This window comes from Pristis pectinata, chromosome 21 (assembly GCF_009764475.1).
Source record: "Pristis pectinata isolate sPriPec2 chromosome 21, sPriPec2.1.pri, whole genome shotgun sequence".
Classification (NCBI taxonomy): domain Eukaryota; kingdom Metazoa; phylum Chordata; class Chondrichthyes; order Rhinopristiformes; family Pristidae; genus Pristis; species Pristis pectinata.
The window spans coordinates 22,616,419-23,682,716 of NC_067425.1; the positions used below are offsets into that span (position 1 = coordinate 22,616,419).

General features: G+C 40.9%; 1 protein-coding gene across 11 annotated transcripts; it reads left to right on the plus strand.

The window, feature by feature from the left end:
• The first annotated feature begins 32,396 nt into the window (after window positions 1–32,396).
• Window positions 32,397–973,084, plus strand: auts2a (activator of transcription and developmental regulator AUTS2 a). 11 transcript variants are annotated; one of them, XM_052035563.1, is made up of 21 exons: window positions 32,397–33,378; window positions 34,010–34,776; window positions 278,904–279,113; window positions 444,379–444,480; window positions 472,087–472,122; window positions 684,250–684,279; window positions 842,293–842,400; window positions 856,839–856,887; window positions 915,961–916,639; window positions 920,367–920,620; window positions 923,756–923,991; window positions 925,660–925,704; window positions 933,409–933,504; window positions 937,164–937,235; window positions 942,387–942,416; window positions 943,300–943,371; window positions 945,146–945,287; window positions 947,557–947,634; window positions 959,044–959,127; window positions 964,478–964,700; window positions 970,690–973,084. In XM_052035563.1, the coding sequence occupies exons 2-21, from the start codon at window positions 34,492–34,494 to the stop codon at window positions 971,918–971,920; spliced, it is 4,062 nt and encodes a 1,353-aa protein (XP_051891523.1). In that variant the 5' UTR covers window positions 32,397–33,378; window positions 34,010–34,491; the 3' UTR covers window positions 971,921–973,084. The 11 variants fall into 11 exon arrangements, with proteins under 11 accessions (XP_051891523.1, XP_051891522.1, XP_051891525.1 ...); XM_052035562.1 differs by lacking the exon at window positions 32,397–33,378 and adding an exon at window positions 33,406–33,635; XM_052035565.1 differs by lacking the exon at window positions 32,397–33,378 and adding an exon at window positions 33,406–33,635 and having other exon boundaries at window positions 923,756–923,970.
• The last annotated feature ends 93,214 nt before the right edge of the window (window positions 973,085–1,066,298 follow it).

The window sequence follows — 1,066,298 nt, forward strand, 5'->3', positions numbered from 1 at the left end:
TGCCTGTTTCAGAACTTCCAGCATTTTCTTACAAAAGAGCTTTGAATAAGTGATGACACAGTTGTGCACAGTTTGAGTTCTGAACAGTGATACTTCCTGGATTGGTAAGATATTTTTTAATTTATAGGATTAGAGACATTGAAATGAAGTTACACTATCTTGATATCAGTTAAGTCCCCTCTCTCCCCTAAGGTTATAAATACTATGTGTTCAAATCTCCCTTCCTCTCATTCACCACAATACAAAGACTGGGGGATGCTGTATTGTTCATGTGCCATTCTTCAAATAAAGCATTGAATAAGGATGAGCATAGTTAAAGACATCATGCCACCATTTGTAGTTCAGCTAGTTTACAAGGCATGAAACATAGAAGAAAGCCATTCAGGACATCATGCCCATGTTCACTCTTTAAAGAGCTACCCAATCAGTGGCACTCATCTGCAACTTTTTCTTTATCAAATATCTATCCAAATCCAGCTTGAAAGCTCATTTAGAATCCGGTCTGACTGCAGTTCTTCTCTGCTTGGCCATTAGGCCCTATTTAACTCATTCAAAAAGGTTATTTAGTTGTTGTTGCTTGTGCATTCTCACTGCATGCTGTATGGCACCTATGCATTCCTATGCAATTAAAGTGATCAGGTTAATGTGCAGCATTGCCAGGATCTGAATTGCAGTGTGATAGAAGCAGACTTAAGGCTGTCAAAAAGGGCAAGTTCTTGAAGGCAAAGAAAATACAGGAGCTTAGAGAGAGAGCTGGGAATCCTGGAGCAGGACTGACTGGAATGTTCTTGCAAAAAGCCAGTTTGGGCAAAGTGGGCTGAATGGCCTCTTTCATTGTTGTAATGATCTTGGAGTGGTTCAGAAATGTTCTGGATGCAAATAGTAGCAGAAGTTTGTAACAAATGGTGATTGCTGCTGGGCCAAATGATGACTTAAAATCTATGATTGACAGATTTTTATGAAGCAAAGATAATATGAAACAAATTTGGATAAATGGAAATAAGTCAAAGATCAATCCAGATCTCAGAAATGGTGGAAAGGGCTCAATGGCATACTCCTTCCTCAATCTGAGTTCCATTGCAACCAAAAGAGACAATTATTTAATAAGGCTGAAAGCAGATGACAAATGAATCAAGTGTTAAGTAACTCCATCTTGAGTGCAATCTTTCCCATACTACTTAATGCAGCCAAGCAACGGGTGGCACAATAATGAATAAAGGACACTAGGAGATAGATGCAGTACCATGAAAACATGGACAGAGATTGCTGTACAAGGTTAATCTGTACCTGTTGATTACATCACAGACAAACTTTGTGCTGTCTTCTCAATTCAATGATTTCAATATCCAACCAATACTAATCACACTACTAATTAAGTTACTCCATTTAAAGGTAAACTGCACTGCCTGCAGTTGACCTGTGTCTCTTAAAGGGGAGGCACATTGTAGCTGATATTGGGTGTAGGTAGCTGTGTAAGAAGTTAATCTGATATGGGAATGGCACAGCATGGGAGAGCAAGATCTCCATGGTTTTTGGATGCCCCTGGCAGAGGAGGAGAAGACCACAGGGGCCAGAAGCCCCATCCTATGCATCCTCAGTAGGCATAGGAGCAAACAGCAATGTTGAATAATGCATGAATCGAGCTCTGGGGATCTGAATATAGTGCTGGAAGAGGTTCAAAGACCTCAGACAAATGGTTAAGGTCAGGGAATGCATCTTCACACACCAGCTGTGTCACTGGACCCAAAAAGTGCTCAGTTCTTTAATTCATCACTGTCCATGTGTGACTCTGGGTCCACAAACACGGTCACAGGAGAACAATTAAATGTGGGCTACATAATGCTGGGAATACTCAGCAGGTCAGGCAGTACTTGTGCAGAGTTAATGTTCCAAGTAAATAATCTTTCATCGGAACTGTGAGATGCAAAACACCAGGGAAGCAAAGCACACGCATACGCATTATTCTCCCCACTCCTCCCCTTCTCATTGACCTAAACAGTACCTCTGTTTCTCTCCCTACAGATACTGCCTGACCCGCTGAGTATTTCCAGCATTTTCTATTTTTATTTCAGATTTCCAATATCTGTGCCCTTTTGCCCTTCACAGTGCACTTTTCTAAACCTAATGAAGGAATCATTGAATGGTGTACCTGTGCCATCTAATCAAGCAATCACTAACTACATTTGCAGATAATGGGGATCAATATTTCATCCATCCAATTAGACACAAAGGCATCAAGAGCATGGGAAGAGAGATATTGAGATTGGGGATACATGTCTGATGTTTAATGGTGGAATAAGCCTGAAGGGCTGAATGGCCTGCCCCTTCTTTCTATTCTTCTATCCACTAGGTTTGCTCATTTCAACCTACACATTCTCATCAGGTGTTGTTCTCCATTTTAATTGGTAACTTCTCCAATCTATTCTCATTTAAAGAGCCGTCAGTGCTTCTTTAAATAGAAAGAGTGACAACTATACAGCAAGAGAACAGTTCATAGAGACAACAGAGAGGTCACTTTGCTACTGTGCCAGAACATATTCATACAGGTTTTGCTGGAGAGGATTAAGTTCCTGGGCATCAACATCTCAGAGGATCAATCTTGGGTCCAACACATTGATGCAATCATGAAGAAGGCAAGCCAGCAGCTCTACTTCATTAGGAGTTGAGGAGATTTGGTATGACACCAAAGACTCTTGTAAGTTTCTACAGATGTGGTGTGGTGGAGAGCATTCTGACTGGTTGTATCACCACCTGGCATGGAAGCTCCAATGTGCAGGATCGAAAGAGGCTGCAAAGGGTTGTAGACTCAGTCAGCTCCATTACAGGCACAACCGTCCCCACCATCGAGGACGTCTTCAAGAGGCGGTGGTGCAAGAAGGCGGCATCCATCATTAAGGACCCTCACCATCCCAGACATGCCATCTTCACGTTACTACCATCGGGGAGGAGGTACAGGAGCCTGAAGACCCACACTCAATGTTTCAGGAACAGCTTCTTCCCCTCCGCCATCAGATTTCTGAACGGTCCATGAACCCAAGAACACTACCTCATTATTCCTCTTTTGCACTATTTGTTTTTGTAACTTACAGTAATTTTTATGTCTTTATGTCTTACACTGTACCACTGCCGCAAAACAACAAATTTCACGACATATGTCAGTGATAATAAACCTGATTCTGATTCTGATTCTTGCTGGTAAATCTGGATAAGACCCACATGCAAGATAAGATGTCCATATTTCATCCAAGTAAAGATGCAGTTCAAGACCAGTGGGAAACCTCAGAGAACTAGAAATGTCTTTTGTACATTTATACAAATTGCTATGTCAAGACTATCCTTGTTTTCAATAGAATACAAATTTGACAGAGTCTGTAAATTTATTTCATGGTATGTTACACTAAAAATTATCGAAAGTAAGGGTGAATTGTCAGGAACAATCAGTTGTTCTACAGCTTAATTTATTTTAACAAGAGCCATCCACCTAGAAATTCTACTGTGTAGTACAAGGTTTCTGTGTGCAACGTGATAGAATTTTATCAAAATCCTGGACATATCTGCATGCTTATTCTACAATATCTGTGTGCATCATTCCTGTTTTGTTATCACCTATGTAAAACTGTGCTGTTCAGAGGAAACTCAAGAATTGCATGGACTTCATGCCTCAAAGCAGACATTAAGCACAAAATTGTGGACTGCTTAGATGTTATTTAAAGGGGGCTGACATTCCCAAGAGTGCTGCCTGAGGGTCTGTGTCGATCATTTACTTCCAGCTATATTGTTCTTTCTCAATGATCCCTTGATCCTTCCTACCTCATGGAGTCATAGAGACATACAACATGGACACAGGCTCTTCAGCTCATCAGGTTTGCACTCACCATCATCAACCACACATTCACAATCATCTTACATCAATCCTATTCTTTTATTCTCCCAAGATCCTCTGTAACTGCCCCTCCCCCAAGATGTCACCTCTCAGCTAGAGATTGGGGGCAACTTATATCAGCTAATTAACCTACCAAAGCATACATCTTTGGGATGTGGGAGGAGACTGGAGTATCCAGAGGAAATGCGTGCAGTCACAGGGAGAACATGCAAACTCCACACGGACAGCACCTGAGATCAGGATTGAACCTAGGTCTCTGGTGCTGGAGGGCAGTGGCTCTACGAACTGCATCACTGTGCTGCACCTAACTCCACTGCCTTAACACCAATGTCCTCAGAATGCATTCCCACACTTCCCAACACCTATCCAAGCTCTCCAAATTCCAACCCTAACTAAATCCATGATGAATCCCTCCCACTAATCCCTAATCGTTCCCTTTCACTATCATGTCTCTCCCCAGCAAACCCTCTCCCCACCAGCAAGCTGACCCTCCCTATCACAATCAGCTGCTCAGCTAACTTCCTCCACCATCTCCGCCCCTCACGGTAGCAGGAACTTCACAGAGGGATGGGTGATGTGCAAGTTTCCTTACATTAGGCCAGCTCCATCCTTGGACACCGCCCTCCAACCCCCCCGCCACCCCTCTGTAAATATCAGTCTGGGGATCTCACACAAAGCTGACTCAGTTTCAAAACAGCAGAGCTTTAATGCATGATACATGTCTGCCTGGAATTTCAAGTGCCCAACACTGTTTTATTCAGCACTGTGCTTAAAAATCAACTTTTTCCACAGAGAAACTCAACAACAACCATTCCTGAGCTGTAGTAAGTCACTCTGCAGATTTGATCATGATGTGAAACACTCTTGCACCTCTGATAAGACTTTAGTATTAGGTCACACGGACACTCCTGTGCAATGTACTTTTAGGAACATTGCAGGGGAACTTGGAAAGATTTGTCCCAGATGTGACCATCATTGGGTCCTTCAGAGACAGCTTTTTGTAAATTTGTTTTCAGGCTCTGGGAATTGCTGGCCAGACCAGCAGTAATGCCCACCTCTACTTGTCCTTGAGAAGCTGTTCACCATGCAGACTTGGAAATAAATCACCGCTGCTTCTAAATCTGAGAATTCCTTATCTAACAGCACTTCGGAATAACTTCACCAGGAAGACTGTAGAAGTTCCAGTAGGTGGCTTGCCACCACCTTCATAAGGGCAATTAGGGATGGGTAATAAATGCTGTATTTGGGAGCAGTGCGCAGATCAGGAAAGTGAATCTAAAAACAATGACCTGCAGTGTGCTTCCATGTCAGCATGGTGTGCAACTTGGAGAGAAGGCTGCTGATGGTAGTGCTCCCTTGCACATACTGCCCTTGTCTTTCTTGGTACTTGAGATTGCAGGCTTGGGAGGTGCTGTCAGAGTAGCCTGGGTGATAACTGCTGTGCATAATGTAGATGGTACACACTGCAGCCAATGTGCATCAGTGCTGGAGGGAATGAACATTTAGGATGGTTGATGAAGTGGCAGTCCAGGAGGCCGCTCTGTTCTGGATGACGTCAGGACAGATCCAGGCAAGTGGAGAGTATTCCATCAGGATCCTGATTTCTACCTTGCAGATGGTGGGGTCAGGCTGTCTTTGTGCCTTGGGATGTCAGGAGGCAAATCACTCACCACAGGATACCCAGGCTCTTGTGTACACTTGTAACCATGGTATATATGTGGCTGTTCTAATGGGCTTCTAGTCCACAGTGACCCCAGTTTATTGATGGTGAAGGATTTGATGTGGTTTTGCCATTGAATGTCAAGAGTAGGTGGTTACACTCTCTTGTTGGAGATGGTTATTGCTTGGGACTTCTGTAGCATGAATGTTATTTGTTATTTATCCGTCACACTGGAGCATTGTCTAGGTCTTGCTGTATGTCTGCATGGGCTGCTTCATTTGCTGAGAAACCTGGTTTTCTCAGACCAGCCCAGACAGTGAAGTCAATACAAACTTTTTTTAATCTTTGGGCCCCTAACACTCCATCAACCCATCCACCACCCTGATTACCATTCCTCCAACTACACTCTGCAGTTCCATGAATCCCAATCCTCCAACCACCTGATCCACCCTAAACCACCAGCCACATCACTGGCCCAATAGGACATATGGTCAATGGCCATTCTGAATGCAACCTCCAAATTAAGTACTGACACCATATTTCCAATGCTGAGAATGTCAAACAACCAGTTATCTGAGCTAGAAGCTGAGGTTTCCATCAGGATGGGGCTCTGGCAGCGATATGCACGCACAGACCAAAATTGTTTCCTTGTTGGTCTGCCCATCTTCTGTACCAGAATTTCCAGGCAGTTATAATTTCTAGGTTACCATGTTAATTCAATTTTGACTATGTTTGCAATGATCAAACATGTCAGAAATAACTATTTTGCCTTGAGTGGCAGCCCCTCCTTCTCAGACAGAAACTGTTGAGTTCGACTTTCATTCAAGATTTCGAAGCACAAATTCTAGCATGACCTTCTGGTGTTGCCCCTTGGATATGATACAGAGATTCTACCTGCCTTTGCTCCGATTATACTATTTGAGTGGAGGGTTTTTCCCAAAGACCTGGATTAAAATCAGTGTTGATTGCTAACAGGTTAATGGTCACGGTCACCTTGCTGTGTCCACATTGGTTCCCATGCTTCTTACACAACAACAGTGAATACACTTTAAAAACACTACATTTCACTAAATCACTGTAGTACGTCTGGTGCGGTGAAACACTAATATATAGTTGCAAGCCTTTTCATACTTGCTGCACATGCTGTGTGTGCATATCTTGAAGAGCTGTGTGTACAATATGGTATGGCTTTGGATGCATTGTTGCACCAACCATTGCTGTTAGTTAGCTATTAATAAAGGATATTTAGTTGGAAACTCAGCCCTATTCACTCGCCTTACTAAACAGCAATACGGAGAAGAACCCTTGAATGACACAGCACTGGTAGCGAAAATGGTATACTCATATACTTCTCATATTTTTTTACATTATAGGAGGAGGCCATTCGGTGCATCAAGTCTATGCAACTCTCAGAACATGCCCATTAGTCCTATTCCCCGACATTTAAAGATTTGGGGCAGTTATCACAAAGGCACGGATATTGAATCAGAACATACTAGAAACTCTTGGGCGGAGCAGACCACCTCTGCAGAGAGATAAAACGGAATTAATGTGTATGGTTGGAAATCTTTCACTGAACATCAGCTCAGACACATGTCTTTAATAGAGGCAGATTGGGAAAGAAATGCTGCCCTCCACCCGGGAATGAATTAAGAAAATGGTGATAAAGCCATCTTAGAAACGAGAAAATAATCAATATTTACTGAAAGCCGACTTTCTTAGTACATCTGTACACTTTACCTTGTATTGCATGCATGAGCAGACAGCTGATGTTACCATAGATTCCCCAGTTACTCTGATGTGATTCATAGGTCAGCAGTACAAAACATCTTGATAAAGTTGCTCAATACAAAAGCACAGGTATGACCTCCCATTTACCACAACCTCCAAAAGGATTGCACCATTATCCTACCAGATATTATTAAACCCTGCGAGACACAGCTGAAATCCTGTAGGATTCTTCTATCTGGCTCAAAGGATCAGATTTTGATTTGATTCAGAAACATTTGAAGAGAATTCTCATTTTAAAAAATAACATTCCTGCAGGTCACATTGCTAAGAAGTTTGCAGGGGCTGATGCTAAATTAAGTGAACAACCCTGGGGCAATTTGAAGCACATTGAAGTTTATTTGCTTTGTTAAAGTGTGCTTTGGATTTCCAGGAATTGTTATGAATTTGATTCATACTACAGATCCAAAGCCAAGGATCTCCTCCTTTTGATATAATTACTTTGAGTTTTACTTCAAGAGTGTATGCACAACTGGTTGTGTGTTTGGCAGCACAAAGGGAAAATAGTGCCCAACACGTAGAAGACAATGTACATGTTTGTGCATAATCAAATATGCTGGAATTTCTCACATAATGAAAGGGGGCCTCTGGTGGGGAGTAGGAAATGGTGTTCTACTTCTTGTTTAAGGCTGGGGAAACATTTATAAATTGAAAATCAAGAAACTGCCTATACTGGAAATCCAAAACCACATTTACAATTTGAAATTTTTGTTTGGACTTTGTGAACTTTTCTAAGAGGGAGATACATCCATTGAACTGGCATTGAGGGCAGAATGTGATGAAATGGCCCATTGTTTGATCTGGGTGACCACATTCACAGGGAGAGGAGAGTTTGATTCATCATTTATGTTATTTCTTTGACAGAAATAAATTAGAACATAAGAACAGTACAGCACAGGAACAGGCCCTTCGGCCCATGATGTTGTGCTGAACTAATTAAGCTTTATTAAGCTAAATTGTTCCCATCGGCAGAGGGATCTAAATCTAAGGGACGTGGAATGAAGGTGATTGACAAAAAAAACAAGGAAAACATTTTCATACAACAAATGGGTAGATTCTGAAATGCACGAACAGGTGTGCAGTTTCAATTGTAACATTCAAAAGAAAGTTGGATAAGTATCTGAGAAAAAAAGAATTTGCAGGTTTACTGCAGAGGGTGGGGGAATGGGACTCTCTGGATTGCTTTTACAAAGAGTTGGTAGGCACATGATGGGCCAAATGGCCTCTTCCCATTCTGTAACAACTCTGAATTCTTATGTATTAAATGGCCACATCACCCACAATCTATTTGGATTTTGTTTGTAACTCCCCATGTTCTTAGAGGCTGCTGAAACCCAGGGAGCCTTGCTGTTGGGTCTTGAATGAGTTCCTTGTCTCAGACAATGTTTTCAGTGCAGGCTTTGTCCATTTGTTGTTGCTGTTGTAGGTGAGGAGAAACGGGACTAGAAAGGGTTCCATGAAAACATGTGGTGAGTTGAGGAGTCAGAGATAGGCCAGTGCAGGTTATTGATGGTTTCGGCAACGTCTTGACGGATATGAAGAGGGGTGATAGTCAACAGCACTGGGATCCATTGGGCTGACTTTATTGTTCTGGAGAGTGCCTGCATAGTCCAGCCTTATAGCAAATGATAGTGGATTGATAGTCACCAAATGTTGGTCCTATGTATAATGGAATCATCTCCAATCCTAGCATATATTAATAGATGGTTCCATGGGAGTTACAGAAGAGATTTACTCAAATAGCTTTAGGGCTAAGGGATCTCAGCTATGGGGTTAGGCTGCAGAAGCTGGAGTTACTTTTGTTGGTGGAGATAAGTTTGAGCAGTGATTTAATAGATGTATTTAATGGAGGTGTAGAAAATCATGATTAGTTTAGATATGGCAAACAGAAAGAGTATGTCCAATGGGCAGATGGTTCAAGAATCTGGGGGCACAAACTCAAATTAAGGAGTGAAAGCAGGACAGGAGGAGAAACCTTTCAACACAGATTGTGTTTATGGTCAGAAACTCACTGCATATGAGGGCGAGTCAATCAGTCAATCAGGGCTTTCGGAAGAAAAATGGCTAAGAGTTTGAGAGGTAATAATTAGCAGGGCTCTGGAAAAAGTGCAATGGGATGTTACTGAATAGATTGTTCCACAAGATGCTGGCATGCATATGATGAGCTGAATGGCCTCCTTTCTGTTGTTACAGTTCTGTGATTCTTGCATTGTATAGTTTAAAGCATTTATTGAATATTTATCAGGCAAGTGAGCTCTCCATTGTATGCTGGGAAATCTGCCTAAAGTCTGTCAAGAGATTCATGTCAATTTGAAGCTCAGAGAAGTCATGCTTATAACATGCTTGTATATTTCTATTGTACAGTCTGACGTGATAAAATGGCTTTGCTCCCTTTACATTCGCTTTAAACAACACAATGCTAATTGCCTTGATAACACAACAGGAGAACCTCAACAGCATTGGTGAAAGAGAGATTTGGTGCCCAGCAGTAGCCTGCACAATTATTCCCCGTCACTCTTCCAACATCAATGCTGGCGTCAGGAAGTCACCACCTCTGGGCAGAAGGGAGTAGGAACATCAGATTGCATCTGTGTTTCAGGGGCCTCTGAGTCCATCTATTGGTCCCTGACCAATTCGAAGGTAAGGCACAAGGTAAAAGCTGCTCTCAATTCCACACAGAAAGGATTTTTTTTTGTTGCCGAAAGTGATGGGAAAATCCATATTACAACAATCATCCTCCTGCCCTGGTCAAGATAATAGTGTGAACAGCTTTCGTTCTGTGGTTTTTCTGCAGTGTCACATGCAATTTTTATGATTGGTGCATTAGTAGCTTTCAAGAAAAAGTCAAATCCACTGTGTTTTTCCTTCCTTTCATTGAAGTGTGTTCAATTTTGCCACAGTATTTACTGATGACTATAAAGGCACACTGGTATTGTCAGTACATATATCGAATAGCTCGTAATTTGGAGAACGAGCTAGTTTAAATGATGAACCCTGAGCTTTGGTTTGTTCAACGTACATCAGATCTGCTATTGGTCTGGAGCATTTCTCTTCATTGGACAAGAGCTATGCAAAATTTTCAGCAGGATGATACATAAGTACGGTCTGCTTCTGGAAATAGATGTTGTTCCAGAATGGAATTGGATTACAACCATTTCTGAGTTAAATCACACCACTCTGGAAATTCAGCTGGGTACTTCCATTTCAATTCATCTTTATGTACAGCTTATGCATCAGTTGTGCATGGGATGACATTGTACACTGTAGAATACTCCTGTTGGAGGATTGCTGAAAAATTAGGCAAAGTTGTCTGAGGAGCAACCATTGAGTGGCAATCCTGGAACAACTGGGACTTCACAATACAATGCTGGATTAGGACTCCGTCAATACAAGTCCCATACTTACTTTAATCCTTCAGTTCTCAAATACTTATGGTACCAACCACTGATCACTCTCCCGAACCCCTAACCTTGATTATGATCACCTCCCCCCGCCCCTTCACTTTTCCAATGTGCAATTGATTGCTTTTCTCCCTGACCTTCATCTTGCCTTCAGCATCCCCTCCCCTCAGTCCTGGCATCAATCTCACCCATGGAAAGTGATGCTTAACCTCTTATGTAGCCACTTACCTGATCATCAACCCAACCCCAGGTCACCACTGGGCCTGTGCTGTCAGCCCTCTCTCCCTCTTGATCTCACAAACCTAAGCTTGGTCCTGAGAGCACATTTTTGACCATAAAAATGTGTAACAGAAGTTTAGATTTGCAAGCCCACAATCCAAAGAGTCATTGGCAGCTGTCACTACAAATATAGAACATAGAAGAGAGACACAAGAGACTGCAGATGCTGTAATCTGGAGAAACAAATGATCTGCTGGAGGAACTCAGCAGGTCATAGAACAAAATATAGAACAGTACAGCACAGGACAGGCCCTTCGGCCCACAATGTTGTGCCAACATAGCTAATCCCTCCTACCTATAGAATGCCATATCCCTCCAACAGAGTCAAACAGCATCTGTGTGAGGAATGAAATTGTTGGTGTTTCGGGTCAAAATCCTGCATCAGGACTGTTTTTTTTCCCTCCCACAGATGCTGCTCGGCCCACTGAATTCCTTCAACAGATTGTTTCTTGCTATAGAACATAGAACATTGTCAAGTATCTATTAAAACCATAAGGATGCTCTAGCACATAGTTTTTCCTTTACTCCATGAATTTTTTTGTCAGTTAAAGCTCTTTTATAGATATATTTGCTTTTCCGTTTTTTATCATTAAAGAGATTTCACCACATATGCCAACTCTGGATAGGAAAACCAATGGGCAAATAGGCACTCAAACTCATTTGGAAAGCTTGTTGGAAACACACTGCAAAATAATGTGGCCAATGTAATGTGCTCTCACCTCACCACCTGCAGGGAACCTGTAGCCCATTGCAGATCACTCTATCACAACAACATATCAGATCCATTATGTTACTCCTATGCTTAAAAGAAGATTATTCTGCACTCAATTACATCATCATACAATTGACCCTTGAAAACTTTTGAACTCTTCTGTGTCTTAACATCTCTGGTATCCTGTGAAAACTTGCAAAAATTCAGAGATAGGTCACCCAGATTAGATGCCCTAGATTAGATGATGTTTTCAATGATGCACATAGAACTGTGAGAAAAATAAACCTTTTGAAAGACGTGTTGAAAGCTGTGCAGGAATCTACGGGATATATGCAATGAAGTCTGAAGGTCATACTGTCCACCACTTGTGGGTGGATGGGTAGTAGATGGCTCAGTGGTGACAGTAACAGTGAAAAGAAGAGACGTGCAATATGAAAGCCAACCATACCCATCTGCCAAGCTCTGAGTCTTGTGCTGACTGTTTATGAAAATCATCTTTCACTACGCCAATATTTAGGATGAGATAAATAGAGATTTATTTTTCTGTTTTGACTCCATATTAATTTGTTCAGTCTGCAAAGAACTATTTCTGTCTTGTTTAGATTATTTTGGTGTTTAAAAGATAACGCTGTCATGTTCTTATTGTACCAGTACCGTAGCGTTACATCTGGCAAAGTGATGATTCAATTGTGTCAGATATTAGTTCTCGCACCAGAATAAATGGTTGAATTTCCTTTAATAAAAAGCACAGATTAACGAGGGGCTATACAGCAGTGCAGACAGAAGCAGTTATTTTCCCAAAATAATATCTTTTTTATTTTGCTGCTCTTCCTCCCTCTCATACACGCTTCCAGAGCCGGGTAGTTAACCCACTGTTAATCCTCTGACTTTGTATCACTTCAGCAGAATGTTCAGTATTGTTTTAAATTACTCACCTTCCCTTCAGGAAATTGGCAGCTGTAACCTGTCATCTGGTAAATGCAAGTGACAGGACTGAATCCAGAAATGGAGCTCCACCCTATAACACATGTTACAAAGCTAGATTTTTGTGCATCTGCATGGCTGTAGAGAGGGCACCATTATTTCAAACAGGAATATACATTTCCCAACGGGAACCTTAGACAATTTCCTTCCATTAATGAGCAGATTTTCAATTTGTAAACCAAAACAATCGCATCTGCAATCTGTAAATGTAGGTTTAAAATGCACCTGAGAACGCTAAACAAGAGCATGCAGACCAATAGTGAGGCAAGAACTATGAGATGGGCTGTTTGATTACACTTTTACAACCTGTTAAGATGGAAATGTGACACACATCTGTAACCAATTAATATACTTTATAAATCAGCATTATTTCTAATATCTCTCAACAATAAATGCTTTATTCAAAATGCATTGATAAACTATAATAGTTATCATTCATGTGACACACATCTGTAACCAATTAATATACTTTATAAATCAGCATTATTTCTAATATCTCTCAACAATAAATGCTTTATTCAAAATGCATTGATAAACTATAATAGTTATCATTCATACAATTAATCTATTTATGGACCAGTAAGTACTTTTGAATTGGGCTGTTACTACAGAGGGGCTGGTCTGCGTAAATCCGGACATACAGTCACCTTAAAAGTACTGGTGCCTAAAGGACAGAATGAAGGAGAAGTGGCTCCACAGATAGGCATACTGCTTCAGAATTTAAATGAAATCGAAGTGGACCTAATGGTAAAATGTCTGAGGATTCTGGCACCAAAACTAGCACCAAATCTATCTCTACTAAAAGGTTATTACAACCCATGTGCAAAGGTGTTTATCATTTTTGTTATGTTCTGTATTTGATAACGTCCAAGTTCAAAAGTGTCACGAATAAAGCCATAAGGAAATTCAGGAGCAAATTCCTTCATGGAAGGGAATATAGAATAATGGGTGAATGGGGAGATTAGCATGGATACATCCAAGAGGAAGCAAGACAAGCATGGGGGATAAAGAAATATGTTGATAGCATTGGGTGAAGAAGGGTTGCCTGATACTTGAGCAAATTGCTTACTTTTACACTGCGAACTTTTAAGTCATAGAATTTTGCTCTGGTGGTTCAGATCTCAGTAGGTGCAGAGCCATTCAGTTAGTGTTGACCTCTGGTGACCCATGGACCAGCTCTCCACAAGATGATCTATCATCAATGCTGCACCTAACCTTCAACAGACTTGCTGCAGGAGTGGAGCTACAACACAGGACAAATTGGAAGCCTTCAACCCATGTCACCTCCACTAGAGAACTAAGGTCACTCCAACCTCAGTCATCCCGTTGCAGAAGGTGTGTTTGGAGGCTGAGCTCCAACTCATTGTCTACTTGTACCCTGAAGCATATGAGTAAAAGGGCCTCACACTTAACAACCACGAAACAAAGGTCTTCTACCCCCTTGTCCCCTCTGTACAACATAGCCCTCTGACAATAAAGGCTGATGACGAGACCTTGGAAAACATGGACTACTTCCCATAACTCAGGAGCTACATCTCAGTCAGGCAGACATCAGCAATGAAATTCACCATTGCCTTCAGTGCACTAGCACAGCCTTTAGCTATCTGAAAAAAAAATGCTTGAAGATCAAGAAATCAAAACTCATGGTCTACAGCAGTGATCCCTGCCCTCCTGCATGAGACCATGGACTACTTACAGTAGGCATTCAGAACCCTGCAGAGGTAACACCAATGCTATCACCACAGTTCTCCACTAGCAGGATAAGCAAACCATCATCAGTGTCTTCCCCATTTCCGCCCACACCGCCCCCCCACACCCCTCAGCCAACATTACCAGCATTAAAGTCATAGAGCTGCACAGCATATAAACAGGCCCTTTGGCCCATCGTGCCTTTGCTGAACATCATGTCTATTTATACTAATGCCACTTGCCTGCACTAATTCTATGTCCCTCTATGCCTTACTCATTCAAGTACCTGTCCACATACTTAAATGTTGTTACTGTTCCTGCCTCCGCCACTTCCTCTGGCAGCTCATTCCAGATACCAACTCTTCTTTGCGTGAAAAACTTAACCCGCAGGTCCCATTTAAACTTTCCCTCTCTCACCCTAACCCAATGCTCTCTAGTTTTATACACCCCTATCATGGGAAACAAACATTAGTTATCTACCCTATCTATGCCTCTCATAATTTTATATACCTCTATCATGTCACCTCTCAGCCTCCTTCACTCCGGGAAAACAGACACAGCCTATCCAATCTCTCCTTATAACTCAAGCCGCTCTGTCCTACAGCACTCCCCAGGACCCTGTCATTCACTGTACAAGTCCTGCCCTGGTTTAATTTCCCAAATGCATCACTTTACACTCTTCTGAGTTAAATTCCGTCTGCCATTCCTTTGTCCACTTTCCGGTTGATCTCTATCCAGTTGTAAACTTAGACAACCTTCTTCACTGTCCACTACACCACCAATGTTGGTGTCATCCGCAAACACGAATCATGCCACATTAATCATGCAACACACAGGCCTCCAATGTGAAAAACAACCCTCCACCACCACCACCCTCTTGCCTCCTACCACCAAGACAATTTTGTATCCAACTGACCAACTCACCTTGGATCCTATGTGTCTTAACCATCTGGACCAGCCTACCATGCAGGACCTTGTCAAAGGCCTTGCTAACATCCAGGTAAACAATGTCCACCACTCTGCCCTCATCAATTCTCTTGGTCACCTCTTTAAAAAAACTCAATCAAATTCGTGAGACATGAATTCCCATGCACAAAGCCATGCTAATTCTTCCTAATCAGTCCTTGCTTTTCCAAATGCAGTTAAATTCTGTCCCTCAGAATCCCTTCAAGTAACTTTCCCACCCTGCCTTATCCCTGCTGCCCTTCTTAAATAAAGGCACAACACTAGCTATCTTCCAGTCTTCCAGTATCTCATCAGCGGCTAACAAAGATTCAAAAATCTTTCCAGAGCCCCAGCAAACTCTTTTCTTGCTTCTCGTAATGTCCTAGGTTACTCCTGGTCAGGCCCTGGGGATGTATCCACTTTCATGCATTTCAAGACCTCCAACACCTCCTCCTTCATAATGTTGCTGTGCTCCAAGGCTCCGCTGAGCCCCTATTTACAGAGTCAGCTCCAATGGGCAAGTCATGTAGTTTGCATGTCTGACGCCAAGTTCCTGAAACTCAAACACTAAACAATTCTACCGAATGTCTTAGATAGAGAAACGCCTCCAGCAGCATTAGAGTCACAATGTTTGTTCCATTAACACTTTTTAGCACTATGCTTCAAACATGTAATTGTATTTTAATTACCTCAATTAGCAGATATGTCAGATTTCCACACTGCATTGAAAGGAGTGCTGACAGACAGGTAGCTACTGATCTAGCCAATGGCAACGTTTCCCCACCCAAACAGTGCGTACCTCTCCCAATAGTGTCACATTTGAGAAGGTATTATAATACATACAAACATTAAAGAAAATAGCTCCTTGAAAAACTTGATCATTGCCCTTTTGGAGCTACTTCTATGCAGCATCTTGGTAATGAAGGTGTGTTAAATTGATCCCACCCCATATCTTGGCCTCTCTTTAACAAAAGCCCTGTCAATAAAAAGGAACACCAAAAATAAAGCACTTCAGTTGGAGTTTAAATATTTATAGGGCAGTGCTAACAAATCACTTCGCACCTGCATTCTGTCATAAATAATATTTTTATTACTGCCAACATTCAACGTGATTGAAACATCTCTTTCCAGTCTGCAGATCACAAGCTGCACATTTAAAAGGAAACCTTTCCTATCCATGGAGTTGAACCTGGTTGGAGATGCGTCTGATTAGAAATTGGACATAGTGAATGGTGCACAGATTAATGGGATAGACAAATCTGACTCGTCAATTCTGATGTTTCTGGATATTGCAAGGGAAAGAGGTGCCTGGAAAATATAATCTGCAAAGGACATTTGGAAATGATGCTGTAATGCTCAGAATACTAATTACAACTCTCTTTTATGGTCTAACTGGTGCAGTGATATGGGGTAGTTCCCATCAACATCTGAATTAAACTTGGTGTGTAATTCGAGATTTGGGATTACCAGATTGGGTCCCAATTTCAGAATGTGCTACCAAACTGTAATTGTTGTGCTGTACAACAATTCTACCATGGCAGTGTATCTGCCTGTTTAAACTACAAAATGCATACTGTATACATGCAAGAGCAAAAAGGCACAAGGTAAGCATAAACAATTGCAGCAACTTTACTGGACGATGTTTCTCATAACTTGCACCTGCACAGCAAAGGCATTCAATGTCATTTTTGATTTCAACATTGGAGATGCAGTGAGAGAGCTCACATTTTTAAAAGACTGGTTCCAGCAATGTAGTTTATCACAGAGAAATCAATTGTGTTGAAGGAACCAACCATATTTTTAACAGCCATTTCTCACAACCAAGAGCATACATATGTTTTTTTTAACTACAGGGTATCCCCTTCCTTTTCCTCAAGATTAGGCAGGGACTACTGTAAATGGCGGTGCTGCCAGCCTGATATATTTAACCATACCCAACCTAAGGTAGTGAGTTGCCATCTGAGGCACAAAGCATGGAAGTCACATCTTTCCATATTGTTGATTGCTTAACAGAACAATTAGCATCTATGAGCTTTGTATCTATGCACAAGAGGGCACTCAAGTCAACCACATTGTTGTGGGCTCAAAGTTACCTGGAGCCATGCTGTATAAGTTGGCAGATTTCCTTTTTATTGATTGACAAGTTTTAGATCAATAATTTGATAGTTTTAGGTCATAATTACTGACACAAGTTACTAATTCCAAATGTATTAAATTACTTTAAAATTCCAGCTGCTGAGGTGGGTTTCAAGTTCATGAATCCAGATGAATAGGTCAGGCCTCTGTTACTTGTCTTGTAGCTTCACCTCTATGCTACCTTTCCCTGTTAGCCAAATGATCACACAGTTTGGAAAAGGATATTTCTGGAAACCAGTAAACATGCAGTAAGTGTAAATAAGTTGCCCAGAGTGCAAGATTGACTGCCTGTCTGTATGCACTGAAACTCACCTGCCAAGAACAAACCAACACTTGAATAACCCACAACTACCACTGTAAGTCTTCATCCCTTCCACTAACTGTCCATCACAGGCTTGTCACTTCCTTCCAACCAGTCCATCTTCATGGTCCTTTGCTTCAGGAAGGCTTGTAGTATCATCAAGGATGCCTGCCGCCCTGACCATTCCCTTTTCTCTCTTCTACCTTCAAGGAGAAGATACAGGAGCCTGAAAGCCTGGACAACTAGACTCAAGAACAGCTTCTTCCCCACTGCCATCAGACTTCTGAACCAATCACCTCTTTCACATCCCCTCCCCGGTGGCGCTGCCATGTTCTCGGACTCTTAGTTCTACCTGTCAGTTATTCTGTTACTGATACTTTAGCATTTCTTTTTGCACTACTTCAGATTGCACTACTATCTTTGCACCATTCTGTTATCTTGCACTTGCCACTGTATTTTTTGCTGTATTTATTATTACCATGTACACTGTTTACACTCTGAACACGTGAGCAGAGAATTTCATTGCACTCTAGTGTATATGACAGTAATCAAATCTAATCTAATCTGTAGCTACAGTGTGTATCATTTTCAAAATTCACTGCAGTTACTCACCTTTGTACTCTAACAATACCTTCCAAGCCTACAACCTCTACCACAAGGAAGACAAGGGCTGCAGTACTTGGGAACATCACTGTCTGCAGTTCCTCTCCAAGTCGCACATTGTCCTGACATGGAAGTACATTGCCACTCCTTTATCTTTGCTGCGTTGAGATCCAGGAACTCCCTACCCAACAACATTATGGAAATGCTTTCTTTAGAAGAACTAGAGTGGTTCAAAAAGATGACTCCAACTATTTTCCCAAGGGCAATAAATGCTGGCCTTACTGTTGATGTCCAGACCCCATAAATGAAGAGGAAACAGATTACCAAGAGCGATAGTCCTATGGAAAATAAGTGTGATTTCAAAAATAAAAATGCTATGCAAGATTGGATGCTGTTGCTAAACCTTTGATTTGCAATCATACCAGAGATATTGGTTATACTGCCATTTGTGTGGATGTAAAAATGCCAGATTAACACAGGCATCAGCTCTCAATTCGACTCCCAAACACACCAAAGCCAAAGAATGCAAGAACCTGCTAAGATGAAGCCATTTCACGCAGATGTGTGGTTAAAACTTTGCTCCAGGTCAAATTGTACAACAAGCCTTCAGACCATTTAAATTAAGTTCAGTAGATCACCAGAAAAGAAAATGGTTTGGACCTGATATGTAGGAACAGTATAGAATAGAACGGAATGGTTTCAGTTTACAATGCAATACAGAATGGCTACTTAGGAAAGAAAGATGGATATTTAATTAACTCCCTTCATTTTGTGAACATATTTTGTAAACTAGTAACTGATTAAATGAGAGTTTTATATAAATATATATATATATATAATATTTATATATATATATATTTATACATATATATATAAAAATGAGAATATATTGAATAAAGGGGGAGTTTTTTTTAATCAGCCCTCCTCTTAATTAAATGTAGCTATATTTTCACAGTCAAATCCAATAAATAACTGGGAGCAACTTAAAGGGAGGGATGGTTTCCTGCATTATTTCTTTGTAAATATGCTCTACTTGAGAAGTTTATTGTGAAGAAATTGACATCCTTGCATCATTGAGCATGCTTGTCTGACTCTTCTACATGTGCTGCTTGCTGGTGAAACTTCTTTCAGAGAATTTGGCAGGAATGTGGAGAGTTCTTGATTAGCAGATATTTTGTGCTTGAGCAATAATCTGATGCCAATATGTCTAAAATTAGCATACCATGCGTTCCCATACTTCACAATCGATTATTTAAAATGTGGGCAGAGTTATCCTGATGAAATGACACAGGTAGACTGGAAAACTAACTGATACTGATGTCATTTGTAATGCAGATTCTTGGAGCCTTTCGCTGAGCATGAAGTACTCTGATGAGATTCAGTGAAATATGTCAATCTGTAATGTATTTTATTAACTCTCTTCACACAACCTTGTTCTCACAATCTTGACTGCCAACACTACAAAGCTTCAAACTGCCAGCCATAGTTGAGCTCTTGGACAAACTACTGAATGTGACAGCAAAGATTCAAAAGTGGGATTGCAAGTTGAAGCATAATTGTCAACCAGGATGAAAAATCTACTGATAGGCAAGCCCCTCGTATCTTTACAAAATCTCTTCCAGCCAAAGATTTGAAAAAAATGAGGCTTTAAAATGTATTTCCCAAACCATTCATTCATTTAATTTTCTGTCTGTTGATATATTATTAAAGATAAAGTTATTTGATGAATTAACATGCTGCAAGGAATTTGCTTGCATAAGCACTTAGGCAGCAGTGGTGATAAATAAATAGATCAATTAATCAAAAATATGAAACTCAAAGAGACAGAGAGCAAAATAGGAAGTGGAGCCATTGTTCATCTGACAAACCTGTGACATATTCCTTGCATTCTATTCAATCCAGGCTTATCTCTCAATCATGTCTTCTCAGAACTAGAATAGCAGGGACACACAGCATGGACACAGGCCCTTCAGCCCACCAAAGTCCATACCAGCCATCAACCACCCATTATCACTAATCCTACATTATTCCTGTTTTTTATGGTTTTTCTTTATTCTCTTAAGACTACTTTCACTCGTTCTGAAACAAGTTATTTAAATCTGTCACCACCACTTCCTGGCAATTGAATACATTTCACTCCATTCCACAACATGCATTAAGGCGTCACGGGTATTACAATTGGTGAGGTACTAGCGCAGGCCCCTTGTGATATGCAGTCTTTTAGCACAGTTCACATTAAGATCATAATATAGGTTGCAATGTTATTTTATTGTGGTGATAATTTTCCCAGAAGGGAGCAGGGGATAAAATAAAATGCCAAGTAACATTCTTGACAATATTTTACTAAATATGTGATGGGCAAGACAGAAAATGCCCCACCTCAGCCAAGTCACCCAGGGCTTGCTGCTGCCTCGTGATTTGTGTACAAAGCTGAACAGGTCTTGGCTGAGAACAAGAGCAGGTTTAACTGGGTTAACTGCAGTGTTAAAATGGGAACCAAAAACCCATTGCTTGGGTTTCAATTAATGAATCTTCACTTGGATGAAATGCCAAGTAATATTATTCCTTTCTGCATGAGTGAGCACTAGAGGAGGATCTAATGGCATTAGACAACTCCACGAGGAAAACGACCAAAGCCGAGCATAATGCCTTTTTAACCCAGCATCCAGACTTAAACATCTTCCAATTACCTTTCTCACCTAGCAATTTGTTATTTTTTTCTTGTAAATGTTCTTCAATTAGTGAGTGCTATGTTCCATTGTAAGGTTGGAGAGTGTAGTTTTAGAATGAACAACCTACTGCATTATGTGTCATGCTGACCTTGGTTTTCCTCAGACTGTTTAACATTTATTTTTATAGCTAGATTACTATGCAGTTAATCAACAGCAAACTACCATGAAGAGAGCCTCCCAAGGAGAATGTTAAGTTCCAATTGGTCTCAGTGAACCAATATTCATCCAGTGATCCCTAATGTTGCTCTATTCAGCATCCTAGAAGATTCCCCACCCATCCTTGCCTCAGTCATTTGAGTGCATAGCTGGTCTCCTGGTTTGTTTGGAATTTAGTCATCTTTGTTTTAGAAAGCTTTATACAACTTTTTATAGTGGTTGACTTCATTGTCCAATTTGTTCACATGACTGGCAAATGCTGGATTATTGTACTTAGCATTTTGCCACAGATGCTCATATTTCGATATTTTGAGAGTTGTTTCCAAGAAAGATTTGTTATCTTTGCCCAAGGATTTAACACTTTATTGGTAAATGGTTTTGAATTGGCATGTTAGCTTTTATAGTGGTTTTGATCTGATTAAGTGGGAGCACTCCTGCCTCTGAGTGTGAGGTTTCTCCCACAGTCATCCCAGAGTTCTTCGTCTCAATTTTGGGTTGACATCCGACTGGATACTTATGTTCAGTGATGTGGGTATCTAATGCATGCAGTACTTTAATGGAATCCTCTTGGTATATCGAAAGCTAAAACAACATCTTCACAGCACATTCAACATTCAAAGACTCTCAAAGTGCTTCACAGGAGCATAAGAAAATTGATGCTGAGGCATCTTGGAAGACATGTGACAAAATGCTTGGCCAAAAAGGAAGGAAAATTTTTAAGGGTGAAAGAGACGCATAGGTGCCAATGGTGGAGAGATTAAACTCCAGAAAGATCAAGTGGAAAGAGTTAGAAGTGTGCAAATATCCCACAAGATTAAGGAAGAGAGGGCATGGTGACTGACGAAGGCCGACTGCACTATTGGTTTGTGTGGTTATAACCACGGAAGGAGCATCCATACTGTGACTTATATGACTGCTAATCGGCTTGCAAAACCTTCCAGTACATCACACTGTTCTCCCACTTTACGTTTGAGATTGGGTGACACTGTTTCTTCGCTCCAAAGTTGGTTTGACCACCTTTGCAAAAGACCCATTTAAAAAATATTCTTTAGTCATGCAAACCAAATACTGAGAGCTACACAAAGATGATGGGCATGTATCTCTCCCCACTGAAATAGTTAGCTAGCTGCTGAGCAAGTTGGTACATTTGTGGAGCAGGGCAGGATGTGTATTTGATCTGGTCATTTAGCTGCTGTTATAATGCAGGCTGCTGACATTGTGTAACAGAACGCTAACCATTAGGGTATATGAATGACATGCCAGGGAATATAATCTGAATAAGACAGGCTTCATCCAAACATGACATCTTTAAACACTGAAATATTTAAATAGGAATGAGTTTGACATTAAGAATTGCTTGAAGAATTTTGTTACTTATAACTGATTCAAAGCTCTTTCTTCAAATTTTTAAGTAGTTAAATAACACTATCCATTGTAGGGCTGAGCCCCGCTAATCAAAGAGGTGAATTGATTGACCGTGGCTGGTAGAGCTGATTTTAGGATTTTAGGATTTAGGTTTTAGGATCCTGGTCCAGAGAGGGAATCGGTAGAGATCCCCTTTCTTACCATGATCTTGTTGTTGTGGAAAGTATGGTTCTATGTGAATATACAGTGAAGACATGGTTGTTCCCTGCCTTTATACCCCACAAGTGAATGGCTAGTCATTATTCAGTGCTTAGATTAATGAATACAAAGTAGCTGGCTGGAAGAGGCACTGGTCAGTGATCAATACACAAAGGACTTCATTGCAACATGAGAGGGCATCTTCACAGAAGCGAGCAGGATATAAAAGACTTACGATAGTTTCTCTGCCCCTCATTAAATTAGTCACATTTCATGGTGGAGACCAATTTGAAAGTGACACAGTGTGCACTTCTCCAGCTCATAAACAGCTCCACTCTGGTCCAGGTTCCAGTTGGTACAAGAAAAAAAGGGAGAAGGCTCAGCATCCTGATGACCTGAGCACTGACCCTGGTGAGGAACTCACGTTAACTGCTAGGGAGGCAATGCAAGGGCATGTCTTTTTATTCCAGATGCAACGCAACATGCTGATCCTTCTGAATCCCCAGGAATCTGTCACATCTTCTATTAGTGTCAGAATTAGGCCAAGGTTAGTCAGCTTCAAACACATAGCTTCTTGTGTAAATTCCACCGAGTTAATAAACGTCATTGCTGAGTGTGTGAATCTGCTGAGTGTGACTGCCATGTTGCATATTCCAGTTTCCTCATAAATCTTTCTTTCTTAAATCTAGCTCTCATGTTTTTGTTTCCCATCATAGGTGCTCTGGCTTCCGATATCCCAAAGGAATTTTACGTTACTTGATATCAAGATTAAAATTTCCGATGTGCCCCAGAAATGAAGAATATCCATGGCAGGTAATTTCAACTATGGTTCTATCTGATGGTTTGGGACCCTCTTTGCTATTGGGAAGATCGAAGAGAACTGAGCTTTAACTGTCAGACAGAATGGTTAAAATGGTAGAAGAATAAATGAAACATTTTTTTAGAGTGCATAAATTGGCTAAGTCTTGGTTCATTCGTGCAGAAGGGAAGAATTTAATTCTTTTAATATTGTGTTTCAAACCATTTCAGGCAGTAAAATGCTTTAAAAATGTTTTTCAGAGGTTTCCTCGTGAAGGTTCCTAATATACTCGCTGATTTGAAAAGGATAGACAGATAAATAAGAGTAAGATCTTGTATTTTTATGATACTTTTTATGACCTCAGGACAAGTTGAAGAGTTGAATAACTGATGAAATACCTGAAGCACCGTTTTGTTGTAATGTAGGAAATCTGGCAGCCAAATTTCAGATACAAGGTGGCATAAATAGCAAGTTGATATATGTTCAGATAGCAGGCCCCATCAAGCAGGAACCAGCTCAAGCTTTGCAGTCTCCACCACCACTCCTCAACCCCACCCCCACCACCCCCCCCCCCCCCCCTTCACCAGCTCAGGAGTTGAAACCATCTTTGGTAGCCATGTGGTTTCCCACCTTCCAAACCACAAACTGCCAGTATCACTGCTGCCCCATCTGATCGGAGTACACTAGATATGCCAGCTATGGCTGGTATAAAACTGAGGGACCATATATACGTAAAGTGTACCCAGACTCTAGTCTCAAGATGTTGGGGAGTGTTCCTGGCCTCAATTGTGAGGTCAGGGTGTACACGAGAGGTCAGTTGTGCTGAAGTCTGGAACACGTTGACATGCTCACTCTCGATACAGGCGATTCTCTGAGGAGGCATCAGGGTCATCCTGCCAACAGAGTGTTTTAAGTGATGGTTTTGAGATAAGTATTGCCCTGGGTACCAAGGAAACTCCATGCCCTTTCTCTGAACGTGGCATCACATTTGTGTAATTGAGAGGATAGAGGGCCTTGCTTTAAAGTCATAACAAAAAAATAAGATTTGCGACTATCCAGTGGTCCTGAGCACTGGACTTGGGTACCTGCCTGGATAAGACGTACAAGACTCTAGCATGAGGTTTGACCCCTTGGACTCAGAAGCAAAAGCGCTGTCACTATGCCACCAATGACACCTACCATACCACTGAAATGATGGCCAGGATCTGAAGGCACTTTGAATTACTGTCTATTCAAAAAGAGCTTCCAGTCAAATATATACATGACAAAGTCACACAAGATATCTGTTTTTGACTGGAGTTGTTTGATCTCTGCCCCAACTACCTGTCATCAGAAAAAAGACATAGATATTACAACAGTGTGTGGAGTTAGATTGTGATATGATTCCTTTTCTTCCTGGCTAATGTTGGCAATTCCAAACAGAGCTCCCAATGTTCAGCTGTTTAAACTGCAGGAAGTCCCAAACCTTCACACATGCTTTACCCTGGGATTCACCTCTTGGATCCTACCCCAGTTTAAACAGTGCAGGGTCCCCGAAACCATTGATTTCAATGGAAATTACAGAACAAAGGATGAGGAGACAAAGAAAAATTCAGGTTACCATGGTTAAAATTATTTCACTGTAATGCTCTTAATTATTTTGGTGTTTTAAAATAATTTTTCATTTACTAAAATTAATAATTTTCCTTGTTGATTATTTATTTCAATTTTATAAGTTTTACATGTCTCTGAATGTCAGAGACATTTAAAAATTATTACAAGTTACCCACAGCTTTACCCACATGCCACTGCATTCTGGTGTGTGGAGCATCAGTGAGATTGGCCTCTGCACTCAGACCAGATTTATGCAGAGGTGCAGGTACTGGGCAGAAAGAATCTGGTCTGTTTGCTGCAGTCTTTGTTCCCTGTAAGTGGCTCTATGTGTCTCGCTGAAAAGTATGTGAAGCTGAACCAAATGCTTCACAATCTCGGTGCAGATTTGCTGCCGAGGTGATCTTGCGACCACCTATCAGTTCCCACCGCCCTGACTTCCATTTACCCTAACCCTGCTTCACCTTATCCATTCCCTTGTCATCTTCAGGTTGCACATTTCAACATTCTCCTGCCCCACTGCACTTTTGTCAGTCTACATAGGCCTGAGCCCATTTAGCACTCAGCTCCACATCTCCAAGCCAGCACCATTTCTCATTCTTTCAGCACCTGTATACTGGATCATGGTTAACTAACACCTCGATAATTCTTAAACTGGTTTTGAAATCCCTCCATGGCCATGTCCATCCCTAACTATGTAACCTTCTCCCAGTCCTTTAACTCTCTAAGGGATTCATGCTTCTGCAATTCTGGCCTCTTGACCAATCCCAAATTCAATTGCTTGACTACTGGCAGCTGTGCCTTCAGCTCTAAGCTCTGGAATGCCTTTCCCCAATGTCTTCCCTTCTCCTTTTCTCTAAAACATTCCTTCATCCATACTTTCTTTGGCCAAGATTTTGGTCATCAGCTTCTTCTGTAGCTTGCTATCATTTTTTTGAAACTAATATCCTGAGTTTTGTTGGCACATTTTGCCACATTATAGGAGCTGTATAAATACATGTGGTAATTTAACCCCTTGGGCAGCATGAAATAACTAATGAAGCCAACAGAAAACTAGATTCTCAATAATAATGAAACATTTGGCACATTTCATTCCATAAGGATTTGCTGTGTATGCTCACTTCCCTATATGGAATAGCAGTGTGTTAGCCTCTCTGTCTGAACATGCCTGGTATAATTTCAACTGTGCATGAACTTGCCAATGTTGATATTTAAAAACACTCTCTTGTGAAAACCTGCTAAAGTGTTGCAGTTGATGGTCCCTATTTGTGACCTTGCTGAGTGTGATTTCCTCAGTGTGTATGTACACTCAGTGTTATTGCTCCTCCCTGTAGATCTCATGAACAGGATTACCTCTATGTGGACTCATTGTGTCAGCGTGAGAACATGCCAATTTTAGTCATTTTTAAAGCACGGTATCTTGTATGAAATCCACTGAGTGGCTGAGTGTGATTGCTTCTGGGTAAGATGTTGCCGTGTGATTGCTTGTGTGTGTGAACTTGATGAGCGCGATTGCTTTTCCGTCTGATATTCCTGAGATTGCCTCTTGGTGACATTACTGAATGCCATTACTCCTCCATGTGAACCTGCTGAGTGTGATTGCCTCTCCATCCAACATTGATGAGTGTGTTTGAGCTTGCTGAGAATGACTGCCTGTGTGTGCGAACTTGCTGGTTATATTTGTGTGTAGTCTTGCAGAGTGTGATTTCCTTTGAGAACGAGCTGAGTTTGATTCCCTCTCCATGTGAACTTGTTTTGCCTGATTGTCTGTCTGGGTGTGAATCCACTGAGTGTAGTTGTGTCTTTTTGCAAAGTTGCTGAGTAACGTTTCCTTTGCTTGTGAACTTGCAGAAATCAAAACTTACAGATGTGTGAAATCTGGATCAAAGACAGAAATAACGAGATCAGGCAACATCCATTGACACAACAGGAAAAATGAGGGGAGTAACTTTGACCTATATTATCCAGTACAAAGTCACTGGGATCTTATCTGCTACCATCTTTTGAACAACAAATCTGATTTCAGTTTCCCGCCCAATATTTATCCCTCAGTCAACAGTTCTGGAGAAATTCAGACCATTTGGTCACCATCTCATTGTTCTTTGTGGGAACTTTGCTATGGGTATATTGGCTGCCTTGCTTCTTATGTTAAAGCAGGAACTAGACTTCAAAAAATGATTAGTTCTAAAACCAGGTCAGAGCCTCCCATAGCAATCAAATGCATTGTGTGAACCTTTCCTTGCTTCTGAGACATGAGAGACTGCAGATGCTGGAATCTGGAGCAAAAAACGAGCTGCTGGAGGAACTTTGTGGGTTGGGCAGCAAAAGACCATAAAATATAGGAGCAGAATTAAGCCATTCGAGCCATTGAGTCTGCTCTGGCACTCAATCATTGACAAACGACGTTTCAGGTTGAGACCCTTCATGTGGACTGTCCATTTCCCTCCACAGATCCTGCTTGACCTGCTGACTTCCTCCAGCAGCTTGTTTTTTTGCTCTTTTCTTACTTCTGTCTCCATTGTAATGTAAAATGCCCAGCTAAAGGGTTTCGACCCAAAACATTGACTGCCCATTTCCCTCATAGATGCTGCCTGACCTGCTGAGTTCCTCCAGCACTTTGCGTGTTGCTCCAGATTCCAGCATCTGCAGTCTCCTGTGTCTTCGATGTAAAACTAGTGTTGTGTCCGCGGAGCGGCTGATCCAATGCTGACGCTTCCTCAGCGGAAATGTGACCTCCAATGTTTTAGATGTGGGCCCTTGATCAGAACACAATTATGATGAAGCCCACACTTGATGGGTTAACCAACATTCTCTCCGCTGTTTACTGTTTAAGGTGTTGAGTGTCTGCAGAGGTCTCTAAGTTTGATTGTGGCTGTATGTGAATTAGCTTGTGCCATAGCCGCTGTTGTTGGATTGCCTTTGTGAATCTGCAGTGTGTTCTACACATAAACTGGCTGAGTAGGATCATCCCTGCTTTGAAATTGCTGACTGTAACTGCCTTTCAATGTCTCTTTGGAAAGTGTGACGCTGTGTTAATTTGCTGACCGTCAGTGCCTTTATTCCTGACCACGGCCTTTCTGCGTAGATGTGCTGAGTGCAATTGGGTCTGTGAGAGTATGACCACATTTGTGTACAAATTTGCTGAGTCATTTGCCTCTATTTGTGAAGCTGTTTCTCATGATTGCAAACTCTGTACATTTTTCTTTTGTTCTATTAGCGTAGGATTGTGTCTCCTAGTGAATATACCGTGCAGTTGTATCTGCTCATGAAATAAATGAATGATGTGCACAAGCTGGGTGACACCCTCATGAGGCAGTCTCCTGTGGTCAATGGTGACTTGCTTTCATTCTGCATCTGTGGCTTCTGAGTTGGCACATGTGCCCGATGTGCAGACTCTGGCAGAAGCAGGGAAGGAGGTGCTCGAAAGGACAGGTGGTTGGGTTTTCTGGGAGGTTTTGCATTCCTTCCACCATTTCCGCTTGGAGCCAATGTGCGCCCATCAAAGAGACTTGACCTACTTAGTGCTTCCCTGGATGCTCTTCCTCCATTTGAATGGCCACAGGTCAGGGTTCTCATAAATCAATGAGGATGTTACGTTTCTTGACGAAGTCTTTGAAAATGTACCTGAAGTGTTTTCTCAGTCTCTCTGGAGTGCACTTCATTGGACAGGGCTCCTCTTGTGATCAACTTGGCAAAAAAGGGTTCTTATTGTCATCTGCATTGGTTGTTGTTTTAAAAATGCAGTGGGTTAGTAAAAAAAATAATTTGTCAAATTTTGGATTTCAATTGTATTTCAGGATTCTGCTGTCAGGAATCAATACACACAGTGGCACAGCAAGTACAGATGCCGCTGCATTGTTCCAGTAACCCAGATCCTGACCTCCAGTGCTGTCTGTCTGGAGCTTGCATGTTCTCCCTGTGACCACATGGCTTTCCTCTGGGTGCTCTGATTACCTCCCACACAGATGTGCAAGTGGAACATTAATTGGCTGCTTTAACTTACCCCTAGTGTGTAGGTGAGTGGTAGAATCTGGGTGAGCTGATGGTACCTGGGGAAAATTAAATGGGATTAATGTGGGATTCTTGTAAAATAGATGCTTGATGGTTGGTCCGGGCTTGGTTGCTGAGCAGCTTTTTTCCATGCTGCGTAACTTCATGACAAAAAAATCTTAAAGAAGTACGGAGATCAGATCCAGTAAAAATATTTGCCAAGATAAGCAACTTGTATTTACTAAGCAATTTGCATTTGCTAAGATTCTTCACGGGAGATTATCAGATAAAATTCAATCCTGGCCATGTATTGGGAAAAGTGACCTAACGCTTGCTCAGAGATTTAAGGGATACCTTAAGGGAGGGAAGGAAAGGAGGCAGATCAGGTTCCAGAGACAGGATCCAAAGCACCTGAATACATAATTCGGAATTGTGGAACCATTAAAATGGGGGTTCACAAAAGGCAGATTTGGAGGAGTACGGAATACATTTTGTGTAATCCCATGTGGATCTCCAAGAGTTTTGGGTTAACAAAGGCTGCAGATATTGGGAAGTATGAGAACAAGGAGGAAGAAGAAATTTAAAATTGCAGTGTTTTCAGACAGGACTCCAATGTAAGTTTGTGAGCACAGGTGTAATGTATGAATGGAACAGGGAGCACATTAATAATATGGTGCAAATAATCATGTCCATGCTTTATTTTTAGCTTCTTTGTTTTTTAAATGAAATTGTCACATGTCTGGGAGCTCCTGAGGTGATTGTACTGAGCACCTGCCACTGTAGTCAATTAGCAGTTCAAGTCATTTTCACATGATTGATTTTTAAGATATTTGGCATGTATCTCTGTAATGTATTTTACTGTACATTTAGTGAAATAAGAAAGGCACTTTCTTTACCTTGCTAATCTATAAATAAAATATTCAAATCTTTGCACAATTCTTTCATTTGTTACCGGGATATTTGCGTGGTCTCATGAAATATATACACCGATTGGAACGGAATGAATTCATTAATGACCTGCCACTGGGGCACTGATTACACCTTTTGTTCCGTATGTATTACTGGACGGAGAGTGCTGGTCTCCAATCTAGCTCAAACTGAAGTTGTCAAAATTCTGTTGGTTAGAATGATACCAAGGGTGATGACATTATGTTACCCCATCCAATTCACTGGTGAAATATGGATGCATAGCACAGAGTTATTCTGACAAAGAATCCCAGACCAGAAATATTAACTGGAGACACAAGAGACTGCAGATGCTGGAATCTTGAGCAAAAAACAATCTGCTGGAGGAACTCAGCAGGTCAAGCAGCCTCTGTTGGGGGGAAAGGAATTGTCAATGTTTCAGGTTGAAACCCTGCATCAGGAACCTTTCCTCCCACAAATGTTGTTTGACCCACTGAGTTCCTCCAGCAGATTATTTGTTCCTACTGAAACATTAACTGTTTCTCTTTCCACACCTGCTGTCCGGTGAGCTGAGAGTTTCCAGCATTTTTTGTTTTTCTTGCCTCATTGATCACAGGTTAACAACTTCTGCTCAGGAGAGGGATATGATGGATTCTGGGGGAAATCAAAACAATATCACTTACTGATGCACTCTGTTAGATTAGGTGAACAGCACTTTTCCTTGCTGGAGCTGACTGGTGCCTTTTCTACATTACAACAGTGACTACACTTCCAAAGTTCTTCAAGGGCTGAAGGTGCAACATAAATGCAAGTTCCTTCTTTTTTCACTTCTGATTTTTTGAGGCTCAGGAGTAAGATGGAGTTTAACCCACCATCCACCCAGAATTACCAATGATAGTTTCACGTTACTACCGTCAGGGAAGAGGTACAGGAGCCTGAAGACCCACACTCAACATTTCAGGAACAGCTTCTTCTCCTCCGCCATCTGATTTCTGAACGGTCCATGAACCCATGAACAATAGCTCGTTATTCCCCTTTTGCACTATTTATCTATTTTTGTAACTTATAGTAATTTTTATGTCTTTGTCTTGCACTGTACTGCTGCCGCAAAACAACAAATTTCACGACATATGTCAATGATAATAAACCTGTTTCTGATTCTGATAGTGGTTGTCCAAAGTGGGGACTGCCAACAGTTAATGAGCTGGGTTTTTTTGCCCTATTTGAGAACAATTTAAAATTGTTATAATTTGGCAGGGATGGAGAGTGAGTAAACTGGCTTCAATGGGGTGACTTTTTGCCGGCATTTGAATGCTTACCAGCGGTTTTGGTAATTTCGAGAGTGGAATCTGTTCAAAAACTCCCATTCTTTTGAAATCATCAATACAAACACAGCAACACATTCTGGAAATCAACCCAAAAGCTCTGACTGCACAGTAGCTTGATAACCATCTGAAAGAGGACATGGGTTAAAGTTTAGGATTCAAATAGAGTCTACCCAAAGATTAATTGATTTGTTACTGGTTTTGGCTAAGCTGACATGCACTTTCTGCAGCTTTCAATTAGCCTCTTACATGCATTTGATCAGTTAGACCAACAGATACTAATATTTAAAAAGGAACTTGAAACAAATTAACTTTGCACATTCTTTAAATTTGCTATTTATTTCTTGTTTACTGAAGCCTTGAACTAAAGGCCAAATTAGCCAGATTTAAATTTAATATTGTTGAATGAAACTGACCCCATAGTGTGATATGATATTATGGCTAATTCTGAGTGTATCAGTTCAATGTACCTGCTAGTTGATTAGGTGGCGGTTTTGCAGTGTCTGGTGACACTTAACCACATGATTGCTGGATTCTTTTAAAACCACTTACATTATCAAATACCGAGATAGTTGGTCTATTTACACCATGAACATTCTTAACTGAAGAATAATGACATTCAGTCGTTTCAAGAGTCGATGGGGAAATAGCAACGTTGTTACTTTTGCCTTGTTTAAATTCGATCAGTGTAAAATGAGGAGTCAATAACCTTGGATAATTGATGTTCTTTATAGCAAACTATCATCATTTTAAAAAAATACCTCCAAGTTAACAATAGAAACTAAAAAAATCAGTAAAGTTGCAAAATCCAAGCACATCTGACATGAATGAGAATAATCTGGCCGCACTTGGTCATAATTTAGTTCTGATAAACTGGTAAAACAACAGGCGAAATAAACATTTATTAATTTCAAATGAAAGAAAATCTAGCTTTACTGCACTCCTACTCTTAAAAAAATTCCATAGCAATTATGCAGATTTTAATGCTTACAATGTTGAGTCATGTCCAGTGCGGATCAAAACATTTATTAATATAAAATGACCTGACTATATCGATTTTCCCTCCCAACCAGTACATCAATCTGCCCTTCATTAGAATCGCCAACAGGTGACTTGGGATTGGTTTGGTTTGACTACAGTGATTCCCTAACATGGGATAATTTTTGTTACCGAACATCGATCAGATCCAAAACTTTTGTCTTGGAGCCGGCCGCGGATGGATGACCGAGACACAGAGCTTCTCCCACACCCACGCCGAGTTCCTCTCACTCCATTGATCAGGCTCCCGCTCAGATGGCACAGGTCCGTTATACCCCGATCCCACCACGTCACTCGGGTACGGTCCACCTTTTGTTACACTCAGCCAAACAAAAGATGACCTTATCTGAATTTTTTAACTTGCAGTAAACTTACAAAGAGAGGGATAAATGTACACCGACACCTCCCAGTCGCCCAAACCGTGCACACTGAACCATCGCTCCAACTTCGACACACTTGCAGTTTCGTCGATCTTTGCAATATTGTTTTAAAATGCAAAGCCTATTAATTAACAATGCACGGTGCGCAGAAATGCGAACCGTTTCACAGCGCTGCTCCAAAGAGAACATGCACGCCGGTGCAATCTTTGTTGTTCCAGACCACAGATGCCAATTTCCCTGATCTTTCGGCGTCTGCTGATTTGTTGTCTCACTTCATCAGAACTTGGAGAAACACGGGCAGAGAAGGGATGCAGAGTGCAACGTAATGAACGATCCGTCATTAAGGACGCCGGGCTGTTTGTAAACACGGGTGTGCACCGGAGCTCGGAGACCGCGCTACCCGACACGGGCTCCACGTTAACCGGTTGCATTGCTGCCAAACCTCCCCCCAAATAATCCCCCGTGCAAAACCGACTGGACTATTTCCTGGTGAGGAAGTACACATGAGCGGAACTGGCGTAAGTTGTTATCCCTGCGCTGGAAGGGCTGTGGATCTGTGTATTACAGACTGGGGAAAGCTCCATTCTTTCTAAAGGATTTTTTCCCCCTTCTCTCTATCCTTATTCACCTCCCTCCTTCCCTCGAGTGGGATTCTTTCACCCCCTTCCTTGCATTTGATCGGAATTTGGAGAAGAATACACACAAAAAAACCCGTCAGCTCCGAAAGTCTTCAGTCTGATGGCTAGAGCTGGAATCTACTGTGGTGGGATGGACGGTGCGTGAATTTTATTCCAGACAAAGAGAAGTCAGAGAGAGAGAGGAGGGAGATAGGGGGGAGAGAGAGGGAGGGAAGGAGAAAGGGAGAAGGGGGCACAGACAGACACAGCCAGATAGAGGGAGAGAGAGGGGAAGAGACAGTGCATGTGTGCGAGAGAGATTGAGGATGAGAGATAGTGAGTGTGGAAAGACAGAAAAGGTGTGGATGAAACAGCGATTTGCTACTAAGCACCTTTTTTTTCGTAACTGGTTAAAATGCAGAAATGATGGGAGGGACATTAAAATCAACCAGGATTTCTAGTTATTTTCCGGTCGCTACAAGTGGAGGAAAAGAGCATTTTGCAAGTGTGTGATTTTATTTTTAATTTTTAGGAAGGACCAAATTGTGGTCGTGGTTATTGTGGATTCCGGGAGATTACTGCTGCTGAAACTATTGGGGGAATTTTTTTAAAAAAACAAGTCGTGTCTCATCTGGGGGAAAAAGTGTTATTATAGAATCAACGTCAGTCTGCACTGTGGAGACCTGGTCAATTTCACTTGAGAATTTGGTCAATTTCACCTGGGGATTTTCTTGTCAATTTTACTTGGAATTTTGTCATTTTCTGTCCGGATGGTCGGCTCGCTTGGAATTATTATGGGAATATTGGAATAATTTCTCCATCCAAGTTATAAACGGATTCTTCTCTTGCGGATTTCTGTCCCGGTGATTTATTAATACACAGGCGACGCGCATCTTTAGTCATCGTCTCCTGCAAAGTGCTTTGGCTGGGCTTTGTGGAATTGCTATTGTTGATTTTATTGAGGGAAAATATATTTTAGCCGTAACCTTTCTGTGGGGAATTCGTGGGTGTGCAATGGATGGCCCGCGGTGCAGTGGGCTTCGCCGGAGTAGGCGATCCAGAGCTCAGAGAAACCGAGACAGGAAGGCAAAGGGAGGAGGAGGTGGCGGTGGTGGAGGCAGTTCGAGGGCCGTCAGCACTCTATCCTCATCGGGGTCTGAGCGAGAGGGCAGCAACAAAAATCCAGCCTCATCGCGACCTAGACCTCCCAGACGACGGAGGAAAGACTCGACTTCAGGAGAAGAAGATCTCATTGATGGGTTTGGAATAGCCAGTTTTGTGACATTGGAAGCTCTGGAGGTAAGAAACGCTTAGATTATGTAAATCATTGCCTCCTTGAGACTGGAGTTTTGGATGTGGTTCAGCTTTAAAAGAAAGCCCATAATGACCCTTCATTATCATGGCAAAATATGTTGTAAATGATTAACACCACTTTAGGTTGTTTGAACTGTTCTCTCAGTTATCATGAAAAGCTTAGAGTTTCTGGTTAGGTTGTTCTCTGGACTGTTTCCTCCTGTCTACACCTAATTCACTTTCCACCCTATCTTCAAAGACTGAAACATTTTAATATATGAAAACAATGTTGATATTTAGTAGTGGGTGTAAAGAGTGCAGCTGGTTAATATTCTTGTTCTTCTTTTAACCTATGTGTCATTGAGCAATAGGCCCTTCCATTGTAATTTGCTAAATTAATAATGTTCGGTCACTTAGCTATAGACTACAGTTGGCAAAAATGAGTAGTGACTGAGAAGGTTGAAAAGCCACCAACTAATGTATTGGCATTGATTTGGAGGTCAACAGAGCTGGAAAATGTGCAAAAAAAAAGATTTAGCTCAGTGAGAGGAGTGGATTATAATACCTTTATTTGATTAATAAAAATTGCAATGAATGGTGATTATGAAATGATATTACTGAACATTGAGAGGGGAAATAGCATCTGGGAGCCAAGCAAGCTCAGGAGAAGTTACATTGAAGATGTGATCAGGTTTTTGCATTCATGAAAAAGCTAGTAGTGTTGCCAGAATCCTCAGTAACGGTTGGCACTCTACAGTAAACTGTGGTTGGGTGCCTCCTGTTTCAGTAGGATCAGCACCATTTACTTAGCATTGGATGGATTCCCCTCCATCAGTACCAACTGAGAAACAAAAGTAAATAGCCTCAGTCCAGAAATGTTTGCTTGCTTAATCCAGAACTAGTGGATGAAATGCCACTTAAATTATTGCTTTACTTAAGTCTCCAAAATTACCAGTATTGATTAGTTTATCCTTTGCATTTCCTGCAGTTCATTCATTTAAATGTGTCTTTATATGCTTTCGGACCAAATTATAGAACTTTTTTTTATTCCTTTTATTACTAAGGAGGAAACGTAATTTTCTTTATTTCACCGTAATGTTAATACAGTTGTGCTGGAGATGGGACATAGCCCCTTGGAGCATTTCCAGAAGTTTTTATTTATAAACTTGTGCATGTGTTTTAACCCTTGTGCACTGTAGTATCACAGACCCTGTGGAGAAATAAGCTGACTTATTGCTTGTGATACTGATGGCTCTCTTATATGTATTGTTTACGTGCTGTCCAAATTGCATGTTTCTTCTCTTCAAAATGAAGCATACTTTTTAAACCATCAGATCTTGTCAGTGACATCTATAGGAAGAAATGGTTATTTGCTCAGAATAACACTTGGCAGAGTTTCATTTTATTTCAAACCTCTTATATGTGATAAAATAAACTGTATTTAGAATATATTTTGAAATCTAAGGTGGAATTTTGGTTGCTATTGTGTCCTTCTTATGAGGTGCAACATGCATTTACTGTGAACTATTTATTTAACAGATGGAAACAGTGAGTTAACATTGCTTTGCAAAATTACATTGTAATGGATTGTTCCAATTATTGTTCTTATTGCTTGTGTTAATTTAGAGTTTCCTTAAGGAGAGAGAAGGGACAGTAAGAAATTATGATCATACTTCATTCATCCTATTGCATAGAAAGTATAGTAATGGAATATGCATATGTTGCTTGCCTTTAGTGTCTTCACTTTCCAAATTCATAGTGAAGTCTTGTGGCCTGTTTATTGTTGATCTGCTTGGATGATGTTCTCAATGTTGGTATTTAAGAAATTTTATTACACTTTTGTCACTGCAAATGTGCTGCAAAAGCTGTGTTCTCTCTCATTTATGGATTTCCTGTTGAAATGTCAGACCTACAGTGAAAAACCTGGCAAACTCTTTAGAGGTTGCATTGATTAATTTGATCAGCATTGGATCCATAGTAAGGAAGATAAATGATGAGAAAATAATTGATTCATTGATATGACGGTGAGGTCTGTTAGTGTCCAAGCCACAGTTTTGTACATGCAACTTGTTTTGCTAATGTAGATCTTACTTTTCCAGGAGGCTGGCTAATATTCACTGCAATTACAGAACCGATTAATGAGTTTCTGTAATGGTGTTATTAGAGTTAATGGACAATGATCCTTTACTAAAATTAGCTGACTTTTTAAATATCTGTTGGGTATTGCTAGATCTTGCCCCTCTGGAATAATAAGTGAATAAAATCTTATTTTATCTTTCTGTTGACTCAGCAGCTTAAATATACTTCAGGCACGTGGAAAAAATTCAAACAGTCTTGCTCTGAGAAATTAGTTTAAAACACAATTCTTAATGAGTCAGTGTTACTTGGTGAATTACTAAGTCTTTTAACAAGTGTTGTACCATAGATATGATTTCATGCACTCTTCCAGGATATTTAATTGTGTTTTATTTAACTAAGTACATAGAAACACTTTTTCTTCACCTAAGTACCTACTTAGTTGGCTCCTTGAGGCTGTAATAAAATGGCACTGTCCTTCCCTGACAATTTTTGTACCGTGTCCATTCTTCTGCGGTGCTCCTAATTATTTAACAAAGTGTAGCTGCAGAGTCTGCAGTTATCCTCATGAGAACGAGTCAACTTTTGGATTAAAATTATTTCAAGCATTCTTCTAAGACCACCATGTTATAGCTAAAGAGTTGCCCGTTGTGGCACTTTTTAAGTTGTTTGCGCTTGTATTATTAATAATGTGTTATTAAGAGTTCTGTAGTGTTGAAGCAGTCAGTCAGTTGCCTAGATGGTTTTGCCTAGGCAGTATCCAGGATTCATTTGCACTTTATAAAATGGGTAGATGGGTGAAGCAGTGAAAATTCGTCGTCTTCTTGCAGATTGTGGATCCAGACCTATAAAGTTGATTTTTTTTTCAGTTGAGCGCTATCTTTTGATTGTAATGGATCAATAGTTATTTTGTAATGACATGGATAACATTTATGCCAGCCAACATGTATAAAAAAAATCTCAGTGAGGATTCGGATTCACTGATATAAAAGGAAGGGTGATTTTATAATGAGCTATTATATTGTTTAATAAGATGTTGTTAACAGAACTGCAATAAACTGCATGGCTATCACAAACCTCCCACAATAAGATCAGAATAACATGAGTACATCATAAGAGGACTTCACTACAGTGAGAAAAAGCAATTTATATTTAAATTTATTTTTTATTTCTAAGTATATCAGAAATTGCTGTTATTTTTGGTGAGAATTGCCTGTTCCCTTTTAGTGTAATTTATTCAGAGTTAATGGGACACAACCTTCCAGTAATCGCACCACGGTGTAGAGATGTTAAATCTTTTCCTTACTTGGGATGTGTTTTTTCCCAGTATGGTGTTTCACTATGATTTTAAAAAAAATCAGCCTCCTTTTACACTTCAGCATTGCATGAAAAATCTAGAATTTACATGCTTGGTTGAAAATGCAACTAAAAATATGAAGGTTGTATTTGAGGCATTGATCAAAAGCAGCCCTGCGGAGAACAGATCCAGTAATTTTGTGTAGCACGTTGTTATGCACAGATTTGCTAGCCAGTCAATAATGTACTGAATGCAGACAAGATGTTGATATAAATTCAATTATTTGAGTTGCACTTTACCCGTCTGTGCAAAACGAGGGAGTTTTTGTCACTCAGCACTGTGACCCGTGCAATGTTTGGAGGACCACATTGTAAATTCTCATTGTTTGCTGTCTGCTGTAATCTGAGTTAAAGTATTGTTAATGCAGCATTGAGAGTGGTTAATGTGGAATGGCGGGAAACACTGACCACCACAGGTAAAATCTGTATTTTAAATTGTTGTGAATTGGGGAAACCCTTCACAGTGCCTCAGTTTAAGATGCAGCATTTTTCTTTTTTCCAGTTTGTTACTCACTATTGTGAATACATCAGTAATCCATAAGAATGTATACTTTGCTATGTTGTGTAAGAATGCATTAATTGATGTTATAGAAACCACTGTCCAGATTAATATCTACAATATTACAGCTTCACTATAGCACTTTGTCGAATCATCTGAAGCCCTTAATGGGTTATTGTGCTACACTCTATTTCCAGTTATATTTATCCTGGCTTGATAGTTTCTTGTGGGTAATAACTTCACTTTCTTTATAATGTTACATTCCTGATCTCACAATCATTTCTTCGTGTTGTGATTAAAAAGAGATTTGCTGTGGCTTTCAATATATTTCATTGCCATAATTTTAAATACATTTTGTTCCCATTTAAATGCCTACATTTTATAGTAAAAGACACAACTGAAGCAGGAAGACATTAAGATGATTTCACTTGCAAGACCTCTTAACTCAAATGATTTAGCACACTTGGGTGATGGGATTTCATTTGGGGAATAAATAGTTCCTCTGGATGCCACATACTGTAAAACAAAACAAAGTTTTATCAACATATTTAAACAAAACTGCTTGACAAGTGAATAGATGCAATGCTATTTCAGTGTTCAACAGGGTAATGTAATCACCTGGAAATTTGGCTCCTTGTTCTTCTGACTTTAAACTCTCTCCACCAAGCAGGGATCTTATTCATTTTCATGGTGTTTCTCAGCAGAGTTCTCCACCTCGAATTGATTTAACAAGATAAAGGGTTAGAAAAATGCTGCTAGTGCTGATTCCATTTTTTTGTGGTGTGTAAGCTAACTGCAGCATGTGAATGTATTTCGATGGGGGACAATGTCAGTTGGCAATGACTTTGTTGATGCAGGCAGAGAAGGTGCCCTTGAGAAGGTGGTTCGAGTCATCTACTTGAACTGCTGCTGTCCTTGTGATGAATGTACTCCCACAGAGCTGTTGGGTCACAGGAATTAAACACAGTAGTGGTGAAGTGACAGATGGGGTGTGATTGGGAGGGGAACCTGTAGGCATTCCAGTGTACTTGTTGCCTTTGCTCTTCTAAGTTGTAGAACTTGTGTGTAAGGGAGCTGCAGTTGAAGAAGCCATGGTGAATTATTGTTTAGTTGATTATTGTTTCACACTTTGAATAGATTAGATTTCTGCAATATTAGTTAATCTCTCTTGAACGGAGGTGTTCCAAAATATCATGCTGTAACAACAAGTACTGTTGTTAACTGGCATTTTAATTATTCTGATTGACATCTAATCTGCAAGAATAACATGCAAACACACCCTGAAATATGAAAAGGTATTCAATAATGGTTATTGTAAATCTTGCTTTACTTGTGTACAGCATTTTGAATTGTATAACATTGGTGAAACAGGGTGAAATTGGCTCATTTTGTAGGACCACACTCTTTTGCTTCATTGATTGTGAGTGTAAATCTCATTCCAGAAGTTGAGCACATGATTCAATCCAGTGTAGTGTTGAATAGTCCATTGGGATTTAAACTGAGTTCTTGCTTATTTCATTGCATTGAAGCTCTTACATAAGTGGAAATTGTCACTGTCAAATAATACTAGATCCTGAAATAATTCACTCAATAAGCATGTTATCAAAAGATTAAAGCAGATTGATTAAACTCTTGCGTTTTGGCTATGGATACATTTTCCTGTAATGCTGGGTTTGAATCCTTATGGTTAATGCTGAGGCCTTCTCCCCATGAAGCACAGTCACAGACATTTTTGTGAATAGCTGAGTATTTTGGATCAGGACAAGTGTCTTTTATCTCTGTCCCATATAAAATTGTAGATAGCTATGTGCTAATTCATGGATATCCCAAAAGTTGCCTTATTATCAACACTTGACAAATTTTATATGGCTATGGGAATGTCCTGCGGATAACATGCATGATTAATCTGTTGATACCAGTACATTGTAGGAAGAACTGGACATATTTGTGATTATTTTCCTTCACTATAGTATATTAATAACCTGCTCTAATATAGTATTAATACATTCCTGTGTGATAGTGAAACACTTTGTGGTGAGGAATTAAAACTATTACAAACATCAGCACTGCATTTGAGTAATCCTTGTGCTATCCACTCTACTGCATAAAGCTGCCTTTAGGATCAAATTTTCATTTTGTTCTACTGAGTATTTCCAATTGCTGCAATGTGTGAATGAGCTTGGTCCCACTGTTAATAAATTCCTTGTGGCACTACTATTTGCTGTGTAAACTATTCTTGCCTGGAGTCTGTAGAATCTAAAGCAACCCTGTAATTGTGTCCAGTATTTATATTTTCTATTCAGATCAATGGGATAATTCGCAGAAATGAGATCGGTTTATCCTGTGCAGCAGGAAGATGGGGCAACTTTAACTGTGATCTCATTGAAAGGATTCCCAGGTTGATTTTGATCAGCCTTTGAACACAACAGTGTTGCACAAAGAAGGATTGCATTGCATCTGACTTAACTTCTTCCAAGCAGAAATCGTGGTCCATCCAGCATAATTGTTGCTATTATTGATATGCACTGCAATGTAGATGGGTCACAAAAAATCCTATTGCAAATAACTTCAGTTTATAGCACAGAAAATTTGAGGTAAGGACAGACTTCCGGCAGGTATTATTTTAATCTGCACAAGGTGATCTTGAATTAGATGCTGAGTGTATATACTTACCTGATGCCTTCCAGTCAAACTGGATTTTTAGAACATCCTTTCAATTTGAGCTTCGCTTTGTTTTTACAAGCTGTGTTGCCTTGAAATATTGTTAATGTTTGAACAGTTTAAAAAAAAATCAATTATGAATATGTCCATTTCACTGCTTGCAACTCAATAGGTGAACAACACAGGCAGATGTGTTGATTAGGGATTAGTTTGTAACCTTTAGTAAAGCCAGATGCCATTCTGTAATACTATAAGAATAAGAAGGCAAAATTTGCTGGATTAACACTGTGTGTCTCCATCAGCATCTGAAGGAAAAGTAAGACTTCATTTTTATTGCCATAAATGTATATCGTGGAAGAATTTAGTTTCCAGCCTGCTGAAAAAATGTATTTCCATGAAAAATATGTGCAAAGTTAGTTTAATAACTCCCATTGTTACAACAGTAACTAAAATCAAAAGTATTGAATTGGCTGTATAACATGCTTTGGGACATCTTGAGTTTGTGAGAGGGACTACATAAATAGAAGTTTGTTCTTTCTATAATGAGCTAATTGATTTGCAAAAGAGTCTGTTGATTCAGTTAATATGGTTTAGTCATTTAAAGAGCAAATTTCACCGATTGGAGGCACTTTCCAAAATAGTGCAATGCCAAAATATTTCTGACTTATGTTTAAGACATGCCTGTGAATTGAATGTTTTTGACGGAACATTGGGCCTTTTGATGTGTCGTTTTCATAAATTTGTACACGGAGGAGGATGCAAAGCCCTGTACGGTATCTACATGAGCACTTGCTGTTTCCAAGAGTTGACTGATCTGATTTATTTTCCTCTTCTTAAAATGATCAACACCAGCTGTAGCCTTTAATCAAAATACAGATCATTGCCCACCTACCTGTGTTGTCCGACAGGGAGGGGGAGTAATTTTATTTTGCGGTTAATGCATAAAAAATATAGGTTTATCACGCTGCCGAGTGAAATCAAATAAAGCTCTGACGATAGTTAATGTGGCGAGCACTGACAACACAAATAACAGGAGGCAATTTGATGCTTGAATCAGCTGTATGCATTTAAACAATATGCCTTGATGATGAATTTCATGCACTATAATGGAAGTGTCAAAGTGGTTTTGTGGTGCCTTCCCATACTGTTGGTCTTGGGCTGTGTTTTCACATTTATGAAAAGTCAACAGTCATTTAATGCCCATGTCTCCAAATAATAAAAGCACTGAATATTTCTTGTTAGAGATGTATTTACTTAAGAGGATTCACTATCTGTATTTAGACATAGACTTATACTATTGGATCAAATGCAACAGCTGACTTGTACACCAGATGCAAGTTTGGGGTCTCTTCACAGTTTATTGTCAGAAAACACAGTGACAAAGCCTGGATAACTTCTGCATGTTATCGTTAGTGTAAAAATGCGTCATATGGCTACTTGTAGATCTTTTGTTTTTAGATGATGTTGTGGTAAGTACCTCTTTTTTTTCATCTGACCCTGGAGACAAGGTGCCTCAGTACAAATCCTTCCATGGTTGCCTCCAATATTTTTCTTAACCAGTTGTGGGAAGTGCCCAACAGGACCAACGTAAGACTGTTCAGTATTCCCTTGCTCAGAGCCACCCCTGCTTTACCACAGTGACCCAATGCTGGACATGGTTTAGAATTGGCACCAGCTGGATTTGGATTTGGATTTGAACCTGAGTCCACGATCAGATCCTTAGCACCAGGCATTAATGCAGTATTATTGCAGTATACAGTGTCCCTCTGTGCACTTTTTTTGAAAAGAAGAATAAATTTAAATCATCTGTTGCATGTCTATTTCTTTGGAGTTTTCCAGTTTAAGTTGTATTATTGAATTGCTTATCTCACTGCCAGCAATCTTTTATCTTAGCTCTGCTAACTGCCAGCATTATGTTCTGCCAAGTGTTTCCACGTGGCTTCACATCACATAACAGAAAGAGATTTCATTTTACACGATTGTGACATTAGACCGAAGCTGGAGTGATTCCAGCAGATAGTGAGAGAGAGGGTATTTCATTTTAGCTGTAAAAATTGTTCCAGAGAGCTCTGTGCTGGTGAGGAGGAAAGGGATTGTTCTCTGTGCTTTAATCATCTCAAAATCTCCTATGTCATTATAAAACACACTGAAACATTGATTGAGACCATTAGTAGATGGATAGTGATTTTATTGCTGAACAGCTGCAGATCAGCTTGTTCTACAAATGGAGCCATTTACCACACGTTAATACATAGTTCTGGCTGGTACAATTGGTGCAATTGTCAAGTTTTAACAATCTATTTACCAGTGATAAGTAGTAAATTGTGACCTGTAATACCACATATATACTGATAGGCATGAAGGAATAATAGTGTGTATGGTGTGTGTATGTATATATGTGTTTATGTATAGTTTAACACTTCATTTTACCCTAGTCCAATATTTTCTTGCATATCATAAATCAGGCAAGTGATTTGTTGTCACAAAACAACCAGGGAGGAACCCCATAATTTTCGCCATACAATTCAACTTTCCTGTCAACTAATCTGCTCACCATTTTAATTTTAATCAGCAGCCTGCTTTAAATTGCCAGTGTTTCGTGCCTCTCTCAGCCCTCTGCCATGTGAAGGAAGTTTCCAGCTGGTTACTGTAACACCTGCTCGCATAATTGGCATGTGCTCCACTCCACTTTCCAGCAATTTAATTCGAGCTCAGATTTTAACCAGAGGTGGTGAGCTGAGCACAGGTAGTTCTTGTGGCAATGGTCTGCCATAACTTGAGTTCACTGTGCCAGGTGCAGTCCAAAACCATTGCTGAAGCACAAAGTAACTAAAACTAAGTCGGGCTCTCCTTCCTAAACAGCACACCAATGACCCCTACTGGAACTGCAAATATGTGCACGCTGAAGGTGCACAGGATTGTGTTTGCCTCTGAACTTCCCCACTATGAAATAAGCTTTGGCTCACACTTGATATGAGAGCACCATTACCTCTTGCAACTGTAAGGCAAGGAGTCCATGCCACCAGCAGAGGAGAAAAATTAGAAGAAGGATAATGTTTCAACTCCAGCTCAATGTGAAACTCCCTTTACACAGTGCCCATGTGGATCATTTGAGGTGCTCGCAAACTTCTTTTAACATCAGCTGAACGGAACTGTCCCAGTGGCTCTCTAATAACTTTTGAAGTGATCCAACTGGGAAGCAGAGTGCACCTCCTCTGTAACCGGGCATTGTACAACCTGCAGCGTTGTGCAGCTGGCTTTATAGTCTGCCAGATGAATATTACATTCTGTACATACCAGAAGGATGTATACATTATTTCCTGTGTAAAAAATATAATATTTTCTGTTACATTGAGATTTGCACATCCACTCTCTCCATGTTACACCAAGACCCTCTCTTCTACACCATCACAATACGTTCAGTTTTATTGGGGTTTACAAATCCACTTTCTGTTCATTTGCATTGTTAACTCTTACTCCAAGAAAAGCTGCAGTAAATGTGGCTGTGTAATCCCCTGAGTTTATACCTATTCATTTTGTGTTGACAAAAAAAAGTACAGTGCAGTTTTTCCCTTTAAAAGTTACAGAATCTAGCTTTTTATTTTTTTAAAAAAAAGGGTCCCAAGGTTCTGTCGGTGAGGCTGACCAGAGTAAACCATGAAGGAACTTGCATGTCATTTTGTAAACAAGTGGGAGGCAAGTGATGGCCAGCAAAGATTGGATCTAGTCATGCCTCCTGTTCTGAATGCCTATTCTCTCTCTCTCTCCCAGTGGCCATGTTAATAAGTTGTACTGAGGCCGGATGTACATCCTGTTCCCATCAAATGAAAATGAGTTTTGCAAATAATTGGCCAGTTGAAGAGAGATTGTTGAATTATGATAGGGGAAAAAGGATTTGATTCACTTCTGTTGCTTTTAAAGAAATGTTATCCTTTATACTATTTCCACTCCATTAATCTCTCCAGGCTTTGGCAACACTTTGGATTAATTTTACGACCATTCATTAAAGTTTAAAAGATGGCTACAGACAATGCAACTTGAATAAAGGAGACACAGTGTCTGGTGAATTCAGCTCAGGAATCGTGGAGTAATATTTCCTTTCCCCTTTCAGTAATGGCTGATGTGAAATGATCTGCCTTCATTGGTGTGGTGTGGCAGGACCAAGACTCACTGGTGAATGAGGCGGGGCATTCATGTTCACAGTACTGGAGTAAACTCACTCACAGTGGAATAAACAAGTGAGGATTCCGTATTATTAGGGTGGGGGGGGGGAAGAAATGTTTTATAGAGCGGTGGAAATGGTTTTTTTTCCTGCTTGAATAATCTGTCAGTGGAAATGATAAATTGAATAGGCACAAACACATTATATGATGGATACATGTCTAGAGCTAGTGATTCACTGAAATATAAACTGTCAAGTGTGGCAGATGAAGAACTCTAGTCTGAATGGTGAATGAGTTATGTAGCAATGATTTGCTGCTGGTTTACTTTTTTTTCAGAAGCCATCAAAGCATGCTCTGGTATTGCGTTCATGCCACGTAATTTTGCAAGCTTTGTGTTTTGTTTCTAAAGGCTGAGATAATATCATGGCCTTAATCTGTGTGGGCTTTCCTTGACAGGAGGTGGTTTGTGTTCTGCATGCCTTGAGTAGTTTTCCCACAAGGCACTCAAAAGGCAATTGGTGAAGTTGCATGAGAGTTTAGCAGATATAGTGCGAGATGAAAGTGATTTCTGTTTTAGTTGTTTGCACTGATTGTGCTAATTGTGTAGAGTACGATTTTTCGTTAAACTCCACTCTTTCTTCAAAACAAAAGTATAGCCTTGAGAAGCTATGTGGGTCCAAACTATCTCTTCAATAGTATGTGGAATTGTCCTTGTTGAGTCCTACTCAGAACTTCTCCCTCCTTCTCTGGTATATTGATGACTGTAGGTACTGCTTCCTGCTCTCTTACAGGACCTTGTGTTTCATCACCTTTTGCTGCCAATTCCACTGGGATTTCACTTTCAAGTGGCCTGTTTGCTTGCTCTCAACTCTCCTATATCTATCTCAGAAGAGGTTAGAGACCAGTATCCACTAAATCCACAGATTCCTGTGGTTTACTTTGACAGCACTCCTCCCATACTGCTTACTTGCAAGGATTTCATGCATTCTCTGTTTCACAGGCTCTGTCATCCCTACACTGATGGACACCTTCTCGGCAGCACTCATATGGGATGTCTTTATTTTTCTTTAACCGTATTTCACCTCCAGCACACTGAGAGGGCTCTCAATACATCTGCTCCATTTCCTGCACTTCTGGTCTGGCCCTCACACCATCCAGTAGAACCCAATCGGGTTCCCCTTGTCCTCGCTTTCCTCCTCACCAGTCTCCACATTCAATAGATCATCCAGTGTAGTTTCTGCTACCCTCAACGTGAGGCCAACACCAGGCACATCATCCCCTTCCCGTTCAGGGAACAACAGGAACTGTACCCTCTATCACTCCCTGGTTCATGCTCCCTTCCCCACCCCATCCTCCTTCTCGTGATACCTTCTCTTGCAACTTCAGGGATTGTAACACCTGTTCTTTTCACCTTTTGATTCTACCATCCAGGGACCCAAACACTGCTGCTGGGTGAAGCATTGTTCACTTGTACTCTTCCAGTATAGTGTACTGCTCAGGATGTGGTCTGCTCTACAATGCAAAGACAGATTGGATGATTGCAGACATTTCCTGTCCGCAAGGAAGCCTGTTGGTGTGTTTGGGTGATAATGTGCGATGCCAGGTCTATTGCTTGCTTTTATTTGTTGTTGCCCAATGTAGGGGATGATGTAGACTTGGGTGGTTGCTTTCCATGTGTGGGAGAGTGATTTTGTGAGCTGATGCCTGTGTTGGGAGTGATTTCATTGGCTGATGCCTGGTATGATTTCTGTGTGTGTGATGCTGGATGAAGGAGTGATGTTGTTTGAAGGTGCAGGTTGCAGCTGAGCATTGGGGTGATTTGTGCATTTGCTGCATTTTGTTGGGTGGACTTTGTGTGTTAATGCTGGGGGAGAGATTATATCAACACAAAATATCAATGTGTGCAAGTAATTTTATGTAGGCTGTAGGAGTGATTTTTGTATACTAGTGCAAGATGTACAACATGGTTGTGTTCTGTATCAGCTTGTGGGTTGGTTGTGTGGTAGTGGATGAAGGAGGTGATTTTTGTGTGTTGTTGCCAGGTACGAGGGTTGATTATCTTTGAGCAGGTGTAGTTCCTGCTATTTTTGTGGTGCTGCCAGTGTTGGGATGATTTAATGAGTTGGTGCTGATCCAGGCTGTGATTGTGTCCGCTGGGGCAGTGTGTAATTACAACTGTGCGTTGGTGTTGTATGTGATATTTGTCTGGGGCTGCATTTAGGGACTGGGTTTTTGTGTGTGATGTTGATTGTAGTATGTTGTTCCTTGTGTGTGGTGCTGAATGTAGGAGGTGATTTGTGTGTTAATGCAAGGTATATGGAATGACTTTATCTGATTAGTGCAAAGGGGTGTGTGTTTGGTGAGGGCTTGATTGTATGTGTCATTGTAGGGTGTAAAAGGTGATAGTGTGTTAATGCTTGGTGTAGATTGGGGTGGTTGGTTTCCATGTGTTGAGTGATTTTTATGAGTTGGTGCTGCGTAGGGAGTGATTCATTTGCTGAGTGCAGGGGATGATTGTGTCCTTATTTTAAATTTTTGAAAAATCTTTTAAGTTTTAAATTTTACTTACAGCATGGTAACAGGTGCTTCCAGCCCAGCGAGTCTGCGCTGCCCATTTTAAACCCATATTAACCTACCTGTACGTCTTTAGAATGTGGGAGGAAACTGGAGCACTCGGAGGAAAGCCATGCAGACACAGGAGAACGTACAAACTCCTTACAGACAGCGGGAATCAAACCCCGATCGCTGGCGCTGTAATAGCGTTACGCTAACAGCTTTGCTACCGTGCATGATTAGGGTGTATGATTTTTGTTAGTGGTTGGGTGTAAGGTTGATTTTGTATACAGGAGCTGTGTATGTGGGTGAACTTTTGTGAGTCCGTATTTAGTGTGTGATTAGTTGTGTTGATGTTGGGTGTAGGGATTGATTTATATTTGTGTGTGATATAGATTTAAGGGCTGATGCTGGTCCTGGAGATAACTCCGTCAGGGTGGTTTTGTGCATTGATGCCAAGCATAGAGGTTGTTTGGATGTGTTAGTAACAGGAGGCAGGACATAATGGGATGTATTGGTGCCATGTGTATTGGGTGCTTTTGTGGTAGTGCCTGGGGTGTGATTGGCTCTATCGGTGCAGTATAGGGGGATGTTGTGTGCTTTAGTGCCAGGAGCACTACCTGATCTTGTGTGCAATGCAGATAAAGGGGTAGGCTTTGTGCTTTGTTTTTGGGGATGAATGTGTGCATTGGTGCCAGATATCTGGATGAATGTGTGTTTTTGTGAAGCCTCTCGGGTTGTTTGTGTTGGTGCAGGTCTATAGGGAGTGATTTTTTTAAATTGTTTCATTCCAATGAGGTTCTCTACAGATTTGGATAGTCAAGGCTTGGAACCCCCGTTCAGGGTGGTGGCTGGTGCTTGGTTGGTTAAACAATGCTTGATTGCAGGGACAGTCAAACTCCTCCAATACAACACTCCTGGTAATTAGTGGGGCCGGACTGGCAGATTTTCCCGATTTGTTGAATATTATTCCTATTAATATCTCAAAGCACTTTTAATTCAGTTTTTTTCATATGTTACGCAGAAGTAGAATAAATTTTCCAGTGATCCTGATTACAGTGGGTGATTTTCTTTGTTGAACCTGGCAATGACATACACAATCACCTCCTTCACCGAGTACCCCACACAACCACCCAACAAGCTGACGCAAAACACAAACATGTCATTTATATCCTGCACCAAAAAATAAAATTGCTCCATACAGCCAACACAAACACACAAAATTATCCATACCCATTGTATCAATACAAAATATCAACCACTATCCACAGCATTAACACACAACATCCCACCCAGCACACTGAAGCAAATGCACAATCACCCCACACTCGGCTCCAACACACTACTACCTGCATCTTCAGACAACATCACTTCCTTCATCCAGCACCCCACACACAGAGATCACACCTGGCATCAACTAATGACATTAGGGTGAACTTGTGCAATGCAGGCATTGGGGTTAATTTTGTGTGTTGATGCTGTGTGCTAGATGTGATTACTGTATCTGTGATGTGGGTGTGCTTTTTATGTTGGTGGCAGGTGTGGGTGATTTTACTTGTTGCTGTGTGTAGGCATGACTTGGTGTTGGTGCTGGGTGTAGGGGAGTGATATTACGTGGTGTAAAGTGTGGGAGGTGATTACATCTACTTGTGCTGGGTTTGAGGGTGTTTGTGAGTTACTGGGTATAAGGTGTGATTTTTGTATGCCATTTGTTGTAGGAGATGATGTTGCATGTGTTCGGAATGTTTGGAAGGAATCAAGGGATACAGGGTTAGTACAGGAAAGTAGCACTGAGGTAAAAGATCAGCCGTGATCCTACTGATGAGCAGAGAAAGTACGAAGGGCTGATTGGCTACATCCTACTTCTTCTGTCTTATATTCTTGGATCGCTGGTGAGCCATTACCAGCACACATTCTGAACTCACCAAGGCCTCGGTTTGCCAAGTTATCTGGAGCGAAGTGGGGTAAAATCACAGCTGTCAGTGAAACATGTCCCATTTAATAAACTGGCTGGCTGTATAATTATTGTCATTGAACTGGAGTGAAGCAGGATTCACTTGGAGGAGGTACTTGGTTTCGGGAGTCTGTGAGGAGGAGTGGACTTACTTCCATCTTTCACTATCCTGATGTGATGGGCTTGTAGGGAATATACTAGAAAAAGTGGTCAAAAATTATGGTTAGAACACCAATCCTTAAATAGAATGTGCAGTCTTGCAGTGTGTCCCAAAGATTAAGTAATTGGAAATGGTACGAGGGAGGGCAATATAAAAGATGGATGTCATTGTGTATGCATGTGAATATGCCATGAAGCATTCTGTCTTTTCTAATGTCAAAAAAAATAGTGCTTTCCAAAATAATCCACCGCAAACCATTTGCTTTCATACCTTGTTTTTAGTTTAAAATGATACAAGTCTTTCGTGCCAGCTTGTTCTCATTGCAACTGAAATTGATTTTGGCTTAAATGCACAAGGTTAATAAATGAAAACCTAAAATTGCAATTTTTTCCTTCTACACGCCAGCAGTTTTCTGAAGGACTGAATTAAATGAGTGCACAGGGCTCTATCCTCCTCTGCCTAATAGTCTGATGGAGTTAGCTGAAATCTGACAGAAAATTAAATAGTTGTGTTTGAGGAATAGCAGAGGTCCAGTGTTACACCAGATGACTCATCTTTCCACATCAGTCCTGCAGTGAACTGGATGAAGGAAAACATATTTAAAGCTTGAAGATGAGCTTCAAAATAAAATCAAAAATCTTATTTTGAAAATAATAAATAACAATTTATTTTAAAGTAAATAATTAAAAAACAAAAATAACATTAAAAATATTATAAATCCATTGAGGATGTGTGTTACTTCAGGTACATTGTTCCAAGGTGAAGAAAGATCAGCTAAGGATTCTAAATAAAGAAATGAAATTCTTGAACATTACCTGCTGCTCTGCTCTATTTTCTATGGATTGATGTGGTTGGGGTGGGGGAGCATACTTGTTATAAGGGACAGCTCATTCCAACTGCCTTTTGGTTATTTATCTTGATGTAACATAGACACCTGCTTCAGTCCCCAACCTTTACTGGGTGCACATACTGTGAGAGAGGAGTGGAGATATAGGGTGGGGTAAATGAGAGGATTGTCTACCTTGTCTGCAGGGGAATCAGATACGATTGCTGCTGCTGTTGATTTTTATCCAGTGGCCATTGTTGGAAATGTATGCGTCAGATGGAACAAGATCAGGTTTGTCAATGATGTCTTTAATGGCTTGCTAACATTTAAATATCTAGATAAGTTCCCAAACTCTTTATTGAGTACCCCTTTCCAGATTTGCAAGCTGCTCATCAGCATATTTTACATGCTAACTTCTTAAGTGCCAATTATTGATGACCTAATTCCTTTGGCCAGAGCATCCTCCCTCCCAATTCTCTCTCCATTTCCACCCTCTGAGCCTCCCCCACCCCATTGCCACTCACATCCTGTCACACAAGTTATTATCCATGCCGGTATAAATTTGCGATTGCACCATTTCTCCAAGATGTCTTGCCTCCCCATGGACATATGAATGATAAGTTGGGATCTTCTAGTCTAATGTATGAGAAATGGGTAGGATGTGCTGGGGGCAGGGAGTGATCAGCTTGAGTCAGTAGCTTCAAGAGAGGATAGGACAATATCTATCGAAATAATATTCCAGCATGAAACCGAGAAACACCTGGTGAATCTCTTCTTTGGCTTTCGGGCATTTGTATCCAGAGCAACCCCCATCATTGTACAGACTGAAAATCCAAGTTCCTGACCTTGAAATCCAGACAAAATTTGTCATCAAAATGATAGGCTTTGTATTTTCTGAGTCTTTGCCCCCCCCCCCCCCCCCCCAGAGATGTTTCCTGAGAGCAAACCTATTGTGCAGCTTAAAGGATTGAGCAGTTTTGGGTGTAGGAGGCTTGGGGAGGTAACTACAATTTGCTGAAATCATGATCTCTTATGTAGCTGTTTCTTGATCCCACAGGCTGAGAGTTTCTGTGTATAAAACTGTACCTGTGCTCTGCCAGCCACCATCCCCAAGCCCCTGCCAAGTTAGAGTTACAGGCACACAGATTTCCTGCAGATGTGCTAGTTCAGACTCATTCACCAAATTACAACCAGATTTGGACTTGGCAGGAAGCAATCATTTCTCTGGTGCACTACTGGAGTTTTCTTTTCTCTTGTCGGGAATCACTGTACTTCAGTCCTCTTTGACTTGTATTTGCACCATTAGTAAAAGGCACTTTAAGCTACTGTAACTTGGTTTATAAATGTGGATGAAAGGTGGTTCAGTGGGTTAAAATTTTATATTCCTTCCTTAATTATGAAAATTACACTGATTCAGTGCTTTCCTCTTGCCTCCATTGTTTGCATTGATTTACGGTCCTTTTTATGGTGTGGTGTATTCTTACACAAAGGTAGGAAAGTCTGGTCTACCTTGAGACTGTGGGAACTGAGCCAATTTCCGTCATGAGCCAACACAGTAAATTCAAAATTGTTTAAGAGTAATTTAAATTGAGGAGAAGCTGTAGCCATTAATGACTGTAGTATCTTCTCAGTATTTGCCAAATGCTTTAGTATAATGTAGAAAAGAGGGTTTCTCAAGCTTTATCTGAACCCACAAATGTTTAGTTTAACTGACTTTGTAGCCGTAAAACAAAATGTAGATTATCCTTTAACTTCTGGTTCATCTCTTCCCCAAGTTCAATATGGGGAATTTAGGCTTCCTCGGCAAAAGCATGAATTTTCTTGTTTCTCCTGTCCTCCATAACCACCCTACCCAAATGTCCTCACCCTTTTCTGCCGGGTTATATACCTCTCCATAGATGTCATGGTCAGTATCAACTATTAAACCAAAATTAATGAAGCACGTTATCTAGCCATTTGTTGTTGTAAGTTATGAGTCTTGCCTGCATGAAAATTGGTGCTGTGTTTTCCTCCTTTACAACTGTAAGTATTTTAGGACATGATTGGGACATCCAGTAGTCATTGAAAGTGGTATTTAAAAGTGTGTTCTTTTAGAAATCAGTTAACACATCTCATTTGGTCATGTGGAGAGCTGGAGAAAAGAGCGATTCTTCTTGGAGAGTGAGAGGTTTTGGGTTGCTGGGAACAAGATGCATTCTTTAATTAGAGAAACCAGGACTAAATTGGTGCCAGACAGGCAGTTTAAGTGAGAGTGGAACTCGTAGTGAAGAAAACTTATTTTTAGTGCACTTCTACAAAGTCAATCTATGGTGTTGCAGGTAGGAAGCGGTAACTACTTAACCAGTTTGCCAAGAATGATTGTGCTTATAAATTGCAGGTAAAATAATGGCATCAAAGTAAGTGCTCAATGTGGGAGGAAAACATTTCCTCTGGGATCCAGGGGAGCATTTCTCTTCCTTGCCCCTCAAGCAGTGCAGAATATGGATCTGAATCTGTGACCTTGCATATGTCTACAATGAAATAGATTTGACCATTTGCTCTTTGTAATTTAATGCAAAGTCTGCACTTCTCAGTGCCGCCTACCTTGACAAATTGGATGTGTGGCTTTCTATCCTATCATCCAAGTCATTTATAAATATGTTGAATAGTTGCAGCTTCAACACGGATCCTTATTGGAACCCATTCGTCACATCTTGCCATTTTAAGTACACCACCATTTTCTTTACTGTCTGTCTCCTGTCACTCAGCCAATTTCTTAGCGAGGCCAGTATAAATGGATACAGCAGTATAATAACAATATGTCCTTGGTTGACTATGCTTTGTTGTATATTGTACTCTGTTTCCACTGAAGTAATTGAATTTCTCACTAGTTTGCAAAGCCCTATGAAAGATTTCTCCATTTATTATTAATTATTCTTGAGAATCTATTGAGATACCTAATCTTCATATTACTGTTTTCCCCATTTAAGTACACAATAAAAAAAGTGCTTTCCATAACTTGAACCTTTATAGTGATATAGATATGGGTTTCAAGAATTCTTAATAAAACTGTTGCAGTGATCACTGTGAAACGCCGGTGACAATGACATTAGGTTTTCATATTCCTAATATTTGTTTGTAAATTTATATCCTCTAAGGACTAGCATTATGTGGATTTTTAAAATAGATTAATTCAAACAATTCTTAAAATACATGTGCAGTGATTTTTTTTCAGTGTGAAGCTGATGTTCAGCTGCTCACAAATTACTTCAGGGAAAAAAAACCCGACAATGCATTTTTTTTGATTACATTAGAACTTTGTAAGAAATTCTAGGCAAGTGTTTTAAACTCTCCAGTACTTTGAAAAGATAAACTAAGACATGGACCAGAATTTTCTGGAATTTTGAATCAAAACATTTGGTATCACTGACGTAAATTTAATGATTAATGTAAAATATTGGGAAAATTTGGACAAAAGTAAATTCACTGAAAAACCAAACACTGGGAAACTGAGTTAAGATGCCTTCAATAATAACGAAGAATCTGCTCGAATCACCTCAGTGTTTTCTTTTACAGCCCGCATACTTCTGAAGCTTTTAATAATTGATGCTTGCTGTTTAAAACTCCTGAATATTTGCACTACACATCCTAAGTGGAATCCCATTTTAAGGAGGGAGACCAGACCTTTCGTATGAGAGGAAGCTTGGCTTCTATGCTGTTGTACCTTTACCAGGTTTGATAGTGTACACATAAACTCTATTTGGTTTTGTCTGGCCAGTGTCTTAGTTAAGGTTAACATCTATTAGCACATTTTCCAATCATTCAGCTGAGTGTTACCAGGCTAATCCTTTAAGCCACCATGTGTACTCAATGGCAGTGTACATTTTATTAGATGTGCCGAAATGCCCATAAATTTATCCTCCGTGTTTATAGAGTGTAAAGACTTGCTGTCTCCACATGTGCTTCGCGTTGTCTCTTTATTTGTGGCAACTATCAACAATGCAATCTCTGTAGCCTTGTCACCTTTCTCTTTAGGGGATTCTGCAGCTTCCTTTTTTTCCTTTTGTGTGCACTGAGTTTCTGAAATAGCTGGCGAGCTGCGAGAAGGGCTGCACTCTCCAAAGGTCATCCAAGGTCATGTTCAGCATCTGGGGTTGACACTGATGAGGCTAGCTGGGGGTGGGGAGGAAACAGCCCGTCTAATCTTTTGTCGTTCCAACATGCTCATTATAATTCCTTACACACACGTTTGCATTTCCTGATGTATAAAATCTATTTATTTTTAAAACAAAGCATGTTTTCTCCTGTGAGGTTATGTGAGAGAATTGCACTGCTGGCAAAATTTATCTCTGCACTTGAAAGCTGAGTGCCAGAGCAGGTCAGACACATGGTTGCTCGGACTGCTATTTGTTGTCAAGGTGGATCCAGGCTGTGGGTGAGGGTGTAGGTTTCTGTAGATTTTTATCTGTAGGGAGGGGCCTTGCAGCTGCTATTTTTCCTTGCAGGGTTGGATTGTTCTGGACCCAGCCTACTTCCTATTCTCACCACCTTTTGGCAATTGGCTGGATTTACCCTCCACACCTGAGTTACGTCCATGCGGCGAGACGGACACTGCACTGAGTGGCAAAAGGACCTCACCTGTCACGTGCTGTGGTCCTGTCCCCTGAACACCCTGATAGTCAGGGACACTTTAAAACAAAACTGTTAAACTAATGTACAAAATTCAAATAGTAAAAGAATATTCAAAAACATTTAAAAGAAAATAATTATTGGTTAATGTTTAAGGTGTTCTTAATTTATAAACATCAAAGCAAAGTAACAATGTAAAATAACTTAAACACTTAACTCTTTACCAGAGAGTCATTGACCCCATTTCAAATGCCTTGGTGTGCTGGCTGTACACTAGCTGGTTATAGAGTCATAGAGAAATACAGCATGGAAACAGGCCCTTCGGCCTGCCGGGGTTGTGCTGACCATCAACCACATATTTACAACAGGCACGATAGTGTAGCGGTTAGCATAACGCTTTACAGCGCCAGTGACCTGGGTTCAATTCCGGCCACTGTCTGTAAGGAGTTAGTATGTTCTCCCCGTGTCTGTGTGGGTTTCCTCCGGGTGCTCCGGTTTCCTCCCACATTTCAAAGACGTACGGGTTAGGAAGTTGTGGGCATGCTATGTTGGCGCCAGGAGTGTAGTGACACTTGCGGGCTGTCCCCAGAACACTCTACAACAAAAGATGCATTTCACTGTGTGTTTTGATGTACATGTGACTAAAAGATATCTCGTCTTACTATTTCTACGTTCATTCCCATTGTCCCAACATTCGATCATCTCTCTCCAGGTTCTATCACTCACCTACACACTAGTCTTGGCATAAAGCTCAGAGTTGGACACCTTGGCCTCAGTACGTTGGTGCTGCGCTTCTATCTGCGATGCTGGGACCAACAGTGAGTGTGGGATCAGAAGCACTGGTGACTGACCACCAGCTCATCCCAGATCCACATGAGCTGCTGGCTATCATTCATCTTGATAATTAAGTGTTTATTTTTCTTCACTTCTTGCAAACTTTATCCAATAGCTCCTTGCTCATCCTTTTATTTTAAAAAGAAGTAATTTTAAAAGCAGAATATCATTGTCAGTGTTACAGCAGAGTATCGATGTATCCAGCCCCACTACAAGACAGTAGCATGTAATTGTAATTAAAGATTAATGCCTAAGGCTGGCTACAACTCATGCTTAAACATTTGACGTGGTTCTTTCCATTAAATGGAATGTACATAGGAGCCAAATGAAAAATGAACCAGTCTCACTGACTGAGCAGAATTTTCTGAAATTTGTCGCTGTTGGTAATTTAATCTGTGAGCTGCGGGCCTTGTAACCATTACACGTTCCCCATTGCAGCCCACGTATTCTCTCAGCTGCCTATTTGCCCTTAATAGATAGGTTTTTGTGTGCTGCAATGTTGCTGTCATTTAAAGCAGTGTTTTCTGGTTCGATTTGTGGTCCCATTAGTTTTGTCTGCTGGTCTTGGACAGTGGCATCCAGTTCGCAATCCTGCCTCAGGAACCCTTAACCTGCCAATATCATTTTGCTCAGTGTACAGTATGTTAACTTATTGGGCTACTCACTGTCCAAAGATCTGTGAAATGTGGCAGCCTGTTGTGTAATACTTTCTCTGGAAACTTGCAGAATTGCACAATTTAAATACCAGAACATGATGTATAGCCCCAAAGGATGTTTTAATTTATAGCCACTTTTCTACTTAGCCTTTTCTCTGATCTCAGGAAAATAAGCTCTTGGCTAGTGCTCCCCTATGTGTATGCTGCCACCTTGCTCTTATAAACCTAACTGGTTCAGGAAGCAGAACTGGGAGTATCTTTTGATTGTTCATTCTGGGCCATTGCTGATGGTCATCACCATTTGATATTAAAACTGACGATTTTGAGACCATTTAAGGAGTGAAATACATTGATGTAAGTCTGGATTTGTACTTAGTCCAGAGTGGGTGGGGGTGAAGACACCAGCTTTCTTTTCACACAGAGAGGAACAGAGAAATGGGCTTTTATGACAAGTGGAGACATCGTCACTTTTACTGACACAGGTGCATTGATTCCAGATTTTATAATTGTGGGGGAATTTGAACTCCCACTCTCTGGGTATGAAGGACAAGTGTATGCATTCAGTAGGCCAAGGAACTTGACGTTCTGCAACACACAGACTGAGTCCATGCATTCTGGTAGAGAGAGAGAAATGTTGAATTTGTTGCCACCTCACAAAACGTGAGAGAGTGGATCTGAGGTATTGCCAGAACAGGGAACTGGGAACCAGGCAGATCCAGACTGAACAGTCAATTCTGGAAACTCATGGTTGTAGCATTGCAACACTTGAACAATAGCCTGAAACAAATGACAAGTCTGTTACAATGCATTACTGAAACATTCAAAGGGTTAAATTTAAATATAATTGAATTGTTGTACTGCAAACATGGAAAAAAGCTGGCGAAAGGAAATGATTATGAGCACAAAGAATTGGTAATGTAATGGTAGCGACTTTGTCAAATCTTCCTGTCTCTAAACCAAGCCAGAGAGCGTTACCTTGACAACCAGGCTCCTTTAAGATTGCAGGGGACTCTTTATTTATAATGAGCACCACAGGTACACTTGAATTCACATCAGTCAGGAAGATTAACATCAGATTACTCCGTGGCAAATCTATGCATGTTTAAGTGAAATGTTTGTATTGTTCTAATGCTTGAGTACTACTGAATCGCATGATCATTGAAGATCCCTTAAGTGCGGTAAATGCACTCTTATTCCCAGTTCATCTGTGCTTGTGTATTGTAAGAAGATGCTGACGTTAACAGATTATAACTACTTGGCTCCACGTTGATGAAACATTTCCTACATTTAGCTCTTTAAGCTCTTGGACACTGCACTGTGCAATAGTTTAATCTGACAGCCTTGCTTTTAAATCGTGATGTTTCTGATCTACCAATTGAACATTTAGTTCTGATTTTATTTTCTTTCACATTTGATTGCCTGAACTCTTCTCACCAGGGTCTGGATCCATGGTAGTGGCATCTTGTTTGTGACCATAATTCTTTGTGAAAATTAACCATTACATAGAATGTAGAGCATAGAAGCAGACCATTTGGCTCAGCTGGTCTTTGCCAGTGTTAATGCCCTACATTAGCCTCCCTCCCCACCATTCTTCACCCCATTCCAATGATGCCTTGTCTGTTCCTTTCTCCTTCATGCTTGTTTCTTCTTAAATGCATCAGTGTTCCTTGTAACAAAGACTTCTTATGTTAGCCAGTTCCACGTTGTAACCTGAGAAGTTTCACCTGTGTTCCCTACTGGTTTTTCTTGTATTTGGTCTCCCCACCTTATGGAAACTATCAGTTTTTGGTAACAGTCTGTACAAAACTCCTGAAGCAATCCTGCCCTCGACAGGCACGTGCTCCATAATGAGCTGAAGAGGGAAACTTCGATGATTTTGCCTTTCTGAAACCAAGGGCTGTTATTGCCAGTTACAGAGGCCCTTTCACAGCTGCAGCTGAACTGATTCACTGGGGGATTAATTTCATTTGTTGTTCAAAGTTCAAAGTTCATTTCATGATGTTATTATTGAGCCTTTGCAGAATTGCAGCAGGTGACTGTATTTTCAGTTGTTTCTGTGTATGTCATAAACATTTTTATCCCTTTCTGGGCTCCGATAGTTTGAAAGATGGAGCAGTATTTACATTATGCCTTCAAGACTAATGGATTAATTTGTGCTGCACTCACTGTCATTGGGGAGAGGAACCTGTTAACCAACTTTTACAAAGCCATACAAGCAGTAAATGGATGGATGAACAGTGAGGTGGAAGAAATGTAGGGCAGGATGTGGGAGATTAAGCTTTGATATAATGCCCCTTCTGAAAATTGGCACTTCCGACAATACAGCACTCGCAATCCTTTGTCTCACAAGGAGTGCTGCCATGTCAACGTAAACTAGTAAGTACAGTTTGAAGAGTTGCCCACCGGCTGCAGTTGCTGTCAATCAGGAAGGGAGTTCCATGAGGCCATGTGAAATATTTTTGCTGCTGGTTTTTAGCTTAGTATTTTCAATAGAGAATCTATAGGGTCAGTGCGCAGTCTTTTTCCCATGGTTGGGGAATTAAGAACTAGAAGGCATAGGTTTAAGGTGAGAGGGGAGAGATTTAACAGGAATCTGGGGGGCAATTTTTTCACCCAGAGGGTGGTCAGTATATGGAATGAGCTGCCAGAGGAAGTGGTTGAGGCAGGTACATTGAACATTTAAAAGGCACTTGGACAGCTACGTGGATAGGAAAGGTGTCGAGGGATATGGGCAAATGGGACTAGCTTAGATGGGAATCTTGGTTGACATGGACTAGTTGGGCTGAAGGACCCTTTCCCCTGCTGTATGACTCCATAAGAAATCCTGACCACTCGACAGTCTAGATAGATATGTAAATTCTGCACATGCACACTTCCCGTATTTTTTTGTTTCTATTGTTAATTATTGCCAGGAACAGTCCAAGTTTTTCATTTCATTGTATTTTTCCATAAGAGGTGACCCCCTTCTGTGTTTTACTGTAGAGTATGTATTCCTATGTGGTTTTTTTTGTTGTTTAAGGAGGCTGGTGTCTGACTCTCTAGTTAAACATCTCTTAGCAACTGACCTGCTGAATGCTTGTTACATTTTATGCTTTGTTTCAGATTTCCAGCATTTGCAGTTTTTGCTTCAGTTAGCCACTAATGTTCATTTTTACACAGGGACTGCTTTAACGATATCTCCATTTCTTGTGGATTTTAGATCCATCACACTTTGAAGATTTAACATGTTTGCTGATCATCAATGATCCATAATGTTGGTGCTTTTGTTGCTTTTTCTAAGTGTGGACAACGGTCTCTGTCTTCAGTTCTTGTAATTCAACCAAACTGATTCTTGCCTGTCTTTCATGTCCGCACTTCTTGTCAGGCCAAAGCCTTGCCATTGTCCACATTCTGCAAGTCAGCAGTGTGACAGAATGCTTTCCACATGCTGGATGAGGGCAGCTCCCATAACTCTGGAGAAACACGAACCAGTCCAGGCAAAGGTGTCCACTAGATTAGCACCTTAACCATCGTGCTAAGCTGTCATACACTATACCACAGCTGCACAGTGGCTACAGTGTGTAGCATCTACAAAATCCATTACTGTCATTTGCCCAGACTATTCCAACAGCATCTCCTGAACCTGTGACCTCTGTTACCAAGAAGGACAAGGGCAGCAGATTGCATGGAATACCACCTACTGTTAGTTCTCCAATTCACATACTGTTCTCACTTGGAAATATATTGAAAGTCCTTCATCGTTGCAGGATCTAAATACTGAACCTCGCTCCCCAACAGGACGGTGGGAATACCTTCAGCAGAAGGACTGCCATAGTTCAAGAAGGTGGTTCACCACCACCTTCTCAAGGGAACTTTGAGATGGACAATTAATGCTGGCCTTGTCAATGACACCCAGATCGCAGAAATAAATAAAATCCTATTTGATGGTTTTCCACACCAGAACAAGGAGTTCCTCCGTGATGCCTGATTGATGATGGACACATGAGGAATATATCGATTGGGTTGGATGAAGAATAATGGGAGGAAGGCTGTGTGGAGCACAAACATCCAGACAGACCTGTTGGGCCAAATGGCTCCTTTGTGTGCTGTAAATACCATGTTGTGTACTGATAGCTGGGAATCTGTACAAGATAGAGGCAGCTTGGGATGGTTGGCTGACAGGGAATGATTGATAAATCGTCCTTTGGCCAGTCAAATAAACTGCCTCAATGAAAGGGAATTCATCAATGCATTGGCAATGATTAATCTGAAATAGAAAAACATTAAAATTAAGCCTGTAACTGAAAAGCCCCATTTCAAATCTTTGGAACTCGGGAGATAGTGTCGGGTTTGGGGTACAATTGTTTCTTGATGGCTGATGTGACCACAGTTATGTCGTGACCCCTGTCAGGCTAGAAATAGTCTAATTAGGCAACCCTGTCTTTCAAGTAGACAGCAAACCTGCAAGAGTATTTCATTCAAGACAGGGGTCACCAAGTAGTGACTTACTGCAGCAAGCTGCTTTTTATGTGTCCTTTTACTGGATAATGCCACACTTCAGTCAGCAAGTAACAAATAATTGTTTGAATATGGAAGGTAAATGACAAAACACGTCAGTCTGAAAGCAATTAACCAACTCTGGTCATTAGGTTATGCTGACCTACAGGCATTGTATTTCAAAAACATCACTTACCAACCCTCCTCAACACACCTGTGCAATTCTGTCTGAACTGAATGAAGATTAAATGTAAATATCTGTTTCATCTGTGCAAGGAACAACCTACTTCTCCAGAGAACACTTTCTGCTTGAGAGCAGGTTTGATCTGTGGGCAAAGCATTTTCCATTTATTAGTATGATTCTGTTAAGCTGAAAGGGCAGCAACCCTGGAGACTCGGCTGAAGAAAGACAAACTAGAAAGCGAACAAGTACCAGTAAATTGGTGAAATATAATAAACTGGAAGGCAGAATATGTGAGGTGAATGTTCAAAAAGGAGTGAAATGACAAAGTGCATTTATATAAACAGGCTTTAACGTGGTAAAGCATCCCAAGCTGGTTTTGAGGAGTACTAACAAACAACATTTGACTTTGAACCAGATAAGGAGATCTTGGGCTGGATCATGCCAGCCCAGTCTCTCTGCCCAGCATCATCCCCATGTTCTGGTCTGTGTCCGCGCACACCTTGTCCTGATGTGGAAGGCCAATCTCACTGGTTCTCTGCACCCTGAAGTTCAGGCAGTTAAAGGGTCTTGGGCAATGCAGTGTAGAGGCCCCATCCCTGAACTTCTGATGGCCTTCAACAGCTGGGACTTTGCTGGGTGTGAAAAGTTGTCTGATTCCAATTGTTTTATGACTTTTAATTGTAACCAATTATAGTTTTATGTATTAAACTATTCATATTAAAGTAAATAAAAAGTTAGAACTATTAATATTAATTATTAAGGTTTTTTCATAGTTTTAAAACAAGGAAAGAAAAAACAAGCACATGAAACACAAAAAATTAAACATTAAACTTAAGCAATTTTCTAATAAATAACTTGCCTACCTTTTGCCTCCTAAATTTTTGCCCTACAATCCTGGTTGAAATTATTGAGGTTTCAGATCGTGGGCCAGGTTTGAGATGACACAGGATCCGAGAGGTGATTTCCCCAGTTTAATGTAGGAGAGTCCAAGCGTTCTGAGCTCTGAATGGGTAGAATCGGCCTTCCAAATCTGTCACTTACTTTCATGGTTCACAGTGCAAGTGTGGAAGCCCAGGACTGACTTCAGTTTCAGTAGCTGACTGCCAGTGTTTCCACTTGGAACTGCTGGCAAAATTTAGCAGGAATCAACTCAGTGAGACTGCAAGATTTAAGGAGTGTTTTCAAGAGCTTAGGACCCAGGAGCTGAAGGCATTGGTGGCAATGAAACACTGAATGTAGAGATGTGTGAGAATTTGATTGTTGAGAGCTGAAGGACATCATAGGACAGGGAGTGGTGTGGATGTGGAGGCTTTTAAAACTGAGAGATCCAACACAGTTAAGGAGTCAGATTTTGTTTATTAATACTCCTGTAAAGCGACTTGGGATATTTTACCACATTAAAAAGTTTTATACAAATGCACATTGTCACTTTGCTCCATTTTGAACATTTGGCTCATATATTTCTCTTTAAATCCACAAAGTACAAATGTTTGTGTTACACGTTCTGTTGCACTTCTACTGGATCAGAGACTTGAGGAGCAAAGTTTGTAAGACGTGCAGAGACGGTTAGGAGAAGCAGAGATCCGCGAGGGTTGGTGGTTGAATGGTGTAATGGATGGAGGAATAGAAGAATTTGTTAGGTGGGAGGTGTGAAGGAGTTGTGGCCTGGAATTCACCACTGAATGGATGGTGAAAACAGAATTAGTTAGTACTTTCAAAAGGAGCTAGGATATACTGTATGGATTGAATAGCCTCCTTCTGTGCACTAACAGTTGTATGATTCCATGAAAGTCGGTATATAGTGCTCGATTTGTGATATTATATCAAGGGTGTTTATTACTGTGTTTTGGAAGCAAAACAGGAGATATTAATTAGAGGGAGGTTCTCTCTGCAACTCAAAATGTTGGGCAAAGCTAATCTTTGGTGGTAAAAGAGCAGCAGAGAATTGTTAATAGCAGATTTGAGGTAGTGTATTTTTCGTGATGAATTTAATATCTATTGATAGCATTTCCATTGTTTCAAATTTATATGTAGGCATAAATGGCTCAGCAAGAAAATAATGTTGCTGCCAAGAAGATTTTGAAGGTATTTTGCAAGATATGCTTGGAGATAATGAACCAAGGGCAGAAATAGATTTTGTTGAGTAGGTAGTTGGCAAAAGAAAGCCATAGCTGTACTGATGTATGGCGTAACACCAGATTGATAAATTCCCTATTGCTCATAGGTTATACAAGCTTTATTAGTGTTTGTTGGCTATTAATGTGGCCTGTTTGTTTAAGTAGGTTGGTTTGACATTAGTAAATAAGTCGTAAATGGCGTGTAATTGTTAGGCATGTGTTCAGGAGATAGGTTAAACATCTTGCTTTCCTTCTCTGTTGATAAGATTGTCTGAATCTGTAACAATGTTTGGATGTGACAGTTGCACACTGAATAGAAAGCTTTTACGGAACTCTGGTGGTGCTCACAGGAGGAGATCTTGTTTACAAAGAAATGACTGTCATTGCTTCAGATAAGTACGGAAATGTGGTTTTGGGGAGGAGCTGTGGATTTATGTAGATTTGGGGTGCTTTGGGAATAGTTAAGTGGGCTGGGCAAAGTGTAGCAGTGAGGTGATTGAGAGAATTGTAATTGAAAAAACAAGTAGCAAGGAAAGTGGCGGGAGATCTTCCAAACAGACTAATTTCTTTAGTGCTTTGGTGAGTACAGGGAAAAACAAACTTTCTCCAGCTTTTAGTCAGAGAGATCCTGGAGTTTGTTGTGAGGCTGTATCATAACTCCATTTTAGGAAGATGAAAAATTAGGCAAGTTTTCCTCTCATGGTTTAGGACACTCTCTCAATCCCTCAGACGGTCAGCATAATGCCTCACAGGTCCAGAGACCTGGGTTCGATCCTGAGCTTGGGTGCTTACTGTGTAGGGTTTACACGTCCTCTCAGTGACTATGTGGATTTCCCCTGGGTGCTCTGGTTATTTCCTGCATGCCAAAGATGTGCGAGTCAGTTGGCTAATTGTCCACTGTAAGTTGTGCCGATGTAGGTAAGTGACAGGAAAGGTTTTGGCAGGGGAGGGAGGTGTTGATGGAGATGCAAGAGGAAGGATGGGGTTAGTGTAGGTGGGCATTTGATGGCTGGTGTGGATGTGGTGGACTGAAGGACCTGTTCTTGTGCTGTTTGAATGTTTGACTGTCACAAAAAGGCAAAATGTTGTCAATGCTGGAAAAATTAAACAAAATAGGAGATTAAATGGATAGGGACATTTAAGAGACTCTTGGATAGACACATGAATGATAGAGAAATGGGAGGCTATGTGGGAGGGAAGGGTTAGATAGGTCTTAGAGCAGGAAAAAATGTCGGCACAACATCTTGGCCTGAAGGGCCTGTACTGTGCTATGAACACTCAGGGAAACTGGGGAGGAAAGGAAGGAACAAAAAGTAAGGTCTTAGGTGAGGAGGAAGAGAGAAGTCTTTGAATGATGCCAGTCCTACATCAATCCCTTTTCTTCTCCTCATATTCTTATCACCTTCCCCCCGGATTCTATACTCAGCACGGCTTTGGGATGTGGGAGGAAACCGGAGCACCTGGAGGAAACGGAGAATGTGCAAACTTCACATAGACCGCACCCAAGGTCAGGATTGAACTCGGTCTCCAGCGCTGTGAGACAGTGGCTGTACCAGCTGCGCCACTGCGCTACTGAATTTATTCAACTCATTTTTAAATACAGAGGGATGTTAAATGCCCAGTCAGAAGATGAGTTGCTGTTCTTCTAGCTTGCATTGAGTTTCTTAGGAAGGAGGTTGAGGACAGAGGTCAGATTAGGAGTGGGATACAGAATTAAAATGACCTGAGGGATTGGTAGTGATGGGGTGTAGGAAGATGTGGGGTGGGAGCAACAATGAGGAGCTGGGGAAGAGATGAGGGTGACGGGAGTGTGGTATGGGAGAGATGGAAGGTTTTGGGTTCAACAAAGCTGGTATTTAATCTGGATCTAGTATCCAGAATGGCCACATTGTGAGCAGTGAAGAACAAATATTAAACTGAAAGAAAGTGTGTAAATTGCTGCTTCACTTTGAAGTGTGTGGTGAATGAGGCAGTGGGAAGGCTGGGCATAAAGTGGTCATCAACTTAAAATGGATAAATGAACATTGGGGGTTCTGATTCAAGTCCAGTGGTCACTGAGCCTCTATGTGCTGCACATTATTGATTTTATGTTGATATTAGCATGGACTCTTGATCATCTTGATATCCAGACATAGGTTGTTTAGTAATTACTGCAGGCATTCCTGTTCAGTTTTTCACATATAGCCTAGTACATGAGGAATGGTCTCTGCTGAGGTTCAAGGTAGCATCTGTAAGTGCTGAAAATGAGGGTTATAGAACATAGAAACAGGCCCTTCAGCCCTTTGTGTCCATGTCGGCCATCAAGTACCCATCTGTTTTAATGCCATTTACCAGCACTTAGTCTGTAGATTTCTCTGCCTTGGTGATTGAAGTGCTTGATTTCACAGGAGAAGTTTTAAAAATATTTTAGTGTCTGTTCAAATTTAATTTTCATTTCAGAAAATTCACGTTTATGAAAATAAATTACTGATATGTGTTTTGATGATGGAAAAAGACATGTAAGGTGTTCCAAGCATCATAGCTATGTCTTTCTGTGCCCAAAGAGATCTTTGTATTATTTATTTTAATTTTTAGCCTGCAATTAATTATTTTTAATACAATCTGAGGGTCATTTTAAGAGCCCGTTGAGTATGAATGACTACATTTTAAGCAATTTGAACTAACAGTGGACATAGCTTATGCACCATAATATATGGATCTTGGAAATGTTTCAAAAACTATTTATAATTTAGGTTGAATGAGTTAATGAGGTGCCTACGGCAAAAAAAACAATTGCTAAGATCAACCTCAGAAGCTTGAAGATTCCAAAGAAGTGTTGTCACTTTAGTATTATCTGTGTAGTTTAACAAGACTCTAAGCACAAAGCAATATCAAGCAGAGGCTTTCTAATTAAAACTGTTTGAAGGAGATAATACCAGTCGGCATTGTGTAATTCTTTCTGTCAGATTACACAAATCTTTCAGAGACAGTGTCTTTTTTTGTACATTAAGTTTGACTGTTGATGTTCTGTGTTGGATGTTTTGCTACCAGAGCCTCCTAGTACTGAATGTGGGGTGAGCACAAAGATAGATGAGCTGCCATTGTGTTTGGGTTTATTTAGATCAGTTCTCAGCTTAACCTTCCCTTTGTGCTTCCTCATTCTTCTCGTCTTACATCTGAAAAATTAGTCCAAGTGCCTATCTGCAATCATATAGCAGCTTGGTGAGAAAGCACCTGAAATATTGTATATCATGTTGGTCTCCTTACCTGAAAAAAAGGATGTCTTTGTTATGGAGGAAGTGCAGAGAAGATTCACTGGGCTGGTTTCAGAGATGGTGGGTTTGCTGAAGGGGTAGAGATTGAGTAGACTGGATCTGTGTTCTCCCGAGTTTAGAAGAATGAGAGGTGATCTCATTGAGAATTGTAAAATTCTTTCAGCTGGATGCAGGGACAATATTTACCCTGGCCGAGTTTAGAACTAGGGTTCAGGCTTGGAGTAAGGGGTAGGTCATTTAGAACTGAGATGAGGAGAAATTTCTTCACACAAGGATGGTGAATCTTTGGAATCCTCCATCCCGGAGGGCTGTGGAGGCTCAGTCACTGAATAAATTCAAAACAGAGATTCAATAGGTTTCTCTGTACCAGTGGAACCTAGGGAAGTTCAAGTTTATCGTGATAGGCATCCATACACAGGGTATTAATGCCATAAAAATTAGCTTTTTGCAGCAGCAACACAGTACATTACAAACATAAGTTAATGTAAACTTTAATGTAAATTATCCATAACTTGTATGACAAAATAAACATGACGACATTAGTGCAAGTTGAGAGAGCGAACAAGAACTGTAGTCTGAGGTAGTGTTGTGGTTTTTCAAGTTGGTCCAAGAACCTGGTAGTAGTGGGGAAGGAAGGGGTTGGTGCAGCCAAGTGGCGCTGCCAGAGAAGATCAGTCATGATCTTGATGGAAGCAAAGCAGGCTGAAAGGGTTGGAGAGCTGACTTCTTATGTTCCTATTTCTTATGTTTTTTTAAATTTCAAAGCCAGCAGTCAAAGCATTATTGTGACTAATATTTGTCAAACTAAAATGTTAACAACAATCAATTTTTATATGTTCTACTTCAAACTTTTCATTTTGAGGCAAACACAATGCCTTCCAAGGTTCCAGATTCAGAAGGTAATTTATACATTAGGTTATGATCTCACTCTTCTGTGCCTTGGGATTATCCTTGGCCAGTCTTGTATCTTCCACTCTCTGAAACTCGATTTCATGCTAACTTCTTGCTCCTTGTAACATAGTCTGACACACGTCAGGTTCAATTTCAGCTATGGCCCTGTGCATGGTGAACTACATTTGTTCCCTGTCTGTCAGCACTTTGACTTCAAAATGATCATTCTTGTTTTCAATTCCATCTCTGGTCTTGCCACACACCATCTCTTCAGCTTCTCCTGATTTGCTCTTTTCTTGGGATCCCTGAATTCCTCCAGTTTACTGTGCATCTCAGAATCCCATTTTCCCATGATGGGTAGCTGTGCCTTCAGGATTCTGGGATCCCAGTCTCTGGAGTTCCTTCTGGAAAAACTTTGCCTATCCACTCCTTTCTCCTCCATTCCTGTTTTTTTTAAACCTACTGTTTTAGCCAATTATGTTGCTTTGTTTTTGCTGCTCACTTAGCCCGGACTTGAGGCCTTGTCTGCTTATGCCAAGTGGAGCACCTCTGAATGTTTTACTGGATTAAACCTAGTCTACAAAAGCACGTTGTCAATTCCTATACCTTTGTGTCTCAGGATCACACTCCCCACTGCGAGATTACTACTCTGTTAATGTTAACATTGCTGAAGTGCAAACAGGCCTGACAAGAAACGAGAGGTGAAAGAGACTGGGGGAAGGAAATTGCAGTGAAGGAGACGGTGCTGAGTTTATTTACACAGCATCAGCTACAGCGGAACTTGTTCTGTCACTGCCTACCTGCATTTGTATTGACTCCAAGGAGTCGTGTCTGCATTCAGTTCATGCAAAGGCATTACCCATTGGGCTCCCAGCGGAAACTTTTTCTACCAAAGCCGATGCTTCACAGTGGCGGACACGGGCAACAAACAATCTGCTGGAGGAACTCAGCGGGTCAAGCAGCATCTGTGGGAGGAAGGGAATTGTCAATGTTTTGGGTTGACACCCTGCATCAAGACAGATGCTCCAGCATCTGCAGTCTCTTGTGTCTCCTCTGCCAGTGTAAAACTGCACGCACTTCCGGCAGTTTCTCACAAGTGATCGGCTGAACATACTACTTAATCTGAGTTCCAGGGTACAACTGTTTACAATGACACAACTATTTTTTTACCACAATGGAGATAATTGGGTAACTCTGGAAACTTTTATTGCCACAAGTAATGGTGGCTGATTATTTTACATTTAATTTGTTCATCATTACCTTCCACTCACTATATTTTAACAGGAAGTATCACATTGCTTTTATTAGTAGACATTGCTGTAGTTTTGATCATTGGTTACATTTGCTGTAGTTTTAAGAAATCCTTCAAATAAACTCTGAGTTGTTTAAAAAGGCTGCTGAGTAAACAGTTTACCTGCTCTAATATGGGCTGGTGTACATCCATTCTGTATCCTCTGGGTTCTCCAGTTTCCTCCCACAACTCCGAGACATGCAGGTTTGCAGGTTAGTTTACCACTGTAAATTACCCCTGGTGTGTAGGTCAGCGGTAGAATCCATGGGGAGTTCAGAGCAATGTGTGGAAGATAAAATGTGGTATTAGTGTAGGGTTAGTGCAAATGGGTGCCTGATGATCAGCATGGCCTTAGTGGGCTGAAGGGCCTGTTTCTATGCTGTTTGATTCTCTGACTCTTTGGTGGGGAGAAAAAGGTACATGCTATTGCTACAGTGGAAGATTATGCCTTATTTTGTGCGAATTCTGCAAGTTGTTTCACTGCCTGGATATTGAAAAGAAATCCCAAAGGAAGATGAAGCAAGAAACTGGAACGTTGTCTCTGCCTGTGACGCAATGTCAAGAATGAGCTTGACGTATTGACAGAGACAACTTCTGAGACCAGAGAAAAGCCATTCGGATAAGCTGTTCCTGATAAATGGCAAGAAATTGTTCCATGGATTGCGCAGTCATACTTGCCAGAGAAAGTTTTCATCACCAGGCCCGCTGAGAGGTGCGGTCTTGCATAGTCTAATTTGTCTGCCAAAATAAGGTATGTTCATCGCTCTAAAGGTGTGGTTCTGATAGGTGTCATAGAACAGCTCTGTAGGTTCTCCCATGCCAAGCACCAGGAGTGAGAAAGCTACTCCAGTAAAATATAATTAAATCTCAGGAGATTCCCAAGTGCCAGCAGGAGAAGTCTATTAACTGACTCATCAGCTCACAGGACAATACCTGATGGGATTGCTAGCAACTCCCATGTCCAGTCAACGAATAAGAAAAATAAGAATCATTGGAAGAATTATTTCTTTGGTTATTTATTTTTCTCCCTAAGATTACAGATATGCATCAAATATCTGGAGACCTTGGTTCACATAAACCTGATGTGTACATGTTGGAGGTTCAGAGTACAGTCAGGAAAAGAAAGCAGAAAATACCATTGTATGGCTCCCACATCTTTTGTGCAGTTTTGTATTATGTTATCTTACAAGGGTGAACAGTGAACATTCATCTCTGCCTTCTCTCCTCCAGTAATGTTATATTACCACCAGGAAGGAACATTTGCTAGATGAGAATTGATTCTGTTGTCTGCCAATGCGACAAAGAGTTTTGTTGCAATCTGTAATGTGTGTTTGTACATTCGGCTAAAAGTTCCAAGAAGTTCCACTGATCTTGGAGAAATGGGTAAATGTTTGCAATAGTGGTGGCAATCATATTCAATATAGTCAATGTACTGTGACTTAAGAGGGGGAAAGACATTGACATTTGAATGCAAGCTCCCAAATGATAAACACTGTGAACCGTGAGTAAATCTTGTTTGCTCTGCCTTTTTTATGAGGGTTGCACAATTTGTTACATAGGTTATAAGCTTTTTCAGCTGTTGTGTAATTCATAGGCTTTAATAATGTATTAGGGATGCTTTAAAACTGGAAAGTGCTTCTGCTTAGCACTTAATGAAAGTTTGCAGCTCTGATGGGAACATGTTGCTCTGCATTTCATTTCAAATTGATTTAACTTCATGCTGAAGTACATAATATTATATGATTGTGGAATGTTCTAACTGGCTGCACAAGTTGTGCCACAAGGCAGTAATTAGCTGGAATAAAATGTGGCAAGTGCAAAATTGCATTGCATGTGCACTTCAGGGAAAATGACGCAAGGAAGGACAGCTTTGTAAAGATGTTACCAGAAGCAGTCGGCGTTGGGCAATCTTGAGCTTGGTGTTTATAAGTTAGTTATATTAAACCATCTTCTTTGAAAAAGCCTTAACCTGAATAAAGTGAACTAGTTGAAGCCAGAACACAAGTTACAGGGATGGACTTAAATAGGGATCCAAAAAGATGCTGCTAATTCAGTCACCATGCCTCTGATTTATAGTTGTCATCACATCAGTGTTAGAATCAAACTTGTAATCGCAGGGATTACTGGTGAATACTTGCGTGTATTTGAATATACAGCATACCTTGACTGCGTTCCCTGACAGGTGAAAATGAACGTGAAGACACTGTCTCACAAGCCATATCTTTTGTCTGTTCTGGAGGACATTTGTTTCAATGGTCAGATTGACAAAATAACACATCTTCCTCAGGAACCACTGAGTGTCTGCATTAAAACCCATGAGGCTCCACGGCTTGGAGTTAACCCTTGGACGGATCAAGGTAGAGGTGGATGGGCTGGATTGCACCCATAACTTGGAAACACTGCCCATGTTCCTCACACCCCCAGACCTACCCGGGATGGGTACAGACCTCATGTGGTACTGAGGCCCCACCCTAGAACCCTTCGATAGGCTTTCGCAGAAGGCAAAGTGGAGGGCAGAGCTTTGTCACCCGTCAAAGCTGTCACTAAATTTGGTTTCTAAAACATCTGACATTCAGAAACATACTTGAAAAATGTTAAAATCAAAGAATATAATTTTTTAAAAATTAAAAATAAAAATAAGTTCATTAAAATCACATAAAACACCCAGGAACAATTTCATGAATCCTGTTAGTTCTGACCTCTAGGACCCAAGAGACTACTTTCTGCAGGGAAATGCCAGGGAATCCCAGCAAGACTGGGTCCTCCTGTTGGACACCACAGGTTGCAGTGCTGGAGTGTGATGACAGAATTGCACCGACCCACACTTGAGCTGTCAGTAAATCCTGGCCTTTCTGCATGTGCATCTAAGTCCAGGGCCTCAGTTTTAATGAGGCACGGTAGTGTAGCAGTTGGCGTAATGCTATTACAGCGCCAGTGACCCAGGTTCAATTCCTGTCGTTGTCTGTAAGGAGTTTGTACGTTCTCCCTGTGTTTGCTTGGGTTTCCTCCGGGTGCTCCTGTTTCCGCCCACATTCCAAAGATGTACAGGTTAGGAAGTTGTGGGCGTGCTATGTTGGTGCTGGAAGCGTGGTGACACTTGTGGGCTGCCCCCAGAACACTATGCAAAAGATGCATTTCACTGTGTGTTTCAATGTACATATGACTGATAAAGATATCTTAGGTCAGACCATTGGCCATGGGCAGCATAAGCAAAGCAGGAAAGGTCACACTGTTTTGCTCAGGGCTTGTTTTTATCTGAAAAAACAACTAGTTTTATTTAAACTGTATTCCAAGAAGCTGTGACTCCCTGCAGTTTTCAAATTGGACTTTGCCCTACTGAAGAGCAGAAATGCTCAGCATTTTTTAAAACTGATCTAAAAGCAAAATACCAGGGGTGCTGGAAATCAGAAACTTGCATTGCTATAAATTTACAGCAAGTGAAGTGAGAGAATCAGGTAATGATAAGGCTGATAACCTTTCAACAGCTGGGATAAGTTAAAGATAAAGCAAGTTTCACGATGTGCATAAATTAGAGGGGCGAGAAGTTCTGTGATTGGTTCAAAGGTAAGGAAATGTAATGATGCAAAAGATAGTGTCAGATGAAAGGAGATGGCAATGGGACAAATAGAAACAAAGTTGGGTCAAGAGAAAGTTTTATAACAGAATGGCAGAATCATTATCTGAAATTATTGCATTGATTGTTGAGTCTAAAGGGTTGTCAGGTACCCAGGGAAAAGAAAAGGTGCTGCTTCTTGAGCATATGTTAAATTTTATCACAACAGTGCAGGAGGTTGACGATGCAGCAGAGGCAGAGAATTAAAGTGATGGATAATCAGGTGCTTGCAAAACAAAGTAGTTTTCCAGTCTGGTTGCTTAAGGTAAGTGGAGTCAAGAAGTTGAGATGGTTAGCTTCTCAATCGCTCCACCAGCCCTCTTTTCCCCCCCCCCCCCCCCCATTTCCCAGCGCACCTTCTCGTACTGCTCAGGAGAGGCAAACTCTGCATTTTGCCTTCTGCTTCCTCACTACCCAGAATCGCCAAACCCCCTTTCCAGGTGAAATAGTGATTTACTTGTTCTTTAAATTCGGTACACAACTTGCTGCTCTTGATGCTACATTCAGGGAGCTAAAGGAAGATTGAGTGACTGCTTTATTGAATACCACCATGCAGACCACTGATGTGACATGTAAGCTTCCAGTCCTTAAATCCTTCACCCCGCTTGTCCTCCTGACTTTTCTGTGCACCCACTGCTACTGTCCCAATGTTTGAGGAGCAGTCCTGTATCTTATGACTGGAGGCGTAACCGGATTCCAGACTCCACACTGGATTTAGCAACTGCGGCTAATGATTCTTCTCTTCCCATTTATACTTCTTAACCCATCTTTTGCCACTTTATGCCCCTTTTTTTTCTTTTGCCTGCATCCCTTTTGTCCTTCCTTCTATTTTCCACATTCTCCTTTCGACAATATTTCATCTTTGTTCTTCCCTCCCCTCCCCCATTCTGATGAAAAGTCACTGACCTAAAAAATAACCCTTTTTTTCTCCATTGATGCTGCCCGACCCTCTAAGTATTTCTAGCTTTCACTGTTTTTTGTTTATGATAAACATTTCTCTGACCATAGGGTGCTCGGGGTGTTCTGAGACTAAGAGATGCTACACATTGAGTTGTTTCCCCTTTTGTTGGCTTGTAGTAGCATACAAGGGTAGCTGGGGGCTTGGAAAGAAAGCAGATAACACCACATCATATTGTTTACTTTTGCACTGATGTTGGTGATCTGAAGTAATTGTATTCCCAGTTGTGGATGTTACCATAACGTCTCTTTATGGGATGTGGGCATTGCTGGTCAGGAGATCATTTAACATCCATTCCCTATTTTCCTCTGAGCTGAGTGGCTGGCTAGAAGGCATTGGGGGGTGAAAAAGAATTAATGTTTCATCATCTCTCGCTTCTCTAATTTACTTAGTTCTTTGTTAATGATGCTTCAGTTTTATGACTGAAATGTCAATATTAATTGATCTTGAGTGGTGAACCTTTCAAAGAACCTTAGTAAAAAAAAATGAGCTGCTTTAAATTTTTCCTAAGTTCTAATTACAAGAGTTAAGAAACCTTTGGAGAAGTATATGGATAGGAAATGTTTAAAAGGACGGGGGCCAAACGCAGGCAAATAGGACCAGCTCAGGTGGGCGTCTTGGCTGGCATGGATGAGTTGGGCCAAAGGGCCTGTTTCTGTGCTATATGACTAAGTTGTGTTTGATTCAGCAATTGAATCAAGACTATAGTTTGCATGACAGCTTTTTCTGATCCTCTGCATTTTTTTTTGGGTCTCCTTCGGCAGATCCTGTTGAACCTTGAACGAGCTGACCTGATCTTGACCTCGGTGCTATTTTCTTGTCTATTCCCATAACCTCTGCACCTCCTAGCAACCAATGATTCAGACTCGATCAACAAACAAACTGATGGAGGAACTCAGCGGGTCGAGCAGCATCCGTGGGGGTGGGGGGGGGGAAGGGGTTGTTGACATTTCGGGTCAAAACCCTGCATTAGGGCTGAGAGTGGTGATGGCCAGTATAAAGAAGGGGGGGGGGGTGGTGATGGCAAGACTGGAGACTGAGGAGGGGTGAAAGGTGATGGGTGGGTTGCACCAGGGAGGGGAGGGGGTTGGAGTTGGCAGATGGTGGCAGGTGGATGATAGGTGAAGCCAGACAAAGAGGGGGAGAAAGAGAGGAGCAGATGGAGCGAGGAGGGGAGGTGAAAGGTTGGAGGGAGATAAGCAGGAACACAGAGGGCTACTTGTGCTGGAATCTGATAAGTAAACGAGATGTAAACAGGAATCATTAGGTGAGAGGTGAATGGCAATGGAGCTGGAACCAGATAGACAAGCGGGTGAGTGGGGGGGGGGGGGGGCGGGGGGGGGTGGAGAGAAGCTTGTGAGTGAACAATGTGTGTAGTGGGGGAGGGGATGAAGATGGGTGATAAGGTGCTGGAGGGGGAAGGGTGTGGGAAAAGGGGACAAAAGTAGGGGGACTGGAGGAGGAAAGTGGGGTGAGGGAATGGGGGGGGGGGGGGGGTGACCAATTGGAGGGATTTAGACTCCACAGCTCTCTTTAGTTTGGAAGTTCCAAGGGTTTGTGACTTTCTGAGTGACGTTCCTGTCTCAAATGAGAGAGCCCTTATTTTGAAACTATGCCCTCTAGTTTCAGATTTTCCCTTGTTGAGTCCCCCCAGGACAGTACAGGCAACCCCTGCATTACAGCCGTTTGGGTAATGGAAATCCACCCTTATGGAATTCACAAATCACGACTGAAGTATCTGAGCTACCGAATAAAAATGTGCTCTTGCGGAATTTGTGTGTCAATTTTTATTTTGCTTTCAACTTGCATTTCCTGACGCGTGCGCAGATGATGTGGCTTCGTGTCACAGAAAATCGCAATACGAGCACCGTTCTGGGAACACAACCCCCCTGTAACACAGGTTGCCTGTTTATGTTCCAATAATGTCATCCCTTAATCTTCCAAAATTCGAAGAGCATTGGCCTGTCCTGGTCAAACACCCCTCGTAAAACAACACCTTCATCCTAGGTGAACCTTCTGTGAACTTTCTTCATTGTGAGTATATTCCTCCCTCAATATAGAGGTGAAATTTATATTCAGTAATCCAGGTGTTTCCAAAACAGTCTCCAGATGTGACCAGAACTGTACACAGCAGGTTATTCAGTTGGGTTTTCCTGCAGCTGAATCAGCTGTATAAAAATAGACTTTGGTGCTTTGTAAGAGACGGAAGTGACTGCATGTCAAAAAAGAGTTTAATCTAACTGTCTCTGCAATACAAAGATACACCTCCTCTCATCATCAGACCCATTAACTAATCATAAACCAGATTGGTAATTATTACTCCAAGGTAAAAGAATCTAAAAATCATTTGTGTGGCAATGACACTTGTATTTGTTACCGAGAGGTTTCACTGCTTAATGAAGAGCAGTAAGGAGAATGTATGTTAAGCTATGTTGACATGTATGGGTTTATATAAAACACCTTTTCATTTGGTTACCAACAACTAATATCCAAATGCATTGTAAGGAGATATGCAACAAAATATTGGTTACATGGCAAATGGAACAAATCTGAATGCCATCATTAGTAAATATATAATTTAAAAGCAGTGGTTTTGATTGATTGTAGGTTCCAGCACTGGTAAGGCAATTCACGTAGTGAAGAATTCCATTTATATAGTACTTAGTCACATCTTAGTAAAATCTCAAAAATTGATTCACGTAGAGTGAATAAATTTGAAGCACATTACAGGTGCAAAAATGGAAGAGTGTAAATCAAATGTTTTGTGGTAATCTAGGCCAAGTCCATTTGAGCTCTTATTGTTGACTGCTATCAATGTCTTACCCCGAGAACATGAGGTTTGTAAGTTGCTAGTTAGTAGATGTATCCTTTTTCTCCAGGCCTTGGTTTCACAGAGCTCATCACTTAACCTCTGGTTGTTGAAGATTCTGTAGTGGAATCCATATCTGTTCCAGATCCAAACCAAATATTCTGCTGTCATTGTATTATGTTGCCACACTATGTCTCCAATTTGCATCTTATCTAGTGCCAAAAATGTTTCCCAATGTTTAAGATGAGTTTTAGCAAGCAAAATTTGACATCAAGCCACCTAAGGAATCATTAGGGTAGAAGAGGTTTTACAGGGCTTCTGGCAAAGGGAATTAAAGGCTTAAAGAGGCAATTCCAAAGCCTAGGGCATTGGAAGGTGAAGACATGGTTGCCCAGGGTGGAAGAGTTAAAGTTAGGAATGAACAAGAGGCCGGTAAAAGAAGAATATAGATTTCTGAGAGGGTTGCAGGACTGAAGAAGATTAGAGTTAGGGAGGGTCTTGTCTAAACAAAATTTAAAATAAGGATGTTGCTTCATTAAGGTTAATTTAATCGAGCATGGGTGATGGGTGAACAGGGTGGTTCAAGGTAGGGCAGAAGAACTTTAAATGATTTAAAGTTCATGCAGGATAGAAAATGGGAGGCTGGTCAGGTGTGCATTGGGACATGTATAAAGGTGAGAGAGCCTTTGAGGGTTTCAGCAGTAGGTGAGCTGAAGTGGGTTTCAGATGGGATGATGCGACAGAGTGGGAATAGGCAGTTAGTTTAAAAGTGAGCCAGACTGTTTGTGACTTGGCAAGGAAGGGAAATGGTTGGCTGTGGAACAGAGTTTGAGGTAGGGACGAAAGGTTGGAGGATCAGCCTTGCCAGTATGTGGAAGGAATTTGTGCTTATTCAGCACTGGGTGCCAGGCAACAGTCCTGACAACTTAGAGTCAATCTCGCATAATAAACATTCTTGCTCAGGAAGATTACAAGAGCAAATACAAGAAATGGAACGGTCACCTTTGTGCTGAGGCAGAGAAGATTCTTTACCCTGATGGAAGTGTAGACGCCCCAACACCACCATGAGCTGCAAAATAAAAACCGGTGATGTCTATTTCATCAAGCCTCCACAGCCGGTTTTAACATTTAATGTCTGATGAGGATGCAGTGCAGTATATTGCCAGCGTGGGCACATTGCTCTGTCTATGACGAATCGACCTGTATTTTACTGCCATTGGTGAACATCTCTCAGTAGGATTTTAGGCACCAAATGTCACCAGGAGCTCGTGTTTTATTTCTGATGATGCAATTAAAAAATGATGTCTATGGGTCATTCTTAACAGAAATAAAACTGAACAATAGTTGTCCTGCTATATACATGTTGGCATCATTTAAAATTCATGCTCTCTTGGCATCTAACCTCGTGTACTGAACTCTAATTGCTCCCTGCCATGAGAAGAAAAAACCTCACTGAGCTGTCTATGTGTGCTATTTGCAGGAGGCCCTTGTCTGGGCGTGTTAGCTGATGTGCACTTTCTCCTTCTTTCTTTCTCCTTTTGTGCTCTCTCTCTTGCTCTCTCTCTCTCTCTCTCTCTCTCTCTCTCTCTCTCTCTCACTCTCTTCCCCTCACCCCCCCCCCCCCCCCCACCTGTTGTGGATAATGGCTGCTGGTGGTGCATTGGGGAACATTAAGTTTTTGCTGTTTGATTTATGGCTTATTGAAGCATTCTGAGAGACTTTTGGTCTGCCCTTGAAACAGGCAAACAATTCACCTGTTGGACCTGTTCTCTCACCCTGTTATAACTGGGCTGAACTACTACTCCACTCCATTCACCTACTCCTTCGTACCTTGTCTGACAAAACTGTCACTCTCAGTTTTGAACTTTGACCTGAGCAGCTTTCTGGGGGAGAGGGATTCCAATTTGAAGTACAATTTGTGCGCAACCCTGCCCTCTGACATCACACTGGAGCAGTGTAGCTGGAATTATAATGGTACTGCTGGACTCCCGTACTGGATGAAACAGTTACTATCTATCCATTGGTCACCTTAAACTACCTCAACACTTCATCTTCTTTATTCTAAACCTGGTCAGTGTAACCTGTTCTTGCACTTTAACTGCTTTAGACCAACAGCATTCTGGTGAATCTGCACCATGTTCCCTCCTTTCTGAAATACTGTGCTGAGAACTTAATGCCGTACTCTTAAGCTGAATCTAACCACTGCTCTGCCCAACTGCAGTGTATCTTCTCCCACGTTGTATTGATGTCCCTTGAGATAAGGTCCAGCACTCCCAATACCTTTCAGGTTTCCTTGTACCTGTATTAAATCCAGTCCCTTTTTTGAGCAAAGCTCCCTAAAGCTGCCTGCTCATCAATAATTTCAATTTCCTACCTGTTCAGCAAACACCCTGATCTGTCTTTCTTGGTTGATCCCATACTTTCCTACATGAAAATCATTGAATTAGAGCACTAGACTCTTAACTTTTCCACAATATGATGTATTATTTGTTAAGTTCAGCTTAATAGGAAGCTATTTAAAATTGTTCAGTTACAGTGGTTAGAAGCAGATTTTGATTATTCTGAAACAATATTCATATCCAACTCAAACTTATTTTCACTGCTATTACTTCATCTCTCTGCTTCTGAGAAGTATAAAGATAGTGTTTAAAAATAATGAAATGGCTTTGTAATCAACCCATCATTACTGATTTGCCGTTTTGGAGTAAGAATAAATAAACATTGTCTGTTAGATTTACGCACGTAAGAGACATTCCAACGAAGTAACTGGGCGTGCTTCTGAACCACAGCCTAGTGCCCCTACTGATACAGGAGGTCGCTGCTGATTGCATTTGTAGAACACCCTAAATCTAGAAAAATGTCCCAAAGTTTATAGTCTTAACCCATTTGATTCCTTTACCTTAACATAGTCAGTGAAGATTATTTGAGCAGAGCTAGGAAGTGCACTCTTCCTATGGCCATTCTTACCAGCTCTGCCTACAGCTGCTTACCTCGTGAATCCTCCTGTGGATCCTCTCACAGATTTGTTTCCAAGGGGAGGACAGATTTGAATATAAGTCAAAAGCAGTAAGAGGTCCAGCAGCATCTACTTGCTGAGTTGTGCATTGCTTGTTTAGAGACAAAGGTTGTGCAGAATGTGAGTTTGCACTAAATGTGCACCACAGAAGCAGGCCATTTGATCTGCCTGGTCTCTGCCAATGTTTATACTCTTCACAAGCCTCCTCCTGCTCTACTTATCACCAACAAGCCTCCTTCCACTCTACTTATCTCCTCACAGCCAGCCCCCATATCATTCTAATCTGGTTCTTCCCCACACATGCTCCAAGCCTCTCCTAATCTTGCGTCAGTACTTTTCTCTTCAACTGCTTCATGTAGCAGTGAGTTCCACATTCTCACTGCTCTGTGCAAAAATCTTTCCCTCTAAATTATTTATTTTATGTGTCAGAGGATATCTTTCATTTTATTCCTCCTTGTTCTGGATGCACTCAAAAGGTGAAAACAGTTTCTCTGCATCCATCCTATCAAATCATTTAATAACTCTAAAGATGTATTATGCCTTTCCAGAGGAAAGGGCCTTGACTTGCTCAATCTTTCCATTTAATGGCATCCTTTCAATTCTGGTTACCTACTTGTAAATCTTATCTGTACTTTTGCCAGTGCATCTGTATTCTTTCCCTTGCAGAGTACTAGCAGGGTGCAGCCTAATCTAAGCTCAGAATAAGTTTAACCTTTCCCCTTCCTGCATTTGTATTCTATTCCTCTGGAACTGAGCAGCAGCACTTTTAATTCTTTGTGGCTGTAGCAACCGCTGTTACCACTTATGCTGATTTTTAGATATCAACATTTCCTGAATCACTTTCATTCTTTCATCTTCTGAGAAGTAGGTAGCACTCTTGTTCTCCTCAGCTTAAAAACAAACAAATCACCTCAGTCTTTACGATATTGACATTTATTTGCCATTTACTTACCTATACCGGGATCTACTTGTATCTTTCTGCCTGGTCTTCGCTGTTAATTTAACTGCCAATTTAGTTCGGTTTACTTCTATTTTATCTCTAATTTCTGAACTCAAGTCCTTTACATGTACAGTAGAGACATCAACAGTGATTCAACCACAGATCTCTGAAGGTCATTAAGTCCCACTTTCCAGCCAGCCTGATTTTAAAACCTTCATCTTCCACATTATTTTGTAGCTATATTCCAATCCGTTCTGATTTATTCAATATTCTCATACCAAGACCTGGTGAGATCATTAAATTTCTTTTGTGTACTGCAGCCATGTTTTGATGATATTTCAATTCCTGAGCGGCACGGTAGTGTAGCGGTTAGTGTAATGCTATTACAGTGCCAGCGACGCGGGTTCAATTCCGCTGCTGTCTGTAAGGAGTTTGTGTGTTTTCCTTGTGTCTGCATGGGTTTTCTCTGGGTGCTCCGGTTTGCTCCCACATTCCAAAGACGTTTTGGTTAGGAGCTGGGGCACACTATGTTGGCGCCAGAAGAGTGGCGACACTTGTGGTCTGCCCCCAGCACATTCTCAGTAACGGAAAGAGATGCATTTAAGATTTCTTTAGTCACATGTACATCGAAATACATACAGTGAAATGCATCTTTACATAGAATGTTCTGGGGGCAGCCTGCAAGTGTCGCCACGTTTCCAGTGCCAACATAGCATGCCCACAACTTCCTAACCCGTACGTCTTTGGAATGTGGGAGGAAGCCGGAGCACCTGGAGGAAACCCACGCAATCACGGGGAGAACATACAAACTCCTTACAGCGGTGGGAATCGAACCCAGGTTGCTGGTGCTGTAACACTGTGTGTTTTGATGTACATGTGACTTATAAATAAATATCTATCATGTGTTACATCAGCTTTTGCTATACTTGTTCACCATATTCCCATGTGAAGGAAAGAGCAGTACTCCTTGACAGATTCACTCAACCATTGCATCGAAAAAGCTAGGAGATATGACTGATGAGATTGCTGTAGTTGGGCACAGGTATGAGCTCAATTGGCCAAATGGCCTCCTTTAATGCTGGAGGGTTTCTGTGATTATAGGAATCTTATCACCACTACCGTTCCCACCCAGCTACAAATCCCAGACACTTTCCTGCAGCCACCCTGGTTTAACTAAACAAAGAACCATTTTCCTTTTAAACTGTCACATTGATAACCCACAACTGTGTCTCCTAATCAGTGAAACAGCCTTTGGAAAGTGCATTTCATGATGGCAGCTCACTTAGTGTGTGTGAATGAAGAGAGATCAGGAAAGGTCTTCCCTTTGGGCAGCCACAATCAATTTCATTCATGGAAATCAACATCAATGTGTGTGCTCTGTGTATAAACTTACTCAGAACACAATATAGAATGAGAATCTTTGGTTCAAACTGGTTGTTGCTTATTTTTTTTGAAGTTTAAGTAATGTTATTTTCATAGTAGTGCTTTAAAAATTGAGAGTTCTAGAACCACAGATCAAAATGCAGCAGGGAGACTGATATCTAGGATGAGGCAATACATTTAGATTGTGACCAATGTTGTACTTTCTACCATTTGCTTCTAACTGGGAAGCTTCTCTGTGAAATGGACTGGAATTTAGATACAGCTGCAGAATTTTCTTCTGCTTGGTGTCAATCTTCTTGAGGGCTGTTGGAGCTGCACTCATCTAGGCTGGTGAGGAGTATTCTGTCACACTATTGACTTGTGCCTTGTAGATGATGGAAGGGTTTTGGGATGTCAGGTGGGGGGGGGGGTCTCTTGCCACAAGATGCCCAGCTTCTGACGTCCTTTTGTAGCTGTGGTATCTGTGTAGCTGGTCTAGTTGAGCTTCTGATCAGTAGTTACCCTCCCAGGTATGTTGATGGTTTGGGACTTGGAGATTATATTACCATTGAACGTGGAAAGGAGGTGGTTGGAGATGGTCACTGCCAGAAATATTCGTAGCACAAATTTTACATACCATTTATCAGCCACGCCCGAATGTTCTTGTCTAGGTCTTGCTGCATTCAGAGCTGTGCTGCTTCATTTACTGAGGAGCTGTGAATGGAATTGAGCATCGTACAATCAGTAGCAAGCATCCCCATTTCTGACCTATGATGAAAAGAAGATCAACTATGAGGTGGCTGAAGATGGTTGGACTGAGGATGCTACCCTGAGGAACTTCTGCAGTGTAATCCTGGGTCTGTTTATAGGCTGTTTTACAGTGATGATTTCCTTTTAGCTTAGATTTTTTTTAGTATTCAGTGACCTAGGATTCTTACTACATCTGCATACCTGAAGAGTTGCATAGCAGCCATCCATTAACCCACTCATTACAACTTAGTTCTTAATTAAATTTCTTAATTAGATTTGGCTGAAAATCACACTGTAAGGCATTGTTTCTGATATTAAGGTCATTCATAACTATGTACCTATTGATTTGGTGTGAGATTGATCAGTTTGGTGCGTGCTTACCTGATTTAATGCAGTTGTCATTAAAGCTTAAGATTTGGTCAATTTAGTGGCAATAATGAGAGAAAAGATTAACATCATGTAAAGTATAGACAAAAGGAGCATGTCAAAGATTTTTTTCTCAGTTTTTTTATTAGCATTGTGACAAGAAGAGTTTCTGCATGAACAGGAAAGGGCTCCTGCTGTATTTATAAATACCTACTGTAGTTGTAAAGAGTTGGAAATATGAATTAAAAGAGAATTTAGATAAATAGCTATGAAAGTGGGTTTCTCTGTCTCACTGTCAATGACACTAATGTTTGAACCTATTTTGATCTGGCCAATAGCTTGGTATGCAACTCATGTTGGAATCCAATGCTCTGGCCAAAGGTGCAAATCAAATTGTATATACTCAAAGCATTCATGGAATTGTGAAATCAGGTTGAAGCTCAGCGCTTGTCAAATGATTTTATGCTGTATGTGTTTTTGAACTTTGAAAGCTTGTTATTCTTTTAGGGCTGGAAGATATGTGAGCAGTTTTGTTTTACACGGCATCTGTATAACAGTTGGTTTAGTTCACTCTGCATTGAGGAACAATGTAAATTATTGGTCTGTGAAAGAAATACACTGTTTTTAGTGAACTACCTTATCTGTTATTGGCAATGCCATGACTTTGATTTTAACATCTCACTTTTGTTCTGAAATTCCTGTGTCTTCACCCCTCCCTCTCTCTGTTACCCCCTATAGCCCTTCAATGTATATGGAATGCTCTAATTCTGGCCACTAGCACTCCCCCCTATTTTAATTGCACTAATCTTGGTGGTTCTGAATCTTGCTGCCTCAGCCATGTGATATTGAGGTCTCTTCCCAAACCTTTACTGTTCTCTCATCTGTCTTGCAATGTCCGTATGAGGCTAGGGAATCAAATCTCATTTGACAATGTTCCCTTGTTAAATGTGTTGTACAAATTTAGCAGGAAATACTTTTAATCCTCCATTGTGTGACTACTTTTAAGTTTTATTTTCACTGGAGTATGTTCAAAATTGAAATAGATTATGGGTTACTGCTCAGAAAAGTAGACTTGATGCCAAAATTCAGACCAGCTATGATTTTATTGAATGGCAGAGCTGGATCAAGAAAATTTGTGGCCAACTCCTTCTCCTATTTCTTATGTTCTTATTGTAAACACTGCATTGTTGTACTTCTGTTTATTTATATTCAAATAAATCTGTTTCATTTTGAATGTAATAGTCCGACAGTGAGGTATTGCCACCTTTTGGAACTGATGGGGAAGAAACATTATACTGTGGCAGATAACAGTGAGGTTCACGTCAAACCACTTGTGACCCTTGTTTGCCAAGTTTTGGTTCGTTGATCTGCTTTTGAAATCTGTCACTTTTGAAAATAGTCACTGCAGTGCATGTAAGTCCAAAGTATTCAAAGAAAGTCTGAAGTAAGAAGTTTGTGCCTTGAAAGGTTCAAAATACACATTCTAAAGCAAGACTGTCATTTATTAAGAGGTGATACTAGCATGATGTGTTTGAATATCATACTGCTGAAAAATATTTGATGACTTTTGGATTGTTCAATGGTGTACTATTCCAGGATTATTCTGCACATTTTAATTAACTGACAATTCAGAAATTTCTTCACTTCCCTCTCCTTATTCTGAATTACAAGCATGTTCTGACTTCTGTTTTATTGAAAGTTAAAATGCAATTTGTATTGTATTTAAAATAAGTCTTCATTTTGGACCAGTTGCAGCATTGAGTGTGACTGCTGTGCATACTGTGTCAATCCTCCTACTCTGGACAAAACAACATTTGTTTTCTTTGAAGATTCACCTTGGATTTAAGGGCTGAGGGGCTCATTATCTCAACACTGTTAAAACTAGCAAATGTAATTATAGCAAAGTCATTGTTTATATCACACACAATACTAAGGAAAGCAATTATATAGAGGTCAGTGTGACAATACAGTCACCAAGCTCAGAAATTTTTCTGGCTGCCAACAGTTTTCATTCATTACAGCTTCAGCTGTAATTTATTATCTTTCAACTGTGACACTTGCAGCTGTGAGTCTGAAGATTGTGGGGTCAATCCCCACTGTCAGATACTTGAGTTCAGATCTCAGTCTGGCGCTGCCAGATGTGATAAACAGGGCTCTGTCTGCCCTGTAATGGGATTACTTGGAAAATGAGCAGCAAGTTCTCCCCAGTGTTATGCACTTGGTGTGAGAGAGATTTTTAACAGAACAGTTGGTTCCACTTTGTGCACCTGGACAGAAGGTTAAACAAAGCACTGCAACAAATACTGTTCCTTAATGATCGGGGTTCGATTCCCGTCGCTGTCTGCAAGGAGTTTGTATGTTCTCCCATGTCTGCGTGGATTTCCTCTGGGTGCTCCGGTTTCCTCCCACATTGCAAAAAGACGTACGGGTAGGTTAATTTGGATGTAAAATGGGTTGCGTGGACTTGTTGGGCCGGAAGGGCCTGTTACCACGCTGTAAATAAAATTTAAAAAAAAAATTTAAGCCTTTAATTAGGTTTCTAAATAAATGAACCAGTAACATAATCACTGCACCATTGTACCCACATATGACTGAGTGACTGATTCAGCCTATGAATAGGCATGTGTGTCAGTGTGAAGCAGTGAGTGTGAGGGTGAGTCAGTGAGTGTGGGTCAATGAGTGGGACTCAGTTGCTTAAAAGTTTTGCTGGATTTAATTACAGCCTTATGCACTTGTCTATTTCACTTCCTTCTATTAACTCCACCAAAGGAAGTTGTCTGGTCATTATCCTATTGCTGGACTATCTTGTCTCCAAATTAGTTGTCTGTTATCTTACATTACAGCTCTGAATGCACTCCAAATGTACTTTATTGGGTGTATGGTGGTTTAGGTTCTAAGGTTGTGGAAAATGCAATGTAAATGTAAGTCTTTCCATTACAAATTGCTTGTAAGCTTAAAAAGCCACCAGACTAAAATACTGCAAATTCAAGAATGTGTATTTGTGGACCAATGAGGTTTATTTGCAGCCACACTGGTTCTTAGAATGGGCTATCACACGATATATTATTCTGAGGAGTGTCTGTTTCCATATATTTCCTCAACAGATCCGGCTATTCCCAATATAAGCAGTATTGCACCATTTGAAAGGAAAGTTCAGTATATCTAAGACACAGACTTCTAGGAACCCAGTGATCTGCATCATCTAAATAGCTCAGCCAAACATACACACATCTTAGAGCAGTGAAGCTTCACAACCATCAATTTTAGGAACAAGTTTGACATCCAGTGTTCCATCTGGAGTATTTTATTTGTGTTGGCCTTCTTCCAGACAGACATTTGAAGTATTTAAATTGAAACTAACCAAAGGCTGCGCTAATTACAGTGGTGAAGAGCTGAAGTTAAATCTCGGTGAATTGTGATGCTTTGGTGGTTTATTTTGAGCTGTGCTGAAATAAACTTTCACATGAATGTCTGACTGTAACAAATAGTGCAGTGAAGGAGAGTGCTCGTGGGTCCCTAAGCAGTCATTTTGATATAAACCTAGTGTAAGTTTTTAACAGAGACATCTCTCCACTTAGTGCAACTGGATGGAAGATTTAAAAAAAAATGCTCTGTGGACAAGTATTGTTTCTCAAACCATAATCTAGGTTTCCAGATCACTGAACCGGTAGCTTAATCACTGCACTATGGCATGCGTATATGACTGAGTGACTGACTATGCGTATGAATGGATGTGACTGTCAGTGTGAAGCAATGAGTGTGAGTGAGAATCAGTGAGCGTATGTCACTGAATGAGACACGGCTACTTAAAAGTTTTATAGCTGTGATTTCAGGCATTTGTACCTTGTGTATTTTGTTCTTGCCTTCCTTGAACCTTCGACCAAAGCAGATAGCTCAACAATAAATTGCATGATTCAGGGTTGCCACGGTCACATTCTGCAGATTTCCAAACACAGCATTTGTGTGTCAAGTGACCACAGCAGCCATGTCCATTTTGAATTGAGTCTGAAATTCGATATATATTTTGAATGGGGTTTTCATTCCCTGCTTTCCTCTAAACTGTTGCACTCTTGCACCTTCCACAAAGGTTTTAGGGTAACCAAACAGTGAGCTGGGAGCTTCTTTAAATCTCCCTTGATAGGGAGGTGTGGGTTGTCATTCATGCTGTAGACCTTTCTGTATCTTTCTCGGTTGCAGCGATAGTCTGGAAGAGCAACATTGGCCCATGCTATTGTATTGCCAGACCTTTCAGGATTCATTGCAGCTTTAACTACAGGGCAGTCTTGCATGATATCTGTGTTTTGCCATAACAGAATTTTGCTACCGCCTTCACGACTATGAGGATGAGTGGGGTTTGGTGAGAAGCAGCTGTTGAGGTTGGAACTTGTGGCATTAAGCCAATGCCTTCTAGTGTAAGTATTGCTCTGTCCATGACTTGCTCAGCCAGTGGAACAACACACTGACATTCATTTGCACTTCTTCTCATTGTTTCCTTGATTCACACTCTGTTACTCTCCTGGGTATTATTATATTTCAGGAACACTAATCTAGAAACATTGATTTAATAATCTGAGTTTGAAGTCACACCTTGGGCAGTTTGGGAATTTGTATGTAGCTCACCATGAGCTGTGCTTATGAGAAGTTACCTGATACTTTTTATTCAATTTAGCATCAGTATTTTGTCATGTTAATGCTCCTATGAGCTATGGTAGGTTATGGATTCTTAATCATAAATCGGTAATCTCTACTGTTCCACACATCCTAGCAACCTGTTTCAAAGCAGCATTGGCAGAAGTTGCCTGTTCGCAGTCTGTCAGGGAATTGTGCTTGGCACTTGTTATGCTTTAGGTTTTCTCCTGATACATTCCACTTGTGCTCAACATAAGAATCAGAAACATGACCATATGTGCTAAGTATCTAGGACGCTGCATGCTCAGCGTGAGCAGTGAAATCTATTGGCTTTGGCATGCACACTTGGAACAGTGGATGTCACCCCCCACCCTCCCCCGCCTCTTTAGCTCACAACCCTCCCAGTCCCCAAACTCTCTGAGCCAGTGCAAAGAACATACTGATGGGCGAGATTAAATCTAGATTGAAGGTTGAGCAATGTTTATCTCTTGTGCTTGAAAGTCAATCAATCCAACTCTGTTAATATGATGTCTCTGTGCTTGTAATCCTTAAAAGAGTCATTCCTGTGAGTTGTAATGTAGTTACTAATGTACACTGAAACAATTTCAGTGTATCTTGGCATAGTCATATAGCTAGTCTAGTACCGCACGTATCTGTATAATATGAGCTATTTTGGACCAAGTGTTTATTACTGTAAGTCACCTATCTGGATGGGACTGTGCATGATGGGTGTTATGAAGAATTATTCCAGTAGTTAGGCATGTTGAGTATAACACTTCACTGTGCGCTTTGTAAATATTTTGACGTAAAATGTGGTTGTTTAAATAGTGTGTTTAAAGGCACAAATTCCAGGGGGGTTTGGATAAGCCTGGTGTTGCGGTTTGTGAAGTCCTTTCAAAGGGTTTGAAGTATCATTCAGACGGCCTGCTTAGTACCGATGTTGTTCTGTCAGATATCTAGCAGCAAGTTAACCTTGATATCTCCTTCCTTCTTGGGACTCCCTGAGAGACCATTTGATGTACTGCATTGTCGAGCTCTTAAGGGGTAGGATCAGTGTTTGCCTCTGTAATTCTGTTGCCATTGAATTTTGAGTGTTAGTCCATTCTTCTTCGCGGTGCTGAGGCTGCTCTATAGTCAGAGCTGTCACTTTCAGATGAGTCACTAAACATTGGAAAATAAATTCATGGACAAGTTAATGTGAACCACTTATGGGGACATCCCACTCTGTGGCATGTTGAAGAATGAGAGATGATAGCTGAGAAGATGAAGGAAACTGGGTGAAGGGAAAAAAAATTAACTAAGAAAACAACTTTATTATTCCTTGATCCTGTATTACGGAATCAAGTTTGTCTGAAAAATGGCATTAAATTTATAATCAGCAGCTCAAAATGAATTTACAGATTTTAATGGACCATTCTATCATTGATTCTGAAAACAATAAATTGCAGCTAAATAAATAGGACAGTAAAAACATCCTCTTAAACCACGCTCTGCAAAAATCCTGCATGCTATTCCCCTCTCACTGGGCAGCAAGGGATCCTGAATAAACATTGCATGATATTCCTTTCAAGTCATTTTCTTTGAATGTGCATATAATTGTTTCATTTTCTAATGTAATGCTGAGTGACACCACATTGTGTAGTATGGGTCTGAAATAATTACTAATAACGTTACAAAAACAGTTTGGGGGGAAAAAAAACTATTTAGTTTTGAAGATGGAATACGTGATTAGGTTTTATTTCGAAGAGCTCTATCATAATGAACAATAAATGGCAAAGACTTTTACAGGTGGGGATAGGAATTTAGCAGGAAGGAGCCCCCAAAATCAGGTTTGAGTTTTGAACTTGGGCTGGGGCTCCAGTGAAATATTGACAGTACTGTGTTGTCAGAGTCGCTGTTTATTAAACTGATGTGTTCAATGCCTGTTCTGGTAGTGCAGTTGGGTTTTGAAGAAACTAAAGGCAATATTGAATATAACTAAAGTTGGGAAAGCTTGCTTGGATAGATGATGATTTGGGTTGTCAGGAGGTTATGGAAAAATGCTCTACAACTGTAATTTACTCTTTTTTTTCTGGCTATTTCTTCATCTTTAAATCTAGCTACCTATCTGTCTCTTTGTTCAATTACCCGTCTCTGTATCTGTGGAGATATCTGTCTCTATAACTTTTTGTTTCTTTTCTTCATTGTGGATTTGGCCTTTTCCTGAGTGCCTGTCTGTAACTGTCTATGTCAAGTATCTGTTTACTAATGTTTTCTTGTACTGTTGCTGCGTTTAAAGTAGATACTTATCTATGTAAATAGTATTTTCAGGCTTAAGTTTTTCACATGAAGGGGAACACTTTATTGTTTCACAAAATTGCAAGGTTAGTGCCACTTGCAAGTTTGCCTTTCATGGACCACTAACACTGCTGTCCATCATTTTCCATTCATCAATACAAGGCATCAATTCAGTATTGTATGTTTGATGAGTTAATGCTTGAGATTGGTAGTTTGTTTAGAATGGAGCCAGTAACAGTCCACACGTGGATATATTTTAAAACGCAATCAGGGAGAGGTTTCGCATCTTTTATCTTTAAATGATTCATTGCACAGCTAACAACTTATGAATCCATGACGCATTAGTGGTATAAATGTTGTAAAATATATTTCATTGTTGCAGATTACTTGTAATAGCTCTGAGAAAGAGGCTGCATGTGATATTTGTGTCCCTGATGTTGAAGTGCTGATAAAACAGTTTCTGTTTGTACTTGCTGTGCTAATGTGCCAGATAACTGGAACTGTAAGGAATTTATTTTTGAATTAATTGTGGTCTGGGACTGTAGATGGCTCAACTTTTAACTGGAATCCTGAGGATACCTATATTGTGGGCAATGGGGAAATGCATCTGGAGCAGAGAGAAGTAGCCAGAAACGGTGGAAAGTCACTAAAGCGCCTATCCTGGTTATAGCTATTCCATTAAAATCACCTTGAGAATAGCTATTAAATTTTATATCACATTTACAGTATTTGCTGAACACTTGCTCTTTATGGTTTTCAATGTTATTTCAACATGGGCACTGGATAAATACTGAAACAGAAATAATTCAAAGATTACACTGAGAAAATGAATTTCTCCTGTTTTGGTGGGTTGAACTGTAATGTTTTAAGCAATGCCAGGGTGGATTACACCCAGAAAGATGCACTAAAACCAAACCTGTGCACTGCAGAGAATCACCACATCTTTGCCAAGCTGTGCGCTGGAATGGTCGTCAGATTCAAAGGGACCATCCCCACAGCATTTATGGACACGCTGTGTAAAAGGTGCCAAAGTCGACAGGGAAAAACATGGAACCCGGAGCTCCCTCCCTAACAGTGGTTCAGGAAGCTTTCTCAAGGGGCGTTGGGGATGGACAGTAAATGCTGGGCTTACCAGGGACACTCACATCGTAATAAAAAGCATAACTAAATAATACACCTTCTCCTGTATTGCTTTCCAGCAACTTGAGTGGAAAGGAGAGTCCGCAGAGGTGTGCAATTGGTGGACAATAAGTTGCCACCCATTTTGCCCCGTCACTGAAATTGAATCAGCCAATTGTTTAACTGCTGGAAGTAGCAGGGTGAAATAATGCTGGCCTTTCAGGTAAGGGACACTAGCAGGATTAAAGTCCTTTTGCACTTACTGTTTGTGACTTCTTCTGAGAATGCACCATGCTCCATTATTTCCAGTGAAATAATGGTAGAGTTAAGCAATGTGACAGTTTAATTTCAATAAAGATATTTCTTACTATCCATTTATTTCTGTCATTATTGTCCATGCATTTTACTTCAGAAAACTGCAATACGAATCTACCATTTAATACAGTAAAACACCTTAGTGCAGAACTGACCATTTGATGATGATGATTTGGTGGTGCAAGGTAAAGCAGTGGAAGAAATAGAGTACTTTAAGTTACTGCAAAGCCCTTTAATTATGCCTGTCCATAATATTGAACATGGCTTAAGCGATAGGTTCCTGATTTCTGAGCAAAATATTTAATTACAATAGGAATGAAGATGTATAATCTGGCTTCAGTTATAAGTGGAAAACATGGCAGATTTTGAACAGATCGAGAGTGGGATTCAGCAAATACAACTTTCTCCTGAATTCATTTCTGCATTTATAAAACGTAAGTTGCTTACAGCACTGGAACAGGCCCTTCGGCCCACAATATCTGCTCCAGATTAAACTAATCCAAATTAAACTAATCCCTTCTGCCCACACAGTGTCCATCTCCCTCTATTGCTTGCACATCCATCTGCCTCGTAAACCCCTCTATTGTATCTGCCTCCACCCCTGGCAGCACATCTAGCAGGTTAAAGAAAATACAGTCTGTTTTCTAAGCTGCCCTGCAGTGCCACAGGACGCAGGTTTTGGCAACAACAGCTCGGCAGAAGTGGGCTCCCCAGAATCCTGGGGACAGACCATATGGAAACACAGAAGAAGAATTGTGAAACATCCTCCCAAAATAAAGACAGTTGGATTATTCTGTAAAAATGTGAAAATGACCTCAGCACACAAGAGAGCCTCGACTGATCATCATACTAAGTGGTGAAGCCAGATTCAAACTTACATCTTTTGCAGCCTAGATTGAAAAGGGCTTATAAAATGGACAGAATATTAAATTAAGTACATTAGATTATTTCTTAAAACAGAAAATATATTTTCATTCTCTTACTCACTACTCCCCCCATTGTAATCTACTTTGACTGCTTATGGCAATTACAAAAGATAGAAGATTGTTGCAAGCTCAGCGATGTCAAAGAAAGTGGAAGCGTGGAGGAGAGTATTCATAATGCTCGATACAAGAGGGTGTGGCTTTAAAGTAATGGATGGGAAGTTCAAGGGAGATATCAGAGGAATGTCTTTTACCCAGAGAGTGGTTGGGGCATGGAATGTGCTGCCTGGGACAGTGGTGGAGGCAGGTACATTGGTCACATTCAAGAGATTGCTAGATAGGCATATGGAGGAATTTAAAATGGAGGGATATGTGGGAGGAAGGGTTTAGATAGTCTTAGATGAGGTTTAAAGGTCGGCACATCATTGTGGGCAGAAGGGCCTGTATTGTGCTGTACTGTTCTATGTATTCCTTCCAATGTGCCAGGAAGCTACAGGAGCCATCACAAGTGATATGTCCATTTCCTCTGTGATGAACAATATATTTTATGTGCTTGTCTTTATTTGTTGAAGGGATCTTTGATCCGAGAGAAGTATGTATCCTGTTCTGTACTTCATACTATGTCGCTTGAGGGAAAAATGGTAGCATCTGCGGTGGGAAATGGACAGTCGATTTTTCGGGTCGAGGCCCTTCAGCTGGTCTTGATCTGAAACGTTGACTGCCATTTCCCTCCATGGATGCTGCCTGACCCGCTGAGTTCCTCCAGCACTTTGTTTGTTGCTCTCGGGGTATTTGATCCCTCGCACGCAAATAACGTGGAAGCAAAACATTCAACACAATGGAAAATTCTCATGGAATTTGATGGGGTGGGTGGGGGGAGGCTGAGAAGGCAGAGCTAAATGTGAGCGAACCATGTGCGGGGCGCAGCGGCAGCAGGAGGATCCAGAGCGGGTCTGGCAAACTGGATGCGGACCCGGCAGGGTGGAGCTCAGGCGGACCTGAAAGGGCGAAGGCAGATTGGAGAACCTGCGGACCTGAAAGGCGCGGTGCAGCTCACGCGGACCTGGAAGGGACCCGGCAGGGTGGAGCTCAGGCGGCCCAGCGGACCGTGTAGGGTGAACCAGGAGCGGCGACGGACAGAGGGGAGGCGGACCGTGTAGGGTGAACCAGGAGCAGGGACGGACAGAGGGGAGGCGGACCGTGTAGGGTGAAGCAGGAGCAGGGACGGACAGAGGGGAGGCGGACCGTGTAGGGTGAACCAGGAGCAGGGACGGACAGAGGGGAGGCGGACCGTGTAGGGTGAACCAGGAGCAGGGACGGACAGAGGGAGGGGGAACTGTGCAACAGTGATCGGCCGCAGGGATTGGAAGTGGACCCGGCAGGGTGGAGCAGAAACGATGCGGATAAGTAGGGTTAGTGCAGATAGTACAAGGGCGGCATGGACATGACTGGCCGAAGGGCCTGTTTTCATGCTGTATGGTCTATGACTGAGGTGTTCAGAGATGGCCAATACCTGGCATCTGAATGGTGAGAAAGTTACCATTGGTCAGGCCGAGAGGGAATGAGCCCAGACCTTGCAGCGAGCGGCAGGGCCTGTTTCATTACCCGAGGATTGTAAATGGTACTGAACCAAAAGGGGAGAAGGGCTGATAGATCAACTTTTAAGATTAATGGAGGATTAGTGTAAATGGGTAGTTAATGGTCAGCGTGGACTCAGTGGGCTGAAGGGCCTGTTCCATGCTGTATGTCTCTATGACTCTATGTAACAAAAATAAACTGGATCTAATTGCTTTCTTAAAACTCCAAAGTACAGTTAAAAACAGAAAATCTGGAAAAACTCAGCAGGTCAGGCTTTATCTATGGAAAGAGGAAAAAGTCAATCTTTCGGACCTGTTCTGATTAAGGGTAGCAGACCTGAAACATTGACTATTTCTCTTTCCACAGTTGCTGCCTGACCTGCTGAGTTTTCCCTGCATGTTCTGTTTTGTTTTGTTTCAGATTTCCACCATCTGCAGTTTTATTTTTGACTTTCACCAAAATATAATTGGTGCTGTCTGACCGAGGAGTTCCTCCAGCATTTTGTTTGTTGTTCCAGATGTCAGCATCTGCAGTCTCTTGGGTCTCCAAATACCCTGAGAGCTTTGATCTACCAGTGCAATAACATCCTGCTGCTCTCCTGTGATATCCTAATCTATAGTAAAGAGAAATGCAGACTGTGTAGAATAATGTGTGGGAAATGAAGAACTCCAGAAATTGTATCTGGTTTATTCAAGGTTCTTTGCACTGCACAAGAAAATACACACAGTGATGTGCACATGATGAAATACGCCATGCAGTGAAATCACACGTACTTACATGTACTACGCTATCTGGTGAGCAGAAATGGAATGCTCAGATTAACAGGTTGGAAGTCATTTGACAAAATAACTGGATTGGGCACCCAACCCACGATGCCTGGAGGCAGAACAATCCTTTGAGTGTTTTCTGAGCCTGTGGTGATTTGGGAGAGCACAAATGTCTCCCTGTTGATTTTCTGCAGATAACGGAAATATTTGGAGACGTGGCATTTTAAACCTCTGATGTGAGTCGCATGTACATTCTGAATATACAAGCAGGATTAATTTTTACATTTCTGCTGTGGTCAGCAACTGCAGTAGTTGGGATGTGCTCTACAAGTCACCATCAAACATTGAATGTATTGGGAAATTGGAATGATTCAGCTCCACTATTAAAGAAATGGCATTGCAGTTTTTTTTCTTGCCTCGCCTTAGCAACTGTGAATGCTATAATCTGTACGTAGGTTCGTAAAAAACCAAATAGTGTTCTTAAAGTGGATACAATAATATAAGTGTACTGCAGTTTTCTGCTTGTGAAAGAAATAGCCATAAAATGTGGCAAACCTTTCTATCTGTATTTGATTTCACTGCAGAGTTCACTTGTGGCTTGTAATTCAAAGATTGTTCTGCCTCTGGACATTGTGGGTCATATGCACAATCCTTTTGTTGTTTTGAATACAGCTGATGTTATTGTTTGTGTGAGGACACCATGGTAAAGAATGGACTATCCAATTTTGTGTTGCGTGGTCACTGACTGGGCCTGCAATGGTTCAGTTAAAGTCTGACCCAAAAACTGTCTTGGGTCTGGGGCTTCCTGAAACAGTATAACCAGCTAATTAGAGTAAAACTTGCACCAAACTTCCTAGTGGTGAATGAATCTAAGAGGGTTTCACTGGAACCCAAAAATCCATGTGAATCCAGGCCTGAGAATACTGGCACACCTGCACCTTATTCTTCCTGCCGTTGCTTATGTGCAAGAAAATTTATGCACACAGTATAACTCATAATAAAATGCAATGTGCGCCTGTCCTAGTTACTGAAGTATTTCATGCAAAATAAGTACTTTAGGTCCATGAGAATTTAAAGAAAAGAGGAATAAAACAGTGATAGAATACCAAGCTGGATCTGGCTGCATCTCATGTAGCCTGTTCAGACCTGGCGTAAGTTCAGAAACTTCAGTTGAACTGCACTTTAGCATTGGGTCAGGTTGTGGGCAGGGATGGTCGGTGTGGTTGGTTGAGTACAGAGGGCGTAGGAAGTTATTTTAATGAGAAGCAGAGGCTTCTAGCAACAGTTGCGTAGGAACAATAGAAATGATAAAGGAAATTCAGACAAAACATAACATGGGCAATCCTGATTTGATCTCCCTGGCAAGGCTGTCAGCAGCTACAGAAGCAAAATTTCGGCAGAGATGACTGTGTATGTATGAGTACGCATGTGTGTATCTCTCTCTCTGTCGTGCTCTCGCTTGCTCCCTCTCTCTCTCTGTAGTCTCCCTGATGTCCTTGTCTGAGTGAAAGTGCCGATTTAATCGGAAGTTACAAGCCAAACCATTCTGTGACAACACCAATGAAGCAAGATTATTGGTGCCAAAACTGATTTGGAAACTTTACGAACCACAGAGGATACAAGATCTGTCAATCTGATCTCCAGTCAAAACTTTCTTCCTGCACTGAAAGGCAATTGGCTGAACATTTGCACTGCTCAATAATAAAGGTCTTTAAAAGCCACTTCTTGCTGTGCTTGTTATCAATAGTCCCTTGCAGGGTGGTTGCATCAAGTTTGTAACTTCTATGTAGAATTTATAAAGAGAAAACTTCTGATCTAGAAGAAATCAACACTTTAACATGGCAGGTTTATGATGTGCTGATTGGCATTAGAACTTTGATTGCAAAAAACAATTGTACTTGGCACTATTATCAACAGTAAACGTGGAATAAACAGTTGGAATGAAGACCCTGTTCAGTTTACTTCATTGCCTTTTAAGAGGCCGCTTCTGATTAACATGTTGGCACTTGCACACGGCCACTTTCTCAGCTGTTTATTTTAAGATGTTGTAGATAATCAGGGAGGAACAACTGCCTCAAATCACAATAGGCCCAGATATCCTTGGAGAAATTCTCTCACACATGTCCAAGTTCAGCTGTTACCATGGAAATCACCATGAATCAAACATTATCACTAAAATCATTTGTTTCAGAGAAAATTTGCCATGGACCATGAGATCTGCTTACAATTGAGCAGAACTTGGAGAGAGACAAGTTTGCCTACGTGCTGGAAAGTCTGCCTCTGACAGGCTGCCAGCCCGGCCAGGAAGGGCACATTGAAAGCAGCAAAGTTAGCCGTATTTTGCTGTCTTCCTGCTGGAATTTTTATAGTTATGGAAATTCGGCAGGGAGAGAAGGGGAATTAGCTGTTCGCTCCATTTAATGATTTGAATGCATTGCTCAGCTCTTTTGTTTTGAAAACTGCATCCAAGGTCAGCGCCATGAAGCTTCGAAGTTGATGCTTAAATTTAGAACATAGAACACTACAGCACAGTACAGGCCCTTTGGCCCACAATGTTGTGCTGACATTTTATCCTGCTGTAAGATCTATCTAACCCTTCCCTCCCACATAGCCCCCTATTTTTCTATCATTCATGTGTCTATCTAAGAGTCTCTTAAATCTCCCTAATGTATCTGCCCCCCACAACATCTGCAGGCAGTGCATTCCACGCACCCACCACTCTCTGTGTAAAACAAAACCTTACCCCTGACATCCCCCTTGTACCTTCCTCCAATCACTTTAAAATTATGTCCCCTCGTGTTAGCCATTGTCGCACTGGGAGAAAGTCTCTGACTGTCCACTCGATCTATGAATAGAAACAATGGTGATTACTAACAAAAAATACTGCACGGGTGAAATTTATCTGTGTGACTGTGCTTGATAAAGGAGAAATAAAAGACTGCAGATGCTAGAATCTAGATGAAAAACACTGTGATGCTGGAGGAACTCAGCAGGTCAGGCAGCGTCCGTGGAGAAAAGCAGGCGGTCAACAAAGGGTCCTGACCTGGAATGTTGACCGCCTGCTTTTCTCCACAGATGCTGCCTGGCCTGCTGAGTTCCTCCAGCACCATTGCGTTTTTCTTCTGATTGTGCTTGATGACTGAGGAGGGAGCAAATGGGGAGTGAATGGGATATTTCTTGATGTATTTCCGTACTCAGTAGTACAATGTGTGGCAGAAGAAAATTGTCCAACTTATACAGGCCGCAAATGTATTCTCTCCCATTAAAGTAGCAAACTTCTTGTCAAATATTCTTCCCTGTACCTATTAAATTGGATAAATATTTTCTCCATGAAGCTAAGATGTAAAGATGGCTCATTAATAAAGCATAACCCTGTGGTTTTCTTTCATGAATAAATGGAACAATAATACGTGACATTGCACAGACTTTGATCCCTTTTGTAATTCTTGAAGCGACTCCCTTGTGTGGGAGGAACTACTTACATTCAAGTGCTCACCTTGTGTATGTTTCACATAGTAGGTTTTGGAATTAACTTGTGCTATTTAACAAAAACGTTGGACTAGTTTGCTTCATCGTAACCCGTGTGAATGGGGGTTGCTGATGAGACACAAAGGGGAAAGGTGAACAGTGATAGATCCTTTTTCTGCTTCGGTAAACTGGAATGGTGTCAAACTCCCAAATGACATGTTCTGCGGTGATTACTCTTTGCCCTCATGCCATCACTGCACTGAAAGTACGAGGTTCAAATATTTAATGTCTGTCTGGGCCTTGTGGGGGAAATATTTATCCAATTTACTTGGTGCAGGGAAGAAGAATTGACACTGAGTTTGCCTCTATAGTTATCACTAACTACAATTTAAAAAAATATTAAAGGTGTTTGAACTGACTTATGGATCTCGAGTGGAGTCTGAGCATCTTGCATGCATCTCCAATGTCATGACCCAAATTCTGCCAGTGAAGAGGCTGCTTGTTGTTTGCATCTTCCTTGATGAAAGTCTTCCTCTTGTTGAAGGGTTCTTGATATTTCTTACTCTGGCTGTTAAGCGAATCTCCCATTCCTTAAATCAATCACTTGCTCTCACGTTATAAATCAAGTTAGAGTTTTTTCTCCTGCACAATCACTTCACTCCTGCAGTGCTGAGCTATGCTGCTGCCATGTTCTGAATTCTTCACTTGATCTTGTATTGCCGGAGGGCAACACCATCATAATGTAACTGAACCTAACAACCGGGCTCCATACGCAAGGGAGGGAAACAGTAGGCTAGTGATTGATTGGATTTGCTTTTATTTTGCTCTTTGATTTTTAGTGTTTGCTCACTATTTCTTTCCTTTCTGTCTTTGACTGGCTTTCCCTCTTCCTATGGATTCAGTGCAGAAAAAGAAGGCAAATATCAAACCACAGTCTTTTGCTGAAGTCTCTGCTCTGTTGGTTACCTGAACCCACACTGGAACAGAGAGTTTATCCTCTCCTTTACCCCAGATCAACAGGAGTGAGGTTGGGAACTGGTCAGAAATGTTTGTGTCACGCAGTAGCATCCTGTGTGAGGTTTACTTAAGCAAAACTTGCTGTTTTGATCTTAATATGGATAGAGAAATTGTATGTGAATTCCATCACCTCAGACAATTTTGTTTTTGCTCCATTACTGATAAAGAAATCATGATATTTATAGTGGATTTCAAAAGTGGACTGTTGAGTTCAGTTTTGTAAACTTTTTCTGGTCAACTAGGTGTTAAGTCTGTTCAAAGCCTCGTAGTAATGCCAGAGTGTGTCCAAGCCAAAATACTGAGACGTTGAGCAGACAGAGGCTCCAATAATGTTCAATGTGGAGTCTCTGCTTGCTCAGTCATGTGTATATTGTAAAGCTCTCCAAATCCCTGCAGTGAGACAGGCTGGGCGTTCATTGACCAGCAGTGTCCTGGAGTACTGTGGATCTGTCTGACTCATGTAACGGGTAATTGAGTCAACCAGGGAGGGCAGATTTCCTTTTGAGCTTCCCTTTAAGACCTCCATCACCGCCCTCACTTCATGTGTGCTGGAGCACTTAGTCTTTGAAGCCGATAGACTTTCAGACAGGCTTTATAGACCACTGGTGCAGAACTACCACACTTTGCTGCGTTTCATTTGCGAAGGTGCTGAGTGGTTGGAGCTGGTTACAGTGCACTGTCGGGGCTGCATTCTGTCAGTCACTCAGAATGAGCAGGATAGGAACCAGTGTGAGATGCTTGGTGTGAAATTTGTACCCTTCACTCACTGTACTCATGGGTTTCTTATCCTGGGACCACTAACGAGATGAGCTGTCTCGGATTTGACAAGGCCCAAGGACTGTGAACGTCAGAAGTGTCACTGGCCCAGACATTACATTGAATAGTGCTGTCGCTTTCAGTGCTCCATTTCCGCGTTGTTTCACATCACTCCTGATACTTGATTGGGTGTGAATCATGCTTGTGTGCCTGGAGATTTCCGTGTCAAATGGGAATCAAATTACTGTGTTCCCCAAGCAGTATTCCTTCTTGAGTGTTGCTCAGGAAGCTATCCGTATTGCACCAGGGACCACCATCATTGGATACTCTTGGAACTCCTGGGTCTGCACAGTGCAGCGTCAGACTGAGGCAAATCGCATACGTACCTCTTCACCTTTGGACCTCACCCTACCGGTGTGTTGATTACCCCTCTCACCAATTTACCCCTGACCACCCCGTACATTTTTGTTTTGCTCCTCATTGGACCCTCTGATCAACCTGGGCCTGATGCTCCCAGTGATTTTTTTTTTTCCTCACTCCCTTCCCACAGTCCCAACCCTTTTGATCCTCCAATCCAGAGATTGTACTCCGTACTCAGCACCCGATGGAAACCCTGGTCTCCACCTCCCTCGCCCATTCAGCAGTCCAACCTGAGCCCTGGTCCTGATCCTGATCACTGACCCACCCAATGTTCCCGACCCCATCTGACTCCACTGGAGACTCTGATCTTTACCTCGAGGCCCTGACCCAGTTCTCGTTGCATCCTCTCCTCGTAGACCCCGGCAGCCTGCGTCCACTGGACCTCTCCAACCTCAGACCTGGACAGCACTTACATAAATGTGCAGTGTTAATGATAGTTGGCCCAGTATTTGCCCCTATTACTGTACACAACAATTCCCAGACAAACATTCATAGCATGGAAATGGCAAAAAAAAATCCTGAGGTGAGCCAGCCCACTTCCTGACGGTGAATAATTCAATAAATTTCAGTGCAGGGTCTGGATTGTTATCTTCTCCTCCTCAAAGTTGGGCCACCTGAGGAAGCTCTCATCCATGCTGAAACCCAATGTTCTTCAGGTGGCCCTCCATGGCTTTGCTTTGTGAGATAATTGTCAATTTTCCACTCAGCTTCCATGTTCTTGGTTGACACGGGTGATTTAAAATGACATATTAAAAAAAATCCTTCATCTTTCTAACTTGCTTTGCCAGCTAAAAAATAGGAGTTGGTTGAGAGAGTATTCCACTGAACAAATTACTATTTTTTTGTGTACCTTTCTTGCTAATTGTGCATCAAATGGATGTGTGCAGTGCCCTTTATCTGGCAGGTGTTGGGACATCATTGTTCCATCCTGATGAAATGTCTGTGTAAAGATCCTTCGCACAATACCAGACTAATCTTGCAAATATTGGAATGGTAACCGTTCTTTGGTACTTTTACTCCATTCCTCTGGGCAAGCCACATCATTTGCATGCCTGACACCAGGCTCCTGAAACACTCACTCTATTCTGCCCAGTCATAGGAAGGGATTATGAGGTTGTTGGAGGAAAAGACTCGGTGAAATCCTCAAGACCTCCTTGATAAAAGTACAGCACCCCGACTGACTCCACCATGGCCACTCAAAGTGGAGAAGGAGCTGAGAATCTCATGTCCCTGCATTGAAAGCAGAGTAAACACCCACCCACCAATCTTATCGAGCACCTTCTGCCCTAACTGAGGTAAGTCTGTGGGCCCCACATTGGCCTCATCAGCCACCTCTGAACCCGCAGAAATCGACTGGAAACAAGTTGTTTTTTGATACCGAGGGACTGCCTAAGAGAAGAATATTCTGGTCATAAAACACTTTTTTGCAATGTAATCCATTAAGACACTGAACAATAATGAATGCCTTGTTTGCAGTTTTGTTTTGGACTTCCATGCTCAGCTTTGAGTGGTTGTTTGCGTAAAGATGATGTCTGAAAGTTTGGCACAGATGCAAACTCCAACCTATTTCCAAATACTTGTTCACAAAGCATGAAGGAGGGACTGAGGAATTTTGAGATTGAGGAATGGGAAAACTACAGAGGAGAAAAAAATTGACAAGTATTAAAGTAAAGGTGGAGGAATTTGTCCAGTAATGAAATGTGGTTCCAAAGATAGAACACCAAATTCAAAGATTTTCCGTGTCATCTGTTGACAATTTCTCATTCCTACAGTAGTCGTGAGGTGAGGAATCTGTGCACTGATGTGGTGACGCAGCTTTTGCAACCTTTACTAGGCAGAGCTAATGCTGATGCCTCACACACAGGCATCAGCTCCTGATGTGTCCTGCAGTTTTGTTTCGGTGTATTGTATTTTCTAAGTTGTACTTCAGGTATACAGGAGAAACAAAGGACTGCAGATGCTGGAATCTACATGAAAAACACGATGATGCTGGAGGAACTCAGCAGGCCAGGCAGTATCCATGGAGAAAAGCAGGCGGTCAACAAAGGGTCCTGACCCGAAACATTGACTGCCTGCTTTTCTTCACGGATGCTGCCTGACCTGCTGAGTTCCTCCAGCATCATCGTGTTTTTCATCTTCAGATATACACACGAATTCTTAGACCACATTATAGTTTCCCACCTCTTGACAACATCATTTGAAGGTGCAGTGTGAACTTCCACACTGCTAACAGCCAGTTATACCTCACTACTATCTTGCTTTATCCCTTTGTTCTCTTAACTCACCTGACATCAGGGACTGGATGAGCAGAAAATTCCTCCAATGTCACCAACTCCATTGCCCAGCCATACACTCCTTTCTTCTTCCTGGCCACCCTCTCTGAATCTGAACCAGTCTGCTGGAAACCATGGTTGTAGCTGAGCTTTGGATCGTCCATCTGCATGGTAACTAAGACCACATTTCCATTTTTGTAACATCTTTCAACTCGGCTACTGCCTAAACATCAGCAGCTGAAACCCTTATCCACACCGTTGTTGCCTACGAGCTTGCCTGTCCCAGTGTGCTTCTCTTCACCCTAGTTTCCAGATCCCTCTCAGGCCTGCCTTACCCTGCCTCTGTAATTCTGTCCTCCAAAATTCTGTTCTTTCGCTCATCCCAGAATTGAACAGAATTAGTATCCATAACTTCAGCAACCAATGCCCTAATCCTCTCCATCTCTCTACCACATTTGAAGATGCTCCTTATGACCAATCTCCAGAGCCAAGCCTTTGGTCACCTGCCCTGATATGTCCTTGCACGTCTAAGTGTCAGTTTATATAAAATAAAGCTCTTGTTAAATGCCATGAAACATATTTACAAATTAAAAGGCTTCTAAAGTTTTAGGTATTTGCAAATTGTGAGTTGGATTGTGCTTAAATGAGTACACTTCTCCTTCCAACTAAAATTTAAAGATAAACATGCATTTTTGCTCAGATGAGATGCAAAGAAGGGTGGTCAGAGAGAACTAGTAGATACAGAGCAGCAGACTGGTGCAGCCAGTGGAGCTGCTGCTTCAGCTTCAGAGACCCAGGTTCAATCCTGACCTAGGGTGTGGAGTTTGCACGTTCTCCCTGTGACTGCGTGCGATTCTTCTAGGAGCTCTGGTTTCTTTCCACATCCCAGGGACATGCGCGTTGGTAGTTAATGGTCACCGTATATTGCCTCTAGTGTGCAGGTGAGTGAGAGAATTGGAGGGAATTGAGGGGAATCTGGGGAGGATAAAATGGGGTTAGTGTAGATGAGTGCTTGAAGGGCCTGTTTCTTTGCTGTATGACTCTGACTAAGAATGGATAAGTGTCCTTCATAATCTTGCTTGGAGCATGTTGATCATAATTTACTTAATACTTCATTTTTACACACATCCAGAATTTATTACATCTGCACCTGATTCAGTGACATTTTTATGACGTAGAAACCAATCGGAATCACCCACACCAGAGAACCTACTGGGGAACAAGTAGTTTCCTACAAGGGAAAGCATGTTACATCTGAGGATGTATGGTTCTAAAGCACATTCTGGGGGGAGCAATTGAGGGAAACTGGCGGTGAGACAGAAAAATGATTTGGGTGCAGGAGCTGGTGATGATGACCTTGCTTGCCATCAGGACAACTGCTCTGCTGACACTCCTGTTGAGCCCTGTGTGTATTCCTCTACTGAATCATGCTGAACCATTCCAATATACAGTCCCTGTATGGGATGTGCCTGATATCTCATCCCACCCTTGCAAGGAAATTGGGCCTTCCCTTGAATGGACGTAGCAGCTTTGATTATAAGTATAACTCGTGTTCTTACAAGCCAGTACATTGGGTGAGAGGAAAATGCTCTTACACGTACTTTTAATTTGTAAATAGTGTGTGATACACTATTTTGGGAATGTTTTGTACACATTTCCTGGTGAAGCCCCACGAACTGGGAAATTGGACTGGATGTTTTCTGGTGTGATTTGCTCTTGCGCTGATGTAATTTTCCTGTCACATTTTACACATGTAATGGCGTCATCAATGTACTTAGTGCATGTTAATTACTGAGGAGAAATTGGATCAAAAGGTCGTGGTTTGCAGCCTGCATTATTAACACACAGTTCATCAAAGAGTACATCAGGCTGAAAGAGGCGACTATTGTGATTTAAAGTATTACCTCGGGATATAATTTTTATATGTTGAAGATCATTCACAGTAATTTTTATTTTGATTAAACCTTGCTGCTGGCAGACCTCAATGCAGACAGGGGCTTCAGTGTACTGAGAGTTGTAGCCCACAGATCCCATCCACGGCCACTGAGGCTACCACGGAGGGATCACTTCAACAGCACCAGCAATGCTGGTGCCAGCCTAGCAAGTGGCTGTGTGTGTGGAATGCACAGGCCAGACATTAACATCTCTTTAAAGCATGTAAACTGTGATAACACTTAAAGCAACAATGTCCCAATTTCACAATTTTCTTGGTGACTTCTAATCTGTGCTAACCTTAGCACATATTAAGCACACTGGAAATGTGTGCAGTGCAATATCAAGGCAATGGTCTAGTTAGTCTTGATGGCCTTTTTCTTTAGCACTCCATTGTGTTCTTGGATCATAATAATGCACTACATGATGCAGTGTTATAAAACAGCATCTGCTTTTGATTTTATTATTTATATAGTTGCTTAAAACATTTAAGTGCTTTTTAAAATAAAGTCATTCAGTTTGTTCAATGGAATATGTTCTGTGTTCAATTTCGTTTATAAAATGGCTTGTGGAAAAGTTGAACTGCAAACCGGTACGTCACTTTTCTGTATATTTGGAATTACCGATTATTTTAAGCAAGAATATTCACATCCAGGCAACAGAATGTGTGCAAAATCTGTGAGGATTGAAGGAAAACATAACATTTTAAAGGAAGCAACCCACAGAAACACTGGAGGAACTCAGCAGATTCTTCCAGTGTTTTGTGTGTTCGGCATTCTCTTGTGGTAATATTTTAAATGAAAATTGGAGCGAATAGCAAAAGAGATAGTTGAGGGAATGGGAAGTTTATGGGAAATACTATTGCAAAGTTCCATCTTCAAAGGTGCCACCCCTGCATTGAAATATTCTCCAAAATTTAAGTGACCGTTGGCTCTCTATTGGTGGCAAATATGTAGTGGTTCTTTTCCTTCAGAAAGCATGATAAGTTCCTCAACTGGTGTCAGCTTTTCTTTTATAGTGTTCATTAATTACCCTGTTGGAGGAGAATCAGCTGTGGAAGAACTTATGATATATGAAAGGAGAGACACAAGAGATTCTGCAGCCGCTGGAATCTGGAGTTACACACACAAAATGCTGGAGGAACTCAGCAGGTCAGGCAGCACCTATGGAGGGAAATACAGTTGACGTTTTGGGTCGAGACCCTTCATCAGGACTGGAAAGGAAGAGGGCAGAAGCCAGAATAAGAAGGACGGGGGAGTGGGAGGAGCACAGGCTGGCAGGTGAGAGGGGGAAGGTGGGTGGGTGGTGGAGGGGGGATGAAAGGGAGTGATGTAAGAAGCTGAGTGGTGATTGATGGAAGAGGCAAATGGCTGAAGGAGGAGGAATCTGGCAGTAGACCATGGAAAAAAGGGAAGGAGGTGGGGAATAGATGGGCAGATCATGAGGGCGGGGAGGGAAAAGAGAATGTTTCTTATGTTTGTGAATGGAATTAAATGTATTTCTCCTAGTTTGGCATCCTACTGGCAAATTAATGCGAGAGACAGATCTGGATATTTTCTGTGTCTCCAAAAAAGACTCTTATCCCTCTGTGATGACCACTCCCCCGATTGCCCACAATGGTTATGTTAATTCAGCATATCTTGACCGATCATGATACGGCATCTGCTTATACCAAGTAAGTGTGAATGGAGAGCTGAGTCAGAGGAAACTTCTCATCCAGGTTGGATGTTAGGCAGACACTCTAACAACTTACAGAGTAAAAATAAATAGCAGGGAGACCAAAGAGGAGTATGATCAATGTACATGTAGAAGCTCACGCAATGCTTCTTAATGCTGGGGAGCTGTGAAACAGTCTCAGTTACTTATACCATGGTCTTTTCAGTAAAGATGTTGGAACCTGAAATGGGAACAGGGGTGTGGAGAGATTTTTTACCAGCTCCATTAGCATGTGTACTTAGCCTGTATTTGGCACAAGGTACATTTTTGTGAAGGGTTTGTGATGCACACTAACGGGTCAATTAGAGGGTTACTATGTGGAAGATTGACCCTTGCCTTTAATAATGAGAGATCAGCACCAATCCTGCATGGGGTTCAGCACCATCTTAAACCTCTGTTTCACAGCGAGTAGCTGACAAGCCATGAACAAGTCATTGCTGAGGATTTCAAGTGCTGGTGAAAGGCAGTTTCACTTTTTTATTTGCTGCTGTAGGTTTGAAATCGATTTCTGAATCAAATCGAGAGATTTTCTGGAACAGTTTGTTAAGGCTTCCGGAACACTCAATCAGAACATTCCTGAAAAGGGCAGGTGCTGTGATACTGTACAAGTCACCAGGATAATGGGAAAGTTTTGCCGGAGACATCTTGATGAGGTCCTCTCAACCTGCAAAAGGAATTGGGGAGAGGACAAGGCCAGGTAGGGAAATATTGGCAGCAGCAGACGAGACGGAGGGTGGATAACAGCCACTGGGACCCCTCCTCTCAACATCCCCCACCACCACTTCAAGTACCATGTGTAAGAACCTGCACGTCCACTCAGTCAGCCCGGAACCAGCCTCTGAATGCCGACCAGCACCCTACACCTTCAGTGGGAGTAAATGCATGGAATGCTTGTGACTTGTACCTCCCTAATTATTTCCAAGCAGAGATGGAGCACAGAGTGGGCAGGGTGTGTTGTATCATCACTTTACAGATGCACACTTATGGTAATCAACAATTCCCAGCAAAATCATACACCAAAGTCAGACCTTCAAACAGGCATGTTGTACAAGCACAACACCTGTTTCAACTCCTTCTCTCAAGTGAATCTGTGGGACTCTTTCAAAGCATGTTTTTTTTTGAATATCAGAGATAAGTTTGCGGTTGTCAGCATTCTGGATTTGCTTCACTGCGGCAGATAACCACCGTGTGTCAGCAGCTGTTTTGAGATGAGCTGGGAGTGAGCTGGCAATACGATCCACGGCTACTAAGTTACTTGCACATGTGAAAGTGTTGCTGACTCACTTGATCTTCAGCAGAGCCGGTGAACTTAATTGGGTGGCGCAAAATCAATTGGAGTGTAACGGAAATGTCAGAAGTTGCACAGTTAGCAAGTGTAAGCCCAGACCTAAACACCAGAGGCGGATATAGGACAAGGAGAAGCACATCACCGGGGTTTCCATATAATTAGTTGCATGAACAGAGTCCAAGCAGACTCTAAACTGAGCAGCATTCAGTAAACTACAGAATATTTTGTATTGGGTAATTATTTGTGTCAGGGATTGCTTCTAAAAACAAGAGAATAATAGGTTGGGTATTAGTGTACCATCAGTATACAAGCCAAAGCTACTGATCCCCATTCTCCCAGCATAAACCAAATCATATTTATCAGAACACACACATTAAAATACTTAGTCATGCGTGAATAAATCATGTGGAACTTGTTGCCTTAAATTTTGCCAGGCTGGTTTTCATCGGTGCTTTTTGAATGATTATTTGATTAATATTGCAGATAGCTTTCATTTTTGTTTTGGTCATGTGATATTATCATATGATTGCCCAACATTATTGTGAGTAATTTTGATTAATACTGGTCAGCGTTATCACAAGACATGGTTAGCCTGCCCACAGATGAATACCTACCCTTGAGTCATTAGGGAAGTCCGCTCCTTCTCCCCTACTGTCTTCCAACTTGGTCCAGCAGAGGTGAAGTGAGAGAGTGATGAAGATTCTTATTGACATTCCCCTGCCATCCTGAGGTATTACTGCCTCGCTCCTTCCTCCACACACACCAACTCTGGCTTTGAAAGTTAATCAACACAAAAAAAAGCACTTGAACCAGAATGACTCAACACCTCCCTCTGTAACTGGATCCTTGACTATCTAACAAACAGACTGCAATCAGTGAGGATAGGCAGCAATACCTCCGGCACGATTATTCTCAACACTGGTGCCCCACAAGGCTGCGTCCTCAGCCCTCTACTCTACTCCCTATACACTCATGACCGTGTGGCCAGATTCTGCTCTAACTCCATCTACAAGTTTGCAGATGATACCACCGTTGTAGGCCATATTTCAAACAGCGATGAGTCGGAGTACAGGAAGGAGATAGAGAGCTTAGTGGAATGGTGTCATGGCAACAACCTTTCCCTCAATGTCAACAAAACAAAAGAGCTGGTCATTGACTTCAGGAAAGGGGGTGGTGTACATGCACCTGTCTACATCAATGGTGCTGAGGTTGAGAGGGTTGAGAGCTTCAAGTTCCTAGGAGTGAACATCACCAACAGCCTGTCCTGGTCAAATCATGTAGATGCCACGGCCAAGAAAGCTCACCAGCGCCTCTACTTCCTCAGGAGGCTAAAGAAATTTGGTTTGTCCCCTTTGACTCTCACCAACTTTTACAGATGCACCATAGAAAGCATCCTATCTGGATGTCTCACGGCTTGGTAGAGCAACTGCTCTGCCCGGGACCGCAAGAAACTGCAGAGAGTTGTGGACAGCCCTGCGCATTATGGACACCAGCCTCCCCTCCTTGGACTCTGTCTTTACCTCTCGCTGTCTTGGTGAAGCAGCCAGCATAATCAAAGACCCCACCCACCTGGGACATTCTCTCTTCTCTCCTCTTCCATTGGGTAGAAGATACAGAAACCTGAAGGCACGTACCACCAGACTTAAGGACAGCTTCTACCCCACTGTGATAAGACTATTGAACAGTTCCCTTATACAAAGAGATGGACTATGACCTCACGATCTACCTTGTTGTGACCTTGCACCTTATTGCACTGCACTTTCTCTGTAGCTGTGACACTTTACTCTGTACTGTTATTGTTTTTACCTGTACTACATCAATGCCCTTCTGCTTGTGAGAGTCACGTGACTGGTCTTGTCAACATGCAATTTATTTCAACCTGTCAGTTGGTCACTACAGTTCCTGAAGATTCAATCTGATTGAACAAAAACACTTCAAAATAATGAAAAGAAAAAGTCTATAAACATGCTGCTCCTTCTATATTAAGGAGAGCAGTGGATCTGAAAAAGCATAGAGGATCAGGATAATCTTTTCCAAATGTGGTCTTATTGAATTTACTCATTCCGTTGTTGACTGGATTTTATAAATTATTTCCGAATTTGGGGATTGAGGAGAGGATTTCAATTTTGTTGAATCATTTTATTGTCATTGCTGCATTTTGCAAGCTATTTATGTCTGTCCCATTCACTCGCAGAGGTAGTTGATGCATGTGTAGCAAGAGAGTGACATTTTGATTTTTTGTATGTCTTTATTTTTGTTGCCCAGTAAGGAATTGAACCCTTGGACATGTCATTGGCCCACTTGTGTTTCAGTTAGTACCATAATTTGCCTGGATTCATTTGTTACTTTGTGTGAGGTGGGCTCTCATAGAAACGCAGAGAAAATTTTCTTTCAACTAAAATGAAATAAAGGTTTTCACCATCTACAAGAACTGATGAAAGGATTTACAATTAACAGCAATTTAAATTCATTGCTTGCTTATTAAACACTTGTACAAAGTAACAGAATTATAATTGCATTGGAGGCAGCTTGGAGAAAGTTCTCCAGGTTGATTTCCTGGGATGTAGATCTTGACTTATAAGGAAAGGTTGAGGGATTGGGTCAACAGTCAATGGAGTTTAGAAGAATGAGAGGTGATCTTATGAGGATATAAGGTCCTTGGCAGGTAAATGCTGAGAGGATGTTTCCCTACATCTAGAATAAATAGATAGGGATCACTGTTTCAGAGTCAGGGGTCATCTGTTCAAGAAGATGAAGAGGAATTTCCTCTCCCAGAGGGTCATGAATCTTTGGAATACTCAGCTACAGAGAGTTGTGGAGGTTGAGTTATTATATTTTTCAAACACTGAAGTTGACAGACTCTTGGACAACAATGGAGTTGTTGGTTATGGGGAACAGACAGGAAAATGGTGTTGCTTTTGTGTGTTTTTTAAAGTGAAATTTTGGCCTCGAATAATGAGGGTTGACAATAGTAGCTATTTAACATTGTGTATTGGGATTTCAAAACAATGTGTTTGCTTTTTATATTGAAACCTTTTACAGCACTTCACTGAAACAATATATTTTGAGTAGGATTATTTGAGCCTGATTGTTACAGCTTGAAATCAAGCTAGTTTCAGTCCAGGGAGAAGATTGCAGCACCTGGTCCACACACTAAGCTTCTACTTTGGGGCATGGGATAGGGTGTACTGATTCATGAAATCATTTTACATTGCGCTGCCCTCTAACTTTGGCCCTTCACTAAATTCCATTTGGATCAGGGATGGATGTCACAAGCACCCATCTGAAACAGAGCTTGAGAAAGGTAGGGTTCTGATTTATCTCCAGCATTTCTTAAGAGGAATTCCCTAGACTAGAAGTTTTGTGTTCCTTCCACCATTGTAACACCCTGCTGGAATTGTCTCAACTCCTTCAATTTAACTTTCTCTCTATTAGTTAGGGATGAGAATAAGCGGGTGCAACGTTACGGTAAGAAGCTGGTCAATGCAATTGGTACAAATGGGTGCAATCAGCACTGCTAGTGATGTCATACCAGCAAAGAATTTGCTACTTTCACCTTGATCATTAGCTTGCATAGACCTTGTGGAATTGGGGTTGAAAAGCAAAAAGAACTTCAGGTGCTGGAAATCTAAAAATTAAAACCGAGAATACTGGAAATACTCGGCAGGTCAGGCGGCATCTATAAAGAGAGAAATGCTGTTAATGTTTCAGGTTAATTACCTCTCATCTGAGCATTTCCAGCATTTTCTCCTTTTACGACCTGAAGTACATCTTGAAATTCTGAATACTTATTCAAAATACAGAGTGACCTAGTACTTAATGCTTCAGGCCGGATAGTCCCTTGAGATCCATTATCTGTATTTAGAGTAGTGTGTGTATATTTAAATGATTGCTCCATAGTACGGTGTGTTATTTCCTGTAGATCATGTGGAATGTCCATCATTTACCTGGTCTTTCCTAAAACCCCACACCAATAGATAAATACCTCTTGCCCAAAAGGACATGGTTGCGTTTATTTATAGATTCACTAATATGCAGAAGCCACATTTATTTCACAGGAGCAGAAAATGTAGTTACAGCAGTATAATCATCCTGTGTTAAACGACAACACCTCTTGTTAAAAATCATACTTATTGGTACATGATAGTGACTAGATTTTTGGATAACGATTCAGGTTATCTCTGGATGAGCCTGTACATAGTCAATGCAAATTTTTATTCAATCCGCAGAGTTTAGATTTAGTGCCAGTAGTGAGAAAATGGGATAATTTGCCACTACTGATTAGTCCAAAGAGCCTCTGAAGTCAGATTGTCATTCATCTGTGATTGAAGACACACTGCATAGAATGCTGATGAGTTGGTGCTGACATGCCATTTGATTTCTGAGGACCTATTAATGCTTTAATCATATACAATTTAATTGGCAACTGGAAAGAAATTCTTCATATCCAGACTAATTTCTCGATCAATCATTCTGGCCTGGCCCCATGGGCAATTCACTCGGAGTGGGTTTTGTATCACAGTAAGGGAGGGGAACTTCCAATTTAATTCTAGCTGTTCCAGGACCACATGTGACGTGATGCAAAAATGTCCCTAGTCTTATTGCTAACGTAACCAACACTCTACGCTTCTGCATATATCAAAGTAGCAGAGTGTGGTGATTTATAAAGCAAATAAGCAATTACAGTTAAGAATGACAAATCAATCAAATTCTTACTTACAGTCACCACAGGGAAAGAGAAGACGAGCAATAGGGAGCTAATTTGAAGCCAAGCGGCAAGTGTACACTTGGCTTTACAGAAACTGCATATATAATTGTTTGAGCAATAAAGACCAATTGCTTCATCAAGTGAAGCATGATGCTCTGATTCCACATGTGTCTTCAGAAGCAGGCTGGCCAAAAGCCGCTGATGCACATGACTGATCTGGCTTGTCGACCTCCCTGACTTGGAACCAGTGCTGTCTGAACTACTGCGTTGGTGTAAGAATATCAGAATCAATTTACGTTTATGCAGAAGACCCTTGACGTTGTTGGTGGGGGGGAGGGGGGTGTTTATTTTACGAGCAGTGCGCAACATACCTCTTCCGACAAAATGTAGCTCTGTTTTATAAGTAGAAAGTAGGGCTTCCTGTTTGGTGCTTTAGGTTCAATGTATTTCCCTGAAATGTTGATGGAGTACAGACATAGCCATGATATAATCAAGCATCCTTAAACTTTTGCATGCATCCAGCTAACCCTCCATCTGAATAAATCTCTGTCCACAAAGCTGGGCTGGCCTTTTAAAGTATGGAGGAGCCCCTGGATAAGCACAAAACCAATATTTTTTTTCCCTGCATTTTCTGCAAGTTTGGAAGGGTAAATTGAAAGGAGCTCTGTGGGAAATTCCAGCCTGAAGTTCGTCCTAAAGTGAGCTAAAAGCCTGATATCTAGTCCACTACCAAGAACACTTACTTCCACATCATGAGTTGCCTGCCTTCATTCTTACTTTGTCATCATCCTTGCTGAAAGCCTTGGACATGTGTGAGTTACGTCTTGGCTTCTCTTCTTGATATTCCAAGATGCACCATCCATAAACTCCAACCTGGCCAAAGCTCTATCATCCACATTCTGTCTTTCACTAAAGGTGGGGAAATCATTATTCTAAGTTCTCAAATGTGTTGTATTCGTTTCCTTAATCTCATTTACACATCTTTTAGTTGCCCTCTACAACCTATTCTAATCTAATGCTTTTGGGTCACTGAATCTGGCTTTCTGGGCATCCTCTCCATCGTGCTCTAGTTGTAGATCTATCGTTATCTTCACCATGCCAAGCCCTACCCAACTCCTTCCTTGGTTGGAACATCTTTCCACACATTTGGATTTTTCTTCAAAGACAATCCCTTGACCTATGCTCCATAATCTACTATTGGTGCTCTGGATCTGGACCCATTGTGTGAATTACATTGCCAGTTTTACTCTGTCACCAGTGTATGTACATAGTTGTTATTGGATTCAGAGGGTTAACCAGTCTAAGTTCTTATCTGACTGCTTGTAGAAAATGAATAATTATGTTTTCAGGTTGTACTGTGTTCATGCGGTAATAATGATGGATTGATTCTGGGTAGTGTTTTCAGTTCAGCTATCATCACAGCCCTGTTATTGTTTGTGTTTTTTCAAGAGTGATTAATTCAAAGAATAATCATTTGTAAATTGTGAGTGCAATAGACATTTGGCTGTGTCTGTGGGGAAATCACTTTCCATGTTTATGTGAAATGTTCTGCTTGTTCTTGAGCTATGCTGTTGAAAGAGGAGCAGATTCTCTCTAATAAAGTGAATAAGGATGTAATCAAAGAAATTTATCTGAAAAACACTGGGCACTTCACTACCATATTCTTCAGTGTTGTAAAGGTTCTGAGAATTTAGGCTTAATGGTTGCATGGCCATGGATTTCATACTGCATTAAGAGTTTTAACTGACCCCATAGAATAAAAGAGAACATGATATGCTAATCCATCAAGTACTGTGATAAGCCTGGGTTAGCTGCAATGATAAAATTGCAAAGAACAAATTCATACTGCAAATCCATCATATTAATATGTTCTGTTACTTAAGAACAAGATATTAAAATAATAAATTTCCAAGACATGTGTAATTCAGTTAGAATAAAGTGTTGAACAAGCAGCCATTCTCGTAGGCTATTACTCTGTAAAATATCTGAAATGCTTTAATTTGGACTGGTGCTCAAGGGATAGTCTTCATTCAGTATTTTTAATTCAAATCATTGCAGGAAGATATGACCATTTTCTTTTCTTCCTCTCCACTGGTTTGGATAATCTTCAATGAATGGGATTTGCAAATTTGAGATCGGTTTTCTTTGGATGAGAGCCTATTGTGCAAAGTACCCATCATTCATTTCAAATTGGCATTAATTTGACCATCTGCTGTAGTGACGTTATTAGGCTAGTTGGTGCAAATTGAGCTCTAATTCTGATCGATTAATGATTCTGTACTGAGGCAGATGTTAAAGACCTTTCATTGTAACGGTATAGGCTCTTTGCTGTGCCAATACTTGCATGGAGTCAGTTTGCTTGCTTTATCATTTTGAGAACACATAAACAAAATTTCACATTTACAAAGTTATAACAGGAATCAGGGTCATGTATCTTCATGCTATGATTTTACCTACAATGTTTAGTACGAATTTCACAAAAACATGTTCCGTTATGAATAAAATTTCCTTTGGAAAAATAGTTCAACTCTAACTAAAAATGTTGCAGATAATATAGAGAAGAGGCTTATAATATTCCCAAAAAAATGTAGTAAGTGGGGAGTTTTTTAAGAATTCAGCAAAGGACCTGGAAATTTACACACAAATGATTGATAAACTGATGAGATATAAAAATGGGCTGTAAAATGCACATGTAGGTAAAAATGAGATCAGCCAATGATTTAGAAATTAGTGAATGGATGTCCCTGAAAAAGACAAAAGAAGTAATAATGAATGAAGATATGGCAGAGATGTTAAATACATTCTTGGCAGTTGTCTAAAATATAGAAAATACAAAAAGACTTGCTAGAAATAGTTGGGAAAAACAGGGATCTGGAGACTGGGAGATTTGACGAGTTCCTTCCATTTTTCTAGTGTGATACAGGAATATGAGTAACTTGTGACTGGTTAGAAAGACAAAATGCTGAAAACTCTCAGCAGGTCAGAGAGCATCTGTGGAAAGAGAAAAAGAGTTAATGTTTCAGGTCAAAGACAGTTCCTCAAAACAGACTGCTCACCTTGTCAGTCACATTCTGTTGATTCATTTTCTTTTGATCCACTGTGGTCTGGCAGAGCTGTATTGTTGTATACCATTTTATTAATATTTTTTATAGACGAGTCAAATTAATTTGTGTAATGTAATCTTGCCCCAGTTATGGGGCAGGCTGGCTTGGTTATTGTTTAGCAGCCACTCTGTTCTGGGTCAGGCAGTGAGATAGAGGACCCCGAGCAAATTTTACAGCTACTCTCCCTCTATTGGTGGGGCAAAAGGTAGAAAAGTTCCTTGTTAATGATTGATAGAAGTTGATGACATTGGGTCAGTTAAATGGATTGCTTCAATCCCTGAATGAATTGCCTCTGTCCTTATGCAGGGTTACAACATGAAATGTCAACCATCCCTCTGCCTCCACAGATGCTGCTTGACCCCTTGAGTTCCTCCAGCAGTTTTTTGCTTCAAACCCCTCTAAGCTTTGCATGTTAACAGCAGGGGTTTGTTCACTAACTGCACCTTGCCAACTTTGGCAAATCTCGAGAGCCCCTTATTTTCAATGAATAGGCACTCCTTCAATGTCCCATACAAATGTAGCTCAGTTAAATGGAAATATATTGCCATTGTTAAATCCTGGAACTCCCTATCTTGTAGGCTAGTGACAGTACTTGCACCAGAAGAGCTGCAGCAGTTCAAGGTGGTAGCTCACCAGCACCTTCTGAAGGGCAGCTCTGGATGGACAAGATGTGCTTGCCTTGCCAGTGACATCCACATCCTATTAGTGAATTAAAATAATATTTACAGTGGAAACCTGTAATCTTGATAGTCACGTTTTTGATGGACTCTGTTCTGCAGACGAGGTTGGCAGTTATCAGCTGTCAGTGTCCAGATGATATTTGGAGCAGGTAACTAAAAGGTTTTCTTGATTTAAAGCTGCCTTGAGTGAGTGATCTCATCAGAAAGCACTGAGTTGGCCATAATCTATTTGTTCTCTCAGATGTACAGCCGAATTGCCTCTCACCATGCAAAGAATGATATTGGATAACAACCACTTATTAAGATATCTTTATTAGTCATATGTACATCGAAACACACAGTGAAATGCACCTTTTGTGTCGAGTGTTTTGAGGGCAGCCTGCAAGTGTTGCCACACTTCCGGTGCCAACATAGCATGCCCACAACTTCCTAACCTGTACATCTTTGGAATGTGGGAGGAAACCTACGCAGACACGGGGAAAAACTGATCTGAAGGGGTGCCATTGGTAACTGCAGGATTAAATTGTTTGCTGTTGCTGCCAGGAGTTACAGGATTACATGCTTTGTAGAATGGAACTGAGGTGGGTTCGAAGGCCAATGGGTAAATGACTCGGTAAAGCTGGAAAATGTTTCCTTGAGTGCAAATATCAGTTTACATTGTTTCCTGGAGGATGAATAGATTGGCAAATAAGGATGTTTTAAAGTGACAAAGAAAAGCTTAGATTTATGTAGCACCTTTCACACCTCTTTCAAGGCTTTGAGGAAAGAATTGCAGATGCGCCCTTCATTTTGGTCTTGTATTCTTCTAAGTAATGAGCTAGATAATGATCTAGTCCTTTAAGTGCAATAAACTGTTATTGGATCATTGCACAGAAGAGAATACTCTGTTCAGGAGAGTAGGATATTTGTATAACATAAATTCTCCAAATTTTAAATTTAAGAGTCAGAGAGGGGCAACAAAGATTTGAATTCAATCTAATTACACTGTCCTGATTTGAATCCATTATTGTGGAGCTAGTTTAAAAGACAAAGGTTAATTTGATTATGCAATAGTATTAAACAGCCTGAAGCTTTTTTTTGTTGGGATCATTTTAATTTGGATTCCACAAGGTTGGTGTCCCCCTGTCAGCTCCTGCAATATACTCAGCTCAATTTAATTTAGTAATCATAGTGCCAGAACTGTGCGTAATATTCCTGGCCATCGTGTCTGCCTCTGAGACGTTGGAGCCAGGTTTAGCAATGAAAAGGCTAGTCTCAGCAGGAACAAACTGTGGGGATGAGTTTCTAGAGTCCATAGTAAAATTGATAAAATGTGTACAGTTGTCTATCTAGTAATTATGTTTGTCTCATGTCATTTGCAGTGATAAATTGAAGTCACCACTACCACTTTTACAACTGAGATGTATTTTGATAATCTCATAGCTGTGATGATGATCAGATTTTAGCTTCTACCAAAGGAACTCTTGGGCCATAGCAAATGAACTGTTTTCTACTGTCACTGGAGATCAAGGCAGGGTAGCAGGAGTGCTTTCACGCAGATGTTATGGTGAACAGTGTTGCCTTTCAACCTTGCTTAGGTGTAGTTCCTGATCGTTTCAGTGCGCCAGACAAGGAGCTTAAACAATTACTAGTCAATCATCCAGTGATCAACCAGTGACTCTGCTCCATTGGTAGGAAGTTGGATAGGCTCATCTTGGAGTTAGAGTGACATGCTTTGGATGGAAGTTTGGAATGTGAGGCACCGGGTGCAAAGTATTCTGGGGCACTCGGGAAGATTGATCTTCAGTCAAACCAGAGAGAGAGAACCGCCACTGTGAAGCTGTGATTCTTTCCACTTGGTTCCAGATAGCAGGCAAGCTAATACGGCTTGGTTTTGAGATGGTTAATTTTAGTGATGGATTCCACATGCATTGACTACCCAGTTGGAAATGAACGTGATAACCATCTTCTAAATCAAAGATGTGATAACAAATTTTGCTGATTAATCCAAAATGGGCAACATTAGATTGCTAAGGGTTCAAAGCTCGATCCCTAACATAATTTATTCAGAGCAGTTTCATTTGAAACTTATCAAGGCACTACACATGGAGCTACGTGTGCACTTCCAATCTTAGAGTGTTGCCGTGAGATGATGTGATTTTGTTTTACCCACATGAAACAGCAAAAGCATACTAACACGCGCAGTGAGCATAAACACCATGGGCACTCCCATAACACACACACACACACACACACACACACACACACACACACACACACACACACACACACACACACACACAGAGTGACATTAAATGTCACAGGCTTTCAAACATACAGAAGCTTTCTGATAATCCCACAAGGTGAATAAAAACAGTGAAGGGTATCTGATTTAGAGTGGCCAAGAAACTCTATCGTGTAGTGCAACGGTTAAGTGTGCTCTGCAATAGAATTTTATTGAAAAATTGATCACTTTGTACTTAATGCATCTTTTGCTTTGGTTGCCAAATTGCTTCCAGGTCCTCCATGCAGATGGTGTGTTGATACAATCCAAGAATTGTTCGCAATTCAGTTCAACTTGAAGTGGAGTGAAGAGGGAAATGACAATGTAGATCTGAAAAATGTTGATATTTTGCATTAATTTCAAGGCTGTAATCTCATTTAGTGTTTGGTTCTATTCTAACACAGCCACATAACTTGATGTATCCATATATCTATTGGTTGATAGTGGAAGCTAGTAGGAAACTAGTGATGTGCCCTTATAATCCTTCTTTGTATACATTGTTCAGAAGAAGAAACTGAGGTGTGTTCTGCAGTTAAAGTATTTCGTGACTTCTTTATTCTTCGAAATTAAGTTGTGAGTAGCTGTTGCTAATTTTGATAACCATAGAAATGGAGAAAGTAAATTGCCATTGACCTAATCCTTTAAGATTGGTTGCCATCAGCAACCGTGACCACGGATTCACAGAGACTGATACAAGTGTTCAGATGCCAATAGTCCCATCGTCATAAATTCCTATTAAAATATTTTTATTTATAACAGTGGGTTTCCTTCAAAAGAAGGTGTTGCCATTATTTTGAAGGCCAGGGGTGAATTGTCTGAACAGGTTGTGCAGTTTGAATAGATTTTATTTAATATAGTAAGTCATTTTAGGACAGAGTGAAACATTCTTATCCTTGCGTACCCTTTCAATTTCTGTGCACATATGTATGCTACTAAAGGAGCCTCACTTTGGCCCTGACTATTATATTAGCATTTATTTTAGAATTAGTTTCGTATAATGGAAGTAGATCCATCATCACCTCTGTACCTGGAAGCATGACCTAGAAGCTTTATTCTGGAGATTAACATTCACCCCACTTCCAGTCTGTTTTACATGAATTACTGAGTATGGCTTCTCTCTACTGCTATTAAACATCAAAAGCGTTGAAGCAGCTCACAACATCCTCACTATCATAATATAATTTACCCATATTTGAAAACTCATTGTTAAGCACATCAGTGTTTGCATGTCCAGTGCCATTTGCCATTTTCTTTGGGAGTTATTTGATCTGAACAGCAACCGCATTTTTGCATGCAATACACCAGGAATGTGATCTCATATCAGTTTCGTTAAGATTCTTGGTTTAATTGTATTTTTTTGATTTGCTTACTTCCACAAATTACTATGTAATGGCATTTTGTCATTTCCATTTGCTCAGTAAAGGTAGGTGATATTTAGAAATATCTAGGCATTGGTAAATGGAATGTGATAAATAACATTTTTGGATTATTAATATAGTTAGGGTTATTTTACTCAGAAGTCAAAAAGCTAGAGGTGAGCCTTTTATACTTGGCAGCTTTCAGTAACTTCCATTTTAATCCTTGGGATAACTCTAATCCTTACATTGTGTTAATGTTATAATCTTCTGCCAGAAATTCTGGAGTTTCTAAAAGAAATATTTATTCTGGAACTCTGAATAAATTGGAAAATTAGTCATAATATGCATGTGGAATTTATGTTAAATTCTGCACTGCATTAATACAGAATTGATCTTCCAGAAGATTTACGAACACTAAGATTGATTTATTTTCATTGCAAAGAAAAAAAATTGAAGGTGAGGTTTTACAATGATTATATTCTTATGCTTTCATTTGAAGTAATCAAAAGCTTTTAAATGGGTGAGATATGCAAAATGAAATGGGTTAATGGGCAGCGTTCTCAGTTTGTTGGAATGGGTTTAAACAGAAACATATTGGGATGAGAGTTTAGTGAGTGTAAGGGATCATTGAGATCCCGTTGGAACTGGATTTAAATCCACTCCTGGACATTGGTCTTCCCCATTGCTGCTGAATTCATGGAGTCCTGAAGTGATACAGTCTGGAAACAGGCCCTTTGGCCCATCAAGGCCATACTGAACATCAACCACTCCTTGTTTTACACCTGTCTCATGCTAATCCATTTCATTCTCCCCACATTCCCATCAGCTTCCCCAAGATTCTATCCCTCACCTACACACTAGGGGCAGTTTGCAGTGGCTAATTAACCTACCATTTCACACATTTTTGGGATGCATTCACAAGGAGAACGTGCAAACTCCACACTGACAGCATCCAAGTTTAGGACTGAACCTGTTTCTCTGGAGCTGTGAGGCAGCAGCTCTATTGGCTATGCTGTTGTGCCACTGTCGGCCTTGTTATTTGTGAGTGGAGGTAAAATGGCATGGCTGTCTCGCCTGTGACACTTCCCACTCATCACCAGTCATACATGGCTCCTGCTCTGTATTCCAACGGCATTATAAATTGCACCTAGGCTGTAACAGGACTCTACCCACTACATTTGGTGTCTGTGTACCTGCAGATACTGGGTGTTCTTCAGTTCCTGCCAGCCAGTGACTTGTACTGGAAAGAGCTCTTACACAACTTAATTGCTAATGAGAAGCTGACTATGGTATAGCCTGTGAATAACCTGCTGATACCTACTGAATGTAATTAGTCGCTACTTAGTGAAGTCTACACGCCATAACACTGTGCCTCAGCACAATACTGTGCCTTTGTTCGAAAAGGAGTTACCAGAAGGTTGAGCCTTCAATTCCCACTCCAAAGACGGGCACAAAGCCACTCTAACTCTACAGTGAGGGAATGGGGAGGGGAGGGGGGTTGTTGGTGAGCTGCACTGTTAGCAGTGCCATCTTTTGGATGCAAAATGAACTAAAACCTCATCTGCAGTCAGCTGAATGTAATTGGTTTATTATTGTCACACGTACCAGGATACAGTGAAAAAATATGTTTTGAAAGCCATCCATGCAAATCATTTTAAAACATAAATACATCGAGGTAGTACAAGGGAAAAGCAATAACAGAATGCAGAATATCATAAAGTGGAATAATCTTGAAGGAGAGCAGACCAGTTACCTCTGTGGCCCTTAATTGACAGTTATAGAGTTATAAAGTTATACAGTACAGAAACACGCCCTTCGTTCCACCATAACAATGCTGATTTTTGCCCATCTACTCTCATCCCAGTCGCCCACATTAGGTCCGTCTCCTTCTATGATTTGCCTATTTAAGTGCTTGTCTTAATAGCTCTTAAGTATAGTGACTCCACCAACTCCTCACCTCCTTTGGCTGCGAGTTCTAGATATCAACCAGTCTTTGTGTTTAAAAATAAACTTTCTCCACACATCCCCTTTTAAAACACCTTCCTCTCACCTTAAACCTCCGCCCTCTTGTTTTTGATACCCCTACCGCTGGGAAAAATTCTAACTATCTTCCCTATCTATGCCTCTTGTATTTAAAAAAATACCTCGATCAGGCCACCCCTCAGTTTATCTAGTCATTGTGATGGAGTAGGTTATGGGAAACTGTTGCATGGCCAATTAGCTGCAGTTTCTTATAATAGGGTCCACAGTTCAAAGGAAACATTTCATTGGCTCTGAAGTGCATTGGGGCTTCCTGAGAGCTTGAAAGTTGCTGTTTGAACGTAATTCTTTTCAGAAGAGGACAAAATAATCGAGCAGAATTTGAACACAAAATTTTGACTGTTGACTTGTTAATTTCACCAGTTATGCTCACGGTAGTGTAGCAGTTAGCGTAATGCTTTACAGCGCCAGCGACCCAGGTTCAATTCCTGCTGCTGTCTGTAAGGAGTTTGTACATTCTCCCCGTGTCTGCGTGGGTTTGCTCCGGGTGCTCCAGTTTCCTCCCACATTGCAAACACATACAGGTTAGGAAGTTGTGGGCATGCTATGTTGGCACCAGAAATGTGGCCACACTTGCGGGCTGCCCCCAGAACACTACGCAAAAGATGCAGTTCACTGTGTGTTTCGATGTACACGTGACTAAAAGATCTTATCTGTTACTTACCCAAGGAAAGTGGATCTTTAAAATGCCACAGTTGATGATTTGTTAACCCAAAGTCAGTTTATTCTCCTATAGACAGGAACTTTCATAACTTCTAAGATTTCCTGGATAGAATAAACTACTTTATCACCTGCGGATTTGACATCAAGCTATTGTGAGCACCATAGAAGACCCGAAGTATAATGTTCCTTTGTTAAAATACATTCATTAAATCAATCTCCCACACTCGTAAAAATTTCTTGCCTACTGGACCTAGGGATTAAGTTTAATGGACTTTTAGGACGTGCAGAAAACTCCTTTTGTCGAAATGTCCTTGAGTCTTTGTGTGTCATGAGTGTTTTATGTCTGTGGCTTTCAAGAGATAGGTGACACCTGGGGTAACTGTCAGACACCTGGCCTATAATTCACCTAGTTGCTGGCATGTGTTTCAGGCAGGTTAGACTGGTTGTCATCTCCAGTTATTTCCTGCTGCCATTAAATAAGGTTTCTTGACAGCACTGTCTGCATGCAGGATTAATCAGACTGTGCTAAATGGGAAACTTCACATCATGTTTGTGTGCAGGATGATAAAATAGAACGAGAAGTATGGGACACAGGTGGACAGTTACATGGAACACAAAGAACTGCAGGAAGGTTCATTAGTTTATTACTTGTAAGAAAAAAGCTGTACTTGGATGTCTCAAAAAGTTTCAAGCCCAATGAATGGTGACAATTGGGAGAAGGTAGAGGGAGGGCATTCATGTTAAGGACTGAACATAAGTTGTGCGATTATAAATGATAGTACATAGAAAAGCAGCAAACAATAGTATTTATGTGGTTAAAATCCTCGGATACATGCAGAAAATGGCCAATCTGTTCAGTGTACAAGAGTTCAGAACACAGAATGGTTTGCCTTTATCTGGATGCAGACAGAAGTAATTGGTAACTCAGCACTGATCTGCCTGACCTCCAGATGTCAAGCGAATGACTGTTAAGTTGTCATCATCGCAAGTAAGTAGAACAGGATGGTTCGTCTCAGATTGTAGTCAAATCACTGTGTTATAAATTCATGTTGGCCAGCTGTGCAGAACAGGAACAGAACCCCATTCTCTTCAAAGACCTGAGCGTGTTGGGCTGATTAAAAGCAGGACTGAGTCCTGTGATTGGCAGGCCACCTAATGTAGTTATGAAATGTGCATCTTTTAATGTCCTTTGTTCTGATGGCTTTTCAAAGGATTTTGAATGGTATGTATGTGAGGCTGCCTTCCTCCCTGACAACTGTCATTCTGGAGCTGTCAGAGATGGGGACAATTTGGATCTCCATGGTAACAAACTGCCACACAAGACTGTCTCTAGGTTTTCGTGGGAGCACAGAAGTGTCTTGTTGTTAGAGGAGTAATGAAGCCTCTAACAACTGCAAGTGTACTGTTTGGATTTAATAACTGTCCATGTAGCTTTTTAATATCTGATCAGGAATTTTCTGACTGTAGTCAGCGGATGTGCGCAAGAGAACGGGTGGGATGAAGCTCCTGTAGGTAAGGAATTGAGGTGTTTGTGATGCATTCCTGGAGCTTTGAGTTGCCCAGAATTCACACTGCAGGTGATGATTGAGTTTGCTGGAGTTTTGGGATTGTTGGTTGAAGTTAAAGTGATAAATATTTAAAGGTAAATGTTATTAAGTTTCAGAATTAATTCCCCATACTGCTCAGCCAGCCTTGACGAGGTGGGGACTAGCTCGGATAGACATCTTGGTCGGCATGGATGAGTTGGGCCGAAGGGCGTGTTTCCGTGCTGTATGACTCTAGTCAAGTCAAGTTTATTTTCATGTGCACAGGTACGGGGCGGCATAGATACAATGAAAAACTTGCTTGCAGCAGCATCACAGGCACGTAGATACAGACAATGTTTAGAATATAAATTGTACACAAATTACACATAAATTATGCAAGACAGTGAAAAGAGATTTAAAAAAGAGACTGGTGCAAAAACAAGATCTTAGTGCAAAAGAAAAGGCACAAGCAGACAAGTCCACGGCGGTGCAAGAGGTGGTCCCTAGTGCTCCATTGCTGAGGTAGGGTTAGGTAAAACTCTATGACTGTATGACAGAGTGGAGTGAGAGAAATGTTGGACATCAGTGGAATGAAGTGAGACCCAACGTGGAGGCTGAAAGCTAGTTCTATAGATTCTGCGTGATGAATGTTTAAAGAACATTGGGGGGGGGGGTTCTCCTTCAGAACACCCACTCTAGAGGAGGTTGGCACGATATATTTCAAAACAAGCAACCAAAAGCTGTGTTTTATTCACTTGTCCTGGAAATAGATGGAAGAGAAGATTGTAAGCCTGAAGGAAACTGACAAATAATGGATCAGACGTATGATTCAAAGATTCCTTCCTGCCAAGTATTGTCTGTACCTCAAGCACTCACTCCTCCCACATGCCTACCTGTCCACTGATTCTTTGCATCTCATGAATTGACTCAAAAGAAAGGAGTATCTTCACAATTCGTAGGCTATGTAACCCCTAGTTATTAACAGATTAACAGTTGTATAACATACAAGCATTAAGTTGGCAAGAATACATGAGGTTGTATAGCTCTTGCAAACTACATATTTACAGGATGTCTCCTGTACAGAAATAAGCAGAACCCAGCTGGAAGGTGTAATTACAAACTAAAGAATGCTTTTGTTAATTCTCTTGTCAGGAGAGGGAATTTTCAAGGTATTTTTTAATTTATTTATTCATTCACAGGATTTGAATATTGCTGGCAATAGCAGCCTTTATAGTCCATCCCTGCCTGATTGTTCCTAACATGAAAAAACAATTCAGAGTTGGTCATATTGGTGGGTGCAGAGTCACATATAAGCCAGACCAAGAAAATGTGGTGGATTCCCTTCCCTGAAAGGACTTGCCCATGAAGCCACCGAACCAACAATAGCTCTGGGGTAATGGCATCAGATGCAGGCAGACATTCCCCTGATGAGTGCTCAGAAATAATTCTTGTCCTTCAGCTCCCTTGGGCTAAGGAGCATCCCAAAGGAGTGTCCATTCTAAGCGGAGACTGCTGGTTAGCTAAGGAAAGCTTCATGGCTGGTTTTAAAAAGAGACAAAGGAGTATGATTCCTGGAATCAATTAAATATGAAGCTGAACAAACGTTTCTGCTGGAGTAAGGGAGGATAAAGAATGTAAAAGGGGCCATAAATCTTGATGAAATATCGTCTACTGTGCCTTTGGTAGCCTTGCACCTGAGGGGGTGGCTTTGGAGTTGAATTGCCTGGTACATGATGATAACATTGTGCCAAAGATGCAATGTGTCAAGAATTATATGTTGACAGCATGGCCTGTATTCTCAAATGGAATTAAAAACACCATTTAAATTCATGCCGTGGAGCATCATAGGGGTTTAGCTTTCTCAGTGCAGGTTCCTAGTGAGAAAGCCCCAGAAATTGCAATAAAATGGAAATTAGGTACAAGTTCCCCCCCTATCCTGGGTATCCCACCACTTCATCAGTATTGCTTCTATGCTGCTGAAGCATGCAGGCATAATTTCAAACAGTGAACCAATATATCATGACAAGACACGGTTGTGGTATTCTGTCAGTAGAGGCCTGGACTAATGATCCACAGACATGAATTCAAATCCCACTGCGGCAGCTTGAGAATTTAAATTTAGTTAAATTAAATAAAGGCAGTATCTGTAGTGGTAACCACAACACTACAATTTTGTCATAAAGGCCCAACTAGCTCATTAATGTCCTTCAGGGAAGGAAATCTGTTGCCCTTACCTAGTCTCACCAACGTGTGGGCTCAGACCCAGAATAATTTGGTTGACTGTTAACTGCCCACTGAAATGGCTGAACAAATCACACAATGGCAATTAGTGCAATAAACATGAGACACTAAATCCCATGAAAGAATATATAAAAGAGGGTCCTTGCTTTAACCTCTGGGCTTTTTGTATTGACTGAGATAATTTGGCAGATAAAGATGCACGTTTATTGAGAGTGCATATTTACTTACAGCAGTAGTCCCTGAAGCTTAATTTGAGAACAGTAGCTTGCATTATATTCAAAGTATAGCACGTGCGTTAAGTAATATTGTACTCTGCGGTGGAATAGCTGCCAGCAGTGATTGCCTAGGGTTACATGTGTCATTTGTCCATTTGTGTAAGATAGTGGAAGTAGACAGTAATCAGTACGGTACATGGAGAGAGAGAAAACTGAGATGGAAGGGGCCTGATGTGACAAATATTCAAACTGATTCAGTGGTTGGTGCTCCACTTAAGTTGAAGGTATAATGTTGGGAGAAAAGTAAAAGAAACTCTGAACGGTAACTGGCAGTGTTGCTCCTAAACAGGGTCTTAAGCTTTATCCTGTACATCAAGAAAATGGTCTTGAGATCTTGCAGCAGCAGAGGGTTTTGTGATGAACGTCTGCAATTGTATCGAACAACACCAGCTTGTATTTATATAACACAATTACTAGAGGAAACTGTCTCAGGACACTAAACAGGAGCATTACCAAAGAAAATTTTCAGTGATCCATATAATGATATCTTAGAATAGATGACCGAAAGTTTGGTCAAAGACGTAGGTTATATGGAGGATCTTCAAAGATAATAGAGACCTGGAGAGTTTAAAGATGGGAATTTTAGCCTTTAGGGCTTTGATATCTGAAGGAAGAGACATATTTGGCTGTCTGTGTAAAATCAGGGCAGCTCATGAGACCAGAATTGGATGAGCACAATTAACTTGGAGGACAAAATTGCAGAGGTGGGTGGGTAAGCATTGGACAGATCTGAAAATGTTGAAGAGAATCGTAAAATCAAGATGTTTCTTAACTGTGTTCCAATGTAAGTCATCAAAGTTGTGGACTTTGCATTTACGGAGGATAGGAGAGTGTTAATGGCCAGCAGTGATATTCCAGTACGCTTGTGAAATGAGCATTACATTTTCAAGTTATTCTTAAGTCTGGCATTGGCTTTTAATGTGCCTGGTAGTGATCTGGTTACCTTTTGATTGATGTTCTATGAATAAAAGAAAGTTGCATCACCGAGTAATTTGATGCAATGTGTGTGCAGTTATTGCACATACGCTTTGGTGGTCTTTGTGCTATAAAGTCTTCTAGAGATGATCATGAGAGAATCCTATCACATCTTGCAAAGCTGTACCTGCCCCATTATTTATGGCCATTCACACTTAGTTTATATGAGTAAAAATTCCTACATTGCAAGCCTGAAATCCCCAGTGACTTTGCACACATAATTTATTACCTTATGAGCTATGCTGCAAGAGAAGTTTGAAGAATTCTAGAGATGACAGAATTTTCTGTCACATCCTTCATACATAAAAGTGGCCCATTATATTGAAATAAGCATCTCCCTTAATGACTATTAGGTCTCCCATGTCCCATAAACTTATCAGAAGCTCATGAAATGTTGCTGATAAGTTTATAGATTTTCCATAAATGTCTCCCATGAGCTACCCAGAGCTGAAGATGAGAAGGAATAGTAGAGAGCACAGAGAGTCACCACGAATGGACACAAAACTTGCTTTTTTTTAAATATAAAAATAGAACTTGCCTGCCAACCTAGGGAACCAGTAACAGTGGTAACCAAGAGTTTTGTAAATGATGGTAGTTCAAAGAGAGTTCACTGGCACACAGGTTATAATTTGTAATGGTACTGCAATTATGAGCCTTTACTGGGTCATCTGATGCAAGATCATTGGATAGGAGTACAGATGTAACCTTATGCAACAAGGAATTTGTTCAATCTGAGGACAGCAACAGAAGCCTCCAAATAAATCACACAACGTAAAAGCGGAAAAATGTTGGATATACTCAACAGGTCAGGTATCATCAGTGAAGGGGATAAAGTAAATTAATGTTTCAGGTCAACAATTGTTCATCAATCTATACTCATTACAAGAGGGGTTGGTAAAGTAGAATATGAGAAGCTGATTTGTCTAGCTGGAGACTTGAAAACTAACAACATACCTTGGATGAGGAGTTAGCTCTTTAAGTCCGACATAACTGTAAGTTTCTTTCTGCAGGTAGTTGTAAATCTTTGGATTTTTTTCCACCTCAGAGGGAATGTGATGCTCACGTTGATTATATTGAAGGCTAAAATCAGATGATTGTACACTAGGGTTCAGGACATATGACACTCAAGCAGGAATGTGGTTGAGCGACAGCATCAGCCATAATCTTACTGAACAGTGGAGCAGGCTTGATGGGTTGATTGGCCTACTGCTCCTTTCTGTTTCTTATGTTCATCTGAGTTTATTATAATACAAATCTTTGCATCTGATGGTTGCGTGCTTGTGCTGAATTTCACAGAGTCCCTACAGCTGATGATAGATCTGACACTTCCAATAGTTTACTATTAGTCTGAAGTCGTACATCAACCAGCTCCATTAAAGCTGCATGTTACACCATTGATCACTTTTGGGAACTAATTTCAAGGTGGTCGAGTAGTCCCTGATGAAATGGTGACTAATAAGGAAGCAATGGCTCCTTCACAGACTGCAACTAGAGCTTTTTATAGGCTGCCTAAGCCTGTTTGGGGAAAAAGGGTGGTATCAAGTTTTGTATAACCTGAAGGTTTACATCAAAACAATAATCTTGCATTGATTATAGCGCTTTTCACATGCCCAAGGGCTTTACTTTTGAAATAGAATTAATACCATAAAGTTCTGCAACCACCTGTAGCCTAGCTAACCCAGGACAGTTGTCCTTAGTAGCCTTCTGTATGAATATATGAGAGAAACCATTCTGTAACATCAAAGGCATTCAGCAGTCAGTAGCTCAAGCTGTAACGAGACCTGGATTCTGACCCAGTTAATACCCAGTCCCATGTTCATTAAGCATCAGTCATGGCTCAAGTAGGTATCACCGTTGTCTCTGAGTCATATGGTCAAGGGTTCAAGTCTAACTCCAGAGAACAAAATAATTAGACTGATACTCCAGCACAGCACTGTGGGAGGGGTTGTCTTTCAGATACAAATCAAGGTCTTCCTGTCTTCTTTGATGAATGCAAAAAAGCCCATGGTACCATATCGAAGAGAAGCAGAGTTGTTTTCCCTAGAGCCCTGGTCAATATTTATTCTTAATTCAACAGCTAGAATAAAATGGTAATCAAGTCTGTTTGTGTGATAATTATGCATGCCATGTGCAAATGAGCTATCGCATTTCTCTGCACTTCAAAACGTATTTGATTGCTGCAAATGTCTTGCAACGTTCCAAGTTTGTGACGGGCTTGTTTTATTAGCGACAGACAATTTCTGAATGCAGCATAGACTTGGCTTATGGCATGAAGAAACTAATCTGAACTAATTTTCATCTGTAAATGTAATGTTGCAGATTAGAAGATTAACACATTAGAAATAGGAGCAGGAATAGGCCATTCGACCCCTTGAGCCCACTCCGCCAATAAGGAGAGAATGACTGACCTACCTCAATGACATTTTCCTGCCCTTGCCCTGTATCCCTTGATTCCTCAAATATCCAAAAGACTGTGGATCTTAGTTTTGAGTGAAACTAGTGACCGAGCCTCCACAACCAGCTTAGGGTACCAATTTCAAAGGTTCATCCCATCCTTTGAGTGAAGAAATTCCTCAGAATTTGAGTCCTAAATGATACACCCATTATTTTGAAATTGTGATCTCCCATTGCCAGACTGCAGAGTGAGGGAAAACATCCTTCCCATATCTACCACGTTTAGCTCTCTGAGAATTTTGTACTCAATCTCTCTGCCTGTGAGAGGTTTGCCATCCCAGGAGCTAGTGTGGTAAAGCTTTACTGCACTCCCACTATGGCATGTTTATCCTTTTTTAGGTAAAGAGACCGAATTGTACACAATACCACACTTGCAGTGCTACCAAGGTCCTACGTAATCATAATAAGACTCTTACACTCAAATCCTCTGGCCTTTGCCTTCCTAACTTTCTGCTCAAGCTGCATGTTATTATTTATTGACATGTTCAAGGCTCACAGGTCCCTTTGAACATAGGCATTTCCCAATCTCACACCATTTATAAAATACACAGCTTTTGCCTTTTTCCACTGAAAGGAATAACATCACATTTTTAATTCAGTGAATTCCTGTAAAGCTGCATAGCTTATTTCAAATGCAGGTAGGGAGAGAGTAAGGGAATCTCTGTTGATATTTTTTATGTTTTCTTATGAGATAGAAGGAGGCCATTTGACCATCATGTCAATGCCAGCTTTCAGAGTGATTCCATCACTCCCATTTCCCTACTTGTTGCCCTGTAATCTATTCTCTCTCACATACTTATCACCCCAACTCCCCACCCCTTCGCCTACCACCCACCTATACCAGGGGTAATTTACAGAAGCCAATTAATCTACCAACCAGCACATTTTTGGGATGTAGGAGGAAACCTGGGAACAGCTTGGGGAGAAAATGCAAACTCCACAAAGGCAGCACCCGAGATCAGGATTGAATCTGGGTCTCTGGAGCTGTGAGGCAATAGCAGTACCTGATGCACCACTGGGACACAATCCGGTTTGAAAAAGAGTTGGAAAGAAAGATGGGTAATTCAAGGAGTAGTAACTGAACAAATCCCAAGATTTGAAAAGTCTATACTGAAGATTGGAGGGGAAGAGGGAGCCTGGGAGGCAAGACGTTCAACCGATTTAAAGAAGTATTATTTGAGTCGGAACAATGAGTGATGATTTTCAAATGCCACCTTTAATGTATCAAAGAATTCCAAGGTATTTTATTGAAGAGAATTCTATTTTAATTCATCCTGACCGGAAACGATCCTTCTGGGACTCCTGATAACTTCAGATTTATCGGATACCTTGGCAGAGAGCTGTGATGGTCATGGAGATATTCTGTGAAGTATTGGGGGTAAGCAGGCACCATTGGGAATGAGAACATTTGAGATCAGGAGCAATCATAATTTCTCTGCGAAGAAGCAAACTTGTGACAAACCACTGTTTCACTTGCAGAAAACCATAAATATGTTGCAGAGGGAAGCTTTTCCCTATGGACTATAGCTGTGGCAGTGAGTAAACTTTTGCCTCCCAGACAGGGTCCCTTTTATGAAAAGAAGGTTGAGGGGTGATCTCAAAGAAATCTTTAAAATGATGAAAAGTTCTTATCGAGAGGATGTAGAGAGTGTGCTTCCACTTGTGGGGAAGAGAACAACAAGATGCAATTGATACAAGATGGTCACCAAGAAATTCAGCAGGGAATCCAGAAAAAGACAGCTATACTAAAGTGTGGTGAGAATGTAGAGCCCACAACTACATGAATAGTAGATGCATTGAAGGGGATGATGTACAAGCAAATGAGGGAGAAGGGAATAGAGAGTGACAGTGACCAATTTAATGGAGGGAAGATAGGAGGAGGCCAGAGGGAAGCATAAAGGCCTGCTTTTTTGGGCTGAATGGCCTGCTGCTGTGCTATCTGCCAAATGTAATTTTTTGGTGAGAAGCCGAACTGTTGCTTGTGAGGGATTGGTTGTACAGCCTGGAATGGCATTGACATTGGAAATGATAACCTGCTCAGAGAGTTAGAAAAGATGTTGGGAAACACGGTGTCTTGGGCAGAATGAGGTTTCCCTGCAGCACAACATTGAAACACCAGACACTGCCAGGAAAAGAAAAGGATATGGGGAAAAAATAAACTGTAATTACGCTCATCTTAGTTTCACAGCTTGCTGCACCAAAAGTACAAGCTTCTACAACTGAAAACAAGAACATAACAAACAAATACAGCTGGGCACATGAACAAATCAATATATATCTGATGGACTTCCAATTACAATAAGGCTCCAGATGGTGTGCTCAATGTGGCTGTGCAGGATATCTGTGGAGCAAGTGATCATGATAAGCTTGGTATACATGTTAAAACCAAACTGGATGTATAAACAAACTGAATTCTGTTATTTATTTTGTTGCCAATGTCTTTGGATTTGACATCAGGCTGGGCTTGTTTGCTGTGGGTGGGAGGGTGAACTACCAGTTCTGAGGGAGCAGAATCCTCACTGAGATATTCCACTGAGGCTGTCTGCCACTTTATTAATGTCCAGCCAGGGCCAGGCCTCTGGAAACCCAGCAGTTGAACAGAGATGTGCGTTGCTGAATAGGACAGGAAAGCCTTTTTTTTTCCCCAGACTGCCTTTGGCCCCAGAGGAACAGGAATGCTTCTTCCTCAGACCCCAAGCTGACCTGTAGATCTGACATTGACCTCCGTCCCTGTGACTCAGTGTCCTTTTGACATCTTCCACAGGCTTCTCTCTCTTCTCCTATCAACCACCTGAGCTCTCTTATTATTCCATCCTTCATCAAGGTTTACACCCATCAGACTTCCTGGTGTGATGGTCAGGTACTTTGCATTTTGGTCTGTTTTACATGCAGCCAAGAAACACATTTTAAAACTAACAAGCAGTTATTGGGGAAAAATACTTTCTCTGCTTTTCCAACCAAGAATCTGCCCTGCCTTCTTCCTCCCCCTTGTGCTTCTCTCCCAGTAAATAAGAGGGCCAATATGTCAGCTTGTCTTGGAGGGTGGTGCTTTAAGTGCTTGGTTATACTTTTGAGAAAACTGAATCTCACTGCATACATGTGGTACTGATGGAATGCACCTTTGTTGGCAGTGACAACAAGTTTGCTACACTTCTGTCCAGCCTGCCTACCCTGGTGGTGTAGTGTGAGGTTTAATGTTCCCATTGCCATGATTAGAAGAACACAATCGACACCCCAAGCTTGAGCAACACCATTGAAAGCAAATTAGTTAATCCATCATACCTGTGTGTGGAATCTTTCTGGTGCTGATTAGTTGATGTCATTGCACTTAAACCCTATCAATATGTGAAGTATTTGAGTTTTTTCCAGATGCATCATCACATAAATGCAACTGTTATTGCATCTTCGTGCCGGCTGTTATTTTAAAGCAATTTGTACAGTTAAGTATATAGTGTGATTTAACATCATACAATATAGCTTGATATCATTTCGCCTGATAGGTTACAATTCAAGCTGAAATATGAATATGGATTTTATTTTTTCTGTCAAGTAGTTACTTTTTGACTGTGAAGTAGATTTGGTTTGTAACCAATGAACAAGCTTCAACTTGCGTTGCTGCTCTTGCAGTTTGACAGAATAAAATTCAGCCACGCTTCTGTTTAACTCCCGTCCACTGCAATGACCTAACACCTCATTGATGCTGAGTAATCGGTGATTAGACTCCTGTATTGAGGATGAAGACCATTCAGTCTCATTTTCCTTTTTCGGTTGATTTGATCATTTTGAATGGACTCAATTTCCCAGCACAAATACTGACAGACACTACAGACGCCTCGACAAAGAAGATAACCATAACTGTCAGTCTGTCTGCCTTCTATAGCTCTCACTGCTCCTCTTAGTGGCTTTTATGAGTCCAAGCTTCACTCTCACTTCTTTGCTCACTGAAATCCTGTTTGCTTTTCTTTAGCTCGGGGGGTTTTCTGATAGGTGCCCAACTGTTGGCTGTCAAATGAAGTTAACTTTGTTGTGGTTTATAGGTTACACTACTTAAGCAGGAATAGGAGCAATTTACTCCCACACACCATGTTCAGAGGAGTTAATAATGGTGGAAAGGTGGTGCTGAAAAGGGCAATTTCTTCACAGACACAATTGTGCATCATGTTTTAAACTATTCCACTGAGCATGAATCAAACTTATAATGTTGTCATCCCTCGCTCCTTCGGTGTTTGCTAAATAATTTAAATTGAAAAATCATATCAGCAAAGCTGCTTGCAGCTTCCCATGCTGTGGAAATAGTTCTAACGATATCGTGGGATACTTTCCACAGCCTGAACTGATGCATGTGTGCAGTTATTTTGATGCCATCAATAATTTTCTGTCGGAAGCTGATTGCTTCCCATCTATTGGACTGAGCTAGCACCAGAAGGAGGCCATTCACTCCCTTGAGCCTGTTCCATCATTTAGTCAGATTGTGAATGATTAGAACCTCTACCTTGCAACTTGTGCGTGAAGACAACAATCAGTTCAGTGCTCGGGATCCTGGTAAGCAGTGAAGAAAGGACGACATCTTTGTGACCTCAGGTGATTCCAGGGTGCTGCATGCTAAAGGTTTACTTTTAAATGCATGGCCACTGTTGTAAGAAATGCAGCACCCAATATATGCAGAGCAAGGTCCCAGAAACCGTAATATGATAAACTGGTTTAAGGATGTCATTTGAGGAAATAGAAACCTGAAATTTCTGATCCAGGGGTGAGAGAGTTGGTCTAACCCGTGATTGACTTCTCTGATGTTGGTTTGTATCTACATTGTTGCTCGAGACAAAGGGCTTGTGAACCAGGAAATGTAAGCTCAAAACTAAGCATGTACAGAAAGCACAATATAAGAAAATGAAATAGGTTTAAGAGGAGAACAAGTTAAAGAGAAATTAAAATTGAATGTTTAAAGGCATATTGGATTATAGATACAGTAAACACCCTACACAACAGAAAAACATGGGTGAAACTTCATCCACAGTCAATGGCATTAAATTCTCCATACAGAAACAACACAACATTGTATTATTCCCCTGGAATCCAATTGGTTGAACTGAGTAGAATGAATTTCTAAGTCAGAGTTCCATGTACATCTCTAAAGTTGTTTGAATTTCCAGAAACAGGCTTGTCCTTTCCAAAGTATGCAATTTTCTCATGGTACTCTTAAGCACTGTCAAACAACCTTTGAAATTCTTTTTTTTAAAACACTATTTTCAGTGGTGAAGAGGGGCGTCATTTCTATTCTGGAAAAGGGGCACTTTAGCCACAAACACTGCACATTTGAAATAAACGTTTTAGAAGGACCCACATAATCTAGGACTTCCCTTCTGTAGTGTCAAAGCTCATTAACTTTAAATTAAAGTTTCCCTGCAAACATGGCATCAATATATTCTTCACAAGCAAGAGTGTGGAAGACAGGAAAGTAGTTTTTTTAAGAGAAAATCCCCGTAATTTCAAGGAATTGCTGGAAATTGACATCAATGATGCATTAAACCTACAACTAATGAAATTGATCTGAAATTGATACATGCTCTATTTGATAATAGATACTGTATTTTTACATTTGCAATGATATTTGTTTATTGCTTTTGCTTCCAATTGAATTTTGATTCACTTGCACAATGAATGAGATGTACAATGTGTGTGTCTATAACTATCGATGAATGTAAAGTAGCATGGAGCTGTTCTAGACTGAAGAACTTGAGATCAGAAGTCATGTTCCCATTTCAGAAGAGCATTAAGGGTCAAATGCAAAGGTGAAATGTTAATGCATTTTCTAGACAGCTTATAAAGCTTGGGTAAAGAGGAAATCTCTGGTCTACATTTAAGCTGCTGTATCCATTTTTAACTCTGCCATGCAATAGCAACGAAGAGCTTATTCAGTGGTGTCATTGAAGGTTAATGGAGAAATGACATAACCTTTGGTTTTCTTTGTGATCATTGCTCTGTGTGCATTTAGTCTCTGAAAGCAGTACTTCTTCCAAACACATTGGGCACACAAGTACAGTCATTGACCCTACAGTGACTACTATCCCTACTTCAGCACCAGAGAGATTTGTTGATTTGAAGTTCTGTGTTAGAAGTTACTTGAGATAAAGCTAATCTTGCTTAGCCATGGTTAGTTTACGATGGGGCATTTTCCAGCCTTGATTCCCCCTGCCCAGTAGCTTGGATGCTGAGACTGTTGCTGTCTAAAAATTGTTTCTGTTCATATTTAAAATACTGTGGATGGTGGAAATCTGAAATAACAACTGAAAACTGCTGGAAAGGCACAAGTGGTACTGCAGCATCTGTGGAAGAATTTCTTCACTCTGTTTCCATCACCACAGATGCTGCCTGACCTGTGATGTATTTTCAGCATTTTCTGTGTTTTAATTCCTTTTAATATTTATTATAGTTTCTGCCCCAATTCTCTGCTTGCATTTTGTCATCTGACTTTGTGGCTTCTGATTAATGCCAGCAAGCTTTCTGCTTTTAGAGCTAGCTATTGCCAGAATTATTTCAGGTGTAATTCTGTAACATTGCACTGAATGTATAACAGAAATGTTCACATGAGCTATGCAACAGAAATTACACTGAATGTATAACAGAAGTGTTTACATGAGCTATGCAATAGTCTGCTCTCAGAAAACTGTTCTGTATGCATCATTTACAAATTGCTTTTGGGGGCTCCGAGCAAATGACGTTCGGGGGCACTCAAGCATACACAGTGGACTCCTAGTCTATGCAATGTGCACTTGGATGATGCTACGGGAGATGCACGCACAGGCTGCAGATGGGTCAGGCCATTCATGCAGGAACAAGCTTGCACAACTACTGTGAGGTCTCCCATGCCCATCTTTAATGAGGGCCTGCAGATAAATGCCCTTCTTAGTCATGGGTGTGGACTCCCACCACTGCGGTCTGGCCTGATCATAAAACCACCTACCTCCACCCGCACCTCACCCCAAATATCAACCCCTACCCGATCACAAACTCAGTCTCAGTGTTTTAACCACTCCCGTTTTACATCTAATCCTTTCCCCACTTCCTCCACACTCACCTTTGACCAGAGGCCTGTGATCTACCTGACTTACTGTACTTACTATACAATAGGGGAAAATGATGTTGGTCTGCTAATCTTTTAATCCACCTTTCACAGTACTGATGAATTTCTGGGCCACAATATTTTACCAAATCTCACGGGAGCAAGATTAAAGTGAGAAGTGACAAAATTGTTTTAAAGAAGATAATGCATTATTTTCAGATATGAATTGAGATGATTTGCAGACTGAAGAATACACCTGGGGAAACTGATTGTCCTCATAAATCAGCCTTGGCCATTAAATGTGCATCTGCTTTTCTGACCTTCTTCAACTTGAGAGGATGTTGGTAATCATGGGTGTGTGACTCCAATGGTGCAACCACCGTGTGCATTGATGATTTTTCTTTATCTCCAGGATGAGTTTTGTATTTAGTGAAATTCACTGACAAATGTGATTGCACTGCTACTTGTTCATAACACAGAGCAATTTAAGAATTCCTGTTTGACCTCAACTCAGCTAAGTATTATGGTCCACCATCAGAAAGAGAGAAAAAGAGGATGTGAGGGCAAGGACATCGGGCTCAATATTTAGTTCAGTTCACAGGGAGGCCCAAGTGTTGCATTGCATTGTTCGATAGCAGGCATACTCCTGAACAATATGACACTTGCATTGCTTATAGGAGTGACAAGGATCATTGAACCGAAGGGATGAACTGGGGATTGGTAGGAAACATCAGAAGTTGATCACTCAGCAGGAAGGGATCAGGGAAAAAAAATGGCAATGGAAGCTCCAACAAGATTGGAAAATGGCATCTGGAATGGAAAAGTCAGAAATCACATGGGCATTAGTTGTGGGTAAACTTCTGGTGCCTGTTGATCCAAAGGTGGGAAGTTAGATGCTAAAGTTTTCAGTGTACCCAGACTGTTCAGTACTACCCATTGCATGTAGCAAGCACAAAACAGTCTCGAAGCTTGGTGTTCTGAGCCCTTAAAGTCTGTTTACATTAGAAAACAACCTCAAAGTGAGTGGGTCACCTGAAATTGGAAAATTCACTGTTCATACTATTGAGTTGGAGGCTACCCAAGCGGAATATATTATTGTAAGATGTAGGTTTATTTCTTGGGGGTTTGAGAAGGGCCTAATGTAGTCAGGTGACATGCTCATCTAACTTGCATCTGACTCCATCTGCCCATCATTCCCTCCCTATCAGGTGTCACCTATTACCTACCACCCTCTGTCCCATTTCCTCCCACCCTGCTATTATTCTGCCCCCCCTCCCCCCCCGTTTGCCTGTATACTGACAGCCTTTCCTCTTCCCTCAGTCCTGATGCAGGGTCTCGACCCAACACGTCAGCTTACACCTTTTGCCTCCACAGATGCTGCTTGACCCATTGAGTTCTTGCAGCATTCATTTTTTTTGACTTTATTTAAAAGTTGTTTATTGAGAAAGAATAAAATTGGAAAGTTACGTTAAAATGAAGCAAATAACATCAATCCAGACACAACATCATCAATTCTGTGCTGTCATTCAGTGGTTATGTAACGTCCAATTCAACCATAATATTAAAGCACTGGTGATTATATAGAATCATAAATTTATAGCACAGGAGACCATTTTGCCCAGCACGATTGTGTGGGTTGCAAAAGAGCTACTGAGACTAATCCCACTTACCAGCTTTCAGTCCTTCTAGATTACATTTGTTAAGTACCCATTCAGGTACTTTTTAAATGCCACAAGGACTTCTCCCTACAACATCCTTTTGGGTCGCATGTTCTAGACCTTGGGCTCCTTCCAAAATTTTTCCTGAACTCACTATTAAATCTTCTACTTATTCCCATAAATACATGCCCTCTGGTTATCAAACTCTCCATTCTGATCAGGCTCCTTTGTAATGTTGTTCACCTCAGTTTAGTCTCCCCTCATTTCCTTCCCTCTGATCTAATCCCACCATTCCTTCCTCCCAACTCCATCCCTGGCAACAACCAAATAAATCTCCCTTGACCCATTTAGTCTATCACAACCTTTTTGCAACGCAGTGACCAGAACTGTGATATCCTGATGTCACCAGCTATGTTAGTGCACTGCACTGCAGCTTTTAACTTCCTTGAAGTAAAGTAGTGGCAGTTTTGTCAGATTTTGCCAAATTAATTAAGGAATAACAGCTTCCAGACCTAACAGTATGTAGGAGTGTTGAAAGTTCTTGTGCTGACACTTGTCACAGCAGAAACTGATTACTGCGTTATTACATTCCATCTGGAAGCTTGAACTAGTCAGCTGGCAGCTGGATCTTTAACCCTAGGTTCTGTTCAAACCCTTGATCAGTGTTTTTACTGGTGGTTGATCATTCTCAGCCAGAAAGGGTTAAATCATTGAGTGCTCCTCAAGTCTCTCAATATGATTGAGATAACCCTCTGCTCAATTGTGCAGGGGGCCACTGTGTTTAGTTGATGGCCCTACCCGTGCTATATTTCTTGGGTTCTGTTACTCTGCCAAGTTAATGAGACTTGATTAATGCAGGCACAGTCTGCAGGTTTTCAAGAGAGCATGTGTGGAGAGGGTTGGTATGCTGCATGCTTGATTGCATGACTTTTTTTCATCAGTGTTAAAGAGCTTCAATGATGGCATTTAGCATTTCATCATTAAGGAATGAGAGGAGGTTGCCAGTCATAAAAGCCTAACATATCAGGTGGAAAAATATTAGCTTTCTTGTCCCAGATCACTCGTAGCCAAAGATACGTTCGTCGAGACGGTCATCTTGGGCACTCAGAGCCAGCGTTTTTGCAGAATATTCAGATACATGGAGCATTAGTAAAATGGTCCAGATCCATTATTGCTCAGGGGCAATTTTAATGTCATGTTGCATGGCGTGACAGCTGCACACTATTATTCCAGCTGCTGTTGGCCAGATTCCGTCACGCCATTGCACTTAGTGCAAACTCCAAAGTACTACAAAATACATCCTGTTCAATGCCAATGTTGCAGCCATTTGTTATTATATAGTAAGGAGGTAACAACTACACAGCACACAACTTTTTTTTGTGAGGAAGTGAGTTTATTTCTTGGAGGGTTGGAGGGAAGCCTTGTGTAGTCAAGTGACATGCTCTTGTAGATTGCACCAATTTAGCTGGGTCTTTGCTCCAAGGCAGGAGTCATTCATTCCCTGATTCCAGAGAGAAATGATGCAAAGTGGTCATTTTGCAATGAACTGGAGGGGAGTACTAAATGTGTAACTTCTCTCTGGGTAGCCAGTATATTAAGTCAACCTTGGGGAAATTTGCCGTGCTATGGGAATTGGTAGAGTGTAGTAGGTTACCAGTACAGCGGTAGTGGCAGCCTTGGCTTTTCAGTGGGTTCATACAGTTGGAAGTTGAGGGAACTGGAGCAGGTTCAGTACTTATTCAGTGATGCCTTTAACCATTGACGTGATGGAGAAGCATATGGAGGTCAGGGCACTTAGGGTGGCAAAGGAATGATATCCAAGTGCAGTGCTGGACAGTGATGTGTGGAAAAGGATCGGATCCAAGCACCCTCATGGTCAAATAACTTGTCAATGCTCACAGTCAAGGCTAATGTATGAATAATGTTGCTGGAGGGTGACTGGGTTACTGTGCATCTTGGATCCAGACTAAATGACAACATTTTGGTGTTCAGTCATGGCACTGTTTGTATTGGTAGTGAAAGGCTTTTCCCGAGGCTTTTTGTTATTCCTGTCTGTGATTATACAGTCAGACAGCACGGAAACAGACCCTTCAGCTCAACTCGTCCATACCGACTGTGTTGCCCATCTGGCTGCGTTTGGCCCATAGCCCTCTAAACCTCTCCTATCCATGGACTTATCCAGATGGCTTTTAAATATTGCCAATGTGGCCACCTCAACCACCATTTCTGGCTGCTCATTCCAAAAATGTACCACCCTTTGCATGAAGAAGCTGCCCCTGATGTGGCTTTTAAGTCTCTTGCTTCTGATCTTAAACCTGTGCCCTCTTGTTTTTAGCGCCCCCTCCCTGGGAAAAAGGCTATGTGCTTATGTTCTGTCTATGCCCCTCATGATCTTGCATACCTCCTATCAGGTCACCCTTCCATCTCCTACGTTCCAGGGAATAAAGTCCTAGTCTACACAACTTCTCCTTGTAACTCAGGCCCCCAAGTTCAGGCAACATCCTGGTAAATCTTTTCCACACTCTTTCTAGTTTAATAACATCTTTCCTATTAACAGGGCAACCAAAACTGTACACAATATTCCAAGTGCAGCCTCACCAACATTCTATATAACAGGAGACAATTATTTAAATAGTTCTGATAACTGGATGTCAGCAGTTTAAGAGTTAATTGAGAAACAGACACTAAATGCATTAGCTCAGATTATCAGAGAGTGGATCATTAGGACTGAACTGCATAGTCAATTACTCACCAGCAACATTCGGTTAGCAGGGAGACTGGGATTAAATGAGTGATATTAATGTATAATTATGGAAATAAATCAAACAATCTGCTAATTCTTATGTTGGAGCTTAGTTTCCTTTTTTTTCTGATCATCTATTTAGTTGGTCTCCGACCTCCTCTCTAGTCTAATCCTTGAAGGCCTTATCGATTCAGTGTTGCGATCATCAGCTTCTCGAATCTCAGTCTAATGTACTAGTTAATTAATAACATTTGAATCATTGCCCAATTACCTTTAATGGTAATATCCAATTTATGAGGGCTTTTGAACTTAATTTTATTCCTGCAATCTGTGGGGAGGCCCCTAGAAACTGCATTGCGTTTGAAGAATCTGATGAGCTATGATCTCAAGCCTTTGCACTATTCTGGGCATTGCCTAACTCATCTGCAAATGGTCTTGAATTTATTCATTATATTTCAACCAAAGCCTTTAATAGCACTCTGTCAATTTGCTTAATAGACCTCTTGTCAGTTTCAAATTGTAGTTGGTATATCAGAGTGCAGGTATTAACAATTTAAATAAAAATATTAAAATGGCAACCTTTGCCACAGAATTTAGAAGAGCACTGTTAACATGAGAAAATGAACTCCCTTCAATTTTAGATGCATCATCAAAACCTCCCAGGTCTGGTTAGATGCAGGAATACGCTTCAACAGAACCTCAAGTAAGCACTTTCCACTCCAACTGTCAGAAGTGTAAAATGGGCACCTTGCTGACATGTGCTGCTGACTTTGGTGGAAACTGCCTCAGAATTAATCCTCAAACTTAAGTGGAATTTACTTGGAAAGAAAAAAAAGATAAATGGCTTGAGGAAACAATTGGGTAGAAGAACTATTGGACAGCATTGTCAAGGAAGACCCATTGACATGATGGGTTAAATGACAACCTTTTCTGTGGGATGATTCCAGGAAGGAATGGAAAGAGTAAATCTGAAACATTGGTGGCTAAATTTAGATTAGGACAGGAGGACATGGATTCAAATTAGAAAAACGTCAGTTTGGGTCTCTAATCTTGTAGATATTTTCTTCCTTTTCCTCTTGACTGACAGCTCTGTTCCTAAGTATGTCACTCTACACAAAAAGATCAGGTAGGTAAGAAGTTATACAACTGCCAATAAAATCAAAGGAAGAGGGATACTGCAACTTTAATCCATAACCTATTGTGACCTTTGCTTAGTATTCACCTGCTGCTTTTTAGACAGTGAGCTAAGAGTGAAGGTGTACCAGTGGTGTTTGAGCTCACAACATACCACTAACAAAGCACACTTCTCTATCTTGAAATAAGCAGCTTAGCATCCTGTGCATTTAGCCAAGAGCCTGACAGGCAGGCTTGTCATGTGCCTCATCCTGTTGAGTTTCTTGATTGGATTTCAGCTGCTTACCCTTGTGTGATTATCTGGACAAACCATGAGAGCAAGTTGAAATGGTTCTTCTGTATGAGGTTAAAAAAAAGCCAAGTAGTGAGATTATACTGCCTCAACAACTAGCTTTTGAAAAGCCTATTTGTTGGACTCTGTGCCCAGCCACGTTCACACTAATTTATTAAGATTTTGGAATACATTTTCATTTTTTCTGAGTTGATGCAGTTTACATTATGTGGCACAGTTGTATAACACTTTCAACAATGAAAGTTTTGAAATGCTTCAAACAATGAATTAGTTGTAAAGTTAAATGACTTTTAATGCGGGGAGACACAGCAGCCTTTCTGTGTAACAGCAGTGAGATGTAAGAACTGATCTTCTGTTTTTAGGTGATGTCCTGAAAGGAATATTTCCTTCAGATCTATTCCCTTTTTATGAAAAGGGCCAAGAGATCTTTAACCTTAACCAGAACAGACAGATTGGTCCTTGCTTTAATACTTGGACAGTGCAGCATTGATCAAACACCATTTGCGTTGCTATTACTTTGAGTTTTGTGAAAGGACTGTAGTTTTTTTCAAGTGGATTAATTGAAATATGAAATGGGAAGTCAAAATGGCATGCTTTTTATAAACTGTTTGTAATTATGCCTTCGGGGTTCAATTTTACAGTACTGTTGCTTGGATTTTCTGAAGCAGCATCAAGAAGATATTACCAGCATTTGTTTTTGTTTAAATGTTACAGCTGCTCTTTGATCTGAATCTAAAGGTGCATTATAACTGGAGCAGGGATCTCTTGGTTAATCTGTTGGTCAATCTCCATTGGCGGCACTGTCAGAAGGAGCCAATGCTTTGTAGTCGCCTGGGGAATTTACTTGCCATGAACATGTCCAAGATACTGCAGCACAAACGTTTCTTGAACTTCTATTCAAACTGGGAAAAAGGTTCTGAGGTTTTTCCAGTTGTAATGAAAGGTCATTGACATGAGAGGTTAACTTTGTAACTGTGCCATAGAGTCGTAGAGCAGGACAGCACAGAAACAGGCCCCACAGCCCACCGAGTCTGCACCGACCATCAACCATCCCTTTACACTAATCCTACATTAGTCCCCAATTATTTTTTCTTCCCACATTCTCATAAACTCTGCCCAGGTTCTAACACTCACCTACACATTTGGGGCAATTTATAGTGGCCAATTAACCTACCAATGCATAGATCTTTCGGATGTGGGAGAAAACCAGAGTATTCGAAGGGAACCCATGCAGTCACAGAGAGAACATGCAAACTCCACACTGTCAGCATCTGAGGTCAGGATTGAACCTGGATCTCTGGCAATGTGAGGCAGCAGCTCTATCAGCTGTGCCACTGTGCTGCCCTGATTTCACAGTAATGTCCTGATTGCTGTTTGACCTGCTTTTGTATTCTCACTTAAGGTTGTGGCCCTTCTGAGGATTATATTTCTCTACAAATATTTCTTTCCTTCCGAACATTATGCAATTTAAAGATATTGACTTGATATAGATTTATTTTCTTTTTAATGCCATTAAATGGCGTTAAGGTGAGTCACAACGCCATTTATGAAAGTCCCACGAAGATTGGATGTTCAGTTTATGTTCACAGAGCAGCATTGTTGGGTTCCATTGATCTGTTACAACTTCCTGCAGCTGCTGGCATTTGGCCTTGTAGCTGCGATCTTGCAGCCAGCTCGTAAAAGGACATACCAGAATAGCACACTTCCAATGATAGAGTGGTGTTACCAGTTAATGAATGGATGACACGGTGATTCGGGGCTGAGTAAGTGGCAGTGGTGAGAGTGTGTTCGAAGAGAGTCTGAGGACCTTGGGGTAACGTACTGACATTAGATACACACAGCAAGCCTTTGATCAACGAGTCTACATGGACTGGCAAGCAGCCATTGATACTGTCCACGTGGTTTGAGCCTTGGTTATTGAACAGAAAGCTAAGGGTGTGTATATACAGATCCTTCTCAGATTGGCAGGCTGTGATGAGTGTAGTAATGCAGGAATTGATGCTTATTCAGGATCTACATCAACAATTTGGCTGCGGTGATGAAATGTCATATTTTCAAGTTTGCTGATACTAAACTAGGTAGGACTGTGGGAGGCTTCAAGCTGAGTGAGTGGGTGAGATGGAATATAATGGGGAAAACGTGAGGTAATTCACTTTGGTGCACATTAACAGAAAGACAGAATGTTTGTTAAATGGTGAGTGAGAGTCTGGCTAGTGTTAAGAGTCCCAGCTGTGTTTGCATGCAAGTCCAACACATAGGTGTAGCAATTGATCAGTAGAGCAAATCGTATATTAGCCTTCGTTAAGAAAGAGTTTGACTCCTGGAATGAGGAAGTCCGACTGCAGTTGTACAGGGCTTTGGTGTGACAGCACATGAAGTGTCGTGCACCATTTTGGGCTCCTTATCGAAGAAAGAATCTATTTCCAACAGAGGGCGTGCAGTGAAGATCTAATGGACTGGTTCCAAGAAACTTAACAAAAAAAAATTACTCAAAGGGCTTGACAGGCAGACACAGGGAGGATGTTTTCCCCAGCTGAGAAATCTAGGGCAAGGGGGCACAGTTTAAGAATAAAGGGTAGGCTGTTTAGGACTGAGATGAGGAGAAATATCTTCACTCAGAAATTGGTGAACGGACTTCTGGCATCCTCTACCCAAAGGAGTGTGGAAAAGGAAGCTCAGTCACTATACTAATTCAGAAGTGAGATCAATTGATCTCTGGGCATTAAGAGAATCAAGGGGTAAGGGGATAGTGTTGGAAAATGACACTGAGTTTAAATCAGCCATGATGTTGATGAATGCAGAGGACGCTCAAAGGCCCTGATGGTCAATCCTGCTCCTATTTCTGATGCTCTTGCATTGGTCAGATTGGTGAAGAACAGTGCCTGCAGGAGCAATGTTGCCTTGTGCGCGGGGGTCAAAGATAGCCTGGCAGGAGACTGTCAGAGAGGTCTCTGCCTCTGCATGGAATAATACCCTAAATGCAAACCTGCAGTGCAGGCAAGTGTCTTTTCCTCTCTCTCTGCTCTGCTGTGGGCTGAAGGTAAAGTCATTGAAGTCTTCTCTTCTTGAGGATGAAGTCTGGGTGACCTCCCAAAAACTGTGAGCTGTGGCAGCGATCAGTAACAGTTGCCCACAGGGATCCTGAGGCTGGAAGGCTGAGGTAATTGTGACCCTGTCTTTCATGGGTCAAGCAGCCCAGGCACATGTGTGAGGTTTTATTTCAAGTTACAGGTCAGTAAGGACAAAACAAGGTGAGTTTTGCCCCTTTAAGTAGCACAGTTTCAGGGAAAACAGGGTTAGTAAAACCTGGCTGTTCCACAAGTGACTAAGAACTATTGCTTTTGAGACTAGCGAGGTTTAAAATCACACTGCAGACAACTTTTCAGAGTTATATGTCAGAAAAAAAAGATGCGAAAGCAAATAAAATCTCACTAAAATGTTCTTAGTTGAATTTACCACCATTGCCCTGAAATTGATTGTAATATTGCATTCTGCACCGCACACACACACGCACGCACGCACAAACATATACACACACACACACTTTTTGCCAGGAAGCGAGCATTTATCAAAAGAGAATAGGAATTAGCATTTAAAGCAGCAGTAGAAGTAATGGCCAATAGAGGCATCAGGTCAAATGTTCTTGGCCATGGATGGGTTGGGTTTGTGACTGACCAAGAGAAGCTGTCAATGTGATCTCCCGCTCAGTAAAGCTGGAGAAAGTCCACAATCAAAGGCAATGCATGCAACTTGTGTTTGCAATTCTTTTAACAGACAGTGGATTATTGCCATTGGTGCACCTTTTACATGCATTTACCTAAGAGAAGAATAAGAAAACATTTAATTTCTAAGTAGTTAGTGATCTGCTTTCCACCTTGTTTGTCATAGATTGAATTTTCTGTTTAGTTGGATTCAGATATGATGGACATGCATTTTCATTGTGTAATTGAGCTGATACTATACTTGTAGCTCTCCTGCTAATATCTACCATCTCCACATATTTACTGTCAAACTGCCAAATGACCCCATGAAAGGTTTTTTATATGTTTGCTGTAACAAGATACAATTGCAAAAAAAAAGCCCTGTGTGCCCTAAACTAAAGGAGGCAGAATTACATGCTGCAAAGCAATCTGTTTCACACAAGTGCAGATGGGACACAGATGATAAATTGTTTTTCTGCAGCATGGAGAATGACATGTTCCTGCAGAGACTAGGCATTCTGATCTTAATGTTCCCAGCTGGGCCCAAGTTCCAGTTTGTCAAGAGCATCAGAATTTCACATCAATTTAAATCAGTTGGAATGTAAGTTCGGTGCTGGTCCCCACAAGAAGAGTTTTAAAACGATGTCATCACAATTTATTTCAGACAGAGTAATAGCAGCCTCGTGTTGTAATTCAAGACTGCAGCACATCATAAACTACAAGTGCAGAGCCTGAGTCATTGATCAAGTCGTCCAAAGTCGAAGATTGCACTTGTGGTTTATAATTCGTAAATTTATATGAAGAATGTTGTGGGCCTTTGAAATGGAGAGAGCTTTAGCTCTGAATGCCTTAAAAATACAGATGTGAGAGAATATTTGTTGAATGTTCTGGAACTTTCAGGTGCATCATCCACCCATAAACCTTCAAGCCCTTCTTTCCCTCCTTTTTTCTCTCTACCCTTCCTTCCTCCCCCCTTGCCTTGCCCAAAAATTTGGACATAAAAATGTACATTACTTAAAATAAACAAGAGCTTAAAAGTGACCATTGGATGGGACCATTGCATGCAATAATCCTAAATTACCAACAGAGAAACAAAGATCCACTTGGACTACACCCCCCCCCCCCCCCCCCCCCCGGCTTTATACCCTCTTTTGATCTTCTAATTTCCAGTTGTTGATGTGGCATTGACCATCTTGACTTCTGCAAGCCCCTCACCCACTCTAACCTCCCCTCCTCCAAATGTCCAGCACCCTACTCACTTCAGACCAATCCCAACCTCGTCATCAAACCTGCAGACAAGGAGGTCAATTGTACTCTGGTGCACGGACCTCTGTCTTTCAGAGGACAGAAGCCAGCTTTGTGATACCTCCCTCTGGACTGTGATCCCACTAACGAGCACCAGGCCACCATCTCCTGGATAGTTGCAGATCTCCTCACGTCAGGAGATCTTCCCTCCACAGCCTCCAATCTCATAGTGCCCCAACCCTGCACATGCCACACTTCTATCATTTATTTAAGATCAATAAACAGGACTGTCCTGGTAGCCCCATTGTTTCTGCCTTCTCTTGCCCCACTGAACTCATTTCTTCATACCTGGGCTTCCCCTGTCCAGTTTTTTCCCACTTAGATCTGGGACAACTCTCATGCCCTCCACCATTTTGATAACTTCCAAGTCCCTATTCCTAGGCAGATCATCGTTACTGGGGATGTCCGGTCCTTATATACCTCCATCCCCCATCTGGAACAACTTGGGCTGTCTGTTTGTTTCTTGAACAAAGATCCAACCACTAACACTCTCTTCCACTTGCAACTTGTCCTTACCCTCAAGAACTTCTCTTTCAATTCTTCCCACTTCCTACATCAGGGTTTAGCCATGGGCCCTGGCTACACCTGTCTTTTAGTCAGCTATGTGGAACAGTCCTTGTTCCAAGCCTATTCCAGCATACTACCCCAACTCTTCCTCTGCTACACCGACAACTGCATCGCTGCAGCTTCCTCCACTTGTCCAGAACTCATCAATTTCATCACTGCCACCACTTCCACCCTCACCTCAGATTCACCTGGACCTTCACTGACCCTTTTCTGGATCTCTCTGTTTCCATCTCAGGAAACAGGCTTGCCATTGAGGCCTTCTATAAACCCACCGACTCCTATAGCCGCCTAGACTGTCCCCGTCTCCTGTAAGGACACCATCCCTTTTTCTCAATTTCTCTGTCTTCACCACACCTGCTGTCAAGCTGAGGCCTTCTACCTGAGAGCTTCTGAAATGTTCTCATAGAAGCGTGGCTTCCCCTCTGTCATAGTTGATGAAGCCCTCACATGTATTTCCTCCATTTCACCACACATCTCTTCTGACCCCCCCCCCCCCAGCAGAACACCAATAAAGTCCCCTTTTGCCTTTTACCCCACCAGCCTCCACATCCAACACATCCTCTGCAATTTCCTCCAGCTCAAATGTGATCCCACCACTAGTCACGTCATTCCACCCCGGCTTTCCCCAGGAACAGCTCTCTTCAGACTCCCCATTTCCCCTTTCCCCTTCCCTGACACTTTTCCCTGCAGTCATTGGAGATGCAACATGTGTCCCTTAACCCGTCCCCTCACCACCATCCAGGGACCCGAACAGCCTTTCCAGGCCAGGCAGAGGTTCACCTGCACCTCCTTTAACCTGGTCTAATGCATTCAGTGCTCACAATATGGTCTACTGTACATTAGTGAGACCAAACGTAAACTAGGCCACCATTTTGTGGAGCATCTGCACTCTGCAATGGCTATCTTGAGCTTCCAGTTGTATCTCATTTTAACTCTCCATCTCCATCCCACTCCCACACCAACCTGTCTGTCCTCTGCCTTCTCCATTGCAAATTAGAAAGACAACATCTCGTACTCTGCTTGGGTAGCTTACAACCCAATGGTATGAATATTGAATTTTTCGATTTCAAGTAACTCACACCTGCAGTGCTCTCCTCCCAAACATTCTCATCTGTCCACCTATTTTCTTCTCCCTTTGTTCATCCCTCCCCTGTTATTCCCCCCACCCCACTTGGTTCCTTGGAATGTGGGAGGAAACCGGAGCACCCGTGTCTGCGTGGGTTTCCTCCGGGTGCTCTGGTTTCCTCCCACATGCCAAAGGTGTATGGGTTAGGAAGTTGTGGGCATGCTATGTTGGCGCAGGAAGCGTGGCGACACTTGCGGGCTGCCCCCAGAGCACTCTATTGCAAAAGATTGGCATTGGTTTATTATTGTCACTTGTACCGAGGTACAGTAAAAAAAAACTTGTCTTGTATACCGACCATACAGGTCAATTCATTACACAGTGCAGTTACATTGAGTTAGTACAGAGTGCATTGAGGTAGTACAGGTAAAAACAATAACAGTACAGAGTAAAGTGTCACAACTACAGAGAAAGTGCGGTGTAATAAGGTGCAAGGTCACAACAAGGTAGGTCGTGAAGTCAGAATCCATCTCATTCTTCAATAGTCTTATCACAGTAGGGTAGAAGCTGTCCTTAAGCCTGGTGGTATGTGCCCTCACTGTGTGTTTTGATGTATGTATGACTAATAAAATTATCTTCTCTTATCCATCTGCCCATTATACCCTCCCCATTGGGATCCCCCATCACCTGTCAGCCTCTGTCTCACACCTTTCATACTGCTATATGTTGGCGGTCACTTGTTCTGTCGGTAGTCATTGACCAAGTTGCCTCTTTGATTGGAGCAAACCCCTAGGGTCATTTGGCAGCAGCTTTTACTGAAATATACAGACTTAATGTGAGCAAATAGGATTAGTGTAGACAGGCAAACATGGTTGGCATGGACATGATGGGCTGAAGGGCCTGTTTCTGTGCTCTCTGACTGTGTAAACTCTGTGACTCCCATCACTTGAAACTGAGGAGGCTGAAGGGGAGACCTGATAGTGAAATACAAAATCATGAAGGTCATAGATAGGGGGGGATGGTAGAAATCCTTGCCCCAAAGCAGAAGGGTCGATAACCAGAGGACATAGATTTATGGTGAGGGCTAGTAGATATGGAGAGAATCTGAGGAGAGGTGTTTTCACCCAGATGGTGGTTGGAATCTGGATCACACTGCCTTGTGAGGTGGTGGAGACAGATGTTCTCTCAACAGTTTAGAAGTGTCTAGATGAGCACTTGAATCACCAAGGCAGAGAAGGCTACAGACTGAATGTTGGTAAGCAGCATTAAATGGATACTTGATGGTCAACATGAATACTGGGCTAGAGGCCCTGTTTCTGTGCTGCCTGACACTGATATAGTCAAATACTTGTATTCAAGAAGTAAATCACCACATAAGTTAGTGCCAATATGATAATGGTCACCTGTCATGACCTACTCTCTGAACCTCCTACTGCTTCAATGGTGAGTCACTGCACATCAGAAACCTAGTTTGCAATTGGAAATGGAGTTCCTGGTGGAAAAATGGGAGCAAGGGATGGTGGTACTCTTTGGTGAGCAGAATGGAGAGGGAGCATGGTGTTCCTGCTTTCTGCTTCACAATAGTTAATCATGTGAAGTGCTTGAAAATGCTTTGACATGATAAGCCATTAGTTAAAAGCATTTTATGTATTATTACTTGTAATGCATAGCTCAACTGTCTTCGGTAGGTAACCTATATTGGAGCTCTGTACAATTAAATGTAACTGCAGATGCCGAATTCTAAAATTATTTCTATCTGCCGGTGCCCGATCTGCATGCATATTGTACTAATTAACCAATTATTTAAAAAGAAGTTAAATAGCTATAAGTCATTTTCACAGACATCTGTGACTTGAAGGAAAAAATATTTCTTAACTAATTAATCTCTGGAGTGATTGCTTACAGCTAATTTAAGGATATGCTATTTGATAAGAGCAGGGTAAGGCTGTGATGCTAATTTGAAACTGTGTGTAATTGGTCAGTCTTTTTAAAGCCAAGGGTTCAATTGTTCTAAATCGTCACATCCTAAGGTCAATCAGCAGGCATTTTCTCCTTATAGTTGGGCATGTGAAGTCCTGTGACAGGCACAAGGTTACAAATCTGAATTTCATTCTTTTCTTTCTAAAAATTGTTTTGCTACAGCACTGAAATGTGTCAGTTTGAATCGGAATGTGTGAATTCTGACATTTGCAGGAACATCTGAAGTGCGAAGGACATATATAAGAAGCAGGACTTTCCTGGATGGACTACAGAGCTCCTGTAAAGGAGATCACGGATAGCCTCGGACTCATTTGTACTAGTTAGCCATCGACCTGACTTGTGACCATTATTCAGCCACTTTCTAATGAGGAACTGGTCTCATTAGGTCCTGAATCAGACACTAATTGCAAGAGATTCTTTCTCCTTTTCCTTGGACAGGCTAGGTGATCCCAAGATCAGAATAAAGTTGCATTTTGGTTCGATGAGATGCAAAGCTGGATAATCAGAGAGAATTAATTGATGTATAGCAGCACACTGGCAGTTAGTAGAGATGCTGTCTCACAACTCCCAGAGACCTGGGTTCAGTTCTGACCTTGGGGGCTGTTGGTGTGGAGTTTAAATGTTCTCCCTGTGACTGGGTGGGATTCCTCTGGGTGCTCTGGTTTCTTCTCACATCCCAGGGATGTGCATGTTGGTAGGTAATTGTCCACTGTAAATTGCCCCTTGTGCGCAGTTGAGTGGTAGAGTCTAGGGGGAATTGAGGGGGAATCTGGAGAAAATAAAATGGGGTTAATGCTGATGAGTGTTTGATGCTCAGTGTGGACTTGGTAGGCTGAAGGACCTGTTTCTGTGCTGCGTGACTTTGACTACTGAGCAGATGAGGGAGTATCCGTGGCGAGAGAAGCAAAGTTAACATTTCAAAGCGATAATCTTTTATCAGAATGGTTCACTTCAAAAAATGAAAGATTATTGCTCTGACATATTAACTGTTTCTCTCTCCACAGATGCTGCCTGACCTGCTTAATGTTGCCAGCATTTTCTATTTTGTTTTAGATTTTAAGCATCTGCAGTATTTTGCTTATCAATCAACATTGCTGCCTAGCTCTCATTCGTTTCATATTGTTTTTAAGGTTATGCAATTGACATTTATCAGTGTAATATTTATTGTACAAAAGTGAGAAATTGTGAGTGTTATACCTTATAAAACCTCAAGTTGCAATGCACTTCCATCCAGTATCCTCACCTGCTCTTACACCACAGTAAGTTCAAGTAATTGTTACAAGCTCACAACTAAATGATGCAAAGATGTAGAAATTCTACAAGGATAATTGTAAGCAAAATGGAAGTTACAAGTGCTGTTGCAAAATAGTAGGTGTGAACTAAATTGGCTGTGGGCTGCCCTGCTGTGGAAGAATATTTAGTGCTGCTTCTCTCTTTGCTCTTTTGCCAGGTCTGATGGGTCAGACATTACAGACCCCATAGGACTTTCCAAAGGGCAAAGATTCTCTCGGTATCCTGGCCATCATTCTTCCCTCAACCACATTGCCAAAAATATATTGACCTGTCATTTAGCTCTTCACTGTTAATGGATCTCTGGCTTATCTGTATATCTGCATAAATTACCCACAGTATTTCAGAGTAGTTCAATGTGCATAGGCATTTTGAAATGTATCCGAAGGTCGTAAGTATATGCTTTATGAAGCAAGTTGTTATTTTGTTTTCAATGTGAGCATTTTACATTTATGTACTAAACCCTGGTAAATTGTTCTTCAGGCTTTAGATGTAGAATTGTGTCCTTTTGTAGCCAGTGGAACAATGTCTTGGCTTTGGAAAAGGTTCAGAGGAGATTTCCTGGAGAAATAGAAGGAATGAGGGTCTTTCGTTATGTGGAGGGAATAACAAGAGCTGACGCTGAGTTTCTTAGAAATGGAGGGTAGGGGCAGATTGTTCAAAATCAAGAGCAGTCTTGATGGAGTATAATTGAAGTGTAGCTTCCACGAACAGAAGGGCCAATAACCAGATTAGACAAATTGGAGGGAATTGGCAAAAAAAAGAGGAAAAGTGAGAATTCTTTTCCTTCAGCAAATTGTGATCACTGCCTGAAAGTGTGGTGAGGTAGATTCAGTGGAAACATTCAAAGTAGCATTGGATATATAGTTGAAAAAGACAAATTTGCAGGGTATTGTGGCAAGGGCAAGGGCAAGGGGTGGGTTGACACTAGAGGTCTCTTTCAAAATAGTTGGCACATGCACAATAAGTGGAACAGCCTCCTTCTGTGCTAAATGATGCCATGACTAACTTGAACCATACTGAACTAATGTATCACGGTTACGCATTATGCATATTTTGATCATTTGGAGTATCAGACTTGGTGCCATTTCTGTGATAGAATAAACTGCAAGAAATACTGATAATACGGTAGTGACAAGTTGATACCTTTCACTATTTAATACCTCGTAGAAACCTTGAGAGGAAAATGTATGCCTTGATTCTGCATGCAATACATATAGAATCAAGCCAAAGTAGAAAAGGAATGATTCACAGAACGATCAGCAGATATGGTCACAACTGGGCCAGTGCAGTTAATTCAAGGGGAGAGAAGGAATTGATTTGCATCAAGTAGGGGATGAAACTGTGTTGTCCTCCCCATCTACGAAAAGCAATATCAGTATTTGTGTGCATTCACCATGGTGATGTGGCCCACTTCCCTCTTACCTGAAGCGCATCATTTTCTTTTTGCAGCTTTCGTGGCATGACAGTAAAAAAAAATTTAAAAATCCCAGTTAATGCAACACAGTTTTCAAGCATGTTTCCAACCACATTGGAATAAATAAAATGAAATGGTAAATCTAAATAATCTTCCAGTCCTCATTGTGAATGGAGTTGACTTAAGAATGTCTTCTTCACAAAGCAGACTGCGCTCTTGTTCCTTATGCTGTAATGGAGAAATTGCAGAGAAGATTTACCAAGAATGTTCCAGGGAATAGGAACTTCAATTACATTGAGAAACCAGGTGTTTTGCCTTTTGAGAAGAGATGGTTGGGGGGGGCGATTTAATGGAGACATTCACAAATTAAAGAGTGGGTTTTGTAGAGTAAATAGGGAGAAACTCTTTCCATTGGTAAAAGGATTGACCACCACTGATCTGGGATAATTGTTTAAAGAAAAGTAGGTTTAGGTGAGTGAGAAAAGTTTTCTGGAATACATGGGCTGAAAAGAGGGTGGAAGAAGATGCACAGATAACTATGGATTGATACTTGAAGACCAAAATATTACAAGCCTATTGGGAAAGAACAGGGAAGAGAAAGGAATTGGATAGTTGGACAAGCATGTGAGCCAAATGTTTTTTTGTTCTTTCTTTTCTGAGTTTCAGACTTGCTAATTGGTCGAATCTGTGAATTTGTAACAAGGAACTGTGATTGGAAAACATGTTTAATGGAGAGGAGGGAAACATCTAAATCTGCTTGGGGAAGATTGATGTAGGTTGTGTGGATATTCTCATGTAGACAGCAGCAGTTCTCACACTTCAGTAAATACAACATGATCTCATGTCAGTGCTCAGCAGGAACTTCTAATAATTACTGAAATACTTCTCTTCAAGTATTGTGCATGTCTAAAAACCTAAGGTTAACATTGGATTATTGTTGTTGACAAATAAAAGTAAATCTTAAATATCATGAGGAATTTTACAAGTAGCCTCCCCCACCACTGCTTAGCGTGCCTGTAGACCTGGTCCTGTATTAACCAGTGTTGGAAGTGAGACAGTCACTGGCTATCAAAGTTTTTTTTTCTCTCATTCTCTCCCACAAATGCTGTTCACCCATGTTCACTTGGAACTTTCCCTCCTTCATCACCAACATAATTGCCATCACGACACATCCATCTCTGCACCCAACGTGAACCTTGTGCAAGTTATCAAATTTTTCAAGCCATGCACCAAATTTGGGAGTGGAAGTTTTTCATACTGGATGACAGTTAATTAGAAATTCTGATCTCTTGGGATGTGCTGTTCTTCTACCTTTCTCTTAGGGTACGTTTATCAGAAGCCTCCTGATCCAGCCATATGTCTGCTCTGTATAAATCTACTGCTAGACCTGCTAAACATAAATGGAACATCAATCTCTTGCTCTTCTGACAGCTGTCCTTTTAGCCTTTTGTCAAAGCTGAGACTCGTAACATCTGTGAATTTTCTGTTCTATTGTTCTGCACACCTTACAGCTCTCCAAAAGAACAGGCTAACATCTTTGCACACGTTTAATTTCAACGTTAAATTCAAACATTTTGGTATTCTACTCAGCACTGACAGACACATTGAACAAAATTGGATTCTGAGCTACTTGCGACAATACTAAAATGGATGACCAAAGGTTTGGTCTAAGAAGTAACGTTTAAGGAGCATCTAATAGGAGAAAAGTGAGTGGAGGATTGTTCCATTTTGAATGCTGTACTTTAAGTTTTCTGGTCTTCTGTATCCTTTCTATATCATCCCCAAAGTCACTGAAACTATATTAGTTCTGTGCCATGTCTGCAGCTTCTTAGCATTTTTTCACCCTCTTGCTCAGGTTACGTGAGTGACATATTATGTACAGTTTTGTCAAAATATTGTTCTTGATGTAAACATTGAGCAAGTTGAATCCTTTACTTTGAGTCTTTCCACAAACTCTTGACCATTGCAAACAGCTCTTAGCCCGTGAAAGGATGAATATATTTCACAAACAACACGTTTCATTCAAAGTCATCGTTCTAATTCCATAAAATTAACCCCATTCTAAATTTCCCATTTCCTGTGCTCTTCATTTACCCTCAACTGCCTCAAGCTAGCTCCCCCTCCATCTCACCCTATCTTCTGGCAAAACCTTATCCACATGTTATCTGGTTTCCAGAGAGACCTTGGAGTGCAAGTTCATAGCTTCCTGAAAGTGGAGTCACAGGTGGATAGGATAGCGATAAAGGTATTTGGTATGCTTGCCTCAGGAGCGAGGCATTGCGTATAAGAGTTGGAACGTCATGTTGCAGTTGTACAAAACATTGGTTGGACAACACTTGGAATATTGTGTACAGCTCTGGTTACCACACTATAGGAAGGATGTGGTAGCAATAGAGGGAGTGCAGAAGAGATTTACCAGGATGTTGCCTGGAATGGAGGGCTGTATTTATACAAGAGATTGGATAAGATGGGTTTATTCTCACTGGAACATATGAGGCTGAGCAGTGACCTTGTAAGGTTATGAGGGGCAGAGATAGGATAGATATTCAGAGTCTTTTTCCCAGGGCAGCGGAGTGTAGAATTAGAGGGCACATATTTACAGAGACAGGGAGAAACTTAAAGGAGATCTGAGGGGTACGTTTTTCCACAGAGAGGGTGCTGACTATCTGCAATAAGCTGCGAGAGGAAGTAGTGGAGGCAGATAATATGACAATATTTGGCTAGGAAAGGAGTAGAGGGATATGAGCCTAATGCAGGCAAATGGGATTAACGTAGATGGGCATGGCAGTCAGGGTGGGCTGTAAGGGCCTTTTTCTATGTGGGGAAATGGGATTGCTCTGTGAGAGTCAGCATAGACTTGATGGGCCAAATGGCTGCCTTCTATCTCCTCACAAAATATGAGGAATGTGGGAAAATTCCTCTGCCTGAGAATCTGAGGAGGGTCTAAGAGTCAAGAGGTGGAACAGCAGCGGGAAGCTCTATAAAATTGCTTCAATATTCTTTTGGTTGCTCTCTCATCCTGAATCCTCTGCAAGCTGTGCCCTATCTGACAATAAATACAGCCTAGCTTTTACCGCTGTCTTCATTAACGTGTTTTGATCCTAAAGTCCCCAAAGCCTCCTAAATGGGGCAAGCGATCTGGGATGCAGGGATCTGAATTTTACATTATGCTGACTGTGGTTGCCACTTGGATTCATGAGCACGTTATCTTGAACTGCCAGTTGAAATTAAAATTTTCCATCAGGTTGATTGGATTTCAAGAACCAGTTTGTCACAGAACTGAGAAAAGCACAACTGGTTATCGAGCCTTCTCTCATGTGGGCATCATTTAGAGTGCCCACTTGGTTGTCTGTTGTGCTTACCCATTCTCCAGTCCTCTGAACTAACTAGAGGGCATTGATGGGCAATTTGAAACCTGTGAGTTTATTTTTCACTGAATATTTATCCACCACAGAAAATCTCTTGGGCTTGGTAGTTAAGAGAACGGCTGCTCAGTGTAAAGACCCTTCAGGCTTTTGAAACCTTTTAGAAAGCTTTTTAGCAAGGTTTATGGTCAGCTGTATTTTTTTTGTCAGTGACAAAAAAATCAGATTCCCAGTTGAGTAGTTGTGGTAAACGTGCCAAATTGGAGGTCTCAAAAAAAAATTGTGAAATTGGGATGCCCTGGTTTTTTTTTGATTCTGTCTCACTTTGCTTCATTTTTCAGTCAACAGGACGTGACCCATGCTATGACAGATGGGACTTCTGTGCTAAGCAAGTGGCTGCCCTGGCATCCAGGTGCTGACCACTGGGGAAGTGAGTTAAAGCTGTTAAAGTGGCTTTGCCAGGAGCTGCACAGGTTGCTGTGGTGGTGAGGAAAATGGGGGGTGGGGGGTGGGTGAGGAGGAGGGGGGAACATCATCAATCCATTCTCCTGAGGAAGATCCTCTGAGGTACAGAACACCCTGATTGTGCCCCAGAGGCCACCCCACTCAAAAATGACCATCGAGCCACAGATCGAGGCTTCTTGCACTGATGAGAGCAGTGCACAGATGCTTCAGTCAGTGGCTAGTGCTGCTGGCAATTATATCTTCATTAAATTAAAATAACTGAGCGAGGAATCTTTGAATTTTAAAATGATGTCCCAATGGGGACACCTTAATTGATGGATAAATTCACTAACATCAGTGTGATGTGCTCCTCTGTTTTATTAAGAGTTAAAAATGAAGGCCTTAGGTCGTGACCCTTTGATCCACTTCCTTTCGGTAAGTTTTTAATGAGCATCAAGCTTCTTGATGACATCTTCACTTGCGCAAAATACAAAGGGGAAGCAAGATGTGCATTGGGATCAAACGTTTCACTGAGTTGGGAGTTGTGTGTTGAGATCCTTGGCTTCTCCTTGGGTGGCACAGTGGTGCAGCTAGTAGAACCACTGCCTCACAGCACCAGAGACCTGGGTTCATTTCTGACCTCAGATGTTGTCTATGTGGAGCTTGCATGTTCTCCCTATGAATGCATGGCTTTCCTCTGGGTGCTCTGGTCTCCTCCCACATCGGAAAGGCATGTGGGTAGGGTAGGTTAATTGGGCACTGTAACTTGTCTCTTGTGTGTATATAGGTGGTAGAATCTGGGGGAAGTTGATGGGAATGGGGGAAGAATAAAAATGGGATCAATATAGGATTAGTGTAAATGTGTGGTTGATGGTCATTGTGAACTCAGTGGGCTAAATGGCCTGTTTCTGTACAGTATAACCCTATGGCAAACTGCCTTGAAGGCTTTGTCAGCCAGAGACATTAGACACGTTTTAAAGCTCTTAAAATTGAAGGGAATATTTCTTCTTCTTTTAAATGTAAATATTTAATATTTTAAAGAGTAAAAATAAATTTAACTGAAACATAAATAATTTAAAATTAAACTGAAGTGAATTTGCTCAAAGTAGCTACCTAAACCATTGCCCCACTAAAATTGTTGGGGTCTTGAATTTGGACCCAAGAGGCAATGCCACAGTGCAAATCCTGGGAAACTCAGCAGGGTAGAGTCGTGAATCCATCAGCAGGTACGGCAGCTCTGAGTGTGACAACATGTATGCAAGACTCCAGGACATTTTGCTTTTTACACAGCTAAATGCCAGCATTTCCAATCGGAACCACAAGCAAGAACTGGCCTCTTACTTGCACAGCAACATGAAGATATTGATAGCACAATAATAAATGAAATTGCCACATTTTCATGAAGGAAAAGTCTTAGCTAAAGATCACAAATCCACCTGTTGCATCATCATTGAGGAATCGCTTAAGGAGTTGAGATATTGACTCAAACCAAATAGATTCGTCCATTAAACAGCCTGTTACGTTTGGGAAATTGTAATCTAATCAAGCAGATTTCACGTCTTCATGTGGGAGAAATCATGTAAGACAAATCTGTTAGAGTTCTTGAGAGGGAAACAGTAGATGTAATATATTGGGATTTTTAAAAGGCGTTCAACAAGATGACCTAAAAACTTACTTCACAAGGTAAGAACTTATGGTTTTGGAGGCAAAATATAAGTATGGATAGAGATCTTCCAAACCAGCAGGAAACAGTGAGTAGGGTTAAGGTTCATTTTCAGGTTGACAACCTGTTACCAGCGGTATGCTGCTGGCATTGGTAGCTGGATACAGCTGTTTATCATATATGTTAACAGTTTAGAAGAAGGAAGTGACTGTTCTATAGCCAGATTTATAGATGAAACAAAGGTAGGGAAGAAGGCAGACTGTGAGGAGGATAGAAGCAGTTTACAGAGATAATTAAAAGGTTAAGTGGGTGGTCAGAAAGTGGAGTATAACGTGGTAAGATGTTAAGTTGTTCACTTTGGAAGAAAGAATGATAAAACAGTGGAGAAAGACTGCAGGAAGCTGCCGTATTAAAAGATTTGGGGGACCTTGTACTTGAAACCCAGAATGCCACCATATGGGTGTAGCAAGTTAATGTAATACTGGCGATACAGGAGACTGCAGATGCTGGAATCTGGAGCAACAAACCATCTGCTGGAGGAACTCTGCGGGTTGAGCAGCATCTGTGGGAGGAAAGGAATTGTCGACCTTTTGGGTCGAAACCCTGCATCAGGACTAGTGGTTCCTCCAGCAGATGGTTTGTTGCAATGGAATACTAGCTTTTATTTTAAGTGGGTTGGAGTATAAAAGTAAGGAAGTATTACTAGAACTTCACAAAGCAGTAGTGACACCACATCTAGAGTACAGTACTTAGTTTTGGTCCACCTATTTGTTAACAGAAGATGTAGCGTTAGAGCAGTTCAGAGAAGGTTCACAAGGATGATTACGAGTATGGAGGGAGAAAAAGTTGACAGGATGGGTCAGTACTCATTGGAGTTGAGAAGAATGAGAGGGAATCTTATTGAAGCACAAGATTCTTTAGGGGCGTGTCAGGATAATACTGGGAGGATGTTTCCCCTCGTGGGAGAGAAGAGGATCAGAGGGCATGGTCTTAGAATAAGGGGGGTTTATTTAAGACTGAGATGAGGGATAATTCCTTCTCAGATTCAGATTAGTTTATTGTCATATACACCAACGTGCAGTGAAATACCTTGCTCACATGAAGTTCACAGAGTAAACGGTATACATGGTAATAATAAATACAACAGTGACAAGTGCAAAACAGTAGAATGGTGCAAAGATTGTAGTGCAGTCTGAAGTAGTGCAAAAAGAAATGCTAAAGTGTCAGTAACGATATAACCAAGAGAGGTAGAATTAAGAGACCGAGAATGTGGCAGATTGCCTCATTAACCTGTGGAGGCTAAATTCCTGAATATATTCAAAGCTGAGATTAGATTTTAATCAGTAACAGAATCAATAATTGGAGATAGGGCAGGGAAAATGGATGAGGAAAGCTGGATCGGCCATGATCAAATTGAATGGTGGACCGGGCTCTGTGGGCCAAATCACTTGCTCCAGTTCCCATTTCTTATGTCCACTGTCCCTGAAGTTCCAAGTCTATTATTAATCTTCAGTCATGGTTCATGCTGCTGTTGGAACCACTCGCTCACCGTAACAGGCTCTTACAGCTCACAGCTCATTGCTCAGACTGTGGTAGAGAACCTTCCATTGCTACTGTTGTAAGGTGAGAGTCGATTAAACTGCTCATCACTGTGAGCACCTCATGAGTCAGAGAAAGGGACTTATTGATTCCCCAGGAACTGAGTTTGACTGAATGGCAAATGGTTAGTCATTTTCAAATCTGACCAAAACATATTTCTCTTTCTGCAGATTGAGATCAGAATTGGTTAGTGTGAGCTTCCTGGTGCCAGGGAGGTTAACAGAGCTTTTACTGACATTTATTTTCCTGACAGTTTAGCAGGCTCTGGAGTAACATTAGTGTGAACGGAGATTTTCTGCTGGATTTCCTCAAAACCCAAAGGGCCTAACACCAGCTTAAAGTCTGCTTAATAAATGACACATTTCTATTATTTACTAAGCCAACTATTCAGTGTAAAGATAAATTATAAATGCTTTTGAAGACTCTGGTTTGTTTCTTGGTGATTAACTGTGGGTTATTAAAGAGTCTTTGCCCAAATTACAATTGGACCGGTGATCTCCATGTTGTAATTGGAAGTGCTCTGCAAAGGCATTTAAAATGACCATCCACAGTCACAATGGGAAACTGTTTAGTCCCTTACTTATATTAACCATTTTCCTATGGAATGGAGTCAGGGAACAAAATTGGAAAACCAATTAGCTAATGCTGGAGATGCTTGAAAAAATTCTGGAAAGGAGAAGAGGGCTCCAAGGGCTGGAGGGACCTCAGTTTACAACTCTACCACATGCAAAAATAATTGAGTCAGCAATCTTGTGAGCAGGTTCTAACTGTGCATAATGCACACAGGACCCAGTAGACCTAAATACAGGTCAGGAAGAAGTGGCAATGTGAAGGAAGTAGCCAGAGTATGTTTTATATTGTCAAGAATTCATGCTTCAAGGCATAGTGCAGTCCTGTAAATCATTTTGATTTTATAATAATAGCACCTTCTCTGGTGAAGTTCTGCTTGAGAGAAACGAGTGCCGCTGTGGAGGACTACAAGCAGGTATGTATAACTCAAGCTGCAGTGAGACAGAAATCCTGAAATAGTGATATTTTCATACGTTTACCTAGTTTTATAGTCATTTTGGGTCAGAACTGGCTAGAGGTCTTGGTTTTGATGAAATGGATACCAGGAGAATCAATCCAGTTGAGGAGAAGAGCAGCTCTAGAGAGCATCTTTATGTTAGTCACCAATAAACTTTACCCAGACCGTGTCAAGAATGTGGAACTCATTACCTCGGGGAGTGGTAGAGGCAGGTGGTACAGATACTGTTAATGGGAGGCTGGCTAAGCATGTGAGGGAATAGAGAACAAGTGGTTACGTTGATAGATTCACAAGCAGAAAGATGGAAAGTCGTCAGAGTGGTGTGTTAATGCCGGAACAGATTTCTTGGTCGAACTGTCCTGATTCTGTGTCATATCCTACGTAAAGTATTGGTGGTTTCCAACTCTTTTGTACATACATTGAGATTCCTGCAAACACCTGAAGACTCTCCAGTTTACGTTCAGGCACACAGTCTCTCAACCATGACATGCAGTATCATAATCTGACAGCCTCTCAAACACTTCATTGGTGAATTGTTTCAGGAGGAAACATGAGTAGCATTGTAAGAGAATGTATTGATATGATGGTACAATGATATAGAGAAAGATGTGTACCAGTTGTGTTTCCTGTATATGTTATGAATAAAATATATTTTTGAAATAAAATAAGATCTAAATACACTTTGAATACATTTGAGAGGGATTGCTTCTGGACTCGTGCAGGGCTCTGATAGGTGTATGCTTTTTAACATGGAGGCAAAGCCCCATTCCAAATGGAGGACAGCGAAAACCTTGGGACGGGAGGGCTTCCCTGTCCTGCACCCTCTCGGCTTGGATCAGAACAACGGTGTGCAGAGATTGGGAGTTTTGTTTTCCCTCCTCTGCCCCCACAATCCAAAAATTATCTTTATGCAGTCCCGATGGATCAAGGATGACTTGCTTCTACTCTGGTTTTGTGGGTTCTGATGTGGAGTGACGAGAGCAATGTGGGAACCACAGGTTCACCCACAAATGGGCCAGAGGTGGCTGACAGGTTAGTCATGTGGGTAGTTTGTGAGGTGGTCCAGCCCTTCTGCCCCTAATGTAGGGCTTCTGTGTGCTCCCAATGAAGGAACTGGAGGTTCTCAATGCCGTTCCAAATTCTCCTTTTCCGCTTGGTATTCATGGACCAGGGATTCCCAGGAGCTAGTGGGGATTTGTACTTTCTCCAGGAGGCTTTGAGCATGTTCTTGAATCTTCTTTACCCCACCTGGGCAATTTTGTTTGGTGATAGAGCACAGAATAGACTGTCTGTTCTGGAGAGTGGTGTTAGGCATGAGAACTACATGTCCTACCCAATGGAGGTGATCAAGTGTAATTGGTACCTCAAGGCTGGGAATGTTGACCTGGGAGAGGAAGCTGACATTGGTTCGCTCATCTTTCCACTGAATTTGGAAGATTTTGCAGAGACGGTCTTGAGGTATTCTTGTGGTGCCTGATGTGGAGAATTTGGGTCTCAGAGGCATACAGAAGGGCAGGGATCTCTGCTGCCTAGTGGACCATGAGATTTGTGCCAGGTTTGAGGTCTTCATCTTCAAGCATCTTTTTCCCCAGTTGACCAATGAACATTGAGCTTGGGCTGAAGAACTTAAATAGAGAAAACAGAGTGAATTCTGACAGGCAAAAATATCGGGCTTTTTTTGTATTTAAAGGAAAAAGACAAGTGAAGGGTGGCGTTATTTTGATTAAAAGACAATGATTACAGAATTAAACATTTATTCTGATCTTTATTATGTTTTTAATTCTGATTTCAAGTCATTTGAAGGTCCAATGCCCTGATTACTGCAATGGCAGGATATTATAGCTGAGTGCAGCTGGGATACAAAAAGTCTGTAACTTGGGCACACTGCCAAACTACTGGGCTCTCTCTCCTGCATTACAGGCTGATCTCAAGCTTCTGCTGCAAAGAGAAAATGATGAATATTTATTCTGCAAGAAAATGGGGTATGATTTATTAAATATAAATCATACAAGTAGCCAGTTTACCACTGCTAATCACCTTTAATGTACTTGTTAAATTTCAAGTATTAATTTATTAGGCTTACATGGAGTGCCTCACCTTTGCAAAAGCACACTGCTTGTTGTTTCAAACAGAAGAATTAATTCTCCGTAATAAGAGCCCTGACAAGGGTTCAGAGTATAAAAAATTAAAGTGTTGTCTTCGAGGCCAAAGCAGTCATTTTTACATGAAAGAATAAAAAGTACTGTGTTAATGGGTCTTGCTTGACCTAACTGATGAAACTATTGTGGTACTCAATGACTCCCAACTAATGTTCATCAAAGACAGGGTACAATATTTCAGTCTGTACGTGTTAAAATAATGTTTAAAACTATTTATGAGTTCTTTGAGTATTATGCCTGTAAAAGGGCTTTTCAATTCACTTGGGGCCATGGAGGTTTTAATGGATTATTATTGCTATGTGATTTCAGCCCAAAATGGAATTGTTTTATCAAAATGCATCGATCGGTCTTAACTGCTGATCTCTTGTTTTTAATTGGTTCCAGCCAAGTATAAGGCTGAACAAATGCTGGGTATCTCTAATCCTTTCCTGAATGCCTCTCTACCAGAAAACCTGTGTGGGACAACTGAAAACGGAATCAGTTGCCATAACCTCCTTACTTGCTTAGCTCTGAGATGAGAGCCAATAGATATTGGAGATCCTAAACTTCTCAAAGATGTCAAACTAACAAACAAGATACTTTTAATTGTTTTCTTCTGCTTCTGGTCAAGCCTTTTCCAGTCTTTTTCTTGCCGTCTGTGATGCTTTTTTCCTAACAGGATAAATCAGAAGATGATAGATAGGCCAGTGTTGACCAGAATCCAAACATCAAGTCTACCCAACCTATGGATCCCACCCCATCCTAAAACAGAACCTGTCAGGCTCTTGTTCTTGCCTCCACTCACATCAGAATCGAATGAGACCAGACCTGGATTGCACCCTCCATTAACGGCAAATGCCAGTTTCTTCCACAACACTCTTACGAACCCATAGGATATTTCTCAATGGCCAACAGTACCCACTCTCAAGTCCTATGGCTGCTGACCCCTCTTGGCCCCTCTCCTGCCAGGTATTAATAAACAGCAGGTGCTTGTCTCCACTGCTACATCCTACCATGTTGTGTTTGCTCTTGTAAAAGCAAGGGACAGAAAAAAAGATACAAAACTCGCTCATAAATAAAAATGGAATACTTGAAGCTAGTGATTCACTGAATAATCTTGTTCCATCTTGAAATTAATAATCTAATTGTTTCAGATTAAACACAAAACCATCAAGAGGAATTAGAAGGTCACATGAGTGATTGATTGCACAAAGTAAGTGTAGGAATGTGGGCTGCAGGGTGAATACATTTCCCAGCACTTGCTCCCATTGCCTCGGTGGTTTGGAGTCTGTGGAGATGGGTACAACCAGTGGCCAACACTCTTATACACGTCTTTCTCCTCCTGATCATGGTTGCCAATGTGGCTTCTTATAATATGTTCCTCACACTTAAACATGCAATATATATATCACACTTGCACCAAATTACTTAAAATAAACAGTAAGAAACTACAGTTGAACATTGGGGGGGGTGGGGGGAAGCAGTCTGTTCCTGCTAAACAACACATCTCCCTAAGGGGAGGAGCTTAGAATTTTTAATCCTATCTAACTTCCTTCATCAAACATAATTAGCCTTTAATTGACCCCAGGAGGTGCCTGTTTTGACCATTTCCCACCCTTGTCACCTCAAAGGTTGTGCGTGCCTCAAAGCTGTCATTTTGTGCTTTTCCAAAGGGGCCAATCATGACGTGGTTAGTCATTGTTTAATGAACATTTTGTACAACATGCTTCTGTCATTATAAAGCAGTGCTTCCTCACAGTTACTGCCCCATGGGTGATTAACTACTGTTTTATTTTAATCTAAATAAAGAAAAACAAACAAGTTCACAGGTTGGACCCGCTTCTTCGGATATGCAGCCTGATGAAAGGCATTACAGCTACCGTGTTCTTACAGAACGGTGCCACTCAATGTTACTGCATGCAACCAACTCAAGTGTATTTTCTTTGTTTCTACTCTCCTTTAAACTCCTTTGTCTTCTCTTGTGCTGCCTGTGGATGCAAAGGTTTGCTTGTTTGTTCTGCACAATGACAATTTGAATGGAGAGCTTTAGATATTTTTATTTAAAGAAATAGTCAAAGTATGCTCAGTTTGACTTTCCGAACATCGCACCTTATTGGAGTGTTGATACTGTGAGGAAATATGGGCAGCATGTGAGGAATAGCAGAATAGGTTCTATTAATGAAGAATTGGTGAGGTGAGGAGAACCTTTCAAGTAAGTAATAGCTGGATCGAATATCTATGTTGCATGGTAAAAGTGAGGGAAGAAGCTGGCGTAAATAAACTATTGACTAAAAGGATTGAAAATGCCAAATCAGTTTACAATTGACTTGTAAGCTGTACAATAAGGGGACCTGGGATTTTGGCATAATGCTCACACTATGTGCACATCAATTAAATTGCAACCCTTTAACAATCAAGTGACTGTGGACCCTTGCAGCTTCAGATTATTTCCAACATTTTTCTGGCAGGATAATGAAAATTGGTATTGTTTAGATTCGAATTCATTTGGTACTTGCAGAAGCCCAGTTTTAGTGTGTGAGATAGGCAAAGTTTCTAGAAAGTATGGACATGATGGTACAAGCAAGCACACACATGTACACAACACACATTTCCTATCTTTCTTTCCTTCTCTATCTTTCAGACATGCACGTACACATGGAGCTGTGCATACACCCTCACCCTCTTGCACTCATTCACGCGTACGCACGCACACACACACACACACACACACACACACACACACACACACTTGCCTTGAAATTGAACAGTGCCTGTTTATGGGCCAATCAACATTTTGTTTCAGAGAACGTCAACAGGAGATTCAGCTGTGCACAAGGCTACTGAATTAGCAGAGTTGTTGAATAGCCCTTGTGATGGGAAATTCCTTTCCTTCCAAGAATTTTGCTATATTTGAGCATACAGAAAGAAATCAGACATCAAGTGATAGGAGAGATGGGGTGGCAAATCAGGGCCACGCTTGGAAGGACAGGGGCTGGATGGTAGGTTTGTGGAGAGTCGGGGAGGTATTTCAGGGAGGTACTTTAACGGTGGGTTTGGGGTGAAGGTTGACTGCTGGGTGGGGGTGGGGGTCAGTTGTCGCGTTAGTGGGCCAGTCATTGGAAAGGAGGATCAGTATCGGGGAATTATGGGTTGGGTTGCAGATCGATGGGTCTGGAAGACAGTACCCGGTGTGGGGGTAAGCAGATGTGGGATGGGGTGAGTCACTACTGGAGGCCAGATGTGAAGTATCTGAGGGAGAACCATGTAAGATTACTTAAACTGCCTGAGTCAGGTTCGTACTTCTGGTCTTTGTGGGTTGGGATCACTGCTGCAGCAGGGGATGGGGTGCTAGTGAGGCAGCCATCTGTACCACACCCATGTAAGGCTGGGCCTGCAAGGACTATGGGCAGGGGCTCCGGTCAGTGTGATGTGATCCTTCAAGTTTGATTGAAGTCGAATAGCATGACTTTCAAAAACGTGACGCCATATGATTTAATTTCTAGACAGCTCCCTCCCTCATGTAGTTGTTATAATGTGTGCCAAACTATGAGTAAGATTAAACCCTTAATATTTATGCTCATGGATAAGAACAATGTCAGCTGTTGACAGTGACACTTGAAGATCTAAATAACTGTGGTGTACTTAAATATTTCTCTGTCAGCTCAGCTGAAGGCACTCTCACCTCTGAGTCAGAAAGTTTTGGGTTCATATCAGTGTATTCTTTTCCCATGTCGATAAGTAGATCACAGTATTTATGAGTTGCTGGTCGAAATAGAATATCTAAATTAAAATATTTTCCTTGGATAGGGAAAATGACTGCTTGCATTGCAATTAAAGTATTATTGGATGCTACTGCGACTGGGCCATAACATTGACTCAGTAAGTTTGGATGACTTTGCTAATGGTGAGACCAGAAACTGAGGCTGTTTGTACACTGGTCCAGATGCTGAAGACACTCTGGGTACACTTGGGGGGCATTAGTACAATTTCCCAAATAGGGTTGGCTGTCGGAATCCAGAGTCTCTTTTGTATTGTCAGCATTAACCTTCACCGTCACTGTAAATATTGAATCTTGCCATGCAGTTTTTAGATCAGTTGGAGGAAAAAAAGGAAGCTTTGTAAAAGTTGTTTCAGTGCATCAGTTATAACAGTTGAAGTCATAGAGTTGTACAGCATGGGAACGGGCTCTTCAGCCCACCATGTCCATGCCGACCTTTTTGCTCATCTACAGTAATTCCATTTGCCTGCATTAGGGTCCATATGCTTAGAGGCCTTGCTTCTTTAAGTGCCTGCTTAAATAACTCTAAAACATAGTGATCTGATTCCACCACCTCCTCTGGCAGCAAATTACAGAATCAACCACTCATTGTGTAAAAAAAATCTTTCCTCTCAAATCCCCTTTAAAACTCCTTCCTCTGACCATAAACCTATGCCCTCTTGTTTTTGGTATTGCTATCTATTGATTCTATATGCCTCTTATATACTTCCATCAGATCACCCCTTGGCCTCCTTTGCTCCAGGACAAAGACACCCAGCCTGTTCAATCTCCCCCCATAACTAAAGGCAACATCCAGCAACTGCATCCTTCCTGCAGAGGTGTGACCAGAACTTCACACAATACTCCAAGTGCAGCCTAACCAGTGTTTTGTAAAGTTGCAACATAACATTGCAGCTTTTATGTTCTGTGAAGGCAAGCATGCCATAGATCTTCTTCTCCACCCTCCTTACCTATATTGTCACGATGTACTTGAACTCCAAGGCCCCCCAGTTCATCAACTTCCCTTCGTGCCCTACCATTTACTGTACATGTCCTACCCCTATTTGACTTTCCAAAATGCAGTGTTCAGTGATGCGATGAAAGTAATAAAATTGTAGTGCATTTATTGAGTTAATTTATTTTGAGGGAAAAGTTTATTTGAATACACAAATATTGCAATGCTGACAGTTTTTAGAATTGTCAATTGAAATAGTTGCACTGTACAAAGCTTTGCAGATCCGTGGACAACCAATACGTTAAAAGAATGTTTTATATAACCTTCCCAACGTGACACCTTTGTACTAGATCGCCTGCGTTTGCAGCAACACCATAAAAGCAGTTTACACCATTACTTGTTGTGAAGTAATGATTTATTACCGTCTCTTGCACTTTCAGCTATAATTCTGTTCATGTATCATTCCTTGTAATTTAGATCCTCTATTTAGCTGATAACCAGCCAGTTCTCTGTGGGTTAGAGGACTGCGGGGTTACTGCCCCGCAGGTAGCTGCAAGGGACAGAGCGATCTTTGGTACAACATTCTGTTCTTTTTTCCACTGTTACTGAGAAACTCGCCCTGCGCCATCACCCACTGCTCGTGTCACAGACTCCCATCACTACAGTGTCTGACAAGGAACTCCTCTCTGATTGTCGTTAGTGATTCATAGTCAGTCTTTCACTGAAGTAGATATGTAAAAATATCTTTATAGGGAAAGTGAAAGCAAGTCAGTTGTGTAGTGCAGTGTAGGAGATGCTTATAAATCCATTATTTTAAACTAGATTTGAGGATAACATTAATGCAGTCAGCTCCATTTATCTGAAGGAGAGAGAAACAACAATCTGCTGTGGGTGAACCTTTAAATGTGTTCATTGCATGCGGCTCTCTGCTGCCAAGTTGCACTGCAGTCACGTTCTATAAATTTATTTAGTGTTAAGTTACTTTACTCTAGCCATGCCACGCCTGCAGTGGCTTCTATTCACAGGACAGTTTGAACCAGAGGAAGTGTGTTGTGATTGGATTCTGGTCTCTTGATGGCTTTGAGTTGGGAAACATGAAGGTTAGGGACTGGAGGCAGGAAATCTGTTTAGAAGTGGTGCGCCAGTAGGATTGCTAGTGTTTTTATTGCCTGTCAGCTGTGAGGGCAGGAATTTGAATCTGACTCTTGTGGATATTATATGCACACATGTGCTCTTAAGTCTTTAACGGGCTTGATAATTGGAAGTTGCGGGCATGATGCTATCTGCTCTTTGTACAAGTCCTTGGTATCTCTCACATTTATGTGTTTCTACACACATTCACCTAATAGTTGCAAATGTGAAAAAGTTGGAATAATACACAATTTGTGGGCCAAATCTTTCAAGGCTTTTCTGCCTGCTTTTATGCTTTGGAATGTGTGAAGTTTTAGTTTGATGAGCAATTATTAAATTTGCCTCGCTACAGCAAAGGGTACAAAAGAATTTAGTCTTCAAAATGTTAATCAACTTGCCTGATTTCTTCTGTGTAATTTCCTTGGCTCATTACCCTTGTAGTGTGTGTTCAAATAGAGTTTCCATTCATGCACGTAACATTTCCGTCTGGTCCCATTTTACTTGGTCACTTGGGCATGCAAATCTAAAAATTAAGTTCTAGCTACAGTCTTATAATTTATAACTTCCTGCTGATATTTTTTTGAGCAGCATGATGTGATGGTTGAACAGAACCGATAATCTCAATCAATGTATCGCTAGGAGGATCATCTGTTGTCGAATGAATGACTCCTCTGTCGAGATGCTTTTCTTTTCCTTCGGGGTTACCGGGGAGATGGGGTTGTGTGCAGAAAGGGAGTTGGAAGGCAGCAGACGGTGTTGAAATGGAGAATGGAAATCATTGACTCCTGTTCTATTTATCTTACCTGGGGTTGTAGTCTGTAAGAATAAAGCCAGCTTGAAGCTGAAAGCTTGTGACTCCCGTTGCCGCAAGTGACAAATTTCCAACCCTTAATTTTACTTTTGAACCAAATCAGATTTAAAAAGAAAAGACTGATTGCATATTGATACTAGGTGATGGTGATAGAGATGGAGCTGGGACTGGAGCTGTGGTTTTGATTTCTGGGTTGTCTCTGAACTCTTGACAAAACCTACAGCAAGCCAGAGTCTGCTGAATATGATATTATTATTCCTTCGGCAGTGACTGGAGGAGTTGTGTGTGGCACAGTGGTGCAGCTAGTTGAATGGCTGTTTTGCAACTCCAGCAACCCAGGTACAACCCTGAACTCTGGATTTGCACATTCGTCCTGTGACTGCTCCGAGTGCTTCGGTTTCTTCCACGTCACAAAGATGTGGGTTTGTTGGTTAATTGGCCACTGTAAGTTGCCCCTAGTGTGTAAGGCAGTAGTCGAATTGTCAGGAATGTGGGGAGAACACGTTATTGGGAAAATCAGTGGGGCCTGCTCTGAGAACCAGCACTGATAATGGGCTTAATAGCCTTTTATGTTGGAAAGAAATATAGACAATTAAAGTATGGGAATTACATGCGAAGAATCAAACCTGGTTGCTTACAGTGTTTTTTTGACGTGATTGAAGAACTTCTAGCTGCAGATTCTCCCAAGGTTATGACAGGGTTCTCTTCCTGAGAACTGTTTGTAACCCAGGCAGTTTGTAAGTCAGAAATGCAGATGTACGGCAATATATTTAAATTAAAATGTGGGCCAACCAAGGACAATGTGTCGTTAAAGCAAGGTGTTTAACCCAACCAGATATTACCGCAAACCGAGTTCCCACAAGGCAGAAGATATCGGCAGCCCTGCAGCAACAGGCAAATTCCTCCAGTCAGGATGGAACATGGAACAGAGAGGCTCAATTCCCATCACAACAAAAATAATAGGAGCACATCAACTCCTTTGTTACCAACACTGCTTCCTCACATTATCATACTCGTACATATGGGCTGCCAGTAAGTCGGGTGCTTGTTACCTGAGGAGAACCTGTATTTTAATTCTAGCCACAACCAGTGGTGTAACTACAGGTAGTTAAGAAGAATGATTCTTTGTTACAAGGAGCAGTGATGATCGGGTTATGTATATTTAAAGAGAAGGAGCAGTGTGAAAATCTTGTTTTATTTAGCAGTGCTGCTTTTATCAGGATGCTTTAGTGTGTAAATGACCACAAGATTTATTTTGTGCTTCAATGTCCACACACTGCTGGTGCCCAGGTCAGGTGAGTTTGAAGGCAGCTGCATGGGGAAGGAACACACAGCTGCCTTTGTAGGCAGTTGCCCTCCTTGTAGCTAGCTCGCTCCCCTGCAGTGTGCTGGAACTCCCTGCTATTGCTTTGCTTCGAAGCAAACAGGCTGAAGAAATCTTTCAGCTGTGAATGGCGATTTCTATCGATGTATCTTTTGGCCACATATAAGCTTGCTGAGATTTTTTTTCAAAGGAGGGGGTATATTACTCTAAGTATTCAAGTCAACTGAGATACAGTAGGAGAGGCTGAGAGAAGGAAGAAGTCTTCTGAAGAGTGAGTGAATTACTTATTGTGATATAGGAGGCCATTCAGCCTATTGAGTTTATGCTGAGCCCCAGCAGAGTAATCCCATTGGTCCCATTCCCCCTCTTGTTTCCCTGTTTCCTTGCACTTTTTCTCTCTCACATGACCATCAGCTCTCCTTTGATTCTGTTGCTAAATAGCTGCCCAAAGAGTACATCGCGCTGGCTGATTAACCCAACAGCATGACTTTGAAATGTGGAAGGGAAGCAGAGCACCTGGGGAAAACCCATTTGGCTACAGAGAGAACAGGCCAACTCCACACAGACACAGATCCCACATCCTTGGAGCCGTGAGGCATAAGACACTAATTGCTGCACTACTGTAGCACCCACGACTGGAGTTTTGACACAGAGTCTGTTGGATTCATGGGTACCATTTGACAAAGAATGCAAAGAACCTGCTACCAAGCCACATAAGTCCCATGCAAGCCTGATTTTCTTTTCCTTCATTTTTTTAATTTCAAAAATAGACTTTATTCATAACATATATATACAGAAAGAAAAACAGTGCAAAACTCTTTACATTCTTGGTGTCATTTGGTCAATAGATTCAATAGTGTTAACACTATTTATTACCTTAGCACGCACCATTGCCATTCATGTGGCCCCCTGGGGCGATACACACTTTCATTGTTTTTTCCCTTCATGCTTGCCAGATTGCTAAATTGTACTGATAAGGAGCTCTGGGATGAGGGTTTAAGTACCTTGTACTGTCTTGTGTCCTGTGGGGTTGAAGATGTCAGTTGGAGATTTAGTAGTTGGGGGGCCATTGGAGAACTAAAACATACTCCACAACCTGGAGCTTGCCAAAGTTTGAGCAAAAGCAGCAAGAATGGTCTAGGGGTTGCAGAAAGAGGCCGTCAGAGGGGAAAGGGGAAGGATAAAACAGCACAGGAAGAGAGTATATAGGAGAAAGTGGGAGAGAAACCATGATGCAGGCAAAGAAAGGAAGGCAGGAAAAGTGGCAAGGGAGTGAATTTTCTGTCTTTACCATTTAAGAGAAAGTCATGTCAAACCTTGTCTGCTTTTGTGCAAAAGTTCACAAGTACAAGAATTTCAGCCTCTGGGAGCAAGTAATAAAGTGATACATCTCAGAAGAACATATTGAGATGTTGTCCTGTCTAGATGACTCGATGAGTGCACTGTGTTTGAATGTAGCCAGGAAGGCCTGCCTTGCGATATGTGGTGCTTCAGGCACTATGTAAATAATTCAGTGAACAGAACTGAGAATTGTACCAGAGCAATTGTGCCCTTTTCCTCATACATTTCAAAATCTTCCAGCCGAGTGCAGACCCCAGACTTCTCGGAATGAAAGCCCACGCCTTGTGTGCTGGACGAAGAGAATCTATTCTTAGTTCTTCTTTGGTGTGTTCCTTGGGACCTGAGATGACTTGTTTCCACACCAGCCCTGCAAGCCAATGTGGGACCCACAGACTGTCACAAGTAGAGCAAGAGATGTAGATATGTGAAGAGTGGGGCTGGGAGAGGGGTGTGCTAGTAACATGGGGTTGGTGTGCTCCTGTTACTTTTGCTATGAAGGGACTTCAGCCTTTCTGTTCCATCCTGAGTGCTCCTTCTCCATGTTGGGCAGTCATTGGTCAGGGATTTCCTTGAGTCACTATGAATGTTACATTTTTCAGGGAGGCCTTTCTATTTTTTATTTTTTATTTGTTTCTTCTGTTCACCAGCTAATATTTTGTCATGACATGGCTTGCCTGTTTCAGGAGTCTGGTGTTGAGCATAGAAATGAAGGGGCCTGTCTGTCAGAGCCATCTGGATGTAATTAGGGTCTTGATATTGGGGATGTTAGCCTGGGGTGATGGTTTGCTTATTGTACCAGTGGCTTTAGAGGATTTTGCAGACACAGCGTTGGAGATACTTCTTTGTCACTGTCCAATGTGGCACATGTCTTGGTAGTGGACAGGTGGATGACTACAGATGTACAAAACTGAGGGGTTAGAGGGCTGATAGGTCAGTTTTTGCCAGATTGCCTCAATCTCTTCAAGCAGCCTTGCAGTAAGCACTCACAAACCCATCATCCACAAGGTATAAATGCCATGAAAGTTAGCTTTTTGCAGCAGCAGCACAGTCATGACAAACATAAGTTAACATAAATTTAAATTAACATAAATTATACATAACTTAGACGACAAAATAAACATAACGACATCGGTTCAAGTTGAGAGAGAGAAAAAGAAATCTAGTCCGAGGTAGTGTTCGGGTTTTTCATGTCAGTTTAAGAACTGAAGCGCATCCCTTCCTGATGAACAACGCATTCTATGCGTGTTTTGAACAAAAGGGAAGTGGATTGCCACCATCCACCCTAACAGCTACCAATGCTGCTGAACCCATGATCACAGTAGAGGACGTAAGATCAGTCTTCCGGAGAGTGAACACGAGGAAAGCACCTGGCCCAGATGGTGTCCCGGGCCGTGTGCTCAGATCTTGTGCTGATCAGCTGGCAGAAGTGTTTGTGGACATATTCAACCTCTTCCTGCTTCAATCTCAGGTTCCCTCCTGTTTTAAGAAGACCACTATCATCCCGGTACCAAAGAAAAGCAAGGTAACATGCCTCAATGACTACTGACCAGTGGCTCTGACATCCATCATCATGAAGTGCTTTGAGAGGTTGGTCATGGCTCGCATCAACTCCAGCCTCCCAGACAACCTGGACCCATTGCAATTCGCCTATCGCTGAAACAGGTCTACAGCGGATGTCATCTCCCTGGCCCTACACTCAGCTCTGGAGCATCTGGATAGTAAAGACACCTATGTTAGACTATTGTTTATTGACTACAGCTCTGCCTTCAATACAATAATCCCAAGCAAGCTTATCATTAAACTCCGAGACCTAGGACTCAACACCTCCCTTTGTAACTGGATCCTTGACTTTCTAACAAACAGACCGCAATCAGTGAAGATAGGCAGCACGATTATTGTCAACACTAGTGCCCCACAAGGCTGTGTCCTCAGCCCTCTACTCTACTCCCTATACACCATGACTGTGTGGCCAGATTGTGCTCTAACTCCATCTACAAGGTTGCAGATGATACCACTATTGTAGGCCGTATCTCAAACAGCGATGAGTCGGCGTACAGGAAGGAGATAGAGAGCTTAGTGGCATGGTATCATGACAACAACCTTTCCCTCAATGTCAACAAAACAAAAGAGCTGGTCGTTGACTTCAGGAAAGGGGGCGGTGTACATGCATCTGTCTACATCAATGGTGCTGAGGTCGAGAGGGTTGAGAGCTTCAAGTTCCTAGGAGTGAACATCATCAACAGCCTGTCCTGGTCAAATCACGTAGATGCCACGGCCAAGAAAGCTCACTAGTGCCTCTACTTCCTCAGGAGGCTAAAGAAATTTGGTTTGTCCCCTTTGACTCTCACCAACTTTTACAGATGCACCATAGAAAGCATCCTATCTGGATGTCTCACGGCTTGGTAGAGCAATTGCTCCGCCCAGGACCGCAAGAAACTGCAGAGAGTTGTGAACACAGCCCAGCGCATCACGGACACCAGCCTCCCCTCCTTGGACTCTTGTCTTTACCTCTTGTTGTCTTGGTGTAGCAGCCAGCATAATCAAAGACCCCACCCACCCGGGACATTCTCTCTTCTCTCCTCTTCCATCGGGTAGAAGATACAGGTGCCTGATGGCACATACCAGCAGACTTAAGGACAGCTTCTACCCCACTGTGATAAGACTATTGAATGGTTCCCTTATACAATGAGATGGACTATGACCTCATGATCTACCTTGTTGTGATCTTGCACCTTATTGCACTACTTTCTCTGTAGCTGTGACACTTTACTCTGTACTGTTTCTGTTTTTACCTGTACTACATCAATGCACTTTGTACTAACTCAATGTAACTGCACTGTGTAATGAATTGACCTGTATGATCGGTTTGTAAGATAAGCTTTTCACTGTACCTTGGTACAAGTGACAATAATAAACCAATACCAAACCAATACTAACATGATGGCAGTGGGGAAGAAGCTGTTATTGAACCTTGAGGTGTGGGTCTTCGGGTTCCTGTACCTCCTGCCTGATGGCAGTATGAAGAAGAGGGCATGGTCTGGATGGAGGGGGGTCCCTGATGATGGATATTGCCTTCCTGAGACATTGCCTCTTGTAGATGTCCTCGATGCTGGGGAGAGCTGTACCTGTGATGGAACTAGCTGAGTCCACTGCTCTCTGTAAACTGTTGCTTTCCTGTGCAATAGAGTTTCCATACCAGGCTGTGATGCAACCAGTCAGAATGCAAGTATATTCCTTTGTCCTATCCATTCCTCCCACCAGTTTCTCTGTGGTTTAAAACTGACATTTTTACCTCACTTTCCCAATTCTGACAAAGAGTTTTCGTGCATTAACTCTATATTTCTTTTCCCTCAGGTGCTGCCCGACCTGCTGAGTGTTTCCAGCATTTTTCAGTGTTTATTTCAGACTTCCAACATCTGCACTTTTATTTTCATTTACAGTTAAAAAAAAATCCTCTCTGCAGCACCAAGTGGAAACTGTTCTTTCTCACCTTGACTTCTGTGACCATTTGCATTGGTCAGCACATCTATGGTTGAGAAACTGCCAGCCCAGTGAGGCTGGAGTGAAACACTTCCATTAGCCTTCTGGTGCTACAGCTTCCCAGGACATCACCATGGGTGGGAAACAGCACTGTCTCATTTATCACGCGGTGCTGTAGCTGGTAACTTATGCAAGGTAAATGTAGCATGAAACACTCCACCTGGAACTGCCAATTAATACCTAGCAGGTTAAAAGCAAGCAATCATTTAGGCCAGTCAAGATTTAGTCACTCAACAGGTTCCAATTATCTCCCAAGCACAAGCTGCTTTGTAATTTATCAAACTGCCTGTCAGGGTTTCTCTGGAAGAATTTGGTAAATTACCAGGAAGGGCTGGGGAGTTTACTGGAGCAGAGTTGTAGAGTCATATAGCACAGAAACTGACTCTTTGGCCCACTTTGTCTGTGCTGACCATTGTACCTATCTGTACTAATCCCGTTTACCTGCATTTGCAGAGTGCTGGCCAATTTAATGTCATCGGCTTGGGTGAGGAGCTGGGGTCGGGAGATATTCCCTGCCTCAGTCAGTTGATTGGAGCTTTTTTCTCTTGTGTTTAGCGCACAGATCTGACAAAGGAATGTTACGCTTTATCTGGTTTATAAAGCAGCCCTCTGAATCAGCAGAGGCACCAAAGAATCTGGAGTAAAGACCAAACTGGCTTGAAACCTCAAACTTTGGATCCTAAGACTGTTCCATCTTTAATTTTTTTTCCTAACCTGAGTTCACAATCTATGTTCCATCCATCAAATTCGATTTCACATTCTTTGTAACTTCCAATTTGAAGTGTAATTTTTGTGGGTGTGATTCTCGTTTAAGAGTTAATTCTTCATTGCATATGATTGTTGCATGGAGGGAGCATACAACAACAGGCAAACTGAACAATTTCCCCATCACACCCACATGAATCCTCTCTGCTCCCCCAGCCTGATACATAAGTGCATGCAATTACACAGAATAAAGGAGCTTGCATTCATATACCACTGATCACAATCTCAGGATGCCGTGAAGCACCTTACAGTTAAATGCAGTGTAATCACGGTAGGGACATAGGGGATGTGACACCCGATTTATGCAGAGCATGATCCCACAATCAAGTTAATAACAGCAATGATATTAATGATATTGCCAGAGGAAGTGGTTGAGACAGGTACATTAACAGCATTTAAAAGGTACTTGGACAGGTACATGGATAGGAAACGAGATATGGGCTAAATGCAGGCACATGGGACTAGCTCAGATGGAAATCTTGGTCGCCATGGACCAGTTGGACTGAAGGGCCTGTTTCTGTGCTGTACAACTCTATATTAGTTGAGGGATAACTGTTCGCCAGAACTCAGGTGAAATTCCACCCTTTGAAATTATGTCATGGGATCCTTTACAGTCAGATGAGAAGGCAGGCAGAGGCTCAGTTTAAATCTTATCCAAAAGGTGGTGCACCCAACAGTGTAGCACTCCTTCAGTAATCCACTTATACATCAGACTAGATAATGAACTCACGGCTGTTTTATGGGGCTTGATTCAGAGGTTAAAAAAAACATAGTTTGACACCTGCAAAGGCAGTGTTCTTGTGGTGAATGTTCATTTCTGTTTAACATTATTTTTCTTTACAGCTGACATGATATGGCTGGAAGTGGATGGATCCAGTCCACTAGATTGGCTATTATTTACACTACTTGTAAAAAAAGAATTTTGTGCTGCATTCTTTACTACAGCAACAACAATCCGCATTTATGTGATGGCTTTAACCTGGTAAAGCGTCCAAAGGTACTTCACAGAAGTGTAATCATTTGACAGATGTGGCCTGACCTGAGTTCCCCTGGCATTTTCATTTTCTTTTTAAGATGCAGCAATGGTGAAAGAGCAAAAGGAATAACCTGAAGGAGAATCGGGCTTGGCAGTTATAGGGAAGGAGTTTCGGATTACAGGGCCTAAGAAGTCAAAGGTACAGCCAATGAAGGTGGAGGAGGAAGAAGAAGATGGAGAAGAGAAGTGTGCACAGGAAATGAAACGGGGAAAAGTGGGCTGCTGGAGGGCTGGGCACAGATCACGGACAGTTGCAAGGCAGGAGGAGGGAACAGCTGTGGAAAGAACTCAGCCATCAGAGAGTTTTGGAAACGAGTCAGGATTTTAGGATCAAGTTGTTGCTGGATCTGGAGGCAGTGTAGGTCAGTGAACACAGCAGTGATAGGTTCAGGTGATTTGGTACATTTACCTTGAATATCACCTGTGGATATTTCCTTTTAAATTGTATTTTCTCAACAGGGTCATTATCACTGCAGCCAATTTTCACTTGCGCGATTACATGCAGAGTCTAAAACCTCAGGTCCAGGACTGAACATCTCTTTGGTATCATTGATATCAACAGGTTACAGATAATCATCAAAAACACCCGTACCCTGTGGAGCGCTGATTCATTATGTTCACACCTGTATTTTAAAACACACACATCTGCAGTGCCACGTTCTGTGGGCTGCTGTGCCAGGAACCTGCCCTCCACTGGGGCTCCCACAGCAACGAACCTGCGTCATGCACTTCTGATCATCTGGGTGATTATTCGTCATGGCTTGGTGTTGAGAGGCAAGCTGTTGGTGCTGATGTTGGATGGGCTAGGGTGAGCTACAGGTCACTTAGTGCTGAGATGTGAAGCTCAGTGAGTCCGGCACAAGAGGGAGGGCTCGAGGAGGGCAGGGACAGTGAGTACAACCATTGCTGGGCTCCAGCAGCAGTTGCTCCATCAGTGGAAGGACCGACTGGATCCTGCGGTCTTTCAGTATGATGGAAGCTGCTGTCTCCCTCTTTCGTTGGCTGCACAGCTCTCCCCAGCTCAGTGAGCGTGTTACCTCAAAGAAAGCACTGGGGAGAAATGTGCAGACAGAGAGCAGCTTCCATCTCATCCAACAGGTAGCGATTTAATTTGTTATTATTGTCACATGTACCGAGATACAGTGACAAGCTTTACATAGAAACACAGAACACTACAGCACAGTACAGGCCCATCGGCCCACAATGTTGTGCCGACATTTTATCCTGCTCTAAGATCTATCTAATCCTTCCCTCCCACATATCCCCCTATTTTTCTATCATTCATGTGTCTATCTAAGAGCTTCTTAAATGTCCCTAACGTATCGGCCCCCACAACCTCTGCAGGCAGTGTGTTCCATGCACCCACCACTCTCTGTGTAAAAAAAAACTTACCCCTGACATCACCCTTATACCTTCCTCCAATCATCTTAAAATTACGTCCCCTCACGTTAGCCATTGTTGCACTGGGGAAAATCTGTAAATCCAGACAGCAGATCATTCCATACATTAGTGCATTTAGGTAGTGAAAGGAAACAGAATGCAGAATATAGTGTTACAGTTACAGAGAAAGTGCAGTGCAGGCAGAGGGCCATGATGAGCGAGATTGGGAAATCAAGGGTTCATCTTTTAGGGTATGAGAGGTCCATTCAGCAGTCTGATAACAGTGGGATAGAAGCTGTGCTTGAGCTTGGTGATAGGTGCTCTTAAGCACCTATCTGAAGGGAAGGGGGAGAAGAGAGAATGACTGGGGTGGGAGGGGTCCTTGATTATGTTGGCTGCTTTCCCTAGTTAGACAGAGTCAGTCAAACACAAAATCAAGTTGATACACCGGTGCAATAAAAAACTTGCTTGCAGCAGCATCACAGGCACATAGCATCAGACACACAATGTTCACAAGGAAAACATAAATTATACACACTTTTTACAAGAAAGAACACAAGTAGAACAAAAACAACAAAGTCCATTGTAGTGCAAAGTGGTCATAGTGTTGCTATACTGAGATAGTGATTGGGGTTGTGCAGGTTGGTTCAAGAACCAAATGGTTGAAGGGAAGTAGCTGTTCTTGAACTGGTGGTGTGGGACTTCAGGCTTCTGTACCTCCTGACTGAGGGTAGCTGCAAGAAGATGGCATGGCCTGGATGGAAGGGAGGCTGGTGATGAGGGAGACCTTAAAAGTCAGGCAGTCTGTTGACACACAGAGCAGGTGCTGCCAGTTGCCAGGAATGGTGCTCACTATGTAGGCTGGAGGTCAGAGCTGAGTGGCTGAGTCGCCCCTGCTCACCCAACACCAGCCCTCACAGATGCCACGATCACTCCTTGTACCACTGATTTCTTTGGGAGCATATCCTGAGCACTAAGTGAGATACCAGTATAAGTTTAATCTCACTCATCCTGGAATTTGCGTCCCAAAATCAAGAATGCAGCAAAAAAAAAATTGAAACCTGTGTGAACAAGAAGTCTGGCATGTGGAAACTTCAGGGTGACCAGCAATCCAGGCCCAAGTTGCAGAGTTTTCTAATGCACTAAATTTTAAATTCCACTCAGACTCATTCATCGTAAATGGGATATCTTCCATGAGCCAGTGCAATCAGATGGTGTTAAGAAGGTAATTGTTCATAATTTCCCACTTGCATTAAAAGCTTTTACTTGGTTTTATGTAAGAGTGGTAATCTGTTGCAGTTTCTCACCACACAAAAAAATAAGCAGTTTTTTTAACAAGTCCATTATCTGTGAGTAATGAGAGTTTAAAAATTGAAATTGAATTCAGTTAATAATTCTGAATATTGTTTTAAGTTTCCTACATTATGGCAGCAATTTTCATTTCTGAAAATACTTCACTGAATTTAAAGAACTTTGGAACACATAGACGGCATGGAAATTGTGATATAAAGGCATTGTTGTTCATGTGTTAGTTACTCGTAAATTATTTTCATAATATTTACAGATTTTCAGAAGGTGCCTGTTGCGTAAAAAAAAAATGCTTAATTTTAACAGCCTCCACAAATGGTTGGCAATGATCAGTATTAGCAGAAACTCATTATAGTGATCAATTTGATCTGGGGTGTGGCTGGCTTCCAGTGCAATATCCTTTGAACAAGCTCAGCAGATAATGAAAATTCGACTTACATTGAAAGTAACACGTGCTTAAAGTTTAGTAATCTTTTGTGCTGGGGAGGCTGATTTTGGGCACATTGTGTTGGAATAAGCAGCACCATCAAATATACATTCGACTCCAATATGATTTCAGTGACAATTTTCAGTTTTGCAAAGTACGGTATAATTCCATATTAGCTTTGCAGGCTCATGGGGATTTGCAAGGACAATTCCGCAGTGTGCATCACTGCTGCCTCCATGGTGTGTTCAGATCATTATAAAATTTCATGTGCAACCAAGGTATCTTTACAGGTATTATCGGTCACAGAGAGTGCAGTGTAATATGCACGTAGTACAATTGTAGAATTCAGAGGCCATATTGCACAGAAGGAGTCCATTTGGCCCATTGAGAAGCTGTTGGCTTGAAGTAGAGCAATCCTGTCACAACACAATAGGAGCAGGAGTAGGCCACTCGGCCCCTCAAGCCTGCCCTGCCATTCAATGTGATCATGACTGGCCTCAACTCCTCTTCTGTGCCAGTAGCTTAGAACTACTTTGTGTTTGGATAAAAATTCCTCACACAGACCTCATCCCCACAAGTTTATATCTGTGAACCCTCGTGTTTTCCTCTTCACGCCCTGCCAAAACCAGACATATTTTATTTACTGTTCTGACAAATCTTTCAACTTTCTCTGTCATATGCAGAAGAACCCCATCGTCTCTGGTCTAAGCCTCGCAGCTGAATCCCTGAGCCCTGAAGTCATTCCAATAAATGTCTCCATGCTCTCTGTGGCCTTCACATTTGTCCGAAAGTGTGGTGACCAGAATTGGATGCCACACACCAGCTGTGGCTTAAGCAATGTTTTGTATTGGTTTAACAGAATGTCCCTGCTTTTAATCTTCTTCTTTATTCAAATCCATTATTTATAAATTGGAAGATCCTAATTTCTCTAGGGGTTATCTGACCCCTTGGTAGATTTATGCAAAATGAAATTGATTGGCTTTATTTGGAAACAGATAGAAAAGGAAATGTTTAATGGTGTTAATTACACTGGGATTTTCTATTGTAAATCCCTGCAGTACTACAATTGTTTGTTTTGGCAGTCAAACTGATACTGACAAAGAAAGGGATGTTGTCCCTATTACCATACAATCAATAGAATATTGATGGAGATGGTTGCATTGTCATGCTCAGTGAGGGTGTATATTGAGAGTGGCATCCTCTATAAATAGAGTATTTTGCTGTGATTTGGAACAGTTTCAGTTTGTGAAATGCTTCTGTCTTCATGCAGCCAGAAATTGGATCTTGAATGAAAATCAAAAAATGGCAGATGCTGGAAATCTGAAACAAAAACAGAAAATGCTGGAAAAACTTTCAGGCAACATCTGTTGACTAACACACAAGAGGCTGCAGGAACTCAGTGGGTCAGGCAGCATCTATGGAGGGAAATGGACAGTCACTGTTTTGGGTCAAGACCCTTCATCTGGACTGAAAGATAGAGGGGAGGTAGCCAGTGTAAAAAGGTGGAGGGAAGGGGTGGCGGGCGCTAGGTAGATGCAGGTGAGGAGGGATGATAGGCAGATGGAGGAGGGGAGGGGGAAATAGCGACAGAAGCTGAGCGGTGATGGTGGAAGTGACAAAGGACTGAAAATGATAGAATCTCAGAGGAAGCTGGAGCATGGAATCAAGGGAGGGAGGTGGGTACTCCCATCTGCCCTCCCCACCTCCCTCCTGTAAATTACCCCTTAGTGCAGTTGTGTCGAAAGAATCAAAGGGGAGTTGATGGGTGTGTGTGAGGGAGTAAGTTGCAGGGTTACAGGGGAATAAGAAGTGGGGAAATGGAACTGATGAAGTTGTTCTACTGGGAGCCAGTATGGACCATTGGGCTGAGTGGCCTCTTCCTGTACCATAGTATAAATAAGTAAGTAATCCCACCATTTCAGCTGGGAATATAAATTCCAGATGTTAAATAAATCTGGAATAAAACCCTGTATTAATAATCACAACAAAACCAGTATGTTATAAAAGCACATCTGGTTCTTTAATGTCCTTCTGGGGAAGGAAATCTGGCATCTGTACCCTGTACGGCCTGTGTGTGACTCCAAACACACAGCAATGTGGTTGCCTCTGAACTTCTCTCAGAAGTGGCCCAGCAAGCCACTAAGTTAAACTTGCCATCGAGGCTCACATGAGCAATTAATCACAGTCTGCGGTTGTTGAGTCCCACAAGTGGGAAAACGTTTTCTCTTCCTGAGCCTTATCAAGCCCCTTTATTATGTTAGAGACATCTCTTTTTATGAGACCATCCCTTCTTACACCTTAATAGACAAGGATAATAAAGTAATGATTTTGTTCAGACTTTGATCTCTGTACACAAACTATGATAATAGTGTTCTCGGCAATGTATCCAATACTAATGTAGAGATTTAGTGGTGTCGGTATTTAGCACATCATAATCTCTGTCCAGGACACACACTACTGGAGATGAAGATCAATCCTTATTCAAAACCTGAATTTATCAAAATATATGGTTGTTCAGGAGGACTGAGTTCAAACTAAGCTTTGCAGATTGAAGCAAAGATAAGCCCTGAAAGTTTCTTTGTGACTGGTATTTGGAGCTGAGCCAAGTCTGCACTTTGCCATCGAGTTTGACAAGAGAAAAGAAGCCAAGCTTTGAGCTGGATTTTCTTTGGATTTTCTTCAAAGTTTATGTGGAGCCATTCACTCAAGCCTGTAATGAATTGCTTACAGATATAATTCAAAAGTGAAGTTTGATCATAATAGTTGGCAAATGGATTCATGTAGTTCAATCAGAACTATACTTCCAAGTTTAGTGAAGGAGGCCCCATGCTGATTGAAGATATCCCAGTGATACACTGACATTACAGCAGCCAGTTGTGAGCCATTGGATTGTCTGAACTAAGGAGAATCCTTAAAGAACTGCAAAGAGCAATGAGTTCTGTAGCCTGGATTCATTGAGCAGAACCTTGGTAGCAGAGAGCATCGGATGGTGGCAGTACCTTGAGATTTACTGAGATGAATTGGGAGTCTGCTCCTGGAACCCCAAACCCACCAGTAAAAGATTGGGGCCTTTCCTTTCAGCTGCCTGTTGGTTGGGAGCTCTTAACTTCCTCTTCCTTTGCAGTGGGCTGCTGCCTGACAAAGGACATAAAGCCACTGAGGCCAATATATGGCCTGTTTCCCTCAGCTTCATCACTCCTTACAACTTCACTGGCATTTATGGCTTTATCATCACATTGTGTGAGTTTCTGTGTGGTCAGGTAGTCTGGGTACAAATGGTTTGAATAGAGTCTCCTGCGCAATGTTCAACAATGTTAATAAAAAAAATGCTACAGGCAACTGTCATTGCATTGACAGTTTTGTTTCTTTCAAACGGGTCTAACCTGTGAAACATGATTGCAATTCAGTGCTGTGAGTTTGCATGACCTTTAAAGATTTTCTTTTGAAAGATAAAATAATACTCCCAATGGATCAAAATGTACGAAATGATGAAAAATGTGTACAATGCAGAATACCTTGGGCGGGGGGGGGGGGGGGGGGGGGGGAGGTGGAGAAGGGGAGGGGGAAAATGGCGATCTTCTTGGTGTGCATTAAAAAGGAAAGTATTTGAACTCTTGGGTGGACTGAGATACCCTTGTTCAGTCTTATGCTCTTCAGTGCAATGGGCAGGGACTATGGGAAAGTATAAGGCACTTAAGTGGCCAAAAATGCAAGGGCTGTGAACGATATCCCCATGGGGAAGCTGCAGTGTGAAGGCCATTGATCCCACTGCTGTCATGTACCTCTGTCTCTTCTCATTTTATCATGGGCCCAAAACAGAGTCCATGTCCACTTTCGGCACATTGGTGTTGGTGAGCTCTTTATGCTGGGCTTCCTCGTGCTCCCGTCATAGTGACTCAAAGTGCTCACGTGCCTTTCCAGGTACTCTTACTCCATATTGAGTAGTCACAGCCCAGGGATAATGCACTGTTAACTTGCCCCCCCCCCACCCCACAAATCCATTGCAATATCTTGGAAAACCGGGATCATTTTCCAAGTTTTGGGAGTCATGGGGGAGACAAAATTCTCCAGTTCACTACCCCAACCTTTGGCCAGTGAGGGAGAAGACAGCCTGGTGACCAATACCTCAAATTCAGCACCAAGCTATTGGCTTACCAAGCAGCAAGTGATCTCTGCCCTCTTGTGTGATTTGGAGACATGGACAACCAATGCTAGTCACCTCAAAGCACTGGAGAAATGCCCCAACACTGGGCAAACCAAAGATACTGGCAGGATAAGTGAACCAATGTTAGCATTCTGCCCCAGGCCAATAGTCCCTGTATCAGGACTTTAACCACACTCCTGTGGGTGAGCCTCATCATCCGCACACTCCCGAAATGTCAACTTCTCACCACTCTGTTCAAGAACAGCATAAAACTTGCCACTGTCCCTTCGAATATGATGAGGATGGGACCTCGGTACATACGCCCCTCAGAATTTTCCATCGGAAAGTCATGGAATTGGGTCTCGAGAATATAATCTGACACTCCAGTGAAGAACTGAGGTAGTGCTGTATTGTCAAATGCACGATCTGTCTTCTCTCTCAGCTTTTAATGCACAAGGTTCCAATTCCACTGTTGGAAGAAGAGACTGCGAAATTTCTAGGTGTCCTGGCCACATCAGTTTACATTTAGTAAATTTCCTGTGAAATGCCATGAGACATTTTTACAAATTATAGTTTTCAGTATTTGCAAATTGAGTGTTGGATTTGCTTAAATGAATACCCTGCTTGAAGGATAAATTTGCATTTCAGTTAAATGAGATGCAAAGCAGTGTGGTCAGAGAGAGTTAATGGATGCACAGCAGCACACACTGGTGCAGCTAGTAAAGCTGTTGCCTTACAGTTACTGCAACCCGGCTTCAATCCTGATTTCCGTTGTTGTCTGTGTTGAGTTTACATCTTCTCCCTGTGACCCTGTGGGTTTCCTCCGGGTACGTGGGTTTCGTCCAGCATTCCAAAGACATGAAGGTTGATAGGTTAATTGACTGTAGGAAATTGCCCCTAGTGTGTAGGCAAGCGGGGGAATCCGGGGGGGGGGGGGGGGAGTTGAGGGCAATCTGTGGAGAATAAAATGAGGCTAGTATTGATGGGTGCTGGATGGCTAGTGTGGACTTGGTGGGCCAAAAGGCCTTTTCCTGTGTTGCATTATTCTGTGACTATGACTATGTTTAACCCTCAGTCAGCATCAGTGAAATAGAGACACAAGAGATTCTGCAGATGCTGGAATCTGGAGCAACACACACAAAATATGCTGGAGGAACCTAGCAGGTCAGGCAGCATCTGTGGAGGGGAATAAACAGTTGATGTTTTGGGTCGAGACCCTTCCTCTTCCTTTCCAGTCCTGATGAAGGGTCTCAACCCGAAACATTGACTGTTTATTTCCCTGCATAGAAAATGCCTGACCTGCTGAGTTCCTCCAGCATTTTGTGTGTGTTATCACTGAAATAGATTAGCTGGTCACTTATATCATTGCTGTTTGTTGGATCTTGCATTTTGCAGATTGGCTATCACGTTTACTTTCATTACAACTGTAAGGACACTTCACAACCATTTTATTGCCCCTAAGGTCCTCAGAGACGTTGTTCTCCTGAGATTGTGAAAAGTGCTTTATAAATACAAATTCTTTCTTTTTCAGGTAGAGAAAAATCTATAAAAGAATCGATTGTTCAGTTCTAACCTGTGAGCTGACATTTCTTACAACCTCACCAAACTCTTTTTTTTGAAGAGTTTAATTAACATTCACAAAAGCAAACCTTTTTTCTTGCAATATCAAATGCAGTCAACTGTGATTTCTGAATGTTGTCACACTCAGTAGTCACCTTTTGAAGTTCAGTAAGTGTCACTTAAGTCTTTGATGTTCAATGTGTTTCAAGCAAGATCTCTTAAAATGTATGACTCCCTCAAAAGGACCAAGGAGTTCTGACTGAAAAGTGTAGTGTAAACACAATGGAAACTGTGAGTAGTTCATCAATCTTTCCTTGCTGCCTTCAAAAACCAAAAACCCATGAACCCTCTGAGACCTTCCAGCGCTGTACCATCTCAGTAACTTTGACAAGGTAAGTATATTATTCTCAACCTCATTCATCTCTAATATAGATTGGATTGCAAACACAAGAAGGGTTGAATAATGATATCCTCTGTGGTGCAAATTTCCAGAGAGGCAGATCATAATAATTGCAGAATTGTAGATTATTTATTTGAAACAAATGTCTCCAAACTGACCAAAGGCTTCTCAAAAGAAGGAGCAGCACCAGCCATCGCAATGTGATGTGACCATATGAGAAAGAGCTTCAATTGATGAAATTTTGTTTTGCTCATCCTGGCATGAGCTATATAAATCTCCCAGGCAAATACCTTTATTCAGGCCCAGACCACTTGATGTTAAATTATTTAATGTTCATTCTCTATTGTGTGTAGATGATGGAATTGTGGTTGTCTGCATGTGTATTGAGTGTGTGTGTGTGTCTCAAGGAGAGAGAGATTGAGAAACAGACGACACGCAGAGAATAAAATGCGTGTGTGTGTGTACACACATATATACACCACACACACACGTACCCTGCACTCTTGTACCACACACACACACACACACACACACACACACACACACACACACACACACTCACTCTCTCACTCTCACTCTCACTCACTCTATTCATGTACCTGTACCTTAAGCCATGTCACATTAGATCTTGATAACATATGGCTACAGGACAGAAGTAGAATTTTCAAGTGACCAGCCTTTACACAAGAGGTAACTTAATTTAACTGAAATAGACTTGTGAATAAATGTAACCTAACCTTGGTTTGGTTCCTAATTTGGAAATGATCTGCTCTGCATGAGTTTCAGGAACACCAAGATCTGTTTATAATGAGCTTCTCAGGGCCTGCTGCAGCCTCAGTTCCCCAGCTGCACCGTGGCTTGTGCTTGAGGTGCTGCTGGCTGCTTTTATGAATTAAGTGTGCTGAAGAATTGCCAGCTGGGTATTGATGAGTTATTGGAAAAGTCAGCCTGGTGGATGATGGTTAAAGCTTAAAAACAAATCCTCACAGGGAGAAATGCTTACTAACATTACCGAATCACTGATGTTCATCCACAAAATGTAGGTCAGTGTTACACCTCCACTCGTGATTGGGAGTTATTTAGGTCATGCATGTCCTCCTTCTCTATGCTTTCTTTGTTTTTTTTAAACACTTGGTTTGAATGTTCAGTTGCAGAATAATATAATTTTTGTTGATATCTATTTAAAGTGGATGTCTAATTCTGTTCCAGCAAAGCAGTAAAAAGCTTCAAATATAGAAGGCTTCAAGAACCAGGGGACAGAGAATGAACCAAAAGGGGCAAAGTATCTGAAAGAAAAGAATCTGGGCATGGGCTAAGGGCGTGGGACTGGCTGATTTGGAGTAAGTAAGGAGCCAGTGGTCCACACTTTGTCACTTGCTTCATGACCCCTTTGTTCTTGCTCCACTCCTTCCCCTCACCTTTCCATACTGGCTATCAGCCCTCTATCTTTCAGTCCCAATGAAGGATCTCAACCTGAAACATCGACTGTTCATTTTCCTTCACAGATGCTGCCTGACCCACTGAGTTCCTCCAGCAGTTTGTGCTGTAGATAGTTATAAACTGTGCACCTCTTTTATCATATTTCCTTTGCCATCAAAGTTCTCCCATTCTGACAGTTTGTATTTTTGCAATTTTCAAACTTTGTTCATGCATGGGTGGACCCCCAGTGCCAGACCCCCAGATCAATCATGGCAGGGATTAGTGTGGGAGATGTGGTCAGAAGCAGGAAAGTATAGTCAGCAGGCCTGACTTTATGCAGGATGGAAAATTAGGTTGTGGGCCCTGTGATTTGGCAGATTGGAAAACCTACTGTCATATTTCCAATTGCAAATGGAAAATCCTGTGGATTATCAAGCAGGTTATTTGATGGGGTGTAATTGCACTTGCAGGGGCCTTTGCTAAATAATGACTGGCCCTGAGTTTCTGCTGGGCTTGACGGAGGAGAGCACCAAAATCTCCAGCAAATCAAAGAGGGTATCTCCACCAAGCCTGCAGAAAATCGGGGCACGTGTTTGGTTTCAAGCATCAGTAGGCCTTTTGTGCCTTCTGTTTAGGACTGGTTCAAACACCTTTACCAGCTTGAAAGGGGGCCATTCAGTCCACTGAGTCCTAACTAGTTCTGTGCAAGAGCAAACCAGCCAGTCCTATTCCTCTGCCCCATCCTTAGAGCTCTGCAGATTCTTTCTTTTCAGATACTGAGCTGGCTTCCTTTTAAAATCTTGCTGTGCAAGGGGAAAAAAATAAATTGCTCATGTCACTTCTGGCTCTTTTGCCAATCAGGGTCACTCTGTGCCCCTTGGTTCTTGACTTCAATGCCAATAGGGAGAGGTTCTCTATCTCTTTATGCTTTGTGATATTTTATACCTTGATCAAATTTCCTCACAAGTTCCTCTGTTCCACCTTCTCCAGTTTATCCACATAACCGAAGTTCCTCATCCCTGGAGTCATTTAATTGATTATAGGGCAGTGGCCTTCTTCCCATAACCCACATACCTTCTCGTATTGTGGTGGTCACCCCTATTTTTAAGCGTGGAGTTTTGAAGGGCTGCTATTTCTGACTAAGTGGAACGCATTTTTATTCCTACAACTGCACTAAAACAGCAGGATGTGTTGTCTCATCAAATGAGTGGCTAGATGGTATTTTCCACTCATTAGAGAATCCCGGGCTCGGACCCGTTAACTCTGTGGCATACACAGTGGTTTAGAGCGTAGCGCTTGTCTGAAGAGGGAATAAAATGGCGTTAAATGGAAAAAAAACACTTGTAGTTGTGCAACAACTACGTTTTAATGTAAGTTGACAAGGTAATTACTTGGGATTTCATCTGTGAAGAGCTTTTGCAGCCAAGTTGAGAACGCAGGATTTTATTATATACTCACTCTCTCAACCAGTTCGATTGTTGATTAATTGCACTGTTGTGTACTTATGGCTGCTAACACAGTTAAAAATCAGTTATAGACATTGAATAAAAGTAGATATTGAATGCCTTTGCTCTTATATTTTTCACAGATATGGTGTACAGCATTACGCATTTCAGTGACAGTAACCTCCATTTGGTGAGGGGATTTTGAAGAAATTGCTATTCTGTTGTCTGCTTGATCGCCCTGCCCTTCAGAGAGGGCTCACTGGTTTGAATTGTTCAAAAGTCTCTGCTCCACCCAACTGGAGGATGCTTTTATTAAAGTGACTCCGGGACAAGAACAGCCAGACTTGATTCCCTGATTGTCCTTGAGAAAGTGAGGGTGAGCTGTCCCCTGGAACCACTGCAGTACCTGTGGTGAAGGTACCTCCACAGTGCAGCCAGCTAGGGAGCTCCAAGATATTGACTCGGTGACACTGGTGAAACGGTTTTATTTGTGCATGTCAGGATGATGTGTAACTTGGAGATAGTGGCATTCCCATGCACCTACTGCCTTTCAATTTGGTGCAAGATGAAGTGACCTTGGTGAATTATTATACTGCATCTTGTAACTAGTGAACACTGTAGACATCTTGCACCATTGTAGAGGGACTGAATGTGTAAGGAGCACGTAGAATTCGAATCAAGAGGCTCTCTTACACCGGGTGGCTCAATAGCTGAACAAAATACCACAGGGAGGCCAGATTTATGGGCTTGACTTAAGCAAGCAAGCAGTTCAAAGGGGTTAATTTCTGAGCACAAGCTTTTTATTGTTTACAGGCAGTTCAAGGAGGCATGTCATGTGTAAACAACGCCCTTGGTTTATGCAGGAAGCTTGGCAGTGACTGGATCAAAATGGCAGAACCAGAAACCACTTAATGGCTGCAGTGCACAAGGTGCTGTGTTCGCCTTTCTGTTCGGGCACTGGTTCCCTTAGTCCGGACTGCAGCATAAGTGGGGAACGAGCAATGTGTCGTCACTGAAAAGATGACTGCAGGAGGTGCTTAAAGTGTTTTGCTATTGAGAGCCTTTTGTTTAAAAAAAAGACAGGCGACTCTGTAAAGGATATTTTCTCTCATTTAAAATAGAATCGATCAGTAAGAGTTAAAAGAAAGACAGCTCTGGTCATGCAACACTAAAATGCTTTTAAACCCCCGGAGTGCTGTGAAGTAGCAGCCAAATGATTTGCGTTATGAGTGAGTAAAAGAGCCACTAGCCAAAGCAGGCTCAGAACTGCTGACTGGATCCCAGCAGCCAGTTTTCAGTAATGCACTCAGTTATTCAGTAGGCACGCTGTGGAAATAAAAGTGTTCCCTGAAGCCCTATTTCCACAGTCAGCCATGGTTCAGATTCACTCTGAATAAACTGCTAATCTGAATTTAACAGCACTACGTAAACAGAATGGAACAACAGAACTGAGACGGCAACCAGTCTCAATTAAATTCAATTACTTTTAATTTTATGTTATAAATGCTGGGAGCTGCCAGCTGAGAGTGAGTGCCTGTTCTCCTTGTAATAAATCCTTCTGTGTTCTTGAAGCTTGTGGTAGAATGACTGCAGAACTCCAGAGCACTGGGTAGATTGTCAGCGCTCCCTTCAATGTGTCCCCCATCCTCTTCTCTCGCCCCAACATCCAGTGATCCAGTGTCCCCAGGCAGCATCATATGTCAGGGATTTAACGATGAGATTGAATTGCCATCAGTTGCATTTCATACTGAACAATCTAAGCCTAGAAAGTAGATATCCCTCATTTTTGGTATGCTAAATGTGGTTAGCCCTAACATCAGATCGAAAGTCATCCAACGAAGGATGAATTAGGGACCTTCTTGATTTAATGATTAGTTTACTCCCTTTCAGAGATGCTGAATCCTGATATGTGTGCTTCTCACTCGCCATTTCAAAGCAGCAATATTGAAATGGCTCAGTGCCATTTAAGAGACTCTCACACGACAGCCTCAGGCTGCCATGCAGACGGGGTCAAATGGGAGGGAGGATTTGTGATAAGCAACAGGTGGGTCGGTTGGGGGTAGTTGGTTGCAAAATGGAGGAGGAGGGAGAATTCAAGGGGAGGAGAAATGGAGGGGGGAGGGGGGGAAATTAAATGCCTCATGATTCTCCCAGGGCGAATCACCCTGAGTATGGAGTGGTTTGATTGCACCCTGTGGTAGCATCGAGGCTGCAGATCAAGGCATCTGTGAGCTGTTGCCATCACTTCACAGAAGGCTCAATCTGTCCCAAGAACTGCCAGTAACAAGGTTGTATACAAATATAAAATCACAAGCAATGATCATAAACACACAGAAACCTCATCCCAGGGGACACTTTAAAACACAGAGATTTCTGTGATGAGCACAATGTACTCCTTGTTGAACTGTGAGTTCATAACACAGGCTGTCAGTTGTGTCGTTTTGATCCAGCATCTGCTGTTAAGTAAATAGGGCACATTGGCGACATCATTGCAGGCGCCAAACTCGATGAGAATAGGACATCAACATTGGAGTTAATAGTGATCTCACAGGCAGGATTCACCAGATGTGTGAAAATAAAGCATGTCCCAAATAGTATGTTAACTGCTATTTATGAATTAATTTTTTGCTGATCCCCTTTCCAGGCTCTGGAGTTGTTGCTGACATATACAAAGTGCACAATGTTACGCGTTTCCAGCAGCCCTGAAAATGATACTTGCAGTCATTGCTGAGTGACTGGATTCGCCTTCCAAGTACCCCAGCCACCAGTTAGTAGGGCTGCAGCACCCACAGGCAGCTTCCTTACAGGGAAGGAAGAACAGGGCGGCACGGTAGTTGAGAGCGGCACGGTAGCGTAGCGGTTAGCACGACGCTATTACAGCGCCAGCGATCGGGTTTTGATTCCCGTCGCTGTCTGTAGGGAGTTTGTATGTTCTCCCGTGTCTGCATGGGTTTCCTCCGGGTGCTCCGGTTTCCTCCCACATTGCAAAGACGTACAGGTAGGTTAATTTGGGTTTAAAATGGGTGGCGCGGACTCGTTGGGCTGGAAGGGCCTGTTACCACGCTGTAAATAAAATTAAAAAAAGAAAGAACCTGTCTTGTACAAATTACGAGCGTCCCAAATTGCTTTACAACCAATGGAGTAGTTCTGAGGTGTAGTTACCATTGCGACATATATGCAGCGAGGTTCCCAAAAATAGCAAGAGAAGGAGGAAAAGGGAGCAGCCTTGAAATTGTTCTGTTCCTCAAAAGGTGGGTTAAGATGCTGGTGTTGGAGGGGGCCAATACGTGTGTTGTGTGAAGGCTCCCATTTGTGGGGTTGCACATTAGGAATGATGAGCAATTAACAAATCTTGCGCATCACAAGGCTGAGAGAGGCTTGGGGTAGAGAAGGAAGGGTTGAAGCTTTAGTTAGGGAGGAAGCACGTTGAGTAGGGCATGGTGATTGGCTGCTGTGGGTGTGATTGGTGGGGAGGGGGTGTTGCGGTCACAGTTTGGTGAGGGTCCATTGATGGGTTCCCACGTGATTCAGTTAGGAATAAGAAGTAAGGAAGAGACCTAAAGGGGTCCTACCTGCACGAGGACGAGTTCCCTTTTGATTGCCTCACCTGTGTTGTGAAAAGCTGCTTTTTTCTGAGTGTCCTTCACTAATTACAGCCCTCACATGTATTTTAAGCAAGCGAGGTCCAAATGTGTTGAATGCCACTTGTGATCACTCCACCTGTCCAGGTGCCTCCATTTCATATGCAGGGGAGTCCAGAAATCACATTGGCATCTTTCTGTAAGTGCTGATCACATTAATTGTTGGGATTCTTGATTAAATTATGTTACAATTACACTGTGCAAGAGAATGGGTCAGTCTGTTTTGGTGATGATAGTGGATGTTGTCTTAGAAAACCTTCCCAGCTTCCTGTGGAATCTTTTATATCTACCTGACATGGCCTCACTTTAATGCCTTATCTGAAAGCTGACACCTTTAAAAGTCCAGAACTCCTACAATGCTCGATGTGTACAGCAATGAAGTGTCAGCCAGGATTACGTGTTCAATTCTCTGGAGCAGAGACTGAACACACAACCTTTTCATCCAGAAGTGACTAGTATCACAGCCAAGGCTGACACCTAATCACAGTGTAAATGTTTAGACATTACTATGGATACCTGAAGCTCAATTAGAAAATGAGACATTGATTCAAAGTGATCTCCTTCTTTGTCCAATTTCCCTTGCAGACAACTCTTTGGACCAGCATAGAAAAGATCATACTAAATGTTTAATTATTGCACTGTTAAAAGTTAATTTCAATGAACTAGCAGCCTCCAACCTCCATATAATTAATACTACTGGTTGGCAAGAACAGTCTCCCAGAAAATGCAGTCTCCTTTAGCACAGTATATTAAACCAATTGAACATGACTACAGATAATTAAATCTCTTAAGTGTCTTGACTCTGCCTGTCTCTGGAATCTCCATCAGCCCTACAACTCCTCCGGACTGCATTCCAGCAGTTCTGAGCTGTTGGACTTTGCCCTTCACATCCTTCACCATAAGTAGCCATTCCATCAGCTCTAGATTCTTAAATTCTCTCCTCAAACCTTTCTTTTCTTCAGCTCCCTTTTTTTTTATACCTCCCTATAATAACGAGAAGAATTTGAATTTACATAACACTGTTGATGGAGCAAAATTACAGGAGAAACAAAGTTTGCTATCAAGCCACATGCAGAGATATTAGGACAGATAGTTTTTAAGGAACGTCTTAAGTGAGACAGGAAGGCAAAGAAGTTAAGGGGGAAATTTCAGAGACTAGGAGGTTGAAGGCTTGATCTTGAAGGTTGGGGTAATTAGAACTGGTGAAGCACAGATATCTGGTAGGTTATAAGGCTGGAGGGAATTAATGAGATAGGGACAGTACAATAAACAATTTGAGAACAAAGATGAAGATGTTGATTTTTAATCAAGTGTTGCTTAACTGGGAGCCAGAGTAGATCACTGGGTACAGTGATGACAGGTGAACAGAACATAGGTATGACTTCAGTTGTGGCTGCATTGACCAAAGTTTTGGTTATTCCTTCCAATATCTCCATATTTGACAAATCTTGGGGTTTGAATGTGCCTGCCTGGGTCTTGTTCCCATATTAAAGGCTCTATATAAATGTTTGTAGCTTTAACAGCAGGACTCTGATTTGGCCTGTTCATGCAAAGTCTGCATCCGATTTGCATCTGGAAACATGGTGAGAGGAACTTTTATCCCTGAAATAAGGCCATTATCCATCTGGACAGTATTCTGATCAGGCTGAATCCAGTTCTGGTTGCCAGGAAACAAGGGTGTTTTTCCAACCACTTGTGGCAACGGAGAGAAGGACAATGAGACATTTCAGGAGTCTGAATTATGAGGAGAAAATTAAGCTTAGTGAGGTTAGAAAGATTCATCCAAAAGGTGGTCTTATGTATAAAAGGCTATAGTATTCCAAAGGTTAATGCAGAAAAACACTTCAAATTAGATAGAAAGAGTAAAACACAGTGACAACAATTTGGTATTGGTTTGTTTTTGTCACTTGTACCGAGGTACAGTAAAAAACTTGTCTTGCATACCGATCGTACAGGTCAATTCATTACACAGTGCAGATACATTGAGTTAGTACAGAGTGCATTGAGGTAGTACAGGTAAAAACAATAACAGTACAGAGTAAAGTGTCTCAGCTACAGGGGAAGTGCAGTGCAATAAGGTGCAAGGTCACAACAAGGTAGGTCGTGAGGTCAGAGTCCATCTCATCGTTCATACTGTTCAATGGCTCTTTGCGATTGTTATTAGAGTTCCCTATAGTAATCGATGGAGTTCCAGGCCCAATGTGGTGGTAAAATCCTGGAATCCTTGGTGAACGAATTGGAGAGAGCAATGAGGATAGTAGAGAGGGCGAACGGGATGGTTATTCTTTTCGTATATTTTTCTTCACCACGTAGAAGGCGGCCTTTTGTCCATTGAGTCTGTGCAAGCTCTCAGAGCACTTCCATCAGTCCTTTCACCACGTACTTCCCTGTAACCCATACTGTCTCGTGTGTCCATCAACGATCCCCGATTCTCCTGCCACTGGGGAATTTTTACAGTGGACAATTAATCTTGCCATGGGCTATGGGAGGAAACCAAAGCAGGGAGGGAAGCCCACGTGGTCACAGGGAAAACATGCCAACTCCTAACACCCGAGGTCAGGATTGAACCCGGGTCCTTAGGAACCAACTGCTGCATTACTGTGCCACCCTTCCTGTTGTACATCTTTAAGATGGGCTGAATAGCCATTCTCATCAATCAGTATTTTGTGATCCTATTTATTCCGGGCCTGTGTTTTTGTTTTGCATTGCGGGAGCTTTACTAGCATACAATTCATTAAAATTTCAAGAAAGAAATGGTTTTGAAAATAAGATGCAAATGACTATCCTAGAGGCATTGAAACCTACATAATGTGCTTACTCTGCTAATGTTTCAAAAAGAAACCAATGTTAGTAATGTGAAAGTCAATTTGTTTAGATTTGTTCAGGCTCAGTGCCTTAAAGGTCAGATTATCCGCATCTGAAGCCACGTAAATTAAATGCCGATGCTTAAACAGTGCAAGATTTTGATTTCTACCAGAGAGATTTGGCATCCTTGCTCAGCCACCAGTTTTTCAGTGAGGGGCTGTCACATAGTTGGACAAATACTCCACTGAACCTCAGAAGGAATACACTAGACTAACCATTAAGAAATGAATGTTGTTTGCTTTTACAATGGGATAGTTTTAAGCCGACCGTAATGGCAACATTCGTGTATCACTGAGTGACCAGAAAAATCTCCATTTAATAGACTCGAGAATTCCTACTTGGCAAGTGAATACTCCATTTAAATCCTTTTCAGAAAATAATATGATCTGAATTTCATTAGGCTTTGTAGGCTAAAAAAGACATGGTTTGAGTTGTTAAACAAAAAGGAAAATCTGCAAGCTGTTTCTGATTTTAGAATAATTTACTTGGTGATGGAGTTCCTGCAGCAATGGAGATGATACCATAGAGGCTGCCAAGTGCACAGCTAAGTCAGTTGTTCCTAAGAAGCCCAAGGGAATAAGTAAAGAGAACAGGTTTTTGATACCTGGTGTACATTTACTTTTACATCTGATTTCCCTTGCAGATGGGCCTTCAGAGCAGACTGAAAAGAGCACTGCGTTAAAGGCTTAATTGTAGCTCTTCAATTTAATTTTAATTAACCAAGAGCCTTCGCATTGCACCTTTTGTGGCCGTCTAATGACAGGCAGAGTCTCCCACAAATGCAATCTTCAGTCCAGGCAACAGAACTTACATTTATACATTGCCATTAGTATTGAGAATACCTTCAAGTCTTGCAGAGAAGGTCAGATGTTGTCATAGGTTCCCGTTGTCAGAGATTAAATAGGTCAGCGGTGTTGACGTGAGCAAGAGCAGCAGCAAGGTGGCTGTAAGGTTGATTGCAAAGAGGGGTTTCTAAAAATGCTTGAAGCAACCTGGCAGGATCCAGCCAGATTAGGACCAAGATTTCTGATCATTTTGCATTCAATGCTGTTCAAAAGAAGGGTGGAGTACACTGTCAGCACTGAAGGATTACAGAATATGGGAGGCTGTGCAAATTTGGCTGAGAGGATAAGGGTGGAGTGGTGAAGCTGTGGAGTGATGAGGACCTTAAAGATGAGGACAAGGATTTTGAACGCTGAAGGAGACCAGACAGGGTGTGGTTAGGGTGGGGGTGATGATTAATATTAGGACAGCTGAAATTTATGGAGGATGGACAAGGGATGCTGCAGGGATGGGCAGAGTGGTGGTGGGCTCAATGAAGACAGAGTTTCAAGGTGGTAGAAGCATAGACAAAGAGTTTTGGAGACAGAGATTGTGGCTGTAGAACTAAGTACGATATGGGGTCTGCTCAGCTGTGGTTGAATGGAATGTTTAGATATTGAATGGTGTTTTATTGCTTAAGTGACTGGCCAGAGGTGATGAAGTTGATGATATGGTTGCAATATATATGTTGGTGCCTGAAAAATGTGATCTTCCCGTTGTGAGGAAGTTTTTATTCATCTGACCTAATATACTGAAAAACTCAGCACTGCTCCATGAGGGAGTGAAGCCCAGTTTGTTTGTTCTACACCAGTTTATAAAGAGAGTCCAGGAATTTATTTGATGGTTCTGCTGGATTCAGAATTGGCCCAGCATTATGTGAGCTGGTAGCATGTCTGGGGACTTTGTGGTCCCCTGGAAAGGGATGCAAGCTCTGTGTTCTCCTGACAAGGTGAATGTCACAATGTAGGGAGCCGATGCTCACTCCGGAATTTCTCCCTCTCAGGATTTTCCAGATGTGTGAGACAGGCAGCCACTGGAGATCCTCCTGTAGTTATTTGAACACCTGATGATCCCATGCAAATGAGGTGACCTCTTGCTGACCTTGCAATTCCTGACCAGTGCCAATCCCAATGCAAGTGTATCGGGTCATGGATCTGCCCGGACTCTTGCCGATTGCATCATTACAATAAGTAATTTTTCTTTCTGACTCTGTTAACTAATATTACAGTGCTCAATTTAAAATTCTTCACTGATCTGCAGGACTGAAATCGCAACTGATAATTGCTCGCAAATCTTATTACAGTGGAAGATATTCAGTCTGAATATCCACTATCTGCAAACATCTGAAATGCAATATTCATGAAATAAGTTGCTCTTCAAGAAATGTTTATGAATCCAGTGGATAAGTGTATTTTAGAAGTTTTAAGTAATTTCTTTATATTTATTTAGTTCTAAAACATAATATACCATACGTTTTATGTTTAAACAATAACAAAAGGGGTGTGATTCGTAAATAGGATCACAAATTGGCTATTCAGCCCATCTTAAAGGTATTCAATAACAATAACCCTCCTGTTCACCCTCCCTAATACCTCCCTTGCTCTATCTAATTGGTATTAACAGATTTCAAGATCTTTATGATCACATTCTGCCTGGAGCTCCATTGATTACTACAGGAACCCCCTGATTATGCTCCCAAAGGTACCATTGAAAAGCATGACCCCCTGCCCTTGTGTCTTGCTCTTACTATTTAAAGTGTTTTTCTGAATTAACCTTTTCCATACCATAGACTTTGGTGTACAACACCACCCCTTGGATATCAAATCTCTCTTATCCATAATCTCAATACTGCCTCGTCCCTCAGAATTAGGATCAGAGATCTACTACTGTTATATTACAATATCTTCCTCGTGACATTCCAAATAATAGAAAAGGTCCAGTTAAGAGGTTTAAATTTCTACAGGAGTTGACTGAGAGTTGGCCTCTTGATTGTGAGTGTTGCTAACTTGACTCTACTTCTGAGGCAAGGTATATGATGTATGATTTCCTCGCCCTCTCCTTGGCTGTTCATTCATTTCACCAAGGCACCAGACAGCTATCTGATGCAGTTCAATGAAAGATAGATCATCTTTCAGTGTTTAACATTAATAATGTGGAGTGGATGCTGCCCTCAGTCAGAAAGGAAGTGTGCTTCAGATGCATTTTAACATGTTTCCAAATATATTAGTATTTAAATTAACAAAACAAGGGATTCCAATTCAGACATTGCAGAATTGTTTGCATTTTTATCACCATAAAAATGCAGTACGAAGCACTTACCTCAGTCAATTAATCCAATCTAATTGAAATCGAACAGGGGAGTGCTTAGAATACCCACTATTTCCTTGAAAGATTCGGCAGAGAAGACAACAGCAACATGTTCTGCATTAATTATTTGTATTTGGAGTATAATTCCAGCCATTTTGGAGTACTGCCATTGTAGTATGCCAGGTATGTAAGCTACCAGAATGTTAAGTCAGTAAATGGGAATTGTTGGCGATGTGGCGTGTATTTGTTCACAAGGACATTCATTCTTGTCATACAATCACCACAGTTCAGCACTTAACAGGCACTGTCCTTGTCCTCTTCAAAACAACAGAGAATGCATCATAACAACTAAATTGCCAGATAATAAGAGAGCAGAGCTGAAATTGTTATGTGCTAACAACATAGTCGCTGGAATGGAGACAAACTAAAGTGCTACACACATTAAAGGAAAATGACACAAAGTTGATCATATTGTGTCTGTCATTTCTACCTGTTTTGATTTATGATTCTTGATAATGGGAGTGCCTTTAATCTGAGTGAAAGGTATGTCTAGGATGCAGGAGAAGTTGAAATATTAACGGTATCAAATCCTATCCAGATTTGATTTACTTCTGATTTGATGGAGACCCAACTTGTGGGGAGAGGGGCTGAGGAATTTAAAGGCATACATTGTGCCCTGAGGAAGAAGAGTGGTCAATAAAGATATTTCAGGCAGCCAAGTCTCTCTATCTTTTCAGGCTTTTCATTCTCTGTCTCTCTCTAGCCACCTGTCCTGGGTCTCAGGAAATCTGTCAGGGGATGGGAGGCAAGAAGAGTTATCTCTGCAAGTTTAGTTCATAAGCCAACTGCTTGTGGGTCAGGATAAACAAGGGTACTTTCTCCATTTCATTGCAAGCTTTCTTTCCCATGGTAGGCTGATCTCCGAGAACTCTGAACCCTGAACCCACTTTCTTCAACTGCCCCATCAATCCCAACTCCCACTTGTTTTCCCCACGCTGCCTTGGCGAAGCAGCCGGCATAATCAGAGACCCCACCCACCCGGGTCATTCTCTCTTCTCTCCTCTCCCATCAGGTAGAAGGTACAGGAGCCTGAGGGCACGTACCACCAGGCTCAAGGACAGCTTCTATCCCACTGTGATAAGACTTTTGAAGGGTTCCCTTATACGATGAGACGGACTCTTGACCTCACAATCTACCTTGTTATGACCTTGCACCTTATTATCTACCTGCAATGCACTTTACTCTGTATACTGTTATTGTTTTTACCTGTACTACTTCAATGCACTCTGTACTAACTCAATGTATCTGCACTGTGTAATGAATTGATCTGTACAAACAGTATGCAAGACAAGTTTTTCACTGTACCTCGGTACAAGTGACAATAATAAACCAAAACCATAACAATCCCTCCTCTTGCTCTGGTGATCTCCTGCCCACTCATTTCTTCTCCCTGGCTTGGGTATTGCAGGTTTTCCTGCATGAGAATCAGTAAGGACCCTCACCATCCGGGATATGCCCTCTTCTCTTTACTACAATCAGGGAGGAGGTACAGGAGCCTGAAGACCCACACTCAACGATTCAGAAACAGCTTCTTCCCCTCTGCCATCAGGTTTCTGAACGGTCCATAAACACTACCTCATTATTCCTTTTATTTTGCACTGTTTATTAGTTTCTGTAACTTATAGTAATTTTATGTCTTTGCACTGTACTGCTGCAACAAAAAAAAATTTCATATCATGCAAGTTAGTGATAATAATTCTGATTCTGGAGCTAGCTGCCAATCAGGCTATATATTTGAGGGGAAACCAAGTAGAAATGCATTAACAATGGGCCTTGAAGTTAACTTCAGCAAGACAACTAGGAATCCTGCACTTCCAGAACCCTCATCACGTTTGCTCGCAGGCTACTGGTAACTCCCAACCCCTCTATTCCACCCTGTCCTTTCTTGCTTTTTTCCCACCCACTCAATGATGTTATTGCTGTTGAGTGAAAATCTGGCAGTCTCACAATTAAAGCAAGCCTTAGTAAGACATGCCAACTTATTCTACATCTTTTTACTACAAAGTGGAGAGATTTTCCTCAGTCCATCATAGAACAGGCACTTAGTCTGCTCATTTTAACAAAAAGCAGGGTTTTGAGAGCAGTGTAAGTGTCCATTGGTTTGTTACATGAATACACAGCTGTCGGCAGAACAAAAGAAAGCTGGTGCTCCAGTTACAGGGGCGTGGTAGCAACAGTAACTGAACACTCGTTGGTAATCTTTGCTTTCATATTTACATCAGAGGGAAACTATTATCACAGAAACAGTAAAGTGGAAATCTGTACTGTTCTGACTCTTGAAGGAAACAATTAAAGAACAAGAAGGAACAGTTCAGTTCCAGTCAGATTTGGCTGTGATTGTAGCATCACTTGGGTATATACTCAGCTACAAACATTCATATCTCCAGACTGTTTGTGGATGCCTGACTGGACCTGTGTGGCTACAGGCAGATCAAAAGGAAGCAGGGTCATTAATTACAATCTGCAAACTAATCGGCGCTTTCTTAGCGAGTGTCCGACAAGCTAATAGAGCTTAGCTGAAATAGAGGGAGATTTATTTCAGCTTGATAGAGTTACAAGTAAAAAGGTTACAGAGGTACTCTTCACCCTTTTGCACTTCAGTCATCATTATTTGCATTACAAGCACTGGGTCGGCATACAACAGTGCAGTTTTAGAATAAAAAAAGGTTCCTCAGGAGAGTTGTCTGTTGTGTGAGGGGAATGACTGCCAAGCAGTCTACGTTTATTTCTCACTTGGCCACTGACTTAGCTGCACAGTGACAATTCCTGACCTGACGTTCTAGTTAGTTGATGTGCAGTTCTCTAAGGTTTTGTAGTTTGGAAGGAGGTTGAACAGGATGGAATCATGCTCAATGTATGGGGTTTGACAAGTGAACCCCAAATTCAACACCTGCTGCTCAGATGTTATTGAGCACTTGAGGTGGTCGTGCAGTGACATTGAGTGGGATGTCCAATGATGTGGGAACAGGAATCCGAGCGTTGTTCTCTTTGTTCATGTGATGGTGATTTGGGTGGCATGGTGGGCAAGATTGGGGTGGGAGGGGTGTGGTGAGGGGTGAGGGAGGGTGGTACCATGGGGTAGGAGTGGTGGGGTAGAATGGGGGAGGGGTGGTTTGGTGGCAGGGGAGGCGGTGGAGGTGAAGGAAAGTGGATCAGTGGGGGTGAGGGTGATATGGTGGGGGATCTTTGTGTTTATTATCTGTTATAACAAACAAAGTATAGAGTCGTAGAGTACTACAGCATAGAAACAGGCCCTTCGGCCCATCTATTCCATGCCAACCTGATCTTCTGCCTAGTCTCATCTCCAGACATATCCCTCCCATCCATGTACCTATCCAAACTTCTCTTAAATGTTACAATCGAACCCGCATCTACCACTTCCACTGGCAGCTCATTCCACACTCACACCACCCTCTGAGTGAAGAAGTTTCCCCTCAGATTCCCCTTATACATTTCACCTTTCACCCTAAACCTATGTCCTCTAGTTCTAGTCTCACCCAACCTTAGGGGAAAAAGCCTGCAAGCATTTACCCTATCTATACCCATCATAATTTTTTATACCTCCATAAGATCTCCCCTCATTCTCCTGCTCTCCAGGGAATAAAGTCCTAACCTATTCAACCTTTCCCTAAAACTCAGGTCCTCAAGTCCTGGCAACATCTTTGTAAATTTTCTCTGCAGTCTTTCAAGATTATTGATATCTTTCCTGAGGGTAGGTGACCAGAACTGCACACTAAATTCAACCTCACCAACATCCTGCATAACTTCAATATAGTTCTGGTTTTGCTACAAATTAAAATCTGAGTACTCTTCCCTTTAACTCTTCATTTTAAAAAATTATGACCCATATGGGGACCTGAATTTGTATTTTAAAATCACAAAAGACTGTGTATTCAATAAGATGATCCTTGAGGTGTGTATGGTGATCTGTGGCTCGGTAGCATATTTAAGTGGCTCTTTAATCTCTTTAGTTACTTCACAATTAAACACAAAAATCCTTCTGGAGGGATGGAGAACACCGAGATCAGGACATGTACCAAGCAACTGCAGTCTAAGCAAACATACTTTGTGTAATCATTTCGACCGTGTTTGCTTAAACTGACTGAGGTTTCCCAACAGATGCTCAAATTGGAAAGAAATCTGGAATTTATTACGGCTGAAGCCATGCTGTACATAGTTGAAGGATTGGCCTGGCTGCAGTACTGCAGGACGTCCACGTATCTGATGGCCTGCTGGGTTCATTGCTAACTAGCCAGCAATGACGTTCCTTGTGTTTTACAGATTGCCAGATGCTGGTGTAAGGAATGAAAGGAGGAATAAAAATGTAACATCTGCAGATGATATAAATCTGAAATAGAGACACCAAGTACTGGCAACACTCTTTATTTTCTGTTTTTATTTCAAATTTCCAGCATCTGCAGTTAATTTGATTTTCATTTATTGTTGAATTCAAGTCGCTTTTCTGCCAGGAATGCTCACCTTGACAAAGTTCTCCTCTGCTCCACAGATTCTGCCTGAGTGTTTACAGCAGTTTCTGTTTCTATGGAAAGATGAATATCTTCTTATTAGTGTCCACAAAATATGAGGAATTCTTAGCAAAATTTTGGGGACTATGGTTCTCCATTCCTTGGCATGAAGTCATCTTGTTTCAGGGGATGGATGTTCCTGGAATCAGTGTGTTCACCATACCTAGCTCATCACCCCGGACATCCTGGAACTGACTTCGGTACTCCCTGTGTAGCCAAGAACATGGGAAAGGTCGGGGTCAGACAAACCATTTTCTCTTACTTCTACTTAACTCATTCAGCCAAGATTCAACCTTTTTGATTCCTCAAGCCTGCTCGATCATGCCAAACATTATTTGACCTTTGACCACATTGGGGAGTTGCGTAGATCCATGAGCTTCCTGAACCCTTGCCCTCAAGTGTCCACAGGAGTTCCCCTGATGACAGTAATTTCAACAGACATTGAAGTAATTTCTCCTGAGTGTGCATTGATTCTTGACTGAAGGAATGGTGAATAATTGAGAGATGTAGATGGAAGCTTCAGACACGTGCAATTAGGCCACGTCAGAAATGAACACCTTTGCATGTTCTGCATTTTAACGTTTTTACATAGGTAACTGTTCAAAGTGGAAATGAAATTAATAAAACATTTTATTAAAACAAGTAGTACAGTAGCCAATTAATATTCTTAAGGATTCAGAAAGACTTGTTTATTTATACATGCTTGAGGGGAGCTTCTAATGATTGTTATTCTGTTAATGGAGCATTGGAGCAACTTTAGCCTGAAGTAATCGTTTGGGGAATTAAGAGAGACCTCCAGTATTCACTGCTTTTTATTGAAACTTGCCTCTATTACATTCATTCACATTTTATGAAGCTATTATACATACATATGTATATTTTATGAAGACAAGGCATGATTAAAAGCACATTTGCTTAGATATTCTGACTTGTTATACATTTAGATCCATAATTGCACAATTTTTATGAGATTTCACATCTCCATGCTTAGTGTATGAAGTCACAGCATATCCTGACTACACCAATCCTGCTGGGACAATTCATTGTCAGTGCCATTTGTAAACACATTTTAGGCCATCTCAAGATTAGGGTCCAGTTTGGATCCCTCTGTAATCAATCATACACCTTCATAGATTAGATTGCTGCATGGTTTATAGGATCAATACACAAAAATAGCACTGGAGGAACTCATCAGGTCAGGCAGCATCCATGGAGGGAAATAAACAGTCGACGATTTGGGCTGAGACCCTTCATCAGAATAAGAAGGTGGGGGGAGGACCACACACAGGCAGGGGATAGGTGAGTCCAGGTGAGAGGGGGAAGGTAGTGGGTGGGGGCAGAGGAGAAGATGTTATAAGCTGAGAGGTGATAGGAAGAAGAGGCAAAGGGCTGAAGAAGAAGGAATCTGGTTGAAGGGGGCAGTGGACCATGGAATAAAGGATGGAGGAGGAGAGGAGATGGGCAGGTCGTCAAGGCGGGGGAAGGGAGACATCGGAATAAGGGAAGACAAAGGAGTGGGGGGGGGGGGGGGAGAAAAAGAAGGGGTGGGGTTACCGGAAGTTTGTTGGTTTATAGGATGATAGAAATGGACCAGTGGGTCTCGGCCCGAAATGTCGACTGTTTATTTCCCTTCATGGATGCTGCGTGACCTGCTGAGTTCCTCCAGCACTTTTTGTGTAATGCTCCATATTCCAACATCTGCAGAATTTTTTGTGTCCCGATTTGATCAAAGTTGCTCTTATTTCACTGATTTGTGGTTTGATGGAAGTGTTAAGCCAACTTTACATAACCTGTTAATGGCATGAAAAGAAAGGGGAAGGAGAGCCGTTGATTATGTGCGATTACCACATGATTAATTTATTCTCAGGGAAAAGCTGTTGGCCTTTCCCTGCAGCTGGAGAACCATCGCTCACAACATGCCATCCTGCCCAAAGCAGCCTCTCCCAGTGTAAATCCCTGTTACAGGAGAGCTCTTGATTCTTGCTGACGGTCCTTTCAGTCTTCTCAGCCTCAGCCTGTGATCAGCCTTGTGTTGGATTGTCACATAAAGGCATTCTGCTTGTAATGATCCTTTTTGTGCAGCTTTTCAAACGTCTCTTTCTCACAGAGTCGATGCCAGCCTCCTGCACATTCTGGGGCTTGAGTACTTTGATCATTTCCATCAGCATCATCATTCAGGTGGGCGGCAGGCTGTTTCCTTGAGGAGGGCTGCGATAAAAGACACTCAAAGTTATTACCTGAAGCGCTGACACATTCCAGCTGCTAATTCACTTACCTGCCGAGTGTTTCCCTGCACCCCCCCCCTGCAGACACCAGCTCATAACATGTCTGTCTCTCTGTTAACCTTTTGAGAACTGAGTTACATTGTTGAGTGGATAGAGATGAAATAATAATAGAGAGAGCCATTTAAAAATCTTTATTAAATGGTTGCCTGTTGTTACTATTTGGCATTGTTTGAGTTCTACTTGTGAACCACTGTCTCTCTGCTATATCCCTGGTTTCCTGATTAAAAAATAATATAACTCAGACCTCTGACCTTCATATGCTAATCCACTTCATATAATTGTAATTTTTTTGTTGTTATTGATACTCGCAAGAATAAAACAATATTTTAAAAAAATCAAAAAAGCAGAGTTCTCTGGTAGGAAAAGATGAATTCAGAACAAGCATAGGCAACTCAGTCCCTCGAGCCTGTTCCGCCATTTAATGCGCAGTCTTTTTCCCAGGGTTGGGAAATCAAGAACTGGAGGGCATAGGTTTAAGGTGAGAGGGGAGAGATTTAATAGGAATCTGAGGGACAACTTTTTCACTCAGAGAGTGGTCAGTATATGTATGGAATGAGCTACCAGGGGAAGTGGTTGAGGCAGGTACATTAACAACATTTAAAAGGTACTTGGACAAGTACATGGATAGGAAAGGTTTAGAGGGATATGGGCCAAATGCAGGTAGATGGGACTAGCTTAGGTGGGAATCTTGGTCGGCATGAACCAGTTGGGCCGAAGGACCTGTTTCCGTGCTCTGTGACTCTACGAGTCTGTCATAGCTTTTTCGCTCAACTGTGCACTCCTGTTTACCCGTGCTAACCTTTTAATTTCTTGCTCATTGAGGTTCGGTGTACCTTTGCCTTAAAAATATTCAAAAACTCTGCTTCAAACGCCCTATAAAGGAGAGTTCCAAAGGCTCGCGATCCTCTGACAGAAAAAACGTTGCCACATCTCTGTCTAACAGAAACTCTAAACTGAACAGCAGTGTATGGGTACAACAATGTATCAGATTCGTACCGTGTAATATAAACCAGTTGGTAAAGGGACCCCATATTCACACACATTGCACTGATCAATGTGAAAGCAGATGATCGGAGTTTACTGTGTCAGCAAATTTAATTAAGTTATATTTGGTGGTCTGCAACCCTACTGACCACCAGATGGTTCAACGGTAGTGTAGCAGTTAGCGTAACACTATTACAGCGCCAGCGACCCGGGTTCAATCCCGGCCACTGTCCGTAAGGAGTTTGTATGTTCTCCCTGTGTGTCTGCGTGGGTTTCCTCCGGGTGCTCCGGTTTCCTCCCACATTCCAAAGATGTACAGGTTAGGAAGTTGTGGGCGTACTATGTTGGCGCCGGAAGCGTGGCGACACTTGCGGGCTGCCCCCAGAACACTCTACGCAAAAGATGCAGTTCACTGTGTGTTTCGATGTACGTATGACTAATCTTAAAATGGGCAATCCCTTACTTTTAAATAGTGGCCACCAGTTCTAGATTCTCCCACAAGAGAAGATATCTTCTCTGCATCCAACCTGCCCATTCAAAGTATTAGTTCAGTAAACCTTCTCTGAACTCCAATGAGACCAATATTGTACTTAGTACTCCAGATGTAGTCTCACCAATGCCCAATAGAACTGAAGTATAATCTCCCTACATTTATATTCAATTCCCCTGCAATAGATGATAATATTCTATTAGTTTTCCTAATTAATTGCTGTGTTTGCACTTTGGTTATTAGCAAATCGTACACTAGAACATGTAGGTTCATCTGTATCTCAGAGCTCTGCAATTTCTCTCGATTCGATGATATGCTTTTTTGTTTAACCTTCGTGCCAGTGTGACAATTTCACGTTTGCCCATATCATACTGTATTTGCTCAATCTTTGCTCACTCACTTACCCTGTCTATATGCCTCCTTATTTTCTCCTCACAACTTACCCTCCTCTCTTACTTTGTGTCTTCGTTAAATTTATGCTGCCTGACCTACTCAGCAAGTCAGGCAGCATCTGAGGAAAGAGAAACAGAGATGATGCTTCTGGTAGATCCTGCGTCAAAACTGGGAAGGAACTGTTCATCAGAACTGTTTTTATGTCAGATTTCCAGCATCTGCAGTGTTCAGATTTTCAAACATAAATATAGGTTGCAATTCAAAAACTGTTCTTTTTATTTTTGTTTCACACTTAATAGGGTCTATGTATACTTGCTCCCTTTATAGTTATGATAAATTGTAACAAATTTGTAAAAGAATACAGTAACTTTGCCAGAAATATTGAATGGAGAAACTCTTCAACACATAGGCCAAGTAGCGCTGCTAGTCGAGCTGCTGCCTCACAGCTCCAGTGACCTGGGTTCAAACCTCACCTCTGGTGCCACCTGTGTGGAATTTGCACGTTCTCCCTGTGACTGTGTGGCATTCCTCTGAGTGTTCCGGTTTCCTTCCACATTCCAAAATATGAGTTAACTGGCCATTGTAAATTGCCACTGGTGTGTAGGTGAGTGGTAGAATCTGGAGGTGGGGATAGGGGAAGAATCGAATGGATTAGGTTGGTCCAGTGTTAAAATGGATGGTCAACGTGGACTTGGTTTCCATTCTGTTGCTCGCAATGACCTTATGACATGTAGTGTGCCAGCAAGCAGCTGGGGAATTTATGATCTCTGCTGTACACGTGTATGAGATCCAACCTGGGAAAGTTCTCAGCCATGGTATCAGTATGCAACACAGTCTATCCATACATAATAATGATAACTTCAGATTGGTATCAGATGGCTTAGGACTGAGAAGATGTTGCATGGTAATGGGTTTGGTACAACAGTCTCCTGGGGTATTAGTGAGGGTCGAGAGAACTTTGCTTAGTGTGAGGGAAGATCGGGAACCACAGAGGATGCAGGGATTCTAGCCACTTCTCCCTGATCTCAGGTAAAACAGTACAACAACATTTTACTATAGGGACATTGGGCAATAGAATGGGGACCACAGGGCTTGTCACAGATGGAAGAAGATGTATGCATCTGCACACTGTACGATAATTTCTCTTGTAAGGGCAGTAGGATTGCGACTGTATCACAGCCCCAGGCTGACTACAGACACAACCACAGAACCCATAAAATGTATCCAAACAAAAATCCATTTCTATGTCATCTTGATATCAGTGGAGAAATCAAGTGGAGAGGTTTAAAGGTTTGTTGGTTCTCATTGTGGGCATCATATTGTTTTAATTGTGCAAGTGAGTCTTATTACTGTCAGTTCCAGTGTACAGAAGGTTTGTATCGACTGGAGTTGGAGGAAATCCTCTCAGAGAGTATAAGGCAATGCAACTAAGGGAGTAAAATTAAAATAAAATAAATGCATTTAAAAAAAAATGTACAGAATCCTAAACTGTTTCCACATTCCATTAATCCAGGGTTTTCAAAGATAAAGTGCTTGTATAGTGGAACCTACGCATCATCTGGTTTTACTGCACTATTATAGACCAGCTACTTGATATTCTGCACCTTGCATATAATACAAACTGTTTATAGCTCCCTGGTTAATAGAGAGAGCACACTGCGTACTCCTTGCTCAACATACTGATTATTTTTGTGTGGTTCCCAAAGTCAACATTGTACAGGGCATTCCTCAATGCCCAATTAAACAGTAACTGTAAGTTAAATAATATAGGGGTCGACCATAAGGAGGAATAATTATTTATAGTTTATTGATTCACACGTTATTGTTTTAGACTTTAAAAGATGGATTTTCAAATGTAATACACATTTTTCCTTTATGGAATCTATCTAGCTGCTAACGACTGCAGTGTTTGCAACTATAAAGATTTCTGAAGGTTTTCTGAATTAGCTGTTGACTGATTAAATCAGACATGGTCTCATTGAAAAGTGAAACATGCTTGAGGAGTTGAATGATCTCCTTTTTGTGATTGGTAACTTACATTTTAGTATTCAAATAACGTGTAAAGGTAGCCTCATGAAGGGGCCGTATAAAGAAAGGAAGTCTAGCCTCAATTCTCGTGTTTTTAATGGCTGTCCTAGATGATCACCCTGATAATTTTTCCTGAGGCCTAAGGTGCTTTCGTGTTAGTGTGTTGAAGTCTGCCTCTGAAATTCACCATCGCTGTCTGACCTTTCTGATTGTGGCCTCCTGCATTGTTACAATGAAGTCCAAAGTGAGCTTGAGGAACAATGCCTTATCTTCCATCTGGGCATGTTATAGCCTTCAGGACTCAATTCTAAATTCTCCAACTTTAGATAACTTGCTCCTCCTTGCTCTCCATATCAGAACTGGCCATTTCCGTCTATTATCATTTTGGCTCAGCTTTTCTTTTTACTGTCTCGCCTGCTGGACCTGACCTGCAGGCTCACTATTGCAGACACATTACACAGACAAAGAAGCATAATCTGCCTCTTAACTGCCACGTTAAATCATTTGGTCTCACCCTATCAGAAGTGTTCCCTTTTGTTCTATCCATCCCTCCCCATTCTTCTCTGCTGCCTAGAAGTAGCACATTTAACCAGTTCTGATGAAGGGTTGGGGATCTGAAACATTAACTCTTTCTCTTCCCACACATACTGTCTGACCTGCTGAAGTGTTTCTCTTTTTATTTCTGGACTTCAGTTCATTGAATTCAACATGCTGACTCAATAGTATGTTGAGTGCACCAACGAGGGGTTAATTTCTCAGCATCTGTTTTGCCCAAATATAGTCAATACATGTGTTTATTCTTAGTGCATGTGTTTGGCAATGTCAAAGGACTGCAGTCACCTCATACGGCATTGTAACCAAACTTGCTTCCTTTCTTGGTTGATGTTTATACATTTACATGTTTCACCAGGAATCATTTCTAGATATCAAGGGATATGGACAACCTTTCCCTTAATGTCAGCAAAACAAAAGAGCTGGTCATTGACTTCAGGAAAGGGGATGGTGTACATGTACCTGTCCACATCAAAGGTGCTGAGGTCGAGAAGGTTGGGAGCTTCAAGTTCTTTGGAGTGAGCATCACCAATAGCCTGCCCTGGTCCAACCACGTAGATGCCACAGCCAAGAAAGCTCACCAGTGCTTCTACTTCCTCAGGAGGATAAAGAAATTTGGCATGTCCCCTTTGACACTCACCAACTTTTATTGATGTACCATAGAAAGCATCCTATCTGGATGCATCACAGCTTGGTATGACAACTGCTCTGCCTGGGACCGCAAGAAACTGCAGAGAGTCGTGGACACAGCCTCCCCTCCATGGACTCTGTCTATACCTCTTGCTGGCTTGGTGAAACAGCCAGTGTAATCAAAGACCCCACCCACCCAGATCATTTTCTCTTCTCCCCTCTCTCATCAAGCAGAAGATACAGAAGCCTGAGGGCACGTACCACCAGGCTCAAGGATAGCTTCTATCCCACGGTGATAAGACTATTGACCCTTATACAATGAGATGGACTCTTGACCTCATAATCTACCTTGTTATGACCTTGCACCTTATTGGATACCTGCAATGCACTTCCCTGTAGCTGTGTCACTTCACTCTGTATTCTGTTATTGTTTTTACCCTGTACTACCTCAATGCACCGTGCAATGAATTTACCTGTACGAATGGTATGCAAGACAAGTTTTTCACTGTACCTTGGTAATGTGACAATAATAAACCAATACCAATGAAATTAGTGTGGGGAAGTGGTGCTGAGTTAAAAGGTTAGTCATGATCTTATTGAATGGTGGAGTAAGCACGAGGGGCTGAATGGTCTATTCTACTTCCGTTTCTTATGTTCTTGTGTTGATTGAACAGACGTCAGGTGAAGTGAGTCAAACGAGATCACTGAATGTGAGATCAGCTGACTGATGTTTTAGTGAAATTGTTCAAGACATACATTGGAGTAGATGCAAAAGAGGCCTGGTGTGGCTTTCCAAAATTTTATTTTTGGTTTCTGATATTTTAGTTCGGTTAAAGCCATAATCACTTTCATCAGTTACTGGAGAGGAGAGGGAAAACATGGTGATTGATCAGTGTAATAATTAATTAATTAACTTCCAAATTATTCATATGTGATTAAATAATTATTGCACTTCCTTTAAAAGCAAGGGTGGGAAAGATATCGGGAAGGTGGGGATACAGAGTTGAGGTTACACTGCTGACAGGTTACCTCTACTCATTCATGCGTTCACATGTTTCAAGTATGTAATTCATGTAATAACAAGAGTGAGAAGCCATGCAATGAAACAGTGCCCACTTGATGGGGTGATGAGATATGAACTCTTGTTAAACAACAAGAGTGAATATTTGAATCTTTGTATTGACCTGTTTTTAAGGTAGTGATCTGGCTGTGGATCCTCTACTTTCTCTAATTGTCCCAAATGTAATGCTTTCATGTACCTGGTATACGGAATAATTAATATGCAAATTCAGGGGATTAAGAAGTATGCTGCGAGTTGTAAATCTGCAGAATTTACTGGTCGATTTATGAAGCTTTGCACAACTACATCCTTGCATCAGTCTCCCTGCTGTTTTTAACTGCTTGCTGGCTCTGCACATTAATTGTCTCTTGTCTTGCCACAGAGAAGTTAAGTAATTAATAGCTTTTTAACTGATATGATAACTGTTAATGAATCAGTAATCAAACTCTCTGGTTCAGAATGGGAATAATTTAAAATTGATTGTCCATCTCTCTGTCTCTCAGGCCAAATTATTTTCCCAATCTTTCTTTCTCGGTCTGTTCCTGATTTGATGTAAATTCATCCTATTTTCTACTCTGTCATTCTTCTGTCTTTTATTTGGTGTAAGGTTCCAGATGGCCCATTGCCCTCACTGTGTTATTATCAGCTTGCATTTCCAACAAGTTTTAATGAAGAAGGTTCTGAACTGGAGGAGGGGATGGGAACAGAAATGGTGTAACTGACTCTGCATTCTCCAGTAAGATCCAGTGTGTATGGGCAGCCATTTAATGGATTTAAGAGCTGCAGTACTTAATAAGGAGTGTCATCTCAGATTGTGGTTAAGACTCATTAGAGCAAGAATTTCTGTTTGCTCGAAAACAAATCCTACATATGTTGGTCAGGGACATATTTTGTTCAGACTTGTGATTTCCATCCTATTTCACTGCAAGGGGCAAAAGTCCACATGCTAGGGAGAGCAGAAGAGAGAATTTTATTTTTCCTCTGCATATGATTGTAATAAACCAGAAATTCTCTCTATTCTTTGTCAACAATAGAACTCATTTGTGCCTTCACACTAAACTGTAGCTAAAAGAGGAGCTGTTGTTGAAATTGGTGTCAAAAGTAGTTATTTAAGGCAATGTCATTCTGTGAAGTGATTTGTTCAACTTCGGACAAACCCATTATGATATCAAGGAACTGAGGTCAAATTGTTGTGTTTTGAATTTAAATTGTTCAACAATAGCAGTTGGTGATAACTTCGATAAATTTGGATTTATGAATTGAATAACTATGACATACAGCATTTTGGTCTTCAGTAGCACAGAAAACAATTGCATGAATTACTTCTGTGAGTGGATGTTAGTATGGGATTAACCATGATCTCCTAAATGGTGGAGTAGGCTCGAGGGGCTCTACAATCTGTTCACGCTTCTATTTATATTCTTGAATCTTATACTCTTGAGTTATTTTCCAATATCAACTTATAACATGGTGGAAGGCAAAGAATGTTGTTAAACTTGTTGATTGTATTTTAAATGTACATGCTATATTAAGGCAAATCTGTGGTATCACAGTCTGATCTCTCAGCAAGTGTTGGTCTCAGCACCATTTGTATGACTCCTGGGAATCTCTGGCCCATAACTGCTCAAAGCGGAGAAGGAATATTCGGGATGATATAGCAAAGTTTGAGTCTGTGCTGTGGGAGGCACAGAGGCCCTGTATAAGCAGTGGGAGAAGGGGATCAACTCAAAGACCATCCACCTGCCTGTCCCGTCAGCCCCCACCTGCCCCTTCCACAGAAGAATCAGCAGTTCCCACACTGGTTTCATAAGCGATCTCAGAGCCCACAAAACCAGAGCAGAAATTATTCATTCTGGATCCTGAGGGATTGCCTGAGGAAAGGAAGAATGAGAAAAAGCAAGAGCCCCACTTTGGCCTAATGACCCAATAATGACCCAACCACACAGACTGCAGCATTGTCTATTTAAATTTGTAGTTCAGTTCCATGAAATCTTCTGTGGTAGTTTAACTTCTTTTAGAATCAAAATGGAGTTTAATTCCATGTCCTCCCAATAATAAAAGAGAATGTGTTCAATTCCTCAGACGATTAAATTGCCCAGTTCAGTTAAAACCTTAAATGTGCTGGCCTCTTGCCAGTTGGTAAAGATTGTATAACACAGCAGTAATCAGCAATTGATATTATTTTGTAATTGTGTTCACCACCTGTGCATAGAATCTATTTACTTGAATAAGTCATCTTGATATTTGCTCGTGCTGCCTTTAAACAGTTATTATAACCCACAAGTCTACAAACAAAAGCTTCATGTACAGAAAGCAAGCAGATTTGTGGAATCCAGTTGAAATGATTTTAACATATATCAAATACAAAGCAAGTCAAAGTAGCATTTTAACATATTCCAAGCCCAAATTAAGTTTGTGGATTTTTTTCCGTGAAATAGCTTTTACAAATGCTGAAGGTCAACAAGTAAATAAACATTACGGAAATAAAGGTCCAGAACCCATTGGAGAAAGTCACCTCATTAAACCCTTTCCATTAGAGTTGAGAGGATTGTGCCTTGACTAGACACAAAAGCAGTGCCTTTACAAATAGGAGGTGGGTTTTGTTTTTGGAATGTAACCAGAGTGGAATAAACAACATATTGGCATTTAAAGCTTCAAAATGCCTCTGGGTGAGTGAAAGTACGTGATGCTTATTTTGAGAGGGAATTAGTGTAGTCTTCAAGTTCTGTGAAAGTACGGAAACACTGGCAGATACAAAATACTGAGAAAAACTGGCTACTCCATTAGGAAACTATGAACCAGTTGAACCATTCTCTATAATGTGCATGACTGAAACATTTTCTTAAAAAAAATAATTTACTGAATCACTTGCTTTTAGACCATAAGACCATAGGTATAGGAGCAGAATTAGGCCATTTGGCCCATCGAGCTTGCTCCAGCATTCAATCATGGCTGATTTTTTTCTCAACCCCATTCTCCCACTTTCTCCTTGTAATGCTTAACCCCATCATCAGTCGAGAACCTATCAGAATTTGGTTTATTATCACTGACATATGTTGTGAAATTTGTTGTATTGCGGCAGCAGTTCAGTGCAAGACATAAAAATTACTATAAGTTACAAACGTAAATAATAGTGCAAAAGAGGAATAACGAGGTTGGGTTCATGGACCGTTCAGAAATCTGATGGCAGAGGGGAAGAAGCTGTTCCTGAATCATTGAATGTGGGTCTTCAGGATCCTGTACCTCCTCCCTGATGATAGTAATGTGAAGAGGGCATGTCCTGGGTGGTGAGGGTCCCTAATGATGGATACCACCTTCTTGAGGCACCGCCTCTCGAAGATGTCCTTGATGGCGGGAAGGGTTGTGTCCGTGATGGAGCTGGCTGAGTCTACAACCCTCTGCAGCCTCTGCAGTCTCTGTCTTTAATACACCTGGTGAATTGGCGGTGGATCTTCAGTTACCAATGAAGATTTGTTTATGGACTATCCATAAGCTTGAGATTGTTGATAGAAATTAAACATACCCAGAGATAAGACTCGGGTTTCTGCAGCAGGAAAGTGTGTGGTGTCTAAATATATTTTAAAGGTGTGTGTGTGTATCCCAATTAACAGAGCTGCCAGAGATAAGGACATCTGCTTCCTTTGTTTTTGGTTTCTGCCGATTATCAGATATTTTACTCATCTACTCATGCAACTTGTACCATGCTTCTTTCTCAAATGCAAGTGTTGACTTGCAGCTTTCTGTGTATCCTCCCTGTGATCAATTCTCTTTATTTATACCCTGGTTGCAGACCGATTTTAAAACATAACTCGCTTTTCCAAAAGTGCTGTCTGGTAATAGTATGATTATGCTGCAGAAGGAGGCTACTCGGCCCATCGTCCAGCTCCCAGAACATAAATCCTATCAGTCCGCTTAGCAAATTATCCTCTTTCCAATGCCCTCTTTGCTGACTGACTATGTTTCTACCAGCCCTGTGGGCAGTGAGTTCTGGATAAAAACTACTGGCACACTGTCCCCAGCCTTCCAACCCTGCCTTGCATCATTTGGCCTCAATGTTAAACTGATGTCCCCTGCTCTCTGAACCATCTGCCACTGGGAACATTTCCCTGTACTTGTACCACTCAGACCAGTCATCACTTTATACAGGTCACAGAGAGATACAGCATGGAAACAGGCCTTCTGGCCCACTGAGTCTGTCCTGACCATAAAGCACCCATTTGCACCATTTTATTGTTATTCTCCCCATTTCCCCTCAGATTCTACCACTCGTCTATGCACTAGGGGCAATTCACAGCAGCCAACTAATCGACCAATCCTGCACATCTTTGGGATGTGGGAGGAAACCAGAGGACCTGGGGGAATCCCACGTGGTCACCGAGAGAACATGCCAACTCCAGGCTGACAGCACCAGAGATAGGACTGAACCCAGGTTGCTGGTGCTGTGAGGCCCCAGCTCTCCTTGCTGTGCCACTGTGCTGCATCATCTTTGTCAACTCGTGTCAAATCCTTTCCCAACTTCCTTTGCTTGAAGGAGAACAGCCCCTGCCTCATTGCAGTAAAACCCAACAAAAATTCTCTCTTTGGTTCATGAGTTGTGTATGGTTGAACATTCAGGCTGAAGAAAAAAGTGAGAAGTGTGGGAATTATTTGTTTTCACTCATTAAAAAATGAACGCTCAAGAACAAAAACTTGTTTGTCTCAAGCATCCTTATAACACAATGACTCAGAGCTTGTGGGATTGTTGCAGATCTGCAGTTTTATAATTTTCTCATTATATACTGGAATACTTCAGTGAATTCAGGACCTAAAATTTGATAGAGAAACAGATTGCAAAGTAGCTCTTTACTGAGCTTTGAACAACTGGGCTAGTTATTGCAATATCAGAATCAGGTTTATTATCACTGGCATATGTCATGAAATTTGTTGTTTTGCAGCACGAGTTAGAGTTCATAGGTTCATGGACCCTTCATTGAAAAGTAATTATTTTAAAATTTACTCGTACTGTGGCAGGCGCAGTATTAAAGCTGACAGGATTTTGTGCACTAGTCATAAAGGAGCTGGAATTTCTCCCTGTGACGCTGTCTGTTGCCAGTCACTCATTTCACTGTGGTACATGATTGCATTCACCTTCCATGCAGTGGCCATGCTCCAATTGATCTTTGAGTTGGAGCCCAGAAGGGTTGACAGAAAGGACCAGCACTATTATGAAAATGGATTCTAATTTTAATTGCGTAGGGAATATAGTCAAGTTACTGATGATGGGGTAATAACTGACTGCCTCTAACCAACACTTCCAGTCACAGGTGAGACAGCGGCACATGAACAGCGTATCATCAAGTGCTCCGAGCAATGGTAATAATCAAATGTTGTCCTTTCAGCAAATATTTCACTTCCCAAGTCTTTTATGACAGTTTTGCCCTTTGCTGTGTTCAATTTATTCATTTCCGAGTCTTGGCTGGTTTTGGCAGCAGTGTATATGTAGGACAGTGGTAATCTCAGTGAGGCAGTAGTACATTTGCTGGGAGAGGAATCAGTCAGGGGACAGCATTCCACCACAGATGTGCTTCAACACAAACTCAATTCCCAGATATTAAGTGAATTAATTAATGGTTCAATTAAACTGAAATCAATGAAAAATTGAGGTTGATGGAGCTTAATTGCTAGTTTTCAGATTATTCTGCAAGGTGACAGTGTAATATCATCTCCCACAAAGGCAGCCATTTTAGAAATTTGAAAATTATTTGTAGTGAATGTGAATAATGTCGTATCATGTACATAAATTTGCCCTAGTTTTATTGCAAAGTATAAAGCAAAGTATAAAGGTTTTATTCCTAGTATTCTGCATTTTATTGGTACCTGGCAACATCATACTTAAACTTTTAAATCCTAAAACCCAATCCAACTTCCTCTTCATTGAACTGAACCAAGTTAGATTTTGTCTGGATTTTTCTGTTAGATAGCTTCAGGATCCTCATTCTTTCATTGACCATCACCGACTCCATCCAGGCACCCATAATACAACAGATCTCCATGGTCAACTCTGGGCATGTCTAGTGCACATAAATAAAGACAAGACTGAAATTTGACAGGATACATAAGGACTGAAAGCGTTACACTGGAATTGTTACTCTGCTAGGCAAAGCTTTGCTAACTTTGAGTTGCAAGTCCTGACAAATTTGGTTAATACATAATCTGAGATTCAAGTGTGTGCAGCAGATGTTTTCTTCGAATGAAATGTTCAAATTCTACAAAGATATTTCTTGCAGACGTCAGTTATAGTCCTGCAGTTGCACATCTTCCATCGTACAAACAAATTTTTGCAGGAGTTTAGCAGCTGATTTTGTGTGATCTTTGTTCAAGTGAAACAGTGTTCATTAAATCTTAGAGCACAGTAGGAAGCCATTCAGCCAATCATGTCTTTGCTGGCTTTTTGAAAGAGCTACTCAATGAGCTCATCTCCCTGCCTTTTCTTGACAGCACTGCGATCTTTTCCTTTTTCAAGTACATTAATTTCCTTTTTTAACATTACTACTGAATCTGCTCTCTGCACACTCTCAGTGCACAAATCCCTTCCTAATGGTTGGGAACTTCAGAGAGCAGTTAAGAGTTAACCACATTGCTGGTTTTGGAATTTCTCCTATCCAGACTAGCAACTTTCCTTCCCTGTAAACCATATGGGTGAATTTAAATTCCACAGTCACCCATTGAGATTTGAACCCACCTCTCTGGATCAAGAATCCAGGCTTCCCAAAGGTAGTATGGTACCTTAATTCCCAGGCTACTGAACCACCAAGTTCCCTTTCATTCTTTTACCAGTTATCTTTAGTCACTGTGATCTGGCTACCAATCCATCTGTCAAGGAGGGGTCAGAGCTTCAGTTGGAGGGGATAGGGACAGGGGAAATAGTGTCCTTATGAATTTGGTTTGGGCGTTGGCGGGGGTGGGGGTATCGCAGTTACTTGTTGGGGTCTCAGTCAGGTTAACGGAACAAGGGAGAGTTACAGTAAGGGTCTTGGCTTAAAGGATACCTGACAGGAATTGTTAGCTTTATGGATATTAAAGGAATCAAGGGATATGGGGTTAGTGCAGGAAAGTGGCACTGAGTTAAGTGATCAGCCATGATCTTATTAAGTGGTGGCGCAACCATGAGAAGCCAAATATGCTCCTCCTGCTTCTATTTCTCGTGTTCTTATGTACCAGCAACCGGTTCCCAGTGTGAGCAGGTTCCCTTAATATTGCTGCAGCTGACCTCCCATTTTTAACAAGGGTCTGTTTCTCTATGTGTGCCCCCCACCATCTGTAAATCATGTGCATGCAGTGAAGTTCATGGAAGTAGCGTCCAGACGCTCACTGCACACTGTTGGGTACTACTGTTTATGTCTGGCTGCTTGCGTGCATTTGCTTGTCATGCACATATAGAACCTGGAAGCAAAACCATGAACCTTGGATTAGATGCAGAAAATACCTCAAAGCAGAAAACAATACATTTCTCTCATGGTGTACACACAAATGTGGTGCCGAGTGATAGAAAGTATTGGCCCTCAGGCATCTGTAACCAAAGAGACCACAACAAATCTGGAATTCTTTATTGGGACAGTTGCTTGGCTGCTTGGCAAACTCACTTCACATTCTATCTTGGTTTTAAAGTGGCAGTTTCAAAATGTTTGAAAAAAATAACATTTTATCACAGTGATATTTTCCAAACTAAATGCTAATAGAGGGGACATTGCAACATGTCTGCCAGATATTTAATTTTTAATTAAAGAGTACCCCTATTTATGTCTCCCTGAAAGGAAATTATAATATAACTTCTTAACATTGTTCCATTAACCTCCCAATCCACATAAATCATGGAGTTCTGGTGAAAATTGCATATGTTTTCTAATGGTTTCCATGGAATATGAACATCCGGAATCTATAAAGATACTACGTTCATGGAAGAAAATTTTTGGCAAATCTTACTTCCAAAGAAAATTTGTTAGAAGCTTTATTCGCAGCAACTTTCAGGGAAAAGGCTGTTCTCTGGGCCAGTAAGACCACTCGTAATACAGGGTAACCAGAATTGGCTGAATGCATTAGATATGCCCACAATCACTGGTCAATAGAGTTTTGACCTTTGGTTTCTTTATAATCCTCACTAACCTGCTAAGATTCTCCATCTTCCAAAGTCAGTGAATCACTGAGCCAGTCCTATGCAGTTGAATCTTCTCTCTCTGCTCTATAACCCTGCATGGAATAATTTTTACACATTTTCACACAGTCTTTTCCTATCTGACTCCATCTCAGTCCATCAGCGTGTACCCTTTGTATCTTGTTCTGGTAAACACACCAGTCAAGTGAGGGAACAGCTTTTCCCCTTTTCCACTTCCTGATTCTTATCCATAACTTCCTTCTCTATGAGTTGTTCTTCCCCTGCTACCTCACTGAAGTGTCATAAAAATGCTTTTCATATCCTGTTGGAAGTTATAATTGGGAAAGGGCCTGATGAATGACCCAGTCGTACACTTGACATGATTACGCAGGTTATAAGGTTACAGTGGTTATCAGTATTTCTGTGATAGCAGGCTAAAATGAGTCATCACTTTGATCATTGTTGACCGTACGATTAAACTGTTCATCATGATGATCATTTGTCTATCAGTGATTACAGTATTTTCCAAATTCTGTTTATCTATTTTGCAAAGAGTAGCAGGAAAATGCACTTCCCTGTGCATCAATTTTTGTTTGATAGCACTATTGTGAAATGCATTAGAATATATTTTGCTACATTATAGGTACTATGTAAGTGGAAGCTGCTGTTTCCAATCCATCCATACATTTCCCAAAGTTTCAGTAGTCTAGCATACCCCCTTGATGAAGCTATTCGAAAATAGAGGTACTATCTAAAGATATCAGTGTCATTAACCCTGTATTACTGCCTTGAAAGTGATTGTCACTTATTTGCTGACAATCCCAGAGAGCGTAAGGGAAGATGGAGGAGGGTGGTGGTGGGTTTGGGGGAAGTATTGCTGCAGTGGCATTATCAAGAATCCATTTTAGCTGAGTGGTTTACATTGAAAGCATAATAATCTTTCTCAAGGAGCTGCAAAAGGAAAAAAAAATGTTGAAACTTCCTGGAGAATAATTGTCTGACAGAAACAGATTTGTTTTGTGGGCATGCTTTGTGTTTGATTTTTTAAAAAAATTAGTCTTCTTTCTCTTTTGCACGTTACGCTGTTTCTGGAATTCTTTTTTTTTGTTTTGATTTTTTGGCAATTCGAGACATTGGAAGCATTCCTCAAATTTGGGAGAGATCTCCACATTCAAACTTTGATGTGTAACAATCCAAAGCTCAGGCTCACTACCCTGCTACTCCTGACAGTTTGACATTGGTTAATTTTAATTCAGGTTTATGTCCATTTCAGTGTGACAAAGCTTTTTTGATTTCAGACCCATTAAGGAACAAATGGTTTGATACAGGATTGCCAAGGAGTTCACTAATTTCCCTTTTCAAGTATGAACAGCCTGAGTGCCTAACACCAACAAATTGCACTGAAGAATTAGAGCAAACAATTTTTAGACACTTTACAAAGTTTAAAGCAATATGCTTTACCAATGTGGAGAAATTATCTTTGTTGTAAAAGGTTGAGTATTGCTCTCCACTGCAATGTAGAGTCATCCAATTAGCCCTCTGTGAAGGACTGCTCAAAAAGAGCCACCAGCCTAGGCTTTGTTGCTATGATGTGAAGTAATTGTTCAGTGCAAGGCTGAAGCTGTTCAAAATGTCACTTTAATTGGGCAGTTTAGCATAGACTACTTTTGAGCTTGAAAAGGTTACTTTTTTTCCTTGATGAGAGGCTGATATTTTTGCACAAAGTTTATGCAAAACATTGCACATGAGTTCATCCTTACTCACTTCCACCCATTTGAAGATTACAAAATTTAAAAAAAATGCATTTTTAAAACATTTTTGGATTTCTACACCTTTTCAGATATCTGTTCATGTGAGGCGAATGGACAATGTTAATGGATGAAAGAATAATTTGAGACAATTGCAGTTGCAGCATAATTGCAGTTCTGGTTGCCACACTACAGGAAGGATATGATTTTGCTGGAGAGGATCCAAAGGAGACTCACCAGAATGTTGCCTGGATTGGAGAGCTTTAGTTATGGGGAGAGACTGGATAGGCTGGGCTTGTTTTTTCTGGAGAGAAAGGGGCTGAGGTGACCTGATAGAGGTGTATAAAATTATGAGAGGCATGGATAGGGTAGATTGTCAGAATCATTTTCTTATGGTAGGGGTGTCAAAAACAAGAGGGCATAGGTTTAAGGTGAGAGGAAGGAGTTTTAAAGGGGATCTGAGGGGAAAGTTTTTTTTTACACAGAGAGTGGTTGATATCTGGAACGCAGTGTCAGAAGAGGTGGTGGGATCAGATGAGTGAATGAACTGGAACATCAGAGAAACTGTTCCCAATAAAAATACCAGAAAGATGCAGTTACTGAATGACATTTATATGATTATATAGGGCCTTGGTGGGAGCACATTTGGAGTATTGTATACAGCTTAGCTCTCCGTGCCAAAACAAAAGATAAATTTGTCAAGGAGGGGGTGCAGTCAGGATTCATCAGACTGGTTAGCAGGATGGTAGATCGCTTGCATGAGGAGACATTGAGTAGCCAGGACTTCTGTTCTTTAGCATTTGGAATAATGAGAGGTGACCCTCATTGAAACATGTAAAGCTCATTGAGGGCCTGACAGGGTAGATACAGGGAGGATGTTTCTCTTGGCTGTAGAGTCCAGAATCATCACAGTCTCAGAATATAGAGCAGGCCTGTTTGGACTGAAATGAAAATGTCTACCCCAGAAGGCTGCAGGGGGTCAGTCATTGATTGCATTCAGAATGGATTTCTGGATATTAGAGGAATCAAGGGATAGGGGGATAGGGTTGGAGAGGTGGAAGATCAGTCATGATCTTGTTGAATGGCAGAGTAGGTTCGAGAAGCCAAATGGTCAGCTCCTCTTACTTTTTACATTCTTTTGTTATAATTACTCACATATTTTGCACATGAAATGAACAATCACTCCCATCAATGCTGACACCAGGCTTGATTGACAGGGAATTATTTAATCTTTGCTCCTCTGCCCTGGAATGCTGTGTCACCATGTACAACATTTTCCCCATAGTGAATATCAAACTTGCTTGTTGGAAATGTCACAAGGTTTGCGCCCTGAATCAACATGCTATGGAGTATGAAGGCAAATCTATAAATAGTTGAGCTTAGCCAACAGCAGGGAGACAGAAATAAAATCAGAAAATGCCAGAAAAACCCAGCAGGTCAGGCAGCAGTTGTGGAGGGGAAAGCAGAGTTAACGTTTCAGGTTGATGTTGTTTGCCTTTCACAAGGATTGAGACTAGTTACCCTTCAGACAAGTTGCTAGAGCAAAGAACTCAGGAATAATGATATGAAATAGCACAGAAATATAGCAATAAATATATTTTTTAAAATAATTTGGCAGATGTAGAATGCTCTTTATTTCTGTGTTTGCTTGTACGATAAAGGTGAACTCTTGATTTCTCGATCTACGTCATCATGGCCCTTGCACCTTGTCTGTCCACCTGCACTGCACTTTCTCTGCAACTGTAATAGCATATTCTGCATTCGGTTATTGCTTTTCCCTTTGTACTGTCCCGATGTACTTAGGTTTGGAATGATCTGTATGGATGGCCTGCAAAACAAAGTTTTTCACTGTGTCTCAGTACACGTGACAGTAACAAACCAATTACCAATTATCACTCAAACTCTCTTGTAACAAGTAACTCTGACGAACAAATACCTGAACTTGATGCTCTCTCCCGAAAGCCTGATGTAGAAAATGACATGCCTGACACAGAATACTGCTTTAATTGAAGAAACCTGCAGTTGGGAATTTTGTTTCCCCACAGGCAGGACTGATGAGAGAACTTTTGCTTTTTTCTCTTTGCTCCTCTCTGCACATTTCTTAAGGCTGATTGAAGACAATTATAAAAGACTGAACAGCCAGAACGAGCACTTTGATAGCCTGAGTGGCTTTCTCTCTTACCACTGCAAGATTGATTTTGTTTTACTTTATTTTGATGGATTTTGTTTTGGCGTAATTAGGCACAATGTGCTTCAAGAAACTACATTTGGCAACCAATGTTGTGTAGAATGATGATTGAAGGAAAAGCAAGGCTGCAGTGCAGAAGGGGTGGGAAATCCCTGTCTGAAGTTCACTATGCGATTTTGTTTTTAGAACCATCTATCAAATACTATCGGACAAGTAGTTAAGGTGAGAGAGGGAACGTTTCAGGAAATGTGCAGGGCAAGTTTTTTACACAAAGAGTGGTGGGTGCCTAGAACGGGCTGCAAGGGGTGGTGGTGGGAGCAGATATGATAGTGGCATTTAAGAGGCTTTTAGAAAGGCACACGAATATGCAGGGAATAAGGGGGTATGGATCAGTTGCAGGCAGAAGGGATTCAGTTTAATTTGGTATCATGTTCGGCACAGACGTCGTGGACTGAGTGGCCTGTTCCTGTGCTGTGCTGTTCAACGTTCTATTTGGTATTGACGTTCTGTGTATAGATGGACTTGCCCTGCTTTACTTGACTTGAGCCCATACATTTTTTTTGATTTGCTTGTCATTTTAGGCACCAGGACATCCCTGGCAAGTTGGCTATGGGGACATGGCTGCAAGGCCAATGTCAGTAGAAATGACCATTGGTAGCATGGCCTTTTACAATTACAGTCAGAGGCTTCTACTCTTGCGGTCTTCCAACAGGCCCTGAAAATTGTTGGGGATATAACTCAGGTCAGGTTGGTCAGTACACCTTTAAGAGTTGTACCACATGACCAACATGATCTGTTTATATATTACTACAATGCTTTGGGAAGGACTTCCCGCGGACTGTCTGTATCGGGGGAAGCAGACTGCACAAATAATGCCTTGAGATAAATTCTTTTGTTCAATAAAGTACATTTGTTTGTTAGTTCAAATAAAAGCCAATCACACCTCAGCGAGTGAACAAGAAAAGAATGCTGAGAGAAACACTGACCTTTTCCAGGTTATGAGGCTGTCCTTTCTGCCTCCATATTGGCTTCTTGAGGTCGAGGGGCAGGGCCTAAGGTTTTGGGTTCTGCCTTCTTTGGCCTGCCCTAAGCAGATAGTTGTGAAGCTGAGGGAAAAGGAGGGGGAGATGATACTTCCACGCCTGGTTTGGCTCGTTTCGGTTGGAAGTATTTGGCTTCAAAAATGAGCTTCAAAAATGAGCTGGAAAAACAATACAAAGCAGAAAAGATGAAAAACTAGCATAATGATACTTTATTCTCTGATTTGGTCCCAGAAAATAAGCATTCCCCGGATGTAGGACTGAGGAAGGTCATGTCTTTAAAGTGCAAAGGTCACCACAACACAGGCTTGATTACAATCCAAGAACATTGGATTATGTAAAGTTGTCGGCGTTTTTTTCCCCAAGTTCATGGGCTGTCCTTTACACTTTACAGATATATAACAGAGGCAGTACGTGCCTCTGTTATTTTAGCCGATGAATAAAGTACAGTGAAATGCATTGTATCCATTTTGATAATATTTAAATGGCAAAACCTCTTTTAGTAAAAGGCAGAGATAACGTTGTGATGGAAAATGTAAAGTCCTTTACTCTACCCTCACACAAACTTGGTAAAATGAAAAAGAGCAAAAATCAAAAAACTGCAGATGATGGAAGGCTGAAAAAAAAACCCAGAAAATGCTGGAAATGCTCAGGACATGCTGCATCTGTAAATAGGGAAACAGGTCATATTTATTGAATAAGCTGATGCTGAGCTTTCTGATGAATGGTTTTCCACCTGATACGTAAATTCTGTTTCTCTTTCCACAGATGCTACCTGACCTGCTGAGTGTATTCACTGTTCTGTATTTTTATGATAAAAGATTTTACTAATTGATGCCAATATTTTAATTGGGATGCTGGTGATCTAGTTCTCTGGTCTGGAGGATAGAACTATGAGCATTCACTGACAGCTTCGAGTGATCCTTGCCAGATAATGGTGGATTGGAATGTCTCTGTGCACTGTAAAAAAAAATACACCTTTGTTGCATTCTTAGAAAAGCATAATTATGACATATTCTGTTTTCACACATGCACACCTCGTGGCCCCCTCACTGGGAATACCAATTTAAAGCCTGCTTAGTGTAAATTATAAGCAATTTTGCGCTGTGGACTGGGACTAGACAGAAATCAAGCTTAAAAATCTCCAGGGTCCTCAGAGCTTCCATTAAGAAGAAACCACGACTGCCACTATAGCTTCAGACTCTGACCATTTCTAGAATACAGCGAAGAATGCTGTGACCTCATTGAACAGTCTAGTTCCTTGGATTAATTACAAGTGGTCCTTAAATTTGTTGGAAACAATCCTGGACCTTTGCCTTTCAATTGAAATATTTCACTACTTTCAACTTGTCCATATTGCGAGAGATTTGTATAACTTTGTGAACCTGAATTACACCGAAAATCATTCTTTTTCAGAAAATGAGATGTTTGTTCAGTGTCATATATCATACAGTGCACTCCGCATTAATTTCATGCTGAAATGGTTTTCATTTTGATTCTGCCACAATTTGCAGCTTTGTTTCAAAATATTCCTTTTTTGCATAGTGTACAAAAATGCCCCAAAGGCAAATTGTAGGGGTGCAAATTAAAGATACTGCAGCACTGGGTCAGGCTACCACGTTCAACAACAGTGTTATTGACAGTGGGAAATGATAGCCATGCTGCTGGAAAGCTCATTCTGTGAACACAAATCAAAATGTGCTGCCAAGATTTATTGAATCTGCTGATGGAGAGATTCTCCATAAGCTAATATTAGTCCCAATTGCTGAGCTCTCCATCAAAATGGTTTAATTTAGTACCCATGGGATTGAAGTTAAGGGAATACTGTTGGGATTGAAGTTGTGTCTGGTTTCTTGTAAAATGGCTGACAAGGAGCTTGTGTTGATAACAGTTCTTTGCATTGAAAGTAATCCAGCGGTTATTTTGCAGCCTGTTATTGCATGATATTGGCTGTACACTTGTGCAATTTTTGTCTTTGGCAGGTGAGGCTCAGGGCTGCGCACTCTTTCATTTATCTAATTCAAAATTGTGATGGTGAAACGGAACTCCCTTGCATGTTCTAGCAGAGGGTCAGCTGGTGTCTGGAATGCCAAGGAAAAAATGCTCCAAGCTCTCAGCACTCAGGCACCATCTGTGGAATGAGAAGCAGAGTGTTTTGTGTTGAATACCCTTTGTCTGACCTGATGAGTGTTTCCAGCATTTTCTGCCTTTATTTCAGATTTAAAGCACCTGCAGTGTTTTGATTTTCATCTGTTATCTGGGAATGGAGTGGTGGAGGTAGGGTTGGAGTGTGGTTATTGGTGGACAAAAAAGAGACTTGACCACAGTATATCAGCTGATATTCCAAATCACCACTGACGAAGTGGGATACCATCTGTGTTGCTGTCTTGTTGAAAACAGACTCAGTAGTTTCAGGCCATTGCAAAACATTCCATGGTACTTTACTGAAGAGGAATGGAGTTTTCCCTGGTATTTTGTCTAATAAAACAGATTATCTGGTCATTATCTCATTGCTATAGTGAGATTGTCCAAGGGACACTGTCACATTTTCTGACGATAATAGTGACCAAACTTCAGAATTCCATCATTCTTTAACTTTAACAAGTTAAAGGTTCTGAAAGGCTCTAATTAACACCAAATCTTTCTTTGTTCTTTGTAATAACAGAATGTATTTTAAGAGGAGTTCAAACTGCATAGAAATCAAGTCTGATGATGACACAGTTGGCCTGCTTTCCAAGGGAGTTGTTTATCCTCGAGAGAAGTTGGGCGTGTACCATTACTGAATCTGTTACAGTTAGAGATACATTAATGCTGGTATAGTAGAACTGAGCTGGTGGGATCTGACTTTCTCAGTGAGTTCTAATTATATCAAGCAGTCAAACCTGAGAAGGGTTAAAACTTAATAGAATGAAGGAGCTGAATTAACAAGCACAATAGATTGACTTCTTGTTCTAAAGATGCTTGTTCTTCCTTTTTTTTTACTGGCCCAGTAACTCCTTGGGCCAATGCACTGAGCAGTAAGAGAAAGAATTAGCCTTTGGACCACAGACAGATCTAAAGGGAAGTGGCCACCATAACCAGGATATGGCCTGAGTGTGTCCTGAGTCATTATTTACATGCGAGACATTTTCCGGTGTAGGCTCTAGGTACTTGCCAGGAATGAGAACTTTGACTAATTACTAGATAAGGAGTCTGAGACCTACGTTACATAAATGAAAGTTACAACCTCATTGTAGACTTCTGAACTTGTGTTTGATTTAACCTGAATAATCTCATTATTATGCCATTTTCAATGTGTTAACAGAATCAGTTTTCTTTATTGTTAAATTCCATCGTGCTTTAAAACCTAAATAAGCAAAGTTTGCATTTTCAGAGCTCTGAGCTTATTTGCTGGCTGTTCCACAATCTGGATTTAAGTTGGTAAACATGGCAGGCTAGTAGAGTCTTTAGAGCAGTAATGAAGCTTTAAATACACTTAATCATGCCCAGGATTTAGCAGCAGTACTTGCACAGGGGCCAGCCTGTCGACGATGAGTATTGATTATGCAGAACAAACAAGAGTGTTTCAGCTGCTGTTACGTCCACAACTAAAGTGTCAAGTCCATATCATATTGTGCTGTTTGACGTCTCAGTGGGACTTTTGCTGGTATCATTGACTTTGAAATTAGGATTTGGCAATATTGCATGAAAAAGTAGAATAGTTCATGTACAGCCCGACTCCTCCTCATCTTTTTCCTTTGTGACCCTGAAGCTATTGCACCTGTGGAATTTTGCAACCAGAATCGTATTAAGGATTGGTCCTTTAAATACAGTTCTAAAAATGTAAATTTAAGATATGAAACAAAGGATACTCAGAAATTGTAACACTGAATAGGGAAATATCCTTCCAAATTTAAATGGGTGTGCATGTTAAAAGAAACACATTCATTGAAGTACTCTTGCTGTGTCAAATAAACAGGGCTTCACTCTATAGTATGATGTAGCTGCATACTATAATGTTTCATTAATATTTTACAGTACCATTTAAAGATTACAAGATCTGATATATTTTCACGAACAGTAGCGTGAAGGGGGGATTGGGACAGCAAACCAGACTGAATTGAACCTGAAATTTGCCAAGTAATTTTAGTCATAACTTTGTCTCAGCAAGCAGACAGATGGCTAGCTGTCACATTTAGTATATGGTTTGTTACCAGTGATCCTTACAAATAAGAAATGCTCTATGTGTGTATCAATGACAGAGATGGAAATATTGGAGAGAATGAAAGATTCATTGGCAATGAAGACATTAAAGGTATAGATTGTAGAAAGGTTATGCTTTTACTTCCCCAACAGTCCAGCTGTAAAGAGATAGATTATTTAGTGATGGTGAGACAGCTGAATTTTATGCAGTCTGTTTCTTTCATGAAGAGTTTGGTGTCTGATACAGACAAGCATGAGATGGGAGTTAATATACTTCCTCTGCTTGGTTTCATGACCTGTGTCCACTTCCATTTCACATTCTACCAGTGAACTGCTCCGGGTGTGTATTGGAACTTACAATTTAGGTAGCTGGAAAATTTGTACAAAATATGTTTTGATCCTAAGTTTCAGCATTTTCAGAGTTTTGCTGTTTCTTTGTCGTCTTTTAAGCAATTCTTGTTCCCATCTCTGGGGCTATACATTGCTTCCCAACTTGATCCTGAGAGTAGTCAGACTTTCTTCGGGTTTCTGTTTGGAATTGGAATTGGCTTATTATTGTCCTATGTACCAAGATACAGTGAAAAACTTAGATTTGCAAGCCATCCATACAGATCCTTTCAAATCATAAGAACATTGAGGTAGTACAAAGGAAAAGCAATAACAGTATGCAGAATGTATAACAGAATGCATAATATATAACAGAATGCTCTGATCCCTATGACACTGCTGAGTTTCATTAGGGAGGAGTAAGTTGATTTTGGTTGTAATCTGTTTTGATATGATAAATTCTGTGAAATGTGCATGGCACCAAGAATTTAAATGAGTCCCACTTTAAATAGACTTCTATCAGATTACATACAGAGAACTTGACATGAGACTGCAGATGCAGTGGGTCGAGCAGCATCTGTAGGGGGAAGGCGATAAAGGATACAGAGTTTCAACCCGAAATATCGACAGTTCCTTTCCCCGCCCCACAGATGCTGCTCGACTCAGAGTTTCTCCAGCAGATTGTTTGTTGCTTCAGATAACTTGGTAGTTTCTTTCCCATCATCTCACTAAAATTTTATATGTTCCTCCAACCTAGTCTTTACCTGACTGTGGTCCTTTTTCCATTTACATTTGCTCAGTACAGGTCCTATCTCATATTACATTTAAATGGCTTGGATCATATTCTGCTGAATGACAGAATGAAGTATAAGCAGGAAAGGCTGGAGGCCAGTTTTAGTCTATGAACAAAACAGGTGTGTTATTGTGTTTTGGGTGTTTGTGCTTTGTGCCTCCTGCAGTTTTATTTCAAATTTCTCATGTTTTAAGTTTTTCCTTTTTGCTTTGACCTTGTGATCAGATAACTGCACGTCACATCTCACTCCTGATGTATCTGTGAAGTTAGTGCGTTAACTTACCTCTGAAACACAACTTGACATTCCCCTCCTCCAATTCCAGTGCAATGTGCAGAGGCTTGAACCTTATGTAAAGTGATGCCTTGGGTGTTGTTCGGGTTGGTTTGGTTAACTGTTGGAAGCTGTCCCATGTTCTCAGTGGGAGGACTTAGGCAGGATTAACAATGCTGAAAGGTTGTCCAACCATAATGCCAGGAAAAGCCCATTCATTTTAAATGAAATACTTCTATATTGTAGATGGAAAACTTGGGTCCATGCCTTAAACTGAGGCTCAGGTTTTCTTGTGCCTCACTGTTTATAATTTGAACAAAGGTTACAGAATTTCTAAAGTGAAATTCGGTTTACAGGAAATGAGTAGTGTCAGTGGGTATCAGCTTTGGCTCTCTTTCATTTTTCAGTCAGAAGGTGCAATAGGTTGAATTAAAGCCCACTCCAAAGGCTGAACAAATCCAGCCTGACACTCGTGGACAGTATTGAGAGGGTGCTGCATTGTTGGAGGTTTCACCTTTGGGACAAGACTATATCCCTGCATCCCATCTTTGCGACAAGACTATATCCCTGCATCCCATCTTTGCTCTCATGACACTATCTGAAGAAATGCAGGGAGTTCTCTCCAGGTACCTGGTTAAAATTCATCTAGTGGCCTGGTCATCCATTTCTGTTTATTTTCTGAGGTTAATAATGTAAATAATGCTATGGTTGTCCACTGACAGTTTATCACTTGGTGGTTAGTTCAGCCTGATCTTTGTATTGAAATAAAGAATTATGCCAACAGTTGCTTTGTAATTACAACCTGGTCCTTTGGTTTATGAATAAATTTAAATATTTGTTCTCTTTTAAACATCCTATAATTTAATTGCATCCATGTTCATTAGAGTTTAATATTCTACCATCCTCTTGAATGAGTTCATAAATCCCCTGTGTGTTAAAGATAGACAATTAGTCCCACAGTTGGCTTTCTTTTTAGTTGACTGAAATTTTTGAATCACAATCTCTTTTAATTAATCAGTTTATTAGAAGGACATGTTTTCCCCTTTAATATTAATGTGATACCTTTCACTCCTCTTACTTTCCTGGCTAAAGATGGCAGGACATTCCCAAGTGTAAAGGAAGATGTCAGGAAACCAGTGATGGATGAGTTGTAGTTTTTGGATTGACAGCAGAGAACTTAAAAATCCAGGATCAACTTTATTGCCACATGAAGAGTGTTCTGAGTCACGTTCCTTTTTAATATCAATTTGGTGTGAAAAGCAAATGGATGATATTATGGTACTTAGAGTTGTCTAATGATTATAGGATGTTTAATAATTATAGAGACTTAATAGTAATTATAGACTTTTTCCCAGGGTGAGAATGGCTAACACGAGGGGCATAATTTTAAGGTGATTGGTGGAAGATATAAGGGGGATGTCAGAGGTAAGTTTTTTACAGAGAGAGTGGTGGGTGCGTGGAATGCACGGCCTGCAGAGGTGGTGGGGGCAGATACACCAGGGACATTTAAGAGACTCTTAGATGGCCACATGAATGATTGAAAAATGGAGGGCTATGTGGGAAGGAAGGGTTAGATAGATATTAGAGCAAGATAAAATGTCGGCATAATACTGTGGGCCGAAGGGCCTGTACTGTACTGTAATGTTCTGTGTTCTATGTTTCCATCACTGTCAACCAGCATTTAGTGAACTGAGTGGTTTACTTGCCCATTTCTGCAGGGAGTGTCAGCTGCATTACCGTAGGTCTGGAGTTCAATATAATCCAGACCAGGTAAAGGCTGTGAAATTCCTTCCTTAAAGGATATTAGTGAAGTATAAGGGTTTTAGAATAATGGTCATCATTACTGATCCTGTCACCTCCTTCCATATTCATAACATTTACTGAATTAAATTAACTCATGTCCCTTAATCAAACCTCCAGGCCTCTAAATCACCAGTAAGATAGCCATTAAGCTGCTTTCCCCATAAAGGGACTATTAGCTTCGGCACTCCTTCTTTGAGTTGGCAAAGAAAAGTGTTGGATAGCATGCTACATGCTTACTCACCATTGATTATGGAGTTAAATTGATAGTGTTATTATCTGGTTGGATCCCAAAGCAGCCTCCACATATCTCTTTCCTCCTTTAGGGCACACCTTAAAATAAATCTCCTTGACCAAGTTATCCTATTATCTCTCTGTGTGACTGTTTCTTAATATACCTGTGAACACTTGGGGACATTTAAAATAAAGCAGTATTTTCAGATTTCTATCAGTTTTGAATGAAGCTAAAATGTAGTTTTTTGGGTGAGCAGAGGTTATTATGTATGGTAATTCCTATAACACAATGAGTGTTGAATAATACGGGAATAACAGCTGAGAGACATTATTGTGAATACAATATAAAATTGTGTAGTATAATTGTGTCAGCTGTAGAGATTTACTAAGTGCCTATGGCATCACTTTATACTAAATATGGTGCTAATGTATTTCATATTGTGTTTTGCTAAGCAGTCTTGTGTTTGCCAAAGACTTTTCTCCCCTCTTGACAACAAATGGATTATATTTAGCTGGCCTTGAAGGGGTAGTTGGCAAATCTGAATACTAAAATAATCAGTGTGAGGGGGAGCCTTGCCAACCAACAATTTTTTTTTGCATTGTTGGTTTAGTTCTGATCCATTCACCAACTTTGTTTAGAAGGTTTCATAGACATAAAAGTTAAATGGATTTGGGCTTGAAGGCTCACTGAAAATGCATTCCACATGTTATTGGATGTCAGGCAGATATTTTCCAGATGGCTTTCTAACTGAGACCATAACTTTTATTTTTCTGTGGTTACTAAAGTATAATTTTCAGATTCATTAAATGCTTTAAAATTCAGGGAACATTTTGCTTCCCTTTAATTTGTGGCTTGTTTGTCCAGTGGTCATGAAGTGGGTTTCCACAATGCAGGTCAGTGACTAGCTATTCCTGATCTTCATCAGATACAGTTAGAGTTTTATTATAGGTGGACATAAGGTAAAGTGCCACAGAGCAGTGACACTTGGGCTCACTGTTCAGGCTCTGAGTGGGTTGATACCCTGAGGGTATTTGGAACATGCAGGGAGAGAGGACTATTCAGGTAATGTTTCTGCAAAGCTGTAAATGTAGAGTCAAGTCATCTACAAGCTAAAAAGGATCTTATGGTAGCAAAGCTTTCCACCTTAGGAAGTATAGCAGACCAGAAATTCCCTTATGCTATCCCTCCTGCTATGTGGAAACTGAAGGTGCTTGCATCACATGGTGAAGTGTGTAACCTAAACATGTTCTGCATTGTCTGGGAGACGTGTGTGGAGGCCAATGTGTTATTGGGGAAACATTTGTAGTAAGATGGTCCTTTGAAGTATAGAGTAGACACATTGTTGTTACGGTTCTGCTGCCTGGACAAAATCAGAGCTCATGGTTGAGCAGCAGTTTATATGAGAATCAAGTTTTGGCTTTGATTAAGTGTGAAATCACCTCTTTATTCTTTGCACCAGCTTAATGCACACAATATGTGAATAATCAGTAATGTTTTTACTGGTAGAATAAATCTTCAGTCGCTAAGTTTGAAATTCCTCTGTAAACTTATCTCGCAGTCTTACTCCCTAACATCTGGCATCCACTCTAGCCTCCTATTCTCCTGTAGAAACATATGCCCATCACTCTTAACAGAAGCCAAGAACTGCGTATACCAGAGTATGCTAAGAAACTGCAATGCTTTTGTGATGACAGTAACAGATATTTTTGTCCTTATGGCACTTGACATAGGATTTTACACACCCAATGAGTTGGATACTTGGCCTTCATTTGGAAACATGCATTTTCTGAAGGTGTCAGATTGATTTCCTGTGGCTGCTTTTTTAAATAATGCCTTGTGGAAGAGTTGTGCACAGTCCAAATAAGTGGAATCCTCCACATCCCATAAAACACAAGAATTTAGAGTGATTGGGATTTGCTTTCAATCTCCATCAATCAGCCCTATCATACAGAACCAGACTGCAAAGAAGGGAAATGAAGAAAATCGGCTATTCTAGAATACAGAAAAGCAAAATAAGGTATTTGTCATTTTGATGTGAAAGGTCATTCAAGGTAATTTTACTTATGGCAAATTAATTTAGAAACATTACTCAATTAATAGGTGCCTGCCCTTGTGGGAGTGTGGCCTGTTGTGTTTTTGGTCTCCTGTAATCACTTCAGAGATTTCAGGAATGGCTGTGGAGTTGCCTGAGATCCCTATTCAAAAGTTCAAATTCCACTGTGGCACACAGGGAATTTAAATTAATATGGAATACGCAACTAAGATCACTGGTAGTGTAGGTGAAATTGATGGATTGCTGTGGAAAAAAACCCTCCCGGTTCATCAGTGTCCCGGGAAGAAAAGACTCTTAACTACATTCTGAGGTAGCCTGGAGGAGACAATTAGAGATGGGCTGTAAATCCTGATCTTGCTGGCAATGCCCACACACAGTGTGGTTTGGTTAGAATGGGCTCCACAACCAGCTGAGATCAACTCCCACAATTCAGCCAGGACAGAGTCTCTGACTTGGGATGGATATAAACTGAGCGTGTATTTGTCATGCCTAATTTCCTTGTCTTTTGCCGGTAGAAATGCATAGTCCCTTTAAGGCAATGTATAGCCGCTATGAGACCTGTAAAATAAATGACAGGAATTAAGTATGAGATTCTATCTAATGGAAGCACCCAATCACCTACTGTCCAGATCACTTTATTCTAATAAACCATCCAGTAGAAATGATTGATGAAGTATAATTTTGTTTTATTACTGTACGTTTAACTAATTAGAGGATTAATCTTTCCCACATCTGCAGATAATGTAAAGCTATTTGTTCTGAACTTTTCTGACGCAGGCTCTATTGATGATTATTCATTTATTATAAATCATAGATTTCTGCAGAAGTACTTGGAAAACTGCCCCTAATAAGTAAATTAAGAACTTGCACTGGGTCTGTTATTGCCATTCATCAAATGAACAGTGCGGGTCAGTATTAGTGATTGGGATAAGCTACAGGTATCTGACTGAAGCAGCAGTTGTAGGACAACTGATAAATGTTGCTGCTGCTGGATAACAGTTGAGGTTAGTGAGCTCAAAAGGCCAAGTGTTTAAATGGACCACTTTTGTGTCATTTGAGAGTTTCTATGCTAGTGGTTCACGAACCAGGGATCGAACACAATGCACTTGTCTTCTCCCTGTGTGTTCCTTGCTTGAAGGGATGTTGGAGCTTGGAAGACATTGACTCCAATGAAGGGACTCCACCTGAAACATTGACTCTGTTTCTCTTCCCACAGATGTAGCTGACCTGAGTATTTCCGGCACCTTCTGTTTGTGTTTTAGATTTCCAACATCAGTTTTTTTTAATTGTTGCTGGAAGACATTTGTGTCACATTGGAGGGGCAGTTTTCTTTGACAGATCTAGTAGCTGAAATGGCCAGAGGTTGTGAAATAAAAACAGAAAATGTCAGAAATACTCAGTGGTCAGGAAGCATCTGTGAAGAAAGAAAAAATGTCAACATTTCCAGTTGGTGTCTTTGATCAGAATTAGGAAAAGTTAGAAATCGATTATGTTTTGAATCACAGAGGAGGCAAAGGGTGTAAAGATTAAGGGGAATAGGGTGGAGACCAAGAGAATTTGAATGACACAAGCAGTGATGGTACTGACTGTGAGCAGGTGGCGAAAACTTGTAAATCACAAATGATCAGTCTGGATGAGGTATAAATAGAGGGAGAGAAATCAGAACAAAATAGAGAGAAAAAAAAGTGGTGGAACTGCGAGATTCAAAACACTGTAGTTACTGGAAATCTAAAATTAGAGGATGCTCAAAATACTCAGCAGATCAAGCAACACCTGCAGAAAGAGAAAAGCAGAGCTAATATTCTAGTTTGAGGACCTTTCATTGGAATTGGCCATTTCTGATACAAACTGGAAAGGCAGGTTATCTGAAATTGTTGACCTCCATGTTGATTCCTGAGGGCAGCAATGTGCTCAGTCTAAAGATGAGCTCCTTGTTTTAACTCTGGATTTGTTAGAAAGGTGTAGGAGGCCAAAGACAAGTCACAGTGGGAGTGGGATGGAGAATTAAAGTGATAGGCAGCTGGAAGCAGGATTGCCTTTGCAGAATGAACGGAGATGTACTGTACCACAGTCACCCAGTCTACATTTGGTTTCTCCGATGTAGAGAAAACCACATCGTGAGTTTGAATGCAGGACACTAAATAGGGAAAAAGTACATGTGAATAGCTGCTTCACCTGGAAGGAGAGTTTGGCTTCTTGGATAGTGGAAAGGTAAAAAGGCAAATGTTGCATCATCTATGGTTGTGTGAGAAGGTGCCATGAGAAGGTGCAGATGGAAGAAAGAACCAGGGAGCCACAGAGGGAGGAGGAGAGGAATATGCTCCCATTCCGCTCGATACCTTGTTATATCCACACAGTACCTAGTTAATAATCTCCTGGTTTATCTGGACAGTACTCAGGTGCCCAACTCTTGACTCTCCAATCAAATTATGTTCTCCCATGTTGGTCACAGCCAGAGATCCAGGGAAACACTTCTAAGAGGCACAAGGCATACCTTGTGGGAGAGAAAAGACATAGTCATCACAAACTGGGAAGGTGGTCATCAACAATCTCAGTGACTTCAAAATCTCCACCCAGCAGGAGTCTGCTTCAAAATAAAACAACTTTCCCTTGAAGCAGAAAGAGAGAGAATAGTGAGGGAAGAGAAAGAAAGTCTGGTTAGCATTGAGATGTGCAGTTTCTGCAGGTGATCAATGGGTTTAGGACTGGGTTATTGAGTCACCTCAGGGTTCACCAGTGAACCAGACAGAGACAATTTTCAAATTGAGGGATTACTGTGGAGATTTCCATTTGAGCACAGAGCTGCAGTTTATCCAATTATTCATTCATGGATTATCTAGCTGAGGCTGATTCTGGACATTGACTTCCATATAACATGGACAGTCCAATTGTTAGGGATTGCCCCTCACTCCCACAGATCTAGCTGATGTATTTTCTCGGGTCAGAAATTGAGTCTGGGACCTTCCTGTGGTCTGCAAGATGTGATGCACCACACAGCAGGGGTGTGCTTGCTCTGCATTATCCAACTTCACATCACACTGCCTATGAAGTGGGGTTGGATATCAAAACTCAGATTCTGTGTGATCTCATTACTCACAACAGCTCCTGTGGAAGATGTTTAGTGTCAATGACACGGGTAGCAATTTTTCTGAAACACTTCATATGATGGTTACACTCTCCAAACTGTCAAATGATCTCACTACTACTACATTTTGAATATTTTTCAAGCCTTAATTACTTCCCAGTACAACAGATGAACAAGTCATTACTGTTGTAATCATTAAACCTAAAGGGGCATTGCCCTCACATTCTGAAGTGTTCAGCCAAACCTGGTTGCAGCCAATTAAAACATTTCCATTGACCATAATCACCAATCATGTCCATCCTACACAGATACCTGCTCTGAAGTTAAATGAATGAACTAGGTTTCTAAACAATTGGTATTGGCTAAAGTAATTGGCAGTGTGGTACATTCAGTGTCTTGGTCTTATAAGACATTACTCAATGATGATACTCCCTTTAAATACTGTTATATCCACTTGCCAATGACAAGTGAACTGTACTAGTTCACTGATCATTGGGAAGTAAGGACCAAGATAGGAAAAGGCACCTCTTTCGTGCTGTAACCTTTGAAATTTTGAATTGGATGTGAACAAGTGACAAATAAACAATTATAAATGCATTCTGAAATTCACAAGTACTAAAATTGCATTGAACCCTTGAAATCACAATTGGAGCAATTGGAATAATTTAGCTGAATTTTGTTAATTAGCACATGGAACAGTAGCAAATCATAGAGTATGGAAATGGGCCTTCTCTTCTCCTGCATAGCTGCTTTCTATTTTACACTCTCAGGAGACTATGTACTTGCAAAAGCAGGGGTAGTGAAATGTGGGGGAGGTGAGATCCTTAGCATCATGAATGTGATGCAGACTTGATGGACCTTTTTCCTGACTATCACTCCCATATGTTTAGAAGCTAATCTGATAGTAATTTTGATTTTGATTTCTTTATAGTATTTTTGCTGTACCATTAAAATGTTTTGAACAAAGGAGCTGGTGATACTAGGGAGCAAATACTAATAATTGTAGCATGTTGTTTTAAGCGGAAGAACCTTGCAGTCATACAACATGTTTCAAATCCTCATTCTTTCCAAAAGGATCTTTCAGTCAATTAGTTACTCGTGAAGTATGGTCACCATTGTCTTGTGGGTTAGTGAAAAGAGCCAAATTGTAAACACCAAGGTCCCATGAAAAGCAGTGTGATGAATGATCAGTTAGTTATTCCAGTGATGTTGCTTGAATAGTAAATGTTGGTCGGGACTTGGGAGGATTACATACCATTCTTTTCAATTGAATCATGTCTGCTCTGCCCTTCAATAATATTTTGCCTAAACTGATCTTGGGTTCATGTCCATCACCCTGCCTGTTCCCCACAACTATTGATTAATTTATTGTCCAAAAATCTCTTTTTGCCTAGTATACATTCAATGATATACTTAATTCTCATTCATACCTTGGTCTACAAAAGTGAGAGGTAGACGTACTCACCACACATCTTTGTGTACACCCTGACACTGCATAAGCACATTGTTCCACCAGTTATGTGACCAGACGTTGAGAATGTTCTTTTTTGCTCTTTACAGTAAACATGGGAATCATGGCTTGTTTATGCGCTGAGTGGAAGCACTCTGCAGATGGGAATCAATTTTGTTCATTACACCACCACCTAATGGCAAGATTGAAGCACAACAGTTCTGTGCAATATTTGGTATTAAGTCTGTAGGTCTCAGGCCAGTGAGAACAAGAGAGGGCTTTCTGCCGTTTCAGAGACCAGACCTCAAGTCCAGTGAAGCTTCTGAACATGGATATTGTTTTATGTCTTAACTTTGACACCCTCCCTGTCAAATTCCAGCAATTCCCATTTTTTCAGAACCGATGTAAGAATGAGATTTTGGTACATTGTGGGAGAGTCACTTTAAAAAGATATTTGCTATTCACTTAAACAATAAAATCTATTTTTAAAAACACAGTTTAATGAACATCTCTGTTATATTGATCTGTGTTGTCGTGCAGAATATATGTAGAACAATAGGAGTGCATTGGGTACCTCATTGTGCAGGCGTACTGACCTCAAACAGACAGTCTCCATAGACCATCATCTTCATTCTCATTGTTCTGTGTGAAGGCAAGGGTGTATGGAGACACAATTGTCCTTCTATCTTGTTAAAGAACATAATCCCATAAGAAGTAGAAACAATGCTGCCCTTTAGAACATTGCTAGGGAAAAATTAGATCTTACTGTGCATCTTAAAGCATCCATACATTGATTTCAATCATTTCACCCACTGCACAGCTTCAGAAGTGGCAAGGCATGAATGACAAGTTCATTTGTAATGTTTTCTCGTAATGTTGAATCAGATGGGAATGGTAGTCAAGATGCTGGGAAAAATCTGATGTTTATCGAACAGTATCCTGAAGCAAAATGGGAGACCTTGATTTCAACAGTAAGACAACAATAAAACGCTCCATCAGTAAACTGAAATTATATTTTCATGACCTGGAAAAAGCTGATGACGCCCTTTCATCTTGAGCCCAGAATTAGCTAAGACCTATTGGAGAAGGTAGATTTACTAAAGCAAAGGATTGGCTTCGTCATCAGGAATAGTCCAATGGAACCTATGCACTATAATGATGTTATGTGTATTACTAGTACTTGCAAATCTGATTTGCAAAATCATATTGATTGTTGATATGTTTGTGGACCTGAAACTGTTTACTTTGGTGTGCCTTGTGGTATCTCTTATCTCTGTTGTAAGTCGGTAATTAAGTGCAACTGATTGATTGTTTGCATGTATTGGTAATAGCTTGCGAGCAGATTAGAGGCCCGAACGTTGTGTTGAACAGTACAACTTTTATATCCTCGTCATTCTAAATTAACACTGGCAGAAGTAAGACTGTTAATTGTCAGTACAAAGTACTGACGGTTGCCTTACTTCGCCTAATTAATTACCTTGTCTGGAGTGGAATGTTAATTCAGATAAATGATTGCGCCACTTAATACTTACAAAGCTTCCTTCAAGTATTCTGTGAGCTTTCTGCCCTTAAGATACAAATTAATGATTCTTATCTGAAGCCGTGGTGGCAATTCTAAAGCACAGTAATATTGAACAGACATCCAGCTTTCACTGTCATTCAAAGGTACATTTTTATGTCGATAATAGAAAATAGATTCTGAAAGCCATTTGATTATAAACATAGATAAAGAAATATATAAATAAATGTTATTGAGATATTTAGCTTTAATATATCGGTTGTATGTGAAGTGAAGTCTTTGTCGCAGTCAAACAAGGCTGAGGCTTCTGGATTTGATGTTCTTTTTCACAGGTTCAGAATAATGGAAACTCCTCCATCCATCCCTCTCTTGCAATTAATGGTTCATTTGAATTCTGCCACGTCTCACTTCTGTGCTGCCTGTATCCTTGCTGCCAGCTCACTTCCACACATCTCCTTGCCTTTAACCTTATCAACAGATGACCTACATTCAACAAACTATCTGCTGGAGGAACTCAGCGGGTTGAGCAGCATCTGTGGGGGTGGGGGCGAGAGTGAAGGAATTGTCAATGTTTTGGGTCTAGACACTGCATCAGGACATTCTTGTCCAAAAATTAATTTTTGGCTTGGATACATTCAATGATGTACTTAATTTTCATTCATACCTTGGTCTGCAAAACATTCCATTCACTCCACAGATGCTGCTTGACCCATTGAGTTCCTCAAGCAGATTGTTTGTTGCTTCAGATTCCAGCATCTGCAGTTTCTTGTGTCTCCGATTTGCTACGTTGCTGCAAAAAACATGCGCCTCTGGTTGCTAGACACAGACTGGGGTTCTGCAGTACATTATTTTTTGAAGCATAGAGCAGATCACTCAGAAGAATATTTTTCAGTCTTTGGGAATGATGCTCCTTGTGGTCACCTGCTGATAAATCCCCGCACCGTATCCTGACTGGGGTTCCAAATTCCTCACCTCAACCCTACACCATCCCTTTCATCAGCATTGACACAAGGTCCAGCAGCCCTGACATTTACATTATTAGTGCAGCAAATGCTTGTATGTGATTGCATTATGAGTAATATCATGGTACGGTACAGTACGGCACGGTAGCATAGCGGTTAGTGTAACGCTATTACAGTGCCAGCGACCCGGGTTCAATTCCCGCCGCTGTCTGTAAGGAGTTTGTATGTTCTCCCTGTGTGTCTGCGTGGGTTTCCTCCGGGTGCTCCGGTTTCCTTCCACATTCCAAAGACATATGGGTTAGGAAGTTGTGGGCATGCTATGTTGGTGCCACAAGAGTGGCGACACTTGCGGGCTGCCCCCAGAACATTCTTCGCAAAATGATGTATTTCACTGTGTGTTTCGATGTACATGTGACCAATAAAGATATCTTATCTTATAAATGACCCTGGATTGGCCATCGAGAACTTTTATATGAAAGAGATGGCGTAAAAGGAAGCGACAGGTAATACATAAGTGGAATATATTCAGTTGCAGAGCTTGCAGTAGTACAGGAATGATGGGATGAATACCCTCCTGTTGTGCTGTAATTTTTGCAATTCTCTGCAACATGGTTCTCTTGATGTGTGCAATAAGGAACATGCTGAGCTAAAAATCTATTTATTGCCTGTCCATTGCTTATTGACAAAATTAATCTTCCATTAAATTATAACAACAATCACATTGCTTCGAAGAAATTCATTCCATCCATTGCACATTTCCCGCAAGATGTGAACAGACATTGTGGAAGTGCAGGTTTCTCTGACCAGTGGTTAGATGTGGTTGATATTGTGCAGAAGGCTTAAATGGTCTTCCAAAGGTTCACACTGGGACCTGCTGAACCCATCACTTCTAGAGATTTAATTTCCTCTGATGATACACCAGTTAAGGCTCCTTTGTGAACTATTTAATGCAGTCACTGCTGGAGGAAATGAAATTGCTGAGTTCCACGAGAGAGAACACTTACATATGTCAGGAGTAAAGAAGTAATGATCCTGGATAAGATTTTACATGTATTTTTCATAAAGAAGAAAAGAAGCTTGCAATGAATGGCTGTTATATATTTGGAGCAAAAAATAAAATGCTGGAGGAACTCAGCGAGTCAAGCAGCATCTGTGGAGGCAAAGGGGTGGTTGATGATTTGTATCAGGACTGAGAGCATAGATGGAAGGTGGCCACTATAAAGAGGTGAGAGGGAGGGGTGAGACAGGGGCTTGGAGGTGATAGGTTCATTTGTGCACTTACAAATCAAGAGAGAATGTTCTTCTTCATGAAGAACAATAGCCCCATCACAACGTCTTGGTGAATTCATTAATACTTGTTGCTTTGAGATTGAAAACTGCAGTTTAGATATCTTCAATGCGCATTTTGAATGCTATTTCGCTGGACCACCTTCTTGTCAGGTACTGCGACTAAGACGGGTGTAAGCAAGGGCATCTTAGCTTGAAGATCTTGGCGTGGGGCAGATGGTGGTTGGGTCTCCCACTATTTCCTCCAATGAGAAGTGCAACAATAAAAATCCAACAAGAGACCCATGGAGGCATGATTGGAGTTATTGGGAAAAATGCCTCTGCATGGCCATCATCTTCAGCAATGGAGCACTACAGACCTCCTCTTACACTACTGTGGACTTGTCTCTGTTTTTTTGCACTGATGTCTTGTTTAGTACAGTCTTTTTCTTTACTAATTTATGTTCTGTGTGCCTGAATTTACTTGCCTGTGATGCTGCTGCAAGCATGTTTTTCATTGTACCTGCACCTCACTGTACTTGTGCACGTAGCAATAAACTCGACTTGACTTGAGTTGATTTGACTTGACAATAGTGACTGAAGGCTTCAGTGACAGAAAGAAACAAGAAAAGTCTCATTCTTCACCCTTTAAATAAATTTCAACCTGCAGTTCAGTTCCAAGCTGGGATGAATTTTTATTTTTAATATGGGCAGGTAAATGGGAGCACATACACATAAGTGAATGAAGAGGAAATTTTATCAAAAAATTTAAACAAGTATTAAACCTCTTGCTGAAGGAACAACCCAACTCACCATTCCATCCCATGTCACATACTCAGAAATTACCAAAACCACCAATAAATATATCAACATTGAACAAAGAAACACTCTTTACCCAAAGATTAGTCTCCGGTGATTGGAGAATCCGGGCTAATGTGATAAGCATCGTGCATTAGAGATTGCATAATTTTGGCTTAAACACTTGGAATTAAGGTGCAGAAAGTTTCTAGACAACTTGGAACTTGAGACAGTTGTTTTTGTCTCTGGAAAAGTGGTATCTTTCAGCAGAAAAAACCTTTCACCTCAGAAAGAACAAAAGCTAGGCAGTCAAATGTTGAGGGAATATTGTGAGGGAAATCTTTGCTCTCAGTCTTTTGAAGGATGGGAATGCAATGATTAGAACATAAGTAGCTCTATACAAGGTGATGTGTGTAATTTTACATGAAATCACAAGCACTGGTGCACATTACCCAGAGAGGCTGGCTTTAACCTGAGATTCATGATGATAGTGTAGTGCTGTGGGGATGGTCATTTAGTCAGGCAGAAGAATCTGTGAAGTGCCTTTTATCAGGGTCAAGCATTGGGAAAATTGGCAGAATCATAACTGCTTGAGAAAGCAACTGAACTGAAAGGTTTGGGTTGCGTGAATGCAGTAGCAGGCTATTCTCCTTTTATTCTTGTGTCCACCTAGCTAGGCAATGTTAGTGTTGAGGATTATTAAAGTTATTTTTCCGCATTGCTTGATGTGTTCCTTTGAGTTACTGGGTGGAAAAAATGATTTCCTCCTAACCTGTTACAAAAAATGAATAACTTCCTTTTAATTCCCTGCTTAAAATTGTCTCACACCTCAGAACCTGACCTGCAATGCCAAATTAAGCAACAGTGATTTCAGAATTTATGTATGGTGAAGATGTAGTGAAGCTATATTTGAATGCAATTTAACAAATTGAAATATCATTATGGAAGATGATTTGATCAAGAACCTGACAGGCTGTACTTTATTACATTTGAGGTCATACTAAATGTCTACCTTCACTCTTTTAAAAAAATTAGCTTTCGGGTCCCAGTCAGCCCAAGTTTTTGTTCTTACTTATTGTAATGCCTGCATTTATTTTTTGTTTTTAAAAAGGAAATTATTAACATGGAAAAGACCTTGTAGTCAATTAACAGTTGTTCTTTTTTTATCCCTTGCTTGTTTTCATGAGCATTCATGGAACTTTTAGTGGATTTGCCTAAGTCTTTCACGGTTCATGCTTTCTCTCAGTTCTTGAGGTTGAATGCAGAACTTGAGGTTCGGGGGAGTGGGTCTCTAGTTGGGGGAGGGAGGAAGGTGATGAAATAGTGGATAAAAGGTTTGGCAACAGCAATAAAACCTGATGTCCTTCAGGAGCCCATTGTTCAGTGTGTAAACATCAAAGGGATCAAATACATACAGACCTGTTTATCTTTTCACATCCTAAGTGTATAAATAGCCTGAAATTAAATAAGGGATATTAGATGCCAAGTTCCCCTTGTTCCTTCCCAACAATGAGTCTCAGTTCCAACCAGCTGTGCTGGTCTGATATCTTTGCCTTCTCTGAGTGCCCACCAATTAGTATCATGTTGTGCTGGACTAATAATCCAGAGAATGGGAACTCAGATCCCACCAGTGATCGGAATGAGCTTGTGGAGCCAGATCACATGGTTCTGACAGCATGTCACTTAAGTATCATGCTGAATCAGGGCACCAGTAAAAATAGTGAATTGTTTTATCTTCAGTGTTTGCATTCGGTTCAAAAAGTCTTGAAATAAAAGGCCTGTGTCAGCAACACTGATTATGAAGTTGTTCTTTGTTCTGAGCATCAGCCGGTTCACTAGTTAAATTTTCAGGAAAGAAGTCTGCTTACAGTCTCATCACCCAGCCCAAGTGCAATGGAACCTGACAGTACGCATTGGGTTTATCTTGGGTATCAAAAAAATGATGTGCTTAGATTGGGTTTGGATTGGCTGTGGTCGGGATGGATTTGGATTGGCTGTGGCTGATTTGAGTTTGGATTGGCTGTGGTCAGATCAAGTTTGCATTGGCTGTGGTCTGGTTGGATTTGGATTGGCTGTGGTCGGGTTGGACTTGGATTGGCTGTGTTGGGTTGATTCAGATTAGCTATGGTTGGGTCAGGTTTAGGGTGGCTATGGTCAGACAGGGTTTGGATTGGCTGTGGTCATGCCAGGTTTGTATTGGCTGTGGTCAGGTCAGGTTTGGATTGGCTATGTTGATGCCTTTTTAAGGAACTTTTATGTTAGTAAAAAGATAGTAGGGAAAACAAAAATTCCACCATTAAGTCATGAGTCAAATTTTCTTCTGGGGATATGACACCAAGATATGGAGGAAAAATTGCTTTACTCAGAGTCAAATAATTCTTCAATTGTGAAGCACTTGTTTGTGCCAAGGAACTCCTAGGCTTGTGTCTAAAAAGAAGAAGGAATACAGGACAACCAGAGGGATTAGGGATGAAATCTCTGAGCTTTGGGTTTGGATAACCGAAGGGACAGCCACAATTGGTGGTGTGAAGAAAATCAAGGATGGCGTGAGGTTGATGTTGGAGGATAAGGGTTGTAGAGCTGGCAGTAGTTAAAAAGATGTCGGTGCCAGTGGCGATCACAGCTTGACAACAACTTGCTTGCTTTTGCTTCTTATTAAACAGCCTGGCCAGCTGTAGCACTTTAAGGGCCTTTTCTTTCTCTCTTTCCACACTACACCACCTTACGGGTCTTCCCATGACTTTGCTCCCGTCAACGTGCTGATTATTCTTTAGACAGCAGCTCCACAGCATTACACAGCCTCACCCAGAATGAAAGCATTCAGTAGTAACTGGAACCTGGGAATTGCTGCAGGGGGTTCCACACTAGCAAGATGCCAGAACAGTTCAGCAACAATGTCTCTGCAGCAAGTGCAGCCCCAGGGCCTCTGCTGTGAAAGTACTGCTCAGTTTTTTTTCCAGAGAGCCCAACTTTATTTGTTGCACGGGAATACATAAAACAGACAGCATTGATTTCAGCTATGTTCCCTCTAAGCACTGGAGTGTAATAAACATATTAAAGGCCTTTCTGTGGCCATGGCAACAGACATTCACACTGCAAAATACTTGGAAGGAGAGTCTGCCAAATTGGAAGCAGTTCTGGGTCGGGCGGGAGTTAGCTGGGCTGTGGTGGGAGAGCATGGATGGAAGCAGTGAGTCAAAATTCTGAGAATGGAGCAGTCAGTTTTACAGAAAGGCACGTTCCTGAGGATAGGCCATTTATGGACCACTCGAGGGCATGGCTAGTAGAAGGCAAATGACCCATTTGCAAGGTTCAAATGGTGAAATGAAACACAAGAGCAAATTGGAGCCTGTATATCAACATCAGCTACACCTTATGATGTTCTCCTTGAGGCATGATTCAATACGTTTGCTTTTCACAGCGCAGACAATAGGAATGATTGAACAGATGGCTGCCACTTGAGGGAGCGGTTTAGATCCGGGAAAGAGACAGATGAAAATAACGCATGCATATTCCTCTGTTTGTCATTCAGTGCTTTGTGCTGTTCACCTGTTAGAATGTAAACAGTGTAAACAACGGGAAAGAGATCACTTTGCATCATGAACAGGAAAACTTGCTTCGCAGCACTGAAGATGCAAGGTTGCGTCGGGTGGTCTTAATCAGGGGGTCTGTATTATGAGGAAAGGCTGAATTGACTGTTGTCCTATTCTTTCCCAAGAACCACTTTGTCCCAGAGTTGAACAGCATGGAAGCAGGCCCTTCAGCCCACCATGCCGATGCTGCCTGTCGTACCCATCTGCATACCACGTCCTCCCCAGGTGACGAGTGCCCGACTGATAAACACCCTGTGCGTTCGAGCGAGCATTTGGGAGACTGCGGGATGGACTTGCCAGGTGGGATCGGGGTACTTCCGCGTAACTTCTCTCACCACTGCCCCCACCCCCACCCCCACCCCCCCATCCCACTGAGCTGCAGCAATCGGGGTCTGGGTCGAGCCAAGCAGAGCTGGGAGCGCTGAGCAGACTCACTCACTCGCTTATTGGTTCAGCGAGGCTGGCTGACAGTCGCTCTGCCCGCATCTGCCTGCTCTCCCATCACGGCTGTTTCTGTTCATTTCCGACGTACAAACGGTTCAGGTTATGAATGGTTCTCAGAGAGGGGACGTTGTCCTAACCTGTCGACTACCTGTAGTCCCACTGACCCGCATTAGGTCCATGGTCTTCTTTGCCTTGGCATTTCAATTACTTGTCTGGATACTTCTTAAACGTCATGAGAGTATCTGCCTCCACCACCTCTTTGAACGGCATGTTCCAGACCCCAACCACCCTCTGTGTGGAAGAATTCCCCCTCAGATTTCCTCTGAACCTCCAGCCTCTCATCTTACACCTATGCCTCCTTGTTTGAGCCACTTTGAAGAAAAATTGCACTGAGTCAGAAATCAGGAAGATGAAGCAATCACATTGCTGGCTGTGTCCTCCTGCTCCTCGTTCCTTGCTCAAAATCAGGACTGCACAAGGGTGAGGAAGCCACTTCCTCCAATAATCGGCCCCCCCTGAGCTTGCTGCTGTAACTCTGCCTTCCCCAGGATCTACCTGTCAAGTCCCCAGCCACTTCATTATGGTAATGAGAACTAGAGGCCCTGCAGCCTTAAATCTCCTCATTTTGACACTAACAATGCACGAGGGGATTAAATTCAAATGGGTTGTATAAGGTGCAGCTGCTCACAGGATCAGCTGCGAGAGGCAGAGAGAAGGATACAGAGCCTGAGGACAGAGTGTAGAGTTCTGAGCAGCAATTACTGCAGCTGGAGCACACTTCTGGAGCGATTTTTTTTCATTCTCTTCACAAAGCTTTCCTTCTTACAGTGGAACCACTGCTGTGGTCAGCTGTCAGCTGTAGCTTAAGAAGGTAGCAAGCTAGCTACTGAGTTAGAAGGTCATGGGTTGACACCAAAAGTGCAGGCTGACACTCATACTAGGAACTGGAGTAGGCCACTCGGTCCCTCAAGTCTGCCCTACTCTTCAATATGATAGAGGCATGGAGCCATAGAGCACACAAACAGGCCCTTCAGCCCAACTCATCCGTGCCAACCAAGTTGCCTAAGTGAGCTAGTCCCATTTGCCTGCGTTTGGCTCATATCCCTCTGAACCTTTCCTATCCATGCAACTGTCCAAATACCTTTTAAATGTTGTAACTGTATCCTCCTGTACCACTTCCTCTGGCAGCTCGTTCCACATATTCAACAGCTTCTGTGTGGAAAAAGTTGCCCCTCAGGTCCCTTTTAAATCTTTCCCTTCTTACTTTAAACCTAGTTTTGGACTCCCCTACCCTGGGGAAAAGACCTTGGCTATTCATCTTATCAATGCCCCTCATGGTCATGGCTGATCTAACCCAGGCCTCATCTCCTCCTCCCTACCAGTTCCCCACCACCCTCAATTCCCTGATCTTCAGAAGATTTATCTACTTTCTCTTCAAATACCCTCAATGGTCTAGTCTCCACAACTTTCTGGGGTGGAGAATTCACCACCCTCTCTGAGAAGACTTTAGTGCATTATGGACAGAGTGCTTGCTTTCAGAGGTTGCAGCTCTCAGAACTGTTAGACTAAGGTCCTGGATGAGAAATTTTTTAAGGCAACTGCAGAAAATATGGCACAGTGCAAATAAAAATCAGATTAACTTGGAATACAGCAATATCATGCACTTTTGTGGGTCATTATCACATAACACGTCCTTGATTCTTGATGGGATTTTCATTACTTCAGCATGTTTTCGCACCACAAAACTCCCCCAAATTACATCAGCAGCAATGCAATATGAATTTTATTTGTGGTGAAATTTTCAATTTCTCTAGTTTGAACAAAGGGTTGCAGTGATGACACAGTTATTAAATTACCAGAGTAGTAATCCTGACACACTAGACTTGAAGCTCAGATACGAATGGGTAAGTATGATGTTGTTGGGATAACGGAGACATGGCTGCAGGGAGATCAGACCTGGGAAATGAATTTTCAAGGGTATACATGCTATCGTAAGGACAGGAAGGTGGGCAGAGGGGGTGGGGTAGCCCTGTTGGTGAGGAATGAGATTCAGTCCCTTGCAAGGGGGGACATTGAATCAGGAGAAGTAGAGTCAGTGTGGATAGAACTGAGGAACTGTAAGAGCAAAAAGACCCTAATGGGTGTTATCTACAGGCCTCCGAACAGTGGCATGGATATTGGGTGCAAGCTGAATAGTGAGTTAATGTTGGCATGTGGCAAGGGTAATGTCACAGTAGTTATGGGGGATTTCAATATGCAAGTGGACTGCGAAAATCAGGCTGGTACTGGACCCCAGGAAAGGGAGTTTATAGAGTGCCTCCGGGATGCATTCTTGGAGCAGCTGGTACGAGAGCCGACCAGGGAGAGGGCTATTCTGGATTTAGTGCTGTGTAATGAGCAGGATTTGATAAGAGAACTCGAAGTAAAGGAGCCATTGGGAGGTAGTGATCATAACATGATAAGTTTTTATCTGCAATTGGAGAGGGAAAAGGGCAAATCAGAAGGGTCAATTTTGCAGTTGAACAAAGGAGACTATGGAGCCATGAGGGAGGAGCTGGCTAAAGTTGACTGGGCGGGCATCCTAGCAGAATTGTCAGTGGAACAGCAATGGCAGGTATTCTTGGGAATAATGCACAAGGTGCAGGATCAGTTTATTCCCCAGAGAAGGAAAGACTCAAAGAGGGGAAAGGGGCCACCGTGACTGACAAAGGAAGTCAGAGATAGCATTGTGTTAAAAAGGAAGAAGTATGGCAGAGCCAAGCTGAGTGGGAAGATAGAAGATTGGGAAATTTTTAAACGAAGGCAAGCTAGCCAGGAATATTAAGGAGGATAGCAAAAGCTTTTTTAGGTATGTGAAGGGAAAGAAGTTAGTTAGGAACAATGTTGGGCCCTTGAAGACCGAATCGGGTGAAATTATTACGGGAAACAGGGAGATGGCAGTCAAATTTAATAAGTACTTTGGATCTGTCTTCACGGGGGAAGACGTAAGAAATCTCCCAGAGGTAAGGATGGACAAAAGTCAGAGGGTGACAGGGGAACTGAAGTGGATTGACATTAGGAAAGAAATGGTGATGGGTAGACTAATGGGGCTGAAGACTGACAAATTCCCAGGTCCAGATGGTCTGCATCCCAGGGTACTAAAGGAGGTGGCTCTAGAAATTGTGGATGCATTGGTGATCATTTTCCGATGTTCCTTAGATTCGGGGTCAGTTCCTGAGGATTGGAGAATGGCTAATGTTATCCCACTTTTTAAGAAAGGAGGGAGGGAGAAAATGGGGAACTATCGTCCAGTTAGCCTAACATCTGTGGTGGGGAAGATGCTAGAGTCCATTATTAAGGATGAAATAACGGCATATTTGGATAGCAATGATAGGAATGGGTCGAGTCAACATGGATTTACCAAGGGCAAATCATGCTTGACTAATCTACTGGAGTTTTTTGAGGATGTAACCAGGAAAATAGACGAGGGAGATTCAGTGGACGTTGTATACCTCGACTTTCAGAAGGCATTTGATAAAGTGCCGCACAGGAGATTGGTGGGTAAAATTAGGGCTCATGGAACTGGGGGGCGGGTATTAACATGGATAGAAAACTGGTTGGCGGATAGGAAACAAAGGGTAGGGGTGAATGGATGTTTCTCAGAATGGCAGGCTGTGACTAGTGGGGTGCCACAGGGCTTGGTGCTGGGACCGCAACTGTTTACGATCTATGTTGATGATTTAGATGAAGGCATTGTGAATAACATTAGCAAGTTTGCTGATGATACAAAGTTGGGTGGCAGTGCGACATGTGTAGAGGAAGTTAGGAGAATTCAAGGTGATTTGGATAGGTTGGGTAAGTGGGCAGATACTTGGCAGATGAAGTTTAATGTGGATAAATGTGAGGTTATCCACTTTGGGAGCAGGAACAGGAAGGCGGATTATTATCTGAATGGTGTGGAGTTGGGTAAGGGGGAAATACAAAGGGATCTAGGAGTCCTTGTTCATCAGTCACTGAAAGTGAATGAGCAAGTGCAGCAGGCAGTGATGAAGGCTAATGGAATGTTGGCCTGTATTACAAGGGGAATTGAGTACAAAAGCAAAGAGATTCTTTTGCATTTGTACAGGGCCCTGGTGAGACCACTCCTGGAGTATTGTGTACAGTTTTGGTCTCCAGGGTTAAGGAAGGATATCCTGGCTATAGAAGGCATGCAGCGTAGGTTTACGAGGTTAATTCCGGGGATGTCGGGACTGTCTTATGCTGAGAGGTTGGAGAGACTGGGATTGTACACGGTGGAATTGAGAAGATTGAGAGGAGATCTGATTGAAACATACAGGATTATTAAGGGATTGGACAAGATAGAGACAGGAAATATGTTCCAGATGTTGGGGAAGTCCAGGACCAGGGGACATGATTTAAGAATAAGGGCTAGGCCATTTAGGACAGAGGTGAGGAAAATCTTCTTCTCCCAGAGGGTTGTGAATTTGTGGAATGCACTGCCTCAGAGGGCAGTGGAGGCCAATTCTCTGGGCACTTTCAAGAAGGAGCTTGATAGGTTTCTTATAGATAGGGGAATCAAGGGATATGGGGACAAGGCAGGAACAGGATATTGATTGTTGAGGATCAGCCATGATCTCAAAATGGCAGTGCAGACTCGAAGGGCTGAATGGGCTACTTCTGCTCCTATTGTCTATTGTCTATAATGAACTGGAGACCTCAGTTCAGACCCTACTGTGCTACATTTAAAATTTAAACTCAGCACATAATTTGGAATTTTTAAGAAGTTTTTGAGGAATGATCAGCAGGAAACTACTGGATTGTCAGACAAACTCATTCAATTGATTAATGCCCTTTTGGAGAGAAACTCCACCATCCTTACTTGGTCTGGCCAACGTGACTACAGATCCACCAATATGGTGAATTCATTGCCCTCTGAATTGGTGCAGTCAGACACTCAGATGTACCATATCCACGGTGTTGAAACAGAGGAAGAATAAAACTGCAAGAAAAATCTGACTATCAACCTCAGCACTGAATACAGACACAATAAAGTTGATCGTGCAAAGTCCTCCTCACGAATGTCTTGAAACTGGTGACTAAGTTGACAGAGCTGTGCCACAGACTGGTTAAGCAATAGCTTGATATGGTCGTCCACAAAGAATCATACAAACAACGTGCCAAGATCGTCTATCATATTTCCTGGGGATGTCCTGTTGTGCTATGGGACAGACCACAGGAGTGTATTCAGGCATGTTGGAATAGCCATGGGAATCTTCAACCAACATTGACTCGAAACTCCACAAAGTCCACATGGGTGAGGAATTCTCCTCCTGTTTCCAACCCACTGCCCCCCTCAGCTGCTGATTGCCAGCAGTTAGAAGGAAAAGTAAAGCAGCAGGCATTAGGTGGAATGTACTCTGTGTAGGGGACTTGTATATCAATTGTAAGAATGGCTTGATAGCATCAATACTAACTGAGCTGTAAGTGTCCTGAAGGACGCAGCTGCCAAATTGGCAAGTAGCAAGTGAACCGACATGATCTCCTCTTCAGCAACTTACCTGTTGCAGATGCATCTGACCATAAAAACATTGGTAGAATAACAAGGACATAGTTCATAATGTTGTGTGGTATGACAGTCATGTTGAATGGAATAGATGCAGAACAGAACTAGCAGCTCATAACTGGGCACCCATGAGGCACCGTGGACCATCATCAGCAGCAGAAATGTACGGTGTAATTATCTGTAATCTCATGACCTGGAATCTCCCTTACTCCATCTTCCCACCAAAATGGGAGATCTGCACTTGTTCAATGAGGAGTGTAGAAGCGCAGAACCAAGCTTATCTGAAAACAAGGTGCCAGTCTGGGGAAACCACGACACAGGACAATGTGTGTGCTGAAGAGCAAAAGCAGTACGCAGAGAGTGTGTGGCGTTTGCAAAATTCACTGCAGATACTCACCTAGGCTACTCCAGTCGCACCTCCCAAGCTTGTGATCTTTACCACCAGTTAGAACAAAGGGAGCTGGCTCATGAGAACACCACCCTCTGCAGGATTCCCTCCACGTCACACATACAATCTGGACATGAAAACATATCACTGTTCCTTCGTTGTCACTGAATTTAAATACTGGCATTTCTTACCCGACACCATTGTTGGAGTACCTTCACCAGAAAGGCTGCAGAGTTTCAAGAAAGTGGCTCACCAACATCTTCTCAGGGCAATTAGAATGGTTAACTAATGCTGGCTAGAGCAATTAAACACTGGACACTGTACCAAGTAAACTTGTGACAGGAGGGATTAAACATTGACATTATATCAACTTTATACCAACTGACTCAGTGACAAGAGGGATTAAACCCTGGCACAGCACCAAGTAAACTCATGATAGAATGGATTATTTGTTAGCATTTTCCCATGTACTCAGCGACAGGCCAGATTAAACACTGACACCATAGCAAGAGAATTTAAACATCACTATTAAACCAAGACAGATTACATCAAGTGGGCAAAACACGAGAGCAGAGATAAGAAACCCTGAGATGAACGTTGATGAAAATTGTTCAGTCTCTCTAATGGTTGTTTGATGTGCTCTTCAGATTTGTTTTCCAAGTGGTGAAGATGAACATTATGCCTAAAATGGTTAAGCACACATTAAGTTCCCTTTATTCACCACGGGGTGAAAAGACTACTGTAGCAATGTGTTTTTGAGCCTCTGTCAGTACCCTTCAATCTAGGGGTATCTTTTTATATTCATATTTGGCATCTGGGTGCTGCCAGCATTTACTGTTCATCCCTAATTGCCCTTGAGGTGGTGGTGAGCCGCTTTCTCAAACTGCTCTAGTCCTCTGATACTTCCACAGTTCTCTTGGATGGGAACTTCTAGGATTTAGACTCAGCATTGGTGAAGGACTGGCAATACATTTCCAAGTCAGGATGATGTCGGGGGGTTGGTGTTGGGTGGGGGTGATCTGCAGTTGGTGATGCTCCCATTCACTTATCCTTCTTGGTGGTAGAGATCATGGAGTTAGAGGTACTGTCAGAGCATCCTAGGTGAGTAACTGCAGAGCATTTTGTAGATGGTACACACTGCAGCCACTGTGCATTGGTGATGAAGGGAATGAAGCTGGGAGTGGTTGAAGGGGTTCCAATCAAGCAGATTGCTTTGTTCTGGGTGGTGTCCAGCTTTTTGAGAGCTGCAGGCACAGCACCAAAACTGGCAAGTGGAGAGTATACTATCACATTCCTGATTCATGCCTTGTAGATGCTGGAAAGGTCTTGGAGTGTCAAGGAGGTGAGGCACCTCCTGCAGGATATCCAGCCTCTCACCTGCTCTTGTAGCCATGGTATTTATATGGCTGGTCTAACAGATTTTATGGTCAATGGTGCCACAATATGTGCAGCACCGTGTAAGGGCAGGTGAGAAAGTGAGATGTTTATGGAATTTAACTGAGATGTGTGGGGAAAAAAAAAGCGTCATGGTGGGTGCGTAAACTTGATTTTGTTGCTGTACAACAGTACAGTGGTTTTACCAAGAGACAATACCTCTGCTGTTTATATGTTATTCCCATTCCTGTTAAAAGGCAGCTATGTAATAACAGATTCTACAACTAAAATGATGTGGAATGAAGGAGTCTGAGGCAATTTGCACTAAAGTGTTTTTGGAAAAGTATATTTAATTCAACATAAACTCTCTCTTCCTCGACCCATCACCAAATTTTACCTTATGCCACACTTCACTCTACCTCTGATACGAAGTACAAAGACTGCAATGTATGGAAACTTGTTTTGCTTCCAGCTGGGGTAAACCCGTGGATAAGAAAGCTTTAAAGGCAATAAAAAAAAACAAAAAATAAACATCTCCTGTAGAGAACAGGATCTTCACTGCTCCAAGCATTCTGAAGCCTGGGGTATCAAGTACTTTGAAATCTTTCTTGGATGAATCGAATTTGATCCGGTCCCTGGTGTTAGATGAAGATCATTATCAGCAAACTATATGCACCAGAGCAACTAAAGCAACTGGTATCCAGGTTCCTGCTGTACTTGAGATGGCTGCTGGGATAAGTGCAGCAGTCCCCATTTTTTTCAGCAGGCTCATGCGAGCCTTTTGACAAATATTCCCTTTAATGAGGTGTCCATTCACTTGCAGCAAAGGACTAGACGCACGTGGACACAGCAGTCAGCGCAGATATTCCTTTGTAAAGGCCAAATGTTAGAAAACTGAAATGCAAATAAAAATTACTAAGTAGAGTCAGTAGACCAGGGAGTGCCTGTGGAGAGAGAAACGGAATTAATGTTTCAAGATAGTGACATTTTGTCAGAACCAAATAATGTTCATTTTATTGTTGCTGGAATAATAGGGATGTGTATTGTTATAGGGGCAAGTACACTCCTTGCACATTGTACTGCTTTACTCGTGTAGAAATCACAGATGTATCTCTTGGTAGTACATGGCCTGTAATCTGAAAATAATAACAATGTAAGCCTCAGACTTGAAGAAGTGTTAATAAGAAACAAAACTCAGGGCAACAAAAGGTAATAGTCAAATGAATAAGATTCTCTATGGCACAAATAATGTAAACGGTCATTTTGACTCTTCAAAAAAAATTTAACCCAACTTGTGGTGATTGCGTTGGCTAAAGGTGTGGAAGACTGCCTGCAGTGAACATGGAGGTCAATGACATGGAAGAATTCAGAAAAATTAAGCAAAAATGTGAACTTTCGACAGTTTACTGAAAGGTGAAAGCAATGAAGACAAGTTCAGCTATATCGACTCATAGAATTATACAGCATGAAAACAGGCTCTTCAGCCGATCATGTCCAGGCCGACCAAGCTGCCTATCTGACTCTAGTCCCATTTGCCTATGTTTGAGCTATATCCCTCTAAACCTTTCTTATCCATATACCTGTCCAAAGGTCTTTAAAACATTGTAATTGTACCTGCCTCTACCACTTCCTCTGGCAATAAACTTGAATTTAAGTTCCCGAGCTTCAGAATTGAACTAGTGTTTTTGGAGCAATGACCCAGAACTCTGGCTGCTAGCCTAGTGACTTAACCATTATGCTACCATACCCCCTGGATTGGACCTTCTCAAAAGCTGGGAGGTTATTCGGGAAATGAACGAGTCCTGACAAGATCTTCAGCCCACACCTTGAGCTGAAATGAAATCACCAGATCCCCAGATACAAGTTTGAGAACCTGAGATAGGAATCATGTATGGCTGTGGATGATTTCCTTACAAGGCTTAGAAACACAGGCAATTAATGTATTTTGAAGGAAATGGGTTGGTGAACCAAATCGTTTGGGGATCAACATATCAGAGAAAGAGAAAGCTTTAATCTGGAAGGAGAATCTCACCATCACACAGGCTGTAGATACAGCCAGGCACAAGAAGCCACAAATAGACGTATGAAGACACTGACCACTCAAACAGCCAATAAAATCGGTTGTGGGAACAGAAGCCGGTCTAACACAATTGGACAACACAAACAAAAGAATGAAAACTAGATTGAAAGAAGGAGGGGCTTTGGACAAGCACGTGAGCTCACAGAATACATAAAACCACTTTCCTTACGCGTGGTAAGCTGAGGCACTGGGTGATGTTCAATTCATAAGTGAAATCCTGTAGAGGAAATGCCAAAGGAAGAATAAACATTAGCGTAGAAATAAAATTCAACAGTCCATACGATGGACAATGGCAGGGAACTTGAAGACGCAGTAGATATTGGAACTGTATGTGTGCATGGAATCACTGGATGGACCAGCAGATGACTTGGAGCAGAATTCATCTGTAGTCTGTAGCAGGATAACAAACTCAAGAACATCAGCAGCAGTGCTTGGTGCAATTTCTACAGCAACTGAATTAGCTGCCACTACATCGCCAACTTAACACACCAACTCATTGCTGAGAGGGTTGACTCCATAATCCAATATCCCAACACCTGAATGACATGAATGATGCTTTTAAAGCCTGCAAGTAATGACGCAAAGTTTTACAACAGATCATCCAAGTTAAAAGTCTTAAGAAAATGGGGAACTTTTTTTTACTAAAAAGGAAAAGTGAATTTATGTAATTGCAAGAAATGGGATCTATGTTATTACGTGTAAGTACACTATTAATACTTAGTGCACTGCAATTTTGCACTATTATAAAATCACATATTGTATCTCTTGCCTGTAGTCTGAAAATAAGCACGATGTGAGCCACAAATTTGAGTCTTAAAGTGTAATTAGGTAACCAATCTCTGTGAACAGGAGGTAACAGTCCAGAAAGGAAGTATTTCTTTGTTAATTTACAATCCAAGAGCAGTGCAGATGTGAGACAGAGGCATAGATTACAGCTATAGGTAGAATCAGCCATTGCTGTTAAACCAATTTTGTACCAGATGCTCCTCTGTCATTCAGGGAAACGTATTAAATCTCTGCATTGGGAGTTTTCCAACAAAAAGAGCCTCTTTGTATATAAACCTTGCCACGACAGTAATATTTTGGTTAAAAATAACAAACCCATTAACACCAAGTACCAAGCAACAAGGATTGGAACCTGGTAAGCACACTCAGCAGTTAACCAAAATCCACACCACTTAGAAAGACCACTCCATGCTGCCACGGTGAAAACGCTGCTCTACTGTTCTCCTCCAGCCAACAACCAATATGTTGCCCTCTTAAAGAAGAACCAGGCTTCCATTCAGACAGGACAGCCCCTTCTGCTTGTGCAAAGTGATTGACAGAGGCTTGGGAGATGCCTTCATTAATTAATTGATACTGAAGAACTAGAGCTTTCTTTAAAGTTACCTGTGGGAAATATGGAATATTGATCTTTGCTTCTATTGGTGTCAGGCAAGATTCATTTGCTATTGATGTAAAATTGATGTAGTAGACTTCAAATTTGCTGCTGAGCGAGAATAGTGGGCAGTATAAGGATCTAATTCAGTTGTATTGATCAAGTGCCAGCCATGGTACAGTGGTTGCACTCCTCACTCCTGCCTGTGAATGGGAAGATCCTGGGTTTAAGCTTCAGTGCAGAGGTCTAAACACGTGATTCAACCCAACATTTTGGTGCTGCATTAAGAGAATGCTGCATAGTTGGAGGTTCCTTCTTTAGAACAAAGAACATAGAACAATACAGCACAGGAACAGGCCCTTTGGCCCACAATGTCTGTGCCAAACATGATGCCAAATCAAACTAAATCTCTTCTTCCTGCACATGATCCATATCCCTCCATTACCTGCACATTCATGTGTCTATCTAAAACCCCCTTAAATGCCACTCTCGTATCTGCCTCCACCACCACCCCTGGCAGCACGTTCCAGGCACCCACCACTCTCTGTGTAAAATAAACCTTGCCCTGCACATCTCCTTTATACTTCCCCCCTCTCACCTTAAATGCATGTCCTCTAGTACTGGACATTTCTACCCTGGGGAAAAGATTCTTACTATCTATCCTGTCTATGCCTCTCATAATTTTATAAACTTCTAACAGGAAGAGATATTAACCAAGGGCTGCGTAAAATGTTCCCAGGGCAAAGAGAAGCAGAGAATCTTTCTTGAGATTTATTCCAAAAGTTGAAAAGCTGGTCATTAGCTCACTACTATTTTGGGACTTTTAAACTAGCTGTCATATTTTCTACATTGCAACAGTCAGTAAACAGTGTCAGTATTATATCAGCATGAAGCCCTTTGAAAGCCCTCTGGCTGTAATAATAAGTCCTGTAACAACATAGTTGTTTCTTTAACTGTCTGGTGATTCTTGTCTGCAATTGCTAATTGCAAGGGAGCATTGTGATGCCTCCCAGGTCGAACATCCCCTGCCACCTATAGTTGTAGTTTGCACTTGAAGAATAAACAAGTGTGTCGAAGTGCCAGATCGAATTAGGAAAGTAATGGAACATAATAGGGAGAGGAGAAAGCAGTCAGTCATAACTGTACCCTTGAAGGAACAAGATTCACTAAATTTGAATGAATTATGTGTGATGAGGCAGTTCTTTTATGTATCCAACTTGTGTGGTGAAAGTAATGATCCAGCAACAACGTGGAGAATTAACATACAATCTTATGGAATCGTCAAAATGTTATACCGCTTCTGGGCATCACTGGTGTTCCTGATATATCAGATAATTGGGGATATAAATAAAAACTATGGTTGAAAATATCCATTAAGATATCTTGAGAGGAACAATTGTGTAAAGTTTTGAGTAGAGGCTCTTTGTTAGAAGCACACTATAGCACTGTGCAACAAAACCACTGTGACCTTTAGTTATATAACACTTTTAAAACAGCAAAAGACCCCAAAGCACTTAACAGGGGTGTTATCAAGCAAGAGACAAAACACCACTAAAGTACAATTAATACATCTGTATACATTTCAAATTGTCAATAATTAACATTGTGATACTGTTTATAAAAAGTCATTGAAAATCCCAAAATTATTCAGAGCATTTTGCATTTCATAGATTTCAATATTTGCCCCAAGATTCCTTTGGTTTGCTATAGGCTGGGCCTTTAGAAAAGTACTTTCCTTAGCTTCATGAAGGCTTTTTTCAGTAAATATACTACTCAGTACTTTAACACAAAATACTTGATCACAAGTCATAGTGATTGGCCATGTTACTTCTGAGTTATGGAGCAGAAAATATCTGTCTCTTGATAACTACTGAAAGATGTGCAATGGAGTTTGTGAGCTCTTTTCCAGATATCCGGTGAGTGCCAGATTAGGCATGGCTGTTCTATCACTGCAACTTTGGACAAGATTTGGAATAATTGATCCCAGTAAAACTTTGTATCTCCAGGTAATAGGGAAAATCTCTTTGTCTTTTCTGAGTCTGAGCTATTTTTCATGTTATCCATTATACTCCACGGCTTCTGCAGTAACCTCCACTTGTGCTGCTATTTAAACAGAAAACTACATGGAAACTAATTTATGCCTCCTCCTTGAAGTGGCAGTGCTGAATTTAATTCAGTATGCAAACACTTGCAGTTTGTGACATGATGTATGAAATGCTTTCTTTTGGCACTCACAATTTGTTGTCGAGCCTCTTACATCAATCAGTCCAAATGCACCATTTAAGAGGGATGACTTTACTGCTGCATTCTGCAACTGTTGTCTGCTCAGCATTTCAAGATTAATATTCTCTCAGTCATCATATTGTGTTTTGCTGACACTCATATTGACTGTTGTGAAGCTGCCCTTATAAGTGCCTTATTTAAGTCTGGTGAGAAGGACGTGGAACATTTTTGATCCTCAGCAATGCAGAGCGCGGGCAATATATTCTTGTCTTCTTCGTCGGGGAGATTCTTTCTCTTTTCAGATGAAGATGCGTGGGGAGGTGACAGAGTGGAACGAGTTAGATTGGGTTTTACTGAACTGTAAAAAGTGCACTTTCTGTTGGTGGTCCACAGTAAATGATGACGGACAGAGCTGGAGTCTGTCTAGGACAGCAAGGTGCTGCTGAGGGCAAGATTATAAACACAGGAATCTTCTGACAATGCAAAGTCATTCCTTATCCAATAGGATTTTGAAATATTTGAATTAAAAGAACATAAAATGCTTTTTCAAAAACCCAATTGAATTTCAGTTATCTTATAATCAGTGTCCCTGTCGAAGGTGACCGCAATTTTATTGGCTGTTGATAAACCCAAGGGCAAAATACAGAAGAGGAAGAGATAAGGTCATCAGAATGGGAACGGAAGCCGTTCCCCGGGGATGATCTAGCTACAATTGGATAGATAACAGTGAAGTCATGTGAGGGCAGTCCCACTGAATTGGAAAACGAGAGAGTCGTTGGAGGAGAACACCATGATTGACCTTGTCAAGGGTTTGGGGGAGGTCGAGGAGGACAAGTGAGATAGAGCGCCATGGTCATAGGCAGCGGATGTTACCTTGGCGAAGGCTGTTTCACTGCTTCTGTGAAGTGGAAAGCTGAACACTTAAGCAACCTTGAATGAACGGGAGAGGTGGTTCACTACAGTTTTCCCAAAAAAAGGTCTTGTCAGCAAAGCTTTAATTTATGTTATAATCTATTACAGTTGCTGCCAAAATTGAACATTTTGTGTTAGCTAAGCAGAAATTTTGTTGTAATCTTTACTACAAACTCACAAAAATATTATCTATTATACCCACTGAGCTCTCTCCTTCATGGATGTCCTTTAATTTCCAGGGAGCAATTTTGGTGTAGATGTCTTGTTTGTAGATACGTACAGACCGAGTTTTCTATCTATTGAGATAATTTAGAATTTAATCAGAACAAACTTCCCTTCCTAGATACATTTAGCAGAGCAGCATTGTGATTAGTTTAGAAACCTGGAGTAGAATGATTTCAGGGTTGAGAAGGACTCATAGTTTTCATGTCCATTCACATTAGGTTAGTGTTAAGCAGCTTATGGCTTCAATAAACACATTAGGCCTGTAGCAACAGTTCCAGCTTCTTGAGACCTCTTGAGCAGGGATTGTAGCTAATTGGTTTCATTAATGTGCAGTAAAGTCAAGAGAATTGTAACCTTCTTTTTCACATTTCCATTATTAATATTAGGATCTCTTTGGATAAGTAAAAGCTGAGGCTATCACCGCAGAAGCAACTGCCCAGAAATTCCAGTGCACCAATAGGGTCTCCTTGAATGCCACAGATGAGGGGGTGAAGACCATTTTAATCCACCACATTAAGCGTCACTGCATCTGAGGTCTAGACCGGGCATTGCAAGTTCTTGCAGGTAAAAAATATGCCACCTGGTTCTTGTTTCCCAAGGCCAGACTCTAGAGGTCGTAGGTCACAGATTAAGTTCGAGAGGGCTGGTGGCGTTGGAAGCTGACGAGTGGGGGATGTTGTGGGTTGTAATCAGAAACTAGGAGCAAAGCAGTATATCAGGATCATTTGCATCAGGACCATCAAGAGGAATTGCAGGATCGGAAAGGATTGGGGGTGTGGAGTTGGGTAGAGACCAGAATTGGGGTGTACTGAATTATTTGTCTTTTGATTAGCTTACAGGCCTCCCATTTTAGCATTGCAGGTTTTCAAACCATACCGTCCTGGAAGTGCCGAACAATGGGGTGTCACCAGGATGATATGGTCCAAGTTCGCCTGCATTTTATTACATTGGGAATGATGTCATGCTCTGCAGTCCGTGACATTGGAAATAGCATTGGGCTTGCAGGAGTGACTAACATTGGAAATATCTGGTTGAATTTTCTAAGTATACAAAATGACCCAGAAATGACGATTGCTGTATTTCACTCTAGAAAGTATCGATTTTCAACTGTTGAATGCTGAAAGGAAAACCAGCACTTTGCAATTGAATCGTTCATCCCCAGTAAAGAATTTATAGTCACTAAACAGTCTTAAGTATTTGCATTTTTCACAGTAACATTGATTTGACTTTTTCTGGATAAAACCGCCACTCCTGAGCCAGATTGTTGTCAGATTTGTGCTATGTGTGTCTGTCCTGCAGGAATTGAGATTACACGTGCTCATTTCCCAGTAGGGTGTAGACTCATTGATTTGGACTGAATATGAAGCTCGAAGTCACGGGTTGAAGGTTCACGGAGCAGCTGGCTGCATCAACAAGTTTTCATGAAAGTTCTCATTGATCCTGAAAAGTGCTGAGTACATGATAAGGGCACTACATTGTGCATAGATGGGCTTTTTGGCCCAACAGCCCATACCAGCATTTATACTTTGTGTGTACTCTACTTGCTCATTTCCTTTAGATCTGTCATGGTTTACTTCCATCACATGCACAGCCAGTTTCCCCTTGTTCTGATATTCACCTTAATTTGGCAAAGTTCCACTTTTTTATCTCTTTATTCTTCATTTATTAATCTTCCAGAGTTGTACAGTATGGAAACAGGCCCTCTGGCGCACCAACTACATGTTGACCATCAAACACCTATTTACATTAATCCTATACTAATGACCCACATTCCCACCAAGTCCCCCTCCAGAGTCTACCACTCACCTGCACACTCAGGGCATTTTATAATGGCTGTCAATTTTGTACTGTCCACATGGAAATTCTTCTGCATGTCCACAGAATGGAAGCCCTTCAAAATTAAAAAAAAACTCCATCAGGTCACCTCATTTTTCCAGAGAGGGGAACCCTACTGCGTGACTGGAAGCTGTACCCTCATCAGGATTGTTAATCATTTTGTCCTTTCTCCAATGTTTTTCTGCTCTTTATTGAGACCAGAACTGTGCAAAATACTCTTACATATCACTGAACCAAGGCTCTTCTTTTGAAGTCACTTCTCTGTTCTTGGATTCCAATGTGACTTTATCCAACTATGATGTATTGCATTCAAGTGCAACCGTGGTATGGCAAGAAACAGCATGCCCAGTGGAATATTGGGTTGTCCACACCAGTACTTGTTCCAGTCATGCTATAGATGTGAAGAGGCTATTTAACTCAGGCTGTTAGTGCAGAATTAGAGAGCAAGAGTTTACAGGAACAAATCACAGGCCGTCCTTGAGGTTTTAATGGAGCTTCTTTCAAGAGAAGTGGTCTCAGGTAATTATTTAAAGTTACTGAAAATAAAAAAAATGAAGATGCTTTAAATCTGAAATAAAAATATAAAGTGCAGGAAATACTTTGCAGATCAGGCAGTGTTAGTGGAGAGAGAAACACAATTGACATTTCAGCTCAACGATCCTTCGTAATATCTGCAAAAATGAGAAAAATAAATGGGTTTTGTGGGGGAGAGGTGGATAAAACAAAGGGAATGTTGGTGATAGGGTGGAGACTAAAGTTGTCAAGGGACTGCAATATGTTCAGTGCAGTCTAGCTAGTAAGTGAATGAGGGCTGTTGGAGACGGAGAAAAAAATCTAAAGAACATGCTTGAAGTATGAGGATACTGAGGCAGAAATGTAGTAGTGGCTGGAAATAAAGAGGAGAATCCTGGAAAAAAAACAGCAAATCAGGCAGCACCTGTAGAGCAAGGAAAGCAGTGAATGTTGCTCGCCACTCCCAACATAAAGAGCAAAGGCTGGTCATCCGATATTGTTGAATTTGATATTGGGTCTCGAGGGTTACAACACATCCACACACTCACCGTGTTCTGATGTTTGGCTCCTTTTTGGCCTCAACCGCAGCATGCAGCACTGAGTCCATTCAGTTCAACAGAGGGGAATGGAGTGCACAGTGAGTTCATTCATTTCAGTGGAGGGGAATAAATGCATGGAATCTACTTATTATTGTGATATTTGCATTTGTTGAATTATTTAATTTTATTTTTTTAATTGTTTAAAAATGTTCTTGTGTTTTTATTTTAATTTGCATATGCTAAATCTTCAATTTTTTAATTGATTCATTGTTTTTTTTTAATGGATTTTGAATTTTGTGGACATTAAGAAATGTTCATCATCATCGACAGCTAGTTTAGCCAGCGGCTTGGCTTTGCCAGTTCTCAGATTTTTCAGCTGTTTTGTGGATAGGGTTTGTTTTCTTCCAGCCACCCCTCGTACGCCTTCAATATTGTACATCATGCGGCCATTGCAAAGGATCTCATTGTTTAACATTGGGACTGTTACACGTAGCAGCAAATTCATAAAAGGTTTGGTTTTTCATGCAGTCAGTCGTGAAAAACAAACCGCTGGGGTAACTCAGTGGGTCAGGCAGCATCTGTGGAGGGAAATGGACAGCTGATTTAGCGTTATACAGCACAGAAACAGGCCCTTCGGCCCTCCATGTCTATGCCGCCTCATCTACACTAACCCCGTTTAACCGCATCGTTTTCTGCTTCGCCCTGCTGTGCCCGCACCCTCTTCACATTGTCCGGACCACTTCCAATCGCCCTCGCTCTCCCTGCCTCATCCTGCGCCACATTGCACTTGACTGGCTGCCCCTTCGCTCCGTCCATCCCTGCGCCTGGTTCACCCTACACGGTCCGCTAGGCCATCACCCTTTCAGGTCCGCTTGAGCTCCAGCCTGCAGTAAGTATTCCTTTCAGGTCCGCTTGAATCCAGATTTGCCTTCTCCCTTTCAGGTCCGCTTTGAGTTCCTCCCCGCCGCCCGTTCCCTCTGCGCCCCGCGTGGTTCGCCCTCACCCCCGCTCTGCCTCCTCAGCCTGGTTCATGCTTCCCCCTTACCTGGTGCACTGGCTCGTCGTCCTGCACCTCTTCACGTTGCCTGGTCTACTTCCAATCGCCCGCCCCCGCTCCCGCTCTCCCTGCGCCACATTGCACTTGACTGACTGCCTCTTCGCTCCGTCCATACCTGCGCCTGGTTCACCCTACACGGTCCGCTTGCGCTCCAGCCTGCAGTCTTCCTCCCAGGTCCGCTTGAACCCAGGCCTGCCTTCTCCCTTTTAGGTCCGCTTTGAGCTCCTGCCCGCCGCCCGTTCCCTCTGCGCCCCGCGTGGTTCGCCCTCGCCCCCGCTCTGCCTCCTCAGCCTGGTTCATGCCTCCCGCTTCAGTGTTTCAGATTGAGACCCTTCATCTGTTTGTTACTGTTGGTCCCAGCACCTGCATTCTCTTGTGTCTCTAGTCAATGGTGAATATGGACAGCTCGTCACTGGCACTGAGTCATGGCCCCCTTGCTCCTTTTCTTTCAGTGGTATCCTAAACATTTACACTGCTTTGCATTCTTTTATAAAATACTCTGGACCTAATCTCTTCACCTTGCAGGTAGGATGTCATTATCATGAGCATTTTGTTTTTTAACTTTATGATTTCTGCAATTGATGAAACAGTTGGTTGTGTTAAAATAATACAAACTGTTCATTGCAATTCTAGCATAAAATTCCTTGGGATTTATTTTCTCCACATATCATGATCCCGTTGCTCTTTGGTGATGCCTGTTCCCAAGAGCATGTATGAACTTAAGAAATACATGAACTCAAACTTCTTGCCTCATCCTGTTCCAGAGGTTTCTTTCTTCTGTTGGTTGTCACTGCTCTTGCAGGTCATGTAAATTCTTTGAGTGTGTCTTCAGGCTTTATTTTGTTTTAATAATAAATCTGTTCTGTTTGCCCTGTGCCAGGCAGACACTGGAAGAACAGTAAATTATGCAGACACACCAGGGATCATGCGAGCTATTGTTCGGCATTGTATCTGTACACAGCACACACTGACAGCCTACTTTATCAGCAGTGCAGAGCTGGTAAATATCTCACTGACTAGTTCTTAAATACGTTTCCAATGAATGTCAAGCTCTTAAATTAGATGACCACTTCAAAAAGGATAAAGTGGCATGCTTTTTATTGTGAAACTTATTCACCCCCATCATAAGGGCATTTGCCGAGGACAATTTTATGAAACTCAAATTCATCACTAGGAATGGTAATAAAGACATCCACTTGTGAGCCATCTGTGACAGTCTTCCTCTCATATTTATTAAGTAGGAAAGAACTACTTAACTGATAAATGGCTAAAAGATTTGGTCAAAATAGCTGCACCACGATAATGTCTATAGCCCTAGGGATATTCTTAATGAGCAGTGGCTCCAAAGGGAAGAAAGGTACTGTTTTATTTATATAGCAGTTTTCATTGCCCCTGCGTGACCCAAAGTGCTCTGAAGCAAGTCAAGCACTTTAAATGCAATTGCCGTTGTAACATAGAGAACAGGGCAGCCAGATTTTTGCACAGCAAGTTCCTACAATTAGCATTGTAATAAACATTGGCCTGGGAGAAAAATGTTCTGTAGTAATTGGGTGGAGACTTGTATCTTTCTGGCTTGTGCAGTAAATGCTGCCTTGCTGGTGGAGGAGAATGGAACATGTGTATTCGTCCAAATGGAATCTGAATCAGGGGAATTCTGTAAGATGGGTGTTGTCCAGTTCGCCCAATCCCTTAGGCTGTGACCCTTCACGGACCCTGTAAGCCCAATTTGTTTACCCTGATTTATTTTTTCCAAAATTATTGCTGAACAGAAAATGAATCCATGACTCTTAGTTCCTTGTAAATACGATGTCCACAACACACTGAGTGAAAGCTGCAACCTCCTCAACAACTGTTTTTCCTTCATAATTTTGTATCAATAGATAGGGAGATATCTATTGATAGGTAGATAGAGAGCTTGGCTCTCCCATTCATTTTGTTTTTTGATAACTTACTGTATATGCTCAGGGTGTTTGCATAGATTCATTCAGCCTTCCAGATGTTACCTACCTGTTAAGACATTGGGCTAGTCAGGCACCGAATCCTGAAATAAAAATTAAAACAGTGAACATTGCATATGCCAAAAGTATAAACTGTTTAAAATAAATGGAAGAGATTTAACTCCCTGAATAACAGTGAAGCTGATGGCAATTCCCCTGTTTATATCTGCATGGTGCAGCAATCTCAGACAAGGTGCAGACATGTGGTGAATTCCAAAGTTGGTGCACTCGGTCACTCAGGTAGGTTCTCTCAGTTTAGATCTTCTGATTCAAAACTCCTGAAGCTATTCGTAACTCCTGGCTTTATACGTCTGTAATTTAGTGGAGATTTGGGACTTCTGAGTAGAGGCACAGATGTGAACTTCCACAGAGCTGATTGCTGATCTCAGGACTCCTATCCTTCTCAGCCCACCACCTATTCTAAAGCAACAAAAGATCTGCTGGAGGAACTCAACAGGTCAAGCAGCATCTGTGGGGGGGGGGGGGGGGGGAGGAAGGGGAAGGAATGGTCGACGATCCGGATTGAAACTCTGCCTATTTTAGAGGTTGGATTTAGAGAAGTATTTTAGGAGGAAATTATATGGAAATTATTTATGTGCTTGGCAGCTTTATTTGATTTAAGAGATACATATTTGATTTCCATTGTTCATTGTCACGTTCAGTGGTGATGGAAAGTATATTTTGAAGAGGATTATGATAGCTGTTCAGCTTAATTGAGCTAATCCAGAGAATGAGTGCAAACTGAAGAGGAGAAAATATCTTACAAGATGCTGTTAATGTTTCTTACTTCAGAATTTTTACTACTCGGTACTGGAAATGTCAGTGTTTGTTTATTTTCTGACTGCAGATGAATATTCTGAGTAACTATTATTATGCTTGTGCCTGCTGTTTGTTACTTTAATAAATCTATCCTGTGGTTTGCAGCCTAATCATGGTCGATTGTGTTCTACTACTTTATTAAGTTTAGAAGATATCAAGAGAGCTTGTAATGTCTCCTGTAAATTAAATTTAAGCATCATTGTTAGTACCTTGGACAGACTACACAATAAACTATCAGACAAATAACGAGTCACTCCAGTTTATGGGAAGTTAAACTCCCTTACAGGACCAGTGTTTGCCACAAAGCACAAAAGAAATATTTGAGTCAAACCAAAATGTAACACCTGTCTCCGGTTAATGAGGGTTGTCTGGTTCCTCAAATCAAAACTGGTCATTATTGAGTGATTTATAGCAGCTGATTTTAGACACTTTGTTCCAATAGTATTCCTGCATCAGATTTTCAGCCCGAAAACTGACTTGCAAGGCCACATTGATGCAGATGAGTGGAGACAAAGAATTAACTGAGGTTGGGTACCTGAAGGAAGCAGATTGCTTCACTTTCCCATGTAATTCAGACAAGTTGAATCCTGGTGTGCAGCTGTTCATCGTTAGTCTTGTTTATATGAAGGCTTTAAATCCACTTCCATCCCTATTAAGCTTTATTTAGCTTAATAAGAACTGTGCAAAATGGTATTTAGTCCTAATTAACATCAAATTCAAATCCTACTTTCCCTGAAGTTGAAGTAATTCTTTTAACCCCTTTGGTACCTGTTAGGGTGATTTGGGTCTCTGCCGTTACTTGTCCCTCAAATTTCAAAGTGTTTCTGCTGTGTTATTTAGGCACAGCTCCCTGTCCACTTTTGTGGAGACCAAGCTTGTTCAAACACCAGTGAGATGAACAATGGCAAAGGCTTTATTTGGTAGTCTTGCTAGAGAGGATTATGGTTGGGGCTGTAGACAACATTTGCTCTTCTTCATGTAGTCCACCCTGCCTCTGAACCTGAGGTGAAATTCAGATCACATTTTCCACTCTCTTCACCCAGCTTGACCCCTGTCTCTACTGATTTTCTGCTGAAATCTTTATCCATAAAGATTGTGAGTTCACATGATTATTCCAGTGCACTCTACATAGGCTTATAGGGGGCAGAATGTGAGAGACTGAGGCCACTGAGAGTCATTGTCCTTGTGGTAACTCACACTATCCTATGTGCCCATCACTCTTGTGCTTATTGATCTACATTAACTTCAATGAAGCAACGACATGATTTTAAAATTCTCATCCTTATTTCTGAACTCCTCTTTGCCCCTCCTTTTTCTGTCATGTTCTTCATTCCTCCAACCCTTTGATATACATGTACAGTTTTTATGCTTTGGAAAGTCACTCCAATCTTCCCTCCCCAATCAAATCTCTTTGCGTTTCTTTCTCCCTTTAAGACAAAGTAAAAATCTGCCTCTTTAATCAAGGTTTTGATCACCTGCTCCTTCTCAGGAGTTTTTGATTGATAGTGTTCCTGTGAAGGGCCTTGGCATATTTTGCTGCGTTAAAGGTCATGTATAAGTGCAGGTTAGTTGTTCAACAAAGTAGATCATTGTGCTGAAATCACAAGACATAATGGTGCTAATGCACAGCTCACCCAAACATCTGAAACTCTGCTGTCCACATCCAAACTTGCACCACCTTTCTGTGACCTGTATTGGTTCCCACTGTCCAAATACATCCTTTTGGAGTTTACCCCTCAACCTTTCCAGCAGTTCTGCATTCCTCCTCCTTAAACCCTATCCCCTTGACCAAGATTTTAGATCATCAGTCTTGATCTTTTCTCTTTAGCTTCAAGTCAATTTTTCCTTGGATTATCCTCCTCTGAGGCACCTTTAGACGATTCTCGACATGAAATATGTTCTCTAGGTTCCAGTTGTTGTTATGCTGAGGCGATCTAGACATAATGGTTAACTCCTGTGTCAGGTAGTTTTCACTCAGTGGTAGCCGGATCTGAACTGATTCTGTTCAGCTCTTTTTAGTCTGATTGTGGTTTGGGGGCAACTTGCTCTGTTTAAAGTGCAAGCAATCAGTTTCTTTGCTGCCAAGGGTCAACTGTGCTTGCAGGCCAGTGGTTTCTCAGATTCTATGCATGATGTTTGCTTTATACTTATTGAGGGATGGAACTAAATGAGAAGCTGAAAAACGCCACCTTTGGTGGTGCTTAATAGTATGAACGACTTAAAAGTCATATTTGGTGGCTTTGGAACACCAGCTTCAGAACATTATCCCCTCTATCAGTCCAGATACAGTTTGTAAATAAGCTTTTATTTACACTGACCTTATTAGATGGAATTTATAACACAGAAACTTTGAAGTTTTTGAGAGACAAAGTAATGACAGTGAGCTACATCTCCCTGACAGGTAATGAAGGAGTTGAAATAATTCCTCTAACTTCAGGGAAAGCAGGATTTGAATTTGATGTTAATTAGGACTAAGTACCATTTTGGCGCAACTAGTGTTCATGCTCCACACAAACTCCACCCACCCTATTCATCTAACCTTCTCAACATATCCTTGTTTTCCTTTCTCCCTATATATTATCTAGCATCCCATTAAATGTGGCTATGTTGTTTTCTTCAACAAACCGCCACATAAAGACATTTCTCTTCAGTTCCTTATTGGATTTATTAGTGGCTATTTAAAGTCTTGAATACAATAACTTCCGAGTGGATTATGGTAATTGTCACCTTGATCATATTGTTGAGGATATCAAATAAATTGAAATTAATTAGATAAAGAGGAGAAATTGCTGAGGGTTAGCATGGTATTCTAATTTTTAGGCAGGGCGAGGAGGTCTTGGTGTTGGATTGGATCATGTTCAGCAAGTGACAGTGTGATTGTTGATTAGCCAGTCATGAGTATTCCCTTCAAGAGGATTTTGAAAGCAGGGTGAGTGCTCCCAAACTGGAATTTCTTGAAAGATGGAAATAATATCAGAAATGGTGGCATTTTTTTGCATTGCTAATAATTGTGAAACATTCAGGAAATTTGGCAGATTGCATTAAATTAGTTGTTGGAAACTTATAGGCATTTTGGAAATAGTGGAGGTCTAAACAATGAAAGTCTAAATGGTGAATTCTAAAATATGGGTTTTGCAGAGTTGTAAATTACCTTGTCATTGACTGTACTTGATCTTGCTGCTCGAATGTGATCAAAAACATTTTTTTTAAACCATTCTAATATTTAGAGTTGTTTAGGTGGGTAACAAAACACTGGCAAACTAATTGCCAAAATTGCAAGTATTGTAGAAAGCTGAAAAACCTCTCCCTCAAGTGGCCTGTCTCGGTACTTAATGAGAATGTTTTCTTTATAGGGCCATGTTCTCTCTCGTAATGCTGCCTATTTGTAGAATGGACATCTTGTTCCACAAAGGCCCAAGGGAATTGCAAACGGATCAGTTGAGCTCACAAAGCAAATGTAATGGAAAAATCTATATAATAAAACGGACTATTGGGCTGTTACACTCAATTCAGGGCACTGGCCTTATGAAAAACATACTTGATAAGCTTTCTTTGAATTTGAGATGTGAGATAAACCCGTTTGGCCTTTCTGTTATTGTGATATGGGCAGGCCTTACATTACAGGGTCATTTTTTATTTGTTCCCAGCAGTAGCAAGCTGCTAGCTTGTCTCTCTGCAGTAGAGCGAGATTCAGTAGAGATTAACAGCTGACTTTCACGAGCATTATACTTGCTGACATCCCAGATGAAAGCTGGCAGGAAGTGACAGTGAAAAATTGGGCATTTAAGAGGCCACTGTCAGGGACCCAGCAAAAGGGCCCTCTGCAGATCATAAGTAGATTGGAAGGGAAATGCAGCTTGGGAATGAGACAGAGTTCCCAGGGATAGGAGAGGACCAAGGATTTCCATTGTGTCTGGAAGACTGTATCACCTGGCCCACAAGGAAAATTGCAAAATAAATAATAACTTGCTCTATTTTGGACACCTACTAGTCTTGAATCCAGATTACAACAATTGTAGTCTGGTAGTGAGAATATTAAGATTTCAGATTAAAGTTGCAGCCATACACTTATGATATTATCAGAACCTCGGCTGAATATTTGAAGAGTGACTCCATGGACAACAGTGGCCTAGGTTCTTGCAGTTCCTGGTAACGAGTGGAGGGATTTAAAATTAACTCTCACTCTATTTCAAACGAGGTGCTTGCATTGATGTTGACATCGATTTTGAAAGGTGAAGCTTATTTTCTTATTTGCAAGGAGAGAAATGGAGATTAGGAAACGATTTGATGTGGTAATATGCCTTCAACCCTCTACTTATTGTTTCTCATCTATTCTCCTGCTGTAATCCAAGTAAACAAATCTGATGCATTATTCTCCTGCATTAGAGCGATCGTTTCATGTTGATCAACTCTGTGCACATGGTATGAAAGTTAAATCTCTTGAAAACAAGCACTCATGAAATATTTATGTACAGGCTGTTACGAGTGACAGGAGGTCATGAAATTAAGTCCCACTTCACAACGTGAGCATGTAATCTAAGATAATATTACCAGTACTGTCCTTGAGGAGTGATGCACTGTCAAAGGTGTGATAGTTTGGATGTGATTCTGAACCGAGGCTTTATCTGCCTAATCAGATGGATGTAAGTGATTCCTTGGAACTACCTGAAGAACAGGGTATACACCTGGTATTCTAGAAGACATTTATCCCTCAACCTGCATTATAGATGCACATGAGCAGCTCATAGATCAAACTGCATTTTATGATCTAGCAATGCCACTTTTCCTCACAATAATCTGTTGTTTTAGTGACTAGTCATTGAGTCATCCAGCACAGAAAGAGGCCCTTCTCCCCACTATGCTCATGCCAACTATTGTTCTTATCTATAATAATCCCATTTACCTGTAGCCTTCTCTTTTACTGTACTTTTTCATGTTGCATGAAATATATGTAAATCTTGAATATAAAACAAACTGCAAATGCTGAAAATCTAAAATAAAAACAGGAAGTGCTGGAAATATTCAACAGGACAGGCTGCATCTGTGGGAAGGGAAAGAGATTTAATGGTTCAAGTTGAAGATCCTTCATTAACTTTGCTTCTCTACCCACAGATGTGGCCTGACCTGCTTGAGTATTTCCAGCACTTTCTGTTTTTATATGAGTGGTCTTTATTGAATGATCAAACAATTAACTATTGCTCAGCAACCCTCTCTGTTCCTTAAAATACAAATTTGCTGTGTTTGGATTTCATTTACTTCAGATTATTTTAAAATAAAAAGGATTTTTATTTAATTTTTTAAACAGTTTGTTTATGACATCCAAAATCTCAGCTGCATTTGTCAATCTTTATTCTGTTCACACTAAAAGTTGATTGAAAGGTTAATTTTAAAAATATGCTTTTTATACCCTGGTTTGTTGTCTGTTAAAATTCTTCACTATGATCTTAACAGTGGCTGTGCCTCAAGAGGCTTTTGTTAGTTTTGAAGCTTTTTTGGTTGTCCTGAGGAGGTGGCAGTCACTATTAAAATGCACGTTTTGCAATGTATATGTTGTAGCACCTGCTGTTTCACACCAAACAGCTGGTGATAGAATGATACAAGGCTTTTAAAACTTAGCACGTGTGTGCCAAATAAAAAGGGCATTGTTCTTTGAACTCTTTAACCCACAGTGGTTCCCACTGGAATACATTGCTGAGGGCACAAAAGGTTATGTTGTTAGCATAACTGCATGTGCCTGGCACAGAACTGCTTTTTTTTTTGTCTCTTGATGCGTCACGTGATTTTTATTGAGTTTCACCGTGACAGATGTTTTTTGAGCACTAGGACCAATGTCTTCACACTTCAGTGGTCCTATAGAAAAAAAAGCCATTGGTTTTGAGTTGCTTTGGTGCTGTTGAATGCAAGCTGAAAATAGCAAGCACGCTGGGGCTGAAGGAGTGGTTTCTCTTTCCTTTGGGGCCAAGACTAAATCCATCCCAAGGGGATTTTGGTGTTAAATCCTCTTGCATTTCTGCCAGTTGAACAGAGCCTGAAGGGAAATGTGTCTGGACAATTTCAGTCTAGCTCCCAGTGGGTGTGCGTCCATAATACAGCCTCTGCACTCAATCCTTCACTAACAGAGCAACCTTATCCAGACGGCTCATAATAATATGCTTTGTGAGAAACAAAAATAACATTGCAAATTTAGTACTTTTGTGTAATTACAGTTCAGGGGATCTGGTGTGTCTGGAAAAATTTGGGTTGCTTGTGACTGCACTTCGAAGTATAATCATAGAATTGCACAGCACAGATATAGGCTTTTTTAGCCTACCTCGTCCATGCCGACCTTGATGCCTGCCTATGCTAATCCCATTTGCCTGCATTTGGCCCATATATCTCCATACCTTTCCTTTCTAAGTACTGTCCAAACTTTCTTTAAATGCTATATGTCCACTGTCTGCCCCGATCAAATTCCATCTTCTTCAGTCCTTTGTCACTTCCACTTAACACCTCCCGGCTTCTGACATTATTCCCACTTTCCTCCCTCATCTGCCTATCACCACCCACCCCCTACCCCACCCTACCCTCACCTGGATCCACCTATCATCCAGCTCTTGCTCCACCCCTTCCCTCCACCTTTTTATACTGGCTGTCTCCCCTCTATCTCTCCAGTCCAGATGAAAGGTCTTGACTCGAAGTGTCGACTGCCCATTTCCCTCCATAGAAGGTGCCTGACCTGCTGAGTTACTCCAGTGCTTTTTGTATTGCTCCAGATTTTCCAGCATCTGCAGTCTCTTGTGTCTCTATTATAATTGTATCATTGTAATTGAATACAGTGACAATTTTGGTATAAAAAGCATTGAACTGACTGAAACACAAAATGCAGTTATCTTGAACAAGACCAGGATGATGGCAGTGGCCAACATTCTCTTTTGGTTTTGGATTTTGAGCTCCTGCAGTCTTTTGCTGCAGCTGAAGTTATCTTGTACTTGGAGTGCTTCTTGGAATTAATGTTTATTTTTAAAGTAAGAATGCATTTGTCTGCTCTTGAATAAATTCTCAGCCACAGCTTGTTTATTGGCTTGGTTCTGTGTACTGAGAAAGACTTCAGGTTCATTGAGTTGCAGGAAGGAGGCCATTCAAATCATTAAGTCCATGACGGCTCTCCACAAGAGCGGGCCAAACAATCCCGTTCCTCAGCTCTTTTCCTAGAGCCTTTGATTTTTATTTTCCTCTTGGGTGTCCATCCAGTTCATGATGATTGCATTTCAGACAGTGAATCGAAACTGTGCCTTCTCAGTCCTTTCCCATCTTGGCCAAGGTTTTATAGTGTGGCTAGAGTTCCCATTCAGGGTCATGAAGCCATGCCTTCGTAGAAAAGCCCATGTGTGGATCTTGGTAGAGTACAGGAAGAGGCTCGACAGTGATGCACCCTCGCCAGGACAGTGTAGCTTGTCATCAGTAACTCCTGAACCAAGACCTATGAGGACAAAATAATCAGTATCCATTATCCAGTTTTTCAGTTTGTTCATTTGAGCTCAGCTGATTCTTTCTCAGTTTCTTGGGCCTTCATTGAACAAGATCCCCATTCATCAAATAGGTATCAGTTGAATCATAATAGTACAACCAAGGCCATTCAGCCCATTTAGTCTAATACTATGGAGACTAAAAAGGTTGCCTTACAAAGAAAGCATTCTGACTGAGCACCTAATCAAGCCACATATGGCAGAGACTTCATGTCTTTTCTAGCACTTGTGTGATGTTAGTTATTTCACTAATGTTTTATTTCTCTCATAAACCAGTCAGTATGTCAGTACAGTTAAGAAAAACTACATTTCATTAATATCTTACTAAAATGTGTTCGAGTATCTTTTTAAAAAGTCGATCGATTGTCTGGACAGAAGTCATTTGCAATCTGATGTATCTGAGATTTTAGATTTCAGCACTGCAAACAGTAAACATCTGGAATGAAGCAGGCTAGGAGAGAAAGCAAGAATTAAAAATATCTGAGCCAAATACTGATTTAACCTGCTTATAGTTTGACCAAAATAAGAAACAAATGCTGTCAATTCCAAAGACAACAATTTTTGTTAACTACTTAATGTTACCACTCTTATGTATTGTTGCTGTGTTCTGTTGGTCTTTTAACATTATTCTGTAATGTGCGTTAGGAAAGATTTATTGATAATTTTATACCACAAGACTGAATTTATAGAATTAGTTATTGATTTGTAAATTTGAACAGCACTTTGTCCACTTGAATGATTTTTCATAACGATACAATCTTTGCAATTCAACCAGATTGGTTTCTGCATGTTGAATAGTTAAAGTTATGAAATACTTGGTGAATGAAGTAAAAATATTGATATGATGGTAGTAAACAGTTTGATGTATAGAATGCCTTTTTTTATTGCAGAAAGACATTGCGTTAAAACCCCATGAGCGCTTGGAGAAGCTTCAGAATCCCCTTGCAAAGAAAAAACGCAACGAACTGCAAAATGGCTTAAGTTTCCATGCCAACAAGAATAGGCACAGCTACCGCCATGGAAGTTCTGACAGGGAAAATGACCACAGCTTGAGTCATGGCCATGGAAAGCAGAAGCGCTTTCAGAAGAGGCACAGACAGGTAGGACATTATGGGACACCCCCTAAATGAAGGTTTACCCCATTTCATTTTGTTCTACTGATATGGCCAGTTCGTTCCTCAACAGTTCCCTAAAATCAGAGTGGGCAGATCATGTATAAAGGTAATTGGTGGGCACCCAATTATTTTCAGGTCTGTCTTTTATGTTTTATGAACTTAGGACTATAAATTATGTGAGTTAAAGTATGACTGTACAATGTGTACTGTGAAATATTTCTGAAATCTCAAGCTTGAAGTTGTATGATTGGTAAATGTGTGAGATGAAGATGTTACTCTGCCTCAAATGCTGTGACGGGTTCAGCAGAACATCGATATTGGTTTTTATGCCCCTGCTTTCTAGCTGATCACCAATACGTGGTGTTTTTTGAAAGGTGGCTTCCAGTTGAGCTGATGCGAGTATTCCTTTGGTATTGGTGTCTGTAGTTGGTTATTCACAACATTGATATCATTAATTTTATTTGACTGCCAAAAAGTTGGGGAATTATTGGGGTGACGGGTCTAATAGTCTGAATAGCTCTGACCCTAAATGAGTGGATGGTTGACTGAATTTTACTTTAAAAAAAAATGCCATCTCAGAAAAATGTTTGAGTCCTGGAAATTTCAGTTTAGTTGCAATGGTCACAATTTCTCCATTGCAGGCCTTTGGCTCAAGTCCTGAGATGTTCAGAGGCAGGCCATAAACTGGAAAAATACCACCTTCTGTATAACTTCTAAAATCTAATGGATTAGAATGAGAAACTGCCTAACAGCACATAGTGACTCACATGAGTAGTCAACATGCAGTGTGAGTGGAGATTCAGGAGGTGCAGTGACTTCAGAAAATTTGGAGAACGCCTTCTCACAGAGCAAATCAGATTTGCCTGTATCACATTAGGTTTCTTGAATGTACTTATGGTTTGTGGGTGTCATTGGCAAGGGCAACATTTATTTCCAATGCCTAAATCCCCTTGAGAAAATAATGATGAGTCACCATCCTGAACCACTGCAGTCATTCTGGTGACAGCATGCCCACAATAGTGTTGGGTAGTGAGTTCCAGGATTTACACCAGCCACTGGTGATACGTTTTCCTGTCAACATGGTGTGTCACTTGGACCCTCCAGGTGGTGGTGTTCCTATGTGCTTGCTGTCCTTTTCCATGTGGTGGTTCGTAAGGTGCTTTTGGAGTAGCCACCATGAGTAATTCATTGCATTTTGTCGGTGGTGCATACTGCAGCCATGATGTGCTGGGGGAGTGAATATTTAGGGTGGTGGAGATGGTTCCAAGTGGACAAAGTAAATTTCATGAGTAGAAATCCTTGCAGCCCTTTGTTGAGATGAACAATAATAGACCTGTTGTTTGTCAGGGAACTGATTATGCCTCAGTTCTTTTTCATAACATTTCCTTCTGATTTCGCTCTGATGGTATAGTTTTGGTTGAACTCTTCAGTGGTTTGAACATAGGAGTCCTAAGATACTAATAAAGTGATTCATTGTCATTAAGTTCATTACCCTCATGATAGATTAACAATTTCAGAATGGCAACTGCCATTTCTAGTCCACGATCACAGCTTATTGTTATTCAATTCAAGCACAGGCTCTGCAATATTATTTAGTCTGTGGCTTAGAATAAGGGCAGACAGTTGCAACTTGAAGGTAATGGATATACAGAAATAGATACTTGTTAACTTGATCTCTGTTCAATAAAGATGGAAGACTGAATTAATGGAGCTCAAGTTATGTGTGTGAACTGCACAGAAACCAGGTCATACAGAGAGAGAGGCTTGATAGAAGTAAGAACTGAGACTCTACTCAATAAATGAGCCAGCAAGGGTAAAAGTTAAAGTAGCAGAGCAGGGTGAAGTGTCGACTTAGATCAAATACATTCCTAGGTGAGGAGAACTGGACCTAGTCCTGAAGTAGCTTTAAGGAGTGTTCACATTTCATTGTAGTTTGATGTTTATTCTCATTGAAAAGAGTGTTTACTTGATCCATCCAAAAGTATAATTTACACCCATTATACCAGCGTATTACTAGTAGTGCCATTTTCAAGTTAATTAATGCAATTAATTAGGGTTATTTAAACTTTTGAAGATTGCTGTAATGCTTTGATCCAAAACAACATTTTTAATCAGGGAATACTTCCATCCAGCCACAATGGTTGCCTGAACCTGTCAATTGGAAACCATATGCTGGCAGTTGCAGGAGATTCTGTAAGAAAAGTCATCCTTTACCTATTAGAAGAGACTGGCAATTATGCTTTGAATTAATTTTGATTTAATACAACTGCTTTAAAAAGTGGAGTTCGTCCTCTTTTGTTGCGCTTGGTGCTTATGTGCGTTCGGTTTTCTGGAAAGTGCTTGTGAAACTGAGCAAAAATAAATGCTCAAAGTAGCATTATGGTACTTTGCACAGCATTTCATGTGCCAAGACCGGACTTGTGCAGATCCCATTAGAAATTGAGGGCAGAGCTCACAGCTGCTGCGTTATTACCGCTCTGATCAGTGGGGGAGATGTTAAAGAACCTCTTTCCGGTGAACCCAGTGACTAGCTGTAGAGAAAGCTGTCATGGAGGTTAGGGGAAGAAGTGTCAGTGGCCACCTCCAATGCAATCCGGCATCCTGATCAATTCTCACACCATGCATGGCTCCACACCACAGCAATCTACAAGCTGGTCAGTCTGATGGCTGATGTCGCATGTAGATTCATGATGCAGAAATGCTGTTATTATTTGAGGAGCACGCTGTGATGTTTGCATAGAGGAACTGAGCATGGTAAACTGAATCTGGCAGAGACTGTGAGTTAACCATCTATATCACATCTGGATCCTTCAATTCACATTATTTTGCCAGTCTGCTGTGGAGTTTGCTCCCTGCTTTCTTACTGTGCCTAATAAATTAGGGTTGTAGGCTGCACCTTAATGCAGCAAATAGTCCAGTGAAGGTGGAAATGGCTACAGCGTGACCAAAGCCAGGAAAGTGCCACCCTCACGAAGAGGAATTTTGCAAAAAACACCCAGGTCCATTTCCATTTCCCAATGGGTGCAAAGCAACCTGGAAGTGATCGCGAGTGCAATCTAACCCAAAGAAAATAACTTTTAAGCATGATTTGTGCATTAAAAACATGCACAAAGGGTCCAAATTCAAGGTTAATATTTTTAAGGCTTGTGTTAAGGACTTTTCCCGACAGTTATATAATACCGAGAAGGACTTTGTAAGGTTTTCACACTTAATATTGCTATGAACTTTCCCTGATGCAATGCAGTGCATTGACCATTTTTTTTTTGCATAAATTGGACATCAGCAAAAAGCAACAACGAATCCCAGCGTGTCTGAGATGTAGTGGTCAATGCAGTGTGAGAACAAAGTGTTACTGCTGACTCCCCAGGCAAATGCATTGAGTTGGTTGAATTCCTTAGTTAAGATCATGGATACAGATCAAACTTGCCACGTGAAAAAGTTAGAGCTTATCGCTATAAGACTCCTTTTAACAGCAATGTTGATTATCAAATGCTATTTGGCACTGCAAGTCAACAAATGTGGGGTCTTATAGAATGTTTAATTTTCTTTTGAAGTTTCTTTTCAAAAGAGCTATTTTCTCTCTTTACTGATTGCATCTGCCCATGCATTATAATTTATAGCAGATCCAAGACTGGCCTTGCATAGTCACACTGACTAAAGTGATGTAAGAATTGTTTGGGAGGTGCTTCCATTAATTGAAAGAGAAATAAGAGATCCCTTCATAGATATCCAGTACATAATTGCATCACTTGATCATTTCCTCATCAGTAAATTGGTCTTCTTATAAGGGACACTTTTGGGAGATCACAGGAAAAAGGGAAGGGGGAATCATCCTGAGCATTGCTGACATATTTTTGAATTCATGGCTGGAATTTCAGAGAAAAATAATTTCCACATATGTTACAACAGAAGCCATGTGTGTACTTTGAAAATTGCAAAGGAAACGTAGCTTGGTGAAGGTTAATCTCTGAGCAATTGGCTTCTTTCCCAGCCAAGATAAATACAATACAAGCCAATTATGGGCATCCTGCTAATGACAATGTTTCACTTAAAAGGAACATTTAATCAGACATTGAGTAATTCCCCATGTATTTCACTATTAATATGAACAATTACACTTAGAAAACATTTTCTTTATCTCTGTGGTGTTAGCTAAAGATTGCTGTTGTTTGTTGAATGCATTGTGGATTTAGTGCTGTGACTTCTGAAAGGACAACATCGCCCAGCTTGCTTAATTTTGAATTTGTTTTGAATTTCCTGTTTACATTTGTCAAATCTTAGCTGATAAAGCCTGTAGTGAAAACACTTCCGTACTCCTGGAAGAAGGAGGAGGCAGTAGGTTGATGGCATTGGTTTGGAGCAGCTTGTGTCTTATTGAACGGAGGGGCAGGCATGAGGAGCTGAGAGGCCTACGCCTGCTTTTGTCTGCAGCAACACACACAAAATGCTGGAGGAACTCAGCAGGTCAGGCAGCATCCATGGAGGGAATCAAACAATCGACGTTTCGGGTCAAGACCCTTCATCAGGACAGTAAAGGTTCTCGACCTGAAATGTCGACTGTTTATTTCCCTCCGTAGATGTTATCTGACCTGCTGAGTCCCTCCAGCATTTTGCGTGTGTTGCTCCAAATGTCCAACATCTGCAGAATCTCCTGTGTCTCCTGCTTCTGTTTCTTATTTTCTTGACCTGATATCCATTCACTCATTCTTGACTTGATAAAGGTGACTTTGTCTGTTCTCAGTGACCGATAATAACACATGCAGTGTCTCCCTTGTTAGCTGGTGAGCTTGGCTATGTGACAGCTGGTGTGTCTTTTTAGAAACTGTACATTGTGTACCTTCCTCCATCCCAAAGCAATGTCAATGGCTGCAAGTAAAATGGACAACAAACTGAAGCTGCTGTAATTGTGTGGTATTTAATTAGTGTTTACCCAGTCTTCCCCGAAACTTAGGCAAGCTATAACTGTGGCAGCACAGTGTGGGAGGTTGGGAGGCAGGGGGTGGGGGGAATATTCAAAGTAGAGTGAACAGATGGAATGGAGTGGAGCTGACTGAGCTTTCCCAGCACGCATTGACAGCATCAGTAACAAGCAATTTACAACGTGCTATTTACAGCTTGGGTTACAGTCCTCCATTGGTTCAGAGTGCTCTTTAGCAGCTGCTTTCATTAATAACTTTCTGTAGAGCTGTTAATTGAACATGGAAATGTGTGTGGGAGGGGTTTCTCAATGGCAGGCAATCTTGTTTCAATGAAGAAGAAAAGACGTGTAGTATTGTAATGGTAATGGAGGCAGCTATCACATGCTCCCTTTCATGACTGAACAACCACAAGTGACAGGCGCTGCCGGCTGCAATAAAACATGGCATGGTTCCCTGCAATTCAAGAAACTACTGGACGGTGCAGATTAGCTCACCATGTAATGCGAGGTTCTGCAGCCAGAGAACTAATCATTCTGTGATGAAGCAACGGATGTTGCATTCGCCTTGTGGACTCACAATATGCAAGGTGTTTGCTACTATGGAATCTGTTCCAATTCCCCTTGTGGTCTCGGTGATCAATGCATCAATTTAATACCCACTGTCGTAACATTCTACTCCAAAAGAGGAAAGGTGGTCACGTCCCAGTGATGGACCTGTGTGGACTGCTCAAGATTTCATTTTGGCTCCTGAGACATCCATCCACTGTTGCAGCAGTTGTTTTAATGGGTGATGGCGCTATGGGAAGCATTGGATGGTTCTTCACCATTATTAGGGAAGTGGTGCAGCCTGTCCGTAGAGTTATAGAGAGAAACAGCATGGAAACAGACCCTTCAATCTGACAAATCCATGATAACCATCAAACAAGCATCTTTTACTGATGCTATCCTAGCCCATTTTATTCTCCCCTCATTTGCAAGAATTCCCCCAGATTATACCACTCATCTACACATTGGGGGTAACTTACAGAGGACAAGTAAGCTGCCAACCCACACATCTTCAGGATGTGGGAGGGAGCTGGCGCATCCAGAGGGAACTCTATTAGGGTGTCCAGAGTCAGCACAACGCACAGTTGATGAATTATAAATGTAATGTTATTGATGTGACCAATTCTTGCAAATTATCCTATCATAATACATATTTATAAAGCATCCTTACATCGCAGAACATACTAATGCCCTTCACAGAAGGGTTACCCAACTGAATCTGCCAATCAGCTAGCTCTGGAGATTTTAAAGCTGATGAGTGGTATCTGGCCCAAAGAGTTGTGTTTAAAAAGGAGAAAAACAAGGTAGAGACGCCCAGGTATGGTGGGGGTGGAGGGGGGGGGGGGTTCTTGAGCTTGGGTTTTGACATTGCAAGGCATGACCACCAATGTGCAGCAATTAAATTCAGTGATGGGCAGCAGGATAGGGGTAGTATCCAGGAGGATTTTGGGCTGCAGGATATAAGAGATAGGAGGGGCAAGGCCATGGAAAGATTTGTAAATAAGGTTCTGATGAAAGGTCATTAACCTGTCATATTGGCCCTATTTCTCTCTCAATGGATGCTGCCTGACCTGCTGAGTATTTACAACATCACCTGTTTTTATTTTAAAATTATGCCTTCATGGGACCCAATGCACTTTGTGAAGCCAAGGTTGTTGGGACTTGGCATGGGTTAGGTCATGCATTTTCAATGGCTGCAGGTTTACAGAGGGTAAATCAAGGGAGGGCCTCAGAATTATCAAGTCTTGAGGTAACAAATACATGGGTGGTGATTTCAACAGTGAATGAATTGGGCAAGGCTGGAGTTGAATGAAGATACATAGGTAAAAATCAGCAGCTTTAGTGATGACGTGCTAGTATATCTGCCTGTCATCTTGGATTCAGTTACGATACCAGAATACTAAGTGGCATAGTTCAGCTTCGGACGGTCCAAAGGAAGAGGGATACAGCCTTATTTTGTGGCAATGTTTTTGATCTTTCTAACACCGAGTTGGAAGAAATCTCTGTTCAGACAACCAATGTGACAGTTTGGAGCTAGTGGAGAGATTTAGAGATGGGGATGAGGTAAAGTAGATGCCATCAGTGTACCTAAAGAAACCGACACTGCACTTTTGGATAATGTTGCAGATGGGTGGCTTGCTGCTGGTTAAGAGGAGGTGGCTAAAGATAGATCCTTGGGAGACATGAGTGATAACCATAGAGGAATGAGAAGAAAACCATTGCCAGTAGTTCTCCAGCTTCTGAAATGGGGATGAGAATGGAATCAGATGGCAGTATCCTCCCCCACAGATTCTTAGCGCCGCAGCCATAAAACAGTGACAGCATTTGATTGCCGGGAATAGTCAAACATTTTCATGGAATAAAGCTTTGTTTAGAAAGAACAGTCTGTGGTGAGCCTCTAGTTCCCTTTAGTAGCAAGCTGCTCAGCAATTAAAAGTGAGTTGATGTGAAATTAATGAAGAGCTGGAGTGTGGCACCATGTAAGTAGATTGGACCATACAACAATTCCATTACAACAGTAACAACACAGCAGAAGTACTTGATTGGCTGTGAAGTAGTCTAGGGGATGTCCTAAGATGATTATTGCTCAGAAATTTGAATGCAAAGCACTGTGTTGTTTTTCAGTGCAATGGGATTGAAAATCAATTTAACCCATTCCTTTGAAAGAGGCAAAATGTGGCAACTCTCCCAAAATATCTGCAAAAAAAAACCCCACTCCTATTTTTTTTGAAAGATCTCTTCTAATATTAAAGGTAAACCTTTCCTTTTTGGTTCCCGAGTGTTCCAAAGAAGATTTCAGTTGTCAATGAAGCATGGTACTGCAAATGCTATTTGAATAGCTTTTTGATTGCAGCCATTGCAAATAATGATAGAAATCATGTGAGAATGAGTAAAGATCAGTGGAAGCACTAAATGGATACAAGGCTTGACAATTGGTCATCAATGAAATCAATTACTTTGGATGATTATTCTTTACGAAAATGTAATTACCTCAGACTGGCAGCTGAACAAAATCTTGTTGGAGTTGTTTGAGGCAAAATTAAGGGCTGTTAGAAAAAGAAAAAGGGTGGGGATAATTCCTTTGAATCTTCGCCAGCTGTCAGGAGCAAAATGTATGATTATCACCTAATCTCCCAGGGACCGCACTGTCTAATTGTAAGTGCCGTTGTATTAGGAGACACCCTCTTGCTACCAAACCTATCCTAAAGATATGATCATTTATTCAGTTGGTGAGTAATTCCATCCTTTTGCATTGGAAGATAATTCAAAGGATGGGACTGTGGTATTTTTAACCCCTTCACTGGAAAGTGCAAGAGTAGTTGACGTTTAAACGTTGCATGTGCCTGTTGTATGGGAGGTGGTGGGGCACTTCACCAAAGACTGACTTAAGACCTGAATAACTATCTAAAAATACATACATATATCCATGCAAATGACTTGTCATTTAATGCGCAGCTAATATTGTGATCAGCGCAGCCTGCTTTATCTCTTGAAGGAACGTCGTTTATGCAAATCACTTCCAACCCTCTCAGCCGATCTACTGAGCTATCACTGAGAATCCCCTGCCCCGTGACAAACTGTCATAAGTCATAGAGTTGTACAGCAGAGAAACTGGCCCTTCGGTCCATAATGTACATACTGATCTTTTTGCCCATCTGCACTAACCCCATTTGCTGTATCCCTCTACGCCTTTCCTGTACAAGCACCAATCTAAATGTCTCTTAAACACAGCGATTGTATCTGATTCCAGCAAGTTCCAGACATCAACCACTCTCCATTTAGAAAAAAAACACTTTATCCTCAAATCCCCTTTATAACTCCTGTATAAGACTAGAAATTGACATATGGCCATTGGCCACCCATTGCACACCATTATTGGATTCCATGGAAGCCAATATTATTGGCCAGCCCATACTATAGCAACTGTACAACTCTGTGGCCAGGGATGATTGAACAAACTGACTTCAATAACTGGAGAAAAACTCCCATTGATGCTGAGGGAGAAGTACAGACGGCTGGCTCCAGGGTCATGCAGAATCAATTTGTTGAGGCTAGGCAGAGCTTTAACATTCTTTGTCACACCAGAAACATTATTGAAAACTTACCTGGGCAATTGATGGATTGTCTTTTGTTGAGACTACTCAGTGCGACCCAATGGTACAAGTTCCTGCTGATTTTCAGCACAATGATGCCACATTCCCTTCTTGATGCCTTTGAAATTAAAGTCAACCCTTCTTTCTCTACCTGGAGAACATAGCTGTTTCCCTTAATAAAGATGCCTTGCCTTCTAATGCTAATTAACCATGCCATGAGTTACCTTGGTTGCTCCATAGGGACAGTGTAAAGAAGTTCCAAAATTCTTTGTGTCCCTTTCAACAATTTTAGAATCCAACAGTACAGAAACAGACCTTTCAGCCCAACATCCCCATGCCAACCATCAAGTACCCATCTATATTAATCTCATTTACCGCCACTTGGTCAGTCGCTGTCTAGGCATCTGCAGTTCTAGAATTTTGGGACCCTCGGTGCAATTGGCAAAGAATAGTAACAGGTAAGCCAGTAAAAGGTAAGTTTCCAATGGATTGGAAACCCTTTCCCTCCACCTTTTTATACTGGCTATCTTCCCCTTTCCAGTCTAGATGAAGGGTCTCGACCTGAAACGTTGACTGTCCATTTGTCTCCATCAATGCTGCCTGATCTACTGAGTTCCTCCAGCACCTTTTGTGTTGCTCCAGATTCCAGCACCTGCAGCCTCTTATGTTTCCAATAGATTATCCCTTCTCGGTCAAATTGACAATTTCATTTTTCCCCAAATTATGCATTTTCTTGCCTAATCACTTAAACGTCATGGAAGTTTTAAAGGTCTATTTGTAAGCGCTACATGGAGATTTTTTAAAGGAGGACACACCATTTGAAAGTTGTGCACACCTTCATAAGGATTTCTTTTTCTTAAAAGTGTGAGTTGCCAGTAAGTAAAATTTGGAAAACCTTGCATCAAGAGTGCCGTTTAGGGGGAGTGAATGCCAGAAAAAACAAAACATTCTGGAAATGGAAACTGCAATATGCAACTGAAGCAAGGGGTTGCTGGACTTCAAACAGAGCAACCATATTGAATAAACATTGTGACAGCATAGATATTAATCTGTAGTGCCTAGGGAGCCATTTCAGTCCCTCTGTTCAAGGACTTGATCCACTTAGTGTTTTCAAAATTTGAAATGAGAGACAAGTGAGTTCTTGAAATAATAATCTTTTTATTTTTTATTTTTGATTCTGCAGAACTCCCAATAGATATGCAGGTGGCTCGTTGCCAAACCTTCTGATAATTTCGAGCTCACCATTGCAGCCTGCAATATTAGAACCAATTGACTTTCTTATTCGCCTTCTAAAGATTTATAGGCTGGGATCTTGTGGTCGGTGATGATGCAGTGTTCCTTGTGGTTCATTATGCTTGCTGCTGCCCACAGGTAATTGGTAAGGGTTTTAAGTTTCAGCTTGCAAGGATTATAGTTTTATTTTGACCTGCTATCCTCCACGCTAGAACTAGAGTATACATGAGTAGAGAAAGCAGCACTAGCAAATCCTTGCCAAGCTCTGTAGACTCCAAACCAGGAATTATAAATCGGAATTTTAAAAAACTTTAAATGCTGGAAATTCTCATCATATCAGGCAGCATTTGTATGACAAAAGGCTTAGTTAATGTGCTGGATCAATGCCCTTTCAATAAAACTGCTAAAATTTGAATATTTAATACAATTTAAGATTATGGACATAAAGCATGTAATAAGCAAAACAAAAATGTAATTATAATGGATAAGAGTAAAAGAATTTAAATTAAAAAGAATCTATTTTTATATCCCTCAAAATAAGAAAAAAATGAGATCCCAGCTTTGTAAAATTAAGTATTCGATGATAATTGAATGATATCCAATGATATTGTTTAGCTACAATTTAATTTATCACACTATTTAAAAACTCACTTACATCTGAATACACCAGCCCTAATTTTCTTGGTTTGCTTTATGGACAGGTAATGGCTTAGTCAGACAGTTTTGTGTCCTTGCTGTCTTTTAATCCTAAATTTGGGATTCAGGTTGTGGTTTACGGAAACATATTGGGGGACAAGGCAAAAGGGATGGCAGCTTCCCGATTTTTCGTGTTTAACTGAGCATGTGCAGACACTGAATTTGCTTCCTAATAGTGAACACTGACAGTCTCACTATTATTCCAATTGCAAAATCCTGCTGTAGTACACTTCCAGGTTTCCTGATACTCCAACTTCATTGCTTATTTTCATTTGATGATCTTCAATCATCATTCAATCTTCATTAGGAAGGTTTACCAGTAAGTAATTTACCTGCATGAACATCACAGCCAAATAATGTACTGTTCTTACTTAGTCTTTGACACACATACACATTTCAACACAAGTCACGAGACCACATTCAAGAAAATGGATTATGCATACCATGTCTCTCTGACTGAAATCAACCAATCTGGCATAGACTTGTGATTGAAAGACCAAAAACTTTCTACTTCTTGGTAGTTCTAATCCCTTTTGTCTCCGGAATGAGGTCATATTCTATCTGACAGAAGAACACTCCTGTTCTTCCATAATTATGTTGCACAGTTACAGTCTAAATCTATCATGGTGAGAAGGCAAATGTTCCTTTTTGGGCATTCACGCTTCAAAGCAAATTGGATAAAATGTGTAGGGGACAAACCTGAGCTAATTCAAGAAGAAAGAATGTACTTATAGTGCATTGCATTTATATTAATATACGAGCACACTCTCATGAATGGTATAGCATGAAGTGCTGATTATTCTTATTAGCATGAGTTTTATGCATTAAAGTCCATCTGTTTCTATCCAATATGTAGAATTTATTTTGTGGTGCCTTACCTATTACAACTCTGAGCAATAGATTGAGTTTCTCAGATCCATATACGTACCTTACCAGCTTTGATTCTAAGAAAAGGTTTGTCTAACTGATTGCTGTATCCATCTGAGATTTCCGCTGGAGGGAAACAGTCTATAAGGTTTTGCGGGGTTCCATCTTTGTCCATACTGGAATGTTGAGCAGCAGCTCTCAGGCTCCTGATAGTCATGTGGTAGTTTGGATTAATTCAGAGCAGCACTTATAGGTCCTGTTGCAGGTTTAGTTGATGGAGGATGAGATTGAGGATGAGTGGCCTGGCCACTCATGATGTCATTGACATTGTGGGCAGGGTTCTGAGTCACTGACCCAATTGGAGCCAATAATTGCAATGTCCTCCATTTTACACTGTCTTCAGTACATTCAGTGCTGACTGTGAGGAACTCTCATGTGGCCAGGTTCTCTTAAAGTGCAATGTCTCCCTTATAGTTTCCATTTGTATTGCTGGCTTGACTGAAGTCAACCATTCCTGCACAGACTGGAAATTGAAAGACTAGAATTCCTACCACTTACCAGTTGATTTTAGAAGGGTCTGGCGAAGGATCTTCAACTTCAAACAAGATATCTGTTTCTCTTTTCACTGATGTTGCATGACCTGTTTGAGTGTTTTCTGTTTTTTATGTGCAAGAACAATGGTAGTAATGTTGAGCCATCATTGTGTACATGGTGACTGCATGCATAAAATGTTCATTGAATTAAGGTATATCCCCATCTACCAGCACTTGAATGGGGATTGGGTTGGAAAAAGTCTTCATTGTCATGGCTGCTCTTTAAAGTTGGCCATGAGATGTGGCGCACAGCGAACTCTCTGTAGGTTCTTTCATATCAGAAAAGCACCTGTATTTTTGGCTGGTGGCATGGCTAAAATTGAGATTTTTTGTGTTGGATATTACAGGGGTGAGTTGTAGGTGTGTGCTTTCCAGAACTTATAAAAGTCAAAGCCAACACACTCTGCCACCTACTGACCACAGGCAGTTGCAACTATGGTGAGAAAATGTAAAAGCATTAAAAAAAAGATGATTCAGTTATTCCCCTGCCATTCTATCTTGGTGATCACACTGTTGCAAATGACAGAGATTGATTTTGTTCTCATAAAATATATGCAACTATCCTTCACTCAGTGCAATTTTCGGGTAAAATTATCCTGCTTGTATTGGGAGAAATTGCTGTGGTTACTGTTTCCTGAGTAAGTTGTGCTATAAAATGTGCTAAGAGTCATGTGCCCTGCCCTGCCTGCAGTTCATTGGTTGCTGCAGGGTTACCAAAAGTACTGTTTAAAAAAAAATGGATTAAGCTTATGAGAAAATGTTGTTTGCTGCACCAAAATCAGATACTGCAGATGATGGAAGTCTGAAATAAAATCAGAAAATTCTAGAAAATGTTCAGGCAGCATCTCTGAAGAGAAAGTCAGACAAGTTAACTCAGTATGATCCCTCTATTAACACAGCTCCTGTCGTGCTGTCTGTACACTTTTTCCTCCAAGTACAGAGGCCAATGGAGGATAGAAATTTAAACATCTTTGCAGGGGATCAACAAGCTGACAAGAAGGGGCAGCAACAATTACAGGAGCTCCAGAGTCTTCAAGATGGAAGGTGGTGATGCTGGTGGTGTGCTGGGTGTTGGAATTTGAGAGAAGTGTGACTGAAGACACGCTGACGAAGCTAGTACAGCTACTACCTCACAGCTCCAGTGACCCAGGTTCAGTCCTGATCTTGGGTGCTGTCTGTGTGGGTTTGCACGCTCTCCCTGTGACACTGCAGGTTTTCTCCCACATCCCAAAGATGTGTGGGTTGGTAGATTAATTGGCAGCTTTAAATTGCTGCTAGTGTGTGGGTGAGTTATGGAATCTTGGGGGTGTTAATGGGAAACATAGAATAAATGGGATTAGTGTAAAAGGGTGGACTCAATGGGCCAAAGGGCCTATTTCCATGCAGTATCATTCTATGACAGAGTCGAAGGGTTACACTGTGGGTTACACTTTCCTCCTGTCTCCCATCATTCTAAGTGTGAACAGCCTGAGGAAGGTTGTTATGAACTGCCGGTACCCATGTGCTGTAAGAACACCTCACAGTTGTGTTAAGGAGAGAGTGCAAGCACTTTGATCCAAGCTGCAATGAAGAACAGACTGAATGTCCAAGTCAGAACGGTGTGTAACAAAAGGGTGGTGGGCATTTCCATACCACTCTAGTGCTTCTAGGCTGTAAAGGGAAGTGGTTTGCTATTTGCTGTCAAAGAAGGCTTGCTGAGTTGTTGCAGTGCATTTGTAGGTGTTACATCCAGCAGCTATGCACCAATGGTGACTGGAGGAAACATTGAAGGTGGAGGATGACATGTCATTTGAACAGGTTACTTTGTCCTAATTGCTGCTGAGCTTCCTGAATGAATGTGTTAGAGCTGCACCCAGACAAGCAAATGGAAGTTACTCCATCATATTCCTGACCTTGTCCGTTGTAGATAGTGGGAAGGGCGAAGGGATTCAGGAGGTGAGTCACTTGCCACAGAATATTCAGCCTTAAACCTGCTTTTGAGACCTTGTAGTTATACTGTTGGACCAGGTTAGTTTCTGATCAATGATGGTACCTCCACAGTATTGATAATGGACATTCAACAATAGTAGTGCCATTGGTTTGCCATAAATAGATGGTTGGAATCTGTGTCAATGGAGATGTTAATTGCTTGGCACTTGCATAATACAAAGAATACCTGAAGCTTTAGCAGTCTGCTCAGGTATAAATTAAAAACCCAAACCCAAACCCAACCACAGCCTATGCAAGCCCAAGAAATTGCAATTTTTCATACCTAGCTGTCCCAATCTGACCATCAGTAAAGAATTCAGAACATGCTACTCATGTTGGGTAATCCGAACAATGCTGTAATTAATTTAGCACAAAAGAGGTTTAAAAAAAGTCTCGCCAATACTAAACTGTGGAGTGCTGAACCTGCCCAGTCCAATGTGAAGCTGGTACATGGTCAGAATATATACCTGCCCCGATGTGAACCGAACACATAAAGTTCTGTGTCTTTGGGCTCAGGCCGGTTAGCCTGGCTTGTTGATGCTTACCTTCTCTAGTCTGAATGCTGCACTTGTGGGACATTCAGATGCTTGGAGGTTTTGCTCTGTGTGAGCATAACGTTCTTCATTTTCTGAATGGTTGTGCACACAACTGAGCTCTCTTCAATCTTCAGCAACTATTCCAGTTCTCACCTCAGGATGGAAGTAAGATCATTGATGAAGCACCAAAAGATGGTTGGGTCCAAGATCCTACCCTGAGGAACTCCTGCATCCCTGTGACATCATTGACCAACAGTAACCCCAATCATCTTCTTAAGTACAAGGTGACTCTGGACAAAACCATTGCCATATTTACTTATATTTATAAGGCATTATTAGAAATAGCACTTATCATTATAGAGACACAGCACAGAAAAAGGCCCTTTGGCTTACCATCCACCACCTTTTTGCATTAATCCTACATTAATGCCATTTTTTGTTCTCCCCACATTGTCATCAATTCCCTCCAGATTCCACTGTTCACCTGCACACTGGTTAACCTACCGATCCAATGTCTTTAAGATGTGGGAGGAAACCAGAACACCCTGACAGAGAGAGAGTGCAAACTCCACACAGACACCACCTGCAGTCATGGTTGAACTCAGTACCCTGGTGGTGTGGGGCAGCAGCTCCACTAGGTGTCCCACGGTGCTGCCCAAATGATGATGATGACGTGGTTGGCACCATTTCCCACCAGTGAGGCCTGTCCTGGAAAACTGACGTGGTGCATTAATGACCAGCACTTCAGTTATAGGATAAACCTTCTCTTCCACTGCAGTGCGCCTTTCTGAAAACACACAATGTCATCTATGCTCTCTAGAATGTGGAACCAGAAATTAAATCTGTCTTCATGAGGACATAAAAAATTTTCAACGATTGAATGTTAGGAAATTTACGAACATCTGCTTGATAATTGGCACTCCACTGTGTTTTATTGTAAATTTAATTAGACACCATTTTAATCCTGACTGTTTCTGGTTTGTGACTGTTGTTAAATGGGATTAAAAATCGAGAGCGGTGTGAATTGAAAGGAGAGGACAAAGAAAATGTGCCGCTGCAGTCAGTACATACTAAGTGTGTTTGCTATTTGTGGTTGTGATTGGAACAGCCAATCTGTTCTTGCACTCCAGTCAAAGGTGGCCACCAGGGGCAAGGCACTTTCTGCTTCTGTTACCCAGTAAGTGCTGCTTGAATGGAATCCAGTGACATGATGTAGAACAAAGTGGAGCATGGCACAGGGGAGCAGATGTCATTTCCACCTGTTAACCTTGCTTTTCTTCTATTCCCCCCTTGGGTATTGGCTTTCCACTCTGACCTCTGCCCCCCCACCAATACTACCCTTGCTTTGCCCCCACTGTCTCTTACACACACCCCCAACACTGTTCACGGCCACTGAACTCGTTTCTTGCCTGAGGGCAGACTGTCAGCTGAAATTTTTCCCTTCAGGGATCAGCCAGCTGATTCTTTCTATGCCTCACAGGATTCACAGTGTGTGAAACCACCACTAACTGTGTAACAGATGCATCCCATCGAACACACTCGCCAGGGCTCACATGCCAATGAGTGATCCGTGTGCAGTGAGTGAAATGTAATTTTTTTGAAGCAGCCTCTAGTGCTGGCATTGTTTTTCCAAAGGTACAGAAACAAAAGGGAAACGCTGGTACTCCCAGGCCTATAGTGGATGTCAGTAGCAATGTATATAGTCAAATGTAACCTGGACCAATGTCTGTGTGCAGACTGCCGCGAGGCAAAACTTTGTCTGGCTATGTGTATTCAGGATTAATTCCCCTGTTATCATCCTCCAGACAGCATCAGTTCAATCACCCATTAAATCTAGCCCTCTCCCTTAACAACAATGTGCCATGTCTTTGCAAATGAGAAGGTCTTTATCCAAATTATCAACCTTTTTCCCTCCTTAGATAGAACATGGAACAGTACAGCACAGGAACAGGCCTTTTAGCCCATGATGTGCTGACCTTGATGCCAATCCAAACTAATCCCATCTGCCTGCACGTGGTCTATTATCCATTCATTCCCTGGTTGTTCATATGCCTGTCCAAATGCTTCTTGAATGTTGTTATTGCATCTGCTTCCACCACTTCTCCTGGCAGCCCGTTCCAGGCACCGACCACTTACCGTGTTTGTAAAAAAAAACCTTGCCTCACAAATCTGCTTTAAACTTTCCCACTCTCACTTTTTAAATTTATGCCCTCTCGTATTTGACATTTCCACCCTAGGAAAAGGACTTTATCTGCCCTTCTCATAATTTTATATACTTGCATCATTATCGCCCCTCAGCCACTGACCCTCCAAGGAAAACAAGGGGCAGGCAGGGTAGTGTAGTGGTTAGCGTAACGCTATTATAGCACCGGCCACCCAGGTTCAATTCCGGCCGGTTCAATTCCGGTAAGGAGTTTGTACGTTCTCCCTGTGACTGCGTGGGTTTCCTGCGGGTGCTCCAGTTTCCTTCCACATTCCAAAGATGTATGGGTTAGGAAGTTGTGGGTATGCTTTGTTGGAGCCAACTGCCCCCAGAACATTCTACGCAAAGATGCATTTTACTGTGTGTTTCGATGTACATGTGACTAATAAAGAAATCTTAGAGCAAATAGTCTCCAATCCAGGCAACATCCTGGTGAACCTCTTCTGCACCCCCTCCAAAGCTTCCACATCCTGTAATGCAGGGAACAGAACTGCCTGCAATATTCCAAATGTGGCCTAACCAAAGTTTTATACAGCTGAAACTTCTTTATGGAGTGTGCTTTCTTTCCTTGAGATTGGGACTGTGACTCTTGTCATCTTAACCATTTTGGGGATATCACAGTTGACTCCCATTGAACATTTCACCTGTACACATCCTCTAACAGATGGTCACTCGGGAACAAATTATTAGGAATGGGAACTGTTTGTTTTTCTCCTTCTTCCATCTCTAGAGATGCTGAGGTCAATTGTAGTATCCTGATGCTCTGCTCAGCGTAAAGTGAGAACAGCTGAACTCAAATCGGCCTGTGATTGAATCTTTGACCTTCCTGACATTGCTCAATTAGACACTGATCAACAAATTTAGCAGCTGATTCAATGGGGCAGCTTGCAAGGCTCATTAATCTTGCTTTGGTTAAGGATTAGCATGCAAATCCATTGGTATTTCTTATTTATTTTAATGACTGCTAGATTGTGTGCACATGGGGACTGATACACAAGTCGCTGGTTGACTTTTTAGGAGTTTCTTCCTCACTAATTGACCATAACTAATTTACCACACCAAATTCTTTTTGTTGCCATCTGGATCAAATAAGCTGTGGGCCGTGCAAACTGCTGGTAATGCTGGAGGAATCTGAGATACAAGCAGGGACTAATGCTTCTTCACAGACCATGCTGTGGTTTTGGTACTTAATGGGAAGCATACTTGAAGTGCAGAAGCTGCGCAATCCTCTGGCAGCGTTGTCTTACTTCTGCTTGATAAACTGTCCAAACACGGAGGATTTGATCCTCTGGTGGAGGGTGTGCCTGGTGAAATGTTCAATGAGAATCAATGGTGATTGCCCTTGAAATTTCGTTGCAACAGTGACGGAGGAATCACAGTGCTGACTACATTAAACAACTTCATCTTGACCCTGATTCAGACAAGATGTCTGGACAATCATCGGTGATTGTTAACTGGCAGGGAAATATCCTGGATGATGAAGCACTTGCGCTGGAATGAGGTGCTTAATTTATGAGGAAAGATTAAACAGTTTGGGCATGCAGCTCTGGGAGTGAAAAGAACGAGAGGTGATATCACTGAAATAAAGTGAGATTCTGAGGGGACTTGACAGGATAGATGCTGAGAGGTTGTTACCTAGCAGGGGTGCCTACAAATTAAGGGCAGAGTCTTAGGTAAAGAATCAATCAATTCTTTTGGAATTTTTCTCTGAGGGTCATGAATCATTGGAGCTCTCTTGGAGAGCTCGGATGCAGTTGTTCCAAGTATTCAATGCTGAGGTAGATTTTTGGACAATAAGGATTATGGGGATCAAACAGGAAAGTTGAGACTAAGCATCAGATCAACCATAATCTCACTGAATGGTGGAGCAACCCAAGGGGCAGTGTGGCCTGTGCCTGCACTGTTTCTTGTGTTCTTATACTCTCTGATGTAACTATCAGAGAGTTATTTCTTAAATCACGATCATGAGATTCCCTAAAACGTTCAATAGCTTATGAGGTATTTTTGAAGACTTGTGCATTTGGACAATGTGGATAATTGCCCAACTCGGTCCCACTCATCCAGAGGTTGGAGTCATACCTCGTACAAAGCAATCACTCGAGCACCAAGACATCACCTGCAGGATTCCTCAAGGCAGCGAATTAGGCCGAAACATCTTCCACTCCTTCATCAATGACCTTCCTTCCATCATAAGGTTAGAAGTGGGGATGTCCGCAAGTGATGGCATAATATTCAATTGCATTTGTAAATCCTTGGTAAATGAAGCAGTCCCTGCCTGTATGCAGCAAGACCTGGACAGTTTATAAGCATGGACTGATAAGTGGCAAGTAACACTCACACTACAGAAGTGTCAGGCAATGACCATCTCCAACAGGAGAAAGTCTAACCATTTTCCCTAAACCAACAAACAATCTGCTGAAGGAACTCGGCGGGCCGAGCAGCATCTGTGGGAGGAAAGGAATTTTCGACATTTTGGGTTGAAATGCTGCATCAGGACTGAGTGTGGAGGGGCGTGACAGCCAGTATGGAGAGAAAAGTCTTTGTCTGTCTCCATCTTTCATTCACTTACCACTGTCTCCCAAGTCCACCTCCCCTACCTGGCACAACCTGTCTGTTATCTTACACCCCTCCTCAGTGCACCAATCACTTTGGACTCCTTTCTCACCACTGCCCTTCCCCTCTTTATACTGGCCACCTCCACTCTCAGTCCTGATGCAGGGATTCGACTCAACGTCAACAGTTCCTTCCCCTCCCCCCCCCCACCCCTCTCCAATCACAGATGCAGCTCGACCTGCTGAGTTCCTTCAGCAGATTGTTGCTCCAGATTCCAGCATCAACAGCCTCTTGTGTCGTCATTTACCCTAAACGTTCAATGGCACCGAATCCCCCACTATCAACATTCTGGTCACTATTGACCAGGTGCTCAATAGGACCAGCCACTGAAATGAGTGGTTACAAGAGCAGATTAACCTCTGGGTACCCTGCAGCAAGTGACTTGCCTACTGACAGTGTGCGGCCCTTCTACCATCGACAAGGCACAAGTCATGAGCTCTCCACTTGCCTGGGTGAGTACAGCGGCAACAATTCTCAAGAAAGATTGACACCATTCAGGATAACGCAACCTATGTTATTGGTACTGCATCAACCACCCTAACCATTCATGCCGTCCACTACAGGGGCTACAGTGGCTGTAATGTCCTACAGCCCATCGAGTTCCAATGTCGATTGACTATCCATTTCTACTAATCCCATTTTATTCTCCCCACCATTTCCATCAACGCATCCCAGATTGTACCACTCACCTTTATGCTATTGGCAATTTGCAGTGGGCAATTAATTTATTACCCTGCACATCTTTGGGATGTGGGAAGAAACTGGAGGAAACCCACACAGTCGAAAGGAGAACTTGCAAACTCCACACAGAGCACCAGAGGTCAGGATGGCTCAACCAGCAGTGCAACACTCCTTTCAGTTGCACCTCTCCCAAATTCCAACACGCAGCACATCCCTGAACACAACCAGCATCATCGCTCTCCACCTTGCAGCCTCCTTGCACTCCTGTAACTGCTGCTGGCCCTCCAACAGGAGAAATTATTGGGTCTGGAAACCATTGACAGTCCTTAGGATTGAACCCAGGTTGCTGGAGCTGTGAGGCAGCAGTCTCACTAGCTGTGCCATCGTGCTATCCCAGGAGCCTTTGAACAGATCTTTAAAGATCATCCAACAGGCCAGATTTAACATCTTGCTTGAAAGTCACTTCCAAAAGTGCAATGCTCCCTGTGCTGTACTGAAGTGTGAGCCGAGTTTAGATGCTCAAGTCCCAAGGGTGGCACTTTATTGTGATCACATTGGCCAGGGCAAATTAGAATTGGTTTATTATCGTCACATACCAAGGTCCAGTGAAAAACTTGTCGTGCATACTGTTCATACTGAACAATTCATTACTCAGTGCATTAAGGTAGTACAAGGTAAAACAATAACAGAATGCAGAATAAAGCATCGCTGTGTTGGATCTGGAGATGATGTCGTCCAGAAGGTTCTTCAGAACTCGAGAATGAGACGCAAATCTTGTGGTTACAGCCATTTTATTAGATATTCACGACAAAGAAATGACAGTAAAAAAAACTGTGAGCCAAGTAACACAGCAGCAAGTAACTAGGAGTAATTAACTCTAACAAAGAACCTGTCTCATGGTCTTTTTTATATACTGAAAACTGGTTCAAGCTGGATAGATAAGGGACTCTCCTCTGATAAGAACAGCCTGTGAAACAACAAGGATTGCCATGACATCTCAGGGTGAGAGACAAAGAAATTACAAAGAAACTACAGAAATGCAGAACCAGCTGTACTACAAATTACTGAAAATCAACTGAACATTTACAGACAAACAGGTGATTATACAAACATATAAGCAAGCATAAAGAAAGTTAAACTACAAGAAAAATAACAATTTAGACCCTAATCCAACAACATCTACAGAAAAAGTGCAGGTAGACAATAAGGTGCAAGGTCGTAACGAGGTAGATTGTGAGGTCAAGAGTCCATTTTATCATGCCTGGGAACCGTTTAATAGTCTTATAACAGCAGGATAGAAGCTGTCCTTGAGCCTGGTGGTACGTACTTTCAGGCTTTTGTATCTTCTGCCCGATGGGAGAGGGGAGAAGAGAGAATGTCCTGGGTAGGTGGGACCTTTGTTTATGCTGGCTGCTTTACCGAGGCAGTGAGACGGATAGACAGAGTTCATGGAGGGGAGGCTGATTTCCATGATGTACTGAGCTATGTTCACAACTCACTGCAGTTTTTTGTGGTCCTGGGCAAAGCAGTTGCCATACCAAGCCGTGATGCATCCAGATAGGATGCTTTCTATGCTCCATCGATAAAAATTGGTGAGGGTCGACGGGGACATGCCTAATTTCTTTAGCCTCTTGAGGGAGTACAGGTGCTAGTGAGCTTTCTTGGCTGTGGCATCTTCATGGTTGGACCAGGACAGGCTATTGGTGATGTTCACTCCTTTGAACTTGAAGATCTCAACCCTCTCTGCCTCAGCACCGTTGATGTATCAGGAGCATGTGCCCCACCTCCCTTCCTGAAGTCAATGACCAGCTCTTTTGTTAGGCAGGTTTTCTTCCTAAAATACTTCTGTGAATCAATTGTCACACAGTTAATAATTTCAGAGTGACCATTTTATTTATTTCAAACTTATGTACTTAACTGAATTTAAGTTCTTAAACTGCCACGGTCACCCTTGAACTGCTGATATGTATCGTCACTCTCGGCCTCTTGACTGTGAATGGAGTAAGACAGCTATTTCGCTATCATTTGTCTGTACTTTTCAGACATACCAGTTGCAGCATCTGGTTAGATAGAATTGTGGAACAGAGTAGGGAATGAACTAATTATGAAGATAATTAGATCAAACTGTTGATTGTGGAATCTTGTGAAGTTGGATGTGCTGGCCAGTTAAAATTGCATGTTTGAAAGTTGTTGGTCTCACAGTTGAAAATGATCCTTATTCATTAGTTACCTAATAAAGCTCAGTTTATTTAACACCTTGGCAATGGACTTCCTTGAAATCACATCAACAATTGTTTGCAGAGAGTGGGTAAGGTAATAGTTGGGTGGGCTACGTATTCAGTGTTGCTACGGTGTCCCTGTCTCTGCCAAAGAGCGCGCTTTGTACTTGTACTGCTGGTAATTTACAAGGATCAGGAATTTCAACATTCCTGAGACAATTGGTTACTGCAGGACAGTACAACCTAAATATCTTAATGACAGTGGAGGTTTTCTCTCAATTGTAAGGCAAGGTGGAAAATATTGCGATGAAACTGAGAGCAACAGCATCTTCAGAATCCAAATCAGAATCAGGTTTTATTATCACTGACATATATCGTGAAATTTGTTGTTTTTGTGGCAGCAGTACGGTGCAAGACACAAAATAATAATATTTATTTATTAGTCACATGTACATCAAAACACATAGTGAAATGCGTCTTTTTGCGTTAACAACCATCACACTCTGAGAACATGCTGGGGGCAGCCCGCAAGTGTCGCCACGTTTCTGGCGCCAACATAGCATGCCCACAACTCTTAACCCATACGTCTTTTTTTTGGAATGTGGTAGGAAACCCGAACACCTGGAGGAAACCCATGCAGTCACGGAGAAAGTACAAACTCCTACAGACAGCAGCGGAATTGAACCCAGATCGTTGGCGCTGTAATAGTGTTACACTAACTGCTACACTACTGTACCGCCCATTACTATAAGTTACAAGCAAGTTATAAAAATTACTATGTTGCAAAAATAACTAAATAGTGCAAAAGAGGAATAACGAGGCAGTGTTCATGGACCGTTCGGAAATCTGATGTTGAATGCCTTTAGCATGGAGAACCAGTTCAGAGGAAAAGGTACATAGAAAGCAGAGCTCTTGAAATGTTGGATTAAAACAATAGGGAGATTTTGAGATGTGAAGACCTTTAGGAAGGAATTTCAGTGAATGGAAGAAAGTGATTCTACCAATGATGCTGGAAGGATGGTAATAAAGCAGTAAACAATGTCAGCCAGCAAAAGAATGTGGAAGGGGATTTAAGGCTTGTGAACATGGCAGGCTTGGTGCAATAAAGCTCGTAATTTTAAATTCAGCTGACCGGTAACGCATACTGATGGATGACAGGAACTTTGTGCATGATAGAATTCATTTGGCTCGTTTGGAGTTGATGGAGAGTTTAAGGTGGAGGCCAGCAAGATGCATGAATTGTGCAGATGGTTAGGTATCTAATCTGATATTTCCTCCATTTCACAGATATTAAATGAACATTTTTTTGAGAAAACCTATCTATAAAGACATTTATTCTTTTTATTCCCATAAGTAATAGGGTGGGTGTGAAAATCCTATTGGGCACTAGTTCTTGCCATGGTGTTGGTGTAGCGGTTAGCGTAACGCTATTACAGTGCCAGCGACCTGGGTTCAATTCCTGCCACTGTCTGTAAGCAGTTTGTATGTTCTCCCCGTGTCTGAGTGGGTTTCCTCTGGGTGCTCTGGTTTCCTCCCACGTTCCAAAGACGTACATGTTAGGAGCTGTAGGCATGCTATGTTGGCGCCAGAAGACTGACGACACTTGCGGGCTGTCCCAAGAACATTCTCAGTAACGCAAAAAGACACACTTCACTGTGTGTTTCGATGTTCATGTGACTAATAAATATCTTATCTTGAAGCCTGTCACAACAAAGAACAGCTCGTGTTGGACTTCCAGACAAAGCCCATTTCAATAGTTCAACCATTTTTGATGTAATATCAAACAGATGTTGAGCCTAACCAAGTGGTTAATTGAATTATCTCACTTTGTTTTTAAGCAATTTTGCAGTATGATCCCTGTAGTTTCCTGAATATGCAGTAACTGTGGTGGGGCTCTACAACAATGATCCAAGATATTTCATTTAATTTACTGTATTATGTCTTTAGTAAGTAGTTTAAAATAGTGTTTACTTGATATTGCCATTGAAGACATAATTTACTTATAATTCCATGATTGTCTTGTAAGAGAGACTCTCTAATATTGAGTTGTTTGGTCACTCAGACAGTGGGCCAAAATATACTCAGCTTTTGCCAATGGTTCGCAAGAAAACTGCCAGTGGTGCTCCTTAATGTGCCAGTTGGTCTGATCACCCGCTCTGCCACTGGACTCGACACTGATCCGGGGACTAAGTTGAAGGACCATGTACGCTTTGAAAGTGACCCCTAAGCTTTATGCCTGCCATAGTTGGTGACCGAATGCAGACCAATTCATAGGAATGGGGTCATCTCCTTGGATGATAAAGCTAAGTGGTTTGATTTTTAAAAATTGTATTTAATATAAATGTTTTAAACATCACATATGTTAAATGGGCTGTGATATTGGTTTAACTTTAAATTTTTTTAAATATATTTTCAAAATTATTTAAATCTATTACAATTGTTTTTATTTGTCCTGATTCCAGATTCACTGAGAAACAGTTGATAAGACCTTTCACCGTACGAGCCACCAAAAGGCCATCAGGGCAGTTCAGGGTATGACCTCCGGATCTGCCGCCTGAGGCCTGGTTGCCACTCATGGCCGGCTCTGCTTTGTGGGATGGCCATGGCAGTGAGTCCTTGAACTCTGTTAGACCCAGGGGCCAATAAATAATTAGTGGGACCAGAGGATTTGCATGGGATTGGGGAGAGTGAGGGGTAAGTGCATGTTGCAGGCTGGGTTGAACGTGATTGCTGGGAGTTCCAACCTGCGATGATGTGAACTGTGAAGCCCCTTGTTTCACCAGATCTGGAGTTAGATTGGAGGGTCTGTTTGTGCCTGCATCATATGTGCAGACTGTTTTTTGTGCCAATGGTAGTGGGCAAAGTAAATTGAAATGATCAGAATGTCACTCAAGTAGTGAATCAGACAAAATTAAATTCTACGAACATAAAATAAAACACAATGGTGGAAGTACTCAGCAGATCAGGCTGCATCTGTGGGAAGAGAAACAGAGTTAATATTTCAGGCCTGTGAAGGAGAATAAAGAAGCTTCAGGGAGGGTTCAGGAGAGAAGATGTCTCTGATGGGGTAAAACAGAGGTGGTCATGGGGATAAGCTGTAGGTAGGTGATCTGGTCATGGGTCGATGGGGGCTCTTAGATAGTGAGAGCAGAGACAAAACAACATGGATTGTAGGAGTTCAAAATACAGAGCAGACATTCCTGGCAGGTCAAGCTGGGTATGTCTTGCATTCCTGAAAAAAAAGATTTAAAAAAAACAAGCTGAGCCAATATCACAGATTGACGACTGATATACAGAGAAATGAAGTTACAGGAAGTTATAGAATTCAATACTGACTCCAGAAGGCTGCAATGTGCCCAGACACAAGATGAGGTGTTGCTGCTCAAGCTTGCATTGGGCCTTATTGTAACAATGCAGGAGGCAGGAAACTTGGGCTTGCCCCTGCAGACTGAACACAGGTGCTTTGTAAAGCAGTCACCCGATCTGCAATTGGTTTCTCCAGTATAGAAGAGACCACATTGTGAACACCGAATGCAGGACACCAGATCGGAAGAAGTGCCCATGAATCACTGCTTCATCTGGAAAGACTATTTGGGTCCCCTGATAGTGGGAAAGGACAAGTGTTGCATCGCCTGCGGTTGCGAGGGGAAGTAACGTAAGAAGGTGGGTGGTTGGTGGGAATGGAAGAGGCACCAGGGAGTCGTGAAGGGAACTGTCTCTGTGCAATGCTGAAAGGAGAGGAGAGGGGAAGATGTCTGGTGGTGAAATCTCTTTGAAGGCGGTGGAAATTGGGGAGGACGATTTGTTGAATACAGAGGTTAGTGGGGTGGAGGGTGAGAACCAGGGGAACTCCACCTGTTATCCCTCCTGAAGAAGGGCGTGTGGGAACAGAGCCACGGAAAATGGATGAGATGCAGTCAAGGACTTTGTTAACAATTGTGGCTGTTAAGCTGCAGTTCAGGAAGAAGGAAGAAAGTTCAGTTATATGACATACTTGTGTTTTTAATCTACCACCAATAAGGACCGAACAAGAATGGAATTGGTTTATTATTGTCACTTGTACCTCGGTACAGTGTAAAACTTGTCTTGCATACCGTTCATATAGATCAATACATTGCAACGGTGCATTGAGGTAGTACAAAGTAAAACAATAACAGAATGTGAATAAGGTGTTACAGCTACAAAGAAAGTGCCATGCAGGTAGACAATAAGGTGCAAGTTCATAACAAGGTAGATTGTGAGGTCAAGAGTTCATTTTATCATACTAGGGAACCGTTCAATAGCCTTATAACAGCAGGATAGAAAGTGTTCTTGAGCCTGGTGGTTCATGCTTTTGTATCTTCTGCCCGATGGGAGAGGGGAGAAGAGAGAATGTCTGGGGTGGGTGGCATGTTTGATTATGTTGGCTGCTTTACCGAGGCAGCGAGAGGTATAGACAAGAGTCCATGGAGGGGAAGCTGGTTTCTGTGATGTGCTGAGCTGTGTCCACAGCTCTCTGCAAGTTCTTGTGGTCATGGGCAGAGTAGTTGCCATACCAAGCCATGATGTATCCAGATAGGATGCTTTCTATGGTGCATCAATAAAAGTTGGTGAGTGTCAAAGGGGATATGCCAAATTTCTTTATCCTCCTAAGGAAGTAGATGCGCTGATGAGTTTTCTTGGCTGTGGCATCTACATGGTTGGACCAGGACAGGCCATTGGTGATGTTCTCTCCAAGGAACTTGAAGCTTTCAACTTTCTCGACCTCAGCACCATTGGTATAGACAGGAGCATGTGCACTGCCCCCCCCCCCTTCCTGAAGTCAATGACCAGCTCTTTTGTTTTGCTGACATTGAGGGAAAGATTGTTGTCATGACACCACATTACTAAACTCTCTATCTCCTTCCTGTACTCTGACTCATCGTTATTTGAGATACGGCCTACTACAGTGGTATCATCTGCAAACTTGTAGATTGAGTTAGAGCAGAATCTGGCCACACAGTCTTGAGTATAGGGAGTAGAGTAGGGGGCTGAGGACGCAGCCTTGTGGGGCACCAGTGCTGAGAATAGTTGTGGCAGATGTGTTGCTGCCCATCCTTACTGATTGTGGTCTGCTGGTCAGCAAGTCAGGGATCCAGTTGCAAAGGGAGGTGTTGAGTTTGGTAATGAGTTTGCTTGGAATTATAATATTGAAGGCAGAGCTGTAGTCAATAAACAATAGTGCCTTTACTGTCCAGATGCGCCAGAGATGAGTGTAGTGCCAGGGATATGGCGTCCACTGTGAACCTGCTTCAGCGGTAGGTGAATTGCAGTGGGTCGAGGTTGTCTGGGAGTTGATGTGTGCCGTGACGAGCCTCTGAAAGCACTTCATGATGGTGGATGTCAGAGCCACTGGGTAGTAGTCATTAAGGCACATTACCTTGCTTTTCGGTAGGTACTGGGATGTTAGTGGTCTTAAAGCAGGTGGGAACCTCAGACCGAAGAATGGTATGTTTATTGGACCAAAGAAAGCCTTACTTTGGAAGTCACAGTGCTGAGAATAACATGTAAAAGAGAACAATCACGACTTTGCAACAATAAGGAGCTGTGAAATAAAATCTTGACGGGGAAGCTTGGAAGAGAAATTATGCCTTCTTGGCAGATGGGGCATAAGCTGTGTGAAGACCAACATACAGTCACAAAACAGCCTGCTTTGAAGATGGTATTGCCAAAATCCAAGAAAATTTAGCACATTTGGAAGGCTTCAGTTTCGAATAGCTGCTTTATGTTTGGTGCGATTATATGATGGTAAACATGAATCTGGTGGAGTGAGGTAATTAAGGACTTCACTTCCCTTCAGCTATTCATATAGATCATTACTAGACCTTTTCATAATTCCATATGCCTGCCTTGGCTCCATTACCCTTAATGCTCTTAATTGACATCTATCTCTGTCTTAATTTTTAATTGACTTTACCTTGGACATGTTGAAGGGAGTCTCAGGTTGACAGAGGGGTGGTCAAGATTTTCCCTTCCCTTTGCATTAGAAATACTTCTAAACAGCATCAACGAAAAGCTTGGCTCTTAATTTTTTTTGCTACCTGCTGAATCCCCACCAGAGGAAATAGTTTCTATTAAGCTAGTTTGAACTGCCCAGTTGGATTATTCCTTCATTTCCCACGTTCAAGGGTATCTAAGGAAATATAATTACACTGACAACTGTATCTCACATTGTGCTTGCATCTACCTGGAGAACTTTCCCTGCAGATGTCCAACTTTCACACCAATGAGCCAATGGAAATATTCCCACAGCACTAACCAGGTCAAAACTAAATTTGAAAGCATCCAGCAAGAGCAATAACTGGCATTTTGTAGCATACCTTACTGAACTTTACAGATGAAACATTATACCGTGTGTCTGCAGTTTCCGCTTCAATACTATCGATCGCGAATAGCCCCCATGCATCACAAAACTGTGGGCTGATGATGTGCTAAATGAGAACACTGGCCAGTGGTCATTTCCTCCCATGAGTCGTATCATCGTGGAAGTAAATAGATGATCTGTTCCCAGACAGCCTCCTGCCAGTAGCGTGAATGCCCGAGACACAGGAAACAAAGGAGCATTTAGAGACACTAGTCGGCATAAAGAAACTTGTTATTACAAGGAAGAGGATTACATGGGAATTCAGATGATTGCTAGCCATCCTTACTCTGTTTAAACTCCCACTATAATTTGATTTTTGGCATTGTGAAATGCTTCATGTTCCAAATGAAATCCTATCTGTGACATTCTTATTTTATGAGGATAACTGTAATTTACTTGCAATTTCATTGCTTATGAGTTATCCATTTAGTTTCACTCATGATAATGAAAAACGTATTACACAAGGGGGCTTTTCTGTTTAAACTGTGAAGGTTTAATCATATTTGCCAACCCAAGCTACATTGAATGACAGATATTCCTGTCTCAAAATATCCAAAACACAATCTCAAGTGGATGATGTCCAGGCTAAAGTTTTCACTAGAGAGCATACTTTAATGTAAAGCAATTCTTAACTGGAGAAGGTTGCCATTTGAGTTTTTTTCCAGAGTGTGTCTAACCACTTTCCACTGCAGTTGAATCAGAGTACTTCTTGTTAAAGAGCAAATCTATAATAACCATTTGTGTTGCATCTAGCTGTCAAGTGGTTGAGTTACTCTGTAAGATGTAAACACTTTTGTGCAATCGTTATTCAGAGTGCCTTTGGCGCCAAAATAGTGTCATCCTGGCTGGAATCCTGGGAGTCTGTCTTCCAGTGACGCACAGAACCGATGAAGGGCTGTAGCAGCGAGAAGCTTAAAGTGTCCCCTTCTGAAACAACGTGGCCCATAGAAGAGTACAATTTCTAGCTTATTTTCTCTATTGCCCAAGTAGGGACTTTGGGGGGGAAATGTTATGTTTTGTGATGGGCTGTGAATTAGGCAATAGCAAATCTGCAGCCTGGGTGGGATATATCCCACTCTGATTTTCCTTTTGAGTAAATTCAGTTGAAGTCAATGGCATGGATGCATTATGGGCAGCCTATTTGCTGCCATCCATTTTCTGCTTTTGCTGACATGCAGAATGTCCCACAAGATCCAACAATGTTTCCTGTTGCAATTCCATGCTACAATGCTACACATTTATTCACAAGATTCTTCAAGGTTAAATATTCTCTGGGGTACAGGCACAGTACTGGCTCAAAGCAGTAAGAAAGCTCACAGTAGTTGGTCAGCATTAGAGATGATTGACAATCACTAATACCTGCCACTTCGCATCACCTGAAATACCAGTATGATTTCAGCAGAGGCAATGCATAAGGACACAGAAAATAACGGGTTACCAATAATTATTATGTGCATTTGACAGACAGGAATGAGAAAGCTATGTTGAAAATATTTAAATTTCTTTCAGCAAATTTCCATTTTAATATTTAGGAAATAAAATGCAGTATTCAGATGCGGGAGAGAATGTTCAGTGTAGCATTTTAATAGTGAAATCTAATTTCTGGGAAAAATATTTATCAGAAGCTAACTGATGGTTTGAAATGGATGTCTGTAAATAGGAATTGAGTTATTGCAAAGCGTCACTTCATTTTCAAGTTAAACTGGGCAGATTGATTAAAAAGGTCTCAACTTAAACAAGGTTAAATATATGCGAGACAGCATAATTAAGGATGAAGTAGTTGAACACCATGATAAGTTTCAGCTGATCAGAGAGAGGGACAGCTTGCATTTGTGACAGGCAAGTCTTATGTGAAACCAACAGCTATAGATGCCACTTTTGTGGACTTTCGACTGGCCTTCATTAAGATCCCTCATAAAAGACTATTAGCTGAACTTGACGTTTGTGGACTTGTAAACAAATTGTTGACCTGGTGAGGGGTTTCGAATAGAGAGAAACAGAGTAGGGATGATGTGTAGCATGTGACTGATAACATCTTGCAGGCATCCATGTTAGGGCAACAACAATTCATCATACTTGGTTGGAACTTTGTTGACCAGTTACAACATGGCTCCAAATTTGCCGATGCCACAAGTTAAGGTTGGGTTTTAACAAATGCAAAGAGCAGGATGGAATTGCAAGGACCTATCAAAAAGCTAAATAAAAGGGCCAAGCTGTGGCAAATGGAATGTGAGGTCTTTCATTTGGAGCTAAATAAGAATGGATCAGAGTACTTTCTGAAACATTGAAGATCCCCACCCAGCCTTTTATTCATTAGAAGTGGTTTGTAAGTAAAGTAAACAAGAAATTAGAAGTATGTTCTTCTCTTGACACAAATATTGTTGCAACCTGTTGAATTTTCCTTCTGAAATTTGGTTCCATTGAAGTCTGGTGCACCATTGAGCCCGAGGGAATAGTCTGGAAGGCCTAACATTTGCAGCACAAAATAATGGAAGAGTAATCTCGAATTCTCAACTTGAACTGGATAGTGGTTTAATTTAATGAAGTAATATTTGGACAGGTCTTCTATTTACTTCAAAAAGAACTTGAACTATTTTATATGACATAGTCCATTTGTGAGCTTGCTCTCAGTGAGGAGTAAAAAATGAGCTCATACAGGTTTAAATATTAAACATGGTTGAAGTAGGTGATCGCTTTGCAGAATTGCTGTTGCTTTTATCATTATGGATAAATGTTGTTGTCTGCCAATGTAAAATTGGTGTCAATCTGGCTATTTTTCTGCATGGTTATGATGAAGGTACCAGTTTTGCAGTGAACTAAAATGGCCAGAGGAGCCAGCTTTGAATGTCAACTTTTAACTTTATTCTGTAATATGAATGTGTGATACATTGTAAGTATTTTCACTCCCCAGTAAAGTCATAAATTAGGCCAAAGATCAAGAGCTTACTTTGTTGTTTTATTCAGGCTGAGGCAAATTGTTGTCGAATGTTTGGTTCTGGCTGGTAGATGAATGCAGATTCACCATCATCAAGCTCACTAAGGTGAAGATTAAAATCAGCCTGCCCTGTCATTAACTTGGGAGGGTAGGGAAGCCATTGCTCTGGCACCCTGCCCAGACTACATGCTTCCTGGCTTTCTGCAAAACTGTGCAGCACACTGCACTCTTGGTGGAATAAACAGGATGCAGTTGACTCCAGATATGTTTGATCCAAGCATAGAGTACCATTGAGGAAAACTGCATCCATCCATCCATCTCCATTATGTCAAGCTTTTGATCTGTGCTGTGCTTTCCCCTTTTGTCTGTCTGTCTGTCAGAGACTAGCTGTTAGTGAAATTTTACATTGAATTCAGAGTTGGATGTGCAGCATTGCCAAAGAAGTGATTTTGAGTAAAAGACTGTAAAATAAGTTATCCCCTCACCCCCCCCCCCACCCTTACCCCCAACCATGCCTCTTTTCTTCCTTTTCTTAGCCTTTCTCTTTTTTTCTATCGCCCCCCCCCCCTTTTTTCCTCCTTACCTTTCACCCATCCCCCAGTGGATCTGCTCTCCCCTCCTCCCTGCACCTGTCTATCACTATCTCTTACCTGCATCTACCTATCACCACCCTCTGCCCACCCCACCTCCCTCTTTTGTCCACCTATCACTGCTCTGCTTTTCCCTCCTATATATTGGCTTCCCCTTTTCCTATCTTCAGTCCTGAAGAAGGGTCCTGACCCAAAACGTTGACCGCCTGCTTTTCTCCATGGATGCTGCCTGGCCTGCTGAGTTCCTCCAGCATCATAGTGTTTATCACAAAGGTTTTCTTTCTGGTGTTCCATCCAATATTTATCCTTCAACAGACACCACTGTAAGAGATTATCTGGCCATTATCTCATTGCTGTTTGTGAATGTCTGATGTGTACAAAGTAGTTGTCACCAAAAGTCATTTCCATGACTCCTTCAGGTATTGTAGAGTCTCCAAGATGATCAGGAGGGCAGTTTGAGCTGAAGTACTGGTTTAGATTGCATTTAACACAAAATGACATCTTGAAAATGATACGAGACTTCAGATAGGAGGGACTTCCTGGAGTACCTGGTAACTGTTGGTTTGCAACTTAAATCATTAATGAGAGTGCGCAGCTTTTGCAAGATAGCATTTGCTCACATATCTTTGATGTAATATAATCAGCTGATTTGGAATGAACAAGTCATTGCTGAGGACCTTGAGCTCTACTTAAATGTACTGTTAATGTTGCTGAATGTTGGATGAACACTTTCGATGCATCCTGTGATGGTTTACTGAGCCTTCAGGAACAATGTAAATATTTCTTCCTGAACTTCTCTGAGGGCAACACCCTAAAAGAGTCAGCGTTGGTCTCCTCTTTTATGTCAGACACCACGTAGGAGTTACTTAGAGAGAGCACTTGGTCTAGTCCATCTCGATAAAGGTTTCTCTTGACCTGCACTTTGTCCGAGAGGAGATCATGCCAGCCAGATCAGCACCAGGGAGGAACAAGGGGTCAAGGTGGACTCCTTCCCCGCTGTAGCTATAGGAAATCCCTTCCTTTCTGGACCTTCTCAAACAGGACCTCCTGTTCTGTACATCCTCTTCCTCTGCTTCTGAGATGCATCAAAATCTTTTGACTTTGTGGTGTCCAACATCCTGTTCACTTTCAGTGGAATAAGAACAAAAAAATGCTGGAAATATTTAGCAAGTCATGTAGCATCTGTCAAGAGACAAACAGAGTTAACAATTTCAGGTCGATGAGCTTTCGTCAGAATTTTGGTGTAGAATTGATGAAGGCTTTTCAAGCTGAAACAAAAATAGCAGAAGCTCAGTTTCTTTCTCTGCAGGTGCTGCCTGACCTACTGTGTATTTCCAGTTTCAGCAGTTTTATTTTGCTTTTTGATCATTTTCAGTGGAAGTGGGTGAGTGAAATCCAAACATTACTGCTCCACAAGAGTTGCTTCTAATTGGAGCTTTGTGCTAAACCAGCAGGTGTCTGTTTTCGCACCTCCAGGCAAACTGAAATTATAGAGAAATTAGGCCAAAAATTGCACAGCAAATTCAAACAAGCGTGTCTTCTTAGCGTCGTGCTCATTTAAGATAAGATAAGATATCTTTATTAGTCACATGTACATCGAAACACACTGAAGTGCATCTTTTGCATAGTGTTCTGGGGATAGCCCGCAAGTGTCGCCATGTTCCGGTGCCAACATAGCATGCCCACAACTTCCTAACCCATACGTCTTTGGAATGTGGGAGGAAACCGGAGTATCCGGAGGAAACCCACGCAGACACGGGGAGAACGTACAAACTCCTTACAGACAGCAGCCGGAACTGAACCCGGGTCACTGGCGCTGTAATGGCATTGCGCTAACTGCTACACTACCGTGCTTGCCAATTAGTGCCTGTTTCCCTCTTTCTAGTAATACAGCAGCTTATTCAATTTAAAATTAATATATTGGTGATTAAAATGCTTTGGTGCATCTTTGACCGAGAATGGAATGAGATAAAACTCTCCCTTGTTCCCTGTGCACTCCAGGATTTTCTTGATTTGTTAAATATTTCAGTATTCCATTTTGTAATTTTGCCAACATAAAATTTGTATCATGTCTCAGTGTGATCCAAAGTGCTTTACATCCAGTTTATCATTTTTAAGAAATAGTCACTGTAATTAGGCAGATGGGGAGGTCATTTCTTTTTGGTGGCAGTGATGGGGCAGGCACGGTAGTATAGTGGTTAGCGTAGCACTATTACAGCACTAGCGACCCAGGTTGAATTCCTGCTGCTGTCTGTGAGGAGTTTGTACGTTCTCCCCGTGTCTGCGTGGGTTTCCTCCAGGTGCTCCGGTTTCCTCCCACATTCCAAAGACATATGGGTTAGCAAGTTGTGGGCATGCTGTGTTGGCGCCGGAAGCGTGGCGACACTTGCGGGCTGCCCCCAGAACATACTATGCAAAAGATGCATTTCACTGTGTGTTTTGACGTACATGTGACTAATAAAGGTATCTTATCTTAAATCCTCACCTCCTTGAATGGGTCCTATCTATTGGTGGATTTGGACTGAATTTGCAGAGGTTTCGACTTGCCTGCTGCACTTGTGAGCAGGACAAAATAGCTACTATACTGATGCTGCTGATAGCTGTATAGGTAATGACAACTTGTTTGTCCTTGGCAGCAAATCTACTTTGACGCATGTAAATTAATTTCCCTTTCATAGTGAGAGTTTAAATAATATCTAGTCCAGAGGAGAGCCCAAGAACTTTGCGATGAACCTGTGGAACGCAAAGGGTGTAGCGAGCTCTGAAATCTTTTCAGGACCAGTGAGATTCAGGAAATCTGAGAACCCTGGATGTCTGGTTTAACAAGTCTTTTTGTACTCGTCAGTTTCATGAACTGGAGGGGAGAGCATCATCTGTTCAAGCAGATATCTCTGGAGAGAGAAGCAGAGATAATGTTTCAGGTCAATGACTTTTCACCTAAAAAGAGGATGTTGAGGGCCTTGTGATTGAAAATATGAAGAGCTCTCAATTTGTTTTACCCATTCATGGTTGTTTTTCCTTTTTTATAAGACTACTATTTTACATTAATATTATAAAACAATTGGTTAACACTACAAGTAAGGCCAGTTGTCTCCTTATGAGTTGATATGAGTTGTTTGAGGGGTGCGATTGTCATATTGCTTGCATGTGCACAGATACGCCAATTATATCCTAGGTAGCATGGTGCCACAAGTACCTGGGTTCCATCCTGACCCCAGTGCTGTCTTGTGGAGATTGCCTGTCCTTCCTATGACCACATCCCTGAGTGCTTCAACTTCCTCCCACAACAGAACTGGTGGGTTAATTGGCTGCTGTGACTTAACACTAGCGCAGGAGGGTGGATTTGTTGGGCATGTGAGATAGGACACTGGGAAAGAAGTGGGATTGATAGGTTGCTCTGTGAGCTGGCATAAGCTCAATGGGCTGATTAGCCTCTTTTTTGTAAGGAAATATACGGTCATACGTGAAATGCATTATTTATTCTATTAGTGCATTGAATAGGAAAACACAAATGAGAATATTGTATAATTTTGTAGTCAGTGCAATAAAGAAGGACAAGCTGGTCTTTAGTTTTCTTCTTTAAATGATTAGGTTGAACATAGTAAGTAGCAGACATAATATTATTCCCAGATGCTAGCTACATGCAGTGGTACAAGGCCTCGCATCATTTTCACTGGCGTCTTCATGTCAGTAGCAGGAGAACAGGCACGCAGTCATTCTTCACTTCCATCACAATGACATTCATAAACTGGTGATAATTTTCACTGAGAAATGGGTGGTTTAATGGGAATTTTATCTTTACTTTCGGTTGCAGGCAAATCATTGTGTACCAATCACCTTCTAATGGCCCCGACACTTGAATTTCATGACCTGTATTTTTTTATTAAGTGGACCCGTAAAGAGCCTCTGCATTATTATGTAATAAATTGAGGAGCAACCAAGTCCATACGTCTCTGTCTTTACCTTGGAAGGATGGAGTTGGAGACAGAATTACTATACTCTTTCATGGGTAATATGGTACAAGTCTTGCTGATAAGAGTCACTGCTGGAAGCAGAGCAATTGTTTCAGAAGGTCCCAAAGCTGTTTACTGCGGATGAAATACTTGAAGTGAAGTTTGTGTTGCAATATTGGAATAAAGGCAAGCTATTTGCATGAGTGATTTCCCACAAATAGCAATGGAATGCTAACCAGATAAACAGTTCTTATTTGTACCAGTTGAAGGATAGTTATTGACCCCAAGGTGGTCTGATAACTGCCTTGGTCATCTTTAAAATAGTGCAATGAGATCTTTTACATCCATCAAGGAGAGTAGGTGAGGCTGAGATAAAAATCAAAATACTGCAGATGCCGGAAATGTTGGAGCACTCGGCCAGTTGGGTGAATTTTGTGGAAAGAGGAACAGAGTTAACGTTTTAGGTCAAAGACCCTATGCCCAAGCTGGAAAAGAGAGAAAACAAGTTGGGTTTAAGTTCCAGAGGGGTGTGGGAGGGATGGAGGGGACAAGGGGGTGGTTTGGACTCAGGGTTGCCCTGAGGATAAGTTGTGGATGAAATCATTTTGTTGATAAGATAATGAGGAAAGTTAGAGAGAGATGCACACAAATAAATAAACATAAAAGCTCAAGATTCCTTAGGCCCAATATAAGCTTGAGCAACAGCACCCCATTATGCACCTGGACATGTTGCAGCCTTCTGGATCCAATATCGAATTGTACAATTTCAGATAACTCACTTTCTATGCATCAGAACTGGCCAGTTCTGTTGTAGGTTATCCATCTGCAAAGTTGGGTCAATCTTTCTCTCTCAACTGGCAGATCCTGCCCCACAGGGCATTTCCTGCGGTTTGGCATTATGCGACTTTTACACTCCTGATTTTGTGTTATCTCTCTTTCTACCTACCCTCAGTTCCCAGCTGTTATATTCCTTTGTTTGAACCCCCACCTTGTACTCCGCCTGAGTAGCCTTCAACTTGGCTATCAACATTGAATTCTCCAACTTCCAGTAAATGTTCCCCCTCTGTCCCTTTTCTCTCCCCTCCTGATCCGCCTAGCTCCCATCACCAGGTCTCTTCCCCCTCCCCCACCCTCCCTATCTGCCATCACCCACACACTACTCCACTGGTTCCCCTCCCCAACGACTACCACCTGCCCTCCCCATCTCCCTCCCTTTACTCCTCCATGCTTCACCTTCCTCTCCTATCAGATTCCATCATCTTTAGCCCTTTGTCACTTACGCCCATCGCCTCCCAGCTTCTGGCACCATTTACTCTCTCCCTTCCCATCTGCCTATCAACCACCACCCTCCTCACCTGGATCCACCTATCACCTGCCAGGTATTGCTCCACCCTTTCCACCCACCTTTTTACAGTGGTTATCTCCCCTTTGCCTTTCAGTCCAGACAAAGAGGCTCTACCCGAAATGTCGACTGTTCGTTTCCTTCCATCGATGCTGCCCGACTCGCTGAGTTCCTCCAGCATTTTGCATGTTGTTCTTTTGTCTTTCTGTGTCTCTCTAACCTCCCACATTAACCTATCAACTTTATCCACGGCGTATCCTCCCGGCAATCGTGGCCTCACCCTTTCAGAGGTTTTCCTTTGCCCTCTCCATTCTTCCCCCACTTTCTCTTCAACTAAAAACTAACTTGTTTTTTCTCTTTCCCGGTTCTGAACAAAGGTCTTTAATCTAAAATGTTAACTCTATCTCTTTCCAGTAGTGCTGCCTGAGTTGCTGAGTGTTTCCAGCATTTTCTGTTTTTATTTCAGATGAAAGTTAGTTTTGACTTCTCACCGAAAAGGTGATGCTTCAAGGTGCAGTTTGCTTCAGTGTTGTACTGGAGCGTAAGCTGGAGTGCTTGGGTTTCTGGAGTGGAATGGAGTGTTACCAAATTAGCCAAAGTGGACCCGGATACTGAAACACTAATTACTGACTAAACAAGCAGAAAAGCATTACAGCTGGTCACTTGGGTGTATTTGAATTTTATTAATTGATATGTAATGATTACTGCCAAACTACTTTTTTCTGCCTTTTTCATCTCTGTCTCTCTTTCTTCTCTATTCTCACCCACCCACCCACTCACTCACCCCCCCCCCCACCCACCCACTTTTTTATTTTGTCCAGTGCATATGGTGAATGATTTTACATTGACTGAAGCTTGGTTTCGAGTTCCTGACTTAGGTTCCATGGCTTACGTAACAGTTTATTACAGTGCTGTGTGATTGACAATGGACCTTTCCCCAGAATGAAACATGATAGCAACCATTACTAGGACATTTAGTGTCACTCAGGAAATTTGACTAGGCACTTTCTGGCATGAGTTACACTTGTGCATCCAACATGATTTCAGCTTCAGACGTGTTTTGAATGATGTAATTCCTGTGCAGGGCTCCTTTTGGATCATTGCCAGGGATATTAGTTCATATTTCCCCAGGATTGTTGTTGCTGGAACTCTTTGGTCAACTAGGTTTTATTAATGATTCTCTGGCTGGGACTACAGTAAGATCAGTCCTCTTACTTAAAATCCTCTGGGGCTTGTTGATGCTATTGGTGATGAGGAACATCTCCTTTCTCCCTCCAATCACCTACCATTGGCCCCAACCCCCACTTATCAAATTCTAACTCCATGACTTCCCCTGAACTCCCTGAGCTGAGGTCATAGTCTTAATTCCTTCAACATCTCAGGCCCCAATCACCAGCTCACTTTTGCCTCCAACCATTCTAGTCCTGACCTCGGTACTGGATGCCATATTTTCCTTTGTACTTTATACAACAGTGATTCATGGCTATGAATGAAATTGTCCTGTTATACCACACAGCAGTCAACTGGCTCCACTTTCACAGGACACACCGGTTTCTACACCTGTATGACTTTGTTAAGATTCTTCAGTCTGATTGGTCAAAAGCCTAGTCATGTCACAGACCCCCTGCAGGGAAACCCCAGTTTGAAAATGTTACCCTCTTAGGCAGTCTCATTGGGATTGATGCGAACTTGCTTCCACTCCTATTCTGAGGAGTGAACGTTGCCTGTGCATGAGTTCATTTATTGTGGGCTGCCCATTCACAATATCTGTCACATGGACTTGAGAAAGTGAGGTTTTGATCCAGTGGCAAGACGTCCAGGAGAATCGAAGACTACGTTCTGCCACGTTGACTTTGCTCACACATAACTGGATGTACTTCAATACACACGTGGTCTTGTCCACACCCTCTTCCTAGTTCCACCTCTTCCTTTACCACTGCCATCTGGATTCCCCCCTGCTTCAGTCCCCTCCTTCCGTTTCACCCCCACTCCAGTCTCTCTCCATTCCTCCTTCCAACCCACTTCCTTTCCGACTCACCCACCACCCGCACCTCCAGCCTTACTGCACCCTTCAGATCCTGACTAATTGCTCCCTCCCAAAGGGAAACCATCCCTGACTCCCATCCCTCGTCCCCTTCAGGGCCACTCCCTGACTGCCGATCACCCTTGCCTTCCCAAGATCCTGCAGCTGACCCATCTGAAGCTAGGGACCTAGCCCAGATTCCCCCCAAAAACCTCAGGAGGATCTTGTGCCCAATCTTGTTGCCCAATGTCAGTAGGTTACAATCTCCTGGCTCTTCAGGTATGGGCTCGCTGGTCCCGGCATGCAATTTCCCAGCTGATGGAAGTGGATTCATCCTGTGGGAGCAGAAGCAGGAGCACCTCACTTGACTGCCCCATCACTCATTACATACAATGAACCTAAAATAGCACAGTGATCAGCCACTACCGTGATGAATGCTGAGTGCCATTCCTTCACCATTGGCAGTAAAATCCATGTCTCTCTATTTATATTGTCCATTCAAAGGAATTGCCACTGCATAATTGGATCTCCTGTCACAGCCCCTCCATTCATTGTGAATAGGACGTGTGCTTCTGCAGCCCAGATTGATGATTCTTTCTTAATACCTGGGGCTTCGTGTGTGCTCCCCATCTCATTGAGATGGCTCATTGGGTGTCCATACAGTGGCTGGTCACAAAAAATGACTAGACTAATGACTAAGGTGAAGAGACCAACTATATTGTAATTAAATTTCCTGACAATACAAATATTTTTGCAAAGGCAAGTTGTGAGAACATCATGGGTGGGGATAGGTTAAATAAGTGAACCAAAATTTTGAAGAACATGATGTGAGGAGAGGTGAGGTTATTCACTTCAAAGAGTGAAGAACAGAAAACCTATTTATGACTAAATGCCTTGGAAGGCAAGTGTTGACCTCTATTGCAAAGAGGATGGAGTATTAACATTGGTATTACTGAACAGGGTGTGTTGAGACCACATCTGGAGTACTGTATGCAGGTTTAGTCTCTCTATTTCTGGACAGACATACTTGCATGAGAGGCAGTTCAAAGAAGGTTGTCTCAGTTGATTTCTGGGATGGAGGAATTGTTTTATTTTGAGAAAGTTTAAGTAATTTGGGCCTATATTCATTGTTCAGGAGAATGAGAGGTGATCTTACTCAAACATAGTGGATTCTGAGGGGCCTTGACAAGGTAGATGCTGAGAGGATGTTTCGTTTCACGGGGGAATCTTGAATCAGAAGCACAAAGCCGTGGAGGCCAAACCACTGAATGAATTCAAGGCAGAGGTAGACAGATTTTTGATCTACATCGAACAGAGATGGAATCTCTTCTCTTTGAGGATTGTGAACCATTGGATTTCTGTACCCCAGAGAGCTGGATTGTTGAAAATATTCAAAGCTGAGCTACATCTTTGATCTATAACTGAGTCAGGTGTTATAGGGAACAGACAAGAAACTGGAGCTGAGGCCAAGATCAGATCATCCATGATCGTATTGACTGGTGTGCAGGCACAAAGGGCCATTTGACCTCCTGCTGCTCCTGTTTCTGATGTTCTTAAATTACATTCTATGGCAAACAATGCTTGTTAACCTACTGTTGTACCAGACCATGCCTAAAAACTTGGACGTCAATCGATTATTAATCATACTACAATGTTGGATCATTAAATGCCCCTGCACATTAACTTAAGGTAAGATATCTTGATTGGTCACATGTACATCAAAACACACAGTGAAATGCATCTTTTGCGTAGAGTATTCTGGGGGCAGCCCGCAAGTGTCACTATGCTCTGGCGCCAACATAGCATGCCCACAACTTGCTAACCCGTACGTCTTTGGAATGTGGGGGGAAACCGGAGCACCCGGAGGAAACCCACGCAGACAATGGGGACAATGTACAAACTCCTTACAGACAGTGGCCGGAATGAACCCGGATCGCTAGCGCTGTAATAACGTTACACTAACCTCTACACTATCGTGCCTGCCCTTATCATAATTTATCATAACTTATAATAATTTATAAGTAATACAAATAATATAATTGAAAATAATGCAGTATCCAACCAGATCTCGAGAACAGGTTGTATTTGTAGTTTATTTGCAGGTTAGTGTAACCAGTTGTGCTTTTTTGAAAATTTTATTGCAGAACAATTGATTAAAATGAACTAAATTGCAATTATTACAAACTATTAGTGTAACAACTGCATACTGGAAAAGGCTGGCATCAGTGTTGGCCCACTTGAAGTATTAACATTTATTGACAGGGTGGTATCAGCACAGAGTGGTGCTATGTCTCCCTCTACAGTCTGTGTTAGGAAAATAACAGAGAGGAGTATTGCTGATAAGGCAAGGCACCAGCATCTGTTTCACTCCTGGTTTTTGATGTTCTACAATCTTCGTGGTTTCAGAACTGATTTGAATAATTGTGACGTGCTTAAACAACAGATTAAGCAGATGGACTACAGGTGATTGAGGATGGTTTAACCTTCAAATTTTGAAGAGATTTGCAGGAAAAACGAATCAGGTGTGCAGCCTTGAAAAGTCGACGGCCACCTAAAGGAGGAGCAGTAACACAGGATGTAAATGCAATGGCTCTCGCTGATACTTATAACGACGGAGAAGGATCTGTAGCAGAATGCTTTCTCAAAGTAAGGACATATGGAGAAAGCATTATTAGTGTTTTTCAATAGTTTGTGCAAAACGATTGGAAAAGAAAATTGACATTTAATCCAGTATCAAAGCACAAATACAAAGAACCTGTTCTTGCTGGCATACTCACCTGCTCAGGATCACTCCCTGCCATCCCCCAACACTCCCACTACCCAGGAGGGCCTTTCTCGCTGCCCCTCTTCTCGGAGTCCAGTGGTATGGTCCCTGAGGTGACTTTGTCTTGGGCAAAGCAGGAAACAGGCCCACAGCCTTTGATAGTTGGTCTAGCTGGGTGTGGGGCTTTTTCCAGCAATGAGAGCTGTAATCAATCTATAAAAGCTTTTAAATATCTCTGGAGAGATATTTGGAGAGATTTAATAACTATTTAAAGAAAAAATTTAAAATGTTAAAAATTATGTAAGTTAACTAAAGATGTCTAAATCTACTTATCTAATTTAAAACTTCAAAGTAAAGTGAAATAGTTAGGAACAATCACCTCTCTTCTGCTTTGCATTCTAATTACCTTCCCTATGATCCCCATAAAAATCAGTTGGGTCTGGGATGGTGCACTTGGAGACCATTCCATCAGGAGTGGCCCAGTGGGACAGCAATCTGACAATTGTAGCCTTCTCAATATGTCAGTAAATCCCAGGTATCTGTACTGTGTGTGTCCAGAATTTGCTGTAGCTTCAAGAGCTGAATGCTGGAGTTCGATCAGAACCATCGGCAATTAAGTGGCAAAAGTTAGATGTAATTGTTTAAACTGAGAATTATCAAAATCTGTTAGCACACTTGAAATTCCTGAGAGGGTAGTTAAATTGGCTGTTCTTCTATCTCCATTAGATTGGCCAATAGGGAATGTGGTGAGCACCCTGTGATACTGCTGTTCAATTGACACTTGGAGCTCTTAAAATTATGGGCACCAAACACGTAATCTACAACGAGCATCTTGAGCAGGGTACCTGGAGTGCACAAACGATGAGCAATAATGGAAACTTTGGAGAGGGGTGACATTAAAACATTCTGAAGCAACTAGCATGCTCGAAGAGCTTAGGAAGGGAGTATGGAGGAGTAGCATGTTGAAGCAGGGGATGGAGGTGACGATTGGAACATTAGCTGGAGAATCCACCCTTGTGAGTCAGCTTGAAGAGGAATGTGTAAGTGAGATGAAGGATTTTGACTTCAGTCGATGGTGAGGTTGCTGAGCGCAGAGCTGATTATAACCCTCAGCTTTGGCTACAATTGTGTTTTTCCTTGCATAGTTCTCCTTTCCTCTCAGACTGATAATTTGCCAATAGCCTGAAGCCTGGGGCAGCACGGCGGTGCCGGCTAGTAGAGCTGCTGCCTCACAGCTCCAGCTTCAGTCCTGACCTTGGGTGCTGTCTGTGTGGAGTTTGCATGTTCTCCCTGTGACTATTTGCTTCCTCTGGTTTCTTCACACATTCTAAAGGTGTTCAGGGTGATAGGTTAATTGGCCACTGTAAATTACTCCTAGTGTGCAGGTGAGTAGTAGATCTGGAATGTGGGATTAGTGCAGGGGATAGTGTTATGAAGTCTCGGTGGTCAGTTTGGGCTCAGTGGGCCGAAGGGCCTGTTTCCACGCTATGGACTCTGATTCCATTTGCTGCTCTGTACTAATTGGTGACCCAGGCTACCTCTAATATCCTTTGTACTTGTTTATAATCTTGACAATTCTTGGCCTTTTGTACAGTACACTAGACCCCACCTACCCAGGACATTCTCTCTTCTTCCATCGGGTAGAAGATACAGGAGCCTGAGAGCACGTACCACCAGACTTGAGGACAGCTTCCACCCCACTGTAATAAGACTATTGAACGGTTCCCTTATACAATGAGATGGACTATGACTTCACGATCTACCTTGTAGTGACCTTGCACCTTATTGCACTGCACTTTCTCTGTAGCTGTGACACTTTGTACTGTTATTGTTTTTACCTGTACTACATCAATGCACTTTGTACTAACTCAAAGTAACTGCACTGTGTAATGAATTGACCTGTACGATTGGTATGCAAGACAAGTTTTTCACTGTGCCTCGGTACAAGTGACAATAATAAACCAATACCAATACCAATTTTATTTCTCACTGATTTTCCCTTCAGCATCTCTAAATATTCACTGAGGTACCTTTCCCCCACACCATTCTTAAAGCAGCCACCATAAAATAAATTCTTTTCTCACCTTCCTAGTTTAAATTTCCCAAACAATTCTGCGATACTCTTTGCAAAGACATTAGTTTAAGTGAAGGTATTCCATTCAGGGAAATTCCCCAGGACTCATTCCTGTGCCAGAGGAATCTGAGGATACCCAACATGATACCATCCCTGATGCTAAGTAGCTCTCTAAGCTATCTCCATGTACGGCATTGGGGGAAAAAAAAACATTTATACAGCTCATCTCTCTGTCTTTGCACTATAATCATAGTCCCTTCAAACTTGCCTTGCCAGAGTCCCCCTCCCTTCTCTTGTAATGAGCAGCCTTGTCTTTAATCACCTGGGCTCCTTCCTCTGGGAAAACACGGCATAAATTTTTCCACTTTCACATGTCACTGTTCTCCTTTAAGACCCTATTAAAATTAGTATGTTTGATCAAGGTTTGATTTGCCACTCCTAAATTGTTCCTTCCATCCCTGCCGTGCCTCCATTTGTAGCATTCTGAATCAGAAGGTCATGGATTTGCGCACCACTGCAGGGAGTTTATTCAATACTGAAACATGAACTTTCAGATGATACATTAAACCAAGGTTCTGTTTACTCTCTCAGATGGATGTAAAGATTACAAGGAACTAATTCGAAGAAGCACAGAGATATTCTTCAAGATGATCTGACTGATATTTATCCCAACCAATATCAGTGAAAACTCGTCATTCTGGTTATCATAACGTTGCTCTTTGTGTGAGCTTGTGTGCAAACTTTTGCATTATGACAGTGACTGCACTTCAAAACTATTTCACTAGCAGTAAAGTACTTGCCATAGTTCAGTGGTCAAACCTACTGAATACTGCAAGGCCTGGATAGGGTGGATTTGGAGAGGATGTTTCCATTAGCAGGACAGTCTAGGATCTGAGGGCACAGCCTCAGAATAAAGGGACGTCCCTTTAGAACTGAGATGAGGAGGAATTTCTTCAGCCAGAGGGTGGTGAATCTGTGGAATTCATTGTCACAAGGATGGTGGAGGCCAAATCACTGGGTGTATTTAAGGCAGAGATTAATGGGTTCTTGATTGGTAAGGGGGTTAAGAGTTACAGGGAGAATGGGGTTGAGAAAAAAATCAGCTATGTTTGAATGGTGGAGCAGACCTGATTGGCTGAATAGCCTGATTTTGCTCCTCTATCTTATGGTCATGAAAGAAGTTATATAAATGCATTGTTCCTTTATTAATCACTCATTTTCTTACACTGAAAGCATTGGAAAATATTTGTTATTATTTATCAACCACTATAAACCTGAGCTAAAAATTAATGCTTAATTCCTATTGCAAAATCCAACTTCATCAACTTCATTGCTTTTCCTCCCAAAATGACTCACTGGTCCCATTATTGAAAAGAAATTGTTGTGATATCTGTAAATAAATTGTCATTATAGAATATTCCTTTAACGTTCAGTTCTGTCCAACCTTTGGAAGAGCACCACCATTAAAAAAAACAACTCGGATGAAACACTTGCATTATCTATTTGATGGCATTGTTTGTTAAAAGCAGCCTGGTAGCCAGAAAAATCATTTTGTTGCTTTGTTAATAATATATAAAAGTGGAGAAAGCAGGTTTATCTCAGAGTGACTGAGGTCTGTTAGAAAAACATTGGTGCGTAATGTGCAGCCACGCAGCCTCCGAAGTTTTTGTCTGCGTTGAACCTGATACCTTGGGTCAAAGGTCAATCTGCAGAATAAACAACAGGGGACATCCCTGTCTAATTCAGCTAAGGAAAGATAAAGGTGAAGAATCAATATTATTGATCCGTATACTTGCTCAGGGATTACTAAGAAACATTGACATAATCTTGTGGAATGCTTCCATAAAGCTCATTCTTCCCGAGAGAGACATTGAGAAAAGCCCTGACAACTCTGCTTAATATCTCTTTGCTGTTCTGGAACCCTCACAAGTTAACAATTTTAATAGGCAGCCATCTTTGACTCATCCTGATTCCCTGAATCACAGTTGCACATGTTTTTTGAAGCTTACATAAGCATTGGTACTTCTAATATAGCTTGATTGCTGCTGGATGTCCTTGATTAATGAAGAAGAGATGTGAATGAATGGCAGAAACTCACTGGTAATAAATCATGAGGTTGCACAAGACCACGTGCTTCTTCCTGAAATGTTCACATGACCTTAAATTATTTTCAGGATCTACCATGTGTCCTGCCATATATTTAATTGATGCAGTGTAATTTGTGTCAATGTTAACAGAAGATTACAAAAAAAACATAAAAGGGTCGACTATTCCTTCCCCCCCACCAGATGCTGCTCGACCTGCTGAGTTCCTCCAGCAGATTGTTTGTTGCTGCAGATTCCAGCAGCTGCCGTCTCTTCTGTCAACATAAAAGACTAATTCACATTCTACTATCCTGATAATCACACACTCTTGCTACCAAACTGATTTCAACAAACAATGTCAACAAATACAGTTTTTAATCTGTTGTTTTTAATCGTGATGCACAATAACCTTAACTTCCATCAATTCACTAGGACTGGAGAAAATTAGAGAAAACTTGGATCTATATGGCACCTTTCACAGCTCTTTAAAGCATTTTACAGCCAATGAAGAGCCTTTGGCCTGTAGTCACTGTTGTAATGTAGGATATGACACCACACCACAGAAGTCTCATCTGTATTTGTGCTAATGTTGGTGATGGTTCATACCTTTTGAGTTCCTTGAGCACATTGACAAGTTTTTCACTGTACCTCGGTACAAGTGACAATAATACACTAACACCATTGTAGATTGGTACTTTCAGGAAATACCATAATTCTCTCAGCTGGGAGGGAAGAAGACATCAGGGGAGATGTGGTGAGAGACACTAGTGAGAGAAGAAACTTAAATGAAAGCTTGGGGAGAAATTACCATTGAACTTAAGCAATTAAGACAAAGGGAGGGTTTTCAGGCAGGTGGGTGACTTTTAAAAGTAGTTCCATCGATACATGACCCATAGCAACTGCAGTGAACCTCATGCAAGCAGTATAAATGCAAACCACCTCAGCAGGGATGTTTTTTCTCTGAGATTCTGCAGGCATCTTCCTTGTGGTCCAGCTTGCGGAAGTCAGAGATATGCCAGCGATTCCCATCTGCCGCCCACCGTTGGACTCGCACTTTAATCTGGGGCTGGAGCACTTCCCACCTGGCCCCTTACAACTACACCAGGGATTGCTGCAATAGTTTGTGTGGCCCTATTCATTTAAATGGAGTCACCAATCTTGATTGTTGAAGCATATGCAGGAAGTGGTTTGTCTTGTTTTCTTTATTTAACTAAGAAATTATGACATAATCTTGTGGAATACTTCCATAAAGCTCATTCTTCCCAAGAGATAAATTGAGAAAAGTCCTGACAATGTTGCTTTACAATTTTTTAAATAAGTTTCAAAATCATTGATTTTTTAAAAAAATATCTCTGATTATCAGGGATGTTATAAAACAGTTCAAAGGTCTTTGGTAGCAGCAAACTATCAAATGGCCGTCAGATGGTCTGGGGTGGGACATCGGGATCTAGGCCTAGTCGTCCATCCAAGATCTAGTCATTGAGTATGACTTATTCCACCTTGCACGGTAGCTGCAGCGTCTATGACCACAGTTAGGTCAATCCCACAGAGCAGGTGCAGTCAAAGAAGCACGGGGAGCATGACTGGCCCACTATGTTGGAGATTATTCTTTCTTTTGTGATTTGGAAATAGCTCTGTATATCAGTGAGTTTCTGGTCAATTCTTGTTCCTGACTGAAAATAAACTTTCGATCCATTGTGCTGCCAGTTTGCATTCTGCTTGCACAAAATCTTTTTATAAAGCATTTGTTTTGGAAATATTTGGCTGATTCTTTTAAATCCTAACCAGTCTTATTCAGAATCATGCTCTCCAAGTGTGTCCTGTTCTTTTTTTTTAAACAGATGTTGATTGTAACAAAATTTTCCTAATCTGGCCACAGAGCAGTTGTGTCTATTGGGTCAGCCAACAAGGACTCTGAAGTCTAATTGTGTTACTCCAAATGAACCATGAGGTTGTTCTTCAAGACATTAAAAACATTCCCAAGATCTGGAAAACTGCCACATCTTGATAGGGTGCTGGAGCCCAAGCTCATAATCTTGGTTTATCTGGTTCTGACAAATGGCAAATATTTTTTTTTGAAAAGGCCTGTCGTCCATTTGAACGTCTGTTGCTTTGTAGAAATGACAGCCTAATTGAGGCTGCAGGCCACATTTCTGATGTGCTTTAAGACTAAAAGTAGTAACTGGCACTGAGAGCAGCAATCGCTCAATCACTTCACACTACAAAAGGGTCTTAATTCTCAGGTTTTCTAACATAATGGATCATGAATGTTGCTGAAAGTCTGTCACTTGTGCACAGTGGGTGTTCGTTAAGTGGAGCCACAAAATATGTGTTAAATTGATTGCTTTATTTTTTTATATGCTCCAGTATTGAAGAAGGCTTTACAATACATTTACAATTGTGTAAGACTGTTCTTTAGTATCTGAAATTTATGTTCGGAGAATTTGATTTAAAATGTCTCATGGCATTAATTTTGTCAACATCATATTCAACTTAGAATTGTTAGTGTGAAGACTCTCTTATGTGCTTTGAAACAAACATCATGTTAAAAAGTCCCTTGACATAAATAGATTCATTGAGAAATATAGCACAGAAACAGGTCCTTCAGCCCACCAAGTCTATGCCAAACCAAGATCAAGCCTCCATTTACATTAATCCTACCCTAACCATTTTTATTCTCCCCATATCCCCATCACCTCCTCCCAGATTCTACATCTCGTTACTGGCCAATTAACCTACTAACCAACAACCTACTCACGTCCTTGGGAGGAAACTGGAGCACCCGGAGGAAACCCATGCAGTCACAGAGAGCATGCAAACTCCCTGGAGGTCAGGATAGAACTGATGTTGCTGGAGCTGTGAGGCAGTGGCTCCACTATGAAGAAGTAGCATTTGTTCTGGGTTTAATACCTATTGTATTCTTTAATATGGTCAGATATTTACCTAATGCTGGTGACAAAAGGAAGGGCAAACAACTGACAAATTTAAGTAGAAGTTGGCTTCGGGGAACTGGCCCAGAAGAGGACTTGAGACCAACCATGATCAAATTGAATAGTGGGGCAGGCTTGAAGGGCCTGATGGCCTACTCCTGCTCTTTTCTTGTGTTCTTGGGACATTCTGAGAGCATTAAGTTGTTTCTGTGCTTGAGAAAAATCTCCACCCTTCTGTTCCCAACTTATGATTTTGGGGGTAAGCTTTTGTTTAGTCAAAGAATGTAAAGCTGCTCTTTCACAGAGCAGTACTCATCACCATTCACTTTGCTTCTTGTCTACCGAGCTTTGTATCTTTCTCTAGAAAAGAACATTTGTTTTGCTAACGAAATCTGGAGGAGTAGCTGACCAGGACAACACACATTGTGTGGTGTGTGGGTAGATCTGTTGTACTCAGAGCTGATACAAATATGGTGGAAGACCAAGCCTTTAAACAAGTTTTTCCACAATATTTGGAAATGTGTAAAAATATTCAGCAGCATTGATTTGGAGATGATTAGTCAAAAGTGTGGGCATGCAGGAGACGGAAACAGAGTATTAAAAGCAACTGCGTCATTTCCAAGATGTGGCATCTTATAACTACATTCTTAGTTATATCTGAAAACATTGGGCAGGGTTGTGGTGATGGCTGGCTCGTGGCTATGTAAAGAACTGGTAGTGTTCTGTATTACGTGTCAGCATATTCTGGACTTTGTTGCCTGTGTACTGAATTTCAGAAGTATGAAACCTGTTGGCGATCACGTGCAGGCCCATCTGACCAGTGTCTGAGCAGTGAGTGCAAGCCTGGTTCCTGCTCTTACCTTGCCTCTCAGCTTTATACTAGCCACGCCTGATGCATTTACAGTGGCCCCATTCAATTAATGAAGTCACTGGCCTTCATTAAATGTTATTCATGATAAATGCTTTACTTATTTTACTTTATTAATAATGTTTTAATTAATTTTTATAAACAGTATGTGCTTCATGTGAATTTGTTTTTGTTTATTTATTTATTTTTTTTAAAACCTTCTGAATTAGTTTACATGCTCTTCAGCTGTTTCTAAATGTCTAACCATCAGGGGCACAGAGAAACACTGGGAAAGGCCTATGGCCACAAGAGCGATCGGAAGACAAAGAGGGTAACCTATGGGTGATGCTTGGTTTCCACTGCCTCTAACTTCATTGTCACAAGCAATCTACCCTGTCTTGAGGAGTGGCCACAGCAGCAAGCAGGCAGTCTATTGTGGACTATGTGGGTGCATCCCAGATAGGTGGACGTGAAGTGTGACTGGGTTGCACTTGCCTTTGATGATGAATAAAACGAGTGATATCAGATGAGCTGCCCATAATCCAGCCTTCCAAAATGTCTCCTTGTCTGAAAAGCTTGCAAATCAATTTTGTTTTCTTTCTGAAATTTTAGGTTAAGGGTAAACATGTTTTTATTTTGTTTCAGGTTTTCCATTTCTTTTGAGATGATCATGGATTTATGAAAGAGTAGCACTAAAATAAGTTGTTAGGGATATGTGTGATTGTTAGTTTATTGTGTTTGGAATAGATTTCTGTCCTCCTTTCCATCATCCTCTTTCTGTTTTGAAAAAATTGTTTTATATATGCTTCAAACTTTTCTTCAAGCAATTTTGTTGTGCATTTATGGAGATTAGTTTAAAACTGCATTGTATCATTCATCTGAGCCATATGCAATCAATCTGTCTATCTGGGAGCGTATATGCACTGTACGTGCTCAGAATCTAGATTTTCCGGGAGACCCTACAAGAAAGTTGTGTTGTAATATCAACTTGACTCACTTCATAGGATTCTGGATTCTATTAGAATGCTGCAGTTCAAGCTCCACTCTGGGAAATGTATGTAAAGGAACATAATCTAAGTTGATGGTCCACTGCTATTCTATGGAAGTGTTGTATCATCAGAGCTACTGTCTTGAGATAAAACATTAAACCACGACTGCATCTGCCTCTTCAGATAGCCACTAAAGATATATTTTCAAAGAATGACTCTGAGGTCTCCTGGTATCTGAGTCAATTCAAATAGCAGATGCAATAACGCTTGAAGAAGTTGCCAATAAGACTCCGGGACACCATTCTGAGCTTCCCTGGTCTCAATAACAAAATAACTAAATAATAAAGAAGCAGTGAATTGAAAATATCTACACAAACACAGCAGTTTATCACTAAAGGCAATGAACCAGGTGAGTGAAGAGGCCTGTAATGTAATAGTACTTCTCTGTGGACACTTAAAGCATTATTATTGCCAGTGCTTATTGCAGTGAAATTAAATAATTAAGGAACCTAATTCCCAACAAGTGTGTAGGTTCCAAGTACTTTAGATCAGAATTATGTACAAACCAGAGAGGGTCACACCACCCTCTACTGTGAGGGTTAATTTCTCAGACCCAGTTTCTCTTTCCATAGATGCTGACTGTCCTGCAGTCTTTCCAGCGATTTCTGTAATTATTTTAGGTCTTTGCCCTCTTCTAAACAGCTTTTTTTTTCAGGCTCCTTAAAATGCTACTTTTTTGGCCATATTTTTGTTGCTCTTTCCGAATTTCTTCTTCACCTTTCTTTATTGCTGTATGAACCACTTTGTCTGCAGTTTTCAAGGTTAACAGTGTCACACCTGCGCATAATGGTTTTGGGTTTGAGATGTGGGAAAATGAGTTGGGGTGTGTCCCAGTGAGATGTCCCTTTCCAGGTCATCACTGATGGTGCATTTGCTTCGATATGTTCAAGGATGTGCTTAGAATTTGGAATGTGTAACCATATTTTTGTCTACCATGCAATTTGATTTCTATGAAAATTAGTTTGAGAATGAAGATGGTGAAAATCAAATATAGGTCACAAAACTAATTATATTTATTCCGAGTTCCTCCCTGTGTCTGACATGCTAATGTATGGAAGATCCTGTCTGGATGTGCATTGTATTGAATATCACGGTGAATTTCACCTATATCTGAACAGTCAAAGAGTTTTACAGGCCATTAAAGCAGAAGCCAGCTTCTAACATTCCAGTGAAGCTGCCTTCTGTGAGATGAAAAGGAACTTCCCTGAGCAGATCTCAGGCTGACACTGGGAAACTGACTCAAGTAGAGTCTCTTTTAATCCACCTGTTTTCCCTCTTAGCCCCCCCCCCCCAAACAATTACCAGTTCCGAATCAACAAAACTTACCCCCTCCCAACCAGGCCAACCTTGCCCTGGCCCACCCCCCACACTGGTGATACAGCCCATTCCAGCATCCAGATATTGACCCTGCTCTTCCACTTAAAAGTCTGCTCTGTGCCCCTCCCACCACCCCAGGCTTCTCTTTCCTGTGACCGCCCAGCCCAGACTTCACTAATTTCCTTTGCATGCTCCACGTTGGCAAAGAACAAGAAAGAAAGGGTGTTCCTCCTGAAAAATCTCCTTGTTCATGGACCTGTTGCAGACTATTTAACCTGACTCTGCGAACACAAAAGATATTCCTGGCCCAGTCTTCATGGAAGCTGGTTGAACAAAATCTTTCTGATGCAACAGAATGGGCCATGCCAACATAACTCGGGGCAGAATTTATCATAATTGCACAAAAATAACAGAGGTTGTCAGAGATTGTGTTATTATAAACAGGTGGAGGAAAGGGAAGCCTGTTTACATTGGCTATCTCCCCACTATCTTTCAATCCAGATGAAGGGTCTCATCGACTGTCCATTTACCTCCATAGATTTTGTGTGTTGTTCTGGATTCCAGCATCTGCGGTCTCTTGTGTTCAAGCACATGCTTATATCACGCATGCACATGTGCGCACACACAGACACATTCCATCCACACGCACACAGACACACACACTGCATCCACACACACACACACACACACACACGCTCCATCCACACATTCACACACCCCGTTCTCCCCTACATCACTCTTTCCTATTGACCTTCAACTCCTTCCAACCCCATTACAAAGCCAACCATCCACAGATAGGATAACAAAAAGGTCACACAACACAATGAGGAATAGGAGAGAGGCCACTTGTCTGGGATGGAGGCCTTTTGAAGTGCAGTACTACACTGGGATTGAGGAGACCATCCTCTTCCCAACTGCCCACCTGCCCACCCACCCACTGATAGGAAGAGAAAGCCAACTCTTAAGCAAAGGCAATTCAAATCTGCCAGGCATGCATGTTAAATATTATGATATCAGAACTATTGGTATTGCTGCATATCTTGCCTCACCCCAGAAAGACTGTTGATTCCATGCCAGTGTGTTTAAGGAAAACAGTGGTTGCTGTGAGAATGTAGAAGATGGTTAAAAATAACAGCCTCACTGCATCAGAGCAAATTATAATGAAATAATTCAACATGTGCTGTTGCTGCCATGTTGTTCTGGCAATCATTGAATGTGACACCACCACCCCCCACTTCCCAAACGTGATGAGACTGTTAGCTCCTTTCTTCCTTCAGGCCCTGTTGATTCACGACCTCATGGCCCTCTTGCTCCTACCTTCTTGCTGCTCTTCTTCAGCGCTGGCTGGTGTCTGCAATTGGCAAGGTTGTTCAGCATGGACCCACACAATGATAAAGTCTCTGTAGCTGCCTGGTGTACACAGGCAAGGTACCCTTGGACTGGTGTGAGCAATGAAATCTCATTTTGAGGAGACTACTGCTGGTTTCACTTGTATCCTGATAATTGCATGGCTCTCATTGTATATTCACTCAGCAGATCTGGGAATCCTTATGGGTGACATGAGTGCAATTAATGGCAGCCTGCACTTATTGGAAGTGTGATCCTGCTTTCTCCGCACTGAAATCAAAGTAGATGAATCATTCCTTCATAGTTACAGAGTCCGGGTGATCTCACCGATGAGCAACAAATGAAGAGGCATGGCAGTGGTTGGCTGCTATCACTTGTCTCAATGCTCAAGCTGCAGAACTAGAGCTTTGAGCTCCAATGTATGTCGGAAATGGGCTTGGTGTCATGAGGTACATGCCAGACACTGGGAAAAGAGCGGGCTCACTAAGATGTGTCACTCACTGAATTGCTTGGTCCAATTTTGTTATTGGCATGATTTCACTTGGAAGTGATTGCTAACATGATTTTCTCTGGATAGAATAGTAATTGGACCACACAAAATATTTTTTTTCTAGTGCTTCACAATCCAATCCAGATTTTTTTTTTGAAACACCACTGAAAAGCGGTTCACCTTGAGAGAAAACTATTGAATCCCTTGAGGCATGCAGAGAGATGATGAGTATAATAATATTCAAAAACATTCACATGAGTTGACTGCTGTGTGATTCCATGGCTTAAACTAATTCTGCATCAGACATATACTTGCCCTCAGGGGTCCCCTGGAAATGAGGAGTGATCATTGATGTGACCTGATCTTATGACCCTGAAGCTTGTGGGTTGTGGAGATCAGGTCCACTGCCGAATATTTCCCATGTAATCAGTGCCTGGAGGAAATTCTACAAGTTCCATGGATGGCTTGATTTCAGCATGAAACTTTTGTTATTTTATTAGCTTAGAGCATTTGTCTAGCATTCTGGCACTGTTGCAATATCTCCCACGCTGCATTTACATTGCAGCTGTAGATTTAGTATGGGATAGTTTCAGATTTTTAAGGAGAGAGTTTTGTAATTGCATTGCTTCAGACAGATGAGGCTCTGACTTTCTTTGGTACTTCAGTGACACCTATTACCAAGGATTGTTTTACAATTTTGATGTGAATTTGATTTTATCAATTCATTTATTCTGTCAGTGCATTTTATTCAAGAAGACCAGAAGGGATAAACTAGGTAATTATAGGCCAATTAGTCTATTATCAGTGGTGGGAAATTGTTGAAAAAAGTTCTGAGGAACAGGATTAATCTGTACTTGGAAAGGCTGGGATTGATCAGGGATTGGCAGCACAGATTTGTTGATGGGAGATACTGTCTGACTATTTTAATTGAGTATTTTGAAGAGGTAACAAAATATAATGATGAGGGAAGTACAGTTGCTGTGGTTTACATGGACTTCAGTGAGGCCTTTGACAAGCTCCTATGAGGAAGATGTTCCAAAAGGGTAGAGCCTGTGGGATTCAAGGCAAGTTGATAAATTGGATCCAAAGTTGGCTTGGTAACAGGAGACAGATGGTGATGGTGAGTTGCTTTTTGTAATTGGAAGCTTGTGATCAGCAGGGGTCAATGCTGGGACCTTTAGCTGATGTTTGTGTACATTAATGACCTGGATAGGAATGTAGGAGATATTTTCAGACGGCACAACAATTGGGAGTGTTGTTGATAGTGAGGAGGTTAGTCTTTGGCTACAGGGGATATTGATTAGCTGATAAATTGGGCAGTGCAATGGCAGATGGAATTTAATCCTGTTAAATGTGAGGTAATGTACTTTTGGGGATCCAATAAGGGTAGGACGTACACCATGAATGGTAGGGCCTTCAGAAGTATTGAAGAACAAAAGATCTTGGTGTACAAGTTCAAAGATCCCTGAAGATGGCAGCAAAGGTAGATAGGGTGGTGAAGAAGAGATGCAGGATGCTTGACTTCATTAGTGGGGCATAGCGCAGGGAGATCTTGGTGCAACTTTATAAAACAATGGTTCAGAAAGGCTGGATAGGCTGGTTTGCTTTCCTTATAGTAGTGAAGGTTGAAGGGGAACCTGACAGAGGTATACAACATTGTGAGAGGCAGAGATAGTAAGAAACTTTTTGCCATGGGAGAGGTGTCTAAGGTCAGAGGGCATAGGTTTAAGGTGAAAAGTAAGAGGGTTAGAGTGGATCTGAGGAAGAATTGTTTTCTACCTAAAGGGTGATTGCAGTCTGGAATGCACTGTCTGAGGGGGTGGTGTAGGAAGGTACTCTCACAGCATTTAAGAAGCACCTGGATGAGCACTTGAATTACCAAGGCACAGTAGACTATGGTGCTGATGAATGGGATCAGTATAGATGGGTACTTGATGGTCAGAATAAATATGGTGGGCCAGAGGGTATTGTTTCTGTGCTGTATGACCCCACGACAACCACTCAAGGGGCTTGAGCTCAAGAAGTCCTTTTTCTTTAGCCAAACTTCCTGTCAGGTGCAGACTAATGCCACTCTGAGGATAATGGTAATCTTATTGCCCACTCATCCTTAGATGAAAGAAATCAGTCAATCCCATTGCTTGTCAAGGTAGAAGCTCTATCCAAGCTTTATCTGAGAATTGGAGAAAGATAGATAATCTGTTTGAAGCTGTTCTCCACTTGCAACATTTCTGCAGAAGTTATCCCACTTCCATTGGGAGAGGTTGCTGTAGTTTTTCTCATTTATTTGCCCTCTTTTCTTTAAATGTACTCCACTTTCTGTGTAAGCTGACTGTTTCCTCCACAGCTTAGAATTGGCCCCACTCTTTCCTGACACATTATAAATATTATCATTCAGAAAATGGGCAACTCTGTGTGTTAACTTGATAAGCAGCAGAAAAGTGCAGTGGTGTTTTGATGGGGATATTCAGTGATCAACTCCTTACAATGGAGAAGCCAAGTCTAGGAGGGAGTGAGACAGGAATATTTGTTGATGCTGTCAACAATTACTTCTTTACTCAATGCACTGGGGAGAACTCTAGAGGGAATATTAGATTGGATTTAATTCTATGTAGTGAAATCTAATCTCCATGTGAGCAAAGGTCTGGGAAACAAAGCTCATTGTATTATCAGATTTCATTTTGTCAGGCATTACTGTGGAAACAATTTAATGTTAATACTTGATTTTAGAAGTACTCAGTTTTCATCATGAAGAAAGCTTTAGGGAAGATAGAAGATAGATTGGTTTGTGCATATAGGTAGAACGACTTTGATTCAGGGGTAAAACAAATAATATATTCCAGTGGATGGGAATACCTTGTATGTTGCACAGATTTAAAAAGTGTATGATGTACTCTGCTGTTCACTTAGCACTGAGGATGTACTCCTTGGAAGGAGGGTGCTATTGAAGGGCCTACCTTCGCAATAGAACACTATGGACCACCTCTTGTATTACCATGGACTTGTCTCTGTGTCTTTTTTTTTGCACTAAGGTCTTGCTTTTGCACCGTCTTTTTTCTGTCTCTTTAACTGTTTTAAATTTATATTCTGTGTGTGTTGTCTATACCGACATGTCTGTGATGCTACTGCAAGCAAGTTTTGCATTGTACCTGTACCTCACCATGACAATAAATTCCACTTGACCACTAAAACTACATGTGCGTAACTGACAATGCTATTTTGCTACCTAGAAAGATAAACGTAGGCTTCATTTAAGATAAAATTTCTTTATTAGTCACGTACAGTACATCGAAACACACAGTGAAATGCATCTTTTGGGTAGTGTTCTGGGGGCAGCCCACAAGTGTCGCCACACTTCCAGCGCCAACATAGCACGCCCACAACTTCCTAACCTGTATGTCTTTGGAATGTGGGAGGAAACCGGGGCACCCGGAGGAAACCCACGCAGACACGGGGAGAACGTACAAACTCCTTACAGACAGTGGCTGGAATTGAACCTGAGTCGCTGGCACTGTAAACCGCTACACTGCCGTGCCTGCCATTTGGGTAAGGACAGGATAGTGCAGTATTATTTATTAAACAGTGAACATACAATAAGATGCGATACAAAGTACTGATAAAAATGAACTCACGCACACATCTGAACAGCAGTAGGAGCAGGAGAGGAAGTGGAAGAGGCCACAGATGGGAGGATGAACCAGCCTGTGGCTCCACCCTGCTGGGAAAATGGACCAGGTTGTGATTCTTCCTATTTGAAGAAGAGATTCAGGGTTAACTGTCTTGCCTGCCTCTTCCTCTCATGAAGTATTGCTATGTAGCAGAAAATGCTATTGACCACAGTTCACTTCACTGACGAGCTGGGCTCTCAATCTGGGTCATTCTCAGAAAATCGCTCCATTAACTTGCCTCCCATCAAATTTGCTGTGCTCAGGTTTCCTGCAATTCCCGCTCTATCACTTGCTGACCTTTTCCAGGAATTATGGGCTCAAATACTGTAACAGGAGTTCCTTCACTGAAGTAAAGGTACTGCAGCACATGAATGTGACAGATTACCCTACTGCATTCTCATTGGCTGAGCGACAATAACTTGTGTGCTCATTGGCAAATGCCAATGACATAATGCGTTCTCATTGGACAAGCGTTTTATAGTTAAAATATTTCTCAGGCGAAGAGCACTGTAACAGTGAGTGGTCTGTATGGTAGTGTAATGTGGGGTACTCTTGTTGTGAAGCTTGCAAGCTTGTTGGGAAATTAATCTTTGAAAAATCATATTTAAAATAAATAATCATCAAGAGTAGGGATCCATATTGGAAAATGATTGAAAACAACCAAAGGCACAGTGTAAAATGCAAAGCAGTAGCACAAGAAGGAGAATTGTGAACTGGCTTCATAATGCAATGTAGCTGCATTAATTTCAGTAGGATTAAGAACCATCCTGGTCCATTTCAGAGGCATATGCAAGATTCGCGGGTGTGGATGTAGGACCTTCCCTCCCAGCCCCCAGTGATCACCCCAAAACTAGTTATGATTAATGTGTTTAAAAAGACACACATACAAAAATCGGCAACTTTACAATCCTTTCCATGCCCCTGGTTCTTTGAAATATTTTGCATGAAAATCTGGATATTGCTGAAGCACTAAACCAATAGTTTGCATTATTTTTCCAAACATGTTTAGGTGTCATGTTTCTGCAGATGGGGGTAAAATTGATTCAGTATACGTAATTGTAGAAATGTTTTAGCCTGGCTTAAGAGATTTGAAGTAGATCGTGCTGCTGGATTTCTTATTTTAGGTTTGCATGGTACCTGCTGTATGTTTTCTATAATGGCACATCAGAATTCAAAGATTATGATTCTCCACCTCTTGTCATCTCTTTGATCTAACACATCTGTGAATAAATCTCCAGTTCCAATAATGAGGAATCCGAGCTGAATAGTGTCTGTATAATGAAGTGGGATCAAAGCTTGTTCTGTTTATAGAGCTGTTGTGCGAGACAGATGCTGGTGCATTTCATTACTGGTTTGTGCTTTTACGCTGCCCTGCATCCGTGTGACTGCTAACAGATGCTTTTTTGATGTGCCTCAGCAGTTTAGAACGGTAAGATGCATTGCCTGTCGCTTTCCTGATGGCGCTACACTGATAATCAAAGCTGAGAATTTAAGGTTTGCAAATTTAAGATGATGTATTCATCTTTTTTTCTACTCCTGCCATATGCTTTGCTTGTGACCCATAATAAGTGAATTAGTAACATAGGACGGCTACATGTTACAGTGGAGTGCATTTGGCAAAGATACACAATGTAAAAAGTTGGATTATTTATGGGGAGATGAGCTTTGCTTGTTAAGGTGTTTCATTCTTGTTCTTTTGCAGGTCCTAACTCTATCAATGATAATTAAAAATGCATAATGTTCCTGGAAGAGTACTGGCTTTTACAGTTCTCTTTTGTCTCGAGGGATTCTCACTGTCTGTGTTTGTTTTATGTGATATTTCACTTACTGTGTTAGATTTTGGGAAGACAGCAATTCTGCACAAAAACTTCCCTTGAAATGCCAAATATTTAAGTGTAATGTTAAATTTGGTAACAGTTAAGTATATTTTGAATCTCATTGTAAAGAACTTTGGGTTCAGTTGTATTTTTAGTGTTGATGCCACATTTCATATTTTGAGAGACCATTATTTGTAATTGGAACCGAGGCACATGCAGAAGTTTGAAAAAGTCAGCCCTGAGCAATCTTATTCCTGATAATGCGGTAGTAATGACATACAATAAGTTAACAACATGTATATACAAGATTGGGGCAACATTGACGAGGCCTGCATTTATTGATGCTTATTTGCCCTTGAGAAGGTGCTGGTGAGCTGCCACCTTGAGCAACTGTAATCCATGGCATGAAGATCATCCTATGGGGTGGGTTTCCACGATGCAGACCCAATGATAATGAAAGACAGTGATTTACAAGTCTTAGAGGGGATTTTGCAGATATGGCATGCCATTATGCCTACTGCCCTTGTCCTGAGTAGTAGAGGTGATGGGTTTTGGGAAGTTTTGTCGACAAAGTCTTGGCTTACTGTTGCAGTGAATTTTGTAGGCAGTGAACACTCCTTCCGTGATATACCAGAATTGGGGTGGGTGGGGGGGAAAGGTGGAATGAATATTTAGGGTGGAGGCTAATCAAGCAACTGCCTTGTCCTGAATGGTGTCAAGCTTTGAGTGTTGTTGGAACTGGACTCATTCAAGTAATTGAAGACCATTCTATCACACTTCCAACTTGTGCCTTATGGATGCCGGAAAAAGCTTCAGAGAACAGGAAGAAGGTCAATCGCCGTAGCTTCTGATGTTATCAGATCAGGTGGAGGGTATCTATGCTATTGTATGGCGGTTAAATGGAGAAGGCTACTCATGTTGCTTCGTTATCATACAAAGTGAGGAAGATTTATTTTTAGAGTCAGAGAGCAGTACAGCATGGCTACAGGCCCTTTGGCCCAATGAGTCCATGCCGACCATGTTGCCCATCCATCTGTTTCCAATTTACTGCGTTCAGCCCATATCCCTCTAAGCCCTGTCCTTGCATGTACCTATTTTGGGTCCAAAGCTCAATCCAAAGTTAACTGGGGCCATTTGTTGCAATGGTTTTATGTTTTATTTTATTTTAAACATGTATACTTCCCCATTGTTGAGGGTCTCGGTGACAAACGTCCAGAATAGAATAATTGATCATTTATTTTAGTTGTCATCCTTTGGATATTATGTGCAAAATCACTGTTATGTTGGCCTTCAAAGTAATGATGTAACTAATAGTAATTGATTACAAAGCTCTTTGTGATCAAGAGCAACTGGGATTTCTCACTGAACTTCTCAAGAGAGAGGAAGGGGACACCAACATTGGACAGCCCTCTTGCCTGTACACCAGTTGATGAAAGTGCTTGGAGGTTATATCCAATTTAGACATGATCCCTTTGGAATGCAATGGAAGGGTAGAGAGCAGAAAGAAAAGGAAGAGATGAAAGAAAATGTTGAGGAGACAGACTAGAGAGAGTGAGTGGGGGGAGGGTCAGAGAAGGACTAAAGGGGGGGTGATACGTAAGCTGTAACCCTGCAAGGCTGCCGCACTGCTCTGTGATCATTGACTTTCCTTGATCCAGAGCCATAAATGAAATTAGATTTAAAAGACTGTATCTTGGATAGCTAATTATTATTAATTTGGATACTTTGTTCCAGTGACTTGGAGGAAGAATGGAGAAAGAGCAGATATAAGTATCACCTCCAGGGAAAGCAAAGTATTAAGTCCAAGTATAAAAAAAAATTGGATAACTTGAGAAGCAAATTAAAGCAAAGCCCCAGAGCTCCAGTGGAATTAAAGCATTTTCCTTTTCTGCTTCTCTCTCTTTCCCAGGTATTAGTAAGTATGACTGATTAACATTGCAGGAAGTAGAAAGTGAAGGTAAAGATCTCTCGTTGAAAATGGTTATAACACATTTCTGGACTTGCAAAGCTGTTGAATTAAGCAAGCCACTGTTTCTTTCATAGTCTACACGCAAGACATATTTAGTGTCAATATGCGGAAAAGGGAGCAGGATAGTTTTTTTGCTGGTGTAGGCAAGATATTGACATAAATGACATCATAAAACTTGGCACAGAATTGGTACAGTCAATCCTTGTATGAACTTAATCCTCTCTTTCCTCCTTAACTCAAAATGCACTGTTTCACATGTCCTTCATTGTCCCCACACCCCTGCTGAGTTGGCTGGGGTTCCTTGCAAAGTTTCTTATTCTGGTTAATTTCTCATGGACTTTAAAAGAATATGGAATTCTCTGCCTCAGATATTACTGATGATAGCTCACCATCCACCATTATTATTCCTCTAAAATGATTCTATCCGGACATCTTATCGACTCATTCAGCATGGAAACAGACTCTTCTGGCCACTGAGTCTGCATCAAGCATCAAACACTGAGTTAGACTAATCCCATTTTTTTTTCTTCCCACATCTCATCAATGTCCCACTGATTCTACCACTTACCGACACACTAGGGGAGATTTACAGAGCCCAATTAATCTACCAACCTGTATGTATTTGGGGAGGAAACTGGAGTACCTGCTGTCACAGAGAGAACATACAAACTCCACACAGACGGCATCCGTGCTGAGGATTGAACCTGGGTTGTTGACACTGTGAGGCTGTTATGCCACTATGCTGCCTCAAAGCAGCGATAATTGATGGTGGTGTTGCTCCTGACAGCAAGAATGGAGTATTGTATGGGACATCTGAGAACAATCTTTAACTAAGTGTGATTATAGGAAAGTGATTTAGCAACATTGAGAGGAAATAATTGCTGGGTATATACCTGAAAAGGCAAGTGTTCCTGATTATCTCCTCACATGAAACTCGTCCTACCTGATGCATAGTTGAAGGGTGTATGAGAATGTATTTGTTCTCTTTTCAGCCACTTACTGTGTCACCTATGAGCAGATCAGTCACAGAGCACAGTGAAACACTGTGCTAAGTTCTGGATCTTTTCACTTGAAATTGCATACACAACATTTTTGAACTTTTGGACATTTTCCCCCGTGGATGCCACCAGCTCCAAAAGAAAATGCCAGCACTTAACATCAAAATCCTGCCTTTACACAAATGTTCTTTCAATCTTGAACTACATTTGAAAGACAAGTGGTGTCACTTAATCCATGCTTACTGAACTACCTCACCTCCTCCTCTCCCCAAGGTCCAGTGCCTTTAACTTTCTTTTTGAAGAAAAATCTTAGCATTAAAATACTTTTCTATTGGCTTGGTCTCTCATTATAAATTTATTCTACAAAAGCCCAAATCTTCATAATAAAATTGTGCATCAGTTTTGCAGGTAATAAAGAATAACTTTGTAGGGAAAAGTTCAAAATTATGCAAATTACAATCAAATTTTAACATCAGAACTTTTACAAAATGCAAATTAATTGCATGTCTGAGGAAACTATTACTCACACAAAGAGTTAATCACAAGCATGGTGTGCTCACTGATGGCTTTTTTGCAGTCAAAGTGGAGAAAGTAACTACAAAGGAGAACAAAAAAAATTGTCTGGATTTTTTAAATGGTGTTTTAATCTTGGGACTCTTCTGCTTCAAGTTGTTAGGAAACCCAGCTAAATAACTTGAGAAATTGATCAAATTAGGCAGAATCTGCCAAACATTTGTAGAACAGTTTGCGCCAAACATTTGTAGAACAGTTTGCACCAAACATGCCTGGAGCAAAGCAGCAAAAATATAGCAGCAGTCTGTTGGATCACACCACACCTCCTGCTATTCCTGCCCCCTTCCCCTCCCACCAGCAAACTAATTGAGTTAACTAAATATTAAATATTATGGTACTGTTTGCAGGTAAAAAATGGCTGTACTTTCACAGACTGGTCTTTGCTAGAGGAGGTGCATGATGCACACCTTCCTGGATGGTATGTGTTTGTGAAGACATTTATTTGATTTAAATCAAACATCAGGTGATAGAAGTCATCTGTTCAGACTTCAGACATAACCTGTTAAGTTTATGATAACTCTTAAGAAATTACTTCTACCTTTCTTCAGAATTTGCTCCATAAGTTCCACGCTCAAATGGTTATACTAACTTAAAAACCTGAGTTTCATTGCACTTTGGAAATGATTATAGGGAAAGACCATGAAAAAGGTTGAGTGATTCAAAATCAATAGCCATTCAAAGGAATAGTAATTCATTTTATTCTGATAGTTAAACTCCGTAGTCTTGTAAATGTTGTACCATCTGTTAGAATATGGAGTCTATATGACGCAAGTGGTTTGTTCTGTAGTCTGGGCCATTTTTTTTTCCAATGACCTTTATACAGTATATGGCCAGTTTTTGAATGATGTTGGCAGCTGGGTTTGGTCGAATTTATGGAAATGCTCTGTCTGATTAAAGGAAAGTCTGGATGGTATAGAACATTTCAAAGACATTTGGATCTGGTTTGATTAAAATCAACTGTTCACATCCAATAATGGTTCATGTGTACTTCATATATAGCAATGACACTCAAATAAGAAGCATTATTGACTTCTCAACATAAAGGAGCAATGCAAATGTAGGTTAATGCTGCCCAGGAGGAATTTAATTCAAACCAACATACAAATGCAACACTCAACCACTTGAAGAAAGTATTTTATATGGTGCCCTGAAGGTTTGAGTTTGCATCAGTGGAACAATGCTGCCCAATTATATCAGATCCCTGGCTAGATCTTGTATTGGTATTGTGTTCACTTCAAAGAACAGGCTCGCTCATGAGAGAATTCTTCTGAAACATAGAGATAATCTTACAGTAGGTGTCCTATTCATATGTTGTTGATTGACAAAAAAGAGTTCCTTCTGCTGTTAATAACTTCAATATTTTTCTTAGCTTTAATGTACAACAGAAAGTCTTCAGGATATGTCTTTGTCTTTATCCTTCATCAGCTATAACAGAATTCCCTGTGCAGAGTTGTTTAGAAGCTATGATCTTTGCCCCTCCATCATAACTATATTTCTGAAGCTGATGTGCTAATCTCTGGATCAACAATGATTGGATCTAACTTGTCTCACGACATATTACGACTTTGATCCTTGTTTTTCTTTGTGTTCATTCTTGTCTCCATGCTGATTCCGTTCTATAGCTCCTTGTTGGCAGTTTTTCACATCTTCTTTGTTTCCTACTAATTGTTGACATCTCCGTGTTGGGAATTGAACCATTTCTTTGTGTTGTGCGCCTCCAAGTTTATGGAATGCTGTTACCAAGCACTTTCTGCTCTGTTGAGCGTTTCTGCAGATGGATTATTTGTGGAAAGCATATGGAGCACTTTGTAGATCTTCTGCTTTGGGTTTACATTACAGTGACCAGCTGTTTGATCTGAAAAGTCTCAGTTGCTGTGCTCTTCATGAGGTTCCTTTCATCTTTTTTCTTCTCAATGTATTTTTTTTCCAATTCTTTAGCCTAATATACTTGCCTATTATTTCAGTCTGGAGCAGGGAAACAGACTAAGCTAGGAAATGAAGACAGTTAGGCTGAAGTGGAAAATTTACAAATGAAGCCAAGTAATTTCAAAACGTGATGACATATAGTTTAGTTACTGAATATTGTTGGGCAAACTTTGGGCAATTGTTGGGCAATATTTTTAACAGGCTCCAAAGCAAGCTACTGCCCTGGGACAATTAAATAAGTATTCTTTAAATAAAAACTTGGCATGAAATAATGATGCAAATGAGCACAGCAGTCTGATTTGAGGACCTTGACCTTTGATCACAACCTTCAGTCAAGTCTCTGGACTCCATTACAGTCTACTGCTCTTCCAGTAGAAGAACAGTATACCTCATGCTATATATCCACAATTAACAGTATGGATTCTATATCCATCATAACTACCTAATAATTTTCTTTATCTCCATTTCAGTCTGTGTTTTTTTTTAATTTTTAAAAATGTATTCACAAGATGTGGGTGCTGCTAGTTGTAATTGGCCACTGAATTGAACTGAACCATTTCAAATGGCAATTAAGAGTCAAACACACGTGTGGTCTGGAGTCCCCACGTAGATCAGACCCTATAAGGATGGTAGATTGATTTCCATGAAGGACATCAGTGAAGCAATTGGGTTATTACATCAATCAATAATTTCAGGTCACCGTTACTGATGCTATTTCTTACATTTTCTTTACATTTATTTAATTACATGAATTTTAATCCCTCAGCTGCCATATTGGGATTTGATTCTCATCTCTGAATCATTTGTACTCTGGCAAGTAGTTAAGTAGTTTGACTACCATTCTACACTGCACCACCAACTGATTAATTTGTATTTCTATTCTGTAAAGGAATCATGTGATTGATCACACTGCAAATAAAAAGTGCAATCAAGAGAGCTTGACACAACATTTACCGAGTACAAATAACATGCCAAATTAGTAAACTCCAGGAGTGTACCTCTCCTTAGACTCAAGGTTAATGAGACACTTAATGGATGAGTTCAAAATTAGACTTCTTTTTATGGAGAGAAACTGTTTACACTGGCAAAAGGGTCAGTAATTTGAAGTAACATATTTGAAGTAATTAGCAAAATTCTATAGGAGACAAAATCTTGGTGAACTGATAGATTTAAAAAATCCTTATTTGAAGAGTGGTGAAGAGCAGGGGAGTGAGCCTAAATGAGGAGCCTATTGCTGTCAGAATGAGCTGATTAGTCTCCCCTTGTGCTTTATGATCTCATGTTCAATGTCCCAATCACCCATGACCTTTGCCACTGAAATCTCACAGAAAAATCAAAATTTCTGGTTTTCATTGCTAATGTTTTTTTAATACTGGGGAGAGAATCCAAAAGGGATATGATTTCTGCTTGCATATCTCTACACTGTAATAAGCTTGGCTGACCATGACTGCAATGGTTATCTGTTCTTGTCTTGTAAAATTCCACTTCTGGGAATGATTTTCTTCCCAAATTCAATTGATAAATGTTTAGTCCTTCAGGACACGCAAAGAATATGTTTTGCATTTGTAATAGGGCAAGCTTCCTAATTTCCTGCCTTTACATTGTTTGTCTTCATCTGTTAGTAATTATACTGAGTTTATCTTTCTTGAGCTTTATTCAATCCATTCTGCTTTAAAGATAGATCAGCTGAACCATACAAAAAGGCCTGCGCTGTCAGCATAAACTGTGCGTGCAAAGCTCATGCACATTTGTTGTTTAAGCAGTAAGGTCTTGTAAAAGTCTTCTGTTAAACATCCTTATTGGCTGGAACCCTTTTATGATTCTTTACGCTTTCCTTTTAAGGCTATTGCTTGTGACTTTTCTCACTCTGTGATTAATATTTGGTTGAATGTAGAAATTTGCCAAAGACTCCAAATGGCTATAACGAAAGGTTCTATTGTTCCATTCTACATTTTGGTTAAGTTAAACTTTCTTAACTAGATGAAGCCAGGACCTTTGTGATCCTACTCCTTTTTTTCCCCTTTCTCTCTCTATTCGTACAGTCCTGCTCAGTGAATGTGGGAAGATACATGCACCTAAGAGACATCTTTCTGAGCATTGCCAATTCTTTTTGTTGTAGATCAGACTGTAATTGTTTTTATTCTAGATTTCTTTTCTCTGCTTGACTGAACGTAAAGGCCAAGAATATAGAGATCGTCCCTCTACATTGTCTGATTGCTAGTCTGAATGTGGGGAGTTCGGTTGGGAATGTAGGCTGTGCACTAATCAGGTGCTCCTGGTGTATTCCCCCTTCCACCACCCTACAACCCATTAAGCACAGTAGTGTAGCGGTTAGCGTAACGCTTTACAGCGCCAGTGACGCGGGTTCAATTTCGGCCGCTGTCTCTAAGGAGTTTGTTCGTTCTCCCCGTGTCTGTGTGGGTTTCCTCCGGGTGCTCCGGTTTCCTCCCACATTCCAAAGATGTACAGGTTAGGAAGTTGTGGGCCTGCTATGTTGGCGCCGGAAGTGTGGCGACACCTGTGGGCTGCCCTCAAAACACTACGCAAAAGATGCATTTCACTGTGTGTTTCGATGTACGTGTGACTAATAAAGATATCTTATTTATATCAAATTTGAAGCCCTTATGAATGTTGATTACAGGAATCTAAACTGCATTGGGAACATTGTGTGCTTTAGGTGCAGAGGAAGCTTAAAGCTTCAGCCCCATTGTATGAGCATAAAGAAGTAACAGTAGGTCGGAAAGTTCCATCAGTCAACAATATGGCTGATTCTCAACTCCTGATGATCCCAAAAGTCTATTGATATCCACTTTCTGCATATTTAATGACTTTTATGAGCATCCTTGGCCTTCTGTGATGTGGTGCTCTAAAGATTCACAGATATCCAGATAAGGAAGTTTCTCCTAATCCCAGTCCTTGAGGCAAGGACACCTCGTTCTAGAGAATATGGTTGGTCTGGCAGATTATTGCCCGAGCAGCAACAATAACTGCACATGGGCACCGTATGTCCAGTCTGAGGTGCTTCCACTGAGAATATCCCCCTGCTGGGGTCAAATCCCTTCCACCTGCTAGGTAGTTTAATTTTCTATCCTAAATGATGGGAAACAAGAGATTTCAGATGCTGTAATCTGGAGCAAAAAGCAAACTGCTCAGTCCAGTCTCCACCTTCACCCTCTCCTCCCACCTGGCTCCATCTACCCCCCATTTTCTTTCCTTCTTTTTCCGCCTTGTCTGCTTCCACCTATCACTCACCTGCCCCTGTCTCCCAACTCCACCCCTCCCTCTCCCCCCACCTGTTCCATCTGCCCATTGTTCTTCACCCCTCCTCAATCTACCTATCATCCACCAGCCTTGTCTCATCCCTCCTCCTCTCCTCTTTATACCATCTATCTTCCCTCTCCACTCTCAGTCTTCATTCAGGGTATTGACCTGAAACAATGACAATTCCTTTCCCTCCACAGATGCTGATCGACCCGCTGAGTTCCTCCAGCAGTTCGTTTTTTGTTTAAACCATGTACAGTACAGTTATAGGTATTGTGTGTCCAAAAAAATAACTTAGCCTTAAACTAACTCCAACATAGATCTTTCTGAAAATCTTTCTGCAAGGGATGCAGGAGATGTTCCAAGTTAACCCACCTCGTGGCTTTCTCTGCTTTATGTGAGGAAGTAGCTGTATTTTTCTTTGATTCCCCAGTGGTTTGGGTGAGAGTGTGAAGGTATCATGTGTATGTACAATTTAGCAATGCTTTGAAATATTTTCCATTCCTGATTATGCTTCCCAGAAAAGTAAAAGCAAACAGATTCCAGGAATTGGAGTAAAATGTTTCTTCTAGCTGTGACAGTCATGGACCCTGAAGACTGAAGCTATTGTCTGATCACAATAAGTATTAAGAATGTGTGGAATCTGTGATCCACCTTTTTCATAAATGTTCTTTATGATATCTGCGGGTGGAGGCCAAGAAGCTTGTGAGACTAAAGCAGCCACTAAAGGAATGAGGGGGAAGTAAAAGGTTCAGTCTGTATTGAGATTTGTTTCTTTTTGTGGGTTTAATGGAAAAATTGTGAACATGCTGTGCCCTCAAGCAGACTGCAGGAGAACATCTGGGTGCTGCATAAATTCTGGCTGTTTCTTTAGCCGCAATTGTTTAAAAAGCCAGCTTCCCTGGAGCATAGTCAATGAATACAAAATGTACATTTTAGTCATAACGATAATCCTAATGAAATGTTGAATTCATACCAGCTACATTGAAAATGATCTAAGAGTTTCATTTATTTTATCAATGTGAAGTTTTTCATTGGGTGGCAACCGAAAACAAATGTTTTATGTCTCGGTACTTTTTGGCTACTATTCTGCAATAAGGTTTGGAAAAAATGTTGGATTGATGTAAATAAAGCTTGGATGCAAAATGCTGGAAATACCCTCAAGATCAGGCAGCATCCACGGAGAGGGAAACAGAATTAACATTTTGAGTTAATGCTCTGTTATCAGAACTGAAATAACTTGGAGACAAAGCATGTTTTGTGGAGGAAGGGGTGAAAGACAGGTGGAATGAACTGAAGGGGAAGTAATTGTGAACTTGGCTGATATGAGTTTGGCTAGCCATAGAAAACCTTTCATTGAAGTTGTTGGAAATAAGTCTGTCAGTATGCCTCGTGGATGACCAACCCCATATTGAATGTTCTCTGCTGAACCCCAGGTTCAAAATGACCCACTGCGTTTTGGGAGATCCAAAACTTCAATCACTCAGCAACTCAGGCCCTCCTCTGTGATTGTGACAAAGGAAACAACACAAAATAAAGAACATTTATTGACAATTGGGGCTTTTAAATATAAAGTCTTGAGGGCAAGTTCACACCGACCTGAAAACGTGAGATTACAGGGAGCAAGGTACTTTGTTCACAGCAAGTTAGGTCAACACTTCATTTATGCCATATCTAGTTATGAATTGTGGTGAAGAATTAAACAGCCATTTTGAGGAGAAGGCAACAAGAACATTTCCATCCTCAACAATGGCACAGTCCAGCAGGTGAATGCCAAAGATAAGGCTGAAACACTTGCTTCTAGGCTTCTACCTGAGGCCTTTACAGAATACAGTTTTCAACTGATTTGATTCACTCCACGTGATATCAGGATGAGGCTGGGAGCATAACATTGTGCAAAGGCTATGGACAACATCCTGGTGATGAAGATCTGCACTCCAGAACTAGCTATGCCTCTAACCAAGTTGTTCCAGAACAATTATAATGTGAGCATCCGCCTAACAATGTGGAAAATTGTCCAGGTATGTGGTGTTCACAAAAAAGCAGGGCAGATCAAATCCAGCTAATAACCAGATGGAGAAGGGGAGAGTGGAAATATCACCAGAGCCTGGGAGGTGATCGATCACCTCCCAGCCTCTGGTGATATTTCCACTCTCCCCTTCTCCATCTGCCGATCACCCCTCCTCACCTGGATCCACCTATCGCTTACTAGCTCTTGCTCCACCCCTTCTCTGCACCTTTTTATACTAGCAGTCTCCCCTCCAGATGAGGGGTCTCGACCCGAAATGTCGACTGTTCATTTCTCTCCACAGATGCTGCCTGACCCGCTGAGGTCCTCCCAGCAGCTTGTTTATTAGTCTTTGCAGGGACCACTGGACTCCTCCATAACTCTAATCCCAAAAAGGATCATAGAGCTGAAGTCCAGCGGTGAGGTGGCCATGGCTGTCCTCTGCATCGAGATAGTGTTTGACCAATTGTGAATAAAGAAGCCCCGGTAAAAATGAAGTCAATGAACATCAAGGGGAAATCACTCTCGTGGGTTAACTCAGAGGACAATGGTTGCAGTTGTTGGAGGTCAATCATCTCAGCCCCAGGACATCACATCAAGAGTTCTCAGGGCGAAGTGCTAGGCCCAACTATCTTCAGCTACTTCATCAACAACCTTCCTTCTATTCTAAGGTCAGAAGTGGGGATGTTGCTTATGATCGCACAATGTAGTAAATGAAGCAGTCCATGCCTGCAGGCAGCATGACTGAGATAACATTTGGGGATGAGCTGATAAATAGTGAGTAATATTCACACCACAAGAGAGAGTAGAATGGGCAGGCACGGTAGTGTAGCGGTTAGCGTAACGCTTTACAGTGCCAGCAACCCGGGTTCAAATCCGGCCACTGTCTGTAAGGAGTTTGTACGTTCTTCCCGTGTCTGCGTGGGTTTCATCCATGTGCTCCGGTTTCCTCCCACATTCCAAAGACGTACAGGTTAGGAAGTTGTGGGCATGCTATGTTGGCGCCGGAAGTGTGGTGACACTTGCGGGCTGCCCCCAGAACACTCTACACAAAAAGATGTATTTCACTGTGTGTTTCGATGTACGTGTGACTAATAAAGATGTCTTATTTAGAAGTAACTACCCAACTTACCATCTTTGAGTTCTCTGCAGTCAGCTTTCTGGGAGTCATCAGAACATAGAACAGTACAGCATAGGTACAGGCCCTTCAGCCCACAATGTCCATGCCAGCCACGACTGTAAGTCTAACTAATTCCAACTTCCTGCACATCATCCATATCCTTCTATTCCCTGCCTGTTTATTTGTCTGTCTAAATGCCTCTTAAGTGTTGTTATCGTATCTGTTTCCACCACCTTCCCCTGCAACGTGTTCCAGGCAGCTGCCACTCTGTGTTTTAAAAAAAAAGAAAAAAAAAATTCTTGTCTCACGCATCTCTAAACTTCCCCCCTCTCACCTTAAACCTATGACCTCGAATATTTGACATTTCCAGTCTGGGAAAAAGAGTCTGACTATCTACCCTGTCTAAGTCTCTCATAATTTAATTGAATTATTGAATAATTGAACAGAGAAAACAATCCTAGTTTGTCCAATTTACTACTCCAATCCAGGCAAATCCTGGTGAACCTCAAATGCACCCTCTCCAAAGCGCCACATCCTTCCACAGTGCAGTGACCAGAACTGCGCACGGTACTCCAAATGTGGCCTATCCAAAGTTTTGGATGCTGCAAAGTGACTTCCCAATTGTTATACTCAACACCCTGACTGATGAAGGCAAGCATGCCGCATTGCTTTCTTTACCACCCTAACTCCTTATGTTGCCACTCTCGGTAAACAACAGACTTGCATCCTAAGATCCTTCTGTACATCAATGCTCCCAAGGCCTGCCATTTACTATATACTTTCCTGTTGCATTTGATCTCCCAAAGTGCATCACCTCACGCTTGTCCAGATTAAAATTCGTCTGCCGTTTCTCCGCTTAAATTTCAAACAGATCTATATCTGACTGTATCTTTGACAACCTTCCTCAACCTCCATGCCTCCACCAATATTTTTATGTTGTCTGCAAACTTACTAATCAGACTACCTGAATTTTCATGAGAAAGAAAAGACAGCGGAGGTGTGGGAAAAGGCAGAGATACGGTTCCGAGCTCTCTTGACCACAGTCAGGGAGAAGCCCTGGCTAGAAAAGAAGTTGGACATCTCAGATGTCCTGGAGTGGAAAGCCTCATCATGAGAGCAGATGCGGCGGAGGCGGGGAAATTGAGAAAAAGGGATAGTGTCCTTGCAAGAGACAGGGTGGGAGGAGCTGTAATCGAGGTAGCTGTGGGCGTCAGAGAGAAAAATATATACAGGTGCGAGCTCTCTCGACCACAGCCTGCATTTTCATCCAGGGCATTTTTATATCACAGACAACAGAGGTCTTAAGCACTGATCCCTATGGAACACCACTGGTCACAGACATCCACCCGGAAAAATGCCCCTCCACCCGGAAAAATACCCTTCCACCCCAACTCTCTCTCTTCTGTGACCAAGGCAACTTTATATCCAACTTACCAACTCACTATGGATCCCATATGACTTATTCTTCTGGATGTACACACCAAGGAGCCTGTGGGATATTTTTCTGAGGTTAAATGATTTTGTTGCTTCTGCACTGGTTGGTTTATTGGCTGACACCACACCAACTTATAGTTAGTGAAGGCCGCTGCACTGAATGATTAACACTTATGACATTTTTACTGCAAGTTCAATGAATATTGATCCACAGTCAATTACTGGAAAAATAGAATCTCTGGATATTTTACACAATCAATATTTAACAACATTGGTAAAGTTGACAGTTTTCAGCTGCTGCAGTATAGCTTGCCTGTGTTATCTTTAAGCTTTTCTAAAATTGCCTTTGAGAGATTCCCAGGGTGTGTTATCAGATAAGCCTTCCGGTAGCGGGAGGATATTTTTAGTGATTAAGTGTCGGACAGAGCAGGGTAATCTCAATGAGCATAGAGGGACTTTCTCGGTAGACTTTGCAATCCTGTTGTGCTTCTCATAATTATTTCAGTAAAACAAGCTTCACCAGCTTGAAAATGGTAGATGAATAAAGATTAATCATGAGCCAATGATCCCAGAATGTGCACTGTGGTAATTAAGTGGCAAGTTTCAGGTGAAGGAAACTGAAACTGCAGAGGTAGCACGTCTTACCTGGTGTTAAGGGATAGATTGTAACATGAAGTCATTAGTGTCACCATTGAACAACACCTCAGGGAAATGGTAATCATGATTATTCCATTTTTCTTGTTCACGCACTGTAACCTTTCATCAGTTCCTCCATTCTGGAAGCTGGTTTTATATAAAGGTTGGTGTTGGGTAGTATGGTACTGGTAGTATGGTTGCCCCAAATAGTTTTTCTGTTGAAGACAACTCAGCTAGAGTAGGATTTCACCAACTTCAACTGAAGTAGTTGGTTTTGGTCGGATGGTGGTGGGACCTGTTGTCTTGTGTGTGGCTACAGCTGGATCGATCTTTCAACATGTGAAGGGCAATAAAGCAATTTTCTGTGTTACTGGTCTGTAGAGAACTTTCCTGACCTTGTAGCTGGTCCCATCCAGCTCAATGTTAAGTGTACGTGGGTGCACATTTAAGTAGTTGCATTCACCATTTTGGAACACACCTCATGAGTAATCTAGTTTTAAACAAACCTTCAAGTCTCACCAAAGGCCTGAGAAAAAGAAAAAAATAACTAGCATTAATATAAAGACTTTTGCAAACTCAAGACATCCCAAGTGACTTTGCAGTCAATGAAACACTTCTGTTTCACCAATCCTGATGAAAGGTCTTGACCCAAAACGTCAGCTGTCCATTTCCCTCTACAGATGCTGCCTGATCCACTGAGTTCCTTCAGTATTTTGCGTGTTGCTCCAGATTTCCAGCATCTGAAGTCTCTCTTATGTGAAACACTTTTGGTGTTGTCATTGTTGTACTGCAGGAACTGCTGACGCTTTGTGAAAAATAAAGAATGAACAGTTCAGTTCCTTAGGTCGCTGAACAAAAAGATAAAAGATCGTAGCAGAACTAAATGATGCACGTGGTATCATCAGTTATGTTGGGTTTGTAGCTGGATCAAAATATATTTGAAGACATTTCAGGATGAAGTAATGAGGTGGTTAAGTTATTGCACTAGCTGTCAGAGCTCTGGGCTATTAATCCAGAGGTAGGAGTTTGGATCCCACTGCGGCAATTGTGAAATTTAATTTTATGCCGTTAAGTCAATAATGACAACCATGAAACTACTGGATTATTGTAAAAACCTATCTGGCTCACTAACGTTCCTTAATGAAGAAAGTCTATCATCCTTAGCTGGTCTGGCTTATACATTGACTCTCAACAACTTCCTCTGTTTAGTGGTAATTGTGGATGGGCAAAAAGTGCTGGAGTTGTCAGTGACATCCACATCCAGTGAATAATTACAAAGAGATATTCAGTCCGAGTTCCGAGATGTGCAATTCAGCTGGAAGCTGAGATACTTGCAACTTTGTTGGGATACCTGAGAAGACCTAACAACATTTGTCGACAAAACACTGGTAGCATTTTGCATCTCTTTTAATGCAACTGTTTTAAATTGCATTTTGACTACATCTGTGTGTCCAACACAATTAGAACCATAATAAACACTGAGCTTTATTTTCAGCCTGACAGTGGAATGCACAAGCAATGAAATTTGGCTGCACTCGACTCTCACATCACACCAGATATAGCACTTTATTAGTTTAGCAGCTGCTTCCAAAGCATACCAAAGTATTTAAAACCCTAGGATATCCCAGTTTTTTTTTTAAGAGTAGTGAGTATATTAAACAGTTTGTTAGAAAGAGGAGAATGATTTTCTGCTATGGTTCACAGGTTAAACTGCTCCCTCTGAGTTGTTCAGGGCAGAAAAGACCAAGGTGTCACGTTAACTGCTGGAGCCAGACCTGTGGAAATACCAGGGGAGGGCAGAATTTGTTTCCATCATAATGTCCTCACCCAGTACCCCACAGCATGAAATTTGCCCACTTTTAGGCAGGGTGTTGGACATTGATCATGGTTCAGTGAAGTGTCAATGTCTCTGGTGGAATGTCAAGAGTAGGAATGTGGAAAAATTGTATTTGACAAATTTTTAATTTAACAAGTTCATTTCATGTGTCAGTCGCTCTTTGTATTGAAACAAAGTAGTCTCAGCAAAGTTCTTATCCAGCATTAGAATTGGTTCTCCTTAGAATCCAGTATCCTTGAGGTGCCTCCCACTGTATTCTCGGCTTTGTTGCTAATAGTTTTACACTGCCTGGATGGTTTGAATGAAGTCTGTAATTCTTTCCCTTTGTTACTTAGGTTGACGGATGTCTATTCATTTTTACATGGTCTATGATTCCTTTTTGAACATCTATTACTCCACATTATATGAACATATTAAAACCCATTTACCACTTCAGCCCATTTGCTTAATTGCTTGGATGTCTTAGCATCTCATCAATCTCCCTTACTCTATTCATTCAGCCACATAATTTGTTATCACAGGCAGAATTCTTGATATTGCTAGGAATACCATGCATCTAGAACTCACATAATAATGCTCCTGGATTGGACTTTGCATTCTTTCTATCTATTCATCTATCTTATGTTTAATCTTCCTTATGGAGTGCATTTCAGGTAAGGGTGACACTTTCCACCAGCCTGTGTGTCAAATTTGTCTGAAATGTTCTGTGCACCTACTTATTTCTGATTCAGTCCTCGACAGGACCATTGACAAGATAAATGAGACTAACTTCCTCCATCGAATCCTAGGCTTGGGGAAATTTGTCTTTTGCCTTATTTGCTTCTTCTAGATCTCTTTTGGTTTTCAATTCTATCAAACAGTATTCGATTTTCCCTACCCCTTCTCACCTTCTTACCCTTCAATATGCCCTGCACTTTCTCACTGTGGTCTTGAAAGTTCGCACCTTTTTCCCTTGCATTCTGCAAGAAAGGCTCTGCAATTGAACTCGTGGTCATGAGCATAGGATCATACTAGCAGAAGCAGGATGCTCAGTCCCTGAACCTGCTCTGTCATTTAGTCAGATCTCATCTTATTTGTTACTTATCTCCATATTACCACCTTTTAACCCTGTCCCTGAATACCATCAATTACCAAACATCGATCAATCTCTGATTTAATATTAATTATTGATCTACCATCAATTTCCATCTGCATGAGACCTCCAAGCTTTTGGCTGCCTTTACGTGTTTCCTCAATCTCCGTTCTGAAAGGCCTGGCTCTAATTTTGGATTCACTTCTTTCATCCCCAGCCAAAGTTCACCATTTCTGTTGGTCTTTTCTAATCAATATTAATGCCCTGAAAACTTTGATTAAATTATCCCATTTCTAAATTCTAAGGAACACAACTCCAGTCTGTGCAGTCTCTCAAATTTTAACCTTCATATCCAGGTGCTATCCTGGTAAATCAGTGCTACACTCCTTCTGTGGCCAATTTATCATTTCCTTGGCATTATGCCCATACCTGCTCACAGTTCCCTTGGTTAGTGTAGCACTCTAGAGTTGTTGTATAATTTGTAATATCGCCTGATACACTAGGAGTAAACATTTCCTTAGCACCTTTGATAATGCTTTGTGTCTGTCCATGAAATTGTAATGATCTAGGTGCATCAACTTCCAATGTATCGGCCTTCGACTACTAAGGATAAGTTTCACATATAAAACATAGAACAGTATGACACAGGAACAGGCCCTTCGGCCCACGATGTTGTGCCGAACTAAGTATACTAGTAATTAAATGCCTAACTAAACTAATCCCTTCTACCTACACAATGTCCATATCCCTCCATTCTCTGCACATTCATGTGCCTATCTAAGAGCCTCTTAAATGCCTCAAATGTATTTGCCTCCATATATTAAAACACAGATAATATTATTAAGGTTGTTGCAGATTTCATCACAGCCAGCCAAGCAACCACAAAGATTAACTCCAGTGAACACAGGCCTTTCCAAAAAATTTCTACCACTGAGCTAGGCAGCTTGATCTAATTATTTAGAGCACTTAGCGCATATACGGTATGCTGTGATTGACAACATGCAGTCAGCAATGTTAATGCAAGAGATTCAAATAACAAATTGTGTTGTTCAAGTTGAGTGCTGGGAAACTTAGTCACTAACCAACAGCCTGCCGTAGTAACACTAAGTATGGCACATGTTTCAAGACCATGGGACATCCTTACAAAACATAAACAGACTAATATTAGATCCACTGATTATAGATTAAAAGCAGTAGATCTTTGTGGATTTCCTGACAAATGTTTGGAGTCCTGGAAATAGTTTGCACCATAAAAGGTATCCTTTGTGGTCCTCTGATCTTGGGACCACCAAATCGCCATTCATCTCACACACTGATGGGTTGTGTGAAGGAGAAAATAGCATCCTACACCTAGTTCAGATCTGGAGGGTGGAGCATGTGGATTGAGAGGGTCAGCAGTTGGAGATTGGATCAGGGCCTGGGAGTTGGGTGGTATTTGGCTGGCCAGAAACCTGTAGCCTGTGGTGGAGATCAAAGCCGATGGCATGCTTTCAGTGGTGGACCAAAGAATATCAGAGATGCACTGGAGGCCAGCATTGGAGGAGAGCAGGGATCTCAGGAAATTGCATGATGGGGGTTCATGGATTTGCTGATTGGGCAATGTTTGTGGATTTGTGGGATCGGGAAGTCAGCAATCTATAGTGGACCTGGTTGGGGTTTGTGGATGAGATTGTGTGGGAACATCAGTACCATAATGTGGAGTGGAAAAACTCAAGTGTTAGGAGGAAAGTGACAGGACTTGTTAGCGGGATTTCTGTAAATCGGTGATTCCTGTGGAAAATTAATGGTATTTTCCTAAAATATCCAGTCGTTTGGAATGAGTGGAAAAAATTTGCTCAAGTTCAGGAAATCCTGATGAAAATAGATAATTGTGTATCTAGATCTTAAGTCTTAGAATTCAGGGGTGTCCTGACCTGGAAGCTCAATAGCAAACAAACTCTGACTGAACTCACCCTCCACATATTCTTCATCAAATGAATACATTCATTTGCAAACACTTTAATTTACGTTGTAAAAACATGGTTAAACATCCAGGTGTTTTCACAGAAGCAAACATGAAACAAAATCTGATATTGGAGTGCATTAGGAGATATCGGGCCAGGTCTACAAAGGCTTGTTCGAAGGCGGGAGGTATTTAAGAGTATTACAGAATAGGAGAGAGATAGAGGTATAGGGTGGAATTGCAGAACCTAAAGGCTTCGGCAGCTGAATGCATACCTTCAGTGGTAGAGCAAAGAATATCAGGGATACATGAGAAGCCAGAGTTGAAGAAGCACAGAGATCTCCGAATTGCCAAGTGGAAGAGGCTAATTAGGCAGCAGATAGTGAGGGATGTGCATCTGGAGGGATTTGAAAACAAGGGTCAGAATTTTAAAATTAAGCTGTGCCATAATTCAAGTAGAATTGTTATTTACTAATTAGATTTTGCCTTCTGAAAAGGTCACAGCTACATTTTAGCCACAGTAAAACATACTTTATAAGATATAAAATGTTTGTCTGTACAACTTACCAAGAACCAGGAAAATCAAGTAACATATCATAAAGAATATCTGATAATTACTTAAAGATGTCAGTTCAACTTCAAGTGATCTGGTTCATTACACTGCTGCCCCATAACTTGCTGAAGGAAATATTTGATAACTGTGGGACAATTGTATTTCCAGTTTTAAACATCAAATGATGATGGTGATGATCGGTATTTCACACTGCTTTCTGGAATGATTTTAAACAGGCATAACAATGCTTGAAGAATCAAGAGATCTTTGTACTGGGTGAGTGCACTCATATGTCCTTTTAGAATTGCCTTGGAGCTAAAAAAAAACAAATCCTATTTTTTTTGAAGCTGGAAAGCAAGGGATAGAAATATTTGAGACCTATTGCATGAAACATGACAGGAGCAGAAGACTATTGCCATAGTGTGCAATTTGTGGGAATCAATAACTAGCTGCCATTTAAGTAGGATGCACAATGCACTCAGCAGTTGTCTATTTGCAGACTCAATGAAAGGGTAGTATCCCACCTCATGCCAATGCATTCTTTCCAAGTAATTGAGAGCAACTTGTTTATAAAGCTTGGAACAAATAGATGTGATAAATCATGCATTTGTCCATTAGAGAAGGAAATCTGCTTTCATTACCTCATCCAGCCTATGTGTCACTCACGAAACACAGCGATGTTGGAGGTGGGGCAGTAAGGAGGGAAAAATGCACTGTGGGAGGGGCAGTGCTGAGGGAGCAATGCACGGTGGGAGGGGCAGTGCCAAAGGCACACTGCGGTGCAGAAGGGGCAAGTCTGAGGAAGTACCAAACTGAGGGAGGGGCAGCGCTGAAGCAAAATGAAATTGCCTTGCAAGCCATTTAGCTTGGAGGCAATTAGCTGCCCTTCACAGCACATCCAATGAATGAATAAATAAATAAATCATTAAGGCCCCTTACTTCAATGATACCAAACACAAATGAATTGCTTGCTTTAAAATAAAATAATCAGTCTTGGAACTGAAGGGGTTAATCTGGCATTGATGCTTTCCTACACATATAATACCCGTAACATTTTATAATTGTTGTATAGAACCAGTGGATGATAACTGAATATCAGGCTTCTTCAACATAGCAGTCTGATGTAAATTGGAAAAAGCAAGCAACTTTTACAGTTTTATTATGCTGTCCATTGTGACTGCTGGTTGAACAAGTCAGAAAACAAACACATTCTTGTGAAAATAGATGTGAAAGGGCTTGCTTAGTCAAGCTCCTGGTAATTATTTTCAGAATCTGTGTAGTGTTATTTTGATGCAGCACTGGGGCGCAGTCCCACATATGAACTCGGATGGGCTGCAGTTTCCTGTCAGAATAATGTTTAGTCAGGTGTTAATCCGTGTCTGGAGGGGAAGCATTGGATTTCATTATCCATTCTGCAGAGGGATTGGCCTCTTGGGACTGGGCCAGGTCTGAAGCCTCTTGGCTTACTGACATGTGCCATTTGTGATGAATGCAGCTGAAGTCCATTTGAGAAATTCTCTTGTCATGCAGCCAATCTGTCAGAGCCACGCAGAGCGAGGCTTTGAGGAAGCGGGGCTCAGTAGCAAGCTCTGAGCGCTTTAAGGGCAGAATAAGACAGGAAAAGAGAGAACCTTCACTACATGCCCTTTGGAAAACATCTACCAAACAGGAATCCTGCTGGCATTCAAAGCTTTTTATAAGTGAACACAGTTTCTTCTTTTCTTTGAAAAAAAAATCCTTTTTGCCTGTGAGGAGCAGGAGGTGAGACAATGATTAAATCGAGCTGGTTCTATGTCAAGTTCAAGTACGCAGAGAAGGTAAGTCGATATGTTTTACTTTTCACTACATCCCCAAGGTTCCTCCCTGCAGACCAGCCCTTAACTGTCCCTGCATGTCTGCAGAGGGAAGGAGAAAGCCATTGACTGAGCAGCCTTGTGGCTTTCTCTTTCTCAGTTCTTTGAATAAAATGGTTGCTGTGTCATTGATAACTTGTGCTGACAGACACCTGCCCGGTGTTAACTGGAAATAAAGTGCTGGTTATTTTGTTCTAAGCCACAAACTGTCATTGTTTTAATTGTGAAATGTTTCACAGCTTCTGGTGCTGCTCTTGATTATTTCTGGGGGAGAGTTAGTTGTGGAGTTGCTTGGATTTTTCTCAAGTGAGGTCTTGTACACAATACTGTCTGTGTTTTGCACAAAAAATTAGGCAGGGTAAACTCAGCAGGAATGAAAAGTGGACCAATTGTTGCAGAATCTTTGAGAAATACTAAGCTGCAATAAAATAATGGGAATCAGTGCTGACCTGAATACTTCAAAGTTAATTTAATTTTTATTTGCTTCACTTCAATGCAGGCAAATAAATAAGCAAGTAAGCAAAATAAAATACAAATCATTTAATTTCCTACTAGTTCAACAGGAGGACCAAACTTCCCAATCCTTTTGTAAAAATTTAATATTTCTGTGCAATGCCCATAAATATGATAATTAACTTTGTAAATATCTTCACCCATTTTATTGTCCTTTTTAAAAAGTGCTTTTGTTTTCCAATCTGACAGCCCGTCCCCACAAGCAGCAATTTTCTGGACCTGTGCTAATGGGTTTTGTTTATGTTCTGATGTGAACTTTCTGTATTGTCGTTCAATTGTAATGAAAGGTGATAGGAAGCTTAAAAATATTGGTGGGATTATCTGCTCCAGCCAGCACTACATCTTCTCCTCAGCCATTTCTCTTGCTGTTTAATTTCATTTCTGTTAATGTAAATAAGTCTGTGTGTGTAAATTGGGACTACCTTTTGAAGTATTTCAAATAGTTCACCCATTATCTTCAGATGCATTTCATGTTAAATATTGACAAGTGGCTTTCACGCATTTCTAGAATTATTTTATAATTTGCTGAGATCTTGGTACATGATTTTCTAGCAGAATATGGTCAGTGAACCCTATTGTCACTTTTCTCTCTTTTGTACTTTCTTGTATTACTCATTTGCCTGCTGCTTAATTCCCCTGCTTATTTCCACCTTCTGTCCTTTATTCCCTCTCTCTCATGCATGCAGTTCATTAAGAAAATATTTTACAGATGCAAAATTTCATGGGTTAATCAGAACAGAGACGAGAACAGTTCTGCCTCTTGGCAAAAAAAAATGTCTGACCCTAAAGCTATGCGTTGGCTTTGCGTGTTTCAATACCCTATTACTATTTCTTATTGTATTTCAAGATTTTGTCCTTTTCTATCTCTGCAGTCTCCTCCTGTGCTACAATTTCTTGAATTCTTCATTCTTCTGAGCCACTCACCCACCCAGAATCTTATCCTGTCCTTTCTGCTTCATCACTGGTGGTCTTATTTTCATAGCCTAGACCCCAAATTCCAAAATCCCTTTGCCTCTTCCTATTTGAGATCTTCCTTCAAAGCCATTCATTTACCATGGGGATTTCAGTCCTCCTGTCATTTCCAAGTTTCTATTTTCCCTTCCTGCTCAGTGATGTGGCTGTCAGCACTTTAATATTGCATTAAAAGATGACATAATGACAGGTAGTAGAAACAGCAATATTGTCCACAGTAACAGCTCTGGGAGTGAAGCAAATTCATATTGTTAATACTGGTTTGATATGGTCCCAGTTAATATAAAGCCAAAACAAAAATGTAATCTCCAGAACACTATGTACCTTAGAAATTCAAGTGCCTCAGAAGAGATATCAGTTTCAAAGGAAATATAGACTGATGCCTTCACTAAAATAGTTGTGGGACATTGCTCAGCCTTCAGCTCCCCAGAAGGCAGTTTGCCTGCTCCAATCAAATGGAAAAGATTTCATAAGTATATTTGTTACCAAAGTGATGTCCTTTAGTATTGTGGTGATTTCCTCTGTCTGCTTTTGTTTTACAGAAGAACTGTGATTTAACAGCAGGGGAGCACTATGTAAAGAGATTTAGTACAGTTTTGCTTGTGAACATTATGAATAAAATCTAATAAAGAAACTTCAGCACCATGATTTTAAATCATTTATCCAGTGTCTTCTGATAAATGTGTGAAGAAATGGACATTCTGTGGATCAGAGATAAATGAAAACTCTTCACTGCCTCAGTTCTTGAATAAAAATTGCCCACTGAATGTTGTGAGCCAATCTCCTCTCCCATGCCCTGTGGATCATTGCTGCCTTTTGAGTCAAATTCCCTACATTGGTTTTGCTGAAATAAAAACCATGAAGCTGAAGTTTGAATACCTGCCTTAGCTGGCATCTAGGCCTTGCCATCAGGTTTTGAGCAATAAATGTCACCAAATGGAGAGACAGGGCATCTGCATTCATGCTTCGTAGGTTCTTCAGTTATTCCTGCTAAAATAATCAATTAAATGCTTTTTAGAGTGATTAGTGCAAAGGATTTAATGCACTGTGTAAAAAAAAGACAATGTCCAAATTTGTAAAGCTAACTGGTACATATAATCACCAACAGTCATCATGTGAATCTCATCCTGGCTGTTGAACTGGGATGGGTCTATTACTTATACAACTCTTGCTTGGGACCTGAGTATCATTTTCATGGTCAAGGAAAGTGGTACATTCTGCCCTTCAGCACTAACTGAGCAGACTAACCAGCAATTAGACTTAAGACCTGGCACTGGTGTCGTTTGTACAATTATTTGGAGGTTCGATTGTTATATTTGTGTAGGAGAATTTATAATAAGTATATTTTAACAACAACTTGTAAACTTCAGGTATTTAGTTAATCAATGACCAACTACATACAGTATGGGCACTGTGGCCAAAGGCAGCATTATTTGTGCACCCCTCACTACCCTCAAAGTGAGTGTCTTGTTAGGACATTTTGTAAGGCAGTGTAACGTGAACCACATTGCTGAGAGTCTGGACTCACATATGAATCAGACCGGCAAGGATGACAGAGAAGTGAACCAGATGGATTTTTATGACAATCAAGTAGTCACTGTTACTTGAGTTTTAATTTAAAAATATGTAATTAACCAAATTTAAATGCCCCTACTGCCTTGATAGAATTTGAACTTGTATTTCTGCATAAGTAGGCCCCTGGATTACCAAGTCAGCAATCTAACCAGCATGCCCCTGCACCCACAGAATCATTGTTGATTCAAATTGATTGCACTTCTGCCTCTTCCAGAGAAATAATGATGCCACTATTCCTGGCTTGAGGGAATGTGACTGAGTAGTTTAGCACACCTGGAGACTGCATGGATGGGCAGATAGGATTCATTTTAATGCACCTGAATATACTATATTACTGACCTCCACTAACTGAATTTTACTGGATTAATTGTCCCACTTTATCTCCTGATACTGTAGTTTTGATCATAAGTTTGCTCTGCTTTGATGAAATTGTTTTTAAATAGATTTTGCATGCTGTTCTTGATTGTGCAGTGTTTAAGTGGACTATTTGCTGAGTAAAATAGACCAGTTGTAAGTCCTGCTGCACCAGCTGTCCACTTCCAATGCATTGGCTGGAAAGGACATTACTAGACATTCCATGTAAACTAATGTGACAGTTGTGAAGCTACAAGTTGAGGTTGCAACTTTGTTCTTCTGCAATTAGTGACAGAGCAAGATATGATCAGTGATTGACCATATTGGGGCAGGCACAGTAGTGTAGCGGTTAGCATAACGCTGTTACAGCACCAGCGACCTAGATTCAATTCCGGCCGCTGTTTGTAAGGAGCTTGTACGTTCTCCACGTGTCTGCGTGGGTTTCCTCTGGGTGCTTTGGTTTCCTCCCGCATTTCAAAGACGTATGGGTTAGGAAGTTGTGGGTGTGATATGTTGGCGCCGGAAACGTGGCGACACTTGCGGGCTGCACCCAGAATGCTCTACGCAAAAGGTGGATTTCACTGTGTGTTTTGATGTACATATGACTAATATATTGGAACCAGAGAAAGACTTACAGTATCTCTTCCAATGTGCTAATAGGAAAGTAATTTTCCACGGCCTGGAAAATGTTCCAGCAGTCCGCGATGATCATAGAGAGTATACATGTATGGTTGTGGGTGTGAGCAACATGGGGATCCCATGTGAGGTTTCCAAATTTCAAATAGCTACCTGAGATTCATGTACCCAGTGAGCAATGGGAATCGGAAGAGATATTCACAGGCCATAGGTGCCCAGGAGCTGACTTTTGACATGAGAAATGCTGTCAGCTCAGAAAAGAGCAGATAATTATCAGATCATGAGAAAATCGATCAAATTATGGAAAATGGAAACAGGAAAGTAAATAGATATAACTTTGTAAATATTTCTATCCATAGGACATTGAATGAAATATCTGAAACTTAATCTTCAAGGCCAATGATCTCTGAAAGCCATATCAAATTACAGATTCATTATCAGAATTTTACATGTGTTCTGAGATGGTATTCTGGGATTCCAGAATTGCTAAGTATGTCCTGACTTGCTTTTGGACAACATCATGGAGTTTTCATCACCTCGCATCTCAGTAGTTTATCACTGTGACTAAAGATGACCCAGTGATTCCCTATCATCAAATCAAGAAAATCTTTGCAAATGAGCCCATTTCTGCTCTAACTCCACCATTTCAGCTGAATTAACAAGGTAAATATAACATGACATTTGATTTTTTTTCTTCTGGTCAGGAGTTTGAAATACTTTTCTGTCGGAGATGGCTGCGATATTTACTGCTTCTGAGGCTGCCTTGCTCTAACATCAGAAGATGGTCATATCTATTGCTAAAGATGAGAATAATCATTGGGCAAATATTTATGGAGTGAAAGGTACTTTGGTGTAAGTCAGAGAATGCAGCCGAAATACAAAAAGTAGAATTCGCAAAACTCTGCGCTCACTGAGCAGGATATTGAGCAGCCCAAAGAGAACAGGAATCCAAGAACCTTCCTCTCATAATTGAAAATGTTGGAATGGATGTATTTATCCAGTAGCTTTGAGAACGTCAGGAAGAGTTGTAAAGAAAGTGAAACTCTTTAGGTGTGCAGTCACTGCCATAACACAGGAAAGCAGTTATTATGGAGCAGATTCCATAGGAAGCATACCCATGAATTTTTATTTTGTCCTATCTGAAAGGAATATGGTGTAATAGCGAATGGTTGTGTCACAAAGAGAATGGACACAAAGAGAATGTTATCACTCCAAATTGAAATGGTTGAAATCCTAATGCTGATCAGGGCAAACTACTTCAGCATGGCTACTGCACTTTTCAGAAGTTAGGACAAGGAACAAATTTTGCAGAAAAATATTTATAGCATTCAGATCATGAGAAAATTAATCAAATGCTATGTTACATTTGTCATAGTTTAAGTGAGATAGTGTGGTTAGTGAAGAACTGGGCTTATTTGTGAAGGCTCCCATTATTTGACTGTAATTTTTTGCTAGGATACCTTCAGTAACTCCATGACATTTTCTAAAGGCAAGTCAGGACCCGGTGAGCATTTGTCTGGGAAATATCAATAGGTGGAATACACAGGTTTTGTGTTGAATCCATTAATGAAAGGTGCATAGCTTTGTAGGTTATGTATTTGCATTTACAGCATTAGCTCTTGAATTGCACAAGGGCATTAGTGAAACTGCTTGGCTAAAGTTTCCTGGAAAGGAATGGATGCTTTCAGTACCATGTGTCCCAACAGTATTAGCATTCCAAGCATTTCAACTTGATGAATATACAAGAGCCTGCCAACGCTGGAATCTGCAGCATCATACAAGATGCTGCAGGAACTCAGTGGGTCAGGCAGCATCTATGGAGGGAAACAGACAGTTGATGTTTTGGGTCGAGACCCTTTATCTGGACTGAAAGAGAGAGTGGAGATAGTCAGTGTGAAAAGGTGAATGGAAGGGATGGGGCCAGAGATGGCAGGCGATAGGTGGATCCAGGTGGGGATTAGAGGTAGACTGATGGGGGAGGGGAGAGTGGGAATAGCGCTAGAAGTGGAAGTGATAAAGGGATGAAGGTGATGGAATCTGACGGGAGAGGAAGGTGGAGCACGGAATAAAAGGAGGAAATTAGCGAAGGCAGATGGAAGTAGTGAGGGAGGGGAACCAATGGGAGGAGTGTGTGGGTGATGGAGGGTGGAGGAGGGGAAAGAGATTGTGATGGGGTGAGGTAGGACAGAGGGGGAGCATTTCAATTTAATGTTCACTCCCAATGAAATAACATCCAATGAAATCTTGATAACTGAAGAAGACAAACAATTGAACAACATTCTCCATTGCTTTAATTTTGGGCCAGATTCTTTCACAATTGCTTTGCCTTGAGGCTTTGCTAAAAATTGACTGCTGGGATCTTCACACTTGGTGGTTAGAGTGTCTCTTCCTGATATATTCAGAGCATCTGTGTCTGTGTGTCTCCTGTCTGTGAAGTACTGAGCGGAGCAAGGGCGTTTGACCATCTAGAAACAGAGTAAAATAATCTCTGCAGTTAAAACTTACATATTTCCTAAAACAAACGTGGGCATTGCATACTTGTTGTGCTGAAACACTGATTCCTTGTATTTTTGGGAAGAAAAAAATGTGTTCAAAATTCTTCAAATTTCTTATATATTCACATTTCTAATATAATCCATCCATTATTGTTATTAAGTTAACTACTCACATGCAGCATAAATTAAATGTTACCGATATTTTTTTTGAAAAGGAAGGGGAAGTTTAGAAAGCCCTCTTTGTGCTGTACGACAAGTGAGGTAAAAAGAAACATGATCTCTTAATGATTTAAGCATGCGTGTTTTTGTGAGCAGCTTTCTGGTCTCCCTATTTCCCACAGCCCAACTCCCTTTTCTACATTTAAAATAGAAATATATTGCACACTGTTTCTTCAAGAACAGAATTATATTTCAATCAAAGGAATGTTCATGAATTGAAGTGATGGGTCTTAAACAGTTAGCTCCATTTGTACAGTACAAGCTTGCATCCTTGTATGGTCAGCTATGGGTCTTTATTGGAACAGCTGGAGAAGTACTGAAGAAAAGCCAGGTGTTTCCACTTATGGATAGATGGAAAATGAAAGGACAATCAGTGGGAATGACTTGAAGCAGGCAAACACTGATCAGGCTTGGCAGATGGTGAAGACCAAGTCTCCAGCCTTGCCATTTAGTCTGAGAATGTTATCTGGCGACCAGGAATCTTCAAGTAAAAGAACAGAAATTGAGGAATCGTGCACAAAGTCTTTGTTTTGTAATTGGAATAAATGTAATCTTATCTCAGTAGAGTGAAGAAAATTTGCCATTTTCACTACTTGGGTTTGAAACTAAAGTTCATCCTTTAAGTGGGCTTGGACAATTTTGTCTCCCCTAGAGCAACAAACAATCTGCTGGAAGAACTCAGCGGGCCGAGCAGCATCTGTGAGAGGAAAGGAATTGTCAATGTTTTGGGTCAAAACCATGCTTTAGGAAAATTAATCAGTCCTGATGCAGGGTTTTGACCTGAAACATCAACAATTCCTGTACTTCCACAGATACTGCTCGACCCACTGAGTTCTTCCAGCAGATCTTCTCCATATTCCAGCATCTGCAGTCTCTTGTCTCTTTCTGTCTCTCCTAGTTTTTATCTCCTTTGGGCTGTGGACTTGCTGTCATCCACATCACAGTATGACCAAAGTCAAATTCACCCCATCTTATGCTGATTAGGGGCCAGGGTTGGCTGTGACAGTAATGTCTTGTTAACAGCACATGCAGTTCTCGATGTGCAGATTAGTGGGATTCAGAGTCACAAATCTCCAACACTAACCAGCTGGCCTGTGCTTTCATGTTGTTTGTTCCACACCAATAACATCTTATCTGTGCCCTCCCTGCTACTTCTAAAAACTTGCTTGGATTTCCACATTAATTGGTCATCAAGCCCACTAAACAGGTGTTTAAATCTGATAATTAATAGCATAAGCGCCCATTTGGTGATGCAATACTTGTTTGTGACTGTCAATCAACTCTCTGGCCTGTTTAAACTGTGGAGGCTCATTTATTGTTGATAGGGACTTGTTATTTGAGATTTTAAAGTAAGTGAAGATTTAAACTTAACATTTTTCTCTCTCTTTCCACCTCTTTAATTCACTTTTTGGGCATTATTTGAGATTAATTTGGCCTGCTTCATGTTTTGTTGTTCCATTGTTTTATCCTTACAGTCCTTGAAATTCATTGGATCTGGGGATACACTGTTGGGCCTACCAGTCACTGAGGTCTCTGATTCCCATATTTCCCTTGCCACATTTCTTGAGGTATACTGCTCTGGCAAGTTCCCATCCAGTGTATGTTCGTGAATGGATGAATGATGTACTTACAGCATCAGAACCAGTAAGGGTCAGCATATGCTTGATAGTTTGTTTCAGTCTCTCCCTCTATATGTTATGGATATATTGTGTCATACACAAAATATATGAAATAAATATTTCCTACATTTGGGAAGCAGAATGCTACGTTGGCTGTAACTCTGGAAAGACAAGTGGAAGCAGATAAACTGGCTGTTGTTATTCTGTTGGAGTGCTTTTCTAGAAGCACTGTTCTTGGAACAAACTACATTGAAAATCTGCCATGGTAGTCACTGGAGACCAGTTTATCCTGCAGCAGATTTGCTCATTTGACCTTTCACAATCTGCTTCCATGCATGCTCATCGAGGCCTGTGCTGTGGAAAAGAGCACTTTCCCACTTTGTGCATTTGAGTTCATTTACCAAATCTCCCAGGCCTGATGCAGCATGGATTACACTGCTCATCCAACACTTCCCACCACAGTAGGTCATTAATGTACCTTCAATCCCTGGCGACCACCTCGTGTAAAGTTTGCAGCTCCCACTCAACTATTCCTAATGAGATTAGCAGTTGATAATTTAATGATGTTTTAAATCATGGGCTTATCTTCATTTGGGTAAATAGAGAGGCATGTGGTCATCTGAAAGAACTCCCTCTATCAATCAAGGATATGTATCTCTTGGGTAGAAGGGCAACAACCTAATGAGCTTGACCATCCAACATCTCAGAAAAGTTTTTAAATTTGATTGGAGCATTCATGATGAATCAAACATTGTGAGATCTGTTAACATCTCTTAACATCCAGCAAAGTCCAATGCAGAGTGTACAGATTGATAACGTGGAGACACAATGAGCTCAAGCACTGTGCACGTGCTTTATTCGAAGGTTCTTCACAGATTGGCTTTGGAAGTTTCTCTCCCTGTTGTTGCAGCCCTGAGTCAGTTAGTCATTTGACAGAATTCTTTAAAGGAGGACAGCCTTAAAACGACAATTATTTTACATACTGCAAAAGGTGATTTTCAAAAAAAAATCCTTTCAACATGCCCATATGGTCTCCTGTGAGGTCCCTGGTGCAATATATATGGAAAATAGTGCAATATTTTCAAAATGATAACCAACACTACCGACAATAGTATTACGCCAAAGGTAACTTCCATTTACATAGTGCCTTTGACATGGCAAAACATCCCAAGCTGCTTCACAGGCGAATTATCAAATGCTGTGGCAGAGGGATATCATAAACTTGATCCATGAAGTAGGATTTAAGAAATGTCTGAAAGAAGGAAAGAGGGGAGGAGAGCTTTAAGGAGCAAGCTTAAGGTCTTGGTTAGTCACCAATAGTGGAGCAATTAAATGTTGTTATGCTCGATACCCAGCATTCAAGGTATGCAGATACCTCATGGTGCTGGAGGATTATCTAAGGATTAGCAAAACTATGGAAAGATCTGAAAACAAAGGATCAGGTTTTTAAATCAGTGCTGCTTAACTGGGGCCCTGTCTAGGACAGCAAGAGTAGGGATGATGGTTGATTGGGTCTCCCTTTTAATTAATGTCTGCACATTGTCGGAATGTCTGATTGGTTAGTTTACCTGAAATATATTGGACTTGTATTTACATATTTCAGAGCCAGCTACAGTTTGCTTCAGCTTCTAGTCATTGTGGTTGCTGGGGAAGTTTCATTGAGATTAAGCAGCCAGATTTTGGTGATCTTGTGCCAAATGGAGAACGACTGCTGCTTGTGGGCACAAGTTTACAATACCTGGGGCACAGTGTAAAAAAAAACTTGGCCCCATCACGTTAAATCTGCTCATGAGTGATGAAGTGCCTTTTCAGGGACTTGTCAGTGGTTCTTGTTAGGAAATATAGGATGATTTGTGATTTTCTTAAATTCTGCGGTTTGCCTCAAGGCATAAGAAACTGAGCAGTAAATTTTCACACCTGGAATTTCCCCGTGTCTCTTGTCTCCTCCTGGAACATTGAGAAGTAGGAACTCAGTTTCCATGAAGTAATCTTTTCAACATAGGTTTTGTGTGGATTCTAATACTGAAATTATACAGGAGGAGAACAGAAAGTAAACAGAATGTATCCTTTCGAGATGTAATTGAGGTGTATGCACAGCCTGAATTCTTCCCACTCCATACATAAATGCTGTGCCTTCTCCTCAAGTTCTACCATTTCTAATGTGGGTTTATATTTTTAGTCACCGGACTCCTTGAGAGAATGTTTCACTGCGCGGAGATTTGATAGTTACGCCACATAATCAGCACATGGTGGAGAAATCAATAAGGAGCACACATCAGTGCAGTGAGGGTTGGCTCATTATGAATTAATTCCAGAGTAATTTATTTAACATTGAGAAAATTGGCCTTGATATATTTGTGTAGATTGGACCATAGCCATTTGTTATTTTGTATGTATTACCAGAAATCCAAGGCTTGTTTTATTTTGTCTACAATTGACGAGGTTTGTGGTTTTTTTTTGCATCAAGTTGCCTTGAGTTTCCTTTGCTCATCTCCAACTCTACTGATCTTAATAGAGAGGTCAGTAACTAGGGGGTAATAGATTTAAGTTAACTTTGGATGGATTAGAGGGGTATTGAGGAAAAAACCACTTCACTCAACAATCTATGTTATAGAACTTACTGTTGAAGGATGGTGCAGGCAGGGATTCTCATCATATTTAAAAGGTACTTGAATGAGCATGTGAAGAGACATAACCTGCTGGAATATGGACAAATCTAAAATCCATTGTTGACTGCCATAGACTGATGGGGCTAATGGTGTCCTTTAGCACCTTAAATTACTATCAATAATTTGCAAATGATGAAGACTGTGTGATTTTTTTTCACCAGAGGATGCAATAAAAACAGATGGATCATAAGTATAAAAGAAAAACCATAAACATAAATTTAAAATTAATTTCTAATATTCCCTTTTCCTGGTAATCAAAGGGGGTTGTTGTAAAGGAAGTAAACATCTGGGAGCTGTCACTTTAGATATAGTGATGTAAGCATCTCATAGGTGGCAATGGATAACACACGAACTTGTTCATTGTATTGAATGTATTTTGAAGTATGTCTGAATCCTTTATCCTTAAGCTTACTTCTGTATTGACTGAAATTGAAATTTTTCATCATTCAAATCCTTAGGTTTGACAGACCTCTTTGAAAAGAGTAATCCTGCCTTTCACTAGGTGTTCAGAATGGTAGTTTTACTGACAACAGAGATTAAACATAAACTATAAAACTGTGTAGAGCCTTTCCGAAGCTTTACTTGGAAGAAAGAATGCAGCCTTTAGAGAAAAGCAGAATTGAATTAAAGTGTTCAAGTGCCTTGGGGCATTCTTTCTACATTTAACGTTCCATATAAATCCTTGTTACTGAATTGAAATGTTCAAAAAAATTTGATCAGGTGGATGCTACCCTGGTGCAGTTGTCAAGAAAAAGAGGACATAATTTGTTCTGTGGCTCTACAGAGTATGTTTAAAGTTCATCAAAATCACTGTTGTTGTAACTTCAAAACAGATTGTTAAAAACAATGAACAGTAGCTTCCAGGATTTAGCATATTCAATTCTGCAAGAGAAATCAACTCTTTAGATTATTGCCAGTCAGAGTAGCAAACATTTAGAGGCCAGGGGCAAAAAAACAGATTGCCACCAGTACACTGACTAAATTATTTCACTGTGTGCTCACTGTAATAAGTCAAGAAAGGTGTTCCTTTTCCGGGTTTTTTTTATAAGACCTTGAGGACCAAGTTATTATAAATCACAATAAACAATTCAAGCAAAAAAAATACTTCCTTTAGTATTAAATTTCCATATGAAAGACGGCAGGCCAAACTTTCAGTTGTCAAAGTCTGAGCTTGACCTCTTGTTTAAAGGTCACTTCCTCTTTTCATTGAGCTAGGAGCAGTTTATGTCAATCACTCTTTTAATCTGCCAGTTTCAGATGTGCAGAGGGAATGAAACTGGCACCTCAGCAACAGAAACATTCATCTGCTGGGGGGAGAAATCCTTTTCCATGTGATCCTTGAATGTCTTTGGGGAGAAACAAAAGCCTTTTTATTAGTGCTGACATTGCAGTCTTCTTAATTACAAAATAGTCTCTTGTCTAATGCCAGTCATCATGGACAGATCGAGAGATTCCCCCTTCCCCCCCATATTTAAATCTTGACAATCCTGTTATTAAAGGAGACACAATCCCTTTTTCCAGACAAATTTGAGGGTTTTAAATGTTAATGGGTGCATATTTTTCATGTAGCATAGTTAGTTTAAACCAAAAAATGCTACAGCCTGACAAAAACACTGATTTTGTCGTGCCCAGTTTTAAATGTGCAACCTCAATGAGCATGCTCAGTGGTTAACTATTCACCCTTGTACTTTTTTGTCGGATGGCAGACAGATGAGCCAGTGTCTACAGGCTGTGTTGTGCTGGGCCTGGCCTCTCTACACGTGCACAGTGTCCACCCTGCACCTTTTTTTGATTGAGGAAGCTTGGACCACCTGACCCTACACACCTGAGAGGCATCCCATGAGGCAGTGCAGGCTCCCAGTGTTGAATAGGCTCCAACCAGAGTGGAGACCCCAAGGCCCTGAATGGTGAGTAGGCCTCAAGGCTATGCCCCCAGCACACCATGGCAGCCATTGACAGCTTGCCAGCAGTTGTCAGAGATGCTTCAAAACTACAAATATTAAAAATTAAAATGGGTTAAGGTCACAATGTTACAAGAGCATTAAAATAAATTAAGTAAAACACTTCCCTGCACTTCCCTTTCTCAGCAGAGTCAGTGATCCCACCAATGTGTCACCATTCATTCTGCAGTCTTCCCTGGTATAAAGCTGAGAGACCTGGTGCAAATTGCATCTAGATCCCGTCTTTTATCACATCAGCACTCCACTGTTGGCCTCAGTGGTAAGTCCAGTGATAGAGTGGACCGTCGGGTTGTCTGCATCTGTCAATTGGCTCATCCCAGCCTTCCGAATTCCAATGTAGGCATGCAGAGTTAAGAGGCTTACTGAGGTGTGATCAGTCAAGAGGCTGTTCCCTTGAGAGCCACTGCCTTCAGTCAGTATGATTCAGAATTACATCTTGACCACCACCAAAAACAGAGTAATGTTCTTGAAGGCACCATTACTTTTGTTGTTTGCAGTCACCAGGTAGTTGGGTGTCAGCCTTGACCCATTCGCCAAGGCACTCACCTGTGCATCAAAAGATTTGTGGTTCCATCCCCATTCCAGAGATTTGAGCACATAATCTGAGCAGATATTTTAGTGCGGTACCAGTGAATGAGATGTCAATTTAAATTCTGGTGTAAGTTCCCAGATGGACAAAACAGATACTAGGAGAGGACTAGGGGTCTTTTCCTCAATCTCCTAAGTGACATTTATTTGTCCAACAGAATCCTTGGACAATGTTACCCAAGCACACATCAGCACATTGTTTCTTATGTTGTTTCTATCTTGAAAAAGCACTTCATTGACTCAGAAACTTTGAGATTTGAGATGGTAAAAGGCGCTGTCTGTGTTGAGGAAGAGTGGATGAGGGCAGTTTGCTGGGTTGATTTGGGAAACAGCTGGTTGTGAGAAAATTGTACAGTTTCAGAGAGGCTTAAGTTAGCAGGCAAGTAGTTGCCTGGATGTTGTCTTTCTGGCTTTCATAAGACTAGACTCTAAATAATATCTTGCCAAATGAGGTACTTTGAGGTATTTTAATGGCAAAGGCATTTCGTGGGACGCAACCTTCTGATCTTGTACACATATTCCCTGCACTGCAAGTACTCTGTGGCTTTCTGTAATGGAACATGACCAAACCTTCGTATGTGTCCAACCCACACAGCGCAATTCTGTCTATATCTTATTGCCAACAAACTGTGATGTGACTTGTGCAGGCTTCAATGTGCTGAGGCAGAGAATCCCCTGCGACCTTTGTGGTAGAAACTGGGCAATGTGAGCAAAAACATTTGGAAGATACGAATTAGTTCCCGTATTTCATTTTTTGACCTAAGAGTCAAATGCACACTGAGCTTTAGGAGAAAAGCGGAAACAGATTTGTTTGCTTTCTCTTTGTCTGCTGAATATTGCAATTTGAGAAAAGTGTCTGATGTTCATTGTCACTGAAATGCTGAAGCCAGCTTTCAGAAACCCTGCAGTGAAAACATATTTTGATCACATTAGCAGTCAGTCAGAATGGAAGGCAAAAGCCCAGCATGAGGAGAATCTGTCCTGCCAATTTCATTTTGTTTCACTTGATCCTATGAATGCTATCTATTTCAGAGGTACACTTACTGGACTAGAAACCCAGAAACATGGACCGATGATCAGAGGCACGAGTTCAAATCCTTCATGTAGCTGGAAAACTTAAATTAATTTCACTGACTGAATGTAAAAACAAAGCTAGTATCAGTAACAGTTACCACAAAACTAGTGGATTGTTGTAGAGAGCCATCTTGCTTCATGGATGTCTCTTATTAGCTGTTCCACGTGGTCTGGCTTAGGTTCGACTCTAGATCCACAGTTAATGTGGTTGATACTTAACTGCCCCCTGAAATTGTCTAGCAGCCCACTCATTTCAAGGGAAAGGAGGAATGAGCAACAAATGCAGGCTTTGTGGACAACACCCACATCCTGTATATGATTTGTGAGAATAATCAGTCCTTTCTGAATTTTCTTGGGGTTATTGAAGTGTTTCCCATCCCACAGCATGTGTCAGTTTTCCCAGTTAGTCTCTTTACAGGTGGCTCTGAGTTAATCATTTGCCTCTCTTTACAACCATTCATTCAAAGACTGCATCAGCTTCAAATGGGAAAACATAAACACAGCGTTTTGATTTGGCTTGACCCTTTTTTTACAGTACCAGCAACTAAGGTGTTATTTGCATTAAGATGATGTTTGTATTCACCACGCCAAACTGGATAGAATGGATGGAATGGATTGCATGGTGCTAACAGAAGCAGAGTAGGAATGTTCTCCGGGGCCCTGGCAAATATTAATCCATCAAACAAAATCATTGAGGAAAACAGATCACGTGGTCACTTTCACAGTGGTGGTTGTAGAACCCAGCTGTGTGTATACTATCTGCTGCTTTCCCCATGTTACAATTATGGCTCTGCTCACAATAGTGAAGTACTTTAAGATATTCTGAGGCATTATATAAATACTAATCCTTTTCTTCTCATTGTTTACTTTTTTGTTAATGCTCATCCAATTGCAGACTATTTAAACAATATATTGTCTATTAGTTCCTGAATGCTGATGGGGAATGAAATTATATTCATGTCTGTGTCATGTATGATGCTGTATTTACATATGGTAGATGGACTGGTGGCTTGCTGCAACCTTTCAACAATTACATGTTAGAAAGCAAGCAGTTTGTTTGGTTAAAGCAGTTAACATTCTGTTCCCACATAATTGCCCTATCATTGTGTATGCTTTACTGTGTTGTGTATGAGCTCTAAACCCTGCCCTCAACACTTATGACCATTTTCTATTGTGGAGGTCTGTACTTAGTCCCCACAGTACTGAACATAACAGAGGATTTATTAAACTCTTGCTTCAGGTATTTTTTTACAACTTTGTATTTTTTGTTCCATTTTGTATTCTTTGGGAACTCCATGAAAACTTGAAAGCTTATTTTACTCTCTGATTTCCAAATTTTCTGGGGTTCATTGGCTATTTTTTTCTTGCACGTTTCACCTATTTCCCCACTCCAACCACAGAAGAATAACAAGTCCAGGACAAGTTGGAAAATATTGAGGATCAGATATATATTACTGAGTGAAACTAGGCTTTCAGCATAGCCTGTCTTTTCAGAGTGCTGTATGTCCTCTCAACAGAGAATCCACTTCATTTTGGAATTTCTTCAGGTGTATTGCTGGATTCTGTGCAATTTTGTTTTTGAAAAAGGTGCATTGTCTGATGTTCAAGATACTATCAACTGGCAGCCAATCCATCTTGTTGCGCTGGGCTTTGATTATATTCTTGTTGGCTAGCTGCTTAGATTATTCCCATAGCTTTTGTGGCTTCTGAACCACAGTGGCTTTGCCTGTGCTTGGAATTTGAATGGGTCCTCTGTTGCTGAGATTCCAGCTACAAGGACACCAATCAGAAGCTGGATATTGTCCGTGTGGTGGGCAGGGCATGTATTCTCTGCTCAAGGGATGACATACTTCTCTTGTGTTGTTTGTCCTGAGAGTACAAGCACTGTTTTGTTCAAATCTGCCTTGTTTTGGCAAGGCCTCCACATCGTTAATACACAAGGCAGCTTGGGTCAGTACAGAGGAGCAGAAAAGGTTTTGTAAAAGATGAAAGAAAAGAGAATATTTGTAAAGTTAACATTCAGTGCAGCATGAAAGCGATTAATGAGATCTTTGTCTAACTAACAACAGTGATGACACTTCCAAAATTATTCAGGAAGTTTGAGATGTTTGTGAGAGATGGGCAAGGGCACCATGAGGTTGCTTTTCCTTTTCTTTATCCTTTTCTTACTTTTTTCTATCTCTTTTATCCTTTCATAATCTAATTTTATTAAACATCTTTTTAATTTGATGCATTTTTAACTTCTTACCCTTGCACTGTGATTTCTGTTAATTTGGATATACTAATTTATGACAGATATTCCCATTTCCTGATTTCTCTAATCCGTAAATGAGGGAGCTGATATTCTCTTATTCACTAATAATGTTGCTTTGAGTCATCAATACAAGGAGTGTGGTGGTAGAATGCACAATGTCCTTCCACTCGGTAGCATCAATTGTTGTCTATTTCCACTTCAATTAATATTGTCTCAGTTAACTGTTCATTTATTGAAGCTTTCACATATTATAAATTGTAAGCATTGAGTTGGAACAATGCACTGTGAACATATGCATGTTATCCTAATTTTTAGACATATTAACATGCATCTCATGAATTTAATTGTTGCTGTGGCTCATGTGACTTAATTTCCTACTTTCTCCCATACACATTTACTTTTCCAAATCATTATCATGAATAGCCAGATGTTCAGAGTGAATAGCCCCTGGCCCTCATTGGGGGCTGTTTTTTCACCTTCCTACTGTGGTGATTATGATGCTGAGCTATTAATCCAGATAACTAAGCTAATGATCCAAGTTGCCTGAGTTCAAACTGCACTATGCCAGTCTGAGAATTTGAATTCAATCCTAAAAGCCTGGTGTCTGTAAACATTAGCCGTTGGATTGGTTGTTAAAACTTAGTGCCATGCACGCATGACTAAGGAGCGGCTTAAACTGTGGGATGAACTTCAGAAAGTTGTAGCTGAGTTACAAAAAAGAGACACAAGATTGTGGAAAACATATCTAATTTATTGTGGGAATTTACAAGTAAGTAGCTCTAACTCTTTCTGAGAGGTGTATGGTAGAAACAGCTTGAACAATGTAAGTGCTTATACTTTGTAAAAAAAAATCATGCCACTAAATCACACTTGTGGAGTATTTTGCCTTAACAACTGTTGTTTTATTATCTATACACCTCTCCGGTTTCACTTTACCAGTCGAGGGATGGGATCGGTTTGGTGTGTGGGGATTGCTGCAGAAGTAGGTGAGTCAATGCTGGGATTGGGTGGGCAGAGGGCAAGCCTGGGTGGTGTCTGAGTTGGAGACAGTGCCAGGGGGTTGGTGGTCGGGTGATGTGACATGTTGCAGTGGTGGTGTGATGTTGCAGAATGTGCAGTTACTGAAATACTACCATTTGGGTAGGGTCATTTGCATTTCAAATGCATTATAAACTCTGGTCTACTTGTGACTTCATTCCCTCTCCCATGCAGTTGCCTCTTCACAGTCCTCTGACACAACCTAACAAATCAGTCAGCTGCACCAAACCACATATTGGAACTCTCATTTAGGGTGGGAGCACTCAGACCAAATGGTCTGCTGTGATTCACAAATCCTTGCCCTCCCCTAATCAGGGAAATGATGTTAATAAGTGCCGCCTTTAGCAGTCTTGTCTATCTTAGAGCGATGGAGTCATAGAACATAGAAACAGGCCCTTCGGCCCAACTGGTCCATGTTGACCAAGCTTCCTATCTAAGCTAGTCCCATTTGCCCCATATCCCTCTAAATCTTTCCTATCCATGTACCTGTCCAATTGCCTTTTAAATATTGTTAATGTACCTACCTCAACCACTTCCTCTGGCAGCTCATTCCATATAATTACCACCCTCTAGGTTGAAAAGTTGCCCCTCAGGTTCCTACTAAATCTCTCCCCTTTTACCCTAAATCTATGTCCTCTAGTTCTTGATTCCCCAGCCCTGGGAAAAAGACTATGTGCATTCACCCTATCTATGCCCTCATGATCTTATACACCTCTATAATATCACCTCTCAGTCTCCTACACTCCAATGAATAAAGTCCCAACCTGTTTAATCTTTCTCCATAACTCAGTCCCCTGAGTCCTGGCAACATCCTCGTAACTCTCCTCTGCACTCTTTCCAGCTTAATGGCACCTTTCCTATAGCAGGGTGACCTAAAACTGAACACAGTATTCCACATGTGGCCTCAGCAATGTCTTGTACAATATAGACAGAAAAATATCAGAAAGCATATTTGAAAACTCCCTGCCATTGGCTCTTCTGATTAAAAAAAATATATTCCTACTGAATGGTGCCACTAACAGATTGCTTGGCGTTACTGCACAGTTAAAAATTAGAGTGGGTACCTTGTGAATTGCAAGTATTTAACCAACATTGCACAGTTCCTCAATGTGATGTCCTTTCTGCTCACTCTTACTCATTTGGTGCTCACTAATTTGATTACCTACTGCTGAACGAGTACATGAACATGATTATTCTGGGAAACCTGAATTCATGGATTAGGCTCAATCTTACCCTTCCTCCTAATAAAGCTGTTTAAGTGACTGTATGTCTTTGTTGATAGAATTTACTCATCATTTTTAATGTACAACGTCTAAACAAAATTATCTTTGGGTGTGAACAGAGAGGATGTTATCTAATGACAAAACACAGCTGGGAACTGTACAAGAATGACTTCATGATTAAGAACCTTTAAAAAAAAAACCTCTCGGGAACAACTTGAGATAGATTTCTTTTTGCAACAGTAGGAATGGGTAGACTAGTTGATTATTACAAGAATGAATAGAAAGATGAGAACTATGCCTTTGGTGGATTGTGAGAATTAATATTTGCAGAATCAGCAGTCCATGATGAAACCAAGGCAGAGAGATACAGCATGCGCTCCAGCCCACTGAGTCTATGCCGACCATCAACCACTCATTTGTACTAATTTCATTTTTTATTCTCCCCATATTCCCATCTACTCCTCCCAGATTCTATCACTCAGCTACACATTATGGCAATATATAGCAGCCAATTAGCCTATGAACCCGCAGGTCCTAGGGGTGTGGAAAGAAACCAGAGCACCTGGAGGAAACCCATGCACTCACAGGGAGAACATGTAAATTCCACACAGGCAGCTCCTGAGGTCAGGATCCAACTAGATTTCTGGCATGGTGGCACAGCTGTCTTACTAGATGCATCACTGTGCCACCACTTGTGGTCTGAAGGCAGGATGTCCTTTTGCTGTAGCCCTTATAAAGCCAGCAATGCTATAATCTTAAAGACATTTCCAGTTAGAATAATCATCAAGTTCCCTGTCCTGATCTCTAGTGCAGAAACTAAATGCAAAGCTATCATGGAAAATGTAAAATTGTCCGAATCCAAAAATTGCTGAAAAATAATTTCATATCATCATGTTATCAAAGAGAAACTTTGACGCGGTTCAAACTTGCTGTAAATGATCATGTCAGACATTGGAAGCTTTGTTGGTTTGGCTATTTGACAAGGCTGGAAGGCGAATGACTGCCAAAACTGACACTGGAAGGAATGGTACAGGATTAACGTGAAGGTTAACAAGCCCGGTGTAAATGGTAAAATGACCTACAACAATGGCCCCGACAGACATTCTTTGAAAGTCAGCAAGCAGTAAGAGACCAACAATGGTAGCAGAACAAATAAACATATGGTAGCAATGTGTAGATCTTCTACTCTGGCAACAGGAGCTCAGAGATTAAACCGAAACAGAGCAATATACACTGGACTTTGTCCTGCATATAATTTGTATCTTTTTACAGCAGGCATCTTGGACACAGAAAAAGTGCTGTTTTAATGTGATTCAAATTTTAAGCGTCATCTTCCAAGCCATAATTTTTTGGGGGAAATAAATGGATGATTGCTAAGTAGACTCACAGAAGATAAGGTATGAATGTTCATTGTGTTGTTTGTTCAATTTTCATTCACTCTCTTGTGACATTCCAAATTCCTGATTACCTTTTAGTTTTTGTTCAGTTTCAATACCACAAGATATTTCCATAGATGTAGTGAATCAATTCTGTGTAACAGTTTTCAGTTGTGAGATGAAGCAATGGGTTAATTGGATGCATTTGATGAGAAACTCATCTTTTAGTGAGAGCATTGTTGTATTCTGCATGTGAAATTCATTGCTGGGGCAGAACTTTAGAAGCAAGTTGCAAATCGACACTGCTCTCTTGACTGGGTTGAAAGGCAATGCTCTTTATTTCCATAGTATAGAATCTGGGGCAACAAACAATGTACTGGAGGAACTCAATGGATCGAGCAGCATCTGTGGGGGATGAATCCATCATCCACCTGCCTCCGTCTCCCATCTCCACCCCTTCCCTCCCCTACCTAGCTAGTCCTTCCCGTCATCTTTTGCCCCTCCTCAGTCCTCCATCCATTATTCACCTGCCTCTATCTCCCAACTCCACCTCTCCCCTCCCCTACCTGGCTCAACCTGCCCATCATCCGACACATGAATGATAGAAAAATAGGGGGGCTATGTGGGAGGGAAAGGTTAGATAGATCTTAGAGCAGGATAAAATGTCAGCACAACATTGTGGGCCGAAGGGCCTGTACTGTGCTGTAGTGTTCTATGTTCTCCTCTTCAGTCCACTAATTATCTTGAGCTCCTGTCCCACCATTCTCCCTCTCTTTATACTGGCCACTTCTCCTCTCCACTCTCAGTCTTGATGCAGAATTTGGACCCAAAAAGTCAATGATTCCTTTCCATCCAAGAACCACCACACAGCACTGCCAATGATTTTGCACTAATTAAGTCTGAATTGGCAGCATTAGTTAGCGATCCATCAGAATGGCCCTCCGATTCCTTTTCTTTCCTTCCTGTGGCAAAATGCCTTCTCTCGACACCTGTCGATGAGCTTGAATACCTCACCATTTAGGAAGTTGTCTGTGCCAAGTTGCATCGGACAATGCGTCTGAGCACTTGCCATCCTACAACTCCTTTTCCACAAAGGTGTTGTACAAAGAAATTTATGTTTAAGTTTCAATGGCGTTAAAGCTTTCTGAACATATCTACCTTGAGGAATAGAGGATATAATCCATGATAGGATATAATCAATGTGCAGAAGAACGTAACTGCGTTACTGTGCCAAGATTAGCATGCTTTGTGTGGGTGCAGTTGATTTGGGACCGTGTGTTGTGCTTGGGGTATTTTGGTTTGACAAATCATTTCAAGCAATGTGAATACAGGGGCCCCAGTAACATTTTTGGTAATGAATTGTTGATTCTCAACACTTCTTTTGGGATCCCCAACCTTCAGTAGTGTTGGGTGAAGTTAGGGTGGGGAGAGGGGCCTCTCTATGAATGGTGTAAAGCTTGAGCCTTTGCTAGTATGAATTGTAGCCAGCACTGGAGAACAACAAAGGAGGAATTCTCAGCAATACCTCATGGGGAAAGAAAAAGAAAGCAATATTTCCCTCTGAAGATGGCACAAAAAGGTACAAAAGATATGCAAATAGTGGCATCTGGACTTGTGTGTACATCTGAGCGCAGATTGTGATATTCATGTCTCTTCACTTGGATGACAAGCTGTCTGCTGTCATCTCCCATCTTGTCACATTTTAGTCCTACATCTTGTTCCCCTTTTCACCAGCTGCTGTTTATTCCTGCACTGGCAGATGGCAAAAATACTTCTGTTATCTTGCTTGGAGTTTCTAGTTGGGCGTTTCTTGAAGTGTTCAATAACTCTTTCAGTGCTGTTTAGCTCTATCCAGCATGTGTAAATTCACATCAGTCTGATTCCAAGGATGAGGAATGGCTGCTCTATGGACACACTAAAGAACCTCACGAGGTTCTTCTTGGAGAAAAGAGGGCTAAGAAGAGACTTGATGGAGGTGATTAAAATCAAGAAGGGTTTAGGTAAAATGAGGAAAGAGAATCCATTTCCAGTAGCTGCAGGATTGATAGATGGCAGGCTCAGATTTAAGAACCAACTGAAGTATGAATTATGTGGATGTTGGACTCTGGTGCAAAAAATGAGCTGCTGGAGGAACTCAGCAGGTCAGGCAGGATCCCAGATATGAAGGATCTCGACCCGAAACGTCAAGTGTCCATTTCCCTCCACAGATGCTGCCTGACTCGCTGAGTTCCTCCAGCAGCTCATTTATTGAAATATGAATTACAACGTTTTAACAGAGTGAGTGTTTAATATTTTAAAATCCTGTCTGAGAGGATGGTGGAAACAGATTGAATCACTGCCTTCAAAAGGGCACAAGATAAATAATTGTAAGGTGAAAAGAAAATACAATGAGATGGGGAAAGAGCAGAGACAGGGAGAACTAGGCTGCACTTTGAAAAGTTGGTATGGTCTTTATGAGTCTCTTTCTGTTCTGTACTTTTAAATGATTCTAAGACAAATGAGGTATGGCCTTTTATCGAAAGCAAGGCTTGCATTATGTAATAGGTTTCACTGGTAGCGCATTTTTATATGGAAAACACTGCCTATCAGAATTAGCATGCATATCATAATGAAGCAGGTGTGTGCATTTTGTCTCGAATGTCTTAACAATTACTGATTTGGACTCTCTACTGAGCAAACATTTTACATAGAAAATTACATTCCTGTGGTATAATAATGAACATGCACTAAATATCACTTGTGGCTCAGAGGTAGCGCTCTTGTTCCTAGATGGCTGTGGATCCAAGCCCCTCCTTAGACACCTGAGTATATCACCCAGTTCACACTACTGTGTGGTATTGAGTGGATGGAATGTCACCAGCTGTGGTGTAGAAGATCCAATGGCACTATTCCTAAAACTTAGTCCTTCACCTGTCTTAATTTATGAGGTACAATGCAAAATGGCTGATATATCATAAAAGGGGGATACACTTCAAAAGTACTTGGCTGTAAGATACTATGGAACCTGCTGAGGTGGTGACAGATGCCAAATAAATGCAAGTCTTTATTCTTTCTCAGAGCTGAGTACCTGGAGATGGTGAGCAGCAGATAAAAGTGCAACCTTCAACACACAATGTTGGCTCTGGCCAACTCAAGTAGAAGTTTATGTATAAGGTTTATTTAGTTAAGGTTTCTGTCAGAAATACGAGTAGTCTGTTCAAATTTGGTCTCAGTTGGTCACTTTTAACCCATTTATCATCATCATGGGTAAGATCATATTTTCCACCTTGGTTACATTGCCTGCTTACCCTTCTGCTGTAACCCTCACTTATCTCTTGAGTATTCCAGTGCGCTCCTAGCCAGGTTCCCTTATTCTACCCTCCATAAAGTTGAAACAACCTTACCTGATGGTCTAACTAGCCCTGTGCTGCGTTTGATGACCAGCTGTGCTTGATGGCTCTCAATTAAGCATTCTTCCATTTTGAAGTTCTCACCATTTTCCAACCATGGCCCTGCCCCTCTCTGACTGTAATTCGCTCCAACTCTTTCTTAGTTTGTCTTGATTTTGCCTTCTTGATGGGAATCTTGGTCGGCATGCATCAGTGGGGCTTATTTCCGTGCTGTATGAATTGATGACTCTATGACTCTATCATCACTAAACAAGAAGGATCCTGCGTAAACAGCTCAGATTTCAGCAGCCAAAGTTATAAGTTCAGAAATTCCCTCCCTAAGTCACAATTTTTCTACCTCTCCTTCCTCCTTTGAGAGTGTTCCTTAAAACATGCCTCTTTGAGTACACTTTAATTTCTCAACCTCTTTATTCAGCTTATTTTCACACTTTGATTATGCTCCTCTGAAGCACCTTAGGATATTTTGCTATGTTAAAGGTACTCAATAAATATTACCTGTTATATTTACAAGAATACTGTGCTTAGCAGTCTTTTGCTGTCAGACCAGCTGAGACCAAGCCAGCTATTCTGGGCCCATTAAAAACTAATGTCTAGATTACAGGGTATATATGCAAATTGTCCCTGAATAAATGGCACCTAATGATGGTGGTGTACATATCATTGAATAATTTATTTCAGGACTGATCATTTGGAAACTCAAATGAATTATGGTTATGCCAGATGTTTCTAAGCACCACTTAAAACAGCCAGATGTGCTGTTTATTTTTTATGAGTGTTGTGTTGCTCACAGTGATTTGTATTTCTGTTTTGTTACCATATGTTGGCAAAGCACTATTGAAAACTAATAAATAAATATTGGTAACTTTACAAATGTCTCTCGAAACAATTAAGGCTGTATTAAAATTGTGATGAAACATTGAGTGGTATTGAAAAATAAAGTATCGGAGAATCTCTGTGCTAGAGACCTGGATTCAATTCCGATCTCGGATGCTGTCTGTGTGGAGTTTGCACGTTACCCCTGTGACTGTGTGGGTTTCCTGTGGATGTTCCCGTTTCCTTCCATGTCCCAAAGACACGTGGGTTGGTCACTGTAAATTGCCCCTGGAATGTAGGGAAGTGGTAGGATCTGGAGGAGGGGGAGAGTTGGTGGAAATGTGGGGCCAATAAAAATAGAATTTATGTACAATGGTGTAAATGGGTGGTTAAGACTCAGTGAGCATTGGTTGGGGTGAAGGGCCTGTTACGTGCTGTAATGCTCAAAGTCAGTCAGCATTGATGGAGAAGGAAACGGTTAATGTTTCAAGTCAATGACTTCTCATTAAATTTCCAGCATCTCCAGTACATTGAATTCGGATTGAGAAAGGTCTTTCTACCTATTTAATGTATTGTTATTTATGTCCTTGTTGTCGATCGGTGTGTGGCATTCTTAATTCCTCTCTACCCCCTCCCTCACTCCACTCCTCCACTGACAACATCCAATAATGTCCTCATAAACCTTTGTCCTGGCATGTATTGGGGTCTCAAATACATTCTCAGCAGTTCAGAGTTGACGTATTGGGACCAGAAATTCAACTTTATTTGCTGCTACAAAACTAGTTCCAGATTATCAGGGGCATAGATAGGGTGAATGCATGCAGTCTTTTTCCCAGGTTTGGGGAATCAAGAACTATAGAGGGCATAAGTTTAAGGTGAGAGGGGAGAGATTTATTTGGAACCTGAGGGGAAACTTTTTCACCCAGAGAGTGGTTACTGTATGGAATGAGCTGCCGGAGGAAGTGGTTGAGGCAGGTACACCAACAACATTTAGCAGGTACTTGGACAGGTACATGGATAGGAAAGGTTTAGAGGGATATGGGCCAAACAAGGGCAAATGGGACTAGCTTAGATAGGAATCCTGGTCAGCATGGACCAGTTGAGCCAAAGGGCTTGTTTCCATGCTGTACGACTCTGTAACTCTGTCATCCACCCAGTGTGTTTCCTTTCCCAATATTGAGTTCCATTACTTGCAGTGGGACTGAACATTAGCAGGCAGCTGATACTCTCACATTTAACGCTGGCAAATTCAACATTCTGTCCCCTAATGTCCTCATGGATGGTTTTACTTACTTGGTTGTTTGGGGAAAAGGGTGATGGACAATGTGAGGAACAGCTCTGGCTGTTTTTGGAGGTAGTGACTTACGGATGATAAGAACTGCAGTATATGGATCTATTCTCTTACCATGGAAGCTCCTGTAGGAATGTTACATGAGCTGATGAAACTACACATAATTGGAATCGGAATCTGTATGTTATGAAAACAACTTTACAGTTTTTGGGATGTTAAGCATATCACAGAATATAGAAAGTGGGAATGTAACCAGATGAACATGGACCATATGCAGGAAATTCCTATTCATTTTCAACATGCAATTGACTTTAGTCTGGTTGCTTTGCCAGGAATATATGCAAACCCTTCCCAAAGGCTGAATGAGGAAGTTTGACCTTAATTGCAACCCCTTTTTGGGGAAATCCATAATGACCTCTTTTTGATGTAGTAATGTACTTCTGTGGACAAATTTTCTGAATGATAGATTAGTAATTATAACTGTATCTAATGTGCTGTGGTAGACATTTTGGATAACTAGCAATGTCCATGGACAATCCACTGCCACATACAAGAAGTTTGGCGGGAGTGAAGTCTTCAGTGAGGATGTGTCTATTGATTGATTAAGCTGCTGAAGTGAAATGGTGAGTTGCACAGACAGTCCAAAATATCATTTCATCCTGTGGAAAATCTACAGGGCCAAGGTATCCAATGTAAAGACCAGCACTTTCTAATAAAGGAGAAGTGAACATATTTACATGGGGTTACAACCAATCAAATTATCATTGGCGAAGGCCTAGCAGCAACAATCGATAGTCATGCCAGAAACGGTCAGAGGATGTGAATGGTGAACAGTGGTTGTTTTACCTTGAAATAATAGAGAATAGTATGATTGCAATCAAAACTGACATGAAAACTTCTGTGCAATAATGTCTAATGGAAGAAAGTGTACAATGTTGACTGTCTGAATCTTGGAGAGAGACCTGTAATTTCTGACACCAAGGAATTTCATTTCTGTGGAGTTCCTCCCTTTTGCAACACTATAACCATGGCTAGCAACTTGGAGTTTCCACCAGTTAAGTGTTGCAGTGGTAAGGTCCTGAAGAAATTCCCAGCCTAAACGTTTTGGCTAACTTCCCTGTTAGGGACACCTTTTGAAAATGTGTCAAGAGGAAGCTGTGGACTTATGGAAGTGATCACTGCCAAAGTCACCTAACTGTTGGAAAGATGCACTTTAATGTGTTGTACTGTCTTCATTTATATTCATTACAAATAAATTGAAGATAATGTATAATTAACTGAAGTAAGTGTTGTTGCTCAATTCTGCTAATGTGACTCACCATTCTGCTAATGTGGGTAGCATAGCTTCAGTGACCAGGTTCCACCTCAGGTGCTCTCTGTGTGGAGTTTATACAGTCTTGCTGTGACCATTTGGGTTTCCCACAGGTGTCTGGTTTCTTTCTACGTCCCAAAAGTATGCTGGTAGGTTAATTGGCTACTGTAAATTGCCTCTTAATATAACAGGGCGGCAAAAGAATCAAAAGGGAGTTGATGGGTGTGCGAGAGTGAATCATTTACAGGGAAGTGAGGAATGGGATTGATGGGAATGCTCTGAAAGCTGACATAAACCCATTGGCCAAATAACCTCCTTCTGTTTCAAAGGGAAATATGAGAACTTAGTTGGAAAATAGTCTACTGTACTCTTTAATCTTCTTTGAACAGCTTTTATTTGAAGTTCATTTGGGGCAAAGCAGATTATAGATACATGTTTAACTGTAAACATAGCATCCACAAGAGAAGCAATCATACTAAAATATTGGGGAGGGGGTGTACAATGTGTTACAGTGCTGAAAGCAAATATTGACAAAATGTAAGGCAACGTAAACAATGTAGTTAAATATAATCACTACATCCTCAATTGACATTAACTGTAACATAAACTTAATAGCCAGCTTAACAGACCTCTTGATGGTGCTAACCTTATTTAGCTGCAAAACAGTGTGGTTGTACTTTAAGAGGGCTCCAGCATCTCAGCTACCTATCGATTGAAGCTAGTGATGGTTTAACCCATACCTGTTGTTTGGAGCTGTTACAGGCTAGAGTTCGAACTGTTGAACGAGGCTTTTTCCAGAGCAGCCAAAGTGAGGTAGGCCATCCCAGAGGGATTTATCTTTTTCATAATGGATTGTGGAAGCATGACAGCTGTTATAGATTGTAAAAGGTCGTGCAAGTCACTTTGGCTGATGAGAGAATCAAAGATTCTGTCATCACAGCAGCTGCTTAATTCCCGGATTGACGGCCAGCCCTGACGTCCGCACGGGAAAGAGGCTTGACAGAGCAAGGCTGTCAGTTCTGGTGGCTGACACATCTCTCTCCGTGCCAGGAGAGTTTTATGACTGTCCTTAGAGACCAATTGTTCACTCGCTGAATTGTGTTAGAAGATCAGGGTTCATTTTTACAAAAGGGAGGTCGAATGATTCAAACCACTCCAGGGTCTTGATCTACAACAGCAACAATTTACATTTATAACAGAGCAGAACATACCAAAATGCTTTACAGAGGCGTAAAAATGGAACAAAATGGATCCTTAGTCGCTGGAGGAGGAGGGGTGACCAACAGATAAGGCCAGAAGAGAGATTAATATGGGTATTAAAGGAACCCAGTGAGATGAAAGAGATCAGGGAGTGATTCCAGTGCAAGTTGCCCGGACGGCTGGAGGATGAAGAGTGGGGAGGTACCTGAATCAGAAAATGGAAAACTTGGGGGTGGGAGTATAGAACTGGAGGAGACAGCAAGGAATGAAGCAACTGGTGGTCTCAAACACATGAATGAGAGGCCTTGGGGAATGGGGAGCCAATATAACTAAGTGGAGCTAGAGTGGAACAGTCGACAGTTACAGAGCTGATCTTTGGATGAATAGGGCTATTCAAAAAGTGGAGACAGGTTAGTGTCCAGCAGAGTGGGTAGGGAAGTAACAGGGTGATGGAGCATCCCCCATAATCATTAAGCATGCTAAGACATGTGTATGCACGTATGTGTATACTACACAACTGTTTAAAACGGCCCTCCAAATATGGTTCAATTTAAATTCCAGTGCATGCACCCTGTGGACAATCGGAAGCCAGGAACAAAACTATTCAAGTCACTGAATCTTAAGGTGGTACTGAGGGTTGTAGTGGGGGAAAGCCAGGAGTAGATGGTGTCCAGGTGAAAGAAGAAAATCTAAAAGATGGAGAGAATAAAGATCAGTGGATCAGCTTGGTGCCAAATGGAATAAGAGCTTGAGACAATAATTGGCAAGGACAATGTAATTCTGTGTCATAATTGGGAGCAAGGATAGCACTGAAGTGGCTTTATGGGCTATTGCTAATGTACATGGTCTATGTCAGCTTGTGACATCACTCACATTAATATAGCTAATACTTCAAGAGGTGAATCACTTATAAACCAATTGAACCCTTTTTCTCCTTTTCCCAAGGGCCTGAGCTGCTTGTTGAGTTAAGTGGATAATTTTACTGAGAAAGTACATTTGCTTACTTTGGGGTTAAAGGTCTCATTTAATTGAACATCCAATAGAAGAGGGACCATTTCCGTGTACACCTGGCCTGATAACAAGGCAGGATCCAATAGCCAAGTTTGATAAGTGGCTTCATTTTCTAAGTGACTAAGTTAACATCTGGACCCCAGCTCAGCACATTCCAGAGGTGCATGGTTATCTGGAGTTGCAGAGAAATGGAAAGATCTCCTTTCTCTGATTGTCTCTATGCTGTACCAAACAAATGTGTGTTTTCCAGTGGTCTTCCTCTGAGTATTTTCTCTGTCATTTCACGACACTTTAGTGATCAGTGTCCTCCCATCAATGTATCCCCTTCCTCCCATCCATGTGTCCCTCCACCAAAATGTGTAGTAGTTGGAGGTAGCCTTATTCTGCCAGCATGGTGGCGTAGCTTTTCAAGCTGCTGCCTCATAGCACCAGAGACCCAGGTTCGATCCAGACCTCAGCTGCAGTCTGTGTGGAGTTTGCATGTTCTCCATGTGGACCACATGGGTTTCCCCTAGGCGCTCTGGTTTTCTCCCACCTCCCAAAGACTTGTGGATTGATAGGTTAATTGACTGCTGGAAATTGCCACTAGTGTATAGGTGAGCAGTAGAATTGGGGGAGTGAATGGGATGCAGGGAGAATAAAATGGGATTAATAAGATGAGTATGAATGGGTGCTTGATGGTAGGCACAGACCTGTTGGGCTAAAGGACCTGTTTCTGTGCTCTATGACCAGGAGTACATCTCAGAAATTAGACTTTCTGTGCAAGCTAAATATTAAAGGAAAGTTACAGATCCCATTCTCTGTACCTCGACTGCAGTGAGTTTTAATGTTCTTGTGCCCTTTTACACTCCGTGAACATTCCAAACTCTTCACCTCTCCAGGAGTAAAAGTAGTGACTGCAGAGGCATTTTGTCAAATTGCAAAAGTGAACTTCGGTGATGACCTATATTGTTAGGGTTTTCTTGTTTGGGGAACAGTGCTGGGGAGCAGGAAGCTCGTAAAGGAAAAAAGTATGAGGGAAAATGGGAAGCAAATAAACTTTGATCAGCTTTGCAACATGCATGCTAACCATAATTAACATGTGTGCCCAAGCTAATTTGTTTTTTTTTCTCATTGATATACGGTGATGTACTGTAGAATTTTTAGGTTAGACTGGCTGCCAAAACCTTCTGCATAAATCGGTTTCTCCTAAGTAATTGGAATTGATTCAGTTCAGTACAAATTAATCACGGGTCTTAATTGGTGAAACCTTTAATTTGCATTGAAGGGAAATTGCTAATGTAATAAGACTGGAGAAACCTGTTTTTAGTTGTGATGTATTAGAGGGACAGATCTATTTTTGTCAGCCCACATATGTATGCAACCTCACTAGCAAGTAGTTCCAGGAAACTGAACTTAATCTCCATATGGATTCACTCAGTCATTGGTATGGCATTACATTCCCATTAAATGTTGCTTGGCTGTGCTTATAAAGAATAGTTTCCCATTGCATTGTTACCGTGTGCTGAAACAGTGCCATTTTTAAGTGTGTCATTTTCCTTGGATCACACACAAGTGAGCTCCAGGCAAGAGTTAAATGCCTTTAAGTACATTAGCTTCAGTGCCCCTCTTCGGTGGCATTACAGTGAGGGTGTCTGATCTGAGCACACTTCTGTTGTAGATGGTGGCACTGTTCTCCATTTGACTGGGTATGGCACCAAGGAGTCATTTGTTTCCTTTCAAAAATGTGAGTGCCTCAGTTCACTGCGGCATTATTATAGTTTCAGTCATAGAGTCATACAGCATGGAAACAGGCCCTTTGGCCCAGCTCATCCATGCTGACCATTGTGCTAGTCCCATTTGCCTGCATTTGGCCAAAATCCCTCTAAATCCACACCGCCCACCCCCACCAATCCATGTTCTTATCCAAATGTCTTTGGATCAGTGGTGAGTATCTGGTGATTCAGATGCTGCCTCACCTTTCTCTTTAGTACTGATGCCATACGGTGCAAGTTAAACAGAGCAGGGATGTTATCTGGGAAAACCATGTGGTTTGAGATTCAGCACCACCTGGTTCACTTTCTTCAGTTCCGGACACCAGACTTGAGGAAGGATATACTGGGTTTGATGAGGGTGCAGCACAGATTGATTATTATGCTCCAGACTCTGAGAATCATTTGCATAGACTTGGCTGGCATTCTCTAGCTTGTCGACAATAAGGGGTGATGCAGTTGAGGTGTTTAAAGTGACTAAAGCAATTGACTATGGAGTAAATAGAAACTAACCCTCTGGTATTGTCATCCCAAATAAGAGGGGGCAAGGTTGAAACTGGTCCATTCAGGATGATGAAAAGGAATCACAGGTGGTATAAATCTGGATGCTGATCCCACACACTGACAAAGTCAGACTCAAGACCAATAGGTTTTTATTAGTGAAATATTATGCAATTAAGGCAGGTGAATGGGATTCGGATGTAGGTTAACAATGATAAAACTGAATAGTAAAATAAGCCTAAGCACTGAATGGAGAACATCAAGAGTCACAAGAAATCAAGAGGCTAGATCATTACAAATATGTAAGCTGGAGACCATTATGTTCCTTGCCATGAAATTATAGCAGCAGCTTTGGCTGATGTTGATCACCACTCACTTTGGTTCTCATTTCTCTGTATCTACAAAGCAATGGCTAAACAGGCTGGTATCGCCATCTGGGGTAACATTTCAGGAAGCTCATTCCCTGGTACAGCCCATGGGAGAATTCCACCACTACAGCTGCCAGGGCAACACTTCAAACAGCAGCAGAGTTGCTGTTAACAGTAAATTGAAACATGATGAACACTGACATTGAATCAGACAGTAATTATACATTATTTATAAGTACTATACCAAGTACAAACAAAAGATTTAATTACCACTAATGTTCTGAAGTGATCATTTTGAGTTGGAAATGAAGGCCTGTTTGCAGATATATTTTATGACGAAATGTAAAAGCCTGTGGTAATTGAGCTCTGGTGAGAAGTTTGTATGAAATGAATCAGCAAAAACAACAGGGAAACTCTACTATTGTCACTGCCTTAAATATTAAGGACACATTTGAAAATACACACCTGGAAATAGCATTACCACGTTGATGCAAATAAGGGCAAAATTATCAGATCATTGACTTGTACAGGTTTGCAATTTTTACCATGTGAGGTAGTGTTGTTCAGTAAAGGTCACAATCATGCACAGAATTTTGCCAACAGACTATGTTCAGTTGTATTTCTCAGTGCCCTTCCCTGACCAAATAGGACAGGTCTTTCCCTAATTCTCTGCATGGACCAAATATCTACTTTCAACTGTGTCACTCTACTTCTCCCACCCCCCCCCCCCCCCCGCCCCCACCCCCCACCCCCGCAGCCTCCTAACTCCCAATCTCCAGATCAGCTATGATGTCCTTGACATAACTGATTGCTTGTTTCTCCATATCTGAGTTTAGACAAAGTAGCGGGAGGGCACTGTCGTCAATAAAGTCAGCTGCTACAGGAGATAATAGTAAAAATAATGAAGGATTTTGTCTTTTTCTTTCTGTATTGTGCACCTCTTCTCCTGGAAACAGTTCCCTCCTTCATGTCACTGGATGACTGGGGGAAAACTATGAAATATACTAAATTTCAGTAGGATTTAATAACATCAGTTAAACTCTAAACCAGAAACCAGGGCAGCAAACATTAACACCTAATCAGAAAACAAAAAATAGTTTTAATAGATATGTATTTCAGCTTTTGATATCCTGGTACCTGCAGTTTTCCATCAGGATTCTATTAAAATTGGAATATGAAATACTGGGAATACTCTTCATGTCAGGCAGCATCTGTGGTGAGAAAAACAAAGTTAGCCCCTTCATCAGAGGGGGTTAACACAAGATTTTTTTGGAATCTTATCTGTTTTCCCACAAATACTTTCCAATCTAACGGTATTCTGTGGACAACTGGAATCAAGCAGAATCTGATTTCTAAGCTGTCCTGAGTAAGTTCCATTATATCACAACACTAAATCTATTTGCAGCAGAAGTTATGGCAGTGGTTTAATTTGTTTTTTTTGTCATCTTGTGAGCCGTTTGGTGTTTTGAGCATCAACTTTTTACAGTGTTTTCGATCCCGCAAACATTGGATGACTGGTGAATGACATATTGGAATTTATTGGTGTTCAAGTACAGACTGAACATCAGTGACCCTGGATTTGGTTTAGAGGTCAATGAGGGACATGTTTTTGTGTTTTATGCAGAATCAGCAAAAGGATACTATTATCCAGTTACAAAAAATACATAGCTGGTTGAGCAGCACCTGCAGAAAGAAAATCAGAGTTTACATTTTAGGTTGAAAGGTCATCATTATACCATGGTTAGATTCATTGGGGTGAATTATAAACATATCAGTTATTACAGTTATATTGAGGTAAATTGGACACCAACTTCTAGTGCAGTTTAATTCCAGAAATCAGAACTTTCAATTAAAAATCCACATCTTATTGCTGTTACAGTCCCTCTAATAGACGGATATAGAAATGGCTGCAAGTGTATGAACTTGCTGAACTTTCCCACAAGTTCTGTTTTGAAATGTATTTCAAAGTTGAGGATTGAATGAATTTTTAAATGGTATATAATTGGTATTTAACATGGACCAATTTCTCTGGTGCTAAAAAAATAATTTTAATTAGGTTTAAAATTTAATTTAATTTGGAGGCTAATTCTTTCAGAAGGAATCTAGCTTTGAACTATTTTAAAATAAAGTTCAAATATGTATAACTTTTTCCGTCAGTCTTTTTAATTTCTCTTTCTTTATCTTTTTTATAGTTCCCAACCTTTATTTTGCTTTCTGTACATCATTTGTATCTAATTTCTATTTCTTCTCTTCCTGTTGTGTTGCAGTGCAAATTATTCAGTTTGACCATTTGAAGAGCTTTGTTGTTTATTTACCTGCTTCTAGATACCACAGATACCATGTCAAAGGTGCTATAATTGATCAGAGAAAAGCTGCACTCAGGAGTCACACTTGAAGCCACATTGGTGAGGCCACACTTGGAATATTCTGTGCAATTTTGTTCACCCTGTTATAGGAAGAACATCATTAAGCTGGAAAGAGTGCAAAGTATATTTACGAGGATCTTTCCAGGACTCTAGGGTCTGAGTTACAAGTAGAGGTTGGGACTTCATTCCTTGAAATGTAGGAAACTGAAGGGGTGACCTCTGTGAGGTGTATGAAATCATGAGGGGCATAGATTGGGTGAATGCACACAGTTGTTTTCCCAGGGAAAGGGAATCAAAAACTGAAGGGAATAGGTTTAAGATGAGAGTCGAAAGATTTAAGAGAGACCTGACGGGCAACTTCACGCAGAGGGTGGTGTGTATATGGAACGAATTGGTGGCTTTGTTATGATGGAAAATTTGGGAATGACATGGGAACACTTGGAGCATTTTCAATTCTTGGTATTTAAAAACATCCATCCAGCCAACCAGTCAGCTTTCAATCTGCTTTGTCTTTGAAATTCACCAAAAAGGTCAGTGAATAATCAATTTTTCCTCTGTGAAGCCCTTTGTGACTTCTTAAACATCATCAAGCTCACTACAACCAACTGGCAAAACACTAATCACTGCAGTTTAACAACACTCTGATCACTTTGCACTAAAGTGGACTTTTTTATGCTTTCTTGTAAAATTTGTGTATAATTTATATTTAATTTATGTTTTTCTTGTGAGTGTTGCTTGTCTGATGCTATGTGCCTGTGATGCTGCTGCAAGTAAGTTTTTCATTGCACCTGTGCATACATGTATGTGTGCGTATTGACAAACTTGACTTTGACGTATCATGAACATTGAAGTTGACTTATTGAGTCACTTTGTACAGTAGTCCTACAAATAAGATATTTTCACTTTTTAATCCTATCCCATCCAAAGCAGTTCGAGCAAGTGGGTTAAAATGTCCAAGGGAAAAACCTTGCAAAATGTTTGCTAGTTTTGGGTTAAACCATTCCAGCTGCTGTCTTGAGTGATTTGGGCAGTGAATGCCCTGACATTTTCTGAAGAAATGAGTTAAAAGTGTTCAATTCAGTGCCTGACACTTATCAGCATCAGCCTTCAGCTGATTATTAGATTCAGATAAGTGCAGGCAGTCGACAAATTGCTTGTAATGGCAGTTTAATCTGCAGTTTGCCATTCGGATCAGAGCTCGTAGCCTGCTTGCTTGTCTGTTTCCCAGAAACTGCTGCTGCAAGGCAACTCTTTCTCAATTTTACTTCATTAAATTGGCTCAACTGGATTTGAGTTGTATTTCAATCCACAACGGATTGAATTAAACCGAGAGAGAAACTCCTGTGCTAAAGCAATTAAGAGTTTTACTATTATTTCTCTCAGCCATCAATAACAAGAAGGTTGTTGAACTAGAGGAATAAGTACATTTATTGCACAGTCAATACCTGTTAAGTTGTATGAGCTCTGTTATAAAATGGCTACTTATCTCAGCTTATTAGTTGTGTGTGTGTTTTGCCAGCATCCAGTGTCAAGATGAGAGCTATGTTTATCTTTAAAGGAGGGAATTTCTTTCATCTGCAGAAGGATTACCACCCATGAATCACAAAGATGTTAATTTGTTAAATTGCTGTCCATCACTATAATGTGTCGGTTTGTCTGGTAGCAGTGCACATACAGCAACCAAATTTGCTTCCATATTCCCAAAAGTGCTGTTTACAAGGACACAACTAATTCAGACTGAATTAGAATCAGCTGTAGATGATAGTTAAAATACACCACAGAAATGATCTGGAATTTCCTCATTCAGATGCAGTGCAAATAAAATGGTTTTATTTACAGAGTGGAGAGTAAAAATGTTCCAGGTATCACAAGGATAAACTTCAGAATGAGAACATTAAGACAACTTCTATTCATGGTCCTTGATCAAAATTGAACATAATCTATTGCAGTCAGCAGTGAATTATATTGGTGAAGATTGTCCAACAAATAGATTACACTGTTGCCAGAATGTTATCAAAGGACTGGGTGTGGGGAAATATGCTGATATTTGGAAAAATTGGTTTGGAATTGAAGGAACTTCAGTATGACACTGAACTCTCCTCTTCAGCGTTGACTTGACCTCTATGCAACCAGAGCCTCACTCTCTGCTCTCAACCTTGTGGCCTTCCTGGCCTCTCCCTCGTGGTTTCCCATACTCATACTGCACTCTCCCACCATCCCAATCCCCCTCAGTCGGTGTTAGCTGTGGTTTAGTGGGTAGCCGCACTAGATACAGTGCTGCACAGTCAGTGGTACTGAAGCTGAGCCAGATGTTTTGCCTGTAAATGATTTCACACCACATATCGACTCCATCATGAAGATTGCATTTATCAGCTCTAGAACCTTGCCCAGTACAGCCCCTGCCTCTGTTCTTTTGCAGCTGGAGCCTTTCTCCATGCTTTGTTATCTCAATATCCCACTATTATAATGGACTATTGGCTGGCCTCCCATCTTCCCCCTGTATTAATCTGAACCCATCCAGTTTCTGCTCAGTGCGCATTAACTCAGTTCAAGTCTCGGTCTCAACTTTAAAGCCCTCTTCCTTGTTTTAACATTCCTTCATGGCTTGTCTTGTAATCTCTGTCATCTCCTCCAACCTTGCAAGTTTTCAGAATCATTCACCTTCAATTCTAGGTTTTTGCAAGTCCCCAGTGGTGCCTTCAGATATCAAATACACTCTCCCTGTTTCCCTCCCTCCCTCCCTCTCTCTCTCCTCTCCTTCCCTCTCCGCTCTCCCTCTCTCTGTTAATACATGTTTCTTTTTTTTTGCTTTTTGTGTAATTCTGGATTCATTTTTTTTGGAGACATCATTGTAACTGTACATGCTCTAATCAACAACTTATTCTGCTGAAGGATCCCATCCACAAGAGACAATTTTATTATCTTTTATTGTCACTTGTGGGAGCTTGCAGTGTTCATAATGGCTGACATGTTTTTGACCGCAGTAATAGCACTTCAAAAATAATCAATTGGTTGTAAAATACTTTGACAGCACGAGTTTGTGAAACAGTGGTGCAGCAGTTAGTGCTGTTGGACCATAGCTTCAGCAGCCTGGCTTTGATCCTGCCCCCAGTGAGAAGTTTGCACTTTACACAGGTGTCTGCATGGGTTTACCCCAGGTGCTCTGGTTTTCTCCCAAGTCCTAAAGATGCGCTGGTGGATTAATTGACTGCAATAATTTGCTCCTCGTGCATGCAATTGGCAAAAGAATCAAAAGGGAGTTCATGGGCATGTGAGAGAGAGAGTGATTGGGTCTATAGAGAAACAAGAAAAAGGGGGTATGGGACTGATGGGATTGCTCTGCTGGGAGCCAGTATAGACCAAGGATGGGCCAAACTGCTGCCTTTTGTGTCATAGTAAGTAAGTTTTCCAGATGGTAAGTAAATGCAAGTTCTTTCTTTCAGGTGATGACTTGTATACTGTGTATTTTCAGTGTTTAGCTATAATGTCTAAAACCTCAACACATTCAAACCTAATTGCTTTTTCAAAAATCAATCGATATTCCACATTGATGGCAGAGACCACAAATGACAATGGAATATACAATTTAAGAAAAAAATGATTTTTCTTCTACTTCTGTACTCCTGCTGCAATAATTTCATGTGTCTCATCACTGCAGTGCTTAATGAATGATGAATAAACCATTGCTACAATGGATAATTGCCTTAAAACCTAAGTCTTCGCTCAACCTCCCTAACATCGCCTGATGTGCCTCAGTATCAATCTTAGTTTGACCAGGCTCCTGCGGAGCACATTTTACTACATTAGAAATGTTATGTAAATGAACATTGTTGTTGACAATACAGCTCAAGATGTGAGTCGAACATTTTGGAATAATGGCAAATGATGCAGCTGACAGATAAACGAGGAGAAAAAGGCAGGAGCAAACTTTTTGAGACATCATTATTAGCTCAACATATCACAAGTTACTCAAAAACAAGATGAAGTGATAACCATCCAATTGTCCAGTGCTAAATTGTTACATTCAACTTGTTGGCTCATTCACTGAAAACAGTAGGACATAAATATGAAACTAATGCAATTGAAGCCAAAATCTCCACAAAATGTTGATGCGGTTTGTTACCAAAATAACAAACAAATATTTAGCGAGGTTTTAATCCCATGAGGAATCACATTCAGTTAAATTGAAAGAATGCTTTTCTAGCTTGGGGTGATTGAACTTGTCCCTACTGTAAAGACCTCTTGGGCCCTTTAATGTGACACTTAATGAAAATCCACTTGCCATTAAATGATTAGAAATCACAAACAAATCAAATGACTTCTGTGTGGATGTTGTGGCAGCTCATTATTGTAGCATTGGCTCCGATGAGTCTGTATTATAACGATGCTTCAAAAGTATGAGAAGTTCCCTTTTCCTTTTCAGTTGATAGCTTTGCCAGGTTCAGGTTCTACATTTAACCAGATTTGCAATCTTAGGTATTGGCTGTATTGTTAAAAAAAGCTGGTACCAGATAAAAATATTGACTAACAATTATCTTGGTCATCTACCCCACTGAAATACTGAAAATTATTTCGCTATTGCATTCAAGTTCAGAACAGAAATGCAACCATTTATATGTCACCTAACCGCATTGCTCAAGCATTGCAAAATGGTTTTCACTCTTAACTACCTTTTAGGGTGTAAAAACACCTTTTGCCGTCTGTGGCATTTGGTTGCACATGTGAGGAATATTTGATTTTTTTTGTGGATTTTGGCCAAGGCACTCAGAGATTTTACTTCTCCGCAAATGCTGAGGGAGCTGTAGCACTCATCAGAATAAGCAGATAAGGCATTGGATTTAATGCCTCACGTTTTCAATTCCTTTTTAATGGATTAACAAAGCCATCCAGACACAGCTGCAAAACCTCACTGGGAAACAAAAAGGTGAAGTCTTTGAAAGTGATCTGCAAATTTAATGAAGAATCCGAATTCCTTTCTGATGGCATTTTGCTTGACTCCTGAAAAGAGCAGGTTTGCAATCAGGACACTTGAAGAAGGGAATGGGTTCAGTGACTTCGCTCATTATAACTCTCTCTCTCCAGACAGGATACAGAATTAGAATCACATCTCAGCCACAAGGAGGATAATACAGTAAACAAAATGAAAATGTGTAATAGCAAGAAAGGGAATGCATTAATGTTTAACACAAAGCATGACTCATGAATTAGGTTGAAAAGTAACTGGCGAAGCAGTTGCAGGATAAGTATTACATCAAGAGCTTAATTATCTTCCACCATTTTCTGTCTTACAAAATCTAATGCTCTTTTATTGTTAGGTAATTTTATCTCTGATTCCCTGAGACAAACGTCACAGCTGATCTGGTAGGTAGGGTTATCAGTTTGCAAGCAAGTGACTGGTCCCTCACTTTCTTAAAAAATTCAGTTTTGTCTCCTTCTCAATGTCCTCCATTGGCCAGGGCACCAACCACAAAAGATTCATCACATTTGCAGTCCAGAAGTATTTGTCAGGTGACTGGCTTTTCAGTTGGGTGCTCACTATCCCTGGACTGGTGCAATTGGAAGACAAGCAAATCAACAGTTAGAAGATTATCATTACCAAAGCAGGAGGTCCTTTTGAGGTATTGCTGAAAGTGTGGTGGAGAGCCAATCTTGCCTCGGGTGATGAATGCAGTTTGAATGGCTGACTTTGAATTCCTGGATGTTAATCTTGTCAAATTACGCAACACACCACTTCAAATGTAGTTGGCCGGTGAAAAGGGTCTTACTGACGGATGTTCAAGGAAGAATTTAGGTCTGGTCTTGAGTACGTCATCAGAAGAGAAAGTGGTTGTTGGGAAGAAAGGAAAGAGATTCTAGTTACAATAAACTGCTGGGGATTATATTCTCTAAAACGTTAAAGATTTTGCACCGTATCCTGAGGCACTGAAAAGGATAATCGTTTTTTTTAAAAAGCATTTATTTATTGCCAGGACATGGATCATTACAGCTGTTTTTAATATTTTTACTTGGCAGTATTTGCTCTCTTTCACAATCCATATTTCTGAAATTTGTAGATAAATATTTTCAACACTTCAGCCCACGTAATTGTGAGTGGAATATCTGGGAGGATGAGAGTTTCAGCAGGACCGAGTGCATGGGTTGGTGGAAAGTGGATACTGAGCAAGTGTACTGCCCCATCAGTTTAGTGCAAAACAGAATTTCAATAATTGTTGCTAAACGTCATCAGTCAAGGGAAAAACATACTGTATATTAGAAACTCAAAAATTGTAACTCTCTGACCACTTATCCTCTCACCGGAACTCTGTACTTTGCCTGTTTAGTCTCCAGTTACTGGTTGACTCAGTCCATAATCTTGTAGTCTTTACATTACTTCAAAATGTCAGCTGATCACAACAGCAAAAGTGGCAAAGAGACAGACTCCCAACTGTGGAAAGCTTTCTTGAAGAACCTCTTTCAACTTCACTGGAAAACAAATAGAGTTATTGGTTAACTGCGATGAAAGAGAGCATTCTGTCTTGATTTTTTGAGCTTGATTTCTTTGCTTCTTGAGGGGATATAACTTGTGGAGGAGCTAGAAATTGGTCTTGAATGAGGGCACAAAATGGACAGGATCCCGTTGGCTGCTTACTATGTGATTTAATGCTATTGATTAGAATATCAACTGTTGGGTGTAATTGGTGGACGAACCAGTGCTATCTGTTTTGCCTCAAGTCGATTTCCATCCCAGGAATATCATTACATTCAGGCAAAATATGACATTTGGCCATCTCAGTCCATTGTTGTCTGTGAGATGTTAGGAAAATATCCTTGGAAAAACATTCCAGAGATTTGGTTCAATTTTGAGAAATTATTATTTCCTTGGAAGGGGTATGATAGCTCCACTGTAGTGATTTTTGGGGACCTAATGGGTTTTGTTATTAATAGAAATAGCTTGTATTCATTTGTGCTTGGGATGTTGAAAATGATCCAATGAAAGTGCTCAGAACAATAAAAAGATTAAATCGGTTGGATGCAGAGAAACCATTTCCTCTGGTCAGAAAAGACAGAACAGATAACATAATTCTAAGTTAGATGAAGCCATACACAAACATCTTTGCAGCAAGGACTAATATAAATGTGAAGCTTGCTCCAATTAAATGCTATGGAAGTTGAGTTGATAGAACCTTTCCAGACTCAGACTGATTGATTTTCGTTAGGTTGGTATATCAAAAGATAAGGAAAAAAGATAGCCAAATGGAGCTGAGATATATATCAGCCATAACCTAATTAACTAGTTCATGGGGTTCCTGTTTCTACAGAGCACCAGCATGGAGTAAGTTAGCACAAGCCATGCAATCTGGAGATTTGTTTTGCCAAGTTTACATTTTCATTGCTACTCTTTGAAGCTGTTTTAAAATACAGAAGTTGTCGCATTTATCAGTACAATTATTACAAGTGGGCATCTCTGATTAACTTTTCAGAGATGGGCTTCATTCTACATATAAAACATAATGGGGGTCAAGCCAGTTCAGGGCCAATTACAAGAGACTGCTTAAAGGGTGACTTTTTCACATTCACTGAGAAATGTGGACTTCAGTGATGAAACTTTGTGCACAGGACTGTTAAACATATATATTTACAAAAAGAGCTGGATATTTCATCTGTAATTGTACAAATTCTCTTGAACATTCCATAGAACCACAGAACAATACAGCGCAATACAGGCCCTTCAGCCCACCAGCCCACACGGGAGCAGACTCGATGGGCCGAATAGCCTACTTCTGCTCCCTTGTCTTGTGATCTTGTGACCATGTTGTGCTGGCCTTTAAACCTCGCCTAAGACTATCTAATCCCTTCCTCCCACATATCCCCCTATTTTAAATTCCTCCATATGCTTATCTAGCAATCTCTTGAACTTGACCAATGTACCTGCCTCCACCACCACCCCAGGCAGCGGATTCCATGCATCAACCACTCTCTGGGTAAAAATCTCCCTCTGATGTCTCCCTTGAACTTCCCACCCATTACCTTAAAGCCATCCCGTCTTGTATTGAGCATTGGTGTCCTAGGAAAGAGGTGCTGGCTGTCTATCTATTCCTCTTAATATTTTATACACCTCTATCATGTCTCCTGTCATCCTTCTCCTCTCCAAAGAGTAAAGCCCTAGCTCCCTTAGTCTCTCCTCATAATCCATACTTTCCAAACCAGGCAGCATCCTGGTAAATCTCCTCTGCACCCTTTCCAACGCTTCCATATCCTTCCTATAATGAGGTGACCAGAACTGGACACAGTACTCCAAGTGTGGTCTAACCAGAGTTTTGAGGAGCTGCATCATTACCTCGCGTCTCTTAGACTCGATCCTACGACTTATGAAAGCTAACATCCCATAAGCTTTCTTAACTACCCTATCCACCTGTGAGGCAACTTTCAGTGATCTGTGGATATGAACCCCCAGATCCCTCTGCTCCTCCACACTACCCAGAATCCTGCCATTAACCTTGTACTTCGCCTTGGAGTTTGTCCTTCCAAAGTGTACCACTTCACACTTCTCTGGATTGAACTCCATCTGCCACTTCTCAGCCCAGCTCTGCATCCTATCAATATCCCTCTGCAATCTTGGACAGTCCTCCACACCATTCACAACACCACCATCTGCAAACTTGCTAACCCACCCTTCTACCCCCTCATCCAAGTCATTAATAAATATTACAAAAAGCAGAGGTGCGAGGACCAATCCTTGTGGGACACTGCTAGTCACAGCCCTCCAATATGAATGCACTCCATCCACCACAACCCTCTGCTTTCTACAGGCAAGCCAATTCGGAATCCACATGGCCAAGCCTCGCTGGATCCCATGCCCTCTGACCTTCTGAAGAAGCCTACCATGTGGAACCTTGTCAAACGCCTTACTAAAATCCATGTAGACCACATCTACTGCACTGCCTTCGTCAATCTGCCTGGTCACCACCTCAAAGAATCCTATCAGGCTTGTGAGACATGATCTTCCCTTCACAAAGCCATGCTGGCTGTCCCTAATCAGTCCATGATTCTCTAAATGCTCATAGATCCTATCTCTAAGAATCCTTTCCAACAGCTTGCCCACCACAGACGTAAAGCTCACTGGTCTGTAATTCCCTGGACTATCCCTACTACCTTTTTTGAATAAGGGGACAATATTTGCCACTGTCCAATCCTCCGGTACCATTCCCGTGGACAACGAGGACTCAAAGATCCTAGCCAACTGTTCAGCAATCTCCTCCCTCGCCTCGCGGAGCAGCCTGGGGAATATTCCGTCAGGCCCTGGGGACTTATCTGTCCTAATATTTTCTAACAGCTCCAACACATCCCCTCTCTTGCTATTTACATGCTCTAGAACATTAACCTTACCAACACTGTCCTCGGCGTCATCAAGGCCCCTCTCCTTGGTGAATACTGAAGAGAAGTATTCATTGAGAACCTCACCCACTTCCACAGTTTCCAGGCACATCTTCCCACCTTTGTCTCTAATCGGACCTACCTTTACTCTCGTCATCCTTCTGCTCTTCACATAAGTGAAAAGCCTTGGGATTCTCCTTAACCCTACTCACCAAGGCCTTTTCATGTCCCCTTCTTGCTCTCCTCAGCCCCTTCTTAAGTTCCTTCCTTGCTACCCTATATTCCTCATGAGCCCTATCTGATCTTTGCTGCCTACACTTTATGTATGCTGCCTTTTTTTCTCCTAAGTAGTTGTTTCACCTCTCTTGGCACCCATGGTTCCTTCACCCTGCCATTCTTTCTCCGCCTCACCGGGACAAATTTATCCCTAACATTCTGCAAGAGATCCCTGAACAACGACCACATCCCCGTAGTACATTTCCCTTCAAAAATGTCATCACAATTTACTCTCGCAAGTTCTAGCTTTATAGCTTCATAATTTGCTCTTCCCCAATTAAATATCTTCCTGTCCTCTCTGTTCCTATCCTTGTCCATGACAACACTAAAGGTTAGGGAGCGGTGGTCGCTGTCCGCCAAATGCTCACCCACCGAGACGTCTGTCACCTGACCTGGTTCATTACCTAATACTAGCTCTAATATGGCATTCCCTCTAGTCGGCCTGTCAACATGCTGTGACAGGAATCCGTCCTGGACACACTAACAAACTCTGCCCCATCTAAACTTTTGGTACTAATCAGGTGCCAATCAATATTTGGGAAATTGAAGTCTCCCATGATAACAACCTGTTAATATTGCACCTTTCCAAAAACTGGCTCCCAATCTGCTCCTCAATATCCCTGCTGCTACCAGGGGGCCTATAGAATACTCCCAGTAGAGTAACTGCCCCTTTCTTGTTCCTAACTTCCACCCATATTGACTCTAGAGAGGATCCTTCTACACTATCCACCCTTTCTGCAGCTGTAATAGTGTCCCTGACCAGTAATGCCACCCCTCCTCCTCTTCTCTCCCCCTCCCTATCCCTTTTAAAACACTGAAATCCAGGAATATTCAATATCCATTCCTGCCCTGGTGACAGCCAAGTCTCTGCAAGAGCCACAATATCGTAGTCCCATGTACTTATCCAAGCTCTCAGTTCATCACCCTTATTCTTGATACTTCTTGCATTTAAGTAAATGCACTTTAGCCCATCCACCTTTCTACTTTTATACCTTATTCTCTACTTCTCCTTCCTCAAAGCCTCTCTACATGTTGATCTGACTTTTCCCCATCCACTTCTTCCTCTGACCTACCCCTCTGGTTCCCATCCCCTTCGCAAACTAGTTTAAACCCTCCCGAACCCTCCCAAAACTTCTCTTTTGAACACCTTCTAACAAAGAAGCAAGATTCTGATAGGAGCATTCTATGACAGAAATATATTTGCATCACCACCAGGAATGGTTTGTCTGCACTCACGCCACACAACTCCATAAAATCCATCCATGAAATCAGAGGTGACTTTTTCCTATCTGTATTTAATTTACTGTATTTTAACAACAGTGGTAGAATCCTCCAAAGTGCTTGACAGGGGCAGTATCACCTGAACACTGGCATCAGGTCACACGTAGAGCCAACAGAGCAGGGGGTCAAACAGGTGGATTTTAAGGAAGAACTTGTAAGTGTTGGGAAACTCAGAGAAGTCAAGCCAGGGAACTTTGTCAATAGGTTGATTTACTGTTGATGTGGTGGGACAGCAGGATGATGGTCTAGTAGCTTTATAGAGTCACCTTCTGAGCTCAGCTGTAGAGCCTGGCACTGGCAGGGCAGGGATTGGCTGCAGGAGAGCAGTTAACTCTATCCCTAAAGAGAAATTCAGCCAGGACCACTTCCATGCAAGTGACCTCTCATGCTGGTTACACAACAACACTCAGAGAGGCTTGGCAAGAGACCAGCTCCTCGCTCTCTTCTCGGAAAATGGTGTGTAGCATCAGCAGAGGGACAGAGATACGTACATAAGATGGGGATGGAAGAATGGCTGATGGAAAAAATGGCCAGGAACAGCTGTAAGACACAGGAACGAGTGTTATAAGTTCTAACTACCCCCACGTAAATGGCTTTCAATTAAGCCCCAAGGAAACTATGTTCACTATCCCATGATCTTAATAAATAGTAAGCCTTGATGTAAAATTCATTCTGCAAAATATAAGTTCCTCTGAGTACAACCAAGTGGTTCCGGAGAGATGAGAAGCATCTTATCTTCAAAAAGAAAAGAATGCCTGGAAGATAGGGATGCGTAAATTGATGGCAATGTAATTAAATGCTCTGCCACAGAAAAACTGCTTATGACCACGTGGAGGGGAAGAATGATCAGTCTGAACCTTTTAAATCAAAGTCATCTGAATCCTCAGGAATGTGTGAATTTTTTTGTTAAAGTGTGGGTTACTAGCACCATCTGCAGGTTATTACAGAATTGCAGGCCTGGTGGTTAGTGTTGAGACTTAAGGTCCACGTGTAAAGCAATTGGCCTGAAGCTGACACTTTGGGCACCATCGAGATCCAGGTACGAATTGCACTCACATTTGGTTAGAGAAAGTTTTTTTGTTCTCGGGTTCATTTAAATATGTAAAATCTGATCTGAAACAATGTAATTGGGCAACAGCTTTCAAAAAGGTTTTTTTTAAATTACACTGAAAGTATTATTTAATATATTTAAGAGAATGAACTTTCATAAGTTAACAGAAGACCCCAGTGGTTACTAATTCAGGTCCAGGGTGGGGTTAGGGTCGGATAAGCAGCTGTTTAACAGTTGGGCATTCAGTAGTGAGATCAATTCTCCTGAAATCCATCCAGCCAGAATTCTCAGCACCTTTGCTGGCTAATTCAGAGTGACCAAGAGATCCAAATATCCTTCGCTGAGAAACTTGTCAATGCCATCAGCTCCAAGGCTGTCAGTCGAGGAAACAACCAATAGGATAAAAAAAATTAGAGCCAGTCCATTAAATTGGGTACCCAAATTAAATCAGGTGGGGTCTTAGCACAGTGGGTGGTAGAAATCTGCAGTTGTCTCTCTGCAAATAAGGTCTTTATTTATAAGATTTCTTTATTAGTCACATGTACATCAAAACACACAGTGAAATGCATCTTTGCGTAGAGTGTTCTGGGGGCAGCCCGCAAGTGTCGCCACGCTTCCAGCGCCAACATAGTATGCCCACAACTTCCTAACCTGTACGTCTTTGGAATGTGGGAGGAAACTGGAGCACCCGGAGGAAACCCACACAGACACGGGGAGAATGTACAAACTCCTTACAGACAGTGGCCGGAATTGAACTCGGGTTGCTGGCACTGTAAAGCGTTACGCTAACCGCTACACTACTGAATCTTATGAAAATTGGAGTTGTTAGATAGTAAGAGGTAGATTTTCTCAGGCATTGCAACGAAACAGCCAGTATTGGATTGGCTGTTGTTGCATGCTACATTTGGTTTAATCGCACCACGTCTGGAATCAAATTTGCCTCCTGAAACTTTACAATACCTAATAATTCATGTAAAAGGACCATTGGCAGGTTCATCAAAATGCATTGAAAACATTTGGTAAAGGTTATGAAGAGGACAAGTTGATGTTCAGCCCTTAGATATGGGCCTCATATTGGAGCCAGTGTGCACTGCAATAAAAGTGGTTTTGGTATCTGGGATTAGTAGCGGAAATGAAGGGCAGGATCAGATTTTCTACATTGCAGATCAGTTTTGTAGTTTCCAGCAGAGACCGAGACTGAGTATAACTTCTGTTGCTCCAGCAATTGGCTGATTAAACTGCAGGAGCTGTTGCTAAAGGTAAGGATTTCCCACCTGAGAAATTTCCAAAGCCTTGATGTGCATAAATGCCCAGGGGAATCTTAGATGACATGTCAGACATAATTGGTATTCCATGAGGTTTTCAGACTAGGGTCATGGTCTGGAAGACCCCAGAAATACACTTTTAGGAGTGTTAATAGGAATGGCAATGGCAGAGTTTACTCAAGTGCAGTGAGCTATTTCCACCCACGCTTCTGCATTCAGGTGAGATTCAGGTCTGTACTTCAAACATGGTGGTGGTGATGGGTGTATTGTACCAACTATGGCTGTATGGTTTGTTGTAGGGCAATTAAGCAACCAACAAAATGAAAGAAAGTGAACTCGAGCAAGATGACAGAACCGTACCAACCTTGCTCCTTGTTGGCTACTCTCTTGTAATTGTTTCCGGCAGTTATCCATGGATCCCAGTAATATCACTCTGGCAAATTGTGATGCAAAGCCTGTTGAGAACCATCTGCAGAAGTATAGGCTAAAGCACACTTACCTTAACAGTGTCATGTTCTTTCCATAACTTTCCACCTATTTGGCATTGCCCAGCAACCTTGATGTGATATCCATCATGGTTTGGATGCCAGGAGGTGTATGACCCATCTCTATAATAAGGTGGATGCTCATCCAATTTTGGGTTCACCTGCTGCAGGTGGTGCATTGGGGCACAAAGGGTGTGTGGGGGTGGGGTGGTGGTGGGAAGAGGGATGAGATACCATTATGACGGGACAGATCTATTTCTTTTTCCACATCACCAGTCACTCTACTGCTGCAGTACCAGACAGGAAGCCCTGACCAGTGTGTCTGTGGGTGAGACTTTGTCAGTTCTTAAAGTAGAATAATAGCTTTTGGAAACACAAGATGGAGTTATTTGCACACAGTATCAAACCTGAATCTCATTTAATCTGTTTCTGAGCACTCAAATCTTCCCTGTCTTAAAGTGAGAATCCTTCTGCACTTGTCTCTCACATCAGAAATGGAAATCAAGCTGCTAAGATCTCTGCTCGGGTTTCACTTTGTGCAGAAAATAAATAGAAAGCAACCTGTGCTAGTTTGGATGATGAAGTGGCAAGGCTGTGAAGAAATTCTTTAGAAATATTAGCTGCATAGTTCATTTTCTCTCATTTTTGCCTTTGCCAGATGATTAAATATTTGGTGCTTGGAGAAGGAAGTATTTGGGGGTGAGGTAAAGGTTGTTGTTCTATTTACACAATAGGATGTTTAGAATGGAAAAGCTAGACAGTCTAATTGTTCTGGTCTTGACCATTTGCCATAAATTGATGTTTATGGGGAGAAAAAGTATTGTTTTTATTTAAACAGAATACTCTGTGGAAGAGGTTCTGGTTTCTGTTTCATCTTTTACATTTCTATAACCAAGATGATAATAGACACCAAATGACCAATGTGTCTGTGAATCCTATCATTTAAGCATTGAAACCAACTGAGTATTAATTAGTAAAATGAAGAGATTCTGCTAAATTGTAATGCTGACGAGTTGCCAGGTTACCAGTCCTGTACAGATCTTTTTTTTACTTCTACTTTGTAGTCTTGCTGGCGTCCCTTGAAGGTTAACTTCAAAACCATGATAATGCTCAAAATATCATCTGAGACCTTTTGATGTTGCGATTCTTAATAAATTGTCAGAAAATATCCATCAGCTCTGCTGCAGAAGGTGATAGGATTTTTGAACAAAAATTAGCAGATTCTTTCAGATTGTTTAAAACATTTCTTTATTAATTTTACAATTTGTGTGAAATGTTGTATTTTAAAAGCAAGGGGAAAAGAGGGTGCTCTCTGACACTTGAGTTCTGTCTGAAAAAGCTGTCCCACATCTCCAGCAGACTAGGTTCAGTCCTGATCTCTGGTGCTGTCTGTGTGGAGTTTGCACGTTCTTCCTTCTACTGCATGGATTTCACCAGCTCATGTTCCCTGCCACAGCTCAATGATGTGCTGGTTGTTAGGTTAATTGGTTACAGTAAATTATCCCTAATGTAGGAGGAGGCAGGAGAATTAGAAGGGTGTTGATGAGCATGTGAGAATGAATAGGGCACAGGGAAGTTAGTGGGAGAATGGGATTGCTCTGAGAGTCAATGGGCTGAATGGCTGCCTTCCGTGTCACAGAAACATGAAACTGATCCCAGGCAGTGGCACTAAATTCACTGTCTAGTTTTCTAAATGCATTGTTCCCAGCCTCTGGGAACAATGGAGAAATCAATGGAGTGCATTTCAGAGGTGGTAAAATGCACTGCATCCGGCATTTTCGGTGCTGCTGACTGACGATTGTCTCATTATATCTGTCTCTATCCTGAGAACTTGCATATTTTTGTTGTCAGTCCATGTTCCCATACAGTGGTCTTCTCCAAATTAACCCGAGTGTTGACTGACGAAATAACAGTGAAGGCTGTGGTTCTGTCTATTAGGGCACACTGACTTTGAAAGGACAGGTGGTTTGGTCTCATTTTGTTTCATCATGTGCCTGCTCATTAACTCAAAGATAACTAAGCTCTACTAACCTTTATCTTAAATGACAGAAAAACATTGATTGGAAAGATGCCTGCATGGTTGGATGCCTGCACTCAGATTAGTTTGGCTGTACCATAATATAAGAATCCATTCTTTGTGGGAGAAAAACACCTCTATTCCAAATTATTAAATTTGAATAAGTCTACACATCTCCAGTAGCAATTTAAAAATGGGGAAAAAAAGAATAATTAAACATCATATCAGAATAAAAGGAAGTGTATATTGATGCTGCAGTTAACAAAAATATTTTCTCTTTGCAACCCACTGCAATTTTTTTCTCAAAGCTTGTTATTTAAATTGTATCTGTATGAGCATTACTGATGTCAGGGAATATAACCCAGAATTAGAATTGGTTTATTATTGTCACATGTACTGAGGTACAGTGAAAAACTTTTCTTGCATACTGTGCATACAGATCAATTCATTACACAGTGCATTGAGATAGTACAAGATAAAACAATGACAGACTGCAGAATAAAGTGTCATGCGGCAGAGAAAGTGTAGTGCAGGTCAACAATAAGGTGCAAGGTCATAACGAGGTAGATTGTGAGGTCAAGAGTCCATCTTATCCTACTAGGGAACTGTTCAATAGTCTTAAAACAGCAGGATAGAAGCTGGCCTTGAGCTTGGTGTTATGTGCTTTCAGGCTTTTGTATCTTCTGCCCAATGGGAGAGGTGAGAAGAGAGAATGTCTGAGGTGGGTGAGGTCTTTGATTATGCTGGCTGCTTTACCGAGGCAGCGAGAGGTATAGACAGAGTCCATGGAGGGGAGGCTGGTTCCTGTAATGTGCTGGGCTGTGTCCACAACTCTGCAGTTTCTTGTGATCACAGGCAGAGCAGTTGCCATATCAAGCTGTGATGCATCTGGATTGGATGCTTTCTTATAATGCATCGATAAAAATTGGTGAGGGTTAATGAGGACATGCCGCCTTTCTTTAGCCTCCTGAAGAAATAGAGCTGCTGGTGAGCTTTCTTGCTTTCTTGGCCATGGTGTCTATATGGTTGGACCAGGACAGGCTATTGGTGATGTTCACTCCGTAAACAATTCCGTTAGGCAGATGTTGAATCATATTGTTTCTACTGTGTAAGTCACCTATTGAAGCTTTTATTAATGGAATAAATTGTCTTTAAGACACAGTTAATTGTATCAAGAAGATAAACAAAGGCACAGAATGCAGTCTTGCATTGCTTCTCTTCCTTGTTAGGTCAAGTTGGTACCTATCAAGGGTAGAATTGCACTATTACTTGGTTCGAATGATTCACAGAGAGAAAAAGAAGTGTGATAAAAGAAAAGCAGTTCTGAATGAGTGCTGATAGATGCTAATTTGTGTTACATTGCCAGAAATCTTAGTGATAATAATAAGATCCTGGGAAGCCATTCAGTCTTTGTCGTCTCTGCGAAGCAGCATCCAGTGAGACCCACTCCCTACCTTTACTGGCAAATTTTCCCTTTACAATTTATTATTCTGTTCTCTATTGCATGATATTTTTATATTTGCTTCCTTCATTTTTTCAGGAAGCATACAAGTCTCTCTGCATAAACTAAAATTATCTCGCCTCACCTTTGAATGATGTCACAATTATTTCAGAGCTCTTCCCAGCTCTTCTGCCATTTTATACAGTTTCTCCTTATTTCTCATCGCCATTATTAGCAGAGGTGTGTATGTAGATAAGCCACAGGAGTGTGAGAGTATTTGCAGACAGGCCCCAAGAGATTATTAGTAGAAGCAGTAATACCAGGCACGTTTAAGTAGCTGGATCCCAAGACTGGGTTGATATTCAAGCTACGCTCCAATGGTGTGTCAGTATTTACATAGAACATAGAACACTACAGCACAGTACAGGCCCTTCTGCCCACAATGTTGTGCTGACATTTTATCCTGCTCTAAGATCTATCTAACCCTTCCCTCCCACATAGCCCCCTATTTTTCTATCATTCACGTGTCTATCTAAGAGTCTCTTAAACGTCCCTAATGTATCTACACCCACTACCTCTGCCGGCAGTGCGTTCTATGCATCCACCACTCTCTGTGTTAAAAAAAAATTTACCCCTGACATCCCCCTTATACCTTCCTCCAATCACCTTAAAATTATGTCCCCTCTTGTTAGCCGTTGTCGCCCTGGGAAAAAGTCTCTGACTGTCCACTCGATCTATGCCTCTTATCATCTTGTACACCTCTATCAAGTCACCTCTCATCCTCCTCCTCTCCAGAGAAAAGCCAGAGCTTGCTCAACCTATCCTCATAAGATATGCTCTTCAATCCAGACAACATCCTGGTAAATCTCCTCTGCACCCTCTCTAAAGCTTCCACATCCTTTCTATAATGAGGCGACCAGAACTGAACACAATTTGCTGATATATCCTGAGTATATGTCAGTATTTGCAGATACACCCTAGAAATATACAAGTATTTTCAAATACACCCCAGGCATGTGTCAGATATGCCCAAGGACTGTGTTGGAATGTGTAACAATATAACAATTGAACTAATGTATTTCAGTGGTGTGGGATGTGTCATATTCAGTTGTGCTACCTGGAGGCAGTCTGGTGGAGTGGGTCGGCTGTCTTTTGTAGATATTAACATGATGAAAGTGAGACGGGCTTTGCAGCCGTCTGGTCCACTGACACGCCGTCCAGGCGATATAAAATCAGCGTCACTGATCCAGGACAGAAAAAGGATGGAGAGCCTTAAGTTTAGAATAATTATATTGTTGCAGTCTGTGATGAATTATCCTGCTGCACTTTGGAACTGTAATATATGCATTTGACGTGGGTTAGACTGGTTTGTGATCTCAACTTGGTTAATTTCCCCGAGGAAGGGAAGAGCAACAAAATCCGGAGGTATATGGCTGGGATTTGAGTGCGTCCGAATCTCAAATTCGGATTGCGAAACCATGTACAATTGGAATTTTAGAACTTGTCTGTCCAAACCAGAAAATCCATCTGCATTGACTTTCAAAACTGTACAAGAGTCACATTATGCATAGGTGCTTGTAATCTGGCACGGATGATGATGGAAGCAATTTGAGGAGCAGCACTAGATATATTCAGACAAAACATTCAGATGTTCTGGTCAAAATATGATAAATCTCCCTCATCACATGCAACAAGGATTCCAAATAATCCCCAATAATAGCACTGGTCCACCAACCCAAGTCTGCCTCTTGAATCAGTCAGCAACAGTGGGATTGGGTGAGCGTGGGGACTGTTGGACTTTTGAAATTGGCTGCAGAACAGAGGAAGGAGTTTGACGGAAAGGAAAGAAAGCTCATTTGAACGTTGGGAAGTGAAATCAATACCATTCTCTTCTTCTAATGATCTGATCCACTGGCTCATTGGCAAACACCAATCCCCAGCAGAGCCATCAAGCTGAACTTTAAAATCCGATCCATGCACATCCTCAGAGATGACAGACTAGCCTATCTGGTAACAGCTTTAGTGAAGGAATGCACAGTTTCTGTTCTCGAGCTGATTAAAGTGTTCAGCTATCAGCTCATGCTTTATTCAGTGCTTTTGTCTCCTGTTTCAAAATAGAACCTATTTGTTCAGACATAATAGATATTTTACAGCTTTGACATTACCTATCAGTTGTTCTTTAGGTATTAATTGCTTCTTATTGGGACATTTGACTAGCATTGCCCTCTCTTCTCTCTGATCCTCACCACATGTCTGTTTTATCAACATGCTTGATTGCTTCCCTCCCAGTACTCTCGTTCCCCCACCACCTCACTAACCCTCTCCAGTTGACTTCTGTGTGACTCTTCTAATTTTGATCTGCTTTTGTATCCCTGCAGTTTACAATGGTGGAAGGTTAGATCATTGTGCTAAAAGGAAATGATTGTACTTTGATATAATAAATGCATTGGTTGTTGATAATGAGGCAGCAATGTAGCTCGGATTTCACGAGATGTGATAGCCTGTGGCAACAGAGCTCGCGTAACATGTCTGAAATTTGGGGTGCACTTTCTGCCTATAATCCAACGGTGCACCTATTGCATTTTGAGGGATCCCGATTGTGTTGGCAACTACACCTCTTATCTGTTTGTGATGTGGTATTGTGCAGAACTTCACAGGATGAAGAATGCATTTACTACTACTTGTGAAGTCTAAAACTGAACAGAAAGTGGGGTCATGACTTTTGTTCTAAAACTTGCTTCACTGATACTGATAAGTATATCAAAATTATATGAACTTTAAAAATTAAATAGCTCCACACCATAAAGCACAAAAGGGAAAGTGCTATTGTTTTAATACATTAAATTTATTCACGTATCCATATTTTTCGTTTGTTGTCTGTGATAGTAATTCCTCTACAACCAGATAATTTAAAACCCAGCTGTCAAAATATTCATCACTCTCCGTACAAATATGCAACCTACTCCTCTCGTTTTTGTGTGCGAGTGTGTGCATTAGAGGCTGTCTTAAGTTTGCTTGGCACATGAGATGTGAGAACTGCGGAGCCCTGCTGTGTTCGGTGGATGACTGAAGATCCTATTGTTCTCTCTGCTCACTTTTGAGGTGGTGCAGAGTATCCGTGTAAGGTCTTTGCATCCCTTCATCAAACTGCACTGCTGTAGTACCTCTGTGCAGTCACTGAAAGGAGCTGTTCAGTTCACCGGCAGCTGAAGACATGATGTACGGTGATACAGAACAGATCTGCGCCTTTTGTCCTTGAATGTTGATGTTTTGCTGGTAGGAGGATTGGGATCCAGATCAGGAGGGTGGCAACATGGCCTACAACTGGAGCACTACCAGTCACCACTGACACAGTACTCTGTGCTCACAATATACCTGGCTGCAACAAACCAGTTTAGATCGAGTGCAGTAATGTTTGCATTGCTTTGTCATAGTGGAGCAAAATGGTTGAAGCTATTTCTGGCAGCGCCTGTTCTAATGCTTTCTGATAACTCAGTTGGGATACAACGTCTCTCAGTACCATGCAGAATGCATTAGGCTTGAGATCTTGCAGATGGAGTTTAAGTCATTAGCTGCTAAACTGGAAACTGAGACTTCAGGGGTGGTAATGTCTAGATTGCTTCCTGAAGCAGAAACTAGACAAATTCAGGAGGGAAAGGCGGCAGCCAGTTTGCACATGGCGAGGTTCCATATTCAGCAATGACCCACTAATCTGCTTTAGTGATACTAGCCGTGGGATAAATATTGGATAGAAATACTGCCATCGAGCCAAGGCTGACATCTGAAAGAAAAACAGATAAAGATAAAGAAGGGAAGGAACGCTGAAGAGAAACCTCTGGGGTGAGAGAATCTCAGCACAGTAAAACAGTGGCTAGAAGCAGGTGGGGAGTAAAATTCTTTTAAAAATCTGATCTCTCACCCCAACCTGCTCACCACTGATTTCGATGGAGTTTGGACAAGGAATAGCCTGCCAATCTGCTACCAGAAGACGTGTTGTTCAATTTAATTACTTCAGTGAGGCCAGCAGCCTCAGCTTTAGCCTACAGACATGAAGATAAGGTGAGCATGGGGAGTGAAAGGAGGTGGCAAGAAATGAGAAAGTACTGTCAGTGTTGCTCCCGCTCATGGTATGGGCCCAGCTGGTCTCATGACCCGCTCGCATGTAACCTCCGATCTCCCCCGTCAGTAAGGCCTGTTGCTCGGATTGACTTCTGGACAGAGCTGGGAAGTTAGACCTCCACAACGTCCAAGGAAATCCAAAATTCCAGGCTTCCTATCTGATGCTGTGACATCCCTAACTCCTTCCATCTCCATCTCTGAACCCCCCTCTCCCTTCCAACCCTCTATGTAACATCTCACTGTAAACACCCACATCATAGTGATTCAAATGCAATTTTCCTTGAATAGCAGCCATAATAAAGTAATGGAATTTATAATTTAAATAAATGAAATATCAGGGTTCTATTTGTGTTTAAGACCACCACAAAAAGTATTTTGACATTATGAGGGGTATGTACTCTGATGCTACAGGTGAACAGAGAGTTTGACTTTCAAGAAGGCAAGGAACCTTTGTGATCGAAATTCGAAACTTAAGTTTCTGATTTGCTGTTCTGGCAAACATCTGCATATTTATAATCTATAGAGTAATATATATGTTTGCCATCACCTGCATTCAGAATCTGGTTAAGTCATTTCATCAAGAGGTTCTATGTTGGCCTAGAGTTTATCTTAGCTTTCACCTGTAACAATGTCCATCATAAAGGATTCTTGTTGCTGCCTCTTTAACATCATCAGCCACAACAAAATATGAGACTTGCTCCTGTGAACCCAAGAATGACCTCCCGAGGAGTCCAGGCCTAGGAGCCCACTACTGGTAGGTGTCCTTTAAGCTTAAGATCAACTGTTCACTGCCTCTAACTGTCAGGCCAACCCCCATTCCATGTCAATCATCCCAGTTCTTTCCCAAACACAATCTCAAATTCAATCACCACTTTCCCAATCCTGATCTCTAATTCCATCCCTCACACAGCAGCTAATTACGACCCGGGTCCTCTGATGTCCCATTCCAACCTGACTCTCAAGGTCCAGATAATGCTCCCATTGATCCCTTGCCTTTCCTGGTTGTCTCCCCCTATGACAGTCCTTCACAACCAATGACCTCCCTGCACCCAGACCTAGCTGTGTTCTTCCCTTGCTTAGTAATGGCAGAAAGAGTGGTGGAATAGTCATTAAGTATGTTAAATTTAACTTGATGACTCTCATGCTTAATGTTATTTTGAAGTGGGAGTTGGGGGTGGGGGGGGAGCATGTCTTTGCACTAAACCCTCCTAAGCACTGCATGTTTGATGAGCCTTTCAAAATCTGTCATGTTGCAGCGTTAACTTCATTTGAGGTGGTTTTACACTAGTAAAAATGTTAATTAAAACAGAAAACCAACCAGAAAATGGGGGATTTTCCAATAGGTGCAAAGACACCCAGAAGTGTACACAAAATCACTCTACTTCAGCAGAACCTGATTGTCAGCAGCACAACCCCATCTCTTTAGCACTTGTGAGGACAAATTTTTAGTCTACAATCTTATCAAGAAACACTGTGTGACAGTGCTTCAGACTTTTTTTATGTGAATGCATTGCCTTAAAAGTGTGATGGAAATAGATTCAACAAGAACTTCTCAAAAGTGCATTGAATAAATGAAGGAAGCAAGTTGCATGGGGTGTGGAGAAAGAGCCTGGGATTGGGACCAATTGGATTGCTCATCTGTTTTCCATCTCTGTTGTGCTTTTCTGTGATCCATTTTGTCCAGTTGTCATTTTCTGCCTGTATTTTATATTGCCACAAGCCACTTCTAATGCCATTGGTTAGTTTAGAAGAGCAAGGTCCCTACCATTTTCTGCAGCACCTATTGTCTGGATTTTGCCCAAGGTCAGGTTTGTTGCTTTGTATGTGTAATTTTCCCACAGTTCTCTGAGATCTTTACTTCACTTGCATGCTTATTCTCAGTTGGGCCTCTACTCCCTGCTGGTTGTGCATGTGTGCTTCTCATTGTTGTAGCCTCACTAAGTTGACAGTTTTGATGTAATAATTGTGCTTAAATTTTGGACATTTCAGTGGTTCTGTCAAGGTCCTGAAAAACTGGTAAACCTATTGTGTGACCTCAACATTGCATGCCCACAGGGACTTAAGATGCTTCTTCCTTTACATAATTTTAAACTTATCAAGATTAGTAAATACTATGTGATTAAATAGTGTACATGGTGTGTTTACAGAACTCAGCAATAGGATTTTTCTTGGCTTGATGGAGGCGTTTCACTTTTAGTATTTTTTGTCCAGTGTAGTTGCACTGGAGCCATTCATTGGTCCACTTGCTGGGAGTGTTTCGGAGATCATGTGAACTTCCTACCCTAGATAATGTAGGGCACAGTCAGAAAGCCTTTGTAGGTCTGGATCCATTCTTGACCTCTCATGTGGCAACTGAGTCAAACTGAAGGATAGAGCAGCTATTTGAGCCTAGAATTTGGATCTTTTGGTGCGCTGAACATGTGCTGCTGAAAGCACTAATGCCTGCTTATGAAATTGACCAAAAATACATTAGAAATAGCACTCTGGTGATTTGCACACTGAACTATGGGCTACAACAAGAGCTGGGAGCTTCCTGACAGTACCTTGCCTGAATTAACACAGTTTGAAACACGTTGCTGTGCAGCATTCAGAAGTCATCAGCCCTGGCAGCTGGACAGCTGCAACACACATTAAGGCTGTCAAGGGGCAGATAGGGATGCAGAAGAGGGCTCCACATTTAATAGAGAGAGATATTGAATTCCTGGTGGTCTGGAAGGAGGTCCTGTTTGCTGCAGGGTCAGGAGATCGACCAGGGCCACCATTTGAACAGTGTGTCAGGAAGTAGGTGGAGTGGTTTCCTCTGGGAACGGAAATCCCTGCATCGTGGTGCAATGCCAGAAGCTTCATCATGTTGCATAATATGTCAAGGTGGGAATACCCGTCTTCAGCCAATTACAGAGGCACACGTGTCTGCACAGACTATGAATCAAAGTAATTGTTATTCCATATACATCCCCCTCTCACCCTACTATTGACCTCCTTAAACCCCCCAAGCAGTTATGGGTCCAAATGAAGACCCTACTCAATGTCCATGATTGGCTCCATTTTGGTGAAGATCTGAAGGAATAGGAAGAAGAACAGTTTGGGTAGGGGAGATAGGGCATGCGCAGAGCCTGACTCATATGGAGGACCCCATCCTGGGCATTATGGATAGAGGAGTCACCAAGCGCCAAACTGCCTCCATAGCAAGTGTGATGCGCAATCAGCCAGATGCACTTACTAACAGTGTTTAGATGTGACCAATATGTCACCTTAACCAATTTCACTAAATATACAGGAGATATCCTTGTTGTGAAACAGATTAGAGGTCTCAAAGGACATGGAATCTGAACACAGTTTTAGAGTTAAATGATTTATTTACAAAGACAAACGTGGGGAAAAGGTAACGGGGGCCACACATGTGCACACACACACACACGCACCGGTGATAGCGAGCATGGGAAAATCGCAACAAGGGTAAAATACACACACGCACACACAACAAAATGGGTACAAACTATCAAGGAAAAGCAATACGCTACCCACCACCCCTTGACTCAGCTCAGGCACGGTTCCACACCACCAGGAACACTAACTTAGAACGCTCCGAACTCTGTTGAAGTGCACACCTTACCAGCAGTCTCTCCAGCGTCGTTTCACGATTCCTTGGAGCAAACAAAGAGAATGAACCAGGCACATGTGGCACTCTTTATAGTGCTGGAGGGCTGGGGGGTCCAGCCCAGCTAGTTCAAAAAGGCCAATGGCCTGGTGCCAGCAAGGACTAATCGATCACAGAAGGCCAATGGCCCGAGGCAGAGTACAAAGGTGCTTAAAGGGGCCAATGATCAGGTGTGCATTGATGGGTGGGGTGGAGCCAGGCCTTGATTGACAGTGGTGTGTCTTTCGACCAGGTACTGGGCAGTGCTGTCACATGACAGCCAGGGCCCTCCACAATACAATCTTCATTACTGGTATTGCTATATATTCATGCTGGAGCCTATAGTGCAACACTTCCCTGTATAGCCTTTGCAGGATCTCATGCTAGGTCAGTGCCAAAAGCTGAGAATACAGAGTGGGGAAGGTCACTGGAGGAAGATGAGGAGGAGAAAGAGGGTGGGTGATGCTAGTGACCATCATTGCAACTGACACCTCATAGCATCAACTCAGAGAATGCCATCACAAGTGATGAGCAAATTAGGTTAGAGGGATGGGTGCCATGGGCGTACACTGGGCACTTGTGGACTGCAGTCTGACAGGAGTCATAGGGAATCTGGTAATGTGGGGGGAGGGGGATCTTACCAGAGGAATTCTCAATGCATCCATGTTGCCCAGAGGACTCTGATAAAGACTGCGATTGGAATGTCTTTCATGATGATGCTGGGATAAGCTGATCCTCTGACTGCAGGAGATAACATGAGGTGTGGCAGAGTCCATCTCCAAGCTCTGGTCTGAGGTTGTGTGAGCTACAAGCAGGTGACAGCTCCTGTGGAGACACAGACAGAGCCCAGGTGAAGTCTTGCTGCTTTCATGCTCCCCCACACAGATCAAGCTGGAGGTCTGGTCTCTGCCACACAGCAGCAGCTTGAAGCTCTTCAGGAACAGCAATATGTCAGCAGGGATTACTCTGTTGTCTTCATTAGCAGGGAGGTGCCACTCATGAGCAGACCACTGCCCTCAGTGGAGATGAGGATGCTACCTGTGAGTAATGTGTGGTTCTGCAGGAGCAAAGGCATGATAGTTATGTGCATTTTCCTGCTCTCACTTCAGTGGACCTGCTTAGAAACAGAAGGAGCTGACTCTGAGGAGAAGAGTGAAAGACAGCAGGGACCAGAACACTCCTGTGTTCAGTGTCTGTCAAAGGCCTCAGATCTGGGTCTAGAGGTTGAAACAATGTTGAAGCATGAATCTGAGTGCCAGCAAGTTGTTGCCCCATTGTCTGCTAACCCCTGAGAGGACACCTAGTGAGCAGGTGCAGACACTTAGCGATTTTAGCACTGGAATTGCCATTGCACAGAAGGCTATGGACCAAATGCAAGTAACTGGGATCAGTGTAGTTGGGTGCAACAGTCGGTGCAGACATGTTGGACAGAAGGATCTGTTTCTGTGCTGTCTGACCTTATGACTCTACAGCCAGCCATCCCACTCTGCCCCATCAATTGTCCATGGGCATCAATCTGAAGCTGGCCCATCTGGAGCATGAGCTTCTTGTAGGTCTTCAAGAATACTTGTCAGACTTGATGTTTAAGGGAGCAGCCTTTCAGAAACCATATTACAGCCATACAGGGTCTCTATCAAAATACCTAATTTATGCCAGTAAGAGTGAAAATGTGTAGGGTGTAACTCTGTGATATAATTAGATGCATGACTGACACCAGGCAACCGTGCTAAGGTCAATTTCTCATGGAAGTACATGGGCCTATTTTACAATTTTACCTGAAAATGCTTGTGAACACAATCTAACCGAGGTAAAATCATTTTTAAGATCCTGAGAAGCAGATGTGGAGAGGATGCTTTCCCTTGTAGGAGAATATAGAACTCCAGGTCACTGGTTAAAAATAAGTAGTCTCACATTAATGACAGAGTTGAGGCCAAAGTGTTTCTCTCAGAGGACTGAGAGTCTTTGGATCTCTCTTCCTCAAATGAAGCAAAGCCTTTGAATATTTTTAAGGCAGAGTTAGAAACGTTCTTTATAACAAGGAGGTGAAAGGTTAGCAGGAATAGGGGAGAATGCATAGTTAATCTATGATCTTGGTGGGTGAAGCAGCTTAAAGGGCTTTGTGGCTTGTGTTGCACTAATGCTCATAACAGAACTGATTTCTCAAAGAACATTATCCTTCAAAGCTAGAGATGAATCAGTATTTTCATCTTCATTTTGCAATTAAATGTTTCCTTCTGCACAGATACTGCTTATCCTACTCAGTTTTTCTAGCAATGTTGCTGGTGGGGTACTTGGCAATGGTAATGCTATTCAATGTCAGGGTTCAGCTCACGCTTGTTAAAGGTAGTCATTGCCTGGCACTTTGTGGGACAAAAGTTACGCCTTTTTAGCCTCATCAAACTCATTCGTCTTCACATTGTATCACAGCTATTCGAGGGAGTGAATCTGTCCAAAATGCCAACATTAAGTTCCAACCACAAATGAAGTTAAAGGGCTCGCAAGCAAAATTTGCCATTCCAGTCCCCAGGATGTCTCCCTAGCTCTAGGTCTGGTGGACCCAGGAGGTTGCACTTGCTGCCCCTTCCCCACGGTGCAACCCCACACTCCTCACTCAGTGCTACCAAATGGTTCCCAGATTCATGAACGACTCATTACTCATAAATTTTGTGAGTTACAGTCAGAGAGAGAGAGACAGCACATAAACAGGCCACCAGGTCTGCATTGACCAACAAACCACCCATTTACACAAATCCTACATTAATCCCATTTTTAAAAATTTGTCTTTATATTCTCAAAAACTCTCCTCAGATGGGGCAATTTACAGTGACCAATTAACCTACCAATCAGTAGGTCTTTGAGATGTGGGAGGAAACTGGAGCACCCGGAGCTGTCACAAGAAGAACACGCAAACTCCACACAGACAGCACCCCAGATCAGGATTGAACCCAAGTCTCTGTTGCTGTGAGGCAGCGGAATCTATAATTGTGCCACAGTGCCATCTGTACTCTGCTCATATTGCTTCATCACCACAGAATGTGAGCCCAGTTTGCTGGACCAGCAACCAGAGTTCTGGACCATTGATCCAATGATACATTTGAATTCATCCCCCCCACCACCACCCCCCCCCCCCCCCCCCCCCCCCCACTGCCGTGGCACCTGGAGACTTTCATTTCAAAAATTTAAATAGAAGAAAAGATAGTTTTAGTAACAGTAATTATGGAATTATCAGATTGTTGGAAAAAGCCAACTGGTTTACTAATGCCCTTCAGTGAGGGAAATTTGCCACCTTTACCCAGTCTGGCCTGTCTGAGGATGTGAGGAGAAATTTCTTCATGCAGAGCCTGGTGAATCTTCAGAATTCTGTACTCTGGGGACCCAGAAGAGTTCATTCAAAACAGAGATTGATAGATTTTTGCGTCTTAAGGAAATCAAGGGACATGAGATGGTGCAAGGAGATGATGTTGAATTAGAAAATCAGCCAGGATTTTGGTGAATGCCAGAGCAAGCTCAAAGAGCTGCTTGACCTACTCCTCCTTCTGTTGCGTATGTTCTTGTATATGATTCCAGACACACCAACTCCCTCAGTTCTGGGACAGTTAAGTATAGACAATAAATTGTCAGTGTTATCCAAATCCCATGAATGAGTATGTAAAAATAAAAATTGAAGCTCATAGGATTGAAGGCAATTTATTGACTGGGATAAGAAACTGACTGGACATTAAGATTCAGAATAATGAACAAGTACTTAAATTGGCAAAGTGTGATTAGTAGGGTCCCGAAAGGATCAATGTTGGGCCCATAACTATTCACTAAATCAAATTAGTGATAGGGTAGAAAGCCATGCATCCAAGTTTGCTGATGGAGCAAGAGGCAGCATTGTAAGCAGTGTGGATAGTAGCAGGAATTATTTGAATCTGTAGCAAATGGATTCAATGAAAACCGATGGAAGTCATCCACTTTGAATGTAAACATGGGAGGAAAAGTGAAAGTGGAACTTCAAAGATACTTTGGGGCACAGGCACGTGGGTCTGTAAAGTATCAAGGACCGAGATAGAGAAGATAATTGAAAACCAGTGGAATGCTACCCAATATTTCTAGAGGACTGGAATACAAGGAATGCAAGAGCTGTACCAAGCCCCAAGTGAGAACCACAATTGAGAAGCTAGATGGCCTGTCTCTGTTCATATTCTCTCCTGCTTAACATTCTTCCAGGATTTCCACTTGTGTCCTGACAGTATTTATCCAAGCTTATTTATAGATTCCTTGTAGTACTGTGAACAGTTTTAAAGAAGGGAAGATTGACCTTGGACGGTACACAGGGTCGATTCACCAGAAAATACCTGGACTCCAAGTTCTATGCTGAAAGGAGCAATTTGCAAAAACTTTGATTATTTTCCCTGGAATGCAGAAGGATAAAGCATGCCTTGATAGAAATTATCAGGATATTGGGGGGAACCAAAGTGGTAGATGAGAGAAACAAGTTCAATTGGTTGGGCATTCAAGGATCAAAGTAATTCAGGGATGAAATTAAGAAACACTTTACACGCAGAAAGTAGTAGAACCTTAGAACTCTGTTTTGCAGTTGATGTTGTATTATTATAGAGACATAGAGTTATACAGCATGGAAACAGCCCTTCAGCCCAACTCATCCATGCTGATCAAGTTGTCTATCCAAGCTGGTCCCATTTGCCTGCATTTGCCCCATATGTCTCAAAACCTTTTCTTGCCATGTACCCATCTTTTAAACATTGCATTGTACCTGCCTCTACAGCTTCCTCTAATTTCATATCTGAGAAGGACAGGTTTTTGTCAGCCAAAAATATAAAGGGAGATGGTGCTGGGAGACAGGTCAGCCACAATCTTATTGAATGCTGGGACAGATTTGAGGGGCTAAACTGCCTACCTCTGTTCATGTACTCTCTTGCTTAACATTCTTCCAGTGTTTCCAGATTTGTCCCCTACAACTAGTCATGCAGTATTTATCCAAGCTTATTTATAGACTCCATGGAGTCTTCACTAGCTGACATCTTGCAATTCCTTGAAGCTGAACTCCTATCTAATGGTTTCGATCTATAAGAAATTTAGCTACAGGCGCTTAGACAAAAGAAATATTGTGACAGGGGAAGCATTTAAGTTGGAGGAGGCAGCCTGGACTGTTTTATTACTTAGGCCTGTGTCACCTGTGATGACCCCAGAGAGTGAAGACTATCGATTGCTTGTCACTCAAGGCATTCAGCAGATTGCATTGACAGAGCTTGTCAGGCCTCTAATAGTAGGGATAGCCGCTTCAGCTTCTGCCCAGGAGAAAACTAAACAGAAGCCTATTACTCACCAGCTTTTAAGCATTATAGAGCTGCAGAAATGAAACAGCAAGTGGGAGGTAGTAATTTCATCTACTCAAGCTCCTCGTCAGAGCTAGACCAAAATGCTTTTGTATGTTTCCTAAGCTGTGCTCCACAGGAAAGTGCATTTTTAAAGGGACATTGTCCTCTGCAGCCTTTCTCAATGATACAAACTTGAACAATTTAAACCTGATATTGGTGCTTCCAGCTGAATCTCACACTGTTTAAACTTCTCAGAGATCCTGTCATCATGCAGTTAGATGAGACTAGCACGATTGGATATTTCCAAACTGCTTCAATAATTGGTTGATACACAGTCCTGAAGAGGGTGGCAATGCCATTGTAATCAACAGCTCCCTGCTGTAAATGTTTTCAATCCTGAGGCTCGAAAGAATGCAGTTGGGTGCACTCCGCACTCCCCACTCCCCACTCCCCAGTCTGTTAATGTGAGCTGTGCAAGCCCACAACCTGCGGGCTGGAAATCTGGCCACCACATGAGTCAGTGGTGGGAACGAGGCAAGGACACTAGGGGCCACAACAATACTCCCTCTGGTGTTCCAGCCTGCTTATGCACTAGTTTCCAGCACTGCCCCAGATTGATTCCTCCAATGAATGAATTGTTTTATGACTGACTGAGTAGATTTAGCATATACTCTTGGGAGTTCAGAAGGATAAGAATTGATATCATTGAAGAATATGAAATTCTGAGTGAGTTTGACAGGGTGGATGCTAAGAGGATGCTTTCCCTGATTCGGGGATTGGGGAATATAGTTTCAGGGTGAAGGGCAGACCATTTGCGATAGAGATGAGGAATTTCTTCTCCCAAAGGGTTGTAAATCTTTGGAATTCTCTCCCCTGGGGAGCTGTGGAGGCAGAGTCATTAAGTAAGTTCAAGGCTGAGATAGATTTTTGCATTGCAGAAGAATCGATTGTAATGAGGATCAGGCAAGAAAGTGGAGTTGAGGCCAATGATCAAATCATCTATGATCTTATTGAAAGACAGACAAGGCTCAAGAGATCATCCTGGTCTAATTACTTATGTGCTTATGTCCATTTAAGGGTAACAGCTTAGGAACTCACCATCAGTTAACCTGTGCTGAGTATGTGTGGCAGGGATTCCTACATATAGTGTACAGCTCTGATTCTCGTATAAGCAACTGCTCACCTATTTGTGTGAGAGAGCAGGGCACCCAGGACAATCCAAAGGACATAATTTGTTTTACTTCCACGTGGAGAGGCCAACAGTTGAAAATTGGCCGACTAGCTATGCACCCAAACTATAATGGTGCTGAAATTTAGCTGGAGTAAAGCATCTTAGTGATGAGGAATAATTTTCTTCCATTCTGATTCTCTTCCAACTGTGGCCTTCATTCTAGACCTTGCCATCAGGCGCAACATCCTCTCAGCATACACTTTGTCAAGACCCCTCAGCATCTTTGTTTCAATTAGACCACTTATTCTTCTAAGTTTCAGGGAGCAGAAGCCCATTCTGCTCAACCTTTCCCCATAAAACAAACCCCTTCATTCCAGGAATCAATCTAGTGGATAAAATTGTAATACTACTTAATATAATTGTTCCACCCACCCTCCCATTATTTATTTTATAACCTTTCTCTACACTGTTTCTTCACTCAAATTTTACTCCTTTCCTGATTTCACAGATTCTGTTTTACACATTTCAACCATAACTTTTGATTTATAAAGCCGAAACCCAAGGGTGATTTTTTTTTCTTTTGCTTCTTTGTACCCACTGCCCATCTGGTTGAGAAACTTTGGGAAAAGTGAATTTGATTAACCGAATCTGACCCCACTGTAAATTTCTGCCCATCATATGATTTTGAGGTATATAAAGTATTACATTATACAGTAGGTCAGGAATATCACTTCATGGTAGATAGGAAGTAGGATAGAAGGATATCAATTTAAATGAGTGAAAATTAAATTTAAATCATTATTTTTTTCACTCATCCTTTATTGAAAGTAATAAATAATCTGTCAAGTGCAGTGAGAGTGATCAAATCATTAGGGAGGATTTAAAATACAATTTGAAGTTGAAAGGGTAAGACAACATTTCTGGAAAGATGAATTCTAATGGGCCAAATGTTTGATTCTCATCCCTAAGCTTTCCTGAGCCTTTGTGCCTGTTAGTGACCTTGGCTTGCTGGCTTTGGCTGTACACTTGACCTTAACACATCTGTCCTCTGTTACTTCACTTTCACAACTTTATATCTCCCCACTTTGTATAAAGTGCACAAGGTCAAAAAGAGAAATGGTAATGTGCTTCCAACTTAAGACCTGTCCATTCTGGATTGAATTTCCCCAAGTGTTCATATCAGTTTTTCACCTTCCTTATTTGTCCCTCTTTGAATTTATATAATACTCTTAAATTGCTTAAGTATCCCCCGAGGTCCCTTTCAGTTTTTGACAAGCTTTCAAAGTTCCATTTTTTGTTGCGATGGATGTAATAAAATGTTTGAGCTCGAAATCATCAGCAATCAATCTGCAGATAATGTTTTCTCAAGAAAGGGTATGTGGCAGCCACCTGCCAAGTTGCCCAGGTGCAAGTACGTGCCAGGAATGTGGACAATATGACAGAGGTGAATAGGCAGAAAATGCAAAAAGAATTAAGTGATATAGTTACATTTTTGTTTAATATTTATTTAAATGAGATACCTTTGTGAAGCTGTGGAACAGGATTATATAGTAATTGCAGTTAAAAACCATTAGCATTACCTACCTGCACCTTATACAATAATAAAGGCCTCTGCTCACAGTGAACCTTCTGTAACAAATTTTGTTTTGTATTTCATGTTCATTACAATTATGCTCCGGAACTGCAGACACTTCTTCTTTCACTAAAGTGCAGAGAGGTTTTAATGATCCCCTTCACGATGAGTGCCAATTAATGCTTTGTGTTTCTTCTATCCTTAGAAAATGCCTGAAGACATGCATTGAAGTTGGGCTGAATTGTCAAAGTGTGCAGCTGCCTGGAAAGTTGATGAAATAATAGCTAATAATGTTGAGTCAGTGGTTTCAGAAAATAAAGTAGTCATTGATCGTAATAAATTCAAAAAGGAACTCAGGAGAAGCTTGGTTACCCAGACAGTGGTTAGAATGTGGAAAAGGCTACCTTGTGAATGAAATAAGGCAAGCCACATGAATATATTTAAAGAGAATATAAAAACTTAATAAATGGGAGCAGCAATTGGCCATTTGCCCCCACCCCCCCCAACATCTGCTCTCCCATTCAATAAGATTATGGCTGATTTGATGTTGGCTTCAACTCCATTTTCCTGCCTGTTCTCCATAATGCTTGGCTCCTCCATAATCCAAAAATCAGTCTAAATCTCCACAACTCACTGTGAGGAGAAGTACTAGATCACATCTATCTTAAATGAGCACCCCTTATTTTGAAACAATGCCTTTTAGGTCTGGATTCCCCCCGGGATTTAAATATCCACTCAACATCTACCCTGTCAAGCCCCCTCATTGTCTTTGATATTTCAATAAGGTTATTTCTCATTCTTTTTAATTTTGCAAACATTCCTCATAAGAAAATCACTTCATCCCAGGAAACAATCCAGTATCCTTCTCTTGAATTGGTTCCAATGCAAATATATCCATTCTTAAATGTGGAGACCAGAAGTGTACTCGAGTATGGTCTCACCAATGCCCTGTACATTTGTAGTTAGGTTTTCCTGTATATTTACCCTCTCTTGCTCTTAGATAAATACAAGAAAGAGAAAAGGATATGTTGATGTGAGATGAAAAGACTTGAGTGAAGCATGTACTAGTAATAGATGAGCTGAATAGCCTGGTTCTGTGTAGAATTTTCCTTGTTGTCCTCTATGACTCCAGATCTACTAGTAATAGGCAAGGATGTGATTATCCTTAATCATATCATATAGCACCACAAATTCATAATCTGAGGTAGTTTTGAATGGAAGGCAATTCACCACTGGAAAAAGTGCTCGGATATTATATTTAACCTCTGGACCCAGAGAGGAAATGCTTTGGAAACCATTAACCAATGAATGGTGATACATCTTCAAGTCAGGATGAGGTGTGATTTAAAAGACAACTTGTACATAATGGTATTCCCATACATCTTCTGTCCTTATCCTTAAGGTAGATAGAGGTGTGTTGAGTAGTGGTGTTGAGGAACTTTTACAGAGTTGCTGGCAAGCATGTTGCAGATGGAACGCAATGTAGCCATGGTTCTCCTGTGGTAGAGGGAGTGAAAAATTAATTTAATGACTGAGGTACCAGTAGGAGAGTATTCCATCACACTCCTAACTTGTACATTTTTAGGTGTTGGGAAAGGCTCTGGGTATGAGACCTATATCACAGAAAACCCAGCCTCCTTCCTGCTTTTGGAACCACTTTTATTTATGTGACTGATAGAGTTATTTATCTGAGACTGCAGTGGAGAGTTTTCCTCCTGGCGTCAGTTTTGTTTGGACTATTAATACCACACAGGGTGTATGCTTAACACTGCCTTGATGACAAGGTTGTTCACTCTCAATTCTGGGATTCAGCTCTTTTGTCCATGTTTGGCCCAAAGTTGCAATGAGATTTGGAGCTAAGAGATCATGGTGCATTCCCAAATTGACACTGATGCACAGAGTGTTGGTGAATAAGTGAAATTTGATGGCACCGCTAATGACTCCTTTCATCACACTGCTGATGATTAAGTGCAGGCTAATAGAATGAGATGGATTGAATTTGTCTTGCCTTATGCCTGGGTAATTTTCCACCTTGTCAGGTGAATGGCAATGTTGTTGTTCTAGAGTACAAGCATTAGCACTCTGAATCAACCTATGATTTCATTGGAACATGTTATAAACCTCTCCAGACCTCCTATCCATTAATGTAGTTTGTAATAATGTATACACCAATACATTTGCTGTCCCTTAAGGATATGAATCTACCTGCACATATATCGACCGGGGTGTTTGCACAAGATTTATACAGCAAGGATATAACTCCTATCTGAGTGTGCTACTGAATCTTCATACTGGAAATGTTTGTTTATCAAGTTACACATGAGCTGTGTGCCTGTCTGACCTGGTGTTAAATGTCTGTAGCAAATTTCATTGGCAAAATTTCCAGTATAGAAGCAATGTACTAGCACACACAATTCCTGGTGGAAAATAAATGGCAATAAAAAGAGAAATGATCGTCTAAGTGAGCAGTAAAGAGTGCGATTTTACTGGGACTGGCTGACCCCAGAGATGTGACTTGGCATTTGAACGCAAGCTGAAACGAGTGCAAGTGAAAGCTGATATTGGAGTAATGACTTTGTGGTGCAGACATGGGAATAATTTAATTAATTGCACAGAAATTTCTTTAATGAACAGTTATGCTGTAATAAGAACGAGGTCGAGCAGCAGAATGTGTTTCAGCAGTTAATGGCCTCAGACAGCTGCAGTTTTGGATGGATTCCCATTTTAGTTCTCTGCATGTCTGAAGGAAAGATGCGAGGCTGAGTTTATCAGTTCACGGCAGGCGTGCATGTGGAATAAAAATTATTGACACCACTTTTATGGAAGCGCTAATGTTTCCAAACACCTCATAATTTTCTTTAAGGCGGCTAATCGTAATTTTTTACAAAAGTGCTGTCGGGTTTCTGTTTTGGCTTGATTCATTTTCATCAGGGTGTGCTGAGTTATTCCAAGCTAATTTATGAAAAGTCCAACCAACAGTGAAACTGTATCTGTCTTTAAAAAAATTAACAGCATTCAGTCCAACATCACACTCTGGCATCTGACTCTGCGAACCGAGCCTTTGATTAGAGATAACAACAATGAAGTTTCATGTATCACAATCCTGGCAATTGTGTCAGCAATTTAACCTTCCAGGGCTACTTGGTACTAACCCTGTTTGGGTTGGTGGGATGGGTGGTAGCATATATGGTTTGCATGGTTTATTGTCTCTACCTGTGCTTTGTTAGGTATATCCTTTTACATCCACCTGCTCCAAGTGATTGCTTGCCTCATACCAACCAACTTTGGCTTCAGTAGGGGGGATAAGGTTAAATATTTTCTGCAGGGATGTCCAGGGTATTCCCAGGCTTGAGGCAAATATGGTACACCTGATATCACTTGGCATGCCAACCTCTTGTCTTATGGTCTGCCCCTATAATCACTCAGTTTATAATGGTAAAGGAGGTTCCACTCTCTGTGAACACAATGAGAATATCCCATTAACATCTCCAGTTATGGTAGATGTCTGGCAGATCCCCAAAGAAGTTTGGAGCTGTTACAACCTGTGCCTTTGCGTTGGAAAAACTTTCACTCTGGGCACTAATTGCAGAAACGATACATCAACCACAACATTAGTGGGTAATTAATCTGCATGATTGCAAATAAAATGACTATTTGGACAATGCATATTACAGTTTTAATCATGAAATCCAAGATATTCTCCAGATGTTTTAAACAGAAATGGTTCTTTGATAAACCACATCAAATCTTCTCAAATTCTGGCATTGAATGGATGTTCATGTGAGAATGCATGGATTAAGATCGAACAATGTTGTGTTCACATTAATATCCTTGATCCATCAGACATATTTATTACATTATAGCAGCAAGAAACACTTCTGTCTTTTTATAATGAGATAAGAGTCTACTGCTCGTCGTGAGTTATAAGGCAGTTATAAACTTAAGCACCTCAGTTGACATTATAAAGAACTTTGCCTGAATTCTTTCAGCTTTGTGTGTTAAATCATTATTTGTTTCAGCAGTGTAATTCATCTCTCAATATTTTTAATTCACAATGATATAAAACTCTTGAGTTAATATGTTCTTGTTTTAGGTTATAAGTATCTGTAATGTTACATTTAAGCAAATTATATTGCATTACGTGAAGAACGATATGAAAAGGCTTTATATTTTACAGAACTGCCATTGATGTGAAGAAATAGTCATCTGATTGAATTATTTTGACCTGAGTATCTAATTAAGCTTTCAAAATCAAACATCCAATTGCGCAATCTCTTTAGGTCTAAATAAAAAGTGTTCATCATCATCAAGTTAAGCTGTGATAAAGGTATAAACAAAAGATCTCTTGTTAACTGCCAAAGCCATTTGAGTGAATTCCAAGTGAACAATTAAGGCAGCTGAAATTATAAGATTGCTGTCTTAATGATGGATAATAATTGCCTTGTGCTGTCATGTTCTGTAACTTCTCTTAGCTGGTGCCCTGTATGTTGATGGCAGCAATTATTGGTTAAACAAAATTTCGAAAAGCGTGTTGGTTAATTTGTAGAAAGGTACTGCAATATTATGGAGATCTCATAGTTACAAAAAGGCGTTAATAGCAAAGCTGCCCTTTATTAATACAGTAAAAAATAGAACAAAGGCTCATAATTACCTTCATTAAAACCAGTGAAAAGATCAAGAAAATCCTGAAAAGGATTGGTGGTGAGGTACAGTTGTAAAGTACAGGATGATGATAAACAGCCTATGTGCTTTACAGAAAGCAATTGTTGGTGGAAATCTTATGTGAATTGTTGAGAAGTCTGCAGTACACTAATAGGGGAACTAAATGCACTGTAGTTTTTTGGACAAAGTCCTTTTAACTAGCACCTGGGAACATGGAAGAAATGATTGATTGGAGCCAGACAGTCTGGAGTTGCTGAAGACTGTGTTTAATTTAATTTTTTACTGAGGTTCTCTATAGGAACACAGTAGGAATGAGCATCTTTGGTATAATGTGCACTGACTTACATTTGTTTTTAGCTAAAGTGGAACAGAGTGGATTGGGTGTGTTTTCATCTAAAGACTAACACAGGCCAAACCTTTTGTCCACCAGTGTGATTTGTTTGATGCTGCTCCAATTTCAAACAGCAGCATTCTGGTGCAAGCAGCACATGTGGTAAAAAGTCTATTGCAAAGTCTTATTAGGTACATTTTAACTAGGTTTATAAGTTCTTTCTGCTTGCAATGGAGTCCACACCATGAACCCTTCACATAAGATTTCCACCAACAATTCTAATTAAGAATTCAGGTGTAACTGGAGAGTAATGCGAATGTGGAACTTGCTGCCACATGAAGTGGTAAGGAGAATGGCACAGGCACATTTAAAGGGAATCTTGATAAGTATATGAGGGAGAAAGGAATAAGAAAAGGTACGCCAGTGGGGTGAGTTGAGGTATCTTGGGAAGAGGCTCGTGTTGTACAGACATATCACAGCAGGGCTAAGTGACTGTACTGCAAACTCTACATCAACTAATTGCAAAGGATGTGGCTGCCTGCTGCTACATCAGAGGAGAGGATTTTGACTTGGACATGCCTCATAGGCACAGTGGAGCTGCAAGTTGTGCAGCTGCTCGCAGGTCCAGTGGTCCAGATCTGATTCTGATCTCTGGGGCAGTCTGCAGTTTTCACGTTCTACCTGTGACCACATGCATTTCCTCTGGGTGCTCTGTCTTCTCCCCACATCCCGAAGACATGCTGGTCATTAGGTGAATTGGTCACTGTAAATTGCCCTTCTTGGAGGTGGGTGGTGGGAGAATCTGAGGTGTGGCATGGGGTTTTCATAAATGTGAGTGAGAGAATTGTTCTGAAAGCTGACATAGTCTCCAAATTTCTCTATAGCATAGAAGGAAGCCATTCCGCCCATTGAGTCTATGCCAGCAATCCCATTCCTACACTAACTTTCCCTGTAAGGTTTTCTTCCCACATTCCCAGTAACTTCCCCACACTAGGAGCAATTTACAGTGACTAATTAACCTACCAATCCATAAATCTTTGGGATGTGGGAGGAAACCGGAGCACCTGGAGGAAACCCATGGTGTCACAAGGAAAACATGCAAACTCCACATAGACACTGCCCGAGAAGAGGATCGAGCCCGCATTGCTGGGGATGTGAAGCAACAGCTCTACTTGCTGCATCACTCTGTTGCTGCCTCAAATGGTTTCTACCTTGTAAGGAAATATGATGTGACAAATATTAAAGGTCTTCACACTTTTATTTCATTTAATGCTGATATATTAATGTATGTTAATTCATTAACCGTTTATGGCTTTTCACTTTCGCTCATGGGGCAAGGTATTGTGGTGGTTAGGTTACTGGATGAGCAAATGGGCATTCCAGGGAGATGAGTTCAAATCCCACCATGGCAGCTGAGGAATTTAAACTGAAGGAATTAAAGTTAGTCTCAGTAACGGTAAGCACAAAACTATTGAATTGTCATAAAAAAAAAAACAATCTGATTCACTCCTTCAGGGATGGAAATTTGCCATCTTTGCCCATCCTGCCGATTATGTGGTTGGCTGTTAACTGCCCCCCTCAGATCAGGGGCAGTTAGGAATGAACCATAAATGCCAGTGTTTCTGCTAATGATGTGAGAGAATTCTAGGTAGTCTCAACTTCCTTCCCAGTGACATCCAATGAGTTTATTGTGAAATTTTTTTTGTTTTCTTTATATCTGCTGCATTCTTAGAGTCCTTCAGTAATCAGAGACTCTGCTACAGGCAAGATTCATTATCCATCTTCATTTATTGAGCATTATTAGCCTCAGGAATAGAAATTCCACAGATGCAGGACAATAATAACGTGCATCCATTTTAAAATACTCAGACTTAACACAGGTTATTACTAGGGATAGATAATATGGATGATTTTTATTGCCTTGGGCCAGTAAGATTGAATTTCTCTAAAGATCATGGCCAAGGTTGCGTGTGTGTGCTATGTTCTTCATGAAAACACAAATGGTTGAGATAAGATCAATGGCTTTGTCTGGATTAGAGCACAAATTGGCGCTTTGAGAGAAAATTTCCACTTCTCTTTTTGCGGCAAAATTGTAAGCATGTGGCTGAAGAGCTGGACCTCAGATTCGGAGACACAAGAGGCTGTAGATGCTGGAATCTGGAGCAACAAACAATCTGCTGGAGGAACTCAGCGGGTCGAGCAGCATCTGTGGGAGGAAATGAATTGTCGAACATTTGGGTCAAAACCCTGCATCAGGACTCAGTTCACTTCCTCCCACAGATGCTTCTAGACCCGCTGAGTTCCTCCAGAAAATTGTTCATTGGGCCTCAGTTTTTCCAGGCAGATTTTTTGGACTCCTCCAGTTAATGTGACAGAGCTGACACACTCGAGCCTCTCATGAGAGTTTCTGTAGGGTATGGACCCACTGCCCACACCCAAAAATAGGAGCCCATTGGCATGGCACTGTGGGTGGAGTAAAGGTGAGCACCTGCCATGTGGCAAGTTCCACCTCCTCATTCTAAAATGAGTCGCAACATGTATACTGATGCTGATCATTTCAGTCTGAGCAACTAGGCCGAAAGACCTTATCTTTAGATAATGGGATTTCTCCTCTTCACTTAAACAACTCAAACATGAACGGTAGCTCTTGTATTTCCATCCCTTCTCCCATCGCATATACCAAAAATGATGAAAGGATCTGAGGGAGAATGGCCTGCTGAGGGATCTCTTCCAATAAAAGAAACAACAGCTGCTCAGAAGCTGTCCAGTCTGGGTCTGGTGAACTGTTTTACCTTTTAGGATCTATGTGTTCAAAGTATTATGATTGTAGGATTGCTTTTAATGAACTTTTGAGCTATTTCACCAATGTGATTTGCAATCTAAATGATTACTTAGTGATGTATTGCTCAATGGAACAGCTGGAGGATCTGAATGGCCTTTTTTTTGTTGGTTCTAATGTTGCCATGTGAAGGCAGCCTCCATGCAGAATCCAGTGAAGACACTGTATATTGTCCATGAGCTGAAGTTTTGTTTCACCGCACTCTTCTGAACTCAGTATCTCATTCTTTGGGAGCATCTTTGCTCCAACATTTCAGAAGTTGAAAATCTTATGCCTGATAATGTTATGAAAGAAATCTGCCTCAATTTTTATACAAGAGGTCTCTTAGCCATTGGTCTGACTAGACAAATTCCTGAGCAAAAATATCACATCAGTGTGGACTTATCTCTTTCATCATAACAATTACTTAACGTAAACCAGGCCCGTGACAATTCTCATTAGAATTGTCCAGTTTGCTTACGGAGCTCAAATGCTGTTTGGCCTTCAGACATTGGTAATAGGCCATTTCTGATCCAGTCACATGCAGTGTAGAGCTCAACATCTGCGCAAGTACTGCATAGAGATGCAGAATGCCAGAAAAAAGTCAGTGGGGGGATGAATCAACAATAACATCATAATGGCAGAGCACAAGCAGAACTTGCCACATAGGGTATGGTGAGCATAGTGATTAAATTACTAAATTAGCATCCAAATCCCTGGATTATTGAACCAGAATCATGAATTCAAATCCCACCATGGCAGCTGGTGAAATTTAATTCCAGTTAATTAAACAAATCTACAATAAAAATCTAGTATTAGGGATGGTTATCTAATGGATATTGTAAAAACAAAACATGTAATTCAACAACTTCTTTCAGGGAAGGAAATCTCCCATCTGGGTCTGGTCTCAGTGCAACTCCAGATCTACCAATGTGGTTGGTTCTTGCCTGACCCGTGAAATGGCCCAGTGAAGTCTTGAGTTCAAGGACAATTAGAGATGGACAATAAATGCAGGCCTTATGGTGATGAATTATAAAGAACCTCATTTTACTTCTTGGAATAAAGTTGTTTTCTATCTCCAGCTGTGACAATGTGGTGTGCCTGCTGAGCCCGGCTTGTTTTGGGCAAGTTTGAGCAAGTATGTGGTGTGACATTTACCACTTAACAACATTCTTGCAAAATTCAAATTACAACTGGGTTACTGGAAAATGGCAGGTTGGTTTTGCAATCCTCTTCTTCTGCATCTTGCCACTCCATTCCCAGTGCAAGAAGCTGGGTAGACAGAGGACTCTTTGCCAATCTTGTATATCATTGGCATGCTACTCTAGCATCTTTCAAAGAGGCAGGTATTTATTATCACTTGATTGTGTCCAATGTTCATTCACAAATACTCCCTCATTCCCTCTCCAAAATTACGACACAAACTCAACAAAGAACATAGAAGTAACATTCTTTCCCACCCTCCGGAACACTGCCCGGATATGGATGAGCAAGTGGACAATTTATTGGCACACTAGGCTAGGCATAAAACTTTCACGGCCATTCTTGAGTGACATGAGGCCATAAAACTTGCTTGAATAAGGGACTTGTTAATTTACTTGTTAAATCAAATTAAAAATTTATAAATGCTTTTAGGTAAATGAGATCTCCTCAATGCAGCCCTCAAGGGAGTGTAGAATCCTAGGATGTAAGAATGCTGATGCTTAAACATTGATGCAGAACAATAAAATCCATTAAACTCTCCCAGGTTTATTACTGCAGAACTGAGCAGCTGTTGCCAGGCATTGCTAAGGGAAACCAAGAGATGGTGACATGGAATCTCAATGACTGAAAACTGCAGTGTACCTTTTTATTAACATGGAAAGGCAGGATTCTGAATAAAACTCTCATTTTAAGTAACCGTTCCATCTCTGTCAACCATCTTCCTAATATTAAGACAATGGTAATTTTTCAACCCATTAATTGAGTTGAGGGTGAAATGCCATATTTTCATTTCACTAATTTTACTGGAATTCAGTGTGCAAATATGAATGGAGGTGTGTGGGAGAATACTATATGCCAATTTATTATCAAAGAAAAAAAAGTTGCATTTATACAGCACTTTTCATGAGTGCATTGCTTTCATGGCAGGTGAAGTTCTTTTGATATGTGGTCACTGTTCTAATAAAAGCAGTTCCTTTGTGCACAGCGAGATCTCACAAACAGCAAAACAATGATCAAATAATTTACTTTCATGAAAATAAATAAGCAATGAATATTTTTGCAGGAGAATTTCCTGCTGTTGATTTAAACAGTGCCTTAGTGTCTTTTTCATGCCCCCTGAGAGAATAGATTCAACCTTGGTTTAAGATCTGATAGAATATGGAAGAGTACAGCACAGGAACAAGCCCTTCGGCCCACAATGTCTGTGCTGACCATGATCCCAATCTAAACTAATCCCATCTGCCTGCACGTAGTATGTATCCCTCTATTCCCTGCCTGTTCATCCATCTGTCTAAATGCCTCTTTTAAACATTGCTATTGCATGTGCTTCTATCACCTTCCCTGGCAGTGTGTTCCAGGCAGCTTTCCGTGTAAAAACAAACTTACCTCATAAATCTCCTTTAAGCTTTCCCTCTCTCACCTTTAAACCTATGCACTCTAGTATTTGACATTTCTACCCCATGTACCCTAGCTATGCCTATCTTAATTTTACATACTTCTATCACATTCTCCCTCAGCCTCTGACACTCCAAAGAAAACAATCGATGTTTGTTCAGCTTTTCCTTTTGGCTAATACACTCCAATCCAGGCAACATCCTGAGGGTCCTATTCTGTACCCTCTCCAAAGCCTCCACATCCCTTTTTACAGACTGGTGACCAGAACTGCACACAATGCTCCAAATGTGGCCTAAGCAAAGTTTTATCTGAAAGAAGGTTGGTTGGAAAGAAAGGCTCTTTCTCACAACTACACTGAGAACACTGGCTTGGTTTATCGGGTCAAGATCTTCTGATCCTGAGGGAAGTGATCTGTGGCACGTGGTGCAAAGTACACTTTGAGATCCTTGAGTGAGCATCCATTGGATTTCAGCCTGAGAAACTGTGGTCAAATTCATCTGTATGCTGGACCTTTTATCTGGAGCAGCTAACTAATCCATCTTATAGGGAGTACTTCGGGGACCAATTTATCTCTCAAGAATATTGAAAAGCAAACAATTGCCAGCAGACAATATTGTTATACATGTGGCAGAATATTAGGCACACCTGCAGTTTAAGCTATTGACAAGCCTGTGGTCTGCACACATGCTGCGTAAAACTACACGTTGGAGGCTTACATTCAGCACAATTTTGAATTATCGGTATTCTTGAAGCTGGTAGCTAGCTTTCCAAGTTAATGTCTCGACATCCTGCTTTTGATAAAGAAGTGTCCTTGATAGGGGTTGTGAAAAGAAGGCACATTGCAAGCATCCTGTCTCCCAAATGAAGGAGCAAATGGCAGCAGCAGAGAATGTGTGAATTATCATCTCTGGCAAATTGCAGATAGCTGTTTGCTCTTTGCTTTTGCTGTGAGCCACCACAATGCTGTTAAAACCCTTGTTGGCTTTCAGCTGTGTAAATGCAGCATGAAAATCCCATTACGAAAACCCACAAATCCAAAGCTTCTGTGCCTGTTTTCCCCATCTTGTGCAATGCATCCATAGTGGACACATCCCCTGTTAAAGGCTGCATTCATGAACAAATGCTGCAGTGATTCCATGAGCCCATAATACCTTAACTACACTAATCAGCATGCGGTTCTTAAATCTCCCTGAAGTACTCACTGCCCATCATGTATCAGGGCTGAGACGAGCTTTGGCGAGCTGAAACCAATTCGCATCATAGGTTCCGTCTCCTGCAATCTGGTTACTTGTTCATCCCTGATTTCTATTGCTCAGGTGGCAGTGACTTCAGATGCTGAGTTCTAAGCTCTAGAATTAACCCCCTTAAACCTTTCTGCCCATGCCTCCTTTTTGCAGATGCTTTTAAAGTCTCCACTTGATGAACCTGCCCAGTATCTCTTTATGAGGCTCAGTATCAAATTGCATTCAATAACACTCCTGTGAAGTGTTTTTTAGGCAGTTTACTTTGCTAGAAGTAATTATACAACTACAAGTGATCATTGCATTTTGAGCACAAGTGCAACAAAAGTACGTTGGTGACCTGGTTCTCATGTCCTAGGCTTTCGAGCTGGGGCTAGGGAACCTTTCAGTGATGGGGTTGCAATTGTATGTAACAAAAATTCAGTTTTTCTACTTGTACTGGAAAATGGGAACATCCAGAGCAAAACAGATTTCTCAGGTTAGGTAGTTTTAAAAAAAAGGTTTGGGAACTTCTATCATAATGTACACAGATGTTAAAATGATCTTCATCAACTTTGCTTGTGAACAGCCACTGGCTTGCAAATGCATAGAATGAATCTATACCATGATCATTTCAGATACAGGTTTAAATTTGGCCCAGGAAAGTTCACTATTGCCTATATGTGTCTTTGAGACAGCACTAGTTTCCCAATTATTTTCATTGTGCTTGATTTTTGTGTCTCTGCTTCTTTCTATGACTTGCTTCTCACTGCTTCATAAGAGTTAATGTAGTTTTTAAAGTGTTAACAGGTTTGTGCTCATGTTTCTTTCAACAGCTAACCTTTAAACATCAAAGAAAGATAAATCAGATTTAAAAAACCTTTAGTACTGTGGCTCTAGTCTTTTTCACATTATTTTAGGGGTACATGCTGATTGCTTATTAAAAACAGTTGTAAATTGCACATGATAAACTAAAATGAGACAGAGTGGAAACATTTCTTCCTTAAATAACAGTGTTATAAAAACAAAATGCGTGCTGTGTGGAAATCAATGACAGATGTAGATTCTGGCAGTTTCAGTGTTGCAAGTTAAATGAAAAGGGCTCTGGATAAGTTAATTCCTTGCCATGTTTTGAAGAGTGTGGAAATTAGCCTGTTGGTTGCTGTCAAATGGCTGCATTTTGTGAAAAGAAAATTGCATTCTGATGTGAACGAAGCATTTGCTCAAGTTAAAGGTGAGGGGTGGATGATGTGACGGCATAATATTGCTGTCAAAATTAATTCCAACACTCTACATTGTGGAGTTTGGATTTTTTTTAGTCTCTAAACAATCCTGAGAATTTTGTGAAATATTAAAAGTTTTCAGCTTTATGTGTCCCAAAGGTCAAATATTTGGAGCCAATAATTCTAGTCAGGTGCTAACAGTTGAAACTAGGTTTTGCTGAAATATAGCTGGGGTTGGAAGGTATAATATTAAACTCGTATATAAACCAAACCAGGTGGGTTTCTGAGGTTTTTGAATAATCTATCGCTCTGCTTTTTATTGTTTGTGTTGGCACAAAAGGATGCTACTCCCGGTGTGTTTGAAGCAGGATTAGGTCATTCACCCAATTGGGACTGTCCCACCATTCAATGTGATTATAGGCTGATCATCCATTGTAGTGCCTTGTTCACACCTGACCTCCTTATCCCTTGATCCCTTTAGCATTAGGAAATGTATCGACCTCCTTTGGTTATAATACCTCTAATATTTTGTAAATCCTGACCTGATCCCATCTGCCTTGCTCCTTTTAGGAATGGGACTAACTTTCACTGAAATGCTTTGCTTAGTACCTAGCAGATAACATTACAGTTGACTCTCAGTGACATGCAGAAGGGAAACGTGTGCTGCTCGTAATCTCCTATAGAAAGTATAAGCGGAGCCCTAGAAGCTCCTTTAGCCCTTTGAAGTTCCGTGTATGTATGCTCTTATAGTATTGGGCTCTTGCTCTTTCTCTGTGTTGATTTGTTCACATTGAGGGCTGTATCTTCAGCTGCTAAGAACCCAAAGTGCAGGAGTTCCTTCAAACCTTGCTGGCTGGCTCTCCTCCTCTAAGATTTCCCTGAAACGTACCTCTTTGCCTAAACTTTTGGTAATCTGCCCTAATACCTCCTGGTTCAGTGTGAATTTAATCTTTGATGATGTTCCTGTGAAGTACCCTGGGTCATTTTTGTAGCTTTAAGTCGGTTGTTCTTGCCAGCCTTGGCACACCAGAATGGTGAGATGTGTGTTCCTCTTCCTAGTAAATTCCCTGTTTAGCAAGGCTATACAAGGAAGTTTGAGAGGAAGGAAGGGAAATTGAGAAACAACTTACCTTGGGGCCCACTCTGTCACACCTTTTTTATGTAGAGATCAATAGAAATCTAGCAATAGGTTTCCTTCAGCTATACAATTGAGCCTGGTGCAAGAAGCTAAGAGAGTTTAAACGTGTTTAATTTTGGTTTAGATATTTATTCTGTATCTAAATATTTTCTCCTCGATGAAAATGCTAAATAGAAGAAAATAGATTAGAAATCTAATGAACTCCTAAATCAAGTGAAATTTTGGAACAATGGACTATATTAATGACAGGTTTGAAACTTTAAGACTGCTTTTTTTAAAGAGATTTCTTTTGTTCTTTATTTGGATCAAAATTGTGAATATATTTTCTATTCTTACATTTATGATTCATTGTCAGTTGCAAACAGTTTAACCCTTCTCCTCTCCATCACCACCACCACTTTGAAATAAATCAAGTTTCTAATGCCATACTTAATATGTTAGTATGACATTACCTCAAGCTATTTTTGCAATGTGGGCTCTAACAGATAATTTTGAACTCAGTAATGCTTCATATGCAGGAATATAGTGTGGAAGCAGTGAGCATTCATTTGTAACGTTTGCTGGACAGAACTTCTATCTTTAAGTTAATGTTGTGACACCAAAAACCTCGGGTAGATGAGGTTCCTGCATATGATTATCTAGGATGGTTATGCATTTGTGGTTGAGCATTTTCCCTTTGTCGTTTCTATTAAAACATTTGTCGGCCATTTTAAGATTGCATTTTTCAAATTTCGTATTCCTTTTCTTTTCATTGTGTATTTTCATGCTTGTGAATACTAATATCATTGTTGGCCTGGACAGCTGTCAAATCTGATCTTCATATATTTAATGAAATGTTTACAAATTTAACCAGTCAGTGGTGTCACTTTACGCCAAGAGGAATGTGCAGGAGAGAGAGGCTGGAGAATGAGCTTGAAACTATTAGTTACTGACACAATGACTTTACAGGGGACCAAATTACAGCCTAATGGGGCAATATGGCAATATGACAAGCTTAGTAAGCGTCAATATCAAATAACTTGATTTACATTGTAAAGATGATAGATTAGATTTGGCATCACTGGGGAAAATAATTTTCTTTTGTTTGAATCACTCTGTGTTCTCGGTGGCCTTACACATTTTGCATCCTTGTATTTGTCCTCTGGTCATTCCAGCAGCTACAGATAAAATAATTAGTGCAGTGAGAAAGTTTTCCAGATTCCCCTCCTCCGTTCCCTGGTCCCTTGCCATCCCACTGAGAATGCCCACCTGTCTCCATGCACCACGTTGTGTCCCTGTCAGCTGTTATTGTGTGGCATCAACCTCAGCAATCGCTTCGAGTGGCATGTCACTCTTACTGCATTTCCTGCTTAGGTGACAAAGCGACTCAGTGCCTCTGACCCAGTTGCAGTCCTCCTAGGAACAGCATTCATTCAAAGTGCTAATGGCAACAAAAAAGGCTGTTTATGTTTTAATTATGTGTTTTACTCTAGGGTTTTTGTCCCCCCCCCCTCCTGTTTTGTTGCAAATGATGGATGGTATTGGAAACTGGCAATTTTTTTCCACTCTGTCCTCATTTTTTATTGTCCTATAAAATATAATTTGTATAAACGCACCACCATATGTAATGGCTTGTCACATGCAATTCCCCAGACTGTTAAGCGATGCTCCCACTGCTGAAATAGGCGGTTCTTTTTGCCTCACCTCATTTTCTTTGCCAAACCAGTTAAAGGATTTTTCTTGAATAAAAAGTGAATCTGAGAAGGTTGGCAATGATTACTAGCTGAAAAATGCACCAATGCAAGCTCGACAGGCTAATAAATCCTGACTTGGCATTAGAGAGAATGTTATGCACTGTTCTCCAGACTGTTAGGCTCTCCTACTTGGGTCATATCATTTTCCATTATTAGATGTTTGTTTTATTGTGTCTGGAAAATGATTCCTGCTGGTTTTCTGCAAACTTGCTCTTAGAGTCTTTTCTTTCTTCATATCCTCGGGCCTTGCCGTCACAGGCAAGACCAGCATTTATTGCCCATCCCCAGCTGTCCTTGAGAAGGCTGTGGGGAGCCGCTACCTTGAACCATTGCAGTCCTTCTGGTGAAGATACCTCCCCAGGATGCTGGTAGATAGGGAGTTCTGGGATTTAGATCCAGCAACGGTTAAGTGATGTATTTCTCAGTTGGGATGGGGTGCGATAAAACCTGAGAAGACTTTTTTTCCTGCCTCCAACTTTATAGCTTTAATTTTCTTTTGCTTTTGCAGCTCAAGCCTTCCCAACACAGCTGCAGGGACAGCGACAGTGGAAGTATCAGCAGTGATTCTAAGGCTTCCAACAGGGGCTGCTCACATGAAAGACTGAGTGATGTAAGTAGAAGACATCTGGCTAATGATCTTCCCTACCGTCCTCCAACCCACCCCTCCCCCCAGCCCTCCCCCAATTCCCTCTTTAAATATACATGGTTATCAGCATGTGCTGGGCACCACACAGACATAAGCACACACCTTCATGAGAAATGTAGGGTGTTTAAATGGTTTGTGTTTGATGTGCTAATTATTCAAAAGTGCAATCAAATTCATGTCGTAATTAAAATTGTCAGTTGGCAGACAAGCTAAGAACTGAAAAAACATGGCATAACAAATGAAGTGAAATGATTCTGTGTGTAGCTATATGATGCTTCATCAGGCGTGAAATTAAATAAGTAATTTGATGTTAACGTCGGAAATTGAATTGATGCCTGCTGTCCCTATTCTGATGATCCCACACTTAAAGAACCCCCACTCTTGTGCAGAGAAGCCCTACTGCAACATGCATTGTATTTGATGGAGTGTGTGTTTATATTAAGTAGGCAATGAAAAGCAATGAATGAATACCAGCTTGAGCTGAGGTCTAGCCCTCTATAGGTCCTGTGTATAACAGTTATATCTCTGTAATTCTCGAGAATATCTATTCCATGCTTCTATTCCATGGTGTATGAAATTTAAAGTTTAGCTCCTTTGTATTATCCAGTTACCTGTCAAGCTGATGCTGCCTACTGCAAATGTAATTTGTTCAGTGACATGGAAGCAGATTCATTAACCTAGTTGTCACTGCTACTGTTACTTACCGAGGTCACTTTGATAGCTGCTCTCTTCATTGTTTACAGCTCCCTTACTGAGAACCAAGCTGTATGCTTCAAATGTACTCAAGATTATTGATAATTGTTTATTGTCAAGAATCAATACAATCATGAGAGAAAAATGAATAAAGCAATGTGTTTTTTTTGAAGATCTGGCATTGCATGAATACAGTTTTGCTCTGTGTATTATTAAAAGAATTATACTGTCATTTTAAATCTTTTCAAATTAGCAAATCAATTTTTTTTGACAGACAAAATAAATAGACCTCAAGATTCCTTTTTGTACAATGTACGCTGAGGTAAATTTGTTAAACTGATCGTAATACAGCTGAGGCTCATTTGTAGCATTCTTATCTAAGCACCAAAAGACTGTTGGTTCAAGGCAGGGACTTGGACATAAAATGAACACATGAATTAGGAACAGGAGTAAGCCATTCAACCCCTGCAACCTGCTCTGCCATTTAAAAAGCTCGTAACTGCTCTGATTGTAACCTCAACTTCCTGTCTACCTGCAGTAATCTTTCAACCCTTGCTTTCCAAGTATCTATCTCCCCTGATTTAAAAAAAATATTCATAGATTCTGCTGCCATCAGCCTCAAAGAAGGAGAGTTCCAAAGATTCATAGCCTTCCAAGGGAAGAAATTACACCTTATTTTTTCTGAAATGGGTGGCCCTTTAATTTTTAAAAAGATGACCCTTAACTCTCAGCTGGCTCTCCAGTGTAGGAGAGAGCAGGTGTTGCTGTCAGAGATGCAGCCATTCAGATGTACGGTTAAGCTGAAGCTCCACCCTGGCTCCAAGATGGGCATAAATGATCACATCACTAGAGCTCGTCCTGGTGCTGTTAGTGATATCTATCTCGTATTCAATGCATTGGAATATTTCATCTGGGCAACATAACACACCTTGCTGTACAGGAATTTGCCTCATTTTTATATTACAACAGTGACTAACATCAAAAGTCTATTTATTTTTAATGATGCCCAGACGTTGTAAAACATCCAAGATAAATCTTGTAGCTGAACATGGGCAGATTTGAGTCATGATGATTTTAATTGTTATTTGATCAAGAAACATTCTGATAAATATTTTTTTTCTGTATTTTTTCTCCCCATGTTTCTGACCTTCTGAAGAAGCCTACCTTCCACATGTTATGCTTCTTCAGAAGGTCAGAGGGCATGGGATCCAGGGAAGCTTGGCTGTGTGGATTCAGAATTGGCTTGCCTACAGATAGCAGAAGGTTGTGGTGGAGGGAGTGCACTCAGATTGGAGGGCTGTGACTAGCAGTGTCCAACAAGTATCGGTTCTGGGACCTCTGCTTTTCGTGATTTTTATTAATGATTTGGATGAGGGGGTAGAAGAGTGGGTTGGCAAGTTTGCAGACAACACAAAGGTTGGTGGTGTTGTGGATGATGTGGAGGATTGTCGAAGATTGTAAAGGGACATTGATAGGTTGCAGAGCTGGGCTGAGAAGTGGCAGATGGAGTTCAATCCGGAGAAGTGTGAGGTGGTACACTTTGGAAGGATAAACTCCAAGGCAGAGTACAAAGTTAATGGCAGGAAACTCCAAGGTGGAGTACAAGGTAAATGGCAGGATTCTGGGCAGTGTGGAGGAGCAGAGGGACCTGGGGGTTCATATCCACAGATCACTGAAAGATAGGGTAGTTAAGAAAGCTTATGGGGTGTTAGTTTTCATAAGTCGTGGGATCGAGTTTAAGAGCCGCGAAGTAATGATGCAGCTTTACAAAACTCTGGTTAGGCCACACTTAGAGTACCGTGTCCAGTTCTGGTCACCTCATTATAGGAAGGATGTGGAGGTGTTGGAGAGGGTGCAGAGAAGATTTACCAGGATGCTGCCTGGATTAGAGAGTATGGATTATGAGGAGAGACTAAAGGAGCTAGGGCTTTACTCGTTGGAGAGAAGGAGGATGAGGGGAGACATGATAGAGGTATACAAAATATTAAGAGGAATAGATAGAGTGGACAGCCAGCACAGCCAGCACCTCTATCTTTAAGATTCAAGAGAACCTTTCTCATAACAGAAAGAGGTATCTGGACACACAGTTTTGGTACTTCAAAAAGGAGAATTTTATTTACAAAGACAGACGCGGGAACAGAAATGAGAAGGAACAAATGCACACGCGCACTCGTGATCGCGAAACGTGGGGGGGAGTCACAACAGGGGTGAAGTGCACACACGCAACAAACTAGTACAAACGATCAGGTAGCAAACAAATACATTGTCTGAACACCCCGAATCTGGACAAACAACGGCTCTATGCTACTGGGAATCTACTTAGGACGCTCCTAGACCCCTGTGGAAGTGCACCCTCTCACCTGTGGTCTCGACCCCGGCAGCAATCGGAAAAGAGAGTGAACTGCCCACATGTACCACCTTTTATAGGGCTGTAGCTGGGTGGAGCCCATTCAGGTAATTTAAACAAGCCAATGATTCAGGGTCAAGAACAAAGGTGAGTTACAAGCCAATCCTTAGGTATGCTCTTGATGGGTGGGGTGGAGCGGAGCCGGACCCTTGATTGACAATGGTGTAGCTTCCGACCCGATGGACAATGCTATCATCCGACCATGGGGGTCAGTAGTGTTGTGACTGCCACCTGACCCCTGGGCTTTCATACTACACTTTCCCAGGGCACCAATGCTCAATACAAGAGGGCATGGCTTTAAGGTAATGGGTGGGAAGTTCAAGGGAGATGTCAGAGGGAGGTTTTTCACCCAGAGAATGGTTGGTGCATGGAATGCGCTGCCTGGGGTGGTGGTGGAGGCAGGTACGTTGGCCAAATTCAAGAGATTGTTAGATAAGCATATGGAGGAATTTGAGATAGAGGGATATGGGGAAGGTAGAGGTTAGATAGTCCTAGGCATGGTTTAAAGGTCGGCACAACATTGTGGGCCAAAGGGCCTGTATTGTGCTGTACTGTTCTATGTTTCTTTTACAACTGCCTCGCCATGGTAAAAAATTTGGTATTGGCATGTTTTCTGTTCACCAGTGCACATTAGGTTTGGTACAGAGTGAAGGTTCTTCTCCTTTGGTCTCACCTCTTATATCAGAAGAACACCTACTTGCTCCAGCCATTTCTAGTTCCTTTTGCTAGCCATGCACTTGGCATCCATTGTTGACCTGTGCCCACTCTCAACAGGTGAATCGACCAAAATTGCATCCACTAACAAATTGAAGGAAAACCTCCTCAACCCCGATGTGTTCAGGCCAGATTTGAACTCCCAGAGATTTGTTCCCAGCAAGAATATTAGCCTTGATAATTCTGCATTTATATATAAACATCTGCAACTTTACTGATCCCTCATTCATTTCCTGAACAGTGGACAGTGATTGGGTCCAATGTAAAAGTGTGTTTACTTTGAATGCTAGCAGCTGAATATATTTTTCAAGTTCAGAGATGGTATAGGTTTAGACTTCTCAAGTGTTTTGATCTAATTTTTCAGCGTCTATTGTGGAAAAAGGGATTTGTCCATTCTCGTTTAATAATGAACATGCTTGACCAATTTCTGATGAGTGACAATGGAACAGTTGCCAATATTATAATTATTCTTGAGCCAAAGCAAGTCATGGACTTGTGCTTTGATTTCTGTCTAACCATAACGGAGTGGACACAGTGGTCCTGCAGCAACACAATTCTCCCAAGGCCCTTGCAACAACCTCTGTTTGTGTAGGACCTTTAATGAAAGGTCCAGGCTTTTCACAAAGGAGTAAGGAAACAGAAAATAAATTGAAGCTAAGCTGCACATGAGGGCATATGACCAAAATCTTGACCAAAGAGATGGGATTTAAGGAATGTCTTAAAGGATAAAGTGAGTTAGAGAGGTTTGTGAGGGATTTGGGCTGGCCAGCTAAAAGCATGACTGCCGACAACAGAGAGATTAAATTCAGGAGTGTTCAGTTGGTTAAAGGTAGAAGGGAAGAGATATGTCCATGAATTATAGAGCTGGAGGCACAGGCTGAGAATATGAAACCATGGATCAATTTGGGGGAAGAAATAGATGAGAATTCTAGAATAGAGGTGTTGCTTAACCAGGAGCAAACATAGGTCAGCAAGCACAATAACAACACTTAAAAGATATTTGAACAGGTACACGGATAGGAAAGGCTTGGAGGGATATGGGCCAAACGTGGGCAAATAGGATTGCTTGGATGGGCATCTTGGTTGGCATGGATGAGTTGGGCTAAAGGGCCTTTTTCTGTGCTCTATTACTCTCTGACTCTTAGCACAAAGGAGATGGTTTGAGTCAAGTCACAGAGTTGTGGGTTACCTCTTCTTTATTGCTTGCAACTGGTGGTCGTTATTCAATTAGCCTTGGAGAAACACCTAATCATCAATAGATGATCAAAGATTAGTTCTAAATGCTTGTTCTGTGGTTTCATTTTGATTGAAATGTCAGTTCGTGTGCTAATATGGCAAATAAGAATTTGCTGTAATATGGATAACTTCAGGTGTTCGAAGAGCTCAGTTCCCCATAATATAAGATACTAGTGGTCATGGGAATTCAGTGCTTCAGCCATTCAGACATAGGGTTGATGAAAGATGTGGTATTGATGTTTTCCCTGGCTGGAACATCCAGATTTAAAGTCTCAAAATCAGGGATTAGGTATTCTGGGCTGAGATAAGAAGAAATTTCTTGACAGGACAGGTGTGGAAACAGAAATCAATGTTGGCATATTAATGGATGTGAGGGATATGTGAATATCACAGAAAGGTGGCACTGAGGTAAAAGATAATCCATAACGAAGTAGAAGCTACCTTACCACTCTTTTTCTTGTGTTGTTATGCAAATTCATATTTTCCGTGGTAGGGGTATCAAAAAGAAGAAGGCTTAAGGTGAGAGGAAGGAGTTTTAAAGGTGGTCTGAGGGGTAGATTTTTTTTAACACACGGAGTGGTTGATCTATAGAACGTGCTGCCAGAGGAGGTGGTAAAATCAGATACAATTACTACATTTAAGAGGCATTTATACAGACATTTAAAAAGGCAAGGCACAGAAGGATATGGTCCTAATGTACGCAAATGGGATTAGTGCAGATGGGCAAAAAAGGTCAACGTGGACGTGCTAGGCCAAAGGGCTCGTTTCTCTTCTGTACAACTCTTTGACTGTTATTAGTAACGATTTGTTCGGTTTCAATTCCAGCCGCTGTCTGTAAGGAGTTTGTGTGCTAATATGGCAAATAAGAAATAAGTGTGCTAATATGGCAAATACGTTCTCCCCGTGTCTGCGTGGGTTTCCTCCGGGTGCTCCGGTCTTCTCCCACTTTCCAAAGATGTACAGATTAGGAAGTTATGGGCGTGCTATGTTGGTGCCGGAAGCGTGGCAACACTTGCGGGCTGCCCCCAGAACACTCTACGCAAAAGATGCATTTCACTGTGTGTTTCATGTGACTAATAAAGGTATCTTATCTTATCTTCCTTTGAAGTAGAACATTATGACACTATTTCACAATTGCCAATGTTACGAACCTTGAGCAGGCTCACAGCTGAAAGGCAGTTTCCGTCAGCAGATCATGTTTGGCAAGCCTGTCCTCTTCAGCCAGAGATCCTATCACCCCACTTCCTTCTCTTCGTTTTCTCTTTTCCCCCACACACCTTTCATTCCCCCTCTTCCTGTCTCACTCTTCCCTCTAACCCCCTCTGCCTCGCTCCTTCATTTTCTGACTGCCTTTCCGTGTACGATTAATCCACCTAAAATGAACATTAACTTTAGATTAGAATGGCAAAGAGAAGTTGGACTGGTGTAGGAAATCAAAGGAACTCAAATATAGTGTTAGCCTCATGTTCTGCTTCTTGGACAGTTAATTGATGGCAGTAAATGGTAGTTTCAATTGCTCCACATTTAAAGACGGTTAAATGCCACACTGATCTTTATGATAATGTGAAAAGAAATTTATTTGCAAGCAGGGTAAAAGATGTTATCAGCAAGACATGTTATTGTCGCAAACTCCTGGAAAAGTACTGAGGACACGAAGAATGATCTTCCACAATTCAATAATTGTCTAAATGAAAATTTTAAAAAAACTGCAGACGCCAGAAATCTGAAATAAAGACAGAAAACGCTCAGCAGCTTAGGCAGCTCCTATGGAAAGAGAAACAATTACTAGTTCAGGTTGAAGACCCTTCATCAGATGGTGCCAGAATTTGAGTGTGTCTGGCATTTTCTGTTTAAATTTCAATAATCTTCTTGCCCAGTGAGTCACAAATTTTTGTACAGTTCAGTATGGTGACTGGTATGATGTGATTCTGAGGCTGACATCAGAGAGCTCAGATTCACAAAGGGACTTCAATCCTCTTTAGGCATGAGGCTGGCATTATTTGCTCTGGAAAGCTGCTTACTTACAGCAGGCATAATGTCGGTGAGGACTGAGAGGCAGCTGTCACTCATCATCCGTCAGGAAGCTTGGAGAGGTGGCCTGTAGCAGCCTGAATTTCCAGGGACCTATAGCAGCAGCTAAAGTGCTGGAAGAACCCCTTTAGGCACAGGGTGTTGATGGAGCTCCAGCTATTCCTTATGACAAAGAAGGAGGCCATTTGGCCCATTAAGTCCATGCTAGCACTCAGAGCAATTGCATTCCCCCACCCACCTAAGTTAATTAACCCAGCAACCTACACGTTTTTAGGACATGGGAGGAAACTGGCACATGTGGGGAAAAAATGTGCAAACTCCACACAGCCAACACCCCAGATCAGCTTTGAAACTGTGTTGCTGGAGCTGGTGACAGCAGCACTGTCTGCTATGTGACAGTGCCACCCCTGATGAGCATTAACATTGATGGAATGAACAGAATATGCAGCAGGGTAACCAGAAAATAGCAAACTGAACCTTAAGCTGGAGTGGTGAAATCATTGGGCAGCAGTTTGCTTGGAAGGATGGGAGTTCCGTGTTGAATGACCACCATTTTTCCACATAATTCCAAACAAGGTTTGGATTTGTGCAAAAATGCATAAGTCCCAAACTACCTTCACTTCCAGTTCCTCAAATGCAATCTGCTGTTGGACTCCTTGTGAGCCCAGGTGGTGAAGTCAAAATTAACTGCAGTTCCCCAGCCCTTCCACTAGGAAATACTCCCACTGAACTTGTACCAAATGATGCCTATTGTGGGAATGAAGAACAATAGTTATGAGGGAGAACCATAACTGTTAATTCATTTATGTCTTTTAATTAATTGAGTCATGGAGTCACGAGTTTAGTTAAATGCTTTAATTAAATGTTAAGTGTTTTAATTTTTAATTTAAATTTTTTTTATTAATCATTAACATTTTTAATTTCACTGATTTTTATAAGTTCTGAAGGTAGTTCAAAGATATTCAAACATTTAATAGATTTGACAGCTAGCTAAGCTGAGGCATGGCTCTTTACATGCAGGGCTTTTGACAGTATGAAGCTGTGCAAGGCTATACTGTTGCATAGCGTCTACCCATTTAAGATCAGGGCTTACCACAAGTCAATGTCAGTGTATCGGCAAAATATTAGAATGTTCAGCAGAAAATGTGACCACTTGACACAAGCAGAAAGTACTGGCCCATTATCTAAAGCTTCATGCATGCTGCTCAAGCTGACTCAACTTGAACTGCTCCCCTCAGCACACTGCTGAAACATTCTCTCCAATAGCTGCAGTAATGCCTGATAGTCAATACTCAAAAGCCCACATCTCCTCGAACAGTCAGGCAGCTGTATTCTTCCCTGCCACGATTCAGATTCACACATATCTGGCCCACTTGGTTCTTTGAGAAGGATGTAGGCTAACTGGTGATTGAGTGGGAGAGAATGAGTGACTTGGTGCATGCTGAGAAACCCTACATTGGCTGTCTTACTATTGTGCAGCCAATGGGTTAAAATGCTGTCTGTATGAAGAGCCTTCACATGTGGAGCTCTGGAGAGGAAATGATATTAAATAACTGCTTTGGTATTGTGAATAAGGGATTAAAGTGAGAAGCTAAACAGAGGCAGAAGGTTAGCACCAGTCCAGAGCTGAGAATAATCAAACTCCTTAAATATTTTCGGCTCTCTCCGTGTTCTTGCAAGGATTTAATGGAAACCCCCTTTTCCAGGGTTAGAAGGTAGTTGCACAGGATTACTCTTCTCTTGCTCATGTCTTCCGCAAGTCTGAGGAAATATGAAAATTTCCAGTTGTGGAGATAGTGATCCCCATACTGAGGCACCGTGCACAGTGAGTGAGTTAGTACATTCAGTGACGAGAGCACCCTTTTAAGGTGAATGCATCGGAGCCAGTGTCAGCCACAGTCAGCAGTACACACTGTTAGCATGCCAGGGTTTGCTGCTTCCATGCAATGGACAATTACTAGAGAAGGAAACCAGTTGGCTCATCATGTCCAGGCCAGTTAAAAAAAAGAACTACCCAGCCTAATTCCACCTTTCAGCACCGGGTTTGTAGCCCTGCAAGTCCTAACTATTCAAGCACGCGTCAAAGTACTGTTTAAATGGCATGAGGGTCTTTTTCTCTACTATCCTTTCAGGTAGCGGGTTCCAGATCCTTACCACCATCTGATTAAAACATTTTCCTCACCTCCTCTTTAATCCTTCTACCAATTTCTGTAAATCCAGGACCCCTGGATTTAACCTCTAGTAAGGGAAACAGGTCCTTCCTATTTTTTCAGCTGTGCCCCGTAGTTTCATGCCCCTCGATAATGTCTCCCCTCAGCCTTCTTTGTTTCAAGGGAAGACAACTGCAATCTATCTGTTCTTATTTCCAAAGCTTTACTCTATACTTCAGTCAAAGCACTGCTCCGTGTCCTGAATTTCTCTTGAAGCACTGCATGGAATGTTTGCAGATCTGTCTGTCATCAATACTGCACGAATGTTCAGTCTTCCACTCGTGAAAGCAAAGAAAGTCTTCATCATTCATGGAGGACAGATGAGCACATGGGCCTCTCCCGGACGCGCCCAGCTTTAGGCAGTGGACAGGTATGAGGATTAACAAGACTAACGTTTCTTTTCAACTGTGAGGACCTTTCTTGATGGTAATTGTAAGATGATTATCAGCCAAGCACTACAGCGTGTGTTAATTAATGTGAGCTGCTGTGGCTCTGGGATAAATCATACCTCATCACAGTTCACTCCCAATGCCAGAAAATTCACCAAAGAAATAAACAAGTCTAATTTATATTCATTTATTCTTTGGAGGCAGCAAGTCACTGCTTATCACTGGGTGCATTGAGGGCGATTAGGTCACCCATAAAGGCTGGAAACCAGAGTCACCGGACAGACTGGCCCACGCAGACCATAGTGAACCAGTTACTACAGCCGGATGGTACTTGGGACCGTTTTCTGCTGGCTGGCCCACAAATTACCATACTTGCTGGGAGTTGGATTTGCAGCCTGAGTGATGGGCTTTGAACTTGCAGCCTAATTTTCAGGACCGGTTGCCACAGCTCACCAAGGACAGAGATGTAGCCAGTGTCTGCAGGGAAGAGTAGTCTGAAGCACTCCTCAGTCACGACTTGACTCTGTCCTTGACACGTGTGGCCCTGACTCCATCCTGCAGCCAACCTATCCAATCCATTCTGGCCGCCTCTCCTGATTGAAAAGGCTCGAAAGGGCAATATAGGTCTGTTGAACTATAAGGCCTTGGGAGCAGATGGTGTCTCTGCATAAAGGTCTAAAACTTGATGAAAGGGAACTTAAGTCACAATTCACAACCTCCTCTCCATGTGTGAGGGAGGAGATTTCAGAGACACTCCCACTGTATCTGCCTTCAAGAAAGGACCCACATTACAATTGTGTGAACTACAGATGGCCTGATGTCTACCACAGACAAAGTCATGGCCAGGATCCTTTTCATCCTCCTCTTCCATGAGCTAAGAAGTAATCCATGCTGTGGATTCCAACCACTGAGATCCACAGTAGACAGAAATTTCACTGTGCAATGACCCTCAAGAGGAACAGAAGAAGAACATTAACCATTACACATGGCTTTTTTTTAATGTCAACCAAGAGGGACTGTGGCGTATTCTTCTCAAATTTGGCTGCCTTCAGAAATTCACCTTCCATCTTTCTTCTGCCACATGATGACATACAAGCTGTGATCCTAACCAACTGAATTAACAACAGATGCAGTCTCAGTGCAGACTGGTGCTCCATCACTTTTCTCAGTCCTTCTCGTCACAATGGTTCACCTCTTCTCCAACAAGCTTCTCACTAGAACGGAGCTAATCTACAGGACGAATGGGAAACCATTCAACCCAAGTCATGCCAAATTCACTCCAACCTCAGTTAAGCGAGCTGCATTATGCAGATGATGCTTGCATATGCACACATTTGGAGGCCAAGCTCCAAGTCACCATAAACCTCATTCACTGAACCATGTAAGAGAATAGACAGAGGAAATGACTCGGGGGGGTGTGCAAGTCCTCCTTGAAAAGGTGCAGCATCTTCATCAACTCAGGAATCCCTGGCCCATGACCACTAAAATGGAGCAGAACCATTCAAGATGGCACTAAGAATCTTCAGTCCATGGAGCACACAAAAAGCCCATCGTGCAGAAGGAGTGCACCATTTCCCAAACTATCCATCCTCCTGCCCCTTCAAAGAACCTTCTCCACCACCTGTGGCAGAGACTGTGGGCCCCACATTGGCATCATCAGCCACTTCAGAACCCACAGAAGTGGAATGGAAGCAAGTCATTCTTGACCCAAGGGACTAGCTTAGAAGAAGCAGGAGATCAGAAACACTAAGTTGCCAGTTTCAGGAGATACTTGGTGCTATTGGCCAGACCTTTTTGCTGACTACTGGTTCTTTTCCCTGTTGTTATGCTCCCAGGCCTCCTCTCAGAACAATGTTCTGCTTCTCCAATTGACTTACTGATTAAACTTTATGATCCACCTCAGTTTGACCTTCGTGTATACCAGCAACAAGTTTACCAATCACATGTGTCTCACTGAAGCATGCATAAACAGTTGCTTTCCTGTCATAGGCACAAACATTAGGATTTTATTTTTGGTTCCAAACTGTGAAAAATGACTACAAAATGCTAGTGATAATTCTGGAGGAATCAAGTACATTTGGTTGGAATTTTACATTCTTTTTCAGTGTAAGGTTGTAGCCTGGTTGTAAGTCCATAATCAGGACTGCTTCTTAGTTACTCAGAGTCTTAGGATTTTGGAAGTTGGAGAATGGTAAGCTGCAAGGAGTATTGGAAAACTTAAGTGTGGAGGTTACAGAGGAAAGGTGAGGACGTTGGCATTAGATAGGCTGGGATGGGGCCAATGTGAGGCAAGACAATTAAAGATTTCAGAACCAGATGGGTGGATGGAATTGAGATCAAGATGAACCACAATATCAGTAAGGGGCGGAGGGACTGATCCTGTCACTGTGTTGCAGGGGTGGAAGTAGGTAGTCTGGGGCAGGTACAGTAGTGTAGCTGTTAGCGTAACGCTATTACAGCGCCAGCGACCCAGGTTCAATTCCCACTGCTGTCTGTAAGGAGTTTGTACGTTCTCCCCGTGACTGCATGGGTTTCTTCCAAGTGCTCCGGTTTCCTCCCACATTCTAAAGACGTACAGGTTAGGAAGTTGTGGGCATGCAATGCTGGCACTGGAAGCATGGCGACACTTGCGGGCTGCCCCCAAAACACTATGCAAAAGTTGCATTTCACTGTGTGCTTCGATGTACATGTGACTAATAAAGATATCTCATCTTATCTTTCTCTGGAAGATTCTGAAGCTTAGTTCAAGGTTGAATAGGGTGACAAGTTTCTGATGAGAATGGAGGGGTTGAGGGGAAGTAGTTTTAAAAAGATGAGTGACAGCAGAGAAAAAGTAAATTGGGCCTTAGATTTCCTCTCTAAGACTACTGGGTGATTCTGGCTGAGAAGAGCGAGACACAGTTGAGTTTGATAGGCTCTACTCTTATCAGCCGAGCAAATTGTACAACAAACACGTCAAATGATTTGGAAAAAAAAAATGATTTTGGAAAAAAAGTGATGTTTATAGCCACAGAACATTCTGTATCAGCTTGCAGACAATGACAAACTTTTGTCACCATTAGTTGTAATATGAGAAAGCTGGATGGCATGTCCTTGCAAATAGCCATGTTGATGAGCTGTTTTTAAAGTCATGAAGTTTGTACTGCACAAAAACAAACCCTTTGGCCCACCACGCCAATGCTGACCTTTTTGCTCATCTGCACTACTTGCCCCCATTAGGATCATATCCTCCCATCACTTTGGTTCCATCACCTTCATTCAATGTCCATTCATTCTAATCATCTCCGCAAATGAGAACCATTTCATTCGACTCAGTTTTTACCCTCATGATTTTAAGTACCTCTGTCTGATCTTCTACCACTCTCCTCACCTTTCAGGAAGATCAACACCAGCTTTTTCAGTCTATCCACATAACTAAGTCACTATTCCTGGAATCGTGTTGGTAAATCTCTTCTATATCCTCTTCAAAGCCTACAACAATCTTTTCTAGTGTGACACTCAGAAATGGACACTGTACTCCAGTTGTAGCCAACCAGTGTTTTTGTAAAGATTCCCCCTATGACTTCCTGGCTCTTATACTCAGTGGTTCTGTTTACAGAATCCAAGACCCCATATTCCTTAATCTGCCTTCCTGTTTCAGCACACGATGCACCTATACAGCCCAGATCTTCCTGTTCTTTATACCCTTTCAGAACCAAGACCTCCAGTTTATGTTGCCCCTTCTCATTCTTCCTACCAAAATGTAACACTTCACACTTCTCAGCATTAAGTTTCATCTGCCACCAAAATGCTATTCCACTTGCCTTTCTAGATCTCCTTGAAGTCTGTGACCTTTCCCTTCACAGCTCACTACACCTCAAAGATTAGTATCACCTGCAAATTTGAGAAATTGTACCCAGTATACCCAAATCCAATGTATTTAAGAAAAACAGTGAGTCCTCATACCAACCTCTGAGCAACCTTTAATGTACACTTCAAAGAAAGTCTGTTTCAATTGGCAGTGACGTGGCTGTATTTTGTTTCTTAAAGCATTTTTCACAAACTCAAGGCATCCCCGGGAGATTTATGGCCAATGAAGTACAATTGAAGTGTGGTTACTATTATAATCCAGGAAGTACATTAGCCAAGATTTGCAAAACAAATCCTCACAAACAGCACTGAGGTAAAGATGATGCACATCTTCAGCAAGTAGCTCTAAGCATGCTGCGTAGTAGCAACTGTATGTTCCAAGCCATTTATCTGGAAGCAACATTCAGAAATGGTGTATACATAGTAAGTTGGTCAAGGGCAAGAGATTTCTGATGCCCAAATTACTGAAGACACTGCAAAGAAACATGGAAAAATGTTTTGTGGAATTACTTTTGGACAGGACTCAGGAGGATAATTCTCCAACTGTTTCTCAAACTCGTACGTTAAGACCTCCTCACCACCTCAAACCTTGATTTAATGTTTGATTTGAAAGATGGCACTTTCTGACAGTGCAGCACTCCCTCAGTAATGTTAGCTTTGATTTTTGTACATAAAGCTCGGAGTGAGACTTGAATCCACAACCCTTCTGACATGCTATCAACTGAACAACTTAATGTGCACCAAATTACTGAAGACACTGCAAAGAAACATGAGAAAATGAATAATTGGTATTTGGCAGCTGTTGTTGCATGTGACATTGGACAAGGTGGTACTTAGTCTGATTGGTATTAATGAGAGCCAAGAGGCTCTTCCAACATTCATCTTTTATCTTTCACTTCAGAACACATGCAATCTATCATCCTTGACAGCTTAACGTCAGGCAAAAGATAAAGTGAAATAGATTGTGCTTATTAAAAATTGGTGAACAAGGAAGCGATTTAAATGAAGAGATTCTTTAGCGATAGCAAAAAAAAAGTATATTATTTTTACAAAGCCCTGCAGTTTTAAACACCAAAGATCATTCAGATTTTTGAATAGGAATGCACCAGCATTGAATTTTTCATAGGTATGCATTTTAAAATTTGTCATTCCAAGTATGTTTTTTTTATTTAATCAATTGCACACGATTGATTGTATTTTAAATGGTAGACTAATGCAATCTGCTGGACAATCACAGAGAATGACAATTTTTTTTAAAGAATTACCTGCAATGGATGTTAACACTCTCTCTCGCGTACCAGTAAACCAAGAAATAATGGGTAGAGTCCATTGAAAATGGATTGCTTGATAGTGTTTTGAACCATGATATCTGCTTTATTTGCATGCCACATGACTATATCACGGATGGCCCAGTTAGTTTTGGTAAATATTTGGATCTTCCATGCTCAAGTAACCTAAACTTTTGAAGATATGAGGAGAACAATGATTATTTTTGTTATCTATTTAGTTCCAGTCCAGACTAACAGGTTGAACTTTTCCTCTGCTGGCTGCCTTGGGGAAAGAATTTGGGAAGAAAATTCAGTGGTGATCTGACTTTGCCGACTAATTGGCTGACACTCATGGAGAGGATGGCTCAGCTGGCAGATTTTAATAATTGTAGGGGCAGTGCACTGGTCTAAAATTGGAGCAAAGCGGTGCTGACAATCCCAAGGAACTGTGTACCAGGAGACCAGCCAAAGAACATTTTTGGATGCATGCTTCTCCAGGAGTATCCATTTCATAAGGTAGCTTGCATTCTGTGGTGCTCTGTGAAGCAGGTGTTGACATCTTGGCCACGCTGCTGAAATGCTACCAACCAGTTTTGCAGAGCCTGGAAAACGGACCCAACAATAATGATGGAAGCCAGATTTATTAGTCTGGGCTAGTGTATCACCATAGGAGGAGACTGAGAGCTCTGCCATCTGCTGTAATCTGCTGTTTCCATGCAGCACAGGGTTGGCACCAGGAGGGAGGGCAGCAATTGGGAGAGGTGTTATCTTGGCTCTGTTCCTTTACAAGCACAGTTCAATGTGGGATGATACCATAAGAGTGACATGAGGGCAATATTTATAGCTGTGGTAGTGCATTCATGTTCCTTAAGCACTCCACAAAGTTACTTGGAGGAACCTAGTCCTTTGCATCTGCAGAGTCCATTCAATGAATGAAACCAGGTTACAGTTCAGAGAGAAACACTGAGGAAGGAGCAAGAGCAATGTCACAGATCAGGAGTAAGGAAAGGATAGAGTCAGAGGCTCAGGATGGGTAGACTAATTCTTAAATTCGGCCTTGATTTATGATCTCAGCCCTCGAGTTCAGCTCTGATGCAGAGGATGTTTCAAAAGAGGAAGGGAAAATCAGTAGTTTGTTATCCTGACTTGGATAATACAGACTCACTACAGTCACTGGGTATTAAGTAATTTAATTGGCATTGTGCACAGATAACTGGTGCAGTTCAGAATCTCGCAGGAGTTTTTCAACTGATTATTCTGAGAAATTGCTGTCCAAGATAAGATTGAGTTTTGCTTTTAAAAGGAAAGGCAGCTGCTTATTTTTTTTGTGCACTGCATGAATTTTAACATGAACAAAAGCACATCTGGGATGCCACTAAAAAAAAAGATTCAGAGATCAAGCAACAGCCCAGTGGCTCCTGCTCTCAGAAATGGGTGGATCCTTTCAGGATTCAAACCACAGGTAAGGCAATTTTTTCCACCATCTGGGACACCAATTGTTAGAAATCCTGTGTCCTTGGACAAGATAAATCCTTAAAATAATGTAGAGCCAGGCTATACCATTTATCGAGCCTGTTGATCCTACATAAAGGTCTCTTATGTTGTTCCAGCTGGCCCTTGAAGCAACATAAGCATCTTCAGGTAGCAATTATATCTTGTTCCTCACCTAGGAATAAAGTATGAGACACATCATGCTTCACCAATGGACAATACAACAGCACTTCACCCTTAGGTTTAACAAATACTCTCTCGGCAATGCTCAGTGTGCCAATTTTGTTGATCTCTCTTGTGTTCAACATTTCAGAAAGAATTTAGGTTCTGCAAGAAAAGAATTAATGGGAAGATCAAAATCCTGACTTTTTTTTTTTGTTTATGTTAAGGCCTGTCCAGTCTTAAAACACAAAATAGTGACTGAGGATGCCAGCAATCTCATTGTGAGCAGTGGGTGTTCATTCATCATTAACTGCTCTCTTCCCAGCTTTGGCTTTCTTCTGAGATCTAGTTGTCCATCAGCATTCTGTACATCAACATTCTCATGTAGCACTGTGCTGAAGTACAGTAAACTTTGCAGAATATTACTGGTTCTTGGCAGGCTCTCTGTGACCAATGTTTTAAGTGAAAAGCAGAAAAACTGCGGATTGTGGAAATCCAAATTTAAACATGAAAAGCTGGAGTTACTCGGCAGGTCAGATAGAACCTGTGGAGAGAAAAACAGAGTTAACATTTCAGGTCAGTAACCTTTCATTGACCTGAAATGTTAACTCTGTTTCACTCTCCAGAGGTGCTGACCTGCTGAGTATTTCCAGCATTTTATGGTTTTATTTATTTCAACTTGGATTGTTTTCTCTGGAGCATCAGAGGCTGAGGGCAATGTGATGGAAGTATATAAAATTATGCAAGGCATAGTCAGAGTAAATAGTCTTTTTCCCAGTGTGGAAATCACGAGATCACAAGACAAGGGAGCAGAAGTAGGCCATTCAACCCATCAAGTCTGCTCCAAGGAAAAGGGAAAAGAGAAAAAGAAATGAGAAATTGTGGGGGGGAGGGGGGCAGGCGCAAAAAAAAACTATTCTAACTCCAATTTCCGGCCTTATCCCCATATCCCTTGATACCCCGACTATTTAGATATCTATCTATCGCTTCCTTAAACGCCTCCAATGATTGGCCTCCACTGCTGTACCTGACAAGGAATTCCACAAATTCACCACCCTCTGGCTAAAGAAATTTCTCCTCATCTCTGTTTTAAACCTCTACCCTCTGATTCTAAGATTGTGCCCTCTAGTCCTGGACTCACCTGCCAAGGGAAACAGCCGAGCCACATCTACTCTGTGAATGACACATACCAGAAGGTATAGTTTTAAGGTGAGAGGGGGAAAGTTTAAAGAAGGTGTGCAAGGCAAAGATTTTACACAGAACGTGGTAGATAGACAGAGAACATAGAACAGTACAGCATAATACAGGCCCTTTCAGCCACAATGTTACGCCAACCTTTAAACCTCGCCTAAGACTATCTAACCCCTTACTCCCACATATCCCTCTATTTTAAATTCCTCCATATGCCTATCTAGTAATCTCTTGAATTTGACCAATGTACCTGCCTCCACCACTGCCCCAGGCAGTGCATTCCATGCCCCTACCACTCTCTGGGTAAAAAACACTCCTCTGATATCTCCCTTGAACTTCCCACCCATTACTTTAAAGCAACACCCTCTTGTATTGAGCATTGGTGCCCTGGGAAAGAGGCGCTGGCTGTTCACTCTATCTATTCCTCTTAGTATTTTGTACACCTCTATCATGTCTCCTCTCATCCTCCTTCTCTCCAAAGAGTAAAGCCCTAGCTCCCTTAGTCTCTCCTCATAATCCATATTCTCTAAACCAGGCAGCATGCCTGAAACACTTTGCCAGGGAGATGGTATAAGCAGATACAATAGCAGTGTTTGAGGGGCATTTAGACAAACGCATGAATGAACAGGGAATGGAGGGGTATGGACCATATGCAGGCAGATGGAGTTAGTTAGATTGGCATCGTGGTTGGTGCAGATATGGTGAGCCCAAGGGCTTGATCCTGTGCTGTATGGTTCTGTGTTCTATTTCAGTATTGGAAGGCACTAAGCTGAGTGTAGTGTGACCCAACCAAACTCATTATTATTGACCCTTGAAAATTTGGGGATGCTGATGTCAGATCAAAATGAAACAAAAACAAACCGCTGGAGAACCTCAGCGGGTCAAGTGGCATCTGTGGAGGCAAAGGGATGGTCGACGTTTCGGGTCGAGACCCTGCATCAGGATGGAGAGTGCAGAGGGAAAGTAGCCAGTACGGAGAAGTGAGAGGGAGGGGTAAGCCGCGGGCTGGTAGGTGATAGATGGAACCGGATGCGGAGATGAAGGGCAGGTGGACCCAGCTGGTGGAGGGAAGGGAGTGTTTAGAGACAGAGGCTGGTAGGTGATAGGTGGAAACAGCTAAGGGAGGGATGATGGGAGATGGAACCATCCGCCCATTGTTTTTCTTTCTGTATCTATTTCTACCTGTACTGCCAGCCTCTGTCTCCAAACTCCTTGTCCTCACCTCCTTCCTCTTCCCCCAATGGCTCCATCTGCCCATGATCTCCCCCCCCCCCACCTACCAGCCCCTGTGTCACCCCTCCATCTTACCTCTCTATACTAGCTAACTACCCTCTCCACTTTCAGTTCTAATGCAGGGTCAACAACTTGAAAACCCCGACCATTCCTTTGCCTCCACAGATGCTGCTTGACCATTTGAGTTCTTCCAGTGGTTTATTTTTTGTTCCAGATTCCAGCATCTGCAATTTCTTCAGCTCAAAATGACTTTGGTGCCTAAAAATTCTGGTGTTTTGACTGCCACAATGCACTGGGACAACAATCATTTCGGTCTTGATCCCACTGCGTCACATTTCAGTTGCAATCAGACCATTAGAGACCTATCACTGCACATTTTGCATTCAAATATGTATTGCCTTGTCTTCTTGCCCCAGTACTGGGCTTGGGAGGTCCTCTACAGGGTGATCAGCCCATGTAAAAGGAGGTGTAATGGGAGGATGGAGGATGGAGGCCTTGGGTCAGAACTTTGGCTATTCTCATCAGCAGCAGTCCAGCAGTATTTGTGTATCTGGTCAGTGGGTGGAGAGGTTGTGCTGTAGATGTGAAAGGACAAAATCAGACTGGCACATGCTGGAGGGGGTAGGGAACAAGCTAGCGTTTGTTCGAACCACATGCACTTAAGTAGGGCGGCATTGGGAGATGTGACTGGACTTTGGGAAGGAAGAACGGGATATCCAGGTGGACTATGAGGAGGGGCTAGATCAGCACGGTGGGGATGTCATTGCAGGAGTGACTATTGAAGGGCGCATTCAGGGTCCAAGCTCCAGAAGGAGTGTCACACAAGCATTGATGACCTTTCAACCCTGATGAAAAATTGGGCTGGTTGGTGGGGGATGGAGGTGGATTGGGGGAACCCATGGTGGGAAGTATGCAGACTAATTTTCCAAGTGATGGGAATGACCTGGAAATAATTGTTTTTGTGTGTCATGGAAAAATTCAATTTTCAATCTCATAACACTCTCTGATGAGAAGGAGCATTTGTGCTCATTGTTACCTGGATCTCGTTCTGTGTTTGTGAAGCACTAACCTTTGAAATTAATACGAGTGAAAGCAGTGCCTATAGGTAAATTAATGGCAGCAGGAATATAGCCAGTGGTACTCTATAGCAAGGAAAGCCACACATGTTGATAGTTTGGACGTGTTCTTTCAGCTGCTGTTGCATTCCAGAATTGAATTGAATGTGCGTCAGTGATGCAGAAATAGGACATCTGTTACTTTTGCAATGTATGTTGAATGGGAGGCTGACAGACCGACTCTGCAGCAGGTGCGTGAATGACTCGCATATAGGAAAAGCATCGTGCTTCACTTCTGCTGGTAATGTCCACAGAGCTATGGAAGGAGGCCATTCTTGGCATCATGTGCCATCCCTTTGAAAGAACTGTTCTCAGTGCCTTGCTATTTTCCCCACTACCCTGCAATCTCCTCTGCCTGAAATGTTTGCCAATTTGAAGGACCCACAAAGACCTCATCTGGAAAAGTATTCCATGCATCTTCTGTGCTATGCAAGTCCCCCAAACATGTCTTAATGACCATTTTAGCCTATTACTGATTCTCCAACAAAGGAAATGATCTTCAACTATTCACGTGTTAAAATCCCTGCTCATTTAAAAAATTTTTAAATCACAACCTTTTCTGATTCTCAATCATAGTGTCATCCCATTAAATCCTAATGAATGCTCCCTATGGATTTTGCATCCTTTTTGTAATGCCTTGCACACTAGGCACATATTAAGAAATAATGTATTTAAATCCCTGTTCCTCCATATTCTTTAGCATGCTTTTAGCAAATCTGCATTGGTTGTACTTACTTCTCCTGTGCAAACCCAAACGTGCGCTATTCTGATTGCAGCACCCACGTATGTTTCCTACTTAGAGTTCTGGGAGCTAACTTGAACTTGCAACTTTTCAGTCCGTCCTTCTGGTGGTCCTGCTGTTATGTGTTCAAGAATGTCACCAACGCTACTGTATACACAGAGGAAAATCCACTTTGACTTTGGAAAGACATTTTTCGTGTTCCATTCAATGTTGGAACTCTGCGGTCTCCCTCCTGCTCCCCCTGCCCCCCTACCCCTACTCCCGACCCCACCCCCCAGCCCCCACTCCACCTGTGCTTTAGCATCATTTCAAATTGAAGAAATTTAACACTAGTTAAATACCGGCATGGTAGCGTAGCGGTTAGCACAAAGCTATTACAGCGCCAGCGATCGGGGTTCGATTCCCGTCGCTGTCTGTAAGGAGTTTGTGCATTCTCCCGTGTCTGCGTGGGTTTCCTTTGGGTGCTCCGGTTTCCTCCCACATTCTGAAGACGTACGGGTAGGTTAATTTGGGGGTTTAAAATGGACGGTGTGGACTCATTGGGCCAGAAGGTCCTGTTACCACGCTGTAAATAAAATTTAATTTTTAAAAAAATTTAATTTCATTTCATTTACAATGTGAAGATAAGATTAATGCAGAGCAAATTTGCACATTTCCCATCTATTGCTCATTAGCAAAGGTTTAAGCATTTTTAACTCTTTAATGCTGTCTGTATATTAATGCAGACAATAACTATGAATAAGTTAGTAAATTTCCATGGGGAGAATTAACAATTGGGATGAGCATATAAAATAATTTTAAAACCGGTCAATGAAGAGTCAGAGGATAATGTCGAAAAGAAAAATGAGAAAGATGGTTGTACTTTTTTACTGTTTTCTAACTGTCCAGAATAAACTTTGCAGCCATTAGTCCAGTGTAGCTATGGAAACAATAACATGGATTTATTCTAAAGAAAACACAGCAACAGGAGCTGAGCCAATGTTAGTGGCATGTAAACAATGACCTGGAATAACTTGCAGGGATGCATTATAAACCCAGGCAGCAGAGTATACTGATGTTGTGGTAATAACATTGCATTGCAGTCTGTACTTGTGTTTCTCTGTTGTGGTTTTAAACATGTGGTGAGCTGCACAGTAATTGAAGTTTGATTTGAACATAGGTGAAGTAGACAGCCAGCGACATTTTTGCTCCTTCCACTTTGTTACCTTTCTGCACAGTGGCACAACATAGATATTAATACCATGGTGTCACTTCACATCGGTGCTTCCCACTGACTGGAAATGTGCAACCTCTTTAAAGTTAATTACGAAATAAACTCAAAGGTTGCTGTTTACAGTGTCACAGATGGATTTACCAAATTGGATATGTTGTTGTTTTGTTTTCTTAGAAAAAATATTAGGAACATACTTTCCAAGTTATCTTGATTAAATTATTTTACACTGCAAATTGGTTAATCTAGCTGGCCAGACTGAGTGGGTCTTATTCCATGTTACTGAGAATTTGCCATTTGGAAGTTAATCTATGGTAAGCAAAAATACATTAGAAGCCAAGCAATAACTGGCTTTGGGTCCTAATTTACCCCCATTGCCTTCTTGGATCCAATCACAGTTGTTACTTGGCTCCAACCGGGTTCTCTCCAGAGCATCCTGTCTCATGTGTTAACTGATGATGTCCTGAATGTTTTGTTCAATTCATTAATTGGTCCATTAATTACAGAGCTTCTGCATTTGTTCCCTTCAAAGTAACTGCAGTATTGGTAAAGATGATGGAAGGTCAATTTAGCTCTTAAAAAGGACTTGGTTTCACAGTAATGAATCTTTATATTTTGGATGCAAGTCAGGCCGTCTGGTTAACTTCATAAACCAGGGGGATTTTCACTTAACGATTGAATTGACTGAGGTTTCTTACCAGTGTCCACCAGACGATAATTAAATTGGAACATTGTTCCATTCCTAATTTCCCATGTTGTAGACGTGGGAAGATGGATTATGTTATTAGCTGCCAGTCCATTATTTTCCTTTCGAACAATTCCACATTACTTCTTATAAAAGAGGTTACATTGCATTATTTTCATCGCTCCTGGGAGGCTGTGCCTGTGGATTAGGTCTAAGGCCTAAACAGTTACCAAGCTTTGTCTGCTCACAGCAGAACTTGCTTGGGCTAAGAAGATGTAAAGGTCCTAGATAGCAGAGAGAAGTTGGGATTTTGGGTGGAGTGCCCAAAGTGGCGAGATGTAAGCCACGGGATGGGTAGGCAATTGGTTGGGCCAAGGCCATGTCTGGATGGGCTTAATTTGGGAGCAGGAAGAACAACTGATGAATGGAAGTAAATTCATGGGCCTGTGGCTGATGAGATGCAACAGACACTGAGTATACGGAGATTCACAATGAAGGAAGGAAACAACAATTGATTGAGGACAGAATCTTGGTATCACAACACACTTGGACATGGAGAGGACGTTTCCATTAACGGGAGAGTCTAAGATCCAAAGGCACAGCCTCAGAATAAAGGGATGTCCCTTCAAAACTGAGATGAGGAGGAATTTCTTCAGCCAGAGGGTGGTGAAGGCCAAGTGATTGGGTGTATTTAAGGCAGAGACTTGATAGGTGCTGATTGGTAAGGGGGGGGGGGGGGTCAAGAGTTAAGGGGAGAAGGCAGGAGAATGGGGTTTAAAAAAAATCAGCCGTGATTGAATGGCGGAACAGACTTGATGAGCTGAATGGGCTAATTCTGCTCCCGATATCTTATGACTTATGGGGGCACAAGCTGAGCCAAAACTGCAGCTCTGGGAGGGCGAAAGAGGCAGCAGCCAATAGGTTTTCCACAAGGTTGTCCTGTGTCAGACAATGTGTTAGCTATATTTTCTGCCCAAATAAACCTTTCCTGCTTCTCCCATTTGCCATGCCTGCCTTTGCCCAGGGCATAGACCGTACTTGACTGGTGTTGACACCTCCCATTGTAAGTTGCAGCATGAGGGCTCTCTACTCCATACAAAACCATGTTGCGCACTACCACCTACCCAAAATCAGAAGATAAAAAGGCATGCAAAGTAGAAAAGACAGAAGAAGGATTGTGTGAAAGTGGGAACAAGTAATGTAGGAGAGAGGGTAGATATAAAGGAACCAGTGAGAATAATTTTCCTACAAGCGCTCACACAATTCCCTTTCAGAAACCGTAACTGACTCTGTTTTCCACCACGTTTATGGGCAGTGAGTTCAGATCTCACCACTCTCTATGTAAAAAGTTATTCCTCACATCCCCCAATGTACCCTTTGCCCATCACTTTAAATCTGTTGTAGAATCATAGAATCTTACAGCATAGAAAAAGGCTCTCTCAGCCCACCTCGTCCATGATGACCATGATGCCTGTCTATGCTAATCTCATCTTGCTCGCATTAGGCCCATATCCCTCTGTTCCTTTCCTGTCCAAGTACATATCCAAATGCCTTTTAATTGTTGTAATCGTATCTGCTTCCACTACCTTCTCTGATAGCTTGTTCCAAATATTAACCACCCTCTATGTGGGAAACTTACCCCTCAGATCTCCTTTTAAATTTCTCCCCTCTCATCTTAAACCTGCACTCTCTAGTTCCAGACAGCTCTGCCCTGGAAAAAGATTCTATCTATCCTATCTATGCCCCTCATTATTTTATAAACCTCAATAAGGTCACACTTCAGCCTCCTGTGCAGCCTAGTCCTATTCAATGTCTCCTTGTAACTACAGGCAACACCCTGGTGAATCTCTTCTGCACCCTCTCCATTGCTACCACATCCTTCTTGTAGTGTGGTGACCAGAAATGTATACAATACTCTAAGTGCAGTCAAACCACTGTTGTGTATGGCTGCAATGTGATGTCCAACCTCTTACACTCAAAGGCTCTGAGTCCTCTTAGGTAGCACCTTCACATTCGATGAAGTATGCGTTTGTGTTGTGACTAAGTGAATAACAAATAAACTTAACTTAATTTTGGCAGTACTGGCGGTGGGGATTGCTGGTCAGGAAACTAGGAATACTTTCTGTTCCATTGTTGTGCAATACCATGGGATGTGATGGCCCTGTTCAAAAGGTAGCAGGCTTCCTTATGTATTACATCGAAATGTTATCCTAGACCACGTGTTTCAGACTCTGGAGTACGGCTTTAATATATGATCTTCCAAAGTGGACATGAGAGTCCAACCAACTGAGCCTAACTGTAATTTAACTGGAAATTGAAAAGTGGATTCCAGATGCAGAATGGGCCACCATTCAGAAAATTGCATCAGTAATTCCTGCTGCAGAAGAAGCTGGAAAAGAATTCCACCAGCGAGCTAATTATTAAAAAAAATCATTATTTTGAAACTGCATCGTTTTGTTATCACTGTCTAAACTGAAATATTCATTGGAATTTGCCTCTATGAAAATTAGCTTTATCTTTTGTTTCTGTGTAATTTAAAGACGAGAGGTATTGGTGGTGACTTAGTTAAATTGTTTCAAATGTTCGCAGGTGGGTGTTCACTGTACACACATGTAAAAGGTAAGTTTCTTCCTGAAAATCAGATGGTTGGACAGGTCATATCAGCTTTTAGCCATTTTATTGCCTGAGTTCCTTTAACAGCTTTATGCACATTTTATAATGTAAGCTTTATCTCTTCACGTTTTAAAGGAACAATTCTAGTGTGAATTTAGATCAGTGCTACATATTTCATTTGGAACCATCACAGGATATTAATATTTTATAGATTTTTTTCTGAATTCAACCAACTCCATTACTTTGAGTTACCATCTTGTCTCTCCTGCCCTTGTAAAGCTACAGAAATCTATTTTCTTTAATATATTTATATCAGTTTCAAACTGTTGGACATCTAAACTTGTTACTGGAATAAAAGACAACAGTAATTTGTTAACAAATTGCATGACTGCTAGAAGAATTCAGGCTGCAATTTGCAAATATTAATTCCAATGACTGTATTGAACCTTGTGAAGTAATGAGTGTGTAAGTTCATGTTTCCTACCAGGTAGGGGAATGAGAAGTGACCTTTCTGAATCTTGTAGGAAACAATGTATTCTGTGTTGTAGGTGCTAAAGGTTTGAAATAGTAACACTTAAGAAATTTAGTTCCATTTACGGCAGAAAAGTTGAATTTAACAAGTATTGTTCAATATGCATAAGCTACTATAACAAGCACTTAACATGTGCAATGGAAGAGAGATTTCCACCCTTATGAAATTCTTGGGATTAGTTATGTTAGATGCTAGAATGATGTGTGGAGTCAAAGTCTATGAATAAAAGGTTAGCCTCTTAAACTGCAATGAGGAGAAATTGTTTCATTCAAAGGGGGTGAAACTACATTAAGGATGATCAGTCATCGATGGATGGAGACTGACTGGTTTTTGGTTACCAAGGGAGTGCAGAGATATGGGCTGGTGTGGGAAAATAATGAAAGTTAAGCCATGACATTGTTGAATACCAAAGCAAGCTCAAGGGATGGAATGGCCTACTCTTGCTCCTATTTTTTATGTAACGTGTGCAAGTACAATGTCATCCATTTTGGGTCAAAGCAAGGTATTAAAAATGGGCCAAACTTAGTACTGAAGGAGAGCAGAGAGATTTAGGGATACATGTACAGTAATCCTGGAAATCATTGGACAGGTACAAAATGTAAAATGTTCGTGGACTGTCACCTTCATCTCAAGGGGCCAAGCATTCAAAAGAGTGGAAGGTACACTGCACTTAAATAAAGACAACATTAGGATTAATAAGTTCCAGGAATGATATATTGACCTTAGAAGCAATGAAACCCAACTTTCCTAGAACGACACTGAGGCGAAAAGCATTTACTAAGACATCAACAAGATTAGTTTGCCTTGAAAGGTTGGGGGATAATATAATCAAGATATGTAAGAAGGTTGAAGGGTTGGAGAGAACAGAAAGAAACAAACTTTTGACTCTGATGGGGAAATTCACAGCAAGGAGGCAAAATCTTGAAAGTAGAGCTCAGTAGCTGAAGGTGAAGTGATAAAGCATTTGATGTACACAGTGGATTGTAAATCCAGAACTACCTTATCCAGACCACATTTTAATTTTTATTGGCAAAACCATGAATGTGAATGGAACAAAGCCAAACAGATGTTTTAACAAATGTTCTAATTGAATGGTAGATGAAGTACGATGGACTGCGTGGCCTATGTTGTTTGACACATGTATGTGCTTGTGCAGGATTACAAATGCAAACTATTAGTTTTGCTAAAATCACAGATTATCTTGCTTCAAGTAAATGCTGCCATGTTGTTTCAAGTGTCCAGCGTGTTAACTTTCTCAAACACCTTATTAAAGTTATTGACAACCATCTAATTTTGTTTTCAACAGTATAAATACTCACTATGAATACATTGACCCTCCAGGTCAAGTTTTAAAGAGTCATTGAGTCCTTTGGTCCCTTTTGAAGATCAGCCTCTATTATACAGTCACGGCAGCAAAGCACAACAGCCTTGACTCACTAACTGGAGACCATGCCACTGAATGTCAAGAAGCCACAGAGGTCACCTGATGCTTGTCTGTTCAAGTTGCAGCACAAGGCAAAGATGCCATCATTACCCAGCTGCCTGTCACATAAATTGGCAATTACAGCCGCAGCAGAGATGTGGAGATCTGTAAATCGAGTGTTACCTCTCAATCCTGATGAAAGATGTGAGAACTAAATGAGACCATACAAGCTTGTTGCAAAGCAGCTGACATGGTTCGTCCCAAATGCTGATACACCATGATGAAAGCACACAAGAGTTGCTAATGAACTCATGAGGATAGAATAATGTGAAATATGATCACTAATTCCCCTTTCTTCTCTTGTATTCTCTTGCAGAGCTCTGCGCATTCCAGTTTGGGAACTGGTTATTTTGTGAGTATGCATGCAAATTTGTAATCACCATACATTTTCTTTTTTAAGCCGTTATGCATTTCAGTTGTTTGGTATTAAAACAGGTAGAAGTAAAAGAATTGTAATGATCCTTGGGGACTACTACAGTAAATGTAATGCTGCAGCATTGGTAACTTGAGGGTCATGCAAGGATGCAAGGCTTCCATTGCCTAATGAGGAAGGAATTGCAATTATATTGTCATTGTATTAACTTGCTGCTCCCCATTGGGAAGCCAGTGGCAAACAACATTGAAACTGTCAATGTCATTTCTGGAATGAAATCTCATTAATATGCAGAGTATATTCTGTTGGAACTCCAAGTCTGGTCTTGTTATTCAGTCTACTTACAATTCAACAGCTTTTTTTTAAAGAAACATGCCTCCACTATAGTTCAGAATGCTGAAGCTGCCAAGCTGGTTAAAAAGGACTATCGCAGTACTAAAAGGTAAATTTTGCACAGCAATTCTTGCATGACAGGGGTGTGAATCAAAGAAAATGTATCAACACCAGTGAGACAGGGTGTGTGCAAGCTCCTCTGGTCCTTGGGAGTTTTCTATTTATGCTTGATAATCACCACCATCAAGTAAGACAACAAATAATGCGCAAATGAGACCAAATTTCACAACCTGCTGAATTTATTTTGGAAATTATATCTCGTATATGAAGACGCTATTGCAATATTGAGGCTTGCCATTGTTTCTGATTTGGCCTACAGCTCCTCAAACGACTGCTTGGGATGCCTACCTTACTTTTGAATGTACAATCTTGCAGATGACTGAAGTCTTTGAAATTTTAGAATATTTTCAAAATGAACCTTTCTGAAACTGTGTCACGCCATACAATAACGTGTTTCTGCATTGAACTTTTCTCTAATAGAGAGCATTAGACAATCTGTGTTACATTAAAGGTCATGGCATATTAGAGCATGTAATGGTAAAGGGGCTCCTGTACCTCTAAAGATCATTATAAACATATAAAGTTAATGGAAGAGCCATTATATTAATACTGGAATCCATTTCTGCTGAAAGTAATGAACAGAATAGCAATGGTCATTATCACTGTTGTTCTGACAGCCACACACTGTTTTGGAAACACTTGCAGTCTCTTGTTGTAATAAATGATTTAGTGAAGTTATTAGCTCCCCACAACTAATGTTGCTCAATAATAACTTTGTTACCTGGAGTGATACATTTTGAGAGCTTAAAATGCATAGCATGCAACAAAGAAGGTACTTCTTTTTGCTGGAATTGTTTTGATGTTTTGCATTACAAACATGCATCTAATTTTAAATTGCAACATTTCATCCAAATATCATCTTCACCCCAGTAACAATTAGCATTATGATAAATGTTATTTATACCTTTGATGTTATACATACCTTGAATATTCTTCATTGAAGGTAAAAAGAAAAAAAAATTCAAGTCTTATCATAGTTAAGATTTAAGAGGAACCCATTGCACATAACTTATGAAAATATGTCTAAAGGTCATTCAGAATCAAGAATAATAGAATAATACACGAGAGAAGAAGGCCATTCAACCAACAAGCTTCTGTGGCTCTTTGAAAGAGTTGACCAATCAGAACCTTGCTTTTCCTTGCTCTTTCCCTTTTATTTCAAGTATTTATCTTCTGTTCTTTTGAAAGCCATTAAGTTTGCTTCCACCACCATTACAGGCAGTGCCTTCTCAAGTGTAACAACCCACTACATTCAAAATTGTTTCTCACTACTGGTCCTTTGCCATTCATTTTAAATCAGTGTCCTTTCCTTCTGCCATTGGAAGCAGCTTCTCCTAATTTAATATATAACAAAGCAAACCTTCATCAACTCTCCTCTTCACAATTTCTGCTCCCAACCCAGCTTTTCTAGCCTCTTCAAGTAACAGCGAACTTTCATCCTTAGTGATATCATTCTGACAAAAATCTCTTCTACATCCTCTCCGTTACCTTGATGTCCACCCTCAAGGGCAATGCCCAGAACTGGTCACCATAGCCCTGGTGGGGCCTTTGCCAGTTAACTTCATCTTCTTTGGATTCTGTGGCCAAGAAACCGTTGCTACCTGCAGAGGCATGTTGGTCACTCATTGTGTGGGAGGGCCAGTGAGAGTTGTTTGAAGACCCACTGTGACTGAATTGTCGCTTCACTAGAAAAATCTTTCCCACATGTGCACAGTGCAATAAGGATATCAGGTGATTCTGGGGACAGAGCAGGGGGGAGCTGCAGATTTCATGGATCAGGAAAGTTATGGATGGGGGAATGAAAGTTTTGGGTTATCAGAGTGGAGCAGGGGGAGGATCGAGGGGATCCTGCATACTCAAATTCAGGAATGATTACATTTTAAAGGGTGCCACAGTCCATTACTATCCAGTCTGAAGAAACCACTCAGGTCACAACTTCTTTTGCTTTCTGCCCATTATATGTATAAACACGGTCTATTTTGCCCATAGTGTTTCATTATGATTAAATGTTTCTTGTTTTTAAGATCATTCTTTCCCAAGTGCCCTCCCACTGAAACATGCCTTCATTTGTCAAGCCAAGAAGCAGTGCAGCTTCCTTCCTTATCGAGTTAGAAAATAATGGTTAAAATAGTTCTCCTGTACTCCTGAAATTTAAGAACCAGGAAAGGCCAGGTAGCCCCTTGAACCACCAGTCAATAAGACCATGACTGCTCTGATCTTGGCTTTAAATCTACTTTCCAGATACCCATAACCCTTGATTTCCCACAAGTCAAAGAATGTCTCCAGTTTAGCTTTGAATATGTTAATTTGTCCCTCTTTTTGACCTTTGCGTTGTTATTTTTCCAGTCCAAATTGAATTAATTACTCAACAGTTTACTCATCTTTACCCTTCTTGGATGTTTACCCCTCAGTTTTCCTCTCTTGGATGTCCATGAGTTTTGTGGCCTGAACACTGAATCTTCGATGCTAAACTCAAAACTCTTACTAAATATTGGGAGGAAAGTCTTAAAAGGCTCAAATTTCTCATTAAGCCTTTTAAGACTTCCCTCCCAATATTTAGTAACAGAGAAAGAGATAAGGGAAACAGTTAAGAATTGTATAAAATTTACATAACCTGTGTGTATTTCTCAGAATTAAAGATTAGGGATAGTCAGATAAATTATGTGATCTTCCTTGCTCTTCTGCATCCTGTTTTAAAGTTTATTTGATCTCGTGTCAATGCCCAACAAAACTAAAGGGAATTCATAATTTGATCATATCTTTCATGGGAATGAAATGGTGGTCCAGTGAGGTGGTTGAAATCCTAATGATTCATGTCCCAAATTATAAGTTTACTTCCATAACCAGAGCCAGCTCCTGTATGGCCTGGAAGACAGATGCTCAGCCTTGTCATCCAGGCCCTGCCAAGGCAGCTAAAAATCTTCTGCTCTGAAGAAAGCCACTTTAAGCCACAACTAAAGTAATCATTCCCAGCTTGCACCATATCTGGAGCCTGTCCAAAGATCTCAATTTAAACCCAAGAAGGTGGAATCCCAGTTAGTCTGGTGTTCCCAGTTGTTACGGATATTTAAGAAGAGATTTAAAATTTTAGCGATTGCTTAACATAATTCCCAATTGCTTGTGCAGTAGGATTACATCCCTTGGTGGTTACCCTTTCTGCATTCAGTGCAGCTGAAATTAAGCGAAGGATTTGATTAAGCTTTACAATTGTGTGCACCGCATGCTAGCTTGAAAGATTCATGGCACAATCCAACCCTACCATTGACTTGTTGATTTAATAAGCACAACTACTTACTGTATTTAAGCAAACATTGAATATTCTTGCTTATAAATGTAATTATAGCACACTTGCAAACCAATTACATAATAAGTGATCTTTCCACTTTAGTTCCTCCTTCCTCAAATCTTCCCTTTTCCTTCCTCCTTTCCTAATATTGCCAACGTTGGGACTGTGTTCCAAGGTGGATTTCAGATACATCATCCTAGTTTCCAATCTTCCTCTGTGCCCTGAACTAGATATATTTCTGGTGCTAGTAACTTGAAAACATGGGACAAGATTGGGTCACGTGAGTGCAATGAGGCAGGGAATGGGTGCTGGTGGTTCAAATCAGGTGGTGGGAGGATCATGATGAGAACTATTCACGGAGATTGGTGCCTCTTATGCAGCAAGCTCAAATGTCCAGGTCATTCATAGTTCTGGCTCAACTTAATGTCCAAGTAGAGCAAAACCTTCACTTGAAAGTGAAGCTTGATGAGATTTTTATCTGCTTTTCACAGGATTACACTGTGCCCTCCTCTACCCCATCTGGAGTGAATCTTAGGGTTGTTTTTTATGTAAGCTATGTACTAGAAAATGATCTTTTCAGTTTAAAGGCAGGCACAACCTCCCCTTCTGTCATTCGTGAGAACCCAGCAGGAGAACCTACCACTGATGAGAAGCCTGAGATACACAGGTAAAAGAGGTCCGTTTTTGGAGAATCTGCCAAAGTTAAAATTGCAGAATACCAGCTGGAAAGCATAACCCTCTGACTATCAGATGGGGGATATAGCCAGAACCGATCAGAGATCAGTGCTGGTGTTGGGGTCTGGATTTGATCACTGATGCCCCAGCATATGCACCTCTGCACCACATCAAATGATGTATTCTTTTACTAAGATTTTAATAAATCGTTCTTGAATCAGTGAAAGACCTGTTACTCTATATATATTTATGCATGTGACAGGAATATAATTTCATAAAGTTCACTCTTTCATTTATGTAGCTGGTTTGAACTGGTCTTGATTGATGCCAGTTGAAGCAACTGAGTTTGATATAAACTGGTTTTGAAGTAACTAATTTCAACTGAAACCTGTTGAAATCTGGCCAGAACAGTTCAATCTAGTCTCTCTGCGTTTCAGTGGAATTTTGTTTTCCCAAGAAGGTTGCCCTATTACACAAAGAGAGTATTATTTCTCACTGTTTTTACATTAGAAGCACCATAATGTAGATCCATCTATTGTTACTGTTTTAAAAAAAAACTATATTGCTTTTTAAGAGAAACTTTATTCTGGTTTTGCAAATTGTTGGAAGCAGTTAAGAAATTTTTTTGTAATGAAGAATAAGTTGCTTTGGAAATCAGCCGACTTACAACACAATCCACATTTTCTTGTAACGCACATGGAGAAAATAAAAAGCAGCTGTGCTTTGCTTGTTACATTTTAACAAAATCTGTTTGGACATTTATTAAAAGCATATTTTCCTCGAGTTAAATTACATGGTTGATCCTAACATTAGAATTCACATTCCCATCACTCCGAAATGTAAATGATCATTTGGAAAGACTCTTTGAAGCTTGGTGCTTTGTTGAATAGTTGACAGTTGCTGCCCCATCAAAGGTGAGGTCAATCTGCATACTTACTCCATTTATTAGCAGTTGATCACACTCTTGGATAGAGAGATGGAGCCTTCAGCCAACTGTCATTCTTTGAGGAAGATCCCATTAGTACGGTAGTCATGATCAACTAATGACAACAATCTGGAGGCTAAAAATCTACAAAGGGGAAGACCATTAGTGATGTGGCAGGAGAGGCAGCTCAGTCCAGTTCAGAACTTGACACCCGCTATTACCTGCAGTTATTCTGCACTATTAATGTCAAACATTTGCAGTGGCCATAGAAGTGGCAAGCAGAGCTGTTAGGGTAGATCTTTTCATTGAATGATGCAGTATGTTTACTGTTCAATACACGTGGCAAACTCTGTCCTCGTCCTGTGATACTAGATCAGGTTGTTGTTGCATTCAAAGTGAACTCCTGACGTGGATTTCACCAGGAGCTCACTGAAGAAAATTGTGCAAGTCAACTGGAAAATGTAAAGGGCAGCATCCATTTGATGGAAGTACAACCAAATCTGCTGTCTCTTAGGATATGAACCACTCTCCCTAAAACTCAACACTTTTGCACCATTCTTTCCTTTTTTAAGATACTCCTTCAAAATTTGTATCCTTGGCCATGGTTTTATTCACCTGACCCCTCTCTTGGTATCTCTCTCAGTAGCTTGGTATATAAGAGCACTTCCTGCATCAAAGATGCTAAATAGTTCCAGCTTATTTAAAATGTTTTGAAAATATATCTGCTTGGATGCATATATTGTCATCAAATAAATAAAGCAAGTGCAAGTGGTGGGGATACAGTAGGGGAGTGAAGGGGTCACAAAACTGAGCTACTGGCCAAACAAATACATGTGACCAACCCATTACTGGGGGTTTGCATTCCAAATAAAACAGTCTGTGTCGCAATTTTCCATAACATAAAGCAGCATCAGCTGCGCATGCGTATAAAAATGCAAGTTGTGAAGTTACAAGTTTTGTGTAAACTTATTTATTTTCTTTGACATAAATTCACTAAGAGCGAATTTTATTCCATATCTCAAATTTTTGGGATGTGATTTGTGCATCCTATAAGGGCAAGTTTCCATTACCTGAACAGCCAACACGGGGGTCACCTGTACAGACCAATGGAGTGTGTGAGCAGATGAAAGAGCAACACAGCATTGACCCTGCTCGTTGGCTGGAGAAGTGGGTTTGACGTCCTTGACCACCTTTCCCAGAAGAGGACCTACAGTTGCCACCAGCCCCACTTCTGTCAAGGTACGGTTATAAGTGGGAACTGCAGTAACAGGATTTGCACAATTCCGAAGATTTCTGCCACGGATAGACTTTTCAATGTGTCAAGCATCACCAAAATGGAGCACAGAGGGGAAAATGGGTTCAGAAAGTCAACATGACGCATCTGAATGCACTTATTTTCCTTCCAATACACTTGCTCCTCCACAACCAGAACACTGTGCCTACAATAATGCAGCAACTCACTAAGGTTACGCTGACAACACTGACTTGCCCTGCAACCTCTCCCACTGGGAAAGTCAAGATCATTGTGTCCTGAGTTCCTCTGCACGTCACAAATCATCCTGAGTTGGATGCGAGTCACCATTTTGTTGTTATTGCAGGATCATTACTATAGAATTCTCTCCACTCAGCCACCAGCCAAACACCGTCAGCGCAAGGAGTCTGGTGGTTCAAGGAGAAATTCCACGGCCATCACCTTAAGGATGGCAGTAATTATGGCTTTGTTGATCTGGAGAACAAACCGCAAAAACTTTCTATCTAGAAGTCGGTCACAGCTTTAACAATCTGTTTTGTGGTTTAGTTCCTGATGTTTTCATTCACTGGATACATGAGGAAGTAGTGATATGCTGGTCAAGCTTTAAGAGGCACAATATTTTTCCTTTTCTCCACTAATACCTAAAGCTGAAAACATGACTCCTTTCGTGTATCTCAGAAAATAACTCAAAGATCTGACTTTAATTACGTTGCTGGTTATTTTATTCAATATCCTTTGGAATCTTTATATTACATTCAGATGTCACTACAAAGTCCAGGATATATTTGCTACAAACAGAGTAAAATATTGTCCATAATCTTTCAGTAATGTCCAACTTTATTATTTATTTTCAATCTCTTCACGCCTATCAATCATAACAAGACATGCTTAGTCACCCAGCTTGCAGAGAGATGGTGGGAGTGCAAGATGCACAGTGGAAAAGGGCATTGGGAATGTGCATGTATAGAAAGGGAATTAAAAATAAGGCTGGATATGATGATGAAAAGGTCATTGACTGCACTGGAGGATGAAGATGGGTTCAATGCATCATTGACCTGGAGGAGAGAGCTACCAACACATCCATTTGCTCGCATCCTTAAACTGAATGGTGGTTTGGGAGGCCCAGTAATGATTTGGGGCAGCACAGTGGAGCTGCTGCCTCACAGCGCCGGCAGCCTGAGTTCAATCCTGACCTCAGGTGCTACCCGTGTGGTGCTTGCACATTTTCCCTGTGAGTCCATGGGTTTCCTCCCACATCCCAAAGGCTGGTAGGTTAACTGGTCACTGTAAGTTGCCCCTTGTGTGGAGGTGAGTGGTAGAATCGAGAACTTTTTTTAAAATGGGGATTAATGTCGGATTATTGTGGCTGAGCAATTGATGTCGGTGCAGATGCAGTGGGCTGAAGATCCTGTTTCTATGCTGTATCTCTCTGTGACTATGATTCTGCTTCTCTCACCTCCAAAGTGGGAGAAGCAGAATCAGGGAACCACCACTGCAAAGAAGGGGACCATTGAATCCATTGAATCTGCTCTCACTATAGCAAGCTCATCGGGTCCATTGTACTGATCTTTTCCTGTCACCATGCAAATGAGTTTCCCTTAAGTGCCCATTTAAAAGCCTGTACAAGCAGTGAGCTCCCAGTCATAACCAATCTCTACTTAATATTATCGTTCTCCTCACATTCCCCCCTTAGATTTTCTGAATCTGCATCCCTGGTTCTTCAACCATCCTTTAAGGGGAATGGATCTATTTATTTTCCTTACCTAAACCCATTTTTATCACGCACACTTCAATCAAATCTCTCCTCACTGTTTGTGGTTTGTATGAAATGCATCGAGTATAGAAATCAAACAATGCTTTTTTTCAGAACAGATGAAGTGGCTGATTGAAAAAAAATGTGTTTGACATATGCATCATGTTAGTTGTGGGAGATACATTATATTGTACAATCTTGTTGGAGCTTTGTGAATGAAGCCTTGGTTTCTGTTAATGATGGGGCAGTTGTAAAATTAATGTGCAACAGGAACCTCACAAGGTTTGGCAGGGACGAGGCTCTAGGTGTATTGATTTAACTATTTAAAGTTTTACAACAAATGTATGTCAAAGTGAGAATTTAATCACATACTTTAATCATTGGAGAAAGGAAATTAATACAAAGTAAGTATTTAACCTGCACGAATTCACTTTCTTAGCACATTAATAAAAAAACCTGCTCACCTTGGTCAGTCAAATCTATTTAAATCTGTTTTATCTCTCTCCAAACTATTAAAGTGAAGTTGTCTCAAATTATTTCTATTAACTTTTCTTGCTTTTTTTCTGTCAGCGATGGTAACAATTATAATGACTCATGAATGACAACGCAGTTAAAATAGCCGTAATCCATGCATAACGGTGCACAATAATGGGGACACCTGAAATCCGACATGTGGAAACTCAACCGGCTAAGCAACAGCTGTGAAGAGAGAAATAAAGTTAGTATTTCAATCAAGTTAAGGAGCTGGGTGAAGTTTTGCAAAAAATGCAGTGGTAGAGAAAGGGAACCGGGGAGGAAAGAACAAAAGGGAAGGGTTGTGTCGTGTGGAAGGGAGTTCAGTAGTGCTCGATGTAATCTGGGATCTGAGTGGATAAGGCCATATGGTCGAGGTGAGAAAGTAGATATTTCTCAGCGAAACATGGAAGTTCCTAAAATAGCATGTTTTTATTCAAATTCAAGAGGTTTGGTATCATCAAAAATCTTTTAACACCAGTTCTTCAGCATTTAATAAATATTTCTCAATACTGGTCCTCTTCCTAAAATCTCAGCAACAGCCTTGCATATCAATACTGTCAGTATTTGCATCAGAAACATGGCACTTTTGGTCATCTGTTCGCCTTGCTTTTTCAACCTGCCCAGTCTTGTCTAGCCGGGAAGCTATCAGATTCCACACTCTTTCATCCTTTGCAGCACCAGAGCTGCCCGGGGAACCAAGGATCAGTAGGGGGGAGCGCATGGCCACTTGCCAGTGTTATTTGGCTTCCTTTCTTCATCCACAATGCACTTGAGAACCTGCAGAACTCATCACACCTGCAGCCTCAGACGTGACATATTACGATCAAAAAGAATAGTCATTGATCATCTGTATGCTTAGTGGACTGTCAGAGGTGGCAACTTCAGAATTTGATCTGACAATCACACCAGCATAAAGTAAGTTTCTGGTGTGATAGATTTTTTTGAGCAGAAAAATGCCAATTGGTAATAGAGACAGACTTGGACAGTTTCTGTTGTGACAGAGCTTTTCTGAGACCCAATAGTTAATTCAGTGGCTGGTGCTGCTCGCTGCATTGAAGATGATGTCCGCTGTGCCTCTGGATTAATGGGATCTACAATGTCAATCGACTTGATCACTGGGAGGAGGTGGTTGAGGAGGACCCTGATGATGACTTCCTTTGGGCAGAGAGCAGGGGGGTCGCTCTGAAGTTACCACAGTTGGATGTCTCCTTTCTTGAAGGTGGTCACAATTATGGCAACTCTGAGGTCCCCAGCCAACCTGAACCACTGTACAAGGCTGTGCTCTGGCAATAAATGTTCTTAACGAATTGTTGGAAAATGCTGACCACTTCCTCTATCTGGGGAGCTGGTCCTCAGTGAAGGCCGATGTTGATGATGAAACTCATCATCAGTTTCAGTGCGTCATCAATGCCTTTGGTCAAGAGGAAGGATATTTGAAGATCAAGAGGAAACTCTACCAGGCAGCAGTAATCCTTGCCATCTCATGCTCTTCTGAGATCTGGACTACCTACAGTGGGCACCTTAAGGCTACCACAACACTATTCCTGCAAAACCGTCCCATGTTCACTGGAAGGAAAAGATGAGCATCAGTGTCTTCTCTCTAGCCAACATCCCCAACTTTAAGGCCCCAGCTATACTCAGTTGGCTCCACTGGGCAACCCACATCCTTCACATGTATGACATTGGATTCCCAAAACAGACACTCTATTCCAAGCTCTATCGTGAGACGAGATTATCGGGTTGACAAAAGAAAAGATTCAGGGTGCGTTCAAAGCCCCACTACTTCTGTCAATCCCTACCCTATGGTCATATAAATTGGAGAAGGATCATCAAGAATGGTATTGAGAATCTCAAGTCCTTGTATTGGTAGGGCACAGAACATCTATGTGATTGGTGGATGGAGTGCTTCACCTCACAAGCTATGCACCCAACTGCCTTACAGGCACCTTTTGCCTCATCTGCGGAAAATTCTGTTATTTCCACATTAGCCTCATCTGTTGCCTCAGAACCGACATAACATGAATGGACGCAAGTCATTCTCAACCTTGAGAGACTGCCTGAGAAGGGTTGTTTGGTGTCTCGTGAATGTTAATGCAGCAATCCGTGGTTTAGAATAGCTATTTTCAATTGTGATAAATACAGTACAAAGATAATTGTGGAGAAATTCGTCCCCGGTCAGTATGATGAATTTGGGAAACAGAGTGCAACGTACTGATGTGACTTTATAATGTGTTCAATACTACTGACCAGAGACAATTTTAGGCAGGGTGTTTTGAATTTTATGAAAATTAAGATGAAACCATCATTCCTTTGGTTTCATTTTGGTTCCACAGAGATAAATCACTAACCTTGAGGGAAAACTTTGTCTTGTTTTAGTGGTGCTAAACACTTAATCCTAATCTGCCATTGTCTTAATTTATGTCAGTTGAGTTCCACTAAAAGTTATTGAACCTGAATATGTGGGAAGTGAGTACTGCTGGCGACCAAACTTGTGCATGTGTTTAGTGCTGATGATCAAAGACAAATTTCTGTTTGCTCAATTTTGGAGTGGAATTTGTGCTTTAGGTAGAAAGGATGACAAAATGGTCTTTGTAGCTTCTGACTGTACACTGAAGTAATAGAATGAGCAGGGTTGATTGAACAAGCTTGGTTAATTCTAGCCCTTGGACACACTGGAGCTTTTAGTCCATAAAAGATAAATACAATGCAATTAATTCATTTATCTAGAAGGAAGGTTATTCATAACATTACTAAAGAGCTTTGCATAAAGTATTTACTTCCTGTAAGTGTCACACTACTTCTAACATCTTCACCATTACACTTTATGAGAAGTACCATAATTGTAAAAGAGCAGCAAATCCTCTGATTCAGGAGCTCTGGTAGTATATATTAGATATAAAATTATATGAATACTCCTTTTATACATTACTGAACGCTTTCAATAACTTGACACTGCATTCCATATATCTTTTCCACATTGTGATTGAAGATATAATGGTGTTAAAAATAATGAAAGGTTAATCTGAATCAGAAGTCTAAGGTTTTAAGGCTTCAGGCATCATAAATTGATTTTTCCAAAGGACTTAATAGCTGCTTATAACACTGCTGTAACATGCACTTAGCAGGGTATTGATTTTGAGTCCATGAATTACTTTGGGTACTACAGATGGCTTGTAAATTTTTCTATTGCTGCTTGGATTTAAAAGGAGTGGATTCCATGGATACAGTTGTTCATCCAACAGTACTCACATGGCATGAAGCAGTTACACAATGTTTCCTTATCTGCTTTTTAAGTTTCTTTTATGTTTATTACATTGAACGTATAATCTATTCATTTACTTGTAATATAGCACAGGCCTGGATCACAATATCGAAACATTACCTCAGACTCACAGTAAAGAGTCAAATATCTACCAGTGCCAGATCCTTTGTGTTGCGACCTCACTACCTCATAACACCTGCACCAACTCTCTGTTGCTGAAAATGAATGTCACTTGCAAAGTTTTCAAGGCCCCTAACATTCAATAATTCCCCATCTCCTATGTCTCCTATCCTTAGCCCTTTACCACAATGGCCAACACATGTTTTGTTCGAAGCTGTGGAAAATTAAATGGGCAGTGTGATTGGGTTAGGCCATATTACCCGGAGGCAGGTGTCAATTAAAAAATTACAGAACCGTGGACATTTGTTTAAAAGCTCTGCTAAAATTCACCTCTCTTAAAACTTTTCAATGTAATAACTCTTAAATATAATTTGTATTAATAAACCAAAGAATTAACATATAGTTGGTGATGAGGTCTCAGTGGTTTACATAGAAAAGTTATCAGTCTGGAATTTGCAATAGTAGCCATGGTTCTACTGTAAAGTACCCTGAAATCCTGCACATAGTTATATGTTTGAATGAGATTTTACAGGCAAACCATTAATTAGTTCTTGGCAAGATATCTGGCCTTGGAATGTATGTACATTGCAGCTTTCTCAAATGAATATTTGAAAGTATGAGATTTCAATTTTTTTTAAATTAGAGTTTATGTATCAGCTTCTATGTTGTGCATGCATATATTCCAGTTTTTATTCAGCTCTGTATATTTAAAATGTTAATGAAAAGTTGCTTCCTGTTGCTTGATTGGTCGGTCAGTCAATTTGGCGATGTCCTAGCTACCAGTCACTGGGGAATGGAACATGTGCATTCCACATCACCAAAGATTGTCAGGCCTCTGTAGTGAATCACCTTCGAGGTCAGCGGGAAGTGCTGTTGCTTACCATTGACCACAAATTCTGCGACTTAAGTCATGTTAGGCACAGGGCCTAGAAACCCAAGTTTATTTAGACTGAACTAATTGGCAGTTTATTTTCTTCAGAACAAAACTACCTGGTCTGATTTTGGTTTCTAGATGTAATATTTCATGTCAAATATAAAAATGCCTTTAGGTTTTGGTCAGCATTTGTCATTTTTCAAACTGGTATGATCAGTACAATTGAAAGTGCTTCATTTAATTGAGGCTGTTATTGGAATAACAGAGTCATTCATCTTTATTCCACCAGCTACTCTCCCTCTTCATGTCTGAATTACAGTTTGTCCTCAAGCCTTACGTGCAACACAAGGGGAGATCCTATCGAGTAAATGTACCATCCGTTTCATGGCTTTTGCACAGTATTCATAGATGGACAGATAATGGAAACAATATGTTCACAGATGCTGGACCTCTCTGGCTGCAGCTCTTGTTAGGATGAGCAGAAATGAGGCTTTGAATATGCACTAATTCCCTGATTTGCAGTCAGCATAATGCTACACTGATATGTGTTAAAATGCATGCTGATCCAGACTGAAACACCAGCCTATTGAGGGGGGTACTGTACCAAGATCAACCTATTTGGGGGGGGGGGGGGGGAATTATTCCAACACCAGCCTACGGAGGGGGACTCTTCCTCCATCAGTAAACTGGTGTTGGAAGAGTCCTCCCTCCATAGGCTGGTGTTGGAGTCCATTGATGGGAGACTTTTCCAATACCAGCCAAGAGATGTGAAAACTCTCTCAACAGCAGTCCCTTGACGTTGACTCCTCCAATACCAACCTATTGATGAAGGACTCTTGGAGCATCCCAGGCCCATACTGGAATTTACTACCTGAATCACTTTGGGCTGCTATTTTACTGTCCATCATGAAAAGTTTCTTTACAACATACCTCTCCCACTTTGCACTTTCTGTAATTTCTCTATTAGTTCTTGTTTAGTGTCATCTCATTTCATTGTAAATTGCCTTGGTATGTTTTATTATCTATAAAGACAGATTATACAATTATATTGTCCCCTTCAAAGTTTTATTTTCCTGAAAGGATTCATGGAATTATGTGGTGACTACCAAATATCCTATTTGGGTTCTCCATTGTCATGGGAATGGTGGTCATCATATTGCAAAAGCAATTTGGTTATTCAGAAAGAAAGACTTGTATTCAAATACTACCTTTCACAGCTTCAGAATGTCCAAATGTATTGCACAGGCAACAAAATACTTTTGAAGAGTAATCCCTGTTGTGATATCAAAAATAATTTGAACGTAGCAAGCTTCCACAATACAGCAATATGATAATGAGCAGATAATGCACTGTTAAGTATTTCTGAGGAATAAATATTGGCCTGGGGATGCATCACTCTTTACATAGAATCCTTCACAGCCATTTGAGGGAGCAGATGGGTCCTCAGTTCCAAGAGATGGCACCTCAGGCAGTGTAGTGCTTCTTCAGTCTTGTACCAGAGTGTCAGCACAGATTTTGTGCTGAAGAGTCCAGACTGGGACTTGAACCCACAACTTTCTACCACAAGTGCAACTCACTGACCCATCAGAACCAGCAAGCATTGTGTTCCCCATTCTAAGACATCAGATGCCTCAGTGTAATGTATCTTGAATCTACTGCCTACTAGCTTAGAAAAGAGAGTGTGACCAAAATGAATGAAACCACAGGTATAATGCCACCCCTATTATGCACATCAGAAGTCTAGTAACTTAGGATGGGGGTGTGGGGTAGGCTGGTGTTTTGCTGTTGGTTCTGGTCAGATGGCTCTTCAGGCTGCTACACATTATGCATATTATTGAGAATCAGATTAACCAGAATTGTCTTTCTTGGAGTCCTTCTGTGTGCTGTTAGTCCTGTCAATCATTCAGCAGTGAAGAAATCCACAGGCAATGTCATTCTACTAGCCGTGGCCGCTATTTCAAAAAAAATGAGGAAACCATAATAGGTTACTGCCACTAACTACTCTGCTTTCTTTATAACACTGATTCCACAGAGGCTTAATGGCCACAGACTACTGCAGAAATAACTCACCCATTCCACCCCCTATAGATTTTCATTTCAGATCTTTGATGGAAAGATTCCCACAATTTCCGAGCAGCAGACACTGGCTATCTTCCCTGACGAGAGTGATGCCTGTAAATCAGGTCCTTGGCAGATTCGTCACAGCGGTCTATCTAATTTCATGTTGCCTGTGTCACTATGTCATTTCACGATAAGCAACAGTCCATCACAGGAAATCCATTTTCAGGAACTGTATTTATCTGGTAACCGAAATAATGATCTTTTTTAAAGCTCTGTAGAGCTGCAGTATAGGGAGATTTTAATTTTTTGAAAATTTTTCAATTTCAATAATCAATTTTGTGCTGCTGGGAGAGATCTGACTAGATTAGAGAGTGATATTAAATATTCGTGGGGCTTGCAAAGCTACTTTAATTCAACCAGCTCAACCCTGCAAGTCTGCCCTTTGAAATGTCCAATGTGCTTATGCCATTTCAATTCAAATGTATTCAGAACTTTGGATCACATTTGGAGGTCTGACTTGAAAGTCCCATCATTCTGCCTGGATTTCTCCTTTGGAGTTGCTTATCGTATTCTCTCCTCCTGGGCCACCCAGTCGGAATTGCCTGACAGATTTTCCAATATGCTATTGGGATGCTGTCACTGCTAACCTCTGTCTTAATAATAGGAGTAGATTCAGTACCTGACCCAAGCCCAGTGGTACCCAGTTATATGTGACGGATTATGGTTTGGTCAGCTTTGAAAATTTGTTGTCGGGCTTGGGTTGGATCAGGTCAGACCAGCTCTTTACAAATAAATTAAAAAGTCACTGTCATTTGACTTCATTCTTGGGTGGGACGCATATTCCCATGTTTATCGGCAAACCAGAAGGGATCTAAAATAAATGAAATAAATATCCAAAATGCTGGAAATACTCAGGTCAGACAGTATCTGTGGAGAGAGAAACAGAGGTAATGTTTGAGGTCAATGAGCTTCCAGCAAAACAAAAAAAAGTTAGAAATCAAAGACATTTTAAGTTGGAAAGAAGGAGGAGGATGAAGAGAACAAAAGCAGTGTCCGTGATTGTGTAGAGAGGCCAAGAGCAAGTGAATGATGCAGATAGAGTTGGTATCAGCTGTGGGAGGGTAGTGGAGGTTTATTAATCACAGATGATCCATTTGGAGGAGATCTGAATAAAAGGAGATGAGTGAAAACAGGGAGTGAGAAGGAAATAAAATCAATGCTAGAACTGTGTGATACAGAATACAGACGACCCCTGTGTTACGGGAGGGTTGCATTACCAGAAAACCACCTGTATCATGATTTTCCATTCTGAGAAGCTGCATCATCTTTATGTGCATCAAGAAATGTGAGCTGAAACTGAAATAAAAATTGATGCACAAATTCCGTGAAAATGAATTTTTATTCTATATCTCAGATTTTTTGGAAGTGATTTGTGAATTCCGTGAGGGCAAATTCCTGTAATCCAAACTGCTATAACACGGAGGTCACCTCTACCACAGTTGCTGGAAATCTGAAAGAAAAGAGAATGCTCGAAGTAACCAGCAAGTCAGGAATCACCTGGGGAGAGAATAAAAGTTGGGTTAACTGATGAGCATTTATCAAGGAAGGAGGTGAATGAGGCCAAGAGAGAGGGAGATTAAAATAAAACTTGGGACAATTCCTTCCAGTTACATTTCCTTCAGACAGATCAGCTGCAATTAACAAACCTCTCAGCAGACACCAACACCATCTATGTCATTCAGTTTCTCTTGGACTCAACCATACTATAGACATCTCCTTCTTCTTTCCGTCCATCCCCCGTCTCTGAAACTGAAAACATCTTTGATTTCTAACTTTTCCTAGTTCTGATGAAAAATCAGTGACCTGAAATGTTAATTCAGTTTCTCCCTTCACCATAGCTGCCTGATCTGCTGAGTATTTCCAGCATTTTCTGTTTTTATTTCAGATTTCCAGTATCTGTAGATTTTGCTTTCCCATGAAGTAAGTGAGGCTGGTTTGGTGGATGTGAGCTGGGCAGACAGGTAAAGGGAGTGATTCAGGGGTGTAACACCCACATGGAGGGCTGAAAGTCTCCCTAAAGCCCGACTACCCTGCCTGAACCTGATGGGACCCAACTAGCTGTGGCTGGGTCAGATTGGCTATCCAAAATATTATTCAAGCTGGGTTTGGTTTAGTTGTGTTTCAAATTGCATTTTCATTTTATATGAGTCAGGGAACCTTCCAACCACTTTTCCTTCAAGTCTGCAGATCATATCTTGCCCCTTAAATGACGAATATTATCAGCAAGTTTCCACATGTGAAAAGGCCACAACCTCTCTTTGAGTGAAAAATGAGGGAATCTTTCCTGAACTGACAATATCCAGCAGCACTCTATATAATTTATAACATAATATCGAGCATTTCAAAGCCACGTGTTCAATAATAGCAAATTCTGAAATGCAGTGAATAGACAAGTACTCTTAAATGGTTCCTTCGAAGAAATTGCAATAATTTAGTGCAAAATAATAAATTCTCTCGCATCTATCCTGGTGCAACATTGTCAGTTGTATTTTTGTTTTCTTCGGACCAGAAAAGGAAGTATATGCACAATAGCATTTTAGCGTAGCGGTTAGCGCGACGTTATTACAGCGCCAGCGATCGGGGTTCGACTCCCGTCGCTGTCTATAAGGAGTTGGTACGTTCTCCCGTGTCTGCGTGGGTTTCCTCCGGGTGCTCTGGTTTCCTCCCACATTTTAAAGATGTACGGGTAGGTTAATTTGGGTTTTAAATGGGCGGCGTGGACTCGTTGGGCCGGAAGGGCCTGTTACCACGCTGTAAATAAAATAAAAATAAATTTAAATTTAAAAAAATGTACATTTTGGGAAGATTTGTATAGTGCTGATCGTGACTTCCAACGTCATAGAAAGTGGAAAACAGCTCCTTGTCCCACCACGCCAGCAATGACCCATCTGCACCAGCACATACCCATCAACTGCTCTCACCCCCAACCAATTCTCCTTCTACCAATCCACACTTGGGGCAATTAACCTACCAACCAGTGCATGTTTGGCCTTTGGGAGAAAATCAGAGCACCAAGGGGTAACCCTCACAGTCTCAAGGAGCACCCAAGGTCGGGATCAAACCCATGTCAGTGGAGCTGCAAGGTAACAGCACTAATTGCTGCGCCACTGTGCCATCCTAATTGAGAGTGCTGGTAATTAAGATGATAGCAGAGATGATGGAAAGACTGAATTTGAATATATTTTTAAAAAATTAAAAATGGAATAGTTCACAGAAGAATTTATGTGAATAGCTGGCCAGAGGATTTTATTTCTTTTTGTTCCAAAACATTTGTTGTTAGAAGGTGGATTCATGTGGATAACCTAAAACACACATTTTTACATGAACAAAAAAGTTTGAGTTACCCATGAACAGCACATTGCAATTACAACATTCAAAAGACATTTGGACCGGTTCATGGTAAGGAAATGTTTTGAGGGATGGGGGCCAAATGCAGGCAAATGGGACTAGCTTAGGAAGACACTTTGGTCGGTATGGACGAGTTGGGCTGAAGGGCCTGTTTCTCTGCTGTATGACTCCGTGTTATCAGCAGCTGTGGTTAATTTTAAACTGGAGAAAGAGTGGCTTACAGCCCTTCATTGAAGCTGATTTGTAGCTGAAAACATTAGTCATTTGACAAGTCAGTGAAGCATGCTGAAATTAGCAGATGGACCTATCAAAAGTAATTATAATTTTGGCATGATCAGTGTCAGACTAGCGCCAGATTTTGCCAGTTTACTTCATTATGGTGTTTGTTGCTAAGCATCTGCCATTATAGCTTTAGTTGCCATGTAAAGGGTATTATATAACCAGGGAATTGTATGGCTCTTAGAAGCACTCATTCAGGGCCTCAATTCTAATTAGCTTGAAGCTGTCTTAAATTGGTTGAGTCCATTAATTCTTAATACGCTCTGCCACCTAAAGCAGCTGGGCACAAGTTTGATTTGGCTCCCAGAACCAAGAATTCCCAAAGGTGGCAATGACCCTTATGTAACAGGTAAGATAAATACTAGCCCATATGGCACCTATGGCAGAGGCTGCAATTATTTCTGGTTATGCTCTAGTTCTATTCAACATCGTGAATATTTGTCATTCCATTTCAAAGTGGATACTTGTTCCCTTATTTTATGTAGCTTCCCCTTCAAATATTTTACTAGGCAATGCTAAACCATATTATAAGTACAGCTTTAATCTTTGAAATTGCCGTTAAGCAGATTTAACGGAACCTCAACAGCCGTTGCAGTGAAGCTTTGATTGTATGTCTGCTGAGATTATATTGCATTGCACTACTGATGCCAGTAAAGTTTTTTATAGGAGGAAGTAATCTACCATGGGCCATTTTAAGGTTGAGAGGCTAACTTGCAACATTCCAAAATGTTTTTGAGAATCAGCCTTTACAATGTACAGGAGATGGAAATATTTTGGAAATGATTTTTTTCTTGGGATTTCTCTTTAACAACTAAAGGTAGCCTGCGCAGTATAATTACATATGATTACTGAAAGTAAGAAGAAAGAACTTTACACCACACAGAATAATGTGCAACTGGGCTACTCTTTAGTTTCCATGGATACCAGGTCAATAACCCCTCTTCTTTCTGTCACTTTGGTTAAAGAAAAAGCACTTAAATGAAATCCTTTCAACTGGCATGCTGGTGATAATCATGGAATACAGTGGTTTCAGTGCGAAGGATGGCAGCAAAAGCCTTGTCGACATTTGCCCTGACATGTAGAGAGTGTGTTGGGTAAGTTACTCCACCAGGAAGAATGTGACTCATCCCAGTCCACTGTTTCAATTGATAATATGCAGCCAAAAAGAGAAAATCGAAAATAATATGTTTGATGAGTAACTGACAGATTGTTTAGAAAGAGTCCAAGGAATCCCAGTGCTCATCAGCCTGACTGGTTACATGTCAAGATGCCTTAATGCTGAACAGGTAATTATGCTGTCAGTCTTCATGTTTATTATACGCAGAGGGCTCTAATGCCTATCAAATCATTTTTCTGTAAACTTATTTGGGACTGAATTATTAAGAATAATAAATTTACCGCAATGAATTTATGCTTTCATTCTATTTGTGTTTGGTTTTTAGCTGTGAATTAAAACGCGATATAGTACAAGAGTTGTTTGTGAAGTCCAGAGACACAATTTTCAAGTGCGTTACTGGGAAAATAACTCTAGGCGTGGGTTTGAGTAGGACATGAGAGCGAGCATTGCCTCAGTGCGTCTCTCTGAAAAAACCATAGACTTGCAGCTAGGTAATGGAAGATCTCATCATAAAGTTGGGAATTTGAGTTTTAAATTTATTCACTGGGAAGGTGTTGCCAGCATCATTGGAATCTCTAATTTTCCTGAGAAAGTGGTGGTAAGCTGTTTTCTTAAACCACTGCAATCTGTGTAGCGTGTCTACTCCCACAGTGTGCAGCCATGTTTGGTGCAACTGAATGGCTTACCAGGGTATTTCAGAAGAAAGTCACATGAAGGCTGTTTGTATAATGATTGCAGATTTCTTTCTGTAAGAGACAATCCAGTAGTTTTGATTGACTGTTTTGTGATACCATCTTATCAGTTTACAGAACTGTGAAAAGTTAGCAAGAAACACACAGGGAAATTGGGGAGAGAAAGAGAGAAGAGAAGGCCTCTGATGGAGAAAATGCCAGAAAGGATAATTAATGTAAGAGACAAAGGTGTAAGGCAAAAATCAATGTAATGGTACAAGTAAAGAAACAAAAGGACTGTCCAGAGAATGTATAAATGATTCAGCTGCTCCCATTTACTGCATTTTCATTTTTTAAATCTCAAATTCCCAACATTTTCTGCAGTTTGCTTTTGCATTAAGAGTTCAAACCATCAGGTTTGCAAATGCCTCAACATCTGTTAGTTAGTTGGCAGGAGGATTATTTTTTTTACTGTTCCTGCTATAGCAAGGGAAAGTGGGAAAGGGTGTGAGCTTGGCTTCTCTCTCACTGTTGCTGTTTCACATCTATTTAAAACAATGCCTAATGTCAAGGAAATTACTCAAAATGGCATGGTTGTCTCAGTAATGTGAGACTGAACAGCTCTCTATATGTTACATTGATCAAGATTGCTCAGTGTTTTTTCTCATGATGAAATGTATAAGTGATTGTGTTGCACATTTGGTTTTAACTTAAAATGTACCTATTAATGAAGGGAATCACTTTACAGGCATCTTGAAGTCATATTGTTAAAGATTTGCAGAGAAGGAAATTTAACTGTAGAGGATTAAAATTCACAGTCTACTAATCTGAATAATAAATTCAGTCAAGTAATAGGTGAAAAGGTGTTAGTGGACCTTTAGGGACTAACTTGTATGTTTCCATTGTATGTCAATCAGATGTCCTCTATACCTCTCCTTCCCCCACCCATTCCCCTTCATAGCTGAGCAAAGTCTTGGATGTAGAAAGGAAACAGACATCTGGACCAGCTGCCTTAGTGGACCAGTAACCTAAATACCTTGTATCTTTCCAAATCTTGTCAATCCAAATCTCAGTGATCTTTAATAACTTGTATGTATGTGATTATGTATTTACTGTGATTGCTTTAGTCAGGTTTGTTCTCAAGGGTGTGAGAGTGACTATATTCCACGTGGCCAGCAGATACTTTCTTGGCCAGTTGGATTCTTAAAACACTAGTCCGTAACAATCAAGTGAAGATGAATGGTCATGAAGTTGTTGAATAAGGATTACAATAAGATGACCTGAATGATCAGAGGAGTGGATTGTACCTGTGAGATTTAAGGATGGGGTTGATCATTCAGAAAGGGTACAGCAAGGTTGTGGAAAGATTTAAAAGCTAGGTTTAGGATCTTGAAGTTAATTTGCCAGGAACCAGGGAGGGGGTTGGCAAGGACAATATGGTGAGTATTGTGAATTTGGCAGGGGGCCATTTTAGGTCTAAGTAAATAAATTCAGTGAGGTCAAAGCAAAAGATTTGGTTTCTATTTCTGGAAGGGCAGAAGGAATTTTTTGAAAAAAAATCCTAAAAGGAAATCTCAGAACGTGGAGAACTAACAGTTTTGCCCTCTCCCCCAGATTTGATGTTTGTGGAAGATATCTGAAGACATTAGGATTTACTTTGGATTTTGAACAATGTCACTCCACGAGAGTGAAAGAATGCGCATTGGCATTGCCTTCATCTACAGATTGGTTAATATTACATTATATGATGTTGATCTTTTTTCCAAAGGCACTCCCTTACTTAGTGACCATTAAAACATGCAGAAAATAAGAATTATATACATTTGTACCTTTATTCCTGTGAAATTTCAACATCTTGGAATTCCTCTCACATTCTGATGTTAACAGTGCAAAGCCAGCACTAATTTTCTCAACCCCAGAGATCATCTTTTCCATTGTTTTTTGTTTTAATCTTCTACCTTTGCTTCAAAGATCAATAGCCTGGCCCTTCTCCTCCCTTACCTTTGCTTTGGAATCCTTCCACGGCCTTGCTTCATCTGATTCTGAACAACCATTCCCATTTTCCTTGTGGGTACACCTCCTTCTCTGACCCAAATAATCACAAGATCCTGACATTCTTGTAAATATCTTTCGACTTGATACCTCCTTTGGGGCCATCCAAGACCTGAAGCTAATTCTCTAAACTTGCTTTCACTCTCTCTCAAATAGTTATTACTTCTTGATCCTTTGCCCAATTCTTGCAGACTAAATTCTTTGGAGTGTATTTTTTTTAAAATGAGTTCAATAGACATTCAGATCCTACAGCCACATCCATTCATATTTCTGTTTAAACTATGCTAAATGCTGTTATTGTTCTTGTACATGAGTGTAAGATATTTCCAAAGGGTGATTTGGTTTATCTTCATCGATGAGACAAATACCCAGATGTGACTTTCTCCTGATTGCTTAATGCCCCAGTGTGCACTATAAACTCAATTATCTTGAGTTACTGCTATTGCTTCCAGACCAAGGATTCATCACAGCAAGATTGTTAGCTCGATAATGAAACCAATATAAGAGAATTTGCTTAGAGCCAAGGGCTGATCGTAATAAGAAGATTGCATATCAATATTTTTAGAGTTTTATATTACCATTAATAAGGAAAAAGTGAATTTTATATGAAGATAACTTCCATGGTTTTTTTTTAATACAATTTTCTTCCAGGTTTGTTTAAATTTGACTTAAGTAGAATGTTCAGATCTGACAGCAATTTTTTTTTTGCAGTGTTGTATATTAAAGTAAGTGAGCATTTGGCTGTTGCTGGTTCTCCTGGCAGTGAAATAAACACCCATTATATTCAATAAGGAAATAAGACCTCTCCTGAGTATTCCACAGTTAGCCAGTTTTAGGACAATTTTTTAAACATCTGATAGCTAAATTAGAGGTTTCAGATGGCGGAGTAGCTGCACAAAATAGACGTTGATCTAATTTTTTCTTAATCTTTTGGTGAATTCTGTAATATGTTCTGCCAATCACATTGGGTTCGAATGTTTCCTGCAGTCAGTTGTTTCAGGTTTTGTGTGGTGGGCTTGCATTGAAGATTGGTGTCTTCCCTTCCCTGAGAAAAGCCTTCGATTGCAACATCACATAATTTTGATTTATTGTGCTTGAGTGAGAATGAGATTAGTGGTGTGTGCCAGGCGTGTGCTGCAGTTGCATAACTCAAGATAAAGTGTGTGTGAACATTAAGCTCATTTCACATTGGAGCCTTCTGGGCAGCAGAGAGAGGATTCATTTCTAACAATACAGGTTAACATTGAATCCATTTCCCAGATATGCTAACTCACTCTGCACACTCTTTAGACTTCCATAACCATCTTTGTTGTGCTGATCCCTTTTGATAGTAGCTTATTCAGGTGCATGGTTTCCCTGTAATCTTCCAGCCCATTTCCTTGGGGACATTTGGTGACCTTTTACAAAGCCATCCACGAATGAAATTTAAAATTCCTTTGGACATTGAGCATAACTTCTGTGAAAGACCAATGAATATTTACATTGCGCAGATCTAATGACAGCATTATTGGGATCAGGAGCTATGAATGAGTAAGTGTTTCAATTCAATCAATGCACTTGTGAAGTAATTAGTAAAGAAAAGCACTCAAAATCTGCATTATATGTCACATCTAAAAGCCACCCTGTTTGCTTCAGTTTCAAAGACAGGAGTGTTTGGCCAATTGCTTACTCGGATGTATGGTATTACTTTCTGTTACAACTGGTGCACAAATGACATGCATTGCAGGTTAAAAGGTGAGTGAATGTTTTCTGTTTTTTTTTGTTTTCTTTTTAACTCCAGCTGAGCCACAAGGTTTGTGGTGTGCTGGCGCTTTGAATCCCAGAGCTACTTGTCACTCAGAGCAGAAGCTGTGCTTGTGATAAGCTTTGGCAGTCATTCCATTCTCGCTATGGCTGAAAGCAGACCAAATCAGACTGTATGCAGCAGGCAAGGCCAGGCTTTGGTACCCCAACCCCACAAAGACGTTCTTCCAAGGTTACTCCTGCAACCTGGCGGTGAATATAGCTTGATCTGGAGAGCCAAGGAGCAAATGGGTGTGATTACAAATCAGGGTAAACCATTCTGGAGCACTGCGATGTGTGTCAGCTGCTGTAATCAGCCTTTCACTCTGCTGGGATCTGACAGCAGCTTGACAGGGATTTGTGCAGATTAACCTATCAGTGGCCTTTGCTGAGAGGATCAGGCAGGTCAGGAAGAGCGGAATTAGGCAGGCAAAAAGGAGCATCTGTTCAAGGATCTATCCGATTATGATCTTATATCCTGAAACCTGAAATGTGAAACCTGTGTCTGCAGTCATTGGGTATACTTTGTCGATGTGAGGGGCAGCGAGGGAGGGGTAGAACGATGGTGGGGAAATAAAGCTCATGACAATTGACCGTTGAGGATATGGTGTGTCATTGCATTGAAACCAGCAGATGCTTAAGACCACAGATGCAGCTCTTTGGTGCGCAATATATTTTTCTTGTACTTGAGGTGGTTAGAAAGTAGAAAGAACAGGCACGGGAGGGGGGGGGAAAGGGAAATGTTAAAGAAGCAGTGTGTTTGAAAAATATCACAGCCCATTAGTTAGGAGCACTGAAATGGAGACAACTTCAGGGACTCTATTAAGCACACTGTGTTTAGGCAGGCAGCCGTCCCTAGGCATTATGTGCTATTCTGGAGACTTCGTGCAAAGAGAAATAATTGGACATGGGAAATCAACTGAGCTTCAGTGACACTAATGGATTGAGGCCAAGAAAATGATCAGTCTCCTTATTTTAGCAGAACGATTGAGATGATTTTGTGGTTTTCTTAAATCTCTTTTCTTTTAAAGACATAGTGTAAGGGAGTCCAAGAAAGTATGTACTGATTTCCAGCACCTGCAGTTTATTGATCTTCATGTACTGCACTGAATTTATTGATTAAATTTATTAGTTCTATGTGGAATGAGTATAACCTTATACAAAGCTAGAATTAAATTGCACAGTTCAATATATTGCATAATGTTATTACATGGTACATGCAATAAAGAATTTATTCTCTGATGAAGGGTCTTCAACCTGAAAAGCTACCTGATCTGCTGAGTATCCTCAGCATTTTCTGTTTTTATTTCAGATTTCCATTATCTGCACTAATTTGATTATCAAATTTTTATTCAATCTCTGCTAAGGGTTCCTCTGCTAAGGGGCAGGCACAGTAGTGTAGCAGTTAGCGTAGCACTATTACAGCACTAATGACCTGGGTTCAATTCCGGCCGCTATCTGTGAGGTTTGTACATTCTCCCTGTGTCTACGTGGGTTTCCTCTGGGTGCTCCGGTTTCCTCCCACGTTCTAAAGACATACGGGTTAGGAAGTTGTGGGCATGCTGTTTTGGCGCCGGAAGCGTGGCGACACTTGCAGGCTGCCCCCAGAACACTCTACACAAAAGATGCATTTCACTGTGTGTTTCGATGTACATGTGACTAATAAAGATATCTGATCTTATCTTTTCATTTAACAGCGGCTCCTTAAGAGGAAATACTTCATCAATGCCCTGTAAAAATTAGTTCATGCTCTTAACATTTTTGGCTCTACATTCATGTTGATTATTAAATTTAAAAAAAAAGTACTGTGCCAAGGACATTCTATTGGTTGGGTTTTGGAGTGAGGAAGGTGTGTGGTGATGTGTAGGGGGAAAAGGTGTTTAGATTAATTAATGCATTTCATGTTATGAGGCAGTTGGATTAATACATCTCACTGCAATGCAGTCATTAAAAATCTGAGAGGTTTATGACCATTTCTGTTGTTGCCAGTTTGGCTCATTATATAGATGTTAATCTAAAGCATTCCCTCCCCTGTACATTACCAGTAGAAAATTAATTTCCTGTTAATCAAATTTCACATGAAATGTAAATAAGAATTCCTTAAAACTTTGCAGATATGAGCAAGAAATTCTCAAATCGATGGAATGTATAGTTAAAAGGAATGCTCAAGTTACTCTTTTGGTTAGAATTTGCTGTTGTAATGTTGGGCAAACTGTTGGGGTTCACTACACAGTGAAAATAGCACCAAGGTTGGAATTTCTGCTCGTGACACAGTTTAATTAAGAAATCTCAAAGATCTGCCAGTGATTCAGCCCTCCTACACAGGCTGCACTGTTTTGCACCATTTTTCCGCTGAAATGAAAGGAAATATTGTGGAGGATTTCAGAGATGTGGAAATGAATCTTGCTGTCAGCTACCTTGAAAACGTAACGCTTTGTTGCACAAAGTCATAGTCATTTAAAGTACTCTTATCCCTAACCTGACATACGACCCAATAAATTCCACACCCATTCCTAAAGACATTGGATTGTAGACAAGAGTGCAGCTAGTATGTGGCTTCCCTTGTTGTTTACCATCATCTTTGATTTAGCCATCCGAAAGAACAAGCAAGATGAGCCTGTGACCAAGACTGCTGCACAATTGATTAAGATCCAAAGGGATAGGATGGTTATAAATCTCTTGTTTTTAACATTAAAGGTGAGAAGGGAGAGGAAAACAAAGGCAGCTGAGGAATAGGTTTAGGAATACTAGAGAAGTAGTGTTTCTCCAACTTATCTCAACATACCCATTTTAATTGCTCAGATTTCAGAGGTTCAGATTGTTAACCTAAAAATGGAAGCTTAAGTTCCACCACAGCCGCTGTCAATTTCAAATTGAAGCAAAAAATCTTAATAATAATCAAACAATAGCTTCAGAAGTGATGACCTTGAAACTACTGGTTTGTTGTACCATGGTTACCAGTATCTTCTGGAAAAAGGATGTTGGCTGTCACTAACACTTTTGGCCTCCAGCAATACGGTTACCTCTTAACTGCTTTCCGAAGCAACGTCAGTTCATGGGCAATAGTTTTGGCCCAGCCAGTCACACTTGCATCCTGTAATGGGATGAGTAATGGTTCCCGTTCTGGCTCTACACAAACACCTCCAGGTGATGACCAAGACTTCTCCTTTTTCTATATGTTCCACATTGATGAGTTCATCTGTAAGGTGTTAGAGTAAGCATACATAGCTCTAACTGACCACCACAGTATCACCACCGTCCTTGACTTCACAGCCACCTTCAAATATTGATCTGGCATTTTCAGAGGTGAACCAGAACCTATATCAGTTGGGTACTCAACAGATGGAGATACTCTTATTCCATTGCTATCATGAATTTCAATAACATTGCCCCCACCTAAAAAGCCCATATTCTGACCAAGAATACTTACTACTATCTCTGTGATATAATCCACTCTACTCTGACCTTGCATCCAAAAATTGAAGTATTTTGAAGTCCTTTAGTTGAAAAATAAAGCATGTCTCCAACAACCTTGTTATGAATTGGTGCACAGTGAATGCTTTTCTTATTTGCCCTCTCCACAGTCTTGGAAACTTTGACAAATGACTTTTGAAAGCTGGGCCATCGTGACATTCAATAAGTGTAGGAAGATTTGAAGACTAAAGATAATAAAAAGTGCAGGGAAATGGGATTAGAAGAGACAGCTTTATGTGGAGCCAGCACCCGAATCAGTACACTGGGCCAAATAGTTTCCCTCAGTGAGGAAATGTTATGATTGTATTTCATATTATTTCCTTTTCACATTATTCTGAAACTACTTCTGCTCAAGTGGCCAAGTGCAGTGTTTATGAATACACCCTTGCCTTACATACTCAGCAGCTCAAGGATCTGTATTCCATTGTAAAACAACACAGTCATGAAGTTATGGAACGAAGTAAGACAATCCTCTCCGTTTTAGTTTTCTACTCATTCTGTTGATGATCTGCTTTTTTTGGAAATATTATTTCAATTCAATTTTCCTTTTCAGACCAAATTCTGGGAAAGTAACTCTTCTTATTAAAGTCCCAGCAGTTAATTTGTGGTGAACACACTCAGCTTTCTCCAGTAGACAACATCCACAGGGGATCTTCTCATCTGTTCACTGATGAAAGACTTGCTAACATTGCTGCATCTACTCACTGGAATCCAGAGGAATGGGAGGTGTTCTCATTGAGATATATGAGATTGGCAATGTAGATACTAATAGGCTAGAGCAGGAAAGTCTCATACTGACAAGCATAGCCTGAGGAAAAAGGGTTGCTATTTAGAATTGAGACAAAGAAAAAAGGCTTCGCACAAAGGACTGTAAATCTTTGGCCTTCATTGCCAATGGGTTGAGTTTAAAAATAGGGAGGTTTTGTTGCAATTGTACAGGGTTTTGGTGAGGCCTTACCTGGAATACTGTGTACAGTTTTGGGCCCCTTACCTGAAAAAAGATATGGTAACATTGGAAGCAGTACAAAGGAGATTCGCCAGGCTAATTGTTGCCAAGTGAGACTAAATATAGGAAGCTTCAGAGAGCAAACAGGAATCTGCCAAGATGGATAAAGAAAATTTGAACCCTTCTCAATCACTTTCAATAAAAAAACATTTTCAAATGCTTTCTAATCAACATCATACTGAGACCAGAAAATGTTGCTGCTATACATGATACCTTGACTGTAAAGCAAACTTAAAAGAAGGGCAATACTCTGAAGGTATTCCTTGGAGTTTAAAGAATGAGGGGTGACCTTATTCAAACAAATAAGATCCTAAGGGAGCTTGAGAAAGTCGACGTAGGGATGTTTTCACCAGTGGGATAGTCTCGAACAAAGGGATATAACACAAGATAAGGGCCAGGTCATTTAAAACTGAGGTACATCGCACTTTCTTCTCGCAGGGGGTGGTGAATCTCTGGAATTCTCTGCCCTGGCAGGTGGTGGAAGCTGGATCATTAGGAGTATTTAAAGTGGAGGTAGATAAATATTTGATAGATCGAGGAATAGTGGGGTATGGAGAAATGGCACAGAAGAGGAGTTGAGGCCAACACAGATCAGCCATGATCATATTGTGTTCTCTTGAATCTTTGGAATTCTCCACTTAGTCATTGTGTAATTGGGAATCTGACAAGAAAATGGATGGTGCACAGATTAAGCCAAGATCTTATTGAATGGCAGTAGAGGTTCACTGATGGGTATGGCCTACTCTTGTTACTATCTCTTTTGTTCTTTCTTTTATCAGTCTGACCCAGAAGGCCACAGTTAATAGCAGAAATAGCAGTGCAGTACTTTTCAACAAGATTGATTTTTTTTAACCCCAAGCATAAACCACTACTCGATTGAAGCTGAACAGTGGGTAATCTTTTCTATTTTGATATTCACATCCAACATCTTTGAACTAATAAAAATTCAAATCATTTCCGTTATTAGATGCAGTTCTGGGGACATTTTCCAGGATCAGTGCTTTACAAAATTGTCCCAACACTTTCATTCAACCAAGACAAATAGGCCGTATTTTTCCAGCAATACTCAGATATCTCCACATGAAACTGAAGCGTGCAGGAATCAAAATAAAGGTAAATGGTAAGATGAGAGAAAGTACATACAAAATGGTTATTTCAGAGAAATGAGTGGTTTTACTCCTCGTCTGTATTTTGGGGCAGTGATGCTTTTCAAAGGAAGCACTTAATTTAAAATGTAAAGTCTTGCTGGCCAAAATAGAGTACACATTGAAAGAACAATTGATCAGATTTTAAGAGTGTTGATTGAAGTCCTTCACCTCCAAAGCTCCTTTGCACACAACCTTAGCTTGTTATATTTCTCCTGAGCATTCCAGTGCCTCAAACACTTGTTATCTATCATTTCCAGTCTGTGCTTCTAATGTATCTCTCCTTGCTTTATAACATTCTATCTTTGTCAATTTGGAAGGAGGATATTTCCTTCCTTTTTGTCTCGGTTTGATCTGTCAAGACTTTGTCACTCCCTCATACTGGTTGCTCGAAGGAATGGATATAGTGGACAAAAGTGTAGCTTGGAAATGTAAGTACAGATGTCAGTGGTAGTGGCTTCAACAAGTGACGAGAGGAGGAGACCTGAGCTTCTTCCGAACTATGGTGGAAGATTTGTGGCACATTTCTTTCTATTGGCAATAGCCTGTGTAGTGGGGCAGATTGTAGCTCGGGCGTTAATTTCCAATTTTGAAGAAGGAAGCTTCTTGTGATGTTGTTGATGTTGTTACCCGGCCAAATCATCCTGGATCCTGCCTGCCGTCTAAATTCTATGCCTGCACTGCTTATCCGAACTGAACTGCTCCAGATACAAAGAGACAGGCAGGCGAAGACCTCCATACAAGGGTCATCCTGTGAAGCGGAGCAGGCTGCAAGCAATAGCTTGTCCTCCTGTTCTTGAGGCTTCTTCCCCACCCCCCTCCCCCCCAACTCCCTAATGCCTTTTAATGGCTCACCATTGTGAGGTTCTTTATTTAAAAACTGTTCAACTGGACAGATTATGAAAATAAATAAAAACTTTAAAAATTAAAAGCAATGCAATGCGAGAAATTAATTAAAACATTGAAATGAAGTAAAACCGCTTACCATTATACTCAGGGTGAATGGGATTGCTGCTCTTAAGCTAGTCACCCTGGCATTAAACTGAGGGGTCAGATGCAAAGTACATCCAGCTCTCTCCTCAGTGCATCTGTGCTGCGCTGTTGCATCCACTGATGAATTCCGTGGTGAGCAGGAGGTCAGATCTCATCAGCATCTGACCTCCAGCTTTTCTGTGACTTCCATATTTCAGCTCACAGCCACTGATGTCAGAGTGGAGCTCAACAGCAAACCAAGGATAACAGGTAGTTTCCTATGCAGCTACCATTAATATTGTGATTGGCTGGTAATTTTACATTGTTCTACAGGACTGCATAATTCTTGCTTTTGTCAATTTAGCATCCCTTATATTGCCATCTGTTGAAAAATGATTGGACAGAAATAGCCGTGAATATTATGTACATAACTGTTTACTTCATTCTATTATTGTATGTCATCTGCAAAGTGTAAGCCAATATGATTCAAAATGTTATAGTACAAAAATACACAGATGCAAATCAGTATTCTTAATAAAGGTTATTACTAGAACATATGCTTTCTTAAATAAATTATACTTGAGAGTGTCTAGTATCTAAAGAGCAATACAGAAATGAAGCACCCAAATGACAATAGCTCAGAGTAAAAGGTTTTTGATGTTTTGCAGTCTGGAGATTGCATAGATTTTTTTTTACAGAAGTATTTTTGTCAGCTCTTCTTCTCTCAGTACCTGCACATAGAGAAATAAAAAGCAGTCACTTGAAACCGGAGAGATAGGATCTAATCAGCCATCGCAATGTCCATTTACCACACATTGTAACATTTCAGGCATCTCTCAGCTTGGGTCTCAGAGGTAAAGCTCATGTCATCCCATGCATTTTCCCTTTGTACACATCATTTCCCGGTGAATGCAGGATTTATTCCCGAGCTAACCCCTTCTTGACAGGTTTGTTATCTGCTCACCCGGTCGGCAAGCCCCAGAGAGTATAGTCTCGCTGTCAGAAGATGACTGGAAAGCAGGGCAAGTAAATGCCAACAGAGCTGTGAAGAAGGGATATTATAGCTGCAAGGTACCTTGGAGAGTATAGCCTGTCTTTTATGTCTGCTTTACAGTCAAGGCATCATGTACGGCAACAACCTTTTCTGGTCTCAATATGATGTTGATTGGAAAGCATTCGGAAATGTTTTTTATTGAAGGCGATTGAGAAGCATTCAGATTTTGTTTACCCATCTTGGCAGATTTCTGCCTGCTCTCTGAAGCTTCCTGTATTTAACTACATGTGGTGTGATTGTTGTAATGTAGGGCAAATTGACTTTTTTTTACCAGATCCCTTTCTGCCCTTTGGTTCTCAAAGTCCATTAGTGTTCATATTGTGATATTGTACAGAATTTAACATATGTCACATTTACTGCTTTCATCTGACTCCAGGTTTTCAGCAGATGCAAGGCCTTTGTGTGAATAAGGTCCATTGGGTCCTGGCCAATCTGTAGAAGTAATCACATAATTTCCTCCTTCCTGTTAAACCTGGATTTGTGTTTTGCTTGCAATGGAACACTACATCAAAATTATTTGAATACGTTTTTGCTATTAAAGCATTAATCACTGATCTCCATCTCCAGTTCAAAATGGAGCCCCATATTGAATACATTAATATTGCAGTACAACAAAGGGCTTTGATTTTCCACTTCTGTTGCTGAAATAAAACTTGTCTTTGTACTTTATTTATTTTATTATTTCAATTTTTTGCCGTTATCTAAAACCAGACTTCTTCTAAAAGAAAAGTCAAATTATTTTGAAGAATTATGTATGGAATTAATTTACGGAATTCACTCCCAAGGAAATAAACTGGTTTCAGAGAGAAAAAAAAATGCAACGTTGTGCCTGTTTTCATCAAGAAGCTTTTTGATTATATTTTAAAGAGTGCAGGAAGCAACAGTAGCCACGTGATAAAAATGTGAAAATGTAGTTATGGATATTTGCTAATCAGATTCAAGTAGTAAAATAATGAGCAAGCTTATATTTCATAGTTGTTTCATCAGAGATGAGTGCAGTTACACAACCAGTGTATGGTGAATAGAAGATTTATTGTAAAATGATATACAAGCCATCACTGGGTAATGAAAGGGTTCTGTTTTTACAGGCGTCCATTCGTCCATTTTATCTATAAGTTGGAAAATACACAAAAATCACTCGATATGTTAACCATACCTCCAAAATAGTGTGATAAATTGCATCAAAGGCACATAAGACTGATAAGAAAAAACAATTACTAAAAATGGAGAGAGAGAGAGGAAACTAGTTCTGGTGTTCGTAGGAACACACACATGTATATACATCAGAATTTTGAATTTAGTAAATTTAGGAGCTTGTTTGTATTTAGGGGTGTTCATAAGTCAGGCGTTCATAACCCAGGGACAGCCTGAATATGAAATGTCTGCATACTATGTGCTGAAGATCATAAGTGATGTAGTGGAACTTCTGAAACTTTTGGATTAGCTTAAATCACGTAGTGTTAACAAGTAACGTTGGTTAGTACATTGTTTATTTTTCATCTCAGGGGAGGAAAGCTGATGCTATTTGTTGATTGGATATAAAAAAAAAGCTATTCCGCTATCAGAAGAAAATCAGTGACATTTTCCTAATTTATTGACCAGTCTAAAGTCCTCAATGAATATCCTATCATATCGTATTTGGAAAGAATTAAGAAGATCACTTTATGATCATTTAGAACAACATCTATGGGAGGAACGGAATTGATGACATTTTGGGTCGAAACCTTGCATGAGGACTGAGAGTGGAGAAGTGAGATGGCCGGTATAAAGAGGGGAAGTGAATTGGTGAGACATGACATAGAGGTGATTGGTGGACTGAGGAGGGGTGCGGGCCGGGGAGGGGAGGGGAGCTGAGCTGAGTGGGGGTGGAGCTGGGAGACAGTGGCAGGTGAATAATAGATGGAGGCAAAGAGGGAGGGGGAAATATATATATATAGAGAGAGAGAGAGAGAGAGAGAGAGAGAGAGAGGCAGATGGAGCGACGGGAGGGTGAAGATTGGAGACAGCTGCAGGAGGGAGATAAGCAGGAACACAAAGGGCTAACAGTGCTGGACTCTGAGCTTCTGGTATATTTACTAGCTTTTCTTTAATTTTGTAAAAGCTAAATTTAACAAAAAATTATTGAGAAAAAAAATTAACACTGATTTTAAAGGAACTGTTGACAGGATATTAGGGTTATTAACACCCATTTTACAGCCCACGTGAGCTTTCTTGGAGCTCCAAGTAGCATCCTTTCTTCATTGTCTCCCACGTCAGATGCATTTATAGAATGCTCACCAGACCTGTTCCAACCACAGCCTGAATTTATGCCTTATCCTGAGAATTTATTACTTTTAACTTGAACTAGACACTTATAGTGTTAGTCTTCTGCTCATGGGACTAGCTGATCAATAGCGTGATTAGTGCTGACTTTTGCTCCAATCATTGAAGTGGGAAGAAGGCGTTCTGCTTCCATTATAGACAATAGGCATTGGTTAGTTAGGCTATGTGTCCCCTGTAACTGCAGATGCTGGAATCTGGAGCAACACACAAGATGCTGGAGGAACTCAGTGGGTCAGGCAGCATCTGTGGGGGAAATCGCCAGGTAACATTTCAGGTCGAGACCCTTCATCTGGCCTGAAATATAGTGGGAAGATGGCTAGTATAAAAAGGTGGATGGAAGGGGTGGAGCAAGTGCTAGCAAGCAACAGGTGGATCTGGGTGAGGAGGGATGATTGGCAGATGGAGGGAGAAAGAGGTGGTAGGTGGAAGAGACAGAGCTGAAGATGAAGGAATCTGATAGAAGAAGGTGGAGCATAGAATCAATTGAGGGAGGTGGGGTGGACAGATGGGAACATTAAGGGGAGGGGAATCAGTGGGAGGGGTGTGTGGGAGGTGGACAGATGGAGTGGGTGGAGGAGGGGAAAGAACCAGAAGTGATTTGGGCTGAGGTGAATGTAATAAGAACTGGGTAGATCAGGAGGAGAGAGTAAAGATTCAGCGTAGGGGCTGTTTAGCAGAAATTGGAGGATTCAGTGTTTATGCCATCTGGTTGTAGGCTACTCAGATGGAATACAAGGTACTATCCCTCTAGGTTTTGGTCTCTTTATGGGAGGTATGAAATTTATCCCCACTGTCTGTTTGAAAGAAGGGAGAAGGTTAGTGTTGTGATTAAATGCTTGTTGCAACATGTACTCTGAGGTGAGCTACATGTGGATGGTGAGAGAGAGAGAGAGAGCAAAAAGCAAGAGCGGTAAGACTGTCCTTTCCTTGGTGAATTTTACTCGTTTCAAAATGCAGTGCCAGTGACCTTGCCTCACCTTTTATTGCCAGTTATTAACAAAAGGCATGATGAAACCCCCAGGCTCAGTGAGGAACCTTAAAAGCTTGTGGCATTTTTTTTTAGTGTGAGTAAACTTGTTTTCTTCAAGAAAATTACTTGCTGCTCAACACTTAAGACAGAAAATACTGGAAATACTCATCAACCTGAATCATTAACTTTCTTTTCTCTCTCCACAGACGCTGCCAGGTTTGCTGAGTACTTCCAACATTCTCTGTTTTTGTATCAGATTTCTAGCAACAGCAGTATTTTGCTTTTGGGTTTAAGTGCAAGCATTTTATTTTATGAAGGTGTACCAGTATTTAAGTGGCCTGTGTGTTCTGATTTTCCCCACTTGCTGCAGTAGTTTAATAAATGCATCTGTACTATTTTTGTATGTCCATATTGAAGTTCTTTTTTAAATTTGCATACTGTAGATGATATCTTCACTTAATTGATAGAATATTTTTCGGTCTATGTTTGTTTTCCAAGTCTACTCAAATATCTTTGATGTTCTCTGTTGATCTGGCAGTAGAAAAATTTGAAATTTTGCCATAAGCGCTTCTGATTATTGTCGCCTGTGCAGATGTTTGCTGCTTTTTAACCTTTGCACTGGGATTGAATATTTAGCATATTCTGATACTTTTTGTTGTGCATTGCTTCAAGTTTGCTCCTCAGGTATTAGCATGGTGTGAAACAGAATCTGAGTCACATTTCACAGCATCTAAAAATGTCTTCTGTTCGTCCAGTCCATTTTCATTTGCATCTCATTAGAAAGGGGCTCTGATTGTTTGCTATTTGTCATATATTCATGTTCTCTTACATCATTGAAGAAGGCAATTCAGCCTATTGATTCTCTACCAGATCAATTCTGTCAATCCCACCCCCACTCCACAATCCCCCTTATTTCCCTGTGACCTGTTCTCTCTGAAATGACTATCAATTCCACCTATGTACACCAGGGATAATTTACAGAGATCAGTGAACTCACTCACCAGTGGGATTTGGGAAGAAACCCAAGTTCCTGAGGAAACCCATACAGTCACAGGGAGAATATACAAACTCCATGCACAAAATGATTTCTTTCACCCAGAAGATGTTTGGATCCTGAAACGCACTGCCTGAGGGGCGAGGGGGTGGGTCAGAGGGGGAGACAGAGACTCTTACATTTAAGATCGTTCTGCATGAGTACTCGAATTGCCAAGGCAGAGAGTGCTGCAAAATGGGATTGGTATGGATTGGTTCTCAGTGGTTAACATGGATAAGATGGGCTGAAGGTCCTGGTCCCGCAGTGTACAACTCTATGAATCTATCTATTTATGAATGCCAGAGGTCAGGTTCAAACCTGAGGTGCTGGAGCCGGAAGGCAGCTACATTATCTGCTGCACCACTGTGCTTTGAGAGGTGATGTCACGCTCTTTTGCACTGTCAAAGTCAGGAAATGAAGGCTCGATTCTTTGGCTGCAGTATTGCTCATGGGTTCTCATCAGACCACAGTTTAACCTGGTCAATTAAAAAAAAGTTAATGCCACCTCTGACCTTTAGTAACCTGAGATAATCTGACAATAGCTTTCTGCCGCTAAAATGAATTGCCAAGAATAAACCAACTATTGGGAGGTCACATGAGTGATCTAACGATGCAAATCATCAGCGTAATTTGGAGCTGTGGGTTAAAACTTATGCAACCCATATTTGATGTGAAAATGATTAATGCTCTTATGAAGCAGAAAGTGGCAGTAAGTACTTCCCAGTAGCTGTCCATGTGATTCTGTACTTCAGCACAAAATGTTTTCATTTCAAATGGACAAATCCATCATGTTAAGCTTATATCCGTAGTTCAAAACAGCCTTGGATGGAACGATGAGGAAAATGTTAATCTGTTTTTATCTTTTAATTGAGACCAATGCCTCTGGTGTGTATTTGCAGCAATATCCATTTGCATTAAGACATTTCAACTATGTTGTTTCCATTGTATGGAATGTTGTGACCATTCATAGACTGGCAGCTGTGGTCTTCCAACCAGTTGTACCTTGTTCACTGTGCATGGCTTCAATTTGGACATATGGAGCTGGTTCTTTGTATTCATGTCCTGGTTTATTGGCACAGTGTACATTATCAAAACATTTTTTTTGCTTTCTAAAATAAAGCCAGGTAATGGACTTCTCTGTCTTTTCAAGGTGTGTAGGTAAGCCCTAAGTATGATTATCGAATGGAGGCATAAGATACTGCAGGTGCTGGAATCTGGAGCAAAAAACAAAATACTGGAGGAACTTATTGGGTCGAGCAACATTCGTGGGGGTGGGTGGAAGAAATTGTCAATGTTTCAGATTGGGACCCTGCATCTCATTGAAATTGATCATAGAATCTCTGGAATCATTCTAATCTTGCCCTCTGTGATATGTTGAAACATATGTTATCAGAACATCTAATCCCAGCCAAAACTTTTGGGTCAAATTTATTTGGGAAAAGTTGTGATTGTACTGAAGCAAAAGAAAACAAGCATTCCTTGTAAAATAAATTTATCATGAAGGTTACAGATATCAAGTGTTAACAAGAGTTAAGGGTCTTCTTTGGAGGTTTACTCTTTCATAGTTCAGTGCATTGAAAGATTAATAGAAAGGTGATTTTGATAAATTTTGTGACAAGAAGATTTTCTCTGATTTGGAGTATCCTGCTGATTCTTTTAACAGAATTAAATTCCTTTTTGTATAAATAAAACACAAAAACAATGCAATTAGAAATCATGGCCAGTATTGCTGCAAATATTACATTTCTGGGTGTACACTGTAAAAGCTTCTTCTGAAAGCACAAATCACAAGCCAGAACTTCTAATAAATTGGAAAGGGAATAGAAGGTACCTTTTTGGACTAACCTTACCCCTCCACCCTCCCCCCCCCCCCATATGGCCTTTGCATAGGATGGACCTCAATTTAGTTCCACTATCTGCAAGTACCCCTTGACCTTAGTTGGCAGCACAAAGCCAAGGATGGCTCCTTCAACGGGAAAACCAATCTGACTAATCTTGCCTTTCACTGCAATTAAACTGTAGTTCAAGTTTACATTGTTCCACTTAGCTTAATTGCCTGAACTGAATATGGGAGATGGCCAGCTCTATATATCCCTGAAGAGCATCTCTTAAAAAAAAAATATCCATGAGCTTTTCCAGTCTATACCCCCAATGGAGCATCTTGACTTGATGAGCAACTGTGCAAACCTTTCTCCTGGTCACATGCTGATGATGCTTAATTTGATTTCTCAGGACAGGAAATATGTCCTCAGTCTGATGCACAAAACCAAGTGCTGGCCTGGTTCCAATCCATCACTAGCAAAGGTCTACATTTTGTAGTCATCAGGGTACAACACCACTGATCTTAATAGTAGTTAGTTTAAAAAACCTATAGTTTGCCTAAATTATTTCAAATAAGATCTATAGATACTGATCTTTCATCGTTTAAAGATACCCAGAGCTGTGTTTCCACAATATTCAAGCTCTGGCATTAAATGAGTTGCACCATTATGTTTGATATTTGAAAATCTAATTTCTTCAATTTTTGCTTTTAGTCTTATGAAAGTTCTTGGAAACATGGAGAAGCATTAATTTGACATTGAAAGATGGCTATCCATGAACAAATTGTGTTTGTGTCCAGTGTATGGGGAAATTAGAACTACATTTTAATAATTTCTGAATGTAACTTGATTTGTTTAGTTCAAGTTTACATTGTTCCACTTAGCTTAATCGCATCTCTAATTGTGCATTCTTAATATGAGAACATCTTGAAGTATATTTGAAAATACATTAACTTTCAGGCTTGGAAAATGCAGCATTAGGAGTCTTTTATAAATAAGCAACAGGGAGACACAGTGTTTCCCCAATATATTCAAACAAAAGTGGCCCTTCTTCACTGGGGCAGAACTAAGTTGAAAAGAAATGTAAAAACAAAGGAAACATAAAGTTAACTGTTGCAGACAGCACAGGATTACTTAATCCAGTCCCTGCAGTGCCTAACAGGACACAGTAACCTAGAAAATGGATTGCTTTCATCCTTTCTGGGCACTATGCAGCCTATTATAGAGTTTAGGTTGTGCTGATGCTTCCATATTAAATTGTATCAGACATAATAGTGTACCAGATGTAAAATTGATCTCGGCTTTCTGAGGTCTATTCAGATTAGCAAGCCTCATGTTTTCCTGGCACCAGGCATGCATCAAAGTATGCCATTGTTCACGTAACACCCATTTCTCCCTGTACCAACATAAATTAGAGGCAAAAGCTCCACATTACAGCCATCATGAAACAGTCGTAGTTGAACGAGGAGCACATCTTGCCAATTTCTTGCTTTGTCACCATTTGAAGGAATACCTTGCTGACCTTAAGACATGGCACATTCAGATTTGCGTGATTGCTTGTTACTGGGTGTAAACCACTGTAACATCACTTTACACAGTTACTACAGCCAGAAGGAGGCCATTTGGCCTATCAACATGCTGGGATGTCAGTCAAATTTCTAAGTGTTTTTCAACCAATTTTGCATCTTTTTTTTCAGGGAACCCCATTGAATGTTAGTACCAATATTATTCCTTAAGTTTATTATCCTCCACAGAGGCATTCTCTCAGAAATCTCACCAATATTTTTCACACCGCCCACAGAACTTGAAATAAATTATCTGGTACTTTTAGGACTGTGCGCAAGTCAGCCTCCATGCTTCCCACTTTACAACAATGACTTTTGTTCCAAGGTGTTGGCTGTAGAGAATGTTGGGAGGTCTTGAGGCTTTTGGAGCCCCATATAATCCCAAATGATTCTTCTCTTACATGAAGAAACATTGCTAACTCCTCAAATCCTGCTTGCAATGGTGAAGAATTTGCTTCAGTTGACTTTACCAGACTCGTTGTTTTGCTTTTGTAACCTCCTCAGCTTCTAGCAGGTCACTCCTATGTTCCTTTTGTCCAGACATTTCTCTGATGTTTGGGTTGAGTGAACTATCCCGGCAAATGTGGTCCTTATAGTCACATAGCTCTGGAAGCTATTTAAATTGATGTAGCTGAACAGCTTCTAACCATGTAATTACACTTGCCTACTATGTCTGCAGTGAGCACTTTATTGACATCAGAAGTAATCCTTTATTTGGAACTGAAATGATTACTGCATTGCATAGTTGTTGACCTATTTGGCAGTGTGGCAGTACATGTGACATAATTGCCCAGTTGAATTTATTACAATTAGAAAACTGTTTCTTTCATGTTAATGTGTGTAACAAATTTTGTTACAGTACATTAAGTGTATCCTTTCAATGATGGGAAAATGAGAGAAAGTCACCAAAGACATCAAAGAGCTTGCGAAAAACTATAAGAAGTGAGATATGGTTTCCAAGTGAATTACGTTTTGATTTCTGGAGGAAAGTTAGTCACGTTGATCCTGCCAGCTTGTGGAATTGCCACATAAACCTCTGGCATTACATTTGAACTTTGTGTTAAAGGAACAAAACAAAATAAAAGCAGGAGAAGGTCATTTCGTTCTTTGAGCCTCCTCCGGCATTCAATGCAATAATGGCTGATTCTTCATCTTCATACCATATTTTTGCTCTCTCCAGTCTTTCCCCATACCTTTGTTGACTTTGTAACTGGAAAATTGTCCATCTTTTTCAAAACTTTCAAGATATATTCCAAGACTTGGCCTCTTCAACCTCCTGTAATAGAGAATTCTGTGTGTTCACCACCTTCTGAATGAAGAAATTTCTTGTCATCTCAGTCCTAAATGCCCTTTCATGTGTCCCGAGACTGATACCTGCTTTTAAATGCCCCAGATTAGGGAAACATCCTTGCTGCATCCAGTACGTCAAGCTCTGTCAGAATTTTGTGTCTTCTCCAAAATCCTTCAATGTTGTGGATTAACCAAAGATACTTATTGACACATGTACAATCTCTCAAGTTCTTTCACATACATTCCTCAACACAATTGGATTTGTCTTGTTTGAAAAGAAGAAGAACAACGACTCTTTTAAAGGAAAATAAATGAATCCAAATGTAATTATGTTGTGATTGACATCACAAGCATGATTTTATTTGATTATGTATAAAAAGTAATTTCTTTAAGAAAAAAGTATTAAATATCAGTACCGTGAAGTTTCTCTGACGCTGTTGGTATCCATAATGTCAGTGAAATGGACACAGCTATATAAAAAAAATCCACAAACGACAAATCTGATTTTTCCTGCACAAGTCCTAGGTGCAAAGCCCTGCCAGAAAAAAATACATTGAACTACTTTTGCTAGAAATATAGTCTATCAATCTTGAGGGATAGGGCCATATTGTCAAGAACACTGCCAATAATTCTTGTTGGTGTACTGTCTTTATTGCAGTAAAATGCCCAAACACCTCGACAGAGTAGTGTGTCACTGAACAATGAAAGGAGCTATTAGGAAAGGTCAGGAAAGCTTCATAAAGACATCGCCCAGTCAGAAAAGCAAGTGGTTGTGAGGATTCAGAAGGGAGTTCCAGAGATAAGACAGTTTTTTTAATGGAATTTTGAATTAAAAATTGTATTATGTCTTAAGTACATTGGAATTCAGTTAGCCTTTATGCTTTCCAACACATATCATATTCAGTTAGTGTTGTGCAATGCCTTCCACCCTCCTTTGTAGTGATGTGGCATATGAACAGTAATAGATGTAAGTCCCCCCAACTGCTCCTGAATGAATCCCCACAATGACACATTGACAGCAGTCTTCCACTGTCTGTACACCATCCTTCATGCTCCCTGAAAAAAGGAGACCAATGTCAGTACAGTGTACCGCCACGTTACAGAGGGGTTGTGTTCCTTGAAAAATGTCCATATCCCAATTTTTCCAGAAAGCAAACCTCTTTCCAGTTGAATCCCATGTTGTAAATGGAGGTGCATTCCTACAAGAATGTTTTTCTCTCAACAAAACTGCCCCCACAGGGAGGGAATTCTGATTCTATTGTAGGCAGATGAGAAAGGGTTATTGTCTTAGTTAACTGGAAATGGATGTTACGTTGTTTCATAAAGTATCATTGTACAAGTATCAATAGAAAAGATCACCTTGTCAGTTTGCAAAAGAAATCTCTTAAGTAGTGTCCCACTGTGAAGCAGCAGCCTGTGATCATTGTCCTTGATAAACCAGTTCAGTTCTCTGTATACATTTTGTGTTTATTTTTTTCACATAAATTCAGTAAGAGTGAATTTTTATTCAGTTTCTCAAATTTTTTGGTCATGTTTTGTGAATTCCATAAGGGCAAATTTTGGTTACCCAAACTGGCATAATACAGAAGATACATTGTACGCTTGATCTCTCTGCTTCTGCCTTCACCAACTGCGAGGCCTTCATACCAGCTCCTTCCAAGTGTGCAGGTGAGTCCAGTTTATTGCTTGTCACAGCAGCACAGGAGCATCAAGAAGGCAGTGAGCACTTCAAGCCTCTACAACTGGAGTATGGGGAGGCCATCCAAAGACAGCAGAAGGATTCTGTAAGGACTAAACACAGTGAGATTGCCAATGAGAAAGTAGACATCTCAAAACAAAAAACTGTGTTTTAACAAATTTCTGGTGGTTCAGTCCATCAAATCACTCCATGCAGCGTGCAGGAACTTTGCATTGTTCTCCTGTCTAACTCATTGATTGTTTACTTTGCACATCTTTCTGGATGGCCTGTGTCCATCAGTCCTGTGTAGCTATAAATCATTTACATTTGGATCCCCATGCTCATTCAGTCCCTCTGTTCCCTGAGCAAAATTGCATTCAGTGACCAACAATGCTCTGGAGCCAAAGCATAACTGTGTTCCTCTGGGACCTGGATGTTCCCATGTTCTTGGATGCTTTGCTCTAACTCAGACATTGTACATCAGTTGGACTTTGGTTGTTTTGCACCACCATTTATGGCAGCTTGTTCAGCAATCCTTGCTGCATTTTAAAATTCTGTTTGTTTTACTTCCTGCTTTTCAAACTGTCTCTATCTTAACTCTCCATTGGCTTCTCCTCCTCCCCCTCCCTTCGATTCCCTCCATGCTTGGTGCATGGCATGCCTCTCTCCACCTTATTGTAAAGTGCTGTGAGACAGCCTTCTGCCCAGCCGCTGTGGTCCACATAATAAAAGTCATTCTTGTTGCTGGCACTGCAAAATTCATGTGCACTGCGTGGAGCAATTTGTTAGACTGAACTGAAATCGATAAAGAAACTCCCAATCCAGAAGTCTGATCAAATAGATGCCAGTCATTTGAGTTCAATGCACAATAGCACATTCCATGCATTGGAAAAATCTCTGCAAAAAGTCATCCTGACTGTATATATATTTAATAATCACTAAAACAGAAACGTCCAGGGATACTCACAAGGTCAGGCAGCTTCTCTGGAGTGAGAAACAAAGTTTAATATTTCAGGTCAGTGACCATTACATTCAATAAAGCTTTGACTAAATGGCTTCTTGGCTTTGAGGAAAGCACTCTGCATCTTGACTAATTTATTGATGAAACAACTCGGTCATCACAAGACAAGGGAGCAGAAGCAGGCCATTCGGCCCATCGAGTCTGCTCCAAGGAAAAGGGAAAAAGAAATGGGGTGGGAAAAAAACTATTCTAATCCCATTTTCCAGCCTTATCCCCATATCCCTTGATACCCTGACTATTTAGATATCTGTCTATCTCCTCCTTGAACACCCCCACTGATCTGGCCTCCACTGCTGTGCATGGCAAGGAGTTCCACAATTTCACCACCCTCTGGGTAAAGAAATTTCTCCTCATCTCTGTCTTGAAACTGTACCCTCTAATTCTAAGATTGTGCCCTCTGGTCCTGGACTCGCCCACCAAGGGAAACAGCCTAGCCACATCTACTCTATCCTTTCCTGTCAACATTTTAAATGTCACTACGAGGTCCCCTCTCATCCTTCTGTACTCCAGTGAGTACAGTCCAAGAGCCGACAAATGCTCATCATATGTAAGCCCTTTCATTCCCGGAATCATTCTTGTAAATCTCCTCTGAACCCTCTCCAACGTCAGCACATCCTTCCTAAGATGTGGGGCCCAAAACTGCGCACAGTATTCCAAATGAGGCCTCGCTAGTGCCCCGTAGAGCTTCATCAACACTATACCTCTCGAGATGAATGCCAACATAGCATTCGCTTTCTTAACCACCGATCCAACCTGGTGGTTAACTTTCAAGGTATCTTGTACGAGTACCCCCAAGTCCCTTTGTACTACCGTACTTTCAATCTTCTCTCCTTCTAGATAATAATCTACCCGCTTATTTCTGCTTCCAAAGTGTACAACTGCACATTTCTCAACATTGAATCTCATCTGCCATTTCCTTGCCCATTCTCCTAAACTGTCTAGGTCCTTCTGCATCCTTTCTATTTCCTCTATGCTCCCTACTCCTCCACTTATCTTGGTGTCATCCGCAAACTTAGCCACACAACCATTTGTTCCATCATCCAAATCATTGATGTACAAGGTAAAAAGGAGCGGCCCCAACACCGACCCCTGCGGCACACCACTAGTAACCGGTAACCAACCAGAACGAGATCCTTTTATTTCCACCCTTTGCTTCCTGCCAACCAGCCACTGCTCCACCCATTCTGCTATCCTACCCATAATTCCATGACCCCTCATCTTATTAATCAGTCTCTTGTGAGGCACCTTATCGAAGGCCTTTTGAAAGTCTAAATACACAACGTCTACCGCCTCTCCCTTATCCACCCTACCTGTGATTTCTTCAAAAAACTCCAATAGGTTGGTCAGACAGGACCTCCCCTTCACAAAACCATGTTGACTAGGTCCAATCTTGCCTTGCGCCTCTAGGTATTCGGTAACCTCCTCCTTGATAGATTCCAATAATTTTCCCACCACTGACGTCAGACTAATAGGTCTGTAATTTCCTTTGTGCTGCCTCCCACCTTTCTTATACAACGGAACTACATTCGCTACCCTCCAGTCCTCCGGAACCATGCCAGAATCTATCAATTCCTGGAAAATAATCGCCAATGCCTCCGCTATCTCGACAGCCACCTCCTTCAGAACCCGGGGATACACCTCATCCGGTCCGGGAGACTTATCAGTCTTAAGCCCCTTTAGTTTTCCTAGCACCTTCTCCCTAGTAATCTCAACTGAACTCAGTTCCAATTCGTGAGACTCCTGACTAACCAGCACGTTGCTTATGTCCTCCACGGTGAAGACCGATGCAAAATATTCATTCAATTCCCTTGCCATCTCACTATCGTCCATTATAATACCTCCTGCACTGTTATCAATTGGTCCTATGTCAACCCGTGTCTCTCTTTTATTCCTTATGTATTTAAAAAAGCTCTTAGAGTCCTTCCGAATGTTGTCCGCCAGCTTCCTTTCATAACTCATCTTTGCTTTCCTAATGACCTTCTTATTTTCTCTCTGCAGATTTTTAAAAACTTTCCAATCTTCTGTTTTCCCACTAATTTTTGCTACTTTGTACGCCGCCCCTTTTGCTTTTATTTTATCCTTCACCTCCCTCGTTATCCACATCTGTGCCTTTTTTCCATTCAAAACCTTCTTTTTTCTTGGAATATATCTATCCTGCATTTTCCTTATTTCCTGTAGAAATTTCTTCCATTTCTCCTCCGCCGTCCCTCCAGCTAACTTACTCCTCCAATCAATTTGGGCCAACTCTTCTCTCATACCTTTGTAATTTCCCTTATTCCACTGAAATATCGATACACCAGTTATCAGCTTCTCCTTCTCAAACTTGAAACTAAACTCAATCATATTGTGATCACTTGTTCCCAGTGGTTCCTTTACCTTTAGTTCCCTAATCACCTCGGGTTCACTACACAGCACTCAATCCAAAACAGCCGATCCCCTGGTGGGCTCCTCAATAAGTTGCTCCAGAAAAACATCCCTTAGACATTCCACAAACTCACTCTCCTGAGTTCTACCGCCTTGCTGGATTTCCCAGTCCACCTTCATGTTAAAATCCCCCATAATTATCTTCACATTGTCACTCTGGCATGCTTTTTCTATCTCAATCTGCAACTTATGGTCCACTTCCTGACTGCTGTTAGGGGGCCTATATATGACTGCTACTATTGTCCTTTTACCCTTGCTATTTCTTAGCTCCACCCATAAGGATTCCACCTCCTCTGACCCAATGTCCTTCCTTTCTATTGATTTTATATCACTACTAACCATCATGGCCACACCTCCCCCTCTGCCTACCCGCCTGTCCTTCCTATACACTGTGTACCCCTTGACATTCAGTTCCCAATCACATCCATCATGAAGCCATGACTCAGTGATTGCAACGATGTCATATTTATTAACCTGTAGTTGTGCCACTAGGTCATCTACTTTATTCCTGATGCTACGTGCATTTAAATATAGTACGTTTAGACTGGTATCTGCTATTGATTTTATCGTACTTCTATTGTTCAGCAGATTATCCTGACTTTCTACCTGTCCATCCTTCTTACTGTCTTCGCTACCTACTATCTTAGACATGTTCCTGTAGACCTCATCCCCTATCCTAACATTCGGTATCCTAACATCCTCATCCCCGATCCTAACATTCTGTATCCTAACATCCTGATTTGTTGTACTTCTATTATTCAGTAAATTATCCTGACTTATCACCTGCCTGTCCTTCTTGCCATCCTCATTGGATTCGTTTCTATACACTTCCTCCCTCACCTTAGCATCTTGTAACCTAGCATCCTGGTTACCATCCCCCTGCCAGATCAGTTTAAACCCTCCCCTACAACTAAATTAAACATTCCCGCCAGGATATTGGACCCTTTGGAGTTTAGGTGCAACCCATCCTTAGCAAATAGGTCTTGCCTCCCCCAAAAAAGGTCCCAGGTATCCAAGAATCTGAAGCCCTGCCCCTTGCACCAGTCACTCAGCCACGCATTCAACTGCCAGAGCTTTCTATTCTTCCTGTCATTGACACGTGGCATGGGTAGTAGTCCTGAGATTACTACCCTTGAGGTCCTACTTCTCAACCTTCTCCCTAATGCCTTGTATTCCTCCTTCAGAACCTCTTCTCTTTTTCTACCTACATCATTGGTACCTACATGTACCAAGACTTCTGGCTGCTCACCCTCCCCTCTCAGAATATTCTCGACACGGTCCGTGATATCCCGTACCCTGGCACCAGGGAGGCAACACACCATCCGAGACTCATTGTCGGTATCGCCGAATCTGCTATCCGTACCCCTTACTATCGAATCCCCAATAACCACTGCATTTCGCTTCCTCTGCTGGACCACAGTACCAGACACGGTGCCAAGGTCCTGGCTGCTGAGGTCTTCCTCTATGAAGTCATCCTCTCCAACCGAATCTAAAATGAGATATCGGTTTTTGAGGGGGACTGCCACTGAGGTGCTGTCTACATATTCTTTATAACTCCTGTCTATCTCCTGCTCGCTCTCCCTAACCAACTGAAGGTCATCCAGCTGCTGCTCCAGACTCTTAATCCGTTCCTTGAGGAGCCGCATCTCGGTGCACTTTGCGCAGATGTAGTTATCAGGGAGTCTGGTCGTCTCCCAGGGGCCCCACATCTGACACTCCAAACACAACACTAATCCCAGATGCATACTGCTGAATATCACTGAGCTCAACAACTAAACTAAACTAATAACTTACCACCTCTCTATAATCTCGCCTCTTTCCCGCTCTCGCCGAAGCCCGTTGAGCCAAAGCCTAACCCACTCTGCTCCCTCTCACTCAGCTGCCCGCTCCGACGCTGCCCGCTGGATATGCTCGTCTGCTTTTTAAATCGCCCGCGCGCTTCAGAGTGACGTCACGCGCCTGCGCAGTCACTCGCCGCTGTCCCGAACGCTAGAAAGAGAAAAAAAAACTCGCTCGTTATTTTCCGGCACATTGCCAATTCTCCTCCAGACCACCACTTTGCTCAGAGAGGAAAGTTAGCACACAGCGCTTGAGATCGTGGCTGATCTGATCTCTGACAACTTCACTGTGCTGTCTGACTTCAAATATCGATCCACTTCAGCCTTGAATATTCTTTGTGCATCAGCATCCACTACTCTCCATCATAACTCTACTTTGGTCAAACAAAATACAAACATTTCTCCAGTGTAGACAAAAGCTCTACATTTTTCACATTCAATTTGTTTAATTTTTGGTGGTATTGCTTAAGGGAAGCTTGTTGACTGCAATTGAGGGACATCTCCCTGTCTTTCTTTGCAGCTTGCCATGGGGTTGGTACTTTCCACTGGAACAGATAGACAGGACTTTAAATCAATACATCTTCTGAAATACATCTCTGACAACTCTGATAGTGATGCATTGAAGGATTCCATTAGGTAAATTGTACATGATCTTGGGCAGGACCTGAGTGTTCAATCTTACAAGGTAACACTTCTCGCAGAGTTAGCACGGTGTAGGAATAAAAAGTCAGAGTTATCCCAGTGTTCTAATTGTTCTCTCGTGACGAGCAACCTAAAATTCCTCATTATCCTGGTTTGAGAATGCTGTTGATGGCTGCTCATAGAACATGCATCGCCAAAGTAAAGAAAAATTCCTGCCCAGCAACTTCCAGTGCTTTTGATTGGTTCTTATATCCTTGTATGGCTGACAAGAGGACTGACTCTAATATGTGTTATCTGACACAGTTAATGCACATCCTTTGTTTGCAGTCAACAAAGCAATTTAAACAAATGCATGCTTTTCTAGGCAAGCTCAAATCTATGAGGAGGCACCTTGAACATCAACGTACCTGTATTAACTAAGCATTCATGTCACACTGCATGTCAACTTTCTATAGGGCAAGGTAAACATTTAATCTTTAGTTTAAAGATGAGGAACATTGTGTACACATGCCTGTATGTATAAAGCTGACAACATGTCTCATGTTGGCTGTCTTGTGCATCACAGCAAGGATGAATCAACATTAATGTAAAATCAATGAATCTGTTACATCTGAACATGCTAAATAACTGTGTTTGACATTTGAGGCTACTTTGTAAATGAAAGGCTCACATGGCAGGCTGGGTGAAATATGATGTCTTATTAAGTACACAAAGGAAGGCTATTGATGTGATGTTGAAATATCTGTGTAAGTGGATTATCAGATTGTGATGACGAGAAAATCATTTAATATAGTTGTTCGCTGAATAGTGTTTTTATGGTCAGTGTACCAAAACTTACTATTTAAATAACCAACTAATCAATTGGAGTATTTTTAAACTATTCAGCATCACACTCATGTGAAAATCAGCTTGCTCCCAGGATATCACATGATTCTAGGAATTACTTCTCTGCAGTAATATAAATTAGCTTCTGAAAAGTAGAATTCTTTGACCGTTTGACTTGGTCTTTGTTTCAGACTTAAAAGGTAAACAGTTCAGTTATTACCATGAGCATTTAGTTGACGTGCACTGTCATGTTGAAACCATGAGTTGTTCTGGTTGGCTTCAGTAGCCGGTCCCAGTGTGACCAACGATCTTTCCAACTGTATGTGTTTACACGACTGCAGCCCTTCTCTTGCACCACTACACATCATTCGTTGTGTTTCTGGCTGTCACGTGCTCAGGGAGTGTTGCATTAGCAGAGGGAGCCTTTCAGATGAGATATTAAACTCTGATTCCCTGCCCATTTAATGAGATGTAAACATAACAACAAAAGTAACTCATGCAAGGGGAGGCAATTTGACTCTTTGAGCCTGCCCCGCCCGTACAAGAAGATCATCGTTGATCTTCAACATGTAAAATAACCAGATGAGTTGTCCAGCTGTCCTGACCACCAGCCATATTATCTGTTAGCCACCAGATTGTCTTTTTCTCTTTTTAGTAAATTCATTGCTGTTTGTGGGACCTTGCTGTCCATAGATTGGCTGTCATTTTTCCTGCATAATGTCATTGAATATTGCAAAACTACTTAATTCACTGAAGCACTTTGAGCATCCTGAAATGACAGCCATTTTATGGACAGTGTCCTTCTTTTGGTCTGCTGTACTTAGATTGTGTCTCTTTAAATGGTTATGATTTAATTTTTTTTTAAATTTTATTTACAGCGTGGTAACAGGCTCTTCCGGCCCAACGAGTCCGCGCCGCCCATTTTAAACCCTAATTAACCTACCCGTACGTCTTTGCAATGTGGGAGGAAACCAGAGCACCTGGAGGAAACCCACGCAGACACGGGAGAACGTACAAACTCCTTACAGACAGCGACGGGAATCAAACCCCGATCGCTGGCGCTGTAATAGCGTTGCACTAACCGCTATGCTACCATGCAGATGAATATTAGTTTCTGGAAGACGCAATCTGATTGATTAGAGTAAAGAGGGTATATTGTAAAAATTCACCCTTTGCAGTATACACTAAATGTGCATACACAAAATGAAATTCAGGTCTATTGACTTCCATGGATGCGAGTTTCAGAAGCAAAGTTCAACATATGTCTGTTGCCACATTGCACTTATACACAGAGAATGAATTTCTTTGTACAGATTCCTAGAAAATGGACCCATTTGCATCAGTTCTTTATACACGCACTGCACATGAAGAGGGATATTAGCGTGTTTTCAGGTGCTGTACCATTCCCTGATGCATTTCCCCCTGACCCAGGTATCATTTGGCCTACGAATTTCTGTAAGTTATGTCATCAACACAAGCAGCTCGCTTTAATTACTTAACAGCAGAAATTGGATTCGAAGAGCATGATCTTTGTAATTTACTCAAAATGAGATGTACATTGCACTGAAAGCAGCGAATCCTGCATTTTATACAAAGCTTTAAGGAAATAATGCTGTTTAAGTTAATGTGTCAGACTTTTGTATGGAACTTTGATTGTATATCTTGGCTCACCCATTGGCCCTGTTCCTGCTTTTGAAACACACAGTATCAGATATCCAAGAAGGAAGCAACACCATGATTAAACATATTTTTTTATTAGTCTACAGCCACAGAATAAATGTGCTAGTCAACAAATCCAAATTGATGAACATGCGGTCTGGATTCCAATAGAGAATCAGATTTATTATCACTGTCTTCCGATGTGAAATTTGTTGTTATGAGGCAGCAGTACAGAGCAAAGACATAAACTTATGATAAATTACAAAAATAAATAGTGCAAGAAAAAATGCAGTAATGAAGTAGTGTTTATGGGTTCATGAACAGTTCAGAAATCTGATGGCAGAGGGGAATAAGCTTTTTCTGAATTGTTGAGTGTGGGTCTTCAGGCTCCTGTACCACCTCTCTGGAAGTAATGAGAAGAGGGCATGTCCTGGATGGTGAGGGTCCTTAGTTATGGATGCCACCTTCTTGAGGCACCGCCTCTTGAAGATGTCCTCGATGGTAGGGAGGGTTGTGCCCGTGATGGAGCTGGCTGAGTCTACAACACTCTGCAGCCTCTTGCAATCCTGTGCATTGGAGCCTCCATATCAGGCTGTGATGCAACCAGTCAGAATGCTCTGACTTCCATTTACAGAAGCTGAGCAATCCAATATTCATCAGCTAAATGCCACAGAATGATTCAGTGCGGTACAAAAATGGCTAGAGAATGGGACTAATCATCTCTGCCCATTGTTATTGCCTGATAACCACTCATGGAAACAAGAGCCTTATTTCTATAAGTTAATTCAAAACTGCGTGGGCTTAGACATTCTATTGTGGCTCAATGTGTAAGTGTAAGCAATAGAATTTTAATCGGGAAACAGATTGATTATTTTTACTATGTCCTTGATGAGGTTTGTGGTTTCGGGTTTCATTGTCTCTATGTGCAGAGGAGGCCAGGTGTGTTCATTGGCATCCCTCAGTGTGCAGTGCATGTTAGGACAACGTTTCTGGGAAACCCATCGTGCATGTATGGCCCGTGAATGCTGTGGACTGCTCCTCATGCTGATGCAAATGTTCACAATGAATGCCTTATATATGGAGCTTTCCAATTGTGGTTGTGGACCAGTTTGGATTTACTTGTGGCTAATGTGGCTAGGTAGCTTTTATCATTGAAGAAAATCTTTTAAAAATGTATATACACTTGAGACTTTCCCCCACAACTTTGTTCTTCATTGAATAGACTCCCTGGCAATAGTCATGAAGCTAACATTAATAATTTATTGCAATTATGATGGAAATGTTCTCCTGGAAGAATAAACCCAATTAGAGTTTCTCTTGTACATGTCAAAATGACAGCAGAGCAGCTGATGGGAAAGAGGTAATCATTATAACCCAGCGTGTGCATATTTAGGAAGTGGATCCTGAAGTGGAGGCAGTTAGCGAATGATGAAGTAAATTTGTTGGAGCAGTAGCAAAGGAAGGAGAAGGGGATGTAGCAGTGTAAAGGAGAATAGTGTGAACTGGCCAAGTGGGAAATGAAATTAAATGAGAAAAGTCACAAGCTTGTGGCAAGAGCATGTGACAATGTGAAATGTTTCACAGAGCCAGCCTTTGGACAGTAGATCAGGGAAAGAAGAGAAACACACAGTAGCATTTTCACAGTGCCATTCACATCCCGTTTGAAATGTTCAGGAGTGCTTCACAGCCAATGAACTACTTTCACTGTGGAAGCACTGCTGTAGTACAGGAAATGTGGCAGCCCACTTGCACATAAACAATATCTTGATAATTAATTTTTGGGAAAAGTCAAATATATGATACATATTGGCCAGGGCAGGGGTTAACTGCCTGTTCTCCTCTGAAGTAGTGCCGTGAGTTCTGTTATATCCATCTGAGAGAGTCGATGAGGTTTTGCTTTGATGTTTCATCCAGATAACGGTATTTCTCCATAGGACTCCCTCCCTGCACGGGTGTCAGCTTAGATCAATGTGTTTGGTTCAAACTTGACAGTTACCCAGGCAATCTGTGAGCGAGGCTGAATCTGATACAGAGGGTTTCCTTGGGGGTGCCGTTGATGTAGCCAAATTACAGCATGTCCCAGTGGCATAAAATGGTACTGGAGGTTGTCAAACTTGCGGTGAAGGAACAGATAGAGAATTTAATAGATGGCATTCAGAAGGAATAAACAGGAGCTGAACTTATAATGGAAGAGTTCTGAGATTAAAACTAACTGGGGAAAAAAAAGGGTTATTGTTCATCAGAAAAATATTATAACTGACAGCGGAGTTTAGGAGACATTGATTTTTGTTACGGTCATGTTGGATTGAACTGTTTTGCAGAAGACGAGGATGGAGGAGATGTGTTGAAAAAGAACTAATGATGGGTGCAACGTTGATGGTTCATTGTAGAGTTGTTGAGTGAAAACTTGAAGAGAAGTTGGTGGAGATTTGAAGGGACATGGACATGCAAATTCTTAAGAAGGATAGACAAGAGGAACAATGGGTGACAGTGCAAAAGACTGAGAGTGAATCCAGGGGGTGTTGCGCTGTGTTGCATTCTAATTCAAAATGTTTAGGGTAACATTATGTGGTCTGGTAGGGCTGGCAGTTGACATCTCCATTATTGGACCCCACTGGGTGGAGGAAGTCACTTTCCAGGGACTGAAACAACTATAATGCATTATTGAATTCTAGCAAGATTGATAATCTACGTGGTGGGAAAAACAGCACTTTTACTGTTTGTCTGGTGTCCAAGCTTTTACCCTTCTATTTTTCTGCAGAGCAACACCATTTTATATAACATTCCTGGGACGCAGGTGACAAGGCAGGGTGGAATTTATCGTGCCCTACCATTGGGACTGAAGGGCAGACTGGGTTAATGACCCAGATCTACACTCCATAGAATTTCTGGTATCATATTGTATTAAAACTAGTTTGGACAAATGATGGTGATACATTCTGGGTTGGTAAATGAAATACTAATTTTTATGTTCATAAGATATTTCCAACAGTGAAATATATCAACCACAGACCTATCAATGACTTAGGGGTATTTGTTCCAAGAGGAAATTTCTCTTGAACATGGAGTAATACAGCATGGAAGCAGGCCCTTCAGCCCAACTCGTCCATGCCGACCATGGTACCCACTAAGCTCATCTAATTTGTCCATATTGGCCCATGTCCCTTTATCTTCTACTATCCATGTACTTATCCAAATGTCTTTTAAATGTTGTTATTGTACCTGCCTCATCCATTTTCTCAGGCAGTTCATTCCATATTTGCACCACCCTCTGCATGAAGAAGTTGCCCCTCAGATCCCTTTAAATCTTTTCCCTCTCACCTTAAACCTATGCCCTCTGGTTTTTTGTTTCCCTTCACTGAGAAAGAGACTGTGCACATTCACCATATCTATATCCCTCATGATTTTATATACCTCTATAAGGTCACCCCTTCATCTCCTACACTCCAAGGAATAAAGTCCTAACCTGCCCAGCCTTGCCCTATAACTCAGGCCCTCAAGTCCTGGCAGGATCCTTGTAAATCTTCTCTGCGCTCTTTCCAGTTTAATGATGTCTTTCCTATAACAGGGCAACCAAAAATGTACACAATACTCCAAGTGCAGTCTCACCAATATCTTGTACAACTGCAACGTAACGTCCCAACTCCTGTACTCAAAGGCCTGACTAATGAAGGGCAGCGTGCCAAATGCCTTCTTCACCACCCTGTCTATCATTAGACGTTGGACCAACAAAAACACAGCTAGAACAACAAGTTGTTCATTATAGATAGTTAAGTCAACACAGTCAAAGTAACCTTTATATCCTGTAATTTACTTTCCTTATATTACTGCTTTTGTATTTATAGCTTTACGTTCTTATACTGGAGCAGAACACATGGTCGCTGTGTGTTTGTGAAAGTTCCTTTTTGCTGAAAGCTCTGCATTAAGAATGATGTTGACAAAGTGAGCCTTGCAAAGATATCATGGGCCTATTGGATTTGATCATTTGCCTAGGCTGATTAACAAAGGGAAGGTGTCACGCCTACCAGTAGTTAGAGAAGGCAGCACAACATTCCATTCTTGGTAATGCCAGTCCTTCCTGTGTAGTTATCATACAGTATTCCAGCTGTCTTCATGGACAGCCTAACAAGCATGCAGTATCAGCAAAGCAATGCCATGTGAATTGTGTGAGAAAAAAAATAACTTATGCAATTCAAGACAAAATGTTACAAAGGTTTCGACACCTTTAAATGAACTAACCTGTACCTTTTTGTCATGAATCAAAGTGTGCCCATAATTATTGTAGCAAAACTCTTTATTCCCATCAACCCTGTGAGAGAGTATTGGATACTGGGAGCAGGTTTACCTACTGTAGATAATTGGATGGTGTCTTGTGGGAACTATGCTCTATTTCCTGACTACTGTACAGCTCATTAGCTTAAATCTCTGTGGTGGAGGGACAAGTAGAGACCATTTCATTAGTAGCTTCTTGCACATATAAATCTCAAGTAGAAGGATTATGTTAGATTACAGGGACATAGTGTATCCAGGGAATTTCCTTGCCCATATCCTTTGTGTAAGTCTAGATTGAATCATTAAATCATAAAGGAAGATTAATAGACCAGATCATCCTGGACTTGGTCCTGTGCCTGCACTCGCTGCCTGTGGTCCCTGTCCACACTCACTTTTCCTGATGCAGAGGGCTGAACAAGTACCCAATAAGATACCAGGAAAGGTGGACTGAGGTCAGAGCAGTGGGTAGGCTTCAGACTTTGCTCGTGGAGCAAGCTAATAGTATGCTATCTCCCATAGCCGATAAATAGATATGTAATAAAAAAAAATGAAAACACATTAAAGTGTGAACAGGTAATTTTTAATCAATTTCAAAACACTTGCCTGTACTTAGCATTTCAGTAATAATGCATGATTAGATAGGCTGGATTTGGAGTAGAGGAGGCCGAAGGGTGACCTGATTGAGAGAGAGAATTTAATGAGAGAGACGGATATGGTGGATAATAAAAATCTTTTTTCCCATGGTGGGGAAGTCTACAACAAGAGGGCATGTTTTTGGTGAGAGGTAGAAGGTTTAGAGGGGATCTGTAGAGGAATTTTTTCTCCCACAGAGAGGTTTGGAGTCCGAAGTGTGCTGCCTGAAGCGGTGGTTGGGCAGATACTCTCACAATATTTAAGAAGCATCTAGACACGTACATAAATTGCTCAGGCATAGAAAGCCAAGGATCCAATGAGGGTAAATGGGATTAATGTAGATAGGTACAACAGGTGGCATGGACATAATGGGCCAAGGAGCATGTTTCTATAGAACTGTACGACTATGACTTTATGACCTGCATTATTCCACAGAGATTCTGAGCCAATTCACATGAATGGTATTGCCTTTACCACACTAGTCCTGCCCAGTATAGAGTTGAGAGATAGTGAGAAGAGCATCCAGAGCCTCACTGCAGCAAGTTACTGCTCCACCACTGGGCTCAGTGTTGGAGTGCAGCAGTCGACCTCTGCATATGGCTATGGCACAGGGAAAAATTCAAGTTTTTTTGAGGCGCTCAGGGTTGGTCGCCAGCAACCAGCACATCTGCCAGGAATCATTCTGCAAGATTCATCCCACTTTAGATGTGTGTAACATTGAGATCATTTTTAAAGAATGCAGCCATTGGTGATTGGCAAGTACACATTTTCCAACCCATTGGTGTTGAAAGGATTTTATACAAATTTGGAATTAGAGCAGTCAAAGTTAAACAATGAAATAACAATGGAAAATACTGAGGATACTCAATAGATCAGGCAAAGGAGATGCAGCCTGACTTGCTGAGTATCCCTCACATATTCTGTTCTTATTTCAGATTTCCAGCATCTCCGGGTTTTGCTTTACAAAGTTAAATGGTGTTATTTTAGACTTTGCCAGCAGTCATTCCCTTCCCCCTTGAGAGTTTACTGGGTGTTCAGGAGTTATTGCCACTACATAATAGAATTGCTTTGGTGGATGGTGGGGGTATCTATACCAATCCCATTGACCAGCACATGATCCATAGACTTCTATGCCTTGGCAATTCAGGTGCTCGTCTAGATAGTTCTCAAATGTTGTTCGAGTATGTACCTCCACTCAGTGTTTCGGATTCCAACTAGGTGAAGCAGTCCTTCTTCAGATCTACTTTAAACCTCCTTCTCCTTATCCTAAAATTATGTATATTAAGTCAGCGCAGTGGCACAGCGAGTATAGCCATTGCCTTGCAATACCAGAGATCTGGGTTCAGTCCTGACCTTGGATACGTCTGCATGGAGTTTGCAGGTTCTCTCTGTGACCATGTGAGTTTGCTCTGGGTGCTCTGGTTTCCTTCCAAGGCCACTGTAAATTGCCCCTTGTATGTAAGTGGTAGAATCTGAGGGGGACTGAAGATGTTGTGGGGATTATTGTCAGATTAGCATGAAAGGAAGGGTTGATGGTTGGTGCAGACTTGGTGGGACAAAGGGCCTGATTCAGTGCTCCCTCTCTCTGTGACTATGCTGCTTTCATGGATAGCACTGCTTCAGAAAATTCGGCTGAGGATCACTGTCACGTTGTTGATGGTCAGTATTGGCATATCTGCCACCTGGAATAGAAGACAGATTTGGTGGGCTTTTGCCTGCAGCACAACCTTCAGGAAAGTGAGCTCCGAAGCGACTGAAGGAGAGTTTTTGTGCCTGGAACCTCTGGTACCTCATGTTTATCATAGTACCCTGTACAGTATATCAGACTGAAATGAGCATTCGTGGGGATTACCTGTGAAAATGAAGCTGGTTGGTGGTAGGGAATGGGTTGCAAGTGGAACTCATGGTTTTTCAAGTATCCCAACATTTAGAATTATTATTGGCCCTGATTAATCATTCCTATAAATACGTTTTAATTCATATTAAGAATGTAGAACAAAGAACATATTACAAATCCATAGAATAGGTTTGGACCACAGCAGGGGGCCATTCAGCCCATCATGCTTATGGCAAGCATGGGTAGGGAGTAACTTACAAACGCTGATGTGACAGGGCATATCATCATCCACCCAAAACAATATTTCTCTTGTACATAGATTTGAACTATCCTTCTCTTTATGTAGCCTTACCTTTAATTGAAACGAGACTGGTTAATTTACTGAACAAAAAGGAGCTGGAATTGCTATATTTCTCAACATTCATTTTGCGCTCTAAATCCATTATTTGATCAATTAAAACAGAAATAAAATATTGATAGAAATTACATATTTCCTAATCATCCTAATATTTTTGATAAATTAAACACATTAACATGTGTTCAGAAATGTCCAGAAATACAAGCACTAACCTGAAACGTCGATTGTTTATTTCCCTCCATGGATGCTGCCTGACCTGCTGAGTTCCTCCAGCACTTTTTGTGTATTGCTCCAGATTCCAGCATCTGCAGAATTTTTTGTGTCTTGGAATTATGAGAGCTGTGTTTATTATCTATTGCCTACCAGATATAATTGCAGAGGTTTAAATAATGTTTTTTTTTGCTGTGTTCATGGAAGCAGCTCATGGAAGTCAGAATTGTGAAGCATGCATAAATCTGTGTGCTGGTCAACCGCTTCTATACTGCAGTTTAAGTGAGAGTTGATTACAGTTCAGAACCCAACATATGTACAACACAGCTATCGAGTACGGTTTGCCTTAAACGGTGCATTAGAATTTAAACCACTTTCGAGATGTAAACTTTTTTTGTCAGGGACAACATTGTTGCTCTTTAAGATGATGGATTGTTTCCTTTGGCTAAAGTCTGGCTCTTGAATTAACATTATAAAGCCTCAACCTTTTGTGCATTAAGTATTCCCTGGAGCTACAGAGGGATATTATACAAAGAAATGTTGCATGGAACTGTCTTCCTTCTATTTGCCTTGGGGGCTGATTAAGAAATCTGTTTTCACTGTGAGAGTGTTGTGAATCTTAGATGTTAAGAGGCAAAGACAAGGTTTCTGTAACAAAGGAAGCAACTCTATACCCCAGTGGTGACAGTCCTGAATTGACGTGCTATGCTTCTCTATAAATTATAGTGAAACCTGTCCATGTGATTACCTTAAAAATCCTTTCTTTCCTCTTTTACTGGCTTCCAGCAACTAATTATAAGTTTGAAAGTGGCCAGTGTCACGAAAATCAAACTCCCTTAAGGAACACATTTGTTTTTTTTAACATTCTACCTAATGTCAAAGATGTGATGGGAGTTACAGGAAATATCCTGAGTTATTCCAGGCTCCCTGTATGAAACTGCAAAGGTTATAATAGTTACAAGGGTCTTAAATAAATAGCCACCTCAGTTGATCAGTCATTTTATTTTCTGATAGCCAGCAGGTTTCTTATAAGATCGCAAGGCTTTCAACGATTGCAGCCATTTGTTCAGAGCCAGCATGGGAGATGACTTATTCACCCAGATTTTGATGCAGCAAGGCATATAACAGAGTGTACCATTAGTCAGATGTCCTTGTATGTTTTAGGTTGTTAAATTTTTTGTGTGCAATCGGGCAAGCTGATAACAGTGCAGCAAAGGAAGTAAAAGATCGGGTCCTGAGTGAACAGGCAAGCAACATGCTATTTCCTTAATGTAGCAGAGTGAAGGATTAAGAAATAAACAGAGAGAAAAAAAACAAGAGAAGGAGGTGCAATTCGAGTGGGTGAATTCAATATCAAACAAGGCTAGGGAAGAGAAATTAATAGATGGAAAGCAATTAGATTGAGATGGAAAAAGACAAAAGATAAAGTCAAATTTTAACTTGATTTTTAAAACCTCTAGCAACAATTTATTTCTGAAATAAAACACTTTTAATTGTTCATTAAATTGATTTACAAAACCAGTCATCAAGTCATTAAAAATCATGATGACTATTTTTAATGCTTAAAACACTGTTCTTAACTTTCTGCACCCAGGTTACTTCAGATTGATTTTGCAGTTACACTAACAGCTCTACATTAATGCAAATCTTGGGGGAGAGAAGGAAAAGAATACCATTTTTACGAAGTTAACAGCAGAGTGGTTCAGCTTAAGTAGCAACCATTGGCATTTAACTGCACGTCTGCTTTTTGCCTGAAGACACTGCACCATTTACGCATAAATAATGGTGAACCACATTAACTTGACCATTATTTTGACAGCAAAATCTGGTCCATTATCTTATATATGACTTCAAAAATTAGCTTCAGCAGGTGACATTTCCAAGCTGTGTGCATTATTTCTGTGAAAATGGAAGGTATCTGTCCTGTACAGGCTCCCTTTGTTTGTTTCAGCACCAAAGTTCTGACCATTAAATCAAAAGTTACCAGAAGATTCATTTGTTAATATATGCAGGCAAACAGAAATATTCAATTACTGTGATTGCTGAAGCATTAAAGTGAGCTGTTCCCAGGAGGAGAAGTGACACACCAACATTAACAGCTTCTCCCACAAAATGAGAATGTTTGTTGTCATTGCAATGGAGTTCAAGTTCCTGTTCATAACTTGAAATGTTTGTTGTGGCAAGAAAATACTAGTTGGATTGCTCAGCTGTAGTCTCTGAATGGAAATTGGGAAACCATGGATACAGTGTCACATTCTAGAAGAATGTGAAATATAATTTCTGTCCAAAATCCCTGCTCATCATGAAGGAATCTAAGGAAGACGTCCAAAAATGGATTTAGTCTTTGTTGCTTTATTGTGTCGTTATGTAACTGCCAATAGATACAGAATGTTTAATGATTTCAGCCAATGTGCATTGCTGCAGGAAAGACCATGAAAGGTGGTGAGCAGGTTCAACATGATTCCCTGTGGATGTATCTAAAATGGAAAGTGAATCCACCCAGCTCTGTCCAAGGCACCAAGTTCTACTTGCAGAAACTGACTTTATTATGCCTGCAAAAAGACAAAAGCTCAAACCCAGCAGTTGTCATGACTACAACCAAAAAGATAAGTTTGTATTTGAGATTTTGCAAGATAGACTCCATTCTGGAGTAACTTTGATGAGTGCCGGAACCCTTGACGCTGGATCAGAGGTCAAGATGATACGTACTACTTCACAGTGGTAACACACTGCCTCTATACTCAAGTGGATATGAAAGAACCCAAAGCATGTTCATTTTTTGTTCTGTCTACCTCATTGGCTTTCCCATAACTGTGAGAGCTCATTCAAAATTTCCATTTCTAACTTTCTAGTATTTTTTCTCCTGTTTTTCACCCCATTTCAAAGAGGGAACAATTTGATATCATCAATATAATGTTGTATATTTATGCTTTCACCTTCCACCCCTCCATATTCAACAAATCATTCTCTGCGATTTTCATCACCTTCAATAAGATTCCACCACCAGACACATCTTCCCCTTTCGTCCCCTTTCAGCATTTCACAGGGATCATTCTGTCTGTGATTCCCTGGTCCACTCTTCCTTCCCCTCCAACCACGGCCCTTCTTATGGGACTTTCCCTTGTAGCACTTGTCCTTTCACCTCTTCCCTTCCCACAGTCCAGGGACACAAATGGTTTTTCCAAGTGAAGCAGTGATTCACTTCCACTTCTTCCAATCTAGTGCACTGCATTTGGTTCACAATGTGGTCTCCTATGTTGGAGAAACCAATCACAGATTAGGTGACCGCTTTGCAGAACACTTTTATTCAGTCGACAGGGATGGCCCTGAGCTTCCTGTTGCCTGCTATTTTAATTTTCCATTCCACTTCCACTCTGACCTATTGGTCTGTGGCCTCCTGCACCGTTACATTAAGGCTCAACAGAAGCTTGAGGAACACACCTCATCTTCTGCCTGGGCACTTTGCAGCCTCTGGACTCAATTTGAATTCTACAAATTCAGGTATCTTGATTTCTTGGTTTGTATCAGTTTTGTATCAGTTTTGTATCAGTTTTCCCTCCATGATATTGGTTCAGCTTGTTTGCTTTCTTTCCCCCCCCCCCCCTTTGTCTTTTGTTTTTTTCTCGCTGGGAGTGGAAGACATGCCCAGCCTGACCTGCTGGGCATTTCGCAACTCCTACATCCAATGATCTTTGTTCCTCTGTCTGTGCTCTTGTTCTCTAATCAGTCCCATTCACTCATTGATCATATGGCCTTGTTTACAGTTTATCCCCACGGTCACCCTGGTTTTGCCATCCCTCCCTCTCTCCCCCACTCCCCCTGCAGTTTAACAAACTTCCTTATTTTTCCTTCCCAGTTCTGACAGAGGGTCTTTGACATGAAATATTGACTCTGTTTCTCTCCCCACAGATGTAGCCTGATGTGCTGAGTATTTCCAGCATTTCCTGGTTTTATTTTGGATTTCCAGCATCTGAAGTTTTATTTTATTTTAATTTGCCGACATCACATTAGCCTGAGCATCCATTTAATACTGAACACGAAGCTCGGTAACAGAAATTAATGGGTTGAGAGGATATAATGACAGTCAGAATCTGTGGATAATTGTTTATGTCTGCAGTACCTGAACATATTGCGTGAGATCTTAAACATATTGCGTGAGAAATTATGCTCAATGGCATCATGTGCTTTGGGCATCATGAGTGCTGTTCAGTAACCAACAAGATACTTGCCTCCACATATACTTATGTCACAATATAGGACATAAGTGCATAGCTCGCCTTCTCCAGAAGTCTGCAGGACACTCAGGTCACCATAGGTGCTGCCTTGGAGCTCAAGGCTGTAGCCAATAACCTTCCTGCATATAGTTGAACACACTGGTGGAAAGAACTGCCCAGCAATGCTACAAAAGGGATTATTAACCATTTAACATCAGATATTGGCTGATCTCTTCCGGCTGTTAGTGTAATTATACGAGTGTTTGGTGCTTTACTTGCTTGTCAATGGAGAGTGCAGTGGCTAATGCTGACTTCAAGCGTTCTGCACAAACCTATTGCTCCCAGACATAAGTGCAACACTGCTCCTACCCTTGAAATAGAGCAAGGGAGAATGAGCAGAGGCTGCGCTGAAGGAAGACAATTTCTGGAAAAGGGGTGGGGGTGAGGGAGTTTGGGTTGGAAGTGGACCTCATGGTTTCTCAAGTATTCCAACATTTAGAATTATTATTGGCCCTGGTTTATCATTCGTATAACTATGTTGTAATTCATATTAAGAACATAGAACACATTACAATCCATAGGATAGGTTTGGACCACAGCAGGAAACCATTCAGCCCAGGAATGAGGAGGAGGAAGGGAGTACCAACCTAGACAGCCTCTTCCTGCCACAAGTGAGATACCAGTAACCTCCAGCCCATTTCCTCATTGACAACAAACTGCATAATGTCACTGGTAACCATGGCCACACTGTCATAATAAACAGTGCCATAAAATAAATGTTCAGATCACCTTTGCGTGCAAGATATAATTAATCACATATGTGCATTCATATTTGCCTTTATTCTTATCCAGTGACTTGCAGCAGTAACATGGTGGTTGGGCAACCACTAATCTTCAATGGAGGAGACTAAAAATGATCTTGGAGCATGATCTCAACCATTCAAAATTTCAAAGTGTCAGTTTTAGGATTAATACTGATGTGTGCATTGCAGTCAGCATTGCTTTAGTCCTGAATGCACACAAGTACTATTCCAATAAGCAGTTAGCATGAAGATAGTACCTGCATTTCTATCAGTGGTCACGAGTTAATTGTGTTTTGCAGTCTCATGCATATTTTCAGCGACAATGCAACATGTGTCTCAATCTCTCTCCAAACCAATATGGTAACATTTAGAACCATTTTTGCCCTGCAGACTTTTACAAAGAATGGCATTTCATTGTAAATACTGCAAGTACTGTGCTAACAGTCCTAATCATGTTTTAAATGCCACAAAATATCAATAATTTGTTTCCCACACCTTTACATAAGGAGCCAGTTTGCTTCAATCCAAGGCAGTTTCTTTCATATTGTATTTTCCCTGGTAGGAAAAAGCTGTTTTGCAACAGTGTTATTATGTTGGGTATTAAGAGATAATAGTGCTGTCAAACTTCCATCTTATAGTTGAATCGAATTTCTGTGTATCTCAGCAGGAAACAACTCAAATCTTAAGCAGGTGCAAGTTCTTGGAAAATAGCTTTGCCCAGATGTAGTTTCAGAACTAGGTTAAAGAACATACTGCTTTCAATGATTTTTAACTCACTGTTTTCTGATGGCCAATTTATTTTTGCATTAAACAAAAGAGAAGAATTGTGCAATAATGTTGCTTAGAGGTTTTGGCCCCATGGCTTGAGAAAAATGTATGTATTTTTTCTCTGGAAGAGCAGTAGCCTGTGACCACTGAGGTAGATAACGTTTTTTCAAAGAAACCACATTGGGTAATATACAAGCACAAATGAAATATCAAGCTGCATTGCAGTGATGGCAACAGTTGGTATAGTTAATGGTCAATAGTACCCAATATCAGATTAGCTTAGCTTGTTGCTTGAAAGCGAGGCCGACTAGGGGTTTTCTAGTAACATCCATCTCTGTGCCTCACCTCAAGAAATAATCGCGTATTGCAATTTGCATGTAATAATTATGTCAACCCTTGCATATTTGTGAAATATTGAATGTTAGTTACCAGAGTAGTTATGAAGTCTTTCAAGCAATGTGTTTTCTGGGAGGAGATGTGGGCCAATAAAGCCCCACTTTATCAGCAGCAATACTAACAAGGCCTTTGACATTTGCCTCATACTTAACCCAAAATGTCCATTAGAGGCTTAAGCTTTATCATCACATGAATTCCCTTTACATTGCTGCAGTTGTTACATAGGCTGATTTGTTGGCAAGTTCTGACGTAGGGTCTCAACCCAAAAAGTCGACTTACACCTCCACAGATGCTGAGTTCTTCCAGTGTTCTGTTTCTTGTTCCAGGTTTCAGCATTTGCATTCTCTTTTGTCTTTGTCTTAATATATTGGCTCTTCTACAGCAATAGTGTTCCCATACGTCAATGGCATAAATGTCTGTTTGCATATTTTCTCTTTATGATATTGTTTGAGGGAGAAATCCATTCAGGAGAAACTCTCTGAGAAATGCCATGGAAATTTCAGTGTCCACCAGAATTGACTGACTACAAAGTGGACCATCTCTCTAGGCAGCTCTTTGTAATCATGCCACATTCCCTTCGTGCTGAAGGGAGGAGCGGTCATAGTGAGAATGGGCTAGAGTAGGAGTGGAAATCTGAGGCTTTGGCTCAAGAGGCTTCGGCGAGGAGGCACAGGTGAGTAGCAGGCAAGAACAGATAAGGTCTTTTATAGTAGGAAAATAATAAGACATCAAGTTATAACCATTGTGGTTCCTGGTAACCACATCTGCAGCAAGTGTTGGTTGCTAGAGGAACTCAGGCTCAAAGTTGATGACCTGGAATCTGAGCTTCAAACACTGTGGCGCATCAGGGAGGGGGAGAGTTACCTGGATGCTGTGTTTCGGGAGACAGTCACACCCATTAGATTAACTACTTCAAATTCAGTCTGTGGTCAGGGACAAGAGGGTGTGACTCTGCGTGAGGCAGGTAGGGGGATCCAAGGGGTAGTGCTGGATGAGCCTCAGCCCTTGAGTTTGTCCAGCAGGTCTGAGATTCTTGCTCCCTGTGCATATGAGGGTGGGGGCTGTAGGAAGGATGAGCAACTGCACTGTGGCACTGTGGTTCAGGGAGCCATTCAAAACAGGGCAGAGAAGAGAAATGTAGTTGTAATTGGGGATAATATAGTCAGGGGAACAGACATAATTCTCTGTCGCAAGAATTGAGAGACCTGAAGGCTGTGTTGCCTGCCTGGTGCCTGGGTTCAGGGCAACTCATCTGACCTGCAGATGAATTTGGAATAGGAGGGAAAGATCCAGTTGTCCTGGTCCATGTGGGTTCCAACGACGTAGGTAGAACAAGGAAAGAGGGAATTTGAGCAACTAGGGACTAAATTAAAAAGCGGAACCAAAAAAGTAATAATCTCTGGATTGCTACCTGAGCCACTTACAAATTGGCATAGAGTCAATAAGATCAGAGCGTTAAATGCGTGTCTCAAAGATTGGTGTGGGAGAAGTGGGTTTGAATTTGTTGGACATTGGCACCAGTATTGGGGAAGGAGGGAGCTGTTCTGATGGGACGGGCTCCACCTGAACCACGCTGAGACCAGGGTCCTGGCGAATCGCATAATCAAGGCTGTGGATAGGGCTTTAAACTAAATAGTAGGAGGGTGGGTTCAACAGATTGGAAAAGTATGGATAAGGTAAAAGGGAAGAAGAATACAGGAGAAGTTACTGAAGTCTCCAGAATAAAGAATAAGTTCAGAAAGGGATAAAAATTTAACTTCAGGCAACATGGAGACAAATTTGAGAAGAAGGGTGGTGAATACAGGACTGAAGGTGTTATATTTGAATGCACGCAGTATACGAAATAAAGTAATGAGCTCATAGCGCAGTTAGAAATTGGCAGATGTGACGTTGTGGGCATTGCAGAGTTGTGGTTGAAAGAAGATCACTGCTCAGAGCTAAACATCCAAGGATACACATCCTATTGAAAAGACAGGCAGGTGGGCAGAGGGGGTGGGGTGGGTCTGTTGATAAAAAATGAAATCAAATCCTTAGCAAGAAGTGACATAGGATCAAAAGATGTAGAATCCTTGAGGGTAGAGTTAAGAAACTGCAAGGGTAAGACCCTGATGGGAATTATATACAGGCCTCCAAATAGTAGCCAGGATATGGGGTACAAATTACAACAGGAGAAAGAAAAGGCAGGTAAAAAGTGCAATGTTAAGGTGGTCATGGGGGATTTCAATATGCAGGTAGATTGGGAAAATCAGCTTGGTACTGGATTCCAAGAGAAGGAATTTGTAGAATGCCTACAGGATGGATTTTTAGAGCAGCTTGTGGTCGAGCCCACTAGGGAAAAGGCAATTCTGGATTTGGTGATGTGCAATGAACCAGATTTGATTAGGGAGCTTAAGGTAAAGGAACCCTTAAGAGGCAGTGATCATAATATGATAGAATTCATCCTGCAGTTTGAGAAGGAGAAGGTAAAGTCAGATGTATCGGTGTTACAGTTGAGTAAAGGTAACTCCAGAGGCATGAGAAAGGTGCTGGCCAAAGTTGATTGGAAGGGGATCCCAGCAGGGATGACAGTGGAGCAGCAATGGCAGGAGTTTCCGCGAGTAATTCGGAAGACACAGGACCAGTTCATCCCGAAGAAGAAGAAGCATTCTAAAGGGAGGATGAGGCAACTGTGGCAGACAAGGGAAGTCAAAGACAACATAAAAGCAAAAGAGAGGGCATACAATATTGCAAAAATTAATGGGAAGCTAGAGGATTGGGAAGCTTTAAAAAAACACAGAAGGCAACTAAAAAAGCAATCGGGGGAGAAAAGATGAAATATGAAGGTAAGCTAGCCAATAATATAAAAGAGGATGCCAACCATTTTTTCAGATATATAAAAAGTAAAAAAGAGGCAAGAGTGGACATCAGACCCGATGGAAAATGATGCTGAAGAAGTTGGAATGGGGAACAAACAAATGGCAAATGAACTGAATAAGTATTTTGTGAAGACACCAACAACATGCCAGAAATTTGAGAGAGTCAGTGGGCAGAAGTGAGTGTAGTCGCTGTTTCTAAGGAGAAGGTGCTAGGGAAGCTGAAAGGTCTGAAGGTAGATAAGTCACCTGGACCAGATGGACTCCACCCCAGGATTCTGAAAGAGGTACCCAAGGAGAATGTGGAGGCATTAGTAGTGAATGGGTCCAGAGGACTGGAAAATCACAAATGTCACTCCAGTCTTTAAAAAGGGAGGGAGACAAAAGGCAGGAAATTATAGGCCAATTAGCCTGACTTCAGTGGTTGGTAAGATGTTAGAGACCATTATTAAAGATGAGGTTTCAGGGTACTTGGAAGCACATCATAAAATAGGCCAAAGTCAACATGGTTTCTTTGAGGGGAGATCTTGCCTGAAAAATTGGTTGGAATTCTTTGAGAAAGTAACAGGCAGGATAGACAAAGGAGAGTCAGTGGATGTTGTTTACTTGGATTTTTAGAAGGCCTTTGACAAGGTACCGCACCTGAGGCTGCTAAACAAGATCGGAGCCCATGGTATTACAGGAAAGGTACAAGCGTGGATGGAAGATTGGCTGATTGGCTGACTGGCAGAAGTCAAAGAGTGGGAATAAAGGGGACCTTTTCATGTTGCCTGCCGGTGACTAGTGGTGTTCTGCAGAGGGGTTGTTCTGCTACTTTTCATGTTATATGTTAATTATCTGGATGATGGAATTGATGGCTTAATGGCTAAGTTTGTGGATGATACAAAGATAGGTGGAGGGGCAGGTAGTTTTGAGGAAGCAGGAAGTCTGCAGAAGGACTTGGACAGGTTGCGAAAATGGGCACAGGAGTGGCAGATGGAATACAGTGCAGGGAAGTGTGTGGTCATGCATTTTGGTAGAAGAAATAAAGGCATAGACTATTTTCTAAATGGGAAGTGAATTCAGAAATTAGAGGTGCAAAGGGACTTGGGAGTCCTCATGCAGGATTCCTAAAAGGTTAACTTGCAGGTTGAGTTGGAAGGCAAATGCAATGTTAGCATTCATTTCAAGAGGACTAGAATATAAAAGCAAGGATGTAATGCTGAGGCTTTATAAGACGTTGGTCAGACATTTGGAGTATTGTGAGCAGTTTTGTGCCCTATATCTAAGGAAGGATGTGCTGGCATTGGAGAAGGTCCAGAGGAGGTTTATGAGAATGATCCGGGGAATGAAAGGGTTAATGTATGAGCAGTGTTTGATGGTTCTGGGCCTGTACTCGCTGGAGTTTAGAAGGATGAGGGGGGATGTCATTGAATCTTACGGAATATTGAAAGGCCTGGATAGAGTGGACCTGGAGAGGATGTTTCCAGAAGTGGGAGAGTCTAGGACCAAAGGGCACAGCCTCAGAAAAGAAGAATAGAACAGAGATGAGGAGGAATTTCTTTAGCCAAAGGGTGGTGAATCTGTGGAATTCATTGCCACAGATGGCTGCGGAGGCCAAGTCATTGGGTGTATTTACAGCGGAGGTTGATAGGTTCTAGATTAGTAGAACGGGCGTCAAAGGTTACAGGGAGAAGGCAGGAAAATGGGGTTGAGAGGGAAAAATAAATCAGCCATGATCGAATGGCGGAGCAGACCTGATGGGCCGAATGGCCTAATTCTGCTGCTATGTCTGATGGTCTTACGAAGTGGAATGTGGGACCAAACGGTGAGAGGCTTTGGAATGTTACCCACCATCTTTGACTCAAGGGGAGGCTTCCCTAATTATAACAAGCAGGCCCACTTTTCTCTTGATGATTAATAGATAAACATATTGAACCTGTAAAACACTCACCATTAAGCTTGCTTGCACATCACAGTGGGGATCCACAGGCAGTCTGGTGGGTAATGTTCAAGAGCAAGTCAGCAATACTGTTATGCTAATTTTGTGTTTAGTAATACTGAAAATGTGCTATTGTCCATCTTAACTGTTGGGTTAGTCATAAGATGCAAATCTGATCCAAATTTAGACCAGCTGATATTATGATTTTCTTTACTGCGAATGAAATTGGACACAATTACATATGCAGTGGGGAAGAGGTACCTTGTTGCAAATTGCTGCAGTTATGTTGACTTGCAAACAAAAGAATTATTTGGCCCAAAGCATCTGCTTGAGGATTTACACCAGACCTACACCAGACCTGCACCCGTCGAACCTGTGGAAAAAGTGGGGTGATTTGTTTGTATGACTTCCAAGACCAGGAATTGGTTGTGATAGTTTTGGCTTTGTGTATTTATGTAAGATATCCAATGGTAAACTGGCAGCTTCCTTGTACTTCCCCTGAACTTCAATTCTATTGTAGTTATGGTCGTAGATGGTTAATACCAGATGAGTATTCGCAAGCCCACACCATTAATCCAGAGACAAGAGTCCAAATCCCACCATATCAGCTGGGAAATTTAGCATCACATAATGAAATAAATCCTGAACTAAAGAGCTAGTATCAGTAATGCTAACCATGAAACTATTGGATTGTTGTAAAACACCACCTGGGTCATTACAGTCCTTCGGGGAAAGATATTTGCCATCTTTACCTGTTCTGGCCTACCTGTGACTATGGACACATTGATAGTATTGAATCCCAGTTGCCTCCTAATTTAAGACAATTAGGAATGAACAGTAAATCCTGGCCTTGCCATTGACGTCTGTTTATCTCATCAATGAATTAAAATAAACCCGTCCTCTGTAAAGCTGTCACTGGGTTTATTGTTACTTGTTTTACACGATCACTCAAGATCCCATTTATGTTGCCTAAAATATCTCAATGGCCAAGGTGATTAAAGTTCTCAGCTGTTCAACTCCAAGAACCTTTAGCCACCTCCCCTTCTGCAGATACAGTGAAGGAAATCTGTCTTCCTACACCTCTGACCAGAGTTCTCCCTCTGGTGTATGTTGTCCCTTACGTGTCATTTGAGGGAGAAAGAGAGAGGGAAGGAAGCAGTTTTGCATTGATGTGGTGTCCTTCATGATCTCAGGTCATATGACAGGAGTAAAGTACTTTTGAAATGCAATTACTGTCTAAATGTAGGAGTTCTTGTTTTCTGTTACTCCCATTAATGGCAAAAAGAAAATGAAAACTTCACAGATTAAACTTGCCTAAAAGGAGCATTCCAGGTGAGAGAGACACTACTGTGAGAATGTTAAGGCCATGTCTCTCTCATAATGCTTCAAACAAAATCTCTTTAAGAAGCAACAGCTTAATAAAGACATAAGAAGATCGCCAATTGTGAAATGTCCTCCAAAAATATGTGTTTGTGGACTGTGTGCATGTGTAATTTACAGCAAGTTTTCCTTCTACCTTGCCCAGTGCTTGTACAGAAAGCAGCTTGATGCTGTATCAAGGTGATCCCTGAGGGACACAAAGGAGCTCATTATGCTGTGAAATCATGAGGATTATGGGGTCAGGGTAGCCCCTGTACCTTGTGTGAGATCCGACAGATTTTTCAGCTGGCTGCCTTGCTGCTGCAGCTGTGTCACCATGAGTTTGAATCCCAGCCCAGCAGCAGGGAAGTTTAAATTCAAGTAATCAAATAAATCTGACATTTAAAATAAAAGAAGCTCATCTTAGTAACAATGACCATGAAACTTCTGACTTGTAAATAAACAGTCAGGAAACCTGCTCTCCTTATCTGGTCTAAATGTGACTCCAAACCCACCAGTGTGTTTGGTTCTCAACCACCTCCTTGGTTCAGGGGTAACTAGGGATGGACGATAAATGCTGGCACATGCGACTAAGTAAGTTAAAATAATGGTTGCACATCCAACCACCAAGAACTTGAGGGAAGAACTGTAAAGTTATTGTAAGTTGTCATCAGGAATTATAACAGCAGACAAGAGTCAGACCACTTGTGTTTGGTCCCAAGCGTGAGATGGAAAGCTTTTCCCACAGCTTTCCAAAGATGCCTTCTATGGTCCGCTCACCCACAAACCCAAAAGACCATTGATTCTACCATCCATTTTGGATGCATCGACTGGTTGGTAGGTCTCTCTTTCAAAGGTATGGATACAAACACTTGTTTCATTGCTTGGTACTTCTGAAATCTTGTCTTTTTATGAAATAAATTAGCAATAACCTGCATTTGGAAGGAAAAGCCATTGCAGAAAATAAATGACATAAATTAAGATTGGACAAATGGCAAACCAGAAAACACATGGAAATGGTGAGACATTATTTTGATTACATTTTTATCACAGCAGAGTTAGTGTACTTTTCTATTGATATGTGAGTATCAACCAGATTACAAAGCCTCCAACCAAGCTCTCACATCTTAGAAAAAAATACCCTTCTAACCACCATTTCTAATTGTTTCTTAAATGTATGCCGTGAAGCGTCTTCTTTATAAACTTGTACTGTCTAAAAGCAGCTCTCTTACTTTCTGTTGCACTTCATCCCTCATGTAAAGCCTCATTTAAAATGCCACACAACAGAACAACTTGGAACTCTCTGTGTATTAATAAAAATGTATTCCTTATTTTTATTTGTAGAAGTATCATCTTCCATCCCTCCTCTTGTTATTATTTTGTCAGTGTAATTGTTGTAGTAAATATACTCTACTTAATTAACATATTCCCACTAGGCTATTTCCAGAAGTGAATTATTCATATGCTTTCAGCTATTACATAACACAAGCTCCTCCTTTGTTAAAGCCTTAAACTAAATAAATGCCCATTGCACAGTCCTTATGATTTTCATGTCTGGTTAATTATTCACCTGATTAAAATATTGTTAAGTAGCCTAGCCACGACTCGTCATGAAAATGAATCGAGTCATAAATGGAAAGAATCCCTGAAAGCATTAATGAATGTCTGTCAATCATTAACAGAGCCTTGGTTGATTGCACATTGGGTAAATAATGCCCATTGTTATACCTAAGTCTATTCAGGAATAAAGGAATCATGTTATAATTTTGGAATGTCCTCTTTGCATAACCTAGGATGATTCATGAGTACAAAGGCTCTATATTAAGTTTAATTTCAATTTTTAGCTTGTGCAGCATGCAAGATCCATTTTACTTACTAAGCTGGACAAATGGGTGACTAAAATCTGCTTCATTCCAAATCATGTAGTTCAGGTTCAAAAACTCTTTCTTGCATTTAATTGCAAAGAACAATTTACTTTTTTGTTATGGCTTGTAAAATTGATATTTAATTCATCATTCACTGTCCATGTATCCATAATGGATTGTCTGCTAAGTCATCACCAAGAAATCCTATGAAAGGCATAAATAGGGTGAACCAGAAGGATCTTTGTCCCTTGGCAATGAGATTAAAAGTTAAGGAGATCTTAACCTCTCTGTCTGAAAAGGTTAGTGGAGGTAGAAACCCTCATGACATTTAAAAGGTACCTGGATGACCAATTGAAGAGCAGTAAATTACAGGCAATGACTGAGAGCTGGCAAATGGAAGTAACCTAAATAATACCATTATGTACATGACTGGGCAAATGGCCTCCTTCCATGCCATTAATTCTTTGAAGGTGCATCACTTTTTTTTACTCAGAGTTCAAGGCTTCCAGAATTTTTACCTTGGTGCATTCATTCAGCCATTGAATACTCAAGGCTGGTTTGTACGACCAGTGTTCCCCATGTTGAAGAGCAAAGATTCCTCCCTGACTCCCCTCCCTGCCAGTGCATTGGCACATAATACTTTCATGTTAAAGATGTGAATTTGAATTGTAAAAGATCTCTGAGTAGAATTCATGTCATCAAAATATGACTTGCAAACTTTTCTGAAGATTCGTTCGTTCCAAGCATCAATTCTGTTTAATACAATTTATTGTGGTGCAATTAGCATTTAAATAACAAGATAAACATTGAAAATAGCAAAGCAACCCCGACAAAATAGTGCTGATGACCTAGTACAATGAGTGCAACAATTCTTAGATTCTTCATGGAGTCATTTTAAACCCTTCTTTCTTTTGCAATTCATATTCATGTTATGATTATGAAAGGACAGTGTCCCAACTTGCAAAGACGTGGGAATACCAGGGGAATGTCTTGTTCTTCAGCATGGAAAATGTCAGCTCAGCATACCCATTTGAGTATTAAATTGCTGCATAGAAACTAAAGAAAAATCTGCAGGACTAGTAAAAAAAAGGATGTCGTATCCTCAGAGTTGTTACCCAGATAATCCACAATGGATACATATGCTGCATGTTATAAAATAAATGACCTGAAAGGTGTATTTTTCCTCAGTGCTGATCCCAGGGCAATATCCTGAAACAACTGCCAATTTGTGGATCTCTTTTTTTTATTGCAAGCAAGAAAATGTAATAATTGGGATGCTTCATTAATGTCACTTGTGTCCTGTGCTCTGCCAGATACCCTGTCCCAAAGAGTTTACAGGACGGATCAAAAAGCTGCATGTTTTGACTGATGTGACATTGTGTACAACCTCCTGCCTGCTGTGTGAGGTTTAATTCAAACAAGCGTTGCTGATGATCGTAGCCTCCACTGAAAGAGTTAAGTGTAAGCCAATTAAATTAGTGCACTTCATGGCTGCGAGCAATTGAAAGGATGGTTTGATCAATATTTCACAATATTCTCTCGTCTTCCACTCCCCCCTCCCAGAAAACCCCCCAAGGGCATAACCCCCAAGATCTGCCACAGTGTAAGCTTTTGTAGGACACTCGTTTGCATTAGGTTGGTGACAGCAGGCAATGTTCAACTCCCCTGTGACAGGATCTGCTCAGATTTAGTCTTTGAATGTTGCAAATTAAATTCCCTCAACAGGCCTCTAATCACTCTTAGCAGATGGGGCTTGCGCTCAATTTTGAATCCACAGGAAATTTAATGGTTATTGTTTCTGTTTAAATAGGAGATTATTGCATTTTAATAAGTTCTCTTTGGGATTTGCCACAACAATAGAGCACCATGAATTACAGTAGATAGCTGTTAGTGCATGCTGGGGAAAAATCAAGTCACTGAGTGTGACAAGTCGCTTTTCTTTCTCTCTCTCCCCCTCTCTCTCTCCCTCTCTCTCCTGCCATCCGCTCGGAGTGTATTTACCACCAAATTAAGTTTGTGCCATGGGGATAATATTTTTTATCCTGCCGAGGGGGGAATGCGCATGTATGTGGATTTTCATTAAAATGACACATCTGTTCAGCAATTTCACAAAGTAATTCTGCTGAAAGTTTTATCAGCTAATTTTAATTATTCACTCCAGTGGCTTGAATACAGGATTCATCATGTTGAATTAATACGTTCTGTGTGGATTTCAAAAATGAGGGGAAGCGATCATGAAATTGAATTGTCACGCAATGCAGATTAAATTCCGGCGTTCCCGATTCTTTAATTAGGACACGGCTGGGGTCTTTTGTTTCAAAGGTATTATTACAGTGCCAGCAAACCTGAAGACACTTTTCCCAGTCTAGGTAAGGACTATGGCACAATTCTGAGCTATGTCTGCAATTGTTTATTTATATAAAAGATTAATTTTTTTAATCAAATATTATCTAAATTGTTTTTAGTCTTGCCCAGTAACCCTTTGGCTTAATACATTTCACAGTTAGGATACACATTGATGGATCCCTTGCTAACAGCAGCAAACTGAAGCTCCTATCTTATAGTCCTCCTTGTACTCTTAACATACTTTTTGTATGGTTCCCAAAGGTACCACTGGAGAGGGCTGGTACTTATACTCGATAAAGCCTGTTTAGTGCAAAGCTGGTTTCCAAAGGGATTTTCTGTAAATTTCTAAGGGAAAAAAAAAGTGATCTTGAGTGTGTTTCTGTGCTCTGCACTTCTGGGCTCTTCTTATGTAACTTACCTTCAGCAATTTAGTTCAAATTTTCTTTTGTTCCATATTTCTGGGGTTGTCTGTGGCATTTACCATGTCAAAAGGGCAGCTTATGCCAGTGCCAGTCCTTTAATCTGTCCCTAACTCAGCTGTGCCCTCCCTGATCAGAAGGGTGAACTGGAGATATTACGCTGTTCTCTGCTGCACCACTCTTTCATCGGCTTATCCAGATCACTCAAGGTTAGCAGCTCCAAGTCCATAGATCCCACAAAGTTGCTGCGCAAGTTGACAGGGTTGTTAAGAATGCGTATGGCGTGTTGGCCTTCGTTAGTCGGGGGATTGAGTTCAAGAGCCGCGAGGTAATGTTGCAGCTCTATAAAACCCTGGTTAGATCACACTTAGAATATTGTGTTCAGTTCTGGTTGCCTCACTAAAGGAGGAATGTGGAAGCTTTAGAAATAATGAACAGGTGATTTACCAGGATGCTACCTGGATTGGAGAGTATGTCTTATGAAGATAGGTTGAGCGAGCTAGGGCTTTTTTCTTTGGACCAAAGGAGGATGAGACGTGACCTGATAGAGGTGTACAAGATGATAAGAGGCATAGATCGAGTGGACAGCCAGAGACTTTTACCCAGGGTGGAAATGGCTAACATGAGGAATGCACTGCTGGGGTGCTGGTATAGACAGGTACATTAGGGACATTGAAGAGACTCTTAGATAGGCACATGGATGACAGAAAAATGGAGGGGTATGTAGGAGGGAATGGTTACATTGATCTTACAGCAGGTTAAAAAGTCGGCACAACATCGCGGGCTGAACGGCCTGTACTTTGCTGTAATGTTCTGTGTTCCTCTCCCTCACCTTTGGCTCTTTCTTTGAAATGTTATAATCTTTAATTTATGAAGCAAGCAGATACACAACCCAGGAAACTACATTTCCCATACAGGAAACTCAAAAAGATTCAAGCCAATTTTACAGCCTTTCTTTTTTTTCTGTTTGAGGGTTCTATGTCATGCAACCCAATTCACTCGAAGGATGGCACCATTAACACTACACAACAGTGAATACTTAAACCTGGTACCATCCACTGATCTTGCTACTTGAAGTTTGTAAAGTAGCAAATAATGAATTCTTGGTGCTGCCTGGAATATATTTCCTTACTTCCTTCAACAAATGATAGCAAACTGTCCAGGTTGTAAACAAATATTCCAGTAGGCTTCTAGTTATTACTTAGGAATCATTGTTCATCAATATCAACTTTTCTCATTCTATGATGTCAGAAGCACCACTGTCACCACTCGATTTCATTTCCAAATGTGTATCTTTGGGAGGTGAATGGAGATACATATGCAATGCTGAGTTGCAACAAAATTTGAAAAGCATTTCCCCCTCTTAATTTCTGATGTCTCCTCATCTCTACTCCTATCACAGATGTGTACATTCTCTTTTTCTGGACCACTCTGTGTGCATTCAGCTTCAATATGGTCGATAGTGTCAGTAATGCCATTTAAGAGAAGGACAGAGAGGTCAAAGCTTGATGGAGTGGATCCTGAAGGAGGCTTGAAGTCAGGGCTTGGTGGTCGTGATACAAGTGGGCTTCACCAGCGTCAGAGCTGTAATCAGAACTGGACACATGACAAAGGCAGCCCCGAGGGAGCAGGTTGGGATGGAGGGAGAGGGGTTGCAATGGGAAGCACTCCTTTTATTCCGAGCCCATTGGAAGTGCTCTAAAGTTCTCTCCAGTTAGGTGCTGGGGTTTTCTGAAGATTGTTAAACTTGACTCAGGATCCAGATTTAAGTATGATAATAAAGCATGCTGCCTCTCCAAGACAGGACACTCAAACGTTATGCAATCTACTAACATAATAATAGTGGCAGATTGAAGAGATTCCTGCACTGACATCTAGATTGTTAATGTGTGTAAAGGGTCCCAACTTTGATCACCAGTTCCAATAAAACAACCTTCAATCAATCATCTTCTGCCTATTGTCATCAAGACAATTTCAGATCCAGTTTGTCAAATTGTTCTAAATCCCATGAACTCTTACCCTTTAGACAGTCTCCTTACTGAAGTTTGCATAGACTATATCAGTCTTAACACCATCATCAATATGTTTGGTTACTTTTCAAAAAATTCAATCAAATTAGTCAGACAGGATCTTTCCCAAATAAAGCAATGCTGACAATTCTTGATTAATTCCTGGATCTCGAAGTACAGACTAATCCTCAGAACATTTTCCAATAATTTTCCTACCACTGATATTGGATTTATCCATCTATACTTACCTGGTTTATCCCTTCTTGAATAAAGGTACCACACTTGCTGATCTCCAGATATCAGATCTCCAGATACTAGTATCTCCAGATATTTGCTGATACCATACTTGCTGATCTCCAGACTTCTGGCATCTCACCTGTGGCCAGAGAAGATTTCAAAATTCCAGTAATCTTATCCCTTGCCTCCCAGAGCAGTCTGGGATACATCTCCTCAGTCCTTGGGGATTCATCTAACTTTAAGCCCACTGAGAAATTTAATACCTCCTCTTGTTCAGTGATAATTTGTTCTAGAATTCCACTGTGCCTCTCTCTGAATTTTCCAATTATAATGTCCTCTTCAATAGTGAATAGATGAGTACTCATTTAAGGCCTTGCCTACATCCTCCAGCCACTTTGGACCCTAATGGGCCCTACTCTTTCCCTACTTACCTTCTTGCCCTCATATAAACTACTTCAGGATTTTTATTAACCTTTCTTAACCCTTCTAATTACTTTTTTGAAGTACCACTCTCAGTTTTCTATATTCCTGTAGTGCCTCTCTTGTTGCCAATCCCTGCCATAAGCCTCTGCTTTGTTTCTTTATGCAATCCTCGACATCCCTTGACCTTGGACTGTGTGTTGGTTATGTGGTGTTTTAATATCAAGGGCGATATATTTCTTGTCATCTTATCAGGGTGCTTTGGTAATTCAATTTTGTAATTCATTTTTTTGATAAATAAATACTGTAATACATCTTTTTTGAGATGGCAGAGGTACCTGGTATGCTATATATGTGATACAGAATACTGTGAGTCAGATAGGCCCGTCAACACATCCACGTTCATCAAGAGGGAGGTGATGACTCGAGTATATGACCAGCACAAACCTTGCACTTTTGTCCAAAGTTGACAGCTCTGAACTGAGAGCAAAGCTGGAAAATGGCTGCTGCTGATTGATTTGTAATGCAGCCAAATTTTCTGGCCTTGATTCCGATGCTTAATTCAGCAAGGTAATAAATAGAGCAGCTGTGCTGGTGAAACAACACATCATTTTCAAACTAATAGGATAAGAGGAACATGATGCAGTGCACAGTAATTTGAGGGCTAAAAGGTGAAATGCGTTGATATTACCATAGTTCATATTGGCCAATTAATTTGACTGAATAAATTAAATAACCCTAAATCAATGATTTACAACAATTGTTTCAAAAGCCTGACCAACAAAATAGCATTCAGGTACTTTGGCTGTTCAAACACATTAAGGAGGTCAAGGGACATTAAAAACTGCAAAACTGAAGATTTGGATGATTTATATATGTTAACCAAATCAAGGACGTGTTTTCAGCTTGCAGTACACATTTTTCTGCACAGCATACAGTGTGAATGTATAAGTTAAAATTATAGTTGAAGTCAAGTGACAGGGAGTTTGAGAAGTTAAATGTTGATGGTGCAAAACACGTTGAGTATTACAAGTCAGGAAGAATGGTATGTGATACCCTGACTAAAATAATATGATGTCTTATGACATATGACAAAAATAATATGCCCTTTAGTTTACTCCTTTGATACTGATAAATGTAGTGTCAGGTAAAAGAACTACGCCTTGTTAAATACTTCTCTCTGGTGCTCAGTGACAGATCCTTCCTCACCACACACATGCACACACACTGACACATTCCTTCACTGGTTCACTCACTCCTATATCAAGCACAAAGGGCATAGTAACCATGTCCTTTCAATGGTGCCTAAAACACACACTCCCTGGAGAAGGAATTGCATGGAGGAACCATCCTTCGATTACAGACTCCTTCCCCTGTTTTACACACAGGAATTTATTTCATGCCTCCTGATAGTTTGAACATGAGAATATTAATTAGAAAGACCTGTACAGAATACCATTGCATTTATTTTGCTACAAATGAAACTATGAAGGTCGGACACAACATTTTGTTCTGTAGAATTCAAACTTTTCAGAATCAAATGCATGCATTGAGGTTAGTTGGTTTCCCTTATCCAACACAAAATATAACAATGGTAACAAAAAGTTCCTGTCATTCTGTTCAAGTGATCGCCTGGTGCAGTAACCATACCTTTAAGGTTTTCTCTCGGAGGCTGCCCTGAGTAGAATGTTACTCTTTAGAAATATTTAAGCCACTTGGATGTATTATCTGCTTTGGTTCTTTCCAGCAGCGTTAAACATCAGCCAATGAAGCCCAAATGCCTTTGAATGGATTGTCAATCAAGAGGGATACAACTCAAATATTTCTCTAACAGATCTGGATCATACTATATAAGTTATTGGCGTCTAACTGTCGAAACGCAAGTCCTCGATTTCCATGCATGTGTTGTGAACCACAGAAATCCAAGACTTTATGGACTCACAGGGTTAAGAGCATTAGCACATAAGCATTGGGAGTAGGACTAGGCCTTTCACCTGCTCTGCCATTCAGTAAGATCACGGCTGATCTTTCATCTCAGAGCCACTTTTCTATATGTTTATTCCACTTCAGCGATGGGGGTTCCCCACCAATATTTTGGGGAATCACTAGCCAGATTCTGCAGGATCTAAGACCCCGGTAATGGAGATCATAGTGCAAAATTTTAGGAAGCATACCAGAAGGTAAGTTAAAACTTAAAAAAATGAAAATCAATAAAAAGCTGCAGATGCTGGAAATCTGAAATAAAGGCTGCTGGAAACACTCAGCAGGTGAGGCAGCATCTATGGAGAGAGAAACAGTAAACGTTTCAGGTCCAAGACCCTTTGTCAGAATGAGAAATTAAGTTAATTCTGTTAAATTATTTTGCTTTGGTTTCATGCTTTCTTCCTTTAACTTTATCTCAGTTGTTACTAGTCTATTAACACCTCACTGTCAAAGACATTAAAAAAAGTATTGCAATGGTGAGAACTTCAGCTGCCAAAGTTCCATCCCGCCCCCAGCTTTCCTTGCTGTCAAAGGCCGTCTGCATTAGCTGGGTAAGGTCATGTGTGGGGTACCAGAGTCAATGATTCCAGGTTGGGGGAACCGGGACACAATCATTGAGGCTATTGTGCTACAAAAAGATGTTGAGGAAGTAGGCATTACCTGATCAAATGCATGGCAATTTGTATCTGCAGATTAGGGTTTTGATGCTTATAGGTTGACTATCTGTCTGCAAATAGGCTTAGGTGAACAATATGAATCATGCCCAACATTTTAGATTACCCAATATAATTCTCACCCAGTTCGCAAATGAATTCTGCCAGTCAGTTAATCTGCTAATGTACAGGGTGTAAGATGAAAGAAAGTGAGCCTCAGATACTTCCAAGTGTATAGTTATAGCAAAGAATTGTTCCTGACTACTACTATAGTTATTGGACACACGTGCCAAGAAATTGCATTGGTGTTCTAAGCCGTCACTGTTCTTACCATCAGAACCTAACCATTTCTCCTGCAGAAAAATCATGGAATTAGCCAGAAGAGGTTTAAAAAAGCATGAGGGTAGTTTATACCTTAAAAGATGCACTGAAACAGGATTCACATTATTCCTGATAGGAGTTGCAAGATCCATTGCCATCCTCACGTCTTTGCAGAGCTATGTTCGAGAATGATCAGCAGATCTTATAGGATCATGGGAGCCACAGATGAGATGCACCAAAGGCTGCCATGAAAGCGAGGGAAAATGTTGGGAAGCTGGGATGTTACGATCGTCAGTGTGTGTTGGATACCTCTCCATTTCCCTGGTGAGTGGCCCAAGCCACTGTGATGTGAGGGATTGGTCAGTCAGGTTGAGATTGTGGAATGATATACTGATATGCATAGAATGAAAAGGCTGTGAAAAATGAGGGAGCAAGGAAAGATGACAGAAAATAATCTGACAAGTGGAAATGTGTTAGGCAGATGTTTTGATCAATGCATTGACATCAGAATGGAGATATTTTTGTTTCTCATTACAGATTTCAGAATGTTGTGCTCCTTGTTATTTTTTGTAATAATTCAATGAAGTCATACATTGTGCCTTTGAGCTCCAAGTTATGTCCATAAAGGCAGAAGTAGACATGGTGAGACAAAAATGTCATTAGGTCTGTGCCTGGTGTTAGGAAAACATGAAGAGCCAACTGGTCTCATTTCTCGGTGGGTATGATTTTTACTGGAAACAGTTGATGGTGTGATTTAACCTGTGGTTTATGTAAAATTGATTTCATGTGAGATTCACATATAATTGCCTCAAATAACTTTTCTGCATTTATTTAGCTCTAAAAGTTCTCTCTTGACAATAATAGTACTTGGACTTCCCCGACCAGGTACTTTTATGGGGACCTCACCCCATTTGACCTGTTTCCTTGCTAGGATTGAGAAGATCAGGAGCCTTTTGACATTCCTTCCCCCAAAGCCAAACTGAAACATCTATTTCTAATTTAAAGTTGCAAATTTAGTGCTGCTTGTGAAATAAGCAGCTGGATTACAGGTTCCTTCAGCAAGAGATGAGGAGTTAATGTGATTTCTGGAGTCAGGTTTGCCCAAAGAATCCACTTAGGTTTGTATGAAATATGTTCATGATTGGAAGATAGGGTATACTCAGTTTTGTTGTCACATTTCTTTACTAAAGAACAAACTAGATCAGTTATTGTTACAAAAATATTGCCTTGCCAAATGCTAAACCTGTTCAATATTCACAGGGTATAATGTACTCGAACAATTCTTCTGTGTTGCTTGGCTGCATCCAGATGCTGATTGCTTATGGCAGCCCAGTAATGCGTTGTCATCACAGGTTACCCAGTACTTGTTGGCTGCGGCCTAACATTGTATGAGACACAGTGTCATTTCAAAATCGTTTGATAGCGCTGATACTACAGTTATGTTGGGCAGCAACAACTGCAGAGGTCAGTGCAGGTGTCGGATGGAAGTATTACACCGAGAAGGCAGGAATGCATGTGGAATGTTAAACAGCAGAGACGTTTTACCTCTGGTGAATGCTTTATGCTTTGGCCTGTGAATATTTTAGGAGCACCCAGTGCCACTCTCCATGTGCATGCTTCTAATGAGCTGTGATTGTGTCCATTGCATTTAAAATCCCATTAATCTCATTGCATTCTACTTGCAGCTAAGATAATTTACCATATTTCTGTGTAAGGATTTAGTTTCTGCTCTGCACCTGGGCTTACCCATGGAGATAGATCTCTTGCAGGAAGCATCTACTTTAGAGTCTTGGAAGTGGAATCTTTGTGAAATTATTTCTGCAAAGGTCTTATTTTTCACACTATGAACATTTTTTGTGAAAGTAATATTGGTGTTGGTGTATTATTCACTTGTACCGAGGTACAGTGAAAAACATGTCTTGCATGCCGTTCGTACAGATCAGTTCATTGCACAGTGCATTGAGGTAGTACAGGGTAAAAACAGTAACAGAATACAGAGTAAAGTGTCACGGCTACAGAGGAAGTACAGTGCTCTCTTGGCAACACCTTTGAAATTAAATAGGCTCCCCTGGCACCAAAAATAGTTTGTAACAAAGACCTAGAGCAAGGAATCCCTAATGATGTGAATAAGGAACAGGTATGAGCTCTTACTTTGTGGAACTTAAATAGACCTACTGTAATACATCTATCCAGCTTGAAATTAACTAACTCAGCACAGACCAGGAAGTTCCACTGCAGTGAACTGATCCCAGTGTAACATGTATCAATGGAAGCACAGTGCAGAATTATGCAAAATAAGTGGTGTGCTTCCAGTTTCTTTGGAATTTTGAAAAACTAATGTGTTTTTTAGGGATTTAAACCAATTTTTTGATTTCTAGAAATATTATGATAGCAATTAATAAGATTGGTTTATAGAGTAAAGCGCTGTTAAATCTTCAAGACCAATTAAGCCTCTATCCTTGATTCCATGTCAGAGTTGTATGGGCTGAAACAGTTACAGAAACACTACTCTTTCCTTCTGGGCTAGAGGATGGAAAGATCAGGCAGGATTTTACCTCCCTATTGTTGGAGAGTGTTCACATATAGTTGCTAGGTAAGGTCAGGATTAAACTTGCTGTAATCCCCTCTTTCTGTTGAACGTTCCATCAACATGCACTATCATTGCCTACATGTGACAGCCAGTTGGACAAAGCACGTGTGACCTGCAGGAGCTGGAGACTCGGATCACAATATTAGCTGTTGTCTTCAGAAAAAAGAAAGGGAGGAATAAGAAGGCATGAATAATTGAAGAATGCAATATTCTGCTTAAATAATGCACATAGTAATGTAGACTTCATAGTAAGCAGTTAGAATAAATTACACAGGTGATTCTTTTTTATAGCTGAGCTTAATTTAGACCATGACAATGTACTTTCCCCATTTTGTGAAGCATTGGACACACACAGGCTCTGAGTTTTGCAACCTCCCATTTGTTATGAATTTCTCTGTCATTAAATATTGATGGTTCTCTGCTGGCTCCATGTTAGAAAGAGATACAGTGTTTTGTGGGGGGGCATTGGGCAGATAGGAAAAGAAAAACTTAGTCTTCAGCCTTAAAGTGTAATGCTCACAGTAAGTTTAGACAAACTATCTGCTCCTAACCCCAATGTGACATTGCTGGAGCTCCTGGATATATGAAAAAAAGCAAAGCTTTTGTTTAACCAATTTGGCTATCAAATGACAGCTAGGTGACACTCCTCTTCCAGTATCCTCAAAGTGGAACGTCTATTCTCATGATGCTCTCACTGAATCCAATCTTTGCTTTCCACATTTGCATAGAAGGTAATAAACTTATTTTAAACAAAAACAGAAAATGCTGGAAGCACCCAGCAGGTCAAGGAACATCGATGGGGAGGGAAACAGTGTACGTTGTATCTGTTTCTCTCTTCATGTATACTGTTTGACCTACTGAGTGCTTCCAGCACATTATGTTTTTGATTCAGGTCTCCAGCATTGGCAAATTTTTGCTCCAATTACAAGTTATTTTTGTTCGTGAGATCTCAATAACAGCATTGTGATATCAACAATGAAATTTTACATTATCTTTAATGCTGTCATCAAGGTGCAAAAATGTTATATTAACAAGGAATTATATGTGTTGATCTTTTCTTGACATTAGGACTTCCCACAAAGCACTTTGCAGCTAATGAAGTACTTAAGTGTGGTTGCTCTTGTGATTGTCCTGTCACTAAATCGAGAATACTCTTGAAGGGACATTGTTAATATCTCAATGCTCCAGTTAATCACATCTGGACTGTAGATTCTACTAATGTACAAACAACAAGTAAAAGGATCAGACAAGTCAAAACTCATTTTTTTCTTTTTGTTCCATATTCCAGCAGTGTTACATTTCCCTTCCTCTTCCCCTGTGAAGCTTCATTTGTTCCAGATTGCAGGTTTTGTAATTTAAAGCTTCATTTAGCCCACAGAGATATTGTTGGGGCTTTGTACTGGGAAGAACAGAAGACTTCGACAGAGCCTTGTTGACTTCATATTTTAAAGAAGCATTGTACTTTTGTTGAAAATGTTGACAGCCCATTGACATAGTTCTCCCTTAGGTTATTTTTCTAAATAAGGAACTGGTAGTTTCTCTTAGTCACTTTTATCTTGCCTTGTTTACTAACATGTCAAATAGTATGTGATAATCATGTGATTTTATAAGGAGAAAAAGGGCCATTACCATCAGTTTTCTAGTGAAGGAAAGACACGAATGCAAATTAATTATACTGAGAATTTTAGTAAAGGCCAATATATATTGCTAATTTTTGCATTTATAATTTATTTACAAAAATTTAAATGAATACTATTGTTTGTCATGTGGAGAATTCAGTAGTATACCTATCAGTTAATGGATTTAGTATATATGTGCATATCAGGAGCATTCTTCGTATGGGCTATGAGCTAGTGAGAGATGAACTAAAATAAGAAAACAAACAACCCAGTTAAGAGAATGAAGGAATTGAAGAATTGATTCAGCTGATATTTGACACTATGCTGTTGAATTAGGAAGTTGTGGATTCAAGTTCTACTCCAGAAGTTAGCACATAATGTAGACTGCTACTGAAGCTTAATCCTATAGTATTCCTGGAGGTGAGACTTAGGCCCTATATGCCCTTACTGGTTGTTCAGTTGACTAGTCAAAGAGCTCCCTAGTCAACAATTTTCCTTCGACCAATGCTATAAAAACCAGTGAACTGCTCATTTGTTTCATTATGACTTATGACACATTTGAAAGATATGATGAGGTGTTCTATGAACGTAAGCACAGCAATTGCTGTAAATAATATTGGGCATGCAATCTGCTCCAGATCAGAGATTTCCCTGCAAGTAAAGGCAGGGGCTTGCATCTGACATTTCTGGCCTTGTTTCCACGTGATTGAATACACCAATCTTTGCATCACAGACAATGTCAAACTTCCCGCAATCAGCTCAAATGCACAGTGATGAAATGCTTAGGGGTGGGTGTTCATGAAGAGGCACAAGGCTGAAATTGTGCACTGGAGTTGTGACAATGATCAGAACTGTTCTAGAGGATACTCCCTTGGTTTACTATTAACAAAATCTTGTTTAACTTCTGTATTTCCTGTGTATGGTTCCCCTGCTGATGGAGGAAACCACCCTCTTTTGTACTCCTTTTGAAGCTCTTGAGTGATTCAACAACTCACTGTCATCTTTTTAACACCACTCCTCCTCCCACAGTAAGAAGTGAAGCTATAAGACAGGACGATGTAAGATGCTAAAGTATGTTTGAAAAAACTGTGTAGGGGAAATAGGTGGGATAGCAAGAGCCTCACTTAAATTCAGCAAAAAAAATGTGTGTTCGAGGCGCATCAAGTGCATTTATTTGTGAAGAAAATAATTTCATAGTGTGGAATTGAAGCCTAATTATCATATGCACCTGCATAAAGGATGGTAATGTGGCTTCAGAGACTGTTAATGTGGCTTGGTTCAGTAATTTCTTCCACAAATTTGAATTCAAAGCTAATATGAACTAGCTCGAGGCAAAACATGAACCTTCTTTTTGACTAATTTATTTTTCATTAAAAACATATCTCTGGAGGTGCCATTTCTTCTCCTTGGAAAGGTAGCAAATAACATATTATCATCTCTGTGCTTCGGTGTACGGACAATGATAAACTTCCAAATAATTTCAATTAACCTGATTTCTCGATTACAGATCATGATTTATAACAGCAAGTTAAAATTATGCTTGGGGCTGTTTCCAAAGAAAGACACAGTTTTATCCCTGTTGGTTTTTCCCAAGTGAGGCATTTTAAGAAGCACAGCATTGGGGAAATGTTCTTGTTAAAAATGGACATTGTTTAAAGTGGGTCCATTAGAGTTGCTTTTGAAGAAAAATTCCTGGGTGGCAGTTTAAAGACACAAACTTAATCTTTTACTTTGTTAGCTGTGGTTCAGCTGGCAGGACTCTCACCTCTGAGGCAGAAGATTGTGAGTTCATGAGCCCACTCCAGAGATTTAAGCATAAAGATCCAGTATCTACCCAATAGAGATTTGCAGTGTTTGCGAATATTAAACCCAGGCCTCGTTTATTCTCTCAGTGGGCTGTAAAAGATCCCATAGCACGATTTTATAGAAGTCCAAGAGATTTACTACGGGTATTCTGGGCAATACTTATCCCTTAATAAACATAAATAATAAAAAAACACATTGGTCTAAAAATTTGTTTCCACAATATCTAAAAGCTGGTGTTGTGCAGACAAAAATCATATAAATCTGGTGTGAACCAATTTTGCTCACATTTCTATACAAGTTAACATGAGTTGTGAATAACATTGGAATTTTTATCACAAGAATTTTGTGTATAGTGTTGTTTTCCTGGTGTTCAGGTTATTAAGTAACTCGAAAAGAACTGTAATGCCAAGGAGTTGATTTCTGGCAAGATTTTCAACTGCGTTGGTCTGAAACACCATTGTGTTCTTCTCACTTAGGAACAAACAGCTTTTAACAATACTGAAAGCTCAAAGTGATGGTGATTTAAAAGGGTCAGCTGCATCTCCCCTGCAGTCACAGGCAGAGAGCTGCACAACTCTGCCAAAAAAATCTCAGGTGCACTGACCCAAAATGGGTACCATTCTCCACGTCCACTTTCTGGATGCACATGTAAAAGTCACATTTATCAAAAATAGAAGCTTTCTTACTTTGCCAGTGAAGCTATTCTTGACTTCTGTATTATAATAGTAAATAGCACACTGGCATCTGTTAACAGGTTTTCTGAGCGACCTTGACCCTGACTTTGAGAACAGTGGAGACATTTGTGTTTGGTTGCTAGGTAAACCTCAAGTAGCAACCAAATGCACCTCCCCTGTTCTTGAAGTCAAAGTCAGAGTGACCCTGCTGGAATGCTTGCCTCAGGTTCCCTGAAGGCTCTCTCTCCTGCGACTTGCCATATCTAATATTCTGGTGCGCAATGCTGCGTCAGGAATAGCTCAATTAGCAAAGCATCAACATTTTGATAAATGAAACTTTTGTATTCACATGTGGAAGGGACTTCGGTTGCAGTGCAGGGCTTCCAAAATGTAAGTATTTATATGGGGCATTCATTTCCCTTAGAGCAACCTCTCTGGAAATGTCTTGACATGAGTTCCCATTGCACATGCCTCCAATGTGCATTGTGTCGAGGAGCCTGTATAGGTTTCTCTGTCCCCCTCCCATGATTACAGTGTACACTCATTCATTGCCATCTCTCGTCAGTCGTTGGAAGAGTGCAGGTTGGATGGTGGTATGACCTTTTAAGGGCCATCTCAATGCTGTGAGGAATGTGCTGATAACATGGGAAATTGGACCCCTAACACCTGAAACAGAGTAGCATTGCACAATGAAACCCTTTGGTCCTGTTTTAGCATTGGCAAAGATAAATTTCATGAATTAAAAAAAACGTTTTGCAACATTGCTGATGCCATTTTAATGCTTGAAAAAACAGTGCAGATGAATTTCTGGGCCTTATCTGGTCATTGTCACATTGCCCTCTGTGTGCAAACTAGCTGCCTTGTTCTAATATTGGAATAGTACCTATAGATTAGAAGTACTCCGATGTCTTCACCATCAGATTTCTGAACGATCCATGAACCCATGAACACTACCTTGTTATTCCTTTTTTTTGCGCTATTTAGTTTTGTAATTTATAGATTTTTATGTGCACTGTACTGCTGCCACAAAACAACAAATTCCACGTCATGTGTCAGTGACAGTAAATCTGATTCTCATTCTGATTCACTTGGGATGTTCTGAAGTTGACATGAAAAGTGCTATTTAAAACTTTTCTCCTTCATGATGCTGTTGGGTCCTGAATCTGCCACTGGATTTTTTTTTTGCTAAGAAAAGATCTAACCTCAGTTTTCATGTTGTGACAGTAGCTTATCTATAATAATGACAACTAGCATCTGTGTAGCATTATTCCTGTTGTAAAGAGTCGTGAAGAAAGTGGAGACTCAGCGGACACTGGGGGATGTGACTGCAAGAATGAGTAAAAGGAGAAGTTTTTTTTTGGAAGACTTTTGTAAACAGGGATGAAGTTATGAGTGCTGGTTGACAATACAAGCATTTTTCGGTGGTGGAGCAACAGATGTGAGTAACAAGATTGAAGGTTGCAAGAGGGACTGAGGACTGAAGGAGGTCACCAAAGTACTTCTGGTAAAACTTGTGGAGACTTTTTGAGGATCTGAAATTGATTGAAAAGGACAAAGGGAATCAATGGAGTCGAGCAGGTATCAGGTTGATGGAAGTGTGGCTTTGCAGAAAGATGTAGAGCAATCTGGGTGATTTATGAGAGCCAGAAATTAAAGGCTGGAATGAGTACTGTTCCAATCCTGAAAGGTAAATAACTAAAGTAAAAAACATAATGTTATAGAGTCATAGAGCTATAGAGAACAGAAACAGGCCCTTCAGCCGAACTCATCCGTGCCGACCAAGTTGCCTACCTGAGTTCTGATAAAGGGTGTCAATTTAAAACGTCGACTGTTTATTTCCTTCCATGGATCCTGCCTGACCTGCTGGGTTTCTCCAGCACTTTTTGTGTGTGTTGCCTACTTGAGTGAGTCCCTTTTGCCTGTGTTGGCCCATATCCCTCAAGGTTATCCCATAAACCTTTCCTATCCACGTACCTGTCCAAATGTCTTTTAAACATTGTAATTGTACCAGCATCTACCACTTCCTCATCCCACATACCCATAACCCTTTGTGTGGAGAAAGTTGCCCCTTCCTCTTTAAATTTTCCCCCTCTCATCTTAAACCTGTGCCCTCTGGTTTTGCACTCCCCTACTCTGGGAAAAACATTGTGACCATTCATCCTCTCTATGGCCCTCATGACTCTATATACCTTTATTAGGTCACCCTTCAGCCTCCTACGTTCCAGGGGGGGAAAAGCCCCAGCCTTTCCTGTTTTTTTCCTCCAGCTCAAGGCCTCCAGTCCAGTAACATCCTTGCGAATCTTTTCTGCACCTTGTCCAGCTTAATGAGACATTTCCTGCAGCTTGGCAACCAAAATGCACACAATACCCCAAGTGTGGTCTCATCAATATCTTGAACAATTGTAATATGACATCATAGCTCTTGTATTTAATATCCTGATCGATGAAGACAAGCTTGCCAAATGCCTTATTCACCACCCTGTCTCCCAGTGTCGCCACTTTCAGAGAACTCTGTACTTGTATCCAAAGGTCTCTCTGTTCTACAATACACCCCAGAGTTTTGCCATTTACTGTGCAAGTCCTATCCTGGTCTAACTTCCCAAAATGCAACACTTCGCACTTGTCTGAGTTAACTTCCATCTGTCATTCCTTTGCCCTCTTTCCCAGTTGTTCTAGAACCTGTTGTAATCTTAAATAACCTTCCTCACTATCCACTAAACCACCAATTTTGGTGTCATCTGCAAACTTACTGAACCATGGCACTTGCATTCTCATCCAAATCATTAGTATAGATGATGAATGACATTGGACCCAGCACCGATCACTGTGCCATACTGCTGGTCACAGGCCTCCAATCTGTAGGACAGCCCTCCACTACCACCCTCTGACTGCTAGCATCAAGCCAATTTTGTATCCAATTGACTAGCTCACCTTGGATCCTATGTGATCTCACCTTCCGGACCAGCCTACCATGTGGAACCTTGTTAAAGGCCTTACTAAAGTCCACGTAGACAATGTCTACCACCCTGCCCTCATCAATCATCTCGGTCACCCCTTTAAAAAACAATCAGATTCGTGAAACATGAATTCCCATGCACAGAGCCATGCTGACTATCTTTAATCAGCCCTTGCCTTTCCAAATGCAAATATATCCTGTCTCTCAGAATCCCCTCCAATAAGTTTCCCTCCAGTGTGAATCTGAGAGATATACTGAAAAAATATGAGCTTTGGGAACTTGGAAAAAGAATGCCAGAAACATAATGGTACCAATCTACATTTGAAAGCAAAAGTAAATTAATATTTGAGACATAATATTTGAGATATGATCTTTTAGCACAGCTGTTGAAGTAAATAAGGAGTGAATTCATTAAAATCATGCAATGATTATTTGATTTTGCGTTAATATAGAAGATCTAAACATAGCAACCATCACATTTTTATTCACAGAAGACAGTATAAACCAAGCAACTTCAGGTCAGTAAGGTTAATGTCAGTAATTTGAAACCACAATGACAGTTTATTGGAAAGAAATCAATGTGATTTTGTAAATCATATGCTGTATCCAGCTAACATTAGAGTTCTTTGAAGTTTTGTTTTCATAGTACAATCATATGAACTAGAATTCTGTGGGTTTTGTGAATTGGCTTTGAAAATTTTTCATTTTCACGTGATCTTTTGAGATAGCAGTGGGCTAGATATCCCATGTAAGTGAGTTTAGAAAGTTTTTGATAAAACTATATAGTGAATTACCTTTAAATAAAGTGCATGGAAATGGAGATGATCCAGGTGAAGATTGTTATGAAAGTCGTAAGCTGTTAACTTTCCTAGAAAGACGAGTTGTGAAATGTAGTTTGCTTCGACTAACTCCCAATCTTTTTCTCGTATAAAATACCAGAATTTGCATATAAAGGATATATTGGACTTAAGCAATGTTATGGTAGGAGATATAATGAATTGTAAAGAACAAAAATATCCTCAAGGCTAAAAGTTAATAAGTGAAGGGAACGTTGGCACACATAGCTCTACATAGTAGAGAATATGCAGTGCATAGTGCATGTGGGAATATCATTTTCTTTATGTTTTAAACTTTTGTTTGAAGGTCATAATGGAGATGATGTTCAAATATAGCACAGAACTACAAGCAGCACCTTGACAATGTTATGGTCATGGATGGTTGATTTATCCTCTGGGTTTCCCTCATTGCCACCCCTCTCGGCATAATGAAAGACTTTGTTCAGCTGACTGCTTCTCCCTGATGATCTAGCTAAGATCAAGAACATGGAATAAGGTTAAGTCCACCATGCTACTACAGCGCAATGCACGTTGTCAGCTAAGTGGGAGACGTTAGCAGGATTTGCCTTCCGTGAACGATAAATGAAAGGGCAGTAAGAAATGTATGACACTCTCTGCCAAATTTTCACACTTCTTTGCTCCATCATGTCAGAAAGGACTGAAATCAACTTACGTAATATTAGTCCCACAATACAATCTTAGTAAGGTCTTTGTTGATTCTCTGTAATTTGCACTGCTCACAGTGCTGCTCGCTTTTAAGTTGCTAAACTAGTAATGCATCACCTAGACTGATGATCCAGAGACAAGAGTTCCAAGCCCACCATTTAAATTCAGTTAATTAAATAATGGCTAATATCAGTAATGGTAATGAAATTATTGGATGGTCATTAAAAAAAACTGTCTTTCCTTTCTCATTTAGTGAAGGGAATGAGCAAACCTTACCCGTGCTAGCCTAAATATGAGTTGATATCCACAGCAATTTGTTTGACTCTTAACTAGCCCACAAAGGCAAAATAGCTCAAGGGCAATGAGGAAGGGTGTGAGATGCTGGCTTTTGTCAGTGATGCCACATCCTGTAAAGGAAGAAAAGAAAAATGCTGGCTTGGTGTCAGGCTCCTTTTCACAGCCACACCACATAGTGTTATTGCTGGGATCAACAATTTAGTAATTTGGGTAATGTAGGCACAAGTGATACACTGTGTCTGTGCCTTTCTCCATGTCTCAGTAGTTCACAGTTTTATTTTTAGTTTTACGTACGGAATCTTTGCTCCAAGACGGCAGTGAAATCCAACTTTGCTTTTGATTGCTGAGCATACCCTTCTGCTGAATGTTGTGAAAGGCAACCACTTGCAGTGACATTGGCCTAAGATTCATTCTCTGAGATAACAATGAAGCCAAAAATCATTAATTATGCACAAGTGTCATTAGCAGTGGGTGACTGCAGAAGCAGAATTAAACATAGAGATTGGAAAGTGGCTATCCAAGGTGCACCACACCAACCATTAACTTCACACGCATAGCTTCTCACTCTTTATCTTGTCAATGAACTGCATTGAGTGCCACAAACTTTCAGCACTTGCACAGGAAATACAAAGCAAACTTGGCACAGGTATATAAGTCAAACCATTTCAAACATAAGTGCCCTTTATCAGTGTGATATGTGTTAATTAATTACTGTTAGTCAAACATGCTTGCACTGAAAATTAACTATTACATGTGTGAAGAGTTATTCTTTCCTTTTAATTGCAGCGGGATTAACAATACCTTGTTGTTCTGTTTTTGTTTCCCTTTTCCTCAGTCCAGCATTTTCTCTGTTTTATCTAACATTGAATTCACCACCCCTTTACCAGTTTTATCCTCTCTTCATACGACAAACCCCTTGCCTTGGGCTCAGGTCCAGTGTGCCCTGGAGAGGGCCCTGTGTTGTTTCCATCTCATACTCAATAGCATCTTTCAGAGCGAAGAAACATAATGAACATTAAATGGGCAATGGCAAATCTATTGACTAGTAGGTGCCATTCCTTGGTCTGCCACTGCAATTTCTGCTCAATGTTAAAACATATAGAAAGTTTAAAATCACTTTAGGAAACCACTAGGTTTTAATTTTGAAGAAAATTAAGGAACCAACATCAAATTATTGTTTTGTTGTCTAAAGCTCTACTCATCAAATTTTGTCATGGTTCACACCTATACTTCCTTGGCTTGATGTTCACTTTATATACAGTTGTTCTTAGATTGAAAAGATTGAAGTAAAGGTCAGCATTACATGCACGCAGATACAACTTTCAACTTGGTACATAATCTCTGTGATGTTCAGGCCTTCATGGTCAATAAATTGATGAGCCTAGTTAATTTCAATCTGGCTACAGGGCTTGTAACAGCAAATTTATGGATGATCCTCTATCTTAGCATGTCCTACATGAGTGAAGAGCCCATGTTTGACAAAATTTACAAGCACGTTGGGGCTATTTAAAACAATTAAGTGGAAAATTGGGAGGACCTCGAATCGCCTGAACTAACCTCTGCTTCTGCTCACACAGTTTGTCTTTCTGTAGAGCGAACCCTGCTATGAAGGCTAACTGAAGAGATCTCTCCTTGTATTCTTAAGCAAGATTGACACCTTCACAGACTAATTATATAGAAACTTGCTGCAATGGTCATAATTATTGTCAGTTGCATTTGCAAAGTATGCACTGAAAATACAATCTGTACTTTCTTCTGTACACATTTTCTATTCTCCTGTCTTAATTTGTGTGTGTGTTTATGTTATCATTTTCTCCCTTCCTGACTCCACATTTGTTGGTTTTCTTAGTGGTTGAAATTTCTTCTAAAACTGCTGTAAATTAGTATCCATTTCTAAGCAGCATCCTGCTCATTATCTTTCCTTGAATGAAAGTTGCATTTTGCACAGTGAGCCACATTTCCCAACACCAGTGACCGAATTAGTGACTCCTACCTGTACATTGATCATCAGATGAAAATCAAATATATCCCTTCTATGAAACTAGAGTTTATTGCACTGTTTCCTGAACCTGCTCTCTGCAGTTTACACTGAGGCAAAAGAATATCCATTTATATAGCATCCTAAGGATGTACCAAAGTGCTTCATAATCAATTACCCAATGTGTAGCCACAGCTATAATGCATGCAGATGCAGCAGCTAATTTGACATGGCAGTAGTTCAGATCAGGGAAGAATATTTGGTGAGGTTTTAGCTTGGCTGTAGAGGAAATATGGTAATTCAAGAGTTAAAGACTTGTCTACAAAGACATGACCTGAATTCTTTAGCAGAGTGACAATGAGGCAGATAAGCAGTTCTGACAGATTCAGATGATGTACTGACACGCACTTCTGAGCTCATTCAAAGATAAAGTGACATTGCTGTCAAATAGAGGCAATGCAGAATGGTGGCCTCTGATGAATCTTCTAATATGGTAAATGTGGGTCTTAATTCTTCATTAAGTGGAAAAGGAGATCTTGCAGTGTAATTTTCTTCTCGCTGTCAGTTTTAAAAATTGCAATAAACCAACATTTACAGTTGACTAGTCAGGGATTGCATTTTGTTTAATACATTTTTAGGCCTCCACAGAGGTGCCTGAGACTTCTGAGGTAAAACTGTCTGGATGTTGAGCTATATCCTTGATAACCGTCAGTGGCGTTGCAATACAATGTATAGACCTCATTATAAAGGTATTATTCCAAAAATTAGACAGTTTAGTCCCACATGATCTTTTTCCCATTTGGGTGCACTGCGAGAGTTAGGAGCAAAGAGCTAAGGAGTCATAACCAGTATTGCCCATTTTGGCTGTGGTTTAGGCTGCATACTGACATAAATGTTGACTATCACATTGTGACAACAACAAGAAACATTAATCAAGCCCAAGTGCTATTCCTTGATGGACTGTGTCAGTGGTAGTTATGGAAACCATATTTAAGTTCTTTGGACGCTGAATGTTTATGCCCCAGGTAAGGCTTTTTTTCCCACAGAGTTATATAGTTAGGTGCATATTATATTTTCCACTAAGTTACTGGGTCTCTCCTCTCATAATACCAGTAGTAACACTCATATCAAAGGCATTATATTAAAGGTAAATTGCAGCCCTGGATATAAAACAGCTATTTATGTATTTGTGCTAGTTTTTGCCCATGTCTGATATTTACCCAGTGATATTCAGGGAATTAACATGAAAATAGGGCAGGGATAGTTCATCCAATTCATAAATATTGTGCATTGATGGATTTACTATACTTTTGATTTTATGTTCGTTAGTATCAGATAATTTTAGTCTGGAATGGGTTAAATTTGGGTGTGGGCATATTTTTTTGACCAATCAGTTAGAAAATATCATTCCATTACAGGGAAATTTAATAAATTAGACTTTAAGTTAAATATTTTATTCCTAATAATGTTCTGTGACATACAGCATAGTGGGATTCCACAGCTCTCAGTAAGGTTTACTATAGAACCTAATATTTTTCCCTAAAGGGAAAGGTCTTTTTTTCATCATCTCTGTCCCTTTAAAAAAAACAGTGATTTAGTCTAAATGCCTCCTGATTTATTTGTGCAGAGGCTGCTGGCAAGTCAGTATCTATGCAATTTATTGCTAACCATCACTTTTACATGATAGGTTTGTAACAAATATCCGACGCATATTGTTAAATTAATCTTCCATTTAAAATTAATGGAGTTAGACTCCCCAGGTTCAATGTAATTTCATGTTCATGGGCAGGGAGTAATGTGTACTGCATATGAATGAGGCAAGGCCAAATGCCCTAATCTCTCATCACCTTGAACTCTCTGGCTAGGACGCATTCTCAGCACGAGGTAATGAGATTGTGCTTTATACTCTCCTGAGGACAGACTGAAAGAAGCTTCTTGTCTTGTCTTCAGATATTTTGGACTCGCATCACATTTTCATAATTCTGCAGATAAGAAATTCCACTTTTTTTAAGAAGCAAAAATAAAATGGATACTGAGTGGATGAATTAAAGTGTGCACCGCTGCTTTCAAATGGGAAACAGGCAGATCTGCATACTATGAAATGCAGTCATGCCTGCTGGCCTTGCTTTTTTGAAAAAAGAAAACATGAAACCCAAGTCTTTGATGAATTCCTTATTATTATGAGTCAATCAGTGATTGAGTGACCTTGGAATAATTGCATTTGTACTGTGTTTGATGAACAAGAGGATAGAATGATGTCTTTTCCTTTTCCCCCAATATCCTCAGAACATTTTTAATGTTGGTGGAGGTGGGGGCACAAGTCCATGCTAAATGCAAATAGAACCATAGCATATACCAGTCATACATCTCACATATAATTCACAAAACATTCCAGGTTCCATATTTATATAGTCTGCCTCATGGATGAATTATTTAATACATTCCAACACTTCAAAGGTTAGAATATTCCTTCCACTTGGTTTCATTTAGAAGTAGATAAGATTGGTGTGAATACCTGATATTTTCATTGCCCCCCCACCCCCCCTCCCAGTTTTAGTATTGATTGTGTCAGTAAGCAAGTTCCAACACTGCAATAGTTCATCACTCATTGTTTGCACCTCCAGCTTGTGGTTCCACAAGTGCAGTTAATGCCATGTGACTCGGGTAAATAATTTGGGCTGCATTACTAACTAGTGCCACAAATTCCTGTGTTAACTGTGTGATTTTTCTGCCCAAGTATCACAGTTTTTACATGTAAAACCCTGAGGGAGTCAGGTTTGGTTTCACACTAGAGGGTCAATGGGTGCACACACGACAGGAATGTAAGATACAGAAGGAAAGACTTGAAATTATGGAACACCATTCATGATCTCAGGGTTTGCTACAGCTCACAGTTCATGAAGTACCTGGAAAAGTAGTCCTGTTAGTAATGTAGGAAGGCACATCAGCCAATCAGCTAACAGGAAGATCCTCAAATCCACAATTAAATTAATAACAGGATGAACAGGTTTTCTGGAGACACGAGGGACTGCAGATGCTGGAACCCTGAGGTAAAAACAAACTGCTAGAGGAACTCAGCGGGTTGAGCAGCATCTGTGAGGAAAAGGAATTGTCGGCAGCATCTGTGGAGGAAAAGGAATTTCCCTCCTCAGATGCTGTGTGATCCTCTGAGTTCTTTGAGCAGTTTATTTTATGAACAGTTTTTCTGCTGTTGCTTGGGAGATAAAATGTTGGGCAGAGCACTAGAGGAACTCCCTGATTATTCTCCAACTAGTGCAATATATTCTTCTATGTCAACTCAAATAGAGCAGACATCTCATTCAAAGGATGGCACATCTGTCAATGTAACACTCAGTCAGTACCACACCAAAACGATAGCAAAAATTCTGTGCTCAGGGTTCTGAGGGGCAGATTGCTGATACAGGGAGTGTGAAAGGCCATGTGCACAGTGAAACTTCCAATGCAATTTATTCTACAATAAATCATTTGCTCAAACACAGCATAAATGCTGCAATTATACTAAGGGAAATTGTTCATGATCTTACTTGTTGTTGTGATCTCAGAAGTCCCCAAAGAGTTAGGTAAATGTGAAATGATTGAGTAATTTGGACATCCTGCAGGAAATCTGTGTAATTGAAGTTATTTAGCTGTTGTCATGCCTGTGTGTCTTCTCATCAGAGTGAAGGATGATTTTCCCCTCATCTGGCACAATTAACCACTTTAGGTAAGGGATGGAAGTAATCCAGTACTTTATTCATTGTGGCCCGGGATTCTGTGGTATTCCTTTGTCAACAGCTAATTTTATCCTCCTTTATTTTGTGTCTGTCTTACTCATTTTCTGGTCAATACTTCACTATAACTACTGTAAAGTTTAAAAAAAATAGGTAAATGTTTAACCCCTCCCACATGAAGTAACAGAGCAAAAGAACAGATGGACACAAGAGACTTCCGATGCTGAAATCTGGAGCAACAAACAATCTGCTGGAGGAACTCAGTGGGTTGAGCAGCATCTGTGGGAGGCAAGGAATTATCGATATTTCAGGTCGAAACCCTGCATCAGGACTGGTACATTAGGGTTTGCAGGAGAACAGATAAGGTGATCTGAGAACGGTTTAGTTTTGCATGGTTCTCTCTAGCCACGGTTTCAAATCACGGATTCCGTTACTTAGAAATTCATTCCCAGGCCATGGTACTGAACACCCGTATAGTCATTCTAAACTCTGAAGACAGTGTACAACGTGCTGACATGACTATGTAGCCCATCTTATTCTCTTGGTTGAGAATTAATATCTAGCTAAGCATTACATTAAAACCCAGTGGCACTTTACAAATGCACTGAGCAGGATGTTCTGTGCAGTGCCTCACCTAGGGAAAACTAGTTGGGAGAAGAGAGTTGAAAATTTTCTCTGGGATGCTGTGGTGGCCATTACGGAGACTTGGATGGCTCAGGGACTGGAATGGTTGCTTCAAGTGCCGGGTTTTAGATGTTTCAGAAAGGACAGGGAGGGATGCAAAAGAGATGGGGGAGTGGCACTGTTGATCAGAGATAGTGTCACGGCTGTGGAAAAGATGGACGTCGTGGAGGGACTGTCTACGGAGTCTCTGTGGGTGGAGGTTAGGAACAGGAAGGGGTCAATAACTTTACTGGGTGTTTTCTATAGGCCGCCCAATAGTAACAGGGATATTGAGGAGCAGATAGGGAAGCAGATCCTAGAAAGGTGTGAGAATAACAGAGTTGTTGTGATGGAGGATTTTAATTTCCCAAACATTGATTGGCATCTCCAAACAGTGAGGGGTTTAGATGGGGTGGAGTTTGTTAAGTGTGTTCAGGAAGGATACTTGACACAATATGTAGATAGGCCTACAAGAGGAGAGGCTGTGCTTGATTTGGTATTGGGAAATGAACCCGGTCAGGTGTCAGATCTCTCAGTGGGTGAGCATTTTGGTGACAGTGGTCATAATTCTATCTCCTTTGCGTTAGCACTGGAGAGAGATAGGAACAGACAGACTAGAAAGGTGTTTACTTGGAGTAAAGGGAATTATGAGGCTCTCAGGCAGGAAATTGGAAGATTAAATTGGGAACAGATGTTCTCAGGGAAAAGTACGAAAGAAATGTGGCAAATATTCAGGGGATATTTGTGTGGAGTTCTGCATAGGCATGTTCCAATGAGACAGGGGAGTCACGAGAGGATACAGGAACTGTGGTGTACAAAGGCTATAATAAATCTAGTCAAAAGGAAAAGAAAAGCTTACAAAAGGTACAGAGAGCTAGGTAATGTTAGAGATCTGGAAGAGTATAAGGCTAATAGGAAGGAGCTTAAGAAGGAGATTAGGAGAGCCAGAAGGGGGCATGAGAAGGCCTTGGTGGGCAGGATTAAGGAAAACCCCAAGGCATTCTACAAGTATGTGAAGAGCAAGAGGATAAGATGTGAAAGAATAGGGCCTGTCAAGTGCAACAGTGGGAAAGTGTGTATGGATCCGGAAGAAATAGCCGAGGTACTTAACGAATACTTTACGTCAGTATTCACTACGGAAAAAGATCTGGGGGATTGCAGTGTGGACTTGCAGCAGGCTGAAAAGCTTGAACGTGTAGATGTTAGGAAAGAGGAGGTGCTGAAACTTTTGGAAAGCATCAAGTTGGATAAGTCGCCGGGACCGGATGAGATGTACCCCAGGCTGCTGTGGGAGGCGAGGGAAGTGATTGCAGAGCCTCTGACGATGATCTTTGCATCGTTGATGGAGACGGGAGAGGTTCTGGAAGATTGGAGGGTTGCAGATGTTGTTCCCTTATTCAAGAAAGGGAGTAGGGATAGTCCAGGGAATTATAGACCGGTGAGTCTTACCTCAGTGGTTGGTAAGCTAATGGAGAAGATCCTGAGAAGCAGGATTTATGAACATTTGGAGAGGTATAATATGATTAGGAATAGTCAACATGGCTTTGTCAAGGGCAGGTCCTGCCTTACGAGCCTGATTGAATTTTTTGAGGATGTGACTAAACACATCGATGAAGGGAGAGCAGTAGATGCAGTGTATATGGATTTCAGCAAGGCATTTGATAAGGTACCCCATGCAAGGCTTATTGAGAAAGTAAGGAAGTATGGGATCCAAGGGGACATTGCAGTGTGGATCCAGAACTGGCTGGCCCACAGAAGGCAAAGCGTGGTTGTTGAAGGGTCGTATTCTGCGTGGAGGTTGGTGACCAGTGGTGTACCTCAGGGATCTGTACTGGGACCCTTACTCTTTGTGATTTTTATAAACGACCTGGATAAGGAAGTGGAGGGGTGGGTTAGTAAGTTTGCGGATGACACAAAGGTTGGGGGTGTTGTGGATAGTTTAGAGGGCTGTCAGAGGTTACAGAGGGACATAGATAGGATGCAAAGTTGGGCTGAGAAGTGGCAGATGCAGTTCAACCCAGATAAGTGTGAAGTGGTTCATTTTGGTAGGTCAAATATGATGGCAGAATAGTCTTAATGGTAGGAGTCTTGGCAGTGTGGAGGATCAGAGGGATCTTGGGGTCCGAGTCCATAGGACGCTCAAAGGGGCTGCGCAGGTTGACTCTGTGGTTAAGAAGGCATATGGTGTATTGTCCTTCATCAATCGGGGAATTGAATTTAGGAGCCGAGAGGTATTGTTGCAGCTGTATAGGACCCTGGTCAGACCCCACTTGGAGTACTGTGCTCAGTTCTGGTCGCCTCACTACAGGAAGGATGTGGAAGCCTTAGAAAGGGTGCAGAGGAGATTTGCAAGGATGCTGCCTGGAATGCGGAGCGACGGAGGATGAGGGAGGACCTGATAGAGGTATATAAGATGATGAGAGGTATTGATAGGGTAGATAGTCAGAGGCTTTTCCCCAGGACTGAAATGGTGGCCACAAGAGGACATAGGTTTAAGGTGCTGGGGAGTAGGTATAGAGGAGATGTTAGGTGTAAGTTTTTTTTTACTTAAAGAGTAGTGAGTGAGTGGAATGGGCTGCCGGCAACGGTGGTGGAGGTGGATATGATAGGGTCTTTTAAGAGACTGTTGGATAGGTACATGGGGCTGAGAAAAATAGAGGGCTATGGGTAAGCCTAGTAATTTCTAGGGTAGGGACATGTTCAGCACAGCTTTGTGGGCTGCAGCGCCTGAATTGTGCTGTAGTTTTTCTATTTTTTTATGCATTATGAAAGAAGTCAGATTTTGCTGTTCCAGATTCGTCACCTCCCTTTTATGAAATGACACTAATCCAATTTGTTTCCACCGGGGCCTCTGGGCCCCATTATCTTGATGACCACTCCCCCAAGCCCTCCGGTTGGAGGGATGTCAGTGGTAGCCTGTCATTCAGATTGATGAGATTCCTCATGGAGGTTCTCATATAGGTCTACTGTGAGTTCCTTAGCCAACTCCCCCCAACCTGCCTGGATTACAATCCAATTAACATTCACATTTATCTAATGTGTGGTTACATTGTTTTACTTCACATTGATGGTATACTTTTATTTTGCATCCTGATTTTCAATGCTTCCTTGGTGCTAATTACTTTCCATTTGGTTCCTTCGCTTTCTATCTTGTATTTCCAATGTTCTCCTTCTTTCCTCTAAACCGATCATATTCCTCAGCTGTATTGATAGAGCTGATTTTCCCCATGGTGTCAGTACTGAGCGAGGACCTGCACAGTAGTGTCGCACACTGTGCTACAACACTTTAACTGTGTGCATCTTGGTCAGACTGTGAATGGATGGGGATGGCATTGTCTTGTTGAGCTGGTGTAGACAAGCATTTCAGTCCTGGTTAATCATCAACAAAAGTTTATGTAACTTCATGAATAACTTCTGAGAAACTTTGCTCTTAATCTATGCTGGCACTTCAGTGTAAAACTGAGTGAGTGCTGTACAGTCAGAGGTGCTACCTTTGGGACCTGTTAACTCAATACACCATCTTCTCCCTCAGATGGATATAAAAAGCTTCTGGAAAAGCAGGTCAAAGAAGAACAACAAAGCTCACTGTGGTGCCCTGGTCAACATTCATTCTTGTATGGACATCACTAAAACAAGTTGCTTACCATATTTGCTACATTATCACATTACTTTATTGATTGCATTGGACTTAGTAACTTATTGTGACGGTGAGAGGTGCTAGTTGAATCCAAGTCTTTTTGTCTGTCTTCATTTCTAGGGTAGAATACAGGAATCTCCTTGACAATGGTATCGAATATGCTCTGTTACTCCAGTGGCGTGGTATTTTGTGCCTCCTGTATTTTCTTCTTGTGGCCTTTGGTTCATTTGTCTGAGATGTCATTTAAAAACCTCAGTGTTGTCAAGGGAGAACACCGCACTCTCACAGGTGTCTGTCTTCTGTGCTTCATACTCTAAGACAGCTATACAAAGATAGCTCAAGGAAAGTTATTTTCTGCTGAATTCCTCCTTGTGTGGTATTGTGAATGGGGATAGATGGCTATAGTCTGAATTTATGGTGTGACTGGGCTGACCTTCAGGATGCCACTGAACAGAGATGCTGCAGAAAATGTCTGTTCCCAAGATGCCTCTGACCTACACTTTGAAAACTTGAAATCAAAGAACAAAGTCAGTTGAGAAAGCACTTTGCTGTCTCCCTTTATAACATTTCTGATTAAACACCGCTTCAGAGTCTCCTTTGATTTGAAGGTGAGTTCAAAATAAGGACAGGAATCAACTATCATGAACCAATTAGTGACCGCAACCGAATTTTACCTCTAAATCTTGATTCCAAGTCTACCTCAGTTTCAGAAATTTTAAAGATTTTTTTGCACTTTGAAAGATTACTACCATCAAGGCTCCTTAGAGGAAGTTTTCACTTTTAATACACCGTGTCTCCACTTACTGCAAATGATTCGCATCCTGTTGATGTGAGACAGTTTACATCAAGTATGTTGGTAAGGCTGGGATTCTGCTGCTGCTGGGAAGGTAAATGTGGGAGGCAGTCTTCCACGTCTGCAGGGCTTCAAAGATCAGACCTTGCTCTCGATCACCAGTCTGTAGATCAAATATCTTCATCCAGGGTCTGCAAGTACGGTGTTCTGACCTGGTTTCTGATGTTGGTGGCAAAAGCTCTGTTTCTTCAAACTTTGGCTGCAGTATGTTTTGATAAAACCTAAGGATGTAAAAGACATTAATTAAGGTAAGAGTTCATTTTTATTTTCCCTTGACTTAAAGTTAATGTAGCCAGCAATACCATAGAAAACACATCTTGTTCCTGTTCATAAGTAGGATCAAGCTGCAAAATGCCTGATATTGATTCATGGCTGTTTATATGAGGCCACTCAGCCCATTTTGTGCATACTGGCTCTTTCAAATTCTCATCCCACTTCCCCATTCTGTTCTTCTACTTTATCTAGTTTTCCCTCTGTCTCAAACTTACCACAATTCAGCACCTGGAGACATTTTCCTTACTATCTCCTTTAGTGATCACTCATTACTGTCTCCCAAGTGTATGGAAATTCCCCATCCCTCCTCATTCTATAAAAATTATATATAGTTTAAAAAAAATTAAATCCCCTCTTAGCCTTCTTTATCAGTGATGAAATAATCCCATCAAGTGTAGGTGGTGTCAGTTACAGCACTTTAAGAAATACATTATTGTATGTGGAGTAATTTCAGATCTTCGTGATATGTGGTAAAATATTCTATAAGTGTGAGTATTTTTTGATTGTTTAAAAAGCTCCAAATGAGCAGTGAAAATACCAAATGTAAATAATAAAATAAATAGCAAGGAATATCAACAGCTTGCTGACTCTCTGTAATGAGGAACAATTAAGAAATAACAATGGTAGTTGTCCAGAAATAATGATTCTGCTGCACTGATAAGAGTTGATTGAAAGTAAGGATGAATGATGGCAGGATGTCCTGGGCCTCTTTGTTCGATTCGGCTCTGATTATGGAGCCTATTAGCAGGAGTTATGACCTATTTAAGTGCAAAGCCTTCTGGTAATAGGGGCCAAATGATTCTGGAAGGTTCAGATTCACTAGGCTCCCTGCAGAAATGAATTTAGTACTGAAAGCATTGATGTAAGACTTGAACAGGCCTGTTCTTATGGGACTTGAGTGTGCGTGCACTGCAGAAAAGCTGTGGATACAAACTGTGAGTGACTGGGATGAAGGACAATTTTTTTTTACTGTTTGTCATGACAATGAAGTCCTGCAAATTTTATCCTTTATGAGAGGTGAACAACTACAACATGTGCAACAACACAGAATGTATCACAACAAAAAAAAATCATGACTCTGAGTACATTATTTCACAATAGAATATTTTCCTGTCTAGTCCCAAATTTTAACTTCAAAATTATTTGTTAAATCCCATTTTCTTTTTTCCTTTCTTGGTATACAAAGGCAAAAAAAGCTCAACACACATAATAACAATGCTAATAAAAAAATACAAGTGCCACTTTAATAATATCCAAAAGCTCAACAGAAGAGAATGATGAACATTGTAAAAACTTTAAACAATTTCTCCTCGTTTTGAAGACCCTCACACATGTTTAGAGTCTCAATAGTCTGTCAGATATCATCCATTGTTGATTTTTATGTTTTTGATGCATTGTCTGAGCATCTATCAATGTCTTTAGAGCTGCCCTGATTTTCAGACTCTGAAATGTTGTATGAACCTGTAACATTTCCAACATTTCTTTCATTGATATTAAGATAGAAAGAACCCAATTGCAAGGAAGTGTGAAGAAGGAAGATTTGACATTAGTGAATCATTTCAAGGAGAGGACCAAAAGTAATTTCAATTTTTGCATTATTAAATTAATTTTAAGAATGTTAATATTTTCTGAGTTAATATGCTTTTACACTTTAATGCATACATTTTGATTTTCAACAAAGCAGCTGATCATCAAATCATCAGAAGTTATCACAGCAGCCCAACTTCCAAAGCCATCCCTTTAGCCTATTCAAAGAGTCCACCCATTCACCCTCTTGATATTGGCAATTGATTCCCCAGTTAAATAAAACTGTCACTCTTACTCCCTGACTAGAGTTATACCCAGCCTGTTCTCTTCCACATTCATATCTTCTAGGCACGGTAGTGTAGCGGTTAGCATAATGCTATTACAGCGCCAGTGACCCGGGTTCACTTACGGCCGCTCGCTGTAAGGAGTTTGTACGTTCTCCCCGTGTCTGCGTGGGTTTCCTCCGGCTGCTCGGTTTCCTCCCACATTCCAAAGACGTACAGGTTAGGAAGTTGTGGGCATGCTATATTTCATATGCAAAAGATGCATTTCACTGTGTGTTTTGATGTACATGTGACTAATAAAGATATCTTACATCTTACTCTGCCACTATTATTCATTGTATCCCTCACAATCACTAACTGTACTCTTGTATCTCCTTCTCCCTCCACTCCCTAATCCATTGATCTCCCACTTCTTCACTGATAGCATGTTCTACCTTTTCTCTCATTGTCTCTCCCTCCATTTATACAGCTTTACTATCTTCATTTGTTCCCCCTTTCTCTTTCTCACTCTCTCTCCTGCACTGCCTCCATTATACATTTCTGATTTTTACTCGTGTCATCCATCACCACTATTAGACCATAAGACATAGGAGCAGAATTAGGCCATTCAGCCCTTCGAGTCTGCTCCACCATTCGATCATGGCTGATTTATTTTTCCCTCTTAACCCCATTCTCCCGCCTTCTCCCCGTAACCTTTGACGCCCTTACTAATCAAGAACCTATCAACCTCCGCTTTAAATATACCCAATGACTTGGCCTCCACAGCCATCTGTGGCAATGAATTCCACAGATTCACCACCCTCTGGCTAAAGAAATTCCTCCTCATCTCTGTTCTAAAGGGACATCCTTCTATTCTGAGGCTGTGCCCTCTGATCCTAGGCTATCCCACTACTAGAAACATCCTCTTCACGTCCACCCTATCCAGCCGTTTACTGTCACCCAGTTCCTTATCCTCCTGTTAGCTGATTACAGCTGCTAATGGACTAAACCAGAGCCTTCCCTTACTGTAAAGAATGGTTGTGAAAGGAGTGATTGAGTGACAATGAAAGAGGCAATGCACGCAGTGAAGGACAATGAACAGGAGAGTCAAAGGGCAGGACCTGCAACTTGCTATGATTGACTTCTACCATGGTGTCACATGGTGCATAGCAGGTGGACCATTGAGCAAGAGGGACCACAGTCTGATCTGTCAGTTGGCCTTGGAAGGGAGTAAGACAGCAGAAGAGTGAGAAAGAAAGATGCAGCAGACAGTTCTGATGGGATAGCGCTCAGCTCCCACCAGATACATACGGTATTTAATGATGACATTTGACCATGTGATGATAAAAACGTAGTGTTACAGATTGCCTTTACAGAAAGTATCTCATTGATCCCACTGGTTGATTGCAATATGACCATCTGCCCATATACATCAGTAATTGTGTCTTAATATGTTTCTGGGTAATCACTTGCTAATCTTGAGGGCATAAGGTGAATATGCATTTGTTGATCAATATATTAAAGCCATTGTAGATGTAAGAAGGTATGGTAACATAGTGGTTAAGTTGTTGGACTTGCAGCTAAAGTTCATTGTGTCTCAAAGAGACATACATTCAAATGGCAATCAGGAATTTAAATTCAAGTAACTAAGTAAGTTTGGAATTTTTTAAAAAATCTATTCTCTGTAAAGGTGTCCATGAAGCTCTTGGATTGCCATCAGAACCCATCTGGTTCACTAATGTCCTTCAAGGAAAGAAATCTGTCATCCTTACATGGTCGTTGGTGTCCATTTAACTGAACTGAGATACCAAATCGACGTTAAATCATTCATTTATTTCCTGGAAAATTTAGCATGTCATATAGCAGTGAACAATCAAAATTAAAAATGACTAAATAAGGTTTTTCATAATACTGATGCATGTGTGCTCAAGGGATTGTCATAGATAATGACTTCAATAAACAGATACAACTAGGCACTCACTGACCTATGAGGTACCAAGTCTTTGAACACCCTCAAATTAAAATGTAAATAATTAATACTCCATGTGTGGAGACACATGTAACCAGCAATCAAATCCATGCATGCTTTTAGGAATAGCAACCATTAGCAAATATTTTACCAATAACTCAATTTGGAGTTTGCAGTTTACTTTTTATTGCCGCAACTTGTAATCTGATATTGTAAATAGTTTCTTATCTTGATACTTATTGTCAGAGTTAAAATGTTTTGAATGCTCAAGGACCAAACAGGAAAATATTTTTGATTGGAAGGGATATGTAGAAAATTTTGGTGATCTGCTGAGAAAACTTGGTACTATTCTTCACAAATTACAGATGTTGCACTCCCAAAATGTTTTGTTAGTGCCAATTCCTCCTCCTTATATGTGAACCACAGCAACGATTTTAGCAAATGCACTTCTGTTGCAACTCTTTCTTATTTTCTCATTAATTCATCTAATAGTAATTCCAGTGCAAACCATGAGATGTATAATACATTATATCAAAGGCCTTGCTAATACCACATATAAATGCAACTTGGTTAAAATAAAGTGATAGCAAAGCCATACTTGAACATAAAAGCAAGAAACCTCAATTTTAAACTATTGGGGCAGATGCTTCTTTGATGTACAAATCATTTCTGCCATGGTTTTAATGAAGATTAAAATAGCTAGATGCAAATCAGATTGTTGGCCTGATCCCATCAACCTCCTGCTTTGCAGATTAAGTAAAAATTATCACAGGTAGATCAGTTCAAATATGTGTGTGTATGTATGTGTGTGACACACACACACACACACACACACACACACACACACACACACACACACACATATAAAGGTGGTAAAGCTATTGTCAATGAATTTGGTATTGGTATTTGGATGATGCAGGCAAGACAGTGATTGCTTCTCAGGGTGTTCTTCTTCAACAGCCAGCAATAAAACTCCCACCTTTGGGCCCATCGATGTTAGCTGTGGCTCAGTTGGTGAGACTCCCTTCTCTGAGCCATAGATTGTGGGTTCGAGTCCTACTCCAGAAACTTGAGCACAAAAATCTAGCCTGCTGAAATATGACTGTCCAAGGCACTGAATTGTAGAAGAGATGTTAAACTGATGTTCCCCTTCTTTTCCATCAGATATATGTGAAAGATCCAATGGTATGATTTGTAGAAGAGCAACAATATTATTTGCAGTGTCATGGGCAATTTTTATTATCAATTGACATCACAGAAGCAGATTACCCAGTCACTATATTACTGTTTATGAGAGTTTCAATCAAAAGAGGTACGATACTAAAACAGCAACAGATATTTTATTGGTTTCACCCTCAAAATGTGAAAAGCATTATTGAAAATCTTTCTTACAGGTTGGCAGGTAATAGCTAAGTAAAAAAATAACGGGGAAAGCAATATGGAAGATACCCAGTGATTGAATATATTAATGCAATAAATTATATCACATGAGTCCAAAAAAAGTCAGCTGTAGAGATACGATTGGGGTTTCATAGTGGATCCACCCTGCTGCCTGAATTCATTGCCTGTGGCGGCCACACCCCTGCATCACCCTGATTGGGTACGGAGGGCTGACCTTGCTGACCCTGTGTACCTGAGAACTACTCCGCGAGGTGGAGAGGGCTCCATGCAGTTGGGAGTCCTTCATATTGTGAAGTCCTTTCCCCAGATTGCTCCGAGAGCCTTTATTTTAACAGCTCAAGGCCGTCGAGCTTGTCTAATAAGAGATTTTTAAAAGCAGCTTGAATCTGTTTAACTAATTAAAAAATATAAAATAACTAATAAATGTAATTAAGAACATCCTGAAGTTCTAGAACTTAATTAAAACATTAAAATAAAGAAAAAATAAGCAACATTTACTAACACTTTCCCCTTCAGCTGAGCATTCTACCTAGTGCAAGCAAAAGAAATCTTCTTGTCCTAAATGTTGGTGTTTGTTTAAGTGAACAGTAAGAATCCAATTCAATGTTGAATCATTGATTTATTTCCTAGAAAGGTTACTATCTTGTTGGCCCCTCGGCTCAGTATGTTGGTACTGTGGATGTGAGTGACTCCAGCAGTGGAGTGGAAGGTCGGGGCACAGTAAAATGCACAGCTGCAAAAGACACAATGAATTTAGACAAAGAGGAGGAATAAGGTGGCAGTTCTCAGTGGAACTGCTGGCATGAGATGAATGAGCAAGATCTGGCTCGATGTCAATGTGGAAATGTTATCCACTTGCATGATAACAATGGAATTAGCTCTAAGCACCTAACATAAATTTGTGCAATGTGCATCTTTGATGCCCTTGCAAAGAATCATCCTGGGTTTGACTGTTTCTTTGGTGCATTCTTTTGCAGTACAAAGTAAACAAATAAAATTTGTACAATTATGCTACCCCTGCATAAGGAAAAGTGATTAAAGCATTATTTGTTCCGTATTAAAAATCAAAGTGTTTAAACGATAATTTACTACTTTAAGATATTTTTTCCTCCAAGGCAGTTTTGGAAGGTTTCCAATGAGAAGATTGAAGTTGGTTTTGTCTGTGCAAGTTGAGGGACTGTGGCAATGGCGGAACTCAGACACTGGTTCTTTGGAAACGTCATTGTTTGCTTGTTCCAGCCCATCAACTTTGCAGACTATCTCTCTGTAGAGAGTGATGAGGGTTGTTTACATGTTACCTGCTATTTTTATTTATAGTGTAAGATAATTCTGTCTCTCCAGACAAGGGACTAAGGACCCTGGTGGTCACAGAGGTGAATAAACGCGTGTGCACTGGTGCCAGACCTCAGTGTCCCTGGAGCTGAACTTTCCAATTTATGAGATCTGCAGCCAGAATGGTGGCAAGCCCCATCTGTGTCAAAAGAGCCTCCTTTGTTCTGTATAATCCACTGTTAATGCTGCTACCAATATCCCCAGCTCTCCTTTAAACATCTTCAAAGGTGTAGAAAGATGTAAAATTTATAACTTATCAAAAAGGTGCGTGGTAGCTTGTTATATTTTGAAGAAAAGAAGTGCTAAATATACAGTTTGATTATGCGTTTCAACTTTGCAAATATCCAGCATTAATCAGATCATGACTAACCTATGGTTGCCATCAGAAATGAGAGATTGAGCTTTGGTCTGGCAGTTGTTGTTTGTTCAAAAGCCTGGATTAGAGGGCAGCTTTATGGAAAAAAAAACTGAGCCATGTAAAGATTTTGAAAACGTAAATCAAATGATAAACATCGGTTCACACAACAAGTCGTAGTTCCATCAGCTGTCAGATAATTTAGGATGTCATGTGATTTCAGTGATCACAAATTGACTCCTCGTTCACCATGTGTGTCAGTTGTGCTTCTCACTTCTGAGTCAGACAGTTAGTTGTGAGCTGCAGTCCCACTTTGGAGGCTCGAGTGCAAAAGTCTTTGTCACACCTCCAGCATAGTACTGAGGGAATGCCACACTCTGAGATGTGCCAAATTTTGGATGAGAATCTGAGGTCCCAACCTTTCTCTCCTGTGGATGTTGTCGACCCCAGTGCATGATTCTGGAAAAGAGCAGGGGAAGTAGCCCCAGTTTCTTGGTCTGTATTACCTTTTAAACAAAATTATTAAAATACAGCTTATGAGGTCATCGTGGCATTGGTTAGTTGTGGGATCTTGCTGTGGACTGATTGGCTGCCACTTTTGGTGCATCACGACACTTCAGCATTACAATGTGCCAAAAAGGAAGTGGAAGGTGCCATGTAAATGCTAGCCTGTCTTCCTTTAACTCAAAGAAGAAACATCCCAATGACCAAATGGGTGGGTTGAGAAACCATTCTCAGAATGGCTGTAATTATCACATTATAACTGCAAGCTGCTCATGAATGACCTGAATTAAGTGTTCTTCACTGTTGGTTTGCTTTAAGTGGAGACTGCTTTGACTGAGCTGGTGGATGACAGAGGTGCATGATTGTTCTGTCTATTGCTTCCATGATACAATCCTTGCCTACCCTAATATATTGTCCCTACCGTCCTTAGACAGCTGACGGTTGTATGTCAGCACACAGAAACATAGACATCAAGAATTAAGCACTTGAATCAAGCACACAAGCTGTTTTACCCAGTCTAGTATCTTGGAATGATATGATGCAGGAGGCCATTCTGTCCATTTGAGATGGTGCTTCCTCTTTGGTGAAGCTTGCCAATTAATCCCACAAACCTATCCTTTCTCTGTAGCCCTCCTATCTTGTTTCTCTGTCAGGCATTAATCCAGTTCTCATTCGAATGTGACTGTTGAATCTGTTTTTTCCACCACCTTTTCAGAGAGTCAATTCTAGGTCACAAAAACTCACTTTCCAAAAAAAGCATTAATTTGTTACCAACACTTCTACCCCTGGAAACAAGTCTCCCTATATCCTGCTCTAATAAAGGAACAACACCAGCTTCTCCCATTAATGCAAACATTGACACCCTTCTGATAAAGGTGATGCCCAAATTGGATTCTAGCTGAGGCCTGAACAATATTTGACAAAGGTTTATTACAACATCTTTGTTTCTAGCTGAGGCTCTTTTAACGTTGCTAAGGACCCTTTATGTTTTGTCAGCAGACTTTGTAACCATCAGGCCATCCTTAAGATCTTTGTACGCACACCTCCAGGTTTCTCTGTTTATGCACGCTCTAAGATTATGCCATTTCACTTGTATTGCCCTTCCTCATTCTTTTTGCCAAAATGTCTCTTGTGGCACATCTCTGCACTACATCTCATTTGCCATCTATCTATATATATCCTCCTGGAGTCTTATGCTATCTTCTGCATTTCCATGTTCTGTGTCTCCTGCAGACTAAAAGGTGCCCTGTCTGTCCAAGCTAAGGTCACCAATATGTATCAAAAGGAACCAAGGCACAGTGGCATGGACTACAATATCAGCTAATTGAAGCTACCCTGAGTCTCTGTTGTCTCCTTCAGTTGTTAATGGTGCAAGGAACAGTGGTGGCTTCAAGCAACTTCAATCATCCATTTACAGTGTTAGCAACTACAGCATGGCACAGTGGTGTAGCAGTTAGTGCTGCTGCCTCACATTGTCAGGGACCTCAGTTCGATCCTTATCTGGGGCGCACTTTGTACAAAGTTTGCACATTCTCCTCGTGACCATGTGATTTCCTCCCACATCCCAAAGATATGTTGGTAGTTTTTTGGTTACAGATGCTCTTTAATGTAGGTAAGAGACAAAAAGAGTCAAAGGGCAGTTGATGAACACTTGAGAGAGAAAGGGTTGCAGGGAAACGAGGGTGGGGGAAGGGGACTGATGGGCTCTGCTGGGAGCTGGCTTGATGAACTGTAAATAACTTATTGAAGTTTCTTATTTACCAAGAGCCCATCACAATATGACTGGGAATCATGATGACATCATTATGGCCAGTTTAGGGAAGGGGGATAATATTGAAAGTTCCATATACTAACCATGTCAGCAGCTTCCACTTAACGCTGCATTATAATGTTTAGTCACATAAATAATTTGACTGCATGTTACCTGTAGCACAAACATTCAGCTTATGGCAGGTGCTCAGGGTGTAACCTACACATGAGTAAGACTTCCAGAACCATTTGTGACTCTGGCATTATGACGTCCTTGTTGACTCTCAGGATAAATTACATCTCATTGCTCATGATTGTGGTGCTCTTTAGTTGGTCTTTAGGGGTTGCTGAGGGCACTGCATTATGCTAAGTGTTAAATGCTAATTCACTCGTGCAGTATTGATTTCACTAGTTTTACTCAAAGCCTGGTAAAAGGGCAGGTCGTACAAGAAATAGGAAAGAGCAGTGACACCTGGACAGAGAGTCTTCATGGCACATAGGAAAGGAAAAACAAAGTAGATAAATCAATAAATCTGCTCAAAATTGAAAATATTCCTTCAAAGGTGAAAGCTATAAAAGAAAAAATAGAGTTAATTTAGATGGCTTATAGGATGTCAAGGTAGTGAAAATAAAGTTTATTGCTGAAGGATAATATTTACAGGTTCTTTTCCCTGTCATACTTAACACACTAATGTTATTGGATGATCAATTGGATATTTGTGTCATTCATAACATGGTGTTTAAATAAGGATACTCCATCTTCAAGGAGATTGTGTTTGTGTGTGTGTGTGTGTGTGTGTGTGTGTGTGTGTATGTGTATAGATATTTCTTTGTGAATGACACTGTAAACTTTGAGACCTATTCATCTTTTTAAAATGCACCACTTCCAGCAGATCATTAGCTCAGATGGTGGAGTATTAGACGCTCATTTCATACAAGTTGGCTTTCTGAATCCTAGCCTTGGCTGCCCTCTGTGGTTAAGTTTAGCTTTGATGGCTCAATGTTCAGGATGATTGCATCTTGGGGCTGAGGTTTGGAGCAAACAAATCCTTGCGCGGAGGCCTTTATCAAACCCTTATAACATCCAAAATGAAGTATGTTTTGACCCAAGGAGGACAGATGTTGGTGGAAGATGTAGAAAGCAACAACTTGCCATTATATTGTGACATAATGATTATGAAGCATCACTAAGCACGCAAATAGAAACTTTAGGCATCTCCAATTAGAGATTTTAAAGCAATTTATTAACAAAGGAAATATTATTATGCTGTCTAATTGTAATACTCTAATGATTTTAGATCATGACATGGAGAGGCCAATCAGATAACTACATTACCACATGTGGTTGCTTGTTTACAGTACAAGCTGGCTAATTTATCATATGCTAACCTGTGTGGAGCATTAACCATATTTGAATGAGTAACTGAGCAGATTTACTATGCCTAAAGATAAGACCTTAATTTTGTTTTTATGAATTATAATCTGTTTATGTGCTGCATAATGACATTTTGTACGGAGATAAGGATGTTGTCTCTTGCATTGACTTGCATGATGAGAACAGCTTGGCTGCAACCTCTGCATTTTAATCACACACCAGTGCTTGAGATGGCAATCTCATTTCCACAGGAAATGACTGTGTTTTGCAGTATGATGCGTGGCCATGGGCAAGAAGCTTCTGTCCAGGCCATCTTGTTGTCAGCCATTCCTTTACACTTCTGTGCTTGCAAAGTTCTGAATGAAAGATAAGGCTTCAAATAATTCTATGTCTTTGATGTATAATCTCACAGCAAGAATAATTATGTCCAGAATTTCTTGTCTGAGGTGATCCAGTCGCTCTTGGCATCGCTACAGCTCCGAAGAAGCTCCTCCTAGGAATCCCCTGGTTGCAGTGGGAAGAACCTGATGCCACCAGGCTTCAGTTCAGTAAATCTCTGAGCACAGTCGTCAAGCAGGATGAGCAGCCAGTCACATAGGAGAAATCTCAGACAACAAATCATGAAGCTAAATGTACATTTTAAAATTAGTTTTTGAAATATTGTTTAGAATGCTATACATAGACATACTTAAAGTAGAAGCTGAAGGTGCATAATATTTTGGTTTTTGTTTTAATTCCATCGTATTTTGAAATAAAACATAGATATGAGGGTAGTTATGAGAAGATATTAAACACACATAAAATTATTTTTTATAAGAGCAAGACATTTGATGAGCTGTGTTTCATCAAAAACTCACTTCGGTCTCTTGTGGAACCCTCACCAACACCTTTTACAATTGCAAATAAAACTTCCCTATTTTTAAGCTCCAACCCTTTGCAACAAAGGCCAAACTGCGGTTTGCTTCTTAATTGCCTGCCTTCTCGCATTTTTTTTGACGAATGTACTACACCACCTAGATCCCTCTGTACTTCACTCACTTGTCATCTCTCTTCATTTAGATAATAATCTGCCTTTTGATTTCTCTTACCAAAGTGCATGACCTCACATTCCCCATGTTAAACTCCACTTGCCAGTTTATTGCCCCATCACTCAATCTATCTATATCCCCTTGGAGAATCACAGTATCTTTATAAGAACATGACCTTCCACCTATTTTCTTATCATTGGCAAATTTGGAAATCTTGCAAACTGTTCCTTCTTCTAGGTCATTAATGTAAATAATAAACAATTGCAGACCAAGAATTGATCCCTGTGGTACTTCAGTCTAAAAAGGATCCAGTTATTCCAACACTCTGTTTTCTCTGAGACAGCCAGTTTTCAATCCATTCTAACATACTTCCAACGATACCATGGGCTTTTAATTTATGCACCAGGCTTCTATGTGGCACCTAGTCAAATGTTATTTGGAAATCTAAATACACTATCCATACATCATCTATAGGTTCCCCATTACGTTTTCAAAGAGTTTGGGCAAGTTTGTCAAACATGATATACTTCTCAGAAAATATTGACGAGGTTTAATCATATTCAGCTTTCCTAAATGATTAGCTAGTTCCTCTTTGATTATCGATTCCAGCTTCTTGCCAGTAGCAGCTGTTAAACTAACCCACCTGTTGTTCTCTGTCTCCTGCCTTTCTCCTTTTTTGAACAAGGGAGTCACGATGGTAGTTTTCCAATCTTCTGCTACCCTCCCAGAGCTTAACAAGTTATGAAAATTTTCAACCAACACGTTCACTATCTCTGCAGTCACTTCCTTTAAAAATCCTAGCATGCAGACCATGGGGTCCTGGTGACTTGTCCATCTTCCTCCAACTCTTTATCCCTTTATTCGAAATTTGCCTGTCTGATATCTTAGGGATATTGGCAATGTCTTCCACAGTGAAGACTGATGCAAAAGATTTATTCAACGTATCTGCCATTTCTCTGCTATTATTAATTTACTGGCCTGTTGTTCTTCTCTTAAAATCAATTTGAAAACACAGAAAATAAAAGTACCAAATAAACCACTTCAATTGTTTTAAATAATTAAAAAGAAAAGTGCATGATAAATAATTAAACAAATTGTAACTTTTCCTCAGAGACATGAAATCTCTATTCAACTGAATAGGATCACTGACCTTGTGCCAGCTCTAACTTGGTACGGGATCTGTGAACAGATTGCCCTATTGTAAATGCAGGGAAATTCCAGCAAGTTTGTGCTGCACAGCTGGAGTTCTGAGTGAAGCAGCAGAGCGTTGTGACAGATTTACTGAAAGGAATCTGTTAGAGAGTTCAGGATGTTTGGATGCACCTGGGACAATGACTCAAATATACTCATGTCTCTACAGGTAAATGCTGGCAGTTTGCTGTGGAACTGCCAGCAAAATCTTTACCTTTCCATTAAATTAGAGTACTTTTGAAATTGGGTTTCATCTTTTTAGTGTGCTGCTACATTGTTGGATGTAGAAATCAAAACAGAAAATGTTGAAAAAATTCAGCAGGTCAAGCAGCAATGCGGAAAGAGCATTGGTCAACATTTCAGGTCTGTGGCCTTTTGTCGGTATGAGAGGAATGCAAATTAGTTTTCAGTAGGAGAGAACGTGAGGGAGGAACGTGTCAAACGAAGGGAATGGCTGTGATAGGGTGAGTCAAAATGGTTTAATTGGAGCATTTACCAACATATGAAGCTCCTTAGTCTATGTTATTTGTTAATGGTCAGCCTCTAGAACTGCCTAACAGGCTAAACTATACATGTTGGATAAGAAAAATTGAACCAATGTGATATTAAAGCAGAAAATGGATAATGCGTGGAAAAACTCAGCAGGTCAAGCAGCATCTGTGGAAGGGAAAACCATTAACACTTTGAATGAGGTATCTTTTCATCAGACCTGAGAAATAGAGAAATAAGTTAGTCGAGGTGGCAACAAAGTGGAGGAGGGTGATGGGTGGAACAAAAGAAGGTCCTCTGGTCGTGTGACAAGTGGGATTCAGATTAAACAACTGTGGCTGTGTAATTTGTTGCTAATTTGGTTGTGATCTACTGGGACATGCCCAGCAAAAGCCAGGCTAAACACAGAGGAAAAGAAAAAAAGATGGCAGGCAAAAATGGTTCTTGTGCAGACAGGAAAATAGAACATGTTATCTAAAGTTGGAGAACTCAATATTGTGGTGTTCCTCAAGTTTGCATTGGGTCTCATTGTAAGCAGTACTAGAGCTCATTCAGATCCTACTGAATTAGTGATTCTCAGTGATTCTCTGAGAGTTTAAAATGTTAATGAAAGAGATGCATGACTGGAGGGAGAACTCATATATAACACAGCAATGCTGGAAATAATATCATGACATCACTAGATATCACAAGTTATCCTCAACAATATACATGCTGCTCTTTAGTGGTGACACTTACTCACACAGACAGATACACACATAAGCATACATACACACAGAAAACTCCCTTCCACCATTCACTTACCCCACTCACCCTACTGCCCCCATCCCTACCCTCTACCACCACACATTGACATTTCCCCAACGGGCACACACACAAGCAACCCCCTACAAATAGATCACCTGTAAATGTATAATTAAAAGGTTATTTGCCCTGGAGCCTCTATTGAGCCAGAAGCTGCCAGGAAAAGGAGGGAAACTACCAAGACTTGATTGGGACTGGGAGTGAATCTCTCAAGCACAGCCTCCCAATAGGCGGAAGGAGAAATTTCTCCTCCTCCTTGTGGGAAGAGGAACCAGTGAATTCCTCAGGAGTTAAATTCTTCAAAAAAAACTTCAGTAGTTTGAGAGCAGTCTATATATCATATTGAGTTTTGGAGCCAATTTGTGAAGAGTACCATTTGCAAAATGAGAGGCTCTTCATATAATGCCAAACTGTAGATGGGTTGTGCTCATTGTTTTATTGTGAGTGCCAACTGTTGGTTATTTTGTGGACTTGGGTGCTCCAGTTTTCATCAGGAAGCCTTCAGTCACTGTGCACAACAATTTACGTCTTTAGTTGTATATACGACGTGATAAAATAAGACAGTGTAGTGTGGACGCCAACAAGAAATTCTTGGTCAATCTCATGATTGAAATAATTTTTGCCTTTAGCAATTAGCTCCAGGTTACATCGATTCTGGATTGTGCAGTGCTGAAGAAAATAGTGCTGTGTGATCTAAGTTCAAGGCATAAAAGTTCTGATTATTGCAAAGTCTCACTGAAACTCATCAGGGTGAGAGCTGTAAGTGAATGAATAGGAACTGCTTAAACTATATTGAATGAATTTGGGCTGTGCCTGTTCAACTTTGGATGCACCCGTTTGACTCTTAACAATGAATGAATGTGATTGCCTCCTTATTTTGTTGCCTGCAGGAACAACCTTGAATCATTTGTTGGATGCATTGGTGACAGAAAGTGACTTGATATGTTTTGATTATTTATCCTGTTCTGGTTTGTGATGTACATTAATTACCTATACTTTATTGTGGCTGTAAAATCCAACTTATTGGTTGTAAAAGCTGTGTACAGGATATTTACATTGGCCGTTAATATTTTCAAGTTGCTTCAGTGCATAAATCGCATCCTCAGTTCTGCAGCTCATAAAATCTGCATTTAAGTTCATTCCTCACACTGGATTTGACAAATAGTGCCCACATATATCAGCAGTTCAGAAAAAGTGGGCCTGTTTCATTGATTGCCTAGTGGTGAGAATACATATGAACTTCTTTGGTTTGGATACAATTGAATCTGATCTCTCTCTGATCTTATGATGGTCTACATCCAAAGCCATTGCAAACTACTGCACAAAAATCAAACTGGCAACCCAGGGTATGCCACACTGTTGGAAGTGCCAACTTTCATTAAGCCAAGGCTCCCTTTGCACACTCAGGTAGATGTAAAAGATCCCATGTTACTGTTCTGAAGAAAATCTGTGGATTTATCTTTTGTGTCCTGGGCAATATTTATCCTTCATTCGCCATTATTAATAAAGCCATTATTAATTATCATAGGGGAGTTGGCTATTCAGGACAAAAATAAGAGGAAATTTCTTCACCTAGAGGGAGGGAATCTTTGGAATTCACTACCCAAGGGTGTGTGGAGGTTCTCAATAAATTCAGAAGAATGATGGATACATTTTTAGATATTAAAGACATGAGTGCAAGAAAGTGGTGCTGAAGTCAGAGCTGGCATGAAGGGCTGAATGGTCTTCTCCTGCTTTGGTTTCTTATGTTCTCATATTTGCATTGTTATTTGTGGAAGACTGCCATGTGTAAATTGGCTGCCTCATTTCTTGTGTAATAATGGTGATTACGTCTCAGAAGTATTTCATCGGAAGTGGTTTGAGAGATCCTGAGAGTGGTCCTATATAAGACAGATTTCTCTATGTACACACTAAAATGGCTACCTTTAAATCTGGTTACCCAAACTTGGGAGCCAATTGGATTTATGAGCTTGTTCCAAAGGCATTGTTGTGATGAGATAGTGAAATGTATAGAAGTGGAGACACAAGAGACTGCGGATGCTAGAATGTGGAGCAATAACAAAATGCTGAAGGAAGACGGTGGGTAAAGCGGCATCTGTGGAGGGTATTGGTATTGGTTTATTATGGACAGTTGACAGTTCAGATTGAGACCCTTCATCTGGACTGGGCATTTCCCTCCACAGAAGTTGCTTGATCCACTAAGTTCCTCCAGCATTTCGCTTGTTGCAACAAATGGAAATGATTGTTTATTCATCAACCACATTTTCAAAATAGGAATTCCATGGTGCACCGGGAGATGGAGGGGAATGGAAACTCCAGAGTAAAAGGCAGCTACCAGCAGCAGAATAAACAAAGATGAAAGTTGACTGAGCTACAATTGCGAGTCCATTTTGGGGTCTTTAAATCAACCTTTATTTGTCCCACTTAGCAATGCAGATGCCAATTTTATGCAGCTATGACTTGTGTTGATGAGACAATAATTGCAGGAAATTGGAGCAATAACATCACAATGTGATTTCAGAGGAAAGTGTGTGCAGAAAAATGTGTGGATGATAAGATAATCAGGGGAATACACTATCACAGGTTTCCCTTGGATATCAGCTTAGCCAGGAAATGTGCAATGGCATGGTCTTCAATATTCAGGCTTGAGTAGATAATGCTCAGTAGACACTGAGCAAGGCAGTGGAGAGAGTGACTAGAGCTTCTTGAACCTAGGTTAGAATGAGAAAAGAGAGAGGGGGTGAGATTAGCATTGCAGATGGTGGCAAATGGGGGAAGAAAGACATTAATTGGTGCATCATAATTGAAGTTTACAAGCCTTCTATCTTTTCAAGGACAGGAGACATATTTATTTTGATAACGACCATCGGAACATGACAAATGTTTGTCTTTAATAGCATTGGATAATTTAATGAACAAAATATCACATAATGCTATGCAAGATTGAGGGAGGTTCCAGGGAGGGGAGAGAAATGAGTTTTGTCGAATGAGACTTGTAAGTTAATTATGATAGACTCTTTGATACAAGGATAGCCTTGTGAAGAGAGATCCAGTGAGACAATGGAAACAACTAACTCTTGAATAAAAAGAACATAAGTTTCCCCAGAAAAGGAATATCCCTGATTTCACTTAATATTCATGTATTAGATGATGTTTTTGAGGTGTATTAGTAAACAAGATTTTAAAAGTTCGAAGATGTTGGTTCTTTTCAAGACTTAACACTTCTGTAAATCATTTTGTTGATGAACCTGTGGAGCTTGCAAAGTGAAATCATTATCAACAAACAAAGTAGACAACAGGGAAACTTCCACCACAGTGCCACGTGTCATGTGCTTTAAGTCAGGCATTATCCTTTTAATGGTTGTCAGATAAAATGGAAGGCAGCCCTGCTAATTGAAACAGGAACCAGAGCTTTTGTTTATGCAATGCTCCATGTAAGTGTAAGGGTAATAGCTTGCATGTGGAAGTGGAATGTTTTATTTAACTAAGATAAATTAAAGAAAATATACTGTTCAGCAAGCCAATATGATGTTTTGCAGTATGCCTAACACATGAGAAACCTTTTCTCCCAGGATAGGATTCTGACCTCTACACTGTGAAGTTGTAGTACTGCATTATGCAGATACTGAGGGAGCAGGTGCTCCTAGCTTCAGTTTAATGCAACATTAAGAGGCAGAGAGTTGGTTAACACTTTATCAATGCCAGACGAGATGGAACGTGAAATAGTTCCAAGCAGTTGTTGATCCTATCTCTATTAAGCACAGTCACACAGCCATGCTGAGTTGGTGTTTGCTCTCTGAATCCTAAGTTTAAGCCTCTTGAATTTTTGTGTGTTAAGCTATTTAAGTGTGTTGTAAAGTTGGACTTGCTATACTTTTCCTAACCTTGTGCTGTTGTGTGCTGGGTTTGCTAACTTCAAGTCAAATGGTGGTCTGTCATTTTGTTTTGTCAGACTTTGGAATGGAATAGGCTGTCACCATTATAAACTGACATTAATTTGTTGTGCTGCAAGGAGAACAGGTTGCACAAAGCTGGACTGTTTAATCACCAAAACAGATGTTAACGACATTTCAGGGTGTCAGCAGAAACTGGTCTGAGAATCAACAGTCACTGTTCACTCTTCTGTGTGAAAATAGCTATTACTGAGACATAAAAGACTGCAGATGCTGGAATCTGGAGCAACAAACGATCTGCTGGAGGAACTCAGCAGGTCAAGCTGTATGTGTGGGGGAAAATGAATGGTTGATGTTTCGGGTCGTAACTTCAGACCCTGATGCAGGGTTTTGATCCAAAATCTCGACAATTCCTTTCCTCCCACAGATGCTGCTCAGCCTGCTGAGTTCCTCCAGCAGATTTTTTGTTGCTGCAACTATTACGGAGGCTGGCTAAGCACTATAAACCTGTATTCATAGGCAGACCGCTGCACAACACACTACACACTCACAACTTACTCTGCATATGGTTCAAGATTAACCTTGGCCTTCTTCCTTACTTTGCGACAACTACATCCACTTGTCTTGACCTAACTGCTTCGAGAATGACATGGGTGTTCAAACCCATGAGGGGCCACAGAGCAAGGGGCAAACAAAGGCCCAACACTTGATCAACCAAGGTTGCAGAGGAAGTCATGCTGCTATCAGGATTGTCCAGGGTAGTCCTCCCTCATGACTCTGATCCCTGAAAAAATCCAACGATGAACTAATCTGTCTGCATGGCTCTCCCAGTTGAAGTTGATGTCATCATCACTTTCAACTTCTCAGGGTCTGGATCACTCCAGCTGTTGATGTTTGACCCAGATCACAGTCTGCTCCTCACCACTGCTTTGGAGAAGAGATTGATCCTTTCTGCTCCACAAGGCTAGAGGTTATCAACTTCTCTTTCAGTCTGCAGGAGCAGGCAGACTGGCAGAGGTATTTGTTACCGTCGCTATCCCCAAAGTGCAGTCATTAGTAGACTGCGCCCATGTTCTTGCAGAGACCTCACTGGCAACTTCCTGCCAGAGGCACCAAGCTCTGGAGGTCCCATGGCCTGCTTGAACGGAGGTCATTCCTCCTGGGGTGATATGACCCACTAGCCTCTCAAGGTCCTCCGAAGTAGAAATCTGCTTACGTGCCCGTAGCTGTGAGAAATTTGACAAGAGCTTTTCGGTACTACTGAAGGTTTCTGAAACAACAGCCTTGTGACCCTCTGCTCAATAAACCTGGGAGCATGCTTCTGCCCTCAGGAGTCATTAGAGCAGCCATGGTGAAGTATTCAACACCCTCCAGTGGCTGGAAGAGTGCTGGTGGCATTGTGCCTTCAACGGTTGGCTGATGAGCTCTCAGCAGCATGGCTTGGTGCTGGTAGATTTGAGAAATTTGAGTAATGCCCATTGTTTCTGAAACAGCAGCCTTCCTCAGTAAACCCAAGTGCCTACCCTCCCAACTGGGGCCCAACAGGACCTAACTATTCACTGGGTTAGGCAGTGCACATGAAGGGTGGGATTACATGAGAGAACCCAATCATTAGGAAGTGTAATGTTAAAATCCGACCCGAACCCAAGATTTTATAACTTTTTCCATAACCAACCCAACACATTCAATCCAAAAAGTTCAGCAATCTCAAGCGTGCTCTTCACATTCACTGAAGCTCCACTAAGATTAGACCTGTACAGAGCTGAACTGGCACAGCACTGCCCAACCCAATCCACATGTTGTTGGGTCCCATTCGGCTCCAGTGGGGAGGTCAGACTCCGTCAACAATGGTCTTGTTCTAAAATGGCACCGTCAAATTTTCAGAGGTTTTCAAAGCAGCAGCAGGGAGACGGGGTCAATGCACAAACATATCAACGCTGAAAAAAAGTTCACGTGTTTTCCCAGGCCTATATTCCCACATATGGTTGGCGGTTTTGTGTTGCATCTGATCAATTTTACCTGACTTCAATTAATTTCAAGTAAGCTCCAACCACTTAATTCAGCATGATATAAAGGGTGCCCATCCAACTTGGACTCTCGGCTTTCCAAAGTGCTGTTTGCAGAGGTTTATCACATCCCCAGAAGGTGCAATCCACAGTATATTTAGAACCCTGATTTATATCAGTGTGTTTTGACTACAAAATCTTTTTCCTCCATAAATAATTTCCTGTGTTCTGTGAAAAGGAAGATTCTGTTGCATTAGTTATGGTTTTTTTTCTGAATTTGCCATATTTCGTCAATACTAGACATATGTGCTTAAAAGCATATTGAATTTTAAAAGCTGGGGTTGTAAGTTAATAGTGACAATTGTCTTCAGAAAAGATGTCACACATAATTTCATTTATCCTTCAGCATAATGCAATATCAGTACATGGCTGTACCCCTAAAGTAGCACCGTAAGTGTCCACACATTGACTTCAAAAAACAGTATTGCCTGTTAATGCCCATGTAAAATGTGAACAACTTTGAAGATGTTTTTCCTCAATTAAATGTTTTTCAATTGCAGCATTTAAATTTCAAAGTTATTCACACTGATTTGTTTAATGGCATTTCAGTGATGAGAGTCTTTTTTGTAGAATTTGGAAAAAAACATCTGAGCTATTTAAGAAAGTTAACTGACATCACAATAGGAAGTATTTTATCTGTGAAATGAATAACAAAGGTACTTCAGTGTATTAAAATCACCCATCAGCATCATAGTTTTAATTCTTAAATACGGCTGTTGAAATTCTTTTGCATTGTCAGATGTTATTTCTCCTTTCCCAGGATTTCATGAATGTAAAGTGTGCTCTGGTAGAAGGATCCTGTTTATTAGTTCAGCTGAATGCTGATGATGGCTTGCCCAGTGAGCTTGACAGAGCCAAAGCCTGTGATTTTATTTATGGTCCTGTCAGTGACACACGCTTGTGGTTGTGCAAGAATTCAAAGCCCAAATTACTCGCCAGTGACAAATGGCTACTGCTTTCTACTCCATTTCACAAGGCAGAGCATGGCTGCACCCTTGGATGGATGTGACCTTTCTGATGATGCCTTTGCAGCTCCCTGGAGGCCTTCAGGAGCTGTAATGGACTCAGCGTTAATTGCTAGATGAAGGACAGCAGCAGTTCCTTGCAGGCTGATTCCCGATCCCCTGCGAGTACAGCTGTCCAGTTCTGTGAAAAGATTGTTCTGACACACAAACATTTTAGCTCCAGAGTTCAATCAATGCACCTCACTCTGCGTACACACAAGCACAGTGCTGGCTTTAGTGGTTTCCAATCTGTCTGCTGAGCAGTGAAAGTAGTTGCCAATTGTTAAGCCCAAAGAGACCATAATCCTCCGTTCCTGCGGTATACAAGTGCAAATAGAAGATATTCAGCATATTGCAGTGGAACTGGCCGATTCAGAGTTATTTGTAAGGATCAGTATTGTCTTTGATGACTCAATAATTATATTGGCGCAAGATGAATTCTGATGAATTCCTGCACTGCTGATTTTTCACCTTTATTTTGCATTTTTACTTCACCCTTGTTTTAGGTCCAGTTTCTCTCTTAATGACTCCTGACTACAAAATCTCTGTCTCCAATGGTAACGTGCAGATGTTCACGTCGTAATACTAATCCATGTCTACACTTAGCTCCACTCCACGATTAGCTACAACGATAATTGGTTCAGGCCAAGAAAACTAAATGATCTTAGTTTTCCCATCTGAAAGTATGGAGCCCCTTCCTCCCCTTTGGTCCCCAGACTAACGTCACGTCAGTTTGAATGACAGCCTTCTCTGAATTTTAAACTTGAACCATTCTCATTTGGAAGATAAATTCTCAAGTCATATTAACAGCAGAGGGCCCAACGCTGTTAAACTATTACTTTGATGGAATATAATGAATGAACCTCTGAACTGAGCATTTTTCAGTTTTGGCTGAACTTGATAAATCTTTCTTTGAAAATAAGAAAGCATTCTTAAAAAAAATCATAGAATCATCTGTGCAGAAAGAGGTAATTCTGCCATTTAATCCATGCCAGCTCCTTAAAGAACAATCCAATCAACCCCATTTCCACCATTCTTTCCTGAAAATGCTGCAGATAGTCAGCGGGTCAGACAGCATCTGTGGAGATGGAAACAGTCAACCTCAGAGGTCACGGACTATTCAGAACTTAACTCCACTCACAATCAGCTGAAAGGACATTGAACTGAGACATTAACTCCGTCTTTCTCTTCACAGGTGCTGACCAATCTGCAGAGTATCCCCAGCATTCTCTTTTTTCACATTTCCAATATATGCAGTTCTTGATTTTAATCCTTTTTGAAACCCCTTGTAGACACCGTTTCTACTCACCTTACGGTAGTGACTACTGGATCATAACCTGGATGTGGAACCCAGTTTGGGCAAATGGGAATAGTGTAGATTGGCATAAAGGTTAGCATGGGGATGGTGGGCAGAAGGGCCTGTTGCTGTGCTACACAACTCTATGACCAGAACCACTTTCTCACTACACAAAGAAGTTTTTCTTCCTATCCCCCCACATATCATTTACCTACTATTTGAATATGTGCTGCCTAATCCTTGAACCACTGGATAATGAGAACAGCTTTCGTCTAACCTATCTTAACAAGTCATGATCTTGAACAACCCTATCAAATCAACTGTCAACCTTCTTTGCTGCAAGGAAAACAACCCCATCTTTTCCACTCTAACTTTCAAGCTAAAATTCTTTGGTCCGAGGAAGAACACCAGTAAGTTTCTTTGTATCCACTGTAGAACTTCACATCCTGTTTGAAATGCCATGAAAAGAATTAGAAGCAATGCTCCAGTTGAGGCCTAAGCAGTGTTTTATTCAAATTCAACATGACCTCCCTGCCTTTTGTACTAATGCCTCTGTTTACTAAACCCAGATTCCAATGCCCACCAAATTTAGTAGCCAGTCTTGAGCCAGGTTCAAGGATTGGGATGGCTTTGATCAGGCATGAGCTATGACTGAAAGACTGAGGGGAAGACATGATGTCTTGTGCCGTGGTGCATGGTGTGGTGGGAGGGAGACATAGGGATTGGAGTAAAGCTGCGTTTGGAGGAAAGGGAAAGTAGAGAAGCATCAGAGGTCTGTACCTTAAATTGGAAGTTGGGGTGAGAGTGATTCCATTGAAGATGAAATATGCGGAGTGGATATTGAGGCCTTCATCGGGAGCTTTGTGAGATTACAGGGTCAGGAGACTGGGGAAGGAGAAGGTCAGGGCCTGGTGAGTCTGGCCTGTTGGGCGCTGTGGGTTTGATATATCACGAGATCAGGTCCTTGGCCTTGAGAGAGTACAGATTTGGGATGAGGTTAAGGTTCAAGGGGTTGCCACAGTTTTGAGACTGGGTGGGGTGGGTTGTTGCTGCAGTGGTGGGAGAAGGCCCATAAAATAAACAAGATCCTCACTGATGGATGTCCCATCCAACACAGTACTGGGGAGACCAGGTAGTCCTAAAAGTGACCACTTGTATTTCCATGGTGACATCAAAGGTTATCATTTTATTCTTGGGGGGGTGGGGGGAAACAAAATCAATCTTCAGTCATATATGCTCAAACAAAGTGTGTTACACAATTAAATTTATAGGGTCATATGCCTTATGAATTGTTTTCTCATCATGTCCTGCCATGAGTATATCTGGGTTCCATGCTTTAGTTTCTTTTCTCCCCCCTTGTTCTTTATGCTAAACTGTATCACTTCACACTTCTCCACATTACATTTGTTCTGCCTCTCAGCTGCACTTTCTGCCAACCTGTCTCTGTTCTCTCACAGTCTATTCCCATCCCCCTTACTGGTTACCACACCACATTTTGTATTGCTTGCAGATTTTTGAAAGTCCACTCTGCACACCCATGTCAAAGTCATGAATACAGCAGCAGTCTGAGTACTGACCCATGGGATAACAGGAGATCACTTCTGCCTACCACCTTCCAGTCTATGGAAAATAATTGTTTATCATGACTTTTTGCTCTATTTTGTTGAGTCTATTTCTTTCTTGTGCTGCCAATGACCTCAATTTTATTAATCAGCCTTTTAAATGGGACTTAATGAAAGTCCTTCTAAAAATCCATAGACAACAGCTACTACATTCCCTTTATTAGTTTTCTCTGTTACCCCATCAAAGAAATCAGTTTAGTGAAGCATTATCTGATTTTAACAAGTCAATGATGAGTCTCTTTCATTAACTTCAACCTCCAATTGCCACTTAATTCCTTCCCCTGATTATTGCTCCTATAGCATCCACACCACCAACATTAAACTAATGAGCATGTAGATGCCCAGTATCCTTTTTCGAACAGGATGTTGTATTGCCATTCTCCAGTCCTCTGGTCTTATAACTAAGGAGGATTAGATGACGATGACATCCTCTTCTGCAACTTCCATTGTCATTTCCCTCAGCAGTCTGGGATGCATTCCACCCTAACCAAGGCCAGTCCTTTCTTGTACCATCTCCTTATTACTTTTTACCATGTTCATAAGCCCATTCTACTAAGACTTTGGTAATGTAGCTCTGCCATCTTAGTCCCTCATTGGCTCTGGCCTTGCTCTTACTTCCTGTTGACCACATAGATGCCTATTAAAGAATTTTGTTTTCCCTTTTATGTCAACTGGCATGCTATTTACATATTCCTCTTTGCACGTCTTATTTCCATTTCACCTCCCCTTTCAGCTAACTGTTCTCAGTGTGTCAGGGGAATAATTCATCCTGGTTTTCATCTGAATTATTCCCCTGAAAAACACCTACTTTTCTTTCGTTTCATTTTTTTCTGTGTTTCCTTTCTCCTTTGTAATCAGAAGAGGAAACCTTGACTTTGGTTTCATTACTTTTTCACCTGTGGGAATGTACTTTGGGGGAATCTCCTCTTTGAAGGTCTCGCACTATTCCATTACAGTTTTATCTGCCAGTTTTTGGTTCCACTTTCTCTGACTAGATTCTACTCATCCCATTGAAGTTAGCCCTTTTCCATCTAAGGTTGTTCCTTACCCCTCTCCATTACTGTTCTAAGCTTTATGATCAATGAGCACTGTTTCCAAGTATCCACTTGTCTGCATGTAAATTTGGGAATTGTGGAATTTATCTTTGATCCAACAAGTTCATTGGCTGAATAGTGCTCTGGATGATATTGAAGGCACCATCTAAATACAAGTCATATTTTCTTTCTTGTTTTCATCAGTCTTGCTGCTATTGAAATTTATCTGGAACAAATATCTTGTATCTACCAGATAAAGAATTGGATGGGACTTGGGCAAATCTTCTGGAAAAGCACTTGGCCTCAGTAGATCTTGGAAAACTTCTGAAGATATGCTTAAGAATTCAGAATGTACTGTGTAGTAAAGGATTGCAATTACAAAGATCAAAGCTCACATTCTGGCAAGACAGCCAACAAAACTGCTGAAATTCAAGAGAAAAGTCAGATCTTTTCAGAAAACATAGAAGCCATGATTGAAGTCACTTCTAGCAGTAATTGTTTTGGATGTTACTATCAGAACTTCCATCATCAAGCAGCATCAGTAGAACTCAAGAGCATCCTTGGGGTTTTACCTCGGGAGTTCCTGCACATAAACTTGTGGAACCATCACGCTACTGGCCTGATGCCAGATCAAGAAAAATCCTGGCAGGAAAATAACTGGATGAAATATTGGTCTTGGTTTTAGCTTGAGGTGAGCTCTGTGCTGGGGGTGCTGATGTGGAGTCACAAACTAGAAAGAAATGCGGGTTCCAAATTAGACTGGATTATGTAGTTTGATGTGATGGTAAATGCAAAGGGAAATTAATTCAGACAGGCACTGTATTATGGACATATGATCATTCTGATTCCGATTGTGCGCTATGAACTAGTAGCTCAACTTGGATATTTCCAATTAAGTGAAGTCGCTAACTTGAAGTCAGGCTAAATGAATCAGTTGGGAGGCTAGCTGCTCACCAGATGGGGAAAAAAAAACTTGCAGTGATGGAGCATCCCATCTCTGGGGGAAATGAATGAAAACACGGCAATAACAGATGCTATGGAAACCACTTAGGTTCCCTCTAATAAGCAGTAGAAAGGTTACAAAAAATCACTTGGCTATAATCCAGTGGGATTCAGGTCCTCCTGTCAACCAAAGTCAGTTTTGTAGCTTTCACATAGTTCTTTTTAAATTCATAAGTATCTTCAGCGAGAAGAGTTGACGTGTGGGGTTTTAACTGAATTGTACCATTTTTTAGACCAACTGTGAAATAAAAAAAATGTACTAGCAGGCTACTAAGATTGATAACCCAGCTAATATATGTTTGTATCTTTCTTATTCCCTGGTGTCTGCACAAGATCAGGAGATAGGTTTGGATGAATAGGATCCTTTGGCTCATTTTATCTCATTCTTTGCATCACCAAGTATTATTACAACACCTAGATGTTTAAAGGAGTTTCACCAGCTGAAACTGCTTTGGATTTCCTTTCTTTATCCTGATAAGTACTTTATTGTTGCTAATTCAAGTAGATGTGTACAACATTTTCTCATCCCAGAGATGTGGATGTTGGCAGGTCAATTTGCCACTGTAAATTGCCTGTAGCATGTAGGTGAGTGGTAGAATCCTGGGGAAGTTGATGAAAATGTTGAGAGAATAAAACATGGAATTAATGTAGGATTGATGGAAATGGGTGATTGATGGTTGGCATGGACTCGCTGGGCCAAATGACCTGTTTCCATACTGTATTGCTCTGTGACTCTAATTTTCCTGTAGTCTATCCACGGAACACCAAGATAAAGCTTAGTGATTTCCTCTAGCGTGTAGTACTTTATAACTGGCTGTTGAACTTCTGATTGATCTAGTATCAAATTCTGTAGGATATTTATAAGAGATAACTGCCTCTTCAAAAACATTGTCTTCTCAAATTTTGTGTTAACCTGTAAATACAATGAGCTTGCACTAGAACTGCACTTCAGGTCATTTGTTGAAAAAATACCGCTCACCAAACCATTGCGTGATATTGCAGCAAAATTCAGGACCTGCCTGAGGCCCCAGACTTTCTTGCAGAACATGGGAAGGAATAGGATGTGTCTGGGGGGGATTGTATTGGATGAGAGAGGGATGGCTGCCTGAGGACTGTTTGAAAATTATGAGAGGGTCAACCATCAGGAATTGGGACGGGTGCAAATGAAGCCTGGCAACCACATCAGGGGATGATGTGATCGTTTGGGGGAATGAGTTGGTATCCTAGAAGTGGGGTGACACTACGTGAGAATCTAGTCAAGACCAACACATTGAAAACATGGCAACCAGTGACAGTCACTTCTTGAATCAAAGCTTACTTTTTTTTAAAGGATTGTTTCTGTGTAATAAAAAGCACATGGCCTTCAGAATGGAGGTCATGTTCTCTTGTGAGAGCATGGAGATGGAATTCTTCATGACCTCCCATATTTGCAAGGCAGGCCTGAGAATGCACTCATAATCTCATGGTGCATTTATCTTGACATCCCAATCGTGGTCCTTGTCTAGGTCCTCTGGGGAACTGTGGATGCATGGGTTCATCCTGTGGTAAGACCCCCCAGATTCCCTTTAGCTGGTGCCATACTGCAGCCGAGTGGTACCTTATGTCTCTCCCCATGACAAGTGTCCGTCTAAATGTTCTGCTCATCCCTTCTGGTGACAGACCCTGAAGTGGTGCTGTGGACTGTCAGCTGCAATGATGCACTTTGATCATCATCACTGTGTTCCAGTGAGGGGGATGGGGTGCCCCCAGAACACTCTACGCAAAAAGATGTATTTCACTGTGTGTTTCCATGTACATGTGACTAATAAAGTTATCTTGATCTTGATCTTTCCAGAAACCCTGCAAAGATAAAACAGTTGATGGCTTTGTCCAAAACACCTTTAAGGTGACACTGCAGAACAAATAGAATGAGGACATCTGGCTGTTGATCAAATCAGAGGCGATGTAGGAATCACAATAAAATGGTGTTTGAGCGTATCTGGCAGATTCTGGGGAATCTTCTCCACAACCTGACTGAGGCACTGGACTTGCAAGGGCTCCTTCCTGTTCCTTATTGTTTTAATCTAAATGGAGGCGATAAAAGCCATTGAGCAGCCTTTTCATTGACCTATCTTTGGAGGGTTGATTTTTACATTGGAAGTGGAGAGATAGGCAGGACTAAGATGGAGGGTGGTATGTGCTGGGGTTTGGATGCAGTGACTGCATTGGAGTGTGTGGACATCTCCAGCTACATGCTATAGTTGGAATCCTTGGCTGGTCTTCTAGACTCCTGGCATATACAGGAGTTTCATCATTCACCCTGAAACTGAGAGCTCTCTGCCTATCCCTAGCAGCCTCTGCTTCCTCCATGACAGCCTGGATGCCTGTGGTGCCCTGGACAGTCTGTCTTTAAAGGCCGACACCCTTCTCTGAATGCTGCACAGATGCAGATGATGGGATTACATTGTGCTGAGTCCAATGTAATCCCATTAGAGACCACACATCTCAATTTGGCACATTAAGCCACCCTTTCTCTGTTTCAAACATTTTTTTGACCAATTTTGTGATTTTTCTCTTGAGAGGAACCCAATTTAGCATCACAGCTATGCAGAACTATGTCTTAGCACACCAAATGTAGGTGAAATCAACCTCTAAGTATAAGCTTCCCTGATTTTGAACTGGCAGAGTCTGTCCATTATATAAAATCTTCCTGAACTTGAGAATGGATGTTTTGCAATCTGTTGCCGTTTCTCATTAAGTATCCTAGAATATGGTTTATCAATTGCATGGGATTTACAGTTTACAGCTCTTCAGCATAGTTACAGGTTGTGCTTCATTAATGGCCATGTGCTGGGCATGCTCCCTAGTGTGGTCTTACATTGTACATTCTTGTCTTCTCCAGTTTAAAAATAAGGTCTCCAAGAACTAGTGACAGTTTTAGCCACTTTTAGCAAAAGAAAATGAAGTGAATTGGTTCAATTAAAGTCACATTGATAATTTTTCTCAAGGTTATCAAATTTGGAGAATGTCATTTAACAAATGCATTGAGGTTTTACACCTTCTGGGATTTTTTCATTCATTAATGTTGGAATTTTCAGTGGGCAAGAAATCTAAGAAATATTTGGCAATTTTTCATTGAAATATAGTGGGTATAGGAGACCATTTCTCAGTATGAGGATCTGGATAGTAGGAGCGACTTCCAGTGTTGCCATAACAACCATTACAATTGTCGTCCTTTTGATGACAATATGTACTTGCAAAGACACAGTAACTGAGCAGTTATTCATTAAGTAGAGACTGTGCAATGCACGAGCAAATGCTGAAACACCCTCTAAAAAGTACTTATTTCATTAGTTGTAATTATATTAGCTTAATTTTAGACTGCTCTGCATCACTTGGGGAAAGCTTTCTGCTACGAATCCACAAAGCAATATCACCTCATTTAAGGGAATTAAAGTTAGGTGAAGTAATTGAATTCATTTAGTCGAATGAGTACAACAAATTATTTGTAATTAAATATAGATAATTCTTTTGAAATAGGTTTTTATGGTGCAATATTCTTTATATTTTAGAGAAGATGGTTTTAAATCAAAACTAATTCAAGACTGTCTTAACATATCAAGTTCGGTAGGTCTCTACAGAAACTGCTTTGCTGGTATTATTATTTCCTTCCTTTGGGAAGGAACTAATAGGAATTGCATTTTGTGAAAATAAAAACTAACATTATAGGTGGATGTTTCAAGGAACATTTTTCATAAGGGAGCCATTAATTGTATGTGTGGTAAGGGATATTGGGTAACAACTATAGGCCTTTCAAAAGAATTGTATTTCCTATCAATATTAAAAGTAATTCCAGAACAAGTAACTGTGCTGCTATTGATCCAGGACCATATTACATTCACCATTTATGCAGGAACCCATTATAAAAGCATTAAACAACTCTAGACAACTCTACATAACACACTGGACACAAGGTTTTTACATTGTCAATTTTTAATAAGTTTCATGCCTCAGTAAATTATCTAAAGCCACAAATAAAGGATACAGACAGGCCATGTTTAATTTGGTTGTATTGCTATCTATTAGATTCCCAGCATACTGAGACCCAGCTTATTTATCACTCCTAGTGTCAGTGATGCATGCAATGGCACGACACCTCCGTTTGTGTCTGCCTGATTTTAAAGGCATGACCTCAGGATAACTCAAAATGCTTTCTTACCAATGAAGTACTTTGAAATGTGGTCACTATTTTGATGTAGAAAATGCAGCAGCTAATTTGTACTTTGCTAGATCCCAAAACAGCAATGGCATCTTGTCTGATCATCAGTATTGACTGAGGGATATATAGTGAACAGTACGCCACGGGAAAGGGCAAATCTCCCACTTCCTTGAAAATATCGTCGAAGGATCTTTTACCTTCACACAAGAGGGCTGTAGGTTCATCAGTTTAGCTGACCATCCAAAGGATTGCAACTGGCAATGCAGCACTGCTTCACTACTGCACCGGAGCACCAACCTGGATGTTCTGTTCCAGTGTCTGGAACTAGAATTGAAGCAGCTTTTTGGCTCAGAGGTGAGCATCACCAAGTGAAACTTGGCTCATGCCTGATTTTAGTTGCATCTGAAATGAATATGGTTTTGATACACCTGGAAGTTTTAAATGCATGGGTTGGTCATTCATTCATGCTAAGTTCCATGTCTCCCACGTGGTTGATTGGCCACAGAATGTTTTGCGTTTATCCACCATGTTACCCAACTGCTTTGCAGTTACCATCTTGTGAAAAGCACAACAAACAAACTGTATTCATAAAGACTTGGTGTGTTGTGCATTTCTGAAAATGGAACCATAGTTTCCCTTCCTTCACATAAGGCATTTTGTCTTGGAAAAGAAAATGATTTTCAGAGCCTTTGGCAATAACTTTGAAGTCTGACAGACAGGAATGTAGCTTGTGATTTCAATATACTCTGCCTTTTTCAATTTTGATTTTTAGCCTAGCATTTGATAACAACAATTTGCCTTAAGCGTGCAGTGAAGAAAGTCGGCTTTTGGTACATGGGCCAGAAAGGACTGTCACAAGCAACAATTTATGGAACACGACTCATCATCCCACTGTTTAGGCAAGCACTTGGCATTCAGCTGGAAGAGGATTAAATAAACAGAGGCAATTTCTTACTCCTTAAAGAAGGGTGCGTAATTTGGATGTTGAATGGTACTATATGTACCAGTTTATGGGTCTTGCACTGAAGAAAACATACTTTCATTACCTGCTGTCATCAATTGAGCCATGGGTGACACCTGATTTTCATTGCATATGGATTGAATATGCTTTCATATATTTATAAATCAGAATGGAGAGAGGTTCTGAGATACTTTGATTCAGGCATTGACTTTAATTATCCTTATCATTCGATAACCAAGGACTTCACAATTACGAAATTTACTGTGCATGATGGATATAATCAAGTTTATGGACTGTTTGCAGAGTAGCATTTAATAAATACTTTTTAACAAACAAAATCTGTGGATGTAGGAATCAGAAGATGCTGGAAATAAACAGAGAACCAGTTAGCATATGCAGAAAGAAAAACAATTTGTATACTCTTATCAGAGCTGGGGTCTGAACAATCAATAAACAAGTATTTTCCTGATGTCTGTAGTGTACAGCAATGACATGAGATATTTGGTTCCATGAATTAATGGAAGAATCAAAATGTCTGCATATTTTGTTGTTCAAGTACAGTTATAGCTTAGATGATTGGTGACATGATGGTTAAACTAGGCAACGTGAGACAAAAAGACAGTTAAGCAGGCATTAGGTGTTTTACTTTTGCTGTGTTGCTCACTGAGAACAGACATTAAGACAGTTTCAGATTGCAGGGTCTCGAAGATTCAGGGAAAAAGCCAGAGATGAAGCGGGTGAAATCAAAATAAATTATGATTAAGTGATTGTATCCTTGTAAAATTATCCCAATGCTGACACAATGCTTGTGCAGCACTGAGCAGAAATCACTGCAATAGATCTACGTAAGCAATATAACCCACAGTAAGTTGGCTTCTTTTAATCTATCAGACATTTTAATAACCTGATATCTTCTACAAATTTACATCTGTATTTTTTAAACCAAAGGCTTAGTGCAAAACCTATCAAAATTCCCTGGGATTCATCCAAGTAACAGATACTGTTCAATAAGTGACTCAGGTTTTAACATTCCCCTTGGGAGCTGTAAGAAAACAGTGTTATAGTGATTGGCAGTGCATAGTACAATTTAAGTAGCTGATTATCAGCTAAAATGGTATAATTTATTATTTATTTAAATGATAAGTTCTGTTACTGCTAAGTGCTTGTGGCATTTAGAGGATTCCACATACTGCACAGCCTTGGTGGATAATGAGTACAAATGAGGGGCATTTAATGTCACAGATACTTGTCTGAAACAGCCATTAGAGTTTTGGCATCACTTTGCTGTGGAACCGTAAAAGTTTCCAGGAATTCTGACCTTTCTTTTAGTTGACCAGATAACTTACTTTCAGAGTAAGAGACTTAGTGGAGAGAACATGATCCCCTTGAACCATTTTAATTCACTGCTGATGGCAGAAGTATTTGCACTTTGTGATCAATTAACTGAATAATAGGTCAGCCGGGACCATTACAAAAAATTGTCGGCACGCCTCCATCGAATATCCATGATATTCTCTGTTCTTAGGAGAGTTGTCCCAACTGCTCCTGTCTCTTTGCAGAGATGAATGTTTGCGACAACTTTTCAGGTTACTGATGCAGGGGGTAGTGGGGAGGAGCTGAAGGATGGAGGGGAGGGAATCAAGGTGGTAAATGCAACAGAACGGGGGCTGACTAAAAGTGTGTCTGTCCATGTGTTCGGTTGGGGTGTGTGTGTGTGTGTCCACTAAGTCTGTGCAGCAATCTGTGGTCTCCAGTTGTCTTGTTCCTCCTTGCCATTGGAGCAAGATCTTGCTCTGTTAAGTCCGTGTGTTTTCTGGTGTGTACTGGCCACCCTGCATTAAAGAATTCTTGCACAGATATCTTCTACTTCTCAGAACTGAAGTGGAAGCAAGTCATCCCTGACCCCAAGGACTGCCAGAGAAGATGATGATAACTTCCTGCCTTTTGCAGTTAGTGCATCTATTTATAAAGCCAAGAATCCCGCATGCTTTCTGATATTTATCCAATGAGAAGGATTCAGTTTTGACCATCAGTGTTAACTCTGCCTCCCGTTAAACGCACTGTCCAATTTTCTTTTATGTTGAAGGCCTGTTTTGATTCATCATTGAGAGTTACTGATTTTGTCACCTAAACACAGTTTAGGTGTGAAAATGTTTGGTGTCAGATTCTCAGAAGTCATGGTCAGATATAGCATTGACTAGATAGATAATAAATCTATTTTTATTCTGCTACAGTGCTGTGGGTTAATCTCATTCCAGAATAACATTTCTTACTGGACTGCCATGTTGTCCATTTCACCCTGTCCACACACCAGAATGCCAATTACTACCAATTTGTGGAACCCTGGGCAACAGTCCAACCATTGGGCTAATACAGCTTAAGGAGAAAGCTATATTTATGTCTATGCTTTGAAGGCTTTTCACAGAATGTCTCTGACCATTGTCAGAGCATTGGGCAGAATTAGAAGCTGGGCTCCAGAGGTGAAAAGGAATTCCAACACAAGCAAACTCCTTTCTCCTAAGATGTGCTCCCTGAACAGTAAACATAACTGGCCCTGTATATATAAAGAAAATAATTGATAATGAGTTAGCCTTTTTATGGAAAAAATTAGTTAATTGTTAATCTTTAGTTCATTGGATCTAATATGTTAGGAAAACTGTGAGCTTAATTTAGCTTCCCTTTACCTGGAGTAGATGAATATAATTGATGTATCAGTCCAATGAAGATGGAAAATAAATGCTCTATTTTTCTTGATTTATATTAAAATTAGCGAATAATCTCCATGACGTCAATATGATTAAAATATGCGTGCTTGATCTGCAGGAACTTGACTTGTGATTCCAGTGCCCGAGGCTGATAAAGGATTTGATTTAACAAATATATTTTATAAAATCGCATCTCCAGTGCTCCATTGGAATGGCCTCCTTTACTCAGCCGAAGTTAATAAGCACGGCAGGCATGGTGTGGCATATGTGAAAGAGTAAGGTCAGAGAGTTTTTGCAGCAGATCAACATACTTGCTTAGCCATTATAAACAATTATTTTCATCAACGCCACCCTTAACAATAGTTTCACTTTGTTTTTTTTAAAGCAGTCACTATGATGCTTGATATGTATCATTGTGCAATGAGTTCCTTAGATAATGGCACATTCATGGGATTTCTGGAAGGAGGCCTTTGTGCAGCTAGTCACACGCCTATTGACGTGAAAGACACATTTTGTTGAATCTGCCTTAAAGCTTCAGGCTGGTGTAGCACCATAAGACTTTGGCTGCTAAGTTTCTTTAATCGCTGCAGACATTTCAAGTGAACTTCTCTTCTTCTGGTGTCACTGTTCCTCCAAGGAGAGGATTTTTTTTTTAAAAGTGCAGTAATTAAAATTTGTAGGTCAAGTCTCCCACGACACTTACTCTTGGTAATATGGGAAATGCACGGTCTGATTCACCGATGCTGATCTGCAGCACAATGAGATTTAAAGGCTGAAGGGTGACATTTTCCCCCCATTTGTAAATTAATGCAATTGATCTTCCTAACAAGTACAAAGTTGGGCTTTGAAATACCAAATGGTAAATAGAGATTAGGCTCTTTTAATAGCTTTTTGATGTCAGCCTTAATTACTGCACAGTGTGCAGGGTATTGAACCTTCAATTGGAATTTCTAATAAGCTTTTGACTTTTACGGATAAAAACTTACTGAGATGCCTTTGAATCTGCCAGAAATACTTTGTATAATGTAATTTGTTACTTATTAGAAGAGACAGCCTATGAAGACCCTTTGGAACATGATTGTAAATGGTGCTTTCAGTGTTTGCCGCATGATGCAGGCGACTTAAATGATTTATTTTAATTAATTCTCTGTAACAAGTGTTTTTATCTGCCCATTCCCCCAACATCATTTTGTACCTTTATTATGGACGTTGTTTCAATCCGAGGGAACAATGACTGTCCTTGGGTTTTAAAGGTTTCTTTTTCTACACCCACTAGCAGACAGCAGTCAGATACAGCACAAGCTTGATTGCAATAGGACAGATCCTCCTCTTTGGCTTTACTGAGCACTCTCTGTCATTCCTTGGGGCAGTAAGTTGAAGGGGTAGTGACTTGGGAGTAAGTTACCTGCCTCGAAGGAGCTGGCAGAGTAACTGCTGTTACCGCACTCCAGAATGACCTCACTGCCTGGTCCTACTTGATGCTGTTCCTTCACTTCTGGAGCAATCAAAGCTGAGGTTGGGAATTTCCAGCAAATCTCAACTTCTGACCTGCAGCAAGCCCTAACCTCATCGTGAGCGCAGAATGAAGCAACCAAGTGAGCTGCAGCTGGGATCAGAAGAAAGCTGAAGGGGGGGGGAATGTTCGATGAATTGTAGGGGTGGCAGGTGTGTGGGGAGAAGCAAAAATGGAGGTAGCACTAAACATGCAACATAACCGCCTCAGTCAGTTGAACTCCTACCTCCAAAATTTGTTGTGTTGAAATCATTGGAGTAACTTTCAGATGCAGAGTATGCTGATGTGACCATATGGTAAAGTTACCTTGATATAACCAGGAAGAATTTTAGGGTAATTTTTTCACCTTAGCTGATTAAAAATTGTTCAGCTATGGCATAAGCAGTGGTTAAAATTGACTAAAATGTGCTATGTTTATTCCTAAACTCATAGTTCTGGGAGCACATGCCCACAGACACCATGGGTATCGTCCTACATATGGGGTAGATAGAATCTGAAAAGATCTGTAGAATTCACTTATAAACACATTGCCCACGACTAAGATGGCTAGACAGTCGCTTCAAATCCAGTCCTTGAAGGAGCAATCTATCTTTGAGAGTGTGACATTTCCTTTTCCTATAGCACTGATCTCTTGGCCTTTCTGAGTCTGATTGCCCAATTAGTGCCAATTAAGGCCACATTATGGCCAGGTTTGTGCTGTCTGGGTTCACATTACCAGGAACTGAAGTGAGGTTTAAAATGAATTACTGAGGAACCTTAACAGCTATCTGAGGAAAGGAGTCTTTCAAACCATCACTTTGGTCAGATCTTAAATCCAGCTTGAAGGAAAATGACAGTGTTCATTAAGGCTGTATTTACTCGTCTCTGTGAAAAGCATTTGCAGCAAAAAGAACAAGGTAGCCTGGTTTCTTGCTGATCAAATTGGTTTGCTTTTTAGTGTTGACCTTGAAAAAGTCCACATAAGCTGACCAGATGATGTTTATGGTCAACAATGACATCATGTCAACATAATTACAAACACATATAATTACTTTTAGAATCAAAGAGTGTAGATAAGATAACACAGAACCATTTATACTAAATCAGAACTATGGTTAGGTATGAATTAATCTAGATTTAACTGTAGTCAGATGAAAGTACTTCGTTATTTTTAGCTATTTAAATGCCTCCAGCTATCCAAATAGTTAAAGTTTCCCTTATATTGCTGAGCATTAAAAAGCCCTAATTAGAACAGCATTGCAGCCCCATCTGCCAATCTGCAGTAATCTACTCTAATTGCAGTAATTAAACTATATTTACATGTTCAAAATGCTTGTAATTTAGCAAATTGCGCTCTCTACTCTTACATTTAATCAAACAAGTTGTTCCAGGATTCTTACTCTGAATAAAGTAACTCTAATATTTTGATTGCTGCAACAGTTTTGACGGATTAAGTGGACCTGGAGAGCAGGCTTTCTATTCACAAGACAAACAGTATAAAAAGGGAAATATGATCATGCTGGGCGTGATTGTCATGTGAAAGCTTAATTGTGCTTTGCCACAAATTAACTGTTAAAGCACAGTCTGAGCAAGGCTGCTTTGGTTACATCCATTCTTTACACTAACACTTCCTTCGGGAGCAGGATCAAATTGGAGGCTTTTGATGGAAATTTTGTGTCATAATGGTTTTATATAGAGGTGCATGGAGTTTGGCTCACTAGAAGTTCAGGTGCACAGTTTCTGAAATTGACCCTCCAGTATCTCCTGAGTATTATAACTGTGTACAGTAGTTATTTCTGTTTTACGTTTTACCTTTGAACAGTTTGGGTGTGGGCAATGACTAACTCAAAGGATTCATTGTGGAATTTTTTTTGGGCAAAACTCTTTTTAGTTTAGAAACCCAGCTTGGGAGGTTTTTGAGAAATTCCCCTTCAAATCTTTCCCCTTCAGGAGAGATGGAAGATTTAAATGGGACCTGAGGGGCAAGTTTTTAACACAGAGGGTGGTGAGTATGTGGAACAGGCTGCAAGAGGAAGTGGTAGACGCAGGTACAGTTACAATGTTTAAGAGGCATTTGGAAAGGGACATGGATATGGGCCGAATGCAGGCAAATGAGACTCACTCAGGAAGGCAACTTGGTTAGCATGGACGAGTTGAGCCGAAGGGCCTGTTTCCGTGCTGTATGACTCCATGACTTGTTGATTCGTCCATTATCATCCTTTTCTTTCCTGTGGTTGTTTTGTTTTACTTGCCACATTCTTGTTCAGCTTTTCCATCTTAGACAAAGCTGCAAAAACAGCCAAAATAAAATCTCAGAGTTTGGAGCAGTGAGACTGCAATTTTATAGAATTCCTCCCATCCCATGCGTAGTACATTTACTGCTCTCTCTTTTAGTCCAACACACTAAGTGGTAATGAACAAGCTGTTTTCAATCTTGCTAGTCGGAGAAAGCTTCAGAACTTACCAGACAAAAATGATTGACTGAGAATTAATGATCATTCTCCATCAATAGTATAAAACAAAAAACTTCAAACAATTTAGTATGAAAGGTCCTTGATCTAATATACTTACGTTTTTAAGCCTGGATTTTTAGGCCTGCTATACCATTTACTGACACTAGAATTGGAAACTAGATCGATGCAAAACTGTGGCTACCTTTTCTTAAGGACATGATCCCAGATTTGTACACCATTCATATACTCCACAAAGTTGTTTTCTTAAAAGTTGGCATCCTATTCACACTATTGAATAGCCACAGACTGTGGTAAGGTTTTCTTTCTGATGACACTGAATGCTAACATATTAGATATCTAATGCTGTGGAACTTGCTTTGTAAACTTATCTGGCTCTCTCCAGCTTTTAAGACACCTTTAAAACCCTCCCCTTTGATGAGTTTTTTGTTCACTGGTGTTAATTATTCCTATTAGGACTCAGTATAGAAGTTTGTTGGATAAATGTTTCTGTGAAGTACCTTTGGAGGTTCTTAATGTAGCCGAGTAAAAAAAAGATGTCTATTCTTGGTTTGCTTAACCTGACTTGTCTGACTTTTTCTTTCTGTTTTTCTGCACAATTTTCATTGCTCAATTAAATTTATTGGATAAATCAAGTTTTCAGGTCAAAAATTACTTAATTAGCAATATTTGTTTACTGGTGGGCAATATCAGTAAAGCACCAAATGAAAATGTCAGGAGTAGAAGACATATTTGGTACAAAATCAGTTGAAGAGGTAGCTGGGATTGTGATAGAGCTCTAATGCATTGGGCATTTAGTCAGACATATCAATAATTTATACTATGATGTATTGGAATGCAAGTATGTCCCCAGAGAGAGATGCCATTAACAACTTAAAATAGTTAAATAAATATGTTTGTAAAAGGGATATTATTTTACACAATTTGAGGGACGAACACTACAGTTATGTGCCTTTGTAAAATCAAATAATCTGCCAAGTCCACAAAATATGAAGCTGGAAGAATATGTCACTTGGGTAAACCACATCAAATAGGCTTTGGAAGAGACAGCCGCTTTCAACACAAAGGAGTTTTGGTGAACAGGTGGTCTGGGTTGATTAGATGGACAAGGCCAATGAGATAAAATAATCACATAGATTAAAAAGAATTACAAATAACATTATTGTGTCATATTGCCACCCATACTATTCAGCTGTATGAAAACCACATTAGATTCAGATATTTTTAGGATAATATAACTTCAGTTGACCATTAATTCCAATGGCAATAACGGCTTACATTCATACAATATCTTTTATATAACAAAATTTCCACAAGACACTTCTCTGAAGTTTTATTGAACAGTTGACAGATAGCCTCTTAAGGAGACAAGGGGGCAGGTTTTAATGAACATCATAAAAGCAGAAATAGAGAGGTGGAGAGACTTGGGAAGGGATTTGTAAAGCATTGGGCCTTAGTACCCAAAGGCATGGATGTGAAAGTCCAATGCACTAATATAACAGGCTTGTATTACACTTCAGTTATAATGAAAGAAGATGTTTAATAATAACTTGCATTTACGTGGCAGTGTTTCATGCAGTAAACAAATGAACAAAATTGGTGGAGTTAAAAATAAAGCCTTGAGATCCAATAGGGAATGCCCGATAGCATGACCAAACGAGTAAGTTTTGAGGAACATAGAACATAAGGAACAGGAGTAGGAAGAGGCCAGTCAGCCTTTGAGCTCACTCCATCATTCAGTGAGTTCATGGCTGATTCAGTATTGACCTCAGCACCACTTTCCTGCTCTCTCCCCATAACGCTCTGCTCCCTTGCAACTTATGTATCTGTCATTCAATGCCTTGAATACATTCAGTGATTCTGCCTCTTTAGCTCCTCAGGATACAAAATTCCAAGAAAGTCACTGCCCTTTGAGAGAAGAAATTCCTCATCTCGGTCTTAATAGGTGGACCCTTATTCTGAAACTGCCCCATAGTTCAAGTTACTCCCAAGTAGGAGAATCATTCTCTCAGCTTCAATTCTGTGGATACCCCTTAGAATCTAATTTGTTGCAATACATTCATTTCTCATTCTTCAATACTCCCCCAACCTGTTAAACAATGTTTATAGGCCCAGCCTGTTTATACATCAACCCCATTATCCCAGGTATCAACTTCGTGAATCTTCTCTACCCTGCCTCCAATGCAAGTACCTCCTTTCCTTAATAGAGACCAAAAAGATATGCAGTTCTATGGCTGCACTCACATGCTCTCAGTAAAGATGCATCAAACTTTCCTTATTTTTATATTCCATTCCCCTTGCAATAAAGACCAACATTGCATGAGCCTTCCTTATTATTTGCTGTGGCTGCATGCTAATCCTTTGTGTTTCATGCACAAGGACTGCCACAGCCCTTTGTACCACAGCACTTTATAGTCTCATTCCATTTAAATAATAATTTGTGCTTTTATTTTCCTTCCACAATGGATAATCTCACATTTTCCTGCAATGCACACTATTTGCCACCTTCTTACCAACTCATCTACATCCCTTTACAACCTCTTTGTGTTCTCCTCACAACTTGTTTACGCATCTATCTTTGTGTCATAAGCAAATTTGTGCATTTGGTCCCTTCATACAAATCATTAGACTGTAAATAGTTGAGGCCCCAGCACTGATCCCTATAGCATCCATTGGTTACTGATTGCCAATATGAAAATGACCCATATATTCCAACTTTTTTTTGTTAGTAAGGCGCTCTATCCATCCTACTGTATTATCCCCAACCCTGTGCAGTCTTCCCCCTTGTGCAATGATGTTTATGAAACACCTCAGCAAATGCCTTCTGAAAATCCAAATACACTAAATCTACTGGTTCCCCTTCGTCCACCCTGCTTGTTAGCAAATATGTCAATGTCCTTTTCATAATATCACATTAACTCTACCTAGTGGTCTTGTTATTTTCCAAATGCCCTGCTATTAACTTCCTAACAATGGATTCTAACAATGGATTCCAGCAATGTTCCAAAAGACAGGCGTTAGGCTGTTCAGCCTATAGGTTCCTCCCTTTTGCCACCCAGCTTTCTTGAATAATGGTGTTACAATTTTAGTTTCCTAATCTTCTAGGACCTCTCCCGAACATCAGGAATTTTGGTGGATTACAACAAATGCATCTGCTATTTCTGAAGCTGCTTTCTTTAAGACTTAAGAATGCAAGCCATCAAGTCTAGTGGTCAGCTTTTAGCCCTGTTAGTTTGCCCAATACATTTTCTCTGGTAAGCAGATTGTTTTAAGTTTCTTCCACCTTACATCACATTGACAATGTATTGTTATTGGGATGTTTTTGGCACCTTCTACCATGAAGACTGGTACAAAATAGTTTATTGAGAATCTCTGCCATTTTTCTATTTTGCTTTTTTAATTCCCCAGTCTCATCCTTCCAAGAGATCAACATTTACTTCTGTCTTCACTTATTACTGTATATACCTGCAGAAGATCTTACCATCAGTTTTTTTCAATTATTTGCTGGTTTATACTCACAACCTATCTTCCACTTCTTTATAATTTTCTCAGTTATCCTTTGTTGCTTTCTGAAAGAAAAATCTGAATTCTCTAGTCTGTCTCTAATCTTTACAACTTTGTATGTATTTTCTTTTGATTTGGTACAACCGTGCAGTAGCTTCCTTAGTTAGCCATGCATGGTACATCTGCATTGCAGAACCTTTCTTTCTCACTGGAACATACCCTTACTGATATCATCTGCCATTGTGGCTTTGCCACCTTATACTTTAATCTATTTTTCCTGTCCACGTCAGTTAACTCTGTCTTCACTCCATTGTAATTGTCTTTATTTAATTTTAGGGCACTTGTTTCAGGCCCAGCTTTCTCACACTCAAAAAGAATTTCAGAATCCAATATGCTGTGATCAGAGGGAGCTGAGGAAGTGCATGAAAGCATGGCTTGAGTCGTAGGGACAGCAAGCATCCACTGCCACACAGGCTGGAAGAGATAAGTAAGGCTGAAGGCATTGAGGGTTTGCGCACAGTTCTGGCTGCCACATTGCAGGAAGGATGTGATGGCACTGGAGAGGCTGCAGAGGAGATTTATCGAGATGTTGCCTGGGATGGAATGAGGAGAGACTGGATAAGCTGGAGCAAAGGAGGCTGAGGGGGAACCCGACAGAGATGTTCAAAATTATGAGAGACAAGGATAGGACAGATAGTAAGAAACTTTTCCCCATAGCAGAGGTGTCTAAGACTGGAAGGTAAGAAGTTTAGAGGGGATCTGAGGAAGAATCTTTATATCCAAAGAGTGGTTGAAATCTGGAATGCATGACCTGAGGGGGTGCTGGAGGCAGGTTCTCTCACAACATTTAAGAAGCATCTGGACAAGTAATTGAATCACCAAGCCATAGTAGGATATGGACCACGTGCTGGTAATTGGGATTAGTATAGACAAGAGCTGAATGGTCAGCATCAACATGGTGGGCTGAAGGGCCTGACATAATGACTATGACTCTATTTGAGAACGAAAGCAAATTTAATGCACTAGGGGATGGTGAACTAATTCGGGTTCGATAAGGTAAGTGTGCAAGCTGTCAAATGCCTTCATCTGCTCAGGCAGCCTAATTTTTCTGAGTTGTCCTGAATGGGCATCTGGCATATGCTAATGAGGGGCCTAACTCAGCTGCCACAGAGGCCGGAAGAAATGGCCTGAGCAATATCAGGTATGATAAAATCAAGGCCTCTTTGGTGTACAGCAAGTTGGCATCTGAAATTGGCCTCCTAGATTCAATTTCTGTTCCATCAGCTGGTAAGCTGCTTTTTTACTTGAAGTGTAATATCACACTTATCAATAGGTATTATGGTGGTTGTACATCTTAAGAAATATGCTGTTCGATTGATAAAATTATTTGCCAGACAAAAATGGTTTTCTGCTGTAATCAAATCATGAAAAAAATGAAAGTACGTCGATCCTGGAATTGGATTTGCTGGGGCCTTTTATCATTATGATGTTAATCTCATTTTTCAACATATTAATTTAAAATGTATGTGTTTTGTGTGTATATATATTTAAAATTCTTGCATTGCATTATCAATTTCTGCTTGTAGTTTTTTCGAAGAATTATTTAGGATTGGCAAGCATTAAAGACTGCAGCATATCTGCATAGCCAATCAAGCTGTGTAGGGTAGTTTTGAACCAAGCAAAGAATTCCACTGTGCCAAACACTCCCTATTCACGCTCATTAAATACAATTTGTAATTTAGTCATAACACTTAAATCTGTAATTCTGATTAAAGCATTCTTCTCAATTATTCATGTCTTCAATTCTCAATGAACAGAGTTTTTGTCAATCTACTACATTTTCAGCTAAAGAGAGCAATATGTTTCCCAGATACTTCCAACATTTTCTAAAATCATAGAAAGCCATTCAGCCCATTGAGTCTATGCTGGTTTTCAGAGTATTTCCATCAGTCCCCCATGGACTTCTCTGTGACCTTCTGTCTTTCACAAGCCCATCAACTCCTCCCTGATTCTCCTGGCATCCTCCTACACTAAGGGTAATTTACAATGGCCAATTAACCTACCAGCACGACTTTGAGATATGGGAGGAAACTGGAGTATGCGGGGAAACCATGCAGTCAAAGTGAGAATATACAAACTCTACACGGGCACCATGGAAGGTCAGGATCAAACCCAGGTCACTGGGGAGTCTGAAAATCAGTCTGGTTCATGAACTGATTGTGGATTGCTGTTACCCACATTTCCACCCTTTTTCCTCACTACTCATCCCATCTCAACAGAACAACCCCAACCCCCACACAGCTCCCCAACTCTATAGTTCTCTCTTCCAAACTACATGATGGTGCAATGCAAGGTGACGCCTCACACCTCCAGGGACCAGGTTCGATACTGACCTCGGGTGCTGATTATGCGGAATTTGTATGTTCTCCCAGTGACCATGAGAGCTTCCTTCGGGTGCTCTTATTTCTTCCAATATCACAAAGATGCTTTACTGTACTCATCCCGTATCTAGAAATCCAGAGATCTTTATTGTGAATATACTCAGTGACTGAACCTCCACAGCTGTCCTCCGGAAAGATATGCAAAGATTCACTACCCTCTAGATGAGGAAATTTCTTCTCGTGTCAGTCCTGAATGGACAACCCTTTCTTTTGAGACATTGAACCCAGATGTAGATCCTGGAATTGGATTTGTCCCAGAGCAGGCTTTCGACCCGAAACGTTGTCAATTCCTTTTCTCCCACAGATGCTGCTCGACCCACTGAGTTCCTCCAACAGATTGTTTGTAACATCAATTCTGTATCTGCCCTCTCAAGGCAAAACACCTGAAGAATTTTCTTCATTTCAATGAGATCACCTTTCGTTCTTCTAAACTCAAGAGAACACAGATTGTCTGCTTAATTTCTCTTAGTATGACAATCTCCCCATCCTAGGAATCAATCTGATGAACCTTTACTACATTTCTTCTGTCACAAGTACATCCTTACTTAGAAAGAAAAAACTGACTTACACATACTTTTTCAGGTTCAGTCTCAGTGCGATTCCATATAATGAGAGCAAGAAATCCCTACACTTATATTCAAATCCTCTTGCAGTAAAGGCATTGTACCATTTGCCTTCCCCTATAGCTCGCTGTACCAACACATTAACATACAGAGATTTGTTTACAAGGGCATGCAAGTCCTTATGCACTTTCAATCTCTCATCATTGGAAAAAAATTCAGCCCTCCATTTTTTCTGCATTGCGTTCCACCTGTCATGTCTTTGTCCATTCACTTTGCCTGTCTGTATCCCCCCTCACAACCTACACCACCACCTAATCTTGTATTGTCAGCAAACTGGCATCTATTACTATTTATCTCCTCATCCAAATCATTGATATAAATTGTAGACAGATGGGGCCCCAGCATTAAATCCTGTTTCCCACACCCTAAAAATGACCCATCAGTTCTTCCTCTGTTTTTTGTCCATTAACCAATCCTCAATCTATGCAGGTATATTACCCCCAATGCCATGAGATCTAATTTTGTTTAATAACTTCTCATGAAGTAACTTATCAAAGGCCTTCTAAAAGTTAAAAACCATCACATCAGCTTTTGAGTTTATACAGCCTCAAACAGATTTGTCTTAAAATGATTACCCTTTCATAAATCCATGTTGACTTTGTCCAGTCTTATAATTATTTTCCAAGTGTCCTGCTTTGGTTTCCTTAATAACAGCATTTTCCCCAATGCTGTTTAACATATTGCTGTCATAACTTACACCTACTGAACCTTAACATGACGCAGGTTGCTGTTTAACAATGCTGTCAAATTGTTCCTCTGTTGTGAATCCTTGAGATATTCTTCAACGTGAGAAGCCTTGTCCACGTCCAAGTCTTTATACCTATGCACGTCTTTCATAGAAACGCGCACTATCCCTCTGAGTAAATGTTGGTTTAGACCTGATATGCACAAAAGCACAATGTGGTGGCAGCTGAAAATCTGAAAATGGTCAGATAATGCTAGAGATACCCAATGGGCCAGGCAGTATCTGTGGAGAGGGACAATTAACTCAGTCTGTCAGTGCACAGATGCTGCCAGATTTACTGAGTGCTTCTTGAATTGTCTGATTTTACTCTGCTGGTGATGGTCTTTTACTAGAAATCTTAACCCTGCCAATTCATTAACTTATTTATACTTACCTTTAAGACAGCAAACATCTCAAGGAGCATTGTCAATGAAAATACTGAACCACCTTAGGAACTTTTCAGGCAGAACTTGATCAAAGAGTAAGTTTTAAACAAGTGCCTCAACAAAGAGTTGAGAGGCTTAGAGGAAATTGCACAAGTTAGGGCTTTGGCAGCTGAAGGCATGTTCACCATGGGGTGATCAAATTCAGGGCACGAGCAAGAGTCCAGAATTGGAGGAGTTCAGATATCTCAAAGTATTACAAGGATGGAAGAGATAGAGACACACAGACAGACGGAGACAGAAACAGACCAGACACTGGATGGATTTGAAAGCTTGGTGAGAATTTTGAAATCAGGCACTGCTTAACTAGGATCCAGAGTAGGGCAGTAGGTATGGGGGTGATGGGTGAACAGGAAGGTGAGAGACAGAAAGAACACAGTCAGCAGAGGTTTGAGGGATTTCAAATTTACAAGGGGTAGAACCAGGGAAGTCAGGAAGGAGAACATCAAAACCATCAAGTCCAGATGTAGCAAATGTTTGGAAAGATGGGAACAACAGATGTGCTGAGGCAGAGATGGACGTAGCAAGAAATCTAATATACGTGTAGAAAAGCAGTCATTTCCTGTTGTTTCTTTCCATCATTGGAGAAGCAATTGATTTATAAACATCCGCCAGTCTAGAGAGGAACTTCTATCTTCTACTTGACCTCAGGGTGTATGTAAAGAGAATTAGCTTCTAATTGACCTCTTTGTAGCAATTAAACCTGGCGACCTTAAGAACTATCAACTTGCATTTATATAGTGCCTTTATCATTGGAGAAATGACCCAAGGCATTTGACCTACAGAGGAGAACAAGGTCAGTTTTTTAAATAAGATGGTGATGTAGTTGTGGAACAAATTAATAAAGGAGGAAGTGGAGCTGTATACCTTGGGCTTTATTAATGGACTCTATGAATTACTTCTAAGAACGGGGCATTGAGATGTAAATTTTTGAATAATGAGGATCTGGAATATTTATGATACTTTGATAAATACAGTTCAACATTGCTATTAGTTTCTAATTCATTGTTGACTACTAAGCTGAGGCAGCAGTAAAAGGAAATGGCTTTGAAAACTCACATGGCTAATAATCAGTTATAAAAACTGTTGTAGCAAATAATATCTTTACACATACAACCATTAAGCTCAGGCAACTTTTTATAACCAGATTTTCTAACCTTATCTAAAGGGCTAAACGCTGCATCCTTACAATATGCCATCAGCTAGTTATGCTCTGTTGTGTTGCATAATCCAGCTGTGGAAAGTACCTCAGCATGTGAATGTTCATCACAGAATTGTTCTGGATCATCACATTGTGGATAGATGGTTTCAAAACTGCTTCTTAAATTAATGTTCAAGGAAGTCAATAAAACTTAAGAAATTACATTATTTACAAAAGAGAAGAAAACTGTGACTAGGAACCCCTCTAAAAACACTGATTAACAGACGTTAGCGTAATTAATTTTTAAAGAAGGCTGTATTTTGCTTGTTAAATCCTTGTTAATTTGACCAATGTGGAACACCTGAATATTGAACCAGGTCCTTTTCCTACCAGCCAAAGCTGATATTTTACATTCAGCATTTTTGATACGAGAGGAGATAAGGTTCTGACCTAAATGATCAGGAAATTTCAGTGGTTTGATCAAACTTCCTAAAGTCTTCATAGTTACAAAAGCAACAGTTGTAGAAACACTGAGACTCACGCAGAACACTGCTGGCATTGACTAGTTGAGCCAAATGGCGTGTTTCCATGCTGCAGCCAGTGTAACCAATGATGCAATGATGCAACTACTCAGTAATTAATGCAGAAGCTGAGTTCCATCTTCCTGTTGTAACATTGTCGTGTTTCAGCAATCTTCGTGTGTATCTGAAGCTGTTGTACAAACAAATGGCAATTTTGTGAACTGTATCATTCTATGATAAATGACTCAAAACTCAAAGGAATTTATGTCTTTGCATTTCATGTCAATCATGAAATCATCAAGCTCGTGGCTTTATGAAGAATGTGTATAGGATTCATTAGTGAAATAGTTCACAATTATCAAAGTATTTCAAAACTGTGAATGAAATGATACTAAAGTGTTGAAATACAGGGAAGTTTCTCTTGCTGTACCTTTCCAACACACTGCTCTTGTTGAGGAAAAGTATGACCATTTTGCTAAACCACCAACATCCAATGTTTATTATGATAAAGGCCACTTAAAAACAGCTTGTAAATCAACTTTAGATGAGCAATTACTAAGTAATAGCCAAGCAAGAACTGATACCTGTCTGTGACCCTGATGATGGAAAAGATAAATCATCTGAAAGATTTTAGAATATAATTATACCTTGTGTTCTATATTAACACAGCATTTCTTAAAAAAGATTACCTTGTAGCGGCTAGCTACAAACTACGAAATGAAGACAGAGTTGCTGGTTCGAAATCAGAAGTCGAATGAACGACAGGGGCACGGTGTGCCTTTTAATATCCCAACACTTCCCGCGCTAAAGTTCCCGCGCTGCGGTCACGCGCGGGTCACCTGACCTTCCCGCGTGCGGGCTTTCCTAGCCCGATGATGGGGAAGAAGGAGGGCCCCGCGCCATCTTGGATCGGGGCCTCCCACGACGGTCGCGATGTCGGGAGCTAGTTCGATGCCTGTGCGGTGAGTCGCTACAACCTGTTCATTATCACATTACAGTTTGTGGAAGCTTGCTGTGCATCTATTGACCACCACATTTGGTGAATTATGACAGTGAATACATTCAAACCTATTTTGTTGTCTAAAAAGTGCTTTGGGATTTTCTGAAAGGGATATAAGTGACCAGAATTGAACGTAGAAATTTGAGGTTGACATTGTCCTTATAAATATATACACATGAAATATACATCCTCCTGCCACTTGATTTAGAAGCACAACTTCATACCCTTTACAAAAATTTGCTGGATTAAGACTTACTCTGCATCAAGAACAATATTATTTTGTAATAAAATTTCACGTGTCCAACTACATTTAGTGGAAGTTTGCTGTTGAGTAATAACGATGGTCAAAGTACTCAGTGTGAAGTGTTTGGAAGTATATTAATATACCTTTTATTTGATCTCCACAGGTTTTCTGAGTTGCATATAATTCTTTGTTATGAGTTGGATGCAGTTTTTAAAGTCATATACTAAATAATTCATATTTTGTTTGCTAATCTTACAAATCCTGTCTGCATTATCTACTGTTCTGGGTTCAGGAATGATGGTCATTTCCAGAGCAGTTCTACTTAAATGGGAGCTGCCTCATGCATTTCTCTACCTACTTGTACAGTACTGTAAACACTGGAGTGTAATAATGGTATGACTTTGTGACTTGAACAGGATATTTGCATCTTTCATGTATATAACTTTATTTTGGCAAACTGAGTAAACACTCAGTGAGACAGCACTGTAATGCAAGCTTTATTTCATGGTGAGATAAATGTATAAAACAGCAGTTATCATCAGCTCACTTAATTCAATCACCACAATTTATCTTTGCTGTAATAAAGAAATGAAGAAAACATTCTGTTTCCCTGCATCAATGGGTTGTCTTAGTTGATTTAAGCAAAATGACTGTTAAATTCTCAGCATTTTTTGGCCTTGGCTATCCAGTTCCTTCACAGTACCCAATTGGTGACTGCCCTTGAACAAAGGCTAATGCATCTAACCTTTGTGTTAGCGTTAGGCATTTTTTTAACAGTGTAAGAAATTGACTGTCATTTGCAGCCTTATGGGCAAAGACTTGTGAACACTAACTCATTGCCATCTTAACACTCTATCAGCTCACAGCTTTTGTTCACGCTTTTGATTAAATGTACTGAACTTTTAAAAAAAATCCAGCATTAAGAGTAAAACCATCAATTCTGTGCATTCTCAGTGGGTCAGACAGCATCTATGGAGAGAGAAGCAGAGTTAATGTTTCAAGTCAATGACCATCAGAGTTAATGTTTCTGGTCATTAATTCAGGAATTAATTCAGTTCCTTCCTCCACAGATGCTACTTGACCTGCTGAGTAACCCCAATATTTTCTTTTATTTCAGATTTCCAGCATCTGAAGTAGTTGCTTGAACATTAAGAGTAATTCTTTTTTGAATAATGGTCAAATAAATCCTGAAATCTAACTGCTGTTTATATTGTTTAAGTTGTTCCTCATTAATGCAGTTGGAGGGTAATGAGACTTCGCAGCTGGTTAGAGCAGTAGATCCGTGCTTGTCAGTTCATTGAGATTTATACTTCATTTATTTTTTAAGTGTGTTATTAGGAATACAATATGCTATTTTTTGCTTCACCTAATCAAACCATCACCCACAGCAGCAATTCGTATTTTTATAAACATTGTATAAAATAACATCTCAAAGCTTTTCACAGGTTTGTTATCCAACAAAATTTGGCAGCAAGCGATATAAGAAACTGCTCAGGCAGATGCCAAAAGATTAGTCAAAGAGAAAGATTTTAAAATGTGGATGAGTGGACTGGAGAGACAGAAATGTTTCGGAACGGATTCCAGTGCTTGGGGGTAATGCAGCTAAAGGCACAGCCTGCAGTGCTCCATCCCAGTCAGCATCTTGGTGAATCTACTCTGCACCATCCCCAGTTCTATCAAGTCTTTCCTGAAAGTGTGGTGACCAATGGACAACATAGTGGGAGGTTGCTTTTGATGATATTCTGCTGAACAAAACACTCAATCACTATTCTAAGATAGTCCTCTGCAAATTTGCTGAATGTTGAAGTAAATATAGGCAATTACCTAACTGTATATGGTCTCTGCATGTGATCCAATATGATCCAAATTCTGCCAAGATCAAAATTACATCACCTCGCCTTTAGTGTGCTGGCTGGTTTTTCTATGTGATGTGCTGGGTGAAACCTTGTGGTGAGATTTGTCATCTTGCGTTACATTATAGGAGGAAGGATTTGGTCTGAATTTAGCTCCCTTCGGTGTTTAAGTGGTTTTCCACATCTTATCTGGAGGATGGAACCAACTACCTCTCATGTGATTAAACCCTTGCCTATTTTCTTTTTTCATGTGTCAGCTTTAGTTGCATTAATTTTTTGAGGCAGGAGTTAAACCCATAAAGTAAATTCCTGAATGCATGCTCAATTGCTGGGAGCATATAGTGGAAATGACAATGCTTCCCTCCATGATTTTTCTGTCCAATTAAGTAGACAAGTATTGGCAATGCCCTCTCAGTTAACCACTGTGTGCTGCTTGTGGTCAAATCCCTTTTCCAGGAGCTCATTTGTAAAATTTAATCTAGTATGCCCACTTTGATCTTTTAACATGACTTCATAAACCTTTCTCTGTCCTCTAATGGTCTCCATTTATGAAGAAAAATTTTCAGATTTCCATCTCACCATTTCTCAGTTAAAATTTTAAGTATTCCCCAAATATTCTTTACAGTAGTGAGCTAACCTTGTATCTACCCCTCCAGTTTATTTATATGTAATTTATTGTATTTATTTCTGGAAATCTTCTAATTGCATACCTGCAGTTCAAATTTCAGAAGGCTGCATTGGAGCAGACTAGCTTTGTGAATCCAAGCCATTGTAAGTTGGTAGGCAAAAAACTGCCCTCTTGATTTGTAGCTGAAAATATAGATTAAAATTTGCCATTTATTTGGTGACAGAAAGCTTTGTTAATATGCTGCAATCTATAAAACAAATTCAGTACAGACAAGGTTAAAGTCAAACCCCTAATTACAGAATGAAAGGTTGTCCTAATTGGCCCTCTTCACTGTAATTAGCATGGATGATTCTAATCAGCTCATGTGAAACCAATCTAATGCTTTGGAAATAATGTCTTCAGTTTTGCTTTCCAACTACACTGTTTTGTGAGGTATCTTTAATGACAGTCATTAAACTATTGCAGTACCAGAGATGTACTATTCTGTTGTTCTTTGAATACTAAGTACTTTTTCTCCGACCATGGTGCACTATTATGAGAGATTTTTTAGAGAGTTAGTTACCAGCATTTCAGAAGATGTGGGACAATGGCTCACTCCTCGAGATAAAATGTGGGATGTAATGAGGTTATGGCTAATATGGTAGTATGTTTGGGTATCCCAGCCAGATACCTTAATCTTTCTTATTGGACTGATGTGATGTATTTTGGGATGTTGTAAAGTAGGGTTGATATTAGTCATTTGAAGGGTCATGAAGGTGAGACTTTTTAAATTCATTCTTTGCTGATATTTTCCTTCAATCTAACTCGTGCATTATTGACTTCCTGAGATATGATTAATTATTCATATTTTGATTATATGTATAATATAAAAATTTTTAAAAAATATTTCACATAGCAATTTTAAATTCGGCATGATAATAATGTTGAACAATTAAAACTATCTGCACTATTTGGGTATTACTTATTCACTAACTGAAAGAAAATTCCTTTAATCAATCTGCAAAGTGTAAATATAAATGCATTGGTATTTCCAATCGAACCATAAAGAAGTACTCCAAAAGAAGTAATGTTGCTATTTTGTATTATATCTACAGAAAGATCCTTAGAAACAATTACCTGGTCATTACACTTAGTGGCCAGAGGAATTCTTATATTAGAATGTTAATGCAAGACCACAATTACCCCATTCCAGTCTGTATTAGCAACTGTCATGTCCCTCTTTCAGATGAGACATTAATATGAGGCTCTGTTTGATTTCTGAGGTGGATGTTAAAGATCCTACGGCACGAGTTTGAAGAAAAACAGGGAATTATCATTGATCTCTTACCAAATACTTATCCTGAAGCCAACATTACTGAAACAAGTTATCTGGTTATTTTCCTCTCGTAGTGAGCGGGAGCTTTCTATGTACAATTACTCAGTATACTATTGAAAGTTGGCTGTAAACCACTTTGAAACATCTTGAAAGGGGATGAAAAATGCCATGTAAATGCAAAGCTTTTTCTTTCCATGTAAAAGGGCCATATAGAACCAATTAATCACAGAACCAATTAACCAGAGAAACAATTAATCGCAAAGAACTCTTGTTGCGCCTTTCATATTACAAAAGAAAATAATTATGAACATCAATTTCAGAGCACGTTTGCTCATTTACAGATATTTATAAATTGCTCACTATTCTTAATTTCTTTGGTTCTGGCATCTTCCACAAATGTATAGTGGTAAAAGAATTGGTACATATTATGCAGTGCCTTTAACATAGTGAGATACTTCAGAGTGCGTTAAAGCCAATTTTGAAGTATAATCTCTGCAGTAATAAAGGAAACATGGGATCCAATAGAAAGCAACAGCAAATTTCAATATGTTAATAACCAAATCACCTCAATTGTTTGTAGTTTTGTAGACTGAGGGATAATTATCGACCAGAAGCTCCCTTTCTCCTTAAAATTGAACCACAAAAGTTTTAAAGAGGGTGGGCAGGATTTTTTTTCCAAGATCTCATCTGAACGATGGCACCTCCAGAGATACAGCACTCCCTCAGTGCTGCCCGAGCAAGAAGCTAGATTGTGACTTGAACGCACAACTTTCTGTCTCTCCAGCAAGAAGGAGTCACATTTCAAGCCGTTAAAACATCAGCAACTGCAAAATCACTTTATTGCTTCCAATAATAGCCAAGTCCTGCAACCCAGTCATAACCGTGGTGGATTTTGGTATTAAATCTGCCCGCATGAATGCTAGTAAATTTGAAATTCTGTGCAGTCGTGGAGTTTCCCATCTTGCTGGCCGACCTCCACTGCCTGTGTGTAGATGCTGGGCTCAGCATGGAGTCCAGTAGTGTAGAAACAGCTCACTGTTTCCCAATATTTCCGATGGGGAAATCTGCTCTCTGATCCTGCACTAGCTGAATGATAGCTACAGGACTGAAAGGAAGAAAGGAGAAAACAAGATTGTTTCCTACTTTTTAAAAATTATTTTTGTTTGCTTTAATGTTTTTATTCATATCAATTAATTTTACTTTTAAAATTTTTTTTAAAGCATTAAATTGTTTATTTATTATCATTTTTAAATACCTTTGAATATCCAGGGCATTCAGAAGCAGTGAGAAACCTTGACAGTTTTGATAGATGATATAAAGTAGGGGCCATATTAGTAAAACATTTCCGAAAGATTTTTGTGAGTGGGGCTTGTTGTATTACCCTTGCATGAGGCCCTGCCATTACCCAAGACCTCACCATTTTCTCTAGGACCAGCTCAGCAAGTAATGTTGGCTTTATAGCTGCTGAACAGGTAAGTTTAGAGCAGAGAGGATTGTGAGCTGTGCATGCAGAACCCATCAAGGAAAAGCTAAGCCCATGCTTCCTTTTTTGACCATTAGCTTTTCCTGCGGAGAAATATAAGTTAGGAGACTGCTTCTGCCAATGATTTGACAATATGTATAAGTTCCACATTGCATTCGGAGAGTAACAGTCCTGCCAGTCTATATTTAGATTATTTTGACAAGTAAACACATGTCATAATAAATTATTCCCTGCCACTAGATAGACATTTGAAGCTGTGAGGGAGTCAGCAGCTTGATTGCATAAGTTGATTATAAAAAGAGATTGCACGGGACAGTATTAGTCACAGAAAGGAAATCAATGAAAATGGAAAGGGATATCTGCATTGTGCCTGTATAATTGTTGAATTACAGTAGAGTTACTCAAATAATTTTTGTATTTGGTCTTCCTGGCATTTCTCTTCATATTCATTTCCTCAAGGAAACATCAATCACGGAAAGGTTGAATTAATCAGGTTCGAGATTCTTTCGATGATCATTTGCATCACAACTGATGGTGTGTCAGTTATAGGATCACTAATTTTCATGCAGAAGCTTCTGTCTCAAGATTGCACTGATGAAATACTTCAGAATGAATGCAGAGAAAAACAAACAACAACTTCCATTTATATTGACTGTTTAATGAGGCCTCCAAAGATGGATCACAGAAGTTATCAAAGGGAACTATCAATGCTAAGCTATATAAGGAAAGGTGAGGGAAGATGATAAAAGCTAGGTCAAAGTGGAATGTTTCAAGGAGCTTCATCGAGGAGGAAAGAGGTTGTAGGAGGGAGTTACAGAACTCAAGGTCTTGGCAACTAATCTGGTGATTGTGATTCAGTTAAATTCTGGAATACGCAAGAGGTCAGAAGCAGAGTAGCACAGATATTTCTGAAAGTTGTAGGCTGGAGGAGACAGAGAAAGCAAGGTTCATGGCCATGAAGGAACTTAAAAATAGTGGTGAGAATTTTAGAAGCCAGGTGTTGATTAATTGCAAATTAATGTTGATCAACAAGTATAAAGTTGTAAGGAAACTGGATATTTTTGCAATTTAGGGCAAGGACAGCAGAGTTTTGGATGACCTCGGGTTTCCTAACAGTCGAAAAGAGAAGCCTAGCCAGGAGTCTGTTTTGATTCGTCATGTTCAGAGGTAACTAAGGCACAGATGGAGATTTCAGCAGCAGATCAGCTGAGACAAGTCCAGAAGCATATAATGTTACATCGGTAATAAGAGGTCTTAGTGATGGCATTGGATATCATAGCATGTGACTTACTGCTCCCTGGATTATTAATCATTGAATTTGCTTGAAGCTGCCTGTCTATATGGAATAAACACTCAGTGGAAATACATTGCCTGATCCTCTATAAATTCTTAAGAGAGTGAATAACGGAAGATATGGAAATACTGAGTGGCAGTTGTTTTGGTTAAAAAGGACATCTTGTGGGAAATTAGAGATAACGTTGCTGGTTACACCAAGAAATCCCACTGGACCAAATTAGCTACATCACATGACTGGTCAAAAGCCTATGAGAGTAAGCAATAATTGTTTTGAATTTAGCCCAGTTATGACTTTAAAATGAACATCGTCCAGATTACTTAAGAAGAAAATAGGGTAAGCATTGTTTTGCCTCTCATAATACTAATAGTTATAGCAATCTATGTTACATGTCTACTTTATGATGGCAATAATTCACAGGAAGTTTAGTTCTCACCACAGTAAGGAAGTGAAATTAATAGCTACAAAGCTAGAGAGATTTATGTGATTGATTAAGCTACGACAGAACAAGTCTGCAATAAAAGGCAGGAGCAAAATTGGTAATTATCATGAATTCAAATGATTATGTGGACCACGGTTTCACTGACAAGTCAGTTATCCCACATTCTACCTGTATTATGGCCACTAAAATGCATTATTTGATAATTAACAGTTGAGAGACGTAAATTGTAGACTGCAGCAATTCACCTGCACCACTCAGCAATCTTTTAAAAGTGCCAAACTGCAACATAATACATGAGTATACAAAACCCAATTTTATTTCTTCAAATACCACACTGGTCTGGAATATAATTCAATGGAAAATCCACAAAACGACTGATCAGGTTCCAAATCCCTTAAGAAGAGAAATTTCTGAAAGTCCATTCCTTATTTGGAACACATTAATTAAAGTGTTAAAGGTATGAAGTATTGATGTCTTTCCCCAGCCTTCCCCCAAGGTAATGTCTTGTACTTGTTCGGCCCTGAGGTATAGTTGCACTAACTGAAAAGGCCCCACTAAGACCAATTAAGGCCTTTACTAAGAGGCTGAGAGGAAGACAAATGGAGGTAGAAAGCCCGATTACAAGGAACCTTTGTACAGATGTAAAGCAATTAGAAGAGTCTCTAGGGCCAGACAGAGCGGTACCTGCAAGTAATGGATCCTGCAGCTTTCTAAACTTGGAACAATTCCTCTTTTTTATGTGTTATGGGGATAAATGCAGCCTGGTAATAGTATCATGTAACAGTTGATAGCAGAGTATAGCTTTCCCAGACCTACTGAAGTAGCACTAGTTTCCTGAATGGTATTACCTTAACCTCAGAGTCCATCAGATTTGATCTACTCAATGTTATGCATCTTGCACATTTTTACTTGCCTTAATTAAGATCAATGAGGAATGGATGAGTGAACAGCCAGAAATGACTTACTCTTGAAAGGACGAGTTTGTTGATCCATATTCTTGCAAATCTTTCAACAATTCCTTAACCAAGGAATAGTAGCAGCCCTCACTTAACAAAACCAAAATAAGTTGAAATTACTTAAAAGGGACTATAAACCTTCGGTGTAAAGAACTGAAAAAGTAATTAACACAGTGGAAAGATTAGCACCATATACTGGTTTTCAAAAATGGGACTGAACATTTCAAAGAAAACTTAACAAAAGATACAGTCCAATATCCCTAATATATTTAGGTTTCATACTCTCTTCATTATTGCACAAGGAACTGATGTCAATGACTTTGGAGGAATTATCAGAATACAGTGGGAGTTGATTTAATGTCTAAAAAATAATAAAAAGGAAATTTTTATTTATGGGGCTCCTTTGCACAGTGTTTCAACCAATGAATAGTAATGCCTATGGCTACACAGATTAATGTAGCAACCATTTGCACACAGCAAGATTCCACCAGAGTATCATAGATTTACTGTGGTACAGAGGGAGGCCTTTGACCTTTTGAGTCCATGCTGGCTCCAAGCAGAGCAATCCTGGGGGATGTATTCCCTTGCTCTTTCCCTTGATCATGGGATGCTTTAAAATTCATCCATGAGGGAAATTGGCGATCTTGGTTTCCCGTCTCATCCAAAAGGTAGCACTACAAGCGGTGCACTGCTTTTTCTATGCTATACAGAAATGTCTTGATTATGTAATCAAGTTCTGGATTGGATCTCAAAACCACAACATTCGTACTCAGTGCTGGGAGGCATGGCAGCTGATGTCTGTTCAAGCTTTGTGAAAGTAAGAGAAGTTAACAAAAGAGTGATATTTTGAGAAAGACTGTTGTCATACATAAGTTCTATGCTTTAAAACTAATGCCTGGTACTTCATCCTTGAGTGGTAGTGCTTAGCATACAAAATGGCAGTGGTTGTGTGTTTACTCTCCTTCTGAGATTTGGCTCCACTGAAGCCAAAATTTTGGATGCCACAGACAGAGCACAAACTTCTTCTGTTAGTCTTTAACAGCAGAGGGGTTCTCTGCGTACTGTATTTGAAACTGACTCAAACCATTGCTATCAGAAAAGCTTTGACTTCTAAGGTTATTACAGAAGTCTGACTGAAACTGCCAAAAGGTTAAAGGATTTGATGCAGAGGAGGAGACTGATATGTTCCAACAATGTACTTCAGTGGTGCTAAGTGGAAGTAATCTATTTAAGAAAACAAACTGAGTGACATTCCTCAGTGTGTCGCCTTTTCTACTTGAAACTCCATACCGTTGTAAGTGTCCTGATTAAGGAAAGGATAAATGTTCTTTTAACTGTTGGAGGATTGTTATTTCCTTTTAACAATCCATCATAGCATACAGGCAGCAAGGCTCTTAAACTGTTCACACTAAGAATGATGAGCATGAGCTGGTGTCTGCTCCAGTCTGCAAACTTTCAGGAGCAACCTTATTCCAGAGCTTCTCAGTTACCTACTGTGCATTTTGAGAAAGCACCTACAAGTCAACCTGTGTGAATCCCAGCCCTGTGGTTATGTGGTGCAGAAGACCAGGGCACCAGTATCATGTAAGAGAGTCAAAGTGTCAGAAATAGGACCTCTTCTTGTTTTCAAACATTTCTTCAGCCATAGGAATGATTGTGGCCTAACATCCTATACTCGCTGTGACATTTTTACATCATCTTTCTGACCCATTCAATGTCTTGGCATGTTAAAAAGCTCAACATGGGAAGCAACATCACATTTGGATGAGCAGTTGTCAAAATGTAGTACATGCATGATGTTCCATTTCAAAAGAGGAGAGAATTTCCAAAAGGGAATAAATAAAAAGCAAGACAGTAAATAAAGATATTTACATTGACCTGTTGCCTGTGTGGGAACACTATAATTATTGCAATGCAGGCTGGTTGATTCCGTAAGTAGTCGTGAGGCCAGGGCGTAGGAGGGGTTAGACAAACTTAGGTTGTTTTCTCTGGATCAGCGGAGGCTGAAGGGAGATCTGATAGAAGTTCATAAGATCATGAGAGGCATAGATACAGTAGACAGCCCATATCTTTTTTCCAGGATCCAAATATCTAATACTGGAGGGCATGCATTTGAGGTGAGAGGGGGCAAGTTCAAAGGAGATGTGCAGGCAAGTTTTATTTTTCACAGAGTGGTGGGTGCCTGGAATGCGCTGCCAGGGATGGTGGTGAGACAAATACGATACGAGAGGCATTTAAGAGGCTGTTAGATGGGCACATGAATGTCCAGAGAATGGAGGAATATGGACATTGTGTTGGCAGAAGGGATTAGTTTAGCTAGACATTTAACTACTAGTTTAATTAGTTCAGCACAACATTGTGGGCCAAAGGGCTTGTTCCTGTGCCGTACTGTTCTACGTTCTATGATGGTGGTTGACACACCTCCATAAAGAACATAAATTAGCCAACTAATTAATGCCTATCTTCCTTCTCTAATTCAAGTTCCATTAAGAAAATCTGGAGCTTTCACCATCATTGCACTGATGGACTTTTCTAATTTGCAGTGACTTTTGCAAGTCTTCATGTAATTACATTCATCGCATATCAGCTGGATTCAGAATCACTTTCACAAGCTTCTCATCAACACTCTTTTGATGAGTTCTTTCCTGCAAGTGTTGTTCAGTGGTAAATAATATGTGCAATGCAACTTCTGAGAAATAAAAGGAGACTTAGTTTATTTTTCTTGCAATGGTGGCAATCAGTTTTATTCCACAGTACCAGCAATATTCTCATTCTTCGCAAAGTATTTGAAGCAATGCACAATTAGCCAACCTTTTCACATTAGCTGGGATCACTGTTAGCTGACAGAGGGGTGTTGGTGCCTAATACTGAACAGGGTTTTTAAGTGGAGCCATTTCTGGAAAACATACCCATATGCTTTGAATGGTCGTATGCCATGCAAGGAGGATTATCAGCATAAGCTTTGAACCACTGAATGCTAGTACACTGGCTTAGATTTTCATCCTTGCTCTTCTGTTCTAAATATACCATACAGCTGTGTGATGTTTTGTAGTCTGCCTGTAAAATTCGGTTTAATGCAACTAAGGAAGTAAAGCCATGTTTTATTACACTTTCATTCATTAGGCAACGATAGTAATCCTTTACTCACAGTGATCAATATCTACTTTCCAAAACCATAACCCATGTTATCCTATTGCAACCATTTTACAGTGATTATTGAAACTCTTGCCCACTTTGTTGGCTTGCTGCTGCTTATGGAAGATCCATGCATAGGAGTTGGTGGCATCAGCATTGTGTGAAAACAATGTACAAATTCAAACAGCCAATGGACTGATCAATGCTACTTGGCAGTCGAGAGTATTTTAAACAGTTGAACACACTAAGGATTACTATTTTAGGTTTGGAGCATGAATCAAACACAAAGCTTTGATAGCACATCAAAAAAAAATTGCAAAGCATGAAATAACAATTTTATCCAAGGGAGTATGATTGAAAGAGTTGAAGCTCAACAAATATAGTTCTACAATTAGAACCAAAAATGCTTTTCCACACACGTAACCTGAGATGGTTGTTTGGATTACCATGTGTGGCCTTTCCTGTACCCACAGGTATCCTGGAGAGTAGTTTTGTGTGTAGTTCAAACTAATTAAGTTCCACAAGAAGCTAATTTACTGCTCTCTAATGAAATAAAAGCTTGCATTTATAAAGTACATCTCACATCCTCGGGGTGTTGTGAAGTGCTTCATAGCCAATGAAGGATTTTTGAAGTGTCGACTCTGCTGTAATGTGGGAAACTCATTTAAGCACCAGCCCTGCATGAGTCCCACAAACAGCAACCTGAGAATATCCAGATGCTATTTACTTTAGTTATGCTGTTTAAGGGATAAATATTGGCCAGCAGATTCCTCTGCTTAATTTTTTTTCTAATTGTAACAAAGGATTTTTTTAACAACTACCTGTGAGGGAAGATTGAGCCTTCATTTAACATCTCAAGCAAACCTCTGACATTATAGACTTGAATCCCTGATGATCTGACTCACAGTTGTGAGTGCTTCCAACTGAGCCATAGCTAACTTAATGATATATTAGCTGAAGCAGTATCAAGGAGAAAATTTCCATGATGTTGGCACCATCAAGACAGATGGAGACCAAACAGTAAAGATTAAGGTTTAGATGGCATTCCATCATGGATGAAGAATGGCTAGCAGAGAAAGCATGATCTCGTGGACAAGGGAACTGCCCGGTGGGATTTCACCCTGAGAGGGACACATGATCCTGAACAGGAGCAGGTGATGGCAAGGGAGAGCTGGTGCAGACTCAAGGGAAATAGGACGTTCTGTTGGTCCTTTGCCATTCTGCTTCAGTTTACCTTTAAGCTTATGGGTCACTCCCTTGTTTCACGCTGTTTCCAAACTTTAGATCTTTAACTAATAATGGACCCAGGATAAAAAATGCAAAATGGAGACGAGACTGCAGATGATAGACTCCAGTTCTTCCTACGCCCACCCCAGCCCCCATCACCCTGTTTCTTTCTCCTCCTCAACCCACTCCATCTGCCCATCACCCACACCCTCCTCCTACTGGGTCCCCTCCCCCATTGTTCCCATCTGCCCTCCACATCTCCCTCGCTTGGTCCCATGCTCCACCTTCCTCTTATCAGATTCCATCTCTTCAGCCTTTGGTTGCCTCCACCTATCACTTCTCAGCCTCTGTCATTATTTCCACTCTCCCCTCCTCACCTGGATCCATCTATCGCTTGCTGGTTCTTGCTCCATCCCTTCCATCTACCATGTTATACTGGCTATTTCCCCTCCATCTTTCAGTCCAGATGAAGTCGCAACCCCAAACATCGACCGTCCATTTCCCTCAATTGATGCTGCCTGAGTTCCTCCAGCATCTGTGTGTTGCTCAAAATTATAGCAACCTTTGTAACTATTTTTAAGACACTGGAATTAATTTCTGCAGGATCTTCCCACAGCTTTCAAAAGTTTTAAAACAAATTAGATCACATTTTAGATTTAAAATATTATGTCAGTTTGGTAAATGAGATATAAACAAATACTCTTGTACAGTTCTGTATTTACAAATAAAAGATTAGCTACAGAGGCAAAATACAACATTAAAATCATTCTCTCAGTACCACAATTACAAGAGGACAGTCAGAGAAGATGTGAAGATGATCAGACGAACGTAGTTCTGAAAATGTTAATAAGCACAAGATGGTAAATATTCTGAATGATGACTTGCTTTAGTAACCCACAGGAAAAGATATAAACAGAATCCAGTCCCTCAAAAAAAAAGTACCAAGGCATAATTTAGGACTATAATGCAAATAAGATGGAAGTCCTAGACAAATTGAAATGGCTTAAAATAAATAAATATGGTTTATATTTATCCCTCTGTTGAGAAAGGCTGATGAGGAGATTTGAGGCAGTGCCAATCATTGTGAAGTAATCAATAGACAGGAGGGGCAGAGACATGGATTGACAAATGACTAAAGAGGTTCCCATATAAAAATAAGTAGCAAAGTAGACACAGGCATCTGCAGATCCATTAGTTTTCCTTCAATTCTATGTAAAATAATATAATTGATTGGGGATTGAGGAAGGTTGAGGATTATCTCTACATCGACTGAGTAATTGCAGTCATTATTGCCTTGAGAAGAACTCGGTTGCTGGATCAACTATCTCTCTTTGCCTGAGGAAGTGACAACTTACATTGAGTGTGATAAACCATACAATGTCATGCATTTAGATTTCTTATGGACATCTGGTAAATTTCACTCAAAAGATTATAAATTACGAGCTGTGAAGGTTAAAGCAGAACTTGGACATGAATAAAAAAAACTGGCTTATGATTGGAATATAATAGGTAGAGTACTTGTTATAGGATTATGACTAGGGTGCCTCAATCTCTTCGTATTAAAACCAGTATATCACTGCACTTCAGAAAGGTAATAGGTGGCCCCTATATTCAAAAATAATTTTCTGTCAATTTCTGAACAAATTACACTTCCTTTATTTGTTTAACAACATCTGGATTCATTTGCTCAAGTTTATAGTTTCAACCAATCTTGTTAAGTGTATGGAGAATTTAGCTAGTTTGTTTTTTTGTAAACTTTAAACTCCTTACAGATTCTAAGCTAATTTAACAGGAAGGTCACTAAGCTGTACAGAGACATTCATTATTGATCCATAAGAAATAAAGTTAAAGACAACATTGTTTTGAGATATTCTGTCATAAGAGGTGCAAAACTGAGTGGTGTTTCTTTGCTGTTGCCAGAACTTGAGACGATGGGGCAGGTGCATAAGGTCATGCAGTGAAAAAGAAATATGAGAAGTTATGGTTCACATGGCAACAAGCAAACCAAATAGGTGAAGACAGAATTTTAGGGAACAAGAAACAGATTCAATAGAAAGGACCTTCAAGATGGATTGACATCCCATCCACCAATGTAAATATTGATTCTCTCCAGCATCATTTCCCTGTGGCTGCAGTGTGTACCATCTAAAAATTACCCTGCAGTTATTTGCTTCGACTATTCTGACAGCATCTCCCAAACCCTTGATTTCAACCACAAAGAGGGACAAGGGTTTCAGGTGCTTAGAAACAACAGTGTGCAGGTGTCCCTCCAAGTCACACACCATCCCCACTTGAAAATATATTCTCATTCCTTCATTGTCATTGCATCCAAATCCCAGAACTAACTTTCTAACAGCATTGTGGGAGTATCTCCATCAGATGGATTGAAGCAGTTCAAGAAGATGGCTCACCACCGTGGGCAATTCGGGATAGCCAATAAATTGTGGCCTTGCCAGCGATGTCCACATCACAAAGAATGTTTGAATAAAAAAAAATAGATATTACTTCAAGATTGCTTCCCACACTGCTCATTGGTTCTTATACGATGGTCAATATTTAGCCAGAGGAGGGAAGGTCTCATTTTTTGGCCTCTGGCACAACTTTACCTAAACTAACAAGATACAAATGCCTCAAGCAAGAGAGTGAATAAAACAAGTGGAAAGGATTTAAACCTAAGGAAACAAGGATGAAAGAGTAATGATCTGTACCAAAGAGTAATGATTGTACATAATGACAATGTCATGTGAATACAGTAAGGAACAATAAAAGATGAATGCTAATGACATAAGAAATGGTGACTGAATTTGAAGTGTTTTATAACAGGGAGTTATTAGATAAATTGATACCCAGTGATAGGAAGAAATAAGTAGGCAGCAGATCTTCAGGACCATACGTTCTTTGGAAGAAAAGAATAAGTGTGGAGTTGGATAGGCGGGATTACGTATGAGAGAAGCTTTATACATTGACGCAAGGAATGAACTGGGAATTTGCACAGTCCATCTGCAGAAATGATAGTGTCCTGAAGATACTTAGGAACTCACTTAAAGAGTAAGAGCTAAGACCTCAATTGTAATTCTGGGGATCTTCAATCATCTTGGTGCAGAGAGGGATTCCCTCTGAGCAGAGCTCTGTGTGCATTAGGGAGTTTATTGAAATATTTTAAGAATCTTTCCTTAAACAGCAGTTTAGTGAACCCACAAGGGGAACATTAATATTACATCCTAACTTCTAATAAGTGAAATAAGAGCTTTTAGGTCAGTGATCATAAAGTTACTAAGTTTAAGATTGAAATGAGGGCAGAACACATAATGAAAACTATTTAAAACATAGTTCAGAGGCTCGGAGGAACTGAAACAATGTACAGAAGGAATAAGGAACTATTTAAAGAGAACTTATGGAGAAAAATGGGGTGAGTTTTCAATAGTTCTGATGACAGGTCATTGACCTGAAACGTTGACTCTCATTCTCTCTCTGCAGATGCTGTCTGATCTGCCGAATATTTCAAGTATTTTGTATTTTCCCTTTTTAGTTTTAAAGATTTAAAAAATTTTATCAGAGAAATTAGTTGAGAGCCAAGCAGGAGAAAGAAATCCTGATATATACCAAGTTTTCTCCCTGTTCTCCCAAATAGGGAGAGAAATAAAATCAGGTAGCAGAAAATAATAAAATGGATGAGGGATGTGGAAGGAAATGCAGTGGAAAGTACAAAGAGAAATAACAGAGAATATCATGACAAAGAGAAGGGTACAGAAGGATGTTTGTTCATTATCCGCTGTCTGTTGGTAGTGATGTCTGAGGTGGCAGAATTTCTAAATCAATAAACTCTACATGGTGTTGTTCACAGTGAATCAGACAACATAACCACTCACTTACTTGTCCCTGATGTCTTTATGTTACTGACTGTCGAGTGAACTTCTTCTGTTTCTGCTTGACTTTCTCACCAGTTGCTTCATTTTTCTTCTGTCTGCCTTTTCACTTTGGGTGGGAAGCGAGCAGACAAAGGCTGCATAATGCATTTCTGGGTAGGTATCACCAGAAAACATTGTCCCAAGAACCTGTCTTCTCACCCCATGCCCACCTCCCACCACTGCCCAACCCAAACCCTCCACCCCACCCTCACCCCAACCTCCCCACCCACAACCCCCACCTCATCCCCCGTCCCATCCCCACCTCCCACACCCCCCACCACTGCCCACCCAAACCCCCCACCCCAACCATAATCCCCACCTCATCCCCCACCCCATTCCCCCAACCCCCCACCCCATTCCCAACCTCATCCCCCAACCTCATCCCCACAACCTCCCACCTCATCCCCAACCTCATCCCCCCAACCTCATTCCCCCAACCCCACCCCCAACCCCCCACCTCATCCCCAACCCCACCCCCCCACCTCATCCCCAACCCCACCCCAACCCCCCACCTCATCCCCCCACCTCATCCCCAACCCATCCCCCCCCAACCCCCACTCCCCCACATAACCTCTGCTTCTTGGCTTGTCTCCATGTCGTTCCCAGCTTTACACCACCAGCCGACTGCCTCCTCTCTGCTCTGCACTTTTCATCATCTATTTATCTTCCTCTTGGAAGATAAATTTATCTTCGTATTTATCCTACCTATGCTGTCCTTATTTCCCCAGTCCATTGCTCCTCAGTGACTCACTTTCTCCATAATTCTCCACCTACTCTTCTCAAATCCCACTTAGTTCTGTAAAGGATTGGTGTACCCCTACCTTAAAGAGATTCCCCCCAACCTCCTTGTCAGTTTCCCTCCAAGTGTTTTAGTTTGCATTCTAAACATACTTTTTTAGGAAATTACATTGCAATAGAGGAAGTAAAAATCTGCCAGTTTACCTTGATCTGTATTTGTATCTTTTCTCTGTCTCATGATGAGTGAAATTCGAATCTCTTACAGGTGTACACAATTAACATTGATCTTCTTTGTCAACAGAACACAAATGAGGTAATTAGTTGGGCTCAAATTTTAACCGGCAATTCTTTGAAAATTAGGCTCATATTACATGAAGTAATTCCCTCTAACTCTCCTCTACCTCTGTACCTCGTATTCCATATCTCACCAGTGTTCTTCTGATATCATTTGACTGGGGCTCAGAAGCTCAGTCTAATTTAACACTGTGTTAACATTTCCATTTCATGTATTTTTCTCAGCAATAATAAATGGAATTTGTTACACATGTGAAAGGGATTTGCAACTTTTCCTTGAGAATCCATTAAGCTCAGTTTTAAGCTGCTGAGGCTGAAATATAGGCTTGCTAAATCTACTTGCAGGTCCTCACACATTCTTCACAGGGTCTTGCACTTCCAACCGTCGTACAAGGCAGCAGGGAGACTTCACCTGTGTACAGTTTTGGTCTCCTCATCAGAAGGGGTATACTTGCAAATGGAGGCAGGTCAGAAAAGGTTCAAGAGGTTAATTCCTGGGGTGAAGAGTAATCTTTTGCTGAACAACTGAACACATTGGAGTTTAGAAGATTGAGGGGGAATCTTATTGAAACATATATGAGATTTTGAGGGTGTTCAACAAGATAAACAGTGAGAGGTTGCTTCTCCTTATGGTGGGATCTTCAACAGGGGGACATAGTTTCAAAAAGGTCCACAAGATTTAATCAGCATGCATTTCAACGTTCTACTGCTGACTTAAATATTCACAATGAAACTCTGGAGCAAAGAAGACTGAGGGGTGACCTGATAGAAGTATATAACTTTATGAGAAGCGCAGATAAGGTAGATAGTCAAACTATTTTTACCATGGCAGGGGTATTGAAAACAAGAGGGCATAGGTTTAAGATGAGAAGAAGCAGTTTTAAAGGAACCTTGTGGTAGTTTTTTTATGCAGAGAGTGGTTGATATCTGGAACCCACTGCCAGAGGAGGTGGTGAAATCCAATACAATCACTGTGCTTCAGAGGCTTTTAGGCAGACATTGGCAAGGCATAAAAGACAGTCGACAGTCCTAATGTGGGTAAGTGGGATTAGTATAGTTGGGCTAAAAAGTTGGCATGGACATGATGGGCTGAAGGGCCTGTTTCTGTTCTGTACAACTCCGACAACACAATACTGCAATTTCCACATTAACTGTTCATTCAATGTGTGTGTTACAATGTGTGAATGTTGTGCTGGATGAGAGCTTTATGAGTTAATGCACTTTGTCAACAAATCAGCCAATTAGAAATGAATGCTTATTTCACTACACTGTTTATATAGAAGTACCTTTGATCTTATTTAGACTAGCATGTAGATTTCAAATCAAGTAGATGTGTTTACAATCAGTTGGTTTCATGATTTTCATTATTATCAATTCTATCCATCAATGCTTATCACCAATCATAATACTCATAAGATGCTATTATGATTGTTTTCTTTTTGGCTACAAATATTCCAATCTCCTGTAATCCCTGGTAACGGACAAGAAGCTGAGTGAGAACTGCAACTGCTGCTTTGCCAGTAAACAGAAATAAGCTCCTGTTCCTTTGTAATCTCATGCCTGCATGCCGAAACTCAGGGCCCGGGGGAATAATCTGCTACTTGCCCTAACAGAAGTTGCAAATGTAGAAAAGCTCCACTGATGAAAGTAGCTGTCAAATTAGAAAATTAGAGAGACTGGAAGTTGTAATATGTATTGTTATGAGAAATAATGCAGCTTGAGTTCACACCGCCCTGACCCAGCTCCATCCATCTTTCTCATTTTGCATTTTAATTGGCTTCTAGTTACGTTTTTAAAACATTGGGAGACTGCTGACATACACAGTGTAATGGCATCTGAATAATTGATGGTGCTGGCTGGGACAGGGTTTTGCATGCTTGCACTGAGAGCACAGTGGAAGACTACAGTAAGATATTGCAAGTCAGGATTAAATGGTTCTACACAACAAATCTATTGAGTGGGTTTGCAGAGCAAAAACACCGCCTTTTTAAATGTTGTCAGCAATGTCATGAATGATTCTTTCAAAGGCATGGTGTATTTTGCGATTGATTTCTATTGAAGCTAAGTTGATCTTTCTAATTAAAATGTTGGGGAAAGTAAACCACAGCGAATGTCATTCCATCCATTTATTACTCTGGATTTTTCGATGATTTTTTTTATAGTTAGTTCCAATAGATTCCCCCTTGGAAAGAAAAAGCTGAAGCATTTTGTTCATTCTCAGACACAAATTCCCTTTGGATTACTCAGTGCCAGGGGAGAAGTTATATTTATAAGCAGATTTCGAGCCAGGTAAATGTAACAAAATTTGTGTGTGGAGATGGGATTGATTTAACTTGAATAGTTCTCTAATTTCATTTGACCCTTTTAATGGTTGGTTATTTTCATGGCAATTTTCCTTCACCTTTGTAAGCTTTTCAGAAATAGTGAAAGAATTCCAACCTCCAGTTTCTTGTCTCTGAGGAGCTAGACTGAGACGTAGAAGGTTTGTTTCGCATTGGATCTTTTAACATCATCTCTTGGAGAGAGGAGCCTTCCATTTGGTTGATCTCATTTTGGTTTGAACTGGGATCCAAACCTGTAAGACAAATCACCCCAGTTGGTATTATTGCTATTTCCAGAATGGGGTTCTATATGAATGGTGAGAGATTAATGCAAGATCTTTCTTTTAAAAAAAACCTTAAACAGAGGAATGGAAGGCTAATCCTGAAACAAAGGAGGAGAATACACACACATACACGTACATCCTCAATCCTATGTTGAAATATAATGATGCTTGTCTCAAAGCCACAACCACCACAATGATTGTGTGTGTGGCAAATCAAATACAGAACAACAATGGCATAAAATGTCTCCAATTCATTCATTCTCTATTCTGGGCTTCGCAACTTGCTACCAGTTTATTTGTACTTTTTGACATAATTTCATTTTTCCTCCATCATCTTAGTATACCCCTGCTATATTCTACTTCAGCTTTGTTTTTAAACAATGTCCTTGCATTTATGTGACCATGCACATCTGCACAGTCCCAAAGTGATCTACAACCAGGAGAATTACAAATATATTTGCAAATAGTTTGAGGAAGTGAAGAGAATATGAAAGCTCCCACATTTATTCTACCACCCCCCCCCCACCAGTGACCTAGGGGGGAGACAATAAATGTGCCAAAATATGAATGTGTTCACCTAACCCAAAGTTTAATAGAATATAATGGAAAACTAAGCAATCTTATCCCATACTACATCAAGCAATCTGTTTTTTTTCCCTCTTTCACAATGCCTTTTAAATCTTCATCCATACCTCATATAACCCCCAACATTCCTTTTTAAAAATTGTTGTTAGATCTGACACATTGTAAGTCCTCAAGCATTACCCCCATTTTGAATGGTCATTGAACGATGATGATGGGAAAGTGGCCAATTTCATCATTCTTTCTTTTGATTCCCTTTATAAGATATCCTTCTCTCTGAACTGCCACAGGCTTTAAATCTGTTGCATTACCTGGCTACTTGTCATCTAAGGGGAAGCTTACAATGAAGAGCATGTTTCTTGTCACAAGATTGCAAAGAAATTGACAAATATTGATTCCAGCAGTATGCAGAGTTAGTCACTGCACTTAGGGTCAATGGATGCCCTTCTTACATCACCCCATTTCTAAGAGGGCTCATGACATGTCAGAGCATTTCAGTTCAGAGACTTGTGGATGATGGTGCCTAACTGTTTATTGCAAACCCTAATGATTGTTTCCAATAGGATTCTGCACCAGTAGGATTTTCTATACCCCGCTAATCATTGTTGCCATAGCAATGTCAATTAGTGTTAAATAAGACAACATTGCTATGGGTCTTCAGTCCCTGAGAAATGGATTGATTCTGCTAAACACTGGTGATCAGACATTCATCACATCAGTATGGATATGGCTTCACTGATGTTGAAGTTTATCTGTTTATTGATGCTTCTGCAACCAGGATTTGTGTGCATGTCTGGTCATTAAAACCAACACTTCTGAGATCAAAATTGATGAAGATGCTGCCATGTTTTCTGTTGTCAATTTCTATTATGGATCCCAATGTCTGCAGTTCTCATCACTTGCACAACTTAAATATTTCTTGCACTAAATGAGAAACAAGTTATTTCCATCTTAGCTTTTTTGTGTAAGGTTCTATTTTCTTATTTGATCTCTTTATACTGAGTGTTATATTTAAAATGAAATAGTCAAAATTCCAAGTTTATTTTCACTCTAACACACAATAATTGATGACTTTTCACCCGATTCATTCCGATGTAGATAGTTGGAGATAAATAGAGAGAGTTAGAACACCAACTGTAAATTTATCTAGAAAGTTTGGATAGAAAGTCCAGTTTTTATGTTGTGGAGGAGGGGTGGGAGAGCAAGGATTTGTTGATGAGGGTGGTTGTTGGTGGGATTTATTAGGATGCTTCAGTTCAGGATTATGCTTGCCCTGTAGCACTATTGATGTGCACTATGGGGAGTAGAAGAAAGTATTTCTATGTAACTTGTATTGCAACTTCAAGGCATCTCAGACCACTTCGTAGTCAATTAGTTCCTTTGAAGTGAAAATAGAAAAGACTAGAAATACTCAACAAAGCAGGCAAAATCTATGGAGAGTCATAGGGTACGACAACACAGAAACAGGCTCTTTGGCCCATCTAGTCCATGCCGACCTGATCTTCTGGCTAGTCCTATCTACCTGCACTCAGACCATATCCCTCCAAACCCATCCCATCCATGTACTTATCCAAACCTCTCTAAAATGTTACAATTGAACCTGCATCTACCACTTCTGTTCCACACTCGCACTGCCCTCTCAGTGAAGAAGTTTTCCCTCAGATTCTCCTTATATATTTCACATTTCACCCTAAACCTATGTCCTCTAGTTCTAGTCTTACCCAACCTCAGAGGAAAAAGCCGGTATACATTCAGTCAATCTATACCCTTCATAATTTTGTATACCTCTATAAGATCTCCCCTCATTCTTCTGCACTCCAGGGAATAAAGTCCTAACCTGTTCAACCTTTCCGTACAACTCAGGTCCTCAAGTTCTGGCAACATCCTTGTAAATTTTCTCTCACTCTTTCAAGCTTATTGGTATATTTCCTGCAGGTAGTTGACCAGAACTGCACACAATACTTTAAATACAGCCTCACCAACGTCTTGTACAATTTCAGCATAACGTCCCAAGTCCTGTACTCAATACCCTGATTTATGAAAGCCAAAGTGCCAAGAGCTCTCTTTACGACCCTATCTACCTGTGATGCCACTTTCAAGGAACTATGGACCTATATTCCCAGGTCCCTCTGTTCTACCGCACACACCTCAGAGGCCTACCATTTACTGTGCAAGTCCTATCTTGGTTTGTCCTCCCAAAGTGCAACACCTCACACTTGTCTGCATTAAATTCCATCGGCCATTTTTCAGCCAATTTTCCCAGCTGGTCCAGAGTACGCTAAAAGCTTTGATAGCCTTCCTTGCTGTCCACTATGCCCCCAATCTCGGTGTCATCCGCAAATTTGCTGGTCCAGTTTACCACATTATCATCTAAATTATTAATATAGATGACAAACAACAACAGACCCAACACCAATCCCAGCAGCACATCACGAGTCTCAGGCCTCCTGTCAGAGAGAGAACAGTCTACTACCACTCTCTGGCTTCTCCCGCTAAGCCAATGTTGAATCCAGTTGGCTACTTCATCCTGAATGCCAAGCGACTTAACCTTATGAACCAGCCTCACATGCAGGACTTTGCTAAAATCCACGTAGACAACGTCCACCACCTTTCCCTCACCAACCTTCTTGGTAACCTCCTCGAAAAACTCTATAAGATTGGTTAGACATGACCTACCATGCACAAAGCCATGTTGACTATCCCTAATCAGGCCCTGTCTAGCCAAATACTTTTATATTCTGTCCCTAAGAATGCCTTCCAATAATTTATCCATGACTGACGTCAGGATCACCGGCCTATAATTTCCCGGCCTATCCTTAGAGCCTTTCTTGAACAACAGAACAACATTAGCTATTCCCCAGTCTTCCAGAACCTCACCTGTGGCTAAAGATGTTTTAAATATCTCTGCCAGGGCCCCTGCAATTTCTGCACCAGCCTCCCACAAGGTCCAAGGGAACACCTTATCAGGCCCTGGGGATTTATCCACTTTAATTTGCCTCAAGACAGCCAGCACTTCCTCTTCCGTAATCCGGATATGGTCCATGACTTCACAACTCTTTGCCTCAGTTCTATAGTCTCTGTGTTGGTCTCCAGAGTAAATGCAGATGCAAAAAAATCATTTATGATCTCTCCCATCTCTCTCAGCTCCACGCATAGGTGACCATGCTGATCTCCAAGAGGGCCAATTTTGTCCCTTGCTACCTTTTTGCTCTTGATATAGCTGTAGAAACCCTTGGGATTCTCTTTCACCCTGTCTGCCAGAGCAACCTCATGTCCTCTTTTTGCCCTCCTGATTTCTCTCTTAAATGTTCTCTTGCTTTTCTTATACTCCTCAAGCACTTCATTTGATCCTAACTGCCTATACCTTTTATCCGCCACCTTTTTTCTTTACCAGGGCCTCAATATCCCTCGATAACCAAGGTTCCCTAAACTTGCTAGCCATGCCTTTTATTCTAAGAACATATAGGTTCTGTACTCTCAATATTTCACCTTTGAAGGCCTCCATTTCACCAAGCATCCCTTTGCCAGAAAAGAGCCTATCCCAATCCACGCCTGCCAGATCCCTTCTGATGCCACCAAAATTGGCCTGACTCCAATTTAGAATATCAACCCGAGGACCAGTCCTATCTTTCTCCACAATTATCCTGAAACTAATGGAATTATAATCATCAGATCCAAAGTGTTCCCCGACACACACTTCTGTCACCTGCCCTGTCTCGTTCCCTAAGAGGAGATTCAGTATCGCATTCTCTCTAGTTGAGACCTCTACATACTGATTAAGGAAACTTTCCTGAACACATTTGACAAACTCTATCCCATGGAATCCCTTTACAGCATGGGAATCCTGGTCAATATGTGGAAAGTTAAAACAGTGATAAAAGGTGAAAGTGCAAAGTAATAAAAGCCGAGACAAGGGGTAAGTCTAGAGCTGAAAGTACCAAAAGAATTTGGAAAGAATGCTGGAAAGCTGGAATAAAAGTGCTTGAATGTTGAATACAGTGGTGTCCAGGATACTGGAATGTGCCCAGTAGGTGACTCTTCTTTGAGCTGACGTTGAGCTTTGTTGGAATAATGTCGGAGGCCAAAGACAGGAAGCTGCAAACTGATGTGGGCTGGAGAATTACATTGACAAGCAAGTAGAAGTTCAGGGTCACATTTGTGGAATGAACAGAGAAGTTGTACAAAGTAATCACCCTGTTGGCATTTGGTCTCCCAATGTAGACCAGACTGTATTGTGATCTGAACGTTAGCTCTACCAGTCTTGTCACGAAGACTGCCTGACTTGCAGAGTTATGACAGCAATTTTTATTCTACTTTTTCAAAGTTTTATAGATTTCTAGCATCTGCAGTATTTTGAGGTGAGATCAATGAGCTGGTTATTTATTTTTGAGCCAGAAGTCTAGTCATCAAACATTGGACTGGTCCTGGACTGTGTGCTTAAACCTTGATGTGATTTAAACTTGCTAACTCATGCAGTTGATCCACCAAAAAAAGGCAAGTTATCACTGTATTTGTACGTATCATTGCTTTTCATTGTTAGTGTTATGTGTGGAAACAATTGAAACATTGAACAGGACAGGCCTGCAGAATGTTTCACTGATGTTAACTTGCTTGCTTTACTGATAGGACCAGATAGCAAGTATATCCCTAAATTAGTTGATGTCATATGGGACCTGTAAATAAATAAATAAAGACTCTCTCTCAGGCGCCAGCATTCTCTAACTGCATAGCTAATGTCAATTAAGAGCTCGAAGTCTTATCTGCCACAACTACTGGAGTTCCTAAAGATTTGGAACCAATGACCAAGAACCATTGGCACAACAGTGACCAAGAAATATAGGAAAAATCATTATTTTCAGGAGTGTACAGATCAGGCAATGTCATAAGTTTGGAGAGCAACCATGAGATATTTGCATTCACAGATAGTCAAGTTTATTATCAAATGCACAGTTATGGTGAAGTATAGGTACAATGAAAAACTTGCATCACAGGCACGTAGATTCAGGCAACAAGACACAGAACATAAATTATACAAGACAGTGAAGAAAAAAAGACTGCAAAACAAAACATCAGTGCATAAAAGCACAATCAGAGATGTCCATGGTAGTGCAAGAGGTGGTCCGTAGTGTTCCATTGCTGAGGTAGTATAATTCACAGACATTTCCAAATCAAGTCATTGACATCAAAGCCAGTAGAGAATTTGATTTGAGATTAATGGTGAACAGGAAATGATTGGAAGAAAGAAAAAAATTATAACAATCTAAGTGGGTGTTAATTACTTATTGCTGCAATCTTCGTCCATCACATGCTGATATTGGATTGTCAGTGCAGTGGTGGGTGACCTGTTGGTCATTAGCCTCACAGCCTCTGTGGGAGTCTGCAGTGTCCTGAGCAAAACATGTTCTACTAAATCAGACAACTACAGGTTACTACATCATTTCCGAAATGCAATGCATAAGAATCAATGGCTTGGTTATATATTACCAGAATCTTTTAACAATAACCATCTCGTACAAAAGATGAAAAAAAATCCTAATTTTTATTTTGCCTGGCAATGAGTGGTGCCATTGCATTTAATGATGCAATGCATTTATGGCTGTGTATAGTGCATTTGCAACTGTGTGTATTGCAATTTTTTCTACTTCTGGTGGCAATCTCAATCATAAAATTATGGGTTGAATTGACATAAGTAGAGGCTAACCAGTGCAGTAGTTATAGTGCCTTGGTCTTTTAGTCCCTTTTTCTGGATCATCCGGGGTTGGAGATGGTCCAGTGGCTCTTCCTGCTGGGTCAGTAGATGGCCTGTAACTGAAAGTACCATGGGTATCGCTGCAGCAGCTGAATGGACTGATACATTTCTTCATCAACCCATGTCACTAGAACAGACAATCTTGTCATTCTCATATTCTTGCTGCTTGTAGGATCTTTTTTTTAGTATAAACATCTTCTCTGTTTATCTTGCTAGAGAGGTGCATTAAGCTTGATTAGAGATGTAGAATTTCTGTACCTTGGGTCATTGGTGTCCCAATCTGATGAATCTAGACTAGTGCCGATTGAACTGCAGATTCACTGAATGCCTGTTAAGAAAGTACATTATAATGAACAGTGCCTGAGTTTAGGACCTTTGCCAAGCAGTGCCTTGCTGTAAGGTTCCTGAAATGACTGCACTTTCTGCAGTAGTGTGCAGCCCCAGCAGATTGTCATTCGGCTTTTTGCTGTGGACTTCTTCACAAAAGCCCCTATAATCATAAAGCATTGGGCACATTCTCAAATGACTGCTGATATAAGATCGTTGATTGTATTTTTGAAGGGTTCCCTGAGATCCAAATTCCTGTGTTTGGTACCTACTGGAACTCCTTGAGGTACCACGCCAACCAATAGGTTATGGGTTCTCGAGCTGCCCCTGCACCTGATTTTCATTGCTCTCATTCTACAGTTCATCAGGGATAACTCTAGGGGAGGACACTGCAGAACTCCCTTCTTCTCCCTGCAGAGGATTAAAGATGACGGGTACTGGCAGAGAATAGATGAGGTTGGGGTAGATCAGCATGATCATATGAATGGTGGGGCAAGCTTGAGGGTCCACTTGGCCAAATTCTGTTCCTGTTTTCTAATGTTCTCAAATAGTTTAATGTAAGAATTTACTGAAAAGACTGATCTTACTATCTCAAGTGAAAGATGACTCCTCTATTAATGCAGCCCTAGATTCGATGCTCAGGTACTGGTGTGCAGCTTGGATCCATGAACTTTGATTCAGAGCCACCACTGAACCAAGACGATGCTTCATATAATCTTTGTAACCTAGACAAGAACAAGAAAAATTATAAACCTGATTACCACAAGTATCCCAATAACTTGATTTTGAAATGTTATTTAAAACCCCTTTAAGGTGTGAGTTGACATAGTTTAATTCACCTAAGATTGTAATCTATTGCCTTAGAAAGATCGGCAATGTAATTAGCGACAACTTGCAGGGTTTGGTACTCCAGTGAAGTGCTTGAGAATGTTTTTTTCTGTACACTCCACTTTGCATACCCCAGAAACAAAGCTGGAATCATGTGTTAATAAGATAGCTTTCTGCATTTTATTTTGTGTGTCTTTGGAACACCAGGAACTAAAACAAAAGATGCTTTTTTTTATCCACTTCTAAATGAAGGCCTGGAAAACAGCTTCCAGTGGCAGCAGCCCAGACTGATTGATCTGGAAATTAGTCAAGGATTCTCTTTTAGGCTGTAATTGAATTATACATGGTCAAGGCATTAATAGGTACACTCTACATGGAGCCCAGACAATGTGTAAACACTTGCTCGTTAACATTCTAAGTAATAATCTCAACTATTGTATTGTTAATTGTGCATAATTTGCAGCACCAATTAAGAAGCCTTTTAGACTGTAAAAGTACCAGGGAGTTCTTTTGTTCTTTTCATTTCTTCCATGAGATCGGAACTCTGTGGATGAACTAGATTTGCCATGTTCTACAACATTGCATTTAAAAGTCCTTCAGATGCTTGATGATGAAATATTTTCAGTCAGGTGACATTAGGAAATAGGAAAATTGATGAACATCCTTTAAATTTCCATCTAATTTTCATTAAATTAGTCAGAGGTTAATTGTTAATTCTGAGCATCCACTGAATGGCACATATCAAGATGTAGGATTTGGATCACTGAAAGTCAGCCTGCCGTGTAAACTATTCTTCTTATCATTAACATAGGTGAAACAATGAGAGAAGATCCTGAGTTGTAATGTCACAGCCTTCCTGTTGTTGATGATTAATATGAAATATAATTAAGTCATCTGATGCCAATCCCATTTTCTCCTGTTATACACTGTGTCTCTGTTGTCACCTTCTTTCTTTATTTGGTAATTAGTTTATTAATAGTCACATGTACTGAGACACAGTGAAAAACTTTCACCTGTGTGCCATCCAGACAGATCGTTCCATATATAAGTACATCGAAGTAGCACAAAAGGAAAAAAAAATGAATGCAGAATATATTGCAGTGCAGGTAGACAGATAAAGTGTAAGGGCCATGATGAGGAAGATGAGAAATCAAAAGTTAATTTTTAGCGTTTAGAGGTCCGCTCAAAAGTCTTATAACATTAGTATAGAAGCCGTCCTTGAACCTGGTGGTACGTGTTCTTTCGCTTTTGTATCTTCTGCCCGATGGGGGGGGAAGAGAGGATGACCAGGATGAGAGGCGCCTTGATTATGTTGGCTGCTTTACCGAGGCAGCAGGAAGTGCAGACAGAGTCATTGAAGGGGAAGCTGGTTTCATTTAATTTGTAAATCCATCCAGCACCATCACTTTCATGTTCCTTTAACTTGTTATAATTTCTGCAGGACTTCTTCATTCATGAACACAATCGTGCATTGTTTCTTTGTATTTTTACAGTGCTCTTGGTTTCGGCATTCCCTTACTGCCCAATCATGCATGCAAATATATATTTTTTGCACTTCAGATATTAAATGAAAGCTCGGGTCAGTCTTCCCCTCCCGACACTATTTGGGTGCTGAACAAAGATAGTGTGCTAGAGGAAGCAGTTCACTTGATTTTTGTAACTTGACCTGGGAGGCCTTCGACTGTGAAGGGGCAAATGGCCCTGAGGCTGAATGATTAGGCTGAGTCATGGAAGGAATGATGCAGAAAATGTTCCGGAAGGCTAAGGAAATCTGTGGGATGTTCCGAGATCCTTCCAAGATCTTTCCCCAATTCCTCTGAGGACCCAATGGATGAAGTCAGAAACAGGGAGGCAGTTGGAAATGTTTCCTCCAGCTCATTTACAGCTCTTGTGTGAAATTGGTTGCAGTCAGAAGTCTTGGGGTAAAATATCTGGGGCAGAAACATGATACTATGGTTTCTTTGCTCATTTCTTCTGCGGACCTAAGAAATGCTTAATGTACAGAAACACTGAAGAGGAAATTAAATGCTTTTAATCAATGTTGGAGATTCCACTTTGTTTGCAACACACACAAAATGCTGAAGGAACTCAGCAGGTGAGGCAGCATCGATGGAGAGAAATAAACAGTCAACATTTCGGGTCGAGACCCTTCATCAGGACTCCAGCATTTTGTGTGTGTTGCTCCAGGTTCCAGCATTTCCAGAATCTCTTGTGTCTCCATTCTATTTTGTTACATTTGTTTGAGTGGTCTCATCTTCTTCAGTCCATTGTGCATTGTAAAATATGAAGTTAAAGATGTGTCAGCAATACCTGTGAAGATAAGTTTGTATTCTGTTTACCTCTTGTAATCGGCTTGTCATAGTCAATCCACTGGGCAGTTGGAAGTGTACATCAGCTGGATGTTGTGTGCTGAAGATGCTGTATCATTCAATTGGTTAAGAGGCTTTCAATAAGATCGAGGCTGATCTGATCCTGATCTCAGCATCACTTTTCCACCTTCTCCCCATTTCCCTTGACTCTTGTGTAATTTGAATGTCAATTTTTGCCTTGAATATATTGCATGATTCCACCCCACAGATTTCTGGGGTATGGATTTCCAAAGATTCACTCCTTATCTCAAATTCAGACTTCTTATTCTGAAACCATGTCCTCCATTCAAGGTACCCCCAATGGACAAAACATCCTCTGAGTATTCACCCTCCGAATCGTAGTGTTTCTAGTTGATCTCTTCTAAATTGCAGTGAGTATAGGCCCAACTGTGCAACCTTTACTCAAGCGTCAACCCCTTCATCCCAGTCATCAACCTAGTGAACATTCTCTGCAGAGCCACCTTCTGGAATACCAAAACCGTATACAGTCATCCAGCTGCATCAAAGTTTCTTTACATTTATACTCCATACTCCTTGTAATGAATGCTGACATGCCACTTGTATTTTTCATTACTTGCTGGGCCTGCATGCAAACTTTTTATGTTTTTTGTGCTAGGACTTCCTGATCCCTTTGGTCCTCAGCATTTTGTAATCTCACTCTGTTTAAATAATAAATTTGAAGTTATACAACAAATTATTTGAACTAAGGCACTAACTAAATTTATAGCATCAAGTTAGTTTTAAGCATCTCCTTTGTCATGTAATGCATGGCAATATATTCATTTGTGCTTTTTCATTCTTTCTTCCAAGTGGATGACCTCAAATTTTTCCCACATACTCCACCAACCAGTGTTTTCCCACCCATCTTTGCAAGGTCTTTGGGTTCTCCTTGCGACATGCTAAGCCACCTATCAGCAAATTTGTACGATCAGCAAATTTGGTAACAGTTCACTCAGTTCTTTCATGCTATCATTAATACAGATTATAAACAGTTGAGGCCTCAGCACTGATCCCTGTAGCACTGCACCAATTACTGACTGCCAATCCAATTATTTATCTCAACTCTACATTAGCAACTCCCCAAACTAAGCCAAATTACTATCCCCAACTTGTGTATTCTTGTGCAGTAGCCTAATTGAATGCCTTCTGGAAAGCCAAATACACTACATCTACTGGGTCCTCTATTTCCACTCTGTATGTTATATCCTCAAAAAACCCTCACATATTTGTGAAACATGATTTCCTTTTCATAAAACTATGTTGTCTCTGCATTTTTTTAAGTGTCCTGCTATTACCTGCTTAATAATTGGTTTGAGCATTCTCTGAATGACAGATATTAGGCTAACTGGCCTGTAGTTTTCTGATTTCTATCTTCCTCCTTTTTTGGACAGTGGTGTTATAATTGTGATTTTCCAATCCTCTGGAAACTCTCAGAAATCCAAGGAATTTTGGTAAATCAGCACCACCTTATGAAAAAAAACTGGCCATGCCTCACCAGAGCTAAAACTTCCTGAAACCACTATTAAACTGAAAGTGGAAATATTCATTCTTGTCCTCCTTGGTGTAGAAGGATGATTTTAACAATTCCTACTCCTTACGGATGCATGCAGTTTTTTTCAGACTTTTTAGTTAAGGGAATCAGGGCTAACTTAGTTGGTCAGGGCCGTGATACAAGGAAGCAAATATTGACTAGAATTCCTTCTCGTAATAGCTGTTTAATAGTTACCGTTGGAAAGATACACATTAGGTAAGAATGCGATCATGATTAAAGTGGTGCTGTCCACGACTGGATTGCCCATTGACGTCCACCATTTGGTCACTTGAGAACTTTTCTTATTTATTACATTTAAGAATCTCTTGAATAACCACATTCAGCATGATAAGGGAAAATTAGAGCAGGGTGGTAGGCAAATGTGATTTTCCCTTCAAACATTAATGATACTAAAATGATTAGGAAGAATATCCTTCAGACCTGAAAGAAAATGTTCAGTGAAGAAGAGGCTTATACAACATGCCAGATAAAGCGTCAGTACTGCTTCTTTTTACTAGTGACAGCAAGCGGGAAGCATGAATTATCAAGGTCACATCCCATCTTTGGAAACGATAAGGTATTTTGTCAGTGGTAATTAGTTTCCAATTATGGTCAAAACATTATATTATAACCACTTTGTTGTCTGGTGACAGCCTTTGATCATGTTGCTTCAAAATCTGGCAGTATTTATGGCTCCATGTGATGTATGCTTCCTGTCAGACTTGAAATAACAGTAAATGCTGCTGAACAGGCCCCACCTGCTGAGCTGAATGCTCCGAATCCCTTTGGCAGGTCAGCCCATTCCTCTGCAGAGACAGCTTCCGCCTGTTGTGGAGGTAGTTTACAGAAGCTACAAAACAGGAATACATTTTTGAAGAGGCTTACAAAATCTAAATGACGCTGACAATATTCTTCCTAAGTTTGCAAAGCACTCAAATCTCCAAAGCCTTGGGTGTCTTTTTTTCCTGTGACACATATAAGCTGATATAAACCTGTCAGAAAACCTGTTGCCAAAGCTTCCCTTGAACATAATCCAATCTTATTCTTGCAATGTTCTGAGTACGCTTGGTGACATGTTAAGCCTTTGAGTATTACATTCCCTCTGGAGCTTTAGATTTCCACTACCATCATAAAAAATGGTTGGAGAAACTGACAACATAATGTTTAATCACTTGTAGCAGAGTATTCTCCTGATTAAATTGATTTCTAACAAAAACATGAATAAAGGCACCATGAAAGTCAAGTGAGAAGTGTTTGTGCTTCAACTTTTGCATCAGATCTTTTCTTCCTCAGCTTTTCCATTAATGTTTTAATGCAAGCAGCTGTAAAATTTACCATTCATACAAAGCACGTTGCATTTTTTAATGAGGTTGCGCTGCACTGATAAGTCACTTCATACTAAACTATTTGCAGAACAGTGACAATTTTCCTGGTGACTGCATTAATTTGTTTTAATGATTCTTATTTGAAAATCTTGACAAGGATTATTTCCTTGTGGATTGAATTTCTGGTGTTCCAAATATAAATCCTGCACTATGCAAGATACTCAATGACTGTAAATCAACCTGGGAGCTCTTAGTTGTGCTATTTAGGGGAGGTTCTATGGTTTGACTTTCTGCAGGAAGATTGTGCTCTAAAAGCTTTTAAAAATGGCATTATTATGAAGATTGCAGTGGAATTATAGTGCAGGGCTAGGCCATAATTCTGCCGCAATCTTCATAATAATTTCAGCTGCTTGATTTTAGCAAAGTATTTGCGACTCATAGTGTTGGTATCTGTAATGTTTTCTTTTGGGAAATCCAAGCCATTTTAACTCATAAACTTCACAGGAAGTGGATGAAGTGTTCCCTCTTGTATGATTAAAAATGCCAGCGCAACAAGGTAGATTTCTCTCGGACACAGCACAAATTCAGATGAATGGAATTATGTGCGCCTTCAGGTTAATGAATGAAATCAACCAACATTATGGTCTTCAGATGAGGAATTGCTAACAACTTGTGTTCATGTACTGCCTTTAACTGACCACTGTACCTGTTGGTGTTCTACAGGGATCCAATCCAGCAGAATGTCATATCAAACCAGATGAGCAATTAGGACAGATGTTAAAAGGAGCTTCACCAAAGATGAAATAGAAGTGGAGAGCTAGAGATTTGGGAAGGAAATTATAAAGTTCCGCATTTCGACAGAATAACAGAACCTGAAGTAACATGGGATCTGTGGTTTTGGTAGAGATTGTATCTTGTCCAAAATGACAACAATTAAATCAAAATAGTGACATGTACTCAGAATTAGTTATAGGATTCAGGATGACTGACTTATCCGGAATATCACACTTATGGATCACAGGATATAGCTGTGCAGCTGTTACAAATGCAGCATTAATCTAACCAATGTGTATAAATGTAAATTTGTTAAGTGAGAACATTGGATGCTTTCAACACTAACAGCTGCCAGAACATCTAGAGGAGACAAATAATGACATAAGTTTGCTTGTAATGCTAACGACACCACTGCTACTGAAAAACTGCTGCTGCTCCAGCCAGTGTCCTCTCTTACCTTTACATGACTACATTGTGTTCAGCAGAAGCAGGATCCACCTCCTCCCTTTATCCACCCACCATTGGTATTTAAAAGATCATTAGTTGCCTGGAGATTTGTTGCTGTTTTATTCCTGTTGCGTATTGCCATGATTCTGCAAGTGTTTGATGCCTTTTGGATTTCTTTGCAGTTGCTAAAGTTGACATGCTGTGGCAAGTCAGGCACAAAAACATTTTTTCTTGAATCCAGTCTTCTGATTAACTGGTTTTCCAAGACACAAGTGTATCGATAGGTATTCCCCTTGGAGTGCAACATGACCGATAGATTGAGTGGAGAGCATAGAACAAGACAACTTGTTGAAAGAAGAAGGGAAGTAGGGCTCAAAACAGGTTGCTGCCTCTGTATGGGGTCTTTGGAGAGCAATCCTCATGCCTGAACCTCAGCAAAAAGTTACTTCAGTGATGATATCCTCACTAAAGTTTGTCAAAAGCTCCAGCCACAACTATAACTTCATCCCAGGCGAGCCCACTTTGCTGATCATTGTGGCCGTGAGCTAAGTTTCAGACTCATTCAAGACTGGATAGTCACAACATCTTGCAGGATGCCATTTCTTGTTACATAATGAAGATCAGTTGAGCACCCTACACCTTCAAAAACAATCCTAGTTTGTGTCATTTCTCCTCATTTAACCGTTGGAGCCCACAGATTATTACACTTCCCCCAAGGCCAGAGGTTTAGGCTCCATAATTTTCTTTGAGTGAATTTCTGATTCTTATGAACAACATTGAGATGCTTTGCTGCATTAAAGGTATTTTAGTAACTCAAATTATTATTGCTGTAAATGCATTATATTTTACTTAGTTTTTACTGTGCAAATCCTTTTTGTTTCATATGATCCATATGAATGAAGTACAATACCTTGACCAAACTCTTATTCTCAGTCACAATGCTGGCCAGAATCTGCTGGGCAGCCTTGATTTGATGTGCAGCCGCTGGTGTCTCTGATCCAAATCTTGCTGAGAGTACCACGCCAATTCTGTCTGACTTGAACTGGAAACCCAGACACAACTGATTGTTGATGTTACAAGCTTGCAGCTTAGAGACTTTATGTCTGGAGAATCTCTAAATCAGGGCTACTGCTCAGGATCAGGATGTTAGTGGGAGCCATGTTGATTAGACTATGTTCTGTGCATTTCTTCCAACTCCACTGTTGAGTGTTCCTGAACAAGCAATTTCGTCAATAATGTAAATTATGGCCCTTCACTGTTTTGACCCGGGTATCAGATTTCAATGATCATTTTTATCGTCCCTTAATGAATCTTTACATTAATGGCTTTCAAGCAAATCTTTCTGTTGGTACATCTATGAATTGATCTTGCATCCTATTTGATGTTTTCTTTCATTAGCTGCCTGGTTTCTCCTTTCTCCTTTCCTATTACATTTTACAGTTTGAGGACTGGACCCTTTATGTAGGAGCTCCAAACAAAGTCATTAATATTGGCTGGTAAATATCAACATTTTCCCCCATACGTACCAGAAACTTTAGGACTTGGGTGTTTTAGCTTCAATTGTGGAAGTCCTGAACTTGCTGATGGATTCAAGCCAGCAATGTTAGCAGTACAGTCCACTGACAGACTCCACACAGGATCTGCAAGAATAGTCTTTTCAATAGGGAACTTAGAGCTGTGAATTAGGATAGCAAGAGTAAAGGAAGTTACTATTTTAATAATTCTTTGTGTTTGCACTGATGTTTTTAGTTATTGAGTATTGATTATTTTACATGATTTCATGTCAAATATCAATCATTTTTTTCAACATCATGTTTCATTTCTATTGGTCTTTGGATGCTTCTGAATATCATGGATGTTCATAATCATTTTAAGAGCTTGACAGGTTTGACAAATGGCAGAAATGAGAGCATGGCATTCCCTCTGGTGAAGGTTTCCTCAGTAGTTTTGGAAATGGGTCTTGTTTTGGCCAATAACATTGTGCAAGACCCTTGCACCAATCAGGATTTCATTTCTTGGTCCAAGGCACTCTTGGCCAACAAATTTGGCCTTACAATCCAAACCAAGTAAGTGTAGGTCAAGGGGAATCAGAGCAGCAAGTATTGAGAGGGGCAACAATCAGCAAGTCCGGGCCATTAATCAATAACAGGAAAATTAAATCACTGCTGTATTTATAGTTGCAAAGTCACCATTTTATTATTTGATAAAGTTTTGTTTTTTCAATTTAGTAATTTATATATTAAATGTAGTATATTAGTTAATATATGTAGTATATTGATAACCTGAATCTCCACATGTTTCAATAGATCCTCTTCCATATGTAAAACACTACAGGTGTTGGAAAACTGAATGAAACACTCAGCAGGTCAGGAGATGTTTCAGGTCAATGAATCCTCATCAGAACCTGAAGCATTAACTCTGTTTCTCTCTCCACAGATGTTGCCTGACCCACTGAGTGTTTCCAGCATTCTCTGTTTCATTAGCAGATCCTCTTGCTTGGTTTATCACCTCCCAGTGAACTTTGTTGCGGGAGCAGTGGAGAAGTAGAATGTGTGGTGGCAGGAGACCAGAAATAAATATTGTACTCTGTTACATTTATGTGGCTGTGTGAGAGATCAACCAATGAGCACTTCAAAAAAAGATATTTTATTTCAAGTTTCTCACATCAAATTTTTTGCTGATGTGTTGGTCGGATGTAATATACTGCAGGTTATGAGTTCTCCCCGCTGGGACTGAATGCCAAGCCTGCATTCAAAGAGATAGCAGAAGCTTCTGACACATTTTGTGGTGTATGTATGTGGAGTCTGTGAAACGGAAAGGAAAACAGCTTCTTCTGTCAAACTGTCAGTGAAATGAGCTTTTGTATTCAGTCAGCGCTGGGTAAAACATTGAAGAGTTTTTCAATGGCAAGTATGTGCGAGCTCCCTAGTGAGATCAGAAATATATTTCAGGTGCACAATTGCATACCAAAGTATTGTGTAACTACATCTCTCAGTATCTTCACCCAATCACTGCCCATGTATGGTATGAACTAAAGGAAATTGTTTCTGCTTAAGCCATATTGTCTTGCTTAAGAGACTGCAGAGTCTACCGCTTTTCATGTAAACGCCACAATCAGTTGATTGCCAAGTGTACACAGCAAACCTTAGCCTAATTCAGACTCCAAAGGGTTTATTGGAAACCATCCTGACAGAAGTGCAATATAAAAATAAATAAGAATATATAAGAATATTATATAACATTAATTTCAAAAACATGAACTGTTATTGAGAACTGTACTTTGAGATAGTTTTATATATAGTGGGTGAGTGCTGGATATCTTTCTATAGTCTGCTGAGTAATGACAGAATTGCAGTTTAGACAGGAAGAATTGAAATTGGGAAGTTGCTATTTGAATCAGAATCAGATTTATTATCACTCTCTTACGATGTGAAATCTGTTGTTTTGCAGCAGCAGTACAGTGCAAAGACTATGTTCTGATGATGCATGTGGAAGCGTTGCAATCAACACACAGACCTCAAGTTTAATTGGCTGGGTTTAAGGGGTGTTCAGTAGAAATAATACCTGGGCTCCATTAATGAGTCCCTCTGCCCAGATCCCATTGAAATAATATGCTCTGATTTGTATGTATATTGCTATTCCTTCATCATCATTTGGTCAGAATCTTAGAACACCCTAATCATCAGGAATGTTTTAGAATCTCTTCACCCTAAAGACAGCAGTGCTTCAAGCAGATTCTCACTCCAGTGGAAGCTCTGCAGGAACCTGTGAATAAATTCATAATGCAAGGGAAGTAGCAATATAGAAGTCTGGAGTCCTCAAGAGGTCCACCTAAAGCAGGAAACCATTGCCAGGGAGGGCCACAGGGTTCCTTGAGGAACATTCCTTTACTTCCTGGTTCAATGTAGGGTAAGCAAAATCCTTACCTTTTCAGCCTCATCTATTTAGCAGGTCCTGACTGGATTCACCAGTCAAGAAAACAAAGATGGTTAACCCATTTCATCTTCAAATTCAAACACTGTTGTGAGGACCAACATGCATAAGTAAAGAAGGACTTCACTGGTTTTCAAACAGCATTCAGCTCAGGAGTACATTGCTGGTATTTTAGTAACCATATAGTTTTAATTTCCCATGCATCCATTACCAACTGGTAGGTGGGGTTAAGATCACTTTCTGGAATTAACACAAATTTTGCACAAAGTGTTTTCAATTTGTACATAAGACAACAGTTAGTTCTAATGAACCTTAAACAAATTTGGGCTATATTATATTTACCAAAAAATTCAATGTGTGGTAGTGTTGGAAATGATTGGACAATCATATTTGGATTTGAAAATGAATCCAATGATTGCTTAAAGAAGAACAATTGTCAAGCGTGTAAAGAGACAAGAAGAAAGTAAGACAATTGTAAGGGAAGGGAACAGAGCAGCTATGTTACTGGACTTGCAACCCACTAGCCTCCAAAAATGATCTGAAGATATGAGTTCAAATCACACTGAGGCAGCTGGAAATTTAAATTGTTCATTAAGTACTCTGAAGATAAAGAGTAAAGTGGTGAGAGAAATAACACAAAGGTAAAGACACCAACCTATCTGTTCCAAACACATCAGTTCATGGCCTTGTGGTTGGAAGTGTTTGTTTGGAGACTTAGTTCTGTATTCACACTGAGGACACCCTCCATTTTCCCCCATGTGGCACTACTATCGAGGTAAGTGAGATAGATTTGACACAAGTTTAGCATCTCAGAACTGGGCCAGCATTAGAGTTGTATTTCACCATCATTTATAATCTCACACCCAATGTAATCAAACGTGATTCAGGATCAAGTGAGTGTTAAAGACCTGCCAGGGACAGCAGAAGGCTGTCAAAATAGTGAGGCACCAACTGGACGAAACTGTAGCACAGGACAATGTGCATCCCAAATAGTGAAAGCTGCAGATTATAGGTAGCTCTAAGTGATCTCACAGAATTGGCAAGCGTGTTATATCTGGTCATGTATGATGCTGCGAAATTAAACAAGTAACTGGAGGAGGTTCCAGGAATACACACATTGTCAGGCAGCCATTGTCAACAGTGCATGAATACCAAAGACAAAGCCAAAGTCCTTGCAACATCTTAAGTCTGAACAGCTTAGTGGTTGATCTGTCTTGGTTTCCTGCTAACGCCCCACAGATCTCAGAAGCCAGACTTAAGCCAGTTTGATGACATCTACGTGAAATAAAGAAATGATTGAGTGTACTAAGTACAGCAAAGGCTAAGGACCTAGACAAAACACTGTTAGTGATAGACTACTCAAGTGTAGCTACAATACTGGCATCTGCCTGACAATGTGGAAAATTGCCCAGGTACGTTCTGTCTGCAAAAAGCAGAACAAATCTAATCCAACCAGTTATCCAGTCCATCAGCCTACTTCACTCATTAACCAATTGATAGTAGGTGTCTTTAACAGTACTGGGAAGAAACACTTAACCACCATTAACTTCTTCACTGATACTCAGGCTGGGTTACAGCAGGAGCATGGCTCAATGAAACAGCCCACTGTACTGGTACTACATCCACAAAACTTAACGTTCACCATCTTCAACACTGGCTGCAGTGTATACATCTACAAGATGCACTGTGGCGGCACATCAAGGCTTCTTCAGCTGCACCTCCAACCCATAACCCTCACCACCTGCAAGGGCAACACTTGAAGGTAGCTACCTGCAAGTCTCACTGCAAATCGCACACCATCTTGATGAGGAACTGTATTTCCATTCCTTCATTGTTTCTGTTGCCGAACACTGGAACTCATTTCCTAATAATGCTGTGGGATTATTTCATTATACTGCATTGTATCAAGAAAGCAATTCTCAAGGGCAATTATGGGTGCAGAATAGACACCAGCCTTGTCAGTGATGCCCGTATTCCATTTCTGCATGAGGCTTCGCGATTAACATAAAAAGGAGAAAGATTTCATTGTAAAATCTTCTCCTGGGTGTTGGCTAAGCTAAATACAAGCCAGAATTGTGAATGACCTTCCTTTATGGTACAGATTTCCATTTTACATTGACTTTCAGGAGGGTCATTGCCAGCATAAGGACTATGTACTGAGCAGTAATGTCCCCAAGTAGACAAGTAACCTTCCAACCCTCTGAGTGTACACTCCCATGAAGAATGATCATTCTGTAGAGATACTGGAGAGCAATTTTTAAAACAGAACCCAGAACAGGCAACCTGTTTCAAGAAGCATAGGGATGGGAAAAAAAACATCAATTCTGTGAACCACAAATTTATGGAGTTATTGCCTACAACAAAAATTACTGCTGACCCTGTCTGATAGCACGGTGAATGCATTAACATACTAGAAATCGCAGTGAGATAGCGTTTTGAAGGCTATAATTGCGGTAAGCTATAATGCTGACAATTATTCAGATTACTGTGACGAAGGTTAATCAGAGAATTACATAATTAAAGAAATGTTCTCTGGTCTCATTGAATTGGCTAATTCTACTTAATAATGTTTGACATTAGACATATAGAGAGGATACCAGTTTTACAGCACACAAATTATCGTGCCATCTGTATTTCAAAAGCTGCAAATGACATTCTGTACTGTAAGCATAATATATCACTGTATGAGAAGGGGACCATAACTGTGATAAATTTGTAAGAGAGCTTCCCAGCATCCTTTAGAAGCTGGAGGTGGTTACATTCTTGTGGACCTTTTTGGGTCTCCCTCATTTGGGTCTTTAAGGCGAGTGACCGGGAAGCATGCCTCATTGGCTTTAGATATTAACTTTTATGCCAATTGCTGTTTCAGGCTGGCATAACAAATGGACTTTACCTGCTGCCTGCAAACACCAGAGCCTCCCTCCTTGCCCAGGGATACCCATGAGAGTGACAGAACAGAAAGTTGCCCTCAGGCACCATCTGCTTCTGCCATATTCCACTCCAAGCACTGCCTGCACATCTGTCACGGGGAGCAACCTTCCTGACAAGTTATTTTGATGGATTTCATCTGCGTTTCTAGGTTTTGTTTTGTGTTTGAACTGCTTAAAGGATGAATGTTAGTCTTTGCTTGCCTGAATGCTGAAATGTATCCTTGCAGACCAAGGAGTTGTGCCCAAGCAATTAAAGATATGTGACTGGGGTCTGGGGAATGTGAAATAAAGTTGTCCTGATGTTCGTGGCAGTCAGTTGTGCTGCTTCAGGCTGCTCTGAAGAGAGTTGATTCTGCTGATTATATCAGCAGGATATCAAATCACTGCCCAACACCATCCCTTACATTTATATAGCACCTTTAATGTCCCTCATTAAAGTGAGAATGACTTGATGTAGAACATGGCACTGATTCACATAAAGATAGCTGACTAAACGCTTGCTCAAAGAAGTAGGTTTTCAGGAATATCTTAGAGGAGGGAAAAATTCAAATTTTTAGACACTGTGTATGAACTCATGGCCTTCACCAGAGAGACAAAGTAACCTGATGATCCATGATTACAAACTCAGAACCTTGTGGGGCTGGTATCATCCACCATCAGCTATTTTTCTTGTTGAGTTGAATGGATAATCATTGTTCCTTTGTTTTGCTTGCATTGCTGTTTTCTATTAAATTTGCACTGCAACATATTAAACATCATTCAGTCTATCAGCCAGGTACTGTGATGGTAAACTTTGGTCTCAACTACCCACACCTCCACCCCATTTTCACCCATAACAAATGATTGAGTTTAATTTAGGTTATGCTTTACAACAGGCCAGTCAGAGATGGCAAAGCAGCCTCTCAGCATTGATGGGCAGGCAGGAGTGAAGGGCAACCGCAGCACTCAAACCTGCAACCATCTGCTTAAGAGGTAGGCGAGCTCTCTGCTGCTGCACTGCTGGGCTGCGCTGGCAGCTGTTCACTTTCTTAGTTGGGTTTAGGTCTGGTCTATGGAGGAAGCAGATTTTTACAAATAAAAGCACGTCATTTTGGAGGCCTCCCAACTTCCCACCAAGATCTTGTAAAGCTGCTGCAGGCTGTAGGTATAATGATTTCGCACAAAGTGCTACAGTTGTATTTCAAATGCCAGCAACTGAAATAATTGGGGTAGTCTGACTGTGCAAACGACCAAATGTAATGCTCTGCGATTTATCTGAATTTAAGACCCAGGTTATATTACCAAGTGGGTTAAATTACGCTTCTTCGTTCATTCTGTATAATGCTGAAATCATACAGAAAACAAGTTGAGCAGAGTTTACAGAAATGAGATACTAATATGGGTCCTCAGCCAATGAGAGGCCATCAGTATATCATGGAATCTTATAGGCTCATTGCACTGCTCATATTGCACTCCTGTGAAGTGGTCTTCACTTAGCTTTGATGAAAAATATATGCTGTAATTCCAATAGAAAACCACCCACATTGAAGGTAAGTAGTTTGAAAATGTCACATTTGGATAGCTTCATACAGCAGTATGCCCTGATGTAACTACAAAGCTCTCATTGTCCTCACCAAAATGGAATGCAGAGCTGGCAGTATCCCTTGGATCTGATTTCCTTCAAAAGGTGGAGATACAACATACTGTTGGACCACAATGTTCTGACTAAAAGTGCAAGTCAGATTTATTGCAGGAAGTGAAAACAAAATAAACAGCAGATAAACATAATCAGCACAGTTTTAAAACTTGAAGCTGTTGCTTAAATGTAATTTACCATGTATGCATATTATTAAGGTTGAATTTAAAGAATTTTTTTCCTGAGTAATTTCTGCATCCTTTGAACTCTATGATACAGAAGTAAATTGTTGAACCATGAGCAAAACAGGCTAGAGCTACTATCCAGATATGCCTTTTATTTTCTTTAAAGTGGAAGCTAGTGATGAAGTTCTTTCTAATCCAAGGATAATTATATAATATGAAGTATTTCCCCTATTTGGGTATTGGAGGGTGTGGGATACATGTGTGCTGTGTCAAGCCTGACACATACTCTTTCATAATTCCAGCTGGTGCAAAACCTCTTCATAGTTATGGAAATTCATGATCAGTCACTTCTGTTTCTTATCACTGAAACAAATTTCTTCCCAAAGTCATTTCACAAACTGATGATAATATCTTTGCCATGGGATGTCAATAATTTGCCTGTCATCTTTTGTAGGTAATAATATGTTGTGTGAAGTGAAAAGGTTTGGATGAGTAGACATGGACTGCTGAGATTAGAGGAATAACACACCATTGAGAAAGAATAATTAAATGGAGAGAGAATAATGGAAGGAGTGATATCACAATGAGGATTTGGTTTCCCTTTGAGCAAAGTCCACTGGAGTCTATTTTAATGTTGCACATTACCCTTAGTAATCAATTAGGGCTTGAGTAAGGTTTCTAACTGTGACCTTTTATATTAACCACCTTGCAACAACCAAGTTGAATTTAAAGCCAGGCTATTTATTTAATGATATAAATTACCATTATTGTGTGAATGCCTGTGCTTTGCAAAACATAATTCTGTTTGTGTACTGCCCTGCATCTTGCACAGGATGAGCATTTGGAGATCCTTCACTTTTTATCAGTGGTTTTACTCCAACTCTGACGGTGAGGATTAAGCTCTCCCCTCTCTGAATCACCCACTCTCAGTGGCAACTGACCCCCTGCATGCACTAGTATAAAGTATTGCTGCAAAATTTAGTAACATCTCCAGCAAGAGGATAAGCGGGACATTTTCCAAGATTTCAGTCCTTTGGGATTGTTACCTTTTTGAAGGTGGGAAGAAACAAAGGAAAAGCAGGAGAACCATTCCTTGTCATAGCAACTGAGAAAGCTGAAGACAGCTAATGCGTTCCTGCATGGGGAGAAAATGTCTTTTTCTTCTCCATCACTGCCACCAAATTTGGGATTTAAACAAGAGTTCTCTCCAATGTTGTTGAATAACCAGCTTATGAATAGTTAAATTCATGCAAACCAAATCAGTTGGGTCTCATTTTTCCACAGAAGCTTGCTGTTCCGAAATGTATTTTTAGCTTGATGCTTAGTATTTTCTTCATTTTACTTGTGTATAGTATTGTAAAGAATGTGAGATTTCCAACACAAGAGAAAGTCATATAGTGTTGCTGCTGCTCTGACTTCAGTGTGCAAGGTCTTGCTCCCATATTGTTCAGTAATGCGATCAAGGACCTGAGAAAATTATAGAACAGAAGGAAACAAGTTTGTGTGGCTGGTATTCCTCCTACCAAAACCCATTGACATTTGACCACTCTTTCTAAAGGTGCCAATTTGTATAAGGGTATGAATCCGTGGGATCGGGGTACTATGAATTCATGCTCATGTAATCTGTGACCTTGAGACAAACAAGAAGGATTTGTCTTGCAGGCATGCTGTCATGCTATATGTGTGTGCATTCACTCCCCAGCAGGAGTCACTGGATTGTGATTAAGGGTATGGAAAGCAAGTTATCTTGTTTCCACTCTGATCTGAAGGGACTGAGGTCCATTGGAGTTCTCCCTGCTATCCTTGTTGAATTGAGCATATTCAGTCAGACTAGAGGTCAAAACTGGATGCTTCTTGTCCATTTGATTGTGTTGGGCATTGTTATTTAAATATAGAGCAGCTTGAAGGATTACTTATTATCTGCATATAAATTGGATGGAATTTTACATTAGTGACAAGGGCACAAAAGCTATGACTGTGCATCTCATGAATGAGGGAGATTTTAGACAGATTGAAAATGCTTAAATCTGTACCCTTCACATTCTTTTTCATCACAATAATATTTCAGTTCTAAATGCTGATAATGAAGGGTTAAGAGAGAAGTGCTGTGAAAGAGAGGCCTCAGCACTAATGGCCCAAATGGTGTTATAAATATCTTGCAAACTAGAAATTTATCTTTGTAAATGATTCTATGGATTCCAAAGCAGGTGGCAAGTGTGGTACAGTAGCAGAATGTGACCATTGCCCCTAACAGTGTGACATTAGCAGAATGGTTTTTGACAAGCTGCAGATGGGTTAAACTACTGAGGTGCTCTAAATATAGAGACACGAGAATGAACAGAGCTCATGCAGCGACAATTTGAAAAGAGGCTTGTGGCTTTTTAATAATGTGCCAGAACAGCCTCAGTGGTGGGCCGGTTGGGAACTGCAATCACCACATCCATCTTGCGCAGGAAGAGATACCCAGCAGGCTTTGGCTAATGCAGCCAGGTCCCTCTCTCAGCTGGAGAAGACAGACTTGGAGATGGCAATCAAGGGTTGATTTGCCAACACATTTCTAATGATTAAAACGTAATTAGCACAACTGAGCACCTCCTCCCCAGCTAATTTGAATACACGCTGTGACAGACAGGCAGCCGGCTGCACTGTGGCTCAGCGGCAGATGGAAGCAGAGGCTGTGGGAGTCCAAAGCCATTTTGTGATGCGACTGTTCACATCAGAAAACCATCAGGATGCTGGGTTTTTATCAGGCCCTTGACAGCAACACGTCAAACTGGCACTGTCAGTTTCGACCGAGGCAATGGCAACCATCATTCCTGCTGTCCCCACACTCACAGCTAAGCAATCTGCAGCATTAACTTTTCAGATCTGCAGTGAGGCCACATTCCTTGTATATCTTTTCATAAGTCTGGTGCAGCAAATTAACAGGGTCTTGTTGCTTTGCTGTGGAATTTTAGATATAAGATTTTTCTGAATGTTCTGGTTAGCCTGCATATAAAAAAAATCACATTGTACCACTTGTGTGTTGATCACAGTATAAATTTCATTTCATTAATGAATCCATCTGCAGAAGCACAAACTTTGCTAGTTTTTTAAATTCTATTTTTTTTTAAATGATGAGTAGCTCCAGATGATTGGCAAAGTGTTGATTTTGTCATAAAAACAGCAGCTCATTATACAGTTACTGGGAATGATAATGCAAATTTAACAAACAAAATAAAATTAAGTAACTTAATTCTCGGATGTTGTCAGTTGTTGGCTCTCTTCATTAAAATACATTCATGTCTCAGTTCCTAGATAAAATATTTTTTCTCAGTTCAAAATATTATACAAACAGGATTATTGGGAACAAAATAGTTCAGTGCTGCTGTAGTTGAATATAATTGCTTTCATCTTGGTTGCTTTGAACAAGTTGGGCCGAAGGGCCTGTTTCCATGCTGTATTACTCTATGAATCAATAAAATACATTTGAATACAATCTGGTCTAAATGACCCTTTCTCACGTAATATTTTTGTGAATATATTCTGTAATAATCATTAATACAAGCTATGTTCTAATTTTCCTGTTGACATCAGGAGATGTAGAATAGAGTGATACTTCTCTGCATTTGATTCAGGTGATTTAGAAATACCAGAAATGCAATATAGGCCTCACATTTTGATCTATGATGGTGCCTCATACTCGATTCCTTTGTACTTATAAAACACATTAATTTGAATTGATGTAGTGCCTTTAACTTAGTGAATTGTAGGGTAGTCATTATCATAAACTGACCAGTATTTCAGGATTTTTTCCTTCCCCACTATGATGTTCTCCGCTAAACTTCTCATGACTTGATGTTCTTTTTGTGGTTATGCTGACATGTTATTCTTAATATCTGAATCTGAATAGTACATGACAGCAGTCCACTCAAGCATCATTCTTGGTCAACATTCCACATGCAGGATTTTTTGGATAGTGAGTGAGAGAAACCCTAGGTAATTTTTCTTGTCACATTTCCAACCACTGAAATAAATGACATTTGACTTGGGACAGGGAATTAGTGGGCACCTTCTGGGTTTGCTTGATTTGTTAATGACGCCAAAGTGTATGCTTATCCATGGAACATGGGGAAAAAATGAAGGGAAAAGCAGCAGTGGTATTTTTGTTATGCATTTCACAATAATTACTGCAGAGTAGATTAATTGTCAATGCTCTTCCAATTCAAATTGTGATGATATTGAATGTTCCGTCTGAGAGCTCTAAGCTTAAGTCAAGACTTTAACTTCTATCTGTTTGAGTACCTACGAGTATCCTCACTATAGGGAGATTATACTGTATCAACGTACACTTCAAGGACTAGTTTATTTCACTACTTTAGTCTCTACGGAAAGGTCTAGCTGTCATTAATCACTATTTCGAGGGGTGGGTCCCTCCTCCCAGCCAAGGAAAAGATACCTCCAGCTAACGAAGCAGTTTAAACACAGTTTATTTTAAGCGAGGCACGTTTAATTCTAAGAAGTAATTCTTAACAATGACTTGTGACTTACAAAGGATTTCCAAACACAAGTACAATTCTTACAAGCTAAAAGGTCATACCAACAAGTTGCAGACGAACAAGTTGTCCATCACAAAAGACCAAAAGCTGAGGAATGAATTCTAGGTCTTCTTTCTGTAACCCCTTCTCTCTGTCATTCCCCCAACCCCCAACCTGACTGCTTTCTAACATTTATACTGTTTTTTCACTGAGTTGACATCATTGGCATGTGATGTTTTTTCAACTGCATTTTCAGGCCAGGTGACTGGAGGGTTTAATTAAGTAAATGTGGATCCCATTGTTCTCTTGTTTATGTTAAGAGGCTGAGAAGGGAGTATTGGTTGGAAGTTTAAGTTAGCAAACACCAAACATCTTGAGCCTTGGACAATTTCTGCTGTTTTTGCAAAAGGAATTTTAGTTTAATGAGCAACCACTTCTTGACCTTTGAACAGGTCACCCTGCTGTGCTAAAAAGCTGAGGTTAGCAATAACCTTTTTGGGGGCTGAAAGTGAATATCCAGCACAAAATGTTCAAAGTTAGAACATAGAACATAGAAAAACTACAGCACAACTCAGGCCCTTCGGCCCACAAAGCTGTGCCGAACATGTCCCTACCCTAGAAATTACTAGGCTTACCCATAGCCCTCTATTTTACTCAGCTCCATGTACCTATCTAACAGTCTCTTGAAAGACCCTATCATATCAGCCTCCACCACCGTTCCCGGCAGCCCATTCCATGCACTCACCACTCTCTGAGTAAAATACTTACCCCTGACATCTCCTCTATATCTACTCCCCAGCACCTTAAACCTATGTCCTCTTATGGCCACCAATTCAGCCCTGGGGAAAAGCCTCTGACTATCTACCCTATCAATACCTCTCATCATTTTATACACCTCAATCAGGTCCCCCCTCATCCTCCATCTCTCCAAGGAGAAAAGGCCGAGTTCCCTCAACCTGCTTTCATAAGGCATGCTCCACATTCCAGGCAACATCCTTGTAAATCTCCTCTGCACCCTCTCTATGGCTTCCACATCTTTCCTGTAGTGAGGCAACCAGAACTGAGCACAATACTCCAAGTGGAGTCTGACCAGGGACATATATAGCTACAACAATACCTCACGGCTCCTAAATTCAATTCCCCGATTGATGAAGGACAATACACCATATGCCTTCTTAACCACAGAGTCAACCTGCGCAGCCACTTTGAGCATCCTATGGACTCGGACCCCAAGATCCCTCTGATCCTCCACACTGCCAAGAGTCCTACCATTAATACTATATTCCGCCAACTTATTTGACCTACCAAAATGAACCACTTCACACTTATCTGGGTTGAACTGCATCTGCCACTTCTCAGCCCAACTCTGCATCCTATCTATGTCCCTCTGTAACCTCTGAAAGCCCTCCAAACTATCCACAACACCCCCAACCTCCGTGTCATCCACAAACTTACTAACCCACCCCTCCACTTCCTCATCCAGGTCGTTTATAAAAATCACAAAGGGTAAGGGTCCCAGTACAGATCCCTGAGGTACACCACTGGTCACCAACCTCCACTCAGAATACGACCCTTCAACAAAGTTGCAATACAAGGTTGTATTGCAATAATGGGCTGAGTTTTGAAGTCATCAGTAAAGGAACGGCATGAGGCATTGTAGATTTTTGTAAGTTTTGTATTGGAAATTGATGTGATTGGAAAGCTGTATCAGTGCGTACCCTCTGCTGTTGATCTGAGATCACAATGAACAGGACAAGTAACTCCTAAACCAATCATACTGCAACATGGTGGCTGAGCAGTACATCATCTGGACCTGGAAGTATCAATTATGAAGATGTAATTCAGTGCTAAACTATGTGCAGTAAGTAAAAGAGAGATGGGATTAAAAGACAATAAAGGATGAAAATTTTTATGAAAATATATTTTTCTGTTTTTTAAGACCTCTAAAAATATAGGACTTTACACGTGTAAAAGCAGATTTTCAGGATGAGAGATGAGATTTGGCAACAATAATAATGTCATTAAAAGTTAGCTAGAGCTGGGGTTCATCCATTCCCACACAATATGGCAAGTTCACATAAGTACAGTAACTTAAGACCTCACCGTGTGTTAGAATGTGGAGCCTGTCTGTGAAACACCTGTAGGTATTTGAGGGCATCCGAGCAACTCAGACACCATGTTCTCAGTTCCATATTTAACTGCTGCCGTTCATTTTGATTTTTTTAAAAAGTGAGCATTGATAGACTCAATATCATTCCCACTGCAAAATCCAGGCAATTCTTTGACATTCTGATGTTAAAGATTATTTCTCATTGTGAGGTATTGGCTTTGATAATTGACTGCAGTACAAATGTATTTTAATTATCATTTTCATTGCCATTCTATGATTAACTGGTATTGTTGAGAGCTACATTAAATATAAAACAAATGTAGACTTTACTTTCTACTTCACTCCAGCTCAACATGTCTTTGTTTAGCTAATATTGTGTGCACACTCAGTTGGTTGACTTCAAACAGTTCAATCCACTCTGGAGAAAAAGGAACTGATGGGAATTCTTCATCTATTGCAGAAAACATATTTAGCTTTTGACAGAAGTCTCACCACAATTTGTGAGTCATTAAGCATGTTAATGATGTTACTGCCATTTTAATATGGTGCATGGTTCATGACTAACTGTTACTAGTTCTTCCAAACTTGAGAAACAGGATTCAGACTCTTGAAAAATGTTGTTGCCTTCATACAGGCATAAATTCCCTCTCTCTTCCTTATTGCAATGTGATCTTTTTTCCCCTCCCTGAACAAATCTGTCATCAGACAGGGCTGCTTTATTGAACTTGCTGTTTCCAAATGAGCCCAATTGTCTCAGTTTAAATGGATTCAGTCTGTCTGGCCCTGGCCATCAACTGCAATCCTTCAAATTTCAGGGTGAATGCTTGATGCAATATCCTTTCTTCAACTCGCAGTGGAGGTGTGACTGCAATTCCTGTCTTTCTCCTCACTTTGCGAGTGCCTCATTTAGAGGCACCTGAGGAACGACAGCTGTGTGTATAAGAACTGAAAGAGTGCAGTTGATTAAATCATCATCAAGTCAAGACTGCAAAAAGTCAATTCTGCTTCCCGTCTTCAATGATCTCCTTTTATCTTAAAGTAATGAGGTATGGCACTTTTGCATCAAGCTGTATGCCGGGTTCCATTAACATACTCCCATCTGCTTCACAAGCCGGGGGAAGTCATTTCTGTGTGCTTGCATGGAGGCAATCAAAGCAATTTGGCACAAAGGGAAGAGAACAGCCCATTTTTAATGGATCACAACACCATTGAAAAGATTTATCTGTTTAAAATATACAGTTTGCTTTGAAGAATAAAAATGCACTTTCCATGAAATTGCATGAATAAGACACTTCAATTGGTGCTATTCAATATAAAACCATTTGGGGAGTTATGTTGCCGTTTGTTGTGTCTGCACGTACATTGACTATTGACAAAGTAAGTTGTATAAAAGAAACACATCACTCCACAGGTTTTCATCAAAATTAAATTCAGCACAAATTAATTCAGCTGCTGTAACGTTTACAATTCACAACTTGTGACTTCTTGTGCAGACTCTGTGGCACTTCCTGTAAGCTCGGCCACATATAACACAATTAGAGAAGCATGATTGATTAAAATGCCTTCTGGAACACCCTTTCCAAATCCCTCTGACTTCTGAACTTCATCCTTGGGGAAAATTTGGACAGGAACTGGGGAAGAAGTGGGAAAATTAGCAGAATTCCCAAATGCAAAAAATTAGACTGAAATGATAATGACAATGCCGACCTTCCCTGCACTTCCTGCTCCCTGACCTCCATTCAGAGTCCTTGGGGAGACACTGAGAAATAAGTGTTGTTGTTGTTAAGCTGTTCATGCAGGAATCTGAAAGGGGCAAAACTCATCCTGTGCTTTACAGAAATGGGAACACGTGATTATTGGGGAGAGGGGTGGTGGGTCGGTAAGGTGGAGGGGGACTTGCAGATTTTTTTCAGTCTGTTACATTTAATTCACAGTTTACAGTTCAGGTAGTAGTAGCATTTCTGAGTACTTTCATTTCTGTGTATCCTTGAACGAAGATTGAATCTTTCATATGTTCTTATTTAAAAAAATAGTTTCCAGGAACATGGGGAGCCATTGAGGGTGCTCATAGATCCCTTGGAACATGACTGCACTTTGAAAACGTGTGGACATTGAATTTTCAATCATTAATTGTGCTCACTGAAGAGTAGCATGCAGATGGTACAAGTTTATAGATTCTTGATAGGGTAATAATTGGTTAATATCACATTCTCATATGTAACTTGCTCCACAAAGCTCATTCATAATACCATTCTGAAAATCAAAATGTTTAATAGATTTAATTAATATTTCCAATACGAAACTTCTACTGCAACAAAAAACCATACAAAAGATATTGATCTAAACACTAACCTGAAGAGAGTCAGGAGGAGAATGCAGAAAATAAGATAAGACTATACAAGTTGGTTAAAAAGATATTACCACCTTTAGTGCAGCTCCTGTCTACAATTTGCACTCTGGTCCCAGACAGGCAACCTTTTGAAATATTTTCCACAATTCATTTTATTGTCTTTACATAATTTATGAGATCATTCATCTCTGCTAAGCACTGGCACATTGAGCTCTTGAGGGGACAGAATTGTAAATTCAGTGGCACACTCCTGGTGAGCTGGCCGCAGGTCAGCAAAGTGCTACTATTGCCAGAAATTGAGCTGGTACCTCTGAGTCTACTGTGTCTCCAGAGCAGCAGAGGGTTTTGTCAGGAGCCGTTCATTTGATGATGGTGGCCAGCTCACAGTCTGTCAATCTTCTGTTGGCTGCAGGGAAAGCATATGTCTGGTTTACAGCCTGCTTACATGATGGCCAGTAACAGAACTTGCTTATTGGCTGGTTGCTTTGTTTCGGAAATGAAGCTGTTTCTTGCAGGTATTGAAACAATCAATTGGGCTGGTGGACTGAAGCTTCTGTGCAGAACATGCAAAAGGACAATTTGAAGATTCACACTGCACATACTTTTGAGAAACGGAACTATGAATGACAGGCATTAAATATTGAATTGTTCAGCACTTTGTAACATTTTTTGTCCAATAATGATTGAATTAGCCATAGCCTACATATCGTATATTGAACGGTTTTACTGTCAGTCAAAGTCAAGAGCCAGATTATCCTTCAATCATGCAGAATTTTTAAAACAATACATAATGACATCTTATGTTTCATAAAGCTTTCAATATAGGAATGAATATTGGAATTATACTTTTAACAAACCTTAGTTCACCTGCTCTGAATTAAGTGAATACACTTTCCAGTTGGACTAGCTTCTAGGTTAGCTTGCAAAGGGCCATCCAAGTTCCTCATTTTTGGTCACTAATCCTGTTATATGTGGTGACAGATTTTGAAACAGTTGTCCTTCATGTTCAAATAGCCTGGTGGCATCCACTGTCAAGATTCAAAGGAGGTTAAAAAATGTCAGGTTATTGGTTGGTGCTACATATGTTACTACTGATATGGCGCTACTGTACATACAGATCATGGCGTGTGACTAACTGCTCAGTGTAGGATGTTTCCATGTAGAAGCTTGCAGAAACTATTTGTTTTTTTTTGACAAAGCTGCTGTAAGAGGTGCTGCTTTGCACAATATAATTTCCTTCATAAATAAAGTACCTTTGTCAGTTTAAGTTAGTGGGTATTGCACAGTGTTTCAGAGAATGAATGAGAGAAGGTAACGAATCAGCTGAGATACCCACTGCGATCAGCAGGCAAGAAGGCACCTTAATGAGTGAAAAGATGGAGGAAAGCTGACAAAATTGGCCAAAAAAATAATAGTTGAACAGTGAACTAAAGATAATCTGATGATAAGACCGTGCACAATGTATAAAAACATTTTCTGTATATTTGTTCTTTCAGTGCTTTTTGGACTTTAATCTCCACCAAGGTTTTACTATTCCAAAATATCAATGGTTCTATCTACTGATTTCTCAAAATTAATAATGTGTGTATGATCTCAATATATCTTAATTTCCTTAAGAACGTAGATCTTGACACAACTGGAAAAGACCCCTTTCTCCATTCTTGCTGAACACAAATCACAAATTAAGATGGGCACGTGGAGGTTCAGGTCAGCAGCTAGAGTGATTTGACAATGACATATTTTCATACTATTCCTACTTTAGCTTATATTATGAATGGGCTTAATATGGGGGTCAGTCATGACTTCAAAAGAATGACTAAAATTGCAGTCTCATTGTTCTTTGAAATACGTAATAGTGCACTTTAGTTAACACTAAAATAATCACTATAATTGCACCGTAATTATGCCCATAAACATGAGAAATTTTAGCATTAACATTTTTGAGTCTTATTAAGTTAAAGACTCTAAACCGATATTTATTTGACAGTAATGCATTCAAGTGACAGTAAACCAAAAATGTAAGGCCAGCCACGTTCTGTTTTCATGGAGTCACAAGAGATTGCAGATGCTGGAGTCTGGAACAAGAAACAATCTGCTGGAGGAACTCAGTAGTCTGAGCAGCATCTGTGGGGGGAAAGCCCTGTCTGCATTGGCCATTCCAAGTTCCCGGTTACAAGCCATTTTAATTCCCCTTCCCATTCCTGTCTGTCCTCTGCCTCCTCCACTGCCAGGGTGAGACCCAACGCAAACAGGAGGAACAACATCTCGTATTCCGCCTGGGTATTCAACAACCCAATGGAGTGAACATTGACTTTTCCAATTTCAGGTAAACCTTCCCTCCTGTGTTCCATCCTACCCCCTTCTTCCGGACCTCTGGTCCACCCATTTTATCCGCTTTCCTGTACCCTCCTTCCAGCACCCCTGTCACCCATTTTCATCCCCCTCCTGCTTCACCTACTATCCTCACATTTACCCACCAGATTCAGTCTCCTCTCTTCCATCTGGTACCATTTGCCTACCTCACCCCTAATGGCTTCCATTATCACCTTCCTTACTCTTCAGATTACGGTATTGGTAGCCTTTGAGTTCCCACTTATCACCTTCCAGCAGCTGTCTCCACCTTCACCTTGCCCTTCCCCCTCCTGGCTCCACCTGCCTTTTGTTTTTGCCTGCCTCCATCTATCATCTGCCTGCCTCTGTCTCCCAACTCCCCATCCCCTCTCCCCACTCCCCCTCTCCCCCCTCACCCTCTCCCCCCACCCCCCTCACTCTCTCCGCCCTCACTCTCTCCCCCCTCACCCTCTCCCCCCTCACCCTCTCCCCCCTCACCCTCTCCCCCTCCACCCTCTCCCTCTCTTCCCCTGTCCCCCCTCACCCTCTCACTCTCTTCTCCTCCCTTACCTGCCTCCATCTTCCCGTTATCCTTAACCCATCCTCAGTCCACCATTCACCTCTGTCCCCTGTCTCACCCCTCCCACTCTCCTCTATACTATTTTCCCTCTCCACAATTAGATCTGATGTAGGGATTTCACCCTAAATTTCGACAGTTCCTTTCCCCCCACAGATGTTGCTTAACCTGCTGAGTTCCTCCAGCACGTTGTTTGTTGTATTCTGTTTTCATGTACTTTCCACATGACTGCCCCCACTTATTATTTTTTGCAACTTACTTTACCAGCTTTCTCAATCATTGGTAGAACTAAGTTCTCTGAGAGATAAGAGGAGAGGAAAAAAATCTGAGACCAATTCCTCCCTGCACCTTAACTAGGTGTCATAAGCTCCTCATGTCCAAGATAATGCACAAAGCATCAACGTAGTAAATCTTCCTAACACAATATCTGTAAGAACACAGGACTGGAACTTTTGGCAGCCCCTAATTTACTGTAATGTGGCTGTCTAGCTGTACAGCAGCTCTGTCTGTCAAAAATATACCTTCGCTAATATACCAGTCAGGGAAGTGGGCTGAGGAGTAGCAGATAGATTTCAATACAGATAAGTGTTTAGGTGATGCATTTTGGAAAGTCAAACCAGTGTAGGACTTGTACTATGAATGGTAGGGTACTAGGGAGTGTAATGGAACAGAGGGCCTAGAAGTACATGTGCATAGTTCATTGAAAGTGGCGTCACAGGTAGACAATTGTGATGAAAAGGGCATTTAGCACACTGGCCTTCATCAGTCAGGGCATTGAGTATAGGAGTTGGGACATTATGTTGCAGTTGTATTAGTCATTGGTGAGGCCGCACTTGGAGTACTGCGTACGGTTTTGGTCACCCCGTTATAGGAATGACATGGTTAAACTAGAAAGAGTGCAGAAAAGATTTACCAGGACGTTGCCAGGACTAGAGGGCCTGAGTTATAGGGACAGTTTGGCCAGGCTTGGTCTTTATTCCTTGGAACACAAGAAAATGAGGGGTGACCTTATGGAAGTGTTTAAAATTTTGAGAGGCATAGATAAGGGTAGGGAAGTCCAAAACTTAGGGGGCATAGATTTAGGGTGAGAGGGGAAAGATTTAAAAGGGACCTGAAGGGCAACTTTTTCACGCAGAGGGTTGTGAGTAGATGGAATGAGCTGCCAGATGAAGTAGTTGAGGCAGGTTCAATAGTATCATTTAAGAAGCACTTGGATAGGTACATTGAGGAGTGGACCTTTGAGGGATATGGGCCGAACACAGGAAATTGGGACCACCTGTGTAGGCACCATGGTCAGCAAGGACTTGTTGGTCCAAAGGGCCTGTATCCGTGCTGTATTGCTCTTTGACTCTAAAGTTATCTAATCCTTTGCTGCACGGGTAACTATTCCACATATTCACTTCCTTCCCGTGAAAAAATTATAACCTGGTTGTACATGCAGCTTTTTCCCGTCAAAGATTCATTGCTGGTCCTGTGGCTCCACATTGTGTTTTCTATCAACCTTCTCTTGGGTACCTCCTTTACCACCTATAGTACATGCAATATTTCCTTACAGCTAGGTGTCAGACACCAGCTACCAATTTTATATTCTCTCTGAAGTCAGGCTCTCCTCTGTGAAATTGTGCTCAGAACACTACAAAGTGGGAAAGGGCCAATATCTTGTACAAACTAATTGCTATTTCCTCTGTTTTGCATCCTCTAATTTTAGCAACATTCCTGAAAAATGATGCACTTTTGACTCAAGATCCAGTTTTAATGATGATCTGAATGTTTTCCATAAATCTAGCTCACATAGTGTCATCCAAAATGTTGCTTGTACCAATCTTCTTTGCTTTTCTCCCCCTTGTTCATTGATTTTGCTTTTCTTTACAAAGAAATATAGAAAAGTACAACACAGGAACAGGCCCTTCAGCCCACCATGTCTGAGCTGACCAAGATGCCAATATAAATTAATCCCATCTATTAAGTAATATCTCAGAATTCCCAAACTCTGCAAATTGCAACATCTCTACATCTTAACTGCCACTTTAGTACTATTGGTAGACATTGGTATTGAAGCAATAATGACTGTTTATATAGCACATTTACGGAAGCAAATCTATCATGGTGTCCTTCATGAAAGAATTACCAAACAAAGAAAAATCCATTCCAAGTCACAAATGGAGATGTTAGCATAGATGACTATAGGCTAAGTCAAAGAGACGCATTTCAAGCTTGGTCTTAAAAGGGGAAGGAGAGGTAGGGAGGTGGAGTGGCTTTGGGAGGGAATTCCAGAGTTTATGACTTCAGCGGCTGAATAAGTGGTTGTCAAGACTGGAACTGGAAATCAGGGATGTACAAGAAACCAGGATTGGAGAAATGCAGCTATTTTGGAAGGTTAAAAAAATGCTGGAGGGTTAGTGAGCCAGAGAGAGGCAAGAATGTGGAGAGACTTGAAAACAAGGATAAAAAATTAACTATCTATTTGTTGCTTAACAAGTACCTCGTTATTCCACATGTTGCACTATTCATTTATTTTTGTAACTTATCATAATTTTTATGTCTTGCACTGTACTGCTGCCGCAAAACAACAAATTTCACGATGGATATCAGTGATAATAAACCCAGTTCTGATTCTGAGCTGACATAGACTATCCTTCATCCAGATGATTATTCGATGCTGAAAATAAAAAAGGCCTTCTAAATGATTCCTATTGCGCTCAGCTATGCTCAAAAAATTTAAAACATTGATTATTTTAAACACAGAATATATTGGAATAAAGTGGAATTTATTAACAGGAAAAGGTAGTCACTACTTATGATGTGCCAGATGAAATCTCTGCACATTGTTAGGGCTTGAATTTTCAAGTTTTAGCTGATAAGAACGTTTAAAAACATGACTAAAGGCCTAGCAGGAAACGCATTTTTTTTTCCTCATTAGTTGTGCTGGCAGTAAGAGCCATGCAGAATTTAAATGTTTATGCAATTTGCTTTAAGACTGTTGTGCGTGCTTTCAAAGTGTTCAATAACAACTCATGACCAATATTCTTCATGGGATGTTTTGGTCAGTGGTGAAGAAAATTGCAAGGGGAAAAGTATGAACAGAAATGAAACCAGAAAATGAAAAGTATTTGTAATTACATGAAAGTAAATGTTATCTTGTCAAAGCAATAATGAAGCTAATTTGCAATTGTTATTACTATTTATTTCAATTTATTGATGCTTTGTAGAGACAAAAACCTGATGCTTTTCTTGAGTAGTTTTTTTGAGAACTGAATAAACCAGATTCTATCGAACCCTGAGAAAATAATGAAAAAACTCCAAAAATAAAACCTGAAGACTTCAAGCCTGCAGCATTGTTAAGCAGAATCCCTGATCTTACTGATTTAAATATATCCCTCAGAATTATATTTGTAGATTGATGTTCTCAATGAAAAGCCTTCAAGAGGTTTAGCCATACCTTCGCTAATTCAGGATCTTCTGCCTATTTTAGTTTTGGTTTGATATTATTGACCAATGTTAAATATCAAACAATGACACAGGCTATACTTATGCAATAAGATTTGTCCATGCAGTTATATCATGTGAATTACTTGCCTGTAAAAAAAATCATTGTGGCAGAATTATTGTTTACTGATGCATGGGATGTTAGGACAGTTGATGATTTATGGGTTTGCTTGCCTATAAAATCAGGTTTGCTCTTTAATTTTCTTCATTAGAAGGGGAGGACCACTGTATGGTCCATTAAACACTCCTTGCATTTTTGTACTCAGTGGATGGAAGGTAATAGATGGTATGAACATCATGGTTATTGACACTTGGGATATCATATGTCATCATATATTGTGTCAATCCAGTGGGAATAATATGACTCTTGATTACGTTTCCATGTGGTCTCCTTGTATGTGCACCCTCTGTTATGAGCAATGATCTATAATGTATCTTGTGCTGTGTATATCTCCATTAACTCAATAAACAACTTAATTAAAAAGTCAATTGGACTTGCCTCATAAATATGCCACTGTTCTTCCCTGTGTACAGACCTTCCTGCTTCTGGGGATAGATCCTCAACTTGCTCCAATAATTTACATCTGTAATGATTACTTGAAAATGTTAATTTATTACCACAGTTTGTTACTCTAAGCTCAAGCCAAGGTGCAGAATCTAAATTCTCTCTTTGTAGGGACAATTAACTTTTACAAACAATTAAATTAGGTCAGAAGAAATAAGCAAGTGCATCAAGCAAATCTTTCATAGCAGTGATTATATTTGTAGTAAAGTAGCCATAATTACCCTGCTTCAGAAGTCCATATTCTTCCTTCCAACCAAGAAGGAATCATTAGTTGGCATTCTCCCCCAATTTTCAAAGCTGTTATGATAGTTCTTTCAGAGTAAAATGTTTTGCCTTTATTTTCCACTTTACATCATGTGATTTCAGTCAGTGAGAATTTTCAACTTTGTTCTCGGATAAATTGGGAGTTCCATGATCAAAATTTGGAATTTTTTGAGTACCCCATTTGTGAATTTAATCTCTCAAACTCCCACCTTAAACCTCTCCTTCCTCTTTTATGAAGCTCCATAAACTCTACCTTTTGAACCATTGCTTTAATATCTTCTCTTGTCGCTGAACAATAAAACTTTGTTTACTAATATTTCTAAGAAATACCTTGGGACATTTTGCTACATGAAAAGCTCTATATAAAGGGAAGGGGATGTTGTTGTCTGGTGCAGTATTAATTAATGATGATTATAATCAGATATGCTTAGTCCCCACAGCCAAGATTATGTTTGCCCTGTTCTGTAGTTCAAAATCAGTCAAAATTCTACCTATTTGTCCAAATACGTGCAAATTATTTACTTTAGGGTGGATGTAAATCTTGCTTTATTTTCTGGGAACAAAATAAAAAGTGGAGTTAGTCCATTAAAAAGTCCATTAATTTCTTTGGATTTAGGGACTTTTTAAATGCTTAACCCTATCCCTTTTCCTATTCCTCTCTTTTGCGCCCAATCCCACCGCTTTTCTTTGAATATTGGCAAGAATCATTGCATTTAGGCCATTGAAGAGAATCCTGTCTGGGTGACTCAAATGGCAAGGGAGTTCCTCAATTTAGTAACAAAAACTGGAGCAATTCCACCAACATAAGATGTACATTGGCAATTGGTTTGTTTTAAAACAAGGTAATCTAATCTCAAGTTATTTAAAAAAATACAGCTCATGAGTAACACATATTACTTTTGGTCTGTGCTTATGATTGCTCTGAAAATATCTCTGCTGAGTTCTTTATTATTTTGCTTTAATCAATTATATAATGTGTGCTTGAACATACATCTTCTGCTTTAATATGTTTTATGAAAGGAAAATGCACAGTGCTCATCAACTTCACACCTAAAATCACCCAACTGAGGACAAGGGAAATGGCTGATGAAGTTCTGGTCCACCTTGCCCAATAATGTTGCTGAAAGTCATTAGCTTGTGGCAGCTCTAGGATGTGCTTCACTGGCACTTTGGGAACAAGTTAGTTTTAATCACTGTTCTGATTAGCGTTCATTAATATTGGTATATTTGCCACTAACCCGAGTTTGTTTATTTCTTCTGTAAGTTCCAGTGCTCTAGCTGAAGATGGGAGGAAAGAAACCAGCAATGTTGATTAACTCTTTCTTAAAGAAATCCAACCTTACACCTGTTTTCCTAACACTTTTTTTCTTTCTTGTTTCAGTGTGACAGTGAAAGTGACCCAGATGAGAAGGTAAGATTACATTTATTCAGAATCAAACAGCATTAACATTTATGCGAGTATGTTCTTTAGTTTGAGAAGTTGTAAATAAAATCCATTCATATGGAAGAGGGTCATATATGGAAACAAGTCGTGATTTCTTTTCTCTGCGAGTTCTGAGAAGAAAAGTTTCTATCATTTGACTGAAAGAAATTATAGCCACAGATCATCTGCACAATCTTGGGTTCTTGTGCAAATTCAGAGAAAGAAAACATAGCTTTCAGAATTGATTGGTTGTTGTCTGACAGCTTCAATAAAGTGATAGTTGTGCCATTGTCATTGACTGCTGATCTTTGATGGGAATGCAGCAAGATTTCTAGATCACATCCTCCAAAACACATGATTTGCTTGTGATGATGTTCTGCCGGGTTCAGCTTATCGTACCTAGTCCAGTATGAGTGAAGTATTATAGAAATAAAAGAAAAATCACGTTTTGAAAATAAATAAATCAATGATTTGTGGGATTGCAGCCTGGAGTGGTGCTTCAAAAAGTAATCACAATTAATACTTGAAACCAAGCAAGTTGAAAATTGGTTATACTTATCACTTTGCTCGCAATCAATTTGAATTGGAAATGTTTGGGGATTGTAAGATTCTGTTCATTTAATAGTGATAATTGCATCTTGTACAACGCTCTAAATGAGTTTGGGGACTATATGCTGACTTGATGTCACTTCTATTGTGGATGGCTGTAGGCCGAGATACATTGAGATTACTCCACCTTGTCTCCTTCATTAGTGGCTGTGGGAAAAGCAGTGATGACCAGCATGAGTTTGCTTAATGAGAATATCCAATTAAATGAATTCATTCTGTCCTACTGTCACACTGTGGATTTTTTTATGAAATCCACTTGACTTTTCTCAGCCTATTGTTCTCTGTCTGAATACAGTTAATCTCTATTTTGGATATAATGAAATTGCAATATTATGGTAACTGTCTTTCTTTTCTAAAAATTAATCACTTTACTAAATAGCATACACTTAAAGACCTGGATCTGAATTGGACTTATTTTTACCAGTTTAGAGGCAAGCTTGAATCCCCAGTGCTTAAGAAAACTTGTTTGCATCTAATTACAAGAGATGTTCTCTGAAATAAGGGCTCAGCAATGAGAACTTACAGATGTCCCCTGAATGTTTCAATTAATCATAGTGAGTTGGAACCAGATTAGTCTGCAGGATGACAATTCAAAGTGGAGTTTGAGGTGCATGAGAAGCATCTGAACACAAAGGTGCACCCTAAGTTGTTAATTCAGTTTTCATGTGACACAGCATGATCAGAAGCCCGAAAAACATGAGTTAGATTGCATCCAAGGTTCACATAACCTGGGAATTAATGAGTCCCTTAAGTACCAGGTCAGAGTCTCACTGGTAAAATTTTGATCTGAAGTTAAAGCTAATTGCCTCGAGCACTGAAGCATTAATTTTAAGCTTTACCTTATTGTAGAATCGTTCCCCCTTTCTGAGAATGAATTATGTATAATACCATTTTTTGCCTTAGAACTGTAACAGGTGACTAAAATTAATATTTGATCCCTCCCCCAATGGCTCAATTAGTAGGTACTGCTGTGTGTGAAGCCAAGCTATATGCACCACAAACTCTTGGGCTTGCTTCATCATTAGTACTAAGTTACCTGTTCCTTATGGGCCTGGCCATTGAGGAGCTACAGGCAAACTCAGGCCCCAGAGATGAGAGAAAAGAATAATCAGTCTGCATTCCCATTTCTAATTATCTTCTGGTTATACCTGCTGGAAAGTGAAGATTTTGGCCTGAATCTTCCAGCCTGTTGTCCAACATCGTCATCTGTGTTCTCGCCAGGTCCTGATGTAGAAGGCCTATCTCAAACTCCCAGAGGTGTATTTGAATGGTGGTCGGATCAGTGGACTTAGGAAGCCCCACCCCTCAAATGCCACTGAAAACTTCTGCAGCTGGCAAAGCCACACTCCATCTTTGTTGGCTGTGAGAGCATTAAATAATTTTTATATGTCATTAACATTCAGAAGAATTTTTTTTAAATTACAAATAATATTCAAACATTTAAAATTATTTCAACTAAAAATTATAAATAAAATAACAAAAATGCCAAAAAAACGTAAATAGTTAAAAGCACCAAAATTACACAGTGTAAAGGGGGAACTTGGTTTCTCCTTTGCTTTTTAAGCCTCCAACCCCAGTTGAAATCATTGTGGTCTCATATCAGATGCCAAGTAGAACCTGGCACAAAATCCATTGGTGATTTTCCAGCATAGAAGTTGGCACAAAATCCAACTCCAACATGTGGAGTTCAGGACGTGAGCTGACAGAGTTGGTGTTATGAATTTATCAGTAAATTTTGGATTTCAGCATTTGACAATGCGTGCAGTGGACATCCGGGACTCGATTCTGCTTAAAGGACCAAATGCCCATGGTTTGCTTTTGAACCAATGGCATTTATCTGTAAGTCTACCAGGCCATCGACGATTCTCGTTTTGATGACGCCAATAGCTGACCAGCTTGCTGCAGGCACTCTTTTAGTTTACACGTAAGAAGTCACTGGATGAGATAACAAGCATGCACAGTGTCTGTGGGACGATGCCCAAGCCTCACTTGGGGTTTTAGCAGGGAAAAGAACTACATCATCAAGCAGAATCAAGAGCTTAACGTTTATCTTGGAGTCATGGCATCATAGAGTCAGAGGGCACAGAATAGGCTATTTGGCCCATCACGTCCATGTCAACTGTTGCCCCCATCTATATTAGTCCCATTTACCTGCATTGGTTCTCTACCGTTCTCTTTTGAACTGCAGTTCATCACATCTGTCCACGTTAGCAACAGACCCTTTGTCCAAACTACACATTAATTCTTATATATCAGACAGCATCCTCTTACCTATAGCATATCCACGAGTGAGGAATAGGTTGAAAGGATTTTTAGTGTTGTGCTTTTGTGAGTTGGTTCAATATGTTGACACAAATGTTCATTCAATAATAGTTTTGATTGGAATCTTTCACATGAAATTTGACATGTTAAGGAATGTCTGGGACGTTGTGTCAAGGAATCTCTGGAATGCAAAACTTGCTGTGGAAACTCTGTGGGAGGCAATGTTACTGATCAGCAATCGATGAAATATGGCTTGGAGTATTCAGGATAGGAGGTGGGCTTACAGTAGGGTGCAATATACTGAACATGAGTGTTTCAGCATGGACTGACCAAGAATGTTTGATATATGGAATGGACTGACCATGTACTGGATACCATGTAGACTACCCAGGGATTTGTGGGATGCAGCATCGTCTCCCAGCCGTGTAAAGGATACAATGTGCAGTCAGTAGGAATGTGCAGAACACATCAGAGACTGCTAGGAATCTGCTCTTAAAGGATGAGCTGGTGAAAAAAAAGTAAGCACCATCCAGCAAGGAAAGTGAATGCAGGAGGATTGAAAAAATAATTCCTGGAATGCATGAGGCAGCCAGAAATCTGTTAAATTTAGCAAGGACTGAACAGAAAAACAGAGAATGCAGCAGTGGAAGCAAGTTGTCTGTAAAATGTGCCAGGATTTATTGGAGACACTAATTAATTCGTTGGCACAAGTGTTGATAATATTGAATGGTGTAGATGTTTGAACTTATGCTTCCGGCACCGAACGTCATTTACCACAACACATAAGGGAAATATGGTCATGAAAGTTCAGTGCAGACAGTTGGTTTGCCTCCAGGATTTTTCAGGAGTATCCAGGAATTTTAGATTAATCTCCTTGGACACTGCTACAAGCAACCCAGGAGAAACGTCAGAGAAACATTCAGAACATTTGTATATTTCTGTATTATTTTTGTGCTCTTTGGTGTACTTGTAAATATGTTGCAGATGGGTGAATGGGAATTGACTCATTTATGTGGAGGGTGGGTGGGGAGAGGAGGAGGTTTAAGTGATTAAATCCGCAGCCGTTCATCCATTCAAAGTTGGCAACCTTGCATCAACTTTACTTCAATAGGTGGAAATTCCAGCATGGCCCACCAACACCAACAGTGTGAATTTATAAAATCTCTCCTCTAGGATCAGCTGACAGCTGGTTTTATAGTCTAACAAATGAGAAACTAAATCCTGTCAAACTATGGCTGGAGATATGCCAACCATCCACATTTCATGTGGACAGTCAGTCAGCACCAGTCAGTGCTTGTTGACAACATGCAGCACAATGATCTACAGGATCCAACATCTATCGTTGCCTTGAGGTGCAACTTAAAAGTTCCAGACTGCTCTGTTGTGGACATACACAACCATATAACTTAATTCCTACATGAGTTACAGCCTTTTGTTCTCCCTCCCCCTCCCCCATCCCCCCTCTCTCTCTATCCCCCCTCTCTCTATCCCCCCTTTTGTTCTCCCTCCCCCCCTCATCCCCCTCTCTCTCTCCACCCCTCTCTCTTTCCACCCTCTCTCTCTCCATGCCCCCCTCTCTCCATGCTCCCCACCTCTCTCTCTCTCTCCCCACCCACCCCCCCCTCTCTCTCCACTCCACTCACACTCCCTCCCCCTCACTCTCTTGCCTTTTGGACTTTGTTCTGTTCATTAGGTCTCGTTATTTTCGCTTGGATTTAGATTTGGTAGCTTTTACTGAGGGATATGGGCTTGGAATCCAAAGGGAAACCTGGACAATGAGGATTGTGATGGAGAGACCAAAGCAACAGGTAATGTTGGGATCTGATCAAGAACATTTATCATTGAGCCAGAAGCAATGGCCTATTGTTCTTGAATCACTATTTTGCCCTCAAGTGTTCTCTTGATATTTGGGAAAGTAAAGAGACGTTGGTAAAAGGGAAGGAGATACATCAAGCTGAAAAGAAAACTATTTTCTTTATTTGTGAATTCTGAGAAAAGTGTTAGAGAGCTGTATACACCAAACATAATTACAGTCAGTATTTCAAACTTGATCCCACTTGCCTACATCAGCAAATGAAGATCCCTGAAGAGTCAACTTACTTACATTCCAGTGAGGTTAACTATGATCTGCTTTGATTGGTCCTGATCCTGATGCTCCCTTGCCTCAATCTGCTCCACATATCACTTCTGCTTTGTACTGAGGTGGACGACTTGCGTATTTGTTCAGGAGCAACACCCTGTCTATCATCAACACCCCTTCTGCCCAGTGTACTGCAGAAATTACTCCCAGATGCACAGCAGCAGCAGATAGGAGTCAATAGAGGAAATCAGTAAAAGTTAACGGCGTGAGCTGGGAGCAAAAGGAAGCAGAATCATGAGTAACATGAATTTAGATACTGAGTGGGAAGTGTGCCAGCCTGAACAGGATGGAAAAAAATGTTTTCGAGAGGTGAGATGTCAGCGTCACAAAAATAAGAAAACAACACAACAGCCATCAGGCTATGTCAACATAATGATCAGTGAGTCTTGTCAACAACAGCCAGGAGACCTTGTCAATACAGTGACCAATAGACATTGCCAACACAATGATTAGTGGGCATTGTCAATAATAACCAATGAGCATTGTCAACACAAGTGACCACTGGGCATTGTCAATGATGACCAACAGACATGGTCAGCACAATACTTAGTGGGCATTGTCAATGGAGTGATTAATGGGCATTGTCAATAAGACCAGCTTCGAAGGGTTTTTTATGATGACGAAACATGGAACATCCCAGAGCCTGAGGTAATGAATCTGACTTGAAGGCATATTGAAGGCCCCCTGTATAGGCCACCTAAATCCTTGGCAGAAGTGTGGCCCTAACTTCTCATTCATTATATAATTGGAACAGTTAAATTGATCTATCTTGCCTTGTTTTTCTCTACAATTGCTCGCACATGCTACACTGACAAAACTGCTGCATCGGTGCCTTTCTGGTGCCTTAAGCTTAGACAGACATGTCATTTAAATAAGTTAGTAATGATGTAAATGTTGCATTTGTAGCATTTGTTGCATTTTGGAATAGTAAACCAACGTTATTCTAAATTTAAAACTCTAAGCACAGAATGTTGGAATCAGGGAGTAATTTCTACTGTAAGCACAGAACCCTAGGGAATTGTGTTTCTTAATGCTTTGCAGCAATTTCAATTTGCAAAGTTCTTTACCTCACCCATAACTTTGCTGCAAAATAATAAATTTGGACAGAAGCAAGAATACCTTAACTGAAAGACTGTTTCCTGCCCACACTTCTTGATCTAGAAGGCAGTTGGAGGGACCAGAGAGATAGTTAAAAAAAAGGGATGGCCACTGAGTGATAAAGACGGTGTGGAGGTAATGGAGTGATGGTGGTAGGTGTCATTGAAACATATCCCATAATGGGGAGGTGGTGATAATGAAGCAACAGTATTGTAGTGGAAAGGTGAAGTTGTCATGGGAATGGAGCAATGAAGAGGTAATGTGTTAAGTGTTGATATGGTTGTAAAGAACAATGCTGTTGTGGTGACAATGGAGTTGTGATGTGCAGTGGTTATGAAGCTGTGGTGGGAGCGGATGTTCATGGAACTAGGGTGGTGCTGGAACAATTATTGGTGTGTCAGTGAAGTGGGAAGATTCTGGTGGTTACAATCTGTAATTTGAATGGTGTTGGTGCTCTGATGGTACAGAACAACATTGCAACTGAATATTTCTTCTGTTACTGTTTTATTCCATTCAACAACCTCAATCCTCATTCTTTGCACACAATCATAGACAAAGGGACTGTTCAGCCTCCTGTTTCTGTGGTAGCTTCAACTAGAGCAATCCACTTTAACCTTCTTTCCCTGCACTCTCCCACATGTTGTATTTCCTTTTTGAATATATTATCTGAGTCCTTCTGAAATGTTCCAATGGCCACCTCCAGTAAAGCATTTATTTGAAATATGTGAAAACAATATCTCTCATTGCTTTTGCCTAGTGAAACTTCTTTCCCCTTGCAGCCAATTCACTAGACAATAGAAACAATCTGTCAATATTTATGTTCTCAGAACAGTTGAAAGTTTTGAAAATCTTGAGTAGATTCCCCCTGAACTTTCTCTTTCCCAACAACCTATGCAAGGCCACTGCAGCGGCAGTGGAGACCACGGCAGTCACTGCTGAACGATGTCATGTTGGTGGGTATTATGATCTGTTCCTATTCACATCGGACACTTCTTGTTAGGCCTGTCACAGCATGACATAATGGGTTGGTTCAAAGTCATGTCTTCATTGAAGTGGGACAGTAGGGAAACTGGGAGACAACGAGATGACGATTACAAAGATTTTCCACATCTGCTGCTGCATGTTTTTGGTTGCAGATGGCAGATGTAATACTAAGAGTATACAAAGAACGTTTTTGTTGTCACGATGCAGACTCAGTTGGACCCACAGTGATGGCCTTTTTGCAGCGAGGTGGGTGAGTTGGCCAAGTAGTCCTTTCGTACAGACCTTAAAGAAGGACTAGTGTGAATAAAAGCTAAAAATGCTGGAAAAACTCAGCAGGTCAGGCAGCATCTCTGGGAAAGAGAAACAGTTGGTGTTTCAAGTTGAAGACTTCTCATCAGAACTGTCTGATGAAGGTTCTTTGACCTGAAATATTAACTGTTTCTCTTTCCACAAATGCTGACTGACCTGCTGAGTTTTCCCAGCATTTTCTGGTTTTATTTCAGATTTCCAACCTCTATAGTTTTTTTTTATCTTCAAGGACTAGGGCTTCTCACTACTGCAGCTTTCTCGGTATCTTTCTTTGGTTCTCTACAGATCTGTGTCTGGAGCTCCTGACATCAGCAAAAAGGCATTGAAAAGACACAAACATTTTTTTGACAAATTGAGTGTTGGCAGAGAGAGAAAGTCTTTAAAACAAACCACATAACTTTGAGTTCTGCAGCAGAAGAAAACTGCTTTGTATGGTTCCACAAAAAGCTTAGTGGTATATATCTGAGAGAATGTTGCGCCTCCTTCAATGGCTGACACTTCATTGCAACACTTGAAGTCTTCTGTAGGGCTCAGTTACCCACTTTCAATCACGCTGCCAGGATAGAACAGGCTGTTGGTGCTCATCCCAACCGGGTGACCTAGGTGGGGCCATCAGCAGTATTCAAGGGCAAATCTGTCATTGTATGCAATCCTTCAGAATGGGTGCAATCTGAGATTTAAGTACATTTTCAAAAGAGGCCTGTGATTTATTTTAAATAAATAACAAGTGGCAGGAAAAAATAAGTTAATCCAATGTAAGATTTTCTGAGTTGTGAACACAGTGATAAATTAAAGCAGAAAGCATTTTCCTAGTGCTGTTCATGTTGCATTAAACTTACTGAGGTCCTCAAATGAAGCAGCAGATTGACCCCGGAAGGTCAGAGGAGAAACTGTCAATACAAGTACGGTTTGCTGGGGGGTATTGCTGCCGCTTCTGTGTCTTGTGAGACACCTATTACATTTGTAATTTCACAACAAAGCAACTGACTTTCTCTCTCCCAATTTTCTTTCTGCCTCCTCTATTGCTTCTCATCAAAATAGGGAGTGGTTCCAAAGGATTCACCACCCACCCCTCATGCCTCACCCATGTAGTCACTTGTGATTTGAACAGTTGGTGTTAACTGACAATGGCACTGCTGGAGGCTTCAACAGTTGACTAGCTTACTGGTTCTGGTCTCATCTGATGTACATATGTGAGGATGTTCACACAAGCGCACACTTTCCAGCTATAGTCTGATGTAATTGTTTCGACTGGGAAACCCAGGCTATTTTTCTTTTCATTTCCCATAATTGTTTCAGAGCTGAATTTAACTTGATGCAGGTTGTGGATCAACCCCAGTTTCCCCTTGATATTCATACATCAGGAATTTTCTAAACAGATTATTTATAGAACTGCTGAAAAAACAATGCCTGAATAGTCTGTCCTCTGATTACCATCTGCCCTTTAAAAATTTCTCTGTAAATAGTAATTGTCCCTTGCAAAACAAGTCAAAGAGATGGGAATGTGGAGCTGACTGGCACATGGAGTGGTTGAAGAAGATTAATACATATAAGATGCTCACTTGTGAGATTTTGGAGAATTTGGGAGCAAGGTGAGGTGAAGTTTAAACTGTGGCTCAGTCTGTTTCGGAAGAATGGCTTTATCTCCATGTTCTGCATTGCAGATGCTTATGCTCAAAATAAGGATAATCTGGCAGTAGATCCAGTAGTATTTATGGTTAAGTGTAGTGCATATACCTTTAAGAAGTGAGTGTGCCACTTGATATGCCTTTGGTACATTGTTGTGTTCAACAGTGCTGGGCAGTTCAAAATGGCTGCCTTCAATGAAGGACATTCTGTTGTTAGCTGCTGTCTGGTGTGAGTGATAGTTCTTGTAGCAACACCCAAGAAACCCACAGGCAACACTCTAAGGAACTTGATTTATACAAGTAAAAGTTAAGATGCAGTAGTGGAAAGGTTGGTTGGGTTTCTGAAGGTTTGAGAGTAAGTGAACCAAAGTATCAAGGAAAGCAATGATTAAGCTGGTTAAACCGAACTGCAGCCACTTTACCTCGGAAGAGCGTCCAACAAAAATACATTTTGGTAAAAGCTTGGATGTCAGCCTCAAAAAAAATTGCCTTTAATAAATTGCCCAGATTTACTGCTGCCATGTGTGTTCTCAACATTTAGCAATGGGATTTAATGGGATGGAGCTTTACTGTTGCACAAAGATTTCTAAATTAAACTTGACAATCACAGGAATTGACTGTGCTGCTGCGTCTGAGGGATGCAGATTTAATGGTCCATTATCGAAGTGCTGTTCATATTTAAAGTGTAAAGGGACTCCAAGGCCCATAAACGCAGTCAAATGCAGAATTTTAGACTGTCAACAGGACCATATATTGTGTGGATCTACCACAGGGGACGCACAGGCAATCTTTGTGATGGGAACATTTTGTACTTCAAGGCACATTTTTTGTAACTTAAGGAGTCTGAACAGCTGTGCACCATAAATAAAGATGAATAATTAGAATTAATAATCAGTTACACATTTTGTGTTGGTTGTAGGGGTGGTTGGGGGCTTGGGCTAGTGTTAACCAGATTGTTTGTTCAGCTGTCATTTTAGGCTGTAATCTGCAAATATATGTGACATCAAGTACTTTGCAAATCCCAAATGATTCCTACTTTATCTTCAGAGAGTAATGGGAATTTCAAATGTAACAGAATATACACCAAGATTGGCATTGAGCACATATCTGACCCAATTCATTATTCTCATCTGACCATGTAAGTCTAATGCATTAGGGCAATAGACCAGAGCAAAATCCCGCCAATTCCTGTCAAAATAATTCCAGGAATGTTCTCCAAAATTCTACTTGTGAAATAATGGCCTCCACTATTGAAAATTGTTACTTTTACGTTGTTGAAATGAAGCTCTCCCTGGATAATACTAGCCACCACCAGTTGACTTCAGGATGTGGGGAGAAGTATTATCCAGGGTTTTGGCTCCTGAGTACTGACTATTTCCATTCACCTGAATGTGCAGACAGCACAGGTTTTGCACTCAGTTCCGTTATTGTCAAGTGATCCATCCAAAGCCACTGTTCAGTAGTTTGCATGAAGAATGGCCTCTTCAGTAAAACTCTGGAAGGTTATTTTTCTCAGAAGAAACATGTCACTGGAATACCTGTAACACAAAGGCAGAACATTGAGCTAGAAAGGGAGAAATGATGCTTATTCCCAGAGCATACCTACTCATCACTCTGTTTCATATTACAGGATTAGGCTGTCAAAAACCTGATAATAAGTCCTGGAAAACAAGTCGATAATTTTCAAAAGTCATAAGTCTGCTTCAATTGGCTCTCTACTCTATTAGACAATGAGCAGACTTGCCCCGTTCTCAGTAGGCCACTGGACAATTGATGCTTCTTCTCTGTGAGGTCAGTTGCCATCTAAGATCTCATAATTACTTCTCACTACAGACTCGAAGGACGCACACATGCTTAGAAAAACTTTGTAATTGCCATCAGAGTTCCAAAGTACAAAGCAATCTAGCCAACACAAGACGATGAGGGAATTTTACAGTCTCCTTCTCAACAGCACTGGGGAAGAGTTCAGAATTAGCCACAATGAGAGAGTTCTAATCTTTCTCAGGAACAGCAAGCATCTAGGAAGGCAAATTGAATATTGGTCTTTAGTATGAAAGAATTTAAATACAGGAATAAAGCGTTTTTACTACAATTATTCGGAGCCTTGATGACTCTCTTTACCTAAAAAAATATACTTGCCATTCAGGGAGTGCAATGAAGATTAAGCAGACAAGTTCTGGCGATGGTGGGGGTGTGTAGGACAGGTTGAGCAGACCAGGTCTATAATCTCTGCAGTTCAGGATATCATAATGAAACTGACAAAGTTTTTGCAAGGTTTAACAGACCGGATGCAGAGAAGATGTTTCACCAACTGAGCAGTTTAGAACCACATATGACAGAGGCAGAATAAGGGGTAGGTCTTTTAGGACTGAGATGAGTAGTTATTTCTTCAGGCAGAAAGTGACGAATCTTTGGAATTCATTAATGGTGGACTGTGGAGGCTCAGTCAATGAGTTCATTTAAAACAAAGATTGATAGGTTTAGAGTATTAAGAGAATCCGGGGAGATGGGATTAATGCAGGAAAATGATGTTGAGGTAGAAGTTCAGCTATGATCTTGATGAATGGCAAAGCAGGCTTGAAAGGCTTACGTGTGCTCTGTTTGCCTTATGACCTTATGTAATTATGTAAAGCACAGCATCCACTACAAACAACATTATTGCACTTTTGTTTTTTTACCATGCGCCCTTCCACTGCATTGATTGACCAGACATCAGATACATCAAGTGCATACAAAATTGACAGTACCATAGGTGATCACTTCCCTCCACATGCACACTGGCACTGTTTGGATTGTACATTATAAACCGAGTTGGATCGAAGCTTTTAATGGTGGATTTATCCTTGTTTAAGGTGGATGACAATAGCTAGTCCCTGAAGGGGAAAAATATTCTCGCTACCCAGTCATATATTTTTGACTCTGTGAACCTGTTGTGAAGAATACTTGGTGCTCTGACTACATACCAGAGTGAAATCTAAGATGAAATGTGGTTATGTGGGTCTGCAGTGCTTCCTTTGGACTTTATCAGCATTTCAAAAGTTTCCCTTAATTATTCAAGCATACGTGGCTTGATATGAAGACAAATGGTGCTTGTTTGATATTCTTGAAGTCAGGAAATGAAGAAAGTGCTCTCCTGAGGAATGGCATTCTGCTTCATTTAGATGATAGACGTACGCATGTTTCCCAGATAAGAACAGTTGCTTGGCTCTCATTTTCATCCTTAAAGAACAGTCATGTCTGTCGGCTTGTTGACATGTGCATTATCCTTGTCATTTTGAACAAAGTGACCTGTGGGAATGGGTACTCAGGTGAGACATGTTAATGGGCTGTTGGATGACAGGTAAAGTACATGCTATTAGACCAGGATGTTTATTAGTTTTCTTTTGGCTTACATGAAGGAGCTTCTGCCATTACAGAGTCCTCTGTGTGTGTGTGTGTGTGTGTGTGTGTGTGTGTGTGTGTGTGTGTGTGTGTGTGTGTGTGTGTGTGACATTTCATTCTTTCTGTATTGTTGCTGTACAGTACTGTCTGTTTTTGATTTCTGAATGTTCATAGAACTAAACTTTGAGTTACTAAAGATGATGTCTTTCCTCTCTGTTGGCATGAGATTTGGGATCTTTAATTCCATTTAATCTTCAAAATTCCCCATGGAATTTACAGCTGGCGTTCCCAAGGAAGTATGCACAGTTCTCATCTTGATTTTGATTAAAATAAGGTCCCGAGGACACAGAATTAAAGTGAAGGGCACAAGATACTGGTGGGGGAGGGAAGATGGGGGGGCTGTGAGGGCTGAACGGAGAGCTATTTTATTTAGAGAGTGGTGATGGTCTGGAAGTCACTATCTGTTAAGAGTTAATCGAGGCTTTTAGAAAAATTGAATAGACACAAGGGAAAATAATTCAGAAGGCTCGAGGGAAAGAGTAAGGGAATGAAACATAAGAAGTAAGGAGCAGGAATAGACCCTTTAGCCCGACGAGCTTGCTCCACTGAATAAGATCATGCCCAATCTGATCTTGAACTCTACTCCATTTGCCTGCCTGTTCTTTCTAATTCTCAAATCCCTTACAATCCAAGATTGGGTCCATCACCGTCTTGAATATATTCAATGATTCAGCCTCTGCTGCTCTCTAGGGTGAAGAATGCCAAAGATTTACAACTCTCTGAGTGAAGAAATTCCTCCTCAACTCTCTGAAATGGATGAACCCTTTTCCCTTGTTCTGAAATACAACATGTCCTTATTAATGTTCTAGTTAATGCTCCCTACTTCTAAATTCACCCACAAGAGAGAACACCCTCTCAGCATTTGTCAAGCCCTCTTAGAATCTCGTCAGTTTTAATGAGGTCACTCTCCACAAGTAGCTGACGTGGACCCAATGTGTCAAATGGCCTCCTGCACTGCAGTGATTCTGTAAGCATGCTGGTTGTGCATGATAAATCCTTCAGATATGATATCCATATCCTCAGTCTTGTGCGTGGTCAAAACAAAACCTGAATCACATTGGGAAAGGAACAGTGCAAGCAGTTGCTCTTGTTTGACCTCCAGGTGAACATACTAGCATCTGAAGTAGGAGCAGGAGTAGCCCCTAGGACCTGCTCCACCTTGAATAAGATCACGGCTGATCTGATTGTAATTCCACCCTGTAACAGTATCCACCCAAGGGATGTCCATTCCTTTGCTTATCAAATACCAAATCACCCTGCCTTAAAAATATTCAAGGACTTTGCTTTTATTGCCCTTTGAGGAAGATAGTTCCAAGGACTAGCAATCTCTTGAGAAAAAGTTTCATCTCACCTCTGTCTTAAATGGATGATTATTTGGTTTTAAACAGTGATCCCTAGTTCTTTATTTCTCCTGCAAGAAGGTACATCCTCTCCACTCTGTCAAGAGCCCAGGATCTTATATGTTTCAGTCAAGTCCTTTTTCACTGTTCTAATCTCCATTGGATACAAGCCCAGCCTGTCTAAACATTTTTGTGAGGACAATTCACCTATTCCAGGTATCAGTCAAGTAAGCCTTCTCTGAACTGGTTACAAAGCATTACCATTCTTCCTGAAAGGAATAAATGATAGCGTTCTCTTAGCTTTCCTAATCACTTGCTGTACCTGCTTACTAGCCCTGTGTATTTCATTAACTAGGACGTCTAGATTCCTCTGCATCTCAGAAGTCTACAATCTTTCACCATTTAGATAATTTGCTTCATTTTTTTTACTTTTCCTTCCAAAACAGTCAAATGCACATTTTCCCATGTCATGCAACACTTGGCAACTCACTTAACCTATCTATATTCCTTTACCAACCTCCTTATGGCCTCTTTACCTCTATCTTGGGTGCTTGATGGTCAGTGTGGCCTTGCCATATGACTCTAGGAAATCAATCCTCCCTATCTCTGTATCATCAGCAAATTTTGCAACCATTCCTTCATGCAAGTCCTCAACATAAATTACAAAAATCTGATGCTCCACCATTAATCTCAGTGGCACACCACTCATTACTTCCTGCCAACCAGAAAAAGATCAATTTATCATGAACAGAATTAGTTTTCTTTCACTTTCTTTTGGCAGGGTTGGATTCTACCAACCCAGTGAGCTGTGTATCTTGTTTGTTTGCATCTGTGTCCCTAGTTAGGTAAGAAGAGGTAAGATACTTAATGGGGTCTCTGAGCCAACCCCCACACTCATCCCCACTCCAACCCCACCACCACACTAACCATTTGGAGCCACTCAGCTCCCAACATTCTTGAAATCTTGTTTTTGCAACCATCCCATGAGCAATCAGGCTGTGAATGGCACCCCAGCTCTGCTCTGATGGACTTTGACGGCTCAAGTGCACTGCTTTTAAATCTCTCTCATTTTTTAAAAAAGTGAAGATTGATTTAAGTGATTTGAATTTTTAAAAATTGAATATTAGAAGGAATACTTCATTAGAAATATGTAAAACTACTGCCAATTAATTTAAAAAAAGGTAAATATGTAATGAAACTTTAAAAGAATAAACAAAATCCTCAGATAAACTTACCTGCTTAATGAGAGTCAGTGACCCCTTTCACAAGAACGGGGCCCCATTGGAGCCAGCTGGGGTAAAGCTGAGAGACTTGGTAAACTCCATGTGATTTATTGAGCTACTTCATTAGCTTTTCCATACTCAGACAATGAAGATCGTACACAGTGCCCTCCTCCAAATGTGTCAATTTATTCATGAAGCAGAACCTGATCTCCTGAATTTTGTGCCCTTTAACTAGAAAAGTAACCTTAAGGTGGTGCAAGTAGATCGAGAAATTTCATAACATCAGTTGCAGGTCCAGGATTCTGTGGGTTGGCAGGAAACCACAAGTACTTCTCAGATGCTTGCAGCTCTCCATGCATGAAAGGAGGCTCAGCCTTCATAGTGTCTGGCAGCCACACTCAGAGGAATCTCCTTTTCTTCTCTGAACACGAAGGCTAAGATCTTTGAAGTAGTCTTGCTTCACAGATTGTTGTAGAAAAGACTGATGGTAAAGCCTCAGAACGATGAAGATAAAAGATAGGATGAGAAGCAGGTTCACTTCATAGTTCAATGAGATCTTAGTTGATTTACCTTCCTTGATTCACTTAGTATCTGAAATTCTATCAATCTGAGTCTTGGATATAGATGAAGATTACTCACTGGGATTGAGAATTCCAAAGATTTACAATCCTTTGAATGAACTGCCCTGGGTATAAATAGCCAACCTTTTACAATAAACCTGTGTCAATTTGTTTTACGTTCCTCAGCCAAGGGAAATATCTTCCAAGTATTTACCATACCAGCTTCATTGATAATTTTCCATTTGAGTGAGATCACCTCTGAGACTTCTAATCTCCAGGGATTATACATGTATTCCCTTCTCAATTTCTCCTCAGAAGACAATACCTTCATCCAAGAGATTGCTCAGAGTAAACCTTTGTTACACTTTCTCTGACGTGTGTATTGTTCCTTAGGAAGGAAGACCAAAAAGTTATAAGACTTCACCACTTCTTTGGAAAATAAGACCTGATTGTCTTATTTTCCAAAGAAGTGGTGAAGTCTTATAACTTCCTAAACTGACAAAATAGGGAACTTTCAGGCACTTTATCACCATTAGTTTCCCAGTGACTTGACAAAGGTATCACCAGGCTCAATCAATTTCATGAAGATAGCCAGAACCTGCTTTACTAATGGTTGACCTGACCAATTCTGTTAAACAAGGCGCTCAGACATACTTCAAAATCTCTAATGATATGCTCCACCCCACCACTTGCACCACCACATCCTCCCGGTACTGTATATACAATCATAAGGGTAGAAATAAACCATCAAGCCCCTTGAGCCAGCTCCACCATTCATTAAGATCCTGGTTGATCTGATCTCTGCCTCGGCTCCACTTTCCTTCTTATTTTTCATTATGCTTGACTCCCTTATGGATCAAAAATCTGTCTATCTTGGTCTTGAATGACTCCGCCTCTACAGTTTCTGGGTAGAGGATTCCCAAGATGCATGACCCTCCAAGGAAGGGAGTTCCTCATTTCCATATTTAATAGGCAATCCTTACTCTAAAATGTTAGCCCTTAAATTTAATTCAGCAGCATGGGGAAACATCCTCTCAGCATCTGCCCTTCAAGCACCTCAGAATTTCTGCATGTTTCAAGTAGATCATCTCTCATTGTTCAAGACCTGAGTGACTACTGGCTCAACCTGCTCAGCCTTTCCACATGTCAGCCTTCATCCAAGCTTTCAACCCAGTGAACCTCTGCAGTGAACCTTGAACAAGGAGACTGAAACTGTATGCAGTAAACCAGGTGCTGCCTCTCAAGTTCCAGTCCAGTTGTAGTAAAATGACTACATTTATACCACACCACCTTTGCAATAAAGTACAACATTCCATTGGTTTTCGTAATTAATTGTGATGTTGGCATGTTATCTTCTTGTGTTTCATCTAAGTTGATGTCCAAAATCCCTCTTCACAGCAGCATTCTGGATTGTCCATCTATTCAAAGCACATTCTGCTTTTCTACTTTAACAAAGGGGAGAATCTTATGTATCCCCACATAACACTCCAACTGCCAAATTTTTGCCTGCTTGCTTGGCCTATCTGTATTTCATTCTAGGTTATGTGTGTCCCCTTTACAACTTGCTTTTGGACCTCAGTTTTAACTACTTAAATTGGCAAATTTGGTTCCTTAATCCAAGTCATTAATATCGACTGTAAGTAGTTGAAACTCAGCATTGATCCCTGTGGTATCCCACTAAATATCGCATCCCAACTTGAAAATGGCCCAGTTCTTCCCAACACTCATGTATTCCTTATACACTCATGACCATGTGGCCAGATTCTGCTCTAATTCCATCTACAAGTTTGCAGACGATACCACCGTTGTAGGCTGTATCTCAAACAGCGATAAGTCGGCATACAGGAAGGAGATAGAGAGCTTAGTGGAATGGTGTCATGACAACAACCTTGCCCTCAAGTCAACAAAACAAAAGAGCTGGTCATTGACTTCAGGAAAGAGGGCAGTGTACATGCACCTGTCTACATCAATGGCACTGAGGTCGAGAGGGTTGAGAGCTTCAGGTTCCTGGGAGTGAGCATCACCAGCAGCCTGTCCTGGTCAAATCACATAGAAGCCATGGTCAAGAAAGCTCACCAGCGCCTCTACTTCCTCAGGAGGCTAAAGAAATTTGGTTTGTCCCCTTTGACTCTCACCAACTTTTACAGATGCACCATAGAAAGCATCCTATCTGGATGTATCATGGCTTGGTATGGCAATTGCTCTGCCCAGGACCGCAAGAAACTGCAGAGAATTGTGGACATAGCCCAGCGCATTACGGACACCAGCCTCCCCTCCTTGGACTCTGTCTTTACCTCTCGCTGTCTTGGTGTAGCAGCCAGCATAATCAAAGACCCACCCACCCGGGACATTCTCTCTTCTCTCCTCTTCCATCGGGTAGAAGATACAGGAGCCTGACGGCACGTACCACCAGACTTAAGGACAGCTTCTACCCCACTGTGATAAGACTATTGAACGGTTCCTTTATACAATGAGATGGACTATGACCTCACGATCTACCTTGTTGTGACCTTGCACCTTATTGCATTGCACTTTCTCTGTAGCTGTGACACTTTACTCTACTGTTATTGTTTTTACCTGTACTACATCAATGCACTCTGTACTAACTCGATGTAACTGCACTATGTAATGAATTGACCTGTACGATCGGCTTGTAAGACAAGCTTTACACTGTACCTCGGTACAAGTGACAATAATAAACCAATACCAATACCAATACCTTACAGATCCTTGCTAGTCCAGTTGCACTGTCAGAGTCAGGCTTGTTTCTGGAGAAAAGACCTTCGAGGGTGTTACAAGGTTTGAGATGGAGAGCTGAGCCACAGATAACAATGAAGCAAATTGCAGAATAAATCCTTGGAAACCATTGTTGGTGACAATGTTAAAGTGCGCTGCTCTCTATAAAATGACACCCTAACCCTTTTGATAGACATAGGTAAAGCATTCGTGGGCTCCATGCAAGTCAAGGATTTTGGTTTCTTTTCTGGAACAAATGTGCATTAAAACAGCATCGTGACAGTGGATTCAGAGAAGAATGTGTCTCAGGCAGATGTCAACCAAAGCTAGACCACTTCCCAATAAAAGTCAAGTAAAGCTACAAACTAATTGCCCACAAAAACAATAGTCAAATCTTACTCGGTGATTGCTAAACTTGGAAGATCCTTGATACCCCCTGATCCTGCTAAATGTCAGGGTTTTGGTCAAATTATTCTGATCAAACAAAAAAATATTGTTAACAGTATGAACTTCAAAATTCACTCATTTGTAAGTGCACCGTGACAGAGTACAAATGATTACACAGAATAAATGCATGTAAAAAAAGTATATTCCAGGTACAAGTCAAAAGTAATTATTTAGCAGAAGGATAATATTCAAAAAATGTTTGCCATAAAGTTAAGCAAGTTTAATACAATCACACACAAAAAAAGATAGGTCAGATAAGAAAAAGTCTATTCAGGGTGCAGTTAAAAAATGTAGGGGTCTTAGCCACAAGTCATGCTGAAAGAAGAAGAATAAAGGTGATGGAACTGAGCAGGAGAATGGGACTAGACATTAGGATTTGGTAAAAAGACATTGACCTGATAAGTTGACATGTCTCTCCTGTTGCTTAAACTTTGATTCTGTGGCCGACATGGACAGGAAGGGAGTTTGATGGATAGAGTTTCATAATGGAGCTCTGCATGCTATGCTGTTAATGCCATAGTGTGCTTCTTTGGTCCTCAGTTGGATTTTCTTTCATATGTCAGCCATATAGAAAAGCTGGCCTCTGGTCAGGTGGGGATAACTCCAGACAGTATGACTTAGGTCTGCTTCCAATTCAGTTTTAGCACGTAATAACTGACAACAGGGGAGGATCTGAATGCATTCTTATCCCCAGGATGTTTCTGTGGGGCGAGGTGTTTAGCCAGGGCCAGGGGAGGGACTTCTGCCCATTTAAATTGCCATTTTGCCTCTTGCAAGCAAATTCCCCTTGTCCCACCTCCCCCCAACCTATAAGGAGGAAAAATTAGAGGTAAGTTGGTGTTCTGATTCAGCAGTTTAAAATCTGACTCTTGCCAATGCCTCTTTGGGTGTTAAAAATTTATCCTGAAGATTCTAGGTTACATACACAAATGGCAGGCATTGATTTAAATCAAATTGCATTCATATTCTACTCTGGGGAAAGTTGGGCAGCAACAAGAAAATATTTCAATAAACTCTGATATTTATAGCCACAAACATTCTTGTCAGGGCCAGGCACTTAAAAGTGATGTGGCTTTTGGATGCAAACCCATCGCATTGAACAGCACTGGGATTTTCTTATATATATCAAGATACTCAGGTAGCAGTTTTTCCCAGTGACTGCAATTGAGACAGGGTGAGATTTGACAGGCTGCATGTAAAGCTTTAGTAGATTTAAATTCACACTTCCTTTTTTTTCAACAGAACTCAAGTACTAGAAAATGTTATGAATTGTTCCATGAAATGTTTTTCTGTCAAGGGCCAAGAATACTGAATTGTGTTTAAAGAACTTGTCAACAGATACCAGTGGCCACAAATAGTTTGATGCGTTTGTCATTTTTATTCTGTGGATCTGCACCACAGTGTAATTATTCACCTGACTGCAGCATACTTAGTTGTAAAGTGGAGGTGAGTTTCCTTCTTTTCAGATTCAGATAGAAAGTCTCCAAGGGGTGAAAATTAATTCATCTGCGGGCACTTGTGCTAAAAGCATTTATGTATAGTCGTGACTGTCTGTTGTGCTCTGCTTGGCAACTGGCTTTGCACTGACGTCAGTGGAACCAAACTTCGACATATATGGCTCAGGCGTACTCATTCTCGATTCCCCTCTGTCATTCCAGATGTGTGGTGTTAAAGTTGCCTGCACAAAGTGCCTCTTGGTCTCAGTTTGTTGCTTTGTGGGATAGAACACATGGCAGTGTGTTGTGGCTTGATATTATTTCTCTTGAAATTAGTACAGCTAACAGTAGAGTCAAAACCATGCAGTTGGAAGGAGTGATCAGCTCACTGCATTAATGTAGATGGTACAAATCAGGGGAGGAGCCACTCTTGCACAGCTTTGGATTCGTGGTATAATTTTGGGTCCATTTGGAATGGATGCCAAAAGGGATTGCAAGGGAATTTTTTGAACTTTATATGAAATCTTATTAATTTCAGCAGATAGTTGAACAGGCAGCTGGTTTGTGGCTAACTGTAAAATGTAATTAAAATTCAGATGTCAATGGGGTAGAAATTGGTGGGCTGGTGCCCCAGTCTCAACACTGAGTGATTGGTGTCCACCCAAATCAAAACATCCAAGGATGGGTGGAACTCCTTGCTGAGGCAAGCTCACCCAATGAAGGACAAGAGTGATGAGCTACCTGTCTCACCAGAGGCAGACCTTGGGTAAGTAAAGTGATAGGGGAATTGGGGCGAACTACTGGTAGAAGATGATCCCTGCTCTTCTTATGCCATAACCTGCTCTTCTTATGCCATATTAATAACCCTCATATTCCAAGAGCACTCTCCCTCCTGCTTGTACAAGACATGCTTTGTAAAAAAAAAACAAGACAAACATCTAAAACTTCCCAACAAGCTTCTAAAGACTCTGAAGCTGGCCAGGCCCACTGCCTGGCTCACCAGTCACCGACATTAGAGGGGGGTATCTCATTGAAACCTACCGAATATTGAAAGGCCTGAATAGAGTGGACGCGGAGAGGATGTTTCCAGAAGTGGGAGAGTCTAGGACCAGAGGGTAAAGCCTCAGAATAGAAGGATGTCCCTTCGGAACAGAGATGAGGAGGAATTTCTTTAGCCAGAGCGTGGTGAATCTGTGGAATTCATTGCCATAGACGGCTGTGGAGGCCAAGTCATTGGGTATATTTAAAGTGGAGGTTGATAGGTTCTTGATTAATAAGGGTGTCAAAGGTTACGGGGAGGAGAATGGAGTTGAAAGGGAAAAATAAATCAGCCATGATTGAATGGCAGAGCAGACTCGAAGGGCTGGCCGAATAGCCTAATACTGCTCCTATGTCTTAAGGTCTTATGGTCTTAAATCTCAAAGTTTTGGGCCATTATCTAAATAAAAGACCCCATTAAAGTTACAGCAGCAGTGATGTCAACACAGATTGGCTATTTCATTTTGGCGTGCCTGGTTACTGTTTTGTGCCAAAAAGGATAAACACAAATCAATTTTGATCTCAGTGACTGTAACGTAGTTCTGTTACTGATGCTCAGATGTAGCTCCCTTACAATGCAGATATTGAACTGATAATGTAACTCTGGTATATCAGCTCCTTTTTTGCAAGACTTCATGCCTCAACTTTACTCTTGTATAAGTCCATGGCAGTTTTATTGATGCTTGTAATGAACAATACTATTTATGAGTGTAGAATATTTTTCAAGAAATGCAGATAAAAATCTAAAGAACTCAATACTTGGTTAAAGTGGCATTGAACGTTTACAAAGTCATGCATTTATTTACAATAATATACCTGAGGCTCCAGAAGGTACTGTACATTTGGTTACCATGGAATTTAGTTGTCTTTGGAGATGCATGTAATTGATCAATTACAGTAGTGATTGATGCATACATCCTACTTCCCATTACGTTCATCACTGAGGCCTGAAAGATGTCATTGTGCTGCCACGCTTGCAGTGTATGCTTGCAATTTAATTGAACAATTCCATGTTCTGAAACCAGGGCTGAGCTTTGTATGGATTTCTTTTCTGCACTTTTTTTGGGCTATCATTGTAAAAAATAGATGATCTTGAGCAAAGATGTTACTTGAATTAAAATGGCAGCAGGGCAGTGTCAGGACAAGTGTGCAGAAGGCACTTTTTGTGGTATGAATCATCTATGCTGTCAGTGACTTTGAGATGATTGCATTCTGAGCAGGCAGCTCAAGAACAGAGGTAGACTTACCAAACTGTTACCCTGGATCCTTGATTCATGCCCGTAGTGGGTGTGGCTCCTTACTGAAGTTACAGGATCACCAAATCACTCTTCTAGCCCCAAAAAATCAGTCATCTTTCTAGCTAAAAGTGAAAGCAGTTCATGCATATTTCCGATCTGCTCAACATCTAGAGAAGGAGAAAAGGAGTCCTTCAGAAATAATCATTTCATGTCATTTAAAAAATTGTTTCTCATTCATCCAAAATGCCAGCATTACCGGGACCAATGTTTCTTCACTTGGGATGGAGAGAAGTGCGAGTACCCCTGCTGCATTTTTGGACATCCTTTCGCAATCAGAATAAAGGCACTGATATCGGAACATAGGGGAATGACCCCTGGATGCTGATGCCCAAGGGAGAACTGTTCCTTTTGCATTGCCTTTTAATCATGTAAACATCAGCAAGAAATTTACATTAGATTTAGCTATCTTGATACTACAGCATGCTGAATGGGTGTTTTGGTGCCATTAGTTGAGAAGGAATATAGTTTGAAAAGCAGACCTCTGTTTATTGTCACATCTGAAATGTAGCTCCCCTACAATGCAGAAATTCTGCATTCTTTCACACTTTGCGCTCAGGAAGGCCCACTTCCTGGGCTTATCTAGAGGTCCATAAATTGTCTCTAGGGTGTGATCAGTGGCAGCACAGCTGGACAGTTGTTTATCAGAGTGAGTGGAACCCTGGGTCCAAAGCAGAATAATATCTTCACCCATATGGGTTTACCCACTCCCTCGATAGGTGCTGCCACTGCTATCAACTGGATAGGATTGAATGACCTCAATGTCCAGCTCATTTTAACCATACCATCCTCACTTGTTATCAGTTGTTGCCTTCAAAATTACATCAATACACTCTTTTATCCAACATAGTAAATGTGTGGGTAGCTCCTGGGAAGATCAAGGATAACACATGCAGCTGTTGATGATATTTGTATCTTCCCAGGGTACCAGCTTAGCATCACTATTACGGGGTCCAATCTACTAAACAGAGTCAGCGTAGACCACACAGTTGGGATTTTAAAGGCTTTCCTGGATCTCTCCTGAGAAGATGTGCTGGAAAATAGTCTAATTCTTTTCTCAAGGGTTATGTTTGTGCATTCTGTTTTGCAATGAAATCTCATCCTGGAGGTCCCAGAGGAGGAAAGCACTCAAGGCAGAAGTTGGGGGATTTGTCAGACACATGGCAGCGACAGTCAGAAGGGTCCCTCAGGTGTCCCGTTGCTGACTGGAAGAGGCATTCACACTAATTTGATACCGCAGACCTTCTCTCAAGTGCTACACTGGCCAACACACAGATAGTTCTAGTAATAACTTGTACCCAACACAGGGATCCCACCATTTCAAATCCATTCTTTCCACAGTTTAGTTGTACATTTTTCAATGGGCTACCTTGTCAGTAGTATTCCCAGCCTTGGCAAGCACGGTATTTTCATAGAACAATTTAAAGAGTCATGTGCTGCCTCATGGGTATTGTTGGTGAGTCATTAAAGCACTTAACTCAGGGGAATGGTTGATTGTAAACCATTCCACCTTCCAGACCTGAAACAAGCCTCACAATGTTTTTGAATTGCTGTGTAATTGACACTGAGTACTTAGATCAATCGTGAGACACTGACATCACTGGTAAAGCTGGAATTTTCGCTCATCCCAAACTGTCCTCTAACTGAGGGAACTTAAGGCTGTACCAGATTATTATTGGCCTGTGGTCACATACAGGCTCCAAACAGGGACAGTAGATTTCCTTCTCCAAAAGAAATTAGTGAACTTATGGGTTTTTACACGTCTATTAGTTTCATGGTCACTGTTACAAGTACCAGCTTTGTGTTCCAAAGTGATTCAACTGGTTATAAATTTGCCAAATGTCCCATTGGGATTTGAACAGGTGCCAGTCCAGACCTCTGGATTATAAATCCAGTAACAAAAGCACTTTGCTACCATAACTACTGTTGCTATGCTGTTCTGCTGCTGCACAATAGTGTACACCTTTCAGCAATACTTCCTTCCTCTAGCGAACTTCAGTAAAAAAACACTAAGCGTGAATGCATCTTCCTCATAGTATCTGCAAACCTAGCAGCCACTTTCTGCTGAAGATCTTGCTGCAATTCAGTGTTATTTGGTGTGTAGACTGTAAATCTTATGGCAATATTTCTTCCCCAGTGATGATAGAATCCCAGTGGTAAGGCATTGCTACATCAGGAGCTTGTTTGACCCTTGGCTGATAAATGTCTCTTGTGCTCCCCTATTTTCCATATCCCAGAGGAAGCTGTATAAATTCAGGCAGAAGGTGTCCAGGTGAGATGAGATATCTTTATTAGTCATATGTACATCGAAACACACAGTGAAATGCATCTTTTGTGCAGAGTGTTCTGGGGGCAGCCCACAAGTGTCGCCACACTTCCGACGCCAACGTAGCATGCCCACAACTTCCTAACCCGTCTTTGGAATGTGGGAGGAAACCGGAGCACCCGGAGGAAACCCATGCAAACAAGGGAAAAACGTACAAACTCCTTACAGACAGCACTGGGAATTGAACCCGGGTCGCTGGCGCTGTAATCGTGTTATGCTAACCGCTACACTACCATTGAAAGTTATTGAAAATCACTTTACCGTTGATGACAAATTCCAGAAACCAAAAGTAACCTGAAGAATCAGTGCTGGCAGATTAGGATGAAAGCATGTGGTTATAGAGTCTTTTAAGCAAACAACATCCCTGCACCATTTGCTTATCCAGAGACCGATGTGACATTTTCACCTGAGTATTGCCCAAGCTATCCTGCAGTGATGGTGGAATAGTTGCTTTAATTGGTGGCCAGGGGAAAGCCATTGCATTTTCCCAATGATCCACCCCACTATTTGAGTTGCTGGGATTGAGCACCATGGCAAAGGGGGCCAAAGTAAAACATGAACATTCCAACCTGCCTAATGTCATGAATACCATTGTAACTTAACATTGTGGAGACCTGGAAAATCTGCCAGCCACATTTGGCAGGCAGGCAGCAACAGAGAGGACAAAAGAAGTCAGGCAATGTGATTATGTCCATTAATAATAAAGACAGAGAATGCTGGAAATACTCAGGTCAGGCAGCATCTGTGGAAAAAGAAACAGTTAATGTTCAGGTCCAAGACCCTCTGTCAGAACTGGAAAAGGATTTTGTTTCAGATTTCCAGCATCTGCAGTTTTTTTGACATTTTTTGTCATTTCCATTACTGGGAGGATCATTGCAAGTGAGGAGCAGCAACTATTTGGGACTGGGCTTCCTACAGTATTCCTGGCCATCTCCCAGTTAATACAACAGACTAGATCTCATAAGAAGAACCTGTACATCTTACCAATCGTAAGAATCAGCAGGATTCCTTGGAATACTACAGGCATTCCTCCTACCCTACCCCTCTTGCCTCCCCTTTCTCCAGGACTAACCTCACACAGGAACAGTCCCTCAGGTTCACTGCTGTCAAACTGGCATCTGATTTCCCACTCTTGTTCACAGGCTTTGACCTCATTGCCATTGGCATAAAAGTTAAAATTGGAGACCCAGACACATCTCAGGTTAAAATCCAGATTATTTTCGATGTAGGGATTTGGTCTTTGACCTGATAAAATTAAAAGGACTCTGGAGGTGTGCATGTACGTCACTTTTTATTGTTTGGAGACGATCATTACAGTGAGATTTATCCCATATTTCTGTTAGATTGTTTCACCTAAATATATATGTTCCAAAGTTCAGCTTTCACTGGGACTTCCAGATACAGGATGTCTGTATAACTGGAGTTCAGGTACAGGTTAAGGGGTTAAATGCTCCTGCTCCTCTGTTCCTTTATAATTGGAGCGTTCAAGTGCAGGAAATTACATTGGCAGCTGCCTTTAAATCAAAATGTCTGGTCTTGAAAAGGCCTATTCTCTTTTCTCTCATCTCTCCCACCCTCCCATATATGTGGAGCCTCTGCAATCACATGGAGGGCTAATTTCTTTGGGGATTCTCCAGGTCCACTGCGTAATTTACAGGGAATATCTAGCGGAAAATGGCACTGATGCTGATTTTCCTGGGGTATCTGCAGATAATTAGTTTATGCCTGCATGGATTTACCCTGCCCTCCCCCCCCCCCCCCCCCCCATATCTTTGTGCCACCCTACCTCGGCTATAAATAACATGTACATAAGAGGATGGTTTCCTATCAATGCTCAATTAGAGAGCACAGCTTGTCCTAACATGGCTATGGCACATCATCGAGATTTATAAAGGCCGTTTGCATATTAAACTGATCTAGGGTACAAGAAATGCCAGAACTGTACAAACACATGCCGTCAACACCATACTTCGTCTCTTTGTTCAGCCTTAGGCAATCATATAGCAAGTCTCTTAAGAAATAAAGGTAATTTAGAGCAAATGTGTATGATCAGATTCATTTTATGCCTTATGTTTAATACACAGCTTCTCTCCCCAGAGAACAGTAAACGTAATAAAATAAGAACAGTGCGCATAGATGTTAAAGGATTATGTGTCTTTTTTCACTGCTGAGGGGAGAAGATTGTGTTTACAGGCTTGAATGCACACTTGCTAGGCCAAGGCAGCAGTTGATTGTGCTAGAACGCTCTGTCAGGCAATGATTTGTCAAGTAGTTTATCACTAATGTCACTTTTCAGCGTGTTGTCAGAGGTAACATATCGCCCCTTTCCCTGCTTTATACCCATTTCATGTAGAAAATTTGTATTTACTTTGGGAGTGTAATTTGTTCCTCCTGGATAATATGACCCTTAGCGGAGCCGGATCATGGGTTAGTTGAAGTGATATTTTCCTGGTAATGGTAGTCGTACATCATCCTTGTCAGCCTGGGTTAGAAGGGAAGAACATTACAGCTCCATTTTAGTGCTTGCAGACATCTGGGATTATTTGCCATAACAAAGTATGACATGACCAGTCTACAGAGTGCATTAAATTTTTACCAGCTCCTCCAGTGAGCTGCACTACACAAGCCCACACCCTTGGCAAGCTTTAATGATGAAAGCCTCAGTGCTCCTGCCATCCTTCAGCAAGGTGATTGGATGATGTCATTTGTCAAGGCAGCCACTGCTTTCCTTGTGCTGTGGACTGCTCACTTCCTGCAGTCTCCCAGTGTTACACTCTGCAGCAAAGGGCAGCTTTGGAGTGACATACTGGCATTAGCAAGGCCCAGAGACATGCTCGAGTTTGTGCAGAAATTACTTCTTCTGCTGAACACGGTTTAACCCACCCTTATGACAAACCTTTCTCCTGCTCTCGCTCAGCAGAGTCAAAGGGAATGTGAAGCTTCTCCTAGCTGAAGCTTCGATGTACGAGCTGAAATCTGACTACTGTTGACGCTGTTTGGCTCATTTTTTGACATAATGCTTACAATCACAATCTGGACTGGGTGGTGTGCACTGAGGCCTACCTCTGAGGGCTTCAGTTCATACACGCTCTCTCCCTGCCTCCAACCTTCTCTCCTCTTCCCATTTTCCCACACATCTTATCACAGTTTAGTGCAGTTACACCAACATTGCCATTAATTTGACCCCAATTTACATTTGCAGATCCACTTCCGATGGAAATGATGGGGTGTTGCACATTACGCTTTGAATCCCTCTCAACTGGAGTAGATCCCCGCACATGTAACACCTGGAGATGAGCAGTGCTTCTGGTCACAGATGTGAGAGAAAGGTCCTTTTTGCCCAACAATGCAAAAAAACAAATTACTGTCCTGCTCTGTCCTGCAGCAAGAACAAAATGGCAGTCACAAATGCATGCACTACCACTGGCAGCCATTTTACTTTTAGAACTCGTACACTTTGATTTCCAAGGTAGAAAACAGACTCTGTTCGGCAGCATTTCCAATGCAAGTAGTGCATCTGTTGTAGTCTCTTGAAACATTGCAGCATCAACAGCTGAAAAATGTTTTATAATTATGGTTTAAACTTTGAAATGTAGTCACAGGTTTTCTTAAATGTATGCAGGATTTAAAATTTGTGTGTTTAACATCACCATTAAAGGTCTGATGACTCTGGACTGTTTTATAATCTGAAAATGAGCTAATTCTGCACCAGTTTCTGCACCAGTCCCAGAACTCCTGTTTCATTTGCCTCGTTGTCAACACAAGAGGCTAACTGTAAAGCCTCTTTACAGTGACATGAACCCAGTCACCTTGTCACTTCATACAGCTCTGTGTCAGAGAATCTCCCTATTGTTGAAGGCTGTGACCCATTTCCTTCCTTTCTAGAATTACCTCCACCTCACTGCCTGTTGTCGGGATATGGGGTGGCTCTTCATCTGGTCTTCATGACACAAGTGAAACAACAAGACCCCTTGTTAGCCCACATAACTCTAGTCTTAACTGCTTGATGTTCTGAATGCCACTGAAATACTTCTTGAGCTGAGACCTGGGTTTGTCATGATTGCTGTGGCGCAAAGTGAATTTTTTGCAGAATCCCCAAAATATGTTAAAGTAAGAGAGCCCTGTTATTATTGTAAAATCAGTCTACACTCTGTCCAGAGATGTTCTGAAATTACCTCATGCCCTCTCCCCTTCTGACTAGTTCTTTCCCACACCTCTAAAATGATGGAGCCCCCTAAACCTCTCCAATCTTATCTCTCCATCATTCATGCTTGTAAAGTCTGAGGTTTGCACCATATAATTGCTGCTTCCTGAAGCTACCTCATCATTCTTTGCTCAGTTCAGCACTAGTGCCAATATATTATGGGCCTTGGCCTTTTGCCTTGCCTTCTGAAGTGGAATAAAATGAAGGTTCCACTGGGAATCCTGCCAAAACTCAGAGAGTAAATAATGGTCATTTCCTTATAATATTGCCCTGTTTGTTTCTTTATCTCATGAAGCTACCTCCTGCAGGAAGAAAATGGCTTTCACTTAGTGGACCAGTTGGTGTGGCTGGTGGGTGGTTCTCAGTTATCGTCTTTCACCTTTGGAAGCCAAGGGAAAGTGATGAAGGTCTCATTTTCGTGATGGCCATTAAGAGTCACAAGTATACCATGTTAACTGAAGGCTCTTTCTGCCTGGTCTCCAGTAGGCAAAGTCTGGTCAGCAGCCAAGCATTCATGAACAGAGAGCTGAATAATAAAGTTCGATCATACAGAGAGTTGTCTGCTGGGTAATGGTGGATAAATTCATCTTATCTTCTGACATTTGATTCTAATGAGTTTCAGTGGAATTTCAATGGGTGCTGAGTAGTGCGATGTTTAAATTACGGGAATAAAGTCCAAAGGACTGGACCAATTATCTGAAGACATGAGATTGAAAGACAGCATAACAATTGGGAAATACAAATTCAAGGTATTAATTGAATCCTTTTTGAAACATAAGCTTCTTTGACTAAAGGGAGATCACTAAAGCTCATCTGGTTCACTGACATGCGTCAAGGAGGGTAAATTTATCAGCGTTACCCATTGTGGACAACATGACCCTGGCCCATCAAATGTCGTTGACCCTTAACTGCACCCTCAGTGTCAGAACCAATTCAGGGTGGACAATAAATGCTGACATTACCATCAATATCTGCCGAACATACAGTACCTAGATAGGGAAAACGCGGTGTGGGCCCAGATAGGGAACACGGGGTGTGGGCCCAGACACGGAACACGCTGTGTGGACACAGACACAGAACATGCAGTGTGGGTCCAGGCACAGAGTACAAGGTGTGGACCAAGACACGTATAGGGTGTGGATTCAGACATGGAGGTCTTAGCAGCTGAATTTCTAACCCACCGGCCTCTCCTCACTGCTCCAGCTGGCAGTGATCATTCTCAGTGACTTGTGCTTTGGTGCCTCAGTTCAGCTTCTTCAGACAAATAGTCCACAGTAATTGCCAGGTGCATGCTCCTTGATTTAAGGCATTTGGCTATTCTGTTAGTCAACTTTTATCAGCTGCATCCACAGTATATTAATGAATACTACAAAAAAATACCTCAGATGCTGGAAATCTGAAGTAAAAACAGAAAATGCTTGAAACACTCAGCAGCTCAGGCAATATCTGTGGAAAGAGAAACAATGACTTAGGTCATAAATCTTTCACCAGCCTCCTTGCTCGTGTTCTGCTTCAATCTAAATTCTGATTTTGTGATCCAGGTCTTTGTGTTTGGCCTACCACACCTTGTCTCTGCACCCCTGTAGTTGTTGGTGGTGTAAGTGACCAGAGCCACTTCACAAATGCTCCCAGGATCAGTATTAGAACAGCAACTAGAATACAGTGAAATTCCTCAGGAAAGAATGGTTTGTTCAGAGAACTACTGATTGGTGAAGGCAGAAAAGCAGAAGCTGACTAATGGTTGTCTGTTTTGTAATTTGCCCATGTATTTAGAAGGAGGCTTTTCACCATTTTGACATTTTTCCAGAATTTGTAAAAAGGTCACATTTGAGCTACATAACACTTAAATGGCCTTAAGGTGAGTCTTTATTTTCATATTTTAACCGACAAACACAGAGGATCTGTAGTTAATTTCTTTGATGTGCAAAGAGGAAAAGAATCTCATTACAGCCTGGAGGCACATTGCATGAAACAAAAGCATATGACCTTGTAGGCTGAACTGTCGCAATTTAATCAAGGTTCTTCGTTGAGCTACAAGAGGCAACTTAATTCTCACAACCTTGACTGATGATGATCGCTAAAGTGGTTGTTAATTGGTGAGAATAGCTCTCGTCAATCCTGAAAAGGTCTCCTTGGAGGGATCTGCGTTTCATGTAGTGAACGTGACAGATTGTCTGCATTTCCATACTGGAACCAGCCCTCACTGTTCTCCACATAATGCGCGTTCAGTCTCTGTGGTGGGATTCGAATTTACCCAATAAAAAATTAATTATGGGAATGTCAACAAAATATATTGCCTGTCAAAGAGTAATGGGAGGGCAGTGGTTACTGCTGGTGAAATTGAGGAAGGCCACATGGGACAGTGCAGAAAGGTGTACAGCCTCTGGCAGCGTTCCTCTGGTTCACAGGGAGTTTAACCTTGGCAAGAACTTGGGAAATTGGTTCCTTTTGAGTAATTGATAGTATTTGAATTGCAGTGCAAAGCAGGAGGAGGCAACAAGGAATGTGAGCTTTGTGAAAAGGCAAGTGCTATGGAGCCGAGAATTTTAAATGGAATGCATCCAAGTACAACAAAGAACAGTAGTTTGAGGATCGGCTACAAACTATTCAAAGCAAACTGCAGTCCATTCTGCTACGTTGGAGGCTGGAGGTTGAAGTGCCTCCTAAAGAAAACTGCTTTCTGTATTCTGTTGATTTTAATGTTGTTGCCTGGTCTGTCAGGAATCATTTACCATCAGAAATGCACTGAGCAGTAATAATGTCAGAGGCATTACAGCCTAGTAGCAGACAGCCAGGTCCCACAAACAGTGATGACATAAATGACTGAAGCATCTGTTTTAAGAGTTAGTCAAGGGGTAGATGCCGGCCAGATCGCAAGGGAAAACCTCCCTGCTGCTCTCTGGGGTCTTTGAGGTCCATCTGAGAGAGCAGACATGGTTGTGATTTAGCATCTCATCTAAAAGGCAGGAGTGCAACATTTCCTCAGCCCTACATTGAGCCGTTTATGTCCATGTAGGGCTTAAACCTGTGAGCTTTGATTCAAAGAGTGCAGCCACAGGGCCAAGGGTAAACTAAATGTACATGGTTTTCCTCATGTATCTTTACTAATATTTTTCTTGTGCATAACATGGAATATAGCCAAAGCATAGTGTTCCTATGTGTCTGTGGGCTCAAAGCTTTTATTAAGAGAGTCACAGATCCAGCAAATATTTTATTGTTATTCTACTATAAAGCCCTAAAGGATATTTGAAAGAGATTTCTCTTCTCGGTGTTGCTCACTTTTTTATTCACTTCCTGAGTTACCAGTTAAAACAGAATTACTTATTTAAATCTAGGTTTTTGTCCAGATCATTTTTTCTTGCACTTAAATAAAATAATTACTCAAGGAGTGGATATGGGTGGAGTGTTTTTCTTTCCTTCAGTTTGCAAGGCTCTGCCATGTGACCAGGTGAGGGATTTGGCTGTGACTGAACTCAGCAGTCCTTTCTCCACCACTGGAATTTGGCTTACCATTCCTCAACCATCAACCGGCAGCCTCCTATGGGAGGAACAACTGAAAATCCCCCACCATTTCAATGACGTGTGTGCAGCCTGGGATTACAGATCTCTTCTAAGAGGAAACAGACTTGACTCCCACTCATGTCTCTTCAAGTCATTGTTCACCGTGGCCAGCTCATTACCCCAGTTCCGTGCTTTCTTGCTGTTATGAATCTACTTTTGCTCAAAACTGTGAAAGACACAAAATAAAGACAATTGTTCAGAACTCCTTCTTTAAACAGAGACTTTTTTTCACCCAGTGGTGGTCTGGAGCTCGTTGCCCAAATGGGCGGTAGAGGCAGAAATCTTCAACAGATTTGTAAAGGAGCTGGATGAGTATTTGAAGTTGAGATGTAGGCATTAGGATTAGCTAAAACTGCTCTCCTTTTGGTTGAGCTGGGCATGTTGAACCAAATACCTAAATTTTGTGCCATAGATTTCTGCAGTTTGATGATTGTGTAATGTGATATCATGCACGTTTCCAGAAATGCAGTAAATCTCATTCACTAATCATAGTTGAATTTATACAAGTATACCTGTTACAATTAAGCTGCACAAGACATTTTACCACACTATAATGGCATCATAAAAATACAAGTTGTCATCACTGTTGTTCGATCTCTGACCTTTTGGAACTCCTTTACTGGTATTCACAGTATTTCCTTTGCCAGTCAAGATAGTGAAGTGTGTCTGTCCTGAACTCCAGTATGCAATAAGGTCTGTGATTTTTGAAGCTTGATTTTTTTTGTGCTGATGTTCGCAGCATCACTCCTTTGACAGACTGCACTTGCAAAGTGTGAGGACTGTGAATACCACTCAAAGTGGTTTTCACACATATTCTCATGACAAAAACTTTTATTAAAATCTCCAAGAGGCATGTAGAGTTGTGAGTCAATATGAACTGTGAAGGTAAGAGCCCAAATTGTGCAAATTCTGTTGGCCCACATTTTCCTCAATTTGAATATATTCAAATTGAATTTAACCAACATAAGGATCTGTTTTTAATTAAGTAATGAATGGGAGCAGATTGTTCTTTTGGTAACGCAAAGACCAATGATTATTCCTTGTTCTAGATGTTGCTGTTGCAGAGATTATCCTGCTGTGAGCTTTCATAGGAACTAATCATATAAGCATGCTGGAAAAAAACACATATATCAGAAGCCAGGAACCTCATATGCATGAAATTCTTTAAAATAATCAAGAAAGCTGAAAAAATGTAGCAACAATGTAATAGAAGAGGAGGAGGTCAGGTAGACTTGAGATAAAAAGATTAAAATGAAAAGGTGTTCCCCACAACCAACAGAAAATACATACTTTGATCCCATTTAAAGTTCTTAAGCATTATAGCTGGAAAAAGCAAGTGGAATTCAAATCGAGATCCAATTAGGGATCTCAGTAGATCATTACTGTTAGTTATAAATCTCAATTTGCTTAGTATCAACAATAGGAATAAGAATTGTATGATTAATGGGCAATAGTTGAGTCACAACTAATACTGCAGTGCAGGATTCTGGAACCACTGAAAGTTCCAGAGAGTTTTACAATGATACTCATCCAATCAGGCAAAATGCAGTGCAAATCTCTAGCTTTTAACAAAATTGGACATGACTAGGGAATAAGCTACTCCGGACTCTGTTATCATTAAATGTTCTGATATTTGCTGTAGTTTTCCATTGAATTGGAGGGGGATTGATGGATGTACGAGAGAGAATAGATTACAAGGGAATAAGTGGGGCAGTGGGACTGATGGGAAGCCCTGAGTGCCTGCATTAACTCCATGGGCTAAATTGTCATGTTGTGAGAAAAAATAAAATAAAATGAGATGCATATGGAATATACAACAAGAAATGGTGATTTTCCTTGTAATATACCGGAGTCACATTGGTAACAAGGAAAATATGGTCTTTAGCTTCCTCCACAATAATCAGAAGTTGTTTCACAAGAAGGCTAACATGCACCACACTCATGCACGGAAGGCAGTTGACTACCCTCTGATTAACCAGTCATGTGAAAGAGACAGAGGAAACACAGGAAGGGCCTGGAAACCTACCTGGTCCCAGTGAGCAGTAGGTGCCAGTATACCCTGAGGCTGCAGTGGTCCTCTTAAAGAGAGAAAGGCAGTAATGAGCACCTTGCTCACTCCCCAGATTCCAAACTGTCCATTTTGTTTACATCAAGAATCAGAACAATACCTTCACACTCTTCTGTCCTCTTCAATGTCAGCCCCTTGCCTCTTCTTCCCACACTGTGGTGGTTTCCACAAGAGACCACGTATCATTGTACCTGGCAATGACAAGCTTCTTCTTAATGGTGGGAATCCATTGGGGAGCCCATATTACAAAACATGAGATTCCTAATCCAAGAGAATGGTTTGTATTCTCGGCAGAACTAGCACACAGTGGTCCTGTGCCAACTCCCATCCAACAGTGAAGGCATCCTGGAGGGAGATGGAGGCCTATTCAAAATTTAGAAAATATACTAGGAATCGAAACCAGGCTCCTCAGATGTTGTGCTTTCGCCTGAATCTGGTATTTTTCATTTATAACCTGATTGGGAATAAGTGCAAGGATAGAATGAACCTTTACATTGCTTTAACTGACAACTGTCATCAAGAATTACAAATTTAGTCGAGCAGTCTCAGATGACACTTTGCGTGTGGGATTGCGAGCAGGAATTCTACCCCTGTTACCATGACAGGTGGTGAAGAGAGTTGCTTATTTCAGTCTTGGTGGGAATTGTCCTCAAGCATCTGATGGAAGATTGAGATTATGCATGGTTCCTTTCAGGAGGATGTAACTGCCACAAAACCATTAATGTTTAATAAAAAAGAAATTTTCAAATGACTGGAAATAAATCACTGGTGATAATTCAGCATTTCTGGTTTATTTCTTAATTACAATCTAGTTAAATCAACATAATAGAAAGCTGTCATTTTTTAAATGCTAGTGCTAGTTGCAGCTTTACCCCAGAGCAAACTTGATATTTTATTCTGTTTTTAGTATTACACAAAAACCTCAAGGGAAATTAGATCATATTTATAATACTCTTTTCATTTACTGGGTTGCCATTGATCCCATTAACTTTTTGTCTAGACCTTAACAACTGGGAATACAAAAGAGGTCCTGGCCTGCCTGCTGCTTATTTTAAACCTTTAAGTGGCAGGGTGCAGTTTGCCCTTCCAGGACAAGTGTTTAGCTATTAATCTGACACTGGTCTATCTAAAATGTGAATGCTACACACACTGGGTGTTTGTTGTTGGTGGAGAGACACCCATTGCCACATCTGTCCCTCATTGCTGGCAAAGTTGAGGCTGGAAGTCATCTTGCTGACCTTTCACTTTTGGCCTCTCACCTTCAGTTTCTTGGGTCATCTACTGCATAAGCAGAATAAATACATGAAATATAAAAACTGGGTGATAAATTAGTCTTGAATTCCTTTTTGGAATTCTATTGATGTCACCATTATAATTCTACGATTCCCATTCAGTGAGCTATTTTTGTATGAATTAGATGTGTGAAGAATGGAATTAGAGACAAGAACATAAGAAATAGGAGAAGGAATCAGCCATGCAATGCCTTGAGCTGGTTGCAGCATTCAGTGGCTGATCCGGTGCTTCAGAATCACTTTCCAACCTGATCCCAGAATTGTTTGATTTTCTTTGTGTCCAAAAATCTACCAATTTCACGTGATTAAATATCCACAACTCCTTGGGTAGGTAATCCCAACAATACTCCAAATAAAGAGATTTCTCCTCATTTCAGTTTTAAGTGGCCAACTCCTTATCCCAAGATAATGCACTGATTTCTGAATTCTCCAGACTGAGGACACAGCCTCTCAACATCTGTCCTGTCAATCACTTTCACAATCTTGTTTGTATCATTCTTCTAACCTTCTGTGAGAATAGGCCAGTCTTATAATATCTCTTTGTAGGACAAAACAGTTCTTCCAAGCAAGTTGCTTTATCTCACATATTCTCACATCATGCTCATCCTACATCTTCATGCTCATTCTCTCAATTTGTTACTATCCATTTGTACACCACTTTCAATTCCCTCACAGCTCCCTTTCACACTTAGCCTTGTATCATCAAAAGTGAACATACTACATACTATCTTTTCAAAGACAAAGGTGAGTTTACTGTCACATGCACAAGTGTGTGTATGCACAGGTGCAATGAAAAACTTACTGGCACAGCATCACAGGCACATAGCATCAGAGACACAACATTCACAAAAAAACAAACATTTTTATACAATATTTACAAGAAAGAACACAATTAGAACAAAAAAATTGTCTAAGATATTAATGTAGATTGTAAATGGCCACAATTGAATAACTTCCCAAGACCTGCATTTGTACAGTGGAACTGTGAGTAAGGGCAGCTGATAACCAGGGGACTTAACCTCCTTCACACTGTGCCTATGATGCTGCTGCAAGTAAGTTTTTCCTTACACCTATGCACACATGTATTTGTGCATCTGACAATAAACTCGACTTTGAACACCTTCAGAAAGTAACTCTGAAAACTTTTTTTAAAAATCCATGTTTTTTTGAATTCAATGTCTTCGGAAATTTTCATTTTCGCAATTTTTGTTTCTTTAGTATTATCCTTGAATGTGACTGTGTAGCATAAGTGGGTTAAACATTGGAGTTAATCCTCCAGTTTAAGTCAAGTCTTCACTGAAGGGTTAAGGATGTCCCTAATCTGTTGGGTACAATGTGTGAGTTGTATCTGCGCAAACCCATTCCAGTTCCTCAGGGGCACAGGCCTATGGAACAAAACCTTCACAAACTCAGTGCCAATTTCCGATGTCTCTCAATCGAGCATCAAGTTGAATTACTGTGGAAAAAGGTGGAAACAAATAACATTCTCCTTCATTCAGGGGATGAATTAATGATTTCTGCACTGCACAAAATTGCAGCAACAAAGTAGACAGTTTTTGTTACCACGTGCAGCTTTGCTGTGTCACTGAGGAAATAGAGGGAGCTAAACCGATAATGTTTCAGGTGGGTAAAGTTTCATTGGAAATGCACTTTAAGCTTTCCAGCATGACGGCATTTTGCTTATGCATTTGCATTTGTTTTTTTGACTCTGCTCACTTTTCCCTTGGCTTGCTGAACTGTGCAGCCCAACAGAGTCCCACTTTTGATTTCTGATCTGCATTGAGTTCGCTGCAGGGTGTCTGAAACCAAGTTCCATTTTCCATCCTTCACTTTGAAGAACAGAACACTGCGAAACAAAATTTGAAACGAATGGATCGCCTGACATTCCTTGGGCCAGTGTCTCTTCCACGTGTTAGAAAGGTGGCTTTGACTTTTAAAGGCTTCTTGTTCCCTCAAATCATGGAAGAGAGTAAATGCAGGTTTTGAAAGTGACAAACAAGGTGGACAGCAGAATTCAGTAGAAGGGTTAATTGACATCTCACGGATCGTTATCAGTTACCCTTGCTGGATTTACTGTGCTATGTGCCTAAATCCTTCCATATACTGTTTTCCCATCTCCATGACAAAGCTGGAATTTGGGAATGCAGGAGAGTCAGAGCTTTCTTGCTGGACAAAAGGTGAACGTACTTAAATACTGGACTTTGATTCTCTCCTCTTGTTGACCTAATAACTCATTGCTGGATACATGTCTAAAGGAAGAAAGAAAGAGACGTATTCCTGTAGACTCAATCAGGACATCCCAAAGTACTTGTGCAGTTTAGTTACTGCAGAACATGGTAGGCCGAAGGGCCTGTATTGTGCTGTATTGTTCTATGGTTCTATGGTAATCTGGGAAATGCAACAGTCAATTTGAGCAAAGAAAGCTCCTACAACAGCAATGTAATAATGAGAAGGTAGTCTTTTTTTAATGATGTTTGTTGAACAATAAACATTAGCCAGGATTCTGGAGATAGTTCCTCTGCTTTTCTTAGAAGTAATGCTGTAACACTGGTTACCTACGCTTAAGTGGGCACATGGGGCCTTGGTTTAATGCAGCTCTTCTGTCGGTGCAGCAGCCCTTCAGTACTGCAGTGTAGTGTCAGCCTAGAATCTTGTGCTTGGGTTTCCGGAGTGGGATTGGAACCTACAAACTTCTGACATGGATGTAGAAGTATTAACATCTGAACCACGAAGATACCTAATGCTCCTTAGTTGTTCGTCCAGTTGCATTAATATTAGCGATTATCAGCATGCTGGGGAAAAAAAACAGGACACAACATAGTGAACACTGGCGTTGCACTTAATCTGCAGGCATCAATTTGCACAAGGAGCTCTAGCTGATTGTTCCATGCCTAATGCAGGCTGTCACCCTGGCTGACATCAGATGATTCATAACGGATCAGAAATCAGAACTGGGATCTTGTTGGACTGCACAGTTCAACAAAACTACTGGAAAAGTGATTGGAGTCACAAATAAATACAAAACCAAATCCTGCTGAAATAAACACAGACAATGCCTTTAAAATGAAAGGTCAATGCCCTAAATGTTAATATTGTTTTTGTCTTCATTGATGTTGCCTGACATGCTGAGTATTTACAGCATTTTCTGTTTTTATTTGAGACAGATTCATGGTATATGTAAATGCATGATGTCACTGCATGGAATATTTGATCATGTGAATCGCTTTGTGCATGTGCACAATCTGAGATGAACCTTGAATAAACCACAAACACCTTCCTGAGCTCTGTGTTTCCCACAGATTACTCGGCACACTGCATGTTACTCTGCTGGAGACCGGCGACCCACAGGGATCTATACATTATAAAATGTGCAGATGTTTTGTGATAAATTTGTGTCTGCGACTTCTGCGCAAGTTAATGCTCAGGGCTGTAATACTCTCAAAACATCGGTGATCTAAATTACATGCACATTTCAAATACTATGAAAGGAAGTTACATGGAGCTGTTACATCAAACTGGTATCAAATAGCTTGATACTATTGTATTGGAAGCAGGCCAAACCCTTTCACTAATGGCACAACAGGACCCAGCTGTTTGATGCATCAGCTTTGGTCTTAGGATAAAGCTGAATTTTTTTGTCATATTAAACCTAGACTTTAGGAATGAATGTCCATAAATCTGGGTATGACTGTTGTTTCGCCTTAACATACTTCCAGCACAAATTACACATTGTGCAGCATTTTTGTTTAGACGGCAGGACTTGCTATAAAGTATTTGACAGCATCAACATCTGAAAGACAAAATGATTATCCAGTAAATTATCAACATATTCAATGACTTTTTTGACATAGATCACCAGCGTGTGATGTTTTGGACTTTCAAGGTTGCAAACATCAGGGAAATAGTTTAACAGTGAGGTGGGAGATCTGAATTTATATTTCTATTTAGAGCGAAGAAAACATAACTTCTGTATGTAAACATTACAGGATGAAAATGGCGGTGAATAATGGCACACAGTGACAGCTGTTAGACCAGGCAATGGTGAGGCCTGCTGCTTTCTCAGTGATAATTTAGCGCTGCTGTGTAATTCCATCTTTTCTCCCCTGGATGGAGATCCACAGGCAGATGGTAAGAGCTGAAAGCTCTCTGTAGAATAATCTCAGCAGCATGCAGAATGCACTTCCGAGAAGTTGGGCCTCCATGGGCATTTTATGACAGCTTAATGTGCATCGTTCACATTTGCTCATTTCAATTTCGCATTATATAAAAGCAGTTTAAAATGCCAGTTGTGGTGCTGTAAAATGTTCGCTTTAGTGTTTATCTTTCTTGTTATCAAAAACCAATGCTGAATAATGAAGCTGAAGCTTTGCCCTTTGGTAGCACGATAGCTCATTACCCAAGAGCTGCCTCCATCTGCACTCATGGGTGCTTTGGGAGCCATTATGATTATGGTGGAAATCTCAGAAGCCATTATCAAGAGGAGACAGAGGGCTTACTGTAGACTGCCTAATGGGCTAATTTGTAATTGGGAGAGGGAAATAAGTTACTAGCTATAGCTTTATTTGATGGAGTGTGGCAGAGTGCATGCTAAATGTGATAAATGAGCAGGAAGGCTTGTTTGCACAATGGGTTTTACAAAGCCTCTTTTCTCCTGAGCATTGGCAACATGCTGACTGGTTTTGCGATTCGAGGGAAGGGAAACTCTGGGGAGTAGGTGAAGGTGCAAGAAGTGTTGTTAAATGGCAATATCATGAAGGAAGCTAATGGCAAGGAAAAGCCCTCCAGACTGCCTACTTTTGCACGCAATTATGGAGCTGATTTTTGAGATAAAAATATATCAATGTGAATTTGAAATAATAATCTAATTTTGTGTTTTTGCCATTAGAGGAGGTTTATGCTCATTAAAACTTGGGTTGAACACACAAATATGTTTCCATGCAATCATGTGACTGCCTGAAAGGTAAATTGAGGGCATTTTGAGTAACCAAGAATGTATCATTATAGCTGTGTGACATTAGAGTTTGTTAGTGGACCATAGACTCATATATTTATGTTCTGGGAGAGAGATGTTTGTCCTGGCTATGTTTTAATGCAAGTCATTGCAACACATAATATTTTTCAGGTATGAAAAAGCAAAAGGCCAAGAAGTTTTTGTGCACATACAGATGTTTGCTAAAATGGCATCAGCTTTGTGTAGGGAAGCAATTTTCTTTTGTAGTTCATGTGCCTGGTGTCAAACACATAAGCATTCAGAAGTGCAACACCCAAAACATTGGAGGAACTCAGCAGGTCAGGCAGCATCTATGGAGGGAAATGGACAGTCAACATTTCAGGTCGAGACCCTTCACCTGGACTGAGACCCTCTATCCTCTGGCATTTGAAGTAGTTGTATGCAGTGACCATGTGTTATTATATATGAACATAAGAAATAGAAGCAAGAGTAGGCCAATGGAACCTCTCGTGCTGCACTGGCATTCGATGCAATCACGACTGATCTTCAACCACGGCACCATTTCCCTGCACCAGCCTCACATCCCTTATTTTCCTTAATATCTAAAAATCTGCTGATCTTAGTCTTGATTATTCTCGACTTCATTATCCTCAAATTATCCCCAACATGATTAATCATTAAGGTATTTTCAAAAAACATGAACGTAAAACCATCATCCCATATCACAGTCAGAGCTCTTATAGCAATGAGAACTGCTTTATGAGTCATTGGGGTGAACTTGGGCCATCCTTTGCCTGCAGCTGGCAGTGGTCACAGACTTCCAATCAGGAAAGCATCCTTCCACCACTACCTTCTGCCTCCTATCACCATGCCAATTTTGGATCCAGTTAGCCAGCTTGCCTTGTATTGGGTGAAATGCAGATTTCAGTGGTGGCCTTCCCAAAGAAGGCTCAGATAACTTGTGTTCCAGCAGGCTTTCTTCCTTCTACTTAAGTCTGCTCCTGCAATTAATGACTGCATCATTTCTGAAGCTTGTAAGCATGCTTAAATGTTCCAATAGCATCGTCTAATGTGTTGCATGCTGACTGATGTCACATGCATCGATGATCGTGTTACAGTTTCCCATGTGCTCTATCTGCTCATGTAAGTGCCAGTGACATTTACAGAATCAGAAAACACTAGGCAGGTAAGGCAGAATTAATGCAAAGAAAAACATAGTTAATGTCTCAGATCTGAGACCCTACATCAGACGTGAAATGATAATTCTGTTTCTCTTTCCACAGATGCTGCCTTTCCAGCTGATCATCTCTAGCATTTCCTGTTTTTTATTTCAGGTTTCCAACATCTGCTGTATTTTGATTTTTCAATGACATTTATCAGTCAGCTTGCAGCTACAAATCTGTTGCATTGTGATGAACGTGCGCTGGACAACAGAATTTCCAGTGTGTAATCTTTAGAAACAGGCATGAGCTCTTCCTTTTTCGTGGTCATTGCATTCTACCCACCATATTCCTCAACTGTTCTCCAGAGATTCAACTAGTTGCCTTGTGAACCAATTTATTGCCAGCTTCAATAGGAAAGCCAAAGAGAGCTTTCAAGAATGCAGCTGAAGATCATAGTTCTCTTGAATTGTATTGCATCGGTACCTCTGGTTGCTCTGGGAATTGGCATCAGAGCATGCAACAAAAATAAGAGAGTTCTGTCTATAACATAATGTGCCGTTTTTACTTTTGGCCATAAGGATGACTCATATGGGGATAATAGCCAGGTTTACTCTCCGAAAATGGTCCAATTTATTTTGAGCCACATGACTCCAGAATAAAGATGTTTTGTCTGGTCAGGTATCCAAGGGAGGGCAAAACTACTTGATTCAAATACAAGTATCTTTTGGATTTTATTTGTATTTATGTTTGATCTGAAGCTCTTTTTGAGTCTAAATTTCCTTTGTCCCAGACTAATTTTGAGGTAATTTCCCAGCCTGTCTGCTGAGTTGTCCATCTAAAGTCGCTGGAGAAAGAAAAGCCTGAGAGACTCAATAGACTGTTAGCAACATCACATAAAGGTTAATAGTCAAGGGCTTTGAGTCTGGGCCAGTTTATGTTGCTTATTAGCACAGCATATGTGACCATTTATTATTTTTTATCTTCTGTGGAGGGATAGTTAGACATATAACTACTGTAAATCTACAGTATTCTGTTGCTTCTGCTCAATTATCCATTTACTGTTTAATAAATCTGCTTGGCAGTTTATTGCTGAGACACAGTTCAGTGAAGGGATATTCTATAGAGTAAGAACTTTCTGTCCTGGGATTGCTCTATAATTCCCATGATATTGGGTAGATAAGGGCAGGTCACAGCTTCAAGAGCTCACCCACGAGAGTGGCTTGGAGGACTAAAATCAGACATTTTTGGGGGGTAACTATTACAAAATACCCGTGACAAACCGATCACTGCACACGCACAATCTTCCTGCACCATGGTGTTAGCCCTTTTTGTCTGAATAACAGTGCAGGATTTAATCAGAGAAAATATGGCATTTATTTGCAGGATTTATGTTTACAATGCTGCTGCCAGGAATTGATCAGAGCAAAAAATGTCTTTAAAATCCACTAAGTTGGACAGGTACAAGCAGTGCACTGATTAGCCACTATAGCAGATCAACAGAGTAAGGGTAATATTGAGCTTTCCAGGCCACGACTGATGTGGCAAGATGCATCAAGGAGTGCAGGGTAATCAGATGGGTGAAGATCAATATAAAAGCAGCTCTGACCTTACCTGGTAACTTACTGCACAATTCTGTTGACCTTTGGTGACAAAGCTTATTTTTCACTTTGAGTTCTTCTAATTTAATTTTTAAGTTGTATACCTACTGTTAAAAACTTCCTTGCTGTGGGAAAAAAATTGACAACATAAATTTTGTCATTTCTACCTTCCTCTTCAAAGCTTCAATTGAGTTGCTACAAAACAAACTAAACTTCCTTAACCTCTCTTTACAACTCAGCCTTCTTATTCTGACAGTATCTTTGTTGCTCATCATTATCCTTTGAAGGGCAATAATATCTATTCGGTGCTTCATTAATATAAATTATACAATATAAATGAGTTAAATTAGACATGTTATATTATACTCTCGATTGACTCTGTCAGGATATGACCCCTTCTCATTACCAGATTGACATGGAGTTAAGTAAGAATAAGATTGGTTGAGGCTCAGGAACAAGTTAACATAGAACACAGCTCCACTGTATAAATTGGAAGGACTAAGTTGATTTTATGAAGCACACCACACAGAAAGCACTTCGTGTAGAATCAATTACTTTGAAGCACAGTCGCCGTTGTTATGTAGACAAAAACATCAAGAGCAAAGGAAGGTTCAAGTCAAACAAAAGCCATACTATATTTCAAATATGCTAACATTGTTTTTGAAAGTAAGAAGCAAGCAAAATTTGAGTCACTTTGCGAGCAGCTTCTCAGCAGGTCAGGTAATTTATTCTTTTTGAATATCAAAACATTGTCTTTGCCAACCTTTTTGAATTGCTTTGTTATGTGCACAGTTAGTAAGGAAAAACAGACTAAGAGGGAGAAGGAAAGGCTGAAGGCAGGATCTGAGGAACTGAAGTAATGTATTTATACCTTAGGCTGTGCAATCTGTTGTCAATCACAATCCACCAGGGCTAGCAACCAGGACCTCCCTTCATCACAGCTCCTGACCTTAGAGTCCAGCCAGACATTTGGAGTCACAGTAATGGCTCAGTAATTGCTGGAGTGGGATATTGCCAGTAGAAGATGCCTTATCAGCACTTACTTCACTAGCTTTCTTATATAATTGATTGGGATAATGAACCCTAATTTCAGTGATTAATGGTGGGTAATCTTTTTTCAAAGATTACATTTGAACTGCCTTTCTGGCACTGAAGCTATTTTTGTACTGGGATATGTTCAGTGTGATTTCTGGAAGAATCAACTTGGGGAAGCTCGGTTCATCAGCTGAGGTGTGGGGAGTCAGTTCTGCAAATATGAGCGAAACACGTCAAAGCTCCCATCCACTTTAGTAACCTTCATCTTCCATTTCATGTATTCTGGTACAATCCCACATTCCATAAATTTCAACTCCTTGCATCTAAACTGTTACATCTATAGTTTATGCTCCTGATATTTGAGAGTGACTTTTTGCAGTCCCTGCCTGCATGTGTTAATGTGGGGTCTGAGTTACTCGTCCATTTACCTCCCTTCCACCTGTTACTTCCAACCTGCAAGATCTGAGGAAACACTTATGAATGGCCCCAATTATCCCAATACAGAGACAAGGCTGAGCAAGACTCCCCTTATTCCTCCAATTGTCTCCAGTGCCCTATCTCCTGAATGCTTCAGGCTTAGTGTCACAAGATAGTACTGCTTTTTTATGAACTCGACAAAGTATTCTGGTTTTATTCTTAGCTCCAGAGTTTGACCTGTTGATTCATCACTGCCTGAATGAGCACAAATATCCCCAGTCAAAACTCACTCATTGGCTGCAGTGAGCCTTTTGTCTGATACACTCAGATGATTTCCAAGTTCTATCAATGGGTTTAAATGTCTTCCACTTACATTCACTAGAAATGATGGGGCAGAATATTGAGTGTCTGCCTGGGACATAATTTGGAGAATTCACTCATCTATCCTAGTTTCTGTTGCATTGAATTCAGTGGAAAGTGAAGAATACTAGATTACCAGCTATCATGTAAAGATAAAGGTTGTGCCTTGCCTACTATGGTTTGTTTGTGCTGAATGTCTTAATATGCTATTGAATTGAAATATTCTGTAGTTTAGTGGGAAAATGCACAGAATGTCATTGGTTTCATCTCTGGTCAGTGTAGAGTTCGAATATAAAATCTATTCCCATCCCATTCCCACACTGGCCTCTCTGCCTTTGGTGTCCTCCACTGTTCCAACAAAGCTCAACATAAACTTGAGGAACAAAAACTTGGAACTTATTTTATTTCTAACCTTTCCTAGTTCTGATGTAAGGTCATCAACCTGTAGCATTAACTGTAGTTCTCTCTCCACAAGTGCTGCCTGACCTGCTGAGTATTTCTAGTGCTATTATTTCAGATTTCCAGCATGTCCTTTATTTTGCTTTTAGATTGGTGGTTTTTAATATGCCTGCCTTGTGGAGGGACAAACAAAATGAGTCAAGAGTGCCCATATCCATCAATAACTTACTTAAAGGTGTCCAGATAAAGTAAACTGGGTTGGCCTGCACACATTATATGGTCAGATCAAAATGCTAAACATTAGCATAACATTCACATTAGACCAGAACTTCTAGTGGGTATAAAAATTGAGACCAGAATCACATTCAACTTTACCTGCAGAGTTCTTTGGAGTTCAAGTCGGATCATCCAAGATTCTGGACAAAAAAAAAAGTCATATTGTGGTTGTCTGCTGTTGAATCAGTCAGCTTTCTCATATTTAAAATCTGTCCTGACATAACTTGTGGTCAGACTGGTAGGCATCCTAACTAGGATACATATCACCATATCTTCACCATTACTAGGTCAAAATACTAGAACAATTCCCAACAGCATTGTTAGGAGTGTTTCAGCCACAGTAACAGCATAGAGTGGTGCAGCTACTAGAGTCGCTGCCTCACAGCTCCAGCAACCTGGATTCAATCTTGACCTCCAGTTCTGTGTGGAGTTTGCATGTTCTTCCTGTGTTTGGACAGTCCAGTTTCCTCCCACATCCCAACAGCATACAGGTTGGTAGGTCTTTTGCCTTGGTGTCTGGGAGACTGGTAGAATCTGGGGGAGATGATGGGAATGCGGGAAGAATAAAATTGGATTTTGTATAGGGTTAGTATAAATGGATGCTTGATGGTCGGAGCAGACTCGGTGCGCTTCTATGCAGTACGTCTCTGTGACTAACTGCAGTGATTTAAAAAGAAGGCCCACCACTGCATTCTCAAGAGAAACTAAATCCCAGCTTTGTCAGCGAAGCCCATATTCCAAGGATTAACTTTAAAAATTGAGGACAATGAATGCCAGATGTGATTCATAGTAAAGTAGTTCCCAATTCCTGCAGAACAAAATGTGTACAATGAAATCCTCATTGTCTCTGTGCTGTTTATACTGCATTAGCCTCAGGATCAGGCCTGTAAAATCACTTACACACATGTACACAAAAAGTCTATTGCTTGTCTGTCTAGGGTTTCATGGGTATTGCCTCTAAAGCCAATGTCACAAATGACCTGGAACTAGTTCAAACACATTTGGAAGGGAATTTAATTTTAAAGCCTTTTTGGATTCCATTTCATTTAATATAAGTGATCCATTGGGATTTGGAAGCTTGGTGGGGATAACCATACAGTGTGCCAAAATGTGTGAATAATTATAGCAGTTACGATGTCTGCCAGAAAGCGTGGAATGTTCACGTTCTTGATTAAATTCAGTTAAACACGGCTGTAAATCATGGCTGCCACAGCTTGGCAGTCCAGGCCAGCAGTTGGCTTCAGCAGCTGGAGCAAACCCCACCTCTCCTTAAAAAGGGCAATCAGTCCCTTATTGGAGGAGCTCTGTCTTTAGAGCTTCATAATTAGTGGGAAAACAATAACTAGTTGCCAATTCTTCATCGTTTGGTTGGTTAGTTAACCAGTGATGAACCAGACATTTATGTATTTTATAGATTTAGACCATTTTGCCAGAGGGACTGCATTACAGGAATTAATATAGGATTGTGAGAGACTCATAAATCAACGGTGCTCCAGGCATAAAGGAGTTATGACTCTTTCTCGTGAGTCAGTCAATGACACAAGTGTAATAGGCTATTTATTCTATGGGTTTGATTTAAATGCATGATGGAGTGCGATGCGCAGTGCAGGTGCAGGCTGCTGAATAATCACTAAATGCGGATAATTCCGCAGACCAGGGGTGTGATACTTATCGCGAGAACCACAAAATAAACACCAAATAATAGAGCAAGAGGAGTTGTGAGGAAGGTTTGGATCATTTTAGCTGCTTCCACTGCCAGGCATTCTATAGTACTGTACAGTTGAGAAGGGAACTAGACGAATTGATGACAATATAAGGGTAGTGACATTGGAATAAAGTTACCATAGGGAAATGGTTGACAGAACTGAGGACCACAGTCAACACTCGTTTACGAAGTTTCAACACATAGGGTCAGACAGCATGGAAACAGACCCTTCAGCCCAACTGGTGGCTGCCCATGGAAAGATGAATGTGTTACTGCATTGACCATCTTGCATACTTATTTGGCTGCATTAGAAGTTGTTGAGCAGTCTGTTTTGGTAAGTTGATCGATGAATTAAGAGGGCACCATGAATAAGTCTCCTGTTGTTCTTTGAATTGGTTCTTTGGAAATTGAGAGCCTTGGTTTAAGATACCACCACTGATAGTGCAGCATGCCCTCCGTACAGCAGTGCACCGCTCCCTCACTACCGCAGTGCACCGCTCCCTCAGTACTGCAGTGCACCACTCCCTCACTACTGCAGTGCACCACTCCCTCACTACTGCAGTGCACCATTCCCTCACTACTGCAGTGCACCACTCCCTCTGTACTGCAGTGCACCACTCCCTCACTACTGCAGTGCACCACTCCCTCAGGACTGCAGTGCACCGCTCGCTCAGTACTGCAGTGCACTGCTCCCTCACTACTCTACTGCAGAGTCAGCCTTGATTATTGTGCTTAACTTTGTGGAGTGGGACTTGAGGCCACAATCTCCTCACTCGATGCTTCCAGCTAAGCCCCAGCTGGCATTTGAAGATTGTGCAAAAGAAAGATGAATGATTTAAGGCTATTATCAGGCCTCAAGAGCACTCTTGGCTCACAGTTGAATAAGAAGTAAGATGAGGAGCTGGGTTTTGGTGTCCCATGTTTAAACAATGGCTGAAGAACCACACAGCTCTGACCTCGAGCAGTAATTCATGACTTACCTTGCTGTTATGTCTGGTACAAATACACAAAGGAAAAGAGTCAAGTTTACATACATGGCAGATGTGGCTCTCTGTCAGTTAGTAATTTGAAAGTCAAATGCATTCAGAGACCAAATAGTATCATCAGGAAGAAAATTGTTGTTTCATTTTTGGGAATTTAAAGGTTGAAATTGAGACTCTACTTGATCATAGCTTCCTCTTCCTCTGTCAACAGTAAGGGTCCAAAATGAACAGAATTAAAACAACCTCAATTGAATTTCAGATGGTGTAAATCGACAACAGTTTGGGATCTGACCAGGATGGCTGATCTGTGAAGGTGGGGCTCCTCACAGAAGATTAAGACAGATCCAAATGGCAACAGAGTGGGATGTTCACTGCCCACACAGAGTGCATGGTGCTCAGATGAACATCAGACCTGTATCATAGAGGTGGGGGGCGGAAATTTGTCTTCAACAGTGGTGCAAAATGGCCTTCTCAAATCAGCTGCTACTGTGCACACCACCTGATACAGTCACACCTACTTTGAGGAATCTTCAGTTTTTGATAAATTTCAACGTTAAGCCAAAACCACAACTTTTGGCTTGGGGCCATCATTGCTGGGCGCTTCCTCACTCATTCGCGCAGACACTGACTCTTTCCATCTCTCACTGCCACACACACAACGTCTCTCTAATCGGGTACCCAGTCCAGAAAGGAGAGTGGGTGACAGCGGACAGTCAGCAGCAACAGTGCAAGGGAAGGAGGGAGTACAAAGTGATTGGCACATGGATGTTCTGGTCAGGGTTCGGGGACCATAAAGAGTTTTTTGGGAGTCAGCTCCTCTTGCCAGTAAGGGGCAGTTGGCAGGTTAGTGGGACTGGCTCCTGGGGACAGATCAAATCACGAATTAGGGCTGTGCCTCCACCACCCTGGATATGAGAGGGAACAAAGCATCCCTTCTCCTACCCCAAACCCAGGGTCATTACTGTTGAATGCTGCCCCCATTCATACTGAAGAATGGCAAGTAATGGCAACCGGTTATCAACAGGAGCAACAACTTCAAAATTAGCAGATACAAAATTTTGGAATTTAGGGAGGCCCTACTGAAGTATAATTCCACAGCAATCAGTGGAATTAAATATCAAGTGCCACATTTGTGAAGCAAAATAGTCAGCAAATATATGTTATTTTAGAAGCTTACCTGTTTTTTGTTCTCACCTGGAGATAGCCTCATCAACAATTTAGCTTTCATCATCTCCACATGAAGTAGATTGAAAATCAAAAACTGCTCATTCTGGAAACCTGAAATAAAAATACAAAGTGCTAGAAATAATCAGTGGGTCAGGCAACATGATAAAGGATCATGAAATGTTATCTCTGTTTCTCTCTCCACACATGCTGCCTGAACTGCTGAGTGTTTCCATCATTTTCTGTTTTTTTTATTTCAGTGTGAACTAGGTTTAATTTGTATGATGGAGAACTACAAATTGTATAGTCATCAGCTTTGCTCAATGATTAAAGTAAAAATTATGCTCTCTAAAATCAGATTGTTGAAAGCCTAATTCATTAATTTGTAACATAGTTTAATCTTGCAGATATATTTTGGTTTGCAAGTACTCTTTAGCAAAAGTGAACTAATTTTCTTGGGAATATCCAGTTTTCTGTGCATTCTAAATTCTCACTGTCAGACAGTATCATTGGCATTATCATAGAATCTTCTCCTGAGTTGTCTGAATCCAGTGCCAGTATAAGTATAAAAGCTCCTGTATAAATATCGACTCATTGAGTTAATATTCAGCTAAATATAACCTCTGAGTAGTCCATTTGAATAATAGCATCAACAGAGCACAACCAGCAGAATCTAAGACAAATTAACCATTCTACCTCCCCCTGCAACCATTGTAACCAATGCCTGATTTTTAATTCCACTGTCATTAGTGCAGTTAAATATCAGGCAATGTGAATTAAGGGTGAATGATACACTACAGAATTACGCAGGATGAATTTTTCTCAGGGAGTCACTGTGATCTCAACAATTAACCACAAAGTGATTTTTTTCCCCCAATTTCTGAGCCACACAATGTTTGCTGTGGTTCACTTCTGTATCAGAAGCTTTTGGGTTCAAGTCCCAATCCACATACTTAAGCACAAATATCCAGAATGATATAGAAGAAGTATCGCACTGGTTAAGATGCTGTCATTCAGATTAGCCATTAAATACGGGCTCTGTCTGTTCTCTGAGGTGGATGTAAGAAATCCCAAGGAATTATATGGAAGGGTGATAGAATTCTCTCCACTGTCCTGGCTGGTATAGAACCCTCACCCAGCATTTCTGTTTGTGGATCTTGTTAAGTACAACAAACAATCTGCTGGAGGAACTCAGTGGGTCAAGTAGCATCAATGGCGGAAAAGGAATTGTCAACGTTTCGGGTCAAAACCCTGCATCAAACGTCGACAATCCCCCCACACATGCTGCTCGACCCGCTGAGTTCCTCCAGCGGATTGTCTATTGCTTCAGATTCCAGCATCTGCAGTCTCTTGTGTCTCCATTCCTAAGTGCAATTTTGGCCACCATTTTTTCGACATTGCAAGAAGGAGGTGCCTTAGATGTCCTGCATTTGCTGTAAATGCTTTGGGATATCTGGAAAGAAAGGTGCTATGCAAATGCAATTCTCAGTTTAATGCATCATTCCTGACATTGGATGGGGGGAACGGACAACTGGGAAGACTTGAGAATGGAAGCTAGGAAGAGAGAGGAGAGATAGGATAGTTTCACTCACAAAGAATAATTTCAACAGAGTAACTGCACTACAGAACAGTGGAAGACCATTTTCTAAATAATGTTCCGGATTTTGAATTTCAAACCAGTAAAAATAAAAATGAAAGGAAGCCTTTTCTCCCCTCCTCATTCTAATATGCAGGAAGTGGAATGGCAATGTCTAACAAAGTTTTTATTTTATCTTGGGCCTCTAGCCGCGAGCTCCATTTTCATTGCATCCCCTTTCACCTTCTTTTTATTGCCTTTGCCTATTCATTCCTTTCATTTTTTTTTGGTTAGACCAGCTATTTGTTTCGGACCCCAGAGGCGTTCACAAGCACTAGGTTGTTAATGGCAATCAAACGCTTTCACACTTAAGGCAGAATGTTTGATTTAATCGCAGAGCTGTCTATTATTCTGCTGCACTATTCCATGGAGGCAGCCTTCTGATCAAATGCTCGCTCCCAGGAGCATAGTTTTTTTTTGTTATGTCTAAATCCTCAGTACAAATTGCAGTATTCCTGTGCTCCCAGTGGGATTCATTACTGCCTGTGGGGCATTAAAGATCATTAATAGTGCTGTCAGAGAAGCTAGCCAGTTGCTTAGCTTCTCATAAATGGGAAATTAATACATCTGGTTCATTAATAATGCCTTGTGTTTGATGTTTGTTGGCTGGCAGCTTTAATGATGTAGGTCTGGGGCGACAGGGCGCTTCACCAAGTTAGATTTTCCAATTAGCCAGCCCTTTTTTTTCTCCTCTCTTCCAAAGAATCAGTCCTCAATTATCACTTGTGTGTAAAAAAAAATTGGGGTGTGGTAGAAGCAGGAATGTGATGACAACAATTTACACTCTTACCGTTTGTCCATTAATCTTAGTTCTTCCCGGAACCTTCCTTGCAAAATGTTCCAGGGAAACAGTTTAATCAAAGAAAATATTTCATTTGTTTGCAGCTCAAAGGAAAGTTCCATTTGTACAATGCCTCTACTGTGATAAAATGTTTCAAGCATCTCCTGTGAACCAAGAGGTGATTGAAGAAATAGGGTTGCTATAATACCAACTGAGCCTTTGTTATATCCAGCCTTGTGCTGGTCTCCCAGCCAAAGTCCCTGGGAGATCCTTTATGTATACCTGAAGTGTCATAGCTTGCTGCTGTAGAGGCAGCTGCAATGGGAATGGGCCATCATCCATCTACTGCTAGAATGTGCATTTGCCAAGAAAGTCTGGAAAGAGATGCAGTGGTCTTTGTCAAGGTTCATCCTTTTCAGCTACTTAACACACGACAGTGCTCAATGAGCTGTTCCTGGGAACACATACTGAGGTAAACATCAACTGCTTCTGGAAGACCATCCACTTGGTGAAAGATTCTCTTTTGTCTGCCCAAAACTGACCGGTGTTCCAGTGCAAGTGAATGCTACAGACTGGCATTGTAAGATCTAGGGCTACATGCTGAAGGGTTTGTTGAAGCTTGGTGCATTGGCCAGAAAGGGTCTGAAGGGAAAGGCCACATTTTATGGTCCCCCTGCCATTATACACTAAGGGCCTGTCCCCGTGTAAAAACCCTGTGGACTGTCACACTCATGCAATGTAAATGGGAAGACATGGCTTGCACTAAAAACAGTGACATGAATGGCTGTGATTATATACACATCAAAATTCTATGAATAAACAAACACATTAGAGACATGTAAAAAGAAGTTCCTAGTTTGAGCTTGTTCAAAACTCTGTTGGCCATATCCAAATCCATATCCATTCTCCAGTTCCACTTGCCTACTTTGGCTACCAGTTTAATAGTGCCTCAACTAAAATTCTGATTTTTACATCTAATTTCTTTGAAAGCCTCTTCTTTTCTTCCTCAGTAACCACCTCCATCCCTTTATGAGCTCTGTGCTTCTCTGCTTTTGTTATTTTGCATGTCTTCATCTGCACTATTGGTACCTTCAGCTTCCTCAGCCCTAACTTTTGGAAATCCCTCCTCTGGAAATGACAGATTCATTGTTCTGCCAGGCTCTTTTTAGGATACAACTCATGAATCTCACGTTAGCAATACAGACTTTTACAGTGGGTGCCCCTTTGCATTACCAGTGCAATCCATTGGGTTCCTCTTTAATTTATTGTGGAATATAACAAAAGCTCACTTGGAATATCAAGAGAATATACCTGTTTTTGTGGCAATCAGCTCTCCATCTATCTGATAGGATACTACATACGATGCTGCAATGGTTAAGCATGTTACACAGTATCTGAAGATAGTAGTGATCCCACCAACTTTAAACATAATAGTTCATACACATGAGCCAGAATTCAATGTGAATGCATAACATCTCCCTAGACCCCAAAAAACAAAGAAAAACTATAGAATAAAAACAGTTAACGCTGGAACTGCTCAGTAGATCAGGCAGGATCTTTGGAGGGAGAAACAGAACAAATGTTTCAGGTTGATGTCATTCATAAGAAACAGGATAAGTTGGAAAGTGAACACATTTTTCAGTTGCAGGGATAGGGTAGAGGGGTGGAGAGGACACAGGATTTCCGTTGTAGGGTGGAGATCAGGAGAGATTGAAAGAGATTGAAGTGGTGGTGCTGCCAACTGAGGGAGGGTGGTGAAGGCTTGTTAATCACAGCTGATCTGTCTAGAGGCGAGGTAAACAGAAGGAGATGATTAAGAACAGAAAATAGAGGAAAAAAAACAGTGCTGGATCTGTGAGATGCAAAACACTGCAGTTACTGGAAATCTGGAACAACAGACAATGCTGGAAATGCACAGCAGAAGAGGAAAAAAAAACTGATTTAACATCATTTTGATTTTTCATCAGAACTGGCAAGTTCTGAAGGCTGGACTACCCCATTAGACCCATTGCCTCAGTCTCTTCTTGACCCAGGAAACTTATTCCTTCCTACCTTGCGTACAAACATATGAATTAGGAGCAGGAGTAGCCACTTGGACCCCTGAGCCTGCTCCACCATTCATTAATATAGCTGAAATGATAATCTCAACTCCGCCATTCCACCTACTCCCTGTAACTTTTCCCACCTTGTTTATCTATCAATCCTTGTCTTAAAAATATTCAAAGACTGTATTTCCACCGCTCTTTGAGGAAACGACTTCCAAAAACTCACAACCCCCCCCAAGAGAAAATAATTCACTTCATCCCTTATTTTTATACAGTGACCACTAGTTCTATATTCTCTCAGTCTCATTCACCCATATCTACCTAAGCAAGACTCCTCCAGATCTTAAATGTTTCAATCAAGTCATCTCTCACTCTTCTAAACGACAGTGGCAACAAGTCTAGCTGATCCAACTTTTCCTCATAAGACATTTGAGATATCAGTCTAATAATGGCACTCATTCTGCACTCATACCAATGTATATAGATCCTTCCCAAAATAAAGAGATCTATGTAGCACACATTACTACAGAGGAGGTCTTATCAAGCCCTATACAACTGAAACATGACCTTCCAATTTTTGTATTCAATTCCTCCAACAATAAACAATAACATTCTGTTAACTTTCCTAATTTGTATTTGCATTCTACCATTTTGGGAATCATGCATTAGGATACTCGGATCTCTTTCCACCTCCATCCTATCTCAAGGAGATCTGAGGGCCTTTTACTTCTTTGAGCAGAGTCCCTCTCCATCACCAATCTCCTTCACTTGGATGAACTCACTCACACACTGACCAACTTCTCATTCACTTCTCCAAGGTGTAGCCATGGGAACCCACAAGGATCCAACTTTTCAGAGATTTGTGGAAGAGCTTTTGTCTCAGTTCAACTCATCACCCCACCCACCACCGACCTCTTCTATTTTTGACATAATGGAGCTATTTTCTGCTCTCAAACAGAATTCAAATGTTCCATCTCTGACTGTTGCCATCCCTGTTATGACTTCTCTATTACCAAGGGTTAGTGATCATTATCCATTACAAACCCACAGTCTCCCACAGCAATCTTGACTGCGACACCCAGGCACGTTATTGTAAGGACTGCATTCCATTCTCCCAGTGTCGAGGGCTCCATTGTACCTGTACTGACGGCCCTTTCCTTTTCCCTTCCCACCACCCAGGAACCCTAACACTCCTTCCAGGTGAAGCAGCAACTCTCTTGCATGTCTTCTCATTTGGTGTACAACATTCAGTGCTGAATATGTGGTCTCTTCTATATTATGGAATCCAAGCATAGATTGGGTGACCACTTCACAGAACACAAGGGTGACCTTTAGTTCCCCATCACTTCAATTGTCTATTTCACTTCCAATCTAAACTTCCTTTCTTTGGTCTCTTATGCTATTCCAACAAAGCCCAATGAAAGCTCAAGGAACAGCATCACATTTACAGCCCTAAGAGCTCAATATTTCCATCTAACTAGCCTTTTCAGTTTGTGTTGGAACTGGCCAGTTCTAATGAAAGATCATCAACCTGTAACATTAACAGTTATGCTCTCTCCTCAGATGCACCCTGACCAATTGGCTATTTCCAGCATTCTCTTTTATTTTGGTTTTCCAACAATGGCAGTGTTCTGTATCTCACACTTATGGCATTGATTTAATTTCTGTTTCATCTGTCTTCATTCAAATCATTGTATTCATATCTCTTCCAGATAGATCAGCTGCTATCAGCAAGAACTCATCACACTCTCTCAAGTAGTTTTGCCACCTTTTCCGTCATACAGATATTCTTGATTACCACTCCACCTTTATTTGCTCCACCCCTGTAATTTAAAGCACATTCCATTTCTAACTTTTGCAAATTTCGATGAATGGTCATTGAGCTGAAACATTAACTGTTTCTCCCTCCACAGATGCTGTCTGACCAGCTGAATAGTTACAACATTCTCTGTTTACACCTCCTTAATTCTCTCCACTCTACTTTGTTACTCTTTAAAACTTGTCACTTCTTTAATCAAAGTTTTTGACATCTGTCCTGAAGTCACTTTGTGTGACTCAGTTAGCTCTTTTTTCTCATAATACTTTTGGAAAGCACTTAGGGATATTTTACTCTGTTAAAAACACGATACAGATACCAAATTACCTGAGAGCAGAATCAAGAAGCAACTTTTAACAGGAGGAGAGGCTTCAACAATGTGACAGGACTTAAGAAGAGAGGTCCAAGTATTGACGGTTGAAAGATCTATCACCAAAGAAACCATACTTGGAAAGAGGTGAGGTGTGCAGGAGGTTCGACTTAAAGGATCATGGACATTGGCTGTGATGGAGGGCTAGAGAAGGTTGTAGAGGAAGAATGCACATAGACCAAAGGTAGATTTGTGAAACTATATTTAAGAAACCTGATGAACAAGGCAGATTAGAACTGTAAATGATTTATTTTAATACATCAAAATGTTTTTATTTTCATTGATTTTCAATAATTCAGGTTCCTAAGCCACGTATTAAATACTTAGACATGAATGTGAGCATCAGTTCATTGCTATGTCTGTTGATATTGGGAGCATAAATTCCCCCTTTTGTTTTATTTTCTCATTTTTTGAGATGTAGACACAGTAGGCAAGGTCATCATTTATTGCCCAACTCTAATTGTCCTTTCGAAGTTTGTCATGAGCACCTCCAGAATCCTTCTGGTGAAAGTACATCCATGGTGCTGTTGGATCGGGAGTTACAGGATTTAGATCCATCCATAATAAAGGAATAGTGATAAAATTCCTGGTGCAGTTGGCTAACTTGGACAGAAACTGCAGTTAGTGATGTTTCCATGTGCCTGATGCCATTGCCCTTCTGCTGAGCAGGTCATGGGTTTGGGAGCTCCTGACATTGTTGCAGGATAATTCTGAGAGGGTTCCTTTCTGCATGATAATTTTTTTAAAAAAGTTTAAATAGGAGGCTTTCACAGGCATTCTTCATCATTTGGATTTAAAACATTGACCTTGAATACATTTGTAACAACCACAATCTGGGCCCTGGCATTTGAAGCAAAATGGTGGTCTTGTGGTAGTTAAATACCAGGACCTGCACAGCCGCCTTAAATCATGGTCAAGGTTGGCAGTAGAAATGTTTTCAGACCTGAATGTGGAACTTTATTCATCTCTTCTGTCTGTTGGGCTGAAGAGTGTAAATTGATAAACTTGTCCAGACAGCTAACTACCACAGGAATCCATCAGACATACTCAATGTTTCAAAGCCACAATGAGTCCAATTTAAAAGTTGGCTTTCGTGGATGCCAGCAATTAAAAAAGACGTACTCTGATCTTAACCACTGGCTGTGTTGATAGAAAAGGGAACCAGCTGAACATGTCACCATAATGGCAAACAGGTGTTCAAATATGGATTTAAAAAGGCCAGTCAGAATAAAAGGCTTGTTTTTAGGTTTTAAACTTTTAACTCAAGCTTTTCTTTCACTGAGCTATGCAGTAATTTTCAAATGGTAGCTGGCTCTTTGGAAGAAGTCAGATAGAATTTCTCAGCACTTTGCCCAGCTATTGACAATTGGGTTGAAAACGTGTAAATGAAATGCCAATGGCAAGTCCTCGAAGAGAGCAGATCTGAAAGGCAATTCATATTTTTTTTATGGTCATGGATTGAAATATATATTAATAATGGACTTTAAACAGAATTATAAATCAGTTCAGTTAGATGGCTCCTAAACAGAATTATTCATCTTACAAAAGAGTACTTCATGCCTGCTAGCAATAAACCATGTTTCACCTTCAAATTCACCTGTTGAAAGGGCAGGTCTCTCCTGGCAGAATTCCCTTGATTCATTATTGTGTGTTGCTTTATGAATTTTTTATTTTTTTTATATATCAGGGTATGTGAATTGCTGTTTCAACTGCAAAGGCTAAGCCCTGACTCATAACATATCCCAGACCTCAGGAAGAATCATTAAAACATGTCTCTGTAGGACTTGAGCTGCATTCAATAAAGGATATTAAAGCCTACTATTATAATGGAAGATTCGCACTAATAGTACACTGAGAAACTACAGATGTGTTCAATTACTTTTTTATCTAGTTAATAAGGAAATAATTTTTTTCTAAAGGGTTTAATGCATGCAGGTTTTAACTGGTGGTATTTTCAGTCTCTTGTGATATTTTACACCTGTTCAGACTGTAACCTTTATAGACCATAAGACATCGGAGCAGAATTAGGCCATTTGGCCCATCAAGTCTGCTCCTCCATTCGATCATGGCTAATTTGTTTTTCCCTCTCAACCCCATTCTCCTGCCTTCTCCCCGTAACCTTTGACACCCTTACTCATCAAGAACCTATCAACCTCCGCTTTAAATTTACTGAATGAGACATCAGGCACATACGTTGTATACCTAGAATTTTGCTGTCACTATTTCAGAGGAAAAGAAATCCCTCATTTGAAGTGCGAAGCTCCTGCTGTCGACCCCTGCAGTACCTAAGCTCCTCGTTGCTCAGAGAGTGGCGTGTTCAATAACAGCAAAGGTGCCACAAGATTGAATCTGCTGTGATTTTACAGAAAAACCATCTGAGGGCTCAACAGCGCAATCTTGATAAGATGTTTAGATGTAAAGCTTCAACTGAACCAGTCCAAGCAACATATACTGCTTTTTCAAAAAAAAGTAAATCAAAGTCTATCTATTTCTTTCACATCTCTTCTGCAACAGTTTTACCAAACATTTTGCTGTATGAGCAGACAAGAACTATACACACTTATTTACTTGCACCTACCTTGTTGTTTGTAATAAATTAGTATAATCGTCTCAACTGCTTCTCAACTAAATATTTTAAGAGTTTGCTTTACTTTCAGAGAAGCACCATCTGAGTCTGTTGCTCTATTCAAGAGATGGTTTTAATATTACATGTGGAATGAGGGATGGATAGCAAGCTGGAGTTTATTAAACAGAGATGCTGAATTGCAGTTATTTTGAATACAGTTATGTAAACTCAATGTTTCCCCTTGTTCTTTCTCGTTCTTGAGTATATCATGACCTGGAGCCTTTTTATGACTAACCTTCTAAGTTCAATTTTAGAAGCATCCAATTCTTTGGCAATATCAAACGGCTTGTGCGTTGAACACTATTTGCTGGAAAACAGGTACAGTAGAATGTCTCAAGTGATAACTTTCACAAACCATCAGTGTAAGATCCAATAAACTGTCAGTGCAGATTCTACTATAGGCCAGTGGCCTATTTATTCATCTCCACGCAGGAGAACTGTTTATCACACATGTTTCTGGGAGTCATATTGTGGGAGTTCTGTATTGAATTATTCTGATTTCAAAGCAATTCAGGGAACAGCAATGGCTCAGTAGTCAAATTACCACCTGGCTTTCTTTGAAGTCTCATAAGTTTATCCATTAAGTAGTTAAGCCATACAACTAGCTTTGGCGCAATGGCCCAAAGTGTGTGCCAAAGGGAAATGATACATTGCAATTCCCAGCATTGAAAATTGTGGGTCCCACACGCACTCTGACCAAAATTGAGGAATGCAATCGTTCACCTCCCTTTGTAGATTCTTCCTCAAATGGGAGCTGTATAGGAAGGCACAAGTGGGGTTCTCATTCATGCCTCCTTATACTGCTCCCATTTGTACTTTCACTGCTGTATGGCTTTCAGTTTCCTTTCCTGCATCCCTGGCAACAGCATTTCTAATCCATGAAGCCATGTACTATCATATAAACAAACAGTCCATGTTGTGCTACCAGGACCACTGGTGAACTATATCCTTGAAACGATCCTTCTGTGCCAACAATTCCACATCCATGGCCAAGTTTGCTACAGGCTTGGCTCTGTGGGGAGATGTTAAATGTGTTTAAATTAACAGAAGGACTTCTGTTAGGAAATTTGGAACACACTGCTCCTTCAGAAAATAATTTTTGCCACATTTGGAAAATCAGAACATTCATTTAATAAAAGAAATGCTTTAAAAGAAATCACTTCACAAACCAGTTCTGATGAAGGGTTCCAGACCTGCAATTTTAGTTGTTTCTCTTTCCAGAGATCCTGTCTGATCTGTAGAGTGTTTCCAGCACTTTTTATCTTCATTTCAGATTTCCAGCATCTGCAGTTTTTTTTCGGAGCAACACGCACCAAATGCCGGAGGAACTCAGCAGGTCAGGCAGCATCTATGGTGCCTCCATAGATTCCCTCTGTAGATGCTGCCTGACCTGCTGAGTTCCTCCAGCACTTGGTGTGTGTTGCTCCATATTTCAGTATCTGCAGAATCTCTTGTATCTCCTAGCTACAGTTTTTTTTAGATTTTCTTCTACTTCATAATTTTTTTCCAATGAGTATTAAAATATTACATTTTGGGCAATATTTTAAACTCATACTATCATATAGAATGCTCGTTACTATTGCTTATTGGTTCCCTTTCACCCTTACACCATCTTATCATGGTTTTGTTAGAGCATAGTTCCTCTACAATTGTTTCAATCTGCCTCTACAGGATGTCCAACTGATGTCATTCCAAAACTCCATTTACTGTGCCTTTGGTGTCAAATATATTACTCATTAAATTCAACTTTCAGCACCATACTTCATAAGAAAGTGTAAACAAACACTTCAGGAACATACAGTACTGGAGAGCTGAGTCTCATAATTGACATCTGCCTGAACTGGGTGAAATGCTTAAAAGCATTTTGAGTTTACAGAGTACAGAATAGGATTCAAAACAAGTAACAAAATGGAGATAGCAGCTTTGTTCAAGTTAGTGAAAAGAAATATTGCACAGATGTATTTTTCAGTTATGACCCGAAATGCTGAATGAGATTCAATTTTGTATCACTCTGCAGAAAGAGAGAACAGCAATTCTGCTCCTCGTGTATTTGCTGCTTTCATTTGAACTGTTCCTAATGTAACTCCAGTCACCTCTCTTTGTTCCACATCCCTTTCTATCCTTATTTCATAAAAACTATCTACTTCAGTCTTCAAAATTTTAATTGGCATTTTGGGGCACAAATTCCAAATTGCGATGAAAAATTACATCCTGATATCACTCCTGAATGACCTGATTTTAAGATGATCTCTTCTTGTGCTGGGCTATCCTATTCCCCTGAGCCACCAGGAGAAATTATTTCACTATCTCCACCCTCTTTCAATCATTTTCATTCCCAGTTAGATGACCCCTCAACGTTATAGACTCAAGGGTTTATAAATATGACCACAACTGATAGAGGAAGCTCACGGTATCTTAGAATGAAAACAGAAAATGTTGTTAATACCCTGTAGATCAGGTGGCATCTATGGTGAAAGAAGTACAGTTGGTTGTGGTGACTTTGCTGGTGATTCCAATCACAACTGATGGCATTAAGTCATTTAGGCAGCAGTCAGCCCTGGATTTCTGCACTGATGCTACAAGACAAACAATTGTGGGATTTATGGGACATCTTCAGAAGGCTGAAGGCTGCTGCTTTACTCGGCGGCTGGACTCCACATGGACCTTAGCAACAAAGCTCAGTCTGGCTGGGATTCCTCTCGGGAATTGCCAATTTGATCCCAAAGTGTGGTGTAGGATTCCAAATCCTATTAATTCATGGGGGTTCCAGTTTGAAGATTTAGGAAGTAAAAAGAAGTTACTTCTTTCAATTATTTTGCTTTATTTTAGTTTTTAATTATTTACGTATGTGTTTTATGTTTGTAGTTAATTACATTTTTAAATTATCTTTTTTAATGACTTACTTCAATATTAATTGTTGTTGAATTTCTCCATTTAACAGTTATTAAAACCAGTGAAAATGTTTACACTGGCAAAGCCCCAGCCCCATGTTTTTGAAAGCTGCCAGGGATGATTTTGGGAGATCGGGCCTCCTCATTGCAGTCATCATTCAGACTGAGCTGTAGGGAGTGCAAGACCGGCAAGAAAGACCTCCCACCTCTGGCTCATTGAAGTACACGCACGAGAGGACCAAGACCTGTGATGCCAGGCAGGGGGAGTAGGCCAGAACCATCCAGCCCACTATTTTCAATTATCATCATAAATTGCTACTAAACATTGCTTGGGTCATGATTAAATACTTTTTAATCCCCTATTTTATAAAGAATGCAGTGAGTACGCAGCATTGTCACCAGACTGATACTCAGAATAAGTTATCAGACAAAGCTGAAAACACTGGCATTATTTCCATTGGGTTCGAGAAGCTGAGGAGAGAGGTTTAACACTGCTTTTTAAAATGGTGAAGGTGAAGAGGTTAAGACAATTTCCTTCAGTGGGGAAGTCAAGAATGAGGGATAATCAATTTAAATCTGTCATCAAAAGAATGTAGAGGGAAGTGGAGAGATTTATTGATGCTGAGCTTATTGGAAGTGCCTTCCTTGGGGAATGGGTAAGGTAGAGACCATTGCATTTTTGATGGGAAGTGTAGATTCATATTTGAAGCAAAGAAAAGGTACAGGATTGTGGGGAGAGGGCAGAGCAGTCGGAATCATTCCTGGTTGTTCTGACCATCAGCTGGCATTGGCAAAATAAGCCATATTGAAGCCCTTAAGGAATCATAGAATAATCATAGAGTTCTTGTAGCACAGAAGGAGGCCATTTGGCCAGTCAAGTCAGTGCCAATTGCTAGTAGAGAAATCCCATCAGTCCCATTCCCTTGCGTTTTTTTCCCCTATTCTTTTTCTTACAGATTTGCATAAAGTAATCAGACTGCTCTGCTCTCTCCTTGCAATCCCATATCTTGCTTTGCTTCAAATATTTATCTGCTCTTACCCTTAAAAATGACAATCTTGCCTACACTCTGTATAGCACACTTCCCACTGTGAAAACATTGCATCTTGCTTTACCACTTACTGGAGAATTAAAAATGAGGGACTTTAGTGGTACTAATTGAATTATTATTTCAAAGAGCCAGCATGGGAATGGTGAGTTGAATGGCCTCTTTCTGTGTTGCAAAATTGTTTGATTCAATATCTGCCAGTGTTTTTAAAATGCGCAAAACTCACTCACTTTTCCCACATTGATAAAACTTCAGTGTCAACCCAAGCCTTTAGAAAACAGTGATTAATGTTGTCATTCTCTGGCAGATTATCAAAGTCTGGAAAAAAAAGGAGAAATAGAGGTTTTGTTTGTCTTTTGAATCAGTGATTTTCAGTGATATGTCTCCATGCAGCTGTAATTAAGCATGGATTCAGAATTTCAGAACTGTGTATACTTTAAAAACCTGAAAACTCTTGTCTGACATCAGACAAGGCCTGAAGTAAACCCCTGAAATTAATGGCAGAAACTAGTGCAAGGTTCTGAACAAACCACCCATCTCTTGCAATCTACGTAGTCAGCACTGAAGTAAAAGAAAGCCTCCAGTTTGCTAGTTTACACCATCTGAATATGAAGTGAAACAACAGCCCACCAGATTCAATCTATTAATCATAAAGGCACAATGTTATCAGGGTGATGGTTGTGGGGGAGGGGGCGAGGGGGGGGGTGGTTGGTGAGGGGGGAGGGTGATGGGAGGTTGTGTACGTTAATTCAATCCCTCAGGCTGTAAGGAACAGACTGCTGGATGAGGCTGTAATTATCCACTCTGGGCACTAGACCGTTCCTGCAGTGTGAGATTCTCCCAAGTGAGTTTTAAAAAGTAGAATTTAACTTCAATTTCAGTGTGTGTGTGTGTGTGTGTGTGTGTGTGTGTGTGTGTGTGTGTGTGTGTGTGTGTGTGTGTGTGTGTGTGTGTGTGTGTGTGTGTGTGTGTGTGTGTGTGTGGAAATATGTGCCCAGTACATGCGAGCAGCAATGTGCTGGAACTCTCATGGATACTGTACTTATACAAAGAATGCAATCTTACAAAGCTCCTATTAGAGTGAATTGGAACTCTAGGATTTAAGGTAAACCAATTAGGATATATTCTAGAATTGTTTTTTAAAGGCGGACCACTTACTGAAAAAAATAATTGGCTTTTGTTTTTCAGACACTAGCACAATGGGATAAAATTAAGTGTTATGCATTGCTTGCATGTTATCTCATCTTTCGATTGAAAATACCACCCAGCTGCTTGGAGTCATATTTGCCCCCAGTGATGGACATGATTGGCCTTAAATTCCAAGTGGGATTTAACCTTCTACTGGGGTTGGTGGCAGCATAGCAATTTATTTCTGTTGTGTATTAGAAACCATTTATTTATTTTTAAAGAGTGTATAAAAGGCTGCAGTCTATCATTAGTCAAGCTAAAACTGATGATCTTTGTGAAATTAGATACCCTACAATACTTGAAATCGTTTCCATTTCCTGAATGTTTCACAGATGCTGATGAGGGAATCCAATGTATTTAATATGTCCATCATTTAAAGAAAAATATTTCTGGGGCCAAAACCTATTGTAAAATGTTCATTCTTTTAATGTAAAATTTTTAACCTCAACTGCTCTGAGCAAAGGGGTTTCCTCACATACCTGCTTCAGACTATAGGGACTGCAGTCCAGACCTGTGATGGAATAGAAATGCAGCAGCATGGCATGGTATTTTTGGGATGGCACCTGGACACGTTGACATAGCCAGAGAAGGGAGTATACACCTCTACCATGCATCCGCTGGAGTACAAGAACTTATACACTTTCCTTAACATAAGCAAATATAGTGTTATTTGTTAGATCCAGGATAAGTTTGCTCGTTTACAATTTGGAACTGATTGGCTTTTAGATACTGCTGAATGAAAATATGTTTTCAACTTCAATATACTCAGGTTATTTCTTTATTGATACAGTATTATTAAAATTCCCAACAACACACGATATTTAGCTAGATAAGGCAGATATATTCTAGCTCCTTGTTCAGCAAGTTGGTTCTTTCACTATACAACCAGGGATGAATCATAAATTTCCTTTGCCAGCTCAGATGCCCAACAACTTTATTAGTTAGTTAAGGTTTGAACGTGTATCTCTTGGATTATACATCTCTTCTGCTAGATAAACAGAGATTGTGCACAACCTCCCACAAGCAACAGACCATTTGAGGAAGAAGATTTTTTTTTAAAGATTGAAAAATAAATGGAACCAGTGATAAGAAAAGACCAGCAGTGATAATATTGGTTTTACAAAAGAACAAGTTTACCATGAAAGTTTTATCAGTAAGGTATTTTGTTAAGGCTTCGCAGTAAACAGTCTCATGACTGACTCACGGGAGTCTGCTCACTGTCTCTGGGTGGTGCTGCTATATGAAACCAGTTATTGTTGACGTCCTTCTGATCTAATTGCCATCTGTGTTATGTCCTCCTGGGAACAGGAGGTTGTAGAACAGTTGTAGTTGTCAGCGTCCTAAATCAGTTTCTATACGTGTATTCATTCCAGATAGATACCTTATGCTTAGTTCTTCATGCCGTAATTCCTGGTGGAATAGCTTAATCCTTTGGAATGGGAGGATTCCTGTTTCCACTTGCAAGCCCCTTTATTAAATAAATCCCTTTGATTTGTGTAAAACACTGAGTTATTGTTGTGTGTGTGTTGTGTATGTCTGTGTGTGTATGTGTATATGTAAGTGTATATACATGTAAATATGTGCTTTCTTAACTTTCTCCTTCATGTGTTCCTCCTTCAGGATTCTGAAATCCTATCAAATGTATGTTTGAGAGAGGAAAAGATGGAACAAATACAGCCAACGTTATCATGCATATTCTGAAATTAGGAAGTGAATGGGAATAAATCCCATGATGCTGCTGTTTTGTCATCAGTTTACGGTTTTTCATTGTTGCCAATTGCTCCACCAGTAAGGCCCCTCATCCTAATACAGCAGCTGGAAGCACCTTTCTCACTCTGTGAGCTTCATACAGTGACAGGCACACCCATGCCCATTAGAGCCTGCTTGTCAAAATTGGGCCCCTTTTAGTTTCTAAGCAAACATCTAACACTTTTTATGCCTCTATTACATCTGCGTCCTTGCTAAATTTAGCTACCTAGCAATAGGGTGTTAAAATAAGGCTAATGTTGAAGTTCAACCTTGGAGAATTGTAAACAGACTCAAGGGAATGGATAGCCTACTAGTTTACCTATTTAGAAAATAGGAGCAGGAGTAGGCCACTTAACCTTCTAAGCCTGCTCTTCCTTTAAATACAGTCATGCTTGATCCTCCATCTCAATGCTATATTCCTGCTTGCTCCCTATACGGCTTGGTGCCTTTTGTGTCTTAAAAAGTACCCACCTCCTTCTTAAATATACGAAGAGGCTTCTGTGACAGGGAACTCCAGAGGTTCATTACCCTCTGGCTGAAGAAATTCCTTCTCAGCTCAGTCCTACATGTCCTTCCCTGTATCCTGAGATTGTGACTCTTCATTCTTGAGCAGCTGGCCAGGGAAAACATCCTCCCAGCCTCCAGTCTTCCCGGCCATATAAGAATTTAATACATTTCAATGAGATCTTCTCTCATTCTTATTATCTCTAGTGAATACAGGCCTATTTGACTTCTCTCTTCTCTCCTCATGTGACAAACTGGTGAACCTTCATTGTACTCGCTCATTTTTTTTTGTTCTTATGTTAGATTCAAACTAAAAACATTTGGGTTTGGTCTATGCTTAATTTGATTCTTGCAGTTCTCAATAAGAGAGATTAAAACTTCAATTGTTTTGTGCTGGTGTACATTTTCTGCTCATACAGACTTGCATCAAATAGTTAATTCCTCTAATTTAGCAAAGAGAGGGTAATGATGTAAACATTTCAGGTTTGTTTCACCCACAGCTACAAACACCGACAGTGACCCAACAATTTTAGAAATAAAGAAACAGAAAATGGAGGGAAAGCTCAGCTGGAGTCCCTCCCCAATGACAGAGAGAGTAGCCAGGTTCTGTCAGGTCAATGATCCTCTGTTGCAATTGGAAATGTTGGAGATAAATCACTTTTAAACAAGTACAGACTTTGTGACAAAGGACAGGGAAAAAAATGAAAGGGAGGGTCTGCAGTAGAGTTGAGGGCCGGCCACTGTCTGTAAGGAGTTTGTACGTTCTCCCCGTGTCTGCATGGGTTTCCTCCCACATTCCAAAGACATACAGGTTAGGAAGCTGTGGGCATGCTATGTTGGCGTCGGAAGTGTGGCGACACTTGCAGGCTGTCCCCAGAACACTATACAAAAAGATGTATTTCACCGTGTGTTTCGACGTACGTGTGACTAATAAAGAAATCTTATTAAATGGCAAAAATGATGATGCTTTAAGACAAAGGAAGGTGATGATACCTGGCTCACCCCTTGCTTAACAGCCATTCATCTTCTGATGAAAGATCTTCAACCTGAAATGTTAACACCCCAGATGCTGCCTGTCCTGCTGAGTGAATCTAGCAAGTTGCGAGTCTGTTTCAAATGTCTAGCTTCAACTTTTGGTTGACCAGTAGTTTTAGGCTTGGTGAACAGAATTAAATTTAGAAATGCCTTTATGTAGGTGACAGGAAGGAGTTGAAATTCATTTCCAAAGTCTATGACCCCAATCTAAATTGAGACAATAAAGAGTGGTCTAACTGGAAGTGAAGTGATACCAGAGGGAGGTTGAAGAAAATTAAATTTTCTGCATTTTAAGGGTTATGGAATGAACAAATGCTCTTGCTCTGCATACGGTTGAATGAAATGGCATCAATCAACACTTCCCCACTTACGTAGATTATGATGTACTCAGCAGCCCTCAGCACTGTCAAAACACATCAGTTTAATGGTCACTTTGCATCATTCTTATAAACCACCTGATTCCCTGTGATTTCTGTTCCCATTGTTACTTGCACTACCAGTGTGGATGCACAAGAACCCAAAATCACACCGTTCTCTGGCCATGCCTTGCTCTTCCTTGCCTCTTGCATGTTGAACTGAGCCACTGATGCAACCTGCAGACCCAGAAGGGTTAGATTTGTGCTGATTGTAACTTTCCGATTGTGATTCAGCAGTTATTCTGAAGGCTGTGTGAGTTGAGGGTTATGTTTCTAAAGGCCCTGACAGGAAGCCAACAACAGTATGAAATGTAGAGTCATTAGTACACCCTGCTCCTCTGCTGTCTACCTTCACAAATCCAGCAATGAGCTAGTTGCATAACTGCCTGCATTCTTTGAATTTTCTCTATGCTTCTTAGTAGGAGAAGAATGTGGCCATTGTCCGAAAATAATTTTTAAATCAGCTAATGTGTTGCACTGACCAAAATCTGCCTCACTGACTCATTATGACCACAAGGAGAGAGGGCTGCCCGTTTATTTAGATGGGTGTTTCCTAACACAACTCAAAGTGGAAAAGGTATCTTAAATGTGTGTCACACGCAAAAACAGAGATTGCTTTCCAAACCTCTGTCAATACTGAAATTAAAAATTTTGTAGATGTGCATTTTTTGACCAGTAATGTTTGTACACAGAAGCCCACATGCTATTTAATGCTCTGACTTTAACAATGATAAGTCAACAGAAACAATCTTTATTGATTTATTAGTAATAGGACTAGAACATTTTTTTACATGAGGCAGAATGCATTATTGTGTCACCCAAGTGAACTATGTTTAAAATCCAATCACTAAATGTAAATGAGACCATAGCACACTGCCCAAATTCAAAGATGCATTTACACTCGTACACCACCAGCCACTTGCAATGACCCAATGCACGTGTTGCCATCCTGTGTAAGATTCAATTATGCAGTCGAGGCCCACAAATGATGCCAGCCACTCACACTGAAGCCGGCTCTCGGTGAGGCTTGTTCTGGCATGAGTAAACAGGACAGTCTTCCCTGGTTTGTTGCTGGTGAATTCAAGGCAACTTGAATTCATTCCTCCCTCTCCTCTTCCACTCATGTAACAGGCTGCTGATGGCCTCAGGAACCTGCTCGCATGTCCTCCTGCTCTCTTCCACCGATCCCCAGTTTAATTGTCTCTCCAACCAAGTCCCCACCTTTGACACAAGCACACCTTACAACCCCCACCCTACGCCTCCCCATGACACAACCAATTCCCAGAGCTGATCCTCCTTCCCTCCTTCCAGGTCCAATCTATTCTCCGTTCCCTACTCTCCAGCCACTCCCTTTCTTCCCCATTTATGCAACCCCACTCCCGCTCTCCCAAACCTCACCATTGATTCATGGTCTACCTGACCTCCTCCCACAGGACTAATGGAGAAAAGGCCTTTACTACACCAAGGTGTGCGAAGTCCATTCTCCCACTGACAAAGAGCCTCATACAAACCAAGTGCTGCTTCAACATGCCTTTCCTGGCAGGAAAGAAATTCCAACCAGCTTTTTAAAAGCAGTATGCAGTATCCCTTTATGTTTTCCTTTGGACAGAGCAATAACTTATGCAACTATAAATGTTAAAGCTTGCCACTCAAACCAATATGTAAACAAAACTTCTTTAAACCTCATTTATCTGCAAAAATGAGCAAACAAAACCCTCTCTCTGCTCTCTGTGTACAGAGCCTCTCAAAAATTAGGTAAGATTTTGTTCTCTGCTGGATTAGCATCGTAGGCATTGACAGCACAGAAGGAGGTCTTTCAGCCATGGTGTTAAGGCTTGGTCTACTCACGCTGAATATACAGTCATTGGAGAAAGCTGGGTGTTTTATAAGTTACCACCCTTGTTCAAATCTTCTGTTTGATCTCTGATCCAAACAGATCCCCATTGTGGTAGCAGTTGGTCCTTCAGTGAGACTTGTTTTGGCCTTAGGTAAAGGGGAAAATCTTATCTGGTTTGTTGCCAGTGAATCTAAGGCATCCACTGTCTTGCATTCTTCTGAACTTAGAAGAACAAATAAAAGAAAGGGAGTGTCTTGCTCATCCCAGCGATTCTCAGAAGAAATGGATCCAGTTGAGTTCCGATGCACTCCAAGCTTAAGTGGTTGAATTTGAGTAAGGTAAATCAGTTGGGCACTCAGGGACATGGTCTTGGATGTTAGCAAGAGTTATCACCATCAGCACAGAAAAAGGCTACAGCTTAAAATTAAACAAGTAACTAAACAAAAACGTGCACCCATAAATGTAACGAAACATCACAAAGTGCATCATGGGATATCACTACAAAACATTGAGAGCACACCAGTGAAGGACATGACATAACAGTCGGTCAAGGCGGTAATTTTTAAACAGAGTCTGAGAGGAGGAAGAGGTGGTGAATGACAAAGAGATTTTGAGATGAATTCCAGAGCGTGGGGCCTTAGCCAGCTAAAGGCACAGCGGCCAATACTGAGATGCACAGGACTCCAAAACTGGAGAAGTACATCTCAGTGTTGGCAGCAGTTATTATCACGTCAGAAGGGAGTTAAAGAGTAAGGGTTTCTTGTTAGTTTTGGGCTTGCACAGATTTGTCTTGTCAGCCAGACATAGAAAGAATGTTAAAGCTGAAACTTGACCAGTTTACTGATCATGGCTGAATTTCAAAATGGAGTAGTTCTTTACCACAGCTTTTTAATATCTATGAAGTTTTTTATATCTGAATGAGAACTAGTTTGTGCTTAATTGTGGACAGTTCTGTGATACTGATTCACGCCCATAAGGACTATACTGAAACTGTTCAAGCCTTGACTGCCAGTTGCTACAGGAAGCACTCCTCACATCAATCCTGGTTGGATTTAAATCCAGGTCCCAGAGGTGAAAAACTAATGCCTAAAACAACACACTAGTCAGTTTCTCATTGACTGTTGTTATTTTCCAAAAGAGTTAAACATATATTATCTGAATAAACATTTTAATTGCTCTCTGTGTAAGAATGATAGAAATTCCCAGTCTGGGAGGAGGTTGTTTAATCCATTGTCTAGGGGTAATCTCTTGAAGTAAACATGGTGAACATACAGTATTTGGAGAAAGCTGGATGTTTTGCCAGTTGCCACCCATTTTCAAGTCCAAGGTTTGGTTTCTGATCCAGACTGGCTAGAAATTGGATTTCATCCATATTTTGCTGTGCTGGATTTTCTCCCCCAAAAATCAGAGAAATCATTATTGTGGTTTACTCCCTTTAAGGAGCTTTAAGCCCAGACTTATATGTTCGTCGGTTGCAGCAGCTGCCTCCCTCACACACTACCTTATGGGAAGTAGGGCAGTGTCACTGAAGGGATCTTTCCATGGCAGGCCCCCATGAAGATGAGGTAAAAGTGGCAGGGAAGTGAGGGGGGGGGGGTGGTGAGGGCTGCAAAATCAGAGTGGAGGAAGGATTTAACGTTGCCAAGACCTGGTGCCACGATTGGCTCCAATGTGCTATCAGACCTATCAGGTCACTCCAGAACAATCATTGGAGTCATGGTGCTGCTCATCTGCACGTGAAGGAAAATGCATCCAACTTCTAGACATTTGAGTTAAGTAGAGCTTAGGGAACATAAATGACATTTTGCAATCCCTTAAGGGTCTCTAATGGCCTGCAGTCTAGGAACATGGACAGACTAATCTCCGGATTCCACTGAGTGAATTCAAATCTTTAAATAACACCGTATTTTTTTAATGAATAGGATTTTAGGAACTTTTCAATATTAAGAAATAATGGACCTCAAAGAGGGATTTTAAACATTTTAACTATAGGGAAAAGCTAATATTTGATACTTACTCCATTTTTTCTTTTTTTTAACCTAATACTTAAGAGCTAAATCTAATTCTTCCCCTGTCAGTTTCCTAAGGCAATGATTAGATCTAGGTGTCAGTATGTGTATTTGTAGATAGAACACTATTACTGAACACTGTGATATGGAAGGACAGAGTAGCCGAATATTATTTTTATGATTCAATAATAGATAATAATAATTGTATTTTCATCGGTTAACCTCAGCCCCATTCACTTACCCAGGAATAAGAGTCTGACTTCCCTTCTATGTTTATCTCTGTCATATACTGAAATGGTGAAGCTGTGCATCAGGCCCTGTGGCTGGGTTGATTGCAGTGTCTTAGTGATGTTTCTCACAGTTTACAAACAAAATAAAATAGATTAAAAACATTGCATGAGATAACCTGGTGGTTCCGATGGTTAGGCTGCCAATATGCTGCTCCAAAGAAGGAGAGAATCCAGATGTGTCTTCCTTAGAACGCTTGGCCATAGAAACACTTTCAGTTAACAGTTGCGTGTTTAATCTCTCACTGACCACTCTATATTGGTTCCAGAGCCTCAGAGCACATCATTGTGTAGTTTAGGTTGAGGTTTTGTACCATAGACTCCAAACCTTTCTCTGGGAGGCAAATAGACAGCAAGACCCTGGAAAAATGGACCATTTACTACATTTCAGGAGTCTCCTCTTGGTGAAGGAAGACATTGATGATGAAATTCACCAATGCTTTCAGTGTGCTGTCACTGCCTTTGTTTGGTAGAGGAGGAGGATGTTTGAAGGTCAAGACCTTGGACTCAGCACAAAACTCATGCCCTATGGATCAGCGATGATCACTGCCCTCCGATATGCTTCTGAGACCTGGACTAGTGGCAGCAGGCACTTCAAGGAACTGGCAAAATACCACAACACTGTTCTAGCAAAATACTCCAGACCCAGCATCAGTGTCCTCTCCCCGGCTGACATCCCCAGCAATGCCCCTCTAGTTGCACTCAACTGCCTACGATCTGCAGGCTATGTAGTTCATTTGCCTAATACCAGACTGCAAAGTTAGGCAACAAATAATCTGCTGGAGGAACTCAGCGGGTTGGGCAGCATCTATGAGAGAAAAGGAATTGTTGACATTTCGAGTCAAAATCTTGCATCAGGGCTCTCTCTTCAGTTCACCAATCACCTCAGACTCCTGCTCACCATTCCCCTTCTCCCTTTTATACTGGCCATCTCCCTTCTGTACTCCCAATCCTGATGCAGGATTTTGACCTGAAACGTCAACAATTCCTTTCCTCCCACAGATGCTGCACGACCCTCTGAGTTCCTCCAGCAGATTGTTTGTTGGTCCAGATTCCAGTGTCTGCAGTCTCTTGTGTCTCCAAAATTAGGCATTCTATTGTAAATTCTGTCATGGGAAGAGATTAACAGACAGGTAGAGGAAAAGATTCAAGACTGTGCTCAAAATTTCCTTGAGGAAAGACAATATCCTCAGTCCCTTCTGGAAATCCCTGGCACATGACTGCTCAAAATGTCAAAGGAGCATTCAGAATGGCTTTGAGAACCTGAAGTTCATGCATCGGAAGCATACAGAAGTGGTGGGAGGAGCGCACCATTTCACAAGCTACACCATTTGGCCGCAACTTCTGTCCCATTTGGGGAAGGTTCTGCAATTCCCTCAATGGCCTCAGCAGCCACCTCGACACCTACAGAACCACAGTGGAAGCAAGTCATCCACAGTGACCCTGGCCTTGTCCCTAAGAAAAGGAAGGATTATTGTGGGGATCACAGATGATCCAGCTGATGTGTATTTATGTATTTTTAAGCAGAAGTAGAAACAATTGCTGACATCACTGCTTCTTAGCCAGTGGTGCTGAGGCCAATTATAGTAAGCCAACCATCACCCCGACTGATCAACTTTCTCAACACAAGCTTCTATTTTGGTGAGTAAACTGGGTAACTCACCCATTGGAGAATATATTTAAAACATGTTCAGAGCACTGGTGGATGGAGGACTATGTATTACTGTTCTAACTGAGGATATTTTACAATACTATCCCAAAAGTGACTGACAGCCATTGTGTTCAGATTTGTCTTTTGGAAAGTGCAGCTTCAGTTCAAGCATAGACTTAAGGGAGAAGGATTGGAGGGTAGATGAGAAAAAGAATTTTTCTGGGGTCTGGAATTCACTGCCTGAAAGAAACCCTCATCATATTTAAGTTGTACCTGGATGGGCTTGATGGGACCTTCAGGGCTATGGGCTTGGTGCTGAAGGGTGGGATTAGGTTGGGGAGCTCTTATTCAGCTGACACAGACCTGATGGTCTGAATTGCCCTCTGTGTGTAAATCTGTTGAAATTCGAAGCAGGGGTTTACATTTGGCAGAAATTAGTCTTTAAATCACATATCTCTTTGCTGTCTTTGGGCACTGGGTTTTCACAGCCAACCCAGAGATTGTTAAAATTCAAAAATAAGTCATTCTTAGATTTAACAGCAAAACTATTGCCTGCTGAAGATAAAAAGCTGACAAGCTACCTGTGAATGAGTAATGATGTCTCCAGTTTTGCTGACTGGGTTCAAGTTAGTTGACAAGAAAAAGAAGTCAGAATTATTGACTGCATGTAAATACAGGCATTGTAATGTTCATATTTTTTTTAGTTCAGCCAAGATGGGTTGAATCAATCAGTCCATCAATAAAGTGCAGACAAGTTTAAAGAGAGTGCTCTTGAATTTTTATTTTTAAAAAAGCACGATTGACAGAGGTGCCTTGATTAATATTTTTCTATTTTTTTCATGCTCAGCAAAAGCGCATTAATGCTGCTTTGATATATTCAACATCGAAAAGAAACATTGAGAGGTAAAAATTGTTTCAGTTCACATTCATTAGTCTGCTGAAACTTTCCCCTGGAAAAAAAATGCCCTATTGAAATGCAGTGGGCCTGTTGACTTCTTAGTGGAGGACATTTTTTTAAATCATTAATAAACAGCAAAGCCAAAACTATTGGTTATCCAGAACTAGCTCATGAGAGATGTGCCATACACCATCAGTGTGGTTCCTCCTCTCAAATTCCTCCTTAGGTGATGTGAAATCATTAGCTTGCTGAGGACCAATTTACTGGTTGTCCTCATCTCCTTGCTCAAGTAATGACTGTTAAAAGTCTATTTAACCCTAACCGTTTTGCAGCTGAGCCCAGCGCTGCTCTCACACAGGTCTAGAGGTAAACTGTAGGAACATTACATGGACTTGCCACTGCAAGCTTCAGTACTTCTGGAGACCCAAGGTGTAGAGTGCTATTGAGTGACGGTGGCACTCTTTGTGTGAAGTGCTCTGGAACAAGTGAGGGAAAGTACGGCATCCAGGACCGAGACTGGGGCAGGGATCAAGAGGAAGCCAATGATCAGGGACCTGGTTGGACCCCTTTGGAGGTAGGGTTTTGTTCGTGGTGGCTGGCTTGAGATTGGTTCTTGTGGAGTCAAATTTCCAGAGAGACATGATTCAACCAGGAAATGCTTGCCGTCACATTTCGCTCTGGACAATAACTCAATTTATAGATAAATAACGTTGAAACGAAAGTGCTGAGCATGCAAATTGTGAGGCCACGGTATTCCAGAGGTAATCGTTGTATGACAGCTAGCGGTAAACATCATGAATGACTTTTTGTCCATACAACTAAATATTATTGAGATGTGCCCATTTCCTAACTTGTATCTGGTAAAATGCACGGCTTAGTATGACTTGTGTTTGTTTACTGAGCCATGGAAAGAGCATTTTGTTTTACACTGCAATTCTTTTTGTTGCTTTGTTAAGGTAAGGTCCACAAAATCATCCTGCTTGGCTGAAGGATTGTTAAATACTTTCTTACCTCAGTCCTCCTAAAATCTATGGATGCTAGATCAATTGAGCTTTTAAGACTGCGAAAGATAGGTTTGTGTTAGGCATTCGCATTCAGGTATCTTTAGAAAAGACAGATGTATGGATTTGAAAGCCAAATTATCCATAAATAAGCTGAGGCAGGAGGCCATTCGGTCTGGACTGAATAGCCTCCTGCTATTCTAACACCAAAAGGAGCAAATTAATGTCATACTGCCTTGTTTTACAATGATGTACATCCTCATTTCGCTTGGTACTTTCTTTGATGAAATTTGTCATCAAAGATAAAATGTTAAAATATTCCCAAATCCTAGCAAACTGCCATGCTTGTTAATTAACCTCTGGCACATGACTCAGAGGTCTTCTTTACCATATTGGGTAGAGTGAAGGCATTGAGCAGTGGGATCACTCTAGGTAAAGCAACAACACCTTGCACCCATGGAGTAGTTTAATATTCGAAGGCTACTTGCCTGACATGAACCTGGAGCCTGCAGGAGAAAGCTGGCCCCAACCTTCCTGATGATGACCTAAAAGCATCACAGAGAGAATCCAAAGCAAGTCCTGTCTGTTGGAAAAAGATTAACAGCCAGCTAAACAATGCCTACTCATTTAGTTGCCAAAAACAAATTATTTCTGAATACTTCAGAAATGCTTTGAAACATTCAAAGATCGAAAACCATTCAAAACATTTTGAAATGACCGAAAAAGAGAGAGTAAGTCCATTAGGCATATATTGACCTAAGTTTAGTAGAAACCAACTAAAATTCTAACAGGACTGGGCAGATTAGATGCAGTAAGGATGTTCCCGATGGCAGGGCAGTCTGGGACCAGGGGTCACCATCCAAGGATAAGGGATAAGCCATTTGAGATTGAGATGAGGAGAAAATTCTTCCCCCATAAAGTGGAGAAACTGCGAAATTCTCTACCACAGAAATTAGTTGAAGCCACATCATTAAATTTATTTAAGAAAGCATTAGATATTTTTTGTAGCACCGGGGGAAATCAAGAGGTATGGGTAGAAAGCTGGAACAGGGTACTGAATTTGAATGATCAGTCATAATCTCATTGAATGGCAAGGCAGGCTCAAAGGGGTGAGTGGCCAACTTCTGCTCCCATTTTCTAAATAAAACCCAAAACACCTAACTGAATTAAAACACAGTGCATCACTTAAAAAACCTACACTGCCTTAATCCTTGGAGCCATTCTCCTCCTACAGGGAGACATAACCTGTTATGACCCCATTCAGGATCTTTGGGTGGATTCCCCTTGGGCAGTGGTGGGGAACCACTACGCCTTCCCTGTCCCATGCTTCATTCTGTTACTGCTTTTTCCTTGTACCATCTTGATGTACTGATGTTGTGAAATGATCTGTTTGGATGGCATGCAAAACAATGTTTTTCACTGTACCTCTGTACATGTGACAATAATAAACCAATTACCAGTTACCATGCTGCACTCTGTGAGGTTCCACCGTTGGAGTGTCGTGGGCTGCGTGTTATTCAGCAAAGCATCGTCAGCAACTTCAATATTCGCAAGCAGAGAAATGAAGAAGTTGCTTTCCGTTAAGCAGGATGATGTTGTCAAAATTGCTTTTTTTATTATTCAAGTCAGATATTCAATAAAAGATATTCACATAAAACAAAAACATGAAACATTTTAAATTCCTATGATTTTTCTCCCAAGTTTCTTGTTTAGGATGGATTTTTGAGTTGTTTTGCAATGGCAAGAAGATACTTATATCCTTGCGATTTATGGAGGAGCAAAGTGTAACCATATTGCTTGTCATAACTCTGCATTTGACAAATAAAATCACACAGTAATTTCAAAGGTTTGTTGATGAGCTGCAATATTCATTTTTTGATATTTGGTGTATAGAACTCTAAATTATATTTTATTTGTGCTTTATTCTGATCAATATTGTTAAATTAGGTTTATTTTTGCAATTGCACAATCATGTTTGTACCCCTTCAACTCTACTGAATGCAACAACTCGTTCTTGGACTTGCTTCCTTCCCAAGAATAGCCCTTTGGTAATATGCCCAATGGGTATTCTCATGAACTAAAATTGTTAGTGTTTGCAGGGTTTGGAGGCAGACATAGAATCTATACACTCAAACACTGTGGCATAGATCACCAGATAATAAATGGGGGTAAGAATCATAGCTGATTTCTCTGATTCTGGCTCAAGAACACTGAAGTCAATGTTTGTTCTCCCTTGATGACATTAGCTAACTTGGTCTGAAACAGTGACTGTCCTGTTGCCTCTTCCTGTGACACACCATAAGATTGAAATTACCATGATCCTATTTTTGGTTGTTATTGGACCATGGGGCAATCTACAGCAGCACAAGCAGTACCTCAAGTAGTTGAATGCCCAGAGCGTAAACCACCATTTTCACACAAACTCATTTGTTGTAACTGATGAGATTTGTTGCCTCTTGGCTGATTCACAAGCTGGTGAGAGTTTGTGTGATGACGGTTTCTGTCTTGAAGAACAGCAAATCTGAAAATGCCCTATTCCTTTTGTATGAATAATAGTGTCACTTTGTGAAGGAACATGATTATAGAAAAGCCTCTGGCACAATTTGCCCTGCTCTCTAAACTAATAGAAGATCCATTGTGTCAATTATCTGGCAGAAGAAAAAAAATCTAATTAACAAAATAAATTGATGCTCACACAAGTACAAAATACTCTTGTGAATTAGTGATACTTTAATTTGTGAATTTGGATGATTGACATGCTTCTGGTGGACCCCATGTTACAACACTGGTACAGTATGCTTAAAAGCTCATTGTCATCTGATAAAGCTTCTTGCAAAGCAAGTTGCTAGTCCTGCAAAATAGGAGTGGGTGACATGTCATGTCTCCTCATGGTAAGAAACTTGAAATGGATCATTGATAGTGGCAGTTCGTAAATTCAGAATGATATTTGTTCCTTGTGTTAGGAAATAGAGTATCTGAATTTAAATTTAGCTAAGATTTTCTACAAAGCAACAAATCCAATATTATTAGCTTTGCAATTATGGACTATTCCAATCTTTAGTTCCTGTGTGCTTCTTCGTTATCTAACCATTCTGATGGTTGGTTCAATTTACGAGCTTTCTAACCATTCTTTTTTGTTTAGGATTTCAGTGCTATCTAGGAATAGAGCTTGAACCTGGGATAACTTTTCAATGTAATTTCTGTAGAGATAAGCGAATACCTTCCACCATGAGTATAATTAATATTGGAGGAAATGTAGAGTTGTTTATTTTCTGATCAATGATTTTTAAAAGAAAAATGATCCAATTAGAATTGAGAGAGAGTGAAGGAGAATGTTCATTTAACTTATTAGAGGTGTCAAAATTGACAGACAAAGATAAAGGAATCCTATAATTTTGACAGAGCTTATTGCGTAGTTCAATTCTGCTAATTTTGTTTGTATAGTCAATCGAACATGTGCTGTATTAAAAATTAAAGAGCCTTGTTTTTTCTAGCTGGGACAGTGGACCGTCTGTTACAACACAGCAGACATGTAAAACCCCAGAGTCCATTACCATAGGTTACAGCAAATGTTAATCAGTACCAATGCAGTTAAATAATGCAGTTAGTACAGATGGCAGCTACTACATTCAGTTGCAGATGCGTCCTAGTGTCCCTAAGGCAGTCATATCACAGTAGTTGTCAGTTACTGTCAGGGAGTATGCTGAGCAGCGTGTCGACTTTTTTGTTGGACTCTGCCATATAATCCAGACAGAGAGTATGGCTCTCCTTTATTGTAATCACATGAGCAAGATTGTAATATATCACCGAGCTGAATGAATACATAACACAGCTTAGTATTAATTTAAAGTCAACATTTTTCCTGCTAAGTGACATAAAAATAGTGAAGCTTTTCACAGCTCAGATACTTGTTCATAGTTTCCAACAACACATTTTAGACCGGGAGCTTTGGCTGCAGAGAAATATGTGAAAATTCTCATATACGTTGCAGCCAACTGGTCAGAAAATCCTGCTTGTTAAGTCCAGGTGCCTACTCTTATCTGCAGGGACCAAACTAGGCTTGGTATTTCAGAATGCCAGCACTGATGTACTGGCTAGTGATCCCATAGAATAGCACTAAAAATCAGTTGCAGACTGCAAAGGCCACTTCTCCAGGAGAATGACACACCATGGGACCACCACTCTGGTTCTGTGCCAGTGCAGAAAACATGAACAAGGAACTCCTATTTTTCTTCTCTTATGCCTCTCGGTTTTGATTGTTGTTGGATACTCTCATTCCTATACATTACCTCCACTGATCTTTGTCGGGGTTCCCAGTCAATTCTATAAGTTTCATACCAACAATTAGACTCCTGAGTTAGCATATTAAATTGCTAATAACTAATTGTGAGCAGAAACTAGATTGGGGAGCAATTATAGTAGATAACTAGAGAAACCAGAGCAAGGAAATTTGCCAACGCTGGCCTTCAGAAAGTACAGTTTGAGGCTGCACTTAAAATTTATTCTGGTGCAGTGAATTCTCATCTTACATTAGAAGAACCTGTCTTCTTATTCATTGTTCATGGTAATTTATTTAAAATTTCTAAGAGACAATAAGAGATAAGTAGGAATTGGGAATGTGCTGATGCAGAAGAAGTTATTCTTCTGACAGGTTTTAATGAACTATCTAGATAAGACCTGTGTTTCAAATAACCTTGCTATCTTCACATTAGAGCTCCTGATGCTAACAGTGAATATAAAAATGTTTCATTCTCTAAGGATGTTCATAACGTTTGAAAATCTATACCCACAAAAATTATAAATTGGCAATAAGATGATAGTGAATTGTTTATATGGGCACACTATCAGTTAAGGAATCTGGCACTAATTCTTCAGTAGTGAAAAAGTTTTTTTTTCAAAAATGATTTATTTTAAATAAAAATCTTTCTGTAGAGCCAGAAGGAGCATGAATACTTCCCCACTCTACACTCCTCATCCTGACAACCCCTGTGATTAGCCACATGTCGAGCTGTCCCCGGCACCTCCCCTAACCCTCTCGTCCCAGCCTTTTGCCTGATCATCCTAAACTCCGTCCTTGAGTTCATCTGAGGACCTCTGTTGATGATTTAAAATTCATTTATTTCCACTTGTGCCAGGCAGAAACTAGATAAGGTCCAAAGTCCAACTTTGGGAGGCTTTGAACATTTTTATTTGTACTTGAACTCATCTGGACTACAATGGACTTGTTTTTTTTTGTTCTAATTGTGTTCTTGTAAAAAGTGTGTGTAATTTATGTTTAATTTATGCTTTTCTTGTGAATGTCGTGCATCTGATGCTATGTGCCTGTGATGCTACTGCAAGTAAGTTTCTCATGGCACCTGTACAAGCGTGTACTTGTGCATATGACAATATTTCAATTCAGATTGTCAGACTAGTATATTTTAACCTTCGTTTGTTGCAGTATGACAGTAGTTCTTCACATGGCAGTTTATCTTGAAAAATCCCAACAACAACCTTTCTTAATAGGGTATACCAAGGTCTCAATTGATTTGTCCTAATCATATTTTATGGTACCACAGTTTTTTATATGCACATGTTAACTTTGAGAAATAATTGATCTGTGCATCATCCTAATAATAATTTTATCCTTTTACCCTTGATCTGTTAGTTTGAGTTCCAATCCACTATGACGATCTGTAATACAGTTTGTCACAATTGATTGGATTGAGATATCACTGTGGGCTTGTTTTAAGGTCAATATCAATCAGATTTGGAGCCTCATGGTTACAACAATCAAGGCAGGAATGCCAACAAAAATGACATGATGAGTTATGCATGCTAAACCTGCTATTGATTTCAAATTTTTAAAGTATATTTGTCTAGGTAATTATTAACATGGAAAGGCTTCAGTGTTTACCTATGCAGACTTTATAAGATAAGATAATTTTTTTTATTACTCACATGTACATCGAAACACACAGTGAAATGCATCTTTTGCGTAGAGTATTCTGGGGGCAGCCCACAAGTGTCACTGCGGTCCCAGCGCCAACATAGTGTGCCCACAACCTCCTAACCCGTACGTCTTTGGAATGTGGGAGGAAACCCATACAGTCACAGGGGGAACGTACAAACTCCTTGCAGACAGCGCCTGGAATTGAACCTGGGTCGCTAGTGCTGCAATAGCGCTACGCCAACCGCTACACTACTGTGCCTGCCTTGGTGTGATCAAATTTGAAACTTCACATTTTGGTAAAACCAATGCTGTTCTTATCAGCAGAGGTAATAAAACCAGTACGGTTCATATTCTCTACACAAAACAGGCATTTGAAATGTTTCCTGCTGCTCTAGAACTCAATATTTTGAACAGAACCATTTTAGGAGCAGGTACATATCTCAAAACCAGTGACTGCACCACATATGATTATAGAGAAATGTGATTTTTCTCTTTCCATCCCACTCTCCTACACCTTAGACAGACCTCTAAACCTGAAACTTAAAAAAGTGGTTTCCTTAATGTGCAAGACTTCATTGATATCACGTATGCAAGACTCTGTATGAATTGTATAGGCTTTGCTTCATCCCCTGGCTGTCTATGTCCCTTGTTGCTACATCCATGTACTCTGATGCTGGGCTTTTACCCCGTGATGCATTTGACTCCCCATTTAAATCTCCCAAAATGTATGTTTATTGTGCTGGAGCTTCTGTTATAAGGAGTCCTTGATGGCTTCTCCATTGACAGGGCAACTTTCTGAGAGTTTTGTTACCACTCCTTGGGACTTCCACAGAAGGAAGAGGAATCATGTGATAGCCTACAGTTTGGAACAAATGGCTAAGTACATTGTAGCAAGACCAGCATAATGTCCTGCTACTCTTGGTCACTTGTGTGACTCACTGAATAAGTTTGAAGGCTCTGGAGAGTCATAGAGGGTAAGAACACCTGCCTTCGTAAGTTGGTGCAATGCCACTATGCCTCGCCCAAGTTATCCATGGCCTCCCTTGAAATAACTTACTGAGACTGCTTCTAAGGATGAATGAAGCATCGTCATTTTACTACTTTGCCAACAATGCACCAACAGTCTCAATTAATGTAGGCAATCTTACATTTTTTTTTGAAAGAAAAGACCAGACACATTTATCTGCCACATTTAGATTTAACAAGCAAAAAGATTAGTGCAGAAAATACAAGTTGTTTTAGGAATTACATGACTCGGTAACTTAAAGTATAGGTTTTTTGACCCTTGTCTCCATGGCAAATGTCCATTGCTGTATGGTAGATGGGAGTAGAAGAAGAAAGGAGGCTGGGATGAATATTCTCCATCCTGCTAGTTTAAGCTGGTTCCATGCCTGGGCTCAGCAAGTGGTATCTATGATTTCTTTCCTTATTTGGGAATGGGCACACGTTAATAACTGATACAATTGCATTGTTTCCTGGTCTTATCACCAGTGGATAATGGAAGGTGAGCTGCCATGTTGTGCAGAACCTGTTGGCTCAGGCAAAGGTTTACAAGTCATCCTGCAAGGTTTTTGTGTTCACCACACTTCCCCCAGCACCAAACACCAGGCCTTCTTCGTAAAACAAATGTTCTTCTCCCGGTTGCAGCTTGTTGACTGTTGCAGTCGGAGTCCTTAATGGTGGCTCCAAAGGCAGTGAGATTACATAGGGTAATCCCTGTGCCATTTAAACCAATTTGGTGTCTCATTCCAGACTTGGGAAAGTAGCGTCAATTATTAGGTACAGCTCCCAAAAATGCTGATTATTCAAGAAGAAAAAGACAAGCTGAAATATTGGCCCCTGGCCAGAGTACAGCTTCACGGTGGCTGATTAAGTTAAGTTTTGTTCCTGATACATGGTACTCCATTACTTATGGATCAGATTCTACAGTTGGCCAATTTTCTGTATAAGTTGAAACTCACTTGATCTATGATGTGTAAAAACAAGTTACTGCACTGAAAGTGTAGTGCTAAATCAGCTTGTTTGAACTTAAGCAATCCTTTGGTACATTAATAGGCATCCCTGTTATAATAGTGCTTGTATGCTGGACAAATAAAGAAAGTTACCCCAAGGTACAGTAGTAACAAATTATATGAACTTCTGAGAGTACTAAAAGCATGGGGCAAGGATAGACAGTGATTATCTAACTTCTCACAGAAAACAAAAAATAGCAGAGAAAAAACTTTGCATCATTTATTACAATGATCAGGAAATATACGGTATTAATAAAATGCACCGTTGTTCTCAGATTTCCTGTTTATCTATAAGACAGAGTCTAATGAATTTGCTCAAGTACATCTAATGATATGATGTCATAGTGATCAGAGTTTTTTTGGGATATGACTAACAATAGTAAATCAGTATTTGCTACTCATGTCAAAGTGTCCTAGGGGTATTAAGAATCAGCCATGTAGTGTGTGACAAGACCCATGTGTTGGCCAGATTGGGTACGGGATAGGACTGCTTTCCTGAAGAGCATTTGTTGGACTTTTATGATAATTCAGCAGTTTTCGTGTTTTTTTTTGCGTCGGTCCTATTTCCAAGTTACCAGGTCTATTAAATGTCTTTGTACAATTCTCAATAGTGGGATAATACAATGATTCCCTCTAATAATGACCAGGTTACTCTGTTACACCAGTGAATATATCGTGTAATACCTGTATGGTCCACATCCTCATGTGATTAGGATCCAAGTGATGTGTTCATCAAGAAGCCTTGTCTGCCATAGCACTCAGCAATGGATTAATGTAGGGTAGTGTTCTCTCTCACACCCTTCAAAGGTTTTCCTTAATCTCCATATATCTGTCCCACATGCCAGAGGAAAATCTTTCAATGCATTCTTGGAAAGGAAACTGCATGGTCACATATGTCACATGCATCGAGTTTGATCTGCATTGGAACTTTGGTGTTGTAAAATTTGAAGGGGAAATTCCTTCTCTTTCTGCACTGAAAGCAGCCTGGGTGAAATGCAACAGGATTACCTGCTAGGAACACTCAAATGGATTTAACTTAGGGCAGCATTGAGTGCTTCTTCTTGATAAGCTCAAAGACAAGAAGTGGAAATATTTACTGTAGGGACACTAAGATTATATTGAACTTGTGGCAGATAGAAGGGAGCTTAAACATCTAGGCATTTAACCTGATTTGAAAGTTCATGATGATGACACTGAATGCCAATTGTGTTTCATTCTCAAAGTAGATTTCAATCATCTCTCTGAACATGATATCAGTCCCAAATACATGCATTCAGATGATGAGGGTAATTTTCCATTGAATGTTGTTTTGCAGTCCATTGCTTCATTTATGCCACAGCAAAAGCCGGTCTATTAATTATTCATCTTTTTATTAGAGTCTAGACAGTGGAAATATCCTCCAGTAAGCTCTTCAAACAATCCTAAACCATTGCAAATATAAAAGATTAATTCTCATATCCACGGAATAATAACTAATAACTAACCTATTTTCAATTTATATTTCTGAACAGTTGAAAATCAGGAGTAGATGGTTCCAGATTCCATTGGTTCATTAACCAGCTTACTGACTTAGCATAAAAGCTTTGCACTTAACACAAGCACATTGTTCATGGTTACAACATTGTAAAGACAAGGAAGCCCATATACGGTATATGGGGCAAAGTTTTCATTTTTAATGCAGAAGTGATTGTGTTGCCTGACCATGCCAGTAATTTTTATGTCCTGATCAGCAAAGTAAAGCAGTCTGGGACATAACAAAATCATAAGTAAGATTTTGGCACATTCAGATGTGGTGAAAACGTTGCATATATTTTTAATCATGATTAAAGCAAAATCAAAAGCTTGAAGATTATTTTGGTTATCACGTGTTATTTAATGCAACAGTAATGACACAATCTCAGATAATAATCACTTTTACTAAACACTAAATATCTTAACTTCCTTCATTTTAGTATGTCAGCTCCTTGTTATGTTGCAGTTCGGTGGGTACCAGCAGCCCCTTGATACTTGGTCCCAGTGGATAATATTTACAATTCTTGTCAGTGGACAACACCAATTACCATGATGCTTGGTTGGAAGCACTCTGGCTCCTAAGTCAGAAGGTTATTCTAATGGGTGTGGGTTTTGAGGGCAAGTTGTCCATTCTACTGACTGTAGTGAAGGTGGCTCTGAGCCACCTTAAGCGCTGTCGTCCTTCTGGTGATAATGTTGTGGGTTGGAAGTTCTCAGAATTATTCCTAGTAACAATGAAAAAACAACAATATATTTCCACGTCAGGGTGATTGTGGTGTTCAAATACATCTGCTGCTCCTGTCCTCCTTGGTGGTAGAGATCGCAGGTTTGTGAAGTGCTGTCAGCATAGCCTAGGTGAGTAACTGGTAGATGGTGCACATTGTAGCCACAGTGCATCAGTAGTGGAGGGAATGAATGTTTAGGCTGGCTGATGGGGTGTTGATCAATCAGACTACTTTATCCTATGTGATGTCAAGCTTCCTGAATGTTGTTAGAGCTGCACATCCCAGCAAGTGGACAATACTCCATCTAGTTCCTAACTTGCTGCTTAAAGTTGGTGGAAAGTCTTTGGTGTGTCAGAGGTGAATTGCTCGTCAGCGGATATCCAGTCTCTGATATGCTCTTTCAGCCTCAGTATTTATGTAGCTAGCACAGCTGAGTTTCTGGTCAATGGTAACTCCCTGGATATTGATGGTGGAAGACACAGCAATGGTCATGTCATTGAATATCAAGGATAGGTGTTTAGAGATGATCATGATCTGACATATTGTTCCTTGCCAATTAACACCTCATGTCTGAATATTTTATAGCTCCTGCTGAACACAGCTATGGACTAGGCATGGATTGAATATTGTATGATCATTAGCAAAGATCCCCACTTTTGATTTTGTGATACAAGAAAGATCATTGATAAAGCAGCAGGAGATCTAGAACACTGCCCTGATGGTCCTGGGGTGATCGGCCTCCAACAACCATAACCATCTTCCTTTGGGCAAGGAGTGGCTGCAACCATTGAAATGTTTTCAGGCTGATGCCTTTTGACTTCATTTTTGCCAGGGCTCCTTGATAACACATACCCGGTCAAATCCTGCCTGCCTGCATGCCAAAGGCAATTATTTTCACCTCATCTCTGGAATTCAGCACTGATCCATATTGGAACCAAGGCTGTGATGACGTCTGAAGCCAAGTGGTTCTGACAAAATCCAAATTGGGCATTGGTGGGTCAGTTATTAGAGAATGAATGTCACCTGATAGCATTGTTGATTATGCATTCCATCACCTTGCTGATGATTGAGAGTAAACTGATTGGGCAGCACTTAGCTGGATTGGATTTGTCTTGACTTACCTGGGCAGTTTTCCACATTGTTGGGTAGATGCCAGTGTTGTAACTGTACTAGAAAATCTTGGCTAGAGGTACAGCTTGCTCTGGTGTGCAAGTGTTCAGTACAAAGGTTGGAATGTTGTCTGGCCCCACAGCCTTTGCTGTGTCCAATTCTGTCAGCCATTTCTTGATATCACATGGATTGTATTCAATTGGCTGAAGACTGGCTTGTGTGATGGTAGGGATCTCAGGAGTCAGCTGGGATCTATTATCAGCTCAGCACTTCTAGCTGAACATGGTTACAAATGCTTCGGCTTGCTCTTAGCCCTCACACGCTAGGTTCTATTGAGGATGGAGACGTTCTTGCAGCCTCTTCTTACTGTTAGGTGTTCGTCACTGTATGAAGTGGTAGGGCTGCAGAGTTATGGTTCACTCCATGGAGTTTAGCTCTGTCTACTGCATGTTGCTTCTATTTAGCATGCAAGTTGTGCAATCAAGACTCACTCTGAAGAAATGGGCACAACAATCTAGCCTGACACCTCCAAACAGTACTGAGGATGTGTTCCTTATTGGAGGAGCTGTCTTTCTGATGAGATGTTAAACCAAGGACTTGATTGCTCTGTCAAGTAGACACAAAGAAATCAGGTAGCTTTATTTTGAAGATGAGTTGTATCATGTGCTATAGCTGATATTTATCCTTTGATTAACATATCTGAAACTGATTATCTGGTCATTATCAGATCGTTGTTTGTCACAGCTTGCCACATGCACACCGACTTCCTCATTTCTGATATTACAGCAGTGACTATGCTTCAGAAATACTTTGTTGGCTTTAAAACACATTAGAACATTGTGAAAGGGAACTGAAAATGCAAAATAAATATATGTTAACCTTTTTATTCTTTCAGTTTAGAAAATCACAACTCTCCCTTTAATTGGTGTTCACACACATGTACTTTGAGGAGAGTCTCTGATGAGTACTTAGGTTTCAAGGTCCCAAATAGTTTTCTCTGGCTTCTGCCTGGGTAGTGAAACTGAGCAAAAGGATTCTCATACTGCCCTGGCTGAGATCACCAAGGTAGACATAATATTGGTGCTGTTTAATATTTGTACTCCCACTTCCTTACGCAACCGGCAACAGCCTCATTGTAAATCTTTCAGATTCGGTAAGAAATGCTTCCAGTTTTGTTCCTGGGTCTATATGGGTTACCAGCCTTCACAAATCTTTCAGGTTTATCTTTCTCAAACAAAAACAGAAAACGATGGAAACATTCAGCAGGTCAGGCAGCATCTGCGGAGAGAAACAATCAGTGTTTCAGGTCCCTTCATCAGGATCTGAGTTGCTGAGTGTTTCCAGTGTTTTCTGTTTTGTTTCAGATATCCAGCAGTTTTTTTAAAATTTTCATTCAGGTTTATTTATCTGGTGGGGTGAGCATTGCACTTTGTTACATTTATCTGGGGGACTAATGTTCCAACAAATGGATTGAACATTTAAAAATAACAAGCAGCCCAGCAATGGCAACACATCTACCCTGCTGACACTTGATATAAACTCGAGAGTACAAACCAGTGTGTCATACATAATTAAAGGAAACAAAAGATACTATTAGAGCAGCTAAAAGGTCACAAGAGAAAAGGATAGTGGACCAGCGCAGCAGCAATGCTAATATCAGAGGGTCATTAAAGATTATTGGGCCACTGAAAGGTACCTTGAGACAGATTCAGTGGGGTCACTTAATGTGATTGGTATATTAACAGATTACTTTGCATAAGTAGTTACACTTGAAGTTGACATTCAACTAAAGAAAACCAAGTTTAACTGTAAGCAACATCATTGCATGTCTTGAAATTAGTCGAGATTATCTTTGTAGATTAATTAAGGAAACACAAAATTGGACTGCTAATTAAGAATATGTCCATAAAAGCCTTTGGAATAGACAATGTGTTTTGTGAGATATTTGCTCACATTATAGCCTGTGAGAGCCAGGGACTGTTCCCTTAAACTAGAAGGACATTCAGTTGGCTTGATCTCTTATTTGTATTAATTTGTTCATGGCATGTGATAGACCGAGTTAGGCCTGTATTTAGTGTCTACCACTCATTGTCTGTTAATCTAGATGGCTTGCTTGTCCACTTCAGAGTGTAGTTAAATTCAGAGTGGAGTTACATAAAATCCAGTCAGGGGTGTTTGGCAACATTTATAAATTGACCTTGAGGCCACTATAGAGCCATTTCAGAGGCAAAGTTATCTCACTTGAATTTGTACCGAGGGAAAGATGTGAAAAGATGACCCATTGTTTGATCAGGACAAACACATTTACAAGAGGAGGGTTTCATTTCTCACTTGTTAATTAATCCCATGTCTGTTTGGAAGCCTCCTCTCATGTCTGGTGAAATTTAGGGAGTGTTGCTGTTGGATCTTGAAGAGTTCCTTCACTCAGACAGTCGAGGTTTTCTTCCATTTCTTGTTGATGTTGAGGTTGATGAGGCAAGGGTAGCAGGATGAGAAAGTATCCCATGAGCAGAGAGATTCCCATTGATAGGTAGGTCCGTGTTATTGACAGCACAATCAACAACTGGAGTTATCGAGCTGGCATTGACCTTAAGGTTCTGGTGATTGTCCTAACTGTTGAGTTCATCTTCATGTCAATGAGTTTTGTATCTGTGGCCACCAATCAGACTGGAGCACAGCACATTGTGGTAGAATACACAAGTGTGAGAGCTGAGACCCATAATACCTCTGTGTCAGTCCCCCTGCCTGTGACCTTGCAGATTAGGCAAATTTAGGAAGGATGGCATACTTCCTTACTGAGGGATAAGATTGAATCAGATGGATTGTAATGACCATCTGATTGTTTCACGGACAGTCTCAATTACACTTGCTTTACAATTATAGATTTATTTCATCTCCTTAAATTTAAGTTCCCAGACATTGTGGTAGGTTTCAAACTCATATCTCTGGATGAATAGTTCATTGTCTAATTGGTCATCCAGTCACATAACTACAATGCCGCTAGACCCCAACTGAACCAAGAAACTGTAGCCTAATCATCTTGACCTTTTTGGATAAAATGCTGAAAGGAGTCAGAAATTCTAAAGCTGTAGAATTATATTGCAAGGAAACAGGCTCTTCTGCCCACTGAGTCCATACTGACTATCAAGCATCCATGCTGATGCCAATTTATTCTCTCACCATTCCCATCAACTCCCTTCAGATTCTATCGCTCACCTGCAGACTGGGGGCAATTGACCTACCAACTCACATGTCTTTGTGATGTGGGAAGAATACCAGATCATCTGTTGGGAACTCACGCAGTCACAGGGAAAATTTGCAAATTCCATGCAGAGTGCACTGAAGGTCAGGATTGAACCTGGGTCACTGGAGCTGTGAGGCAGCAGCTATACTAAATGTCCCACTGTGCCGCCCATTGCAATCAACCAGATCAAGAAAGAGCTTTCAAGAACTTTCAAAACAGCATCTGGAAAAGTAGGTCATTTCAAACTGTTATCATTGAATTCTTTGAAGAAGTCACAAGGTTAATACATGAGGATTGACATTGCCTACCTCGATTTTCAGAAATTCTTTGACAGAAGACCTCTAAAAGATAGAATCTTGTGGAATCAGTGACAATCTTCCAACAGTGGATGCGACCCGATTACATGCCTGCAGGCAAAACTGAATGGTTGTGGGTTTAGCTTGGAGACCAGTTGCCAGCACTGTTCCACAAGAAATAAACTTTGGGCCACCTGTCCATATTAATGACAAGATGAACATGGTGGAGAATGATCCACAACTTTGTGATTGATAGAGATTTGCATTAGTGTTGGATCTGCTGGGGTGTCTGAACTACGGGCAGATCTTGAAGACTGGAGGGAATGGGTCTGCTGTTTGCAAGTGTTTAGTACAGACAAATGAAACTTTATGCACATGAGCAAATGCTAAGTATGCATATGCTTTGCATGGAACAACACTTGCATGGAACATATACATATACTTGCATGGAACAATACTTGCATGGAACTTGCATAAATACTTTGCATGGAACATATGCTTTGCATGGAACAATACTAAAGCTTGTGGCTTTTCAGAAAAATGGCTATGATAGTACACAACTCAGGAGATGTATGACCAGTGCAGTGAAAAGAGGTTCCAGGCTGCATCTACAAGGTTTTAAGTGTAAAATGAAACATGCCATTGTGTTCTAATGTATGACCTTGGTTAGGCCTTGTTAACCATTCTGATAAGCAGAAAGAAATCTGGACAAATATGCTTTTGCGAAGTGTACACTTGGGCCAATTGTACTGAAATTTGTGATGGAAATGTGAAGAAAAATGTGATGGAACTAGATTGGGTTCACAATGACAGTTTTTATTTAATTAACTTGGGGACAGCTGGATGGCATGCAAAAATCTGCAAAAGCCTGGAAGTGAAAGAAAGATACATCATAAATTGGGACACTCCATAGTATATAAGAAATGTGGTTGTTAGATGATTTTCCCTTCCTGGGAAAGCAGCCTGGGAAAAGTTGTTGCTAGTTTGTGCGTTATACTTTGATTCACTGTCTGATTTTTAAATGAGAGCTAGCTGGGGCAGCTATCACATCATACAAGAGGTAGTTGCTAAATAATATGTCACGGTCAGTGTGGTCTCCTTAAATAGTTTCAAATGCCAAGGGGAATCTGAGTAGCTTTCTGTGTTTTTACTCCTTAATTGGCTGTGGGTTTTTTGAGTGTTTATTTTTCACCTCTCATGGGAGATGTCATTGCTCCTGGTGCGAAAGGGAGAGCCTTAATCTTGATGCATGTGACAGCCCAGTCCAACATTTTCTTATCCATCCATGTTTATGTGTACTTTGTCACTAGAGAAGTTAACCATCTTTTATAACCACTTGTTTCAGTAGTCATCCTAAAATGGTATTTTCAATAACAATTTCAACACCTCTAAATAACATTTTCTTTATAAATTAGAACTCAAATTCTATATTTGAAAGAGAAACATTTGCAGAGAAAATGTGATGAAAAATCAGAGAACATGGTAATAAGGTAACATTTTCAAAGAGGAATTGAATGGCATAATTTTGTACTGTATGATTCCAGTTGTTCATATAATATTGGGTTGCTTTTAACTCATTTTTCTTATTGTATTCAATTTGCAAAGGGATCATTTGCAAGGAAATTACTGGGCTTGTACATTTAACCTTTGGCTTGACTCAGGGGTAGCATGCTCATCTCTGAACAAGAAGTCATGAGTTCAAACATCAGTCCATTTCCGATGACCCTTGCCTGTTTGGGCAGATAAATGAGATTGGGGCCCTTTATGTGAGAAGTTAGTGGACATTTATCCTTCAACAATTTAAAACCATAGAACCATAGAACAATATAGGCCTTTCGGCCCACCATGTTGTGCCGCCCTTCAAACCACACCTAAGACTATCTAAACCCTTCCTCCCACATATCCCTCTAACTTAAATTCCTCCATATGCTTATCTAACAATCTCTTAAACTTGTCCAACGTATCAGCCTCCACCACCACCCTAGGCAGCACATTCCAAGCACCAACCACTCTCTGGGTGAAAAACCTCCCTCTGACATCTCCCTTGAACTTCCCACCCATTACCTTAAAGCCATGTCCTCTTGTTTTGAGCATTGGATCCCTAGGAAAGAGGCGCTGGCTGTCCACTCTACCTATTCCTCTTAATATCTTGTATACCTCTATCATGTCTCCCCAAAACAAACTCACTCTTGCAAGGCAAAAATTGAAGGTGACACTGACTGCAACTCAAAAGTGATTAATTGTTTTCTCTGTACATTTTACATCCCTTGTAAACCCAAAAAGAGATTCCACTTCAATGAACAAGAGATGGTTCCACAAACTTGCCAAACTAAAATAGTTACAGGATCTGGGCACCACATGTAAGGCTGGCATGTCTTGACCATCCTTGGTTGCCCTAAGAATTTGGTGGTGCGTTACTTTCTTGAGGTGCCTTAATCTTTGTGCTGAAGGTGCTCCCACAGTGTTGTGTGTGAGGAAGTTCCAGGACTTTGACCCAGTGGGAATGAAGGAAATGTGAGCTATGACATTGTGTGAATGTGATGGTGGTGTTCATCCCATGCAGCTGCCCCTGTGCTGTTGGATGGCTTCAAAGGTAATGCTGAAGAAACCTTAGTGATGTATTACAACACCTCCTATTGACAGGATACAGGGCACTTCTCAACAAAAGGACCATACATGTTTCGTTCTCTCTCCTGCATTAAGATCACTGTGCACAAATATTATCCACCACTTCTTTTCATGGGTTGGGTGGGGGTGGGGAATAAAACCCTATCATCATCTTGCCTGCAAGCCACCAGTTAATGTCACAGCAGATGAAAAGAGCTGAATTCTATGTGGAGAATATTGTCCTTCTTCATGATTTCATTTGTAACTTTCAATTTTTAAAGTAATCAATAACAAACTAAAGACTCCCATCTTCAAATTGTCGGTAAGTTATTTTATCCAGCAAAGCGTCTGTATTTTCTTTGAGTATTATAACTAGTTTCCTTTACCCATGCACATTCCAATAGTCAGCATTTCACTGGAGGCTCTGGGGATGTTTGCAAAAGAGCCTTCCTTCACCTTCTGCTCTGATGAAGACAATTGGGCAGTTCTGATTCCTTGCCATGTAAGGGTTGTTATCTGAGCTTTATGTGCCTGAGGCCTTCCATGCATGATTTAAGTTGCTTTGTACATGTCAATAGGTAGAAAGCATTGGGTCCTGTGAAAAGTGAACTTGAAATCTCACAGATATATAAACAATAGAATACTGCACTCTTATTTTTAAGGCCATTGCAGCTTTTACTGATGCTGAACAGCAAGTTTTGTGTGTTGCCAGCAGCAAGATGTTAGCACAGTGAGTGATTTCATTCAACAAGGCCAGAGGCTTTGAGCTGAACCCATTGATACCTTGCACTCATGATCTCTCGTGGCAAGCATTATTCATGAAGCAGAAACTCTCCACCATGATTAGATTCTGCTCCATTGTCATTTTCTCACAGTATTTTTAAACATTTATGTTTTGCCTTGCTCAGTCAAATACTTATTTGGAAAGAACAATCTTTTGACCGGAATCTAAATTATTTGAACTGAGTTGATGCTCATGGGGATAAACATATGCTTCATTTGACTCACTCATTTTGGAGGTGTGCTGTCCGTTTGAAAGATAAGTATTAGCGATATTGGCAACAGGACATAGCTGGCAAACAAATCCCTGGTACCATTATAATTATATTGTACAGTTGTTCTGTTTACTTGCTCTCACTCGGTTGAACCTGCTAACTCAAGCTGTGCCTCGGGGGGGGGGCGGGGGGGGGGATGATTCTTGGAGCTCTTTGTGAGAGTTGGGTTATCATGACAACTTATGAGGAAATCATGCTTCTGGGTGCAATTGTTTGCCTTGCTGTTGTGCTTCTTTCAGGGCTTTTATGTATACTTCCTTATGAAAGAGAAGGTATACAGAAGAGCAGGTAGAGTATGTACATAGAATTAATGTAATATTCAATCTGTGTCACATAATTAGTACCTGAGGGAGTGGAAATGTCAGAAATAACCTGTGTTTTAAACTTTACTTTAAACTTTATAAAACTTTATATAGCATGGTAACAGGCCCTTCTGGCCCAACTAGCCTGCGCCACCCAATTACACCCAACTAACCCCTATGTCTTTGGAATGTGGGAGGAAACCAGAGCACCCTGAGGAAACCCATGCAGTCAAGGGGAGGACATACTAACTCCTTACAGACAGCGGCTAGAATTGAACCCTGATTGCTGGCACTTTAATAGCATTACGCTAACTGCTACACTACCATGCCACCCATTCCTCCCGTCCTCTCCTCGAGCTGTTGGCTCTGTCAATAATTTTCCTAAAAGGTTATTATTTGTGTGTGAACTTTGATAATGAGTATGCACCTTCAAGGAATACTGCAACACAGCTATGTACTGTTCACTACATAGATCTTGAAACAGATATTGGTCTCGCGGTGACCAGGAAATGGACCTTTCCTTGTAGGTACACACTGGTAAATAAATATGGGATCTTCCTGGTTTTAGTGGTTTAATAACTCACCACCTTAATAAGCTATGAATTACCTCGTATCTCAATCCCTTGTTAAAATAAAAACATTGCATCACAAAATCAAACAGCTCTGGTATTGGTTAGTTAGAGAAGATTCCTATTATAAAAAGAATTTATCTTTCGTTCCTCACTCTAAATATCTGTCATAGAGGAAGTGTCATGAACAATCATATGCAATCATTTCTTTTGGTTAAAATTAACAATGAGATCAATGTCTTGCAAAAAGTGTAATGAATAATTTAATTAGAGATTAGAATTGTTAAAATTTAAGAAGAACTTGCAGCAACTAATATAGTTACTAAAAGACAGTGAGCGTTAGAAGCACATTACAAATGAAGAACATGTAGTTCTTTGCCTCAGAGTTGGAAAGAATGCTTTATAACTCATCTGGTCTGAGTTTAGGTTAATGTTATCTGAACTAACAACTTATGGTCAACACAGTCCCCAAACGTTGCAAGTCTTCAAATATACAGTTAATCAATTTTGTAATTAAATGTTGAATTACTTCCCAGTGAAAGGACTTAGATTTATAAAACATTTTATTACATCTCTCAGAGAGCTTGACATAGAATTAAATTGTTTGAAGACCAGTGAATGTGTTTTGTGGGCAGGCCTTGCAACTGTTTGTGCACAAAACATTACATCTTTAGTATTGTTAGCTGGCCAAGAAACCAAGAGAACTAGTCTTTAGATATTTCCATGGGAACTTGGAAGTTCAAGTGATTTACTGAAGCAGGCTCATGGGTGTCTGTCTGATATCTCATTTGAAGCACTGCTTCGGTACTGCATTACACTGTCAGCCTAGATCAGACACATGACTACATTGTAGTGAAAGTACTTCTTGATCTTGAAAAAGCAAAATGTAGGGCATGGACACTACAAAGACCAAATAAGTTAGTTCTTCCTGGACTTAGCCTACTGCCTAGATTCAATACTTGTGGTGCCTGCCTAACAGGACTTGCTCAATCCTTGTGGAACTGTGGGCAGTTTAATTCAGTCCCTGATCTGTTGTTTAGCAAGCTAAGGTATCACAATAGAGAAGGAGCACCGTTGCCAGGGTCATACAGCAATACCTTTATGGTTAATAAGCAATAGAAAGATGAGCCAGTTTTCCCAGCTTTTGGACACTTTATTTAATCTTGACCAGCTGGTGGTAAAATACCTAAAGTGGAGATATACCATTGACTGACACACTGTAAACCATATTTTGAAAGCAATCCACTGAATCAAGGACAAGTTGAACAAAGAGCTGTGATGAAAATCTTTGTTCAGACCTTGTGCTTGAGGAGGCTGGCTTTTTACAGGAATGTGTGCAATTTTTTGTTGATTTCCTGTGAAAGTATAAATAGAAGGAAAGGATAGAATGAACCTGATAGAGTGAACCTTGAATACATAGACCTCTTTTGGATTAGGGCTGTGACTTTTCCCCACATGTCTTTACAGCTGAATAAAATCATTCTGAGGTTGCAAGGAATGGTGAAGATGTTACCTGATCCAAGTTCATAAACAAGCCTAAATTGTTTTGAGCATTTGATGGCAGAGATGTAAATTGATGCTGTTCCAGACCATAATTAAGACTTCTGAAATTAGTGCCAGAACCATAGAGATACCCACATTACAGAATGTGTTCATTTCTGTGCCTGACTGTTTCTTGTACAAGATAGATTTGTTCTTGTTACAATAGAATAACTGATGAGCTGCTGGGATTATTGCCTGTGGTGGTCTTCATTATTTACAAAGGAAATTGGAGAATGGTGTTTCTTGTTTGTTCTCGCTGTTGTTAGGATTATTGCAATTTTTGGCAACTAAATCCTTTAATTACGATGCTGATCATTTGCTTCACGTAGCTATACTGTTAAAATGAGTGCACCATTGTATGTATTGAAAGAATTACGCCTGGCCCCATACAATTGCTAGGTCTTTTATACATAGGAATGCTGGCCTCATACAGAACTAATAACCCAGTTTTGGTAGCACTCACGCAGACCCTGAGCTGCACTGTTAAAGCTTGCAGGTCTCAGCCAATACTTAAAGTTTAGTGGCATCGGTCATTCCCATGTTGGTTCACAGTGGCCATTATCTATGCATTACCATGGCGTATCCCATGGGACGCAGTAAAATGAACCTCACCATATCAGCTGAATGTTGTATCTTCCCCACATAGGAAAGCATTGCACTGTTTTGCTTCACCAAATGAAGATCAGAGCAGTGTTAAAAATCAGCATATGCTGCAGAACTGGGGTTCCCCAACAAGATAAACTCTGACCATTCCTGCTTGACATTGAATGGCATTACCACCACCAAATCCTCCATTATCAACATTCAATGTGGTCACCATTTAACAGGCTCTGCAATTACTGAAATACAAGAGCAGCTCTGGGTTGGATATTTTGCAGCCTCCTTACTCCCCAAAACTTTATAATCACTTATCAGGAGTGTGATGGAATACTTTATGCTTGCCTGGATAAGTGCAGCTCCAATGTTATCCAAAACAAAGACCGGCATTCCATCAACAACATTTAATCCTTCTGTCACTGGTGCATGGTTTCTGCAGGCTGCACCATCTACACAATACAACTTGTCAAAGTTTCTTCACCATCACTTCCCAAATCTGCAAACTCTTGCATCTCGAAAGATAAGAGCAGAAGTGCACAGGAACCTGATTGCATCCAAGTTTCCCTCCAAGTCATGGACCAACCTGATTTTGAAATGGATCATCATTCCTTCACTTGTCAAGATCCTGGAACTCCCACAGAATAGTGATATGAAAATAGCTTCACCACATGGACTATATGACTTACCATCACTTTCTTCAGGGCAGCTTGGCACAATCAATAAATGCAGGTCTTGCCAGTGAAGGAATAAATAAACTATGAGAGATTTAATAGCATCAGTCATTCCCTTAAGTTGATTTCACATTCTAATGGATAAGTAATGCAATGTGATTGAAAGTGCACACAGAAATGGCACTGTGCAAAGGACCCATGCCTGTTCGAGGCCATAATACAGCAATATTCCAAGATGCCTGATGTCCTAAGACTGACAATCCCAGGCTCTGCATGCTGATTCCCACAAAAACCATGCAGTCATCTTACCTCAGCAAATTATCATTCTGGTAGAGGGTGAAACTTGAAAGCTTTCTTAAAGGGTGAAACTTGAGAGAGAACTTGAAAGCTCTTCCACACCTTTCCCTGACTCCCTGAGTTCCTCCTCCTCCTCTGCCTCAAATTTCTCTTTTGCTCCTTCTCTGGTCTCTTTTGAGTCAGGGAAAGGTGTGGAAGAGCTGAATGGAGAACTAGGAGGTGAAAGTGCCTTAAAGGACTTTAGACACACAGGGGAGCTTAAAAAGATGAGAAATGCCTGTTAAAGTGTGGGCTTTTTGATGCAGGACTGATGGTGACAACTGGAAGAAGGTTGGTGCCTGAACAAAGGGAATCCTTGACAATGCAGGCAAACATTGAGTGTAGCATTAGTCAGAAATTGGCTGGATGGAAGTCAGAGGGACAGGATGTGAGTCTCAAAGAAAACAAGAGCAAAGCTGCAGAGTGGTGGGAGTTGGTTTAGGATAAGGGGGAGCTAGCAGCACAATATAAACTTGAGAGTAGTTGAAAGCAATTTTAAGGCAGGTTCAGCAACCTTTGAGAAAATCCACCTCCTTTCGATTGCCCCACATCAAACCCGGGCTCCTATGGCAGCACAAGGTACTTCATAATGCTATTCCCCCTCAATTCCTTTCCCTTTACTTATAGATATGCAATTAGATTATGCTAGTCTCCAAGTTTCATAATAATTTCTTGGTGTATGTTACATTATGGCTGGTTTGCTTGCCACTACAATGATCCAGCAAAGGCACCAGGGGGACATTTCAGTCAACTGTCTCTGTTTATAAGGCAGTGAATGGGTTTGATTATTATCTGTATTGAATTTCATGGTGCAGACCTTTTGCACCTGTCATTGAGAGAACTAATGTCAGTAGACAGAGACATCATTTTGTGGTTTGTTTTTAGTGCAGATGGAAGTGACAGTGTAATAAAGACCACCTACTGACCCCAAATTACAAGAGCAGATCTAAAAAAGGCCTGTGTATGTTATCAGACTAGCATTTCATACATGAGAAGTCATATCATAGGGTGGCAAATGTTTGCTGGAAATTAAACACTGCTGTAGAGTGTCATAAAACCTCTGACTGATCATTAATCACCCTTCAGTATCTATTACCTCAACTTCTCTATCATAAAGCCTATGGATAACTCGGGTCATGACACTCATAGATTCTGTGCTATCACGCAGCTGTGCTGTGTCCATCCCTTGAGTCCTGAGCAGAGTAGATAACATTTAATAATAATTTGGGGGTCACAGTAGTCTCTTTAATGTACCAATTTGAATAATGTGATCATTCAAATGTGTTACGCATTTTAACATTTATGTAACCCCTCCCACATCATTGACGTTATTTCTTCTGGCACTCACCCCGGTCTGAGTCATGGTTGAATTCTTGGGAGGGATGAGGCTCTATTGGATTGAGCAACATTTCTCTATCCTTTATTTTTGTTACATTCTGATGATTGAATATTCCTTTGCCTCATGTACCTGATCCTCTTAGGCAGGTTCTTATCCCAGATGAAGCAGTCAGAACCACTCAGAGCAGCTTTCAAACCAAGCTAGTTTTAGTTCAGATTTTCATCCATTGTGAGCTCTTTGACATTGCGGGATTGCCTCAAGATATGAACTGAAGCTCAAGACGATGGTAGAGTGTAATTCTGAATGTACTTGTCTGAACTTACAGCTCCAGTTAAGTTCTCCTACTGATATTATTTTGGAAGTTTAGAGTACCTTTGGAGTTACTGACCAATCTGTGGTTGTTTCATTTGTTTTTTCAGCTGAGGGGAGAGTGAAAGTTGAGGTCATTGTGCACCAGCCACATGTGGTACTCTTCCTCATGGACCACACTAACCATCACTGCCCTACCCCCTCCACACCAACCACTTCACGGATCATGCAATAAGATCTCAGGCTTCCAAATACACAGATTTAAACATAAGGAAATTCAAAAACAAAGCCTTTAAACCATGGGTGGTTTGAACATCTTTCAACAAACTTGATAATATTGACGTTAATACTCTTAAATAATAAGGAAGCTGTGGTTGACGTCCAGATGGCAGCATTTATTCCACCAATATTTATGTTTACAATCATGCTCACAATGTACATCAAAGGTAAGGAAAATCTAATCATTTTAGTTTCCCTTATCTTGTGAATGGCTCCTCATTCTGAAGCTTTATGACCTTCTACTGACACTAAAGCTATTCCTCACCTTAAAAAAGTATGTCCATTTTTTTCTCAGACTTCTGAAGAGACAGGTCATCCATACCAATACAACCCTCAATCGTAAGATTGAGGTTGATTGGTTGTTGTTCAAGGGGGCCGGACGTATTTGGTTTGTTACCTGGGTTTCGAAGGCATTCACAATTTTCCAGAAGTCTCCTGCTTGAAGTGGGTTTCTTAATGTTTGCTTCTACCATTCCCTACAACTTCCCTAACATCTAGGGATGCTGGCCTTACCAAGGAGCCCACATCCAGTGTTTAAATAAAATATGGGATTATTGTCTGAGTTGAACTGCACTGTAAACTTATACAAAGAAATGATAAATGAGGCAGTTATTATTGAGCTTGGATAAGTATTAGAGCTATTACAAAGAAGGGACTTGCATTTATACTGCACCTTTCACAACATTAGTATGTCCCAACGTGATTTACACCCTATTAAGCCCTTTCAAATTGTATTTATTATTGTATTGTTGGAGTAAGAGGCTGAGGTAATTAGTAGCTTTGTTGTTTTAATGCTTTGGTTTTGATCCAGAATAGCTGAATTACATGTGGACACCTGAGCTCTGCCTGAAGATTGTGTGCCTTTTTTTTGCTCTTGCTTGCAAAACTAAAAATATGAGTACATTAAATGTAATTGTCCCAAGTCCCAGTACATAAAGCCTCTCTGATTGATTGGCCCCAGTGCCCTGGCCAGATGGTTCACAGTTGAGCTGTATGTGGTCATATCCAGGGTGTCAGTGTTATTCAGAGGAGACTTGTGGCTAGGGATGACAGAAAGCTCCACTAATGAGAGCTTAGTTAGCTGCCTTTCTTTTCCATAATGAAGAATTTTGACATCCTGTCCCAGTAACCTGATCACGCGTACTGCTTTTAGAATTTAGACCTAAGACTTAGCCTCAGCAGGGAGGATGACAGCTGTCAGAAAAAGATAGCAGTATGCACATACTGGCTGTTACAATCCATTCATTCATCCTTTCACAAATGGTTGCCCAGAGCTTGACACTGTGGTTTACAGTCCACTGGTTTGTTGGCAAGAGACATACAAACAGACGCAAGGTCGATCTGTGAGCTTACAGAGACTGCTTTGAAAGGTTTAAAAGACCCAGTCTCTATTTCTCCATTTATGAAGCCTGGAGATTTTAAGAGAAATATTAAAACAAAGCTGTAAAAAAAACTGAAAAGATTCCTGAATATCCCTTAATGGGATAGCTCAACATAAATTCAGGAATCAAATCTAACCTTGATTTGTTAAACACCACCTCCACTCTTCACCACGCACTGCCATCCCCACCCACTCCATCCCATTCCCACCACTGCCACCACATTTTAAGCTATTTGGAGAAGCATTTGGTCATGCACAATGTGTTTAGATCTTATACCTTGGACATCAGCTATTTTTCCATTGAATTTTCTCAAGCACAGTGGGACAACTAGAAAAAAATGTGAACGCTAGAAATTAGAAATAAAAACAGAAGCTGCACAGCAGGTCGATCAGCATCTCAAAGAGAAAAGAACTTTAATATTTCATAGGCTTTCCAGGGATTCTGGACAAGTATTATTCCTGCAACCTTAACATTTCTTTCACTTTTCTGCTCTGATTGAGTTGCATTTCCAGCATCTTTTATTTGTAGTTGCATCAGGTTTACAGCATTACTGAAGGGTCATTTACTTGTGCATGCTTATCCTTGGTGGGGTGTACTAACACTCGCTGCACAATTTAAGTCGTGGAAAAAACTTTGCAGTGTAAGGATCTTGTGAAATCCCCACTTTATGCTACAGAGAGGATTCCACAACATGGGCATCATTGTAGAAATAACCACTGATGCATTCACGGTTATTCAAGCTTTTTAATGAAAACTGTTATACCCTATTGTACAGACATGTCCCAGTGGCTGAACTTAGCCTGTCCAGGCAACTAATACGCAGATTAAAGTTGAGGGTATCTTGTATGATCTTTGAGGGCGGACTAAATCTATAAGAGTCTTTTAGGAAAGAGTACTGACAATCAAATGCAGTGGACGTACTGTGGGTTTACAGGGCCATAAATGAGTTCTGACAAAATTATTCATCAGGGACTGACCTCTCCAGATTTATGTAATAAAGCCTGGATCTGTAGAATGCAATATCAGTGAACTTGAGTCTTTTTCTTTTTCGAACATTCCATTATATCATTACACCTAACTATGATTTCATATGCCACTGTTTCCATGAGCTTCAGTAGAATACACTGCTGATTTAGTGTTTTCAATCCAGATTTCATAAAGACAATCAATTGATGTTCGGAATAGGTTTTGCTTTGAAGAGTGTGCAAAGGAAATATTGATCTCTACAATGGGTGGTCTGTTAATGTATTCAGAGGTGATAATGCATTTATTTTTCTGACTGTACTTTGCAGATGTAAGTATGTTCATGCCAGCAAAAAGTTAGTTGCAATCTGCTTGAGCTGAGTACATAATACACAGAAAAATGGGAGGAAGAGCATATTTCCATTTCACTGTCAGTGGCACTGACCCTCTGGAGGACCTTTGGAAAGCCACCCCGAGAAGGCTCTGCATCCTTCAATAGCACAGACTTGGTTATATTTGCTGTGCATAGCACAGAAAGGATACATTTTAAAAATGTCCATGATATTACTTGGTGATCTTCCACATTGATGCAGGTATTTATTTCATGGACAATCACTAAGGTTATAACTGGCCAGGCCACGGTCAATTTTCACATGAAGAGTTAAGAATCTGAATTTTTTCTTTGCCTCCTTTTCTGTTCACCCTCATCACCATTCCCATTCCCACAAGCAAAAGGAAAGAAGGGGCCATTTCTGGAATTTTGTTCCCCTATTATGGGCTGGAGGTGCTGTAATGCAGAAGAAGATTGTATTTATTGCAGCAATGGTACAACAGTGCACATCCTTTGACCATGTATTTTTTTGTTTGTTTAAGTCTGGACTAGGCAGTGCTTTCACTTTCGCAGCACTGCTGCAGTTCTGATCGCAATGTTGCAGACATGTGATGACGCAGGAGAGGTGCAGAAAAGATAAATGAAGATGTTGCCAGAAATGGAGTATCAGCTAAGGATGTTTGCTTTCAAACCGAAAAGGCTGAAGAGAGAGTTAATTGAGGTGTATAAAATCATGAAGGGCACAAATAATGAGGAAGGACTTGATCGCCTTAATATTGGAGTTAAAAACCAGGGGGCATAGATTTATAGTAATTAATAAAAGGATTAGAGGGAAAGGGAGGAAGAATTATTTCATCCAAAGGGCGGTAGGAACCTGGAACTCACTGTCAGAAAGGGTGGTAGAGGCAGAAACCCTCATTACTTTTAAAACAATTTGGATGTGTGCTTTAAGAGCCATGACTTGCAGCACACTTTAGCAAATGCAGTGATGCAGAATTGGTTGAGTTATTGATGAGCAAAGAAATGAGGGCTGAGTTGCCTCTTTCTGTGTCCTAAATTTTCAATGATTCACTGCCACTTGTAGCATCAATGTCAAAGGCAGAGCCTTCATCCAACCCAAGAGAAAATCACACTCTACGTTCTTCTGAAATGTTAAAGAAAAAAAATTGGTCTTGCTGGCAACTTCATTTCAGTGTGTGAGAGAGGAGATATCCAATTAGATCCAGATTCGATTTCTTTATTTCTGACCAGGATAGATCTGCAAGCTTGCAGGGTTTAGATGCCTGCTTGCAAACATATATTTGTTTGTCCCAGTATTATTCATATTATTCAAATTATTGCAGAAATCCTTCAATATGTGCAAGTCAAAAATATAAAGGGGCTTCTGTTGACCTTACTTTGTTACCTAGACCATTAAATGAAAGGTGACTCTTGTAATTTGTTCATTGCACATTGATTTAGATTGAAGGGGAAATTTCAATGGGCATCATGCCCAGATAAGTTGAAGAGTTCTTGAAAATATTACGTTCAAGTTGATGGATGTCAGTACTGGAGGCAATCAAGATAATCATTTTCTCCACTGTATCTGCATCATACAACTTTGGGTTAGTGGAACAGGTTCTAATTGTCCAATAGAATGGCTTAATCCTGTTCTCTGAGTGACATATCCCACTGGTCCATTGTGACATTTCCACTTCCCAAATCAGCCTCTAAGTGATGGATTACGGGCAGCATATGAATTCTCGCCCACAGTCAACTGGATTGAATCTAAATCTAATCATATTTTGATGGAAGAAGAAGTGAAAAATGAGTGATAGTTCCTCTAGCAGCTTCCTTTCTTAAAATCATCTGCAAGAGATGTGCATAGTGAATGTGAGGAAACCTTCACCCTGTGTCGGAAAGCATATTTTAGTAGAATTGCCTTAATTACAATTCTTCTGAGTAAACAGTGTTGGAGCAGTTTTATACCCTTAGGTCAAAATGCTTCAGGTAAAGTTGTGGGCAGACAGCACTTAATTGGTGAATGTAATGATACAAGTTTGAAATGACTTTAAAACTTTTGACTGAGGGAGATGAGGAATTTGGCTTTTACCACACAGTGCAACTGCTGCCCAGCTGTTCTTGGTGTTATCCCACCTCCTACAACAAAGGAACTGAAGAGCTGCAGCACTGGTTGAAACATCCCTGTTCTACAGGCTTAACAAGCATAATGCTCCATGTCATGTGTCACATCTGCTCATTGTAGGGAAGGTTCACTGTTGAGTTTTCTCGCGCAGCCTATCATGCTGCAATGCCAGTGTGAACAACGAAAATATGAAAGGGATGTAACTGTACAAGATCTGAACACAAATTATGAGTGTTGAATTTTCAATACCAAATGTGGGCAGGGAAGCAAATGGAAATATAATGCAGACATTTTGATTCATAAACCATTTATTGCATGGGACAATAATATATCTCGATGGGCTGCACCACCAGGCATTTCCCCTTCAATTAGAGATTTTTAGCAACATATTGTGATAATTTCCAGACTTTAAGAACAGAAAAATGCAGGTGAACGCAATTGAAAGATCGACAGAGTGGGAAACATTTGTAATATTAAATGGTGTGTTTTCCTTTCTTCTTTTGAGATAAGACTTCAGTGAAACTCTTTTTCAGAAACTGCAATATGAAATGTCCTGCTTCTGGTGGCTTGTGCCAGTCTCTAAAACTGTATGTTCCTCTTATCACCTCTCACGGTGCTTTGAAGGCTTTCTTCTTTTGTGCTTATTTCCTGATAATTTTCTTTCCTCAAGAAGCAATGCATAGGTCTGAAAGTCTAATGAAATGGGCCTTTATATCAAGGTTGTTGTATTGCGAAGGTGATCAATTTAGAAGTTAGTTGTGCATAGCTTTGGTCAGGCCTTGCCAGGAGAACGAGGTTCAGTTCATGCACCATACTCCATGAAAGGTGGAAGGAATATGTCGCGAATTCACCAGAAAGACGTCTAAACTTCTTGGATTAAATTATGATTTGTTTCATAAACATTGCTTTTATGTTTTGTGTATAGAAAGTTGAGGGGTGAGCTAATTTAACCCTTTAAAATAGCTAAGGGACTTGAAAGGATAAATACAGAAGATATTTCCTCTGGAAATAAAAGAAATCATGGAAATCCACTAAATGATCACTCTCTAATGTCAACAAGAGCAAATTTTAGGCTTTGCCTTTTTTTTATAAAGGGCTGCCCGATTCTAGAATGAGAAGGCATAATCTTAACATTAGAGTAAAGCCTTTTAATATTGAAGCAAGGAGAGTCCTGTTTATGCAAAAGGCAGTGGAAGTCTGCTGCGAGCTGAGGATGCTGCTTGAAATGAGATTTAAAGGTAGAGATCAATTTTTTTATAATTGAGTATGGGTATCAAGCAACAAGGGCAATTCATGGAATTGTGTGTTGGTCATCCCTGGTTCACATTGGTCCACCCGAATGGCAGAACACACTGAAGAGCCTGAAAGGCTTGCTCCTCGTTCCACGAGCTAGACCTTCATTACTGCTCTTCCCGTCTTAGATATGGTTCTTGTATCCTGTGGCCCGTGATGGCTTCCGGTATGATTATTGGAAAAGAAGAAACACGCAGAACTGGATGTTAAACATAGCTTGCTGAATTAGGTGATCTTGCTCTAAAAGCAGATACATTTGACCCTCTGCAAATTGGGTTGTTTGTCCTTCTGATTGCAGCTCCATTCCTCTGTTCTCCCTGAAGTTCAAGCATCATTTCATTATATAATTTTAATTGTCAGAGTCAGTATCGTAGGCATGTTTTGTAAAGATTATTGAACTGTCAAGAGTTGGCATTTAAAGCAAAAAAAATTCAGTCGTTAATAGTAACATTGTTTAAGGGATTTGATTTGTGGATTTAGCTAAGATACTAACTATAAATAGTGTAAGCATGTTACTTACACTGGATAATGTATTGTATCCAACAAGCTAAAGGGATGTGTGGAAGTTATAAGCCTGGAAATCACTATTAACAATCCACACACTTAACACAACTTTGTCAGCTCTTTTAATGTAAGTTTTTTCTCTGTTTATTTTAAATGGATTTACATGTCTGCTAAAATAGCAGACAGAAAAATTTCAGCAGTTCTCTTAGTGATTCTTTCTGAATGTTGCCAAGAGTAAATTTTACCTTAGTATTTTTAATAATGGAAATTTAGTAGGTTTCATAGTTCAGATTCAAACCTAATGTAGAGTGGCATTAACCTATTACTTTTTTTAAAAACCTCATTTGCCACTTTTATAGTATCTAGACTCTCAGTTCGGTACTGTTCTAATTAAATGTCAACTTAACGAGCTTGATCACAGTTTCCAGCTCTTTAAATGTAACTGTTCGTGTAGGTGGATTTTCACTGTTTGACACCATTGACTTGGTGTTGTAGAACCATTCAGCACTTTGATTGGGAGTTTTAATTGAGCTTATCTTCTACAATTCCCTGCAGATGGAACAGATTGTTTCAGTATTTCTGTTTCTTTTAAGTTACTATTTTGCTTTTTCCTAGCATGTAAAAACAGGCTCTATTTCCTTTTTAGCTCCACAGCCACCATCTTTAACTACATTTATTTAAATTGTCCTCTAAATTATCATGCTGGAACATGTAGGAGATAATGGCCTGTTGATCTGATTGCAGGCAGATTTGCAATCCATTGAGGCAGATGCAACTACCTTTTCCCCCAAGCTCAATCTTCTGGAGATTTCTAAGAATACATTCATCACTAAACTAGGAAAATCAAGCTGTTCTCAACTTTGCACTGATTTTTCAGATTCAGCCCTTGTTTCTTTATCGCTTGAAAATTAGAATTGTGATGCTGTCATGCAGTGTCAAGTCTGTACTTTTTACCTCAAATCTATCAATCGTCAAACCATGAATGGATGGAACTTAGCTCAGTTACAGATAGGACTTTTTGAGATGAAAATACACTGACTTTTTTTCAAAATGCAAAACAACTGGACTTTGATCCTGGTGGAACAAAGGGGCTAGTGGTAGAGGTGCCAGTAATGAGAGTAACACCATATAGGGAGGCTCCTGAACTGACCCATCCACACGTCTCTACCCAGCCTTCGCAGTTATTTGTCATCCCCATAAAAATAGCTCTACTGTCTAAATGAGACTCTTAGTGAATGGATCCCTTTTCAAAAGCATGGCCTCAAGGAAGAATGCTCACAAGTTTTCTGAGCAGTAATTCCCAATTAACTGCTGGAGATGCTGGTACAAATCCCTTGGCTTCCAGAAGACGCACCTTACAAACACAACTCACCCCACCCGGATGCATTGGCAGGTGTAATATGTTTCACATCTAGGGGACTGGAATGCCAGAGAAAGGTGGGAGTTGCTGCAGTCACATCAGCTGATTGAGAGACAAGGGTGTTCTTAGTTTTCATTCCCCTCTCCAGCATAGCTACATAAACAAAGTTACAGAGATTCCTACATATTATCCACCTGTCCCTAAAAATAATTTCTCAAAAGTTATTTCATGACATGTACAGTAACTATCATGCTAAGGCAAATCACAGCCACCCAGCCAATTGAGGAATTGAACCAGATTCCTGGATCTCACTGGCTGTTTCTACCCACAATAAATGGAACACTTAATACGCCAAGAATAGCAATTTAAAAATCATAGCCAAGTAGTGTATGCTTGGCTGAGGAGCCAATAGTGTGAAGCTACCATCCGTGTGATTATGATTGAATGCCTCTAAGTCAGAATTCTGTCTAATTTTGACATCTTAAAAAAGAAAATACAGCAAGGTTTCCATATTTCCTCACGGCACAGAAGAAGGCTGTTCTGCCCATCGAGCCTATATTGGCGCACAGAATAATCCAATTCTCCCACTATATTCTCCCTATTCCAACCAGATTCTCATTGCATGTCTGTGGGATGTAGGAGGAAACTGGAGCACCCGGAGGACACCAACGTGGTCACAGAGAGAACATACAAACTTCGTGCAGGCAGCGGAGATCAGGGTTGAACCCGGTTTGCCAGTACTGTAAGGCAGCAGCTCGACTAGTTCTGCCATTGTGCTGCCCTGGTGAAAAAAAACCTTTGTCTATGACTGGTTTTACACATTTGTGATTCTTCCATCATGTGATAAGCTGGCTGATTTCACCTGGAACTGCCATGAGTTGCTATGTTCTGTGGAGGACAGAAATCAGTGAGGATTCCTCTTCCCAATCGCGATTAAGTGACTTTTGCTGTTGAATGGTGGACAGCCACGAGCTCCTGCCTGTCTGCCATGCCTCTATGCTTGACTGAGCTGCACATGTAGAACGTTGATCTGGGCTTGTGCATTGGTCAGCAACTATGGACAGGGAAGGGGAAACAGTTATCAGAGAGAAATGGCAGGTTATGGTAATATCACTGATAGAATCTGAAATATAACAACATTTGTATGAACAACTGGCACAACATCCAGACTAGGTTTCTCTTGCCTGTTGCTCGAGTTTCTTTTGACTGTTTTAAGCGTTCATTAAAGATGTTTCATTCCAAGTGTGTTAGTGACAATTCTATGGCCTGGGAATGTGATAATTAACTGCTGCAAAAGTAAAAATGATAACTACTTGCAGTTAATTATCACTTAGCACTCCTCACTAAGTGCCACTTTCTAGAAAGCATTTATCATCTAAACTGTAGAATGAATAGAACATAGGAGGGTAGCCAACTTGGCCGAAAAGGTAGTTATATGGATTAAACAATGAGTCTGTTGTGGAGTTTTGCAGTCGGACCGTGTGGATCATGATGTGGGGCAGTGCAAGACCGTTCTGTGGGACAGTATAGGATCATGCAGTAGGACAATGCGGTGCTGTGATGTAGGATATTGCAGTGTGTGCTCTGGGACAGGGAAGAATTCTGCTGTGGGACAGAGTGGTGCATATGGTGCCATGCTGTGAGATGGTGAGAAACAGTGAGCGATGGGGTGTAGGACGGTGAGAGACAGGGTGTGGAATAGTGAGAGGTGTACAAGAGATGAATGAGGGATGGTGTGTTGGTGTGGGATGGTGTGTAGGACTCTGTGGGTCAGTGAGAGACGGCATGTGGGTCAGTCAGAGATGGAGTGAAATTCACTTCCAGCAGAGATGCATATTGGGCAGTGATAAGTAAGCTTCCCTTCGTGTAACCCACGCTGTTCTCTGGAACCAGACCTGGACACACTGACTTTTTAGTTAATCACCAGTTGCGAGTTTGCTGTCTGCCCTCCATCTCCTAAATGTGCAGCCTCCCACTCAGCAAGTTCCATCAGCTCTGTTTCTCAGATTGCAATGCACAATGATTGCATTTAGCTTTCTTCACAACTTGTAAAGGTAATAATTGCTGCATTCTCTCAACTCAGTTATTAAAACTGAAAAATAATCTCCTGATCGGACGACCAACAAAAAAGGAATCAGATGTCACTATGATTTAGTAATTTTGCTGAGGGACCTTGTAGAATCTTACAACTGTGTAGCCAAGTGCAGACCCACATAGTTTTTAGAGCTTTTGGTTTCTGGTTTGTTCACTTTAACACCGACTCTGAATTCTTCAAATCAATGGAAATATATAGATATCTCCCAATTAAACATGAAGACTAGAACCAGAGAAACAATTGGTTGATATGTGAATAGATCTATTGCCAAACATTATTACGTGTACTCAAATTATGGAATGCAGAAGAATTATTTGCATAAGAAAAATTCCCCTTTGCAGCATCCTGATTAAATTGATACATATGTGAGAGAGGTTTGTGGATGGGAGTCCCTTGACTTTTCCAAAAAAATTGCAGTCAAAAGATATTTGATATTTCTTTTACAACTGGCTGTACCTTTGGAATTCTCCTTGCAGGCTATCGCCCATCCTAGGAAAATTGGTTAATTATTTCTTTTGATGATAAGATGTTATATTGAATTATAGATCTGAGTTCTAATGACTCAATTCAATAATTGAAAGCTTTAGACACATAATAATTTGTAATGGTCAGGTTTGTACACATTTCTATACAGAGTGATTCCAATGACTCAGGGGCAGCACAACAAACTGACAGTACAACAGGACAAGCAGGTTTGCATCTTAATTCCCTCTGCCCATCATGATTTGATATCCCTTTATACTCTTGGCTGACAATAATCTATGAATCTCAGTTTTTTAGGGAGTGAGTTCCAGATTTTCACTATCTTTTGGTGCAGAAGCAAGTGGAAATACTGAAACCAAACTCATTGCTAATTTGGCAGATGTAGATTTAACGCAACCCTTTTCCTTCCTGCCTGTCTTTTTCCAGTTTCTGTGAGCTGCTCTTGACTATTTAAGTTGATACATCGAGATGACCATAAACTATTCTTGACATCTTGTGTTCCTCTGGCTAACCTTGCTTTCCATTTTAACATTATGGATAACCAAGGAGAGGGATATTTAAGACAGTGGGGAAATGAAGTTGTAATAGTCAGGTGCTCCTCAGCTAGTGGCTGGCAGTTAATGCTGTTGTCTCACGGCTCCAGGGACCTGGGTTCAGTTCTGACCTCAGGTGCAGTTTACAGGTTCTTCAATGACTTTGTGGGTTCCCATCAAGTGTTCTTGTTTCCTCTCACATCCCACAAGTTAATTCGATAAAGTACCCTTTGGTTTAGGTAAGCAGCAAAATAATCAAAATGATGATGATGAGCAAGAGAAGAAATAAGTTGCAGAACTACAGGGAATTAAGGAGGAGGGATTGGAACTGATGGAATTGCTGGATCCAAGGGACTATATGGTCTCCTGTAAGTGGGAACATAGGTGTTTGCTGAAGCATTCACCTCATCTACATTTGGTTTTTATTCCTAGTTTTATCTTGAATATTTTGTCCTGGATGATCTTTAATAACATACTCAGAAGTACATGTGAGAGAGCATCATGTTTGGAACCACCAGTAAGATGTGTTAAAATCTGAACTCTCTTCCCAGCAGATTTAGAGGAGCAGATGGGTTTAGACATACTTGGTTTTCTTTTTTTGTTTGTGCCTTTCTCCACTCCTCTTCAAATTTATTAATGTTATTTTTTGCTGACAGTTGACTCAATGACATCTATTCATAAATGTTCTGACTCTTGCATTCTCCTAAGTTATTTAGTTTGACAAGAATAAAGTGTTGCAATCCCATTCTCAGACACAAACAAGTATGGTTTCAGTACTGAGATATCCATGTTCGTCTGATTCCTAATATGTAAGATTGCCGTCTTTCCTAAATGGCCAGAGTGACAACATTTAATTGGTTGTAAAGCACTTTGGCACATTATGGGGTTGTGAAAAGTGCTGTATAAAAATGCAGGTCTTTTAAAAATGTATGTCAATTATTAAGATGTGAATTGCAGGTTTTCCAATGAAGGCTGAAATTGCTGTGGAGTTCAAAGAGCTTGGATATGGTTTCTCCTTTTGTTGTCTGTTGACACTACTGGGAAATGATCTGATAATCCAGTCCCCCACAGATTTATTTTTCCCACAAGGGATTAATATTTTAGCAGTGGTTCTAAATACATTTGTAGTGAAACAGGAGGGTTAGATGGGGAACTTCAGCTTCAGTCCAATAGTTCATCTTATAAAGCAAAATCAATTAAGATGGTTGACTGTGAACATTTATCCCTTTAGTTTCCACTGTTGAATTTTCATGATGGGCTTTGACTCTTTGGAGAGTGCAGAGTTAATGGTAATTGTTCCGTTCTCTTCAAAATTTATTATCTGGTTCATTCAATGGCAAACACTCCATCAACTAGATTGAGGCCTATGGTTCATTGATAGATCTGCCTTATGTGGGGCTAACACAGGGAGTTTTATCACAGATGTCTCGCTTTGAAAGAAAATTAAACAAGTATCTCATTACCAAATGCTTCAGTGGTCCCCGGAGGTGGCCACGGAGGCAGAGTTTTTAATGAGCTGGGAACTCTGCCAGTGCTAAAGTCTACAGTCTCCCTGTTTTTCTTGGGGAGCATTCGGAAGAGCCCTTTCTATTCAGACCTGCTCAGGCAGAGGAGAAAAGCACCATGCTGATTTCTTCTTTTCAACTCCTAAAGAAGGAGATAATGTACTTTTGTGCGATGTGGCTCACGGAATTATTTGTGCTAATTTGATTAGGGGAGATTTGATTAACTGGAAAATGAGGGCTTTGCTGAGACTTTCACACGCTTAATTTATCCCTTGCAAAGCAGACGCAACATTGTGTCATGAAACTCAGAAGGCATATGGGAACACTATTCAGCGGTTAGACATCCTTTCAAACCCAACAATATAGTGGATTGCTATGGTTCATATTGGGATAATCAGTTTAGAACATTTGCCTTGCCCCAGAATACAAATTGCATTTGGCATTCCCAGTTAAACGGTTCAAGGGATAATGAGATTAATGTAGTAGTGAATTGAACTAAGCAAAAGCCTTTTTACAGTGTTGCCTAACTAGTTTAGAGGAAACTCGTTTGAAGTTTTTGCTTTCATGCAAATGCATAACTTTAAACTCACCCAAGGTTATGGATGTTCCTTGGCTGTGTGCGTGCGCACACTCCTAACCCTGACAGAAGCTTGGAATTGAAACGGCCAAGAGCTAAAGCTTTATTGAAAGCTGCAAGGCCCAGACAGATGAGCGGTCTCAAGCTAGATTTCTTTCCATCTTCTCCATCTGTTCACAGCAATTTTAATTAAATCTACCGAGGGCTCTCTGGCATGTTCATGCAAGGAAGAAGGAGCCTGCCTTAGTGTCCACATGTCTTTCATTTTTACCGTGGGCCACTAATGAGCTGGAACACAAGGTGCAGTCCATTGGTGTGCTCTCTGCCATTTGCTCCCCATCTTCAGCTGTTAGTAATAGATAAGTAGAAAGCAACAGCTGGCCTGCTGTGTACTTCCGCCAAGCAAAACAAACTAATGAAGGATTTTCATTTGTGAGCAACATGCTAATGTGAATGACAGGCTTCCAGTAACCTTAGAGCAAACTCTAGAAAGCTGTCTATCTGATGAGGACTCTTCTGCTGGCACATGACACTTCTAATGTTATAATGGCTTTCACGTGCATTCTTTTTGAATGCTGTCATATATGAAGATCATGCTCCCCTTCATTTTCTGCAGGCTTGTCTTGCAAAGCTATTAAGGCTGCGATGGAATTGACACTTAACCACCAGCATGTCAATCTCACTTCTCATGTCAGCACATCTTGCTGCTCATTAAGAGTATATCACTAAACTTCACAAATACCCATCTGACATAGTACCTCATGTCTAAACATAGTATTAATTGAGTTGCTGATGATCCTGTTTTGGCATTGGGGGTTTACAGCTACACTCATCCAGAAGTGTATTATTTGTACAACATGAGTACAGGCACTGGAATACTTGATAGCTGAGACCTGGTGTTAGTAATTCACAATATTCTTTTTATAACCTGGGTTTATTATTAGCATCATCCCTTTATACTAATATGAGCCAAATGGGTCTAAACTTGAGCCTTACATGCAATGTGATATTGTACAGTACATTACTGAAGCTCACACAAAAACGTGTGATGATTTGCTCCCTTATCCTCTGTTGTCTTTTCTGGAGAAAATTTTGACCAGAAAAAAAGGCAATTGAAAGCCGCTTAAAAACATTCCAAGTGATCCATCAAATTGAAATTTGGAATGTTTTCAAATTGGTCAGAAATGTTCTGATTCTAAGTCAATTGAGAATTTCTGTATGATTTGTCATCTATTCCATGGAAAAATATACATCCAGCTGCTCTTACGGAGACATAATTCTCACCTGAGAGTTCTTCTAAACCATTTCAGGACTGCTTAAGATAAGCACATCGTAATGCAGGTAAGTATGTTTTGTGATGCAGCTTTATCTAAACTACGACTATATGATAAACTTGACTCAATTTAAAAGTGAAGATCACTGTACTGCAAAAGTGGGAACAGTTTCATCCATGAAAAAAAGTGAGCCTGCAGAAAGTGACAATACTGTACTCAGATAGAATGGGGATAATTGGGTAATGCCTCCCGGTGACCACATTGGAGTAAATGACTGAAATTTATTTTATGCACAGTGCTTGCCTGCAGTTATCCTCCACTCACTGCATTCTTCTGGAGTTATTACCATGCTTTAATTTGGAAAAGTTTCTGCAGTTGCTGTTTTTCCATCCTTTTTAAAGATTCTGCTTCCTGACTAAACTTTCTCTTGGTGTACAGTGACTCTTTGCTGTGAGCCTAGACACACACCCTCTCTGTCCTGTTATATTGGAATACACAGCATTGTCAAATGTTGGGAAAAAGAAACACCCCAGATTTTGATTCCTCAGTTTCATTCACCATTAGTAATTATTCAGATTTATTGACAAGATTTCAGAAAAGGCAAACTGTTTGACCATTTGATTGGTGTTCCAGCTGCTGAATTCAGTATCCCTACTGTCACTCACACATCATGCCTATGGAATGCACTGTCTCCAGCAATACAGTGCAGCAACTCCCCGAGTTTACTGTAGCAGCACAGCCCAGTCTCACAAGTTGACCAGTGTTGTGAGATCAATTATCAACTCCATGTCCTTATACTGTATGGCTAATGTGCCTTGGTCAAAATCCTGGATTTCATTCATACACAACATCATTGCAACACCACCACTGCAAAAATTATACCTGTGCAAGGAGAAACCCATCCCCATCTGAAGGCAACTAAGAACGGACAACAAATGTTGCCTTGACATTGTTATTCATGGCCCCAAAACAGATTTAAAAAATTAGGACTGTCCTTATCTTCCAGCAACTACATGATGTTTTAGTATAATGCTTCGTAAAGCATTCCCCAAAATGTGTCAATTCACTCCAGAATCAAACCTTCCCTTCAAAAGAGAAGTAATTTCAAAGGATGTGTCTGGGGTTAGTTCAAAGTATTTCCTCAGGAGTAATCTTCTGTTATAATTGGAAAAGTTTGATAAAGGAAACTGCCAATTAAAATCATTCCACATGGGTGTTCCCATTCTTGTGTTGTAATCCAAATCCTTTGGCAGAACTCCCTTACATGGCAAAATTGACTCATACTAATTCTGTCTTTAGCTTTGAGGGGATAATAGCACAGGAGAGCCGGAGATGCAGGAATTCTGCAGACGGTTGCTTTAAAATTCTGAACTGTTTCTGTGGCCCTCATCTACACAAGGCAGTTACTCAGAGTTTGTAAATCGATGGCCAAGTCTCATAAGAAAGTGTCTTTCACTTCTTTTTCTGAGGTGAGGAATCCCTTCAGATGCTGTTGCATTAAACAGTAAATATTTAGTTACCAGGACAACAACTACAAACCTTGAAAAATAAAGTTTCCTACTTTCTGTTTCTGAGGCAGTAGGTTGTGAATTCAAACAGCACTCGGGACCCTTCTGTATATAATCTTGACTGACTGTTCAGATGCAAGGGAGGGTTGAACTGTTGGAGATGTTGGGGAAGATCTGCCAGTGGCCACCCAGATCTGCTGGTAGATGTCCTACGGGATAACACCAGGTTCCACCAATTTCCCAGTTCTCAGGGTGAGAAATCTCTCCAATAGGGCTGTATCAGATTAGACCTGGCACATGTACAGAGGACTCCTTAAAATGAATGGGGAAACCGACTGCTGGGAGAAAGCTAATTAGAGCTTTATATTTGATTTCATTTAAATTAGTTAAAATGTTTTAAATTGAATGAAGTGAGTGTATGTTATGGTCATTTAATATTTTTAACATAAGTTTTTTTTTTATTTTTAACATGCAGCCAAGCACTTTTAAATGGAGATGAATGTCAAAAACCTTCACAGACATTCAATAAGATTGTCATCTTTGACAGCTGGTGAACCTAGGGGTGGGACCTCATGGTTGTCAAAGTGGAGCCAGCCAATTACTCTGGGAAATGCCTGTGCAGCACTACACTGTGCTGTCCTTACCAATGAGAGCTAGGTTTCTAGTGGAAGACTGCTCTCGAGAAATCAAGGGATAGGGAAGCTCTGCACCTTCAAACCCTATTTGACCTCTCAGCTTGGTTAAAATGATTCTGTGGCACGGAACAGGAGAGTTCATCCGGTGTTCACACTATTAATTATCCTCTAATCAATGCCATTAAAGAAGTGTTGTTACGATTTGTGTGAACTTGTATAAATTGGCTGCTGTATTTTCCTGAATTACTGCACTTAAACAGGACAACTGCAGCAGACACATGGCTGTGAAGATTCTTGGAATATTCTGGGATAGTGGAAGATGTTACATAAACATTGGAGAAATATAGGTTCTCCCTTTTTGTTCTTCAATTTTGCCAGGTAGCAAGCAGGATCATAGGTTTAAACTCTCTTTTTTTGACATTCATTTTTTAGACATTACTACCAAAGCCAGCACTTATTCCCCATCTGTAATCACCCTTGGGAAGGTGGTTGTGGACCACTTTCTTGAGTCGCTGTTGTCCTTCTGTGAAAATAGTCCCATTCTGCTGGTAGGTTGGGACTTCCAAGATTTAGACCCATTCTTGACAAAGGACCAGCAAGATATTTCCAAGTCAGGAAAAGGAGGGGAACTGTTAAGCGGTGGGTGTGGCCATGCACCTTTGTGTTGTTGGAGGTCATGGGTTTTGGAGGTGTTGTCAGACCAGCCAGGATAAGTAAATGCAGTCTGTTTTGTTGCCATGGTGCCAAGGATGTCCAGCCCATTCTGCACCCAGCTGGAGAGGGTTTAACCAACTGGGCCAAGAGGCACATCCTCCTTCTGGTCTGCTTGGCTCTGTTTCATAGTAAGCAATGGCTTTGCCGCTAGGGAGGCTACAGTGTTGCTCAGTTGTAAATACTAAAGTGTTTAATGACAAATTAAACAAATAGTCCACTTAAAAATCACAGTCACTAACATTCTGCCTGAGGTAAAATTCTGTCCCTACTTACAATACAATTTCAAGTTAGTGAAGCTCTTCCAAGCTACAACACCAACATCTGTTGGCCCTGTCTTCTCTCTCTTTCCCTTCCCCCTCCCCCCACCTTCCCCAATACAACTTGGCCACCAGTTCTAACATAGTTTTAAACTTCTTAAGATTTTATTTGTTGTGGAGAACTTTACATCTGAGGCTATTTAATTGGACTACTTCAGACTAAATTTCATCCTTTAAAACTCTGGATCAGTGTGGTTCCATTAAAAGCAACTCTTACAGTCTTAAGCGCAAGAGTCATTTTATATATTCAGCTGGGGTTTATTAGAGATTGGAATTCACCACCCACTCCACTATTTCCTTTAATCCTTCCTCTGGTTTATTTTACTCCACTCCTGTGTACTGGAATTTGTGCCATATTTACTGGTGTGTTTTCAATTGAAAAGAAGCCCTCTTTTTATATCTGAAAGAAACATAGTATTTTATAAGTCTCACTGGGGAAATACAAATTGACAAAAAATAAACTTATACATTAAGTTCCTGGTGCTGTAAAAATGCTTATTTAGTCAGGCAAAAATATACTGTAGTTCCTTCTTCTGCAATCAATAGGATCTGAAATGTCTCTTGTAATTAGCACGCATAAAAAGTATATTTATAGGGTTTAAAGGGACAGCATTGTTTATTTTTTCTGGTGTATGATTAGTTATAATATCTCAATTGAGATTCTTTCTTTTTTAAATTAAATATTTTTGGGATAGTTGATTCACCATTACTTAAGATCATCTGGGGTCATTGTAAAGGAAATTATGGAGGAGGGCTTTTGATTCAAATTCTGAGGTCTGCTGTAAAAAAAAATGACAATATTCTTCCAAATAAAGTGATATAACCTCATGCCACGTCACTTCTTTTTCTCCCAATCAGCTCTGGTGAAATGGCTGTCAAAAAAGAACCCTTATTCATTCTGGAGAGTTGGATTAATTTTAACAAGGTCTGTCACTTTATAACCACCTAAATGTCCAGGTGGATCTGCCTGACCTCTGGCTGCACACACAGAGTCTAAGGCAGTGCCATTACCTGGGAATACCGGTGGCCTCGATCTATCAGTGATGTTGAAGGAGCTTCTGATAGAGGAGATTCTCATGTCTCTACTGGAGTTATTTCTAATGGTAAAGAGATCTAAATACAGTTGCATTTTGTAGAACAAAAATACACTCTGTTGGCTTTCTTTAACTTTAAAGAGAGTATATGTCTGGTTTGGCACCATTATATCATACTTTTTTTCCTGATAAAATAGTGTAAATGAAATGCATGGTCTGAAGCCACATAACCAGAATAGATAATGACCTAAAAATTGTTTGGCACCTTGCTGCTGCAAAATGATTTTGTCACAAGGCTCAAATCTTCAGGTGCAACTGAAGAGGCCTTGCTTGATTAACATCATGATGGGGTTGTGGGAGGAGTTGGTACATGGGGGTTGAAGTGTGTGAGAAAGTTGAGCTTCAATCACTGAAAGAATCAGGACCTCAAGGTACATAGTGGGGCATTGCTGCTGGTGGGTGGGATACAGTTGTATGAGAAATGGTGATGGGGGTTTGGGCTTGAGGGAGAGTTGCTGCAGGCAAAGTTGTTAACTTAAAAAGCTTCCTATCTGCAGCCATTATCCAGCATCGACTTCATGAGTGGCAGGTTCTTTTGAGTATTGTCGAAGTATTACTTGTACTGAAGGCTTGGTCACACATGACTGATCTGTGCCATCAGTGAGCAACATGTGTAGTGAGGGAATTTCTTGGAAGTAGTGTCCAGCTGTGCATTGCATTAAATTGAATGCCACTGCACTTGTCCACACATCTCTGTGCATTAGCATGTCACGTGCTTGGAGGTACTATGAAGTAAATACCTGATCACATTCAGCGATGTTTTTTCTGATGAAATTCTGTTGCATACCACTCATAAGCATTGCTTCTCATGATGGAATTTCTATCCTCAGTTCACTCCTTCCTCCGTGCTGTCCTAACTTATTTCAGACAATTAGCAGTGGAGATATTAGAATTGATTTAACAATCCCCAGGCTGGTCGAGGCCAATAAAACAGCCGGGATTTCTGTTCCTGATCAATATCCAATGTCTTTGAAATTGTTGGCTTGGATATTGTAAGAGGGCAAGATCAGGCTAAGCAGTGTTGCTCCTTCAACCATTGAATAATCTTATTGATACATCTTTTGAGGCTCATACTGTGCAAAACTACAAGTAATTACTTGGATAAGGAACTGCGTAGGCGCCAGCATCATTGAGATGACAATTGAGTAATAGTCACTGACTTCAGCAAAACTATGATGAGCCAAAAGGTCTCCATTTGTGCCTTAAATTTTCCTGGTTCCAGTTTCTATAAATGGAGGGGGAAGTGTGGAAAATTGAAACATTAATGAGTTCCCTGCAAAAATAGGACATTATTTGTTGTTGAAATCATGGCTGATTACTCAAGTGTCTCCTAGGAGACATGGATCTCCTGGCCAGTGATGATAGCAACCAGGGAATGCTTTGTGCTTTAAACTTCCCACCATGCTAGTGAATGAAAGCTCGGATCTGCTCTGTGGGTAAACTGTGGAATCTAGTTTTCATCAGTGAATAAATGGGCAACTTGGGACTGTGGACTGAGGAGTCTCAGTGGAAGGGAGAGGAAAGATTATTGATCTGAGAAGCATCAGATGATTCATTCAGTCTGTTTCATTCAGTAGATACGGGGTCATGTTTAAAAGTGAATGAGGAAAATACTCCAAAAGGAGCAGTGCAAAAATAAATCTGTCAGGGAGGAGTTGTTGATTTAAGGAGAGCTCGCCACCACTGGCATGAATGGACTGCGGTGAGCGAGAGGGGGGTAAGCAAATGGACTCTTTCTGTTCTACAGTTCTGCGTGTGCAGTGAAAACTCCCAAGAATCTGAGCCCAAGGAGTGAAGTACAAAAGATGGTGCTGAGTTCAGGATTCTTACCTATCCTGGAGTACACAGAGAATCACCTGAAATAGTTCCACTTCCTGCTCCTGAATTATCCTTAGTCTCCTCTGACTTTCCATCTGCACACTGTATCACCCTGAGAACACAAGCTCCAAGTTATCCCAGCTTTCTTGATGCCTTTGTTTCCTCTGATTTATCACAATGCTTGTCCATTATCTAGCTCTGGTTGAACAGAAATCACCTCCATCGAACTAATAGCGAAAACAATACCTGAAAGTGGCATCTTCATCCCTTTCCCGCCAGCTGTCTGAGGCTGAACCAGATGTTAGCAGCCCTGATGTGATATCTATCCTGGGACTAGCGACATGTTCCTCCCTTTGCTGAGGTTGCCCATTTCAATCTCTGTAGAGGTACCTTTCCCAACCGCTGCTTCCACTCATCTCACCCTCTTCCATCCCTTTGTTACTTGTGCTCTTCTTATTCAAAGGCTGTTCTGGCTTCTCTCCCATCTTGGATTCTCCAAAAACTTGAGCTCATCTAAAACTGAATGATAGTTGCCAGTTTCCCAAGGTCTCCTCACCTGCTTCATACTAACCAACAAATGTTGCTGTGCCAACACCAAGATTTTGAACAATACTCATTTTTGTTCATGGCTTCCACCCACCCTATCTCAGTCACCTCTTCCCGCCAACCCTGTTGTCTCTGCAATTTCCAATTCTGATCTCTTAATCATTCCTGAACTTAACACTCTACTATTGGCCATGCCTTCAGTTTGTAACACACTTCCCAAATTTCTATGCCTCTCCATTTCTCCTTCACCCACTCCTTAAAACCTTTGGTCATCTTCCCTAATGTCTCCATTTGTAGTCCAACATCAGGTTTTATCTGAGAACACTTCTGTAAACCTTCATAAATTTCAGTATATTTAGGGTGCTATATAGATGCATGTAATTGTTAATCTTATTCCCTTTCCCCATAGCATTGTGGTTAATTCATTGGATTAGCATTCAGAGCCTGGACCAATGCACTAAAATCACAGAAGGACAGCTGAGGGAATTTAATTTTAGGATATTAAACATATTTAATATCCTGGGGGCGGATACTTTAGGGACATTTAAGAGACTTTTAGATAGACACATGAATAACAGAGAAATGGGGGGCTATGTGGGAGGGAAGGGTTAGATAGATCTCAGAGCAGGATAAAATGTCGGCACAACACTGTGGGCCGAAGGGCCTGTACTGTGCTGTAATGTTCTATGTTCTATATTTGGACTAAATAGTCACCATCAGTAACAGCAACCACAAAGCTACTGGATTGTTGTAAAACCCATCAGGCTCACCGATGTCCTTCAGCAGCGCAGTTCATTGAGCTGCTGCCACACAGCACCAGGGACTGAAGTTCAATCCTGACTTCAGGTGTTGTCTGTGTGGAGTTCGCATGTTCTCCCTGTGACTTGCATGGGTTTCCTCCAGATGCTCCAGTTTCCTCCCACATCGCCATGTGTGTTGGCAGGTTAATTGGCCTCTGTAAATTGCCCCAAGTGTGTAGGTGAGCAACAGAATCCAGGGGGAGTTGATGAGAATGTAGGTAAAATTTTAAAAAAGGGATTAATATAGGATTAGTGTAAATGGGTGATTGATGTTTGGTGCAGATTTAGCAGACTGAAGGGACTGTTTCCATTGCTATTTGTTTCCATGACCAAACCTTCCATCATTACCCAATCTGGCCAGTGTATGTCTCCAGACCCACCAGTTGTGGTTGACTCTTCATTTCAACAGCACTTAGAGTTGGACAATAAATACTGGTATTGGTCAGCAACATTCACATCCCAAGAGATTTTTTTTAAAAAAGCTGCTCATGAGTGCCCTCTTAGTTTGTGGGACTTCAGAGCAAAACCACGAGCTAAGATGCCCCACCTCACAAACAATCATAAAAGTGTAATGAGTGAATGTCACATGGTCGGGTGTCACATGATCAAATCCCTTGGCATGCCTTCGATTCCAGATGGCACAGTTAAATAGTCCGTAAAACTCTTGAAAAGTTGCAGCAAGTATCAGCGGGACCCAGCGTGGGACGTTAACTTATTTGGTGTCTGCAATTTTCAGTCTTTGAGACACGTGCAATCCTCCACTGGCCAGCAGAGTTATTAAGGTGCAGACTTTGCATTCATCGTAGGTCGACGCCTTTATTTTACTTGCAATCTCTGTGCACTTTGAAGCAGGCGGTCAGAAAATGCAAACTACTTTTAAAATCTGTACATCGCATCAATCTGAGTCAGGCTCACTATATGACAGAGTGAGGCAGAAGCAATCAATAAAACGCAATTTACTTAGCTGTTAAACTGCAGTAAATCTGAAGCCTCCCGTTCCTTAAACACACCCCTCACTGTGCCTCCCTCCCGTCTCCCCACCCCTCTTGTATTAGCTCATTGGCTGCAGGTATTATCTCCCAGCAGCCACACCCCACCCCTCTGTCATCTGTAAATGCTTTGTTATGGCACGGGTTATTTTTTTTGAAGTGAGATCACCGTCTCTACGTTTGATGGATCTGGTCTAGCCTCCGAAAAGCCTGCAAGAGACTCTAGTCTTTGCGATCTGTGGCAGTGCAAATTAGCTCCAGCCAGCTTTAGGTTCTTAGTACAGAACAGGATTGGTGTGCGAGTGCTGTTAAGCATGAACAGTTGCAGTTTCGGAGAGGCTTATCATGGGAATTAGGTGTATCCGTGGAGAGGGACAGAGTAATCTAATACGAGGTGACCTTTTGTTGGCTCAAATTTGACTTGCTGTTGTGTTATCGGTCAGAGCAATAACAAGCGTTGCCATCTGTGTGGCTGGGGATTACTGGGGAAATTGCACACCACTGATCGCATGCTGAAAGGAAGCCGCTGTGTAGACGAGAGAGCCAGGCTGCCTAGAGGGCCACTCAGATGCCTGCTTGCAGTTTGAAACCAGTTGTCTTCACCATCCATTCGCGGGGGCTCTTGTATACCAAAGAGGATTTCTGTGCTGTTGCCGGCGTGTCCGACTCCAGCGCCCCCACAGCACACTTTATCAGTCCACTAGCATAGCTGCTTGAACATCGGGGAAAGAAACAGTTACTTTGGACAGGGAATATTCTTGGAGCCCTGCTCGTTTCTGGATTTTATATATATGTATGTATGTTAACACACATATACATCATTTCGATTGAGATCTTGGGATGTACAGTGGGATCTGAGACTTGCAGTGCTCTCGTCAGTGGTGAGTCTGACTTCTTACTAAAATCAGTGCATTAAAATAAGAAAAAAAAATTGCATGCAAGTTTCGAAAGCAAAGCTTGTTTGGTGGAAACCCACCTCTTCTGTGTGTTGTCAAGACCCCGTCCGGTGTATTCGCAGCGAAAGGCATTGATCAAAGACGCGTTGTGCACTGTCTGAGGAATAACTGTTACTGATCTGTCCCGAATACTGGGGGGGGGGGGGGGGGGGGGGGGGGGGGGGGGGGTGGGGGGAGGTTAGATCAGCTCTAGGAGTCGCCTTCATCGTTTCTGCTACATTTTTTTTCGGGGGGGGGCAATTTATCGTTATTTTAGCAACGAAATCGTCCATAAAAGGTCAGCGGATGGTTGTAGAATTGACGAGCAGGTCCATTTGAAAGGATTTACCGCCGCCGTAACATTTGTGTACACTTGCCAGTGTTAGCGGTGTTTGTTCAATGCTGTACATTTAACGGTTGGAGGGGGAAAATGTGCAGATTTTTCATTGCAAGTGGAAGAGTTCTATCAAAGAGTAATCTTAACGTCAAACCTCTATACAAGTGCACTGCAAACTACTTTCTCTGAATGAATGAAATTGTTCTTCAGATGAGGTCTTGCCGTCAGCGACAACTGTGTAACTAGAGTGCAGGGAATGACTTCAGGAACAGAAATTACAACCTGACACCTAATAATTCATTATTTCTGCAATGAATGGAAGAGAACGGTGAAGAAATTCCTGAAGGCTTTAATCACAGTTCTTGCTAATCGCACTGTGACTCTTCCCATAGAGCCCCGTTGAAATGGAGGGGGGAAAATTGTTCGTAATAAAGATGGAGTTTAAAAGATTTACTATGTGGCGGTCAGGGTTAAGCAGCCAGTACAGCGGTACTTCATCATGCAAGAGGCATTGGAGATTATCTGCTCTGCTTGGATGCATTATCATAAAAAGTGATTTAAAGCTGATTGATGCAAATGGTCCTGAGTTCTTTTTTTTATCATTAATGGACTCTTTCAGTGGCCAGAGGCAGTGATTAAGGCTGTCATTTAGGGGCAGCTCATTAAAGGCAAAACGTGAAACAGTTGGAGGGAGTAGTCTGTTTTCAGCTCGGATATTTTAAAGATGAACCCCACCACCTCACGGGTTGCTGAGGGATTAGCATCTGCCAAACAAATTACAGTATGTTTGATGTTTTGAGATTGACACGCTGGACCTGATCTTATTTTAATAGAGGGGCACAGTCAGGACCGCTAGCTTCCCTGCTGAGTTTAGTGTTGTGGAAGTGTGAAACGGCAGCCGCGCTGAAGGACGCTGCTGACAGGAATCGGGGCATGATGTTTAATTTCTTGTTGCTGGAAGGGACGGGAGAGGGAAGTAAAACCCTTACTGTAGACTTCTAGCCAAAACCTCTAACACACAAACTGATGCCACCTCTTCCAGTTTTTCTAAGATTTTTTTTTAAAAGAGACTTTTATTACAAAGAATGAAATGTGCAAATTTTGCTTTAAATACTCCAACTTTACAGACACAACAAAGTCTTAAATGGACAGAGTGAATTCGGTATTTCAGTAGGCATTCTCTCCTTTTCCCATCTCCCCTTAAATTCTAGAGTCAATGTATATTGAAAGCGGGATTTTTGGTTCCATCTTATTGAGATCGTACTTGATAAATGAACGAATCACTTGTTTAAAACATGTTCACGAGCCTGGAATGAACAACCATCCGTTTCTACAGATTGTGTGATATTAATCATACACCATCTGCATAACAGAGGCCGAGCTGTGCGATTATGCATTCAGATATTTGCACAGAGAGTGCTCGGTGCCATTTCTTAACCCGGTCCTTTTTCCAGTGCTGAATATCAGTGTGTCCTGACCAGCAATCGTCTGAGGGAGAGTCTCCAATGCAGAATGCGGGCAATGAAAGAAATTGCTGCAAGGTTTTGAACTCACTACAGATACCAAAGCTAGCGGACTCTTTGAACTGCAAATAACACTACTCTACCGAGACCAATTTCATAAAAAATTGAAGCCTGTTTTTATTGGCCATTAAAGCAACCTTTATTTTATAAGGGAATGTTGCAGTAATTGCTTTTTACGAAGAGTACTTTGTAACACACATGAGCACTTGAAAGAGAAGCCATTCTGGTGTTGTCTACCGGGATTCAATGGCGCAATTAATTTCGCTCCATCTGTTCTTGGGACTTTAAAGGAAAATGGATTTTTTTTTGTTGAGCGTATTTTAATGAAGAAGATAAAGCGTGGCGTTGATACCCCACAGGCTTGGTGCAGTAAGTTCAAATTATTGCTTAGTCTGTCAGGACTGGCTGCTTCCTCTGAGGCTGACATGACAGGCAGCCAGGGTCTGCCCTGAGTGTGCCATTCTCGGTGACAAACAGCCGCTTGGCTTCTGGTAAGACGCTATTAAAATGTCATTCTCGAATGACGAAGAGTCCAGGTGGGTCCCTGCTGGACACAAGATGCTTTCAGTTCGAACTGATGCCTCGCCGCAGGATTTTATCGGCACCGCACCATCCTATTGATACTGTTTTCACATCTTATTATCAGGCGGGGTGGTTGGGGGGGGGGCGGGGGGAGATCTGCTCTGTTGCTTTATAGTCCATTATCCTTAAGCGTAGTGGTTCAAGGATAAAGCTTTATTGCTTTGAAGCTTTGTTCATCCAGCGGCATTGGCTTCTAAGGCAATTCTTTATCCTGCAATCCTTCTTAATAATAAAGGCTGTTTCATTGGCCGCTTTAAATCACAGTGTGCTACTTGTACTTTAATAACTATTTCCAAAGAGCCATTCAGTTTACCACACACATGTTATTGAACATGCCACCAGAAATTCAATTTCCCTGGTCAATCCCACTGTAAATTACAGAACACTTTTCTGCTGAAGGGTCATAACTTTTGATTCTGCCAATGCCAACGATTTAATAAGTATGATCTGCAACGTTCAATGTAAGAATTATTTTTAATTAATCTGTTGGAAATTTACAAATCACGGGCTGTAATTTGAAGCATTGTGATATTTAATGTTCATTTATTTTATAGTTAATCAATAGGTCCAATAATATAACTTTTGTCTATGCTGAACTGATTTTGTGTTTTCGCATTGATCACAAAGCGCATTCCCTGTTGAAAGTATTAATGTATGTAAGAACTAAACCCATTTCCATTCAGTTCCTAATTCCAAGAGTAAAAATACATTTTAAATCTATTAATACAATTTGAAATGCTTATGCAGGTCACTAAGTCAAGGATTGAGTTTATACATTGAACATTTGATTCTTGGAAAGGTCTTTAGCTTCTGTTCCGTTATATTTGAAGGCAAGTTCAGAGCAGTGCCAAATCTGTTTGTACTTCACTCGGACATGCTATTTTGATAAGGCAATGTAAAACTTTCAGTAAAGTGAGTATTTTTCTCTTTTTTTGTGTATTTATTAGCTCCGGGTTACATACATGTATTTCAGTGAAGCGTTTAGAATTAAATCTTTTGGCTGTACTTTGTTTAATGGCAGAGTAGCTTGTGGCTTGAAGGTTAATTGGTAATCTATTTAATTATTAGATCTTAGTACTCCTTAATAAATATTTGCTGTCAAACTACCATACACTGCAATTGGCTGTGACAAGCCGAACACTTTAGTGTGTTGATTTCCTCTGAGTGTGGCGAGGGCATAATAGTGAATGAGTGTGCTTAAATGGGTTTTAAGTGCCTCTCTGCTGGCTTATTTGCTCCTTTCCAAGGTGCAAGGTTCAGTGCCCTTGACATGTTGCTGATATGTTAAATATTTATTGTATCCTCAAGAATCTCACCTCTGCATAATACTAAAATAGTGCACCCAAAATTCAGCTCACGATATGGTCTAAACATGTCATATACAGTAACAAACAACATCCTTGAGGCTATTTTGTGAAGTTTATAACCTCACTGGTACTTCCAACACATCTGTGAGTTGCATGCAATACCCTATCCTACTCCTTCCTTTGTGCTCCGAAACCCAGAGCATTTCCACTTGCCTTTTAATCTGCCACTGAGAAAAATGTTCAAGGTGTGCTGTTGCATGTATACTCAGGTACTTATCAGAATGTTGCTGTACGGATATGTTGGGAACTATGCTAAAAGCTTCTGTAGATTTCTTTTCCTCATACTGGACTGAAGTAGGACAAAAATTGCATTATATAGTACGTTTATATGTTGAGGATGTCCTAAAATGTTTCAGTCAATGCAAGACCTGATTTAGTGTGTTATATTCAGCCAATCTGTGTGAACAATGATGGAAATTTAATCCTTTTTAGGAAAGGAAGGGTAAAGAGCTTGTTTCAAAGCATGACAGGATTTGTATCTGATTGTGAAAAAGGTTTTTCCCCTTTTCTGTGGCAATATACATACTTATTTGAATAGCTTTACTATCCAAAATGGTGATAATGGAGGTTGGGACCAGTGTGTGAATGTATTTAATATTCAACTGTGTATCTTGGCTCATATGTTAAAGCAACACTTATAGAATACCATCGATCAGTATTACTTGGAATTCTTTCACTCACGCAGAACACCTTCATATCTCTTGAGAAATGCTGACTCACAATTTTGCCACTCAAAAAATATCAACATAATGATTTTTTTTCTCCTGCAAAAGAACTGCGGCAACCTAATGCCTTTGAATGCGTTGGGAGAGTGAACGATGTGGGCTTGTTAACATTTAACTTCTGCCTGCCTTCCTCTGTTATATGACGGAATATCAGTTTGCATCAATTCAATAAGTCGTTTTTATTACTGGTGACAATAAGCTAATAATTCATGACTTTTTTAATCACAGCACTTTTTCTTCAATGTATCTGAACGCAGGCTTAACAACTTTACAACAATTCCTTTTTCATTCTCCTTACGGGCTTGCCCGATTGTAATAGCATCCTGTGTAATTCTTGAAATCCAAAGTGCTTTTGAATAGTGCTGTTGCAATACTGAGTTTTTATCTTCACCAGTAAACTTCACCTGGAATCCAGAGAAACGTTTGCTTCAGGATAGCCCGCTAGTTTGTAGCCATAAATATGTAGGGCAGTGACAGCTGCTGACCATAGTGTAGACTGAAAATGGTTCTTTTGCCTGTGGCATTATGCTGTAACCATTAAAACTAGTTGTGTCTGAATATGAAAATCTCTCCCTGCTGTACAAATCTGGATTTTATTTTGATTGAAATTATTTTCCATATTGCCATGTATATAGTTTTGTTTTCCTAACCATTCCACCCCAAAACTGAACCTTGTCTTAACTGTAAAAAGCAATTCAGAATTTGCTATGCTCTGGTACACTGTCAGCAAATATGAATTTACATTTAAATTTAGGCTTTAAGGGGAAAATCAGGCTGACAATAATCAGAATCCTGCCTCGTTTTCCAAGGTGTATCGTGCACTATTTGCCTTATACCTGGCTTCCTGCAGTGCTAATATGACATTTCAACATTTACAGATCCCATGACCCCTTAATTAATGCTACCCAACCCTGGTACTTCACTCCACCTGGAGCGCCCACATCTCAACACAAAGAGCTCAGTGCCCTTCCCATCTGCAAAAGGGATCCTAAGCCAATAAACCATGAGCTGCTCCCCGTGATCTGAGCCAAACTCCTCCAAGCTAAATCTTTGAATATTGAGCTGTAACCAGGCTCCCAGAATTACCCATCAAATCAATCCTTATGCTCTATCCACAATGTTATCAAGTCCCAGATCCCATCTACTTTATATTGCAATGCAGCAAAATCACACAGTTCCAACTCAGTACCTTTTAGGACTTTCAGGAAAAAAGCTGAATTTGAAAAATTTTGGATGTTCTTTACCAAAAACATGATCTCTTATTCAGTCACCTTAAGTTAGTAGCTTTGATACTGTACAATGTGTAATGTGGCAAATGTTCCTTCAATGCCGGAGAGGATCTGCAAGCAATAGAAACATTGTTCATAGCTTGCACCATTGCATATTTGCTGTACTCTTGTACTAATTCTGCTTCATCCAAACATGAATGTTATATTTATTACTAATTGTATTGTAATACATGTTATTGCTTTATTCTATTATAAGATTGGTTCTAGCATAATCCCCAAGCTTGTACTGATGTTCCCTTAGTAACTACTTGCTTTAACGTACCGCAGGATAACACTGCGGATAAAAGTTGGATTTGCATGATATTCAGTTTACATAAAGGTCTATGAAAGATGCTGAGTTCCTCTTTCAGAAATTTTAGCATAAAAAATCTACACTAGCACCCACCATGCAGTACTGAGGGATCACCATTCTGGTGTGGTGTCCTTCAAATGATATGTTAATCCAAGGCCCCATTTGTCCTTTGGGCAATCCCATGACATTATTTCAAGAAGAGTAGGGGGATTATCAGTTTCCTACTAACTAGCATCACAAGAACAAGATTTCTAGTCATTATCCCATTGCTGCTTTTTGGGAGCTGACTGTGTTCAAATTAGCCATCACTTTTCCTACACTATAACAGTAACTGCGGCTCAAAATTACTTGATTGTAAAGCGCTTGGGTCATCTTGAGGTGGAAGGAGCTACATCATCTGCAAGCTCATTTTTTAAAGATATTCCCATCATTTACAAAACAGATGATCTGATTTAGAAGATAATATCATTGGAAATACCCTAATAAATACTTTCTAATATTGTGTAATATTTGTGTTGGGCACACTACAAGAAATGTGTATAAAGCTGAGACAAATCATCACATCATGACATTAAATTCTGTGATGTGTAGCTACCACTCAGTGTTTTAACTACCTACCATCTGTCATGTTCTTCAATAGGTGCTCCAGCACAGAAAACAGCTGGCACTGAACCAAGTGCTGATAAACTATCTCCAGACTAGTTCAGCCATTAAGCAATTTTTTTTGGTGTAAATATTTAATAAATGAATCCCTGTAAAGTCATTAAACTCAATGAGCAAATGGTCTTTTACTGCATTGTAACCATCTTTTAACTGTTGTGATTACAGTGCAGCAGAGTTGGACAACAATAGTAAAAGAAGTAGCTGCACTACATATTTCTATAATATATAGTTGGGAAAGATGTCTGAATTTAGTATATTCAGCTGGCCTAATCCTGTCCCTATGCTGAGCTGGAATAATTCACAACAGCTTGAATTTTTGGTTTAAACTTGTATTATGCAAACGTGGAAATGAAAAGAAATCTGGATTAGATTGATTTAAGAGGCATTTATTGTAGAATTAGGTTTTGATGTTTTCAACCCAATTCCTATACACTGGGGAATGTCACCACAGTTACCAACACTACCAATGCAAGCAATGGTGCACTGATATTCATGACCCAGTGCCTTTGATTCACCAACCACCAATATTCCCTTCAACTGGACAATGTGCCTTTTGTCGTCTTCGGGATGTGTTGGTCACTGTGGGAGATGGGAGTAGGAATAGAAATAATCTCAGCTCCGAACAAGGCAACAATCAATTATCTCGGTGTCTGCATGGCTATCATGACATCATTATGCTGCTGATTGAGTTTTTTGTGTGTGTTGTAGCCCATTTTGAATTAAAATTGTATTTTTATATAACTTTGCGGGAGGGTAACTTTAGAAAATAGCAGTAAAGAATATTTATTTTAATGAAACCGTTCAATTATTTTTTTCCCCTATTTGTCTAAGAGAGAGTGGGACCGAGTGAGCCACTAAAAGGGGTCTTGTTAAAACCAAACCTTTTGCTGATCCCCACAGCTGCACGCCATCCGTCTTGAACACGCTCGGCTTCCCGAAACAGCAACAGCTCCTGAACGCAACAACAATAATCAAAAAAGACAGCAGCTGAGGTGCTGGTTAGCGGCAAATCAGAGCTTAATGAGTTACAAGCAAGGCTTTGAATTTGCAATTCTAGTGCGGGCGAGGAGCGGATTTGTCGCCCTCCCTCTCTCCTCTCACTTTGGAGACGGGTTCTTGCCTCACACTGGGCAGCAGGTGCGAGTCATCTTCGTCTGCTCAAATGGTTATTAGCTGATGATGAGCGAGACAAATCTCCGGTCATCCATCCAACTGCGATGGTTCGGAGGTCATCGAATTCAGGCTTCCCAGGAGAGCAAGAGATTATATAGCTTACCTGCAAGCTGAAATTGAAAAGATCTTCAGCAGAGGGGAGTCCTGTCAAACACATCACGCTGAGGCACTTATTGTTATTTTATTGCTCTTTGTTGACAGCCGAGGCAAGGCTGAAAGGCTTTCATGTTTATTCAGGGGTTGGGGGACGGGTGAAGAAAAACCGCAGGGTTTATTGAAAGGGTTTGATGCACAGAGTACAGAATCTTCTCTGCTGCACACTTTTTTTTCTGGTCCTGAAACAGTAACAGATTTAACTTTGTCTCGCATTTACTGCAAATTTCGTTTTATAGACACCATAAATAATATATAAAAGCCACATGCAGCCACGGGCTTCATCTGCGCCGTATAGCTGCAGACCCTGTAATAAGTTAAACATGTCAGATTCGGATGCCTGGAGACACAGTCTCACTGTTGGGCTGCAAGCAACAAACGCGGCACATTGGAGATTTTTTTTCAGGCTGCAATTTAATGTTATTAGTCATCTACCTGCCACAGTGTAACCTGGGGATAGTGCTGGCTCCGAGTCCTGCAAGGTTAACTCATTCAGTGGGCCGTGGACTCGATCGCATTGTTTCAATTCGCACTTGGTGCGTACGGCAAGTTACGGATAATTTAGCGCACTGGTGTTTGCGTCGAATTTGAAGACGGGGGCTCACCCCAATCTGACACACAAGTCGGTTTGCCGCTACTGCAAACTTGTGCGATTAAAAACAAGTTCACCATTGTCATGGAGATGATGGTTTGGGTCATAAATACGTTTTTTTTACGACAAGGTTTTAATAAAAGCATTATAACCAGTTGTTTGGGAGCTGATGGTAGTGAGGGTGATGCTGTATTTAGCCGAGTCCCACACTCAGTCCTTCATGTCTGTGGCAATCCTTGAAAGAACTACCCATGGCAATGACATCTTCCAACACTTCTGTGGTTCAAGGTTCTTCAAGTGCACATTCAAGCACTTTTTTAAGTGCGGTGAGATTGTTGCCTCTAACATTCCTTCAAGCAGTCAGCTTCAGAACCCTGCCATCCTCTGTTGGGGGAAAGTAGACCTGATGTCAATTACTTTTAAGTCTGTGTCCTCTGGTTTTGATCCCTCAGGTAAAGGAAATGGCCTCTTCCTATTTACTGTAGCCAGGTCCTTCATAATTTCATACACGTCAGTTAACGTTCCTGTTAATCTCTCCTGTTGTAAAGAAGACAGCCTGGTCCATCTAGTTTTTGCTCATTGCCAAATTTGCTGGTTCTGCCTAAAATTTGCCTCTTCTACACACCCTCCATTTCAGTCACATCTTTCCTTGAACCTGGTGAGCAGAATTCTGTGGGGTGCATTACAATTCTAACATATCCATCTGCAACAGGGAAGATTGAAAAATGATGCTCTGAGCTACTGTGATTACTGCAGCCCTCCCCTCCCCTCCCCTCCCCTCCATGAACAGTCTGGAATTCATTTCATCTGGATCTGAATATTTATCCAGAGATGTTAACTCCATAAATTATTCCTTCCTTACTCTACTTTCCCCCAATTTAAATTCTCAGTTGCCATAGTGGGAATTGATGTTCCATTTTAAGATGATTTTTCCAGGCCAGTCTGCTACCTGTTCCTTGTACAGTACTTACCCTCAGCTTGGTTACACCCATATAAAGATGTATTGCTTTATTGGTTCTGGTTGCTTTGCCTAATTGTGCAAGTCAGTAAGACAGTTCTTCAGCCCACAGCGTGTGTAGACCCTTGCTAAGTAGGCACTGGAGAATGCCTTGCACTCAGAACACTTTGCAGACAGACAATTGCACGTTCAGTTGGTTGTCATAGTTTTACCCACAGTTCAAATACGCAGCAGGAGTTATGGGATCACTAAACAGCTTCTTTAATGATTTCCCTCTCTTTCACTATCAACTCCCAACCCATCCCCAATTTAATACTATTGCAATTAAGAGTAAACTGCTACAGTGACAGTTGTACAATTGGCCTGAGAGATAATGATGGATATCTCAGCAGGTCAGGCTGCATCTGTCAAACATAGTTGAACTTTCAGGTTGATGATTCATCAGGTGTGAGTTTGGTCAAGGTTTCTCTAGATGCTTAATAGTATATCTGTTGCTATCCTGGTGGGATTCTGCTATTTACAGTTTTCCAAATTGTGACCTATTCACAGACGTAAATGTCAGCTTTGACTGGGGAGAGGGGAACATGGTGACACAACCTTCCTTTTCCTTTCACAGGCTGTCATTTTGTTGGTTACATTCCCAGTTCTATGACGTTCTGTGCAAAAGCTGTGGAAAATGAGAGTTGACAGGAATTTCAGTAAAAATCCAAAATAATTATCTGTAATTAATGGAGAAACAAATCTTCCAAAATAGCTGAAAAAAAAACTTTTGTTGCACTGTCGGCGCTGCTGTTAAATCATTAAGTGGCTAGTCATGCTGTTAAAAGATATTGGCAATCGTCAACATTTTCCTGGTATAAAATTAAACTTCATGCATTATTCATTGGTGTAAAATAATTCAATTCAGGGCATAAAATATGAAATAATGCAACAGCTACAATTTATTGTGCAGTGTCTTTGTATTTTTGCATTCCCCTACCTTTGCTTTTTTTTAACCATTCCTGGCATTGTCTGATGCTGTTCCTGTGAAGCCACCTTGCCATGTTTTCCCAAAAGGCACTTTCGAAATCCAGGTGGTCAGGCTGAGCCTTGCTTTTAATGGATGTGAAATTCCCAAAACCAAGTGCAAAATTTGGCACTGGCCTGTGGCTGAAAGGAAACACCTTGTTCAACATACTTATGCTTTTGTTACATAGTGACCAAAGCAATTCTTTTCAATAACAGTTCTTAAGAGATAGCAAGGTAAAACTGCTGCAAAAATGACTGGAGCTGCCCATCGTGTGAGTAAACATATTGGCCATCTTGGACATTGAGATGTTTTGAATCTGAAGGTTGGTGAAGGCGGTGGGTTACGTGAAAGTGTTGACAGTATTTGCCACACAATTAACCTGATTTTCATTGAACTGCAAGACTGCTGAATTCAGCCTAGTTTTATGTCACTGACGGGAATAGACTGAAACTAATCCTTTATGTTGCTAGCTGATTAAACACATCTCAACATCAATGCCAAAAGAAAATGCTTTCTGTGAGTTATTGTGAGTGTAATCCTTTCAACTTCATCTCACAAAATCAAAAGCGTTTGGGATGATTTTCCTTAAATGATTGCTTTTCACTGATAGCACACAAATATACTTATGCTCAGTTATTTTTACAATGTATGGTATAATAGCAGTTGGAGTATGAAAGAGTAGTTTAATTCTGTCACATTTTTAAACAATGTAAAACTATTTCTCCATACAAGGCAATGTTTGCTGGCATATAGTACCACGGGGACCAGCAATGCTCAGTGTACTCTCAGTCTTGGAGGCCTTTGAGAATAATCAATGACAGTCGTCTTACAGTCAAGTCTGATTCTGCATGCCTCTACATAAAGAGTCACTGCAACAACAACGTACATTGTGCCTTTAACATAACAAGACATCCTTAGCAATATTACAGAAGCATTATCAGTAAAAGTATAACACTAGACCACCTCAGAAGTCGTTGAGGCAGAATACCAAAAGCTTGGACTAAAGATAAGGAAAAGACTTGAGTGGTACCTGAAGCACTTCGGAAATGTAGCCACCATTGTAGAGGAGGAAAGATGGCTCCCAACTGGTGCAAAACAAGCTCCAAAATATTAACAATGATACCAGAGCCCTGCCCTCTAAAATAGTACCAAGGGATCTCTTATATTCACTGTAGAGCACAGTTATGGCCTTGGTTTAATGCTTAATCTGATGGTGAGTTGAGCTTTGTTCTTTCTGTTGACAATGGAGCCTTGTGATTCTTGTACAGTTATGTTCTACACTGCTGACCAGATACTTTCCCCTGCTGGGGTGCCTGGAATGAGGGCCACAATATCGTGGCAAGATATTTAAGACAGATGGAGATGTGTCTTCACTCAGAGGGTGGTAAGCCTGTTGAATTCTCTATAACAGAATGAAGATCAAGTTGTTGAATATATTTTGGAAGGAGATGGGTAGAAATCCACACATAAAAGGCATCCAGGCATATGGGGGGGAGAATGGAAATACGGTGTTGAGATGCCGATCAGCCATGATCGTGCTGAGGGTGGAGCAGGCTCAAAGGGCCGAATGGCCTCCATCTGCTCCTATTTTCCATGTTTCTATGTTATTATTTCAACAATGTCCAGAAATGTAGAGCATTAAATCATGCATCCATAATTTTAGCAAATACACTGTGTATAGATTGAACACTGCAATTACTGAGTATTAGATTTTAGAGAAAACATTAGCTGCCAAGATTTCCATGGTAAGCTATAAGCTTGGAGGCTTACTTCACATTCTATCTGAATAAACTGCTCTGTGGAAACAAAGGAGAGCCTAAGGGATTAAAGAGAAGCATAGTCTTAAGAAAGTTGCCAGCTAATGCAGCTAAGTACAATGTTGGTACTGTTGATTGATTCCTCTTGCTGGTTCAGACACCAGTAATTGCAGTTGATAATAGTTTAATGGATCTGAGTGTTAACAAACAATGTCTTTAATAGAATGTTGTTCTCCTGACAAAATAGGAGTGTGCGAACACTAACTTCAAATTAAAATGGATTTTGAATTTCTACTGTATTGCACATTATCTCAGAATGTGTATGGTTATTAAAATTTAACAGCCAATGGAATCTTTCTCCAGCTTTGAAAATTTAGGAAGAAGCAGCGTATTTGTCAGTGTGCTATTTTTACATTTGGGACAACTAATTATTCTTGCTTCCGCGTGACTGTTATCAGTCGTCTTCTTGTACCTATCTTTTCTGGATGGTTCATTTCTAATGTCTGAATTAATTACAGAGTTATAGATAGATATTGCAATTTGGCAATTGTCAGATAAAATACCTTCATAGAATATTATTGTTAGAAGGCAATTGATGAGCTGTTTAAAAAGATACTTTCAGTTCAGAATGGCCTTGGAAGAAGAGCAAAATAACCACTTTCTCTGCTCCCAGATTCTCAGCCGCGGAAGAGCAAAGAAGTCAATTTCTTTAATCTTGAGGTGGAGTAAATCCAAGATGTAGTGTGGCCTTGTTTAATCTCTTGTGTAGACTACATAGCTGTTGGGTACCCAGCAGTTTTATTTGAATCAATATGTTGCATTTTACTTGTTAATTGACCTAAAATTAAATGGCTTGAGACTTGTTTGCTGCAATGTGGGATGTTGCAACAACAAGAAGAAAAATTTACATCTCAAGATCCTTCAAAAGATAATGATCTAATTCATAATGATACTGAGACATGTTAGGTACCAGGGCAAATGCAAGGAAGTAGACCTGAGGGGAAGTGAGAGGTGGAAATGTTTAGGGAGGGAGCATGAGAGCTTAGGGCTCAGGCATCTGAAGAAACAACTGCTGTTCGTGGAGTGAATAATTTAGGGAAATACAAGAGGACTGACCCAGAGCAAGCAAGAGATTTCAGAGGCTTGTTTGGCTGGAGGAAGCTTCAGAGATGGGGAGTGGGTGAGATCATGGAGGGATTTGAAAGAATGAGAATTTTTAAATTACATTATTGAGCCAGAAACCAATGGAGATAAATGAACTCAGCATGATGGGTAAGCAATGTGAGTTATCATCCACAGAGTTTAGGGCAAACACAAATTAATTTAGATTAAAAAAAGTGGGAAGATGGCCAGTAAACCAATGAAGTAGTCAGCACTAGAAGATGTTAAGGAGCTGGAGTGGGCAATCAGAATGTAAGATAAGAGATAAGATATCTTTATTAGTCACATATACATCAAAACACAGTGAAATGCACCTTTTGCGTACAGTGTTCTGAATATGTGATTTGAAGCTTATCTTGGTGCCTGGCAAGATTTCAAGGTGGTGAATGGTCTGTTAAGCCATCAGACAAGTGCCACATAGCAAGAAATGGAGGTGATGGCTTGGGAACACCGTTTGTGCTGCCTGCCAACATTGGCTTTTTGTCTTCCCAGTATTTTGTTGGACAAAAACTTCTGCTCATCCAGTACTGGATGTTGGCAAATCGGAGATAATGGAGGTAGTCAAGATGGCTGGTGGTGAGAGAGCTGCATAATGTCAGCACTCATGTGGAACATCGCTTTGTGTTCATAAGACAGGATAAGGTATCTTTTTATTAGTCACATGTACATTGAAACACACAGTGAAATGCATCTTTTGCGTAGTGTTCTGGGGGCAGCCCACAAGCGTCGCCACACTTCCGGCGCCAACGTAGCATGCCCACAACTTCCTAACCCGTACGTCTTTGGAATGTGGGAGGAAACCGGAGCACCCGGAGGAAACCCACTCAGTCATGGGGAGAACGTACAAACTCCTTACAGAAAGCGGCCAGAATTGAACCTGGGTTGCTGGTGCTGTAATGGTGTTACACTAACAGTTACAATGACCATTCCATTCCTTGGAAACTAGGTAAGAAATTGAATAAACGGAGGTAGGGAGGATAGATCCCCAGAAAGCACCTGAGATTATGCAGCAGAGAAAAATAAGAATAGGACAAGTTAGGGAAGTTCTATCCCGCTGGAAGAGGAGAGGTGTTGGCCGAGTAAGGTGTGGACAACCATCTCAAATGCAGGTTGAGTTCACTTTCATTGTCTCTGTCTGATAAGAACAATGATCAAGCTTGGTGGGTTAGTGGGGGGAGGGGCTCGGGGTGAAGAAATAAGGACTGAATTTCCAATATGCAAGTAGGCTATCAGTTGTAGGGAACTGTACACATTCTAGCTTGTTTCCTGAGACATACCTGTCCTTTCAGCCTTAACTGCAATACAGGGTATTGCAAGAATATTTTAAGGTTTTGACTGTGCCCAAATATAGGCAGATATTCAAGTTAGTAACAATAGAAATTTTAATGTTGTTGAGTTTAATGAGAGCCATTGTTTTTGTTTCTTAAGATTCATCCCTGATTCAGATTAGTTCATTGTTATAAACACCAGGGTGCAATGAAATTCCTTGCTCGCGTGAAGCTCCCAGAGTAAACAGTATACATAGTAAAAAGTAAATACAGTGACGAGTGCAATGCAACAGAATGGAATCTGAAGTAGTGATAAAAGAAATGCTAAAGTGACAATAACAGAATAACTGATAGAGGTAGAATTAAGAGTCCGAGAATGTGGCAGCACCACAGGGAAGGGGGTGTGAAAGAGGTGATTTGGTTCAGAAGTTAGCGGTGGGGAAGAAGGTGTTCTTAAGTCTGGTCATTCGGACTTTCAATCTTCTGTATCTCCTCCCAGAAGATAGAAGAGAGAGAAGGGAATGGCCACGGTGGCCTCTTCCACCAAAAATTCTAAACAAAAAAATTGAAGTATTTCATCTTGTAATAGTGAAATTGCTTTGAGTTTCTGACACCTCAAGAAGTATGTTGCATGCCTCTGACCTCTGAATTATGGCATTGTCATTTGCTGATTCATTTGTGTCTGTATCTGCACTGTACTACTGCATCTGTGTTTACATTATGTAGTTAGGATGAGTGAACAAGGCACAGTTCCAAATTTCTACTCAATTCAGTTCAAATAACTCACATCCACTCAAGCTTAATTTAGATCAAAGCCATTCAAATTCTTCAGGCATTTGCTGTGTCACACTCAACAGTCCAGGTAAAACTGGCTTGGTTCCAACAACTAACCTGCTTATCATAGTATTAGTTGAGAGAACAGAGGAATCTGCCAAATTTGAAAAAGAATCCAGCGCAAGTACATTGGGTTCACTCAAGGAAGCTTTGCCCTTTTGGCTCAGCTCCATGCTTAGCCTTGTGATAACTCACAATGCTCTTTGTGTTGTGAGGCAGCATGAGGACAGTTTATGCATGTTCTGTTGGAATGCAAATGTGTCTAATGCACAAAGAGTACATCATTTGGCCTTTGGTAAGACTACTGGACACTGTCAGGCAGGTTGCACATCCATTTACCAAAATCAGCAAAACTCATGGGTTTAAAGAGGTGCCCAAGTTATGGTTATCCAAGGTCTCGTGAAGCAACTGCTGGAAAAATAGCTAAATCCATTTCAAGAAAGGCTGTTTTCCCCTGTTTGTTGAATAATGGTGTTCACAACTTGATGAAGACTGGGAAAATTCTTTCACTCTTCACAGCGCTGCTAAGGTTAATTTCAAGGTAATTTACGAATTTGACCGTAGTATGTGGTAAAGAGTACATAATAGATTTCCATGGATGATAACAATGGATGGCTTCCATAATGGACAGTCAATCCATGACATAAGGGGTGGCACGGTAGCATAGTGGTTAGCGCGACGCTATTACAGCGCCAGTGATCGGGGTTTAATTCCCGTCACTGTCTGTAAGGAGTTTGTACGTTCTCCCATGTCTGCGTGGGTTTCCTCCGGGTGCTCCGGTTTCCTCCCACATTGCAAAGACATACGGGTAGGTTAATTTGGGTTTAAAATGGGTGGCGCGGACTCGTTGGGCCGGAAGTAAATTAAAAAAATTAAAAAATAAGTTTCACAGTTGGTAATAAGTTTATAACCTGCTCCTATATCAACCATTATATAATTTGAGCCTTTATTTACAAAGTGCACTTGGGTTGGGGGATGGGGGGAAATAACCTTTGGGCTGCTGGCTAAATTTATATCAAATCATTGTGGAGCATGTCATGACTACCCAGTAAACCATTCACTGTCTTGTGATGGGTATATTTACATAGAATATACATTACAGGATTTGGCCATTCAGCCCAACTAATCCAGACTTGCAGTTATTTTCTACTCGAGCCTTGATAAATTTAGATAGTCATTCTGAATCAGCCTGAAGACAACTAAAATCCATACCATTCAAAAGGCTTGGACCAGAAATATATGTAATAGTACCTACTCTTGGCCAAGTAGTTAGGACTTGGTGTAACCACATATTCTTACAAGTGGCTCATGTAAACCATAAACTGCATCAGCCACCTCAAACCCGAAAGATCTGTCTCCCATAGAGTGCATTGCTTTAGAGATCAAGTCATGGGTGTTTTTTGTGGAATAGTGGAATTTTAAAGATTTCCAACTGTGACTGAAATGGTTTCTTTGAAGCGGCTACCACTTTCTCTTATACCCCTGCTCTTTGTCAAAACCATTACTTTCCTTCCCAATTCCCCTTTGAACGCTGCCTCTGAATCTGTTTCCACCACCCTAGAAGGCAGGATATTCCAGACCAAAACAATTAACTGGGTAAAAATTCTTCTCATCTCAGCCCTCTGTCTTTTTTTGCCAATTGATATCAATCTGTTTTCCATCATTATCAACCTTCCTGCCAATAGGTGCTGTTTCTCCCAATATCTTCCATTAAAATCCCTCATAATACAAAATAAATGAAATTTTAAATGTCTAAGATAATAGACTTGCTTTGTGTTTTATTTCTATGTGGCTATTTAACTATTATTCTTACTAATGTGCATACTGTTCTGTGCATCAAATGATCATCTCTTATGATTGCTGCCACAGCCATCGTGAGCAACGCTACCCCTTTTCTGTAGCTTTTTGTTGCTGTTCCAGATCTTTGCAAATCCTAGCTTGACAGTCCTGTTCTGCAGTATTGTTCATTCACTTCCTAATGATGTGCAGGTTGCCACCAACACAAGCATTCCCATAACTACCCACTTCACACTAGATTCACACTTTAGTGAGGTGATAATGAACTCAAAAGAAGAACTGTGCCTTTTATCCCCTCTCTCTCCCTCTCCAGCTCCACTTCACACCCAGTGCTGAAGGGGGTGAGGGTTGAGATTGGGGGATTGTGTTTCCACAGAATAAACACAACTCTACACCTGTGACTTGGCAACAGGAGCTGCGGGCACAACACTTTAGATTCCTAGGTAGGTGCGATTCACACTGGATCAATTTGTCATCATACTAAATGAAAACTAATTACTTCCTTGGGAAAAATTTCTTTAGAATTATACCTAGTTGTTGGCAGTCTCTGCTGAGACAATGCAGCAGAACCTGATGTGGGTTGGGAGGTAAAGCAAGATTGATTGTGGAAATAAACTCTTCGCATTTAAACCTCTGGTGATAAATTAATCTGAATCGCCTTTCATTTGAAACATGTAATTCCTGAGAGATCTATAATATAAATAAGTGGCATCAATTTTATTTTCTAATATAAGATCTAATCTTGCAGATCAAAACTTAATTTTTCTTTATTGTAATAAAAATAATGTACTAAAATAGATAAGTTAAATTATATAAGAGCAACATTCTTTCTACACAGAGTGGCTTCAATAATCAACACATAGATTATTATTTTATAGCTATCTATTTTTACAGGTGGTTATTCCAACAGAGTAGTCCCAATCTCTGCATATCAAGCCACCTTATTATTTTCCCGTTTCTCTATTTTCTCTTCACACCCATTTCACAGAGGTCCAGGTCGAACAAAGCCTTGATTCTTCAGGTTGTCATCCTTGTGTTCAAATCCTCCATGACTGTGCTTTTCTTTCCCTTCTAACCTCATCCACAACCATCCAAGATCTCTGCATTGAATCAACTTTGGCCTCATGTCATCCATAGTCTGGCTACTGTTGGTGCCCATGCCTGTGGTTGTCTTAAAGTTCTTTAACTCCCTCCCTAAATCACTTTACCCCTCCCTTCCCTTCTTTGTTGCTCATTAAAACCAATTTTATCCCAAGCTTTTGGTCACTATTTCATTTTGTGGCAGTGTCAAATTTTGTCAAATAATGTTCCTGTGAAGCACCTCAGGGTAATTTACTTATTTAAAGACAATATATAAATAGAAGTTTATGGCTGGTGAACATTGATATCACCTTCTCCAATTCTTCCATTTGTGAATTAAAGTGGGGTTAAGTTGGCCCAGACATTAATGCAATGAGCATATCTTGCTGGATGGAGATGACAGCTCTGATAGGAACCACCAACTCTCGAAATGTTAGTAAGTTTCAGACTTCTCCACCTACACCGTGGAACTCAGGAGTCTGAAATTTACTGAAAGGCAGATGGTGGCAGGTTGTCATTCTGCTACTTGGCTGAACTACATCTGGAATCCAGTGGTGGAGCCCTATCTCACTGGGGAATTGCCTGTCTGAACCCGCATCAGGTCAGACCTGGTGTAGGACCAGGAATCCCATTTATTTCACTGGGAGTTCCAAGCCTGTGGATTTGAAAGCACTTATTGTTAATGACCTTACTTCAGTTTAATGCTTTTAAATATTTCTGTGATTTACTTTTTTTAATTACTTTAACAAACCTAATATATTTTAATAATGCTTTTACTTTTGTACATGTAATGGTTTTATAAATGACTCTGAGTGTCATAAATACACTCTCACCTTTGACAAAAGGCAAAGCTCCTCCCCCCAGCTTTCTCTTCCCTCAAAGCCCATCTCAGGAATTCCAAGCTCTGATGCCCAGTGGCTGCTGAGATCTCATGACCTAGTCGAGTGTGCAGAGGGTAATTGAGTTTGGCCCTGTGCGTCCAGCCAGTGGATTAGAAGTCCACTCTTCCAATGGAGACATCAGATCACAAAGGCAGTGTCTAATATTTGAACTGTGGGGTTGCTCTAATAAAATTGGTGAAATGCCAGCTGCTCATCAGATTCCTAAAACCCTTTTGATTTGGGAAGCATCAGAAATAAAAAGCTGTGCAGTTATAATTGCAGTTTTCACAATATCAGGTCACAATAAAGCAGGTTAAACCCAACGGTATACTTTTGAAGTGTGGGCAGTGTTGGAATAATGGACGTGCTGCAATTTGTGCAGCAAATCTCTGCAAACAACAATGAGATATTATGCTTTTTGTTCTTGCTGAAGGAATAAGGATTGTCCAGACTCTTGGGGACCTTCCCTACAACTTGTTGAGAGATTTTCAGAGATGCAGGCAATGAGGTATTGGTGGTGACTGAATCTTCACATCAGCAGTAGTTCAAACAGCAAGGTCTTTAAACTATTCCATTGTGTCATGACCAGATTTCACTTATTCTGTGATTTCTACTGAAGTGAACATATCCACCGGCAAAGCTGTTGCAAAAATGTTTAAATTGTTGAAAAACATATTGAGCAGATTAAGTTGTTCAAAATCCAGAAAGCAGTCAGGGCCAATATAACTTTTACGTTCAAGCACATGAAAAGAGTTTCGTGTAAGTGGACATAATTTTGATAAACTTCTTATCAGTTGTTCGGGAGCGATCACCCCTTTCAAGAGAGCCATTCTCCTGAGCTTGAAGAAATGGAGCTGGCTAATCTGGGTAACAATAAAGCCTGCTTTTTACAATAAAGCCTGATGTTTACAAAGCTCTGCTGGTTTACTGTAGCTAAATTGGTTTTAAGTGCTTGATGTAAAAAGTTGGCTCTTGATTCTGAATCCTTTCACAAAATCTATCATCTCTTTAGTGTTTGCCATTTCATTATCCAGGAAGTGGTACTTCAGTGAAGGAAGAGTAAGGGCCTATCTGTCTATCAGATAACCTGATAACATGCTGTAGGGGGCTTTCAAAGTCTTGCTTTTCACAGTAAAGGCATTAACCCACTGATAACAATCTTGTCTAAGTGTGGCTGATACCCACCATCAGCTTCAAGTGATGGGTGATCTTATCATTGCCTCAAGTCCCATTTGTGTTTTCTTTTTATTTAAAAGTCACCATTTGCTTATTTACTGTTCTGCCATTGTAATGGTATCTGAAAAAAAATCGCACCTCCTGGTGCACCCCTCAATTTTCTAAACCATAGTCTATTTTGACATTTCAGGTGAGATGTGTGATTACATTTTCCACTTCCATTTAATATTTACAAACAAACAACAGTGAAAACTGGTCCTAACTTTTTACTAGTGTCATTTGATTAAATGCATCTAATTCAAGATAAAAACAAATTACAAAAGCACTGTCATCTGAGACAGAGCTCTTTCCTCAGCATGCTGTTTGTATTTGCATCGATTGCCAGTGGGAGATGAAAATATTCCTATTTGAAGATGGCACTGTTTTAAATTATCCTGGTTGCTATCTTTGAGAGTGAAAGCCCTGTTTGTGTGCAACAGAAATATTCTGCTAGCAATCAAGAAACAGTTAACACTAGGTCAGAAGGTGGTGAGATGTTAACCGAACTAAAAGCAAATAGCTTTGTATGGTTTGCTCTTTCTCTGTCATACTGCAATTCAGCTGTAAGTTGATGATGAAAGCTAACCAGTGGTTGTAAAGTGAGCAGTTATCTCTGTGTTCATTAAGGCAAATCTAATCATTTAAAAGTGATGCCTTGTGTTAGTGAAAAGACCAAGGCTTCAAGTCGAACACAAGGAACTGTCTATTTTTTTACAACACTATAGGCAGCCAGAGTGGAAATGATAGGGTGAGTTCATTGTCAATCACACTTGGTGAGCACACAGCTGTAAGTGACTGAGATTGATTTTAGATGCAGAATTTATTTGTAGTTATTGTCCAATGTGCATTTTTCTGGAGAAATTGTTCAGATTCTACTGGGATAAGTTGTAGCTTGTTTCCTCTACTCTTTAAAAAGATTAATGAACATGATTGAAAGGCAAAACATGGTAGATGCTGGAAAACTGAAATAAAACACAGAGGAGGAAATGCTCAACTGGTGAGGCAGCAGATCTGGAGAGAGGGAAGAGATAGCTAATGTTGCATCTGTTTATTTCTGTTTCCTGGCCCGCTGAATATTTTTGTGTTTTTTTTTGTTGACTGATCAAATTGACTTTACTGAATAGTGGACTGTTTGCTTTGAATTGTATGCTCTTCCTCACCTTCCAGTTCATTGGTTTATATGGTTCTGGTAATGAACATGCCTGCCTAGAAATTAGATTGCATCCCCTAAAGAACATTGCAAATTTTCAAATAAAATGAGTTAGAAACAACATTAGGGTGTTTTTCAGCCAGAACCATGCACTGAAAAGGGATCTGTACAGTTTCTGACAGGATCGTATTCTGTTGCCAAACTGAGAAGGGTGTGTTCCCAATGGCAGACAGGCAGTAGTAGCGATACAACTTATGATGCAGTGGAGGAGAGAGGGTGGAAGAGAAGCTGCAGGAGAGTGGGTGCAAATCCCTAAACTTGGTGAAAGGGACTGGTCATTCACATCAATTAGGTAAATGGCAGGGGAGAGGTCCTTTACACCACAGGTAAAAGGAGACCTACTCGGGCCAGCAGAGCCAGTACCTGGAAGGAATTGACTCCAGGTGTGAGAATCCCCATTTCCTCATGCTATGCTAAAGTAACTTGAATGTTGTCAGGGTGAGCTGCACACACCTGAAACTGCTTATAGGAAGTCATTTCAGATTGGGATTCATTGATGTGTCATGATCAAAGGAGGGTGTGAGGGGTTATTATGTGTTATCTGGGCTCTCTTGGCTGAGTACTGGTGAACTGTCTTGTATTAATGGTTGGAGTGTGGAGAAGGTCACTTTGTCTACATTGGGGACTATGATTTATCCAGTTGCTTATGAAAGGTTCTGTCTTGGAAACCCTTTTTACTTGTATAGTCATTGCCTCTCCTCCATTCTGCTGGTAGATGCCACGGATAGTGTTTTCCTCTGATGCCCTTCTTCATTCTCCAGTAGCCTTCTTCGTCTCCCAGCTTCTCTTGCTCATCTGGTCTTCAGCCTGGGTGTTTGGTCCTTCAGGCACCAAGCCCACATGCTCCTCTTCACCTTCACCAGATAAGATATCTTTATTAGTCACATGTACATCGAAACACACAGTGAAATGCATCTTTGCGTAGAGTGTTCTGGGGGCAGCCCGCAAGTGTCGCCACAATTCCGGCGCTATTGTAGCATGCCCACAACTTCCTCATCCGTACGTCTTTGGAACATGGGAGGAAACCACAGCACCCGGAGGAAACCCATGCAGACATGGGAAGAACGTACAAACTCCTTACAGACAACGGCCAGAATTGAACCCAGGTCGCTGGTGCTGTAATAGCGTCATGCTAACTGCTACACTAACATGCCTGCCATGGTGTTGTCTTCAAATTACTGAAGCACCCAGCAGACAACTGTGAAGTCTCCTCATCTGTGTATACAGCAGGGCCCCTTGGATTAATGTAGGCACAGGAACTTCATTCTCAGAAGAGCAGTGGCAGTTGCCACAGTGATTCTGGTGCTTGTGTGGCCCTCATTGCAACAACACCTAACAGTTGTGGGAGGATTATGAATTGCAGGGAGGAGACTGGGAAGTAGTCGCTCAGGAATCATCCATCTGGGCAGCGTTGGCCATTCAAAGTCACCAACAACTTGGTCTCCCCAAGCACGGATGCATTATGCGTTTCCTGGAACAATACTCCCCCATCAGGAAGACCATCACATGATCCAATCTTTCCTCATAACTTCAACTTTGTTCCAGCTGTGCTAAATTGAATAGATATCATTGGACCCTCAATCTCAACAAGAAAATTCAGAAATAACAAAGGGCTGTGATATATTGTTTCTACATTTCTGATTTCAGAACGGGGTAATTGGTAAGCTTTGGACTGAGCCCAGTGATGTGGGGGTGGGGGGGCATAATTTGATGATATACCACTTTGTTTTCCTGAATTGATGTTCTTCACTTCAAGTATATATCTCCAGAACATTTTTTGAATAAACTGCAATCCTGCCCTAAAAGCTGAACCGTCCTAAGGAAAAATATGTACACCTCTGCTCAGATGGGAAAAAATAAACTTAAGAAGCTGGCGTAAAAGTAGACAGGCAAATCCAATACAGTTTGTGGCATGCTGGCACAGGTTGAGATGGTGAGGTTTGAAGAAAGATGATGGAATCAGATTTGCTGAGGCCCCCATACACATCATGCTCTCGAAATAGACATTGAAAGCTAAAATCAGATGAGGAAAGCTTTATTAATGAATAGCGAACTAATTAGAATTAGCGAGTTAGTCACTGCATGTTAGATAACTGTTTCACATTCACTCTCAGGATGATTTAAAAATAGATAGATTTAAAATGAATTTGGCACCTTTGATGGCTTAATCAGTCCACCAGTGTAACCGTGGGCTACGAGTTAAGGCATTTGCACATTAATTGATTGGAATTGCTTTTATATGCTAGAAGGCAATTGCTAATTGCAGCAGGTAAATGTCCCAGATCGAAGAGAGATATAATAAATAATTATGAAGTTCTGAAAAGATGGCAAGAAATGAGCAGCAATTTAAACTGGGAATTAGCAATTGATAAAACCACCTACTGAGGCCATCTCTGTTGCCTTAAATTGCCTTTAAAATTCTTAATTTCCCAAAGCAAATAGCTTCTGCACTGAAGGATGATGGCAAGGATTAGACATGCATCCAGTTGACATTTGCTGTGGGTGTCTTTTCAGAATGAAATTGCCGACCTTTGAGCTGCCAAGAATGAGGAGGTGTTACGATCTTAAAAGTGACTGCATCTCAGCACTGTTCAACATTGAAAGACAGGCTAGCTAACATTTTCACCAACATTTGTCTTCCAAATTGTATAATGTAAAATATTTATAAAACACGTGGAAGTGAATTTAAAAGAGATATTAAAGTCACTGCTTAAATTATTCATATTTATGTAAATTCAGAAACATGGAGATGAAGACAAGTGGGAGATTGTTGATGATTCTGGAATTTCTCTGGTGGGATGCAGGGGTTGTACAGTGAACCCTATTTGTGTACTTCCCTTTACAGATTCAGATTTCTTTTATAGGTTCAATGCTGAATGGGACTTGATGGTGAACGATGAATTAGACTTTTCGAATTATCTTGGTTTGGTCTTGGTGTTTGCTGGGAGTGCAAAGGAGGGTACCTGGACTTGCAGGTATCCAGGTACCTAACAATAGCAGGGGCAGTGTCAGGTGTTGTGTATTAAGCGGCTTTACAGATACAAGCACCAGTCTCTGTAGCCAATGAACAGTACTGTTTGACAATTTTGAATCAATTTCTTTTTTATACAGAAGCTGTTCTATTTTATAATTTTTCTGCTTTCCTGCAGTAATATTTCATATTTAATGTGTTGATTTTCTGAAGGAAGTGGAAAATTTTGCAGGATGGTATTGAAAATGTTACACTGCACTCAGCTTATCCTGAATTTATTTACAAACATCATTGCTTGATCTTTTAAAAATTCAACAATTGTCATGAATGATGCCCTTCAGCCCCTGTGTCTGTGCTTGTTGATAAAGAGTTACCTAGCCTATCCTCAAATTCCAGCTTTAGGTGCTTAATGCTGCAGGTCATAGTTCTTCAAGAGGACATCCAGGTCCTTTTAACTGAGATGAGGATTTCTGCCTCTACCACCCTTTCAGGCAGTGAGTTCCAGACCCCTACGACCCTCTGGGTGATAAATCCCTTCCAATCTATCTACCTTATATTAGATCTGTTCCTCCAGTTTTTTTTGACCCTTCTACTGACGGAGATAAGTCCTTCCTGTTTCCTCTATCTAGGTCTCTTATGATTTTATTCACCTCAATTTTGTCTCCTCTCAGCCTCTTTTGTTCCAAAGAAAACAGCCCTAACTGAGCCAATCTTTCATCATAGGTACAATTTGCCAGTGCCAACAACATCATCATAAATTTTATCTGCACCCTCTGATGCAACCTCATTTTAAGATTAAGATTTCTTTATCAGTCTCATGTACATCAAAACACGCAGTGAAATGCATCTTTGCCTAGAATGTTCTGGGACCAGCCCACAAGTGTCGCCACGCTTCTGGCGCCAACATAGCATACCCACAACTTCCTAACCCGTACATCTTTGGAATGTGGGAAGAAACAGGAGCACCTGGAGGAAACCCACACAGTCACGGGGAGAACATACAAACTCCTTACAGACAGCAGCCAGAACTGAACCCGGTTGCTGCCACTATAATAGCGATACGCTAACCGCTACACTACCATGCCTGCCTACTACAGTGGCCACTACTCAAGCTGTGTTTTAACTTGTATTGTACACAGCTCTACATCTCTGCACTCAAATTCTGCTCCACGGCCAAGGAAGGAAAGTAGCCATGTCTCTGTTAATTCACTGTAATGACTTGTCCTGCCATCTTTAAGGATCTACAAATGTACACACCAAGGTTCCCTTGTTCCTCCGCAACAATTGCTGTCTTCTCATTTTCCATAAATTCCCTTGCTTTGTTGCATCTCTCCAATGCATTACCTCACACTGCACTGGATTAAACCCATTTGCCACTTCTCTGCCCAACTGATCAGACCATTTAAATCTTCCTGTAATCTAAAGCTTTCCTTCTCATTGTCAACGACCCAGTCACTTTATGTGAATCATAAATATCAACTCATTTTTACCCGAAAAAAGATGTTAACGACATCATTGAAATTTTTTTTTATCCTGGGTAATTTTTACTCAGTGTAAAGGGAATGTTAATCTTTGGCTGACTGGGGAACCAGACAGTGACCACCCTTCACTCCTAGAAGACACATTTGTGAACAGCTGAAAAGCCACATTGACTGAGGATATGTACAAGCAGAAGTTCATACATCTTTTGACAAACTTTTGTAACCATTTTATGACAGATTTAGATGTCCTTACATTGGAGACTTCCTTTACGTAGTGATGCCATGAAGCCTTTGACCCTTTCAGATAGATCTTGTATATCTGATGCATTGTGAACTTTGTGATATTAATCATAACTTGCCTGGGTATTTGTGAATCTGAGACTGAATTCAGAGTTACGTGTTCATTTTGAGATCTTTCTATCATTTCTGTCTTAATTTATTTAGTTTCAGCCATTGAAATGGCTGCTAGCTGCAGGCTCGACAGGGTAAATGTTGAGTTGTTTTCATGAGTGGGAGAGCCACAAACAAGGGGACATAGCTGCAAAGTAAGGGGCCGATCATTTGAAACTGAGGTGTGTAGAAACTTCTCTTAGGGGGTGGTATATCTCTGGAGTTGTCCGCCCCCAAGGGTGGTGGAGACCAAATCATTAGAAGCTAGATCATTAGATATACTTAAGGCAGAGATGGATAATTATTGGAAAGATTGAGGGTTATGGGGAACCCACACAGAAGAGGAGTTGAGGCCAGCATAGATCAGCCATTATCATAATAAAAGAGGGGCAGACTTGAAGGGTTTGGGGGCCTACTCTTCTTGTGCACATTTAATGAGAAATGGGGAAAACGATGTAATCTTGGGTTTTCCAGTGTATCCTTTGTAATTGAAGTACTGTATGGGTCTTGAAAGCAGAGAAAAGACACAGCTGGTCACTTTTGCATGAGGTAATGTTGCACAAACAAATCATCACAGACACGTTTTCTGCTTCCTTTAAGCTATATAGAAACTGCTATTCTCTGACAATTTGGGAGAATTCTGCCCGGTATCAGTTGATTACAGTTCAGTATATTGTAACTGGAAAGAAGATTGTGGAAGAGCTGGAGATACCAAGTGATAAGAATATTTTATCATAATTTTTAATGCTTTATTCTTTGTATTCAATCCGGGGTATGGATGTTACTGGCAAAGTCAGCAATTAATGCTCTTCCCTTATAGCAATTGAAAAGGCTGTGGTATAATAAATAAATTGGACAGCTGTTTCAGAAAATAACCTTACCTGAATGACTAATTCAATCTTACATTCTTAAGCTTCTCACAATCTCAAGTATTTTTTTCAAGTAAATGTTTATTCCTCTTTAAAAGAATTTTAGGTGTTTAACTACAAATCTTCAGGTAATATGGTATAAATATGTTATAAGCTGTTGTTATATTTAGACTACTGTGGGGACATAGCATTGAAACAGCATTCTAAGAAATTCTCTGGGGCTCTGCATTCCATAAGTTTATGAGGAATTTGGGAAGATTAATCAGTAGGTAAATGACATCTATTGAAGTTGGACTGTGTTGGTAGAGTGTAATGTGCCAAAGTGTTACTGAGGGAAGCTTCACTGAACAGTGAGCTTAGTAGTTTCCTAGTGCTAAGTTTTTAAAGTTAGTTTTTCCTTGATACCTTCTCACACTAAAACAACGAAATACATATTTTGAAAATGCTCTGGATGTCCATTGGAACACAAGAAATATTTTGCTTCAGACTAGAATTATACTACGTGGGTTAATTTTTAAGTGTGATCTCAGTAAACTGGAGAGGTCCATTATATTATGCTTTTCTCTTTTAAAGCTCATTTAGATCTGAGTCATTCAAGTCTTTTTTGATATTGAGCCCCTGGTATTGCTCTGCATTGTTGTAAGAGAGGCTGCATTATAATCATAAAAGTGTGGAACCGATTATGTTATGACCAGGAAGGTGGGAGGTTGGACAGTAGGACATGGCATGATGTTAGCTTGTTGGGAGGTAAAAAGGTGCAACAGCAGATTATCTGTTTAGCCAGGGACACAAGTTCCCTTCTAGTCTCCATCATCGTTGCTGAAGGAAGTGAGATTTGTTGCTCTCATAGCTGTTTGTCATCGTTCATTCACTAACAACCTTGTGTAAAAAATATTTTGAGCAATAAACAGATTTAATTTAGATTCAGCTCCATCATGAATAATTAAATGGGCTGATGTGCAACCTCACAAACTGGTCGTTTTGTTTTTACGAAGCTGTCTCTGGAAATCCTGATCCAAACATATTTTCTGGCAAGTATACCATGCCTTCATCAGAATTGTGCTGAATAAAGTGGGGAGGAAAATGTTGCTGCATCCAGTTGCTTTTTTTCATTTCTCATGCAGGGGACTGACCCAAAGGTGGAAAATTAACATTTGATTTCATGGTCCATTTCTGAGTAACATTGAGCTTTGCTTTTTCTTTAAAAGTGAATTTTGATTAGGCTGGCATGTAGAGTGCTTCCTAACTAGTGAAGATTCTTGTACAACCCAGATGAATACATTTACAGGCAACTTCTAACCTTTGGACATGCCTGGGCTCAACCCATTTACAGTACCACTGAGAAATCCTTGATGTAGGGGATCTTGGGGAGAACTTAGTCCTCTGTTGTATACTCAGTACTGTGCGGATGACATGGTAACTTTTGCCCAATGAAATCCGCTTCTAAAATTTAGTCTCAGTTAAAGTCAGAAGGAATGAATTTTGGAAATGGAGATAAATGCTCAAACATTACGATACATAAAATCAGGGCACATTTTTTGATTTTTGTTTCCTTCACTCCTCTACCCCACTCCATCCACAATGGGATATGGAGTGAAACAAACACAAAAGAATCTCTCATTTGATACCTTTTTGTATTAATAACATTAGAGCAAGAGTAGGTTGCTATGCCCCTTAAAGTTGCTTTTAATTTTATTTGGACGATACCTTAATATTTACCTCATTCCATTAATCTATTTATGCTTCACTATTAATTGAAACTGACAGAACTAACAACCTTTGCCATTCAGGAGGCACTGATACACATTCAAAATGATAAACAATTGTTCATATTCTTGTCACTAATTTTAAGTGGATTCTAAAATGTTTTGCATATACGAACAAATTACCAGAAATTGGCCATCAACCTTAAAAAAAACTTAATTATAGAACAACATACAAAGTGCTGGAGGGACTCAGTGGGTCAGGCAGCATCTATGGAGGGAAATGAACAGTCAACATTTTGGGTCGAGACCCTTTAACAAGACTGTAAAGAAAGGGGGCAGAAGGCAGAATAAAAGAGGGGGGGGGAAGAATGAGCTGGTGGGTGATTGGCAGGTGGGGGAGGGGGAGGGTGAGAATGATGTAAGGAGCTGGGAAGTGATAAGGTGGAAGTGACAAAGGACTGAAGAAGGTGGAATCTGAGAGGAGAGGACAGTGGACCATGGAATAAAGGTGAGGAGGGGAACCAGAGGGAGGAATGTGTGGGTGATGGGCAGATGGAGAGGGCAGGGGAGGGAAATAGAAGGGGTGATGAGGCTGGTGGGATAAGGGAAAACAAAGTGGGGGGGGGGAACAGAGGGGACTGGTTACTGAAAGTTAGAGAAATTGATGTTCATGCCATCAAGGTTGGAGACTGACAAGGCAGAAGATGAGGTTCTGTTCCTCTAATCTGTGTATAACTCCAATTTAGCTGTAGAGGAGGCTGTGGACAGATATGTTGTTGTGCAAGTTCTAATTATAATAGTTCTAACTATAGAACAATGATACGCTAAATCAAGGAGTTGTTCCGAAATTGCAGGGCACGTGGACTTTATATAACCACATTACACAAATACCAAAGCAAGTTAGCAACATTGATTTAAGACCATTATTACTAAAGGACAACATGATTGTTGAAAGAATAAGGATTATTTGCAAAGGAATAAGCCTCCCTGATTTTTTAGGGTATTATTTGGTATAGTAATTGGAATTTATTGGAACCAGCCATAAAAGTAACATGCTTCATCGCTCCAGCTTTCTTTCATTTCCAAACTTTGCCAATTCCATAAGTAACTTGAAAGACCAAATAAAGTAGGTTATGAGTATAGATATGGGAATTCAATTGTATCACTGAAGCATCCTCCATCTCCATGCACAGTTAAAGAAATTAAGGTTAAACAAAGTGAATCCAACATCCATCCCCTAACACATGTTCCATTTGAGGAAAGTAGCAAATATTTAGAAATTGGATCTTATATGTACACCATTTTAAAGGGCCCTTACTAAAGTGCACACACATTATTAGGATGTTCAGGGAAATAAAGACTCTGAAGTGTGTGCACTCCAACGATGGAGGATAGGAATGGATGATTGATTTCAGGCCTGCCCTCCAACTAAATGGTTCTCACAGGCCTCTTTCCCATTCTGCAAAAATAACTGATTGGATGATACTGATACCTGCCAAGGCCAGTGGGGAAAGAGTGGAGCCTGACAGTTGATGAGTATGTATTTAAAATTGACAATTATTCAGCAATAGTTCATGTGCTTTTTATTTTATTTGATAATTCATATCTTATTTTCCTTTCATTTGAAGAACATTTCCATTGAGCATGAAAAACATTCCCCTTGGGAAGGTAGAGTAATTTCAGTCTCCTGGTTTGCACACAGTTCAGATACCAGTGAACTCCCTGTGAAGTCTCCTAGCTTGATTCCAGCAAGCTGACCTTTTAACAGCTTGTAGAACAAAATGATTAGTCTGTAGCTCAGCACAGTGTGGTTTGGTCACATCTGTTTGAAATGACAAAGAGAGCACTTGACAGCCATTTAGCTGGAAATGTTGCAGGTTCCCAAGTTGGTCTGAGAGTAATTTCATTGATGATGGATTTGGACAATGTAAATGGGTGGATGGATGGGTCAAGAAGGAAAGAACCAGCAGGTGAAGTTATACCCTTTAAAAACATAAGTAAGTAGTCCAGAAATTAAGTCATTCCAGTCATTGACCAATATAGATTCCAATATAAAATCAAATAACTCAAAACTAAGAAGTAGGAAATAGATATGACTTTCTATTTTAATGGATGGGTTATGGTTGGAAACCCAGGGAGTGTTTGTAGGAAAGCAAGAAAAAAACTATAGATACTTAGAATCTGAAGTTACAGCAGAGAATGCTGGAAAAACTCAGCAGGTCAGGCAGCATCTGTGATGAAATAAACAAGAGTTAATGTTTCAAGTACTTCCATCAGAAAAGAATATTTCTGTAAATCTCTCTTTTTCTCTTAATTTCTGTGGAAGTATAGTTGACTCTTTAATTGGAATTTTTACATTGTTTCTGCAGTCAAGACATTCATTTGTGTTGGATGTAAACAGGCAAACTTTAGTGCAAGGTTTAAGCTGTTGGTGATGATGCTCTGATGTGTACTTCATTTATTTTATTAGCCTCAGCCAGTGTTGGAAGCATAAAACTTGAATATTTGGAACGTGGAATAACTTAACAATTACCCTTTAGGCCAGTGTAAGATAAATCAGTATCCTCCTCAAATGTCAGATGATGTAACTTTGAAGCATCAATGACACATGACACAGAAATGGAAGAGTTTTTCAGAAGCTGATAACATGCTATCACACCTCAAATAACACCACCCCCTAACTTCCACTTTTAACAGAGATGAACAGATGTTCTAAAAGAAATGAGAGTTACCCACCAAATGCACCATAACTGTACAAACTAAGATATTTAGCTTGGAGCTTGTTTATTCAAGCTGCTTTCCTGATACCGGTGTTGGCAGTTAACAGGTTCAAGAGTCAACACAGTATTTGATAGAGGCACGGATGTGGGTGGAGGGCAAGTGAAACGAGGTTGTAGTAATTACTGACAGCCAATCGGTTAAGTAGTGTGCAGTTAGTGATGCTGATGTAGAAAGGCTCTACCTTGCAGATACAAACACAATAGGCCCCTTTGCTAGATATCAGTGAGTGAATTTGTTGGTGAAAGTGGAAATCTTATTCAAGTAACCAATACATCTGACAGTACTTATCTTTCTCTCACTTTCTTCTTCTCCAGGTGTTCTTTTGCACCAGAGTGCTGTCTTCTCTCTTGGCTTGTGTGTTTCTTTTTGCACATCACTCTCCCACCTCCCCAGCTCTCTCAAGCTTTCCCCATCTCTCTGACACACACAGCATTCTTACTAATCATGTTCCCATTTTCTTTCTCCATCTGCCATTCTCTCATTGGATCATTTCTTACTAGATCATTAGTTGAGCCTGGCTACAAGTGTTGGCTTCGGGTTGCCTCCACGTGCTATCAAAGGATAGTTGGGGTTAGAAAGTCACTCAGCCAGGGAGAAAGCCAGCAACCTGACCCGGGATGGGAGGGTGATGTTTGTGTTTCAGTTTCACTCTTGACTTGGTATCAGTGCCAAGTTGTTTCTGCTTGGCAAGGGAGCCGTGAGTTGGGAAGCCCTTTCCTGAGCGTCGGCTTCGAGCTCATCTCAGTGCCACAGTCACGTAGTGGATGATGAGCTTCACCCAGACGAGGAGTGCCTTTACAGGCAGGTATCTGGCCTACATCTGGGCACAATGTTCAGTAAATTCCTGGGGGTCATCTCGAGTAAAATAAAAATGTCCAGGCCTGCACGGTAAAGATAGAATCAGGTCTTTGTACCGAAGCAGACCTCCAACCGAAGGAGGCAGCGGTCAGAAGAAGGTGGTAGTACACATGGCAGGTTGTTGATATATAGCACGGAATGGAGTGAGAAGGAAAGTAAGTGGCATTAAAAATTCAGCACCTGTCATTAGCTGAGGTCAGTGACTTCCACCAATAATAAGCTGGTGTCAATGATGTAGCAGGCAAGTGGTCTGGAGCCAATGGAAGAGCAAAGAGAGTGGGCTGGAGCCAATGGGGGAGCGCAGAGAGTGGGTTGGAGTCAATGGGGAGCAAAGAGAGCGGGCTGTAGCCAATGAGGGAGTGCAGAGAGTGGGCTAGAGCCAATGGGGGAGCGCAGAGAGTGGGCTAGAGCCAATGGGGGAGCACAGAGAGTGGGCTGGAGCCAATGGGGGAGCGCAGAGTGTGGGCTGGAGCCAATGGGGGAGCGCTGAGTGTGGGCCGTAGTCAATGAGGTGACACTCATTTTAAGCCACGGTCAATGGAATGGTGGGGAGAGTGGGCTCAGATCCATGATGCACAGAGTGGGTTGGAACTGCTGAGGTGCTAAGAGTGGGAGAACACAGACCAGAGTTTCTGATGGAGTACAGAAACTGGGAAGATTAGACTCTTTTTGCTGATGTGGCACACTCAGTGCAAGTGAGTTCGTCTGAGGTAACTGAAATAGCATGAAGAATAGGGGAGTTGTGCAAAGGTTGGTGGGAATTGGGGTGGGGAGTGAAGAGTTGTTGATCTCCTTAACAGAGATCACCACACACATAAAAAATGGTCATCTCAGAGGCCCAGCACTTGGTGATGCCTGTGAATTGTAATCTGCTGTGCTGGAAGCAGACTCCTGTGGATTCACATTTTGTTAGTTTACTCGAGCCTCACCTTGGTTCTCTGAAGCAAAAAGCAGAGATGTTGCAGAGTTGAGTCTTTTTTCTTTCTTTCTTCAGTGTTGATTTTTTCCCCTTTTTTTTATTCTTCAGTGGAACGTGTTTGAGGCAGGAAGTAAAATCAGAGAAGTGTACTTTTCCAGAATGTACTTGGAGCGGCATAGCGGTGCTGTGAGTAGAGCTGCTGCCTCACGGCTCCAGGTATCTGGGTTCAATCCTGACCTCTGGTGCTGTCTGTGTGGAGTTTGCATGTTGTTTTCTGTGATGGTGTGGGTATCTCCCAGGTGGGGTCCAGTTTCTTCCCAAGTACCAAAGACAAGTCGATTGGTGTAAGTGCTGTAAATTGTCCCGAATGTGTACGTGAGTGGTAGAATCTGGGACGAGTTGATGGGAATGAGTTGGGGGGAGGGAATAAAATAGGAATTAGTGCAGTATTAGTGTAAATGTGTGATTGATGGTCAGCACAGACTCAGTGGGCCAAAGGGTCTGTTTCTGTGCTGTATCTCTCTTTGATTCTGTAACTCTAAAAGATACAAAACAATAAAATGGCAAGGAGAAAACAGTGAAAAGAAATAAAATGAATCCTTTGATTTGCACAATGCAGGTGATTAACTTGAGGGACCTTTGAATGAGTTGCTATAAAGTGTGATATTTTAACTTCAACAAGAGTCAAACCAGTGTTTGCCACAATGGCTTGATGTTACTGCCTGGAGGCTAATCATAACATTTCTTTGATAAAAGGTGATTCAGAGACTTGGGTCCAGACTCTTCCATCCTTCATCTGGCAGGAACATCGGTTGCATTGATAAAATCTTAAGGGGGAAAAAGAAAGCCAAAATGAAATGCCTTTGGGAGGGCTTACTTTTACTTCACTGCATTTGCTATGGAGCTTTGAACCTGGTGTGAAACGTGGTTGCAATGTTCAACCACCAGAAACTCCCCGCAGAGTTCATTCTGTCAGACTTGCGAGGAAGGGAGCCTTATGAATGTGTTTAAGTGACAAAACTGAGACACTGTTGATGGTTCTCCACAGGGACTGGAGATGGCACAGGACTTCAAAGCCTGCAGACATCCAGATCTGGGAGTTCTCTTCCTTTCAGGTCCAACCCTGTCAGGCTCTAGGGGGAGCTTGGGGGAGGGAGGTGATTCGGATTGTATTTCACAGAGATTGGACAAGTAATGACTTGTTTCCGCTGCAGTAACTGGCCCTTTGAGGAAGATTTAAGTAGAAGTTTGGTACGTGGAATGGAGATTTTAGCCAACTTTAGCAGACAGTGAAGGAACGCAGAAACCTTACCAAATGAAAGCAGGCCCAGTACATTTAACCCATTGTTTGCCAGTTCAATAATAGTTTTCAGCAAAGTTTGTAGAACATCTAAACAGAGAATATTTCTGAATTATTATATTAAAATATATATTTGCAAGGAGCAGAAATTAAAATTTAACATTCAGTGCAGGAGACATTAATTGTAATTTTTGGATTAATATATTTCTGCCAATTTCTTTCTGTTCCTCAACACTTTCGGATAACCAAGAGACTTTACATGGAAAACAAGAGTCAGATTTCTTGAAAGGAACTGACCTCTGGCTCTGTCATCTGAACTCTGAAACAAGTTGAGTGCCCATCAGGAAAATCTTGAAGCATATCACTGGATCTGGGCACAACTAAAGATATGATTACTTTTGCCCTGAGGCAGAAGTGAAATTATGAACCATTGGTAATTGTGTTTTGATTGTATTGAAAGATATTTAAATCTGCACTGAACTTGAACCAATCTAAAACATAGTACAAGTCCCTACAGGGACTCCAACCTAATTTTGACTCGGATTTGGGTTATCTGAATACAGCCATGCTGCACAAAACTAATTATCGGTGATGGTAGTTAATGGGGCATGTCTATTTTCAAGTTGCCTGATGTGTATATCTAAAAGCTGCAAATTAAGCGTTGTCCCTCTAAGCTTCCAAACATGTGGCCGAGCTCAGTTTACAATTCCTGTGGTCTGACTGATCCTTCATCTCATTAATCTACAAGGCATTTTGTTGCACACACAGTTCCTGCTGCATTTACCCGTAACAACAGACACTCCTGTACTTTTCAGATTGTTTTATTGCAGGTGATGTGTTTTGAGGAAGCCATGTGTAGGTTACCTGGACAGGCCATTTAAAAATAAATAAACTTTCTCTTCATTCTATTTAATCCTGATCAGGAAAGAAAGAAAAAGTTGCATTTATGTATAAGTTTGCTGGACTTCCCAAAGCACTCCGCAGCCAGTGAAGTGCTTTAGAGGTTGCTGTTGCACTTTAGGGAATGTTGCATGCAATGTGCAATCCAATTTGAACACAGAGTTCTCACAAAAAATTGACTTAATAAATATTTCCCAAGACTCTATGAATGATCAAAAAAACTGCAGATGCTGGAAATCTAGAACGAAAGCCGAAATTGTTGGAAATGTTCAGCAGGACAAGCTGCATCTATGGGAAAGGGAAACAGAGCTTTGACCCAAAATATTGGCTCTGTTTCTCTTCCCACAGATGCAACCTGACTTGCTGAGTATTTCCAATGTTTTTGATATCACCATGCAATGGAATCTTTTTACATTCTGTTCAGGGAACAGATGGGGCCTTGGTTTAAAGGCTCATCTGAAATGCAGAAACTCTGCAATCTCCCTACTGCAGGGTTGGGGCATTGTCGATTTTTATGCTCAAATCTCTGATGTGCAAATTGGAAATATCATGAATGTCATGTTGTTCCATTTTAATGACCATGAGCTGCCTGGAAATGCCAATTATCAGAGCATTTTGGAACTGAACAGCACTTTTTCTATGTTAGCAAAGATTGGCCTAAAAAGTCCTGATGTTGACTGGTGTGCTTGTCTAGCAATGATGCTGGAGCGTTGTCTGTTTTGACTTCACTCTAAAATATTTGCAGAATTGGGACGTTCATGTAAAGCAAGGTGCTCTGAATTTTTCAGATAGTGAGTTCTCAAGCTGTATTTCTTAACCATTCCTGGATTGAACCTGTCAGCCGCCATCTTCAATGAGTTACTTCTGTGAGTAACATGACCCACATAAACTGAACGTTTGTCAGCAAGGATTTCTTTCTTCCAAGCCAGTAATCCTTGTTGATGCCTCTGCTTTTAAAGCATTGTATAGGGAGAATATAGTGAAATAACTGCATTAGATTTCAGTGAATTTCTTGAAGGCATTTTTCAAATATCATCACAGGATGCATGTTGGACTGTTTCAGGTTTCCTGTCTGTCAGCTACACTGGCCTGTGGACCAGAACATGAAATCAGATGAATGGAGCAGGAGGGTGTAAATACCTTTGAGGTTTCAAGCCAAAAGAACAGCTGATGATATCTTTTGTAAAGACAAACCTTTTCAAGGTTCATCTGGGTAATTTCCATGACTGGGTGTTTTCTCCTTTCTTCTCTTGATCACTAATACCTTTCGACAGCCCAACCACCAGGGTAAACATACATTCTCTCCCCCACTGTCACACTGTGGCTGCAAGGGTTCCATCCACAGGACATGCTACAACCACTCCACAAGATATGCTATAACCACTCCACAAGTCATCTTCTGAGTCTTTTAAGTCTGACATCATTGCTCCCCAGAAGAATAAGGACAAAAGCTGTGATACCTAGAAGTGGCTGAGTACACTTGGACCAACAATACTTGGACAATATTTCAACATTTAGGTATGGACTAGTTTGTGAGGAGAAATTAAACAGAGTAGACTTAAAGTGTCTGAAGTTTAGAAGAATGATGTGATGTCATTGAAACATACAACATTCTATCTGGGCTTGACAGGGTAGATGCAGAGTTGATGCTTTTCCTAGCCAGGGTCTCTAGAGTTGAATGACAATCTCAGAATAAGAGGAAAGCCTTTTGGGACTGGGCTGAGAAGAAATTTCTTCATTCAGATGGTGAAAAATCTTTGGAATTGTACGCCCAAGAAGGCTGTGGAGACTTAGTGTTTGGATCTATTTCAGAGAGAGGTTGATAGATATTTGAATATTAAGAAATAGATATTAAGGATATTGTGTTAGTACAGGAAAGTGATGCTGAGGTGAGAGATCTGGAATGATCTTATTGAATAGTGGAGCAGGTGTAAGGAGCCAAACAGATTTGGAAATAAATCATCATTCCTTCCTAGCTATTGGCTTGGAATCCTGGAACTCCTTGCTTAACCATGAGGGCATCATCACCATTTGACTGCAGAGATTCAAGACTGCAGATTACCCCAGGCAATTAGGAATGGGTAATGAAGGAGGGAATTGTCAGAATGCGAATGAATTTAAGTAAACACGTTACAGCTGGGGATCTTGGATTCAACAGATCTTCACAGATAGAATGTCATTGGATGTGTTAGATCAAACTACCAATTTCTTCAATATCTTAAGTGCACAGAATTGATGAAATATTGCTGATCTTAAAACAAATTACTCTCAAAGAGTGGGTGTGTAAAATGTGGTCTTCTGAAGATCTTACTAATTATGTTTTCAAAGCAATGCTGGTTTTAAAAGGTGTGCTGCTTCATTTGCCACAGTTTTAACTACCAGGTCAGGCAGAGGTTAATGAAAATTTTAAAAACGGCAGATGCTAAAAATCTGAAATAAAAATAAAAAATAATCGAGGGTTCTGACAAAGGGTCTCTGACCTGAAACAATGATTCTTTCTCTTAGTACAGATTTAGTCTGATTTGCTGAGTGTTTCCAGCATCTTCTGCTTCCATTTCAGACTGAAGTTTAGAAGTTACTGAGTTAGAGTTATGGGAAACCTGTACCCAATGTGATACAGTGTGCACATAGCTGCTGCCTCTTTGATGGAAGTGTGGCGACTCACCGTCTAGTCGGGCGAACCGGCTCGGCAGTCGGGTCGCGCGGCGTCGGAGCGACGAGGCCCAAGATGGCGGCGGGCCTCGTCTTTCCGAGCGACGGGGAGAACCCGCGCGCGGGAAAGTCCTGATGACGTAGGACTTACGTCATTGCCGGTTTTTTTTGGGCGGGAGTTTTTCTCCCTTAAAGGGCCCACACAAGGCGGGAAAATAAACCAGTTCTGTTTGGCAATCCTCCGAGTAGAGTCTTGTTTTATTCCGCGGTAGCAACCGCTACATTGGTGACCCCGACGGTCCAAACGGCTTTTGGACCCGCGAAATGGACGACAGCGCAGCAGCCAACGCAGTGGCCCTCAAGCTGCCCACCTTTTGGACACTTCGGCCCAGCGTCTGGTTTGACCAGGCCGAAGCGCAATTCCACCTTCGGCAGATCACCTCCGACTCCACGAAATACTACCATGTGGTTAGCTCTCTGGACCAGGAGACAGCCGCCCAGGTTGGAGACTTCATCCAGTCGCCTCCGGAGGAAGATAAGTACCCGGCTTTCAAAGATCTTTTGATCCGGACCTTCGGCCTCTCCCATCGTGAGCGCGCCGCCCGCCTGCTTCATCTGGATGGCCTGGGGGACAGATCCCCATCCGCCCTAATGAATGAGATGCTGGCATTGGCCGAGGGACACAAGCCATGCCTGATGTTCGAACAGGCCTTCCTCGAACAACCCCCCTGACTGACATCACAACTGATTCCTGCGCCTGAGCGCTGCTCACAACTTGGGTCTCACGTTTTGGCGTTCCGGCCCACATCACTTCAGACAGAGGCACCCAATTCACTTCCAGTCTCTGGGCTGCATTAGCGAACCTGCTAGGGACGCAGCTGCACACCACCACGGCCTACCATCCTCAATCAAACGGGTTGGTGGAACGTTTTCACCGCCATCTAAAATCGGCCTTGATGGCCCACCTGAAGGGTCCTAACTGGGTTGACGAGCTGCCTTGGGTCCTGCTCGGCATACGCACTGCCCCCAAAGAAGACCTCCGCACTTCGTCAGCTGAGCTTGTATACGGGGCGCCACTAGTTGTCCCCGGGGATTTCATACCTGCCCTTCAGGACCAAGGGGAACAACCCCCAGCAGTTCTACAAAGACTGCGCGAGAAGCTCGGCGCCTTGGCCCCGATTCCCACCTCATGGCACGGTCAAGCCCCATCCTGCCAGCCCAAGGAACTACGGGACTGTAAGTTTGTTTTCGTTCGCAGGGGCACACCTCGGGCGCCATTGCAACGACCATATGAGGGACCGTTCCGAGTCATACGGAATAACGGATCCACTTTTATTTTGGACATTGGAGGCAGGGAACAGGTTTTCACGGCGGACCGCCTCAAACCAGCCCATTTGGATCTGCAACAACCTGTCGAGGTTGCCACGCCACGACGCAGAGGCCGCCCCCCTAAGCGGCAGCTGGCACAGCCCACGGACCTTGGGGACTGTCTCGCCGGTTCTGGGGGGGGTTGTGTGGCGACTCACCGTCTAGTCGGGCGAACCGGCTCGGCAGTTGGGTCGCGCGGCGTCGGAGCGATGAGGCCCAAGATGGCGGCGGGCCTCATCTTTCTGAGCGACGGGGAGAACCCGCGCGCGGGAAAGTCCTGATGACGTAGGACTTATGTCATTGCCGGTTTTTTTTGGGCGGGAGTTTTTCTCCCTTAAAGGGCCCGCACAAGGCGGGAAAATAAACCAGTTCTGTTTGGCAATCCTCCGAGTAGAGTCTTGTTTTATTCCGCGGTAGCAACCGCTACAGAAGCATATATTGGGACACTGGAGTCCAGCTGGTGGGATGGATAATTAACATGTTTCAGGGGAGCCTGATATTCAAATTCTCCATGAGCCACGGTTGTTACCCACTGACCTGAACTCTACAAGTCAGCTGGGGACTGCCAACCCCACAAGGTGTACACTTGTTTCAGCTGACCTTGTGGGTAGGAGTGGTTCCCCACCACGCACACAGCTGTAGGAGCTCCATGTTTCTGCTGTTGGGTACTTGATTTTATTCACCTCACCTGCATGCTGTCCACTTCCCTGTAATTAGTGGGGCCTATCTGCCTCTCAATGCATAATTAGCACTGCAGTATTTTGCTTTTGTAACACTTAATCAAGTCAATTTAACAACATGTTTTCAGTAAATCTTACAAGAACTTGCATCAGAAAACATTGCACAGATGCTCAAACTGCATAATCTTGACCTGTTCATGTGCAGTTTAATGTACCAAAGATAATTTTTTAACTTAGATTTAAAATATTTCGCAACATCCTCTCATTTTTAATGTTTGTTTACAAGCTCATTGTTACTCATTTTGACATAAAGTTGAATTTTATAAGAATGATGTTCAAATGTATTAATAATCCAAAATTGATATTGTGAAAATAAAATATTGATCTCACCAATAGCTCCTTCAGAAATGGGGTATATTTTCACACTGCCTCTGCATTGATTTCCTAAACTAATCGGCTTGCAATAGCAGTCTGGTAATTTGTGGTTTACAGATTTCCTGTGACTGTGCATTTAGTTTGTGTTTTGATTTTCCAATCCATTCTATTGATTTTTTTTATTGTGGAGTGACAATTTTGTCGGCTTGCATTCATGATGTTGGGTGGGGGAGGGGTGGTGTTGGAGGGCTTTACATGTTTCAGAAAATGTCTTCCTTGTTCCAAGGGGGGAAAGAAATGTATCCTTAACTTGAAAGGAGTTGACTCCAAAATGTGTTCACTTTAAAGTAAAATTTGTTTCTTGTGCATCTACTTGGAGCCCTGGGTGACTGGAGTTATTCCAAACCAATCCGTGTGGATCTTGCCTTGATCTATGCACTCACTGCCCATGTGCAAGCTGTTTTATGTTTGTTCCTGTTGCAGCAACTCCTTGATTATTCAGAAAAAATTCTTCCCTATTTTCAAATGTGGCTCCATTCCTCTCCTCGCTCTGTGACCTCCTTCAGCCTTCAAACTGCTTAAGATCTCGACATTCCTCCAATTCTGGCCTCTACCATGACTCCGACATTAATTGGTGCCAATGGCTTCAAGTTGGACCCTGAGCCCTGGACTTTTCAGTTTAAAACTCTCCACCTCAGTTTAAAACTATCAGTCTGAGCAACCTTTTGTCATTGTTTCTAATCATCGTCTTTCATGGCTCAGTGTCAAGTTTTATATCCAAGCGTACTCCAGTGAAGCACTTTGGTATGCCAAGTGCTTTAAGTAACAGGAAGGGTATTACACAAATACAGGTTATCAATTTTTTTCGCCAGCTTAGAAGAAGGTTACTGAACCCAGTGGTTGTACTTTCACTGCTGCCTTGGCTCATGTCAGCCAGCTTCATGTTTTAAACCAGGGAATCCTCCTTGTGTCTATTGTTCAGTTTTATGTTGTTCTTCCTTTTAAAATCTTAAGGCCACATGTCATATTTTTTCCTCTGCATCACAGTGTAGTTGAATTTGTGCATGAGCTGTGGGAAGTGGGAATTGCAAATGCAAATTTGGACCTTGGGAATTTCTTTCCTCTTTTGAAAGATTCAGTGTTGTCAAAATATTCTGTTTGAGAGGAGCCAGTTACTTCTGAGGAGAACAGAAACCAATAAGATCAGCTGTCAATAATGCAAATTATTCATTCATCAGTTTAAAGGCAATCATTAATCTTCCAGTTTTAATGAAACCAGCAAGCAGTTCTCAAAACATCCATTTCATACAAAGAACAGTAGGAACTTGGAACTCACTTTGCCTGAATGTTTCTGTGTTCTCAGCCAATTAGAGCTTCCAAGACCGAGATTGATCAGTTTTTGTGAGTTACAGATATCAAGGGACATGAAGCAGAAGCAGGAAAATAGAGTTGAGGCCCCTTATCTCATCAAATGATAGAACAAGACCAAGGGGTGGAAAGGCCTCTTCTTGTTCCTCATCTCCTTCAATCACTCCACATGAAATTAAAAATGACTGAAAATAGACTCTGGTTATCCAATCAGGCATATTTTCTGTTGAAACAATTGATACTGGGGTTGACCATACAGTCTGAGCTTAGAAATTTATCCAGGCCAGGGTGATTTTCCCAGTGAGACCATGTGTCTTGATCACTTTTTGGTATTTTACCGTCAAATAGATCAATGACATGCTTGAGTTTGTTATGTTTTTGGTGAGTCGGATATGGAAAAGGTTAAAAGTACTGGGGCTTGGACTTGGGTTAAGATGGTTGTGGTTGGGTCAGGTCAGGTTTGGGTCAAATACTCATTTTTATACCCAAGCAGACCTTTAACAGGAAGGCCTTGTGTTTATTTCTTGTGCCTCGGCAAATGATGAGCTGCTACCTCCTGATGTGGGAAAGAGGAAAGATAAATAAGAGTTGCATCAGCTTATCTCTTCAAGCCAGCCAGGGTGCAGCTGTGATGTCTACTGTGAGACACGGTCTGCTGTCTCTCACTGTCCAGCATCACACAAAAGAGAACAGTAACATGAATGAGGTTCCATAAGGCTGCTACTGCTTCTTGGGTTCCTGTAATACGGCAACAGAGGACTAACTGCTTATAGCTTCAAGCTCTGAGTACAGTATACTTCCATTTACACAAAGTACTGATCTGTTAATGAACTCTTGGTGGAAGGAAGTCTGTTTGTGTCACTGCGATTTAATGAGAGCTTAAAACTATTGAAATCCGAGTCCTCAGTTGAGTAAACTATTGACACTTAGGTTTTTAAAGATTAAAGCTGAATTTGACTCAGTTGGTCAGGTTGCAGAGGGAGACAAGGACATGTCGAACCATTGACCAGTCACAATTCAGGTGAGGAGGAGGAAAGGAGAAATCACCAGATAAAGATAAAACGTTAGGGTTAAGATTGCATTCAAACCAAAGCAGATCTGCATTCCTCAGGTGATCACACCGACACAGGAACAATCTCCACGGATGTGAAGTGAGTTAGTACTTGGCACAGACAGGCCTTGACACTACTCACATTTTGATTTGAGTGCGATTGCACTGTGCAAAATCAAGGCATAGCTGAAATTAGGTGTTGTCAGTAAATCAGTGAATAGCACTTCTATTAGACTATCTCTTTTCCCTTTCAAAAAGAGGAATCGGATTTCGATTGCCATCATAGTCAATTGTGCATATAATTGAACACTATTCACAGCAGGTTTACTATTCCTTTACCTTTAACCTTGAGAAGCTATTCTACCTGTTAAGGCATCACAAAGCCAATAATTAATACATGAGTTTTTGTTTGAGTGGTGTCTGGCTTCTCATTCCCTGCCTCAATTTTTCATCTGCGGGGTGGGGTTTTTTTTCCTTCTTTCATATATTCTGACTGACAGATTAACTTATGTTTTAGAAGGCAAAAAGAAAACGAGGGTGCTGTCAGATTTGCTTGTTCGAAAATTAGATTAAATGCCATTGTCACTTGCAAAGGATTGCAGTGTTCAAGCGATAAGGTTACATTTAATGAGAGGAAAGAGCCTCCTCGCAGGGGATGATGATTTTCTTCTGTCAGGTTGGTGCTTTATCACAGAACCTGATACTGCTGCACCCTGGCAGCTGCTGATAATGGATGATCAAGAACAGTGTACCACTTCAATCGCCGCTCTGCTCTAAGAGACAACTTATCGCCCATTTCAACTGTGGGGACTGGGAAATAATTAGCAGCTAACATGTGTCTTGTGAGCGGCAGTGCATCGCCCGCTGCCAAGCTCTTCCACTGTTCCTTCCTTCCTGCCAGGCCAGCTCAATCTTTGCTTCGACAGAAGGCTCTAGTTCAGAAGGTTGAGTTACCCACATGAATGTAATGACTTTAGTTAAACCAGGAGAGTATTAGCCTCTGAGCAATCCTTTAATAATTGGGATGGAGAGAAAGGGGAAAACTGAGCACAGATGAAAATTCTTGTGTTGACTCATAACCAGGCAGCAGAAAATCTCTTGCCAAGAAATGAGGTTTTGCCTAATTTTGGTACATAAATTCATTGTTATGCTTAACTCTGATTTGGACCCCCTCAAAAAAAAAAATGACATGGTCCAAAAAGCCTTTGGAAAAGCAATAGGGTATTTTGCGTCCAGAAAAATGTGCTAAAACGGGACATGCATCACCCCTTCGAGCCACACTCAGTTGAATATGACTGTGCAGTAATCAAATGAGGGCATCATGCATTAAAGGCACACTTCCTTTGGAAGTCGGACATCAACAACAAACATTATGGCTGCATAGGAGAGGGGTAGTACGGGGAAGGGAGGGAGAGCTCCAAACTTGGCTAAGGGACGTAGAAGTCCTGGTTAATGAAATTTATGCCAAGAGGGTAGTCTTGTGTGCTGGAAGGTGACAACTGATCCTCTGGAGCTGCCGGGTTACCAAAGTTGTCTCCTGTGGGTGTCAAAATCTCTGGGCAATGATTTGTCAAGATACGTCAAGATGAAATGCACATTACTAACATACAGACACACTAATGCACAGACCACACACACAGGCTGTTACTCCATCCACACCCTCACACACCACACCCTTACTTTACCGTTGACCTTCTGTTCCCTCCACTCCCTACACAGAGGTCAATCTTCCAAATGAGGGATAATGAAGAGGACCAAGGGCACAAGTACACAGTTCCCTAAAAGTGGCAACACGGGTGGACAGGGTGGTGAAGAAGGCATGTGGCGTGCTTGGCTTCATTGGTCGTGACATTTAGTGCAAGAGTTAAGATGTCATGTTACAGCCGTACAAAATGTTGGTTGGGCCACACATGGGGTATTGTGTGCAGTTCTGGTAACCATGCTTTGGGAAGGATGTGATTAAGCTAGAAAGGGTACAGGGAGGATTCACAAGGCTGTTGCCTGGACTGGAGGGCTTGAGTTACAAGGAGAGATTGGATCAACTGGGACTGCTTTCCCTGGAACGAAGGAGGCTGAGGGGTGACCTTATAGAAATTTACAAAATCATGAGGGGCATAGATAGGGTAGGTAGTCACAGTCTTTTTTCCAGTGTAGTGGTGTCTATAACTCAAGGGCATAGGTTTAAGCTGAGAGGGGAAAGCTTTAAAGGGGATCTGAGGGTGGGGTGGTGGTTGTATGGAACGAGCTGCCAAAGGAAGTGGTAGGGGCAGATGCAACATTTAAAATACATTTGGACAGGTTCATGGACAGGGATGGTTCAGAACGATATGGGCCAAAGGAAGGCAAATTGAACTAGCGTAGATAGGCACCTTGGTCAGCGTGCACGAGTTGGGCAAAAGAGGCCTGTTTCCATGCTGTATAAGTCCATGACTCTATGACACAGTGATCTTCACTTTATCCATTTACTTAAGACGGCAAGAAACAAGAGGGAGATCACCCACATGGTGACGAGCCCTCGTGTTCTGTACCTCACTGAGCGACTGACCTGCTCCTCATGGGCAGGGGGGCTACCAATGACCAGCACATGCTGAGGAACGAACAGAACTGCTTAGGAGATGCAAGTCATGTGGAGAATCACCAGGTGTAGGGGGCTTGCTAGAAGATGGGTGCATGCATCTGCACTGCCCTAAAGGACTCAGATGGGGATGTTTTCAAGTTGATGCAGGTGGGTGTTGAGATGCTTTGTAACCTGTTAGATGTGCCTCAACAACTGCAGGGGATAACAAGGAGGCCACGGACATTTCCTTGTTGGGAATCAGCCACTGTCCTGTCACACATTGCCTGTGGTTCAGGGGGTTGCTGTTGTGCAGGTATAGATGGAAGCCACACCAAGCCTGGCTGCTTCCACACAATCTTGCCCTGATCCAGCTGGAGCTCTGGTGTCTGCCACACAGGAGCAGTTTGAAGTTCTGAGGGAGCAGTGTTATGCTGCCAGAGGGCAGCTTGATGTCTTCACTGAGCAGAGAGATTCCACTCGTCAGCAGATTGCTGCTCACAGTGGAGATGGGGATGCAACCAATCAGCAGCTTGCAGTTCTGCAAGAGCCAAGGACTGCTGACATCAGTAGAGTGATGCTACCTGTCATCAGATCACTGTCCAGAGGAGCAGAGGTATGGCACGTGGGAATTCATCTCTCTTCTGCAGAAACAGTGACACAGTCTGGCACCCAAACTCTCAGCTGCCTTCATCGTGGGCAGTTCTGTTCAGATTGTGTAGAGCATGAAGACAGCAGGGACAAGACTCCTGTGATTCGAGGTTTGCAACCAGGCTCAGCTCAGAGTCTGGAGATTGAAACTGGTGGGACATGCCAGAAAGTTCTTCCATCGTTATCTCGCCCCTCCCTTCCCCCCCCCCCCTCCCAGACAAGAGAATGTCTGGTGTGCAGATTCAGGAGGGGACACCAATTTTTCACCCACCACAGCACCTCAAACAACACACTTGCCTGTGTCCGGATACCAACCATCCTAGATTGCTTCTATTGGCCCTGGGTGGCAGTCTGAAGCTGACCCACCTGGAGCAAGAGCCAATGATATGGTGAAATTAAACATCTACTCTATTTTGCACCTTCTCTTGATGCATTCGATTGCAAAAAAAAACACAATAGGTGAGAAGTGATTGCTTGTACAGGAAAGGATGACAGTACACCATTCAGATCCATCTGTGCGCTGGCAGAAACACCATGTGCTGGAATGGCACTTTATGGAAGTCCAAATACACTACGTCCACTTGTTTGCCCTTTTCTATTCTACTAGATACAACCTCAAAGAACTGGAATTGACTTGTTTAACGTGCGGAGGCCGAATAGCCTATTACAGTTTTGACTTAGGGTCTTGTGGTTTCCCTGTTGACTCTGCCCTAGGGCAGACACAGTAATGTAGCAGTTAGCGTAACGCTATTACAGCGCCAGCAACCTGGGTTCAATTCCGGAGCTTGCACGTCCTCCCAGTGTCTGTGATGGTTTCCTCCGGGTGCACTGGTTTCCTCCCACTTTCCAATCTATGGAAAGTATTCCAGAATATTTAGAGTTTTGGAAGAGAACAAGAAGTGCATTCATAGTATTCTTTGCCAGCTCCCTCATAACCTTGGGTAAAGAAATATGTGCTGATCAGACCAGTTTCTGGGCTCCTACCTCTTGTGCATGGCAGGCTTTTCCCAAATGTGCCTCACATGAAAGATCGTGTCCAGAAGTCCTGAGAGAGACCACTGAGGAGTTGGTTGAAAATGTGTTTTTGAAACTAACTTCGCTCTTTTGAACCATGCTTTAACTTTTTAACTGAGTAATCTGAGTTTATGTGGAAAGTGCAGTTGATGATAATGAGGTCACCGAGCGCCACTAAGTTAAGTTTAAAGTGGTGTGGGGAGCATGGATGGGGTGATGAAACTAAAACCATATTACTTAGTCTATAAGCAGGTGTTACAGCTTGCTTTGTGACTGGCATGCACAAAGTCTGCCCAGTTGATTGCAACTTGATGTTTTAATGAAAAGATTCAAGATGAAGGATGTATTAAGTGTGTGTACCAAATAAGGTAGAAAAATGGTGGAATTTGTGTCTCTGGGTGAGGAATCGTTTGCTGGTCAATAGGGCTTCCATGTCCAAAACCTTACATATTTGTAGAGGTGTCCAAACAAAAAAAAAGGTGGTCAGAAGTGTTGGAGTTACTAGTTAAAACAAAATATAACAAAGTCATATTTTTACACTCCATGTTTGGACATTGATTTTCAGCACACATTTCAGATGTATGTATAAGATGTGACCTGCAAATAGAGTTTTTAAACAAATACTCTGGCTCTATCTTGTGGAGAGTTCAAGTAACTACATTCTTTCATTTTTCTCTAAGATAGTAATGCTTCAATTTCTTAAATTAAAATATAACTTTTCCTTTTTATGTTCTACCCTAGGTTTCGGATGCCACTTCTGAGAAACTTTTCAATACGACCACAAGCAAAGGTAGGCCCCATCCCATCTTCTCATCAGTTGTCTCCTGCACAGGCCTCCTGACCTTGAGCCGTATGCAAAGTGGCACTTTTAAGCTGCTAATTGCAGTGAAAAGCTTTTAGCTTTGAGTATTCCATTTTGGTTTGCAGCCACAGAGGGCGACCAGCGAATCAACATTCCTACTACATTGCTGGTAACCAGGGTGAAAGGCTCTTCAGTTGTAGAAGTAAAGGATGATTGATTAACAAAAGGCCTTTCCTCTTGCCCTGGCTTTCTTTCTGGATTTGAATGTATTTCCCACATTCTCATCTTTGTTTACTCATACAGTTTGATTTGTGCCATCCATTTAGTTGTGAATAGCCATGCTTGACAGAGGTTCTTTATCTCCTTGCAACTTTTTGAGGTGATTTAGTTCTTGTGATAGGATTAAGTTTTCTTTGTGAAGCCTTAAATCAACAGCAGCTTTTCATATATAAAAACATTGCCAGGAAACACAACACAAATAGTCCTTTGGTGTAGTTCCCTCCATCCTCATTTCCATGAAAATAACTTCATTTTCTCTCCTCATGAGTGTTTTCTTCATGCCATATGTTAATTTGTGTTGCCAGCACGAGTGACAAGAGATAAATGTTAATGCAGGTGTTGGAGGCTTGGACACTTGGTATTTTTATTGGGACGGGTAGGGGGAGGGGTGGGGAGATTAACGAATGCGCAGGAACTGTTGTTCTGGGGAATTTGCATTCAGTCTCCCAAACATCGAAGAAATCCCCTTTGAAAGGAGTCTTTTGGTGAAGAAATAATCCGAATAGCTGCTTCAAGGCAGGTGCATGAGTGAACAGTATTTTGTGGTTGGGGTCATTTTCTCAGATGCACAATGTGTTTAAGCTTCTTTCTTGTATGATATTGTTTTGTTTAAAGATGTTTGTACCAGACTGTCATTAAATCTGTGACTTCCATTCAAAATTGTATGAAATATTATGACGTTCTTATTTTAAAATGCATGAGTTAGGGGGCGGGGTGGGGTTGGAGATCTCGTTTCCCAGTGCTGTGATTGATCTTGATTCTACTTTAGAATGTGTCAATCTAATTCTAGTGTTACACCCATTGGTGGTTGACTGTTTTTCCCGTTTTGTTTAAGATTACTTATTTCCTTTTGGTTTCACTGTGTCCAAACTATTTCATATTGGGAACTCAATAGAGGCATTTGGATCTCTCTGCTTTCAGTTTATATCCATTTGTCACAGTTGGGTAATATGTTAATCAAAACTGGAATCTCAATCCAAGTTCTACGTTAGCCCTTCTGCTGGAGGCAGGCTCTCATTCGAGGGCATTCCTTCGGAGTCATGTCCAAGTGACAGATGTTTATGTGCGAGCTGAAACAGTAAGTACCTGAAGGCCTTGCAGGCCTAAGAAGTGCCCCAGCCAAACTCGATTTATTGTCAGCTGCGGCTTAGTTTATCTTGCCCCTGAGTCAGAAGATTATGAGTGCTTTCCATTCCAGAGAAACAAGTGTAAAAAAACTTGATGTTCAAACAAGGTCCTGCCTATCCCATTTTAGAAGATCTTGTGGCGCTTGTTTGAAGATGAACAAGGATGTTCTCCCTGATGTTGCAGCAATTTTTATCTCTCATCCAACATCACCGATGTGGATTGTCTGGTCGTTATCATGTTGTTGTTTGTGGGATCCTACTAATTGCCTGTCACATATCCTAGCTGGCAACAATGACTACTTTTCAAAGTACATCATTGACTGCAAAGCATCTAGGATGTTCTGATATAAATGCAGGTCTTTTTATCCAATAGATACCTATAAGTGTACTGTTTCAGCATGGGTCATTGATGGTAATCATGGATGAGAACCCTGGGTTATTCTTTTAGTCCACGTGACAATACTTCATCTAATTGTGTCTTCACATAGCAATGGCTCAGCACAATTAACCTAGCACAGTGTAAGATTAAAACAATAGGACTTTGCTGCTCTGCATAACTCTCCATGACTTGCTCCCACACACACCACAATTAACAGGGGATTTCAGAGAGTCCTTCAAAATGCCAACAACTCTCAAACCCCCCGGGAAACAAAGAACTGTTTAGCAGCTTGTAAAATAAATGTGAGAAAGTATGCATTTTGTTCAGGATTTTAACATCCATATTTCTGACTTAAGAAGATGGGGTTGCTATATCTACTTGTTTTGTATACACCTCCATACAACCATCTGAACATGTCTGCAGTTGACTGTCTGTGCTTCAAACAGTCTTTGCTCTCTGGAGACACAAGAGGCTGCTGATGCTGGAATCTGGAGCAACAATCAGCTGGAGGAACTCAGCGGGTCGAGCAGCATCTGTGTGTGTGTGTGTGTGTGGGGTGGGGGGTGGTGGGGGCGGAGGAAATTCTGAGTCCGGATGCACAGTTTCGACCTGAAACGTCAACGAGTCCTTTCCCCTCACAGATGCTACTTGACCTGCTGAGTTCCTCCAGCAGATTGTTTATTAGTCCTTGCTGTCTTTTTTCTTGGGCAGTCCCTCGGGATCGAGGATGACTTGTTGCCATTCTGGTTCTCAGGTGACTTGTGAGGCTAATGTGGGAATTGGAAACTCTTCTACAGGTGGGGCAGGAGGTGCCTAAGAATCAGTGGGGACATTGCATTTTTCACAAGGAGGTCTTGAGTATAAATGCCTTGAGATGGCTGCTGTTGCTATGTGTGTGTACTGGCATCACTGCAATCTGCCCTTCCCAAGCTCGTTGCTGTCCTGAAGCTATTGACTGCCCAGCCACAAATATACATGCTGTCTGCTCTCCCTTCTCTACCATACCCCCCACCCAACACACCACACCCCAACCAGCTCTTGCTATTCTTGTTACTGTGTCTATGAGCGGATGTGATCTTGGGTGAACTGGACCGCAACGTTCTAAGACGATTCTTCTAAAATAAAGTTTTTAGATTGTCCAAGCTTTAACTTAATTCACATTCCGAACTAGCTTTCTGCCGCAAATGCTCTTATTTCTTTGTCTGAATAACTGGTCACTTCTGCCCCTGATAAAGGGTTTTATCAATTGACAGCTTTTCGCACACACTAATAAATTGCCCTGTAATGCCAATCTTGCAATACGAACACATTTTTAGATTACATGGCATTGATAATACTTGTAAGAAGTGCAGAGGTATTTCAGCTGAAGTATTAGCAAGGCAGTAAGGTCACAAGCTCAACAATCGTGGGAGTAAAGCATTCCACTGCATTAAAACAGTCAATACTTTTAAGCCAGTTACTGATGTGTAACTGTAGCTTGAGGACATATTAAAGGTTCAACCTGTTGGTTTAACCTTGATGATTTAAGTTTGTTTCATGCCCTATTTCAGATCGAGAGTCCTTTTTAAAAGGTCTTCTCAAGCCTTGCTTTCTTCATTGCAATAAAGGTCATCAAGCAATTAATCTGCCTTTGGCGCCGGATGGCTGTTGGAGAATTGACGCCTGCCAATGGGAGCCATGCCATGTGCTGCGGTTAATTGTCAGATTCAGTCAGCCAGCTTAGTAATTAATATGTTTTAGCCAGAGGGGGATATTTGCTATTCCCTTAAATTCATCTCTTAAAATCATTTTCTTTTCCAAGGCAACGTCTGACTGAACAGTGTCTGAAGTATTGTTCTTTATGCCTTTTCTCATCACCCTTCAGATCAGCAAACTGTTGGTTGCATACACGTTTACGTGTTCTGTAAGAGTACCACATTAAGAATTTCTCAACTACTAACACAAGGCACACCTTAACGATTATTCCATTGCAGTGTTTCAAATTGGCAACCATTTATTTTCCCCTTTTAAAAAATGGTCTGATATATACTTGATCACCACAGATGACTTAATGCTATGGTACTGTAGAGCTCACCACCTTGTTGCTCATTGCACACTGGAATCCATGGGTTACGGCTGAACTGGTATGGTCTGCCTTCAATCTGGAATAAACTGAGATGCTTAAGTTATACTGAAATTTTGGAACAAAATACAAAGCTTGAAACAAAACCAGGAAATGATGGAAACACTCAGAAAGTTGGGCACAGCATCCATGGAGAAAACTCATAACACTCCAGGCACAACATAACCCTTGAGCAGAACTGCCAGGTTTGATGAAAGGCCTTATCCAACGTTATTCCAGTAACTGGAATCCTTCCAGTTGCCATTGGAGCTACCATGTAACAAACATTCCCGACTTCAAATGCCAGAAACACAAAATAAAGCTGGCTTAAGTATTTGGAGTTGGTGCTGATCAGGGAGGTTTGTATGCCAGTTTGTGTGGGATAAATGTTGTTTATTGGTGGTGGGGGGGAGGAGGGGATACTCCTTCCAGAAAGCTTGGTTTAAAAGCTGCCTGTAGGAAGACATGAGTAATGTATGTATTTGATTGCCTTTGCTGGGGTAAGGCAAGCAGGTAGACGTACTTGAGAAGTCACTCCTCCCCCTTTCTTTCTGGTCTTGATTCTCAGTTTTTACACTTGTGTAAACAAGTGCAAATGAGAGGACATAAATAGGAGTGCAAAGTGGAATTTCATTGAAACAAATATTCATTTGTCAAAATCACAAAATAAACAGATTAAGAGAAGCAGGGATCCATGACCTAAAGTGGGAATGTGAGTACTGATGGGACACAAAGACACTCCGAAGGGATGTAAGTGAGCTAAGCGCATGGACAACAACATGGCAATTGGAATACAAGGTGAAAAAATATGATGTTGTCCATCAGAAATGCTGAGTTTTTAAATGGTGAGAGACTGGAAAATGTTGATCTTAAAAGGGACCTCAAACCATTTAAAGCCAACATGCAGATGCAAAGGCTACGAGGAAGGCAACTAGTATATTGGCCTTTATTGCAAGAGGATTTGAGTACAAAAGTTAGGATGTCTTACTACACTTAAAGGGCCTTGATGAGACCACACCTGGAGTACTCTGCGCAATCTTGGTTTGCTTTTCTAAGGAAGGATTTGTTTGCTACTGAAGGAGTGCACCAAAAATTCACCAGGTTTATTCCTGGGATGGCATGTCTGTCATAATCGAAGTGACTAAGTCAGTTAAGGCCTGTATTCCCCAGACTCAGAAGAGGGAGAGGTGACCTCACTGAAATGTACACATTTTTTTAGCGGACTCCACAGGGTAGAGGCAGGGAGGATGTTTCCCCTGACTGAGGAGTCTGGAACTTGGAATCACAATCACAGAATAAAGGACAGGTCATTTAAGACAGAGATAGGGAGATTTTTTTTCACTCAGCTGATTGTGAATCTTTGGAATTCCTGATCTCAGAGAATGAGAGAGACTTAGTCATTGATGGCTTTTATCTGATATTAAAGGAATCAAAGGATATTGAGATAAGGCAGAAAGATGGTACAGACAATCAGCCGCAATTATGTTGAATGATGGAACAGGCTAAAGAGGTCAACTGGCCTACTATTTCTTACATTATATACATAATATATCATTATACATATAAGATTATACATAATATTATACACATTATATAAAAGTCACATAATATTACATAATGTGAAAGCTTGGGATGTGCACACTTGTACAATTCAACAAGAGGAGGCAATGAATCAACTGGTCTGTGAAACTTCAAATTGCTAGCTACTTTTGCCAGCATAATTACAGGTAATATTCATGTGTAACTCTTCAGATTGAGGGAAGAGAGGAAGCTGTTATAATGAGGTGATATATTTAGGTACAGAGATTGATCAGCAGATGTAGAAAAGCACTGAGTTTCTCCTATCTCTTACTTCAAGTATTTGTTCTACACCCCAATTCCATGCATCTTTGGGCACAAATTCACAGAAAATTGCACAGCCAGATGCTTCGTCTACTATACCCACCCCTCTGCCAGAGCAATCATAGTAATTATAACATCAACTAACAAACAGAGCCATGTCTTAAACATTCCCTTCATTGAGCTCAGTTGCTGACGTTGATGATATTGAACAGGCTGGCTTTTAGAAGCAGTGTTAAAACTAGCTATTTAAAAATCAATCATTGTTTAGTTCTCTGTGCAACATCAAAAGCTTTTCTTCACATATTCAGATCACTGTTTAAATAACTAATTTTATTCAGCATTTTAGAGTATAGAGCATTCAATGAAACCTCCAATTAGCTAGTATTTGTTTAGCATTAACAGTAATTATAGGCAGTAGTCTCTTGCCCACAGATGTGTCAACATTTGGCATCAAGTCTAATCATTCAATGAAATGGAGAAAGTTCAGTGAGCATCAATTAACAGATCAATTAGTATAAATGAAAAGTGTTGGGTAATCATTTGTTTGCTTAAATTACAATAACAAAAATGCAGCACCCTGTGTCGAAGGCTTGTATTCAATTAAGGATCATCAGACCTATGTGGTCTGTAACCTGTTGAAGGCAAAGCCATTATCAATGTGATTGTATTGTCCTTTCATTCCTATTGCATTCGACCTGCATGTGTCCCAATGATACACTGGAACCCATGCCCTTAATCTAATAGGTTATGCATCTATAAACTGGCTTCTACCCTAATGTTATTGACCAGTAAAGTGGGGGTGTGGGTGGGGTGCAGAAGAAAACCTCAGGTGGCTTGGTTACTAATCCTAGTCATAAAACATGGTACAGACTAATGGTAATCTGTTTTTGTTTATTTTCTGCATGCTGAAAAATTCCTTTTGTAAATCTCTCTTAGTCAGTGCTCAGGATTGAGGATGACTTGCTGCTACTCCAGTTCTGTGGATGCTGAGATAGCTGATGAGGCCAACCTCCACAGACTCTTTCGCAGGTGGGCAGGGCAGGGCAGGTGTGCACCCCTCCCAGTGTTTACACTGGGTTTTGTGTGCTCCAGATGAAGGAACTTGAGGTTTTCAGTTCCAAGCCAGATGTTCCTCCTTCATTTTGAGTAGTCTTGGGTGAGAGATTCCCAAGAGTCGATGGGGGATGTTCTATGTTTTTCAAGGAGGCTTTGAAAATATCCACAAATCATTTTCCCTTTTTGCTTGGTCACCCTCTTTCTGCCTGGTAACCTCTTGCTGTGATGGAACTCGGTTTCAGGTGTCCGTTTCAGGAGATTGGTGTCAGGCATGCCCATCAAAGCTGACTGTGTGTCGTTAGGGCCTTAGTGCTGGGGATGTTGGCCTAGGATAGGACAATGCCATTGATCTGCTCATCCTGCCATGGATTTGAGGATTTTGTAGAGACAATATTGGTGGAAACTCTCCAGTAATTTGAGGTGGCTGCTATAGAGAATCGTTGTCTCAGAAGCATTCAGGAGGGCCAGATTACTGTTGCCCAGTCGAACATAAGCTTTTTGTCTTGATCTGGAAATGCTCTTTTCCTTAGATGCCCAAACACTGTGGTGGCTCACTGACACGACAGTAAATGTTATCATTGATGTCTGCCTTCATTGAGAGGCCATTGAAGAGGTTCCAAGAGGTAACCTATCCTATGACAGACTGCAGGGAAAACTTTCTGGGGTTACTGAAAACAGATTTCTCCCCTTACTCGTGGATGGCCACAATTACAGCTTTTCTGATATCCTGGGACGTGACCTCCTCTTCCCAGATATGGGAGAAGAGCATGTGAATTGAGTTCCTTTCCACCCAGTTATGGAACTTCAGCAGGAATACTGTCTACTGCTAAGGCCTTGTTGTTTCGCGGTTGGTATATGGCATTTTTTACTCTTTGCTATTCAGGGGCGGTGGTGAGGCTGGATCAGATAGTTTGCTGTGAGATGGGGTCAAGAATACATATATTAAGCAAAGATTCTCAGTTGAGAAGCTCTTTGAAAGGCTCGTTCAGGTGGGTTCTATCTAGCTCTCTGTCTTTGATAAACTCTATGTCCTGTTCTTGGCTCTTAGCAAGCTGAGCCATTGGGTGTTTGAGCTGCAGATGGTCTTGATGGTACTTCTCTGCTTTCGCTACTGTCCACCCTGACCATCTGTGGCCCAAACACCCAAGGGCCATGCCCACTGAGAGCCAAAAACAGGGCAAAGTTTATCAAAGACAGAGAGATAGACTGTACCCACTGAAAGGAGCATTTTAAAGAACTCCTCAACTGAGAATCCATCCCTAACACAAGCATTCTCGCCCTCATCTCTATATGTTTAAATCAGTCAAAATAATTTCATAACAATTATAATGGAGAAGATATGTGCTTCCATTCTCTGAGGATATTGGCAATGAACCGGTGCACAAAAATGTGGGCAACCAATTTACTTGTATCTGCTGGATATTCGCCACAGGCATTCTGTATTAATTGCTGTATAATTTGGCTACACGCTACTGTCAAGATAAAAGAGAACTGATCATAGATTGGTAACAGCACAGAAGGAGACCATTTAGCTCTTCAAGTCCATGTCGGAGCAATGAGCCAAAGGAACAAATAATTAAGAGAGCTCTGAATGATGTTAACATCAGCCAAGCAGATCCAAGGTTGAGCAGCACAATGTAGACAGTTGCAACTGTTTGCCAGTTCAATTTTCTGTGTGAAGGGTCGATTGCCAAGCAGTAAGGCAGAAACAAGTATTCAGCTACAAAGCAATTAGAGAACTAGAAATATGTACATTTTCTTTTAAGTTCCAGAACATATGCTTTGCTCTGCCTTCTCTACCTCTACTAAGTCTAAACTGACAATTGTAAAAGACACATGGGCCCACTTTGCTAATGACAAGTAGGAGGTTCTCTCCAAATCAACACAGTGGGAATCACAAGGCCAAAGTGTTGGCCATCTTGTATCATTAAAGGCAAAATATACGTTAAAATGTTCCTTTGGCCTGCATTTTTCTCTAGTATTATTTACTTCCACCAGGAAACACTTGGAAGAAATAATTTATGCAAATTTTATTTGATGAAAAATGGCTGGAGTTTGTCAGTTAAAAGGGAGGACTTTCAAGGTTTGCTTTCAATCCAGGATTGTGAAGTGGGCAGACCTGTATTACAGATAAATGCCCCAACCTTGTTCAGAGATGTTCATAAAAGTTGACAGATAGCCCAAGGTCTCTTCTGTTTCAGCAATTGTGCTTTTTGTGTGCAGCTCCCTTCAGCAAACACACAGTGATGTGTCAGTATGGAAGTTGACTTCATGATGCACCTTTGGTAAATAACATGAATAGTATTGGAAGAGCTGTCTGAGCACTTCATGTAACTTTCTTTGGAGACTGCAAACAAAAGAATCACTAAATCTTTTAAGGAGCTTCTTTTGAAGTGGGCGGTGCCTTTGAGAATAGATATTAATTGATTATGAATGAAGCTGGATGTTCTATTTCATTGCACCTTATACAAATTTATTAATGTTAACCAATCCTGCCCACAACATCTACGTCAAGGAAGCTTGGCAATAGTTTGTTGTGGTTCCTGCTCCTAAATAACTGTGAGTCTTGTTGTACCTCTCTCCCACATTTTTCTCCTTCCTCCCTCCCCATCTTCCCACCAGCCCATGTGGCCTCCATTATTGACTTGTGTTGATTGATTCATTCTTCATATATGAACCCTAATAGCAAGTACCAGAGGGTTGGTAGATTATAAAGGACATCATAGCCAAATAGAAGCCAGAAATCATTGATGTTCACTCACCCCCACCCACTGACACCTCACGCTCACACTAATGCTCACTCACCCACCCTACTGTTCTTGAAAAGACCTCCTGCCCACAACCTGTTGACCAACAAGGCCAATTCTATTGCCACCTCTGGTTAACAGGATGCACTCTGTTGATTGGTGTGGGTGAATGATCAAATCTTACATTTTTCTTCCTCTATAACCAGGAGCTGCACAACATTTGGAGTCTTTCAGAGAAGGTTTTCCGAATATTCTTAAGACTTGTATTTAAGGCCACTTGCCAAACATTAAAGTCACATCCTGATCATGTTCTGAGCTCCTGCATCATTGGTACTAGACGACATCAGCCAGAGAAATATTGCTGTTGGAAGAAGGTTAGGTTGTTCTATTTGTGTCAAAAACATTGAATATAGGTCAATTTTATCATACTTTTTATATGTAATTTAAGAAAAATGATGATGTGTAGTATCTGCTAATGTTAAATTTATGTTGCCCCTGTATCGGTGAAGTGCTTCTTCAGGTCTGGCAAAATGGCCAATTTACCAAATGACATACAAGTATTGTTTCCTTGTTGCTTAGCCAACACCAGCAAAGACCAATTGAATAGTCATTCATCTTATTCAGCTGCAGGGGTTCTTGCCATGCACTATTTGGGCACTGTGTGTCCACCTCGAGAGGTTTCCAGGAGGTACAGAGTGCAAGTCCTTCTTTAACTGGTTTTATGCTGTCCTTAAATAGAACATTTCAATGTTGCACTGTTAATTCCACTCTTGAGTAACACATTGAAAGAAACGAATCTAAGGTTGGAAGTTTGAGCACCTATCAGTTAATTTTCCTGGCGTCATAGATAGACTGCAAGGAGTAGAACGTTGGCAGTGATGCCCCTTAAACAGGATTTTGTTTTCTGGTGGGTTAAATGCTATTACCTTTGAGTGTAAACGGTCATTATGCTGAAAACTGCTTTTTTGTTTCAACTAATTATTTAACAGGAACACCAGGTTCTGGATGAGACTACTTTACATGGCTGGCAGGCCTTTAAATTGCCATTGGCTCTTACCATGATCCCAAGACACTTTGCAGTTGCTAAGATCCTAGCACTTCAAGATGATGTGCTTGTAATGTTCTCATTTTAATTCCACAGTTTAACAGTAATTGATTTATCCCAATGTGAACCAAATGAAAATTCGTATCTTCTTTTAAATTAGTTGAGCAGATGAATTCAAGTTAGTTCATATTCATGGGTTCCATTTTCCCCATGTTGAATACAAGGCCAAATAGTACAGTTCATATTGTTGTTAAAGTTGATTCTTTGGGACCTTTGGTGATTAGCTGGTATGTCATTGGAAATGTGGCTTGAAGTTAGAAGGCCCTGGTATTGGCAGAGTGGAGTAAGAAGGTAATCAGTGGTGTGATAGAGGAGCTTGCCTCTGGAGTGACTTCAGTTTACAAGCCACCGAAGGAGTGAGGCGTGGGAGTCCTTAAAATAGAAGATTGAAAAATGATAGTCAGGACCTGGAGCCACTCCAGTGGCTTTGCATTTGCTGCCTTCTGCAAATTCTCCTCGGCCAATGGGGAATAAGTGAGTTGCATTTTAAAACAACTGAACATGAGCAATTTGGCTTCTAAATGTCAAACTGAGAGCTGGGAAGTCATCCAGTATTGTCCTGGCAACTTGGTTGTTGACTGCTTTCATGCTTAAGATACTGCAGTTAGATGTGCGAGTCAGGAATATTAAACTGGAGCACATTCTCAATTTAATTTTCCATTGGCAACTCGAGCCAATCCTGTTCAGTTAGGACAAGGTCACAGGTGGAGTACTGCAGCCCATATTTTTCCTTAGTTCTTTGCTTCAATGCCAAACTCTAAAGAGTAGCCCTGCTGTACCAGGTTAATGGCTGTGTCTCTTTGAGTGACCATGCTGGCTAATGCCAAATTTCTTGGTGCAGATCTTTACTGCCTAAGAAATGTATGGAGGTAGCCCAAAGTTTTTTCATGTAAGATCTACAAATTAATGGAGAAGACATTCAACTCCACGGTCTAGGTCTCTGAAATAATAGCTTAGTTTGTCAATCAACAGTGTCATTCATTTCAGTGCATGGGAAGTAAAAGCTGTCTACCCGATATGAGTTGACGGGATGAGAGTGTATGTGTCATGTTCGGGTTGTGTGTATATTCTGATAAAACATTTGGATACAGGTTTGGCTGGGCTCTGCCGGGTTGGGTCAGGCAGAATGGTGCTCGTTTGGCTGAGTTCATTATTCCAAGTCAGGGTGATTTACTGAGTAACACTGCATGCAATGAACATGTTTGAGAGACTGCTACATTTACAGCAATGATCTGGTCAGTAATAGAAAAAATATAAGCACTTGGGCTTAGTTCTGTTCAGTTTGGCTGTGGTCAGGTTGGGTTTTAAATTTACATGCAAGCAGACGGCTAATGCTTGGTTTCATAACATTTTTATTACATTCATTTTCTTAAATTTTGATGGATTTTGTTTTATATCAAAACATCCTATATGTGAAATTATGCATGTTTCTTAAGTACAGATGTTTATGAACTAAACCTTGCGTCCTTGGATGGAAGTTCAGTTAGCTGTGGTTCATTCTTTTAACATAGAAAGTTGGCAAAATTTGCTTCCAGCTGTCAGTTCTACACCTGTCTGTATTTTGCAATGGGGGACTCAAGATGTCCTGTGTTTTTATATGCATTTTATTAAATGACATAATAATACTAAGTTGTGCTAAGTCTATTTATCGCCCTTGGGTTGAGTTTGAAAATTTGAAGGGATACAGAGTGGTCAGGGCTAGGTTGATATTTTAGGGGGAATGGTTTATGCTGACAGTTTGGGGAGTGGCAGTGCTAGGGGATGTACAGTGGAAGCTGGGCACTCCAAAGAGCCGTAAGCTGTTGCTTTGGATGTAAAGTTTGTCCTTCTCAATTATGCTGCTGTCAATCAGCGACGTTGCCTTTGGTTGGGGCTGTTTGGAGACGGCTGCCTAATGCGAGAAGATGGGTTAATAAGGCCCTCAGGTGAATGCCAAGCTGTCAGCTTGATCTTGATGTGCTGTTGAAAGGTCAGATGGAGGGAAATTCTGTCAGAGCAGCCAGGGAAGGGTTTAGATTACAGTTTGCATACTTAGTGCAATGGCTGTTGGATTGATTGCGATGAGAAGCAACAGCAATTGCTCAAAATACACATGGAAGGGAGTGTTCGTATTTAATATTGTGAAGGCAGCAGACGTTTTGCATCAGGTATACTTTGGAGTTTTCTAAATTTTAATTGATTCCTAACTTTCGTGCTGGTCCTAAAATAAGTGAGGAAGGCAAAGATAATTTTTACATGTATTTGTTTACATATTTTAATGTATTTTATTTCAGAGCACAATTTTAAGAGAAACCAAGAAAGGAGAGCTCTTAATGGTGGCTATGGTTTTCAACTATTTGTTTAGAAATGATTGCGCTATTAGTTCAATTGATCAACAGAAAATTCATATTGAGGGCCATGTTTACTTCAGTTAAACTGGTTAAAATTGTCCTCTAATATCAGATATGTTTAATTTGTGAGCAGCAATTTGCATCCTTAACAGGAAGTCAGCTAGGTCCAGTTGATATTTAACTGCTTCAATTGGTACCAATCTGTGGCAGATATTTGGACTCTCAGACTAATACGAGTCGCAGTTTGATTCAGATGCCATTTTGAAACATGGTTATAATTGATCTTCCTAGTTGGCAGTCCATTTATAGAGAGCAGTTAATTTGAAACAATAATATTGACTGAACTACTTCGCATTGTATACATGGGAAAGGTTTAGGATTTTTGAAATAATTGTAAATTATTACCTGCTTTAGTCCTCTCCTAACCTGTCAGTAGGGAAATGGTCATGTAAATGACAATGTAAGGAACAGAAAGGTGTCTTCTAGTTTTGTAAATTTGCCCTTTTATAATTCAATTTAATTCTAAATTATTTAGGTGCATTAAAACAAAATCAAGCTACATTTTTGAGTGTCTGATTTACTTACAGTGCCTGTGACCTGTTTTACGATATAAAAATATTCCAGTATTTGCAACAAAGTGGAAAGAGATTTGTAATGTTGACTACTGAGTCCAGTGATTAGCTGTGTTAAATATGAACTTAAAATGGATTTCTACAGTTTGGATTGCTTTAAGAGATGGAAGTTGGAGCCGACTATATGGCCCCTTGAGATCAATGTTACCAACTACAAAACTTCCAGTAAGTTGCCTGAGGGCTGCTTGCTGGAATGATGAAGCGTGTTGCAGTATTTGACAAGGATCTCTTCTTGTAATTCTTCCACGTAGATGCTAGGTAGAGGCCGGGCCCTCCCTGAAGTCAAAAGAAGAATTGCATTTGTAACATAATTCTATTGCATGCTTCTCTTTTAAGAGTGCTCTTTTGCTTGCTCTGTGAAATTTCCATAAATCTACCTCATGGCAGTAATCTCTTGTTGGAGAACAAGGAAGAGGAACCCTAACTCTTATTTGAGTGCCTGCAATTGGAAGGTCATCAATGGAAGCCCTACGTTCATGTGGTCACAAAGGAGACATGATTGCATGGTGTTTTGCCTTGATAGTCACCTTCCCTGGGTGAGCCCAGATAGTAAGTGTGGGTTTGAGTCCTTGGGATATACCACAGTTACTCTTAATGTTGCCCTTACTCTGTATATGCACTCCAGCAGGGGTCAGTGAATAATAAATCAGGACGGCTAACCCAGGCTGTTATGTATCACCCTCTTCTCCTCTCTCAGTCCAGTGAACGATGAAGCCAGTTGTAATGCACTGGGTGAGATCAGCAAAGTCTAAGGATGGAACTTGTGTCATTTTGATCTCTTTGGCTCAGAACAACCCACACCAACACACTCTTGCACATCGACGGGGATTACTTTCAAAGGATTGGAGCATGGTTAGCCTGCTCAGGTTACTATTTTGGACAAAGGCCACAGGGCTTTCTGACCTGAATGACGTCAGAAGACAGCTTGTTCTAGCACTAATGACCTCTTCTGCTTAAACAGGCAATGTTGACTCACTGGGGAGGACAGAAAGGTGAACTAATACAGATGCCACTTAGAGCAGCTGACTCTGAGCAATAGTAAAAGTAGGAATTCACTGTGCTGCCAGACAGCAAGTCTCTCACTAGCACTATTTCTGACTTGTTGGAGCTGTGCAATACTCAGCTGGAAGCTTCGGTGTTTAAATGCTTTAAAAATACTGTTATTAAAAGAAGTTCTGACAGAACTCTGAGTATGCCAGTAGTGATGGACAAGGTGCGACAGGTGATTATATTTAGGAATTCCTGACTTCCAAGGCATTAATTGCACCATCCTAGCAGTGCCTCTTGGAGAACCACATCACTCTAGTTCCAGATGGCACATAATTACATTTCGACAGCTTTCACTCACAACTCATGCTGTTACTCGCTTTTCAGGCAAGACTTTTTTTTTCCTCTTTCTCCTTCATTATCATAAAACGATATGTTCACAAGAATAATGAGTGGTAAGATTTGAAATTGCTGTTTCTACATTAACCAAAGATGGCAGTTAAATTCTCACACATGGCACTGGTTCCTTTTGGAGAATGGATGTATTCATCGACCTTTTGTACCATTGCCAATAAATACTGCAATGCCTGTAGGGAGCTGGAGCATGCTTCGTTGCGGAGAGGAGTAAGTGATGTTTGGCAGGCTTCTGTCTTTTAAACTTCCCTGCTCTTTGTCATATATCTCCTAATTGCAAGTAACCACAGGCAAATTGCTTTGGCGGTGAATTGCTTTATGGACAGGCATTTATTTTTGAGCTGTACATCAGCATGGACTCCACCTTGGGCATTATTTTTTAAAATAATGCTGCAATTTTCACTCTGACACTTGCCTTAAGCATTGCATAAAATTTTAAAATGCATTTACATTTGAGTTGCATATTTCAGGTTTTTACTATCCATGCTTTACCTAACTGTGGACGTTGTGTGATGTGTTGATAGTAGAAGGCACTGTAGCCAGTAAACCATATTTATGCATTTGAGAATTCCAGCATTTCTCCATACAAACATATCAATATTATGTTACCATAGAATATGGCTCAGATAGTTGTATTGAAAAGTGTGCTGTTATTAAAGCAAAAAGAAAGAACTTGCATTTTTGTATCACATTGGATTTCCAGTGCAGCAACAGGCCATTCAGTCCAGTCAACCTGCTCCAATTTAATGCTTCATACCAGCCTCCTCGGCTCTGCTTCACCCTCTATGTACACGCTTTTATTCCTCCTTCCTCCCTCTTACCTAGCATTCCCTGAAGGCATCCATGCTATAACTAATTCTAATGGCAGCAGGTTCTGCATTTTGATTATTGCTGCATAAAGAAGCTGTTCACAATTTAAAATTGAAAATGCCGGGAACACTCAACAGGGCAGGCAGCATCTGTGGAAGGAGCTATGTGAAAGGTCCCATACTTGAACTGTCAACTTTCGCTTTCCACAGCTGCTGCCTGACCAGCTTAGCATTCCCAGCATTTTCTATTTTTGTTTTTAGATTTCCAACAGTTGCAGTTTTTTTTTGATCTTCTTTTGTCGTAAAACTATATTTATTAATGACAAACAAATATTGCTTCTTCCACAAGTGGAAACATTTCTTTATCCATCCTTTCAAATAACTTCATAATTTTAAAGACTTAGATCCCCTTCAGTCTTCTCTTTCCCAGAAGAATGAGTGTCAGCCTGTCCAGTCTTGTAACTTTTGCATCCACAGGAAATCCCCAAATTTTTCCCAGTTCTTATGGCGACTGTTTTTTTGCGGGAAACGTAGCAGACAGTTTACACACACTCCCACAATAAATGACTTCGAGCAGCCAAATTAAATTAAATCTTGCAATTGTCTGCATGGAAGTGCTTGGGTTTAATTCAAGTTTCAGCATTTGGTACATTGTGCAGGCTGAGTACTTAAGAGTTATCCCAAGGGAGGTCTGTGGTGCCGGAGGCAGTATCTTTCTTTGAGGCACATCTGTCTGTTCAGGTAGGTCCCTGGGCAGATTTTGTTTTTTTGTGCCAGGGTGGTTAATAATTATATGAACAGTAGGCATGGATTCTGAAGGAAGGGAATGAATTGCATGTAAAGAAACCCATATAATCTTCTATTTATTAAAATTTTGGGCATTAAATTTAGTAGGCTCAGCTATGTAGGGTCAACACCGATTATTCCTAAATGCATGCCGCTCACTGAATACCAAAGCATCAACGTGAGCGTTGGCTGTGATCTGCCACCTCTCCAAATTCCAGTGACAATTAAAACTCCAACAGCATTTGAAGAAGGTTGCCTCTCTGTATTGAGGTTAACATTCCTTCCTGATCGCTCAGCTGAGCATCCAGTTCGTTTGCTCTCTGTGAGATCTTGCTGTGCACATTGGCTCTGTGTTTGCCCACATAACAGCAGTAACTATACTTGCAAAAGTCAATTAATTAGTAGTGGATGGCCTTGAGCGCCTGTCGGAATCTGGTTACACCAACTTCCAGTGAGAGATCAGACACTTGTCTGCTCAGTTGGTGTAGAGTTGTCAAGAAGAGAGCACAAAAGAGAAAATCAAAAGGCAAAACACCCCATTGTTAAAGAAGTACTTCAAATACATCAATCATATATTAGTCAGTAATCATGAAATACTGTCAGAATCAAATAGAGTGAAGATAAAAAATCAATCTTTTAAAACCCATCGAGAGAAGATTTCACTGGATATACAGGGGGCATTTGCAGTGAAATTCTGTTTCTTTAGCCCACGTTTTGCTGCCTGTTAATGTTCCCAGTATTTGTTCTGGTATGCAGGGAGTGACTGTGCAGGAAATTTTCCCTGGCAGTTCCTCAACAGTTAGAATAACAACTCCTAATCATGCATTCAGGATTTTCGGATTGAGTTTTTGGCTTTTCTCGTTTAGGATTTTCTCCAGCACAGCCCGGCGAGATGTTGGAAGGCACAGACTGGCCATCTCCCTTCCACACTGGGGTCTTTAGTATATATGTATTTGGCTGCACATTCCCAGAGAAACTTTGTTTCTTTTTAATGACATTCTGAGTGAAAGTGCCATCTTGCGGACAGAATGCAGGTGACAAACTCCACAAGGCTTTGTGTCATAGAGTACATTCCACCAGAAACTTGAAGGGTGAAAACTTTCTTCAAAGGGTTGCCCATCGGTGGTACTGTCACTGGGTGTAAAAACCCTTTTTACAATGTCACCAATTCATTGCCTTGACCTTGCAGAAAGCAGAAATAAAAAGAAACATGTTTCTACTGAAGGAACGCTAGGATCATGTGTTGTGGGATTTCAGCATTCATTTTAATGGAAAATGAAGCCAAAAACAACCAGCGATTTGAATTTACTTTTGGTGAAACATTAAAAGATTTCCATTTGATGGGAAAAAATACGGAGAAGTGGAAAACCAGAAAGCTTTGGCTCAAATATAGAGACGGCTGTAGACCCTCCATTTTGTTTGGCAGAAGCTTCAGACAGACTCCTTGCTTATTTATTACTCATTTCTACAATATGCCGCTGTTAATTACTCACAGCTGTGCAGTGAACCTTAGTTAACAAGATTTACTACCTCGCAGCTTGCCTCTGTACATTATGAATGCTAAATTTTAGGAGGACTGCTGTTACGATGTTTATTAGCGAACATGATTTTTAAGCCAAATAGCAACTTAGCCATGTTGTTTTGTAGTTTAAGGTTAGGCATACCATTCCTCCAGTTCTAATTCAGAGCTAGCTAATGCAAAATTATCCCTTTTACACTTACAAAAATAATGTGTATTCTAAAACAGCTGTAACTAAAATTGCCTGGGTGTGGTCATGATAAATTCTCTTTGTGTAAAGTGAAAATTGGTGCAAAATAATAGTTCTCTATTCATTGCACATGAAGAGGTGTACCAAGTTTGTCTGAAATTAAGGTCAAATTTTAACTCGTTGATTGAATCAATGAATAGGAAGACAAGGTTAACTTACTTTTCTATGATAGTTCTACCTGGTCTCTATATGTTGTCGTGTCCTCCGCACACTATATGGTGCAGTGCTACTTGCGTTCATCTGCATCAGTGCCATGTGGGATCTCTGTCTTTTGCAATGCTATCTCGGCTACCTGTGACTTCTTCTGTAAGTCAAGAAAAGCCTCCCACTCTGGCATCCAGCCAGTTAATCCTGTCAGTGGCCATGTGGAGAAATGAGGTGCCTCCTACAACAGATATTGATGGGCAAGTTTGATGCAACATATCCCATGATTTGGGATTCAGGCCAAATTTGGGTCAATTGGGCATCTTCCATTTGGGGACCAGTTGGCCACAGAGAACATGGCCCATGCAGATTCTGTGGAGGGCTATCCACTGTCTTCAATGGAGATTGAAGTCAGGGACCTTGCTATGAAGTCAGTGATGAAACATAATGGTCATCTTACTAGATTAGAAGCCACATTTTTGGACAATTGATTCAGATGGATGAGTTCAAATCCCATCATGTCAGCTGGAGAATTTAAATTCAACTAATTAAATAAATGTGGAATTAACTTGGTAATGGTAACCTTAAAATTGTCTGATTGTTATAAAATCCCATCTTTTCCTAGCTTGGCCGATATGTTATTCCAGACCCATCAATTTGGTTGACTCTTAATGGCCACTTCAAGATCAGAGGCAATTAGGGATAGACAATAAATTAAAAAAAAAGATTCCCTTTATTGGAAATGCTCCAGAGTTCTTTCCATTTGGAAAGTGAGTTGGTTGTCTGTGCCTGTGATTTTGCCAAGTTTTTGTGAATGGGGAGGTTGGTGTCATTCATGAGCTTTTGTGGAGGGAGTTGGAATTGTGGTGAATAACAGGCAGGGCAACCTGGGCCAGCACTCAGAAGAACTTCAGGGGATCCCTGGTCAGTGCCCTCAAGGTGGCATTTAGTTGCACATCTATTATCTCCGTGTGGGATTCCCAAACATGGGCAGTGTTCTGCAGCAGAGTGCACAAAGGCCCATGTTGTCACATGATGTATTCTGGTTGTGGTGCCCCATGACACTCCAGCAAAAACTCAATACAAGGTTCATCTTGATTTAAAGTCTTGCTTGGTTTTTAGGTAGGTTTCTCTCCTCCCAGCCTCGTCTATCTTGTGTGACCCCCACCCCCCCCACCCAGGTATTTTGGATGAGGTTCATGGGGAGTCTGTCTGACACACAAATTCTTTCCAGCATCCATGCTGTTGGACACCATTTTGCTTGTAGGCTATCTTGGTTATATTGTTGTTTATCTATTGTATTTCCAGCAGGAAGTGTTAACTGAAAAACAGAATGTAAACCTGTATTCTATCACTCCCAGGGAGTGTAGCTCCCTGCTAGAATTATGGAATTAGCACTTGAATGCTGCACTGACTATATTTGCCAGAGCCCTTTCTGGGCTCTGTAGCATCTGTTAAATGTAGTTGAATTAAACTAGAAAAGACTTCAGAGCTTCAAAATGTGCTGATTGCCAATTAGGAATTTCAACTGGGCTTTGTGTAGTTGTCAATCATACGTTCCAGACCAGGAGCTGTGGAGGTTGTGTACTGAACTGAAGCTACAGAGTTACACTAATAGTGCACCTCTCCTCAAAAAAGGAAACAAGTTATCAGATGGAAAAGTCTCTATGCATTCAGCCCGATCTTGAATGTTTACCCAAGGTTACTGGTAATGTTTTTGCATGATTCTCCTACTCTTTGTTGTTGGAGTAGTGTGGTTTCATCATTAGTACTTTTGACCAGAGCTGTTCCATCACAGGGATCTTGGGAAGTCTTAACTTACCATTCTGATGGTTTCAGAAAGCTGTGCGTAACCACCAGCATCTTCCAAACAGTAAAAAAAATTGGCAGATTTATTCCATTACAATCATTCCTAGCAAAACTGGCAAGACTCATGCCTTGCATCTCCAAATGTGAATAGTTTTATTTTTTTTTGTCAGTGCAAGCAGAACATCATCTGTCGGTTAAAGTGAGCAGTAATTTTGTTTGAAGAATTTGTTAAGTGGCTTTGGCTCAATGCACAGGTGCACTTTATCATTCTTTTCATTACTGCTGCCACTGAAGCAGCCCCAGTCATTCAGCAGAACTTCCTATCAACAGGCTTAGTTTTGCTGAGTTTTCTCAGGTGGATGGTTTCTTGACTGCCAATTTTACAGATTGGACCCTGGGGCCAACTTGAAGTCATAGAAAGCCACCTAATTTCCCCTCACCCTCGAAAATATCCAGACACTTTGCTGCTAATCTTCTTTAGTAGGTTTTGATGGACTATCCATCATTATCATCTCCTCCTGGATCAGTGTCAGGAAGTTGCCTATTTTGAATGACTGTAACGCCTATAGAACTATTTGAAACGATACTGGATCACTTGTTTTTCTTTTGTGCTTAAATATCTCTCCTGTTTCTCTGCAGTTGAAACAGTTTGCAGTATTCAAGATGTGGTCTGACAATAAAGTTTGATCATTGCTTCCTTTGCTTTGGCTGTATAGCTCCAGATCTTATTGACTTTGTTGATCTCTGTCCTGTATTGACTGGACATTTAAATTTATCAAGCTTTCTTGGATTCTTTTGGCTTCATCATTGGTACTGCTCATAAGCTATTGAAGTGGATCTGTTGCATCTTGCCCTCTAAAACTGTGTGTTGTCTGCTTCATTACTGAGTCTGTCATTAAAGAATTTGCCTGACTTTCTGAATCTGTCTCTTCCATGGACCCTCCTGGTGTGATATCGTCTAAAAGTACTAACAATTTGGAATGAGCTTTAGGTTATTGATTTAAATTAGGAAATGTCCTGGTTACATGTTTAAGCCTGTGACATTCCCTCCCCTCGGTCCCCCTACCACATCACCCCTCTAAGTTAAAGAGAATATAGTTTTTTGCACCTTTGCAATTTTCTTCTTAATGCTTAGAATTGGCTCTGAAACTTTTTCAAGTGTGTGGAATTTTATTGTTTGGAACTCAAGGTTCACCACATTGTAGGACTTAGTCTAACCTGCTTAAGGGTATCACTTCCTTGAAGAAGTCAAAGAGATAAGCCAGATGTGATCTTTCCCTTGAAGTTCATGCCATCTGCTATAAACTTTAATATTGTCATATAACCTCAACTTTAATCAAAGCCATTTCTTTCCTGGAAGAGAGGTTTGTCCAATTCAGGCCGTGGTCAGACAGACAGCTAACAAGGGGAAGAGGTTCCATGGATGTTCCTATCTCAACAGTGATAGAAGGACAAATGCAAAAGATAAAGCTGATCATTATATTAACAATATCAAGGAACATCTCAGAGCTCTGGAGGCAGCGTGGATCTCAAGAACAACCTGGCCCTGGTGTTTAACACTTGTGCTCCAGGAACAGACATAGATTATAGGCGTTCACTAAATTATAATGGAAACTTGCCCATGTATGTCATGTATGTAAAAGCAGGGAAGGATATACTTGTCAGTCATTTCTCTCTGAGTAAAGTGGTGGAAGGGGGTGTCTAACAATGCCAACAACTCAGTGAAAATAACAAATTTCTTACCAATGTGGCAGTAACATTGCCAATTTAATGCGTTTGTACTGATTGCGATGATTACTCTCTTATGGGTACACTGTACCGGCTTACTTTCCCCTCTAAGCAAACTTGCCAATGAGCTGCACACCAATCTCAGTGGATTTTGTCAAAACCAATTGTCTCTGGACCTCAGTACAATCTAAAAGCAAACATGGATAAAAGAGCAGGGTCCTTTTTAGGTGAGGTGGCAATGCTTGCCCCTGATGTCAAGCCAGCATTGAGTGTCATCAAAATTAGGAAGAAAATTGGCTCTTGGCAGGAGTCATGCCTTACACTAGAGAAGATAGTTGTGGTTGTTGGATGTCAATTATCTCAACCCCAGGACACAGCTGATCAAGGCATCTTCCCAGGCCTAGGCATCAGCTGCTTCATCAATATCTGCTCTGTCCAACTCTGAAGAGTTTGAAGTCTGAAGTTTGCTGATGGTTATTTCCACAGTTTTATTCCAACATATTCAGGAATGGGCTGATAAGCATCAAATACATTCCATGCCACAAGGAACAACCACAAGAAGAGAATCAAGCTACCTATTCTTGATGTCAAGCAACGTTTCCTTTGTTGAATCTCTCACCAGCAACATCCAAGGGTCAGCACTGATCAGAAACTTAGTTGTATCTGCCACATAAATATTGTGGCCACATAAACAGGTCAGAGGCTAGATATCTTGTAGAAAGTGATTTACCACAACCTAAAGATACAAAGTTGGAGTGCACTGGTACATCCTGCACTTGCCTGGATGAATGGTCAAAAACTCAATTCTGCTCAGGACAAATTATCTCCCACCCCCCCCCCCCCCCCACTTTTAAATATTCACCCTCTCCACCAGCAGCATACCTTAGCTGTGTTATGTACCTTCTATGGGATATATTGTAGCAATTCAGCAAGAGTTATATGAGAACATCTTCCAAACCTCCTACCTCCACCACCAAGAAGTACAATGGTGACAGATACCAGCAAGGTCCCCTCAAGTTCCATTCTAACTTCCATATAGGTTGCCAATCCTTCATTCTTGCTGGGTCCAATTCCTGGTGTATTGGTACACAGAACACATTCCTATGTGTGTTTTCAAGCAAAGCTCAGCCATCACACCAACAGTTCTTTCAGTCTGTCTCATCACAGTACTGCCCCTCATCTCCAACAAGCTTCCCATAGGAGGACATCTAATCTACAGGACAAATGGGAAACTGTTCAACCTATGTCACCTCTGGTCCAGACCCAGGTCCCCTGAGTTTCAGTCACTGAGCTGCAGTACGCACCTGATGCTTGTGTATGTGCACATTTGGAAGAGGTGCTACAAGTTGACTCTTTCACTTACACATATGAGAGAAAGGGCCTTAAGTTTAACATCTGCTAAACAAACGTTGTCTAATAATCTGTCCCAGCAGTACTATCCTCCACCATGAGACCCAGCAAAACAGGAGTCTCTTTCCATACAACAGAAAGCACATCTCATCGATGAAATTCACCATTGCCTTCAGTGCACCAGCATAGCCTTTGGCACTGTGAGGGAAAGAACGAATGGAGTTTAAGACCATATCCGGCACAAAGCCCGTGGACTATTGGGCAGCTATGATCCCCGCCCTCCAATATGCTTCTGAGACATAGACTCTATACACAGGCGCAAAGGATTAGAGAGGTCCCATCAATTCTATCTCTCTACAAAATCCTCCAAATCCAGTGTCAGGATAAGTGAACTAATGTTAGCATCCTCTCCAGTCCAACGTCCCCACCATTAATGACATATTTACATTTAGTAAGCATTGATGACCACATCACACAGACACCAACGTCAGACCTCTGAAGCAGACACACTATTTCTGAGCTCAGTCACGACAAGAGATTACCAGATGGAGAGAAGAAACAATTTAAGGATGTTCTCTAAGCCTCCTTGGAAAAAATATGACATCCTCACCAACTCCTGGGAATCCGTAGCACATGACAACTCAAATTAGAGAAGAAACATTCAGAAAGGCAATGATAGCCTCTCTCTATGTGGGGAATACATAGAAGCCCAATGTAAATGGTGGAATGAGCACACCACCTCCCAAACTAAATCCCATCTAGCACCTCCTAGCCAGGATCTGTGAGTGCCTTGGTGGCCTCATCAGTCACTTCAGAGCCCAGAGAGCTGAGGTGCAACAAGTGATCTCTGACCCCAAGAGACGACTGAAGGGAAAGGGAGTAAATTCACAAGCAGTCAAGAAAGCAATTCATCGCCACCTTTACTAGAGTTTGGCAATAAATGCTGGCCTTGCCAGCAATCCTCACATCCCATGTATATCTAAAGAAAAGGGCAAAATTAATGTGTATGTACTTTAAAACATTCCAGGAACTTCAGTGAATTACTGCCACATCTCACGTTTTGCAATATTTTCTATTCAATAGAGTTCCAATAGAAAGCCATTTAAACTAGACTAGACCTGACAGCCATTTAGATACTACTTGATTACTGATGCAAAAAATAATGATGAGTGTAACTTTGCATCCATATTCATGCACTAGCCTTGGTGTTTTATGACTGACAGCCGTACTCGTTGAAGTTGTGATTAATGAAGAGTTGTTGTGCCATCTCTCCCTGTGTTGCAGAGCTGTTCACTGCCCAGGTTTGCTGTATGTGCACTGTTGTACTCATTGACAGCTGCATGTCAATCTGGCTGAGTAGGGTGAAATTTGTGATGTCTGGCCTTCCAGGACTATGGATGGGGGGAGCTGACCAATGAATTCAGCGAGTATGACCTTCATTACCCATTTCTTTTAAGAGTCTCCAAAGATTTGTTTCTATTTATGGCAGAAAAATAACCGGATGGTTTATAAGGTGAAAGGTGGGATCGGAATGAACTAGGCTAAAGCTGTGTGTGTGTGTGTGAGAGAGAGAGAGAGAGAGAGAGAGAGAGATGGCAGGGTAGGAGGGGTAGCAGGCTGACAATTGGCAGCTGCTATTTAATGTAGCTAAGTGTAAAGTCATGCTCTCAGGGATGTGAAATAAGCAGAGGGATTATAGGATTAATGAAAAAATACTGATAAGAGATGAAAGGGATCTGGAATCGGAGTAGATAGTTTGCTCAGCCATCAAATCAATGTTGGACAGCTGTCGAGGAAGCAATGTTAGTTATATGAAAAGTAGATTAGAGTGTAGATTGAGGGATTTTATCGTGCCACAGTGTAGACTCTTGGTCAGATCTCAGCTGGAGTATTGAGTGCAGTCTTGGATCTCTCGCTGTAGAAAGATATAGTTGAACTAATTAAGGCTCAGGCGAAAAATACTGGAATAATATGAAAATTAAATATAAAGGCCCACTGACTCAAAATCTGGATTTATTCGGTGGCAGAAATTGATTCAAACAATGCAGTTATAGCTAAGACAGAGTCAGTCAGGCATGCTAAATTTAGTACTGGGTGGCAGAGTAAGGGGACAGACATACATGCTGAAAAATGAGTTGATTGAAATGGAGTATGAGAAACTAAAGTTTGCTGCAATGGTGGTTGGTTATTGCATGAATTTACCAAGGAAGGATTATTCTGTGACTAGGAGCTCATCCTTACCTATGTGTCAGCTCAGACAGTAAAGGTTAGATTTTGCAGGTACATCTAGTTTAACCCCAACATTAAACTGTTTGAAGTAATTGGCTGTCACCAAGTTAAAATAATGTTGATCAGAGTGCCTAGTCTTGAGTGTTGCTGGATATATTTGGCTTCCCAGGATTATATTAGCTGAGATCAACCCTATTGCTGATAACCTCTCACTCCATCACATTTTCCAAAAGAGCAAATAGGGTGACACAACTAGTCGAACTGCTGCCTCACAGCTCCAGCACCCCAGGTTCAATCCTGACCTGCGGGGCTGTCTGTGTGGAGTCTGTACATTCTTCCTGTGACTGCATGGGTTTCCTTTGGGTGCTCTGGTTTCCTCCCACATCCCAAAGATCTACAGATTGATAGGTTAGTTGGCCGCTGCAAATTGCCCCTAGTACCTAGGGGTGTAGTAGAACCTGGGGGAAGTTGGTTGGAACGTGGGAAGAATGAAATAGGTTTAGTATGGAATTTGTGTAAGTGGGTGCATGATGACTGGTCTGGGCCAAAGGGCCTTTTTCTGAGCTGTGTGACTGCTTGGTGCAGCTGTTTCTCATAGATTCACTCCAGTCTATCCTGGCCTGTTTACTTTCCTCTCTGTAACGTAACTTTGGTCAGAAGCATTGCAGGAGATCAGAAATTTTTCAAATATATAGTTTTTGCTTCCTGGTCAATTGACAAAAAAAAGCAGGTGTTGAATTCTCTGGGTACATAAATAAATTCATACAAATAGATGCAGAAACTCCCAGAAGTTAAAAAATGTTTTTTTAAATCTGAAATTGTCGCAAATAAGCAATGTCTAATGTTTCAAGTGTTCAATCACTCGAAGAATTTCCTTTCAACAGTCAGGGTGATGCTACTTTAATCTTTACTGTCTTTTTCTGAGTAATGGCCTCCTGAGCTTGCACCAGAATTTTTATCCAGGAAAATGTCAGGCGCATCAACATCATAATTGTTTGAAAATTATGCAAGCACTGTTAGGAAATATTTGCTGATGTATTTGATTCACCAAGAGTCCTGATGCACAATGGAATACTTGGTATGCACTTTCTTAAAAGGACTACAGTATAATCCACTGAAAGGAGAGTTTAAGGATATCCACCATGGAGCAGAAGGAGACATTGGTGTATTCTTAGGAGTGAGAGACCAGAAGCTTTGAAGTAGTAAAGGGATTTATTTGGATGTTCACCTACACAGATAAACAACAAGGATGGGGACAAAAAGTAATCAAAAAAGACAAATGGTGTCTTTGTCGAAAAAAGGTTGGCATTCAAAAGTGAGGATGTGATGCATTGATTGTACACACTCTTGGTCAGACATTTGGACACTGAACTGATGAGGTTTACAAGAAGTAATAAGGTTACCTTGTATTTTCCAGAGCTGAGAAGTTTCAGGGGTGCTGTAATGTTTAAAATATAGGAATAATCTGAGCTGACACAGATAAGATAGGGTTCCAAGTTTCCCTCCAAGTCGCACACCATCCTGTCTTAAAAGTTAATCAGTATTCTTTCATTGTTACTGAGCAAAATCTTTGAACTCCCTGCCCAATATCACTTTGGGTTTATCTTTATCACGTGGAGTCCAGCAGTTCAAGGGAGCACCACCATCTCAAGGACCTTTGGGGATGACCAGTAATGAGGTAGCAGTGCCTGGTTGGAGGTGCCATCTTTTAGATGAGATGTTAAACCAAAGTCCTGTCTGCTCCAAGTTGGAAGTGAAAAACCCTGTTGCATCATCTTCAAAGAGGAATGGAGTCATTCTCCATGCTCTGGTTATTTCATCTTATTTTGAAGAAAATAATACTGGAAGCACTCAGCAGGTCAGGCTGCATTTGTGAAAAACTAAACAGAGTTGGTGTTTCAGGTCAAAGACTCTTTGTCAGCATCTGCAGTTTTTTTTGATTTAAAAAAAAACAGGTGAAATGTTCCCATCTGTCTAGGTAGTAGAGGCTGTGGGTTTTGGAGCTGATGTTGAAAAAGCCTTTGTGAATTGATGCAGTGTACCCTACAGAAGGTACACACTCTGGCCATGGTGTCTCAATAAGGAAGACGGGATGTTTTGGTGGAGGGTTGACTGTCAATCGAGTGGGTCATTTTGCCTTGCAGGGAGTTTTTTAATTAAAAAGAAATAACACTATCTGTTCATTGATAGATTTTACAGTGCAAAATTTGGTTGTTATCTAAATAACAACTGCAACTTCACTTTAAGAATACTTTGTTTTTATAAAGCACTTTGGGACATCCTGTGAAGGGATGTTAATGGAGCTTTTTAAGGGCCAGTCTGTCTGTCTGAATGCAATGCACCTGTCACCCATATGTACACATTCCAGCTGTAGTCACCAGGAACAATCTGGGGCTTCAGTGCAGGCTGCTTAATCCACTGTAATGGAGAGTGTTTCTCAACTGTGGTCACCAGTTTAGCATATTACAGGATATTGAACCAGTTACCTTGTTGTTGTATATCACACATTCATATTGTAGTCAAACAGAGTTACCCAAGTTGGAAAAGCTTTCAACAATATTTCTGTTTTGTCATATTAAGTTTGTAAGGCATCAGTTGCTAAGATAACATTTAGTTTCAGCATTAGTTAGCAGTCTGAACTAGATTCATATTGATGATTTAGTGTATTAATTGCTTTACAGAGATAGGGTCACTACAAACAAACTCAAACAGATGTTTCCTGCTTGTGACAACAGTTTTGTACAGCAACTGGCTTTGTCAGGTGGGTGGTTGGTTGTGAACTTATATAAATAAAGGTTCTTGCCTTGGATTAGTGGTGGTGTTGGACAGCTTGATAGTCGAACTCCAAATTGGTGGACATAAGATTCACAGAAGAGCAATGCCTTTTCTTCTTTCTTCCCATCCTTTTTTTCTCTGCTGCATCTGAAGTTCCCTTGTAGCCTTTTTCCCCCTTGTCTATAATGATCCTAACCACCAATAGGTGACCATCTGACTTTTGGAGGTGGGGTATTGAGTTCTAGGCCCTATTAGAGCTCTGAGGCTTTCGTGACCTGTTAGATTCATAAGGCAATGGTTCAGCAATTTTGTTTAGGAACTAACACAGAAAGAAACTGCCTCCTTAAGGGGTAAAAGTGATGAAAGTTCCCTGTGCCTCCTCCACACCTCCATATGTTAACCTGTTTTTTTTCATCGTAACTGCTGAACTTGCTGCTGTATTTTAAACATTCTCATTTTTAGAATGTTGAAACACAAAACTAAAATTGGCTGGTGGTGGCGATGCAAACAAACATTTCGCATGTTTGTAAGATATTTCTCTATTCATTGCTTTAGCAGAGGTTTACTGTAAGTAGATTGTCTCCATGACTAAAATGTTAAATTGAGGAATGTCACATAAATGCATTAATCTCCAAAGGGTGGGAGAAAAACATTCCACTGGAAGGCAAGCCATGATGCACACTGACCTCTCTTAGAGGAATCATACTTATACAATCTTTACTTGTAATTATTCCATCAATTTCAATCAGATTCAGGCTTTGATACAAAGTACCTCACACTTTCCACATACTCAACCCACATGGTCATTGTTTATGTCCAAGGGTAAATGATGAATGTCAGTATGATTGACCATGTGAGTCATAAATGACAAGACTGAGAGTATCTTGATCCAGTGTTCACACAGATACACACACTATCAGTGATGAACAGCATCAAACCCAGAGCACAGAACAAAGAGGAGCGATGAAATTTGCAGAGGCTTCCAAACATTGCCGACAGTGGGAAACCAGCTGATGAAGAATCCATGCTTAGAAAGTGGAGAGAATTTTGATTCAGTGGCTGCAGATACTAATCCTTTGCCTGTTTATTTGCAATGGATGGACAGTGTCAATGTGTTTTACTCAGATCTTCAGAAAATCCTTGAAATTTCCCACTTTACTGCAGAACCCAGGTGGTGAGACCCTAAAGGAAGGATCTGGTTAAAGGGAGGAAGTGAGTGCTTGTTGGGGGATGGAGAGGGGAAGCGGTGAGTGGAATGGTTGCAGAAGACTGTACTGTTGGAAACATTGTTCAGTTAGTGACTTTTTTCCAAAACTATACTTTTTTACATACATTTGGGACATGACGTTTTCTACATTCACTATACCACACAATACATTCAATGACAATTTATTAACATCCCAGTGTTTCATCCCCAAACATTGCAGCAGTGAATCATTTGAGAGGCTGTGACACAGGGCTCAGCCCCTCAGTGGCCAATAGCAGCAGAACCCTAGGCTACGGTCTTTCCTCACAGAGCATTTGCAATGGATGCACCGAGCTTCAGTACATCTTTCAGCATGTACTGCTGCACCTTAGGATATGCCAGTCACACCATTCAGTTGCAGACATCTTCATGCATTGGAACACCAATGAGTGTTTGGCAGGCAAAGTGCATCTTTCTCTGGGCTAATGATCTTTCAGGAACAATTGGTGTTTGTCTCAGTATGTGTCCCCGAGAACAACCAGAGTACAAAATCATGTGTTACACAGCAGTCTAGGATGAGCCTCAATAAAGGTCACTGCATCACTTTCCAAACCTTGGTGAATGTACAGTCCACATGGAGGCGCATGATGGTCTCGACCTCGAGGGTAGCATTGAGGATTGAGACTGGCTGTGCATGAAGGATCTGACAGTGAGAGCTCTTCTTGCTTCAGCAGTGGGAGGTCTTGGTGCTTGCTTGAGATTTCTGGTGAAGAGGCATTCTGCTGAATGGCTTTGACAGTATGCTCAGGAAACCATCTGACAGAATCCGCTGTTTCCTTCTCCCGTGGGACTGCCAGGATGTACCAGGCAGAACACTGCCTGATTGACTTGTGGTCAAAGTTGTTTTTCCGCAGAAATCTTTGCCCGAGGCGCAGGTGGTACAGCATAACCCAACTGAATGGAACACTGCATGGCAACGAGGGCAGGTCCATCCTTTACAATACTGGGGACAGGTAGAACCTCAGCGTCTAGGCTCCATGCAGCCACACACAAAGATGACCATCAGGATGGGGGCTGTGTTGAGTACATTTTTCTCCCAACCACCCCCTCTGCCAGTTTTACTTGGGGCCTGCACATCATATCACTGTGGACATCATCCATTCTGAATCTCCAAATGAAATGCAAAAGGCTTGGGTAGCTGTTGCGGTGCTGGAGCAGGTTAGGACACACTTGTCATATACGGTAACACCGAGAGCACCTTGCATCCGATGACCAGGTTCTTTCTCTTGGTTAATGGTTTAGAAATTCAAAGTGTGCTGGTTCAGCTTGTAGACTGTTCAACTTGTGATATCTTTGTCACATGTACATCGAAACACACAGTGAAATGCATCTTTTGTGTAGAGTGTTCTGGGGGTAGCCTGCAAGTGTCGCCACGCTTCCGGCGCCAACGTAGGATATCTTGCCAGTAAAAATGAATGATCATCCAGATAGGCTGGTTCAAGTGCCAGAATGAAAATACAATAAAGATGGACTGAATGGCCAGCTTGGCCTCCATCTAAGATGACGTTATAACTTTGTGAATGTTTGGATAGGTATTATGCATAGAAAACCCCGTGGGGAACTTCAATGCCTCTGGTCTCTAACTCAGCTGAAATAATCTGGCTCCATACAGTCTGGTGTTGAATATGGGTGCTTTTTGTGTGGCTTAGTACATGCCAGGGCATGCAGAGGCAACAGCCAGAAGAGCTGTGATAAATTTGTAGAATGGTCACAAAAATGCCAAAAATACATATCTTTAAAAGTCACTGCTGTGGCAGATGTTCTGTTTGCTGTAACCCAATCACATTTCAGCACTCAGTTGTGACTACAGTTAGATCAGTCTGACCCCAGTAGTTGCATCGACAAAATCTGCCTTGCAAAAATCTACTCTCGATACAGCAGCAAAACCCCTTCACCGGGAATATCTGAGAGCTGAGAACTTTGATCTCCATCAGAACGGTTCAGACTTAATGGTCTTGATGTTGTGAGGGAAAAATAAAACTGACTTCTTACCAGAGGCAAGAAGTTTGGAGCTGGCAACCAAAGACATCTCAACATTGAAGGATGGCCTCCCTTCCTTTGGGCAAAAATAATAGCATTTGCCTGCTGAACTCTGCAAAGAACTTTTGGCTCAAAAGGTAAACTAAGCTTGACCCAAGGGCTGGATTAACAACCTGCCACTTGTAATATTGAAGGCGAGGAGGGCAGCTTTTAACAGACCCAATGGTATGTTATGGCAACAAAGAGAAAAGTGGTTCGACTTTAGTAATACTGGTTAAAAGGACAAAACCATTGCTTTCCCTGGATAGGGATCAAGGAAGCTGATGCACTGCCATGACTGTAATGCAATATCGACCCCATTCCGCGTCGAGCAAGCAGTCCAATTTAGAGCAGCACTCACACACTGGGGAAGTGTAAATCATCCCTGTTAGACTGACATAAGCGTGGATGTATGTCCAGACACCTCTTTCGGAGGAAATGGAGTATAGTATAAGTATTGTTCTTATTGGTAACAGAATCCTTGACTTGGGTCTGGAGGCTATTAAATTGCCTCAGTAGGGTCTAAAGAACACCAAGACAAGCCGACTGTTTGCCATTCTCAGTGTAGTTAAAATAAACAGTTCTGAGCTGCAGAGACGAGGCGTCGTGTCCCACTGCAAATTGAGCAATCATTCAAAGAGTTGATTATAGTCCCGCAGTCCATCAAGCTATGCACACCACAGCAGATTGCCATCTCCAGCGACAGTCTTTAGAGGAAGGCCCTTGATGACTGTGTGAAATTCTAATACTGAGCAAAGCTTTTTATCTCATTTATCTGAGTCTCTACCTCCAGCTTTTTAAATATCTTGGGCACAACAAGAAGCAAGGAACAGAAACCAGTTAGAGCTGAATTTTATCGGAGCATATTTTTTTCCGGGTTGTTTGACAAGCAATGGTGTCAATGTGCTGGTTCAAGCTGTTACCGTGTTGATTGCAGCAAGTCAATTATGCACACCTCCTAACGAAGCTGAAGATCAGATATATATTGATGCTGGCCTGGGGAATTTTTGGGATGTTATCCGACACCACATGGGAGGAAGGCAGACAACTTAGGAAATGCTGTAAATTTCATGCCTGGAGCCTCATTTGAATTGAATAAACTCGCAGGACAAGATTTTTATGCTCTCAGGATTCTTACCAATAGAGCAGTGAAGACTAACACTGTGTCCACTGTGGAGTGATATTGGTTTCTGTAATGTGTATGGTGCGTGGCAGAAAGTTCACTGTGTTCTGAAGAAGTAAGTAAGCTTGTGCATTTACTTTTATATTTCCAACATGAGCCACTTAGCCAAGGCAACCGGGTTCTGTAGGTTGATGTCTAGTGTCAGCACAAAACTGACATCACCTCCAAATAAATCATTGTCTTTAGATGTGAAGTGCTGAAGCAATTGTCAAGCATTTTGGGTTACACTTAAATATTATGAGTAAAGAATAGTGTAAGTGGTGGTCTTAAAGAGTACGTACACCCAAGTTTCCATTGCAAAACTGGGTGTATGTAGTCTTTGGTATCTCACATAACTGAAATTTCAATTCCTATTCCAAATGAACAAAAACATTTACTTAAGTATAAAAAAATCTTAAGCCTTCCATTTTTAATACATTTAAATTTAGTTTTGAAATGTTCCCAGATTGTGTGGCTACTTTCAAGTTCTTGTTCTGAAGAATCAATCTTTCTGTCAATTGCATTTGCTGGGAAGAGAGACATAATTTCTGATTGTTGAGTTCAGACCCTCTCACCAGGGAAGACGTTTACAAATGCCGCAGTGCTAAACATGCATTGCCATTCCATCTAAGTTGTGGTTTTGTGCAGACACCGCACTGTTTGTGATGTGAGCAGTTTTCTGATCTGAAAAACATGAAACATTTTAAATTGGAAGACTACATTGTTCTCACCCAACTGTTGGCATTTTCTGTATTTGGAGCTGAATTAGTTTTCACAGATTGCTTTGATTGTTCTTTTTTCTCTGCCTTGGCTGTTCACATAGTTGGTGTCTACTTGATAGAAAACCAAATAGTCAGATTTGATATCTGCTTTTCAACATTGATTCCTTTCTAACCATGTCTTTTTTAAGTATTCAAATCCCCACAAGATACTTCGAGACATCACACTTAAGTAGTTCCAATAAATCATGCTAGGTGGTCTATAATGAAGCCAAAACTGTTTTCTGTCTCATTCCAATTGATCAGGCCATGCAGAATTGAGCTGAGTTTGTACTTTCTAAGATGCCAGCACAGTTTCATCATTCATTAAGCTTTAAGTGTGTGCGTACAGAAATGCTTCATTGTATCTGATTGCGAAGAGTGGAGCAATCCGTGAATTTGAGCTTAATTTGTGGTGCCAAGGCTACTGTTACATCTGATACTAGGACAGCCTGATCATTAGTAGTAAGTTGTTCCTTTCCAATGATTTTCCCTCTTTGCCCCTCCTGTTTTATTTTGGAACATGGTTCCTCTGTTTCTGTGGGTTGACGTGCACGAGTGAGCTACAACACCCTGTGTAATTGTATATGTTTTGACAAGCAGACAATTCTAGTCACATCAAGCAGTGATAGCAGTTTTATTTATTAACTCGAGTCTGACGAGAGCATGTCCTTTTCACAGAATGAATGATAGAGAGTCATTTGTTGAAAGAATGCAGGCGCATTGTGCAAAACAAACTCAGCAGTTGTTATATGATTGCTAGAAAAGTTGTGTTCAAGACTTTTGTTACAAGGGCTTTCAGTAAATTATTTTAGAAATTTAATCAGTGGAACCTTTCCATGAATGGCTTTTTAATTTATTCAGTTTTTGGGACCTGAATGTCACTGGCAAGACTGGCATTTAATTGCCCGTCCTTAATTGCCCTTGAACAGTCTAGGCTGTTTCATAGGCTGTTGGAGAATCAATAACGTTGGTAATCCAGAGCCACGTGTGGCCATACCCAAGTAGAATGGCCGATTTCATTAGTGAAGCAGATAATGCAGTAAATTATTATTATTATGAAATTAAATTCAGCAGCTTCCATGGTGAGATTTGAACTTGGGTTTCCAGGTTGTTAGTCAGGGCTTCTTGGTTAGTCATTGGCTAATTTAACCATTGAACCATCGCTATACCCATAAGGGGTGTATTGTAGCATCTTTATTGCTGAATAGTTTAGACCCTCCAACTCAATAAGATCCACTCAGTGCATTTACCAAAAAAAATCTGTTGAGCATTGCTTTTAATATTTAAACAAATTAGACACTCCCCATCCTGCAGGGGGAAAGGAAGTGTATTACATTTGTGTTTTTAATATGGAAATTCTATATCAGACCTCAACAGACTCAACTTTGAATCTCACAGTTTATAAGATTTGCCTTGATATTTTGATAGATCTCTTTCTTCTTCTGTGTTCTGAGGGCTGAAATGTCACCAGGGAAGAGATGAATATATTTCCCAGTGATGGCACAGTGCATCTCAAAGCTTTCTGGATTGGGAAACACCAATACTTTCAGCAATGACAAACAAGTGAAGCTCCAAGACTGAGGGAGTCTCCTGCTGTGTGTTTGGCAATTTAGAGATTAACAACAATTCTGTATGCAGTGACTGTAACAGTGCAAGGCTTCAAAGCTGTAAAAGGAGGAAGCAATCATTTAGTTAGCAATGAATGAACTTGAGTATGTTATTTATGACAAGTATATTCAAATTATATTTCTGAAAATCCAGTTTATCATTTGCTGGTCAGATAACCAAATATCCCTTTATAAATCAATGTCAATTTAAGTAACATTCGGTTCAGCTAATCCATTAACTTGCTGCGAATAGTTTATTCTCCCCTGATATTATACATGTGGATTTAGTAACAAATGCAGTGTTTTGGAGAGGTGGGTAAGAAAGCAAGGACAGTTTGACAGTAGTCAAGTATACTGTATTTTTATATGTAATCCATTGGTCTGCCGTGGCAGTGAAATACACAGGATCCAGCGGTGTATAAGAATAGAAGTATTACTGGAGCTGAAAGATAATGTCAATTAATTGAGGTTACCTTTGAGTGAGGCTATGGCATTTAAGTTAAGGAGGTCTTTTCTCATCATCTCATCCCACTCTTTGGTCTTTAGAAGGCAGTCTGTTTGAGCTGTTACCTCAGTCTCCACCATAGAAAGAACTTTACTGTAGATACTTTTGAGGTTTCTCACAGAAGTTAATCTAAAGTGAATTATGTAATCTGTGGGATAATCAGTGGTGTATTTTTCTGTGAAGGTCTTAGTGTTTCCAAAAATAACCATCTGAGAAATTGTTATGTCCCCAAGTGCATCCCCCATCCCAAACCAACCACTCGCCTCCAGATACCTCCTGCTTGGTGGTAGATCTTCGTCATTGGGTCAGGACTCTTGCTGGAATGTGTGGTGTGAATGTTTTGTTGTAGGTGTCTGGGACTTGTAGTTCCTCCATCTATGTCAGCTTCTTTTTATGATTCTCTACTTAACCTTGTGTAAGTCTGAGAGATCATTGCCCCAGTACACATCTGGTCACCACCAATTCCACTTGTTATCAAGGAGAAGGAGTGACGGATATTGGAGAGTCAGTCAGGGAATGAAATAGATAAAATGCAGGAAAGAAGGTGGATGTGTTACCAATGGATGACTAGGTTGAAAGGGTGCAAAATATAAAATAATGTGGAGTAGAATTTAGCCACTATGGAAATTTTATTAAAATGAACCATGTACAATTCACAAAACTATAACAGTTCACAAAACAGCAATCGGCAGGAAGAACCAGTGATTTTGGGCTTCAGAGACTGTGGGTTGAAGATTAATTCCTAGACAAAATGACTTGGTCCCTGTCTGATAGTATTGGCCACACCACTGGCTGCTTTCTAGACTGAGAGCTGAGGTGAAGATCTCAGGACTGGGAAACCTGATGTTTTGTTGTAGTTCCCAGAAGATTATTTCTGCTTCTCTGAATCTTAAAGCAATGCTGAGGATTAAAGAACCAATTGTGTTGCCAATCCCTCTTCTAGTCTTAGTTCCAATCAACGCTTCCCTTTCAGGCTAAGGGAGCACATTGGGCCCATTGATGTCAGCAGAGGCAAATCTGCCTCTCTGGCCAAGTCTAGAAACAAAGACACGAGCAGTGGTGAAAGGTGAGGAGAGCTTTCACCTTTTGGCACCAGTTCTTCCTGTGGTGAACAGCAGTGAGCAGTGGGCTCCCATGAGCCACTGAAGAATGGGAATCTTTCGACTGTGTTTCATACAAAAATATTGCAGATTTTCTCTGAGAGAAGGCCCTTAGGGAACACCTGCCCTCTTGATGAAAGAGTCAGGAGTATTTTTGGCTGATCAACAGCGGCATATTGAAAGCTGAGTAATTCATTCTTGTAGAATGTCTCTCATTACCAGGGTCTTTATTTACTAATCTGGATTACTACCTTCGAACCTTGCCAAGTTGAAAGCCAGTGCATATAGAAAGCCTTTGAATACTGCTGGTGTGTACTGCAAGTCTGTGAAACAGCTTTTGGTAAGAGTCTATAACTTTGTTGCTAACTTCTGCAATTTGTGTAAATATCCCTGTTTTCCTTTTCTCTGGCTGTCTTCAAGTTTGTCAATTCCCCATGCATGCAACTTCCTTCGCAGATCTTTTTCTCACTACAATTGGTCTGCACTCTCAAGCCGATTTCACAGTCACTCTGTAAATTACCTTCCAAGGTCTGAGCAGCAGATTGGCACAGCTATTAAACTGCTGCTTCACCATCCCAGCGAATCAGGTTCGAGCCTGACCTCCGGATGCTGTCTGTGTGGAAGTTGCATGTTCTCCCTGTGACTTGGTGGGTTTCCTGCAGGCGCTCCAGTTTCCTGCTGCATCCCAAACTCATGCGGGCTGGTTGGTTAATTGGCCAGGATAAATCGCCTCTGCTGTAGAAGTGAGTGGTAAAATCTGGAGGGTGGTGATGAGAATGCGGGGAGAATAGGTTACAGGGAAAATTAATGGAGAATGGAATCGCTCTGTGAGCCGGCATTGCCTCGATGGGCTGAAATACCCCACTCTGTTGTCAAGAAATATGGTATGTGGAGCATTGTGTTTAATTCTTTTCTAGTTCGCAATAGATGTTTCGGCTTTCTCTTTGGGGTACTTTGGAATCTTCACTGTTACTTTGGTGAAAAGATTGCCCTTTCAGAGTGGGCAATGTTTGAGCTAAACCTGTCTCTACCCTCTATCCCTCTACTGCAGGGATTTTGTTGAGGTTACACACAGCTTGATTTAGTTAATAGCACAGTGATGAACGATTTGAGTCTTGAAAAGCAAAGGAAAACTGTTACATGTCCTTGACACTTGTGTTCTTTGCATTTGAGTGAGACGAAGTGTGGCTGTCAAAAGCAATGTTTTCTCAGCGTTTCAGTGCGAGCAGGAGGAAGTTGCCGGTCACGTACTCTGCACATGTCTAATTGGCCACAAGTGTGATCTGATGGCAGGAGGGCAAGATTGGCTCTCCATTGGTTCACGCAATTGGATACTAATTGCAGCACCTGTCACCATCAAAATGTTCAAGAAATCTCTTCTTTTAAATTTGAATATGTAGCTGCTGACATCCCAAACCTCATTATATAGGTATTCCTCATTTTGTGAAAGGGATGTGTTGCTGGAAAATGTTTTGTCAAGCGAAATGTTCTAAATTGAAAAGTTCGGGGGGAAAGGCTTCATTGGTATCGTCAGAGTCTATTTCCCAGGGTGGAAATGTCAATTACTAGAGGGCATAGATTTAAGGTGAGAGGGGGAAAGTTTAACGGAGATTTGCGAGGCAAGTTTTTTTTACACTGAGTGTGGTCGGTGCCTGGAGCATGCTGCCAGGAGAGATGTTGGAAACAGATACAATAGCAACATTTAAGAGGCATTTAGACAGGCACATGAGTAGGCAAGGGATAGAGACCACAGGCAGGCAGATGGGATTAGTTTAAATTGGTATCATGGTCAGCACAGACATCATGGGCTGAAGGGCCTGTTTCTGCACTGTACCATGTATTATGGCACAGTATAATTCCTCTGGGTGGATAGTAACACATTATTAATTATAGCAAAACATAGATTTATAAATCAGAATCACATACCCCAAAGAGTCAATGAGCTTATTAGCAAGAACTTGTAAATCAAATATTTATAAATTGAGGAAGACATGTCTCCTGCTGTTAATTTTTGAGTTTGCTTTTTTTCAAGTGTACGTTGCTGCCTTGCATTTATGTTGGTAAATTGAGGAGACCAAATCATTTTTCAGACATGGGATTAGAAGCATTCATTGAAATTGGCAGAATGTCAGGGGGGAATGTTGAGATTCTGTCCCTGTAGTTTGTGTTGCCAGTTGGGACAGGTTTGGAAGCCAGGTTTGGAGGTATCAATGTGGGAATGAAAGGCAAACTTACACTGGCAAACCACCAGGAGGACAGGGATGGAAGGGTTTTGGGGATGGGGAAAGGTGTTATTAGTGGCCTCTGATTATAGCTCAGAGAAAAATAAAAGATGATCTCAGTAACTCTATCACTCATGGTTCAGCAATCAGAATGGATAGTATGGAATCCAGGAATGGAATCTTTAAGAGAAGTGATGGCTCTTGTAAGATGAACATCTTAATAATGGAGGTTTTGTTAGAACTTGCCTTTAGTTATATTTGGGAATTACAGGGAAACCATCATCGATAAAGTATTCCAATGAACAATGAATGCTTTTCTTGAAGTTGGTTTTAGAGATCTTTCATAAATGGATGCATTTTTGTGTTTTTTGACAGGATGCCAGATTTAAAGTGGAATTTCTATCGGTCCAGCCATGCAGTGTTGTGTGTATTGGGTTGATTTTAAATTCGATTGACTTCAGCAATGAGTTTTCTGAGATTCAAGTCTGATTTTAATAGATTAGGGAGACACAAAAGAGTAAAATTATAATGTGGTCAGAGCAGTTATTGAAACAAATACATATTGTTCTGGCAGAATTCTTAAGGGTGAGGTGTTGAAAAGCAGGAGAGAATGGAGGGCCTGAGACTGCAGCTGGAAGAGAGCCAACCTCATTGCCACAAGAGATTGCCTGTTTAAAGTGTTTTATTATATGTGTGTGAACACTAGCTCTGTGATGTCTGGAAGGAATATTTTCATTTGGGTGAAATATTAGTGGTATTTTCAATCAAATGAAAATATTAGTTCACGTTCTGGCCATGTGTGGCAGAGAATGTGCTACAAACAACTGGTATCAGACTCTCCCCAAGATAATGTATATTATGCTTCAGACTTACTGTCCTTCCATAAAATTGCAAAAATATTTTTGCTTTTTGATTATATCCACAATAAAATTATGAAGGTAACCATTCCAGTTCCTTTTTTATGTTTGCTTTCTTTCTAAGCTCACATCTCTGCCTGACCTGTGCTATTAAGATCAATTTCTTTAGGGTAAAGTAGGTCCTGCTTTTCTATTGACATACACAGCTTGTTCAACTGGTTAATATGTGTCAATAGAGAGTTAAGATTACAACTGGACAGCATGGAATCCTTTCAAGCAATATTACTTTGAATGTGATTGAAGCTCTGCACACCACGAGTGCTGTGTTTATCCTTTGTGATCTGCTGCCCAGTACTTACATGTAGCAATAACAACCCATTCTATTTTAACACACGTTTCAAAAGAGCATGTCTATCATCACTGCTTTGATTTACCCTATTGAAGAAAGCAGATAAAACAATTGATAGAAAGACGAAATACTTTGGATGTTGGAAATATGAAATAAGAATAGAAAGTGCTGGAAACCCTCAGCAGGTCAGGCAATATCCGTGGAGAGTGAAATAAGAGTTAATATTTCAGGGAACATAATAAGAAAATAAATGTTCTCCCTTCTAAAATGAAAGGCAGAAGAAATACCTACACTTACAAGGTATTGGAAAGGTTGTTTAGGTTAGATTTTCCATCTATTAAAACATCTCCTTGCAGCATGCATGTAAAAAGTTGATCCATTGGTGGAGACCAGATGTGCTCTTAAAAATACCTTGATCAAAAAATTAGAACTGCATCCACTTTTTCTCACCGTTAGCTCAATGAAATCAGGATTACTTTCTGTAAAATATAAATTCTGTTTGCTTGGAACTTCTAGTTTATAGTCCTTTTTATTTTAACAGTTGAGATATGAATTTTAAATTCCCTTGTGAGAAAAGCCTGGTAAATCATTTGAGAAGATAGAATCTGTTGCACTTCATGTTATTTTTCCATCAATGTGAAGTATAATTTCACTGCCAAACAACCTGAACTTTAAATTGAGGGTCGTTTCTGAGCTAACGAGTATGTGCAGTTGAGAAAGATTGTTCACACTGCACTTGCCATACTCCTTAGGATGTCATTATAGCACTTGATCTGAAGCTCTCAGCATTTACAATAAATGGGACCTTCAAAACTTAATACACATGAACTAAGTGATTATTTGAGTGCTGTTTTGTTTTGCACTGATTACTATTTGCTCTAGGTCTAAACTCCCTGATCAATGTGTCAATGTTGTCACAATATTGTTTTTTAATCAAAATCAGATTTTCACCAAGTGTTGCAATTTTACATGACTTTGATACTGACGGTGAAACGGAGAGACCGCCACAATGCCAAGTTTGATCTGGAGTGCTTCCCGTAAGTGCAGATTTGTCAGTCCAAATGTGATAATACAAAACTTTATGACATATGACTTATATTATCAACTTTAAAAGCTTTTTCAGTTGTCGTTTCAAGAGTCCCCAGAGAACCATAACTGTGAGTTAGCTCATGATTTTATCTGTTATTTGCCTTTCATGCACTCATTCTAAAATTCTGGTACACAGCCTTTAAGAAAATAAGGTCACAGACGCAAATAGATGGCGGAGCAGATTCTAATGGTAAGATTGTGTTTCATACTGACTGGAAGTTTGCCGCTTTGTGGTTATCCTACTTCTCTCCTACTGTCTTTGGGAATAATATGAAAAGGTTAAATCCAGTTTAAAGGAAAAATGAGAGGCATGCTTCCCATATTTTATTTACAGTAAAATTTAATGAAGGACTGCATAGAACCTTGGATGTTTGGAGGACCCCAGAAGGCCTTGAGGCCTTTAGGTCTGTACCAGTCACTTGCTGGATCAAAACAGAGCCTACTCTGCTGTCAAGCTTTCTCCTAGTAGACCTGACTAAGTTATAATTCAAATAATTTATCTAACTTTCCTCAAAAGTTTCCTCAGCCGATATTGTCCCTGCTCCAAAAATTACTGGATTAACTTGCTGACAACCATTTTATTAGTGGCATTTACATTTAAAAAATACCAATAGGGATTCACAGAGAATTAATTGTGCAAAAGTGGATACAGGTCGCAAGCTAGTTATCAGAAGGGAGGCTAAGGGCATTGTCAAAGCATTTGAGGAAAGTGGTCAGAGAGCGTAAGGAATTTAGTGAAGAAGTTCCTGAATGTTGAGTCTAAACTGCCGATGGCATGCCTGGTGAAAAGAAGGGCAGATGTACAAGAGTCCAGAGCTGGGAGAACATTCTCCAGAGTGGGGAGTTTGTTCAACTGGAAAAGATATTACAGAAATTAGAGGAGTGGGTCTTTATGGAATTTCAAAACAATAAGACTTTAAATTGGAAGTATTGGGAGATGAAGAGTCAATGGAGGCTTGCGGGGAGAGAAAAGCTTGGTTTGTAGGCTTTGCTATTAATTAGGGCATGAGTGGCGAAGTAAGGGAGGTCAGTCAGAAGAGTATTGTAATAGGGGAGAGGCTGCAGATGAATGTGAGAGGTGCAGTGTGTGATATTACCAAGGTAGTTGTATGCCATCATTATGATGGTGAAAATAAGGGTTGGTAGCTTAGTTTGAACTTAAGTAGGACCCTTTGGTGGCAAACAGACTGATTTCAGCCTGAAACAATGACTGGACAGAGGAACAACTTTGGTGGCAGATGTATGTGTGGACTCTGGTAATAGTTTTCTTCTTCCTGTTGTTTAACTGAAAGAAATGGGGAACACATTTTACTACAGATGTATTGGCTGTGATTTGGTATGTAGATTACACCTTAGCAATGGCAGTCCCCTGGACTTGGAGAACAGATGAGGTGCAGTGGAGGAGAATGACAATTGTGTCAAAGATTGCTGAGAGTTCAAGGTGGAATAATGGATCACTGGTAACAAAAAAAAAGTTTGTATCTCTCTTCAGGGCCATTTTGGTGGTGGGGGATGAAGGTGACTCAATTGATATGGGAAATATTGATTTGAAGAGGATGCAGGGACAGTTAAATCTTGGAGGCTGGCAGGGACAGAGGGGTTGAGAATGGATTTATCCAAGAAGTATGACCAATGTTACACCATAAATGAACAACTGCAAAGAAAGGATACGTGTAAAGTTTACAATGATAAAAGTTTGGTGTAAGTTACATTAATTTTACTTTTAAGTTGAGATTATTTTTGCATGAAGATGTAAAAAGATGTGCCAGGAGGAAAGTGCTGCTCCACATTAATACAACTGTTACACATTTGCTTATGGCCTGAACTTTCCCATCGTCGTGTGTACTTGCACAACAGGAAAAAAGACCTCGGCTTGATTATATTGCACAAAAAAAGGAAGTATTGGTTGTTGCTTGTGTTTGAATACTGACTAAAAGTATACGAGGTATGAGAATGGAATGGGAACATGATGTGGAAAAAAATATCAGCTATTCCTTCATAAATAATGGAAGCCTGCAGAGCTGTACAGAAATGATAGTGGAAGTGAGACAGATTATGGTGGATGTGGTTAGGCCAGAGAGTCAAAAGTCTATTTATCTTGCCAGGTTATTATGCTGATAGTTTTCCTTGAAAAGAATATGGACTCATTTGAGCCAAAAGTGGCTTGATATGAATTAATGATGGATGAGAGAATTGCCAGGTTTAGAAATATTGATCGATCACAAGAAGCCAATGCTCCATTGTGGAATCACAGCCATATTTTTCTCCCTTTCTCTGGCCCCTTTGTATATAAGAAGTATAACCTGCTGATATTAAAAGAAATGGCACAAAAGCTGGCATACATCTATTTTATGCCTTATCAATCTCAGAAATGTTTCAAACGACTTCATCTGCATTGGATGGCAATGGCTTTTACTATGCCAGTAAATTCTATTACGAAGAATACAGAGAAATTATGCATTCTATCATAGACCCATTCACAGGTTGAAGTGAACTATGCTTTTGAGATATTTGAGTCAGATCTCTTCTAGTGTAAATTACTGTCTGACCAAGCTTTGATGTCGATTATATTACAAAATCCGTGGCGTGATTTTCTCATAAGCATTTACTAACAATGTTCCTCGATGTACCTATGATGTAGTTTATAGCAATCTGCAAATCTACTGTTACTAACACTGAATCAGAACCAGAACCAGATAATATATTGAACATAAAAGATAACAGAAAATGTTCAGTTGCTTTGTTTGTATGTGAAGTGTCTGGTTTGATTGCGAATGTCACTAATTGAGTGGAGTAAGAATTGATAAAATTCAAGCTTGGTGAATGAAAATCAATTTGTATTCCCAGCAGGTGTCCTTATTAAGTTCAGTCTATAAGACGTATGGGCTTGGACAGGAGGTTATCGTCAGACTGGGCTCAGTTTTGAAATCAAGGAGAGAGGAGTAAATCGTTGAGTAACACATTTAGTGTGTGCCTGAGGTTCACTGGGAGAATTCTCATGGCTGGAACCAAGAAGTTGTAGTTCCAATCTCCATTCCAGAAAGTCTAGGCTGACACTTCAATGCAGCACTGAGGAGGGCTGCAAGGTGGGAGATGCTGCTCATTTGTCTGAGGGGGCTTCATGTGATACTTGCTACCTGAGCTGCATGTACAAATCCTGTTCCGCTACTTTGAAGGAAAGCAAGAGAATTCAAAAAAAAGAACTCAGTGCCCTGACCAGTATTTATCTCTCAATGAGTTAAATATCACATTGGCATTTGTGTATTCAACATTTTTAAAGCAATTGGGAACATTGAAGGTACTATATAAATGCAGGTATTACCTTACTTCATGCTGTTCTGATTTATGGTCAATTGTGTCAATTTATGCCAGCAAGGTCCAACAAACGTTAATGAGTTAAATGAACAGTTTATCTGTTTTGGGCATTGCTGATTGAAGAAGGAATGTTGGCCATTCAAGGGTCAGCCGAGATTATGAGCTAAAGTTCTGTGGCTGAATCCAAAATATTCTGTTTTAACTGTGACTGACTTCTCAGCCAATCAGACACATCAGTACAGTTTGGAAAATAATTGCTGTCTTGTATTACATTGTAAAAAGGCCACTTGGCTGAGATTCTACAGAGTGCTGACATTTACAACCATCATAACCCAATGTATGTCAGTATTTGTACTGCAACGAATAAAGAAATAGAAAGGGAAATCTGGCTGTGGAGTTGAATTGGTTTATATTTCTGAGGTTTGTAAATTTGTGAGATTTTCCTGCATGGATATAGTGATCATTGCAGCCATTACAATGAATTAATACCTGGTGTAGTAATATGTCTAGCCTTCTCTGGTAAATTAATTGAAAACGTGAATCCCTTGTGAAGTATTATTGACCTTATTGATATTGAAGAGGTGATCTTATTGAAATGTATAGGATTCCTACAGGGCATGATAGGGTAAATGTTGAGGTGTTTCCACTGATGGGAGAATCTTGAATGAGGGAGACATAAGTACACAATCAGAGGGTGGTCATTTAAAGTTGAGGTGCTTTGGAACCTCTCACAGAGGGTGGTGAATCTGTGGAATTCTCTAGTCCAGAAGGTTATGGACACCAGATTACTGGGGGTATTCAAAAGGAAATAGGTACATTTTTGAGAAATCAGGAGTTGAGGGCTATGCGGATCTGGCACAGAAGAGATGAAATCTAGGACAGAACAGCCATGATCCTGTTATGTATTCGGTATCAGTCTCCTTGGGATGTCCCGATCCACCTCTTGTTCCAAAACCAACTTCCCTGCGACTGGCTAATGCTCTTCACAACAGGACACATCAAAAGCCTAGTCTTAACCTCAGCTTCAACCTTGCAGTGCACGTGCTCCCTATTTGCGGCTATTAACACCCCAAACACTGGTCTTTCTTATAGGTAGACACTCAATAAAAATGATTTACTTCCATCATACACACAAAGGTTGAGGTTTCAGAACGAGAACATGCTCAGTTGGCAGCTAGTTTTACTTTTGCCTCTCCTATATTTAGATCTGCATCTGTCAAGACAAAATTTAGTCCAAAAAATAAACTAAACTCCCAATGAATGCAACATCAATGTGATTCAAACCACACCACCAATCAAAGAGACCAAATCTGCCATACTTCCTTCAATTGGGTCACATGAAAGAGTGAACACTGTCTGGCCATGGGCCACAGAACATAATGACATGGAACATAAGAAAATAGAAGCAGGAGTAGGTGGCTCAGCCCCTCAGGCCTGCCCTGCCAGGAACATGCCAACTGAGCATGTTCTTGTTCTGAAACCTTGTATGATGGAAGTAAATCATTTTTATTGAGTGTCTATCTGTAAGAAAGACCAGTGTTTGGGGTGTTAATAGCCGCAAATAGGGAGCACGTGCACTGCAAGGTTGAAGCTGAGGTTAAGACTAGGCTTCTGATGTGTCCTGTTGTGAAGAGCATTAGCCAGTTGCAGGGAAGTTGGTTTTGGCACAAGAGATGGATCGGGACATCCCAAGGAGACTGATACTGAATACATAACAGGACATTGCCAGAAATTAGGCAAGATTAAGTCGAGTTTATTGTCATGTGCACAAGTACAGTAAGGTACAGGTTCAGTAAAAAAAAAACTTGCTTGCAGCAGCATCACGGCACATAAGTGCACTTAGTATACAGAATATAAATTATACAAGACAGTGAAAAGAGAGAAAAAGACTGTGCAAAAAAAATTAACATGTACAGGAAATAATCAATAAAGCAAATTGGATGTTGGGCTTTATATCCAAAGGACAAGAATATGAAGGGGCAGAAGTTATGCCACAAATGTACAATGTCCTAACAACACCATATCTGGGCTATTATGAGCATTTCTGGGTACCACACTGCAGGAAGGATGCATTTTGCTTTGCGGAAACACAGCTTAGGTTCACCAGAATGATGTTTGGACTCCAAAGGTTAAATTAAGAGGATTGTATTCCCTCAGATTTAGAATTTAAGTGGTGATTTGATTGAAGCCTTCAGGATGTTAATGGGAATTGAGAGGATAGCTGAGAGAGATTATTAACACGCATTAGTAAATCCGAGAGAGGGTGGCATTACCCCAGGCTAGGAATGAGGTTAAGAATCTGCAAAGCATTGTTGATGTTTGAGTTTCTTCCTTAAATGGCAGTTGATGCTGGTTCATATGTTAATTTTATCTCTGAGATTCATAGATTTTCATTAATTAGAAAGACGTTTATTAATCAAAGATATTGAAGGATCTGGAATTAGGTCAAAATCTCATTGAATAACTGAGATTGAATTCTGTTAAAAGGCAACTGGTGTTTCCATGTTCCCAACTTTCTGCAGAGGGACTCTGAGTCTGGCTGAGGATCCAAAATGGCTTTGTTCACCTCTCCAATCCACTTGCTTACCAACAACGTGACAAGTGGCACATGCTTCCCATGGAGCACTGAGATTAAGGAAAATACATAGTTAATAAATATGCTGATTGTGATTCCTACAAGGCTGCTCTAGTTCTGAATCCTATACCACCAGAGAGCAGGAAACAACTCCCTTGAAGTTCTATTTTACCTCACTGCCAATGAAGAATTCTGAAACTAAGGAAATGATTGATCTGTGGGAAATCTAATATTTAGTTGCATTCTTACAATGGCCAATCCTCAAACAAAAGCAAGAACATGGACTGCAAGCATGGGAATGCCCAATGGTGTTTTAAAAAGAGACCGGTTAACCTTTGCAAATGTAACCCTTTGTTGGGATGGAAAGCTGGAAAGTAAGATTAAAAGACCAAGAGGACAAATGTGTACAAATCACAAAGGGGATGTTACTGGGTTGGATGATCTGCTAACCATCTAATAGCAAGGTAATACACCGGCAGTGATTTAAAACAAATCAGCTCACACTGGTAATTGCAAAGGTATTAAAATGACAGGAACAATATAAGCAGAAAGGTGATGGATGACACTGAGGGTGAAATTGCAGAAGGCATGTCACGAAATCTTAAAATATGAGAAGCACAGCTTGTCTTCCAGTCTGGCAATTGGGGAATGAAAACTCTGCCTGTATCCAGACCTTGCCCTCACCTCCACTCACAGAGCTCCTGACTGATTGAAGGTAACATTGGAAACTTCTCCCTTCTATCCTTCCCCACCCCCCCACCCCAAAGATGGACACATCCCACCCTCCCGGCAACATTTACTGTCAAGGAAATGGAAGATGTGGGTCCAAAGGTGTTAAGAATGCAGGAGTGCCTCAGAGAAAGACAGCAGTGCATAGAGAAATTCAAAGAGAGGTTGGAATTAGAATGAGGAATGCAAGTTGAAAGGGTAAACCACAGATAGAGAACCATGTTCAGCAGGGTGATTAATTCAGCATTTAGTAATTTTTTTAAAGGAACCAACGTGGATCAAGATCAACAATGGTGAAAGTGTGAACACTAATTAAATCATCACTGTGCTGATTGTTCATACACTTCTTGACCCTGTTCCGTTCGATGACGTGGCTGCTTTGAAGCCCAGATTAGTGGTGAATATTCAGGAAACCAGTTTACCCACCTATTCCAAAGCTGATTTATTTGGTACTTGCCTTTCAGAATGCATTGGCTGTAATAAAATGTTTTTCCTGGAACCTTGACTAAAGCACTTTTCACTAAACACCAGAGGTGGAGTCATGATTAATCATTGCTGGAGAAATCATCACTCCTTGATTTATCACAGTTTAGTTGTAACTTAAATTCCCACACTGTTTCCAATATTTATCACATCTCTATTTCATTCTGATGGTAGCTGGCAGCACCTTGAGCATCAGTAGCCAGAAAAAACAAAATTCTTGCAGCAAACACAGTTTCAGCGCCCTAAGGAATATAGTAATGAATGTTCTTATGCATGGGATTAGCTGTACAGTTCATTGATTTACTACTGTCCTCTCGGAAGCTCAAGTCCTTGTATACTGAAGCCAAACACTTGGGACTACCTTTTTGTTAAAAAAAAAAGTTTGCTGACACTTGTCTCTTTATATTTCTTGATATGAGTCATTTGGCGCTGCATTTGGGAGCTGGCTGACCTAGGTGGTGAATAATGCCATGTCTGTACCGATTACATCATATGGTCAGCTAAGGTAGGACTTGCAGGGTGCAGGGAGGACAGGTTCGCTTGATATTGTATCAGGTGAGTCGATAGTTATCCTTGTCCCTCCACACTGACAGATCACTTGCTCCTGGAAGGGCGAGGAAGGCTCCGTTGTCACAAGGGTTTAAAGAGGCAACCACTTTTATTGAGTCATCAGGGGCCTAGTGAAGATGCACCTTTACTTTGTACAAGATACAGTCAAGACAATATGTGACCTTTGTTACCAGTTAGCCATCTAAAAACTGGCCCTGTTTAACACTTGCATTACAGTCCAAAAAATATAGTGCAATAAAGTCCAGACAGAACCAAATCATGACTGTTCTCTTTTTGTTAATATGGTGGAATCTCCAGTGGAATTTTCTGGTACTTTTCTGACTTAAGCGCATGAAGGACTAAATGTGCCACCATATGGGAAGAAAGAAATGGCTCATCCCTTGGTTTATAATTGAAGAGAGAGTACACTATGGAAAAAAGCCACTGCATCTTGTTCCATTCTCTGATTCTTTCCCCTTATTCCTGAATCTTTATTTCTCTTCCAAATATTTTTCCAATTCCTTTTTGAAAGTTACCAATAAATTCATATTTATCATCCTGTTATTCCAAATCCTAACTATTCATTCCATTAGCAAAATGTTATTCCTTCCATTGCATCTGATTCATTCCCCATTCACCTTGAATTCATGCCCTTTCATTGTCAACTCTGAAGCTGTTATAAACAGTCCTTCATTATTCTATCTAAATCTCTTATGATTTTAAATACCTCTATCTCATTTCCTCACCACCTTCTAAGAGCAACCCCAGCTTCTCCAGTTTGTAACTTTAATCCCAATCTAGTCACTTTCCTTTGTTCCCCCTCCAAAGCCTTCATATTCTTCTTAAGAGCGGTGGCCAGAATTGAACAAAAGCTCTGGTTGAAGCCAAACTAGTGCTTTACATAGCCACAATATTCTGCTTTGTGACTACAATAAATCTGAAATAAAAACAGGAAATACTGGGAACATTCAGTGATCAGGCAAGGTCTCTAGAGAAACAAAGTTAGCTGCCTAGTAATTCCTTTGCACAACTCCAAAGAAAAAGTGTTCTGCAGATGAAAATTGGCTTAACTGAGAATAGAACAACATTGTATTAATTTCAGGGATCATGGCGCCTGCATGGGAAACTTGACTCCTAATTATTTTGTGGGATTTTAATTTGTTTTCTTTATTCATTGTTTGGAATTAGGTGTTGGTTGCAAGACCAGTATTTATCGCCCATCCCCAATTTGCCTTTTAACTGACTGGTTGCTGTGCCATTTCAGGGGATGTTTATGAGTTATCCACAATGGTTGGTCTGGAGTTCCACATTAGCCTGACTGGCTAAGGATGCTCTGAAGGACATTAGTGAAGCAGAGATCTTTTGTGTAGGGTTAGCATAACTGAAGCATTTGAGAGGACGGACCTTTCACCTAATATTGGCAAGAGAAGGTCCTCTGTCAGCCTTGCCACTACTTCATACTGTCCTCCAACAATGAAGGTTCAAGGCAAGGCTCTGGAAAATATGGACCACTGCGCATCTCAGAAGCCTTACTGAAGACGAACCATGATGATTAAAATCACCATCACCATAAAAGTACCAGCACAGTTTTTGGTTCTTTGAGGAAATTGATGTTTGAAGATTAAAACCTCAAACCTACACAAGAGTCATAGTCAAAGTTGAGTTTATTGTCATATGCACAAGTACATGTATGCACAGATGCAATGAAAATCTTACTTGCAGCAGTTTTACAGGCACACAGCATCATCTAAGTAGCATTCATGGGAATAACATAAATTAAAAATTATGCACAATTTTTACAAGAAAGTAACACAATTAGAAGAAAAAAAAAAGTCCATTTTAGCGCAAAGTGACCAGAGCGGTCATACTTTTGATAAACTTTAGTAGTGGTTAGAATGTTACCACTTGGTTCAACAACCGAATGGTTGAAGGGAAGTAGCTGTTCTTGAACTTGGTGGTGTGGGACTTCAGGCTTCTGTACCTCCTGCCCATTGGTAGCTGCAAGAAGATGGAATGGCCCGGATGGTGGGGATCTTTGATGATGGATGTTGATGATAGTCCACTGAGCAGCAATGATCCCTGATCCCTGATCCCCCATGTGCTTCTAAGACCTGGATTAACCACAGCAGGCTCTCAGTTGAAAGATACCACCGATGCAGGCTCTGCAAAATCATCCAAATCCACTGGAAGGAGAAGGGAACAAACATCAGTGACGTCGCCAAAGTCAACACCACCACCAATGAGATCCTTGTTATACTCAGTCAGTGCTGATGGATAGGCCATGTCATTCACATGCCCAATACCAGATTCCCAAAATAGTTAGACCAATAAACAGTCTGCTGGAGGAATTCAGCAGGTCGATTAAGATCTGTGAATGTTGATAATTCCTTTCCTCCCACAGATGCTGCCCGACCCGCTGAGTTCCTCCAGCAGATTGTGTGTTGCTCTAGATTCCAGCATCTGCAGTCTCTTGTGTCCCAAAATAGTTACTTTATTCCACTCCCCATCCCAGGAACAGATGATAAGGTGGACGGAAGAAAACCTTCAAGGATGTGCACAGAGCCTCTTTGAAGTTGCAACAAGCCCACTGCCTCCTGGGGATCTCTGGCCTATGACAGCTCAAAGTGGAGATGGAGCATTTGGGATGGTATTGAGAGCCTTGAGTCTACACATCAGGAGCAGACAGAAGCCCAACGTAAAGGGCAAAAGGAACGCATCACCTCACAAACAATGCACCTGCCTGCTCCATCAGTGGAAGAGACTGTGATTCTCACCTTGGCCTCATCAGTCATCCAAAACCTATACAATTGGAGTGAGTATAAGTCTTCATACTGAGAGACTGTCTATGAAGAAGCATAACTGTCAGGCTATTTTCCTCTCATGCCTCGATTTGTAAAGCCCCAAATTCCATTAATTGTTTTGATAAAACTGATTTGTGTGTGGCCCTTTGTCAGGGCAGTGTGATTTGGTTGTGGAGGAAGAGATAGCACCATGAGAATGCAACACAAATGCACTTCATTGCTGCTTCACAAGTGGTAATGATGGCTTGGGAGGACATGGTATGGAACCAACCTTCACATATGCGTCAGCCTTCAAAGATGGGTTTGACTATAGTAAAGCTGAAGGAGTTGGCACAGAAAGGTGAACGTCCAGAAGTCTGTCTGCTGTAGGCAAGCACAGAACCAATATTTGTAGAAATCAGAGTTGAGAGGTTGCCAGTGCCCCACTGAAGTACTTACTTGATACAAAATCTGGTTTGCAGCCACATCCTGGAGGGCAGTATTTAAACACCGGAGGTATTTAACACCACAGCAGAACAGACTTTTCATTCTTGAACTTCCTGTTATGAAATGGAGCACCTCAACCATGTGGTCAACTGAAGATTTAATGTTGGATCCTTGTATTTGATCTAAAACTGAGCCAGGAATCTAAACATTTTTTTCAACCATTGTTTATCTAACATTGAAAAAGTAGCAGTCAGACCAGTTTATTTTTCTACCTGGAGTTAAACTTCCCCAAGATATTTTGGTCCAAGTCTGCGCACGTTGCACTTTGCATTCCTACTGGAAAGGCCAAAGGAGCTTATCCATGCTTTGAAACATCTGTTCAACCCAGTTTTGCTTTGTTAACCACGCAGTTGCAAGGCATTCTTACCCACTGTTGCTTGGAAAGTGTCCAAGCTATTGTGTGGTGACTTTCGCAATATCCTCTCCCCTTTTCTACTTTCTTGACCAACAAAAGGAAATGCTTGTGGAGGTGAACTTTACTCCATGAATAAAATCACCACATCTGTGTTAATGAACAAGTCTGGGGTTATCTCGTGATCCAGAAGCAGTGGGTGCTCATGCTTTCTGCAGGTATAGCCAGCAAGGACAGGCCAGGTTTAAAATGTCATCTCTCCAACCAAGGAGAGGTTTCATATGAATTATCTCATCTGAGTCGTTCTGCCTCTAAATGGGATAAAACAATGAATAGCAGCTTCAAATAGGAAATGGGCTCATGATGCGCAGTAGTGATGAGAACACTAGACACGCAACCACCAAAGGCAGTGTAGTATCTTTATAGATGTACCAACTAAGATATTTCTATTTGCAGAGGCCTCTAAAGTATTTCTAAGCAATTCTCTTAGATGAACACAGAAAATGACTTACAAAACACTGATGCCTTTATTTTCTGCAGATGTATGCTTGATTTTAGGCATTCTTTGACAGCGCAAAGTACTTCTTGGTCAGGCATATCATAAGTCATGCAGGATACTGCTCCATCCAATTGATTCTAAATAATATTCCCAAGATTCTTCAATATTGTAGTCAAAGAGAACATTTCCTTTCAGAGCACTCATAGGTACACTGGATACAATGGATCTCCTTGTTGTTGAGTTGTTTGCACTCTTGCCACTGAATTCATAGGTCATGAGTGTAGTTCCCAGTCCAAAGACTGTACATGCTCCAGTGCAATACAGAAGGGTTGCTGCACTGTCAAAGGCGCCTTTGTTTTGGGTGGGATATTAATCTGAGTTCCCGTCTGCTCTTTCAGTTGAACTTAAAAGATCACAAACAGGAGAGTTGTCCCTGGTATCTTGGCCCATATTTGTTGCTCAATGAACATCACTGAAAATAGAATATAAGGTTTGTGGGAGGTTACTATGCATAAATTGGATACTCAGTCTCCAACATTGCAACACTTCAAAAGTAAAGGGGCTTTGAGACAATCTGCAATCAGGAAAACACTGTGTAAATACAAGTCTGTCATATGGTCTCTTCAGTGAATTTATTTGTCACTTTGTGGTCAGTTTTTTACTGAAGACTATGAGACCTAGAAAGCTAGGTTGAGAATATCTAAACCAAATCTTGTGGTATTAATGGGAGGTGACTTTAAGACCATTTAATATGGGTTGGATATGAACCTTATACAGCATTATACTGTTTTGCTTTCAGAACAATACTAAAATGTTCTCTCAAAATAACAGTGAAGAAATCCAAACAAAGTTGTATGCTTGGTTCACTAATGTTAGCCAGTCACCACGAGTATTTGTACACTTTGGTTATAGAGAGTGAGTCAAGTGACTGTCTGTTGACTGCATTGGTTAATGTTTATTTTTGGAGTTAACTGTGCTGGTTTATGTTGGCCAAGGCTTTGGTTGAACCTTTGTGGATTGAAGAATGTGAGATATTTGTACTTTTAGTATGAAAGGCTTATGAAGGAAAGCATGTTAACCATGTTTATGTTGACAGACTGGCTCATAAATACTGTGGTTGGATCGTAAAAATATTGCATATTGATAGGAGCTGGCACCATGAATCTCTTCGCATTCCAGCTTGACTGAATGCTGAATTGAGGAATACCATGTGGGAGGTTTTCCCCACTCGTTAATGTTATTTGCTAATTTCATGCCTTCTCTTCCGCCTCCAAACATTTTAATTCCTCATGGTTTATAAAGTGGAAACATCCTCTGTTAACCCAATAGCCATGATTAACATGAGTATGAAAGACCACTTTAACGTTTGCTCTGCAATTCCCTGGTTCACTCTTTCACCTCTACCAATCACTCCACTTCTCACAGAACTTTCTATGCAACTGAGGGTGAATCAACATCTGCCATTTTATCCCTTTTTCATCATCCAGGGCCCTAAACATCCTTTCCTGGTGAAGCAGCAGTTCACTTGCACTTTTCTTCAACTTAGTATGTTGCATTCAGTGTGTACGATACGGTCTCTTCTGCACTGGAGAAACCAATTGCAGATCAATTGACTGCTTTGCAGAGTACTTCAGTTCAGTCCACAAGGTTGACCCTGAGCTTCAAGTTGTCTGCCACTTTAATTCTCCATCTCATTCCCTCTCTTGATCTATCTTCCAAGCCATCCTACACTGCTCCAGTAATGCCCAATGTAAGCCTAAGGAGCACTTCTTATTTCATCTGAGTGCATTACAGTCTTCAAATCTAACAATTCCAGAAAATTTGTGGCTTAACTTCCATATTTCAACTTGTTTCCTCATTTCTCTTCTGCCTGTAATCGCCTATTTTTAAAGAAATTGTTACCTTGATAACTCCACACCTATTACAGACATTGCCTCACAATTGTCACTCCACCCATCTGCTTTTTGCAACGTTAAATGTGGTTCCTTTCTCACTTTTCCGGTTTTGACAAAGGACGATTGATCTGACACAGTAACTCTGCCTCCCTCTCCACTGATGTTGCTTGACCCACTAAGTGCTTCCAACATTTACTGTTTCAGGTTTCCAACATCTGCTATTTTTTTGCTTCATTAAGCATTACTGGCAGTGTTGCTGTCAGGAACCTCACTTGAGCCTCTGCTCTCCCCACTGCTGTGAGCTGTTTTCTGGGAACCTGGTTGTGATTCCCTGGTCTGCCCAACATCAGCCCATGCAGGCAGCCTCTGTACATTGCCTTGATGGCTCACTGCACACCAAACCTTGCGGTGATGAGATCGCCATTCCCTTGCTGTGGGAGTATCAGCAAAGGGTGTAGGTTCATGCCAGGTTCCTGGTACAGCAGCATACAGCCTGAGCAGATGTCTTTTTATAAAGTTCAGAGGCATATGTACCTGACTCCAGGACCAAGCTCGCTATAACAAATCAGTGCTCTGCAGGGTAACACTGAAGAGGGCTACCAATGTAATTCATTACTGTTTGAGGTGCAGAGACTTCGACCCTTTCCCTTATCATTCCACACTGCATTTTTTCATAAATGGAGGGATTTGCAAGAATTACCTGGAAAGTGGACCCCTCAATGACCAACTTTATATTTAAACTATGCTTAAAAAGTGTTTTACACATGTTTTGAAGTGTTTGTACCCAGTTCTGGCAGAAGTCCCATGCAATGGGGAATTGGACAGGGCATTTCCTTTCACAGTTCAACGTAGTGCTGGTGTCACTTACCCACTGTATTTCTTGCAGGTCCTAAGCCTATCAAGTGCACAGCACCATTGACTACTTATTGACTGAAATTGGATCAAAGTTCAACAAGGAATACATTACATTGAAAGTGAAACGTGTGGTTTAGTGAATCTCTGCTGGGACATTGTTTTCATATTTTATTAATCCTGCCCCTGCCACCACCAGTCATTTCAATGGATTATAAATCTCTTTGTCAGGAGTCATGAGCACTGATATTTTTGGTCCATAGTTGCCTAGAGCTACGTCCCAATGCTGCATCTGTCCACAGTGCTTGGGACTGCCAATAACAGAGTGAAGTTTACCCTCTCCATGAGTCAGGTGTGGCCGCCAAGGAGGAATTTCTTCAACCATGCCTCCCAGAAGGCAGCAGGGCAGATTGTTGCATCTGCCATCTATTACCATGCAAATCAACATTCAGTGCTTCTTAAAGGGTGAAAACCACAATAAGATTCCTTAAAGCAAGGATGCCCGATTTCTAGATTTCTTTTTGGTGACCCCTCCTCCTTCACCACCACCCCCCCCCCCCAGTTTAGTTATGGCAAACACAGAGCCCAGTTAGCACCCCAAAAATCTAATTTCTAGACAAATGTACATCCATGCACTCTAATCCCTCATTCCTCTGCCAAAGGAAGGGATTGTCCTTCATGCCTGGACACTACCCCAGAGAGGAATAGACACTGCCTCCTACTGGAGAAAAGCAGCATTTCTCTGATGGAATAAAATGGGTTATCCCACCCTACAGCAACTCTGCCACTTATTGGTTCATATCGTTGCTTTCCCTGTAGCCCAAGCTGTTTAGACAGCTGCAAACGTTGATTTGCTCTGCTGCGTAATGTGCTATTAACCAACCAAAGGGGCACTTTATTGAGAATGAAAGTAAAGGCCTTCTTAACATAAGGCTAATTTGCATATTTTGCCTTCAGAGTCAGAAAGCTGACAAATTGATTCTTTGGGGATATTGAATGTGCATTATATTTATTCAAATGAACCCTTTTGGGATACTAAATACGCATTACATGTCATTTTCTAACCCTTGAGGCCTAATTAAGTTGAGCATACGATGCATTACTTCATAATTTTAGAATAACTGGCTTTAAAAGTTTGTCACTCCAGCTTAGGGGTAACACAAATGGCAAATAAGATAGCTTTAGTGTAATATTTAACAGGTCTGTCACTACCAATTGCTTTTGTAGTTGCATTTTATCAGTAGAGAAAATGCACTTGTGATAAGAACTTAATATATGTAGTCAGAATATTACCAATGTTTGCCATTTGCAAATCTGTCACCACTCAATACTGACATTGCCCATACATGATTCAGTTGATTCTTTTTCTTTTATCTCTGGAGGAACACATTCTCTGGTCCTGAAAGTTTCAAGAATTTTCCCCAAGTTCTCCAACTTCAAGTTCCTAGTCCATGTTTTTGAACAAGAAATTCATGCAGAAAGTTCTGGGAATACAAATGTAACTTTCAAGCTGCAGCCTACTTTATTGAATCAGTGACTGGAGAATTAATCCTAAAATTAGCAAAATGATCTGCAAAGCAAATATCAGAACACAACCCACGTGTGACCAGTTCTTGGAGATTTGGTCAACTTTTGCAAAGCAAAGAGCATTAAGGTGTAATAAGAAAAATTGTAATTCAAAGAGAGAACACCCAAGGCAATTTTACTAACTGTGGTATTGTTCTGCCTGGTAACAATGTCAGCTATTAAGAAATTCCTTCAATGGGAATGCAGAGCTCAGAGCAGCTCATGAGGTTCCTACAACTTGGAGTTTATGTGAATGCATTCCTCATGTGGAAGGTTGTGTGAGTGATGCCACCCCCAAACTTTTTCCTCACCCATATTTTGAAACGACAATTTTCAGGAAGTTGTGAGATGTGTCACCAAATTTCACAGGTCCACTGATAGACATAACTTTATTACTTTTCAGTTTTTCCATTGTCTGTTGATATTTTACAATGTTTTTTTAAAATCTCTTCCCCCTTTATTAAGGGTATTAACCCTCTTCTGGGTATGATTCCACAGATTATAAATTTAGACTTGATGTAGATCAAGTCCTGTATGGTTTAATTACTCCCTGCCTGAGAGCTGTTGAACTGTTAGGTGAAGTGCCACTTGGTATTAAACAATATTCCTACTGAAGTGATGAATATTCATCCCAATACTGTCTTAAATTTAGCATAGACCAAACATTTGCAATGTTGATTTAAACATTGCTAGTATGCAAGTATGTTGCCAGATTGCTCAGTCAGATAATCTGCAGAGGAAATACGAAAGTAAAATAAACTTGTAAAATAAAGGTTAGATCAAAGACTGTTCTTTGTTGCTGTTTTGTTTCAGGACTACATGCTTGCAAATTTCACTGGCTGATCCTATGACAAGGATTGGCCAATGATATTTACAACCATGCAAACCCAGAGGGCTGCCTCTGTGTGCAGTTTAGTGCTGTCTGCTTGACACATTCCAACCGAATGCCTGTGAGCACCCAATTTTGTCAGCATGGACTGCAGGCTATTCGTCTTGAGGACTTGGCTGTTGACGTCATGTTTGTCCCAAGTAACAAGGATTTTTCTGTGATCGTGAAGGTGGAAGCTGTTCAGCCCCTGCACTGGCTTTGAGCATGTGACCCAACTTTCATATCCATCATGTGTGAAAGGCCCAAGCTTGAATAGGTGGTTAGCTTGTTGCTCCGGACATGTGCAGTTAACTTCCCAAAGGTAAGTGGGGATTTTCTGATGTGCTTGTCATTGCCCAGTTTTACTGTGTTGGCAGCATTTTGATGTAGGTGTTCAGAGAAGGACGAGCATGTTGCTAGAGGACACCCTTCTTTTTTGCTTCATGTCCTTCAGCTCAGCGAATCAGAGGTCGATTGCTCTTTTCAACCCTAGGAACACTGACCAATGAGAGAGAAGCAGAGGAGAGAGAATGCATTTTTGTTACATTTTCCCTGAGAACAAAGACTTGTTTCATAGATTCAACCAATCATTTTAATTTTTCTTTAGTTATTTTTTACATTTTGATCACTACATGGCTTTCAAATACCATAAAAGTGGGTTGCAAACCAAAATAGGTCATACCCGCATGTGCATACATTCATTCATCAGATTTCTATTGTAAAGAGTTAATTGAAAAGATGCATCTTATATTTTTTTCTTTCTGTTCTCTCTACAGTTACTGACTTCAGTGTCAGTGCACTAACAACAAATGACACCCGAGAAGCAAGAGGACCGAATGTCCCCAAGATATCAGGGTTAGAACGAAGTCAGGAGAAAAGCCAGGAAGGTTCCAAAGACCAGCTGCTCGTGCTTGCCGTGGCTAAGGAGCCTGCTCCCCAGGCTCAGAACCCACCTCAACCCCAGTCCCTGTCCCTGTCCCAAACCCAGTCCCAATCCCAAACCCAAACCCAATCCCAATCCCAAATAAAACTGTGCTCTCCACTTCCTGTGCAGAACCAGCTTACACAGATTCCACCCCTTTCACAGCCAAAGGCTCCACCACCATCCCAGGCTCAAGCCCAAACCCAGTCGCAGCCCCTCCCTCCGTCCCAGCCCCTCCTTCCGTCCCAGCCCCTCCTTCCGTCCCAGCCTCTCCTTCCATCCCAATCTGTACCTGTCCCTCAAACCCAACCCCAGGCCCAACCACAACCCCAATCCATATCTCAGCCCCCAAATCAAGTCCAGGCTCAAACACCCCAGCACCAGCCTCAAACTCCCCAGCATCAGCCTCACCCTCAGCCACCATCTCCTGCTCAGCCAGTTCTTCAAACTCAGCTTCCATCTCGGCCAACATCTCGTAGCCTCCCACAATCTCTCTCTGTCTACAGCAGCAGTCTAAGCCTGAATAGCATAAGGTAAAAACTTGAAATTGTTTTTAACACTTTGTATGTGCTCTGAAGATACTGAAATTCCCTTGAAAAGCTGTAACAACCAAATGTACTGATTTCCAACTTCAACTCACTTTATACTCAGTTTAGTTGAAATGAATGAATGAATTCAGCAGTATGTGCTGTGTGAATATTCCAGTGTGAGGTAATCACATTTGATATGATCGTACATGTTGCACAAGTGAGGAAAATGTTACTTCAAATATAAATTCTGTACAATATAAAAATATTGACATGAACAGTGATGAAAACAGCAAGCTGTCTTAAAAACGGGCAGCGGTAACCAGGACTACTGCATATTGGATACCAAATGCATAATTTGTCGTACTCGATGAATACTTCCCCAGTCTTCTCAAATGAGACAATGCTGTCATTATATTAAAGAGAAGTGTGAAATATTGGAAGGAAAATAAATAGAGAAGTAATATTTGAAAGGTGCTTTTGAAAATAAATAAACCATCAGTCTTGCATGAAACACACCCCAGATTGCTTAAAAAAATAAGGAAGGAAATATCAGAGGCTCTGACCATCATCTTTCAGTCCTGTCCAGCTACAAGCAAGGTACTGAGCAGAAATACTCAGCAGGTCAGGCAGCATCTGTGGAGGGAGAAACAGAGGTAATGTTTCAGGATGGCGACATTTCACCAGAACCTTTCATCAATACAGCTGTTCAACAGAACAGGTTGTTATTTGACTTGTGGAGCTTTGTGAGACTCCATGCTAGGTCCCTTACTTTGAACTTATTCTTAAATGTAGTGGATTTATCCTTAAATTCATGGATGATAGAAAATTTGGCCAGACTAGAAGTTTGTTCAACCATTTCCTCCGCAAAAATGGTGCTGTGCTTAAAGCAAGTTAACCCGAAGTCTAGCAACTTTGCCACATTTTGGTGTGCCTTTTATTCATCAATTTATTGTCTGGTGGGATTTTCATTCTCCCAAGCACTTCCTCTTCCGGTGTAAAACTCCAGAGAAACATGCAAAATTCACTGGTCTGAAAAATAACTTCTCTTATTTACTCAGACAATAGCCAAGTTTTACAGGCCCCATTTCCCTGAACCTGCTATTTAAAGAGGCAGCACTCAAAATTATATTTTTTTGTAAACCAAGATCCCTATCTTCTTTGACCTCAAGTACAACTTCACACATGTGCCTTGACTGTTTTGCCTAAGGAGGTAAAGACAACAGTGGTGATCATCTCCAAGCCTCAGGTTCATTCCAGATTTCTGCTGCTTGTTTCTACCACAACTCATTGCCACATTGGGAAGGTCATCCATACTTCATCTACTTTTCCTTAAGCCCATGGGTGCAGATGCAGTGACACAGACACTTACCTGCTACACAGGCTTCCCCAAAGTGCAGGTATTCAGATACAGTATTGATGTCCTTACTGACTTCTTCCTGGCAACTTCCTGCCTGGAGTGTCTCTGTGGCCTTAGTCAAAAAGAACATGATTTTGTACACTTTTTTACTAGCCTGTCCAAATCTCTGTGAATCCCTTCCCTCAATACAGTATCCGTTCATTAAGTGGCATCACTTCCAGTAACTGGAAGAGTTGCTCGAACGGCAAAGATGCTGGAGGAATGCAGCGGGTCAGGCAGCATCCATGGAAGGGAATGGATTGTCGATGTTTTGGGTCAAGACCCCACTGAGCTCCTCCAGAACCTTGTGTGTTGCTCCTTATTCCAGAATCTGCAGTCTCTTGTGTCTCCAAGTGCTACTTGGATTTTGTCATGACCCTTTAAGAGCTGGCTTCAGAGATCATAGCTGCTCTGCTGCGGGCTGAGAGCTGCGAGAACTTTCAACACATCAGTAGGGAGGGTCATTGTAGGAAACAACAAATCCAGTGTCAATGTAGCACTGCATGGGGAAACCTGACAACACTGCTCTATGAATTTCATAATTGGCTTTCTTGCTCCGCATGCAACTTTAAAAGACAGCATTAGAATGACACTACACTATTTAATGCCTCTTAATTTTCTAGTCTGGTGCCAACCCAACATTACCACTACTGTTTGGAGCCTGTATACATCTCCCACTATTGTTTTCTTCCCCTTAGTATTACTTTGGTCTACCCAAAGTGACTCCAAGTCACCCAAGCTCATACGCTTCCTCACTGCTGAATTACTCTCTTTAACCAACAACACTATCCAACTTCCCTTTCCTGTAGTCTGACATTCCTAAATATTGGATACCCCTGGATATTCAGTTCTCATTCTTGGTTCCCCTGTAGCCATGTCCATGTAATCTCGACTATATCATACCCATTTGCATTTATTTGCATGATTAATCTATTTGCATTATTGCAAATGCTCTCTGCATTATGACACACAGTATTTACACTTGACTTTCTGAAGTCTTTAATCTTCTTAACATTATTTTGCACAGTGGCCTTCTTTGTTTTTGCCCTTGTTTTCTCCATCTTCCATTTTTTGCCTTCCTGTCCTTTGTTTCTATCCTTTCCCTTTCTTCTGTCTCCCTGTACAGGATCCCATTCCCCTGCCATTTTTGCTTGAACTGTCACCAACAGCGCGAGCAAACGTTCTCCTGGTCCTGGTCCTCCCTGTTCTATGATCTCTGATGCCAGTAGGAAAGACGGGAAAGATGATTAAGGAGATAGACTCTTATGTGGCCAAAAGTAGGGCGCTACATAGTTCTGATTATCACATTACAGGAAAGATGTAATTGTACTTGACATGTAGTCAGGAGACATGATGATGTGGCAAGGGCTTGAGAATTATAGCAATGAAGAAAAATTGGTTGGGCTGGAATCGTTTCCTTTGTAAAGTAGGTGGCTTGAAGAGCGACTTTATTGAGGTGTATGACAAGATGAAGGATCCATATCCCTTGGAAGTCAACAACCAGGGGTATTGATGTAAATTAATTAGTGGATGTGTCAGACGGGAAGTGGGGAGAACTCTTTTCACCCAAAGGTTGTTAGTCCTTGGAATATAAACAATAGCACTAGCAGAATATTTCATTGAATTTAAAGAATACTTGGATGTGGACTTTAAAGTGCCATAATCTGCAAGCCTTTTCTGGCTAGAATGAATACAGTGGGGCAAAAGGCCTCAAAAGAAATAATTTGCTCTATATGTGCCATTTTGCCACCTTAAGTATAATTAATAATTGGACTTTACTGCTTGTTGAAACTAAGCTCGATGGGCGATACTTGAACAACTTGACTCCCCAATTCTGTCCTCTTGAATCTCTGGAGTTTCATTTCAAGACAGCAGCCTCCATATGTGGCCAGCTGCTTTTGGCTAGTAGTGAAAGACATCATAACCAAGCCTGATCCAAACACCCACATACTTTTTAGCAGGTCTCACTGATAGCAATCAGGAGTGGGAAATCTGGCTGAAGAAGGCAGTGTGGATTTGACCTTGGCGTCCTCTTGAACCTCCATTTGGTTACCATTTTCTTCAGGCTATATTCACAACTCCCCTTGAAGTGCAACACTGTACTAATGAATTTACTTCTGATTTAAAGAATTATTTAACAATGCATGAATGTGTGTTGGGGGAGAAGAGTCTCATTCGTTACTCGCACGTGACAGGGATTAAAAAGTTGCAGGATCAAGAAATCATAAATGTGAATACCAATGTTACTCGTGCCAATGTTGAGTGGAAATTGTCCATGATGCTTGTTTATGGATGTGATTTGTGCTCTTTGTTTCTCTCCCTCTGTTTTCTCAGCAGCAGCAGAAGCAGCACTCCAGTCAAGCCGCAGGCCCCTCCAGCGCACATCTCCCACCATCCTTCTACTCCAAGCTTTTCCTTGCCTCTGGGGGCCCACAATACTTCACATACCTTCACACCTAGTCTGCAGCCTGCAAACCATTCACATCATCCCACCATGTTTGCCCCACACACAGCTCTGCCACCACCTCCTCCACTGACATCAAGTGCACTTCAGGTTCCAGGACATCCTGCTGGAGCCGGGTATTCTGGTGAGTGACATTCTGCCTAGTGGTCACAGTTCAACAATGCTGATGTTTTGCAACCTGGAACATTAGTCCCGATTTCTCTCCCTTTTTCATTCAAATTCCATTTGTGTCATTACAATCTGTAAACTCCCAAACAAACAAACTGAGAAGTAAAAAACTATTGTCTAAGTATTGGGTAGTTCAAGAATAGATACAGTGCAGTCTTACCCTTAGTATATAAATTCACCACATTTTAAGAACACAAGTTGTATGTTTTTCTGAGTCAGCGGCAGCCTTTAAGAATTTGTTACCTTTCCATGACTGATTACTTAATTTTGAAATGCAATTGGTACGAATTAGTTGATCTGTCAGTCAAAATGTGGAAACTTTGAAATGTTTCTAAAGCTTATTACTAATGAAAGTTGTAACACGTGTATGTCCGTTCCAATAATAGATGATCTTGAATTGGCTGTTGGAGGATGAGGAATATTTCACTCATTTGGTACTACATCCTGAGGTTTATGAAGGTTGATACTTGTACAGAGTTGTCCAAAGGTTGTATGTTTAAATGCAATCAAATGCAGCCTTCCAGAAGCAAGCATTTTGTTGCTGCCATGCTAAGCAGTCCACTTGAATCTTTCCTCTTACTTGCAGGGAGTATTGTGCTCCAATTTAGTGCTGGCAAAGTCCAGCTTGAAACATGAATGCAGATCCATTGCCTGACTTCCACACCTTCCACACCTATGTTAAACACAGGATATATCTTGCTAGGTGAAGATCAGTACGTCGAGGTAATGTGCCATTGGTTATTTCAGCAGTACAAATTGGAAGAATTCCTTTGTGGCAAATCAGACTGTGCTGTCATGAATAATCAGGTATACATGACATGGCAAGGGGCACTTCCTTGTGTTCTGCAATGGTTGCCTTGCATCTGAGACAAACCTTCTGCAGCTGCTTTAATTGTCGGTGCCAGGGAACCAAAAGTTGGTTCTTAGGATACCTTTCGAGTTTCATGGGTGCCACTGACAGTGGCAGTTGCTCGGAGCTGGTGCTGTCAGTTGGGAAATCAAGAGAGGTTAGGGTTTGAAGGATTGTTTGAAATAGCTGTTTAGGAGAGAGAGGACAGCAAATAAGGTAAAGCTTACACACAGGAAGGGTAGCTGGATGGTGAGCAATTCAGTGGGAATGGATTGAAGGGAATGGGAGACTGATGTTGTAAACCAGATATGCTCAGAAAGAGCATAAAGGGAAAACTTAAGGAGACAGCTTGCCACCTGGGGTTCTGGGGAGGCTGGAGTGGTTGTTTGTTTCGATGGACGCGGAACACAGAAAAGGGAGGAGCCAGCTGACATTTTGCTCTCTGCTCACAACTGAGAAGCCTGTGAGTTCCATGTATGTGCTTTTTGGAGGTGAGAGTGAAGGGGACAGGGCAGAGGAGTTCAGGAGGCAATTTGTGGCCAAGAGAAGCATGGCATGATGTGGTCTCCAGGACGGTCCTGAGTGTTGATAGTTTTGGTAAAGAAGGGTGACATCTGATAGTGATTGATGTGATGCTGCCAAAACTGCATAGAAGACTTAGTTTTTATCCAAGCTAGTAATTTGTGATCATACTAGACTTGTAGCTGTAAGTTGGAGATTTGGACTATGCCAGGAAAAATAGAGAAAAAGATGTGATGTTTTAACACCATAAATTGTTAGGTCCTTGTCGGAGGAATACTAAAGTACTCTTCCTATTGAAATAGTGGTTTAAGTTAACTTTCTGTAAAAGACCTCTGTGCTGTGCATTCGATATAATGAGCTCTGATTGGTAATATCAGGTGTCCAGGTCTAACTTTGAGGAAACACATGATCTGTTTATCTCTGCAACAGTTTCAGTCAGGATTGAAATACAATGTCAGTTGTGAGAAATAACTTAGTGTGTTTCTTTTGACCATTTGGGAGTTTTCAGCTTGGTGACAGTTCCTCAGGATCTAGGACCACCTTGCATTTTTCAGATAATCCGCTATTTTTCTGACTGGTAGCTTTAATTTCATCCCCAGCAAAAATGACCTCTTCTGCCAAGCGACAGATTTGTCATTCTTTAGTTTAAACTAAATGTCTTCCAATGTACCCAAACTAACAGACACTGAAGAGAATTCAATGTCAGTTGTATGCAAAGGTGTTAATACATATATTGATGCTACATAATTCTGAGGGGAGATCAGCGGTTTGTTTTACCTTAATGTAAACAACTACGCTGTTCGTTCATAACAGTGTCAGCTGAGAATGCTGGCTTTTCACTCTCCGTGTGAGTGAAGCAGTAACCAAGCTTTGAAAGAAATATCTTCATATCAATTAACTGCATCTATATCTGAAGTTTCACTCAAAGCTCAGAACCAACAATTTGGGAGCTGGAGTTTCCCTGAGTATTCCATAAATTAGATTGAGATAACATCACCATCTGCATGTAGCTTGTCGGATTGATGTCCTGATCTTATTTGGTGACTAAAAATGCATCATGTTCTCAGCGGGTTAGACGAGGCCCTGCAGGACACTTTGCTGCTTTGACTGGGTGTAATTTACTGAGTGTGTTGCCTGGCCACCAAAGTTCATCATGTTTCCTTTTGCAGAGATTTACAATAGGATGACCAGCAGCACTTGGAGAATGATATTAATTCCTGAGTATTCAGTCTTATGCCCTCTGCTCTGCAGTTGCCAGAATGGATGGCATTTTTACTGCAGCAGTAACACACACAGCATTTCAGTTGACCAGGCTGAACTGCTTTCGTTATGTTGTGAAGTAGTTTCTTCCAATGTTCATTGGAATCATGGATATCTATTGATTGGTTTTCACAATTAGTTCAAGTGCTTTGACCAGCTCTAAAGGTGCAGTATACGGTTTTACAATACAGCAAAATATTGTTTTATATTTCCAACTTGCATCCAAATATTTTGCTGATTGTTGACTTAAGTATGCCCAGAAAGCATCAACCCATTTATTTTGTGCTCTTGACCCCCATTGAAAGCGTTATACCTTTGTTAGTCATGTTTTGCTTTCACCAAATTGGGGTAATTGAAAAACAGTTTATAATAAACAAGGATCTTCCATGCATTCTAGATATTGTACTGTTTTATTTGATTAGTGCATGGCTCTTCACAGTGTTTATCTGCCTCCCATAGAACAAGAACTTCTGCGACAAGAGCTGAACACCAGATTTTTGGCCTCGCAGAGTGCTGACCGAGGAGCCTCGCTGGGACCGCCACCCTACATGCGGGCGGAATTTCACCAGCATCAACACCAGCACACCCATCAGCACACCCACCAGCACACGTTTGCGCCATTTCCGCACACCATCCCGCCAACGGCCATCATGCCAACACCTGCACCACCCATGGTGCGTACCCAAGGCAGAAATGTGAGGATAAGTAGAGCACAACAAATCCATTTCCCTTGCTTCACTATGATCCTTGTGAGCCACTGTAATTATTTATTGTCTGCAGACTTAAGCCTGTTTGCACCCACCATTTTGTATGCAATTATAAAATGGATTAGGCCATAAAAACTGTTTCTGTGATGCTAATTAGAGCCATTTACAATGATCACCTTCTTCCTAGCTTTCTTTAACTATTTGTGCTGTCTTGAATTTAAGATTACGGAGCAATGTACTGTGCACCTGGTTGATGGGTCTCTGCCATTCCGAATGAATGTTGGGAATTTGGACGTGCATTGTTCACAGTTTTCTGACCATTGGATTAAGTGGTCAGAAAATCGGCCCAGAATTCCACTCTGTTCCTCTGGTAGTTGGGATGCCCCAGCAGAAAAGTGAGGGCAGAAAGACATGGCAGCCAAATGACAAAGTACAAACATACTTCTTGCGAAGTTTCAATAATGCATGTTCAGTTTCACAATAGATCTTCTGTTTATCAAGGTGCCACTGTTTCAGTGGCATTGGCTGCTACCCTTCTACTTGCACCTTGAGTTTCTCAGCAAGAAAACCCAGGGCTTTTGTGTGTAAATTGCCATTAATTATCTGAATTGGTGGAATCCTGAAGTATTTCAACCCTGGAAGACAAATATAGCAGAGGGCTGGGGTGGTGGAACCAGATATGGACGGGATTTTACTTTATATTTCCCTCAGATTTACCTTCTAGGGTGAATAGAAGCCACTGTAATAGAAGGGATATTCCAAAAAAAATTGGCCAGACCTGCCTTAAAAAGACAGCACTTGCAATGACTTAAAGGTTTTGTGCTTTTGATGGTCTTGTCCTCCTACATAAAGGGGACTGAAGAGTTTATGTACTATATTTCCTTACGACATAGAAGGCGGCCATTTTAGCCCATCAGGTCCATGCCAGCTCACAGAGGAAACCCATCCCCTGCTAATTCTCCCCGTAACCTATTTTCCCCACATTCCCATCAACTCCTCCCAGATTCTACTATTCTCCCCGTAACCTATTTTCCCCACATTCCCATCAACTCCTCCCAGATTCTACTATTCACTTAAATATTTGTGGAAAAATACAGTGGCTAATTAACCTTCCAACCCACACATCTTGGAGAAAACTGGAGCACCCAAGAGAAGCCCATATGGTTCACAGGGAGAACACACAAATTCCACACAGACAGCACCAGAGGTCGAGATTGAATGTGTGTTGCTGGAGCTATGAGGCAGCAGCCCTACATGTTGCACCAATGTGCCAAAAAAAAGGAGAGGAGACAAAACTAAGAATGGAGAACTTTCAAGAGAGAACCTCTTCTCAAATGACCATCTTATACTCAAATTATATTTCTCCACAGAAATTAATGTGTATCCACTCGTAAAACTCCCAGGTGTCATTCAGTGCAGCTTAACCTTATGGTTGTATCCTGTTCTTCCCTGTGACTGAGGAGCTGCCCTTTCTCAGCTAGGCCAGTCTACTTGGTGAGGGACTCAACATGGGAGTCAAAAGTGATGATAATATCTGACAATATAGCTGCAGGTTCGGTGTGATATATTGTTTTCTGCAGAACCTGAGGGCCACAGCAGGAGTGAATGCATATTTACTGACCATAATTTGTTTCACGTGCTTTGATTCCTTTGCAGTTTGACAAATACCCAACAAAAGTCGATCCTTTCTACCGACACAGTGTGAGTGAACTCACCATTACACCAAGCTTGCTCCACCCTTGAAGCACTGTGTTAATTTAAAAATTAGTGTGAGAGCTCTGCCTTTTATAGCTCATGCATCAAAATTTAAGAGAGAATTGAATTGTTAGCAGCTTGTTGGGTTGAACTGATAACTTTTTGTGGATGTGCTCTGTTGGTAATATTTCCAACATAGTTCATAGATGGCTAAGTTCGTTTGGAGGTTGGGTAAAATGTGTTCATTTAAATAACAATATGGCCAAACTCGTACTTTCTGGGGAGTCAGAGTACTTGTTCTAAAAAACAGAAATACTATGGATCCAGTCGATTTAAAAATAATAATAGAACTGTTGAGTAGGTTAGGCGGTTTTTATGGAGAGGGAATGAGGACTCATTTTCAGGTCAATGATCATTCATTACTAAGTACTTGTATTGTTCTGGTCTGTAAAAAAAAAAGAAATTTTTGGTCATTAACATTTTATTGATATCGGAGTTGAACAACATGATGTTGTGGAAAGATTGCATAAATAGAATTTGCTTTCAGTGTTGGGTGAAATCTGAAGGGACATTAATGCTAAGCTCTTGTAGATTAATTTTGACTTTTCCCCTTCCTCTCAGACCACCTAACGCACATGGTATAGAGAGTGTGGAGAGGGGTCAGGTACTTGCACAAGGGCATGTGGAAGATGGGATTCAGCTGGTGTTGCAGTGTGGGCAGGAGAGATGCAGTGCGGGCAGGAGAGATGCAGTGCGGGCAGGAGAGATGCAGTGCGGGCAGGAGAGATGCAGTGCGGGCAGGAGAGATGCAGTGCTGCCTGATTTGACAGCTGAGATCCAAACCTCACTCACAGAGCACAGTACACCTCTGGTCAACCTGCAGATAATTTTTTAAAACAATTTAACTACTTTCCTGGCTAATTTCAGCAATCATCCCATCAGATGTTCTAATTCAGGGTATCAGACATGCAGATTCTTCCAGACATTGGAGATCATTTTCTCCTCTGACAGAGTGTTGTCTACATGAGGTGAATCATCATATTGTATAAAGCCACAGACACTGGTGTCTGGCTTTTATTTCCTCTGATATGGAAGTTACCTCATGTCTTTCATAAGCTCCTAAGTGATTCAGATTCAACTTCACAGAAGTCAATAAACAGTTGAGGTTAGCTCCAGGCATAGATAGCTTTCTTTACATAATGGTAGGAATGCTTTAACCTTTTGATGCTTAGCTAAGTCTGCGCTCCTCTAATCAACTAGCTCAAGATTTTGTGAGGCACCAGTGAACAAAACCAATACTTCAGTAATGTTATCTGATGTGATTCTTGTTTGTCTCCTGCAGAAAGTCTTTGGAAACTCTGCTTCTTATTTGCTTCTGAGCTGGAGGGGCCCAAATTTAAGCCCAAGTCCATGCTGTGAAAACTAATGTCAACCAAGTCTGTAGATAGACTGCAAATGGCCATGTTGAACCTAGATTGAGATGGGGTAGTGCCACCGAACAGAAGTCTATGTTCTCTCCAGCACCACCTGCAGCACTGCACTGAATCCTCAGTGGGTGCTGTTCATCACCTTGGCCTTGCCTTCTGCTCTTGAGTAGCATGACAATTTTAAAGCACCTTTATCCCTTTAAAAGTCGGTGGAAATTGTGCTGTAAAAGGAGCTGCCTCTGTAACTGTCATGCCTAAAACCTGATTAAGTTTTGAGGTAACAAAAGCAGAGTCAAGATGCAGCTGTGTCAGCTGAGGACCAGCTGAAGATATTCTTCTCATATTGCAGATACAGACCAAAAGGGGAAAAATGTATGACTACTCCAGATCTTTACAGATCACTTTTGAAGATCAGTAAATGACCAAAAGTTAATAGGGAAAAGAAACTAAACAAAGAACCATTGGAAGTACTCGTAAGCCTAATAGAAAGTTGCTACTTTTGAATTCTCTGATATTTCAGGATTATTGGACCTGTAAATTAATTCTATATATGGTAGTTCAAAGTGCAGATTTAATTTGGATAAAAGCAAAACTGTCTTAGAACAAGAAGGATAAGGATTGCTATGTGGCATTGTGGAACAATTCACATGTTGCAGTGAGGAGACACATGCCTTGTTTCATCACCATATAGCTTTTGAGTGAAGGAGAGGAAAATCAGGTCTAGTTCTTACTGCTAGCTGCTGGTCAGTGACTTAGACTGGAAATAATGTGCAGGTGGCTGTTAGGTGAGAAAAAGATTGGATTCCTCTCAATACATGCTTGTTATATGAGGAATAACCGAGTTGAAAGAAAGACCAGAGGGCTGCTAAGATCTATGGAAGGGGACCTTGGCATCAGGCAGTGGTTCCAGATGAGGCAGAGAGGATATTAGGGAAGGAGAAGCTGAAGAATGTTCTTCCTTAAGTCACAATCCAACAATTTTGTGCATAAATAATTGAGCAAATTGATTTTGGCAAGGACAGTCAAGACGTCCTGATGTGTATGTCCAGTTATTTTTAAAAGTCTTTACAGGATACTAACCATCATTTCTGAATATAAACATAATGAACCAACACAGAAGAATCAGGACACTAAAAAGCATGATTCAGCATAGATGGTGGGTGTGTTTCACATCCTGTATAGGTTAAAGTGAATTGTTATAACTTGCATTTAATATTTTTCTTTTCCAAGGTCATTCTTTTATGTAAGGCTTTGCTATTACAAATATTTTCAAGCACTATTTTGTTGTAATGACTGAATTTTCCAAGAAATCATTACAATTAAAGTGGATCTGGAACTAATAGATTTCTCCAATACATGATGTTCATGTCCCTTGCCTTACTACAAATGCACAGAAAGAACACTTGTTATCTGCTCACAGGAAGTCCATCTGCTTATTATTATCTGCTAAGAAGGACTTCACCCCAAGAAATGCACTATCAAGGAAAACGTGATGGGACATCACAGTAATTAATACATCAAGATGATAACTAGTTGTCAAAAAAAGGGTGAATTCAAACTGCAGCTAAGGGATGGAACAATGGAACAAAAATGCAGCTTGACTATAGATTGTCCATTTGCACCAGAGCCAATTCAAATTGAGAGCAGAAACAGGAGGGGATGGTTTCCAATTCAACTTCAGTGCTGCACCTGGTGCTCATCATTGAGTGTATTGTGCATTTTAATTCACATCAGAGCCCAGCCTTCAGAAACCGTATCCTTTCTGATGATTTAAACAGCCTGGATATCAAAGGCATATGGAATTTCTCTTGAACTAATCACAACAGTCAGAAACATAAAGGCTACAATCTATTTCATAGACTGAATCCAATCAAGTTACCATTTTTACTTGCATTCCTACATAGCTTCTTGCACTCAGTATGATTTTTTTTAGAAGAAGCAAAATTAAACTTTGTGATCACTGAAGTACTTTAAATGAGATGCTGAGTATTGCTGATGTCTGATAGTTTTCAATTGAGGCTTAAGGAGCCTCCATAAAGCAACAGGAATCCCTTACTAACACACATGGATTTGGCACTATGCGTAGTTTGAATTTTGAAGTGGAGGATTTTGGAGGCCCAGTTAAGAAGTTTTGAGAGGAGTAGTGTTCATTATGTAAATTATTCATTGAGAAACAAAGGAGTAACATGAGAGTTACAGGAAAATAAGAACAGATTTTGCTCAGTGGCTGGCTGTGAAGAAGAAGAGAAGGTTGATGATTTGGCCATGTACGAGTCATCAGAGTTTACTGGTTCAAAGAATGGTTAGAGAATGCCAGTCTTGTGTTTTAGAAGAGAATGGAAAGAGGGGTAAGAATTTTGCAAGTTTGAGATCCCTGGGATTCAGTGGGTCAGAGTAGGAGGACAGAGCGGCAAGGATAGGCTTGAACACAAGGAGCATACAAAGAAAATTATGTCCATATCTTGCTGATAATGATGTCATCGGCAGGTCACAGGCCAACCAATGAAGAAAATGGCATATTGAATTATATCCCACCTATTTGTCAAAAGGGTATGGCTTCTTTCAATCATTATAGATCTGATTGGGTTCTTGTTTATTCAAATAGGGTTGTTGTACCCCTGAGATCTCACTTTACAGACAGTGCTTCAAGGGTTTTTAATCATTACTGTGAGCTGCTCTTTGACTGTGCTACAATCATTTGTATTCACACAGCAGAGCTGCTTTCCTATTTCATTCTCAAATCTCTTGCATCTAAAGCTTCGCTTGGTTATTGGTGTGCTTCCATGCAATACACACACTCCAGTAAGTTGCTGATCAGTTGCAGAGCTTATAAGTAGTAACAAAATGAAGCATGTTAGCTGAGTAATGAAGCCAGTGCTCTCAGAGGCCTATCGTGTTTTTGTAGATGAATGTTCCACTCCAAAATAAAAGGGAACTTTTTTTTTAGAATTTACAACCTTTCTGCCTTTGTGAAGGTTTTAACATTTTTTTTAAAGCACACTGGTGATTCCCCTAACCTGGGAGTCTTTAACTATAGATTAAATACTGTTTTAACTGTGTAAAGTAGAACCCAGGAGATGAGATGTCCTTTGAGCATATATCCAAGTCTCCAAATGAGTTAAAGTCATCATACTGAAAAGTTCTCAACAGCCCTAACACTGATTGGGAAGTATCCAATTACTTGGAAATTCTTCATTGATTTTTGTTCCATGTTTTCTAGCACCTTACAGCTGCAGCTAATCTGATCGTCCAAAATATCAAATTATTAGTTACAGAAGTATCTATTTTACTTGTAATCAAATGAAGTCTTACAGATTTCAGCAAGTTTTTTTTATATATTGGGTTATCACAGAATAAAGAACATGGTCTTCAGCTGCAAGCAATGACCACTTCTTACCTATAGTAGAATGATCTGCAATTGATAGTAGATTCATGGAGATTTTTTAACAAAACCATTTGTAGCCTTAATTCACTTTTACTTTCCTGAAAGTTACGTTGAAAAAATAATTGAAATTCATTACAAAGAAATGAATCTTAGTGCACATAAAAAGACATAGGTAGTTTGTGAAGTCAGTATTCTGTGCTTTAATCTGCTCTAGATTTGCATCCGTCCTTCAGTAATACGATCAAAAGGGAATAATGTGTCTGGTCAGGCAAAATTTTTCATAGAAAAAACAGGATTGAGTTAGATTTCATTGAACCCCATCTTCTAGAGATCACATCTGTTAAAAGTTAAGGGACTATTCAGTTTCAGTATTACTGATAGATCATTCTTGGAGGAAGCCAATTCAAACATTACTTATTGAATATACAGTGCTTAGTTTAGTTTATCATAACTTTAGATGGTAGTCAATGGAAGCTATGTGTTCCACATTTTAAGTGGCTGTATCCCTCAGCAAACTCTATGTAAGGCATGGCAGAATTTCCTCACTGGCTGTAGTGAAGCAGTTTCTTTATTTGAGCATAGTCAAAATATTTGATTTAATTCAGTTACTACTTCTAAGCTGAGTTCTCCATGCCAATAATCAGTAACAGCCATACATTTTCTTTGCCGCTCTTGCTGCTTTCCATTGCACTGGATTTATCTGCAGCATACATAACTTCCACAAACTAAGCCTTGTTCTGGATTGTGCTTGGACCTGGAATTAAAGATTTAAGTCCAATGGTTGATCATTCAACCAGGGTAAGAGTCCCCTAAGCTGAATACATACCTGATGTGATCAAGGTTCGAAAGTTCCATTAGTCTTGTGTTATGGTAATATTTGTGGGGTGAATATATTAAAGATAAGTTTCTTATGAGAGCAGACACAGGAGGGGATGGTTTCTGAGAAAAAGCATGGATTATCAGAGCAAAGATGTTTGCCATGCATAGTTGAAATGTACTGTATGTAATAAATTTGCCAGTACTGAAATAACATCAATCTCTAAAATTCTGGCTTCTATTCTTTATGTGGCTCAAATTTATTCCCAGACTGTTAGATCTGATTGGTGGGTGGCCTCGTGGAGAATGAAATGAACAAATTAAATTGCCGCCTTAAAATTCTAGAGGAGATAGAAGTTTTTGTTTTTGGGAAAGTGATGCTTTTGGAACGGTAAGTGATGGTTCTCTGTTGCTCAGTTTTGGTCAGTTTTGCTTGTGATAGCCCTTCTCATGCCCAGTTAACCATGGCTGATTTCCTTCATCCTTCTGTGGAAAATACCATGACAAGGCTGTCATTTTCCATAAAGAGGAAGAAGTAAATCTAAGGAGAGGCTATCCATCTACTTTTGTGTATCCCTGTGTGTCCAACACATAGGTGTTATTGGTAGAGCTTTTGGTACAGGTAAATTTCATCTGCTCTCTCATTGATAGTCCAAGCACAGATTATTAATTTAGAACTTTTAGCATTGTTGTGCAACCCCCATTCTCAGGTGTAATGTCTAATGTGATGGAAAAAGTTTACTTTGTGTCTGAATTGTAAAATCTCCATAAATCGCAGGTTCTCGCACTCCCCATTACATACATTGGTTGCTAATAATCCTTGCATATTGCATCTTCTGGCAGGAGGCGATTTCACCAGTGTTCTCCAAACTATGCACACCAGCCCACAGATCCTTTGTCTAGTTTACCATTTCTTTACAGTGGGAACCCTGAGCCAACTCTCAAGTGAAAGTGTGTTAATCAGGTTCTGTAAGAGTTTTGAAGCTGAGTCATCTGATCCATAACACATGTCGAGTTGAGGCAGGCCACCTACTTTCTGTAATCTGCAGTGTTTGCTTTCATACCTGATAATTAATAATTAGTAAAGTACCAGTCCTGTGGTAAGTTGAAGCATTTCTCTTTTACAAAGAGTGTAACATTATCTGTTACAAGCTTGAAATCACAAAATGTAAGCAAAGGATGAGTGTTTGCTCAATCTCTTGATCCATCTTATCCGAAAGGATTTGAATGCACTCATAGTAGTGTGATTTAATATACAGCTGACTTCAAATACAGATTACCGACATGCCCCATTAGTTTGAGGAAATAAAGTCTGAGAAAGAAAGTTAGCATTGATATAGCTTAGTTTTCCTTATCCTAGAGTAGTTGATTGTCAGAGTCTTGCTGTTACTCCTGATGGAAATGATAACAGGAATTGAATACAAATGATCTCCATCCCATTCAAATTCAAGGGTTGAAAAACTTGGACGGAGCCATTTCAGTTTTTGCAGATTCCATTTTAGTTTTGCTGCTTTGGCTCCTGTGTGCTATGAAATATCATTCTTATGGAGCAATGTTCCCATAAAAATATATTAATATCCTTGAAAAGGACATGTGCCAAGGTTTCCATGTGAATAGCTCCATTGCCAGGGAGAGCATGTGGAGAGCTTAGACCTATAAAGAGCTTTTTCAAGAGCACAATATTTCCTTGTGTTTGTTCATGTCAGCACACGCTGCCATTAGCAACAGGAGGGAAATGTGGTGAAAGACCATCAAGTGTTTGGCCATTTTACAGTAGCATGCAGATAAACAGGCCGATTTAGAAGGGATTTGTGATTTTTGGAGGCACTGAGTTGGATCTAGAGCCTTTGGGTGTGTGGGCACCCATTTTTTCCTTCAACCTTCAAAGCAGCAGAAAATTAGATCTGCTTTGCTGATTGGCTTTAAGATGCTGGTGAAACCAAATCCTGATTCAAAGAACTCTTCTCGCATTTTAAGTTGAGCATGTGGCGTATAGCAGAAAAGGTGCTAAATGCTTTGCTCGCTGTGCTTAATTGTTGGATTCAGCAAATCTGAAGCATTCCTCCTTTTTCTTTTCCACAGTTGTTTCATTCCTATCCTCCGTCCATGGCTGGAATTTCTCCCATGATTCCACCTACAGGTCCTTTTGGTTCTCTGCAAGGAGCATTTCAGCCAAAGGTAACCCTGAAATCACTTTGCCAATGTCTTTTTCTTTGCACTCCTGTTTTTTCCAATGTAAGCATTTTCAGTCATCGAAAGCCTGGGAACTGGGAACTGGGAACTGTTGTTGCTTGGATCCTGAAGTGAGGTGAATCCTGGTACCCTGAACCTTCATGAGATAACTGTGCATCATTTCCATGTTCTGAACTAATCTTTCAAATCACCTAATGGGGAAAGATATTTGGTAAACTCTCTGGATTTGTTGAAAGGGAAAATCTGGTACTTGGAGCATAGTTGTACTTAGATCACTGTGATGAACAATGAGCTCCCCGTGCCCCACATAAGAAGGTTAATAGCATTACATCCTCACCAATGTTCCTGCTCTCATTTGTATTTCAATTACTGTTAAAACTAAAGCTTTGCCTCTCTGAAGCATTGATATTTGTGCATCTGCTTCAAAGGTGTATAAAATTGGAAGCAATTATAATTTGCAAACAATGTAATTGTAGAAATGGGTTTCCTTTAAAATCCCAAATAGAAGTGTGTAAGGAATTGGGGTAGTAATAGCAGGAGGTGGGGGAGGGGTGTAGTGGGGGTGGTGGAGGGTAGGTGGGGGTGGTCGAGGGTATGTGGGGGTGGTGGCAGTGGTGGAGGGTAGGTGGGGGTGGTGGAAGGGTTCTGGAGGGTAGGTGGGTGTGCTGGAGGGTAGGTGGGGGTGCTGGAGGGTAGGTGGGGTGGTGGCAGTGGTGGAGGGTAGGTGGGGTGGTGGCAGTGGTGGAGGAGGATGGCAGCATGTGTGTGGTGACGGTGAAGGGGGGATTTGTGGTCGGGGAATGACGGCAGCAGGTGGAGGGGGGAGGTTATTATCCCTGAACACTGGAGAATCAGGGAATTTCGAGCAGTACAGCACAGCCACTCGGCCTATAAGCCATCAGAATGCACATTGAGATTTAAAAGCCAATGCTGTTTTGAAGCAGTGTAAGTAATGGATCAGTTATCAGTTATTCTCTTACTCTGTTATGTAATTACTGTACATACTTGTCAATAGATAGGACTACTAGTTTTATTCAGGTGCTGGTATTTTAGGGGGAAAGGATGTGGTGGATCCTACAGATAATGAAATAACAGCCAAAAATGCTGAAATGTCCATCAGGCCATGCGGCATCTGCGGAGACAGAGAAGCTGAGCTAATATTGCAGGTGGATGACGTTGCATGAGAACCGGTCAGTCCTGACTCAAACAGGAAAGTGGAGGATGTGATGCATAGCCTCTGTACTTCCCAATACATTCCTCAATGAAAGGGTAATGGTTAGATGCGTCTCATGTTCCATTCACAGCCTGATGACAGTTAAGGATCTTGCTTCTGAAGAAACACTGTTCAGCAGTTAGTCAGCTTTTTAGGTGAAATGTGTTGTAAAAAGGCCAGAAATGTAACAGCCACATTCAGTTCAGATCTTAACATGTCTCAATGTGATCTATTTGAAAAGAAACAGAATATTTATTTTTGATTTATATCTTATAAACTATTTTATTTGAAGAATGATTCAAGGATCATCTTTATTTTATCGTGGGGATATGTTACTTTATGCATCTAGTAATTTTCCGAGTTTTACCAAGTCAGCTGGAATACACAGTGAAGTATCTTTTCTTTTCAGAAAATTGTCCCACAAAAATGCTTCTTCAGTTGTTACACTGTGGAATAATGCTTCCAGTAACCATGGCGTGATGGGTGACCCACATTGGTGCAGAATCCCAGCTAAATGAAGGGTGATTTTGTGATTCTAGGCGTAAAAGATGTTAAGACCACAAAATCTCTCTTTATATAAATGTCACACCTTGTACACACCTTCCTAAAAGCTTAACATTTCTACGGCTGTTATCAGTTATTTTTCTGAGTGGCTTTTCTGAGCAATCACTTTTTATTCTCAATTTTATTATGACCCATCAATTTTTAAAAACATCCCTCATTTTTTGATTCCAGTACAATATTGACACCTGATTGCTTCTAGTTTCAATTTTTTAAAGACATTTTGGAAATTGTTAAAACAACTGAGAAGCCTGAGCAATAATGAAACTCATATTTACACTTCCATATGTAAAGGTTGTTAGCTGAGGAATTCATTATCTGAATTCATCGAGTACTGCCCAATTCTGTAAAAGCATTACCATGATTGTCATCACACACAAAATACTGGAGGAACTCAACTGGTCAGGCAGCATCTATGGAGGGCAATAAACAGTCAACGTTTCGCATCGAGACCCTTCATCGAGACTGGAGAGGAAGAGGGTAGAGGCCAGAATAAGAAGGTCGGGGGAGGGGGAGGAGCACAGGCTGGCAGGTGACAGGTGAGTCCAGGTGAAAAGGGGAAAGGTGACCTGCTGAGTTCCTCCAGCATTTTGTGTGCGTTGCTCCAGATTCCAGCATCTGCAGAATCTCTTGTGTCTCCATGATTGCCGTAACAAAATTGATAAATGTAATTAGAACAATTCAATTTTAGTCTGTTTAGTTAGAATAATTCCTGGGATTTACCTTCTTGAGGGTTAATTTCATTTTTTGGTGGACTTCATGTTGCACAAGCAAATATTCCAGATACATTCCAGCAATCTGATCAGGAATAGTGCATTTCTTACAAGCAGCTTTTATTCTATAGGTATTACAGTCTAACTTTAAATAGTTAGAGGTTAAATGTACAGTAAACTACAGAAACAGAGTTCCTCATCCACCATTTTAATCCATTTTATTGAACTCCCGACATGAATTCTCTTGCGGTCTCTCAGTAAACAGTGGGAAATGTCACCACATTCAAATGAATGGTGAGTGGGTTTGTCAGTGTGTTTTCCCACTGTGTTTCTAATATTGGGATCCGTATTTAAAGATAGTGCAGATTTTGAAAATCCAACATGAAGAGAGTCTGGGCAGTTCCAAAGGTAATTCCATTTGGCTATGAGTCTGCAGCTATATCACACTCATTTTAATGGTGCAAGCAGATATGAAACCAAAGAAAGGGTTGGTTCATAGTTTGCCCAAGCCTGCAAGAAAATAAGGTCAATGTGGCAGTTGAAGAACTGCTCAGATTCAGTCATTTACCCAAGTCAGGATAAAGTGAAGAGAAAATGGTGGCTGTGTCCCCATAATTTGACATTATTTGGACAGGTTCTGACAGGAAAACCAAAGGGTAGCAACGGGAAAATATTTGGAGTTCAAGCAATTGTAGGAGCTTTTTCTAAAAGTGGGATCAATACACATTGTTGATGGTGTGTTGACAGTGTACATGGTTGGCACAGACACAGTGGGCTGAAGGGCCTGTTCCTGTGCTGTACTGTTCCTTAATGGTATTCTTGGTGAATTAAATGGGAATTGTTACTTTTATTAACATTAGTACTCCTTGTCTCAATTTTGCAAGTTTTCTAAGGCAGTGGACTGAAGATGAATGATTGGTATGATGTTTACACAACCTCCAAAATAGGAGGAGAGTCCAATAGTTCCCACACAGGTTAAAAGTGAATAAAAGGTGCCAGGAATGAGCAGGAATAAGGTGCTGTTTCCTCCTCAGAAAATGGCACTTTGTTCTCCTACAGTTGCAAGTCTAAATTAAACATTTCACCTGCTCCAGAGAGCTGTCAGAAATGGTTTTCTGATCTTCCACTTTAATAGGCTTTTCTATCTTCCTCCACAGACCTCCAATCCCATTGATGTGGCAGGAAGGCCTGGAGCTGTTCCCCATACCCTCCTGCAGAAAGACCCCAGGGTATTTGTTGCCTGATTTCTATAAAAGCTATGTCTTCATAATCCATTTTTTATAAGTGCAGTAACCTTGGATAACTTGTTTCTCCTTTCTGCCATATTGTCATGCTGTTAAGATAGGTTTTAAATCTTTGATTAAACCAGTAAATTGTCTGTGGTGGGATTGCAAATATTTACTTTAAGTGTTAATTGCATCCATTTACTTTCCAACCAGTGAAGTGACCTGAGAGTTGTTAGACCTGCAGAAATGATAAGGAATGCAAGACTCCAGGCAAAATTACCAAAGTTAGAATAAAACTGAATAATAAACTTAGAATAAAAATGAATTAGGAGCAGGAATACAACATACAAGAACATTTATACTGTTATGAAATGCTCAGCCTGAAAAAGAATTGGAAGCAGATTCAGTTATAATTTTCAAGAGGGAATTAGATAAGCGGGAGAGACTTTGCAAAGCCACAAGGAATGGGCAAAGGACTGGGGCCAATTGGAAAGTTCTGTCCAGATGTAAGCTGAAGCACAGTTGGCAGAATGTCCACCTTCCTCACTGTAAGGTTGCATGATTCCATTGGTATTGGAAAATCAAGAAAGTAAATAGGTCTGAGCAAAGGGCATAAAAGTAGGATTGAGTAATTCCATCAGAAGAAGTGGCAGTAGCATGGGCATGATGGGCCAAATGGCTGCTTTCAGTGTTGTATTTTCTTCTTTTGTAGAGGTGAGGAAGTTAATGTCAAGTCCCTGTATGTGACAGGTGTACACCCATACTGCTGAATAGTTGTGGTCAGGTGCACGTCATAATAGATCCACAACTTGAATGAAGTCCTTATACTGTCTTTCAATGTTACAACTTGGGCACTGGCTTCATTAGTATTCTGCCTTCACTCAAGACTTTGTTTCATTCGAGACTTGCTAGGGACAGGGTTGAAGGGATGCCGGGTAGTTGGGTTTGGGAGATGACTTATAAAACAAATGTTGGAATTTTCTGATCCTACATACGAATTATCATCTAAATAAGGTATGGGTTCTTTTCCCAATTGACTGCACTGTTTAATATTCTGCACTAATTAGCACTCATTATAGAATCTTGCTCAGAAGGTGCAGAAGGACACATGGCGTGGGATTTGACAGTATCACTCAATTAGAGGAGAAACTGGTCATCTGAGACCTGAGTATTGCTCTTGGTGGTGTACAGGGTGCCTGTAAATATCCAAGATATGTAATACTTGACAAGGCAATGCTTGATGCTGTCTGAGGACAAAGGATTTCTGCAGTAGTTACATTTCATGTTTTGCGAATTAAGATGAGGTTGTGAAATGTAATGATTCTGAATAAATTTCAATCGGTGCACTCAGCAGCTGTGATACCAGTATCAATCTACCCATGGATGACAATGCTGAGCTTTTAGATTTCCCTCTACAGTGTTGTGACACATGGGATTTGATTTCTTGCTCTCTAAATCAGCACATGAAAGGTTAAACTGGTATTACCCCAGTGGTACACATACACATCAGTTCATTTCCAAATATTTAGCTGCAGCAGTCTTAATATTGGCAAACAGAAGAAAATGAGAACAGTGGGAGACTTGAGTTAAGTGAAAGAGGTGCATATGATGACGTGCACTGTTGATAGGCCATTAGTAGGGTTTTCTTTCACTCAGTGAAGAATGTTTTTATTTTAATAAACCATTAAAATAGGCTGCCTTTATTTTGGCAACTTGAGCTTATTCAAAGAGCTGTTACCTCCATCTATCCATTACCTCCTATGTTCTCTGACCTACGTTGATCTTCAGTCCAGCAACACCTTGGTTTTAAACTTATCCTTCTTTTCAGATCCCACTACGGCCACAGCTCTTCCCTATCTCGGTAACCTTCTCCACCTCTCCCCTATCTCGGTAACCTTCTCCTCCTCTCCCCTATCTCGGTAACCTTCTCCTCCTCTCCCCTATCTCGGTAGCCTTCTCCTCCTCACCCCTATCTCGGTAGCCTTCTCCTCCTCTCCCCTATCTCGGTAACCTTCTCCTCCTCTCCCCTATCTCGGTAGCCTTCTCCTCCTCTCCCCTATCTCGGTAGCCTTCTCCTCCTCTCCCCTATCTCGGTAGCCTTCTCCTCCTCTCCCCTATCTCGGTAGCCTTCTCCTCCTCTCCCCTATCTCGGTAGCCTTCTCCTCCTCTCCCCTATCTCGGTAGCCTTCTCCTCCTCTCCCCTATCTCGGTAGCCTTCTCCTCCTCTCCCCTATCTCGGTAGCCTTCTCCTCCTCTCCCCTATCTCGGTAGCCTTCTCCTCCTCTCCCCTATCTCGGTAGCCTTCTCCTCCTCTCCCCTATCTCGGTAGCCTTCTCTTCCTCTCCCCTATCTCGGTAGCCTTCTCCTCCTCTCCCCTATCTCGGTAGCCTTCTCCTCCTCTCCCCTATCTCGGTAGCCTTCTCCTCCTCTCCCCTATCTCGGTAGCCTTCTCCTCCTCTCCCCTATCCCGGTAGCCTTCTCCTCCTCTCCCCTATCCCGGTAGCCTTCTCCTCCTCTCCCCTATCTCGGTAGCCTTCTCCTCCTCTCCCCTATCTCGGTAGCCTTCTCCTCCTCTCCCCTATCTCGGTAGCCTTCTCCTCCTCTCCCCTATCTCGGTAGCCTTCTCCTCCTCTCCCCTATCTCGGTAGCCTTCTCCTCCTCTCCCCTATCTCGGTAGCCTTCTCCTCCTCTCCCCTATCTCGGTATCTCCACCTCCACAACCTTCTTAGACTCCACCTTCCTCCAGATCTGGTCTCTTGTATATCCCCAGTTGTAATCACTCACCACTGACAGGCGTACCTTCAGCAACCTAGGACCAGGGCTCCAGAATTCCCTGAGCATCCGCTTTAATATGTGGCTTGGAGTCGTACTTAATACAATAACTCTCCTATGAAGTACCTTGGGACATTTTTGCTACATTAGAGGTCCTATATAAATGCAAATTATTTTTGTTTTCGAACTCCCTGGTCGTTGATCTCTTGGTAGACAGTTAAGCTGATGAGGATGCCTTTGCGTTTTTGGAAGGAACTTGAACTGAAGCCCACTACAATGACAGATACAGGGCAGAGGAAATCCTGGAAACTTTTAAGTCCAGTTTCTAATTTTGGAGAGAGAGAAGTCATGGTGTGTGTAAAATTTGCACTTAACAATCTCTGCTTTTGAAGTTTGATCCAGCACACATGAAAAGAGTTAGGCTAGGTTACACTGAGTGGTGTTCTGTTTACAAGGTCCATGTTTGTAGAGAAAGGTCCTGTTGTGTTATATGTTGAGGTGTATAGTGAAGAATTCTGTTCATGACATCAAACTGTGTGCTATTTATCATCGTATAATAAATAAAAACACTTAATGATTCACACGGTGCCTTAATTTGGTAAGTATGTTTATCCATAAGACCACAAGATATAGGAGCAGAATTAGGCCATTCGGCCCATCGAGTCTGCTCCAGCATTCAATCATGGCTGATTTTTTTAAAATCCCATTTTCCCACCTTCTCCCCATAACACTTGGCCTCCTTACCAATCAAGAACCAATCAAACTCTGCCTTAAGTACATCCAATGATTTGGTCTCCACTGCCCTGTGTGGCAATGAATGCCACAGATTCACCACTCTCTGGCTGAAGAAATTCCTCCTCATCTCAGTTTTAAAGGGACGTTCCTTTATTCTGAGGCTGTGCCCTCGGTCCCTAGACTGATGGAAATGTCCACTCTATCCAGGCCTTTCAGTATCTGACCATTATCCACAGAAAACAGAATGATAAAATAAGTAATTTTCACCAAATACCCTTGTTTTTCAGTACTCCTTCATTGTTTGTTATTTTCAATGACGTATAAATTAGAAAAGAATGTGGAAAGTTTGTTTAATTTGTTTGTTTCACTAATTTGAATAGAGACACAGAAATAGTACAGCATTAGAAAGCACAAACATGAACAGTTGCTCGTCACTGCAGAAACACTGACCTTGATATTTACAGGGAGGTGGAGGTGTTAAAGGTTGCCCTAACTAGTGAACTCATTAAGACTGGTAACCTGAACCACCTCATTCCGAATTGTTTTCTCTCTCGTACATTTGGCAAGATTGGGAGCCCTTGTTGGAAGGTCTTTGATGGTGGGCTGCAACAGGGAAGGGGAGGGAGGGTGGAAAGGTCACAGGGAGTTAGGAAAGGTTGGAGTTTGGCTAGAAGCATCTGCTCATACCTTGTCACTGGGAAACCTGGCCCACTCTCCTGTAGTAAAAATTGAGGCATGCAAGTTGATATAATGTAAATAATTAAAACTGAAGGTGATGAGATGAAGGTGGGGTGGGAACTAATGTCTGCCTTTTTGAAATGTTAACCTCTTTTTGCCTCTTCTGCATATTTGGGGTGAGTAATCTCCTGCCCTTTTAGCAGCTCTGTAAAGAAATAATGTTGATTTAATGTTGATTTTTTTTAGTTTATGAAGGGAATGTGTTCAGTCTGGAGAAGGACAAATGTAGGATAATGTCAGGAAAATAGTCCTGACAAAAGTTGAAGTATCCGATAGGGGAGTCTGGCAGAGAATAGAAATAAAAAAGTACAATGTGCTAGGGCATTTAAGTCGACCATCTTGTATGGTAAGCTAAGAGTAGTCGAATATTTATTCTCAACTTGCGTTCAAACAAACCAGCACCAGTAAGTTAGGCTGTGACCCTGAAAGGAGAGGGGCTGGGAGAGGTAACAATAAACGTTTAATTGAACATTTACTGCTAATTCAAACTAATCTGGTTTAACGCAGCTGAGTTTTATTTTGAACAGGACCTCTTCCCAATGTGCTGTATTTACCAAAATACTTCTAAACATAGGGAAGTAAAATAAAATGAGTTAAAAGCTCAGTTTTTCTGTTCAATCAGATTTTAGTAGAGAAGAGGGTCACATTTTAGAATTGTTTTTGGCATTCAAAAAGGATCCAATCCAATGGAGATATGCCTGAAGAGTTCTCCATACCTAAAATTAATAACGAAGAACAGAAGGTCAGACAATTGTATAAAAATTTGATGATTATATTTTCTAATAATGTTTCATCTAAAAGTAAAATGTTAACATTTTAAATTACTGACTAACGAAGTAATAAAAATTGCAATTATTGTTATGCTTTGACTGACAAGCGTGTAACCGAGCTGTCACTCTTTATTTGCAGTTGACAGATCCATTCAGACCAATGCTGAGGGTAAGAGTCTTTCCTCTGGAATTATAATCCGTCTGTTTGTCCCCTCTGGGAGTGAAAGATAAGTGAATGATTGAGAAATTATTGCTGGAAATTAGATCACGAAGCCCTGTTTACTTCAGAATTCAGTGATTGAAAACGGAGTGAAGTGTGACAATGACTATTTTCAGCTCATTTCGTGACGGTCCAGAAATTCAGCCGGCCACTTCGCCCACTGAGTCGCTCACTTTGTGTCTGATGTGATTTATGCTAGAATTGCACATCAGGTTACATCACACCCTAAAGAAAAGAACTGATTGTTGCACTTGGTCTCGATAGTTAGGGAGGGGCATGTGGTTTCATGGCAGGGCAGTAATTCACTCGATTGTAATTTGCATTTCTTTAAAGAAATTTGAATGAGATTTCTCAAGTATTTTCAAAACATGAGTGAGTGCTGTTCAGTACTTATGGAAGGGAGGTGGAGGTGTGGTTAAAGGAATTGAAACCTGGATCAGGATGTTTATGAGCAAAATGGGGGGAATCTGTGGAATGGGAATGTCAACAAGTTGCAATAGGAAGGCTGACTGGAAGTGGGCCAATTAGGACATAAGTGATTTGGTTGATGATGTAGTCAGATGATGTCCACTCCATTTTAAAAGGTTCATGGGTTCACAGTGTGTAACCTAGAGTTTTGTTGAGTTTATATGCAGTGGGCAGATTGTATTGCGTAACAGTAGCAACCAACATTAGCAGCTATTAGAATGGATTTTTAAATATTATGATTTATGGAGGAGAATCAAAGGAGTCTATGGGTATGGACCTCTCTGTTGGAGGTCTGAGCCAAAATTTACACTTTTGGAGTTGTTATAAAGGAAGCTGAAATAAATGTTTAATTTTTCTTCTACAGAAGCCTGGCAAGTGGTGTGCCATGCATGTTCACATAGCGTGGCAGATATACCATCATCAGCAGAAAGTCAAGGTCAGTACTCACTCAGGATTTCATGGTTGTAAATTCCCTTATGAGTGCTACCTTAATCACCTTGTACTTACCACTCATGCCATTGGGAGGAGTGAATGTTCTAAACCACACAAGTCAAGCAACTTACAAAGCCAACGTAATTCTAATGGCTCTCCTGCAATGGTGTCATTGTCCATCTCCTTCCTTTGTGTATCTTTTTATTGTTGTAATTATACTTTTATGTAGTAACACTTACCCAGTTGTTTCAGAGCTTTCTTCCAATGGTGTATTGGGATTTGCTGGGAGGACACTGGAAGGCAATAATTTGTGGTCCATTGTCAGGAAATTCCAAACACGCTGTGTAATACTCATTCTTTATGTTCTTTACCTCCACACTCCCTGCTGCATTTGATCAAATGTTTCATTACTTCTCTCCCACTTCCCACTGCTGAACATCACAGGAATCCCAGTCTAGGCCGATGCTTGTGGGCCACAGGGAATTGTATGAAATGAGCTTGGATCATCTCGACCCAGTCTGTAGTGGCCATGAATTTATAGAAGGAACTCATCATAACACTAGACTAATTTCTCACTGAGATTCTGGAATCATTAATATGGGAAATCAGGCACAGTTACAGTAAGGCATCATGTACTTAGGTTCAGGCGCATTGCAGGTTAGATTTATTCTGCATTTGGAGTGCACAAATAGTGTTTAAATTGGGAAAAGTTTGATCTCACTCTAATAATGGTCTTTCTCTCCCTAACCCCAATGCTTGCTTACACTCAACCATGCTAGTGATTCACAATGCTGGCAATTAGTGTCTAGGAATTCAACTGTGTCAGACTTGGACATTGCACCAAGACCCCCAGTAGTGGAAAACTGTGAGCACTACAGGTTCCAACCAAAGAAAACGATAAACAAATTACAGTCCTCTTAAGGTGGAAAGAAAACGACACAAAGAAAATTATCCTGTGCCCACTTTCAGTTTAATGCTGTGCAGTTAGAGCCTCATCCCAATATAGGACTATAGTGTTTAGATGCTTTTAGAGATTGGTCTGAGCTGATGATCCAGAGACATGAGTTCAAGTACTACTTGGATTCTGGAATAAGGAGCTACCATCAGCATTACTAACCAGGTGATTACTGAATTATCCTAAAAACCCAAAGATGTTTCTGTACTTTAGGGAAGGAAACCTGTTTACCTTACTTGGTCTGGCCTCTGATTCCAGACCCACAGCTGTGCTTCCCCACACCCCTCCATGGGAAGTGAACCCCTCCTTGGACTCTGCTTCTGACAATTCAAAGTGTTCTCTTTGTAAAAATAAAATACAGGTTACGGCAGGGTTCCGTTTCTGTGAACTGTTTGTAACCCAAAATGCAGGCAAGAACCAAGTTCCCACACAGCAGAAGATGCCTGCAGCCCTGCAGCAGCCGGCAAATCCGTCCTGCCAGCCTCCCAAACACTCGTTTGTATATGGGGCCATACGTAAATTGGGTGTTTGTAAGCTGGGGAGGCCCTGTGTGTTGAATTAACTAGAATTAAAGTAAAATGGGCTTTATTACTTAAAAATTAGATGATTTAAGCAACTTTGAATTAAGGTTAGATGGTACACATGAGTTAGTAGTGAGTGAACTGTTGTTTGTGAATATTCTTTAAAAATTTGTGTGCAAGAATTTGTTCAAATTGCACCTGTCACTCTTCCCATTGGTACTGACATTACAGATGGGGAAGGCTTTTGAAAGGAAGACTGAACAAGGAGAAGTGTAACAGCCAGTTTTGTTTGCCTCTTGCAGCAACAGATACAGTCAGATCCACACAAACTCGACTTCGGCTTGAAACCCGAATTCCTGAGCAGACCACCAGGTCCCAACATGTTCGGAGCTATCCACCACCCCCATGAGCTGGCTCGCCCTGCAACCCTCTTCTCCACTGCTGGTAAGGAAGAGCTGTTAATTGTGTAATTGTCTTCTCAGAGATCACAAGCTGCCAGTGTCTGCTGTTTCTGTGTGGCCTGCAAGTTCCCTGCAACACCAACAGTCCTGTTATCTGTGCAATTACCACTAGATGGCACCATGGGCATTCAGCACAGAGTGCATTCCCTTGAATTCTCCGGTCTGATCCCGTGCAGCGAACAGTTAAGATGAGATACCTTCATTAGTCACATGTATATCGGAACACACAGTAAAATGCATGTTTTGCGTAGAGAGTTCTGGGGGCAGCCTGCAAGTGTCGCCATGTTTCCGGCGCCAACATAGCATGCCCACAACTTCCTAACTTCCTAACCCGTACTTACAAGTAAAAAGATACCACTCCTTCCAAGGATATTTCTAACTATATTGTTACATTTAAAACTATTCACTTTTTGACATGCCTACATCTGTAAAGAAAACCTTATATTTATAGAGCATATTAAACAGCATCACAGCCAAATACTTTTGAAATGAAATCATCGCTGTATAAAGTGCTGCAGCCAACTTGCACACACAAAGAATCTGTTTATAGGGATAAATTTGGGCAGGCCAGAAGGTTAACTTCCCTCGTTGCTCCAACTAGCAACAGTTATATAAGAAAATAGTTGGGTCTTCATTTCAATGCTTCGTCCACAAGTCACCACTTCCAACATTATCACACTCCCTACATCATTGCATACCCTAACGTTTGCTAGACTGCCAACTGAGCGTGGTAATTGGTGCTTGACCCCGCAACCTCCCACGTAATAAGAGTGCTCCCACCCAAACTCACAGTTGGTATCAACAACAAATGGGCTGAATACTTGACTGGTAAGGTAGGTTAAGCAAAGAAAAATTACAATGGTGACTGCACTTCAAAAGTTATTTTTTGGATCGTGTTTTGGGATGTTCTGAGATATCGGAAGGTGTTTAAATAAATACATGTTTTCCTCTTAAAAAGTAGACAAGACTGCCTTTGAATCATGGCTGTTCTTTTCCCGTCAACTTGCCTTCGTTTCCCCGGTATCTTCTGGTACTACCGTGGGCTTTTTCATAAGCATGTTAAAGACTAAAATACACCTCTGCTCATCCTTTGGTAAAGACTATCAGAAAGGAGTCTCAAAACCCCAATATTTTGGAGCAAAACTCATGAAGCTGTGCTTATCTCTTTCCTTTTTCTTGGTCTGTCTGTCTGCTCTCCCTTTTTCTCCATCATCTTTTGAAACTATCTGTCTGTCTTTACTGCTCCCTGCATTGAAATCTGTTTCGCTCTGTTTCTCTGTCTGCCGTTTGTCGGCCACTTCTCATTCCCTTTAATGACCAAGTGCCTTTTTGTCAAAATGGATTACACAGGCAAGCAGATGATTTCCACAAAAATGTTCCCAAAGGGAAGGTGGGATACTCTACTATCCTGGACGCAGATACAACAAGTAGTTAGGAATGCAAGTGGAACGTTGGTGTTTATAGCAACAGAGATAGAGCATAAAAGTATGGAAGTCTTGCTGCAACCGTATGGGCATTGGTGAGACCACTCATAGAGTACTGTGTAGCTTTGATCTCTTCATTTAAGGATGGATATGCTTGTATTAGAGGCAGGGTAACGAAGGTTCACTAGGCCGATTCCCATGATAGAGAGCTAGTCTTATGAGAAAAGGTTGAGGAGGTTGGGCCTGTACTTGCCAAAGATTTGAAATGTAAGATAAGATCTTACTGGGTGAATACACTCGTAGGGAAATTTAGAACCAAGGGATTCAGTTTCAAACAAGGGGTCAACCATTTAAGATGAAGACAAGGAGAAATTTCTTCTCAGGGAGAATTGTGGATCTTTGGGGGCCAAGTCATTGAATATAGTCAAGGCTGAGATAGAAAGGTTTTTTAAGGGAGTCAAGAATTCCAGGGAATAAGTAAGAAGTGGAACTGAACCCACAGTCAGATCAACTATGATCTTATTAACAAGTGGAGCAGTGAGAAGCCATAAAGCCCACTCCTATTTCTATTTCTTCTGTTCTCTTGGATCGATCCTGCAATTAAACTCACAGCTTGTTATTAGATAATGTAGATTGTGCTTAGAGGTAACTATAATGCAATGCACTCGATTTCCATTACATCTTCGGGAAGCGACAGTTTACGCTGTGCTTTATTTCACAAAGTGGTTCTACAAGCCAAGTTGCAGAATGATGCAGTTTGAAAGGTTTAAGTGCAAGTGCTTCCCTGGAGGAACTCGGCAGAAGGCTAACTATGCTGTTTGTTTGTAGGCACCACACATCCGACTGGAAATCCCTTTGGACCTTCGCCTCATCACAACAGCTTCCTGAGTCCGGCTGCTCACTTAGGTAATCATGGCACGGCCAGTCCGTGGGGAACTCTTGGGTAACCAGTTCACTGACAGAAGCAATTCCCAGCAAGTTAGCAAATGAAGTAATGCCTGTTCCGCCAAAGTGTGCATCAGGTTAAAAGGTCCACATTTGGTGCAGCTGGTTCTGTGGGTCTTGCTGAATGTATATTGTAAAATAATAATTCACTATTTAAGGGTATGGTTCCATGAAAATCTCAGATCGCATTTAAATACACCCTTCTATGAATTGCTCATCAGTGGACAGCAACCCACAAAGTTAGATAAATTGACTTACACTGTTACAGAAAGAAAATGACATTTTAAAAATCTATTTTCATGTACCTCAGCCCTCCCATGACAGCTCGAAAAATATTTATATACACCCGGTCATAAAATTGCAGAATGAACCTTGCTAGATATTCCATCATTGTGATTTGCCCATGTTTATATTGAAAAATGGTGGTGTGGCAAGGTGAGATCAGGGATTCAATCATCTGTGATGATGGCATGCAGTGGCATGGAGTGTCAGGTGATGGCGCTGTTGAGACCATGGTTTTGTCAGCTGGTGTTGCTGCTTTGACAATTGCAACAAGCATTTCGACAAGCGTTTCACAAGGAATGAGGCATCTGGAGGGAGTGTGGGGTGGGGATGCAGGTGAAAGGGTTGGCGGAGGTTTTCTTATGGCTTAAAGTATTCTTTCTTTTAAAGTTAGAAGAAAGTCCTTGGCAATTTTGAGAAAATTTCAGCTGGCTGCCCAGTGACATTTGCTTTCCTCAGTCATTTTACAGAATGCGGAGATTGCTAGCAATATCTTACACATCCCTAATTGCCCCTGAGAAAGTGGCAGTGAGCTGACACCTCGAAACCACTGCGGCCTTATCTAGCAAAGATATTCCCATAATGGTGTTGGGTCGAGAGTTCCAAGGTGTTTGGATCCAGTGATGATAAAGAAACAGCAATAAATGGCCCAATCAGGATGGTGTGCAAGTTGGCGGGGAACCTGTAGGTGGTGGTGTTCCCATGCACCTTGTCCATCTTGTTGGTAGAGGTTATGGGTTTGGGAGGTGCTGTGGAGTAGTCTGGGTGAGTAATTGCAGTGCGTTTTGGTTACGGTACACACTGCAGCACTGCACCGGAACAGCAGAGGAGGGAATATTTAAGATGGTGGGTGAGGTGTCGATCAAGAGCGTCGTTCATGCTGGATGGAGCTTTTTGAGTAGACAAGCCTGAGGGGTACTATGGAACTGGTGCAGAAAGCACAGCAGTCTAGATTTGTCAACTCTTCACAGTCTGTCATGCTGAAGGTTGTATCACGTGACTTTGTCCCACCAAGTGGCCTTCCTACCACAGAGCAATGCTTTCGACAGTCAATTAGAAAGGGAAAAGGCATTCTTTATCATGTAACCTACCTATTGCTTGCCAGCTCCTTTCTCACCCCTCCCCCTCACCTCTTCATACTGGCTATCTCCCCTGTACATTCTCAGTCCTGATGCAGGGCCTTGACCCAAAATGTCTACTATCCCTTTGCCTGCACAGATGTTGCCTGAGCCGCTGAATTCCTGCAGCAGTTTGTTTTATTTTGCTCCAGTTGCCAGTATCTGCAGTCTCTTGTGACTCTTTATCCAGTGACTGGATGAGGGATGGCTGTGTCAGAACGCCACTATCCCCCACTGCAATACTGTTAGAAGTAGTAAGCAAAGCGCGTTGAAATAACACTATTTTCTGAATGTTACTTGATACTTTTGCCTGATTTGCTCCCTGAGGTGTTCAGAGATTACTCCCCATTTCCTGCAAGTTTCCTTTGGAGCAGGGAAGTGTGAAAGGTTAAATGGAGACTCACATAGTTGCAAATCCCATGGTTTAGAGTGGAGCTGTTCTGGCCTAGGAAGACCATGCCGTTATCCTGAGTATCTCCATGGCAACAAGAAAATCAATATCTCCGAGAACCTCGGGTGAGATACTGAGACCATGCTCCAGCACATGGTGGAGCACTATCATCATGATATATGGGATAGCTTCATAAGAGAACTAGCAATTCAACACTGAGTATCTCTGATGTTCTGTGGACCATTAGCAGCAGCAGAATTGTGTTTCCCCACAGTTTGTAACCTCAGAACCCACAAACTGACCATCTCTGACAAAGGAAAGTCTAACCAAAATATTCAATGGCATTGACATCACCAGGCACCTGCACATAATCATAATAAAAGGTCACAATTGACGAGAAAGCTCAACTGAACCAGCCAAGTAAATTCCAAACGAGAAGGTGAAAGACTGGGTATCCTGTCGGGAGATGCTCACTTCCTGACATCTGAAACCCTTTCCACCGTCTGCAAGGCATGTCGGAAGCACGATGAAATATTCCCCGCTTCTCTGATAGCACCTCCCGAGCCCGCGATCTCGACTGCCAACAGTGATGAGAGCTTCATGGGAACACCACCAGTTGCAGGTTCCGCTCCGAGCCACACACCATTCCTGACCTGGAACTATATCGCCTTGCCTTCCACTTTGCCGAGTCTAAATCCTGGAATACCCTACACAACAGCATTGTGAGAATACCTCAACCAGAAGGACTACACCAGCTTAAGAAAGTGGCTCACTACCACTATCTCTAGCACAGTTATGGGTGGACTCTAAACTTTAGCCTTGCCAGTGACGCCAAGGTCCCAACAAACAAACAAATCCCTGACTTCATCGTTAAAGCATGCAGTGAACCCAAGTGCAATGAGGAGAGCAGGACACCAGCAGGAGCAGCAAAGGGACCTGGAAATGATGCAGGTCGTCCTGGTCAAGCTACAACAGAGGACTCGATGTGTCCTAAATTGCAAAGCACCATGTAATAGGCAGAGTGAAGTGACACCACCACCCCCCCCCCCGCCCCTCACAATCCATGGTCAAATGCACATCCCCCACCAATGATGGGACAGTGAATGGGAGGAAGAGGGTCCACAAGCATCCTCATCAATAGCAGAGCCTGGCAGCTGATGGACTAGGCCGCTAACAGTCCTATCAAGTGATAGTTACTCTCCAGTGACCTGCTCACTGATGATCTGCCTGGACCACTCAGCCCCATTCATCATCACGGCCTTTCTCCAAACACAGAACAAAGCTGAATTCCAGAGCTGAGGAAAGATTAAGGGTGGAATGACTGTTCTTGACATCACAGCAACATCTGACATGAGTATGGCATTGAGCAGCCCCAATAAAACTGAAGCCAATGGGCGTTGAGAACAAAACTCTGCATTGGAAGACGGTTGTGGTTGTTGGAGGTCAGTCGTCTCAACCCAGGAGTTTCAGCCACCTTCAGCTACTTCATGAATGATTATCTCTCCATCACAAGATCAGAAGTGGGGATGTTTGCTGAGAATGCAAATTGTTCAATTGCACCCTCTTATTATACCAAAGCAGTCTCTCCCTCTTTGCAGCAAGACCTGGGCAACATTCAGACTTAGGTTGCTAAATGATAAGTAAGGTTCATGCCACCTTAGTGGGAGGAAGTGGTGGCTTCCAACCTTCCCTTGGTGTTCAACACTATCACTGTCATAAATGCCCCAGCATCTTTCTTTTCTTTTTCAATCTTTTCATTAATTTTCAAATTAGTACAAAATATATATTAACATTAGTAATTATACATATGGTGCAAAGCGATCAGGATAGCAATCATAACAGTTAAAATATATAATCACAAGGAGTAAAAAAAAGTAATCTCAACCTCCCGTTCTGTTATTAAGTGAACAAATACAAAAGAAAAGATTGAAAAGAAATGAAATTTAATTATATGAAGGAAGAACCCCCAAATCAAAAAAAAATTGATAATAAACCAAAAAAAACCCAAAAACTTCAAAAAAAAACTGGACTGATATTTCTTCAATTAAAAAGAAAAAGAAACATTACTATATCATCAATTCCGCTCCTCTGTATTCAAGGGTTATTGAAAGGGATCTGAAAAAGGTCAGCTTATATCATATGGAAATATTGAATAAATGGACTCCAAACTTCCTCAAATTTAAGCGAAGGATCAACAGTACCATTCCTAATTTTTTCTAAGTTTAAACATGATATAGTTTGAGAAAACCACTGAAAAGTGGTGGGAGGCATTGGATCCTTCCAATTGAACAAAATGGATCACTTGGCCATTAATGTGACAAAGCGATCATACGACAAGCAGAAGCAGATAAACGGCGAGATTCCATCATTGGTAACCCAAAAATTGCAGTAATAGGATCAGGTTGTAAATCAATATTCAATACAGATGAAAGAATGTTAAAAATATTTTTCCAAAAGGGGATAGGACCAAAACATATGTGTCAGGGAAGCCACCTTCGAATTACATCTGTCACATAATGCCCCAGCATCAGTGAAGTCGTCATTGTCCAGTAACCCAACTAGATCGTCCAGACAACATCTGAAGCCACGAGCTTGTCAAGGGCTGGGATCTTGTGACAAATGACTCAACTCATGACAACCCAAAACCTTTCCAACATCTAGAGGGTACAAGTCAGGAAGGTGAAGGAATGCACTCTATGTGTATAGATGAGTACATCTTCTGTAGCTTGACACCATTCAGCAAAATCGGCCTGCTTGATCAGCACCAAATCCATCCATCCCAAACACCAAACAAAGGAGCACATGGCTGCAGTGTGTACCATCTACAAGATTTTGCAACAATTTGACGGGGCCTCTCAAGCAGTGGTCTCTACTGCAAGAAAGGGCAAAGCCATCAGAGCATCATCGCCTTCGAGTCACACGCCATTCTGACTCGGGAGTTTATTGCTACTCCCTCGTCATCAGTTGGACTTGTTGAGCCAACATCACTGAGTGAGTACCTTAACCACACGGCCTGCAACGGTGCAAGGTTCAGGAAAACTAACTTCCCACAAACTTCTTGTGGGTAATTAGGAGTGGGCATTAAAAGCTAGTCCTGCTGGCAGCACCCAAATCTTTTAAAAAAGGTTCTTTCGTGAAAAAAAATGTGAGAGTTTCTTGAATAATTTAATCTGATGGTGGCAGTATTGCTGAAGTGCCTGCTGGTGACGCTGCTGAACTCATCGTGCTCGATGTCTGCATCGCCACCTCATAGCTGTGATCTGGGGGATTTTTGAAACGTCATAAAAGTAAATATAATAACGCTTCTAAATCCTGTAAATAATTTGTTGGCAAAGGCACAAGGTCATCCAATAATGGGGGAACAGGACAGTGTTTGTGTGTGTTCTGACACTTTCCTCTTGCAGTGTGAGTACAGGCAGTGAAGAGATGCCCAGTGCCTACACCTGAAACAGATATTAGTCCTTTCACTCAATGCCTGTTATCTACTCCCTTCACCTCATTGGCTTTCCTGCAGGGAACCAGCATTTTGAGGAATACCTGTCTTTGCATGGCATAACCAGTGGTGTTTAAAGGCTGTTCGGCCCTCATACTTCATGCAAGCCCCACTCCCCAGCCCCCCCCCCCCCCCCCATTAAGAGACTCTCCCTTTTAAGCGCAGAGGTACTTCTAGAGGCTGAGCTTGGAGTACTTGACAAATCTGAGTGAGACACTTCTTTTCATTTACCCTCTTTGTATTGTTTCACTGGTGTTCCAGGAAGGAACCAAAATACTAATGGGTTATTTGTCACAATGATGCACATCAAGTTATGATTCTCTAAGTGCACTGGTTTACATTGAAGGTTGGACTTTTAATGTGCAACTTCGATGGAATTATTAAGATAGGCCAAGTTTCCTTCCTCATCATTGATTATCATGTGTTCCTGGCTAATCATTTAGAGATTTCAGAATACTCCGTTTATTCTATCAAGTGTCCTTCTGCATTGGTGGACTGATTCCTAATCTATGTCAGTAGATTCAGAATTGAGGGCAATTGAATAAGGTTGCTGGACCATGTGACCTGTTGGAAATATAATTATTTTAGAAGGTTGTCAATCACCGATCCGATGTTGGGGGAGAATTTAGTCTTTGATTGCCAGCAGCACATGGAAGAGCATTAGTTGCTGGTTGTATTACATCCACATATTCAGTTCATTGAAGTGGTTGGGTCTGGATATTTGAGGAGTGAATGCAGATGGCTTCCAGTACTCTTGTTTGACTTTAACATTGACAGCCAACATTGAAGCAGCTGGACTAAAATCCAAAGCAGAAGCTTAATGTTAGCAAAGCATCATAGTTCCATTATGTTTGGTAATATGATAAATAATACTGGCGTTGTTCACTCCAATGAATAATTGAAAGAACAGCACAATGCAGGAGGTATTGTCGTGACTCTGTACAAAGAAGATCCCATTTTTCCCCTCCACGAGGGAATTCTTCACCTTCACCAAGAATGGATTATGAAAATCAAAAAAGCTGCAGATGCTGGAAATCTAAAATCAAAACAGAAAATGCTGGAAACACTCAGCCTGTCAGACTGTATCTGTGGGAAGAGAAACAGAGTTAATGTTAAAGGGTCTTTGACTTGAAACATTAACTCTGTTTCTCTTCCCACAGATGCTCTCTGATCTGCTGAATGTTTCCAGTATTTTCTGTCTTTATTACCAAGAATGTGTTATCTGATGAGTATCTCATCTGTTGTGTGAGGGACCTTGCTATGTGCAATGCCACTTTATTACCCTGCATAACAGCAGTGACTTTTAAACCAGGTTATGACTTATGAAGTCATTTGAAGAGATGTCAAGATATGTAGAGGGGTTGTGGTGGGTGGGAGAGGAGTTTGGTTATCAATATCGTGGCTCGGGGAAAGGTCCCCTTACATTGGTATATGTTGGGTATTGATGGGGTGACCAAGGCGGTCACTTAGTCACCCCATTGAGGCGGTCACCCTTTTAACTTTAATTTGTTTGATTCAAAAAATCAAGGGAGTCCAAAATCAGAGCTGAGCCACATGTTAGATTCTTATCTGGGGGAGCCAAATCATACGATCAGTCCAGCTAAGCACGGTACGAGTTCACAATGAGACACCATTGTATACATGATCTTGTATGTATCCAGATGGAGGGAGAAGATGGAATTGAGCAGTTTACGGCTCCAGAGCAGTTTGTCTTCATAAAACCTCGGCCTTGTACAAGTTCCTTGTTCCAGTGGCTGCTCACACTGCTTCTCATGGTTATCGGTGCCCTGTTCTTAGTCCCCAGACAAGAGGTGGCAGTGGGAACCACCTGCTGAAGTTTCATTGAAGATATTTGAGACAGTCTTCTACTGCACCAGGGAGAATCTGGTTTACTTGGCATCTGTTTCTATGGGGAGGCAATAGGCCTGGACTTCCTGCCGCCCTATGTGGTCAGGAGTGTCAGGTGGGGATTTGGGAGTTTAGTTTTCAGTGCATCTCCTTCAGGACTCACCAGGATAACAACTTACTGTGCTGATAGTTGTGGTGGAAGGAGTGAGGTGTGATGGAGGGAGAAAATTAGGAGCTGAAGTTGTACTTGGCCATTGCGTAGTAATGTTCAGTTAAGACTTGTGCACAGGGTCTCCGCTACAGTAAACGGTATCTGAGGTAAGTTTTTTTTTACACAGAGAGTGGTTGATACCTGGAACTTACTACCGCAGGTGGTGGTGGAATCAGATGCAATTGCTGTTTAAGAACCATTTAGACAGGCACCTACATAGGCAAGGCATGGAAGGGTACGGTCCGAATGAGGGGAAATGGAATTAGTGTAGATAGACGGCATGGACATGATGGGCCGAAGGGCCTGTTTCTGTGCTGTACGTCTCCATGACTTAAAAAGAATTAAATTATACCAATAACAAAGACTTCAATTTCTCATGAGAATGCCATCACCTTAAATACGTAAAGCATATGTTCCTAATGCTCCTCTAAAAGTAATGAAGGGATAGTGCATAACGTTATGTCTAGATCAGTTAATTTGGGTTGTTGCTATTTTGTGAATGCCTCATGTACCTTTAGTGCTTCATGGTGGTGACCGCAAACACAGGCAGGCACTGACCCTAGGGGGCTGAGGGTGTTAGCATGGCACAGCAATTGCCCACTATGCGGAGCAAGGAGTTCATGGTGTCAACAGCACACGTCTCTTGCTTGTCATTAGCACTGCTGCTTTGACCTCAGTGGTTCATCTGACACCATCTCTTAACCTCACCCAACCAATCACATGTTCAGGAACATGAAGCCTTTCCCGCATTTTCTCATCAATGCTATTTGAAGATCCCATCCATAACATAAAGGCGAGGTACTGGTTGATTTCTCCTGGCTAAAATCTTGCAAGTATCTGGTGATTCTGTCATTGATTCAAGGTGCCAGGATCTGCAGGGTGACAGAGGTTGAAGAACATTTTGGTGGCCAAGACTAATATACAAACCAATTGTGATCAGACATGGTGTGTTATATAAGGGTCTTACTCAGAACAGAGTATGACTGGGAGATGGGGCAGAGGCACTGTGGGTGGAGGAGAAGGATTGTCACCAGGAGCCCATATTCATCAGTGAGGAGCATGATGCGACAGGATTGCACTTTGATAAATATCTCTTCACTGCAATCTGTCACTTACTGCACCTCCAATCGGGGAAGACTTTGTTTTGCAACAGATGTCAAGGTGACTGTGGCAATAAATGTTTATGTGCTGGGCTCCTTCTGATAAGAGCTTGAAGATATTCTCAGTATCTCACACTTGTCTTGTCAGTGAGGCTGTGTGCTTGGAAAGGGCCAAGAGAATTCACTTCCCTCTTGCTCATGGCCAGCAGCCACAGAGCACAGTTATTGAAGGCGGTTTTAAAGGAAGTTTGCTCAACACAAGCAATAAACCCTGCTGCAGGGTGCCATTGACTGCGCCTACTTTGCTTTATGGCATGCATGTCAACTTTGCCCTGTACTGGAACCAAAAAGGGTTCATTTGGTTTGACCAAATACAGCAGATCATGCAGGGCTTCATTCTGTGCCAGCTGCATTTGATCCACCACAGCAAACCAGAATGTGGCAACTTTTTATTCCATATTTCTTATTCACTTACGACACAGAAAGTGGCCATTTTGGCCCATTGAGTCTATGCTGGCTGACAGAGCAATCCCATGTACCCTGTAAGAGAAGTGCTGTTCTGTAACTTTGTGTTGAGCTCCATTGGAACAGTAAAAGGCCAAGGTCCAAGTGGGAGCAGGAGAGGGAATGAATGTGATAGGTGATCAGAAGCTCAGGGTCAGGTTTGTGGATCGAGCAGAAATGTTCTCCAAAATCCTCCCCCAATCTGTTTTTTGTCTTCTCAATGTAACTGAACCGATACAACTTAGCTCCCATGTAGAACATAGAACAGTACAGCTCAGGAACAGGCCCTTTGGCCCATGATGTCTGTGCCGACTGTGTTGCCAATCCAAGTTAATCCCACCTGCCTGCCCATGGTCTATATTCCCTCCATTCCTTGCCTGTTCCTGTGCCTGTCCAAATGACACTTACATGCTATATTTACACTTTTGTGAACAGGAAGCATGGGTTTTCTTGCGATTACATTCTTTCACGTAGGTTTAGGCTATGGCTGAAGGGTTTTGTTTGCCACTTTAAATCTATTGGAAATTTCCTTGCACTTATGATTTTGGAATAAGGAGATGAGGGAAAGCGAAATGTCTGCTTGGTGGGATTGTACCAATGATACATGCTGAGTCATATCAGTCTGTGGAGGCACTTTTATCCTTTGAGAGACGAGGACTCCATAGAATGCATTCTATCAGAGGGGCTGTGATGAAGTTGTGAAGTTCGCACCTAAGCAACTGTCAAAATCCACCATGAGCACGGCACTGTCCACAGCTGGTGAGGACTTTGGTGGCCTCAGTTCTTGCACCTTAAGTGCCTCTCAAGTTGCCACTTGGGGTCACCAGTCACATTGGCCAAAGGTGCGTAGTGCATACGAAGGAATGTTTTGTGCAGGAGTATATCATCTCAGCACATTCCCCTTGAGCAACCAACAACAGCAGTGTGCAGCTTGGGGAAGGGGACAGAACAAGCCTCTTTTCTCTTTAAAAGGTAAAACTGAGGGAAAAAAATGGAAGTCAGGTTTAATATTATGAAGAAGATTAACAGGGAAGAAGTAGAGGTGGTTTCGTGGAGCTCAAAAGATGGAGCATAAAATGTGCAATGGTCTATTAAGAGGAATTCTGTAGGGAATTTCCTTACCCAGATGGTCAGAATGTGGAAGGTACAACATGGAGTAGCTGAGTCAGTTAGTGAAGGTGGTTTTAAAGGAAGTTCGTTCAATACAAGCAATAAACCCTTGGCTACCATTACCAATAGCAACAAATAAATTGTTGCATGACACACCGATGATATTCTAAAAATCAATGCTGAAAACACAGGCAGTTGCTGTGTGCCTTTGGGAATGTTTGTTACTATCGTACCGGGGGAGTTGGGATGAAATTGATTTCTGGAGTTATAAAACTATGTTGGAACATTCTTAACTCCTCAAAATTCACGAGCTTTTTTTTTCGCAAGGAGGGGACAGAGGGCTTGAAAGTGGTATACACAGTCAGTAATTTTCATAAAGTGATGTATTTAAATTTCCTTCATGAACAAAATGATTTGATGCTGCTCCTGCTTCAAAACTTTCTAGGAAATTCCAGGTCACAGTATCTTGATTGGTCCATCCTATGCACAACATTTAGAAACCTTGCATGTCATTGCTATCCACCGTGTCCAAGAGCCTAGCTCTCTCCACCTTTCTACAGTAGCAGAGACTGAATACCTGTGTGTAACTGTGCAGAAATCCATATCAAATTCTCTGCCAGCTCAGTTCAGGATGGTTCAATGGCATTTTATTTCCACATGTTGGTTTTATAACAATTGTGTAAATCATACCAGGGTTTAAAGCAGCTCTTGAAGGCAAACAACATTAATGGGTTTGCTTTCTTCATAAATCTATTACATGAATCCTTTAACACCCTTTTTTAAATCATTCATGCTGACTTGTTCAGTGCCTTTGTTAAAACTATACATATGACATCATTGGGAGTTAGTGAGACTTACCCAAGGGGGAAAGGGTTTCCCTCTGATTGAGAATTAGAATTGGGCTGGTAATTTTTATAGCACGTGCACTGAGAAAATCTTTCCGCAGTGTGAGGAAAGAAACCTTTATAATAAGGGTATGATTTGGATACCAGACATTCATTCCATACTGTAGAGAAAATTGAAAATAAGTTGGCCCAAGGTTCAAGAGGCATTTCATTTCTTGAGAATAGATCAGTGTGAATCTTCTCTTCTGGAGCATCTTAAACAAAATCTGGTCTCTATCTTAACCTGATGTCATCAGCAATAATTTCCTCTGATCATAAGTGGCCATTCTAATTTCCTGTAATGTGACTTCGGTTAAGTCTGGGGATGACTTTACATTGCATTTAGAACCACTTTAAGATTTTTTTTTTAATTTAAATGATTTTGATCAAATGTGTAACTTGTGGACACATATTGGTTTGTTTTTTTAGAGCCATTTAATAGACCAAGTGGTTTGACTGGTCTGAGATCCTTAAGTAACAGCGCCTTTGGTGGACTGGGGAACCCTTCAATCAGTGAGTATTTCTGTCCTTTCGGTTCTTTGTATGACTCTCTCATGTTTTACTTTGAGAAGTGATACTTTGGCTGATACTTGGGCAGTACTGACCCAGTACTGTGAACTATAACGTAGCCAGGACTATTTAAATGTGCAATAGCCAAATCCATGCCAATGAACTAAAACTGAGATAAATATATGCTTGCGACCAGATCATCACACTTGTTTACTCCTGTGCGCATTACACTGATGTGAAGCGCATCTGAGTGCATCTCACCTGTGTCTATTATAAACTAACTGTGTCACATTGATGTGTGTTTTATTATTGAGCATTATACTTGTATATCACCTTTGTGTGCATTAGTCCTGAGTGCTGTATCAGTGTGAATTATTTCAACCTGTGTAAAACATCTTACGCAAAAATGGCATTTGTTTATTACTTCTGTATGGGTTGCATCTGTGTGTATTTCACCTCTTTCTATCAAACCTTGGTGTTATTTGTGGAATGCTTGTCCCACTTCACTCACTCTCACACACACACACACACACACACACACACACACACACACACAAAATAAGCACCTCTTTTACATCTGTACAAATTACACTTGCAAATATGTAATGTACATTTGTTTATAAATGTCAAGCATGTCTGCATCATAACGGTGTATTACCTTTTATCAGCCATTTTATTGTATTTGGTATCACATCTGTATCTATTAACATATCCCTTCAGTGTGTTTCACAGTATCACACCTTACAAATATTAGAAATGTTTAAAATCAATCCATATCATAGTTTTACACTTGACTGTGCCATATCTGTGTGTATAATCTTATAACCTTCATGGTTTTAATGATGCTTGTTGAGTTATCACGTATACATGTCATTTCTATCTTGCCCAAGTTGCCATTTGCTGGGTGTGCACCAAGGCATTGAATGTCAGCAGTCATTAGACTTCATAGCCTGTGGTTCAGTTCCACAATAGGTTGTATATTTTCCAAATAAACCATTGGAGGAACTCTAAATATGAGTTGGAAGCAATGGATTTTCTGATTTCTCCAAAAATAATACAAATGCCCCCAAGGTTCTGAGGTAATCAATATCCTGTACTCTTTACCCCTGCAGTAACCAACACTGTATATGGCCAGTTTTCTAACTGGATCTCACTACTTGGATTTGATTTCAATGATTCTTAGTTTTCTGTTTAGCATTTGTTTCAGCTATAAACTTTTGATGCCCTTGCATAAGTATTATTTTTTGACTGTGCCATTATGGATTTGTCATTCTGGTAAATTGGGAACAAACCCGTGACTGAGGTGTCTATATCCATATGCCCACCAATCTTTGGAAGGTTCAGTTTGACTATCATAGTAAACAGAAACTTTTGAAGGACTACACTGACAAACAGTGCAGTTCTTTCAGTGGCAGGGTTTCATTCATCTCAATGAAAGTTCACACATGCATGTGCTGATCTAAAACAACCCATGTTTTAGTGCTCCCAACGCTCGACGTGATTTGCAAAAGAATTTTTATCCCCATAACTCATGTAGAACATCCGGGCATACAGATCAAGCTACTCACTGGGTGGTGAATACTTAAAAAACCTTCAGCAAAACATATTTATGAATGGTTGTGTTGATAAATGCTGGTGTTGTGGAATCAGTAACTTGAGGTTGGTAAGTGCATCTCAGTGACTGGATGTAGTCACTGACACCTGGACTCCAGCCTGTTCTTTGCATTGTGGATTTTTGGTGTAAAATGATACACTAACATTTAACCATCAAATGCAGAGAACTGATTCATTTTAGTGGTAGTATGAATATGATAGTGGCAAGGTGTGATTATTGTACTGCTAAGCTGAGGAAATGAGAAATCCAGTTCACAGGGATAGCTGGAAAGGACAGAGGAACAGCAGAAGGGATAAAGAGAAAAGATTGAACAGAGGAAGATGCAGAGAAGCAGTAATAAAGATAAATGACAAGCCTAGGAGAAAGGCCAAGAAGGGTGGTAAAAGAACATGAGGAATGGTAATAAAGAAAATGTTGAAGTGCAAGGCAGAGTGAAAAGGTGTTGAGGAACAAAAGGAGATGGCAAGTCAAGGGAGACAAAGATATTTCATCTCTCAAGGTGTACTTTTTGTTTGTGAGAGTGAATGGGATCTCCCTGACTAACGAATTCAGTTGATGACATTGATTACCTTCCGTTCTCCACTCGTGTTCACTGCTGCTGGGAAATCATTGCAGCAGTCCCACACAGCACTGGATGGTGCTGTTGGTCTCTAATTCATTCTTTACATCTGAAAGATTACCAAGGTTTCATAGCTCATCCGCCACTGAGGTCAGTTTTCTTAAAAAAAGGAAAAGGGAAAATACTGCAGCTTTACTAAAGGGTCGTACAACTTTAAGTCTGAGCAACATCTCTTTCTAAACTATGGTCTACAGGCACTGAGTTGCACTTCATCCTCTTCCTGACCTCTGCCTTGGCCTCACTTCCTTCTGTGTCCTGCCACTTGAAGCTCAGCCTTCAGTGCCCTGTGTGTGTTTATATTACTTTTCCTATTTTCCTCTCAAAACTTGGTGTCACAGCCCAGAAACAGGCTGCCTGATCCATCAGCAAAAAAACAAGCTGCTGGAGGGACTTGGCAGGTCGAGCAGCATCTGTGGGTTTTTGCTCCAGATTCCAGCATCTGCAGTCTCTTGTGTCTCCACCTGCCTGATCTATCAGGCCTGTGCTGGTGTTTTTTCTCCACCCCAGTCTCATCCTGCCTGCCTTTCCACTGCCCAAGACCTGTATAGTTCCCTTTTCAAACAACCAAAGTTTCAATGAAAGACTCTGCCACATTCAAACCACACTCTTTTCAGATTATTTTTTTCTAACCACATTGTTTTTGTGATTATCTTAAATTTGTATTGTGGCTTTACTGCCTTGTCCAAGGTGTGGAAACAATCTCTAAAATCCCTTGGCCTTTCCCAGCTCTTCAGGATTTTGATAAACTTATCAAGTGCAATCCCAGTAAACTTTCCTTCAGCTTCATACAAGTACTCTGCCCAGCCCTGTGACAGGAGTGCAACGTTGGGTAAATCAAGGAGCTGAGAAGGAGGATACAACAGGACATTGAGCATTTGGTAATGAGGTGTCACTGGTGTCTACTTCTGATTTTTTTCAGACACTCAGAACAGAAAATTAAAATTAGGAGCTGAACTTAATCCATTACTTTGAAACTTATTCATGTTTAGGCAACTTTATTGAAGCATCAAGGTGACTGCTAAGGTGGCTGGTTCCTTTTTCCTATAGTTTGTTACAATGTTGTGAATAATACTGGCAACTGTTATATTATCCATTCCCCATTTTGCTATGAAAGTAGTTGTGAGTCTTCCTATAAAGGTATTAGAAAAGTAATTCCAGGATATTCACTTCATGACTAACATCGACTGACAATGCAAGTCCACTTCAGATTGGTTTATGTTTTGGTGATGTTGATTCTCCTGCTCTTTTTGGTGGTAGAAGTCTCATGGAGGAAGATGCCATCATGGCCACTGTGTTGCTGCATCTTTTAGATCACATCCAGGAGCCACAGTGCGATTTTCATGGAGAGGGTAGATACAATGGCAGGAGCACGGATGCAGCAAACTGTTCTATCCTAGATGGCGCTGAGCTTTTTGAATGGTGGTGTTCCCACACCCACTACTCCATCACATTTTTGACTTGAACATTCTGGAAGGTGGTCAGGAGGAGGGCTGAACGATAGTGGTGATGTACCTGAACACTACTGTAGTTCGGTGCTTTAGCACTGAACGACAACTTTATGAAGTTGAATTTGAAATGTGAAATTAAATTCAATGTATTTGGCAATTGGCTAGAAAAAGGGAAATAGTTGTGAAACCTTTTGGATTTCTGTGATGATCCAATTACTTCATTAACTTTCTTCAGGCAAGGCAACCATCCAGTGCTTTTCATTATGATCTTCATGTAACCTTATACGAATTGGTTGATCCATAACCCCATGAAACTGGCTAACTAGGCATGAAATTGTAAACAGTTATTGCAAAGTTCAGTATTAAGAAGTTTCCTCTATGTTTGTAAATTGTCACTGCTAACGTCAGCATGTAACAGCTCAGTGGTGTATGGTTCTGCATGGTACACTTACAGAAAATTATCAAATCTAACAATTGAGATGTTTCTCCCAATTGAAATTGTCTATACAGCAAAATGTTTCTGGAATGGGAAACTTGGAATATAATTTGTGGAAAATTATACCTTATGGATTTATGATTTTATTCCATTTTGATTCAATTTGCCACTCATGGACAGAATGCTTACTTAGTCCTATGTTTTGAGATATTGAATCATTTTATAATGTGCTAAGCATCATGCTGCAATGAACTTAAGTCTGGTGATTCCAAGCTTCAAAGTCCCCAGTTGGAGCACATGGAATAGTCATTCTGTCACTGGCCATGTGTTACCCATTAAGAGGAGTAAGATTACAAAGCTGGGTGCCAATCACGGTTGGTCTAATAGATGGGGCCAGACCTAAAACATGTATCACTGGCTCCGTTCAGATGCTCAACTTCATTGGCATTGCAGACTGTGGTCACAATCATTCAGATTTTGGTTGGGGTTTGATGACTTGAAATTAATCCAATTTATTTTTGTTGGTTTAGCAGATGTTTTTTCCCTGTTTTTCAAACCCAAATGATATTAACCTTTGTGTTCTTAATTTTTTTTTAATGCAGCCACTTACTTAACATACCTTAATGGCTTAAGAGCAAAGTGCAGTGTTCTATTGAACAGATTGCGAACACCTCACTAATTAGCAGTGTTAGTTGATCTCAAATTAAGTAGAGTTGGATGCCGGCAAAGGAAATGGGAAAATAGCCAGTGGTCCCTCTGTTCTCACTCACCAGGGATGCCAGCTATAACGTGTGCAAGGACGGGTTCAGACTCCATTCCGCTGTGAATAGGTTTGGGTTCTCAAAATGAAGTAATGCATTGGTTGAGGGACATGAGAATTGTGGAAACTGAGACCCAGCATGACTCTATGTGTGAAGACAGTTACAGGAAGCAGAAGAAACTTCTGAATTCTTTTTAATTCCCCCTTGGTTCCTTAATTTCGTTCCGCCCTTTCAAACTAATTGCGTCTTTTGTAATCTCCTGTTGTCATGTGGTACTTAACATTCATTTAATGAATTGAATGGCAATGAGAGTGCCAGGTTCTTGTAAATCTGTAATCTTTCCCTTCTTGTTTCCAGCTGCCAATAGTATGTATACATTTTAAGCTCAGCGTGCATTGCTTGGTAAGTACAGTCATGTCAACTGCCAGACCTTTTAAACATTTTTTTGTTCTTTTGTTTTCTCAACCATTTCAGCATCCAACACAATGTTCAGCCACAAAGATGGCCCCAGTATGCAGAGCTTTAGCAATCCTCATGAGCCTTGGAATCGACTCCACCGAACGCCACCTTCGTTTCCAACCCCACCCCCTTGGCTGAAGCCAGGGGAGGCAGAGCGCAGTTCCTCTGTAGCCGCTCATGACAGAGATAGAGATGTAGAAAAACGAGACTCTACCGTTAGTAAAGATGAAAAAGAAAGGTACGAAGGGTTAAGCAATAAACTTATCCAATCCGATACTATATTTTATTAAAGAGCCGTGAACTCGAAGGTGTGGGTTATTCATTGTCGCGTGATGTCACGGCAGACTTCCACCAAATCCAATTGGCTGATTCATGGGCAATATTGGACACCTATACCTCGGTTTGAAAAGTTAATTACAATCAGTACAATGTTAAATTTGTAAGTGACATTAGTCAGAATTTAAATTCAGATAAACGTGGACTTGTTAATCTGCATTCAATTTAGTTTTAACCTTCCCCCATTTATGAATACTCCAAACCCCAGTAGCTTTCCTTTCTCTTGTAAGTAAGTCTTTTTAAGACAATATAGACTACACCACCTATTCCCAGTGCTCTTTCACTGGGAACAACATTCCGGAAAACAGCAGGAAATTACTGATTATATTCTCTCACCACTCCTTTCACATGCTTGCCCCTGCTAACATCTCAGCTGAGATCTGGGACTCACTGCTGGGGGAAGAAAAAATATGTTGCACCACAAAGTGCAATGCTTCATTGTTGTGCTGTGTCCTCGTACATATGCATAATTTTTCTTTATAACATACATACCTATGAAGTGCCACAGAACACTCCTCTATACTTGGGCCCCTTGTATTTGAAATTAGATGTGCAGTTCATTTTAATGTTAGGGTACCTTGCTGGATCAGGGCGAAGGGAGTTGCCTTTATGCACTTCAACCCATTTTAGGCCAAAGAGTCCGTCTTAATACCACTAATCTCGAGGTAAGCACACTTTATTCTGCATCTTGATAAACACAAGTTGAGAGTCCGTACTATGAAATAATAGTTATTTTAACAAACTAAAATTAGATTTAAAAGGAAACATAGTCATGTTCAAATAAAATATAAATTTATAAGTTCAAATAATGTAATAACATAACAATTTAGACAAAGAAGTTAACTGCTTCAAAATTTCAATTAAATTTAGGAGCACTCTCCTAAAACTTCATCTCCATATGGCCAAAATAATATATAATTATAATATAAAAGATAGTCAAGGAACAACCACTTAGTTCTAGTGGCTAAGCACAATAATAATATTTGCATGACATTTTGATGTTCTTTGATGTTCTATTTTTTAAAAATTTGTAAATTACAACTAAAATGTCATGTCATTCCATTTTTTATTTTTATTTTGCATAGAAATAACTGTAAACCCAGATGTAACTGTGACACTACAAATTTAGCCATATTCTGCATAGTGGTACATTATTGCTCATTCACTAATGGGTTCTTCAAAAACAGAATACTCTCAGTGAAAAGGGAATTAAAATGGTGCTACCATCCTCTTAACTAGTAAAATTTCAGTTAGCATAGAGTACTCACAACTCTACAGATGTAAATCAGAGAGAAAAGCCATTCTCTGACTTACAAAACGTGTATTTTTTATTTGAAACTGAACTTTAGTTTTTATCTTGAACAATTTAATTAGAACCCATTACTGATCCGAGGTGTTCACATTCACTGAAAAACTACCATTTAATGCCCATAAAAGTTATGTTATTTCTGTACTGTTGGACAATGTAATTCGTTTTGAAATGACATGAATCCTGAAAGGCACACCTTCAAGTTCATTATGCATATAGAGTACACCAATGACAAGTATCGCTAGCTGACATTATTGGTTTAAAAAAATCTTCAGATTAAATTTCTAATCATTTGAAACAATATCTCATATTGCAGGTATTTTTGAATTATGATCTTTCAGTGTCTGTATGCTCGATTTACAAATCCATTTTTTGCCACATTTGACTCTGCAGAAAGCTATCCGTAATGGACTTCCACCAGCCTTTTCAATTTACCAAATTTCACAATGAAATTTTTTGCCAGAACACATCCCTTATGTAAATCGAAGAATACATGCTGCTATTAAAGATACAGTTATTGTACTGTTAGTATAATTATATTGAAAATTTTTACTTTAATCTGGCTGCATTAACAATACATAATAGTTTTGCTGGCAGTGGGTGGAACACTACAGATCAGGACTTTACTCAAGATTCCCAATGGATTGGGTTGAATTCTCTCTCAAGGTCAATTTATTCAAAAAGCATCCTTCCATTTCTTATTCTTTATAGGTAATAATATTTGGTAACATTCTTGTCATTAAGTTCTATTTTGCAGTTAGTGCCATTGTGTTAATCTGGACTGGCCTATGACATGTTGTTGACATGAAACTTCTTAAGAAGTCTTTGAATATTTTCCCCCTTTCTAGTTTAGAACATGTTACAAGTTAAATCTCTCAAATCATCAGGGGAGTCTTTCATGGAATTCCTTAAGCTTTAGTATGTTTGGGCAGAAGGTCCATGGAGATTATTTGCATCACTTTCACACACTATGAGAAAATAGATAAAGGTAAACTCCCATTGATGCTTTTGGCAAACAGAGTTGGATGTGGCCACATTTGCTGAGACTGAGATCAATAAATTCTTAACACCATTGGGAGGAAGACAAATTGGTTCCATGGATTGTCTCAAATGATGAATGCCAAATATTAATTCACTAAACCCAATTTGGAGCTCCAATCTCAGCTGCAGAAGTCACTGCCTTATCCAAAGATACATTCCATGTCTTAGTTTCACTTTGGTCACTGTGGTTACCATAATATCCACATTATGTACAGAGTGGCACACTATAAATGTGAACAGCTCCACTCTGCAGTAACTATAATTGCGGCTAAGAAGAAAAATAGATTCATCTTCTCATTCTCCCTGTTCATGGTAAAGCTGAGATATTTTCCCCCTCCACTTTCACCATCGTATATATTAATCATTTGCGTCTTAATCATACAGAAGCCACCTCTAAAGCAGTTACCTACCTGATCTTGTCCTTCGGGAATCCAAACCTTTTTTTTAAACATTCCAAACTTTTAGGTGTCTTAAATTGAGATTAATATGATAATACACAGCCCACTCTCTGCACTGAAAATTAAAATGGTCATCTGCCGGTCCTGGTGAAGTGTTTCATTGGGCATCTACACAATAAACAGGACACGTAATGGGGATTATTAATCTAATGTGCCCGTGCCATTGATGGCTCGTCTTCACAAGGACCACCATCATGAGTACTTTTACCTTGATTGATTGATCTTTACTCAGCAACCTTTGTGATGGACCAAGTCCTGCATTGTTCAGCTGCAGTGGAACTAAAATGTGAAAGGGAAGACCTCGTAAATCAAGAACTATTTCACAAAGGGTTTGAAGCAAATGGGCAGAGAAGAAGTGATAAATCTTCATTTTGGTAGGGGAGAGGAAGTGTGGAGGGCTCCATATTAAGGAATACAGAAGAAGTAAGGAAGTTATCTTTAATCTAAGGTTAACCTACCCAACAGAAGGCTCCTCAATCAAATTGTCTGCTCTTGCTACACATCCCCCAAAGTTAGATGGCCAGCAAAAAATATTCGGCCAGTTTCACTCTGGGTGGCTTAGAGGTTTAGATCAAAATTGAACCCTCCCCACCCCAACAAAGACCAAATGATAATCAGCCATGGTAGAGGAGGATGCGATAGATGGTGATGGGAAGAGAGGTCTTGAAGGAGGATGTTCTATATTTGGATGGAAAGGTTAAACAAACCTTCAAAAATAAATTCCAAATTAGGTCTGAAGTCAACAATTTAGTCATTATCAAGCTCTGGTCTTCATGCTGATTTTAATCTAATCTATGAGTAAAGCAATATGTCATTGGTGTAATCTATACTCTGTCTTTATTAGTATTGCAAATCAACTGGAGTTTTGCAGAATACTTGAGTATATTCCTGGTTTGATCATTTGCTTGTTCTTTCTTTAATGGAGTCAGTATTTTGTACTTAAAGCAAAGGAGCACCACATATTGAAATTAATTTGCCACCTGTTAAAATACTGTCTGGTTCTGTTTTACTGAAGACCTTGACGTTGTTTATGATGATCAAGTTGCCATGACATTGTGGTTATTTCATTTTCTGAAATCTTCCTCCTTGCTCCAATATTGTGACTGGGTTTTTCAGGACAAGCAGGAGAGTGTGCTCTGGACATTACCAACCCTGTTTTACAGCTGTTACTGAAAGGGAAGGAAGCCTTCTTACTCCCTGCCCACCTTTCCTATCTCCTGCCAGCACTCATTACAGAGACTGGAGTTAAATGCACGGTGAATTGTTCTCAATGGGCAGCTGTCTGTCAGGAGCAAGGGGGATTCTTTTATTAAAAGAAAAGGTTCTCCACTGGTGAACCTTAGGCCTGATAACTTACATTTGAAAACTTTGATACCTAAATTTTCTACAGGAATTAATCTAAAATGTAATATGTTAAATATGTCCCCCAAAATATTCTGTCCCTAGAGAAAGTGAAAAAACTATAAGCCTTTCCATAGAGAAGTACAAAATGGTTTATATAGTTGTCACATATTCAAGGCTATATGGTTTCTGAGGTGACTTTTAATTTGAGTATCAATAGGGATAAGAACACAGTGAAAATGGACTAAAATGGGAACTAAGTCTGAAATACTGGTAACATGACTGCAGTCCTGTATCAGGAATTCTACCAGCTGCAAATTCTATCCTGAAATATGGTTTATCCACAGTATAGGGGAATAGATTACTGGCCAAACATTTGTAAAATTGGCAGAAATCTGATGCAACTTTCATCAATGTTATGCATTGAGGTGCAACCTATATTGGTTATTTCGGTTGTTCTTCTCCAGAAAGCTAAGGGTAGCAACAGATGGTCTGAACCAAATCACAATTTCCTGTAGTTTAGTCTTGCAGTACCACCCTTATTCTGAACAGCAGATCAAATGTTATCTCTGGTGTGTTTACATTTATTTCTTGGGCAAGGAAAATTATTGAGTATTATTATCCAATTAGCTGAAATCAGCTGAACTATTAGAAGAGAAACTCAAAGGCTTATTTGATTCAAATTAACACTCAAATCTATTGGATTTAAAGGTGTTTGGAAATTCTCAATGGAGGACAACAGTTCTGATTTAATATAGGCCATCACCATAAGACTTAAAAATAATTCAAGCAGTTCTGATTTTATCTGATAACAGCTATAAATTCAGGCCTTCTTGCAATTGGGCCTACTTTGCATAGTGAAGATTAATGATGTATATATGTTTGACTTCACCCTAATAAAAACCTATGATAAACTTTTGCAAATTATTTCAAATCAATTTAGTAGCCCATATCCCAACAGGACCAATACTACTTTGATTACAGATATAGAATTAAAAGAATGAAGTTTTAGAAATTCACTAAAAATATTTCTGTTGTTAGTCGTTATTCTACAAAGACTAACCCTATCCCCGCGCCCCGCGCCCCCCCCCCCCCAATGATACGAAGAGGAATAGAAGAAACAGTGAACCTTCCTATTCATCTGTTACAATCCACAGTACTACCATGTCACCCTGTCGCAAGCAATCTGTAAAACTAAAATGCAATAAAAATAATTCTTACAACCCCACATCTATTGTTGAAATCAAATCTTATTGTCTTGTCAGTTCAGTTGTGTGACTGTAGCTAAAAATCGGTGTCCACAAGTAATTATGTTTTTGAAGGGATTTGAAAATTCAGAATATTTTAATTAGCATGGAAAGCAGATTTTAATATGCAAACCCCAGCTTTAATTTTCTCATTAACTGATTTCAACAACTACAGCAGTTTACCACAATACCCACTCTGAGCCACAAATTCAGTACGTGCAGGTCATCCAACCTCACTAGTACTTGCAGGTTTGTGTGGTCCTCCACTGACTTCTCAAAATACCACCCCTTTTCAAATTTCCTTTGCTATAAAATTGTCATAGCTATCAATTAAGTCTGTGATTAATTTAAGCTAATTAAAAGCTTCAGGAAGGCTGCTTTGAACTGTTGTAGATGATAATTTAACTCAAAGATGATTTAAATTAAAAGTAGGGTTATCGGGATAAAATTGTGTTCTTATATAAAACCATTTTTATTATGTATGTTTGTCCACAGGGATACTATGGAGAAGCGACACTCCACCCATACTTCATCTCCGTCTGTAAATCAAGTTAATTCTTTGGGACACAACCGTAGTTCCACTGAGCACAACAGAAATCATGTAAATAGTGAACTGCGTGATAAGGAAAAGCCAAGAGAACGAGAACACACAGATACTTGGAAGGACTCGTCTGTTGATGAACACAAAGTTAAAGAAAACCATGCTCCTGATAAGGAGAGCCTGGGACTGGATGGCAGGATTGGGGAGGACTCCAACAAGCATATGAACAGAGTCAATTCACCTTACATCAGACTGCCAAGCACAGACAGCACAAGGGCCAACAGCTACGCCAACAGAGAAGTAGATCGGAAAAGTGAGTCTTCATATGACCATCAGAAGAAAAATAATGAAATTAAAGTAAAGGAGGAACGGAAGGAAGACAACGACATTATTTCAGAGGTGATTCAGACACAAAGGCCCTCCGAGCACTCCCAGCCCACTTCATTGCCCAGTGTTCATCCTAGCCCCTCGATGACCTCCATGCCTATGGCTATGGCCATGAGTGGGGTGCATCCCATGAATAGCATTAATACACTGGACAGGACACGGATGGTAGCTCCCTTTATGGGGATTAGCCCAATACCTGGAAGTGAGCGCTTTCCATATCCTCCTTTCCATTGGGATCCAATGAGGGATCCTTTGCGAGATCCATACAGGGGGTTGGACATTCATCGCAGAGATCCACTAGCCAGAGACTTCTTATTGAGAAGTGACCCCTTGCAACGACTGTCAACACCAAGGTTTTATGAAGCAGAACGCTCTTACAGGGATAGGGAGCCCCACGACTACAACCGTGATCATCCATTAGCTATGGATCCCAGACGTGAGCATGAAAGGATGAGCCACTTGGAAGAACGAGAAAGACTGAACATGCTCAGAGACGACTACGAACATGGACGCCTTCATCCCATCCACGCAGCTGCCCTGGATGGTCACATGCCTCATCCCAGTCTTTTAACACCAGGACTTCCTAGCATGCACTACCCTAGAGTGAGCCCTTCAGCAGCTCACCAGAATGGCATCCTCAATAAGACTCCTCCCACAGCAGCTCTGAGTGCTCCTCCCCCTCTCATACCGACAGGTGGGGCACGTGCTGGTTCTCCTAGAAGGACTACTCCTTTGACTAGCACAGAGGCAAGAGACAGGCCCCCTTCTCACACACACAAAGACATTGAAGCACGATAATACAGACATGGAAAAATAAATGAAGGTAACTATTAAGGACATCCTTCAATCAAGGCCACTTTTGTAGTGTGATAACCCACCGAATAAAGCATTGGACTTCAATGAACAGTAATCAGTGGGTGTGGCCTTCACCAACGTAAAAATGTAAAATTACTTTGCAGAAAATACACTTTTGTACATTTTAAGCTTAAATTTTGCAAATGTTTAATGTCAATTTGTTCCTTTCTTCCTGTTAATTTTATTTGTAGTATATATATAAAAATGTGTTGTGAAGAAAGAGCAAACTAAAAAGAGTAAGTGGTATATTTATCAAGGAATTGGGTATGTGGTAAATGAGGAGGCCTAAGAAGAAAAGCTAAATTGTCTTTGAAGAGTTATGGTTAAGACCTGGATTGAAGGAATCAAGCTGTATAGATGACTGTATAGAGGAAGTTCCATGGCTGAATGGTACATATATGCAAAAAGGAAAAGACAAAAAAGCTTTACCATGTACAAATGTAAATACATTGAAGGGCGGCTGTTTGACAGTCAGTTCAGAAGCATCGGACAAAGCGTGCTATTGGGAGATTAATTATCTGTTAACACAGTCTGCTTGTGCTGTGTTGGATAACTTTTTGTGGCTGTACAGATATTCCCAACTATGCAAGCAGGTGAATGCCCCGGCTTTTCATGCAAAAGTCTGCATTCCTCAATGGAGCCTTTTCAACACAATTCATTTAACCGCGTCTAGCACATTACATTGTGTCTAAGGATTGTAAACTATGTTAATGAAGTAAAATTAGTTCTGTTGGTCTAATAGTGTATTAAAGTGCTATCTGAAGTTGTTTATTCTGTTTTGAAAAAATTCTATCTATGACAGTTGTTTCTTATGAGCAGAGATCTATTTTAGTAGTCACCTGAAGGTTTAGTTGTGCGCTTCAAATTTGTGAACTCCTGATGTTGTGCAGTGTTTTTGAGAAACAAAAAAAATAATGTACACTGGATCAGTAGTGCTAGAACTCAATATTGCCTATAGACTTTCATTTGCAGATATGCTGTTTATCATGTACGTAATGAAGTCCTTTACAGATCCTATTGTAAAGTGAAGCGACTCTGAATCTTCGGCATGTGCTTCATAAACAAAACTTGTGTTATGTAAATTGTGCCATGTTATTAAAAAATTGAACTGAAGTGTTCTCAGTCTAACTGTGCTGTAAGCTTGCGTTGATATTCTTTGCTCTTTACTTATGGCTATTTCACAGAAAAAAATGTTCACTTGGGAAGTGACCCAATGTTATATATTTTGGATGTATAAAAGATCTGATGGTGGTGCAGCTATTTTAAAGATATCTCCAATAGCTTCCAACTGATTTGTCAAACCCTCTGAAAGGTGTTAACTCTCATTAAGATACACTTCCAAGGATGGGCAGTTCACCAATACTTTGCCAAAGTGGCTGCTGTTTATAATGGAGCTGCAGCAAGTGGTGCCGCCAGTTTCTTGAACGGTGGGCGCCATCACAGTCAAGCTCAGTATTATCCTCACTCAACTACCAGAGAATGTACTTTTAGCAGAGGTATTGATAGATTATTGTCACTTGTACCAAGGTACAGCGAAAAGCTTGTCTTACAAATTGATCGTACAGGTCAATTCATTACACAGTGCAGTTAACATTGCGTTAGTACAGAGTGCATTGATGTAGTACAGGTAAAAACAATAACAGAACAGAGTAAAGTGTCACAGCTACAGAGAAAGTGCAGTGCATGTAGACAATAAGGCGCAAGGTCACAACAAGGTAGATCATGAGGTCAGAGTCCATCTCATTGTATAAGGAAACCGTTCAATAGTCTTATCACAGTGGGGTAGAAGCTGTCCTTAAGTCTGGTGGTATGTGCCCTCAGGCTCCTGTATCTCCTACCCGATGGAAGAGGAGAGAAGAGAGAATGTCCCTGGTGGGTGGGGTCTTTGATTATGCTTGCTGCTACACCAAGACAATGAGAAGTAAAGACAGAGTCAGGAATGAGGAGCAAGAACCCTTTTACACCTTTCCCCTATCGAGCCCACTAGCCATTTCTCTCAGTCTAAGCGTTAATGAAGCTGAGGTGGGGCTGCGGCTGCGGCTGCGGCTGGTGCCGTTTCCTCCCACGCTCAGGAACCTCATGACTGCAACTTCCTACTGACACCTCAACTTTCCATGTACCACCTGGAGAAGAGATAAATCAATGACGGTGGTGATTAATTAGAGAATGGGGAGGGAGAGAGTTTAGAACATAGAACAGTACAGCACAATATAGGCCCTTCGGCCCACAATGTTGTGCTGACCTTTAAACCTAGCCTAAGACAATCTAACTCCTTCCTCCCACATATCCCTCTATTTTAAATTCCTCCATATGCTTATCTAACAATGTCTTGAATTTGACCAATGTACCTGCCTCCACCACTGTCCCAGGCAGCGCATTCCATGCCCCAACCACTCTCTGGGTAAAAAAACCTTCCTCTAATATCTCCCTTGAACTTCCCACCCATTACTTTAAAGTCATGCCCTCTTGTATTAAGCATTGGTGCCCTGGGAAAGAGGTGCTGGCTGTCCACTCTATCTATTCCTCTTAATATTTTGTACACTTCCACCATGTCTCCTCTCATCCTCCTACTCTCCAAAGAGTAAAGCCCTGGCTCCCTTAGCCTCTCCTCATGATGCATACTCTCTAAACCAGGCAGCATCCTGGTAAATCTCCTCTGCACCCTTTCCAATGCTTCCACATCCTTCCTATAATGAGGCGACCAGAACTGGACACTGTGCTCTAAGTGTGGTCTAATCAGAGTTTTATAGAGATGCATCATTACCTCGCGGCTCTTAAACTCGATCCCACGGCTTATGAAAGTCCATAAGCTTTCTAAACTACCCTATCCACCTGTGAGGCAACTTTGATAGAGATGACAAATACACATAGGCAAGACAATGAGTGGTGCTGGTTGGCTAGAAGTTGCTTGACTACATTTTAAAGGGTGTCAACAAAACAAAGTCCCTAAAAAGTCCCATAAACAACAACCTTCAATGGTGAGGTTCCCAGAACAGGATCTGGGTCTTCCCTATGTAATGATTTTGCTGTATCAGCTTCAGGACTGACTACCTACTGATTTATTGCAAGATTTTCCACTGCCAAAAATGAACCTCGGCATCAAGCCCTTGAAGGGACAGAGGCACTTTACAAGCAGTGCTCTTCCTCCTACTGAAGAGTAATGTTGCTTCAAGGATGGACGAAGCAATGAAAGGAGAAGGGATCAGAATGATTTGGACAGGCATCTTCTTTCAGCAAGATGACCACAGAGCCCTGGAAGACCACAGTGACTCTAGAAGGCCATAGCCAGGATGGAGGTTCTTTAGAGGTTGTCATCTTCTTCTTAGACCATCCCTCGAGATGGTGATTTGTTTCCACTATGATTTTTTTGGTGTTCTGAGGTGGCTAATGAAACCAATGTTGGGATCACAGACTCTCCTACATATGGAGTGAGAGGAGGCAGATGGTCTGCGTAGTTGGTGAGGTGGTACATGCCTTCCACTGCTTATACAGGGTCTCTGTTTGCTCCTGATCCATGGATTTGAGGTTCTAAATACCACCCCAAATGCTCCATCTCCACTTTGAGTTGTAATGGGCCTGAGTTTCAGGAGTCAGTGTGATGTTGCACTTCTTCATGGAGGCTTTGAGCACATCTTTCAATCTTTTCCTCTGCCCTCCTAGTAATTTCTTTTGATGATAGAACTTGGAATATAGTGTCTCAGGAGTTTGCTATTGGGCACATAAGCAATATAACTTGGGAGAGGACACGGACATTGGCTCATTTATCCTTCCAGTGTTTTTGGAGGATTTCGCAGAGGTGGTGTTCATGGTATTTTTCCAGTGTCTTGAGATGCCTGCTGTAGGTAGTCCAAACATACCGGAGGGCAGGAATCTCTGCTGCATGGTTGACGATAAGTTTTGTGCCAGGTCTGAGGTCTTCTTCAAATGTCCTTATTCTCGATTAACCAAAAGCTGTGCAGGTGCATTGAAAGTGGCTGTGAACTTCATCACTGACATCTGCCTTCACCAAAAGATATGGAAGGTAGCTCATATTTTCCAAGGTCTCACTGTGATCCTTTATCACCACAGGGGAGTGTGGTGCAGCAGTGGCAGGTTGGTAGAGGGCATTTATTCTTGCGACTGTTGGGTATATGGCCCATCTTCTTGTTTGCTGCAGTCAAAGTCCATGACGACTCTGAGCACAGCCTCTGAGCATGTGCAAACGCAAGTGCCATCTGCATACTGCAGCTGGATGACTAAGGTTTGTGTAGCCTTCATTTCTGGAGTGTCATAGGTGTTGATTGAACAGCTTCTCAGTAGTTCTGAAGGTTAGCTCCACTCCCACAGGAAGTCTGTTGGAAGTGACACGCAAGATGGTGGTGAGAAAGATTGTAAAAAAAAATTGTTGGGGGTAATGATACAGTTTTCTCCGATACTGATCTTCTCTGAGATTAGATCCATTGTAGACCTTTGCTTTGTGTCATGGCTTGCAAGCCACCAGAGAACAAACATAAAATGGAGATGAATTTCTGTGGGCCACTGAATGTTCCACTGTCACTCTGAATTGATGGAATCAAAGATTTTTGTGAGATCAAAAAACACCATGCATCGTGGTTGGTGGTGCTCCCTGCATTTTTTCCTTAAGTTGTTACACAGTGAAGATCATGCCCACTGAACCTTTGGATTAGATAGAATCCACAGTGTTACATGGGGAGCAGATCAGTGAACACTGGGTGGAGATGGACTTTCCATGTGGCAGAAACAAGGTGTGTAGCCGGAGCACCATGATTGTGTTTGTGACCAGAGTTAGAGACAAGAAACTTGATTAGGTGTGCAGCTGGAGTCAGAAATATGGTTGGACATGTAACCAGAACTCATGATCGGGGATGTAGTTTAGTGTGGCTGGAGCCAGGGACCAGGAATATGGTTGGGTGTGCAGCTGGAGCTGGGGATTGGGAATGTGGTTAGTTGTGTGTCTGGGGCTCAGGTACATGGTTAGGTGTATCAGGAGTAACACTATATGACTGCAGTCTATGCATGCCTGCACTTTGGGGAAATCTATAGTGTGATTATAGTGTATGGACAAATTCATACGACTGCTCCATCTGGTGAAGTCTCCTGTTCTTGAGTATGGAAGCTGAGTGACCTCCCTGATGTACCAATGAGCAGCAAACTGTAAGGTACGACACAGATCAGTCGTAGCAGCAGCAGCAGCAGCAGCAGCAGTAATCCAGAAATGAGAAAGCCGAGACTGATCGTAACATTGGCCTTCACGGACAAAGAGTCAAGGCCCACTTTAGCCATTGTTTGAGGACAAAGAATGCAATTTTGAATGTTAAATGTCCTTCAAATTACACAGTTTCAAAGCCAACAGGGTAAGTCAAAGTTGGTTGCTCTGGGACTCTGAGAAACGTTGCTTCTCAGACCAGTGAAACTGAAGATCACAAATGCTGGAAACTGCAACACTGATGTCATTGGGTGAGTGTTGGTGGGATCGGATTATGCTGGAAAAAATTTCACTCACTAATGAAAATCCTGCAGGAAAGTGAGGTATCAAGTTCCACTCCTTCCCACACCCTCTCAGGTTCCAAGAGCCATAGCAATGGGTACAATTTTGCTGTACTTTGGATTTATCTAATTTCCATCTACAAGGTACCACTTTGTTTGGCGTTGTGTCAAGGAATTTCTGAACATTTTTTTTTACTACTTCTGAGAGTCAGAGCAGTTCCTGACACAGATTGCACACACGAGGTCCTTGCCAGAGCAAATGGAAACCAATCCCATTGTTTTGTGCTCTTCCCCTACTTCAAAAATCTGTACATTTTTCCCTTAGAAGATAAAGCAATCCTTGTCAAAATGGAGAACAGTTCAACGTTCTTCACAACTGTGTGTCAAAAGAAACCTGTTAACCTATTTCCTCATACATTTACTATTTTAAACTGAAAACTCGTCATTAACTACCCAACCAGCGGAAATTACTTTTCACTTCAGTTTATCAGATGAAATACCATAAACAGAATGGAGGATCCAGATGCACAAATCTAGCCAGAGGCTACAATGTGATAGCAGTTGCAGAGATCTGCCTGCAGACAAGAGAAGGTTCAGACCTAAAAATATACCAGAATTTTTAGAAAGAAGCAAGGCTGAGAATATTAATGAAATACAGAATCTTGGCAGGAGACGAATTACTCAGTCGCAAATCATTGAGCAACTCAAAATGGATATATAATGCTAGGGGACTATTTAATAAGGTAATTTAATGGTCATTGGTAATAAGAGAACTTGATGGTGATCTGAATTTGGATTGAATTCGTTATCAGCATTACTGAAAGCAGGCTCACAAATCAAGAGTTGCAGGAGAGAAAAGGCATGGACAAGAATGGGATAAAGTTGGCAAGCTTACAGACCCAAAGTGTAAGCAAATGTACCATGACGTAAAAGATGAATTTCTTAGGTGACACCAAGTTAGGAACATTGAGAAACTAATGCAAGGGTAAAGACTAAAGGAAATTATGCTAAATCCAGCCCAAATTTCTGGCTCCTGAGACAGTGAATTAGAACCAATGCATTTTCTTTAGGTAACACTGTCCTCCAAGTAGGGCGTCAAAGCACAGAACCACAGCTGGCAGGCTTTGCTAGTTGGAGATCATAGCCTGTGGGGAAACAAGGAGGCTAAGTGTGGTGATATTGCAGAAGTGTGCAGTTATTATTGAGGCCTGAGGGAAAATTGTGAAGGAAAAGATTCTGCAGGAAAACCGAGCAGCAAGTTCAGGTTAGTACGTGCACACCACTTGGGAACAGGAAGAACAAGGTGTCAGATGGCCAGCGTTCTGCAACTGCACTTTGTATATATTAACGAATTGGATGAGAAAGTAGGTGGCACGATTAATTTGTCTGTGGATGATACCAAAATTGGTGGTGGTGTGGACAGTGATGAAGGTTAATTACAACAGGATCTTAATCAGCTGGGAAAGTGGGCAAAGGAATGGCAGTTAGAATTTAACTCGGACAAGTGTGGTGATGCATTTTGGGAAGTTAAACCAGGGTAGGACATGGGGAGTGAGCCCTGGGGAGTGTTGTTGAACAGAGAGCCCTAAGGGTACAAGTACATAGTTCCCTGAAAGTGATGACACAGGTAGACAAGATGGTGATGAAGGCATACAGCACATTTGCCTTCATCAGACAGGGGCATTGAATACAAGAGTTGGAATGTCACGTCACAGCTGTACAAGATGTTGGTGTGACTGCAGCTGGAATATTGTGTGTACTTCTGGTCACCACACTACAGGAAGGATGTGATTAAGCTAGAGAGGGTGCAGAAAAGATTCACAAGGATGTTGCTGGGACTGGAGGGCTTGAGTTACAAGGAGAGACTGGGACTGTTTTCCTTGGTGTGAAGGAGACTGAGGGGTGACCTTTATAGAGGTTTACAAAATCATGAGGGGCATAGATAAAAGTGAGTGGTCACAGTAGGGTAGTAGTGTCTGAAACTAGAGAGCATAGAGGGGAAAGGGGGGCAAGTCTTTATCCACTCAGAGGGTGGTAGGTATATGGAACAAGCTGCCAGAGGAAGTGGTAGAGGCAGGTACAATTACAACATTGAAAGGACATTTAGGTTCATGGATAGGAAAGGTTTCAAAGTTAATGGGCCAAATGCAGGCAAATGGGACTAGCTCAGGATCGTACCTTGGTCAGTATGAAGTGCCTGTTTCTGTGGTGTAGGACTCCCTATCAGGACAAACACTTGTTTAAATTCCATTCTGTTTACATTAGCAGTTCCAATGATAAATAATGAAAAAGTGTTAATCAGAATTGTCAAAGAAGTAATGTATTTTTGAGGTTCTATCAAGCTTTAATTTGGGAATGGTTTTCAGCGTTTTAAAAGGGATGGGGGGGGGGAGAAGAGGAGGAGGGGCAGCGATACTGGTCAGGGACACTGTTACAGCTGCAGAAAGGGTGGATAATGTAGAAGGATCCTCTCTAGACTCAATATGGGTAGAAATTAGGAACAAGAAAGGAGCAGTTACTCTACTGGGAGTATTCTATAGGCCCCCCGGTAGCAGCAGAGATACTGAGGAGCAGATTGGGAGGCAGATTTTGGAAAGATGCGAAAATAACAGGGTCATTATAGTGGGAGACTTCAACTTCCCAAATATTGACTGGCATCTGCTTAGTGCCAAAGGTTTAGACAGGGCAGAGTTTGTTAAGTGTGTCCAGGACGGATTCCTGTCACAGTATGTTGACAGGCCGACTAGAGGAAATGCCGTATTAGATCTAGTTTTAGGTAATGAACCGGGTCAGGTGACAGATCTAGCGGTGGGTGAGCATTTGGGGGACAGTGACCATTGCTCCATAACCTTTAGAATTGTCATGGACGGATAGGAGCAAAGAGGACGGGAAGATATTTAATTGGGGATAGGTGAATTATGGGGCTATAAGGTGAGAACTTGAGAGTGTGAATTGGGATGACATTTTTGAAGGGAAATGTACTATGGAGATGTGGTCGATGTTCAGGGATCTCTTGCAGGATGTTAGGGATAAATTTGTTCTGGTGAGACAGAGAAGGAATGGCAGGGTGAAGGAACCATGGCTGACAAGGGAGGTGGAACAACTAGTTAGGAAGAAGGCAGCATACATAAGGTGTAAGCAGCAAGGATCAGATAGGGCTCGTGAGGAATATAGAGTAGTAAGGAGGGAACTTAAGAAGGGGCTGAGGAGAGCGAGAAGGGGACAAGAAAAGGCTTTGGCGAGTAGGGTTAAGGAGAATCCCAAGGCTTTTTACTCGTACGTGAAGAGCAGAAGGATGGCTAGAGTAAAGGTAGGTCCGATTAAAGACAAAGGTGGGAAGATGTGCCTGAAAACTGGGGAAGTGGGTGAGGTTCTCAATGAATACTTCTCTTCAGTATTCACCAAGGAGAGGGGTCTTGATGACGCTGAGGACAGTGTTGGTAAGGGTAATGTTCTAGAGTATGTAGATATCAAGAGAGAGGATGTGTTGGAGCTGTTAGAAAATATTAGGACAGGTAAGTCCCCAGGGCCTGATGGAATATTCCCCAGGCTGCTTCGTGAGGCTAGGGAGGAGATTGCTGAACCATTGGCTAGGATCTTTGAGTCCTCGTTGTCCACGGGGATGGTACCGGAGGATTGGAGGCTGGCGAATGTTGTCCCCTTATTCAAAAAAGGTAGTAGGGATGGTCCAGGGAATTACAGACCAGTGAGCCTTATGTCTGTGGTGGGTAAGCTGCTAGAAAGGATTCAAAGAGATAGGATCTATGAGCATTTAGAGAATCATGGACTGATTAGGGACAGCCAGCATGGCTTTGTGAAGGGAAGATCTTGCCTCACTAGCCTGATAGGGTTCTTTGAGGAGGTGACCAGGAAGATTGATGAGGGTAGTGCAGTAGATGTGGTCTACATGGATTTTAGTAAGGCGTTTGACAAGGTTCTGCAATGGTAGGCTTCTTCAGAAGGTCAGAGGCCAAGGGATCCAGGGAGGCTTGGCTGTGTGGATTCAGAATTGGCTTGCCTGTAGAAAGCAGAGGGTTGTGGTGGAGGGAGTGCATTTGGATTGGGGGGCTGTGACTAGTGGTGTCCCACAAGGATCGGTTCTGGGACCTCTACTTTTTGTGATATTTATTAATGACTTAGATGAGGGGGTGGAAGGGTGGGTTAGCAAGTTTGCAGATGACACAAAGATCAGTGGTGTTGTGGACAGTGTGGAGGGCTGTTGAAGCTTACAGAGGGATATTGATAGGATGCAGAGCTGGGCTGACAAGTGGCAGATGGAGCTGAATCCAGAGAAGTGTGAAGTGGTACACTTTGGAAGGACAAACTCCAAGGCGGAATACAAGGTAAATGGCAGGATTCTGGGCAGTGTAGAGGAGCAGAGGGATCTGGGGGTTCATATCCACAGATCACTGAAAGTTGCCTCACAGGTGGATAGGGTAGTTAAGAAAGCTTATGGGATGTTAGCTTTCATACGTCGTGGGATCGAATTTAAGAGCTGTGAAGTAATGATGCAGCTTTACAAAACTCTGGTTAGACCACACTTAGAGTACTGTGTACAGTTCTGGTCGCCTCATTATAGGAAGGATGTGGCGGCATTGGAGAGGGTGCAGAGGATATTTACCAGGATGCTGCCTGGATTAGAGAGTATGGATTACGAGGAGAGACTAAAGGAGCTAGGGCTTTACTCATTGGAGAGAAGGAGGATGAGGGGAGACATGATAGAGGTATACAAAATATTAAGAGGAATAGATAGAGTGGACAGCCAGCGCCTCTTTCCCAGGGCGCCAATGCTCAATACAAAAGGGCATGGCTTTAAGGTAATGGGTGGGAAGTTCAAGGGAGACGTCAGAGGGAGGTTTTTCACCCAGAGAGTGGTTGGTGCATGGAATGCGCTGCCTGGGGTGGTGATGGAGGCTAATACGTTGGTCAAGTTCAAGAGATTGTTAGATAAGCATATGGAGGAATTTAAAATAGAGGGATATGTGGGATGAAGGGGTTATTGGTCTTGATCTTGGTATTGGTTTATTATTGTCACTTGTACCGAGGTACAATGAAAAGCTTGTCTTACAAACCGATTGTACAGGTCAAATCATTACACAGTGCAGTTACATTGAGTTAGTACAGAGTGCATTGAAGTAGTACAGGTAAAAACAATAACAGTACAGAGTAAAGTGTCACAGCTACAGAGAAAGTGCAGTGCAATAAGGTGCAAGTTCACAACAAGATAGATCGTGAGGTCATAGTCCATCTCATTGTATAAGGGAACCGTTCAATAGTCTTATCACAGTGGGGTAGACGCTGTCCTTAAGTCTGGTGGTACGTGCTCTCAGATTAGATAGTCTTAGGAGTGGTTTGAAGGTCGGCACAACATGGTGGGCCGAAGGACCTGTATTGTTCTATTATAACCAATTTCCCCTGATAGTACCCACCTATTCTTGTTCACCTTTCCCATAGTTATAATGAAAGCTGCACACATCACATTGTGAATTATTATCCCAGGTGTGGTCTTCTTTTTCTTATACAGTCTCTTCAGATGATTTGCTTCCAATTCAGTTCTGTGGGCTCTGAGGTTCTATTGAAGCCAATGTAGGAACTATGGATATAACATTGCAGTATTTCCACTGATAGGAGCCTATCATCTCAACATGCAAGTTTATATAGTCGGATTCCCTTATGGTTGTCGGCAGATGGATTTATAATGGGAACATTCATTTCACAAGGAGGCATATGTCAGGTTTAGGCAGCTGGGTTCAGGTGAGTCCCTTGAGGAATATAAGGGATGTAGGAGAAGAAAATTAGGAGGGCTTAAGAAGAAGTACACTTTAAGAAGAAAATTAAGAGGGCACAAAAGCCACAAGATATCCATGGCAGATAAAGTCAAGCAGAATCCAAAAAGATTCTATATTAAGAGCAAAAGGGTAAGTAGGCAGAGAGTTCTATCAAGCATTAATTTGGGAATATAGAGAATAACCAATTTCCCTGATAGTACCCACCTATTCTTGTCCCTTAAGGATCAGTGTGGTAATCCATGTGTAGAGCCACAGGAGATAGGTGAAGTCTTACATGAAAACTTCTCATCTGTTTTTACTATGGAGGCTATGGAAGCTAGTGAGTTCAGGGTAGAGAACAGTGATGTCCTGAAGCAGATTGATGTTATGAAGGAGGATGTGTTGGTGGTCTTGAAGCACATGAAGGGGCCTAACCAAGTGTATCCTAGGACATGTGGGAAGCAAGGCAGGAGATTGCTGGAGCTTTGGCAGAGATTTCTGTCATTTTGTTAGCTATGGGTGAGGTACAGGAAGACTGGAGAATGGGTACTGTTATGCCTATAGTTAAGCAGGACTGCAAGGGAGCTACAGGCCAGTGAGCCTTACATCAGTGGTGGGAAAGTTACTGGAAGGGATTCTGAGGGACAGGTTTATTTGCATTTGGAAAGACAAGAACTAATTAGGGATAGTCAACATGGCTTTGTTCGTGGGAGATCAAGTCTCACAAATTTGATTGAATTTCTTGAGGAGGTGACCAAGAGGATTGATGGGGGCAGGGTGGTGGACATTGTTTACACGGCTTTTGACAAGGTCCCACATGGTAGACTGGTCCAGAAGGTCAGAATGCATGAAATTTAGGGTGAGATAACAAATTGGATACAAAATTGGTAGGAGGCAGAGGGTGGTAGTGGAGGGTTGCTTTCCAGATTGGAGAGCTAAAACCAGTGGGGTACTGCAGCGATTGGTGCTGGATTCTTTATAGTTTGTCATAAAAATGACATGGAAGAGAATGTTGGTCGCATGGGTAGTAAGTCTGCAGATGATACTAAAATTGGTAGTATAGTGGACATTGAATAAGGTTGACTAAGGTTACAACCAGATCTAGATCAATTGAGAAAGTGGGCAAGGGAATGGCTGATGAAATTTAACTCACACATGTGTGAAGTGATGCATTTTGGCAAGTTAAACCAGGGCAGGACATACACGGTGAATGGCAGGGTCCTGGAAATGTTATTGAACAGTGAGACCTTGGGGAACAAGTACGTAGTTCCCTGAAACTGCTGACACTGTTAGAGAGTGGTGAAGGCGGCATGTGGCATGCTTGCCTTCATCGGCTGAGGCACTGAATACATGAGCTGGGACGTCATGTTACAGCTGTATAAATAGTTGGTTAGGCCACTCTAATTGCCACCTTTTGTGCTGGAGTAAAGGAGGCTGAGGGGTAATCTTATAGAGGTTTATAAAATTATGAGAAACATATATAGGGTAGACAGTCACTGTCTTTTTCCCAAGGCAGGGGAGTCTAAAATTAGAGGGAATAGGTTTAAGGTGACAGGGGAAAGATTTAAAGGGGATCTGAGGGGCAAGTTTTTCCACACAGAGGGTGGTGTGTATATGGAACGAGCTGCCAAAGGAAGTGATAGAGGCAAGTACCATTACCATGCTTAAAAGAATTTTGGACAGATACTTGGATAGGAAAAGTTTAGAGGGATATGGGTTAAACACAGGCAAATGCGATTAGTATAGATAGGAGTCTTGGTTAGAGTGGACGAGTTGGGCCAAAGGACCTGTTTCTCTGCTGTATAACTCTACCAATCTATGAAACACATGAAAGAAAGGACTAAAACAAGAAGAGAGATTGCTAGAACACACAGCAGGTCAGACAGCATTTGTGGGAAGGGAAACAGAGTTAACGTTTCAGATCGAAGCCCTGAAATGACCTGAAATGTTTTTGACCTGAAGCACTAACTCTGTTTCCCTTTCCACAGATATGGCCTGACCTGCTGAGTGTTTCCAGCAACTTCTGTTTTTATTTCAGCACATGAAGTTTTTTTGATTTTCAAAGGAAGAACTGAATTGCACCTGCACATCCTGGTGTCCAGCTATTCCCTCACCTGCTAACCCCACTTCACCTTAATAGTTGATTTTGATCACTAGTGTTGAACACTGTGGGAGATTAACCAACACATCAATAAAATCTAGCTCAAAGGTACAAATAGCAATCAACCACAGTGATGTGCTTTCCTCAAGAGAGAGGGAATGAAAAAGCAGGATATTACCACTTTACAGAGAGCTGGTACTGTTTGGGGAGTATTGTATCCAATTTTGTGCATCATCTTTGGAATAGATATTTTGAAACTCGGGGAAAACCCAGCATCAATTTGACCAGATAACATTTCAACATAATTGTCATCCATTGATTACTTCAGAGACAACAGCACCAAGCTGATATTTTGCCAAAGTATATGCAGATATCAATAAATACTTGAAGATTGTTAAACTGAAAACAGTTGTACTAAATAGCTGTTGGGTGCAAATGCACATGTTGCATTTACAACCATGCAAGCAGGTTAAACAAAGTCATAATTTAAGCTTGACTATTTGTGCACCTTATTGGCAGAACAGATAACTCACCTCCAAGTCTTTTGATATTAATGTTTATCCATCCAGACAAGCTTCTGCAATAAATAGAAGACAAGAACAATTCTTACATATCTTTAGAAAAGTGTGGGTACTCCTTGCAACCCTGTCACATTGACATCATTGTGTTTTCTTCTGGTAATGCTAAATCATAATTTGTAAGAGGTTTACCGTGATGGATAATACACTTGTCTGTCAACTGACATCATTTGAAAGGAAATTAATTGCTGAGGTCATGTATGACTGTTCCCATTGTCAACATTGCCTGTTGATCAGATTCCAAGATTCCATATAAAATTCACAGCTTCCCTAAATATCATTGTCCAAGGCTGTTCTATTTACTAGATCTGCTTTAGATTTTAATATTCTTCAAGTATTTCCTGTTTTCCACATATACCTGTGGCAAATGTAAAACGGTTGTCCCTGAGGCATAAAATGATTGACAATTGTTTTAAAATATCACCCTGGCAAATTGTTCCTGAACCCTTTCTAATTCCAGTGTTTCTCTCCCGAATGAGGTTGCACAAAATCAGTTGCAATATTTCAGTGTTTACCTGCTTCCTGTAAAACTGTCTCTATACATCGCTTCATGACCGAGGGTCAGTATAGTAGTTCACCTATCAAGCAAAGTAGACCTTGCTTGCATCCAGTGAGTTTTGTTGAAACTAGATACAAATCAGGAATATTCACTCCAAAGTTGATTTCAAGAATATTTAATTAATATGTTTCTCATTTTTAAAGGTGAACTTATTCCATGTCTAAACAAAAAAAAATCCTGTAAGTACTCAGCAGGTTAGGGAGGGAGAGATTAAGCTAACATTTTGGGTCAATGACCTTTCATTGCCTTTGTATGATTGTTTCTTTTCCATAGAGTATAAGCTGCATGATGACCACATTCTCACAGAACAGAGTGTTGCCTCACAGGTCCAGGGACTCAGATTTGAGCCTCTCCTGGGGAGTTTGCACAATCTCTTATAACCACATGGGTTTCCTCTGGATGCCCCACTTTCCTCCCAAAGAGTATGCTGTAAATTCCCCCATAGTGGAAGTTAATGGCAGAAGAGTCAAAGGAGAATTGAGGGCATGGTTGGGGGAGAGAAGAGGTGCAGGGAAACAGGGAGATGGGCTATGGGACAAATGGGATTGCTCCTTTTGGCGCTGACATGGCCACAATGGGCCGACTGGCCTTTTTCTGTGTCAGTATAAGTTTGAGAAAAAGTAAATGAATTAGGAACTTCCAAGTACACTTGCTTTCTTCTACGGCAGAAATATTATCCTGAAAAACAATCCACCAGATCGCTATGACTAGGTTCCTCCTTACTGCTGGGTTGCCAGGGGCATTTGAAGTAAGGAAGCTTGCCTAAGGTAACAGTGTGCCCCGAAACCCAGTCCTCTCACATGCAAAGTGAGCACAAATTGGGTTTTAGGCATTTTGGTGCACTAAAAGGTGGTACATATAAAGCTAGCTCCAAATCAGATGTTACAAACAAAATATGAAGTTAGAACATTCTTGCTTTATGAAATTGTTATTGTGGGTTACTCTCCTTTAACAGTAATGGCACGTGACCTGCGCATTTCCCAAGCAGGCAGCTTTCATATCATTTGTATACTGGCCATCAAGAAGCTCTTTTTGGAGCACAGCCACTTGCAGGAATATAGCAACCAATTTGCTCTCAGCGAGGATGCACATCAGCAATACGACAATGATCCAATAATTTCTTTTCATGATAGATCTCCTCAAAAACACCAGGAATGGCAAAGCAGCAAATAGTTATCTCTACTCCCACTGTGGCTGGAGGAGAGATCAGTCCTGTGATGAAGGGGACTCTGAAGGAAATCTAGATTCATGTCCTCACCCCTGGGTGACTGATTTTATTCCACAGAGAATTGTAAGATGAAAGTCAGTACACATTGCTCTTCTTTATAGGGTACTTATTTTTTAATACGTGTATTTTTATAGAAAAAATATTGCAAGAGGAAAAATATTTTGCCAGCAGAAAGATGAACTGGAGAGTTAGCATGAATTTATGCCTGAGAACCAATACAACATAATTTCACATGGGAGAGTCACTACTCCCAGGGCAACATACTTTATGTCCATTCACGTTGCCATGGTTTGCCAATGCAAGTATGCATAAAGATGCATTATAATTCAACATCTGTTATAATTAGCAATATTTATAAAATGCATTAGCAATCACAGCCTTGTCATTAAACCATACATCATGCTGCAGTAAAATAAAACCTCTCACTTTTTACATCAGGGTGAGCGTCGAAACATCTGGCTGGAATGTGAGCTGATCTATTCAGTCCTCTGGAATGTGAGATCCAGGAGATTCTACCACCCCAGTCTTCTTTGCATTCCCTGAACATTATTTCTCACCAAATACAGGTGAGAATTCTGAAGGAAGATGATCAAACTTAGAAATTGCTTCCCGCATCACAATTGCAGTTGAGTATATCTGGTGTTTTCTGAATTTATTTGGGAATAATATCCTCATCAAACTTGTTGAAGTGTCAGGGTGTCCTCAGAGAGCCAAGAAAACACAACTATCAAAGTTCAGATTGTTGGAAGAGGTGGACCAGCCTGCAGCCAATGACCTGTGACAGCATCAGGACAGCTGAAGATGTGGTGGCTGGGTTCAGGGGAGGAATAAATTGGCTTCACAAACCTGGTCAACAGGGAACTGTCTTTAAAGTTTGCTAAAGTCTTGTGCATGCTGAGTCATTACTCAGATGAAGGGTCTTGATTTGAAACATCGAACGTCCGTTTCCCTCCATTGATGCTGGCAGACTCGCTGAGTTTCTCCAGTGCTTCAGCGACTCAAGAAATTCTGCAGATGCTGGATGTATCTGGAGCAATACACAAAACATGCTGGAGGAACTCAGCAGGTCAGGCAGCATCCATGGAGGGACATAAACAGTCGACGTTTCGGGCTGAGACCCTTCAACAGGACTAGAAAGGAAGAGGGCAGAAACCAGAATAAGGTGGGGGAAGGGGTAGGAGTACACGCAGGCAGGGGATAGGTGAGTTCAGGTGATAGGTGTATTCCTCCAGTGCTTTGTGTGTTATTCATTACTCAGCCAGCTAGTTTTGCAATGGGCTTTATCAGACTGCAGTTAGAATCCCTTATATGGCACAATAAGATCATCAGATCTGATACTTCCATTGAATCAGACTCTCTGTCTTCTAGTGGGCACACAGTTTTCCTGCATACAAAGTGAGGTAATTAAAAAATGATTTGGTGTTAGTGAGGGGGTGTTATCGCTCGAGGATGTGGTTGTGGTAGTGGAAGTGGAGATTGTAAAATTGGCCTTAAAATTTATATATTAGAAAGACCTTATTGCTACTACAGTCAGCAAGGAAAGTGTAAGCAGAGTTTCTGGTTAGATTAGATTTTTGAACTCATTCCAGAATATTATTTCTGAAATTTTTTTTTAACGTGTGTATATGAAAAACCAACATGACAACAGAAGGTATTATTGATTATCTCCTTTTCACTTACCTTAATTTCTCTTGGCTGTTCATTAAAGAACCTTCCCTCTTAAACCCTGGCTACTCCCTTTGGTACAGCCCTGCTTTTTACTCCCTGGAATCCAAGGAGTATAGACTTGAGCATTTCTGGTGTACATCTGGACTATTCGTTCATCACCAGATGACAAGTACTCCTGGGTGCTACACTCTTCTGTCAAACTTCTTCTCTATTTCAATATGTACTAAAAACATGAGCTACTCCAACTGTGGCGGGACAGATACAATTAAATCTTACATATATACTCCAATATTCTCTATGCTGAAAGGCACCAGTGCCATACATTTTGGTTTAAACCAAAGTTTTATTTCAGCCACTGAATTAAGAGAAGTGTTCAAGTTTAAGCAGTAGGATTGGATCAAAGAAATGTAATACTTACTGCAATTGCTCATTGGAATCCCCAGAGTCATCTTATTAGCTGTGCTACTGGCCCAAGGAGGTTTGTTCAAATGGGGACAGGAATACGATTTTTTCTTAAAGGTCTCAGCTGCTATTTAAGGTGACTGCTTCTATTGCTGGTCTAGAAGGAGAGAGAAATGGAGAGAGAGATGTATCATTTCCACTTTCTGAAGGGTGCATAGAAGTGCTTGTGGAGCTCTGTTCATAGAACTATCCATGTTCAGTGTGAGGAGGAAACACCCAGAATCCACAAATCCAGTAACGTTTAAGGAACTTGTGGACCCTTTGCGAAGGTATTTTGCTACCCAGTTACCTTGGATTTGCTGCCCACCTCAACTGGGAGGCACCACATTGCCAGTGACAGTCCAGCAGACAAGGACAAAGAGCACTCTGCCTAGTTAAGTTGTCGAAAATTATGCAGGCTTCCTCTCTTCCCATTGTATGCTAAACGAGGCTGCATACAATGCCCTCTGTACTTTATTGCAGTTTGCCAGTGTAAACAGACATTATTTTCACAGATTTTGGAACCCACCAAGCTTTTTACCAAGTAACTGACATGTGGTTGAATGCCTATTGTTCACACAGCAGTAGAGTGACCAATTGACTGTTACCCATCTATGTTTCCTGGCAAACCTTTGATAGTGCAACTCTATCACAGAACAAAGAAGAATATCCAAGACTGAGGTTATCTCCCCATTTCTTCCCCTGCAGCACTATCATCAAGAATAGGTCAAGCTGGGCAATGGGAAGCCCATGAAACAGATGGAGAGGGCCTTGGTAACAATGGAAAATCCCTGAACACAGGGTTAACCACCTTTGCTGTTGATGTTTACATTTGCTAGATGTCTGTCAACAATAGGAGGTGAAAGGAATCCTGCACAGGAATTACAGTTACTGGAAGTCTGCTGTAGAATAATGGCTGGGCTTTGATTTAGGCTTCTTCTATGTAAACCCACATCTTTTTATTACCTTTAGTCGTTCACCACGGGTGTTGGTTTAAGGATTGCCCTTTATTTCTTCCTTAATAAGAAAGGAGGAGCAAGGAGGCCAGTGAGTTTCAGCAGGCACAATATGAAACTTCTGGCTCCAACTCCACCTCCCCACACCACTTTATAGATCAAGACAGATGCATCTCAAAGCACATCACCATGCACAGGCAGTTCTGCTCCCCACTGTTATAGTGCCACCCTTACCCAAGACCTGCTGCCATCTAAACCTCTCGGCTCCAAACTTCCTGGCTCCTTTCAGGTTGAATCAGTGGATGCCAGCTGACAAATGAATCACAGATTCATTGTTTGAACTGCTCAGTTCAGTATGTGAGGGCTGTTCAGCTCTTACTCAGTGATTGGATTTCTCCAGTTGCCTGATGTCAAGTGTTCACAGCCCTTCTAGTACTTTGAGTGATAAATCACCAGCAACACTTCCCTATTATTATGCTCAGGACAGTCACACAATTTACTTCTTTGAATATTTGAAAAGCACCATTGAATAAAGCCAGTAAAGAATGGATGAAATCTAAAGAAGTGTGAGAATAAGGCATGCAGCACCTTTTAAAATGACTTGGGTTTCGATTCTGTCATCTGTAAAGGTGAAGTAAGTTTTGGGAAAGGCTCTGAAGAAGAGAAGTGAAAGCATTAACAGTTGAAGGCAGACATGTTGGGGCTGGTAGGAGAGCTCAGTAAGAATGGCCTCAGGTTCAAGAGGGATTTAAACCTTTCATCTCAGGACATTAAAAGCTGGAAATCCCTTGTAAAGTGGACCATGGTTCTGAATAATGCTTCTAAAAATGTAATTATGGAAATGTAGATATATGGAAAAACAGGAGGAAGAATCGACCATTCAGCTGTTTGATCCAGTTCTACTATTCAATACAATCATGGCTGATCCTTTGTCTCAATGTCATATTCCCACTCTCTCATTTTATGTCCAATAATTTATCTCCTTAAATATATTCAGCAACTTGGCCTTCTGTGGTGGAAAATTCCAGAGGTCCACCAGCCTCTAAATGAAGAAGTATCTCCTCATCTCAGTCTTAAGTGTCCCTGACCCCATACTGTGAGACTGTAAATCCTCATTCTCCACCCCCACCTCTCCCAGCCAGAGGAAACATCCTCCCCATATCCACACTGTCGACTGGTCAGAAAACCACACATTTCGATGAGATCCCCTCTCATTCTTCTAAGCTCTAGTGAATACAGGCCCAGTCTCACCTCATAGAACAGTACTCCCATCTCAGAAATCAGTATGGTGGACATTAGTTGCACTCCCTCTATTCCAAGTATATCCTTTCCAATCGTCCTGTATAATTGTAGTAAGGCATCCTTGATCCTGCACTGCAGACCTCCTGCAATGAACAACAACAAACATTTGGCTTCTTAATTGTTTGCTGTACACGGACATTTATTTTCAAAGTATGATATACAAAGATACACAGATCCCTTTGTGCAACAACATTTTCTAACCTATCACTTTGTGTAATTTATGGATAATTTTATGTTTTGTGTTTGTCTGAACCTATGTGCCTGTGATGCTGCTGCAAGCAAGCTTTACATTGTACCCATACCTCACCATACTCGTGCACATGACAATAAACTGGACTTGACGTTACCATTTAAATAATACTTTCTTTCCATTTTACCTATAAAGAAAGAAATACATTTCTCCATGTTATACTGCACCAGCCATATATTTTCCCATTCAGTCAACATGTCTAAATCATCTTGAAACCTCAATGCATCCTCATCACAATTCACACTCCCACCCAGTTTCATGTATTCAGCAAATTTAAAAATGTTACACTCAGTTCCCTCATCCAAATCATTGATATATATTGTGAATAGGGTGGGCCCAGAACTTATCCCTGTGCTATTCCACCCAGTCACCACTTGCTATCCTGAAAAAGACTCATTTATTCCTACTCAGTGTTTCCTCTTAGCCAATTTTCAAACCATGCCAGCATATTACCCCATCCCATGTGCTTTAATTTTGTACACTAGCCTCATATGTGAGACTTTATCAACAGCTTACTGAAAATCCAAATATACCACATCTACTGGTTTTCTCTTATCTATTCTACCAGTGACAACCCTCCAGTAAAACACACTTTCTCTTTCACCAATCCACGTTGACCTTGACTCATCCTAATGATGTTTTCTATAATCACATTCATTATAATAGACTCTAACATTGTCCTCACTCATGATGTTAGGATAAGTGATCAATGGTTCCCCGTTTTCCTTCCTCTTTTTTTTAAATAGTAGGATCCAATCTGCAGGAACCATTCCATAATCTATAGAATTTCAGAAGATGATAAACCAATGCATCCACTATTTCCATGATTACTGCTTTTAGTACTCTGGGATGCAGATTATAAAATCTTAGGGATTTATCAGCTTTTAGTCCCATTAATTTCTCCAGCACCACTTTTTCATGAAAACTCCTTCAACTCCTTCTTTTCATTAAACTCTTGGTTCCCTTGTATTTTTGGTAAATTCTTTACGTCCTCTTCTGTGAAGGCAGAGCTAAAGTGTTTGTTTAATTGCTCTGCCACTTCTTTGTTCCTCATCATAGATTCTTCCATTTGTCTGTAAGGGATATATATTTGCCTTCTCTAACCTTTTTAAAAACAGAAGACCATTAGACATAGGAGCAGAACTAGGCCATTCAGCCCATCGGGTCTCCTCCGCCATTGTATCACGGCTGATTTATTTTTCCCTCTCAACCCCATTCTCCTGCCTTCTCCCTGTAACCTTTGACACCCATACTAATCAAGAACCTATCGACCTTCGCTTTAAATATACCCAATGACTTGGCCTCCACAGCCATCTGTGGCAATGAATTCCACAGATTTACCACCCTCCGGCTAAAGAAATTCCTCCTCATTTCTGTTCTAAATGGACATCCTTCTATTCTGAGGCTGTGCCCTCTGGTCCTAGACTCTCCCACTACTGGAAACATCCTCTCCATGTCCATTCGGTAGGTTTCAATGAGATCCCCTCTCATCCTTCTAAACTTCAGTGAGTACAGGACCAGAGCCATCAAATGCTCCTCATGCATTCACCCTTTCATTCCCAGGATCATTCTTCTAAACCTCCTCTGGACCGTTTCCAAAACGAGCACATCCTTCCTTAGATATGGGGCCCAAAACTGCTCACAATACTCCAAATGTGGTCCGACCGATGCCTCATAAAGCCTCAGCATTACATCCTTGCTTTTATATTCTAGTCCTCTTGAAATGAATGCTAACATTGCATTTGCCTTCCTTACTACCGACTCAACCTGCAAGTTAACCTTTAGGGAATCCTGCACTAGGGCTCCAAGTCCCTTTGCACCTCCGATTTCTGAATTCTTTAAGAAGGGAGGGAGGCAAAAGAAAATAGTCTACACCTTTATTCCTTCTACCAAAGTGTATGACCATACACTCCCTACACTGTATTCCATCTGCCACTTCTTTGCCCATTCTCCCAACCTGTCCAAGTCCTTCTGCAGATTCCCTGCTTCCTCAACTCTACGTGCCTCTCCACCTATCTTTGTGTCATCCGCAAACTTGGCCACAAACCCATCAATTCCATCATCCAGATCATTAACATATAATGTGAAAAGTACCAGACCCAACACCAATCCCTGTGGAACACCACTAGTCACCGGCAGCCAACCAGAAAAGGTCCCCTTTATTCGCACTCTTTGCCTTCTGCCAGTCAGCCAATCTTCCATCCATGCTAGTACCTTTCCTGTAATACCATGGTCTTTTATCTTGTTTAGCAACCTCATGCAGGGCAGCTTGTCAAAGGCCTTCTGAAAATCCAAGGAAACAACATCCACTGACTCTCCTTTGTCTATCCTGCCTGATACTTTCTCAAAGAATTCCAAGTTATCAGGCAAGATTTCCCCTTAAGGAAACGATGCTGATTTCAGCCTTTTATCATGAGCTTCCAAGTACCCCAAAACCTCATCCTTAATAGTGGACTCCAACATCTTACCAACTACTTAAGTCAGGCTAACTGGCCTTTTGCCCCCCTCCCTTCTTAAAGAGTGGAATGACACCGGTGATTTTCCAGTCCTCTAGAACCATTCCAGACTCTAATGATTCTTGAAAGATCACTACTAATGCCTCCACAACCTCTTAAGCTACCCCTTTCAGAACCCTGGGGTATAGTCCATCTGGTCCAGGTGACTTATCTGCCTTTAGACCTTTCAGCTTCCCAAGCACCTTCGCCTTAGTAATAGTGACTACATTCACTTCTGCCCCATGACTTTCTTGAATTTCTGGCAATGTTGCTGGTGTCTTCCACAGTGAAGACTGACACAAAATACTTATTCAGTTTGTCCGCCATTTCTTTGTTCCCCATTACTACCTCTCCAGCATCATTTTCCAGAGGTCCAATGTCCATTCTTGCCTCTTTTTTACTCTTTATATATCTGAAAAAACTTTTGGTATCCTCTTTTATATTATTGGCTAGCTTACTTATATATTTCTGTTGGTTTTTAAAAGCTTCCCAATTCTCTAGCTTCCCATTAACTTCTGCAATATGGTGTACCCTCTCTTTTGCTTTTATGCTGTCTTTGACTTCCCTTGTCAGCCACAGTTGCCTCATCCTCCCTTTACAATGCTCCTTCTTCTTTGGGATGAACTGATCCTGCATCTTCTGAATTACTCCCAGAAACTCCTGCCATTGCTGCTCCACTGTCATCCCTGCTAGGGTCCCCTTCCAATCAACTTTGGCCAGCACCTTTCTCATGCCTCTGGAGTTACCTTTACTCAACTGTAATACTGATACATCTGATTTTAGCTTCTCCTTCTCAAACTGCAGGGTGAATTCTATCATATTATGATCACTGCCTCCTAAGGGTTCCTTTACCTTAAGCTCCCTAATCAAATCTGGTTCATTGCGCAACACCAAATCCAGAATTGCTTGACCACAAACTGCTCTAAAAAGCCATCTTGAGGGCATTCTACAAATTCCTTCTCTTGGGATCCAGTGCCAACCTGATTTTCCCAATCTACCTGCATATTGAAATCACCATGACCACTGTAACATTGCCCTTTTTACCTGCCTTTTCTATCTCCTGTTGTGATTTGTACCCCATATCCTGGCTACTATTCGGAGGCCTGTATATAACTTCCATCAGTGGCTTTTTACTCTTGCAGTTTTTTTAACTCTACCCACAAGGATTCTACATCTTCTGATCCTTCTCTTTACACATCCATAGAAGCTTTTACAGCGAGTTTTTATGTTCTCTGCAATTTACTCTTATATTCTGATTTTGTTCTCTTATTCAATCTTTTAGTCCCTTTTTGGCTGAATCCTAAACTACTTCCAATCCTCCGGTTCACTACTTTTCTGGCAAATTAGAAAAAAACCTCCTTTATGAATCTAATACCATCCTTCTTCTATTAACTATGGTTGGGTCACTTTTCCTTTTATGTTTTGCACCAGAAAGGAATGTACAACAATTGAAGTTCCTGTGTTTATTCCTCACGTTAGCCATTGTCTAGCTACTGTCTCGTCTTTTAATGAGGTTCCCCAGATCATCTTGAATTCACTCCTCATACTTTGTAGTTTCCTTTGTTTAGAATTAAGAACACAATTTTGGATTAAATTACTTCACTCTCCATCTTAATGGAGAATTCTATCATGTTATAGTCACTTTTCCCTTTAGGAGCCCTTTTCATTGTACATTGCCAATGTAGGCTAGTCTATTTCCAAATTGGCTCTTCATTGTACTGATGTGTAAAAGAAACAACAAATAATCCAGGAATTCATTTCCACAGTATTATTGCTGATTTGGTTTGAATAGAGTAAAATCATCCATCACAATGCACAGCATTCCTACAATTCAGTAACTTGCTTGATACGGAGTTGATGGTAGGGTTACCAATCTCCAGGAGTATTCTGGAGTCTCAAAGAACTGATGATTAATCTCCTGGACAGCAGTGCAAGTAACCCAAGGAGGAATCATCTGGATATAAAAATGTGTTCTTTTTGTTTCTTTTGAATACTTCTAATTTATTGATTATTGAATAAAATTGAAATTATTCCAATCGACAATGGGTAGGTACTGGCTCAGGACGATGGACCAATGCAAAGGTTCAAAGTGAGAGTATCTGGGAATGGAATCTCCAGAACACACCCAAAGTGTGGCACTTTGAAGTGATGTAAAGCACTTAGTTTACTCCTGAATCTTGCTGGATGGATTCAAAACCCATTAGTCCTCACAGTGATCAATTGTTTCTGCTATGCAGCAAGCAAATGAACACTTATGAAGAGAGAATTATATCAATGATGCACTTCTCAAATGAAAAAAGATATGTAAATACCTTCATTGCCAGATACTTACAAATAAGATTTAGTTATGCTAAACAACTTGTTTCATTCTCAATTAAACAGCCTGAATTCCCTTTGGGCTATATCTCAGGAAGCCAATGTGGAACTATTGTATATTCTCAATTACAAGGCTCAAAATTTCTTTCTTTGGGGTTATTAGAGGGAGAATGCAAGTTTAAAAATGAATAATGTCTTCCCTCAAGTTAATCCCTGGCTGGTTTATCCAAAGAATGGGTGGTGCAGTGGTGTGCCCTGTGACCACATGGGTTTCCCCCAGGTGCTCTGATTTCCTCCCACATCCCAAAGACATGTGGATTAGATGTTTAACTGGCCACTGTAAGTTGGCCCGAGTGTGTAGGTGACTGAGGGGAATTTGGAGAATAGAGACATACAGCCCTTCTGCCCATCCAAACTAGTCCCATTTGCCCATGTTTGGCCCAAATCCTTCTAAACCTTTTCTATCCATGTGCCTGTCCAACTGTCTTTTAAAAAGTTGTCATTATACCTGCCTCATCCACTTCCTCTGGCAGCTCGTTCCATTTACATACCACCTGCTGCGTGAAAAAGTTCCCCCTCAAGTTCCTATTAAATCTCTCCCCTTTCACCTTAAACCTATGCCCTCTATTTCTTTATTTCCCAACCCTGGGAAAAAGACTGAGTGCATTCACCCTATCTATGCCCCCCATGATTTTATACACCTCGATAAGATCACCTCTGTCTCCTACGCTCCAAGGAAAAAGTTCTAGCCTGTCCGACCTCTCCCTATAATTCAGTCCCTCAAGTCCTGGCAACATCCTTGTAAATCTTTTCTGAGGTGATGGGAACATGGGGAGAATAAAAGAATGGGACTAATGCAGGATGAGTGTAAATTAGTGAGCGATGGTCGGCATGGACTCAGTGGACAGAAGGGCACGTTTCCATGCTATACCTCTCTATGACTCTACAGATAGGAGAGCCAATAGGAGCATTTGTATCAATGCATCTCTATCATTAGGAACTGTTGCCCCACTGAGTTCCAGGCTGTGATTTCTAAAAGCAACTTTCCCACCTTGTTTCCAACTTCAGTGCAAGCTGTTTTAAGATTAAAGGGATAGAATATATAAATTAAACAGAGGTTCTCAGAAAGGGGTGGGTGGGTAGGAGAGGAAGTGATAAGGAGGTGGTATTTACTTTAAATATCAGAGCAGGAGAAAAGTAGACTAACAGCTCATATTAGAAAGGATTTTACAGAAGTTATGTTATATAGAAAGAAACATAATAAAACAAAAAAAATCCCCTTCTTTAATTTATGAAAACAGGGATCTTCTCCCTTTGCAGATCCCTGGGCAGCATTACTCCAAACCATTCCCTCTTTGAAAAAAAAGACTCCTTAATGGATGTTGCTTGAAAAGTAAATAAGGCACATGCAGAGTGGGCTGAAAGTCTGTCTTCTATGCCGCGTGATTCAGTAATTTCAGTACCGCAGTTTCTGCTGGGGAAGAAGCTTTACATGTTGCCTTTGTTTTAATTGCTGGATTCATTACATTTGAGCTGGGTAAAATGTGGCTGCATTTTCACAAATCAGATTACAAATACCAATCGGAAAAGTTTATGTTTCTCAAAACTTTGTATGCTTAAAATACATTTCTGCATCTGTGTGCATTATTTTTTATCTGCTGACATTATGAACTTAAAATAAATAGGCTAATAATTGTGTCAAATAGCACACATGGGTATGTATTACCTGGACGTTTAATACTCCCATGTGAAATTTGCTGATGAAATTTTCTACCCTTGTGTAATGTTTTGTTCTTCATGGGTCCCTATGCTAGTACAAGCAATAACATAATAGTTTTATTGAGCTTCTAATTAATGCCTCTATTAATAGAAGTTTATAATATACATTGAGATAAACAAATTATTCCACTTTACTGCACACCAGATTTTTCAATCTTTGCTTAATGTGATTGGTTTCTACAATATCTTTAATCCCTATTGTTTCTACAATATCATTGATATGACCAAGGGAAAGAACTGTCTTTGCCTTGTATTTATTTTCTTATATTCCTGGTGGTTTGGTTTAGGTGTCCAACCTCTGGAATCCTTGTATGATGGATGTTTATATTTAGATAATATTTAGATCTCAATTTATCTTGCTTTCTACTTTTATTGTGTTCTCTATCATTGGGCATGACTCTTCTCATTAGTATCATGACAAACCACTTGAACGTATTGGAGCAGTGTGATTTTATCATCGCGATGAACCATATTCTCTGCTAGTTTAGTGATGGGCATCTCTCAAAATCTGGCAGCAAGGCTAGAAGTAATGAATTTGTAGGAGGCTCCTCCGGGCATTTAAGGTGTTCATTTTTAAGGGTTTTATGTCTTTGTTAACATCAATAATGGCAGAACATAATATTCAGAAAGGAAGGAACACACTGTCCTTCAAGCCTGTTCCACAATTATGTTTGTTCTGATCTTAACTCCACTTCCCTGTTCTGCAACCACTGCCAAGTCAACAAGCTGAAGCAGGGTGAGGACCCAGTCATGCAAGGTAGTGTTTAAGACAAGTGAAGGTGATTTACATTAAAGCAATTGTGCAAACAATTAAACAGACAGTGAGAGGAGGGAGAGAATCACTTTCTATCCTATACTCTCTCCATGTGAACTACTTCCCTGCCTTCTATAGTTAGAAGCTAAAGCCTTAAATTTTTTCATTGATCTAGCTTTCACAGTATTATTGTGTGCAGCTTGTGTATATGCACTGTGCACGTGCAGTTTGTGTATGCACGCGTGGGGGTAGAGGGGAGGAGTCGGAGTCCCGAATATCTGCTACTTTTTTGTTGAAGTGGTTCCTAAAATAACAACTCAAGGACTAACATTTAAAGGTTATCTTCCTTGTTCTAGATTTGCCACAGAGGATATAGGTATCCTCTGCTTACCTACTCTATAATCATCGTAAATACCTTAATTAGATGACTATTTAATCTTCAGTATTTAGGAGAATATACTTAACTTTTAAAATCTATCATCATAATTTAACCCTTTTACCTTTGGGATCATCCTGCGAAATCTGTTTTGCATCCTTTCCGAGGTCGAAATATCCTCCCTCATGTTTAGCGTCCTGCTGAATGCAGAACTCCAGATGGAATCTAATCAGACCTTAACAAAGCTGCAGTATAACTGACGGTGATTTCATCGTTTGTGAAATCACCATCAGATACAAGGCATTTTTCTGCATGCTTCTTCAACTGCAGTCCCTAGTCTCTATAAGTACGCTCAGGTGGTTCAGGTGTGGCGTGAATAGATCAACCCGCTGTTATGAGCTTGTAGTTCTGTTTCCAAAGCGCATAGGCATTTATTTGTGCTGTATGTAGTGTGAACACATACAGTGAAAGAACTTCAACAGGTTGCCCAAGATTCCCTTAATGGCTGATTGCATCTTAGTGGAATTTGTGTCAATATTTGGGAGTATATGATTTTTGAACAGGCAGGAAGGCTGTCCTGGCCAGAATATTAAAAAATCTTGGTTTCATTCTTTAAAGCTGTGTTCATTCTGTTCATTTAGTTCCATCTCACAAATGCAGAATAATAGTTCAAGTTTGAAGACATTTCCAAGATAAGTGCTGATTATAATTATTTCTTCAGGCATGGCATATCTGATCCACAGATAGAGTTAGCTCTCATTTGGCTGCATAATCCCACGGAAGCTCAGGCTTAATGTGCACAGAGCCTTTTCCCATTCCCTTTCTCACTGTAAAGGCAAGAGCAAGCAAATTCAACCTCATCACTGATTTTGTCTTCCCTGTACATTTCCCACTGATGTGGAGTAGAAACAAATGTGATGGAATGCTGGGATCAAGTGAATCCTCCGAGGAGTATACGGGGTGTAGGAGTACACTTAAGAGGGAAATTAGAAGGGCAAAAAGAGGACATGAGATATCTTTGACAGATAAGGTAAAGGAGAATACAAAGAGATTTTAGAAGTATATTAAGTGCAAAAGAGTAACTAGGGAGAGAACAGGGCTCCTTAAAGATAACCAAAGTCATCTATGTATGGAGCTGCAGGAGATGGGTGAGATCCTAAACGAATATTCGTCATCTGTATTTCCCTGGAGGAAGACATAGATGGTGGGGAACTTGGGGAAGTAAATAGTGATATCGAGGAGAGTCCATATCACAGACGGGGACGTGCTGGAGGTCTTAAAAAAGCGTAAAGGTAGATAAATCCATGGGGCCTGATCAAATGTATCCTAGGACGTTGTGGGAAGCTTGGGAAGAAATTGCAAGGCCCCTTGCAGAGATATTTGAATCATCGATAGCCACGGGTGAGGGGCCAGAAGACTGGAGGGTGCCTAATGTTGTGCCCTTATTTAGGAAAGGCTACAAAGAAAAACCTGGGAACTATGGACCGGTGAACCTCATGTCAGTGGTGGGTAAGATATTGGAGGGGATTCTGAGAGACAGGATGTACCTGTGTTTGGAAAGACAAGGACTGATTAAGGATAGTCAGCATAGTTTTGAGCGTGCAAAATCATGTGTCATAAATTTGGTTGAATTTTTTGAAAAAGTGACCCAAGCAGATAGATGAGTAAAGTGCGGTAGATGTTGTCTGCATGGAATTTAGCACGGTCTTTGACAAGGTACCACAAGGCAGGCAAGTCCGGAAATTTAGATCACATGGGATCCAGGGCAAGCCAGCCAATTGGATACAAAATTGGCTTGATGGTAGGAGACAGAGGGTTGTGGTGGAGGGCTGATTTTCAGACTAGAGGCTTGTTACTTGTGGTGTGCCGCAAGGATTGTAGCTGGGTCCACTGTTGTTCGTCATTTATATCAATGATTTGGATCAGAATGTAGGTGGCATGGTTAATAAGTTTGTGGCTGGCACTAAAATTGACGGTGAAGAAGGTTGTCCAAGGTGACAATGAGATCTTGAGCAATTGGGCCAGTGGGCAGAGGGATGGCAGATGGAGTTTAATTCAGATAAGCGCAAGGTATGTGATTTTGTTAAGACAAACCAGGGAAGGACTTACACAGTAAATGGTAGGCCCTGGGGAGCACTACAGAACAGAGAGTCCTTGGGGTGCAGGTACATTGGTACATTGCTCCTTGAAAGTGGCGACACAGGCAGACAGGGTGGTGAAGAAGGTGTTTGGCATGCTTGCCTTCATCAGTCAGAATATTGATTACAAGAGTTGGGACGTCATGTTACAGCTGTACAAGGTAAGGCCACATTTGGAGTTCTGCATATAGTTCTGCTATAGGAAGGATGTCATTAAACCGTAGAGGGTGCAAAATAGATTTATGAGTATGTTACTGGGACTGGGAGGCTTGGGTTAAAAGGAGAGGCTGGATAGGCTAGGACCTCTCTCCCTGGAGAGTAAGAGGCTGAGGTTTGACCTTATAGAGGTTTATAAAATCATGAGCGGCATGGATAAGGTGAATAGTCTTCCCTAGTCTTTTCCCCAGGGTAGAGGAGTCCAAAACTGGAGGGCATCGGTTTAAAGTGAGAGGGGAAAGATTTAAAAGGTACCGAGGGGGCAACTTTTTCCACACAGAGGGTGGTGAATATATGGAACAAGCTGCCAGAGGAAATGGTAGAGGAGGGTACAATTATGTGATTTGAAAGGCATTTGGACAGTTACATGGATAAGAAAGGTTCAGAGGGATATAGCTCAAATGCAGGCAAGTGAGACTAGCTGAGTTAGGCAACTTGGTTGGTACAGAGGATTTGGGCCGAAGGGCCTGTTTCTGTGCTGTATAGGTCTAAGACTCCATGACTCTGATGTACTCCCCCAGTTGTCATTGCATTCTGACATTTTTGCTTAGGGAAACATGCTGACCAATTACCAAACAGTGGCAAACTCCAGCATTTTAACAGAGGCCAATGACTGCACGGCTGAAGAAGTTTACAACAAAAGGAAGGTGCTAAAATCTGCTCATCATCTCCCAAATCTCAACACTTCTACTCACCTAAAGGAACACCTGATCTCGTAGCCTGGCACTCTATTCCCTTTTGCAGAGTAGCATGCAAATGATTAGCCGAGCCAGGACCCACTGTTTTCCTTGGGGAACACCTATTGGTGACAAAGTCTGTCAATCCTGCAAGATGTGGGAAGTCAGAAAACTCCCTGATGACTACGTCTGCAGGAAGTGCACCCAGCTGCAGCTCCTGACAGACCGGGTCAAGGAACTGGAGCTGGAGTTGGATGTACTCAGGATCATCCGGGAAGCTGACAGCTTCATAGATGAGAATTTTACTGAGGTGGTCACACCCAAGGTACAGGCTTCAGATAGGTCTGTGACCACAAGGAAAAGTATGGGGAATAGGCAGTCAGTGCAGGGCTCCCCTGTGGCCATTCCCCTCACTAACAGTTATACCCCTTTAGATACTGTTGAGGGGGATGTTCTTTCAGGGGCTAGCAGCAGTAGTCAGGTCTCTAGCACTGTGACTGGCTCTGAGGCTCAGAGGGAAAGGGTACAGTAAGGCCATATTTAGAGTATTGTGAGCAGTTTTGAGCCCCATATCTAAGGAAGGATGTGCTGGCATTGGAGAGGGTCCAGAAGATGTTTATGAGAATGATCCCGGGGATGAAAGGGTTAACGTATGAGGAGCGTTTGATGGCTCTGGGCCTGTACTTGCTGGAGCTTAGAAGGATGATCTCATTGAAACATACCGAATATTGAAAGGCCTGCATAGAGTGGATGTGGAGAGGATATTTCTAGTAGTGGGAGAGTCTAGGACCAGAGGGCACAGCCTCAGAATAGAAGGATGTCCCTTTAGAACAGAGATGAGGAGGAATTTCTTCAGCCAGAGGGTGGTGAATCTGTGGAATTCATTGCCACAGACAGCTGTGGAGGCCAAGTCATTGGGTATATTTAAAGCGGAGGCTGATAGGTTCTTGATTAGTAAGAGCATCAAAGGTTATGGGGAGAAGGCAGGAGAATGGGGTTGAGGGGGGAAAATAAATCAGCCATGATGGAATGGCAGAGCAGACTCGATGGGCTGAAAGGCCTAACTCTGCTCCTATGTCTTATGGTCAGAGAGGGTGATAGTGATAGGAGACTCTTAGTGAGGGGGATAGATAGGAGATTCTGTGACCGCAGAAGAGATGCCAGGGTGGTGTGTTCCCTCCTGGGTGCCAGGGTCAAGGATGTCTCTAAGCGGCCACAGAAAATTCTCGAGAGGGAGGGCAAACAGCCAGAGATCGTTCTACATGTTCGTGCAAACGACATAGGTAGAACAAAGGATGAGGTTCTGCAGAATAAGTATAGGGACTTAGGTAAGAAGTTAAGAAGCAGGACCTTGAGGGTAGTGACCTCTGGATTTCTCCCGATGCTACATGCTAGCGAGGGCAGAAATAGAAAGATAGGCCAGATGAATTTGTGGCTGAGGAGCTGGTGCAGGGGGCAGGGATTCAGGTACCTGGACTAGTGGGATCTCTTCTGGGGTAGAGGCAACCTGTTAAAGAGGGACCAATATCCTTACAGGGAAATTTGCTCGTGCTACACGGGAGGGTTTAAACTAGATTGGCACGGGGGTGGGACTCTGAGCAAGAGCAAGTCATGGGATAAAGCAGCAGCCAGCAAGAGCAAGTTCAGTAATCAGGATAGCCAGGGGCACAGTACAGGCAGGGAAAGGAATACCCAGTTAACTCGCATTCATTTCAATGCACGAGGTTTAACAGGTAAGGCAGATGAACTCAGAACATGGATTCGCTCTGAGGACTGGGATGTTATAGACATAACAGAAACATGGCTGAGAGAAAGGCAGGACTGGCAGCTCAATATTCCAGGATCCAGATGTTACGGCGTGACAGAAGTACAGGTAAGCGAGGAGGGGGTGTTGCCGTTTTGATAATGGGAAGACATTACAGCAGTACTCAGAGATGACATTCCTGGGGGATCGTCCAGTGAGGTCATATGGGTAGAACTTAGAAACAAGAAAGGGATGGTCACTCTAGTGGGGCTGCATTATAGACCCCCCAGTAATCAGCGGGAACTTGAGGAGCAGGTGTGTGGAGAAAGTGCTCATAGTTGTGAGAATAATAGGGTTGTATTAGTGGGAGATTTTAATTTCCCTGGTTTTAACTGGACTACCTAGAATGTTAAGGACCTGGTCAGGGTGGAATTTGTGAAATGTGTTCAGGAAAGTTTCCTAAGTCAATATGTAGAGGGCCCCACTTGGGAGGGTGGACCTTCTCTTGGGGAACGAGGTAGGGCAGGTAACTGAAGTGGCAGTCATGGAGCATCTTGGCTCTAATGACCATAATTCTATTAGTTTTAAGATAGTGATGGAAAAAGATAGGACAGGTCCACAAGTTAGGGTACTATACTGGAGCAGGGATAATTTTAGGAGAATTAGGCAGGATCTAGCAGAGGTCGATTGAGTGAGCCTGTTTGAAGGGAAAGAAACAAATAGCAAGTGGGAGGCTTTTAATAGTGTGCTATCGAGAGTTCACGAGCAGCATGTTCCTGTCAGGATGAAGGGTAAACCTGGCAAGTTTAGGGAACCTTGGCTGATGAGAGATATTGAGGCTCTGGTCAAGAAAAAGAAGGAAGCGTTCACTGGGTTTTGGAGGTTGTGGATGAGTGAATCCCTTGATAACAAAAAAAGATTAAGAATACTCTTAAGAGGGAAATCAGGAGGGCAAAGAGATAGTATGAGATGGATCTGGCAGGTAAGGTTAAGGAAAATCCCAAGATGTTCTACTTGCTATATTAAGAGTAAAAGGGTGGCTTGGTAGAGAGTAGGTTCCCTTAGAGATCAGCAGGGCCACCAATGTCTTGGGCTGTAGAAGATGGGTGGGATTTTTAACAAATATTTCTCCTCCATGTTTACTGAGGAGAAAATCATGGTTGCTCAAGAGATAAGAGAAACAAGTGGAGATGTTTTGGAGAACATTCATATGACCAGGCAGAAGGTATGTGCAGCCTTACAGTGTATTAAGGTGGATAATCCCCAGGGCCTGACCAGGTGCATCCTCGGATTTTGTGGGGGGGGGCGCTGGAGGAGAAATTGCGAAGGCCCTTGCAGAGCTATTTGCTTCATTGTCAGCCACAAGTGAAGTTCTCGAAGACTGGAAGGTGGCTAATGTTCTGCTGTTTAAGAAGGGTAGCAAGGACAAGCCAGGGAACTGCAGGCCAGTCAGCCTGACGTCAGTAGTGGGGAAGTTACTGGAGGGAATTCTGAGGGACAGGATCTACCAGCGTTTGGATAGACAGAGTCTGATTAGGAGTCAGCATGGCTTTGTGCATGGGAAGTCATATTTGGTGAACCTTTTAGAGTTTTTTGAAGGGGTAACCAAAAAGGTAGATGATGGTAGAGCAGTGGATGTTGTCAATTTGGACTTTACCAAGGCCTTCAACAAGGTCCTGCAGAGAAACAGAGAATGGCAGATGCTGGAATCTAGATGAAAAACATGATGATGCTGGAGGAACTCAGCAGGCCAGGCAGCATCAGGGTCCTGACCCGAAATGTTGACTGCCTGCATTTTGGATGCTGCCTGGCCTGCCAAGTTTCTGCAGCATCATAGTGTCCCACGTGGTAGGCTGGTCTGGAAGGTTAGGTCCCATGGAATCCAGAAAAAGCTAGTTAGGTGGAATTAAAATTGGCTCGGATGTAGAAAGCAGAGGGTGGTGATTGAAGGTAGTTTCTTGGAATGGAGGCCAGTGACTAGTGGTGTGCCACAGGGGTCAGTGTTGGTACCCTTTCTATCCATTATTTTATATAAATGACTTGGATGCGAATGCACAAGGCTTGATCAGTAAGTTTGGGGATGACTCGAAATTAGGAGGTGTTGCTGATAGTGTAACGTAGATTACAGGTGGATCTTGATCAGATAGGGAACTGGGCTGAGGAGTGGCAAATGGATTTCAATACAGGCAAGTGTGAGGTGATGCATTTTGGAAAGTCAGACCAGTGTAGGACTTATACTATGAATGGTAGGGCATGAGGGACTGTAATGAAACAGAGGGACAAGTGCATAGTTCATTGAAAGCGGCATCACAGGTAGACAGGGTGATGTAAAAGGCATGTAGCACGCTGGCCTTCATCAGTCAGGGCTTTCAGTTATAGGAGTTGGGACATTATATTGCAGTTTTGTAAGTCGTTGGTGAGGCCGCACTTGGAGTACTGTGTACAGTTTTGGTCACCCTGTTATAGGAAGGATGTGGTTAAACTAGAAAGAGTGCAGAAAATATTTACAAGGATATTGCCAGGACTAGAGGGCCTGAGTTATAGGGAGAGGTTGGCCAGGCTTGGTCTTTATTTCTTGGAGCACAGGAGAATGAGGGGTGACCTTATAGATGTTTATAAAATCATGAGGGGCATAGATAAGGTGGATGGTAACAGTCATTTCCCCAGGGTAGGGGAGTCCAAACCTAGGAGGCATAGATTTAGGGTGAGAGGGGAAATGTTCAAAAGGGACTTGAGGGGCAACTGTTTCACGCAAAGGGTGGTGAGTATATGGAATGAACTGCCAGAGGAACTGGTTGAGACAGGTACAATGGTATCATTTAAGAAGCACTTGGATAGGTACATGCATGGGCAGCGCTTGGAGGGATATGGGCCGAATGCAGGAAACTGAGACTGGATGGGTGGGCACCATGGTTGGCAATGGACTCATTGTGCTGAAGGGCCTGTATCCATGCAGTATTGCTCTATGACTCCAATATTTATATCACTGTTTCAGACTTGGTGCCCTGTATATATTTTCCAGGGTGTGCCTTCCGATTCCAATTGATGACTCTTTCTCAACATCATATTCTGTAGGGATTGTCCAACAACAGCCAGGGATAGTACCAAGAAGAGAGCTGCCATCCATTTTGCTTCAGCAGCAGCATTTGCTCCACTTGCTACCAGCACTAGGGAAGATGAAGAATTAGCACTAGAGCAAAGGAGGCAGCAGGTACAGCACATTTTGGGATGAAAGCAGTTGTTGGTAGAAGAAAGATGTAAATGGTAAATAAAATCAGGTGTGTAGTAAAGTGGGCAATCTGATGTAGGCTGGAGAGAAAGCTTCAAATACTGAACTCTGAGATCAGGACCATCCACAGCCAGTATGTAAAGTTAATTTAGTTCTTTGAAACTCAAATAACTAGTTTGGCACATTCCACTACTCCTGTCTGTCCAGAAATGTTTAACAGTTTTGCAAGATTCTTCAGACGTGTAGCACCACACAGGAAGGACTTCAGCACAAGACCCCTTTACCAGAGGACTAATCAAGACTATTGTAATTAAAGGTAGAAAGAATTTAAGACTGCCATGAACCCATTCCTTTGGGATTCTTCATGTTGTAAAATCACTTGGAAAGAATCCTGGAACAGGACTTCTGCAACCCTACAGCAGCAGTCCATTCCCCACACAGATTGGTATAGTTGCTGGAGAGGCATTAGGTGCAGCGTCATAGCAGGAGGAGTTAGAGATAAACAAGGAGAACATCGGGATTCATGCCACTCATCTGCCCCACTAAATCTGAGGCAGATGCTAACCAGCTGTTGGTCTTGACGTGCAATGCTTCTATTACCTTATGTATTGGTAGACTGAACACTGGGTGACCTTTATACTTCTTTGGAACTACAGAAGTATAAAAGGTTGGCCTACAAGAGGTTCAGATGTCTGACTGCAGTGAGGAATTAATTTCCACTTTCAGCTCTCTGGTGAACTGTAAATTCACAAATGATCAGCAAAGGATCAGTGGTCCGCAATGTTGCCAAGTTAGAAATATGAAGTACTGAAATTCTCATGAGTGCAATATAAGTTGCAGTGCAAAGTGGACTGGTTATTAAGACTGTACCAATCAACTGGTGGCAACAGCAGCATCATTCTTTGCAGTATGTAATCTGTATGTGTCTGCGTGGGTTTCCTCTGGGTGCTCCGGATCCCCCCACATTCCAAAGACATACAGGTTAGGAGCTGTAGGCATGCTATGTTGGCACCAGAAGAGTGGCGACACTTGTGGGCTGCCCCCAGCACATTCTCAGTAACGCAAAAAGATTTCATTGTGTGTTTTGATGTACATGTGACTAATAAATAAATATCTAAATAAATATCTTAATTAAAGTGATACTAAGGAGAAGGTTGATACCACAAGCTCATCCACCTTCTCGATTTTCTTGTCAGTTTCTTCCCATAATGCAATCCAAATTTGTCTCCACCTATTGTAAATTTGACAATGCGACTTGCAAAGCCACCAATTGCTGGTCTCACTACACTCAGAATGATGACATTTCTTAACATTTCTGTCCTGAATGCCAACCCCCTACTTAGAGACTCTTAACTCCTGGTTCTGGACATTCCAGCCAGGAATTCACATACAGGGACAAACCTGGTTGCTTTGAATACTAACAGAGTCTTTCAACACAGAAACAGGTCCTTTGGCCAATCGTTCCATGCCAACCATCAAGTACTTACACTGATCCCATTTACTAGCATTTGATCCATAGTTTACTATGCCTTGGTGATTCAAGTGCTCATCCAGCTATTTATCAAATGTAGTGGCAAGTGAGAATACCTGCCACCACCTTCTCAGACACTGTATTCCAAATTTCAACCATCTCTGAGTGAAAAAAAAATCATCAGTTCCCCTCTAAACCTTTCACTCCTCAACCTTAAACCTATGGTCTCAGACATCTTTGCCATAGGGAAGTTTCCTACTATCTAGCCTATCTCTACCTCCATTATTTAGTACACCTCTATCAGGTTCATTCTTAGCTTCCCCTGTATTCTCATTAATGAAACATTCCAGCCAAGGCAACATCCTTGTCATCTTTCAATCTCTCACCATCTGGCATCTTCTTGCCATTCATTTAACCCATCAATATCCCCTTGAAGCCCTTCTGCATTCTCCTCACAACCTACACTGACACAGTTTGTGAATAGCTTGGGCTTCAATACTGATCCCTGCAATACCCCATTAGTCACAGCCTCCCATTCCAAAAATGACCTGTTTATTCCTACCGTTTGTTTTTCTGTCTATTAACCAATTTTCGTTCTATATCAGTGTAATATCCCCCCAATCCCTTGTCCTCTACTTTTATTTAATATTTACTTGCGTGGCACCATGTTGAAGGTCCTCTGAAGTTTACATACATCACACCCACTGGTTCCCCTTATCTATTCTGCTAGTTATAAAATAAAAAAAAAATTAATTGATTGGTCAAAGATGATTCTCCTTTCATTAATCTATGTTGACTCTACTCAATCCTATTACACTTTTCTAAATACTTTATTACCTCCTCCTCAACAAAATTTTCTTGCATTCCCTCATTCTTGATGACAGGCGAATGGGTCTGCAGTTTCCTGTTTACTTTCTCCTTCTTAAACAGTGGTAATAACATTTGCTACCTTCCTTGTGAACTGTTCCAGAATCTGTGAAAATCTGGAAGATAACTTCAAACGTATCCACAAGATCAATGTGGTTTCTTCTACATTGAAGAAACCAAACACAGATTGGGTGACCACTTGGTAATTGGTTAATTATTGTCACATGTACCGAGATACAGTGAAAAACTTTCTTTTGCATGCCATCCATACAGATAATTTCAAAACATAAGTACAGTGAGGTAGTACAAAGGGCAAGCACTTTGCAGAGTACCTGTGATTGGTTCGCAGGGCACAGCCCTGTGCTTTTTGTTGCCTACTACTTTAATTCTCCATCCCACTCTCACTCTAACCTATTGGTCTGCAGCCTCCTGCACTGTTACAATGAGGCCCGATGCAAGCTTGAGGAATAGCACCTCATTTTCCGTCTGGGCATGCTCCAGCCTTCTGGACTCAATATTAAGCTCTCCAACCTCAGGTAACCTGATTTCTTGGTCCGTATTAGTCATCCATCTGTGATACTGGCTCAGCTTGTTTGTTTTCTTTCCCTTTATCTTTTTTTCTCTCTGGAAGTGGAGGATTTACTCAGCCTGACCTGCCTGGCAGGTCTTCCTGCTCTGCATTTTGCAACTCTGCCATTCTTTGTCCATGTTCCCACTCTACAACTGCTCCCAATCACTCATTGATCAAATAACCATGCCTACAGCTTATCCCCATGGTCACCCTGGTTTGATCCTATCAGAGAAATTCACTCTCCTCCACCCTCCTGGCAGCTTAATGGACTTCTTTTCTCTCCTTCCCAATCCTGACGATGGGCTTTTGACCTGAAACATTAACTCTGTTTCTCTTTCTACAGATATGGCCTGACCTGCTGATTATTTCCAACATTTTCTGTTTTTGTTTTACATTTCCAGCATCTGCAGTTTTTTTTTACATACTACATCCATACACAACTCATTCAAATCTTTGGGATGCAGGTTATTGGCTTCCAGTTCCTTTAATTTCCCCAACATTATATTTTCACAAATATTAGTTTCTTTCAGCTCTTCATGTACTCTAGGCCTGTTGTTAATTATTTCCGAAGGATTTCTGTATCTTCTGCAAAGACAGACACAAAATATTTATTTACTTTCTCTGCCAATTCCTATTCCCTCTGCAATTAACTTTTGCTAACCATTTTCTTTTTATCTATCTATAAAAGATTTTACTATTTGTCTTATGATTTTCATTTAATTACTCTCATATTCTTCCTTCCTTTTCCTTTTCAAATTCTTTTTTGCCCTTTGCTGAAATCAGAAATATTCCCCATCCTCAGGCTTACATTTCTTTTTGGCAACATGATAAGCATTTTCCTTTGATCTAATACTATCTTTAACTTTTCTTGATAGCCACAGCTGGACCACTTTTCCAGCTGGGTTTATGTACCTTAAAAGAATATATTATGTTGGAAACTACATATTAATTCATTAAACATTAGTCATTACTTTTTCAGTGTTATATCTTTCAATGTAGTTTCCCAATCTACCATAGCTAACTCATCCCCTGTACTTAAATAGTTTGCATAGTTTACATTTAAGACCCTGGTTTCAAACTGAATGAAATTACTATAAATCTTAATATAATATTCTGTCTTATTGTGATCACTGTTCCCTTAAGGCCCCATTAACTGCTAGATTATTAGTATTTTTTTTCATTGCTTAATACTAGATGTAAAATAATTTTGTTCCCTATTTGGTTCTTCAATATACTGAACTAGAAAATCAGCTCTTATACACCCCATGAATTCATCTGCTACATTATTACTGTTAATTTGATTTGCTTAATCTAGGTGTAGATTAAAGCTTCCATGATTATTATATTAATCTTATTACTCATGCCTCGAATTTCCTGATATTTATGAAATATGCCCTACATAAACACCACTGTTTGGGGATTTACTCCCACCAGTCTTTCTGCCCAGCACTATTCCTTTGAAATAACCAAACTGATTCTACTTCTTGATTTTCTGGGTTAAGATCCTTCCTCTCTTCTGACTTTATTCCACCCTTTAATATCATGGCTACCATTCCTCTTTTTTACTATTTTGCCTATTTCTTCTAAAAGTAAACAATTCTATAATATTTAAATTCCCAAATTAGGTCACATAGCAACCATGTCTCTGTGATGGCTCCTAGGTGAAACAAGATGTGCATTCTTCACAGCTGTTCGTCTGAATGTCTACAATAACATTGGTGGAGTAGCACATAAGTAGTTCTATATGCCTGCCATTCTTCAGTAGAAGATACAATGAATGCCTCCATGAAAAAATTGCTATAGGCAATTGAAGGTGGCTGTGAAAGATTTGCTGCAAATATCACAGGTAGAAACATTACCACCAATATTTTTCGAGATATTCTGTAAGAGGTTGGCACAGTGGTGCTACATGTAATGCTGCTGTCTCACAGCTCAAGAGACCCGCATTAAATCCGGACTTGTGGTGCTGTCAGTGTGGAGTTTGCATGTTCTCCCTGTGACTGTGGGGTTTCCCCCCATACCCTGATACTTGTCCATAACCTACAAACTTGCTGGTGGGTTAACTGGCCACTGCAAATTACCCCTTGGTGTAGGTGAGTGACAGCAGATTCAGGATGGTGTTGAGCATGTGAGAGAAAAAAGGTTACAGAGAAAAGTGGGGGAATGGGATTAATGGAATTGCTCTGAGAGATGGCATGGACTCAATGGGCTGAATGGCCTCCTTCTATGTCACATGATAAATTTTTATGATTTCTGACTTTCATTTTGTGAATCAAATAGTATTACAAATTGTCAAAGTAAAACATCTCAAGGTGCATCATAAAGGTAAGAAATGGTGACAAAACAGTTAGATGAATTGTCCAATTAATTGAAAGGTTGGGTACTAGCATGGGAAGAGCAATGTTGGTATGTTTTTAAGGTTGGTAGATAGGCTGTAGGTGAAATAAAAACAGAAAATTTGGAGATACGGAGCAGGCTAGGTAGCATCTATATAAAGAGAAATAACAGAGCTACCAAGTTTGGTTGATGACTTTTCATTAGGAGAACTGAGAAAAAAGTAAATGTGTTTTAAGTTAGAGAGAGGGGTTTGGGTGAGCAGAATGAAGTGGTGGTGATGCCAGCTGACAGAGTGGTGGAAGCTTATTAGTGACAGATGATCTCTTTGATAGCAATGTGAATACAAAGATGTGAATGAAGACAGTGGGGAAAAGTGAAAAGACACAAAGCTGAAACTGTGAGAAACAAACTGGAGAAGATAAACAATGTAGATACCGCACATCTGAAATAGAGAATCAGAAGTAATAGGAATGATATTGGTCATAGGGTGAAATTGGTTTGGTGAGGAATGTTCAGAGATTAAGACCTAAGACCCTTTCCGAGAGCATGATGAAATGATAATATGGGAAAGACCACCCAGCCCTCTTGCAAATGCAAACTCTTTGAAAGAGCTCTCCACTCAGTCTGAATGCTGTACAATCCTAAAATGTCTCTTTTATTCAAGTATTTATCCATTTTTGTTTTTAAAGTTGTTGTGGATTCTGCCTCTGCAGGATTAAAGCAAGTTAATCCATGTTCCAACAAATAAGACAAGATATCTTTATTAGTCACATGTACATCGAAACACACAGTGAAATGCATCTTTTGCGTAGAGTGTTCTGGGGGCAGCCCGCAAGTGTCGCCACGCTTCTGGTGCCAACATAGCATGCCCATAACTTCCTAACCTGTACGTCTTTGGAATGTGGGATGAAACCGGAGCACCCAGAGGAAACCCACGCAGACACGGGGAGAAGGTACAAACTCCTTACAGACAGCGGCCGGAATTGAACCCAGATCGCTGGCGCTGTAAAGCGTTACACTAACCACTATACTACCGTGCCTGCCCTAACATTACTGTGCGTGCCCTAAATCTGATTTAGAAAAGGGTTCTGTGCAATATCCCTTTGTTTTTAGTGATGATTTTGATTTTGTGTCATCGTATTACTAACATATCGAAATCATTTTCTATTTTGAAATCCTCAAAGTTTTAAAATCTTCTCAGATCTCCTCGAAATTTATTTAAATGAGAAATGTTCCAATTTTCCTAATCACTCTTTATAACTGCAGACTGCTTCCGCCACCACCCACCCCCCCGCCACACCCCCCCTCCCAGCTCCAATCCCCTCCAATTACATTTGCAAAACCACCTTGCAGCAGGATTCTAGATTTAGCAATCTTTTAATTTCCCTCAACTGGAATTTCTGGAGAGGTGTGTTAGGTGTTCGATGGGGAGGTAGGCTGGTGTAGGGGAACAAGTGGATGATTGCTCAAAGCCTTTGAGATATGGTTAAGTGATCATTTACAATGCTTTTTTTGGTTCTGATTAAGTGGAAGATCCTGGTTCTGGTCTGGTTCAAGTGGAAGATCCTCTTGGAAATTCACCCTTGCAACCATGTTAAAAGTTACATTGTGGAATACTGAAGCAAAAAAAGAGTTGCTGGAGGAATTCAGTGGGTCAGGCAGCATCTCAAGAGGGAAATGTTTTGGGTTCAGAAAGCGTTGACAGTCCATTTCCCTCTACAAATGCTCTCTAACCTACTAGGTTCCTCCAGTAGCTCATTTTTTTGATCCAGATTCCAACATCAGCAATCTCTTGCGTCTCCATTGGCTATTGTCAACACTGTTCCCCCATTCTGTCCTAATGGATGGTCACCTGTTATAGCAACTGCCCAATTTTTACGTCTATCATTTTTGATTGAAGTCAGGTAGCTTCTATAATGGCCAGGTATTCAATATTGGGCATTGTAGCATAGTGATTAAGGAGCCAAAGTCTGGACTGTTGATCCAGAGAAGTGAGTGCAAATCTCATCATGGTACCTACCAAAATTTAAATGCAAATAATTAAATAAATCTGGAATCCATTAGGTTGTCAAACAAAACCAATCTGCTGGAGCTGCTGGACATCAATGCCTTTCAGAGAATGCCTGTATGCAATCTGGCCTATATGTTACCTCAGACTCACAAAGGTAATTAACTCTTAACTGCCTCGACAACTAAGGATACAAAATAAACACTTGCATTGCCAGTGACATCTGCATCCAATGAACAAATAACAAATTGTGCTAGTTTTATCTTGTAGCAGAACTCATTCATGAATTTTGTCACACTTGCCTCTTCAATTCTATATAAAACCTGTTTCCCTTTAATGACCATGCTTCATTTCCACATACTTGATTGCAAGATCCATTATTATGGCCCTGTTATTTCAACTTTAATTTATCCTGCATCAAATAAATGATTTGTAAGAATGATTCACGGAGTCAGAAATCATGTGCGCAGATTTGCAGTGGGGCGCAGATCACCTGGAAAGTTGGGCGGAGTAGTGGCGGGTAGAATTGAATCCAGACAAGTGTAAGGAAATGTTGATATACAGAGGGACCTTGGTGTGCAAGTCCATAGATCCCTGAAAGTGGAGACACAGATAGATAGAGTAGTGAAGAAGCAATTTAGTATCCTTGCCTTCATCGGCCAAGGCACTGAGTATAAGAGTTGGGACATCATGTTGCAGCTGTACAAAACATTGATTAGACCTCATTTGGAATATTGTGCATAGTTCCAGTCGCCACACTGCAGGAAGGATGTGGTAGCAATCGATGGAATGCAGAAGATATTCACCAGGATGTTGCCTGGATTAGAGGGATGCAGTTGTAAGAACAGATTGGATCATCTATAGTTATTTTCACTGGAACGTTGGAGGCCAAGGTTTATAAAAAACAAAATGAGGGGCATTGATAGGTTATTCAGAATCCTTTTCCTTGGGCAGGGGAGACTAGAACCAGAAAGCAAAGGATTAAGGTGAGAGGGGAGAAATTTAAAGGAGATCTGAGGGGTAAGTTTTCGATGCAGAAGCTGGGGTTATCTGGAATGAACTGCTGGAGGATGTGGTGGAGGCAGATACAATTACAACATTTAAAAGGCATTTGGATAGGTATTTGGAGAGGAATGGCTTAGAAGGACACAGGCACAATGCAGGCAAATGGGAGCAATACATAAAAAGTGCTGGAGGAACTCAGCAGGTCAGGCAGCATCTCAGGAGGGTAATAAACAGTCGACGATTTGGGATTAGTGTAGATAGGCATCATGGTCAACATCGACATGGTGGGCTGAAAGGGCCGCTTCTGTGCTGTACGATTCCATCATTCTACGATTCTATGAAAACCCTAAGATAATTCTGCAGAATCTAATGTCAGCAACTGGGATGAGTGTAGATAGGCAACATGACTGGCATGGATGTGGTGGGCTGAAGAACCTATTTCTGTGCTGCACAAATGTATGACTCTATGGTTTCTCTATGAAGTTACAAAAGCCAACCGATAAATCATTAAAAAAGACCAAAATTCTCTGGTAGTTTCTAAACGGTTATGAAGCACATGTACAGAAAATAGTTCCAAATACTGGAAAGGTAGTAAGGTAAAGGAACAAGGTTAGATTAAAATAATATCTGTATTTTTGGACACACCATTTCAAAAAGGAATTTAAAGCAAACAGTAATGTTTCACTGGCATAATACTAAACCTGAAATACTGACATTAATTATACTTGGCACAGGGGAAACTTAGAATAGATTTAATGGACAGTTTTAAAAATAATGAGGAAATTTGATATAGGAGATGAGAACATTGCTTCTGTCCGATGAATCAAAATTAGTGCTCAGAAATTGGGCAGCACAGTGGTGGAGCTACTAGAGCAGCGGCCTCACAGCTCCAGTGACCCAGGTTCACTCCTGATCAGTGTGGAGTCTGCATGTTTACCCTGTGACCACATGGGTGACCCCCAAGAGTTCCCATTTCCTCCCACATCCCAAAGATGTGGGTGTTGGTTGGTTAATTGCCAGTGAATTGTTGCCAGTGCTTAGGTTAGTGGAGTAATCTGGGGGGAGGAATGTGGGGAATATAAAGTATGATTAGTGTAATTGAGTGCTTGATGGTCGGCATGGACTCAGTGGACCAAAGGGCTTGCTTCTATGCTGTATGGTTCTATGATGCTGTGAAATTGGATTTCACCCATTTTTTGTTTTGCTAAACAGCACTGATGCCCAATCAAACCTCCAGAAAAATTCATGAGATTGACCAAAGATACGTTAGGAGCAATGCCATGGTGTTTTGCACTTGGGATTGTGCTTTAAAGTATGCCTGCATGGTTTCAGAAAGAACCTCCCTATTTAGTGCTGCTGGAAACATATTGCAGTGCACCAATGTCAAAAAGTGATGTCCTTTAAAGTAACACTTCTCTTGGCTGCAGCACACATGATGGCTGTCATGCAGATGAGAGAGGCTACAGGAGAAGGGGATGCAGCTCTACAACTTTCTCAGAGGATATCCAAGTATGGGTAGCTGAAATACAAGTCAGGATGGAGTCAGTAGGTTTGGGAGACACAGCAGAGCCATCATTTGGGACATGTTCATGGAAGTGGACAGCCACCATATTTTTCTCAGAGTGCAACCCTGGAAGAGGTTACAGATCTAACAAATACAACAATATTTAACACATACAATGCTGGAGGAACTCAGTGGGTCAGGCAGCATCTATGGACAGTCGACATTCTGAAGAAGGATCTCAAACCGAGACGTCGACTGTCCATTTCCCTCCATCGATGTGCCTGACCCGCTGATTTCCTCCAGTATTTTGTGTGTTTCTCCAGATTTCCAGCATCTGCCATCTCTCTTGTGACAACAAGGCTTATTCTTGATATCAGACTCTTATCTTAGCACTTAAACACAGACACACACACATGCACATACATCCACACAGAGTTAACTACATCAGTTGACACTCCATTGACATACTTCACTCTCTCCAACTTCACTCATCACACTATATTTTCTACATCCCCTGCACAAAAGTTCACACCTTCAAATGTAGGATATTAAAAAATAGTCACTTAAAACTATTCATCTCCCCCAAGGCAAAGACAGTGAAGAATAACAGGAAGGCAACACATATTGGATGGGACCCTCACATGGTCAGATATTCACCCATATGAAAGAGGCCATCCTGAGCTCATGGGCAGAGAAGCATGACAAACCAATAAAATTCTTGACCTCTCAATCTACCTCATTATGACCTTGCACCTTATTGTCTACCTGCACTGCACTTGCTCTGTAGCGTGACACTTTATTCTGCATTCTGTTATTGTTTTACCTTGTACTACATTAATGTACTGTGTAATTAATCAATTTGTCTGAACGGTATGCAAGACAGGTTTTTCATTGTACCTCGGTACATGTGACAATAATAAACAAATTCCAATTCTAATATTAACAATTGATTACATACATTTTATGCATACCCAACCATTGTTTTACAAATATCAGAGGACGGTTCAACCATCTCAGAGACAGCTGTCAAACAGCTCTCAGGTCAACTTTGCACTCAACATCAGCAAGACCAAGGAATTGATTGTGGATTTCAGGAGGGGGAAGTCGGGAGAACACACCAGTCCTCATTGAGGGGTCAGTGGTGGAAATGGTGAGCAGCTTCAAGTTCCTGGGCATCAACATCTCAGATGACCTATCCTGGGCCCAACACATTGATACAACCACGAAGTAGGCACATCAACAGCTCTACTTCAAGGTATGAGGAGATTTGATATGTCACCGAAGACGCTTGCAAATTCCTATAGATGTATGGTGGAGAGCATTCTGACTGGTTGCATCACAGCCTGGTATGGAGGCTCCAGTGCACAGGATTGCAAGAGGCTGCAGAGGGTTGTAGATTCAGCCAGCTTCATCTCGGGCACAACCCTCCCCACCATCAAGGACATCTTCAAGAGGTGGTGCCTCAAGAAACGGCATCCATCACTAAGGACCCTCACCATCCGGAACATGCCCTTTTCTCATTACTACCATCGGGGGGGGGGGGGGGAGGTATAGGAGCCTGAAGACCCACACTCAATGATTTAGGAACAGCTTCTTCCCCTCCGCCATCAGATTTCTGAACAGTCTATGAACTCATGAGCACTACATCACTATTCCTTTTTTTGCACTATTTATTTTTGTAATTTATAGTCATTTTTATGTCTTTGCTCTGTACTGCTGCCGCAAAACAACAAATTTCACGCTATACAAGTCAGTGATAATAAATCTGATTCTGAAGCAAACCATGCACCCTATTCTCCATCCCGGAACAAGAACAATAACCTTGTATTTTATGACCTTGTGTAGGCAGCTCAAATTGCCTCAGGGAAGCCTGGCTGGTCAACTACGTCTACAAGACCATAGACATGGAATGTAGTCAAGTCCCTTGTCAGTTCTCCATTTTGTAATGTGTCTACTTAAGCATTTCTACTTGTCCAACTGTTGCGTTGCTGCTCCTGCCTTGGACACCTCTAACAGTGTGTTTAAGTGCCAGGGGATCTGGTGCCAGAGCTTGCCAGAGGGAGGCTCTGTGCATTCATACTGCCAGGGGACCCAGGTGTGAACCACAATTTGGATGTCTTTAATGATGATGCTGAAATGGTTAGTGGGCTGACCCTTTGACTGCAGGAGATAACATGGAGCATGGTGAAGTCCATCTCCAAGCCTTCGTAGGAGGTTGCATGAAGCCAGGAGACTATGACCCTCACTCTGATGATGACATACCCTTCCTCGGTGGCGACTGGTGACATTCCCATTACATGGTTCCTACTGGTCAGGTGACAGCCCCTGTGGAGACACAGAGTGCAGATGAAGTCCTGGGTGCTCCTACCCGGATCCAGTTAGAGGTCTGGTCTCTGCTGCACAGCAACAGTTTGAAGCCCTGAGACATGGAATTTTCTACCACACAGTGTTGTAGATGCTAGAACACTGGAGAGAAGTTAGCTGAATTTTTTGTAAGACTGGGAAAACTGAGGGCCAGAAGGACCTGGCACAGAAAGGGAGATGAAACCTGGGGCAGATCAACCATGATCATATTAGATGGCACACAGACTTGAGAGGACACGTGGCCTATTCCTGCTCCTATTTTCTCGTATGTGTATATGTAATAATAATCATTGTGCAGCAAAAGCCACCAATAGTTGCTTTGACTAAGGGACATTATTTTGGGTTGAAAATCTCATCTGTATGTTGCATCATCTTTAACAGGAACCACCAAAACACTCTTGAAATGAACATCCTGCTTGGTCCTCATTGCTAATCATCATAGTAGTGCCGTTCAATTGATCCAGTCATGAATAGGAATGACAAAAAGTCCCCATTCATCATGAGGTAGTCCAACACGTGCAAGCTATGTGACTAGATGTCTTTTATTATTATTATTATTATTGAATAGCCTTCTGCAAGTAAAACGGTGCTATTCCAGATACAATTGACTGACCAATCTCAATACAAGAGCATACACAAGTTTCTAGTGCAGATTACCAAAAAATTGTAATGTCTGATATATCTCGACTCTGCCCTTCCTTGTGTTGGAAAGGGGCAGCAACCTGCCAAACTGTGTCCCTGTCCTTTCTTTCAGAACTTTAGGATCTGGCAATGCTTGTCCTTTCAACATGAGAGAAAGGAATTTGGTCTTTATATCCCTTTCTCAATTGACTTGTCACTATTCTGCAGTCTGTTCCTGGCTCTCAATGGATTCTCATTTTCCTTTATTCTAATCAAATAGGTTGAGCTTTTACATCATCCCTTAAATCAATTCCACAAAATAAATTAACAGTATGTAAATGTCTGTTCATCTTTGGAGGTCATGAGCCATCAACTAGCTTGTGGCTTCCAAACCAATAATCTCAAATACCTACAATTCGTTAAGTGCAACCAAAGTGTGCAAACTGAATAACATTAATCAGCAGTTATCCTAGTTGTGAGATCAAGCAAAGAAATTGATGGTCAACATTTGTTTATTAATCTGAGCAAAAGAACCACTTCAGGAATTCTACTTCCTCGAGAAAGGTGCTGCAAATGAAGGGAAGGAGTGACAGTGATGATAACTTAAAATTTTATTCTGCTTGTCTTGGGGTGATAATTCAATGGACAACACTGTTGAAGAAAGGTACAGGGCTATGTGTGTAGGGGGAGGAAAATGAGATTTGTTTTGATTTGCTCTGAAAGAAATGATGGCACAAACACAGTGAGACAAGTGTACTCCTGTGGTGTAAAATCTGGTTGCATGCTTCTGCTCTGCAGAACTAAAAGGAATCAGTTTGGAAACCCTTCTTGGATTATGTGCCAAGGTTGCAGACGACATAAAGAGAAAGTTTTTTCTTTGCTTACCGTTTATATCAATAAAATTAGCCATTGAAATAAATACTTCATTTCAAAGCACCATTAAATTTAGAACTTGTCTGTGAGCCATGAATTTTTAGTTCTTAACACTAGCAGCCAGTAGAAACAACCCAGCAATGTAATAAAGCAACATCTGTTATGGAAACTATCAGAGGAAATCTCAAGAATCTGAGCCACAGTACTGAATGTTTTTTTAACTGTGGAAAGGCTCTTTTGAAGAATATACATTTTTGATCCATGTACAGAGAAGTTATTCCTATCTTAAGGTCTGAGTTTTGGGCTCAATATCCATGATCCTTCTTCATATTTCTTTCCACTGTTAATTTAAATGTCAAAATTGTAATTAGTTTGCACTATTGACAGTAGTCTTATTTGATATTTTTGACATTCTGGAGTGAATGAAACATATATTCCAGTGACCAGTTTGGCACAATTGAGTTAACTCTTAGTTCCCGGGATCCATGTCATCCAGGCAAGGTCAGATAACTGTTAAGTCTACAACTTCCATGTTCGTGAAGTCAAGGCCTGTTTACAAAAAGAACTGTGATTCACTGGAATGGAATACATTACTTAAAATGAACTACGTAAAGGAATTAAGCTTCCAGCCAACAAATTATATTTGCAATAGTTCTTAGCTTCATATAGATTGTAACAAAGACAATTATTCTGAGCATGTTGTATCTACTTGCAAGGAAAAAAAACAAACTTGCTCCTGATGACAGAGCTAATGGTTCAAATCTTGAAAAGTGTGATCAATGAAAAAGTTGACTTTATCAATAATCCATTATGTAGGAAACAAAAGAATTCCCATAAATGATTATCCATGAAATTTGTTCCACTGCTTCAGACAGTGATGGTAACATTTTTCTAGAATCCCCTTGAGTTGAGTAATGTTATCCTGGCAAGGAAATGCATCAATCATTAATACTAACAATATTATAAAGTGAGACCAGAAAGTGGAAAGTGGTATCACTAATCAGTATCATTTGTACAATCACAAACAACTATCTTCTGAATAATTGTCCCAAATTCCAAGCCTTATTGGCAGGAAGGAGTTAGGAGAGAGAAGTTTTTTGTATCATGACTCAAAATAAGGGTAAATCAGTTTATTATTGTCACATGTGCCGAGGTACAGTGAAAAACTTGTCTTGCGTACCGTTTATACAGATCAATTCATTACAACGGTGCATTGAGGTAGTACAAGGTAAAACAATAACAGAGTGCAGAATAAAGTGTTATACTTGCAGAGAAAGTGCAGTGCAGGTAGACAATGAGGTGCAAGGTCATAACGAGGTAGATTGTGAGATCAAGAGTCCATCTTATCATACCTGGGAACCTTTCAATAGTTTTATAACAGTGGAATAGAAACTGTCCTTGAGCCAGGTGTACGTGCTTTCAGGCTTTTGCATCTTCTGCCCGATGGGAGGGGGAAGGAGAGAGAATGTCCAGGGTGGGGGGGAGGGTCTTTGATTACACTGACTGCTTAACTGAGGCAGCGAGAAGTGTAGACAGAGTCCATGGAGGGGAGGCTGGTTTCCATGATGTGCTGGGCTGTGTCCACAACTGTCTGCAGTTTCTTGCAGTCACAGGCAGAGCAGTTCCATACCAAGCTGTGATGCATCCGGATAGGATGCTTTCTATGGTGTATCAATAAAAATTGGTGAGGGTCAAAGGAGACATGCCAAATTTCTTTAGCCTCGTGAGTTCACTTTAGTGAGACTTCCAGTTTGACTATTAACCCTTCCATCACGTGTTGGATCATGAATATAACGGAGCAGATTCTGAGCTCAGTGACATGCTGAGCATGATCACTACCACCACTACTTATGGCCGCAACTTTCTGAAAGAAGCAGCCCCATCCTCAACAATGAGGAACAGGTTTTCTGCAACATAAATCCTGACCAACGGAGGGTACAGCATCTGAAAAACCTTTGATAGTAGGCTAAGTCACACCTCCTGCTTTAGCTGCTTATCAAAAGCTGTCAAATACTTTGAAGGTTCCCCCACAGACATTCTTCTCCATTAAAATCAGTGGAGAACTACTTTGCCAGGTCTAACCTGGCAAATGCTGTTTGTTTGGATTCTCCACTGTGACTGATGGGAGAATCTCTAGAACTCTGCACTCGCTTATTGGATATCAATGTAGGAGTGCATTTACAGATCTGTCAGCAAGTTCTGGACTTCACACACATGTACACAGAAATCCTGAACTTACTGGCACATAAGGAGGAAACACAAGCAATCACACAATCTGCTGGCATTTCCCCGACAACCTTGGGCCAACATTGCCAAACTTTTGGTGGTGTTTCTGACATTTGTGGATAACTTGACACGGGAAGGTGGCTGCTTTTCAGTACAACAAGGACTTAAGGACTTCTATTTCCATTTATAAAGTATCATCAACCCAAGAAAAAATGTGCCAGCTACCTCATAGAAGCGAAAACAAACAAAAAATGACTTTAAGCGCCATAAGTAGATTTTGAGCAGCTGGCTAAAAGTTCCATCAAAGATGTAGGTTTTAGACATCATTTTAAAGGAGGAAAGGGAATTGGAGAAGTTTAGGCAAGGAATTCCAGAGCTCAGGGCTTTGTAACTGTAAGTGTGCCGCAGTAGTGCAGTGAACAAAATCAAGGCTGTGTACGAATCCCAAAATGGAGAAACACAGATATGGTGTAGGATTATAGAAATGGAGGAGATAACAGAAGTTGAGGGAAACAAAAGCATGGATAGATTTGTAAACAGGGAACAGAACTTTAAAATTTTATAATGGAGCCAATATTGTTCAGCAAGCATGGGATATGGTTGAATGGGACTTATTGCAAGTTAGTACATGAGCAATGGGGTTTTGGATAGCTTCTGTGGCACTGGGAGAGAACAAAAAAGTGATCCTAAAAAAATCAGTTAAGTCTTCTTCGTTATCAAATGAAATATATTGATTTTCATTGGCCAATCACATATTCCTCACTGTAGCCTAAGAAACCATGGCTGTTAGGAATATGCAGCTGTTTCCTGTACATTGCTAGGTTATGACTGACACGAGATCTGCTGCAGAGCAAGCCATTTGTATACAACTAAAAGACATTAACTTGACTTCTATTGGTTTGTTATGTACCTGACATTTTCAGAGGTCATGAAAGAGAGGGAGTGCACTACTGGGTGAAGGCTAAGAGGTTAATGCAGTAGCTTCCACCAATTTTCGCTTTCTGTCTAAAGTTGTGACCATTTAGCTCTTAATCCAGGAACACCAAAGCTATCAGTGGCTGCACTCATTTCATTCTTCCTGAGGTCTGTTTCATCAGCCTGTGGCACTCAGTTCTCGAATGTCAACCCCATGTCTCTTATACTTCAGAACCACTCACAGCCAAGCACTGAAAGCATGTAAAATATTTTTAATCTATATTATCTTCTGCACAAATGGACTAGGAGAGAAATTCACCTACAATGCTATTCACATGTGAGGGTATCGGCCATTGGCTGCTCTCACCTTCCCACAATCTCCATTAACCTCAATGCATCTGAATGTCCAAAAGGTGAGTAAAACCACATTTGGACCATGTTTGACCAAGGACATATATAGCGATGTGACCCAAGATGGGGTTCTACCCCTGGATCTTTCACTTAGTGGAGACTGAAATCGTACACTTGCTGGGAGGCATTTCTAAACAAAATATCAGAGGTCAAATAAGCTTTGGAGTCAGAGTGCATCTGCTTTGATTGCTCTCACATCATTAAGATACATTTTCAGTAGTGGCTACATTCTACAGTCATCAGAGGATCCTGGCAATGATTTTTAATTGGTTACAATAAGCCTTTTGTTGAATTTGGTTTAAAAAGATAAATCTTATGCATGAATACATGTGACATGGAGCTTCTCTGGAAAGTCATAGACATGCACCAACCTATATCAGAGGACTTTGCCTGTGGCACACTTGGCTCAAGGTGTAAAATCCAATGCAGCAGCTGCTTAAGGATTGCACCTCAAGAATAAAGGGAAATTTGCGGTAGAGCCAGGAACTTGAAGATCAACAGGGAAAGTGTAAAAAATAACAAGAACTTTCTTAGAGGTCTGTTGGATTTAATTCTATATAAACAAATCATAAAAGACTGGAGGGAGAAGTATCTCAAAACACTGGTTAGATTTTTGAATGTTCATGAGTCAATGGCAAAAAAGGACAAAATAAAGAATTGGGATGTGGCTTCAGAATGGGAGAGCAGATGCATAACCCACATGATGTATACTTGCAGCATCCAGAGAGACCACTGAAATTGTTGATGCCTGGGTTCATCCTGCTGGATTCAATTGTTTTAACTATTTTATTTTAACATGTATAGTGTTTTATACAGCTCAAGTGGCTCCACAAGGAATGGCCACTTCCTAGCTTATTGGTTCGTCCATCACGTGAATACGTATTTTCTCACTGGTTGGTTTTGCCACAGGTATCTAATAGGTTTCCTGATTGGACTATTGTTATCGAAGGAGTACCTCTTATCTCAGGTATAAAAGGTGTTGTTTTTTGTTAATCTCTCTCTTGCTCTCTCCCTCTCTCCACTTCCCCCCCAGCTCATCTTTAGTTCCTTTTGTCTCGGCTCATCTCCTAGTAGTAAAGCTGGTGCTATGTGCTCTGTGACTGTTTCTTTGTTTTAAACTTTTCCAATAAAACTTTGTGAAGCACCAAGTTGTTTTCAACTCATTCTTGGACTCCTGAAAGAACCTGCAGATTCAAAATAACAGGATCCAACAATTTCAAGGAGCTGATTAAAGGTGAGGTACTGTTACACATGTTTATATTCAGGTTGGTTGAATCATTAGATAAAACCAAAAGCAGAAGAATCAGAGTGAGTACGTGAGATGATTGGTGAATTCTGGAGAGATCATGGTCATGCACAGAAAAATATATTTGGTAAAATGGTCTATATCAATGTATCTCATCATAATTCTATCTCATCATAACTATGTTATTAAATTATGAACAAGCACAAGTTACTTAAGTGAAGAAACCATATACTGTACAAGCCGTCCCTGGATTAAGAATACCCGACTTATGGACACCTCTACATACGACAGAGCTCCAATAACATTATTAAATTCAGAAGTCCGACGCAGTCGTTCCTACAAATGGCAGAATGAGTTTCCTCTGTCTCTACACTATTAGTAATTGTTCTTTCTTATCAGTATTGTGTGCTTTTGATGCCACTCATTACAATACTGTGGAGGTCCGGCTACCATATTGAATGATTACGTGATATTTTCTGACTTACGGACAAAATTGACTTATGGACATCTGTAAAAAGGGAACCCATTTGTTACCTGGAGATGGCCTGTATCATTTGGTTTGTCAGATAGTAAGTGTGCCTGGGACCTCAATGGACAAAGTAGAAAATGGATTATATTCGTTTTGGTGAAGAAAATTATAATATTAATGACATAAATATTTTAAAAATATTTACATAAATAGATGAAAGATGGATGCATAAATTACATATGTGCAGATGAGCAACTGAAGAATTGACTTGTACATAAGAACTGAACATCATAAATATGGATATTTCTCAAACATCAACGTAAGTGACCAGTGTTTGAGATAGCAGCTCTTTTGATCTTGTTCCTCTCTTTCAAAACTGGTTAGCAGCAGGCAAGCATTGGAACTTAGCAGAAATATATTTATATAGCACCTAATTAACTTAGAGCAAAAGAATCCGTTAACTCAAGTGTGAAACATTGCCTAATTATACATAAACCCATCTGAATTGTGAGTTTGTATTTGGGAAAAGCAGCCCTTTTGTTGCTCACAAACCAACAGAATCTCACAGTTGCCGTCAATAGCTGGTTTGGTTTCCAGAGATTTTTTACTAGGGCTCACTATCAGTTCACCACTCAACCAAGGATGATGACCAAAATCTGTGCTGATTCTACTGAAGCAAGAAAAGTCTTCCAGGAAAAGTCTTCATTAAAATATATTCTGTTGGGTTTGGTAAATAAGTTCCCTTTCAGCTCGGAACACAAAACAAGTTAATTGTTCTAAAGGACCTGAGACTGACCTTCCAGGAATTTTAGTTTATTTATTCACATAATAATATTGACCGTCCAAGTTTGGAGAGGCAGCCATCCAAAAAACAACATATAAGGTAATTTATTAGGTATCGAGCCAAAAAATTGAGTTAACATTTCCAATATTGAAATGAAAAGGAAAATAATGCAAGGAAAGGAAATGGGAAAATATAATTGGTAAAAGCTATAATAATCCAGTTTTCCCAAAGCAACAGATCAATTAATGCTTTTATTAAAACAGTAACTCCTTGTTTGTGATAATTATATTCTAGCCAGCATTTTACTGCATTAATACTATCATCTATCACTTAAAAGAGGCCATTAATAGCATCTGTCAGTCAAAAGAGACAGCTTTACACTTGACAGTGTTTCTTGGATTTGTACTAGATATAGCTAGCAGGCAATTTAACACTGCCTGCCTAGCATCCAAGCCATCAAATGCTCTTAGCTCACTGATTGTGTACTAAATGATAGCTAATTTTTCTGGCATTTTGTTACTGCATATGTCAGATCTCTGAGGTGTTACAACATATATACTACTGAGCAATTAATCAGACAAAACATGCAATAATAGGGTTGATTAACATATCCCATTAATAGATTTCTAAGTATATAAATAATGCTCAGTATGCCAATCCATCTTTACAATGTATGGACTAAGGTGTTGATGAAGAATGTGAGAAGCACAGAGGCTACCCCTCTGATGCAGCTCCTTGCAAATAACATTGATAGGTTGGAGAGGCAACCTAGCATTAAATGAAAAATTGAGCCAAACTGGAAGCAATCATATGGAAGAACTTCACTGCCCATTGCTCCCTGCAACATAAAGTACCTGATTTGAATCATGCTAATCCATAATGATCATTGACAATTATGTCTTCAATATATATAGATATGACCATCAGTTCTATTGTATTGCTACACGTGAGCATGAATACCAATTATTATACATCAGCAGAAACATCTGCCCAAGGAAGATAGATTATTTAGAATTGTTAACTTGAATAGAGTACATTTAATCTGAATTTATCCAATGCCAAAAAGTAAAAAGTAAGTTAGCGAACAGATTTCAGAATTGCTACAGCAGACCAAGAAGTCAAACAGTAAGAAAAATAGACTTTGAATTACTGACTTATGGAAGTACTGACTTTGCTTTTCTATTTTCAGATGCAAGATATTTTACATTGCTTTCTATTAAGCACTATTGCTTTTATTTCCTTCTGCCTTATTATATTCAAGGAATGTATGTTTAACATGTAAAAATGACAGGCATTCTGCAGCAGGGACTGATCATGTAATGTGATCAAATGGCATCTACTAGGTGGTCTTCTCAGAAATTACAGGCTAGGAATTTGTACTGTATAAAGAGATCACCAAATCTGTCAAGCCAACAACTCTCCCAGGTTGTGCACTAAATATCGTATACATTCATGAACGCAGTAAATTTCAGTTTTGACAGGTTCTAGGAAATATTTATATTCTGAATGAAGTGGATTGCAAAGTTGGCAGCTGTGGTAATTCGCCAGGCCAAGTTGACATTATGTTACCTGGACCATTTTCAGGTTTGGGCCTTGTTGAGATGATGAGCCAGCTGCCAAACTGGAAACCAGGTGTCTATAGAACTGAGGATGCTAAAAAAACAGAACTCATTTAACAGACAGAAAACAAAGATTGGGAATAAATGGGTCCTTCTCAGCTCAGGGTCCCTGCTGTTCTCAATCTATATCAACGGTTTTGCTGAAGGGTAGTTTGCTGATGATGCAAAACTAATTGGGATTGCGAGTAGGGAGTAGGATGTAAAGTGGGTTCAAGGCAACATAGACAAGTGAGTGGGAGAGAACATAGCAGATGGAATATAACGTGGAGAAAAAAAAGAGGTCATCCACTTTGGTGCACAAAACAGAAAAGCAGAGTATTTTTTAAGTTATGAATTTGAACAGCATTCACTCTCAGCCTCCATCCATTTGTAACCAGCTCCTGTTAATACCGACGGTGTGAACCATTTCTCTCTACACAGCAGCTGCCTGGCATTTCCGGCACATGCTGGTTTTAAATGAGAATTGTTTTGTGGTTTGCGTTCTACAAAGCCATGGAGAACAGCATGTATCATTTCTTGTGATTGGATGTAACTTAGGGTTAGTACTATGTTCTTTTCTGGGTCAGAAGACAATGTGTTCAGGTTGTATTCTGGTGCAGAGCATGCAATCCAGGTTAACGTTTCAGCAAAGTGCAAGGAAAATGTTGCTGGGAGGTGATGTTATTTTATGTAGGCATTGGAGAACAGGGTGAGATAGAAACATCATAAATTGGGAGGTCATAGCTGTGGCAGCTTTGTGAAGGGAGCTATCCAATTAGTCCTATTTCCTTGACCTTGTAGCACTGCCTCTGAAATCCTTCTTCCATCAAGTATATATCCATTTCCCCTTAGAGATTTATGGCTGAAAATACTCCTACCAATCTTTCAACAGTCGCCTTCCACCTTTGTCCTGTTGTTACAGACCCTTCTCCCAGTGGAGCCAATCTCCATTCGATCAGTCAAAACTCCTAAACACTTTGAACCACTTTATGAAATCTTCATATTCTTGGCCCATTCTCCCCCCTCCCTGTGCCTATTTAATTGGGCACTTGCTGACGAATGAAAAGCAGTGACCACTACACAAATTCTCTTCTAAATCTGCAGAGAAACACGCATCAGTTGACAGAAAATTGGACACCTCAACGCTGATGTGGGTTGAAAATTGCAAAATTACTTACAAGAATTGATGTGTATGGATTATTCAATACGAATAACTTTTGTTCCAGTTGGTTTTGTTTGCAACTGCAAACTTCTCAGTTCTTGGAGAGTTATTGCACATCCAGGAGGGTGAAAGGGAAGGACGAGTGAAGCATAGCACGTCGGATCTTCCTCCACCCCCGCACCGCCCAGAGGCGTCACCTGCGCACAAACATGTCTGGGCAGGATGAAGAGTGACGGTCTCACTTGCCGCAGTCACCCTGGAACTGGACGGGCCGGCGGCATCCTCCTGAGGCGAATACATGGCTCTGCAATGCATGCTGAGAAAGTGACAACCGCAGTAGAAATTTTGGCCTGTGTTTTCCTATTTTATGTTTGAAAATAATATTCTGATCTTTTATTTGGAAGAAAAAAGCGAGGGAAAATGACCTCAAGCGATACACAAATGGTAAAGGCTTCAGATAAATCAAAGTAAGTGGCAAACAGTGAGCGCACATTGGGTTGATGTTGCTGGCGGTGGCCCGTGGTTTCAAATAAGCCAACACTGTTAGTCATTCGGATGGAAGCAAGTTGCGGACTTGAGTAAGCCAGCTGTTTCTCTGAGATCTACAGAGTGATAGATGGTGCTTCAGCAGGAACATCTCAACATGTTCAAAATATAAAACTGTTCAGTTGTCTCACAGCAGAGAGAATGTAAGTTGGGGTTTGGGGTGGGGGGGGGGGGAGGTCATGGGTGGAGTCTCCGAGGAGTGGGCGGGCCGGATCCAACAAGAGCTGTCCTATTGGTGCTCCTGGGAAATCAGAATTGATTCATTTCATTTGATCTCTTTCCCAAATCTCTCGACTTCTCTATTTTTCCTTCCACTTTAAAATTTTGGCCTCTTTGACCAAGCCTTTTTTTTAATCCCACTTATGCCTTGAGATATTTTTGAGTACAAATGAGGCTCTATATAAACTCTTGTTTGTGTTGGTATAAAATGGCTCATTTAAATTACTTTAAAGTACTCATCTTTTTAGTTTTTTAAACTAAAAACATTTATCAAAAGTTTAATATTTTTATTTAGGAATTGGGTTTTCAACAATAACTGTCATTACTTTTTGTAAGGAAAGCACAATAGCCATTGACTTTTGGGAACCTCTGGCCCATAACCACCCAAAGTGGAAAAGAGATGGTATTGAAAACCTTGTCCATGCATTGGGAGCCCACAGAAACCCAGGGTAAACAACAGAAGTAGTGTGACCACATCACAAACTAGCTCCCTCCCAATTTCTTCCCCATTTGTGGAAGAGTCTGCAATTCTCACATTGGTTCTGAGGTGACTGATGAGGCCAAAGTGGAAGCAAGTCATCCTCAATCCTGAAGAGTTGACCAAGAAAACGAAGGAAATGTTATGTAACAAAAGCTGTTTAAGATTTAATTAATGACATTGTGCTCCAACAATGCCTGAACAGCAGAAATGAGGTAATGCCCATTAAATTAATTAGAGTCCACTATTTGTCAGCATATAGCATATGGATTGCTCATCGCTAAGAATCTTGGTATTAGGGCTGCAACATGAGTTTGCCCAGAATCCCTCCTTTGTCCCTTTTTTATATTCAGCTGTCAACAATGGAGTGACATGACCAGAAGAATAACAGATTACAGGCCATTCAGTTTGGACAGAGCTGTGTTTGGTTATACTGTGAGATACATTTAAAATTCTGCACTAATCTGTCCTGCACTTGGGGAGTTTGCTTAAAGCTAGAATTCATATAGCTCTTTTTCTTATGTTATGAGCTGCTTTACACCTTTTCAAATATTCCTAGAAGGCATTTTGTATGTTTCTTGAGGAGATCTGATGTCAGTGTAGAGTTGTCTCCAGGATGCTTCACAGCAGCATTGTCAAATGTATTTTGTATGTTTTCTGTACTTGTGTTTAGAAATGGGGTGGTTTGAAAGGTGATCAGATTGCTGGTTTAGTAATCCAGAGGTCTGGGCTGATGATCTGGAGTTACATATACCACTTCAGAGACACAAGAGAATGCAGATGCTATAATATGGAGCAAAAACCGAACTGCTGGAGGAACTCAGCAGGTCAGACAACATCTGTGGAGGCAGAAGGATGGTTGACTTTTCGGATCAAGATCCTAATGCAGGGTCTGGACCTGAAATATTGAGGTACCCATTCCAGACTTCCCTGGAAGATCTCCATTACTGGAGACAGTGTTAGGGACATGGGAGGCCATACAGGATGGGTCAGAGACTTTGTGGCAGGAGACATGGTTGTGACAACCTGCAAAGAGCATACTGTCAAAGTGTCTTCAGAAACACCTCATCCTGTCTTGATCTCTCCAGCGAACAATGTGTTCACCAGGTTTGTATCTGTCATCGTTGAGATGTTTGACTTTGCAGGAAGACCCCTTCCCACACCCTTATTCTCAGACTACAACTCGATGGATGTCAGGGTCATGGAGACTCTTAACTAACTTGTCATAGGATCATTCCAAGTGGCTGCAGTGGGTCTCTGTTATGTATCCCAATTTGTTGATCATCACTGCATCAGGGAGGCAATGCAGGGGTCACCCATTGTACTCCACTTTGATTTCAGCAAGGAGCAGATGGTATCCTGGGAACTAGGATTTGCCCACATTGCTGGCTTCCAATGAGCGTAGGCAGTGATTGATTGCACTCGTGTCTTATGCGCTCCCTTTAATAACTTGGGCCTATTTCCACCCCCTCTATGTGCAGGTTGTTGCAAATTGCAAGAAGAATTTCTTGACGGATCTAGTGTTGTACAGCACGAAACCAGGCCCTGCAGCCCAACTCATTCATGCTGACCCAGATATCTATCTACACCAATCCCGTTTTCCTGCATTTGGCCCATATCCCTCTATTTCTTCCCTATTCATTTACCTGTCCTTGTGCATTTTAAATACTATGATCGTACCTGCTTCTACCACCTCATCTGGCAGCTTTTCCATATACCCACCACCCTTGGTGGGAAAACATGCCCCTCAGATCACTTTAAATATTACCCCTCTTGCCTTAAACCTACGTCCTCTGGTTTTAGACTCCCCTCCCTGTAACTACCTACCCTATGTATTCCCCTCATAATTTTATAAACCTTTATCAGGTCACCACTCAGCATCCTGCGCTCCAGTGAGAACAATCCCAGACGATCCAATCTCTCCTTGTAACTAAAATCTTCCGTTCTGGGAAACATCCTGGTAAATCTCTCCTGGGCTCTTTTCTAGTGCTACCACATCCTTTCTATTGTGTGGTGACCAGAACGGCACACAATATTCCAAGGGTGGCCTAACCAGTGTTTTGGTCAGCTGCAAAATGATGTGCCATTTCTTACAGTCAATAAGCCTGCCTATGAAGGCAAGCAAACTAGACACCTTCCTCATTACCCTATCCATCCATGTTGCCATTTTCAGGGAGTAATGAACTTGCACCCCGTTGGTCCATCTGTACACCAATGTTTCTAAGGTCCTTGCTGTTTACTGTACATGTTCAGCCAGTATTAGATGAACCAAAATTCATTACCTCACACTTGTCTGGATTAAGTCTCATGGCACCACTCCACACAACTTTCCAGCTGATATATGTCCCTCTGTATCCTTAAGCAGTTGTCCTTGCTATCTATGAGTCCACCAGTCTTCATGTCATCAGCAAACTTATCAGACCACTGACATTCTCATCCAAATTACTTCATATCTGACCAACATCAAAGGTCTTTTGTACCAATCCCTGCAGTACACCACTGGTTATAGATTTTAGAGAAAGCAACCTTCCATCACTACCCTCTGCCTTCGATCACCAAGCCAATTTTGGATCCATTTTGTCAAAAGAACTTGGAGCCCATGTGCCCTAACATTTTGGACCAGCCTAATGTGTGGGACTGTTGACCCTTGCTTCAGTCAACTAACTTAGGTCAGGAAAATGACCATATGAGTCTTAATTCAAAACATGCACTTTATTGTATCAACATAAATATTCCATGTGAACTTGTTATAATTGACCCTGGGTCAATGACTTGACTGGGTTCCTGAATGCTATTGCTCCTTCTGAATCAATTCTCACCCTGACCCTCGCTCCAACTTACAGCACCAAAATAGAGAATCTCCTGTTGGTCCTTCTTTTCCCTGCCCCAGGCATGGGGGCCTTCCATACAATAGTTAATCTCCAGAGTTCTCACTCATTCTCAGACATTAATAACACAAAACACTAATTAATCCAGAAAGGCAGCCAAGATGACACTGTATTCCTTTACATCTTGCCTTACAGGCCTGCCTACACTGATTATAATTCATAAATTAATGATTCCATGACACAATTACAGAAATGGCTTGCAACAACATCTCTGTATTTCCCAATGAGTGTCACTTCAATTTAAAAAGCTCTGACCCCACACAAAATTCATTTTCCTCAGATCAACTTTGTCCTTTGTATTGCTGCTCAACATCAATGGTGATCAGTCACCATTGTAGCAGCAGCTGAGAGTGATGTACATAACAAGTTGCTGATTGGATAGATATTCAATGGGTCAGAGATGCAGTACATTGAAAGGGTAACATTTCAAGCCAACAAAATATCCATTCATTCAGCAATGAGTAAAACTCGTGAGATCCTGGCTGAGTTTTATTTTAAGCCATTGAGTCAATTGACCATTTGAAGGTACACAATGAGTCACAAGTAATGAAGTGTCAGCAGTAGAAGAACCCTGTTTCACACCGCTTGCATCAATTGGATCAGATCAATGTGGTGACATGCTTTCTTATGCAAACAATCATTTTTCACCAACACTTACCTATTCCCATCACTTTTGATCCACTGCATTAAGTGGGGCTCTTAGCAAAGGGACAGTATCAAGCAGATATTTTATCCTACCAGGAAATCTCCACCACATTTCTTGGAATCTCATAGGAGTCATCTATAAATTCGCTGATGACACCACTGTTGTTGGTGGAATCTCAGATGGCGATGAGGAGGTGTACAGGAGTGAGATAGATTGGCTGGTTGAGTGGTGTCGCAACAACAACCTCGCACTCAACATCAGCAAGACAAAGGAATTGATTGTGGACTTCAGGAAGGGGAAGTCGGGAGAACACATACTAGTCTTCATTGAGGGTTACACATTGATGCAATTATGAAGAAAGCATGCCAGTTGTTCTACTTCATTAGGAGTTTGAGGAAATTTGGTATGTCACCAAAGATTCTTGCAAATTTCTATAGATGTACAGTGGAGAGCATTCTGACTGGTTGCATCAGCGCCTGGTATGGAGGTTCCAATGCACAGGATCGCAAGAGGCTGCAGAGGGTTATAGACTTGGGCAGCTCCATTATGGGCACAACCCTCCCCACCACCAAGGATATCTTCAAGAGGCAGTGCCATCACTAAGTACCCTCACTATCCTGGACATGCCCTCTTCTTGTTATTACCATCAGGAGGAGGTACAGGAGCCTGAAGTCCTGAACTCAGCGTTTCAGGAACACCTTCTTCCCCCCGCCATCAGATTTCTGAACGGTCCACAAATGTGTCAACACTACCTTGTTATTCCTTTTGTTTTGTACTTTTTTATTTTTGTAATTTACAGTAATGTTGTCTTTGTACTGTACTGCTGCTGCATAACAACAAATTTCATGCCATATAAGTCAATGATAATAAACCTGATCCTAATTCTGAGTCCCTTCTTCAGAGAAAGCCTTAGTATTGTTAGTGCAAAGCAAGCAGAGGGTTACAATTCTGCAACAGTAATCAATGGCATTGAGTCTAATATTCAATCATTGCCAAAATAAAATGGCAGCTATTGTATGAATCCATTTTCACAATCATGTGATCCACTGCGGTGAGGCTTTTATTTTTGAGTGATGAATTCTCCTTAATGTCTAGAAATAAAAACAGAAAATGTTGGTAAAACTCAGCAGGACAGCCAGCATTGGTGGAAAGAGAAACATGGAACATTTTTGGTCTGAGATGCTTCATCAGAACTGTTACTGTCTCTGTTTCTAGTGACATTCAAGGTTTTTCAGGAGCATGTTTACATGACGTTCATGCCATTGCCAATCTTTCTAGGTGAGTCATGGCAGGATATACAGTTATGCCAGCAAGTGCCACACCTGTGTCGCTGAGCTCTGCCCATTGAAGTTATTTACTCTGCATCAACATATATTTAAGTAGTGGCAATGCCTTGAGAATTGTGATGAAAAAAATTTAAAAAAAGAAAGGAAAGCCATCACATCAGCTTGTCAAGCCTTACACTGTAATGCCTTTCCCATTTGATCACCTTGCAGTGTATCAAATTGTCCTTTTTGGCTGCATTCTGATTGCTGGAAGGTAGTTCCCTTTCACTTTGACTCTGAACAGGTGTCCTTGATGATCCATGAGATGCACTTGTCCTGGAGAGAATGGCTTCAGACTGCTACCCTGGCCAATGAGAAGGGGCAGTCTGGGATGGCTGGCAGTGGGGCATGCTGTCTGAATGACTTTGGGGGGGGGGGGTGAACATCAGTATCTTGACTATCTGCACCAGATGACTTCTCAGTGGACTGGGTAGACAGTGGTGAAATTAATTGCTTGTAACCAGAACACATTACCATTATTTCAACATCCAGACCTGGAGCTGCTGACTGACAGATACTGAATCATAGGGATCTGGACCCCACTGTCTTCACTCTTTTCCTCAGAGTCAGTCCTCTGCATTGTCTGAACAGGATGCTGCTCACAATGAAGAAGTGTGTGAGCAGGGCTGAGTGGTGGGGGCACATTTCCCCCACCCGGCAGAAGAGAGACAAGTTCTCCTGTGCTACATCTCTGCTGCTGGAGAGCAATGTGCTGCTGCAGAGCGAACCTCTGGTGACACAAGGGACTGCAGATGCTGGAATCTGGAGCAACAAACAATCTGCTGGAAGAATTCAGTGGGTTGAGCAGCATCTGTGGGAGGAAAGGAATTGTCAATGCCTTAGATGGTCGAAACGTGACCCTAAACGTCAACAATTCCTTTCCTCCCACAGATGCTGCTTGACCCACTGAGTTCCTCTAGCAGATTGTTTGTTGAATCTCTGGTGACCCCCAGTATATGATTACTGTTAATTGCCTTCTAATTACTGAGGCAGTCAGATTTTCCCATTAAATATTAGCCTTGCTGATGATGTTCATATCCTGCAAATGAATAAATAAAAAAACTAGAGGACAAAGATTTGTTAATTGGTAGAAGAGTTACAGAAAGGCTGAGTGTTATCTTCACTCAAAGGTTCAAGTGGGCTCTGGAACTGGAGGTTACAGCTTCTTTCCTGCACTGAAAGTGTCTGTGGTTCTAGAATTAGATGATGCCACTATTTGTTGTGGAATGGTTTGGTGCAGTGTAGAGGAAAGTAAAGCAAGCAATTGTGGTTTAGATAAAGTTCTTTTTTTATTTTAATAAATATGTCAGAATTGGCAAAAAAATCTTAAGGAATTCTGTATTTAAAACAATGCAGTAGCCCAGAAACTGGACATACTTATGCATTTTATTTATGTGAAAATTGCATGTAAATATTTGGGTTCCACAAATCACTTCTGGGAGAAACCATGCCTATTGGAAAATTTGTCAGTGGACTTTGTGCACTTGCCCTTAACATGACTGGCAATTCTGGCATCAGTCACACAGCTAATGACGTCGTTGGTTGGGCAAACAGGCATTTCCCATCCTGCCAGCAGAAACTGGAGCTTTTGTATGTGACCAATGACCTCCACTGTTGTCTTATGGAAATACTAGGCACACATTGCACAGGGTTTTGGAATGAAGTAGCATTAAATGATTCAGTTCTTGAACCAACATGCATAACCCTAATCACTACCTCAGTATAGCAACACTATGACCACTTTGCACAAAAATGGACTTAGTTTTTTTGTGCTAATTGTGTTCTTTCTTATATAATTTTGTATAATTTATGTTGTTAATTTATGTTTTTCTTGTGAATGTTGTGTATCTGATGCTATGTGCTTGTGATGCTGCTGCAAGTAAGTTTTTTGTTGCACCTGTGCATACATGTACTTGTGCATATGACAATAAATTTGACTTTGGTCCACACTGTCACATCAAAGCCTTGCACAATGCATCTGCCAGCCTCATTTTTCAGCAGTCGCCATTATATGAAGTGATTCAGTGGTGCTCTCTTCCCTGATCACTGCCTCCTTTTGCACCACCTTTGAATTGCATCATTTGCCCCTTGATATCACAGCAATCTGGGCTCACTCATAGCATGGGATGCCCACCATGCCCCCACAGTTACCCTCATCTCTATAGCAGCCTTTCCTGCAGTTGTACCATGACTGGCGTAGGATAACTTCTTTAAGTGCTGACTCACCTCCAGCAGTCAACACAGCAGTGATGCAGCTACTGTGATCTCTGCATCAATGTCAATGCGTGGATGTGTGTGCAAACTGCCAATGTGCTTCTCTTAACAGATTTTTGCCCAACTTTGTCAGGGATCCGAGTAGGTCTCAGTGTCATTCACAGCATGTGTTTGGTGCATCAAAAGAAGGTAAAGCCCAATTTCTGGACAAATATCGTAAGTTTGTCAGTCACTTAGAATATCATTTGTCCAACGAAGCACCCAGTGTATTTTGACCTTTTTTTGAACTTACTCCATTGCATTTATTCTTCTATTGAATGGGAAGGGATAGACTAGGCAAGGCCCAGCGAGCTTCCTTAATTGGGCATGGTACATATATACACACACACACGCATACACACTCTAGCCATGTCGTCTGCTGGGAGAGGCATGAGACCAGAGGAAACAAAACATGCAGCCAATTCAGAAAAAAAATCACTGAGGAAGTCTGCCTGTCTAAAGCAGCCAAGCCAGGCTCCAGAAGGCCGTGGGAGTTCTTAACTCCTCATAGTCAAAACTAATTAACACCTTGCTTTCCTTAAGTGAGAATGTCCTCTTCAATCAGCAACCTTTAAAAAGACTTCAGCAAATCCTTACACACCCAGTAGTCCTCTAATTGAAGCTTGTTTCGCAACCAGTTGAAAGTTGAAATGAGCTTGAAGGAAATACGCTGAGCTGCAGTGTTCTGCATCAGCCCAACGTTTCCTGTGACTTCCAACAAATGTTGTGCCTGAGCCAAGTGTGTTTATTTAAATGCTATTAAAATCAAAGTTTAATGATACTAGCAGCATCCCTGACCAATTTTCAACAACTCCCAGGTAACATAGACCTCCTATATCATGTAGAGACCACCTTTGAATCTTCTCATGTAAGGATGTTGTGAGGATATTTCCCTAGGTGGAGAGTATAGAACTGGGGGAAATAACTCAGGATAGGGGGTCAACCCCTCAGGACAAAAATGAGGAGGAATTTCTTCTCTGAGAGTTGTGAATCTTTGGAAATCCATACCCCAGAGAGCTATGAATGCAGAGTCATTAAGTCTATTCAAGATTTTTGGATGGTGGGTTGCAGGGATTGGGCAAGAAAATGCTAAGGCCAAAGATCAAAGCAGTCATAATCTATTGAATGGCAGAATAGACTTGAGGGGCTGAATGGCCTTCTGCTACTTGTTCTTATGTTCTTTCTATATGTTATTACATTTCCCTTACAAATCAGACACTGAGAAAGACATCTGAGACAACTCCACTGAAAGAGGCAGGCAATTAATATACTTCAAGTGGATTTATGACTTTGAAACTTACCAAGCGCAGCATTATTGAATTTAAATGCAGCTTTTCTAATACAAGTATCCCTTGCTTTATGAATGTTTGATTTATGAATTTTTGCTGTTATAAAATTGACTATTTGGATGCTTGTCCTCATTTTACAAAGCTTTTCTCCCCATGACAAATGATACTTAAACTTCAGGAGCAGTGATAGGGATTATATCGCTCTCGACAATAAGTGGCAATTGAAATCCCAGGTGCACTGGTGACAACAAAGATTGCTATCCACTTGACTGGCAGATGTGCTGATATAGATTGCTGTTTACACAGACCATTGATATATGTGCCTATTGAAACAAACAGCAGCCTATTGTCATAAGTGCCAACTGATACAATTCTCTATTGGAAATTGGTTGTTGCACAATGTAACCCTGGAAGTGCATCATGTATTATCAAGGGCAGAGATGTTCAAGGGTGAGACCAAATTTAGAATATTGTGTGCAGTTCTGGTCACCGAACTACAGGAAGGATGTCAGTAAGATGGAAAGAGTGCAGAGGAGATTTACAAGAATGTTGCCGGGTCTTCAGGAGTTGAGTTATAAGGAAAGATTGAGCATGTTAGGACTTTATTCCTTGGAGCAGAGAAGAATGAGGAGAGATATGATAGAGATTAATAAAATGATGAGGGGCATAGACAGGGTTAATGCAAGTAGGCTCTTGCCACCTAGATTAGGAGAGATAAGTACGAGAGGACATGGCTTTAGGGTGAAAGGGGAAAGGTTTAGGGGGAACATTAGAGGGAACTTCTTCACTCAAAGAGTGGTGGGAGTGTGGAATGGGCTGCCATCTGATGTGGTAAATACGGGCTCGCTCTTAACTTTTAAGAGTAAATTGGATAGATACATGGACGAGAGAGGTCTGGAGGGGTATGGGCTGGGGGCAGGTAAATGAGACTAGCCAAATAATGTTTTGGCACAGACTACAAGGGCCGAATGGCCTGTTTTCTGTGCTGTAGTTTTTCTATGGTTTCTGTGGTTACAATGGTGAGAATAGAATAATGTTTGAGCAATGGCTAAAAGATCAGAATCTATAGCTTGTGCCCCTGAGTTTGTTGATGAACCAGGAAAAACTGAGATTATTATGGGACAAATCACAAGAACGTGAGGGGGTGATAAATCTTCTGAAAGTGCAGATACATTCAGGGCCAGCCGTGGTTGGTTTGAACATTTCAAGAAGTGTGCAAACCTACAGAAAAATTGTCTTGCAAGGGAGACAGCAAGTCAGGTAACATGGTGGCAGGAAATTCCTAAAGGAGCTGAAATAAATCATTGTGGAAGGTGGACACTCTCTCAGACAAGTACTTAGAGTATGGAACCCTACAGCACAGGAATTTCAACCCATGATGTCTGCGTCAAACATAATGCTGAATTAAACTAAATCTCTTCTGCTTGTACATGATCCATATCCCTCTAATCCCTGCATGTTCATGTATCCATCTAAAAGCCTCTTAAGTGCGACTATCTATCTGCTTCCACCACCACCCCTGGCAGCCTGTTCCAAGCACCTACCACTCTCTCTGTGTAAAAAAAAAACTTGCCCCCACACATCTCCTTTAATGCACCTTATATGCACGTCCTCTAGTACTTGACATTTCTACCCTGGGAGAAAGATTCTGACTGTATACCCTATCTATGCCTCTCATAATTTTATAAACTTCTGTCAGATCTCCCCTCAGCCTTCAACACTCCAGAGAAAACAACTCAATTTGTCCAATCTCTCCATGTAGCTCATGCCCTCTAATCTAGGCAGCATCCTGGTAAACCTCTTCTGCACCCTTTCCAAAGCATCCACATCCTTCTTGTAATGGGACGACCAGAATTGCACACAATACTCCAAGTGCGGCCTAACCAAAGTTTTATGTAGTACTTAATGTGGATGAGATGGAGCTCACGAACATTCACCTTGAGGTATGAGAAAGCTGCTCTGGGCTTTAAGGCAGCCAAAGATTACCTCTCTTCTCCTTGGAGACATTGCTGAAGGTGATTCCATCTTTAAGTCTCTATTGATCTACCTATCAGAGGGTTCCAAAGGGATGTTCAAAGACCAACCTTCCAGTGGTGAGATCTCCTTTAAAAAAAAGCCTAGATGTTGGCAATGTTCTTTCAAAATTATCTCATGTTGTTTCCTCCTTCATTGAAAGATATTGTGTGAGCTTTGCTCATCACAAACCATGGCCTTGAACATCTGGTTAACATTGAGGACGTGCCGGACAACATCTGGGTAGGGCTTTTGCCCCTAACACTACTACATTATTACAACCCACGGACCAAGCTACCATCATTATGTTGCAGGATTATTACTTGCAGCATGTAATGAGCTTATATGGTGTTGTTTAAAAGTCAAGTGGCAAAGAAATCCCACCACTCTGGAAATTTGGAAGAGGTACAATATTATAATGGTCATAGATAACATTAGAGCCTCTTAGGTGATGTAACCTATGCAACAATAAACGTGTAGAGCCATAATCCTAATGCAGAGTTCCATTGGATTTTTGAACCAGAACAATCTTGAAAAAGACATAATCAAATTGACAAATCGGGCTGGGTTTGATCAACTAGACTAAGCTGATGTGGAAGAATTACTGGAATTTCATGCCGAAGAGTTCATTAATGAGAATCTGTTAGAACCTGAGTAGCAGAGGGCACAAGAGGAGCAAGCATCACCAACATACAGCACCACCACCACCACCACCAAGATAGCTCACCATGAAGAAGCTTTTCAGAGGCATTCTTCCACAATGACAAAGCAATAGGATGACAATCCCGATATGGAGCACAGGATTAGATGTGGCTGCATGATGGAAATGTTGTGCTGTGCTATTGAAAACTTTATCAGATGATGAAGAAGAACGCCGTCCAGATGTCCATTGGCATTGTCCTTAAGCCACATTCCTCAGCCACCCAGGATCATTTACAGGAAGAGCCTTTCATTCAATGTTGCAAGCTCCACAAGCTCAAATTTGCTAGCACCACCATTGTTTGAACGCCATTAACAACTCTGCTTCTCATCTCCCCACTGTCACCTCAGTGCGCAAAGCCACCATGGATTAAAAGCTGGAATAGACTACTCAGCCCTTGAGCCTGCTTTGCCATTCGAGAAATCACGGCTGATCTGATTGCAGCTGTGACTCTGCATTCCCATCTTCTCAGGGTAATCTCTAACCCCTTGCATGTCAGGAATCTGTCTCAAAGAACATTATACTTCCACCATCCTTTGAGGAAGAGAGCACCAAAGACACAACCCAATGAGAATATTTTTGTTTTGCTTCATCGCTGTCTTAAAGTGTGCCCTGGAAAGTGACCCCTGTTTCTGGATTCTCCCACAAGGATGTGACTATCCTGTGAATACCCCTTAACAAGGTGCATATTTTGCTTGCTGAATATCCTAAGGTTACACTATGATCATGTGTTTTTATTATCTTAATTTAAGACTTGATTATTACTAAAATTATATTTCATTTCATCCTTTGTGCAGATACACTTTTAAATGATTAGGGTTTTTATTGACTGAATTTCAACCAGAGTTTTTACAATGAAATTACTGGGAAATACGTTTTTGAATTTGTGCTTAATGAAATGATTACTTGGAACATAACCCCTCTGTAAATTGAAGAATACCTGGAATAGACCTTTAGGCACTGGAAAGTAATGAACAGTTCTACCCTTGGCACCAGAAAGGGTGTGTCAATGGGTATACAATTATATTTGGAAAAAGAGTGTAAAAGCAATGAGAAGCTGAGGAAGACAAGTGTCCAAGATTATTGTTGTATACTCGACAGCCTGGCCTTGAATTGGACCATGGGTCTGGATGATTAATTGTGTACAATTCTTCAGGACAAAAAATGGAGGTGAGAGCGGAGCAGCTTGAAGAAGCTCAGAAGAGGGAAGCAGCAGACCTCTTGTTCAATTTTAGTTCCATGTGCCTGAGATTAATAAGGTGAGATTTGACTAGAAGTACAAATTTCATTTCCATTATAGAGGTTATTATAAAGGATTGGGCCAAGGGGAGAAAGATTATTTCTTTTAGGTGTAGAGTCAGTTACAGGATGTCATCAACTTAAAATGTTCTCTGACAAAATGAGGAGTTAGATGGAAGAAATATTTTAATGCAGAGAATTTTTCAAGCCTGTGATACTTTGCCAGGATTGTGGCTGACATGAAGACTTTAATCTTTGCAGGAAGATTGGGTAAATATTTAAAATGTACCAAAATGCACCAATATTTAAAAATACCCACTTTTGTTCAGTGGGTTCTTAACCTCTAAAGAAATCCATTGCAGAGTGTACAGACTTATACACATGAGATGTGAGGAAATATGTGCAGTTTATTCAGCAGCTATTCACAGTCTCCAGAACCTTCTGCAAAGTATTGTTGCAACCCAGAGAGCAGTTAATCACCTGACCCAATCCTTGAAGGTGTGACATATTTAAATATCAATCATTGATCAAATGAAAATTACACATACTACATTGCTTCATTTTGTTTTAAATAGAGATGAGTAGTGGTTGTAGGGTTAAGATCAGCTCTGCACAAGAAAAGCCTCAGCAGCAAGTCATTTTTTAATGCATTGTGAAACCAATTGAGTGCTAAAACTTGCCTGTGATGGTTCTTAAGTATGGATTTTGGACTGATTAGTTATGGCATGCACAGTGGCCATGAGAAGCTATTGTTAATGGGTCATGCATACTGACGAAAAGTGGAAAGAATTACTTTCAAACAGTGAAGGAGGTGTTGGTGATTACATCTGGCATTTGAGAGTGCATCTGTTTTAAAACCAAATAAATAAATTACTCTTTTGCCACAATTCACCATTTTTATAAGCTTCTCTCCAAGTTAATGCAGTCTTCTAAACACTTCCTCAAGGACTTTTTTGGTCTTTGTTATTAGAAGCTCATTCTGACTGGACAAAATTGGATCCCATGGAGCAGTTTATCCATTTTTGCTGAGAATATTTTAGGTAACGGTTTTCTCCTTACAGTACCTTAATACTCGCATACGACTCCTTGTGGGTGCTAAAGCATTGACTTCCTTCATCATATTTAAATCAAGCAAGGTCTTGCGATAGTTTAACCTAGTAAAGAATTTTGCTTCTGCAAATTAGCATATAAATCTTGGGGTATGGGCAGGGGGTATTATGGCATCTGGTGATGAATTAAGAGCAATTTTTGTTCTCCATAGAACTGGGTGGTCTTATGACCTTGGGTACCACCACTGTGAGTTTCACACAACCATTCTCTGGCATTTTCACTCATAATCTATACCACTTAAGTTTCTTTAGCTTTTATTTTCTATCTGTATTTTAGTGCATAGGATATTGAAGGATTCAGTTTTGCATTTGATTTTATATATACATGAACTTTGCTGATACTGGTGCATGAATCCTTAAATTTCTTTGCATTGTTTCAGATGTTTGTTTAAAAATAGTCAGGAAGTATTTATGAATACATTTTCTCAATGTACTTTAAATTCTTTCAATCAACTCCTTCACAGCAGTCGATGTGTTGACATAATCAGTCATTATAATCCATAGCTTTTTCCTTTAGATCATTTTAGAGCACCACGCATTCCATTTGTTCTAATGTTCTCAGACTCCCACCAGAGTGCATTATCATCTTTAATGTGCTTCTGGTTAATGGCAACTTACCAAACTTCCAGCTACATGCATCACTTCCTTGTACGGAGGAATCTGAAGCTTATCAATATTCATGTCAATGATTTGATGATCTTTAATCTTGAAATCATGTTTTCCTTTTAGTGGCATATTCACAATCTCTAGCGGCACTGCATTCAAATTATCTTGTAACTTTTCTGTTACTTTGTTAGATGAGATGTCAATTGATTGCCAATTTACATAAGAATCAAACAGTATTTCTAGAAGACTACTGTCTGATATCAGTGAATTACTACAACACGCACATCTTTGCCCCGGCCCTCTGTTTAAAATACATTATTTGCCCAAAGAAACATTTCCATCCTGCAAATAATACCAACATTTCCAATATAACTGATCTTTGACAGGCCTGCTATTTAGTATTTTTCTATCATTTGGACAAGTACTCGGATTGATGTTTTATCTGCTCTTAATTTTGCTGGCAGCACACCTGCTTCTCTTTCCTTGTCCTTGAGTATAGCCCTTAGATGTCATGATTAATTTAAATTCTAATGCTACCAATTCAATCATGTCCTCACTAAACATCCTCAATTACTTCTTCACTTTTTGTGGCAATGACTCTGGCTATCCTTGTTGTCAGTGTAAACTATGCACTCTCACTGGGTTCTTAACCTTTAACTGAGTCCATTTCAGAGTGTGCAGACTTCTGCAGGTGAGGCATGAAAAAATCAAACAAAGTGTGTATAGTGTGTTCAGTGGTTCTTCATAGTCTGTTTTTGGAACCTTCTGCAACTCATTGTTACAACTCAGAGATCAGTTGCAACATGACACAATGATTAAAGTAGTGGCAGCCTTAATAACCATTGTTCACAACTAATGTTACATATACTGCAAAACAGAGGTTAAAAAGACCAAGACAAGGACAGTAGGATTGCTGTGGTTAAGAGAAGGTGTAAACGTGGTTGTTAGAATACATACCTGAGTTACCTTAAATTCTGTAAGTTCCAAGGTACTTAAGTGGGAACTTCAAGGGTAGCAACTTTAACTGTGCAGAAGAACCTTTATTACCAGGACCACTGAGTCATTCTGTGAAATGGGAAATTATTAAACTATCTCTTAGATCAGAGGTTTTCAACCTGTGGTCTGCCAGCCCCTGGGGGTCCGTGGCGGGTTGCCAGGGGGTCCGCGAGCAAGCCAAGAAAAAAATGGAAAAGCAACCTGTTACAAAGACGTAGCTTACTTGCTTGCTCCAGTTTTCCACTATTCAGAAAATCAACCATATCTATTCTATCTGTTATAGGCGACAATCTTAGAGACTTAGATGGTGTTCCCTTCTGGTAAGCTGCCGCTTAATATTCGATTTGTGTAGTCAGAGTAGTCAGTAGTGTTCACTACTCACTACTATTCTGTTGTGCACTGTAGTGTTAGTGAGACTGAGTGACGTTGTTGGTGTGCCTTAATAATATTGCTTACTTACCGTGCATTTACGCCACTGTGACATCACTGTTAAACGAAAAGTGTGCAAGCGTGTAAATTTTAGATTAGTTTTGATAATTTTGTTTATCAGTAATAGTAATTAAACTGCCCAGCGTGTATTGCTGAGTATGGAAAAATTTCTGAAGAGAAAAGCTGACCAGAAACCGGAAGATTCTGATGACGAAGGGGATAAGGGTGACCGAAAGAGAAAACAACGCAAGTATGATCCAGAATACATTTCATATGGCTTCATCGCAGTGGGGAAAAATGCGGACCAACCTCTCTGTGTTGTGTCTTTGCAAACACTGTCCAACGATGCAATGAAACCAGTGAAATTGAAGTGCCATTTAACAACAGTGCATCCAGATATTGCCAGTAAGCCGAAGGAATATTTTGAGCGGCAAAGGGAGCTGTACCTCAAGCAGAAAGGCAAAATGACAGCCTGCGCCACTGTAAATGAGAAGGCTCTTCGCACATCACATTTGGTAGCATTACGAATAGCACGTTCCAGAAAGCCTGACACAATTGGAGGAGAGCTTATACTGCCTGCAGCAGTAGATATGTGTGAAGTTGTACTGGGAAAAGAATCCAGTCAAAAATGGAAAGCCATTCCACTGTCTGATAACCCAGTGAGCAGAAGAATTGGCGATATAGCGGAAGATATACAGAGCCAGCTGACAGCACGTCTTCAGCAAGTCAGATTTACAGTTCAGCTCAGTGAAAGTACTGATGTTGCCAGTGCTGTGCAGTTGTTGGTTTATGTTCGATATTGCTGGGAAAGAGAAGCTTTGGAAGACTTTTTGTTTTTCAAGGCACTCCCAGGGTGTACAACTGGGGAAGAACTTTTCTGTGTGCTTGACACTTTTTTTGTACAATCAGCATTGGCGTGGACACAGTGTATTAGAGTATGCACGGATGGTGCTGCCGCAATGACGGGATGGAAGTCGGGTCTAGTCGCACGAGTGAGAGAAGTAGCTCCACATGTAGCAGCAACCCACTGCATGATTCACCATGAGGCTTTGGCTGCAAAGGATATGGATGAAAATCTTGCAGATGTGTTTTCCATGTGCATTAAAGTTGTTAACTTTATCAAAGCCAGGCCGCTCAATCATCGTCTGTTTGAAAACATATGCCGTGAAATGGAAGCCGAGCATAAGCATTTGTTGCTACATACAGAAGTCAGATGGCTGTCACGAGGCCACGTTGTGTAGCGTGTACATGAATTGCGAGATGAACTGCTTATTTTTCTAAATGACCATAACGGATCATTGGCACAGTTCTTGACAGATGAGACATGGGTTGCCAGATTAGCTTATCTTGCAAATATTTTCAACATTTTGAACAGCTTAAATCTATCATTGCAAGGACCTGGCTCAAATGTTCTGAAAACGCATGACAAAATCAATGCCTTCCAGAAAAACTCCGTATCTGGAAGGGAAGATGCGAGCAAGGCGTCTATGATATGTTTCCAGTGCTGGCTGATGTTCTGACAGTGAATGAGACTAAGACAGAGGCCATTGCAAGCACCGTTTTGAACCATATTCAACAGCTGTCACATTATTTCCATGAGTATTTCGGTGACAATGACACGAGCATGTTTGATTGGATTCAAAATCCGTTTGAATGCATGCTTACTGATTTAACTGGAAGTGAACAAGAAGAATTGGCTGAACTGTCATCTGACAGGACTTTGCACTTGCAGTTCAACCGAATATCACTGTTGTTGTTCTGGATAGCATGTTCCCAGAAGTATCCACTGCTGTCCGGCAAAGCCATCAATGTTCTGTTACCATTTTCAACCACTTGTGCGAAATAACATTTTCTGCAGTCACTGCCATGAAAACCAAATACAGATCAAGACTGAATATTGAGGATGACATACGCGTATGTTTGTCACACATACCACCACGTTTGGACAAACTCTGCAGTGCAAAACAGGCACAACCTTCACACTGAACTGAACACTGAAAGACACCACTGGTAATTATCATTGATTGAAATAGTCACTATTTCAATCGGGCCTATGTGCAGTAATTTAAGTGTTGTATGCATGAATTATCGATTGTTTGATTTTGTGGGCTTTGAGGCTCCACCATTTAACAAGGACATGTTCTGGGGGGCCGCAGCATGAGAAAGGTTGAAAACCACTGTCTTAGATCACCAGCTGCACCTTTATCCTTATAACCAATTTCCCTTGACAAATCTCAGATTTGAGGCTATTTTGACACTTCCAACATAATCAAAAATAGAAATCTTGCTCTGTTTGCTACATAGTGGGGAAAAAAAATAAAAAAATAAAAAATAAAAAGAATAAATTGGATAGATACGTGGATGGGAGAGGTCTGGAGGGTTATGGACTGGGTGCAGGTCAATGGGACTAGTGGAATAAAGTTTTGGCACAGACTAGAAGGGCTGAATGGCCTGTTTTCTGTGCTGTAGTGTTCTATTGTTCTAAATAAAAAGTCTTATCCTTAATGAAAAATCTTTTTTTGTTTTTTCACCATCTGATTGTTGATTGTTTCCATAATGTTCTGCTTTTATTTCACAGTACTGGCATCTGCAGTATTTTTCTCTTGTTTTAAACTCCAAAATACTCTATTACCATTATTGTTGTATGATTGTTCTGAGTCAAAGGTTTTGAATGAATGCATTGTCAGCTATGGAGAATACTTTCCACTATTGCTTTAAAAGAAATATACAGGTAATTTTCAAGTTTCCACTTTCAGGTTGTGACCAATATCATGTAGGAAAATGAAGTGCCCCCTTACCTATTGTTGTGCAGCTGTTTTCATGGACTTTGATACTGGCGAAGAAAGCTCTGACTTGACACTGATAGCAGACTTGTGACTCAAAGCAAATTTGGGTCGGAGAGAGAGAGTTGTACCTCTTGGTGTCATTTTGCAGCTGCTTGTGTTACTGACACCAGTTTCTGCTTTAGTTCACCAAACTGGGCTGTTTCAGTCAGGTAGTGGACAGTTTTACTCTAAATAGAACCTTAGTTCTATTCATAGAATCATAAAATCATACAAGCATAGTAGCAAACTCTCTGTCCCATCAAGTTCACACCAATCATTTTATTCTAATTCTGTTTTATTTTTCCCAGTTCCCATCAACTCCTCCAATTCTGATGTGCGCACTGGTGGCAATTTACAGTGCCCAATTAACCTATTGACCATCACATCTTTGGGATGTGGGAGGAAACTGAAGCACCCAGGGGAAACCCACACAGTCAAATGCAGAATGTGCAAAGTCCACGCAGACAGCAGCTGAGGACAGAATTAAACCCAGGTCACTGCAACTGTGAAGCAGCAATTCTACCAGTTCTGCCATTGTACCACCCTTGAGACAAGCTGGAAGCTGGGTTGACAATCACTTTTAGTGCAGTTACTTCCATGGTTGCGGCGTTAAAGATGACTTCTTTGATGCAGTGAGATTGGTAAATAATTTCCTAGCACAATAAACTTCAGCACTCTCTTGATCCTTGCACTATGATCTAGAGTTGTCATTTCTGGTTGGACATATTTTGCCGTCTAGCACACAACACCCCAACCAAACAACCTCACTGTCGGTTGCCCAACATTTGCAACTGACTCTTAATTATTCAATTGAAGATGCTTGAATGTGAGTTGAATCTGTACAAAACATCTTAGGAAGGATATACTGGCTTTGGGGGGCAATGCAACAAAGACTTTCCAGAATGTTAACTACACTCCAAGGAGTCATCCATGAGAATGATTGCAAAAGCTAGGGAATTTAAAAATTTAGTCGTTAGCTGGGGGTGATTCAATTGCAGATTTCAAGATAGGGAGTTTTTAGGGTGGAAAGAGAGAAACTATTATTTTTCTGGTTTGGGAGTTAAGAACTTGGGGACATAGTCTAAAAATCAGAGCAATAAGAGAATTACGGTGATTAATCTATCATCATGGAGATGCCAGGAAAATCCTGAAGATTATAAATCTGTTTTGACTTTCTCCTTATAATGGTGTTGTTCCAGACCCATGGAAATCAATTCGTTCACCTACAGATCCATACCATGCAGTAAGAAGTGTGTCATGCTAGCAACATTAAAAGTGATGCCTAGCATGAAAATAACTAACCTTCACTTGCCTCCTGTCCCTTGGTTAATTCTAGGATGGTTGTATATATTATTACAGTTTGTTTATTGTGGACATTTTAGAAAGAATATTGATACTTTAGTTTTAAAATGCCTGGCAATTTGATGCAAGCAATGTAGAGGTAGAAATGATTTATATAATGCAGTTTATTCCGTTGAAGCAAATACATGATCTTGATGCTTTTAGCATCAAGCCTAATTGCACAGTGCACATATTGCTCTTTGGCATTGTTAATCTTGCATCACTGCAGTCTGCAGTTGTTCAATGTGCTTCCTCTACAAAATGTGGTTTAAAAAATCAATTAAATGCATAATGGTGTGAGCTGGTTGATTTATTAACCAGATTGTCTGTAATTGTAGGAAAAGCACTTGTTGACTGCTCAGTGGATAGCAGATCCTGGGAGGTGATTCATAATGCTCTGAGATAAAGTCTTATTGCAGTTCTTATGTTTATTTTTTAATTTAGTATGTACTGAGGGGGAGGAGTACACTCAGGCAGGGGATAGGTGAGTTCAGGTGATAGGCAAGTCCAGGTGAGGGGGGGAAGGTAGTGAGTGGGAGAGGGGGAGAAGATGTAATAAACTGAGAGTAGTAGCTTTTTGATGAGATTCCCTATCCCTCTCTAGCTTTCTTTGCATATGTGATCAAACAAAAGGAAAATAAGATTAAAAGTAATCAATGCACACGTGTGAACAGGCTTTTCATAAGGTACTTAAAGCTTGAAAGGTGAACTCACTGAAACAAAACTTTTATGCAGCTCAACAGAGCAGATAGGGGGATGATGTTTAGAACCAAGGGTCACAATCTCAGATGAAGGGGTGACCCATTTAGGATTGAGATGAGAAGAAATTTCTTAAACTAGGGTGTAGTGGAGCTCTTTGGATTTCTCTACCTAAGAGACTGTGGAAGTTCAGTCACAGTGTATGTTCATGACACAGGTGTTTGGATATTGAAAGGTTAAGGGATAAGAGTTAGCATAGAAAAGTGATACTGAGGTAGAAATTAGTCATGATCTTATCATTTGAATGGTGGAACAAACAGGAGGGGCTGAACAGCTGATCCCTGCTTTTGCTTCTTATGTTCAGTTTTCTGACCTTGAGCAAGAGCTAGGTGATAAAGAGCTGACTAATGATACTGGGATTCACTTCTCTTTGAAAATGCTTCAGCCTTACTCAAAATGATTATGCAGCCATTATGTTGGGCCTTCACCAACAGTCCATTCTTTTCTCTAATCTTTCTAAACATTTACTGTTACCTGTGGCTTAAAGGCATAGAGAACCAATCTTAATCAACAACTAATGTGAACGTGATCTTGTGCTGTACAATGCCATTGTACAGATCAGTGACAATATGCGTGCCTTGAAACAAAAGCTTCTGCAGAACTTCCTAGCAATGTGCCAATACCACAATCTGTGCCCAGCCAATATGTAGTGTCTTTATCCAGTACTTTCCCATCTGTGCCAGCCATCATGTGTAATTAGCCACAATCATTTACAGCTGCTTTGCTGTGCCCTTCTCCTGAATGGGACATACCCAGAATCTGCAGGTCTCCTCAGAGTGCATCTGCAGCTTCCCAGTAAAGTTGCACCCCACAACGATTCATACATGTTGTGAACCATCAACGAGTGATCTGCAACCGTGTTAACCGCCAACCTTTCATTGATCTCCTAATCTCTACCACGCTATAGGCCTGCCTCAAACGTTGCAACAATATCACTAATTTCTGAAGTAGCCTTGTGTATATTGTTCAATTAATTGAATTTACAATTAGATTGTAGATATGCAATCTAACTGTATATTCCTTCAACATTTTGTTCTATTTTTTTCTTTATGAAGGAGTGTAGACTATCACCCCTCGATCAATTGCTGTCTTCGATGTTACTGAAGTTCAGATAATTTATTTGATTGATGGCTCCAGCTATTCCCATTTCCATCTCCCATTCATTATTAAGGCTATAAATGAGCAGTAGATCTAGATAAGCTTCTCATGGTTTAACTGGGCCTTGAAGCAATTATCATTTCTGATTCCGAGCCATTTGAACTTTCCAATTGATATTTGGTTAAATGAAATAATCCATCACCTCTCCTCTTCTCACAAATTCTTGCTATCTCTTCAAAAGGCAAAATGTCTTGCTTCTCATTCTGCATATCTCTCAGACCTTTTTTTATCATAATAGTTTTACCATGCACATGGCAACTCCCTCTTGGTTCCATATGAGCTGATCTATCATACACTGCTGGATGCAATACATGGCCCCTGTCTATTTTTTGTCTATTCCATCTTTTTGAATATTTTGTTCTCTTTTACTTGATATTTAGAGTTGTAGAGTTGTACAGCACAGAAATCAGCCCTGTTTGCCCACCATCTTCATGTCAACCATTGTGCCTATCTATATTAATACCATTTGCCAACATTATGTCCATATTGTTGTGTGCCTTGCCTATTGAAATGCCTGAATAAATGGCTGTCAAAACATTGTGATTGTGGCAGTGCATTCAAGGTATCAACCACTCTCTGATCCCCTTGGAAACTCCTTCATCTCAAGTTAAACCTATGCCCACTTGTTTTAGACGCCCTATCATGGGATAAAGATTCTGACCATCTACTCTACCTATGCCTCTCAATATTTTATATAGCTCTATCAGGTCGCCTCTCAGTTTCTTTCACTCCAGGGCAAACAAACCCAACCCATCCCTCTCTCCATATAACTAAAATCATCTAATCCAGGCAACATCCTAGTGAATCTCCTCTGTGCCCTCTCCAGCACAATCACATCCTTCCCATAGTGTGACAACCAGAATTACACACAATACCCAAAATGCATCCTAACTCTTGTATTCTATGCCCTGGACATACAGTATGTCTTTTTCACCACCCTGTCTACCTGTGATGCCACTTTAGGAAAGTAGACTTGTACCCCAAGCTATCTCTGTTCATCAGCATTCTTTAGGGCCCTGCCATTTACTCTAAATGTCCTTCCTCCACTTGACTTCCCAAAGTGCATCTCCTTACACTCGTTGGAATTAAATTCCATCTGCCATTGCAACTGACCTTTATCCTGCTGTAGTCTCAGACAACCTTCTTTGCTATCCACGACATCACCAATTTTCATATCATCGGCAAACTTACTTATCATTCCTCCTACATATACAGTATATCCAGGTCATTCATATATGTAACAAATATCAAAGGTCCTGGTGCAGATCCTTGCAGTACACCACTTGCCACAGACTTCTGATCAGAAAAGCATCCCTCCACCACTACCCTCTGCCTCCTATTACTATGTGCCTTAATCTTCTGGAACAGCCTACCATGCAGGACCTTGTCAAAAGCCTTAGTGAAGTCCATGTAGACAACGTTTACTGCCCTACCTTCAGCAGGCTTCTTTGTTACCTCATAGAGTCAGACAACACGGAAACAAGCTCTTTGGCCCAACTGATCCATGCCGACCAAGATGCCCATCCAAGTTAGTCCCATTTGCCTGTGTTTGGCCCATATCCTTCTAAACCTTTCTTATCTATGTACCTGTCCAACTGTCTTTTAAAGGTTGTTATTGTACCTGCCTCAACTACTTCCTCTGGCAGCTCATTCCATATACAGACCACCCTCTGTGCAAAAAAAAGGTTGCCTTCAAGTTCCTATTAAATCTTTCCTAAAACCTATGCCCTCTAGTTCTTGATTTCCCAACCCTGATTAAAAAAAAGACTGAGTGGATTCACCTTATCTATGCCCCTTGTGATTTTATACACCTCTATAAGACCTCAGTCTCCTATGCTCCAAGGAGAAAGGTCGTAGCCTGGCCAACCTCTTCCTATAATTCAGCCCCTCGAGTCCTGGCAACATCCACGTAAGTCTTTTCTGCACTCTTTCCAGTTTAATAACATCTTTTCTATAGCAGGGTAACCAAACTGAACATAATACTCTAAGTGCAGCCTCACCAATGTCTTGTTCAAATGCAAGATAACTCCTAAATTCTATACTCAATGACCTGACTGATGAATGCCAGCCAGCCAAAAGCCTTCTTCACCACTCTGTCTATCTGTGACTCCACTTTCAGGGAACCATGTATCTGAACTCCAAGGTCCCTCTGTTCTACAGCACTCCCCAGGACCCTGCTCTTTACTGTGAAAGTCCTACCTTAGTTTGACTTTCCAAAATGCAACATGTCCTCAAAAAATTCAGTCACATTAGTGAGACAAGATTTCTCTCTCAGAGCCACACTGATTATCCCTGCCTTTCCAAATATACATTAATCCTCTCCCTTAGAATTTTTTCCAATAGTTTCCACACAACTGACATGAGGCTCATCAGCCTATAGTTATCTCACTTATCCTTGTTATCCTTCTTAAATAAAGGAACAACATTAGCTATCCTCTAGTCTTAGTACCTTACCTGTGGCTAATGAAGATGTAAAAGTCTCTGTTTGGATCTCAATATTCTCTTCCCTTGCTTCCCATGACATCCCACAATAGATCCCATTTGACCCTGGGGATTTATCTACTCTTATGCATTCCACCTCCTCCTTCTTAACACTGACATGCTCCAGAAAATCAATGTACCGCTCCCTGAACTCACTGTCTTCCGTGCCCTTCTCCTTGGTGAATACAGATGAGAAGCATTTATCTAGGACCCACCCACATCCTCTGACTCCACACAGAGATTAGTCCCTTGGTGACAAAGGAGACCCACTCTTTCCCTAGCTATTGTCTTGCTCCTGATGTAGTTAAAGAATGTCTTTGGATTCTCCTTAAGTCATTGCATTGTTTCTAATATTCTTGCCATATTTCTGACATTTCTGCTATATTGTAGTTGGGATTCTTCAGATAACATTTATGTTTTTAGGAAGAGAGAAGCCAATAAATATCATCCTTGATAGCAAAGTCAAATTGGCCAGTTCCAAGTTTTGAATTATGTAATTGGCATGGATCTATTAGATTTCCCATGAAGATGCCAAGCAATAAACAGTTTTCTTACATGATTAATGGAAAAAAATGTGCCAAAATGTCCCCTGTTCTTTTGCAAATCTTATTCTAGTGCTGAAATGGCATAATACCTGCAAACTCAATGTTTCAATGCAGAACGATCAAAAACTACAACATCTGCATCTGCCTATCACTATCTCTTACCTGCATTTATCTATCACCACCTTGTGCCCGCCCTGCCTCCCCTCTTTTGTCCACCTATCACTGCTCCCTTTTTCCCACCTCTATATTGGGCTTCCCCTTTTCCCATCTTCAGTCCTGAAGAAGGGTCCTGACCCAAAATGTTGACTGTCTGCTTTTCTCCATGGATGCATGGTAAATTTTATTTGGGTATGAAATATCTAATCAGCAATTAATCGCAAAAGATTACAGTTCTTGTACTTTTTATTACTAGTTCTAACTTTACAGGATCGGCTAAAATTCAAGCCTGAAGAACATTACTTCTAAGATAAACTGTTTATTTCCACTGGATGACTGAGTAATGAATCAGAGTTAATCACCAGCTGACAATTTGCAGAGCACAAAATAAATAGATCACTGAATGGAGTTTCTACATTTTCTCTGTTACCATGTGAACTTCCTCCAGATGCTCTGGTTTCCTTCCACATCCCAAGGATGTGTAGGTTAATTGGCCATTATAAGTTACCCCAAGTGTGCAGGAGAGTGGTGGAATCTCGGGAGAGTTGATGGGAATAAGGGGAGAATAAAATGGGATTAGTCTATGTTTAGTTTAAATGGGTGTTTTAATAGTTGGACTAGGTAGCTGAAAGGCTTGTTTCCGTGTTGTATAACTTGATGACCCTATTATTCTATTGAGACTCAAATTATAGAAGCAAAGTTACAAGTGTAAAGATAAATTTGATATTGAGATTATTTTAAGGAAGCCAGTCTGTTAACTAAACTATTGTCTCAAGTACTAAATATGGTGATTCTAGGTACACTTTGATTCAATTTTTAAAATAGACCAGTTGTGGCTGATTGCTGACACACTGCAGGTAATTCCTCCTCCTCCACCTGTCATCCACCTGCCCCTGTCTCCCAACTCCACCAGTTGCCCTCCCCTAGCTGGATCCATCTGCCCATCATCCTTCACTCCTCCTTGGTCCACCAATCACCTACTGGCCCCTGTCTCACCAATGCCCCTCTTCTCTTTATGCTGGCTTTCTTTCCTCTCCACTCTCAGTCCTGATGCAAGGTTTTGATCTGAAAAGTAAACAATTCCTTGCACAGATGCTGCTTAATCTTCTGAGTTCCTTCTGTAGATTGTTTGTTGCTGCAGGTAATTCCTATGCTTCCAGTAAGAAGTCACACTAACAGAAGGTGTAGGCCACAAATTGGGGATACAGTCATAGAGATATCTCTAACATGATGTCAGGAACCCTTAAAATACAGGATTAGAAACAACATCAGCATCTGGAAATAGGCAATTAACAGCCACAAAATAGAAAAACCCCAACCTGTGTTACATAGTCTTTCTTACCACCTTGTTTCCTACTCCAGAACCTGCCACCAAGACTTCTTATTTTCACTACTGCAACATAGTCAGTCTTATCTCAGCCTCATCACCAGTAAAATGCACACTTTACTCAGGGAATGGGCTTGATGGGAATGTTTGGAGAGCCAGCATCCATGGACCAAGCAGCCTTCTTCTATTTTGTAAGAAAATATGAGATAAACATGAAAAAAATCATAATTGTCTACAGTCTTATTGGTGACACAAATGAGTGAACATGTTGGATTTCCTGAAGGCTCTGTGTAAAACAGTTTGGGGAAGAAAAGACTTAGTAACTGAACTTCCTTGTACTTCACAGCAGAATGTTTTCCAAGACAAATTAGATAGCAATGGATTAACATATAGCAGTGAAGGTACCATAAAAACATTACCACCTACTTTTGCTGTTGAATTTTATCCATGGGAAATGCTTGAATAAGGACATAAGTGACTGCAATTTTTCACAAGTTATTACAGTATAACGTTGGCCACTAGAGTAATATCCATTGGTAGAAGGATCCATTAACTATCATGCAGAAAGATAAGAGGCTAATGAAACTACTTCACAGACAATTCAAGAACATTAGGAACATTTGCTTTTGGAAAATATTTTCTGAAGCAACAACTATGCCTGTTTATATAAATAGATTGTTTTCGTAGGATTCATAACAGATATATCTTGAGGTCTTTGATGTAGTCAAAATAAGGTATATACCAGAACATGCTTGTCCACAGTTAGTTGGAGACTTAGAAATACTATGAAACTAAAAAACTGCTCTCTGCTACTGTAATCTCTGCTGCACTCAAATGAGTTCTGTTTTGAATACTCTATCATTAACCGTTTCATGATTATACAATGTAAAGCTGTGAACTGTTGACAGCAGAAGTATGATTTAAAGGTGATCCTTGTTGTTCATTTCCCATTCCATTCAATAGCCACAGGAGTGTAATGCAGTTACCCAATTTCTTTACACTCCTGGATTTTCTAAATGATGAAATGCCCTGGCTTTTGGAATCACTCCTTATTCCTCCTCTTTAGTTCTCAGTGAATTGCTAGATGCTACCTCCTCAAAGTCAACTGCTGGCATCCTCCACAAAGAGCTGCTTTCCTATTTTGACCTGTAGTGATGAACAACTGTTCCTCCAGTTTTACCTTAGTAGGAAAAAATGGGTGCATTTTGCACAGGTTTCAAGAGAGACTTTCAAATGAATATTTGAAGCTCCTGAATCATTAGTGTATGTAATGATTTTGTGTTTGTCAGCTAACGTATTGGGAGGGAACCAAAACATAATCAGGGGGATTATCTGATGGTTCACAACAGACTGACAATGAGAATAGAATGTGTGCTCAGAATTAGAAGCTAGACTGTTAAATTAAAAGATAATAGCTTTTGGTCAGGCTGGAGTGTGGTAGGAAGTTTTCATCCAGTAGAGGTAACAACTTTATTACAATATTATGATCGATTGTAAATAAGCATGCATGCTATTGCTCGCAATGGACAATCTCCTTCCTTCCTGTGCAGAGAACCAATCCATCTTTCTAAGGCTTGATATTGCAGTTGAGTGTACCTGTTGCATGCTGGTTTGCCTCATCTCACTGAACATTTGGGCCTCCTGGGCTAACGTTACAGGAAGTCCCAGTGCCAGCAGATTATTTTCCTGGCCCAATCCCAACCGATCTATCTCAAATGTGACGTTGAGACTACGAGTACATGGGTCTCAAATGTGATCGAGCTGGCTCCCTCGAAACATTCGTGGGATTATTCAAGATTTTCCTCTGTCCTTGTAAACTGTGAGATGCAAGGTGGGCTGTTTTCATGTCCTCTCTTCACTGTGTCTTCTGCTCTCTTCCCCTCCAAGGCATAGAACACACTTGAGTTAGTGCAAGGCATGTATTTAACTTATGATGAAGTGTGAGCATTTGGTGAATGTGAAGCAACAACTTGAAATTGCATGAGTATGAGAGCGAGTGGAAGTGGTGGTGGATAAATGTGGTAGTGAGGATGCACATGGAACAAGAAAGATAGGTGGGTATGAAAGGTAAATGAGTGGGTGTGAGGGTGACCTGATGGAATAGGCATTGGAAGGAAGTCTGAGAATTAAAGCTGTATGCACACCTGGATGCTACTGGATGTGCAGCTGAATACACCTTCCCTCACCTGCTTTAACCATAAAAGTGTTTTCTGCACTGAATCTAGGAGCATGGGAAATTTTTCTACTTTTTGATGTCCTTTGCCTCTTCCAGCCAACTCTCTGTGTCAGCAGAGGTTTCTTCCTCTTCTTGCTGGAAACAGTGAACAATCTGTCAATGAACATGTGGCCTGGTTTCCCTTGTAATATCAAACCTCCTCTCCCATATCCCTTGGGTCACTGAGTAAGTATCTGAGTCATTGCTATTGAGAAGGAAGACCAACCTCACAAGGGAGGTTTCCTCCAAAGTGAGCAACCTTTAATCTCATTTCAACCAAGTACAATCTACATCAGATCTGGCCACCTTACTCTCAGATTTTTTCAACAGCTATGTGCCATGAAAAGTGCAGAGAACTAACTAAGATAATGTTAGGGAATGCAATTTTAGCCCATTTGTTTATTTTTGTTAACTTATCCTTGACTTGCTGGTTAAATGTTGCACTCTGTATTGACATTCAAGGGCACTTCAACTCCCACCAGTTTTTGTTGGTAATCAGGTCCGAAGTAACCCTTCAAAAGGCACCAATCCCTTGCTCTACTTCCTTTCATATAGACGTATTTCTTTTTGTGTCCTGAGATGCCGAAATTTATGGATAACAAACTCTGACGGTTAAAGTCCCAAACTATCAGTACATAAATGTTCATCATGCAGCTGAGGTATGTTGTAAGGCTCTACTCTGTGATTCCATTTTAGGTTTCAGTATGATAATGCTCTCTTACCTTGCAATCCATCTGAGTGCCTGTTGCGTGTTGCCATCAGTAGAAAATATTGAAGGAATTATGAGGTAATCTAAAGGCTTTGGAGGATATGCAATACAAACTAACAGGTTCTAGTGACATATTACAATGCACGATGCTGACATCTCTTCTCAGGCCTGCTGTCTACAGAAGTTCCCATGGCTGTTGTGGAGATGAGTATAACATTTTAATTTATTTTGGATGACTTCTAATTGGGGATTGCACCTCTGATACTAGCAAGGGCAAGGCTCCTTTGCCTCACTACAGTCCAGCAGGTCAGGCAGCATCTCAATCATAGAGTCGTGCAGTATAGAAACTGGCCATTCGGCACACCACGTCCATACTGACCTTTTTGCCAATGTACACTAATCCCATTTGCCCGCATTAAGACTGTATCCCTCTCTGCCTTGGCTATTTAAGCGTCTGTCTGAATGCCTCTTAAACATAGCAATTGCATCCGATTCCACTACTTTGGGAGTGTATTCCAGATATCAACCACTCTCTGTATAAAAATACTTAACCCTCAGATTTCCTATTAAACTTCTTCCTCTCATCTTAAACCTGTAGCCTCTTGTTTTCGATATCCCTACCACAGGAAAAGGATTTTGATAATCTACCCTATCTCTGCCTCCCAATATCATACATACTTCTATTACGTCACTCCTCAGCCTCCTTCACTCTGAGGAAAACAAACCCAACCTATCCAGTCTTTCCCCATAACTAAAGATCTTCAATCCAGGCAACATCCTGGTGAATTTACTCTGCACTCTCTCCGGCGCAATCATATCCATCCAATAATGTGCCAACCAGAACTGCATACAGTACTCCCTCATCAGACATGAAACGTTGACTGTTCTGCATTCCATAGATGCTGCCTGACCTGCTCAGTTTTTCCAGCATTTTCTGGTTTTAATTTAGGATTTCCAGTATCTGCAATTTTGTTGATTTCTGGCATCCCTGCAGTTACAGAAACTCTGCATTCTCTTCAGTCTATTAATTTCCTATATAGTTCCAACAAGGAACTTACAACAACACTCCAACAAGGAATGCAAACAGGCCCTTACAGGCTGCCAGGAACAAGCACACCCTCATTTTACTACCATAATCATATGTAAAGTGGAACTGAGAAAGTGTTTGGAAAGGAAGAATAAGGAAATATTCAGGGAACTTGGGTGACTGTAGGTGGCAAAAGAATGGAGATGGTGAGCCGAATGAGTTCTATCTGAGCAATAATCCTATTACATCTATGATTTTATAGCAAACCTTGAAGCAATTGCAGCAGTGCATTGAAATTTCCAAGACACGAGAGACTGCAGTTGCTGGAATCTGGAGCAAAAAAATTGCTGGAGGAACTCAGTGGGTCAGGCAGCATCTGTGGAGGGAAATGGATATTGGACGTTTGGGTCGAGACCCTTCATCTGGCTTGAGAGATAGCCAGTTATAAAGAGGTGAGGGGAGGGGTGGAGCAAAAGCTGGCAAACAATAGGTGGATCCAGGTGAGGAAGGGTGATAGGCAAATGGAAGAGGGAAAAGTGGAAACAGTGACAGAGGCTGGGAGGTGATAGGTGGAGGTAACAAAGGGCTGCAGAGGAACTGGGTACATCAAGAGGAAAGAGATAAAGGGCAGAGGGGGAGCAGATGACCTGAAATTGGAGAATCAATGTTCCTTTCATCGGGTTGTGTGGGGTTGGGTCCAAATCTCATAAGTAACTGATTGCAGACTAGAGCTTGCTTAGAGCTACTTATTCAGGTGGACATCAAGCAGTACAATTTGTTGGATCTTCCTTTGCTCACAGTTACTGACTTGGAACTATCTTAAATGAAGGTTTTACGTATTTTCACTGTCTCTTTTCTGAGTGCATCTGACACTCAGAAAAGATGTTTATTGATGACATCTTTGAGGTTGTTTAATTAGTACAAGAAAACCTATGCCATCAATAAACTGATTACTGCAATGTGATCAGTTTAAGCAGATTTAAGATAACAAGGAAAGCTGCTTCGCCTTAGGCAGTCCCTTGGAACTGAGGATGACTTGCTTCCACTCTCATTCTGTGGGGTTCTGAGGTGGCTGACGAGGCCAAAGTAGGAACCACAGACTCTTCCACAAATAAAGCAACAGGGATGGGTGGAGGAAACTTTGTGAGGTGGTGCCCTCTTACCGCAATTTACACTGGGTGTCTCTATGCTCTCAATGGACTCGAAGTCTTCAGCATCATCCGAAATGCCCCTCTATTTTGAAAGGTCATGGATTAGGGATTCCCAGAAGTTGGTGGGATTTTTGCACTTTTTAAGGAGGTTTTGAGAATATCCTTGAATAATTTCTTTTGTCCACTTGTTACGAACTATTGGTGAATGTCCCTTTAAGATAGAGCATTGTGGTGTGTGTGTGTGTGTGTGGCGTGCTTACGTCAACAGAAGATAAAGGACGTTGTTGAAGAAGTCAGTCAGAAGAGAGAGAGAGAGAGAAGAGAGCAAGAGACACCAGCCTGCTATTCTCTCTATCAATGGATGAGAAACAATAACCGTGTCTATCACTACAATCCACATACGGATTTAAGGAGTAATCCGGTGGACTCCACTTTGTCGTTAACCTGTGGAGGGAAACAGGTATTTGTGTGGACGGCCACGTCTCGGATGCTTTTCAGGGTGGCAGGTACTTCGGAATGACGCAGTGGAGTTCACTTTGTTGTTGACCTGTAGAAGGAAACGGGTATTTGTGCGGATGGCCACAATTCGGATGCTTTTCGGGGTGAGGAAGTCTCTACTGAGTAAACACTTAGGTGTCGTTGGGGTTCCATCATGGAACATTTGGATTTCGTAATTACTCTCTTTTTTCTCTCTACATCTACGTCTTATCTTCAGACAACGGTGGTTGTTGAAGAAGCCTTTGCTCATGTTTCACCTTATGGCTTGCTGACTGGAACTTTAAGAACCATTCCTAGAGGGACTTGGAGTTTGGGAATTTGCTGCACACACACTACGAGTTTAGTTTTGGGGTTAATGTTTAAGGTTTAACATTTTTACTTCTAACATTCTAACATTTTTACTTTTATTTTTCTTATTATCACAAGTAGCTATTAATAAAGTAGTTTTTAACACTGAATCATGACTCAGTGTGTTTCTTTTGTTGCTGGTTCGTAACACCACTGGTCATCTCTTGCTGTGACAGAGCTTTGAATAGAGTGTCCCTTTTGGGAGTCTGGTGTTGGGCATATGAACACCATGGCCTGCCCATCACAACCAACTGAGTGTAATTATGGCCTCAAAGTTGGAGCTGTTGTCACTGGGAGAGGACACTAATACTGGTTTGCTTATCCTTCTAGTGAACTTGAAGGATTTTGCAGAAAAATTGTTGGTGGTATCTTTCCAGTACCTTGTAGTGTCTAATGTAGTAGTCCAGGTCTCAGGTGCATACTGGAGGTCAGGAATCAGTGCTGCTCATAGACCGTTTGACGTCTTGGTCTTCAAACACTCTCAGACATCCAAAGGTGTATCAAAGGTGATGGTGACTTTCATCATGGATGTCTGCCTTCACTGAAAGTGGCTTCCCAGGTAAGGAAGTGGTCCACATTTTCCAAGGTCTCACCATGAACCTTTATAATGGTAGGGTGTATGGTAGAAGGATGGGGGGAGAGGTAGATTGCCACAGGACCTTCATTTTAAGTTAATGCCCATTGTCTCATATGCAGTTTTGAATGAATCAACAATTACTTGGAATTTGCCCTCGGATATGCACATATGCAAGCATCATTAAGGTGCTACTTTTTGATTAGTTAAATTAGGCTGACATTGGTTCTGGAGTGAAGATGACAAAGGTTATACAGTTTCCCAGGTACTGTAGATTAGCTCTTTTCCAGTAGCAAGCTTGTTGGAGGTGAGGTGAAGCATTATGTTGAGAAAATTGAGAAAAGTGTTGGGGTGATGACACACTAAGGGTGGGTCTGTTGTAGATAAGTCGGTTAAGATTATGGCCTGCATGGCATCATAAAGCAGGCAAAAAAATTCTATGAGCAGCCAAATTTGAGAAAGATGCTTCACAGTCCCTCTTGAATTATGGAGTTAAAGGCTTGAAAACAACCTGGTATGTTGGCTGGTGCTACTTCCTGCATTACTCTTGGAGATGTGGCATGGTAAAGGTATGTACATTGTGCCTCTTGCTTGGCAGAATCCACACTGAGGTTTGAGAGCAGCTCTTTGGCCACTGAAGGAATCAGTTGAGGAGGCCCCTGTGATGACCTTCCTTGAAGGTACCAGATTTGTCTCCTTTAGAGTCATAGAAACACAGGGAGATACAGCAAGGAAACAGGCCCTTCAGCCCACCGAATCCAGGCTGATCATCAACCACGCATTTACACTATTCCTACACTGATACCATTCTCCCTGTATTCTATCAAATCCCCCCACTTTACACACTGGGGCAATTTACAGTGGCCAATTAATGTACTGACATGCATGTATTTGGCAGGTGGGAAGAAACTGGAGCACCTGAAGGAAGCCCACCTGGTCACAGGGAGAACGTGCAAATTCCATGCAGACAGAACCAGAGGTCAGGATCAAACCTGGGTCTCTGATGCTGTTAGGCATCAGCTTTACTAACTGTGCCAAAGTGCCAACTGCTTTCTTGAAGCTGGTCATGGTTTTGGTGTCTCTGAGGTTTCCTGCCATATCATCTACTTTCCAGATGGGGGAGGTGATATTGTGAATTTGTGAGTTAAGTTGCTCCCTGCCAGGCTTTAGAACTTCAATGGGGATAGAGTCTGACACTGAGCCCTTGTTTTTCAGTTGCCGTATGGCCTTTTCAGCTTTGTGGGTTGGAGTTGGTGATGAGGCTGGAGCTGACATATTAATGTGAATGGAATCAAAGGTGCTAATATCAAGGGCTGAGTCATGGTTGAGCATTTCTTTGAAGTGTTTCTTCTGGTGACTGTCTCTCTGTCCCTGATAAACTCTCCTCCATTCTTGGCTGTAGTAGGGTGGCCCCTTTGGTTTTTGGGCCATACATGGTCCAGGTGGTGCCGAAGAATCTATGCATGTCATGGCTATCTGTGAGTTGCTGAACCTTTGGCCCTCATTCCACCTATTATCTGTTCTGTAGGTCATGGCTTTTCTGTTGGTTCTTGGCCTTTGAGCTGTTTGTTTTTCCTTGAGGCATGGAGGAGCTTCCAATCCAATCATAGTTGGAATAAGTTAGCTCCTGGATCTCCTGGTCATTCCCATCAAACCAATTCAGATGTTTTCTGGTAGCAAAGCCAAGAATCTTTTTGGAGGTGTCTTCAGGGTAGTCCAGATCCTGCATACACTGTGGCTTCTCTAAGGGGTTGGGGATGATCAGGTTGTCACTGAGGCAGTCTCTGCAAAGAGCTCTTTTAGGGAGTTATTTCAGACTTTCAACATTAATTCTCCTGTGGAAAAGTTTCTGTTCCTGTGGTTTGTACCCCCTTGGCACTGGACCAAGGCTTTGCTCGATAAAACCTATGTGGTACCTGGTGCAAGACAGCTAACCAGTATTGAAAGAAAATGGAGGAAACAGAAGAGAATGGGTCG

What these genes read in the sequence shown, in the direction of transcription:
- auts2a (XM_052035563.1), top strand. Translation starts at nt 34,492, where the DNA reads ATGGATGGCCCGCGGTGCAGTGGGCTTCGCCGGAGTAGGCGATCCAGA. An exon ending in CTAAGCCTGAATAGCATAAG is followed by an intron (nt 916,640 to 920,366) that starts GTAAAAACTTGA and finishes CTGTTTTCTCAG; the next exon opens with CAGCAGCAGAAGCAGCACTC. An exon ending in ATCATCAGCAGAAAGTCAAG is followed by an intron (nt 943,372 to 945,145) that starts GTCAGTACTCAC and finishes TGCCTCTTGCAG; the next exon opens with CAACAGATACAGTCAGATCC.